This window comes from Budorcas taxicolor, chromosome 4 (genome assembly GCF_023091745.1).
Source record: "Budorcas taxicolor isolate Tak-1 chromosome 4, Takin1.1, whole genome shotgun sequence".
Lineage (NCBI taxonomy): Eukaryota > Metazoa > Chordata > Mammalia > Artiodactyla > Bovidae > Budorcas > Budorcas taxicolor.
In genome coordinates this window covers 98,682,241-99,778,805 of record NC_068913.1, presented here as the reverse complement: position 1 = coordinate 99,778,805, position 1,096,565 = coordinate 98,682,241, and the positions used below count along the sequence as shown (strand labels likewise).

Genomic DNA, 1,096,565 nt, shown 5'->3' with positions numbered 1-1,096,565 from the left:
AAATTAACTTAATAAAATCATCCCATCATTAAAATTAAGTTATGTTCACGTTTGATTGTCTCTTAATCAGCACTTGAAGAACTTAGCATCTGGCTTCATTATTGCATGTGGCTCTGTGGTGCACAGATGCCTTCTGTAGCTGAGGGAGCATATGATGATAATTATTGGAGGTTTACGATTTCCTGTAATAGCTTCGAATGATGTTTATTGCATGAACACCCTCCTTTCATGAAGGCCACACATCTGTATCAATTTCCCAGCATCTTCAACACCATTACAGTGATGGGTTTCATTCCAACAATTACATGCCATGAAATGGTAGCAGTAGCAAATGTGTATTTACCATGTGTGAGGCACCTTGCTCCGCTTACATTAACTGATGTAATCCTCAGGACAAATCACTAAACTTAGAAAATTACCCTAGTTTTTTTAGGCACAGAGGAGCTAAATTGCCTCAGACACTCATATGTGAGATTGGAGTCGAGATTTGAACCCATGAAGACCGAGGCCAGCACCTACACAGTCATCATCACCATACTATGCCACCTCTTGAATCACAGGAAGAGGCTGCCTGAGCTTCCTCTACCCTACGCCTCCCTGTTTGGTGTTGATCTCTGTGTCAACAACTGTGATCTGTTTTCTCACCGTTATGTTAACATATGTCTTTTGAGTTCAGCTTATTAATCTACTTTTCCTCCAAGAGTTCATGATCAGTGGTATAAACGAGAGGAACATAGAAGAGGGGTTCAGGATGGCAGAGGAGGAGGATGTGGGGCTCACCTCCTGCCACAAACACATCAAAAATTATTGCATCTACATGTGGGAAGTCTCTTACAGAAAGCCAACTGGAAACTGGCAGATCATCTCCTATGCAACCAGGGCTGCGAGATTCTCATGGAACTGGCAAGGACAGGGAGAAAACAGCAGGTGGGGACCTGTACTCCTGGGAGGAGACTAAGAGCAAAAGGGAGATCATAGGGAGTAAACAGGCCAAGCCACAGACTAGGCACCCCGGTTCCGGGGTCTGCAGGATCAGAATATTATATACAAATATACACTACATACATTCACACTACATACAAAAGTAAACTAAACGTGGCTTAAAGACCTAAACCCAAGACCTGGAGCCATAAAAGAGAATGTAGAATGGAAGAGAATGTAGGCAGAACAGTTGACATAAATCAGCAGTATTTTCTTGGATGCGACTCCAAAGCAAAATAAATAAAAGCAAAACAAATGAGACCTTATTAAATTTTAAATGTTTTGCACAGTCAAGGAAACCATCAACAGAATGAAAAGACAACCTGTGAAATGGGAAAAAATATTTTCAAATGCAACCAACAAGGGGTTAATACCCTCAAATATACAAACTATAACTATATACACAGTGTTCCAGAGAAACCCTACAGATGGCTAAGAGGCATCTGAAAAGATGCTCAACATAGCTAATTATTAGAAAAATGCAAATATACCACAATGAGGTATCACCTCACCCCTGTCAGAATGATTATCATAGGAAAGTCTACAAATTATAAATGTTGGAGAAGATGTGGAGAAAAGGGCCCCCTTGTAAACTTGGTAGGAATATAAATTTGGTGTAGCCACTAGGAAAAACAGTATGGAAGTTCTTTAAAAAATGGAAAATAGAACTATCAAATGATCCAGCAATTCCACTCCAAGGTATACATCTGGAAAATATGAAAGCACTAATTTAAAAAATATACATGCACCTAAATGTTCATAGCAGCACTTATAATAGCCAAGACATGCAAGCAACCCAAAGTGGAAAAATGAGTGTAGTCGCTCAGTCATGTCTGACTCTTTGTGACCCCATGGACCATAACCTGCCAGGCTCCTCTGTCCAGGGAATTTTCAGGCAAGAATACTGGAGTGGGTTGGCATTCCTTTCTCCAGGGGATCTTCCTGACCCAGGAATCGAACCTGGGTCTTGCACACTGCAGGCAGATTCTTTACTGTCTGAGCCACCATGGAAGCAACCCAAATGCCCATCGATAGACAACTGGATTAAGAAGATGCAGAAACACACACAGAAATATTACTCAGCTATAAAAAAGAATGAAATTCTGCCATTTGCAGCAATGTGGATGAAGCTACAGAACATTCAGTTCAGTTCAGTCGCTCAGTCGTGTCCGACTCTTTGCAACCCCATGAATCGCAGCACGCCAGGCCTCCCTGTCCATCACCAACTCCCAGAGTTCACTCAGAGTCGCATCCATCGAGTCAGTGATGTCATCCAGCCATCTCATCCTCTGTCATCCCCTTCTCCTCCTGCCCCCAATCCCTCCCAGCATCAAAGTCTTCTCCAATGAGTCAACTCTTCACATGAGGTGGCCAAAGTACTGGAGTTTCAGCTTTAGCATCATTCCTTCCAAATAAGATAAATACTATATGGTATCACTTATGTGGAATATAAAAAATAATACAAATGGATGTACATACAAAAGAGAAATAGGTTTACAGATATAGAGAACAAACTTGTGGATACCAAAGGGGAGAGTGAAGTTGAGATGGACAAATTATGGGTGTGCAATTAACAGATACAAAGAACTATATATAAAATAGATAAGCCACAAGGATATATCCTATAGCACAGGAATTACACCCATTACCTTGTAATAACTATAATGGAATTTAATCTGCAAAAATACTGAGTCATTAAGCTATACACCTGAAACTAAACAATATTATATCAACTATTTAGTCCAATTAAGAAGCCTCTGGGCTTTTTGCCATAAAAGTGCTATTTTGTATACCTACAGTTGATTTTTTGAGTCTTAATAAAGAAGAAAATAAATACCAGTAAATATAGGACTCTGAAACAGTTCTGCTTCTTAAATGTCACATCACAACATTCTCATTATTCCTGATGTATGACTTTTGGGTTAATCAACATTATCAAATGTGCAGCATGGAAACATAGGTAGTTAAATCACAGAACCTTTATCAGTGATTTGCCTAAGTAGCTGTAATTCACAGAATGTTTAATATAAGCATTAATCGTTCTTTTAGTTTCTCCAAGTCCTGTCTCAGAAAGCATTTAGATTATGTTATCTCATCTACCTAGATCAGTGCCAGCCCTGAATTATACTTTGATAATAAACCTTCAACCATTATACAAGGATCATTACTAGAGTTTTCATTTTCAGCAATTCAGTATCTTTGGCACAAATGGATTTTAATGCATTATACATTATCCACTGGATTGCCTAATATCCCCTTTTCAAACAAGAATAAATGTTATAGTATTGCTCAGATTTTAGTTCTGGAAAACATTTGTCTCTGCAGATGTGTTTGCATATGTAATTTTGTCAGAAAATAAAAACTTAACTATCATCCATTTTATACACATTTCATCAGAATGAGGTTTAACTACAAGTAATAGAGACCCCCAACTATAGTAACTTAACCTAATGGCTTGTTTTTCACAGGAAGTAGGCAGGTCAGGGCTGGTTCAGCCACTCAGGAAAGCAAAGAGAAGCTTTCATAAAATGCCATGTCTGCAAAAGCGTCCATCTGCCTACGATCACCAAAAGAGGAGCTAGATGGCTCCTGTTTCATTTCTGCCTTCTATACCACACAAGTGCATGTCATTAGAGGAGCCTGTCCCAGAACACCGCTGGCAAAGATTCTGGGGACTGTAGACTCCAAGACCTCCAAAGAGGGGAGAGAGTAGGATTAGCTAGGGAAACAGCTGAACTGCCAGGAGGCAAGCTTCCTGGTGGCTCGGTTGGTAAAGAATCGACCTTTAAGGCAGGAGACCTGGGTTGGATCCCTGGGTCAGGAAGATCCCCTGGCAAAGGAAATGGCAACCCACTCCAGTATTCCTGCCTGGGAAAAACCACCAACAGAGGAGCCTGGCGGGCTCCAGTCCATTGGGTCACAAGAGTCGGACACAACTTAGTGACTAAACCAGCTAGCAAGCACACTGTGCCCCGTGACTGGATTATTAAACAATAATAACTTCCAGACTAACAATTCGAGCAAAGCAGCATGCTTCTGCCTAAGAAGATGTGACATCGCTCAAGCAGATGAATGTCCTGCATTCTTTGCCCTTAAGTCCCCAGATCCATCACAATTCCCCTTTGATACCCTGTGACCTGAAGCCAAAATGTAAAAGTTAACCACCACACATCTTATATAAGATGAAAAAGGTCAGAAGATGGGGATTTGCAGCTGAAAATAAAACTAATTTGCTAATGTTAATACACTAATGTATTTCTAACAAAGCGAGAAGCATAATATGCAGGCTTGCTGTTAGTCCTCATTTTAGCTGCTGTTTGTGAGGCCATCATTGGTATATTTACAACTCTTAATTCTGCTCCTTCTGCTGTGTTCCCTTTGCTTGAGGGTCTTTACCTTGTGGAATGACCCAGACCTTCATTCCTGAAGGATCTGAGCCAGTTGCTGCCTGCGCTGGTGGTGTCTTCCATTAACTTGTGCCTCTGGGCATGTAAGTATTGAAACTAAGGAAGTTCCCCAGAGGATGCCTTGAGTCACAAACATTTCTTAATCCCATGATACGGAGGCCCTCTGTTTCCCTGTCATCATCAGGATCAATCTCCACCCCCTCACCCCTACCAGCAACAATAACAATCCCCTACTTGACCTATGGCTGAAGTGACATAAGTCAAAAGTGACCAGGTGGCGGTCTGAACTTCCTCAACTGAATCTGTTGCACTCTTGGCAACAGCATTTCTCCCTTGGGATCTGAAACTTATAGACCAACAGCACTTAAAGTTGTGAGAACAAGAAACACACGTTTTACAAGTGTCTTGGGGGCAATGGTGTGAAGCCACTTCACATCTCCCTCCTAATTCTTGGACCCACATTTCCTCTCTGAGTGAAAAGGGACAATGTATTGGTTACTGGTCTAAGCAGATACTTGCTGGACAGCAGATTGGAATTGCTCTCCTGATGAGGCCACACTGAGACTGAATGAGGCAAACCTAGAGCCTTTTTTTTTTCCTCCTGGCTGCCGCACAAGCACTCAGGGCTCAGGTGTTCATTCTGAGTGACATGGAGTTGGCCTAGCTTAATATGTCTGTCTCTGCCTCGTCCCCAAATGCTACTTAAACACATGCAAATGAAACACACAACTGTTTGCAGTGTTTCTGGTGTTAAAAAAAAAAAAAATCCTGAAAGTGACATTTTTTTCTTTCTCTTTTGAAGGCTCCCTGGCCCCCCTGCCCCCACTCTCTTTCTTTGGTGGGCCCATTTCAAATGTGTTAAATCTAGGAAAAAATGTCATCAAAAGGAGGAAAACAGGTGGGGAAGAAAGAGATGAAAACACTCTTTGACAGTTCACTTCTGTTTTGCAGCTGTGAGAGTCACAGATTTGAATTGTGCTACCTCCCTCAGTCACCAAGCTAATTAATTCTCTTAAAAACAAAAAAACCCACATCTCCTTCCTTCAATCAATGTCAACAGCCAATTACAATCTTTCATCACCCAAAGTGTAATAACACAAATGTTATCAGGGAAGGAAACAGTTGGATTGACAAGATTAGAAATTTTCACTCCTTCTTCCTTAATCTTGTAATCACATGGTAGGCAGCAATTTACAATAATATACACCCCAGTTTGCCAGTGAATTACTCCAGAAAGGCTTTGTGTAAATTCCCCATCATGTCATGTCTACTCTGGGTACAGAAGCACGTGTCTTCCTTCAAGAGGCATGGGATGAATTAAGATCGACCCCTTAGAGTTTCTCCCTCATCTATTAACCACTGCAGAAGGTTGTTAATTATGCAAAGAGGGGCAGCCTTGACGGAATATATAACCACGAATGGCATTTAAGGGTGTCAGAAAATGGAGACAGCTGATGGTGACAGAAGGTGTTTCACCGTTGCTAAGATTAGCACTTTGCTGTCATGTGCTGGACAACAGAAGGCTCTCCTTGTCTTATGAGGATCAAATATTTGTTGATATGATTTGGGTGTTTTCCCTAACGTCTTTGGGAAGCCCAACTTGTTATTGGTGCTCAAAACCCACACTCCCCACCATCCCAGGGGGTTGAGCGTAACGGTTTGAATTTTAGATCACAAGTGGGATTGTGAAAAGAATGTCACATAAAATTGATGTAAAGAAATTGACTTGAAAGAACTGATTCCTAGCTCCCATCCTGCCAGGTTTGGCGGGGAGTCCCAAATTCTGTCTTTGCCATGGCTCTCGCATCTCCCTGGCGTTGAACAAAGACCCAGGAGGCTCCTGCGATGTTTAGAAAATGAATGGGAGGGAGGTTCTGATTTCTGACCATTCTTGATGTTGGGATCCCTGAAGCCTGGTGACCCTGCATCCCCAATGCCTTCCCTGGAAACACTTGTCTTGGCGTCTCCTTGTCTGTGTTCTTCTAAGTATTTCCCTGGCTCACCCAAGGTGTGGGAGCACAGAGGCTCTGGAGGGGGAATTAGAACAGGCAAAGGCTTTTAATGGAGAAGAAGGATGGAAAGTCAGAGGCAGAACAGTTCTCAGAGAAACACTGTGCAACTGTAGATCTGGTTTCTCTTGCCTTGGGAGGAGCCTTTAGAGCTCTGGCCATTTAGAGAGAAGGTTTAGAGCCTTCTGTCTACCTGGAATTCTTCTAGCTTACAAGAGGACTTAGCCACCCTGCCACTAACTCCTCTTCCTCCAGACTGGGGATGGTGCGACTGGCTCCCAGTGTGGTCTAGGGAGGGCCCTGGCATCTGCTGTTGCATCCATGTCCACTGCTTGATTCTAGTTCCTGAAGGAAGATTTCTCCTTCCTGAGTGGCTACAGGAATTTTGGCTGATCTTAGAACTTATATGAGAGCAACCACGCTGCTTTCAGAGCCTCTCTGCGGCAGAAACCGGGACACACTTTCTTACTTTCCCAAAGCCCTCTTCGTCATTCCTGCCGGGGCTCCTTAACTGCTCTCATGCCAGAAGGACTTGGTATCCTATAACTGAATAGCCCAGCAAGGCAGGAAGACCAGGCTTAATATTAACCAATGCTGGAGTCACACAATTTTGATATAGGGTCAGATCTTGGCAGTCAACAGGTGAGTCAACAAAATCAGCATTATTTCATACTGAAAACATATGTCTCAAACCTCTGAATCATCCTTAAGTAGCCAAAATATAACCACTGTAGGCAGTTTATGGAAGACACAAATTATCTGAGCTCAGCACACTTAGTGCCTGGTGCTTGACAATCTCCCACCAAGAGTGTATGAAAATGCATCTATTTCAAATCAAGGATGTACACACTCTGCTGTGGATACTGCAGGTTGAGTTCATGTCACATGTAGCTAAGGCGCAGATTACACAAACATACATCACGGGCACAGTCTGCGGGCATTCAAAGGTGCTGGTGGCAAATGCGGCCTGTGTTTGCCTCTGCCACTTTCAGTGCACAGACTGCCCTTGGCAGATATCACTGGTGGGGCATGCCAACTGCCTGTTTTGCAAGCAGGAATATATGCTGATAAATGAAGCTTTAAAATACACAATCAGTGACAAGGTACTGGTAATGGGCTATGAAGGATTAAGAATTCTCAATATTTTAAAGTGCGTTATTCCAATTAATTATTGACTATCACAATTCACAAGTACTGTGCCGAACTATAAAAATACCAACCTGGAACAACTTGGAACTAATTTCAAGGCTCTTACAGTGCAATGTGGTAATTATACTTACTGATGGTCCCTATCACCTAGAAACAGCTACTGAAAAATACTGGTACATTTCTAATTTTTTCTATGCCCAGATACCATATACCAAAATTAGATAATTAAATATACAGTTTTATGTCTGTTTTATTAACACCATTTTGTTTGTAGTTCTTATATTCCTTGAGATTGTGAGTTTTAATGACTTCATGTCATTCTATTACAAAAATATTACACTGTTTAACAATAATGTTTAATATTAATAATGTTTAATGGTAAACAATAATATTTAATATTTCCTAAACTTTATTATAAATAGTGATTGTATGAACACTCTTGTATACAAATCTGTTTGCCCTGATCAGATTTCTTTCTTATAGTACATACCTCAAACTAGATCTATTGGTCCATAGGCTGTGAACATTTCTAGATTCTTAAAGCCATATGGCCCAGTTTTAGTGGCTCTATAATTCAGGTAATTCGTTAGGCAAGTATTTTTTGAACAAGCTGCTAATGTGCCAGGTACCGTGCTCCGCCACTAGGAGTATACAGGTGAGCAAAATCAATAGAAGCTCTATCTTTACAGAACCTATACTCAACTGAGAGGCTAGACTTAACCTACAAACAAGAATCTTTGTAAATTTATGTTAAATTTCATGCAGAATTAAGAGTTTTGAATAAGGTAAAAATAACAAAATGAAAACTTTGGCTCTCCAAATGCTGTTTATGCAAATAATTCCAACAAGTTAAAATTTGCTAAGCATTTTAGCAGCAATCAAATTACCCATAAATTATGTGATTAAATCATAAATTATGTGTTCAGTTGGTTAAGGTTATAGAGGAATATTAGAAATTGATTCAACTCCAAATGATGCTCAGAGAAACAAAAACACTGTTACTGTATTTTCACAATTTAAAAATATAAATGACTAATTCACATGTGAAAAGAGTTGTCTATCCTTCCAAAACATCATATAGAAAAATTGCCCAAAATATTAGGAATGGGAAAGTTTAAGAGGAAGAGTCTATTGGGAATTTCTATATAATGTGATGGATTAAGCTACTTGATGGCTCCCCTTCCTGTTCTAAATCCATAGGTATTCTGGGGAAAAGTCTAACAAGGAAGGGAAGAAAGAGGTAAGGAGAAATACTAACCTGCCGGGGTCCAGCCCCGGTGGATCCAGGGAATTCGAAGCAGGGATGGAGTCGGAGTCTGGGAAAGGACTATTTAATTAGAAATATAAAGAGATTAGGAAAGAATAGTGTAGTAGGAAAATTAGTGGAGAAAAGAGGCTGAATAACTTGGTTTATGCAAAAAACTAATAAAACCTTGAGACAAGAAGTTTGCACCATCTACGTTAGGCCACTGGCACCCACTTGAACAGCAGAGGGTGCCCTGCCTTGGGCTCCGTCTCGCGTGGATCTTAGAAGCCAGGGCAAGTAAGTAGACTTGGCGAGCCTCCACGCTCCAGATGGGAATTCAGCTGGAAAAGGGGAGAAAAGAACGACATGGGGGAGCACAGTATCGGTGGAAGACTCACAACTTTATTTTCAAAATCAGCTTATATACCCCAAGTTGTACATAAAGAAATAATGGAATATGCAGAGTTATGCAGGGGCAGCAGTCCTGACCCTCACTGAGACCAGGCTTTCTTTTTGCATACCTTTCCATATACAAAAGGTCTCAGGTGGTTTACATTATCTTCTGGCCAAGAGGCCTGTTAACATTTTTATGGCTCTCTTCCTAGATAAATGTCTATCAACCAGAAAAATTCTTTTTCCCTACAAGAATTTTTTCTTTACTCTGCATCACCCTCAAAGTACTAAATAAAGTTACATTCCTGTAGAACAAAGGTGCAGTGGGTTATAACAAAGAAAGTACTTAATTCAAAGATCTAATGTTGCTAATACCAGGTCTACTACCTGTTTTTTCTATATACCAACTATATCTACAAATAAAAGATATGAAAATTTGGCAGCAAGTATTGGCTCAACAAATGAAACTTTTAATCAGTCCTATTCTAATGATTTTGACTCCTTGGAAGCCCCTACATTCCTAGGATGTTTTAAGCTTCCTGTGCCTCTCGAGGTCAGGAGGCCGCAAACAATCACATGCACAGCTGTAAGAGTCTGGCAGGCAGGCTAGAAAGCCATCAGAGGGGTTTTTGGATTGAAACACTCGTATTATGCCCAGGAGATTTATTATCTAAAAGCTCTAAATTAACTTCTTCCAGAAAAAGGTGGTGGGGGGACAGCCCCCTGTTAATGTCAGAAGAGTAGGTGGAAAGCATAACACAGTAAAGCAGGCAGACTCTGGTTTTGGGGGGTGGATGCTCAGGAAATTCCAGGGGGAACCCCTGAAGCCTGATCACGCCCTTGCGTTTTGTCAGGTTTCCTTCCGCATGACCTTGTCATGGGCGGGATTCCTCAAGCTGGCTCCCAGCATTAACCTATGAACCAGGAGAACAATATTGTCATATATAGATCTCCTCTATCAGATATACATATATAACAAAGAATTAATATCCAGCATTTATTAAAAAATCCTAAAATTAATAAAGAATAGACACAGAACAGGACAACAGGCAAAAAGACATGAGCAGTATTTCACAGAATAAATAACATCCAGTGGCCTCTAACCATGAAAGGATGCTCAAACTCATTAATACTTAAAGAAATACATCCTAAAACCAGAGTGATATGTCATGCTACAGTCATCAGATTGGCCAACACTGAAGTCAGAAAATGGCAAGCGTGGACAAAAAGTATATCAGCAGGAACTTTTTACGCAGTGTTGTGGAGTGTAAATTGGCACAGCAGACTTGAAAAAGAATTGATGATGCCTTTTAAAGCTGAACATATGTCTGTCTTGGGACAAGAAATTCCACTCCTTGCTCTACCAAAGGAGAAACTCTTATACATGTGCACCAGCCAACAAATCCAAGACTTCACAATAGTGTTGCTTACTTTGTGAAGTAAAAATAAATGAAAAAGACCAAAACTGTCATTGACAAGAGAATGAAGTCCACAAAGATGAATCTCAAAGATCTATCGTTGAATGGGAAAAGCAAATCTCAGATGACGACAAACATCTTCATACAGGTCAAAAATTAGCAACCGCAAACAATAGGTACTATTTTTTAAAAAAAAGGTAATGGCAAGCTGAAAACTGAGAATTATGGTTATTTCTGCCTCCTGGGCTTACATTTTAATAAGGAGAAATATATGGTAAACAAGATAAATAATGAAAATCAATGGTGAGAGTGCTGGAGAGATAAATGAAGCAGGGAAAGGGGGTAAGGGTTGGGTGGAGGGGACGGGGGCTTTAGACAGATTTTACATAGGATGATCAGGAAGACCTAAGGCAGTGATGTAAGAATAGAGACGTGGAAAGGTGAGGGGAGCAACCCAGGTGGTTATCTGGGGGAAGAGTGTCCGAGATAGGGTTACATCAAGTTCATACATTCTCATCAGTAGCTTAACTTCATATGTGCATCAGAACCAAAAAATATTCTTCACCTTAAAGCTTCCGTGCCTTTTCTATTTTTCCTTCATTTGCCAAGCTTTCTGAATCAGATATTGATTGGTTTTTTAAGGACCTGCCTCCCAAACAAGCAAGTGGAGTTATTAGGTAAAATTAGTGCCTCCGCCCTCCAAATCTTTATTTGGCAGAATTCATAGTTAGATCAGGAATTCTGCTATAATTTTCAAGTACTTCCATTTGGGGGAAAACAGATTGGATCTCTATACCTAAGCTCTATGATCCAAGAAATAAAGAATTTAAATATTCTACAGTGGCAATTGCGAATACTTTTGACTTCACAATTGGTAGGAAGCACTATTTCTTATAGGAGTTAGAGAATTAGAGGTATGCATTAGGATAATACAATTTTTGAGAGAACCTTATAAACTCGAGTGAAAATTAGATTGGGGGGCTTTAGTGTCTGGGATTCTAATTTAACATGCTGTGAATTCACCTCATCAAATGCTGAGCTAATCTCCCATGCCAACAACTGCCCAGGTTAATAAAAAACCTGGAGCTTTTCTCATGTTAATAAATAAGAGAAAATATAAAACTGCAGACCCTTCTCCTTCTTAAATGCAAGCAAGAAGTATGTGACCTTAGCTGAGCCACTTTGATTGCATGGAGGCTTTCTAATTAGTAGATCATATTGCTCTCATCTTTCATAGTTCTTGTTCAACAAAACTTGCTGCATATGCTTTTTCAAAGTAGTGATGCTGCAAATTCTGTCTGGTGCTCCGCTGATTATTATACTGAGGAGCTGTTATTTATGTGTTGATCTCACCATCTCTCTAAACGACACCCTTGGCTATCAGTACAGTTTGGGATAGGGATGCTTTCATTAATCGGGTACTCTAGGGAAGAATTTTTACACATGTGACCACGTCTCCAAAAAGTATGAAAATGATTATTAGTATGTGATGTTTATGCAGTTGGAGATCTGCATGGCAAAAATGCAACATCTCACCATTTCACCAACACTTAGTGAGAAGTCTTTGCGTAGAGGGTTTGATGTGCTTTGGGAGAAGAGGGTCAGGCCATTCTCTGGGTGCCCTGACACCTCCCTTACCCACAGGGACTCTGCTTGGGTGCTGCACTGAGAGAAAGCAGAGTACAGAATTCTAGGTATTGTTGCCATTCAATGGCTTTTAGTCACAGCCCAGATTTCATTTTTCCCCTCATTCCTCTTTTAGTTTTTGGCTAGTTTTGTTAAAGAATTAAACATTATGTATATATAAATTATTCTATAAATACAAGCCTATCTGTGTGTATTATATACAGAGATGTGTATATTTTTAGTGAGTTTTATTTTAGTGAGTTTTTCCTTACTCTATTTGTATTGTTCTGTTTATATTTTTCTCCCATTTTACAATTTATTTAGTCTCTGCATTCTCTGCTTTGTATTTTTAAATGTATTATTACACATTCTAATGTAACATTTCTAGAATACTTAGTTTGAGCTTTTAGTTTAAAATAGTTCTTTCACCTTCTCAAATGTTTTTCATTTAACGAGTCCGAGATGTAGGCTTTTTACTATGGAATTATTTTTGTTTTAGTTTTTATTTATTCTTGATTTCTTGGTTTTTCAGTTCTTGTTCTTAGGCTTTTATGTATCTCACTAATTGGATTTTTATCTTTCAGTATTTAAATTATTTTATTTCTCACATTGTCCACATAGAAATGGAAAGACTGACTGCTCATGACCCGTACATAGAATGAGCTTATCAATTATTATCTACATTAGGATGCTTTTGAGAATGAAAATGGAGTTTTGTTAGGAATTTTGCTGGGACCATGGGCATAAACTGGGGACAGTCCCAAGAACACCAGGATGCACGATCATTCTATCAATAAGGGAATTTTTAGGTCCTTCCCCACTTCAGCACTCCTAGGTACCATGAATCACAGTAGCATTTCTGTTTTTTCCCTAATAGATCTTTCATATTTTCCAACAACGTGTGGCCAAAAGTACTTATAAAACTAGCTAATGCTTATGGAGCATTTATCATTTGACAGGTACTTTATGTAGACAGTTCTGGAGGGAACAGGGAGTAAACTTCCCCTGAAGGGAGATGTAGTTTCTTCCCAAACTGGGATGGTGTAGTTAGCATCCCAGTTGGCCTTTCCTGTGCTGATGAGAGTTTCTGAGTGTTCAAACACAGCAGTCTCTGATATTCTTCCTGGTGGCTTAAAGTCAGAAGAATAGTTCACTGACAATGGTCTCTCAACAGTCCTGACTGACTTGTGAAATAATACCTAACCACAAGAAGGCTGACAGCCAAGGAATTGATGTTTTCTAACTGTGGTGTTGGAGAAAACTCTTGAGAGTCCCTTGGACTGCAAGGAGATCCAACCAGTCAATCCTAAAGGAAATCATCCCTGAATATTCATTGGAAAGTCTGATGCTGAAGCTCCAGTACTTTGGCTACCTTATGTGAAGAACTGACTCACTGGAAAAGACGCTGATACTAGCAAAGACTGAGGGCAGGAAGAGAAGGGGGCGACAGAGGATGAGATGGTTGGATGGCATCATCGACTCAATGGACATGAGTTTAGAGCAAACTCTGGAAGACAGTGAAGGACAGGGAAGCCTGGCATGCTGTAGTCCATGAGGCTGCAAAGAGTCAGACACGACTGCACATAGAGAAGTGGTATGGAAGGGGCTCCTGGCAGGCTGTCCACTTACGCTGCCTTTTTCTAACTGTGTATTCTTATGCTTTTTTGTAGTTTAACTCTTTTCTCTGTTGACAAAAGGAATTTCCTTGTACATGCAGTCCTTTCCTCTCATTATAAGGGACCTGGCAAAGATGGCTAATGCAAGGTTAGCCCTAGTCGGACTTCTTTTCTAAATGGGAGAGCCATACTTCTGCTGACCACCTTCTTTGACAGAGCCCTAACTGGACAGCCATCACCCTCTTGGATTTCCAGAAGTTTAGAGGAATCCATCCTACCTCCACAAACAGACCTTAGCTGTCCCTGATGAAAAGCTGGTCTCTTGCAATAATTATCACTATCATATTTTATTGACTCTAAGGTGTTATAGATTATAACATACACCATCATTTTACATTCCACCAAGAAAGAAAAACAACGCTGCCAATTCAGCTATGGCATGCCATCAATTTTAAAATATGCCCTGATTTTTAAAATACTTTTACAATGTGTCTCTCGGAATTGATGGAATACTTTCTTTTTCCTTCAGTTTTCCACCACTTGATTATTAATTCTCCACCAAGACCCACCACAGGGAGTTGGAGACTTGAGGTTGGAGACCTCATTCATTACAATGTGATTAATTACAACCCCACACCTCTACCCCACTCTCCCGTCTGCAAAAGGACATTTCCATCAGTCCTTCCATGGCTGAGTCTGGCAGTGGAAGAAACAGGGACTTGAGTGAGTTGCCTAAGGTCAGACTCCAAGCTGATGGCTGAACCAGGGCTTGAGCTCAGGAATTTGGATAGCAGCCTTACATAGCTAATAACAATGATGTTACAGCGCCTCTCTGCCTATGTAGATAGGGCCTCTCAAACAATTTCATATAGTCTGCATCACTGGACATTCTAAGAGATGGCTGTGTCAAACAGACTATTCAATGCCTACATGATATGGAGAATATGGCCCATGTGTTCAGACAGCACCCACTTCGGGAGAACACGGAGAGAAAAGTTCCCCAAGTCTCATTCTCAAGAAAGGCTATTGCTGCTCCTGAGCAACAACTTGTCTTATGTTAAGGTCACCATGAATCATGAAACTGTGGCACTGATCGTGCTTTATTTTGTACTGTGACTAAGATCAAACCAGTTAACCCCAAAGGAAGTCAACCCTGAATATTCGCTGGAAGGACTGATGCTGAAGCTGAAGCTCCAATATTTTGGCCACGTGATGTGAAGAGTCCATTCATTGGAAAAGACCCTGATGCTGGCAAAGATTGAGGATGGGAGAAGGAGGGAACAATAGAGATGAGATAATTGGATGGCATCATTGACCCAATGGACGTGAGTTTGAGCAAGCTCTGGGAGATGGTGAAGGACAGGGAAGCCTGGTGTGCTGCAGTCCATCGGGTCTAAAAGAGTCAGACACGACTGAGTGACAGAACAACAACTAGAAAGCTTAATTTTGCTCAATTTTCCTCTAAAAAATTAGGGCTTGCACTTGACATATTAAAGCATCCTCTTTTCCCTCTTTGCTTCAATATCCTTACTTTTTCATGTGTTATCTGATTGAATTGAATGCACCACTGTATGTGTCCTCAGACCTTTCTGGAATGCAGTGGTAGGCCACACAGAGAAACAGATATCTTTACGAACTCTTAAAATGCTGTGCTTCCTAGAAATTGAAATGCATGTGTATAGGTTGAAATGGCAGCATATTAGCAGCCTCCTATCCTAACTTCCCATTCAATAAATAATGAAAGACACTTCCCTTATAAAATGCAAACAAAACAAAAGTAACAAAAGCAACTGGTACTAGGAATGAAATCTAAAGTTAAGTTCACATGCAAAATCTTAGAATACTTATTGAGTACAGGATACTGGGAGAGCAGAAAGAAAATATGACTTGGGAAAAGCAGAATAAATATTTTAAAAATGTAAAAAGAGTTCAGTCAGCTCTCACCTCTTTCTTTTCCTAGTAGAATACAGAAATCAGATATCCTCCATTACTTTAGAACTATTTTCTGAAATACTTCCCTTCTCTCACTTTCCCTTCAGGATTTTTTAGCTTAAGAATTTGACAGTAAGAATGTAATCATATAAAAGAATTGGTAGTAAACATTAACATTAGTGAAAAATCCAGAGAGAAATAAAATAACATAAGAATTGAGGATAAAGCCAAAACAGCTCTTAAAAATTTATTTGGGGAAAATAGAAAGAGGGGTGAGGCTCTATAAACTGAGTCTAAAATTCCTAAGTAGGGCTTCCCTGCTAGTAGAGTGGAAAAGAATCTGCCTACCAATGGCAGGGGACACAGGTTCGATACCTGGTCTGGGAAGATTCCACATGCTGCAGGCAACTAAAGCGTGTACACCGCAGCTACTGAGCCCAGGCTCTAGAACTGCAAGCCACACTACTGAAGCCCCTGAGCCTATAGACTGCTCTGCAACAAGAGAAGCCGCCACAAACAGAAGCCTGTACGTGACTAGGAAGAATAGCCCCCACTCGCCGCAGCTAGAGAAGGCCTGTTTAAAGCAGCACCACCAAAAATAAACAAATACTTTTTAAAAATAACGAAAGTCCTAATTAAATGTATAATTGTGGGAATGGAAAAGGCAGGGAGAACTACAGACATTTTAAATTCCATGATATATATCAGAGTAGGGGGGAATATACCTTTCAAATTACTATAGATGAAAAGAACAAAATTTATAGCAAAAGACATAAACCTATAAGTGAAATGGTTAACAAAGACAGCCTGTCAAAATATGAGAAGAAATGATAGGAAAAGGACTGAACTCGTCAGTATTAAAAAGAAATAAAAATAGTTTTGCTCCACACCTGAAATAAAAGGCAGAAACTCAGACTGAGTTAAAGAAGAGAGCACCCAGCTACATGTTTCTAATAATAGTGAGACTAAAATCAAATTACATAGAAAGAATAAGATTAAGAAGATAGAGTAAAATACATCAGCAAAACAGAAATAAGCAGAGGTGGCCCTGATACTATCAAAGGAAACTTCAAAGCAAAAAGGATTCTATGAAACATAAAGGACTCTTTCAGGACCCTTTTATTCTGAAACAAGGTGAAATCCTAATTATGAAATAGTCCTGAGCATTTATGAACTGATTAAGATAACATCAAAACCTAAATAGCAAGAAAACTAAAAGACTATAAAAAGCAAACAAAATAAAGGGAAAACATTTACTATAGCAAAAAATTATTTGATATTTAAGAAGAGACAGAAATAAAACTACAGTCTACAGAGAGATACTATAATACCAATATCATTTATGACAGAGCAAGTTGATAAAAATAAGAGGATATATCTTGTTTGAATAATGTAAATTAGAAAAAGTGAATTAGTAGATGGAGCAAAATTTTATGCCATAGACTTTCTTTTAAATCCCATTGATGATTTTTTAAAATTCAGCACATGCCAAGGCATAAAGGACATCAATAAAGTTTATAAAATATAAATTACAAAAGCCATATTTTCATTTCTTCATTATAATCCACCAAAACTAGAACCTATAAGGAAAAAGAACTCTCAAAATAACTGTCAGGCACAACAATAACAACAACAACAACCACCTAAGACTATAATGATAAATTCTTTAGAGTTGTACTTTTCAATTGCTCAGTGTAGTAGCCACTTGTAACATGTAGTTATTTACATCTAAATTAACTAAAAGTAAATAAACTTAGGAATTCAGTTCCTCAGTCACACTAGCCACATTTCAAGTGCTCAACAGCCTCATGGAGCTATTGATTGCCATACCAGATAATGCAGATATTTTTACATATTTCCATCATCACCAAAAGCTCTACTGAACAAGCACTGCTTTTACAGAACACATTTTATGATCATAAGCACTTTATAAGAAAACATAGTTTTGAAAACCTCTCTAATTGAAAATAAATATGGACCAATGACAAATTGGGATGGATATTTAAAACAAGAGGGGCCACTTAGTTAATATTTAATAGATAAAACTCTCATAAAAATGTAACAAAAAAACAGTGACATCCTAGGATAAAAATGTAACAAAGATATGAACCAACAATTCACCAAGATGGAAATACTAATTAAAAAAATAAGCATATGAAAAACATTCAACCTAATCAATAAATTAACATTTTTCAACTATCAAATTAGTAATGATAATTATATGGGAATATAAATTTGGTGTAGCCACTATCGAAAAAAGAATGAAGCTTCAGCTACTCCACGTTCAAGGTCAGGAGGGGCGGCGGTGAGGAGATAACCCTCATCCAAGGTAAGGAGCAGTGGCTGTGCTTTGCTGGAGCAGCCGTGAAGAGATACCCCACGTCCAAGGTAAGAGAAACCCAAGTAAGACAGTAGGTATTGCAAGAGGGCATCAGAGGGCAAACACACTGAAACCATAATCACAGAAAACTAGTCAATCTAATCACACTAGGACCGCAGCATTGTCTAACCTAATGAAACTAAGCCATGCCCTGTGGGGCCACCCAAGTCGGGCAGGTCATGGTGGAGAGGTCTGACAGAATGTGGTCCACTGGAGAAGGGAATGGCAAACCACTTCAGTATTCTTGCCTTGAGAACCCCATGAACAGTATGAAAAGGCAAAATGATAGGATACTGAAAGAGGAACTCCCCAGGTCAGTAGGTGCCCAATATGCTACTGGAGGTCAGTGGAGAAATAACTCCAGAAAGAATGAAGGGATGGAGCCAAAGCAAAAACAATACCCAGCTGTGGATGTGACTGGTGACAGTAGCAAGGTCCAATGCTGTAAAGAGCAATATTGCATAGGAACCTGGAATGTCAGGTCCATGAATCAAGGCAAATTGGAAGTGGTCAAAGAAGAGATGGCAAGAGTGAACGTACACATTCTAGGAATCAGCGAACCAAAATGGACTGGAATGGGTGAATTTAACTCAGATGACCATTATATCTACTACTGCGGGCAGGAATCCCTTAGAAGAAATGGAGTAGCCATCATGGACAACAAAAGAGTCCAAAATGCAGTACTTGGATGCAATCTCAAAAATGACAGAATGACCTCTGTTCATTTCCAAAGCAAACCATTCAATATCACAGTAATCCAAGTCTATGCCCCAACTAGTAACGCTGAAGAAGCTGACGTTGAACAGTTCTATGAAGACCTATAAGACGTTTTAGAACTAACACCCAAAAAAGATGTCCTTTTCATTATAGGGGACTGGAATGCAAAAGTAGGAAGTCAAGAAACACCTGGAGTAACAGGCAAATTTGGCCTTGGAATTCGGAATGAAGCAGGGCAAAGGCTAATAGAATTTTGCCAAGAGAATGCACTGGTCATAGCAAACACCCTCTTCCAACAACACAAGAGAAGACTCTACACATGGACATCACCAGATGGTCAACACTGAAATCAGATTGATTATATTCTTTGCAGCCAAAGATGGAAATGCTCTACACAGTCAACAAAAACAAGACTGGGAGCTGACTGTGGCTCAGATCCTGAGCTCCTTATTGCCAAATTCAGACTTAAATTTAAGAAAGTAGGGAAAACCACTAGACCATTCAGGTATGACCTAAATCAAATCCCTTATGATTATACAGTGGAAGTGAGAAATAGATTTAAGGGCCTAGATCTGATAGATAGAGTGCCTGATGAACTATGGATTGAGGTTCGTGACACTGTACAAGAGACAGGGATCAAGACCATCCCCATGGAAAAGAAATGCAAAAAAGCAAAATGGCTGTCTGGGGAGGCCTTACAAATAGCTGTGAAAAGAAGAGAAGCCAAAAGCAAAGGAGAAAAGGAAAGATATAGCATCTGAATGCAGAATTCCAAAGAACAGCAAGAAGAGATAAGAAAGCCTTCATCAGCGATCAATGCAAAGAAATAGAGGAAAAGAAAAGAATGGGAAAGACTACAGATCTCTTCAAGAAAATTAGAGATACCAAGGGAACATTTCATGCAAAGATGGGCTCGATAAACACAGAAATGGTATGGACCTAACAGAAGCAGAAGATATTAAGAAGAGGTGGCAAGAATACACAGAAGAACTGTACAAAAAAGATCTTCACGACCAAGATAATCACGATGGTGTGATCACTCACCTAGAGCCAGACATCTTGGAGTGTGAAGTCAAGTGAGCCTTAGAAAGCATCACTATGAACAAAGCTAGTTGAGGTGATGGAATTCCAGTGGAGCTATTTCAAATCTTGAAAGATGATGCTGTGAAAGTGCTGCAGTCAATATGCCAGCAAATTTGGAAAACTCAGCAGTGGCCACAGGACTGGAAAAGGTCAGTTTTCATTCCAATCCCAAAGAAAGGCAATGCCAAAGAATGCTCAAACTACTGCACAATTGCACTCATCTCACATGCTAGTAAAGTAATGCTCAAAATTCTCCAAGCCAGGCTTCAGCAATACATGAACCATGAACTTCCAGATGTTCAAGCTGGTTTTAGAAAAGGCAGAGGAATCATAGATCAAATTGCCAATATCCACTTGATCATTGAAAAAGCAAGAGAGTTCCAGAAAAATATCTATTTCTGCTTTATTGATTATGCCAAAGCCTTTGACTGTGTTCAGTTCAGTTCAGTTCAGTCGCTCAGTCATGTCCAACTCTTTGTGACCCCATGAATCACAGCACGCCAGGGCTCCCTGTCCATCACCAACTCCCGGAGTTCACTCACACTCATGTCCATCGAGTCAGCGATGCCATCCAGCCATCTCATCCTCTGTCGTCCCCTTCTCCTCCTGTCCCCAATCCCTCCCAGCATCAAAGTCTTTTCCAATGAGTCAACTCTTCACATGAGGTGGCCAAAGTATTGGAGTTTCAGCTTTAGCATTATTCCTTCCAAAGAAATCCCAGGGCTGATCTCCTTCAGAATGGACTGGTTGGATCTCTTTGCAGTCCAAGGGACTCTCAAGAGTCTTCTCCAATACCACACTTCAAAAGCATCAATTCTTCAGCGCTCAGCCTTCTTCACAGTCCAACTCTCACATCCATACATGACTACTGGAAAAACCATAGCCTTGACTAGACGGACCTTAGTCAGCAAAGTAATGTCTCTGCTTTTGAATATGCTATCTAGGTTGGTCATAACTTTCCTTCCAAGGAGTAAGCGTCTTTTAATTTCATGGCTGCAGTCACCATCTGCAGTGATTTTGGAGCCCCCCCCCCCAAAAATGTCTGACACTGTTTCCACTGTTTCCCCATCTATTTGCCATGAAGTGATGGGACCGGATGCCATGATCTTTGTTTTCTCAATGTTGAGCTTTAAGCCAACTTTTCACTCTCCTCTTTCACTTTCATGAAGAGGCTTTTATTTTATAGTTTATAGTAATAAGAGTATGATGAGATGGTGAGTCATCTGTTAAAGACAAAAAAAAATACATTTGATAAAATCATTCTAGAAAAGCCTCCCAACTCAATCCTCCAGGAGCAGTGGTAATTTTTTAAAAATACAATGCCTTAGCGCACCGCCCCCCAACCCCAACCACACACACACACACACAGATCCTTATCTAATTGACTTGGGATGGAGCCTGGATATGGGTGTTTTTTAAACTTATGGAGAGAGTGACTTGCGGATCAAGCTGAGAACCATTACTCCGGAGACAACTTCAAGGTCTAGGATACAACAGAAATCCTATTTGAACTCGGGACTTGAAGAATAGGGTCCCAATGTTTGGCTTCCCATATGGAGCTCTACCAGGTAGCCAATTGACCAAGTTCCCAATATATCCATGTTCTGGGAACTTGGCAAAGAAAGAAGACTGCAAGGGAATCAGGGGAGAGAGGCACTAAGACACACCCTTTGCCCCAGATTGGTACAACGGAGCAGTGGGTTTATCATGTGCTTTCATAAAGGTAATCAAAGTTACATTAGAAAATAATAAAAGAGTCGACATACCTGGAGTGGTCAAAATAATAGGGCATGTAAGCAGCTACAGGCATGGTCCCTGGAGAGCAGGCAAGACCCCCAAGACTTTCTCATTAATGCAGGAACCAGATGCTTTCCGCTGATGCCTTGAAAACTCTATAAACCCCTAGAAGTTGGATGAGATCCCAGGTTAAAAGCAAGGGAGAGGCAACAGAATTAAGATTGTCCTGAATTGATAGAGAATAAGATTAAATTTCTTTCACTTTGGATTTGACTTTAGAGTTTGGGCCTGAGGTATCTGTACTCACTCACTATATACACATCACTTAGCTTAACCATCAAAAAGTCCTGACAGGCAAACCTGTTATAATCCTAGATTTATGGATGAGAGCACTTTGATTCAGATAGAAAGCAATTTACATTTCTAACATTTTTTTTTGCCTTATATATTTTGATGTTATATGATTCAATTTCTAAGCATTCATGACTGTTACCCCTTGGTAATGGGATGTGCCTATTTTAATGGAAAAGGGTGTTTTATGTATCATTTAATGATTGTTGTCTTGACCTCTTATTTTGTCTGATTATAAAATTGCTGCTCTGCTATTTTTCTAATTTGTGTGATGTTTCTTTTGATGCTTCTGTAAGCGTGTCTTTTAGGTACCACTAACTTTTCTACAATCAACAGGTAATCTGGGAAGGGAGGGAAGGAAGGAGGAAGGAAAAAAAAAAGAAAGAAGGAAGAAGGGAGGGGAGAGGAGGGGAATCGAGTCATAGTGGGAGGGCATTTTTTTTTAATGTTTCAGTATAAGTAGGAAAAACTAAGAAAATAACTGTTTGAATAATACAAGTGATATGATTGAATTCATATAATACATACCTCAGATTTCTGTGCCCTACAAAAAAGAAAACACATTTTTTTTTTCAATACTCATTCATGGTAAAATGTATGGTAATCCAGGAATTAAATGAAAATTCTATTTTCCAAAGGTGATTATCTGCCAAAAATTTACAGCAAATTTCACACTTAATATAATGAAGCATTAGAAAAATTCCTTTTAAAATCAGAAGTGAGATAAGGATGTCCACTATCATTGTTTCCATTCAACACTGAATTTAGAGGTTCTCTTCAGGGAAGTTTGTAAAAGAAGAAAATGATGAAATGAAATTTTCAAAAGAGAATAATAATAGGAATGTAAAGAAGGGAAATTTTTTCATTTTTGATGATATCTGGATGGAATCCTGAAATAATCTCCAAATATACTGTTAGAATAAATAATACGTGACTATAGGAATGAATTGCATCCCATATATCAATCATAGAAAATATAAAGAATATTCCACTTAAAATGACCAAAATAAAAGATACCTAGGAATAAAACCTAAAGATACATATATCCTTTATGGAGAAAAGTATATAACTTTATTAAAGGAATTAAAGTTTATACAAAGGGAGCATGTTTATAGGAAGGGAGATTCAATATCATAAAGGAAATAAGCCTTCTCAAATTTATGAACTAAATGTGATTCTAATTAACTTCAAATAAGGTATTTGTAAATTTAAAAAATTCTAAAATTACTTGAAATAGAGGATTTATGTGGCAAAACCAGAACTATGTTCACCAACATAGAACTGTATGTTATTTTTCATACAAAGTTAAAAACACATTGTATTTCATTCCTGACCACTTGCCAGTCCCCGTTTGTTTGAGAGAGACAAGCTTCATCTTGTCTTCAAGCTTCATCTAAATTATTTCATCTGACTGACTGTCGTTTTTGCTACATTTATTGCTACTTCTGTCTTGGGTATTCCTTTGGAAAAGATGTATGGATTCATCACACATTCTAATGTATTGTCTATAGATTATAAGATAAAGTCAAGCATTTATCTACTGATACTTTTAAAATTGACCTGTCTTTATAGTTAGAAATATCTCTTATTAGTAGGCTTCCCTGGTGGCTCAGATAGTAAAGAAACTGCCTGCAATGCAGGAGACCCAGGTTCAATCCCCGGGTCGGGAAGATCCCTTGGAGAAGGGAATGGCAGCCCATTGCAGTATTCTTGCATGGAGAATTCCATGGACAGAGGAGCCTGGCAGGCTATAGTCCAATGGGGTTGCAAAGAGCCGGACATGACTGAGCAACTATCACTCACTCAAACTTACTTGGTACAGCAAAATGTGAAGAATAGTCAAGATAATTTTGAGGAAAATAAAAGTACACAACTTGTCCTACCATGTTGTAAGTCTTGTTATAAATGTATAGTAAATAAAACAGTAACATAGAGCAGAAAGCCCAGAAATAGACCCAAGCATTTATGGAAATAATATGTGAGACATGGTCTTACAGATTAGAGAGAAAAAGAGGTGGAACAACTGGAAAAAAATTAATCCCTACCTCACTCTGTACACAAAAATCCATTGCAGGTGTAGACCTAAATTGGAAAGGCAAAATTGTTTAGAAAAAAGTTTAGAATAGTATCTAAGGGACTACAGTTGCAGTCAACACAGGAAATATATGAGACATAAAAAAAGAGCAGTATCAAGAAAATGGTTGAAACATTTGGCCATATTAAAAACTTTTATTCATTAAAATATAACATTTTTAAAAGGTGAAAAGACACAGCCTTTGAAAAGATATGTGATTCATATAACTAAAGACTTAATAACTAGAATATATAAATAAATCCTGCGAACTGATAAGAAAAAGATAATTCAATTTAAAATTGAATAGGACATATAAGTAGGCAACTCACTGAAAAGCCATAAATGGCCAAAAAACTCATAAAAAATGTTCAGCTTTGGAGAAATCCAAAGCACCACAATGAATTTACATTATCACCTATTGGATTAGCAATAAAAAGTTTATCAACCCCACTTGTTGCTAAAGATGTGGGAAAATAAAAACTCTCTTACATATTTGTGAGGATATATTATAATAACCAGTGTAACCATATCTGAAAAGAAAGTGAAAGTGTTAGTTGCTCAGTCATGTCCGACTCTGTGAATCCATGGATTGTAGACCACCAGCCTCCTCTGTCCATGGGGATTCTCCAGGCAAGAATACTGGAGTGGGTTGCCATTCCCTTCTCCAAGGGATCTTCCCAACCCAAGGATCAAACCCGGGTCTCCTGTACTGCAGGCAGAGTCTTTACCGTTTGAGCCACCAGGGAAGCCCAAAGCCATAAGTTAAAGATCTATATACTAATAACACAGCAATTTCACACATAGGTAAGAATTTTTTAGCTGTACCTTTTATAGTAGAAAAAAATTAGCATTCATTAGCAAGAAAGTGGATAAACTGCGGTATAGTCTAATAGTGAAATATTATACAGCAGTGAAAAACCTTAAAACTAAACCAATACAATGTTCATGTAATAAACCCACAAACATAAAGTTGAGAAAAAGTTAATTGATGAATATATACAGTATACTGTTAAAGTCATGGTGAATAAAAGTGTATGTTGTTTAAGGACAGAGACATGTACCAAAAAGTCTTTATCAAATAGAAGAAGGTCTCCTCTGTGCCAAGATTTTATCATAAATGGGTATTAATCTTTGTTAAATGCTTATGCTGCATTAATTGATCTGATCATGTAATTTTTATTGTTTAGTCTGTTATTATGGTAGATTACATTGGTCCATTTCAACTAGTGAGTGAATCAGCCTTACATCCTTGGATTAAACTCTCCTTGGTCATGCTGTATAACTCTTTATGTATTGCTCAATTTGATCTGCTGAAATTTTGTTAAAGCATTTTTGCAGCTTTTCATGATCTGTCTCATTTTGGTATCAGGGGATATTTGCCTCAGAAAATAAATTGGGAATTGTTCTTTTCTTTTTCACTTTCTGAAAGGGATAATGTAGAATTGGTATGAATTCTTTTGTAACACTTGGTAAAATTCTCCAGTGAAAGCATCTGGATCTGGAGATTTCTTTTTCATAGTTCAATTAAGAATTCTTTAATTCTTCAACTCCTGTAATATATTTATAGGATTATTCAAATGATCTGAGAGAGGGTTCTCAACACTAGGTGGTGGTAAATGTCCTGGCTTTCCACAAAAAAAATGTTCTGATACTCTCATAGCAGGGAGGAGAAGGCGAGCATCATTACAGCTAGGAAAGGATAAAGCATTTGCTCAGATGTTGGGAAGGACTGAGGAAGGAGAGGAAGGGGCGACAGATGATGGTTGGATGGCATCGTCGACTCAATGGGCATGAGTTTGAACAAACTCCAGGAGATAGTGAAGGACAGGGAAGCCTGACATGCTGCAGTTTGTGGGGTTGCAAGGAGTCGACACGACTCAGAGACCGAACAACAATTTGCTAACAAGAGTGAGAGTAAGAATGGGTCCATGACTTTATTCACAGTGTTTAGCTGGAGTAAAGCAGTTCTTGTCTAAAAGGTTTCTGTGCTGCTAGTCTGCTCCTTCCCTAGTCTTTCAGCTAGAGAGAGCACGCTCTTTTTTGGAACTTTGGTTTTCTATATCATTAGTGTTGTGGGACTGTAGCTTCTCCAGCGCCCAGTAAAGGAAACGTCGATGGCGAAAGGAAACCCAGAGAAATCACCACTATGTCATCACTCAAGTCTCAGTGTCCTCAATGCTCTGCCTTCTCCCTTCTGTCTCTCAATCTTACATTTTTTTAGCGGTGCATAGTAGGAGAAAATTTTAAAAGGCATCTCTTCCATATTGTCTGAAATTGAAACTATTATTTTTATACCTTCCAGTATGTCTAAAATATTTCATAATAACATTGAAGAAGATTAGATGATGCTGGTGAATCTTATTTTCTAAGGTTCTTGGGGCATGAGACCCACTCTCTGCACCCCTTCTTCTCCAGAGGCCACTGCCTCCCTTCTCTGGCTCAGCCTATTACTCTCCTCCGCGTTCCCCCTCCCATCCTCTCCCACCCCCCCCCCAAGAGAAGAATTTAACCAGCTCCAGTTGAGAATAGGGCTAGGTGGAAGATAGGAGCCAGTAGCATATCATGTTACATCCAAATCTGAGTTATAGCAAAGAGGGTTATTGAAGGAGGTTTTGATATTTTTTAAAAAGGAAAACATTAGCAGATTTTGATATTTAAAATATTTAACAATCAGTGCAATACTATGTGAAGGCTCTGGTTCCCATGAACCATCATGCATAGAGGATTCAGAGGAGAGGCCATTTGCCAGTCCAAAGGGATGTGTTTCAACATTTTAACAGCCTGGTTAGTCTTGCTTACACGTATCAGCTGAATACCAGCTTTGTCTATAACTATTAAAAATTTTTTTTGCAGATAGTAGGAAGTGAAACTACAAAGATGATGAAAATTGTTTATAAGCGCTTCATAATCAGAGTCTAAAAAGGGTAAAATAAAAGAAATACCTGATACTCTTTATTTCTTCATGTTGCTAAAGCAAGTTGAGATATCATGCTGGTCAGAAGTTAAATGGAATGCTATAATTTTTTCATAATGAGAAGAACAAACTATTTCAATTCTGTAAAGTATACACTAATGTTATAAATGGACATGTTGAAATTTTAAGACCACAATCTCCATTGGCTTTATCTCCAAACCACTATGCATGTAACAAGGCAGAGATCTTAGGAGATTTTTGCCATCTGATATTTCAGAGCAGGAAGCAGCTGGAAGAGTCATTCATAGCTATGGGAAAAACTGAAATTACATTAATAAAAGCTAAGAATAACTTACATTTGAAAAAAGATAGATACTATTCAGGGAATCACAAAAGAAGCTGATTGAGAGAACTAGGGCACATAGAACATTCTTTTGTGGGTAGTTGGTTGAGTGAGGAATAGCCAGGATGCATGGCCAGGTAAGACAGAGGGACTAGACATGATCAGAGAGAATTTCCCACATTAAGGTCAAATGTCGAGTATTGGTCTACTTGCGGCCCTGAGGTATCGGAGGGAGGGTGGGTTTGATATTGGAACCTGGACGACTGATGGCTGAGACTGTGTGTCTTCTATGTTGGAGAGAACCTTTTCCATGTGGAAATGCTTTATATAGTGCTGTAAAACATTAAGGAAAAAAATACAGTATGTATGGTTAACGCCTTGCTGCACTAAACAAAGAAAATAAGCATTTTTTTATTGCATGACATAAAAAACAGAATAATTTTTAGAATGCATTCATAACAAACTATAAAGAATTAATGACATCCAAATAAGAAAAGCAGGGATAAGGTTGAGAATATATCATGTGTGTGGTTAGACAAACATTGGGCTGTATAGACTTGTGCAATGACCCGAACGTGGCCACAGCAAGCAATTCCTCTGCTACTCTTCTACCCTGCTCATACCCTCTGCAACAATGCCCTGCACATATTCCTCTTCAATCATATATGAGCAAGCTTAACACAGACACTCACAGAATCCCCACCCCCCCACCCCACCCCCACCCCCCTGCCCACACACACACTCTGAAGTCCTTCCTAGAGAAACCTTATCTAATGCTCTTAAGGTTGGCTTGTTCACCAAGGATGAGGACACAGGATGAGCTATTGAGCTAGGTCCCTTCAGGGTCTGTGGAAGCAAGAGGAGTTTGGAAGATAGAGACTGAAGGTGGAAGCATGCTGGCAACAGAGGAAGCTGCATTCTCAGTGGGCAGAGAAAGCAGAGTAAGAAGAACTAAGAGAATGAGGCTAGAGGATTCTATAGGAAGTGAGTAAAACAGAACGACCTGTAAGATTGGAAAGACTCAGTTTATCAGGCAAAGCAATGCAATCCCAAAGTTAAAGGCAATATGGGCCTTTTTAAAGGTATATTCCCTTATGGCTCAGCTGGTACAGAATCCACCTGCAATGCTGGAGACCTGGGTTCAATCCCTGAGTTGGGAAGATCCCCTGGAGAAGGGAAAGGCTACCCACTCCAGTATCCTGACCTAGAGAATTGAGGGACTGTATAGTCCATGGGGGTGCAAAGAGTCGGACATAGACTGAGCGACTTTCACTTTCAAGGTATATTCAGAGCAAGAAGAGCACACTCCTTGAGAAGATGATATTGTGTTAACAGAGGACAAAAAAAAAGAAAAACAAAACAAAAAGGCTCCTCCTCATGTTCTTCTCTTTTGTTCACCATGGAGATATTTTTTTAAGCTGGAAAGGGTAATAAAAACACCTTGAACAAAGGCCTGTAGGAAGAAGGCAGAGAGCAGCAGGGTTGGCCTCCCTTCTCAGTCAGTTCCTTTTTCAGACCCAGGTAACCTGCCTCTCAGGGTGCTGAGAAAACAGACAGGAGTAATTTTCAGACTGTCTTGTCTTTGAGAATTCATCACCATAAGAAAAGCATTGGAGGTAAATGATACTGCCACTTAGAAGACGAACATAAAGATTGCCAAACCGGCACACCTGAGTTTGCTGCTGCTGCTGCTGCTAAGTCGTGTCAGTATGTCCGACTCTATGTGACCCCATAGACAGCAGCCCACCAGGCTCCCCTGTCCCTGAGATTCTCCAGGCAAGAACACTGGAGTGGGTTGCCATTTCCTTCTCCAGTGCACAAAAGTGAAAAGTGAAAGTGAAGTCGCTCAGTTATGTCCAACTCTTCGCGACCCATGGACTGCAGCCCACCAGGCTCCTCTGTCCATGGGATTTCCCAGGCAAGAGTACTGGAGTGGGGTGCCATTGCCTTCTCCACACCTGAGTTTAATCCTTAGCAAATTCAGGTTTATTAAAGAAATGGTTCAAAAACCTAAGATGATGGTATCTGGTCCCATCACTCCATAGCAAATAGATGGAGAAACAATGGAAACAGTGACTGACTTTATTTTCTTGGGCTCCAAAAGCACTGCGGATGGTGACTGCAGCCATGAAATTAAAAGATGCTTGCTCCTTGGAAGAAAAGCTGTGATCAACCTAGACAGCATATTAAAAAGCTGAGACATTACTTTGCCAACAAAGGTCTGTCTAGTCAAAGCTATGGTTTTTCCAGAAGTCATGTATGGATGTGAGAATTGGACTATAAAGAAAGCTGAGCACCGAAAAATTGATGTCTTTGAACTGTGGTGTTGGAGAAGACTCTTGAGAGTCCCTTGGACTGCAAGGAGATCAAACCAGTCCATCCTAAAGGAAATTAGTCCTGAATATTCATTGGAAGGACTGATGCTGAACCTAAAACGCCAATACTTTGGCCACCTCATGCGAAGACTGACTCATTGGAGAAGACCCTGATGCTGGGAAAGATTGAGGGCAGGAGGAGAAGGGGACAACAGAGGATGAGATGGTTGGATGGCATCACCAGCTTGATGGACATGAGTTTTAGTGAGCTCCAAGAGTTGGGGACGGACAGGGAAGCTGAGTGTGGTGCAGTCTATGGGGTCACAAAGAGTTGGACACAACTGAGTGATTAAACTGAACTGAACTGAAAGAAATGGTTTGTGCATTCAGAAAGCAATGTGGTGAGTGATAAGTGTTGGAAGAGATTTGCAAAGAAAAATGATTCCGAATTAATTTAATTGCCCTTTTACTTTGGTAGGGGTCAACAACCTATAGCCCATAGACAAAATCTGGTCTGCAGACATTTTAGTGAAAAAGTTTAATGGAACCCAGCCCACACCTATTCATTCCCATACTGTCTATAGCAGTTCTCACAATGCAATAGTAGGGATGAGTAGCTGCTAAGAAGTCTATATGGTCACAAAACCAAAAGTATTTACTATCTGGCCCCTTACAGAGATCTTGATGACCTCTGAGTTAGAAAATACGACTAATAAGATGCAAGGCACACATCAAAGTTTCTCTTGTGAATACACTAGAGAGATGTGACTAAGAGTCACAAAGCAGGTAGACTTTCCCTAGACATGAGACTCCAGAGACTTGTCACAGGATGTTACTCTTGGCCAAGTCCTAGGTGCCAGTGTTGACAGCATGACAAAGGCACAGTGGCATGCTTGCTGGCTTAACAGAAACCTATGTGCCCAGTGCTTCAGCCACGTCTGACTCTCTGCGGCTCCATGGACTGTAGCCCACCAGGCTCCTCTGTCCACAGAATTTTTCAGCCAAGAATACTGGAGTGGGTTGCCATTCTCTACTCCAGGAGATCTTTCCAACCCAAGGATCGAACCCGTGTCTTTTACACCTTCTGCATTGGTGGGTGGATTCTTTACCATCAGCACCACCTGGGAAGGCCCCAGCTATAGAAGTAAATATGGAAGATGAATAGAGACCCCGCATGATCTAATCAAGTTGGAATGTGGGACTGAAACCAAAATAACAAAAAGCTAAAGATAAAAGTTGCATATATATATATATATATATATATATATAAAATCAATGGCACATATACTGTATAATAAAAACTTTGGCAGTTTGTAGGGGAAAAATTTTTATGTGTATATATATATGTGGGTTTAACTGACTCAGAACCAGTAGTGTGTTGTGATTTCTAAGAAGATAACCATGGAAAGATGTTGGCAAGATGGCAGGTTAGGAAGCTCCAGGCCCTTATTCTCCCAGGGAAACATTAAACGAATAACTAGAGACTAGCTAAAATAACTGTATAGCAGTTCTGGAAATCAGTCAGCAATCCATAGTGACCAAGTGAATATCCAGTCATGAAAAAACCACATGCACAAGGGTAGGAAATCTAATGAAGTTTTTACTCATCTTTGTCTCTCCCCCTTCCAGGAGGTTAAAGTACATTTTGGGGGAAGAGAGGTCTGGCTCCCAGCTCTCTCATGAGAATCAGAGAGAGTAATATTCTAAACCATCTAGGGGCAGCCTTATGGGTGTCTGCATCACCTAACTCAAAGCCCAGATGGCTAAAAGTGGGATCTCAGGGTAGAGGAAGCCACAGCAAGCAGTGGGCAGGGCTCCTGGAAAACCCCACAGGAGGCACAGACCCAAAGATGCCTGGGACAAAGGATTCCTACTTGAGGAACACAAGAGAACAGCTAAGACTCCAAGAAGACATTTAGGAAAATTAATACACTCATTTAAAAGCATCTGTGTATACTGGGGAACTGCAAAAAAAAAAAGCACCCCCAGAGATCCAGGGAAAGGGCATGCCCAGGAAGAGACTGAAAAGCCCTTGGTCCCTCAGGCTGGGCTGATCCTGGGCTCAGGACACACCCTTCTCGTTAGTGAAGGGCTTCCCCTGCACTGAGCCAGTCTACACCTTGAGAGACGTAGCTGCTTTTTCAAATGCCCAGTTTTCAACACAAGATCACAATGCAGATCAAGAAACAGGAAAACTTTGCCCATTTCAATTTTATTCATCCCATTCATTCATTCTAATTTATTCCAGTGAAATAAATCTCCTCAAAACATTCCATTAGAAAACAACCACAATCTTCTATGTGTGTAAAAATTTACAATCATAATACCTAGCAGGTATCTAGCACTTAACTTCTTACTTACACCACACCCCATCTTGCTGGTCCTGTATTATCACATTATGTCTCATATTATAATATATATATTATAGTAATACAGGATACTACTATATCATTGTGAGACATCTTATTAATTCTAAGGCTCAGACATTAATTGATTTGCCCAACACTGTGCAGTCAGCCCAATGTAGAAATGGAACAGGAACCCAGGTCTTCTGATCCCTAATGCAATATTCTTTCCACAGCCCTGACCCACAGGTAGCATCCCCCCTTTGCTCTAGCTAGACTAGGTTTGGAATATAGTTTTCAACCCTAAGGATTCCATTTATAAGGAAGGAGACAGGCAGAGGAGGAGAAATGAGATGGGAAAGGTCTGGGAAGATGTCCTATGGGAAGCCAGAACCATGATGAACCTTGGGGGCATGTTTGGCCCAGGGCTGCTGTGTTTCCTCAGGCTTTGAAGCGGCCGCTCACAGCCTTTAAAGGGTTCCCAGAGCACTTCCCACATCCTGTGAGATGACACACTATGTCTACCTGAGAAGTTGGGATTATTTCCTGGAATGTGAGACTTGGGACTTGTAAAAAATATATATATTAATAAACAGAAATCTCAGTTAAGTGAAGTTGGAGCTGTTGTGTCCTGTGACCATAGCAGAGCCCACCAGGAAGAAGAAAGTCTCTTCTTTCTTGGGACGGACTCAGGCAATGAAAAGCCATGGACTCTTTGTTTAGTAAAGCTCTCCCAACTTCCGTTCCCTCCCTGTAAAAGCTTTCTCCTTCCTTTGCCTTGTGAGGCCTTGCATGTGGGTGGTTGTGGTTGTAGACCCCTAATTTTGCAGTTCTCAGCTTGAGCCCCAATAAACCCATCTTTGCTGGAGAAATACCTGGCAGTCTATTTGTTTCAGGCCGTGTGCTAGGCTCAGTTGGGTCTGACTCGTGATCCCATGGACTAGCCTGCCAGGTTCCTCTGTCCATGGAATTTTCCAGGCAAGAATACTGGAGTGGGTTGCCATTCCCTCCTCTAGAGAGTCTTGCTGACCCAGGGATTGAATGCACGTCTCTTGCACCTCCTGCATTGGCAGGGGGGTTCTTCACTACTAACCAGTCCAACAGATTCTAACTCTTATGGTTGATGTCCACCCTTATGAGTAAAATCCCTGAAGATACTTGGTCAGCTGTCCTGAAGACACCACCTGAAGAGAAATGGTTAGAAGGTGCCTGATTCAGGACCTTCCTTCTGGAGAATGCCACCTACTGTGTCCTCTTGTCGCTGGCGACCTAACATGTCTGTACCTTCCTTCTGGTTCCCATGGTCACCTGAGCAAGAAGGCGATCCTCCAGTCTTCTGGGCTCAAGCAGGTCACCCCACCCCACCTCAGGTTGCTCATGGTGGCTCCTTGCCTCCAGGTCCTAGAGAATTCCCCCCAGTTAATTCATCCCTCCATCATTTGCTCACAGAGCCCCATATGGGCTACTCTCTCCCTTTTCCATTTTCACCTCCAGCCCTTCAGTCTCCCCACATTGTTTCAGGTCTTTACTCAATGTCCTTTATGAACAGTGCCGGAGACAAAAATGCAATGATCATCCTGTCTGAGCTAGGTGATACACATTCACAAGTCTGTTGGGCAGCTGGGTATAAAGAGGTACAGGGGAGTGGGGGCTGAGTCTGATCCTTCAAGCCCTGAACCATCAGGATTCTGCCAGACCCCCAGAGCAGGAGATTGGTCAGTAACATGAAACCTCTGCTTTTCTTCACCTTCACTGAATGGAGCCCAAGCTGCTATTAATAAAATAGCACCTCTCAGTCCACAACACCCCTGCAGGTAGTGTGGTCAGATGAGCCAAGCAGCAGCGACCACCCTGAATCGCTAAGTAACCCTGGGCACATTCTGGATCTTTTCAAACTTTGTTTCTCATCTGCTACAATGTGGGATAAATAACCCATCCTGCCTCAACGGATAGATTCTCATGTAAAACACTTATTTAATTTTTAAAAATCAGAAAACAGAAAGACAGCAGAAAATAGATATAATGTGAATATCTATAAGAGAACCATATGTAAATGACTCATACCTTTTAGGGCATGATCCTCAGTATCACCTATTATTGAGCCTGGGTGTGAACAAATACTGTCTTCTGGAGGCCGAAAAGGCAAATCTTTTGGCCATGGACAAGATTGAAGTAATTCAGGATATTGCATGGAATCACTGGAATCCATGACACTGAAAAATGAAAAATGGATATCTTTGAGCTGTAAAACCATGAATGGCCATATGACCATTGGGTTATCATTGTCAAATTATTCAGTAGTTTGCAAAAGTATCTCTGTTGAGCTTAAGTTTTCAACAATACTTAGGCAGTCAAGACCTATTAGCAGCTGACATATTAAGCAGCATATATATATTAGCATAAAGTTCTCATCCATTATACAAACATCACTGAATATTTGCAAAGAGCATGGTGAGATGTGCTGGCATCTAAGAAACAAGATGAGTCAGGCATGGATCCTGATTCCTAGGACTTTAAAGTGTATGTTTATATGTGTGTGTGTATGTTCAGTCACTTAGTCATGTTCAACTCTTTGCAGCCCCATGGACTGTAGCCTGCCAGGACCCTCTGTCCATGGAATTTTCCAGGTTAGGATACTGAAGTAAGGTGTCATTTCCTTCTCCAGGGGATCTTCCCAACCCTGGGATCAAATCCACGTCTCTTGCATCTCCTGCACTGGCAGGTGTAGTCTTTACCCCCAAGACACCTGGGAAGCCCTTAGAATCAAGTGCAATTTATACAGGCAGTCTCTGCTATTTCAAGGTCAGAAAAGATGAAAGCATGCTAAGCAGCCTGATCTGGACCATACATTGGGCTTAACTGTTGCTAGATGTTGCTGCTGCTGCTGCTAAGTCGCTTCAGTCTTGTCCGACTCTGTGTGACCCCATAGACGGCAGCCCACCAGGCTCCCCCATCCCTGGGATTCTCCAGGCAAGAACACTGGAGTGGGTTGCCATCTCCTTCTCCAGTGCATGAAAGTGAAACGTGAAAGTGAAGTTGCTCAGTCGTATCAGACTCTTTGCGACCCCATGGACTGCAGCCTACCAGGCTCCTCCCATCCCCTTTTAATGACAAAGCTGGGGTGTGATCTGGATGCCTGGAGTCTCTGCCTCTGGGCCAGTGCACTTCCTATCAGCAAGCTGCTCTCCTTTGGGTTATACCTGTTCCTGCTTCCTCCAGGGTGCAGTGGTTTGGGAGGGGGCAAATCCACCGAGGGGGAGTTCATTCCTCAGAGAGCGCACTGTGAACAGTTGAGCTTTGTTCACAGCAAGGTTAATCATTATTTCTTGCATCTATTAATTAGCTTTTATTTACTTCTTTTCTTTATTTATGTTTTGAGGCTCTGAATGTTTTCCATATCAATTTATGTGAATACATACACATTTCTGGGGGAACGCAATTCAACTCAAAAGACAGACAGTTTGCTCTCTTATTTTTAGAAAAGAATACCTCTTCATTTAAAATACATACCAAGAAAGGGATCACAGCAAGTTCTGCCTTTCAAACAATTACTGTTCCTTTGTATCAAAGGACGTAGTAAATGAAAATGCTTTGAAAGTCAGCAAGTCAAAAGTGGTGGGGTTGAAAGACACAGGCGTTACCATGTGGTGGGAGCAGACTTGAGTGAAGGTCTGACCCACCCTTTTCACCATGGGAACAGTTGATAGAGAAGCCCATTGCAGTCTAGTAAGCAATTTTTAATTCTTTTTTTCTTTTTTAATTCTGCTATGGACTGAATGTTTGTGTCCCTCCCCAACTCTGCCCAAATTTATATGTCAAAATCCTAACCCCCAATATGATGGGGTAAAGAGATAAGACTTTTGGGAGGTGACTAGGTCCAGAGGTGCAGCCTTCCTGAAAGGGATTAACGCTCTTATAAGAAATAGCTCAGCTGGTAAAGAATCCGCCTGCAATGTGGGAGACCTGGGTTCAATCCTTGGGTTGGGAAGATCCCCTGGAGAAGGGAAAGGCTACCTACTCCAGTATTCTGGCCTGGAGAATTCCAGGGACTGTGTAGTTCATGGGGTCCCCACAAAGACTTGGACATGACTGAGCGATTTTCACAAAAGGACAAAAGGCAGCTCGCTTCTGCCATACGGGGACACAGCAAGAAGCCAGCCATCTGTACACTAGGAAGAGGATCTTCGTAAGAACCCAACCACACTGACCTCCTGATCTCAAACTTCTCAGCTCCAGAACTTTAAGAAATATCTGTCTTTTGGTTAAGCCACTCAGCCTATGGTAATTTGTTATAACAGCCTAAACTGAGACATTCTTTCTCTCAGTGCTTCCATCAAGCTACCTAACTGTACTAAAAACTGAGAGCATGAATAAATGCTCAGAGATCTACAGTCTCAACACTGCCACTATAATGAGTTAACTAATTGTAATCTAGAGTATCTAGTATCCAGTGAGATAGGCATAGTTGGGGGAACCATTTAGTGGGGACTCTAGTTTTTTGTTATCAGATTTCTCAAAGGAAACCCAAAATGTTATGACAATAAAACTTAGAAATAAAGGAAGCTATTACTCATTTTCTAGGTTGGCATTCTCATGATGAAGCATCACCCTCATAAAACATCCCTTTGCCATGGCAGACTTCTAAAATGGCATTTTAAAGTTACATTAATACCTCAAAAATTATAAAATGCTCACTTGGAAAATATGGGGAAGAACAAAGAAAATAAAAATTGGCCATAATCCCATCACTAGGAGATAATAACTGATAATATTTTGGCATATATCTTTTTAGTGCTTTTTCATGTTACATATACATGAATATTTTTTAAAGCTACATTATATGCTGGATATACATTTGCATCTGACTTTTAACACACCACTGATATTATAAGCACTGATTTGTATTTCAGTTTAGTTCAGTCACTCAGTCGTTGCAACCCTACAGACTGCAGCACTCCAGTCTTCCCTGTCTAACACTAACTCCCGGAGCTTGCTCAAACTCATGTCCATCGAGTTGGTGATGCCATCCAACCATCTCATCCTCTGTCGGTCTCTTCTCCTCCTGCCTTCAATATTTCCCAGCATCAGAGTCTTTTCAAATGAGTCAGTTCTTCACATCAAGTGGCCAAAGTATTGGAGTTTCAGCTTCAGCATCAGTCCTTCCAATGAATATTCAGGACTGATTTCCTTTAGAATGGACTGGTTGGATCTCCTTGCAGTTCAAGGGACTCTCAAGAGTCTTCTCCAACACCACAGTTCAAAGACATCAATTCTTCAGCAATCAGCTTTCTTTATAGTCCAACTCTCACATCCATATATGACTACTGGAAAAACCATAGCTTTGACTAGATGGAACTTCGGTGGCAAAGTAATGTCTCTGCTTTTTAATATGCTGTTTAGTTTGGTCATAACTTTTCTTCCAAGGAGCAAGCATCTTTTAATTTGTATTTAACTCTTTGTAATTTACCTCTCTGGTGGCTCAGATGGTAAAGCGTCTGCCTGCAATGTGGGAGACCTGGGTTCGATTCCTGGGTTGGGAAGATCCCCTGGAGAAGGAAATGGCAACCTACTTCAGTACTCTTTCCTGGAAAATCCCATGGATGGAGGAGCCTGGTAGGCTACTGTACGTGGGGTCACAAAGAGTTGAACATGACTGAGTGACTTCACTTTCACTTTATAATTTACCCCAAATTTATATTACTATATGGAAGCAATGAGCAACTTAATTGTATTATAGGACCAATTTACTGAATATTTCATCAAATTCTCATGACTTTTTTTAAAAAAACATTTTAGGATATTAAAAATAAAACACATATATGCTGTGTGGATGATTTAGAATTTACAGAAAAAAAGATGAAGACAATAAAAATAACTGATAATTCTAGAGGAATACCCACTGCTAACGTTTTAGTGTGCTTGCTTCCGGTCACTTCTTGTCTATTTTGTTGTCATGCATTCAGAGAGACCAAACCCACAAACTCCTGCTGAAGAGTTCTTTACTTAGTTCTCTGTCACTGCTCTGGCCACAGATGATTAGAAAAAAAGATGGTTATATGACATAGGGGCCACCAATTATAGACCAGCTTGTTACCTATGTTACCTGTGAGGATTCCAGCTAGAGATTTCTACCCAATCTGACTCAACCAGCCACATCTTTGCTTGAGAAGCATGGATTTAAGACCTATAGACAGACAGTCAACGGTAGTAGCAGGGACAGCTGAAGTAGAAATGGAATGTAATAGAATGCGCACAAAAGTCAAGCACTAAAACCAGTGGGAAGGCCTATGTGGAGTTCTCAGCCTACACATACCAGGTTTTGAATCACAGTTTGACATATTAAAATCGGGACCCAGGGGGAAAAAAAGACTTTTATAATAAAAATCGAGAGCATCAGCTAGCAAACATTTTCAGTTGTACTAATCAGAGATGTGGATTACAAATTACAGACACCAACTCTGGCTAATTTAAATTTCAAAAAGGGAGTCACTGAAAAGCTATTGGGTAGTTTGCAGATTTAATGGAAAACTAGAGAACCAGGCTTTTAAACCTGGCAAGAGCTAGGTGCCAAGAACACAGCCAAGCTGCAGTACCGGAAGAGATTGGTAGACATCAATGCTTGTGCTTTACACCGGACTCTTGATTATTCCACCACTGGTGACTTGAATGATCTCAAACTGCCCCTGCATCTGTGTGTCATTCCCCCAAGTTTCAAAGTCCCAAAGAGAAGCTTCTTAGGTTCTAGTGAACCTTGATTATAAGGCTGTGCCCTCCCTAGAGGGCTCAGATCTACTCCACTCATATTCCATGGTGGGGCCTGCTTCCCAGCGTCAGGAATTCTCTGAAGTCTAGGGATAAGCACCATGGCTGTAACTAACCAGCAGAAAATAATTTATTCTCTCCAACAAAACTCAACTCACCTCTTTTCAGAAGGTCCAAAGGGGGCTTTAAAATAATCCCCATAAAGCTCAAAACTTTTCTTGAGTTCTAATGCTGTAAAATAACGTAGATTATTGATGATGGGTGCTGGTACTAGACCCCTGAAATTGGAAAAAAGATCAACAGAATTCTGTAATGATATCAAGCATATACACACACGTTATACCTAAATACTGACTCTTACATCGCAAGTAAATGCATTTGACAGCAAAATCTATTTGGAATAATGTAATGTATACACTTACAAACACATCAGAGCTTGTTTTAGACACTGGTATTACATTTTAATTTGTAGATTAAGCAAATTTGTATTTTTCTGAATATTCCTTATCCATTAAGACATTAATATAGGCAGATTATCTTCCTGTTGATTAGTGCACATTCTATTGTAAATCCTCACCTATTTGTTACATGAAGTCCAGCAATATATCAACTGCTATAAAAACTGAAAGAGGTATTTTCCAGTTTTGTTTGTAATCTAATACTTTGAAATAATATCGGAATAAAATATTTATAAAAATTCTACTGTTTTACTTTCTACTGAATTCTAGTATAAAATAGCCTTTTTTCATCTATACCAGCCTGTTTTTCCAGACAGAGTGACTTGAAAGAATCATTAACTACTTTTAGTGAATAAATCCTACTGCTATTCACTCTAGACTTGCTAAAGAGAGTTGCTATGTGCAAAGTAGACCGATTGCATATAAAGGCATGCAAATTTCAGAGCACCCTTCTGCCCTTGTATGACCCATCAGATGCTCAGATTTAAAATGTCCACAGTGTGTCAGTAGGCATGGCCACTCAGCTGGTCAGAGGTCGGACAAGCCACTACTTTAGCTGCTCTGGGGTATACAGACCATCTCCTGACTACCACCCGTGCCCCCTCCTCCAATAGAACTTTGTATATTCCATTTAGCCTGCCTTTAGAATCAGACTATCCAAAGATAGCTTACCAATATGGAGAAAAGAAATCACACTTTTTTTTTTTTGCTACATAGAAGACAAAGATAAAACTTAATTTATATTGGGTTAGAGATTTTCAACAAATAGTTTAAAATTACAGACAATAAAAAGAAGTGAAATTGAAAAACATTTTAAAATAGCTTTAGCATTCTGCTTTCTTGAATCACTGCACTTTAAAAAGCTCTTTAAAACACTATAATTAAGGTCTTGTCAGTGCTCTTAGTAACTTTCTGAAAATGGGGGCGTCACTTTACTACTCGAACTTTCCAAAAAGTCAAACAGAAAAGAGAATTCAGAATACTGAAGCCGATAACATATATGAGAAAATAAAACACAAACATTTCATAAACATCCTGGTTATTCATTTTGAGTATCTCTTAAAGTTGAAATGTGCCTCATCACATGTGATAATTAATAGCACAGTAATTATTATAGCCACCAATATCTATGAAGCCTCTACTGTGCATCAGTGACTAAGTGAACCATTGCATATTAAGGATGGAGAATTCATGGACTAATAAAGATACAACGGTCCCCATCCTCATGGAATTTACAGTTTAATGTGGAAAGGAGACATTAAACAAATGATCCCACAAATCATTAACTACTATTGTTTTGAGATTCAGGAAGGACAAGGACAGGATATTCAATAGGATAAAATTAAGCTTCCATCATTAAAGCCTTGGTGAAGGCAGATACTTATATTCAAACACGACCAGAAATATCATCCTTTGCAGTCCTCAAAGACTGCGAAAAATCATCGGTTTCTAACAACAGTGAGTATGCTGCTGCTAAATCACTTCAGTTGTGTCCAACTCTGTGTGACCCCATAGACGGCAGGCCACCAGGCTCCCCCGTCCCTGGGATTCTCCAGGCAAGAACATACTGTGCCTTTAAAAACATGTATACTGCACAACAAAGGAAACTATAAGCAAGGTGAAAAGACAGCCTTCTGAATGGGAGAAAATAATAGCAAATGAAGCAACTGACAAACAACTAATCTCAAAAATATACAAGCAACTTATGCAGCTCAATTCCAGAAAAATAAACGACCCAATCAAAAAATGGGCCAAAGAACGAGATAGACATTTCTCCAAAGAAGACATATGGATGGCTAAGAAACACATGAAAAGATGCTCAACATCACTCATTATCAGAGAAATGCAAATCAAAACCACAATGAGGTACCGTCTCACACCAGTCAGAATGGCTACGATCCAAAAGTCTACAAGCAATAAATGCTGGAGAGGGTGTGGAGAAAAGGGAACCCTCTTACACTGTTGGTGGGAATGTAAACTAGTACAGCCACTATGGAGAACAGTGTGGAGATTCCTTTAAAAATTGCAAATAGAACTGCCATATGACCCAGCAATCCCACTGCTGGGCATACACACCAAGGAAACCAGAATTGAAAGAGACACATGTACCCCAATGGTCATCGCAGCACTGTTTATAATAGCCAGAACATGGAAACAACCTAGATGTCCGTCAGCAGATGAACGGATAAGAAAGCTGTGGTACATATACACAATGGAGTATTACACAGCCATTAAAAAGAATACATTTGAATCAGTTCTAATGAAGTGGATGAAACTGGAGCCTATTATACAGAGTGAAGTAAGCCAGAAAGAAAAACACCAATACAGTATACTAACACATATATATGGAATTTAGAAAGATGGTAATGATAACCCTGTATATGAGAGACAGCAAAAGAGACACAGATGTATAGAACGGACTTTTGGACTCTGTGGGAGAGGCAGAGGGTGGGGTGATTTGGGAGAATGGCATTGAAACATGTATACTATCATGTAAGAAACGAATCGCCAGTCTATGTTTGATACAGGATACAGGATGCTTGGGGCTGGTGCATGGGGATGATCCAGAGAGATGATATGGGGTAGGAGGTGGGAGGGGGGGTTCAGGATTGGGAACTCATGTACACCAATGGCAAAAGTAATAAAATTAAAAATAAATAAATAAAAATAAAAACATGTATAAGTGAAAGGGAAATACAACTTCTAGAACTAGGTTTACTACCACCAGGTCCATTTTAGTACAAAGGTCCTTGGTTAGGCTGACGATTTAGGATTCATTTGGTATACCTGGATACTAAAAAATCAATCTAAAGATGCCCAACTATAAACACATGTGACAAATATCTACCTTTGAAATAGGAACGTGTGCTGAGGAGGCGTATTTCCCATTAGGGTCTGCCGGGCTGTCTCATACTGTCTCTCCAAAGACTCTCTTTCCTAGGCAAGAAATATGATCTATAATTATATTGAATTAAAAATATGTCAGATATTAAAATAGCTATAATCATCCTCTTCTTGAAAGAGACTGCCAAATGTGTGGAAAGAAAAAAAAAAAAAAGTCTACAAAACAATATTTGTCCAGTGGAAAGAAAACAAACTTTATAAAACAAAAATATTTTTATGAAGACTGCAATTTAAATGTATTAACATGTCATATTATTTCCTACATCTTTCTAATGAGATTATCTCTTGATGATACAGACTATTACTGTCTTTTTAGTTTTATCAGATTCTTGCACACACAGTAACTGACTGAATATATCTGATGATAAGTATGAATCTGAAATACAACAGATTGTGAGGTTTTTCTCCAGTATTTCACCAACACCCCATCACCATCACTAAATACCAAAAAGTGCAAACATTTCTATTTTGGGGGATGAATAACTTATGATATAGATCTCTGACTGAGGAAGTTGTAATTACTTTCCCCAATCCAATAAAAAGTTTCAAAAATACATAGGGATTTATGCTGGGAAAGTAAAATGAATTAAAATAGCTTCTCCTAAGGGTTGCAATGAGGGCTACATGAGATAATTTACATGAAAGCCCCTTCCAAATTATAAGTGATGCATAAAGTCTGTTTTCAATCCTAAAGGAAATGATCCCTGAATATTCATTGGAAGGACTGATGCTTTAGCTCCAATACTTGGGCCAACTGATGCGAAGAGCCGACTGTTTAGAAAACACACTGATGCTGGGAAAGGTTGAAGGCAGGAGGAGAAGGGGAGGACAGAGGATGAGATGGTTGGATGGCATCACCGACTCAATGGACATCAGTTTGAGCAAGCTCTGTGAGATGATGAAGGGCAGGGAAGCCTGGTGTGCTGCAGTCCATGAGGTTGCAAAGAGTCAGACATGACTGAGCTGAGCCACTGAACAACAACAACAACAAAGGCTATTTATGATCTCCACCATAACATCATAACACCTCATTAAACTTTGGTTGTGATGATCGTAAGGTTGTTCTTCATTTTGCAGCATTATAATAGCTGTGCAAGAAGTTGATAACCTATGAACTATCCTAAAAGTTGATACACTTAAAATGTCAAAATAGCATCAAATTTTCATAATCTTTACAAGAAAATGAGGCACTGAAAATAATCTCAGGCAAATTCACCTCATGTGTATGACAGCAGCAATTTAGCACTACTTCTGCTCTCATTTCTGAGGAGTGAATCTGTTGGCTCTTGGCGGGATTTGATTTGCTTTTCTATGAAACTACCCTGTTACATTTTATCTCCACCAGGGTTGGCAGGTGAGGTTACCAGAACCTCGGGCTGCAAGAGGCTTCAGCGCTGTTGCCATCATGGATGAGAAACCACCAACCCTCTAACAAAGAGCACAGCAGAGTTCCACACTAGGCTATAGAAGCCCTGGATTATGGGGGCTGAACAGTTTCTCAGGGAGGTGGCAACAGGTAAGGCATGACCCTGGGCATGTCAAAGTTCATGAGAACTTTTGACAACTTGTGGTCTGTTTACCTGCTCCCCTCCCCCCACCAATGTGGCCCCTTCTACTTTCATATTGCCTTTTGATCATAGCCTCTGCTCTCCAGTTCCTCCATAATGTTCATGAATTTTATGTTGAAATGCTGGAGATGAATTATAGCTGAGAACCCAGCGTGTGTGTATTTCATGTCTGTTCCTCTGTTCTCACTCCTGAGTACCTGAGTGCCCTTGACCAGAGAAAAGCTGCCTTTAATTGGACCTGAAAACTTTCTAGCAGGTAGCATTCAGGTTGGTCACGTTTAAATAAAGCATGGACACGCACTAACAGGCAGCGGCTGCGAGGCAGTGATGTGTGTTTCCCATCAGTGTGTATGAGGTTTAGTGGCAGGACAACTTAACTGCAACATGAGCTGGTTCTGGTTGTTAAGACACAGACTTATCATTAAAGAATAAAAGTGGCCAAGGGACTTCCCTGGTGGTCCAGTGGCTAAGACTCTGGGCTTCCAATGCAGGGGCTGTGGGTTTGATCCCTGGTTTGGGAACTGAGATCCTACATGCTATGGGTAGCACTGCCCCCAAAATGGATAAATACATAAAGGTGGAAATATTTTTAAAAATATATTAGAGGAGAAAAAAAAAAAAGGATAAAGGTGGCCAAGAATGTGTGTTCTGGAGTTCATAGTCTGGATACACCATGCCCTGGGAAGTTAAACAAAGAACTTATATTTGAAAGTCTAAGCTCAAAGGAACATAAAAATGTACCATCCAAGGAGGGTGGGAGAGCAGATATGGAGAGAAAGTGATGGGGGGGGGGTGGAAAAAGAGCTGGGCTTCCCAGGACTACAAGGAGAGGGGCTGATGGGCCCCACATGTCGAGGGAGCTCTTAGGGTGTGGTGAGATCTTAGGAGTTGGCACTGGGTGAAGGTACTCGCAGGAGGAGATCTGGAGAATACCAGAACCACGGGCTCGGAATGGAACTCAGGGTTTCAGACAAGGTGCATCGCCATGGTAACCATGATAACCATGGTAACCAGGGGCCCTTCCCTTCCCTAAATTTCCAGGATGGTGTAAACCTCAGGATTCTTGAACTTAATCCAAAGACTGGGAGTGAGGACTCCCACTCCTAATGACTGATATTTGATTTCCCACAGATTCTAGTAGGTGGGAACAATTCTAGATTCAATTTATTTTGCATAAACAAATGGGACATTTCCTGCACTCCAGGATCACGTCTGCAGAAGTGGCAATGATTTAGGCTCTGTATTCCCAACATTCACAGAAAACCCATCACAAACAGGAAAAGAACATGACCTAATGTGAATGCAGGTCAACTCCTGTCCATCCTGACTTCTCAAAGTTCTCGAAGGGATTAGAGTAAGTTATAGGACAAGTCCATGTACTGCAAGCTTATAAAACATGGGCTCTTTGAGTGGACTTGCTTTGAAGGCTCAGCACAAGAATATTCAAAATTGTATCTCAACATCAAAGCAAGTTTTCCCTTGAAATATACATATTTTACAGTATTCTGTGTAGCGCTTTTCTGTGCCTCTTAGCTAGAAGAACTGAGTGTCAGAGCTTTGACTAGGAGCCTGGGGGAAAGCCACTCCCAAAATCTACACTGAATATTCTACTTTTAGAACCCATGCCTATTCTTAGAGGTGTAGAAAGTGTGTGGGGGGTGCTGGGGGGTGGGGCTTGTCTTCAGCTGACACTGTCAGAGAACAGTTTTGGTGAAACTTAGTGTTAAAATATCCAACATCCTTTTTGTCTGACTGTGTAATGTTCAGTTGCGGCTTCCCCCTCCCCTTCTATCCCTTCTTACCACTGGCGTTTTTTTGCCTGAAAGTCTGGCCCATAATTTCACAAAGTAGTTTCTGTCTGCAAAATCCAGGGATTCAAACTCATTTGAAACTCTTAACTTCCTAGAAGTCTTTTCAGGTTTCAGCTGAGGTTTCTTAATATCTCCTAGGGAAAAAAATAAAGTTTAAAATAAAAGGCATAAAATAGGATACAACAACTTTCTGAAGTGAGGGAAATGTTTTATATCTGGATTGGCTCAAACACAACAAAGTGTATACTTGAAGTCTGTGCATGTCAACTTGAAAGTAAGATAACTAAAAATATGTCTTAAGAGTACAATAATAATTATTATTGTAAATACAGTCCACGTCACCCAGTAGAAACATTCTGGCAGTACACTTTGTGTTCCATCAGTAAAGACTTATGAATGGAATTAAAGGCTTCCAGATACTTAACTGAAAAGTCCCCTTTATAATTACTTTCCTTTTGACAAAACTGTCCTAAAAGGCTAAAATAATAATAAACATGCAGTGCTAATAATAGTCATAATAAACACACAATGCTAAGAAAAAACTTCTAAAAAGAATGGAATGGATGATGAGGTCACTATTTAGCAGAATTTATACATAAATGTCTAAAGTTTCCTTTAAAACATTAGAATGTCCATAGATCTAGATTATAATCTATATTTCTATCACTGCTCATGTATCATGGGGCCAAGTGTAAATACTTTTGGATGTATTAGGAATATCACCATTTTCAGTATTGCTATAAAAATGCCAAAATAAATCATCTCCACAGTACCAATACGGCTGACTCAACAGATGTAGGAAGTGAGTGCCAACTCAAGACAAAATTGAATAGTGGATAATATATAACAGAAGTGTGTTTTTAACACAGAGCAAAAGTGAAACCAAGAAAGAAACATTTTCAGGTGCTGAAAGTGAAGATTCCAAGTCAGAGGAGAAGACATTGACACCAAGAGGTCAGGATGTTTGGGCCTGAGGTTTCTGGACTGAGAGGCGTGGCCAGTCCCCGTGTGCTTCATGGACAAGACCTGGGCTCTTTATTAGGTGGGAAGTTGGAAAAGGCGTGTCTGGAAATCTCAGGACTTAGTCTGGGCACAGGCTCACCTACCCCAAGGATGGAACCATGGGAAATCAGACCTTTAATTCTGGGCTGTGTGCTGGTACAGAATCTGAACTCAAACTCCTACCAAATTGCGTAGCAATCCCCACCGCAGCCAACAAAAACAAGCAAGGTAAAAGCTGTTGCAGACAAATAAGTTTTTAACCACGGTAGGGAAGTCCAAAGCTCCACCATTCAGCACCTGTCTTGAAGGGAGATTCAGAAGATGTAACAAATGCATGAATCCACACCCAAGGAATTCCAGGTGACAGAGCATTTGAGACACTGAAGTAATTAAGTTTATAACAATCACAGAGATAACAGGAGACAATTGTTATGTGGAAACATCCTCTATTCAGTCTTCCTGATGGAAAAGCCATCCAACCCATATTGGTTGAGCACCTACTATGTGCCAGACAGCACACTGAGTGTTGGGGATAGAGCAGTAAATAAAATGTCTTGACATGTGGGATTTACATTTTCATGTTGGAGACTAGACAGACAAATAACACACCAGATAATGTCAGGTGGTGATAAGGGTAACCAGGAAGGTAGATAAACAGGCAGAGTGAGGGACAGCATGACGGTCAAAGGAAGTCCTCCTAAGGAGGTGGCATCTGCACAGTGGTCTAAAGGGATAAAGGAAGGCATTCAAATACCTTGATGCCTTTGATATGGGACAAAAGCATATCAGGCAGAGAGAATGGCTTTGTATAAACACCCAGAAGCATGCTTAGCACAACTGAATTACAGTAAAGAATTCAGCATGGCTGAGGCAAGGCAAACAAAACAAGAAGAGACGGAAGGGCTGACTGAACCTTATACTCATTAAAACAAAGAAACAAAACCCCAAACATTTGTTCTCTTGATGAGACTCTTAGAGCATTGTAAAAAAAAAAAAAAAAAAGAATAGAGCATTGTGAAAAAGATCAGATGAATCTGAAAAAAAAAAGATGAAATTTAAAGAAACAGAAGCTATAATTTCCATAGAAATGATCCTCTCTATATAAAAGTTTACTTAATGTATAGTATTTGTGTCGGGGTCCCTTCTTCTAGCTTTCTCATCCATAAGTCAATTGTACCATAATGTAAACAAACCAAGTTCTATCCAATGATACAATGGAGCTATAATTCAACAGATGAATGTCTTAATGGTTTCTCAGCAACAAAACATTCTGGGTAAATATAATGTGTTTAGACTACTATTAGACTACATTGAAATGCCACTACTTTCGAGACTTGGACTCCTATAGTAAAGAGTTTCATACAGTTCTTAATATAGTTTCAAATGTCTTGATACATTAATGAAGAAGAGATATTACTTTTCAGTTATTAAAAAATCATAATTACTGGATATAATATCCTGCAACAAAGTTTCTTAAAGTGATGTTATTCAAAGTATCTAAATTAAAGTCAAACTTGAGGCAACATTAAATTATATATGTCATTGTACAGTCCACAAAAATTACCAAGTTCTTCAGTATATAAGCTAGTTATATTTACTTAAACACCTACAATGAAGCATAAATGAATTTACTGATGCATAACAGATTTTCAAGTTATTTTATGGATTGGTATCATTACCAAATACAGGAAAATATAAATGAAATATCTGGAACAATCAGAACTATATCTCAAATGAATTCAAAGTAACTTAGACTTTATTTAGAATTATACCCTTTTGCAGTGAATTAAAATAATATTTATATAAGACGTTTAAAAAATGAGCACAGAATCCAACCAAATAACGGACGCAATAGAAGCCATGTACCTAAGATAAAACGTCTGTGTGTATTTCATAACACATTATTACACAAATGAAATAAGACCTTGTACTGCAAAAAAAGGAGGAAAGAAAAAATGTTGATGATCTTATATCATAGGCACATAGTCATTTTAATAACTAGTAATAAAGTTGGAATTTGGGAGTCAGATTGTAAATATTTTTAAAAATAAAAATCCCTAGTTCTATAACCACTTTTTCTATAGCTGTAAGATTACTTGTTTAGCAAGGCAACTAAGTCGCTCTATGGTCTAAAGACATGAGACTGAACACTTTGTTTTCTCTTTATTTTTGGCCGTGCTGGGTCTTCACTGCTGCATGGGCGTTTCTCTAGTTGTGGAGAGCAGGGCCAAGCTCGAGCTGTGGTCCATCTCATTGCAGCGGCTTTTCTTGCTGCAGAGCATGGGCTCTAAGACGCAAGGGCTCTGGGAGTTGTGGCATGCAGGCTCAGTAGCTGCAGCTCCTGGGCTCCAAGGCACAGGCTTAGTTGCTCTGCAGGATGTGGGATCTTCTTGGATCAGGGATTGAACTCATGTCTCCTGCATTGGCAGGCGGATTCTTTACCACTGAGCCAGGAGGGAAGCTCCTGAACACTTTTAAGTATACTTTTTTTTTTTTTAAACAGTTAAATAAAACTTTGCAACAACAACAAAATAAATGAATCAGCACTAGAGTTTGTCTCTCTTCGAAAACACACGGGAACGTATGACTTGGAAGTAGGCTTTAATTTTCACACAAAAGTTCTCAGACACCCAGAATCATTCCTTTCTTTCCCCACTCAAATGGGGCTTAAAATACATGTTTATTTTGGTAGTAGTGAGGTTTTTTTTTTAGTTAGCAAGAGTAATATATGCCTACCATGATTAAATACATATACATATATAAAATGCAAATAGCTACAAAAATCTCTGTGAAAGTTTCAATGCTGAAATATGTAACCATAAAAAGGACCAGAAACAAATTAAAGCGCAATAATCTGCTACACAATTTTAAATATTTATTTATTTTTAATAGGCTAGTTACACAATCTGTAGTGGAAAATTGCTCAGTACATTAGAAAGTATTAATATAAAACCAATGGGGCCGAAAGAAGCCATTTTTTTCCCGGACACATTTAAATCTTAAACATCTTGTCTATCTGTTCTTCTGAGAAAGGAATAATTGCAACTAGAAAAACAATCATTTCATATAATATCTATAATAATTTTCCATAGCAAAATAAGCTTTTGTAGTAGAAAGCTATCATATGAGTAAAAATATAGTAATAATGTTCATGTTATACAGGATGAAATGAATACTGTACTAAACTATTCTAACAGTAAAGTGCTATATTCTTTAGTGTCCAATCAAAGGAATAACCAGTTATTTAAACAGAGAACAGATTCTACACCATAAAGGAAAGCATATGAATGTATCTTCTAAGACAGAATTTATGAGGTACAAAAAGAATGCTTCTATCCATTGAACTCCATGCTTTGAAATGTCTTCAGCAGAGTTGAACTAATGGGTTCAGTATTTGGACACTGTATCCAGAATGTCCTAAATAAAACATATAATAACATTACCCTGAATTTCAGGGTCTTTTTAAATGGGTGAGTTTATCAGGAAGTAGTTAATTGACACTTTGAAGGAGATAAAATGTAGGGCAGATATATTCAAGATGAATAAAATCTGGATGTGTATAGTATTTGGGGAAAGGAGAGGATAAGGAAAGAATAGCTATGGCTGGCAGGAAATAGGATAAAAACCTTCAGGAAGCTTGAACACAGATTAAAGGTTTCCTCTCCTTGGAGCAAAATGTTTGAGAACTAAATTTCTGATGTGATTTCTGCCCAATCCTACATCCCACCTTGGCTAAGTGTGGTCTCTGCTTGCAATGGCTCATCCCTTAATAACAACATTTTCAAAGATGCTGTTTCACTGGTCACTTCTCAAACAAATACATCTTTCTTTTATTTCTTGCCTTTGCTATCTTTGTCCCTGTCAACTAAGGGACTTTAGATCTGGTAGCTTATAGAAGCCAGTCTTTGCTTCAATTTACCAGAAAGAGAAACCAAAATGCCCACTATCTGGTGGTTTCTTCCTCAATCATATACCTTGATGGCATTTATGACGTAACCAACCTGAAACGTGGAACATAAATACCTTTGATATTATCAATGACATAATAATGGTAAAAAAAAAAAAAGATAACATTTACTGAGCACACTATGTTTCAGGTGCTATTACAAATCTTTTCTGTGTGTGCATACGTGCTAAGTCACTTAGCCGCGTCCGACTCTTTGCGACCCTATGGACTGTAGCCCACGAGGCTCCTCTGTCAATGGGATTCTCCAGGCAAGAACCCTGGAGTGGGTTGCTGTATCTCCTCCAGAGGATCTTCCCCACCCAGAGACTGAACCCAAGTCCCCTGAGTCTCTTGCACTGGCAGGAAGATTCTTTACCACTGAGCTACCTGGAAAGCCCCATGAGAAAACCACATCAGTTGCCAAGTGTTTCCACCTACTTTAACAACGTTGTCCTTTCCAATTAAGGATAAGATGATATTAGAAAAAATTTTTTGCTGCTTACATGTTAATGTACAAACACACATATAGGTACTTACTATGTGCCAGACATCATTCTGGGTATTTTTCAATATATTAGCTCATTTAATCCTCACAATAATCTTGCGAACAGGTACTACCAGTATCTCCATTTTATGCCTGAGAGCTTTGTGATTCGCCTAAGGTCACACAACTAGACTGCACTGGAACTGGAACTTCCAATGATAATTTTGACTCAATGTTTTCTGAAATCATGAATTTCTAAGGTTACAAACTTAAAAAAAAAAAAGATCCCCAGTTTTTGCTAATCAGGACTAGTTTCTCATAAACACCTTTGAGATGAAAGATTTGGGTCTAACATTATTTATCATCAACACAAAGAAACAGTCTCTTTTTATTCTTTTCTGAATGCGTGGTCAATAAAGAAATAAGATTTCTAGAATGACTATCTTTAAGTTGAACCAAGCAATTAAGTTTTGACATAAGTTTTTGTCCATTTTTATTTCCTCTTTTGTAAATTACCAAATTATCCTTTGCCCAATTATCTTTTGAGATTTGGAAATAACTGATTAAAATATCTGAAGAAGGTTCTTGGCGCCCAGTGGAACTATTACCTCTGTTGATTTTGAATACCAGGCACCAGACTTCTAAAACGCTGAGGATTGTATTAGCTAAGAGCCCAAAGTCCACAGCGCTGTTTTTTTCCCCCTATAAAAATCACTTTGCTAAGGTACAAAACAAATGAAAGTGATATGAACTTTGTTTGTAAATGTAGATGGAAAATGACAATTTTTAAATATTTATATTCTATGATTAAAAAGCAGAAGTGTCCCTGATGCCAAGAAAATCAATAACAGCTGTTAAAAATCTTGCACCGAGAGAGGAGACAGCAATCTTTTCTACTCATTTCCTTGAACCACAGACAAAATATCCAGCTGCACTGACTCAGAGATGTTTATACGACCAAAACACAAACCGGACACCATCATGGACCCCAGGGAAGGATGCTAGAGCTTCTTACAATTCAGAAGATGGGAAACTTGGCATCTTATTTTGCATTAGAGCCCTAATGAAGATGCAGTCCCTAATTCCTTAATGAGCCTCCAAAACAGCTGCTCAAGGAGGAAACCAAATCAATTTCTAAAGTTTTTCACCTAAATGAGTTATTTGTGCCTCTAAAATGCCCCACATGCAGGTCAGAAAACAATGGGTGCTTATCCTGATTTCCCTCCTCTCTTTTACAGTCTGCACTCGCCCTACATCCAGTCCAAATGTCTCGAATCTGCCCATTCCCACAACAATGTGCCTTGTTTCAGCCCCTTAGCATTGTGTTAGGACTAACGCCAACAGCTTTCCAGCCACTGTTCTGGCTATCTGTATTGCCCTCCTTAAAGTGATTCTCTATACTGACTAGATGACAGACGCCCCTAAGATAAAACATTTAACCATTCAATGGCTCCCCACCGTTTTCTAACAGATCAAGTTTCCAGGCTCACTAGCATAGCACAAAGTGCCCTTTGGATCTACAAATACCTCCATATACCTACAGCTCTCCTGACATTTGGGTCCTTAGAAAATGCCATGCCTGCTCTTACCTCCCTGCTCAGGCATATGCTGTTCCCTTCTGAAAGAACCTCCCTCCTCTCCTGTCAGCCTGCTGACTACTCTGCAACCTTGAGGACTTAGCTGAAGGGTAACTTCCTTTTGGAAGTGTTTTCTCATCCAGTTCTCACATCCCAGGCTGAATCAGTGTCCTTCCTTAGTATTCTTCTCGTGACATTCTGGAAAAGTTAATAAATGAGTTTTCTCCTCTATTTGGTGCGAAACCTACCCTCGCATACTGTGGGGCCTCCAGCTGCCCCAATCACATGGTGTTGTAATGAACACTCTTATCTGTCTCCCTTGATAAGAGACAGAGCTCCTTGAAGTGTCCTCATCATTTCACTCCATGTAGAAGCTATCAAAGTGTCTGGCATATATGAAGTACTCAATCCATGCTTGTCGGAGGACTTGAACTAACTTCATAAAAATAAGTTATGATATGTTAAAAAAATTCACCTTATTAATTTCATCTTGGACAAACCAGATAAATCAGAGGGTAATTATTAGTATATCACAGGCTCTTCATTATACAAGAGGAGTTCTGCACTGTGGATTGTAAAAAATATCAATTTCCTCTACGGCACTTGAAATAACACTTGACCTACATACAATTTGGAGGGATATGTGTTAAGGTAAGATGTGCCTTTTGTGTAAGATAAAGACATATTTATACAGGCTACAGGTAATGTAGTCATCAACGACATTTTTAAAACACGGGATACCAAACAGTTTAGTGTGATACTGAACGAACACACAGTAAGAGTGCTCAATGACTGTCTTGTAAATTCTTCAGAGTCAAATCTTAGACTGGCTGCTTTCTTTAGTTATTCTCTTTCCTGTGAATGATAGGATTCACAGAATGGAACTTACTGAGTATATCTAAATGTGCCCCTGTCCCCAGCCAAAGTAGACTGGCTGAAGAATGAGCATCTGACTCACACTGGGCCAATCAGAGAATATCCCTGAAAAAAAAAGAGAAAAAATATATATGTATCTTTTAATCTTGGGACCAAGGGGCACCTGAGTCAATCCCTCTCTGATAGTGGGAGCTGCCAGATGTAAAACCAAATGTAAACTTTAGGAGTGACTGATGGTCATATTCCCTGCCAACTGCAGAAACTGATTTAGTCATTTATGTCATAGAGAATGAAGCCAGCATGGAGGCAAAAACAGAGATGAGAAATGGTAAGAGTCTTGGAGATGACCGAAGTCTAGGAGATGACAAGAGTCCAGTAGAAGATGAAAATCCTGGAGATGATGACTTTTGGATGTGCTGAAATGGTCCCCAGTCTGTCTGAGGTTCTTCTGCCGCTCTGCCCTCCCCAGTTTGGCTTCGTGAGATATTCCCCTCCCTTCCAATAGATCTGTGTAAGCTGGCTCAGGTTGGATTCCTGACACTTGCCAGCAAAAGAATCCTGATGGTATGAACAGATAAACAAAAAACCGATTTGCCTCAGTTTTCTCCCTCCTAATTCTTTTAGCCAGCTGGTTAGGCATAATGAAGGCATGGGCTAATTTACATGCGGTTCTGGTTCAAAGAGAGAAAGAAGGTGTTCATTTCAAACAAAGTCAGTTTCAGGCAGTACATACTAATAGAAATCTGAAGCACTCGATCACTTGTCATGGATGTAAAAAACCTGTCCTCTTCACACAAATTAACTGTGGGATTGGAATGTTTGTGGGAGAGACCAAGAAACTACAAAGGATTCCTTTCTCAGGGTTCTTTTTGCTTTGGAACCCTTGATAATGCAAGAAGTGTAAGAGAATTTGCTAATCTAGAAACGAATTTTCCTAATAAAGAAGTCTGAGCATCGAAGAATTGATGCTTTCAAATTGTGGTGCTGGAGAGGACTCTTGAGAGTCATTTGGACTGCAAGGAGATAAACCAGTCAATGCTAAAGGAAATCAAGCCTGAATATTCATTGAAGGACTGATACTGAAGCTCCAATACATTGGCCACCTGATGCAAAGAGCCAACTCATTCGAAAAGACCCTGAAGCTGGTAAAGATTGAGGGCAAGAGGATAAGGGAGCGACAGAAGATGAGATGGTTGGATGGTGTCATTGACTCAATGGACATGAATCTGAGCAAACTCCGGGAGATGGTGAAGGACAGGGGAGCCTGGAATGCTACGGTCCATGGGGTGGCAAAGAGTTGGATACGACTGAGCGACTGAAGAACAGCAAAAGAAAACTTGGTGGCTATAAGGCATTGCTTCAGACGGAGCCTACAATTATGCTGGAATTCGCGTAAGTCTGGACACAAAGCATCTTTGCTGATACCAGCCTTTCAGACCTGCTCTCTCTGCTGCAGCAGGGGAACCACTTGCTAGCATACCCCACCACCACAGAGCTGCTCTTCCGCCCTCACTGTAGCTTTCCCCGCCTTTGGGGGCACAGATGTCAATGACCCGGTGGCCCCGGGATGGCTCACATCTTGGTGCTCTGACTGCCCCGAGCTCGAAGCCTCCCCTTCCAGTTGCCCTGCTCCCCAGCAGATGCCTGATTCTGGGGCACAGCCAGGCTGGTGTGCCCCGGGGCTCCCCTGTGTTTCCAGGTGCCTCTCTCTTTGGCATGCTGCCTGGAAGCACGGTCCCTCTGGACAGAGCTTGGCCCAGTCTGGCTGGCTCCCTGCTCGGCTTGTGTGTCTTTGACAGGCTGCTGGACGGGGGACGTGCCATCCTGCTCTGGGGGATCCGAAGAAGTCTCTCCCGTCTGAGACCTACCTCTTCTATGATCCTCTTTTATTCTCCTCGGATGCTCATGGGTAGCAGAGCCCTCCGATGCTGACTCCACAGAGACCTCCTCACTCGGAGGGGGTCTCCGATGAGGGGGTTGACCTTCTGGAGTTGCTTGATCACCGCTGAGGGTAGCTGCATTTTCTTGAGATAATCCTCCAGAATCCTTTCTTTTCAAAGCCGGTCCTTTCTTCGACCTGTCTCCCTTCTGAACCAGGTCATCTGCAGGGAGGTTGGCATGGACCTTTTTCCTGGAATGATGTACGTTTCCCCTTTTCTCCTCCTGGACCTGGGCATCTTTAGGCACTGGTTCAGTGTCGGGTGGTTCAGGAATGTCTGGTGTTCGGACTTTTCCTCTCCGATTCCCTTGAGGGCTCCGGGGAGGGCTGGGGTTGGGGTGGATGGGGGCCTTGAGGGGGGTTGGCTTCCTCTGGGATTCTGGCTGCAATGCTGTGTGGTGACCTCCAGGTGGCGTCCTTTTCAGGTGTGTAGGCCCTTTAGCTATCTCTCTGTGGCCAGGAAGTTTTTTTTTCCTAGCTCCTGTGGGCTGTCCTGGCTCGTGGTTTTGGGGTGAGGCATGCATATCTGAAATCTTGCTGGAGGAGTGGCCTGCCTTGGGAGTCTGCCTTTCCTTGGCAGACCTCGAATCAGAAGGATCCATGTTCTGAGGCAGCTGTTCTGAGAAAGGAGTGGAAATTCGGGGGAGCTTGATTAACTGGGTCTCCCCTTCCTGGGGTGGGTGGGGGGCAGCTAATGGCTCTTGCACCGGAGGACTGATAAGAGGGAGTTTCACCTCCCGGACTTTCTCTTCCTGGACTTGCGGGTGGCCGGGGCCCTGATGGGGGCTGGGGTTGGGTGGCTGTTTGGAACGGGGGGAGCTGATGAGAGGAAGTTTACTGGGGTCTTCGTCCTGAGCTACCTGGGGCCTGGGAGAGGGAGTCACGGTTTGATCTGAGGCTGTTCCGAGGGCCTCCTCCCTGCTGGGTGACAGGAGTTTGGGCGTGGGCCTCCGACTCTGGAACGGAGCGAGGACCCGGGGCTGGGGCAGCCTGGTGGGAGCCAGCCGGCTTCTGGGAGGCAGAGTCACGGGTTCCCCCCTGTCCTGGGTCTGTGGGGTATCTGTTGAGTCCTGGAGATGTGGCATTTCTGGGTAAGGAGTGTCGACCCGGGCAACTTCCGCTTTGGGGACGCCCTCCTCGGGAGGTTGTTGAGAGCCTCCTGGAGGTGGTCCAGGCCTAACCTCGTCAGGGCTAGAGGGATCTCTGGGAGGATCATGATGGGAACTGCTGGCTTGCAGGCTGGCTGACCTGGTTTCCCCCTCCTGGATTCCCTGGGGGCTGAAGGATGCAGGGTCAGATCCTTGTGGAAGTTCAGAGCAGGGAGGGCTGCTGGGGGTTACCCTGGCCTCGCCTGATTCTTCATCCTGATCCAGCTGAGGGCCCTGGGCTGGTGGTGGGTCAGGATGCTGAAGAGGCCCTTGGGAAGGGGTGGTGGCAGGCTGCCCCTCTTCACGGGCTTTCATCTCAGATGTCTGGGCCTCATTCTCAGGTGGATTTGTGGTTGCTGTTTTTGAAGAAAGAGCTGATTGTTGAGCATCGCCTTCCATCTGGGCTGGGGATAAGTCTTGGGCCTTCTGGAGAAGACCAGGCGCTGATGGGCTGGGCTCTGCAGGAGGCTGAGCGCTGACCTGGCTCTCGGGAGAAAGCCTCTTTTGAGGGGCTGCTCCCTCCTGAGTCAGCTCCTGGTTCTGGGAGGGAGCCAGGCTCTGATTTTCAGGGACCTTTGTGGGGATCTGCATTCCAGAGAGATGCTCTGTTACCTGGCCATCCGCTTGCAGTTTCGCCAAGCGCCTTGGGGATGGAACGAGGTGTGCGGGCACCCCAGAGGCAGTCTTCTTGCTAGAGGGAGCTCCTGTTTTAACATAAAGAGAAGTTAGCTAAAAAACATCTTAACAAATGCAACAATGTAACTTTAGAAATTAATAACCAAAAATATCTTTCCTTTTTTTGTTGATGCACATAGGACCTTGAAAAAGAATAAAATTACACATATAGAAGAATTTAACAATCCTTTCTCCTTGGTATACTAAGTGCGTAGAATTATCTTATTTAATGGAATCAGGGCAATTTTGGGGCTTCTCATGTGGTGCTAGTGGTAAAGAACCTGCCTGCTAATGCAGGAGACATAAGAGACGTGAGTTCAATTCATGGGTTGGGAAGATCCCCTGGAGGAGGAAATGGCAGCTCACTCCAGCACTCTTGCCTGGAAAATCCCATGGATAGAGGAGCCTGGAGAGCGACAGTCCATGGGGTCGCAAAGAGTCAGACACGACTGAAACGACTGAGCACGCAGAGTAATTTTTAGTCAAATGAAAGCATAAACTTTTATAAATAAACATGAAGAGGCTTCTTCACAGAACCGATTTATATTCAGATCTGAGAAGGGGCCAGAATATTTTCTAAATGAATGACCTTTTCATTTCACCAGCTTAGAGGTCAATGCTGCTTTCACAGTAGAAACTAGAGGATGGGCAGCTAAGCCAGACCAAGTCTGATCGGTTTCCTTGTTCAGTGGCCTGTTTCCTTGTCCCACATAGAAATTGTGAGCTCTGTAAGGAGTACCTAGCAAGGTGCAGAAGCTCAGCAGGCACTCAGTAAGTGAGTGATGAATGGAAGGAGGAAAGAAAGGGTTCAATGGGATCTCACAAGACACCTTGGCTCAGGGACGTTGCACCTGAGGCTCCACTATCCAAGCTGCTACCCATCCCCACTCCACCCCCCACCTGCCCAGGGCAACCTCTTCCCTCCAGATCCACCCTGGCTTCAAAAGTGACTCTCAGAGACCAACATCTGTGCCGATGTTGCAGAGGGGGGTTGCCTTCTTCAGTCACCTGCGTGAGAGTACACGTGAGTCCAGTCTCCTGGACACAATCACCTCAGCAGGCACTCGTTCAGGATAGAACCCCTGGTGTATTCTGGTGGCCCATGGATCACTGTAACCCAGCCCTTAGGACATGGCTCTGAAAGGTTAGTGGCCAGAGGTGGCACACCAGTCTGGAACAGCCTTCAAGAAACCAGCCTCAGCTGACCTTGAGGGAGACTGGCTACTCAGAGGCCAAACCAAATCAGACCTCTGAGGGGGGCCCAGAGTGGCCCACCTCCAGGAGCCAGCTGGGCTCCTGGCCACCAGCCCCTCTCCTCCCACAGTGCAGGAGGCATTCGACCACTCCTGGTTCTCTCTGAACCTCCTAGTCTGGTGTGCACCCCGTGCTTCCAGTCAAGTGAGAGGTAACCAGGGACAGGAAGGAGAGGGGGAACAAGGAAAATTTTGCCACGTGTTGGGTTTTCTGAGGGGCTGCCCTGTTCATCGTTCTTAACATCCTAGTTTATAATGGTTATAAATTAAAATATGAACTTAGTCAAGAAATAAGGTTAAAATAAAATATAAGAACAGTAAAAAAACATCTAGAATAGGCAGGTTCATAGAGACAGTAAGGAGATTAGAGGTTGCCAGGGCCTAGGGGTGGGGTGTTGGTTATTGTTGAACAGGTATAGAGTTTCTGTTTGGGGTGATGAAAAATACTTAAAATAGGCAGTAGTTATGGTTTACAACATTGTGAATATAAATAATACCTTTAAGGCGTACACTTAAAATGGTTAAAATGGCAAATTTCATGTTGTTTTTTAAACCACAATAAAAAGTATTTTAAAATACAGAAAATTCTAAGAATGGTGAAATCCAATGCTGAAAGTTCTTTGAGCCCCCCTGGTTTCCAATAATCAGATACACAAGGATTTTTCTGCCCCACTTTCACAATTTAACCATTCATATAACTTGGCAAATGATACCAGGCCCCTCATTAGAGATAAAGGCACCACTTTATGGACTAGTAAATTGCTCAGTTTTCCCCTTGCTAGACTCATCATTGCCATCATTTTTCTCTATCATTAGTCAGAATTCTGAATAATGATTTTCAAATAAAATGTTGTTTTATGACCTCTGTAGTGAGAACTCAGGGTGGTGGTTGGATCAGCTTTTTAAAAGCTTTACTGGAAGTACTGACAATTCCAGAAATCACTTGTAAAGAGACAAATGGAGAGAAAAGACATCACATATACTGGGTTGTGAATATAGTGAGTTTTCCTTTATTTTATAGACATTATATTGTTTACTCAGGATTTTTTTTAACCATCTTGGTTTAGAAATTAATATTACCTGCACTGTTGTTGGGGGGAGGAAGGCAATTCTGTACCTTAATTGATATAGGATGGCATCATCGACTCAATGGACATGCGTTTGAGCAAACTCCAGGAATAGCAAAGGACAGGGAAGGCTGGTGTGCTCAGTCTATGGGGTCGGGAAGAGCTGGACACGATGGAGAGACGAAACAACTAAAAAACTTGAGGGTTTACAATCACTCTGTGCCCAAAGTTATTATTTTATATTTACATGTATTAAATGAAAATTTAATTAGTCTCTCCTCCAGTGAAGGTTTGCACTTGTGGGTCCAGGCTGATGGGCTGCTACACTCAGAACTGATAAACAGTGGGCTTACTTTCTTCACTGCATCCCACTCTCATCATTAAGTGTAGAATTTAAAATTGCATTCTCAAGTACAAATTAGCAACATGAAATTCCTGAAGATACAGCTATGTATTAGCAATCCAAATGTGTGGCAATCGTTTTCTGTCTGCATTGACACAGGATCACTGCTTCTATGAAAACACCATTGGCCATCAGATTTTTGTCTGCAGTGAAGCTGACCGCATAGATGGACAGTTCAGGCCCACTGTGGAAAACCTCAGCTCTGGAAGAACATATTTTAACATGTTCCAGAATATTATATATCGTTTTTGTTTTTTTTTTTTTTTGCTTCTTAGAAATGGGAGTTCTAATCAAATTAATGATTATTGGTGAAAGTTTGAATGCAAAACTGAGATTTCCTCTTTCCAGTCCAATTTCTTAATTGCTAAGGCAAAACTGGCATCATAGAATCTTAAATATTTTTAATTTCAATTTCTTACCTTTGACAGCTCAATTATACATGAACGTGATCCCACCACACTAAAATTATGGAGTTTTGCTTTTCAGGATCCCATTTACATGCATGAAAGTAATGAAAGTCTTTATATAGACATACCTAAACCACAGAACTTTAACTCAGACTGACCCAGCTCAGAAAGGAGGCCGAGAATTCTGAGCCAGCCGAGCCTGTGGCAGTGACCCTTCTGCGGCTCTGGACCTTTCTCAGGGAGTCACAAGGGTCACCTTAAGGTGATTATGGCTAGGCCTTGCTCTCCCGCCGGGAACCTGTTACCATCTGCTCCACGCTCCCTGGCGTGTACCTCACCACCCGGAGACTCAGAGGGGCCGCTGGCTCTACTCTCGGGCCACTAGAGACAATGTATAAGCTTCTTAAGGAGGACTATGTTAATTAGAATTTTTAAATACTTGAATAATATCTGGCCTCCACAAAATCACTTTATGTGCAAATTTACCCTTAAACCATCAGCTGAAAAAAGTACCTTCTTCCACAGATGAACTGCATAAATCAAATAGAGTGTTTGGCTTTTAAAGAAAATATATCAGTTTCCAAATAGTAAGCCTGTCAGAAAAACTGGGTTCTATCAAGGCCAATGATTTGATATAGTGAGTACAAACCCTCCCATCTAATATTAAAAGCTGGGACTCTATTAGTCAATAACTGGATGGCCCAATTTCAGGTATTAAATGTATCTGAGAGTAAGAACACTTTTACAAATTCCATAAGTCATACTTTTCATTAAATCAGACAGGTCTAACCTAATTCGTCCAAATAAATGAAGTTTCATAAAACCGTTTAAAACAGAAGTCTATTTCCTTATGCACACATTATCTGGTCTATTAATTTGCCAAATGGCACACTGCAATCAACAGTCAGTGTTCCTGATGGCTGCAGAGAAGATGAGCTGTGTTGGCGGGGGTGGGGGTGGGGGTTGGCGGGGGTGGCCACATCCCATCGCCTGGGGTGCTAAGTCCTGCTCGGCAGTCACAGTTTAGAGGTGCCCTTGGTGCTGCTATGTCTCAGTTTCTCGGAACTGCTCAGGCTCAGGGGACTGACTCATGGTTCTCCCAACCCACGAGGGGCTGATTTAACAGCCAGAAACACCAACTTATTAATTTACAATGGGAGATGGGCCTGGTGCAGGGACGGGGCAGGGTGCTCTCACCTAGGGGACAGCCCCATAGGGACATGTCCACGCAGGGGACCAAATTAAACATCAGAGGTTGCTGGGATGGCTAGCAAAGATTTAAAGCAAAGGGAGCCATATTTCCTCAAGAGAAACGTACATGGAGCTTCCATGGAAGCCTCATGAGATAACACCGTACAACTGGACAGGCAAAGCTTTCTAAAGGACAGAGCCTGACGCAGAGGCGGCAGCCAGGCAGGGTGGACACTGCCCACCCCTCATTGGATGTGCCCCTCCACAGACTGAGTGAAACCTTTCTTCCTCCAGGGGTGCCCATTTCCTCAGCGTGCACTTTCTTCTGGTATTTTCCACCACTCATCTCCTATGAGACACACCTGGGAGGAAAACGCTGGTCATTTTTTGTTGGGTGCCACCATTTTCAAACCAATCTCATTCTAGAATTCCAAGGGCACCTCCCCTCGAGAAAGCGTGTGGAGTTGCAAAACAACACAGTTAGTTTGAACTTTGGCAAAAACCGTGACCTGACCTGCTGCTGGCTGGCCAGGACGCAACCCAGCCAGCAAGATCCTACTGGGCAGGGTCACAAAGGCCAAACCACACGACAGACCGCCTGAGCATTCATAAGCACGAATGCAGGTCAGTCCATCGAAGAACTTCTTTCACGAGGGCATTCTTTGATGATGACAGTAAAATACATGTAACCGAAAATTTGCCATCTTCACCATTTTTAAACGGGTGGTCCAATAGCATTAAGCACACTCACACCATTCTCCAGCCGATCCCCAGAACTCTTTCCATCTTGCAAAACTGAAACTCTGACACCATTACACAACACTCCATTCCTCTCTCTCTTCCAGCCCCTGGCAACCACTCTCCTTCTTTCTGTCTCTATGATTTGTCTAGCCTGGGTACCTCATATAATTGGAATCATGCAGTATATGTGTTTTTGTGGCTGGCTTATTTAACTTAACAGAAGGTCCTCAAGGTTTATCCATGCTGAAGCAAGTGTCAGAATTTCCTTCCTTTTTAGGCCGAATCATATTCTGTTGCATGTACAAACTGTATATTGTTTATGCATTCATCCACCAATGAATGCTTGGGTCACCTCCACTTTTTGGCTATTGTGAATAATGCGGCTGTGAACATGCACAGACATCTGTGCAAGACCCTGCTTTCAGTTCTTTCGGGTATATACCCAGCAGTGGAATCACTGGATCAGATGGTGTTTCTAATTTTAATTTTTCTGAGGAACCACCATACTGTTTTCTGTAGCAGCTCCACCATTTTACATTTCTAATTTCTCCACATCCTTGCCAGCAAACTTTCTATTTTTTGTTTTTGTTTTTTTTTTTTTCATGGTAGCCATCCTAATAGGTGCGAGGTGGACTTGGGGGAAAACTGTTAAAGACATCTCAGAATACTCATGTACTGAAATTCTAAGTTAGGGCTTTAGAATTTCTAGATTCCAAGGAGAGGCACCCACATATCCCATTTTATTTGCTGCGTATGATTCATGAGGCAGGTGGGGAGGATTAGCTCCATCTAACAAGAGGGCAAACTGAAGTTCAGCAACAGCTAAGCAGCCTGTCCCAGGGGGCAGCTGGACCAGGACCACTCTCACATCCTCTTCCATTATACTCTGAAGGGCCGCATTTTGAGGACTAGAGCAGCGCAAACAAAGAGGGAAAGAATCTCTTGGATTGAACAATGCTGTCAGGCAGAACACCACCCCAGCCCCTAAGGAGCCAAGCTTCCAGAAGGCTGAGTTCTGAGCCATGGGACTGACCCACATCTAACTAGTACCAGCCTGCAAGGAACTGCCCAGCACATCCGTGAAGGACAGTCCTCTGAGATCCATTATGGTCACCTTGACAAACAGAGGGACACATCCAGAGGGGCTGTTTCACACAATTTGTTTGTGGGGACAGTAACACCAGAGGAAGGACAGGGATTAAAGAGCAAGAACCAGCTTTAGAGGACTTCCCTGGTGGTCCAGTGTCCAAGACTCTGTGCTCCCAAGGCAGGGGGCCCAGGCTTGATCACTGGCCGGCAAACCGGATCCCACGTGTGACAACCAAGAGTTTGCATGCCACAGCTAAAGATCCCGCGTGCCACACATAAGATCTGGCACAGCCAAATATACAGATAAATTTGCTTCTTTAAAAAAACAAAAAAGAACTAGCATTAGCCTGGTTGATGAGTCCTCAAATAACAGCCCATAGATTTGTTTTCATTTCAACGCAAACTAAGTTCTGGCACAAAAGGGACAGGACCGTACCTGTGGTTGGAGCCAAACTCATGGCAGTCACCTCAGAAAATCCAAGGTATTCTCTAATGAGCTTACTGAGCTTTTGGTAGGCAACATCCAGATCATCTGCAGCAGAGGAGAGAATTTACTTTAGCAACAGACGTGTATCAAAACAGAGCCAATCTGTGGCAATAATCGTTTAGCTAGATCTCATTGCATGAATATCATGGTAGGCAGAATTCTAAGACCCAGTGACACTTCACCCTTGCTTAATCACACACACATACCTTGAGTGTGGGCCAGAACCTGTGAGTCTGAGGAGCTATGACTCCTGTGGTTATGTTAGGTTTTATGGCATAAGGGACTTATGCAAACATAATTAGGGTTATTTATCAAGATCCTAATAAATCATTTACTATCCTAATAATAAATATCCTAGTAAAATATCCTAATAAATAATTTATTATCCTAACAAATAATTAGGGTTATTTATGAGTTTGGGCTAATCAAAAAGGAGATTACCCAGGTGGGCCTAATCTAATCATATGATTCCCCATAAAAGGAGGTTTTCTGTTTGGAGACAGACAGGACACTCGAAGCATGAGGAGGAACTTAATAGGCTGTTGCTGCCCTGAATGTGGAGGGGCCCACATGCACAGGGCCTGAGATCAGTCTCTAAAAACTGAGGGTCACCCTTGGCAACCAGCCAGCCAGCAGTCAGGAGCCTCAGTCCTACAACCGTGAGAAACTGCCTTCAGTCAACAGTAAGAACATACTTTGGAGCAGGTTTTTCCCCAGTGATCTTATACTTTAAAAATAAAACTTTGCTGAAAGTTACTGACCTGCGTTGATTACTGCATCAAAGTACCCTGGATATTTCTGATTAATTTTAATATAAAGGTCCACTCTGGAGACAGCAAATTCAATCTCTACACGACTGAATAATCCTTTTCTCCTCAAGTAGCCTTCATATTTTTGCTTGTCCATGGGTACCACCAGGATATATCGAGGCTCAAAATAGGAATGTTTTAAACTTCTTACACCCTATGTATTTAAAGAAAAGATAATAAATTAGAAAAAGACACAATTTAGAAATCATTTAGGAAATATGTGACAACATAGGTTTAATCAGTAGTGTTGTACTGAAGAATTTGTTTACTCTGTATAATTAGCTATTATTTTCCTACAAATACCTCAGGATTGGATTACTTCTTTTTGTGTATCAAATATTATGTTATCATTAGAGAAATGAGAATTCATCCTACTTGGTTATCCTTCAACTGTTCTAAGGAACATGATTGTTAAAAAAGAAAATTGCTAGAGACAAATAGCTATGCTCACAGAATACTGCATATTTATAGCTGAAAAGCAATTTCAATTCTACTTTTCAAAAGGCATCCTTGCAGCGGCTGGAGACAGAGATCTTACCAGAGAGAACGGGTCCTCTGTTTCCCCTCTGTCATCAGTTTGGTCCCTTCCTGTTCCTAAACCAGCAGCCTGGTGGTTGGCTGGTTCCTATTACATCTCACAGCCTGTACCCAGAGCATGGGAAGGCCAGGCTCCTGATGCCCTGATAACCAGGAGCCCACACAAAGCAGGGAAGCAGTGGTAGGTAGCAGTGCTCTGAGGAACCAGGGGCCTGGGTCAGGACTGCAGCTTGCCGGCTACTGTGACTCTGTGCCAACTCCTCTGTGAAATGGAAGTTCTTTCAAATGGACTCTGTAGTTCCTTCCATGTCAATCCAACCATGAGCAGTTTAACTCGGTGTTCAAAATCTTTGTTTTTAAAAATTCAAGGGGAAGAAATAGAGACTCTTTAAAAAAAAAAAAATGCCTAAAAGGGTCAATGACAAGGAGAGTTTGGAAAAAGGATTTAGCTGGGTGGGAAGAACCAGGAATAAAGCCTGGTTTATAGACTCAACCTCCTGGAAATGAGTAGGAGGAAGCTCTCAGGAAGGAAAAAAGTAAAGCAGGAGCCAGAACTCAGAACCACTGAACTGGAAAAAGGTGGACACTGGAGCTGGGGAGTGTCTGCACTCAAAGATGCATGCTTTTTGTGTCTGCCTTGTTCAAGGAAGACATTTTCTGGGAAAGGTCTTAGTTGTTGTTGCTGCTCTGGCTAATTAGCATAGAAACAAAGTAAACCTTAAGAACTGCAGGGCTTTAAAGTTAGGAAAATTAATGAGCTGGAAGAAACTTGAGCACTTTCACTGAAGTGAGGCAACACTTATCTCCTGGATGGTAGCCCACCAGGCTCCTCTGTCCAAGGGATTCTCCAGGAACATGGGACCAGGTTGTCATTCCCTTCTCCAGGGGATCTTCCAGACCCAGGGATTAAACCCAGGCCTCCTGCATTGCAGGTGGATTCCTTTATTGTCTGAGCCACCAGGGAAGCCCTTGTGGGGACTATACCAACACAAAAGACCAAAAAAGGATCAGTCTCCTGCTCTTCCAAGTCAGAGAGGAAAAGGTTTAAGGGAGAGGTAATCAATAGTAACAGAAAATCTGACACTAGATTTTGTTTTCTGTGTGTTTGGTGTAATGGGATCCTTTAATCACTTTTTTTCTTTCTGACTAAAAAAATGTTACACTGTTCAGAGAAGGTAACTGAAAAAAAAAAAATCAACTGTATTTGAAGATCTCAAATATTTAATATAACTACATAAGTTTTTAAAACAAATGCATACATCTGCTGGATCATCGAAAAAACAAGAGAGTTCCAGAAAAACATCTATTTCTGCTTTATTGACTATGCCAAAGCCTTTGACTGTGTGGATCACAATAAACTGTGGAAAATCCTGAAAGAGATGGGAATACCAGACCACCTGACCTGCCTCTTGAGAAACCTATATGCAGGTCAGGAAGCAACAGTTAGAACTGGACATGGAACAACACACTGGTTCCAAATAGGAAAAGGAGTACATCAAGGCTGTATATTGTCACCCTGCTTATTTAACTTCTATGCAGAGTACATCATGAGAAACGCTGGGCTGGAGGAAGCACAAGCTGGAATCAAGATTGCCAGGAGAAATATCAATAACCTCAGATATGCAGATGACACCACCCTTATGGCAGAAAGTGAAGAAGAACTAAAGAGACTCTTGATGAAAGTAAAAGAGGAGAGTGAAAAAGTTGGTTTAAAGCTCAACATTCAGAAAACGAAGATCATGGCATCTGGTCCCATCACTTCATGGCAAATAGATGGGGAAACAGTGGACACAGTGGCTGACTTTATTTTTCTGGGCTCCAAAATCACTGCAGATGGTGACTGCAGCCATGAAATTAAAAGACGCTTACTCCTTGGAAGGAAAGTTATGACCAACCTAGACAGCATATTAAAAAGCAAGAGACATTAGTTTGTCCATCAAAGTCCATCTAGTCAAGGCTATGGTTTTTCCTGTGGTCATGTATGGATGTGAGAGTTGGACTGTAAATAAAGCTGAGTGCCGAAGAATTGATGCTTTTGAACTGTGGTGTTGGAGAAGACTCTTGAGAATCCCTTGGACTGCAAGGAGATCCAACCAGTCCATCCCAAAGGAGATCAGTTCTGGGTGTTCATTGGTAGGAATGATTTTGAAGCTGCAGCTCCAATACTTTGGCCACCTGATGTGGAGAGCTGACTCATTTGAAAAGACCCTGATGCTGGGAAAGATTGAGGGCAGGAGAAGGGGACGACAGAGGATGAGATGGCTGGATGGCATCACTGACTCGATGGACGTGAGTTTGGGTAAACTCCGGGAGTTGGTGATGGACAGGGATGCCTGGCATGCTGCGATTCATGGGGTCGCAAAGAGTCGGACACGACTGAGCGACTGAAGTGAAGTGAAGTTAAGCTAATTAGAATTTTAAAATTTTACATTATTATTACTTTTTAACTTTTTGGCCTCGCTATGTGGCAGGCAGAATTTTAGCTCCCTGAGCAGGGATCGGATCCGAGCCTCCTGCAGTGGGAGCATGGAGTCTCAAACACTGGACCACCAGGGATGTCCCCCAAATCTCACCTTTTGTATGCATTCGTTTCAGGCCTAGAAGTGTGCTTCCTGCACACCATAGCCTCCTCCCCAGTCCCAAATATATACACTGTTTTACACACTGAAAAGAAATTGATTGAATGGAAAGTACTTACTTCTATTTCCATATGAACACAGCTTGCTAAACCATCTCTTGCGATACCTTCTATGGTGTCCCTACTTAATCCGTACTTGTGATTACCGTAATTATAGGTTAGAATGAATTTCCCCTGTGAGGGAAGAAGTAAAAAGACTTTCCAATAACAGCTGCCATCATGGAATTTAATATAAATTAAATGACTTGATGTCTTCTTTCTATATGACTCCATAAAACTTAAAAATATTAGCGATTATATAAGGATGACAATGGGTTTAAGAAACTTAATATCAAACTGTGATGGAGAAATTCATTCAGAATTCCTGGCTGGCAAAAAAAAGAAAAGGCTTTTGGAGATAATCTGCTGACCAAATGTTAGAGCAGAGTGAAGGCAATGAAGCTTATGGTAAACAGATCATTTTGCCCACTGACCCACTTCCTGCCAAATGTGTGCTATAAACCTTCATTAAGGAGAAAGCAAAACTAATAGTTCACTTTGTGCCTCAGCCATTTTGGCTCTCCTAGCTCACCAGCTCTCCCCCAAAACCTTTCATTCCCAAAGGCCTTGTACTCCCAGATAAGCCTGAAGGCTGTGAATTACAGCCACATCCTCAAACCTTTGCATTCTGAGATAAGCTATAAAAAACAGACCCCTCTTGCTTTTCCTCATGAACACAGCTTTTTACTGGAACTGCCCCAAATGTATTCAGTAGCATTGTTGTGTGCCCTCTAGACATTTGATGTGTAAATACTGCCTTCTTGTTATATTCTGGAAGCTCCTCCTGAAACTGTAGTCATGTGTAAAAAAGAAAGAAAGAAAGAAAAAAAAGAAAGAAAGAAAAAAGAACTAGAAACATCTCTCAAAATTGTCTTGACTTTTCCTTTGATGATATGATATTTACTAAACCACAAGGTGGAGGCTGATGACAACAGAAGGAAGAAAAATGCAAACATCCTTGGCCACTAGGACTCTTTTGATACATGATTTTGAAATAAATAATGAAGTGAAAACACCTAAGGCTGAGCCCCATCCACCGAAGCCCAGCAACAGCCAGCACCATTGTTACAAACAGTAGCAGTCTGGGGGTCTTTGATGCTACCCTGTGCCTCCTGGCCTGGAGGTTCTGGAGATCTGTGGGGTTTGGGGGAGAGCTACCTGTCGGGGGGTGGTGTTGGAAGGCCATGAAACATAGGGTGCCCCTCATGTGGGATGGGTCTCTCTCTGGGGCATGTGTCTGGTGTGGGCAATGAGAAAAATCCATACCCCCCCCCCCCCATAGTTAAATGGAATTTATGTTATATATTCTACAAGTTAAAGACTCAACAATAAATATCCTTAATACTTTACCCACTCAGTGTCATTCTGTGTTCTTTGCAAGAAACACGATGACTCCTTTCCTTTTAATATCTATCTATCTATCTATCTATCTATATATATATATATATATACACACACAGATAAACAGATACCTGAATCTCTTGTCAGGCATGACTTATTTTATCTTGTTTACTGTGATTCATCCTGTTTTTTTATAGCATATATTTGAATCACTTTCCAGATGTATACTATGAGTTTGCTTACTTGTGTGTACAAGGGCACACAAGTGGATGCAAAAAACATTTTTTGGAAGAAGGTAGGGTTGGGAGAAATCTTGCATTGTACTTGTGTACATAAAACAAGCCTTGTTCAACTGATTTGTTAAGAGTTGAGATGAGTGGTCCCCCAGCTTCTGGAGAGGTATACTCCTGGCATGGCTTCCGGCCTGTGGATTTCTTCATGCATAGCAATAATCTTATCTCAGACACCTCCAGATCTGTGGTCTTATTTCCACCAGGGAAGAAGAGGCTCTGCAGGTGAGTGACTGTGTGTATGGCCTTAAGAAGGGATCACGTGTCTGTGGGCACATGGAGAGATGATCTGTGTTTTGGGGGGTGTGGAATGTATATTGAAGTGTGTGCTCATCTACATGTACCCATCAGAGTGGGGAAGTGTGACTGTCCACAGCAGGTGTGCAGGGGTGGGGTGTGCCAGGGCTGTCTGTTAAGGGGGACTGTGACTTGGAAGGGGACAGGCTGGCTGGGGAGTGTTCCGTAGAGGGGTTCTGTGTGCAGAGGCTGAGTGTGTGGGTGTGACTGGTGCAGCTGACAAGGTGTCGTGAGTTTCTCCTCTCTAGGTTTGTCTCTCTTCACGAAACAGCCTCAAGCTCCCTTTAAAGAAAAGATCTTATCTACAAAATTCAAGTTAAAGATGATGATATCACAGCGAAGTCATGCATGTTAGCCCAGGCAGTAAAAGTGAGCGCTTTTCCCGTACACAAGAACTTTCATAGTGGGAGTAAAACTGGAAGACTAAATACAGCACAGACGTATGGTGATCCCTTAGACTAGGGACCGCTGGACTTACTTGATTACAGACGAGGTAAGGTCTGAAACATCAGGGGAGCCCGCGGGGCACTGAGATCAGTGGAACTAAATCAAGGAAAAATGCCCCAGACTCCACCACGAGAAATTAACAGCAGTGCGGGGAACTCGTTGTCTTTCAACCCAAAGAGTCCTAAGAGAATGCTTCTTACTAATCACGATAACTCCTCAGATTTCTATTATGGCTTTTAGAAATAGAAAGTCTCAGCGTACCCTTGGTACATTAAACTGAACTTCTAAAATATAGCCCTAGGAGAGAAAATCATAAATAATTTCCACGATGTTCTTCTGAAAAGATTAGAGAGGAAATGGCCGAGGGACCACAGGGCTTTCTCACTTGGCTTCTCTGTGAACGCAAGAGAAAATATGTACCATGTATAAAGCTGGTCGTTCACAATTAAACTCAGAGTAACTGCAGAGTCTATGCTTACATGCTCCACAATTGCCTGCACTGAGGTGTAAGCCAGGTCTGTTATCTGAGGATGGGGCAGAGAAAGGACAGATGAAGGAGCAGGGGGCAGAGAGGAGGGATCCTCCACCAGTAAGAGCATCACTGGTTGGATGGTAATCTTTCAAAAGCAGAAACAGAGGTTAGTCCTTAATCCTGTCCTTCACTAGGCTTCAGGGGTAGAAAAAAAAATCGGTGTAGGATTAATTTGGTGATAGAAAGAAGTGATGATAAGATAAACAAAATTAAGGCCCACGCCTGAAAAGAGAATAAAAAGGCTTACAGATTTATCAGTAGTGATGAAGATATGAGATACTCTTTAACTGAAGTCATGGATGGATAATGTATTGACATTAGCAATATACCTTTGACAGATAAAACACACTAGGGTTGTGAGGATTCCCTTTAATGCGAAGGGCCAAGAAAGAACAAATAAATTATTTTTAAGGAAATGAACTCAGCGACAAGGTTGTTGTGAATTACTACCGATGACTAGATGATCAGGGTTTCAGGGGGGTAAAGCCTTAAGTTGAATAAAACTGCCCAGAGCTTCTATGAAAGGGACCAGAGCAGGGTAGTGACCCTCACCCAGGAAAGCCACAGACCTCAAAGAAATGAAGAATCTTCTCTGATCTAATGTCGAGGGCTTCCAACTGTGTTAGTGACCTGCCTGCCGGCTCTCTGGGACTGAGGACTTCTCACACAGCGATGTTTCAGGGGAAGGTTAAGGCTGCGTATGCGTCCAGGGCAGACCAACTGGCTGTAGTGGTGTGTAGGGTCACAACAATTAGAAAGCACCAAAGACAGCAAACAGAGGGAGTGGTCTGTGGACAGAACACGCCAACTCCCTGGAAGTGCTCAATTCATAAGTTAGCTGCGTAACATCAGTTCTGTGGGAGTCGTTTATCTTGAGTAAAATCTGATCATAAATAGCAGCACCTGACAAACACAGATCTCAAGAATTTTTCACGGTGCTCTTTCTTCCATTTTCTTAAAACATCTCTTTATTCGGTTTCATTGGAAATTTACAGTATTTTCTCCAAGATCATAAAGCAATGTGTGAATGATGATATATCAAAGGTATTAAAAACACAACTCAATGAGAACACATCCATGTAATTGTTCTCTTTTTTATCATGCTTTCCTAATACTTCTACCAGAGACCATGTATTTCTTGTGCATTACACATAAAGAGCATTCTTACCATGTTTTGCATTTCATCAAAAACTTCTTGAGAGATAAAATGATAATCAACCCGATCTCCTTCTCCAAAGTAAGGCGGTCTGGTTGTGTGACAGGCCCTGAAAACAGAAAGTAGATAACTCCTGTCTCTTTCTATTAATTTGAAATTCAAAATGGAAAAGGTTTGGCATAAAGTATGTTTTAAAAAATTAAAATGGATCCACAAATCATAAAGTAACGTAGCCTTGAAAACCCTGATGTTTGGCAGTGTTAGACACGTACACTTGCTATACTGTATAGTGAAGTGAGTGAAGTCGCTCAGTCGTGTCCGACTCTTTGCGACCCCATGGACTGTAGCCTATCAGGCTCCTCCATCCATGGGATTTTCCAGGCAAGAGTGCTGGAGTGGATTGCCATGGCCTTCTCCAGGAGACCTTCCCCACCCAGGGATCTGAACCCGGGCCTCCTGCATTGCAGGCAGACGCCTTACCATCTGAGCCACCAGGGAAGCCATGCTGGATAGGGATTATACAAATTCTGGACTCAGTTCAGATCGGTCACTCAGTTGTATCTGACTCTTTGTGACCCCATGGACTGCAGCACGCCAGGCCACCCTGTCCATCACCAGCTCCCGGAGCTCACTCAAACTCATGTCCATTGAGTCGGTGATGCCATCCAACCATCTCATCCTCTGTTTTCCCCTTCTCCTCCTGGCCTCAATCTTTCCCAGCATCAGGGTCTTTTCAGATGAGTCAGTTCTTCGCATCAGATGGCCAAAGTGTTGGAGTTTCAGCTTCAACATCAGTCCTTCCAATGAACATCCAGGACTGATCTCCTTTAGGATGGACTGGCTGGATCTCCTTGCAGTCCAAGGGACTCTCAAGAGTCTTCTCCAACACCACAGTTTAAAAGCATCAATTCTTCAGCACTTAGCTTTCTTTATAGTCCAACTCTCACATCCACACATGACTCCTGGAAAAACCATAGCCTTGACTAGACAGATCTTTGTTGGCAAAGTAATGTCTCTGCTTTTTAATATGCTGTCTATGTTGGTCATAACTTTCCTTCCAAGGAGTAAACATCTTTTAATTTCATGGCTGCAGTCACCATGTGCAGAGATTTTAGAGCCCCCCAAAATTTAGTGTTGGATTATTAACACTAAGTTTTCACTTACTGTTCTTTATCACCTTCTGAGTCATGACCTCTGATATCACATCATCAAACTTTAAGAAATAAAACAATATTTATCACCCATACACTTTTCACCCAAATGTTTTCATACTCTCCCTGGTCTATGGCTATTTTCTGGAACGCTCCCTACCCCATTCCTCTATCTGGTTAGCCCACTTGTCTTCAGGACTCAGTTTAAGTGTCACTCTCGAAAGGCCTTTCTGGACCCTCTGCGGCTGGGTTAGGCACCTCTTCTTTATCCTCCTGTAGTCTCAATGCCTGCCGCCAACTCCTCCCCCGCCCCCTTGTTCAGGACCCCATCTCCTCCATTGCTGGAGGGTGGAGACCAGCTTGTTCCTCATTCCTGCCACACTCATCAATCTATATGAATTTCCGGAGAGAATCCATGATTCCAACACTGTATGGAATTCTCAGCTCAACCAGAGAGGGCTTTTCTGCCCACTGTCTGAAATAGCATCCCCACAGCTTCCCTGATGGCTCAGATGGTAAAGAATCCACCTACAATGCAGGAGACCCAGGTTTGATCTCGGGGTTGGGAGGATCCCCTGAAGAAAATGGAAAATGGCAACCCACTCTAGTATTCTTGCCTGGAGAATTTCATGAACAGAGAGGAGACTGGCGGGCTAGAGTCCATGAGTCTCAAAGAGTCAAACATGACTGAGCACACACATGCATGCAACCCAGCTCACCACACCCCAATTACTCTGTTACTCCTTCTCTTTTCTCTTTGTTCCCCAGGAGGATGTATGAATCATACAGGGAGCACGTTATGTTCCCAAAAACTTTTAAAATTAATTTTAAAAATTTTCTGCCATACCACAATGTGAATCACCCATAAGTATACAGATAGCCCTCCTTCTTGAGCCTCCCTCCTACCTCTCCCCATCCCACCCCTCTAGGTAGTCAGAGGGCACTGGGTTTGAGCTCTCTGTGTCATACAGCAAATTCCCACTAGCTAGCTGCTTTACATATGGTAATGCATGTGTTCAACGCTGTTCTCTCAGTTCATCCCAGCCTCTCCGCCCCCCCGCTGTATCCACAGGTCTGTTTTCCATGTCTGCATCTCTATTCCTGCCCTGCAAAGAGGTTCATCCTTACCATTTTTCTAGATTCCACATACATGCATCAATATACGACATTTGTTTTTCTCTTTCTGACGTACCTCACTTTGTCTAACAGGCTCTAGGTTCATCCACCTCACTAGAACTACTCAAATGCATTCCTTTCTATGGCTGAGTAATATTCCATTGTGTATATGTACCACAACTTCTTTATCCATCTGCTGAAGGACACCTAGGCTGTTTCCATGTCCTAGCTATTGTAAACAGGGAGCACTTTATCTCATTCATCTTATCTGCCACTGCATTCACAGTGCCTGGCCCATAGTAGGCATTTACTAAATATCTGTAACATGAATGAATTAATCAAACATGTGAAGTGGACAGTAGTTGTGATAAGCTCCATTTTAAGATGACTATAAAAATACTTGCCCAGGGACTTCCCTGGTGGTTCACTGGTTAAGACTTGGGAATTTTCACTGCACGGGGCTCAGGCTTGATCCCTGGTTGGGTAACTGATCCCACATGACAGGTGGCATGTCCCCACCACCAAAAAAAAAAAGGAAAAAAAGACCTGTCCAAGGCCACAAAGCAGGCCAATACTGGTCCCGGAACTAAACTGTGACTCCCAACTAGCTCAGGACTCTTTTGATTTCAGACATGCTGACTTCCCAATGCTAAGTTCTGGGAATGCAAACTGATTTTTAGATTATCCTATGGCTTTAAAACAGGAGATGCAAATAGCTAGACAAATGACATGCTATTTCATTGACTCCTCACAAAAAGATATGAGGTAGGTATTATTGCCATTACCATTACCACTGTTATTACCTCATTACTACTGTTCTCATTTTACAATTGATGAAATTGAGACACAGCAGTGAAGTAACATGACTCAGTAACAACCACAGGATGACACCAAAGTCAAGTCCTTTTAGGATCACACTAAGAGGCAAGAATACTGTACAGAAAAGATCTTCATGACCCAGATAATCATGATGGAATGTGAAGTCAAGTGGGCCTTAAGCAGCATCACTGCGAACAAAGCTAGTGGAGGTGATGGAATTCCAGTGGAGCTATTTCAAATCCTAAAAGATGGTGCTGTGAAAGTGCTGCACTCAATATGTCAGAAAATTCGGAAAACTCAGCAGTGGCCACAGGACTAGAAAAGGTCAGTTTTCATTTCAATCCCAAAGAAAGGCAATGCCAAAGAATGCTCAGACTACTGCACTATTGCACTCATCTCACACGCTAGTAAAGTAATGCTCAAAATTCTGCAAGCCAGACTTCAGCAATACGTGAACCGTGAACTCCCTGATGTTCAAGCTGGTTTTAGAAAAGGCAGAGGAACCAGAGATCAAATTGCCAGCATCCGATGGATCATGGAAAAAGCAAGAGAGTTCCAGAAAAACATCTATTTCTGCTTTCTTGACTATGCCAAAGCCTTTGACTGTGTGGATCACAATAAACTGTGGAAAAATCTGAAAGAGATGGGAATACCAGACCACCTAACCTGCCTCTTGAGAAATCTGTATGCAGGTCAGGAAGCAACAGTTAGAACTGGACATGGAACAACACACTGGTTCCAAATAGGAAAAGGAGTATGTCAAGGCTGTATACTGTCACCCTGCTTATTTAACTTCTATGCAGCATACATCATGAGAAACGCTGGGCTGGAAGAAGCACAAGCTGGAATCAAGATTGCCAGGAGAAATATCAATAACCTCAGATATGCAGATGACACCACCCTTATGGCAGAAAGTGAAGAGGAACTAAAGAGCCTCTTGATGAAAGTGAAAGAAGAAAGTGAAAAGTTGGCTTAAAACTCAACATTCAGAAAACGAAGATCATGGCATCTGGTCCCATCACTTCATGGCAAATAGATGGGGAAACAGTGGACACAGTAGCTGACTTTATTTTTCTGGGCTCCCAAATCACTGCACATGGTGACTGCAGCCATGAAATTAAAAGACGCTTACTCCTTGGAAGAAAAGTTATGACCAACCTAGACAGCATATTGAAAAGCAGAGACATTACTTTGCCAACAAAGGTCCATCTAGTCAAGGCTATGGTTTTCCCAGTAGTCATGTATGGATGTGAGAGTTGGACTGTAAATAAAGCTGAGTGCCGAAGACTTGATGCTTTTGAACTGTGGTGCTGAAGAAGACTCTTGAGAGTCCCTTGGACTGCAAGGAGATCCAACCAGTCCATCCTAAAGGAGATCAGTCCTGGGTATTCATTGGAAGGACTGATGCTGAAGCTGAAACTCTAATACTTCAGCCACATCATGCGAAGAGCTGACTCATTTGAAAACACCCTGATGCTGGGAAAGATTGAGGGCAGGAGGAGAAAGAGACAACAGAGGATGAGATGGTTGGATGCTGTCACCGATTCAATGGACATGAATTTGGGTAAACTCCGGGAGCTGGTGATGGACAGGGAGGCCTGGTGTGCTGCAGTCCATGGGGTCGCAAACAGTCAGACATGACTGAGCTACTGAACTGAACTAAGAGCATAAAGTCACAACGTCAAAATTTTCTCCATTTCAAAGTAAAAAACAAGCCAGCTTTTATAATTCATGCTATTGTTCCCCTGCCTTATAGCCAAGAACTAACAATAGTATAAGTGTAAAGGTTTTAAGACCACGCTTAAATTGCATACTCAAGAATGTGCACACATTCTAAGAGAAGGCGGTCCAAGCACCATGGCCTTTGTTGTGCCGTTTGCTCGCACTGACACCCCACCATTTGGCAGGGGCCTGAGACCCTCCATTGGTCGCTGTCTTTGACAGTCAGGACAGATAACTCAGTGTCTTCGCCTTGGGTACTGCGCACCCTTAGTGCAGCCTTTACACACTGTGCTGAATTTGCATTTTCCAACAAAGGAATTGAGTGGCAGGGATTTTCCAGAATTGCTAAAAGAAAGACAAAGCAAAGAAGCAATCTGAAGCTTCTGGGCAGGTAAATAAAGGGACGGCTTCGCTGATGTGGAGAATGCTGATGACAGAACTGGCATCCACTGAGGAACTTTCTATTAAGAAGGACCTGAGATGACCTACGGGTTTTTGAATCTGTCATCCAGTTTTCACATAGAGAAATGTTTGCTCTGTAGCATGCTGTCCAAACATGAATATCTTAAAAAGGAAATACTTCATAGTGAAAGCAATGTTCATTAAACTTAGATAAACACGATACCAGATAAAGAAATTTGCTTGGGCCATCACCTTTAATATCTTTCCTCTCCCCAGTCTAAACATAATTTCAATTGTAATTTACATTTCTATGAGTTTATTTTTACTAACTTACTAGTTAAATCACGGTAAATTAGTTAAAACCTGGTTTGTGATGGGAGCCATACTCCCTGTTAGTTTCATTTAACAGACAAAAGAGCTAAGTTAGCAATTAACCTCAGACTACAACACTGGTGTTCAAAGTCTAAGGGTGAGTTACACATTCTTAAAGGCCGATTCACTGGCCAGCTGTCATCTAGGATCCTAACAAACCAAGTCCATGGGCTGGGGGAGATGATCAGGACAGAAAGGAATCTGGAAAGCCAGGCCAAACAATGAAATGTCACTACATAAGGGAAGATCTAAGAGGAAGAAGCAAAGATGTCTAAGAAGAGCTAGGAGATGGCTGAGGGAGTAGAATTTTTTTCAGTGTGATTCAGAAGTGTGCAGATTTAGAATCTCAATTCTGGACCAGATTGCCTCAAGAAATAATGAACTTTCTACGGCAAATATTTAGGCAGAGCGCATTTTGGCGGTGAGTGCATCCAAATTCAAGCACACTTATAGAATGCCATATTGTGAGCAAGGGAACTGGGTGTTCACAAATGTCCAGGTATTCCGAGGGTGCTTGGTAGGCATGCCGAATTGGTCCCAATGCCCAACGCAAATGTGTATCAGTAAGTCACTGGATACAATTTAAGAGATCAGGAACACAGAAGACTCCAGCATATGTGTCTGACGATCAAATTCCAGGAATCCACTACTCAGTCCACTTTCCAGTAACTAAATACCACTTTCTAGTTTGTGCCACCAGCACCTGTCACTATATCCTCCCCAGTCTCCTAGTTTCCAGCCTTCCCTCCCCAAACCCTTTCCCAAACTGCCCACAGGGGCCACTTCCTAAAATGCAGCTGTGACCCTGACACCTTCTGCTTAGAGATCCTTTATGGCCAGACCCCTGACTTCTCCTCTGGTCCCATCTTCTGCCATCTCCCTCCATGCTTCACACTTAGGCAGGCTACAGTGTATAACACTCTCAGTTAATCCAATGTGCCTGTTTTTCTTTCTGCCTGGACTGCATTCCCTGCTCAAATCTCACATCCCATTTACCCCTGATTTCTTCTGTCACAGAGGTTCTTCACTTCCCTCATCATAGCACCCATCAAACTATCTTGTTAGACGGCTTTACTTAACTGAATCTCATATAGGTTGTAAGCTGCCAGGAGGACAAGACCCATGTCTGCTTGTTTCACAGTTTTATCGCTGGAACAAGGCACATAGATAGTGCTTAAGAAACACTGACTGAAAGAGTAAACAAACCATTGTACTAGTCTGCCACATCGGTATAAAGGGGCATTAGATTAGACGGCACTGGGGAGCTATAGCTCATATCATCTCATTTAGCTCAAGAGCTATGAGTCTCTGACTTACCGTATTATTATGGGAAAGGTTATAAAAATAAAGATTTCTCTAAGAAGAATAAAGTTTTGCTTTCATGCCTGTTCAGATCACTTTCAAGGCCTTAAATCTGGAAGATGAACAGGCGTGCTGGTATTGTTTTATGTTTCTTTCATTATCCAGCACTCTTCCCGGAAGCTACTGATCTGTGCAGTAATAGTAAGACTGGAAATAAATGGAGAGACTCAGAAGGCATGGCCTACCTCTAGGCCATGGACGCCTACTCAGTTGCTCAGCCATATCTGACTCTTTGTGACTCTGTGGACTGTAGCTTGCCAGGCTTCTCTGTCTATGGGATTTTCCAGGCAAGAATACCAGAGTGGGTTGCCATGCCCTTCTCCAAGGGATCTTTCTGACTCAGGGACTGAACCCGCATCTCCTGCATCGGCAGGCAGATTCTTTATCAGTGAGCCACCTGGGAAGCCCCATCTCTAGGTCACTTATAACTAATACTGGTAGAGAAAGAACATCCAGCCTATTCCTAAAACCAAGAACAAATAGTAAAATCAGATTCTGAGGCAAGAGAACAATCTCTCAGCCATGCCAATATTTGTTATACCACTGAGATACATTTTTAATATTTATACATCTGGATATGCAACTCAGTATGTGAATATTTCATTGAATGTCATGGTCTTGGGTAAATGCAACTTAAAAAGGAAGACAAAATGCCAGGAGAAAATGAGCTAACTAGGAGGGAAAGAAAAGATCCAAGCAAGCGCAAAAGAAAGCACTTTTGTAAATGTTTATGTGTTTCACAATGAGACTATATTCAAGCCTTTTTTTCCCATTTAATTAAAAATCAATAAAATTTATGTTGGCTGAAGACTAAAATAAAAGAAAATCTAAACAAGAGCAATGGCTTGCCCCTGAGGATGTGCTTTGGTTTTATCATTTGTTTTAATTAGAAAGTTGCCGCATATCATCATAGTACTATCTGACTTTCTTATTGCATGAAATTAGTGGTTTCCTAATATTCTTTATGGTCCAATGATATGCTCTTTGGGCTCCCCAGGTGGCGCTCATAGCAAAACAACTTGCCTGCCAGTGCAGGAGACGTAAGAGATGCGGGTTCTATCCCTGGATCGAGAAGATCCCTGGGAGGTGGGCATGGCAACCCACTCTGGTACTCTTGCCTGGAGAATCCCATGGACAGAGGAGCCTGGCGGGCTACAGCCCAAAGGGTTGCAAAGAGTCGGACACAACTGAAGCGACTTAGCAAACACGCATGACATGTTCTTTGATCCATGACTTGGTGAAATTCTTAGATTGACCCTCCTATTTATAAGCCCTGACCTCTGCCTCCATGAAGATGCCAATGTATGGTCAGACAAGGCTTTTGAGCCCATGAGGGAGGTGGGAGGGTGGCTGCAGGTCTTTCCACTCAGGTATCTTTCTACTCGCCACTAATCCTATCCAGAGGAGAAAAAGAGCAGTGGCAACAGTACCATTAGAGGAGCAGGAAGCTAATTTTAGGATTTTTGCTTTGTCATCTTGTGCCTCCAGACAAACTGCACATGATGCTAACTATTTAAGGTCTGAGTTCCCCACCTTCAGAGTCTCTCCGTTTATTTCCAAATACAATACAGACATTAAAGCAAGGGCCTCATTAATACTGTTCCCACTGCATCTTCAGGGCCCAAAACATGGGAAGAACTTTATCTCTCCATGTACCCATCAGTGGAGGTTGGAAAAAAAGAAAAAACCACCTATGCTCATCCATCCATTCAGACGATCACTTAGTCATTCATTTAATAAATATTTCTCATGCAGTTAGAAGTGCCTGGCCATCTGCTGAACACTGGGAACTTAGTCGTGAGCAAAGCTGGCATTGGTCCCCACCCTCACTGGGCTTACAGTCGAGCAGGGGAACCAGGCATTAAGTACATCGTCAAAAGCATGATGGACAGACATTTGTAACAGTGGAAAAGCAGGATTTAATGAAAATGAACATTGGTGGGGTTAAGGTGGGGGCTATCCAGTGAGAATGTCAAGGCCAACTGGATAAGAACCTTGATGATGACTTAACAGACATCTCCAAGAACACATCTGGTCCTACATGCCTCAGAGAGTAAACCACAAACAAACACGAAGGATGGGCTCTGAATCATTGGCAACAGAACTGGTGTCAGACATGTGATAGGACTTTTAAGCAGGAAAGCCTTGGTTCATGTAAGTTACTTTGGTTCGCTAAAAGGTTCCAGGTTTACACATTAGCACCATAGTCAGGAGATATCTTTTTTGCCCTAATTTGATCATCCATTCACTATGCTCCACTTATCTTTCGAAGCAGGTCCCATACCTCTGTATGAGCATAAAGACACTCTGTACTTTTCAATTCTGATATTAAGTTTTAATTTACTTTTTGTTGCTTCAGGGTGTTTAGAATAGATTAATGAGTAAATTCTTCTATAGTATTTGTTTCCTGGAGTTGTTCAAATGATGGATATAATTTTAGATCTCTAAATAAATGAACCTGTTTAACATAGTGTTTACATTGTTTGAACACGTGTAGCTTAAGGGAAGGAACTTGTCTGTAACAGCATTAGAACATAATTTACATTTCTTTTTCTTGCCGTCTTAAGCATCTTTGCAGTCACATTCTCAGCTCACTGAGAAACATCACTAATCTAAAAGTAAGGTCTTTGCTATATGTAAAAAAGGAAAGAGGAAACCAGTTGAAAAGGCCACAGCGATAACTCTAAAACTGAGACATGGAAGCCTTTAAAAAGTCTCTAAGTCCAGCTGATGATTTCCCCGGAAGGTTCTTGTGTTTTGGCTATATCTGGCTATCTTAACTGAGTCATCTGGGAATCACACAGCGAAATATCTGCCCCAGAAAACTGAAAGGGTACTGAATGCTAACCTGAGGGTGAGGAAAAGGAACTCTTTGGCTGTCATTTCTCGTTTCTTCCTTCTGAAATATGCCTCCAAAGAGGAAGACCTGAGCGGAAATAAAGCATGCTGGCAGCGTGCGCTCTGACAGTGATGAGGGGAGGCTGTGACTGGAGTGCAGACCCACCCCCTAAGCCCCCAAACACAACGTTGTGATCCGCATGTCACACCACATGGCAACATGAGGCCATACTCCAATACCACGAGGCTTAATTAAAACCACGTGTAGTTCCAAATCTTGGAGCAGGATTTTGGCTGTGGCTGAGTGCATCAAAACATTTGGAGGGTTAAAGTAAAAAAATAAATAAATAAATACAGTTTATATCACAGTGTAATAACCAGCAAAGCAGCTCATAAGCCTTCTATGCATGTTTTTTAACTTGCTTAAAATTAATAGCCATTGTGAGCAACAGCTGACATTTTACAGCCTTAGCAGCCAATAAACTCACCCGTATCTGAAGTAAGTGCTGAACTGTCTGCAGAGGCGGTGAGCGAGTTCTCGTTTACCACATGCTTGAGGACCGGCCAATACCAGCATGGGGTACGGGGCATCCAGACTAGGCAGGGTGCTGCAATAAAGGGCAGAGCAGGCACGGGCGTTAATGCATCCGGCGTGGAAAGCTGCCCACATCGCAGTCACGGTGAATCTGGCTATCTGGCACTTGCTATACGCAGACACGGTATGGAAGGATGGTCCTACTTTCCAGAAGTAAGTTGATTCCAAAATAGCAAAGAATTTACTTTAACACCATTTTTAGAAGGAAAAACATGGTAGGAGAGATATTCATTTCTGGTTGATGGAGTTTTCCCCCAAGAAATTCAAAATGAAAGAAATAAGACTTGCCCTCTCAGAGGTAAACTTTTTCATATCTTTTTTTTTAATAATTACTTTATTTTAATTGGAGGATACTTACTATACAATATTGTGATGGTTTTTGCCATACACCAACATGAATCAGCCATGGGGTATGCATGTGTTCCCCCATTCTGAACTTCTCCCACCTCCCTTTACACCCTATCCATCTGGGTTGTCCCAGGGCTTTGGGTGCCCTGCTTCATGCATCCAACTTGCACTGGTCATCTTTTTTACATACGGTAATATACATGTTTCAATGCTATTCTCTCAAATCATCCCACCCTCGCCTTCTCCCACTAAGTCCAAAAGTCTCTTCTGTGTCTCCTTTGCTCCCCTCAATGTAGGATCATCGTTACCATCTTTCTAAATTCCATATGTATGCATCAATTTACAGTATTCGTCTTCCTCTTCCTGACTTACTTCACTCTGTATCATAGGCTCCAGTTCTTATCTATTGATTTAGAACACGGATGTGAGGACTTCCCTGGTGGTCCAATGGTTCAGAATCCTCCTTCCAACACAGAGGATGTGGGTTCAGTCCCTATCAGGGAACTAAGATCCCATGTACCACGGGGCAGGTAAGGCTGCACACAACTCGAGAGGCCTACGTGCCACAAATACTGAGCCCTCAGGCTCTAGAGCTCAACTGCTGAAACTAGAGAGTGCCTGCGTGCCACAACGGAGACCCAGGGCAGCCAAAACAATAATAATAATAAAGATAAAATGGCAAATTTACTATAAAAAAGAACACATGTGTGCAAAGAAAATAATAATCACTAACATTTACATAAGCAATTACTATGTGCCAAGCACTATTGTAGGCATCTTACCCGCATTACCTCATTTAGTTATTGCAGGAAGCTAATGAATTCATTCTCCCCACTTCACACACGAAGAAACTGAAGTACATAGAGGTTAATTAACATGCTCAAAGTAACAGCTAGTAAGTAAGAGCTGGTATATGAATCTAGGCATGGCTTTCCAGTCTAAAAGACCAATTTGGGCTAATTTACATAAAATCTCTTACAACAGGCAGAGCTGAAGTGTGTGGGTTTCACTCATGACACAAATTCTAGAAATACAGACTAAAATATAATATTTTGAAAACAATATGGCTGAGGTGTAGATTCTATGAAGCACGGGGGCAGCACAGCATAAGTTTTCAATCTCTCTGAACACTCACAGAAAAACAGAAAAACTTGAGAACAGAAGTCCATGGAAAATATGGATAACAAAACCAGACGAAAAGCCACAAAGCCACAAGACTTTTATGGCACTGGAATCTGTGCAGAAGGAAGGAGGAGGGAGTGATGGGCAGCATTTGAGAACAACAGAACCCCAGAACAACAGGTATCCAACGAAAAGCAGGCAGGCTGGAACTGTGCATGTCCAAAAGCCTACACATGAATGCTCATAAAAGCTGTATTTGCAGTAACCAAACACTGAGATCAGCCCAGATGTCCTTTGAGAGATGGTTGGTTAAACTAATTGTGGTGTATTCAACAAGGAATACTACTCAGCAACACAAAGGAGTGAACCATTGATACATTTAACAACTTGAATGAATCTCCAGTGAATGAGGCTAAGCAAAAAAAAAAAAGTCAACCCTCAAAAGTTATACATATACTATATGACTCCATTTATATAGGGTCAGGGAAGATGAGAAGGATGGAGGCAGCTGTTGCTATTAAAGGGAAGCAAAGGGATTCACGTAACAAAATTCCTGTATCTTGACTGGAAGTATGTTGTGCTCAGTCGTCTCCGACTCTTTGCAACCCCATGGACTGTACCCCCTCAGGCTCCTGTGTCCATGGGATTTCCCAGGCAAGAATACTGGAGTGGTTGCCGTTTCTTACTCCAGGGGATCTTCCCAACTCAGGGACTGAACCCACGTGTCTTGCATCTCCTGCCCTGGTAGGCAGATTCTTGACCACTGTGCCACCTGGGAAGTTACCCATTTCTATCTTGACTGGAGTGATGCTCACGTGAATCTACACATGATAAAATCACACAGAACTAAACGTACACATGAGTCCACGCAAAACTGGTGAAATCTGATAAGGCTGATGGACTGTATCAATGTCAGGTTCCTGGTTTTGATATTCCACTACAGCTAAGCAAGACATTACCACTGAGGGAAACTGGGCGAAAGATATCTAGGCTTTCTCTGTATTATCTCTTACAACTGCATGTGAATCTAAAATTGCCTCGATAATTTTTACGTGATTAAAGAGAAAAAATTTTGAAAGAAGGTGATGAAAATGGAGGATAGGCAAAGAAGATCTACTTCCTAAAGGAGAAAACCAAAACCTACAGAACAGAGCAAATATTACAGACTGTCATTCAAGAAAAAAGCTTCCTGAAAAAATAAACAAAAACAGTATACAACATACCTGAGAATATCAGCCCAGAACAACTGGGCTAGAAATGCTGTAACAATAATACTAAGGCATAGTCTAGTGAAATTGCTGGACTTTAAAAAGGCAGTGTGTGCTGAACTGTGTCCAGTTATTTGCAACCCCATATACTGTAGCCCCGGAGAAGGCAATGGCACCCCACTCCAGTGTTCCTGCCTGGAGAATCCCAGGGACAGGAGAGCCTGGTGGGCTGCCGTCTATGGGGTCGCACAGAGTCGGACACAACTGAAGCGACTTAGCAGCAGCAGCAGCATACTGTAGCCCACCAGGCTCCTCTGTCCATGGGATTTTCCCAGGGAAGAATACTGGAGTAGGTTGCCATTTCCTTCTCCTTAAAAAAGGAAGAAGTGGGGGTAATTATTTAGCTAAAAAGAGAACACACAATTTATACAGGAGAGAAAATTAAATTGTCATCACATTTTTGACAGCAATTTTTGCACAAAAAGAAAATGGAGAAGCACTTTTAATATATTCAAGAAAAAAAAAAGTGTGAGTCATGGCTTAAATGATTTTCAAGTGTAAAGGGCAGATAACCGTCCATATTATCAACATGGACGATTTCAAGAGATACTGATTGCACAGCCCTTCCTCAAGAATGTGCTAAAGAACAAGCTTCATACAACTAAAATGACTCAAGAGGCATCACTATAAGGGCTGGCGGTGGGCAATAAATATGCAGTTACCCAGAGAACTAAGGCTAAATGACAGCAAAGGAGAAAGTACAGTGTGTGATGGATATATGCTCTGACAATATAAATATAGTGCCACTATTTTTTAAATGGAGTGATTGACACTTATATGAAATATATACAGTAGGCAAATTCATAGAGACAGAAAGTGTATTAGAAGTTACCAGGGGGTGGGGGTAGCAGGAAATGGGGAGTTATTACCTAAGGGCTACAGAGCTTCTGTTCCGGGTGATGAGAAACTTGGAAACAGATGGTGGTGATGGTCGCACAATACTGTGAATATAATTAAGGCCACTAAACTGTACACTTCCAAGTGGTTAAAATGGCACATTTTATGTTATATATATATATATATTTAACCAAAATAAAAAGCAATGGGGGATGGTTAACAGGAAGAACATCAGCAAAATGGTTTTAATGCTTCAGTAATTATTACTACTGGTATTCTGATACTGTTGTGGTATGGTATGGGACGTTAAAAAAAGAGTAATCGTGGGATGTTCTAATTTCATCTTCTTTAATGTCTTTGGTGAGGGAGAAAAGGAGATACAGATGTAACACAGGTGAAGTTCCGTAAAAGCTCAACTATAGTCTTGAAGCTGAATTGTAACAACTGAGGAGGTATTTTACTATCTATTTATAGATAGAGCTACCTAGATGTAGATTAGATAAACATGAAAGATTAAGTAGACGTAATAGGTAGGTACAAATAGGCAAAATGGATGGATAGATGAATGGATGGATAGATGGATGGACAGAAAAAAGAATCAGTAGATGGATCAATGAATGGAAGGAAGGAAGGAGAGAGGGAGAGAAGGAAGGAAATCCATTCCTAGCTTCTGTCCACTAAAACACCTACAAAACAATGACCAACCCAGTGGTCAAGACTGTCTCTAGTGCCCACATTGTGATTGGGAAATACCATTTCTCACTAAAACGAACTAGGGCTTCTTGGAGAAATGGCTGATTTCAGAGTTCGGACAAGGCTTGGACAACATCAGTCTGGAGAACCCTGTCATATAAGAGAGCAAGAAAGCCATCACTGACTACCAGGCCAGGGTCAAGACAATATGCAAAATCCATTTTCATATTGGATCCTTACTTCAGTCTCGCCAGGAGAGAGGACAGTGATTCCCTGGTATCACAGCCTACAAGTTCCAAGAGAAAGAGTCAGGGTTTCTTTCCTGGAGGTTGACTTTTGGGGCTGCCAGGGAGCTGTGTCCTGACCCAGGGTGGGAAGGACATGGCATGCCTCCTCCTGCCTCCACGAGCTTTACATCATGAACACTGCTCCATCCCAGGGCATCCAGGGTGGCTTGGCCATTTGCTATTCTCTGACAGCCAGAAATGATCAAGAAATGTGTGTTTATCAGACACTGCTGTAAATTTGCTTGATACATATTTTTATATAAATGTACCCTAAAGCATGAAACAACTAGCAATCTCATAAACTAGAAAAAGAAGTACAATGAGGACAATAAATGCCCTTCTTTTAAATCAAATGTGCTTTTCCAGATGTATGCAAATAAATGATAAATCATTTCACCTAGAGGGCTACCATAAATATATAAAACTGTCAATGTCTACATGATTAAATTACATGTAAAAAATCATGTCCTGGGTGCAAAATAAAACATTTTCTCTCTGTGGGAAACCAACCGGGTGAAGTACAGGAGCAGACCACATGAAGAAGAGGAACCATTTATAACCCAGAGATTTTACAAGTATTTTTAAAATGCCTTTGGGTACTGATAGAAATTCTGTATTATACTTATAGTGTCAATGGCAATCTGCTTCAACAGAGTGTTTAAAAAGAAATGGAGAAATTGTGGTAAATCTGTCTTCAAACTTAGAGGTGAGGGTCTCTATTCCTGTGTTCAGCCAAGCTGGGTGACTCCTCCCTGTGGGGTTGATTGCAGCTCAGTGCAACCCCTGGAAAGGCTGTTTCGGTTTCACTTCTGCGAGCAGGGACTCTAGGGACTCTCTAATATAGAAGCTGTGGTCACAGTTGCTCTTTGGCAGGGGTTTCTAGCATCCACTCACAGCTAAGGAAAAATTGTCAGTGGATAGAGACCATCACAGTTCTCTGCTGATGAGACGAGGGTCTGAGGTTCTCTCCTATAGCAGGTATATCGGCAAACTTTTTTTCTTTTTTTATTTCACCATCCTATGTCACAGGCTTCCCTGGCAGTAGCTCAATTGGTAAAGAATCCGCCTGCAGTGCGGGAGACCACAGTTCGATCCCTGGGTTGGGAAGCTCCCCTGGAGAAGGGATAGGCTACCCACTCCAGTATTCTTGGGCTTCCCTGGTGGCTCAGCTGGTAAAGCATCCACCTACAATGTGGGAGACCTGGGTTCAATCCCTGGGTTGGGAAGATCCCCTGGAGAAGGGAACAGCTACCCGCTCCAGTATTCTGGCCTGGAGAATTCCATGGACTGTATAGTCCATGGGGGTCACAAAGAGTTGGACATGACTGAGTGACTTTCACTACCATGTCACAGGCTAGCCACCATTCAAGAGTCCAGGTGAAAGAGAGAAGTTGAATCCACTGATCGCCACACTTGGGAAAATGCCAACACGGGAGTCCCATGTTTGAACATGTGATGATGAGATGCTATATCTGAGGCAACACAGCCTGTCAAATGAAGACCCGATCCCTTCCTCAGAGAGGTGAGAAAGCAGTGGGTCACAAGAGAGACGGCTAGGGCAATGAGGAGGTTGTCCTGTGCTGACCACCCCGAGTTCCACCCAGGGCATCTCTCAGAATACCTGTCAAAGATCCTCTGCGGCTGCATCACGCTGTTGACCACATGGGTCATGTGGTCTTGGGCCGCGACCACTTCCGGGGGAGGGTTGTATTTATTCACGGCCGAGATCTTTTCCAGAATTAGAAATGCAAAGGGGAAAAAAAAATTCATTGTGCAAGAAAGACAAGACTTTCTTTACTGAAATGTTCTAGACATGCAACCAGGAATCTGCGTTCACATCTACTCTAGCTTTCCTAAAACCTAAAGAGTGATAATTAATCTAAAATATTGAACTGGAACCCCTTGGTCACCTATTTCTTTATATTTTCTGGTTTGGGAGGGAAAAAGCAAAAAAAAGAAAAAAACCCTCAAAAGTCTAAGATTACCTTTAATACAGTAAATGTTTCAACTTTTAGTAAGAGAAGAAGTTATAAAATTCTTCGTTCTAGATTCCAGGTAGCTGTTATTGTAGACGTTTTCCTCCTGCCATCATACCAAGAACTATTCCTATTATCTCAAATTCTACTAAACCTCCTCCTCTTTTAATATAACTTTCTCTTTTCCAAAGATACAGGCCTTTTCCTCATGACAGACAGCTGTCTATTCCCCAGCTTTGCTATCACTCTAAATACAGTATACTTGTCTACCACATGTTAATCTAATGTGTGGTTTTGAATGTTATCCCCTTTGCAAAACATTAAAGGGAAAGAGAAATCTAATAAGTGCCTCTGAGTGTGAGAATAATAACAGACCAGCATCTATAACTATTTTTAACCAAGATTTCAGAAAGGCATTTATGAACTGGAATATATCTGCCTCTCTGCATATTTATACCTGCTTTTTCACTCCCATCTCAAATTTGCATCAGGTGTAAGAAACCCCTCATTAGTGGAGATTTCAGCTGACACCTGTCACGACAGCATGACAAATTGGCTACCATAGGTATGGTGTGGGGAAGCAGGTGCTAGCGTTCAAGGTCTGGTTACTCTCAAGTTGTGTGTCCAGAAAAGAATCATTATCTTAAAGAGGAGAATAAAGGACTTAAAACACCAGAGTAGCGATCTGAGTCCTTTACAGTGATGTGGTAGAATGACATTGTAATGCATTTCATTATTAAGTGAAGATCTAGAGGAACACAGAATCACACACCCCCCATATATGATAATTTTCCAAACTTGCAGTCAGCCTTACAGCTGCCAGCCTAGGTACATGCAGGCTGCTTCAGTCTCCCACGGCCAGTCTCCTTACTGTACCAAAAGCAGGCCTTTCACTGCCTTTGTGTTGACGCTCAGCTCTGCAGAGGGTCAAACAACTAGACTCTAGGACAAAGAAATGCTCCTTAAATAAATAATGAATGAACATACTGTTATATGCTCATTTCTGGATTGCAATGGTCCTGCAGCAGATGGCATGAGCTTTCGAACCTATCAACTCATAAACATGTGAAATATGACTATATACCTTTTCGTCCACTTTAATCTTCTTCTGATCCAATTCTGTTAATCGAAGTAGCATAAAAATGACGAAGGACCAATAGTCAGGTTTTTCCTGTTTAAAATATCAAGAGGGTTATTTTGTTGCCTTCCTTTCCCCAAATTAATAAGCAGTAGCAGTCTGCTTTCATGAGCAAGGCCTTTTACCCACGAATGCAGTCATTCACACACACACACTAGGCCTTTACATTTTCACAACTGCAGTCCCCTTATATTAACAACTCAAATGCAGGCTCTGCCTTGTAACTTACAAAGCTTTTCAAATGTGTGATCTTGTCGATCTCCCTGTGAGATAAGCAGGACAAACCTGATTATCTTCATCTCTAAAGAGAAAAACACCTAAGGCTCAGGGAGGTGTATTTCATCTAATGTTCCATGACCAGTGACTGAAACCCTATCATCTAACTTAAAAGAGTTTCATTATTATAATAGTAGCAGTCCTTATTATTAATTCCTCATTATTTCTTTGTGTTGTTTTATATTAATTTTGTATCATTAATTATGAATTTGTTTTACAATAATAAAATGATATTCATTTATAGAACAATTCCCTTAATACTCTATCATCTGCTGTGTTAGGATTATCTGCTTTTTAGAAACATAATTAGTTACGTTGTATCAAGAAGCTATGTCTCTTTGAAGACAAAGATATTAAGTGGGTGATGCATTTTGTAGATGAGAATACACACGAAAGGAATATACAATGGCATCTTTTGTGCACTTCAAAGTGCATATGTGGGAGGGGTTTATAAATAAATGAGGTAACATGTGTGAAAGGGTCTGTGCTCTTTATGAGTTTGGAACTGGGAGGGATGGCCACTTTAAACCCAGGGATGCTTTTACATTGTCTGCCACTATTCCCATACCAAGCACTGTTTTTACTCTCAGACTGTACTTTTCATTTTTCATTTTGATTTTTTGCCTGCCTAGTTATGTTTCTCAAGTCATACACACACAAAGAAAGGTACTCAGAGATACATACAAATTGAAGAATCTACGGCCAAGTGAGCGAAGGATATAGATTCAAAGGGCAATGAATGACATTTGCACAAAAAGGAAGGGAAACAGAGTTGAGCAGAAAGGATCTATCATTGGCGACAAAAAAGAGAGCATCCAGAAAAAAGAAAAAGTCTGCATATTTGATATCCAAAGGTGAAGAATCACTAGGAAGTATATGATTTTTTCCTATAATCATTTTACAATGCCAGTTTTACAGCAATCCCCAGGATAATTTCTTTAGGTGTCTAATCTTAGACTTCTCCCTGATATAAAATAGGAGCCACATTCCATCTACACCTCAGGCATTCTTGCACTAAAAAGACATTGCTCTATAATCTCAATAGCTCCCTCTTGATAATATTTATTACCACGTGGATGAGTCACAAATGGTCATACAGAGTAGACAACTAATATTCAATTTCAGGCTTTACCTGCACTGATGGTGGAGCACGGGTGTGACTTTGCTTACCCTTCTAATAGAGAGTGGTGATAAACACACTGTATTCACATTCTTCATGTTCTATCAAAAGTATTTCATAAAGAAGAATTCCAAGAATGTTCTTATCCCTACCTCCCACCCCCAAAACAAAGGACGTCTTACCCGAATTGGATTTCTCAGAAGATTGAGAACTCGAAGGAGAGGTAGGTTTTCAATGTATTCTATTTCACCCAGCTCAGCAATCTGTTTAACCGAAAAACAAACACACACACACGCAGAGAAAATATTATCAACAGGCTAAATGTACCAAGACAACAGAGAACATAATATAAGAGGAGCTACTTTGGATCCTTTAAACTCAACTTATTTCAAAAATTCAGTTCAGTTCAGTCGCTCAGTCGTGTCTGACTCTTTGCGACCCTATGAATGGCAGCACGCCAGGCCTCCCTGTCCATCACCATCTCCCGGAGCTCACTCAGACTCAGGTCCATCGAGTCTGTGATACCATCCAGCCATCTCATCCTCAGTCGTCCCCTTCTCCTCCTGCCCCCAATCCCTCCCAGCACCAGAGTCTTTTCCAATGAGTCAAATCTGCGCATCAGGTGGCCAAAGTACTGGAGTTTCAGCTTTAGCATCAGTCCCTCCAAAGAAATCCCAGGGTTGACCTCCTGCAGAATGGACTGGTTGGATCTCCTTGCAGTCCAAGGGACTCTCAAGAGTCTTCTCCAACACCACAGTTCAAAAGCATCAATTCTTCGGCACTCAGCCTTCTTCATAGTCCAACTCTCACATCCATACATGACTACTGGAAAAACCATAGCCTTGACTAGACGGACCTTAGAAGAGGTGGCATGAATACATGGAAGAACTGTACAAAAAAGATCTTCACAACCCAGATAATCATGATGATGTGATCACTCATCTAGAGCCAGACATCCTGGAATATGAAGTCAAGTGGGCCTTAGAAAGCATCACTATGAACAAAGCTAGTGGAGGTGATGGAATTCCATTTGGGCTGTTTCAAATCCTGAAAGATGATGCTGTGAAAGTGCTGCACTCAATATGCCAGCAAATTTGGAAAACTCAGCAGTGGCCACAGGACTGGAAAAGGTCCGTTTTCATTCCAATTCCAAAGAAAGGCAATGCAAAAGAATGCTCAAACTACCGCACAACTGCACTCATCTCACATGCTAGTAAAGTAATGCTCAAAATTCTCCAAGCCAGGCTTTAGCAATACCTGAACCGTGAACTCCCTGATGTTCAAGCTGGTTTTAGAAAAGGCAGAGGAACCAGAGATCAAATTGCCAACATTCGCTGGATCATGGAAAAAGCAAGAGAGTTCCAGAAAAACATCTATTTCTGCTTTATTGACTATGCCAAAGCCTTTGACTGTGTGGATCACAATAAACTGTGGAAAATTCTGAAAGAGATGGGAATACCAGACCACCTGACCTGCCTCTTGAGAAATCTGTATGCAGGTCAGGAAGCAACAGTTAGAACTGGACATGGAACAACAGACTGGTTCCAAATAGGAAAAGGAGTACGTCAAGGCTGTATATTGTCACCCTGCTTATTTAACTTCTATGCAGAGTACATCATGAGAAACGCTGCACTGGAAGAAACACAAGCTGGAATCAAGATTGCCGGGAGAAATATCAATAACCTCAGATATGCAGATGACACCACCCTTAAGGCAGAAAGTGAAGAGGAGCTAAAAAGCCTCTTGATGAAAGTGAAAGAGGAGAGTGAAAAAGTTGGCTTAAATCTCAACATCCAGAAAACGAAGATCATGGCATCTGGTCCCATCACTTCATGGCAAATAGATGGGGAAACAGTAGAAACAGTATCAGACTTTATTTTTTGGGGCTCCAAAATCACTGCAGATGGTGACTGCAGCCATGAAATTAAAAGACGCTTACTCCTTGGAAGAAAAGTTATGACCAACCTAGATAGCATATTCAAAAGCAGAGACATTTAAAAAATTGCTCTTGTGAATATCTAGCCTTTCAATAAGAATTCCATAAATTCACACAGAACAAGGGAATTACTGTTCCTTCAATAAATCTAAACTCACAGCCACATTTTCTTTTCTCCCCTCTGGATAGAGAACAGTGAGGTAGAGAGATGTTCCTCATCTCATCCATATTTAAGGCAGGAATAAAATAGTATGTAGAAACAGAGAAAATGCAAAAAAGGTATGCATGGGCTACGTGGCTCTCCCCATCACTCATCCTGTCTAGCATTCAGTTCCCCAGTCCCCGTCCCCATCACTGCTTCTGCTGGTTATTGTGGTTATTTGTGACTGGGGAAGCCTTCTTACTGCACATAGCTCTATCATTTTATCAATGAGGTCACTGTTTTAAGAAAAGATAAAAATGGCAAGTTGTATGACATATTTCTTGATGTCAATGTTACATGACTTCACCTGAAAACTCTTTGCTAAACTATACATTTATGACTTATACATAACTCTTGAGAAGACTCTCAAGAATCTTCTCCAACAACATGGATTGAAATCAACAATTCTTCGGCTGTGCAGATCACAACAAACTGTGGAAAATTCTTAAAGAGATGGGAATACCAGACCACCTTACCTGCCTCCTGAGAAACCAGTATGTAGATCAAGAAGCAATAGTTAGAACCAGACATGGAACCATGTAATGGTTCAAAATTGGGAAAGGAGTACATCAAGGCTGTATATTGTCACCCTGATTATTTAACTTATATGGAGAGTATGGCATGCGAAATGCCAGGATGGATGAAGCACAAGCTAGAATCAAGACTGCCAGGAGAAATATTAATAACCTCAGATAGGCAGATGACATCACCCTTATGGCAGAAAGCGAAGAGGAGCTAAAGAACCTCTAGGTGAAGATGAAAGAGGAGAGTGAAAAAGCTGGCTTAAAGCTCAACATTCAAACAACTAAGATCATGGCATCTGGTCCCATCACTTCATGGCAAATAGATGGGGAAACAATGGAAATATTGACAGACTTTATTTTGGAGAGCTCAAAAATCACTGCAGATGGTGACTGCAGCCATGAAATTAAAAGACACTTGCTCCTTGCAAGAAAAGCTATGACTAAACTAGACAGCATATTAAAAAAGCAGAGACATTACTTTGCCAACAAAGGTCTGTCTAGTCAAGGCTATGGTTTTTCCAGTAGTCATGTATGTATGTGAGAGTTGGGAGTATAAAGAAAGCTGAGCACTGAAGAGATACATTTGAATTGCGGTGTTGGAGAAGACTCTCGGGAGTCCCTTGGACTGCAAGGAGATCCAACCAGTCCATCCTAAAGGAGATCAGTCCTGAGTGTTCACTGGAAGGACTGATTCTGAAGCTGAAGCTCCAATACCTTGGCCACCTGATGCGAAGAACTCACTCACTGGAAAAGACCCTGATGCTGGGAAAGATTGAAGGCAGGAGGAGAAGAGGATGACAGGATGAGATGGTTGGGGTGCGTCACTGACTCGATGGACATGAGTTTGAGCAAGCTGCCGGAGATGGTTAAGGGCAGGGAAGTCTGGCGTTCTGCAGTCCACGGGGCCGCAAAGTCGGACACGACTGAGTGACTGAACAACAACAACCACAAAACCATATGAAGAGATTTGGAACCTGGTCTTATGACTTCTTAGGTCTTATGACATCTTAAGTCTAATGACTTTATGAAGTCTTTGACTTCTTATGACATATGGGACAGTGAACAAACGAATTAACCCTAGAAATTGACAATTTAATATGCAAGTCACATAAAAATGAGGAGGAACAGTTTTTCCTTTTATTAAAAATCCACTCTTGCCAGTCCTTAAGACTGTCTTTTTTTTATTTCTTTGGAAGGAATGATGCTAAAGCTGAAACTCCAGTACTTTGGCCACCTCATGCAAAGAGTTGACTCACTGGAAAAGACTTTGATGCTGGGAGGGATTAGGGGCAGGAGGAGAAGGGGACAACCCGGATGAGATGGCTGGATGGCATCACTGACTCAATGGACACGAGTCTGAGTGAACTCCGGGAGTTGGTGATGGACAGGGAGGCCTGGCGTGCTGCGATTCATGGGGTCGCAAGGAGTCGGACACGACTGAGCGACTGAACTGAACTGAACTGAATGGAAGCTCACTGGAGAAAGAGTCATTAGATCTAGCTAATGAGCACCGTCACAGCTGAACAGAGAAATGTCTCCTCAGAAATGCATCTTACCCCAGATAGTCTCTATGTCTCTTTTAGGGTCAGGCAGACTTTTCATTTTCAAGAAGTAAATAATCAACTTACTTGTGAGATCTTTCCCAAAAATACAACAAAGTACTCAAGATGAATTAAATCACAATGTAGATTTTCTTGCACAAGAAGTGAGCTACAGGTACCAACTGAATATATCATTATTAGGAGCACACATGCTTTATTAAAAATAAAATTAATTCAGAGTAAAAGCCAATTGATATACTTTGTGAAGTAATGTGTGCATTAAGCCAGAATGAAAACTAAATAAGTCCAGTCTCCAAATTTATTCAAGCTGCAAACACAGGCTATTGTTACAAATAAAAAAAGTGAAGTTGCTCAGTCATATCCAACCCTTTGCGACCCCATGGACTGTAGCCTACCAGGCTCCTCCATCCATGGGATTTTCCCGGCAAGAGTACTGGAGTGGGTTGCCACTTTTTTCTCCAGGGGATCTTCCTGACCCAGGGATTGAACCCAGGTCTCCCGCATTGCAGGCAGACGCTTTACAACCCAGGTCTCCCACATTGCAGGCAGACGCTTTACCGTCTGAGCCACCAGGGAAGTTCTGACAATTCACTTCCTGTGTCTCTTCTCATTAAATGGAGGCAACACCAGCCTGAGGCTATTCTCTTGGCTCCAGTTTCCCTGCTCTGACGTGTCAGACATTCCTAATGCAATCTTTCTACCCCAAATTTCACATGAACATATCTATTTCACAAAGTCATGTGCACTTAGTTCCAGTTTAAACCTTCAAAATAATGAAACCAGGAATGTTTAGATGCTAAGAATCACTATTTATATTTAAAAAAAAAAAAAAAAAAGTCCTTCATCTATTGCTCCAGGAGGCTTTCTAGAATATTTCTGAGCTGGCATTGAATGTGATAGCACTTGAGACATTAATAATGGGTCCTAATATGTCCTCTTATGTAGACACTAAAACCAAGACACGTAAAGTATGACATTACCTTATTATCCTCGAGGTTGATCACTTCCAAGAAATCATGACCCTCTAAGCCTTGGAGGCTACTGATCTGATTCTGGCTCAAATCGAGGATCTGAAGGACTCTTAGGTCATCCAAACCTGTGATCTTCTCAATCTGGTTATTGCTCTAAAATTGATAAAAATACACTTAATGTCCTAAAGAGAAAACTGCAGTGACAAGTTTTCATTCTGCGTACACTGCCTCAAACCACTTAAAATCAGTAAGACATTCTTGTCTCCCTCCATTCCCATCATTCACCTCCCTAAACACATATACATACATCATAAAAAGAAATCATGGTATTTCAGCTGGAAGACTCAGAACATAATATTTTTTGCTACAGATAAGCAGATGAATGTTCATAGGAACATTGTTCAATAGGAACGATAAAAGCTAGGCAGTATAAAATTTGGACATTGCTAACCTCAAGCCTAATGGCAGCATGACTCCATGCTCCTCTTTAGAAATATAAATTTAACAACAATTCTTTCATGGCCATTTTAACAAACCACTTGAATACTACAACTCCCACATATACTCTGTCTTCAGAAATATTCTGAATATAATCACTTCATATCACAAGGTTTGTTGTAGTCTGATATATGCTTCTGCTTATTCATGTTCTTGGTACCTTTCTCTCCTCTTGAATCCAGGCTGCACCTATGATCTGCCTTAACCCAAAGAATATGGCCCAAGTGTCCTAGCTACAAATTCTAAGACTTAAGAAGGCGTGGCGTTGGCTCCTTTTGTGTCTTGGAGCCCTGAGCTGCCATGTAAGAACTCTAGCTCCTCTAGAAAGAATCTGCGGAGGTGTTAAACAGAGAGGAGCCCTGAGACTAGAGAGAGAGAAGAAACTCAGCTATCGCAGCATCTCAGCTGAGCCCAGCCCCCAGTCAATCTGCTAGCTGTACACAGCAAGACCAGCAGAACCACCCAGCTGAGCCCAGCTCAGATTACAGAACTGCAAAATAACAAAATGGTTAACTAATAGAATTTCTCAACACCACTACATTTTGGGGTGGCATGCTCTAGAACAATACACACACAAACTAAGTTCTTAAATAATTCACACATAAACATCTTCTTAGACAACACCATGAAACAGAGAAAGATATAAGACTTAAATGGTGTTCTCTTTTCCAACCCCCATGAACCCATAACACAAATTATGGTGGTAACAACAATTTGCATTTTCTCGTACATTTCCCAACACACGCAAAATTCCTTGGGCTCATTAGTCTTTGAAGTATAAGAATATGTCCCAGTAAAGCTAAACTCTGAGTTGAGAATCACAATAAAGACTAATTTTGAGGTTTCTACTAATGCCATGTTATACCCATCCTTAAACTTTTAAAACTTTTACTGAGCACCTTATAACTAAAAAATTTTAGTATTCTCTACCATCTATAATATTTTTCCTGGTACATGTTTCCTGATACATTTAATAGTAAGAGCACATTTTCACCCAATTTTTCATAAGATTTCACTTTAATAATGAGCAAGATTTATATTCATTAATATAATTTTATGGTTCTTTAAAATATATTAATAAAATGTTGATAATCTATAAAGCTAGATGATAGTACATGGGGATTCATTAAACTATTCCCTTTATTTTTATATATGTCTGAAAAATTCCATAATGAGAAGGAAGAATACTAATGACCCCATTTGCCTAAGTCAAATTTCCTACTGTTCAAAAAAGTTCTAGAAACAGTAATAGAAAAAGGAAAGGAAAAAACTATACTGAACATAATATCCATATTAATTTAACTTATTGAAATAGGGCCTCAATATCCTATTTAAAATACACCCACATATCAAATTTACATACATAATATACTTCTTCCTAAAGACTTCTGATGTGCCATCGATGTGGAAGATAAACTGTAATTCTTTTTTAGTGTATCTCTGATGGCTTTCAAAGTGGTAGATGCCCAAGAGCAGAGTAAGGCACAGAAATGTTTAATTGGATAGTCTATGGTCATAGGAGAAAGCAGAACTTGAGAAATATGTCAAATCAGAATTTGAGTTGAAAGTCATCTAGTCAAATCTTTTATCCAGTGATGAAAAACTGATGCGTCTCTCCTCAAAGCACATGGCGAGTTTCTGCAAGAACAGTTCTTGCACTTTTCATCATGTTGAGCAGGGAAAAGGGAGCCGTTAGAAACTAGTTTATTAAATAAATGAAATGAGAAATAGTCTCAATCTCCCAAGCTGGGAGGGGGAAAAGAAAAACAAATGACGTTTACTGAGACACAATGATTTTTTGAAGTTTGGAATGGATTGTCCTTACTTGCTAAAGGAGGTGACTGGCAGAACAGACCATGAGTGAACCACATTTTCCCTTAATATTTATTGTAAAAGTAGGGAATTAACAATTGGTTTGTATAGTGAATGGCTCTTTTTTTTCCTCTGAATTTATCTCAATAAAGTGAATTACTTTCAGCAGTACAATTGTTTTACTGATACCACAATTCTTTTAAAAAGCATGAAAAACTATTGAAACAAATGAGTCTCATTTTATGTATTTTATTAATATATGGAAAAGAAAACTTTACCATTCTCAAATATTTTAAAGAAAATGAATGATGGAAAATTCTGTATTTTCTAGTTAATCTTGGATGATGGGAAAGGGAATGGGGAACAATCCGTCTAATCTACTTGTAGGAAAAGTAAGGTTTTTTATGCTTTTTCTAAAAGCTGCTTGAGATGAAACTGTCAACACAGTTTACTTATTCAGTTATTGAAACAAGGTCTTACGATAAAAGTGCTATGTGTTGTTATTCTTAATAACGAGCTGAATTCTCATTCCCTATGTGCAGCTGTATATCTCTTTCCATATACCATGCTCTACTTAAAGTGAAGAGGAATGCAATGTAAAAAGATACATAAAGAAAAGCATAAAGTTGCAACAAGCTGCAAATTGAATAGAACATACTGCCAAGAATCCTTCAAATTATCATAATTTTAAAATGTGACTTTCTTTTATAATTTTTAAGTTTGCAATTTGACTTGCTGAAGTCATTTTCATTTACAGCTTTGCCACTGTGCCTTAGTGGACAGAAAATATGAAACTTCAGGGGAATAATTAAACTTTACCACGTCTCTACTGGCAGTCAGTAGTTTGCCCTCATCTAATTCACCGTAAGGAGTGAAGAGTCTTGAAAAAGCACTTCAGGCTTCAAGCTTGGGGAAAGAAAAATTAACACATAACCAACCACCAGCTGTCTGTGGTTAAACAAGACAGAAATAATGCATCATATCTGTAAAAAAATCTGCAGATAACCCAAGATGCCATCCTAAACAACAGTTCAACAATCTTCTGTGGGATAGTTAACATAAGAAATTAATAAATTATGTCTCATGGCTTAAAATCCTTGCCTATCCTGTGACAGATAAAATGAAGAACAGAAAAGCCATCTAAAGGTAGGAAGGAAGAAGAAAGACTCCTAGATCATCCACAAACTACTTTATCAGCCCCCAAACTAGTGAGCTAGACTATTACTTCAAAAATACTGTATATATGGTTGGAACTAATATGATCCTGCTGATTTTTAAGTGAGTTGTCTATGTTTTCATTCAGTCACAGTCACAGAGCATGTCATATAGCTTAAGGATAGTGCTCTTCATGGGGAAAAAATTTAAAATATTAACTTTCTGAAGGAAATTGTTCATTTATTCTCAGCGAGAGAGAATAAATGAACTTTATTTACTTATTCATTCATAATAAATTATGAATAAATTTATTCATAATTCTGGTTTTCTAGAATGGGAGACTAGCATATAGTGATATAAAAGGATTGCCAAAATTCAGTGCCCAGTGGTTCATTTGAAAGTAATGAAGGTTTTTTATTTTTTGTGCAATGACGCTTTAACTGCAATAAATATTACCCTTCTTCATGTTGTTTAGTCACTAAATCGTCTCCGACTCTGCAACCCCATGGACAATAGCCTGCCAAGTTCCTCTGTTCATGGCATTTCCCAGGCAAGAATACTGGAGTGAGTGCCATTTCCTTCTCCAGGGGATCTTTCCGACCCAGGGATCAAACCTGTGTCTCTTGCATTGGCAGGTGGATTCTTTTCTGCTGAGCCACCAGGGAAGTCCAAACATTATGCTTAAATATGTTTAACTATTATTGCATTAATAAGACATTATAAATATATTCTTAACAGGTGCTAAAAGTATGCCTTTCTTTCTCAGTGGTAAAGTCAGTCTTTTAAAAAATGGAATTTGTATACCAAGTTAGAAAATCATTTTATCTTAAGCATGAAATATTCATCAAACACACATAAACAAACCAGATATGAAAAGGAGCAAACAAAATGGAAGATCATGACATTTCACAAAGAAACTAGCTCTTTATAAAACTGAAAAATCCTGGCTATCATTCATATTGTCACTAAGACATTAATTAGTACTTCTATAAAGAATAATACTTTTGGTAGACTTACCAGACAAAGTATTTTGATTGGTAACATGCCTAAGCCATTAATGGTTGTGATCTTGTTGTTGGCCAAACTAAGGTAGTTAAGACTGCTACACAGCTCTAGTCCACTGATTTCAGTTATCTCATTGCCTGTACACCACGACTATGTTTAAGGAAAATGTTACTGGAAACATTTTGAAGAAACAATGAATCAGTGTCAAATCATCATTAGAAAAATCAGACAACAGCATAAATAAAAAGTACTACATGCCCAATACAAAGCATGCCAAATCCTAAAGTATTTTTTATATGTAAGCTAATACTTACATAGGGAAAACATCTGAAAAAGAGTGGATGTATATGTGTGTGTGTGTATGTATATGTGTGTGTGTGTATGTATACGTATACTTTACATATATCGACTTAGCAACATACCTGATTCACTTTGCTGTACACCTGAAACTAACACATTGTAAATCAACTATACGCCAATAAAAATTTTTAAAAAAAGAAAAGAAAAGAAAGAAGTTAGTACTAGCACTACTTTTTTTTTTTTTAAAGGAACAGCTTTTGAGTGCACTCAGTTGCATCTGTATTCATATGTGACTCATTTAATTGGTGAGGAAAAAATAATTACTCGCCAGAGTGAAACCACCAGGGTGGTTCAAAGCTGCCTCTTTGGCAGCATTTTTCCTTTGCTCCCTTAATGGTCTTCATGGGAAACTCTTGTACTTTCCTACAGGCAGAAGTTCTGAATCCAGGGTTGTCCTGGGGAAGCACACGTGCTTTATCATCCCCATAACCAGGAAAACAGCCTGGGAGATGTCATCTGTAGAAAATGGGTCATCTGAGATGTCAACTGAGAAAATTTGGAGATGAACAGCTTTTGGGCAAATTTCCAGGACTTAATGTAATTATCCACCAAAGCTCAGTTTTCCTTCCCAAGTAGCCTAAGGCATCACCATTTTCTCAGCCAATTGTCATTTTCAGGGCTTCCAGTCTTCACCAAGACCTGGCATTTTTTGCTTTAAAACATCTCTTTAAATATGCCATTGTTTTTCATCCCCACCTTAATTCAGCTTTGGTACCAGTGCATACCTCTTACATTTCTTCTTGTCTTTAAGTCATCTTACACCCTATAGTCAGGTTAAATTTTTTTCAAAATATTGATTGGATATCATGCTTCAATTAACAAACTCTTACAGGATGAATTCCAAAATCTTCACTCTGGCATTTAAGGCCGTTTACTTTAAGCAAAACCTATTTATTGAATTTCATCCCCATTATAATCCAGTGAGAATTCTCCAATTCTGCCAGGTCCATCTTCTTAATAGTTCAGGAATTTACATTTGACTTTCTTTTTTTTTTTTAATACTGCTTTCCTAATTATTTCTAAAATCTGCCCATTCTTCAGGATTTAATTCAAAATTCCACTTTTTAAGTTTTCTCTTTCTGTTTTTTTAACATTTGCTTTAGACTGGCATATTAAGCATTTCTTTTTGATGAATAGCCTCATTTCTCTACTTCTATTACTTTTTAATTACATAAATAAGTACGAGTGACAGATCTGGAGACCATATATTCACAACATACAGAGTAGACAAAGAATTAAGCATCTAGAAAATATAAAGATGACTATAGCCCAGTAGAAAATGGGGAAAGAAGATAATCAAGAAATTCTCAGAAGAGCAAATCCAAGTGGCTAACATAACAGGGAGAAGAAAATGGTAAGCCACTCCAGTATTTTCGCCTGGGAAATCCTATGGATAGAGGGCTACAGTCCATGTGGTCACAAGAGTCAGACACAACTTAGCAACTACAGCACCACCACCACCATAAAAACATGAAAGGACACTCTGGTTCACCTGTAGTCAGGAGAAAGTAAATTAAGATGTTATTCTTTGCCTCTCAGTTTGGTAAACATTTTTAAAGTTTTGAAGAATAGATTCTTTCATAGCACTGAGTGAGAGGGTTCATTATGGTACAGCCTCTCTGGAGGCAGTCTGGCAGTGTTTATTATAACTGTAAATATCGGGGCAATTCCTATTCTTGGTATTCACTCTAGACAAACTGTTTCTTCCTCAAAGCCTTTTCTGGTCAACTTTGAGTACCCCACCTATGGAGATCAATCTCAGAACCAACGAATGCTTTGAAGAGAAAGGAATAGACCGTAAGTATCACAAAAACACACATTTTGCTTCATAATTATCTGTAGTTATCCTAACTCTATTACTCACTAGTTGTGTGACATAATTTCTCTCTGCTCAGACTTTCCATCTGTACAATGAAGATAACACCAGGTTGCCATGAAGCCCAAAAGTTAGATCATGAGGAAAATGTGTGAATGAGTTGTACCAACTACCAAGTACCTCACACTTACAAGGCATGATGTTATTGTTACTAAATTACAAGCAGATGAAGCTAAGGAATCATATCCTCTGCCTCCTGGCCAATAGCACACGAACGAGGATCTGGGCCAGGATGGCTTCTGAAAGAACTAGGCCAGAGACACCTGTTAATTCAGAAACTAAAAGCAATGATGAGAAAATACTGCCAAACGAACTGGAAATTCCTCGATTTTCCTCACAGGTTCCAGATTCAATCCTTAAGTGGAAGCATAATGCTGCTTATTGTCAGCACGCATTTCAAAACCACTTTCACAAAGCTTCCCGCCAGACTAGCTCTACAGACAGACATTTATGCTCATAAACAGGATCCTTCTTTCTGCTTCCATTTTCTTTGAGCTGTTTAAATAATCACTCCATAGATGAATTAAAATATCCTTAGAGTAGCACTCCTGGGCAAGAAAAATTAAGCATGGAAAACTTCAAATGGACAACTGTTTCACTCTCGCCCAGGAAGCAATAGTCTCTTAAGTCCTATTTCAGGAGCACTAGGGTCTTGGTAGCTCAGCCTCAGCAGAAATGAAGATATTCAGTTATGATGGAGAGTAAAACAAATGCTTGTCAGTGGCTGAGTCAGGAAGGATTCCCATGGGAAGCAGGCAGGAATTAGAAAACTAGAATATGGAGATCCAGAAACCGTCAAGAGATAATGGAAATTGAAAAGGAAAGCTTGTTGACTGTGTGTATAATGATTTTCTAAGACAAGAGAGACTACATTCAGTTTACTCTCTAGCTTTGAATAAGAGAGAAAGTCATATATTATGAAATTAGTACTGCAAGGGCCAGAAGAAGGAGGAAAACAGATGCCCCCTGCAGTCACGGCCAGGGCTTCTACACTGGGGCAAAGGATGAGGAAGTGACTGAACATTTCTGCTGATAAATACTTCCATTTCACCAAAACTGTCTGTTTCCCAACTCTTCACTCCTCTTTAAATTTCACGGAATTTCAAGCATTATAAATTACACCTGACCTTTGAAAAACAGGTTTGAAATTTATGGGACCACTTATACTTGAGTTGTTTTTTCTTTTTCACTAAATGCATACGACAGTGATACATCATCTATGGAGGCTGGTTGAATCCACTGATGCAGAACTGTGGCTAACAAAGAAGTTACTATAAAGTTCTGTGAAGATATTCAATTGCTCTGGGTTTGGTCCCTAACTCTTACCATTATTCAAGGATCAAGTGCAATCATGTTCTTAAGTAGAGTACTTTTAACCGTGGTGTAAGTCTCCACTAACTACTTCCACAGTTACATCATATGTGACTGTCAGCAGTGACAACAGTCAGTATGCAGGACTGGTCCATCCAACGCTCTGAGTTCAGGAATAACTTTCTCTCTCCCATCTCATTTTCTTAACAACCTTCATGAAATGTTAGTTGCCCTTCCTCCTAACATTATTCTTTCACATTCTTTAATAGGTCTTGGGACTATTCAGTAAGAAGAAATATAATCAGTTAAGTCATTAAAATGTTACAATGAATTAGTTTACTAGCTTAATTCTCTTAGATATATTTCAATTTTAAAAGGCCACTATTAGGAGAAAGAGACTCAAAGAACTAAGAATCAACACACTGCATCCTAATTCTAAAGTTTTATGATCCTATGAATAAATCTTTTACTGTGGAATGCTAGATCCTCATGGAGACTGAGTGAAGGAGCCCAAAGGCACATAAGCATAACTTTCCAGCTAGGGAAGAGCCCTAGCAATATATTTTTACATTTTGGTGATGCTGTCAGCAGTTCACAGTGCTTGACATGAATTATTCGCTACTCTGGTATTTGCTCTTATTCATTTGTCTACAATCATAAAATATGGGCCTGGTGTATAGAAAACAGTTACTAAGAAATAAGTAGGAAATCCATCACAATTCTCTTAGTGGAAAGAACCACAGTGATGGCTTTAATCAAAATCAATCCTGAAGGATGTATATCACCTTACCAGTGAAAAATGTTCTTCACTCTGAGAATGAATCTCTTTAAGAAATGAAACATGCATACACTTTAAATGGCTATGTGATAAAAGTAGTAATTATTCAATGAATTGCAACATGGGAAGAACAACGGAATTCAGAAGACTAGTCTTGGTTCAACCATTTACCAAATAATCTTGGACATGTCCTTGGGTCTTGGGCTTCACTCATAAAATAATAGCACTAAAGACAAAAAAGAAAAAAATAAAATAAATAACAGCACTAGATGATCCCTAGAGTCCTGTCTAGATCTAAAAATTCTATGAATCAATTTTTCAAAATTTCATGATTCTATAATCATAGAATAAATTCCAATGAACAATCAATTAGTATATATAGGTAAAGAATAAACTGCATCCTTTCTTAAACCTAAACAAATGTACTTATCCTTGGTAAAGTTTTTCTTCTTCCATTTTGGGGTGCTTATCAATTATCAGTTGCCCACCTACAAAGGACAAAAGAGTATAATAAACTAAACAGTTAATATCATATAGCTAACATTAGAAGACTCTACACATGGACATCATCAGATGGTCAACACCGAAATCAGATTGATTATATTCTTTGCAGCCGAAGATGGAGAAGCTCTATACAGTCAACAAAAACAAGACCAGAAACTGACTGTGGCTCAGATCATGAACTCCTTATCACCAAACTCAGACTTAAATTGAAGAAAGCAGAGAAAACCGCTAGACCATTCAGGTATGACCTAAACCAAATCCCTTATGATTATACACTGGAAGTGAGAAATAGATTTAAGGGCCTAGATCTGATAGAGTGCCTGATGAACTATGGAATGAGGTTCGTGACATTGTACAGGAGACAGGGATCAAGACAATCTCCATGGAAAAGAAATGCAAAAAAGCAAAATGGCTGTCTGAGGAGGCCTTACAAATAGCTGTGAAAAGAAGAGAGGCGAAAAACAAATGAGAAAAAGAAAGATATAAGCATCTGAATGCAGAGTTCCAAAGAATAGCAAGAAGAGATAAGAAAGTCTTCTTCAGTGATCAGTGCAAAGAAATATAGGAAAAGAACAGAATGGGAAAGACTAGAGATCTCTTCAAGAAAATTAGAGATACCAAGGGAATATTTCATGCAAAGATGGGCTCGATAAAGGACAGAAATGGTCTGGATCTAACAGAAGCAGAAGATATTAAGAAGAGGTGGCAAGAATACACAGAAGAACTGTACAAAAAAGATCTTCATGACCCAGATAATCACAATGGTGTGATCACTCACCTAGAGCCAGACATCCCGGAATGTGAAATCAAGTGGGCCTTAGAAAGCATCACTATGAACAAAGCTAGTGGAGGTGATGGAATTCCAGTAGAGCTATTTCAAATCCTGAAAGATGATGCTGTGAAAGCGCTGCACTCAATATGCCAGCAAATTTGGAAAACTCAGCAGTGGCCACAGGACTGGAAAAGGTCCGTTTTCATTCCAATTCCAAAGAAAGGCAATGCAAAAGAATGCTCAAACTACCACACAATTGCACTCATCTCACATGCTAGTAAAGTAATGCTCAAAATTCTCCAAGGCAGGCTTAAGCAATACGTGAACCGTGAACTCCCTGATGTTCAAGCTGGTTTTAGAAAAGGCAGAGGAACCAGAGATCAAATTGCCAACATCTGCTGGATCATCGAAAAAGCAAGAGAGTTCCAGAAAAACATCTATTTCTGCTTTATTGACTATGCCAAAGCCTTTGACTGTGTGGATCACAATAAACTGTGGAAAATTCTGAAAGAGATGGGAATGCCAGACCACCTGACCTGCCTCTTGAGAAATCTGTATGCAGGTCAGGAAGCAACCGTTAGAACTGGACATGGAACAACAGACTGGTTCCAAATAGGAAAAGGAGTATGTCAAGGCTGTATATTGTCACCCTGCTTATTTAACTTCTATGCAGAGTACATCATGAGAAACGCTGAACTGGAAGAAACACAAGCTGGAATCAAGATTGCCGGGAGAAATATCAATAACCTCAGATATGCAGATGACACCACCCTTATGGCAGAAAGTGAAGAGGAACTAAAAAGCCTCTTGATGAAAGTGAAAGTGGAGAGTGAAAAAGTTGGCTTAAAGCTCAACATTCAGAAAACGAAGATCATGGCATCTGGTCCCTTCACTTCATGGGAAATAGATGGGGAAACAGTGGAAACAGTGTCAGACTTTATTTTCTTGGGCTCCAAAATTACTGCAGATGGTGACTGCAGCCATGAAATTAAAAGACGCTTACTCCTTGGAAGGAAAGTTATGACCAACCTAGATAGCATATTCAAAAGCAGAGACATTACTTTGCTGACTAAGGTCCGTCTAGTTAAGGCTATGGTTTTTCCTGTGGTCATGTATGGATGTGAGAGTTGGACTGTGAAGAAGGCTGAGTGCTGAAGAATTGATGCTTTTGAACTGTGGTGTTGGAGAAGACTCTTGAGAGTCCCTTGGACTGCAAGGAGATCCAACCAGTCCATTCTGAAGGAGATCAGCCCTGGGATTGCCTTGGAAGGAATGATGCTAAAGCTGAAACTCCAGTACTTTGGCCACCTCATGTGAAGAGTTGACTCATTGGAAAAGACTCTGGTGCTGGGAGGGATTGGGGGCAGGAGGAAAAGGGGACGACAGAGGATGAGATGGCTGGATGGCATCACTGACTCGATGGACGTGAGTCTGAGTGAACTCCGGGAGTTGGTGATGGACAGGGAGGCCTGGCATGCTGCGATTCATGGGGTTGCAAAGAGTTGGACACGACTGAGCAACTGAACTGAACATTGAGTTATTAACATAATCTACTATAATCATATTGTCAGCACTACTGGTTTGATTAACTGATTTGTTTTTATTTTAAATAACTGCTTCTAAGATTGATAATTATACTTTTATTTTAATTTTATTTTAAACAAAGTTGCATTTCTTTCCCCTCAAATAGATAATACAGATGCTCACTAAGGAAAGCTTGAACAAATTTAAAAAGTTTAAAATACATAACAGCTAAATTTCTAAAGCACTTAAAAAAGGACAAGTAGCAGCAGCAGCAGCAGAATGGTATCAGATTAAAAAAACATGATATTCAAAATATAATAGAGAAGGACTGATTAGGTTAGAGCTGTGGATCTCAAAAGTGTGGTCCTCAGACCAGCAATATCAGCATCACCTAGCAATTGGCAGAGGATGAAAAGGTTAGATAGCATTACTGACTGAACAGGTATGAATTTGAGCAAACTCTGGGAGCTAGTGAAGGACAGGAGTCTGGCGGGCTGCTGTCCATGGGGTCACTAAGTGTTGGACACAACTTAGCAACTGAACAACAGGAACTTGTTAGTGATGCAAATTCTCAGGTACCACTCCAGACTTACTTAAGCAAAAGCTCTGGAGGATGGGGACCAGCAATAGGTGTTTTAACAAGCCCTCCAGGGAATTCTGATAGAGCTAAAGTTTGAAGTTTGGTAAATAATTATTTTCAAGGAAATTCATTTCTAATTTTCAAATTAAAAAAAATTTTTAATGGAAAATGGGTACATTGTTGGTCATATTCAGCCTGCTTCTATTTACTTTTACAACTTTGATGAATATTCTTAGAAACACAGGTCTGTGGTCATCTGATACATGCCTCTGCTTATGCATACTCTTGTACAGGTGTCTCCTCTTGAATCCAGGCTGCACCCATGACCTGCCTTAACCCAGAGAATACGGCAGAAAAGTCCTGGTTCCAAATCTAAGGCTTAAGAAGGCCTGGCAGTGGCCTCTTTTGTGTCTTACAGCCCTGAGCTGCCATGTCTCCTGTAACTTCCTGATATAACCCCTAGACTGAATTGCCTATTCTTTCCTTTCCCCTTTGATTTTATACCTAAACTATATTTGGTTTTATTAACAGCCAACTGAACTGGCACATGGAAATAGAGTTCACTCATTTTCACTACTGTATGATAATGCTGTTGTATCAGTATACCATAATTTATTTATGCTCTCTCTTATCAAGGAGTATTTGGGCTATTTCAATTTTTGCTGTTATAAGCAATGTTGCTACGAGCATTCTTACACAAGCCTCCAGGTACACGTATGCTAAACTTCCTAGACATAAGAATGAAAGGGCTAGGTCACAAAATGTGGAGGTTCAACCGTACAAGACTGCACAAAATTGCTTTCCAAAGTGGCTGAACTAATTTCACAACCATAGGAAGAAAAACAGAGATCCTCTTGACCTATGTGTTCTCTAACATGGGGTATTTTTAGATTTCTTACATTCTGCCAATTGAATGGCTGCGACACAGTATCTCATGGTCTTGAATTGCATTTCCCTGAGTACAAGTGAGGTTGACATGTCTTCATATGTTTATTAGTCTTTCTGATTCATTTTCTATAAAATTATTTTTACATACCTTCTCCCATCTTCATATCCAGGAACATAATATATTTCCCTTCAGCTATGTCTTTAATACTCTTCAATGAAGTTTTATTATGTTCCCTCTACAGGTCTTGCTCATCTTTAATAAGAAATACATTGTTGTAAATAGTGTTTCTTTTAAAGGCTGTGTTTTCTACTTGCTTGTTTGTGGTGTACAGTAATGCAGCTGATTTCTGTTTATTGAAATCATATCCAACTATCTTGCTGAACTCTCAAAACTCTATTATTTCTAGTAATTTAGCAAGTTCTTTTACCTATTCTCTGTAGACAATCACATCATCTATAAAAATAACTTTTCCTCTGTATCCATCTTTATATTTTCCTTTAATTTCTTTCTCTTATCTTTTGGAACTGAGCAACACCTCTAAAACAATGATGGTTAGAAGTGGCAAAGGTAGTTGTCTTGCCTTGAATCCTTGAGTATAAAGAGTGCTTTTAACATGCCTCCAGTTGAGATAAAGTTTGTTTCAAATATTTTTGTTGACATTCTTACCAAGTCGAGGAAATTTCCTATTACTAATTTACTAAGTTTTTATTGTGAAGGAAAAATAGATTCTATTAAATTTTCTGTATCTATTGCTCACATGATTTATTTCCCTTAATCTGTTCAAGTTATTAATGACATTTTAAAATCTGCTACTGTTAAACTCGCCTTACATTCATGAGATAAACATAACTTGGTCATGGTATATTATCTTTTTCATATATTGTCAGATGCAGTGCGCTAATATTTTATTTAGGATTTTTACGTCTATATCACAAGTGAAATAAGCCTGCCTTTTTCCCTTCTCTTATCTTTCCTTGTCTGGTTTGGGTATCAAAGTAATCTTATTAGAATGAACTGTGCATACGCCTTCTGTTTTAAATCTTTGAAAGAATTTGTTCATTTTTGAAAAGTCTGTTCTTCAAAGTTTGGGTCTGGTGGGGTTTTTGTGTGAAGATATTTAATTCATTTTAATTTGTAACGAGTTACTTTAATAGTTATAGGACTACTCAGTGTTTCTATCTCCACGTCAGTGCTTTGGTACAGAACATGTTTCTAGGGATTTATTCACTTCATCTAAGTTTTCAAATGTACTGGCATTAAAAAGTTGTCTAGAAATTCTTTATCTTAAAGCTTTTTAGTCTTTTCAAAACTCTAATTACATAATTACACACAACATGATATGCCTGCACAGAACAAAAGAAAGAGGCATCATTAGTACTGTTTAAAAACTAGCCTACCCTCATTCAAAGCTGTAAGCTATCTAAGAAGTTGTTTATGAAGGGCAGCTTGTTCTGGGTACTTGTCTTTGCATTTTTAAAAACCCAGGTGAGCAACAGTGCTGTGGTACATTCTAATTTTGTGTCTATGTTCTGAATTTCAATCCATTCTGATATAGTAATTAAAGCTTTTTATATTTTGGAGAGAAGACTCCATTGTTACATCTAAAGTGAAGTTTAAAAAAAACCCTGATTTCTTCCTCCACTGACATTTACAAAGTCATAATAGTTTAGCTTTTTACATGGAAAGATAAATTTAGTAGAAATTGAGACTTTCATGATATGTTTTAAAGAGCATCTTCAGTCCAAAATACCATTGAAATGTTTTCTCTGACAATTCCATGCTGCACATGGAAGACTATTTTTCTGGGAGACAGAATTCCAGACTGCTGCGTCACAGTGTCACTCAGGGTACCCTGGGGATACAAGTGGCTCTTGATGCTGAATTTCTTCTGGCTGCTTGGGGCTTAGGGGGCAGCTGACTTCTAGACTAGTGCTTTTCAAGCTTTAGTATCAACTCACATCACCTGGGGGTTTTGTTAAAAATGCAGATTCTGATTTCTGAGGTCTGGGGTAGCCTCCAAGAGCCTGCATTTCTAAGAAGTTCCAGGCAATGCTGCTGCTGCTGCTGCTACTCCTTGAGGAGCATTCTTCTAGATGGCCCGAGATGATGAGATCTCCAAGCCAGACTGCTTCAGGGCTGTCAGACTGTATCTCTTTGCAAATGCAATACACGTACGACAGTCAAGCATAAAGTGAAGGTTCTGTGAATGGGTGCTGTTAATGTGTACTACTTTTAGCTTGTCATCAAAACAAATCCTTCCTTCATTTTGTTTCATTTTGATCATTTTCTTATTAGGCAATGTTCAGGAACACTTGCTTGTTTCAAGAGCACCATCTGAATTTCCACTAATTGCTCATTTTCACATATAAGTTCTAAAGAGAGTGATGCTATGTTTTAAGCTTTCCATCATATACGAAAAAAGGGTTTTTCCTACAAAATATGTCTTCAAGAAAATGTATCTTCTGTTCTCCCCACATCCCCGCCTCATTACAAGTGTAGTGTGTAGTAGCTGCTGCCACATCCCTGGAATGAGGCACCCGAGGGCAATCAATTCATTCTCCACTCTGCCCCGAAAAATCCCCAGGTGGGTAGAAAGATACTTACCGAGAAAGAGAAGGCACTGCTCCCTTATCACCCAGAGAACATCAGTCTCTGGTGTAAAGAAGTTCAAGCTCATTAAACTCACAGATCCCCTGTCAACCCCTTAGGGTCCAGAAGCTGGAGTGTGTCAACTTGAAAGTAGGTGCTCTGTTTGCACAGGAGCCTGGCTCAAGAAACAGGTACGTTGCTAAAGTTGGCTATGAATCAAACGTTGTTGGTTTAATAACTGTTAAAACATTTTTTATGGAAGCACCATTTGAAATACACTGGAGAAGACTGCCAGTTAAAGGGAGCTTTGTGTGAATTTTTCTGTAAAATAAATACTCACTCGTTTTGGTCATATCTGGATTTTCAGATACTAGATTTACATAAAGTAGGGTACCAGTTTAAGTAAATTTGAAGAAGGGGGTTGGGTAAACAGAACTTCTTATCTGGTTCTAGAATTAAAAGTAAGCCTATGTTTATTTATCAGAAGAATGACTGACTTCTTAGCTTTTCAGGTGTAAGAAGTTCTTGGCAAGCTTTGCTTACAATCTTACTCCATGGTCAGTAAGAAACCTTCCTTCATTTTGTGAGTATCAATCCTGAGCCATTTCAATGAGTCACACATCTCTAGTAAATTTGCCTATCCGGCACTGCTTCATATCATCCAGTACACACGTATTAATTACACATGTATTAACTACATGGGCCTATTAACCAAATGTTCCCTGTTACTCATTCAAAGGATACTGTCCAAAATTAGTTTCGTGAGAGACTCGTATGCCGATAAACTGCACATTTCTGAAATTTGGTTGTAGGAAAAATCCACCTTCTGATGAGAGAAAGAGAGCAGGATGTCATTCGTCTTAACCACACAATTGCTGCCACAAGAAGAATGTCTTTTCTGAAGACGAGTTACCAGTTCAAAATACACTCAGGCTGACTTACTTGCCGTGTGTGTAATCATTTCCTATCTGGGACTCTGTCCATTCTGGGGCGAAATAAGGGGGAGACCCTTTCCTGTGGCCAGTGCACACCCCCCCAACAGAAACGCTTTCCGTTTCTGCAGTCACTCTCCCCATTTTCAGCATTCACTTTAAACCTTCTTGATCTTCCTTCAGAATTTAACCTCAACCTCACCCTTATTAACACCATGTCTCATCTTCTCTAACTCCCAGTAGCCTCTGTACACCTAATGTATATGTATATCCTGTTTCCAGTTTCTTCACTTTCTCTATTTCTATCTCAATTTACTCTCCCACATCACTCCCCTAAATGCCAGAAAAGTTTTTCTTATTTATCCCTCAAGCCAGGGGATACCTCTTCCACTCAGCACCCTTTCTCAAAATTGACTATTTTATTATAGGAAAGCATTTTCAAAAGTATCAGTTGTCCTTACTCAAAGATATCAGAAAGACAAACAATATTAAATAGCTTTAATTATTCACCTACTGGCAAAAGATGGAAAAATATTTTTAAACACTGCACTGATAACTTTGTTGGGCACACTGTAATCATTTTCTGGAAAACTATAAGCAATTATATAATAAGTACTATTCTTATCTTCTTTTGCCCTTTAAAACAGTAATTTTAACCCCCCCAAAGTGCTAAGATTATTTTTATCAATATATTAAATACTAAATACTTTAAATACTAAAACCTTTAAATACTGAACACTAAAAAATTGTTTTTGAAAACAGCTCAAGTGGAAAGAGCAGAAAACTGGTTAAATTGATTACGATACAGCAACAAGACTGCAGAGTCAGTAAAATAAGTGAATCATGTAAAGAAATAGAAATATGCAAATAAAATGCCATTAGTTCAAAAAGTCAGAAATAAAATTTTATGCATATACAAGTTGCAACTATGTAAAATGTATCCCATGACTGAATTAAAAAGTCAGTTTGGCATAACAAAATGAAGCTTCATGTTTACTTTTTTCTTCTATATAATAATGAAGGGCTAGAAATAAACTTCTAATTATCTAGGCTTATTTACAACTGACATTTTTTCTCATGATACCTATCTAACTACACCCCTGTCGGGACTCCATCCATCCATTTATTTACACTGGGCTTGTTGGGAGACCTTAAAAGGGTTAAGACACTGCCCTGATTCCCAATGGGAGTTCCACTGGAGCCCAGAGCTTGTAAGAAGGCCCATCAATCAAATGAAACTTCTTCACCTACTAAGAGCAAAATCATTTCAGCAAATATAAAAAGGGTACGAGTAAAGGCTCCTGTTCTTTGGGGCATGTATGCTTTCTCTGGTTGGTGGCACAAGGCACTAAAATAATAAATGAAACGGAAGCAAAGCTTCCCTAAAGGGTGGGAGATTATACACAAGCCTGATTTACTGGAAAAAAAAATGGGCTTTGAGTCTCAGTCATGGGGTTCAGTGCCAGCCCTGTGACCTCCCAGCAAAGGTTAAGTAAGTTATTTAACCTTTTGTGTTCTGCAAACCCATGTGTAAAATGAGACCATCCCAGCTGCCTCACAGTTCTTGCTGGGGGGATCTGGTAAGATCCTGCATTGGAAACTCTGGAAGATCTCGATCATTCCCCTCCCAGGTCCACAAAGGGGATCACTTAGGGTTCACATAGGGTTGAAGTCGGAGAAGGCAATGGCACCCCACTCCAGTACTCTTGCCTGGAAAATCCCATGGATGGAGGAGCCTGGAAGGCTGCAGTCCATGGGGTCGCTGAGGGTCAGACACGACTGAGCGACTTTACTTTCACTTTTCACTTTCCTGCAATGCAGAAGGAAATGGCAACCCACTCCAGTGTTCTTGCCTAGAGAATCCCAGGGATGGGGGAGCCTGGTGGACTGCCATCTACGGGGTCGCACAGAGTCAGACATGACTGAAGCGACTTAGCAGCAGCAGCAGCTCCCTGGCAGTGGAGAGGGAGTCAGATTCTTGACTTCAAATGGACCCAGAGGATACTTTGGATCTAAATTAATTTGGTTCCTAAATAAAGTAAAACTAGTAGATAAGAAAAAGCAATTGGTCTCCATTCTGCAAAATAAATTTTAATGAAACACTTGAGTCCAACCCCAGCTTGTTGCAATGGTTCCCAAATTCATCAGCATGTTACAGCCACGTGGGCGGGGTCCTTGAAAAATCCCCACACTCAGGCCTTACTCTGGACCACTTGAATCAGAATCTCTGAGAGTGGGGTCCAGGCATCAGCAGTTTTTAAAACTTCCCAGGTGATTCCAATGTGCAGAAAATTGGGGTACCATCAGTCTGTGATCTCTCTGCTTAATTAAGTATGGTCCATGGACCAGCAGCAATGGCTTGCCAGGACAGTTGTTAGAAAGGAGAGTCTCAGGCCCACCCCAGACCTACTAGGTTAGAATCTCATTTTCACAAGAATGCCACATGAGCTATATTCACATTAAAGCATGAGACACTGGGTTCCACAGCAGAGTAAGCTGCTCCATCAATCAACATTCCTTGAGCTTTGTTCTGCCTCAGAAATGCAGAAGCATGTGCAGAGAAGCAAGAATGAAGATCTGAAATCACTGCTTTCTAAACAGAAGCTAAGGCTGGATCAATAAGAAGGCAAAACGTAAGCCCCCAGGAAATTTTTACAGATTTTTCAGGTACAAAATTGTTCCGCTATAACAAAAATAAACAAACAATAACTAGTATTTAAATGAAGCATAGAAAAAGGAAGGAAGTTAATTCTTTGGTTTGAACACTAGGTTTCAGCAAAGCTTCTGAAAAACATCTCCTGACTCTATCTTTTTTTCTAAAATAAATGATACACAAGTCCTCCTCCTTTTTTAAAATTCATTTTCCCTCTACCTTATTCTCTCTGAATTCTCTTTGGATGCTGTTTGGCCTGTTAATGTATTACACTCAGTTAACACATGTAATTAGTGTATTAATAAAACCTACCTTGAGTTTTTTGGGTGGCTTGAAGTTGAAGAATGTTTTCAGGTGATTCTGAGAAGCATTAAGTTCTAGAAGATAAGGCATACAGCTCACACAAGACAAATCTGGGAGGAGGGACAGTGGACATGAATACAGAATAAGGTAAGCCAATAAAGTAAAAACTAGACAAAGTCATTAAAAACAGCAAACGTTATATCAGGACATTTGAAAATTATGCTGGTTGCCAGCACATCTTAATTATTCCAGATGAATTAAATGAACAAAAATAGGAATATGCAAAACAACACATACTGCACGCCCACACACACACACACACAGCGTGGAAAGCACATAATGAGTCTACAATGTAACCGTCTTCTCTAGGGCCCCCACCCCCACAATGGAACTATTCTCCTGGGCCCCCTCAGCTCTCCTGTTCCCATCTTCCACCACCTTCAAGAAAGAAATGGCCCAGGTTTCCTGAGTTCCAGCTCACTCTCCCCGGACTGCTAACAGTCAATGCTTCAAAAATGCCAGGCTTGGAGGAACTAAAGCTTTCCATGATCCTCTCGATAATTAGCCCCTGAATAACTGCATTAGGTCTTTTCGGAAAGACGGCAAATGCCACAATTAGTTCTTGGTTATAAATTACATTTGTTTCAGATGGACGCAATCTTAAATCTCATTAATTATTTGAAGTGATTTAAATTATGGCTATTATCTTACTTTGATTCTGGGCTGGTTCAAAACCATGTCTGAGTTTTGCATTTTATCCCCAGCCAGTATTCTGTACCTAGAATACTAAGTAAAAGACAGCGGTGCTGATGACATGACATACACAACATAAGAAACAGTGAAGCCTGGTGCTGCTTCTCTCTGCCGCTTGACAGGAGACAGGCTTTGGGGCAGCAGGAGAATCAGGGAGAGACTCGGGAAGGGTCTCATCTTGAGGATTTACAGCACCATCTCTGCCACTAATGGGCATCTCCACCCATCTTTTCACTCTAGATCACACAATCAGCCATCACAACTCTTCAGAGGATGGCCTCTGGAGGAGAACACAGCCTGCACACCCCTGAAGCCCAGCAAAGTGTTTCTCCCTTCACCAGGTAACAGAGTCACCCCCAGGCCAGGAGAAGGGAGCACAGCCGAACCCCGGGCTTGTGCCATGAAGAATGTGGAACTGGTAAGGTGAGGGTCCTCCCCACCCATCCTCTCGACATCTTAGCTTCTCAGGGTGGCAGAAGCCATGAGATTCCTACCAATTTCTACTTCATTTCTCTGGTCTAAACCTCAGCCTTCTTTAGCCTGTCTTTCTCATGAAATTACAAAACATTAAGACATCAACACTTTGGTGGGAACTCCTGAGCAAATCCAAGAAGGCTGCCTGTAAGAGGAAAGCTAAGGAGAAACGTAATGGCTTCACAATTTTGCCTGTTTGCTACAGTTTTGCCTATTTGCGCCAGACAAGATCAGCTCCATGTCTGTCAGCGATTATCTCCATTGACCCTTTTCATTTCCACAGGCCCCAATGTCCCCTTGAAGTTGATTTTTCTGTGGGCAGGTAAGTGCAGTACTATGGAGCACTGTCTTAAAGTAGAAGCAGCAGCTACCACTTGGATCATGAGTACATTTCACATCTGGTGTATGCCCAGTGCTTTCGAATTACTCTGATAGAAAAAATTCACCGTCTGGGTTGCTGGGCTCCTCTCTCTACTCGGTGTAGTGACCTCTGTGTCCACCAGATGGCAGGAGCTCCTCATGTCTGCATCCCTGGTTCTCAAAGTGTGGTCCTGTCTCCGCTTTCAGGGCAAGTAATTAGAAACGCAAATTTTCAAGTCCCACCTCAGATCTACAGAATCAGAAAGTCTGAGGGTGGGGCACAGGTATCTCTGTTTTAACAGACCCCCTCCAGGTAATACTGATGCAAGTTGAAATCTGGTCCTTATCAGGCCATCAAAAAAGCTGTTCTCTTGGAAAGAAAAATATATACTATGCCTTACACATTGCTTTTGAATTGATGCTTTCAAACTGTGGTGTTGGAGAAGACTCTTGAGAGTCCCTTGGACAGCAAGGAGATCAAACCAGTCCATCCTAAAGGAAATCAACCCTAAATATTCATTGGAAGGATTGATGCTAAAGCTGAAGCTCCAATACTTTGGCTACCTGATGAGAAGAGCCAACTCATTGGAAAAGACCCTGATGCTGGGAAAGACTGAAGACAGGAGGAGAAGGGGACGACAGAGGATGAGATGGTGGACGGCATCACCGACTTAATGGAGAGGAGTTTGAGTAAGCTCCGGGAGATGGTGAAGGACAGGGAAGCCTGATGTGCGGCAGTGTGTGGGGTCACAGAATTGGACACGACTGAGCGACTGAACAGAACTGAGCGACTGTTGAGAACAACAACACAGGCTTCCCTGGTGGCTCAGATGGTTAAGAAACGGCCTGCAGTGCAGGAGACCTGGGTTTGATCACTGGGTTGGGAAGACTCCCTGGAGAAGGGAATGGCTACTCACTCCAGAATTCTTGTCTGAAGAATTCCATGGACAGAGAAGCCTGCCAGGCTATAGTCCATGGGGTCGCAATAGTTGGACATGACTAACACTTTCCACTTTCACTTATTTCACTCACAGTAGGTTCTTGGACACTTGATGAGTTAATAGAAGATGACATATAAGATTGGAAGAGACTGATCTGAAGAGGAAGGCTTCATTTGCTCCCAAGGACTACTTGCTCAAGGGGTAAAGGTCTGAAGCCACATTTCTTTCCCTTTCATCAAGCACTAAAAGCTCCTGGAGTCCCTGCAACCCCTTATCTAGTAAGTGAAAACAATCTTGGAGGTGGGAAGAGCCTGCTAGTAACACTAAAAAGTCTTTCTGATGATATGATATCTGGGAATTGCCTTAAATAGCCCTGGGGAAGGGAGCAGGGGAGGACGGGTGAGGCAAGAGGGGCCATGGGTTGATAATTGTTGAACCTCAATATTCATTACAAACCTCTCTACTTGTGCACGTTTGCAATTTACAAAAAAAAATAAATAAATTTTATGAAACTAGAAAAAAAATCATGGAAAGTGTTTCAAAACAGTAGCAATTTAGAATTAAAATATGCTGGAATGTGTCTTAGCCATTGAAAAGAGTGAATTTTAATTACTGCAGTCAAATGAGAGGAAGAAATCAGAAAACGAATCAGAGAAGACCATATCAGCGACCCTTAATGGTCTTAAAAAAAGAGCTAAAGAAGTGAATGGAAAGGTTATCAGTGAAGAAAAAAGCAAGTCAGAAATTTCAAATAAGATCAGAAAATTATTACAGAAGCAAGGATCAAGCTTTGAAGAAAATGTGACTAATTTCGTTAAATGTGAGCTAGGTATCACAACAGATACCTTATAAGGAACCATAAATGGCAGGGTTAGACCTGTAAGAACCCACTAACTACATAGAGAGAGCAAAGAGAGGGGAAAAAAAATTTTCTGAATCCCTGGTGCTCAAATAAGAACAGAAGCAGCATGCCAGGATTAAGATGTAGATACAAATGCAAATTAAAGAAAAGCATCCATTAAAGGGAAAAGAAAAAGGACTAATTCCTCTCCACTGAATAAACTAATAGAGGGAAAGAAATGGGAGCCATCAAATATTCAGGAAGCACTAAAGAAGTAACGATCCATCTCTGGAAAGGAAAGAGCAAACGTTCCATCTGATACTCTTTAATATCACTGAATGTGCCTCAACCATCACATAATACAGCATATTTGCTGACCTCTGCATTTTTCTTTTCTCGTGAGTCAGAGGTGCTTTTTTTTGTTGTTGTTTTCTTCTCATGGAAAATAGAGGATTAATGCATAAACTGATCCATAATAGCATTTATATCAAGTTTGGTAGTATTAAAGTATATTGCCCTCTGCAAAGCTTCAATTTTGTAATAATTCAGTGATCCATCAATTTACTAGAATGACAACGACATACCTTCAATTTTATTTACTGAAAGATCCAACTTCTGTAGGTGAACATATCCACAGAGGATGCTAACGTCAGTTAAATCAAGATCCTGAGAAAATAAAAGGCAAATGACTTTAATGTGGCTTTAGCAGAAGAGTACTCAGGCTTCTCAAGATATCTGGAAATAAAAGTTGATGGAGAAATCCAGAATTTCCTTTGAAAGTATTGTAGGAATGAGAGCATAAAACCTGAAGCCTATTACTAATAGGATCTCAAAAGAGACTACAAACTCTATCAAAAATGCATTCCTCTGAAGGAAATAATAGCTTGGAAAATTAGGGTTGTTAGCAAGAACAGATACAACATGAAAAGGCAAATTAAAGCAGTGTTCATGAAGACCTTTAGAGCAGAGTTTTATATTTTATAAAAACATGCACACACATAAAAGCAATAAAGCCAAAGCCTTTATCTTGTAGAAGAAAAGAAAAAGCAAATGCCTAGAATTCAGACAAAGTGTAGACAAGTTCACACCTCATCAAGCGATCATTAATAACAATACTTCCTACACGTTTTCTCAGGCTTGGTTTTCAAAGCTCTCTCACAATAATCTCATCTGATCAAACAAACCTGTGAGATCTGTAGGGCACATTATCCCCAATGGAGTGAGGAGGCATGTGGGGTACAGAGAAGTACACAAATAGCTTAAAATCACTTAGCAGGTCAGTGATAGAGAAGCAACTCCAAATTTCCAGAATCCAAGTCTCAGATGCTCTCCAGGAAATCTTGCATCTACTGAACTTCCTGAGGGGTTGGAGGGGAATTTGGTCACTTGAAACAAAGGTTCACGTCACTGGTCTACGCTGTGATGCCAGAGTCAGACAAAGCCAGTCGATAAAGTGTCATTATAAGCAAGTTCTCAAATATGAGAATGATAAGAATGTTTAAGGAAGGCCACTAGAACAGTAATTATCACTAAGAAACCTACTATGTACAAGGCATTAAGCTTGGCATGATGAGAAACACATATAATGATGGACCAGAGCTACACTTAGCCCTTATAAACTTACAACTTTGGGGAGGAGAGAAACTGTGCACACAAATAATAAAAATAAAAAAATAATAAAAATAAAATTAATTAATTTATTAATTTATTTACAACTTTGGGGAGGAGAGAAACTGTGCACACAAATAATAAAAATAATAAATAATAAAATAATATTAATTAATTTATTAATTTATTTACAACTTTGGGGAGGAGAGAAACTGCACACAAATAATAAAAATAATAAAATAATATTAATTAATTTATTAATTTATTAATTTATTTACAACTTTGGGGAGGAGAGAAACTGCACACAAATAAAAATAAAAATAATAAAAAATAATATTTATTAATTTATTTATTTTTATTTATTTTTAATGAAAATAATAAAAATTACATGTAACATAAGTAAGATATAAGGGCGGAAAATCACTAACCTGGCCAACCCTAAGAAAGTGTATTCAGTAAGACAGGTTATTAGGGCAAAGTAAATCAACATATAATATCTCAAAGGTAAGGAGATCAGTGACAAAGTAAGTTCAGCTTCAGTCCATCCAGCTGAAATGATTTAAAGAATTGTGCTTTTTTGCAGATCAGTTTAAGGCAGGTACTGGGTATGTAAGTAGAATTTTGATTAGAAGGAACTTATGTGGAAAGGTACTGGCTGCGGGAACTATCTTCCATTCCAAAGCCTAACACAGTGCAACACGCCCAAGGCGCTCCCTGTATGTTACCGCCTGGCTCGCGGAGTCATCCCTAAAATGCCGTGAAGCGAAAAAGAGTAAAAGATGAGAGCCTTTGTCTGCTGTTGTCAAGGGACATGCCGTGAAACCAGCATGGGCGAAAGGGGCTTTAACATTTCTTAGGTAGCTCGCTTGTTCAAATCTAAGACAAAACAGCCTTGCTATGAATTATATATGCTTGAGCCAAAGTAGGGTGCCGTAGCAGAATTTCAGTGTGCTTTCTTCACCAGCATCTCTGCACTTACTCTGTGGACCTCCAAGGAGGAGTTAATGCTTTACAATATGAGGAAGCAGAAAGAGAGAAATGGCATTTTTGTGTCTATAAAGAAATGAAATGAGGACAAAAGCTGAAATCCTAAGTAATCTGCTCTTACAGCTTCTCTTATGATAAATTTAGAGACAAGACTGTGCTAGTAAAGAAATCTTATAAATTGATGAATAACAATACATGTTTTCTTTCATAATAGATACCTTTTGGAAAGTGAGCTATAGCTCACAGCTACATATTTATGGGAGGGGGGCCAAGTCAATACCAAAATACTTTGTTCCCCTGGATTCAGATATAAATTTTAGTCCTGCCACTGACCAGAGGGAAAAAACAATTCTTAAAAGAGTTTTTGATTGGTTTTACAGAATCAAGTTCAACCTCCTAGAAGGAAAGCATTGATTACTAAAAAATAGACTGCTTAAGATGAAAGAAACAGACTGTGAGGAAATGAAAACAAAGTAATTGGGGGGAAGGCAGCTGATTGCTGGACTGGCCAGGGCTCTTTGATGTCAAACATAAATAACTCATTGCCATTTTCTGTCAAATGCAAGACTCAGAGATTTGGGACCACCAAAATAACTGTGAGTTAGCAGAGAACATGGATATGGTCCAACCAGGGTCAAGATGGAGCCACGCAATGGTGACCTTTGTCATACTCACTGATAAAGTCAGGCTGAGGTAGACCTGCTCCGTCCCAGAGCCTGAGCGCCCTAGTTGGTAGAGCTTCTCAGCCACGACCTCCTCCCTCAGGACCCCATCAAGTCCTCCCTGCAAAAACAAAACAAAACAGACAGGTGGACAAAGAAAGGACTTCCATTAGAAAAGAAAAAATCCGCTTCGTCATATCTAGCACTTATTTAGTATATTACACATCTGGGAGCTGAGACTTCCAAAATTTACTGGCCCCCAAGACAACTGTGTTGAAGACCCATGCATATTACATACAATTAAAAAATGTATCTATCCAATCAATGTCTCATTGCTGATAGCATTGAGTGCCATTTGGTGCTAAGAGCTCTCAGTGGGTCCACTCACTGATCCTCCTAACAATTCTGAGGGAGGTACTCTTAGCTCCATTATACAACTAAGGCTCACGTACCAAGACTAGCCTGAAACCACAGAGCCCAGAATACAAACCAGAATCTGCCTGACCTCAAAGCAGTTCTAACCACTAACTGCACCTGACTGCTTGTCCACACCCTAAAGGAGGGTTGCACCCCATTAAGGTAATGACTTCTCTACATCTGGCATTCTTGTTGGAGAAAATGGGTCCTCAGGTTCACTTTGCCTTGGCTAATCTTGTTGGATTCATACCATTTACAAAATTAAAAGGGTAATAATTTCAAGAAGGAGGCTGGTCCTTAGTCTATAGATATCATGAACCAGTGGTGGCCCAACACCCCCTCTCCCCATTCTCCCCAAGAGGAGAGATAATAGTGCTGTGTTTGAGCTGCTGGCCACTCTATAATGACAAACACATTAACACTAACATCAGCATTAGGACACAAAAGAGAGTAATTTTTTAAGTCACAGCAATACAACTATCAGTGTAACTGGTACGTGGACTATGAAGGCAAAACACTCTTTCAGGTGTTTTGGATCACTTTACATTAACTTGGGAATCAGAAGTGCTGCTCAGACTGCTCGTACTGAGGACATAAGTATGCAGGGTGGTGCTATTGTGAAAAGTTTTTATTTCCTCTCAAATTTCCACTATCTTGTTGCTATTTTTCAGTAGCTCAGTCGTGTCTCACTCTTTGCAATCCCACAGACTGCAGGCTTCCCTGTCCTGCAGGGAAGGACTCATGTCCATCAAGTCGTTGATGCCATCCAACCACTATCTTAGAGAATCAAATACAGCTCACAGTTGGGCAGGCTTGGTTTGAAGCCCAGATCCGCCATTTTGAATATATGACTTTGAGAGACAAAGTTTTCTCTGAACCTCATATTTTTCATCTGTAAATAGGGTACTTATTACTTTCTCTTAATGTTTTAAAGATAATTAAAAGTAACTGTGAACATAAAGCTCTTAGCACAGTGCCTAGAACACAGCAAGTGTTCCCAATGAATGGGAGCTGTTAGTACGAACTGATGAACTGAGAAATTCCACATCTTAAGGTCTCATTCATTGATACCAATCAATCTGTTCACAAAATGGGGGAAAGAGATCTACTTTTCACAACAGTTACTATTTTTTATAGATGGCCTGGGAAGGAATTGAGGTAAGACAGTGCCACCTGACCTCTCAAACTTTCCACACGGCCCACTCCCTCCAGCTCCTGTAAACTAGATGCCACAGCATCCCTTCCTCACAGTAGATCTGTTTTTCAACACAGCCATTGATACAGAGACTGGCCTCATGGTCAGCATTGTCCCAGACCCGCAGGGCGAGACTCTGCATGGCTCCCCCTCACACCTCTTTAAGTCCCTGCCATTTCTCAGTGCCGTCTCTCCCTCCTGATCTCTGGTCATTTTCAGACCTTGACCAGACCCAGTCTGCATGCTGGGTGGCTTCAGAATCCCTGAGGAAGGCCACTCACCATCCCAACCGCTCCAAGCACATGCACACACACACACACACACACACACACACACATGTTTCTTTACTTTCTCAACTCAAACATTTAAAAATGGATCCAGATAACTTCAGCCACTCACTCCCCTGGCTGTGGCCTGGACCCAGTCATCACGCTAAACTGCTCCACCTTAGAAACCTTAGACCTCAAATCTTCCGTGGCTCTCGGATCCCACAGTTGCTCATCCTTCAGCCCTTCCAGCATCCCCTGAATTTGGTCACTGACCACAACAAAATTTCCAGTCTGTTCATCCACCCCTTTCTCCGAGTCTATCTATCCCCTCCCAACTATATACTTCCTTCCTGACTGGGTCTCCCATGGGCAATTTCAATGTCTCTCTACCCTCAAGTCTCTGCCTCCTTGTCCCGACTGCAACTGTACCATGCAAAGCCAAACCTGAATCAACCTCACAGTCAACCCCTGCATCGAGGCAGGGATTATGCATGTTCATTATCCATTTGGGATAAAAAAAACTTCCTAGCATGCCAAGCACATGCTAGACAAGTATGCAAATGATTTCAGGACTTGCATAAACTACTATAGAGGTGGGCAGGGTGCTTTGACTAGCAGAGTTCCCATTTCAAGGCAGTTCTAGTGAGGAGTAGGGGGTTAGCAAAGACTTCCTTGGAGAGACAGCTATTGAGACCCGAAGCTGTGAGTTATTCTGACAAAGGAGAAGAAAGGGCAGAAGAGGGCCAAGAAGGGTACTGTGGGCCCAAGTTCAGTTCACTTCAGTCTCTCAGTCGTGTCCGACTCTTTGCAACCCCATGAATCGCAGCACGCCAGGCCTCCCTGTCCATCACCAACTCCTGGAGTTCACTCAGACTCATCCATCGAGTCAGTGATGCCATCCAGCCATCTCATTCTCTGTCGTCCCCTTCTCCGCCTGCCCTCAATCCCTCCCAGCATCAAAGTCTTTTCCAATGAGTCAACTGTTCGCATGAGATGGCCAAAGTACTGGAGCTTCAGCTTTAGCATCATTCCTTCCAAAGAAATCCCAGGGCTGATCTCCTTCAGAATGGACTGGTTGGATATCCTTGCAGTCCAAGGGACTCTCAAGAGTCTTCTCCAACACCACAGTTCAAAAGCATCAATTCTTTGGCACCCAGCCTTCTTCCCAGTCCAACTCTCACATCCATACATGACCACTGGAAAAACCATAGTCTTGACTGGATGGACCTTTGTTGGCAAAGTAATGTCTCTGGCACAAGGGACATGTACAAAACTGCAAAAGCAAGCATGGCCCACTGGGGAAACTATCGAGAGTTCAAATAGCTAAAGTGTAAGGTTGGGTGGGGAAGACAGTATCTAATACATGGAGGGCACGCAAACATGGGCTGAACGAATTAATGAGCCTACTCCGTGCCCGCTTCTGAGTGAGCCAGCAAAGACCCACAAGCATGCATTCTGGTGCCACACTTGAGTCAGCTTCTTGCTGGGGTGTCAGAGGAGGACAGTTCCTTCTTACACAGGGTCCTGCTCACTTTCCCCAGAGACCATGTTCAGGGACCATAAATAGTACTCTCTTGTGCTTGTGGTTTAACAGTCACTCTCCACTGCCGTTCTCTAAGCTGTCACTTCTCCAGCTCTATGAGCACGTGAGTCCTTTCTGTCCTCCAAGGGGCCTTTGGGTCCTGCATGTTCCTTCAGCAATAGCTGGAGTTTCCCTTAATAGCCAAGCTCCTCCAGAGTTGCTGTTTTACTCTTCAGTTTCCCCTTGTTCACTTCCCACTCATGTCTCAACTCACTTCAGTTAGGCTGCAGGCTTCACCACATCACAAAATGCATATGGGTTGAGATCCCCCATGGCCCACAAATGGCCCTTTTCATGGTCCACTTACCCTCTTGGCAACGTAACCCTCTCCCCTGTTCTTGAGATTCTTTCTTGCTCTGACTTCTCACCCATACAGCTCTTCTTTCTTCTTTTTCTCTTACCAGTCCTTTCCAGTTCCCTCCCCTAACCCCAGATCCTCTTCATCTTCTGAGATACCTGTATCCCAGGGTTTTTTCCTTGGCCCACCCCTTCTCTTCTTTCTTCTCATCCTGGATGATCCCACAGACTCCAGTGCTGATGATTCCCAGGTCTCTGACCCTCTCCTGATTTCCATGATTCACATGCCCACCTCCTGACTGCACAGCTCCACCTGTCATTGTTTCCCATGGTAGTTAGTGGTCCGATACCCCCCTGGAACATTCCATAGACTTGACAGTTAACCTAGACTTCCCGTGTTCAATTAGTGTCTTATTCTAAATATGTATTCATCACTAGCTTCCTTTCTATTCCAATTGCCTTAATCCAGACTCTTATCTCTCCTGCACAGATGCTGCTCAGCTTCTCACTAATCTCCCTGCCTCCAGACTTACCACCCTCTAATCTAACCCTCTCGGCCACAAGAGAGGCTCCCTACTGCTTAAGAGTCAAGTCCACAGTCCCTACAGCAGCCCAGTGTGTGTGTGCCTCAGTTGTGTCTGACTCTGTGCAACACTATGGACTGTAGCCTGCCAGACTCCTCTGTTTATGGGACTCTCCAGGCAAGAATACTGGAGTGGATTGCCTTGTCCTCCTCCAGGGGATCTTCCCAACCCAGGGCTCGAACCTGTGTCTCTTTTATTTCCTGCATTGGCAGGCAGGTTCTTTACTACTAGCACCACCTAGGAAGTACAACAACCCAGAGCTCTCCACAATCTGGCCTCCGACCCATCTACCTTTTCTGTTCTTATCTATAATTCATCACTTGGAAAGGTGCCATCTGCCTGCCCATATCCGACCTCTGCACTCAAACAAGGGTTTACTTCCCTTCATGTCTTCCACCAGCCCTATAACCCGGCTATCACTGTAGGCATCTGTTCACAGGCGGAATAGCTATGGTTTCCTCACAGTCTTATCTCACCCTGAGAGCTGGGACCTTGCATGTCCTCCATCACGCTCTCATCTTCCTCAGTCATCACTGTTGCTATTATGTATTACACATAAAATCTTTTGAGAGCCCACGCTTTATCAGACACTATGTTAAGAACTTTAACACAGACTTTCCCATTAGATTTGATGCTTATAACTATTCAATGAATAGGCATTATTAGCCACATAAAGTTATTGGCAAAGAGTGGCTTTCACACAGCAGAAATGTATTGCAGGCCCAGACACTTCTTCTGACCTATATCATCAAAAGAATACTTCCCATAGAATAATCGTTCATGAATGTTTGTTTCATGAATGTTTGTTCCATGAAGGCTGAATTAATGAAGTCAATTGATAGGGTGTAGTAGGAGAAGGCGACGGCACCCCACTCCAGTACTCTTGCCTGGAAAATCCCATGGATGGAGGAGCCTGGTGGGCTGCAGTCCATGGGGCCGCTAAGAGTCGGACACGACTGAGCAACTTCACTTTCACTTTTCACTTTCATGCATTGGAGAAGGCAATGGCAACCCACTCCAGTGTTCTTGCCTGGAGAATCCCAGGGATGAGGGATCCTGGTGGGCTGCCGTCTCTGGGGTTGCACAGAGTTGGACACGACTGAAGTAACTTAGCAGCAGCAGCAGCAGCAGCAGTTAGTAGGTAAGAACAGGTAAGTTATTACTTGTGTTAGTATAAATGATATATTGTGCTCAGTAGCTTACACATAGGATCTCATTTAATTTTCACAACTCCCCTGTGAGGTAGGTATTGTTATAATTCCCATATTGCGGATGAGATGCAGAGTATAACTTGCTCAAGATCTCACAACGAACAAAAGATTTTATACAAATATCTAATTCCAAAGGCGACATTCTGAACAATATTCTGCCCGACCTCCTTCAAGTTCATTGAGCCTAATTACATTATAGGCACTTTGTCATTTTGACCATCAGAGCCTTATAAATCTTAATCAGGCTAGGATATGGAAAATAAATCACTGAACAAAAAAGTTCAGGTATTTCCTCTTAAAACTTTTCAGTTTACTCAACATAAAAAAAACATATGAGACACTATAAAAACTAACATAGAATGTGAGGACATAAAATAAATATTAATATTTGGAACATAAACGAAAGAATTAATACACTTTTCCCACACAGAGCCTACAAGCGAAAAGGGATTAACTAGTTCAAGTCAACCCCCTCCCCCTCTATGGTTTTTAATGGCATACTGAAGACAGATTAACAATGGCATTAATGAACCCCACAGCTGAAGAACACACGTTAATTAGAATAATAAAGTAAACTGGTGATTCATTTGTTAATTCCTCTGGGGTGAAAGATGGTAGAAACCGTATAAACATCTCAAAGTTGTAAAAACATTGCTACAGTTTTGCAACAGTCACTATTACGCATGGCAAGTAAATCAACAAAAGATGAACATAATAAGTAATAATTTTCCACGGCTCACTTTTAAGAAAAATTGAGGTTTAGCCCATGTAAAAGGAGGGAGGAGAAGAAGAAAGGTAGAAGACTGGGGAGGGGGGGAATGTGAGGGTAGAAAAAAATGGGCCAAATGTGGAAACTGAACAAAAGGACATTACAAAAGAAGGGAACCCAAGCAGGGACACGGTGTAGACAGTCAGTGGTAGAACCAGAGAGACAGAATACAGTGCAAGTTAGAGGGGAAAACAAGAAAAAACAAGACAAGTGAGGAATGGAGATGAGGACAGGCATAAAAAAGAGAGACCTGTTTGAGTTCAAGGGGGAAAGAAAGGTGACTAGGAAATGAAAGGTACAATGAGACAGAGAGGGTGTCAGAAAAACATCACAGAACCAGATGTTGGAAAGTGTTTCTCTATTATATCTACTTCTGAAAAGAGTCTGAAGCAATTTATACTATCAAAGAGGAAGAAAGGGAAGAGAAAAATGTAATCTAGAGAAAAACTGTTGAAATTAAGAAAATTTTTGAATTAAGGGGGAAAAAAATGTTATATTTCCTGGCAGCCAAGACAAAGAGGAAAACCTAACAGTTTACTAAAAGAAGGCAAATCAATTTACATTTTTAAAGAAAGCAAACAGTTCATTAGGAAGTCAAGAGTAGGAATTGGTACAATATGAAGTAGAAAGGGACAAGAAGGCAGGTAAGGAACTAAGGAAGGAATAGGATGATGATAAGTGTAAGAAGTGGAATTGGGTGCTGTTTAGATGAGGCACTGTAGAAAAGAGGGCATTTGTATTATCAGTGTAAAAGGCCAAGCTGCCAACAGGTATCACTGATGGGAATGTTGGGACATTCCCCAAATCCTAAAATATTCTCACAGTGAGTGGCGCGTGCATGTGTGTGTTGTCTGTATAATGTATTATATACCCCTGGCATAAGTAATATATAAAACTTTCAAGACACTTAGTCTTTGAGGAATAAAATGGGCTTTCCTTGTGGTTCAGCTGGTAAAGAATCTGACTGCAATGTGGGAGACCTTGGATCATCCCTGGGTTGGGAAGATATCCCGTAGAAGGGAACAGCAGCACTTAAGATTACTTCAAGAGGGGTTTTTGGGTTTGTTTGTTTTTCCTAGAGGAAGGAGGATGAAAGGACTAGAAACCGAGGAGAGTGTTGGAGTATTTCACAGTCATGACGAAAAGGTACAGAGGATGCAGAGGTGGAACTCTTGTCAATTCACAACGCTGTAGAGGTATAATTTTGAAAAAGTTAAAGTCACAACTCTCATACAAATAGATACTTTTTTAAAGGACGCTGCGTAACGACTCTTAAGGAATCACATGTGCTAATGAAAAATGAAGGGTGAGGAAATGGGCTAACAGAAATGGCGAGGAGAGGAGGGGAGTCTCGGAGCAGTAAGGAAGAGGCACTCCTGGAGCCCTAGGAATGGGGCTCAGCCGCAGGCTGGTGAAGGGGTTCTGACCGCTGGAGAAGGAACTGAGGGGGTGAGGGGTGGAGGGAAGGCACACCTCAAAATTCAGCATTTCGGATTCTGAGGACTCCTCGGATTCCACTTCGCCCTCGCCGTCGCCCTCGCCCTCTTCCAGGTCGTAGTAATCTCTGTCCACGTCTGACTCCTGATAGCGGTGAATGAGGTGCTGGAGCAGGTAGGAGGAGGCTTTGCATAAAGTATTTTTCGGTCTCTGACCCATGGGAAAAGGAGACCAGCAAGAGTGACGATCCTTTTCTGAGTGCAGCACTTTCGACTGCGCTCCAGTTCGTGAAATGCTCATGCCTCCCTGGAGAGAGGAAGGCTTCGGAAACTTGGGCTCTCTCCCGGAGGTCGCCATCTTGTTTACAGAGGTTGCCTAGGAGATGGATGCCCAGGGAGGAGGTGCCGCAAGGGGTTTCGGGGGCTGTAGTCTCTGCCCCTCGTGCGTTCTCCCTTTCAGCTTGCTTTGCCACTGTATTTCAACTTAGCTTTCTGTCCGCTTGCTGTGATCTTTCTTTTTTAGTCTGTTAAGTCGTTGGCTCTGCTTCTTTTGGCTTGTCTTTCTCGTTTTTCATCTTTTTTCTCTGCGCCCCCCCTTTTTTTTAGTGTTCAACTGTTTTCTCTCGACCTCGAGACCCCTCTTGGAGATTTTTCATCCCACCCTGAGATCACTGGTGAGCGCACCATCCTGCTTCCTTCATGAAGGGTCTTTATGTACTTAGTGTTAGATGTCTGTAAAGCTGTCTGTCAGAAAGTTTATAACACTGAAATTTTACTCTATGCAGAGTGCAGTACGCATACATGATATAGAAGGCATGGCTCCTGTCCTTATGATTTAATTGCAGATAGTAAAGAGAAACTACCAGATGACGACTGAGAGCTGGTTGGCAGTTAATTTACATTTTTACCCCCAAAATAATAAGCCATGTCCTTGGGGAGAAAAACTGGCAGTGGTTTAACAATACAAATACAGGGGGGGAAAAACGACTGTCAAACTCACACTTTATCTGAAAGCCTCTGTAAAACTATTAGCATTGCATAAATAACTGTATTAGTCAATGATCTGCACTGGTAATAATTTTTACCTTGTTGCATAGGTTCTCTTTGCAGTTTTATAAAATACTCTTGCAAGATTACAAAGCATGATTTTATGCTAGTGTGATTTCATGTGACCTAAATCCTATAGCCTTGAGCTCCACAAAGTAGGCACTGTATAGAAAAGCAGAATGAAAATTATGGAAACTATTATCGCCATAGTGATGACCATAGAGATCCTTGCAGGAAGGTCGCTCTCATCCTCCTGGCCTTACAGGCCTTTTCTCCATGCTTCAGTGATAGCAGTTGCAAATACAAAATGATCCTGTCAATGGCTGTCAGGGGAGAAGTACAAAAAAAATCTTTATGGACACCAGCCATTGACTCTTATTTTTCTCAGGGCTTGAGGGCCCATTAAAACTGACAGAAAGCTTTCAGAATTACCTTCCTTCATTATCTTGCTGGCCATAAATGTAAAGGCCATAATTAAAGTATCTCTTTCTGCTAGGCTCATCTTACTGCTTGCCTGCTTCTTTTTCCACTGGGTAGAATATTCTTCCAAGGGGTTTTTCTCTCTACCCTCAGCCCCATAAGACCTGGCTGGCTAACTGACACAAGGATAAAGAGGGAAGAAAGTATAAAAATGGAAAAACTCAGTGTGATTTTTGTAGTTTCCAATAGCTTAGCATTACTACAAACAAAGCTAGTGGAGGTAATAGAATTCCAGCTGAGCTATTTCAAACCCTAAGAGATGATGCGGTTAAAGTGCTGCACTCAAAATGCCAGCAAATTTGGAAAACTCAGCAGTGGCTACCATGCTGGAAAAAGTCAGTTTTCATTCCAGTCCCAAAGAAAGACAATGCCAAAGAATGTTCAAACTACTGCACAACTGCACTCATCTCAGACACTAGCAAAGTAATGCTCAAAATTCTCCAAGCTAGGCTTCAACAGTATGTGAACTGGGAAATTCCAGATGTTCAAGCTGGATTTAGAAAAGGCAGAGGAAAAAGAGATCAAATTGCCAACATCTGTTGGATCATAATAAAGCAAGAGAATTCCAGAAAAACATCTACTTCTGCTTTATTGACTATGCTAAAGCCTTTGACTGTGTGGATCACAACAAACTGTGGAAAACTCTTTAAGAAATGGGAAATACCAGGCCGCTTGACCTGTCTCCTGAGAAATCTTATGCAGGTCAAGAAGCAACAGTTAGAACTGGACATAGAACAATGGACTGGTTCCAAATTGGGAAAGGAGCACGTCAAGGCTGTATATTGTCACCCTGCTTATTTAACTTATATGCAGAGTACATGGGAAATGCTGGGCTGGATGAAGCACAAGCTGGAATCAAGATTGCCAGGAGAAATATCAATAACCTCAGATATGCAGATGATACCACTCTTATGGCAGAAAACAAAGAGGAACTAAAGAGCCTATTGATGAAGGTGAAAGAGGAGAGTGAAAAAGCTGGCTTAAAACTCAACATTCAAAAAACTAAGATCACGACATCCAGTCCCATTACTCCATGGCAAATAGATGGGGAAACAATGGAAACAATGACAGACTTTATTCTCTTGGGCTCCAAAATCACTGCAGATGGTGATTGCAGCCATGAAATTAAAAGATGCTTGCTCCTTGGAAGAAAAGCTATGACCAACCTAGACAGCATATTAAAAAGCACAGACATTACTTTGCCGACAAAGGTCTGTCTAGTCAAAGTTATGGTTTTTCTAGTAGTCATGTATGGATGTGAGAGTTGGACTATAAAGAAAGCTAAGTGCCAAAGAATTGATGCTTTTGAACTGTGGTGTTGGAGAAGACTTGGGCAGTCCCTTGGGCTGCAAGGAGATCAAACCAGTCCATCCTAAAGGAAATGAGTCCTGAATATTCTTTGGAAGGACTGATGCTGAAGCTGAAGCTCCGATAGTTTGGCCACCTGATTCGAAGAGCCGACTCATTAGAAAAGCCCCTGATGCTGGGAAAGATTGAAGGCAGGAGGAAAAGGGGATGACAGAGGATGAGATGATTGGATGGCATCACTGACGCGATGGACATGAGTCTGATCAAGCTCCGGGTGTTGGTGATGGACAGGGAAGCCTGATGTGCTGCAGTCCATCGGGTTGCAAAGAGTCAGACAGGACTGAGTGACTGGAGTGAATTGAATCAGCATTTCCAGGAAAGTTAGTTTTGCCAATGTCAGTCTATTGAGAAAAGTGTCAAGGCAGAGTTAGGTAGGACTTGTCAAAGAGTAATTTTCAAAAGGTTAAAACAGTGATTGTCATACAAAAATAAAAACACCTGTGAAGGATTTTATTAAACTCATTAATTAATGAAGGAACCAGCAAGATGGTAATGGAGTATTCATTGTCCACACAAAAAGACATTCTGAAAAAAGGCCACTAGGTTAGAGATAAAACTGGTTTATGCCCTACAGGACATTAAACTATAGCCTTTGGTGTTAAATATTTCTATGCTTTCTCTCTTTTCACCTTCACATCTACTCTATCACCATGCAACAGATAAGGTAACTGACGCACAGAGAATTTAAATAAATGGCCCAAGGACAAGCACTGGTGTTGCAATCCAAATCTAGAATGACCAAATCCACTGTCTACCTTCAACTACTATTTTTGCAGGTGGAAAATGTGAGGCAAGGTAAAGGTCCACAAACTGTCTCAGAAGAAAAAAGAAAACATGTAATCAGCTAATGTTCTTAAGTGTAAATAGAAGAACTCAATCAGAGAATAACTCTTTCGTATAGAACCATAGCATGTCAGAACTATTAACAGAAAGAACTTAAAAGCCCATTTTATCCCAACTCTCCCTTTTACAGATGAAAAACTGATGGCCCTCCAGGAATAATAACTTGCCCCAAATCACCTGACTTGTTAGCAGTCAAGGAGGATACCTCTCCTTGCTTGATCCTTGCTTTTGCTGGTTCACCAAAATGACCCGTAGGCTGGAACTGTATGAATAGAATTCCTACTTTGGGATTCTGGGCATCAAAACAGAAGGCATCATCTTTATGAAAGCTATTTTACCAGGTAGAGAAGACAGAATTAGGCAGAGGGACAGGGGTGAGGGGAGGGACTACTTTGTCAAAAGTTTTCCTATTAGCATAAGACAACATAATTACTTCTGTTTTTTTATTGCTTACTGTAAACCAGGCCTGTGCTCAATGCTATAGATATGTCTCAGCTAATTATTCCAACTGCTCTCCAAAATACGAATTGATACCCCCATTTTTCAAAGGAGAAGAATGATGCTCAAAAATGATAAGCAAGTTGCCCAGTCACACAATCTGCATCTAGCCCCAAATTCCAGCTCAGGTCTTCCTGGACCTAAAGCCCCTGATCTTAACCAATAATACTTTTTCTCTGGAATTATGAATTAGTTTCTCAGGAAGCATTTGTGAGGCACAGAGAGCCTGGCCCTGAGTACTGAAAGTGTGTTTGTGTGTGTGTGTGTGTGGTGGGGGGCAGGAATACCCAGGGTTTCTGAATCCAGAGAAGTACAGTGGGCGGGCAAAGGCAGTGGGATATGATAATACAGGGATTGTCAGGGGACCTAGGGTAGCAGGGTCTTCTGGGATGGCACTGGATCCTTAGCACTGGGGTGAGAGGAAGGAGAAAGTGGAAGAGTGTCACCATGACACTCAAGAGCTCTTCTCGAGAGGATATCCAGGACAGGAAACTGAAAGGGGACTATCAAAGGAGTCAAGAGGTTAAGTTTAAAAGAAGGTGCCACCTACCAGCTTTAGCCACTTGCTAGCTTTGTGCTGGCAGTATTATTCACCCTTACCCCTAGCTTTTCTATGTAGAATAAGGCTCTCTTCCAATCTGGAGCCAGCACCCTGATGTAAGACCTCACTTCACTGAGAATGGAAAGAAGAGGCAGGGATCAACCTCTTGTTTCCTTCATTTGGGAGGAGGATCTCCCCAGGTGTGTTGACCTTGGGCAAAGCAAAAAATGTATGCCCTTCCCCAATTTTATGAGAGGAAAAACAAGCTTAATCGTGTTTCTCAGATATGTTTGAGATGGCAGCACCTTGAACTTATGGTGTTTTTGACAGAACACTTAAATTTTCACAGAATATCCTGAAATGGGGAGAACAGATAGACTGTAGAAGGCACCACTAATATGATAGTAACAAAAATAGAACCACAACTAATGTTTATGAATAATAACTATGTGCTGGGCACCCTTATAAATACTTTATCAACTTATATTAACTCATTTTATCTCCTACAAGGATCCCCTAGAGGATCCTACAAGGTAGAGATTAATATTATCCCCACATTATAGATGAGGAAAGATAGGCATAGAAAGGTTCTGTAAAGTATTCAACCCACTTTGTCACCCAGTGGCAAAGCTCTATAGAACTCAGATGGAGGGAGTCTGGTGTCCCAGTCCACATCCTTAATCAAAACACTGTACTTCACTCAATTGCTTTAGTAAAACTTTATGGGCAACATTATGGACATTTTTGGGTCCCCTTCCCCCAAAAGTCATATGTTGAACTCCAGTCCCCAATGTGATGGTATGAGGAGGTGAGGCCTCTTGGAGATGATGGGGTCAAGAGAACAGAGTCCTCATCAATGGGACAAGATGAGGCCAGAGAGCTTTCCACCAGGTGAGACTACTAGGAGAAGGTGGATTCTGCAACCTGGAAGGAGGTTTTCACCAGAACCGGCACCTGGCACCTTGACCTTGGACTTCCAAACTCTAGAACTGTGTGGCAAGTAAAGTTCTGTTGTCTATAAACTAGTCCATATATTCTTGTTATAGTAGTGCAAACTAAGACAGGGGAGAATCTTAAACTCCCCTAAGACAAGGGAGAATGCATTAATGTCATATCTTTTTATGTTTTGTTATTCATTCTATGAATAAGGGATGATTATTCACAGGGAAGGGAGTTTATTATCTAATAACAGCTTAGTGGGTCTAGAGCCATTAGGCAGATAATTATATGAATAATCATTTGTTTCAACTGCCATAAGGGCTAAGAAGGGAAAAGACAGGAGTCATGAGAGCATCACCTGGGGCCACCTTGATCCAATATTGGGTGGAAGGATCCTTAAAATTGTCAGACATTTTGAGCCTCATGAGGATTATCAAAAATGTTGGGGAAAGACAGTACTAGTGAGAAACTCTGTCATCTTTGCAGAAATCAGCTGTCTTAAAATTATGAAGGTAGTAATGAATTGGGCTCATAGAGCCTGATAAAATCCAGGCAGGACTTGATTGAGCCAAAAAACACCTATTCTGAAGATCAGCCCTGGGATTTCTTTGGAAGGAATGATGCTGAAGCTGAAACTCCAGTACTTTGGACACCTCATGCGAAGAGTTGACTCGTTGGAAAAGACTCTGATGCTGGGAGGGATTGGGGGCAGGAGGAGAAGGGGACGATAGAGGATGAGATGGCTGGATGGCATCACGGACTCGATGGACGTGAGTCTGAGTGAACTCCAGGAGATGGTGATGGGCAGGGAGGCCTGGCGTGCTGTGATTCATGGGGTCGCAAAGAGTCGGACACGACTGAGCGACTGAACTGAACTGAAGCAAATATCAAAAGCATTTTGGGGGCTGTCCCACTAATAATAGATACTCTGAATCAGATACTTGTGTTGAGATCAAAGACAAAAACTGCAGTCTAGGAAGAGGTAATCGTAAAAGTTCATAGACAAAGGCAGAAAAATCAAGCCAAGGAAGAATTGTTTGCAAAGGATTTGCAAGCATCAGATCTTGAATAAAATCTGAACAGAGGACTAGATAAGGACTATTCAATTTCTGAGATTCTCTTTACAGAGCAAAAGATGGATTTCATCAGGGAGGTCACAACCACTTAAGATCAAAATTATTAAAATGTTACAAATGATGACCAGAGAGAGACTATATGAAATCTTTTGGAAAAAGATACAAAGATGGGAGGATGTTATACAAGGACATTCAGAAGATCAAAGAAGACCAGAAGGAATTCAGGAAGAAATCATCACATAAGGGATAGAAAAGAAAGTGCATTTTAGAGACATGAGGTTTAATAACCAAAGCATCCCAGTGGCACTAAATAATAAAAACAGAAGGAAGAGCAAACAGAAGTCAGGCGAATGAACTGTGCAAGAATTCCCACCATAGCCATACACTTCCAAAAGCACAACATACTTCATCTAGTTAAGAGCAAGTCTGCAATGGTGGAGATTGGGGAAAATCAGCAAATCATGTAGGCTTTGATGCAAAGGACAGGAAACACCCAGATCATTATTATCAGCAACCAATCACACAACCTATGTAAGAGGGGTCTGTTTCAAGTGCTGGAGATATAAAAGTTAAAGTTCAGGTCTCTTTAATTAAGAGATTTGTGTTATGGCGGGGACAGTAGGATATAGAAATTTTCTAAATGAATCAGAAGTACACAAGGAACATGTATATGCACGGCAGAGTCCCTGTGCTCTCCACCAGAAACTGCACGATGCTCTGAATTGGCTACACTCCAGAACAAAATAAAAAGTTAAAAAAAGCTCACAGGAGAAGGTAAGCGCTACCTGAATGATTTCTAGCTCATGTTTCAGGCCCTCAGGCAGGCGCTGAGTTGGAGGCGACATGACCACCACTTTCCCTTTACCAGGCTTGGCACATGGGACTCACTCCTTTAGGTAGATAAAGCTGGGCTCCCCCAGCAGGTGCGTGGGAGTTGTCCACTGGGATAAAATCTGTGCCCCAAGACAGGGATGCTCAGAAGCTTCACAGATAAGGTAAGAGTTGAGTTAGGGCTTCAAGAAGGGAAGAGACACGTAGGAAGAGGTGTTGGACAGTCCCCAGATGGGAAGTGGCATAAGTAGAGGCAGAAAAGGTTGCCTGGATATTTTAGGAAGCCTCTGAGAAGTCACTGATTTTGAAATAAAACCTGCTCACAAGAAGTTGGCAAGAATGAAGAGTACGCTGCCTTTCTGGGAGAAACAGGGCATGAGTGAAGAAGTGGATGAAATTTCCTCACATGTCAAAACGTCTTAGCAGAACCAAGGAGATGAGACTTTAAAAGAGGGAGAGAAAAGATGGGCCTGGTGAGAGATTCTGACAGCCATGAGGGGAAGGCAGAAACCTTATAATTAAGGACAGAGGCTTTTTCACTTAGATAATACTTTCCCATGAGATTAATAGGAGATTCTGTTGATCTCTAATGTACTGTATATTTTGGGCACTTTACATAATTTACCTCTACACCTTATGGCCAAACTTCCCTAGTTACCTCTCTCTACTGAGGGCCCTTCCTTTCTTCGCAAAAAAGCACCTTGCCCAGAGTAAATGCTTTATAAACATTGACTCCACAAAAGCTTGTTCTTTCAGTGAGAAAACTGAATGCAGTTGCCACTGTATTCCTTTCAAGTGAAATCACATCTGTGCAGATGAGTGACTTAAATTAAAACAGCAGGATGCCAGGACTTCCTTGGTAGTCCAGTGGTTAATAACCCCCTTTCCAATGCAGGGGACACAGGTTCGATCCCTGATTGGGGAACTAAGATCCCACATGTCCTGGGGCAACTAAGCCTGCCTGCCGCAACTACAGAGCCCACGAAAGGTCCCTCATGCTGTGTTAGTTGTGTGTCCCAACTAACACTGGGTACAGCCCAAAATAAATAAATATAAAAAAGTTAGCAGGATGCCTGTCTCAGAACTGCCAAAAAAATAAAAAGACACAAACCCGCATTCAAAGGGGCTAACAAGACTGCTTCAGAGTTAGACCAAGCCAGTCCTCATGCCTGCCTCCCGGGATTACAGAGAAAATTAAATGAATGTGAAATTGACTGACTCAGTGTGGTAGACTGTAAATACAGCCACCAGTTCTTATCCCTGTCCACACTCTTTGCTGTGACTTTAGCCCCTCCCGTCAAGAGGTGGAGCCTCCTTCTCCTCGCCTAGAGTCTGGGCGTGGCCAATGGCGCTCTCTGGCCAACAAAACAGTAGCAAATGGGGCACCAGTAGAGACTTGAAAGTGTTAGGGCTTTGGGATAATGTGATCACCCTATGAAGAAGCCTGGGCCAGCCTGCTAGATAAAGAGAATCAGCTCCTCCCATTGCCAGCCATGCAAATGAAGCCAGCCTTGCTCACCCAGTACCAGCAGCAGACCTACCAATGGATCCAGGATTCCTGAGGGAACTCAGCAGAAACCAGACCAGAAGAACTGCTCAGTTAACTTGAAAAATCATGAACTAAATACATGGTTGTGTCAAGCCACTAATGTTGGGGATGGTTTGAAAGGCAGCAAAAGTTAACATATACTGCATAAATTGCCTACAGTCTCACCCAACTGGCTAGTAATAGATTGAATATAGAATCTTTATCTTCTGACTCTCATTCAGGTGATTATTTTCATACTGGCCTTTGCTACTATCAGTACTATCTTCCATCAAAAACAAATCTTTGGACTTCCCTGGTGGTCCAATGGTAAGGAATCCGCCTGCTAATGCAGAGTACACATGTTCAATCTCTGGTCTGGGAAGATTTTACACACAGCAGGGCAACTAAACCCACAGGCCACAAATACTGAAGCTCTTGCACCTGAAGCCCATGCTCCAAAATAAGAGAAGCCACAGTAAGGAGAAGCCTGTGCACTGCAATGAAGAGGAGCACCCATTCGCCCCAACTAGAGAATGCCTGCATGCAGCAGTGAAGACCTAGTGCAGCCAATAAGTAAATAAATAATTTTTTAAACCCATATCTTTGCTTTATAAAAGCCAAAAGAGAAGCTACAGGTCTTTCCAACAAGGTAGGTATATTAGCCAGGATTCTCCAGAGAAACAAAACCAACAGGATGTATATTAATTGCCTCACATGATTGTAGAGGATGTGAAGTCCCAAGATCTGAAACTGGCATGCTGGATACTCAGGAGAGCTGAAGGTATCAATTTCAGCCCAAGAGCAGAAGAAGACAGATATCCCAGCTCAACAGTCAGACAAGCACTGTGTGCTCAGTTGGTCAGCTTGTCCAGCTCTTCACGACCACAAGCTTAAGTTCCCTCTTATTCAGTCTCTGTTCTGTTCATGTCTTTGATTGATTAACTCATCCACGTTAGGGAAGGCCATGTGCTTTATCCAGTCTACTGATTCAGATGTTCGTCTCAACCAGAAACACTCTCCCAAGTGCACCCAGAATAATGTTTGACTAAATGTCTGGGCACCCCATGGCCCAGTCAAGTTGACATATAAAATTAACCATCACAGAAGGTGATACTTAAGGGTGGTTTCTAAGTAAGGCATGGAAAGAAAGTCCTTTGGAGTCTGTGAAAAAGAACAAGTCACATCCTTTACTATCATAGTGCCAACCATCCTGTCCAGCCATGTGGGCTTGAATATTAGCCTCCATTTCATGTCCCCCTGGTCTGGGGAGCAGTCTGGGTTTCCTTAAGGTCTGTGATGACGCAAACCACTAAGAATATTAAAAAGTCTAGGATGTACATAGAAATGATAACAACAACAATAATAAAGCCACACTTGCATGAAAAAGTATTGGTAGGTAAGAGGTAGCTTTCAAATACTTTCCCCTTCAAATGAAACAGTCTATATTCAAAAGTAGAAAGAAGACGGTAAAGAGAAACCATACCTTGATTCATGCCACAGGGCCTTTAAGTGAGTCACAGGATGCTGGCAACATACTTTCTGGAAAAAAACAGAAATCAGTAAGCATCAGAAGAATAGGTCAGGATTCTGACCTTTGGCATCTCACCACCATTAGGTATCCAGGTGAGCAAATTTATGTTTGAATTATTTATCTGCTTTGTAAAGAGCCTTGCAGATACAAACAGCTCTGAATATGCATAGGATTTTCATGACAAATAAATGGAGGCTTCAGGCATTTTTCAAAGTTCATCAATTATTGAGGTTCCCTCAAGCAGCTCTCACTCTGTCCTGTTTTGATTTTTGTTCCTGACCAAGTCCAGGTACCGAAGAGTCCAGCTTGATTGTGAATTCATTCAGAAAGAGATTTGTGGCTTTTATGAAATTCTTTTGAATAAAAATAATCTTGGAGGAATTTGATTTTAACTATTTAGGTACTGAGATGCTCCTTATACTATGCCTTTTTAAAAACTGTGGTAAAATACAGAAGGCATAAAATTCACCATCATAATCATTTTTAAGTGTACCATTCTGTAGCATGAAGTATATTAACACTGTCATGTAACCATTCACCCTCATAATTCTTTTCATTGTGCAAAACTGAAACCATACCCATCAAACAATAACCCCCTTACCAATTTGCCCCTTACCTCTGCCCCTGGAAATCGCCATTCTACCTTCTATCTCTATGAATTTGACTGGTCTAGGAATATCCTATTAAGTACAATCATACAGTGTATGTATTTTAGTGACTTCTTGTTTCACATAGCATAATATCCTGAAGGATTATCCACATTGTAGCATATATCAAAATTTTCTTCCTCTTTAAGGCTGAAGCGTATTTCACAGTGTGCATACACCACATTTTGCAGCTATTACTCTGTCAGGGGACACTTGGGTTGCTTCCACATTTTGTCTATTGCGAATAATGCTGCTATGAACATGGGTGTACAGAGACCCTGCACAAATTCTTTGGGGTGTATACCTAGAGTGAAAGTGCTGGATCGTAAGATAATTCTGTCTTGAACTTTTTAATTAACTGCCGTACTGTTTTCCATGCAGCTGCACGTTTTATATTCCCACCAACAGAGCACATGTTTTCCAATTGCTTCACATCCTCACCAACACTTGCTATTTTCTAGGTTTTTGTTTATTTTTGTTTGATAATAGTCACCCTAATTGGTGTGAAGTTGTATCTCCTTAGGTTTTGGTTTGCATTTCTCTAATGATTAGTGATGTTGAGCATCTTTTCATGTGATCATTGCTCATTTGTATGTCTTTTGCTGAGAAATATCTATTCAAGTCCTCTGCCTATTTTAAAATCAGACTGCTTGTTTTTCTGTTGTTGCCTTGTAGGAGTTCATCATATATTCTGGATACTAATCTTTCATCAGATATATGGTTTGCAAATATCTTCTCTCATCCTAAGGGGTGCATTTTCACTCTGTTGATTACATCCTTTGATGTACAGTTTATTATTTTGATTTAGTCCAATTTACCTATTTTTACTTTTGTTATCTGTGCTTTTGGTATCTTATCTGAGAAATTAGTACCAAATTCAATGTCATAAAGCTTTTGTCCTATGTTTTCTTTTAATAGTATTATAGTTTAAGCTCTTATGATTTGGTCTTTGATTCATTTTGAGTCAATTTTTTATAGGTGTTAGGCAACGATCTGACTTCATTTTTTTGCATATGGACATCCAATTTTCCCAACATCATTTGTTGAAAAGACACTATTACTTTTTAAAGTCTTTTCAATCCTTAAAAACAAGATTGTCTCTTCAAGCAGAGAGCATTAATGCTATACAAGATGGGACTGACTATAGGGTACGCATTACTGAGCACCTGCAGTGTTCACTTAATAATCTGTAAGACATAGACACTGGCTAGTCTCCATTTTTCCCTGCCCCTTTGGTTTCCTTCCCATCTCTGTATCCCTGGAGTGGCTGATTCCTGAAGACACTATCACCTGGATCCCTTGCCCTTTGTCTTTTCACAGATTTTGGCGAATGGAAGGTAGAGGATGGGGGATAAGCAACAAACTGGTCAGAATTTCCCTCACAGCTGCATCTCTCTGTAACTGTGGTTCCTGTCTGAAGGTCCACTTCCATAGCTTCAACTAGGGCACTGTTCAGCATATACTATTCAGCATAAAGCTACATTTACAGTTTGGGCAAAAGAAGTAAACCCAGGGATGGATTACCTTCAGTTCAGTTCAGTTGCTCAGTCATGTCCAACTCTTTGTGACCCCATGGACTGCAGCACGCCTGGCCTCCCTGTCCATCACCAACTCCCGAAGCTTGCTCAAACTCATGTCCATTGAGTCGGTGATGCCATCCAACCATCTCATCCTCTGTCGTCCCCTTCTCCTCCTGCCTTCAATCTTTCCCAGCATCAGGGTCTTTTCCAATGAGTCAGTTCTTCGCATCAGGTGGCCAAAGTATTGGAGCTTCAGCTTCAGCATCAGTCTGGACTACCTTAATCAATAATACACATCAGAGGCTAATGAGAGAGGGCACAAATATAAGACTACCCAAGTATTCTATTCCTTTTGATCTTGCTCCTTCAGTTGCCTCTCAAAGGAACTGTATCATCCCTTGTCTCATTTCTCTTCTATGCATTTGAATCTAATGGGCAAACTCAATCCACACCCAAGCCTGCTTCAGTTATTGAACTATTCTGAATGTGTCCAGAAGGGGCTTCCATTATCTAGCTATCTACTTGAATCAAATCATTCTGTAAACTACACCTAGAACTTTGTATCTCAGGGATGAATCCTGGGTGCACACACAGAATGACAGCACTTCCCACACCTACCATCTACTGTCACTGCTGATTCAATTCATAAGATGATCCTTCTGCACTTAGAAATATCCCCAACTACCTCCAGGCAGCAGCTATCAGGGTTGCAGGTTTACACCTCAGAGGAGAATAATCAGTGCACCATCTGTAGGATAGTTTGTAAACCCAATCCCTTCCAGGGATGGCAATCTTCACAACTTATCAGGTTTCATGGCTAATTCTCAGTACTTTGCCACCTCAAAAATTCCTCTTTATGTTAATATTTTAAAGAAATAAATGGATATGGATCGCAGTTATAACTATAGGTGGAGAGAACTTCTCCATGCCCGATCAGTTCATATTGATTCAAATAATGACTAGGAAGCTGGGAGAGAGAACTTTCAAATTTGATTCATATCTCCCCATCCAACCATTTCTCAAAGAAGCTGCCAAGCCTTCTTAGATAAATCCTAAACAATATTCTATATTTTCATTAGGCTTATTTTAAAAAATGAGAGTAAAAAGACAAAGTATTTTTCACCCTGGCAATAAACCTGCACAGGCTGAGAATTGGATGTCAGAATCTTTAGTAGCAGCTTCATTATTTAGCTGATGAATTAATAGGAATTTGTAGAAGAGGAGGTAGGATTTAAAGTTAGAGCTGAATAATAATTAGGTTTTAGTGTCATTAAAATTCTACTTTCAGCTGCTACTAATTTTCTTTTTGACCACAAAAGACATTAGTTTTTCTGAGTAAAGAAGGGGGGAAAAATCTATATTGTTTTACAACACTACCCACTGAAGAGGCTGCCACTGTAATAAGAGGCAGTCATTTGAATTATGTAGACAGGAATAGATGAACAGAAGAGAGGATGATTGGGAAAGAAAAGAATGTACTGGGATGCTTGAGAATCTAAAAAGCATGAGCAAAATAGTATTACTGTTTCCAGCAGTAGGAAAACAGGTGAAGGAGAGTAAGAAGAAACAGCATCCGGATCCCTACCTTGACACAGAGGGCAGAGAACCCTGGACACCACGATGTCCGTCTATGAAAAAGATCAGGTGCTTTGAAAGGGTAGGTTAGGAGCATCATTTAAGGCCAAAGAAAAGTTCAGTTGATGCCAAACTACAGTGTGGCTATTGGTTTTAAGTCTTTAGGAAAGTTCCATCATTGAAATACTGGTGGTATTTAGAACTTACTTGGGGAGAAGGACTTGGATTTATAGCATAGTTATCTTTACCATCCTTCCTTCCCCTCCACCAAACAAACGCTGGTCTACTACTCATGTTGCCAGGACTAGCCACCCATCTAATTCCTGGTTAGCAATATTAAATACGAAAAGAAATACATTTCATTGTTCAGCAAGTCCATTAATGTATTAATTGAGAGCAAAAGAGCATAAGCATTTTAATTAGGTGACTGCAGAATCTGAGCTGTAGGCTGTCAAAGTTATAATTCTGAGCTCAACCATTCAAAAACCAAACCATCTAAGAAGAGGAAATATCAAAGCATGAGAAATGTGTGGAAATCCCCAAATAGGGACTACGCTGCTAAGTCGCTTCAGTCATGTCCGACTCTGTGCGACCCCATAGATGGCAGCCCACCAGTCTCCCTCGTCCCTGGGATTCTCCAGGCAAGAATACTGGAGTGGGTTGCCATTTCCTTCTCCACTTGCCAAACCTCCATCAAGATTGTTTAAAAAACTGGACATGCTTCTTGAAGAAGTCTGAAAAACAGGAGCTCTTGGAGAAAGGGAGCAAATCGAAGAGAGTTGATCCCATAAATGTTGAGCTGCTCTGCTAGAATAGAGGAACAAGAACTTGCGTTCAAGGAGCAACTGTTAAAAAGACAGCTTCCAAGAGAGGCTGAGATAAGAAAGAAATGACTCAGCAAGAAGACGGCAGCCCATTCAAAATGAAACGTGGGCGAGAGCAGCAGCCATTCCCAGCCTTCCTAATGGCTCCTCCGAGGGCCGATCTGCTGGCTTTGCAATTGCCCCTTAAAGACAAAAATGAACATCCCATGACCTCATCAGAGCACTAAAAGGGGTCACAATTTCGTTCACAAATGGCAGTCTCTCTTAGAATTTACATACTAAACAGAAGCTTCTATTCCTGGAATTTCTCTTAGGGAGACAAGATAAGTAAGAAAAGGTGCCTATGCTAACCCTCGATCTAGTGGGAGAAACTGAACTAAGTACAGATGATTCATCAAGATGGGTGGGTTCTGTAATACAACGTGAGAGATACAAATGCTGGAGCCATGGACCAGGAGCTAAGGGAAAGCAGAGGGGGCTATTAGCCACCCGAACCTTTTAAGAACCCAGTCGTTCTCACTATTGTAGGCTAGTCAACAAGCACAATGGCAAAGTCACCTGAGTGAGGAGACTGAGGGCATGCCAATGTTTTCCCTTTTGTTTGGGTCCCCTAATTCTCTAGACTGACCTGAGATGCCTCCCTTCCCCAGTATTTATTAAAAAACAACAAAACAAAACAAAACCTCACTGTCACTGTTTCTCAGAAGACTCTGTGGAACTGTAAATTATTTCATGTGTTTCCCTTGAAAAGAAACAGTGGATGTCAACCCCTAGCTAATTAAGGAGCAGCTGCCGCCCTAATTTGCCACCATTTCTAACAAAGATAAAGGGATTTCACAATAAGGGCTCTTGGTATATGGTGGGCATTACGCTAGGTTCTTTACAAACTCTGTTTCTTCATATTCACAACAATGGGAATTATTATTTCCACTTAACAAGCCAGACGACAGAGTTTAAGAGATTAGGTGACTTGCCTAAGAGTGCATACTGCTAGTAGGTGGTACAGCAAAAAAAAATAAGGTCTCTGACCTCTGACCTAGGTCTCTGACCCCAAAGTCCACACTTTTTCTACCACATTCTGTGCATTCTACGGAAAACTGAAATATAATCAAGTACCACTGAAATCTCTTGGAGGAAAAAAGCCGATTCGTTTAATAAGTAAAAAGAGAAACTGATACACAGGCTAAAGCATTCCTTGCTACTTGCAGACCTAACATCTGTTCCCTCAACCTCCACTGCACCCTCTCCTTCCTAAAAGAAATTCAACCTCCTCCAGGAACCCTGCCTTCTAGCAGCCAAGCGTTGCTTCTAGGAGGCTGACCCTATCCAGCTGCAGCCTTTGCTGATGGAGGGCCTTGACTCATTTCAATCAGAGTATCCTGTTGCTTGCTAGTGATTGGTTTAGGATGATCACATGACACTTGTCTGGCCAATGGCATGTCTCCAGGGGAGGGGCATCTAGGTTTCCTTTAAAAAAAAAGATTCAAAAGCAGATATGGCCTCTTCTTCCATGGATTGGTGACACTCTCACATAGTGCTCTTAGAACTGTGTTAGCATGAAATCACCAATCTTTATAGTGGCAGGATGGGGTCAGAGAAAGCCTGGATTTCCTAACATGGCCACCTTCTGCCCAGATCAAGGACCACCTGTGTCTTTCATTATTTTCCTTGATGATGGTACTCACTCTTGAATGTTCCCAATGGTTAACCCCTTCCTGGAGCTATTTACTGCTTTTTTTTTTTTTTTTTTTCCTTTTGATGGAGTCTGGGGTAGTTAATCACTTCACATTCATTTCTATTTTGTAATTTAGAGAGCTTTCTCTGTAAAATGCAGAGCAGTTTTGCAGAATCCATAGGAAACATCTCTCCCACGTTCTTTTATAAGATCAAACAGATCTCTGTAAACAAAGGGCAGTCAACCCAAGCTTGCACTCTTTAATGTGATAATGAGATAAGGCCTGGTGTCTGATTTCTCTGGGGCTTTTCAAGCCTCTGCAGGCTGCACCCTACGTGCAACTCTTCCCCCAGTTCAATCTTCTCTCAGCATCCTCCTCCCATTTCTCTCTCAAATCCAGATGAATCAATCAGTATTCTCTGTGTTCTTTATACTCTTAACCTTTTCACAGTACAACTTTATGCTCACAGGATACCCCAGATTTTTATCCTAAAATTCAACAAGTGCTTATGAAGGACCTACTATGTGCAAAGCACTAGGATAAGCACAGTACAAGATATAAGCCTGAGGGAAGCCCCTGACCTTGGGTAATAAATACTCTAGTGAGTGTCACAAAACACCTCAAAATTTTAAAATATTAATGAAATGTTTAAATTAATATTAATATTTTGGACATATTGGGTTAAATAAGACTTTTCATTAAAATATTAATTTTATTAACATTGATTTGACCTCTTTCACCTTTCTAAATGTGGCTACTAGAATTACTTGTGGTTTCACTGTTGTGTACTGATTTAGTAGGATTTCAGATCTACTTGTTTATGACAAATATAAAAATAAGTAGTTTTAGAAGTAGTTTTAGAAAGATCTCTACTTTATTGGTGTTGTTGTTGTTTGGTTGCTAAGTCATGTCCGACTCTTTCGCAACCCCATGGATTGTAGCCTGACAGGCTCCCCTGTCCATGAGATTTCCCAGGCAAGAAAACTGGAGTAGGTTGCCCTTTCCTTCTCCAGGAGGTGATCTTCCCTACCCAGTGAGTGAATCCACGTCTCCTGCATTGCCAGGTGGATTCTTTCCCACTGAGCCACCAGAGAAGTCAATTACTTATGGTTTCCTGTTGTGTGTTAGTTTAATAGGATATCAAATCCACTTGTTTATGACAAAGATCAAAAAAAGTTGTTTTAGAAGTAACTTTGATGTAAGATTGACTAGTTTTCTGTGATTATGGTTTCAGTGTGTCTGCCCTCTGATGCCCTCTTGCAACACCTACTGTCTTACTTGGGTTTCCACCCAAGACGGGCGGGTCATGGTGGAGAGGTCTGACAGAATGTGGTCCACTGGAGAAGGGAATGGCAAACCACTTCAGTATTCTTGCCTTGAGAACCCCATGAACAGTATGAAAAGGCAAAATGATAGGATACTGAAAGAGGAACTCCCCAGGTCAGTAGGTGCCCAATATGCTACTGGAGATCAGTGGAGAAATAACTCCAGAAAGAATGAAGGGATGGAGCCAAAGCAAAAACAATACCCAGCTGTGGATGTGACTGGTGATAGAAGCAAGGTCTGATGCTGTAAAGAGCAATATTGCATAGGAACCTGGAATGTCAGGTCCATGAATCAAGGCAAATTGGAAGTGGTCAAACAAGAGATGGCAAGAGTGAACGTCCACATTCTAGGAATCAGTGAACTAAAATGGACTGGAATGGGTGAATTTAACTCAGATGACCATTATATCTACTACTGCAGGCAGGAATCCCTCAGAAGAAATGGAGTAGCCATCATGGTCGACAGAAGAGTCCGAAATGCAGTACCTGGATGCAATCTCAAAAACAACAGAATGATTTCTGTTCGTTTCCAAGGCAAACCATTCAAAATCACAGTTATCCAAGTCTATGCCCCAACCAGTAACACTGAAGAAACTGAAGTTGAACGGTTTTATGAAGACCTACAAGATCTTTTAGAACTAACACCCAAAAAAGATGTGCTTTTCATTATAGGGGACTGGAATGCAAAAGTAGGAAGTCAAGAAACACCTGGGGTAACAGGCAAATTTGGCCTTGGAATACGGAATGAGGCAGGGCAAAGGCTAATAGAATTTTGCCAAGAAAATGTACTGGTCATAGCAAACACCCTCTTCCAACAACACAAGAGAAGACTCTACACACGGACATCACCAGATGGTCAACACCGAAATCAGATTGATTATAGTCTATGCAGCCAAAGATGGAGAAGCTCTATACAGTCAACAAAAACAAGACCAGGAGCTGTCTGTGGCTCAAATCATGAACTCCTTATTGCCAAATTCAGACTTAAGTTGAAGAAAGTAGGGAAAACCGCTAGACCATTCAGATATGACCTAAATCAAATCCCTTATGATTATACAGTGGAAGTCAGAAATAGATTTAAGGGCCTAGATCTGATAGATAGAGTGCCTGATAAACTATGGAATGAGGTTCGTGACATTGTACAGGAGACAGGGATCAAGACCATCCCCATGGAAAAGAAATGCAAAAAAGCAAAATGGCTGTCTGAGGAGGCCTTACAAATAGCTGTGAAGAGAAGTAAAAAGCAAAGGAGAAAAGGAAAGATACAAGCATCTGAATGCAGAGTTCCAAAGAATAGCAAGAAGGGATAAGAAAGCCTTCATCAGCGATCAATGCAAAGAAATAGAGGAAAAGAACAGAATGGGAAAGACTAGAGATCTCTTCAAGAAAATTAGAGATACCAAGGGAACATTTCACGCAAAGATAGGCTGGATAAAGGATAGAAATGGTATGGACCTAACAGAAGCAGAAGATATTAAGAAGAGGTAGCAAGAATACACAGAAGAACTGTACAAAAAAGATCTTCAAGACCAAGATAATCACGATGGTGTGATCACTCATCTAGAGCCAGACATCCTGGAATGTGAGGTCAAGTGGGCCTTAGAAAGCATCTCTATGAACAAAGCTAGTGGAAGTCATGGAATTCCAGTTGAGCTGTTTCAAATCCTGAAAGATGATGCTGTGAAAGTGCTGCACTCAATATGCCAGCACATTCGAAAAACTCAGCAGTGGCCACAGGACTGGAAAAGGTCAGTTTTCATTCCAATTCCAAAGAAAGGCAATGCAAAAGAATGCTCAAACTACCACACAATTGCACTCATCTCACATGCTAGTAAAGTAATGCTCAAAATTCTCCAAGCCAGGCTTCAGCAATACGTGAACTGTGAACTTCCAGATGTTCAAGCTGGTTTTAGAAAAGGCAGAGGAACCAGAGATCAAATTGCCAACATTCGCTGGATCATGGAAAAAGCAAGAGAGTTCCAGAAAAACATCTATTTCTGCTTTCTTGACTATGCCAAAGCCTTTGACTGTGTGGATCACAATAAACTGTGGAAAATTCTGAAAGAGATGGGAATGCCAGACCACCTGACCTGCCTCTTGAGAAATCTGTATGCAGGTCAGGAAGCAACAGTTAGAACTGGACATGGAACAACAGACTGGTTCCAAATAGGAAAAGGAGTATGTCAAGGCTGTATATTGTCATCCTGATTATTTAACTTATATGGAGAGTACATCATGAGAAATGCTGGGCTGGAAGAGGCACAAGCTGGAATCAAGATTGCTGGGAGAAATATCAATAACCTCAGATATGCAGATGACACCACCCTTATGGCAGAAAGTGAAGAGGAACTAAAAAGCCTCTTGAAGAAAGTGAAAGAGGAGAGTAAAAAAGCTGGCTTAAAGCTTAACATTCAGAAAACGAAGATCATGGCATCTGGTCCCATCACTTTGTGGCAAATAGTTGGGGAAACAGTGGAAACAGTGTCAGACTTTATTTTGGGGGGCTCCAAAATCACTGCAGATGGTGACTGCAGCCATGAAATTAAAAGACGCTTACTCCTTGGAAGAAAGGTTATGACCAGTCTAGATAGCATATTGAAAAGCAGAGACATCACTTTGTCAACAAAGGTCCATCTAGTCAAGGCTATGGCTTTTCCAATGGTCATGTATGGATGTGAGAGTTGGACTGTGAAGAAAGCTGAGCGCTGAAGAATTGATGATTTTGAACCATGGTGCTGGAGAAGACTCTTGAGAGTCCCTTGGACTGCAAGGAGATCCAACTAGTCCATTCTGAAGGAGATCAGTCCTGGGTTTTCTTTGGAAGGAATGATGCTAAGCTGAAACTCCAGTACTTTGGCCATCTCATGTGAAGAGTTGACTCATTGGAAAAGACTCTGATGCTGGGAGGGATTGAGGGCAGGAGGAGAAGGGGACAACCTCCTCGAGTCCATGCACTCGATAGATGTGAGTCTGAGTGAACTCCGGGAGTTGGTGATGGGCAGAGAGGCCTGGCGTGCTGCGATTCATGGCGTCGCAGAGTCAGACATGACTGAGCAACTGAACTGAACTGAACTTGATGTAAGAATGAAGTAAGCTGGGTCAAGATGTCATTGTCTCATCTGTTGTTGTTGATAAGCACTAGGCACTCAGCTGCCCAAGGGTCCTATTGGGGGCTTATCAGTTAAAACATATGAAGAAGCAAACATGGTGAGGGGACATTTAGACTGTAATACCCAGAGATGTGAGGACTATCTCAGAATTTTGATCTGGGCAGGAGACTCTTTGTTGACCTAAATAGCTTTCCAAATCTCCTCGAGACCATGGTAAAGGTGATTCTTAGTGACAGTGGGAAAAGTCATGCAACCACTCCTGGAGATCACCCTGCCTGCCATCACCCGGGACCATCTTCCGTAGCAATATGCTTGAGCCACAAGGGACTTTGGCTTTTGTGCTAGCAGCTGGAGATATGTTCTTGGTTGGTCAGCCATCTCTCCGAAGTACCAACTCATATAAAGGTACACACTGAATGAAATTTGGATCTTATTCCTTTCGTCTCATACTTTGGCCACCTGATGAGAAAAGCGAACTCATTGGAAAAGACCCTGATGCTGGGAAAGATTGAAGGCAAGAGGAGAAGGGGACTACGAGGATGGTATCGCCGACTCAGTGGACATGGGTATGAGAAAACTCCGGGAGACAGCGAAGGACAGGGAAGCCTGGCTTGCTGCAGTCCACGGGGTCACAAAGAGTCGGACATGACTGAGTGACTGAACAATAAAACTCTTGCCTGAATTAACAGTGCAACTAATCCAACCTTGGATTGGGGTATGTTATTTCTTTATTGGCTCACTAAGAGACATTATCCTATATGCTACTGGCTTGTGAAATTATTATAATTCCTGTGGTGAACTTGTGTTAAATAAAATATTGGCAAAGACAATCTCAGCCTCTGAGAATAATTTGTCCCCAAAACAAAACACTCACATTCAATTTGTATTGGTGAGGCAATGAGGTAGTGGGTAGTTTGGGTAGACATGCCACCGTGGGAATTCTTATCCACTTTTACTCGGCTTAATAAGTTTTGGTGGTGAGATCGTATAAGCTTTGCTCATGGTTACCAGGCTTCCTGAATACTTAAGTAAGCAAGGAGTTAAGTATGATTAGGTATGAGTTAAGCATATTCTTCTGCTACGCTTCACTGTTGAACTTAACCAAGGCTTTTCTTACCCTGCTTTAAAGAAAAGCACTTTCTCATTCTGGCGCTGAAAGCATCCAAGGTCTTCTTCCCCGATGCTGCTTCTTTTGTCTCTTTCTCCCGATGCATCAATTAAGAATACTTTGATGACTGGAGCTTCCTCTGTCAGAGAGCTCAGTACTCATCAACTAATTAACTCTCCAAAGAAAGCTGAGCTGCTATGTCTCTCTGTGCTTTCTTACTCTCTCGGCTCTTCTGCTTCCTGCTTCCTGCTGTGGCCTGAAGAGCAAAGTGGGGAGATCACCGTCGGGGGCTGCGGGGCCTCAGGCTTCCATTCATGCCTTTGTTTTTCCAGTTAGGAGAGACCTTCCTTGATAAAAAGCTATTCATTTCATTACTTCAGCCTTCCACAGAAGCAAGGTTCGAGCAGTTTTTTCACCAAATTTTTTTCTTTGTTAACAGTACTTTAAAGAAAAACAACCCATATTTGAATAGATTAGAACCTGAAATGGAATAACAATGTTTTTTTTCCCATTTCATTTCTTGTATAGTAGAATTGTTATTTTTCAGTTGGATTCAAAATGTCAAATCTCTTGTCTAGGTGAATAATACCATATTTCTTCCAAGTTCAGCTGTCTGCTGGACTCCTCTGTTTGGGGCCTCATAGACACCCCATAGTCAAGTGTGTGTAGAAGAACTGAAACCAAGCAGGAAGTCTTTCTGTCCCCCCTTTCTTGCCTTCAACCTCTATCACCTTCCCTGAGTCTCAGAGGGTAGATTTGGAACAGCTGCTAATCTAGGAAGGAAAGGGATGCAAAGAAGAGAGGGGCAGCCAGGGAACAATAGTGCAGCCTTAGGGCAGGGCCTCGGAGAAGGCACCGGCGACCCACTCCAGTACTCTTGCCTGGAAACTCCCGTGGACAGAGGAGCCTGGTAGGCTGCAGTCTCTGGGATCACTAAGAGTCAGACACGACTGAGCGACTTCACTTTCACTTTTCACTTTCATGCATTGGAGAAGGAAATGGCAACCCACTCCAGTGTTCTTGCCTGGAGAATCCCAGGGATGGAGGACCCTGGTGGGCTGCCGTCTATGGGGTTGCACAGAGTCAGACACAACTGACGTGACTTAGCAGCAGCAGGGCAGGGCCTCAAGGGATAGATATAACAGTGTGTTTATTCCTGTTACATAATGAAAAGCCAGCACTTGGAAGATGTCAGCATTCTCCATACCAGAGAAGACCACCTGAGGCCCGACTAAAGGAACCAGAGAAGCTCATCAAGATTACCTGGGACCACATTTAGGGAATGCAGGTCCTGCACACACTCTAATCATATAAGCAACCCCATCTTTGAACTGTTGCCATAAAACTCCTCACCAAACTCCCCTGGGTGGGGAGACACAGTTTTTGAGGACAGAAGCCCATTGTGTCCCCCTCCTTGCCTGGCAAACTATAAAACAATTCTTTTCTACTGCACCAAGACTCTGAGATTTGATTTGGTACCAGTTTACAGAGGCTGAAACTTGGCATTAGAACCTCTCAACTCCCCCCACCCCAGAGGGAAGTCCTCACTGAATGTGTTAATGGCACTATCGTCCTCCCAGTCACTAGGCTCAGAATGCTGTCAATTCCTCCCTTTCTCTTCCTCTCCACTCATGAACATTTACCAGGTCAACAAAGGCTTTTACCCTTTGTCTTCATCCCCTACTCTCTGTTCTGCTGCCATTTGCTTCTTTCAGTCCTTCTTTGCTTCTATTTTCAGATTATCCTTGTGGCTTCTTACCTAGGCGCTGCTTGCCTCTCATTTCCCTAAGGATGTGTGGCCAAGTTCATTGTCCTGTAGAGTCTCCAATCAAGTCACTCCCAGCATCCAATCTGCTTTCCCATGACCTACAGACTAAAGGCAGACACCTCAAATCACTTCCTGTCCTAGTGGACGTAAACAAATACAAACACAACACCAATCAGCGGAGAAGCAAACTCCCCCAGATAAATCCATGCCTGGCCCCAGTACAACTTCCCCCAGCTCCTGTTCAGACTCTTGTTTCCAATAGAACTGAACTGCAGGGTGCTCCTGTGATGAGAGCACATTCTTAACTCCATAAGCTTGTGCTATCCTCTTCACCTGGGGTCCTCTTTTCCGTTGTCTAAACATATAGTCCTACAAATCTGTATTAGTTTGCTAGAGCTGCTGTAACAAAGTGCTGCAAACTGGCTGACTTCTTGAACAACAGAAATTTATTGTGTCCCAGTTCTGGAAGCAAGTCTGAAATCAAGGTGTCAGTAGGGCCATGTTACCTCTGAAGGCACTAGGGAAAGATTTGTTCCAGGCCTCTCTCTTAGTTTCTGGTTAATTTCCTTGGCTCGTGGCAGCATAATTCCAATCTTCATATGGCATCTATGTGTGTGTGTGTGTGCGTGCGCACACGTGCATGTGTGTGTCCAAATTTCCGCTTGAAGGACACCACTTGCACTGGACTTAAGGGCTCACCCTACTACAGTATGACCTTAACTACTTACATCTACAATGACCCTTTTCCAAATAATGTCATATTCTGCAGTACTGGGGGGTTAGGACTTCATCTTAAGAACTTTGATTTGATAAAATTCAATCTATCACATCATCCTAACAGCCAAGCTCAGATGTCACCTCCTTCTGGAAACTTCACAGGTGTAGTCTCCATCTCCTGACCCTGAGTTTGACATAATCTCTATTCCTCTTTGATGACCTTTGGCCTAAGTAGCCCCCATAACTCTTCTGTGCTTTATGACAGAAGCACTAGCTTTGCATCTGATTCAGGTACTTGAATGGGCTCCAAGATGCTTTTTGAAGGGAATGTTGACCCTGCTTGCAGGGCCTCTAGTTCCCACATTCATCTCTCATCTCCCTCAGAAGATGCAAGAGGAGCACATGTGGTTCAGAGAGGGGTCTCAGTGGCCTTGTCAACCTGCTGTGTGTGATGAGGGGGTGTCCCAGTGACAATATCCTGCTATGGCAGTTGTGTCCAGAACCAGTGCTCGAATTCTGAAGATAGTTTCGGAGGCCTCCTTTACTTCCAATTACTCAAAACTGTACTTCAGCTGCTCCCATGAAAAACTGAGCTTGCTTTGAGCTAAACCTGCCTGCTTGCCTGTAGCTTTCCCGACTGGAGCAGTTAATCTGCTATTTAAGATGCAGATCTTGATTTCTCTCCACAGCCTGCCCAGGCACATTTTGCCGTTTTGATTAGAAGACAGTGCTGTGTGTGTGAGAACTGGGTTGGGTCACACCATTTAATAAAGCTATCATGACTGATGTGAGCACTACACACCAAAGCGAACAGGAGGCACATGGCTATACTCTTTGTGGCATGAAATGATGCAGCTTCCACTTGGGTTTGGACCTTTTTGATGTCACAGGATGAGGGATTAAGTCATAATTATGTAGATCTAAATTACCTTCCAGCAAACCCACTGGTGCTTCTTCATTAACCTCCCAGCAGGCTTTAATTCCAGCATAAGACTGATCACCCTTCAACTGCCCGACATCCAGCCTGCAGAATATGTTTGGAATTAAGCAGAGACTTTGGTTGAAAAGAACATCAAGTGCTATTTCTCTACTTTGGTCTCAGACTTGATTTTGATTAGTAAATATTTGTCCTCCTTTCATGATAGTGCTGGGGATGCATGATCGTCAGGTTCCATATATCTGATTTCACCGCCCAAAGCTCACAGCACTGTAATCTGAGAACGCAGGAGTTATTAGGACCTTGCGTATCACTGATCATCTTGAGTTTTCATTGGAAGGCAGTACAATTCCAAGTTAGAGTTCTTCCAGAAACTTTTATGGCTGAGGTGGCCAAATTATATGTTCATGAACATTTTCAAGGCCCGAGTCAGACTCAGAATTAGAGCTGTAACATCTTAGTGTCTTTTTCAGAAGCACTGAAAGAACCAGGAGAAAAGGTTTAGGGATTAGAGGCATCTGTTAGAACATGGATGTTTCCATCCTACATCAGGTTGTGGTGGTTGATCCCTGGTCAGCATGCAGGATACCTTGGGGCTGGTCCATTGACCCTTGTCTGGGGTTACTCAGGAGCTTGTTTCAGCAAGGATAGTCTATGAGCCCAAACCACCTCCTTCATATTCCATTGGAGTGAACCAAGGAGACTGCCTCCCAATGTTAGCAAGTTTAAATAGTTTGTTTTAGGAGACTTCAAGGCAGTCCCTGAAAGATATGGTCAGTGAGATCTGCTTTTTTCCATTAAGGAGGGAGCTAGGCTTTCTCTTACCTTAAGGGATCAGTTCCAGTGCAACAGCTTTAAGACATTACAGAGATATTTTTTCCCCTACTCTATAACAGGGAATAGTCTTCAGTTTACCTTAAACTGGGTAATGCTTAGTCCCTGAGAAAAGCATACAGGAGATAACAGAATTTGGAGGAACATTCTGGGCCAATAGATCCTCCAACCAGAATGTTAGTGGGCTTAAAAAAGGAACAAATGGCCAGGTCCCACACTATGCCTACGAGTCAACATCTCCAGGGGTTGGGAGTTGGATTTCTTCCTCTTTGAGCTTCTATCAGGCTTATTTTTGGTTGCAATAGTTTTCCTAACTCTTCTAGGTAATTTCTGATCTCTGTTTCTTGTTTTTATTTTAGCTTTTTTATGCATGTGGGCCATAACTCCAGAGACCTTCAAATTGTTTCTGGAAAACAGATGGCAGTGCTAGCAGTAGGCGTCAAATTATAAACAAAATCGAAAAGAGGTCATTCACAAAAATCATCTACCACAGGAGAAGGAAATCATACTCATCATCTATGATAAGTGGCCTTCTATCTTTGGTTGAAACCTTTAAGTGACAAGCAACTCACTACTTTAAAATGTGACCTGTCCCACTGTGGGCTGCTCTCACGACAGAAAGTTCTTCCCTCTTTTAAAACAAAATTAGCTCCCTGGTAACATTTCTCTAATGCTCTTAATTCTTTTCTTGGATTATTTTAAAGGCCTTTTCCCTCTCCACATGTATTATTAGTTACCATTAATATTTGCTGCATAAAAAATGATCCCCAAACTTAGCTATTTAAACAACAATCTGTGTGAGATACAGAGCTTCTGAGGGTCAGGAATCCAAAAGCAAATTACCAGGATGGTTCCAGCTCAGGGTTTCTCATGGTTACGAAGACATCAGTTGGTATGTTTACAGTCATCTCAAACCTTGACAGGAGCTGGAAGATTTACACAAGGTAACCCAATCACACGGTTGTTGGCAGGAGGTCTTGGGTCCTTGCCATGTGGCTCTTCCCATAGGGCTGTTTTGAATGTCCTCATAATGTGGCAGCTGGCTTCCCCAAGAGCAAGTGATCCAAGTGAGCAAGGCAAAATCTCAGTACGTACCGGACCTAATATGGTAACATACCATCACTTCTGCTTTATTCTACTCAGTAGAATTGAGTTGTTTACTGCAGCCCAACTCAAGGGGAATGGAATTAAACTCTGCGTCTTAAAAAAAAAAATCTATTGTTGCCGTTGTTGTTCAGTCATTCAGTCATGTCCAACTTCTTGTGAGCCCATGGACTATAGCAAGCCAGGCTTCCCTGTCCTTCAGCATCTCCTGAAGTTTGCTCAAACTCATGTGCATTGAGTTGGTGATGACATCAAACCATCTCATCCTCTGTTGTCCCCTTCTCCTCCTGCCTTCAATCTTTCCCAGCATCAGGATCTTTTCTAATGAGTCGGCTCTTCACATCAGATGGCCAAACATTGAAGCTTCAGCTTCAGCATCAGTCCTTCCAATGAATATTCAGGACTGATTTCCTTTAGGATGGACTGGGTGGATCTCCTTGCAGTTTGAGGAACTCTCAAGAGTCTTCTCCAACACCACAGTTCAAAAGCATCAATTCTTTGGTGCTCAGCTTTCTTTATAGTTCAACTCTCACATCCATACATGACTACTGGAAAAAACCATAGCTTTGACTAGATGGACCTTTGTTGGCAAAGTAATGATGTCCCTGCTTTTTAACATGCTAAGTTTGTCATAGCTTTTCTTCTAAGGAGCAAGCGTCTTTTAATTTCATGGCTGCAGTCACCGTCCACAGTGATTTTGGAGTCCAAGAAAACAAAATCTGTCACTGTTTCCATTGTTTTCCCATCTATCTGCCATGAAGTGATGGGACCGGATGCCATGATCTAAGATTTTTGAATCTTGAGCGTTAAGCCAGCTTTTTCACTCTCCTCTTTCACCTTTATCAAGAGGCCCTTTAGTTCTCCTCTTTCTGATAAGAAAGAGAAGGGTGATGTCATCTGCATATCTGAAGTTATTGATATTTCTCCCGGCAATTCTGATTCCACCTTGTGCTTCATCCAGTCCGGCATTTCACATGATGTACTCTGCATATAAGTTAAATAAACAGGTAGTATCGGAGAAGGCAATGTCACCCCATTCCAGTACTCTTGCCTGGAAAATGCTGTGGATGGAGGAGCCTGGTAGGCTGCAGTCCATGGGGTCGCTGAGTCAGACATGACTGAGCGACTTCCCTTTCACTTTTCACTTTCATGCATTGGAGAAGGAAATGGCAACCCACTCCAGCGTTCTTGCCTGGAGAATCCCAGGGACAGGGCAGCCTGGTGGGCTGCTGTCTATGGGGTTACACAGAGCCGGACACGACTGACGCGACTTAGCAGCAGCAGCAAACAGGTAATATACAGTGTTGATGTACTCCTTTCTCAATTTTGAACCAGTCTATTGTTCCATATCCGGTTCTCTTTATTGATGTTTTCTATCTGGTGAGACATCATTCTTTTTCTTCCCTTGAATTCTTTACATGATTTTCTTAATTCTTTGAACGTATTCATAATAGCTAACTGAAAGTCTTAGTATAGTAAGCCCAACATCCAGGCTTTCTCAGGGATAATTTCTATTGACTGCTTCTTTCCTTGAGTATGAGACATTCTTTCCTGCTGCTCTGTATGTCTTATAATTTCTTTGTTGGAAAGTAGACACTTTTATCTTAAAAACTTTTTTATTGAGATATATACCAGAATATTCACACTTTTAAAGTATATAATTTCAATGGATTTGAGCACATAGACATTCCCAGGAGATATTGTAGGTTCAGTTCCAGACCACTGCAATAAAGTGAATATAGCAAGAAAGCGAGTCACGGTTTTTTTTTTTTCTGTGCATATAAAAATTACGTCTACACTGTTCTATAGTCTATTAAATATGCAATAATTATGTCTAAAAATGTACATATCTTAATTTAAAAATACTTTACTGATAACAAATGCTAACCATCATCTGAGTCGTAGTAGTAACATCAAAGATAATTGATCACAGATCACTACAATAATTTAAAATTTTGAAATATTTGAGAATTACCAAAATGTGACATAGAGACATGAAGTGAGCAAATGCTGTTGAAAAAAATGGTACTGATAGACTTGCTTGATGCAGGGTTGCCAGAAACCTTCCATTCGTGTTTAAAAAAAAAAAAAAAGCAATATCTGACAAGAGCAATAAAGTGAAGCATCATCTTCCTCCTGGATTATATTAGTCTCCCTGTCATCCATCTTCCAGTTCATTATTCATCATCTTCCCAGAGTAATAGCTGTCAGGTCAAAACCTGATTCCACTCTATTGCTTAAAATCCTTAGTGGTTACCCTGCACTCCTCAAGGTAAACACTAGCAGTTCATTAATATCTCCTGTGAACCCCAAGTCCTTCTCAGATTGTATGCCCCTCTAGTCCCTGCTGACAACCATAGCTACTTCTCTGTCCTGCAATAAGCATGGTGCTGAACTTTTAAAAACCTTCTTAAGCTCCTCTCTTCTCCTTCCACAAACAGAATAACGGGGTTTTTAATTTCGTTGTTGGTTGGTTTCTCTTTATTTGGATTTAAGATGTATTTTAGAGAAACTGGCTCCCTTTAAAAAAGAGCCATTCATTCAGAAAGGGTAGGTCTGGGGATAGGATGAAACTTTCTGATCAGTAAGGTAAGAGCTAATCATGCAAATGAGGGACGTCTGCAGCTTCACTAAGTCAGACACTGCAGTGATACATTATTAATAAGCTAGCGGCTGGTGGCGTGGCCTTGGATATTAACAGGGTAAGTTAAATGGACTATAAATCTTGGTGTGAGAAGGGTATAAAGCTCTGCCCCCTTGGACAGGGGGCAGTTTGCAACAGCAGTAGGAGAGAGGTTTGGGGGGCTCTCTGAGTCAGGCTTCCTGATTGTGTGTGGCTGGAGTGGAACAGTTTAGTGAAGCACATATCACTGGGGCTGGGTCCAGCCTTGTTATCAGTGGACCAAGGAGTTAGTGTCCTTGTGCTCTGGGGAAGGTTGGGACTAAAGCCTGGGTTCTGTCCTGCAAATCAGAGTTTTAGGTCCCAAGGTTACATGGACCACTCAGTGCAGAGCTGTGTCCACAACTTGGAAAATGACAACCAGCAGATATCCTATTGTGGGGGATTAGAGACTGCCACTAACAGGGCATCTGAAGGGTGGGACATTCATGAAGGGTAGAATGCCTCCCTGAGAAATTCTGTCCCCAAAGAACAGACTCTGGGGCGTCTGTCCAGGAGCTATTCTCCAGAGGTGGCTGTGGCAAACTGTTGCAGTCTTGCTGTCTCAATCTGACCAGTAGCAGACGGTTGGTTAATTGCTAGGAGAGGGGTTAGAAATGAGTGGTGAGATGTGTTCAAGACATGTGCTTGGCTGATAAAGACTACAGGCTTTACCACTTTCTCATGAATGAATTTAAAAATAAGTAAATCCAGTACTTGACAGCTATGGACTTTGGACCCAGTACTTGGGGTCTTTGACTCCCCTTAATCATGGTGAACTCTGACTCCACATCTGACTAGAAGGTGAGTCTGGTGCTGCTGTTAAAATATTTTCGTGTTTGCCCTTGAAGTGAACATTTCAATAATGGTGATGGTCAGAGTGAAGGGACAGAGAGTGGGGACTCTGATGAACTTACAGAGCATTTTGGAAGGCAAGTTTTGTCCCTGCTTGCTAAATGCTGTCTGTGGCCTGCTTTCTTTGTAGCATATTACCTGCTAGCAAAGTCATGGGAAAGAGGTATGTTGTTCCTACCTTATGCTTGAAGGCTAATGTTTACCAAAAGAACCTGACAAACAGAATTATCAAGTTGGCTTAGATATATGCTATGACCTAAATGTCTGTGTTTTCCCCAAATTAAAATCCCTCCTTGGGAAGTGCTTAGGTTGTGAGGGTGGAGCCCTCATAAATAGGATCAGTGCCCTTAAAAAAGAGACCCTACAGAGCGTCCTAGCCCTCTTCACCATGTGAGGACAGAGCAAGAAGGCACCATCCATGAGCCAGAAAGTGGGCCCTCACTAGACATCAAATCTGCTGGTGCCTTGATCTTAGACTTTCCAGCCTCCAGAACTGTGATGAATAAGTTTCTGTTGCTTATAACCTATCCAGTCTACCATATTTTGTTACACCACAGACCTCAATCAAGGGGTGAAATATAAAGTGAATTAGATACGCTTTCTTGCCTTCTGAGTAGGGTTTGGGACAGTGGAAACATCTCAGGGGTTTACTGGGGCATGACCTGCACCACAACTAACTATATCTAGGAAACACGGAAATGAAAATTAAACAAAAATTTATACACGTTAATACAACTGCAAAACTTAAGGATTTCTATAACCTCTGTGAAAATACTTTAAACATTTGCTGTATCGTAGATGGGTAAATTGCAGCTCTGAAAGTGTCAAAAGCCTAGTACCTTATGCTTTACTAGTCTCTTTAAGCTGGCTGAGTTAACAGCTTCTCAGGGTTGTGTTTCTTCATTTTTAAATTGCAACTTCATTATCTCCTTCAAAGCCATTAACATTTACTTCCATTGGGACATCAGAGAAATATAAGGAAGTCTGAGCTACTGGAGAAGAGTGAAGAAAAACAGAAAGTAGATTTTTTTTTTTTCCCCTCTCAGTCTTCTTCTTGCTTTGGTGAATGGACCTGAATTGTCAGAGGATTAAAAACTCAATTCCGGGGACTGGCATTGAATGGCCCTGTGTTAGAAAGCTTTCAAAAGAAAAAGGGGCTGGTCCAGTGAAATGATTGCTGCTGCTGCTAAGTCGCTTCAGTTGTGTCCAACTCTGTGCGACCCCATAGATGGCAGCCCACCGGTGAGATGATTAGACCTCAGTGAAAATGAGAGGTTTTAAGCTTTAATAACTTTAATTATCATAGGCATTAACTTTTTATGTATTGAATATAGAGGCTTTCCTATGAATATTTAGAAACACTGAGACCTTACTATTACATTATTGATTACATAATTATTACATAATTACATAATCATTATGTAATTATTATAACTATTATTACATGTTTAAGGATGGAGGCAGAAAAAGCAAAAGACATAAATAAACTGGGGGCTCCAGGGTCCTTTCGTAAGTGAACACATCCCTGTTGCCTCTGTCTCTAGGGCAAATGTGCTGACTAAAAGCAGCAAAGCACCACTTCTTCTCCCTTGAGCCTCCAAATTTACCTCTTGCTCCCATCACTACACTCAGATAATTCTCTTTGATGTAATACTTCAATCTTCATTAAAATTCCCTTGGTCTTCCCATTCTCATCTTTGTTCTGTGCATTAGTTAGGACATGCAAGGTTATGCTGCAGTAACAAACACCGCCCCCACCCCCTCAATTTCAATGGCTTAAAATAACAAATTCATGCTTATTCATTCATTTCATGCTTACATCACATGGCCCCTGCAGGTCAGCTGGAGCTCTGCATCTTCCTCCCTGTGGGATCCAAGCACACTGAGTGATCACTGTCTGGAACATTGCTAGATGGGGCAGTGGGCAGTACTGTGGAGGGTTGTACAAAGGCAATTAAATGCTTTGGCTGGGAAGTGACATACCTCTACTCACAATTCACTGGTCACCTAATCACATGGTTTCAGCCAAACACAAAGGAGCCAGGAAATGCTATCCTACTACATTTCTGCAAGGTGAAAAATAGGACATATGGGGACCCTGATTTAAAAATCTGACTTTTATTTCTTATAATGCACTAACAAACCAGCCCTCCAAATGCTGCATCCATGTAATCCTAGGAGATTCAAAGATCCCACGTATCCACTGACTTCCAGCAAGGTTTAGAACAAATGAAAAACTTTCAATGTGCCGGGCCTCCTCCCTGACTGGTGTTCCCTCTTGACTAGTTTTCATGCTGATCCTTCTTATATTTCTGAAGGTTTTCTTTTTTGCTTAATTTCCTTTGCTTCCTTCTAAACAGCAACATTTGTCAAAATGCAGCCTTTCATCTCAAGTCCCCCTATTATGATCTTGGCTCTACACTTTCTTCAAGATCACAGTCCAGTTCCTACCCCTTCATGAAGCTGTATCCAGCTAACAGTAGCCTATAATTCTTTTTTTCCGAATTCTTGAAGTATTTAGTCTAAACCACACCATGAACTTTTAGCACCACATGGGCTGGCAGTTTTCCATAGATGATTCAGGTCTGTTGCCTGGTTCTTTCCATGTGAGTCATGTCTTTGAAGTCAGGTGCTTGCCTTCTACTTCTACCCTTGGCAGCCTAGTAGAGTGGGGCACATTTGGGCTCTTAATGCAGCCTCCCTGGAATTTAAGTCAAGAGACCTAGGTGCTAGTCTTGCCTCAGGCACTATGTGTCCCCATTCTGTTCTCTTGGAACTCCTCCCCTGACCGCCTTAGAAGGCATAGATGGTTGGAACAACAGCTCTCCAGGGCTTATGAATCCACAACAGGGTGAATTACTGAGGAACTGCATGCATGCTTAGTTGTTCAGTGGTGTCAACTCTTTGTGACCCCAAGACTGTAGCCTGCCAAGCTTCTCTGTCCATGGGATTTCTCAGGCAAGAATACTGTTGTGGGTTGCCATTTCCTCCTCTAGGGAATCTTCCCCCCCAAGGGATGGAACCCATGCCTCTTGTGTCTCCTGCATTGGGAGCTGGATTCTTTACCACTGTGTCACCTGGGAAGCCCCTACTGAGAAATTGACTGATGTCATCTCCTCACCACCAATTAGACTACACACTCCCTCCCTCTGCTACCCAATAGGGAGGTTACCTGGGGACTGCTCCTGGAGCCCAGAGAGGCAGAAGAGACGAGGGGAAGGAGAGGACTCCCTTTCAAGTTTTTTGAAAGGTCTAGACCTTGGGAAAAGACCTTGGATCACCCAGTGGCAGAAAGGAGTAGAGATTATGGCATTTGGAAGGAAGAGGGGAGAACTGTCCAACCTAGAGTGTTGAGACCCTCAAAGTTCAGAATAGAGACAGGGGCCATAGATTCCATGGTAGTTCCCACCCACATTCCGCTCAGTGCCTCCCAGCAGGCAGGACCTTGGGTGGGGATGACTGCGAAAGGGGTCACCTCTGGAGGCTGGTCACTGAGGCCTGGCAACACTGGAGAGGACCTCTGCACCCAGAGCTGCAGCACCTGAGGGCAGCTGGCGTCCACAGCAGAGGTGACGAAGAGATCAGGACACACGGATGAGCATATTGTCCTCAGGGACGCCTCCCCTCCCCACCCCATCCTCCAGGAAGAAACCACAGAAAATGAATGAACTCGGACTTCTGTTCAGAATGGTAAGTGAGAGCTCAGAGTTAGATTCGATTCACAAATTTTTTTTAAAAAAGTGACAATTTCCTCACCTCAATTTCACAGAGCAATCTGAATTTGAAGATCCAGGATCAGACATTCCTCAGCACGGGTGGGAAGACTGATAGCAAAGTCAAAGCCCAGGCAGAGGCCACTTTGTCTGTTAAGGTCTGTTCCCTAAAGGGTACTGGAGCCTTCAGAGTTTAATGAGATGTGCATAATACATTGGCAGACAATGAGATGCAAACTCACCAACAGCTAAAAAGGAAGCAAGTGTGAGAACCAGATACCAAGGGCAGTTGTCCTCTGTGGGAGAGGGGGCTGAAACAGTGGAGTAATAAAATCAGGAGCTGGGGCGGGGGCCGGGGGGAGGCTTCAGGATTCCAAGTCCTGGGTTCCACCCGGCAAAACCTAGGCTTTTCTAACAACAGGGCTGGTCAGGATGGCTGTACTCACATCTCATATCAAAAGGGCAGGTTTTCTAGATATTGGGTCAACAGCATCCCACAGAAACTGACAAAATAATATTATTAGCCTATTATTAATCATGTATATATATATATAATACTTATTATGTGCCAGGCACTGAACACCCTCTTTTACTTTATGGAGCAACAGTGTTGGATAGGAGCTATTATTATCATCCCATATCACAGATGAGGAAACTGAGGCTTAGGGCATTTAACAACTTGTACAACAGCAAACCACTTGTAAAAGGCTGAGATGATCTTCTGCGCCAGGGCAGAGCAGATTTTAAAACCTGAGCATTTTGTGCTCACCCTCCTGGTCACTCCATCACTTGGCTGAGGTGTGGGTCCTCTTAAGTCTCCAGCTGGCTGGGCTCAGCCTCTGAGCCCAAGGTTTTGGTTTCCAAGAGTTTTATGCTGATGTACTGGCCACAAGGGTGGCCTCAGGCAGTTGGGGGCTGAGGAGAAGCAGAGGAGAGAGCCAGGTAACTCCAAATTGAAGAGTGGTTCCCTCTGGGGGCCACAGGAGAGGGCAGAGCAAATGAAGGGGTCAAACTACCAGAAAATGTCACTTGGAACTCAAATATAGCAGGTGAGGTACCCTCCCTCTGCCTCACGGGATGAGGGGTTTTGGCTCATGATAGAGAACAGAGGGGATTTCAAACACAGACTCTGGCATCAGCATCTGTCTGGAGCATCAAGTCCTTTATCTGAGCCTCTGTTTCCTTACCTCTGTAAGGGGTGGGAGTGGGCGTGGGTGGGAATGATCCTAACACCTGTCTCACAGGATTACTGCAAGGATTAAGTGGAAAAATGTTAATACATTGAGTGTAGCACTTGACACATATTCAACTTTCAAAAAGTATTATTCAGTAATTGTCATTCAATAGGTGTTATTATTATCTAAAATAACAATAACAATCATAAAATAAATACAGTAAACAGGTACTGAGAGCTTTCTGCTCTCTCACAGTAAATAAATCCTTCTGAAGGAAAATTCAGCCTGGTAGGAAATTAAATAAGTTTGGGATGAGGAGATTGCCGATTTTTCTCCTCCTAGAGTATCTATTTTCGAAGTCAGCAGGAAACCGAGGTCACGTTTCTAAATGAGTTTGAACATAATGGGAACTACACTCACCCAACAGCACCTGACTTTTATTTCTTTTCAGTTCTATGTACATAAATAAACTTTTACATACATGAAAAAAAGTACACGTGCAACTTTTGCAGGTCACCGTGTTCTCGGGTTCCCAGAGACTCCCGCTCCAGGTGTGTGAATGCCCTGGTGATATTTTTAATTACAGACATAAGTCTGTGGCCCAGGTACGGGAAAGTGAGTCCTCTAATCGGGCACATTTCACTATGAGAGAAATTTCCAGCTCGATTCCAGGGGCTTCTGCATCTCATTACACTCTTGGTAATTAGCTCTCTCATTACACCCCAGCCCAGTTGGAAGAGGATGTGTTGTTTCCAGGTGTAGAGCTGTGGTGGGCCTCCCTCTACAGCTCCTCAAAACTCCAGGCAGGCCTTGAGCCTCCGCCAAATCAGGACAAACACCTCCAGCTGGGTTCACTTCATTACAACTTCCACCTCAGGAAGCATCTCTGTATTTCACATCTGGTCATCCGCTTATTAATTATGTACTTCTTAGGACAACTGTGCCTAATTAGGACAGAGTCAAGACCTTTGCTGAGCCCAGTCATTCTTTGTTTTCTTGTTCTTGGTACCTCATTACCCTCCCTCCAAATTATGCTCGATTCGTTTTCCATCCCTGCCACGTTAAGACAATTGTTCTCAGATGTGTGTATTATAGCACACACTTGGCTTTTGCAAAGCTCCTTTTCACATCCTGCTAGAAGGAAAGCTACTTGGCTGGCAGTCTTTATCATTTTGACTCCACTGGAGTGAGCCTAGCTTGGGCTGGTGGGACCCTGTTATCCTCCGTTGTTTACTATGGAATTTCTATGCCCTGGTCCTGGGGAAGCAGCCATACTCTGTCTCAGAGCAAGAATCTTGAACACAATGGCCTTGGTACATTCATAGAGGCTGTGGAGCAGGAATTCATTTGTTCCATCAACTTCCAGGCTCTTTGCTAGTTAAGGAGGAAAGAGAGACTAGTGAGACATAGTACTGGCTTCCGGAAGAGCACAGCTCAGAGTAGCAGAGGGTTAGGCTGAAGATTTCAGCCCTCAATCCTATTGGACATCTTGCTAGATGAAAGGGTAGCCCTGGGAAATACGGAGTCTGGGGAGGGCAAGATGAGAGTGCAGTTACCCGCTCCATGTCACAGGGACTGTCTCTTTTGCTTGCCATTACATTATTCCATATCAGGGTTTGTTATTGCTGTAACAGGCAATCATATCTTTTTTGACTGATAGTGAACACCTTAGCACTAAGACTTCCATGGATATGACTTGACAGTAAGAATGATCAGGCTTTGGTTGCCAATCAACTTGGCTGTTTTTGAGGTTTTCTTCCCAAGCTATTTGAAACACAAATTAATGACTATCAGGCTAAGAAAATATTTAGGCAAGAATGATGTTCTGGAGAGAGGCTGGAGCTTCTACAGGTGAGGTCACTGTGCCTAGGGTAGTGATTCCAGCTGGAGGGTCCCTGCCAGATTCCATATGACTGCCCGTCTCAAGGGTATGAGCTGTGGGAGCTTAGGTCTGGTCCTACCACTGAATTTGAGCTGATTCACCTACTCAAAAATGAACTTGTCCTTCAGAGCCTGGACGCAGGGGTCCTCTTCAGCCAAGCGCTTCACGAGGAACCTATATCATTGTTCCTTATCTAACCAGCAGAGATGTAACCACCTGTGAGAGGGAAAAGTTCTACTTGGGCAGTAAGATTAAAAAGCCATTTGTGAAGCAGGAATAAAAACACTGTACAAGGATAAAAAGCCCTGAGATAAACTGTAACCATAGTGCAGGTATAAATGAGTGCTAATGGGGTGAATGGCACAGCATTATCCAGAGTATTGCTTATAAATTAAGAGGTGCAATCACAGGTGATAATAAGATAATCAAAAGTAACAAAACACCCCAGAAGAAACCACTGTCAGCAGTTCTGAGAATACAACTGACCAAAATCTATCAAGGCTCAAAGGAACCTATGCTCTGAATGAGTACTTCCTTTTCAAAAAATTTATTTTAAGGGAGGCTGAGTTGGGAGAGATTCCACTTAGCGTCTTCCAAGACCTGAAAGACCACAGTATTGACAGCATGGTTGTGGGACAGCATGTTAAGTGCCAGAGGGCAGATGCCAGTGATGATAATAGAAGGAAGCTCTCCCTAGAGCGGCTCTGGCTTACGGAGTTGGTTCTCTGATGACTGGGCTGGATCTTAGCTCCCAGCCCTCCTTCTTTGGGCTCTTGTCTGTTGTCCACCTCCAGACCCTTCCTCATGGGATACAGACAGTATCCCACATGTGTCCACTCCATCTGTCACTTTGTAGAAGATGAGAGTTTGCTTTGTTTTAATGCCCTTTCTGGGAGGTCTATTTTATTGGCCTTTATAATGGCAAAGCACATTTAGGGAGTGGTTTTCAAGGCTGGAAACGAACTCTTGTGGCCGCATATCAGTGTGAGTGGATGCTGGACCTTGCCCTTGGGAGACCCTGGCTCTCTCCGGTGATTTCTGATCATAGCTGTGAACAGCACAAAAGCAGGCTCACAAAATATCCCCAAAGTAGGCCCATAACAAGTAGAAACCCTCACTGTGCTCCAGATGGAGGCAGGTCTCGAGGTGGCTGTACCAGCTCCATCTGCATCCATGGGATCACCACCGAGTAGCTATTCTTGACCTCTTAAAGAATAATGACTGATGCACCATCCTGCATAGGATTTGGGACAAAGAATCACAGACTGCTTTTTCTGTGCAGAACTGACATTTTTCAAGCCTAGCATTATTGCAAGCAAAGCAGGGATTTCACTTTTCTAAATGCTCCCCCGAAACAGTTCATTTGCTATTTGTCTGTTGGTTCTCAAAGTTCTTGGCGGTCTACTCTGTCCAAACCCGTGTCCCTTTCCGCAGCCAATTAAACAATTCTAAGCACTCCCCCATCCCACTCTGGCTCTTCTGGTCTCTTTGTCACCACTCCAGGGCTCTTTGTCCAGAGTGGACAGGAAGGGGAAGAAAGGAAGGACACAGAAGCGCTGCGGGCAGGCCACAGCCACCAGCACTTCCAAACCACAGCAATTAGCTCTGACTCCCCTCTCTCCCTCACCTCTCCCCCACTTCTCAGGGAGACTACTCCAATGATGTTGTTTAGGGACAGTACCTTCTTGCATGATCATCTCCCATGTAGATTCAACTTCTTCCTCGTTGGGCCTCTGAAGCTACAGAGATTTACAGTATTCCTTCCAGAATCTCCTGGAAGACCATGTTCCAGTTGCCTGCTGAGTTCCCTTCACAGCCACCCCACTGGCCTGATTTTGAACTCAGCCCCGGGTGTACATCTCTTAGGATTTTGGTTAGAGTCCAGCTTCTGTTCTTCTGTCTTCCAGGTAGGTAATACGGGAGCCCTCAATACTGCGGATCTGTGCCCCGCAGTGTTTGGCGCATATTAGGGTCTCAGGGCATGTTTGCGGAATAAATACAAGAAAAACGAGACAACATTTAAGCTTCTTGAAGCATTTTTTTTTTTTTTTAATTTTCTGCTTTTCCCACCAAGACCTAAGTTGTACAAACAGGTGTAAAATTCTGACCTCATGTAGTCCAAGTCCTTTCTGCTTTCTTTGCCACGTGTTTTCCAGCTGTGTCCCAGTCAGTGCATCGCTTTCTTCTGTGACATATCAGCCATAGGTGGCAAGAGCACTTGGAGACGTGGGGACAGTGGGGAGGCAAGTGTGCGGGGAGCAGCGGGCTCCCACCCCAGCTGAAAGAGAGCACTGCAGAAACAGCCTCGGCTGGGGGGTGCACAGAGGAGAAAGGTCATGGCTGTACCAGTTTCCTTGCACTTGGCTGGCAGCTGGAGCTACCTTCTAAGATGAGGAAGGCCTAGGGGCTCCCATGGAGAGTGAGCATTTAAGAATAACTAACGGGTTCAGGATGGGGAACACATGTACACCCGTGGCAGATTCATGTCAATGTATGGCAAAACCAATACAATATTGTAAAGTAATTAGCCTCCAATTAAAATAAATAAATTATATTAAAAAAAAGAGTAACTAACACCCAGGCAAGGTGTCAAGTGAGATTAAAAGTTCTCTAACCATCATTTTCTCTTGGCGAGTGGAGGAGGAAAAAAAAAAATCAAGAAGAGTTGAATCACTTTTCATTCTTCTGTTTTTGTCTTTAATTTGTGGTGCTTGGTTTTGATACAGCAGAAATAAAAACAAAAAGGCATCAAACCAACAGATCACCTGGGTCCAGGCTACTGCATACAAAACTCTCCCAAGGATTGAGATAAAAGGACTTTATCCCCCAAGACCTGAAGGGGCGAAGAGGTCCTGCTTGGTTAGGAAAACTGGTTGAAAACTACAACTAGCTGAGAAGCCGCTGGTAATAGAGACAGAAAGCAAAGCACATACACTTATTTTGCAGAACTGTAAACTGACAAGGTCAAGAGAATAAAAATCCTACTGCTTATGTAATAGAACCTCACTGAGCAGTTTTAGGAAGGGACTAGAACTCAGGTAACGATCTACTTACCAAAGATTGCTGGGTGTTAGTCATTCATGCATTCATTTTTATTGCTTACAACTTTCCTCCCCATCGCACCCTAGACCCTCTGGAACTGACCACATCAAAGTAAATGCCCAACCCAAACAGTCTGTACTGTGAAGTCCCTTTAACATTTATAGAAAAGCCAAAAAGCAAGAGAAAAGAAGCCTTACGCCTTCCTTCCACCCAAGCATCAGTGTGGAGAAAACTAAGTCAGCTCAGAATATACCAACTAACATAGCAAAGAAGGGGCTGTGACCGAGGAAACAGAAGCGGCCCATCCCCCGGCCCCTTCCCACCATGCACCCTGTTCACACTGTGGTTATTTTCTTATCCTTGGTGGCTTGCTTTATGGCTGCCTGCTCACAGATGATCTCCTTGAGCCGCTGCAGCCGCATGTTCTGGGTGGTCTGGTCTCCCACCCCCGTCTGGCTGCGGTGCAGCAAGGTCAGGGCGTGAATGTACTCCAGCTCCGTGTACTTCACACCCTGGTCCACCACCAGATTCAGGAGCTCATCGGCCGTGTTGTATAGCATCTCGTAGTATTGCCTGCGAAAGCAAGACACAGCGGGGTTCACTGGCTGCACGGTCAGCAGTCTACACGGGTTCAGTGGTAATGAATGTGCTGTTCAGAAGCTACTGCGTTTACCTATTCAATAAACATTTACTTATCACTGGATGTTGTTCCAGGCTTCCCCAGTGGCTCACCAGTCAAGAAGCTGCCTGCGGTGCAGGAGATTCAGGAGACATGGGTTTGATCCCTGGGTCAGGAAGATCCCCTGGAGGAGGGCATGGCAACCCACTCCAGTACTATTATTTGGAGAATCCCATGGACAGAGGAGCCCAGTGGGCTATTGTCCAAGGGGTCGCAAAGAGTCAGACATAACTGAAGTGACTTAGCAGGCACGCTGACGTTGTTCCAGGTCCCGTGACTATGACGGAGAATAAGACAGATACGATATCTGTCATCCTGGAACTCACTTCACGAGAAGTCTAAATGCAGACCCAGAGAGACCTCTCATCAGGGTCTCAGATCACTCAAGACTTTCTCCTAGTTTTTCATTTGCCTCAGGATATAAAAAAAGAAAGAGAAGTTGGGATGCAGAAGTAAGAGAGAGAGAACCATCCAGCAGACATTGCTAGTAGTTTCTGTCTCATTCAGTCCCTCATTCATCAACATATTCATTGGAGGCTCTGTGAAATATATGGCTTTCTCCATAAAGTGGGATAATAAGAGTACCTCTTGAGGCGATAGTACCTCTTAGGGTCACTGGAAGAATCAGTTAATCCATATAAAGTACTTAGAATGGTGCCTGACACAATTCTACCTGCTCCATAAACATTAACTATTATTACTGGAAACAGATCTATACTAATACATTAATAGTAATGTAGTAATAAAAACAGTAGTATATAATGATGAGCAAAATACAGTCCCTTTCCTCAAATAGCTCAGAGACAGGTAGGAGAAGGTAATGAAAAGCAGAGAAAACTTCTGGCAAAGTTAACTTCCATGTACTGGATCATGTAACACTCGTAATACCTAGGGAGCTATTACTCCCTTTTCTCAGATAAGAAAACTGAAGCCCAGGGACGCGACAGGACTTGCCCAATGTCACAGAGACATCTGTGACTGTGCCAGGATGAACTCAGGTTTCGGACTCTAAGTCCAGTACTCTTCAAGGACACAGACATGACGCTCCAAGTGCCCTGGGTGAGGTCTCAATGCTATGAACTGACAGCAGAGGAAGGAGGAACCAGGCCATGTTGCTGGGACGTGAGGGACCGAGGAAGACTTCCTATGGGGTAGGACACTGTCAGGTGGGGCCTCCAGGAAGGAAATTCTAGACTAAAGGAAAAGAAAAGAGATGAGCAAAGACAGGGAAGAGCAACCTGCTTGGCCTGGGAGTGCAGCTGAACAGAGGAGAGCCATGGGAAAAGGCACTAAAGGCTAAGGGTACAGAGTCTGGCATCAGGTTAGTTGAGTCAACAGAGAACTTGAGACTGAGGTACGTCAATAAAGCACTCCCCACATGGGGTCCCAGGTTCTGCTGAGAACAGAGGCAGCACTCCAAGCTTCTGGAAGATTAATGTGATGGCACTATGAAAGCAGGATGATCTGGGAAGGGACCAGGTATAATTCTACCAAAAAGGAAGGGACTTGAGAGCCATTTGGCTCAAGGCCCTAAGGCACAGTTGAGGGAGACAGCTATCCATTTAGGGAACTACTTAAGAAAACACTGCAACAATTGTTTAAGGACACATGTTTGAAGCTAAATTTGTCACATGGAATAAAAGAGAATTGGGAGCTCAGGGTTCTTTCAAAGCTAGAAGACAGGACTTTGCTGGCAGTCCAGGGGTTAAGACTTCACCTTCCAATGTGGGTTTGATCCCTGGTCAGGGAGCTAAGATTTCATATGCTTTGGGTCCAAAACACCAAAACATAAAACAGAAGCAATGTAGCAAATTCAATAAAGACTCTAAAAATGGTCCACGTCAAAAAAAATCTAAAAAAAAAAAAAGCTAGAAGGGACTTGAGAGCTGAAGTTCTAGAATGGTGCTTCGCCAACTGTAGAGTTACTAGGGAACTTAGGAAAAGAATAGGTCCCCAAGATCTCCATGCCAGAGACTGTGATCCCCAAAAGTTTAGGGCTAGGCAAGACTCTGAGCCAGCATCTATTTGGTAAGTGAATAGTTACAGACCCATTCCCACCTCCTTGAGCCAAGGATCTCAAAGCATTAGGGAAGGAGACAGAAGCAGTAGGTGAGTTGTGATGCTTTTCACTGAGATTAAACCAAAAGAATTGAGTTTCTTTGTACAATGATGTTGATATTTTCATTATTTATCTTAAGAAGTAACACTGAACCCACCAGACCAAGTGATATTGGATTTCTTTTGAAAAATCCAATGAATTGTTTCCAGGGATACTGGCTGGTTTTCTACAGAGACTGCGGTTTCATGCTGGGAGCAGACAACAAAACAAAGATGCCTGGATTTCTAGTCCTGGAGCCTCCAGTGTGATAAGTGATAAAGGGCACGCTACTTAAGCCCTTAATGTTTCAATATCCTCTGTGTGATGAAGACCTTTATAAATCCCAGAATGACACTGCAAAGTGGACTGAGAGACTAAAAGAGTCCTCAGGAGCTGCGGATGAACAGTGCCTCAAAACTGCAAAGCTGAGTTATTAAACAAAATTGACAGGTAACTGATGGTGTATTTTCCATAGTTAAGGGGAAGAAATTCCCCATAACTACAATGATATATTAGATCATAAAGAAACATAAATATTTAAAGAGAGAATGAAATTCATTCATCTTTCAGAATAGTACCCAGGAGCAAAGGGTATACTAAATCAGCATAGCAACAGTTCTACTTGGAGGTGGAGAAAGGGTGCTACAAGGTGCCCTAAGGAGAAAAATAGAAAAATGCCTTGAACTATACAATTAGGATGAGCTTCCATGCTAAACACTGACACACTGAAATGAACATGTAATCCAAGTGGGATAAATAATTTATCAGTGCTTATTGAGGCCCCGGGAAAATGAGAGCTTGATCTTTATCATCACAAATTAAAATAGCAGGCATGGCTTCCAGGGCCCCACGTTTTATACAAGATGGCACTCTACTTGACTGCCGAGACAGGACCAGTGGAATACACATTTGATTTAGACTTTTTCTGGTTCATGACTTGTAGAGCAAGTTTCTTCACAGCTGGTGATATATTCAGAGTCCAATTGCTAGACATGGACCAAATATCCCATCCCAGTAACTAGAGATCTGTGTCCCCCTTAGGGGTGGAACGTTCTGTGCGGAGGTGGTTCCTCCCTGCTGTTTTTCTCTCGCTTTGCTGAGTGCCTTTGGGCAGAGTTTCCAAGTTTAATGAGCTGAGAGGGAGACAGTGCAAAGATAGAAAAGCGACGTCGTATAGATGGGTCTCACAGTCTATAACATGACAACGTTTGCATTTTGCTTGGGTCCAAGCACATTATTTTTTCATATCTTCCTCATTTCTCCTTTATCCACAGACCTTTCTTCTTTACTTTTTCCCTTATTTTATTTTAATGGTATTGCACTGCAACTTTTTCTCCCCAGTGATTCTCTCTGAAAACATTCATAACAGTAAGCATATGAAGGACATTTTGGTAAGTTGGGCAAATCTTCTTTTTCAAGTGTAAAAATAAAGTTTGTTTTTCTGTGACTGGTTATTAATACATGTGTCATAGCTATCCCTGTGGTTCAGCTAGTAAAAAAATCCACCTGCAATGCGGGAGACCTGGGTTCGATCCCTGAGCTGGGAAGATCCCATGGAGAAGGGAAAGGCTACCCACTCTAGTATTCTGGCCTGGAGAATTCCAGGACTATACAGTCCATGGGGTTGCAAAGAGTCAGACACGACTGAGTGAGTTTCACATAGGATACACAGATTATATAGAAAGATTAAGCTTAAAAAAATTACTCATATAATTCCATCACCACATTTAGCATTTCCTTCTAGATTTTTCCCCCCCATCATGTAGAAGTCTACCATTTCTTTCTTACAGCTGAAAACTTTAGGGTGACACATTATTGGACACTTGGGTTGTTTCCATTTTAAAACACTTTCTTTCCTGAGTTCGGATTTCCAAAACAGAATTAGTCAAAAGATAAGTATATATTTTTTTAGGAATTTGGCAATGCTGCCAAATTGCTTTCTAAAAAAGTTGTATCAATATCTTCCTACCAATAGCATATGACAGCCCCTAGCTCCTAATTTTCTTTTCATTTACATGAGGTTGGACAATTTTTTACCTACATATATATTTTTAATGTGTGTGCATGCATGCTAAGCTGCTTCAGTCGTATCCGACTCTAGGTGACCCTATGGACTGTAGCTCGCTAGGCTCCTCTGCCCACGAGATTCTCAAGGCAAGAATACTGGGGTGGGATGCCATGCACTCCGGCACCAGGAAAGCCCTTTTAAAGTACGTGGGTATGCATATATGTATAAGCAAACTGTTGATATCTTTGTATCTTTTGAGTATTAGTGCTTTTCTTACTTTTCTTTAAGACTGCTTCCTGTTTTCACAGACATGAAGCAAGGAGAGTTCTAGTCTCTCATCCCTGGCTCTCCTTCCCACTTCACCAAACTCAAAGTTATCACTGTATCTCTGAGAGCTTCTGGAAAGAGTTTCCATTCTCTTCTTTGTCAAGGGAGGGAAGAAAGCCCTAATAAGACCAGTTACTCTTAACCCAGTGACCCCTCATCCCTGTTCTTGCGGGCAGTCCATTAACACTTGGGTGTGGGGATGAAAGGAAGGCACCACCTGGGGGCCTGCCCACAGTCTCTGGAGAAAGCTCTGCCCTCTGCCACCCTCCACTGCTGGGGTTCAGATTCCTGGATCTCCAAATGGAGACTGTATTTTCTACAGATACATAGCTATGTCTCAGACTGGGTTTTATAATCCATCATGATCACTGTAGTAGTTAACAGTGATGTCAAAATTTTAGTAACATTAACACATTCAACCCTTTGAAGTAGCCCCTGCAATCACCCGCATTTGATAAATGAACAAACTGAACTGTAGAGGGTGTGGGTGATTTGTCCAGGGCCTCAAAATGAAGGACCCTGAACCCTACACCTGCTCCAAAGTCACCCCTAATACAGAAACTATAAAAAGCGAAAGTACTAACTGCACAAGATACTTGTTGAGCTTATTCATTTTTAGTCATGATTTAGGAAAAATGAATTAAATAAAATTCGCATACTAACTCAACCCTCTGCCTTCCATTGTAATGCAACAAAGTAATACTGTGACAATTCAAAATTCATTTATACATTTCCCAGTAATATCTGAATAACACTGGATTTGATCTGGGAATTCAGCACTCTAAACCAGATAATGAAGTCATGTTGTATATTCAGCATTCAAGAGCCACAGGAAAGACTTCTGGCTTCTCATTGTGAAGCTTTCTCATGTAGTCCTTTCTCCCATAATGAGAGTATCAATGTCAATAAAAGAATTAGGCTCTGGAGCTGACTTCTTAAATGTAAGTTTCTAAGGAAATTTACCTGAATATAATTTAGTAATGACTGTAGCTCCCCAAATTCTTTTTAGCCAATACTTGCAGCATTATGAGTAATTTAATAAAAAACAAGTGGTTGATTGGTCACTAAATTGTGTGGTAAAATATTCAACTACTGTTTTCTCTGCTCACTCAATGGTATATAAGGTAATAAGCAGAGAAATAGGAAGAAAAAAGAAAAGAACTGAATAATCCATAAACTAGATAATCATCTCATAAATAATTGAGAGGTAGTTATAGCAGAAAGACCTGGAGAAGTAAATACTCAAGAGATCAACTAAGCTTAGATTCTGGTTAAGTTTTTAATTTCTTCCTAACTAGTTATGAGAACTTGTATAACTGCTATCAGCTTTTGAACCTCTGCCTCCGACATGGAAAACAAAGGTTACAGAAGATGCTATTCAAGCACTGGTATTTTTGGATTTTAAAACCTTCACAACTAAAGCCTTTGACTATGTGGATCACAACAAACTGTGGAAAACTCTTCAAGAGATGGGAATACCAGATCACCTTACCTGCCTCCTGCAAAACCTGAATGCAGGTTAAGGAGCAACAAGTTAGAACTGGACATGGAACAATGGATTGGTTCAAGATTGGGAAAGGAGTACATCAAGGTTGTATATTGTCACCCTGCTTATTTAACTTATATGCAGAGTACATGGGAAATGCCAGGCTGGATGAAGCACAAGCTGGAATCAAGACTGCTGGGAGAAATATCAATAACCTCAGATATGCAGATGACACCACTCTTATGGCAGAAAGCAAAGAGGAACTAAAGAGCCTATTGATGAAGGTGGAAGAGAGTGAAAAAGCTGGCTTAAAACTCAACATTCAAAAAACTAAGATCATGGCATCCAGTTCCATCACTTCATTGCAAATAGATGGGGAAACAAAGGAAATAGTGACAGACTTTACTTTCTTGGGCTCCAAAATCACTGCAGATGGTGACTACAGCCATGAAATTAAAAGACGCTTGCTCCTTGGAGGAAAACCTAGACAGCATATTAAAAAGCAGAGACATTACTTTGCCGACAAAGGTCTGTCTAGTCAGAGCTATAGTTTTTCCAGTAGTCATGTATGGATGTGAGAGTTGAAGCATAAAGAAGGCTGAGAGCCAAAGAATTGATGCTTTTGAACTGTGGTGTTGGAGAAGACTCTTGAGAGCCCTTGGATTGCAAGGAGATCTAACCAGTCAATCCTAAAGGAAATGAACCCTGAACGTTCTTTGGATGATCTGATGCTGAAGCTGAAATTCCAATACTTCGGCCACCTGATACAAAGAGCCGACTCATTAGAAAAGACCCTGATGCGGGGAAAGATTGAAGGCAGGAGGAGAAGGGGACAACAGAGGACGAAATCATTGGATGACATCACTGACTCAATGGACATAAGTTTGAGCAATCTCTGGGAGATGGTGAAGGACAGGGAAGCCTGGTGTGCTGCAGCCCACGGGGTCACAGAGTTGGACACGACTGAGCGACTGAACAACAACAGCATCTGCTGCTTGGTCCTTTAAAATCATGGGCTTCTGGGACTTCTCTGTTGGAATGCAGGGGTACTGGGTTCAATCCCTGGTCAGGGAATTATTTATAGACTCCCACATGTGACAACTAAGAGTTTTTGTGCCTCAACTAAAAGATCCTGCATGCTGCAACAAAGATCAAAGATCTCATGTGCAGCAACCAAGACCTGGCACAGTCAGATAAATAAATAATAAACGCTGAAAAAAATCACGCTGGGCCTCCATTAGAATTAGCTGATGCTGATTTTCCCTAAGCTTTGGGAAGCAAGATGCAGTACTGATTGATTTGAAAACATTCTGAACACGTGTAAACTTAGCTCAGATGTACTTTCCAGACCAATAATAAAATGGATGGTAATTCTGTGTGTCAGAAAAAGAAATTACTTTATTAAAAATATAAATATAATTGCTCTCATTTGTCTTCCCCTTCAAAGAGCTCAGAGTTTATTACAGACAGGATTGAAAATTCTAATTTTAAAGAGCTGAAGTTATTTCCATTTTAAGAATGAGAAAACTAAGGTAAAGAAAAGCTAAATAATTTTCTGAGAGTTTGTGGCAGAATTACATTTGTATTCTACATGAGGATAGTTATTAACACTCCTTACAACAAGTTGTGCAGTTTTTGTTCTGACCAGGATAATCCAGAAGAGAAGTGAAGAATGGTCTTTAGGAAAAAACAGTGCAGAACTTCCTTCAGCTGATGGCAGCTGAAAACCTTTCAAGAGGTGGAGAGCCTGGAGGCCACTGCTACAAGGCTTGCAGAAACTGGATGAGACATCTACCTACATTTTCTTTATATAATGTGGTACATATACCACAGATTCCATCAACGGCACTTATGCTTGCTGCTAAGTCACTTCAGTTGTGTCCAACTCTGTGCGACCCCATAGATGGCAGCCCACCAGGCTCCCCCATCCCTGGGATTCTCCAGGCAAGAACACTGGAGTGGGTTGCCATTTCCTTCTCCAGTGCATGAAAGTGAAAAGTGAAAGTGAAGTCGCTCAGTCGTGTCTGACCCTTAGCATGGACTACAGCCTACCAGGCTCCTCCATCCATGGGATTTTCCAGGCAAGAGTACTGGAGTGGGGTGCCATTGTCATCTCTGGGCACTTATGCTTAAATGATGGTTATCCATTGGTCCGTTTCTGATAACTAGTAATGGGGGGCGGGGCTGTCTCCCCAGGGGAGATATTAAACCTTAAAGTCATCTGCGTTCATTCCTCTCAGTAACAGACCCTGATATTTTTGATAGCAGTGGCCAGCGTCTTGCTTTATTTCTCTTCAAAAAATACAACTACTCAGAGGAACTTCTCTGAGATCCAGCCCTTTGGAGATGAGGACCTCTCCCAAGCTCAGTTACAGTTGCCGAAATGGGAAGAAAATGTCTTTTTGTTCCTTTAGTTGGAAGTTTTGCTCCCCATCTTTGGAACATATTCTAAATTATAAATATCTATGGTTAAAATTTCTTCCTCAGCGACTTAAGGATTCACGTGTCACCCTCTGCTGCATCAGATAATTTTTTAAATTAAGTTTTCTGCAACAGGGCTGGAGGAAGATCTGCATTTTTAAATTCAGTACAATTAAAACTGTGTCTCTTTGGTCTGGCACTGCCTTTGGCCAAACCCCACTGGTATGAATAATTATTCAGTCCATTAAGAAGTCTACTCGACTCCTTCTCCCATTTTGAAGGTTTTAATAAATATTGATCAGGCACATTTCTGTTTGCACTTGCCAAAGCAATTCTGATGGATTCATCTTCTGATGTTATCAAATAATGAAATATGAAAGAGTGAATAGAATTACCCTCTTGTTCTGTGATTTTTTATTTAGGTCCTTCATTTTACTTTCATAATTGTGTTTGTCTCATATGCCTGTAAATGCTCTTTTGATTATCAAAAGGTGAGTTCAGGTTAAGGCGAGTATGCTGTGCTGACTATCATTTAAGAGAGTCTTTTCCATTAAAAAAGTATAATTCATTGAATATCACTTTAGAAAGTCTTTTCAATTAAAAAAATGATCTAATATCATGGGTTGATAAGAGGACATAGTATTATGCACTTTGGTGGCCTCAACACTATAAATTGTTTACCAATTAGCACAAGGCCCCTGTAGTGGATATTGTCTATATTTCTCAGATTAGCAATCTGGGAGACAACTGCTGAGATATGCTGAATAAAAATAATTCAAAAGTCCTATGGCTTTATCAGTTTTAAGTAATGGAATGATCAACTTTTCAATAAATAATGCAAAGGATTTCTTCAAAGGAAAACCTAATATTATTATTACTAATGCTTAGGAAGCTCTAATAACATTTTAAATGCTAATATACAAAGGTATAGTCCTTGGCTACAAGAAGCTTTTTTTAAAATCTACACTTAAAAAAAAATCCAATCTAGGCCTAGATCAAAGATCTCTAAGATACCAGGGAAATGTTTTAATAATCGACTACTCTCTTTCAGATCATGAGAAAAAGAGTTGAGGGGCCCTAGACAAGGTACAGAAACCAAGGTTTCTGCTTCAGGTGATGAAATGGAGAAGTGAAGGGGTAACAGGTGTTGGGTTTTTGTTTTTATAACATGGAGATTCTTCTCTACCTGTAGTGCTTGGGGAGAAAGGTCCGTGAGGATAGGCATAGAATGCATGGTTTGATGGGAGAACATGTTCATTAGAATAGTAAGCCAGTGAGACCAGGATGATGGATTGACTCTGGTAGGTGCCAGTTAGTTGCATCCAACCGACTCTGCCCCAGCCAGCTACCTCATCAGTGTGTTAAGACAAAACTTTGACAAGGTTGAATGGACAGTTCAAGCAAGCCATTATTTCTGCTGGGGGCTTAAGATGCAAAAACTGGTATTCAGCCAACAGTTGGCAGAGTTACTGAAACACTGACGCCTTCTTTACCTTTCAGTCCTAGTCAAGGACCCTCCCATGCTTTTCAGTAGTGTTTAGGAAATTTCTCTACTTTGCCAAGACAAAAGACTGCATCTTTTAGGAATGAAGGGCCAGAAAAGAAAATAGTCTGGGCAGAGAGACCAAAAAATCCAGGGATTATTTGTAAAGTATGAGCATACGGAAATCAGTGGGTCCCAAGGGCAAAAATTCAAGGGTGTGTTTACTAAACCCTTAGATTATTTATGAAAGACAGAGGAAAAAAAAAAAACAACAACAACTAAATAAGCCAAAGCTACAAACTAGGCTACCTGAGATTCCAGGATACATGACTCAGAATGGATGTCAATTAGAAAAATAATTAATGAAATCAGAAGGAGCTAGTGGAAATGTGTACAATATCCAGCAGGGTTTAATTAAAGAGCCAAATATTCTGACAAACGTGATGGATAGCTTTGGATAGCAGTATGAATCTGGTGGATGTAAAGACCACTGTGGCTGATATATATTTGGATGTCAGTGAGCCATTTTATACAGTGCCTCTCAAAAAATACAACTAGCAAAATGAATTTATTCTAAATGACTACCCTGATAGGTCACAGACTGAAAAATAAACAAAGGGTAATGACGAAGGCAAATAAAATTCAGAAGTGAAAGCATCTGCTGAATGCTAAGGACACTTCCTTCTAACCGATCTCAACTAACACTTTAATTAATGTGCAAGAACATATAAAAAGTATGGAAAAGGTCAAACGCTACCAAATGGGGAAAGGCTGGGAACAGCAACAAAGTAATAGAAATAGTATAAAGGAAGCCAGAGAATTTAGACTCATGGGTGGCAAATAATGGAATGAGATTTCTTTTTTAGAAAAACCCAGGCAAATCTGTCTAGAAGAAATTCTGATCTCCTGTAGTGGGGATTCCCAGGTGGCACAGTGGTTTAAAAAAAAAAAATCCACCTGCCAATGCAGGAGACATAGGAGATGCTGGGTTTGATCTCTGGATCAGGAAGATTCCCTGGAGGAGGAAAATGGCAATCCACTGCAGTATTCTTGCCTGGAGAATGCCATGGACAGAGGAGCCTGGCGGGCTAAAGTCCATGGGGTCTCGAGGAGTTGGACACAACTTAGCTACTAAACTGGCTCTTCCCCGGTGGCTAAGAGGTTAAAGTGTCTGCCTCTAATGCAGGAGACCTAGGTTCGATCCCTGGGTCGGGAAGATCCCCTGGAGAAGGAAATGGCAACCCACTCCAGTATTCTTGCCTGGAGAATCCCATGGACGGAGGAGCCTGGTGGGCTACAGTCCATGGGGTCGCAAAAAGTCGGACAGGACTGAGCGAATTAACTAACTTAGCTACTAAACAACAACATATTCAATAGTTGGGAGAAACTTTAGAACAGCACTAGTTAAAAAAAAAAAAAAAGGTCCATAAGGGTGTGTTGAGTTAAGGGCATTAAATCAGGGCATTTTTTTCCTTTAACTTACTATTAAAAAAGTGCCAGTTATAGGACAAGAAGGTGATGATAACCCGATAAAACTATGATGAACTTCATAGTTTATACTGCTTTATGCTACAAGCCAGTTGAAATAAAATAAGAAAAGAGCATCAAATGGGATTAAAAGGGCAGAAGGCCAGAGGAAAACAGAAGATTTGAAGAAATTCAGTACAATTTTTGCTCAAATGTCAGCTTATCAATAAGTGAGGTTTCCCCTGACCACTTTAACCTAAATGATACCTGTCCCATCCTCATTAAGCTTTATCCTTTTACTGAGCTTGTTTTCCTTTTAGCTTTCATCCTCATCAAAAATATGTATCTTTTCCAAGGTATATTTTAATGTGTTATATATTTTAAAAATGTGTGTGCACATACACACAATTAGACACAGCATAATACAGTGGTTAAGATCATGGACTCAGGAGTCAGGAACCTGGGTTCAAAACTCAATTCTGCCTCTTGTTCTTGGGCAATTTATGACTCTCTCTGGGCCTTAATTTTTCATCTGAGAAAGGCAAAAGTAAATGAGGTTGTTAGAAGGATCAGATGATGAAGAACAGTGGCTGGAACAGAGCTGTGTAAGTATTGATTACATAAATGTCTGTCTCCCCTCCTCAAATGCAGGCTGTACGAAAGCAGAGTTGAATTCTGTACCATTTGGTGTTACCCATCTGGGCTGAGTACAGGGCATCTGAGTGGTGAATAAAGGAAAGGGAAAGAATGAATGAGATAGCCGACAGTCGGTAAACTTCATTAAGTGACAGAACACAAGATAAAAGAACAGTCGATGATTCTTTGACCCCCGCCGGTGGGTGGGGGAAGCATGAATAAGACAGGTGGCTCTGTGTAACAGGGTAAATTCTAGGGTGGTGATGTGGATGTCTGGGATAAATGGTTGCAAATGAAAAAGGGGAGGGCACGGAGGGAAGATGTGTTTGGGGGATAGTGATGTGCAATCCTCTCAACTTTTCTTTCATTCTTTGGCAGAATTAGACATCAATCTCATATATTTACTTAATCTGTTTGACCTCAGCAACTTCTTAGCCTATTCGAACTTCAGATTCTTCACTTATGCCATGAGGTAGGATAATATAACGTCTCATGGGAGATTTGAGGATTAAATCAAATGATATGGTAGGACACCCACTATGTAAAAATGGTAACGAAACACACACACACAAATAAAAAAACTCAGCTAACTTTTACTGTACTGGCCACACATATATTATCTCTCTGGATCCTACTTTATCATAACTGTGTAAGGCATCATACTGAAATGATTTCTTACTAATCTTTCCCCTTGCAACTCTAGGCTCAAAAGATGGGTTTCTTTTCTAGCCTTCCCTGCTCCTTTCTTTCTAAGATTGGTTTTATGCCTTTAATCCCCATCCCTCCCAATGCCTTTAGGATCCTGCTGGGGTTTTGTTTTGCTGTTTTGTTTTGAACTCTTGTATCTACTATCTATCCCTTTCATGGGTTCTTTCACGTCTGCTTCAAGCATCCTTGTTTCTCCTATTCTGAAAAAACAAATGAAACAACAAACTCCAAGCCCTTCATGCAATCCTGTGTCCACTCTGTGTCTCATCGCGTCTCTTATCTCCCTTTTACTGTCAAATTTCTCAAAAAAAAAAAAATCATTTGTATTCACTATCCTTCAAAGGCCTCCATTTTGTTTGAAACTGAAAGGTCACTGATGACATCCTAGTGGACAAACACAGTGGTCTTTCCCCTCGACAGCTTCCATCTTTGAGCCACATCATCAAGCTCTTCTCCCAGCAACCTGAGTCCCTTCGTTCCTTTATCGGCTCCTATTCCGTCTGCCCACTGCAGGCCTTCCTCCCAGTCAGGCACTTGCCCTTTGCTCATTCTCTGCTTGCCAAAGTCTTATCTGTTCATGAGACGGTCTCTTCTCATGATCTGGTCTTTGAAATAGATCAGAACTGCATTTTCAGACATGATGACAACTGGGTTTTAGAAAGACCTCTCAAGGTGGAGGTCAGATGGTCTGCAGGTGGAGGTCAGATGGTCTGAGAAGCCAGAGAATCTTCAGGCTGTGGGACCACCCAGCTTCTCCTTGCTTTGCTCAGATCTCCTCTATTAGGCCATATCCATCTTCTAGGTTTCCTCATAACTCTTGTTCCCAAGCTTGTAATGGAATAAAATCAACCTCAAAGAGAGAGAAGGGCACCAATACCTTGATAGAAAAGCCAGGAAAATTTAGGCCCTCACCTCTAGTAGCTTTTTGTTCAGGTCACCATTGGAATCAACTATTATAGTACCCACTAGGTGGAGAGGAAAGGGAAGGCTGGCAGTAGGGATAGGAGAAAGATGGAGGGATACCTTTCACCAGAAGCTACTGTGAAATGAAATATTTCCTGCCATGTTGGTAAATAAGGATGTCACAGCCATGGGGTGGTGGGGTGGGGGTCGGGATTCGAGGAAGCACAAAAGGCAGGCATCCCACATCTGCCACTCCCTGTGTGGATGAGGAATTAAGGATGTGAATAATCAAGAAGCAGGATTTGGCCCCATAGCTGAGATGCATATGAAAGGAATGAACTCAGTGAGCCTGCATGCTTACACTTCCCATACACAGACCAGCACTGCTGCTGCTGCTGCTGCTAAGTCGCTTCAGTTATGTCTGACTCTGTGCGACCTCATAGACGGCAGCCCATGAGGCTCCCCTGTCCCTGGGATAAATTCCTTAAGTTGAGATATCTGGTTCTCCTTAATGAACAATAATCTTTGGATATTCAGATTACCTGCTCTTTCCGGGAAAATGACGTAGACTGACTCCTCCCTCAGCCTCCTTAGAAACAGTTCTCTCAGGGGCCCCTGAGATGCTATCTCCTGGACTCGAAGTCCCAGTAATCCCAGAGAATAAACATAACTCTCAACTTCTAGGCTGTGCATATATATATATATATCTTTAGTTGACACTACTTTCTACTTTCCATATACATTTAGTTGACATCACTGGTCTGGTTGAGGGAGCTCAATGTGAGGGAGGGAAGATTTAAGATGCTCGTAATTACATATAAAATTATAAATCAGGAGGAGAGTAACCATCTTGTTCAATATCTTGACAACCACATACGACAGGCTTAATAACCTTAGTTTGGCAGGTAAATAGAGGCCCTGAGAGGAAGGCCAAGCGCTTCTCGTGACTGACACTGGATTCAGACCCTGGCCCTTTGGGTGCTCTGCACCGGCGCTGGGAGTGGCCTGTACATGGCGAGGGCTGGTGCCAGGTTCTTAGAACTGGGGTTTGAGTTCCCAGAGGATGTCTGAGGGAAATGAGACATAACAGGATAAAATTAACCACAGGAAAATTAATTTTTAGAGTTAGCAGAGAAAATCAGGCATTGAGGGATGGAATAGCAATTTTTTTAAACTGACCCTTCCCATATAAAAAGACTAACAGTGAGGCTGCTCAACGATGCCTTTCTCCTAAGTCTGTATAAAGAGAAAAGGGCCTTTGATGGGGAATATATATATAGCATTTGCATTCTTTTTTTAGGAAGAAAAAGTATCAGATTTGAGAAACCTCCCAGAAAGGGCAACGTTATGAGAGAAAGGTCTTTGAGTACGCTTAATACCTCTATTTAAATGCTAATGCTAACCTATAGCTCTGGACCACACGGAAACTAAAGTTTTCAAAGAGCAGAAAGTGAATTTAAAATGAAAACTTAATTTCTGGAATAAAAGGTCTTATTTTTCTTATTTCTGCAGAGAGGCTAACACACAGAATTTCATGAGAGGAATACATTTTTGCTCAGAGTAAAAACCAGAGGGTGACACAGCAGGGGAGTTTGAGGGCAGCATAGGGGCTGCCTTCATGGCAAGTAGGAGTACCCCTCAAAAGACCTGCCTTTGGAGGTCAACACTGGTCACAAACTGTACCTGCCTGGAAGGGAATGCTTTTTTCCCCTCCGCCGTAATGGTCCACGCTAAGGGACTGCTAGTGTTTGGAAGGAAAGCTGCCTGGGGTCAGGAGCACACAGTGCGCAGTCAGGGGCTCTGGGAAGGCTGGGTGTTGCTTTACTTCCCTTGGAACCAGCGGTAATGAACGCAGTGACTGAGGCCCCTGAGTGCTAGGGAAACGTCCATCCTGAAATCAGAGTTCATGGAGGCTGGGACACCCACTTGTGCAGGGAATCAAATTCAGAAAAAATCAAACCAAACGAAATTAGGAAATAACCTGTGCTGGGGGTAATGACTAAGAAGGGGACACAAGGAAGTTTCTGGGTGGATTCTGATATTCTCTGTTTTTATCTGGGTGATGGTTATCTTTAGCTGAGTGTATTCACTTTGAAAAAAGTAATCAAGCTGTGACGACTTCCCTGGTCGTCCAGTGGCTAAGACTCCAAGCACCCACCCAATGCAGGGAGCCTGGGTACCATCTCTGGTCAGGGAACTAGATCCCACACACCCCAACTAAAAGATTCCATGTGCTACAACTAAGACCCAGCGCAGCCAAACAAGCAAATTAATAAAAGTAAATATGAAAAAAGTAATCAAGCTGTATAGTTAAGATTTGTACAGTTTACGGTATGTATATTATATTTCAATAAAAATATATTACCTTCCTTTACCCACTTCCCTTCCTACTCTGAATAAAAAAGAAGGAGCAGGCAACATGCTAGGTGTTGGGGTGGGTACCTGGATTTTTAAATTCAGTCTCATATCCTAACATTAAGACAACTGCTAACTTAATGAACCTTGAAAACATACTAACTAAAAGAAGCTCATCACAAAAGATCACATGCTATTATTTACATGCTATACCCAGAACAGGCAAATCCATAGAGACAAAGTAGACAAGTGGTTGTCAGGGGTGGGATGGAGGGATGAGGAGTGACTGCTAGCGGCTACTGGGTTTCTTTCCGGGGGTAGTAAGAAACGCTGTAAAAATCGCTAGTGATGATGGCTATGCAACTCTACGACTACACAAAGAAAAGCGAATTGCACACTTTCAAAGGGTTAATGTTTATGGTATGTAAATTCTATCTCAATAAAGCTGTTATAAAAATGCTAATTTTATGAACTAGAACTCCATCTTAACCATACAGAAGACATATACCCACAGCCAACAGTGTTGTGAAGACTGATCCATTAATCAAGACATTTGCTGCAGTTCCATGTTCTTCTGTGACATTTGCAGAAAAGATTCTGTAAGCTGACAGATACAGAAATATTTTCACCAGCTCACATTTCACTGAGTGCCCTGAATGAACTAAAGCCATTTCTCAGGGTTCTACGTTTTTGTAGGTTCTGTGACTTTCCAGCATCTTTACACCAAATGCCTTTGAACTCCCTCCATCCTTATACTCTATTTTCAGGAAAAATTTATGACAACTCATGAAGAGTAACCTCCACTAGGAAAACAGGATAAGACTGGGAATAATTCTAGGTATATGATTACAGAGCAACAGAAATATAATTGAGTCGAAGATCCACTAATGATTATACTGATTTTTTATTAAGGGGAACAATGACCATTTATTACTATTTAACCCCTGGTGTGCATGCTTAGTCATGTCTGTCTCTGTGACCCCACAGATGTTAGCCTGCCAGGCTCCTCTATCCATGGAATTTTCCAGGCAAGAATACTGGAGTGGCCTGCCGTTTCCTACTTCAGGGGATCTTCTTGACCAAGGGATCAAACCTGCATCTCTCATGTCTCTAACACTGGCAGGTGGATTCTTGACCACTGGCACCGCTAAATGCTTTAAAGTTCACCTGATTTCATCCTCATAATTGAGCATCACAAAGGCTAAATACCTAAGGCTGGCAGGCTGGTTAACAACAGCCAGATCCCTAGCCTCCCTTCCCCAGATCATTCCAGAAAAACTCTGATTTGGGCCATGAGAAAACAATTCCCACCCCGAGTCAAGTGCGGGGAGACAAAAGTGTTTACTCATAATGGAGAGACTTGTCAGGATCATATATATGGCAGCACTGTAAACGGCTAATGCAAATATACATATGTGGCAAGACTACATGAATATTATTTCAAACTGGGTATCAGATGGGGGAAAAACGAGAAGCTGAGGTGTACTCACAGAAGCTGACTGCTCTATGAAATAGAATTCACATTTTATGGAGAGACAGGACAAATTTTAACATAAAAATTCTCTACCTTTTGGTTTCCTTTCTCTCCCCCACTGTGCATTATATATCCGTACTATGCATCGACCAGACTGTGGCTATCAGGCAGGAATACCTGCTCAACCACAAAGAGCAACATTCTTGTAGCATCAACAAGACAATCCATTAAAAGATAACATTCCTTCTTGAGCTTGTACAGGGTCACATGACCCACTATGACGACACTTAAATTTGTGTTATGTCAACTTCCGATAGTACATTACTTGATGTATAGCCCTCTGTTTCAAGAAACCTTACATGACTGTACCTTGACTTCTAATGGGTGGAACAGTTCTTAGAGCTTTCTGAGATGCTCTTCGCCAATTATAATCCTTAAATTTGGCTTAAATAAAAACTTCTGTCTCTTTCTTAGATCTACAGATTCATTTTCATCTACAGCTCAAAGTGTGACTGTTGTACTACATTATGCTAAATTAAAACAAAAGTTGAGACTTCTCATAATCATCTGCTCTTTCACAGAGCTGACCATCAGATCTTTATTCCTGGTAGCTAGTGATTCTTTAGGGTTGAACTGAGACTGTAACTACAGGAAGGTTTAGTGTGGGATGGGTATAGATTTTACAGAAAAATATGCTGATCCTTGGTGAGAAACGTTATTTTAAAAAACAGTAAAAATAACCTGGGCTCCTGAACCCAATTTTCCACAAATACTGCAGAAGAAGGTAGTAGGAAAGAGTGAGAGAGCTTATTCCATTTCCTCACACCTGCTACCTTCAGAATTAGCATCTCATAATTTCCAGGGCTTTCGAAAGTCTAATGAACTTCCATAGTGCTTCATATATACTCTAGTGGAGCTCTGCTGGCAAGCAGGATGGGGCTTATGATAGTTCTCCTGTGGCCCCAGAGAAATGCTGCTCTTGAGACCTGGGATCAGGAAACGGGAAGAAATTGGTAGAGGGGAATTAAATCAAATCCCCCTAAAATGGAAACAGTGACAGACTTTATTTCGTTGGGCTCCAAAATCACTGTGGATGGTGGCTGCAGCCATGAAATTAAAAGACGCTTGCTCCTTGGAAGAAAAGCTATGGCAAAGTTAGCATATTAAAAAGCAGAGATATCATCACTTTGCCAACAAAGGTCCATCTAGTCAAAGATAGGGTTTTTCCTGTAGTCATGTATGGATGTGAGAGTTGGACCATAAATAAGGCTGAACACCAAAGAATTGATGCTTTTGAACCGTGGTGCTAGAGGTCTCTTGAGAGCCCCTTGGACAGCAAGGAGATCAAATCAATCAATCCTAAAGGAAATCAGTACTGAATATTCATTGGAAGGACTGATGCTGAAGCTGAAGTTCCAATATTGTGGTCACCTGATACGATAAGCTAGCTCACTGGAAAAGACCCTGATGCTGGGAAAGATTGAGGGCAGAAGGGGAAGGGGGCGACAAAGGACGAGATGGTTGGATGGCATCATTGACTCAATGGACATGAGTTTGAGCAAACTCCGGGAGATAGTGAAGGACAGGGAAGCCTGGTGCACTGCAGTCCATGGGGTGGCAAAGAGTCAGACATGACTTAGTGGCTGAACAACAACAACAAATCTGTAGCTTCTTCATGTACCTTAGTTCATGTACCTATTATAGTTCAAAATCAAAGAATGTCACAGTCTAAGGTCATGCTGGGAGACGCTGCACATTCCTTCTGGGCAAGGAAGGAACTGCTGTGCCTGGAGCTGCCTGGAAGTCCCCAAGCAGGTAGCTGGAGGTGTCCCTCCCACTCAAGGCTTATACTTCTGTTGAGAATCTGCTTTACTGGCAAACATTTCTAATGTTTTGCAATGGAAACATTTCAAGTGTGGTGGTGAAACAAACATTGGTTTGTGACCCAAATGTTCCTGCAAATGTTTTCTCAGACTAGGGGGTGCAAATGTTTACAAACCATTTGGGCAGGAAAACTGAAGCGACGTGTTCCAGAAATAGTTGCTTGGGGAAAAAAAAAAAATCCCAGTGCTACCAAGTGCTGCTAGGATGTCACTAAGAAGATGCCCACATGTTCTTTTATACTCCACGTGATGGTGCAGGCTCCATCCAATTCTGGCCCTGCCTCTGGTTCAATCATACAATGATCGTACCACTCCATCCCACTGTACCTCAGTTTCTGTATCTGGAAAAGTAAATGGGATTAAAACTAGAATAAATGACACTTAAAAACCATTTGGACCCATGAGGCAGACTGAAGTAGGCAGGAGGGGCATCATTATTTCCATTTTCCAGGAAAAGAAACTTAGAGATTAGGCTTAGGTCACACAGCTAATCAACAGCAGAGCTTTCAATCTGTTCTCCCAAGCCCAAGGCCTGGAACTTTTCAATTATACCACATAGACTCTCAACAGTTTTTCTGGCTGGCTAGCTTCCTTGGTGTCTATGTACTGAACAACAATGTGCCCGGTCATAGATGGCCTACATTTATTATTTGGCCTTTCACTTTCTGTTTTTTTTTTTTTTTTAACCACGCATTGTGTCACTCAATCTGCACTGAAAAAAAAACCAACTGTGCTTTTTGACAAGAGCACTAAGCACCCTGGGAATATAGTAGATGCGGCTTTATTTCAGTGCATAATCAATGGAAAGTAATAGTGGCTTCATTGTAATAAAAGGCTTTATTGTGCTTTGTAATGAAGACACAAAGCACTTAGTTGAAATCAGTCTTTTAAATAATCTGCTTTATATTCTATAGCGGAGTCGCAGATACAGGGGAATTCAAAGTGATTTCTACAAAATGACTGACTCAAAGAAGCCACACTCAGAACCTCAGGCTTGCCCAGGTACTCTCTCTTGGGTCAGGGTTTCTTATCTTCTCCCTTTTCCTACTGTGTTCATGGCCGGCATGCTCTGATGTTTCTGTGTTTATCCTGCTTGTGAGGACTGGGAGATTTCCCCATAAAAATCATTACATACTGTAAGATCTCAATCAGGATGTAAAAATCCTGGACCACCTACCTCTATACACACATACACACGCACACCAGAATACAAGACATTTAGTTCAGTGGGAGGAGAGCATTTTAAAGTCTTTAAATACAGATTATAACTGTTGTTGGACTGCACAAAGATATAGAGTAATTAAAAAGCTCTTCAAAGAATGGAATAAGTCCATTAAATCCAGTTAAATAATTTTGCAGAAACACTGCAAGAAACACTTCTTACTGTTTCATTCTTTCACAATGAACTGAAGGAAGACTATCTCATTTTCCAAATGGAACTGTATGGAGTTTTCAATAAGACCCCTCAGCACTTATCTAAATCTTTAATTAGTTCTATAATACACTGATGATATCAAGCCTAATTAAATTTATATAGATAAGGAGCAATGAGATTCTAACCAAGTGAGCTGGAAAGGATATATTATATAGTAAATTTAATGGTTCAAGCTGATAACTACAATTTTATATCAAAAAATTAAATTCAATTTACTTGTTGTATTCAAATTGATTTTGAGTGTGCAAATTATTGGAAAAATCTCATGATGATATCAGTAAAACTGCTAATCCAGCCTGTTTAAATATCAGTTATTAAGGTCTGCATTTGCAAATAAGCCACACACATTTGCATTTTTACTGCATATAGTAAAAAATTATCTAAACCTTATGTCATTTTATTAAGAATACTAAGTGATTCTTCTTTTGGCTTCATGCATAAATTAAGGAGGCAAAGAAATGACTACTGGGTCTAAAGAAGACAGAGTCAGCAATTTAATATATAGCAAGGCAAAGATGACATATATATATTTTGCTGACTAAAGCAGTTTATGCTACCCTTCAGGAACAGTAATTACAATGGTTAAATTCTTCCTTATTTGGGATCAACTGGAATAGAACTGTACACAACATCTGATACCATAATCACAGGGAGAGAAGGGCGCATACAAATTTAGTGGTGTTTTCTATCAGTTGGGAGATGGGAAATGCCTTCTTACGTTTGTCAGAGGGTAATGGTATACACCAGCTGACTTCATTTCACAGTTCAGTCAAGGAATATACTTGGGAAGCTGTGTTAAATATTCACTTGCCTAGTCAAAGACAAGGCCCAATTACCTACACCATATAAGCTGATTGATGACAGTACCATTCCTGGTTTCCATGGGTGACTGGTTACCCCTTAGAATGATTAGCACTAAACATGCGTTAAGACATACAGGAATACTGAAGACATGACAAATATTGTAATTGAGCCTCAGTGACCTCAGAATTTGCTGTGTATTTGTAAAAACTTGTGCAGTGACTACTCTGGTCCAGCCATTATCTGCTTTCCCCCCAAACATACCTTGATTATTCTTAAGATTCCATTGGTTAGAAAGCTATCTTTGAAATAATCAAATATTTACTAAATAGCTCTTACATGTCCTGTACTTGCATTATGGGAGATACAAATAAGATGCCAATATCTGTAGACAATGGAAAAATGAGTGCTAACTGGCATAGTCAATCATTTCAGAAAAGGGGGGGGAGTGTGATGCATTTTGAAGAGGAGGAAGTTTAAGAATAAGTAACACGAGGGACTTCCCTGGTGGAAGAAGCTGCCTTTCAATGCAGGGGACATGACTTCAGTCCCTGGTTGGGGAACTAAGATCCCACATGCCTCGGGGCAACTAAAACTGTGTGCTGTAGAGAAAGCCCGACGGCTGCAACAAAGACCAAGTGCAGTAAAATAAATAAATAAATAAAAAGAACAAGAAGAAAAGGAACAACAGCCAGAACAAAGTGGAGATTGGACTATACCTCACATGTAAGGAGGACTGTGAGATCACTGGGAACGGAAGATTCTGGAACAAATAATGGGAGAAGCTGGCTAGTTACGAAAGGACAGTGATTAGCAGAATTTTTATTCAGGCTTAAAAAGTTTGTCTGGATAGAGTATGTGCAAAAAGTCACTCCAAGTATTGAGCATAAAATTAAGGGAAGCAGTATCACAAAGGCTGACCAAAGGGAAGAGACTAAAGGACAAACATCAGCTTCAGGACCGTTGCTTTATTCCAGATGTAGTGATGGTGGGAATAGCAAAACAGAAATCAAACTGAGTGCCATTTAGAGGAAGAGTCAACAAGGACGTAAGAGGTTGACATGATAGATGGAAGAGCCACAGAGAGGTGTTAGAACTTTCTGTAATGTAAACTCTAAGGTTAAGGGGTGGAGAACAGAATTCAGGTTCAAATCTGGCACATCTTTGAGCCTGCTCTTACAGAGAACCAAAACTAAAGTGAATGGACCAACGATTAATATCCGAAAACTTGAAGGAAGAACTGCGAGAACCAGAAAAGTGTGATGAAAGGGAATTAGGAGCCAATGTCTACCCAAGTCTCTCCTGAGTGCAGAACGCTGTCAGGTTTAGGAGTGGGAACTTGCTTTATGAAAGAAGATGAGCTCTTTCCAAATGTAAATGATTCAATAAAGTGAAAGCCTGTGTATTCTGAGACTCTGTGACCATGATCATCCATTCTATTGAAACAGCTAAGCAAAGCAGGATGAGTATATGGGGAGGAGTAGTCAGTTCTAAATGGAGGATCAGGATGGTGGGCAGTGAAGAGGGCACCAACATTGTCAGGCCTGGCAAGATTATATAATTTCATCATTGGCATGATATTCTGTTCTGACCCTTAACTTTCTGTTCCAAGGATCATAGAGAGCTGAAGAGAAAGGATTTAGAATTTCATAGCACCTTTTGAAAACTTGGTGAAATTAGGGATTATCTTGCCAGAGAAAATTAACATCCCATAAACTAGATTTTGCATATAATTTGAGGGTGTTTATGGAGCTCCTGAAGCTCCATCATGCACTTTAAGTTAGGATTATATTGTTTATATTCTGAATACCATACTCCCAGACACACACAAACACTTACACACAAATTGTTGTTGTTGTTCATTTGCTAAGTCATGTGCAAATCTTTGCAACCTCATGAACCGTAGCCTACCAGGCTCCTCTGTCCATTGGATTTCCCAGGCAAGAATACTAGAATAGGTTGCCATTTCCTACTACAGGGGAGCTTCCTGGAACAGGAATCGAACCCTTGTCTCCTGCCTTGGCAGGTGGATATTGTGACTCCCACAAATATCTATATTGAGAGACGCATCTTTTCTACACAAACCCATGTATCTATCTACTAATGCATCCACATGTGGCTGTCTTTTACGCACTTCCATTTCTGCTTAATCAGGATCTCTATTCAGATCATAGAGAAGCAAGAGAGTGGGACAGTGGAAAGGTAGGTGGATCCTTTCACATTGTGGCAAAGAAAATAAAAGAAGAAACCTCAGTATCACGAGAAGTGGCAACATGAGCTATGGGATTTATTGTAAGGACACATAGATAGGTGGGCTTCCCAGGTGGCAGTAGTGGTAAGGAACGTGACTGCCAATGCAGGAGATGCAAGAGACGCGAGTTTGATCCCTGGGTCAAGAAGATCCACTAGAGTAGGAAATGGCACTCAACTCTAGTATTCTAGACTGGAAAATTCCGTGGGCAGATGAGCCTGGTGGGCTATAGTCCACGGGGCTGCAAAGAGTCAGACACGACTGAGCATACACACATACACGGATTATCTTTCCACGTGCACTTGGAGTGCTTTGAGGTTGCTGGGTACGCAAATGTTCATTTATCTTGATTCTCAGGGTCCTGACCTAGAGCCAGTCAAGTTTGAGAAAGATTCTGGTTCAAACATCTTGCTTAAGGGGTCTTACAAAAGCCCCTCGTTATTTTTGCTGGCAATATATGCAGGTTGGTAGCATCCTGTGCTATGCGTACTCTGCTTGGTATGGGCCTCACCTTGTACTATTGGGGAAGATGAGGTCTGGGGGCTCTGGAGGACAGCAAAGGAAGATAAGGCAAGGACCAGTGAAAGAAGCAAAATAGAGATGAAAAGGTAGAGATAGGGAGAGATGCAGAATCAGAATGTTTTGCAACTGGTTTCTCAAAAAAAGGATTAATTTACCCACACAATTTAGCTCAGCACTCTAAGACAACTGAAAAGAAATGGAAGACAAATTAGAGAGGCCAACCACATCTGAAGAGCTGACCACAGGCAGCGGCTCCCAAAGAGCAGAAATGCAGATACAAATGCCTACAGTATCAACAGAGCCCTTGGGGAAAATACTTTGATGCCTCAGTGCTAGAATTAATGAAGGTGGAAATCTTCTAATGTGTTCACCGGATCTCCATGGGAGAAATTCTCAGGCTGCTACATCTTGGGTGGCACGTTAAAATCCTAAAATCAGACATGTGAAAGCTGAGCAGTGCCAGTCCACCTGGTCCAGATGCCTCACAGCTGAGTGAGTCCAGGCAGTCCCCATCTGCCAGGTATGCTAATTCTTACACAATCAATACGGCAACTCCTTAGCCTCATGCTTCTCAGACAGGCCTCAGAGAACGCGATGTTTGTTCCACTGTGGGTGAAGGAGGCCGATACCGGCACTGGATTTTGTTTTCATCTTGACCTTTTAAAAGCAGGCAGTGGAAAGACAAGTTAACCTATTTCAGTTCCTTGCCGTTCATGGTGCTAGGCGTTTGAAAAGAACTCCCTAGGTTCAGAATCAGCGGGTTGGTCATGAAATGCTGTGGATTACTCTTTTATAATTGGAATACTGGAAACAAAAATATGTGCCTTTTCAAGAACTCCTGGGCTACAGATGCAGGCTAACAACTTGTAGAAAGTCATGGGAGATCTATTTTGTCAAGGCATTTTGTTCAACCAGAGCAACAGGGCATCCAGAGATGAGACAGGAAAGATAGTATCTCCATTCAGCACCAACAAAGCCCTCGAGGAGGAATGGGGATAACCTACTTCTTCGTTGTGCCTAATATATTCACTGCGAAGTGTCTAAAGCCAGGATGCTAAAACTACAGATATGACCATTGTTCTGCCTCAGTGTCCTGATCTAGGATGTGAAGAGCAAAAAGTCTAACTCCAGGCCCTCTTCGCCATCAACTGATCACAGACACATGCTGTAATTCATTGAGATGATGTTTGAACTTCTTTGAGCTTCTCCACCAGGGGAAAAACACTCCAGAAATTCAATTATTATTGAATTTATAATCCTATAACATATTTTATCCATCATCTCCTGCTTTTTGATTATCTGAACCCGATTTCTTTTTATAATTCAAAGTGTTTCAGCGAAGAAATCAAGTTACCCTGGTCTCCTTCTGTGAGGAACCATTCTACTGAAACCCCTTTCAATGGCTCTCCCTAGGATCCAGCTCAGCGCAATGTGGGAGCAGCTTGTGGTCTTTGATTGAGAAAACTTGGTCAGAACCACTGATATCGCCTTCCTTTGGTCTTTACCCTTGCTGCCTTTCATTTCTCCCCTTGTTACTATATTCATGTTTCAAATCAGAATTAAATTCCGCTGCCATGCCCCCTAATTTGACTCACTTTTCAATACTGTCAACCAATGATCAAACAAAAAAACAGGGAAACCAGGCACTGGGTGTTCTTTTGCGTGTTACACTAAGAAGAAATAGAATAATTGCCCACATCCTCTTTATGTTTATACTAGGTACTTCTATTGGCAGTTCAATCATCCTAAAATGTAAGCAGATCAGTTCTATTTAGAGATGGGACAACTAAGGTATCCAAAGATCAAGAAATGACTGGAGGTTATACAGCTACTAGTGAGTGGTGGAATTGGGATTCAAGCCTGGGTTTGCACTTTGGTTCCACTTTACCAAGGTACTAAACATGGAGGTTTTGAGAGGAGACATAGGAGACTTCTCTTTATAGAATCTACAAAATATGGAAAAGCTAAGGACTATCTAAATAGAGGAAGGATCTTACAGGGTCTATGAATTATATAAAGCTGTTTAATAAAGAAAAAAACACTCAACAGTTCTGAGGATTCAGATTTGGTGCATCAACCAGGAAGAAGGAACCTATATTTCTATATCTCAAAGAAGGATTACCAAAGAAGGAAACCAGATTGTCACTCTGGTCTTTTTTTCTGAATTATGTCTGTAATTAAACTGAGTGCAGGGATGACAAAGACCACTTTTCTTTAATAGGTCCATTGGTAGGAATGAACACTTAACAAGGGAAGGGTGAGATTAACAGTTGCCGTGTTCAAGTCTTAGGTTCATGCTGAGATACAAATTGCCATTTCCAGGGACATTCTGCCAAGTCAAGTCGCCTGAGGAGTGGCTGCAGGAAGGCAGCTTTCCATTTTTTGTTGCCACTGACTGGTTTGTGATACAGCTGGGGCCAATGAGACATGAGAGGAAGTCTGCTGAGGGACTCCTGGAAATGCTTCCTTCTTGACAAATCTAAAGCACAGGAAGGAAAATACTCTTTTGCCACTGGATACTTCTATGATGCTTAGAAATGCAGGAACCAGCCTAGGGCCACCGAGGGGGCTGTGGACAATGAAGCCAACACACCTTGAGGAAGGAAAAGCAAAGAGATGGCAAGAACATGGGTTCTCTACTTCAGTGGGCTGCTGAATTAGCCGACCCTCAAGCCCCCCTATCTTGGTACTTCTTGTGATGGGAGATCAAATGTTTTTTAAAATAAACATTGTAAGTGATTTAAGTCAGGGTTTTCTGCTACATGTAGTCAAAAGTATCCTAATAAGCCTCCTGATGTGAAAGATACAGATATAGCTCACCTATAATCCTCCTCTCCTCTTCCTATATTTTATTTTAGTGTGAAAATGCTATTCTTAGTAATTTAAACATAAACTACCTAAACCATTATTTTTACCTCTACTAGTGACCTGCCTGTCCCCACTTTCTGAGATGCAGCTATGACCTTTTTTAAAGGTTTAACTGTCTAATATTTTTTAAATGGTTCTATCAGTTTATTATTATTTTTTTAATTTTTGGCTACACCACGAGAAATATGGGATTTCACTCATTCTCGGATCAGGGATTGAACCTGTGCCCCCAGGCACTGAAGTGCAGAGTCTTTAGTAACTGGACTGCCAGGGAAGTCCCTAATGACCCTTTTTAAAACCTTCCTCCCTCTACTATCCCTGGACCACCTTTCGCTCTGCCCCCATCTTCCAGTTTCTCGCAGCTGCATTTTACCTTTGGCCTGTACTATGCTGCAAACACAATCAAGTCTTTCATGCTCAGTGTTATTCATGAAAAACTATAAAAAGCATTTACACTGCTGTGTGTTCTCAGGACTCTTCTGTGTGCGGCCTGGTGCAGTCAGGTAAAATATTTCCTGCTCCATCAGTCAGTCACAGCCCTCGGGGCCTCTCAGAGAAGATGCTCTAGAAGTTTACTTAGTATTTGGACCACAAGTGTCTTGCACTTTTTCCCCACTGAAGATTTCCAGTTGACTTTCCTTTTTCTTGCATTACTTGTATTTATCATACTTCAATTTTTTCCCCCTAACTTCTCAATCCTACCATCTATTTTCCTGAGTCTTTCCCCTCCCTGCAGACCTTCCTGAGCAGTTGTATCTTCTTACTCCAACTTGGACTGCTTCTCTGGGCCTGCTTTGTGGATGCTCTTGCACTGTTTTTCTAAGTGGGAGCAAGTGTTTTTTAAACACTACATTTTTCTCCTTTTTTGGTTTATTTACTCTCTTTGCTCAGACACACATTTAATTAGTTCCCTAGGAAGAAGAACATGAGAAGCTAACTTTCTGAATCCTTATAAATCTCAAAATGTCTTTATTTTGCCCTCAGAACTGACTGAAACACTCTTTGGGTATGTACTTCTAGGCTGAGATCATTCTTTCTCAGAGCTGAGAAGCTGGCTACCAGTTCATTAGTTTCTAGCACTTAGTGCTATTGATTGCAAGTCTGACGCCGGCTGACTTTCGTCCCCCTCCCTCTCCGCCTGTCGCTTTTAGGGACTTGACTTTAGGCATTCTGATCATTCAGGAGGCAGGGTATAGGTGAGGCTGTTTTTTCCACTCACTGCACTGGGATCCGAATATGCTTCTTTACTATGAATATTTGTGCCCTTCCTTAGTTTTAAGAAGGGCTTCCCTTACAGCTCAGTCGGTAAAGAATCTGCCTGCAGTGTAGGAGACCTCGGTTCAATTCCTGGGTTGGGAAGATCTCCTGGAGAAGGGCTAGGCTACCCACTCCAGTATTCTTGGGCTTCCCTTGTGGCTCAGCTGGTAAAAGAACCTGCCTGCAATGTGGGAGACCTGGGTTTGATTCCTGGCTTGGGAAGATCCCCTGGAGAAGGGCTAGGCTACCCATTCCAGTATTCTTGGGCTTCCCTTGTGGCTCAGCTGGTAAAAGAACCCGCCTGCAATGCGGGAGCCTGGGTTTGATTGGTTGGGAAGATCCCCTGGAGAAGGGAAAGGCTACCCACTCCAGTACTCTGGCCTGGAGAATTCCATGGACTGTATAGTCCATGGGGTTGCAAAGAGTCAGACACAACTGAGCTACTTTCACTTTTTAGTTTTAAAAAAGCATTTCTCCTAATTATGAGGTACTTTCCCTTCCCCTTCATTTTCTGATCTTTCCCTGGGACTCCAATGAGGTGGATGCTAGGCCTGAAACAGTGGAAACAGTGGCTGACTTTATTTTGGGGGGCTCCAAAATCACTGCAGATGGTGATTGCAGCCATGAAATTAAAAGACACTTACTGCTTGGAAGGAAAGTTATGACTAACCTAGATAGCATATTTAGAAGCAGAGACATTAGTTTGTCAACAAAGGTCCCTCTAGTTAAGGCTATGGTTTTTCCAGTGGTCATGTATGGATGTGAGAGCTGGACTATGAAGAAAGCTGAGCACCGAAGAATTGATGCTTTTGAACTGTGGTGGAGAAGACTCTTGAGAGTCCCTTGGACTGCAAGGAGAACCAACCAGTCCATTCTAAAGGAGATCAGTCCTGGGTGTTCATTGGAAGGACTGATGTTGAAGCTGAAACTCCACTACTTTGGCGACCTGATGCAAAGGTAGCCGAATGACTTTTCAAAGTCATTTGAAAAGACTCTGATGCTGGGAAAGATTGAAGGCAGAAGGAGAAGGGGACAACAGAGGATGAGATGGACATGGGTTTGGGTGGACTCCGGGAGTTGGTGATGGGCAGGGAGGCCTGGCGTACTGCGATTCATGGGGTCACAAAGAGTCGGACACAACTGAGCAACTGAACTGAACTGAGGCCTGTACGTATGAGGCTTCTCTGATAGCTCAGTAGGAAAGAATCCACCTGCCAAAGAAGGAGACACAGGTTTGATTCCCTGGTCTGGGAAGGTCCCCTTGAGAAGGAAATGGCAACCCACTCCAGCATTCTTGCCTGGGAAATCCCATGGACAGAGGAGCCTGGTGGGCTACAGTCCATGAGGTTGCAGAGAGTTGGACACGATTTAGTGACTAAACAACAAGGTCTCTAAGTAGAGGTTCTTAAAAACCCTCTACTCTGAGTGGGAGGGAGTTCTGCCTGGAAGGATCATGTGGGTGGTGCAGAAAGTAATGCTAACAAGTAGGTTTCTCCTTTAAGGTAAGAAGGTAGGGTGTCAGCTGTCAGGCTGAGAACCTCTTTTTCTGGTGCCACTATGAGGAGGGTTTATCCTGGGGCTCCAGCATCCACGCCATGAAGCCTTGACTTTCCTCAACTACTGGGGTGGCCAAAAAGTTTGTTCAGGTTTTTGGTAAGATTTTACAGAAATACCCAAATGAACTTTTTGACCAACACAGTATTTCCTAAGATTCCTTTCAGGAATAAATTTTATATGTCACCACGTTGAAGGGGTGAACAAAATAGTGCTATATATATTCCCATTTATAAAGTTTTCACGAATCCCTCTGTTTTCAGTTTCTCTTGACACTCTCACTTTTTTGGGGTGGGGTGGGGGTGGGGTGGGTAGTGTTGATTATGAGTTTAGAACTTCTCCAGAGCACTCACTTGCATTTCTCAATGTGAGGTTCCACCCCCGCCCCCCCACCTCCCCACTGGCTAGTTTATCCATTAACTGTGTCCCATTTTCTTCTCATCTTCCAGAAATCTGTTGACTTCATTTGTTCCTTGGTAAATCCTTTCCTATTCTTTCTCAATTGTGGATTTATTCCTTTTTGTTTCTCCATGAAAGGACAGAAGTTGGTCTGCCACCTTGAATCCTACATATTATTTTCAACCTCACCAGCTTTGTTTAAAATATTTGTGGGACTTCCCTGGCAGTCCAGCGGGTAAGACTCTGTGCTTCCGATGCACAGGGCCAAGGGTTCAGTCTCTGGATGGAGAACTAAAATCCTGTATGCCACGAAGCCAAAAAGAAAAGAAAGAAAATTTCTTGAACTGAATAGAAATAAAAATACAATGAATCAACTTAAAATACTGGTGATGATGGAGAACCTTTTAAAGTAACTTCTAACATAGGCACTGAAATTTACACTGTACTATGGAGGAGCATAGTACTGCTCAGTTTTCACGTTGCTTACATCTCCAGAAACAAATAAGGAAGAGAGACGCTGGGCTGTGATGCACTGACTTTAAAGCGCAAAGATACTTTGAGTGCCCGGGGCTGGCCTCCCTGAGAAGCTGCTTCCACAGGTTGGAAGGGGACTGTCACACCCTCTGTGCCAGGGAAGCGATGGTTGCAGCTGGCATCGTGGCTGGGAGGGTGTGACGAGCAGTGGCAGTGAGGGGTGTCAGATGGCTCTGTGCCTGCGGCTGGGGAACAGCTTCTGCCCCTTGATGTGGCATGATGAGGTGCCAATCACCTCCATCAGGAGCAGGATGACAGTCACAAGGGCATCAGCTTGTATGTGACGGTGACGGCAGCAGCCGTGGTGAGAACAGGCTGGCAGCTGCCATGACAGCCCAGGACCGCCACTGGACAGTGACGGCAGCCGCCACTGCAGGAGGAAGCGGCGACAGACTGGGGCGACGCGTGCTTCACACTTGCACACAACAGACTGACAATCACTTTCAGGACACAGAAGATCGCTTTCTCGGTGATGTGGCTATGAGAAAAGACTTCAACCGGCTTCAAGATGCCTCGGACAAAAGATGCCTCTGTTAGAAAGATCTCTAACACCACGGCCAGAAGACCTTACAGAGGACCTTTGTCACCATCAAAGATTCTGATTTTCAGCTTGCAAGGGGTTAATTTTGTCTCTAAAAAGGCTTGTTTTTTCTAGAAGGGCTGGACTCTCTCTTGTCATCAGGTGGCAACCGTTGGTGCTGTTCAGTCAATCAGTCTTGTCTGACTCTTTGCGATCCCACAGACTGCAGCGCGCCAGGCTCCCCTGTCCTTCACCATCTCCCAGCATTTGGGCAAACTCACGTCCACTAAGTTGTTGATGCCATCCAACCATCTCATCCTCTGTTGCCCTCTTCTCCTCCTGCCCTCCGTCTTTTGCATCATCGGGGTCTTTTCCAAGGTGGTTAAAAAAAAAAGAGTTGCAATTTATAATCTCAGATGCCTTGGGTTACCAGGGAGATTAGACATTTGTTATCCTAATCATGACTTTGTAACTAAACTCACTGTCTGCTTGTTAAAACAACCTTAATTGAGAGATGGAGTGAGAAACAAAAATTTAGAAAAGACAAAACTTCATTGCAAACACAAAAACAAAAGAATTCCCTGACATTTCTTTAGTTGTGCTTAACTTAGTGGATCTATAATGGAGTCTTATCTTCATCTGCACAGAAGTTTCTTTCTCTTCATTAGATGCATCTGTTTTAACTTCCGATTTATTTCTTCTATAGCTTCTTGCAGCCCAGCTCTTTTGCTATAAAAAGTCAGTCTTCTCCCAGCTGGGATGGAAGGACGTGTCAGATGTGAAATGGGTAATACCTGTCTCTTCCCTCCAAGTGCAAACTATCTCTTTCTCTGCCTGAAAGGGTTTTAGTCATAATTACCTTCAAAACCAACTCAATAATAATTACAAAAAATCACCAGGATTAATAAAAGCATCCCGTTGCTACCAGAGGCAGCGTTACAAACGTTGTATTTCTTTTCTTAGAGAGAGAGAGGGAGGGAGGGAGGGAAGTGGGAAGGAGAGAGAGGGAAAGAAACATAAATGGGGTTGGGGAGGGTTCTCTGTCATTCTATTACCACTACTCTCAATTTTTGTTCTTAATGGAGTTTTTAGGAAAAAGACTTATTGAAATATAATTCACGTACCACATAATTAACTCACTTAAAGAGTACACTGGTCAGATATATATAGATCCGCCCTGCGTACTTGTCTACCTGCCTTTTATGGCTATTTCTCAACATAAGCATCATGAACTCTGGGGCTCAGGAGGGAAACCTCTGGAGAATCTTCATTGGAGGTGGAAGACTAGTACAAGACAGCAATGACATTAAACTCAAGAGGCTGGCTATCTTCCACATTGGGATGACCCCAGATGACCAGGACTTGATGTTCTACTCCTTGTACAAACAAGTGAAGTCTCCCCCCTACACTCTCTTTCTCTCTCTCACATAATCACAGAAACCTGTATGCAGGTCAGGAAGCAACAGTTAGAACTGGACATGGAACAACAGACTGGTTCCAAATAGGAAAAGGAGTACGTCAAGGCTGTATATTGTCACCCTGCTTATTTAACTTCTATGCAGAGTACATCATCAGAAGCGCTGAGCTGGAAGAAGCACAAGCTGGAATCAAGATTGCCGGGAGAAATATCAATCACCTCAGATATGCAGATGACACCACCCTTATGGCAGAAAGTGAAGAGGAACTAAAAAGCCTCTTGATGAAAGTGAAAGTGGAGAGTGAAAAAGTTGGCTTAAAGCTCAACATTCAGAAAACGAAGATCATGGCATCTGGTCCCATCACTTCATGGCAAATAGATGGGGAAATAGTGGAAACAGTGTCAGACTACTTTTCTGGGCTCCAAAATCAATGCAGATGGTGACTGCAGCCATGAAATTAAAAGACGCTTACTCTTTGGAAGAAAAGTTAAGACCAACCTAGATAGCATATTTAAAAGCAGAGATATTACTTTGCCAACAAAGGTCTGTCTAGTCAAGGCTATGGTCTTTCTAGTGGTCGTGTATGGATGTGAGAGTTGGACTGTGAAGAAAGCTGAGTGCCAAAGAATTGATGCTTTTAAACTGTGTTGTTGGAGAAGACTCTTGAGAGTCCCTTGGACTACTGCAAGGAGATCCAACCAGTCCATTCTGAAGGAGATCAGTCCTGGGTGTTCTTTGGAAAGAATGATGCTAAAGCTGAAACTCCAGTACTTTGGCCACCTCATGCGAAGAGTTGACTCATTGGAAAAGACCCTGATGCTGGGAGGGATTGGGGGCAGGAGGAGAAGGGGACGACAGAGGATGAGATGGCTGGATGGCATCACTGACTCGATGGACTTGAGTCTGAGTGAACTCCAGGAGTTGGTGATGGACAGGGAGGCCTGGTGTGCTGCAATTCATGGGGTTGCAAAGAGTCAGACACGACTGAGCTACTGAACTGAACTGCAGAGTTTATCAGAGGATTCCCTGGTGGTAGTGGTTAAAAGTCCCTGTCTTGCAATTCAAGGGACAGACACTGGTTTCATGCCTGTTCTGGGAAGATCCCACATGCCGTGCAGCAACTAAGCCCGGGAGCCACAACTACTGAGCCCGTGCACCCTAGAGCCCGTGCTCTTCAACAAGAGAAGCCAGTGCAATGAGAAGCCTGCGCACCATAATGAAGAGTAGCCCCCACTCTCTGCAACTAGAGACAGCCCGCAAGCAGCAGAGATCCACCAGAGCCAAACAAAAAATATGACTCTTAAAAAACAAAGTTTCCTGAAATTCAGATAGTAACTAATCATGTTATCATTTCTACTTTAATTTACTTGAGAAAGAAAAGATTCAAATTGACGTGGGCAGAACAGATATTTATAGGTTAGGAAGAACATGGCGATATCAATACTAAAAGCTAATAAAGCTAATAATAGTTTTCTGCTTCCTTAATAACAAGGACATGCACCTGGGTAGATGGTGAACAGAAGTCGTAATTGTTATCACATAGTAATTTCTGTTTATAAAGATGGGGCCAGCAGCCATATTACTCTGTTAGCCTCAGAGAAGGCAAATACAAGGGGAATGAGGTTAACATAACACCCTTAGAGTTTTATCACAAACTAGGAGGGGGTTTCAAACCCAGGATGATGTCTCTTCTCCCCAGGCTACCTGTCAACTGCCCTGGGGAGTCACGGCTTCTGATGTGAACGTGAATTTGTAAGCCCCTTTGACATCAGCCTGCAGGAAGCATCGAGGTCTCTGGGAGGGAGACCTGAATGAGGGGTCAAGAAGTCTGGGCTCTCCTCCTATCAGGATCCTTCACTGTCCTATTACTCCATGTGCGTGAGTGTCAAAGAAAGGGGCCGGGTGATACCATTTTGAAGTCTTATCCAACAAAGGTTTCTGGCAAGACAATGTGATCCAAGACATCTGAGAGTCACCAGAACTTTTCTCACGAAATTCCATTTCTATTTTCTTTTTCACTTGAAATATAGTTTATTTACAATGTTGTGTTTGCTTCAAGTATACAGCAAAGTGATTTAGTTATACTACATAAAAATATATGTATGGAAAAGAATCTGAAAAGGATATACATATATATGGATATATGGGTATACATATACATATATATATGTATGTATGTATTCTTTTTCAGATTCTTTTCCACTCTAGGTTACCGCAAGATATTGGGTATAGTGCTCTATGTTATACAGTAGGTCCTTGTTGTTCATCCATTTTATATATAGGGCATTTATGTTAAACCCAACTCCTAATTTATCTTTCCCTCCCAACTCACCAAATTCTAAACTCCTCTTTGCCCTCTACTGTTTTCTCTTTTGGAGAAGGCAATGGCACCCCACTCCAGTACTCTTGCCTGGAAAATTCCACGGATGGCGGACCCTGGAAGGCTGCAGTCCATGGGGTTGCTGAGGGTCAGACAAGACTGAGCGACTTCACTCTCACTTTTCACTTTCATGCACTGGAGAAGGAAATGGCAACCCACTCCAGTATTCTTGCCTGGAGAATTCCAGGGACAGGGGAGCCTGGTGGGCTGCCGTCTATGGGGTCGCACAGAGTCGGACACGACTGAAGCGACTTAGCAGCAGCAGCTTTCTCTTTTCACCAATCTCATTAAAACTGTAGCCAGTTTAGACAGTTCATTTTAGTTATTCTCTCCTCATACTCTGTTATGTTTGACTTTGAGACCGAGAGAGGAAGAGAGGGAGCTGGGCTCACTTTCTTTTCTTCTTTCGCACATGAGACAGGAGCTAAATTAATTCACATTCATGGAAACTTTCAACCTCACAAGAGGACTATATATGCAGAAATGCAGATTACTATTATTTCTGGTAATTTTGGCATCTGTTGTTAATCAAAGTTACAGAAGACACAAGTTGAATATATATTTTGAAAGATTTTCTTTTCTTTTGATTGCAATCACCTTGGAAGCTTTATTTATGTATGAGTCCCTTAAACACTTAAAATACCCACTTGTCATATTCAGGGTTAAAAAGACAATCTTCCTTAGAACCAACTAAATCTGAAACTATACAATGCAACACACTATAGTAACCAGCCTCTGAATTTTCTTGAGGGTATAGTTTAAGGAGAGCAGTAGCACCCCAGAATTAAACTTTATAACCTTCTTTTTAATAACTTTTTGATTCTTCAGAAAGTAATCCTCTGGCTAAAATATCATCCCATTCCTTCCACCTCTTCAAAGGACAGCTCAAAAATTGCTTCTTTTGTATTTTTCTCTAATTATTCCAGTCCACTCTGAATAATGTCCCAGCAGCACCTCTCTCTCTCTCTCTCCATAAAATAATTTTTAAATTGTCTATCATCTTTGGCACATGATAAACTCCAAACATTATTGGCTGTGCCACAATTAAATTTCATCCAGCAAACGGTTATTAGATGTAATATTAATATTACAGCATTTTATCCAGCATTCATCCCACTTCTTTTGATAACAGGAACTTTTATTTTCTCTGGAACCTGTTCTAAGAGGTCTCCAGGTTGGATGGATCAACCCTTCACAACAGATGTGGGCATGTAATGTGGACTGTCCAATCAGAATGCTCCATTCTCCCGGGCCATAGCAATTGGTTCAGAGATGGACAGGGTCCACCAGAATCTCTTCAAGACATCTGTTATATGGATTTTAGGAGAGAGAACTATCTCTTTCGCTAAGATTTCTAGCTATGGGTATGATGTAACTTCGGGGATAATGTTTGGCCACACGGGGAATTAGGCTATACAATCATAAAGTCTAGTAGATATGAACAGAAGCAAGTGTTTGACAGGAAAAAATAAAAAGATTGAGTCCTGCTGATAAGGCTTGAACCCTTGGATAAAAATCAAGTCTAAAACCAATCACCCCTTGAATATCCAAATTTCACGATTCAATACATTTTTTTTTGGCTTAAGCTAGTTTGGATTTGGTTTCTGCTCCTTACAACTGAATGAATCCTGACCAACATGAGCTATTTACTGTACCAAGCACTGAACATCTCATCTAGGGCCTCAAGTTTAGACAGAGTGGCAGTTACATTCCAAAGATAACCCCTAATAAGTGAGACCCTCCCTTATTTATGTCTTTGTGTTGTCTTCTCCTACACTAAGTCTAGGCTAGCCTAGAGACTTGCTTTAACTAACAGAATGTGGTAAAAGAGATCATGGCACCAGTCCTGGGGGTAGGCCTTAAAAAGGCCTGGAAGCTTCTACTTGCATGATTTTGGGAGCCCTAGGTTATTGTGTGAGAAGTAGGACCACCCTGATGGAGAAAGCACATGGAAAAGCTATATGAAAAGGAGGAATCTTTGAGACTATGGGGAGAAAGGGGAAGGAGGGATCCAATCGTCTGAGTGTCCCAGCTGAGTCCAGCCTTCCAGCAACTCCCACCAGACACATGAGGCAAAACATTTTGGATATTCCAGCCCCATTTGCCATCAGATTACAGTCATGCCAAGAAATCCCAAGATGCTTCAGGAGAAGAACTGTACAGTTGGGAACCAATCTTCTAAATCAAGAGAATCAATATAATGGTTGTTGCTCTTGGTACTAAGTTTTGGGATGATTTATTATATAGCAAAAGATAATGGAAACAAACATACACATCCAATAATTAAGTTTTCTCAGCTCCAGAAGGAGCCAAATTCAGGCCATGCAATCCAGCCAATTTTGCTTTCTTTTTTTTTTTAAAGTAAAATTCTTGATATGAATTGAAGTATTCTCTATAATTGATCAAGATAAAGAGATATGATGTAACTTTATATCAAAATTTCAACAGTGGTGAGTAATAATTTAAGATGCCAAGCTTTACTGAGGATTGACAGGATTAAAAGCTAAATTTTACCAGATTCACTAGATTCTACTCTGTCTGTAAGGAATAGTCTTGGTTTTAGTTTGCAGAGAAGAAATTATTGAAAGGATTCTGGGTAAGTCATAGATGATTCAGAAAGACTGAAGAATCAGACCTGGAAAGTGAGCAGGAATGAACAATGTTAGGGATCAAGGCCCAAGTCACTCCAGAATCACTCTTCAAGGACAGTTTTCTGAAGAGACCACTACTGCTGCTGCTACACACAGAACCCCACGTGTTGCTCTGCTGCTGGCAGAAATGGATGTTGACCACGTCACGGCCACGGCCACTAACTCAGGTGACTGACAGCTACCACTACTGCTGATGCCACACCACAAGACTCCCCACCACCCCTGGGCTCGTCCTGGGCTCCCTGATTAGTTTTGAGTGGGTGCATCCGAATGGCCCAGCTGAGGGTGGGTCACCACAGAGTGAGCAGGCCTGGCCTTTGTGTTTCTATAATGGGAAATGGGCCCTGCCTCTCTCCAAGGCCACATTGTGGGGAATTCCCTAAACACAGGAAGAGACGTAGAAGCTAGGTGGACAAAAAAATGACACGTGTCACTCATATCACTACTGTATTTTCCTTTAAAAGTGACTGGGTTTTCTACTGATACAACAAAAAGACATAGCTTCTTGCTTCCCTTCCTTTTTGAATATATTAAATTCATTTGAAAAAATCAAAGTAGCTTCTTAAAAGCTATTTTAGACAACTTCATCAGTCACTGTATTACCACCGCACGTAGGTGTTTTCCTGATATTTGGAGAATTGAGGTGTACACTTGGCAGAGAGCCCTCTCTTCCTGGGCTCTCTGGTCTAGCCTTCCTCCCTGACCTGGACACCGTCTAATGCTGCTGTTGCTGGGCCAGGTCTCTTGGATGTCCCACCCCCATCCTGGCCTTGTTGAGCTCAACAATGACTATTGAACATTCCTAGACAGGACCTTGGTGCTATGCTAAAATCCACTCTCATCACCTTTTTGATTTTCTTTTGTTTATCCCTACAGGCCTACAAAACAATCTCTCCTTTCATTTTCCCTGAAGGAAGATTAAAAAAATATTACCCCTCCTTTAAAAGCCCTTTCAACTAGGTGGAACACCTTATCATCATTGTTTTAATAGAGTCTATAAAATCACTGAGGCCCTGGTCTATCTTCTTGAAATACTAACACATTACATTGTCATGAGCTGTATAGCACAACAGCTAAAATGCAGCCAGACCTGGCTTTGAATCACGGTTCTGTCATTTATCAGTTGTGTAGACCTTGGGTTACTTAATCTTTCAGAGACTCAATTTTCCCATTTGTAGAACGAAAATGCTAATAGATAGGCACACTAAGTTATCATAAGGATTAAATAAGATAATGTGTGTAAATCACGCAAGCAGAATGCCTTACACAAAGTACTCAATACAACAGTTATTAGCAATACAAATAAAAATAATAAAAAATATTTATTTTAAGCAATTTGCTGTTACTGTATGTGGAAAAAGGAAATGTTGTGACAGAATTACAGAGCTATAAAAACTTCATGATATGGCATCAAAAGAAAATCAAGGGTTACAGTTAATCAGATATTCTGGCCTATACTGAGATATACTGAGTCATCAATTTTTAAAAGACAGAATATAGGAAAATACATGTAATGCTAAAACTATGCTGAATGCAGTAGTCTTCTTTGATGGCGGACAGGATTTTCCATTCTCAGGGGCAAACATCATGAACCTCAATTATCATTGCAATGAAAAAACACAGAAGTACCAGTCTATATGATTTTTTTGTGCAGAAAATTATTAGTAACCAATTCTTGCTGCTCTTCTATTTGGTTCTAAATATAAACACTATTTCAAAGGAAGAGATTCATATGGGAAAAAGAAAAACAAACTTATTGTTCTAAGAGAAGGACAGTCTGATGGAGATTTAAGAAAACCTCTGAAGTTAGGATTTATAATGCCTCACTCATCAGGAAAGGACAAGACAGATTAGACGGAATAGAAAAACTTAATATTAATATTAATTGAGTTAAAAGGAACTGTGAACATGTATAATGTATTGTTCATGTCTTTAGGAGTGAGCTAGCCTTCATGCCAACAGCGGGATACCAGTGTGTGGTGGTTGCCACGCTGGCCAGTGTCTAGTCCTGCCTACTGGATCTGTTTGGGTGAGGATCCCTTTTAAGACAGTTGCCAAAAGGGAATTTCTCTCTCATTTTCCAGGTTAGCTAACAAAGAGGGGTGGATATTATCCGAGCAGATCTGCACAGGTGCTGTCAGAAGAAAAGGACCTCAGGAAAGCAACTGAAGGTTTTACTGAAAAAACTGCATTTTTCTCCTGTAATTTAAAAAAACGAAAAAGAGTTATTAGAATCTCTCTGGCTTCGGGGCCCATAATTTAAACATATGCCATTGGTGAGGAGCCTCAAAATGCCTGAGAGCAGGTTCCTTCCCTCCGCACAACAAAAAGTAAATATTTAAGGCTCATTAGAGGAACTGGCAAATAGCTGATAGCCAATAGCTACAAACTTTAACGAAGGCAATCAGTTCCCTGGCAGACATATGCTTCCCCTGTTCAAATGTTAGTTATGCATCATTATCACTTCAGTACTTTCATCCCTGGAGAACCAGGAAACCAAAAAGGGGAGAAAGAAACCAAAATTTCTGAAAACCAAAAAGTAAAAATTCTTTAGTGCTATATAATTAAAGTTAACAACAGAAACAAACCTACCACCACATACATGGGGCTGAGAGAAGTCGAAACTTCAAATGACTGATTTATCACAGCAAGTAATTACTTTATGTTTTTCACAAACATTTGAAACCTATTATTACTTTCACAGCGGCACACATCAACAGAAGACTGTCACCTAAGGGAGAAATGGGGAAACTGGGCTGTAATTAATTTCCGGTCGAATATATTATGTAGCTTTTAATGTTGTCAATAAAATGCTTGAGCTGCTAAAAATCACCAACTTCTCCCTCCGTCCTCTGTCCCTGGTACCCCAAAATGTTTAATCAGCATCTTTGTGAAACAGATTGCCCAAAGGATCAAGAGACACGGTGTTAACGCTGGCTGCAGAGTAAAGACCATTGATCCACTCCTTTCCTTGACCCAGGTATCAAGAGAGAGATGTCAATCAAGAACCGGCCTCTCCGACCCCCACTTGCTTTTTTCCTCATTTGACTCCATCTCTAATCGACAAAAAACGGAAGGTGTACAATTCTTTGGAGAAATTTAAACATGTAGATGCCAGGCAATGGAAATCATTATAGCAGCAACATATCCTTAAAGGTTAGAACACAAAGATTAAGAGACCCTCCAGGAAAAAGTGAAATGGCTGATCTGAATAAAACCTTTCCATCAACTGGAAAACCACAGCGCAGCAAAGGAGATGAAGAGCTATAGCTGGTGTGACATTTATATTTTTGAGTACCTACATGTTTATTTTTTGAATTACTGTTCAGAGCCTTATGAGACCTTTATAGGTCATGCAAGAAACAGTAGCCAGCTTCTCTATCTGTCTACCTCCCCAGTACACGGGGTGAGCAATGCTACAACCATGATCTCGACTGTGAAAGAAACAGGCCTACACCACTTCTTTCTCCATTCATTCATCCATTCATCCAGCCATACACACATGCATTAATTTGTTCATCCTATCAACAAACATTAAAATGCCTGTTACGTGCTGTGTATCTCAGAAATCTTTACAGTGTCTTTGTGGAATTAGACTGAAGTTCACTTCCCTCCTTTTAAAAGCCTTTCCTGGGATGGTCTCTTTTGAGAGCTAGGGGTTGGGGTGGAGCTCTAGACCCCTGAATCCCATCTCTGCCTGCACAAGTCTAATCTACAAGATACCCTTGAGTTGATTTTCTAGTCAAACACTCGTTTTATAGATGAGGAAACTTCAGCCAAGAGAGCTGAAGTGATGGGCACAAGTTTATGCAAAAATCATGGGTTGAATTTGTTTACCAGCCTCCCACTAGATAACAAAACACTACTTTGTTCACCCCCAAACTTCCAAGAACACAACTTGACTCTTCCTCAAAACAATAATGGTGACTCCATAAGGGGTTTTAAATGATGAAAAGTGCTTTCAGATAATTTTTACTTTCATTGCCTGCAACAGGAGAAAAAAAGGGTAAAGGAGAAGAAAGGAGAATAAGAGGGTAAAAGAAAAATGGCCTGGATAATGCAGAGTCTCAAAGAACATGAGGTTAGACCAGTACTCCACCAAAAGAGTCCTAAAACTGCCTGCATCAGGATCCCTGGGCACCTGTTAAACAAACTGCAGATGCCTGGGCCCCACCCTCAACTGTCTAAATCAGAATTTTTATGGATGGCGTCAGAGAACTCCACCAAAAGCAAGTTCCCCGGGAAATTCTTACACCCTCTGGCTTTTGAGGACCACTTGGCACAGTGTTTTTAAAGCAAAGGCGTACGTACTTGGGATTAATCATAGCGTTAACTGGAAATATGAATCGTGTAGTGGTTCTAATTTGCGCTATGATTCCAAGAGCATGGTCTTGGGCATCCAGTGCTGTTGCTCCTGGACAGCTGATTGGAAAGTGGGCAGGTGACCAGCAAGCAGCACGGAGTACCTACTGGCTGAGCAAAACCAGTGCCAACACGTTCGTGAAAGAGGAATCTGCAGTCCTCCGGTGATACTGCTAATTAAAGCTAACTACAGCTGCCAAGACCAGAGCTCGATGGAGACACACAACCAGAAAAAATAAAGGAACTGAAAAGAGAAGAGCCTAATTGAAAAATAAAATCATATTTTAATTAAACAAAGCAAAGCAGAAACCTAGGATTTACCGAATGACAGCCCTGGTTCCACATGGTTAAGGACATTCAGAGACTTTGGGGTTGGACTGACCTAAGTTTGAATCCTGAAGCTCATTATTGTGTAAACTGGGAATTTACTTAGCCTCCTCAAGCTTTATAGCTTTTGTTTTACTTGCAACTAGAAAATGGGGTGATAATAGCTACATATGGAGTTTCAGGAAGGATTCAGTGAACCACTGTAGTTAACACATTTCCTAAGGTTCATGTCATTCATTGAGTTCAATTATATAATACTAACAGTGACTACTCTTTCATTAAAATGGGAATATATCATCATCATCACTGGGAGAAAGTAAATAATTACGCCTCTAGGTGATCCACACTAAAGTTACTTGACTGCTAGATGCTGTCTTTGCTTTAGTAAAAGCAGTCTGCAGCCACAGGTCTATCAGGCACATGTTTATTTCTTGGGAACCTATCTATAATTAGCTATGGATGCTCTCTGAAACATGCAAGGAAACTCATATTCATCAAGCATGCTTCGAAACTCACATTACATTCATGAACACTTTAGGTTGCTGACTATTACACAGAAGAAAAGGAAAACAAAAGACAAATTTCAGAAACCAGAAGAGAGCAAAACGCAATCATGGTAACTAGTCACAAGAACTTTATGATGAAGTGGGGAGGGAGAACATGTTAGTAAGAATTAGAGCAAGAAAGTATTACACAATAGGTACAGATGAAGATGGTGGGATGGCATCATTGACTTAATGGATATGAGTCTGAGCAAACTCCGGGAGATTGACGTTTGGGTGAAGTTTGGGTGAAGTTCAGGTGAAGGACAGGGAACCCTGGTGTGTTGCAGTCTATGGGGTCACAAAGAGTAGGACACTTTGAGTAGTCATACTTTGTGACCGAACAACAGCAAATGAAGAACCATATGGATATAATAAGGTATTATTTAATAATTACAGAGGATAGAAAATTGAGGTGGAGAGGAAAAGAGATGATAAGGCGAGAAATGATACGGACCTGACTGTTACGGGGGTTGAGCAAGCAAAATGGTCTGGCTGGGTGCTGACCACTGAGCTCATTGCAGCCACTTGGCCTCCCTTCAGCACTATTCTCTTAGACCTGGCAAAGCAGGGGGTGAGAATGGAGAGAAGGGCTTTCTGTATAAAATGGAAGAAGAGAGGCAGTGCAGAAGGAAGTCTGGCCTCCATATGATTTGTAAGGGGTTGTAGCTCTGTTGATACCACTATAGCCAATTGTGCCCGTTTCTTCCTTTTAAGCATCAAAATTAAACCCTCTGCCTTTATTTATAAGACAAGAAAGGTGTCAGCTTCCAGTCTCAAGTTTTTCAGTAAGGATTTTAATAGAGTGATCATTAGAATGATCTTTCCCCTGCTTTAGTCATGGAATAAGCGTAATGTCTTTCTAGAACAATACAATCCTTTCCTGGCAGAAAAATGGCCTCACTGGGTGAATTAAATTTAATTTCTGCACTATGGTGACTACAGAGGCCATGCAGGGGATATAAATAGCACAACTTGATGAGAGATTTTGGATAAGTCACTTGTGATTTCTGTTCCATAGGATCTTTATTGGATATAATAACACCTGCCATCTATGCTAATCTCTGAATCATCCGATCCTAGCACATGGGCAACAAAGGGAAGATGATGACTATGGCTGCCAACAATCTCGGGTAACCCTAAATTCTACATTGACATTATATATGAACAAGATATGGTGACATTAATTGAGCATAATCAAAAGAAATCTTACTTAAAGCTCACACACTAGATAGGTTTATAAGGAATCAAACACCAATACTGACAGGTATTATTTTTTGAGAGCCTCTGAGTACTCATTGTTCTGCTGTGCTCTCGGGGGATATGAAGACCAGTAGGCATACCCACCTAATTAATAAAGCAATTAATTATCAATTAGTTGGTAGAATGTATGGAACCTACTATGAGTGTAGTAAACACAGAAAAAGGAGATCAGTAGAAAGTGGTATTGTTAGAAACAGGTATGGTCAGGAACAAAGTCAAATACAAGTTTAATTAGGGGGAATGTAATGGTATTTAAATCTACTTGTAATAATATTTACAAAAATTGCCTCAGAGATCGTGCCACACAAAGTTTTGTTTTGTCACTAAATTTTAATAACTGGAATATTTCCTTCTTCCACGGAGCAAAAGCCATGTAGCTGCTTGTATTTCCCCAATGACTTGGGCACCTAGGAAAGTCAGGGTTAGCTTTGCATCACTAGGAAACTCTGGAGATGTAACAGAATTTTTAGTGGCATCATCACTGAAAGAATTTTGATAACAGACTAATTTCTCCTGCAAAATTAATCACAAATTCACATGGTTAATAATCCTGAGCCACAGTTCTGGAATATATGACAGGTAAAGGTTGGAAAAAGGATGCATTACCCCAGAATCAGAAAGGCAGATAAGACTAATAGCACAATAAAGTTGGGGGAAAATGTGAAGATAATGGGAAAATACATATATATATATTTTAGGAATAGAGTTGCTCTTCAAGCAAGGCAGTCTAAGGAAATTTCACGTGATAGGCGAGGAGATTTCATTATTTTCACCTCTGAAGCCTACCACTGAGGCAGCCCCCTGCTCCTGACTCATCAGAGTGACAGGGAGTTAAGAGACCACAGGTCTGTCTGGATGTCCGTGGGTGTTTCCAGTAGATGGCAGCATGTCATTGCTAATCCCTACCTATCAAACAGCTCCCTGGTCACTTCAGATAGGAAAACCCATAATAACCTTTTCTGCAGAAATCCAAAGTAATGTCCCTGGGACAATAGGTCTGTAGAAATCACGTCTACCAAAGCAGCTCCCTTGGAAGGAATTCAATATTCTCAGCTACGCCAGAGGTCATCGCTGGCCTTAGAGAAAGTACAAGGTCAAGGATAAAGCAGGAGGCCGAGCTGCTGTGCTTAGGCTGGCTTTGTCACTCGCTCTGCCGCCTTGAGGAAAGCATTTAAACAGTCTACCTCAAAGAGGAGATGGGAGAAATTAAAATGAGAAGATGTGTTCATTGATCGGGAAGAAAGATGCTGATCATTTTGCGGGGAGACTCCCATGTCAGCGCAGGTAGCAATTTCATGTGGTGCTCTTTGCTGGTTCTTGTACTGTGGGGTCATCCCTTCCCTGTCCTCTTCTGGGGTCCCTCTTTCTTCTCATGCCCTTTACATGCTGGTGTTCTCCGTCTCCTCTCAATTTTTTTTTTAGGTGTGCCATGCAGCTTGTGGGATATTAGTTCCCTGACCAGGGACCAAACCCATGACCCCTGCGGTGGAAGTGCGGAGGGGTTCCACTAGTCTAAGCACTGGGCTGCCACAGAAGTCCTGTCCTCCAATGGTCTTAAATAACAACCTCAAGCTGATGATTCCCCAAACTGTTCAAACCAGGCCCCTCCCCTCCTCCACTCTTCTCCAAGCTTCTAGCGTACACACCCAGTTGCACATGAGCCATCTCCACTGGAAATCTCAAACACATCTTAACACGTGTTACATCCACTGATGATCTTCCTTCTGCCAAGCCTACTCCTCCCTCTTCCTATAGGCTTATCTGATTTAACAGTGTGGGGACCCACGTAGACATCCACGTCAGAGAGTGGAGGGTCAAACCTGACCCATTTTTCGTTATCCTCAACATTCAATCACTCTTTACATCCTGCACATTTCAGCTCATTTAAACATCTCGAATCTGTCCCCTCCATCTCCACCAGGACTGACCTAGTTCAGGCTCTACACATCTCTCTCTTTCTCTACAATTACCTTCCAATTGGTCTGCAAGGCCTCTAGGGTTATTGCCCTCAGGCCATTTTCTATATAGTTGCTGAAATAATCTTCTTAGAAAACAAATCTGACCATCTCACTTTTCTGCTTAAAGCTCTTTAGGCCACAACAAGGTTAAAGTTATCATGCCACAAATATTTACTGAATTCCTACTGAAGACTCTTGAGAGTCCCTTGGACTGCAAGGAGATCAAACCAGTTGATCCTAAAGGAAATCAACCCTGAATACTCATGGGAAGGAATGACACTAAAGCTCTGATACTTCGGGCACCTGATGTGAAGAGCATACTTATTGGAAAATATCCTGATGCTGGGAGATACTGAAGGCAAAAGAAGGTGGAGGCAGCAGCAGAGGATGAGATGGTTAGATAGCATCACAGGCTCAATGGACATGAGTCTGATCAAGCTCCTGGAGATAGTGGAGGACAGAGGAGCCTGCGTGCTGCTGTCCATGGGGTTGCAAAGAGACACAATTTAGTGGCTGAACAACAATACTGCATGCCAGGTATTGTTCTTAGCCCTGGAGATACAGAAATGAACAAGAGTTCTTGCCTTCTAGAGTTCATAGACATGGAACAAAGAAACAAGTATATATTAAATACGTCAGATGATGGTATGTGCTAAAAAATAAATCAGGGTAAGGAATACAGGGAGTGCAGAGAGGAGAAACAGGGATGTCTTGGAACTGTAGAGAGAAGGCCTCTGATAAGGCGGGGCTTATCTTGAGCCAGCTCTGGTCTCCCCTCAGGTCTTACATTTCACCACTGCCTGCCTTGAGCATCTGCTCCAGTCACCCTGAACTCCCCTTTCTGTTCCAAATGGCTCTCTCCCTATCCTGGATAATTTCAGTTAAGATTAGTATTGAGATTTTCCCTGGTGGTCCAGTGGCTGACTTCATGCTCCCAATGCAGGGGACCCAGGTTTGATCCCTGGTCAGGGAATTAGATCCCACATGCTGTAACTCAGTTAGCATGCCGCAGCTATGGCCCAGCATAGCCAAACAAACAAATACTTAGAAAAAAGATTAGTGTAAGTATTATCTCCTCCAAAATTCTGTCTTGATCTCTCTCAGACAGGTTAGGGAAACTGAAAAAGAGTGAGATATTTCCTTTACAAAGCTCCCCATTAATGTGAGTACAAAACTTGGGCTACTTATTTCCTATAACATTTAGGACTTTAAAAATCTTTAAAGTTCAACCTTTTAAAAAATTGAAGTATAACTGCCATATAACACTGTGTCAGTTTTTCTTTTCTAAAAAAAACAAAAAAACAAAAAAAACAGCTTTATTGAGAGGTAATTCCCATGCCATACAATTCATTCATTAAAAGTGTACACTTTAGTGTCTTTTAATATATCTGTAAGGCTGTACAACTGTCAACACAATCTATCTTAGGACCACCCCAAAAGGAGACCTTGTACCCATGTCCCATTTCCTTCCAACCCACTAGCTCTAAGTAACCCCTATGCATTCTACTTCTATAACATTGGTTATTTTGAGCATTTCATATCAATGGAGTTAACAATATGATCTTTTGTGACTAGCTCCTTTCACTTAAAGTTTGCAAGGTTTATCCATGTTGTATCATGTATTAGTACTTTTGTATTTATAGCTGAATAAATCTATTGTACATATGGATTGATCATATTTTACTTTATTAGTTGATGGTTACCTCGGCAGTTTCCACTTTTCAGCTTTTATGAATAATGTTGCTCTGAACATTTATGTACAAATTTCTGTGGAGATATAAATTTTCATTTCTCTTGGGTATATACCTAGGAGTGGAATTTCTGGATCACATGGATGCCAAGTGACGTGGGTTCGATCCCTGGGTCAGGAAGATCCCCTGGAGGAGGAAATGGTAACCCACTCCAGGATTCTTTTTTTTTTAAAGTTTTATTTATTTGGCTGCACCAGGTCTCAGTTGCAGCATGTAGGATCCAGTTCTCTGACCAGGAATGGAACCCCAGCCATCTGCATTAAGAGTACAGGGTCTTAGCCACTGGACTACCGGGAAGTCCCCCACTCCAGTATTCTTGCCTGGAAAATTCCATGAACAGAGGAGCCTGGTGAGCTACAGTCCACCAGGTCCCAAAGAGATGGACACGACTGAACACACCCACATGCGTGCGTGCACACACAAACAGTAACTCTATGGCTAACTTTTTGAGGAACTTACGAATTGTTTTCCAAAGCGGTTGCACCATTTTATATTCCTATCAGCAATGTATTGATATGAGTGTTCTAGTTTCTCCACATTCTCTCCAACACTTGCTATTGTCTGCCTTTGTGATTACAGTAATCCAACACTTGCTATTGTCTTTTTGATTATAGTAATCCTAGTAGCTGTGATGTGGTATTTTATTGTGATTTTGGTTTGCATTTCCCTAGTAACAAATAGTGTTGAGCATCTTTTCATATGTACACTGGCCATCTATATGTCTTGTTAGACAAATGTTTATTAAATTTTTTGCCCATTTTTTTATTAATAGATTTTATTTTTTCCCAACAGTTTTAGACTAATAGAAAAATTGGGAAGATAGAACAAATTTCCTGTTTAACTTATACCCAAATTCCCTATTAACATCTTACATTAGTATGATACATTTAGCAAAACTGATGAACCTATATTGATAAATTATTAACTGAAGTCCATAGTTTATTCACATTTCCTTAGTTTTTACCTAATGTCCTTTCTCTGTTTCAGAATCCTACCCAGGATATCACATTACATGTACTTATCATGTCTTCTTAGGTTCCTCTCGGCTATTACAGCTTCTTAGATTTTCCTTGGTTTTAACAAACTTGGCAGTTTTGAGGAGAATTGGATGGGTATTTTGCAGGATCTTCATGCACTGGAATTTATTTGATACTTTTTATTATATGGGTCACGATTTATGCTTATTGATGTTGACCTTGATTATCTGGCTGAAATACTATTTGTCAGACTTTTCCACTATAAAGTTACTCCCCCACATTCCACATGTACTCTTTGGAGGGAAGTCATTATGTGTAACCAGCCTTAACAAGTGGGCCTCTACCTTTAGATTAGCTCCATAATGTATCTGGAATGCTTCTGCACAGATTTTTCTCTTCCTCCTGTTTATTACTGTATTCAACCATTTACATCAGTATGGACTTACGGATATTTACTTGATAGTTTGGGTTAATATTCAGTAGTACTTTGTTTATTCTGTTGCCCAAATGGTCCCCTCTTTGTCACTGGGAGCTCTTCCAGTTGGTTCCTGTGCCTCTTGGACACAGTGTGTTATGTGTGTGCGTGTTTAGTACTTCCTTACTTTCTGGTACTATAGTGAAGTCGCTCAGTCATGTCCAACTCTTTGCAACCCCACAGACTGTAGTCCGCCAGGCTCCTCCGTCTGTGGGATTTTCCAGGCAAGAATACTGGAGTGGGTTGCCATTTCCTTATCCAGGGGATCTTCAGAAAGTATTAATACTACAGGCTCATCTTGTCTATTTCTTGTTCCAGTTCTACAGTCAGTCATTTTTTGCAGGAGCCCTGCTTCCTTTTATTGAAGAACAGTACTTAGAACCAGACTGGGGTACTAGGTATGCAGCATTGCTACTGGGATAGCTTTACCTAGTCTTTAATTAGATTATTTGCTTTTGTATTATTGAGTTGCAAGAGTTCTATATATATTCTGGATATAAATCCCTATGAGATATGTGATATCCAAATATTTTCTCCCATTCTATTGGTGATCTTTTCACTTTCTTGATTCAATCTCTTATTGAGACAAACAAATATGATGTACTGTACTTCTCCATATAGACCTATGTCCAGAGGAGGCAGTTCAGGTAAGATATTTTTCTTCTTTTGTTCCCAGGTACCAAATGGTTTACTCTGTATCAGTGAAGGTTTTTCTGTTGTCTTCTGTGGAGTAGATGTTCCCACTCCATAGAGTACTATATATAGGAGATATAGGACTTGGTTAAGTCAACATGTACAGAACAGCTTCAAAGCTAACTTGGAGCTTCTGGAAGAGGAACTGGGGCTAAAGAGGGGTGGGGCACCTAGGAGCAGAGACTGCCATCATTAAAAGCAAATTCACTTAACTGTGTGCTCTGCTTAGTTGCTCAGTTGTGTCTGACTCTTTGTGACCCCATGGGCTGTAGCCCTCCAGACTCCTCTGTCCATGGGGATTCTCCAGGCAAGAATACCGGAGTGGATTGCCATGCCCTCCTCCAGAGGATCTTCCCAACTCAAGGATCGAACTCAGGTCTCCCATATGGCAGGCAGATTCTTTATTATCTGAGCCACCAGGGAAGTCCCCATTGGTTAGTGTCTCTCTAAGAGTGATCACAACTCCGCTTCATCATGGGAAATGGATGAGTACCTATGCTGGGAAGAGCAGGGCTTTCTTTCTAACTATTCAATGAGAAAAAAAGAGGCTGCCAATTTGGTCTTTTATATATCACACTAGAATCACACTAACTGCATTTCTCTTTGCACCGAATGCTTCAGACCTTACCATGGAACTGAGGAGTGAGCAGCCTTCCCTAAATATGTTTCAAGTTTGTTGCTATACTTGGTAAGTTGTAGGGCAGATAAAGGAATGAAAACCAAAGCATTTCAGAGATCCGATCAAGTCTACTAGTGGCTGATTCTCTATCCTGAGCTCATTTAACCTACTGGCAGCGTTTAACACAGATGAAGACACTCTTCTCTTCAAACATTTTCTTCATTTCTAGGACACAAACCTCTCCTGGTTATTTTCCGACTTTATTGGCTGCTCCTTTTCAGGTTCCTTTGCTGGTTCTTTCCCAGTATTCCAACATCTAAGCAGTGGAGGACCCAAGGCCCAGTTCTTGGTCACCTTTCTTTCCGCTCTACTCATTCTCATTGCAGCCGCCCTTCTCACTCTGTCTCATGGCTTTAACATCACATTTATAAGCCTAATGAACCCCCAAATCCCATTTCTAGTCTATATCTCTTCCCTGAAAAAGCAGAGACGTCACTTTGCCAACAAAGGTCCGTAGAGTCAAAGCCGTGGTTTTCCCAGTAGTCATGTACAGATGTGAGGCTGGACCATAAAGAAGCCTGAGCGCCAAAGAATTAATGCTTTCAAACTGTGGTGCTAGAGAAGACTCTTGAGAGTCCCTTGGACAGCAAGGAGAGCAAACGAGTTAATCCTAAAGGAAATCAGTCCTGAATATTCGGTGGAAGGACTGATGCTGAAGCTGAAGCTCTGATACTTGGGTCACCTGATGAGAAGAGCTGATTCACTGGAAAAGACTATGATGCTGGGAAAGACTGAGGGCAGGAGGAGAAGGGGGAGACAGAGGATGAGATGGTTGGATGGCATCATCAACTCAATGGACATGAGTCTGAGTAAACTCCAGGACGTAGTAAAGGATGGGGAAGCCTGGCGTGCTGCAGTCCATGGGGTCACAAAGAGTCAGACATGACTGAGAGACTGAACAACCACCACCTCTTTCCTGAACTCTAGATTTGTTTACCCAGGTCTCTCTTCTTTACCTTTATTTAGACATCTAATCAGCATCTCAAACTTCATATTTCTAAATCCAAACTCTTGATAGCCTCTTGATAGCCTCTGCCCCCTCAACTCAACCTGCCTTTCCCATCATCTGGCTCATTTTAATTTCAATAAATGAAAATACCATCCTTTGAATTGCTCAGAACAAAAATCTTGGGGTCACTTGTTCACTTCCAATCCCTTAACAAATCCTGTTATCTCTACTTTTAAAATATATCCTAATCTGTCCATTTCTTAGCCTCTCCACTGCTACAATTGTGGTTTGAATCACCACTATTTTTCACCCAGATTATTGCAATAGTTTTTCTAACAGATCCTTCTGTTTCTGCCCTTGTCTGTAATTTCCCCTCCTCAGGAAAAACAGAAAATCATCTATTTTCCACATAGCAGCCAGAGTGACTCTTTTATAAGTCAGATCATGGCATTCTTCTGTTTCAATTCTTCTAATAGCTTCCAACCTCAAAGTAAAGGCCAGTGTTATTACTGGTCTTCAAGATCTCAGCTTCTTTGATTAAATCTGTGACTCATCTCTTATTCTTTCCTTGTTTATTTACTTCAGCTTTACTGGCCTTTCTCCTGTCTTTAAATGCGAAACACATGCCTCTTTCTAGTTCTCTGCTCCTAGTGCTCCCTTCCTCAGAAGCTCCTCTATATATTTACATGACCTACTCTTCCTTTAGGTCTTTCCTCAAATGTTACCATCTCATTAAGAACTTCCCTGAACACTCAAAATCACAAATTACCTTCATTATATCTGAATACACTCTATTCTTCTTAACATCTAATTTTTCACCATAGCACGTATCATCAACTGGCATACTTTGTATTTTACTTGTTTATTAGCTTGTCTCTCTTGCCCATAATAATATAAATTCCACAAGGGTAGGACCTAGAGAGGATGCACACTCAATAAACATTTGTTGAATGAATGAGTAAAAGGATGAGGACACTTCCTTATGTGTTAGGACCTCACCACATCCTGAACCTTAGCTTTCATTTCCTTATCTGTGCCAGATTAAATAATGAGAGAGATATCAGTCTAAAGAAAACCAAAAAGACCACAGCATCAAGCAGAGATAATAGAGGTAACAGGAGAGATAAAGGAGAAAAGAGGCAACTGTAATGAGAGAGACCAATACAAAAGGGTAATGTGTGAAGAGATGGAAGTACTAGGAGGAAAATTCTGGGATTTTTTTCCCCCCAACAATGGCTTCACTTGAACTATAAAGGCTGCCAGATTCATTACCCTGGGGATGGAAGTACTCATTCAGACTTCTCCAGTTACTCCTGACTAGTGGGTTGCTTTGAAGCACGTGACAGTTCAGGGTAAGATGTGCTTTGATTAAGGCAATTAAAGAGCACACTCATAGTGGCCTTCCACTTTCTAGCTAGTCTGTAGTGATTTTCCAGGACAATGCCTCTTTTTGAGCCTGAAAATCAACGGTTGGGTCAAAAGGGTCAAAACCATAGCAGAGATCATTACCATAGGGGACAGGGTTTCTCAGCAGTTCTGGTCATATTATGGGTTATTTTGAGCCTTTGCTCACCCAAGATTTATTCCTATTAGAGATTAGTTGGACCAAAGGTGTGTACGAAGAAAGAGACAACAGTACCATGAGTAGAAGAGTTAACATAAACGGAATGAGTCCGGATGTCTCATTTCTTTTTTTTGGAAGAGTGTTCTATTTTCCACTGGTCAGGAAGGCTGTGAAAGCAAAAAGCTACAAAAGCCTTGCAACTTCTTGTTAAGTAAATTTTCTGACACATGGCAACTAGTGATTAATTACTACATTAGAAGATAACATTTCTATAGAGGTTTGCTGGAAATACAGATGTTGTCTATGCTTGATTAGACATTGCTTAAGGAATGCTGAGACACACTGTTGCAGTCTACTATTTCTGGCTATTTTGGTATCAACTCTTATGTTTATTTTACATCACTTCACATTCAGTAGAATTGATGGAACCCATTTCACAAAACCTGTCCCTACCAAAATCAAGAACAGGACAAAAGAAAAACAAAAAAACAAGGCTGTAAAGTGTATTTAGTACATGTGTATGTAGGAGAGCAAGAGAAAATGAAGGAGAAAGAGCCTGTGAACAGTTAGGGATGTAGTGTTCTTTCTTGTAACACTTTCTAGAAAGAAAGAATTGCAAAGGAGATGCTCTGTTTCTCAACAGCCTATAAGAAAATGATCTCACATCAGCTGGTTAAAATGTTCAGGATGTTAAACTAGACTTTGCCATTATCCAAGCTCCTTACCACAAAAATAAGCCTTGCTCTGATACCTAGTCATTCATCCAGTATACAAAGTGAGCACTTACTCTGGTTCACACACTGAGGAAACAGAAAATTTCCTGGAGCTTACAAGTCTAGTAAAGATGCGTCTTTCTGAACTGTGATCAGGACGGAATCATCTAGAGCTATATACTTAGGCTAGCCTATCTCCTCTCAAAATCCATGAACAGTAATGAGAGCAGTATCTCTCCCAAGTGGTCATCTTTTAGCTTATAGCCGCTTCCTTGGATATCGCTCCCAAATCCAACAGTGACAGGCATGGCTTCGTTGAAGAAATGCTTTGCTGGTACATGGCCCATCCATGTCAACCTCAACACTGCCCAGTCATCATTTCACTATTCAGATGCTAGGGTTTTTAGCATGTGTGCAGGCCCCATAGTGTCTGTCAAAAGCTGTGTTAATTTACTTACTTCAGCAAAATAAAAAAAAAAAATCATTTAAAAAAGGATGATTGAATTTAGGAATTATATTCCTCGGAGAATTAGTAATGCTTCTCTGTATCCCTCAGGCCTCTGTGTTCTTAACTTCCCATTTTCAATGTTATTATGAATAGACTAATTCAATAATGAGATCATTCCCCATAAGGGAGGCCAAATAAATGCAGCATTCAGTCACACCTGGTTTCCCTAATCTGAGCAGGGAACGCTTTCCACCGAATTTAGCCTAAGAGAGGGAATGTAATGAACACACACAGTCAAACAGAAAGAAAACGACAGAGAAGAAGGACAGAAAAGCAGAACAACAGGGTAGCAATGGAACAAATGAGTGACAACTTGGAGAAGAAAGGTGAAAGTGAAGATGTATGGCTATATGACTTCAAGACAAAGATCCTAGCATGCATGTCTTAATGACTGTCAAAGTAACACAGCATTTCATTATCCCCAGAAATTTCTCAAGAATTATTTCAAATTTTATTAAACTTCTTCAGGAATCAAAAAGTCAAGTGGAAAGACACAGAAATACTAAATTAAGAGGCAGGAGCATGCTGGACTATTAAAAACAAAAAACTTCCCAGCAATAAAGGGGTTCATGGAAAAAGTCATCCAGGTATAATCAGCAATAAAACACCAACACCATGATCGTCATCCATCCTCTTCAAAACTTCTAAAGTTTTCATTAAAGCCCCAAAGATCCACTGACTAGAATTGGGAACACGTGTACACCCGTGGCAGATTCATGTTGATGTATGGCAAAACCAATACAATATTGTAAAGTAATTAGCCTCCAATCAAAATAAATAAATTTAAATTTAAAAAAAAGAAAAAAAAAGAGAAAGGTATGAGTAGCGTTGAGACCACATAAACAGAGAAGATTAACTCTTACATCTGAAAAAAAGTATTACAAGGAAACCCTAAAAACTGAGATCAGCAAACCCTGAAAAGAGAAAGTCCAAACACTGTTTTAAAAAAATAACCCTCAGTTACATGAAGGAATAGCATGGAGAGTGATGAGTAACCATTTTCTCCCCAACGAAAGGAAGAAGAGGGGATGGATTTCAACTGGGAAAGATAGATGAGATGAAGAAATAGATTCGTGTAAAAATACATTCAATACATGTTATTTATAATGAGAGAATATGTAAAAAATCCCAATGTCTACAAATCTGCACATATTAATAATCAGATAAATAAATTATGATTTACTTACCCCATGAAACATTTGTTCAGGCATTAAAAAGAATATTTTCAAGGGACATTAATGGATATGGGAAAAACCATGTTTTCAAAGGTTACTAATGATATAGGAAAACACAAATTAAATGAATAGAAAACCCATTAATAATTTTGTAAAGAGAAATGATACACATGCCCACGAATGAGACTCACCTGTACACACAGCACGTGCATAAAAACCAGGAGAAAGTATATCAAATATCGCATTTTTAGATTAAAAGTTTATGAGTGATGTTTATATTTTTCTTTGTATTTTATGTTACATATTTTATGCAATGAGCACACATTACTTTTACAATTAGAAAACAAAGTTACTGAAGTTCTGTAGTAAAAGACCTTAGGTTAGACAATAGGAAAAATTACCAGTTTCACAGTCATTAAACATCCAATAGAATTTTATAGACTTACTTCCCTATTACCAAAGGACATCTGTTAGTTCCATTTTTTATCCTTTTCAAAAACTGAGGTATAATTGACATATTAGTTTCAGAGGTACAGTGTAATAATTCAATATATGGATATATTGTGAAAAGATCACTGCAACAAGTTTAATTAACATCCATCACTTCTGTTTAATTTTTAAACTAGCTTTTTAATGATTAAGAATTCATTTTTATTAATGATTTGGTAGAATGCTTTGGAATACAAACTGAGTCCGATCTACCCTCTCTTACCTTGCAACATCCAGGTCTGCCTCCCGTGACATGGTGATGTTGGTCAAATTCTGCTGCAGGACAAAAATGTTCCTACACATTTTCTTGATGCCAGACTCATTGATGCGCCGGAAGTACTGGGCCCCATTAATAAGGATGCAGGAGATCAGGTGTCCCAGGCCTGAGGGGTGAGCACAGGGTGATGGGGAGGGAGGAGGCAGATTAACGCCATCTTGAAGAAACGGACACACAGGATTCCTCTCTCTACTCCTCAGAAAATGTAAGTGACTGAAGAAAACCTAGCTCTGATGGCTGGACCGCCTGATCTTACAATGATTCTGGAGTAGTTAGATACTGTCCAAGGAGTTACCAGTGGGGACACTTCATGCTGGTACATCCACGGTTTCTGTACTGCCATATGCAGCTAAAGCCACATGCCAAGGCTTAAGAGTAGATGCTGGATTGTTTTAAATTACTGTGTAAAACTTCTGTTTTTCCTGTTGAGCTATTTTAAAGCAGAGTACCCCATATGTAAATACTATCATCTGTTTAGCCTCCTTTTCCTCCTACAAAACAGGTAGGGGGTTGTACTTTTGGCTCAGAAGTTGACTGGGAACCTATGTAAATAAAAGTAAATCAATAAGAAATTGGATTCTTGGCATTAATGGTAACATACCCCAACACTGACAATGGAGTACATTTCTAAAGGAGTAACGGGAGAGAATGTCATTAGGAACAAAGTGGAAGGGAAAGCAGATCACACATGAACTGCTGAGCTCACACAAGACTCCTGGGCAGTTTGCAGAGGTCTCGTTAAGTGAGTTGTTCTCACTGTCTTAAGGTCTGTGAAATTCGACAAATTGCTGGTTAGGATGTCAACAAACTAAGAGATCCCATTTCAGGTTATCTTAGGTAATGAAGTTGAGGAATGTTGGTTCAGAACAACCCGAGGAACATGTGGGTTACCATTTTTAGAAGTTAGATTTTAATTCTAAATGCTTGGAACTAAGTAAACCTCTCTTCCTCTTTCTTCTCTTATTCTTACAAAGTTGGACTCTGGCAAGATATTTTCTCAGAAATCTGAAGTTAGTCTGACTAGTTGAGAATAGTCTACTATTTTTGTCTCAGGGTGTAACTTCAGGTTCAAAGGCTCCTTCTGTCTTCAAAACAAGTTTTCCCTTGATTAAGATACATGTAGGAAAAGGACAGGAGAAGGCAACATCTCTTGCTTCAGCTGCTGCTGTTGCTGCTAAGTCGCTTCAGTCGTGTCCGACTCTGTGCGACCCCACAGACGGCAGCTCACTAGGCTCCTCTGTCCCTGAGATTCTCCAGGCAAGAGCACTGGAGTGGGTTGCCATTTCCTTCTTCAATGCATGAAAGTGAAAAGTGAAAGTGAAGTCGCTTCGTCGTGTTCAACTCTTAGCGACCCCATGGACTGCAGCCCACCAGGCTCCCCCATCCCTGGGATTTTCCAGGCAAGAGTACTGGAGTGGGGTGCCATTGCCTTCTCCACTGCTTCAGCTGCACTCACCCAATGTTGCTTCAAGATGACAAATTAGCTACTCTTCTAAGGTGAAGTAAAAAGATTTTCACTCAAAGGGACAGAAACACACACGTGGATTTTACATTTAAAGCTAGACAATTTATGTGAAAAATCTCTGTAGGTTCTTTTGTTATGATGCCCTTGAGCCCATAACTTCAGGCAGAATTTTGTTCTGCAGTGGTTTAATGTGGTCTGCTCTAAGCGCAGGCTATGAGGTGATGCACTGGTTATCGAGAATAAAAAATAGATTACAGAAATAAATGTATATAATAATTAAGCATGATAAATTATAATAATAAACCAGTTAAAAGTTGGTCTGCTTTGTATTATCACTATACAACCAGGAATTTTAAACAATATCTGTGATTAAATACACCCCTTAAAAAATAATAAAATATTTCTCTTTGCCACACCAAGAAGACTGAGACCACTGTCACCTCCCCCACTGGGGAAATTCAATAATATGCCCTTGAATTTAGAAAGAGATATGACAGGGGACAGCTAGCTTTTTAGGTAGGAAATTTCCAATTTATGATTTTTTTTTTAGTTAAAATCTCTTCTGTGTCAGAGGATTATACCTCTATTGTTTCCCAGAAGGATTAGATGTCAAGAAATGTCTGGTCCAAATGAGAGGAAAACTCTGGGATGTGAATGGTGACATGTGGGACTTGGAAGAGCCAGTGTCAAAAGCCAGACAGGAATTCTGTGGTTAGGAGAGTGATTCTTAGATGGGTGCTATACTGTTAAGATAGACAGTATGACTGCAGTCCCCAGGACACAGAGCCTTGGGGCTGATGAACCTTTTTCTTTTTTATCACTTACACGTTCTGGCCAAAGTCTTTCAGGAACATTCCCTTTCAGAACACATCTTCCTCACTATGACATAATTTAATGGGAAAACAGGATTTTTTTTTTGCAGGGGTGGGGAGGTGGGGGGTGGGTCCTGCATTTGCTAGAACAGAATCACTTCATAAAGCAAGACATGGTCATGCATTGACACTTTCTTTCCATCTTCAGGCTGCCACAGTCCTTTGCACTAAGTACCTTCTTAACTTGTTTTAAGTTACACTGGCTCAATTCTGTGAGACACCAGAGATACTTTTGGCCCCAGGGTCTATGTACAAACTAACCGAAACAAGAGAAAAGGGGGTATAATTGGAAGTCTTAAAAGAGGGTCCTTTGCAGGAATTCATCACGCAAATGATTTGGCTGGCGGCTCATTTTTCTGAATGTTGATGGCAAACACCTTTGGACAGTACTGCTGTTCACACCCTTCCTTGCTTTCTTCACTCTGAAGGCTTTTATGGATGCAGACTTCTCAGAACTGCAGCTCATCAGTGGTTTCTGTTTTCTCTTCAGACAAGAATTCATCCTCTGAAAGAAAACTTCCCCTTCCAGTGATAATTTTAGCCAATGAGGGGATCTCTCAGGGTTCTCTTCTTATTGCGTGTGTTTCTTTTTCCTTTATGAGCTCCTCTTGAGTTAATTTGTGGTCCACGCCACACACTTACCCAGCTCTCATGAGTGGTGTGTCAAGGAGGCAGCCGGGCTGCCATCTGCCTCATCTTGGATTAAATCTCCTCATCAAGAAAGAGCAGATGGCAGCCATATTGTTGCCTACCTAGCCATACACAGAGAGGCTAGGTATTGCTGCTTTAATCCAAAAGGCAAAAAACAAACACAAAAAAAAATAAAAAAGCTTTTTCTACAAGTTTTGAGCTTTAGTAATAGAGAAAATCAGGAAAACGTTCCCCCTTCTTTCCTCCCAAACTCTCAGGGACAGGGGCAGGGTCTGACCTTCAAATATGTACTGGAGCTTGTGCTGCTGGAGGCTGGCACTCATGGCTTCTTCAATGGCGCTGATGTCTTTATTGAGCTTCACCACCAGCGAGTCATAGTCCATGCTTTCCACATTCGCGACAATGGCGTAGTTCCCCTCCTTCGCGAGAGGGATGAGATAGTGGAAACAGTGAACCCTGGAAGAGAGAGAGATGGGGGAAAGAAGTTAGCAATGATTCTTCCTGATGAAAACAACCCTCCTCTTGTGACAGAGCACCCGAATATTTAAGACAGCAGTGGCCCTTTAAATTTTTATGCATCCTTCCCCCTCTTCACCAGAAAGCTATCTTACATACATACATACATACATACATACATACGTACATAAAGTCGCTCAGTCATGTCCGACTCTTTGCGACCCCATGTACTGCAGCCCACCAGACTCCTCTGTCCATGGGATTCTCCAGGCAAGAATACTGGAGTGGGTTGCCATTTCCTTCTCCAGGGGATCTTCCCGACCCAGGAATCAAACCCAGGTCTCCCGCATTGCAGGCAGACACAGGCAGACGCTTTAACCTCTGAGCCACCAGGAAGCCCAGAAAGCTATCTTAGTTATTTCATAGAAAAATTGAGTGATCTTGAGCAAGTCAGCTTCTGTGATCCTCCCTTGTTTAATCCACACATTGAGGGTGATGAATAGATAAGTGAAAAAATCTTTCCTGTGACAAGATTGCTTGCACATAGTGAAAAGTATTCTCTTTCAACGATACTGTTGCAGTGAAAATGAGAGGCAGAGGTCACAGATCTCTGAAACTTTGGTTTCCATTGTCATTTGCTAGCTGCTTGACTTTAGGCAAGTTACTTTTTAATCTCTCCACCTCAGTTATCTTATCTGTGAAATGGGGATGATAACAACACATACCTCACAGGGTGCTCTGAGGAACTACTACACAGAAAGGCACAGGGGGTAGCGCTATTATCATATTTATTATTGTTACTCTATTACTTAAGCAAAACGTTGACTGAATGTGTGTGAATTTGTTAGAAGGTGTGAAAATATAAGACAGTTTGTGCCATTTAAAATGCCATGGCTTAATGGGGACAACCAAGAAAAAACAAGCAAAAGAGGATGGTTTTTTACTCAGAAGCACGTTGTACCCAGGGTATCACGGGAGTGTGCAGAGGGTATTAGGAAAGGTTCAGGACAGGAGCTGATACTTGTCTTAGAAGACACATCTGAGTGAGCTTGAGGGAACAGCGCATTCCTATGTTGAAATCAGTCAGTCTGAACATGTGCAACTCTTGGGTTCTTTTTGGTAGGTATCATTAACTGTCAAGAAGTCTGAGATGGGGAAGGATTGGCTACTCCATAACCTTTCTATTAAGCTGCAGTGAAAGCACATTTCAGGCCAGATTGTTCTACCACAGTTCATTTCAGCTGCTCAGTCGTGTCCGACTCTTTGCGACCCCATGAACTGGAGCACGCCAGGCCTCCCTGTCCATCACCAACTCCCGGAGTTCACTCAGACTCACGTCCATCGAGTCGGTGATGCCATCCAGTCATCTCATCCTCTGTCGTCCCCTTCTCCTCCTGCCCCCAATCCCTCTCAGCATCAGGGTCTTTTCCAATGAGTCAACTCTTTGCATGAGGTGGCCAAAGTATTGGAGTTTCAGTCCTTCCAATGAACACCCAGGACTGGCCACCCACACATACAGGTATTTACTAAAAACAAATATACAACCATCCCACCCCTCCCCCATCCACTGGCAGGTATAGATCAAAAAGGTTTGTTCTGTAAGTTTAGTGATTGTTTTCCGTGCTCTGTCTGATCTTGACAGGAAAGGTTTACTGGAAGTAGACAGGATGATAATCCAGAGTCGGGATTCTATTATGCTTAGAGCTGGCATCAGGTAATGAGAATATGCCTAAACAAATGGCCACAGCCTTGAACATCAGCCCTAATATTGCAACCACAGGCTTAATCATCATCTTGGTGACAGACAATTTACAAACAGTAAATTCACCTTTCTAGTGTACAGTTTTATGAGTTTTGATAAATGCAACCAGTTTTATAAGCATCACCATAATCAAATTATAGAACAATTCCGTCACTCCCAGAACTCCATTGTGCCACCCTGCAGTCAACCTCTACCCCAAGGCTCTTGCAACTACAAATCTATTTTTTGTCCCCACAGTTTTGTCTCTTCTGGAAAGCCATATATATGCAGTTACGTAGCATGTAGCCTCTGGGGTTTAGTGTCTTTCAGTCTGCCTCAAACATCTGAGATTTATCCATGCTGCTGTCCATTCCTTGTTATTGCTGCGTGGCCTCCTGCCTATGAATGTGCCACGCTTTAACCATCACCAGCTGACATCAGGGTTGTTTCTTGTTTGCAGTGATTATGAATTAATCAGCTTCACATATAGGTTTTTGTGTAAATATAATTTTCTCTTTTTCTTGGGAAAATATCTAGAAGTGGGATTGCTGCATTGTACGGTAAGTGTACATTTAATTTTGTAAGAAACCACCAAGTTGTTTTCCAAAGGAGCTGCGCCACTTTGCTTTCCTACTAGCAATGTACCAGAGTTCCAGTCGCTCTGCATTCTCACCAGCACTTTTTGTTGTTAGCTTTTTTTTTTTTATAAATAGCTTTGTGGAGGTATAACTGGCATTAAATGATTATAAGATATTTAGTGTACATCATGGCAACTTGATATATGTATACACTGTGAAAGGATTCCCTTCATCTAGATAATTAATACATCCATCACGTCACATATTTATCCTTCCTTTTAAAAAAAAAATGAGAACATTTAAGTACTACCCTGTCAACAAATTTCAATTATACAGTACAGTGTTATCAAGTACAGTCATCCTGGTTTACATTAGATCCTCAGACCTTATTTATCTTACAGCTGAGATTTGTAGCCTTTTACCAACCACTTCCTATTTCTCTCATCCTCTAGCCACCACTTTTCTTCTCTGTTTCCGCAATTTCCTAAAAAAAGATTTGACATATAAGTGATGCCATGCAGTAGTTGCCTTTCTCTTTGTCTAGCTTATTTCTTCTAGAATACTGCCCTCAAGTGTTGTCAGTTTAAAAGAAAAATTTTTTTTTTTTAGTCATTTTAATAGATGTACAGTGGTGTCTCACTGGGGCTTTAGTTTGCATTTTACTAGTGACTAATGATGTTGGACACATTTTCATATGTTTATTTGCCATCCATACATCTTTGTATTCCTATCACTTGCCTAAATTTTTGTTGAGCTGTTTATTTTCTTATTATTAAGTATTGAGGGTTTTTTATATGAGCTGAAAAGAAAGTGTTAGTCACTCAGTTGTGTCTGACTCTTTGTGACCCCATGAAGTGTAGCCCACCAGGCTCCTCTGTCTATGGAGTTCTCCAGCCAAGAATACTGGAATGGGTTGCCACTCCCTTCTCCAGACCCAGGGATTGAACCTGGGTCTCCTGCATTACAGGCAGATTTTTTACCATCTGAGCCACCAGGGTAGCAAGTTATCAGACATGCATTTTGTAAATATTTCTTCCCAATCTTTGGCTTGTCTTTTCATCTTAACAATGTCTTTCAAAGAATGGTTTTAAATTTTGATGAAGTTCAATTTAATCATTTTTTTTCTTTTATGGATGGTACTCTAGGGGTTAGCTTTAAGAAAACTTTGCCCAATCAAAGTTACAAAGATTTCTTCCTGTATTTTCTTCTAGGATTTTTACAGTTTGAAGTTTTACACTTAGATGTATGATCCATTTTAAAGTAAGTTTTGCATAGGATGTGCTATATTTTTATAATCTGTTCATTTAAGGAAATCCAAATATCTTGACTATCAGTGTGTTTTTATGATAGGTGATCACTTTAACAGTTACTAAAAACTAAAGATTCATTTTTCCAGTAAAAACTCATTCTGACATTCATATGCTTGAAGTGTATGGTTTTGATCAGGATACCAGTAACTGCATGTTACAGTCCTTCCAGAATGAGACATTTTTGATAAAATGAAAATTGAACAACCCTGGAGTGGGATTCATGCCTGGGGAAATCGACTGCTATTTCACAGTTGAAATTTAAACCAAGTAACTCTTCGTTGAAAATAAAATCAAGTCATCAATGCTAAAATACTTTCACAGTCAACTACAGACATTACCACCTCAGACAATGAGGCTTCTCAGGTCTCTCAGTGGTAAAGAGTCCGGCTGTCAGTGCAGGAGGCCTGGAGTCCATCCCTGGGTTGACAAGATCTCCCGGAGAAGGAAATGGCAACCCACTCCAGTATTCCTGCTGGGAAAATCCCATGGACAGAGGAGACTGGTGAGCTATGGTCCATGGGGCTGAAAACAGTCGGACACGATTGAGTGACTGAGCGCGCATTCACGCCTCAGACAACGGGAAGACCATGTGCAATGGCATGAGCATGTGAATGGAGGACAGTTTTAAGGACTGACCAGAAGTTCCTTCCAGTACATAGAGATGACATGACAGAGGCATGAGGTGAGCTTGGGGAGGTGGTCAGGGACCATGTTGTCATAAGATTGAGGTCATCTAAACAGGATTTTAAGAGGTGAAACAATATAATCAGATATGAGTTTTGGCAAGATGATTTGGCACAGCATAAAGAGTAAATTAATGGTATAGAATGATAGAAACTAGAAGTAGAGACTGCTTAGGAAATTACTATGAATTGGAGGTGTTTATGAGATACTGGACGTCCCTGGTGGATCAGACAGTAAAGAACCTGCCTACAATGCAGGAGACTCGGGTTCAATTCCTTGGTTGGGAAGATCCCTTGGGGAACGGCATGGCAACCCACTCCAGTATTCTGGCCTGGAAAAGCCCATGGACAGAAGAGCCTGGCGGGCTACAGTCCGTGGGGTTGCAAAGAGTCAGACACGACTGAGCGACTAACACTTTCATGAGATACTGAAGTGAATGGCAGAGAGGAGAGGGAAAAACTATTTTGAAGCACAACCTTCCTCTCCCCAAATGATCAGAGATGAAAAAGAACTTAAAAGTCACTGGCAAATATCAAGTTCAGAAAAAGTGGGTTTTTTTCCTTTGGAATTCTGGCATGTTGTTGCTGACCTTAACATGACTTTGGCATTAATATTTTTTCTGCAAATATTGCTGATTACACAGCAGGATGGTTGGTTTTCAGAAAGTGCACACTTAGGATCCCAACAGCGACAGGCAGTTACTGCTGAACCCACTTAGAACCCTCCTGATGGTGAGAGAAATCAGCTGATAAAGGTGACATTCTTAGCATCTCAGACTGAAATGGCAACTTAATTATCCTCTTCTAAAGTTCAAATAGGGGGAAAAAACCAAAAACCAAAAAACCTCAACCATTTTTAATGGTCTCACCATGTCTTTCATCTCTTGGGGTTGTCACATGCCTTATGCTTCAAACTGTATAAAAAAAGCACTGCTCAGTGGTTAAATGTGACCTACACGGACACAGGTAAAATGTCATATGTCCTTCAAAACAGAATCTACTGGCTTTGAGAGTATTTTTGGTTTGAACTTTAACAATGTTCAAGAAAAAACTGGGCTATGGATGTAAAAATATTTGGGGGAACAAGACAAATTTTTGGTATTTGAAGTTGTTTTAGACTTCTTGCTAGCCTTTGCCATTAATTGAGGCCCCCCTGTCCTTTTTCTGTCCTGGCTTCTTGGGTAAAAGTGCCAGGGAGTGCCAAACCAGCCACTTCTTCATTGCACCAGCTCCAGGACCACAGGTCCTAAGCTGATTCTCCTTTACAACCGGATGGGAACAAAACTAACTTTAGCTGATTACGATGACAAGGATGATTTCGGGCCATGCAGTCTTTGTACCTCTTAAGTACAGGGTTAGCCAAAAAGTTCGTTTGGGTCTTTCTGTAACAGCTTACAGAAAAACTCAAACGACTTTTTTGGCCAATCCAATCCATATGGTGGACTGTGAGTTCCAAACCAATTCACTGTCTTTGATGAGTAGCATGTTTTGTTTGGCGAACCTGCACTTATTTTATCTGGGTTTGATTTCAAACCAGCTAAATCTCCAGAGTCACTGAAGTTTTTACTGAACACTTATTATACAACAGGACTGTTACAGGTTCTAGAGCCAGAGCAATGAATGAGGCACACCTGACTCCTGCTTCCCAGGTGCTAAAAGTTGCTCCCACAGTCACGCACTGTGGGTACCCATAGCCCTTAGCCATCTCCTCTATTGTAGCACTGGACTACTACAGTAACGATTTACTTGAGGTTCGCCTTATTCATTTTCTACCATTAACTGTACAAACAAACAAAATCTTGTTACTGTGACAAGGAATGAATAAAGTATGCCAACATTCACTATCTGAGCCATACATGGAATGCTCTGTCTCGTTTTTTGTACCATACTTAAGAAAAAGCGAAGACAATCTGGAGCACATTCATAGGAAAGCAACCTGAATGTTGAAACCATGTTAAAAGAAGATATAAGAAAATTTAATTTGGAAAAAACAAACATATTTAATGTTTTCATTTACAGTCAAGTAAAGATAATTCTGCACCCAGGACTCTAAAACTCAGTCTTTTTTTTTGTAATTTAGTCTTAAAATGATCCTTTTTCTATTTTTAAATTAATGAGGAAGGAGATATGGCAATAGATGTTACAGCATTGAATGGTTTCTTATAAAGTTAATTAGTAAATAACTAAAATATGCTTAACATTATTAAAAATACTATTGCCAAGATGTACAAAAATTTTAAAAAGCAGGTTAGAGGTTAAGGATTAAAATGATCTTACTCAAATGCCTTGAAAATATCACACTTTAAATTAACTACACTACCAGCTGATAATTCCAAATGAAGAACACATCGCGTACACACGCAATCAATAGCATAAATTCTAGGAGCTGTGATGGTAATTAATTTGATGGTTTGCTGCACAACCCAGGTAACAGAGGCATCAGAGTATTACTGTTTTTTTTTCTCATCAACTGCATTTATCTATTCACAGAAAATATCTGATTTATTTCACTGTCAGCTGGTAAATAAATAGAAAATAAATCTAAAAATTATCATAAAATCAGAAAGCATAGAGGAATAGTCTTTAATTCTAAACAACTGAATGTAAGAAATAAGAATAAAAATAATGCTGAGTAAATAGACTCCAAATCAACAATGCTACTTCTCTTACCCTACTCAAAGGTCTTCACAAGCAATAAGCAAGTAATTCACTGGACATGATAATAAAGAATGAAAGAAGTAAGTAGCATACAAAAGAAGTGACATTAACAACACATTATCAGTGAGCTTTGCCTAAGCACACCTCCAAGATAGCCAAGTTCTACCTGGAGCCCAAACATACAAACCAAAATCCTATGTACATTTTGAAAACCCAAGTCTACTAAAGACTCCAAACAAAAAGACAATACTCTATCAACTTTAATAATGTCTCATGGTGATATAGAAGAAAATATATTACTGTACACTTTATGATTCTGGTATTTCAAAAGCATATATCTAGCTGTCTATTTGACATTGGTACCAAGATGTCTAATTAACATCTCAAACCAGATGTCACCAAAATGGAATTCTTGATTTCCACCTCTCCCCGAGTGTTACTCATCCCTCAGCCTTTGTCACTCCATAGCCTTGGCATCCACAGTTGCTCTGGCCCCAAAGCTGGTGGTTTTCCGGGAGTCCTTTCTTTCTCTCAGCTGCCACCAGTTCTATACCCAGTCCCATCTATCAATAACTGTTATCAGCTCTACCTCGAGAATATGTCCCAATTTCAACACTTTCCACGCCTTCACCTCTGTCACTCTGGTGCTCATACCTGGTCTCAACGAATCCCTCTGCTTTCATTCATATTTCTCCCTGCAATTTTTTTTCCCCATACAATAGCCAGAATGACCTAAAACTGTGAATGAGTGAATGAATGAATGAATATCTCTCCCTGGCTTAAAACTTTCCTATAAATTTTTGATGCACTTAGAACAAAATCTGAGTCTCATAGGAAAAGGAGTGTGTCAAGGCTGTATATTGTCACCCTGCTTATTTAACTTCTATGCAGAGAACATCATGAGAAATGCTGGGCTGGAGGAAGCACAAGCTGGAATCAAGGTTACCAGGAGAAATATCAATAACCTCAGATATGCAGATGACACCACCCTTATGGCAGAAAGCAAAGAGGAACTAAAGAGCCTCTTGATGAAAGTGAAAGAGGAGAGTGAAAAAGGATCATGGCATCTGATCCCATCACTTCATGGCAAATAGATGGGGAAACAGTGGAAACAGTGGCTGACTTTATTTTTCTGGGCTCCAAAATCACTGCAGATGGTGCCTGTAGCCATAAAATTAAAAGACGCTTACTCCTTCAAAGGAAAGCTATGACCAACCTAGACAGCATATTAAAAAGCAGAGACATCACTTTGCCAACAAAGGTCTATCTAGTCAAGGCTATGGTTTTTCCAGTGGTCATGTATGGATGTGAGAGTTGGACTGTGAAGAAAGCTGAGTGCAGAAGAATTGATGCTTTTGAACTGTGGTGTTGGAGAAGACTCTTGAGAGTCCCTTGGACTGCAAGGAGATCCAACCAGTCCATCCTAAAGGTGATCAGTCCTGGGTGTTCATTGGAAGGACTGATGTTGAAGGTAAAACTCCAATACTTTGGCCACCTCATGCGAAGAGCTGACTCATTTGAAAAGGCCCTGATGCTGGGAGGGATTGAGGGCAGGAGGAGAAGGGGATGACAGAGGATGAGATGGTTGGATGGCATCACCAACTCAACAGACATGGGTTTGGATGGACTCCGGGAGTTGGTGATGGACAGGGAGGCTTGGCATGCTGTGGTTCATGGGGTTGCAAAGAGTCGAACACGACTGAGCGACTGAACTGAACTGAAGATCCTATAATGGGTTGGATTCCATGACCCACATGATCAGGCTCTAGCCTGCTTCTTTCCTTTCAGTCCTCTCATCTTCTTGTTTACTGAGTTATAGTCATACTGGAGTCTTCTCTGTTCTGCAAATCTGCCACCTCAGGATCTTGTGAGTACCCCTCCCTCTGCCTGAAACTCTTTTCCATAAGGTCTTTGTACAGATGACTCCTCCTTAGTACCTTGTCACAATTTCCCTGACTACTTTATATAAAACATATAAAATTACCTAACCTGACTCTCTAGTAAACCTCAGCCATTCTTTGCACTGTCCAGTATGATAATGCTATCTACACATGGCTACTGTGCAGCTGAAATGAGACTAGTCCAAATTTAGATGTGCCATAAGATATCATAGATTTCAAGGGTATAGGATGAAAAATGTAAACTATCTCATTAATAATTTGTGTGTGAATTCCAAATTAAAATGATAATATTTTGGATATACTGGGTTGGATAAAATATGATTCATTAAGATCACGCGTTTCTATTTTTTTAAAGGTAACTATTAGACTATTTAAATTATTTATGTGGTCCATGTAGTCAAAGCTATGGTTTTTCCAGTAGTCATGTATGGATGTGAGAGTTGTATTATAAAGAAAGCTGAGTGCCAAAGAATTGCTTTTCAACTGTGGTGTTGGAGAAGACTCTTGAGAGTCCCTTGGACTACAAGGAGATCCAACCAGTTCATCCTAAAGGAGATCAGTCCTGGGTGTTCATTGGAAGGACTGATGCTGAAGCTGAAACTCCAATACTTGCGCCACCTGATTCGAACAGTTGACTCATTTGAAAAGACCCTGATGCTGGGAAAGATTGAAGGGGACGACAGAGGATGAGATGGTTGGATGGCATCACTGACTCAATGGACATGAGTTTGGGTAAATTCCAGGAGTTGGTGATGGACAAAGAGGCCTGGCGTGCTGCAGTCCATGGGGTCGCAAAGAGTCGAACACGACTTAGTGGCTGAACTGAACTGAACTGATGTGGTTCACATGTATAGCTTACTTTATATTTCTATTTGATAGCACCATTTAATTCCATTCTGCTATTGTTTTTGCTTTTCTTAGTTACACTAATCTGAAATTTTCCTTTGTATTTATTCATTGGCTGTTTACCCAATAAGAATGTAGCTCTATGTGAGCAGAGACCTTGAGTGTTGTTTTCAATGCTGTTTCCCAATTCTTAGAACACTTAATATATATTTAATTGAATGAATAAATAAATGATTGGAGACTTCCTAGTCTTTTCTTCCTACCATTTCCATAGGTGTGATAATAGAGTCTAGACAGATAATAGATAATAAACTAATCACAGTATTTTACACTTCAGGGGAAGAAACAAGAGCCCAGCAATATCACATCTTAGAAATTATTTTCTTGAATTATGATTGAACTTAATTCCTTCGATTGGGTTTTAAGTTCCTAAAGGAAGGAGTCACAGTTCTTTCATCTGTACACTCCTTTCTTGATTAACAGAGTACCATAATAAAAATATCAATGGCAATAAAGTCACCATAGTCGAAAAGCTACCACATAGCGAGCACTTACTCTGTGGCAGGCACTGCACTTATTATTTTATTTAAAAAGTCCCTGCAGGTATGTGAGACACAGATGTATAGAACACTCTTTTGGACTCTGTGGGAGAGGGAGAGGGTGAGATGATTTGGCAGAATGGCACTGAAACATGTATAATATCATATATGAAATGAATTGCCAGTCCAGGTTCGATGCAGGATACGATGCTTGGGGCTGGTGGACTGAGATGACCCAGAAGGATGGTATGGGGAGAGAGGTGGGAGGGGGCTTCAGGATGGGGAACACGTGTACACCCATGGTGGATTCATGTTGATGTATGGCAAAACCAATACAATATTGTAAGTAATTAGCCTCCAATTAAAATAAATAAATTTATATTTTTAAAAAACACCCTGCAGATGGTGACTGCAGCCATGAAATTAAAAGACGCTTACTCCTTGCAAGGAAAGTTATGACCAACCTAGACAGCACATTCAAAAGCAGAGATATTACTTTGCCAACAAAGGTCTGTCTAGTCAAGGCTATGGTTTTTCCAGTGGTCATGTATGGATGTGAGAGTTGGACTGTGAAGAAAGCTGAGCACTGAAGAATTGATGCTTTTGAACTGTGGTGTTGGAGAAGACTCTTGAGAGTCCTTTAGACTGCAAGGAGATCCAACTAGTCCGTCCTAAAGGAGACCAGTCCTGGGTGTTCATTGGAAGGACTGATGCTGAGGCCGAAACTCCAATACTTTGGCCACCTGATGCGAAGAGTTGACTCACTGGAAAAGACCCTGATGCTGGGAGGGATTGGGGGCAGGAGGAGAAGGGGACAACAGAAGATGAGATGGTTGGACGGCATCACCTAATCGATGCACGTGAGTTTGGGTGAACTCTGGGAGTTGGTGATGGACAGGGAGGCCTGGTGTGCTGCAGTTCATGGGGTTGCAAAGAGTCGGACATGACTGAGTGACTGAACTGAACTGAAGTTAGAAATTATTGTCTTTATTTTTAAGAGGAGGAAACTGAATTAGTCAAGTTAATTAAGTTACTTAAGATGGCCTATCCAACCCATATAGATATTCTGATCCAGACCACTTCTGATGTCATGGGCCATGCAAACTCCAAACCACCATATTCACAATCCATCATGTACTTAAAACCTAACAGTGACTGAATAACACTAAAAATCACTTTCAGTATCAAAAAAGAACAACATCCATAATACGAACAAAAATGGATGGTGACACTCCACGGAAAGAAGTGAGTGATTTATGACCCACAGTGCATTTAAATCACGAAGTCTTGTACTTGAAGTCATACCTGACTTCCAGGTGTAGGACCAGCAAGCAGCGGTCAGCCATATCCTGGAAAGACTTGGCAAGTTCGCTCAGCGTCTGCATAATCTGCTCTGACACGGGAGGGAGATCAACGTTCACATGGTTATCTGGAGCAGGAGACAGATCTGCAGAAAGAGGTGAGGACGAAACACCCATCATTTCATTAGACGCCTGCAGAGATATTTCGAAATGACATATGATTTTGTTGTTCATCATGTTGTTTTTATCAATTTGGCTAATGCTAGTGTTGGCAGCATCAGACACTCAAGACAAGATAGACTATTTCTGTATTTGATTAAACATAGAAGCCCAGAGGATTGTCTTGCATCAATTCACAGAATGACAGAAACAGAAACTCAGATTTGGAAGTGAATTCAGTCATCTGGCCCAACCATGTGGTCTATGCTTGTGTTATTTGTACATCTTCACGTGGCTGTTCAGCTCCTGGTTGCACACCCAGGAGCATTTGGTTGCATACAAATGTTTGTGACAGGAAGGCTAGCTAGGCTAGGTTGTGGGTACTCAGTTGTGCTTGACTCTCTTGGACTGTAGCCTGCCGGGCTCCTCTGTCCATGGAATTTTCCAAGAGAGAATACTGCAGTGGGTTTCCATTTCCATTTCCCAATCCAGGGATCAAACTTAGGGATCAAGATGCTTCTCCTGAATCTTCTGCATTGGCAGACAGACTCTTTACCCCTGTGCCACCTGGGAAGCCCTGGTGAAGGGAAACTCAATATCTTTTGTGACAGTCTGTTCCGTCTAAGAAAGATATGGCCATCTTAGGTCAATCCGTATCTGTTGTCATGGACTTCTAATCGTTGGCTCTGGTTCTACCAACTTAACAATCATTCTTACAAGTGTCAGTATTTCAAATACTAAAAATCCCTCTTCTGTCTTTCTTGAGCTCTTCTCTTTTTTTGGGCTAAATATTCCCAGATTTTCAACTATTCTTCAAATAATACAACTGAGCCATTTTATAATTCTCATAGTCCACCAACAAAAACATTCCAATTGTCTATTTCCTTTGAAACGGGGGACTCAGAACCAAACATAATAAATACTACAGAGTGGTCTGACCTGTCTAGAGAGAATGATCAGCTCTCAGGTTCTAGAAGCCATGCTCCTTGTGTGAAGCCTAAAATCTCCTAGGGTGGGGGGCAGGAAGTAGTGTGCCGCAATTTCCTTTAACTCGTATCAAGCTTACTTACAATCAGCTAAAATTCATAAAAAGGTCTTTTTGGAAAATTTGATAAACCTAACTTCTCTCACTCTCCCAAGTAACTGATAAAACATTTAATAGCATTTGGTATTTTTCATCAGCAAAATACTAAACAAAAATGTGAGCTGTGTTTCCTTATGTCTAGACTTCTGTTGCGTAAACAGTTCCCCACAGTTTCTCAAACATCACCAAGAAGAATTTGGCAATTTCATTCAAAAGTTCTCTGAATTCTCTAGAGCCTCAAAAGCTGGCCTTGAGTTCAGTTTCTGTTACTTACTTACTTACTGTGACCAAGAGCTAATGACTTAAATTCTGTCCACCTCAGTTTCTTGTGTAAAAGGGGGATATGTACCTACAGAATGTTGCTGGGAACTTTGAATAGTTTATAGTTGTTGGGAGTATTGAATGGGTTAATGTAGATAAAATATTGATACTTAGGACAATAGCACAGAAAACTCACTCAATATTAATATAAATAATAAACACAAGCAATATTAATTTTAATATTAAGAATTATCATGTGGTAGCATGTGGTTTCCCCAGACTAAGAGTTCTAAGCTTAATTATGGCAACAAGGTACTTAACAGATAAAGCCATCCACCTTGAGGTTCAATTTCCATTGATCAGTATCTTCTGCTTTTCCATGTGAAAATTCTCTTCCTCAGAGGATGAAATGTTTGGAAGAAGAGCTCCCTGGCCTTAGGGGCCATGGGACTTGGCGAGGCACGCTGTCTAACTTGGAAGGTGTCTGCCATGCGGAGCAGGGCGTCAACACCTGTAGTGGAAAGTGTAACTGCAGCTGTGCGCTTCAGTGTTGCATCTGTTCCTAGACTCAGCCAAGCATGGAGACGAGCCCAGAGAGACAGTCAAGGCTTAAAAGGCTAAGTTCTCCTTTGTGGAAGCAGATTTCAATAAATTAAAATATGGTAAACACACTAAAAAATAATTTTGTTTAAAGGAATCGATGTGTAAGGAGGAAGGAAACACAGTGATGGAGATTTAAAATTATTACCAGCCTTGGCATTATCTGAGATGTTCACTGACTTGGTCTGCAGGACTGGAAGTAGACACTGCTTTTCCTCTCCAATGCTATCGTTTTTCAAGTTGTTTGATACAAGGTGAGATCACTGCCTTCATAACGTTTTCTTTTGGTAGACTGGGTGAAAGCAACTATAGGCAACAGTGTTCTAATATTTCAAGGCAATTAGGGCCTTTGAACCCTTAAATTCCTCTGTTGTGTGACATTGTGCCAGGAAGAGCAAAGCATATATCAATTTAAAAAAAAAAAGGAGGAAATCAGACCTTAAGGAAACTGGGCTCATAGTCTAAACACACACATGTGTGTGTGCTCAGCTGTGTCCAACGCTACAACTGCATGGATTATAGCCCACCAGGCTCTGCTGTCCATGGGATTTTTCAGGCAAAAATACTGGAGTGCATTGCTATTTCCTACTCTGGGGGATCTTCCCGACCCAGGGATCGAACCAGCATTTCTTGTGTCTCCTGAATTGGCAGGTGGATTCTTTACCAACTGCACCACCTAGGAATCCCTGTTCAAGGTCTAAGGTCCAAGGCTATACTAATCATTTTGGACAAATTTCACCAAGTTAAAAAATCTCCCTTTCTTCTTACAGAAATATGTAATTTCATCATGTGTAGCAGTTGACTACTTTCAAACTCTACAAATGTTAAAAAAAAAAAAAAATCCAAGCAGAGTAAGTTAACAGCCAGATAAGCAGTCTTGGTAAAACTTGCAATGAATGAGGTAGAAGTAGTTTATAACAGCAGCACAACACTTTATATTTTGTGAAACTGTAATCTACAGCAAAAATAACATTTCAGTAAAGCAACATGAAAAATGACGCCCAGGGCTCCACTGAAAAGCTGGTTTGAGAATTGAGCTCACTCAAACATACGAAGTTTTCTTAACAAGAAGGAATATATTGAGCAAAGAGATGCTGAGGATGGAAAAGAAAACATGAACAATTAATTACCTCTTAAATGTCAAATGGAAATCTACCAAAAAAAGCAAAGCTGACAGAATCTCCTTGGGAGATTAAAGTCAAGATAGAGATTAGTTGATGCACGCACACACACACACGCATGCATGTACACCTTTACAGGCTCATGTCTGTATATTTATGTCAGGGATTACTCTTCTCATTGGCAGAGTCCACATATATTGGCCTTCAACAATATCCATACTTGATTATTTTATTAAGTATCCTAAAAGATGATGCTGTTAAAGTGCTGCACTAAATATGCCAGGAAATTTGGAAAACTCAGCAGTGGCCACAGTACAGAAAAAGGTCAGTTTTCATTCTAATCCCAAAGAATGGCAATGCCAAAGAATGTTCAAACTACTACACAATTGCACTCATTTCACATGTCAGCAAAGAAATGCTCAAAATCCTCCAAGCTAGGCTAAAACAGCACATGAACCAAGAACTTCCAGATGTACAAGCTGGATTTAGAAAAGGCAGAGGAATCAGAGATCAGATTTCCAACATCGACTGGATCACTGAAAAAGCAAGATAATTTCCAAAAAACATCTGCTTCATTGACCGCGCTCAAGTCTTTCACTGTGTGGTTCACAACAAACTGTGCAAAATTCTAAAAGAGATGGGAATACCAGACTACCTAACCTGCCTCTTGAGAAACCTGTATGCAGATCAAGAAGCAACAGTTAGAACCACACAGAGAACAACGGACTGGTTCCAAACTGGGAGAGGATTACATCACGGCTGTATATTTTGTCACCCTGCTTATTTAATTTATATGCAAAGTACATCATGAGAAATGCCAGGCTGGATGAAGCACAAGCTGGAATTAAGATTGCCAGGAGAAATATCAATAACCTCAGATATGCAGATGACACCACCCTTATACTAGAAAGTGAAGAGGAACTAAAGAGCCTGTTGATGAAGGTGAAAGAGGAGAGTGAAAAAGCTGGCTGAAAACTCAACATTCAGAAAACTAAGATCATGGCATACAGTCCCATCACTTCATGGCAAATAGATGGGGAAAACAATGGAAACAGTGATAGATTTTATTTTCTTGGGCTACAAAATCACTGTAGATGGTGACTGCAGTCATGAAATTAAAAGATGCTTGCTCTTGGAAGAAAAGCTATGACCAACTTAGACAGCATAATAAAAAGCAGAGACATTACTTTACTGACAAAGGTCCATCTAGTCAAAGCTATGGTTTTTCCAGTAGTCATGTATGGATGTGAGAGGTGGACCATAAAGAAGGCTGAGTGTCAAAGAATAGATGCTTTTGAACTGTGGAGTTGGAGAAGACTGTTGAGAATCCCTTGGACTGCAAGGAGATCAAACCAGTCAATCCTAAAGGAAATCAATCCTGAATATTCACTGCAAGGACTGATGTGCTGAGGCCTAAGCTACAATACTCTGGACACTTGATGTGAAGAGCTGACTCATTGGAAAAGACTCTGATGCTGGGAAAGTTTGAAGGCAGAGGAGAAGGGGATGACAGAGGACCAAATAGTTGGCTGGCATCACTGACTCAATGGACATGAGTTTGAGCAAGCTCCAGGAGATGGTGAAGGACAGGGAAGCCTGGCGTGCTGCAGTCCATGGGGTCACAAAGTGTAGGCCAGGACTGAGTGACTGAACAACAACAACAATTTTATTAAGATATGCACTTTGAGCTGTTTTTCTAATATATCACATCATTCAAAACATCCTTGTTCCTCTTACAACCATTGCATAAAAGCAGGCATCTTTGAGATTCCTAAGCATTTGTGGCTACATGACTGTGGCTTTCTGTACTATATTGATTTGTTTACATGAGGAAGCTAAACCATGGTCTTGGGGAGAGCTACTGCTTGCTAGGTGAATGAACAGACGTTGCCAGTTCTCTCTTGCTCATTCCTCAGTAGACTCTGAGAAGCTGAATGTCTTCATTCACAGTTTTGCTTGTGGCTGGTAGTGGCCATATGCCACTGTCTGGCCAATGACCCTCTAGGCTGATTCTTAACTAACTCTAGGCTAATTCTATGACACATGTTTTTGACAGGAAAACCAAACAAAGTACAGATGGCTGTCCCTAGAATTTTCTGGATTTTACCCCCCCCCCCCCCCGAAAGTCTTCATTATCACCTGTCAATCTTTCACTAGTGCTTGGCCATATCCTTTCCCTTTCTAAACAACTTGCCCAAATTCACGCTGCTCTCCCCAGGCCTTTTGTCCTTCTTGCTGTTAACTCCTCTCTTGAGGACCTCAGATTCTTACTGAGATCTCAAAAGAACTATCAACATTTGCTTTCTCCATAGTCGTGTCTTCTATTAACTCTCCCATGTGCCTTAATCTGACTTCTGTCTTCACATCTTTATTAGGTAATTATTCTGATAATAGTTGCCTATGGTATCCTAATTGCCAAATCCACTAGGTGCTCCCCACAGAAAGGCTCTCTGCTATATTCCATAGGACTGGCCACTTCCTTCTTGAATTCTGATTTCTTTTGGCTTGGATGGCACCAAAATTCTCTGGCTGTCCTTTCACCTCTCTGCCATTACCTTAATAATTTCCTTCACTGGATTCTCTTTAGCACACCCATAAAAGCTGGGGTTCCCAGGGACTTTTTCTCTACTGGTCTCCCTTGCTTGTCATTCTATATGGTTCTCTTTGAGTGAGCACATCAATTTTCATGGCTTTTGCTATTATCTAGGGCTTCCAAGATGGTGCTAGTGGTAAAGAATCCATCTGCCAATGTAGGAGATGTTAAGAGACATGGATTTGATCCCTGGATCTGGAAGATCTAGGAACTGCTGATTCCTAAACTTTATTTGATCAACTGTTACCAAGCTATCTTTACCTGTAGATCCCACAAGCCTCTCAAATGCAGTATGTTCAAACTAAACTCTTCAGCATCTGCTCTTTATCCTGAATTCCTTTTCTATCAGTGGTATATAAATCTAGGAATCTCAGTTGCAAACATGAGAGTAATCTTTGAATGTCTCCTTTCCTTTCCCTCACTCTCCTCGGCAAAGATTAATTCCTGCCAACTTTATTCCCTAAATGTTTCCTTAATATATTGTCTTTTTTATATATCTGCTCAGTTCCTTGGTGAAGCCTTCATCTCTTCCATGGATTACTGTAACAGTCTCCTGACTGATGTCTCTGCCTCATGCCTGGCTCTACTTTACATAATTACTCCATATTTAACTAATTAAATATGAGTTAGATCAATGGAGTTATTTATCTAAGATACAAAATTTGACTATGTTATTAAGAATTACTTGTAAAAACATCAGCGTTTCCCATTGCTTATATGATGAAGCTTCTTAGAAAGGCTTTCCATGGTTTTTGTTTTCTGCCCAACACTTCAGTTTTCTCCATCTTTCACCACTTTCTCCTTTTTCTCAAACTTCTCCCTACCCCAGCTCTGGCCCTTTGACTTGCTACCCTTTTAAAGCAAATTCCCTAAACATATCATGGTGGTTAATGATTCTGTGTCTTTGATGGCTCTTATTCCTCTTTCTGAAATATTCATGATTCCTGGCAGGGTCACTGGTTCCTCTGGTTATGTTTTTCACACAGTTCTATTAGCCTCATATGCTGTTTATCATCTGTTTATCAGTATGTATGCCTACCAGATCATTAACTCCTTCCAGTAAGGGATTTTATACACACACACCCCCCTCCCACCATTTTCAGGGCCAGCAGAATAATAGGAGGCATTACAGGAGCTCAGTTCCTGATTTTTCAAAAAGAACAAATGATTTAACTGACCAATATAATATGACGAATAATTCACATAATAACAGATTGATAAAGATCAGGCAGGAGATGAAATGACTTGGCATTTACAACTAACTTTCGCTTTAGTTTCTTGAGTGTATCCAAGGAACAAAGTAAAGACAGGGAAGTCATTTATTATAGCTAGTTTCCTGGGCTGTCAAGGAATCTTGCATATGTATAGTATAAAGCAATTCTGGTCAATCCCTACAGTCAAAGCACTTAAAAAAACAACAACAAAAAACTGCATTGCCTTCAGAAGTCACCTTGATTTCACGAGTCCGCCTTCCTACAGCCGAGACTTGAGGGTCTATATTTCCTACGGACATACAATCCCTAGCATATCAACTACTCAGCATCTCTCAAGGAAAGGCATATACTAACTGTCATGGAGAAGCAATCAGTCTAGGACATTAGGATGTCTCAAGTGGCTCCACATCCTAATATTAACCAGACTGAAATCTGTTTAGGTCTTAAAATTAGTCAAAATTGAACTCATTCAGACCCAGAAGAGCATCTGTTTTCAAGGATGCAGCTGCTACACTTTCAATGGCAACTTACTGTGACTTCTTTAATTGACTCATATGAGCATGTCCTTGGGCATCTGCAATATTATCTCAAATTGTTGCCATATTAGCTTAGACTAGTATCAGCTGTCATGAAAGTGATAAATCGAACAGGGGAAGATGGTTACAGCAGGAAAAGGAAGGTTAACTGTGAATTCAAACTTTTTAGAAGAGAGAAAAAGATGATGAAAAATGATCTCATGAGATGTCTCACTGGAAAACAGTGTAGAAGATCAAATTTTGGTGTAATTGTTATTTCTGACCCCTCTTTCTATTTGTACAGATACCACAAAATGATCTCTGCTTGAACATGGAATAAAATTATTTAATTCTCAATCTTCAGTTTTCCTATTTAGAAAATTGTAACAGGACCTTCCTAACTCCTGGTGCAATGTATTATTAGATTTTGCAAATAATTTTGAGATGCTGTCATCTGGCATACATTGTAAAAAAAAATAAAATTAAGGATGCTGATCAGCCTGTGACATTAAGAACTCCTGCGGTTTACAGAGTTAATAGGGGCTGCAACAGGAGATCCCCATCTAACCTATTTTTTTTCTCCTTAAATATCTGTGGGACATACTAATACTACTGTCAAGCCCAATGCTACAGTAGGATTTAAAAATGTCTTACACTATAATACCCCAGGTCCAAGTTGAACTTCTAATGCCAGCGAGCTCTATCCTCAGCTTTCGTAATGTCTCTACACCACTATCCCTACTTTTCATTCCCTTAAATTATTTGCAACACATGCATGCTAAGCTTCCTTCACCCCAGTGCTCTGTACGCAGTAGGAACTTTTAAAGTCTTCTTAAATATATTACTTCCCTATTTATGAAACCTACAGGCTTCTGGGATGGAGAGGTGATCTTCACATGCTAAAGGGTCTACTGTCTTATTAGCATCTATGTTGAATCTTCTTAGCATAGGGATGTCCTTCCTCCTTAACCAAGTCACTTACTCCAAGCTGACATTTCATGGTGACTCTTCTGAACATTCTTTCTCTTTCTTGAAACCTATTTTAATACCTAGCTTCTCTTTGTCAATAGTCCTAGCTTTAACCCCTATTATTAAGTCATACAGTCACTTTCTCCCATCCTCTAACGACTCAAGTTTTAAGTTCTTTTCAATGTAAGAATGGGCCTTATCTAAGAAACATGTTTGCTAGGCTCTCTCCATTTTACTTCTGAAAGAACTGGTTCTCCTGTCCCCAAACAACAACTACCTCTTTTCAGCACTGATACCTTTAGAAATTTGGGGTTTAAACTAGCAAAGTCAATTGACACTGAAAAGCAAAATACGCTGATGCAAACTGCTCCTTGACCTAAAAAAATTGTGATTGTGAAGTACGGGGACGCACTGTGCATCAGTCAGATCAGACTGTATGCACATGGACACTTATGTGTATAACCTGCTTTGGAAATACAGCCTGCTCCATGAGACATCACACTCAACCTAGGAATCCTTCTGTATCTCAAAGCCATGCAAGAAGAATGCTAAGCCTTTTCACTGCTGCTTCTGGAAGGGAGCTCTCTCTCGTCTACCCTTTTGGGGGAAGAAGGGCAAATAAAAGAGACTTTTAAAAACTGGAACAGGGAAAAGTGAAAAAAATCATTATCAGGAAGGAAAAAGAACTTAAGAATGGGGGGAAGTGAAGGATGAGGGGAAGGTGTTTTACTTATATTTGTTTTTTGGGGTGTAACCTCCTTATTGATAGTAAGTTCATGATCAAAAGAATGCTTCCAGTGACTACAGGAAGCAGGGACCGACTTTCTTTTCTGTGGTACTGTTTTTTTTCTTTTAAAAAGTTTATTTAACTGACGGATAATTGCTTTACAGAACTGTGTTTGGATAATTGCTTTACAGAATTGTGTTGGTTTCTGCCAAACATCAACATGAGTCAGCCATGGTGGTGGTGGTTGGTGGTTTAGTTTCTAAGTCATGTGTGACTCTTGCAACACCATGGACTGTAGCCTGCCAGGCTCCCCTGTCCATGGGGTTCTCTAGACAAGAATACTGGAGTGGGCTGCCATTTCCTTCTCCAGGGCATCTTCCTGACCCAGGGATGGAACCGGGTCTCCTGCACTGCTGGCAGTTTCTTTACTGACTGAGCCAGCAGGGAAGCCCAAGTGTGCATATGTCTCCCCATCGTGAACCCCCCTCCCCATCCGACCCCTCTAGGTTGTTGCAGAGCCCTGATGTGAGTTTCCTGAGTCATACAGCAAGTTTCCACTGGCTATCTATTTTACATATTGCAGCGTAAGCTTCCCCGTTACTCGCTCCATACATCCCCTCTCTCATTCCTCCCCCTGCCGCTGAGTCCGTAAGTCTGTTCTCTCTGTCCGTGTCTCCACTGCTGCCCTGCAAATAATTTCAGTTGTGCTACTGTTTTTTATTTAATGATCATGTGTTACATCTTTTCTCACTATTAATCGTAAGACAATGGGCAATATAAATTCTTAGTGCTTTTTGGAACTTCTCCCTCTCACTTCCCTCTCTCTCCTCTGAAATGTCGGACAGTCCCCTAACTATAGAACTCTTTGGGGCTGAAAAAATATGCCTGTCCCACTCACTGCCAACCCAATGTCCCCAGATGTTCAATAACAGAATGTATTATGATAAAGCAAAAACCAAACCAAACCAAAACCCAAACCAAAAGAATCCAAAGACCAAATTTATAAAGAACTTGTACTTTTGCCATTTGCAACAACTTGGATGGACCTAGAGATTTTCTTACTAGGTGAAGAGAGTCAAAGACAAATATGATATCACCTATATGTGGGATCTGAAAATATTATACAAATGAACTCATTTATAAAACAGAAATAGACTCACAGACATGGAAAACAAACTTATGGTTACCAAAGGGGAAATGGGGGGGAGGGATAAATTAGGAATTTGGGATTAATAGATACACACTATTATATATAAAATAGGTAAACAGGTCCTGTTGTATAGCACAGGGAACTATAGTCAGTATCTTATAATAAACTATAATGGAAATGAATGTGAAAAAGAATATACTCACACATATACACACACGTGTATGTATGTATGGCTGAAATAATCTGCTGTACACCAGAAACGAACACAGCATTGTAAACTGACCATATTTTAATTAAAAAAAAAACCACGCATTTAATTTTAAGGATGATGCTCAAGAGTAATCTTCATCTCAATGAAAACAAACTCTTTTTCTACTGCTTCCAAAAAGGAGTAACATTTATTCTTTCACTTTTTATTACCTCTAGAAGACATTTCTCAACAATCCTAAACCTTGTTTTCCTCCTCTCTTCAGCTTGGAGAGTTGCTGTGAGGATCAAATGGGAAATGTGGTCCCTAACACAGGGCCTGCTACAGAGCTAGGGATCACCCTCTGAACTCCAGTAACTCTCGGCTTCCTCCTTCTAGCCTCAACACTTCCATCTTGGGCTGTATTTGCCTACAGAATGCCTAGTGGATTGTGAGATCTATGACAACAGAGGCAATAACTTACTTCTCCTGGCATCTCTCATAGCCTATAGCTCTTCTTTACACTCAGCAATAATGCCTATTCAATTTAATCTTCAAGTGAAGGACCAAAGAATTTCATAAACTTTTTTTCCCATTATATTAACAACTTCACATGACATTAACCTAATGTCTTCCAAACAGTTCATTGGCCTGTGATGTTATTCTTTTTCAGGGTAAGAAATTGAAGCTCTGGAAAGCCTATGAGTGTTTGAAATTGCAAAATTATGCCAAATACTGACCTATATAGGGAAAAGAAAGGAGACTGGTGTAAGACCCATTGTGAAGAGCAAATCAAAAATAAGAACCAAGGTACCAAAAAAAAAAAAAAAAAAAGAAAGCTGTTTCCTTGGGCTACCACTGGAGAAGAGGCTCACACCGCCTGGTTCCATAGCAGGAAAATCACATCCGGTTTCTCATGACGCAATGCTTGATGGCCACAAGCCTGAACAAGCCTTGGTCCTTCATTACACGGAGCTCCTGCAGTGCAAACAGCACACACACATGGTCTTTACACATTGGGACAATGACAGAACAGACCTCAGTCTCTTTCAGTCCTGGGGGCAAAACATTAAGATTGACTTTCCTTTCATTCCAAATAATCCTCCCCCAGGCTTGGTAAAAAACCTAATCATCTACTAAAAACGAGTGTGGTTTGGCTCATTCAGGTCCTGCCAGAAAGGAAAGAGAAAGTGGGGAGAAGAGTTAATGAATAGCTCCCGTTCTTCTGTTGAAAAAGGCACTATTGTGGAGCTATCTTAGATTTCCATGGACTTTGTAAGCCTTCTGTATGCTTGTAAATCCCTGCATCATAGAGCATCTTAAAATGTTAGTAACTATTTAACAAGAGAGTGTAGGTGAAAAAAACAACACAGATTTGAGTTTTAACAGAATTATAGAGGCAAAAATATTTTATGGCAAAGAGATAAAGTTTATCCATGTGTTCAAACAGGATCCCTCCAGCTTTGCATTTGTAAATCTTCCGAAGAGCCTCAGGGGATGGCTTATTCACTGGCTAAATTAGAAACATATAGGTCCGTTTACAAACAGTGAAATTGAACCAAAGAGAAAAAAAGCTTAGATCCCAATATGACAGCAAAAACCCCAAACCCAAAAAACAAACAAAAAAATGTTCCACAAATAAAGATAAAACTAGAAAGTCCCATATGGAGTCTCTCTTCTTCTAAATTTTTTCTTGTTGTCTTTTTTTTTCCCCCACGAGTTTCCTGTTCAGGCAGCTACATCATTCAAAAATTTGGGCCAAGCTGAAAAATCATCATCACCTTTTGATGGACAGCAAGTACAATCTCACTTTTATCTTTGCAGACCCAGCATATAATGTAGTTTCTGGAATCGGCCATCAAGTATCAAGTTCAATGAACAAGATGGTACCCTTTGGAGACAGACAAATCTGAGTTCAAATTCTCATATACCATTTGGGCGAACTTCTCCATATCAGATTCTCTACTTGTAAAAGAGAATCCTCATACCTTCCTCATGAGATTCTTAATATTAAAGAGAAAATATATAAACACTTAGAATAGTTTATATATTAAGAATAGTCCTTAATATATGGCGATTCCTATTGTGCGTGTCAGTCACTCAGTTGTGTCCAACTCTTTATGACCCCATGCCTGTAGCCTGCCAGGCTCCTCTGTCCATGGAATTCTCCAGGCAAGAATACTGGAGTGCATTGCCATTCCCTTCTCCAGGGGATCTTTCCGACCCAGGGACTGAACTCACATCTCCTGCATTGCAGGCAGATTCTTTACTGTTTGAGCCACCAGGGAAGCAAATCAATTACTATTACCACCGCTGCTAAACTATTATATATTTAATAAAGATGTGCTGAATGAAAAAAATGACAAAAACTCAGTATCCTTCTCCTTTATCTATAGCTTCAGGTAAAGGAACAATTCAACTAGCTTTATACATTTAATAAACTCCAATACTATGGCCACCTGACGCAAAGAACTGACTCATTTGAAAAGACCCTGATGCTGGGAAAGATTGAAGGCGGGAGGAGAAAGGGACGACAGAGAATGAGATGGTTGAATGGCATCACCGACTCAATGGACATGAGTTTGAGTAAGCTTGGGGAGCTGGTGATGGACAGAGAAGCCTGGTGTGCTGCAGTCCATGGGGTGGCAAGCAGTCGGATATGACTGAGTGACTGGACTGAACCGAACTGATACATTTAATGCCAAAATCTGATAAGCTACTGTCATTGTAGAGAAAATAGGTAAAATTATAAGCACTGGTCACTCTGATCCTATTGCTATGTGGAAAACACACGGACAACTGACTTAACTGCAAGACACAGTTGACTCAGCCACCAAGCACACAATCACCAAGACTAGCTACGTAGCTGATGACAGCTCCCTAGGAAGGAGGCTGGAAGTAAGATATACAGAGAGAAGCAACTCGCTAACACACAGTGCAGGGTTTGCAGGTGTAAATCTTGCTAAGAGTATTTCTACTCTGTGAGGAAAAGTGTGGCCACTTTCCTAGGATGGGGTAAAGATAACAGTTCAGTAGTTCCCCTTTAATTTCTCTTGTGTCAGATACTCCCTGTGCAGGCTAAAATGATGAATGGATGCCATGTACCTATTGACTAATGCCTTGTGAAGGTTCATAATACACAGCCATATTTCAGTCATTATGCATTAGTAACACATGAATACTGTTCACACACCCATTGCAGTCTTGCCACATAATCCCTAGGATAATTAACAGTTCAAGGAGATGCTTCCAGAATCAACTTTCTAAAAACCAAAAGAATAATCTGTTTTTATGACCATTAAGGATAAGCTATACAGAGAAGTAATCATTTATCAGGTCATCATATAATTTTAGGATACTGTCTGAAAATCTAAATCATTTTATTTTACTAAGTAAAAGAATATGGTTCTCAAATTAATTATAAACTTGATTTTTCTAGCTACCACAACATTTCTTACATTTCTTTGGGGTTGACTACCTATGTTTAGCCTCAGTAAGTAGTGGTTAAATTCTGACTCAACCACTTGACTCAATTCAGCTGAATAACCGTGGGCAAACTGTGAAAACTCTGAGTCAGTGCAGTTACTGTTTCAGCCTCCAAAGGACGCTGTAAGGATTCAATGATATAAAATACATAAAACTTCCATAACAATGTTCAGTGTATAGTAAGTGCTCAGTAAATCTAAGTGATTATTGTTGGACTTCAAGAAGGAACCCCGAAAGAGTGAAATTCCTAGATGCATATCTTTACTTATCAAGATAAAGTATGTGTTAGTTGCTCAGGTGTCCAACTCTTTGCAACCCCATGGACTGTAGCCTGCCAGGCTCCTCTGTCCAGGGAATTCTCCAAGCAAGAATACTGGAGTGGGTAGCCAGTCCCTTCGCCAGGGGATCTTCCTGACCCAGGGATTGAACCCGGGTCTCCTGCATTGCAGGCAGATTCCTTACCATCTGTGCCACCAGGGAAGCCCTTGCAGAAACTAGACATCTGTAGGCTTAGTTGTACCTGTGGCTAAGGGACAGAAAGGAAATGACATGTTGAGATAGTAAGACATTCAAACTGTATCAGCTCATGACATTTTGACCTTCAAATAAGAAACTGCCAACGTCTGAGAACATAGCAAAATTCTCTCAAAGTTCAAATCAGTGGAGACATGTAGGAGGAAAAAGGGATTCAGGGTGGCAGGCTTAAATTTGATCTTTTTACCCACAAAAAGGGGGAGAATGATTTTCCCTAGAGTTGCAAATCCAATAAAAGGTGGCCTTTTAGGCAAGAGGAGGTGGGAGTTTGGTGGGAAAGCATGGAATGACTCTCAGAAGCAGCGTGGGAGAAGATCAAGCAGTGGTTTCTCACCTTATTTTGAAGGGGAAATGACAGGGATCTCTCTTTTCAAGACAAGTATGTCCCTAGTACTTGATTCTATAGCCAAGTGAACTTGGGTGTTATCTTAGGACTTCAAACGGATGTCAACAAAGCTTTGAAACTGTGTTTTTGAGAGATCAGGTCTGCCTTACTCAATTGGGTCTGAAAGGTCATATTTATATTTTGAATCAGCATTTATTTCATGGTTACAGTTTATTTCCCCTTCTACCAAAGGCATTATGAGGAGATAGAAGAAACACACCTGAGTGTGTATCCCTGTAGTACAGGTAAGGGAGCAATGATGATGAACCCACAGAGACTCTGAAATTTTGACCTGAAATGATAGGAACTGTGATTTCACTTGAAGAGACTGAAACTGCATTATAAATTATTTCAATACGCACATAAAGACAATGACAAGTCGGATCTTCTATTAAGGCTGACACAGCTGAATCGGGCTTATTTGGAAAGATGGTTTTTCTATTTACCACCATGGGTGACTGGCTGTATTATTTGCTTTCATAGGACTGTGTTCCCTTTGATATCACCTGAGAATAAATTTACTGTAGAAAGTGAGGCGGGAAAATACCCAGTGCCCTTGTCTGTTGTCATCTTGACATCATCCCTAGTCCATTTCCTGGAAGCACAGGAATGACATTTTCCAACTCCCGGCCAGCAGGGTTTGGAGTTTAGATTCTGCTGTTGAGGGGCACCCCCCAAAGATGTGGAAGGTAAAAGGAAAGGGAGGGCATCCTGCCCTCCTTGCAGTGGGACAAAGATGCTCAGGCAGATGGCAAATAAGAGGCTCGTAGCAGCATCCAGAACTGCTCCCGCAACAGCCGCCTCCCTGCTGCAGGCAGGTGGAACCACTGGCGCGGTTCCTGTATCTCATTTCCCCACATGCCACCTGCTAGTTCTCCTTGCTCTTTGCTTCCTTCCAACTAAGCCCTCTTAGCAACCTTTAAAACACTGAATTCCTTGTGTTAAATAAATTCCCTCTTGCCTGAAATCCCTAAATAATGACTTCTGTTTTCCTGACTGAGCCTTGATGAATAAATACAACCTTCTACTCATATTTCTGAGCTATGACGACTCCCATCTCAGAGCACATTTGGAGTAGGAAGGAGTGGGATGAAGAGTCTCCGAGAACCCCTGGGCTACCCTTGCAGGGCACATTGTAACCACTAAGGCAAGGATTCTCAAGATGTGCTCTACTGTAGCAGTCCTAATCTAATCTCTCAGTTTTGCCTTCCTCCACCTTCATCAGAGAAGCTCCAATTTCACTCGTTACCTATTAAGGTTTGGCAGGACAAGCTTGCTGCTGAAACAGCTATTTGCAAACCACTGACCTTGAAGAGTTGGACCACAAAGAAGGCTGAGTGCCAAAGAATTGATGCTTTCGAATTGTGGTGCTAGAGAAGACTCTTGAGAGTCCTTTGGACTGCAAGGAGATCAAACCAGCCAATCCTAAAGGAAATCAACTTCGTATATTCATTGGAAGGACTGATGCTAAAGCTGAAGCTCCAACACTTTGGCCACCTGATGCGAAGAGCTGACTCATTGGAAAAGACCCTGATGCCGGAAAAGATTGAAGGCAGGAGAAGGGGACAACAGAGGATGAGGTGGTTGGATGGCATTACCAACTCGGTGGACATGAGTGTGAGCAAATTCTGGGAGACAGTGGAACTCAGATGAGCTTGGCGTGCTACAGTCCAGGGGGTTGCAAAGAGTCAGATACGACTCAGCAACTGAATGACAGTAACAGCCCTTGAACAGGAAGGATCTGGTCACTAGCAAACAATGTCCCACTGCACTGCAACCTCCAGAGCCAGTCAAGGTAGGGACAAAGGCCAAATGTTTAAACTATGGCACAACTCCTATAGAATGGGGATAAGTGGCAGGAAGAGCTATCTAAGTAACAGAAATGACATTTACTTGGGAACAAATAACTTGCTTTCTCTTTATCATTTTAGTTACATGAACTGTAGGATCATTTTAGGGGTATTTACTGAGTATTGAAGAAATTATACATTGCTCTCATTCTGACTAATGCACGCCAAGATTCCCTGGCAAAGTAGATTCAATCTTCCCTTAGAAAAAATGTTTCACAGAATCATTTTGCTGTCTAAATTTTCAGAAAACTACCATGGGTATTTCTGCCATTTTCTAAAGAAATCACAGATTGAAGATGCAGACTCCACAAAGCAGGCTTCTTATCTTAGCGAGGTCACTCAGTCTGGAGCTATTTTCAATGATTATATAAAAGCTCTGGCTTAACACTGAGGTATCCCCCAAATACTCCATGCCCCTGAGAATATTATATGTGCAGCTACTTCTGGGCTGTAGAGTTTGGATCACCAGCCCTTTGGTAACGAGGTTGAAGGCATGAAGTTTAGGAGAAATCACCTAGATACTGACCCATAAAGGCTTAGATCTCTTTGTTCATCAAACACCCTGATGCTATTCATCAGAACACCCACTTTTTTCCCCCCTATCCTGAGCCCCTCTCCCACCCCATCCCATCCCTCAGGGTCATCCCAGTGCACCAGCCCTGAGCACCCTGTCTCATGCAACGAACCTGCACTGGTGGTCTGTTTCACATATGATAATATACATGTTTCAATGCTATTCGCTCAAATCATCCCACCCTCGCCTCCTCCCCCAGAGTCCAAAAGACTGTCCTCTACATCTAGGTCTCTTTTGCTGTCTCGTAGATAGGGTTACTGTTACCATCTTTCTAAATCCCATATATATGTGTTCAGCTCAGTTCAGTCGCTCAGTCGTGTCCGACTGTCTGCGACCCCATGAATCGCAGCACGCCAGGCCTCCCTGTCCATCACCAACTCCCGGAGTTCACTCAGACTCACGTCCATCGAGTCCATGATGCCATCCAGCCATCTCATCCTCTGTCGTCCCCTTCTCCTCCTGCCCCCAATCCCTCCCAGCATCAGGGTCTTTTCCAGTGAGTCAACTCTTCACATGAGGTGGCCAAAGTATTGGAGTTTCAGCTTCAGCATCAGTCCTTCCAATGAACACCCAGGACTGATCTCCTTTAGAATGGACTGGTTGGTTCTCCTTGCAGTCCAAGGGACTCTCAAGAGTCTTCTCTAATACCACAGTTCAAAAGCATCAATTCTTCAGTGCTCAGCCTTCTTCACAGTCCAACTCTCACATCCATATATGACCACTGGAAAAACCATAGCCTTGACTAGACGGACCTCTGTTGACAAAGTAATATCTCTGCTTTTGAATATACTATCTAGGTTGGTCATAACTTTCCTTCCAAGGAGTAAGCGTCTTTTAATTTCATGGCTTCAATCACCATCTTCAGTGATTTTGGAGCCCAAAAAAATAAAGTCTGACACTGTTTCCACTGTTTCCCCATTTATTTCCCATGAAGTGATGGGACCAGATGCCATGATCTTCGTTTTCTGAATGTTGAGCTTTAAGCCAACTTCTTCACTCTCCTCTTTCACTTTCATCAAGAGGCTTTTTAGTTCCTCTTCACTTTCTGCCATAAGGGAGGTGTCATCTGCATATCTGAGGTTATTGATGTTTCTCCCGGCAATCTTGATTCTAGCTTGTGCTTCTTCCAACCCAGCGTTTCTCATGATGTACTCTGCATAGAAGTTAAATAAGCAAGGTGACAATAGACAGCCTTGACGTACTCCTTTTCCTATTTGGAACCAGTCTGTTGTTCCATGTCCAGTTCTAACTGTTGCTTCCTGACCTGCATATAGGTTTCTCAAGAGGCAGGTCAGGTGGTCTGGTATTCCCATCTCTATAGTGACACTAGTGAAGTCACTCAGTCGTGTCCGACTCTTTGCGACCCCGTGGACTGTAGCCCACCAGGCTCCTCCCTCCATGGGATTCTCCAGGCAAGAGTACTGGAGTGGGTTGCCATTTCTTTCTCCAGGGGATCTTCCCTGACCCAGGGATCGAACCCGGGTGTCCCGCATTCCAGGCAGATGCTTTAACCTCTGAGCCACCAGGGAGCCCCTCCCATCTCTATGTGTGTTAATATGCTGTATTGGTATTTTTCTTTCTGGCTTACTTCACTCTGTATAATAGGCTCCAGTTTCATCCACCTCATTAGAACTGATTCAAATGTATTGTTTTTAATGGCGGAGCAATATTCCATTGTGTGTATGTACCACAGCTTTCTTATCCATTCGTCTGCTGATGGACATCTAGGTTGCTTCCATGTCCTGGCTATTATAAACAGTGCTGCGATGAACATTGGGGTACACGTGTCTCTTTCAGTTCTGGTTTCCTCGGTGTGTATGCCCAGCTGTGGGATTGCTGAGTCATATGGCAGTTCTATTTCCAGTTTTTTAAGAATCTCCACACTGTTCTCCATAGTGGCTGTACTAGTTTGCATTCCCACCAACAGTGTCAGAGGGTTCCCTTTTCTCCACACCCTCTCCAGCATTTATTGTTTGCATACTTTTCGGTAGCAGCCATTCTGACTGGCGTGAGATGGTACCTCATTGTGGTTTTGATTTGCATTTCTCTGATAATAAGTGATGTTGAGCATCTTTTCATGTGTTTGTTAGCCATCCGTATGTCTTTGGAGAAATGTCTGTTTCGTTCTTTGGCCCATTTTTCTATTGGGTCATTTACTTTTCTGGAATTGAGCTGCAGGAGTTGCTTGCATATTTTTGAGATTCATTCTTTGTCAGTTGCTTTGTTTGCTAGAACACCCACTTTTAAAAAGTGAGTAACATTTAAAAATTTTCCCATTTCCCCCTGTTGGACTAATAGAATTTCATTTTCGGAGAAACAACAAGATGGTAGTGGTAAATCTTGGTTTGATAAACACAGAGCGAAGCTGAAAAACATATTCACATCTATTTGGAAATTAAGCATATACGTTTGAGATTGTGGCTAGATTTGTCTCTGCCCACTGATTAACCAAAGACATGCACAGGGCCCCATTCTCTCCTCTACAGATCCTGTCCAGTATCTTTTGGTCGCCCTTGGGCAGCTATGATGCTCTTTTTTAACTCCTGTGAAACCACACTGACTCCTGGCACTCAATCCTTTCTAGGTGCCAACAATCATATCGGTTCTAGGCGTCACTGTCAACTTCTTGTCTATGGTGTCTAGAATTTCTTTAGCACTCACTGTTCTAAGAATTGGCAAGTCTGGGAATTCCCTACTGTGGTAATTGCCAGGATGCTGTGCTTGCACTGCAGGGGGCACAGGTTCCGTCCCTGGTTGGAGAACTAAGATCCCACATCCCACCTGGAGTGCCAAAAACATGAAAAGGCATATCTGCTGTAATCTGGTGTTCTGTCATATTTCACATGTTCCACATTTCCCTCAATTTCCTTAAACACCCCAAAGATAAAGGGGTGCCAGATAACAAGATGCCATCTGATGCTTTTCTCACAACTGTCTCTTACCACGAGCTGTCCTGCCCTTTCGTCCTTTAGTTTGGAGAATAGTCCCTTCTCTAAGAAGGAAAGAAATAAAAGAGAAAGAGCAGCTGTGCTTTCTATTAATGACCTTCACCACTTTACCAACTGTGGGCGTATCCACTTCCTGTTTTCTGTGTCTGAACATCCTCAGTATCTCAGGTATCAGCAGGTCATTCTGGGTTTTGCCTTCCTGACGCTTTACTGCGTGTCTGCTATGCGTGCATCTATGATGCTTCTATGTGAGCTCATCAGAGAGCTCTCTGTGTGCTGTACAACCGTGTGGTGGCCAAAAGCACAGATTGTAGAGGCAAGCTAAGTAAGTTCAAAGTCTGGTCCACCACTTCGTAATAGCTGCGTGTCCTTGATAATTAATAGCTGTGTGTACTCTTTAAAAAAAAATTTTTTTAATATAAATTTATTTATTTTAATTGGAGGTTAATTACTTTACAATATTATACTGGTTTTGCCATACATCAAAATGAATCAGCCACAGGTATACATGTATTCCCCATCCTGAACCCCTATCCCTTCTCCCTCCCCGTACCATCCTTCTGGGTCATCCCAGCGCACCAGCCCCAAGCATCCAGTATCATGCATCGACCTGGACTGGCGATTCGTTTCATATATGGTATTATACATGTTTCAATGCCATTCTCCCAAATCATCCCACCCTCTCCCTCTCTTAAAAGTCTAATATTTTAGACTCTCCATATCTAAAATATTTCAATATCATGACAGTATCTTCCAAAGAAAATCCCAACTATCTCCAGTTTCATGGTTTGTTGCTTCCCTACAGTGAACTTCGTGTTCCAGCCCTTTGGAATAAGTGAATTACTCTGAACTCACCATATTTTCTTCCACTTCATAGTCTTTTCTCCTCCCCTCCCCTCCCCTTCTTGGTTTCTCCTCCTAAAAGGCCCTTCTGTCTGGCTAATTACTATTTAATCATTTAAGCCTCAGATCAGCTGCTGCCTTCTCCAGAAAGCCTTCTCTGATATTTATATTCTCCTTTAAAATGTGTTCTTTATATATTCCCATAGTATGTTGTGTTTACCCCATAGGTGCCGAATCACAATATGGTATAATTACTTTCATGCCCATCTTTTCCATGACTTATAAATCCCCTGCAGGCTGAGGGTGGGTCGTGTTTATTCATGTCCTCAGGGCCCTACCACAGAGCCAGTACTCTGTTATTTGTTAAACCAAGTTGATCCATAAATATTTACTGAATGAATGAGTATCTTCCCTGATGGCCTTATGAGATAGCGCTTCACTGATCTAGTAAATTAAACAAGACAAATTTTCCATTTAGCCAATAGAAATTAACTATTGGATAAATTCAATAGAACACATGATTTATGAATCCTTGTCTAAACCTGTAACCATTGTGACACTCCAGCTAATTGACTGTGTCTTTTTGTCTTCTCAACAGGGGAGGCCTACTGGAGAAGATGGATGGAAGGCAAAGCAGCTGGCAAAGCCAAAACACAATAGAACAGTCAGAGGTCAAAGGTAAAAACAGGGGGAAGCCAAATTCACTTTTGTGAGTATGACACTTCCAGCCCTTCCTTATTCTCTACAATTCAAACAATCCATAATACACAAGAAACACAAGAATTCCCCTAATACAGTGAATCCCTAAAATTTTGCATTTGTGGTGTTCATCTAAGATTTGCTTTATTTAAACATGAAGACACATGAATAACATCCCCTCTGCACATCCTACCACAGTATGCTTTCAAACATGCTTTGAACTTGAGCGATTCTGATATTTCAAGGTTGTTAAAATGTCCGGGGGAGAATGCATACATGTGTATGTATACACATGTTCATCTGAAACTATCACATTATTAATGGGCTCTACCCAATACAAAATAAGAAGTTAAAAAAAAAATGTCATTATACTCCTTTTATTAGGTAAGGAAGCAACTTAAATAAGAGAGACAAAGGACTTTCTAATCCAGAAATTAAGAACACATGTCTAAGAATCACCAAAAAGGATTTTGGAGAAGGAAATTAAAGCACTACAGACGAATGACGGGTAAAATTCTGTCATATGAGGAAGAGGGAATCACAGACGCACAGATTCATCATGTACGATGAGGGGTGCTGAAAGGATGAGAAATATAGGATTTGAAAAGAAAAAAGAGAAACAGAGTAAAATGGCTTTAGTTTGATGAAAAGTAACGAGGCGCCAAGATTAACAGCCCAGCTCAGACACTGGCAAAGCAGAATTCACACTCTTTTGCTTCAGCTTTTCTACCTATAAAATGGGAATAAAGATGGTAGCTTTCTAATTAGCTCAGGATGCATCTGTGCAGATGAACCAAGGGATGACTACGGAATAAGCTACAGATGGAGACTGCTAGGGAGGTTTTGGTGGGGACACAGCAGGAAGTCAAAGAGAAAGGAAGAACTTTTTTAAATGGACAGAATAACTCAGCGCTTCTTTGGTACCCATGCCCTACTCACTTCAATGAAGACAGGAGGGATGCCCAAGGAAGCTCAGAGAGTGATGTGAACTCACTGAGATGAGCCACGATAAGCAGGCCTGACCGTACTTCCATCCCACCCCCACCCCCGCCCCACCCAGGCTGAGTAAACACAAACAAGGAAGAGGGTGCACACAGAGCCAGCTGAACACTCCTATAATGAACTGTCCCCTTAGAACTGCCTGAGGTACTCCTCTCTGCCTCCAAGTTGCATCTTTCACAGGGTAATTCAGCACTTTAAGGAGGCAATAACTCCTTTTTAAAAAAAGATTGTTTTCAGTTAGGTTGTGCAAACATCCTGCCCTAAGAAAGTGTGCTCCTTTCCTTCCTCCCTTCTTCCCTCTCTCCCTCTTCCTTCATCTCCCTCCTTTCTCTATCTTACAACAATTAAAGAAAACAATCTTCCATAAAATTTTATAGATATTCACGATTTACATGAGTCCCGATACGAGCTGGGAATAATTTTTAAAAAATCAACAACTCTGACGCCCCGTTAGTCCTCTAAAACAATAAAGAGAAACCAATCTTTTACTAGTCAAGTCTTGCACATTAACCCTGACGATCCTGTTTCTCCCCCAGCCAAGGTCCTCTATACCTTATCTCCCCTGCAGAATTAAAAAGCCAGGCCTGGGGCTCGGAGGCACCTCATTGCATTTCACTTCTCTGGGGCTTATAACCACTGAAGCTCACAAAGGACTGCACAGTTAAAGCCTAGGTTCTCTTTTCAGCCTTAAACGAGCTGCTCCACAGGTTGTTTTTGAGAAAGATGAGTCTGGAGAAGGCCATTTAGAAACTGGAGTCTTCCTTCTGGTGGCTGTTGTTGGTTCTGTGGCTGACAATCTTGAAACAGTGAAGTGCGGACTGATAAGCCTGAGAGAAAAAAGTTTGTTTCTTCAACTTAGCTGGCTTTCTCTTTCTAATATAGAAAGTTAGCATCAGGGAGACTGTATTGCATTCTGAAATAAAGAACTAGACCAGGAGCCAGAAGACCTGAGTCCTATGATTGGTTCTTTTACTGCCTTTTTTCTAAGAGTTTTGACTTTATTTTCTTCCTCAGAGATTTATATATTGCCGATTTCCCTAACAACGTGTTCTTTCTCATATATTCTCTTATATTAGAGGTGCAGATTTTAATTAAAAAGATTTCACAGGGGCATACATACATAATAAAAACAGTCTCATAAAATATATAAGCCAGGATGCTATTTCTAAACTTATTCTTAACATTCATCCCTTCAAGTCGAGCTACCTTTCTTCCTTTCTCTATAATCTTCAGTATTTCCTAGGTGACTGTGTTTAAACACAACCCTCTGCATAATTTAACCATGTATCTGCATTCCTGTCTTATGTAGCTAACGGCCTCACTAAGCTTTAAGACCACAGATCAACCAGACCCCCGGATCCTCTGTTCACTACTGAACACCCTCCCCCAGGCCTGGGCACAGAGCAGGCTGTTGACTGAAGGGATGGAAGGGCTGGCGTCAATTTCATCCTCCTTTTTCCCTCCATGGGAATTCTCATCTCTTTCTTTTTTGGATACTTTAATACCACAAATTTCTTTCTAATAATTTAAGTATAAAAATCCGTCTTTTCCCCAAATCCTTGACACCAATTATCCCAGTTTGGTGCCCATGGCCTCTATTATTTGTTACCTTCTTTAAATTCCTTACTTTACTTGTCAGAATGATTGCTGGCATTTTTTTTGCCCCTGGATTGTCTGTAGTCTAAAGAGATGTCCCTAAGAGTTCAAAATTCCTGTTTTCCACATGGAACATACTTTGTTGTTTATTATACCACTACAGTACTTAGGGGAGGCTGATGATCTTCCTGGAGGTCAACTAGCATTTACTAAACAGAGTATGTGCTAAGGGGCTTCCCTGGTGGCTCAGTGGTAAAGAATCCTCCCAGAATGCAGGAGATGTAGGTTTGATCCATGGGTTGAGAAGATCCCCTTGGAGAAGGAAATGGCAACCCACTCCAGTATTCTTGCCTGGAGAATCCTATGGACTGAGGAGTCTGGTGGGCTATATAGTCCATGGGGTTGCGAAGAGTCGGACACAACTTAGTGACTAAAGCCCCCCACATGCTCTAAACCTGAAAGACATTCATAAATTTGCTTTTTCAAAAATAAATTCCTAACCCCTTTAAATATTGCAGATCCCACCCTCTTAAAAGGGAGCCCATGACAACCTTTTGGGGATATTTGATGCTGGGGAGTCAGATGAGGCACACGGGCAGGGAGTGATTATCTGGGGGCCACGTGATTAAGTGGAGGAACCAGGGGAAGTGGCCACAGGCTGTGCTGCTTGCCCCTTGTGGATCCATCTCCTTGTTTGTATGATGCCCGCCACCTTCTCATTGCAAAGCCGTCCCTACACGTACCGCGTGTGAAAACATATTGAAAGCCTCTTTGGATCACAATACATCTGTTCTAAGAGGCTGAATGAGAGATGCCAGGGGAACATTAACTCACAATTTCCTAACTCAAGTGCAATTAAAATCTCAGCCACAGTACAGAATTAATGTAGTCCTTTGCATTTTAAATACATATTTTAATTAAATGACATCCATCTGTAGAATATGAGACTGCATTTTTATTGAGGATTTCAAATGATATAATCTGTTCCTATGAAGCGTAAATGGCTTGGTTCATGTTTCCAGAAACCTCTGAAGAATTATATAGATCTGGCAGAAGCACATGTGGTGACACTCAATTTTGCTGAAATTTAAATCTGTTTAACTTGCATGATAAGTGCTGTTTGTGTGATAAGACATAGATTATGTGTAAAAGTGACAGAAAATAAGAGCGCAGCTCTTTCAACCTCTTGGGCCTTTTCTCTGCAGGGTCTGCCAGACGAAACACAGGGTCGAGGGCGGGTCATCTGTGACCCAGCTAGAGCTACGTAGTCATGGTGATCATCTTTTAACTCATTTAACCTAATGAGAAGCTTCCTCTAAGGTAAAAGATAATGTTACTGAGCCTCTAACCATTTCCTTATGGGCAGGAGAGCTACCTGGGAGCTGTACAATTATTTGTGACAGAAATGATTTGGGATAGGTGTAAAGTTCCTCGGAAAACTGAACTACACCAGCAAGAAGTAGACAGCAAATGTGCCCTTTGCTCTCTAGAGTATCTTTGTCTCAGGTCTTTTTTTTCCCCACCTATATTTCCACATTAAGTACACTCTTCCAGAAGAGGAAGCCTTAGGGAGGCAGGAGGTAACATGGGTTCTAGCCCCACGTTGATGTGTGACCTCGTGAGAGTCAGCCAGTTGGCACTCAGTTTTCTTGTTCATCTGCAAGAAGGCAAAGTGGTGTTGGGATGGACAGTGTGGGCATTAGAGTCTGACGGCACAGATATAAACCCTGCCTTCATCACTCTCTGTAACCCCTCTCAGCCCCAACTCTGTCCTGTAAGAAATGAGGGTAACGCCACGTCCCTCATAAGTTGTTGTAAGGATGAGATAGCATGGTGGAGATCTGAGACCAGGGCCTGCCTCACTCTTGGTTGCTGCTGCTAAGTTGCTTCAGTCGTGTCTGACTCTGTGCGACCCCATAGATGGCAGCCCACCAGGCTCCCCCGTCCCTGGGATTCTCCAGGGAAGAACACTGGAGTGGGTTGCCATTCCCTTCTCCAATGCCAGAAAGTGAAAAGTGAAAGTGAAGTCACTCAGTCGTGTCCGACTCTTAGCGACCCCATGGACTGCAGCCTGCCAGGCTCCTCCATCCATGGGATTTTCCAGACTTGGGTGTTCAATAAATGTCAGCTACAACTGCAAGCGAAATGTCAGCATGCACTCTTGGGAAATCTGGGAATCACACTGTCCTAGGTTCCAAGCCCGTAGAGAAGTTACTCAGTCTTTGAACTTTATTTTTATCATTTGAAAACTAGAGACAATAATGCTTACTGTATTAGTTTACTATTGCTACCATGACAAACGACTATAAACGCAGTAGCTTAAAGGAACACAGACTTCTTATCTTACACTTTCAGAGATTAGATATTTGACATAAGTCTCAAAGGGCTAAAATTGAGGTGTCAGAGATGCAAGGGGTGAATCTGTCTCCTTGCCTTAGCTAGCTTCTAGAGGCTGTCTGCATTCCTTGGCTTGTAGCCCCCTTACTCCATCTTTAAAGCCAGCAACAGAGGGTTTAGGCTCTCACTGTATCACTCTGGCCTATTGATCTTTCTCCCTTTTCCACTTGTAAGGACCCTATAATTACATTGGGCTCACCTGGATTATCCAGGATAATTTCCCCACTTTAAGGTGAGCTGACAAGCAAGGCTAAACCCATCTGCAATCTTAATTCCCCTTTGCTGAACATCTTCACAGCTTCTGGGGATTAAGATGCTGACACTTTTAGGGGAGTCATATTCTGCCTACTACACTTAGTCTTGCAGCATTATGAAAGTTAGAAATAATACTCTAAAATTCCCAATACAGTGTCTTGCACATGATAAAACTCTCAATAAATAGCAGCGTTCCCATTATTGGAGCTGACTGGTAATTAAGGTCCTGTCAATCTTGGAAGTTCTGTAATCCTGTTATAATGTAGGTAAATGTTTTGCTAACAGTTTTATGTTTTGATCATAAAGAAATAGGCTCCAAGTTCTGATCTATAAACACTTGTCTGTTAACAGTCAGAATATTATTATAGCAAAGTATCTGGCTCTCCAGATTAATCTGTTGGTAGCAAATTGAGGTAAGTAAAGTCTTCTAGGATGATTATCATACTATATAGGGATTTGCCTCAAAAACTCTGTCAGACAGCTTGTGGAAATATCTTAACAACAGTGAATTATTTATAATATTACTTATGGGGGTATAATATTATATCTCTAAATATTAAACAGACATGAATTACTTTGCCAATGTTTCTCTTGTGAATTTATTTATACATGCGTGCAGATATAACTTAAGGACTTAAAATTTTTCACTGTATCTTAAAAAAAATTCAAGTCAAATGATCAGGGTTCTACTATTTCTCATAGAATTATTGCTGATGAGCAGAAACTAGTTCTATCTAGCCTATATTAGGCATCGTTATTAATTTTAGCTATCTAATAGTCCTTATGAAACCAGAAAACATCATGGTCAAGATGGTGCATCCATGAGCAAGGCAGAATGTAGAAGCAGCCTCCTGGGGAACTTATTACATGCTGGATGGTAGAGCTTTTATTATCTCACCCAAATCCAAGCAAATAAATTCTTCTGGTAAGAGCTGGGTTTGGTGGAGAGTACTTGGAACAAGGGCAGATTCCATAGTTAATCTAGCCATAAAATTCACAGGAGAAATGGTGAAAGCCCAGATTTCAAGGGACATTTGGAAGATTCCCTTTTCTCTGGTTTTTGGATCCCAGGAAGATGAACTGAAACTTTGTGGACCACAGGCTCTTCTTTGATTGGGTCTACCTAACAGGTTCATATAATAGGGTAAATTATTCATTAGAATTGATTAAAACTTAAAAATGAGGACCTAGCAAGGACTTTTGCTACTATAATAATTTTTAGTTCACTTTTTATTTTAATCAAATCTAGATATGCACATAGATTAAAGAGCCAGGTAGGTTATATAAGCTTTTTCATTAGGTGACAACTTTCATCTCTTAGTCAACTTCCTTAGCGCTTATCCCTGTACAAAGAACTTGTCTACTTAGCTACTTTCTTCACTTTTAATGTTCAGGTGTTTGTTGCCCTCCCACTAAGAAAGATGAGGATTTAACTTCCTCCACATATGTGTATCTCTTCCCACTACTCTCATAACTGTGGCTAGATTAGTATTTCATGTTACTGTTGTTTTGTTCAGTTGCCCAGTTGGGTCTGACTGTGATCCCATGGACTTCAGCACTCCAGGCCTCCCTGTCCCTCACCAACTCCCGAAGTTTGACCAAGTTCATGTCCATTGTGTTGGGGAATGCCATCTAGTCATCTCATCCTCCGATGCCCTCTTCTCTTTCTGCCCTCAATCTTTCCCAGCATCAGAGACTTTTCCAATGAGTTGGCTGTGAGCATCAGATGACCAAAATACTGGAGCTTTAGCTTTGGCCATCAGACCTTATAACGAGCATTCAGGGTTGATTTCCCTTAAAATTGACTGGTTTGATCTCCTTGCGTCCAGGGGACTTTCAGGAGTCTTCTCCAGCACCACAGTTTGAAGGCATCAGTTCTTTGGCACTCTGCCTTCTGTAGAGTCCAGCTCTCAAACCATACGTGACCACTGGGAAGACCATAGCCTTGACTATACGGACCTTTGTTGGTGGAGTAACACCTCTGCTTTTCAGCACAACATCTAGGTTTGTCATAGCTTTCCTGCCAAGAAGCAATTGGCTTCTGATTTCATGGCTGCAGTTACCATCTGCAGTGATTTCAGAGCCCAAGAAAAGGACCTCTATCACTACTTCCACTTTTTCTCCTTCTATCTGCCATGAAGTAATGGGGCTGGATACCATGATCTTAGTTCTTTTCATATTTAGTTTTAAGCCAGCTCTTTTACTCTCTAAATGCTACTGACATCTAGGGCCGTGTAGTAGGCCATGTTTTCCCCTTGCACAATAGGTGTGTTTTCTCTGGTGCTAATAACTATCTTGTTATTTGTTTGCTTAGTCTTTTTGTACTTAAGAGATTGTTCAGCCTCAAATACTTCTCTCTCAATACATCAAAACATATTGGGTTTCCTATCAACATCACCTACTTGAACAAGTCTCTCCTACAACCTTCTGAACCATTCCTCTGGGGGCTAGTCACTCTCTGTGGCCTGTTGCCTTCTTGGCACCTTCTGCCATGATCATTTTTGGGCTCCTTCTCTGTGCTGGAATCTCTATTCCTTGTGTACTTATGACTTTCTATTTTTCAGGTAAACTCTTTTAGTTTGGTAGATTCTGAGGAAGGCGGCATGGAAAGTATGTTTTTTTGAGACTATGTGTATCTGAAAAGGTTTTCTTTTTCCCCCACACTGAACTGGTAGTGTGACTAAGTATATAATTCTTGGTTGGAAATAATTTTTCTTAAAATCTAAAGGTATTTTTCTATTGTTTTCTAGCTTCCGGTGTTACCTTTGAGGAGTAATTTTCTGCTTCTTGATTCTCTAAAACCTCTCCTGCGCCCCTCTGCCCTAGACAGTTTAGCGCTTTCTCTTTACTCTGCTGCTGCTAAGTTGCTTCAGCCGTGTCCGACTTTGTGTGACCCCATAGACAGCAGCCCACCAGGCTCCCCCGTTCCTGGGATTCTCTAGGCAAGAACACTGGAGTGGGTTGCCATTTCCTTCTCCAATGCATGAAAGGGAAAAGTAAAAGTGAAGGCGCTCAGTGGTATCTGACTCTTCATGACCCCATGGACTGCAGCCCACCAGGCTCCTCTGTCCATGGGATTTTCCCGGCAAGAGTACTGGAGTGGGTTGCCATTGCCTTCTCCGTCTCTTCATTCTGAGGGCTCTGCAATTTTGCAGTAATCAACTTGGTGGGAATTTAAGTCTATTTTCATCCACTATGCTGGGCACTCTGGGTCTGTACAACTTGAAAATTCATGTTGATCCAGCAATCCGCCTCCTGAGCATATAACCAGACAAAACTCTAATTTGAAAAGATACATGCAACCCTGTGTTCACAGCACTATCCACAATAGCCAAGACATGGAAATAACCTAAATGTCGATCAACAGATGAATAAATAAAGAAGATGTGGTATGTCTATACAGGGGAATTCTACTCAGTCATTAAAAAGATGAAATTATGTCATTTGCAGCAACATGGATAAGCCTAGAGATTATTATACTAAGTGAAGTAAGTCAGAAAGAGAAAGACAAATATCATATGATATCACTGACATATGGAATCTAAAATATGACACAAATGAACTATGAAACAGACTCCCAGACATAGAGAACAGATATATGGTTGCCAAGGGGTAGAAACTGTAGGGGAAGGATGAATTGGGAGTCTGGGATTAGCAGATGCAAACTATTATATATTGAATGGATATACAACAAGGTCCTATTATTCAGAACAGAGAACTATGCTGAAAATCTCATGATAAAGCATAATGGAAAAGAATATTATAAAAAAAAGAAAGTGTGGAAAAAATATACATATATGTATTTATAAATGACTCATGAAAAGACCCTGATGCTGGGAAAGATTGAGGGTGGGAGGAGAAGGGGACGACAGAGGATGAGATGGTTGGGTGGCATCACCAACTCACATGAGGTTGGGTAAACTGCAGGAGTTTGTGATGGACAGGGAGGCCTGGTGTGCTGTGGTTCATGGGGTCGCAAAGAGGTGGACATGACTGAGCGACTGAACTGAACTGATAACTGTATCACTTTGCTGTACAGCAGAAATTAACACAACATTGTGTATCAACTATACCTCAATTAGAAGGAAAATTCTTAATCTAAATCCCAGAATGGCCCAGAATGGCTTTAGATCCTTACAAGAAAAATCCTACTTTGGACTTGGTTATACTTTGCCATCAGAATTTTACTGAATACTACAGAATATAGCTAATAAAATTTCCCAGGTGGTGCTAGTGGTAAAGAACTCACCTGCCAATGTAGGAGACATAAGAGACTCAGGTTTGATCTCTGGGTTGGGAAGATCCCCAGAGAAGGAAATGGCACCCCACTCCCGTATTTAGGGCTACAGTCCATAGGGTCCCAAAGAGTAGGACATGACTGAGCAACTTAGCGTGCAACCTAGCACGCTGAGCAACCTAGCATGCATGCACGCTGAGCAACCTAGCATGCATGCACTGCTGCTGCTAAGTCACTTCAGTCGTGTCCGACTCTGTGTGACCCCACAGATGGCAGCCCACCAGGCTCCCCTGTCCCTGGGATTCTCCAGGCAAGAACCCTGGAGTGGGGTGCCACTGCCTTCTCTGAGCATGCATACATTTTAGTATGTTAAAGTTATGGCAGATATTTTAAATTAATGCATATTTATTTTAAAATTTTCATTTTTTCTGGTATTACTGAAGTGTCAGTATCTCGTTCACCTTCCTAGGGATATTCAAGGCGGCTAAGATATTTAATCGTCTTTAGTTATTATGCATTTTTTGGGGGGGGGGGTTCCCTGGTGACTCAGATGGTAAAAAGTCTGCCTGCAATGCAGGAGACCTGGGTTTGATCCCTGGATTGGGAAGATCCCCTGGAGAAGGAAACGGCAACGTGCTCTGGCATTCTTGCTGGGAAAATCCCACGGACTGAGAGGCCTGGCAGGCTACAGTCCATGCGGTCACAAAGAGTTGGACACAATTATGCGACTTCACTTTCACTTTTCATTCTGTTTGTTTTTCTTAAATAAAACAATGTATACGATATCTAACTGAAAAAAGTCCATATGAATAATCAACTCAGTGAGACATGTTCAAGTTAATCCCTAATTAACAAGAGAGGCAGCTGAACACAGAACCCTTTGATGCTTCTAAAAGGCTCAGAGCTTCAGAGCTCCTACTGGCCCTGGTGCTGGATGGACTGTCATTTTGTTACAGTTTTTATTAAAATTGCACAGCTCCTTCACTTTCATACCTCCTGATCTGGAAGTACAAGTTTACAGAGAAAGTCATTTAATGAGAGTGGAGGTTTAATCTTAAATTTTACTCACTGTGGCCCTGAATAAACATACCCTGTGCCAGAGCTCAAGGACCACATGGATCTTGGAAGGCTGTTAAGCTTAAGTGCTCAAAATCGAATTTCAAATGCAATGCACCAAAGATTCCATGATGGTGAAATTAAACGATCAAGTAGACAAGTAGGCCCGGTTATCAACAGGAAGGATAGGAGAAGGGGAAAAACTAGAGGCAGACTTGGGCATTTCACACTGAGTTCCATCATGGGGAAACATGGAGAGTAAAATGAACAAGTCAGAAACAAAATACTCTTAATCGGATGGCTAAGAATGAGGAAGTGAGTTTAAAGGGAGAAGAAACAGAAGGAAAAAACCTGCCATTTATTGAAAGATCACTGTATGGTAGGCACCATATCAAGTGTCATGCATAAAGTAGTTGACTTGATCCTCAAAGGCAGGGGTGAGGCAGGGATTCCCAACCTCCAGGATCTAATGCCCGATGATCTGAGGTGGACCTGATGTAACAACAATAGAAATAACGTGAACAATAAATGTAATGCACTTGAATCATCCTGGAAACCATCCCCTCCCTCCTTCATCCAGGGAAAAACGGTCTTCCACAAAACAATCCCCTGGTGCCAAGGTAGTGGGGACTGCTACTGCGAGGGATTTAGAACACAGACAACACCATCGATGATGTTAAAAGTGCCCTGTCCAAGGTCAAGGCCATGGCCGTGTTCCTCTGTTATGTTGGTGCCGAGAAGAGAAATAAGGCTGGACTGTAACATTAGATGTCGGTCTTGCCTCCATATTCCATGGTAGGGCTGGGTCTGGAGGGAGAGAGAGTCTGGGCATGGTGTGGAAGAAAGCCATCTCTGCCCGCTTGTTTGGGCAAACAGGAGGTGGTGGGAGGAGCTTCCGGCCACTGGTGGCGCTTGTGGCAGCCATCTGTCTGTCAGTGACCCCTGCTCTGCTTCCTGGAGCGAGGCAGACCCAGCAGCATATGCAGGACTCTGGTGTGGGGGCGTTTCTCCACCACACTTCCGAGACTCCTGTGAAAAGCCCAAAGGCTGTTGGCTTGAGCAATTGCGTTAATTGGGCTTGCAGTACCTTTACACACATAATAACGATGGTGGATTTTTCGTCACATTCCCTCTCTCAGAAGCAGACATGATAAAAGTTCAGAACATCTCTCTCTGGGTAAAGTTTGAGCATATATATATATATATATATTTTTTTTTTTTCATAAAGCCGATCTAAAGGGTGGCCTTTATAATTAGTGTATGAGAAAAGACACTGATGTTATTTCTGTTTTGATACTTACAATCATAATGCATAAGTCTTAATATTTCTGGGAGAGTTTCTCTCTACACAATCTTTCTCAGTATTCTGACACCACTATTTGAAGACTGTAGCAGAAAAGGTCAAAAATCTTGTCATCATTTCTTGAGTGAAGTTTTATATCTTCCTAAAAATTGTACAAGAGAAACCCTTGGAGGAAACGGACAGGTCCTCAGTAGGCTCAAGAAAAGAGTTTCCAATAAAGTAAAAACATATGTGTCCACTTTATTCTGATCCTTTGTTCAGGATGCCTTGCCTAAATCTCCCGGAGATTTCCCATTATAAAGAGAAGAGACCTGACCTTAATTTGAAAATAGAACTATTTCAGGAAAGTGGCCAAGATAAAAACCTGAGATAAAATGTAAACACCTAGGAGTATGTGTTGTGGATCAGGTCCAAAGCTTAGATAAAGACAACACATTTTTAAAAAAACTCATTCACTTGGAACCACTGAAGTTTTTCAGACTTAAACTGTTAACGATTCTCGATAATGAGCTATACATAGAAAGAGATATTGTTTGAACTGGCATTCCCCCCCAGGTGTTAGGCTAATGACTTTATCATTTTCCTTTCAGTAAGTCTCTCACATAAAGACAATCTTTATATACAGAGACCCACTTACACAGCTTATCACCTCCTTTCCTGAGGTTCAGTAATACAATAATTCTGATAATACCTTGTCTTCGAGCAACATCAGATTTCCTAATACCTCATCTTTGCCATGCACTGTGTGTTTTAGAAGAATGAGGCTCTGAAGAGCTACAGAATACACAAATATGGGAAAATAAGAAGAACCACAAAGAGGAAACCCCCCATTGCAATTAAAATGCAATAGTCTTCCACTGCGTGTCCCAATGCTAGTTAATACAGACATTTCCCATAACTTTAATCTTTAAGTGGTGATGGTTGGAAAAAAAAAAAAAAAAAGAAATCAAGTTTGAGTTTCTTAAAAGACAAGAGGGAAGAAAATGACTTGTCATATCTGACTGGTTCAGAAATATAAAATCCAATTCTGAAAAAGGAGAGATAAGAAAAGTGCTGTGGAAGTGCCATCAGCTTAGCAAACACTAAATAATGAACAATGCAGAGACTGTCCAGCATGATAAAATACTCTATTAGAGGGACTGTTTTTAAATGAGTGATAATTGTGGCACTTCCCCAGTGAAAGGTTATTGAATTTTTATCTGTAGCAGGAAGCTTTTGACAGACTTGCTGAAAAGTCACCTACAAATAGCACCTTCTTTAGATGAATTTGACCAAAGGGGTTTTCCAGTGTGTAACATCTTTCTGACATTTACAGGATTTTTGTTTCCTTGAAGAATCGGATCAGATATTCTTGGTTTCTAGAAAAACACTTAGGTTTTTCATCAGTCTTATAGAAAACTCCTCCATATTCTACCTTTCATAAAAATTGGATTAAGTTGTTAGTTAAGAACTCCAGTCAAATCCATCTAGGGTTCAAGGACCAGACCTTAAAGATGTTCAGTTCAGCTCAGTTGCTCAGTCGTGTCCGACTCTTTGTGACCCCATGAATCGCAGCACGCCAGGCCTCCCTGTCCATCAGTACACAACATTAACTGCTCTTCATAAACAACACTGTGCCTTGGAGACCTACACTTGATACATTCCTGTACCTCATATGCAGGAGGAGGGAGGTCTTTTATATTTTGTAGAGTTTATGAGTGGATATAAATTACAATATTAAATTTAGGATAATAAAGTAAAAGAGAAAGGGACAGTCGCTCAGTCATGTCCGACTCTTTGCAACCCCATGTACTATACAGTCCATGGAATGCTCCAGAGAAGCTTTCCCTAAATACATGCCTGAAAAATCTGGTTGCAAAATAGATCTCTGGCAGGGACGTGGTAGTTTCAGTTTTTTTATAGCTGGTGAAGGTCAAGACCACTCCTTTTAGAGTGTATTCAGGGACTTTCCTGGCTATCCAGAGGTTAAGACTCTGTGCTTCCAAATGCAAGGGACATGGATTCAACCCCTGGTCAGAGAGCTAAGATCCCACATGCTACATGGTGTGGTCAAAATAAATAAAGTACATCCAGTGCCATTCATAGACGCACTTAGGGACACGGCCTGGCACTCATCTTACTGCTGTGACTCGGGGAGACAGCTAAAGAGTAGCATTAACCGCGAGGGGAAACAGAAGGGCGCTGGTTTCGTGTTCTGAGGCACACTAGCAACAGGCAATGATGTTGTTTTTCCAAACACTGTGGTCTGCACTCAGAGAAAAGTCAGGTTTGGCCTAACGTCATCGTCTCACTTTGACCTTGGGCCAACGGTCAAACTTCTGTTTCATGTTCATGCTTTGTAAAGGGAGAGAATAAAGGCTGTTAACTCCAGCTTGAGGCAGGGATAAAGGATTAAGAATTAATGATTATAAAGGCCCTTGAGAAAGTATGAAATGCAAGCTACATGCTGAGTGCCATACTGTCCTTGCAGCGTCCTCTGGGACTGTCACAGGCACACACGTGTGCACACATTGCCCCTCTCCTGGGGGCCGGCAGACTGCAAAGGGCCGTTGTGCACTACTGATTAATAAGCAAGCTGTCTGAAAAGACAGATCCAGTTTACATGTAGAACATTTTTCTAAATCCAATCCTACAAAGTGAGGGAGATTTCTTCCATTCAATCCAAGCCAACCCTTTAGCCTCTTTCCATTTCCCAATCAGGATTTGTCTTTCCTGGTCCCCTGCATCTGTCATATACCCACGCTGAGTTTCAAGGGTGAAGAAATGAAAAGACACACTCTTTTTCTAGCGAGGAGTTCACGAAGTCACGGCTTCATGTTGGTTAGGGACCTTATCTCACGTTCTAAAGCACTCAGTGATCTGAAGGCTTTTCCAGATAAAAGCTTGGGTTTAATAGCATCATCAGAGCCTTCAGGTACAATCTTTCACTTGATTCTCATTCACTTGAAGGGTTTTTTTATTTCCCTGTTTGGCAGCCAAATCAGTCCCCTCCGATTTCTCATTCAAGTCCTGCTGCCCGAGTAGCCACTGTTCCTTACTTCCACTTAAGGTGTCAACCCAGGTAATCTCACACTTCCGTGCTCTCCTCAGTCTGGTTCTATTTCAGCATGTCATTTTAAAGCCCTTTCTTGCTTTCCACTTTCTTTTGCCTTCCCTTTTCCCCAAAGATTTTCATTCCTATTTCTCCTTCTGGATTCCATTTTAGAGTTTTGTTGGAAGAGTCATTCAGCTGGAAGCTCCCAGCCACCACACTTAAGCCAATCCATGATATTACCGTATTTTCATCAAATATTTCCCTGTTGGAGACAAATTTCGGCCTTCTCAAAGAAACAGCCATGTAACGATGAGTAGATACTCAGAACTCCAAAATTATTTGAAACACCCACAGCCCTAGCCCTCTGTAGCTTCACAACTGATAACCACCTCCTTGCCGAGGGAGGTAGGAGGCTGTTTTCTAATCAGTACTCAGCCCAGGACAACGGACTCTACAGATGACCAGCTAATTGACAGGAGGGAACTGTAGTTGATGCTGACATTGTTTCCAACAGCACTGGAACCCTGTCTTCATAGTTTCAAAGAACACAAAGGACAGATGTTAACAGGGTTTTAAAAGCACCCGTAAGACTTGAGATACAGAAAAGTCTGAAGGGGTAGGAAAAAGTGAAGACCCTGTACCTGGGGAGCAGTACAATGAGTGAGCGCCCCAGTGATAGGATTGACAGCCGTAACCCCAAGAAGCCCGTACTGAGTTCCCATGGTGTGTGACATACTAGGAACTCCAAGTTTATCCTCTCATGTAGTGGTTGCACCAACCCAATGAGGATCCAGCATCATATCTATTTTACAAGTAAGGAGACCAATTTAGTTCAGAAAGGCTAAATAATCTCCCTTTGGTGATACATTAACTTGTCTCATTTGTCCCCAGGTGTGCTTGACTTCAAAGTCAAGTATATACTATATATATACCTGTTAGACTAAGGGCGGAGAAGGCACTGGCACCCCACTCCAGTACTCTTGCCTTGGACGGAGGAGCCTGGTGGGCTGCAGTCCATGGGGTCACTAAAAGTCGGACACAACTGAGTGACTTCACTTTCACTTTTCCCTTTCATGCATTGGAGAAGGCAATGGCAACCCACTCCAGTGTTCTTGCCTAGAGAATCCCAGGGACGGGGGAGCCTGGTGGGCTGCCGTCTATGGGGTCGCAGAGTCGGACACGACTGAAGCGACTTAGCAGCAGCAGCAGCAGCCTAAGGGAGACAGTCTGTGAATTAGAAGAGAGAGGTTGAGAGGGAAGCAAACAACCACTATCTAGGAGCCATGTGAGGGTATTCAATGAGAAGAAAGGGAAAAAAATGAGTAGACACGTTTAAAAAGGGGACTTAACTCCTGCATATCAGTACTTAAGATGCAGTAAGAAGAAAGGAATAGGGGAACCCCACGGGTCAGAATGAAGCCTGGATGATGTCATCCCTAACAGTGCAGAGTACATCACTGTGGAGAAGGAGTTGGGAGGGGCCACGTGTTCTTCCTTATAAAGTGAAAGAATTACCAGCATCTCCATTGTTTGTAACAACATGGTCTCAGAAAACTCCTAACATGATGTGAACACCCTCAGCACAGGGACTTTGCACACAATTCTTTCTTCATTAAAATAAATTTCAATCAACTTTTAAGGAACAATAGAATACAATTAAGACTGAAAATCAACAAAGCTGAATCATCATAAAATCATTGTTTAGCGTTTCTATTCCTGCAAAACATAAGATGATTGGCTTAGAAACTGGTAAAACATAGACCAAGTATATTGGGCATGTCCCAAGTATACTGGGAGTATATTTGGACAATTCCAAATATTTCAAGGCTTACACAAAAGTAGAAGTTGTATCAATTATTAATAGACAAGATCAAAACAAATTCTGAATTGGGCAGAAGGTGGCAAACTCCTGAACAGGTATACGTCCAGTGTTAGTGTAATCTTTCCAGTAAACAGTATACTCACGAACCGAGACAATGACAATGAATTTGGAAGTTGTCACCGGAAGAGGAAGAGGAATGATGAAACCACAGAATGAGAGCTGGCTGAAGAAAATGACAGCTAATGAGACCAAAAAATGATTATGGCAGAGAAAGCCCAACCTCAAAAAGACGATTTGAGAAACTAAATGTGTAGAGGTCAGCTAAGCAACTGTTGAGGAGGAGCTGGTCTGATAACAGTCTACAAATATTTGAAACTTGTAAATACCGAAGCAGGAGAGAAATTACCATGCACGGAGTTTTAATTAAAAATAATCAGATGAAATCATGACAGGAAAACTCTGGCTTAATGATTTGACAAAAGCGAAGCTGAAGCAGGACAATGTCCCACGAGATCTTGGCTAGGGACATTTTTATTCTCATTTGTGTCAAGGCAGAAAACCAAACAGCAAGGGGAGGAGGAGCCTGGATTTTATCTTTTGTTTGCCATTAAGGCAGAAAAAGCCCATGATAGCAAGCTCTATTCATATTCAATTCCTATTCCATCTCCTAGAAAATGTTAAATCATAGCAGCGCACAAAGACCCCCTGGTTTGCCACAAAACCATGTGTTTGACGGATGGGGGTGTACAGACACTTGGACCTTGTCCATTTTCATTTTCAATGATATAATTCACTTGTAAACACTTCCACATTCATTCAATTGGTTTGGCAATCACAGCCTTTTGTGTTAAGAGAGACACTGATTCCTGTGCCCTTCTCATTTAACTGATTTGAAGAAGGGAAGAGGAAGATGTCTATCTTTAATCAGGTGTGGGGAAACAGTTGGGCTAACTAGGGACTGCTGAGCAGAAGTGGGCAGCTGTCCTGCCTCTGTATGACACTCTTAGCCCGGTGTTCTTGTCTAAAAAGGGAAGTCGTGCTAACCCCAAACTCTTGAGACTAGACCTGGCAAAGTAACTATAGAGTATTTCCCAAATAGAAGAGCTACTCAAAGAAGAAATTTTGGAGGAATTTCAGGTCAAAAATCAGTGGCTCTCCACCTTGGCTATTTGTTGAAGTTGCCTGAGTGTATCTGAGTGTGTTAGTTGCTCAGTTCAGTTCAGTCACTCAGTCGTGTCCTTGACTGCAGCACATCAGGCCTACCTGTCCATCACCAACTCCCAGAGTCTGCTCAAACTCATGTCCATTGTGTCAGTGATGCCATCCAACTATCTCATCCTCTGTCATGCCCTTCTCCTCCTGCCTTCAATCTTTCCCAACATCAGGGTCTTTTCAAATGAGTCAGCTCTTCGCATCAGGTGGCCAAAGTATTGGGAGTTTTGGCTTCAACATCAGTCCTTCCAATGAACACGCAGGACTGATCTCCTTTAGGAGGGACTAGTTGGATCTCCTGCAGTCCAAGGGACTCTCAAGAGTTTTGTCCAACACCACAGTTCAAAAGCATCAATTCTTCAGCACTCAGTCGTGTGCAAATTTTTGTGACCCCATGGACTGTAGCCCACCAGACTCCTCTGTCTATGGGATTCTCCAGGCAAGCATATTGGAGTGGGTTGCCATTTCCTTCTCCAGGGGATCTTTCCAACCCAGGGATTGAACCTGGGTCTCCTGCACTGCACGCAGATTGTTTTACCATCTGAGCCACCAGGGAAGCCAAAATTGCCTGAGATGATGGTTAAAAGCTTGGTACTCTGAGCATGTCCCCCAGAGAATGTGACTGGCAACTCTATAAGTCATCCTAATATAAGTCAAGGTTGAGAAGCAATCCTTTACAACAGTGGTTCTCAATTCCTGATTTGAATGGTTTAAGGAGGAAACTCCAATACTTTGGCCACCTCATGCGAAGAGTTGACTCATTGGAAAAGACTCTGATGCTGGGAGGGACTGGGGGCAGGAGGAGAAGGGGACGACAGAGGATGAGATGGCTGGATGGCATCACTGACTCGATGGACGTGAGTCTGAGTGAACTCCGGGAGTTGGTGATGGACAGGGAGGCCTGGCGTGCTGCGATTCATGGGGTCACAAAGAGTTGGACACGACTGAGCGACTGAACTGAGGCCACATTTTGGCACAAATTAAATGAAAATCTGGAGTGGGGCCCAGCATCAGTACTTTTTTGGGGGAAAGAGGCGATGTTGCATTTTGACAACCTTTTAAATTTCTTTTTTAATTGGAGGCTAATTGCTTTACAATGTTGTGTTGATGAGTATTTTTAAAAACTCTCCAACTGACTACAATTGACATGCAGCTAACTTTGAGAACTGCCACTCTAAAAGGACATTTTTCAGGAAATAACTTTCACTTCCAGATGAGTTTTGAGTCAACAATACATATTAGAAGTACCTAATGTAAATGAGCTAAAATAAAGCTATTTTTGGTGAAGAAAAATTCAGAGAGCACTTTAATCTCAGCATGGCCTAGTCCGAAATTAATATGATTGTACACATTTACTACAGATTGTTTAGTACACATGGCAACTAAGAAGTAGTTACAGACCCTAACTGAGTGGCTCAGAGGAGGAAAAAACATCTTCTGTATAAAGGTTTTCAGATCCACAGGATTATAATCTATCAACTGCATAACTGCTTAAGGTGGACAACTATTTTTTTAAGCAAGCTATTCAACTTGTCCAAACATTGGCCTTATAATAGATGCATTCATCATGTTAAAAAAAAAATTGTGTCACTAGAAAGATAGACAAAAGCAATTTTTGGTGGGAAAGTGGAAAGTCAATCTAGAATTCAGAAGGAGCAGTCTAGAGGGGACTATATGAATTGGAGGCATAAAAATCAATCCTAGAACATCACCAGCGATAAGTCACACTGATAGAAGTTTTCCTTGATAGATGTGATGAGAATGGTTTTATCTTTGTGCTTTTCCTTCCCAAACCTACAAGCCCAATGTAATCATGAAAAGAGATTAGACAAATCCATATTGAAGGACATTCTGCAAAAAATCTGACCAGTATTCCTCTAAACTGCCAAGATCATCAAAAACAAGGAAAGACTAAGAAACTGTCATAGTCTAAAGAGATTATGATTATATGTATTATGACACCCTAGATGAGATCCTGGAACAGAAAAAGGCCTTTAGATAAAAAAATAAGGTAATATGAATATAGACCTTAATGAATGATAATGGATTAATATTGGTTTATCAGTTGTGCCAAATTTAAGATGCTAACAATTAGGAAAACTGGGTATGAAATACACAGGAAATCTGTACTGTCTTTGCAAGTAAAATCTAAAAATATTCTAAATTAAAATTTCTCTTAAAAATAAATCTCTGAAGTCCCACAATGGATATATTAGCATTCATCAGTGAATTAAAGTGTGGAATCACTGGGCTGGCCAAAAAGTTCCTTTGGGATTTTCTATAGCACCTTATGGAAAAATTCTAATGAGCTTTTTGGCCAACACGATACATTAGTAGCTGAAATCTTTTGAGAATCATGAAGGAAGTATAATGATTGGAGAGCAGTCAGGTTTGATACAAGCAAAAAGGAAGCCATAGTCATTTCATAATGGTTGGCCTGACTATTTCTAAAGATAATCAAATCAAGTAACAAAATAACCAAATTGCAACAGAAGTCATCTGACAGTGTGCAGATCTGCCAATATTATGAAACTGTACACCTGCAACAAGAAAATGTATGTCCTGTCTTGTGCCTGATTATGCTGGGAGAAATAGAGAGACTCTGAACAAATTATATAAATAGAGCAGTAAAGTCCTGTAAGATGCTCTGGGGTGAGAGAATTCCATCAATAAAGAAGTCTGGGAAACACTGCCCTGTCGTAATTACTCCATTAACATATTTTTTTTAAAGAATTTTTTTAGACTGTTTAAAAAAGTCTTTATTGAATTGGTTACTATGTTGCTTCTGTATTATGCTTTGGATTTTGGGCATGGAGTATGTAGGATCTTAGCCTCTGACCAGGGACTGAACTTGCACTCTCTGCACTGGAAGGTAATGTCTTACCTACTGAACCCAGGGAAGCCCCTCGTTAACATACTAAGATTTGAACAGTTTCACTGTATGCAGGAACTATATTTAACGTTCTTTACTGTTTCTCCAGTGTATTTGGTCACTAAACTCTCTTGCCTATAACATCAACAGAAACGTTTTAGAAAATGCTAGGCCTAAGACATACTTCTCTGTCAGGAGATTTGGAGGCTGGACAACTGAAGTATTTATCGATGTCTTGATATAACTAAGAGGACACTTCAAGTAAGTTTCAGACAGCCAGCTGTATGGACTGGCATTATTTTAGATCTTCATCAACAGTGACCTAAGTGATGAGCTATGACATGATCTAACAGAACTTTCTGTGATGATGGAAATGTTCTGTAACTGCCATGTTCACTACAGTAGTCACTGAATATATGAAATGTGGCTAGTATATCCAAGCCAATGAACTATATGTTTTAGTTAATCCTAATTAATTTCAATATAAATAACTACACAAGATTAGTTATAGGGCAGTACAGTAGCTAGAATATATTGTGTAACACTATTTCAAATCTTAAAAGATGATGCTATTAAAGTGTTGCACTCAACATGCCAGCAAATGTAGAAAACTCGGCAGTGGCCACAGGACTGGAAAAGGTCAGTATTCATTCCAATCCCAAAGAAAGGCAATTCCAAAGAATGTTCAAACTACTGCAAAATTGCACTCATCTCACACGTTAGCAAAGCAATGCTCAAAATTCTCCAAGCCAGGCTTCAATAGTACATGAACCAAGAACTTCCAGATATTCAACCTGGATTTAGAAAAGGCAGAGGAACCAGAGATCAAATTGACAACATCCATTGGATCATCTAAAAAGCAAGAGAGTTCCAGAAAAACATCTACTTCTGCTTTATTGACTATGCTAAAGCCTTTGACTGTGTGGACCACAATAAACTGTGGAAAATTCTTAAAGAGATGGGACCATCTTACCTGCCTCCTGAGAAATCTGTATGCAGGTCAGGAAGCAACAGTTAGAACTGGACATGGAATAATGGACTGGTTCCAAATTGGGAAAGGAGTATGTCAAGGCTGCATATTGTCACCCTGCTTATTTAACATATACAGAGTACATCATGAGAAATGCTGGGCTGGATGAAGCACGAGCTGGAATCAAGATTGCGAGGAGAAATATCAATAAACTCAGATATGTAGATGACACCACCCTAATGGCAGAAAGAGAAGATGAACTAAAGAGCCTCTTGATGAAAAGAAGAGCAAAGTGAAAAAGCTGACTTAAAACTCAACTTTCAAAAAACTAAGATCAAGGCATCTGGTCTCATCACTTCATGGCAAATAGAAGGGGAAACAATGGAAACAGTGACAGACTTTATTTTCTTGGGCTCCAAAGTCAGTGCAGATGGTGACTGCAGCCATAAAATTAAAAGATGCTTGCTCCTTGGAAGAAAAGCTATGACCAACCTAGGTAGCATAATAAAAAGCAGAGACATTACTTTGCCAACAAAGGTTTGTCTAGTCAAAGCTATGGTTTTTCCAGTAGTCAAGTATGCATGAGACGGACTCATCCAAGAGAGATGGACTATAAGGAAAGCTGAGCGCCAAAGAACTGATGCTTTTGAAATGTGGTATTGGAGAAGACTCATGAGAGTCCCTCGGACTGCAGGGAGATCCAACCAGTCCATCATAAAAGAAATCAGTCCTGAATATTCATTGGAAGGATTGATACTGAAGCTGAAACTCCAATACTTTGGCCACCTGATTAGAAGAACCAACTCATTGGAAAAGACCCTGATGCTGGGAAAGATTGAAGGTAGGAGGAGAAGAGGATGACAGAGGATGCGATGGTTGGATGGCATCACTGACTTGGTGGACATGAGTTTGAGCAGGAAGTTGGTGATGGACAGGGAAGCCTGGCGTGCTGCAGCCCGTGAGGTCACAAGGAGTCAGACATGATTGAGCAACTGAACTGAACTGAACATAATAACAAGACAGGCAGAGTTTCTCACTTAGAAAATACTTGTAGAACAATTAAAAAGAGGGAGAAAAACTATTTTATTATAACTAGGATAAAATTCAGAAAGGGGTACATACAATAGCCAACATATTTAAAGCACAGAAAGTCTGGTTACATAAAAGACAATGATGATCAGAAATGATGACAAGCTAACTATAGGCATTTAACTGCTTTCATTAAAAAAAAAAAAAAAAAAAAAGGTGACCTTCCTGGTGGTTTAGGAGGAATATGGTATGAAGTGCTATCACTTCTAGTGCTTAACCTTGGTCATGGTCAAGACAATGATGTGGCAGAAAGTTAAACTGGCAATTTGAGGACTTGTTTCCATTGGAGTTCAGGTATAGAGATGTGCAGAGTGATCATTCTGAAGCCTTAATTTCCTTATGTGCAAAACATTTGAGTTAGACGAGATGATTTCCAAGATCCCTAGTTATAGTTCCATTCTAAGAAAGAAGTATTATTGGCACCCTTCTGTGTCACTGTGGCAATATTCAACAATAACCAAGAGATGGATGAAATATAAATACCCTCTGAGAGATGCTTGGATAAAGAAAATGCAGTATATCCATACAACAGAATATTATTCAGCCATTAAAAAAAAAAGGAAATTCGGCCATGTGCTATAATATGGATACACTTTGAGGACACTGTGAAATGAGCCGGTCACAAAAATACAAACACTGTATAATTCCACTTTTATTGTTGTTGTTTAGTCACTAAGTCACGTCACACTCTGGCAACTCCATGGACTGTAGCCCATCAGGCTTCTTTGTCCATGGGATTTCCCAGGCAAGAATACTAACACTGGAGTGGATTGCCGTTTCCTTCTCTAGGGGATCTTCCCGACCCAGGGGTTGAACATTCGTCTCCTGCACTGGCAGGCGGATTCTTAACCACTGAGCCTCCAGGGAAGCCCCCTCCACTTATATGCGGGCATCTAAAGTAGTCACCCTTGGGACTTTCCTGATGGTCTGGTGGTTAAGACTCTGGGCGTCTCCTGCAGGGGGTGTGGGTTTGATCCCTGGTTGGTGAACTAAGATCCTACATGTCACGCAGTTGCAAACAAAAAAAAAAAGTTGAATTAAAAAAAATTAGAAAAAAAGTAGTCAAACTCATAGAAATAGAAAATAGAAACTCATAGAAATAGAAGTAGAAAGTAGAATAGAAAATAGAAATAGAAATAGAAGTAGAAAGTAGACTCAGGGGTAAGGGGAGAGGGGGAAATAGAGTGTTGTTGAGGAGTACAGAGTTTCAGTTATGTGAGACGGAAAAGTTTCAGAAACCTGATGTGTGGTGATAAACACACAGTGAACAAAACTCTACTTATCTGTAACTTAAAAACGGTTAAGATGGTGTATTTGATGTTACATATTTCTTAACACAATTGAAAAAAACAGTATAATTGCATAGCTAGTACTATAATTCATGAACCAATTCTGGGAAACAAAGTTATGAGATTTATTTGACCCTGTGGTTTCTCAAAAAAAAAAACAAGATTATGGTATGACTTTTTATTATCCACGTACGTGGGCACAACAAGAACCACAGTCATGGGAGTTGAGGGAGCCAGAGCAAGATAAACCTGGGGTCGAAGGAACTTGCAGTATCAGCCGAATTCAGAAAGGCTAACTGTTAAACCACCATCTGAGAGACTGATCTGGGCTCCTAATGCTGCCAGGGGCCTGAGTCCAGCTTGGTTGTTCTGGACTGAGAGACTGGCAGCCTCAGGCCAAAAGTCTTTAAATCCAGGGATGGGCAGGTAGAGGCCAGGGAAATGTTTTCAGGCACATTATTTTGTAGAAAAAATATTCAACATTTAATTTCTGAGGCATAGGACTGAAGAAAGAGGTTTAGACTGAAGCAAAGGGAGGTTAATAAAAGCTAGATGACCTCCTCAATGGTAAGGTTACATAAAGAGCAGAATATATAATCAAGGAAGTTGCAGATTCTCTAATCCTGGAGATTTTTACAGAATCCAAGAAGGGAAGAAGGGACCCCCGAGGAAGCAAGGCAGTGAAAATAAGCCCTGGAGCCCCCCTCAAGTTCTCTGTACTCTATTTTTAAAAGCAACACCTCCTTAAAACAGGGATAAAATACAAAAGAAAATCATTAGTGTTCCAATTGAATGCACTTTAACAATTTCTATGTAGGTCACATTTTGCTGAGAATTTTCTTAAAGTTAATTTCAGACCTTTTATTTAGTATTCTTACAAACAGCAGCTATTACAGAGGACAGATAGTCTGTGCCTTTACTACAAAGTTGAAACTCTGATCAATGAGGGGAGATATCTATAAATCTAGATCCTGAATGTCTAACACTAAATATGGTCCTGCTCAACTTCCTTGCACTGAAAGCATATTTGCTAAAAACAGATCCTAAACATAGAGGTTCTAGAAGTGGGAATGGGAGACGGAGCCATGGGTAGGGGGATAGTTAGAAACCAAGGCGCATACAAGGGGAAACTGAGAGACCCACGAGCGGAGGCCAAGTTAGGTCAATTCAAGTCTTCTCTAGGACGGCTTCAGGAGCGCTTAGTAAAAATGCTCTTTTTGTCTGGGATCAAATAATCTTGGGGATGCTGGTGGCCAAGAATGTTACCATATGAAAAGGTCTTCCCTGAGATGAAATAAAGGAATACAGCAAAAATAAAGAACGGGGGAGAGAGAAGGCAGGCGCATAAACAAGTCTGTTCAGCCACATCTGAAGTCTTTGATTTACTGGTTTTATAAATCAAATAATTTTTTTGGTCCTTTAATTGGGCTGTGACTGTCACCGGGCTTCCCAGGTGGCTCAGTAGGAAAGAATCTGCCTGCAGTGCAGAAGATGCAGGAAACGTGGGTTTGATCCCTGGGTCGGGAAGATGCCCTGGAGGAGGGAATGGCAATCCACTCCAGTCTTCTTGCCTGGGAAATCCCACGGACAGAGGATCCTGGTGGGCTACGGTCCATGGGGTCACAAAAAGTCGGACACGACTGAAGTAACAGCACTCAACACAAAGAAGTTTAAGTAGAATAAGTTGAAGGAAGACTGAGCAGAAGAATACTGGCAGAAATGGAGCAGGAACAAAGGACTGTGGAAGGATGAAAAAGGAGCAGTGTCTTTGGTGCAGTTAGGATCTACATGAGGTAGGGAGACTCTCCTAAGTGTAAGGAAAACAGAAGGGTGTGGATGCAAATACGAAAAGAGATGGAAAAACTATCTTTGAAAAAAGGGTCAACTCTTATTTCCTGGGCACATGGCCAGCCATGCTCTGCCATTCTCCTCTACTTGAAATGTTTCATAAAGACATGAAATATTTCAAGTGGAGGAGAATCCTGTTGTAATATCTAAAGAGATTTTTTTTTTTTTACTATGAAAATAATTTTCTGCAAACTTTCTCCAGGTACCTTAATTATAATAAGGCACAGTATTATCATCCAAAATAGTTGAACAGATGTGGACAAAAAATAAACTTCTATACTTCTTTTCTTGACTTCCCCCCATCCTGAGTCTCTGGAAGTGCTAGACAAAAGGCTGGCATTTTCTTCATGCTATCGAGTCTCCAGACTTGGCAATACTTTTGTTGAGGTAATCATGTGGTTCATTTTTCAAAAAAATATAAAGAGCTGTCCCTGATTCCCTTTCTAAAGTCACACTGACATGGAACAATCAAAGTAACCCATTATCAGAGAACCCCCTGCTTTGTTCAAATTATAAACAGCAATGGGCATCTCTGCTGGGAATTCGAAGACTAGGCGAGTGTGGGTGAGCGAGGCATGCTGCTAACAGAATAAACCAGGCTTGCTTGATGCCTTGTTTTAACAAAGACAACATAACTAGTGATTACAGTTCACTTGGTTTTTGCGCTGATCGTCAAAATGCTGACAGTCACTTAAATCACTCACTGGGTGGAATAATCACCCTGAAAGGAACCGAGAGGGTACAACTTATATTATAAAATGGAACTGAGCATACGAGAGGTATCAACGGGCGTGGTATGAGAGATCTTTGTCAGAAAACCAGAGATAATAGAAGGCATGAATTAGACATCAACTGTACTGGGGACTCTTAGTGACACGAACACAACAGTGAAATGGTGCAATTACAGAGTTGAGCATAACTCTGAGAGCATGTCTTTCCCTTTTTGAGAGCAGTCGAAGCCAGGCTGGCCCGTGTGGATCACTCAGTGGCTTGCTATAGAGGCTGTGTCCTGTTTTGCCTTGTGGAACCCTTTTAGAATAGAAATCTGGAGTGCTGTGCTGCCAAATAAGAGACTGCATTATTAAATATTAGACTTGGATGACCCGCCAAACGAGAGGACTCCTTCCAGTCATCGCTCACACACCAGCCCAAGCAGCCCTACGTTTCAAGAGTCAAAGGAACCTGGGGCAGGAAGCATCTGGTTCCTTTTCAGAGCTGTTTATTTTGCAAGGAGCAAAAGGGAAAGTCAGCTCCTCCCTGGCTTTTTGTTGTTGGTGGTGGTGGTGGAGTGAGGTGAGTCTGGGAGATAAAATGGCTAATTTTAACTACTACCTGTGACAGGTTCCCTGATCCGAAGGGGTCATAAAATTGAAAGCCTCTCAAGGGTATCTACTTAGGCAGAGTCTGCTCAGACTGATACTGCACCCAAGCTATCCACAGTAGATGAATATATTTCTAAGAGTAAACATGTACAATTTTATTATCAGCTAAAAGCAATATTTTATATAATAAAAGTATAAAAATAAAAGTATTATCAAAGAGTAGTATTTTAATGAGATTCCTAAAGCAGAATACCTAACATCAAAAGTCCCCTCCCTTCCATCCTTCTTCCTCACCATCTGTTGACCCCCAGGACAGCTACACAACCTGCGGGAGATCATAAGTAGTGAGCATTCAAAAGTCTCCTACACTCTGCCCGTGAGACTCATGTTTCAGGAAATAATTTACTCTAGTTTATTTCATCCACATCTTCTTCCTCTTGGGTCTGGAAATCATGGTTCATCAAGTAATAATAACTTTTCAAGAGACAGTGATAAAAAATAACTTTCTTTGAAGTTCACAGTCCAAATAATATAAGTTTTTCCTTTAATAATCTTCTAACAGTTCAGTCTAATATTAACTTCAGAGCTGATTTAGTTTCTTTCATGTTCTTGCTGTTATTTTGCTTTTTTCTATCCTGTTTTCTGTCCCTCCATTCATGCATTCAAATTTGCCATCTCCTTCATTCCTTCCACACTATCATTTTTTCTTTGCCTTTATTTTAACTGTTTAACACTTCTTAACTAATGCTTTTAAAAAGTATTTATGCTACACTTAATGAATAAATTGTGTCTCAAAGTTTTCAAATTATTTTGAAATAACTGATCATTGGTCCTTGATAGAAAAACAGGTTTCCTATTTTCACTCAGACCCTATCCCTTAATTCCCCTGAAATGTATAATGAGGTTATCTTTCAGCCATCTCTTATCTAGAATAACTGTTTTTCTCATTGTCTGTTTTCTAGCATCTTAACCATTTCTATTAATATAATTGTCTTTTTAGATAGTTTTCATTTCTTTTCTATCATTAAAATGAAAACATCAACCAAATACACAACTTTGAACTCCAAGACATAGTTTCTACCCTTGAGAAGTCATAAGGAGGACAAAATATACTGCTTTCTGTTCCTGAGACATGGTGTTTCAATCTTACATGATCCTGGGTTTCTAAGGTTTAATGTCAAGCTATGCTAACATGGACCTTTTTTGACTTCCCACGCCCCAGCACACAGAAGTCAAGATTTCTTTGTTTTACAGAACCACAAAGTACCAGAGGCTCAGCACAAGAAGAATCCCTGAACGGATCTTCTGACAACTTGGACACGTGCCCATATGGAGATGTGCAGACACTCTCTCATTGCAAATGAATGTACTCAGTCTAGTTTCTCAGCTGTCCCCACAAGATCCACCCCACCAATACTTACTCTGGGATGTAGAAAGACTGGAGAAAGCTGACTTTGTTCGGCCTGCTAACCATTCCAAGCTCTCGTGCATGTTGGCCAGGGCTTTGAGGTAGCTGACGTCACAGAGGATGTCTTGTGGAGGGATTAATTTATCACCCAGGTTCCCAATAAGAACTTCTGACTCCTTGCCAAATGCTGCCCTGCATAACAAATCAGAAGCACACTTTACTTACAGCCTGGAAAAGACAGAGGTGGCAAGACGTTCTGACGCTTGTCTAGCAAAGATAGTTGTTATCATCACTATCTTAGAGCACGCTATTTTTCCTACATTCTGTTTCGTCAGAACATTATCATATACATATGCTGGCATTATCATATGCATATACTTTCTCCTGTTGTAAGAGAAAGTTATTGGAAGAACGAAGACCCTGATGCTTGTACTCCAACCAGCGTGGGCCTGATTATACAGTGACAGTCCTTGAAGATGGCTTCAACACCTGCTCTTTGTAGGTTTTCCTCTTGCCTCTTCTGCTGTGGAAGTTGAATAATAGCTTAGGGTGTTAAGTATATACACGGTTTGAAGGTGATTATTGCCGGGGGCCAGCGTGAGGGACTCCGCCCATGGCAAAGGTCATGAGGAAGGAGGCTTGGCATACGCAAAGGCGTGATCAAGCCTCAGGAAACCCCTGTTCCCGAGCATCTGACCCCAAAACCAGAGTCTGTTTTATGCTCTCACCTACACCTCTGACTTTACGGGGGGCTCTCCCCCATAACCGTTTCTCTCGGAGAAGGAGTAAACGTGCAGCTCCAAGGCAATAAAAATTCCTGGGCGTGACAAGAGTGTTTCAGCTTACAGACTCCTCTGAAGGTTATCTAGCCCACCTGTATAGGTTCGTCTGGCCACATGTGATTGTTTACAGCCTCCCAATCTGAGAGGCACGAGATGTTTTAGACTTACTAAAGGCAAATTCTTTTGGGGAGTTAGAAATTATTAGTATAGTGGGTTGGTTAGGAATTATATTGGTGAAGGGTTTTTCATTTGTTGTGTCAATAATTGCTGCTAATTCCCTCCCCTGGGTGGGACAAGGATGTCTCAGGTCAAACCTCTCTGCTGACAGACTAGCTTGTGTGACAGGATTATCCATACTCCTGCCACATGATTGTTTACTACCTCTTAACCATAAATAGCACAGAGAGTTTTAGAGTATTTTGAGAGTCTTAATTAGCATAGGGCTTTTTCTTCTTGTTGAGTCAATGATTGCCGCCAGGCCTCCATATCCTTAGGCACCTGGGAATATATTAATCAATGTATTTGGAATATAGAAAAGGAAATATAGTAGTTTTTAAGGTTAGCAATACTAGACTTTTTGAGTTAATGAATTTTCTCTTTTGTAATAGATCACTGTACTTTGTTATAAATCACTGTGTCCTTGCTATGTAAAAATGTAACTTTATCACTATCTTAAGACTAAATAGATCTTAAGGGGAACATTGGTGAAAGGATTTTCATTTGTTGGGCTGATGTTTGCTGCTAAATCTCCATATTCCCTGCCCTTATAATGAATATAACTAGCATATAGGAGAAATAAGCATTAACCTTTAAGTATATAGGAGAAATAAGTATTAACCTTTAAGATTAATCATGTTAACCTTGGGTTAAATAAATTCCTTTCTTGATTGTAACTCACTACACTCTCACCCTACAGGAATGTAACTTTATTTGGAGGGTGGTGCCTGGTTTAAGAAAAAACACCCTTGGAAGAAATAAGTTTTTTGGTTATCAGAAAGAAAGGATCATAAAATGTCAGCAGGTCTCTCATGGCCATAAGATGATGTAATATCCCTAAGACCTTTTTTTTATACATTTATGTGAAGCACCTGATTTTGATAAAGGTCAGGACTGCTGACCCCCACGTGACTCTGTATTCATCCCTATATGTAACAAAAGGTATATAAGCAAACCCAAAAATAAAGAAATCGGATCAGTTTCCGGAAAGACTGATTCCCCCATGTCGCTTCTTTCTTGCTCCCGTTTTTCTGGCTGAATTCCCATCTGAAGCATGGATGCTATTCCACGTAATCCAAGTTATTCAGCCTCTTTTTCTCCACTAATCTTCCTACTACACTATCCGTTTCTAATCTCTCTCTATATCTGTAATTAAATATGTATTTTTCCAAGGACGCTGACTCCGTCACCACCTTCGAATCACCCTGGATCCACCGGGGCTGGACCCCGGCAATTATAATCTATGAAACGGCCATATTAACTTGGCAGCTAGAAAATGTTTTAAGCTGTTCAAAAGCAAAGAGGGTCCAATCTCCTTAAGAAAGCAGATTATAGTTGAAACGGAAGACAGGCCTCATTCATTAATTCATTTTGTGGTTGTTGCTCAGTTGTGTCCAACTCTTTGCAGCCCCATGGACTGCAGCACGCCAAGCTTCCCTGTCCTTCAACATCTCCCAGAGCTCGCTCAAACTCATCTCCCTTGAGTCAGTGATGCCATCCAACCATCTCGTCCTCTGTTATCCCCTTCTCCTCCTGCCTTCAGTCCTTCCCAGCATCGGGGTCTTTTCCAATGAGTAGGCTCTTCGCAGCAGGTGGTCCAAGTAATGGAGTTTCAGCGTCAGCATCAGTCCTTCCAATGAATATTCAGGGTTGATTTCCTTTAAGATTGACTGATTTGATCTCATTGCTTTCCAAGGGACTCTCAAGAATCTTCTCCTTGTTCTAAAAAGGACTGGAGGCAAGGAAGCTATAAAACATCAAGGCATTCACTATTTGGATAGAGAAACCAGTACAAATCAGTGAGGGATCCTTTAACTGGCTGGAAAATACAATCAAGCGCATTTTCCATACAGTCCAGTGTCTTCAAAAGGTTTCTGTGGTTTTCTTGTTGGGGGAGGGGATGGGTTGAAAAATCAAGTTACATGAGGTTAGAGAAGAATGATATTGGAAGTGACTCAGTCACTGTACAAAAGGAAGGATGGAGGCTCATATGGTTAAGTGTTTCACCTGCATGATACATAAAAACGAATCCATATTTCTTTCAAAAACATGGCTGAAATGATACAAGATGACTGAAGATGTTATGGAAAAAAAAATTTCTTTTGGGGAAAGGTACACACAGGTAAATAGAGATGATGAGAAGAACAGGTGCCTGGAGTTTTCTATAAGCCCCAAAGCATTTAAAACTCACAATACCTTAAGTGAACAGAAGCAAGAGCATTATTTTACAACAAACCAAAGTAAGTTTCAAGCAAGCAGTGATTATTAGCAGCTGACAATATGGTCAGAACCATGCTTACTTGACACAGGCATGTAGTGCCCAGCACTACAGGCGGGCGCCTACAGGCGGGCGCTCAGTGTTGAAAGAAGTAACTGCTCTGAATTAAATGCTTAATAAATTGTTATTAAATGTAACCAAAGAGTGGCTCATGATAAGACTTCTTGTTTCAAAGGAGGGTAACTTTTAAAAATTGATTTATTTGTAATTGAAGGGTAATTGCTTTATAGTATTGTGTTGGTTTCTGCCAAACATCAACACGAATCAGTCATAGGTGTACCTATGTCCTCTCCCTAAAAGAGGGCGACATTTTTTTAAGGAAAAGTCACAGTTGATTGAGTTGGGTAAGCAGTGGCTATGGAGGCAGTAACACTGCTGGGGACAGAGCATGGGAACTTTGGGTAGGCACACAAATGAAACGTAAGGGTCGTGTAATAGGTCTTGGTGGGACCCAAGAGTCTGAATTTCTAATAAGTTTCAGTCTCCTTACCTGGGAGACACACTTTCTTTGAATAATAAGGGCTACAGCACAGGTTTCTAAGTCTGGCAAACCTGGGTCTGAGTCCTCAAACTGCCACTCACTTATTGTGTGATGCTGCTTAACTGCCCTGAGCATTGTTAGCTAGGGCTAATAGTACCGACCTCATACGAAATAATGTAAGAAGCTGATGAAGTGATTTAAAGATCTTCACTGGGAAATTTTCCATTGTTACAAAGTAGAGCAAAGAATATATATAATCACCTCCCGTGTAGCCATTGCTCAGCTTCAATTACTAGCAACCCATGGTGGTTCCTGGTGGCTCTGATGGTAAAGTATCTGCCAGCAATGCAGGAGACCCCAGTTGGATTCCTGGGTTGGGAAGACCCCCTGGAGAAGGGAATGGCTACCCACTCTAGTATTCTTGCCTGAAGAATCCCATGGACAGAGGAGCCTGGCAGGCTACAGGCCATAGGATTGCAAAGAGTCAGACATGACTGAGTTACTAACACTCTCACTTTCACATGGTGAGTATTGTTTCATTTATTCAGATCTATTCTCCATCCCCCTTGGAATATTTTGAAGCAAATCATTCAGGTAATGTTAAATGCATAACACAGTGCATGGAACTGGATGAAAGCTAATATGTTGTAGTCCTTATTATTCTGAAGTCTGTTGAGATGACGGGTTTATTTACTGTCAACCCAGGACATGCTGTGATGAATAAACTTAAATAGATGAGTGACCAGAAGTAAATATATTAGATAGCTACGGCTAGTTTTACAAATGGAACCTTGTAACATTATAGCAAATGTTGCCATGTCTCAGAGTCCAGACTTCTCAGAATCTTGAAGAGGTAAGTCACTGTGACAGAAACCACCAACTGCCTACTAGATCTCCGGGCTGCCACACCTTCTCAGTCAAAGGATCTAGAGTGCTGCAGGAAGCAACATACCCAATATAAAATCAAAATAAACCAAACCAAAACCCTGCTCACTTTCCCAGCCTCTCTTGTGGATGTGGTGGTCAATGAGATGTAAATTGGAATCAGGAAATGGGCTTCTGAGAAAGTTCTTCCAAGCAGTCTTACTGGCAGGGATTTCTTTTGCCTCCCTCTTTCTAGAGTGCAGCCATGAGGAGTGAAGCCACAATAGCTCTTCTTGAAATAGCAGGTGACCTTGAGTATGCAAACCACCCTGGGAATAACGGAGCCAAAGGCAGGAGGATACAGAGGCACCAATGACATCATAGAACTGCCATGCGGCCCCAGATGATACATTTCTGGGCTTGGTGTTATAATAGGAGAGAAAATGAAACCTTATTTATCTAAGCCACTGCTACTGCAAGTTTCTGCTACTAGCAGTGAAATGTAATTTCAACTGACACAATTATCTAATTAGCATAAGTGATGTCATCTGCAGAAAACTTTCCCTGAATTTAGATATCCCTACAATTGAGTTACTGGGAAAGGCAAAACAATATCTCCTCCATGATTTGAGCTCAGCAGACAGTCATAATATCTTCCCCTTGGCTGTCACTCAGTCAAGTTGTAAATATTTACTTTTCTCAATCCGTCCTTATACATCAACTCTCTCAGTCCCTTAATCATCTTTGATAGATATAACACACAAAAAAATGCCTCTGAGCTGGGTGGTTAAAAAGCAACAGGGGAGGCAAACGGGCTTTGAAAAAATAGGCTTGGAGCCATTTTTATGCATGTAGGTGTAACCCTGGGTGGAAAGTGACAATCAAGACAAATGTATTTATGTAGCAGTCTAATCTGCTTATCTGGGGATCTCTGGGCTTAGGGCATGTCTGCTGTGCTGCTGCCAGCACTCGAGCCTATCCCATTCCCCTTTGGCTCACAGATTTGCTTAACTCCCTCCGACGGGAAAGTAACAGACGGAGAAAAATACAAACTGCCTCGTGCTGAATACATAGCAGACATCTCATTTGACAGGAATCCATAATCACCCCCTAACAACCTGGAGAGAGCACCACAACCATGACATGGAGAATCAATGACTGACAGCTAGAGCCATTTCACACGAAAAATCATACCTTCGAGGATTCGTGTGTGTCAAAGAGTTTGGTGGACGGTTTTTATGTGTTACAATAACCTTAAGGGGATGGCTCTAGCTGCTCAACTATAGATTTTTTTTTCCTAAACCCTCTAATTTATTAAATAAATTATGGCATATCCACACTAGGGAAAACTATGCAATCATTAGAAATTATTAATACATAGTAGAAAATACTTGGTACCACAGAAAAAAGCTTGATATTGCGTACTTTTGGCCATAACACGCAACTGAGCAAAACTGTTATAAAACTGTATGCATTGCATATATAAAAAGAACAGAATTACGTATCTATATGAACTGAAACAAGACTGGATATGTATCTATCTAAATGTTGCATAACTCGATTATGCTTCGTGCGTCTCTGTATTTTCTACACTTTCTCCAAAGGACACATTTACTTTATAATTAAAAATGAAAAACTGAAAACCCTACAAGTGAGAAGAAGCTTTCAAACGGATGCATCAAGCATTTTAGCCTGGAAAATTAGAGTATTTGGGTATTGCAGTTATTTGAGCCAAACTGGAGGCAAGTTTGGTTGGTCTCAAGGCTGGTTTGGACCGTGACTCCAGGCTTACTCAACCTGCAGTCAGCAGGGATCCTTTCCACACTAGGTAGGAATGTAATTTGGTGCAGCCACTGTGGAGAACAGTTTGCAGGTTCCTTAAAAAAAACAAACAAACAGACGTATCATATGATCTAGTAATCCCACACCTGGGAACATATCCAGACAAAACTCTATTTGTGTATTCGAAAAGATATACACACCCCAATGTTCATAGCAGTTGTATTTACAATAGCCAAGACATGTTAACAACCTAAGTGTCCACCAACAGTGGAATGGATGAAGAAGATGAGGCGTGTATATCTATATATGAATCTTACTCAGCCATAAAAAAGTAAAATAAAGCCATTTGCAGCAACATGGATGGCTCTGGAGATTATCATCCTGAGTAAGTCAGAAAGAAAAACATCATAAAATATCACTTATAAAAGTAATACAAATGAACTTATTTACATAACAGAGAGACACACAGACATAGAAAATAAACTTATGGTTACCAAAAGGGAAAGGGTGGTGGGGATAAATCAGGAATTTGGGATTAGCAGATACACACTACTGAATATAAAACAGATAAAGAAGGACCTACTGTATAGTACAGGGAACTACATTCAGTATCTTGAAATATATGATGGAAAAGAATCTAAGAACCATCTATATCTATACCTGAATCACTTTGCTGTACACCTGAAACATTGTTCATCAACTATACTTCAATTTTTAAAAAAATGTAAAAAAAAAAAAAAGATGGTGGTCAGTGTCTACCACAGAGGTCTCACTGTCGGGACGATTGCTTGCCAGCATCCGGGTCAGCAGTGTTTCCTCTTTCTAGATCTGAATTTTTATTTAGCCTTCATCTTCTGCTTATTATGAAAGCACATTATTTCATGAAGGGATTACATATGTTTACGTGAAATGGGCAGCAGAGTAAATCATTACCTGGAGAAGGTGAAGTAAGACGTGTTCAGTTATGGCCCAAAGATTATCTGGCCTACCCAGGAACAGACCTCAGAACCCAGCACTCATTGTTTCAGTCACTGAAACCCTATCTGAGAAGTCACTTCTAGCATCAGTAGGCCAACACACTCACACAGAAGCCTAAGAAACTGAAGGAAGAGTGTTAAACCTGTGAAGTTTTATTTTACCACACAATTATAATCTTTAAAGAGCCTGAATCTGACAAGAATTCATTTAAGAGAATTTTGCCGAGAGTGTAAAACCTGTTTAACTTAATCTTACCACACAATCATAATCTTTCAAGAGGTCTAGCTGACAAGAATTTGTTTAAGACAAGTTTGCCAAAGATGCCGCAAACTGTCTCCATTTAGTCATTAAGTAATTCTGTTTTCCTTCCCCTGAAATCTTAGGAAGGAAAAAAAAAGAAAGAGTACACTTTCAGCAGACTAAATGGTGCTTATGAGAGAAATAGCGCAAATAGTTTCAAAGTGATTTGCAGACTGAGGCTATAGTTGACCACATATCATATATGCTCAGACCCTCTCCACTCTCCAAGTCTTCTGTTAGTACCATTGCTTCCCTTTGCTGACTCTGCTGTAAGAATACTGCTCCCAGAAACAGGAAACACTGCCCAAAGCCCCCTGTGATCCAGAAGACAGTGAGGGGAAGACACAGCCGGGCTCAGATGGAGAAGCAGATCACCAGACTCCTTGTATCCCGGAGGGGGCGGTGCTGTACCCACACTGAGGGTGGAATTGCTTTCCTGACCTGAAATGTTTCTGGCACCACCATTATCAGGAGATTTACTCAAGCTCTTATTTGCAATCACCATATCCTATTCAACAGTGTTTCTGGCCAAGAAACTTCTTGGGTGAAAATGGCTGATGCAAGATTCATCTATGGTCCAGTTGGGAGACAACTTTTACAAGGCTGGAGTGCTGGAGTACTTTGACCTAGAAACCAATATATAGTGCTGTTCTATATTCCCCCAAGAAAATATGGATCTGGAAACCCAAGGGTTAGCAGTAGGAATGGTCCCTCTTCTCATTATTAAAACCATGCATGGAGGGTCTCTCACTGCTATCACAGCTTTGGGCTAAACTGGTCTAGAGGCACTCAGGAAGGAATGCTTCCACCAGGAAATACAACAATGACTAAATCACATGGGAAAGAGAGACTGCCATCTGGCTATTTCAGGTTTCTCACACTACTGAATCAACAGGTGGAGAAAGGGGTCACTTTGAGCCCTGGAAGGACTGACTGATCTCAGTTGCCAAGGGCAAACTGAGTTGCTTCTATGCAATAAAGGCAAGAGAGCACTACATCGGATTCACTGGAACCCCTTTTAGTATTTCCAGGGCCATAGTACCAATAGCTCCTGGTGACTCAGATGGTAAAGAATCTGCCTGCAATGCAGGAGGTCTGGGTTTGATCCCTGCGCCAGGAAGATTCCCTGGAAAAATACCCACTCCAGTATTCTTGCCTGGAGGGGCTACAGTCCATGGGGTTGCAAAGAGTCAGACATGACTGAGCAACGAAACAACAACATAAAACTTACCATTTAACCTTTTCTAGGTGTACAGTTTAACGGCATTAAGTACATTCACAGTGTTGTGCAACCAGTATCACTATTTCCAGAACTTTCCCATCCTCCCAAATAGAAACTCTGTACTCGTTAAAGGGGAACTTCCCATTCTCTCTTCCCATTCCCCCAGTCCCTGGTAACCACTATGCTACAGTTTACCTCTATGAATTTGCCTAGTCCAGGTACCTTAGATAAGTGGATTCATATATGTCCCTTTCAGTCTGGCTTACTTCACTCACCATAACATTTCAAACTTCACTCATGTTGTAGTATGTATCAGAACTTCATTCCTGTTTAAGGCTATGCCACATATTGTTTATCCTTTCATCTGGGGATGGACATCTGGATTGTTTCCAGCTTTTGGCTATTGTGACTAATGCTTCTATGAACATTGGTGCACAAGTATCTGTTTGAATCTCTGCTTTCAATTCCTTTGGGTATATGCAGAGAAACACAACTGCCGGATTCTGCGGTAATTCTATGTTTACTATTTTGAGCAACTATCATACTGCTTTCCAGAGTGGCTGCACCATTTTACATTTCCACCATCAATGCACAAGGCTTCCAACTTCTCCACATCCTCATCAAAATTTGCTATTTACTGTTTTAACTTTAAAATGATAGTCATCATAATGAATGTGAGGTTCATTACCAACTGTTTTACATGAGGAACTGGTGGCATTAAATTTTTTTTCTAGCTCAGAGATCACCACATGTAAGGACTCACTTCTGCCTTGACATAGGGGACTGCACAGATACTAGCTCTGAGGAGAATTCGATGATGCATGAGGCCAACTCACTTTTGTTGGGGAGAGGGGGGTTATGCCCTTATATGAGAATTGTTAACCTTGTATTAGGCAGAAATACCAAGTTTTAATAGATACAGAATAAAAAAAGGGGTGAACCCTGAAAGCCCTAGGCTTGTTTTCCCTAAGACCCATTCCTCACTTTTGCTCTGCTCTATATCTGGAGTTAGGGACTGACTCGCTGCAGGCTGGGTTCCAGGTTCTGACCACAGGGGACCCTGATGGGAAACTGAAGGCTAAAGGCAAAGGAGAATCCAGGGCTTTTCTGTTCTTTCCCTCCCTTCTGCCTCAGGTGATGTCTCGAGCAACAGACACATCTCCTTCTTGGTTCTAGCTTCTACCATGCTCCAATTCCTTTGACTAATCTGTGTTCCAGTAAAAACCTCTTCCCCTTGGCCCTCCACCTAAAGGGAGGCAGTGGCTTCTGTGAGAAGCAGCTCTATGGGTTCTCTTAATGTCCCATGTTCGACACTCAGATCCTCATTCTCCTATGAAACCAATTCCCTCCATTTAAATCCAACTTGAAGGAATTTAAGGGAATGTCATTGTTTAGCTGGTAAGTTGTGTCTGACTCTTTTGCAACACCATGGATTGTAATCTGCCAGGCTCCTCTATCCATGGGATTTCCCAGGAAAGAATACTGGGGTGGGTTGCCATTTCCTTCTCCAGTGGATCTTCTCGACTCAGGGCTCAAACTTGCATCTCCTGCATTGACAGCCAGATTCTTTACTACTGAACCACCAGGGAAGTCCAAGTTAAGGGAATTTTGTTGTTGTTCAGTAGCTCAGTCGTGTCTGACTCTTTGCAACCCCACGGACTGCAACATGCCAGGCTTCCCTGTCCTTCACCATTTCCCTGAGTTTCCTCAAACTCACGTCCATTGAGTCAGCAATACCATCCAACCATCTCATCTTCTGTCGTCCCCTTCTCCTCCAGCCTTCAATTTTTCCCAGCATTAGGGTCTTTTCTAATGAAGAGGGATTACTTGAAGGGATTTCTGTTTTCTAGGAAAGACCTTGACTTATACTGGACCTAGTAAGATGTCTGACCATATTCAAGGCAGCTGGAAGTTGGTTAAATTCTTTGGCATGGGATTAATTAGTTCTGTTGTATAGGTAGAGAAACTGAGAAATGTTAAGATAACCTGTAAAGATCACTCCACTATTATCTGTCAGAGCTTAAACTGATGAAGGCTATAAAAAGGTCAGGTCACCTACCTAAATTCCTAATAAAACCGAGTGATTCTTATGAGATGTGACAATGACACCTCCATCTATCACTCCTGCTTTTTACAACTGCTCAATCTTCAACACTTTCAAAACCTGTCTAATCTGTCTGTGTCAAAAATAATGGAGGTGGTAACCATTCTGAAGAGTTCTTTACTCAGGTCTTCAAAAACTGCCTTTCTAAAATGATCCTGGCTAAGCCCTCAAAAACAGGAAGGCATAAAACAGCTTAGTTATCGATTATAGCATTTTTTTTCTTCCTAGAAACTGCTAAAACTCATCACTAAGTCTATCCTTCAATGGTCTTCATCAGAGATGATCATGTGAGTAGCTATTTTTCATATTTAATAAGTAATTGCTCCTCTTCAGAAAAGTGTCTCCTCTTTCAGTAATCACAATCAGGGATTTTTTTCATTTGCTTTCTTTGTTTACTGTCTGTCCATGATTTAGAAACTTGCAATACTCTTGATACACTTGCCAAATAAATATATATATGTGTGTGTGTGTGTACACACACACATACAAATATAAATTTTTTTGGTTACAGGGAAATTGGAGTTTCTGGGTTGCTTACTCAAAGATGTCAGCCAAAGAAATTAATCATGACTGTTATTTAGGTGTGTTGAGGGGGTGACCACTAGTTCATTCCCTTGTGCTTTTAAATCACCTTGTTCACTGGGACAAACATAAAACACTAGACTTAAGGAATCATGGTGCTTTAACACTGAGAAGTTGGAAAATAGTCTAAACTAGAAGCCATAATCCTGGCTAGACATTAAAAACTTAACCAGGGAAGTTTAAACAAAATACTTGATGCCAAATTTGACTTGTAGAAATTTTTATTTAATTGGTCACAGGTGGGGCTCGGTCATGGGCATTTTTTTTTTTTTGATAAAATTTTTTTAAAACTCAACATTCAAAAAACAAAGATCATGGCATCTAGTCCCATCACTTCACAGCAAATAGATGGAAAAACACTGGAAACAGTGACAGACTTTATTTTCTAGGGCTCTAAAATCACTGTGGATGGTGACTGTAGCCATGAAATTAAAAGATGCTGGAAGAGTAACTATGAGAGAGCAAGACAGCATATTAAAAAGCAGAGACATCCCTTTGCTGACAAAGGTCCATCTAGTCAAAGTTATGGTTTTTCTAGTAGTCATGTATGGATGTGAGAGTTGGACCATAAAGAAGATCGGGTGCTGAAGAATTGATGCCTTTGAACTGTGGTGTTGGAGAAGGCTCTTGAGAGTCCCTTGGACTGCAAGGAGATCCAACCAGTTAATCCTAAAGGAAGTAAGTCCTGAATATTCATTGGAAGGACTGATGCTGAAGCTGAAGCTCCAATACTTCGGCCACCTGATGCAAAGAACTGACTCATTGGAAAAGATCCTGATGCTGGGAAAGATTGAGGGCAGGAGGAAAAGGGGATGACACAGGATTAGATGGTTGGACGGTATCACTGACTCAATGGACATGAACTTGAGGCAACTCCAGGAGATGGTGAAGGGCAGGGAAGCCTGGCATGCTACAGTCCATGGGGTCACAAAGAGTCAGACACAAGTGAACGACTGAACAACATCTGAGATAGAATCCACATACCACAAAATTTACTCACAATATCAATCATACAATTAGAACATTTTTATCTCCTCCAAAAAAGAAATCAGACTTCTCATTTATTTCCAGCCCCAGCTCAAAGTCACTACTAATCTACTTTCTGCCTTTATAGATCTCCCTATTCTGGACATTCATGTATAATTCCTATTCATATAAACGGAATCATACAACACATCATCTTTTGTGACTGGCTTCTTTTATTTAACATGGTTTCAAGGTTCATCCATATTGAAGCATGCACACTATTTCTTTTATTACCATAAAGTACTGCATTGGGTATGTCATAGATCTGTCCCATTTTATCTGTTCATCACTTGATGGATATTTGGGTGATTTCCATTATTTGGCTATTATGAATAATATTGCTCTAAACATTCACGTCTAAATGGATGTATGTTTCCATTTCTCTAGGGTGTATACACTAGGAATGGAATTGCTAGCTCATACACTAACTCTAACCTTTTGAGAATATGCCAGACTATTTCCCAAAATTTTATATTCTCACCAATAGTATATAATGGTTCCAATTTTTCACATCCTTGCCAATACTTGTGATTACCAATCTTTATAGTATAGTTATCTTAGTGGACGTGAAGTAGTATCTTTTGGTTTTGATTTGCATTTCCTTGATGGCTAACAATACTGAGCATCTTTTCATATGCTTATTGATCATTTGTGTTATCTCCTTTAGAGAATTGGCAATTCTGACCCTGAGATTACTTTTAATTGGGTTATTTCTTTATTATCAAGCCATGCCTTCTTTATCAGATATTTATTAGGAATCTACGATTACTCAGGCTCTGTCCTAGTTCCTGTGGTGGGTTCAAAGTCCCCTAGAATCATTTCATGGTTCCCTAATATGCCATGACCCAGAGTTTGAAAAATGCTGTGTTAAAATCTGGCTCTGTGAATGTGTTCCTTGACCGTGTCCCCTGAAGATGGCAAACTCCTATGAATCATCTTATAAAGAAACTGAGGCCCATGGCAGGAGATGTGCTCACTTTGCACAGCTGCAGCCATGAGGGAAGCAGAGCTGGTTTTTGTTCTTGGCTTACTACTCAGGGACACAAGCCATGCTGCCTCTCCCAAGTTTCAGTCACTCTAACATCTCTCTTTGCCTAGGCATTCACCAAGAGACACAAAAATGGCCTCTTATCATGGAATTGAACTTTCTTGAAGACTCAACTCTCATGCTAGTTAAAGTATGTGTGCACATTCATGTGCACATATACATACACACAACCAGAATATAGGTTCAAGAATCAAAGGTTGTTGTTTATACAAGGGCTTAATTTCCAAAATACACAAATATCTCATACAATTCAACAACAAAAAAAGTTTTTTAAATGGGCAGAAGACCTAAATAGACATTTCTCCAAAAAAGATATACAGATGGCCAACAAGCACATTAAAAGATGCTTAACATCTCTAAACATTCAGTTCAATACAATCGCTCAGTTGTGTCTGACTCTTTGCAACCCCATGAACTGCAGCACACCAGGCCTCCCTGTCCATCACCAACTCCCAGAGTCCACCCAAACCCATGTCCATTGAGTCGGTGATGGCATCCAACCATCTTATCCTCTGTTGTCCCCTTCTCCTCCAGCCCTCAATTCTTCCCAGCATCAGAGTCTTTTCAAGTGAGTCAGCTCTTTGTATCAGGTGGCCAAAGTACTGGACTTTCAGCTTCAACATCAGTCCTTTCAATGAACACCCAGAACTGATCTCCTTTAAGATGGACCGGTTAGATCTCCTTGCAGTCCGAGGGACTCTCAACAGTCTTCTCCAATAGCACAATTCAAAAGCATCAATTCTTTGGTGCTCAGCTTTCTTTATAGTCCAACTCTCACATCCATACATGACCACTGGAAAAACCATAGCCTTGACTAGACGGACCTTTGTTAGCAAAGTAATGTCTCTGCTTTTTAATATGCTGTCTAGGTTGGTCATAACTTTCCTTCCAAGGCGTAAGCGTCTTTTAATTTCATGGCTGCAATCACCATCTGCAGTGATTTTGGAGCCCAGAAAAATAAAGTCAGCCACTGTTTCCACTGTTTCCCCATCTATTTGCCACGAAATGATGGCATTAGAGACACAGAAATCAAAACTACAATGAGGTATCACCTCACACATGTCAAAATGACCTGAATCATAAAAAGGTTACAAATAATAGTGCTGGAGAGGGTGTGGAGAAATGGAAGCCCTCCTGTACTGCTGGTAGGAATGTAAATTGGTACAACCACTATAGAAAGCAGTATGGAGATTCCTCCCAAAATTAAAAATAGACCCAGAATATTTTAAAAATTAAAAATATGACCCAGAAATCCTACTTCTGGGCATATATCCAGCTAAAACTCTTAATTTGAAAAAATACATGCACCTCAGTGCTCACTGCAACACTGTCCACAATAGCCAAGACATGGAAGCTACCTAACAATGACTGAATAAAGAAGACGTGGTCCATATATACAATGGAATACTACTCACCCATAAAAAAGAATGAAACAATGCCATTTGCAGCAATCTGGATGGACCTAGAGTTTACCATATTAAGTAAGTCAGAAAGAGAAAGATAAATGCCATATGATAATATCACTTATATGTGGAATCTAAAGCGTGACACAAATGGTGTACGAAACAAGACTTAGAGAACAGAACTATGATGGCCACGTGGAAGACAGTGTTGGAGGAAGGATGGGTTGAGAGTTTGGCATTAGCAGATGCAACTATTATACATAGAATGGATAAGCAACAAGGATCTAATGTATAGCATGGGGAGCTATATATTCAGTTCAATATCCTGTGATAAACCATAATGGAAAAGAATATGAAAAAGAATGTATATACAGCTGAATCACTTTGCTGTACAGCAGAAATTGACACAACATTGCCAATCAACTAAACTTCAATAAAATCATATTTTTTAAAAGTTGGCATCTATAGATGAGGATGGAGTGAGGGAACCTGGCTAAAGACATAGAGAGAACTATGACAGGAAGTCATGGCTGAGTCTCAGGCTTTTCTCCACATTCTGTACCCCTGTTTTTGGTCCCAAGTAGATGAGGAAACTGACATATCAGTGAGTGAAGTCAGTGAAAATTTCCATGAAAACGGATACTAGGTAAGAGCGAGAAAAGAATGAATTGCGAAGTAGCGCATTATTTTCAAGCTGATGGCACCTCTCAGAGTTTTAATATAGACTCAACTTGGAATAAAGTTGCATGGGAAATGCTCTGTTAGCTTGGAACATGAATGCATCTCTCTTTAGCCAAGCCACTCAAATAAGCCTGGTTACTTTGCTGTTTTCTCTGCAGGATGTTGTCAAGAAACATGGGATATACACAATAAGGTACCCGTTTATTTATTTATTTATTTTTTTCTGTAGGTGCTGTGATTTCCAGAGGTGTGCAGTTTCTCCACCAGGAGCCACTGTAAGTTATGCACTCCTATAAACAACAATAGATGTCCACAGAACATCTCTTGGAAAATAATATTTTTAGAAGAATACATATATATGTATGCACAACTGAATCTGTACATACTACATCTGTACACTTTGCTGTACAACAGGAATCAACATTGTACCTCATACTTCAATAAAAAGAAAAAAGAACATTTCTTAAGCTTCAAAACAGATAATCAATACATAAGATTAAAATAACCAATAATTACTTATTGTTAATTGAACATATACTCTGGTTTTTCAACTACCAAGCATGATGACAGATTTAAAAGTCAAAGTGTATATAGCATTGAACTTCCTCATCAACTATTTCAGCTTATTGAAGATTCTGGTTATTTCTCAAATTGCCATACAATTTCCTTTGGAAAAAAAATTTACATCTGTTCAGAGCAGAGACATTAAACAGTTGATTTCAAGCAACGGCAATGATTCGAGAACTAAGCAACTAAGTGTCATGTTTTGAAGGTAGCTTTCTGGGGAAGGGATTAGGGAACTGCTGGGGGGTTTGGAGGAAGACAGAGAGAGGGGAACCTCAAGGTCAAAGTAAACTACTACAGAGAAGAGTAAAGCTTTGCATAAAATTAGCAGAAAAATATAGACAGACTAAGTTTTTTTTTTTTTTCCAGGGATACAGAAAGAATGACTGTATTTGTGGAGAACTGGTGAACTGGTAGTAAATAATCACAGGGTTTGAGGATGTGTGGAAAAAAATTTTAAACCAATAAAAATTTAAAAGCTCAGTACTAATTACTCATGGTTAAATAGCCAATAATGATGAGCAGTGATCCCCTGTCCCACCCCTTCTCACCTTAGACTTTCGTCCCAGAAAGAAGCACCTACAACTTAAAAAAAAAAAATTGTTTCTAATTCTTTCAATGTTACATCCATCTTTTTATATAATCTGTGTAAAACACTACTCACTGATATATACATTTTATGAATGTATGAGGTGAGGACATGATTGGTAAGGAATTAGCTTACTTATGTCCCCTCTGGCAACTCCCTGATTATACCAATTTCCCCTTCAGAGTGCAGTTATGTTATTATTTTTAGTTTTTCTATTGGTCTCTTTTACAATATATTTATATATTATCTTTGCCTCTAGCAGCTGTACTCACCATGCTCTAAGTTCTTATTTAAGTCCCCCATAGACTGTGAGCTCCTAACCTAGGAGGGATGCAGAGTGGGATGAAGAAAGGGAGAGGGTTACAGGAGAGAGATGCTGGAGGAGTTCATACTTGAGCTGTATCTTGACAGCTGAATGGGACAGGCACAGGAAGCAGGGGTGGAATGAGCAGAAAGAGGAATGGACATGGGCAAAGACATGGAGGAAAGAGCGTGGTAGACTGGGAACCTGAAAAGGTTCAGTAAGACAGGGGTGAGAAGGCCAGGAGTCCTTCATCATCTGGCAGGGAATTAAGCCTGCAGCAGAGAGCAGCCACCAGCAGAGATGGTCCTGGGGAGAGAACAGCAGGTGATGGCCTTGGACTATCTCATTCATGTTTGCCCCTGTCTTAGGAACACCTCTTCCTGCTCCTACCCCAGAGAGATAACAGGTATCCTGCCCACCAACACAATGGCACAAACATCATTTTCAGCTTCACTTTCTGAAGGGCTGAGTAAGATTAAATTGGAAGGATTAACTTTTAAATTTTATTAAGACTCCAGATGAGAGAAAGAGGGATGGTATTAAATGTGTATCTACGTAAAAAAAAAAAGTTAAATAATTGAATGATCTAAAATGAAACAAAAAATGCAGAAATATTGTGTTAGTGACTTTTTAATGGTACTAATAGATAATCAAAATCCTCAAATAACTGTCTCAAAAGATTAGCATTTATGCACTGTATAGAGAGCTACATTTTTTTTTCATTTACTGCCAATCTTATGCTAACAAGAGCCATATCATTTTGATATAATAACAAGTGCCTAATTCAATCATCTTGAACATTAATTGATATGTTTGTAGCTGAGCCTCCAGTTAATTACCTGTCCTTTTTGTTTAATTTTGAGATTTAAGTCTGCTTCTCATCCGGTCTTGTCTGTCTGTGTCCTACATACACCTATGACCTTCATCTTGTATTATCGAGAGAAAAAAAACATTCTTGCAAAGCATTTTCTACTCCTGTACTTATTTAACATATTCATATTTTCTGATTCATCTTTCCTTTTATAATTATATTTTTAAAGTCATATTAAGTGTTCACAGATAGTAGAATAAATATCTCTCTTCTAATGAACATTTTGTTTGAGTTAACTAAAGTCTTTTTCCCCCTCTGCATCAGATCTTTTATTTATTCCTTCAAATTTATCTAAAGATTCTTCAACAGCTATAGTAATCAAGAACCTTTTAAGTCACTGCTTGTATTATGTTGAGAACCTTGACATTTCCATGTGGAATTTTTCTGAAACGTATTTGTGTTTTATTTTGTTAATACTGATACTTGCTTATATCTAAACACATTCCTAGGCCTACAAGATTTCTACTAAAATTAATTGTTTAATTTCAGCAGGATGAAGAAAGTAAAGAGGTGTGAAGACGAAGACAAACCCCCAAATAAAACAAAAATGATTAATTAATGGCAGTGCTGAGGACTAGAACTCAGACCTATGAGCTTCCAAACGGAATAAGCTTTTGGGAGGCCACTGAAAGTATTTTCTTGCAATAAAGGCAACTGGCACATCATTCTTCAGGTCAGTTCAGTTCAGTCGCTCAGTCGTGTCCAACTCTGCGACCCCATGAACTAACTGCAGCACGCCAGGCCTCCCTGTGCATCACCAACTCCCGGAGTTCACTGACACTCACGTCCATCAAGTCAGTGATGCCATCCAGCCATCTCATCCTCTGTCGTCCCCTTCTCCTCCTGCCCCCAATCCCTCCCAGCATCAGAGTCATTTTCAATGAGTCAACTCTTCGCATGAGGTGGCCAAAGTATTGGAGTTTCAGCTTCAGCATCAGTCCTTCCAAAGCACACCCAGGACTCATCTCCTTTAGGATGGACTGGTTGGATACCTTGCAGTCCAAGGGACTCTCAAGAGTCTTCTCCAACACCACAGTTCAAAAGCATCAATTCTTCGGCACTCAGCTTTCTTCACAGTACAACTTTCACATCCATACATGACCACTGGAAAAACCATAGCCTTGACTAGATGGACCTTTGTTGGCAAAGTTATGTCTCTGCTTTTGAATATGCTACCTAGGTTGGTCATAACTTCTCTTCCAAGGAGTAAGCGTCTTTTAATTTTATGGCTGCAATCACCATCTGCAGTGATTTTGGAGCCCAGAAAAATAAAGTTTGACATTGTTTCCCCATCTATTTCTCATGAAGTGACAAGACCAGATGCCATGATCTTCGTTTTCTGAATGTTGAGCTTTAAGCCAAGTTTTCACTCTCCTCTTTCACTTTCATCAAGAGGCTTTTTAGTTCCTCTTCACTTTCTGCCATAAGGGTAGTGTCATCTGCATATCTGAGGTTATTGATATTTCTCCCAGCAATCTTGATCCCAGCTTGTGCTTCTTCCAGCCCAGCATTTCTCATGATATACTCTGCATATAAGTTAAATAAGCAGGGTGACAATATGCAGCCTAGACATACTCCTTTTCCTATTTGGAACCAGTCTCTGTCGTTCCATGTCCAGTTCTAACTGTTGCTTCCTGACCTGCATATAGGTTTCTCAAGAGGCAGGTCAGGTGGTCTGGTATTCCTCTCTCTCTCAGAATTTTCCACAGTTTATTGTGATCCACACAGTCAAAGGCTTTGGCATAGTCAATAAAGCAGAAATAGATGTTTTTCTGGAACTCTCTTGCTTTTTCCATGATCCAGTGGATGTTGGCAATTAGATCTCTGGTTCCTCTGCCTTTTCTAAAACCAGCTTGAACATCTGGAAGTTCACAGTTCAGGTATTGCTGAAATCTGGCTTGGAGAATTTTGACCATTACTTTACTAGCATGTGAGATGAGTGCAATTGTGCAGTAGTTTGAGCATTCTTTGGCATTGTCTTTCTTTGGGACTGGAATGAAAACTGATCTTTTCCGGTCCTGTGGCCACCGCTGAGTTTTCCAAATTTGCTGGCATATTGAGTGCAGCACTTTCACAGCATCATCTTTCAGGATTTGAAATAGCTCTACTGGAATTCCATCACCTCCACTTGCTTTTTTCGTAGTGATGCTTCCTAAGGGCCACTTGACTTCACATTCCAGGATGTCTGGCTCTAGTTGAGTGATCACACCATCATGATTATCTTGGTCATGAAGATCTTTTTTGTATAGTTCTTCTGTATGTTCTTGCCACCTCTTCTTAATATCTTCTGCTTCTGTTCGGTCCATACCATTTCTGTCCTTTATCGAGCCCATCTTTGCATGAAATGTTCCTTTGCTATCTCTAATCTTTCCCATTCTGTTCTTTTCCTCTATTTCTTTGCATTGATCGCTGAAGAAGGCTTTCGTATCCTTCCTTGCTATTCTTTGGAACTCTGCATTCAGATGCTTATATCTTTCCTTTTCTCCTTTGCTTTTTGCTTCTCTTCTTTTCACAGCTATTTGTAAGGCCTCCCCAGACAGCCATCTTGCTTTTTTGCATTTCTTTTCCATGGGGATGGTCTTGATCCCTGTCTCCTGTACAATGTCATGAACCTCATTCCATAGTTCATCAGGCACTCTATCAGATCTAGGTCCTTAAATCTATTTCTCACTTCCACTGTATAATCATAAGGAATTTGATTTAGGTCATACTTGAATCGTCTAGTGGTTTTCCCTACTTTCTTCAATTCAAGTCTGCATTTGGCAATAAGGAGTTCATGATCTTAGCCACAGTCAGCTCTCGGTCTTGTTTTTGCTGACTTTAGAGCTTCTCCATCTTTGGCTGCAAAGAATATAATCAATCTGATTTTGGTGTTGACCATCTGGTGATGTCCATGTGTAGAGTCTTCTCTTGTGTTGTTGGAAGAGGGTGTTTGCTATGATCAGTGTGTTTTCTTGGTAAAACTCTATTAGCCTTTGCCCTGCTTCATTCCATATTTCAAGGCCAAATTTGCCTGTTACTCCAGGTGTTTCTTGACTTCCTACTTTTGCATTCCAGTCCCCTATAATGAAAAGGACATTTTTTTTGGGTGTTAGCTCTAAAATGTTTTTGAGGTCTTCAAAGAACTGTTCAACTTCAGCTTCTTCAGTGTTACTGGTTGGGGCATGGTTGGTTATCTGTGATATTGAATGGTTTGCCTTGGAAACGAACAGAGATCATTCTGTCATTTTTAATTTTTTTTTATTTAATAAAGTTTTATTTTTCAAAATGTACAGCTGGTGGGACCTGTTCATGCATCTTCACCAGCAGCTGGGGCATCTCCACCCTTGGTGTTTCTGGTGTAAATCACTTGAGCTCTGCGCTTTGAAACCAGTTTAATAAGGCCTTTATTAAGGAGTTCCTGAAGGGCTGCTCTGGCCAGGCAACCACGAATCTTCAGTCTCTCAGAGACCACAGCTGGAGTTATAAGCTTATAGTTGGGAACTTCTTTACAGAGTTTGTCATATGTTGCTTTGTCAAACAAGACTAGGTTACTGAGCTTGTCCCAAACTTTGCCTTTGTACCACTTCTTCTTTTTGGCCTTGCCCCCAGATTTGTTCACTGGATCTTTTGTCTTTCTTGGCCGACTTTCCGGCATCTTTCTTCTTCTTGTCGTCCTTGGGCGGCATAGCAAAGCCTGGAGAGCAGCTACAACCACTGCCGCCTTGCTAAGATGTCGGACAAAAAGGCCATTCTGTCATTTTTCAGACTGTATCCAAGTATTGCATTTCGGACTCTTTTGTTGACCATGATGGCTACTCCATTTCTTCTGAGGGATTCCTGCCCGCAGTAGTAGATATAATGGTCATGTGAGTTAAATTCACCCATTCCAGTCCACTTTAGTTCGCTGATTCCTAGAATGTGGACGTTCACTCTTGCCATCTCTTGTTTGACCACTTCAAATTTGCCCTGATTCATGGACCTGACATTCCAGGTACCTATGCAATATTGCTTTTTACAGCATTGGATCTTGCTTCTATCACCAGTCACATCCACAACTGGGTATTGTTTTTGCTTTGGCTCTATCCTTTCATTCTTTCTGGAGTTATTTCTCCACTGATCTCCAGTAGCATACTGGGCACCTACCATTCTTCACATTTTATTTTTTTCATTTGAAGAGTGAATGAGGGCTTCCCTGGTGAAAGGCTTGGCTCAGTGGTGAAGAATCCACCTGCCAATACAGGAGACACAGGTTCAATCCCTGGTCCGGTGAGATCCCACATGCCTTGGAGCAAATAAGCCTGTGCATCACAACTTTTGAGCCTGTGCTCTGGAGTCTGGCAGCCAGAACTACTGAAGCCCACATGTTATAATTACTGAAGCCCATGTGCCCTAGCGGAGAAGGCAATGGCAGCCCACTCTAGTACTCTTGCCTGGAAAATACCATGGACAGAGGAGCCTGGAAGGCTGCAGTCCATCGGGTCACTGAGGGTCAGACACGACTGAGCGACTTCACTGTCACTTTTCCCTTTCATGCATTGGAGAAGGAAATGGCACCCCACTCCAGTACTCTTGGCTGGAAAATCCCATGGACAGAGGAGCCTGGAAGGCTGCTGTCTATGGGGTCGCACAGAGTCAGACACGACTGAAGTAACTTAGCAGCAGCAGCAGCAGCAGCAGCAGCAGCTTGCCCTAGAGTCCATGCTCTGCAAAGAGAAGGCACTACAATGAGAAGCCCACGCACCACAACTAGAGAGTAGCTCCTCACTGCAACTAGAGAAGAGCCAGGCAGCAAGGGAGACCGGGCACAGCCAGAGATAAACAGATAAACAACATGATTTTTAAGAAAAGAGTGAGTGATCACGCCTATTTCTAAATTCATTTTCACTCATTTAGCATTTATTGAGGGTCTATGAAGTACTAGCAGGGTCCATGGAAAGTAAAGGTACAAACCTGTTTCCTGCTTTTATTCTGATTCTTTCATTAAGCATCTAATATAGAACTCATGCCAAATAAAATCTTAGGAATTGTCTTGCTCTTTGGGAAGAATATCTGGAACCAAAACTGCTGTTCTTTAAGCACTGAGTTCATACAGCTCATAAAATAACAAAAATCAGTCTTAATAAACATATCACTCATTTGATTCTCCAGATGAAATAGCTATCTTCTAAATAAAAATAACTAAAAATCTCCTTTCATTTTCTCTTCCTTGTTCAGGTCTGTATCACACATTATCTGAAACCAACATAATTTGCTTCATATCATTTTAATATTGTCATCCCCTTTGTATCCTTCTTTTTTCCAACAATGATTGCTTTTCTCTTTTCTTTGATGAGGCAAACATATGATTCAGAGGGAAGTAAGACAATCAGTTTTAAAGCATGTACATTCCTGGTATCATTATCCTGTCTTTCCCTCAAACAGTTGGATATTCTGTTAACAACCTGTTACTGAAAGGTGAAAAATGGGCAAAAATATAATACACGAAATACAATTAATTCTAATAATAATGAAGGGTAAAAGTACCTGTATGATAAATTTCTGCAACAAAGTGTGTGTGTTAGTCACTCAGTTGTGTCCAACTCTTTGCGACCCCATATATTATAGCCCACCAGGCTCCTCTGTACACGGACTTCTCTAGGGAAAAATACTGGAATGGGTTGCCTTTCCCTGCTCCAGGAGATCTTCCCGATCCAGGGACCAAACCCACGTCTCCTGCATTATAAGCAGATCCTTTACCATCTGAGCCACCAGGGAAACCCATTAGCAAATAACTATTAAGATATCAGTCAAGATTATGATGGTCAATGAAAATGAAGGCATAACTCAAATGCCCAAAAGTAAACTTCTTGGCCAACTTAAGTCTGGATGGTCACTGTGTGCTAGCTCTGGGAACCACACTACCTGGGCTCAGATTCTAGCTCTGTCAACTTAGCGGCTCTGCACATTTGGGAGCAGTTATTATCTCAGTTCTCTGCACCTCAGTTTCCTTATCTGTTGAATGAGAGTAAAAGTGCCTGTAATCACAGTCCCTGGAATTCTCCAGGCCAGAATACTGGAGTGGGTAGCCTTTCCCTTCTCCAGGGGATCCTCCCAACCCAGGGATCGAACCCAGGTCTCCTGAATTGCAGGTGGATTTTTTACCAGCTGAGCCACCAGGGAAGCCCTATTCAGTGCCACACACTGTCAACTCTGATTGTTGTAATAGATTAAACAATTTCATAGAAACTTGATGCTTTATCACTCATTCTGCTTCATGCTGGAGTTCCAGAACAATTTTTAGGTTTTACATATTCTTTAACTTTTATTATTTGAATACTCTTTTCCTGGTCAAGTGGAGAAGGGAATGGCAATCCACTTCAGTATTCTTGCTTGGAGAATTCCATGGACAGAGGAGTCTGGTGGGCTACAGTCCACGGGGTCATAAAGAGTCTGACACGACTGAGTGACTAACACTTTTCCTGGTCAAGATAGATGTCAATTACATCCTTCCACTTTAGGATTTTCAAACCTGGCTCTAGAGAAATGATTTTTATTCTTTGAAATTATGGGGCCCTGAGTGAAATGGGTGTAACAGATTATGGGGGACAGCCTCTAATACATAGGTCCTCCCCACCCCTTTACTTCTTCCAACACCTCCTCTCTTCTGTTAATTACATCTCCAGAAAGCAGGACTGCTTTTATCAGTGGCTATCCACTGATATCAAAAGGATAACTATATACATATATAAGACAGGTACAAAGACAATGGGCTAGAAAGCCTGCTTTCAGCTACTTTGGGAACAAAAGGATATTTGCTATATTTCGTTTTTCTATTAAGGCCCTGGCCTGACCTATTTTTCCCCCTTTATTCAAAGTTAAGCCAGGAAATAATACATTTTATTTTTTTTCTAGTTAAAAAACGAGAATAGAAAAGGGCCTCATTTAGTAATGAGGGGAACATAACCTTTATTCAATGCAAAGGGCACTGGAGTCTATATTCATCCAGGCGCCAAATAGCCCTCTAAGCTTTAAAAACTAATTACAGGAGGAGAGTGTGATTTTTCAGTCTTTTTGGCTCATGCCACGCTCCTGTGGTACTCTAACGTGCTAAATCAAGGCTCTGTCAACTCTACCACATTGGAATATCAATGAAGAATGTCCCCTCCACTTACCTTTGGTTTCAGGATAGAGAATGTGATAGATTAAAAGAAAAGAATCAATCACATATAAAGCAAAATAGACATAAAAAATTATTTTTCTTCTGTTAAAGCAAACAGAATGAATGTGTTTTCAACCCATGTCTATTTGCATGCAAAAACATGAACAAATATCTAAGGCATCTCGTTCAGCAAAATAAACCAGATAATATGGAAAAATTTATATAAAATTCAAGCCCAGGCAAAACTAAACAACAGTGATGAAAGTCAGAACAAAGGTTACCTTGAGATAACCTTCTGGGTACAAGAAAAGTTTTGTATTTTGATCTGGGAGGTGGTTACATGAATAAAATAACATGTAACATTTCACTGAGTTATACACCTAAGATAAACATCTTACTTCATGGATGTAATCAGTCACCAAAAATTTTAAAAATATGTATAATTTGTTTTGCCTTCAAATTTAAGATGGAATGTAACAATTTAAATCACACACAGAAAAGAACAAAGCCAAGAACTAAATTCTAGCTCTTTTAAATCAGACATATGAGGTAGTATAGGGAGGCTCATCTCTTGATTAGCATTCTCTATTTCTAAATAGGGCTAGAAACCCTTCCCTTTAAGCTTTTGAAGACAACTAATAAAACTGATTGAGGGGGAAGGAGGCTTCAGAGGGAGGGGATATATGTATATATACAGCTGATTCACTTTGTTGTACAGCAGAAATTAACGTAACATTGTAAAGCAATTATACTCCAATAAAAAAAGTTGATTGAGAGGGCAAGCTCTTACTACCACTTTGGGAAACTATTTGGCAGTGTGCACGACAATTGAACATATGCATATACTATGACCTGCAATTTGAATCCTACAATATAAGCAATAAACAAACATATATACACATGATTACCAAGAGAGGCAGAGTAGAATATACAAAGAAGCACCATTTGTAACAGTTTCAAATTAGAAACTACCCAGGTGTACCTAACAGGAGTAAAATGAATGAGTGCATATATACACACATGCACATTCAAATAATACAATATTAAAAAAATACTTGTGGTGTATTCACATTCATTGTTGTTCAGCTGCTAAGTCATGTCTGGCTCTTTGCAACCGTATAGGCGGCACATGATGAAATACGATATAGAGTACAGAGTAACAAGGATCTATACACAAGAATATGGATGAATTTTGTCAACATAATGTGGAACAAATGGAGCCAGTCATAAAATATATAACTGCATGATTCCATTAAAAAAAACCACAAAATAGATTAAACTAATCTAGGTACTTGAAGGTAAGATACAGGTAACTTTTAAAGAGGTGACTAGTGACCAGGAGGAACTGTAAACTCACTATCGTTTTGTTCTGTTTCTTGCTATTATTCTGTTTCTTTTTTTCCTTTTTTTTAAAAATTTTTATTTTTACTTTATTTTACTTTAAAATACTGTATTGGTTTTGCCATACATTGACATGAATCCACCACGGGTGTACATGCGTTCCCAAACATGAACCCCCCTCCCACCTCCCTCCCCACAACATCCCTCTGGGTCATCACTGTGCACCAGCCCCAAGCATGCTGTATCCTGCATCAGATATAGACTGGCGATTCAATTCTTACATGATAGTATACATGTTTCAATGCCATTCTCCCAAATCATCCCACCCTCTCCCTCTCCCTCAGAGTCCAAAAGTCCGCTATACACATCTGTGCCTTTTTTGCTGTCTTGCATAGGGTCATCATTGCCATCTTTCTAAATTCCGTATATATGTGTTAGTATACTGTATTGGTGTTTTTCTTTCTGCCTTACTTCACTCTGTATAATCGGCTCCAGTTTCATCCATCTCATCAGAACTGATTCAAATGTATTCTTTTTAACGGCTGAGTAATACTCCATTGTGTATATGTACCAAAGCTTTCTTATCCATTCATCTGCTGATGGACATCTAGGTTGTTTCCATGTCCTGGCTATTATAAACAGTGCTGCGATGAACATTGGGGTACACGTGTCTCTTTCAATTCTGGTTTCCTCGGTGTGTATGCCCAGCAGTGGGATTGCTGGGTCATAAGGCAGTTCTATTTGCAATTTTTTAAGGAATCTCCACACTGTTCTCCATAGTGGCTGTACTAGTTTGCATTCCCACCAACAGTGTAGGAGGGTTCCCTTTTCTCCACACCCTCTCCAGCATGTATTGCTTGCAGATTTTTGGATCGCAGCCATTCTGACTGGTGTGAAGTGGTACCTCATTGTGGTTTTGATTTGCATTTCTCTAATAATGAGTGATGTTGAGCATCTTTTCATGTGTTTGTTAGCCATCCGTATGTCTTCTTTGGAGAAGTGTCTATTTAGTTCTTTGGCCCATTTTTTGATTGGGTTGTTTATTTTTCTGGAATTGAGCTGCATAAGTTGCTTGTATATTTTTGAGATTAGTTGTTTGTCAGTTGCTTCATTTGCTATTATTTTCTCCCATTCAGAAGGCTGTCTTTTCACCTTGCTTATGTTTTCCTTTGTTGTGCAGAAGCTTTTAATTTTAATTAGATCCCATTTGTTTATTTCTGCTTTTATTTCCAGAATTCTGGGAGGTGGATCATACTTGATCTGGATACTGCTTACACAATGAAAAGTATGAAAATTTGCCAAACTGTGCCTTTGACATGTGCACGTGTAAACTATAGGCAATATAAGCAGAGAGATGGAAACTCTAAGAAAGAATCATAAGGAAATGATAGAAATCAAACACTCCATAACAGAAATGAAGAATGCTTTTAATGGTCTTATTTAATAGACTGGACATAACCAAGGAAAGAATCAATGAGTTTTAAGAAATGTCAATAAAAATTTCCAAAAGCCAAATCCAAAGACAAAGAATGAAAAGACAGAACAGAATATCCAAGAACAGAGGAACAATTTAAAAAGGTATAATGTATGTTTGGGCATACTACAAGGAAAAGAAAGAGAAAAAAAAAGAATTTAAACAATAATGACTGAGAATTTCCCCAAACCAATGACACCCATTGAATCACCATGATCCATGAAGCTCAGAGATCACCACCATGAAAAACACACACACATACAAGATTTGAATAGTGCAAAATCAAAAACAAAGAAAGGAATTTTGCAAGAAGCCAGAGGAAAAAATTACCTTACTCACAGAAAAACAAGGATAAAAATCACATTGGACTTCTCTTCAAAAACCATAAAGCAAGAATAGTGAAGTGAAATACTTAAAAGTGCTAGAAGAAGATTTATCAACCTAGAAATTTGAACCCTGTGAAATTATTCTTCAAAAGTGAGGGAAAAATAAACACTTTTTCCAACAAAAATTGAAGGAATTTGTCTTCAATAGACCTGCCTTATAAGAAATGCTAAAAGAAGTTCTTTAGGAAGAAAGGAAATATAGGTTAGAAACTTGGACCTACATTTAAAAAGGAAGATAACTAAAGAAGGAATAATTGAAGGTAAATAAAGCCTTTTATTTCTCTTTTTCTTAATTGATCTACAGGTAACAGTTTGTTCAAAATAATAATAGCAACATTATATACAGTGACTATAGTTTATGGATAAATAGAATAAATGGCAGCAATGTTACAAGGGATGGGAGGAAAGAATTAAGACTACTCTGTTATAACATACTTTTGTTAGTCCCAAATGTATGTTGCAGACTCTAGTGCAATCTCTAAAAAAGCAAAAAATAAATAAAACAAATATATACACTAAGGTGATACAGCAGAATTATACAAAAACACTCAAAACCAGACAGCAGAAAAGCACAGTCCACTTTTAAAAAAATCATTAATTTTGATTTTGTTAAAACTAAAAATTTCTGTTCTATGATTTCTGTTCTATGAAAGGCTCTCACTGAAAGTTTTTGTAAACACCTGTCAGCTAAAGAAGACACACACACACACACACACAGATATACACACACACAGATACACACACACACAGATACACACACACACAGACACACACACAGACACAGACACACACAGACACAGACACACACAGACACACACAGACACACACACACAGACACACACACACACACAGACACACACAGACACACACACACACACAGACACACACAGACAGACACACACACACACACACACACACACGCACACACACACGCTTTCCTGGTGGTTAAGTGGATCTGACTGCAATGCAGGAGATCCTGCCTGGAGAATCCCAAGTACAGAGGAGCCTGGTGGGCTACAGTCCATAGAGTCACACAGAGTCAAACACAACTGATGTGACTAAGCAGCAGTCACTGCTTTAATAAATTCTTATTTATTAAATAAAAAATGAGATGATGCTAAACATCATATGTCATGAGGGAAATACAAATGAAAACAATGAGATCACCAGACACTGATAAGAATGTAATGTATCACTGACACCACCATATGCTGGCGAGGATATGGAGCAGTGGGAACCCCCATTTCCTGTTGGTGGGAATGCAGGAGGGGACTGCTACTTTGGAACAGTCTTGCAATTTCTTACAAACCTAAACATACTCTTGTCATACAATCTAACAGCCACATTTTTCGGTATTTACCCAAACGAGCGGAAAAAAGAGCTATCAAGCCACAAAACGACAAAGAACCTTAAGTGCATAGGGCTAAGCAAAAGAAGCGAATACGAAAAGGCTACGTACTATATGATTCCAACTATATGACATTCTGCAAAAGGCAAAACTACAGAGACAGAAAAGAAAACAGGGGTTGCCAGGGTTGGAGGAGAGAAGGGCTGGATGAACAGGAGGAGCATAGAGGATTTTTAGGGCAGAGAACCTATTATTCTTAGTGAAACTGAAATTTACTTTAACCAGTGAATGCATACAATCACTAGACATTTCTCAACTCTTAAAATGTACAAGACAAAGACTGAACCCCAATGTGAACTACAGACTTCAGTTGATAATATCAGCTTACCAGTTTTAACAAATGTAGCTCATTGCTGCAAAGTATTAAAAGTAGAGGAAACTGGGGATAAGAGGGGGTGAGGGGTCACATGGGAACTATGCATCTTCCACTCAATATTTTCAACAAACCTAAAACTGCTCCCTTATACAAATAAAAATCTATTAATTAAAAAAATACACATATATATTCATATATATGTGTATTTTCTTGTATCATATATATATGTTTTCTTGTATCAATGTAACTAGCTGACAAGTTTTTCTGAGACAATGTGAAATATAAGGAAGAAAACATAAATTGTTGTTGTTCAGTTGCTAAGTTGTGTCCAACTCTTTGCAACCCCACGAACTGTAGCACACCAGACTTGACTATAAGAACCTTGTCGGCAAAGTGATGACTCTGCTTTTTAACACACTGTCTAGCTTTGTTATGGCTATTCTTCCAAAGAGCAAGCATCTTTTAATTTCTTGGCTGCAGTCACCATGTGCATTGATTTTGGAGCCCCAGAAAATGAAATCTGACAGTTTCCTCATTTTCCCCATCCCTTTGCCATGAAGTGATAGGACTGGATACCATGATCTTAGTTTTCTGAATGTTGAGTTTCAAGTCAGCTTTTTCATTCTCCTCTTTCACCTTCATCAAGAGGCATTATGTTAAATTATGGATGAACTTTTGAGTCTCATGATTTTGAGAAAGTTTTAAATGGCACTATAGCAATTTTTCATAATAAAATAGTAAAGATATGGCACCACAGTATACAAATACAGTTAACTTCATGAAGAGTAAAGGTCTATTTATCTACAGTTGCAGCCCACATTCTGAGAAGGAGACAAGCTCACAGCTCTGTGATGAGTTAAAAGTAAAATACTGGTCACTATTTCTTTTATTCTTTTTCTGATCTTTGCTTCTTTAAAGTGCTTTTACTTTATTTTATTACTATTTATTCATTCACTTGGATAGGCAAAAAGACAATAAGAATAAATTTTATTTATTGTAATGTGACAAAATATTACCTCCATTTCTCCCCTACCTGACCACCAATTTACACAGCTCTAAAATGACACAGGTGAAAATATTTCACCGTGCCAGGCCAGCCATATGAAATTCAAGAGCGTCAACAGATTAGGCCACATTTTCACTGCTAAAAAAATTACTTAAATTGTACAAAGGTAAATATTGCGTGATAAAGTCGAGAGACTTCACTTTTGTCAAAATATGTAGGGAACAATCAGAGATAAAGCACTGTATATGCACAAATGTGGGAAGCACATCCGCATTTTCACAAGGTTCACCTAAGTTTTATGAACTAAGGAGCATGTTAAGAACAACTGCAACATGTAACATATACATACAAGGGCAAGGACTTTTTCAATGTTTTTACCTTATGAAATCTTCTTCCTCTTCCCTCTTTGACCTCAGCTGTTTGGGTTGAGCCATATTCATCCAGTTTGGTAGAGATTTCAAGAGCCTGCTGATATCATCATCTTTTGCCCAAGATGCACTGATGACAAGTTTTTCTTCAGACTGGACGATACCCCTGAACACAACCAACAGAAAAGAGACACTTCAGGACACTGCCTGGCTTCATTAGCATTTTCCATCTTTGTTGTTAGAAAAAGATGCCATGCTCATCTCTCTTATTAACCTAACCCATTATCCAGCTGGAGGCATGATATCCACTGATAGGTCACCTTTGTGGGAAACATCATTTCTAGATTCCATTCTTAGTTTCTTCATTGTTGAGTAATTGTGAAACTAATAATATTAATTAGCTCCCCTTATCCTAGTTAATCCCTAAGGATAAATAAAAGTGCATGGTAGGTCTTTTGGGGGTGGGGAGTGGGAAGGGATTCTTTCAAGAAAGATGTTGAACAAACAAAAAGTGGGTTAACCGTAAAGACAGTGAAATTAAACAGCAACATGAATGATATCTGAAAGGTGATGGACATGTTACAAAAGGTTGTTCTCTGACCTGTTGGTTTAAACTACCAGTTAGCTCTACTTGAAGATGTTTTTTGAATCATGGACACCCCTGTATTCAAAGCAAATCCACCATCACAGAGAAACCTTCTGCCCTTGATGTCAGGCAGAAAAAGTCTTTGATTACTGTTCTCTCTAGTGGGCTCTGACAAGTGACCTGGAGTGACAGGCTTCAAGTCCTTTAATACGGCCCATGGGTGAGCTATTAACACTGCTCTTAACAAAACATACCTGGAAAGTCATCGTGAACACTCAATTCCAACTTAATTAAAAAGCTTCTCTTTCTGTTCAACATTTCTGTCACTGTAACTAATTTCAATGGTCTAAAAATCCTCCTCAGCAATTCTAGGTGACAGAATGGCATTTATTTATGAAAGGACTGCTAATTAGCTGGCAAGCCCTCTGAAGCTAAGAAGTTCTCTCCTCCATCACAGGCAGGAATTTATGTTGGTATAATGGCTATACTGAAGAACATGATGTCCTTCTAAATAATACAATACATACACAGTGTATATGCTTGGATCTATGAGAAAACCTCCTGTACCCAACAGACAATATATGTAGACAGAAGCTGCTGACACCTAAAAACCTTGACTCATGACAACCTTACTTGAGGTAACAAAATTCTGTGTTGCAGGGAGCAATACTGCCCTGGTTCTCTGAAAATAAACTAGAATAAAGAAGAGAACCATAGTTGATTTCTAGAATTCTCACTCACCACAGCAAAAGGTTTCTAACAGTAACTGTGGTCAGCAATACAAAACTTAGATTACAGAATCTTCTTCCCTGAGACCTCTCAAATTACTCTGGTCTCTTTGTTTGGTTTTTTGTTATTTTCATGCATCTTCCTGCAATCTACATGGATTGATCCCACAAGATAACTTTATACTTTTATACATGGGGTGGTGTATTCAGTCTTACAGAATACAAATCTATGCTACTGCATGTCAGAAGAATCCTCAACATTCTTTGGCATTCTTTTTACCTGTCTCTGATCAACTTCCTCTCTCCTTCCCTCTATGGCTATCTTTTAAACCTTTGTCTTTTATCTCCTCATTGTTTGACCCCCACATTCTTCCCATCTGTCAAAGGAAGGAGGGGAGCGAAGTATACGCTTTCAAACAGCTCAACTCTTATCCTCCATAGAAATATATCCAAATCCATTTCATCACCACTTACTCGCAATAATTCCTCTACCTAGGCTCTTGGGGCTCCTTTCTCTGCCCTTCCTTCCAATGACCCCTCCCTTTCCTGCATATTTGGGATCTCTCTCAATATATTCCTCAATCCCCTGTGTTTTATTTTTTAAATGAATGAATAACTGAATCTCTTTCCTGATGCAGTATTTCTCTCTAATAAAGCTTCTCTCCCTCCACATACACTGTTATCAAACGAATGTGGCCTTTACCCAGTCACTTCATTTTCTCACCTCTCATTTACCTTTTCTATTCCTGAAGTCTCTCTGTAGGATCTACTCTATGGTTTAACCCATCTGTTCCTTCTTGCAACTTTTTCAGTGATTTTTACTTCTAGATTTTCGGTTTAGCTCTTTTACAAACCCACTCGCTTCTTTCCTCTAAAATGTTCTGTACTTGTATCGTGGATTCTATCCTTCCTTTATTTCTCTGAATCATTTTTAAGCAGAGATTTTAAAGTTCTTATGTGGCTCTGTATTTTCAGGAAGTTCTTTGGGGTTTCTCTGGTGGCTCAGATGGTAAAGAATCTGCCTGCAATGCGGGAGACCTGGGTTTGATCTCTGGGTCAGGAAGATCCCCTGGAGAAGGGGATGGCAACCTATTCTAGTATTCTTGTCTGGAGAATCCCATGGACAGAGGAGGAGCCTGGCTGGCTACTGTCCATGGGGTCGCAAAGAGTTGGTCATGACTGAGCCACTAACCCTTTCACCTTGGATGTCAAATGTCCTATTAGTTGCATTTTCCTTCTTTTTTCATGATGGTGGTTTGCCATTCAGGTCTGCAAGTTCTACCTCAGAGGGACTTGACCTTTGCACGAATCCCACATTTTGCCTTGTGCTTTGGAGATGTCACTATTAGATGAGCTGCATTCGCCTCTCCGATCCTATAAGTTTCACTACTTTCAAACAAGTTTTTAAGTTTTTTTTTTTCCTTCCTTATCCTGGCTTACAACTTTCTCCCCCTACATGAGTGGTATAAATTGAGGTCCTTACTTGCACACGTCACACGTGTAGGATTCTGACTTCTTTTAGAGGTCACTTTTTCCCTTGGACTGAAAGGAGATCAAACCAATCGATCCTAAAGGAAATCAGTCCTGAATACTCATTGGAAGGACTGATGTTGATGCTGAAGTTCCAATGCTTTGGCCACCTGTTGTGAAGAACTAACTCATGCAAAGACCCTGATGCTGGGAAAGATTGAAGGCAAGAGGAGAAGGGGACGGCAGAGGATGAGATGGTTGGATGGAATCACTGGCTCAACGGACATGAGTCTGAGCAAGCTCCACGAGTTGGTGATGGACAGGGAGGCCTGGCATGCTGCAGTCCATGGGGTTGCAAAGAGTCAGACACAACTGAGTGATTCAACTGAACTGAATTGAGGGAAGCCTGGCATGCTACAGTCCAAGGGGTCGCAAAGAGTCAGACACGACTGAGCAACTGAACTGAACTTTTCTCCTGGGAGTAGGGTGGCTTATTCCCAAGCACAAAGTTTTCCTAGTCTCATATATGGGTGGAAAGACCCCATACGTAACTCCTGCACAGATAAACTTCCAGGCCATGTAGGTGTTAATATGCTAGCCCCTATTGGGTCTTCACCTCTGCTACGATCTGAATGTTTGTGTCCCCCTGGAATTCACATGTTGAAATCCTACCACCGCTGTCACACGTATTCGGAGGTAACGCTTTTAGGAAGTGAGTAGGTCATAAGGGTGCAGCCCTCATAAATGGGATTAGTGGCTTACGAAAGAGATCCCACAGAGTTCCCTAGCCCCTTCCTCCAGGTGGTAATACAATAAACAGGCTGCAAACCAGAAGAGGGCCTCCCTGATGCTTCTGGCACTTTGACCTTGAACTACAGTCTCCCGGACTGTGAGAAAGAAATTTCTGTTGTTTATAATCCATCCAGTCTGTGGTATTTTCTTATAGCAGCCCAAACAGACAAAGACTACCCCTGGATGTGGTCCTCATACGTTGGTGGGACTCTCAACTGCAACATTTGTTTGTTGCGATGACTTTTAGTTTCTCTTTCATTTGAGGCATGTGGAGAATTATTTCTTTTGAATTTGGCTACGTATTTCAAATATATTTTTAAAGTCATGTATTTTTATCTTGACTTTCTATGTGTTGGAGTAGGAAAGGGGTTTCCTAAATATACCCACTTCACACTTTTAAATAAAGTCAAAATTCAGTATTAATTCAATTGAAGTCAGGGTTCTAAAACTACTGTTCCCCAGGAACTGTTCTACCAACCCATGGGCATGTTCTACCTTACATTATGATTATTGAGAAGCATCTGATACTTTTGACTATTGCTTTTTTAAAGTAATACTCCTTTGGTATCCATGTCATTCTCTCTCCTAAGTTCATTCTTAGCCAAACCAAGGGCTCTTTTCCTCTGTCCCTACTTTAAATATTTGATTCCACAGCATTCTGGTTGTGCCATTTGGGCAATCTCAACTTCTTGCCAGACCCAACCCACCAGTATTCCGGGGACTCCCAAATTAATATTTTCAGGGCTGCCCTCTCTTCTAAGTCTTGGATCAGCATATACAAAGGCTAACTGGAGAATTCTACTTAAAAGTCCTACAAGCACTTTAGATTAAACTGAGTCAAAAGAGCTCATTTATTATCCACCCTTCCCTGTCCCACTGAACATCTAGTATTCCCTACTTTGATCGACAGACCAACCATACGTCCTGCTATTTGAGTCAGAAACTTGCAGTCATCCTTATCACCCATAGACACCACATCCTGCTGATTTCATGTTCTTAGTATCTTATAATCCCATGGACAGAGGAGCCTGGTGGGCTGCAGTCCATGGGGTCGCAAAGAGTCGGACACGACTTCACTTTCACTTTTTACTTTGATGTATTGGAGAAGGAAATGGCAACCCACTCCAGTGTTCTTGCCTGGAGAATCCCAGGGACGGGGGAGCCTGGTGGACTGCTGTCTATGAGGTCGCACAGAGTCGGACACGACTGAGGCGACTTAGAAGCAGCAGCAGCAGCTGCAGCAGCAGTATAAGTCTGTTGTTTCCTGACTAGATTCACTGCCCTTCACCTATATGCAGACCTTCATCACTTTTCACTTGGACTTGGCCGTGACCTTATAACTGGGTGTCTTGCCTGGAACTTCAAGACCATCAGTCCAATTCACCACTTTCATCGGAAGGGTCATTTCTCTAAAACTGTACAAATGCAATCCTGTTTTCTCCTTCTTAGAAGTCTTCACTGATTTCTAATTCTAATACCAAGTCCAAACTTAGCAAGTCATGAACATCTACCTTTTCAACTTCATCTCCTACTACTGCTTTCCTCTTTTGTATATCCACTACTCCCAGTCACGGCTTCCCTGGTGGCTCAGATGGTAAAGAATCCCTCTGCAATGCAGGAGACCTGGGTTTGATCTCTCGGTCAGGAAGATCCCCTGGAGAAGGGAATGGCAACCCACACCAGTATTCTTGCCTGGAGAATCCCCATGGACAGAGTAGCCTGGTGGGCTACAGTCCATGGAGTTGCAAAGAGTCAGACATGACTGAGTGACTAACACACACACACACACACACCCAGTCAAATCCCTTCCTGTGTTGGCTGAACATCCCCTCCACAGTCAGAATTTGAATGTTTTCTGAATGCTTCCTGCTTATATGTATCATCTCTGCCTAGAGAACTTTTTTCCATCTTACTTATTTGCCTCTACTGATCAAACACTACATCAGCTTTTCCCTTGAGACAACTGAGTCCTTTCATTTGTGCCTTATCACCCTTTACTGGGGCTTTCAATCTTGACTGCATCTGTGCATGGATGCTAAGTCACTTCAGTCATGCCCAACTCTTTGCAAACCTAATGACTGTAACCGTCAGGCTCCTCTGTCCATACGGTTTTCCAGGCAAGAATACTGGAGTGGGTTGCCATGCCCTCCTCCAGAAGATTTTCCCAACCCAGGAATTGAACCCTTGTCTCTTATGTTTCCTGCATTGGTAGGAGGGTTCTTTACCACTAACTAGCACCATATGGGATGCCCTGGGGAGCTTTAAAAATATTACTAGATGTCCGGGCCACATCTAAAACCTAGTAAACCAGAATCTCTGGGGATGGCATGTGGGCATCAACATTTTATAAAGTGTCCCAGGTGATTCTAGTGGGCATTCCAAGGTGAGAACCACTACCTCCCACACACCTCTGCTCTCACTGGTCCTACCAAACTTCTTTACAAGCTAGTCTCCCTTACCAGATGATGGCTTCTCGAGGGCAGAGTTGATTCCTCATTAGCTGCTGCGCATCCAGTGCCATGCACAATACCTGGTATTTGGAAAGTGTATAAGAACCGAACTGGACATAAAAATAAGCCCTCTTCAGTTTTAGGAATCTTGGGTAACTGATTAAGTTAAAACCATGGTAGTGGTTTTCCTTTTCTCTTTCTCTGCACCAAATGACTCAGGTGAGCCATCAAACCATCTGGCATTTTGACCAAAGTATAGATCATTCTGCTATGCTCTCACTATACCTCTGTGAATTCAACAAAAATTAGAATAATGAATAGGAGTGTATCCCCCTCTCGAAAGAAAAAATAAAAAGTCCAGCATTAAAAAGTCCTGACTCACAAGACAAACGAGCCAAGGAGTAATTACTGTCAAGCCTTCCCTTTCCACTCCACTTACTCCTACATGGCCTATTACTGGGAAGTTGCCTCAAAGCCTCACTTTCTCTGGGAGGACCTTGTTAACTGTGTCAGCCTACAGTTTTCCCCTTTGGAAAGCAAATGAACAAAACCCCTTCTTTTCTACTTACAGTTTATAACCTCATAGCTAGGACTTTGTCCTATACAATGGGTTGGTCAAATTACATGATCTGCATGTCAGATCTGCTTCACCTGCTAATTTCCTATGTGTTATAAAAGCTGTGAATAGTGCTGATATTTTCAATGCTTTTTTAAAATCTAAAGACAATGATTTTGTGACATATGGAAATTACATAAAGGTTAGGTTTCAGATTTATTTAATTTTTATGTAATTTCTATGGAATCTAGAAAGATGGTACCGATTAATTTATTCGCAGGCAGCAATGGAGAAACAGACATAGAGAACAGACTTATGAATGCAGGGAGAGGGGAGGAAAGGGTGAGATGTATGGAGAGAGTCACACGGAAACTTACATTACCATATGTAAAATAGACAGCCAAAGGGAATCTGCTGTATGATTCAGGGAACTCAAATAGCGGCTCTGTATCAACCTAGAGGGGTGGGATGGGAAGGGAGATGGGAGGGAAGGGATATATGCATACCTATGGCTGATTCATGTTGATGTTTGACAGAAAACAACAAAATTCTGTAAAGCAATTATCCTTCAATTAAAAAATAAATTTTTTAAAAAAGTTAAATGTCAGTGTCCATATTTATTAAGAGCTATGGTTGAGTGGTTCAATTCCTCTCATGCCCACATTACAAATCAAAATTCTGTTCTACAGACTTAGAAGCCCAAACCCAGCACAGTTTTTCAGCATGTAAATCTTTGAGCCCATCCATGATGGCCCCCATCTGTTCGCGGGTTCAGGGAAAAGGCTGGGTCTATAGGCATGAGATAGTACTGTACATTTCCAAGATCTAGACTTTTTCATTTTAGCACTGGTTGGAATGAAAAAGTATTGCTTAGTGGGATACTATGTTAAAAGTACTCATACTGTTTACTTATGTATTTTTTAAAGCCTGGTTTAATTCAATAGTACAGTATTATATTACTGTCTTCACTAATATTCATATATCCTGTCTTATTAAAAAACAGTAATCCAAATTAACAAGCATGCTAGCCACCTATATAATGCCCTCAACCATAAATTATTAATTCATATTGTAATGAACATCAATCCCAAAAGCAATTCCAAATATCCTAATTTGAAATATTAGCATTGATTAGCAACATACGATTACCCTAAGGGGAATTTTTCATTCAAATGGCAAAGTTCCCATCTTGACCAACTGCATTACTTTATAATTCTGTGATAATGGTACTATGTGGGTGACACAATTCTAGGACATATCCAAACAGCCTCCAAAGAGGAGAACTAAATTTACAACAATTACTCCACAAGAGGGGTAGGGTTAATCACCACTACCAGAACTATAATCTACTGATTAATTCACAGCTCAATGGGCCACAGACAGAGCCATCTGTGTAGCTATTTGTACCTGTTCCCAGGAGGAAGAGGAAAAGAGGTATACCTCTTGGAACAGGCGAGGGGGCTGCCATGGGAAGAGTCCACCCTCTAGACACAGCTGAGTGAATTTCATTCAGAAAACATCTGCTGGTGTCGACTGGCTCCGACGTGCACTGCTTCCTCGCTGGAACAGTTGGAAGTACACGTGTGCCTGGTCCCCGGACACAGCTGGGGTGCTGAGTCTTTCATTAGGTAAACAAGCAGGGGCAGGTGGGGCTAATTGGATTCAACTGTTTGGTGACAGCCTGGGCAGGATGTTTGCTTTCCCAGACTGAATCTTTCAGACACTTAAAAAAAAACTAGGAGCCAAGCTAGAGAAATGAACCCCGTCAAGGCTGGCCCGAATGAAGCCACTATGGTCGATTTTCGACCATGAATGACTGGACCTGTAGCAGGTCAAACTGCAGAGCGACCTCCAGCAACTCGGCGATCGTGACAATGAACGCAGAATGCAGAGCTGGTACTACGCTGCTGAGTTAAATCAAGCAAACACAAAAGCAGATGCAGAACTGAAGATTCTCTTCAGAAAAGATGGAGCAGAATTAATAGGAAAAGAGCAGAGAAACATCAGGTTGTCTCTCATATCACAAGGAATGCTGCTCAGAGAGCTTTATGATGGTGTGTATCTCCGCCTTGGAATTGTAACTCACGAAACATCTGATAACTCTAGAGGTGGGTGATGGGAAGGAAACAATCTTAAGAGGACCCAGGGGAAAAGACTTGAAGTTTCAGAGCTTACTGAAATTATTTAGGGGATAATTTAATAACAACCTTTAAATAGATAAGCTCTCACATGAAGGGTCACGACTGTTTGATATTTTAAAAACCAAGAAAAATAATTATAACACAGTGGACCAAGAATACAAAATCTGCCTCAACTGTCAGGGCTCAGATTTTTTTAAAATGATAAGCCAATTTAAAAATAAATATAAAGATCTTTATAAAAAGATCTCAGACCAGGTTACTCCCAGTTTCCACCCTAAATGAACCTGTCTCTCAGATCTGAAACATTATTTGAGTTTCCCATTTCCTCTTCTTTGGGCTGTAGAGCCAGTCTTAGCTTCTCATGCACGTACAACCACTTGCTTACTTTGGGACCTTAGCCATGCTATGAACCTTTCTGAACCTCTGTTTCTTCATTTGTAAGGTTGGGAAAATCTAATCTTGAGAACTGCTGTGACTGACAAAATGAGTAGATAACTATGGAGTCCTTGCACAGTGACCATGTACCTTCCCAAGTGTGTATTTCCATTCTAGTCCGGGACCTTATTACTTTGCTTCAAAGTGACTGCAACTGACTCCTCCTTCATCGTGAGTTAGGTGGGGGAAATTAAGACTGGCTGCTTGCTAGGGAACTCCTGGGACATCTGGTTAGAAGGGCAGTATCTGTACTTGACAGGAAGGCAGTTGATGGGCACAAGAATATCAGGCTTCCCAGGTGGCACTAGTGGTAAAGAACCCACCTGCCAACGCAGGAGACATAAGAGATGCATGTTTTATCCCTGGGTGGGGAAAATCCCCTGGGGAAGGGAATGGCAACCCACTCCAGTATTCCTGCTTGGAGAATCCCACGGACAGAGCAACCTGGTGGGCTTCAGTTCACGGGGTCGCAAAGAGTTGGACATGACTGAAGTGATTTAACATGCCCACAGAAAAGTAAAGTTATTCACTTGATCAATAAACATGAGGGAAAGGCCTGTATGCAGATATCATGCTAAATGTTGGGACAATTATGTGGAAAAAAGACACAGTAACTTGCTTCTAGAACTCCAGAATTCAGATCAGTAACACATACAAGAATCACTTTGGGTACATTTTTAAACTACTCTTGCCCAGGTCCAGGATTCTGTGAGCCTTATGTGAGAAATCCAGGTGGTGTGTTTTAAAATCTCCTCAAATAACTTGTGAGTCCACAGTGTTTGAGAGAGAAAGACATGTAAACCAAAAATACATCAAATAACACATGATGAAAGTCTTAAATTATCATACAGCTGGATAAATATTGAAACTGTTATGCCTAATAAGTTATAGGAGCACATAATAAAAGCTCTCATTTGCTGACTGTGCTCTGTGAATCAGATACTGTACATATTTTTATAAATGTCTTTATAATCTCTTCACTATTTAATGAAAATGAACGTATCAGTGGTAGATGAGCCAAGAATAGGGGACATAGCATAGGTTTAAGAGGCAAACGAGAAGACAGGCTAGCTGACTAGGGTTCCCCGGCACAGCCCTTGGCTCTTCTGAGGTTCAGAGTCAGTTAGCTGGCAAAGACAGTGAGACCAGCTCAATTAAACTCTCATTCCTGTAGGACCCTGGCGTCTTTTTGCACAGCAAATCCACAGGGTTTCACAAACCATAGTGTTTAGTTTCTGCTACTTGGCACAATGTAGCCATTGAGAGCTTCTGAAGACACTACTTTGATTAGAGAGGATAGGTCATCCCCTTCCTGAATACCCATGATGGTGTTCCTGTACTTAACATGGGAGGTTTAAAAGAAGAAAAACCTTTTCTGCTCATTCTTAACTATACTGACCACCCCAGCCATTTTCATTTCTCAACCCCTTCCGCATGCATCACGTCCATCCATGCTTCCCTACTGCTTGCTCATCCTCTTCGGTCTGTTAGGAACTTGCTCCTTCATGAGATAAACATCTTGAAGCCCCACAAGGTGTCCAGGCTTGTGCCAGAGCTGGCTTCTGCCATTGCTGATGGTAAGTGCACCTCCATGTCACTCATGCCTCGGTATGAGTTCTCAGGCCTCCATGGAGAAGTGGCGAAAGGTGGGCTCTGGGGTTGGTTCCACCTTCTCCTAATAAAAACATGCCTGTGTCCTTTATCAACTGATTCTTCAAGATTAGAAGATGTTTATTTGTATTTTCTACCAGGCCCAATACAATGCAGGAAGGCCCAGAAATTTGATTAAGGAGCTGATGTGCAATTGGAACAGACAAACTTTACAAAAATGATTTTCCATCTTCAAGTGACTATTTGGGGGCACATGAGCAGCTGCTTGTACCTTAGGACAAAGAGGATGATAAAGGGAGAGAAACACTCAGCTTGCAAGTAGCAGACCAACAGACTGGCCGCCTGTTGCTAATGCAGTATAAACGCACGCTCAGTCGCGTCTGACTCTCTGCGACCCCATGGGCTACAGTCCGGCAAGCTCCTCTGTCCACGGGATTTCCCAGCAAGAATACTGGAGTGGGCTGCCATTTCCTCCTCCAGGGGATCTTCCCCACCCAGGGATCGAAACCCTGTCTCCAGTGACTCCTGTATTGGTGGGTGGATTCTTTACCACTGAGCCACCTGGGAAGCCCCTCACTAATGCAGAGGACCCAAGAATTCACAGCTGAGTTCTCTTTTAAGACTCAGGAGTTGTGACTAAGTAAGAAGTAGACTTCTAGTCCTCATCTCCCTTTTAGGAAACCTTTTTATCCAAAGCATATAACATGACATCAGTATACATAACAGGCTTTCTCTCCAGAGTGAAGGGCTTAGAGAAAGGTGAGATGTTTTTGACCTTTCCTTAGATCTCCAAACTCCCAGTGGTACACTTGGGTTCTCAGGGCAAACCTGGAAAACACTCCAGCTCTCAGCAGAGGGCATTGTGAGCTTATGGATCAGATTCTTTCTGTAAAAGATATCTGCTGAGAAAGAATCCGATTGCGATATTTCCTCGCTCCCTTCCTCCTTCCCCAATGTTATATCACTTTGGATCATTTGAATTGTATATGGCTTTCTATTTAAGTCAGCCATTTGCTGGCAGCAAAACTAGAACATTTCCTGTTTTTCCTCTCACTGTAATCAGGATTTGGCTGTCCAAATTAGGACTGCCCTAATTACTCCTCAGCAGGTGCCAGTCTGGGGGAGGGCAACACGTGGGAAGAGAGGAAGTAAGGACACTTTACATCTTCAGACTCACACAATAAGGAAACACTTTCTTCCGAGCCTGGAAAGCCTGATTAAGTGACAGGTAACAGGCACCACAGGGTTCTGTGTTGTGTGTATGAGCGCGCTGTTGTGTAACAACCACGTAAACGATTTTCTATTTAATCCCTGGCAAAGCTTCACAGAAGTACTTTTCCGAACCCTGAGAGAAATTCAGCAACTGTGGTAGACCATGACAGAGAAGACTCTGAAGAGGGAACGATGTGATCGTGGGCACCAGTAAGTCGACATCATGCCAGAGAATTTGGCCAGGAAGGACATCAAAATGATATAGTCCCTCGGGAGAAGGAATCACGATACCTGTTGACCACAAGATACCAAGAACCAAAAGTGATGGGTATTTTCCAGGAGAAAAGCATTGCATTGGCCAAAAAGTGGATTCGGATTTTCCCACAGGATGGCATGGAAACATCCGAATGAACTTTTTGGCCAACCCAGTAGTATAATAGATTGGTGCATTGTTTGGATGAAACAGTGAACTATAAATGACAGAAATCATTCCTGCGAGGATAGAGCATGGTGAACAAAACTATCTGTGAGCCTGCCTAAAGCCAGTTACTATATTTGTTGCACTGAATCCAACCCCCAAACACAATTTTGGCAATGTTCATTCTTTCTCTCCTGCATCGATAATTTTCCTTTTGTCCTAAATAATTTTCTTAAAATATAAACATGCACTTATTTCTATTTAAAATAACAGCTAAAACAATTTAAAAAACCCTTCATGTGGTCTCAATTCCCCAGCTATCACTACATTTCTCTGTTTCCTTTCACAGCAAAACTCACTGTAAAAGTTCTGCCTATATTTACAAGTTCTCTACTCCCAGATTCTTTTCTAAGTCCATATCAATCCAGGTTTCCAATCTACGAGTCCATAGAAACAACTCTTGTGACAATCAGGAATAGCCCCGTGTTCCATTTATCACTCAAAGATGAGTTCTAACGCGATCCCATAGCACCACTGGGCCCAAGGATCCCTCCACCCCTTTGCTTGGTTTCCTGGACCCCATTCTGTCTTCATCTTCCTCCCACTTCACTGATGGTTGCTTTCTCAGTCTCCTTTGCTGGTTTCTCCTCATCTTACAAACTGCTTAAATTCCACAGTCCTTTTCTCTGTCATAGGAATACTCAATCCCCTAGAGATTTCATGTAGTCCATAGTTTTAAATACCATTTATATACCCTATTTATATGTTGGTGGCTGAGAATACCTATCTCCAGGGCAGACTTCTTTCCTTTTGATACATATATCCAATTGCCCATCCCATATCTCCATGTGATTGCCTAATACACACTCCAAATTGAAATCTTATCTACTGCCCCCAAACCTGACATGTTCTCCATCTCAATAGTGGCAACTCTGACTTCTCACCATTTAAATGAAAAATCCTGAGTTATTTTTGAAAGCTTTCTTTCTCTCACACTTTATCCAGTCTGGGAGGGAGTTCTGTTGGCTGGCCCTTACAAATACAGTCGATCTTTGAGCAATGCAGGGGTTGGGGCACTGACTTCCGGCACAGTTAAAAATCCATATACTATTTCTGCCTCAAAAACCAAAGATTGATTAGTGACTCACCCAGGGGCAGGAAACTGAAACAGTCTGGACAGAATCAGGACCCAAACCCTAAGTTTTTTGATTCCACATGCTGGAATCAAACGCAAACTTTCCCCCACACTTAAAGATGTGCAGAATGAAAATCCAGGTACTGTATTTATTGAAAAAAATGTGCATATTAGTAGCAGACCCATGCAGTAGAAACTTGGGCTGTTCAAAGATCAACCATGTATTCAGAATTCAAGCAGTTCTCACCCCCTGTGCTGCTGCTAACCAGTATGAGCTGCAATCCTCACCTGGATGACCACAACAGGCCCTCATCAGCCTCCATGCTTCCATCTGTGTAACCCCTACAGACTATTCTCAGTACTTATATTTTAAAATAAAAATTAGACCATATCTGCTTGTAGGCACAGCTCTTGCAATGGCTCCTGTTTTAATCAGAATAGAAGCCAACAGCCCTGCAGTGGCCTACAAGGCCCTATGTGGCCTGGCCCTCTGTTCCCTTTCGGATATCTTTCTAGTTCCTTCCTGCTCAGTTTACCCTAGACACGCTGGCCTCCATGTTGGTTCTGAAAAGTGTCATGTGTAGTCATGCTTGAGGGCCTCTGTCCTTTGCCAGGGCATTCTTTCCAGATAATCTTCTCTAACTCCCCAAACTCCTTCCAGTCTTTTATCAAACTTCAACAAGACAGGGCCTACTGGGGCACCCTACTGAAACCTGCAACCTTCTTCTCCTATATCCCAGGGGCTATTGACTCTACTCCATTTACCCCCGCAGGGCTTACTATTTTCTAAAATTCTTTATGGATTTATGTATTCTATTTATTGTATATCTCCTCTCTACCATCTCCAACAGAGTATAAACCCTATGAAAGCAGTATAGTTTCTGTTTGGTTCACTGCTGTATCTACAAATCCTGGGATAAGTACTCAATGATCATTCATTAAATGAATGAAATTCTAGAGACCAAGCAAATGAACTGTTTTAAGGATCAAGTAATTAACTACGTCAAAAGTAACTGAAATTAAATAATATTTTGATAGGTTTAATAAATTTAGGCACGAACCTTGGGGCACAGAAATAATTCAAAGCATAGACTCATAGAACCACTGCTGATAATCTTAGATGTATCCTGGCAGATAAAATAATTCCTGAGAACAAATGCCCTGATGTTCATAAAGGAAGGTAAATTACAGAAATTGGGTAAGTTTGGAACTATAGATAAAAATTCTAGAATCGATTATTAATGATGGTTTGTGAACAATTAGGAGGTGGTACTCCCTAGGAGACAGGAAGATCTCACAATTAAACAAGTAACATGACTTTGTTCCTTTCCTAACTGGGTACGTCACTGACTTGCATGAAGAAATGGTAAAATTTGGCTCAAAGTTGAGAGACTTTGTTTCTAAGATGGAGCGTTCTTAACAAAAAGTCTGGCAAAGCAGGAGGTGATGAATCCTAAAAGTGAAGGGCTGAGAGGATTCCAGAACAAAGAACCAGGTATTGTCTACTGCTGTCTTCTAATGCCCATCATGGAGATACAGAAAGAAGGGTTAGCTGCATTATAAGGATCAGAGCCGGAAGGACACTAGTAAGAAATCTAAGTTTCTTATAGGATGCATGATGAAATATAGGGGCATTGATCATGGATGGTAGTAAAGGTAATCTTTGTCATCATCATCACTGTCATTATCAGAACAATATGAAGAGCTAATCATTTGGGAGGGGGCTTACTATTTCGCTAAGACAGCTCTAAAAAGGTGACATTTTCAAACAATCCTATGAGAGAAGAACTATTATTTTCTCTTTCTGTAGATGAGAAAAGTAAGGCACAGAGAGGCTGAGTAACTCGGTTCAAGGTCAAAACTAATAGGTGACAAAACTGGTATTGAAATTCAGGCCCCAGAGACTGCTCTTGAGCTACAGTCCAGGGTTTATAGTGAGAAAAACATATGAACCCCTGAAGCACTGACTAGTATATGGACGTCAATCTCAACAGAAGTCTTGAGAGATATACAGCGCAAAGTTCTTAATTTAGCCCTGTCCCGTCAAACATTTTTTAAATGACATAGGCAAAGAAACCAAAAGATTGCTTATAAAATCAAGAATGACATGGAATTTAGAGGAATAGCTATGATTATTTTGATGACAGAATTTGGATTCAAAAATATCTCAATCGACTGAAATGATGAGCTAAAAATAACATTAAGTCCAATGGCTACATGTGAAATCTTGAATTTAAGTTAAAAAAAAATTTCCTTCAAATACAGCTTCGAAAAGATAAGGCCAATTTCAGCTAGTATTTCTCCTTACACTTTCCTCCCCTCGACAGCCAGACAGTGACCATGTCCTACAAATCCGCCCCCTCGTGTCTCTTGGTCTGCCCCTTCCCCTCCACTTCCCCCACGTCTCCTCTAATTCAGGCGCTCTGCCTCTCTCCACTACACCTCCACACTCTTGCCTTTCCAATCCATCATCTTACTCAAGCTCAGAAACATCTCCCTAAAGCACAGGTCTGCCCTGGCACTCTCTGTTTATTCATCTTCAGTGGTTCCCACTACCTAACTTTAAAAGGTCAAGGTCCTTGAACCTGGTATTCACCAGCCTCTATTTTGGCTTGGCCATCTTTTCCAAAACCCAAATATTCATCATTTGTTCATCCTTTTCCTGCTCTTCCCTACCTTCTTGACATTGTTCTGGTTCCTTCATTCCTTCAGCCCCTTCAGCTTAAATCCTGTCTAAATCCTCCTTGTTTTAGGGACTTCCCTGGTGGTCTAGTAGCTAAGACTCTGCATACCCAACGCACCCAACGCAGGGGTCCCAGGTTTGATTCCTGGTCAGAGAACTACATCCTGCATGCCACAACTAAGAGTTTGCATGCTGCAACTAAAGATGCAGCCAAATAAACAAATATTTTTAAAATCCAACGCATTCTTCACAAGTCCAAGTCTGTGTCTTTCTTTTCCTCTGTAATTTCTTCTTCCCTAGAGCATGTCGTCATTGCCTATCTTACCGTATTTTCCATCATAAATTGATGCTATGGGTATACATGCCTGCTTTCTTTGTCTCCTAGTTTCCTTTCTATGCTTTACCAAAAATGTAAGCTCATTAAAGATATAATCTGCAACTGACTACTTTAGTCCTGCACATTCACACGCAATGAAGGGTGTGTTTTGGCACTGGGTCCTACAAAAAGAAGGCAGTGGTTTTGCTGAAGTATGAGAGCACATCTGGAACACTGGGCTCAGAGCGGAGTGCTCCTTTTTTAAGATAGACACTGCCAGGCTAATGGCAATGAAGAAAGAAGAGTAGGATGGTTTGTGGACCCAGGATGTATCAGAAACCAAGGATGTTCAGTCTGGAGTGAAAAAACCAAAACTACTAAATGGACCATGACAGTCATCTTTACGTATCTGAAGGGATGTTCACGTGTAAGGATGAAACTGATTTGGGAACACTCCAGGAAAAAGAACTATACTCAGTCTGAGTATCATTTCAAAACAAGAATGTTCAACAGTGATCACTGTGCTCTGAGGATTTAGTAAGCTATACAATCTCCATTATAATTAATACTCATTGGCATTACTATTTGTTAGAAATTATGGGTTGCCCTTAATGAAATATAAGAAAGAGAGGACATACCTTGCTTAAAAAAAAATCTTAAAATTCAATGCCACTTAAAGTAAATGTAAAGATTGATTTTTAAAATATGTTTTTTGACTGTCATTTGGTTAATGTGACATTGGTACAACCATTATGGAATTTGGTTTTGTAAAGTTGAAAATACAGCTTTGGTCCAGAAATTCCACTCTTAGACAACTAACTAAGAGCAACTAACAAGGGCAATGGCTTTTAAAATTTTTCTGTGTATTTCTTAAAGGAATTTGGAAAAACTGTATTCTCTCCCAAATTTTAAAATTGAAATTTAGGGTATTTTTTTTCTTTTTTTAAGCATGAGTTCAATGGTTATAAAATACATAATTTTTGGCACATTATAAAGACTATTTTTGGGGGCTCCAAAATCACTGCAGATGGTGACTGCAGCCATGAGACTAAAAGATGCTTACTCCTTGGAAGAAAGGTTATGACCAACTTAGATAGCATATTGAAAAGCAGAGACATTACTTTGCCAACAAAGTTCTGTCTAGTCAAGGCTATGGTTTTTCCAGTGGTCATGTCATGTATGGATGTGACAGTTGGACTGTGAAGAAAGCTGAGCACTGAAGAATTGATGCTTTTGAACTGTGGTGTTGGAGAAGACTCTTGAGAGTCCCTTGGACTGCAAGGAGATCCAACCAGTCCATCCTAAAGGAGATCAGCCCTGGGTGTTCATTGGAAGGACTGATGCTAAAGCTGAAGCTCCAGTACTTTGGCCACCTCATGTGAAGAGTTGACTCACTGGAAAAGACTCTGATGCTGGGAGGGATTGGGGGCAGGAGGAGAAGGGGATGACACAGGATGAGATGGCTGGATGGCATCACTGACTAGATAGATGGACGTGAGCCTGAGTGAACTCCAGGAGTTGGTGATGGACAGGGAGGCCTGGCGTGCTGCAATTCATGGGGTCGCAGAGTCGGACACGACTGAGCGACTGAACTGAACTGAACTGAAATATTGATACTTTAAATCACTATTTTAAGTGTAACCAATAGAATCTCAGTACCTTAGGGATTTGATATCCACCACAATACATTTAAAATATATGAAAATAAGCTTGTAGTTCAGCTGGTAAAGAATTTGTCTGCAATGCAGAAGACCCTGGTTTGATTCCTTTGTTGGGAAGATCCCCTGAAGAAGGGAACAGCTACCCACTCCAGTGTTATGGCCTGGAGAATTCCATGGACAGAAGAGCCTGTCAAGCTACAGTCCATGGGATCACACAGAGTTGGACACAACTAAGTGACTTCATTATTATTAATGGTTAAATATTTTTCATTTTTCTCTTTGAAGTATTATTTCTATTTCATTTCCTCACCAAGTTTTATCCTAATGGAATATTCCTTAATGCTCAAAATTATTTCACTATTAATCTATTTGTAGTTTTCTGCAAAAAAATTCATCTAATTAAAATCTAAAAATTTAAATTAAAATTTTATCAAGATACTAAATGTTAACATATTTTTGTTTGATGTGCCATTAGAACTATCACTTGTGTATCACAATTACACAATTGAGTATAACATATATGTTGATAATATGTATGATTTTAACCTAAATGTATTCACATTCTTGATGAATAATTATTGAACAACAAAAAAATATTATTGTGAGTACATCTTTCAGTGAAATGACTTTTTTTTTTTTGGTTCATGTAACTGTGGATAAATATTATTTATTGTTGGAGTTAAGGAGGTTAAGCATTAATCTGTGTTACATCCCTTGGCCAGACTAATCTTCCCTAAACACTGCTTCCTGGCTTACTTCTAATGGCTCCTTATCATCTACTATTCAACAACTAAATTTCCAAGTCTTCTTTTTTAAGACCCTTTGTTATATGGTCTTACTTTTCCTATTCAACATTATTTCCTACTGTCTTCTCTTAGGAACTCTGTTCCATTCAAACCTCTCCCTCCTCAGCCATCCACGTGAGTATCAGATAACTACGCTTTTGCTGATTCTTTATCCCTGCAATGCTCCTATTTCTTCTTTCCACCTCCTTAATCTCATCCATCTTTCTAAGGTTCTGAATCTGTCTCACCTTCTGTGAGATTTCTCTTGACTCCAGCCTGTCACTCTCTTTAATGTTTGATTCCTTCTGCTTTTATAGTCTGCAGTGTACAAGGAGTACCTGATGCTAAGCTAGACTGTCTATCCTTAATTATATAGCACATAAAATTTAGTATTTTATAATACATTCTTTTCTCCCCTAATTGTTTCAGGTCTTGTCAACCAGACCATAATTTGTTCCTATTATTAGCTTTTTATAAGAAGTGCTATGATCTTTTCCACAAGCTCAAAGAGAATTTTGAACTCAGAAGAAAGAAATCAGGAGGAAAACGAAAGGTTTCAAGTTTATAACAATGACCTTTCATCTCCACTGATGCTAAAAACAGATTAACCATCCTTTCATGACAGTAGGAACACTATAGATCAAATATCGGGAGGACTACATTTGTACTAACTAAAAGAAAACCGTATGGATTGTTAAGGGTTGCTAAGAGTTCAAAATTGCTTTCTTTAAAGATCTTCTAGAATCACAAGAGGAGTTAATCAAGATCTGGAATTTCCTTGAGGAAGACACACCTTGTGATTCTAGATGTTCATAAAAATCAAGGCTGACACTTCATCTAAGCCACTCAGTGGCAGTCCTAAGTGGCTCTGTCCCTTTGTCTCTTCCACTCTCTGTTGATACACACGTCTGTGTCTAGGAGACTGTTGCTTTCGTATATGTTCTCATCAGGCTTCTTGACAAACTGAAGGATGGTCCTTTTCTATAATGGTGGAAATTTAGGCTATGAAGGCAGTATCACTCACTGCCCCAATGGTCAAGTTCTAAACTGACTTTGCTTAGCTCCACAGACGCTTTACCTGTAGGCTGTAGCGCAGGTGTCCTTGTACTCCTGCAGCTTCACGCACACCATGTTGAGGAACTGATCTGAGTAGGCACTCAAGTCGTGCATCAGGTTCATGAGGTCTTGCACTGTCTTCTCCACAATGATTGTGCTCTGGAAAAGAACACAGAGAGGACACAGAAGCTGATGAGGGTTTTGACTCAGGTAATGTGCAGGACAAGGAAGGACAGCTAAAGGATGTAATCACTTAAGACACCTGAACTTTCCTAGAAGGACATGACATTTAAAACTACTCACGAAAAAAGAAATAAGCATCTTACATAGTGCTGATCCTCCCAAGACCTGAGAAGGTGTTTTTTATGGAAGGACACAGGACAGGGAATTTCAAATTGATTTCATGAAATTCTTGGCATTCACAAGATATCTCTCTGTGGCTTTTAAGAAAGGAAATACATATTATCATCCTCAGGGTTCTACTTTCAGATTAGGGATCCATGACAGGCAGCCTGAAGAAAAAGCCTTCCAGGAGTTGTTTTTAAAAGTTTCAAAACCATCAATCTATTAAGGATACCAAATAACATTTGTATTGTGCCTTACAGCTTGTAGAATGTTTTCACATATACAGCATATGTTACCCTCACTTGAAACTCACATAATAATGATAATCATGAACACTTTCGGATTCTTAAAAGTGCAGAGTACTGAGCTAGACACTGTACATGCTTTATCTCATTTAATCCTCTCAACAAACCTATCAATTGAATCCCTTAACCATCCCCAGTGTAAAAAGGAGGAAACAGGCTTAGAGAAAGAAAAAAGCAAAGCAAGGACTCCAGACTTCAATCTTTTCACTACTCCATTGCTCTTCAGAAACATTTCTCATGAGATCATGGTGCTTCTTGTTTTTGTCCCTGTAGAAGTAGTGTCCAAATAGATGTGTTTTAAAAGCGAATTAAAGGAATATCCAAGGGAAAAAATAAACCCATCTTTAGAGACTAATAATACTGTGCAGTGAAACAATGCTATATCTAAAAAGAGACATTTTCAATAAATTCTAAATTTTTGCTTAAGAATAAGAAAAAGGTGGCAAGCCACGCCAGAAAAAAGGAAAAGGTGTAATTGTTCAAACCATTTGTTTGTGCCTCTTTCCCAAAGGGCACAATTACACTGGAGTAAATATTAATCGCATGCTTAGTATTTTGGAATCCTTTGGTCAATAGCTGGTTTGATGAATATGTATTTATTTATACAGAATTCCAGACTGAGCCAGAAAAGTGAACATTAAAAATTTTTTTTTCCGGTCTGACAGTAACTTTTGAAATAATCACAGGCATTTTATTATGCTTAAATACAGACTATGGGGTACAGGGTTTTGGTTTTCTTTCTTCTACAGACAAAAAGAATGGACAAAAGTGTACAGCTTTTCTCAACACAGTGGGGGACCAGCTTAAGTTATGAGTTTACGCGTACGTGCTTATTTAGGCTAATTTGGTTCTAGAAGTTTCTTCTTTGCCTCTCCTCTCCCCATACTCCAAGTAAAATAATCAGAAGATGAAAAGGAAGGAGCAGTTACATCCTGTAGGGAAAACTCCATGGGAAACCAAATTACAGTCTCTATAGAATCCCCACAAGTTCAACTTCCTTTTCTGTATTGATTTTAAGATTAAAGCACTGCAGCTTCACCCTGATCCATAATTCTGTTCCTTGGTGTTTGTGTGTGAGTGACAGCAATTGATTCTGCTCAGCTACATGTCCCTGTGCTGCTATGAAGAATCAAAAATCCTCATCCTGATTAAGAACACAGGATATCCTATCACACGTGGACAGCAATTAATAAAGGAGAGTGGACTCCAGCCATCCTAACAAAGGCCATTTAAAATCTGAAACACTGAAGGGAAGATGAGCGCAAGCAGATAGCTCAGATCACCGAGAAAAAGGGCCTGGTTCTATTTCCAATGATGCTATTGATAATCCACTCTGGGACGGTTTGGGGGAGCTCTTCCCTTTCCGATGGCTCTATCTGAGCCTTCTGGTAACCAAGGAGAACGTGATGGTTCTCCTCTACGGCCCTTCATCACTCAGTTGGTACCTTGGTGCTTGCAGACTTTGGGAATACTGTGTTACTGTTCCAGGTCGTCTCAGGCGTGTTTGTTCCTCCTGATTAGACTATCGACTTCTCAAAAGTGACACTAGTGTTCTTCTTTTCTGAAACCTTCCCTGTGTCACACAGCAGCTTCCCTCTAGCTGTCTATTTCACACATGGCAGTGTATAGATGTCAGTGCCTACTCTCACAGGTGGGAGGCAGGAGGGTGGGAGGGAGGCTTATGAGGCAGTGGATATGTATATACTCACAGCTGATTCACACTGTTGTATAGCAGAAACAAACACAACATTGTAAAGCAATTACTCTCCAACTAAAAAAATCTTAAATTCAGCCAACTTAAAAAAAAACAACAAAACATAACCTTCCCATCCTTCCCTTTCTTCACATATTCTGTAATTTCTTAGGATCTTCAGCACAGTACTACTAATCAAAGAAACAGGACTAATAATGTTAACTCATATAAATAATGTGAGGGATGTCATATATGTGAAGGATGCTAGACACACACATCTTTGCGTTTTGAAGTCTCTTTGGGTGGATTCAGTTTGGTCTATATTTATCCGAGGGCTTTTGGGTGACTAGAATTGTGCTGATATCAGCTGGAGGGGAAGGGGAGATTGGAAGCACACAGAAATATCCCCTGGAGATAAAGGTTTTGGGGTAAACAGAAAGTACCTGCCGGGAATGATTAGAATGCCATGGTTTAATTCTAATGGTTGTGCTCAACACAGAGCCTATGTGATGCTATATGATTATATACAATTTTCCAGCTATTTGCTTGGTTTACCTTGTCATGATAGCACTCTGGATAATCAATCACTACATTCTCTTCAAGGAAAATGACACTGTAGTTTGCCAAATGATGGGCATTTTTACAGGGGAAAAAGATTCCATTTTCCAAGAATTTATAACCATTTCCAAATCAGTGGCTCTGACAGATAAATACTGAAAATATCAAATGTCTAACAAGGTCAATCCTGTTTTTATTTGATCCCTTTGGCATCACAGATGATTTATTGGCTCATTATTAATTTGGCGATTTGCCAGTGGTGACTATAATGACTTCATCATAAGTAAAACCTTGATTTTATTCATTATAATTGCCATTAAACATATCACATATGATTGATATTTGTTTAAAAATAACTCAATTCTCATTTCTTGTAACCTATTACCAGGTAATAAGTCTGAGCTTGACATGAAAAATGAGAACAGGAAAAAAAAAAATCCCAGGATAGCTGAGGCAAAAAAAAAAAAAAAAAACTGCTATGAAGAATAAACAACTAAAGTTTCTTACAGGGCTATATCAGCAATGTAAAATAAGATGATGGTATATAAGGACCAACTCTTTGGTTCTGCACTTAAAATTTTTAATGAATGAATAAATGAATAACATGATTGGACATTAAAGACCTTGTCCACTTAGGCCAAATCCTAGTGGGGTACACCAACCAGTGGTAAACTTTTTTTTTTAATAGGAGTATAGTTGATTTACATTGTTATGTTAGTTTCAGGTATAGAGCAATGTGAATCAGTTATATACATATATACACACACACACACACACACACACACACACACATACATATAGCTGCTCTTTTTTAGATTATTTTCCCATACAGGTTATTACACAGAGTATTGAGTAGAGTTCCCTATGCTACACTGCAGGTCCATATTAGTTATCTATTTTATATATAGTATTGTGTATATGTCAATCCTGATCTTCCAGTTTATCCCTCCCCCACTTCACCCCTAAATAACCATAAGCTTGTTTTCTGTACCTAGACCTCTATTTTTGCTTTGTAGATAAGCTCATTTGTACCCTTTTAAAAGATTCCATGTATAAACAATATCATGATATTTGTCTGTCTGTCACTTCCTTACTTATAGTCTCTTTCATCACATTACAAATTCCTTTTCATGGGTGACTATACCTTCATATCTCTACTGCTTAGGAGAAGGTATCTGGCACATTGCAGGTGCTCAACAGATGGTTATCAGATGAACTGATGCACATTCAGAACAAGATGAAAAGACCGAATAGAATTATAATGCAGGATAATGGCTCAAAAGCCTGATTTGGTAATGTTGAATCAGAATACAGTCTCTATTACTACATTACTGTATCTTCATTCTCATGGTTCTAAAGACTGAAGATCTCAGACTTTTCTATAAAAACACTCCTAATTTCCCCTAATTGTTTTATTTTTCTTTAATGACAATCCATAAATATACATATTCACACACAACTAAATTGCTAATTTAAAGTTTTAAGCTGAATAAATAAATTCTCAACTCAGGAAAAACCAAAAAACTTTAGTTTGGAGAATGTGGTCTCTGTGTGTGTACTGTTTCAGCCCTTGGATTAGGGATGCTTCAGAGATGCTACAAATAGCCTAGGATCCTGGGAAACTGCTTTAGGAAGAATTTGAAAGAAAAGAGTAAATCCATCTATCACTTCAGACATGCCCCACCATATCCCCTCAGCAAGACACACAGCAATAACTGTGGAGGGAGGGGCTTTTCCTAATACTTAATGATGACAATATTTCTGTTTAGGAGGATATATCCAACTACAAGTTTCCAGATCTCATCATTGCATATTGTCCTTCCAGTTACTAACAGCTCCAAGTTGTTGGCTGTAAACAATAATGACAATAATGACAGAAATCTTCTTTCTGGTTTATAATCTATATTTTGATTTATGTGATGTTTAAAATAATCTGAATTGTTTTGCTCCTTTAATAAGCTAACTGGTAAAAGACTATGTATCCAAGGATTGGTGACTAAGGAAAGTGCCACTTCTACACTCTTCCCATTCATGCTTCTATAACCAACCATTCTCATATAACCCATGGGCCCTTCATGGCATGGCTTCTCTCTACCCCTCTAGCCTCAATACTGCCATTTCCCCTTCGCTCTCTAAGATCTGGCTACATGAGGCTGCTTCCATTTTTCCTTCTCATTTCAAGGCTTTGCACTTGCCTATAAAGTTCAGTCCCTTGCCTTCCTTTCCTAGAGCACTTTCTCCTATCCTTCAGGTCTTAGATAAGAACTCCTTTCTGTGGGAAGATTCTTCCTAACCTTCATTAGGTTCTCCTGCTACAAGCACTTAGAACATATTTATCTATACAGCCATCTCTCCTACCCCTTCTTTTGGTTCTGTTTCTCTGGGGAGCCCAGATTAGTAGAGGAGGGGGGTACTGATTGGGAGGGACATCTGGTCGGTGGTTACATGCACACATGTTATATCTCAACTCTGAACAATTTATATCCAGCCATTACACAAATGAATAGGCATCCCTTCAAAACTCTTGTCTGAGAATACCATATGTAAGCATATAAGGCTTCTATTATAATGATTTTCACTTAGGGTGTATTTTTAAAATGTGAAAGTGCAGCAGTATTGTTGGCAATATTATTATAGACCACTGTTATAAATGAGAACTGTTCTGAAAGAACAGAAGTTTGGTGGAGAAAAAGCAGAGAATTTAACAAATTGATTAAATATATACATATTTATTCAGTAAATATTTCTTGTATGCCAAATACTAACCTAACTGTAGGAGATAAAGATCCAGAAAAGACAAATTTCCTGACTCCAGTAATCTTAGATAGGAGGAAGAGACATCAGTTCAGTTCAGTCACTCAGTTGTGTCCAACTCTTTGCAACCCCATGGACTGCAGTATGCTAGGCCTTCCTGTCCATGACCAACTCCCAGAGTTTACTCAAACTCATGTCCATTGAGTTGGTAATGCCATCCAACCATCTCATCCTCTGTCATCCCCTTCTCCTTCTGCCTTCAATCTTTCCCAGCATCAGGGTCTTTTCAAATAAGTCAGCTCTTTGCATCAGGTAGCCAAAGTATTGGAGTTTCAGCTTCAGTATCAGTCCTTCCAATGAATATTCTGGACTGATTTCTTTTAGGATGGACTGGTTGGATCTCCTTGCAGTCCAAGGGACTCTCAAGAGTCTTCTCCAACACCACAGTTCAAAAGCATCAATTCTTTGGTGCTCAGCTTGCTTTACAGTCCAACTCTCACATCCATACATGACTACTGGAAAAACCATAGCCTCGACTAGGTGGACCTTTGTTGGCAAAGTAATGTCTCTGCTTTTTAATATGCTGTCTAGGTTGGTCATAAATTTCTTTCCAAAGAGTAAGCGTCTTAATTTCATGGCTGCAGTCACCATCTGCAGTGATTTTGGAGCCCCCCCAAAATATAGTCTGCCACTGTTTCCCCATCTATTTGCCATGAAGTGATGGGACCGGATGCCGTGATCTTAGTTTTCTGAATGTTGAGCTTTAAGCCAACTTTTTCACTCTCCTCTTGCACTTTCATCAAGAGGCTCTTTTGTTGTTCTTCACTTTCTGCCATAAGGGTGGTGTCATCTGCATATCTGAGGTTATTGATATTTCTCCCAGCAATCTTGATTCCAGCTTGTGTTTCTTCCAGTCCAGCATTTCTCATGATGTACTCTGCATATAAGTTAAATAAGCAGGGTGACAATATACAGCCCCGATGTACTCCTTTTCCTATTTGGAACCAGTCTGTTGTTCCATGTCCAGTTCTAACTGTTGCTTCCTGACCTGCATACAGATTTCTCAAGAGGCAGGTCAGGTGGTCTGGTATTCCCATCTCTTTCAGAATTTTCCACAGGAGGAGACATACAAGTTCACAAATATGGACAATACAGTGTTACAGACACTGCTACCCTGGGCATCTGTATATAGGGCAGTAGAGGTACAGAGGAGGAGAGGGTTCACTGGACTAGGGTAGAAGGGGTGGAAGGAATCCTGAGAAAGAGGAAGTTACAATTGAACTGAGTCCAGAAAGACAAATAGCAACTTGTCAACTGACAAAGAAGGCAGGAAAAACACTTACGGTAGACGGAACAGCATCATCAGGAAATGGGTGGGATTCTGGGAATTGCACGTGGTTCCTCATGGCTGGGGTGAGTGTGCTGTGTTTATGCAGACTGGGAAGGCAGGCAGAGAGAGGACCCTGGAAGCTAGATCCTGGAAGCCTTTTTACAACACATACAAACACGGTATCTAAATATGTTTGAATATTCCTTCTCTAGCAAGAAAATAAAACAAAGTAATCCCAACTGATGTCACTAGTCACCAGATGAGCCACTTCAAGTATAGGAAGACAATTTCAAAAGGCTCTATTCTACCGTTCAGAAAAGCAAAACATATAGCCAAAAGGGAAGTATGTTCTCAGTTCTGGCAGCCTCAAGAGTCAGGTAGAATTTATGAGTAGGCTTAAACAAAGAAAATATAAGGTTAAATTCTGGGCAATCAAAAAGACTATATCCCTGTAGAAGTCACAAAAGTGCTCATAAAATTTATCTGCCAAGTAACAACTTGAAATACATATGATGTAAATTACTAATAATACTTATTTTTTTTTAACAGTTTGAATAGAGGATCATTTATGGTTGAATTCAATCTGTGCCTAACATTATAAGCACAGCTGGCTTTTTATGAGGTTTATTTAGGGGGTTGTGATTTCATATTCAGAACAAAACAAATGGCAGGCAAGGGAAAAGAAGTCTGGAACAGTTGTGCTTAATTAGACTGTGAGATCCCAGGGGGCATCTTTGTTTCCTGAGCTAACACTAGATAACAAAGGAATACTTGTTGACTTATATACTTCAAATCAATGTAATTCTATGGCCTGGTTATCAATTCCCCTTGATGTGTAATGGAACCCAGAGAGGCAAAATAATCAACAATAGGTGAGCATTAGCACTTGCAAGAAGTATCCCCGAGTCTGCCCTCCCCTCTAAACAGAAACACATTTCAAAGGTTACTATTCTACCAACTAGCTAGTGCTACATGTTAGGAGGATCACAGAACTATCATAGTTACAAAATTAGCAGCTAGAGTACTTCATTTTTGCTAAGCAATGTTCTTGGTATAAAGCATGGTCTCTTTTCAAAGGGGTTATGACTGCCTACTTGGGATAATATCACTCAGAACAAGAAACGAGTGGCATTCCAAGAGATGAAATTAAGTGTGAAAGACAATGGAGGAGGAGTCAGGGAGCCTGAACTGGGACCTGGAGGATGGGTCAGGCTGGATACATGGAAAGGAAGAGGTGAGATACTTCGGGCTAGAGAAACGGGGCTGCACAGGCTGGGAAGGAGGATTGAGCTGGTCTCACATAGCAAAGAGAAGTCAAGGGTGGTTGGAGCAAGGTTGACCAGACAGGGGAGAATCAGTTTGTGGAAACTCTGAATGACAAGCTGAAGGCCTTTTCCTGTAGATGGAGAGAAAGAGGGCAGTGTATTAGACAGTGGAGCCCAGAAACTGAATTCTAGTGCCCAAAGCAACTTGCTGTCCACAGTCTAATATCTTAAGCCTCGTTACAATTATGGTCCTAGATGGAATCTTAATTTGGAAAAGCCAGTTGTGAAGAACAGCTTTGTAACATTTGGGAAATTTAAAAACAAACTAGATATTATATGACATTAAGAATTTACTGCTAATGTTGATAACAGTGATAATGTTACTTTGATAAGAAAATGCTCCTGCTCTGTAATATTATTTTGGTATAAAACAGCTTGAAATCTTGGCTTACACAACTAGAAAACCAGATGAGATACACAAAGTAATAGATTTCAGATGCCAGAGATGGAAAATGCATGAAGCAAGACCTATGGCCACCCCAGCTGGTGTTTCCAGGCCATAATGCAGAAGGTGGTACCTAAACAGAGCCTGGAAGTCTTGCTGAGTTGAGGAAATAGAACTTGGAGGGGTTTGGAACATTAAGGAAGCTGGAGTTTCATGGGGCAAAATACTGGGAAGGCAGGAGCTGCACAAAGAAAGGGGGAAAGAAGGGAGGAGGGAAGAAAAGAGAAAGAGAGAGAGGGAGAAAGTTGGAGGGAGGGAGGAAGGGAGAAACAGAGAGAGATCTCTGTATATCATCAAGAAAAGTCCCCTCAGTGTGGGGGAAAAGGAACTCTCCTATACTGTTGATGGGAATGTAGGACAGTGCAGCCACTATGGAAAACAGGGACATTTCCAATGAGTCGTCTGTGGCATCAGATGACCAAAATACTGGAGCTTCAGTATCGGTCCTTCCAATGAATATTCAGGGTGGATCTCCCGTAAGATCGACTGGTGTGATCGCCTTGCTGTCCAGGGGACTTTCAGGAGTCTTCTCTAGCCCCTCAGTTCAAAGGCATCAATTCTTTGGTGCTCCGCCTTCTTTATTGTTCCAGGTCTCACAACCGTACGTGACCACTGGGAAGACCATAGCCTTGTCTATATGGACCTTTGTTGGCAGAGTAATGTCTCTGCTTTTCAACACACTGTCTAGGTCTGTCATAGCTTTCCTGCCAATAAGCAACTGTCTTCCAATTTCAGGGCTGCAGTCACCATCCACACTGATTTTAGAGCCCAAGAAGAGGAAATCTCTCACTACTTCCACCTTTCTCTTTCTATTTACCATGAAGTAATGGGGCCTGATGCCATGATATTAGTTTTTTTCATACTGAGTTTTAAGCCAACTCTTTCACCTCCTTCACCCTTATCAAGAGACTCTTACAGTTCCCCTTCACTTTCTGCCATTAGAGTGGTATCATCTAATACCACTGGAGGAAATAGCAAACACCCCAGTAAACTTGCAGTGAGAACCTCATGACCTGTATAAAAGGACAAAAAGATATGACACTGAAAGATGAGTCCCTCAGGTTGGAAGGTGTCCAATATGTTACTGGGGAAGAGAGGAGGGGAACTACTAATAGCCCCAGAAAGAATGAAGCGGCCAGGCCAAAGTGGAAATGATGCTCATTTGTGAATGTGTCTGGTAATGAAAGCAAAATTTGATGCTGCAAAGAACAGTATTGCATAGGAACTTGGAATGTTAGGTCCATGAGTCAAGGTAAATTGGACTTGGTCAAGCAGGAGATGCTAAGAATAAACATCGACATCTTAGGAATCAGTGAACCAAAACGGATAGGAATGGGTGAACTTAATTCAGATAACCATTATATCTACTACTCTGGGCAAGAATCCCATAGAAGAAATGGAGTAGCCCTCATAATTAACAAGAGTTCAAAATGCAGTACTTGGGATAAGCCTCAAAAATGGCAGAATGATCTCATTTTGTTTCGAAGGCAAGTCATTCAATATCACTGTAATTCAAGTCTATCCCCCTACCACTGATACTGAAGAACTACCATAGAATCCAGCAATCCCACTCCTGGCATACCCCGAAACAAAAACATAATTCAAAAAGATACATGCACCCCTATGCTCACAGTAGCACTGTTCACAAGAGCCGAGACATGGAACAACCTGAACAGTCTACAAATGAACAGATAAAGAAGATGTGGTGCATATACATAAATGGAATGCTTCAGTTCAGTTCAGTTCAGTCGCTCAGTCGTGTCCGACTCTTTGCAACCCCATGAACTGCGGCACGCCATCCTGTCCATCACCAACTCCCGGAGGTCACCCAAACTCATGTCCATTGAGTCGGTGATACCATCCAGCCATCTCATCCTCTGTCATCCCCTTCTCCTCCTGCCCCCAATTCCACCCAGCATCAGAGTCTTTTCCAATGAGTCAACTCTTTACATGAGGTGGCCAAAGTACTGGAGTTTCAGCCTTAGCATCAGTCCTTCCAATGAACACCCAGGACTGATCTCCTTTAGAATGGACTGGTTGGATCTCCTTGCAGTCCAAGGGACTCTCAAGAGTCTTCTCCAACACCACAGTTCAAAAGCATCAATTCTTCAGTGCTCAGCTTTCTTCACAGTCCAACTGTCACATCCATACATGACCACTGGAAGTACCATAGCCTTGACTAGACGGACCTTTGTTGGCAAAGTAATGTCTCTGCTTTTCAATATGCTACCTAGGTTGGTCATAACTTTGCTTCCAAGGAGTAAGGATCTTTTAATTTCATGGCTGCAGTCACCATCTGGAGTGATTTTGGAGCCCCCCAAAATAAAGTCTGACACTGTTTCCACTGTTCCCCCATCTATTTCCCATGAAGTGACAAGACCAGATGCCATGATCTTCGTTTTCTGAATGTTGAGCTTTAAGCCAACTTTTTCACTCTCCTCTTTCACTTTCATCAAGAGGCCTTTTAGTTCCTCTTCACATAAAAAGTTATGAAATAATGCCATTTGCATGAAAGCAAATGGACCTAGAGACTGTCATACTAAATGAAGTAAGCCAGCAGAGAAAGGCACATATCACATGATATCACTTATATGTGGAATCTAAAACACAGCACAAATGCACCTACTTAAAGAAAAAAAAACACAGCAAAAAAAAAAGAGCAACAAACAGACTCATAAACTGAGAGAACAGATTTGTGGTTGCCAAGGGTTGGGAGGAGTGAGAGAGATGGACTGGGAGTTTGGGGTTAGCTGATGCAAACTATTAGGAAGGATAAACAAAAAGGTCCTATTGTATAGCACACAGGACTATTCAATCTGCTAGGATAAACCAGAATAAAAATGAATATAAAGAATGTTTATATGTATATAACTGAGTCACTTTGCTGTAAAGCAGAAATTAGCATAACATTGTGAATCAACTATACTTCAATAAAAACATAAAAATTTTTCAAAAAAAATAAAGAGGGGGAAAAAAAGAGTCCTCTCAAATTTTTCAGTTCAGTTCAGTTGTTGAGTCGTTTCCAACTCTTTGCAACCCCACAGACTGCAGCACGCCATTCCCTCTCCATCACCAACTCCCGGAGTTCACTCAAACTCATGTCCATCTAGTCGGTGATGCCATCCAACCATCTCATCCTCTGTCATCCCCTTCTCCTTCTGCCTTCAATCTTTCCTAGCACCAGGGTCTTTTCAGATCTTCATATCAGGTGGCCAAAATATTGGGAGTTTCAACTTCAGTATCACTCTTCCAATGAATATTCAGGACTGATTTCCTTTAGGATTGACTGGTTGGATCTCCTTGCAGTCCAACGGACTCTCAAGAGTCTTCTCCAACACCACAGTTCAAAAGCATCAATTCTTCAGTGCTCAGCTTTCTTTATAGTCTAACTTTCACATCCATACATGACTACTGGAAAAACCATAGCTTTGACTAGATGGACCTTTGTCAGCAAAGTAATGTCTCTGCTTTTTAATATGTTGTCTCGGTTAGTCGTAACTTTTCTTCCAAGGAGCAAGTATCTTTTAATTTCATGGCTGCAGTCACCATCTGCAGTAACTTTGCAGCCCCCCAAAAATAAAGTCTGTCACTGTTTCCACTGTTTCCCCATCTATTTGCCTTGAAGTGATGGGACCAAATGCCATGATCTTAGTTTTCTGAATCTTTGGCTGAGTACTAATCTTTGCCTGTGTGGCTGGAACTCCCAAGGCTGGTGAATGAACTACGTGCAAAGAGCAGGTAGAATTCCTAGAGTTCATATAGCAGCAAGAATGGTTCATGTTCTTACCAGCTAGTGTGGAAGGATCTCCCTATAGATAAGGAATCCGGTTGAGTTCTCAGAAAGGTACTGCCACAGTAGTGGGACAAGTTAGTTTTAGACTAAAGATTGCCCTGGACATGTATAACAAAGCCTAAAAGCAAAGCTTGAAATAACTGATATAATTCTATGTCACTAAAATGTGTCTTAAACAGAGCTCGATAATATTGAAAAGACTACAGCAAAATCTATCATCCAATGATGTATAGATAGATGCTGGGCAAGATTAAAGATGGGAGGAGAAGGGGATGACAGAGGATGAGATGGTTGGACAGCATCACTGACTCAATGGACAGGAGTCTGAGTAAGCTCCAGGAGTTAGTGATGGATGGGGAGGCCTGGCATGCTGCAGTCCATAGGGTCACAAAGACTCGGACACAACTGAGTGACTGAACTGAACTGAATGATGTATAAAAATTACATGTCCAGCATCCAATCATTTCCCAGGTGGCACTAGTGGTAAAGAATAAAGCTGCCAATGGAGACACAGGAGACACAGGTTTGACCCCTGGCTCAGGAAGATCTCCTGCAGGAGGGCATGGCATCCCCTTCTAGTATTCTTGCCCGAGAATCTCATGTCCAGAGGACTCTGGTGGGCTACAGTTCATACGGTCGCAAAGAGTCAGACACAACTGAAGTGACTTAGCACAGATGCACACATCTAATCAAAAATTACCTGGCTTTCAAAAAAGTGGGAAAATACATAAGGAGGGGAAAAATAAGAGAAACAGAATGGGAAAGAACACAGATAACAGAATAAGCAGACAAGGATAAAGATACAACAGCCATTATAAATGTGCTCCTATGCTCAAGAGCATAAAAGAAAAACATGAACAAGACAAGGAGAGAAGTGGAAGACATGGCAATAGAAACTACTCAAAATAAAACACAGAGGGGAAAAAGATGAAAACGAGATCAAGCAACCTAACATACATGCAACCGAAGTTCCCGAAGGGGGTGGCAGGGCAGAAAAAAAAAAACAGCTGAAAAACTTCCAAATTCCAGATATCTATAAGCCCACACACCCAAGAAGCTCAACAAACTTAAAAAGAGACGAAGGCAAAAACTATAGGGGGGCCCTTTACAATCAAATTACTGAATATTAAGGATAAATAGAAAAATCTTAAAAACATCAAGAAAAAAAAAAGAAATAAGATTTGAAAGGAAGTCTTTGGATTCCCATTTCAATGTTCTCTGGACTACCCCATACACTGACTTCTCCTGGGGGAAATGGTGTTAGATGAGGATGGACTTGACTGGCACAATGGGATTGACTGAGGCTCTGGTGGTAGTGTAGGGTGGCTCGGACAGTGCGATAGGAATAGAAGATTCAACAGGGAGAAAAAGAGAGGGACAAGGACAAAATAATCAAGAAAACAAGTATGAGAAAAGCTAAGGTAGAAGAGTTTCAAAGAAGAGGGGCAACGTAAGAACGTCCGACTTTTAAGAAACCAACCACTCACAAGTCCGCCAGTGCAGGAGTGAAGTGAAAGTCGCTCAGTCGTGTCCCCATGGACTATACAGTCTGTGGAATTCTCCAGGCCAGAATACTAGAGTGGGTAGCCTTTCCCTTCTCCAGGGGATCTTCCCAACCCAGGGACTGAACCCAGGTCTCCCACATTGCAGGCAAATTCTTTACCAGCTGAGCCCCAGGGAAGCCCAAGAATACTGGAGTGGGTAGCCTATCCTTTCTCCAGTGGATATTCCCGATCCAGGAATCGAACTGGGGTCTCCTGAACTGCAGGTGGATTCCTTACCAATTGACTATCAGGGAAGCCCAAATGGAGCCGTAAGAACCTTCAACGGAAGGCTTATTCTGGGTAACAGTCTTCCCAGGAATTTTATTTTCCCACTGTATATTTCTAAATGTTCTCTTTCTGTTCAGAGGGCCCAATATGATCCCATGCTCTACACTCTAGTTATATACACGTTTTTAAAAATCAAAACATTCTTCTCCTTAATCCAACCAATACAAGTTCTTTTTTTTTTTTAAGAGGCAATTTACTCAAAGAAAAAATGAATAACAGAAAGCCACATAAAAGTAAAAAGGCATGAAAAAGAACAAATATAGACAAGCCTGTAGAAAACACATACTCTTAGACAATCAAATTCTGGCCAGTACTTGACTATATTAATTAAGATAAAATATATTTGTTTCCTTCTTATTTTGGATACACTGGCAAAGATTAAGTAACATGTATATTATAATACAAAAGCAAACGTTAGAATGAGCTACCTACTCATCATCCATCAATCTGTCCAACACCTAATGAGCACCTACTATGCATTACCTCATTTAACTCTCTAAACGCTTTATTCACATGATATGTATTTACTGTCTATAAGAAGAGCACTGTTGTCTCTATTTGGTAGTTATGTGCTGTGGTCAATTGCTCAGTTGTGTCTAACTCTTTGAGACCCCACGGACTACAGCCCACCAGGTCCCTCTGTCCATGGGACTCTCCAGGCAAGAATACTGGAGCGGGTTGCCATTTCCTCCTACAGGGGATTTTCCCCACCCGTGAAATCAAACCTTCGTCTTCTGCATTCGCAGGCGAATACTTTACCCACTGTGCCCAGGAAGCCCATTTGATAGTTGGGGAAATCAAATACTAAGAGGTCAAATTGTTTAAGGTCACACAACTATTAAGCTGTAGTTCCAGCCAGGCAGCCTGAATCTTCAGTTGCTTCTAGAAATGGAGTAAGTGATGAGGTAATCTTTCCAGGCAGTCCACAGTGTCCAGTGCAGCATGGTCAAGGTGCATGAAGACTGATTATGGAAGGTTATGATGACCTTCAGATGACAGTGTCAGTGTTGGGACCGGTGAGACCATAACCAGGTCTACAGGAAGCTATGACGGAGCTCAGCAAGTAGACAGGATGGATCAGGGCAAGGAGTGAAGGCTGGAGACTCCTGGTCCCAGACTCTCCTGGCTAACCTGCCATCTGGAAGGACAGGCCACTCCAATGCCAGCAGCCAAGACACTCTTCGGGGACAATGTTAAGCCAGCAACAGGTCTAACCTTTTAACGCTTTCCTTATACCCTGCCCTCTTACATCACCCAGAACTGATAACTGAGACAAAAGGTTTAGACAGAAGGACAGAAGACTGCCAGACAGGCTCAGACTAGTAATTCAAACTGTGTCAAACTTATATTTCTGGAGACTATATTTTCACATAATTTTCCATGCCCTGCCAACATCATCACTCGCATTTTCTAACACCCCTTTTCCTGAGAACTCAGAGTACTGCATAAATATTTCAATCAATATCCCAACAGATTGTGAGAAAGTAGAGCAGTCGTTACCACCCCTATGTTTTAACAAGTTTAACACTTAAAGCAGTTTCAAGGAACAAGTATAACAGTTCGAGAGAGGTTTGTAAAGAACTCTAGAACACCAAGTTGCCACCAAAGGTAGTCCTAAATGCTTGCATGTGGCTATGTTTTTCAAATTCTTTTTAGACTTAAGACTACTTTCTGTCAAGCTGCAAAGCAGAAACCCCTTTCTTGATGTAGTGGTGCTATTTAAGTGTATTATGTGATTATTTTGTCCTCTTGAAGATTACATTCCTCAGTCACTCCATTTAGTGCCAACACACACACACAAACCTGGAAATTCACAGAGCAGAACCTTCACAATTCTTTTTTCCAGTTAAAGCAAGGCCTCTGTAGCAGGAAGTTCCAATGACCCACGGTGGGGCACAATTCATTAGGGAAGAGCTACACACTTATAAATCAACATGTCAGAAGAGGAAGTCCGGCTGAACCCCAGTGGGAAATGCATGCTACACACACATTTGTTCCACTCGGTGCAGGCTCACCTGTCTTTGGTGGCTCACACCATATAATCATCAATTATGCTGACAAGTTTCCCTCCAAATCGTTTCAGCCTCAGTTACTCAGAGGTGAGAGCTGGATCCCTCCGTGGAGGAGAGTGAGAAGGGAGCTCGGCTTTCAGGAAAATAGAACATATGGGATTATTTTGCAGAGAGAGTGTGCAAGGAAGCGTGCGAGCGTGCACACACAAGGGGAAATTTGTTCAAGGGTAAAGACCCAACTCGGTTATGACTTATACTGGGAGGGCCAATACAATTTGAGAAGAGCTCATGAATTTAAAAAACTAGATCTGGTTTTTGACAAAAACTGGCTGTTGTACGTCCAGCATTCTAGCTCATTCTATAAAGTTAACTGCTCTTTGTGACCTGTGCATGCTGAGCATAAGAGTATGAGGGTCTTTCCTGGTGGCTCAGTTGGTAAAGAATTCACCTGCAATACAGGAGACCCAGGTTCAATCCCTGGGTTGGGAAGATCCCTGGAGAAGGAAATGGCAACCCACCCCAGGATGCTTGCCTGGGAAATCCCATGGACAGAGGAGCCTGGTGGGCTACAGTCCATGGGATCACAACCACCACCACCAGAACAATATGTACCACTGGGCAAAAATCAAATCACTAGTAGTCAGGAGACCTGAGTTCCAAACATGGGTATAACACTGACTGCCCTTGGGAGGTTGAACAAGATACTCGCTTTCTTCATTGGCAAGGGCTGTGATAATCTTCATGACCCATGGTGATATCTTCAGCCTACCCACCATAAACCTTATTTGAGCTTTACCTCTTTTTCCCAAGTGTAGGAGGTGACTTATTCACATTTATCCTAGATTTTAGTTATCAAAGCACATGATCTGTGCCTATATGAGATGAGAAATTTCACAATGTATCTGATGAACTCAACTCATGGCATCCTGCCAAAGTCTGCATGGAAGGAGCAATAACAGAATCACCCACACACACTGCCCAGGGAAGCAGCTTTTCTCCTGAGTCCAAAAACAGTGGCTAGAAATCGGAATACTGAAGCTTTGACGTGTCTCCTTCTGTAAGAATTTCTTCACACAGGAAACGCCCACGTTACTGGCAAAGATACAGCCAGCATTTAGGTGTATGATAATTTATAGACTTTAGGAGATCCCCAGCCAGGAAACATAAATGGACCATAAATGGATGGTGCTAAGCTATGAGGCTTAAAACAGAACCAAAAGAGATCACCTACACTGTCACTGTTTTTACAGAAGTATGATAAAAGTATGAATGCTTTAGCAGCAAAAAAAGAGGAGGAAAAGAATATCAGAAAAAAGGACAGTTCTTCCCCCAAAAGTAAACTTAAAAATCTTCTCTCTTTCTCTCACACCCACCTACCCACATCACACCCACCTGCACCCACCTTTACTCCCGCCCCCATCACCACCCCCACTATGCTGATTTTACTTTATCCATTCTCTGTGGATCTCACTTTGGGCTGACTCAGCCAGGTTGGTAGATTGGGGTTTGGGAACCACAGCTCTATGAGGGAGGGGTTAGGTATCATTAACAGTGTACATGTTTTACAGATCACTATGCCTGGTGAGACAAACGGGCCAAGGGACAATGTTCAACTGTTGTGACTGTTTTCACCTGTAGGGGTGAGGGGGTGGGTGGTCATCACTGCACCAAAATAGGATTTTGTATTTATTCTGGAGTCTCATTAGATGAAGGAGGAGAGCAGAGACCGGCTCACATGTTCTAAAAATTAAGAGAAATTAAGCACACAAAGATTCATTGGTCAAGATTTTATCTTCAAGTTGTAAGCATAAGATTTTTTACAATACAAAATTAACACAAAACTCAAACATACTAAATGGAATAATAAATTTGTTCAACAGCCTCTTACTGTAGGTAACTCAGGAGGTACTTTAAGAACAGGCAGATATAATTTGGAAAGAAAACTCTAATGATTCATAAAATTACCACCGTTCCCATGTAACTGAAGACAATAGAGCCTACTGCAAAATACAGACAGAGCATTCAAATCACTTTAATGGTTTCTCTTTTTTTCTTTTAAACTCTCTGCTCCTTTTATCACTAAGATTTTTTTTTTTTTATGAAAAGTGGAATGTCCCTGCTGCCCATTTTCTTCCTTTATTGTTTCCTTTTTGTTCTAAAAATGAGGGTAAAATTAAGTGCTTAGATCACTCGAGATTTCCAGATGGTCAGACAAATGAGTATGGGGCTCCTGGGCTTGCGTTTTTCATAAGATACGGACGGACATCTCCCATTCGGGCTCCAAGGCTCTTGTTCAATACAAATCTTATTTAGCCTAAGTACCTTCAGTGTGTGACAACCAAATTTCTACATAGGATGAGGGGGCAAAACTGGTTTCACTGCTTAAATTAGACAGGGAAATTTCTATGCATTCACAGCATCCCTTAATTTTCTTGGTGTGTATACCTAAAATAGACATCTGTCTACTTTAATCTTTGCATATTATTCTGAAATGTGACTGTTTTTCTTCCTATTTGTCTCCCTTCTTGAGCACCTTTTTTCCAGGTTGTCTCATTAAAGTGAAAGACAGTCATGTCCAACTCTTTGTGACCCCATGGACTGAATTCTCCAAGCCAGAATACTGGAGTGGGTAGCCATTCCCTGCTCCAGGGGATCTTCCCAACCGAGGAATCAAACCGGGGTCTCCTGCAGTGCAGGAAGATTCTTTACTAGCTGAGCTACAAGGGAAGCCCTTTTCATTAAAGCTTTTCCTAGTTCCCCGGAGCTACTAATCCTGTGTTATAACCCCAGGCCATTCTTCTTTTTTTACCCTCAGACGTTTCTTTTGCTATTCTCTTTTCTGTCTTAAACTATCTACCATACAATAAGCCTGTGGGTTAAGGATGGAGAGCAACTGGAAGTGTTTAGTTTCTTAAATAAATACGCATATATTATTTACAATACGCCAGGCATTATGTTAGGTGCTTTTAAAATTATTAACTCATTTAATCCCCAGAGTAATTCTATGAGGCAGATACTACTATGAATTCCACTTGACAGATGATGAAACTGAGGCACAACGCCCAGGGTCACAACTAGTGAATGGTGGAGCCTGACTGGAAGGACTGAAATTGAAGCTGAAACTCCAATACTCTGACCACCTGATGCGAAAAACTGACTCACTGGAAAAGACCCTGATGCTGGGAAAGATTGAGGGCAGGAGGAGGAAGGGACGACAGAGGATGAGATGGTTGGATGGCATCACCAACTCAATGGACATGGGTTTGGGTGGACTCCGGGAGTTGGTGATGGACAGGGAGGCCTGGCGTGCTGCAGTTCATGGGGTCGCAAAGCGCGGAGACGACTGAGTGACTGAAGGGACTGAACTGATGTGGGGCCAGAGTCAGTCTGGCACCAGAGCCCTTGCTCATAAGAATAAGGAGGAAGAAGAAGAAGGGGGAGGGATAGAAGGAGGAAGGATGCTGGAAAACAGAGGGAGAATGAGAGAGATGAATGACTGATTCATCGGGAATGAGAAGGATGGAGGGAAGCGCAGCTTAGAAGGAGCCATGGAGTCGCTCTAAAAGTCAGGCTTGGTGTTCTCAGGACCTTGGAGCAAAGACATGTAAGGTGGGCGTGACGACAAATGGTAACTGAAGCGGCTCAAGATCATCAGTGCCTGGAATGCTGGCAGCAGTGGACGAGAACAGGGTGACTGGTCATGTGCTGGCAAAAGGTTAACAGCCTGGTGGCTCAGTGTCTGTCTGCAATGCAGGAGACCCAGGTTCGATCCCTGGGTCGGGAAGATCCCCTGGAGAAGGAAATGGTAGCCCACTCCAGTACTCTTGCCTGGAAAATCCCATGGACGGAGGAGCCTAGTAGGCTACAGTCCGTGGGGTCACAAAGAGCCAGACTCGACTGAGCAACTTCACTTTCACTTCTTTTTTTAAGGGAGCTGAGGGAGTCCTGATTTGTAATGTTTGATGGTTTCCACTTGTAGACACTCCAGCCACAGTTTATCTCAAGCTTCCAATGTGATGTCTCTGAACTCAGAGGTGGGAAGAGATGCACAGTAACACACCTGGTGATACAGGGCTGCTGCCACAGCTATAATAGGTGCCAAAGACTCAGAACAGAGAAGCGACTAAAACGCAAAATAATCACGTGATGAGTTTACTATTGATTACCTTCACTTTTAATATTATAGGACTTACTTTTTAGTAATGGCTATGTTTACTAGTTGGCTCACACAACTTCTGAAAATTTTAACAGCCAGCTCTTGGGAGCCTATGGAAGCCGGCTGTACATCACTGAGTGTGAGTATCCAAATACATCCATTCTCAAATAAGTGGGGTGGGTCACGGGGTGGAAACTTGACCTTCACAATGTCCAAAATTTGCCACACCAGGAAATAAATTCAGGAAGAGGCAATCAAAGAAAAATGATAGAGCTTACATATATATATATATATATATATATAAAAATCAAACAGCCACTCTAATCTGATGAAAGGAGATGACCAAGAGGTCAAGTGTAAAAAAGGGAGTTTGAGAAGGTAAGTTCAGAGAAGGCCTGAGTCTCTGTTTTCTAACATGCCATAGGTCATGAGCATCAAACAAAAGACCACTGCACAAACCTACCACCTAGCCTCACACTCTCTAAATGAGGGCCTGCCTCTCCACTCTGTCCTACATAGGCTCTTTATCCACAGGAAACAGAAGTAAAGAAATAGACTAGGACATTCATGAAACAAAAGGCCTTAGGTGAGCAGAAACGATAAACTGTATAAAAAGAGGATTCAGAAACATCACGAGTACTATTTTAGTATTAGGATCTGACATGGCACTGAGAAAAATGTAAAGCTCTGATACAGAGAGAAGAAGAAGTCAAATATCACAGGGAACTAGTAACCTTTGGAGAAAGTCAGTCCGTTTCACTCACCAAGGTTTCTCCACAGTCAAGCGCAGAGTAGTACAGTCATATTCAGTCATTTTTTTCCACTTAGTGAATTTCCATCCTGTCTGTTCCATGAGGTCTTTGAAATTCTTGTCACTTTGTATACAAAGCAATACTTGTGTGTGTTTGAGTGTGAAACTGTTTTTTTATGGAAAACTTTCTGCTTATTTGTTACTAAAGATTCTAGTAATATTTGAAAATTCATGAGCTCACAAAGGAATGCACATTGAAAATTTTGACCTCCAGCTCTTCAGATAACCTCACTAGGTCCAGTACAATATAGAATTTTATGGCTAAAGCATTTATCAACTGCTTGTAGAATTGGAAGATTAGTGTAAGATCCATCTCATTACTTCAAGCTGCCAAATAATGGGCTGTTTTGCTAATTGACACCTGAACATATAATTATAACTGGCAACCCTACATAGTGGAGCACCTTAGGTCAAAAAATCAGCTAGCTTCCAGATCCCAAGCGGCAAACTGAGGATTGAATTGGAAGTTAGCTAACACAGTTCTCACTTTTCTAATTGCTAAGAAGAAGCACAGATGTAAGCCCCTGGTTAGCTTTGGTAAAGCTAATACTGAGATTAAGACCCTTTCAGCTGTATTGAATATTGTATTTCTAGCTCCTCCAGGATCTCTTCTCTCAAGTGATAAGGATTTCCTGCCACAAAATTCTAGTTTAGAGGACAGACCCTATCTTCCTGCTATAGCTAATGTGGTACAGCTTTGATACAGAAAAACAGAATAACTATGTTTAGTGAAGATGAGAAAGATGTACTTAGGGGAGAATTTACCTCTCGGTAAAGAAGATACACCTCTATTTACTCTCTCTTGCCACCCCCAAATCTCAAGAAATAACAGTAAGGAGACTATTTTTGGTCAAGACAGAAATCTATAGGACAAAGAAAATAGGAGGGAGAAGACAAAGACAATGCAATATTGGAAGCAAGAAAGCAGGTCAGATTGGTAAATGCCTCTAACAGGCTCAAGAGAGTGGAATCTTATGTCAGTAGTAGGAAAGGCAGAGAAACAGTTCACTTTCCACTGCAAGTTCCAGACAGCCCCAGGTTTATCTGGCTGTGAGGGCAAAACAAGAGGAGTGACTAATATAAGGAGCGGTTAAAACAAGGAGGCTTAGTTGAAAGTCTATTATTTTAAAAAAGTAATTAGATCCATAGACTACACTCCCTGTTGGGTAACTGTCTCTCCTCCACTCTGGTAAAAATATGAAGGTTTATTCCTTGGAAAGAGTGAAATAGAAGGTCTCTGGGCTCAGAGACAGAATGAACAACTAAAGATGGGGGAAAACAGAGGAGTTAAGTGAGTTAAGGAGTTAAGTGCATATCAGATGCCAAGAATCCCTGACTTTCTTCCATCCTCTTCCCATTTGGTTCCCTGAATGATGGCAGTGAGGCCTTCAACCTCCAGGCAGCAGATGAGAGAATCTTTCTCTGGGAAGTCTGATCCAAGAGAAATGACCTGAAGATACTGACATTGGAGGCATCTCAAACAAATAATCCAGTCAAATCTTTAGGGTTCCAAGACCCCAGCCCAAGCCAGGAAGTGAGATCAGAAGAACAAGTAAAAGCTAAAGAGCTCTCACCCTTATTTGAAAACTAGAAAGGATCTCTTTGCACCAACCTCCATACGGAACTCTTACTACAGAGAGTTTCAAGTCCTTTAATTTACTTATTAGAGAAAATTCTTGTTTTTTTCCTTCTGTGTTCTTGGCAATTATTTGATTACCAAATTGATGAAATAACCTCCGATTCATGCTGCTTTAAATGAGAAGGCCATTAGCACACATGCTTTCAAGATCCCTGGGAACCATACAGTCAGATAACACACAGAGGGCAGTGCACAAGTCATAATCTTCCTTTAATTAAGTCAATCAATACACATTTGCTCAGGTTCTACCGAAAGGACCCAGTCTCTTTTAATATGCACACCCACCTCTGAGGTTTCTAAAAATTAGTCTTTGGCAGGTTTAAGTAAGTGATTAGAGTTTTCCACTGTTATCCTACAGGTCAGACCATGTATCACATTTAAGTGAATGTGGCAGGATGATTTTCTAGAGACTCATTTCTGTTCTCACTGCCACAGGAACCTTGGCGGGACTGAGGGGGGCAGGGGTACTCTATAAGAATATTCTTCTCCTTTTCTGCTCCCACTTGTAAAAGAAAAAGCAAACCTTTGGTTTCCCAGGAAAGGATTAGCAGCTGCCTTTTGCCTCAAGCAGTTCCCAAAAAGAAAATCTACCATCCCGGTCTCTGGAAAGAGCTAGATTGCCTCGGGGGAAAGGGCAGGAGGTTTTGCATGCTTAGGAAGTACTGGGACAGTGATGGTAACAACAGTGGACTTTCACTAAGTTCTTAGAAGGTGTTCACATTAATACGTAAGTTAGAAATTTACACAGTAATTTATTTCATCCTTGCAACAACCCTGTGAAGAAGGTACTATTATCTCCATTTTTCAATGGGAAGAATGGGGGAAGAGATAGGGAGTCTGGGATGGACATGGACACACTGCTATACTGAAGACGGATAACTGACAAGGACCTACTGTATAATATGGGGAACTCTGCTCAATGTTATGTGGCAGCCTGGATGGGAGGGGACTTTGGGGGAGAGTGGATACATGCACATGTATGGCTGAGTCCCTTTGCTGTTCACCTGTAATCATCACACTGGTTACACTTCAACATAAAATTTTAAAAGTTTAAAAATAAATAAGTAAATAAAACAAAGGGGAAAACTGAGGCACAGAGAGGGTGGGAAATGTGCCCAAGGCCACACAGCTAGTAGAACAGGGAAATTAGATAATTAAATTGGAAGGTACTGGTCAGAGCTGGGACTTAGTGGAAGAAGCAAGTGGAAATGTCCCAAATGAACCGACCTCACTGCCCACCCCACACCTCCTCACCAAGAAAGGCCCAGTGGTCTCAGCAGCATAGCCTGTCTGGCTGGAATTATCTCCTGCCTTCTTTCCCCGGGATCCACGACTGTCCTGAACCACACAACTCCTGCCACACTGGGGCCTTAGGACCTTCTCCTTCTAATACATGAAATGGGCCACTCCTCCTTTCTCTGCTTGGTACTCCCTGCTCAATCTGCAAGCTCAAATGTTGGCCTTCCCTGCAAAGCTTTTCCTGACTCTTTCTGAATTGGTCGTTCATCCCGTTGTGTTCCCACAGTGCTTTGGACAAATTGTGACTACAGAATTATGTGTTTTCCCAACTCCCGATCATTTCAATGAAGCTTAGAGCTTGAGACACACAAGGCCCTGAATATCCTGAGTGGCCTGTCAGCATCTGGTACCCACTAAGCCCCATGTCCGAGGGAGGCAGTAGACCACGTACAGTCAGAGGCAAGAGTTAGAAAGACTGGGATTCACCACAGACTCTGTCAGTGACTTGCCCTGTAACCTCAAAAAGTCACTTAATTTCTCTCAACCACATGACTGTTGCAAAGATTAAATGAGATCACATATATGAAAAACATATTGCCTTCCTCATAAATGATAATTTAATGAATGCAATTTTCCTGAGAAAATACTGAGAAATAAATACAGTCTTTCCCAAGAAAATACACACAGCAAAATAGATGTCTCCAAGTTCACGATGAGTGGACAATAAGAAAGGTGCTATAACGAAGTAGTGAGGGCTTCTCTGGTGCCTCAGTGGTGACGAATCTGCCTGCAACGCAGGAGATGTGGGTTCAGTCCCTGGCTCAGGCAGATTCCCTGGAGAAGGAAATGGCAACCCATTCCAGAATTCTTGCCTGGGAGATCCCATGGACAGAGGAGCCTGGTGGGCTACAGTCCATGGGGTTGCGAAAGAGTAGGACACAACTTAGCAACTGAACAATTGAGCAATTAACTAGGATACAAGTATTTCTACAGAGTAATGAGTGAAAATGAAAATGCAAAAGATGAAAAGATAATCTGGCGCAAAAACATGCTGGCAATATTGACATAATTTAAAAGACCTGTTAATACACTGAATTTATACACATTTCTATACATAAGTAAACCACATAAGAGGACTCTCAAGGTTTTCATCATAAACAACGTACACTTTTGTTTTCATCTGTTTGTTTCAATGCACTGTCAAAGAATTTTTTAATCTTCATTTCTACAAATAAAAGGTTTCCTTTCGTTTTTTTAAGGAAATGAAAACAAGAAATTCACTAAAAATAAAAATCTTAGAAATCATCTCAAATCTGATCAGGCAAATGGAATTAGTGAAGATAACCACTTTGTCCCATGAAATTTATCTAGGAAAATGTTAAGTATTATACAGTGGTAAACAACTTTCAAATTATATACATAATAATCCTTCACTATTGACTTTCATTTTTCAGGCAAAGTTTTTCAAAATCCTAATCCCCTAACAGGTGATTTAGTTATTTCAAAATAATATTTAATAAGACAAAGGTTCCATACAACCATATACTTACTATGCCCATCTGTGATGCTTTTTGAAAAATATATTCATACATTTCCACTTGTTGGAGAAGATTCCACAAGACTTAATGTAACTCCATAATGATTCATTACAAATTAATGATTCATCATTATTAATATCAACCTGTTTGGTAATACAGTCATGCTTTTAAAGGCTCTTAAGGCAGGCAAAGCAGTTTGCACTCCATTTAAATAGCTCCAACCCAGCATGTCATTTTATGGTTTTATAAAGTTTTTCTTACAGGGACGAACAGCTATAAAATTTCACTACACTGAACAAAAAATAACAGTATAGTCTTACTCTCAGTTTCTGCAACTGCTGATTTTGCTGCTTCTTAAAGTACTGTGAATCAGAAAATCAGATAGACAAACTTTTCTAGAATAAATAGGCTTTGACTAAGGGAGAAGCACAAGGGATTTGGTACCCAGTTTTATTATGACTGCTGTTCATATAACACGGAAGCATTCAATTTTGCTTGTATTAACCAACTTTCAGTATCAGTCAAGTATTCAGAGGAAACTAAATGCAAGCATCACTATCCTCTCCAACAACAGTAACTCAGGTGTGTGAAAAGTACAATACCATGAGAACTCCAATAAATAAGAGAGGATTTACGAGAGAGATGTATTTTTCATATATAGAGGTGTATTTACATTTCTTGAATGTAAGCTAAGTCCTATCCACTTTTGTATATCTCCGAGCACCTAATGCTGTAGCTTGTATGTATAGAGTTAGCAATCAATGATTATTTGCTTCTTGAAATAACCACAGGAGTCAGAGAAAAGGAACCTTTGCATTTTTACATCTAATGAACCGATGGCTTCCAGTGATGGTGAGAGCAACCATGTGGGCATATCTCCCTATCAGAGCACAGAATGGGGAAGACGGGTATAATGACGATGTAACCAGATCGAGAAACCACAGGAGGAGCTCAGGGCTGGGGAAGATAGGGTTCAGAGAGGCCCTGTCCCTTTACTGTCCCTGGGCCATCAAGTATTATCACACTATATGAGGACTAATTTTTCATTATAGGGGACTGGAATGCAAAAGTAGGAAGTCAAGAAACACCTGGAGTAACAGGCAAATTTGCCCTTGAGTACAGAATGAAGCAGGGCAAAGGCTAATAGAGCTATGACAAGAGAACGCACTGCTCAAAGCAAACACCCTCTTCCAACAACACAAGAGAAGACTCTACACATGAACATCACCAGATGGTCAATATCACAATCACATTGATTATATTTTTGCAGCCAAAGACGGAGAAGCTCTATACGGTCAGCAAAAACAAGACCAGGAGCTGACTGTGGCTCAGATCATGAACTCCTTATCGCTAACTGCAGACTTAAATTGAAGAAAACAGGGAACACCACTAGACCATTCATGTATGACCTAAATCAATCCCTTATGATTATACAGTGGAAGTGAGAAATAGATTCAAGGGATTACATCTGATAAACAGAGTGCCTGAAGAACTATGGCTGTGGGTTTGCAACACTGTACAGGAGGCCTCTAGGGATCAAAACCATCCCCAAGAAAAAGAAGTGCAAACAGGTACAATGGTTGTTTGAGGAGGCCTTACAAATAAGAAGAGAAGAAGAGAAGAAGAAAAGAAGAGAAGCAAAAGGCAAAGAAGAAAAGGAAAGATATACCCATTTGAATGTATAGTTCCAAAGAATAGCAACGAGAGATAAGAAAGCCTTCCTCAGTGATCAATGCAAAGAAATAGAGGAAAACAACAGAATGGGAAAGACTAGAGATCTCTTCAAGAAAATTAGAGATACCAAGGGAACATTTCAGGTAAAGATGGGTACAATAAAGGACAGAAATGGTATGGACCTAACAGAAGCAGAAGATATTAAGAAGAGGTGGCAAGAATACATAGAAGAACTATACAAAAAATATCTTCACGACCAAGATAATCATGATGGCGTGATCACTAAACTAGAGCCAGACATCCTGGAATGGGAAGTCAAGTGGGCCTTAGAAAGCATCACTATGAACAAAGCTAGTGGAGGTGATGGAATTCCAGTGGAGCTATTTCAAATCCTGAAAGATGATGCTGTGAAAGTGCTGCACTCAATATGCCAGCAAATTTGGAAAACTCAGCAGTGGCCACAGGACTGGAAAAGGTCAGTTTTCATTCCAATCCCAAAGAAAGGCAATGCCAAAGAATGCTCAAACTACTGCACAATTGTACTCATCTCACATGCTAGCAAAGTAATGCTCAAAATTCTCCAAGCCAGGCTTCAGCAATATGTGAACCATGAAATTCCAGATGTTCAAGGTTGATTTATAAACGGCAAAGGAACCAGAGATCAAATTGCCAACATTTGTCGGATCATCGTAAAAGCAAGAGAGTTCCAGAAAAACATCTACTTCTGCTTTATTGACTATGCCAAAGCCTTTGACTGTGTGGATCACAACAGTTCAGTTCTGTTCAGTTTAGTCACTCAGTCATGTCCGACTCTTTGCGACCCCATGAACTGTAGCACGCCAGGCCTCCCTGCCCATCACCATCTCCCGGAGTTCACTCAGACTCACGTCCATCGAGTCCGTGATGCCATCCAGCCATCTCATCCTCAGTTGTCTCCTTCTCCTCCTGCCCCCAATCCCTCCCAGCATCAGAGTCTTTTCCAATGAGTCAACTCTTCACATGAGGTGGCCAAAGTACTGGAGCTTCAGCTTTAGCATCATTCCTTCCAAAGAAATCCCAGGGTTGAATTCCTTCAGAATGGACTGGTTGGATCTCCTTGCAGTCCAAGGGACTCTCAAGAGTCTTCTCCAACACCACAGTTCAAAAGCATCAATTCATCGGCACTCAGCCTTCTTCACAGTCCAACTCTCACATCCATACGTGACCACTGGAAAAGCCATAGCCTTGACTAGACGGACCTTAGTTGGCAAAATAATGTCTCTGCTTTTGAACATGCTATCTAGGTTGGTTGTAACTTTTCTTCCAAAGAGTAAGCGTCTTTTGATTTCATGGCTGCAGTCACCATCTGCAGTGATTTTGGAGCCCCCAAAATAAAGTCTGACAGTCTTTCTACTGTTTCCCCATCTATTTGCCATGAAGTGATGGGACCAGATGCCATGATCTTCGTTTTCTGAATGTTGAGCTTTAAGCCAACTTTTTCGCTCTCCTCTTTCACTTTCATCAAGAGGCTTTTTAGTTCCTCTTCACTTTCTGCCATAAGGGTGGTGTCATCTGCATATCTGAGGTTATTGATATTTCTCCCGGCCATCTTGATTCCAGCTTGTGCTTCTTCCAGTCCAGCGTTTCTCATGATGTACTCTGAATAGAAGTTAAATAAGCAGGGTGACAATATACAGCCTTGACGTACTCGTTTTCCTCTTTGGAACCAGTGTGTTGTTCCATGTCCAGTTCTAACTGTTGCTTCCTGACCTGCATACAGATTTCTCAAGAGGCAGGTTAGGTAGTCTGGTATTCCCATCTCTTTCAGAATTTTCCACAGTTTATTGTGATCCACATAGTCAAAGGCTTCGGCATAGTCAAGAAAGCACAAATAGATGTTTTTCTGGAACTCTCTTGCTTTTTCCATGATCCAGCGGATGTTGTCAATTTGATCTCTGGTTCCTCTGCCTTTTCTAAAACCAGCTTGAACAACAGGGGGTTCACGGTTCACATATTGCTGAAACCTGGCTTGGAGAATTTTGAGCATTACTTTACTAGCATGTGAGATGAGTGCAGTTGTGCGGTAGTTTGAGCATTCTTTGCATTGCCTTTCTTTGGAATTGGAATGAAAACTGACCTTTTCCAGTCCTGTGGCCACCGCTGAGTTTTCCAAATTTGCTGGCATATTGAGTGCAGCACTTTCACAGCATCATCTATTAGGATTTGAAACTGCGGAAAATTTTTCAAGAGATGGGAATACCAGACCACCTGACCTGCCTCTTGAGAAATCTGTATGCAGGTCAGGAAGTAACAATTAGAACTGGACATGGAACAACAGACTGGTTCCAAATAGGAAAAGGAGTACGTCAAGGCTGTATATTGTCACCCTGCTTATTTAACTTCTATGCAGAATACATTAGGAGAAAAGTAGGACTGGATGAAGCACAAGCTGGAATCAAGATTGCCGGGAGAAATATCAATAACCTCAAGTATGCAGATGACACCACCCTTATGGCAGAAAGTGAAGGAGAACTATAGAGCCTCCTGATGAAAGTGAAAGAGGAGAGTGAAAAAGCTGTCTTAAAACTCAACATTCATAAAACTAAGATCATGGCATCTAGTCCCATCACTTCATGGCAAATAGATGGGGATATAGTGGAAACTGTGAGAGACTATTTTTTGGGCTCCAAAATCACTGCAGATGGTGACTGCAGCCATGAAATTAAAAGATCCTGCTCCCTGGAAGAAAATTATGACTAACCTAGACAGCATATTAAAAATCAGAGACATTACTTTACTGACAAGGGTCTGTTTTAGTCAAAGCTATGGTTTTTCCAGTAGTCATGTATGGATGTGAGAATTGGACTATCAAGAAAGCTGACTGCCAAATAATTGATGGTTTTGAACTGTGGTGTTGGGGAAGACTGTTGAGAGTCCCGTAGACTGAAAGGAAATCCAACCAGTCCATCCTAAAGGAAATTAGTCCTAAATATTCACTGGAAGGACTGATGCTAAAGTTTAAACTCCAATACTTTGGTCACCTGATGTGAAGAACTGACTCGTTGGAAAAGACCATGATGCTGGGAAGGCGGGATGAGAACGGGACGACAGAGGATGAGATGGTTGGATGGCATCACCAACTCAATGGACATGAGTTTGAGTCAACTCTGGGAGTGGTGATGGACAGGGAGGCCTGGCGTGCTGCAGTCCATGGCGTTGCAAAGAGTCAGACACTATGAGCGACTGAACTGAACTGAACTGATGAGGACTAGCAGACCATTCCTTGGGTGTCTCCTCTCAGGGTTCCTGTTCTGAGGAATCTGATCATCTAGCCTACTTCTATATCTTTACCTCCTACCATGTCAGACTCCTAGATCCAAATACACCATGGCATGACAATATTTAGGTTTCCACAACTGGTATGTGTAATTTACTTACAAAATCCCAAAATTTGAGTGGCAGGAAAGCTATCTCTTGTTATAGAGTTACCTATACTAACCAAACCCCACTGCCTTTTCTAATTTGAGTACAAATGTCTCAAAGGCTGGAAGAAAAGGATTTGACAATTTACTGCTTATCAATATGTTACAGATTGATATTTGGTAAGTTACTAAATACTAATATTTATAGGAAAAAATACTAATATTTACAGGAAAACTTTGGGAGCAGGTAGAAATACCTAACAGCTTCATCAACTTTTATAAATTAACATCACCCCCTAAAACTTTCCTGATTCAGAAGAGGCAGTGAAGTCAAGAGAGAAGAACATGGAGTCAGGGTTAGAAGATAGGGATATTAGATCCTGTTCTACCACTGACTAGTTGTGCTACATTAACTAAGGCATAAGTTTCCCTCTCTATCAAATGGAAGAAATAATCTACCTTACAAGGTTGTTGTGTACATGATACCACAGCTGTAGGTAAGATGCTGTCCAAATATTCACTGATCTCATCAATTTCCATACAGAAATCAATTTTGTTGTAGTTTACTCATTAAGTCATGTCTGACTCTTACAAGTCCATGGACTGTAGCCCGTCAGGCTCCTCAGTCCATGGGATTTCCAAGGCAAGAATACTGGGGTGGGTTGCCATTTCCTTCTCCAGGGGATCTTTCTGATCCAGGGATCACACAGGTGTCTACTGTGTAGAAGGCAGATTTTTTTTTTTTCAGAAACCTATGAATAAATAATCACCGTGGGCACACAATGCTCATTTCACTGGAGCTATTTATAAGTAGCCATCAGAGATTATAGCAGAGATGGTCAGCCATTATCAAAAGAAGAACTGATGATGGTGAAAGTAGTTAAGTCCTAGACATGTAAAGGAGAAATTCCAGAAACAACATGAGAAGATACAGTTATAATTGCTGCTAATATCATCCTAAACATGTATAGATAGAAAATAACTCAATAGCCACCTAATACCTACTGTGAAGTTTGTTTACTCATAAAGCTCTGTTTGGTCAATAGATTCCAGTAGAAGTGTTAATGATCACAACTGTCAGTCATGAGTATATCAGAGCTTCATAGCTAGGAATTTTTTTTAAAAAAGAAAGCCATTCCAAACTAGATGGCATCCTCTAACACAGCCTTTATTTTCTTGGCAAAATGTTTAAAGGAAATATAAAATACAACTAGAAAAGTGCATTAAGAAGAAGCATAAAGCTCAGTACATTTTTACGAAGTTAATCATCCATATAATGACTACCTAATCAATAGGATAGCACTGTCTGAATTCCAGAAGCCTCTGTTATTCACTCTGCCAGCTGCTTTCCTTGCCCAAAATTTACCACTGTCCTGACTTGGATCTCTTTGATTCCTCTAACCTGCTTTTGAACTGATAAAAACTTTTGTGTATAGTTTTTTGGCTCAATACTATATCTGTGAGATTCATCCATGTTGTGGTATTTAGCAAGAGGCTGTTCTTTTCCCCTGCATTATAATATTCCAGTATGTAGATATACCATCAGTTCAGTTGCTCAGTCGTGTTGACTCTTTGTGACTCCATGAATCGCAGCACACCAGGCCTCCCTGTCCATCACCATCTCCTGGAGTTCACTCAAACTCATATCCATCGAGTCAGTGATGCCATCCAGCCATCTCATCCTCTGTCGTTCCCTTCTCCTCCTACCCTCAATCCCTCCCAGCATCAGTCTTTTTCAATAAGTCAACTCTTCGCATGAGGTGGCCAAAGTACTGGAGCTTCAGCTTCAGCATCATTCCTTCCAAAGAACACCCAGGGCTGATCTCCTTTAGAATGGATTGGTTGGATCTCCTTGCAGTCTAAGGGACTCTCAACAGTCTTCTCCAACACCACAGTTCAAAAGCATCAATTCTTTGGTGCTCAGCCTTCTTCACAGTCCAACTCTCACATCCATACATGACCACAGGAAAAACCATAGCCTTGACTAGACGGACCTCAGTTGGCAAAGTAATGTCTCTGCTTTTTAATATGCTATCTAAGTTGGTCATAACTTTCCTTCCGAGGAGTAAGCGTCTTTTAATTTCATGGCTGCAATCACCATCTGCAGTGATTCTGGAGCCCAAAAAAATAAAGTCCGACACTGTTTCCACTGTTTCCCCATCTATTTCCCATGAAGTGATGGGACCAGATGCCATGATCTTCGTTTTCTGAATGTTGAGCTTTAAGCCAACTTTTTCACTCTCCTCTTTCACTTTCATCAAGAGGCTCTTTAGTTCCTCTTCACTTTCTACCAGAAGGGTGGTGTCATCTGCATATCTGAGGTTACTGATATTTCTCCCGGCCATCTTGATTCTAGCTTGTGCTTCTTCCAGCCCAGCGTTTCTCATGATGTACTCTGCATAGAAGTTAAATAAGCAGGTGACAATATACAGACTTGATGTACTCCTTTTCCTCTCTGGAACCAGTCTGTTGTTCCATGTCCAGTTCTAACTTGCTTCCTGACCTGCATACAGGTTTCTCAAGAGGCAGGTCAGGCGGTCTGGTATTCCCATCTGTTTCAGAATTTTCCACAGTTTATTGTGATCCACACAGTCAAAGGCTTTGGCATAGTCAGTAAAGCAGAAATCGATATTTTTCTGGATATTGTTAATAGACATTGGGTTGCTTCCAGTTATTCTATGAATATTTTAGTTCATGGTTTTTGGTGAATATATGTACATAGTTTCATTGCGTTTATGTGTAGGGGTGGAACTGCTGATAACAGAATATTTATTTATATGATTGTCTTTAACAGATACTACCAAAGAGTTTCCAAAGTAGTTGTGTCAATCTGCACTCCTACCAGCAACGTGTGAGAATTCTACTTCCTCCATTCTTACTGCACTTGGGATGGCAATGCTTTTGGAGCCAGTTTGCTAGTGGTATGTCAATTGGTTGTTGTTCAGTCGCTAAGTCACATCTAATTCTTTGTGACCCCATGGACTGCAGCACTCCATGTTCCTCTGTCCTCCACTGTCTCCCAGAGTTTGCTCAGATTCATGTCCATTGAGTTGGTGATACTATATAATGATCTCAGTATCTCAATATGGTATTCTATATTTCCCTTAAGACTAATGATGCTGAACATCTTTTCTTATGTGTACTGGAAGAGCTTATTTTCATAACTTCCTATTCAAATCTTTTGCCCATTTTTAAATTGGGTTGTGTGCCTTTTATTACTGGTTTGTAGAAGTTCTAGATCTATTCTGGACACATATCTTGTGTTGGAAGTATGTAGTACAAATCTCACTCTAAGGTTTGCTTTTTTACTCCCTCTTACGGTGTCTTTTTGGAGAAGGAAATGGCAACCTAGTCCAGTGCTCTTGCCTGGAGAATCCCAGGGACGGGGGAGCCTGGTGGGCTGCCGGCTATGGGGTCACACAGAGTTGGACACGACTGAAGCAGCTTAGCAGCAGCAGCAGCAGCAGCAAGATGTCTTTTAGTGAACAGACCTTAATGAAGCTCAAAATTTTCCATCTTTACTGTGCTTTTTATGTCTTGTTTCAAAAGTCTTTGCTAAGTCATAAAGAGGAGACTTAGGAGAATTCCTACAAAAACCTTATTTTGAAATTCCAGTTGGATATCTAGTTGATCCAGCACCCACCACTGAAAAGATCACCATTCACTTACAGCCCTTTAAGGGCACTTTTGTCATAAATCAGGTGTTGTCTGTTTTTGACCCTCTATTCTGCTTCACTGATTTATCTTTAATGCGAAAAACTGTGCTAACCTCCTGCTGGTGGTATTTGTACTTTCAATATTCATTGATAAAGCAACTATGTAATGAACCAAAATACTACAAATTCAGTAATGTTTATAGATCATATTATAGTGTATTGTTATTATAACTTCTATCTGTATTGACGGAGTCCATTTATGTATGAGATATAATTATTCAGATCCATGAACCTCGCAAAAACTCAGACACTTAGCCTTGTAAATGTTGCTTTAGAAGTAATTTTTAAAAGCGTTTACTCACAAATCTTTGTCCTAATATAACTTCTCACATTAATGTAAATCTATCACCAATACCAAATGTAAAAAGAAACATGTATGTGTATATGTATGTATACATGCATCTGTATTTACTTTAAAGAACAACCTTGGCTTCTTGTAGAGATCTTTGAAAAATCTTAGGAGCAGCCATCAGTTTCACAGCTGAAAGCAATGATTTAGCTTACCTAAAGGTCATCTTTTGTGTCGTAACTAGGATTTCAGTTAATCAATCAATAAATCAATTGAGCAACTCAAGAAATAAAATGCCTCAGTTAATGAAGTCTCCAGGAATAAAGCTCTTTTTAATGAAGCAAGACAAAGAGGGGGAAAAAAAAGAACAAAGAAAACTAAAGATATGAACCATGTGGGTCAGTTTTGGTGTGTGCCTTATGGCTTTATCAGAGTATTTCTAAAGTTACGCATGTAAACAGCTGATTAAGTACCCTGTTTCATGACTTATTTGCAGTCACCAAGGAAAATGGGTCTGATCTTAGAACTGTGAAAGCATCCTTTTGACATTTCCAACCTTGCCTCCTCCACCTTTCATTATCTTGACATGTGAACTACTTACTTCCAAACCAGTGTTTCTCAAAGCATGGCCCAGAAACAACTTCATGAGCATCACCCTGGAGTGCCTGTTCAAACTGGCAATTCTCAAGCCCCAGCCCAGATCCAGAGAATCAGAATCTGTGCGGAGGGACCTGGGAATTTCCATTTTAAAACAAAGGCTGCAGGCAATTTTACACACCTGGATTTGAGAACCACTGATTCTGGTCCTCCTGTAAGTTTTCTCTACAACTTGGTGCCTACCCTGCCTGATCACAGGTCTGCTTTAAAGGAATCTTCCCTTCTCATGCTTCAATTTCATTCTGACTTGGGAATAGATGAAGAGAATGACTTTATGCTGAAGAGAATTAAGAGTTGCTTTGTAAAGGAGGTGGCAGTTAAGCTACTAAACAGTAATATCTGGACAGCTGGAAATGGATGGAAAGACATTCCCAATAGAGAAAAGTGAAGGAATAAGAATGCCCTCATCATGTAAGGGTGACAAGAAGCCACTGAGCTGAATTACTTCTAGTTACACAGTATGCATGCATGAGGGCTAAGTTGCTTCAATCATGTTGACTCTTTGCAACCCCATGAGCGGTAGCCCACCAGGCTCCTCTGTCCATGGGGTTCTCCAGGCATGAATACTGAAGCGGGTTGCTATATCCTTCTCCAGGGGATATTCTCGACCTAGTGATCGAACCCATGTCTCATGTCTCCCGCATTGGCAGGCAGCTTCTTTACCATCAGCAACACCGGGGAAGCCCAGTACAGAGAAACATATAAATGCTGACATGTGTACTGTGCATATGATACATTTAGGTAGATCATGAGATTATACATATATAGGGATTCTTTTAAAAGTTTATAGTGTTTTCTACAGGGTATCATTATTGCATGGATATAAAAAATTTAAACTCCAGGTCAACATGTATCCAGTCTCCCCCTTTCGCTATTCACCTAAAATTATCACATTGTTAATCAGCTATACCCGCCCCCCCCCCAAAAAAAGGAAGAAATCAATGGATATTAAAAACAAACAAACAAAATAAATTCCAGGTGTGAAACCTGGAAACAAACAGAGCAAGAGCAGAAGTAACATCCATAAGTACTAAAGTATTTTCGCTCTATACTAGATTCTTTACTATTTGAGCTTCAGTTCACCATTTCTCTGAAATATATTTCCCACCTTATGAAATCAAAACTAGTAGACATTAAGATATTTGCCCTAAGTCACACAGCAGCTATAAGGGCAGAAGTGAGGGAGGTATGGAGGAAAGGAGGAGACTTGCTTTTAATTTATTTTGTATAGAATTAAAGTTTTTCATTTTAAGTGGCAGGTTTTGGAATGAGGAATTGCTGACTCTTTTCCTTTCTTCCTTGGAACTTGAAGTTTGATGATTTCTTACGCTCTGTTAGCTTGACTATGTCATATGTAGAAACGCTGAGGAAAATGAGGCTCAGAAAGGGACAGCAAGCTGTCCAACATGAGCCCGTCTGTATAACCAGATGTTCCCCGCATAGAGCAGTTCTAAAGCGTATTTCTGACTCCCACAGCCAACAGCTTAGAGTTGGGATCCTCTCAAGGACATATGGACATTGGCCTACAGGCTTTGGATTTTTGTCAAAGGGAAAAATGCATCTATGATGCTGTTGGCCTTCAGAATTCTGTCTAAAAAGCCAGAATTCTGTATAGGGCAAACCATATGAAATTGCCAATATTTGCCCTGTGTGACCTATGGAAAGAGGTGATTTCATAACCTGATTGAAGCATTATAGATGTGTTCTAAGGAATTTTCTAGTTGGCTTCTGGCTCTGCTTTCTAGACGATAATACAACTATTTGTTACAAAATTTCTTGCATTTTTAAAAAGATTTAGCATACAAAAGAGTGACAACATTATTACATTTAGAAGTGCTCAAAGCAATTTTTACCTAGCATCTTATTTTATTTTCAAACAATCCTATACACCAAAGATACATACAAAACCCCCATTCTTTGTCAACTCTTAAAACTCCATGATGAATTTCTTAGGTTAAGCCATTTGTTCTACCTCTGGAAGGATTTTGTGGCTTCACTCTCAAAAAAAAAAGAAAAAAAAAAAAAAGCCAATCAAATCCTCCCAAGTGAGTGAAGATGGCAGGGAAGCAGCAGTATGACTTCCTTCCGGTGCTAACAACCGGAAGCCACTACCCTGTGAATAAGCCCATTTAGGTCTCCAACGCCAGCTGCAAGTAGGAAATTAAAGTAAATGGGAAGCCAGACTCTGCTGCAGTTCCAGTGTGGGTTCCGGATCCAAGAAACATTCGTCCATTAACCAAACAACAGCACTTTCAAACCCAGTGGGAATCCGTGGCTCCCTGCTGAGAAACAGAAATTAACTTTTCGAGCAGATAATTCATCTTCAGATGGCTGTCATATTCAGAAAAGCTGTTCCAGAGAGGTGGTGGGAGGAGTGGGAGGGAAGCTCCTGACAACAGAGCTACACCTAAAAAAGAAAGCCTATCAGGGAGCCAGGTGGCACTGAAGATTGATGTAGGAAGTCTTGCCACCTTTGGAGCACGTGCCTGAAACCTGGCAGTAGCTGGGGTGCCATTTACCTTTAAGAGCAGCAGGGGCAGGGGAATGGACTGCCAAACAATGGGTGTAGATTTAACTCAACTGAAAAGGATCAATGAGACAAGTGAAATGAGGTCTTTGAGAAACAAATTGGTGCCACTGGGTGGGGTCTGGCAAGGTTTTGTGGGGGAGAAGAGTCAAAGACCCAGAGGATGCTAAAGATGGCAGCAGAACAACCTGCTGGAGAGCATGGCTGTCACAAAACAAGCATCTGGAATTTAGAATGCATGCTGGGACAGGACAGCAAGCTGCAACAAGATGCCACTTGCTGTTCAAAACAGATGAAGCATGAGAGATGCCTGAGATGGTGACACTATTTTGACTAACTTGAAAATAATTCAATATTACAGGGCTTGAAAAGTGCCATGGGGTCAAAGCATAGGGAAACTCCCTGTTTGTGCACTGAGAAGAACACCATCCCATTTCAGAAGCCACATTTCTTGAGCACCTGCACAACATCAAGTCCATACCCTCAGGGAGTTTCCAAAATGTGTGATTCCAAAAGGCACTCAGAACGTCTTTACCGGACCCAGCTGTCAAATAAATGACGCCTCTTTGGTCTCAAGGTATTAGAGGACAACCGTTCAGGTAGATCAAGTGGAGGTGTTATTTTTAAAACGTTCTATTTCCCTACTGCATTTCTGCCTTTTGATAAGAACTGATCAAGCAAGGAACGTGAATCAAGAGGTGTTAAGAAGCCTGGAGATGCAGAATAGAAGCAGCATTGTGTATTTCACCAAAAGTTACATTAATTGGTCACTGCCCTACCATTCAAATGTTTGATTAATTTTATGAACATGAGCCGTACTTATGAGGTACAACATCATATAGTGTCTGACTCTCGAGACTCCATGGACTATAGCCCACCAGGCTCCTCTGTCCATGGAATTTTCCAGGCAAGAATACTGAAGTGGGTTGCCATTCCCTACTCCTGGGGATCTTCTGGATCTAGGGATCAAATCAGCATCTCAAGTGTCTCCTGCATTGGCACATAGATTCTTTACCACTGAGCCACCTGGGAAACCCTTATAGAAGGTATAGCAGATGATAAAAATCATGCATTTATTCATTCAACAGACTTGTTCCAAGCTACTACATGTTCGATACTCCACTAGGAGAGCATATGCAGTAAGAAGACAACTCTATATACAAGGAATTCACAGACTTGTGGGCGACAGAGAAGTAAACGAGCCATTACAAAAAGGTGATGTCACACTGCTGGTAAATGGCAGTGTCAAGAATACGCCTGAGTAGCGTGCCCCGGGTACTCAACTGACATGACGCTCTCAGAACTCCAAGTCACTACATCATCTCATTTACAATTGTACCAGTAACTTCAATCTGTACAGAACTAGCATGCACTATGTACTTTTATATGCCTTACTCATTTAATCCACATTCTAATGCTATAAGGGGCGTCCCTGGTGACTCAGCTGGTAAAGAATCTGCCTGCAATGTGGGAGACCTGCATTCAATCCCTCGGTTGGAAAGATCCTTTGGAGAAGGGAACAGCTACCTACTCTAGTATTCTGGTCTGGAGAATTTCATGGACTGTATAGGCCATGGGGTCACAGAGAGATGGACAAGACTGAGAGACTAGGAAAGGAGGAAAATACTACATGAGTTAAGACAGTATTATTTGCAATTGATAGGTCAGGAAACAAAGGCTTAAGGTAACTTCCTGTGAAAGGCCATGTAGCTAGCTAGTGAGCGGCAGGTCTGGGATCCGACTCCACGTCTAATTCCAAAGGCCATGCTTTTTTAACTATACGGGCCAGGTTTCTCAGAAATCAAAATTCATGTAGGGTTTCACTTGAACAAGTGCTTTTGCACGTTCCAGATCATTCCATCTTCCAGACAACACCGTAAGATAAACATCTCAGACGACAGATAAGGAAACTGAAGCTCACAGATGTTAAGGGAAAGTATCCATTTACACAGCTAATGAGCGATAAAACTAAAGGCTTACAAGAAGGTGCTAGATTCTAAATTGATGTTTTCCACTAGAGCCTACACACGTGATAACTGTTCATCAGCACTGTTGAACGTGAAGAGCAATGCCCTGACTGGCACACAAAACACGGGAAGCAGACTCAATGCCTCATGTCCTGTCCCTAATTGCTTCCACTCTCTCCTCAAAGAAAAAGGTATATACACTCGGCTTTTCAGAATCCTTCACCATTCTACATCATGTTGAGTACTATTACATCACCACGTGGGCACTTGGTGCAGAGAAAATGAACTTGCAGATCTGAAGGATAAAATGTGAATTCCAGGGTCCAGACACAAAAGGCCCTATCTCCTTGTGCTGGTTATCCTGAGAACTGAGATAACAGTCCTGCTTGCCTGATAAGTCAAAGACAGGGACGTGGGTGTTCTTAAGTTTTCTCTTCATATCTTACTAGACAGAGGAAATCTTCCAGGGTAGCTGCTGTACTACAGAGGAGGAGTTAAAATTCACAGGTGAAACTAAGTTAATTTTCTGCTTTAGGTTATTAGATTATTCCAGAAAGGCTTGAGAGGGGTTGAGAGAGCAATATAAAGTAGTAGACTGACTCTACTAAGTGTCTGAGAAAAGTTGAGCATGAGAAGCAACTGTCCCCTTCTCTTGGCTGGTAAAAGCAGTGGTTCAGTACTACCTTGGGAACGGGCGGGGTGGGCAGAAGGGGGATGCACTTACAAGTCCATCATCAGCTACAGGGCAACCCTGTGTTATTTCCTTCCTTCAAATGAGCGGAAGCTCCAATACTTTGGCCACCTGATGCAAAGAGCCGACTCATTAGAAGAGACCCTGATGCTGGAAGGCAGGAAGAGAGGGGGATGACAGAGGATGAGATGCTTGGATGGCATCACTGACTCAATGGGCTTGAGTTTGAGCACGCTCCTGGAGATGGTGAAGGACAGGGAAGCCTGGTGTGCTGCAGTCCATGGGGTCGCAAAGAGTCAGACACGACTGAGGGACTGAACAATTAAGAGTCACAAGTGGATATGATATACTGCACAAGTCTCTAGCTGATGGTAGATCAAAAGGCTTCTTTCTTTGTAATTAATACCAACAGGTAAGTTTTTTTTTGTTTGTTTCCAAGGAATAAAGGAAAAGGGTAGTCAGGAAGATATATCCAAAAAGAAGAAATGGCTGAGGGACTCTTGGAAGGTGGGGTGGGGTGGGAGTGAAGAGGGCTCAAAAATTTAATATGCCTCAGGGTCCCACATAGTCTCTCAATTTTGCTGATGGCTGTGCTTGTGTTTTAAAAATAAAATATCTGCTGAGTGGATTAAAGGAGTGAATTGAATTCCCGAGGCTCTGATTACCTTTCCCTTTGCCAGTTTTTATCAGCAACGATCAGTAAGACTGTCAGATCTGATGTAAACTTTTTGCCTCTTGCACTCTCTCTTAGCTTTGGAGCATATAAAGTACAAGATTAATTTTTTTTCTTCTTCTAAACAGTTGAGCCCAGGAGGAGAACCTGCTAGAAAAACACCTCATAACCAGAAAACCAGTCTAGAAGGGGCATTTCTGTGTGTGGAGGGGCACTGTCCCTAGAGCCTTTGAAGGCACTTTACTCCATGAATCCCAAGGTCCCCAACTGCCCCGCTGTCTATCACTCAGCTCCACCCCGACTCACCCTGAGAAGCAGGAAGCAGGATGGCGAGTGCCTGGAGAGCCAGGTGTGAATTGACACCGCTGATGTGCCCTTAGGAGTCCTCGCCCCGCAGTCAAATGGGATGGACGGCTTTACACACACCCTCTCCTTGGAACACTGCCCCTCTGATGAGGCAGCTGCCTGCCAGCGCCTGGTTAGGGCTGTTTTCTTCTGTGTGCACCACATCTTCTCAAGGGTTCAACACTCTACCTCCATGGGGCAAATGTAAACGGGGCATGCACCAGGCACTGGGGACTGCCAGAACCTGCACGTGAGGACCTCTGTGCTCACAGACAAGTCAGAAAAAGGAGGCTGCTGGAGACTGAGTTCTCTCTGAGGAGGAGGGGCAAAGCCTGGGGCTGGGAAGAGAGTATCATTCATGCGTGCTGCTCAGCTAACATGACCTGACAGGTTCTTCTGAGGTTAAACCCTGTGAGAAGAGGTGGCAAATGTCAGAGCAGGATCTCTGTGCCCTTCCAAGATGAACACAAATATAGGCACATGGTAAGGATTCAATACGTGCGTGCCGAACTGGACCAAATGGAATTGGGATGTCCGGGGAATAAGAGCAGATGTGAACCCTTTGCTGGGCCTCAGGTATGCCTAAGCCTACTGCTAAGCATCTTAGAGGTTTGGCAAAGAAAGATTTTCTGTCTCCATAAAAGAAAAGTGATGACTATCAAAACAATCAAATCTTAACAAAAACAATAGTGAGAAGAAAGAATGGACGGCAACAGAACCCAGCTAGCTACATGGAGCAGGTGTTCTGGCTGGTGACGAAGCACGCAGTTATCTTTGGTGTCACACTAAAGGATGGCATTGTTCTCAACACCTTGATTGCCTAACTCACGGCCAAATTGCACTTTAACAGGCACTTGTGTACCTTAGGCTAGAATCATTTACTGGATTCTGAACATCAGGAGAAAAAGACAGGCAACTGACTAAAACTAGCTTCTGGTTAACTTACCCCCCTCTCAGACCTCCCAGGCCTTTAAGGAGGACTTAAGAGCAGAGACACCAGACTGTCTTTTAATTTATTTGTTTGTTACATTTTCTGTTTTTAACAAATCATTGGTCCCTAGGTCAATATGAGAGGGCTCAAAACATATAAACTTATTTTGTATGAAATTCACTTTGGGCAGGGGCTTTAAGCCACAACAGATGTTGCTATTCCCTTCTCTTAGAAAGAATGCTTTTGTCAAAGAAGACTCCGTTAAGAGTTTTGCTTGCTCCCTAATTTCCATTTCAAACACCAGAGTCAGAAAATGCTAGGGATTTTTGTTTTGTTTTTAATGAGAGAGAATGTATTTCAGAAAGAATTGATTAAATTTCAATCTTTTGAGTTATGAACATGTAGAAAAGGAAATGTCATCTAAGAGTTATCATGCATTCACTAAGGTATTGTATAAATTTTCTTACAGGATTAGTAGACTCAGTGATCTATGTTTTCAATTATCTGAAGGGCTATCCTTATGGTAAAAATTTGGGGTGGAAGCGAGTTCGTGGAGTCAATTATGAGGGGGCAGTTGAAAAGCTATACTGGGAAAGGACTGCTTAGTGGAGTATTTTCAACCTAAAAGGGTAACAGACTATGGTCCTTGACAACAACCTGTGCAATAATTTTACTGATAAATTTGAGTAAAGGCATATAAGATTTACTTATTAAATTTAAGAAAAACAGAATCCTGAGACTGCTGTTATTACCACTGAATGCAAAGTCAGAATCCAACATTTTCCTGATAAGCAGGAAATCAAATCCATGCAATTTAAGAGCAACAAATATTTTTCACTTGATTCTAAATTATTGGCTTTATCATTAGCATAAGAAAAAACAAAGACCTAAGGATTTTAATTTATCAAAAACCAAAGGGAATTAGAAATTTGATCAGATTCGTAGAAAAAATAACAGCAACAACCAAAAATTGTGGGCTGGATTAGAAGCAGGGGAATGTCCAATCAAATGCAGATCCCTGTGCTATCAATGTACCATCAATGGAGACAGAATTAACTGGAATTACCCTTTAGAAGTTCCTGTTACTCTCCCATTCTCTTCCTAAACTCCCCAACATGGTCTTCCTTCCCACTGACAATATGATGTTCCCTCCTTGGGGTTCCTCTGCATCACTCGAGAACAGCTGAAACATCACTTCTCTAGCGTCCTTCCCGCACCACTGACCTAAAACAAGTCACCTCCTTCCCAAATACTTCCTATTATAATAGACATTCCTATCTGATTGACTTTATAACATTTTTGACTACCAATCATCTTCCCTCATTTACTTGCTGGTTTTTTCACTACCAGTCCTGTCTAATTGCCTGCTATATTCCCAGCGTCTGAAAATGCCCAAAATAGAAGAGTGACTCCATGACAGTTATCTTATAGGAAGGAAGGAAGTGTGTTTTGTCAATATTTCAGATGCTAAAACTAGAAGTAATGGACAATTCATGGCAGATTTTTGGTTCAACTGTAAGTAGGGACTTTGTTTTAAAAACAAAAAAAGGAAAAAAAAATAATAAAAATAAAAACAAAAAAAGGAAAGGAGGCTAGACGTGGAATGGTGTTTCCTGCTAAGGTTGGCATTCCAGTGAAGCTGAATGGCTACCTGGCAGGGGTGATGCAAAATGGATTCTGACATGGAGGAGGGAGTCAGGAGAGGTAGCTGAGATAACTTTTAAGGGGTCTTAATTCTCAACACTATATGATGCTATAGTCTGTTCATTTGTGAGTGTGATATTTCCCAAAGAGGGCTCCTGGGAACAGCAGGTCCTTGTGATAAAATTCTTATGAAAAAAATTCACTGGGAAGTAGTATATACTGTATCCCACTCTGTAACATGCTATTGTAAAAACACTATTTAATGTTAAATTAATTTTTCCCCAAGCCCATCTTACCTTGGAACCAGTTCTCACACAATGCCTATTAACATTTTGCAGAACTGGATCCCACAGAATACATTTTGAGAAATGTTAGCCTACACTATGCTGTTTTTGTTTAGTCACTAAGACATTTCTGACTCTCTGCAACCCCAGGGACTGTAGCCCGCCAGGCTCTTCTGTCATGAGGTTCTCCAGGCAAGAATACTGGAGTGGATTGCCATTTCCTTCTCCAGGGGATCTTCCCAACCTAGGGAAGGAACCTATGATTCCTGCATTGCAGGCAGGTTCTTTACCACTGAGCCATCAGGGAAATCAGGTCTACACTATAGGAGGGTATTATTTTCACCTTAGAATACCTTAAAGTGCACAGATACTAGAATTTCAAGATTTGGTCAATGCCAAAACTTTAGTCTGAAAATATGTAAGTTACACAGCATACAGAGGAAAATATAATTCTCTTCAATTTTGTAAACAGAAGTAATGTACATATCGCAAGAACTGGTAGTGTTCTGTTGGTTTAGAAGAACACAGATCAAAGAAAATTGACATTCTACTGAAATATAGTTCCTGGACACATTTATATATTGAGTTATTTCTTTGAACACTATGACCATGAATAACTCACATATCCTTAGTTGCAAGATATTGAAAATATTAATATTTCATAAGCTAAAGTACCTAGAGATGAACATTCATAGAAATATTATATATTGTCAAAGCTGGTCAAAACCAAGAGAATAAAATGTGGTTTTTAGAAAAAGAAACCCTATCTTTTGTTTCATGGGGTATTAATTTGGTGAGAATGCAAACAACTGGAATAATTCATTTAATCAACAAGTACCTGAGTACCGACTATGTGCCAGGCATTAGTGATGTAATGGTCAGTAAATCAAGCTTTCAGGAAGCTCATTCTTTAGGGAAGAAGAAAGACAAATAAACCATTATAATACATTGTGCTAAGAACAGTGATGGGCTGGAGCTGACTCCTATTTGTTCATAAGAGTGAACTGTTTTCACCACTTTGGCAAATGAGTTTTTAAACCCAGACATTATTAAAGACATGACTATTACTATTATCCATGTTCTTGAAGTCATTTATGTCCATTGATTCTTTATAGTGAAAATTCCATATAATCATGTTCATTTCTTTCCAGCACTGCATTCAGAGCCAAGATATTAGTAGATTAAAATCGGTCAGGGTTAACTCCTGGGAATATATCCAGATAAAACTATAATTTGAAAAGATACATGCATCCCAATCTTCATTACAGCGCTGTTCACAACAGCCAAGGTATGGAAGCAACCAAGGTAACCACTGAGGAATGAACAAAGAAGATGTAGCATAAACACAATGGGATGCTATCCAGCCATAAAGACGTATGAATCCAAGCCATCTGCAGCAACATGGACAGCCCCAGAGTCAGTGCAGTCAGTCACAAAGAGAAAGACAAATACCATATGATATCACTTATATGTGGGGAAAAAACAGGTACAGATGAATTTATCTAGGAAACAGACACAGACTCACAGACATAGAGAAGAGACTTGTTGCAACAGGGAGCAGGTGTTTGAGAGGGATGAACTGGGAATCTGGGGTTAGTAGATGTAAACCATTATATACAGAATGGCTGAACAACAAGGGCCTACTATATAGTACAGGGAACTAATTTCAATATCCTGTGATAAACCATAAGGGAAAAGAATAAGAAAAAGAATGTATAACTGAATCACTTTGCTATACAGCAGAAATTAACATAAGACTGTAAATCAACTATACTTCAGCTTTTAAAAAAATGGCCAGGGTAGGGATTCTTAGCTTCTGAAAGGCTTTCCCATACCAAAATAATTTACCTTTCCCTAAACATATTTTCACTTAACAATCATGTGTTACACATCACATGCAAGACATTAAAGAGTCAAATGCCAGGAATACTTTTGAGGACTGTCACCAGAATTAGAAACTTCATGTTACAAAGAATATACCATTCTATCTAAGATACAATTATCTTCCACTATTAACCCTTATGAGACATATTTACAAGCTAGATTCATTAGTGTAAAAAAAAATACAGAAACTAGGAAAGTTTCAAAATGCTGTTCCTTGAGTATAGCAAATCCTTGGCAAGTTAAAAATTTCACATGAGATTTCACATAAAAATTTCACATGAGATCTGGAGAAAACTCTAATTAGAATAGATACATGCACCTCAATGGTCACAGCAGCACTACTTACAATAGCTAAGACATGGAAACAAGATAAATGTCTGTTGACAGATGAATGCGCAAAGAAGATGGGGTTTATACATGCAATGCAATACTATTCAGCCGTAAAAATGAAATAATGCTATCTGTAGCAACATGGATGGAGCTAGAGATTATCACACTAAGTGAAATAAGTCAGACAGAGAAAGAAATATCATATGATATCACTTGTATGTGGAATCTAAAAAAAATGATACAAATGAACTTACTTACAAAACAGAAACAGACTGACAGGCACAGAAAACAACTATAGTTACCAAAGGGGAAATGGGTATGGAAGGATAAACTAGCAATTTGGGATTAGCTGATACAAACTATTCTATATAAAATATATAAACAACAAACACATCTTGTGTACCACAGGGAATTATATTCAATATCTTGTAGTAATCTATGACGGAAAAGAAATCTGAAAATACGTATGTCGGAATCCCTTTGCTGTACACCAGAAATGAACATAACACTGAAAATCAACTACACTTCAGTAAAAAAATTACTTTTTACATAAGAACACTTAGATGAGAGGGAGACCATCCATAATACTGATCATCCCACTGACGCCAGAGCTGATGAAAAAGCTATAAGAGATCATGTTGGCATCCTCTCCTCTCTCCTATATGATCTTCCTGAAGCTGTGTACTCAGACAAAAAGGGCCATCTCTGATTTCGCCCCCTTTTATGTTGCTAGGGTTTTAAAATAGGACCATAGGCACATGAACATCTCTGGGTACAGACTACATCCCAGAGTGAGGTTCTCTGATGGCTTATAGGGGTTTTGCTCCCAAACCCATAAATTCCGAAAGTCTCTGATACAACTGAGAGAGACTGCAAGTGAATTTGAATCCGCTGCTCCTGTAGGAAAACTGTCCTTGCTGCCACTAATAAAACTCAGCCAGAAAAAGGCTACGTTTACACAGTACTTCACAGTGAATAAATCTTATTCATCCATACTATGCCATTTAACTTTCTAAGGGAGGCATGGAGACTGTTAGTTCTACAAATTTTACCAAATGAATACACAAGTGATGAGACCCATTTATGACCACATTGTGATATACAGCTTTTAGATCTCATGTGAAAACCCACTTCAAAATCCAGTAATCTTGCCACTTTATTAGGAGTCAGTGGTCTAAACTATGGTCTGTGGGCCTCATCAAGCCTGCTACCTATTTCTGTAAAGAAAATTTTAGTGGAACATAGCCACATGTGTTTATTCCTGTACTGCCCACGGCGATCTTCCTACTACAAAGGCTGGGTTGAAGAGCTGAAAAAGAGACCACATGGCCTGCAAAGCCTGCAATACTTACCATCTGGCCCTTTACTGAAAATTCGCTGACCCTGCACTATGCCCCACCTTGCCTCAGTAGAGTGGTCCAAGATTTCCAGAAGAGATGGACACTTCCAGTCTCATCTGTAGTGGAGTGATCCAGAGGTACTGAGTACCCGACAGGGGTCCTCCAGGCCCAGGGTACCAGCACGGGTTGTATGTTACTGATGCCATCAACCACAACTCAGCTAAGGGTGATAGAAAGACTGAGCTTACAAAGGACTTGACTAATTTCAGGAGGGCCTATGATTTCTCTTATGAAGCATTTTGAGGCTTAAATGAAACTAAAGAACTGAATAAAAATGATAGAACTGAAGGTTTCAAAGATTCAATGAAGCAAGCAGGTGATGGAGATAGAAGTGGATTTTATGAAAATTCCAGTCTCAGCTTGCTTTTCGCATCGTCTTTTCTCAAATTTTCTTTCACTTTATCCCCTATTTTTTTGCTTCACTGAAGACCAACCATGAAGACATTAAATAAGTGTGTTGTTTTACTAGTTTTTGCCATACATTAATTTTTTCCCAGTGTGTATGTGTATTCTAAGCGGGGAGTAAGGGGTGATGATCACTGCATTTATTGCAAAGCCTGTTTGTTTCCTATAGTGAACAAAATGCCTGCCTTTTATGTTCTTACATCCTAGAAGGCTGACAACTTCAACCAGTCAACCAGAGACACTTCATTTCCTCCTAGCTCCAAAAAAAGACTGCAGCATCAGCACTCTGACACCACTACAGCAAAGACCAGATTACTAAGACCTGTGTTCATGACATGATTGCAAAAATGGACCTCTAGTCTATTAAAGAAGCAAAGCTTCCTCCACCTCACTGCATGGCAACATAAACTGCAGGGTTTTGTTTCATCTGAGCTCCAAAGTGGCATTTAAAAACATGTGCTTTGTTGGGTGAGAGGAGGCAACATGACTGTGATGTATGTTAAGTGTCTGTGTCAGGGAGAAAGCGGACCGAGCCTGACCAAGGACTTTTGACTTTCCAAGAGAATCAGACACCAGACAGTGCGGGATGGGTCTGAGCCACGGATCTCTTGAGTCAGCAGTTGCCCATACCGGGCCCTCAACACACTTTGACTGAATGGGACATTCCCAGTGGGCCATCTGTCACACGACAACCCAGGCAACAGGATAAGTATGGATGATGCAAATGAAGCTCTTGCATTAGAAAAGCAGCTGTCTACCTAGTCACAGTAGGCCTCTACAGCATCTTCCTAAAAGTAACAGCTTGTTCAGTCTATTTCATATAAAGAGAAAATACACAAGCAATAAAAACCAAAGCTCCCATGACACAGAGGCTACTTACACATATACAAATTTCAATTTCAAGATACAGGTTTGGATTTGCAGTCTTGAGTTAACGAAAGGCTCCTTTAAATTAGAAAGGAAAGCAAGCAAGCCATATGAGAAAGAACAAAACCTATTACATTCAAAGTAGAACATCTAGTGTGGTTTTAACATCAACACGGATATTTTCAGGGATTAGTTTAGAGAAGGCCAACAATGACCTTTTTTTAATTCAGAGATGGGTTTCTGAAGGGGATTTTAAATTTGGTTGTAAAAACTGAGTGGTGGAATCTGGGGAGAAGGACAAAGCAATGTGTTATACCTACAGAAGCACAGCAGAGAGGTAAGGACGAACACATGGAGAAGACCAGTGAGCATTAAGGACTGCAGGTTTCAAACAGGTAAGAAAGGAATGTGTGATATATTGAAGAATCAGCCAAATTAAACCAGTTGGCTAAAAATGTAAAAGACTGTGTGTGTGTGTGTGTGTGTGTGTGTGTGTGTGCGCGCGTGCAGAGAGAAAGAATTTGAGATGACTGTTGGAATGAGTGGAGATGTGAAGTTAGGCAACTTAGCAGTTTCTTGGTAGGGCTCTTGCTGGAGGTGGTAGCGATTTACACTGGGCTGATCAAAAAGCTCATTTGGGTTTTTCCATAAGATGTGTGCTGTAGCCCTTGGAGTCGCAATGAGTCCAAACAATAAGATACAACAACAACAAAAATACTCGCATGAACTTTTTGGCCAACCCAACATTTACCTGAAGAAGTAGATATGAATAGCAACCTTTGTGAAGAATGCAAAGGGGCCTAAAAGAAGAGAAAGCTGAAGCAGGAAAGGCCTCGCCAATTGTGGCTGATACTGAATATATTCCCCATTTAAGCAAAGGCCATCTTTCTGGTCAAAAAATTAAAAACCTGGGATCAAGGGATCACTCTGACGCTGCAGCCTCAGCTGAATCAGTCATCCGTGATTCCCCTGCGTAATTGCCAAATCTCCTTCCTACTCTTCCACTTCCTACTGCCTCATTTCAGGGATTGATCTTCTCTTCAAGGAATCTCTTTTACTGTAAAATAGAACATATGTATTTCACAATAACATATAAGAATTCTTATAGTTTGTATGTACATCTTAACCAATAATCATAATGTGGACACCCAATGGAATCATCATGATCCTGGTAAAGAAACGAAACTTTCTAGGTCCTCAAGCACTGCCAATACCAACCAAAACCTTCTCCCTTCCCATCTGAGTTATCTTCTTTTTTGTCTATTCTTTATGACTGTACTACTTTTCGGAGAAGGCAATGGCACCCCACTCCAGTCCTCTTGCCTGGAAAATCCCATGGATGGAGAAGCCCGTAGGCTGCAGTCCATGGGGTCGCTAAGAGCTGGACATGACTGAGCGACTTCACTTTCACTTTTCTCTTTCATGCATTGGAGAAGGAAATGGCAACCCACTCCAGTATTCTTGCCTGGAGAATCCCCGGGACGGGGGAGCCTGGTGGGCTGCCGTCTATGGGGTCGCATAGAGAGTTGGACATGATTGAAGCGACTTAGCAGCAGCAGCAGCAGTACTACTTTTATATATATATATAAATATATATATTCCTAAACTATATAATACAATTTTGCCTGTTATGAATACAATCACAATTTATACAACTTTGGGTCTTAACTTTTTTTGAACACTATTTTGTTAGATTCATCCAGGCTATGTATACCATGCAGTCATTTCATACAGAATTCTATCATAGGCACACATCACATGTATCTATTAATATTTCCCTTAATGTGCGATTCTATTGTATGCTTCCGTATCTTTGCTAACGCTTTTCCCTCTATTTCAAAAATTCTCCCACTTTCTATCAATATATTCAGCTTAAATATCATATCCTTTATAAAATCTTTCTTGAATGACCACTCTTTCTTCTGAGCTCCCAATGTGCCATGTATATGTGTAGGTCATGGCAGATGTAACAATGACTTGTTAATACGTCTGTCTCTCTAGTAAACAGTAAACATGAGGATGGCTCTGTGTTTTACACCATGAAACATGTTGGCTAAACATGTGAAAGAATAGTTAGATAACGTTCAAGTATAACATTTCAAGTGTCAAAGAAAGTACATGTGATTTACATCAACAAATACTAAAAGAGTGAATCTAATACAGTGACCTAAATTTCCTAAGCTTGTATTTTTTTTTAAAGTTTTTCATCTATAGTTGCTTTTATTTATTTTTTTAATTAAAAAAATTTTTTTGGCCACACTATATAGCATGTGGGATCTCAGTTTCCCAACCATAGATCAAACCTGTGCCCGCTGCAGTGGAGGCAGAGAGTCTTAACCACTGGACTGCCAAGGAAGTCACTCAGTTTGGATTCTAATCTTCCCATATAGCCTCTGTCATTACAAAATTGCAAGACTGGCACAAGGTCTCCCATGGCTGATATCTTAAAACTCAAGAGTACTGTTACCAGCCTTGCTCTTCATTCTTTGTCGACTTCCAACTCTTGGGTCCATTTCTCCATTACTGGCAGAAAAACAGGCAAATGCTAACTGACCTCATCAAGGAAAACCCAGTGAAAACGAATTTATTAAGAGCATACATTTTTCACCAGGGCACAATCTTCAAAGCAATATGCTGCACTGTCATTATCTCATTACAGTAATTTCAACACTTGCTCCTGTTAACTTATTAAAAAACATTTTAAATCATTTTCTCCATTGCAGGCACAACAAACTATCTCATTACCCAAATATGGATCAGTGCCAAATGATATGGCAAGGGATGTGATAAAAGAAACGCACATACGCAGGGAAGAGGTAGTTTGGAAAGAGACACACATCTAACAATGTATAACTGTAAACCACTGCTTGCCAAGCTCGAAGTGGTTTTTCAAAATGTTGTCATCGTTATACCACAACAGTGCTAAAACATTATGCCTCTTTACCTTATTCTAAGTCTTCTACAGGGAAAAGATACCATTATTTGGCTTACTTTTTTTTTTTTGCATAATAACTCATTAGAGCACAAATTAAATTCTAACCATTTTATACATGTTCCCAGCACCGTAAAACAATCCTATTTAAACATGTGGACGAAAGCCTTTAAGTTTTAAAAATATATATACCTCATTTCAAATACAATGTCTAAAGAAGGGGTTGGCAAAATATATCTCACAAGCCAAATCGGGTTGTTGCATATTTGGGTAAGTAAAGTTTTACTGGAATACAGCCATACTCATTCATTTACACATTATCTAGGGTTGCTTTTATACTACAATAGTACAATTGTTCAAACAGAGACCATATGCTTCACACACCCGCACAGAAATATTTACTATCTGGCCCTTTACGAAAAAGCCTGTTGATCCCTGGTCTACAGACTTGCCACTCAAGGCATGGTTCATGAGCTAGAAGCATCAGCATCACCCAAGTGCTTGTTCAAAATGCACAATCTCAGGTCTTAACCAGACTGCTTGAAGCAGCATATATGTTTTGCAAAGATTTCTGGTGATTAACATGAATATTAAAATTTTAGAGGCATTGGTCTAAAGAACACAGTCCTAAAAAAAATAAAATTACAGAAAAGAGTCGGGCTTACTACTAGTCACAATGTTTTTATTACTAGACAATAGAGGGCTTTTACAAAGATGAAGGGGAGGAAAAAGGTAGATTGCAAATTATGGAAAGCATTAATACTGCATGTGAAGGGAAGATTTCTAGCCTCAGTTTCTTCCCTTAGAGAAGATGGGACATGAGCAACTTACTTTACCCCAGATGGTTAGGTCTTTTTCAAAAAAGAAGCATTACTGCTGAAAGCAGATTCAGGCACCATATTACTCTCCCTAGTGCAAAAACAAGTAAATAAGAAACAAATTTGCCAATTTTGACCAAGTCCATTTGGCTGTCATATTCATTTCCTTTTTAAATACTCCATTTTCCTTGTGTAACAAGAAAATTGTTTTTCCAATAAGGCAAATGGATTATGATTTGCTCCGTGAAAATAAACATGTTATGAAATCCCACTCTAAATCTCTATTTTAACGTGTGTTATTTATGTTCCATTTGAAACAGGCTATACGCTGTCATTTTGGGTTTACTTTATCCAACACTCTAAGGCTCTGACAAAAGATGAACACCATTTCCTCTTAAAAGTTGCAAAGCCTGAATTATCGTTGTGTTTATACTTAACACCAAGTTTCCTACTTTCTTGAACTGGCAAGTTTCATTGTATCCAAACTACACACTTTCAAAGAGAAAAGAACAATATATAAAGAAGCACAAGAACCAGTTTGTGACCTTTCCTTCCAGTCAATGGACGGCAAAGTTCAGCCTTGAAAAAAAAAATGTTAGACTCAGAATCCTCACTGGAAAAACAGCTCCATGAACTAGTAAAAAGATGTCAGGCAGTAATTTGAGAGGAAAAGTTACTGCTCCTTTGATAACACCTTTCAGTTGCTTAGAGACTGTTACTTTCTGCCCTCAAACACACCCTGTTTTGGGCATTCTGGACATAGCAGGTAGAAAATATATTAAAAAAAAATAAAGGAATCCTTTAAGAGCATTCATGCTGGACCATCTTTGATTTCAGAGGTGATGAATTGACTTCAGTCACAGAAAATGTATGCTTTTTTTTACTATCTCTCATTCTTCCAATTAAATCTTACAAAGAAGGAATGTGGCAGGTACTTTATGGCCCTTTTTCTTCAGAGCATCATGGGACTTTACAGCTAGAAGGACATTCTGAAGAGGTACAATATCGTTCATTTAGATAAAAATTGGGCCCAGAGAGGTCCCTCCCAAAGTCATAAGTTGGGTGGCAGATTACCAGGATATCCACTCCTAACAGCAGTTTTCATTTAAGTCTTTGTATTTCTTTATGCTTAGTACAGTGGCAAGTATATGGTAGGCATTCAAAAATTGTTTGTTCAGCTGAATAAAGATCCCAGCATGCCAGTCCAAAGTTTTTTCCCTTGTACCATGGTTGTTCATGTTTAACAATGGATTAATCTCTCTTTTATCTTCCAAAAGAATCAGAAGTCACATTTCAAATTATGCTTTTACACAGGTATAATTAAATCTTTAAAAGGTGGAATGGCAAAGAAATTAGAGGCTAGAGCATAACAGACATTTTACAACCTGCAGATGCCAACAGCAGGCGGCCTACCCTACCCCACCCCCCTTCCCCCACAGTACAATGGTAATTATATTCTGGGGTGAATAATATAATTATCTAAATGAAATAGTAAAAAAAAAAAAAACACCCAAAAAACCAAGCATACAACATAAAAGGATTAGCTGCTCAAGGACCTGGAGCTGAGGGAGGCAGGGGATGGATTCAGGCTGACAATTTCATAAAGTAGCCATCAATTATTTAAATCATTGTGACTTTTCAGACAGCATTCTGGACAGCAAGAGAAAAAAAAAGAAAAACTCTGAATTTCTGAAAACCATAAATTAGGAGAGAGATGCTTGTTATTTGATTTGCGATTGAAACGTGCTCTGCCTTTAGAGGAAGAAGCGAAAGGAAAAGCAGAGTCATTGGAGGTGGTTCAAAATGATGCTTTTCTGGAAGGTCAGACAAGTATTCTTATAGTACAAGCGTTGGTGCTGTTAAAAGTCTAATATAAATAAATTACTGAGTACCTGAAAGGGTAGCAGGCTTTAAATAATACTGCAGGAAGAAAAGAAAGAGAAGTGGGTCAGCAGGAGAGAACTCTGGATTCTAGTGTTGGAACTGCCACTGGTCTCCTAAGACAAGACACTAAATTTGTTGAGCTCCACTTCACTCAGATTTGGATAAAAAAATCTGCACTAAAATGTTGCCGAAGTCTAGTCTTTACATGCTAGAGAATACCAACACTAGCTGGGGGAGAGTCATGTTGAAGGCTAACCACACACAATCAGTCCTTGATCAAACAGAGTTATGACTTACAAAGAATATTTGTTCCATGTACCTGAGTTTGGTTACAACATTCCTTGTCTGCTATTTTTTTTTTTCACCTAGGCAAACTGCTGCCGCTGCTAAGTCGCTTCAGTCGCGTCCGACTCCGTGCGACCCCATAGACGGCAGCCCACCAGGCGCCCCCGTCCCGGGGATTCTCCAGGCAAGAATACTGGAGTGGGTTGCCATTTCCTTCTCCAAGGAATGAAAGTGAAAAGTGAAAGTGAAGTCGCTCAGTCGTGTCTGACTCTTAGCGACCCCATGGACTGCAGCCTACCAGGCTTCTCCATCCATGGGATTTTCCAGGCAACAGTACTGGAGTGGGGTGCCATTGCCTTCTCCCTCTAGGCAAACTAGCCTATGCCTATATATATGTCCAGGACCTGGAAGAAGGAAGGAAGGAAGTAGAATTCAAATAAACCTAAACTTTTGGCCAGTACTTGAAGTATTTGCATTTGCTAAGCTAGCTCTAAAGCAATTGATTATTTCTACCCAGGTACAAGGTCTGCAATTGGGTTAGTATTCATGAGGTCGATCTGGGAAGTAGTTTCATGAATTCATTAGCTTGGTTTTCCCTAGATGCAGCTAGTTGAGAAAGAGTAAAAATAGCTTTCAATCCACTCACTTATGATTATTTCTATAAAACTACTCTATGAGGAGGCAGACATTATAAATATATAACTAATCACATAAATATTTAACCACTGCATTTTAGACAAATATATGTACTCTAACAAGATTTTTAAAAAGACAGTTACCCAGGGACTAATTAAAAATATTCACCAACTAAATTGTAACATTATAAATTACAACTTCTCTCTGAATATTGTTTTGTTTTTTACTTAAGGAGAAATCTTTAATTTACTCTTATTTATGTTCCACGCATCAAAAAGTTTCTGATAACTTACAGCCAACACACTTCTTGTTATCCAGGGCGCTGGAGAAAGTTCTGTATTCACAATCTGGATCTCTGTGTGTACTCCTTCCTATTAATTACTCTGTAAATGAAGAGAACTTGCTCATGAAATCAAGCCTCTGTGCTTGTGTTATATGTTACTAAAATGCAGGTCACTATACATTCAAGGAGGGTGTGCGTGGACCAATTCTTGTGCATTCCACCTCCCAGGCAGTAAAGACACTTTCCTTCTCCCGCTATCCACCTTCTCTACCACCGACTGGTGTATAAGTCAGGCTGCAGTTGGCGCAGTGGACCCAGGCAGCTAACATCCAAAAGTGCACAAGCAAGAAACAGGAGGCCTTTTCATGACTCCCTGGCATCTCTTCCTGGGCACATAACAAAAAAGCTCTTCTTGAAAGATACCGGCGTAGCTCTTGACAAAGCAGGATTTCATTTCCCATGTGGCTAGTTTCATTGGGTTTAGCTCTGTAAGAAATCTCTGGGGGAGGAACCCCAAATCCCAGAATAAATTACTTGTTTTTAGTTCTGGACTTGGTTAAAAAAAATTACATCAGTTCCTTCATCCTACTAGTTCCAGATTTCTAAACAGCTAAAAGTCTCTATGCCTTTTTTTCCCCTTCTCATTGCTAAGAGCTGTTTTTTCAACCCTCTGTGGATTTTCTCCCCCACTATTGAGTTGTGAAGGAGTCTGTCACCAGCAAATTCCTATGACTTTCTTTTTCAGGCAGAATATTTTGGACCACCTGTCTCATGGTCTTCACTGTAGCTGAAGCAGAAAGTTTTCAGTAAATTGGTGGGTTTTGGTGGGGGGAAGAGGAAGAAGCTGGAGGGAGGGTGTTTTCCTGGAAAGCAATGTGAAGTATTGTTTTTTTTTTTTTTTTAAATGAAGCTTAAGAGTAAATTAAGGACAAAAACAGTATGGACCTAAAAGAAGCAGAAGATATTAAGAAGAGGTGGCAAGAATACACAGAAGAACTATACCAAAAAGATCTTTATGACCCAGATAACCATGATGGTGTGATCAATTACCTAGCGCCAGATATCCTGGAATGTGAAGTCAAGTGGGCCTTAGGAAGCATCACTATGAACAAAGCTAGTGGAGGTGACGAAATTCCAGCTGAGCTATTTTAAATCCCTAAAAGATGATGCAGTTAAAGTGCTGCACTCAATATGCCAGCAAATTTGGAAAACTCAGCAGTGGCCACAGGACTGGAAAAGGTCTATTTTCATTCCAATCCCAAAGGAAGGCAATGCCAAAGAAGGTTCAAACTACTGCACAATTGCACTCATCTTACACGCTAGCAAAGTAATGCCCCAAATTCTCCAAGACAGGCTTCAATAGTATATGAACTGTGAACTTCCAGATATTCAAGCTGGATTTAGAACCAGAGATCAAATTGCCAACATCTGTTGGATCATGGAAAAAGCAAGAGAGTTCCAGAAAAACATCTATTCTGCTTTATGGACTAAGCCAAAGCCTCTGTGGTGTGGGTCACACAAACTAATCACACAGTTTGTGTGTATCACAACAAAACTGTGGAAAATTCTTCAAGAGATGGGGAATACCTGACCACCTGACGTGTCTCCTGAGAAATCTGTATGCAGGTCAAAAAGCAACAGTTAGAACCAGACATGGAGCAACGCATTGGTTCCAAATAGGGAAAGGAGCACGTCAAGGCTGTATATTGTCACCTGGCTTATTTAACTTATATGCAGAGTACATCATGTGAAATGCCAGGCTGGCTGAAGCACAAGCTGGAATCAAGACTTCTAGGAGAAATATCAATAACAACAGATATGCAGATGACACCACCCTTATGGCAGAAAGCAAAGAGGAACAAAAGAGCCTCTTGATGAAAGTGAAAGAGAGAGTAAAAAAGCTGGCTTAATACTCAACATTCAAAAAACTAAGATCATGGCATCTAGTCCCATTGCTTCATGGTAAATAGATGGAGAAACAATGGAAATAGTGACAGACTTTAATTTCTAGGGCTCCAAAATCATTGCAGATGGTGACTGCAGCCATAAAATTAAAGATGCTTGCTCTTTAGAAGAAAATCTATGACCAACATGGACAGCATATTAAAAAGCAGAGACATCACTTTGCTGACAAAGGTCCATCCAGTCAAAGCTATGATTTTTCCAGTAGTCATGTATGGATGTGACAGTTGGACCACAAAGAAGGCTGAGAGCCAAAGAATTGATGCTTTTGATCTGTGGCCTTGGAAAAGACTCTTGAGAGCCCCTTGGACTGCAGGGAGATCCAACCAGCCCATCCTAAAAGAAATCAATCCTGAATATTCATTGGAAGAACTATGTTGAAGCTGAAACTCCAATACTTTGGCCACCTGATGCGAAGAACTGACTCACTGGCAAAGACCCTGATGCTGGGAAAAACGACGGCAGAAGGAGAAGGAGATGACAGAGGATGAGATTGTTGGATGAGATTGCTGGATGGCATCACCCACTTGATGGACATGAGTTTGAGCAAGCTCTGGGAGCTGGTGATGTACACAGAAGCCGGGTGTGCTACAGTCCATGGGATGGCAAAGGGTTGGACACGACTGAGGGACTGAACTGAAATGGAATCATTTTAAAATAGAACTTAAGAGTAAATTTAAGTATATTTACTTTTGCCTTTGTCTTAGATTCAACAGTTTACTGATCGTATTCCTATGTCTATTAGAGCACTTACCACGCAAAGTACTTGCTTATTTGTGAGTCTGTCCTCACCACCACCCAAAACCCCATCCACTAGCACAACTTCTATACACAGTTAAAAACAATACCCAACTGATCTGAAAACTTACAACCATATAAAAATCTGTATGTGGAGGTTTACAGCAGCTTTATCTGTAATGGGAGCAACCAAGATATCCTTCAATAGGTGAATGAATAAACAAACTGTTATTTCTATATCATATACCACATCCATAATCCATACCATGGACTATTATTCAGTGATCAAAAGCAATGAGCTGTCAAGCCACAAATGAATCTTTCATAGAGTGCTAATTTAAAGAAGCCAGTCTGGAAAAGCTAAATACTGCATAACTCCAATTATATGATTTCTGGAAAGTGCAAAACTCTAGAGACAATAAAATGACTGGTGACTGTCAAAGGCATGGGGAGGAGAGGAGACAAAGGCGGAACAGATGAAGTACAGGGAATTTGGGGGATGTGGGTAAAAATCATTTTATGTGATACTTCAACGGTAAATACATGACATTATGCATTTATCAAAACCCACAGAACTTATAATACACCTTAATATATGCAAATTAAAATTCATTTAGGAGGTCAAAGTATCCTACAATACCTTGATTTAATGACATACAGAATATGATAAAACCATCTAACTATATCACAAATGTATAAAATAACCCTCTTGAAAGGAAAGTGAGAGAAAAAGGTGCTAGCCCAAGTAATTCTGGAAATTAGTAAAGTCTATATAACTAAAGGCAGGAGAAATTATACATAAGGACTATGGTGAGTTGAATAAAGTTGTTTTTTACAGGGCGTGGGTTATCAACTCTGATATTGCTATGCATGGAGGCTGGAATTGAACAGTTAGGGACATGGATTACAGGCGGTCAGAGGTTCTTTCACTGTTGGAGAGGAAGGTAACAGATAAGTAAGAAGAAGAGGTTAGAATGATCCATGTGGCAATGCATTTGAGGCAGAGATGTCAGTCAGTTTTAGCTCAATAAGTAAAGGGGCCGCATACAGAAATATACAGAGATATGAATATATACACGAGTTAGCACACACATGTATTTCCTTTCTCTGTAGACTGAGAGGACAGACATAATGACACCCAAGTAAAAATAATCATATCAAATCCCCAGATCTTGGTCGGCAATTCTATTTTCTCTAATAACAGGAACTGGAGCTTCTGGGAAAAATGGCTGATTCTAGGACTGGGGCAAGAAATACAAAGATGGAGCTCACAGCATCTTGGAGTGCCAGAAAATAAGTGCTTTAAAAAAAAATCACAAGGGTGATGATACAGGAGCCTCCAATGGCCAAAGCTGGAATTTAAAACAGAAAAACAAAGACAGTATTGGATTTTAACCCACTGTATGCAATAAAAAATCGTGAGTTCATACTGACATAAATGATCGAATAAATACAAAAATGGGAGAGAAGGGACACATCTTGCAGGTAGAAGCCTTCCCAATCATTTATGCAGATACTCTATTTTCACAGAAGTGGAGCATAAATCCTCACTGTTTTTTCTCCCCACTCCTTGAGTGTGTCTGCTGTGCATAATGAATTCCTTCCAAAGAGTAAACTATGGAAAGGGGCAGGGGGACTCTCTAATGGAGAAATCTGAGCCTCAGCAAGGAGAGCAAGGTTAACACTGACAGTGATGAATCAAGCCGACAGTATACATACTTGATGTGACATGATGAGAAATATGCTTTACCTCTGCGGTCTTCCCCCCATAACCACATACCCCTCGTCAAATCATGAGAAAAACACCAGACTAGTCCATATTGTAGGACATGCCGCAACATACCTAACCTGCCGTCAGGGCCATTTCAAAAAGGAAAGTCTGAGAAACTGTCATATCCGGGAGGAGCCTAAAGAGACAGAACTAAACATAATGTGATATCTTGGATGGGACCTGGGAACAGAGGACATCAGGTGAAAGACAAGGCAATTTGAATAAAGTGTGGATTTTAATTAACAGGAGTGTATCAATATTGGTTCATTAATTGCAACCAATTCACCATATGAATATAATATACTAATAAAAGGGGGCAACTGAGTGTGTGGTGTATGGGAAGTGTGCCATCTTTGCCACTTCTCTATAAATCTCAGACTTTTCTAAAATAAAATGTTTATTTAAAGAAACATAAAATTTAGAGCTCCTTTCCTTGGGAAACAACATAGGTTTGCTTCTATACACCCTTTACCTAACTAAGCTCGAGGCCATCCTTGAACATAATTGTTCAAGGCAATTTCTATTTTGGCAATTTCTATTTTATTCATTCACCAAATGAGAGCCTACTATGTGTTAGAGATTTCTTTTGGCTCCAAAGCAAAACTTTGAAAGGATGGAAGGACAGATATGTCTTGCTCAAGAGGTATGAAATTCATGTACCAACTAGCCATCTCTCAGTCAGGCAAGCTGCTCATTCTGGACCCAGCCTTGGAAGCTACGGGCAAACACAGCAAGCAAGGTCATCAGAGCACTTCTGCAAGCACCTGATAGGCAGCCTTGACCTTGGAACAACCAAGAGGAGAACAAATTAAAAAATGCTTTGTGGAATAAAAAGGAAGAAGCAATTAAGCTCCTGTGGTTGCAATGGGGCAAAGAGAAGTAGCGTGGGTCCGATGAGGAGAGTACAGAATAGCTCTCATTGAAGTGCAGTTATCTGAACTTGACTTTGTAGCTATTTGCAAGTGAATACTCAGGGTATTCTGGACTCCAAAGATATGACCATCCATCATGGGAACAGTTATAACTATGGAGGGAAAAAAGGCAGATAAAAATGAGGAAGAAAAAGAAAGGGAAACTAGAAGCCTAGATGGATTCTTTTTTTCTCCTCAAAAGACGATTTCCAATATGTACAATCCAAAAAGGACATAATGACATAGATAACCTGTTAATGAGTTAGCTGCATGTTGCCTTTTCCCCAAAGCAGGGCTTTAACTGACAGAGCTCCTGTGTGTCTGAAAAAGGTAATAAGGGAGAAATGTACAGCTTAATCCTTAAACAAATATGAACACGCTGCAGCCAAGCGGCTGCTCCTGTGGACCCAGGTGATGAAGGACACGACACCATCCAGTGGCCACCGTTTGAGGGCTCGGCGAGAAAAACCTGATGATGATTAACGAGCACAATACTTATCCCAGAAAGTAAGCCCATCTGGGGTGTTTGCCCAATCACAGCAATCAATCAAAAGAATGACTTCAAATCCGAGCAAAAGCTTGGGGTTCACCGAACCTCAGGCAGCTGTGAGGTTACCACCGGAAGCTTCTGTCTGAGAGAGAAACACTCATTGGAAAAAATCTTCCTCTCTGGGTTGGATTACTGGACTCCCATCTTGGCTGGCCCTTCTGACCCCAGGCTCTTTGTCTCTTATCTTTTTGCTTTGTTTTTAACTATTTATAACACAGTGCACTGAGATAAAATAAAAGAGGAAACCACACTCACATGGCACCGAGCACCTAATAATCAGAGAGAAAAACTACTTTGTCAGCTTATCACATTGGTTAAACAAGATGGTTTTCTGGGGCACAGCTATTATCAAGTAAAATCTACAAAGAGAATTACATATCTCTGGGACACAGAGAACTAAATTCCCATTCTGTGTTCCCTGAGTTTGAAATGTCTCTGCCCAGCAGATCAAGTGAATTTCTAGGCATTGGGTGCCTTCTAATCTCACCTGTGAATTGCCCAAGCCCACTCTCTCTTAAGAGAGCACCCATTAAAGAATACCCTTCCAGGCTGTTACAAAGCGAACAGTTCAGCAAAGTTTAAGACCTCCCTCCATGGGAGTTCTGCGCACTGAGAACCTTCCTTCTCACTCTCCGTTCCTTCACTCACCTAGACTAATCCCACCATCTTGTGAACAATCCCTTTGGTGTCTTCACATGTATCATTTGGCTCAAGTAATACTTCCCCTTCTCTATTTCTACATATCCTACAATGTCCAGTTCAGGACCCACTTCTTGTTTAAAGTTTCTAGAATTCCCCAGCCCTCAGCTGAGTCCTCCATTCTTTCTTATCTTTTAAATTAATTATTTTAATTGGAGACTAATTACTTGGCAATATTGTAGTGGTTTTGCCATACACTGGCACGAATCAGCCATGAGTGTACATGTGTTCCCCATCCTGAACCCCCCTCCCACCTCACTCCCTATCCCATCCGTCAGGGTCATCCCAGTGCACCAGCCCCGAGCACCCTGTCTCATGCACTGAACCTGGACCGGTGATCTGTTTCACACATGATAATATACATGTTTCAATGCTATTCTCTCAAATCATTCCACCCTCGCCCTCTCCCGCAGAGTCCGAAAGTCTGTTCTTTACATCTGTGTCTCTTTCGCTGTCTCACATACAGGGTCATCGTCACCATCTTTCTCTTAAACTGCAAATCTGCTGAACCATCACCTTCAGTGTTCAGGTACCCATGGTCCTCTGCTGCCCTCACATTTATAGGCGTGAGGAATTCTGATTCCCCAACTAAACCGGAAGACCCTGAGAAGTGGGAGTCGGGCTTTAAATTTCTTTTGTATATCCTCATCTCCTTGTCCAGTGATAGCACCAAGGAGGTGTGTAGTGAGTAATCCTTTAGTTTTATCAAAATTCCACCAGTGGAAATTAACCAGCTGTGTCGTGTCACTCTTGTTATATTTGATGCGTCAGATTTTCACCAGCCCATCTTAGGGCGTCTAAGCTAAGACAAAGTGCACGCTAGGTTGTGAGCAGGACAGGATCCTTGAAAAGCATGAAGAAAAACATCTACTCTATTTGAACAGTTCATCCTAAAGGGCCGTTTAACTTTCCAGCTGAGGCAGTCTTCTTCCTCTTCCTTGGCTCACTAGAACATCTCTAAGCCAGAGCTGCTCTATCCAGACAGGGCAAAAATGACTTAGGATAAGGACCCAAAGATTCCCCAAGAGCAGCAGTTCTCCGTCTACGCTCATCCGGCTTCCACCAGTCATTGTGCCAGGTCAGCAATCCTGCTGCTCACAACAACGATAACGATCATGTGCTTGGGCTGTCAAGCCAGTCTTTTCTCCCTTCCTGCTATCTCTCGATGGGATGTTCTTCCTCTTCTCCAGTGTTTGAGGAAGAGAAATACATCTGAAGATGCCTTTGTTAGCAAGTAAAGTCAAATCTATTTTGGGCAAAGACAGCTCTCTGAAGATCTGAACGACAGAGTTTTAATGCAGTTCAGTCCCCGTCAGCAGATCTGTCACTAGTCATTACCTTCTCTCCTGCTTATCCACCAAGGAGTGGGCCGAGGCAAGATCCAGACAGATAGCAGCCAATCAAATGTCTCAAAATACTTACCCCAAATAAGCCCTGTTACATAGCACAGTCTCGGTGAGGACCAAGATGGCCATCAGTGGGCCTGCCGTTACTTAGAAAGTAAATTCAGAATCCTCCTTTAAAACCCAGGGCTTATCCCTATATTGATGTCATTCTGAAACAGCCTGGTGCTCAAGCAAGTTTCTCAGTACCAAGCAAAGCTGGTAAACAAGTGTCACTGGCTGTAATTACTTTCTCATTCAGCAGCCCCTCATGACTCCTCCAGCCCTGTGGATAAGCCCTTCCCAGCCTCTGTGTTATACACTGACTTCATAACCCAGATACAATAAATGAATTCTGGGAAAGTTGCATCTAAATTAAAATCTGTCCCAAACACATTCTGATAATTGATGGAATGCTGGAGAAAACAGTTGTATTTTTAACTGACTTCAAAAAAGAACAACTTCATATCATTAATGATTTTTATACAATGCATTGTCTTGGCTGCAGATGATTTTCTGCAGACAGAAGAAAAATGATATCTTTATTTCTAGCCCCTCTTGGTTTTCTCCAAATGGCTCACTGGCTATACTGTATAAAGTTAGTTTAAATATATGAGTATTTACACACACACACACCCCTTTCTCCCATCTAGTTAACCGGGGACTTTCTATGAAAACCAGCCAAATGGACAACAAGGTCCTATTTCTTCTTCAGCCAGAGATAAGACTACAAAGATATTTATAAAAAGTTGAAGTTGATCACATGATGTGCCTATTCTGCATGTTTATAAAAATCATCTCTCACTTGCTCACTTCATATCCCTTTTCATCAGGAGTTTTAAGGGCAAATTCCCCGGTAGTATCATTCAATAGAGGCAGTCTATTCAATAAAGGCAATCTATAAGTAATAGATAAATAACAAGCATGGGTTGGTTAATTTCCTGTTCCATGACACTATTTTAAGGAAACATCTGGATGGATACTTTTAGAAACTGAACAGTTAACACAAAGCAACTACTTTCTCACTTAATATATTTTTTTATGTTCAGATTTTCTAAGTAGGATATTAAAAAATCTGTGAACAACATCACGGTAAAGTGCTCAGGAATGACTGGGAATTCATTTCTAGAATGACTGAAAAAGAATTCAAATTTATCAGGTTTGGTTATGCTATGGAACAAATTCAGAAAAGTGCTAACTGTAAAATCTGGATAGTGAGATATGGGTGGTTTTCTTTCTTTTTCAGTCTTTTTAGATGTTTCAAATATTTTCATGATAAACTCTGGGGGGAAAATACCAAGTTCTTATATTGGTTGTCCAATCATCTATAAAACAAACTGTTGGCAAAACTTAGTGAAGCCTCTCATTTAATAGGAAATATTTTTCATTTCTGTAGGTGTTTTCTTAGCATCATTTCCTTTAATGCTAATGGATTTTCTGAATGATCATGTGGGTGTGTGGAGCAATAATAACAATTATGAGACAACTCAATACGTAGAGCAGTTCACAAAGCCCTGCCGAATACACGATCTTGCTGTATTCCTCACCTTAATCTTACGAGGTGGTTTAGGCCAGTATCATTCTCATAGAGAAATGTGAAGCTGAGGGACGATAAGTGGCTTGGGCTTGTCTAAGGTCACTGGACTGACAGGGAGACCGGATCCCCATTTTAAATGCTTTTTCTACCATGCCATGGTGAAATTTCTGTGAGTTATATTCCTGAATGGCTATGAAGAATCACAACAAAAATTCTACAACAAATAAAATGCTTTAAACTATTAACAAAATTAATCATACAAAAATAGCACAACTTGATAAGAAAATCTGAAGACACACCCAAAGTCCACATCAGTACTGAAAGATGTAATTTGCTCAGCTGTCTCAGAAGTGCACAGTGACAATCTGAACAATCAAAAAGAACAAAGGAATCTTGTAGCCCATCTTCCCAGATAAAACCTGAAGCAGCCACTAGTGGTTGGTTACTTGAGGCCTTCATGCATCATGAAGGGTCTAAATAATATTGTTGGTGAGTATTTTATTTTACTTTTATTTTACCTTTATCAAAGGAAAATGTGAAGTTACTATTTAAGTCAGTATTTCTTTAGGTTTAGGTAAACACTGAAGAATCAAATTAGGCCTCAAGGCATCTTGGTTCTGAGACTTATTTTTAGCACAGTGAGACCATTAGCACCACCTCTCCAAGCTTACAGGGGAGAAGAAAAAAAAAAAATTGATCAGCCCTCTTTTCCACTTAATGATTTCCATGATGACTTCCAGCAGACCTTAAATGGGACTAATCTATTTAGGCTAATAAAAACTAAATCTATTCTGTACCATGGAGTAGAGTGGCAACAACTGGCTGTAATACAAACACCACTCAAATCCAACATTGTTCACATTAACATAATCTGATATGATGAAAACAATATGCTACTTCTGCTGGCCACACTTCCCTGGGAAACCAACAAGAGGTTACTGGCAGCACCTTGACTTAGCCGGGGAGATAACAGGCTTGGGCATCAGTGTAATTATCTCTGGCAAATCATTATACTGTAAGCAGCTGTGTCCACTAACCTTCAATAAAGCTTAACTAGAGCTCCAGCAATCACCAAAAACTTTCATTTGGAACCTTGCTGACGTCTAGAATTTAGACCATTCTGGCCCTACTGCCTTAACACATTACTTCTATACTGCTTCCTGCCAGAGGGTTTTCTAGGAAAACATAGCAAGTTGAATATGTTGCATTCTATATAGACTGCTTCCAATTATTAGCTGTGGTGAGTTGAATAGTGTCCTGCCAACATTCCACAGGCAACCTCAGAATGTGACCTTAGTCGCAAATAGGGTCTTTGCGGATATAAACATGGTAAAGGTTGAGGTGAGGTCATGGCTGGATTAAGGTGTGCCCTAAATTCAATGAGAGTGTCCTGAGAAGAAACAGAAAAGGAAAAATGGAGATTGTGGGAGAAGATCATATTAAGATGGAAGCAGGGCTCAGAATTATGCTCCCCAAAGCCAAAAAAGGCCAGGACCACCAGAAGATGGAAGAAGCAAGGAAGGGTCCTCCTTTAGAGCCTTTGAAGGGAATGTGGCCTCTGGCCTCCAGAACTATGAGTCCATCAATTTCTATTTTTTAAACCACCAAGTATGTGGTAATTTGTTATACTTGCCCTGGGAAATGAACATACTAGCTTTAATGATCATAAATACTGCATGCTGTTTCTGCTGCTAACAAATGATCAGTGGGCAAATCCAGGGAAAAGAGGAAGGAAGTGAAACAATACCATCTCCTGCTGTCACTCTAAGGTAATGGGAAGAAGGAAACACGAGTTACTAGCTGGGTGAGGGAGCACAGAGAACAGGAGTGAGTAAACAGCGAGTTAGTGATGAGAGGAGATGCAGGCTGAAATCTACAAAGAAACAACAGGACTGGTGAGGCATGGTCAGTAGAAGTCAAAAGGCTATGAAGCTGAGAGTTAAGCTGTGGACAGGCATCAGAGTGGTCAAGGCTGAAGTCCAGGCATCTGTGACTGGAAAAGGAAGGAGGCGTGTTTTTTACAACCATTATTCCATCCAAACCCTAGAAATGATGTCTGTGTTCCTAGGACACATATTTTATTATTCTTATTTTATAGAGCAGGGAATAGGTATGGAGAGGTGAGCAACTTGGTCCTGATCACAAAAGCATCCACTGAAACATCTGGGACTTAAATCTATTTGTATCTGATCCCAAGTCTTATATATCAAGCTTGATGCAAAGTGTCCAACAGATCCTTTGTTACAAAACTGACTGAAAGAAAGAATCCCTTATTTATAACATTTTTGTACTTCCTCTCAGGGCAGTAATTGATTCTATGGAGTAGAAAGATGCAGGCCAGTGACAAGTGATGCTAATACTGTCTATATATGCTGGAATCATCTGGACAGCTCATAACACCTGGATGCCCAGACCTCACCCCTGATCTACTGAACTGTATCTCTGGAATGCAATCTTACACCTGATCAACTGAACCAACTCCCTGGGTGTGTTCAGAAAGCTCTTGGGTGATTCTAATGAGAACTGTTACTGATACCCACACACCCCACCAGGCAGCAGGGGGGAGCTCAGAAGGATGAGGAAGAGAGAAGAGTGTAGGGTTTGCAGGCTGCCTCTAACTATCTCACTTTTCAGAAGGGCTCTGACACACACTGGGGCAATGAGGAAAATGAAAATGTGCTTTAAATGTTTGAATATTGCTTCAACTTTTTCAGTTGCACAGTTTATGGTTTTTTCCTCCAGTGAACGCGGGAATCTAAGCCTTGGCTTTAGGAAAGCTGTCCTCGTCTCACATTGCTCAACACGAGCCAGGAAACGTACACTCAGCCTGTGTCTGGAAAGAACTCTGCAACATTCAGCAATGTGCTAGACTAGGAAGCAGCTTCTGCTGCCGCTGCAAATATTGTTTTTACAAATTTGGCGTCTGTATGAAACAAAGCTGAATCATTTTTTTGAAGTAACTACTGTTGTTTGCCGCAGTGCTAGAAGCCCACAGCATTAGAGCCCCACTGCCTGGCCTCCAGCTGGAAATGCTGGTATTATGTAAGACAATGCTTCTAAAACTTCCACCTCTATTAATGACCGAGAGGGCTGCTTGGACCAGAGATTCCTGAGCTCCACTCTGGAGCACAGTTGAGGCTGAGGAATCTGCATTTCTCACAAGCTCAGGTGATACTGGGGTTGCACAGAGTCGGAAACGATTGAAGCGACTTAGCAGCAGCAGCAGCAGCGGGTGATATGATGCACCAGTCCATGGACCACGCTTCACGTTGCTCTTGTACAAGGAGTATGTGTGTGCTCAGTCACTCAGTTGTGTCCAACTCTGTGCGACCCTATGGACTGTAGCCCACCAGGCTCCTCTGACCATGGGATTCTCCAGGCAAGAATACTGGAGTGGGTTGCCATTTCCTACTCCAGGGGATCTTCCTGACCAGGGATCAAACCCTCATCTCCTACGGTGGCAGGCGTATTCTTCACCACTGAGCCACTAGGGAAGCTGTGCTCCTCAAAATCTAATGTACGCACAAATCACCTGGGGATGCCGTACACATGCATATTCTGGCTCAGAGGTCTTGCGTTCTTGTCCACAGGTCCCTCTCTAAGTAACAAGGACACCAGGTATTCCACTGGCGGGAGGGTGGAGGTGAACCTTTACCTGTACCTTTTGTTCACACCGAAACATGTCCATTCAGCTGTGTGATAGTTAAGGGAGAAAAACCTAAGCATTAGTCTCCTCTCCCCTTTTCTGGATGGAGACACTAAAGAGGAATAAATCAAATTACATCCCCAAACCAAGGACAAGTTAGGGAACAGAGAGAATGTTTCCTCATGTCTGATGAGTGAACAGTTGGTTGATTGCTGTGATATATAAGGCATGAAGGGGTATCCACTTCAAACAATCAACTGTTTCCATAGCTCTATGTCTGGAATGCCAGAAGATCTGAGTCAGGAGAAATGAGGAATTTCTCTTAATGGATTTCTTTCATTTGAGTCAGCATGCTTTGCCTTGCAATGGATGGAGGCCACTCTGCAGAAATAGTGATGGTAACAGAGGACTCTCAGATGGTAAGAGCATGAAGCATAGTCTACCTGTTTCCATCTAACAGCATTTGAGGTATAAGATCTGTGATGTTTTAATTTAAACATTGTCATGATGCTGGGAAAGATCGAGGGCAGGAGAAGGGGACGACAGAGGATGAGATGGTTGGATGGCAACACCGGCTCAACAGACATGAGTTTGGGTAAACTCCAGGAGTTGGTGATGGAGAGGGAGGCCTGACATACTGCGGTTCATGGGGTCGCAAACAGTCGGACACGACTGAGCGACTGAACTGAACTGAATGCGTCTTAAACGCAAGACCATGAAACTTATACTGTGGGGGCAAAACCTCCATACTCACACACACCCTTGTATTAATGAAGCCATCATGAGCTCATTCACTTTTATTCGCTCAGCCATTTACTCAATAATGTCTTCTCTACAGCAGCCAAGGCTGTAGGAGCTGTGGATCAAGGAGAGAAGCACCTGCAGCAAATATCCAAGCTAGTCCATCCACTGGAAAAAGGCTTAGGCAACTGAGGTAAGGAAGATGGTTGGCTTTACACTTTTACTTCCCTGTAGGCAATCCATACGTGGGTTTAGAGTAGTGCATCTCTGGCTACAAGGAGAATCTGGTTCCGAACTCTCCCCCTGTGCCCCCAGTCTGCTGCAGATAGATACTTTTATAAATAACAACGAATTACTAGAAAAAAAACGAAAATGGAAACACCCAGGGATAAAAACACAAGTTCCAATCTTTTACTATTAGGTTCAACCGACAATGTCAAATTGCTTTAAAAAAAAAAAAAAGGCTTAATGTTGACTATCGAATTCTGCCCATCTCACAGCAGATTGCTAACAAAAAGCTTGGCTTCCTGGGTGGCCCAGTGGTACCATACTACCTACAATTCAGAGACATGGGTTTGATCCCTGGTCCAGAAAGATTCTCTGGAGTAGGAAATGGCAACCCTCTCCAGTATTCTCGTCTGGAAAATTCCATGGACAGAGGAGACTGGCCAGCTATAGTCCATGAAGTCACAGAGTCAGACAGTACTGAGCATGCAAATGAACAGCTTGCAGGGAAGCATTCTCTTACACTGAGTAAAACTGAGTTAGAACACGGGTTCCAGGGTTAGGTCACCTGGGTTTGAATTACAGTTTTATTGATGCTAGCTAAATGACTTTGGGCAAATTATTTAATTTCACTGTTTCTCAGTTTCCTCCCCACACTAAGAATGCCACCTTCACAAAGCTGTTGTCAATGCATATAAAACATTTACAAGTCAATACACATAAAGTACTCGATAGTGTCTGGCTCATAGTAAATGCTATTAAAGTGTGAGTTGGCACCATTATTACTATTTACTATTATGACTGCTATCATTACTGCTTCTGTTACTTCTAGTACAATGCTGCTGTATCAGCGTCCAGCATCTACGCAGTTATTTCACCTATAAAATGGTGCTTGTAATTCCTCCCTATTTCCTTCCTTTCTTCCTTCCCATGCGCCTGGAAAGTAAAGTTACCAATGTAGAAGCGCGTGAGCATGCGTGTGTGCTGTGTCCAACTCTCTGCAACCCATGCACTATATCCCGCCAGACTCCTCTGTCCACAGGATTTTCCAGGCAAGAATACTGGAGTGGGTTGCCATTTCCTCCTCCAGGGGTCTTCCCCACCCAGGGATCAAACCCATGTCTCCGGAGTCTCCTGCACTGGCAGGCAGACGCTTTACTACTGAGTCACCTGGGAAGTCTATGTAAAAGGACGTTATGGCCCAAATAAATGCCCCCTTATAACCGACTGTCTACCCTGACCAAATGCCATTTCAGACAGGAAAGGACCGAGTGTCCTGGGGTTCTCTGTGTCTGCACATCACGAAATAAACGGAAGCAGCACTGAGACAGCTGTCTGTCCACTGTCCCCCGAGAACCCCATCGGGCTGATGCTTTATGACAGTGGGTGCTGCCTCCAGGGAAAGGCACGATCCTTTCCAGTCTGTAACCAAACCACAGTGAGCAGGGGGAATGGCTTTGAAGGACACAGAATTCCATACTTAGCCCTCCTGCATCTTTCACACATACAGATATTTCTCCAAGTTCTCTTCTTCACAACTGCTTTGGATTCTCAGCTATAATTACTGAGAGTTACTTCTCAATTATTTTTCTTTACATTAGCTACCTATAATTAGCTGAGAATAAAAAAAATATTAAAGGGACACTGAAACACATTTAAGAAACACTGAAATCTGAGCACGAGAGAAATTGTCAGAGAACAATTTACAAACACCAGAAAGCCAGAGACTTTCTCAAGGTGGGAAAGGAAAATAGCCTCCTCCTCATGTGCTTTTTCAACCTAACTCTGAGAATATTAAACAAACTTACTGATGTGGCCTAACTCATTTTCACTGTCAAAAATAAAACTCTGAGGAAGAAAGGGAGAACAAAACAACAAATAAGAAAGCAGGTATCTGGGCTCTGTAAACCTGTTTGGAGATGAATAGTTTGAATGGCTTTTAAAATTTATTCACTTACATGTAACTATCATATCTGGACAAGGTCAAAGAAAGAAAGAAGAGGTAAGGCTGGAGTTCTGAATGTAGCCTCAGAATGGAGTCATTGACTTGAAGGACAAGAGGCGTAGTAACACGTACAAATGGCTGGTGATGAGGTTAGGAGTGACTTGACAAGCACGTTGGTGGACGGCCCAGAGACGCCGTGTAGCCAGCGGTGTGTGGCCCTGACATGGACCAGACTGTAGTCAACCAGTTAGGAGTTTTACTGTGTCTCTGTTAGTCAAGTTGAAAATCCTCATGTCTAATGAGCCAGTATCTTTAGGTCCCAGATACAGTCTGTAGGCAGTCTCTTATTTTCACCGTACAAAGTGTATTAAAGTTGCTCTCTGCAGCATATAGCATGATACTTGAGGGATACACATGCTGAGAGGCTTTCTAATGGAGAAGAAATTAATGATATGGTCAGACATAACATACAAGCAAACAGGTTTTTGTCACTCTCTATTTCTCATCTTCCCACTCTGACTCTGCAGTTAAGACACTCAAAACCTATTCACTGTGACCATCTATCTACCCACCCACCCACATATACATTCATCCAACAAACTCCTGAGCACATTCTTCCTGCCTATGCTTTTGGAACTTAATTTCTAGTGAGAAAAGATAGGAGCCACCATCAACAAGCCAGAAAAAAAACAACTGTGACTGTTGTGCAAAGAAAGACAAAAATTAAAACCTGAAAACAGTGACTAACTAGGGAAATCTATTCATGATCCTAAATGAAAAACAGAATTCCATTCAGATGATTAACGGAAGAAATACTAATGAAGAGATGACTTACAGAGGTACAGGCAGCACTGGAAGAAGGAACAAGGGATGCTGAGGCTCCCAGAGACTGTAAGAGCAGAAAGCTCTCATCAAGGACCAAGGAGAGGAAATGGTGGTGTCACGGTCCAGTGAGAGCTGGAGCCATGGAGAAAGTGTTATCTGGCAGGACCTCTCGTTATGGAGGGAGGCACCCAAGGCCAGAACTCTGGTCTAAAATGGAGAGGAAGGAGACAAGAGCTCAATCGCTCCTTCTCCTTTGACCTTCCAACTTCCTGCTCACGCTTCCTACTGGCAGAACCTGATCCTAAGTCACCTGGCATGGGAGTCTGTGTGATACATCCATAAAATGTGGCTCCAGTGTTGAGAATAAATTTGGAGGAGGGAAGATGAAAAATAACCAACGAAGGGAACCTAGGCAGAGAGTCAGGAAAAGCTTCCCTGTGGAAGTGACATTTGAACTGGCACCAAGAGAAGAGGCCGGCCATGCAAAGAGCCAGTAGAAGAATGAGCCCGCAGAAGGGTGAGTGGGCACATGTCTTTGCTCTTCTCCTTGTTCTCCGTCCCACACTCAGGGCAGATCCTTCACTAGGAACGCAGACTCAGACAGTCCGAACGAACATCTTCCTAGATGTGTTGCTATTACTCTAGTTCTGGGGGAAATGAGTACCTCTTGCCTATGTTCTCAAGACCATAGAAGACTCTGCTCATAAAAAAAGAGGATGCTCACACCGGGACATTTCCCTATGAGAGGGCCAGCATTTTTATTCATTCTAGTGTACAAAGAAGGAAAAATCAAGGATGACATATGTAAAAGCAGGTCAAGGAAGGCAACTAAAGCAACTATCCCATTTATCCAATTTCTCTTTGAAGAGCTCAAGTCTTCCACATTTTGACATATCCTCATATCATACAGCATATGCAAAAATGTACTATTGTGCCCATCATTCTCTTAAATGAAGAAACACTGCAAAGGTCCAATTATTATCCAATATAACAATAATTAATGTAAATTCATAATTGAAATTCATATTAACACAAATTTGCTTTTGGTTTTCTATTTACCTCCAAGTCACTGGCTTAAAGCATGTAAAATAAATACCTTGTCTATTAATCTGAATATCTAACAACTTGTTTTACTTCTGTTGCCCAGAAACCATCGCTTAAAATAGGGAAAGTAACATTTTCATATTAAGATGATCGTCACTTGAATTAACAAATGATCTGACCTTCAAAAGCCAGTTTGCAAGGTGGGTTCAGATTCACTGTGAGCTAGCCAAATCAGCATTCAAATGGAACTGAGGGTTTACTGTTGGTCACTGAGGTTAGGCAGAGTCACTTCCTCCATGTAAGTCCTTCTACTTTAGCATGCACTCACCACTGGAAAGAGAATTCTATTCAAGGACAAATTTCAGGCCAATAATGAGGAGTTGCCTGCATGTTAATGAGGCTCACCATCTCCCATACTCAAAACTAACCATTTTTTTCTTAGAGATCTCCAGGACTTTCCATTATCTCTACATTAGTCCTTAATTTCCCTAGTGCCCATTTAATTTATTTCCTCTTATTTTGTCCCTGATGAACATGGAAACAGATGGTAATTCTTCTCCTCTTTTCAATTTGTAACTCTTGCCAAGTCAGTGAAAACTGCTGATAGAAAGAATAAGTTCAAAGAATGTGATTACCTGGAGGAGAGGCCGCTGCACCCCCAGCACTTTCATGGTGTCTGCATTAGCCAGGATCTTCAGGGCGTCAGATGTTTTCGTGACTCCTTCAATCTCCTTGTTGATCTCAGCCAAGACCTGATTGAGGAAGATGTTTTTGATGTACATGGTGAGAAACTCTCGAAGAGGACACTGTTTGGCAGGACCAAGTCCCAGGGCGTGCTCTATCTCTTGAATAAATCTGGAAGACAAACAGAACACAACCACTGTCAAACGTATCAGAAAGATAGTTACAGAAATATGACCAAACATGGCTATCTCTGCTTGCTGCCACGGAGAGATCTGGGGAAATTACCAGAATTCTAAACCAGGGCAGGCCTCTTTAATATCCACTTATATATGAGTCTGTTTTTTAAACACAAGTTATTTCACTTATTCAACAGAAGCAGGATGAAACAGAAACAAAAATTTCAAACTAGTGGGGAGAAAGGAGAGACAAAAATATTTATTAATTCAAGAAGGAAATAAAAATATAAGAAGCAAAAGAAAATGTGATAAAAACACAAATTATGATGCAAAATAAAGAGCAAACCCCATTCTGCATATTTCTTAAACTCTATGTATGTGTAGACAGAACTTTCGAAAAGAGAAAATAAAGGATATTGTTGTTCAGTCTCTAAGTCATCTCTGACTCTTTGCAACCCTATGAACTGCAGCATGCCAGGCTCCTCTGTTCTCTACTATCTCTTCGAGGTTGCTCAAATTCATGTCCCTTGAGTTGGTGATGCTGTCTAACCATCTCACCCTCTGCCACCCCCTTCTCCTTTTGCCTTCAACCTTTCCCAGCATCAGGGTCTTTTCCAATAAGGACAGTCTTTGAATTTATGATGCTAATGTGGGTTGAGAGGCTATGAAAGGAAACAGGAGGGGGCTGGGGACAAAGGAGAAGTTTAACTTTATTTGTAATGATCAATTTCCTTTATAAAAAACACTTAAAGCATTTATAGCAGAAGGCTAACTGTCAAGCCTCACAAATGAGTACACAGAGACTTGTTATGTTATTCTTTGTATTTTTCTATGATGGCAGCTCCTGCTTCCACGGTTCTGATATGCATAAATCTAAGTTACTACAGTGTAGTGAATCACACCAGGTCAACAGGATTTGAATTCCAGTTACCACAGCATATTAACTGTGAGCAGTGGCATGAAACAGAAACTCCAGTGCTTCAATCCAGAAATTTCTATGTGAATAATTGACGTTCATCACAATCAATGATCAGTCATATCACTTCCTTCAAAGTCCGATCAGTGAATGGTCACTTCACATCTGTTCCTCAGTCCATAGACAGCAACGTGGGTAGCTGTTGTTTCCTTGTCTTTCAGTGACTAACCCCTGTGACAGTTTGCAGAAATGGATAACTGAAAAAGGGACTGGCCAAGAAAGCTAAAAGTACAGAAAAAAAAAAAAGAGAGAGAAACCTAAAAGCAGTGCTGGGAGCAAAATCTGACTTGAACATAAGTGGATTTATAGAAGAAATAATAGACCCTGGGAACATGTGACAGGAACATGCAGCCAGAGGGAGGGTGAACCAACTGACCTTAAAACAGTTGTGACAAAAGAGAGAAAGGCATCCCAGAGGAAGTGATGTTGACCAAAACACGTTACCTTAGAGGAACTCTTGGAGATATTTCATGACATTGAAAAGCAAAGAATAAAATATGGGCAGCTGACCCAAACTGAGAGGGAAGTACGACATTTCACCAAGGCAGAGAAAAAAGGTCTTTGCTATGTATTGTAAGTGACCCAATAAGAAGACGGTGGCAAGCACTGTTCAAACTGGTCTTGGTAAGACTTGTTTTTGTGGCCAGGTCATGTGACGTATGGGATCTCGTTCCCAGATCTAAGGGACTGAACCAGTGCTCCCTGCAGCGGAAGTGTGGGAGTCTTAACCGTGGGACCTCCAGGGAACCCCACTCTTGGTAAGATTTTAACAAAGAAACAAAACTCTGATTCTCATTGTTTCTAATGTTACAGGGTACTAATACATATTAGTTTTATTTTTCATTTCTGTATATATTTGTAACTGACAGGAAGACTTTGTAACCTTTCCACACCAAAAAATTTCAGGCCATGAAACTGTTGTTATTTTCCCCTATTGATTAATAATACTGCTTTGCCTGGTGAGTTTTACAGTTCTACAATGTTCTGTAAAGCAAGAAAGGCCTTACACTTTAGATTTTTCCAGAAAGAAGAGAAGTTAAATAAAATTAAACAGAATCTAATGAAATAGAGAAAAAAATTAATGATTAACTGGGAAGATCTATTTGCAACTTAGGTCACAGACGACAGGCAGTAAAAAAACCAAAGAACATAGTAGAAAAATGATCAAAAGACATGAAAAGACATTTTACAGTAAGTGAACATTAAACATAAGAAAAAAGTTTTAACTTCATTCATAATGAGAAAAATGAAAGGTAAACTATACTGAGATACCTTTTTTTATACCCACGCATCAGCCAGATTCCAAAAGTTCGAAAACACACTGTTGGTTTAAGTGTGGGCAGAGAGACATTCTCATATATTATTGATGGGAGTGAAAAATGTTACAACCCTGATGAAGGACAAATTGGCACTATTATTCAAAATTACAAATGTATTTCCTTTTGACCCAGAAATCTCACTTCTGGGAAATTCTTCCAAGAGCTATTATCTGAATATGGACGAGATGATCTATGCACAGGGTACAGAGATCAGTGCAGCATTGTTTTTTATAGCAAAAGATTAGAAATAACACAAAAAATCCATCAGTTAGACATCAGTTAAATAAACTATGGTGAATCTACACGCTGCAATACTGGGCAGCAACCCAGCTCCCAAACATGGAAGCTTCTGATGAGCTTACATGCAAAGATCTCTAAGACTTATACTGTTTAGTGAGAAAAGCAAGGTGCATACCAATATGCACCTTTGTATAAGAATTATACATTTATTTGTTTTATTGTAAAGACATCCTGGGAGGATTCATAAGAAAATTAGTAAATGTGAGTATTTATAGGAAGCAGGGATGGGGGGCGGGGAGTCTGGCAAAGGAGTGAGAATACACTTTTCAATTATAATTTTCATAATCATTTGATTTTTTAAAAACTGTGAATATATTAGCAATTCAAATAAAATTAAATTAGACAATATAAAATTATCTACATTTATCAAAGACTCTCATAAATTGCTTTCTAATTAGATCACATTTAAAGTTTGGGATATAAATGTTCCGTAAGTTCAGCTGTTTAACCTAATAAAGAGTTTCCTTTACTTAATAAACAAATACATCATGGTTACTCTTCCATATCACCAGTTAAACACTCCATTAACCTCCAAGTCCTCAGAGGGGGAGTGGGGGTAGGAAAGAAAACACAGAGGATTATTACAGTGGAAAAGTCACCCAGGAAAGTGGACACAGAGAAACCATGACAAACAGCAATGAGGTTTCTTAACTGATGTTGTCAGCAACTAAAGGGAAGTAAAAGCCTGACCCAAGGGACTTCGCTGGTGGTCCAGTGGCTAGGACTCTGGGATCCCAATGCAGGGGACCAGGGTTCAATCCCTGAGCAGGGAACTAGATTCCATATGCCTCAACTAAAGATCCCGCATGTTGCAACTAAGACCTGGTGCAGCCAAATAAAAATAAATTAATAAATATATATATATATATATTTTTTTTTTAAAGTCTGACACAAAACAAGATACAATAAATCTTTAAGAGATTGAGTAGAAGGTGGGGGCGGGGGCAAAAATGAAGACATAAAGAGCAGATAGTTAACTATGGTTATAGTTTTAAGATCTCCAGGTCCCACATCATGCTACAGTGATCCCCTCTGATCTCATCTAACTCACAGAGAAACCCTCTACCCAGGAGCATCCCGGTTCCCTTGGTCTGTTTCTGAAAGGCAACCACTGTTACTAATCTGATAACAAATAAATACACCTGTCATCAGAATCCCTATTTATTCTTTCCCATGGGTCTTAGAAGAAGAGTTTTCTGAGCAGAAGTACTTCTTGCATTTTCAAAATCAACCAGTTATTTGGAGGAGATTTTTAGTAGTTAACCTGCTCCTAAACAAAGTAACAGAAGGCACTAAATTACCCCATTTTTCTTTTTTTCTAGTCCCCTATTTGCCTTTGGTGCCCCTCAAATAGGAAACCACTCTGAGCAGCACAGAAGGAGCAGCTTCCATCACCTTCAGCCAAATGATTTTTTTCAAATACAAATCATTTATTCCCTAAAGCATACACATCCGTCTAAAATGACACAGTCAGGTTGATGGTGTCGTCTCTGACTCAAGGGGACCCATTCAACATGTTTCCAAATCTGCTTTTGGAGCTGGGAGGGTCCCACTGTGCAGAAGGCATGAGACATGAGGGGAGAATGAGAGAGAAAAATTGGGGCTGTCTCACCAGCCTCTTCTCCCCTCTGGTCAAGAATGAGAAGCAACCACATTAAATGGGCAAAACGCCCTTTCTTAGGCAGGAAGGACACAGAGAAAGATCGTCCCTAGGCATCCAAGAGGTGAACCAAACTCATAGTCTGTGCAGAGAGGAAAGGTTTAGGGAAGTGGAATGGCCAAGGGTGGAACACGGAAAGTAGGGATTCCTGAGTCTGAATCTTGAGTGTCTTGGGCAGGTTACTTAGCCTCTCTTCATCCTATTTGTGTATTCTGTAAATGGATGTAACACACAGGATTTATTCTGATGATTAACTAAGGAAATAAAATGCAAGTGCTCATCTCAGAGGCTGACATATAGTTAACTGCTACGTAGGTGGTGGCTGCTGCTATTTGTATAATTACTATCAGTGCACAAATCCTGATGAGGTTGGAGATTTAGAGCAAAGTGTGACATATTTTATCTTTTTTTTCACTCTATCCTTTACTTTCCCATGCAATTATCCATAATTGGTAATTTAGGCCATTAGATTATTACTTGGACTATTTCAGCAATGCATGTATGTAGGAATGACGAAAACCCCATGTGGCCAGGGGTCAAGTGTAAATTTCTCACTGCTGTATCTTCACGGCCTAGGATTAGTCTACTGCCGGCACACAGTAGGTCTCAGGAAATATTTGCTAAATCAAGTATTGAATAAAATAATTAATAGGTCCTTTCATATACCCTTAATTCCAGAGTGTGATCTCTCTGATAAATAGTGCCCTTCTCCAAACGATTAAGATTATAAGAAAAACCGAAAGAAAGAGAATAATCCTATATCTCAACCACAGATGCTTTGGATTGAAAGAGTATTCTCTACTCCATGCCCACATTCTTACTTATTTTTTGCTTCATGCAATAAGGTTGTTCACACTGCTTCATATTGGCCATTTCACAGAGGTTAGTACTTGTAAGCCTAAGACTCACTTTATCATCTAATGAAAGTGAAAGTCACTCAGTCATGTACGACTCTTTGCGACTCCATGGACTATACAGCCCATGGAATTGTCCAGGCCAAAATACTGGAGTAGTTAGCCTTTTCCTTCTCCAGGGGATCTTCCCAACCCCAGGGATCAAACCCAGGTCTCCCACACTGCAGGCGAATTCTTAACCAGCTGAGTCACAAGGGAAGCCCAAGAATACTGGAGTGGGTAGCTTATCCCTTCTCCAGGGGATCTTCCTGACCCAGGAATCGATCTGGGGTCTCCTGCCTTGCAGGCAGATTCTTTACCAACTGAGCTATCAGGGAAGTCCCCTCATCTAATGAACACATTATTAACCTAAACATCTACTGCAAAAGTGAAAAGTGTTAGTGTTAGTTACTCAGTCATGTGTGACTCTTGGTGATTAGAGGGATTGTAGCCTCTGTCTGCAGAATTCTCCAGGCAAGAATACTGGAGTGAGCTGCCATTCCCTTCTCTGGGGATCTTCTGGACCCAGGGATTGAACCTGGGTCTCCTGCATTGCAGGCAGATTCTTTATCGTCTGAGCCACCAGGGAAGCCCAAACATCTATTAGGGAACATCAATGCTGCTTCCTGGCTTCACTATAGATAATCCTACAGTGAACATCTTCATTTGGCTTCTGTGGAATTCTTTCCATGAGTTAAAGTACTAGGAGTACTTCCTCATCATCTTTTATGGGTGAGCCTATATTTTATTTCCCCCAGATTCCCACAGAATGCTGCATGGCTCCTTTCACCTATTAAGTACCTTGAAAAATCATCTGTTGAATGGAAGACAGAAGACAGAGGCAAGGGTGTTGAAGAGAAGCAACAAAAACCCCAGTTTTCCCAACAATGCTCCTAATCAGCTCTTTGGAAGTCAGAAAACATTGAATTTGTAACAGTGAAAGGAATCTCATTAGGAAAGAAAACACTTCAAAGTTAAGATGGAACACAGATGGAACCCTGTCAAAAGGGTATTATCTAATCTCGTGAAGTGCTTTCACACTGGGGATTTCCTCTTCTTGTAAACGATGAGAAGGCAAACACAAAGCACAGGTCCATCTGTGTATATGGAAGGAGAGACAATGAGAATCAAAGAGAAGGACCTACATAGTGCAAGATGCAGAGTATCTGATTATGGGATTTTTGAAGAACGTTATTCACATCAGCCTCCCAATCCTCAAGCTGTAGAGTAGGATAAACCAGAAAACAAAGAGTGTAGGCAATCTATCCTCATTGTCTTTGAATGTCTAAAGCATGAATCTTACTTCCTAAATTCTAATGTTGCCATTTGTAACTATTTTACCAAAGGTTTTATTTTCAAATTACCATCAACCAGGGGATCTCCAAAAATCTGTACATACGTAATACCTGTATTTTCTTTTTAATTGGAATATAATTGCTTTACAATCTTGTGTTAGTTTCTGTGGTACAATGAAGTGACCCAGTTATATGTATACATATATCCCCTCCCCCTTGACCGACCCTCCCATCCCACCCATCTAGGTCATCACAGAGCACTGAGCTGAGCTCCCTGTACTTTATAGCAAGTTCCCCCTATATTTTAAATTTACTCTTTCTTATAGCAAGCATGTGTACTTTGGAGCACATACATGAGCACACAGTACCCACACTTAACCTACTATTTTCAAAATTTTTATTCTGCTTTGATTTCTATCCAGGAAAATTACACTAATTAAAATTTCACTCAAGTTTCCCAAGCCCCTTGTTTAACCCAGACTCCTCATCACAAATTCCATCTTATTGAAAGGCTCCATTTCATCTCAGTCAACAATTATGGCTGCTACCAGCTGGAAATATCCTAAAATACAACTTGGATCCTCTGTGTTCAAGAAGTTGCAACGAGAGCAATACTCAGTTGAATAAAAATAGTTGCTCAGAGTAAATAAGTACTCCTTATATTCACAGTCTAGTAATTAAAAAGATTCTACAGCTGACAGTAGTGATGGGACAAACTGACACCAGGTACCATCTGACACGGTACAGAGAAGAACACAGCAGCACCTTACCAGAAATGCATATTTTCGCCAAAAAGTGCATAACGTGAATCCAGTCATGGGGAAATAACATCTTTCCAGAGAACTAAAATACAAATCAAAAGTATACACTTCAGAAAATTCAAATTAAGACTTCTGGCTTTTGGAATACGAGGAATTCATTCATGGCTCTCTCACAGACAATATGCCACTGTTTACTGCTAAGTCTGTTTTTAACACATATATCTGTATATAATGTACATCATACAAAATACATTTTAAATTAAAAAACATTTTAATTCTTTTCACTTTTATTATTCCTGAATTTGTCATATTATCACACACATCTGTTGGTAGTTTGGGCTGCATTATGTACACACAATATTTATCTGAAAAGCCTGGGGTTTTCCTCCTGATCTTATGTATTAGAATCAGCAGTTACGTGTGATTTATTCCTCTGACCTCTTGCATTTTGCAGGATCTTGCAACATATCATTTCTGCTAAAGTAACTTCTAATTCAGTCTTGTAAATCTGCAGAGAGGTAACATGCTTACCTCAATCAAGAAGCTCTGAATCTCTTCTATAGCATAATGGCTTTAAAGACATTTTAAAAGATCTGAACCATCTCTTTCCCTTCCTTAAGTTCAAGCTTTCTATGTGAAAAGTTATGAGATATTTACAGGCCTGCAGAAGATCTGCTTAGGTCATCAAGCATCAGTTCAGTTCAGTCCCTCAGTCGTGTCCGACTCTTTGCGACCCCAAGAATCGCAGCATGCCAGGCCTCCCTGTCAATCACCATCTCCCGGAGTTCACTCAGACTCACGTCCATCGAGTCTGTGATGCCATCCAGCCATCTCATCCTCAGTCGTCCCCTTCTCCTCCTGCCCCCAATCCCTCCCAGCATCAGAGTCTTTTCCAATGAGTCAACTCTTTGCATGAGGTGGCCAAAGTACTGGAGCTTCAGCTTTAGCATCATTCCTTCCAAAGAAATCCCAGGGTTGATCTCCTTCAGAATGGACTGGTTGGATCTCCTTGCAGTCCAAGGGACTCTCAAGAGTCTTCTCCAACACCACAGTTCAAAAGCATCAATTCTCTGGCACTCAGCCTTCTTCACAGTCCAACTCTCACATCCATACATGACTACTGGAAAAACCATTGCCTTGACTAGATGGACCTTAGTTGGCAAAATAATGTCTCTGCTTTTGAACATGCTATCTAGGTTGGTCATAACTTTTCTTCCAAGGAGTAAGTGTCTTTTAATTTCATGGCTGCAGTCACCATCTGCAGTGATTTTGGAGCCCAAAAAAATAGTCTGACACTGTTTCTACTGTTTCCCCATCTATTTCCCATGAAGCGATGGGACCAGATGCCATGATCTTAGTTTTCTGAATGTTGAGCTTTAAGCCAACTTTTTCGCTCTCCTCTTTCACTTTCATCAAGAGGCTTTTTAGCTCCTCTTCACTTTCTGCCATAAGGGTGGAGTCATCTGCATATCTGAGGTTATTGATATTTCTCCCAGCAATCTTGATTCCAGCTTGTGTTTCTTCCAGTCCAGCGTTTCTCATGATGTACTCTGCATACAAGTTAAACAAGCAGGGTGACAATATATAGCCTTGACGTATTCCTTTTCCTCTTTGGAACCAGTCTGTTGTTCCATGTCCAGTTCTAATTGTTGCTTCCTGACCTGCATACAGATTTCTCAAGAGGCAGGTTAGGTGGTCTGGTATTCCCATCTCTTTCAGAATTTTCCACAGTTTATTGTGATCCACACAGTCAAAGGCTTTGGCATAGTCAATCAAGCAGAAATAGATGTTTTTCGGGAACTCTCTTGATTTTTCGATGATCCATTGGATGTTGGCAATTTGATCTCTGGTTCCTCTGCCTTTTCTAAAACCAGCTTGAACATCAGGGAATTCACGGTTCACGTATTGCTGAAGTCTGGCTTGGAGAACGTTGAGCATTACTTTACTAGCATGTGAGATGAGTGTAATTGCGTGGTAGTTTGAGCATTCTTTTGCGTTTCCTTTCTTTGGAATTGGAATGAAAACTGAGCTTTTCCAGTCCTGTGGCCACTGCTGAGTTTTCCAAATTTGCTGGCATACTGAGTGCAGAACTTTCACAGCATCACCTTTCAGGATTTGAAATAGCTCAACTGGAATTCCATCACCTCCACTAGCTTTGTTCGTATTGATGCTTCCTAAGGCCCACTTGACTTCAGTTTCCAAGATGTCTGGCTCTAGATGAGTGATCACATCATCATGATTATCTGGGTCGTGAAGATCTTTTTTGTACAGTTCTTCCGTGTATTCTTGCCACCTCTTCTTAATATCTTCTGCTTCTGTTAGGTCCATACCATTTCTGTCCTTTATCAAGCCCATCTTTGCATGAAATGTTCCCTTGGTATCTCTAATTTTCTTGAAGAGATCTCTAGTCTTTCCCATTCTGTTCTTTTCCTCTACTTCTTTGCATTGATCACTGAGGGAGGCTTTCTTATCTCTTCTTGCTATTCTTTGGAACTCTGCATTCAGATGCTTATATCTTTCCTTTTCTCCTTTGCTTTTCACCTTTCTTCTTTTCACAGCTATTTGTAAGGCCCCCCCAGACAGCCATTTTGCTTTTTTGCATTTCTTATTCATGGGGATGGTCTTGATCCCTGTCTCCTGTACAATGTCAGGAACCTCATTCCATAGTTCATCAGGCACTCTATCTATCAGATCTAGGCCCTTAAATCTATTTCTCACTTCCACTGTATAATCATAACGGATTTGCTTTAGGTCATACCTGAATGGTCTAGCGGTTTTCCCTACTTTCTTCAACTTAAGTCTGAATTTGGTAATAAGGAGTTCTTGATCTGAGCCACAGTCAGCTCCTGGACTTGTTTTTGTTGACTGTATAGAGCTTCTCCATCTTTGGCTGCATAGACTATAATCAATCTGATTTCGGTGTTGGCCATCTGGTGATGTCCGTGTGTAGAGTCTTCTCTTGTGTTGTTGGAAGAGGGTGTTTGCCATGACCAGTACATTTTCTTGGCAAAACTCTATTAGTCTTTGCCCTGCTTCATTCTGCATTCCAAGGCCAAATTTGCCTGTTACTCCAGGTGTTTCTTGACTTCCTACTTTTGCATTCCAGTCCCCTATAATGAAAAGCACATCTTTTTTGGGTTAGTTCTAAAAGGTCTTGTAGGTCTTCATAAAACCATTCAACTTCAGCTTCTTCAGCATTACTGGTTGGGGCATAGACTTGGATAACTGTGATATTGAATGGTTTGCCTTGGAGATGAACAGAGATCATTCGGTCGTTTTTGAGATTGAATCCAAGTACTGCATTTCAGACTCTTTTGTTGACCATGATGGCTACTCCATTTCTTCTGAGGGATTCCTGTCTGCAGTAGTAGATATAATGGTCATATGAGTTAAATTCACCCATTCCAGTCCATTTTAGTTCGCTGTTTGAACTCTCCAATGTTTGACCACTTCCAATGTGCCTTGATTCATGGACCTGACATTCCAGGTTCCTATGCAATATTGCTCTTTACAGTATCGGATCTTGCTTCTATCGCCAGTCACATCCACAGCTGGGTATTGTTTTTGCTTTGGTTCCATCCCTTCATTCTTTCTGGAGTTATTTCTCCACTGATCTCCAGTAGCATATTGGGCACCTAATGACCTGGGGAGTTCCTCTTTCAGTATCATTTTGCCTCTTCATACTGTTCATGGGGTTCTCAAGACATCAAGCATATTCAAAGGTAAATCCCCATGTCACCGTCCTCACCATAACGTTTAATGTATGTACATTTAATAATGTCACAGGACACAGGTATTTATAAATATCTACAGTAAAACTTAATTAGCAATAAGCAGTGATGCACTGTTTGTGACAGAGACATGAATAAACAATACTGTGCTTTAAAAGCCAGAATTCTAAATTTGAATTTTCTTGAAACTGATTTTGTGTTTTCATTTTATGGAAAGAACTCAAACAATAGCAGTAACAGCCACCCTATAGCCAGACTGACACATTAGTTACGAGGACACCAAGAAACTCACATTTCCCCTCAAATCCAAGACAATCTTTGTATCCAGAAGGAACACTGACTGCTCAATGCAGAACTGTTCTGGAGAAACATGGGCCCACATGAAAGGATGCCAATCACTAATAACAGGGAACTACGTGATCATGACACTTCCTGCACATCACTCTAAGGGGAACAGTGGGCTTTTATGAATATACAGAACACACTCAAAATCCCTGCCATGCTTGACTGGTACCAAGTGACTCAGTGGGTACAGAACCCACCTGTAAGGCAGCAGATGCAGGTGTGATGCCTGGGTCAGGAAGGTTCCCTGGAGAAGGGAATGGCAACCCACTCCAGTACTCTTGCCTCAGTAATCCCATGGACAGAGAAGCGTGGCGGGCTACAGTCCATGGGGTCATTAAGAGTCAGACACGACTGGAGCAACTCAGCACACATGACATTTAAGGCACGGAGCAAACTGAAAATAACTTGGGCAAAGAAGGAAAGAAGCCTCAGAGGAATTGACTGGGGATATATTCAACTGACCTGGATTATCTGACTCGAAAAAGATCACTTAGAAATGATTTACAAGGGACTCGTTCAGAAACAGCAGCAACAGGCATATTTAAGACCATAAATCAGAGGAACATGAAAACCAAAGAAAAAATCCATAAAGGTTAATGCACTTTGGAGCACATTTGCCTCTTAATTCATAGGAGTAAGTCACCAGCACATCAGGAGGAGGCTCCCCCAACAGCCTGTAATTGTTCACGCTGAGTGTAACTATTTTCTGTGACTATAGAAAGATTTTCTGGCTAAAAGCACAAAACAAGCTCATCATTGCAGAGCCCAATCATGTCCTCAGTCCAAACCCCTAGGAGACAATTTACTGAACTAATGAAATAAAAAGGGGTTTGGGTGCTCTCTTTGTAACGAGTGAAATTCATGCCTAGGACTAGAGGAGAAAAGAGGCAGAAATCATTAAGTAAAAGTAGAAAAGAAAATTATCTACCAAATTTGAGCTCTGCAGACTTGTAAACAAATTTAACTTAAAAAAAAATCTTACACTTGTGATAGCAAGTGATTTGTGACTATACTTAAGTGTTCCCTCCAGAATGAGAAGCACTTTAGGTAAAATGAAATAAGCCTCTTTATAATGACAGCTGTTTAAATGTTTTAAGCATGTAATTTAGAAACTGAAATAACTCCAATGCTAACTCTTAATATCAAGTGGTCCTTTTTTTAACCAAAAAAAAAACCAACAACATGTAAATAAGGACTACTGATATAAAACTCAGATGAAATGATAATCCTGCTTCTTCCAACAGGCCTGGAATTGTTTTTATCCTTTTCATTTATCTTGTTTATAGTAAAATCACCTCTCCTTTGTATCTTTTTAATAGAAGATAAGGATGTCTGAAAAATTTTCAAGAAAAAGAATCTCAAGTTATAAAATGTCTATCTTATCACCTGGAAACTCGTGTGTGATATATTAAATATAGTTTAAGCATTCCAGGGCAATCTGGCAAATCTACCATTGCGATGTGAGTAGGAGCAGTGCTAATAACTGCTTACATCTACTGAGTTCTTCTGTCCATGGGATTCTCCAGGCCAGAATACTAGAGTGGGTTGCCATGCCCTCCTTCAGGGGATCTTCCTGACCCAGGGATCGAACCTGCATCTCTTTTGTCTCCTGCATTGGCAGGCGGGTTCTTTATCACTGGCTCCACCTGGGAAGCTCTTACCATGTTCTAACTAAAGAGCTTTATATGGATTATTTTCTGCAGTTTTCACAATAACTCCCTGAAATCTACTCTATTAATATCTGTATTTTACAAATGATGAAACTGAGCAAATGAAAAAATAACAGTAACATTAATAGCTGAGAGCTATATTGTGCTAATGACATGCCAGCAGTGCTTTAAGCAACTGCCACGCTTCACTTCATTTATGCCTTCCTGAGGTTAGATCTCTTGAGGAGGGCTGGTGAGGGGAACACAATCAATAGGCTTCATTTTGAGAACCCTAGCATGTGTGTTGATGTAATTGAACCTTATGTGGATTGAAGACCGTAATATTGCTAAATACAAATATTAGAAAATAATAAATTATTTCTCTTGAAATACAGTAAATCTGATTTCTAGTCCTTACTTCTTTCCCCAAGCTCCTTAGCTGCATTTTACATCACCTGTTAGATACCTTCTCTGGATATCTTCTTGATAACTCAAACCATGTCCAAAATGGAATCTCAGAGTCACCCTCTAGGGATTTCAATCCTCTCCTCTGCGTTCTCTATTTTTGCACCATCCCCTTTCAGTCATCCAGTCTCAAACTTATTTATCTTTCACTTCCTTCTATTTTCAGCATTGTTACTCATGCAAGACACTTCCAGACTTGGAGACATTTTCTTTATATTGTCTCTTGATTCACTTGTTTATTCCTTCATTTATTTAAGCAGTATCTATGGAGTATCTACCTGAGTCCATGGACTGTTCTAGGGGCTAAAGCATTCACAGTGAAATCGCCCTGCCCAGGGACTGCCATGACCACAGCACACGATATGAATGGGTACCACCTCAACAGTTCCACGCCATACCCTGGGAAAACTTCCCTGCGTCTCCATTTATAACACCTGGCAGCATCCTTTAGCCTTTCATTAAATTAGATGACACAGATGAATAGGTGGAACTTAATAAAGGTAATTTATTTCCCAGGCTTCCCCACAACAATCGCCTAACTGGTTTTTCCATCTTTCATCTCTTCTTCCTTCAATGCATTAATATCTAACATACAGCTGCTATATTAATTTCACTAAAGCACAGAATATAACTGCTTGCATTTTCATGAACCAGCCCTGCTTTCTTTCCTAGTTCCAGGTCTTGCCCATGGTGGTCTATTTGCCTAAACACTTTGCCCATACCTCTTATTTAAAATGTCATTTGCCCAACAGCCTCTAGCTTAGAAATACTTTCTCCAGGAGACCTGTCCCTTGAGTGCAGTCGAAAGCCTTTCACTTTGTGCCCCACCGCCCATAGCACCCTAGGTCCAAAGAATATTCCTGTTGAGGTGCCTGTATTCCCTCCTACTTTGTAAACATCTTGAGGAGAGGGGATGTGTCTTGTTCCTTGAAGATAGTAGCACCTAATAGGAAATTAAGAAACAAGTAACATATTTCAATTTTTACTCAACAAATTTTGTTTTCTATGTATTCTCTACTTCCCTGGTGGCTCAGAGAGTAAAGCATCTGCCTACAATACGGGAGACCCAGGTTCAATCCCTGGGTTGGGAAGATCTCCTGGAGAAGGAAATGGCAACCCACTCCAGTATTCTTGCCTGGAAAATCCCATAGACGGAGAAGCCTGGTAGGCTATAGTCCATGGGGTCGCAAAGAGTCGGACACTTTAAAAAAAAAATGTATTCTCTATATTAAAAAAAAAACCAACTGTTTGTTTTTTCATGATGTCCATGTGGTCTTTTTCTAGCTCATCCAGGCATATTCTATATTGTGACAAGTAAGCTAGAGTGGATATTTGAAAAACCGTCATTTTCACTATAACCTCTCTTCAAGGACTCATTCAAAGCTCATTCACTCATGGTTTTCCCTGATCTCTTTAAGCCAGTTTATTAATTTGAATTATTTTACTTCATCAGATAGCATTAGTCATTCTTCTCCCTAGGTGCTTTTTTCTCCTATCAGAATTGAGCTCCTTCAGAGCGGCAACTGTGCTTTGTACATTTCCAATCACACTCAAAGCACTTAACACTATGTCAAGTACAGTGGACACTGTCAATAAATGTTTTAAGAAATGATAATATTATGTTTCTATCACAAGTTGGTTAGGCTTGTCGAAAAGGCCAGTGCTTTTTGAAGGGTTACAATGCATAGGCTACTGAAAGGCTATGTTTTAAGGTATAAATATGGTTGGCTAACCAAGATGAAAAAAAGAACAGAGATAGTGAAAGAAAAAGAAAAGTCTGAGAAGTTAAATGATGCATGCATTATGTGAAATCTATCCATATGAGGCCTTTTTAGGCAAACCATTAACAAGTCAAATCCTGATCACATTCCTGGTAATGTGAAATTTACTGACTCAGGCCTAAACTGAATACTACTTTGGCATCAATGACAGAAGTCAGGGCTTAGTGTATATCATGTGTCAAAACATGAACTGTGAGCCTGCTGGGATAAAATTACAATATATATTTGCTGGAAGAGATGGGCTGGCCACTTGGTTCTCTCCTTCACTGTTCTTCAATAAGGATGGATTTGATTATATTTAATAAATGAATGCTTTGGAAAACTCAGTTTGAATTATCTCTAATGAGCCTATTTGGCAGCTAACCTTGTTTTTGAACTTGGCTTATTATTATTTCATATCCTGCTCTTAGGTTTATCATCACTTAACTGCCAACCTGAATGCAAAGTGCTCCAACAAAAAGTACCTGGAAAACAGTGAGTGATCCCTTAGCCGACGATTCTGATATGTGAGAGTCACAGACATTGCTTGCCTAAACTTTTTTGCTATTATCTCCTTCACTCACATATTTGATTGTTTCAATTAGGCCATGCTCGTCTTCATATAAACACTGTTGGTTCCAAGCTCTGCTCCCATCTCCATACTTTTCCAGACCAATATCTATAATTATCTTACATATATTCAAAAAGTTATTTTCTATAATGGTTCAAAGTTCTCCTCAAATCTATCTCCTACAGAGTTCTTTACTACTTAGAAGAGATTATGTGCTTTCGAGAGCCTTGCTTTTGGCCATTGAGAGTCATATCACACTCTTAGGGTTTTAACATGATAAAAAGGGCTGGAGTAATATCAACTTAATATTGAATGTGAACTAAGCTAAATATTTTTAAGCCATCTCAGCTGGCATTCTACTATTATTGTCCTCCTTTCCTTCCAGAGGCCTCACTCATTTTCTTCTTTATAGTTTCATAAATAGGTCCACTTATTAGAGGAATTAGATACTTTATCATTCCTACCATTTCCTTTATTCAGGTTTTCATATCCTCTGTAAGGGTAAATCAGAATTTTAAATTCTGCTAAAAAATCTTGAGATACAGAACAGTATAGATTATTACATTTGTATGTAAAAATAATACAGAAAAAAAGAAAGCCTCTTGTCTGCAGATTAACTTGGAGGTTAATATTTATCAATTGAAGAAACATTAAAATGATGGAATATACATGTTTCTGAAGAAAAAACTAGACTCTAGAGAAGAATTTTGATTACAATACTATCAGTTCCTACAGAACTGATACTCTTTGAGATTATACTGATGACAAATACCTAAAACACAGAGCAGATAAAAGACCTGTCCAACAGTCAGTGTTGACAGTCAGGTTACTCTGTTCAGTGAGTTACACTCTTGGTCTGGTTATTGCTACTGAATATGCAAGAAACAGAAAAAGCCTATAGAAGTAGTTTGAACATTATTTTTAAAAAAAGCCAATGTAAGCCCTGATTTCATTTGAGAAATGTTTCCTGTTTTCAAAGCATGGAAAAATGTAATGAAAATATGATTTACCATTGCATAAACATGAAATACATCTTACTAGAAAAATTCATTTCAAAAACCTACTTTGTTTCATATTTAACATTTGAAAAAATATCTAACTCATCAGACTGGCAGTAAATTTCCTCTGAGAAATTATGCATACATATTATGCATGTAATATATATAACCTAATACTATATATCGGAGAAGGCAATGGCACCCCACTCCAGTACTCTTGCCTGGAAAAATCCCATGGACAGAGGAGCCTAGAAGGCTGCTGTCCATGGGGTCGCTGAGGGTCGGACATGACTGAGCGACTTCACTTTCATTTTTCACTTTCATGCATTGGAGAAGGTAATGGCAACCCACTCCAGTGTTCTTGCCTGGAGAATCCAAGGGACGGGTGAGCCTGCTGGGCTGCCGTCTATGGGGTTGCACAGAGTCGGACACGACTGAAGTGACTTAGCAGCAGCAGCAACCTAATACTATCATTTTGAAAGTTATTATATATATTATATATAATATTAATAACCTAATATTATTGCTATTAGGGAATACTAGGTTCCAGGACTCCTTACAGATACCAAAATCCACAGATGCTCAAATCCTTTAAATACAACAGCATAGTGCAGTCACTCTTCTGTGCCAACCATCATACAGAGGGCCAACTGTACACAACTGATGACTTCTATGAGGTTAACAATACAAAATCATAGCCACAGTCACAACACTTAGCTCTACATTTATCATTTATGTATTCAGACTGTTACTTATGCACATTCACAATTACTAACACCTTAAAGTATTTTTTTAATATCAGTCCCCACGTGCATATTTTGTTTCAGTGGCTCTGTAATAAGCTCCTCTTGGACAGGAGAGATTCATTGTGTTTTCTCTCTTAAAAGAGCATGCAACTCTATTTTTGACAAACTCTTAGCAATCATCATTCAAGTGAAATCAATAGTGTGAAACATGGCAGTGAACTCCCTAATATCTAATTTGTTCATTCATTAAAGTTAACATTTACTGACCATGGATAGGCCACGACCCATGGGATGCCAGGGATGCCATGGAGCAAGGGATGCCAGGTCATAAGGCCAGTGGCTACAGGATGATCTCTCACATCCACAGTGCTTGTTAGCACTTGCAAAGGACTTTCACATACTTGAACCTCACTCTGCTTTGGAGGGTGTTTTGATAGTGATAATTATTTCCGTTTTACAAATGAAGGAACTGCAGTTCAGACAAGTTATGTAATTTACTGAAGGTCACCCTGCTATCAAGTTTTAAGACGGTGCCTTGTACTTCGAGCTGGCTCTTCATTTATTCACCATTCTTTCCTCTATATCCTGTCCTAAAAATGGCAAAGCCCATATGCATGGAAATTCAGAAGAAAGCAAAATAAATGGTCACAGATTCAATGATTTTAGAAAATTTCCCAATGTGCTCATTTCCAAAGATGGAAAGGCATATTTTTCACAACTACGTTTGGGATATTTTGATAGTTTTAAAAACATTGGCAAAGGCAAATACATACAACTTGGATGGAAAAGTGAGTGGGCAAAATGCGTGTATAAAAAGGAGAGACATGACAGGAACCTGTGCTATTGGTTTGCTTCTATAGGAAAGGATTCCAGATAGTGTGACATAACACCAATGTCATACGCAGGCCAGTGGAGCTGCAAGAGACCGAGAATTTTTTAAGACTGGATCACAAAGTTAGGCCAAACACAAAATCTGCATCTTTTGCCTCTCGGTTCAGCGTTCCATTTTTCAATGACAAAAATGAAAGAATAACTCGACTATGTGGGTTTCTCTTTAACCTGTTTGGCCATTTCTCCTAACAGCACAATCACCCTGATAATGAGATTAAATTTGGTTTAACGAGGGGATTATTTCACAGCGGAGCCCCCGCTGACTCCAGTTCCCCAAAGACCTATCGTTTTGAGGTTGCACCCATCTAACATTCATTTGCCTTAATGAAAGCCAGACGGAAGAATCAGGCAGGCACAGTTGTGGAAAGAAAAAACACACACACACACATATGCACAAGGGCTTCTGTTTATACTGAAGAAGAACCTCATTTAGTCAATCTGAATCTTCCTAATGCCCAGTAAAATATTTATTAATGAGTATCAGCACAGCAAGCCAGAAAGTCTTATTTGTATTAATTTAAACCATAAATAATTGAAGGTAGATTTCATTCCTTAAGACATGGTTTCAGAAAAAAAAAAAGCTCAAGAGCATACTGAATAAAGAGAGAGCATTAAAGAAGTAAAATGTATTAAAATTGAGAGTGGTAGATGCTTTGCTTCTACTTGGTCTACATGGATTGTTTCCCAATATTTAGATCATACTCCTGTTATATGTATCTCAGCAGAGGGGACACAATAAGACACATAATTTTTTTTTATTTCTGTCAGTCAGGATTATAGGGAATATATCTGTACTATCTGTCAAGAAGGATCAAAAATTTCTTCACTCATTCAGCAAACATTTACTGTGCTTACTATACAACACGCTCCAATAGATAACAAAAATGAAAAGTGGACAAAACATACAAAACATAGAACCTGCTCTTGGGAATTTCCTATTGGTCCAGTGGTTAGGACTCGACATGCTTACTGTTGAGGATCCAGGTTGCATTAAAAAAAAAGAATCTGCTCTTAAAAGAGCTTGGGTTGAAGCAATGCTGAATCCAAACCATTATTTATACCTAAGAGGGGTCACGAAACAAAATGAAAGGATTGCAATCAGCATTGATAGAGACAGAGTAGGGGGAAGGAGGGTGGGCTGAATAGGATAGAAAATATCAGAGTGTACCCTTAGCCAGTCTCTCCCATCAGGAAGCTTCAATAAGCCTCTTGTCCTTCGCCATCAATGGGCAGACAGATGTGAAAACTAACCTATCTAATCACATGGGCCACAGCCTTGTCTAACTCAATGAAACTATGAGCCTTGCCATGGAGGGCTACCCAAGACAGATGAGTCATGGTGGAGAGTTCTGACAAAATGTGGTCCACTGGAGAAGGGAATGGCAAACCACTTTAGTATTTTTGCCTTGAGAACCCCATGGAAAAGGCAAAAAGATAGGACACTGAAAGATGAACTCTCCTGGTCAGTAGGTGCCCAATATGCTACTGGAGATCAGTGGAGAATTAACTCCAGAAAGAATGAAGAGACGGAGCCAAAGCAAAAACAAGAAGCAAAGTCTGGTGCTGTAAGAGCAGTATTGCATAGGCACCTGGCATGTCAGGTCCATGAATCAAGGCAAATCGGAGGTGGTCAAACAGGAGATGGCAAGAGTGAACGTCCACATTCTAGGAATCAGCGAACCAAAATGGACTGGAATGGGTGAATTTAACTCAGATGACCATTATATCTACTACTGTGGGCAGGAATCCCTTAGAAGAAATGGAGTAGCCATCATACTCAACAGAAGAGTCCGAAATGCAGTACTTGGATGCAATCTCAAAAATGACAGAATGATCTCTGTTCATCTCCAAGGCAAAGCATTCAATATCACAGTAATCCAAGCCTATGCCCCAACCAGTAGCGCTGAAGAAGCTAAAGTTGAAAAGTTCTGTGAAGACCTACAAGACCTTCTAGAACTAACACCCCAAAAAGATGTCCTTTTCATCATAGGGGACTGGAATGCAAAAGTAGGAAGTCAAGAAATACCTGGAGTAACAGGCAAATTTGGCCTTGGGGTACAAAATGAAGCAGGGCAAAGGTTAATAACGTTTCTCCAAGAGAACACACTGGGCATAGCAAACACCTTCTTCCAACAACACAAGAGAAGACTCTACACATGGACATCACCAGATGGTCAATACTGAAATTAGATTGATTATATTCTTTGCAGCCAAAGATGGAGAAGCTCTATACAGTCAGCAAAAAAAGACTGGGAGCTGACTGTGGCTCAGATCAAGAACTCCTTATTGAAAAATTCAGACTTAAATTGAAGAAAGTAAGGAAAACGACTAGACCGTTCAGGTATGACCTAAATCAAATCCCTTACGATTATACAGTGGAAGTGAGAAATTGACTTAAGGGACTAGATCTGATAGACGGGGTGCTTGATGAACTATGGACGGAGGTTTATGACACTGTACAGGAGACGGGGATCAAGACCATCCCAAAGAAAAAGAAACGTAAAAAAAGCAAAACTGCTGAATGAGGAGGACTTACAAATAGCTATGAAAGGAAGAGAAGGGAAAAGCAAAGGAGAAAAGGAAAGATATATTCATTTTAATGCAGATTTCCAAAAAATAGCAAGGAGAGATAAGAACGCCTTCCTCAGTGATCAATGTGAAGAAATAGAGGAAAACAATAGAATGGGGAAGACTAGAGATCTCTTCAAGAAAATTAGCGATACCAAGGAAACATTTCATGCAAAGATGGGCTCAATAAAGGACAGAAATGGTATGGACCTAACAGAAGCAGAAGATATTAAGAAGAGGTGGGAAGAATACACAGAAGAACTGTACAAAAAAGATCTTCATGACCTAGATAATCATGATGGTGTGATCCCTAACCTAGACCCAGACATCCTGGAATGTGATGTCAAGTGGGCCTTAGAGAGCATCACTACGAACAAAGCTAGTGGAGGTGATGGAATTCCAGTTGAGTTATTTCAAATCCTAAAAGATGATGCTGTGAAAGTGCTACATTCAATATGCCAGCAAATTTAGAAAATTTAGCAGTGGCCACAGGACTAGAAAAGGTCAGTTTTCATTCCAGTTCCAAAGAATGGCAATGCCAAAGAATGCTCAAACTACCACAAAATTGCACTCATCTCACAAGCTAATAAAGTAATGCTCAAAATTCTCCAAGCCAGGCTTCAACAGTATGTGAACCATGAAATTCCTGATGTTCAAGTTGGATTTAGACAAGGCAGAGGAACCTGAGATCAAATTGCCAACATCCATTGGATCATCGAAAAAGCAAGAGAGTTCCAGAAAAATATCTATTTCTGCTTTATTGACTAAGCCAAAGCCTTTGACTGTGTGGATCACAATAAACTGTGGAAAATTCTGAAAGAGATGGGAATATCTGACCACCGGACCTGGCTCTTGAGAAACCTGTATGCAGGTCAGGAAGCAACAGTTAGAACTGGACATGGAACAACAGACTGGTTCCAAATAGGAAAAGGAGTACGTCAAGGCTGTATATTGTCACTCTGCTTATTTAACTGAGATGCAGAGTACATCATGAGAAACACTGGGCTGGAAGAAGCACAAGCTGGAATGAAGATTGCTGGGAGAAACATCAATAACCTCAGATATGCAGATGACACCACCCTTATGGCAGAAAGCAAAGAGGCACTAAAGAGCCTCCTGATGAAAGTGAAAGAAGAGAGTGAAAAAGTTGGTTTAAAACTCAACATTCAGAAAACTAAGATCATGGCATCTGGTCCCATCACTTCATGGCAAACAGAGGGCGAAAGAGTGGAAACGGTGACAGACTTTATTTTTTGTGGCTCCAAAATCACTGGAGCTGGTGACTGCAGCCATGAAATTCAAAGACAATTGCTCCTTGGAAGAAAAGTTATGACCAACCTAGATAGCATATGAAAAGCAGAGATATTACCTTGCCGACAAAGGTTCATCTAGTCAAAGCTATGGTTTTTCCAGTGATCATGTATGGATGTGAGAGTTGGACTATAAAGAAAGCTGAGTGCCAAAGAACTGATGCTTTTGAATTGTGGTGTTGGAGAAGACTCTTTTTTTTTTTTTTTTTTTTTATTATTTTTTTTTTTTTAATTTTAAAATCTTTAACTTGAGAGTACCCTGGACTGCAGGGAGATCCAACCAGTCCATCCTAAAGGAAATCAGTCCTGAATAGTCATTGGAAGGACTGATGTTGAGGTTGAAACTCCAGTACATTGGCCACCTGATATGAAGAACTGACTCACTGGAAAACACCCTGATGCTGGGAAAGATTGATGGCAGGAGGAGAAGGGGATCAGATTGTTGGATGGCATCACCAACTCAATGGATATGAGTCTGAGTAAACTCTGGGAGTTGGTGATGGACGGAGGCCTGGTGTGCTGCAGTCCATGGGGTTGCAAAGAGTCAGACACGACTGAGCTACTGAATTGAACTGATTACATATATTAATGGTAAATATTGATTTGTATAATCTTTACTTTATAGATATACATATGGTGCTGGTGATTTAGTTGCTAAGTTGTGTCTGACTCTTGAGATCCCCATGGAAGGCTTCTCTGTCCATGGGATTTCCCAGGCAAGAATACTGGAGTGGGTTGCCATTTCCTTCTCCAGGGGGTCTTGCTGACCCTGTAGTGAAACCCACATCTACTGCATTGCAGGTGGATTCTTACTGACTGAGCTGCCAGGGAAGCCCAGGTATATGTAAATGTGCATATTTATTTATTCATTTCTTTTTTTTTTCCCCACGAACACTTTGTAGGAGTATACCAGATCAGGGTGTAAAATACACATACTTCACTGTTCTGTTTGCAAGCCATTGATCCAGAGAGTTGAGAATTTAAGAATGCTCTCCAGACAGGCTAATACGACTCACAGTATAGACCACTTCGTAACGTGCTTATATGTCTCACCCAACTATATGACTCTAGGGTCCTTGATGCAGAATGTGGGTCAGCTCTGCCACTGCATTCCCCCCCGTGCCTAGTACACTACACTAGTAGAAAGTGAAAGTGAAGTCACTCAGTAGTGTCCAACTCTTTGTGACCCCGTGGACTGTAGCCCACGAGGCTCCTCCATCCATGGGATTCTCCAGGCAAGAATACTGGAGTGGGTTGCCATTTCCTTCTCCAGGGGATCTTCCTGACCCAGGGATCAAACCCAGGTCCCCCACATTGCGGGCAGATGCTTTAACTTCTGAGCCACCAGGAAAGCCCAGTGTAAAACTTCCTGCATAAACTGGTGTATGAAGCCATCTCTGAAAATGACACTGATATAAGCCAGCGAGCTTAGGTCTGTGATGAACTGAGCATATGCGAGGAAAATGTATATTCATTTGCAGTTGGCCATTTGCTGTTTATGACCATTCTATGCTTACATCTTCTCTACCCATGACAATTAGATCTAACTTCATTTGTTCAAGCTCTAATTAATTCATAGTTCTTCCTTTAGGAAGTATTCAGAAATTATAAACAACATTACTGCTATGACAAATCTGCCTCTTATTAGCTGGTTAGGCAGTGGTTTAAGGAGAGGGAGTATGCCTATTGATTATTCATAAAGAGCAAATATGACATAACCAAACAACAAGAGAATACAAGCATGAGGGGATGCTAGCAAATAATATCTCACAGCCAAGAAAGTGAAAGTGAAGTCGCTCAGTTGTGTCCGACTCTTTAGGACCCCTGGGCTGTAGCCTGCCAGGCCCCTCCACCCATGGGATTTTCCAGGCAAGAGTACTGGAGTGGGCTGCATGTTTGTCATCTCGTTGCTCACCTTCGAAATTAACACAGGGATAAACAGCCTTGTTAAGAAAGCAATAACAAGGAGAAAGAGAGTCACCTTCAAGCTCTCAAGTCACCCCGGCCACACACGCCATGCCTTCACCATCTGCCCTCCCTACATTAAAGTATTCAATGGGTGTCTGCCATGCAGGTCATGGCTTTTGGCCAGTTGTCAAATAACAATTCTTTTTTTCATCTGAAGAAAAGATAAGCGTGGTCAACTCTGACTACAAGGCTGAACCATTCTATTCCAGAAGGTAAAGTATGCAAGTTACAACACTGTAAAGGAAGGAAAGGATCAGATAATCTTTAAATTTTTATATATTTTTCTCTGACTTGAGAAACTGCATGCTTGACTTTGTGGTAATACTGAGTTGACCAAAAAGTTAGTTCGTGTTTTTCCATAGCTAACCCAATATTTTGTAGCATTTTTACTGGAGAATAGAGGATGTCTGCCTGTCCTGTTAGGTCTCCACACTGGGATGGGTAGTTCTAATTGGATGTCAACATCTAAAGCTTAAAGCAATGATCAGGAGATGTCCATGAAATGTTGAACTCGAAATGAATGAATTTGTTTTTGACTACTGTTCCTAAACTATTTGAATTTCTGAAACAAAAGAAAGAAAACCCTATCAGAGGACTGAAAATTTATTGTAGGAATGTAACTTAATATGACTATTCTTTAATATTATCTTATGAGGAAACTAAAAGAGATGTTATTAAAACAGCAAAAAAATTTGGAATGTGCCTTTTCCATTCAAAGCATTATAGAGAGAAGCAAAGTGATCATTTTAGGTCTTGAAGAAAAGGAATTCTTTTTTCCTTGATCAACTAATTTTCTAGTAGAAGGTACTGTCATAAAAATGGAGAAGGAATCAGAATAATAAGAAACTGGATCTCTGAAGGATGTATTTGTTTTCAAATGTACAAAGCAGTACATATATCTACCCATCTATTCTAAACATGAGTTTAGCAGAAGTCAAAAGGGATGAAAACTAAATAACAATAACCATGATGTTTCCAATTTGCTTTTAGAATGTGAGTCACTTTCATATTCATTACCTATTTTTATGCCTCCAACAAAGCGCTATACTGGGACTGTTACCTGGGGAAATGTGTTTGACTCTTAAGTATAAATTTAGAAAGGGAGGAAAGAATGTAGGATTGATAGATGGATGTACATTCCAAAAAGCTACAGCTAGATGCTTCAGTAATTTACCTGTATTTAACCTCCTCCTTTGAATGTACATCATTCCCCTTAAGGAGAGCACGTAAGGTAAAAAGGTAACAAAGTTCTCTCCAAACAAGTCCCATCTCTATGACTGGTCTAACATTCTGGTCCATCCCTCTTCTCATAGACTCTGACAAACTGTCTCTGGACCAGTCTTTCCCAAGTCCACTTCACTATCCACCCTAAGCTCCACCTACCTGATTAATCTACGTTGAAGATCCCTTTCACAGTGATATTCCATTTCTCAAAAACCTTCTATGGCTTCAACTTCCATTACATTAATCCAAAATTCTCTCTCTGGGTTTCAGGGCTCTCCTGAAAATACTCTCTCCTGGCCCCATTATTATGCTCCCACATCTCTGCAGGATGCTCATTATCTCATAAGAACCCTATATTATTCCTGCTCTGGACTTTTCACTTATGCCTTTCCACTCATTCAAAGCACAATTCACTTTAGTGACGTTTCAGAACAAACATATTCAGTATAAATGAAAGCAACCATACACGGGCTGAGAGGGCAGTGTAAATACTACCAGGTATTAAAGTGCCATTTACTTCCTCAGAATAGGTCCCAGGGTATGCAAACAGGGAGACACAAATTCAGGTCTTTTGATCAGACTCAGGTCCTGGCTATCTTTTCTTTGGTATCAGCATCTAGCCACTGTGACTCCGTAACCTGGTATTTTAAAATATATATTTTGAATGCACTAGAATGCCTATCATTAATAAGGGAAATACTTCTCTTAGAGCTTAACCAAAAAGGACAAAGAAAAACCCTGGAGAAAAACCTAATTGCCTTGTATTTACCATGTTAAGAGATGGTAGTTAATCTCTAAGTTGCTAAGTGATTTCCACAGATAATCATGATATCTGATTTTCCCCTTAGGGGCAAGAGTAGCTGCTAATGCTCATATATGACTGAAACTCCATGATACAGCCTACCTAAATCCCACCTCTCTTTTAAAAGCTTAGCTTCAGGCCTATTGTCCCCAGCCTGCATTCATCTCTCTCTTTTCCCTAGCTTTCACAGACCACGGAATGCAATTATGTGTTTATATCTCATCTTTCACTGTCTGTGGGTATTTCTAATGTAATCATCTCTTCCCAGCTATATTTTCATTTCTGTGAGTACAGAGACTGTGCTTGTAGTTTTTTTCTCTATGTCTCATGGTTCCTAACACAATGTGCCACTCATTTTAAGACTCCACAGGATGACCTTTTGGACAACATCATACACAAGGTTTGTGGTCAGACACACCTGGGTAGAAATCTCACCTCTCCAGGTATTTAACCAGAGGACTTCCTTGACTCACCACCTCCCACCACCCCCGACCCCTGATCTACAAAACAGGGAAACAATACCTCACTTGGAGGGTTAATGTAAAGTTGTCAGTGATGTACACATTAAATGAATGCCCTGTATTTACCATATAATATATAAAAGGAAAGCTCCTGACATATAGTAGCACTCATTACAAGATAGTTGGACCATAAAGAAGGCTGAGCATCAAAGAATTGATGCTTTTCAACTGTGGTGTTGGAGAATTCTCTTGAGAGTCCCTTGGATTGCAAGGAAATCAAACCAATCAATCCTAAAAGAAATCAGTCCTGAATATTCATTGGAAGGATTGATGCTGAAACTGAAGCTCCAATACTTTGGCCACCTGATGTGAAGAACTGACTTATTAGAAAAACACTACGTTAAATTGAAGAAATTGGGGAAAATCACTAGACCATTCAGGTATGACTTAAATCAAATACCTTACGGTTATACAGTGGAAGTGAGAAATAGATTTAAGGGACTCGATCTGATAGAGTGCTTGAGAACTATGGACGGAGGTTAGTGACACTGTACAGGAGACAGGGATCAAGACCATCCCCAAGAAAAAGATGTGCAAAAAAAGCAAAATGGCTGTCTGAGGAGGCTTTACAAATAGCTGTGAAAAGAAGAGAAGCGAAAAGCAAGGGAGAAAAGGAAAGATATACTTATTTGACTGCAGAGTTCCAAAAAATAGCAAGGAGAGATGAGAACGCCTTCCTCAGTGATCAATGTGAAGAAATAGAGGAAAACAATAGAATGGGGAAGACTAGAGATCTCTTCAAGAAAATTAGCGATACCAAGGAAACATTTCATGCAAAGATGGGCTCAATAAAGGACAGAAATGGTATGGACCTAACAGAAGCAGAAGATATTAAGAAGAGGTGGGAAGAATACACAGAAGAACTGAACAAAAAAGATCTTCATGACCTAGATAATCATGATGGTGTGATCACTCACCTAGAGCCAGATATCCTAGAATGCGAAGTCAAGTAGGCCTTAGGAAGCATCACTATGAACAAAGCTAGTGGAGGTGATGGAATTCCAGTTGAGCTAATTCACAAACTAAAAAATGATGCTGTGAAAGTGCTACATTCAATATGCCAGCACATTTGGAAAACTCAGCAGTGGCCACAGGACTAGAAAAGGTCAGTTTTCATTCCAGTCCCAAAGAAAGGCAATGCCAAAGAATGCTCAAACTACCACACAATTGCACTCATCTCACAAGCTGATAAAGTAATGCTCAAAATTCTCCAAGCCAGGCTTCAACAGTACATGAACCATGAACTTCCAGATGTTCAAGCTGGATTTAGAAAAGGCAGAGGAACCTGAGATCAAATTGCCAACATCCGCTGGATCATCGAAAAAGCAAGAGAGTTCCAGAAAAACATCTATTTCTGCTTTATTGACTATGCCAAAGCCTTTGACTGTGTGGATCACAATAAACTGTGGAAAATTCTGAAAGACATGGGAATACCAGACCACCTGACCTGCCTCTTGAGAATCCTGTATGCAGGTTAAGAAGCAACAGTTAGAACTGGACATGGAATAACAGACTGGTTCCATTTAGGGAAAGGAGTACATCAATGCTGTATATTGTCACCCTGCTTATTTAACTGATATACAGAGTACATCATGAGAAAAGCTGGGCTGGACGAAGTACAAGCTGGAATCAAGATCGCCAGGAGAAATATCAACAACCTCAGATATGCAGATGACACCATTGTATGGCAGAAAGTGAAGAAGAACTAAAGAGCCTCCTGATGAAAGTGAAAGAGGAGAGTGAAAAAGTTGGCTTAAAGCTCAACATTCAGAAAATGAAGATCACGGCATCCAGTCTTGTCACTTCGTGGCAAATAGATGGGGAAACAGTGGAAACAGTGTCAGACTTTATTTTTCTGGGCTCCAAAATCACTGCAGATGGTGACTGCAGCCATGAAATAAAAAGATGCTTACTCTTTGGAAGTGAAGTTATGACCAACCTAGACAGCATATTAAAAAGCAGAGACATACTTTGTCAAGAAAGGTCTGTCTAGTCAAGGCTATTGTTTTTCCAGTAATCATGTATGAATGTGAGAGTTGGACTATAAAGAAAGCTGAGTGCTGAAGAATTAATGCTTTTGAACTGTGGTGTTGGAGAAGACTCTTGAAAGTCCCTTGGACTGCAAGGAGATCCAACCAGTCCATCCTAAAGGAGATCAGTCCTGGCAGTTCATTGGAAGGACTGATGTTGAAGCTGAAACTCCAGTACTTTGGCCTTCTAATGTGAAGAGCTGACTCAATGGAAAAGACCCTGATGCTGGGAAAGACTGAGGGCAGGAGGAGAAGGGGACACAGAGGATGAGATGGTTGGATGGCATCACCGACTCAATGCACATGAGTTTTGGTAAACTCTGGATGTTGGTGATGGAGAGGGAGGCCTGGCGTGCTGCAGTCTATGGGATCACAAAGAGTCGGACACGACTGAGTGACTGAACTGAACTGAACTGATGCTGGGAAAGATTGAAGGCAGGAGAAGTGGGTGATAGAGGACGAGATGGTTGGATGGTATCACCGACTCAATGGACATGAATTTGAGCAAGCTCTTGGAGATGGTGAAGGAGAGGGAAGCCTGGTACGCTGCAGTCCATGGGGTTGCAAAGAATTGGACATGACTGAGCAACTGAACAACAACAAATGCTACTACGTTAATTAATGTGTTCATTTATTTGAAAATGTGCCTATCAAATAAATGCTAAAGTATTTGTATCATGAAAATTCATCTGTCACTGAGTCTCTATAAATAGGACTTCTTTGAAACATTTAAGGATTCAGTTTCCAATAATGGAGCTGTCTAGAGATCACCCAGGGCTTCCTAACCAAATCCATGTCTGCATACCATTTAGAGCTCACAACACCCTTCCATATATATTATCAGTCTTTCTTAACTTTCAGACAAGAAACACGGGAGACCTTATTCATGCAAAGCAGCCTGGCAGCACCCGGTGTCTATGGACAATGTACTTCAAATGTTCTCTAGGCAAGTGCTGGGCCCCCTCTCTGGTCTGTTCTTCCTCTAGTCACACTTCAGCCAGGTCTCTGCAAACATGATGTCTTCTGCAGAATTTCAAGGAAGGCTTGGAATCTAAAATAGCTTCCCAACTACTATCACCTTAAATTCCATCTTCTTTTTCTTTTGTAGAACTTATTATAATTAAATACCATAGAAGCCTCTTGAGAGTCCCTTGGACTGCAAGATCAATTTCTTCAGGGCGGACAGTCAATCCTAAAGGAAATCAACCCCAAATATTCAATGATGGACTGATGCTGAAGCACCAATACTTCGGCCAGCTGATGTGAAGAGCTGACTCATTGGAAAAGACCCTGATGCTAGAAAAGAATGAAGGCAAAAGGAGAAGGGGGTGGCACAGGATAAGATAGTTGGATAGCATCACTGACTCAACGCACAGGAATTTGAGCAAACTCCAGAAGATAGTTAAGGACAGAGAAGTCTGGGGTGCTGCAGGTTGGACACGACTTAGCGACTGAACAACAATATATCTACTCACCTATTTGTTTATTCTCCATTTGCCTCACTGCAATGTAAGCCCCAGGAGAGCAGGAAGTTAGGTTGATTTATAGGTATATATGTTGAACTATGTGAATGGAAAAAATATTGCCTGCTGTGTCAGGCATAATAGGATGTTGCAGCCATCAGGCCATCACATTATAGCAGCCCCGACAGTGAGCCCTGAGGAAATTCAGGGTGGAAACAGGACACTCCGATTTAGCTGTGACCCACTCCAGCCACCCACAATGATGCACCCTGAGGAGACTCAGGATGAGAAAGCACATGATACTGGCCCCAGACAGCTCAGGTGCTCATCAAAGCAATAATTTCATTGATGTTGAAATTACTGCATCTTCCCATACATAGAAAGGCACTAAATTTCTTAACTTGAGATGTCTCTCTGTGTGTGTTTAGTTACTCAGTCCTGTCTGAGTCTTTGTGATCCGAGGCACTGTAGCCCACCAGGCTCCAATGTCTGTGGGATTCTCCAGGCAGGAATACTGGAGTGAGCTGACATTTCCTCCTCTAGAGGATTTTCCCCCAGGGGTCATACCCACATCTCCTGTGTCTCCTGCCAGGCAGGTGAATTCTTTACCCGCTAAGCCATCAGGGAAGCCCTGAGATGTCTGGTTTTCTTTCATGAATGGGAATCTTTTGATATTTTGACTATCCTGACTCCTCCCTTACTTCTTTAGAACAGTTCCTCAGAGCTGAGAGACTGTGTCCTGGGCTTAAGTCCTTGGCAAATTCACCAAGTGAAAGTTGCTCAGTTGTGTCTGACTCTTTGCAACCCCATGGACTATAGTGGGTACAGTGCGTATAGCCTTTCCCTTCTCCAGGGGAATCTTCCCAACCCAGGGATCGAACCCAGGTCTCCCACCTTGCAGATGGATTCTTTACCAGGGAAGCCACAAGGGAAGCCCAAGAATACTGGAGTGGGTAGCCTATCCCTTCTCTAGGGGATCTTCCCAAGCCAGGAATCTAACTGGGGTCTCCTGGTGGATTCTTTATGAACTAAGCTATCACCAAATAAAACATAATTCTCAGCTTTTAGGCCATGCATTAGTTTTCAGTGGACAACTTAGAAAAGTGCATAAGATGCTGCAGGTGCTTTAGAGACACTTGCTGGATTCTGGTCTAGTTCCAGCCATGAACACGGAAGACTAGAAACTCTAGGAGGTGACAGTTATCCCTGAATCCATCAATGACTAAGGCAAGTGCTATATTTACCACTTCTCTCCACCTCCATCAGAGCCCTCCCAGCCCATTGTTCTGAGAATAAAGCTGCAGAGCTTATCTGCTGCCCTACTCTCACACTGAGCCCATCCCCCATGTCCTCTGACCTTCAATGGTGCTAGACAGTAAAACTGGAACCTATGAGAGAAAAAATGTGTTTATGCAACATGGTATTCTAGGTCTTATTACCTTTCTTTCATGTCTCTTTAAGACTACTGTTTGATGATCACACCTGAATGTAAGAAAAGAGCATGGGTCTAATGACATTCCTTGGGCAGAATAACTTGAAAAAAAAAGTTGGTTTTCTTTTTTTTTTTGAAAATTATCACAAGTAACACATTCTCGCGTGTTCCAATCCTGCAGCTCTCAATCTGGCCCCCTGTAAGAAGTAACATATGCTCATAATAAATCTTTAAAATGGCTCTATTAATAGAGAGGCTGCAGTGACAGTTTTATAAATGGGCCCCATCTTTATGCAAACTGTGTTTTATTAGATTGCCTTATAATGATTTGCAATAAGAATACAGAGATGAATTCTGAGGCAGGAACTCCAAATACTCCTAAGCCAGTCAGGAGTTTCAAAGCCCATGAATTCTGTGTGGCGGATTATGCATGCCGGGAACCACAGACATCAACAGATTAGTTTTGCTACAGTTGTATGCTTCTTCTCCGCCTGCTTTTTCCAATCAGATAGTAACAGTCTAATAACTGGCTTTGTGTCTGTCAATCCAATTACTTCCTATTTGGGATGTGCTGGCTCTCCATTAAATCGGCAGACAGATGGCCGGGTCTCTCATTACCCTCCGACTGAATAATTAGCTTCCCGGGTACATAATTGGGGAAGGAGTCCATCTATATAAAGTCAGGTGTCTTCTAAAGAAAAACAAAGACACAGATCACTAAAAGTAAATTCATGAGTCTAATGTTACATTGATGCCATGCCTAAAACAGGCAAAGCCATCTAGCTTACCCTTCAGCCAACCTAGGAACCTGCCTGGGCAGACTCGAGTAGGAAGGGTGACTCTTTGGTCATCTTTCCACTAGAGCCCTTTACTGCCAGAAATCTGACTGGTCTGCATTCCAGGGAAAAAAAAAAAACAGTTTAGTCTGGGATCCGAGTGACCTAACCTTGGGAAAGCAAAACTGTTCTTTCATCTGACCTGATTTCATTAAGAAATTAAAGGAGTATGACACATTAAAATAAGCTCCCTATGGAGAAAGTTACGTAGAACTTAACCTAAAACTTTTAAGGGTGAGGTCTGGGTAACTACAGTAAATAAAAATATGTCACAAGAATTTTAACAAAGTTATCTTATAATTATAAATCTTCATAGGATTCTTACAGTATAATTAAGAAAAAGAAATTTTAAAGTAAGAACCATCATTTATCTTCTATATTCTGGACTCTATTTATCATAACAACCACCATTTATTCATAACAGGTATCCCATAAACTCTCTGTGAATCAACTTAAGGGTATCACAAAGTTGTTAATAATCATGATGATAGTTTTTAGAAGGAAAAAGGCGATGTAGTGGGTGAAATTAATGCCCCCAAATATTGTGAGAGTTTACTACTAAGAGCCCACACGGTTGACAGAGACCCTTGTCCAGTTCCCTTCCCTCTTGGAGCAGCTATGTCACAAACCTCTCGCTATCATGGTCAAATTCTGATTAGTTAGTGAGCATTCAGTGGGTAAGAACCCTAGGAATGAAAATGGCAAATTAATACGGAGTCAGCATGATGTTATGGAGGAATACGGCTTGGGTATCCAAAGACTGGATGCCAATCTGGGTGTCCAATTTATAATTAGGAACCCTGGGCCTCAGTTTACTGGTGAAATGAACTTCCCGGACACTCTGCATACGCCGCCCCCCCCACAACCTTACATGAGTCAATATGGGAGGCTGGCATAATATGACCTTTTCCTCAGCTTTCCTAGAAAGTAAGAGTAATTCCCTGAGGGCGCTAAAAGGGACCTGAAGTCTCACTGCTATCTCATTATGAATATTCATTTCCAAAGGCCACAAAGACAACAAAATCCCAGCTGCAGGGAACATCAGCTAGAACAGCACTAAAAGCAAGAAGGCATGAACGTGCTGAATCACTACAGCAGACAACTTTATGGCCCTTTAATGAGGATTATATTTTTTCACAGTTGTGGCTAAAGGGAAAGGCAGGCCCATGAACAATCAGTCTCCCCTTTCAATGTGTCTTCATTCCTTATTTATGGAGGATAATAGTTCTATTCGATGATAGTTATATATGAACTTGCTTGTGTAACACCTGACTTTTTTTTTTTATAAGTTCTTTGACTACACAGTCTCTTTGATGGAACACACTTAAAGCACTCATAATGAATAGCTGCGGCAGAAAAACAGAGGGATTAAAAGTGATTAGACTAGGAGATGCGCGATCCATGGAGCCAGAGAGTTCTGCTATTGAAGAAGAGAAGGTGCTCAGTGGCAGACAGCTGCAATACATTCTGGCTGTTATCAACAGCATGGACATAGCCAGCGACACTAATACAATGACGGAAAGAACACCTCGGCTGGAAGAACTGAAACTTGAATGAGTTACATTCAAGGTGATGCTGCTCAGGTGCTAAGAGAAGAGATGGAAAAACCTAGAGACTAAAGTTCAGTCCCAAGAAAAGGGTGATTTGATTTGGAGACTTGACAAATATTAAAAATTAAGTAAGAATTCCAAGGCAGAAGAGGGAGGCTCTGCTTCCAGGCGCCCCAGGGAGGTCAGAGAGTGTCAAGGTCTTCAGTAGGGGTGAGAAGGGTCTAAGCTGCCACTGGCCTTCTGAATCAATTCACCATTTAAAATGGGAAGCAGTCTATGATCATCTGGACAGCAAAAGTGAAAATACCACTCTAAGTACTGAAGTCACCTGAATGTATCCATATATGAGATAGTATCTCTAAAGAGTTATTTTTCCAACTAGGAGACTTTATGAAGGATTCAAAGTCAATTACAAAGACTGGATATTAGGGAGAAAAACCCACTGAGCGAAATACTGGGTAAGATATATGAGGATAAAATGGCTCCACAAGCTCAAGCTCCTCAAATCTAATTCTTGAATCATTTCTTACTATATCAAGAGAGGCTATGGGGAAAAAAAGACCTACAGAAGTCATTGGGATATTTTCTTGGGTGTTAGGAGAGCCAACGTAAAGCCAAAAGTCCTCTTGGGGTCAGAGTTCAAAAGTTACCTGAGCTTCTGATAAATATAGTCAGGGTCAACAGGGCACCGTTGCCTCTGTCAGTCTCTTCGAATCATCAGTGAAGATGGTAAGAAGAGGTGCAAGGCTCCCTGATCAAGTTCCTCTTTGAGGATTCTGAGGCCTCACTCTTATTAAATATCTTCATTTGCCAATTAAACACACTGTGCTTTTCCCACTAATTGACATATTTTTACAGGTAAAGAAGATAAAATGTGGGGGTAAGAGGGAACGTCTCTAAAAAGCCAAGGGCATGTCTACCTTTGCTTTTTGGGAGCCAGTCCTGCAGAGGTTCCGAAGGCAAGGACTGTTCCATCCCATCTGGGACGCGACAATTCCCTGTTGGCCTCTGTCTATGCTAACGAGGTTCCAGACCCACTCAGACAACCCAAACTTGACTATCCCATTTGATACTTAATCCTGAAGAGCTGTAAACACATCATTTTACACACTTGTTTTTTTCAGAGCAGCAAAACTGTCTGTCTTTACAGCTCCATTTCCATGCAAAAATGCACATTCTACAGTAGCTCCACTTAGGGCTTCATCATAGCAGAGTAATTTACACTTTTGTTCCTGGGAACAATTTTCTTCTTTAGCAGTTTATTCCCCATTATATATATATAATGAAAATGCCTTACTTGTAAATCAAATAATCACTTTCTATGGACAATATGCAAAGTCCCTTTGGGGGTGTTTTGAATGATGAACTGTTACAGGCTATTTAATTGTGATCTGAGTAGAACTAAATGTGAAAGCTCAAAAGAGAACATCCAAGACTATGGGAGGGGCAAGAGAAAAGGCAGTCAATCCCCTCACTCAGGGTCCTTAACTCAGGGTCTGTAAATCACCCGATGCAGTGTGGGTCTGGGCATAGAAGCCTTTCTCCAGGGTCCGCAGCTGTCACCAGATTTTCACAGGCAGCTGTACCATCCCTTCCCAAATTCCCTAAACCACAGAATTCAGTAGTCTCTCATCTGCATGGGAACAAACAATGTTCAATTTAGTTTCCATGCATCATACATAAAAGTAAAAGGAAGCAACCACAGAGGTAAGTTTTATTTAGAGCCACAGATGTTTGCTTTCTAAATCTTAGATAATATTTTCAGTTCATAAAGATGAAACATACAAAGAAACCTGATCAGTTTTAGCTAACATAATTCATGGTTGGGGACACTGTAGACACACAGCTCTGGGTTTTAATCCTGATGCTACACCCAGCCTGCTGCTCAGCTTGGAGCAAGCTAATGAGCTTTTCCAGGCCCTGGTTCAGAACTACTAGAAGCAGTTAACACATCCAAAATGTAATTTAGTGACGCACTCTCACTGAGATTTTGTTTTGAAATATTTTTACTAACCAAATTGCACTTATTAAACAATAATCTGTTTCTCCTTTAAAAAATTAATCCAAGTTTATATAACTGCCAACAGAACTCCTGATCAGTGCTTCATTCCATTTGTCTAACCACATGACCAACAAGTATTTATTAAGTTCTGAGCACGTGTGAGGACCTATTCAGGATGTTATGGACACATACCTGAGCTAGGGTAGACCTAGTTTCCACTGCTACAGCGCCTACAGTAAGTACTACATCTCGAGGTGATATAACACCAGTCAGAATATAAATAAACCTACTAGTAATTTTGTAGCCATATCATGAGTGCATCCATACACATGAAAATACTGAAAATAACTTATGAAGCTTACCACCAACTTCACAGACTTCTAGAAGCTGGGAATCCAGGATAGTCAGCTGCTGAATGAGATCAGCTGTCAGCTTCCTTCAGTTCTAAAATATTAAGATTTCTAAAACATTAAGATCTTATCATTCTAAGTGGAGACGACAGGACCCATAGTTCAGTATCAGTCCCTGACTATCCAACCCCAATAAAAATGATTCTTCAATGATTAAAACATTCCCACGTCTCCCCAATCTACATAAATGTCTTCTTTCACGAAAACCTAATTATGTCTATAACTAAAGTAGGTATTTATAACGTTAATTCAATTTATGTAATGTACATCTGCCTCCATGCTTCAGAGAGTTGAGTTTAAATGTCTTTTCTGATTACTAATTATTTTCTAAGTAAGTTAATTCTTGGAAAGCTATGGGGACCACAAACCTGAGGATGAACATTCTGTTTACTTGACAAGCAGACTCCACAGAGGCCCCCGCAGCGTGTACCATGAACATCTACCCAACAATCTCAAGCTGGAAAGGCCCTTTAGTGAAGCTGAAGAACAATTCAGTCATGATGTCCTCCCTTCAGTTACTGGCTGGTTGTAAATCTTAAGGAAGAGGGTAACCCAGCTCTAGTAATAGGGGATAAATTATATGAAGAATTTGCCTAATCATTTATTTAAAATGGCTTGCATGTGGCCACTCAGAAAATAAAAATTATGTAAAACAGTGCCAATGTGATAAAAGCAAAGAGCTTCTACGTATTTTCCACCAATTTTCTTCCAACAGAACTTTCTACCAAAGTTCTATCACCTTGGTGCAATTTGAGATGTCACCAGTGATCACCCCCACAGTTCCAGGAAATCCAAGCATGGCTTTTTGTATCATCTGTTTCAGACTACTCAGTGCTTAGCAACTTGTATTAAGTGTCCCCAGTGGGATGGGCAGGGACTCATTAGCAGCTTCAAGCTTTAGGATTATTAAGCAATCTTAGGTAGAGACATCTCTTAGACTTTTCCAGTGAAAATCAATTCATCAAATTCCTTTCCTGTCTATATTCTATTGCATGCTCTATTGCTCTTAAAAAAGCTTGATCCTCCTCCAGCTGGGCTAAGTGCAGTTCACTCAGCAAGCACTGATTCATTGCCCACACTGCAGACCATAAAGGAGGCTGACTCTTCTGCTGGGAAGATCAGGTTGTGTTAGATATGTGCTCATTATTTATCAGGTTGGAGGCAGCTCTGGGATCCCTCAGGAGCCACCGATCTCTATAATGTCAGGTCTGTTACACGAGAATATGTACTTTTACTAATTATGTGGTCAATGGGCTGAAGATCTTGCTGGCCAGAAAACGTGGCAAGTCTTTACACTCCTTCTACCAGGTGATCAATGTGTTGACTACTACATCTAAGATGAGAGTTAGAAACGAAATATGGTAATACAGTTGTGATGGTTCAAATGCACAAACTAACACACAGTCTGTCGTTATTTTCAACAACACTGTATTCTTAGAAACTGGAAGTCTTTTCTTCTCCACAATTGACATCAAAATAACACTTTCTGTTTGAAATGGATAGCCTTAGACTGATCAGTACACCTGCTATTATTATAATTGTGTCTGACTCTTTGCAACCCCATGGACTATAGCCCGCCAGGCTCCTCTGTCCGTGGAATTCTCCAGGCAAGAATACTGGAGTGAGTGGCTAGCCATTCCCTTCTCCAGGGGGTGTTCCTGACCCAGGGATCGAACCTGGGTCTCCTGTAATGCAGGAGGATTCTTTACCATCTGACCCACCAGGGAAGACCATTATAATGGTAACACAATCTTATAATGGAAGTAAATAACAGAGGTATAGAGTTCTGTAATTCGAGCATCGCTATTTCTAGGTCAGTAATGGGCAAAGAATCCAGGACTTTCAAATCTTCCTCTGGTCTTCTTTACAATATAATGCTTTGTTTTGCTTTATTATCCAATGGTAACCCCATATTGTTAGTGTGGTTGACTACAAAATTATATTAGAAAGCATGAATGAAATTAACAATCGAATGAATTAAGAGCTACAAAAGAAAAATGTGTGTTATGTTATGTTGGGGTAGAGTGAGGTACTGAGATGTGGCATAGAGTTGAACCAAAGTCAGCAAAATGCAAAGTGGCACAAGGTAGAGAGTTGCTGTATAGCCGGAAGCCTGAAGAAAATGCTTTTCTCAACCCAGTGTTCCAGAACTTTTCAAATAATTCCCTTTCTTCCTTCATACTACCTTAAGACATAATTCACATACCATACAATTTACCCATTTAAAGTTTATAATCCAATGATTTCTAGTATATTCACACAATTGTGCAGTCATCACCAAAATCAACTTTGGAACATTTATTTCATCACCCCCAAAAGAACCCCCACACCCATCAGCAGTGATTCTCCATTTCTCCCCCAATTCACCCCTATCTCCAGCCCAAGGCCACCACCAATCTACTTCCTATTTCTATACATTTGTTAGTTCCAGACTTTTTATATAAACAGAATCATACAATAGGTCGACTTTGTGACTGGCTTCTTTCATTTAGCATAATGTTTTCAAAGTTCATCCATTTTATAGCATGGATCTGTGGTTCATTCTTCTTTATTCAGAATAATAGCCCATTATATGGACATAGTGCATTTTATTTATTTATCCATTCATCAGTTGGTAGATGACTCTTGCCTTTTAACATGTTAATAATCCCTCCTCTTGGGACTTCCCTGGTGGTCCAGTGGCTAAGATTTCACGTTCCCAATGCAAGCAGCCCAGGTTTGATTCCTGGTCAGGGAACTAGATCTCACATACAGAAATTAGGAGTTCACACGCCACAACTAAAGATCCCAAAACTAAGACCTGGAGCAGTCAAATGAATAAACAAACAACAACAACAAAAAACCCCTCCTCTGGGTTCTTCATTAACTTACAGTCCACAGCTATCACTATTTTTATTTTTTGTTCATAATCACTAACAGAATAGTGACTGAAGAAACCAAGGCAATTCAAAAATGAACTGAAAGCCAGTCTAAAGATAACTGAAAGGCCATAGATTTGTATGAAGAATAATCCAGTGAACTGTGAACTAACAGTGGAATAACAAAAAGAAATTGATGTGGGCCTCAGGAACTAGGCAATACGTTATCTAGGAATGTGCTGGTGTGCAGATTCAGCGGCATCACCGCGGAATATGACTAAACAGAGACGGCAGGTTTCACAGTGTTCTCATTATGATTTCTCAATACGACATGAGCACGAGGCAGCGTCGCTGTGGGAGCCACTCACTTGCCAGCTCCCATGTCTTACACATCTTTGAACCTCTCTGAAAGCCTAGAATAGCATCTGGTCCAACCAGAGTTAACAATATTTATTAAATGATCACATCTTCCAGCTTCAGGGTTCCCTATGAAAATGCCAGAATCTGTCCCTGCACTGGGATCTCACAGCAAAAACCTTCTAACAGACATGCTCTTTCAGGTCACTGCAGGGTATGAAGACATTTGATTCATGGAACTGTACTTAAAATGACTGATTTGTTTAGTGTTGCATAAACATCTCAACCCAATGGATAATCAATTCACAGTATTTATTGAGCATCTACTATGTGGGAGGCACTGTTCTAGACACCATGGACAGAATAGACAGAGATGCTAACGCAGCTTACATTCTAGTTAGGCAGACAGACATGAAATAGACATGTATCAGGTAGGACAAGTTAACAGGGCTTTAAAGGCCACGGTAGGAACTTCCCTGGCAGTCCAGTGGTTAAGACTTGCCCTTCCAATGCAGAGGGTGTGGGTTCAATCCCTGGTTGGCGAGCTAATGCTTTATGGCCAAAAAAACCCACCAAACACCGTTAAAAAAAGAAGCAATATTGTAACAAATTCAATAAACACTCTAAACAAACAAACAAAAAATGGCCCACATTATTAAAAAGAAAGAAAGCTTAAAAAAAAAGACCATGGTAAAGAATCTGACTAGTGCCATGATCTTTTTTTTTTTTTTAACTAGGATCATGCAAATGACTGCCATGTGGACAATGAAGTTTAACAGGCAAGAAAAGTCATGAGAGCATCAGTCGTCTATTAAAGTGATGGAGATGAGGGATTACGTCAGCCTGCATCGGGGCAGGAGCAGTAGAGATGGTGTGAAGTAGCTCGATTCTCTAGGTAGTCTGAAGGCAGAGCACATAAGCTTTGCCAATGACCTGGTGTGTATGAGGTATAAAAGACAGAGAGGTGTCAAGTATGGTATGAAGAGTTTTGGTTGGAGCCAATGGAAGGATGAGGCTGGCATTTACTGAGATGCATAAGACAATGAGAGGAACAAGTCTAGGGAGAAATGAAGACTTTTGTTTCAGACGAATTTAGTTGAAGATGCCAATTAGACATCTAAGTAGAGAGGTCAAGTAGGGAGGTGGATATATGAGTCTAGGGTTGAGAGGAGAGCCTGGCAGGGCAGATAACAAATTTTAGAATATATTAGTGCATGGTTGGTATTTAAAGGCATGAGATTAGGAAGAAAAAAGAACAGAGGCACAAAGACTGAGCCTTGAGATATCCTAATGCAGAAAGGGAAAAGCCAAGGAGGGGGTCACAGCTCTGAGGGAGTGGGTGAGTTGACCAAGAACCTGTTACGGTATTTTGAATAGACACAAACTTTATTTCCTTTCCTCTAGAAAACTGTCAAAAATAGTGAAGACTATGAACATTGAGAAGGTCATGCCCCTACTATCTGTGCAAACTTAAATCAGTTGTTTAACCTCTCTGAGCCTGTTGCTTCATCTACAAAACAATACCAACTGTATGTTGAGGGATTGAATGGCACAACCCATAAAAAAGTGCTCAATATAGGACCTGACAGAAAACGTTCAATAAATACTACTTCTCATTACTGTTGTTCTCCATGAATCCTTCCTCTTTCATGTCTAAAGCACTTTCCATCTGTGTACTGATCATTTGGGATTTATTTACAACCTTGAAGGGCAATGGTAACTACTTTATGTTTGTGTGTTATATTGTCAACTGAAGTGTAAGCTATTTGAATTCAGAAACTAGTTCAATCTTCTTGTATTCTCCACAATTCAAGCACAAGACTCTGAGCATTGTAGAAGCTTGAAATACATACAAACACACACACATATACATTAGTGGACTAATTTCATTATTTTACATTTTTAACAGGGCAAAGAAGGAAATAGGTCTTTGGGTTTTTCTTCTCCATTTTCCTGGATACTTGGAAGGGAAAACTTAATATGCAACCAACTAACATGTTCCTTGAAAGGGAAAATGAAAGTGAAGTCGCTCAGTCGTGTCCGACTCTTTGCGACCCCATAGACTGTAGCCTACCAGGCTCCTCCATCCATGGGGTTTTCCAGGCAAGAGTACTGGAGTGGGGTGCCATTTCCTTCTCCAGAGGATCTTCCCGACCCAGGGATTGAACCCGGGTCTCCCTCATTGTAGGCAGACATTTTACCATCTGAGCCACGTTCCTTAGAGATCCATAAACCATCAGACAGGATGATGAGGTCATCGCTGTTAGATCTTACCTGGCCTTCTGTCAGATACGGGAAGAAGCGGCAAACAACTCAATAAAGATCAGCAAAATGTAACATGACACCAAATGTAGATCCTTGATGTAGCCTTAAGTCAGAGGAAAAATGCTTTTCTAGACCTAGTGTTCCAAGCCTCTCAGGTACTGAAGATGCTCTGAGAGCCTTTATTACATTTCTGCAATGAGTGCTGGTCTAAAAGACTCTGACATCTACTTTTGGATGAACTGCTGAGTCGGTTAAAAAGTTCACTGGAGTTTTTCCATTTGGGGGAAAAAAAAACAAAAACAACTTTTGGCCAACCCAACGAAATGAAGCCTCTAAAAACTCCAATAAGAATATAGATGCCTTGAGGATGGCCTATCCAGTCCCCTCCTCAGGGAAGAATCTATAACCCCCAGAAGAACAGATGCTTTGAGAGTAGTTTGTCTGTTGCACAGCCATGTCTTTACACGAATTGATTTGTATGATGTCCAGAGATAAATGGCAGAAGTGGGAGAGCTGAGTCATGTGACGAGCACACTGCAGACCAAGGACACGCAGACTCCCCTTGCTGAGGTCCCAGAGCCGCCCTGGCTTCTGTCCTTCCAAAAGAAACCTTGGATTACTGTTCTTTCAGAATTTTTGTTTGTTTTTTGTTTTTGAGGTGGGGTGGGAATATTGACTTTTTTAACTTACAATTAAAAAAAAAAAAAAAGAAAGAAAAAGCAACTGGGACTTCTCTGGTAGTCCAGGCCCTAAGACTCCACACGTTTACTGCAGGGGACGTGGGTTCAATCCCTAGTCAGGGAACAAAGATCCCACATGCCTCAGAGCAAGATTAAACAAAACCAAACAGAATTTAAAAATAGAATAAAAAACTATCATTGATACATGTGTATACTGGAAAGAGTATGAGATTTGAAGGAAGAAGACCTTTCAGTAAAAAGGTTTCTAAAGTAAAATCAAGAATATAGAACATTTGCTCATTTCCTTCCTCTATCTCTTCCTTTGAAGTCTCGTTCAGTGACTTGGAGGTAATGGCCTTCTCAGGGGCTGAGGATGGAAGATGTCAGGCAACTTCGAGAACCTAAGTATGTGCTTAGGGATGAAGGAAGAAATAATGGGGTGGTTTTTGTCCCTGTCATCCACTTCAAGATTCTCTCACCATTCTCCCTATCTCACTCAATAAACAAAGGATAAAATCTGAATTATGATACAGTGTTCCCAGACACATATGGGAAGGAAATAAACCCAGTGATGAAACCTCTTAATTCTATAGAAGTGCCACAGAAAACAGTGACTGGAAAACCCAAGACTTGGTCAAGTACCTACATTATTTTTTTTTATATTTAAAAGGGAGCATCACAATTGATGACTGAGAAAGATTATTGAATGAGTGTGAGCTGGTTTTAATCACAACACTTCTGACACCCACTGTGTCAGATTTTTTCACCAATCGATTCTCCAGCTCTCCGGACACCAACTGGATGTCCAGGAACTCAGTTCAATTCTAACATTAACTACCGAGTGTTATGAGTTTGGGTAAACTTCGGGAGCTGGTGGTGGACAGGGAGGCCTGGCATACTGCAGTCCATGGGGTCGCAGAGTCGGATGTGACTGAGCAACTAAACTGAACTGATTCGAGTGTTAGCATTAGACCTCACCAGTTAAAGGCTTAGTCCTACCAGGCCCCCACTTCAGACACCAGTCCTAGGTCCCAGGTCTTTCATGCTTCTGAGTGACCAGCCAGATCAGGAGCTAGGCTGTGGAAACAAAGATCTCCTCTTTGGATTTGGTCATTTGCTAGAACAGGTCACAGAATCGGGGAAAACAATGGATTTACTATGACTATTTATGATAGTAAATGGGCTCCCCTTGTGGCTCAGCTGGTAAAGGATCTGCCTGCAATGAGGGAGACCTAGGTTCGATCCCTGAGTTGGGAAGATCCCCTGGAGAAGGAACAGGGCTACCCATTCCAGTATTCTGGGCTGGAGAATTCCATGGACTATATAGTCCATGGGGTCACAAAGAGTTGGAAATGATGGAGCGACTTTCATTTTCACTTATTATAAAGGACCTTCTGTCCCAGTGGAGCTGGGACAACCACCCTCCTTACCTGTGGACGTGTTCAGCAACCTGGAGGCTCCATGAACCCTGTTGTTTAGGGGCTCTTAGGGAGAGCACTAGTGACCCACTCCAGTACTCTTGCCTGGAAAATCCCATGTATGGAGGAGCCTGGTAGGTGGCAGTCCATGGGGTCGCGAAGAGTCGGACACGACTGAGCGACTTCACTTTTACTTTTCACTTTCATGCATTGGAGAAGGAAATGGCAACCCACTCCAGTGTTCTTGCCTGGAGAATCCCAGGGACAGGAGCCTGGTGGGCTGTCGTCTATAGGGTCGCACAGAGTCGGACACGACTGACATGACTTAGCAGCAGCAGCGTCAGGGAGGGTGGGATGGTTGATAAAATCATCGGCTATGGGGTATTAACTCAATCTCTAGCCTCCTTCCCTCCAAGGAGGCAAAGGTGTGGGGCTGAAAAGTTCCAATAATCATGCTTTGGTCTTTCTGGGCACCAGCTCCCATCCTGAAGCTATCCAGGGATATCCAGCCACCAGTCACCTCTGCAGCTGCTGCTGCTGCTAAGTCGCTTCAGTCGTGTCCAACTCTGTGTGACCCCATAGACAGCAGCCCACCAGGTTCCCCCTCCCCTGGGATTCTCCAGGCAAGAACACTGGAGTGGGTTGCCATTTCCTTCTCAAATGCATGAAGAGTGAAAAGTGAAAGTGAAGTCGCTCAGTCGTGTCCAACTCCTAGCGACCCCATGGACTGCAGCCCACCAGGCTCCTCCGTCCATGGGATTTTCCAGGCAAGAGTACTGGAGTGGGGTGCGATTGCCTTCTCCTCCAGTCACCGCATTAGCATACAAAAGACACTCTCTCTGTCACTCTAGAGTCCAAAGGTTTTAGGAGCTTTCTGCAGGGAACATGGGACAAAGACAAAACAAATATTTCATATAGTAGCACAAGGAATAATACAAGAATGCTACAAGTTAATTCTAAAAATTCCTTAGCCTGGGACTTCCCTGGTGGTTCAGTGGTTAAGACTTTGCCTTTCAATGCAGGGGATACAGGTTCAATCTCTGGTCAGGAAGCTAAAATCCTATGTGCTGTGCAGGCGAAAAAAAGAAAACAAAACAAAACATAAAAAAAAGCAGCAGTATTGTAACAAATTCAATGAAGACTTAAAAAATGGTCAACATAAGAAAAAAAATCTTTAAAATAAAAGTAGATAAACAAATAAAATCTGCTTAGCCAATTTAGTCGTGTACAACTCTTGTACAACCCTAGGGACTGTAGCCTTCCAAGCTCCTCTGTCCACGGGATTTACCAGGCAAGAATACTGGAGTGGGTTGCCACGCCCTCCTCCAGAGGATCTTCCCAACCCAGGGATCGAACCCATGTCTCATGTCTCCTGCACTGGCAGGCGGGTTCTTTCCCACTAGCGCCACCTGGGAAGCCCAAACAGGCATTTCATTGATGTTCAGTCGTTCAGTCATGTCCGACTCTTTGTAACCCCAAACAGGCATAGAAGACAAAGATTCATTAGTTTCATCCTAACAGTGATGGGACTTTTGGGCCAATCAACAGTTTCTTTCTCCAGATTCTCTTCTGCTCTGAGGCAATAATACGGGGTTGGGGCGGTGGGTGGGTGGTGGGTGGGTGTGGTTTGGCTAACTAGGGTTAGAGACACATTAACTGGTGATTTAATTAAGTTAAATTGTTTGGTCCTATGGGAACTAAATTCACAGCACTGGTCTCACTCAAACTGTACTCTAATAAACTACAACATATTATTCTGGAGTCATGTAGTTGACAGCTGCCTCAAATAGTTATTTCTTCAGAGTGAAAACCAGCAGCCAAGCAGTTAACTGCATTTGGGAAAAATGTCTCTTTTTTAACAAGTTAGCCTGAGTGCAGCTGTGATTCTTGAACAGCTTGTTCTGAACCACATGGCCTTCCAGCCTCCCAATCTTCCCACTATGTTCCATGCTCAACTGGCTTTCAACAGCTTTCCTGAAGCAACGCTTCAGCATACTAAACTTGGGATTCTTTAACAGCAAGTAACACTCTTCTCTAATGGGATAATTTAGCCTTCTGACTTTCACAGCAGATGCATTTAAGACTTAGTGATGTCATTTAATTACAGACTCTGAAGCAATCTGAAAGCATCATTATAACTAGCCTATGCTGGCAGTTCCCTGATGGAACCCACCAGCAATGCCATGTACAAAAAGAATGGACTCCAGGGAGGAAAAAAGAAGAGAAAAAGGCACAGGTCAAGGCCTGTGCTCCATCACCTGAATATTAATGTCTGAGGGTCTCCATATATCATCTAGTTAAATGGAGATAAAACTCAGAAAAGCAGAGACTGAGGGTACAAATTAGAAGGCAAATGAATAGTTAGGTCAATATACCTACTGAATAATTATTAAGGTGTATTTTTCTCAATTAGAATGATCAAATTAAGATATCAAAGGTACATTTTTCTGTCCTCTTAATGGTCTCTTGAAGTCTTAACCACTGGGGTTCAATAACTACTATGCGCCATTACAAGCACTTGTACTTGACCTTTTGTCTGGTAAGAGAGAGATGATGAAGACTGAGGGGAAAAAAACATGAACAAAGGAAAAGCCTATGTGTTAATCAAATGAGAAAGTGCTTTAAGAAAAAATTAAATGGTATAATCATTAAAAAACTTTGCTGATTTGATTCAACATAATAATTGTTAATATTATCATTGAAAATGGAAGGACAGATGAAATGGATGTTTTAAACCAGTGATTACTATTTCTTTAAGAACATACGGATGGGGATGTGAAGAAATCATCACATCCCTAAGTTGTCCAACAAATCAAAAATAAATACATTTCATCTACTTCAGGAAGCTTTCTCTTGGGAGTCACCACCATAAACTAAGGATCTGAAAAATCAAATTGCATAGGAGAGTTTAACAAAATCTCAAAGCATGATAACTCAAATCTGTATTACCTCCTGTTACTGAGAACATATATCATTGGTATATCATAAGCAAAGGAAGAAAAATTAAGTGTTTTTAGTCTGCAAAAATCTGAACCTTCCTCCCTTCCAAATAATTTACAATTTTAAAAATTACCTACAAGCAATGATCCTTTACACTATATCTTCACACAGTTCACTGAAAGCACAGTTTCTTACACTACTTAAGTGAAAGAATTCAAGAGCACAAATGTGGAGGAATAATTTGGACTGGTGAAAGAGATGAACACTGAGCTTTTGCCACTAGGAACCACATAAAATTCATTGTCCAAAAGAACAGTTATGCCCTAGGGGAACTGCAAGTAGGATGATGGCCAGGGCCACGGCTAGACACCATGGGCTTCACACACAGCAGGGCTTCATACTTGTAATTTACAATTTATTTCGCTCAGTAGTGTCCAACTCTTTGCATCCCCATGGACTACAGCCTACCAGGCTGCTCTGTCCATGGGATTTCTTAGGCAAGAAAAGTGGAGTGGGTGGCTATTTCCTTCTCTAGGGGATCTTCCTGATTCAGGGATTGAACCCATTGTCTCCTGCATTGCCTGCATTGGAAGGCGGATTCTTTGCCACTAGCACTACCTGGGAAACCCAGGGCTTCAGACGTAAGCGTCAAAATCCACACAGGTATGAGACATGATCCTCTTCCACCAGTTAACCACAGATAATCCCTGTCTCTGGATATCTCCAGTCCTTAGCAGCTCTGAGACTTAAGAATGCTATGAACATGTGGATTCTCTAAGTACCGCAAGACTGGGAAAGGGCTAAAGAGTAAAGTTTTAAAGGGGTACAGTGGCTCATATCCATGATAGAAGAGTTACAGAAGGTTCTTTAAAGAAATCGTTGAATACTATGAACTATAAAAATCACTTATACATTATATGCATTACGTATATATTTATTATTAACCTTCATAATATTCCCATGAGATAAACATCTTCATTTTAAAGGTGAAGCACAGTGAAGCAACTTATCCAAAGTCACTAGGGAAATAAAAATGGCATAGTTGGGATTCAAGCTCTAGCCTAACACCTACGTCTTTCTACTCTGTGACTGCCTGTTTTCCAATGGCTTGAGCCAGGGACCAGAGCAGTGTGGCCTTGAAGCCAGAGGGCAGGTCTGTGGCAAGTGACCTTATCTGTCTGTATACTCCATACAATACTATCAAGCGCTTCATAGCATGTCCCTCTCTCCATATGCACAGTATAATTGTAGTTACATATGTACCTGGGTCCAGGGAACATTTAATCTAAAGGCAATAATTCCTGCCATTCATTTAACTAGATGTCAGCGACAAAAGAAAGTGTTTCAGGGGACCCATTAAAGTGTGATTTGCCCCAGGCTCCACTTCTACTATGGATGATGCTTTGAAAAAGTCTCCCATGTTGGGATCATTTTTCTGCCCTGATTTGAAACTTATCCTTTGACAGCTTTCAGCTTCAGAGACTGATCTGAGCCTCATCTGTTCAAGTAGATTATTGCAAACGAGACTTCTTGTCTAGTGAGATCAACATGCAGGGAGCATCAGATAATTTCTAATTGAATTTTGCATCACTTTGATTAATGTTAATGCCCTCAAGGCCCCAAGGATGGGTGCATTTGTGTGACTCGAAATAATTCAACAATTTTATAAAACCAAGAAGGGATATTTGTGTAATGTTAAGCCTAGAGGCCCAGGTATCTATCTAATTTGGATCCCAGAATGATTGTATTCCCTCAGAGGTTACATTTATTTTAGAAAACCTAGATATGCATAAATATAATAGCTCCTGATGTAGCATTTTGACAAATAACTGCTGATGTCTGAATTGATGACTCCCTCTGAGCTAAGGAATCTCACATGTTCTAAACAAAAGTTTAAAAAATTTTTATGAACAGCTTTTAGTTGTAGACAGTACTATAACCCTTGGCAGCCTATTTGTTTTGGCCCAAGTTGGTGGTATTCATCCCCAAAGATAAATTAGATGGAAAAATCATACAGGCTAGGATTACAAAGGAACAATTCTTCATATACACATACTCACTCACACTCACACACACATACATACATACTAGAAGCCACAGGGGAATGATTAAAATTATAAGAGGTTGATTCTGACACAACAAAAGCTTTTTCTGTGTTGTCACTCATTAAGTGGAAGGAGGTTATTATTTGTGTTTTGTGGCTGGTTAAACTAAAGATAAGTTAGACAAGTTGCCCAAAGGCATAAGAGCTATGATAAGTCAAGAACACAAATGGGAATTGAGGGTCTCTGTCCCTATCTCTAAACTGATCATAGTCAGGGGATGCTCAGCCCCATGTGGGAGACTCACACAGGTAAAGGAGGCCCATGGTAAGACAAGTTCTCTGGGGATGCATCTATTTTTCCCACAAGCTTCAGGTACGGGAATGTATAGGCTTTTATTGCACGGGAATATCTCAGACAGAATCAACAGATTTTAGAACTGGAAAGCATCTCTGCATTCACTGGTATTTCAATGCTTGTATTTTGCAGATAAAGAAACCAACCCAGAAAAACTGAGTGATTTGCTGGAAGAAACAGAACTAGTAAGGGGCAGAACCAGATCCCAAACTCGGGGCTACCAACTCCGAGCCCATTATCAGAGAACCTTACCACAGGGTGGACACATTATCTTCAGGTTTCAGAATCTACAGAAAGCCAATTTATTTCTATCGTGATTCCAGGAACCCCAAGAAGTCTGGTATAATCTAGCGTTTAATGACCCACTCCCCCCGCCACAGACCAAATGAAGCAGGCAACCTAACACAGCCTTTGAAAGTTTTCAGCCTCCAGCTGCCTTTGGCATGGGCTGTTTCAAGTTCTACATTCTCTGAGAGAGGGGTTTCTGCTTTTCGATACTTTATATTTCCCTTATACAGGAAAAAACTGAAGCTAAGAGCCATCATTTTCTTTTGGAACCAAAGTGTTAGAGGTGACAGAGGCAGCACTTTCTACTCTCATCAACGTGGCTAAGGCATGGTTAGGGTCTCATGTTTCCAAAAACTAACAGAAGATCATCTGCTCATTTTAGTGATGTTCGTAAGTGGAAGCAAAGCTGATTCTAATTATGGTGATCTTTAGAGGCTCAAGTAGTCACTTCACATTTCAGGAGGCAAGAGTTAATTCCTAGTTTTAAAAATACCAACATGCTAACAGGGGTTATGGCAGCCACAGAGGTGCTCCACTTAGCTCTCCCTCTGAGGGAATGTGCTGTGGGGAGCGGAGCTGACTGCCAACCTCCAGACACCACACCTCCAGACCCCCTAGGTGTTCATGGTGGCCATGTTCTCTGGAGTTGCTCCCAGCCAGTGAGTGAGCGTGGTAGGCATACTTGAACTGGGCCATTGAAATCCAGTGTGGGATTCTTTACGACACTATTTCAGCTCCAAAAAGAAGACAAGACATTGCTCTTGGCAATTATTAACAGTAATTCTGGGACACTCCCAGGAAACCTGGGAGAGCTGCTAAGTCCAGTCAAGAAGGTGACTCTATCAGCATAAAAGGGTAGTTTGGGGGAGAGGGGAAACACATACAAAGGAAAAAAAACATCTTTGGTGACAAGATTAAACGAATTTCTGAGCCCCCAAATCCAACTCATTTCAAAGACTGCTAATAGCATTAATGCTTTCCTTTTCCAAATTTTCAAAAACAGAACAACAACAAAAAAAAACCTTCTCATTGACTTGGTAACACTCTCAAGCAAAATGCTAAAATTGTGGCTTTTTTCGCTCTTAAAAGGCAATCATAGGAAGAAGAAATTATTTCAAATATAAAGGAAATGAAGGATTTTTTTTGGAAAGCATGTTAACTATGAATGTTAAGGCATTCAGGGTACTGGCTGATGACTAGAAATAAAAATATAATGAGTTGTTAAAAAAAAAAAACTATTAGTACCCCATTACTTTTATGCTAATATCATTTGTAAAACAAAACCCATCCTTCCAGCATCCAACCCCTGCTCTTCCAACCACCAGAGTATACTGATTTTCCTCCCTAGTAAATCATCAGGGAAAGTCCTTCAACCTAGATATCAAGTAATCTAACTGAAATTTCCCAAATGATCCTAAGGCCTAGTGAGTTCTAAAAGGTTTCAAGGTAGAGTTTCTAAGATATTTGTACTTTCTTTTTTCTTTACTCTTTGCTTTTTATTGTTTCATAAATCCATACTTCTCACCCAGCACTACAGCAAAATTACGAGTAAGTTGTACTGAGAAAGCCATTTAAGAAGAAAACCTCTCATTTTTATGGACAAAGTCATTTTAATGCATAGTATTTAAAGCTCTCACTTATACAACAAATATGGCATGCAGACATATATTTTACAGTCTCTAAGCAAAACCCTATGGCTTACCAAAACAAAATTTCCCTTCAGATGAAACTTTGCAATCTAAATTTAAATTCCAAAGGTAATTTGGCATCCAAGGTACTTACTGATATATGAATTATACTCACAGAGATGACTCAATAGTCAATAGTTTCATTGCTTTATCATTCCTCCATTATATCAAATCTTCTAAGGCAGCAGAAAACATCATAAGAATGTCTGAGGATTGTTCATTTGAAGATACAGAAGAGGCCAAATCCTATCATACCTATTATGGAAAAGAGCCTGACCATGAAATCTTAATTAACACTGTAACAATTTACTTAAGAGTCTCTGATGCAGCCCAAGCGAGGCTAACTCAGAAGGGAACTGCTATTGGCATTTTAGGAGAATTAAATTAATAGGAAAAAAATCGACAAGGCAGAGACCACATTATAGACTAATAAGGGATTAGATAAAGCAATTATTGTTTGGGTATTGTTTCTGCTATAAGGTAGAATGAAGAGGAAAATAACTGAAACCTTGGTTAGAGTATAACTTTTGAAATTAGTAACGATGGGAAGATAGGAGGTGAATCACAACTTCCGGATTCTATCAATACGGGAGAAACAGTGGAAAAGTCACGTGAGATAGTATCTTAGATTAAGTCTTGTTTAAAGTTAAGGGAATCCTGAGGAACTTGGTTTATATTTTTTTCTCATTAATTATTCCCTAAGATCTGAATCAAGAGATAGGGAGTATTAATGGCAACTTGAGTTAAAGCTCTTATTCTACATACTGTGGACCTTCCCTTTGTCTTAATGACAACATGTCCTAAGAAGAATGCCTGCACCTCTCATCAATCAAGTGTAGCTCTATAAACCTTTCAGGGACATTCTTCTTTTGACTGTGTGCTATGCTTAGTTGCTCAGCTGTGTCTGACTCTTTGCTACCCCATGGACTGTAGCCCGCCAGGCTCCTCTGTCCATGGGGATTCTCCAGGCAAGAATACTGGAGTGAGTTGCCATGCCTTCCTCCAGGGAATCTTCCCAACCCAGGGATCGAATCCAGGTCCCCCACATTAGAGGCAGATTTTTTTTACCATCTGAACCACCAGGGAAGCCTTCTTTTGACTACACAGAGGTCCATATAAAGTATGAATGTTACTAGATATATAGGCTGCAAATAGCATTGGGGTACAGGGGAGATGTAGTTCCAGGGAGAACAGAGCATCACCGGGCTAAGGTATTGAACCAAAACAATCTTCATAATGGCTCATAATAAAAGTGCTGTATCTGGCTAGCTCTATGCCACAGTTTTAAGAACTTCATGTGTATTAACAAGCTTGATCCCTACAACAATTGTACAAGACAGGTTCGTTATTATCATCCCCATATACCAGATGAAGACTGAAAAACAGGTTTAGTGACTTGGTCAAGGTCATGCAGCTAATATAAATGACTGGGCTAGGATTTGAATCTTGACAGGATATTTTTGTAAAGTCTGCATTCTCAACCACGTGCGGTATATCTTTAATCTATACTGCTCATCAGCTTCTTACTACAATTCCAAAGCAAGCCATTTCTGATATCACCAGTAATCATAATACTGTTTTCTTCTTTATAACGGCATTCATTAAGAAGGTGAAAGTACTTTTCACCTCTAGAGTAACAACTTCTCACATTACGCTCTGCCGGAAGGATTTTTATTATACATTGTGGTCCAAAAACAGATCCTCAGATAGTCTGAATCAAACTTTGGTATACAACTCAGTAATAAGCTTTCCTGAGAATATCTTCCGAAGATGTTATCTATAAAGGCAAAATCAATTGACGAAACAATCAGTCTCAGTAGAAATTCTGGTAAGTACAATAATGGTCAAAGAATTATCCTTGATAGGGAACAAGGATCATTAATGATCCGAGTAAAATCATTTTAAGCCTATAATCTTAGCAGACTAAATATAAAAAAATGATAAAGTTATGAAAGAGCATCAGAAAATATAAATTAAGTAATTTTCTTGGCCCTCAAATGGTCCTATGTTTAGAACAAAATGAAAGCTTGTGCTTGCTTTTATTTTCACTTTAGTTCCTTTCCAGAAGGCCAAAGGGGCCTTCTTGTTCCAAAACAGTTTTATTTCATATTTTTAATGTGGTAGTGAACTACATGGAAGTATTCTTAGATACAAAGCAATTAGGAGGACATCACAAAGAAGGAAATAAATTCATGGCCCATAACTTGCAATGAAGAAACAAGGAAAATTCTTACTTTGTTAAGAGGACTAATTTTAAGATTCAAAGCAATGGTTTTCTGAACTTAATCCAAATTATTTGGCATATGAATAGGTTTACTCTGAGCCAAATGTTAGCTCTTGAACATTTGATAACTCTTAAAAAATAATATGTGGATGATTTAAGAGGAAACAAACATGAATTGAGTTTTTCAAAAATGGCACATGATCTTAGAAATTCGAAAGAGTGAATGAATCCTGTCCATATTCACATGAAACCCAATTCATCTTTCACGTGCTGCAGTCCTTCATTCACAAGGAGGTCAATTAGCCTCCTTGGGTGGTCCCTTTTTCCATATAAAGAGACTGAACTTGGGGCAACACGTGCCAAATGTCTGGAACAAGTGACAAGATGTTCAATTGACTTCTGAAAGATGATGGAATAAATTAATATAGAACTAACACTAATGTATAAACACAAATCATGTCAGTGCCCTCAGCACAGGGAAGAGGGAGGAAGAGGAACAAACTGTAAGGAGGACGCACACTGTTGCCTCACTGAGCAACAAAAAGCCAACAGCGAAAGATGCCACCATTTTTATTCCCTGCCACCAAAGGGGAGGAAGAAAATAGATGTGATGATCCATAAGGAGGTAGTGTTAAAAAAAAAGATCACACAGGCTTGCAATTTGAAGTCCCCACTTTCTTTAGCTTTCTAGCCCAGCCAGAGCTATATTTTGAATTTATTTTGCCCTATTTCTTTAAGAGTGCTTTTAATCCACAGAATACCCGTTAAGTGTCCAAAGCACCTTAAGTCCACTAAGACTGAAAACAAAAAGAAGACACAAGCAATTTCTTCAAGAAAACTGATGATGTCATTTCTTCCAGCACTGAGTCTAACTCTATATTCCTGAGAAATCCTTTCCCGAAGTTTCAAGTATGCACAATTTCAGTTATTCTTTTGTGGACACTACAACATCCCAAATAGTTTATGGCCATGACTTACCTGCATTGAGAGACGGCTCCACGCTAGTCCTACCATCTCCTATGTATTTATGGACCAAGGACATTCAACAGAAGAATGAAACAGTAAACTTGTGGGTTGATGGAAGTCACACACACACACAGACACACACAGACACACACAGACACACACACAGACACACACACACCCACCCACACCCACACACCCCCATGTACAGGGAAATGACCTCATCTATTTTCTTGGATATTTTGATGCCTTAAGTGTGTTAACAGGCCTCTCTGTTGTACTAAATCCACAGAAAAGCTGTACTGGCGAATATACACCAGATAACCTAAGTGTAGCTATACATGTATTCTTCCAGGTGCACCTCCTTTATATTTGCCAGATATAATTAACTTGTCTTCTTTTCAAACTTCATTAAGGATGACAAACTAAAAGACAAGACTACAAGGACAGTGCTACATTGTGTATCCAGATTAAGGAAACTCTGTTTGCAGATCACCCTGTGGGCTTATCAAATTGACTATTTTGCTGAATAGCTTAACAAATGGCTAGAAATTATTTCTCCACAATGCAGGCTAAGAATGATCAATGTACACTCTTAATTTATTTAAATGCTTAACACATACAGGCTCTGTATTTCATCCATGTTGATTTCTATGCCTTTCCCCCAATGACAGGGATATTGCATTTTAAAGAAAATAAGACACCTTGGCATGCACACAACATAGTAAAGGGTTTTGGAAGGAACCAAAATTCCTGACTCCCTACAAGACAAACTAAGCAACACATTCTTTAAGAGATGGGAATACCGGAACACCTGACCTGCCTCCTGAGAAATCTGTATGAAGGTCAACAAGCGACAGTTAGAACCAGACATGGAACAACAGACTGGTTCCAAATAGAGAGAAGAGTATGTCAAGGTTCTATATTGTTGCCCTGCATATCGAACTTTTATGCAGATTACATCATGTGAAATGCCAGACTGGATGAAGCACAAGCTGGAATCAAGTCCTGGGAGAAACATCAATAACCTCAGATATGCAGATGACACCACCCTTATGGCAGAAAGCAAAGAGGAACTAAAGAGCCTCTTGATGAAAGTCAAAGAGGAGAGCGAAAAAGCTGGCTTAAAACTCAACATTCAGAAAATAAAGATCATGGCATCCGGTCCATCACTTCATGGCAAATAAAAGGGGAAACAATGGAAACACTGTCAGACTATTTTCTTGGGCTCCAAAATCACTGCAGATGGTGGCTGTAGCCATAAAATTAAAAGACGCTTGCTCCTTGGAAGAAAAGCTATGACCAACCTAAAGCATATTAAAAAGCAGAGGCGTGACTTTACTGACAAAGGTCCATCTACCCAAAGCTATGGTTTTTTCCAGTAGTAACATATGGATGTGAGAACTGGACCATAAAGAAGGCCGAGCACTGAAGAATTGATGCTTTTGAACTGTGGTGTTGATGACTCTTGAGAGTCTCTTGGACTGCAACGAGAACAAACCAGTGAATCCTAAAGGAAATCAGTCCTGAATATTCTTTGGAAGGACTGATGCTGAAGCAGAAACTCCAATACTCTGGCCACCTGATGCAAAGAACTGACTCATTAGAAAAGACCCTGATGCTGGGAAAGATTGCAGGCAGGAGGAGAAGGGGACGACTGAGGAAGAGATGGCTGGACAGCATCACTAACTCAATGGACATGAGTTTGAGCAAGCTCCAGGTGTTGGTGATGGACAGGGAGGCCTGGAGTGCTGCAGTCCACGGGATGGCAAAGAGCTAGACACGACTGAGCAACTGAACTGAAGTCAACTGAAGCAACAAAACCAAGTAACATACTATGCTGTTTTAAGAAAACTGTCACAATTATGACTCCATAAAGAGTTAAATATTCTTAAAATCCATAGACCTGGAGGTCTGGGATAAATGCATTGTTCCATCTTATCGCCATATATCTGAGTCATTGCTGGAGGTAACAGACTTTAGTCAGGTTAACTCTATTTTCATCATTATTAAATCAACTAATAAAGGGGAGGGGTAAATCGAATGGAGAATTAGAAGCTTCAGGGAAAAATAATCATAAACTTTGATATGACATTGTGAGTTACCTACCCATAAGCCTCAGTGATTCCTGAAATTGGCCTGGGGATGAGATTCATACAGCCCATTTAATTCACCTAAAATCATCTAACTCACTAAGCCCAATGGAAATATGAACTCAGAACTACTGTCCATAAGTTAAGGACCATATACTATAATATGCACAAATAGAGTAAGAAGTTAGGCTTGAACTAAGTGGATTTTTAAAGTTGCTTTTTTTCTAAAAAGTAAAGTTAATTGTCCTCAAATTTTAATGCTTAATAACCATGGTCAATATGCCACTGATTATCAGCAACAGCTTGATTTAAAATAGCATGGACATCAGAATAATAGCAATAACCTCAACAGGAGCTAACATTTATTACATGCTTACTTATATACTGGGCTCTGTCTAAACTAACTTTATATGTATGTAAAATCTCATTATCTTTGATTGCCTTCTTTTCCCAACATCTTTATTCAATGTCATTCTACTTCCTTCTGTAACATCTTTAAACCTTTACAAACACTGAAGAGTCCACAGCTGGTAAGGAGGCTGCCTTCATTTAGAAAGCAAGTGAACCATTATAGTAACACATATGGAATTGGCTAAGCATCCACTTTCTGCTCATGCCTAAGAATAGTTCAAGATATCAGTCTGGATCTCAAGGGATGCTGATGGTGTGTATCCTTGTAGCCTTTCCTACTTTGCCCCAGCTGGTAGCTCATGGATAGAGAATCATACAACAAAGTCAAGACTCTAGCTCAATCTGCTTCCTGATACCAGTTTATTCTGCAGAGATAATCACTCAGCATCGCACACCATATCGTTAATCCCAACACGGTATTTTGAAAACACTTCTTCAATCATGAGGGGACCAGATGTAGGAGCTGCTGCTGTTGCTAAGTAGCTTCAGGCATGTCCGACTCCTAGTGACCCCGTGGACTGTAGCCTACCAGGCTCCTCCATCCATGGGATTTGCCAGGCAAGAGTGCTGGAGTGGGTTAGATATAGGAGAGAAGGGCGTAATATAAACTCAGCCCTATTACTGGGAAGGTGGATGTGGGGAGATTAAAATCACCACTGCCACAAAACAAATCTCAAACTGGAAGTGGACAGCAGACTTACCTTTATTGATACTGATATTTGTTACACTGTCTATTTCAGGTCGGAAAGGCTGCAGCCAGGGTGGTGGTGGAGTTGTGGGGAATGCAGGTGGTCGTGCTTGTATATGTCTCTATAAAGGCAAGAAGATGAGAACCAATTCCTGCCTCCAAGAATTGTAGTACCAGCTTACTGCTGACACTTCAACCTCTAAAATGTAAAAGTTAATTAGAACCCATGGAGAAGTACCCAGAGATTCTAGCAGCTGTAGAAGGTAGCACATTTGGGGATCTGCTCTGCTTGGGTAAGCAGCATTTCCCCGGCAGTCATCCTGGGAGCTCAAAAAGCAAAAACAAGTAAAACAAAACCTAGCTAATCTACTGATGATCAGGCTCTGCTGCAAACATACTACATTAGGTTTTTTTCTCAAGGGGGCCTGACAGGAGGGTTGAAGTACCATGAGGAGTAGGAATCTGTACTTTTAAAAAAACTCTGAAAGTGAAAGTCGCTCAGTCGTGTCTGATTCTTTGTGACCCCAAGAACTATACAGTCCAGGGAATTCTCCAGGCCAGAATACTAGAGTGGGTAACCTTTCCCTTCTCCAGGGTATCTTCCCAACTGAGGGACTGAACCTAGGTCTCCCACACTGCAGCAGATTCTTTACCAGCAGAGACACCAGGGAAGCCCAAGAATACTGGAATGGGTAGCCTGTTCCATCTCCAGCAGGTGCTGCCGACCCAGGAATCTAACTGGGGTCTCCTGCATTGTAGGAGGATTCTTTACCAACTACGCTCTCAGGGAAGACCTTAAGAAACTCTATGGGAGTCTCATTTGTCGTGTTTGGAAACCACCAATCAACACATCAGGGATGATACCTTGGGGTGAAAAAGACAGAATTTCTGCACATGACTTAAGTGGCCACGTCTCAAACAACAGGTAAGAGACAGTGAGTGGGTAGCCTGTAAAAGCAGTGCTGCTTTCAACCAGAAAGGGGCTGAACACCTTCTTCTGTTTCCTGGCAGGCGGTGATGAGGCCAGGCACGCACTGGGGGAAAGATGACACGTGATGAGAGCAATCAGAGGGCAACACAAGATTGCCTGGAGTCTCACAAAGGACCGGGGAGTAGCCTTCCCATTTATGCTCAGTGCAACTCTGGGGTTGCTCATTCTACAGCTGAAAAAGCTCAAGGTCAGAAAAGTCCAGTGATTTTCACAGTCACCCAGATAATCAGGCAGGAGGCAGTGCTGCACAGGGAAACAAGCAAGACTCTAGAAGTCAGGAGAACCAGGTTTTAGCTCAGGTTTGCCCTGACATTGCTTAAGCTCTCTCAATGTCCTGCTTACAAAGGAAATGATTAGATTATTCCCAAGGTCCTTTAAAACTTTAACCATCTATGATTTTAAGCTGTCTCAAGCAGGATCTCTGCCTCATGGTTTAGCTTCTTGTACACTGTACTCAACTACCATGTTTATAATGACATTCAGCAAAAGGGGGGCATTGAAAATCCAGGTTAGGTTTCCCTGCAGGAGTTATCGAAATTTAAGGTTTATAGATGAGAATACATCATTTTAATTAACGCATGGCAAGTTCTTTAGTAAAGATGGAAGGCAGGAGGGTGGCAGGGGGTCGGGTGGGGTAGAGCTAGAGTTTGAATTCAACAATGCGAAAAATTCTTTGTGTTCTAACACGTAAGCTACAAAGGTGAGTGGTATGTTCCATGAGACCAGGTGCGAGAGGCTGCGGTGTGAGCTATTCCTAAATATTACCAGGGCTGCAGTAACAACTCTGTCTGCAAAATCCACGCCCAGCACAGCCTGGGACGCAGAGCACATACTAAGTAGGAAAACGTAGATGTGCAGAACGGCGGTATAATTGTCGAACTTGTGCCTCATATATTCATAGTTAATTTTGGCAACCGATTTCAGTTACGGGAAGGGGGAAGAGGGGGAGGGGGTGACTTCTCCTGTCCTTCAACTTCCCAGAAATGTAGTAGAAATGACAGCCTATGATTGCTGCAGACAGTATCTAATTAACTGTCATTATAAAACACATGTCAGAGCCTGGGGCCTATGAGAGATCTGATGTCTAATTTCTCTCCAGAATAATAAGAGTCTCCTTTGAAACAAGCTGCTGAATGAATTTTGTTGTCTTATTAATCAACTGATTTCAATCTGACCCCCCTTTTCCCTCCCCTACCTCCTTCTTTCCTGCTGTAGCCCCCTCTCCTAACTACTCTGGAACTCATATTTTAGACAAGTGATGGGTTTAAAACAACTTCTTGTCATCTTCTGCCTAGGCAATCTCAGTAAAGAGCTACTGCAGAAATATGATATGGAAATGGAAGCTGTTTGTAAAAACTATTAACTCAATAATGAAACAATTATTCCTAAACAACCATGAAAATTACTTACAAGCCTTATTTTCTCTCATTTTGCCATACCATAGATTGTGATTCTATTTTCATTCCTATTAATTAGAACAAAGAACTTAATCCTTTTCTCCTTCTATTATGTAAAAACAAGTGTGGTTATTAGGGAGCTATCTAGCTTCCAATTAATTTTCTTTAGGAATGAGTTGCAGAAACAGAATCATTATTGATGTTCTCTAACGAGGGGTGAAGACAAAACGGGGCCTGAATCAACGCCAAAAATAAACAATTTCCCTCAGTTCACTATTCCATTCACAAGATTACTCATCCGTTTCCCCAAAGGGATCCATGACATTCTGCAGCTAAGCAAGAGACATGAACAAATGAGGCTGAATGAACCAAGATAAAAGACTGTCATCAGACAGAAGTTGTATGAGATCCTGCATGTAACACGGTACTTGCCACTCACCCCCTTCTATCAGAACAATGCACATCCATAACCAGGTAGGATTTTCTGGGAGTGGAGGTCACATTCTGACTTGGCCAAATACGTGTTACTGATAAGGATCAAAGCAGACTTTTCCAGACTATATCATAATCAGCATAGAATGCATTGATATCCAATGGGTAGGACAGAACAGAACAGAACAGAAAATATCTGAGTGTGTTATATGTAGTCAGATATTCTTGTTCAGTCGCTCAGTCATGTCTGACTCTTTGCAACCCCATGGACCGTAGCACGCCAGGCTTCCCTGTCCTTCACCATCTCCCAGAGCTTGGTCAAACTCATGTCCATCGAGTTGGTGATGCCATCCAACTGTCTCATCCTCTGTTGCCCCCTTCTCCTCCTGCCTTCAATCTTTCCCAGTATCAGAGTCTTTTCCAATGAGTCAGTTTTTTGCATCATGTGGCCAAAGTATTGGAGCTTCAGCATCAGTCCTTCCAATAAATAGTCAGTATTAATTTCCTTTAGGATGGACTGGTTTGACCTGCTTGCAGTGCAAGGGACTCTCAAGAGTCTTCTCCAACATCACAGTTCAAAAGCCTCAATTCTTCAGCACTCAGCCATCTTTATGGTCTAATTCTCACATCCATACATGACTACTAGAAAAACCATAGCCTTGACTAGACAGACTTTTGTTGGCAAAGTAATGTCTCTGCTTTTTAATATGCTGTCTAGGTTGGTCATAACTTTTCTTCCAAGGAATAAGTGTCTTTTAATTTTGTGGCTGCAGTTACCATCTGCAGTGATTTTGGAGCCCAAGAAAATAAAGTCTGTCACTGTTTCCATTGTTTCCCCATCTATCTGCCATGAAGTGATGGGACCAGATGCCATGATCTTTATTTTTTGAATGTTGAGTTTTAAGACAGCTTTTTCACTCTCCTTTTTCACTTTCATCAAGGGGCTCTTTAGTTCCTCTTTGCTTTCTGCCATAAGGGTGGTGTCACTGGCATAACTGAGGTTATTGATATTTCTCCAGGCAATCTTGATTCCAGCTTGTGCTTCATCCACCCTGGCATTTCACATGATATACTCTGTATAGAAGTTAAATAAACAGGGTGACAACATACAACCTTCATGTACTCCTTTCCCAATTTGGAACCAGTCCATTGTTCCATGTCTGGTTCTAATTGTTGCTTCTTGACCTGCATATAGATTTCTCAGGAGGCAGGTAAGGTGGTCTGGTATTCCCATCTCTTAAAGAATTTTCCATAGTTTCATGTGATCCACACAGTCAAAGGCATTAGCATAGTCAATGAACCAGAAGTATATGTTTTTCTGGAGTTCTCTTGCTTTTTCTACAATCCAACGGTTCTTGGCAATTTAATCTCTAGTTCTTCTACCTTTTCTAAATCCAGCTTGAACATCCAGAAGTTTGTGGTTCATGTACTGTTGAAGCCTGGCTTGGAGAATTTTGAGCATTATTTCACTAGCATGGGGGCTTCCCTAGTAACTCAGCTGGTAAAGGATCTGCCTGCAGAATAGGAGACCTGGGTTTGATCCCTGGGTTGGGAAGATCCCCTGGAGAAGGGAAGGGCTACCATTCCAGTAATGTGTCCTGGAGAATTTCATGGACTTTATAGTCTGTGGGGTTGCAAAGAGTAAGACACGACTGAGTGACTTTCATTTTGACTTTTGCTAGCATGGGAAATAAGTCCAATTGTACAGTAGTTTGAACATTCTTTGGTGTTGCCCTTCTTTGAAATTGGAATGAAAACTGACCTTTTCCAGTCTTGTGAACACTGCTGAGTTTTCCATATTTGCTGATGTATAGAGTGCAGCACTTTAACCACACCATCTTTTAGGATTTGAAACACCTCAGCTGGAATTCCATCACCTCCACTAGCTTTGTTTGTAGTGATGCTTCCTAAGGCCCACTTGACTTCGCACTCCAGGATGTCTGGCTCTAGGTGAGTGATCACACCATCATGGTTATCTGGGTCATGAATATTTTTTTGTATAGTTCTTCTGTGTATTCTTGCCACCTCTTCTCAATATCCTCTGCCTATGCTAGGTCCATACAGTTTCTGTCATTTATTGTGCCCATCTTTGCATGAAATGTTCCCTTGGTATCTCTAATTTTCTTGAAGAGATCTCTAGTATTTCCCATTTAATTGCTTTCCTCTATTTCTTTGCATTGATCCACTTAAGAAGGCATTCTTATCTCTCCTTGCTATTCTTTGGAACTCTGCATTCAAATGGGTATATCTTTCTTTTTCTCCTTTGCCTTTAGCTTTTCTTCTTTTCTCAGCTATTTGTAAGCCTCCTCAGACAGACATTTTGACTTTTTGCATTTCTTTTTCTTTCAGATATCCCTATATGTGTGTGTGTGTGTGTGTGTGTGTGTGTGTGTGTATATATATATATAAAAGTGTGTGTGTGTATATATATGTGTGTGTGTGTATATATATATATATGTATGTACAAAAGAATGTATGCATGCATGCCTGTATATTGTAGTGATGGCTAAAATATTTGAAAATCCTTGGACCAAAGCAATGAAATTGGTCAACAAAAAATATTCATTACATACACAGGTGACCTCAAAGTAAGTTCAAGTGAGCTACTGCTTGTCAGCTACTTAATTTAACTTCAGACTCTACTTATTAGACTTATCTGTTCTCATTTTTCTGCTACAAGGAGGAATCAGAGAGTATAATAATGATCTTAGTGTCAAAGGTCTAAAGATAAACCCATAACTTCTTAAAGTCAGTTCCAACTTCTATTTAAGAATTAGTGGAGATGTCGGACACTGGTAAATGTTGAAAAAGCTCTACTATGCAAATTATTTAAATGTAAAATAAGCTGTAATATTTAATCTAGATGATCACAGCAGATAATTATGTGCTATTTTTAAAACACTATGTTATGTTCTTCACCTCATAGTCAGAAGCAGTCACTTAATTATAACATATTCAAGACCAATAAAATCCAGTAATCTACTTATGCATCAGATATGTCCATCTGCCCATGAGAGTACTGATAAGTAATTATTGTATTGAAAATCAAATCTGAGTTTTCCTGTGTTAGCTCAGCTACAATACATTGTCCAGACTCTTACGTGGCTCTGGCCTTAGAGAGTGGAATTGGCCCAAAGGGAAAACAAGGCTAATAGACTTTGTAAAATAGGTGGCCAAATAAATGGACCCCTCAGTTTCTTCTATCCAATGAGTATTTACTGAATGGTAACTATGAAGCAGGCATAATGCTAAGTACAAAGATATGTAGATAAATATATTTATTTTTTGTTCTCTAAAAATGTACTATCTAATAAAAGGATACTTACATATAGACAGATGACTGCATGAAATATTAGAGATCCTGTGATACAAATATATACCATCTGTGGTGGAGGGGAAAGGAAGGAGCAATTTGTTCTCAGGAAGGCCTAATCCTCAGAGAGCTGACTCTTGGGGTGAATGCCAGCTGGAGAAGGAGCGGACAGAAAACATTTGAGAGTGAGTCACAGAGCCAAGGAAGGGCAAAGCAAAGAAGACCCTGCATGCTTAGCACCAGATCTTGCACGCCTCACTCAAGAGTCTGGACTCTAACCAGAAAGTGGGGAAGGGTAGGTTAGGTAACAAAGTAACTGGCTGGGTGTCTCAGAAAGACTGCTCTGGGGAGAAAGACTAGCGCCAAGAAGTTCACTTAGAAGTCATTGACAGTGACCCTCTCTATTCAGGGTTTATCTCCTCAAAAACATGTAATAGATCTCCCTCCTAATACCTTCATGTTATTTTCTGTCTAGACTTTATCACTGAAGTACCTTACCAAAGACCACCTTTTATAAAGGAAAATTAAAAAAGTATGCCTCAAGATTTCTCTTCACTGACTTCTACGCTGAGGTAAAAGGAAATTTGATTGGAGAATATTCATTTCATACATTCATTATACCTCTACATAAGCTTATTTAACTTATATGCAGAGTATATCATGAGAAATGCTGGGCTGGAGGAAGCACAAGCTGGAATCAAGATTGCCAGGAGAAATATCAATAACCTCAGATATGCAGATGACACCACCCTTATGGTGGCAGAAAGTGAAGAAGAACTAAAGAGCCTCTTGATGAAAGTGAAAGTGGAGAGTGAAAAAGTTGGCTTAAAGCTCAACATTCAGAAAACTAAGTTCATGGCATCTGGTCTCATCACTTCATGGCAAATAGATGGGGAAACAGTGGAAACAGAGGCTGACTTTATTTTTGGGGGCTCCAAAACCACTGCCTATGGTGACTGCAGCCATGAAATGAAAAGACACTTACTCCTTGGAAGGAAAGTTATGACCAACCTAGACAGCCTATTAAAAAGCAGAGATACTACTTTGCCAACAAAGGTCCGTCTAGTCAAGGCTATGTTTTTTTCTAGTAGTTATGTATGGATGTGAGAATTGGACTATAAAGAAAGCTGAGCACCGAAGAACTGATGCTTTTGAACTGTGGTGTTAGAGAAGACTCTTGAGAGTCCTTTAGATAACAAGGAGATCCAACCAGTCCATCTTAAAGGAAATCAGTCCTGGGTGTTCATTGGAAGGACTGATGTTGAAGCTGAAACTCCAATACTTTGGCCACCTGATGCAAAGAGATGACTCACTGGAAAAGACCTTGATGCTGGGAAAGATTGAGGGCAGGAGGAGAAGGGGATGGCAGAGGATGAGATGGTTGGATGGCATCACCAACTCAATGGACATGAGTTTGGGCAGGCTCCAGGAGTTGGTGATGGACAGGGAGGCCTGGCATGCTGCAGTTCACGGGGTCGCAAAGAGTTGGACACGACTGAGCAACTGAACTGAACTGAACTGAAGCAAAGCACTGTATAGGACATCCAGAAATAAGACACCTAGTCTCCAGATGAAAAGAAGCTGCAGTTTGGTGCCTGGGTGATATTTCTCATCTTCAATGTCCAGCCTAACTGTCTTCACCCCCAGGGAGTGTACCCTAATCTCTTGGCAACGTTTTAGAGTTGTTTAGATTACTTAGAGTGTCTACTACAGGCTTCCTACATAGTTGGGGCTTCCAAACTGCTGCTTCCTTGTCCTCCTCCCTTGACAAGGGGTTTGGACCATATCTTTATTTCTTAAGAGTGCCCAGGAAGAAGCAGTACATTAAAGACACACAACATGTATTTGATAGCTGAATGGATAAAATAAAGGATGATAAACAAATGAAAATAATCAATAAACCTCTAGTAGCAGAATTCAATTGCACTAATACAACATTCAGAAAACTAAGATCATGGCATCTGGTCCCATCACTTCATGGGAAATAGACGGGGAAACAGTGGAAACAGTGTCAGACTTGAAAATCACTGCAGATGGTGAATGCAGCCATGAAATTAAAAGACACTTACTCCTTGGAATGCAAGTTATGACCAAGCTAGATTACATATTCATAAGCAGAGACATTACTTTGCCAACAGAGTTCTGTCTAGTCAAGGCTATGGTTTTTCCAGTGGTCATGTATGGATGTGAGAGTTGGACTGTGAAGAAAGCTGAGCGCCAAAGAATTGATGCTTTTGAACTGTGGTGTTGGAGAAGACTCTTGAGAGTCCCATGGACTGCAAGGAGATCCAACCAGTCCACCCTAAAGGAGATCAGTCCTGGGTGTTCATTGGAAGGACTGATGCTAAAGCTGAAACTCCGATACTTTGGCCACCTCATGTGAAGAGTTGACTCATTGGAGAAGACCCTGATGCTGGGAGGGATAGAGGGCAGGAGGAGAAGGGGACAACAGAGGATGAGATGGCTGGATGGCATCACTAACTCAATGGACATGATTTGGGTAAACTCCAGGAGTTGGTGATGGACTGGGAGGCCTGGTGTGCTGCAATTCATAGGGTCGCAGAGTCGGACACGACTGAGCGACTGAACTGAACTGAACTGAATAGCTTAAGGGAAAAAGACTCTTGGACATGGACGTGTCCCTGCATGCCCTCATATGAAATCCTGGAGATTAGAGTCCCAGGACTTATGGAAGGGCAGTCCCTGCAGTTAGAGTTATGGCATCAGAAGAGTCAATTATGTGATGTAATTTTGTGGATTTCTTCGAAGTGATAAAACATGTTGCTGAGTAGATGGAGGGTGACTGTGAGATATGACGTACAACTGCCTACTTGAAGGTGATTTATGAGTTTAAGTCATTACCCACACTTTCCCCACCAATCACACCACCATGGGTCTGGAGGTTGCAAACAGCAGCTTCTATACTTCTAGCTGAGACTTGGTTCTCAAGAGTCAGTTTCCTATAGGGGCCAGGCATGATGCTTTTGCAGGTAAAAGATGCTAATCTTTCAGGATTTTCATGAGTAATTAATCAGTGTAAGATGTCTTGCTTACATGTTGCTAGAGAAAATGCATTTAGGCTATCTTCTTTAGCAATACAGACATTCTATAAGACAGAATTTTCTATTAGGATAAAACAAAGAAATTTTTAAGAGAACTGCTTCCCATAGTACCTTCCTGCCTAAAATGATAAACTGTTTCATTAAGAGCAAACTAAAAACTCCTGATGAAAGAAGACAAGCATCATTATTTTCAAGATATGAAGCGACTTGGACCCCTTTGTTCTCTTCAGTTTGGAAACTTAGTCTTCAACTTATCCTCCCATCATCACGTTTCCATGTCTCACCTGAAAATATGGAAGTTGCAACTGATATGCTACGTGATCACCAAGTGGTAGAAGTTTCTTTGGTCCATAGTTCAATGTACTTCTTAAACATATGGCACCATAAGATCCCAGAAAGAACACCTGAAGGCTTGCCAGTGGCACCAAACCTTAATCCCTGCAGCTTAAAATCAAAATCTACGCAGTTATTCACTAATTGCACTGGGAACACATTCAGTGGCTATTCTTTAATTCACGCTGTTGGAGACAAAGTCCAAGAGGCTTAGCTGGTAGGATTCTCTCTCTTATTTACACAGGAAATGAGCAGTAAGCCATAAGTTATAGCTAATGCTTCTTAACATATTATTTCAATCAATTGTTGCCTTTCCCAAATACTAGTATTTTGAAAGATGACAGAACCCTCTGACTAGTCCATGCAAGTTTTGTAGAGCAGTCTGCACTCGTGGTACGCCTGCCCTCAGCCACCTCAGCTGTTCCTCCGGAACCCGCTGGCCTGAAAGGGCCAAGTGACGTGAGAGTGCGCATGCTCTGACGATGTCTCCACAGCATCTGGCAGAATCTCCTGACACCCTGCCTCATGCAGGAAGGAGACACACCACCATCCTTCCATTCCCTGATACACCTCCATTTATCTCCTCCACTAACTGCTTCTCTTTAATCTCTTTAGCTTCATGTCTTCCATCTAACCTTAAATGTGGGTCACCTGCACTGTCTTCATCTCGATAATATCATTTACTCTAGCAGCTTCAAATCATTATAAATATCTATGACTAAATATAAAACTTACAAGCAGTGCTTCAGATCCCAAATCTCGATTGCCTGCCCCATCTCCACAAACATGATATAGAGGAAAGTCAAGTTCAACATGGACATGATCACTAGCTCTTGTGGCTCCCTCTGTATTCCATGTCCTGGGTCGTGGCATTCCCATTGACTCAGATGCTCAGATTAGAAAACCCGGAAGTCAGCTTTGAGGTCTTTTCTTCACTTCCCCTTCTCTGTCCTTGATCAATTACTGCCACTACCTTGGTCCAAATCCTCATCATTCCAGGCCCTATTTACTATTACAGCATCCTCGTTGAGCAGGCAGGAGGGAATTCTCTAATGTAGAAAGTTGATGAGACGACTCCTCTGCTTAAAGCCTTCCCGAGCTTCCCTAGGGCTCGGCCACAGCAAGAACCAGTGCACACTTCCTGTGGCGTGCACGACCCTGTGTAATCCGAGGCCAAACTGCCTTTCTAGTCTTGTCTCCCGTATAAACCCTCATCACATTCTCTCATGACTGTGTATCTTTGCCCTTGAGTTTTGCTCTGCCTGGTGAATTTTTGGTGAATTCTATCTTCAGTGTCTGAAACCTCTCTTCTGTGACTCTTTAACTCAGTCAGGTCAAGTGACCACTCCTTTCTTGGGACCTCCACACCGGAATTCACTGTATGGGTCCACAGTCCCCTCTGTTAGACCCTTACAACCAGATGTATTCCAGAAATGAGAAAGTTCAGAATTTAGAAAAGTTATGCAGGGCATTTACTACAGATTATGTAACAACTCCCAAAGGCCATGTATAGCCTACTATCAATTCAGGTCAGGTATTAGTGCTAAATGAGCCTCATACAAAAATCTCTCATTTTTCAGAGGTTTTTGAAATTTGGGAACTCTTGTACATCTTGCCAACTAGATGTGACCTTCTCAAGGTCAAGTGATATCTTTTTATTTTTTAAAATCCAATGCCTGGTATAATGTTTGGCTTATTAGCAGCAAGAACATCCTTGCTAAATAAATATCTTATTAAGCCTACACCAGCTTCATCTTGCTTTCAGTGTTTATAAACAAATGTTAATAACCTAGTACTAAGTAAGTACTAGCTTAAGAGTAAGTACTGTAATAAGACATCAAATAATGCTTGACATTATGGACTGTCATGTGGAAAGTCTATTGTAGAACATGACAGAAGGACTGAAAAGATGTAGTGTAGGCTAGTGTATCAGAGCCTGGGCTCTGGAATCAAACAGGCTGGGGTGTGTACTCCAGTCCTGTAAGCCACAGAATAAGAGGCAAGTCGCTTGACTTCTTGAAGCCTTAGTTTCCTAGATAAATGATATTACATGAGCATCTACATGACAGGACCACTGTAAAGGTAAACAAGAACACTTACATGAAGTACCTAGCATGTGTTAAGTGGTTAAAAAAACAGTTAACTCATATTATGACTCTAACATGATTGTAACAATACTTATAACATTTCAAATCAAAATAGCTACATGAAGGATCATGTATAGAAGGCTAAACATGTTGGTTTTACAAGCTTATTAAAGCAGAGACCTACTCTTTCTCAACATACAGTGTGGTTACTTTCTTGATGTCTCATCTTGGCACAGGTAGACATATTTAAAATATATTAGAGTTGACGAGGCCAGTAAAACAAAGGCTCTTGCTACAACTACATGGAAAATGATTCTGTTCCAGAAAAAAAGGGTGGCAGATATCATCGGAGTGTGAAGCTCCCTGTGGTGATTGCTAATAGTCCTTCAAACCTGGAAGCTAATTCTGAACAAAAATTGGTTCCTTTGGATATTAAACATTCATGATAAAGGGAATAAGGGAAAAGCTTAAAACTATCTCAGATTTGCTTTGTTATCCTGGAAATAGGATTGATATACTGCGTTTAGAGATTTCTTCCCTCATTAGAAAATAACCAGAAGTTTTTCTCAAGCCAGTCTTCTTTTTTCCTTAAATGTTATTTCCCTTAGTTGTTAATAAAAAGAATAATAAAAGGAAATCATTTGTCTTTCTATCTGCTACATGGCTCAAGGCACAATGTGTGCAGACAGACTTTAAAATTGGAATAAAAACCAGACACAACCCCAGGACAGAAAAGATTTGATGGATCAAAAATATGCCTGTTCAAAGTCTCTGAGAAAAATGGTGCATTAATTGGGAAGGAAACTTTCCATTCGAGTAGCCCAACCACTGTGTAGGTGGTTGGCAAATTCAGCCACTATCAAATACCAAAATGAGGCTTCCTTGGCAACGAACGCCAAACTCTCAGTGTTTACAACCAAACCAACTTGTTTTTTAAACTATGTATTAGGTCTCAGCCCTTTTATACGCATCCTTACAATGCTTTGCGGTAAACCCTAAATGGAGATGTGCAAAGTGATGTTCAGAGAGGTTAATTAAATAATTGGCCTGTGTGAGACCACACAGCCTTGCATGTGGCTGGCTGGTCTCTGGAGTATCAGATGGATGACAAAGACCAAGTGTTCTCCACTCAAAGACAAAGCATATAGGGAAGGCATCCTACCCCATGTCTTTACTTGTCTAACTTCTAACTGATTCTGAGAGACTCACTTTCAATGTCATGGCCTCAGACACGACATCCTCTTCTCTATGGTCCCAAACCTGCTCGTTAGGTTTCTTCCATAACACTTAACATGATATTCTGAACGATCTGACTTCCACAAGACTATGGCTCTCTGCAGAGAAGGCAGTGGCACCCCACTCCAGTACTCTTGCCTGGAAAATCCCATGGGCAGAGGAGCCTGGTGGGCTGCAGTTCATGGGGTTGCAAAGAGTCAGACACGACTGAGCGACTTCAGTTTCACTTTTCACTTTTATGCATCGGAGAAGGCAATGGCAACCCGCTCCAGTGTTCTTGCCTGGAGAATCCCAGGGACGGGGGAGCCTGGTGAGGTGCCGTCTGTGGGGTCGCACAGAGTCGGACATGACTGAAGTGACTTAGCAGCAGCAGCAGCATGGCTCTCTGAGAAGAGAGGCCTTGACTTTTTCCTCTTGTACACAGTGCAGGGTTGGTATATGGTAGTCAGTCAAAAAGTATCTATTGAACAGCTGTCCTAAATTCAGTTACATTTTGTGGAATTTCTTGCAGTGTTACCATGTAGCTAGTAGATATTACCTTCCTGTGAGCCAAATGCAAATTTCAGATGATAACTAAGACTCCCGTTCAAAAAAACAATGCAGTGTTTCCACTTTTAGGCTGCCCAGCTGGCTCAGTAGTAAAGAATTTGCCCACAATGCAGGAGACCCAGGTTCAGTCCCCTGGGTTGAAAAGATCCCCTGGAGAAGGAAATGGCAATCCACTCTACTATTCTTGCCTAGAGAATTCCAGGGACAAAGCAGCCTGGCGGGCTACAGTCCATGGGGTCATAGAGAGCTGGACATGACTGAGCAACTACACTTTCACTTTCATTTCCACTTTCACCAATTAAGGTTCATTATCTAATCTTGGTGATGGTTTAAACTAGATGTTTTAAATATGTCTTACCATTTGACTTCCTCTTTAGCCCTACAAGGTAGAGCTATTTCATAATCAAGAACCCTGAGACTCAGAAAAGTGGTAATTTACCTACAGGGGCATGTTTTAAACCCACTTCTGTCTAGATGATGATGGTGATTTAGTCACTAAGTCGTCTCCAACTCTTGCAACTCCATGGACTGTAGCCCGCCGGGCTCCTCCGTCCATGGAATTCTCCAGGTAAGAATACTGGAGTGGCTTGCCATTTCCTTCTCCGGGAGATCTTCCTGACCCGGGAATCAAACCCGGGTCTCTTGCATTGCAGGCAGATTGTTTATTGACTGAGCTATAAGGGAAGCCCATTTCTGTGTAGGGCCAAAACTAAAGCTCTTGAGATAGAAAAGAAAGCTTTTCATGTGAATTAGAGTTAATAGCAAGAACATATTGCAAATATTTTAAGTTGCTATTTTAGAAAGAAAAACTCGTTTTAAACTAAATGAAGGAAAGGAACTGACAAGAACTGAGCCCTCTGAACTGGTGCCAGGGTACACACAAGTGAAGGAGGACAGTTACGTAAATAAGAGTTCCCAGGTCATCATGAGATAAGTGGTGAAATTTAAAAAAAAAAAAAAAAAGAATCATGCCTGACAAAGAGTGGGAGGAAGAGAAAACCTATATAAGAATTGTGAAAGTGAGAGAGGATGAAAAAAGTGAAATGGAAAAAACGCAATTTCGTTGGGAATTTTATTTTAACTCTAATGGAAGACCTGCAGCTTGAGAAAGTCTATAAATACATTCAATATCATGAGTGATCATAACCAAGCAATCTGGGCAATGTTATAAAACAAAGGCTTCAGAGAATGTGTGTATTAGAAAGAGATGTGAACTTAGGTCTGGGGATATCACTCTCAAGTGCTAATTCTCCCCCTCTTTCTTCTAGAGTAGGCGATGAGGTTCTGAAGGGTAGGGAAGGTTTACCTTAAAGGGTGAAAATGTATCCTTCAGTAAATGAGTCATATGCAGCACTGGATGGTGGGAATGGTTTCAGAATGTTGAACATTATACTCTGAAGCTTTTGATTTCCAATTAGAATTTGATATTAAAACAGCTCTGTTACATTTTAGCCAGTCCAAATTCCCACTGAGGCTGATAAATACTTTCCAACTACCATTCTAATGAAACATCACTACTATTATTTTAGAAAGCATATTAAGTTGAAATTTAATTTAAATAGAGAGTGAGTTGCTTTCCTTTAAAGAATTACACTGTTTCCTGTGTTAAGCAAATAATAATTAACAGAAGTACATACAGTTATAATTAGCAGGGAATTTAATTAAACAAATATGCCAACATAACCAGATGCATGACAAAGTAATTGTAATAAGCCTTGCCAATGTATTCCTTCCCACTTCATAGTCCTTACATAGTAATTATAAAGCTTTTTTTTTTTAAAAATAAGCACAGAAAATCTAAATATGAGCCTCCTAGAAGCCATATTCAAGCAAAAGAATACAAAGAAAAGAAATCCTTCTGAAGGGGGAACACAGGACAATGCAAACAATTATTTCACTCAGAATTCCCGATAAAAGTTCCATTGATTTTAGTTCTTTAGCTCTGCCTGAACTTCACCAGAGTTCATCCTTACTTCAATCTTTTTGAGTAGTATCCGTCAGCTGCAGAGAGAGTATTACATCTATTTTTAAGAGCTTGATTTTACATAATCGCCTCAAGTGAGTCCTCTGTCCTTCAAAAACGAAGCGAGTCACCCAGAAATCATATGTCACTTTGAGGCCCAAAAGGGTCTCAAAAGAGAAAAGGGAAATAAATTACAAAAGAGAGAGGAATTATGACTCACGGTTTATAAAGCATGCATGCTTACTTAAACACAGAAGAAAGAAAAATGATGGGTTAACCTGACATTTTCTTTCTAGAAAAGATGATAATACAGGGGAAGAGGACTAATGCAGAAAACAGAAAATGCTACACAAAGACCTTAAAATACACTCTGTTTTTATCTTATGCTTACAGAAACTTGATGCTTTTAGTGATTAAGAAACAAATGATCCGCCCAAGGTAAAAGAACACATCTAGAGAGACACACACAACTTCTAATGCCCTAGTCTACCCTTGTTAAAAGTATTCCATTAATCCTGGGTTTTCAAAATGAGAACAGGCCATTTAAAAATCCTAGCTACTTTGTATACAAAAAGATCCAACTATTTAGCTTTTAAAGTTCTACCTAGCACAGGTTAGAGGTAAACCAGTGATAAACTCAATCAAAAGGGAGGTGGGTCATCACCCTGTCGGAGATCTCTTCCATTTAAATACTAAGTCCTGAAATCAACGAGGGAAAAACAGCCATCCTAATTAGATAATGAAAGTGTAAACTCTCCCACAGCAACAGGATATGCTCATTTTATAGAGACAACAACAAAACCAAAAGCCCAGAACAAACATACAAACCCCCCAAAAAAACTTACGTTTGTAGTGTAACATAAAAATAGCAGCCTGTAGCCTAACAAGTCCCACCTACCTTGATATAAGAATTCACAGGTTATATAAAGTTTTCACACATTTCACCTTCTCTGATGGTCACAATTCCTATTACCTACTGATTAGTATCTATGTTTAATAATGTAGCATTTGAGAATGGCCAAGTTACATATTCTGCCCAAGGTCACCTACCTAGCAAATGGCACACCTGGGAGCAAAACGAGATCGTTGAGTTTGAATTTCTTGTCTTTCCCACCACTTTTCAGATGTCACACAAAGAAGAAAGATCTGTAGATATGTATAATAGATCGCAACTCCAGATGAGCAAAAGCTTGATCAGTATCAAGCAACTCCCAACCGGGTGGGAAGAGCAGCGAACTTCTCTTTATCTTTCAGGCAGTCTGGGGTCTGCCTTAGCTCTGTCGTCCCCACTTGTGATGGACATTTACAGTTGATCCATCACTTTCACTCTTTTGTAAAAAGAGTTCTAAAGTCTCTTTCCAGTTCTAAGTTCTATGAAGTTATAAGTTCCAAGTTCCAGTTCTAAGTTCTCTGAAGACATTGGCAACTGGCTAATACTGCTGTCAGCCTCTTTTCCTTGTAACTCTGGCAATACTACATTTCATCAAGAACGGCTCAGAGCCAATCTTTCAAAGTAGGCTCTAAAGCACCCTTAAACTATCATATACACTACAAAATACAAGGCTCTTTATGAGTTTCCCCAAGTCTGTTTCAGATACTTTATAAGACGTAGCATTATCCAAGCTAATTAAATCATTTCATCTGTGGGGCTCCATGCAGTTGTTGGGATTTTTTCAAAAATGCTCCTTAGGGTATCTTCTATTTGCATTGTTTTGTTTAAAATTTCAGCGGTAAATATCAACAGAAAATGTTAATCTTCTTTTAAGACTTCTTAATTAGGGAGGGTTGAGGCTCCAGTAGATATACTGCTGCTGGTACTGCTGCTGCTACTGCTGCTAAGTCGCTTCCGTCATGTCCGACTCTGTGCGACCCCATAGATGGCAGCCCACCAGGCTTCCCCATCCCTGGGATTCTCCAGGCAAGAATACTGGAGTGGGTTGCCATTGCCTTCACCAATGCATGAAAGTGAAAAGTGATGAAGTCGCTCAGTCGTGTCTGACTCTTTGTGACCCCATGGACGGCAGCCCACCAGGCTCCTCTGTCCATGGGATTTTCCAGGCAAGAGTACTGGAGCGGGGTGCCATTGCCTTCCTGCAGATATACTATTAATACTAAATCTCAAGTTACCAGTTTGTTTGCTCTCTCCCTGACTGTGGATAGGCAGATACATGCATATTTTGCTGCAGATTTTGTAAATTTTGTCAATTTGCTGTTTTGTTTTTGTCATCAAATTGTAAAGCATGATAATCAAAGAATGATAACAGAAAATCCAAGAGATGAGATGGCACTATTTATTCTGTTATCATTTCCCCATATAGAATATTTCTCAGAATAAGGAGATCATTTCCTAGGCCTCGGAAATATTTTTGTCAACCAGAACTTTCTGTCATCGAGAAAAAAAAAGACTTCCTTTAAATTAGCTTGATAAAACATTAGACCCATTGTTTGAGCTTTTAAAGAAAGTAGTTATATGTCAAGTGGAGATGAGAAAGACAGTGAAAGTGTTGGTTGCTAAGTCATGTCTGACTCTTCGCAACCCCATGCTCTTCTGTTCCTGGGATTTCCCAGGCAAGAATACTGGAGTGGGTAGCCATTTCCTTCTCCAGGGGATCTTCCTGACTTAGCAATACAACCTGGGTTTCCTGCATTGCAGGCAGATTCTTTACTGTCTGAACCACCAGGGTAGAGATGAGAAAGGAATAAAAACCAGGAGACCTAGGTCCTGCCTTTGCTACCAATGTCTTTCCTAAATGAGGCCTAGAATAGTGCAAGAAGGGCAGAAGGGAAGAAGGGAAGTCCCTGAAATCAGAAAGAAAAACTGCAGATGTGGAGTTAGGTCAGAAAGAGAGGCACCAGCATCAGAGACTTGCCCTGGGAGACGCTGGAGTCTAAGATCAAAGGGGACAGGTTGTCAGGGACTGTACGGCACTCCCTGCTCTCTTCCCCTGTACACTCTAAGAACTGATATCCTATTCAAGGAAAATATTAAGATGGTATATTTCCTTCCATATCCCATGACTAAAATAATATTCTGAAAGCATTTCTGTGTTAAATAGGAGTAGTTATACATATTCAAATACAGTCACTGTACAAAGGTACTACACCAAAATGCTACTCTCTTCACTAAAAAGGAACAGGGCCCTCTAAATACCTCCACTGTACAAATTTGCTTTCACTTAATACCATGTGCTGTATCCAGAGGCTCTCCAAAGAGCCTCACTCCATGGAACTGAGCATCACAATCGGGTATGTAAAAACAGAGATTCCTCCCAGTGATCTTTCCTGTAAGGGATTTGACTTGTCCTGACATATTCATCTTTGGTCAGACTCCTGCTGACTTGGAGAGGCAGTGATTCATTCTAACCTGTACCCTGCTTCTTCTTCTTCTGGATCATAATCCTCATGAAAAGAAAGAGGCTGCTTTCAGACCAAGTTGGAAAACAGAAGAAGCCTACCACTACCTACCCTCCCACTTTACCTTCCTTCTACTGTAAGTAAGTAAGTAAGTGAAGTTGCTCAGCCGTGTCCAACTCTTTGTGACCCCATGGACTATAGCCCACCAGGCTTCTCTGTCCATGGGATGCTCCAGGCAAGAATCCTGGAGTGGGTTGCCATCTCCTTCTCCATCCTTCTACTGCGCTCCTTCCTAAACTCTGACCCCTATGCCCTGCCTCCACTCCTCTGAATGTTCAGGGGCTGAGGCCCCTTCTCTTCACTCCTCTGTCTCATCATCCATCAGAACTCCAACTCCCCAAGGCTCTTCCCTTGCTTGCGGTCATGGTGAAAAGGGGACAATGACTCAGTGATTTAGACTGTAAGTATCTGATGAGAACTTTATGTGTAGGGTTACACAGTGCAGGTAAAGACAGAGATGAGTGGTTCCGGAGTCACGTTACCAATGGCTTTGACACTGACTAGTTGCGTGTGTGACCATGAAGAAAAACGTTATGTAATTCCATTAAGCTTATCTTTTTTCATTTGCAAAGTGAGAAAGCTCATAGAAGTGTTATATTTAAATGAGATAATACATGTAAAACCACTGTAGATCTGTCCTTGGGACACAGTAAATATCCAGGGAAGCTCAGATACTAGGCTATCACATCATTAATGCTATCATCATCATCATCTCTTCATCATTTATTGGTCTGTCCCCGAGAGCCATTAGAAGACTGCTTAGAGAAACAATATATTAATCTAGTATTCTACGAAAAAAAATTCTATTGTCATATAAATTTGTGAAGTGTTGATATAACAAAAGTAAATGGAATTTTTTTCTTACTATGGGATGTTTTAGAATCTTTTTTGTCCTAAGAAGTAATGAACTGCCTAGAATGGGATTAATAATAGTATTTTCCAATCTCATTTGCTGATGGAATTCTTTACATGCTCAGCACCTCTTTCAGCATCTTGCAAAACAAGATAATTCTTCAGAATACAACTTAGGGTGAAGTGCTCTAACCTAGAAGGTTTTAATGGCATCACTGCAGGCATGTTACAAGCTGGCAGGAGGGATTTATGGTATGAAGAACAATCCTTCAATGCCACAAAATGTTATCATATTTAAAACCACCCACTCTATCAATATGCTATTGGCCCATTTCCTTATTTTTCCTCACCCTCCAGAAACACCTCAAAACTTTAACATTTATTCCTTAATTATCTGAAACTGCCAAGTGTACTTTAAGTCTTGGTTTTCCTCAATGAACAACATGATCTTTCTACTTCATAATCTGAAGACTGAAAAGGAACCATGTATTACATAAAAAATACTACATACATTAGGTCATCAAACCACAAAAATTAATAAAGAATCCTTTGGGTATCTGGGAAGAAATATTAATCCTACTTTACACATACACACCACACTTTTCAGTGTATAACTATATAACATGGAATTTTATATCACGTGCTGTGTTTCTTTACAAAATGCGTATGTTGGTTTGGTCAAAAAGTTTGTTTGGGTTTTTCTGTAATATCTTATGGAAAAAGCCAAGCAAATGATCTGGCCAACCCCAGACATACAGAAAATAAGGGTGAGAAGGAAAGTACATGTGTTCATCCCCAGTGCTCTCACTGTCTATATAACCTGGTCACTAGAGAAGCTCTCAGCCCAAGTGTACCCGGTGGTCTGCCTCTCTACACAGCGGACCACGCCCCTCGGGTACAGATCCTGGCCTTTCATCTTTGTACCCGCTAGAGCCTAGCATGGCATATTCAATAAATATTCATTCTACTCAATGGGTAAACTATGCACCGATACACTCATATGCTAACTTCATGATGTTCTGCTTCGGTTAAAATTATAAGCAATACTATTTAAGATGTTTCCTAAGCAGCCCACTAATTCAGAATTTGTCTGACTGAACAGAAAATAAAAGCAACCAAAGAAGCAATCCTTCGTCAACCTCTTTGGGTAAGACAGCAGGCTCTGGAGCCAGAGAGCCTGAGTTCTAATCCCTGCTTTACCACTTACCTTTACAAGTTATTTAAAATATGTAAGACTCATACTCCTCAAGATGGGAATAAAAACAGTACTATAGTGATTAGGGTTCTCCAGGCAGACAGAATCAATAGGATGTGATGTGGACGGTGCTTAGGAATGTGAAAGTGAAGTCACTCAGTCGTGTCTGACTCTTTGTGACCCCACGGACCGAAACCTGCCAGGCTCCTCCATCCATGTGATATTCCAGGCAAGGGTACTGGAGTGGGGTGCCATTTTATTCTCCAGGGCATCTCCCTGACCCAGGGATTGAACCTGGGTCTGCTCACATTGTAGGCAGACACTTTACCGTCTGAGCCACCAGGGAAGAGGCATTCAAAAACAAACTGCTGTAAGTTCACTGAACAAATAATTATTTGTCTAAAATCCAGACCCACAAATACCTGGTCTTTGCCCAGATGTGCAGTACTTCAAGAATGTTCATATAAAGGCCTTTTCCACACACTATGCAAGACATATCATTATAAGATTATTGTTCTTTTTAAACTACAATTTAATACATACTGGAAGAACATGGGAAAAAAAGCTGCCCTTAGAAGAATCCATCAAGTAGTTTTGACTCCAAAATCTCTTGGGCAAAGAGCTGTCTGATGACAGTCTTCTTTCTCATCTCAAACTACACATTTCCAAAACTGAAGCATCCTTATGACACGCCTTTAAACATCTGAATCACAAAGCGAACAGGGTCCACATCTTTTAAAAAATGAGACGCTTCATATTCTTTTTCTAAAAGAGCTTTCTTCTTTTATCGACTTTAGCACAGCAAAAAAATCCTGAGCAATTTAACTAGAGCCACAAAATGCAACTTATGTTCAATGGCTTATAGTCAACACTATATCACTTCTCCACTATAATCTCAGTTTAAAGTGAGAATCCACTCACTTCACACAGAAGGAGACGATGTTAGAAGAAAGAGTGGCCTCATCTGTATTAAAGTCAAATGTCAGTGTAACCTATAGAAAACAAAATTGCAAATAACCAACTTCACAGATAGAGCTTCTAATAATGTACAAAGGAGCTAGGGGATATATTTAGTCCATCAGTACACATTTTCTAAAAACAGCCAGACAACTGTGGTCTTGCCCACTGTTCCTTCTCATTCTAGAAGCCTGAACTCAGTACTTCCATGTATAGCTGCAAGAGTCACCATTTTTACTACAGTAATAACGAGCCTCCTAAATTATATAATTAGATCACATCCAAATATTTTAAACTCATTTTGGTCAATGTTTTTATGTAACTTTTCAAAGTGTTTTATACATGTCTTCCAGATGTCTTCTCATTTTCTTTCTGGGTTACACAACATTAGAGAAAAATGAACCACATCATTTCTGCTACTTCTTAGATGTGAAATACTTTCTGAATTCTATGTCATTTCCACAGTTTCTTTTCTTGGCTTAGAGCAAAAAATTCTTGGTCCCTTGATCATAAAACATTTTATGTGTTTGTGCACAGTGGTATTTTTAAATGGAGAGAATCCAAAGCTTTTGCCATATTCTTAATGGAGTGTAGGACACAAGAGAATAAAGAACTATCAATGTTAGAGAGGTTTATTACATTAAAAGAGTCATAAACTGGTTATCATGTAAAAGGACTTAGAGATAATCTCAGAGACAAGCCTGATCAATGCCTTCATTCTACAGGTGGGATCGATTCAACAGGGCAGGAGTTGTTCCAATGTATCAGCGCTTGATGCAAATGTCTTTGAATTCACTCTGTGCCCAGGCTGTAAAGATCTGATAGTATCTAAGTATGACCAAATTAGACAGCATATTAAAAAGCAGAGACATTATTTTGCCAACAAAGGTCCATCTAGTCAAAGCTATGGCTTTTCCAGTATATATGTTATATGGATGTGAGATATGTTAACATATGTTTTATGTTAAACAGGTTATATGGATGTGAGAGTTGGACTACAAAGAAAGCTGAGCGCTGAAGAATTGATGCTTTTGAACTGTGGTGTTGGAGAAGACTCTTGAGAGTCCCTTGGACGGCAAGGAGATCAAACCAGTCCATCCTAAAGGAAATCAGTCCTGAATATTCATTGGAAGGATTGATGTTGAAGCTGAAACTCCAGTACTTTGGCCACCTGATGCGAAGAACTGGCTCACTGGAAAAGATCCTGATGCTGGGAAAGATTGAAGGCAGGAGAAGGGGACAACAGAGGATGAGGTGGTTGGATGGCATCACTGACTCAACAAACATGAGTTTGAGTAGACCCTGGGAGTTGGTGATGGACAGGGAGGTCTGGCGTGCTGCAGTTCATGGGGTGGCAAAGAGTCGGACATGACTGAGAGACTGAACTGAACTGAAAGTATGCCTTTCTTTGAGCCTTTACAAGTTGGAGGATATGTTTTCCTTCATTTTCCCATGGAAACCTCTTCATCCTCTTGAGACTTTTCTTATCCATCTTTGAACATTCTGCAACATCCTATAACTCACTGTGCATTTCTTGTAAGATAGGAAATATCTTAAGGTCTTTTCAAGTTATTCCTTGCATGTTCATTTAGCATAATAGGTGGGATAATGGAAGTTCAGAACAGTTATATCCATTTCAAAGGTGTTTCAAAGGAGGCTGCCTAAGCATTGAAACATCCTTAACCTCCTCTGTAAACTTTAACACAGGTACTTAGAGAAAACAAGCAGGAAGTATCATCAAGATGGTGATTAGAGGTGACTTATTTCCTGTAATGGGATCATACGGTTTTTATGATGAAAATGATAATTATGAAAATTACACAAAAATATGGAAAACAGGATATATAAGAAAACAGCAGAATATAAATTAGTGCCTGTAGTCTTGTATAAATATATATGTGCATAAGGAAAATAACTGGAGGGTGCAGAATTTTAAAAAGGTTGTTCTGTTGGAAGGGAGTGATAATTTTTTTCTTCATCCACGTCTGTCATCAGTATTACACTGTTTTTCCAATGATTTCATTGGGAAGGGAGCCACCTTGGAGACTCAGGTAAAACAAGCTAGGTCTTGAAGGAAGACAAGGTATCAGAGAAGAAGGGAGGGTGAGGTATTAGAGAAGAAGGGAAGACAAGGTATCAGGAGCCAACATTCCACCTCGAGTCAAGACACAAAGGAATTAAAACCGGGAATCACTAGGGAACGAGTATAAGAAGTTCAGAGTGTGTGAAACACCTAGTTATCAGGACAACAGAGAGACATGGATTGTGCCTATTTGCCCAAGGGCCTACACGACAGTAGGTATCCACAAATACAATTTCATGCTGCTGCTCTTATTATACTATAGCTCCTCTGAAAGACTGTAGTAAGTTGGCCAAAAAGTCTGTTTGGGGTTTTCCATAAGACAGTATGGAAAACCCTAAAGGAACTTTTTAGCCAATCCAATAAATCAGATTAGGCCAATCCAAAATCACTGCAGATGGTGACTATAGCCATGACATTAAAAGATGCTTGCTCCTTGGAAGAAGAGCTATGACAAACCTAGACAGCTTATTAAAAAGTAGAGATATTCCTTTGCTGACAAAGGTCCATCTAGTCAAAGATAGGGTTTTTCCAGTAGTCATATATGGATGTGAGAGTTGGACCATAAAGAAAGCTGAGCAGGGAAGAATTGATGCTTTTGAACTGTGGTGTTGGAGAAGACTCTTGAGAGTCCCTTGGACTGCGATGAGATCCAACCAGTCCATCCTAAAGGAAATCAATCCTGAATATTCATTGCAAGGACTGATGCTGAAGCTCCAATACTTCAGCCACCTAATGCAAACAGCTGACTCATTAGAAAAGACCCTGATGTTGGGAAAGATTGGCGGCAGGAAGAGAATGGGACCCCAGAGGATGATAACTGGATGGCATCACCAACTAGATGGCTATGAGTTTGAGCAAGCTCTGGGAATTGGTGGAACACAAGGGAAGCCTGGCATGCTGCAGTCCATGGGATGGCAAGAGTCAGACATGACTGAGCGACTGAACAACAACAAAATAAATGAGAGGCTGATTTCTTCCCCTGGCCTTCCAATCTTGTGTGAAGAACTTAAAAAAATTATTCATTTTAATTGGAGGCCAATTATTTTACAATATTGTAGTGGTTTTTGCCATACATTATTGACATGAATCAGCCATGGGTACACGTGTCCCCCATCCTGAACCCCCCTCCCACCTGGCTCTCCATCCCATCCCTCAAGGTTGTCCCAGTGCCTAGGCTTTGGGTGCCCTATTTCATGCACTGAACTTGGACTGGTCATCTATTTTACATGTGGTAATATATATGTTTCAATACTATGCTCTCAAAGCATCCCACCCTTGCCTTCTCCCACAGAGTTCAAAAGTCTGTTCTTTGTATCTGTGTCTCTTTTGCTGTCTTGCATATATGGTCATTGTTACCATCTTTCTAAATTCCATATATATGTGTTATTATACTGTATTGGTGTCTTTCTTATTTCACTTTGTATAATAGGCTCCAGTTTCATCCACCTCATTAGAACTGATTCAAATGCATTCTTTTCAATAGCTGAGTAATATTCTATTGTGTATATATACCACAGCTTTCTTATCCATTCATCTGCTGATGGACATCTAGGTTGCTTCCATGTCCTGGCTATTATAAACAGTGCTGCGATGAACACTGAGGTACACTTGTCTCGTTTGTATGCCCAGCAGTGGGATTGTTGGTTCACATGGCAGTTCTATGTCCAGTTTTTTAAGGAATCTCCACACTGTTCTCCATAGTGGTTGTACTAGTTTGCATTCTCACCAACAGTGTAAGGGAGTTCCCTTTTCTCCACACCTTCTCCAGCATTTACTGTTTGTAGACTTTTGGATCGCAGCCATTCTGACTGGTGTGAAATGGTCCCTCACTGTGGTTCTGATTTGCATTTCTCTAATAATGAGTGATGTCAAGCATCTTTTCAAGTGTTTGTTAGCCATCTGTATGTCTTCTTTGGAGAAATGTCTGTTTAGTTCTTTGGCCTATTTTTCGATTGGGCCATTTACTTTTCTGGTATTGAGTTGCATGAGCTGTTTGTATATTTGTGGGATTAATTCTTTGTCAGGTGCTTTGTTTGCTATTATTTTCTCCCATTTTGAAGGCAGTCTTTTCGCCTTGTTTGTAGTTTCTTTTGTTGTGCAAAAGCTTTTAAGTTGTGTGAAGAGCTTTATACAGCATCAAGCAGGTCTTTTAGAAGGTAAACCGTTGAATTGAGGACTTGTTAGCACCTATTTTCTAGTAGTTTTTACTTAGATTTTCAGCATCTGTATTACATTTTCTTTTATCTTTTCCATTGCATTTTAAATAAACCACGTTGACAGAGGAAGGCACATGAGAGAAATGGAAGCTCAGCCTTTTTTGCCAAGGTATTCTCTTTCCAGAGGAAAAAAGGTCTTTATCAGTAAATATTTACTCATCATCATCAACTGCAGTACTGTGTTTCCAGACCTATAGAGAAATGTGCACCATTCTTCCTTGGTATGGAGGAGGAACTGGCAAACCACTCCAGTATCCTTGCCTGGGGAATTCCACGGACAGAGGAGCCTGATGGGCTATAGTCCATGGGGTTGCAAAGAGTCAGACACGACTGAGTGACTAACACACACACACTTCCTTGTAAGAGCAAGAACATTTATGTTGGGAAAAAGCATCAATTCTGTTTCTTTCAGCAGCTTTGGATCTGAATCTTACAAATAATACTTCGTAGCTCCTAGATTTAAAGTAAAATCACGTATTTTTAAATGTCACATGCAACAAGTACCTCGTAGACTCAATTGGTGCTACACATTTACAATGCCTCAACATTTATCACAGCAAAGAGTTACAATAGTTTCAGTAGCAGTATCTTCAGTTGCGTGCCCTCTTCCTCTGACCATTCCTTAAGCGTGATGTTCCCTCAGGTGTCACCCACTTACCTTCTTACTTAACAAGCTCCCTAGCCCATTTCGACCACTGCCATGGCTTCGACTATTAACACCACGCAAACAGCACTAGTTCTCTTACATGTGACCTCCTACCTCTTCCCTTTTGAACTCCTGAGAGATGTTCCTAACTAACGCATGCCTTCTGGATATTTCATCAGGACCAAATGCCACAAGCTCAAACCTAAACTTAACAACTTTCCCCAGAAACCCGCTCCTGTTCTCAAAGTCTATTACAGAGAAGGGTACCACTATATTCCCAGCTGCCCAAGGGAGAACTGGCATCCTGGCCTCCTCCCTTTGACCTCCAACAGCCTGTCCAAATTCTGTCAATTCTGCCACCAAGACCTCCTCATTCTAGCTTTTACTGAAACAGTTTTATTGTAAGACCCCATCATTTCTCAAGCAACCTGCTATAATATGCTGTTCTCATTCCTTCAGTCTTGCCTGCTTCAAAATATCCTTGATGCTACCGACACATGACTGTGGGCCTTAAAGATGGGAGGGTTACCTGAGTTAGAACTGGTGGAGAGCGTGAGTATTAGCTGGTATTGGGTTGGCCACAAAGTTTATTCCTATGGAAAAAACCTGAATGAACTTTTTGGCCAACCCAATACATTATAATAACTCACCTCTTCCTCAATTTTCTCCACCTTATCCTTTAAGTTTAAATGTGATGAAAGCATTCCTCTGCTTTTAAGTCCTTCAATACTCCCCGACTCCTAAAGGCTAAAGTCACCACCCCAAAACACAACAGAGACACTTAGGTTCCAGGCTGAGGCCACCTCTCTAGCTGCATGGCCACTGCACCTCCACATACTCCCAGCTCTCCAGGTCACGTGAGCAACTTGTAGCTGAACCAACATGTAAGCACATCTTTCCAAATTTATGTGATTCACATGTTGAATTCTCAAGCTAGAATGTGCTTCTTTTCTTGTTCATACGGAGAAATTTTTGTCATCCTTTAACATAAGTAATTGAGAAGCTCTGAATGTTTGTGTCCTCCCAACCTTAGTGCTGGAGAAGGAAATGGCAACCCACTCCAGTATTCTAGCCTGGAAAATCCCATGGACAGGGAAGTCTGGCAGGCTGCAGTCCATGGTGTTGCAAAGAGTCAGATATGACTTAATGACTAAACAACAAACAACATTCGTGTGTTGGAATATCAGCCCCCAAAGGTGATATATGTATGAGCATCTGGGGCCTTTGGGAGGTGATTAGGTCCTGAGAGCAGAGCCCTCATGAACAGGATTATGCTGTTATAGAAGAGGTCCTACAGAGCTCCCTAGTCCTTCCATCATGCAAGGACAGAATGAGAAGTCTGCAACCTGGAAGAAAGTGAAAGTCACTCAGTCGTGTCCGACTCTTTGCAACCCTGTGAACTGTAGTCCATGGAATTCTCCAGGCCAGAATACTGGAGAGAGCAGCTTTTCCCTTTTCTAGGGTATCTCCCCAATCCAGGGATCAAACCCAGGTCTCCGATATAGGAGGCAGATTCTTTACCAGCTGAGCCACGAGGGAAGACCAAGAATACGGGGGTGGGTAGCCTATACCTTCTCCAGCAGATCTTCCCGAGCCAAGAATCGAAGCAGGGTCTCTTGCATTGCAGGTGGACTCTTTATCAACTGAGTGATCAGGGAAGTCAAATATGGAAGAGCCCTCAGCCAAATATGCTGCTACCTTGACTTCAGACTTCCAGCCTCCAGAACAATGAGAAATAAATTTCTGTTGTTTGTAAGTTGTCCAATACGGTATTTTGTTCTAGCAGCATGAATGGACTTAGACAGTGGTGTAATGGTCATAGGGCCTTTCTGGACCATGTTAGGCAGGGGTCATTTAATTCTTCCAGTGCATCTCTGGAGCTCAAATGACATCTTGCTGTACCTATTAGATATTTACATTTCTCATTTCTAGAGTTTCTCTAGAGTTTATTTAGATGTAATCTAAGCTCATCCTAAAGGGAAGGGGAGTATGGCTAACTCATGTTGCTGTACACTAGACACTGTAAAGCAACTATACTCCAATAAAGATCAATTAAAAAAATTTTAAAAATCTTGTCAAGTATCTGTGCTGTGCTTAGGTGCTCAGTCGTGTCCAATTCTTTGCAACCCCACGGACTGTAGCCCACCAGGCTCCTCTGTCCATGGAATTCTCCAGGCCAGAATACTGGAGTGGGTAGCCTTTCCCTTCTCCAGGGGATCTTCCCAACCCAGGGATCAAACCCAGGTCTCTTGCATTGCAGGCAGATTCTTTACCATCTGAGCCACCAGGGAAGCCCTGGCAAGTACCTACCCAGCATCATATTCTTGGGTGTGCTAGTGATAGAACAGTGAATCACTTCTAGTACTTGCCATAACGTAAGAGATTTAAAAAATAAACAGGTACAATGAAGACTACAAAGTTGGTCTTAGGAGAGAACAGTTATCTCAGCTTCTTGGTGTTCATGTTCCTATTAGATTCAAGTTTCCTATATTTATAAATTTAAGCTGAAAAGATTCAGAACACACAAATCAGATTCTAAAGAGATAAGTTCTTTGATTTTTTGAAAGAGATGGTCAAAATGGTGGAGAAAAACGTCAAGAGTATTCCGCAGGTTGGGGGCAAGAGGAATGATGTTAGAGAAGCAGGAGCAAGCAAATTTCAGGGAAAGGAAGCAGGTTTCATCTACACAGGGCAGCATTAGAAAACAAGGGGCCAGATGCAGGCAATTATGTGCAATAATGTCTGACAGAGCAAGCTGAGGGTTCAAAGATTGAGACAAATTGGAAAACTAAGAGCCTGGTGAAAGATGCGCACAATCTGCTAAGGTCAGCAAAGTGGCGCCTATTTTAGCTCACCTTCCATGGAAACATTCATTAACTCAACATTTATTTGCTGAGCAAAGCTGCTTATGACTTCTCTCTCTCTCCCCGCCAAAAAAATTAAAAATATTTTGATGACTTCTGCTGTAGACTGAATATTTGTGTCCTCCTAAAAATTAATATGTAAAACCTAATCCCCAATGTGATGCTATTTGTAGGTGGGGCTGCTGGGAGGTGATGAGGTCATAAGTGTAGAACCCTCATGAGTAGGATTAGTGCCCTTATGAAAGAGATCCCCCTAAGCTCCTTTGTTGTTTCTGTCATGTGAGGACACAATGCAAAGATGGCCCTCTATGGTCCAGCAGAACAGCCCTCACCAGATACTGAATCTGCCAGTGCCTTGATCGGGACTTCCCAGGCTCCAGAACTGTGAGAAGTAAGTTTCTGCTGTTTAAAGCATCCAGCCTAGGCATTTTCTTGAAGCAGCCGGAATGGACCAAGACAGCTTCTCACTGTTTCTACCCTGTCATGCTCCTGTGGCATTCTGTACTCTTTTTTTTTTTTTTTTGCTTTTAAACATTGGTCATGCTTGTAGCGGCTTCCCTGGTGGCTCAGTTGGTGAGGAGTCTGCCTGCAATGTGGGAGACCTGGGTTTGATCCCTGCGTCAGGAAGATCCCCCAGAGAAGAAAATGGCAACCCACTCTAGTATTCTTGCCTGGAGAATTCCATGGACAGAGGTGCCTGGTGGGTTACAATCCATGGGGTCACAAAGAGTTGGTCTAAATGACTAACTTTTCTCTTTCTTTCATGCTTGTAACTACTTGTTTAATATCCAGTTTCCCCACTAGATTGTAAGCATCCTAAATGCACAGAACATGTCCATTTTGACATCCCTTCAGTTGGCATGGTGCTCACCACAGTAAGTGCTCAATACCTACTGTGAACGAATTCATGAAAGAATGCAGACCAAAGAAGGAGCAATTGAAATAACAAACAAAAACCCAGAAAGACAGATGCCATTGGCCCCATCTCATTATGAGAGAATATCATCACTCCAAAAGTCAGTGGCTGTAACTAAACTCAGAGACTGTGCACAAGAAAGCCAAGTGTAAAGCCAGAATGATTCAAAATCTATCACCAGATTCTCCTTCCTGATCACACAGTTTCCCTTAAGCAGCAGTGCAATAGAGAAAGCAACTGAATTAGCTAAATTCAGAAGCAATCTAGAGAGATTATAAATGAGTCCACTGGAAAAGGAGGATTAAGTAGAAGAAAAGATTTTAGATGCTGGTCATCAGAAAAATTAGAAAATTCAGGAGATATGCTAAAGTAGCCATTCCAAGTGAAAGGAATAGTATGTAAGAGGGCTGTGTGAACTCTCTTGAAACTAGTTAAAAGAGAAAATTAGATACAATTATTTCACTGTTGTGTTTTAAGAGAACATGTAAAGACCACCAGTATGCCAAAAAGAACAGCATATGAAACTGTGGTTTTGATGAAAATGCAGAACAAAGAACACTCAAGTCAAGATGCTGTTACATACAGAGTTATTTGCTCACTGACATCATCCACTCAACTTCTGCTTTCCTGCATTAATTCAGTCCCTGAAAACCAATTATACTTGAATGCAATGGAAACCAAGCAGTTTCTTAGATGATCTAACAGCCTTTCACATGCTGACAAATCAAATTTGGGAGGAGGCAGAGCAGCAAGGAAAATTCAAACTATTTTGGGCTGTGTGTCTTCTCAGGTCTTTCCCTTGCTGGCCCTTCTCATGCCGGCTATTCGACTAATTGGAACTCTAGATTTCAAGCAGAAGTCTTGAGCTATAATTTGGTACATCTGCTTAGAGATGTGACTAGACTCTCAAACTGATTCAATTGTAACATTTGGGAATGGTGAACACTAGTGCAATTACAAATAACTACCAGAGAAATGCTAATACATGTCACTTTGTTGGGAAAGAAGAAAGACAGGATCCAACTTCATACAAGCAATTAAAGGTGCATTTGTGACTGTGAAATACACTGGCTCTCCAAATACTTTTATGGTCTTCAATGACACGAGTGATTCAAAGGATTCGGTAAACTAGTTGAGGGGAAAACGGACTTTCTGTAAGAGTCTCCTCCTGCAGGTTAATATACATGTGTGGGTATGAAACACAAATGATTTCCCTCTAAGTGGTCTGCCTCTTGCATTTTAGGAAGCTTCATATTTCCCAATAATTGATTTTCTGAGGTCTTCCCACTGATAAAGATAAAAACAAGTTTATAATCCCCTTGCACAGCCATTACTCATCTCTCAGGTATTACAGCATTTTAGAACTGGACTCCCCACAAAATGAAGCACCAGAAGCATTTCTGCTTTACATATGAGATTAATTCCAGAAGAAAGCTGTGATCTATCAATGGTGCTCTGGGTCTCCCATCCCAGGAAGTGCATAATAAAATCAAAATAGCCAGATTCTGCCTGAGAAACTGGAGTTCAATGCACACACTGGATAAATGTGCTCTAGGCCAGTGATTCTTAAATACGTTGGGGTCTAATTATGCTTGAAATATAAACACATTTCCATCAGCCATTCATAACAATGGCTCAATATTAAGGGCACATAGAATCCAGAATCTTGAGGGTAAGGAGACAATGGAGGCAGATATGGTCCAGAAACAGAAGCCCAGGTAATTTGAATCCCCAGGTAACTCAAATGTACAATCTACTCTCTTGATGACTAGAAAAATCAGAACATTAGGCCTTGTAACTTTGCTTCACTTCAGCGAAATTTCCCGCAAATCTCATTTCAGTCTCAGAGGCTTGTCTGTTTAGTATTCAAGGCACTAAAACCTATTAGCAAAGAGAAAGCCAACCAGCCTATACTAAGGCCAACAGCGGGAAGAAGGGAATATGTTAACCAGGTGGCCAGAAATCATCTTTTACTGAATCTCATGGTACTATAAGGGATTCCCTGGTAGCTAAGCTGATAAAGAGTCCACCTGCAACACAAGAGATTCCAGTTCGATTCCCAGGTCAGGAAGTTTCCCTAGAGAAGGGACAGGATACTCACTCCAGGATTCTTGGGCTTTCCTGGTGGCTCGGGTGGTAAAGAATTTGCCCATAATGCAGGAGACCTGGGTTTGATCCCTGGGTTGGGAAGATACTATAAAAGGAGAATCAGTTTAGTGTGGAAAAAGAATTGGCATGATATTAAAATACTAGTTCATGATGGACCCTGCTCAGTGCTTGAACTTGGGAATTTTAGACACAACATTATCCCTGTGAAGTCTGACCAACTTAGAATTAACTATTATTGCACTGCACTGAAAACAAGCCACATGTTTTGAGTTCTTCAGCCTGATTTTACATGGTTTTTAATAAAGGCCATCACCTATCAGGACCCAGAGACATGAGTAAAATTGTCAAGTAGGCTCTCTGGGGAAATCTCTCCCCTTTTCATTACCCCTCTGGACTTCACTGAAGTCTATCAGCTAGAGCAGGGATTCCGGGAAACAACAAAAACTTCTTTCTTGTAGTCTTGGATTTTCGGTGCTTGGCAAAGGGTGCCTACATGAGCCGGTGCCCACTCCCTGACCTTGGGTACTGAATTTCTCATACATATTGTTGCATTTCTGTTCCTGGGAGAAGAAGAAGGCACCCTTAATGATCTTCTCATGGGGAGCAGGGCGGTGTGGAAGCCAGTACATGAATTTATGCAGACCTATTTGGGCCTCTGAAACTCCAATACTTTGGCCACCTGATGCAAAGAACTGACACATTGGAAAAGACCCTGAAAGACTGAAGGCAGGAGGAGAAGGGCATGACAGAGGATGAGATGGTTGGATGGCATCAATGACTCGATGGACATGAGTTTGAACAACCTCTGGGAGTTGGTGATGGACAGGGAGGCCTTGTGTGCTGCAGTCCATGGGGTCGCAAAGAGTCAGACATGACTGAGCGACTGAACTGAACTGAACTAAACTATATGGGCCTCTTCCCCTTATCAGCCCATGATGTGTATCCTGACTACATCACTGTTTTAAATCTTAGCCACGGTACAACTCTATGTTGAGTTCATGAGTCCTACTGAATCTCCAAAAATAAGAGTGATCGTCTGAACTCCCAATGGAACTATGAAATGGCTTTCCAATCTGGGACTTCATGTGATTTCCTCTTGTAACAAGGATTCATTCATTGATGGTTTCACCTTCCCTCTCTTGAAGTTTGTCCCAGGTTATTCATAAAACCATACTAATGCAAAAAATCATAGGTTTCTAAGATCTGAGGTTTTCCTTCAAAAGTATGTTCAAGTACTCTTTTCAAGAAAACATCCTCAGGATCATTATCTAATCCAAAGTATGAATTCTGGTGGTAGAAATCTAAGGCCAGGTAGAAAGATGTCAGTTCAACAACTGATCAGTATAAGAAATCTTTGGAGGAGGAACTCCCTGCCGGTTCTGTGGTTAGGATTCTGCACTTTCACTGCTGAGGGTGCAGGTTCAATCCCTGGTTGGGGTTCCTAGATTCCGCCAGCCACACGGCATGGCCAAAAAAAAAAAAAAGTATCTGGGGGAAATACCAGCTTTGCAGTACTTCAGCTCACATTACACCAGCAGTTTCTAGATATGTAAATAGGGTTGGAGAACAAAAGGGAAGGTTTAAGGGACGTATCCATAAGAAGAGAAAATCTAGTGGTCTTCTAACCTCTTCCTTTAGATCCTTCTTTTTCAGTGTGAGAACAGGGAGCAAAAAGTTAACTAGATATTCTGTCTGAAAGACTAAATTTTCAGTCAGGATGTAGATGCTTCAATTATGTGGTCATGGCTGATAGGCATGAAAATAAATTAATATTCTTCCTCATTGTTGGTTTTTCTTGCTGAATCATACAGATTTTAGAAACTGCCTCAGAACAGGAATAGTATATTGAGCTTTGGGGGGTAGGGGAGGGGAATAATGAAGAGGCTAAGTTACACTGCTTGCTCAGTCCTGTTCTAGAAAGAGCAAGACAGCTCAAATCATAATTAATTACATAAGGGTCTAGAGAGATACATCAACATTTTGTCAACACACATTTCAATGCATGAGAATGCACTGAATGCACGTGAAACCAACTCACACTATTTCTTTTGGCCCTCAGAGCATACCAACTTCTGGCATGACTAATTTATGTTACTCCTAATCTTCGAAGAGTTATTATACGTTAAATAAGCCAAATTTATTTCAAAAAAGAAAAACAATCACAGTAATAGAGATCACCACCACCACCACCACAAGAGTAACGAGGCACTGACCATTTATTCTTTCTACTAAGTAGACATTTGTCTTGATATTCTGGATTATGTTACTTTCAAAGTAACTGCGTCTAGGGGTGTCACTGCAATGCATTCTGATATATAAAAATTATAAAGAAATAGGCATTAATGTACAGCAATAATAGTATTTTAGAAAACTGAATCAGTAGCGATTTGAAGTTAATCACTCAGTCATGTCTGACTCTTTGCAATCACATGGACTGTAGCACGCCAGGCCTCCCTGTCCATCATCAACTCCCGGAGTTTACTCAAACTCATGTCCATCGAGTCGGTCATGCCATCTAACCATCTCACCCTGTCACCCCTTCTCCTCCTGCCCTCAATCTTTCCCAGCATCAGGGTCTTTTCCAATGAGTCAGTTTTTCACATTAGGTGGCCAAAGTATTGGAGTTTCAGCTTCAGCATCAGTCCTTCCAATGAATATTCAGGACTGATTTCTTATAGTATGGACTGGTTGGATCTCCTTGCAGTCCAAGGGACTCTCAAGAGTCTTCTCCAACACCACAGTTCAAAATCATCAATTCTTTGGTGCTCAGCTTTCTTTATAGTCCAACTCTCACATCCATACATGACCACTGGAAAAACCATAACTTTGATTAGATGTACCTTTGTAGGCAAAGTAATGTCTCTGCACTTACTTCTTAACTTTTCTTCCAAGGAGTAAGCATCTTTTCATTTCATGGCTGCAGTCACCTTCTGCAGTGATTTTGGAGCTCCCCCCAAATAAACTCTGTCACTGTTTCCATTATTTCCTCATCTGTTTGCCATGAAGTGATGGGACCAGATGCCATGATCTTTGTTTTCTGAATGTTGAATTTTAAGCCAACATTTTCACTCTCCTCTTTCACTTTCCTCAAGAGGCTCTTTAGTTCCTCTTTGCTTTCTGCCATAAGGGTGGTGTCATTTGCATATCTGAGGTTATTGATATTTCTCCCGACAATCTTGATTCCAGCTTGTGCTTCAGCCAGCTTGGCAGTTCGCATGATGTACTCTGCATATAAGTTAAATAAGCAGGGTGACAATATACAGCCTTGACGTACTCCTTTCCCGATCTGGAACCAGTCTGTTGTTGTATGTCCAGTTCTAACTGTTGCTTCCTGACCTGCATATAGATTTCTCAGGAGGCAAGTCAGGTGATCTGGTATTCCCATCTCTTGAAGAATTTTCCACAGTTTATTGTGATCCACACAGTCAAAGGCTTTGGCATAGTCCATGAAGCAGAAGTAGATGCTTTTCTGGAACTCTCTTGTTAACATTTATAGGGCACTGTATACAAGGCACTTTCTATGTGCTGGCTCATTTAATCTTTATAACAAGCCTATAAAATAGGTACTTCTACTATCTTAACTTTACAGACAAAAAATTAGATAGTAAGTTTAGCTAACTTATTAAAGATTACAGTTAATAAGTATTATCTAAGGTTTAAGCCAGGCATTTGGACTCACATCTAAGCACTTATATAGAGTATACTGCCTCAATGGTTGCATAATATTCCACCACTTGTTTGGTATTTGGTACTCAAATGTTTTATAGAGTAAAAATGAAAACAATAAGATGAAAAAAATACGGAGTGACAACAGAAGCAATAAGTGGAGGAAAAAAGAGAAATAGAAAAAAGTTCTTCTTGGGATGTAGAAATAAATTGGGTCAGGAGGGAGAAGGAAAGTGAGCTTTCAAAAATTAATTCCTAGGGGATTCCCTGGCAGTCCAGTGGTCATGAGTTGGTGCTTTCACCGCCAGGGCCCAGCTTCAATCCCTGAGCGAGGAACTAAGATCCTTCAAGACACATGGAGTGGCCAAAAACAAAACTCACAAATCATCTCTTGGGCAAATTTCTAAACATATCTAATCAAAAGTGATTGTGTACTTAGAATAATTTTTTTAGCCTTGCCAGGCATCATGCAGGATCCATTTTGCAGAGACCCCTTTCAGAGATGAAAGGAGACCACATCTCCTCCAGTGGAAGCGCGGAGTCTAAACCACTGGACCAAAAAGGAAGTCCTAGAATAACATCTTTTTTTAAGTAAAGGAACAAATGCTTATTATGTGTTACTTTCACGATAAAAAGCATCAGCTAGATCCTTTGCAACATTTGGGAAATATGCAGCATGGGAAATATGCAGCAAAGAATTCAGGCAAGAGATGTGTCTGAGTTTAGCTGCATTTGTAATTCCTTGGCCTCAGCTAATCCAAAGGGTGCACAGAATCTTCTGAGAGCCTTCACAGAATCTTATAAAACGACAGACCCAAATCACCAATCAGCACTGGTCTTACTTGCTGCTAAGTGCTACATGGAGCAGAAATTCACATATGCAAACCCAACAGTGGTGGAATAATATACAACCATTTGTAATATTAAGAACTAGTGACAACAGTTCTCACCAGAGCTCTAGTTCTACCTGACCCCTCATCTTACTTTTCAGTGACTTTGGGTGTATATGTTTTATTCAATATTCTCCCACCCCCACTCCCAAGCATCACTATAATTAATCAGATTTGTTTACTGAATAAAGATCATACATCACATATTTCATCTTCCCCTAGAAAGTCTTTTTAAAATTAAGCCTCAAGGTAAAGTGATACTGTATTTAAAGAGTTAAGAGCTTGTGCTTTGAAATCAGACTGTCCTGGATTCAAATCTTAGCTCCATAACTCACTTCTGACTTATAAACTTAGGTGGTGGGGTGGGTTGGGTTGGGGGTGTGTGCAGAAAGTCTGTGGTATTATTTCCTGTACCCAGGCAATCTTTTATAATGCATTACACATAGCAGATGCTCAATAAATATATTCCTATTATATTCCCCCATATCTAAATTTTCTCTGTATATTTAACCAGGTCTCATTCTCTTCTACTTTTTTTTTTTGCCTCTAGGAAATATATACCTGGCAGATGTTTAACAGCTACATATCAGCAGCAAATGAAATGATGTTGGTACATAATTTGGTTGTAAAGCTTATAAAGTGCTTTAAGTTGACAGAAATAGTGCAAATGAAGACTGTAAATGGACATAAAACATGAAATATCTCTTTCACTAACCTATCTTTTCTCCTTAGATTTCTCTCTCCCAAACTAGGGATTCCTCTGTCCTTCCCCTTCCTCTAAGAGGCTTCTGAGGTGGCGCAGTGGTAGAGTATCCGCCTGCCAATGCAGGAGACGTAAGAGACAGGGGTTTGATCCCCGGACTGGGAAGATCCCCTGGAAAAGGAAAAGGCAACTCACTCCATTATTCTTGTCTGCAAAATTGCATGGACAGAGGAGCCTGGCGGGCTACAATCCATGGGATTGCCAAGAGTCAGACACGACTGAGCATGCACAAAGAGGCAGATGTAACAACCTCACACAGAGCAATTAGAAAAAGGGTGGCTCTGATTTATTTAGGACTCCCAGCATCAGGGCACAAAAATGACAAAGTACCTCAAAAATCAAAGATTAGGCTAATTCCCCTAATGGGGACAGCCTGCTTACAACAGCCTGGTAAGTGAACCCTGTCAATAACGTCCATAGGAAGTAGTGGCCAAAGTATGGCAGCCATAGGGTTTTGAGTTATTCCGTGGTTTTGTAAAGGATGGCATCTAATTTCCCCAAAGATCCTGTGTCTGGGAGAAATTCATCCACTCTCTTCTTCTGGAGCTTTGATACATGACATGTCACAGTACTTCTGAGTGGGCTTCTGCCAGTGGTGCAAAAACTGATGACATGAAGCAGGTATCCACAATGGCACAGCTGCTCGTGGGTGCATTTAAATCAACGCCTATTCTTCCCTAGCCATCAGGCAAAGCCCCTTTTACTGCTCTCATACAAATACGGCTTAATTTTATTTCCTGCCTGGCTTTGTGTAATTTTGACATGTCCTCAGTCAAACACGACCCAGTCCTTCAATCAGGCCCTATTTTTCTGGAGACGGGAAAACAAGAGGAAGCTAAAGTAATTATTGAAAACTCATAAGCAGCAGCTTTAGCCTAATTACCTTGACTTTCCTTTTTAATTTTTCTATCGATCGTCTCTTGTTAATATACAAGTATTGACTGAGCCAGGAGAGCCTGGTGTTACTGTGATAAGAACAGATGCCGCCGCAAAGCAAGATGGAATTAGCAGATCCAATAGTCAGCTCTTCTTTCTCAGAAGCACACACGTACAGCACAGACTTTGGCGGGGGACCCTCTTAAGAATCACCAGCAGCATCTACACAGCAAGCATCTTTGTTCAATGCCTTTGTGGTCTGTTCTGCCTTTGCCACCAGGGGGCAGCTGGGAAAAAGAAAAATAATCCCGTTTTCTTTGTTCCTCTCCTGATGTTAAAATAATACAATGTCCCTTACTTTCAGCACATAATCTGCTAGAACTCCCAGGTCAACAACTCCAGAGGGCTGGGCAGCCCAGGAATGAAGGTGACATCCCTTGGAGCTTCAGGTGTGCTTTTTAAATGCTGTTGTACTGAAAGTTTCAATCTGAAAATACCTTAGCAATATTGGGTGAGCTGTCCTGCATATTAATGTATTGTTGACAAATGCTTTTAACAGTTCCCGCTTCCTTTGTCAGGGAGAAATGTGAAGTTTTCTGGTGATAGAATAGATCACAAGAAACCCATTTAAAAAATAATTATTTCTCAAGTACTTTAAACTTTTCAATTTCTCATATATCTCAGTTTTCAAGAACATTAATAATACGTTGTAGGTTGAGAGTCTTAAATTGCTATCGAGGTCTACCTCAATATAAGCAAACACAATTTAGTAACCCTGAGTGGAAATCAATTTTCTTAGGAGTTAAGAAAACCCTGGTAAGCCAGGGTGGCTGGCGTGCTACATTCTGCTTTATTTCATCTTTTAAAGCAACTCTACAGGAAAATAAAGCAGGAGATGTTAGCAAAGCTAAAATAAACCAGAAATATCTAAATGGGGGAGTTCTCAAAAAATAAACCCTGGTCACAAATTCTATTACATATTCCAGAAGGAAAGAAGTGTTCTTAGAAAAGGATTGGGAATAGTCATAAAAACGAAGTGAGTGGTTCAAAATCCAAGAAGCATAGGGGAAAGCGACAGGAAAAGGCAGCCAACGGATCCAAAGGAAAAAACTAAACGAAATGAAAGAATTGTTAGACTAAAGAAGGGGGTTAAGGACTGGCACACAGCTGAAATGGCTCTCTCAGCAGCAGAAGCAGCAGAGTAGAGGAAATGCAGTCCCCAAAAGCACAGTATTGTAACAGTGAAGGCATGTCTATTACAAATGAACTTGGGGGCCATTTAGGGAAACGGAAGATGGACTTCTAGAAAAATAACTTCATCAGACCCCCGAGGGCATCACTGTCATCAACAAGTCACAGGCACAGGCTACATCATCAGTCCAGATTAACAAATGGCAAGCAATTCATCGGAAGGTACTGAGAAACCAAGTCACACTGTAATCTGTACAACTGTTGTGCATGACACCATCAGATAATAATCACAGACATTCGTCCACAACATAGGTTTCAAATATGCTTTAGTGAAAGACTGGTTCAGGAAATGACATATTTCAGAAATGAAAACTGAAAAATATCTTCAGGATTTGGAATGGATGAACTCCAACGAATAACACTGTGATCTGCTTATAGCTGGATTCAAACACTTAGACAATGTTTCAGCAGATCAGGATATTTTTGAGTGCCTACTACGTCCCAGACGGAAGGATACAAAGGCTGATGGGACCTGCTCTTTCTCTCTACAAAGGTCATTGTGTGGTGGAGAGAAACACTCAAACAATTCTAATACAGTGTGATAGGAGGATAATCATCTCAGGAGCAAGATGTTAAGCCAGCCAAAGGAAAAAACAGGAGCGCCTTCACTGTTTAAAAGCATTATATTTAAGGCAGATCTTTAAATATATTTGAAATGGACATGAGAAGAACAGCAGGACTGGAGGAGTGTGGAAAGAGAGACCTTGGCATCCTCAGGTCAATTCAGGCCTCAGGTTGGGAGGGACAAACCAGCGCTTACCAGAGAAAACCTGTGTTTAGAAAGACAAGGGTGGGAAGAGGTAGAGACACCGCTGAGAACCGACTACGGAAGACAAAGGGAAAAGCAGACAGCAGGAAAGCAGAGCCACCTTCCAGAAGCCAAGTTTAATTGCTTAGCTCTTACTGACATCCTAGTCATGGTATAATGGAAAGGGCTACGGATTTGCTGTCATGTGACTTGGACTGACGTTCAAGCTACACTCTTTACCGATACTGTGTATGTGACTGTTTCAACCAGGGATCTTTCACTTCAAGTTAACAGAAAACTGACTCGAAGTGGGAAACAGGGTTTAAGTGTAAGAAACAGAAAAGACTAGTTAATTCAAGCAGAAAATAATGTAAAAAACTAAATGTAAGAAATTGAGTGCTTATGGTATCACAGGAAGGGCTGGTAGAGCTGAACTTAAGCCGCGTTTCCAGGAAATTATTCAAAAGTAGCACTAAAGAACTGACGCCATCAGAGGAGGTCACTATTAGGGAAAGTGAAAGTCGATCAGCCGTGTCTGACTCTTTGCAACCCCATGGACTATCCAGTCCAAGGAATTCTCCAGGCCAGAAGACTGGAGTGGGTAGCCTTTCCCTTCTCCAGCACTATCAGGAAAGACAGGAATTAAGAGGCTACCCAGGCTTCAATCACCTCTTGATAGCCATGAAATTAGTGAGTGACTTTTAACATTGTTGCAAAAATATGGACATCTCTATTCCTGCTCCCAGAAAAGAGCCAAGACCCTCAAAATAGCCTTCATCTCAAGTTTCCCTTCCAAATGCCACATGAATGCACCTAATAATCAGAACCTAGGGGCACCCCAGGTAGCACTAGTGGTAGAGAATTCACCTGCCAATGCAGGAGACACAAGAAACGTGGGTTTGATCTCTGGGCTGGGAAGATCCCCTGAAGGAGGGCATGGCAACCCACTCCAATATTCTTGCATGAAGATTCTCCATGGACAGAGGAGCCTGGCAGGCTACAGTCCATGGGATTTGCAAATAGTCGGACATGACGGAGTGTCTGAAGACACAATAATAAGAACTCACTTCACCCCTCAATTCTGCTGCAGGGAGATGAGGAGATGTACTCCCGAGGGCCCACCAGGAGAAGCCTGGAATTCTGAGTACCAATCCACCAGATTCACAGGTAGATGAAACAATAAAAATAGTACTGGCATTCAGGAGAAGAATTCCAAAGGTGGAGCAGTTTCAGCATTATTTGATTCCGTGTCTTTACAACACCATTAAGGATTCAGGGTTTTTCCATTTTTCTATCTTTAGCATCAGAGGCTTACCCCTCTTTGATGGCAAAATGGCTGTCACAGGTAACACACATACATTGGACACTGTTAACAGAAACAAATGGGCCTATTTCTTTCTATTACCTTTTAATCAAAGAAAACCCTTCCCCAAATGCCTCAGCAGACTTTCAGACTTTCTGAACGGAACTGTATTACTTATTCGTGGCCCAGACCATCACTGCTGAAAGAAACATCATTAGCACGACTGGTCTACAGATAAATCATGATGTACACTGAGAAGCAGGAAAAGGACCCTTCCCTGAGCATATGGCCTTGCAAGAGAACAAAAACTAGCACTGGACAGCTAGGAAGAAGGGGGCAGGCAATACAGAGGAGCAGCAAACTGTTTATCTCCAACTCTCAATGTCTCACCTTCCTCAAATCTAACCCAAGGATGTTAGTATCTGCCTCCTCATCTAAGAGGGCCATCATTCCTATGGTACCCTACGCCTATGATCCAGGGGGGCCACCATTCCTGGAGGATCACATGAAGTGGCATATATAAGACCTCTGCAGATGATCGGAGGGGTCATCATCATTAGCACAAGGGGGAGCGAGAAAGCAGACTTTTGTTTTCAGCAAGTACCACCCTGTCTGGATAGTGTTAATTGAAAGGGCAACTAATTGCCTTGAGGAAAAGCAATTTGCTGAGATGAGTGTTTTTGAAGCATTTTATACTGTCATTATGGAAAAAGAGGGCTAGATTCTATCTGAAGGAAGACAATCAATAAACCATGAAACCACCCAATATTACTGGAGTGTTTCTAGAGACAGAACTCTTCGGTTGTTTTTAAGAAAGACTCTCTCGAGCAAGTGTCACTCAGCTAATGAAGCAACCATGTGTATGAAGCACGTTAAGCATCATCCTAGCAGGTAATCATGGATCAAGAGCCTGAAGTTGAGAGGACAGGGCTTATTAGTAACGAACATGCTAATATCCATGTGAAAGTGAAGTTGCTCAGTCATGTCCGACTCTTTGTGACCCCATGGACTGCAGCCCACCAGGCTCCTCCGTCCATGGGATTCTCCAGGCAAGAATACTGGAGTCGGTTGCCATTTCCTTCTCCAGAAGATCTTCCTGACACAGGAATCAAACCCAGGTCTCCCACACTGCAGGCAGACACTTTAACCTCTGAGCCACCAGGGAAGCCCAGTATCCATTTGATATATAAAATGTGTGGACAATTGCAACTTTCACAGCCCTAGATATTTCGAAGGGTCATACCTGTTGCTTACAGGGTACTAGCTAATGCAGATCAATTCTTCCTGCCAAGTTCAAGCTCTTTTGTACACTCAGTGGAATTTCATTTCCTATGGTTGAATGAAGGTAGCAAGGATGGCTGCCTATTAATATGCTTATAGTATCTTTCAGCTTGCAACAGTTAATTCACTGAATCAAATTACACTGTAATATGAAATATTATTATGGAACTGATCTCACAAATTGATGATGGAACTTTCAAAGGAATTTCCTTAATATTCTCATTTATTTACTCTTAATTTTACTACATCATAATCATACCCTCAAATACAATGAGCCATTATATAGGATTCTCAGGCCCACAGTAACACTAATGATGTAATTATATATCCTGGCTATGCCTGGAGAAGGGAGTGGCAATCCACTCCAGTATTCTTGCTTGGAGAATCCCATGGACAGAGGAGCCTGGTGGGCTACTGTTCATGGGATCGCAAAGAGTCGGACACGACTGAGTGACTAACACTACTGTGCCTAGAATTTTGTGATACAGATGTTATGAGAAGGTGGGAAGCAGCTTTGACCTGTACCTCCTGAAATGATATTACCCTACTGAAATGATAAGGAAGTTATATAGGAAAGCTAAATTTGTAGTATGATAGCTATGAAACGTGCCAACTTGGCCAGGCTAAACAACATTTCCCTGAATTCCCTTCCCTGTGTATTTCTGTTAAGATGGGTTACAAGAGACATTCTTGCTTGAGACTGAGAGGTGGAAGTGAAGCAGTATCCACTGCGTTTTACATATTCAGGAGCTTGGGTTTGTAATGCTGATGCTGTTCAACCACTTGGTGTGGGGCATTGCTTAGCCCATGACCCTTCCACTTTCCACTTGGACCCCCTTACAGTAAGCTTCTTTGACTCAGTGGTGCAGGGAGTGACTTCTGTGGGACGCTCATATCATCAGGGTTGGAGAGAGTGAGAACTCACAGGAATTCCAGCCCATTTTCATGAGTTCAACCTTGTCTACACTATCCCTTACTTTATATCCCTCTCTCCTTTCTACCTGCCCTACAGACTCCAGATTACAGTAAGAGCTGTGACCTGCTTAACCAGAGCCTACAACTGCATAAGGTCAAGTCCCTGTAACAAGTTTTTTCTTACATGTGTGTTTGTGTACAAACATACACAAACACCTACATGTGCTTCTGCTTTTCTGACTGAACACCACTAATTTAATGCCATAATTTGTCAGAATATCATTCCATGGTTTTGTGTCTGTCCACAAAGATATTTATTCTGAAGTGAAATGACTAAAGGTGAGCTTTTTTACAAGTTCCTACAATCCAGCAGTTGAGAGATGTGTGAATAATCAAGAAAAAGAAGAAGTAAAGCTTAGAGAGGCGAGAATTAAGAGAGATTTCCACTTGAAAAAAGTTCAAAACTAACTTTTAGCATCAAAAGCCAAACCTTAGTTATCTGCTGAATTTTGCTTTCGAAACTCCCATGCATTGGAGGAAATGATAAAATGAAAATAGCATTTAAAATATGTTAAATATATAGATCTCTATAAGGAGGGGTAAGAGTAGCATCTATTGAGCAAAGGGGTTATGTAATAGAAGTCTTCTCAAGAATAATTATTATTATAGCTAACACTCACATATATGGTTCTACAGTGAAATTTCACTAAAAGCATAATCCTATTTTATGAGTTTTAGATATAACAGTTCACCTCAACAACACTGGAAAACTATGATTACCTCCTTTGTACTGAAGACAAGAGCAAGAGCCTTCCTAGGATCACCTAAGAGGAAAGTAACAGGACAAGGCTTTTACCAACTCCTGAACTCATATACTCAGATAAAAGTGTACAATTTTAAAATTCATACAAAATGCTTTGAAACAAAAATATTGCTTATGATAATCAGTTCTTCAACATATAATGCCTCTCATCTCAATGTCTTTACTCAGATCCCTTACCTAAACCATCTAGGTCTAACCAATTTTCTCTGATCAGAATGTACGTTTCCCAATGCCAAGTCTCTAATTTCAAGGCACTTCAAGATATTTCAGAATAACATGCATACAGATGTGATTTTCATGGAGCAATGGTTTGTGGTTTTTAAGGGCCAGCTGGCGCAAGCCTCTTGAAGGCAGATACTGTATCTTCTCCTTTCCTGCATCCCCTCCACTGTACATAGTGCTTTACAAACACCAGGTACTCAGTGACGTCCTATTCATTTTAACAATCAACTGGCTTTTTAATCTGGCAACATAAGGCTGGTAATAGATACAAAAACATATTTTTTCACTGAAAAAAAAAATGTCTAAAAACAATATGCAGATTCATTCACCAAACTGCTTAACTCTACCACAGAGGGGTCCTATCTTCAAGTTTAAAGATCATTTCAGAATGAATTCAAGAAAGTATCATAAATGATGAGTAGAAGATGTATAGAACTTGTTACTCAAGGAAACAACACAGATTTGAAATAATTAAAACTGTAAAAGGTGTTCTGATAAATTAAAGGTACACATTCATCATCGAGGAAAAAAGAATATCTTCTGTTTCCTGTTAGAAAAAGCACAGTTCTGTACTGCAGTGAGCTTTCTTAAAAAAAAAAAAAAAAAAAAAAAACAGGAGAGGGAGCAGTGCCAGGTCTCAGGACCACACGGAGTTTGCATTTCTATTACCCTGGATAGTCTAGATGGCACTTTTTAGATCTCACGTTTTGTTTGGCTTCATCTGGGCCAGTTAGTTTTGTTCTCACCCCTACCTACAAACTGTCAAAACACGCCATCCATTTCATAACTGTGTTCTATATAAAAAAAGAAAAACTAGACCATTTTCATCTCAGTTGCTGGGGAAGAATTCCAGTGGGATGGACCTAACAACACAAGGGAACTGGAAGGGAAGCTTCAGGCAGGCTGACTCAGATACCCAAGCTCCTTTCTGCAGTATCTCTGGAGACGTAAGTAATATTATCTTCAAATCAGAAGAAGCTAATAAGATGATTTCAAATAATTACTACTCTTAAAAAAAAAAGATTCTAAGTCATGTTCTATGAAAATGATGTTCTCAAAATGCCAAAAATGCATATCCAAAACTATCTATGTAAAACAGGTCATAGTGACTGAGAAACAGCTCAGTTTTTGCAGAAACGCAGGGCCTGTAGTTAATATTTGCTGAATGCCTTGTAGCAGAAAGCTCAAATAGCAAGAAGTGATCAGTTCGCCATTCCATTATCCACACCTTCACATATAAAGCTCCTTCTGCTGAGAATTCTTCCTGCTTTTAAAACGTTGCCCTAAAAGCATTATATTGTTTCCCAGCAATGCTAACCACAAAGGTAATGATGCTGCACATTTAATTTTTCCAGCCTTCATGTGTCTGCCAGAATTATAAATGAGTCATTAACAGTCTCAAATAGATTGACACTATTGTTTGCTACTGCTGAGAAATCTCATTTCTTTCGAGACAGCAGGAGGACAGTTTGGATTTAATAATGGTGGGGCACAGAAAGCATGCAAAGTTAAAAGAACCTAAAAGTATACCAGTCCAACATTCTAGGATATTTATTTTGTCGCTGAATTCAAAGGGCTGAATGGCATATTTTATCAAAAGGTCCAGGTTAGGAAGATAGACTCCAGCCTACAGAAAACATGAGAACTGTCTTAAAAAAAAAAGAAAGAAAAGAAAAACCTCATCTTTACCCTGAAATGGTGTGAAATAAAGAACAGTTAGCTAGACAAAGTCCCAGAATATGCCATGGATCACAATAAGCCACAAGCCATCTTCGAAACTATAAACATACTCTGGTTAAATTATATTCAAGCAACTAGAAACCTTAAGCTACTTAGTTGACCTTGGAAGTCAAATATGAGATGGATCCATGCAGCCTAGAACTTTTATGGCAAAAATTCTCCTTTCCAAGGGTTCCAGAAAAAAATTAGTAGGCTTCATAAGATAGAACATTTATACAAGAATGTCAGAGAAAAAGCTTCGAGTTGAGGGAACAGCAAATAGCCCAGTTTAGCTGAAGCATAGAGTCCTATGGAAGAGAAACGGGGCTAGGTAGAAAATGCTGGCAGGGACCTATTATCAAATGCCTAGAATTGTCTGATAATTATATTCTATTAATACTATAGTCAGTACAGATCCATAAAAGGTTTAAAGGATAATGAAAAAATTGGAATTGAGCCTGAAAATGAATATAACAGCACTGAGTACAGTTACCCTACAGTGCTATAGGTTACCAGAAAGATCAGCTAATGTAATATTGTAATTATTCATATGCAACCAGAACAAGATTAATGACTGTGGGAATAGTAAAATAAGAGCACACCAAAGGGAAGTTTCTAGGATGAAATCTATAGGATTTAGATGATAATGGTAGTGGCAAAAAGAAAGATGAAATTGAAGATAAATATGATGCTTCTGGCATTCACGGAAGAAAAAACAGAAGCTAGAAAGGAAAAGAAAAAACAATCCCGGCTAGATGATAAGCTCTTCTTTGGACATGAGTGGCAATGGTATATGCAGGTAAAAGTGTCTAGAAGGCAGTTTATACTGAGAAGTCTGGATTTAGGGAGAGAGAGCAGAGAAATAGTACATAAATATTAATTGTAAAGCAAGGACGTAAGATCTGTGATGATAATAAAGACTAGAAGATCTATCTAGGCTGATACTTTGGGCAGAAGCAGTATTTTAGGAATATGAAAGAGAAAGAGGAGGAAAAAGAGGACAAAGAAAACGAGCAGTCACATAGGAGCAGACAAACACGGTACATTTACAACCACGAATATTTATGAGCTTAAGGAAAAGGTTTTTACCTATCTTGAACTAATAAGACAAAAAGAAAACATAAGGAGAGAACCTGTTGGATTTAACAATTACAGTGATCATTAGGACAGTGGTTCTCAACCCTGGCAGTACATTAGAAACCTCTGGGAAGATATTTTTTTTAAAAGATCAGTGGGGATGCATATCACTGACCAGTTAAAGCAGAATAGTCAGGGTGTGGTTCCCATGCATTTGTAGTTTTTAAAAGCCATCCAGATAATTCAAATGCAGCCAGGTCTGAAAACCACCATTCTAGACAAAATGATGAAACCTGAATATATTAAAAAAAAAAAACACAGCAGGAGTAGGAAGGAGAAGAGGAGAAAGAGGAAATGGAAGGGAAATGGAGGAAAAGGAAGAAGAAAAGGGAGAAAGAGAAAAGAATAGAGTTAGCACATCTGATCTTTGGATAAACTTGGTGTAGAAAGGAGAGCAGGGTCTTGAGAAGATCTCAAGTCAGGAGAAGGTTTCTTTAGGATAAGGAGAGAATGAGCACGTTTTAGGGAAAGAAATCAGTAGGTGTACAGAAAATAAATATGGGCTTGGAGACAGAGCTGGACATGGGGTACACAGAAAACAATGAAACAAGACTCTGGAAAATTTGAAAGAGGATACAATTAAAAGCACGAATCGAGAGCTTAAGTCAGGTGGCAAAAAGATTTATTTCCCAGAAAAATGAAAATGGAAGAGAAGTAAGAGGAAGATAAAGAGAAATACTTGAGGTAGAGTGGAGCAGGGTCATGCTAAGAGAATCCTCTTCAGATGGTCTCAATAGGTAGATTAACAGGGAAAGAGCTGGGGTTTCAAGAAGAGAAAAACCATAACATCCCCAAAGGCAAAACACTCAATATCTCTTTTAACTGAGGCAGGTATACCCTCTTCTACTAATGTAACTGATCAGATTTCTTATGAGAAAAGTCAGGAAGATGACTGGAATACACGGAGAGGACTCAGATAAATTTGTGAACTGCCAACACAGCTCAAATTAGAATCAGACACCAACTGCTTTACAAAAAAAGGAAAAAGACGGCTCGAACCAAAGTTTCAACTGACATCTACATTAAGTCTCAAGAAAGTTAAAGAGCTGATCAAAGTTTTAAGCAATGAATGACCTTAAAGCAACTAATACTAAGTTATGTTATTTCTTTCAAGAAATTCTGACAATGGATTAAGAATCACAATTCATTAAATTCCTTAAAGTTTCAAAAAGTTACATGAAATCAATACAGGAAAATTAGAATATCAAGGAATCCCTGAACTTCTAGACGGCATTCAGAAACTAAAATGAACTAGAAAACAAAACTCTAAATACAATTTTTCCAACAAATGGAGGCTAACAGAAACAATCAGAGATAATCTAAAGTTTCAACCTCATATCTCTGTTGGAAAAAAAATGAAGAATTATCATGAGATAAGTGAACTTCAAAGATTCCATTTACATTCTGCCAGGTCCTGTTTAAATAAAATGGAAAACCAATTTATGACCCATCACCATCTCCCTGCTTAATGTGATAATGACTACAAAGGCTTAAAAGGTTTAATTTTGAACTCTTTCTAGTACTTGGGATGTTCCCATCAATAATTTGAGTTTTTAAGTGTCACCAGCTCTCACCCTGGCCTGTTAAAGGAAGCTGTCCCCATGATACAATGAAGCTCTCCTCTGGATAACAAACACCCTACCTGAATGAATTTGATCTGCCATAGGCGCTATTGTCTAGTGCTTGGTAAATGGTTTGTATAAAAATCCATATATTGAGTTGAGCAGAAATGAAATAAAGTCTGAGCAGTGACAGAATGTCAATTATGGAGTTGGTAAAATAGCCTTTTTAAAAAGCTGTTAACTTCGGCACTTTTTTGACTCTACAAATTTTACTTAAATATTATATTTCTCTGTCACAAGCCACATTGTGAAAAATAGCAAAAACTATTTGGTGAAGAGGAGAAAATTAATCTTTTAGGCAATTATCTTCTTGGGACTTCACTAAAAATGAGTTAAAATCTGCATTTTAAATTAAATCTACATGACATGTTTGGAATAGAGGGCCAATAAACAACAATACCCATTCCCTCTTTACAAAATAACAGGTTACTATCACTGGACACAACTGAACTGAACTGAACTGATCATTTGCATAGTATCTTGGGGAATTAGAAGAGAAGTGTCTCAAAAGTTCACTACAAGATATCTACAGAGATACGGTGGGTTCGAAATACTAAAAAGGGAGTCACCATAAACTTGTAAAAACTAAAGCTTAAGGACAACAATAATTAAAGAACATGCCCATGTGTCAAATGTAATGACAAAATCTCAGTGTAGGCTCTTTAGACTTGGCAAGGAATGGCAGTAAGAGGAAAAGGACACCTGGCATAACAACCTACAGATTAACATATGAAATACGAGTTCTGATTTGCAGAATACTTTGATAGAATTAACTCCTTGGTCCCTTACAGTTGCCCCGTGAGGTAAGTAAACCAAGCTTTTGTTATATCCATTCTACAGCTGAGACAACTCAGACCAACTGAAGTGGACTAACTTGCCCAGAGGCAACTAGAGTGAGTGCAGAAGCCAGGATTCAAACTTAAGTTTTCATTAACATCCAGATTTGGCTAAACAAATTATTATTTTATCTCTTTATCCTCTTTCTCCTGTTTTGCAAATTCAGTAGCCCCAGAAGTTAGTATGATTTTTTCTTAATCGTATCCCAGCAATAAACGAAGTCTTTAATTAGCACCTATTATTTTACAAAGAGTCCAAGGATAAAGGATATTTTAAAGTTTATGTTCTATATAAACTAAAAGCAATAAAAAGAGGAAAGGAGGGATTTATTTTTTAGTGGATAGGACTGCAGTTTGGCAAAGAAAAAAAAGTTCTGGAGATGGATAGCAATGATGTGAATAATGTGGATGTACTTAATATTATTTAAGTGTACACTTAAAAGTGGTTAAAACAGCAAATATGAGTTATGCATATTTTATCACAATAATGAAAATAATAAAACATTTTAAAAACCACATTTAACATCTGAACTGTAAAAAAAAGTAAATAAGTATATGAAATTACTACTGTTTTTCATTATCTGTGTTAAATATATTGCTCCTCTAAGTGTGACCCACACTTTAGCTAAAATCTGAAGTAGACAGAAAGAACTAAATCTCATTTCCCATTTGACTTCCCAACTAGATTCACTGTGCAATGACTATCAAGTAAGTTTTATGAAGTCAAATGAAATCTAAGAGAGTAAAAGAATATTTAGTCTTACTAAAATCACTGCAGATGGTGATTGCAGCCATGAAATTAAAAGACGCTTACTCCTTGGAAGAAAAGTTATGACCAACCTAGATAGCATATTCAAAAGCAGAGACATTACTTTGCCGACTAAGGTCCGTCTAGTCAAGGCTGTGGTTTTTCCAGGGGTCATGTATGGATGTGAGAGTTGGACTGTGAAGAAGGCTGAGTGCTGAAGAATTGATGCTTTTGAACTGTGGTGTTGGAGAAGACTCTTGAGAGTCCCTTGGACTGCAAGGAGATCCAACCAGTCCATTCTGAAGGAGATCAGCCCTGGGATTTCTTTGGAAGGAATGACACTAAAGCTGAAACTCCAGTACTTTGGCCACCTTATGCGAAGAGCTGACTCACTGGAAAAGACTCTGATGCTGGGAGGGATTGGGGGCAGGAGAAGGGGACGACCAAGGATGAGATGGCTGGATGGCATCACTGACTCGATGGACACGAGTCTGAGTGAACTCCGGGAGTTGGTGATGGACAGGGAGGCCTGGCGTGCTGTGATTCATGTTGTCGCAAGGAGTCAGACACGACTGAGCGACTGAACTGAACTGAACTGAAAGGCTTATGTCTTTCACAAAATTAACATGAAATGACTCAAACTCACCATAATGACCCATATCTGTTAATGTGAGCTAATTCATACAAAATGGTGAGAGGGGAAGCAATAAAGCATATAATTCTATATCATTTAATATTTAATACTGGTATTTTTGCACAATTCTTCCAAAATGCTTTGGATTGTAAACTCCGTGAGACAAAGACTGGTCTTATTCTTTCCTGTATGTTCAGACTTTAGCAAGTAAAATAAATAGGATACAAGGATATGTTGTATAGCACAGGGAATATAGTCAATATTTTATAATAACTATAAATGGAGTATCATCTTTTAAAACTGTGAATCACTATGTTGTATACCTGAAACATGTCATAAACTACAATATTTTTTAATTTTAATATATAAATTGAAAAATTAAGTAAAGAAGAAAGAAAGGGAGAGAAGAAAGGGGAAAGAAGGAAAACTAATGGTTTATGAACACATCCAAGAAACTTGGGTTCTGCCAAATCTGAAATACTCGATAGTTCACCAAGTAGACTTGATCATATCAAAAAGCTATCTTTTTCCCTAGAGCCATGCTCAAAAGATATGACTGCACCATTATTAACATCTTACCAATCTATCATTTGTTTGGAAGGAAGAATATAAATGTAGAACATTTCAGTAAAGGGTCATCATATGCAAATAATCGTAAAAATTTGTACTTGGAAATCCTGCTTGCTAACCTTTAGATTTCCCCTATTAGATTCCTCTCCAGGTAGAGAATATAATTTCAAATCCATTTAACAAGATTCCCATTATTGTCATCAATAATCATTACCCTGGTCCAATCATTTCATTTGCAGTATATAGGTAAGAAAGAAGGTTACTAAAAAGATGGTTTATCTACCTTTAAGATCTGTGGAGTGTGTTTGTTGTCCCCCCACCCCCCAACCTCTTTTTTTGTGGTTGTTAGAAATAGTAGCACTATTGGAACAACAGAAAATCAAAGGCATGGTGTTATTTGGTCAAAAGCCTACATCATCTATTTCCTTTACCTAAACCTAGTAATCAAAATAGTCAATGACTACTCATTTATATGCTATTACATTTAATTTCTAGAAGTCAATTACTTTATATCTTCCTCTGGGAGGTTTCCAGATTAAGATTTAATTAATCTTATTCCTTTGACCATGAGACTATTTCAGACATAGAAAAGGAAGTTTTGCTTTTCTTTAAAAAAACAATCTTCTACAGTAAGGGGAGAGCTTATCTCCTGAATTCATGAGACAATTTAGAAAAAGAGAATCATGAAAGTTGAGTTTGACTGCTTCAATTCTTTAAAAAAAATTTTTAATAAAAGACCTGAGTATGCAACTTAGCAAAAGAAGGCTTACCTCTAACTAAAAACAAAATCACATAAGGAAAGTTATCACAAATCTTACTGCACTCCAAGGGCCCAAGAAGATACCCTGTAGGTAAGAACCCCCTTCTAGTCATGCCAGATAACATCATTTCAATAGCAAGCCAGATGAGTCCTCTCCACAGCTCCCTAATACGCAGTGAACTGACAGCAATGTCTCCTTCAACCTAAATATTTACCTCAAAGTGTCTTTCATCTATTTCTTCTCCATTCCTTCATACAATAGGTTGTAAGATTTGTCAAGTCCAAATCCATTGATTAGTGATGAACAAGCAAACAGTCATGCTTTAACAATTACACAATATACTCATGCAACTAAGATTTGGTTTTAATAGCATAGTATATATTTACTCCACAGAGAGTAAACAAGCCACCTGTCAATCATTCCTGCATTTTTTCTTATAGCCTGTCCCAAGTTTATAGTCAGAAATGAAGTTTTGGGCATTTGTTGTCTGCAACTTTTCTTGAAACTAATTCTAAGGAAAAAAATCAAGGGAGAAACTTCATCAATGATCGATATTACCTGAGGACCTGCAGGGTTTATAGAACAGAACCATGTTCTTGTCATCCAAACACTTGCAGGACTGTTCTGTGGAAGAGGGATTAGACTATTTTCCTTAAAAAACCCAGGCTAGAACTGGCATGGGCAGGTAAGGCTTTTTAGGAGACAAAGTGTTTGCACAAAAAACAGAACCCCCCCAAAAAAAACCCAAGCCCCCCGAAACAAAGTAAAAAATGTTTTCTAAAAGTCAGTCTCACAGAATGATGAAGTAAGTTTCCTCAGAAGGTGGAGAGTTTGTATTACTAAAAGTCTAAACACTGGAACAGATCAAATTCAAGATAAACAGTTACTATAGAGAAGATCATGTCTCAGAAGACCCTCAGTGTTCGTAGTAAAATGGCCTGTACATAAAAGTCATTCTTATCAATGTTATAAGCTAACTAATAAGAGGGTTAAGAGCCCAAAAGTAGTTCACAGAATAGATAAGATTTTACATCATGTTATAGGGGGACATAATGCAAGTTACAAATAGCTAGAAGGCAATGAAATAAGGAAAGTTTGCCTCTAATAATAAATATCAAGACAAACTGTCAGCAGATACAACCATTTTTTTTCCCCCAAAGGAAACGCAGAAAACCCAGCTCAAATCTGACAAGGGAAGGTATTCTTTGGTTGATTCAATACAGTCAAAAATGATTGAGACAGTCTTCAACTTCCAGTGTTGTCTACCATTCTGAAATAAAAAGCTGTCTTCAATAAACACTGTACGACAGCATCAACGGAAAGGCTCAATAAAACTTTCCCCAGTACAAGCTATGGCAGAAACAAGCCTTTCAAGACAACTCACTAGCAAATCATCACTTTAGGGAAAGCGCAATGATGCTTCTTACTGCTGCAGCCTCACAAAGGCGCTAAGCAAAGGTGTGGCTCTCCATGTCACTTTCCCTTTCTCCACCTGATGCACCACAATCAATTTTTAACATAACATTTTAAGGTCTAATGAAAAAGTTATAAGTATTGACTGGAGCTGCAGCTCCTCCTCATTCAGAGATACTCTGTTGATTAACAAGAAAGGTAGCATTTGGGGGCAAAGGAAGAATCGGATACTTATGTGCTGTTGTCAAGTTAATAAACGGCCAAGTGGCAATTATTTAAAGGAACTGCAACAAAGATTGTCAAATGAGAGACAATTCACCTATAATTAACTTAAGGCATATACTAATGTTTAATCCTTTCGTTGTAAATAATTGAAAAGGAGGTATGTACAAGAGAAAGTGATAAACTTTCACTGAGATAACAACAGCCTCTTGATGATTTCTCCTTGCACAAACTTATTCGATACCCTGTTTCCATGGGGGAAAAATAGCTTTGATCTGACAAAGTGTAGATGCACAAATTTAATATGACTATCTCATCTAATTTTCAAGAAACCTTATTTGTCTAAACTTATGGGTGCAGAAATGGAGCCTTGAAGAGTTTAAGTGACTGAGCAAAAGTCAAAAGCCAGTCATGGCAGAGATGGTATTTAAAAACAAAAGTCTGTTTTATACCATTCTCCATGCTTAAAATCAGGCTACTCTAGTACCGTGCTCCTGATTATAGGGAATCTAAAACACCATATGGGAATTAAAGCCAACAACTGGAATCAAGTGTAAAGTGGAAGGAGTGTTGGTAGAGCCGTGACACGGGTTGAAGAATGGGTGAGAAGAGAGAAATGGAGAAAAGGCAAGTATTTATGGAGAGGAGGGTATCAGAATTAGCCCCTAATGGACTGCCAAGATTTCCATAGGCAAAGAGGGACAGAACAGCATTCCACACATAAAGGAATTTGAACAGAATGAGTAAATAAGGAGATGTTAACATTGCAGAGCTTCCTGGAGACTTGTAAAATGCTGTGCAGTTCAGCTCAGTCATATTAAAATATAAATTCCCAGTCTTGGACTTGGCAAAGGGGAGTCATCAAAGGCTTCTGAACAGAGGGATGGTACATTACAACTCAACAGCAGTCAGTGTGGAGTAGTGTGTGGCCATAATTCTTGACTCCACAAATAGACGTGGGCCTACTATACCCAAGAGCACGTGGTTAGTACTGACGGCTCTCTCTTAGGCACGCTTTTATGTGGTTGCTAGGACACCACTTTCTGGGTTGCTCGGACCCATTCTACGGTCTACTTTACTGTGTCCTTAAGTTTCAGCTTCCTTTTAGGGCTTCCCTGGTGGCTCAGTGGTAACGAATCCGCCTGCTGTGCAGGACGTACAGGAGCTGCATGTTCAATACTGTTGGGAAGATCCCTTGGAGGAGGGCATGGCACCCCACTCCAGTATTCTTGCCTGGAGAATCCCACAGACAGAGGAGCCTGGTGGGCTGCAGTCCATAGTGTCGCACAGAGTAAGACATGACTGAACTGACAGCACAGCACATGTCTGTTTTATCTCTAGACAGTGGAGTATGTCAAGGATAGTGCTGTTGGGCACGGAGGGTCACTTCCCTCCGTGCCTCGAAACCCTTCAGTAACTTCCTCTTATATTCAATGTCAAAGTCTTGGGTGAGGCCTACTATGCGATCACCTCCCAACCCCAGTGCCCCACCACTTCTCCATCCCCATCTCCTCTCACTCGCCACCTCATTTTGCTCCAATCATATGGGTCATCACAGCACCCTCCTCCTGCCAAAAACACGCTGGTCTCAGGCCCTCTGCACCTGCTGTTCCCTCAGTCTTCACATCTGTCTCCAAGTATCTGCAGGAATCACCACCTCCCCTCCCTTGGCCTCTGCTCAGACAGCACCTTCACAGAGATCCCTTCCTAACCAGCCCACGGGTCCACTCTGTCTGTCCTTATAGCATGCGTCACTAGCTGACCTATTATATCTATATTTTATGATTCACCAACAAAAGATAAACTATTATTAATATCTGTGTTTCGCCATTACAGTGTGTAAGCCCCAAAATTTTGTCTCTTTTGCTCTCTGGCATATCCCTGGAGCCTAGAACAACGCCAACTGTTACTCAATTGGTACTCAATAAATATCTCTTGAGTAAATGAGTGAGTGAATGAATAATTACTCATTGAATAATCAATTGTTGCTCAGTTGGTACTCAGTAAATATTTCTTGAGTAAATGAGTGAGTGAATGAATAAATGGGAACACTCTGTAGAAGAGGCTCCAGAAGAATTCAGATTTAAGAGGATCTTCTTTGAAACCTGTCTCATTGGCCTATCTTCCAGATGTGGGTTTAAAATTTTGTCTTTAAAATATAATGTCACTTATATGTGGAACCTAAAACATGATACAGATGAACTTATTTACAAAACGAAAAGTAGATTCACAGACATAAGAAACAAGTGTAGGGTTACTAAAGGGGAAGAGATGGGGAAAGGATAAATTTAGAGTCTGGGATTAGCAGATGCAAACTTCTATATGAAAAATAGATAAACCAACAAGGTCATACTATATAGCACAGGGAACTATATTTGATATCCTGTAATAAATAAACCATAATGGAAAATAACATGAATATACATGGGTATATATAGTGGTTTACTCCTAAAGGAAATCAGTCCTGAAAATTCACTGGAAGGACTGATGCTGAAGCTCTAATACTTTGGTCACCTGATGTGAAGAACTGACTCATTGGAAAAGACTCTGATGCTGGCAAAGACTGAAAGCAGGAGAAGGGGACGACAGAGGATGAGATGGTTGGATGGCATCACTGACTTGATGGACATTAGTTTGAGCAAACGCCGAAAGATGGTGATAAACAGGAAAGCCTGGAGTGCTGCAGTCCATGGGGTCACAAAGAGTCAGACATAAGTGAGTGACTGAACTGATTACTGAGTCACTTTTCCAGTGGTCATGTATGGATGTGAGAGTTGGACTGTGAAGAAAGCTGAGCACCGAATAATTGATGCTTTTGAACTGTGGTGTTGGAGAAGACTCTTGAGAGTCTCTTGGACTGCAAGGAGATCTAACCAGTCCATTCTGAAGGAGATCAGCCCTGGGATTTCTTTGGAAGGAATGATGCTAAAGCTGAAACTCCAGTACTTTGGACACCTCATGCAGAGTTGACTCATTGGAAAAGACTCTGATGCTGGGAGGGATTGGAGGCAGGAGGAGAAGGGGACGACAGACGATGAGATGGCTGGATGGCATCACTGACTCGATGGACGCGAGTCTGAGTGAACTCCGGGAGTTGGTGATGGACAGGGAGGCCTGGCGTGCTGCAATTCAAGGGGTCGCAAAGAGTCGGACACGACTGAGCGACTGAACTGAACTGAAGCCATGTATGACTCTTATTACCTAATGGACTGTAGCCCACTAGGCTCCTCTGTTCATGCAATTTCCCGGGCAGGAATACTGGAGTGAGTTGCCAATTCATTCTCCACAGGTGTGCATGTATGAGTGTATGTGTGTGTACACACATCTATATATATGCATGCACACACACATATGAACATGGAATATACACAGGTATCTATCTATACAGGTATATATATGCACACACACACACAGCAGAATCATTTTTCTGTACACCAGTAACCAACACAACATTGTAAATCAAGTATACTTTGATAAAAGACTTTTTTTAAATTTTGCCTTTTATTTCCACCAAAGCTTAGTTTTGCTGAAATCTCTTATCCCTTGAATTTGCAGTAACTGATGAAGTGAAATTTTCTCAACAGTTGCCATTGAGTCTTCTCTGCCTTAATCCATTCAACCAGAAAGGCTGAAAGCCTTTGGAAGTATCAGCTTGGGAAAACCATATCTGATTGACAGCCCAAGGCCTCAGACTAAATCTACCAGTCCAAGGGCAAAATTTGCCATTGCCAAATCTGCCAGCCTGGAGTTCACTATTAATAGAAATAATGGAATTTTCGATTCTTACAGCACTCAGATTGGCATGACTAGTAATCACATGTAAGATTTTTTTGTTTGTTTATATAAGTCAGGGCTTTGCTAATTTTGAATAAATCATTATGGAAAGAAAGTAGACTTCTTTAGTAATTCAAGATATTATTATATGTATTAGCCATCAAGTCAGGAGGTGTTATCATATGGCTGCCCAGAGGGAGACAATATTTTTCTGGTTTTAAACTGTGTTCTGTTTCTCCACCCTAACCAACTCCTCTCAGGATTTAATGAAGGAAACACATAGGAGGTAGGAACGTGAGTGCAGCCGCTCAAGGCTTAGTGAAAGCTGCCACAGGTCAGGTGATACCAGCTGCAGCAGGGCTCATTTTGACATAAACCACCTGGCCTCTTTCTCCCTTCTTTTATGTCCTTTAAAACAGAGGGCTTTTTTTTTTTTTAATTTAATTTTTACTTTATATTGAAGTAGAGTTGATTTACAATTTTGTGTTAGTTTCAGGTGTACAGCAAAGTGATTCAGTTATATACATGTCTATTCTTTTCAGATTATTTTCCCATAGCAGTATTATAGAGTATTGAAAAGAGTTCCCTGTGCTATACAGTAGGTCCTTGTTGATTATCTATTTTATATATAGTATTGTGTATACTTTGGGCTTCCCCAGTGGCTCAGATGGTAGAGAATCTGCCTGCAATGTGGGAGACCCAGGTTCAATCCCTGGGTTGGGAAGATCCCTTGGAGAAGAGAAAGGCTACCCACTCCAGTACTCTTGCCTAGAGAATTCTATAGACAGAAGAGCCTGGTGGGCTACAGTCCATGTGGTTGCAAAGAGTTACCTTAACACCAAACTCCTAACTTATGCCCCTGCCAACTTTCCTAAAACAGACTTTCTATTTTTGCCAAAAACCCCAAACCAGCTACCATAATGGGCAAACAGATAAGTAGCACGAACATATTCACTCATCTGACAGCTTTCATCTTTCTAATTTGCAAGGAATGAATTTCAAAGCAGGTAAATAATTGAAGATTACTAATGTAAATGGAGAAGTAACATTTCACTTACAAGTAATACTCATAAAGAATGGACTTTTTATTCTCTGAGGCATATGCATAAAAGCAAATCTATGAGATGATCACTGACCTAGGAAAAGGTTAAGAGCAGCTTAAATAATAAATCCAGAAGTAGAATTCAGACTGACATAAATTTACTTTTCCTGCTACTGCTTCCATATGGCAATAATCCAATCTTAGAAGCTGAATTTATGTGGTCAGGGTATAACTCAAAAGCCTGCTTGTTTAAAAATTCAACAATACAGGGTAGTTGGGAGTGGTGATATTATACACCACTCTGCATTTTGAATGGCAAGGAAATTTTACATTGATTTTCACAGAAGATACTTCAATGAACACTCTAGTAAAAATTAATGGATTATTTTCCCTTTCCCAGTGACCTTTAAAATGCCTAGATTTCAAGCTGAAGTACCTAATGGTTATCACTTCTGCTTACTGCACCAGTTATAGTATATTAAAGACCTAAAGTTTCAGTAATGTTTCCAAATTGGCTACTGATAGAGACATATAATTGCTCAAAGCAGACTCTAACAATAGCCAACTTCCATTTCCTTGTGAAGAGAACAGATTTATTTCTTCTTTAACATTCCTCATTCTGCAGAATCTTGATTTCTTTTTTCCTAAAGGAGAAAGAAATTAACTATTTCCTCCATTGACACAGCCTCCGATTCCCCTCTGAAACCTAGATAAACACAGAAGCAACAGGAATTTAAGGAACTCAGGTAAAGCAGCTGATTATGTGTGGCCAAAGAAATAGTTTTTCTTTACTCTTTTTGTCTTAAACTCTCAAAATCAAAGTGCATTATCCATAGATGTCTAATACTTTATGGCAATGAAAGAATGGTTTTAAGGCAAGTCTCAAATGGGATAATAGGTAAAGACTGTTCAGTAAGAAGTCTTCAAGTTACAGTTTTTACCTTGAGTTCTACCCTCTTTTTGGCCAGAACTCATATGCAGTTCCCAATTTCACCAGATGCAATTACATCTATGTATCTGACTTTAAAATTAATAATGTTTAAACTCAACTCTGTCAAGAACATGAAGGGTCTGAGTTTTTACCCTACTTGCAAGCTAACAAGTTAGCATGCCACAGTTTCAAGGATGCTGGCAAAAGAAAAAAATTCTGTGGTTCAGAGACAAAGTACATTTCATTACGTTCAGCAATAATAGGAGTCAGCGAATCATCACCTCCTTGTTCAAGTCCCTTGAGGCTCAACTGCCATGGAGCCATGCGATGCAGGCCAACTAAGTACATGATACATAACGGGGAACAGGACAAGACAGGAATCCAGAGGTCAGGAAACCCTGATCCTTTAAAACGGGCTATAAGCAAACCTGCTACATCTTTGCACCCTGGAGGGAGCTGTTTTTTATGATACTAGACTGTAAACAATCCTGCCCTTTGCTCCAGAGGAGAGATACTACTTCTTCTTCCAAGGATATCCAATGGACGATCAACCTTGAGAAGACAGTCCCCAACAAAAGCGTGCTATTCTGTCCACGAGACATGAAGCACAAGAGACGGAAGGGAAACTGTCTCCCAATACTCATCATCTCTTGCCATGTATACTTGCCCAGTGGTTATGCATAAAAGAGACATTCGATTCAGTAGGTCAAGTAAAAGACTGGTGCTTTCGGCTGACTAAAAAGGTTCAAAAACCTACTCCATCTTACACTCAGTATCATATTATGTTTGCTTCTTTCTGTCTTAAATCTTAAAACAGTCAACATCCAATGGGATAAAACTTCGTCTCTCATGTAGCAACAAAATTAGGAACAGGAATGAGACTTTCAAATCTTGCCTTTCAAATCTATCAATGTTTTTGCTACACCACGCTGTATCTGTGTTAAAAGAGATTCTCTATTTTATCAATGGTTCCAATTATCAGTCTGATTCCTAGTTCTCTCCCTAGGGATATTGTATGAGCCCCAACTAGATAACACTCAAAAAGCAAGCTTGATGATGTTTCAAAGTATTTTTCTTTATAATAAGCTCCTAAGAGTATGGAAAATAGCAAACTGCAAGGTGATGCCACTGCTGACAAATGTGCAAAATATGGTTGTTTTTCTTAATCTTAATGAAAAAATGGAAATGAAGTTCCACAGTTTCCCATCTCTACCCCAAACCAAGGCTAGTCCATTAATTTAGTGACAAGAAGAACGAGGTCTCTGAATTTCAAGTTCTCCATTTTCCCTTAATTGGATGTGGATGGTAAATGCAAGGACATGTCTACCAGAAGCAAAAGGAACAGAGCAAAACGCCAGGCTTAATATCAAACACTGCTGAGCTGGATATTTACTTAGGAAAATTGAAGGGTCCTATTTAATGCTAAGAAGTTCTATCTTAGCCTCAAATTGCTTCTCCTTAAAATTATCTGATAAATTTAAACCTTGACCAACACTACGTATTTCGAATGGCAGTCAACTCCATCTCAAGTTGTCCATCCCCTTGCTGGAAAGGTCATTTTTCATATCTCCAAATGGTCTATGTTCCGTTTACCCATCAAAGAAATATCATTGTCTGGTAAACACCACAGTGGAAATTTCCTGGTGGCTCAGAGGTAAAGAATACACTTGACAATGTAGGAGATGTAGGTTTGATCCCTGGGTCAGAAAAATCCCCTGGAGAAGGAAATGGCAACCCACTCCAGTATTCTTGCCTGAGAAATCCCATGGACAGAGAAGCCTGGAGGGCTACAGTCTATGGTGTCACAAAAGAGTCAGATGCAACTGCATGATTAAATGACAACAGCAAACACCATGGCTGGGCTATCATAAGGATGCAAGGTGAGCCAAGCACTGTTCTCTCTTAAAAGTTCTTTTTCTCTGATATTTTAACAGCAAACAACTGAGACAGGCATGCAAAATTCACCACATTGTCAGAAATTCCTAGTTTTACAACTTGAAGTATCCCCAAAGTAACTACTCCTTGTCGTTTTACATGAAGAAGAAAATAAAATACCTCCAAAATCAGATCCTAAGGTGGACTGTGTGCACATCACGGTTTCCTTGGGTAAGTGGTCATTTCCTTCCGGGCTCTTGAAATTGCATTGTCAGGATGGCTCACAGGCAACATGCAGGAGATAAATCCCTTTATTGGTTGCATATTTAGCTGACTTAGTGATTAAAATTCTTAGTGATTTGTAGTATATTTTAACTTACTGTTTATTAGCAAAATAGGTGCTATATGAATTTCTATAGCCAAGGAAACTAAGATCTTAAGTGAGTGGCCCAAAGCGCAGGATACAATCAGTGATGTACTCTTCATCAGTGATGTACTCTCAAAATCGCATAATTAATCCAATTTCAGGGGCAGATTCACTTACTCAGAAATAATGAAAAACCATCCAAGGTACTGAGTTAAGAACTGGAGATACAGTAAGAACAACAGAGATACAGTCCTTGTTCCAAGAGGCCCACGGTCCAGTCGTGGTGATGGTGGAAGATACATCAGGCAATCATGCTCCATGAGGCACAACCCCACAGGGTAAAGGCCAACAACTCTGAACTCCTTTGCAGCCCATCATATTGTTCATTCATTTACCCATCATTCCTGTTCACTTTCTTTCAAGTATTACACAGGGAAGGGTTGGAAAACAGAAAGCTAAGTAAAGCACTGCAAACCTTTACAAAACCCTGGCTTATAACATTAAAAAATATATTTCTTGAAAAAGGGGGAGGGGGAGAGAGGCTCAAGAGGAAGGAGATAGATATATAATCATGACTGATTCGCACTGATGTACGGCCGAGACCACATCATTGTAAAGCAACTATCTTCCAGTTTAAAAAAAAAAAAGAAAAAGAAAAGAAAAGGGGGGAGTTTCTGAGTCTGTCAATTCAATATAGCGAGAAATCACCAAAATCCAAAGAAATGCCTTTTAGATGTATTGTCTTTTACTGTTTTTATCTGTGCCTATATCCTATTAAAAATAACTCAGATTACTTTTTAAACCTTTTGTTATTACAATGCCTGCACACGAAGAACAGCAGCAGACGGACAGCGGTCGGAAGGCATATTGCAGCTCACATTGTAACTCGCTGGAAGAGGGTGATGGCAAAGCAAATGGAAGTCAAAGGGCACAGAACTCAAATCTGCAGCTTCCTGGAAAATAAATTACTTCTAGCCTAGAAGGTACTCCTGTCTTCAGTTTCTTTTCCTTTTAATATACTCAGAATGCCTCCCACCACATTGTTTTTTCTGAAAAAATTCCACTACATATCATGAGTTGACAAGAAAATCTCCAATGGCTCCAAGCTGACTGGAGGATGGTTCTTTAATTTGCACTAAGGGCCCTCCCCCAGTAGTTCTATCCTCACCCAAATAAGCCCTTTCCCTGACAAAACTGGCCCATCCTCTGTCCCTGGAACAATGTCTGCCCCTGGAACAATGCCTGTCCCCACTGGAACATTCTGGAACACTCTATTTCCTTTCTTGGAGAATTATAATCCTTGCTTTCCAGCTAATGCTCACCAAACACTTGCTACATACTAAATGTCTATTTTATTTCATTCTCATTACAGTTCTATGGAGAATGAGTTATTATTATCCTAACTTCACATTTCAGAATACTGAGGCTTAGAGAGGTTATGAACCTACAGTCACATAGCCAGTAAGTGGGCAAGCAGAGATTTGAACTGAGGTCTTTACTTTCAGGGCCAAACTGTTTACCACTGTGGTGCAATGAGCAGGACTATCTGATGGTGACCCCAGAGCTCAGGCAGCATCACCTGCATGATAAACAGAGCAGGTGAACACCTTTTCCCCAGCAGAACTGTACTTTATATCAGTTATCCACAGTGTTGGTGAATTCCTCCCTCAGAAGAAGAAACTGAAACTTCCCATGGGTCTGAAAGTCTGTAGTCCAGAAGGTGAAATGCCTATAGACAGCTGGGACACCAAACTGAACTGTTTGGAACTAAGCAGCCTGAGTATTCCTCCAATGCCAAGGATGCTTTCTCATTCTCTCACTATGGTAAGGCAGAATGACAAGAGAACTCAAACCCACACTGCAGGCTCACAAAGCCCAAGCCCAGTACACATCTCAGTGGGACAATGGGAACACTGGGGGAACTGTGCCTTCTTTTCTCCTGACTGAGCCGTGTTAAGTTTCCCATTTCCTTAGTAAAATCTATTCCTTAACACACGCAGGGTGAAGTTGTATGATCAGTCTTGTATCCTGGTACATGGTGATTGAAGACCTAGATGGAATGTGCTGGACACAGCCACCACCTATGATGCCTTTTGGCATAAATGTTAACCACTCTTTTACAGTTGAGCTAAAGTCCCACTTATTCTACAAAGAAGTTCCTGATTGTCCTTAGTGAAGGGGGATCCTTGGAGCTCCAAGGATCCTATAGCAGAGTTTATCCTCTGGCCTCTACACAAAGCACATCTCTGATAAGTTATTGGTTACGGCATCTTTCCCACTAACAAATGTAGACATGAGAGAGATTCTAAGTTTACAGATCATCGCAGTAAAGTGAGTCCTACAGGTTGTTCTGGTTTCCCAGGGCACAGAAAAGTTATGTTTACACCATACTGTAATCTATTAAGCATGCAATAGCATTAGGTCTTAAAAAATAATACATATACGTTAATTAAAAATACTTGATTGCTAAAAAAAAATGCTAAGTGTCATCTGAGACTTCAGTTAGTTGAAATCTTTTTGGCAACAGAAGCATCGAAAATCACTGATCACAGATCACCATAATGTATTAATAATAATGAAAAAGTTTGAATTTTGTGAGAATTACTAAAATGTGACACAGATACATAAAGTGAGCAAATGCTGTTATAAAAATAGTGCCAGTAGACTTGTTTGATGCAGGGTTGGTCACAAACCTTCAGTATGTAAAAAACCTAATATCTGTGAAGTCAATAAAACGAGATATGCTTGTGTGCATTTAGAATCCAATGAAATTTTCATCTTCGCAAAGGTAGGGGAGGGACCCTATAAATTTAGTACCTGTAACAGGCCCAGTGGCAATCCTAGATACAACAAAGATTAATGCCTATTTGCTGACTGTGCGTGTGTGTGTGTGTGTGTGTGTGTGTGTGTGTAAGTAGGTTCTGTTCTTCAGAAGGCCACATTTCATTCAATCACTACATATATATGAGTACCTATTATATGTCAAGCACTGTGCTGGGCACTGGGTTTACAAAGATAACAAAGATATTCTTCTGGCACAAGGAGTTCATAACCTAGCAGAAAGATGGATGACATAATAATATAAAAACATGGGGTAGAGTGGGGAACGTGGAGAGTGTCCCCAGCGAGTAAGGAAGGGCACACATGCAGAACATTCACATTTCAGTAGAGTCTCATGAATAAACCAGACTTAAAAAGGAGCAAGATTCTATAACTGAATGAGAGATATACGTGAATTCTTCAGCTATTAAATGAAGAATACTAATTTAAAAGGAGAGGATTCCTAACATTTGTAAAATTATAAAGCTTACCTAATGCTAAAAATTTCATTCACCAGTTATGAATCTTGAATTACACACAAAAGAGCAATTTAATTGATTTCATTATTTGGCAGTAGCCACCTGAAAGGATAAGAAACAGCAGTGAAACTTTCAGAAGTTCTGACAACTTTTTGCTCTTTGGACTTTTTATTTTAAGATCTGAAGCTAAATCCATGGAAAATATCAAGGTGAATAACTTGTTAACAAGACTAAAAAGAAATTACGTGAATCAAAAAATAACATATTTCTGTTTATGTCTAAGAAACACAGAACCAGTGTGAATTTTTGGCAATTGAAGAATTACACTTTTAAAGAAGATTTTCTAAAACTAATGCAAAACAAACTCTTTAATTACAAAAATACTCTAGGACAAGGCTCCAACTTGGTGGTATCTCATTTTTATATTTCATGCCAGAAAACCAGATCTATATTATAATATTATAAATCACTTTAAGTCTCAAATCAAATAGCTAAGGCCAGGTATGAAAAGTGCATAGAGTTGCTCCCAGAATCCATCCCTTGGGTACCTGGTTCCTACACAAAATGTATTTGTACATATACCCTACTCACATCCTCCTGTTTATTATAAATCACCTCTAGATTACTTATAACAGGAATAAGTGTAGATGCTATGTAAACAGTTGTAAATACATGTAAACGGTATGCAAATAGTTGCAAAGTAAGGCAAACTGAAGTTTTGCTTTTTGGAACTTTCTGGAAATTTTATTTGAATATTTTCAATCCATATTTGGTTCAATCTGTGAACATGGAAATTTTGTGAACAGGGAGAATTTCTCACAAAGGTTCTTCTCAACCAGTACCCTACTCTCAAAATTTTCTAAATTCATGCTTATAAATAGCTTGTGTTCATGCAGAAGTCTCCCCCATACACAAGTATTTTAGCTTTATAACAAGACTTTGCAACTGTTCAATTTGCTTTTTCCACCATGTTGAAGGCCCATCGATGTAAGAGTCCCATTTCAACTTTTTCACATCTATGTCCTCAGCACTTTGCAATTCTCTGCACATAGGAAGTATTCAGTAAGTTTGTTGAATGAATCACTAAATGAATAGAATCTAGAAAAAGTATATTTAACAAGCATCACGCTAGAAGCAACTTCTCTGAGGGCAGTAGAGTTAACATAGTCATTGAGAATCTCTGTTTGTTTGTTTTTTTAATTCTTGATTGATATATGGTATGCTTTGTTTTCTACATGGGACATGATGCAATGTTAATTGCTTTAATGACTCTGCATCACCTATAAATGGTTCTCCCCATTTGAACAGGAATCCTCAACAGTATCTTTCCTATGAAGAAATATGCTTTCTAGAGTAAGAATTAAGAGTTACCATGAAAAGTAAACTGTCTAACTTCACGTGTCTATACTACAAGAACCCTGTTCTCTCCAAGTTCAATAACCAAAGGCACCGGTGCCCTCGCACTCCCTCCTTCTCTCCACTCCTCCCTCTCTTTCTCTCTTAATGCCCCCAATAGTGAGGAGGAAACAAACAAACAAGCAACGTCTCGTGAAACGACACACAAAATGCGCAAGTGAGGAGGAGTCACCTTTAAATTCATCAAAATTAATTGGGACAGAAAGTCTGTAAGAAGCAGCTTAGGAAGTAGGAGTAAAACACAAAAGAAGAACATGGATAATGCCAAATGTCTTTTAAAGTCCCTGTAATACTCAGTCAAGATTTGGGGCCCCTCATGTTTAAGACTAAATTTTCTAACTTTTCGAATCTTTAACCTTGGATCTTTCCCGTTGGTTGAATTTTCAACATTAATGGTGGGAGACCAGATCCATTTTTATAGCCTTGAATGAAGAAAGACCATTTCCTCCTGGGAGTGTCCAGTGATAACAAGAAGGTCAGAGGACCATGAGACCTCTGAAGCCCCCAAACAACAGTTTTGCCATTTCAGAGCCTCAAAAACTCAGTACAATGTTACTCATAATTGTTATTCTCCACCTGAGTCTATTTTCCCTAAAAACATCCATGAATTGCTTAACACCATGTACTTTCATGAGACACTCAAAAGTGATTGTGTGCATCTGATTAGTGGGTTTCAGTCTGTGCGCCCTTCTACAAAAATCCATCCTCTACAGCTAGCTTTCCTCTAGCTCTAAAACCCAGCAAGAAACTGTTGCTCTTTTGTGAATATACTCATAATTCTCAGAAGAAAAAAAAGAAGGAAAAAATGGAGGAAAAAAAACCAAACTAATAGAACCAGAGAGTTTATACAAGAAAACACAGAGGTCAACAGATACAAGCTACCCCTTTCTGTGAAAGAGAAACAGTGAGGTCCAGAGATAAGATATCTTGCTCAAGATCATACAGTGACAGGGCAGAGGCATGCCTGCACAGTCACCGACTCTTTTCTGGTCCAGAATTATTTTGGATTATATTATGACTGTGATCATGATAGGAATGGGACAGAGGCCTAGAGTTGGGTTCCAATGATGAGGACTGCAATCCTGGCTGAGCCTCGGACAAATCACTTCCCCTCTAGGCCATTTCCACTCTGTCAGATGCTTGCTAAAGGACAAGAGTTATTTTCTAAAGTAACACTATAGGTTTCAGTGTACAACACAGATTATGGAATATAAATATTCCAGGAGATCTAGCCATCAGTATGCTTTCAGCAGCAAGGGAAAACAGCCTTACGACCGACAATCTATTTTCCACTGGAGCAAGCGGTCCAAAGGCGGGAGGTCATCAGGAACTAGAAAATCAAGGTGCCTGTCCCCTGTTGTCCATGATTCTCCTGGCTTTTCACTCCTGTGTAGCCAACTTGTCCTTATGTTACCTACCTGTAAAATTGCCAGAGGACAAAAAAATCTCTTCCCAACTGTAGAATAAAACCCTTTCTTTCAGTTGGATTGGGCCAGAAAATAATTTAGACTTTGCCCTCTTCTTCAGTACTTGAGCTCTTAAGAGCACCTAAACTAGCAGTGTTAGAAGTATTCAAGGGTCATTGTGAGAGCCCTGACTATAGGCACGTACACCCCAGGCTGATGGTCTGAGTTCCTCAAAATGTAGGGGTTCCATCAGTATCTAGCTGAGCCTATTTTCCCTAAAAAACATCCATGAATTGCTTAATACCATGTACTTTCATGAGACACTCAAAAGTGATTGTCTGCAACTTAGCAGTGGGTTTCAGTGGTTTCAGTCTGTGCACCCTTCTACAAAAATCCATGACACCCTCAACTTGGAGTTACAGGAAATGCATTTCTCTCTCATTTCAGTCTGAGCCATGCAATCCAGCTCTACAGGTAGCAAATTGAAATGTTTAGTGGCCCATTGCAGAAAGATTGAATCTGAAAAGAATACAGCAATAACAAAGAAGCAAGGCATCAATATCATACAGAAAAGCTCTCGCCAACGACAGTGATGATGTAGAAGAATGATTGAGCATTTGTTAAACTTCTACCATTGTGAAAATAACCTATTATTTTCCTGGTTGTGCACTGAAATGCCTCAATCACTGACAGAATGAGTCAGTAAAAAATGATAGTTTATTTTCTATCACTGCTCTATGGGGACAGTGTGGCATATTGTACCCCCACACCTTGAACTCCACTTTACCAAGAGTGTTTAATTTACCATCCTCCTTCCTTCATTTTGTAACACATTTGGTATATTTGTGGTGATGACTTTTCCTTTTTTTTTTTTTTTGTGGTTGTTAAAATTCAGCCTGATAGAGTTTAAGCCTAACATGACATGGCTGTCTGATTTAGGATTACTTATGAAAAATCAAAAGAATGGGGCAGTCATGTCAAAGTGAAACAAAGGAAAAAGAAATTAGTAGCAGCTGCCTTGTAATATACTCCATTGTCTCTCTGACTGACTGCACAATAAAAACAGTGGAGGTTATAGGCGAGGTCTCACATAGTAGCATTTTGTATCTGCACCTATCAATTTTCATCGCAACCAGTTTTCAAGTCCAGATCACGTCACTACCGAGTGTAATCCCCACACACACAATAGCAGCCACAGCAGCTGCACCGACCCAGGCCTGGAAGCCACAGAGAAGCTGAAGGAAGGTGCCTAAGAGATCAGAGGATAAGCCTGCTCCCAAGATCTGCCCCAACTGGGTACATGAGCCCCTCCACTGCTGGTGCTGTTTCTGCTGCCCTTCTTCCCAAGTGCCATGGACTAACGGATTGTGCCCCCCACAAACTCTGCATGCTGAAGTCCTGATAGCCCAATGTGACGATATTTGGGGTGGGAAATTTAGAAGGTCATTAGGTCACAAAGGTGGAAGCTTCATGCCTGGGATTGGAGCCCTTATATAAAGAATCATGGGCGAGAGGATTTCTCAACTCAGCCGTGTGAAGATACAGTAAGAAGGCGGCTGCCTGCAAGTCAACCAACAGGTCCTCATCAGTGATCTGCTGGCACCTTGACCCTGGACTTCCAGCTTCCAGAACTATGAGAAATTAAAATCTCTTGTTTAAGCCAGTGGAATTCTTATTATAGCAACCAGAACTAAGATACCAAACACACTGCCCTAAATGCCTACTATTGCACGCAGTGCAAATATCCTGTCCTAAATGCCATGACTACTATGGCATTAAACTTACAAGTTCTCTTATGGCTAATATATGCATGTCCCAACATTCACAAAGTACTAAGAAGCTAAAGGTAAATGCTCTTGTTCATCTGCCACTTGATGTTAAGAGGATAACAGTGACCACAATAATTATGCCATGATAATATGTCTGTGACAGTAACAACAATAATATCAACAATCACAGTCCACTAACTGCACACAGTGTTCACCATGGGCCAGGCACTTCTCTAAGCTCTTTACTCACAAAAATCCTACCAGGTGGGTTCTACTGCTACTCCCATTTAACTGGGAAACTGAGTCAATGAGAGATTAAGTAGATTAAGTCATCTGCCCAAGGCTTTGCGAGAAGGAAGAGACTGACATCACGTCAATCTGGCTACAGAGCCAGAAGTTCTTCATCACTATACTAAAATCTCATGCCTCCAAAAAAAAATGAAACAGAAAACAAATTATGACAGTGATGATTCCTGCGTTTCTTGTGCCTCCTGCATGGGCAGGTAGATTCTTTATCACTGTACCGCCTGGGAAGCCCGATTCCATCACAGAAAATCTTAAAAAACAAAGCTAAAGTCATATAGACAATGATCAGATATAATCTCCCAGCTCCAAGTCTGAGGTTTGACCAAACACATACTAAATTTGATTATGCCCCCTTCTATTGAGATAGATGTAACCAACGCCTTAATCAGAATAGAAACAAGGTATACAACTTGGCAGATAACAACTCTAACCTGCCCAGGCAGTGCCTGATGACAGGGCACTGTTGATAATCAGTTAGCAGAACTTATCCCTGTGCTAATCAAAAACGTGCAAAACTGTCTTCCCCACTTTTATCTTTTTTTCTCCTCTTGATGTCATCTCCTGAGTACTATCCCTTCACAAAATCCATAAATCCATATATTTCTACAGTACCCCTACCAAGGTCAGCCTTGGCAGACACTGCCTGATTATAATTGGCTGTCCTTTGCTATTACTCCAACTACACCATTAAAGAGGCAATTGCTTATCAGAATTACCATTCTGAAGACAGTGCCCATTAAGGATCTTCCTGTTGTTATTGAGGCTAAGCTGTCGTTTGTGCTACTAGATCAGGCTAAACGTACCAGGTGTAATTTCTTTCGAAAATGCAATCAAGCCCAATACTACAAAATGACTGCTCTGAAAAAAGCAACTGAATGATAAGCAAACTTACAGGTTTTAATGTTATTAAATGATGACATTTGGTAAGGTATTCTTATAAAGAACGGGTCCACAGGAGATGGTATATTAGTGGAGCTGTAAAGTGAAGGGGTCAGACAAGCAAGCTTTAACTCCTGGCACCAACTCCTGTTGCTTACTGGTTATACAGTCTTAAGCAGCTTAGTAAGACTCAGTTTCTTCAACTTCAAATTGGAAATAATCATTATGCCATAGTTTGCTATGGAACTTCTAAGAGAATACAAAAAGTACCTACTACATTGCCTATAAGAAAACAAAACCTCCTCCACAAGAATTTAAGCTCTAGGATGACAAAGACTCTTGTCTGTCTGTTCTGCAGAACAAAATAAATGTTCAATAGATACTTAATAAGTAATAAAAGAATAAACATACTGATTGCTTCATTCCTTTTAGTAATGTTGATTAATATCAGATCCTCTTTTTAGTGAAATACAAAGAAACGTTTTTATTAGGACTAGGTAAGTTACTGAATCCAGCCAGTATGTCCCTACCAAACCATCCAAAATGTTTGTTATTTCCCAAAGTTAGTATTGAAACCTAAAGAAGACTCTGTGATGACAAATGCCTCAAATTCTTCATTCATTTTAGTTTTACTCTGTCATTTATGAAGAATTCCTTTTTTCTGTATTGACCACACAGTCACTTTTCTGTCTTCTTCATCTTACAGTAATTCTTATACACTGGGAGATATGCTTGTATTGTAGACAGAAGAATTAACAGATCCAAGAGAAATAAGATTGTCTTAGCTGACGTTCTGCAGCCCTACCCCAAAACTCTGAGTCTGAAGGTTTTCATTAAATTCTATCTTAAGGATTTCAAAAACACACTTTATAAATAGTATGAACTATAAACATCATACAAATTTCAGGTATTACTTCTGTTATTTGTTTACCTAAGTAACTGCCCATTGTCACTTAATATAATCAGAAATATCAGGTCCTCAAATCTGTCAGAAACAAAAATGATACCGAGTATTTTCCAGAAATGAGAATTTGGGAGTTGAGAAAAAACTAAGCAGATTGCTATAATCTACTTTAAAAGAAGAAAGTATTAATCTTATTAATTGGTATTTCATTGTCAACTTTGCTTTTATTTATAATGACTTTTCTTTCGTCATTTTCTTATCATTGGCATAAGCTGAATGCTATAATTTCACCAATAAAAGCTTCAGTGCAAACCCTTCAAACCACCTAGCACTTAATTATCTGCTAAAATGAACTTCTTGGTTTCAATTTTATTTTATTTTTTAGAAGAAGGAAGGAACAACCACTGCATGTGTACACACACAAAATATTGTAAGAATGCTGGTTTACCAGGCATGGATATCGTGAACGCTTGAGATATGAAAGCAGTTCTCACACTCCGGACTGAATATTTGCCCTGCTCCCTCATTTCCTGCCGTAATATACATTTGAAGCCTTAATCCCCTATGTGAGGGTATTTGGAAGTGCATCTCTGGGTGGTGATTAGGCCTAGGTTTTGTTTTGCTGATATCCTGGGGTAGAGCCCTCCTGATAGGATTAATGTCCTTATAAGAAAAGGAAGAGCCCTCAGAGCTTTCTTGCTTGAGGACACAGAAAGAAGAGAAGCCGAATCTATCAGCCAGGAAGAGGGAACTCCACAGAGCCCAGCTAAGCTGGCATCTGATCTTGGATTTCAGCCACCACAACTGTGATAAGCAAGTTTCTGTTGATGAAGCCACCTAGTTAACGGCATTTGGTTACAGAGGTCCCAGATGAGGCACCCCTCCATACTCTGTCTCTGTATTCATACTAACTGGGCCTGAGCGTCTGCAGGTGCAATCTCTCTTGAGAAGCAAATTACTCAAACAACTCTCGCCTCCCCTTCCAGAAGGCTGGTCCCAGGCCTCCACACCAGGAACGGTACTGGTAGTGGAGGCATCCTCTCTCTGTAGGCCTCCTACAGCTGGAAGACTGGGAGGCTTCTCCTCCCCAGCCTGAGAAGGAGCCAGCAAGGTCTGGAAATTTCTGTGAGTCTTACCCCTAATTTGGAATTTGAAAAATGTTGCTTCTGTCAGCAAAGAAAGAAAAACAATATAGGCAGCTCTTTCCCCTGTGTCCTCATATATATAGGAAGCTGTCTTTTGTTTTCTAGCCAGTGTTCTACCTTCTCTAGAGAAGCAGTGATTATTGGAGAGGCTGTCAAATGAGCTATGATTTCATCCTAACTTCATTATCTTCTCCACCCCCTCCCTCCTTCCCGCTCACCTGGGTGTCCACACTGACAAGCATCAATCTCTGTGCCATCCTGCACAGGAGCCAAAAGCCACACAGAGCTAGTAAGCACTTCAGATGTGCAGCAGCCAAACTGAGATGTGCTTCCAGCGTAAGGTACACAGTTCTAAGATTTACTATGAAAAAGAACGCAAAGCAGATTTGTAATTTTTCTGCGGCTGACAGGGTGAACTGATACTTTGGAGGTATTGGGTAAAATGAAATATATTACTAGAACTTACCTGTTTCTTTATACTTTTTAAAAATTGGGTATATATATCTCTACTGAAAATAAATTATATTTTGTGGCTCATATTTCTTTTAGATAGTGCTAATTTGAGCATTCATTTGTCAATGAAAGCTATGTCTAAACTGAACTTACAAGACTGTATATGTGTATAAATGTAAACAAACAAATAGAAATATACATGTGTGTCAATCACCTTTGTAGTATGATTTTGTAACTGATAAACCAAGTCTATAAGTTTCTATAAGGCAGAAGGAAGGTTCCATGCTGGAATGTATTTAACCAGATGTTTTCATCATAATTTCATTATATTAAAGCTAATGGAACTAATCAAGTTAAAACAAATACACATAAATATACCTTTTCATGCAGACCTGCATCCATGCATGCACATGGTGGTCATCATAGCGGCATTAATTCTAAATGGTCAGTAGCAAAATCCATTCACACACTAACAGAATAGGTGAATATGATACTTCTATTTGAAATGAAGCTTGATCATTTCTAAAGTTTTAAATGCACTGGAACGTCTAGTCAAATGCTGTCTAGTAAAAAGTATAATTTAATACACAAATAAAAATTACATACAAGTGGCACAGCAAAGCCTCAGCGGAAGCAACCTCTTTAACAGTGTCTAAAAATGCTTTGATTATTAGCTTTTGATGCAGCTGATCTTGTTTAATAGTGTTAATATTCTCTTCATTAAAATTCTTAAGGTAATATTATGCTTCAGCTTAGCTCCAATTCAAATTATCCCATTTCATACTGTGAATTATTCAATTCTATTACACTCTGCACAGATCTTTTTGAGGATGTAGAGCTATTCAGATAATGGAAAATTTCTAAAGTTGAGGATTACAGTTTAATTATTCAGGGAAAAATTCTACTTGGACAATTAAGACTTTCCAGGTATTATGAACCCTTTGGTGTAATAACATTTACAATTCAAGGTACTCTTTACATATATTTCTGAATTTAGATTTTCCAATCTACTGCTTACTTAATTCTTTCTGTTTAGTTCACCAGGTAAGAATATGCTATAAGATAATTGCTACTTTTAAGTAACATAGAAGAATTTAAACATCCAAGTAAGAGTCAGTCTTTCCAATGTTCTTGTTAATGGATGTTAGATATTTACTTCAGAGCTGCCACCATTGTTAAAAATATTCTAGAATTCTAAATATTTTAGAACTGCCTTAAAGAAAGTAAACGGTAACTTTCTTTGTCTGCTACAGATTTTCTGACCACTTAAAATCATTCAAACCTCAGACTAATGAATATAAAAGTAAATGAATTAGGTAGTATCATTTGCTGTTTAAAATATATATATTCAGTTCAGTTCAGTCGCTCAGTTGTGTCTGACTCTTTGTGACCCCATGAATCGCAGCACGCCAGGCCTCCCTGTCCATCACCAACTCCTGGAGTTTGCCCAAACTCATGTCCATTGATGATGCCATCCAGCCATCTCATCCTCTGTCGTCCCCTTCTCCTCCTGCCCCCAATCCCTCCCAGCATCAGGGTCTTTTCCAATGAGTCAACTCTTAGCATGAGGTGGCCAAAGTATTGGAGTTTCAGCTTTAGCATCAGTCCTTCCAAAGAACACCCAGGACTGAAAGCCTTTAGAATGGACTGGTTGGATCTCCTTGTAGTCCAAGGGACTCTCAAGAGTCTTCTCCAACACCACAGTTCAAAAGCATCAATTCTTCAGCGCTCAGCTTTCTTCACAGTCCAACTCTCACATCTATACATGACTACTGGAAAAACCATAGCTTTGACTAGATGGAACTTTGTTGGCAAAGTAACATCTCTGCTTTTTAATATGCTGTCTAGGTTGGTCATAACTTTCCTTCCAAGGAGTAAACGTCTTTTAATTTCATGGCTGCAGTCACCATCTGCAGTGATTTTGGAGCCACCCCAAAAAATAAAGTCTGACACTATTTCCCCATCTATTTCCCATGAAATGATGGGACCAGATGCCATGATCTTCATTTTCTGAATGTTGAGCTTTAAGCCAACTTTTTCACTCTCCTCTTTCACTTTCATCAAGAGGCTTTTTAGTTCCTCTTCACTTTCTGCCATAAGGGTGGTGTCATCTGCATATCTGAGGTTATTGATATTTCTCCTGGCAATCTTGATTCCAGCTTGTGCTTCTTCCAGCCCAGCATTTCTCATGATATACTCTGCATATAAGTTAAATAAGCAGGGTGACAATATACAGCCTTAACGTACCCCTTTTCCTATTTGGAACCAGTCTGTTGTGCCATGTCTAGTTCTTAAAAATATACATAAACACACACAAAATAATACATGAGGTATATATAAAACATATATATATATATATATAAGAACTGTACTTAATTTGGGGGTCCTTAAATTTGCTCTGTGAAGTGAAAGTTTCTCAGTCATGTCCAACTCTTTGCGACCCCATGGACTATACAGTCCGTGGAATTCTCCAGGCCAGAATACTGCAGCGGGTAGCCTTTCCCTTCTCCAGAGAATCTTCCCAACCCAAGGATCGAAGCCAGGTCTCCCGCAATGCAGGTGGATTCTTGACCAGCTGAGCCATAAGGAAAGCCCAAGAATACTGGAATGGGTAGCCTATCCCTTCTCCATCAGATCTTCCTGAGCCAGGAATCAAATTGGAGTCTCCTTTTTTGCAGGTGGATTCTTTACTAACTGAGCTGTCAGGGAAGCCCTAAATTTGCCACGAGGTAATTCCAAAAGAAGATATTTTTTTAAATGTAACAATGGCAGCATTTTTATATTAAAAAACTCCTAAAGTACGTATTTTATGGATAAAATTCAATTAGATTATCAAATCAGGATATTTAAAAAATCTGTTTATGAGCATGTTTCTAACATGCTGACTCAATTGCAAAGACAAGTCTACCCTGCTTCTTTTTACATTCCTAGCTCAGAATCCTCCAGTACTCCTGCCTGGAAAATCCCATGGACAGAGGAGCCTGGTAGGCTGCAGTCCATAGGGTCGCTAAGAGTCAGACATGACTGAGCGACTTCACTTTCACTTTTCCTTTCATGCACTGGAGAAGGAAATGGCAACCCACTCCAGTGTTCTTGCCTGGAGAATCCCAGGGACGGGGGAGCCTGGTGGTCTGCCGTCTATGGGGTCACACAGAGTTGGACACGACTGAAGTGACTTAGCAGCAGCAGCAGCTCAGAATCATGGAATTAGTCATATGAGGTATGACCTTCCATTTTCTCTTAAGTATATAGAGTGATGTAGTTGACCAAGGTCAGAGAGATAGAAGATAGAGGAGTCTGATGTTGTGAGTTGCACTCCTTCCAGACTAATTCAAGCCTTGTGCTTGGGCTCAGTCACTAAGTCATGTCTGACTCTGCGACTCCAGGGACTGTTGCCCACCAGGCTCTTCTGTCCATGGGATTCTCCAGGCAAGAACACTGGAGTGGGTTGCCAGGTCCTTCTCCAGGGGATCTTCCTGACCTCGGGATCAAACCGGCATCTTTTGCATCTCCTGCACCAGCAGGCGGATTCTTCACCACTAGTGCCACCCGGAATTCCAATTTAAGTCTAGAGCTCTCCTTTCCCTTTCAAATTAGGACAGACCCAATATTCTCATTCTGAAACCTACAGTATTTCTTTTGTGTGGATGTTTTATTCTAGGCGGTATTTAACCTAATTAAGCTACTTCTTCTCTTGGGCAAACTATAAAAACTCAACTTTCCCTTCTAGTATTACAAATCCCGCATAGCGCTGGCATCGATATTCCCGTGCATTGATTATCCCAGACACTAATGGGTTCTTTCTCTCTGCAACTAGAGCTATGGATTCTCACTCCAAATCTAGAATCTCTAATAGTTTTCTGACATTTCCTTCTCAAATTACAACGTAACTACCTCAAACTACCATCTTATAATTAAATTTTAATTCCTATTAAGTCAAGGATTTGAATTTGATAAAGTCAAATTTTCTCACAACAGATACTATTAAATTAACGTTTAATATCACTTTAGAATTCTTTTTCTCCCGTTACCAACTAACAAACTATCAGGTTGGCCAAACCCAATAAAACACAGAGTGGTCCCTGTAACGTTCCCTGGACCACAGTGGACGCCAAATTTTCCATATAAAATACAATTACCAAGCGAATCTCTTTCAGGCAATAAAACATAAATTCAGTAAAATAAACGCATGTGGACTGTCTGCTATTACTGTTATAATACGATCTGACACATACATCTTGGCCAGGACCTATTAGCAAAACAATGACTATAGGCTCAAAATCACAAATCCAAAGGTTGAATATTTGACCACGTTTCTCCCCAGAGATTCCCTTCACCAATGAATAAATGGAAACAATTTACTGCAATTTTGGAATTTGCCAAAACTCATAGAGAAATCAGCGACAAATCCAGGGAAGGAGTCCACAACCAATACCTTTTTTTTTTTTGCTGTTCACAAAGTCAAGCTGATTTTGATATAAAGAACTTGAATGAACATCATACAGAATTCAATTACTAAAGCTTCTTTAAATTGCATCTTTCGAAAAAAGTCTCTTTAAGTAATTTTAAAGAGGGGGATTCTATTAACATGAAACTTTGGAAGCTACTCCATGTTATAGCAATCTCTTTGGCAATATGCACTTTCACACATTACAGTTCAGGAGAGTCCTGGAGTTATTAAAAAAAAAAAAAAAACCCTCAAATTTTATTTAACCAAAGGGTTTTTTTTTTTTAATCCCTGTCAAATTTCAGTCTCTCCCTTACTGGCCATGACTCCAGTTGCATGACACCTAGGGCACTAGTGTCCTGTGGAGTACAGCTTGGCAAAAGCCAGTGTTAAAAAGTGTACGGGGCTGAAAGAGAAATGAACATGGTGCCAGCCTAAATTTAAGGAACCTTCTGCATGACTTTAGCAAGCTATTTAGCTACCCTGGACTTCAGTTTTCCCAAAAGTCGTAATGTATTGCACAACTATACAATTCAAAGTTAATTGCTCTAATATATTTTCTTTGCCAAGGCAAATCATAAACTTTATTCCTTAAACCAAAATCAAACATTGAGTGACTTGTGTAATGTTTCAGATTCTGCTGGAGCTCCCTCAAGATAATCCTTACATGAAGGAGTTCACACTTGGTTGAGAAGAAATACCTATGTAAATCATTACAGACAGCTATCAGAGGAACAAATACTGATTCAGCCTTAAAAGGGTCAGACACAGAAAACTCTCCAGAAGTGGACCGGAGGGATGAATTTCAATTTGCTCAAGGGGCTGAAGGTGGTGGGCAGCCCAAACAGAGAGGAGTTTAAGAATATTAGAATCGTTAAACAGTTTAAATTTAAGTATATTCCTCTGTAAATACACTTCACAGTAGCCTCTTCAATGTTCTAATTTCACCCTTGCAAATATTTATATCCTATCCGTGTGGCTCTTAAAAAGGTAAATGTCAATACTAAACAATAACACAGCATTTTTAAAAAGCAACTTCCAGTTAGTGTACAGTTTTATAGAAATAATATATACACAGATAGGATAGAACTGATAAAGCACATGTCTACTTTTATGACTAATTTATTAATGATGACCCGATTTTTAATTTCCATGTTACAGGCACAAAATTCACACAAGTAAATGAACCATGAACCTCTATACGTTAACATTCTTTGCAAAATTTCAATACATGGGCTCAAAAACCATTAAGAGAAGAAAGAAATGGCCAACATCTGTGTCATGAGAAAAAACAAGACATTAGATATTGATACAGAGTAATATGTCTATTGAGTGTTGGTAGCATTTTCATAAGCTTAAGCAATAGACTGTAGTGCTAAAAATAAAGCTGTACAATATTTATATGACTCGTAAGTTTCAAACATGAAGCCATTCTTTGAAACTATACACAATGATCTATAAAAATAGCCTAAGGACCCATGAAGAGGCACTGATACACAGAGCAAGACAGGGGGTAAAAATGAAACCACAGGTCACAAATATAAACGTAACTGTTTTTTTTCCATAGAGCATTTGAGTTTTTTATGAGGCATCCAATTATTTGCATTTTTCCTTTGTTCTTAGAACACATAAGCACTGAGTACATTTGTGTGTACTTTTCGTCTTTGGCCACACCATGCAGTGTGTAGCATGCAGAATCTCAGTTCACCAACCAGGGATGACACCCGAGTCCTCTGCAGGGAGAGCTTGGAGTCTTAACCACTGTACTGCCAGGGAAGTCCCAGCACTACACATTTTTACAATTAATTTCATTTTTATGGTATGGCTGGTTGTAGCAAAGGAAAAGAAGCCAGGCTCCTGAGTTGCTCAGTTCTGCCTTCTGAACTATACTTTGCCATTAACTATATGTCTCACCTTAAGGTTTTACAACCTTTAGTAATTTATGGGGGAAGAAACGGAATATACTTAATTCACAGGGTTACTTCAACAGTTAAATGAAATAATCTATGTTAAAGTGCCTTCCCCTTCCTTAAGCTTAAAGAAAAAAAAAAGCCACTGCACCTCCCCATTTTATTTCATTTGTTTTCATGAATGAGAATAAAGATAAGAACAAGCAAGATCAAGAAAGTGACAAAAATTAAGGAGGACTAACCAGTTTAGAGAAAGGACTATGTTTTCATCTCTCAGATTCTGAGGGTTACATGGAGTTTCCCAGGTCCTGGGCGTTAACTTACACTATCAAGATCACCAAGAATGGAGCCCAGGAATGCACACTGGTTTTGAAGTTACCTTGGTAATTCTGAGGTAGCCAACTCCAGACATGAGCTTAGAGCAAAATTGCTAAAACAGGTAACAGCCTCAGCACAAAACTGGTGCTCAATAAATGTTTATTAAATAAACACATGGCATGTGATTGAGTGAACCATTTGTGATATCATTTAAAAAGAATTTCTGAAAACTACACTAATAATATCCCAGGCACAGGATGCTGACAAATAAGAATGTCTATCTTCAGAGTTTATTAAGGGAGGCTGACATGTAAACAAATAAAATAAAATTGTGATAAATGCAACAGCAGAAACACAGCAAAAGGGAGAATGGGATAAATGTGCTGCTCTAAAGTAGTTAATTTCAAGAAACCAATATATTATGTTCAGTGTCAATGGCAACAACAAAACCTAAGAGATTATATAAAAAAGAGACAAAAATTTGAGGGGGAATATCAATTGGTTTTGCATTAACATGTCACGCTTTTAAATGCTCTTTGAGGAACAGCCCATTTTGTTCTTCACCTGTACAAATATGGAGAACACCTGACATATATTGATGTGTTAAACTTCATATAAAACAATATTATTTCAAGCAATGCCTAAAGCAGCCAAATTTCAGTATAATAAATGAATCTGGACAGTGTTTTGGCTTTTACCATAATAGGATTTGATGCATGCAATATAATTATTCAGATAAGTATAAATCAGATGCCCGTAGAATTGCATGTCAAACTTCTAAAATTCTGAGACAAGTTAATGGACATCACTGATAATGAAGACTAGAAAAGCTACTGTCACTAATAGTGTAACAATTATCAACCCAGACTTATTTAAGCTATTAATGGCTTGGTTTGGTCCCAGCCATTAAATAATGATCATAAACAGCTGAGAAAAGAGACGCTAAAGGCAAAGGAGAAAAGGAAAGATATACCCATGTGAATGCAGAGTTTCAAAGAATAGCAAGGAGAGATAAGAAAGCCTTCCTCAGCGATTAATGCAAAAAAAATAGAGGAAAACAATAGAATGGGGAAGACTAGAGATCTCTTCAAGAAAATTAGGGATACCAAGGGAACATTTCATGCAAAGATGGGCTCGATAAAGGACAGAAATGGAATGGACCTAACAAAGCAGAAGATATTAAGAAGAGGTGGCAAGAATACACAGAAGAACTGTACAAAAAAGATCTTCATGATCCAGACAACCCAGATCACATGATAGTGTGATCACTCACCTGGAGCCAGACATTCTGGAGTCCGAAGTCAAGTGGGCCTTAGGAAGCATTACTACGAACAAAGCTGGTGGAGGTGATAGAATTCCAGTTGAGTTACTTCAAATTCTAAAAGATGATGCTGTGAAAGTGCTGCACTCAATATGCCAGCAAATGTGGAAAACTCAACAGTGGCCACAGGACTGGAAAAGGTCAGTTTTCATTTCAATCCCAAAGAAGGGCAATACCAAAGAATATTCGAATGACTACACAATTGCACTCATCTCACACGCTAGCAAAGTAATGCTCAAAATTCTCCAAGCCAGGCTTCAGCAGTACGTGAACCATTAACTTTCAGATGTTCAAGCTGGATTTAGAAAAGGCAGAGGAAGAAGAGATCAAATTGCCAACATCTGCTGGATCATCGAAAAAGCAAGAGTTCCAGAAAAACATCTACTTCTGCTTTACGGACTATGCCAAAGCCTTTGACTGTGTGGATCACAATAAACTGTGGAAAATTCTTCAAGAGATGGGAATACCAGACCACCTAACCTGCCTCTTGAGAAATCTGTATGCAGGTCAAAATCAACAGTTAGAACTGGACATGGCAAAACAGACTGGTTCCAAATTGGGAAAGGAGTACGTCAAGGGTGTATATTTTCACCCTGCTTATTTAACTTATATGCAGAGTACATCATGTGAAATGGCAAGCTGAATGAAGCACAAGCTGGAATCAAGACTGCTGGGAGAAATATCAATAACCTCAGATATGCAGATGACACCACCCTTACGGTAGAAAGTGAAGAAGAACTAAAGAGCCTCTTGATGAAAGTGAAAGAGGAGAGTGAAAAAGTTGGCTTAAAACTCAACATTCAGAAAACGAAGATCATGGCATCTGGACCCATTATTTCATGGCAAATAGATGGGGAAACAATGGAAACAGTGTCATAGTTTATTTTGGGGGGCTCCAAAATCACTGCAGATGATGACTACAGCCATGAAATTAAAAGACACTTACTCCTTGGAAGAAAAAGTTATGACCAACCTAAACACCATATTAAAAAGCAGAGACATTACTTTGCCAACAAAGGTTCATCTAGTCAAAGCTATGGTTTTTCCAGTGGTCATGTATGGATGTGAGAGTTGGACTATAAAGAAAGCTGAGCACCGAAGAACTGATGCTTTTGAACTATGGTGTTGGAGAAGACTCTTGAGAGTCCCTTGGACTGCAAGGAGATCCAACCAGTCCATCCTAAAAGAAATCAGTCCTGAATATTCATTGGAAGTACTGATGCTGAAGCTGAAACTCCAATACTTTGGCCACCTGATCCAAAGAACTGACTCATTGGAAAAGACCCTGATGCTGGGAAAGACTGAAGGTGGGAGCAGAAGGGGAGGATAGAGGATGCGATTTTTGGATGGTTTCAGCAACTCAATGGACATGAATTTGAGTAAACTCCAGGAGTTGGTGATGGACAGGGAGGCCTGGCATGCTGCAGTCCATGGGGTCACAACGAGTTGGACACGACTGAGCAACTGGACTGAATTGAAGGTGGGGAAAGATGAAAACTATCTTTATGAAAGTGAAACTGTTACTTGCTCAGTTGTGTCCAACTCTTTGCAACGCCATGGACTGCAGCCCACCAGCCTTCTCTGTCCACAGGATTCTCCAGGTAAAATACTGGAGTGGGCTCCCATTCTCTTCTCCAGGGGATTTTCCCAACAAAGGGATCAAACCTGGGTTTCCTTCATTGCAGGCAGATTCTTTACTATCTGAGTCACCAGCTTAAATCCTGTGTGTAAAAGAGCAGACTATAAACAAATATAATTGCATGGTGAGATGAAGCATTTTATTTGCCAGAGTTCCCCCAAGACAAGGCCAACAGCAGAGAAGGCCAGGTGTCCCAGGAGGCAGAGTCTGCATGGGCCCTGAGAGGAGGAGGAAGAATGCAATGAGGAAGCAGCGCAGTGAGATGGGGCCTGTGGCCACGTGTTTAGCAGCCATTGAGACTCTTAACTTTGGGGTTTGGAACAGCTATCTGAAGAGGGTCTTTACACAATTTTGCTTCAAGATGAATTTTAAACAGCAAGTTTTCTCTTAAAGTAAATATCAGTACTAATGCACAGCTCTCATGGTTAAACTGCTATATTAAGCCTGGGCCATGAGACTGATCAGTTTTCTGCCTTTTATACGTGGTAGGATAGACAGATGCAAGAGAAGCTGGTTCAACACTAAAGAAGGAAGCTTAAATTGATCAGGGAAAGCATTTCAGCATGGTCAGAATCACACTACTAAAAGAACTGCTTGCTGATGTATTGGCTACTTTACTTAGAGACTGGATTTACTTTCGAGAGTTGCAAGACTAGATTTCTTTTCCATACTATTTCATTTACATCAATGAATCTGGAGATGTGAAGCACTGGCTTGCATATGAAGAAACTATTTAGCTAAATAGTGATAAAACAAAATGTACATAAGGAATGCGGGCATTTGAACAATTTCAGCACACACACAGAAAACTGTGAATGCCTGACCGGTAGAGGGAATAGCCTTCGTCAGTCTTTCGGTTGGTAGCTCGCCGGGCTCCTCTGCCCATGGAACCCTCCAGGCAAGTACTGGAGTGGGGTGTCATTTCCTATTCCAGGGGAGCCTCCTGACTCAGAGAACAAATCTGGGCCTCCTGTGTCTCCTGTATTGACAGCTAGATTCTTTACCACTAGCGCCACCTGGGAAGCCCCTCTCAAGTATTCACACTTGAGAAGTAATAAAAATGTTAAAACTTCATAAAAGAACCTATGAAGCATCACGTGACAAAGAAAAATGGGCCTGGACCAGGATGCTATGTCTTCTGATATGTTTATAATGACAGACAAACTAAATTACATTTAAAGGTTTTATTTTTCTAAGGCAGACAAAATACATTTTTACTGATAATGAAAGATCATTTACTTGTTTAAAAAAATATATATTCAGGTCTTGCTCTTCTTGTTCCAAAGCTTCCCATACCATTTATAACAGAGAATACTAATGACTTATAAAATTGGGCACCATTTCTTTCCTTATCAGTCCCAAAGGAGCAATAATCACTGCTATTTCCAATGTAAAGTAAAATCACTAATCCGCCGGGACTCAAAACAAAAAAAAAAACCTGCAAGATTACTGTTTTATTCCTGCCACTTTTTTTCAATACATATTTTCACTTTTGGAAGACGTCTATTTAATTAAATATATATATTGATCGAAGGAAAAAAATGCATGTAGGTATGTACATGATATAACCCCTGTTCTATACATTGAGTGTCTATAGAAAGAACTGCATTTTCAGGTGGCTTGACAAAAAGGCCAGCTTTTCCAGAGTGAATCATGCTATAAAATGTACTACCTTCTTCTCGGTTTTGGTGAAGATCTCTATAAAATTATGCAATGACCGCAGGATATTTCTATTCACATTACAGGGTGTCTAAATCATAATTCTAACTGAGCTCAGTGACATGTAAAGTCAAGGTAAGTAGTTCTACTCTGGACCAACTATTTCAACAGTCCTTTAAGGCAAATATAGATACTCCTAAACCTACTTTTAAAATTTTTACATATGCCTGTATACACAGTTTGCTGGATTCATACAGTAACATTTTAAGATGCAATTAAAATACTTATGTTAAATAAATTCCAGTATCCAACAGTTTTAAGCCACATTTTGTGGCAATTGATTAATAACTAGTTCAGATGGTGACTGCAGCCATGAAATTAAAAGACGCCTACTCCTTGGAAGAAAAGTTATGACCAACCCTAAATAGTATATTCAAAAGCAGAGACATTACTTTGCCGACTAAGGTCCATCTAGTCAAGGCTATGGTTTTTCCTATGGTCATGTATGGATGTGAGAGTTGGACTGTGAAGAAAGCTGAGTGCCGAAGAATTGATGCTTTTGAACTGTGGTGTTGGAGAAGACTCTTGAGAGTCCTTTGGACTGCAAGGAGATCCAACCAGTCCATTCTAAAGGTGATCAGTCCTGGGTGTTCACTGGAAGGACTGATGCTAAAGCTGAAACTCCAATACTTTGGCCACCTCATGCAAAGAGTTGACTCACTGGAAAAGACTCTGATGCTGGGAAGGATTGGGGGCAGGAGGAGAAGGGGGCGACCGAGGATGAGATGGCTGGATGGCATCACAGACTCGATGGACGTGAGTCTGAGTAAACTCCAGGAGATGGTGATGGACAGGGAGGCCTGGCGTGCTGTGATTCATGGGGTCGCAAAGAGTCGGACACGACTGAGCGACTGAACTGAACTGAACTGAAAGCTAAAATAATGAACTGCTTGAATATATTTTAAGGCCAGAATGAAAATTTTAACTAGTTTAGAGAAAGGTTAAGTACTTGTATCAAAAGGTTCTGAGCTGTGGGGAACAAAGAGGCTAAGAGGCAACAGTGAGAGGGACAAATGCCAATATAAAAATTTAGAACTAAAAATACTATCTTTGGAATGATAAGGCCACTAGAGAAATCCAGTTGTTAAACGTAGTACCATTCCAAAACAAAACTATTCTTTGCTTAGAGATTTATCAAAAATGGAGGAGCCCAGTCAAGTCTCAGCTAGAGCTAGCTGACTAGATGGAAATCATACTCTGCCGGCCGTACGCAGCTGCGTGCATTAATCAGATCAAGTAACTGCCACAAGCACTGAGTACATATGCTCCACGCTTGGTACCTGCTGATGGGATCAGCCTAGAGACCTCCTTCTACTGTGTGACTCCACCCTATCATTGGACCAAAGGTCAACAACAACTATCCAAGGACAGCCAATTCAAAGGCTGGCTAGAAGCCAAGCTCAAATTCCTACTCCCAGTAAGAAATTCAAATAAACTAGTTAGACAAAAAAAAAAAAAAAAAAAGATAGCAACTAAAGGATTATTATGTAGAGAAATGCTGGCAATGTCATGATGTGTAAGTTGAATTTTTAAAACTACAAGGAGGAAGAAGTTAGCTGAGTCATTTACTGGAAGACAATATTTGTGGGCTGGCAAGTGTCCAGGTTCTGCTGTCTCTTTCTGCTCAGCTTTACAATGTTTACTATCATTCCTGTTATCCCTACATTTTTAATAACTCTCAAGTATATCACATAACATGCCATAACACCTGGAATAATTTGAATGAGTTTCTATTCTTTACAAAGAAAAGATCCAACTAACAGAGCAAAAGCTTTGCCAATGAATTGAAAAACTGAGTTACATCTCTAAGTCAGCTGTGAGGGAAACTCACTTGTCCTTATCCATTTGACCAGATTACTACTGGAGAGAAAAATAAAGTTGACAGTAATGCCCTCACAAGCAGCATTCTTACCAATTTTATGATTAGTAATTTCTTCACTTCCCACCTATCTCCCACCTGCAATGTGGAGACCTGGGTTCAATCCCTGGGTTGGGAAGATCCCCTGGAGAAGGGAACAGCTACCTACTCTAGTATTCTGGCCTGGAGAATTCCATGGACTGTATATCGCAAAGAATTGGACACAAGTGAGCAACTTTCACACTCATCACCTATCTCTCACCAGTCTCTCCTCCTCAGCCCCATCCCTACTGTTTTCTATTCAGACTCACCAGACTTCGTTTATGGCTGGGAAATCACAGTTGATTGCCAGGTATTTGAGAAATGAAATATAGTCATCTTCAGCAAAATGTAGCAGACTATTTGTTACTATAGATACTCAGAAAATTTTAAGAATATAAATATTTTTCAATGGTATTACTAAGGATATAAAAGCTCAAATTCTACCTCACTCATTTACAACCAAGATATTTCATTTCTCACAATTCCAAGACTTCGGCCATAATGCTCCATATCTACCATTTCACTTCCTCCCCTCCATCTACCCCCTCTACTAAGGCTTAAAATCTCCCAATCAAGTAGAACTGATCTTACGCCCCAAAGGCTTTGATCTTTTTCCTATGTGATACACCATTCACTGAAACCAAAAGGTACACAGGATTTGGTTAATCTCCACTTTCCAAATCCTTTCAGATTAAATATGTGCTTCCTTCAAGGAGATGTCACAAAGATTCCTATTACTACCACTCAGTAAATCCTCACACTCTTGGTCAAATTTTTATTATAAAATATTCAGGTGTAAAAATAAGCATAAAAAATAATGCATACTCATGTAGTTGCTACCCAGCTTAAGAAATAAAACACTACAGAGTGAAAGTGTTGAGTGCAATTACATTCCTTTTCCTTTTCTACTCCCACCCCTAGAAGTGACCATTATATGGACTTTGTTTATCATTCAAAATACATCTTTGTATTTTCACATGTATGTGTTGCTAAAAAGCACACATGAAGACATATCCACTTGCATAGTTTCTCATATTATAAAATTTTATATAAATGCCATCACGTCATATTCTTTGCCATACATTATGCTTGGGAGACTGATTCACCTTGATATACATAGCTCCCGTTCAGCTCCTTACCGCTGGATAGTACGGGTAGCTTTTTATTGTTGTCACATGTCAATATATTCATCAATCCTTCTACCAATGAAAAATCAAGATATCTCCAGTTTATTTCTGCTATACCAACTAATGTAAGTTGTACTCCACTGCTAAGTAATGTATCTTTTCTATCTGCTTTTAATATCTTATCTTTGACTTTGGTCTTCTACAGTTTTACTTTGCTGCATGAGACATGGGTTTCTTCTGTCTTTTCTACTTCAAATTCATTATACTTCCGGGATCCAAGGATGTATGTCATTGATCAATTCTGGAAATTTCTAAACTTCTATTTCCTTAGATATTGCTTTTTTCCCTCATTCTTTCTATTACTTTCATTTGAAATTTCTAACAGATACATGCTAGAACTTCTCATCTTGTCTGTTCCATTTACCCACTCCTAAGAAACCATATCAAAACTTAGTAGTCACCACCATTGTGTGGTTAAAGCATTCACAGAGCAGAGCAGAGTTGGACTGCGTTTGTTCCAGGATGTCTGGTAGCTTAGCTTGAAACAGTCAAACAATTAAGTGACCCAAAGAGTTGGGACTGAACTCTATATGACTTGGGATTCTTCAAACCATTTCAGCCACAGGTGAGCTGGATGTGTGTCCTTCCAGCTCAGCATCCCAAGAACAATTATTTCCACAAACAGTTCAGTTCAGTCACTCAGTCGTGTCTGACTCTTTGCGACCCTGTGGACTGCAGCATGCCAGGCCTCCTTGTCTATCACCAACTGCTGGAGTTTACCCAAACTCACGTCCACTGAGTCAGTGATGCCAACCAACCATCTCATCCTCTGTTGTCCCTTTCTCCTCCTGCCTTCAATCTTTCCCAGCATCAGGGTCTTTTCAAATAAGTCAGCTCTTCGTATCTGGTGGCCAAAGTATTGGAGTTTCAGCCTCAACATCAGTCCTTTCAATGAACAGTCAAGAATGATTTTCTTTAGGATGGACTGGTTGGATCTCCTTGCAGTCCAAGGGACTCTCAAGAGTCTTCTCCAACACCACAGTTCAAAAGCATCAATTCTTCAGTGCTCAGCTTTCTTTATAGTCCAACTCTCACATCCATACACGACTACTGGAAAAACCACAGCTTTGATTAGATGGACCTTTGTTGGCAAAGTAATGTCTCTGCTTTTTAATATGCTGTCTAGGTTGGTCACAAGTTTCCTTCCAAGGAGTAAGTGTCTTTTAATTTCATGGCAGCAGTCAAGGTAGAAGCTATATAGTCTTTTAGGATTTAGACTCTGAAATTACATAATAGGATTTATGCTACATACCCAGTTCAAATAGTCACAAGCCTCCCCAGTTTCAAGAGCATCGGAGAATCTGTGGTCCTTTGTATTGATAAAAGGGCCACAGAATCCTACATATTTTAACTTTCTTTCCTATTTTCTAAATCTTTTGTCTTTATACAGTGCAGTTTAAGTAATTTCTTTGGATGTTTTAAATAGTTTGCTAATTTTCTCTGGAGTGTGTCTAATCTAATGTCTAAACCATTAATTAACTCTTTAATGCAAAGATTAAAATGTCATCCATAGGAATCTATTTGGTTCTTTGTTAAGACTGCCTAGTTTTGAGAGCATCTTGTTCTTTTATCATGTTTTTGATGCAAATTTTATTTTTAAAAAGTTTGAAACATACCCTTTTTATATTCTACAATTCGTAATTTCATTTCTTAAGTTATTGGGAACTAATTCAACTCCTTATGACCTCTGCTTGACTCCAGCTCTCGGTTATCATTTGGGGTTGTGAATTCATGTATTAAAAAAGTTTACACATGAGAAGAATCAAGGCCTAAAATAGGTCTATTTCTCTAGAGAAGAACTGTTTTGCTCTTCAAGGATAAGTTTTTTGGTCATCTCTCTTTGCTGATGAGCACGTTTTTTTCTATTTTACCCTTGCACTAAAGATGTAACCCATCAAAAATTCTAGGCTTTACATGTTGGTTCTAATTCTATATCCACTCTTGCATAGGCCCAAGAGCCTGTCTTCAGCAGTGATGCAGCTGTTAAAACTGAAGCTTCTTGGTTAGTGACTCTGACAAATGCCCCCAAGGCAGCGGCAATATCCGTATCAGCTTGCTGCTCTGATTTTTCCTTTTCTCTTTATTTTCACTCCCAAGGGACCTCTTACTCTCAAACAAGGTCAGCAATACATTTAAAAGAAAATTTATTACACTATATGCAGCTTTTCTAACTGCTTTATACTGGCAAATTTTCCAGACTTTTTAGCTTTCCCCCTTGCCAGAAATGCAAGACCCTTCATTTCATTTTTATGTGGTCATTTCCAATAGTTTTTCCTCCCCATTTCCTCTGACCTAGAACCTACAGATTTGTCACATATTATGCAAGATCTTTTTACTTTATCAAATCCAATTATTACAAAGGTGACATAATTGGGCATTTTAAAAATTACCAGTTCTTAAATTAAAAATCAAAATATGGTGATTTTGTATTAAAATTATTTGTCTTTAAAAACATACTGTATAGAATGTATAAAGAACAAGGCCCTACTGTATAGCACAGGGAACTATATTCAATATCCTGTGACAAGCCATAATGGAAAGGAATGTAAAAAAGAATTTATAAATATATATAGGTAACTGAATTACTTTGCTGTACAGCAGAAATTGACACAAGATTGTGTAATTTTACAGAAATGTACACAAGATTGTAAATCAACTACACTTCAATTTAAAAGAAGTATATCAAGTTTACATTAGTATGGTTACACTGTAATTTTGCATCATTTATAAAGTTACAAGAGTGCATTAAAACTCAAAGCATAATGTTTTCTTGCATTTAAAATAAATTTTAAATTAATGAATTTAAATTTAATACATCATTTTGAAACATGAATATCTTTTATTTGTAAAACACTATTTTGAAGTTTATATGTAATCATGTCAAAAGGCAGAAGGCTGATATGACACTGAGAGATATTTTTTTCTGAGCTACGTCTAATGCTTATATAAGTTCCTCAGATGTGTGCTAAGTAGCATGTACTAGTTAAGGTTTATTAATGCAACTAATTGGATAAACCTGATGTGTTATACTGGCAGAATAATACAACTTTAAAATACCAACTGTGATTTTTTGACTTTCTAAAGTCTAGATCTAGGACACCTTGCAATAGACATATAAACAAACTGGTGATCATTTGCTTAATAAGCAATGTTTTAATAAAAAGAGGGAAATTTCCATTTTTTAGGATTTTATTTTACATCCTTAGATGTACTGGTAAAATATTCACTAGCTTGTCATATCTTGATGTCAATTTTACCTGATTTTTCTTTCCATATGAAAAAAGTGTCACTCAAGTAATAACTATTTTAACAAAACTGGCAAAATTGCTTTCCTTGGTTCAAAATTACATCTCATGTGAATTCCCCTAAAGTTGGATAAAGAGACACGATGTTGTAGAGAACACAAAACTATACTAACAGTAGGGCTTTTACATGAGGATTTTGCTGGAAATTATTATTACTGTTTTTTTTAAACAAATTCTAACCTTAAACAATAATTAATGATCAGTGAAAGAATAATAATCACCAGTATTTGATTCAAAATAATGGCTAGATGAGCAAAATGTAAATTGCATTCTTCGACTGCCAGTCTCTAAACAGTTTAAAATATATGTTAGATTGTGAGCCCTAACACATGAACCAATCCTGCATGTGAAATCAGCACACTGTGAGTGAAATTAACAAGTCAGATGTAGAATAGGCTGCAAACCTGATACTGATCAATTATGCCCCAAGCAGAGCAATCAAGGAGTGCTATCTTTGAAAGTAAGCCTGTTGACCTGAAAGGATGCAAAACAACACTCATGGTGATTTTACTCCTTCTAATCTATCTGGTAACACTAACAAAACGTGTCAGCTGGAATGCGCCATGTAATATAAACACAGGGAAGAAGTGAGGCCCCATAAAGACAGGTGGAAAAGAAGCGGAGACATGACAATCAAAAGAGTCCCAGGGCTCAGAAAAGCAAGGGGGGAAGTGCAGTCTTTCAAGGGGCTATCATAGTTATCCACCCATTCACAGAATGACAAAGTCTCTGCAAGATCAGAACACCAACTCGTTTAAAGAAAAGCTTTTCATAGTCTCAGCACAGAGGGGAAATCCATACAGCCTTTTACCATCTGGGGTCCAACTCCTTTCCTTCAAAAGCATGTATTGGTGCTTGAGAAAATAACAGTGTGCTCCAGGACCCCACAGCTGTAGCTTTGAATCATTTTCGACTGAGAACTTCAGACCCTACGTGGTGGTATAAAAGGGTCTGATCATAAATACTACTTTACACTTGCTACAAAACTGAAAGAATCCGCCTGCCAATTAGGAGACGGGGGTTTGATCCCTGGGTTGGGAGGATCCCCTGGAAAAGGAAATGGCAACCCACTCCGGTATCCTTGCCTGGGAAATTCCATGGACAGAGAAGCCTGGTGGGCTGATGTCCAGGGAGTCACAATAGAGTTGGACACAATTAGTGACTAAGCAACAAGACTAGAGGGCGATGAAATGATCAAGGGTGCATGAGAAGGGTGGCTTAGGACACTGTTCAGGGTACACTCCTGTTCCACGATGCCAACCCACCGCTGCCAGGGCGCTACTTTAATAAACATCATGGTATGATCTAGTAGTCTACGAATTCTCAGAAGTGAGGAAAATGGCTGGTTTATGTATTCTAAGACTTTGGCTTAACCTCTGCGCCTCAATTTCTTTTATCTACAAAATGAGGACAGTTCAGTGCCTGCCTCATAGACCATAAGTTAGTTGTAAGGATTAAATAAATGAATATATGTAAGATGATTTTAAAAAGTGCTAGATTTATACCAGTCCAAAGTTGTTAGCTATTCCAATGACATTATCTTTTCCATTAACACCGATTTCCATGTATTTATCCAACTTGTCAGTTTTCATATTTTTATGAGCTTCCATCTCAACCATTTGAACACAACATTCCTCACGGACAGTAAATGGAAAATGTGTCACATGTGTATATCTAAAAACAAACAACAGAATAAAGGCAAAGTATAATAGCAGGTCTGTCAGAACAAAAACTCCAATGAAAATTAATTACTCTAAAATGGTAATGAAAGAAATTGTCAAAATTTCACCAGATTAATAAAATTTTTAATTATACAGATGACATAGATTTTTCTCTATTATTATATACAACTGAATTCATGCCCAGCATATTCCTTCTTCTGAATAAAGTTGTTAATATACCTGGCATGACACTTCCTAATGTACTAGACCTTTCTTCAGTATTTTATTTTGAAATAAGTGTACACTTAGAGAAGAGTTATAAATACAATACAGAGAGTATTCCTATATTGAGAGTGTGTGTGTATATATATATATATACACACACATACTATATACAGAGTATATTCCTATACACTCATATTTAACCATTGTGCAATTAACAAAACTAAAAAGTCCACATTGGTATACTACTACAAACTCTAGACTTTATTTTGATTTCCCCTGTTTCTCCTTAAATGTTCTCCCTCTGTTTGAGGGTCTAATCCTTCATATTTCATTGAATTTAGTTGTCATGTCTTTAGTTTCCTCTAATCTATGACAGTTCCTTGGTCTTTGTCTTTCATGATTTCAAACCTTTTGTAGTGTGCTCACTAGTTATATAGTTTCTTTGATATTTTCCCAGGATTAGACTGTGGTTATAGATTTTCTGGGAGGATCCCACAGAGATGAAGTGCTCTTTTCATCTGACCACATCAGGGGCTACATGATATCTATGCCTTATTGTGCTGTCAATGCTGAACACTTGCAAGGTGGTGTCTATCAAGTTTCCTCACCTTCAAGTTATTCTTTTTCCCTTTCCAGATACTCTGTTAGGTCACCAAGTCCAGTATATACTCCATAGCAAGGGAACTGACTTTGGCTCCTATAGGGGGGCAGAGTGTCAAAGAATTTATGGATTATTGTTAAAACTGGTACAGGAGAACAGGGAAAAAGAGGATGGTCATGTCCCAGGTGTTTGGCGAGTCCCTAGGACAGGCTGCCAAGTGAGGGTCCTTGCCTGGGAATCCCATAGACAGAGGAGCCTGGTGGGGCTATCGTCATACAGGAAAGAATTTAAGACTGAGACACAGCAAAGTGAAAGCAGGTTTATTTAGAGAGATACATATCCCGTAGGCAGAATGGTGTTATCTCAGAAAGTGAGAGAGACCTCAAAAGATGGGGTGGTTAGTTTTTATGGGCTGGGTAAAACTATAGGCTAACGTGTGGGAGAATTATTCCAACTATTCTGGGGAAGGGTTGGGGATTTCCAAGAATTGGACCATGATTCACTTTTTGACCTCCTATGATTGGCCTCCGAATGGTCATGGTATCCATGGGAGTGTCATTTAGTATATGCTAATGTATTATGATAAACATATAATGAGGCTCAATGTCAAAGTCAAATCTTTCGCCATCTTGGGCCCAGTGAGTTCTAACTACTTTTTGTCCTGAAAACAAACAGCAACAAGTTTTCTCAACTGGTATGTCATTCTTTAAGAGTGATGCCCTGCCCTCTTCCCTCTGGTCTCAAAACCACCAGAAATAAATACTTCAGGAGAGATATTTCAAGGCTATATAAATAACCTGTGTCTGTAATTTAAGGGTTGTCCAAAGCCAGTTTTACATATATCACTTTCTTTGGCCTTTACAAGAATTCCTTACCTTATGAATACATATACTGAGCCTGAAAAAAATAAAGTCAGCTCACTATAAGAAAAGCGTAAAATTCCCAAGTTCATGGTAAGATTACATTATAAGGCGGTGCTAATTCTGTTGTTCAGTACCAGCATTGGAAGATTTCAGTGGCCAAACAGCAAATTGGGGGAAAAATTAAGCACACCCACTCATTAGGATTAATTCCTTTTCCTGCAGACTTATCTTGAATAGAAAGTAAAGAGGGCTGGGCTTGGAGACAAACATTTCATACTCCAGCTGTGTGTGCACAAAAATCACCATTCCTTTTGTAAATTGAGAGCACTGTTCAGCAACTTAAGAATGTCTACTTGATTCTCTTTTCCAAAAAAATAAGACTCTGGAGGTTCCACCCCTGGAAGATCACCTGGAGAAGAGAATGGCTACCTACTCCAGTACTCTTGCCTGGAGAATTCCATGCACAGAGGAGCTGGTGAGCTACAGTCCAAGGGGCTGCAAAGAGTTGGACATGATTGAGTGACTGAACACACACAGATTCTGAACAACTTAATCAGTTCTTCACAGATATCTGAATCCCAATGCAGGATATAGTGTTGACCAAAGACTAAGAGTTTCAGATAAACCTATTTTCCAACTATTGAACCAAATTTAACTCATTCTTTCTTAACAATTTTAGTAAATATCTTTAGTTACTACCATTCATATCTGAAAGTTTGTAACACTGAAATTCTATAGAACAAAAAAATCTAGATATACTAGTTTACATAGATTTAGTCAATATTTATAAAGCAGTTTTGCATATATTTCCTCATTCTATCCTTTCAACCATCTTATGAGATAAAGGGGAAAAAAATGACCTTAATTCCATTTTACAGATGATGCTTCTAAGGTTTTACGGTGTTTACTGCTAGCATTAGTAAATGCTATCTACTTGAAAATAGATAGCACAATGCTATCTACTTGAAAACAGATAGAACTATGCTGTAATTCTACATTTGAGCTACGCTGATGGATATTCACTCTTTTTATTTATATATGAATTTGCCTTAGCATAACTGGATGCATCAGATTATTTCTTTTAGACAGAATGGATTTTATGTCAGAGCTTGTGACACTTTGTTAAATCACATTTTTTTTCAAATTGTAGAACATATGTTCATATGATAAAAACAAAAAATACAGAAAAAAAAATGAAGAAAAGAAAAATAATACCCAGGGATAAATATGTTTGCTATTTATTATATTACCTCCTAGTAACATTTCACATAGTTAAGATCAAACTGCATCTATAATCACAAATTCAGTTGAAACACATATACTTTTCGCTAGTAAAGATTCTTCATGGACATTTGTTAGCACTTACCACTAATAAAATAGTAAAAAGCTATATGATGCTTATCTGCTAGTAACGGTTCTAAGTTCTTACCATACACGAACATATGTAGTCTTCATCTCAACACTATGAGCCCATTTCAAAGAATAGAAAATTGACTTCATGTCCATATAATAGAACACTAACTGAAAATACCACAGTCTACTCTGTCTTCCCACTATTCCTTGATGCTCAGGTTGTTCACAATTTATAAAACATGGTTAATGTTAAGTTCTGACATGACATGTATTATTAACATAAATGTATTCTGCTTTGCCTGGAACTGTGGATTAAGTATACTATGAAGTGAAACAGTTTTTATTAGACTGTTGTGTAAGTGGTACCAAAATAAAAGGGTAATAAAAAGCAAGGCAGCCTTTATATTTTCAATTATTGTAGACTGCCTATAACACTGATTTTAAGCCTCATGGCCAGAAACCCACTGAATGACATTCTTGTCTGAAGAACAGTCATTACTGTTGGACGTCACCTTCTCTCCATGATCATAGTATCTGGTTTAGGGAAAGGAAATTGCGGCATGGCAAAGCAAAATTACTCATATATGATCAGTCAATAAACAGCCAGATGGATCAGAAAAAGTCTGCTGGGTGAACTATTTTGTTCTGGCAGACCACATTACCTTTCTATCTTAAAATTAAAGAAAACCTTCTAGAGTCTTTCAGAAATGCAGAAGGACCTAAGACCATATACTAACAACACTGAATGTAAGCGAAGACCCAGTGAACATGGGTATGCTTGCCTTGCTACTGCCAGTCTGAAATTGTTTACAGAAATAAGCAGTTGTCCTATTTTGTCATAAATACAGTTTTTTTTCCCTCACTACAGATACAGAGAGAACATTTCCTTTTAACTAGAAAAAAAAATTCCCTTTCAAAGCAAGTTTCCATCATTCAAAAAGCTATCTGGAGCTGAAATGCCCTTTACCTGCTTTATTTACATGAGAAACAGGGCAGAAAGAGACTTGAAGCTCTCCACCATCTAATTTCTCTAAGCTACAGCCATTGATTCTTTGTAAGTTTATTTATTCAAAACAACAGCACAAACAATTCTTTTTTCTTGGGTCAGCAGCTTACTGAATTAACATCAATCATCAAAGGAGACGGGGCTGAAAGGAAGATGGAAGCCCATTTTCTCAGAGATTGATTTTTTTTTTTTTTAAGCCAAAACACACAGGCATAAGCAGGAGTCTATTTACCATCGAAAAGGTTCAACTTGAAAGTCACTGCTGAAAACTGGGCACTCACAGGACTGCCCAGGTTCCTTGAAATCCAAAAGAATTTTTTTTACTCATGTATTTCTTTATGATGGCCTGTGAGAGTTTGATTACTTCACTATTTAAAGCCCACATGAACAATTAAAAACACGGGGAGGGGAGGCTCTGAAGGAGAGGGAAGTGGATCAATGCTGGTGTTTATTATAATGATTTCCTAATGGCTTTCTCTACTCTCTTTACTTACTTTGATGTATTTAAAGTGGGAAAAGTTCATCAAAGACCTCTTTGATTAGAAGCTTAAATGTATTTAAATAACTATCTTTGGCATGTTTTAGAGGTGATTTGCTCCATAGTTCCTGGCAAAAATTCTTCTTTGAAAGCCTTGATTTGCCTCTTGCTAGGAATTCTACTCAATTACTTTTCTTTGTAAGGTGGGGGTCAAGAGTTCTGGCTTGAAAATGAAGTCAGAAGGGTCAGTATTCCTGAGACTAAGAACTGCAAAAAGTAATTGGTTTATATCCATTTTACACCCTGCCGTGTCAGGGGAATGTGCTTGCTTCCTATAGCTTTTCTGGAGATTTATGTAAGGTGAGGAGTGCATTAGACCAAGCATGTATAAACTATAGGCCTATTTCAGTAGAATGTGCTATGCTCTTTGTTTTAGGTATTTTTAAACATTTGCCATCAATTTTAGGAGAGAATGTGAGATTTTCAGTCTAGGACACAAGTAAATAAAGATGAAAGAATGGTCCAATATGCCTGGGTTGGCTGACAGAAAGGACCCTGTGTTATCACTATTTCCTCTCAAATTGAGACAAAATTTATTTCAGTTAATAATATGATATCAAAGCCATCAATCACCTTCTTGTCTAAGAATGAAGTAGGGACATCCATTTGCTCTCCCAATGTAAAACAAAGATTTTTAGCCTCAGATTCACAGAGATGATGCTCAGAAATAAAGGTAGAAAGTAAACTCACCCATTGAATTAAATCAGTATGAAAGACTTTTACCTAATTTAAAAACAAAAAAAATACAACAACCCACTACTTCCCAATGAGATATGGATTGCTAACCATTTTAAACTTTCTTTTTAGTCCCACAGTTAGATCATAGAGAGATTAGGAGACTAATGTTATCTATGGCCATTTTGAGTAATCTTTCAGCATCAACATCCTACGTTGCTGATGTTCTGTGCTGAGAAAATGCAAAATGTAGGAGAAAATAAATGCCTACCACAAAGAATGACTGGCAATTTCCACTGATTATAAAGCCATATGGTTAATATAGTGTCTATACCATTCAATGAGGATTAGGTGAAACTCAAGTAAAGCTAAAAATACTCTGCAGGGCCAGCTCTCTGGGCATGGTAACATAGCCTCAGTAGCAGTGCTGTGAACATCAAGCTGAAGGCTCTGCTCTGAGTGACTGCGTGGTGGCCATCCACAGTGAGAAGAAGGCTCAGAGGCCTTCAGAGATGGGAAAAGGGATATATTAGATCACAATCAATTATGAGAAAAAGTGAAAAAGTGAAAGTCGCTCAGTCATGTCTGACTCTTGGCAACCCCATGGACTATACAGTCCAGGGAATTCTCCAGGCCAGAATACTGGAGTGGGTAGCTTTTCCCTTCCCCACGGGATCTTCCCAACCCAGGGATCGAACCCAGGTCTCCAACATTGCAGGTGGATTCTTTAACAGCTGAGCCACAAGGGAAGCCCAAATATGAGAAGGGCAACTTAAAGACTTATCATATGCTTATCAAAATGCTTTGAGAGTGTTTAAAAGCATGATTTGCAACAAAGGTAGCACCAGGAAGGAAAAGTGAAAGTCGCTGAGTCATGTCTGACTCTTTGCGACCCCATGGACTATATATTCCATGGAATTCTCTAGGCAAGAATACTGGAGTGGGCAGCCTTTCCCTTCTCAAGGGGATCTTCCCAAACCAGGGGTTGAACCCAGGTCTCCCGCATTCCAGTCAGATTCTTTACCAGCTGAGCCACAAGGGAAGCCCTAAGGAAGGAAAAGGCTTTGTAAATTCTGAAAAAAGAATGCACCTAAGTGGTGCATTCCCCTATAGAATGATTGTCTTCAAAAGAACAACATGTGGGAGAGAAGCATCAGACTTTCAGGGACATTCAAACATGTCCTGCTTGTCCAAGGATGCAAGCACTGGGAAAAAATACTCCAAAGCAAGGGCCTAAGTTATTGACATGTAATAGATAAGAGGGATTTTAAACAAAACAGAATTACTGAGATTGCTTTGAACATATCAAGAATAACCAGACAAATATAAAAATGGAGTATCACAGTAAAAGAAGTAAGATCAATCAAGCAGAAAGAAAGGGTTGAAGTTATCAAGAGCTGGTCTGGCAACACAATGTGGATATTTTAAAGGGGAAAAAAAAACAAAAGGAGAATGAGACCAGGTGTGTGATGACATTTATGACCTCCAAATTTTTTTTTTCTTTGAAAATAAACATAACCTTGAGAAATCAGTTACTTTAATAAAGGGGTCAGCATGAGGGAAACAGTTGGGAGTAAATTGCATTAAATTATTTCCCTGTGAGTGAACACACAGTGTAATAAGCTGTGAAGAATGTAATTCTGTACTTACACCGTGTTTTGCAAGCAAAGTGGGAAATTGAGAATTACTGAACCTTGCTTAAGTTCTTATCCAAATGAGTGTTTCAATTAGTTAACTAAGATTCCATCTAGTTTTAGAACTCGAGTTAGTATGTGGAAGAGAGCAGTCCATCTACAGTGCTGCAAAATGGCCCAGCAAATTTGTTATACATGGGATTAAACCTAACCAAAGAAGGCTATTTGTATTTATACAGCAATATTACTTAGGTAAGATCTTTGAGGTTACTCCACGTATACAGAACAGCTTTACTGAGGCATAATTTCCACATCATTAAGCTCACCTTTTTTAAAAAGTTTATTCTTAACTTAAACAAAACAGGAGAAAGCAGAGTCTTATTAAAAAATAGTCAATGGAAGTTTAAGAGCACAATTATGGTGATGCATTTTAAGCTCGGTATACTGTTGAACACATAACAGGACATTAAATAAACATTCAAATTTACTAAGTGATGAAGGCACTCTAAGAGATATCTACCAATGAACGTAATAAACAAAACACCAAATCTTTAAGTTAAAGCTAACAAGAAAAAAGAAAAGAAGAATTCTATTTTGATGCTATTTAGCAGAAAGGGAAGTATTTCTGAGTGACTATTTCCTGAGCACCTTTGGAAGGGGGAAAAGGGATGGAACTTTCATTTACCTTTGTAACCATCAAGGTACTGAGCCCAGTTTTTTTGCACACAGTGATGACTTAAATATTTGCTAAATTAAATGGAAGAATAAAAGAAGCTGGAATGTAGAAAGAAATCTAAATGCAACGTGAACAAAGCAAACTTTCAAACACAACCCTGGAATTCCAGATTGAAGCTCTGGAATTTAACTCTCACGGTTGACAACTTGGATGACTTGTTTTTTTTTAATTGCCTGCAATACATTTGACATCTGAGATCTGAGAATTTCTGCTACATATCCCTTGTGTGGAGATGGAGCTGACAAAGATGGAAGCGTCTGAGGATGAAATCATGGGACAAATCTAGCGCAGTAAATCACCTGGACAGGGTACTCTGATCCATGGATTTGGTAGAATCCACGTGCAGTGACAAAGACATGGGAATTTGTCACCTGTTCCTATAAAACAGCAGCACATCTAAACTGTAACAAAGATGTCAATAAGAATCTTGTAATTCTTTTTATCTAGAATTTAAAACTAAGGAATAAAGGAAACATTAAGAACCACCAAACTTAATTAGTTTTATGTCATGCATAGGAAATAAGGAGTTCAAATAAAACAGGATAATATTCTATAAAGATAAGACAAGCACAGAGCCAGCAGTGTGGTGCTGGAGAAGACTCTGAGAGTTCCTTGGACAGCAAGAAGATCAAACTAGTCAATCCTAAAAGAAATCAACCCTGAATATTTATTGCAAAGACTGATACTGAAGCTGAAGCTCCAATATTTTGACCACCTGATGCGAAGAACTGACTCACTGGAAAAGACCCTGATGCTGGGAAAGATTGAAGGCAAGAGGAGAAGGGGGAGACAGTGAATGAGATGGTTGGATGGCATCACTGACTCAACGGACATGAGTTTGAGGAAACTCAGGGAGATAGTCCAGTTGGTAAAGAATCCACCTGCAATGCAGGAGACCCCAGTTTAATTCCTGGATCAGGAAGGTCCGCTGGAGAAGGGATAGGCTACCCACTCCAGTATTCTTGGGCTTCCCTGGTGGCTCAGCTGTTAAAGAATCCACCTGCAATGTGGGAGACCTGAGTTTGATCCCTGGGTTGGGAAGATCCCCTGGAGAAGAGAAAGGCAACCCACTCCAGTATTCTGGCCTGGAGAATTCCCTGGACTGTATAGTCCATGGGGTCGCAAAGAGTCAGACACGACTGAGCGACTTTCACTTCACTTCACCCCAGGGAGACAGTGATGGACAGAGAAGCCTGGCATGCTGCAGTTCATTGGGTCGCAAAGAGTCGGACATGACTTAATGACTAAACAGCAACAAGACAAACATATCAATATAAAGAATAATTATAATACCATCAAAATAAAAGAGGCAAGAACGTTAAACCTTGGAGATTGATCATTCAGTCCCATTCCCTCTGTCTCTCTCACACACACACATACACCATATATTTGTACTCCCAAATGACAACTGTATGTGAATTTTTGAAAAGCTTTCTATAATATACATAAGAACTTCCTACTCCAAATAGAAAATCTTAATCACAATCTTTTCACTAGTGAAAATTACTAGGAAAACAAGAAATAGTTCTACAGCATGTTTGTTTAAATATCACACAGATATCTAATGTCCTGTTAATTACTATATTTACTTAAGAAAAGTAAGGCAACCCTGGGGGAAAAAAAGGAAAAGGTGGTAGTTAATAAATGCCTTATGGGAAATGAATGAATCACAGAAAGCAGAGTTCTCTCCCTTCCACCTTGTCAAGATCACATCTCATCTTGAACGCTGTATTCAGTTCTGTTCCTACGCATGAAAAGGGGCAATACTAAAGAAGGGCAATTCAACTGTGTAGAAGAAAGAACTTGTGTTGAAATTAGGACCTTTGAGCCTGGCCATCAAATGAATGCCTTCGAACTGTGGTGCTGGAGAAGACTCTTGAGAATCCCTTGGACAGCAAGGAAATCAAACCAGTCCATTCTAAAAGAAATCAACCCTGAATATTCAATGGAAGGACTGATGCTGAAGCTGAAGCTCCAATACTCTGGCCGCCTGATGTGAAGAACTGACTCATTAACAAAGACCCTGATGCTGGGAAAGATTGAAGGCGGGAAGAAAAGGGGATGACAGAGGAGGAGATGGTTGGATGGCATCACTGATTCGAAGGACATGAGTCTGAGCAGACTCAGGGAGATGCTGCAGGTAAAGGACAGGGAAGCCTGTCGTGCTGCAGTCCACGGGTCATAAAGAATCGGACATGACTGAGCGGCTGAAGAGCAACAAGCCTGGCCGTTGTGTTAATGTGACTAATATAGTTCATGGCTGTCACAAAAGGGTTAGACCTATTCCACAGCGCTCTCCAAAATATGTATATTAGATTTTTTACTTATGTAAAAAATAAAATTCTGAGCACATTCTAAATGTAATATGCTATACTGTGTAAGGTGAGGTACAAGGTACAAGGTAATCAGACAAGAATCCTGTTCTTAAAGAGTCTTTAGAATCTAGAAAGGAAAATAAGACACAAAGTTATGAGTGCCACCCTGTATCTGGAACAATGCCTGGAATATAATGGGCACTCTATAACTTCCTTTTTTAATGAATGAATGAATGATTGCAACTCTCATCCTGCTGATCTTGTGACCCTCTGACTGACTGAGTTGCATTAGTGGAGCTGACTCATGTGCTTCAGTAAATCTGCAGGCTCATGGAGTAAGCAACCTTCCCAAATGCTGCTGTTCTTTATTCATGAGACAAGTACAGATAATGTACAAGGCAGAAACGATCAACTGCCAGATAAGAGAACCAAACAGTACTATGTGAATTTAGAGGTGGAAATTAGCAGTAAAAATTACAAGAAGGCAGATTTCATCTCCATCTAATAATTGAAACTGTCCAAAGCAGGAACAAATACTGCAACTCCTGGCTTCCCAAATCAACACTGTGCTTTCTGACGGCTCTCATCAGAGGGTTATTTTACACTCTTTCCCACTCCTACCCTGTTATCGGGAAATACAGTCCAGGGCTATTTATCTTAGCAGGGCCATCAGGAATACAGTCAGCTCTAAATCGAATGGTCTACAAAGTAGAATGATTTGTTCACACTAGAAGCAGACAACTAGTAAATCAGCCCCAAGAATCTTGCAGGATAAAGTCAACTCTCCCCTGGTTGAGAACCATAGGCTCACACAGAGCCTGTCATGTGTTTCTGTAATACAATGCCTGGTGGTTATGGATAACCTGGGGCTTTCTAAGGTGATTTCACATATCCTTAAAGAGAACTATGAAGACAAGCCTTCATAGATTAATATGCCATTACATACATGTGCAGATATACCATTCTAGCTGATGCTAAATCTATCTTTATCTCGAGGCAACACTGGGTCATAGAGACCAATCAGTACGAACTCTCTTGAATAGCATATGATAATCAAATTATGACTTCGGCAAATGGCTTTGGGTGAAGTGAGAACATATTTTGACACTTTTTTTGTTTAAAAAAAAGTGGTAAGCTTGCAGTTGATTCCTCCATTTCGTGGTGAGTCTGTTCATCATTTGCTAGTAGAAAAACACAATCACCCTATCACTTGTCTATGACTCTATTACCATAAAGGTAAACCTCAGCATATCCCTCTTCCATTCATTTATTTCTGGATAAATACACAATAAAATACAATTTAACTGTACTGATCTTTAAAGACTGAAAAATAAAAATTCAACATGAACAACACTGAGCATTTTGTGTTTACTGAGTGCTACCTACTGTACTTTGCAGTGCCTCACTATATTCAGCATTCTTTTCTTCAAAGATGCTAAAATTTTAAGTGATTTTCTCTCAAGAGAAAGCTCTAGCAATGTATCATGATGTCAATAGGCAGGACCAAGGAGAATCAAAATGCAGGCACATTCAAACTAGTAATGGATGACTGGAGCTAATAGTGCAATAGAAGCCTTGCCTGTGTAAACATTTTTGGGAACTTACATTTCAAGCCTAACTATCAAGCTGGCAACCTATGAACCCAAACCCGAATGCTGATTTATTTGGTATTTAACTTTTAAAAATTAGATAACAATTGATCATGAAGATTTCACATGAAAATAAAAACTATGACATTGTGTCTTTTTCAAATTTAGTCCATCTGTCTTCACTGAGATTATATTCCACATGACAAAGGTTGGCTGGACCTGAGTACAGGTTGGCCCCTTAGATGAAACAAGGGTCCTCCAATTCACCCAAGTCACTCATTTATCAATCAAGCTCCTAAATGCATGTAAACCTGCAACCTTTATCTCAAGGAATGAATGTCTAATAAAGGTAAATAAAAGCAAAGATATTACAAAAATAACTTGAATAATCTTGGGATAAAATCAGATACATGTTTATACACACAGAGTTTTGAGCACTCATGAGTTAACTCTTTCTGGACTTCAGCAATGAAACAGAACGGCTCTATTGACCAGTGATCATGTCGAGGGTCTGGCTTGCACATATTTCATGTATGGATAACCAACAGGGTCATCTTGAAAACCTCCAAATTAATAATAAATTGATAAGGAAGGAACTGTGAACTGCTTTCACCCTCCCCACAAAGTTGAAGAGTTTTCTATGGATGAAGCTGGTGGAAAACACTAGCCTAACATTTATTTAGCCCAAGAAATTAGGCATCATATGGTTTTAGGAACACTTGCTTACTTGAATCGCTAACCTGGAATTGATATTACCTTCTGAAACGTTGCTAATATCACTGAGTCTTTCCCCTTTCCCAGCCTCACTACATTCAGATGTTAGGACTAATAAGCATAATGTTAAGCATTGTAATTCAGCCTTTATTAGATTCAGGTATATAAATGGCATCCTAGTGAGTGTGGTGAATTTTGATCATTATTTCCCCACTCAAGTTGTGTTCATCTTCCTGCTGAGAGGATGATCACTAAGTTTTACCACAAGCCTAAGGGACCCATTATTTATTATATTACATTTTATGGTGTGGAGTAAATAAATAGCATTAAAGTGCTAAATTCATTCACAGAGATGAACGGTATTCATAAACTGTAGAAATTCTTTAAATCAAGCCTAAGCTGCTAATAGGCTCTTCATAAAAATGCAGAAAACATCCACTGTAATATGGGAGCAATAAACGGAGGCAGCTGGGTTAACACACAGAAATATAAGAAGGCAAACATTGTAGGCAAGGCACATAAATGGCATATAACCAAATCACGAGGTTAAACACATGAACCTCACTGAGTAATCTGTCATTTTCATGTAACTGGATTGTGAAAATTCATACCATAATGTAATTATCATAATAGAAGAACTCAAAATCAACTAAATATATGAATGTGTGAAGAATTCAGCAACCCTGACCCCTCCTAAGATGTCCCTTAATTACTGCTCATTTTGTCTTAATCGGCTTGTCTTCTATTAAAAGCCCATTTGGCAGGGAATGTGAGTGCATTTGTCTTTTGTATTATATATAATCCACTCTCATTTCCATTGCTGATTTTCAAGGTCTCATGCAACTGCTACGAAAGATTTTCTAGCCACCAATCCTTTGGGGTTTTTCTTTCCCCAACCCTCATGTGACTTCTAATCATTTAAGGCAAGCTACAACTCTGCATTTTTCCCTTGGCAGACTTAAGCTCAGAAAGGCTTGGGAGTGACACAAATTCCTTGGATTTTACCTCAGGTCGGTGCAGATCTCCAGCGTCCAGCCCCTTACTACCCTGGCACCTGTTCCTCCTTACACAACGCTGCACCAGCACTACGCATGTGGCCACGAGCATTTTAACAACAGGAATCATGAATTTTCTGTGCAAATTTAAACCCTCATTTTGTATTATAAGGTGGTTCAATACAGATACGAAGAACAAAGAAAAATGAGCATTAACAACAAAGTATCATAATAAGTGCTTAAAAACATACTTAAGAGGATTACCATAGAAAATATAATCAACATATAAAAGGTACGGAGGAGAAAGACTCGCCTGTTGTCTCTGTTTTTGACATTTCTAAGCCAATCAGAGATGATGGGAAGCACCCACACCAGTGTTCTTGCCTGGAGAATCCCAGGGACGGGAGAGCCTGCCGGGCTGACGTCTATGGGGTCGCACAGAGTCAGACACGACTAAGCGACTCAGCAGCAGCAGTATCAGTGTAACACACACAGAATGGACCAGAAGGTGTACAGAATAGAGTCAGAGGTCTGGAAGCAACAGAGAACTTCCAAATGGAGGCGCATGAGGGCACAGCAAGACAAAGCAATGATGTGTCTGGGTATACCAAATAACAATCTGAGTCAGGGCACAGGAATGAGGAATGGAACTTTCAAAAACTAGGGGCAGGGCTTCCCTGGTGGTCCAGTGGTTAAGGCCCTGTGCTTCCAAGCAAGGGGCATGGGTTCAAACCCTGATCAGGGAACTAAGACCCCACATGCTGCACAGCACAGCCATAAACAAGCACACACATGAATAAAATAATTGCTGGGTACTTTTAGATGTTATTTAAAAAAAAAAAAAAAAAGAAGGGACCAAATGGAGAGAAGACCAAGGGGAAAACATACACAAAAGAAAAGGCAAGAGAGACAAATCATCAATATGCAGAGAAAAGAAGAACTAAAAGGGAAGCTGGGAAAAGAAAAATATATATATAACTTACATGCAGAGTACATCATGAGAAATGCTCGGTTGGAAGAAGCACAAGCTGGAATCAAGATTGCCGGGAGAAATATCAATAACCTCAGATATGCAGATGACACCACCCTTATGGCAGAAAGTGAAGAGGAACTAAAAAGCCTCTTGATGAAAGTGAAAGAGGAGAGTGAAAAAGTTGGCTTAAAGCTCAACATTCAGAAAACGAAGATCATGGCATCTGGTCCCATCACTTCATGGCAAATAGATGGGGAAACAGTGGAAACAGGGTCAGACTGTTTTTTGGAGCTCCAAAATCACTGCAGATGGTGACTGCAGCCATGAAATTAAAAGACGCTTACTCCTTAGAAGAAAAGTTATGACCATCCTAGATAGCATATTCAAAAGCAGAGATACTACTTTGCCAACTAAGGTCCGTCTAGTCAAGGCTATGGTTTTTCCTGTGGTCATGTATGGATGTGAGAGTTGGACTGTGAAGAAGGCTGAGTGCTGAAGAATTGATGCTTTTGAACTGTGGTGTTGGAAAAGATTCTTGAGAGTCCTTTGGACTGCAAGGAGATCCAACCAGTCCATTCTAAAGGAGATCGGTCCTGGGTGTTCATTGGAAGGACTGATGCTAAAGCTGAAACTCCAATACTTTGGCCACCTCACGTGAAGAGTTGACTCATTGGAAAAGACTCTGATGCTGGGAGGGATTGGGGGCAGGAGGAGAAGGGGACGACAGAGGATGAGATGGCTGGATGGCATCACTGACTTGATGGACAAGAGTTTGGATGAACTCTGGGAGTTGGTGATGGACAAGGAGGCCTGGCGTGCTGCCATTCATGGGGTCGCAAAGAGTCGGACACGACTGAGTGACTGAACTGATCACAATAGTCAATTTAGTAAGGTATATCAATATTTCAGGGATTTGGGGTAAAATCATCTGCTTCTTCCCAGCCATACTCAGTAATTTCTTCATTTGACCCTAAAAGTTGGTGCGACTGAGTGTATACATAGCTAGAGGGAAGGCTGCTGCTGCTGCTGCTGCTAAGTCGCTTCAGTTGTGTCCGACTCTGTGCGACCCCATAGACGGCAGCCCACCAGGCACCCCCGTCCCTGGGATTCTCCAGGCAAGAACACTGGAGTGGGTTGCCATTTCCTTCTCCAATGCATGAAAGTGAAAAGTGGAAGTGAAGTAGCTCAGTCGTGTCTGACCTTCATGACCCCATGGACTGCAGCCTACCAGGCTCCTCTGTCCATCGGATTTTCCAGGCAAGAGTACTGGAGTGGGGTGCCATTGCCTTCTCTGATAAGGAAGGCCTAGGGCCTAGTGCCAGGCAGATACCTGGTTCTTTCACATCAACTGCTGACATAGGTGGTACTGATGCTGTCTCCATCCCAGCTTCTCCAAAATCATATCCCGTTAGTACTGGGGAGGGTGAGACGGTGGAAAGCACGGGTTAGAAAGCAGTCATGAATACGGTTTGGGATTTCCAAAAGGTAATAGTTCTAAGATTTCAGTGCAATGACATATTTGGGAGCATATCTCCTGAAAATAAGTTTGTAAAAGCTGATTGAGTGACCTTGTTCCACGTTCTTCATCTTGCACCTACAAGGCAGTAAGAACACTCTTAGGTGTGGATGAGCAGTCTTTAGAGACAAGTTCAAAAGTCATTCACTATGAACAGGGGAATAGACAGCTCAGCAGAGTTTGACAGAATGGCTCACTCGGCCCAAAACATCTGCTTTGCTTGGTTTCCTAGAAACTACTTTACCACTATCTCTTGGCCTTCTGCATTCTTACAATCTGCTACTTTTTAAAAATATTGTTTGACTATAGCTCTGGTATCTTCCTAACTTCTCTGCTTTGCAGGTCTTGATCCTCTGATACCTTTCCTTCTTTATCAAAGCTTCCTCCAAGCACATTTTATCCTGTCTCATGGCCTTAAGTGAAAAGTAAAACTCACTCAGTTGTGTCCAACTCTTTGCAACCCTACAGACTGCAGCCCACCAGGCTCCTCTGTCCATGGGATTCTCCAGGCAAGAATACTGGAGTAGGTAGCCATTCCCTTCTCCAGGGGATCTTCCCGACCCAGGGATCAAACCCAAGTCGCCTACACTGCAGGTAGATTTTTTACCATCTGAGCCACCAGGGAAGCCCATGGTCTTATGCAGCAATGAAATGTTGAAGACAAATTTTTATATACTGTCTTCCACGTTGACCAATGCAGTAGCCTGAACCACCTGTGCCAGTTTAAATTTCAATTTAAATTCATTATAATTAAGTAAATAAAATTAAGTAAAATATGAAATCAGTTCCTTGGTTTTACTAGCCACATTTTAAGTGCTCAGTAGGTATCCATGGCTAGTGGCTACCATATTGGAGAGGGAAGTTATAAAACATTTCTATCACAGCAAACATGCTAATGGACAATGCTGGTCTAGCTCTCACTTTCAGACTTTCCATCATACACTCAGCTAGTTACTCAACATTTTCACTGGGTTATCTGACATCTCAAATTTAGTATTTCCAAAACTCGATTCATGATTTTACTCTCCAGCTAACTCTTCCCATAGTCTTCACCCTCTCTAGAAAACATATCTTTGTTCTTCTTGTTGCTTAGGCCAAAATTTTGAGATATGCTTGACTTATTTTTTTTCCTCACACCCATATTTGACCCACTGGTAAATCTTCATAAGACATCCAGAATATACCCACCTCTCAACTCTCTGCTGCCAACCTAGTGCATTTGGGACATCATGTCTCACCGAAATGATTGCAATGGCTTTCTACTCTCTGCTATGACTCTGCCCCCTACACCAAATTTTTCACATGGCAGGCAAAGCAGTACTTGAGAAAGGTTAAATCAGATGATGACATTCTTCTCTTCAAAACTTTCCAATAGCTTTCCATCTCAGGATAAAATCCAAAGTCCTGACCACCATCTCCAAGACCTGAAGAACACTGCTCCCAGCATCTCTCTGACCCCATCTTTGACAAGGTCCCTTCCTCGCTCACTTGTTTCCAGCTATTCTGGTTGTGAGGGTTTTGTGCTTACTTTTTCCTTTGCCTGGAATGCTTTTCTTCCAGATATCTCATGGTTTGCTCCTGAACTTCATTCCAGCCTTGGCTTGAACATGCTCTCTGAACACCCTGCTTTATTTTCCTTCACAATACATACTATACCCGACGTATTTTATACTGGTTTATTGTCTGACTCCTCCCATTGGAATATAAATTCCATGAGAGCAGAGACTTTATTCTTTCCATTGCTTGTAACATAATAGGAGCTAGGTAAATATTTGCTAAAGATAAACAAAAATTACATCATTATGATACATGCCCTAACACAGGGATGTAGAGAAAGAAAATTTGCCAGATCTATTAGCTCAGTCCACCAGCTGAGATGACCTCGATCAGGCAAACACTATTCCAAAATAGAGAGATTCAGGCACTAACAAACATGCAAGAGGAGCAGCGCACTCGTAACGAGTTACACATGCACCAGGGAGAATTAGAGAATCCAGGAAGGAAAGAAGGTAATTCCAGGGGTTCCTGTTCCTGGCAGAGACAAAGAAGTCTTGCAAGTTGAGTGGCTCAGCAAATCCCCTCCAGCCAGACTGTGCTGCTGTTTCCCTATCTGCTTGTTAGTGACTGACCTGCAGCATACAGTCAGAAATGGAATCACACTCAAACAAACCAAACATTCGCTGGGCAGCCAGTAAATGCCAGGACCTTTCCCGTAGGTCATTTTAAGCTGACACTTAGAACACCACTGCTGGCTAGTTGTTACTTGCCCCACTTTACAGGTGAGGAAACAAGTGCAGGTAATTAAAGAATTCGCCTGAAGTCACAAAGCTCACAAGGCGAGAGTTTCAACCTAAATGTGACTCCAAAGACAGTGGTAAATTAATATAGCCACTGAGGGCAGTGTTTCAAGTATTGATAGCAAGGTAGGAACCAACTTTTGAACCCGACACTAAGATCACAAACAAGCATCCACTCAAACCACTTACTGGCAACTGTAATGCTCATCACTAACGTGAGTGCATGCAAGTGAAAGTTTCTCAGCAGTGTCCGACTCTTCGAGACCCCATGGACTGTAGCCCGCTAGGCTCCTCTGTCCGCGGAATTATCCAGGCCAGAATACTGGAGTGGGTAGCCATTCCCTTTTTCAGGGGATCTTCCTAACCCAGGGATAGAGCCCAAGTCTCCCACATTGCAGGCAGATTCTTCACCATCTAAGCTACTGGGGGAGCCCTAAACCAACCGTGAACCGTACTTCCAAAAGTTGAGATAACTAACCTCCAGAAAATGACGAACATTTCATCACAGACTGCAGTCTTAAATATAAAATGAGCTTCCTAACTGCTCCCCTCCTCCAATCTCATTACAAAGCCAAATTAGATAAAAAACAAAACTCCACAACCTATATGATAATATTTCCATGTACAAACATAGTAAGGGAAAGAACATTCTTCAGAGTCCTTGTAGGTGTTTCTCAGAAATGAGAGAGTCCTCTCTCGGCCTTCAGGAAGCTGCAGTGAATCAAGACACACTCAAGACATTCTCCTCAGACCCCTCTGAAGAACTGTATTTTGTGTCAGTCCCTCTAGCCTCCTTCTCTTTTCAACCATCTTCTTTTACCTCAAACATACACAATGACATGCTACTGGAAATTTCTATATTTTAAAAATAAAAATATTTAGAAGATGCAGGGTGAAGGAATATACTTTCTTGTGTGTCCAACACCATTGGCCCATTCAATGATCATGGTTCTTGATTCAGTGTGGGGTTTATATGTTTGTTTCCTAAAATCCAATTTTCCACACCAAACTGTCCAGGACTTGTCCCTGTATCGTTGATGCCGATTCATCAGAACAGCACTGAAGCTCTGCTTCACTCTTCCACCCACACAGGCACTCAGGAGCCCCGGCCCAGCCAGAAAGTTAGCACTGTTTTTTTCTCTCTACATCTCATATTAACCTCTCTCCCCACCTCAAACCGGCTTCCCCAGGCACTGTGATGTGGAAATCCGGCCCCGTTACCTACACCAGGTAGTCAGGCAGTCTGCTTACCTACACCCCCAGCTGGGGGCCACAGAAGCTTCTCTTCCTCACCACTGCCAGAAACATCCTGTTGCAGCCCCATGAGCAGACTGTGTACCCAGCTGGAACAAATCGAGTTTGCTCCTCACCTCTTCCCTCTAGCCATGGCCTCGGTGGGTAAGGGGAGAAATCTGTATTGACTCATGACAGTGCCAGTGGGGAAGAAAAAGACGAATGCTCTCTTACCCAAAGAAAAGGGTTTCACCTGACATCCCTTAACAACTAGGAAGGGCCAGAAGGAGGAGTGGGGTACAAAGAGAGGCAAAAATGGAGAACAATTCCTTGGTCCTATCAAAAAGGGTGTCACACAATCCCTCCCAAGCCCAGACCCCCACCACTACTGCAGTTTCCCACGCCTCACCCCACAACTGCTGTCAGACCCTACTCCTCACACCAGTGACTCCAGAAGACTCTGCCCCAGGCCCCAGTAACAACGAGGGCATGTTGGGGATGTTGCCCTTCATCTCTAAAATGTAAAAGCTGGCCTGGATGATCTACACATTTCTTTCTATTTACGATATCCCAACACCAGCTCTAAAGAATCCACCTGCAATGCAGGGGACCCAGGTTCAATTCCCGGGTCAGGAAGATCCTCTGGAGAAGGGATAGGCTACCCACTCCAGTATTCGTGGGCTTTCCTTGTGGCTCGGCTGGCAAAAAATCTGCCTGCAATGTGGGAGACCTGGGTTCGATCCCTGGATTGGGAAGATCCCCTGGAGAAGGGAAAGGCTACCCACTCCAGTATTCTGGCCTGGAGAATTCCATGGACTGTATATAGTCCATGGGGTTGCAAAGAGTCAGACACGACTGAGCAACTTTCACTTTCACTTTCTCTTTTCAACGCTATATGAGGGCTTCCCTGGTGGCTCAGTGATTAAGAATCTGCCTGACAAGCAGGAGAAGAGGGTTCAATCCCTGGGTCAGGAAGATCCCCTAGAGGAGGAAATGACAACCCACTCCAGTTTTCTTACCTGACAAATCCCATGGACAGAGGAGCCTAATGGGCTACAGTCCATGGGGCCACGAAAAGTTGGACACAACTGAGTAAATAAATAGCAGCAACAGCAATACTGCATACGACTTCTGACCCCACTGCCAGGTTTCAAAAGGAAGAGATGCGCTCCTACAATCTCCAGCCCAACTCTAAATCCATTTCCAGGACACATGCTCATATTTAAGTTAAATATGAGAAAGCTACAGTAAGACTACAGATATACTATGGAAAAAACTGTTTTGTGGAGGTCTGCACCAAATAGGATTATATCCATGAGGAAATGCATTCTGAGCTACAAACAACTGAAGAACAAAAAAATCAGATGGATGGATATAACCTATACACAAGTATGAAATTACATACTGTTATGATGCTACCGAGGACCGTGTTATAGAAAAAACACAGAAAACAGGCCGACCATTTGGCAAATAATCATGAACGTGACCTACAGGCGCTCACAGTCCATTATACAACCTATAGTGTTTTTATTCGACTTCTATGGCACTTCTGAAACACATTCATGATAAAAGCAAGGCCTTCTTATAACTTATTTTCTACTCATACATTTAATGGGTTCTATTCCCCTCCCTACGTTTATTGCACTTTCTCTGACATAAAACCATTCAGAATAACCTACTCAGGGCTTCTGTAGAGCATCAGATTTTAATAGTGAGTCACTATAGTATTTATTTGTGGAGGTGGGAGGAAGAGGCTCGCCACTGCCTAAAACATGACATAGTTATTTAGGTAAACACTCTAACCACTCTGATGGAACAAGCAACACATGAGATGAGAAAACGATGAAGTAAAAGATGAACAGTTGGCTTATTCAGGAATTTTGTGGGAAAACATTTTTTTAAAAGTTTGATTGTAAAGACTATTTTTAGCCTATTTGACTGTAAAGGCTAGTTATTCAGGAGTTTGTACCAAATGCACTGGTTGTTGAGATTCAAGCATTTGAAGGAGAACACTTCTAATCAGACATCATCCGAGGCACAGTGTGGTGCAATGGTAGACTCAGGAGATGTGTTCTGCTTTTGCTTTTTCCCAGGCTATGCTTTTAACTAGTTCTGTTATCGTAGGTCAGTCACAAAGCCTTTGTAAACCAGCATCAGTCTCCTCTCAAGTTGAATATAGGGTCTAAATGAGGGGACTGCTAATCTTTTAAGAGTCGATCTCATGGACAAAAATACCTTCTGTAGACAGCTTAAGTGTGAGCAGTGGGGAGGCAGTTTGCTTCTCTTTCACAGGCTGCTACTCAATTTGGGGGAGAAAACAGCTTTAAAGAGTAACTCAATTACATCCCCAACAGCTGTTCAGGGAAAGCTGGATTGCCTGCCCTTGTTCACTTCTAGCGCTGTCTGGCAAGCGGAGGGTGAAAAATGGCCATGTCATTAGTTCTTTAAGATGTGTCCTAAAGAATATCTACTCTAAAATATACTTCTTAAGTAACGGATTTATCGTTTCCATCAGCTTAGAAAAGGCTGCATATGCTATTTGCCTCTGGAAATTCACAACAAACCCTTTCTAGTAAAGCTCTGAAAAGTTCCACAATAAACAGTTCTTCATTTTAAAATCAAGCGAACAAAAAGTATATTACACGTGTATGGTACTAGAAAGTTCTTGGGAAAAAGAACTGTGCCTTAATTCACCTTTCCGGCCTTGGCCGTTAGCACAGTACCTGATATATGACAATGTTCACTTTTTTTTTTTTTAAACTAGAAAAGCCTGGAGCCTGGAAATATGGCAAATGCTTTTAATTAGGTCCTTCCCTAGCTAAAGTAAAAAGTATTAAGAAAATGCCAGTGGAAAAGTAAAACGTACAGCCACAAAACAACAGTTTCCATGAGGATAGATAAATAAAACTGAGCCAATAAGTTCCACGGAACCCTTTTCTTAGGCTGCTGCTGCTGCTAAGTTGCTTCAGTCACGTCCGACTCTGTGCGACCCCATAGACGGTAGCCCATCAGGCTCCCCCATCCCTGGGATTCTCCAGGCAAGAACACTGGAGTGGGTTGCCATTTCCTTCTCCAATGCATGAACGTGAAAAGTGAAAGTCAAGTCGCTCAGTTGTGTCCGACTCTTTGCGACCCCATGGACTACAGCCCACCAGGCTCCTCCGTCCATGGGATTCTCCAGGCAAGTGTACTGGAGTGGGGTGCCACTGCCTCTCTGTTTCCTTAGGCAGTAAGGGGGAAAGCCAGAAACACAAAATACACTGCACAGGGCTTATGGAAGCACTATGCTCCACACGGGCTCAAAAAACATTAGCTGATGTTTCCCAGCAGTGTCCATAACTTATTTATCTAGCCACTTAGGTTCCCAATGTCTCAATTTCCCTGTCTATAAAATAACCAAATATTTACTGTAAAATAAAACAGCAATCCATACTCACTGAGGAGTTAGGAGGCTTAATTTATGTTTCAGAAGCATCTGGGAAAAGGCAGATGATAGATGGGAGTGTCGATCACCATCACCATCACAACTGCTATTGCGGTAAACAGGTTAGAAAGGCAACGTGCCAGCTCGCCTGTTTCCTGTCCTGGGAGAGGTGTCCTTTTTCTAAAACCACACACTGCTCGGTCTCTTAGGGCATGGAGAGAAAGATGAGAATTGCTAAGTCAATAATACTGGCTATAGCTAAGTTCCAATAGTTAACATTAATCAAGATTTCCTTTCTTAATCTATGACAAATATTTTTTACCCAAACACTACGTATAAATGCAATTAGTTCCTAGGAAGAATCAAGATGTGAGTTTAGAAGAATTTTTAGGTATAGGTCAAGGTTTTGAACACAGAGTTGAGACAAGAAAAAAAGAAAAAGAAAAACTTTAATTAGGATCTTGATGGTTTTCCATAGGTTCTTAATCCATCAGTTTGTAAATTACTTGAGGACAGGGACGGAGGCCTTCACTTTACAGCCCTAGTGACAAGCAGAGCACCTGGAATACATTAGGCACTGAGCAACAGCTGAATGAAAGGATGGGGGACTACCTGTGCCTCAGTGTTTCATTAAGCAATCACCAAAATCTCACCAGCTACATAAAGGGTCTCAGTAATGATTCAGTTGCTTGTAAAATGCTTTAAAGAAAAACTTTACATATTGCCATCCCCATTGGCAGAAGCCTGAAAGGTAGGAGACGAGAGAGGGAAAAAGATAGCATCTATCTACCCTACAAAATGTCCACCAGCTTAATATATGACACGGCTATCAATCTGTTCACCAGTCACCCCAATCCATTCTGAAGAAAAATCATTGCTTCCACCATAATACACTAAAACAAATTTATAAATGTTAATAAAATTTTTAAAAGGTCAGGTCACTACTTCCTGTAACATATGTCAGGGAGAACCTAATACATCTCAGGATCAGGTCATTGGCAGGACAGCTATGACATTCAAGAATGGAGAAAATGAAATTTTTTCTCTTTGAAAATTAGTTAACCAGCACATCCGTCTGTTCCCCCACTTGGCTGCCTGGTGTGGAGCAAGCACTGTAACAGGGGAAATTTATTGAAACATACCATTAAATCAATATGGCAGAGCACTCTGCTTTATATGGGCTATAAAAGTCATGCGTGTGGGAAAGCTGAAGGAAACAAACTGGTGCTGAAAATAAGAACAGAAACACTTATTTAAAAAAATAAAATGGATTCCTAGAATTTACAAACTTAGTAGATCAGGTATGCAAAACCAAGGTCTTGAAATAGGCCTCGTAATCTTTTCTTCTTAGGCTAAAATTAGAGCTAGCCCTCTTTTTCAAGAATCAAGCCTAAATATGACAAACAAAAAGTAAGGGTTCTGGCTGGATTGTCAGAAATTACTTTGGAAGAAGGTAATAAAACTGGATTTATAGAAGAGCCATACTGGGGTTTTATTCAGTAACAAGTGGAGGTGCTATTTTTTGGTAGATCATCCATGGAGAGTCAGAGTTGAAGAACAAAATCTGTTGTCAAATAATTCTGCAGGAGAGTAAAATGTGTTCTGAATATCTGAGAGGCACATGCTGAAAATATAGGATGTGTAGGTCATACTGACATTCTGCATGTTTTTTTCTTTTTTAAGTCCTAGATCAGGCCTGACTACTCAATATGATGTATATGTGTAAAACCTATGGTTTCTAAGAGTTGAACCTAAGACACTCATGTATCCCATTACCTAAATTTGTAGAATGTACTAGAAACATTGCTTTGGGAAGTATTAGAATAAATTTAGTTCTATAATTAAAAAACGTCTTGGAGATCAACTGGTCTAATATCCACACTGGTATCATCAATTTAACTGTTTACAGTAGTTTATAAAGCATATTTGCTAAGTCACTTCAGTCGTGTCCGACTCTGTGCGACCCCATAGATGGCAGCCCACCAGGCTCCCCTGTCCCTGGGATTCTCCAGGCAAGAACACTGGAGTGGGTTGCCATTTCCTTCTCCAATGCATGAAAGTGAAAAGTGAAAGTAAAGTCATTGAGTTGTGTCCAACTCTCAGCGACGCCATGGACTGCAGCCTACCAGGCTCCTCTGTCCATGGAATTTTCCAGGCAAGAGTACTGGAGTGGGGTGCCATTGCCTTCTCCGAAAGCATATTTATCCACAGGTATTTGATCCTCACAAGAATCATGTGCAATAGAAAAAAGTCAACTAATTTACCCCAGGATCACTAGGCTAGCCACGTGAAACTGCCAAGGGGAGGAGAAAGACACATAAAGAATCAAGCTCCTCACTTAAATTAGGAATGGGAGGGAAATGCACAGAAAATGAAATCAACCAGCACGGATCACTATGATAAGAGTCTAAGTGCCGATGAGTAAATAACAAGCAGCTAAAAAACTCAATTTAACAATTTGCATGACAATGCATATGCCTTGGAAAAGGAAACGGATGAACAGTATCAGGTTGCTATTAGGAATAAAGGGCAGTACATTTCTATTTAATGGAGCAGAGACCCCTATCACTCTACGAGAGCATATGTACATTTTACACTCAAGATGTATATACTTACAAAAAGGAAAAACAAAGACACCATGAAAATCACCTTGAACTTGGCCTGCAGGTTGTTTCTTCCCATCTTTGGTTATGGTTTTGTTTTGCTTTTTTCATGACCATTATCAAATAGAAGGAAAAATCCCCAACCTGCATGGCAGCTGAGCCTACAGAGACCCATTTTGTCACAGGCCATTAGTGTTCATCATTACACAGCTTAATGCAGTTGTCTGTTCCCTTTAGTGAACTCTGCATAGATTTATCTTTGGCTAATGCAGCAGAGGCTAAGGGAAACTACTAAGGTCTCTGGATTTGTCTGCCTTTCTGGGATAGCATTTTTGAAACCATTCTGGGCCAAAGGGATTTTACAGAAATGGAGACGGTAATATGTCCTTCTCCCATCGCATTGGCTCTAATAGGCAATGGCTGTTCACAAGGATAAAGATCTGGATAGTCAGAGGCACCTTTGTTCAGATATAGGAAATTGTCACCTTAGGACTGGAGCTCAGAAACCAGGAGAAAAACTGTATTCACAGACACATGTTTATTTACAAAGTCTTATTCCACAACTCTGTTTCAGGTTCTGAAACTTCATTTATTCATTCCAACAAAATTTACTGAGGGCCTAGGGATGTGCCAGGCCCAGTTTCAAGATGACAGGGAAGTAACAATGAACAAAGGAGACAAAAATCCTTGCTCTTGTGCCACTGACGTTCTTAGTGGGAGGAGACAGGCAATAAAACAGATGAAAGATACAGTCCATAGATAGCAACTGGGGAAATGAAGAGCAAAAAGTAAAACATAGTACAATTTCAAATAGGATAGCCAGGCAGGGCTTCACTGGGCCAGTAACATCTGAGAAGAGCTCCAAAGGTGTGAAGGTGGTGACTTGCACGTATGGCCAGTGGAGGAACAGAGAATAAATGTGCTACTGTTCAATAGCTCAAGGATAAGTTGGGTCTTTTCAAACACTGCAAAGAATTCTGGTTTTTACTCAGCATGAGTTGCTATTGGAGAGTTCTGAGCCAAAAGGTTTATATGATATGACTTACATTCTAACAGGATCACTATGGCTAAAAGGAGGAGAGCAAGAGATCAAGCATGAGACCAGATAAGAGCCTAACTCTCAGCAAGAGATGATGGTGGCATAGACCAGGCTAGGACTCACAACGGTGGTTGAGCAATGGTTAGGTTCTGGGAAATTTTTGGAAAAACTAGTAGGATATGCTGATGGATTGCTTCTGCATGTGAGGGAGATGACTCCTAGAACTTTGGCCTGAACAACTGGAAGAAAGCAGTGCCATTTATCGAAGTGGGGAAGACTAGGGGGTAGCAGTTGGTGAACAGATGGTGTGAAATGTTGGGATCTCAGTTCTGGACAATCTGAAGTTGGAATTCCCATATGACACACAAACAGAAATGTCAAGAAAGCTAAAAACATAAGAAGGCTGAGTTCACTGGAGCAGTGCAAGCTGGAGATATAAATTTGGGAGTCAACAGCTTGAGATGGTATTTCAATTCCTACGATAAAGTGAGATCCACAAGAGAAATAAGTGTAGATCAAAAAAGAGAAGGCGGCCAAGGACTGAAGCCTGGGTACCATAGGCTAAGAGGTCAGGGAGGCAAGGAAGAAACTCATGAGGAGCCAGTGAGGTGAGAGGAATACAGATATCATCCTGGGAGCCAGCCCAAAAGAGTCTTCTGAGAAGGAGGCATTGATTAACCACATCAAATACTACAGAGAGCTTTAGTAACAAGTCAAAGCAGCTGGTCACAATAGTGGTAGCACTTTGTTCTGATGAGCAGGGAAAGCGGGGATCAGGAGAGAAGACACAGAAATGAAAACCTGAGGGTTATACTTGTCCCATGCTATCTCTGTTTCAATTTCAGTTTCTCTATTACTGCCCTCCTCACAAAGGAAATTAACAGCCTTACAAATGTCATATTTTATTTAAGAGAATCGAGCATGTCTGTGAAATGTTTTGAGATCTCAGTAAAAAGCATAGGAAATCTCACTCTAGATGGAGTCCACTAATACATTTAGCACGTCACCTGATGCCGTCTTGTATCTACTCATTCTTAGTAAGTCTGAGCAAGATTAAAAAAAAAAAAAATTCTGGTATTGTTTTACTGTTCTCAGTAAGGAAGACATCCTGCTCCTTTGTTCTACCTTTGTTTTATATATGTACTTAATGAATTTATTTTGGAGGTGAGAAGGAATGGGACAAAGAAATGAAGGAAGTATCACACAGGCTCTCATTTGCTAAAAAAATGTTCAAAACTACTGTGTGTGTGTATGTTAGTCACTCAGTTGTGTCCAACGCTTTGCAACCTCATGGACTGTAGCCCACAAGGCTCCTCTGTCCATGAAATTCTCCAGACAAGAATACTGGAGTGGATTGCCATTTCCTTCTCTGGAAGATCTTCCCAACCCAGGGATCGAACCTGGGTCTCCTGCATTGTAGGCGGATGCTTTACTAGACAAGCTACTACGGAAGCCAGAAGTTAAGTGGGCTTTAGGTACTCTTGTGTGTGTTAGTCACTCAGTCATGTCTGGCTCTGCAATGCCATGGCTTGGGGCCCGCCAGGCTCCTCCACCCATAGGATTTTGCACGCAAGAATACTGGAGTGAGTTGCTATTCCCTTCTCCAGGAGATCTTCCTGACCCAGGGACTGAATCCAGGTGTCCCGCATTGCAGGCAGACTCTTCACCACCAGGAAGATTCAAAAACTATTATCTTAAATCAAAGTTTCATTTGCACAGTTTGTATCAATAAAATAGTACATTTACTTAATCATCCCCATCCTTGTCAAGAATCATCTGTATGTCTTGGTGGCTCAGATGGTAAAGAATCTGCCTGCAATGAAGGAGACCTAGGGTGGGGAGATCCCTCGGTGGGGAAGATCCCCTGGAAAAGGGAATGACAACCCACTCCAGTATTCTTGACTGGAGAGTTCCATGCACAGGGGAGCATGAAGGGCTACAGTCCATGGGGTAGTAAAGAGTCGGACATGACTGAGTGACTAACACAGAAACATCTGTTGTCAAGAACCACTGGTCCAGAAACTGTCATCTGGATAGTCAGAACCCCTTGTTTCCAAGGCATTTTCTTTTTCTTACAAACTTGCATATATTAATATCTTTCAAGTAACAAATCATTTCTATTGCAAATATCTAATTCTCTTATTCTAAGATTTGTTTTAGACGTAATACAAACAGAACACTTTGAACCCATACCTGTACTGTTTTCACCTGTAAGAACTTTCTAAAGTTATGTGGTCACATCAAACTCCTGCTGAACAGGTAGCTCACTGCACACTTTTTAATGAATCCTATTTGTCAGAACATAAACTGTCCAATAATCTGCCTTGAAATATAACTTCTCACTGCCATCAAAATTGTCTTTTGCTTCACAAATATATAGTGCCTAACCATAAACAGCAAATAAAATATATCCGCAGGGCCAGTAAAATGTGTATTTTACCACTTCTGTGTGAGCTTTCCACATTCTTTGTAGCCACCATCTTTTTACTTTTTCCCAGAAGAAGGGGGTAGAATACCACCATGGCTCAGGTTTTGGAGGTAGTTAGGAAACTGTATATAATTTCTCCTGTCTGGCTCAATGACCAAACACAGTGAGATGTGTCTATGGTTCACTGTGATTTTGTGTTTCTTTCTCTCCAGCAGCATCTCTTAAAGCAGTAATTCCCAGTGCCCTACTCATTGAGGCCACAAATGCTCTGCAGACACAGAGCCGCAGAGACGAGAACACACTTGTGGCCTTGGGCTGAGCTCCATTCTCCCTCTCTGGGATGCTGCTGAGCCCTTTGTCCTTGCAGTTATCTTAGGTTCCTCTCCTAAGCAACAGCACATACCCTGGCTGGCTTGCGTTGTGAGCTGGGAAGCAAAAGAAATTTCATACCAGGCAAAATGTGAGCTCAAATCTCTAATTCACCACATGATACTGTGTTTGATGACCTTGAGCTAATTACTCTGCCTCTTTCTCAGATTCCTGATTTTTCAAATCAAATGACTGCTCTGAGAATTAAGACTGGACAGGAGAAGTAGTTGGGACACAGCAGGGGCTTTAAAAAATGAATCATGGCCATTCCCTCCCTGCAGGCTTATGGCTGACTTCGGCAGGTGACCGCACCACCCCGCTCACCCACCCTTCTGCACTCGACTTCAGTGAGGTACTTGTGTATCCCCACGGAATAAAACTGGCACTAGGTCTCCCATAAAATCATCAGAGAGAACCAAGTTAAGAGAGGAAGAAAAGAGAAAAAGGAAAATACTAAACTGCCCTCAAAGGTTTAATATTCTTCTGATTGGATGCTTTGAAAATTTGCAGAGTTCCACCAGACCCATTCAGTAGGGAATTTATCTTTTCCATGGCTTAACGAGATCAGCCCTTAAAGAGATCAGTACAAAATAAAAACAATGGCAGTTAAAGTGCTACACACCTGTTATCAAGAGGTCTTTCGCACAGTGTGGCAGAAACATCTTACAAGGAGAGGCATCTTTATGGCCATTCTTCCTCTCCACCTTTTATTCTCTTTAAAAAATTATTGCAAAAGCTCTTAGTCACACCAAATCAATATTAAAAAGTTCACAGTTTTTTAAAGTACAACAACAAAAAAAATTATTGCAGTAAACACAATGCAGAGCCGTCTGTCTCTGACTCCGTTTCCCTTCACTCCTACTCACAGGCAGTAGTTTTCCCATATTCACCTTTGCTTGGAAAATACTCTGTAAAGAAATAACTGGAAACAAATGAGTCATTCTGCAGTCTATTGATTAAACCACACTGAATCAGGGTCACACCGGGTATGCTCTGGGGGAAGGGAAGCAATCAATTCCAGGCTGTGAAAAAAGTTAATGAAAACATGCGCAGAAGTTTCAGTCCTTTTTTTTTTTTTTACCTCGTTTTGAACATTCAGGCTGTGAGTGCTGAACATATTGCCCAAGGGCAGTAACAAACTTTCTGATTGGAAAGGAGAAAGCATGTTATTAACTACATGATACTGAAGGTGGGTAGTAGACAGGCGTCAGGCTTCTTGAGTTTTTAAGAAAATGATGCTAGGGAAAGAAGACTTATCCAGAGAGGAAGACAGTTCAGTCACACCTTACTTATTTCTGGAAAAACCTATGTAAATGAAGGCTGCTAAATGGGGGTAACAGGGGATGGGATGGTTGGATGGCATCACTGACTCAATGGACATAAGTTTGAACAAACTCTGGGAGATAGTGAAGGACAGGGAAGCCTGGCGTGCTACAGTCCATGGGGCTGCGAAGAGTCAGACATGACTTAGCAACCGAACAACAGCCAACAAGCACTAAATGCCATTTTTCCATTTAAAGTAAAGCAAAGAGGGTTTCTCAGGAAGCAGAGTTGCAGAAAGCTCACACAGTAAAAAGAATAGGAAAGTGACTGCAGCTTTCCTTAATATTATGTTAAATGGGAAGTCAGTGAGACCAAATGAGCCTAGTAGGTTACAATCTTCAGGGTGTGCATGGGAAAAACTCAGAATGCTGGTGTAACACACAGATCTCCCACATGCCATTTCATTTGCACCATTATTTAACAGGTCATTCATCAGTTTAGTAGAGTGTGGTTTTGTTTTTTTTTTTTTGCATTTGTATTGCATATACTCAGTATATGTATTTAGAATTTAAAAATAATTCTATTTTAGTTATATACTTTGGATACTTTCCTATTTCTTCCAGTCTCAATTTCACTCTTGTCTTTGCATAGGCAGAAAAGAAAATGGCATATTCCATGCATTAGTATGGAAGTCCCACCAAATGTTACTTTTGCCACTAAAGGAATGATGCTGAAGCTGAAACTCCAATACTTTGGCCACCTGATGCAAAGAACTGACTCATTTGAAAAGATCCTGATTCTGGGAAAGACTGAAGGGAGGAGGAGAAGGGGACAACAGGATGAGATGGTTGGATGGCATTATCGACTCAATAGGCATGAGTTTCAGTAAACTCCAGGAGTTGGTGATGGACACGGAGGCCTGGCGTGCTGCAGTCCATGGGGTCACAAAGAGTCGGACATGACTGAGCTCCTGAACTGAACTGAAAGCTTAAAATTCAGCCTTTAATAATTTAAATGTGAGCAACTGTTCTCCCAGTTCTTCCATACATCAATATGGGAGCCATTTTTCCTATGAGTTTACCATGAATGAGCCCAAAGGAACAGGAAAAGGAAAGAGTTGCTGAGCCCAGTAGAGAGATATGAGGATAGATATTCTACACCTATTATGGGCAGATTATCCACACGTTCTCCTTACACCATCCTAATGTGCTTTATCAATAACACCCCCAAATGCTAAGGCCCCTCAGACCATCTAGAAGAGTAACCCATTTAAACTATCCATTTTCAGTTTCTGTCACAACAATCTCTACAAATATCATATACCCAGACCTTACTGTGTTTCAAGTACAATTCTAAATAATTTAGGTAACTAACTTGGCTCATTGTCAGACAATGCCACTAAGCTAACGGCATTATTCCTATTTTACAGATGAAAAAACTGAGACTTATCAGCACTCAGTAACTGCAATGGGGATGGAATTTTGATGGTTTGACTCTAACACCTGAATCTCAACAGTATTTCTGCCTTCAGGGTTAAACTTACAGCTCTCAGAATTTTAATGAATTTAAGGCACTCCTTTAACTTCCTACTAAGGCATATTCTCTCATGCAGGACTGATTTTTATAAACCCTTATTCGCGCATTCACAGATCCACTGCTGAATGACAGAGATCACCCAGTGCACTATTCGATTTCTTATTAGGAAAAAACTTCCATATACTAGAAACCCTATTTTATGAGTCCCCAAGGAGCGGGGCGGGGGGGGGGGGGGGGGGGTGGATGTTATCTATGAGGAGATTCATTTCTTCCATGACTGCCTGTATCTTTCCAAACTAGGTTTCTTAATTACCTCCTACTCATCCTGGCCCAACAGAAACTGAATTCTTTCAGCCCTGATTTCTCGGCTGCCCAGAGCACTCTGACGCCTTTACTCTTTTCCCAGGCCAGCACAAAGATGAGAGCTCTGAAGAGAAAGCACCCCGCCCTCACATATTCCTAGTCTGTTCACTTCAAGTTCTGTGCAATTCAGAAACAGAGAAGTTCTTGGGAGAGTGACAACAGAAGAGGGTTCAGAAAGTTGGGCTCCCTTCTTGCTAGAAGAGAGGAAAGTGGAGCTGTGCAGCGAAGAAAATTCAGCTACACACAGAAAGGTATTTGCTGAGTTTAGAGAGTTTACAAGCAGTGAGGGGATGTTTGCAGAGCTGGAGACTCCAAGAAAGGGTGGGGAAGATAACGATTAAAGAAGGTATTTGTCCTGTTAACCTTACAGAGAGGAACAAAAGTTCGAAAAGGTAAAGGAACTGCTGTGCTTGTGTGCAAATAAAAAAACAGTACAAAAACAGTGCAGAGCAGCCCTGTCAACCCATCAAAAACTGAATCTGAGCCACAATTCTACAACTAAAAGGGTGTGTTGGTGGAGTGGGCATTTTCTAGCTGTGTTAGACAAACACATTGAGGAACATTTGATCCTGGTAAATTGCACAGGCTTGCCTTGGCCTTTAGAAAAGAAAGTTCTGAAAGCTGGTTATGGTGTGGGATGCCAAACCAATTTCATGTAATGAAGAATCTGAAAATATAGTATCTACCTACAACATAAAACAATTCTTATGGTTTCTTATTAATGTTTTCCTTCTTCTCTGAAGTTGCATTATAAGATACACTCAGGCCCATCCAAATCTAGGTTGTACATAGAAAACACTAGGCACAACTGGTCCATGATGGATGAAAATGCACAGCTTCAAGGTTTCACCACTCTTAAAGGATACAGTCTCACTTGTTTACTCATTTTCTCTCTTCCTCAAATGTACTCTCTTCAGAAAATTAGAAAAGAGTAAGCACTGTTATTTATAGTTTTAGATTTGTCAAATCTCTCTGCCTAAAGATTTTTGATGAAAGTGAAAGAGGAGAGTGAAAGGCTTGGCTTAAAGCTCAACATTCAGAAAACGAAGATCATGGCATCTGGTCCCATCACTTCATGGGAAATAGATGGGGAAACAGTGGAAACAGTGTCAGACTTTGTTTTTTGGGGCTCCAAAATCACTGCAGATGGTGACTGCAGCCATGAAATTAAAAGATGCTTACTCCTTGGAAGGAAAGTTATGACCAACCTAGATAGCATATTCAAAAGCAGAGACATTACTTTGCCAACAAAGGTCCGTCTAGTCAAGGCTATGGTTTTTCCAGGGGTCATGTATGGATGTGAGAGTTGGACTGTGAAAAAGGCTGAGTGCCGAAGAATTGATGTTTTTGACCTGTGGTGTTGGAGAAGACTCTTGAGAGTCCCTTGGACCGCAAGGAGATCCAACCAGTCCATTCTAAAGGAGATCAGCCCTGGGTGTTCTTTGAAACTCCAATACTTAGGTCACCTCATGCGAAGAGTTGACTCATTGGAAAAGACTCTGATGCTGGGAGGGATTGGGGGCAGGAGGAGAAGGGGACGACAGAGGATGAGATGGCTGGATGGCATCACCAACTCGATGGACATGAGTTTGAGTGAACTCCGGGGGTTGGTGATGGACTGGGAGGCCTGGCGTGCTGCGATTCATGGGGTCGCAAAGAGTTGGACATGACTGAGCGACTGAACTGAACTGAAAGATTTTTACTCTTTTTCTTCTTTTCAAACAGGAAAAGGCAGGATTACTATTTAAATCCAAAAAGAGTCCACTCTCATATAGTGCCTGGTCTGTGAATTTTTAAGACAATGTCACAAAAGCTATTTTTATTTTTGTATCTGCAAGTGAAAAAGACGACAGTGAATGAGAGTTTAGAGAATGGAGAAACAGTCAAAATGCTACTTAAAAAAGATAAAAACAGTCAATTGCTCTGAGGCCAATAGACAATGGGGCACTGGTCCTGGGGCTGCTTTTCCCTCATCAGCTGCTTCCTTGAATGGACTTCTCTTAACTCCGCCTCCTCCTTGAACCCTGTCCACTCTGCCTGCTCTGCTTCCCCTTCACTCTGGATCCATGTCTTTCTTTTCTTTTTAACTTCCCTCTTCCATTCTCCACTCTTTCCCTTTGCTCCATTCCCTCTAAACGGCTTAAATGCAACTGAGATGCTCTAAGCACTGCAATCTCTATATTATGTTAAAGACAAATCAAACAGCTTGTATTTCTCTAAGAACAAAAAAAGAGAGAGAGAAAAGAAAACCACATTTCACCAGTATGTAGCCTTCAATTTCTTTGGGGGCAACCCAAAGAAGATTCTCTCCTATACGTCCCATGTATCTTCACTAAAAAGACACTGTATCTTTAGGCTGTTTGTGAATGTAATTATTTTTCCCCTCATGTATACATTTCACAAGATACATCCTTATGTGATAAGTATATACTGGTAGCTTTTCATTTACACTGAGACTATTAACTGTGGATGTCACCAGGACAAGTAGCAGTTATAATCCAACACCATCATAGCCAAATTACCTACAAAAGGAAGCCAACCAGTTTTTCTGTTTATCTCAAAGCTAATTATAAGAAATCAATCTACAAAACAGTATTTGCCCACTAGAGTTCTGGAATTACAAAGTAAGGTCCTTGTGGGCAATGCTGGTAACAGAAGTCCTCAGAGTCATATTTAAAATCATCTTATTCAGTGAACAAGCAATCTACATCTTCCTAGCATGGTTTAATGCTATGAGGCTAATTCATAGGATAAGTGATCCAAAGCTGACTTCTATTAGAATCAACAATCCTTTTCTTATGATAATGCAGTAATTTTTCAGACTAATGAATCATGATGTTTTTCTGAAAATGTTCAATTCACAACAAACATCTGTAGGGCTAAGAGAATATAGGTCCTGATTTTCTAACCATTTTCTTTTGACTTCTAATTTTTGGATGGTATCTCAGTCTTTTCCTCTGTATTTACTCAAGTTTGAATGAAAAGTTCCCACTTCAGTTCCGAGTTTTGATCTTCTTGGTTATGATGCCTTCCTTGGCCTGCATTCTAATGAGACTAAGGTTTCACACACACTGTCAGTCATCAACATCAAATGCTGGAAGAGAGGAGAAAGTGACTTTTTATTACAGAACTTGGAGGTGGTGAATGACTTCTTTAAATTTTTCTTCTTTCTCACATGGGGAGCATTTAGGACATAAGCAGAGAATCTTTTCTGGTCAGAATAATGAAATCAACAAAGAAACCCCCACCACACCTTTTTTCCTGCTTTGGGGATACATAAGAAATGTGTGGGCTTTCCAGGTAGCACTAGTGGTAAAGGACGTGCCTGCCAGTGCAGGAGATGCAAGAAACACAGGTTCAAGCCCTGGGTCAGGATGATCCCCTGGAGAAGGAAACGGCAATCCACTTCAGTATTCTTGCCTGGAGAATCCCATGGACAGAGGAGCCTGGAGGGCTACAGTCCATTAGATCACAAAGCATCAGACATGACTGAAGCAACTCAGCACGCACGGAAGAAATGTGTCCTCCAGAAATCAAATGAACCAATCTCAATACTAATAAAGCTTTTTATAAGGCAAAATGATAAACTATAAGATAAAATAACCTAGAAAATAAAAGTATGTCTCCTGGCTTTTCTCCCCCTCTGAATTTCTTGTACTACAGCTATTTCATACATTAGAGTCAATCCTCCCCAACAGTAAATCTCCATCAGGATAGGTTATTGATTACATTTATAATAAGAATATTATTGCTGATTAGGGTCCAAGACTGTATGAGAAGTCACTCACAATTACTGGTATAAAATCTTAATATAAAACGTACTTCTCTGTTCTAAGGCATAATTGCTGTAGTTATGGACCTCGAAATGGCCACTCCATTAGTTTTAAATGGTACTAAGATTTATAAATTAGATCCTGTGTAACACAGAGACATAAACAGGGATGGTGCAAAGTTTTGGCTTTTTCTCTAAGAAGTTATCAATTTGATGATTAAAAATATGACTAAGCAGTCTGAAAGGGCAAATGTTCATTCTAGAAAGGAAATAAGCAACCTTCAGTTGCTGCCAGTGGGAGGAACAACTGAGTTTAAAGCTCCATTTCACAAATTAAATTCTGGCTGCATTGTAACGTCAAGACTTTTTTTCCCCTTTCACAGTGCCAGAAATACATTCCAGAGCCAATGTTCTCAAGTGAAAACATACAGTATTTAGACAAGCAGTAATTCGCTAGTAATGTTTCCACATAATCATTTCACACACGACTGCTAATCATGCCAATGTGAGGGAAATCTCTAAACTGGGGAACATGTATTGGCCATAAAATTAAAATATCAGACTGATAAATAAAGTAAAAATGGTCGAATAAAAAACTCATTCTCCGCTGGTTCAGAGTATTTATAAATCTGTTTTGGCTTCTTACAAAAGGGTAGCAATCTGGAACGATGCCATATCTTAGAAATATAAACACTTCCTTTCTCTTATCCCTGAAATGTTTGGCTAAAATTATTTTTCCCACAAGTAGTGAAAAAATACTCAATTATTCCCCGGTCACTTACCACACTAACCTCTAAGGACTAAGCTCTTAAAAAATTACTTACTGAGGTCAACTCCCAACAGTTTCCCTACCAAACCACATCGATCTTAAAACCCTCTCAAGCCACTAAGGGGCAGCGAGAGAGAGAGAGGTTGGAGCAACACCAGAGCTTCGGAGAGCATCCTCTTGCTGAGAAGCAATGCCTGCATTCAAAGCATCTCCATTTTCCTCCTTGTGCGCCAAAGGAGAGACACAAGAGGTGATGACTGAAAGTATTAGTGAGGTTTGCACAGAGGAATGCCAAGAGAGACACTGAGTGAGCACACCCCTCCCTGCCTTCTTGAGAAACACAAATGAGCATGGAAGAAGTCAAGTTATAAATAATCTTTCCTGGTAAGAAAGCAGTAACGCTTTACACATGGCAGGGTCTGGCAGAATGTGTTACAGAGCCAGCTCGTGAAATGCTTAGCTATCAAATTAATTCCAGTTGGCTGGGATATGAACCCTGCCACATGTATTGAAAACCAGATGAAACATAACTAAACGTAATGATAAAGAGCAATGAAAGTGGTGCTGGAAAAGTCATCATGAAGCTTCAGGCTTGTTTAATGATTTTGTCAATATGTGGAGAAGAGAAATTCCATGGAACCAGAAGAAACCTCAAGGGGATTTTTGCAAACACTGGAGAGAAATTATACAAAGGGTTTGCAATATCAGTATTTTTTTAAAAGGGGAGAGGGTATTCTTTTGAAATAATAAGCTCAAGAAAATGCTAAGCTGAATTTTAAAGCTTAAAATTATTTTCCTTTATAAGTGGTATTCTGAGATTAACTATACTACCAAAAAAAAAGAAGTCTACTCAATATTCACTGCAATCAATCCAACACAGAGAAAAACCATTCATTTCTCTTTCTTCCTGATGTATAAGCTGTGGGATGGAAAAGCACCGGTATATAAAGAGAAATGAATTAAGAAAAATTAAAACCTCTATTGCTTTCCTTTTATCAATTGTTTCCGGCATTGTTTCCCCATAACTTTAATTTTTCAACTGCTCCTCAAGCAAAATACAGTTGATTCTTGAACAAGTTAGGTTTGAACGATACGGGTCCACTTACAAGTGGTTATTTTTCAATAGTAAATACTGCAGTTATTACATAGTCCAGGGATAGCTGGATCCAAGGAGGCAGAGGAACCTTGGCTAGAGGGCCAACTATAAGTTATAGGTGGATTAACCTCTGCATTGTTCAAGGGTTAACTGATTAAACAAGGGTTAACTGTGTTTAACTAGCTGTTCACATTCCTTTTGGAAAAGTATAAACACTGAATGAACAACTAAGTAAATTTTAAAAATCTGAAAAAGAATGGATGTGCATATATGTATAACTGAATCATTTTGCTGTACACCTGAAACAATATTGTAAATTAACTACACTCCAATATAAAATAAAAATTAACTTTTAAAAAATTGAAGTTTCTGAATCAAACAGCTAATCACTTACTCAAACTTTTCCAGATAAATATATAGATGTGTTCATTTTTCTTCATGTAAGAGTGAGGGTTAGCAAGATGACACAAACAAATGGTCTGGGTACATAAGAATTCTTTTCCTCTCCTTATGTCATCCTGCTTTAAGGAACAAGGAAAGTATCATGTACATTAAGAGATATATGAGATTAAAGTCAATTTGAAATAGCATTACAAAGACTAGCATGTGCCGTGTCAGTCGTATTTGACTCTTTGAGACCCCAGGAAGTATAGCCCGCCAGGTTCCTCTGTCCATGGGATTTTCTAGGCAAGAATACTGGAGCAGGTTGTCACTGCCTTCTCCAGGGGATCTTCCCATCTCAGGGATTGAACCCGCATCTTTTGTATCTCCTGCATTGGCAGCAAATTCTTTACCGCTGTACCACCTGGGAAGCCCCAAAGACAAGCATATCTGAGGCCAATAAGATACTTGTCATAGCTCACTGAAAAAAAAAAAAAAATTTTACAATACCAGGAATCATTGGGAAAATAATGTAATGCCATAAAACACATGGAAATGCATGCTTTCCAGAAGATAATGCCAATGGAGAATGTTCATGAAGGTGATACTCCTCCAGAAAGGGTTATTGAAACTTTTCATTTCATTTCATATCAAGAGGCAAAGCTAATGGGGAGATCGAAATGTTCTGTTCTAAATATATCCAAGTGCTAAGTCTTTCTTGCAATAGAAACATCTCTAATTTGTGTTCAGAAATTTTCTTTCACATAAATTAACTTTTAAATAGGCTTAGAAAATTGACCTTGGGTAAATTTATATAATAATGGTTCCTAAGCTATGCAGATAATTACACCTAATTAACCAGTTAAATTCATAAAATTTTCTTTTAAATCAGCCTAACTATTTTCAGATGTTTATCTTTTAGAAGCAAAACTAAGAAGGGCATCGTGATGAGACTAGACCATCATAACAAAGTACTCTGAGTTTCTGATCTTAATCTCACCTGCTATTACTCTGGGACCTACAGCTAATCATATTGTGTCTTTTGCTCTTCATTTTTTTTTTAATAGAAAATTCCTTTCTTTTAACCCAGTAAGGGAATTCTGTTTATGAACTACTTCTGTAGAAGAGTCTTAGAGCCTGAGAAACCTCCCATTATAAGGGTTGGATGGCATCACCGACTCAACAGAGATGAGCTGGAGCTAACTCTGGGAGATGATGAAGGACAGGGAAGCCTGGGATGCTGTAGCCCATGGGATCACAACGAGTCGGACATGACTTAGTGACTGAACAACAATAACATAAAGGTTTTGGGCTTTGGGGAACTTTTGCCTAGGCTTGAACCCTGGCCCTTCCATTTTCAATAGAGTGATCTTGGTCAAGCCACTTCAACTTTCTAGGCCTCAGGTGCTTCACCTATACAATAAGGATACTCATAACCCTTACCACATAGAGTTGTGGTGAAGAACGAATTAGACATACACCTTAAAATGTTTAAAACACAGCTGAGTATGCCACTAGGACTCAATAATGTTAGTTATTTTTATTATTATTCACTTGAGACCTTTACAAGCAGACTACAAAAGTGATACCCGGAGTACACACTTTGATGACAATTCCATCCCACATTACTCTAACATTCCTAGAATTCCTAATGTTTTGAAACTATTGTTTAGTCTTTTATATAAAAACTGAAACACAAGCATCCAAAATGGAGACTCATCCCTCTCTCTGGGTACAAGCAGGAAACAATATTGGTGTTCCAGAGAAGGAATGTTTGCATGGCATCAAACTTTTGGTGGCAAATTGGATGTGAGCAGCGCAAGCAAAAAACTGAGACAGCATCAATAAACTGACTCCTTATGACTTCAGTTATAGTTTTCCTGGAGTTTGCTGTGATAATGAACATAGACAGCATTGATCCATTACAGACTACACCTGCTGCATTCTCACAAGTAATTCAATCATGTTTGTTAGGGAGAAACTGTGAGTTATCTTAGGACATTCAAACACCAGCTTTCTCAGGATATGATAATATATTTAAATTACAGAGGGGCTTCCTGATTGCATTAGAAATACATCCATCTTCCCCTTCTTATCTTTGCAGAGGGCATGCCACAGGCTTCATCACAGCCAAATGCAAACTTCTTGAAGGCTGGGATTGCTAATTATATTTAAGAGAGCAACTGGTTTCTTTCTCAGTAGTTATTCACTATCGACCAAAAACTATCTGAAGTAAGTGTAACACATATAAATGTATTTCATCGCACGCCCAGGTAAATCCCTAGGGGATGCTTAACACAAGAATGGGTTTGGGAAAGACTCTACAAGACTGAGAAGAAATTAAAAGGAAACATAAAATGAATATTTAGAAATATCAAGGCCTATTTTACAGAGAAAGTAGAAAAAGGAAATGAGATATAACTAATATTTGGAAGTAAAAATATCTAGTTCCCAGCAGTGCAGTTTACTTAAACTGCTAGAAAGATTTCAACGTATCAGCAGAGGCTTTCTTCCTCTCCCCAATCCAACCCTCAATAACACTTCCTACAGACTCTCCAAAGCCTATGACAAAATGCTCCTAACATATACATCTGTAATGGATTTTCTCCTACAGAGAAGAGAAAATATGAGGAAATAAAAAATTTGACAGCCTTTGTGATGTTCAGTAAGGTGGAAGGATGTTTGCAAACTTCAAACCTGAGTGACTTGTTGTTCCACCTTTTCTGACAGGCGACATTAAACAAATGTCTTACACAAGAGGTACCTCTGGTGTGTGCGTTTGGGTTTGGGGAGAGAGGAGGGGAGGCACTTTATGTGCTGTCATGGGAAATTAACGGTCTACCTTAAGAAGTTTTACAGACAATCACTTTAAATCAAACACAGGCAGCCTCTCAGCAAGCATAAGCGCTAAAGAGCACAAAATGGGTGACTTTCCCACTTTGCTTCATCCTCATCTCTACAGTGACCTAAATAAGAATAGTCCAGTTCAGTTCAGTCGCTCAGTCGTGTCCGACTCTTTGCGACCCCATGAATCGCAGCATCCCTGGCCATCACCAGCTCCTGGAGTTCACTCAGACTCGTGTCCATTGAGTCAGTGATGCCATCCAGCCATCTCATCATCTGTCGTCCCCTTCTCTTCCTGCCCCTAGTCCCTCCCAGCATCAGAGTCTTTTCCAATGAGTCAACTCTTCGCATGAGGTGGCCAAAGTACTGGAGTTTCTGCTTTAGCATCATTCCTTCCAAAGAAATCCAGGGTTGATCTCCTTCAGAGTGGACTGGTTGGATCTCCTTGCAGTCCAAGGGACTCTCAAGAGTCTTCTCCAACACCACAGTTCAAAAGCATCAATTCTTCGGCACTCAGCCTTCTTCACAGTCCAACTCTCACATCCATACATGACCCCTGGAAAAACCATAGCCTTGACTAGACGGACCTCAGTCGGCAAATAGGTTCTCCTTAAATAACGTTACCACCAAACATGTTTGGAAATTTTTAACTTTATCTAAATTAAATTTATCTAATTAATTTATTTATCTATTTGGAAATCAAGCAGATATCCAAGTCAAGGTCTTGAGTCTAAATAGAATCCAATTCCCTTCCTCATTCCTATTCTTCTCCTTTTCCTAAACTTCACTAGTTATTGCAGATGTTACCATTTTCCCCTGAGATGATGGCCATTTTTCTAACATTTCCACTGGGTATGTGTATATTAATCTCAAAATAAGACTGTGTCCTGCTCTGAGCCATCTCAAGATGATGTGTTAACTGCTATAATGAAGATGTCTAAAGCAAAATAATTTTTAAAATTTGCACAAAAAATATTTCAAATAATTCAAAAGGAAATTTAACTTACATCTTACAAGAGTGGGTGAGTGTAAGACCAGATAAAAGCTGAGAGAGACGATGAGACAGGACTGAATCAGGAAGGATCAAGTGTATACCAGATAATGAAAATGAGAAGGTTGGCATGATTTTGATTTAGGTAGAAATAAATAACTATGGGCAAGCTTGGCAGACCTAAGAAAAGGACCCCCCCAGTGAGGGTCTAGAGCATAAAAAGTGAGCACAAGAGCTGTGTGCTGTGCTCTTGCTTAGTAGATCAGTCGTGTCCAACTCTGTGTGACCCCATGGACTGTAGCCTGCCAGGCTTCTCCGTCCATGGGATTCTCCAGGCAAGACTACTGGAGTGGGTGGCCATTTCCTTCTCCAGGAGATCATCCTGCCCGAGGGATTGAACCCAGGTCTCCTGCATTGCAGGAGGATTCTTTACTGTCTGAGCCACCAAGAAGCCCAAGAGCTGTGTGGATGCGGTCAGAGAAGCCCTTATGCTCTACAAAAAGGTATTCCGACTTGAATAGTAGACAATACAAAATCACAAAGAGGAGGGAAGCAACATGATCATTATGCCAGAGGTGTGGAAGATAGAGAAGTTTAGGCTTAGAGTGGAAACCAGTTAGAAAGAGGAGAGAGTAAAGCAATGGCAACAGGTATCGGAAGGAGAAAATGGATTTGAGACATAATTGCAAAGCAGGATGGACAAAAATGAATGGCAGTGCATGAATCAGGTGAGGGGGATAAGTTTTCTAGACGGACCCCAAGATATTTGGGGGTGGTGGTATCTGGATCACTGAAGAGCTGGAGGCATCATCTTTCAGGAGAGGCAATAAAGGAAGATGAGAAGCAGAAGATGATTTGGGCGAGGATGTAGGTATGTGTCGGGGACTGGAGGCTGGGGATGGAAAATTTCAACAGATTATTATTATTTAGGTTTAGACCTGGACCTTTGGAGAGAGTTCAGTTTGGAGCTACCATTTTGAAAATTATAGCTAAAAATACTGAATGGATACAATAATGGCAGAGGAAGCAGAAAAGAGTCAAGGAAGGCTCTGTGGAGAATTTGTGTTGAGTAAGCGGGTAGAGAAGAGGGAATGTTCACGAGCCTGAGGACAAATGATATGAAGAGGAACAGGAGGTCAGAGATAGTGCTGACAGAGAAGCAAAGAAGGAGAAGGCTGAAATACAAAAGCGGCATCAGTTGTATAAAATATTCATGAAATCGGTAAGACAAGGCTGAAACACACCCTTAAGCATTGGCAGTGAGACAGGGACTGGTCAGGAGTGTGCAAATGAATGGGAGGGGGAAGGAAATGGGGAGCACAGGCTACACTTGAAGAGATTGCAAGAAAAGAAAAGAGAAACTCAAGTGATAGGCTGGAGAGGTGAGGATGAAATGCAGGATTAAGAGATTTTTATAAAATGGTAGAGGTTAAGAATATTTACAGGTCCTGGGGAAGGAGCCAGAAGAGAGGAAAAGACTGAGGACAGTGGAGAGAGAGAATCTAACAGAAAGAACAAGATCCCACAGAGCATGGCAGGAAATGGAATTAAGACTAGAGGAGAAACTGCCTCTGAAAAAGACAAGGCCACACAAAGAAGTGTGACCTCTATGACAAATAAATGCCTAAGAGTAAAGAAGAAAAATTAAGGAAATTCACCACTGGTGGGAGGGATAACAGACTTCTTTCTCTTAGATCTTCTTATTCTAAAATTATCAGGATGCTTTAATAAGGAGAAAAGGTAAGGACAATGTCTGGCACACAGTAATCCTTCAGTAAGTGTTTGCTGGAAAAAAGGAAACAAATGAGCAAAAAGTCATTAACAGAAAAAACGACTAAATAGAAGGATTTCCCTTGAAAACTCAGTTTAAGTATACTCAACTCCTACTGAATGTCAGAGCTGAATCTTGAAAAAACATCCTGCCAATCAAAAAACATGTAAAAGGGAAAATGTAATGAATTAAGGCTTATAAAGCAGAGGGCTTCCAACTTTTAGAGAAGGTGCGGAGTCCTTTTTATTCTTCAGTGAAATCCTCATTTCAATTTGCTTGAAAGCTTCAAAATAAGAAAGAAGTGTAGATTCACTTAGATGCATTTTTGAGCATTGATGTACCTCTACCAACTCTCTCAGCATTTCTAATTTCATTTTAAAGAATGGATTGAGTTGCCTCTTTTCATACAATTTTCTTTACTATTCTTATTTCCACTCTGACATTGAAAAAAAACAAAATAAAATATGCAAATGAGATATTGGTGGCTTTGCTGATGCCAGGGCCCCAAACACACTGGGCAGAGAGAGAGAGAGCTGCCTATGGGCAGCAGGCATCCCATTTTCTGGGACACAAAAAAAGATCTATATCATTGTTTCATATATTGACCTGGGTTGTGGTTACATGTGAGAATATATATATATATATGTGTGTGTGTGTGTGTGTAAAAATTCATAGAAATATATGAATACACAAATATTGTAAGGATTTGGACACAATGATGTATGTCATATTCCAATAAAAATTTTAAAAGAAATTAGCTTGCAAAATATTTACAGATTTTGAACTCATAGAGTCCAACTACTTCCCTGGTGGCTCAGAGGGTAAAGGATTCGTCTGCAATGCAGGAGACCTGGGTTCTATTCCAGGGTCAGCAAGATCCCCTGGCAAAGGAAATGGCAACAACCCAGTCCAGTATTTGCCTGGGAAATCCCATCATAAGGAGCTGGGACTGGACTGAGCAGCTGTCACTTTCAGAGTCCAACTATGTAAAATAACTTGAGTATTCTTTCACTAAGAGTAATATCCTAGAAACTTTCTAGCATTACACTTTTTTCTTCCCGCTATGCATCAAATTCTTTTGTACCTATTTACAGTGTGGTAGCTTACAAGAATAGGCTCTAAAGAATGCTCACTGAGAATGCTCCTGGTGGCGCAGCAGATGGGAATTCGCCTGCCTGTGAATGGGACATGGGTTCGATCCTCGGTCTGGGAAGATTCTGCAGGCCACAGAGCAACTAAACCCATAAGTCACAACTACTGAGCCCGTATGCGGCAGCTGCTGAAGCCCATGCACCCAGAGCCTGTGCTCCACAGCAAAAGAAGCCACCGCAATGAGAAGCCTGTACACCACAGTAAGAGCAGACCCCGCTTGCTGTAAGCAGAGAAAGCCTGCACCCAACAATGAGGACCCAGCACAGGCATAAGTAAATAAATAAAATTATTTTAAAAAAGAATGCTCACTGAGCTTAATGATAACAATCACCAAATCATTAGCATTCTCCCACAAGTGCTGGAAACTACTTAAGGACATCAGAGACTCGAGTCTCTTATTTCAATCGCAAAAAGAAAAGAACGCACACACCCAGCGTTTCCAAGTTCACAACCCCTGCTCTTACTCAAAACATGAAATTAAGGTAATTAAAAATTCAATCTTCTTTAACGGCACTTCCATGTCAATTCTTTAAATCTGGTTGTTGTTGATTCTCTTGCTTGGATCAAGGAACTCTCCTTCCTCATTTATTAAGTAACAAAATCTCAAAAAACATATGCTTAGCTGGAGGTTGCTTTTTATTTTTTACTTCGAAAGGAAAATTAAAAGGGTTTCTTGGCCACAGAATGGAATGTATTTAACTTCCTGTACAACATATTTTTTAAGAAATAGTAGGCAGTATTAATGATCAAATGTTCAAATGACAATTACTGAAAGCAAGACAGTTGCTAATGACAACGTGTGCGAAACAGCAATAGAGACCAAATGAATGAGGTCGGGGCCTGTGTTTTTGAAGAGGCAAGGGGAAATGGTAAAATAATCTTCCAAACGACACAGAGAAACAGAGTGTACAGTCAACACCCGAAGGAATATAAGTTATTAAAGGGAGAGACCATGTTTTTCCTCTAGGTATTCATATGCTATTTTTGATACCAACTTATATTATCAATTTAGGTCTCAAAATCAGATGTAAATGGGCTTCTAGCTGGAAGGAAACGTAGTTCATTGAATGCTGAATAAGCATATTTTGGCTACCGCAGTCCAAGACAAACACATGCTCAGAATACATAAGAAGCAACACACAAATTAGGTAAACATTTTCGCACTGGAAAGAATCTCCTCTACAGTCTCGTATATGTAAGCTTCCAATAATGTTAATTGATCATCAGAACACTTCATTGATAGTAAGAAAATCTGCAACTAAACTATCAGCTTAAAGTCAAAATCATGGCAGCAGTCATGATGATTTTAGGCTTATCTGAAAATATACTTTTAGTTCCATATTAGCTTTACAGCAGAAGCAAGTATGCTTTCATTTTGTCTCATAAGTCACCGAAAGGGTTAACTTATAACACATGCACCAGTTACTGGCATGGGGGGCGGTGGGTGGGGGGGGAATAGAAAAGTACAAAAACAGAAGCAGAGAAGGAAAAAAAAAAGAGAGAGAGTAAAAGGAACTCCATTGTCGTGAAGGGTGCACTTCCTCTAATAATTGCTCTCTGTACAGCCAGGATCTGAATTTCTCTCTTATCCTTATTGGAAAGAAGAAAGTCAAAGCTGTAATGACTTTGACCAGTTAGACCTGGTCAACTGTAACACCTTCACTTGGCCAATGATAATCATAAGCGCTAAACTGAAGTATAAAAATTAACCCGAATGAGCAAGACTGGAAGAAACGCTTCCAACCAGAATCCTGAAGCTGCACGGTATACTAGAAAGACTTCCAGTCACAGACGTAAAGAATGTAGGTCTCTGTACCTTGACTTCATCCTTTGATTAAGCATCTCTAGGAAGGATACCATCTTCCAAGGAAAACTCTCCTATTTTTGAACTGCTTTATTCATTAGAAAAAAGCATTCATTCATTCATTCTCACCATGTAGAGTCAAATCTTACCCGTCCAACCAACTAGCTCCACTCCCGATTTATGAGACAACAGAACACAAACTGCTTTATTTCTTTCAAGCAGTATTTTATATATTTGAAATCAGGTAGCAAATCTTCTGTTTTTCACTAACATTTTTTATTTTTCCTGCTCTTCTCATAAGGACCAGCCAACACTTTTCTGCTAACTAGACTGGCCTGTCTTACCTCTCTCGACATTGTTGCTGGAATGTGCACTGACATGAGGACTGGAACCTTGACTGACTCACCAATTCACTCCATTAAATCGCTAGTTAGTTGCAATCAGTGTTCAGCCATATACCATTATCCTATTTTGAAAATACAAAACTTTTAAAAAAAGCTTCAAAAAGACTTTTATAATCGCCAAAGGTTACTTAGTTTGAAGATTAAAAGCATTTAACATTTATTATATAAATTCAAAAATACAATATATATAAATAATATTTATTACATAATTTCAAAAGCAGTGACTCAAATGCGGGGTTTGAAATCTAAATATACCGCAACTCAAGTGTTTCACAGGCCTTCACAGGTCAGACACTCTGAAAAGACAGCAATATTTTTCATAATTCTGGGGAAAGTGGAAAAAAAACACATTGTGTTTCATAAAAATGCAACAGGGTAGCCACATTTCCTCCCATGCATGAATAATGTATGATCTACAATGTTATTTGCTAGACTGTCTAATCACCAGCATCTTTCAAAATGTCTATATAAGCTTTAGCTCATTAAGAACAAACATGTTATCTGTATCAAAATATCACATACCTGTGAAGACTCAGAATAATATTCTGCCAAATGCCAATGCACATATCAGACTGACATGGTGGCAAAGCTTCGTGCATTTCTCCAAGACGAAAATGTTGAGAGAGAAATACAGAAGGACGACTTTTGCTTAAGACATTCACAATTACTCTAAGAATCAAACACACACTCTCACAATGTATCTTTGTAACTATCGATCTAGTATGAAGAAAGCATCCAGGGGCTATGGTACTCTTGTAAATAAAGCAAAAAATAACAACAATGAAAACCACCTAACAGAATCAGAAGCTACATAAGAAAGCTTTTAAAGCAAGGTTGCTTCTATTAGAAAAGGTTTTATAATCTTGAAAAGGGTTTCCATAATTCATGAAAGAATAAGGAAAAAGTTGTTTTATGCAACCATAACCTTTCAATATAGTAATAAGAAAGAAAAGGTGAAAAAAAAAAAAGGATCTGGTTCTATTATATAACCACTAAAAACAAAACATGAATCTAAAGGATTAGTAGTTTAGGATCAATGATATTAAAAAAATAATTTCCAAATTCACCTTAACATTGTGATATTTTAGCCTTTAACAAATACTATAGTTACAATAGAGATAAAACAATGTTAAAATACATATGTGTACATATATATACACACAGACACACCCATATATATACACATATATATTTGATACACACATATATGAAATATACACACCATTTTTAGGTACAAAAGAAAGATTGAGCTACTTCAATATCATTACTAAAACATTTCCCTTTATATTTTTATTCATATTTAATAAAAAATTCACCTCAAATCAACAAATAATTGCTAAGCACTCCTATAAGTTACCTATTAATTCTTTAAACAGATATTTACTGGGTACCCTATTCACACAGAAGATACATGTGAACCACGACTCCCTTTACTATGGAAGTAATGTTGGGAAAATATTTGAGAGAGAGATTACAAAGGGCAAAAATCCAGGATATTATAGGATCACAGACTTGGAGTTCTGAACATATAAAACAGTCTTACCAAATTAAATCACTTATAAGCAAGCCAGTACCAGAAAAGGTTGAAAAGACCTTTTGAGCTAGAGCAGGTTGAGACCAATAATCTGCATAATTCATAGTTTTTAAGTGATTACCCCCAAATTATTCTCTATAAAAAACTTAGATTTGTTGGCAACGCTTATTACAAAACTAACACACAAAAAAAAACCTACAAAACTTATGCAAAGCTGCCCACAGAACCATACTACCTCTTCAAGAGAAAACAACAATTTATAGTACAGCCACAACTATTAAAAAACTCTCATATATGGAAAGTTACACAGAATAACTCCTTCATAATCACTGCAGATGGTGATTGCAGCCATGAAATTAAAAGATGCTTGTTCCTTGGAAGAAACCTAGACAGCATATTAAAAAGCAGAGAAAATACTTTACTGATAAAGGTCCATCTAGTCAAAGCTATGGTTTTTTCAGTAGCAATATATGGATGTGAGACTTCGACCATTAAGAAAGCTGAGTGCCAAAGAATTGATGTTTTTGAACTGTGGGGTTGGAGAAGACTCTTGAGAGTCCCTTGGACTGCAAGGAGATCCAACCAGTCCATCCTAAAGGAGATGAGTCTTGAATAGTCATTGGAAGGACAGATGCTGAAGCTGAAGCTCCAATACTTTGGCCACCTGATGCAAAGAACTGACTTACTGGAAAAGACTCTGTTACTAGGAAAGATTGAAGGTGGGAGGAGAAGGGGACAACAGAGGATGAGATGATCGGATGGCATCACTGACTCGATGGACATGAGTTTGAGCAAGCCCCGGGAGCTGGCAATGGACAGGGAAGCCTTGTGTGCTGCAGTTCACAGGGTTGCAGAGAGTTAGACACAACTGAGTGACTGAACTGAACTGAGCATCTTGATAGGCTAATGGCATAACAGCATTTGCCCAGTATCTTTGGATAGTATTGTCAACATTGACCAGTATTAGAGATTATTTTCCATTTAGGGAAACATAAGTGTTAGGAGGGACAGAGGACTTTTACGGTACCAAACAGATGAATGTTAATGGCTTCACCCATAAAAAGAGTGCTTTCTGCATATTCAAACAGCAGTAACATGAAATCTTAGAAAATAGTTTTTACTAATAGCCATTCTCTGACGCTATGAAACAGTTCCCTACACAGCTGCTAACTGGCAGCTTCCATCATACATCTGACATGATTAACTTTTAGAAGCTATTCTTCTCCATAATTATGGACAAGAATGATTAGACGGTATGATTACAATTACCTGTCATTCCTACCGTTGTTTGCCCAAAGAAAGGCACACAGAAAACCAGAGAGACACTATCAGCAAAACCCATGTAGCCATAAAAGTTTCATCCCCCTAACTGACCTAAATGCCAGCTTACTCCTTACTGACTAATAAATATTTTTGGTTCAACCCAGGAAGTGTTTAATTGCTGCCTGATTTAATGAAATGTGGTTAAAAATAGTGAAAAATGCTCACAGCCCAGATACTGAATATTTCAGTTGTGTTCAAGAGAGGAAGCATCAGTGACATTTTTGCAACTTTAAATACCATCATCATAAACTATGTCTCCAGCCTCTTACATCTGCCAAGTCACCCCAAGACTACAAACATCTGTTCTTGCAACCGTCTCATAAGAAAGGTACTTCATAAATGCAAAGTGCTCATTATCCTAAAGAGCCAAATAGCTTTTAAAGGCTAGTTAAAGCAAATAAGCAAAAGAAACAATGCATTGTATTTGGACTTTGCAGATTTTAAATGTCAGGTTGTTGGAGTACCTAAATATTGTAAGAAGCATTTCCCAATCACAAAATTGCAAAACTTGGAAGAAAGAAAACAAAATTCAGACCAACCAACTCCTCTATTTTATAGATATAAGAAAAACGAAGACACACAGTGATTTGACCGATGCCAAAGACTACAAAGTGGTCACTGACACCCGCTTCCCCACATCCACCTTTATTGGCCTGTCCTCTCTACCATGCAGTACACAAATCTCCTTTCCATTGAAACAATGGCTTTAGTGCTTAAAGAATGATCAAATAAATAAGTTAATAAATTAAGTCCCCAAATTTCTTCTAACTGCAAAATTTAATGTATATTCTCTGCAGTAGATAATTAAGAAAAGATGATTTCATAAGGGTGAGACCCTAATACAATAGGACTAGGGCCCTAGTTAGAAGGGGAAGGGGCTATGTGAGGACACAATGAGAAGACTTTTTTGAACTCCTGAGTTCTCATGTCTGACTGGTTCTAAACACTTGGAATTTCTGTTTCTCAAATGATGATGCACTGGCATTAAATCCCACCACCTTTCTTTGATGATTCCACCTTTAAAAGCAAAAATTTATACACAGATATGAGATGGTGAATACCAAAGTCAAATGCATGGTTTTGTTTTCATTAGAGACACATTAGTAACAAGCCACACTAATGTGCCTAATTATTCCAGAATGCATGCAATAATAAACGCATGAATAGAGAGGTAAAGCTTTAGACTGTTTTCTAAATACTTGACTGATGGCTGCAGTCAATTAGTTCTTCAAGTAACAACTCTATCTTCACCCATTTTTTTTGCTATAAGAAAAAACTGTACTAACAAACCTTGTCCTTGTTGCTTAGTCACTAAGTTATGTTCAACTCTTGAGACCCTGTAAACTGCAGCCTACCAAGCTTCTCTGTCCATGGCAAGAATACTGGAGCCGGTTGCCACTTCCTACTCCAGGGGAATCTTCTGGACCCAGGAATCAAACCCAAGTCTCCAGCATCTCCTGCATTTGTAGGCAGGTTCTTTAACACTGAGCCAGCAGGGAAGCCCACTAACAAATCTAAGGTACAATATAATCTGCTTTTAGAGAATGAGGAATTATAAGAAATTTTAAAAATAGGGAAAAATAAATTCTCACTCCCTCCCCCGCCCCCCTCCCAAACAGCAGCCACAAAGTAATTTCAAAGTTCCTGAAATGGTTAGATTTTGTATTAATTATAACTGAAACGTATTACTCTATAGAAAACTGTGGTTAATACCTCAATAAAATACGTACTTTTTTGGTAATGGAAATGGAAACCCACTCCAGTATTCTTGCTGGGAAAATCCCATGGACAGAGGATCCTGGCAGGGTATAGTACATGGGGTCACACAGAGTCAGACATGACTGAGTGACTTCATTTTACTTTACTTTTAACTTTATTAACATTTACATGATGATTAATAATAAACATAATGTAATTACTGAAAAATATAAATTTTTAAGAAAATATAAATTCATGGCAGACCTAGACAAAAGAAGGGCAACATGCCATTCAAGTTTCAACATTAATGTATCTTCCTTCCATTCCCCCAATTCAATGCCTTTAAAATAAAACCAGTTTATTAGAGCAAATTCATCCATTCTGGTTAAATGTTTCCAGAGAAACAAAAAACAACAAATATGTCAGTGGGAATGGTTGGGGGAGGGGGGTGGTGGGAGGCAGATATAAATCCTATTATTTTTTAGGTTTATATTTTGGTCAAAGTATCTCAGAATCTACCTAGGCATGGCTAGAAATCTTTTTATTTCAGTACGCTTTTGTTCATTTTAGACCCACAGGCAGAAAAACTGATTAGATGATCTCTCACCATTAAAAGCTTACATTCAGGGTTTAATTGCACACAATGTCTTATTAGGCTGAGCAATGCAAGCATGGGCAAATAAAGGACAGAAACAGCAAGGATCAAAAAGAAGCAGAAGATATTAAGAAGAGGTGGCAAGAAGAACTACAGAACTATACAAAAAAGGCCTTAACGACCCAGATAACCACCATGGTGTGATCACTCACCTAGAGCCAGACATCCTGGAGTGTGAAGTCAAGTGGGCCTTAGTATTCAAACCTACACACAAAGCTAGTGGAAGGGATGGAATTCCAATTGAGCTACTTCAGTTCCTAAAAGATGATGCTGTTAAAGTGCTGCACTCAGTATATCAGCAAATCTGGAAAACTCAGCAGTGGCCTCAGGCTTGGAAAAGGTCAGTTTTCATTCTAATCCCAAAGAAAGACAATGCCATAGAATGTTCAAACTACTTTACAATTACCTCATTTCACATGCTAGCAAGATAGCTGCCAAAATCCTTCAAGCCAAGCATCAACAGTATGTGAACTAAGAACTTCCAGATGTTCAAGCTAGATTTAGAAAAGGCAGAGGAACCAGAGATCAAATTGCCAACGCCCACTGGATCACAGAAAAAGTAAAAGAATTCCATAAAAACATCTACTTTTGCTTTATTGACTGCACTAAAGCCTTTGACTGTGTGGATCACAAAAAGCTGGAAAATTCTTAAAGTGATGGGAATACGCGACTACCTTACCTGTCTCCTGCAAAAACTATATTCAGGTCGAAAAGCAACAGAACTAGACATGGAACAATGGACTAGGTCCAAATTGGGAAAGGAGTACATCAAGGCTGTATACTGTCACCCTGGTTATTCAACTTATATGCAGCGTACATCATGCTAAATACTGGGCTAGATGACTCGCAAGCTGGAATCAAGGTTGCAGGGCGAAATATCAACAACCTGAGATATCCAGATGATACCATTCTAATGTCAGAGAGCAAAGAGAACTAAAGAGCCTCTTGATGAGGGTAAAAGAGGAGAGTAAAAAAGTGGATTAAAACTCAATATTCAAAAACTAAGAATATGGCATTCAGTCCCACTTCACATCTGGCATCACTTCAAGGCAAATACATAGGGGAAAAAGTAGCAACTGACAGATTTTCTTTTATTGGGCTCCAAAATCACTGTAGACACTGATTGTAGCCCCAAAATTAAGATGCTTGCTCCTTGGAAGAAAACCTATGACAAATCTAGACAATGTATTAAAAAGCAGAGACATCACTTTGCCTACAAAGGTCTGTATAGTTCAAGCTATGGTTTTTTTCAGCAGTCATGTATGGACATGAGAGTTGGACCATAAAGAAGGCTGAACGCTAAAGAATTGATGCTTTAGCATTGTGCTGCTGGAGAACACTCTTGAGAGTCCCTTGGCAAGGACAGAGATCAAAGCAGTCCATCCTAAAGGAAATCAACCCTGAATATTTATTGGAAGAACTGATGCTGAAACTGAAGCTCCAATATTTTGGTCACCTGATGCAAAGAGCCCACTCACTGGAAAAGATCCTGATGCTAGGAAAGATTGAGGGAAGGAGGAGAAGGGGGCAGCAGAGGATGAGACAGCTGGATGGCATGATCATCTCAACGGACATGAATTTGAGCAAATTCCCAGAGATAGTGAAGGACAAGGAAGCCTGGTGTGTTGCAGTCCACAGGGTAGCAGAGAATCCAACACCACTTAGTGACTGAACAACAACAAAAATGAATACATGAATGACTACAGGAGAAATGATTTATGATAACTGTCAAAGTAAAATGTACTAGGAAGATAATGCACACTGATTCTCCTCACTGTCAAGACTAAATTTTTAAACTTCTTTATCTTTTTGGCCATACTGCAGGGCTTGCGAGATCTCAGCTCCCTGACCAGGAATTGAACCTGAGTCAGAGCAGTGGAAGCGCACAACCCTCACTACAAGGCCACCAGGGAACTCTCATAAACTTGTAACCTTTAGAAGAAACCATAAATTCAGTAATCAGCCAATGCTGAAGTGTAAAAGCAAAAATTAAAAAAAAAACCCAAAACCAACAACGCTAAAAGATCTTAGTCATTTGAAGTTCCAAAAGCCCATGGAACCATAAGAAGCAAGGTTAAAATCTGACCCAAAGGCTAATTTAAAGTCTATAAAGATCATTTGCTTAGGAAGGAATTAAATCATCTTGTAGACCATTTAACAGTCTTGTGACTTCCACTAATAGTTATACAGAGAAAGAATAATTAACTATCTGCATTATGCAACAAAATTCTCCCTAGTTCTAATCAATAATGAATTAAACTACTTTATGAAAGTAGAGACTAAACAAGTGAATTACACTGGTAAAAGTATTATCAAGCTGTAAAACAACTCTCTAGTGAAGCAACATAAATAAAATAGTTAAAAAAAGAATTGTCAGGAATACATTCAACCCTACTAGTATTTTACCAGAAATGTATTATTTAGTGTGAAATAAGTATATACACTTTTTATTCTCCTAACTTCATGTTTAAAAAGAAAAAAATAAGTTTATGGGCGGGGGGGAAACTCTTGAAAAGTGACAATACTGCTAATGAAACTTCCCAAAGATTTCTTCCATAATTAAAAACAAATGTAAATATTAGGATTACATTTATTGAAGTAATAGCATACTTTGCAGTAAATTATGGTGTTTGAACTAGGTCAGAAGATGCCTATAATGATTAAGCTATCTTCTTATTTTCCTAACAATTAAGAACACTGACTAAGTAGAAATCAATTGTAATTGGAAAAACATTAAGTCCTACACTAATTACCAAAGTCAGTTGATATATATGATAGTTAATTAATTTAGAAATTCTAAATGTTTCACTTAATATATATATATGTGTATATATACATATATATATATATACACACACACACAGCATATAATGAATTATATACATTAATTGACACTATATATTTCACACAGCATTGTGGAATCTTAGTTCCCCAACCAGGGATTTAACCTGCCACCACTGTATTGGAAGTGCAGAATCTTAATCACTGAACCACCAAGGGAAGTTCTTATAAGTTTTTTAAATGGAAGCATCACAGATTCTTATTTTCTTAAATCACATTATCACAATAAACTGAGCATTGTGACAGATTTCATTCTACTCAAGTTTTATCCTTCAATATATAAACCATATTGATTGATATAATGCTTGTCAGTTTTCGTAAGTCATATTTGTTCAGAGAACTGCTAATTCTCAAAGGGTATCTGAGTCATTAGCTTAAATCAGTGAGACAGATCATGGGTCTGCAATGTTTCCCGTAAAGGGCCAGTAAGAAAATATTTCAGGCTTTGTGAGGCATATGGATTCTGTTCCAAATATTCAACTCTGTACCTAGAGCCCCAGCAGTGCCATGGGCAATACATACATGGATAAGCATGACTGTGCCAATAAAAATCTATTTTCAAAAACAAGTGACAGGTTAGATTTCTCCATGGGTTTTGCCAACCCTGAAATAGTTAAGCAGGAAAAGAGAGGGATGGTAAGGAGGAGAGGGACAAGGAATGGGAAAGAAAGAAAATCAAACAAACGTATTTATGCAGTACTACTCTCGAGACTAAGTAGCTACTTAGTAGGGTTAACATTTTTCTATTGACGAACATTGATTGTGAGGCCCTATAAAATGCAACAAGGTCTTTTTATTACTTGTTTCAATGCTGGCAGAACTACTGGCATTCAGTATATCAGCATAAAAAATGAAAATATTGATCTTCAGTAAGTACATAGGATTTGACTTACCTTAGTAATGGATGGAATATGACGGTAATGTTCCTGGCTCCAGGTTTGCAGACAAATTTTGTTCCTCCACCTTCAATTAAGTTGTCATCAGGACCCCCTTTCAGAAAAAGAGCAAAAGAGAAGAGATTAGCTTATTAGAACTTAGAAAGAAAAAAAAAAAGCCTATCTGATGGATGTTATACTATCGTAAGGAATATCAACTTTGAAACAGCTGACTTTAATATTTACTAAATTATTTTGAATGACTTGATCCAGTCTTCCTCATTAAATAAGCATTTTTCACTTTGGAGAACACGGAAGGACAGTAAGAATAACTGTTTCAGTGTCAACCTTTGACAGCACAGTTCAGAGGAAGGAAGAAGAGCCACTCAGGCTTATCTAGGTAGGGCTGCAAAAGTTGGAGCAGAGGCCCACATAAACCTAACCAAGCCTATTTCATCAAATCTAAAACCCCATTAGTTTTAAGATACACTACTGTTATAAGCAACAATAAGAAAAAAGAAATCCTGCTAACTAAAGTATGCAATGCTTCCTTATTACGTAGAATTGTCTTTTTCTTCTTCAAAGTTCTTTATAGTTTAAATTATAAAACTAGATCAAATAATTTATAAATAAATTTAAGACTTTATTAAGATTTGAGTACATCCAGTATTTTACTTCAAACTGCTGATATCCATTCTGCAAGGTTTAATGTTGATATGTCCTTGATGCTATTAGAAGGTTTAAAGAGAAAGCGTTCTTATACCAAACAAAATTCATACTCTTTCCTCATATGGTCCTTAACAGGTTCACTAATTGAAATACTGAAGGGTTAAGATGTGAAGAATAACCACTCAGCTCACACATACGGAGGCAAAAACAACTCATTATGACTATTTTCCAGTTAATAGCCATTAAGATGTCACTAATTGAAGATTTATCCTAATTTCAGAGTTTACAATGTGACAAAAGTACATCGAGGGGTGTTGGGAGAAATGTCCCCCAGATCACTATTCCTGTTTCTTTGCACTAAAATGAAGCTCAATTAAAGTAATCTCTGGCCTCTCTCCATCTTTCACTCACTCTGGGGGAGTAAACTCCTTTGGTAAAACAGAAGAAAACGCTGGGCATGCACAGCTTAGCAACATTCTTATTTCACTTCAGAAATCAGAATGCCTATACAAGGTCAATATTGTCTCACTAAGTTTAGCAAATAAAGGTCCTACCTTGTCAGAGAAGGATGAAGTGGTCCAGCACCTTCTATAAGCAAGCAAATTTGTCTAATTCTGACGTTCAGCAAGCAAACTCATTTTGCTCTCAAACTAGCTTACACTTTCAGTCTGCCTTCTATCAATAGAAAAGTGGAAGTGGTATTTTACCTTCCATTTGCATACATATATTATTTCATAATAGTATCAGAACTCTAGATAGGGAAGGTAGCTGCTATTTAATAAACTTTCAAAACCCTAAAAATCTTCACATACAATATTGCATTTCTTTTTTTCTGAATTAAACAGCTTCTTTTTAATTATAGTTCTTTGCATGATACCAAACATAACTAAACCTCACCTGATTTATTATCTGTTTTAATGGTCTCTGAGGTATCTTAGAAATTGACTGATAAAAACATGTGAAGCTTAAGAAATCTAAAGCCTGGATCATCAAGACTTCCCAGAGGCATCAGAGTTTAGACAAATCCCATTTGAATCAGCTGTTTCCACCAATGAATCAAAGAATGGTTTTTCTTGAGAAATACAGAAAATACAATAACACGTACAGCTCTTGATTCAAAATGATGAGCCTTTTGTTCTCATTTGGAAAAGAAAATCCATTATTACATTTGAATTGGAGATATCAGTGTTCTGCTAAGTCAATGATTTTGCTTGGTTAAAAGTAAAACAAAAGGACAGAATCAACGCTACAACAAACACTACTCCTATAATAAAAATCCTCCTCCAAACTTCATATGATTTGGTTACAGACCAAAAAAAAAAACACACAGAATAAAAATATCTTTATTAATACTTCTCAAGATCATAAAACCAAGTCACAATTGAATCACCAAGGAAACATGCACATGCGCAGAAGAAACCAGGTTAAATTCTGCACTCTAGGAACAACATAAATGATTCAAATGACTTCCTACAAAACAAATAAATCTACAGAAAATGCACTAATCTACTCAATATGAGTATGAGCATATCTTAAAAGGTCAAATATGAGTGGACTGTATGATCTCTAACAGCTTCTAAAAATTCTGAAGCTTTCTGAGTTTAGATACTCAATCATTACACACAGTTCTGATTAACACAGATCCAAACTAGCATCTTCATGGACCCTGAACACATTGTATGATGACTGCCTCAAGGCCTCGGCCCACACTGGGCTCTATCTGGGGAGACTGCTTGTCTCCTACCATTCCTTTAGGGCCCAGGAGGTATTGCCCAAATTGTCAAATGTCCCTCTCCTGATGTCCACAATGCCATTCAGTTCAGTTCAGTCACTCAGTCATGTCCAACTCTGCAACCCCATGGACCAAAGCACGTCAGGCCTTCCTGTCCATCACCAACTCCCAGAGTTAACTCAAACTCATGTCCATTGAGTCAGTGATGCCATCCAATCATCTCATCCTCTGTGGTCCCCTTCTCCTCCTGCCCTAAATCTTTCCCAGCATCAGGGTCTTTTCCAATGAGCCAGCTCTTCTCATCAGGTGGCCAAAGTACTTGAATTTCAACTTCAACATCAGCCCTTCCAATGAACACTCAGGACTGATTTCCCTCAGGATGGACTGCTTGGATCTCCCTGCAGTCCAAGGGACTCTCAAGAATCTTCTCCAAAACCACAGATTAAAAGCATCAATTCTTTGGTGCTCGGCTTTCTTTACAGTCCAACTCTCACATCCATACACGACCACTGGAAAAAACACAGCTTTGACTAGATGGACCTTTGTTGGCAAAGTAATGTCTCTGCTTTTGAATATGCTGTTTAGGTTGATCATAACTTTCCTTCCAAGGAGCAAGCATCTTTTAATTTCATGGCAGCAATCACCATCTGCAGTGATTTTGGAGCCCCCAAAAATAGTCAGCCACTGTTTCCACTGTTTCCCCATCTATCTGCCATGAAGTGATGGGACCAGATGCCATGATCTTAGTTTTCTGAATGTCAAGTTTTAAGCCAACTTTTTCACTCTCCTCTCTCACTTTCATCAAGGGGCTCTTTAGTTCTTCACTTTCTGCCATAAGGGTGGTGTCATCTGCACATCGCAGGTTACTGATATTTCTCCTGGCAATCTTGATTCCAGCTTGTGCTTCCTCCAGTCCAGCGTTTCTCATGATGTACTCTGCATAGAAGTTAAATAAGCAGGGTGACAATATACAGCCTTGACATACTCCTTTTCCTAATTGGAAACCGTCTGTTGTTCCATGTCCAGTTCTAACTGTTGCTTCCTGACCTGCATACAGATCTCTCAAGAGGCAGGTCAGGTGGTCTGGTATTCACATCTCTCTCAGAATTTTCCACAGCTGATTGTGAACCACACAGTCAAAGGCTTTGGCATAGTCAATAAAGCAGAAATAGATGTTTTTCTGGAACTCTCTTGCTTTTTCGATGATCCAGCAGATGTTGGCAAATTGATCTCCGATCCTCTGCCTTTTCTAAAATCAGCTTGAATATCTGGAAGTTCACGGTTCAGGTATTGCTGAAATCTGGCTTGGAGAATTTTTTTTAAATATAAATTTATTTACTTTAATTGGAGACTAATTACTTTACAATATTATATTGGTTTTGCCATACATCAACATTAATCTGCCATGGATGTACACGTGTTCCCCATCCTGAACCCCCCTCCCACCTCCCTCCCCATACCATCCCTCCGGGTCATCCCAGTGCATCAGCCCCAAGCATTCTGTACCATGCATTGAACCTGGTCTGGCAATTCACTTCACATATGATATTATACATGTTTCAATGCCATTCCCCCAAATCATCCCCCCCAGGCTTGGAGAATTTTGAGCATTACTTTACTAGCATGTGAGATGAGTGCAATTGTGCGGTAGTTTGAGCATTCTTTGGCATTGCCTTTCTTTGGGACTGGAATGAAAACTGACCTTTTCTGAGGTCACTGCTGCATTTTCCAAATTTGCTGGCATATTAAGTGCGACACTTTCATAGCATCATCTTTCAGGATTTGAAATAACTCAACTGGAATTCCATCACCTCCACTAGCTTTGTTTGTAGTGATGCTTCCTAAGGCCCACTTGACTTCACATTCCAGGATGTCTGGTTCTAGGTGAATGATCACACCATCGTGATTATCTGGGTCATGAAGATCTTTTTTGTACAGTTCTTCTGTGTAATCCTGACACCTCTTCTTAATATCTTCTGCTTCTGTTAGGTCCATACCATTTCTGTCCTTTATTGAGCCCATCTTTGCATGAAATGTTCCCCTGTTATCTCTAATTATCTTGAAAAGATTTCTAGTCTTTCCCATTCTATTGTTTTCCTCTATTTCTTTGCACTTACCACTGAGTAAGGCTTTCTTATCTCTCCTTGCTATTCTTTGGAACTCTGCATTCAGATGCTTATATCTTTCCTTTTCTCCTTTGCCTTTCGCTTCTCTTCTGTTCACAACTACCTGTAAGGCCTTCTCAGACAGCCATTTTCCTTTTTTTCATTTCTTTTTCTTGGTGATGGTCTTAATCCTTGTCTCCTGTACAATGTCACGAACCTCCATCAATAGCTCATCAGGCACTCTGTCTATCAGATCTAGTCCCTTAAATCTATTTCTCACTTCCACTGTGTAATTGTAAGGCATTTGATATAGGTCAAAGCTGAATCGTCTAGTGGTTTTCCCTACTTTCTTCAATTTAAGTCTGAATTTGGCAATAAGGAGTTCATGATCTGAGCCACAGTCAGCTCCTGGTCTTGTTTTGCTGACTGTATAGAGCTTCTCCATCTTTGGCTGTAAAGAATATAATCAATCTGATTTCAGTGTCGACCATCTGGTGATGTCCATGTGTAGAGTCTTCTCCTGTGTTGTTGGAAGAGGGTGTCTGCTATGACCAGTGCGTTCCCTTGGCTGAACTCTGTTAGCCTTTGCCCTGCTTCATTCTGTACTCCAATGCCAAATTTGGCTGTTACTGCAAGTGTTTCTTGACTTCCTACTTTTGCATTCCAGTCCCCTATAATGAAAAGGACATCTTTTTTTGGTGTGTGTTCTAAAAGGTCTTGTAGGTCTTCATAGAACCGTTCAACCTCAGCCTCTTCAGCGTTCCTGGTAGGGGCATAGACTTGGATTACCGTGTGCCTTTTTCTAGGGGGCGGGGGGCAGCGCTCCGTGACATGTGGAATCTTAGTTCCCCAACCTGGGATGGAACCCACACCCCCTGCACTGGAAGCGCAGAGTCTTAACCACTGGCCCACCAGGGAAGCCCAACAGTGACTTTCTATAATACAGATCATATAACCTTAACGTAGCTTCCCCGGTGGCTCAGAGGGTAAAGCGCCTGCCTGCAATGCAGGAGACCCGGGTTCGATCCCTGGGTCGGGAAGTTCCCCTGGAGAAAGAAATGGCAACCCACTCCAGTATTCTTGCCTGGAGAATCCCATGGATGGAAGAGCCTGGTGGGCTACAGTCCATGGGGTCGCAAAGAGTCAGACACGACTGAGCAAGCTCACTTCACTTCACTTCAACCTTAACGTAAGTCTCCTGTTATGGTCATTTGTTTTCTAATTCTAATGTAACCTGTTCTCCGTGTGGAATGTAAACATCCCATAAAGTACTTACAAAAAATATATTGTTGAATGAATGAAGGGATAAACAATGCCCTAACTTAGTAGTATGTTATCAGAATTAGATGAGGAAGTATTATGTGCAAGTCCTTCATAAACTGCCAAGAACATGTGTCAGCAATTTTCTCTGTACCCCCAAAGTGCTATAAATGGTAGGTGTGCCTAATCAACATTTGTTGATGACCATCATATGAGGAACACACATAAAAGACAAAGGTGCAACACCGAAAACAAGGCACAGGAGCCACTAGAAATGTTGGTGCAAAGAAGATTTCACTGGGACTATACAGGCATGATGACAATACATCAAGAGACAACCTGCTTTGATTCCTCTAAATCCCTGTTAGCTACATAAAGACTATTACTAATTCACAGAGTAGGGTTAAACTAATCAAAAAGGAGAGACTGGGCAGAATTGAAAAGAAAAAGAAAACAGAAAAATCCCCCCCACCTCCACCAAGAACCAAAATTTCATCTGTAGGACCTCTGTAGACTTTTCCAGGTCCATCACCAAGTGTCATCAACACTATATTTGATGTGATTTCCTCTCTACAGGCTACAAGTCCAAATCTAGCTTACTAAATTACTAATAAACAGCACAAACCCGGTGATAATAGTCTTGAAAATAAAGCTGTCAGAACCAAAAGTAAAGGCCCTGGCCAAAGAACCGTATGGTCTGTGAGTCTCTCGCCTCTGGCGTTTAGCTTTTCAATATTCTGAACGAGAGACACAATCCACCACCTCTCCTCACATGCCTTCTGGTCATCAAGGAAGCTGGGAGCCGTTGTCATGAACGTTCTTGGGGAACATGCTGCTCAAACATCAGAAAAGCAGGGGTCGAAGGACGGAGCATCTCCTCCTCCTCCATTCATTATGCTCGCAGTCTAATCCCCGCTGTCACAGGCCAGGTGACAGGCACCAGGGAAAATGCGGAAAGATGATGGATGGCTGGAGAGGCCGGGGAACTGACAACCGTGCTACAAGCAGAACACATAATCTGCAGAACGAAGGGCCCGAGATGCCCTCGTCATAGTTCCTGGTCCTAACAGGCAGGACAGTGGCTGACCGGCAAAAGCCACCAGGGCCACCCAGTGACTTCAGGAGGACAGCGTCTTAGCTAGGCCCTTCTTTAGGAATCCGTCTACTTCTAAGTTGTTAGCTCCCAAACTTCTTTTCAGCTAGAATTTGATGTTGTTTATAATAAACATAGTCATGTTAATCAAATAGAAAACCAAGATCTCAAAAAGAAAGGGAAAGAAAGGTTCCTGCAGAGAGGACTATGGTACAATGGGAAGAATCAAAAAGATCTGTGTCAGACTCCAGATATCTACCTATTACTAGTGTTAAGGGTGACAAGAACACTCAAATTTTCGGAGTGTCAGCTTTCACATTTATAAAACAAAGATTGCAATAAACTTTTTCAAAGATTTAAGAAGTAGGATAACGTACTCCTGGGCATTCAGTACAGTGTCTGACACCTGGTACATCTCAAATAAACAATTAGCTACTTTTCCCTTTAGAATTACTAAGCAGATAAGGATCTAAATGATCACACACACACAGGAACATACACTAAAAGTACAAAAGGTTCAAATTCAAAAACTACTATCCATGATCCTTTAGGCAATACCGTACTAGTCAATATCATTTGTGAGATCAATAAAAACATGTCTGTCTTAATTTGGAGTCAACAGCATTGCACTGAAAGTTTGAAACAATTGCTAAGGATACTTACAGAAGAAAACCAGTCTTTCTCTTCATTTTTCAATTAAAAAGAATAAGTATTAGGACTTTCTGGTGGCACAGTGGATAAGAACCCACCTGCCAATGCAGGGACTATGGATGAGTTCAATCCCCCATCCAGGAAGATACCACAAACCTGGAAGCAACTAAGCCTGAGCAACCTGACTACTGCACCTGTACTAGAGAGCCCACCTTCTGCAGCTACTGAAGCCTGAACACTCTGGAGCCCATGCACTGCAACAAGAGAAGCCTGTGCAAAAGAGCAGCCCCCGCTCACCGCAGCGAGAGAAAGCCTTCATGCAGCCAGGAGGACCCAGTGCAACCAAACAACTTAAAAAAATCAACATTAAATGTATAGATGTCAAAATGATAAATGCTCTGTGCCAAGAGATTAGATGAAGATAGTATAGCATTAGATAGCCATTGTTGCTGAGCCACAGAAAACAGTATGCCTCACCTGACATTTATAATGTGTTTTGGACTTAAAAGTTGGCCTTTCCACATAGAAAAGAACCACAGTGAAGATTAACTTAAAAAAAATTTTTTTGAAGTATAACTGAGACTCTTATGTTAGTTTCAAGTGTACAGCAAAGTAACTCAGTTATACAAATATATATACACACACTTTCATGGGGTTCCCTTATGGCTCAGCTGGTAAAGAATCCTCCTGCAACGCAGGAGACCTGGATTCGATCCCTGGGTTGCTTTTTCAGATTCTTTTCCATTACAGTTTATTATAAGATATTGAATTATCATCCCCAGTGCTAAACAGTAGGTCCCTGGTGTTCACCTATTTTATACACGTAGTGTGTATATGTCGGGGCTTCCCAGGTGGTGCAGTGGTAAATAATCTACCTGCCAATGCAAGAGATGTGGGTTCACTCCCTGGATCGGGAGGATCCTCTGGAATAAGAAATGGCAACCCACTCCAGTATTCTTGCCTGGAAAATTCCATAGACAAAGGAGCCTGGAGGGCTACAGTCCACGGGGTCAAAAAGAGGTGGACACAACTGAGAACGCACACACACAAGTATCTGTTAATCCCAAACTCTTAATTTACCTCTCCCAACACGTCCCCCTATATCCCTCTATCCTGAATGGTAACCAGAAGTTTGTCTTCTGTGTCTGTGAGTGTCTGTTTGCTACATAAGTTCAACTGTATCATTTTTTCCTAGATTCCATGCATAAGTGATATCATATATTTGTCTTTGTCTGATCTATTACACTTTCTATGTTTATCTCTAGGTCCATCCATGCAAATGGCATTACTTCATTCTTTTTTATGACTCGAAGGTGAACATTTTTACAGCAAATATTTTGCTTCATAAATACTTTCTAAGAATTATGAACATGCATACAGTACAAAAAATATGGAATTCCTGATTGCATTAATAAATAGGGTTTTAAATTGGTTCTATGAGCCAGATGAATGGTCTCAGAGTTCTCTGAATTCACAGCTGTCACAAGAGGGCTTTTTAAAGATTAAGTCCTTTAGAAAGTACCTATTCTTAAAGCACAAATTACCTCTATGACTTCATGCTGTTGTTGCTGCTTTCAGCACCACCAATCAAGGGTCTGCATGTGTGATTGATGTTTAATGCTAGATTAAGACGCACACAAAGATAAAACACTTACCCTTACCCTCAAATGACTTACATTATGGACAAGTCAAGAAAATCAAGATTGGCGATGATATTCTGCTGCTATTGGGTCTGGGAGGAAAATACAGGCAATAAGCCACTTTGAGGAAAGGATCATCTTTTGGACTCAACTCTTACCTAGTGTATAATTATCAGCAAAAATACTTTACAGACTATGCAACCCTTGTTCCTAAAATAATTTCTGGTACACAATAGGCACTTGGCAAATGTTTATTAAATAAATGCATGAATAAGCACAGGAAACTATATTCAATATCCCATAGTAACCTATAATGAAAAATAATCTGAAAAAATATATATGTATATAAATAAGCTGCTTTGCTATATGCCTGAAACTTGGTCTTCCCTATAGTTCAAACAATAAAGAATCTGCCTGCAATGCTGGAGACCTGGGTTCAATTCCTGGGTCAGGAAGATCCTCTGGAGAAGGGAATGGCAACCAACTCCAGTATTCTTTTTTTGTTAATTTTATTTATTTTTCCTTTGAACGAAAATTGTTTTACAGAATTTTGTTGTTTTCTATCAAACCTCAACATGAATGAGCCATAGGTATATATATATCCCCTCCCTTTTGAACCTCCCTCCCATCCTACCCCTCTAGTTTGATACAGAGCCCCTGTTTGAGTTTCCTGAGACATACAGCAAATTCCCATTGGCTATCTATTTTATATATGGTAATATAAGTTTCCATGTTACTCTCTTCACACATCTCCCACTCCAGTATTCTTGCCTGGAGAATCCCATGGACAGAGGAGCCTGGCGGGCTATAGTCCATGGGGTAGCAAAGAGTTGGACACAACTGAGCAACTACCACTATTACTACTACTATGCCTGAAACTAACATAATATTGTAAACCAGCTACACTTCAATTAAAAAGTATATGAATAAGCAAATGAAAAATGGAAAATGATAAAGAATATTTCTTTCAGACCGACTGAATTCTATGTACAAACCACACAGGAACAAGCAGTTGTGTTTTGCATGAAGCATACTCAGTGAGGAATCCATGTTTCAATAAAGTGCTAAAAAACTATATTCATTTAAAATATTACTTGTAGAAGATAATCTACAAAACAGAAACAAATTAATTATTCCAACCATAAGTTATGTCAATGGCTTACCTATATTTCATTGCTCAATTATATTTTATTCCTAGCTAGTTGTAATGTTACACAGTTCACAATTAAGACAGGTACAAAGTATTACACAGGGTGTAGGAATAAGGTCAAGGGAGGGGTAATAATAGTATCCCTGTAAGATAGCCCACTCTAGTATTCTTGCTTGGAGAATCCCATGGACAGAGGAGCCTGGAGGGGTATAGTCCAGAGGGTTGCAGAGTCAAACATGACTGAAGTGTCGAAGCAGCAGCAGCAGGGGGCTTGGGAGATGTGTCTTGCTCAAGGTCACACACATGCTAAGTCCAGAATTCAAACAATTTTTTCCCAACTATGTATGCTACGATGTTTTTAATATTTTTTTAAAGGGTCTTTGTTGGCTGCGTCAGGGCTTAGTTGCAGCAAGGTGGGGCCTTCTTCGTGTCACGCAGGATCTTTTGTTGTGGTGCGTGCGATTAGCTGCTCACAGGCATATGGGATCTTAGTTCTCCGACCAAGGATCGAACCTGCGTTTCCTGTGTTGCAAGGTGGATTGGTAACCACTGGACCACCAGGTAAGTCCCCTGTGCTTAACATTTTATAGTTCCAAGAAACTCACAGGTTGAAACAAATGATGTAGATGATGAGAGACACAGGAAAATTCTAAAACAGGGGAACAGCAAGTCCTGATTTTTTTTCTTTAGGGACTTCCTTGGTGACTCAGAGGTAAAGAATCTGCCTGCAATGCAGGTTTTGACTTGGGTTCAATCCCTGCATTGAGAAAATGCCCTGGAGAAGGAAATGGCAAACCACTCCAGTATTCTTGCCTGGGAAATCTCTTGGACAAAGGAGCCTGGTGGGCTGCAGTCCACGGTGTGGCAAAAGAGTTGGACACGAATTGGCAACTGAACAACAAAGATAACGTGGACTGCAGCCGACCAAGCTCCTTGGTCCACGGAATTTTGCAGGCAAGAACACTGGAGTGGGTTGCCATTTCTCCTCCAGGGGCTCCTCCTGATGCAGGGATCAAATCCCTGTCTCTTCTGGCTCCTGCACTGGTAGGTGGATGTTTTCCTAAGTCACCTGGGAAGCCCTTGTGCACAGTCCATGGGGTTGCAAAAGAGTTGGACACAACTTAACAACTGACTCAACAGCAACAAACCCTGGTCTTACAGTAGCTTGACACACAAAATGCATTTTCCATGTAATCAACACTATAAATATCATAGTTGGTTATCCAAGTCAATGCACAAAGAAACCTCTTGATCAAAAATGTAAGTGAAGCTTGAGAAAAACAACATTCTATGGATAAAACCATCATGCAGAAAATGTTTCATGGGAAAGACATTTAATGGTTCACCTGAGGCCAGAAATAACACTTCCTGATACAACAAGAATTGGAATTCTACTTTGCCCCCTCTCTCTGGACTAGCCAGTAGAGGATATCATAACCCCTCCAAACTCAAACTACTCCTGATGGCTCCTTGGAGGTCCAGGGACATGAAGGCAGAAAAACAAGAAAGGATTGACACCTTTGAGGACAGAACTTGTACAGTCTGCTTGTATTAATGCCTAACCATGAACAGAAACTCATTTTTTTTTAAATCTGTTTCTCCTTTTAAGCAAACAATTCCAATAAGCCTTCTTTGCTGCTGTTGGTGCTTTTTATTATTATTTTTTTAACTGTTACTACAGGTCAGTTCTACATGTCTATTCATTTAAGGCCCATATATTGTCTTGTGTATTTTTAAGTTTAGCAACAAATGAAAAGGGGAAGATGAAAGGGTCTCAAAGGTCTCACAATAAATGAGCAGTCCTAATATGTAAATGAAGGGTTTTTTTTAAACTTAAAACCTTGTCTATACTTTTTCTTTTCAGCTTTATTAAGATACAGTTAACACCATAAGATATTTAAAATATACACCATAAGAATCTGATCTATTATGTGTCCATCATGAAAGGATTTGCCCAATCTAGATAATTAACACATCTCTAACTTCACATTTTTTTTTGGTAAGAATATTTAAGTTTCACTGTTAGTACATTTCAATCATACCATACCCTTGTCTCCATTTCTCCTGCTCTGTGTAATTTTTGAAAATGCTGAGGATAAATTCTGGGCTAATACTCATGAAAAACATCCTCCTGCCTGCCAGGAGCCAGCATGAGGAACTCCGCTCATGGCAAACGTCATGAGGAAGGAGGCTTCGGCATATGCAAAGGCGGGATCAAGCCTCAGGAAACCCCCTGTTCCCGAGCATCTACCCCCTAAACCAGAGTCTGCCTACTTTACTGTTTTATGCTCTCACCTATACCTCTGACTTTACAGGGGGCTGACCCCCCACCACCTCTCTTGGAGAAGGAGTTAACTTGCAGCTCCAGTTAATAAAAATTCCTGGGTGTGACAAGAGTGTTTCAACTTACAAACTCCTCTGAAGGTTCTCTAGCCTTCCTGAGCAGGTTCGTACGGCCACATGTGATTGTTTACAGCCTCCCAACCGTGAGAGGCACGAGATGCTTTAAAACTTTCTAAATACAGACTCTTTTGAGAAGTTAGAAAATTATTAGTATAGTATAGTGGGTTGATTAGAAATTATATTGGTAAAGGGTTTTTCATTGGTTGAGCCAATATTTGCTGCTAAATCTCCATATTCCCTGCTCTTATAATGAATGTAACTAGCATATAGGAAAAATAAGTATTAACCTTTAAGATTAATCATGTTAAACCTTAGGCTAAGTAAATTCCTTTCTTGATTGTAACCCACTACACCCTCACCCTATAGGAATGCAACTTTATTTGGAGGGTGGCGCCTGGTTAAGAAAAAATCACCCCTGGAAAATATAAGTTTTCTGGTTGACTGACCATTATCAGAAAGGGCCATAAAATGTCAGCAGGCCTCATGGCCAGAAGATGACATAAAACCCCTAAGACCTTTGTATAATGTTATATGAAGCACCTGATTTTGACAAGGGTCAGGTCTGCTGACCCCACATGACTCTGTATTCATCCCTATGTATAACAAAAAGTATATAAGCAAACCTGAAAAATAAAGAAATGGTATCAGTTTCTGGAAAGACTGATTCCCCCGTGTCGTTCTTTCTTGTTCTCCGTTTTTCTGGCTGAATTCCCATCTGGAGCGTGGGTGCTCGCCAGGCCTGCTAATTTTGCCCTGGCATTTAAGTTCCACGCGAGAGAGAGCCCAAGGCGGGGCACCCTGCGATATTCAAGTGGGTGCCGGTGGCCTACGTAGGTGGTACAAGCTTCTTGTCTCGAAGCTTTATTGGTATACCACATAAACCAAGTTATTCAGCCTCTTTTTCTCCACTAATTTTCCTACTACACTATTCTTTTCTAATCTCTCTTTATATCTGTAATTAAGTAAGTTTTTTCCTAGGACACCGATTCCGTCTCCCCTTCGAATTACCCTGGATCCACCGGGGCTGGACCCCGGCCAGGAGTTCTCTGACTTCCAACCACCTATAATTTAATATGAACATGGCAAACCCTGTGAGAAAAGCAAGTGATGCTGGTGGATTCCTGTGGTCCTCAAAGCTTATAATGAAATAGGAATGATATGTATCTCTCAGGATGCCATTCTTCCCTGTCAGAAGCATGGGCAGTCATTGACTGGGAGTAAGAATGAGAAATGAAAGAAAGAAAGGAAATTCCAAGGACCAGATACCTCAGACCAGAGGGAAAAGGGAAGTCCTTTTGGGTTCTACCTAGAGTCACTCACTAGGTATATAAGGTATTATGTAGGGAAAGAACCATCTAAATAAGGGACTGCCCAATGATGGGTGATTGTGAGGATAAATAGTATGTGTTTTGAAGCACAAAGAATGGTACAGTACTGTGCATTGAACTAACTTATTTTCTGGAAACTTCCCTGGAGAAGGAAATGGCAACCCACTCCAGTACTCTTGCCTGGGAAATTCCATGGACTGAGGAGCCTGGTAGGCTTCAGTCCATGGGACTGCAAAGAGTCGGACACGACTGAGCGACTTCAGTTCCAGTTTCACCAGGAGCAGGCTACTGGGAAGCAAAGTTGCTTCAAGTTAAGACAATCTCGCCTAGATTTTCAGTTAAAGATCATGAAATGATTCTTAGTAAAAAGTAAAAAATCACATTTTGTAGTTCAAGAACTGAATATACTCCTGCTCCTAGGTAACAAGTGAAATTTATAATAATCTGTTATTTGGGGGGTGGTCTCTTAGTTTAAAACAGGAGGGAAAAAAAAAAAAAACCCACCAGTTCCTTAATTATCTTCCTAACAATAAATAAGAAGAGGTTTTGGAGGCTGGGATGCCAAGGAACAAAGAGAAATGAAACAACAGTTTTTAAGGTTATTAATAACTCATCCTGAGCCATCTATAAAATGTGTTCACCTGGAGCGCTTCATGAGCATTAAGTCAAAGAAAGTAACAGACCCGACTGTTTCTGGAATGGAGTTTGAGATGTGTGCTCTAAGAAGAGCATAATGTGAGGTAGGAGCCAATTACCAAAGGACCCACAGTCACTGCATGCAGATTTTTTAATGGTTGATCAATAAGGCACAAGGGAACTTTAACTGACCATCGGTGAGGAACATTCCTATCTTAGTGACATTATCCTCCAACTCCCTTTATTTTAAGGCTACAGCAGGAGACTGCATTGATTCTTTTTTTTCTCTTTCCACTCTTTAACAGCTCTTCTAGTTTTAATTATCTTCCATCTATTATATATATTTTTGTGGCTAGTCAGGTATACCTAACTCAGAGATTCTCGTATGTAAGCTGGAGTTCCAACCTTACTTTTGGGGGCCCTGGTTTCCTAACAAAATGTTTTCAAAGTTCATCCACGTTGTACCATTTACCAGTGCATGTGTGCTAAGTCGCTTCAGCCGTGCCTGACTCTACAACTCTGTGGACCAGAGCCTGCCAGGCTCCTCTGTCCATGGGATTCTCCAGACAAGAAACAGTGGAGTAGGTTGCCACGCCCTCATCCAGGGGATCTTCCTGACCCAGGGATCGAAACTGCATCTCCTGCGGCTACTGCGTTGCAGGCAGATTCTTCACCGCTGAGCCACTGGGGAATTGCATTTATTAGTACAGCACTTCATTTCATTTTATGGCTATTCATTCCACTGTAAGTATATAACACACATATATATTTACTAAGTGATAAACATGTGGGTACTTCCACTTTTCTGGCTATTATGAACAATGTCACTATGAACACCCATGGATAAGTCTTCTGTGGACATACATTTCCTCTTCAGTATATACCTAGAATTTGAACTGCTGGGTCATATGGTAAATCTATGTTTAACATTTTGAGAAACTAGCAGACTATTTTCCACAAAGTCTATGCCCTAATGTTCATTACTGTTATATTCTTAAATAATTATTTAAAAATAAAATCTGAATGTGTGTGTGTTTGAGTTGTGTGGTGCAATGGTCAGCACTCAGAGGAAATGTATTTTGTTCTCCAGAAAAACCCTCTCCCGCCAGCCCTAGATCCCATCTGCTAATTCCTGAAGTGGCTGCAGCTGCTTAAGTCACTGCTGCTGCTGCTGCTGCTAAGTCACTTCAGTCGTGTCCGACTCTGTGCGATCCCACAGATGGCAGCCCACCAGGCTCCCCCATCTTGGGGATTCTCCAAGCAAGAACACTGGAGTGGGTTGCCATTTCCTTCTCCAATGCATGCAAGTGAAAAGTGAAAGTGAAGTCGCTCAGTCGTGTCCGACTCTTAGCGACCCCATGGACTGCAGCCTACCAGGCTCCTCCGTCCATGGGATTTTCCAGGCAAGAGTACTGGAGTGGGGTGCCATTGCCTTCTCCGACTTAAGTCACTAGGTCATGTCAGGTTCTTCTTGCCTCCATGAACTATAGCCCACCAGGCTCCTCTGTCCACGGGATTTCTCAGGCAAGAATACTGGAGGGGGTTGCCATTTCATCCTCCAGGGGATCTTCCAGATACAAGGATCGAACTTGTGTGTCCTGAGTCTCCTGTTTGACAGGTGGACTCCTTACCACTGAGCCACCTGGGAAGACCCCCTGTAGGGGCAGCCTTGTCTGTTTCCATCATTAGCAAAGCACTACCATGTGTCACAGGTGACAACTAGGGCACAAGCATTTAGGCATTGGTACAGTTTGGTAACTATCTGTGCTTTCTGTACTGTTTCCATGCGGGTTCATCAGCCATGATTAGAACAGACAATAAGGTTTCTCTCCTCACTCAAGTTTCAGATTGCAGAAGATTTTACTGTTTGCTCAGTAGTTCTTGTTAACATAAAGCAAGAGTGATATGAAAGATGACAGAATGCAGTGAAGATCTCTAATCAGATGAGCCTATCGCAGTGCTGACCTAACACGTATGTTTGACTAGTCAGGAGTCTTCTGATGATGTCTTGCCAGCTGAGTGGTAGATTTATGGTGCAAATAAGCACCAAGCTGAAAACAGATTGGGCCCATCAATCTTATTTTGCCTGTGAAATGGTCTACGATAGAGCCCAGGCCACTGGAAATGATTAGCACATAAATATCCCAGTTCATTTGGAAGAAATGGTATTGTTAAATGCTGTCAGTGTCTTCACACTCAGAGACATGATTAAGTCTAAGCACTCCCAAAATTTGAAAGCAGAATTATTTTGCAGGGTCCGATGTGACAGGTATAAAGTACAATAACCTAAAATGACTATCAGAAATAAGAGAGATAAAGGTCTCCTCAAATACAAATTAAGAGTCGAAATACAAGTGGCACAACATGGTAGCATTTAGCTCACTGACAAAGACAATCAGAGCTGGGATCTAAACAGGAACAACATTATTTCATGGCTCGTTGGAAGCATCTGGATGACTGAAGCACAGGTGGCTTTAAATAGCTCTACCAGTCACTGTTTAGGTTTAATCAGCAACAGTCAACTTTCCAGGCACCGGAAGCAACAATTCTTGCAATATTCTCAATGAAACAAAACTGGTCTTTCAAGTCAGCTAAACATGAACCATGACATGATCAGCATTCAATTCAGAACTAGACCTGCCGGAGGCATTTTGTCTATTGTTATGTAGAGCACAATATAGGACCGTGCATACCCGATGCTCAACCAATAATTGATAAAAATAATCAGTGTTTTACAACCTATTTAGACCTTCCATTCCTTGCAGCTCTCAATGGCCAACACATGTTTTACTCTAATGGAATATAATATTATTTTAAAAAATACATTACTCTCATTCATCTACAATTGAAATAATGACAATCATGCTTTTTTAAATGAGCCTATTATGTATGAAATCTTAACCTCTGTCCTGCATTAAATGCAGCAAGTTCAATGTCAGCAACCTACGAAAAAAGAATGAATTTGTAGTGAATTTTTATACTCATGTTTGCTCCACTTTTTTCTGTCAAAATTATATCTTGTACTTATTCTCAAATTTAAAATTTTCCATTTGATCAGTCATGATTGTTGAAAAGCACATAACCCTAAATGTTAACAGTTTATACTACTAGACCCTAAAAATGTCTAGGAATTTCCACCTATGCTCCATAAAAATAAATCATGATCAATTTCAGATTTGACCAACAAAGATGTTTATCACAAAACACTATATTAAACTTCAAAAAATCATTTAAAATGCAGAATAGAGAACCAATTACCAACATATACACAAATATGCATATAACTGATACAAACATTTATAGATATAGATAGATTTATAGATATTAGATAATCATATCTATTACTAGAATATGATGCAGCTATTAAAATATACAGATACTGGAATGAGGCAAGATAAAGATCTGAAAGGGAGAAGCCCATTACGGTAAAAGGTTATAAATTAAAACAACATTGTGATATAAGCCTGTATTAAGTGCCTTATGGCATCTGGTCCCATCACTTCATGGGAAATAGATGGGGAAACAGTGGAAACAGTGTCAGACTTTATTTTTGGGGGCTCCAAAATCACTGCAGATGGTGACTGCAGCCATGAAATTAAAAGACGCTTACTCCTTGGAAGGAAAGTTTTGACCAATCTAGATAGCATATTCAAAAGCAGAGATACTACTTTGCCAACAAAGGTCCACCTAGTCAAGGCTATGGTTTTTCCAGTGGTCATGTATGGATGTGAGAGCTGGACTGTGAAGAATGCTGAGCACCGGAAAATTGATGCTTTTGAACTGTGGTGTTGGAGAAGACTCTTGAGAGTCCCTTGGACTGCAAGGAGATCCAACCAGTCCATTCTAAAGGAGATCAGTCCTGGGTGTTCACTGGAAGGACTGATGCTGAAGCTGAAACTCCAGTACTTTGGCCACCTCATGCGAAGAGTTGACTCACTGGAAAAGACCCTGATGCTAGGAGGGACTAGGGGCAGGAAGAGAAGGGGACGACAGAGGATGAGATGGCTGGATGGCATCACTGACTCGATGGACGTGAGTCTGAGTGAACTCCAGGGGTAGGTGATGGACAGGGAGGCCTGGCATGCTGCGATTCATGGGGGTGCAAACATGACTGAGAGACTGAACTGAACTGCCTCATAATTACAGTAGTGAAGTTTTTGCTGATTTGATTCTTTTGTCTCTCACCTCAGCTGAATCTTATTTTCTTTTTAAATACGCTATTTTTCTGAGGTTTATTCATTCATTTTCGGCTGCATCCAGTCTTAGTCGCAGCGCTCGGGCTTACGCTTAGTTGCCCATGGCACGTGGCATCTTAGTTCCCACACTAGGGATCGAACCCACCTCCCTTGCACTGCAAAGGATTCTTAACCACTGGATCACCAGGGCAGGCCTGCACCCCACTCCTCACCAGCTGAATCTTATTCCTGGAACTTTTTATCCTATATGTACTCTGTATGTATGTTTCATAAGATCATTCCCTTAGAAATTTATCTTGAGCAATTCTTTGAGGCCTGGTGAGAAGGTATATCCTACCAGAAAACATGTGATAGTTTACTTAAGGGTAAAACATGTCTACTAGTTTACTTAAGGGTACTACCAACCTGGAACCCATTGTAAACGAACTTCTCACTGTGAAATTTTCTCACATCCCCCAGAGGATGTATATTTTAGCAACGAAGCTGGTTTTGCTAGCAATTTTTCCTCCCTTTGGCCTATGAGTCCCTTACAGGAGGTGGAGAGATTATGGAAAATAGACTGTATTTCTAGATGATCCATATACTCTATGTAGAGGTTGGGGGTATGTTCTACAAGATCTCTCAGGTTGGGTAGGTTCTGGGTTTTGCTTCTATTCTGTGTCTTCCAAGTTCACTCAGGTTTGGCAAATACCCTCAGGATAAAAACTACCTTGGTAGTACTTTCTTTAATATTTTTCTGCATTCCTTTTATGTTTTTTGCTTCAATTATCCTAACTCACTTGCCAACTCATCAAAGCAACTTAACACCTTTTAAGTGTTTTATCCAACATTTAAATTTTTTTTCCTGGGAAGTAGAGGGAAAGTACCAGTCATACTGCTATGAAGATAAGTCTCCACACAACTTACTCTTCACAGAACTGTCTACAAATAATTTCCCCTCTGAAATAATTTCTTCCAGTCCAAGCACCTTTGACGCCTGTTCAGATATCCCTACTACTGGCTGATGGTCTTTAATTAATCTTCATAGTTATCTGAAGATAAAGATTACAAATAATCTAAGAAAAATTTAAAAATAAAAACAATAAATGCAGCTCGTCGTAAAGGTAATCATTAACTTGATATGGTAAGATACAATATATAATAAGACACAATTTGATATAGTAAATTATAAAATGAGAATGAAGCTATCTTTCCAAGTTTGATATCAAGTAATTATATGGCAGTTAAGTTGCTTAACCTGAGTCTTATCAATAAAATAAGAAGAATGAACCACAAAATGTATTCTTGAGAAAATTCTCCATCTAAAATGTCCTTTATAACATATTCTACTCAATGGTTTTATTTACATTTTTGACACTGTATAACCTATATATACCTACATCAAGTAGATTTTTATGCCAGTTATTATAATCACCATATGTAATAATTCTAATGGGATTTTAAATGAAAATTAACTATACTTTTGCTTTGGGATATTAGTTATGCTTCAGGAAAAAATAATTAGTATCATTTGGGGCTGACATTTTTATACTATCTAATTATGATTATCTTATGCTCTTTCTTTTTTATCTGAAGCATCTTAGATTCTGTCTTGATTATCACAAGAATTCCCCAATGTGGATAAATAAAATGGGCAAAACTCATGGCATGTCTGTGCAATTTTAACCTTCCTCAATTATTCACCCCAAAGCAGGTATGAGAACTTTAAACAAACCAGTATAATCAATGGTTTCAAAAAAGTAATTCTGATGGAAACTCATTTAATAGGAAAATATTATTTGAGTTCAATCTGTAGTCAGGAACTCAGCAGTTTTGTGCCTAGGAGTGATCTCATGGAGACATAAATCTAACTGAAAGACATAGTTCATGACACCAAGAAGTTCATATCGATTGAGGTATAAAAAAGAACACACCAAAAGTTAGAGACAAAGGTATTATAAACTGTACTAAAAGAATGAAAAATAGCATTCCAAAATGATATACCTATCACTGTTGATTTTGGAAACCAACCTAAAGAAGCCAGGGAAGATACGTGAAGTTCCAGCTGTTTGACAGAAAAAATATGACATTGTTCCTCTACAGAGTAGCCTTGATATTAATAATACAAGAAAATAGATTAGCAAAGATGTAATACAGGACTCCTAATATTGGCACTCAATAAATGCTCCATCTGACTGATCAAAAATAGTGACTCAGTCACAAAACAAAGGAGCTACGTATCAACATTTTCTAAATGCATCATATTAAATTATTGCTACAACCTCTTCTTGGAAAAATATTTTTCTTTTGTAGTTCTTCAAAGATCGGTGAATCTGCTTTCTACATGTTGTTTTTCCAAAGTCTAAGATACCGACAAGTCTTTTATTAAAATGCACAAAAACAATGATTTGTCAATTTAGCTCAGGAGGGAGCCAAGAGGCAGAGGTAACTAACAAAAAGTCTCTGAAGATACTAGACAACATGAATGAGGCCTAGAAATAGATGGTCCACGAATATAGCTTCAGTGTGAACTTTTTTTTAAAGATGATCAAGCACCACTCTCTCAATACAGAACTAAAGAGAGATTAGTACAAAAAGATGGGAGGTGGGTTAAATGCAAATACATTCAACAAGTACTTATTAAAGCACCAACCATGGGGCTTCCCAGGTGGCACTTAGTGGTACAGAACTTGCCTGCCAATGCAGGAGACATACGAGATGCAGTTTCGATCACTGGGTCGGGAAGATCCCCTAGAGGAGGACATGGCAACCCACTCCAGTGTTCTTACCTGGAGAATCCCATGGACAGAGGAGCCTGGTGGGCTGCAGTCCACAGGGTCGCAGGGAGTCAGACACAACTGAGTGGCTAAGCACACGTAACCACATTACAGGCACCAAACAAGCTCTTGGCAGCAGTGAGAGTAACAGCCTCCTGTGGTTGTTCCTGTTAACCTTGGAGCTATCCTCCTCTTCTATTTCCTTCATGCTTCCCATCCAAGCCATCACGCCAGTCCTGGCCATTCAGCCTTCTAAACAAAGAGTCCCAGCACTTCTCACCACCCTCATCTCTGCTGCTCCTTCAGACTAAGCCACCACCATCTGTCTCCTGACTACTGATCTCATACTTGGTCTCCGTGCCTCCATCCTTGCCTCCTTTCAGGAGATTCTCAACATTCAAGCCAGAGCAATCCTGTTAAAATGCAAGGCCAATCCAGTTAGCCTTCTCTTCAGAATGTTCCGCTCTCTAGAATGTATGTTCCTTTGTCTGGAATGTTTCTCTCTCTGGGTAAATGTTCCTCTCACCTGAAGTCAAAGCCCAACTCCTTTCAATGACTAGCAGACTCTCTACTATCTGCCCCTTTTCTGGGCTCAAGTCCTTCCACCCCTTCCAATTACACGGCCTGCCCTGCTCTTTCGTGAATACACCGCGCATGTGTCTTCCTCGGGGCCTCTGCCCATCCTGTTCCTTTCGCCTGGTAACATGCTAGAATTAAATGGCTCACTTCCTTACCTCCTTTCAAGACTACTCAACTATTTTCTTCCCAGTAAGCCCTTTCTGGGCACACAAAATGAAAATCAAATAAAATATGAGTTCATTTAAATAATACATTTAGTCAGTAGAAAGGACATATTCTACATACCAGCAACTATAAGCCTATGAAAAACTAAGTTCCTGAAACCTGGCCATGCTGATATCAATCTGAAGAAGACACTACACAGAGAATCCACTAAAATGCCTCACACAAGCACACAGCTGAAGCACATACATACAGTACTGAAACCATGTACAAATTTGACCCAGCCAGCTCTCTCCTCCTAACTGACTATCCTGAGTATTTGCCCAAGTCATTAACTATTCTTTAAGAATATGATTTTAAAGATAGCATAATACTATAGGGATGCACCAAATATTCACTATTCAACAATTATTAGAAAACCTGCTATATACCAGCTGTTGTGCTAGGTACGGGGCGGGGGGGTGGGGGTGGGGTGGGGAGTGATTAAAAAAGATACAGCTATGCTTTTATGGAGTTGAGCACAGGATTATGAGATAGACATTAAGCTATCACACAAATATATATGTAATTACAAATTGTTTTCTATGTTGTGAGACTGGAACAGAATTAACAGGAGAGACCACGATACCTCTCTAACACTTAACAATAATCTCTCTAGTATCTATTGGGAGCTAACTGACTTCAAGGTCAGACAGAGTGACACTTATACAAAGCCTGAAAGCTGAGTGGAAGTTGGTCCATAAAGAGTAGAGGAAGCGTGTTCAACTAGGAGGGGAGAACGTGTGTGACGGCCCTGAGGCAAGAGCTCGGCACATTCAGGGCACAGAGAACATCAAGTCCAGGGTCAGCAGGCTAGTGAAGAAGAAGCATGAAACAGAGAGGGAGGTAGGCAGAGCCAGATCACATAGCAGCAGGTCATGTCAAGCAAAGGATGCTTTAAATCCTAAGCATAATGAGAAGCTGTTAAAATATCTGGAGAAGGAGAGTGATGTGATTTAATGCAAATAGATTCCATGTTTTAAAACTCAAGAGTAACCTCTAACACAACCTGCTCCCTAATTTTTATCTAGATGTTAAGTCTTGCTTCAAAATGCCGTTCCTATCTTCTCCAAAGCAAACTGAAGCCTCCTTCAAATCCCTCTGCCAAGCAGTACCCAGGATCTGTAGCTCCTGGGACCACCATCAACCAAGAGGAAGGCGACAAAACCACAGGCCACTGCCCAAAGCCTACCGCATCCCTCACTCCTGCGCCATCAGTCGATCTCCTGGACGTGACCATCTGTTACCACTCTACTCCCTTCCTTCTAATACTCCAAATTTCTCTGCTCCGGATTCAGATCCTTCTTCCCTCCAAACTCCAAAGCTTCTGTTATCCCTGGTTTTCTCCCATGAACACCATCTCTGCACAGGCCTCAGAAGCACTGGTTATTTCCTCCTTCAGAGGCAGGAGGATAGATGGGGTAGCCTGTGTGGTATCCCAAAGCAGCTTCCAGACCACTGCACCTCCAGCATCTGAAAAATAACTTCTTAAAAATTCTGAGGCTCTAGGGCCCATCCCACTGTGCTGGGTCACCCTATCTATCTTGTTTCCCTACCACTTAAGAATCTGACTTCCGCTCCATAATCTCCTTCTTACCCAAAGGTCCTCCAGTATCTAGGATGATGTCAACATTTACGCTCTTGGCCCATCAAACACAAAGGCTACTGAGAGCTGTGACACTGTCACCTCCAGTGACTTCCTCTGTTCAACCTCAGGCCCCACAGCGGACACAGATATGAACCCTCCAGCAGGCTCCAGATGCCAGCCACCTCAGGGTCTGCATTTCAGAGCCCCTCCTCTGGAGGCCCACAGCCAGTGAATAAGTATAAATAAAGTCCTGGATATTTCAGCTCAATGCAAGACAATTCTGATGGGCAAGATCCCCCCAGCTGATCCCTGCTGTGTTGGCAGAGGCTCTCAAGAAGCTGTCTCCAATTTCACTTTCTCTCGCTAAATCCTAATTCCTCCCTAGACTCTTTCGTAGGTGATGACTCCCATTAGGTATCTTGCACCTTTGTCTCTTTCAGTATCTGCTTCTGGATAACCCCACCTGCAGCAGTAGCCCACCCCCTCAGTCCCTGCCCAGACTTACCATCTAACTATGAACTTCTCACTCTACTCATTCAATCTTCCTTACCTCCATCATAACTTCCCATCAATAGGCCCTTCATCTTTCTCTCATTTCATTACTTTTTAATTAAAAAAATAATAAAGTGGTATTTTTATTGTCCTCCTTATTCATAAAAGATTTCAAGCTGCATAGTGCAAGGCCCACCTCTGCTAACACCATTACTCAACCTTCTATCTTTTCATAGATCAGACCTGATGAAAGACAACCATGGGAGCCCGATTACCTGCCATCTCTGTGTTTTATCAGCCACTGCCATAAACAGACACCAAACAAAGTATACTGGCTAACAAAAACGGGTCCTTCAACACTGCACAGCAAGTGGACCACACTTTCTGGGTAATGCATCTCCCCACTCCACAACATTCATATCACCCTTCCCCACTCTCAAGCATCTCAACTATACCACTTTCTCCCTCACTCTTACTGGACGACCCTGCTTTTTTATCCTACCAAGAAAATAAACATCCTGGACATCCTTCATCTTTCCTTTTCCAAAAAAAACAAATGCTCCTACATCTATACCCACTCTAACCTCTTCTAAGCATTTCACGGTTCTCTCAACCTAATGTTAATACCTAAGAGTCCTAGAACACTTTTCAGTTTATTACATAAAGGAAAACACAGCCCTACTCAAAATAACCGAAGTGAATTGATAGCACACATTAAACTCTGACAGAAGTTCAATATTATTTAATGAGGTGTGACAATAAAGTAATAAGACAAGTTCCATAAACCAGATTTTTTCAAAATTTATTTTCTTTTTGTTTATAAAACTAACAATAAATTATTTCTAAATTTAAAAATTTGGAACAAATGGAAAGTGTAATAAAAGAATATGAAATGTGCATGTGTGTGAGAGGAAGAGAGAAAAAGAGAAAGATTGAGGGGGAGAGAGATCTGGTTAGATCTAAAAAGTGAAAAAGGGCAAGATGTGTGTGTATGTGTGCGCGCATGCGTGCATGCACGCGCTCAGTAGTGTCCTCCTCTTTGCAACCCTATGGACTACAGCTTACCAGGCTCCTCTGTCCATGGAATTATCCCAGCAAGAATGCTGGAGTGGGTTGCTATTTTCTCCTCCAGGGGATTGTCCCAATGCAGGGATTGAACCTGCATCTCCTGTATTGCAGGCAGGATTTTTTACCAACGAGCCACCAGGGAAGCCCATGTATGATGTTTATTACATACATATTCACATAATACAGCCCAGTGATTCAGCCAAAGGGAAGGATCTTGACTCGATGACATGAATCTCAACGAAAGCTGTATCTCTAAAAGACGGGAAGTATTAAAGCCAAACCTTTTATTTACTGAAGATTCTATCTCTAAATAATTTCTTGATGAGTAAACTTTCAGAGAGGGCTTCCCAGGTGGTACTAGTGGGAAAGAACCCATCTGCCAGTGCTGGAGACATAAAGAGACACAGGCTCAATACCTGGGTCAGGAAGATCCCCTGGAGGAAGGCAAGGCAACCCAGTCCAGTATTCTTACCCTGAGAATCTGAGAGACAGACGAGCCTGGTGGGCTACACAGTCCATAGGGTTACACAGAATTGGACACGACTGAAGCGACTTAGCATGCGTGCACACACTTTCAGAGAGGCAGACAACATGAAAATATTTCACCTTGTTAAAGTTAGAAAAGCTTTTCAGAATCTGGCCTTCTATGGATCTTTTCCTCAGAAAAAAAATGCACATATACATTAAGACAAAACCTTACAAGCAATTCCAGGGGTGCACAGGCACCCTCAGGTGTAAACAGAAAAGAAGTTTCTGGAGTCAGATTTGGATTCAAATCCCAACTTCACTACTTCCTCCCTATGTGTCTATCCTTGGTCAAGGCATTTCAACTTTTCCAATCTCCATTTACTGTGTCTATAAACAGTATTTTATCTATAAACATATCTATAAACAGTATAAAAATACACCTTTTGCCCTTGAGGACTTATAAAAAAAAAAAAACAAGGAAAATTATGTATGTGAACCTCTTTCTAAAATTTTAAAAAGCACAGTGTAAGTAATAGCTATTGTAACATGGAATTGGTTGTGTTTTGCTAAACCTCACTATGAAGAAGCTTTAAGAGTCAGATCCTCAGAGGTAAGCAGGTTTAAGTCATAGTTTTATTCTCAGTAATTTTTAAAAAATGAGGAGGTGGGTAGAAGAAATGGGAGATGCCTAGGTTAGAGGAATGGGAGAGTGGGGAGGAGTATGAATGTTCTTTTTAGATCTGTTAAGTGCTACATGATGAAAAAGAAAAAAAAAATTACATTCTGTGGTCTTAGAGACAGTATTAGGACAAATAGGTTAGAAGCTTCAAAAAGGCAGATCGGGCTTTATAAAAGGAAAATTTTACCAAGGATAAGTAGAGCATAAAAAAGTAATGCCTGTTTTAGGAGAGAGTTTTTTCCCTTGTAATGTAAGATCTTTATTTTTGTTTTTCCTGAGACAAGCCAGATACACATTTGTTGAGGTAGCATAAAAGAGATTTAAAGCAATGATTGGAAAGTCAGAATCAATTCAAACAATGAAATTCTGGGATTTCATAAAAATGCACTGAGATTAAACCTATAAATATTATTAAGTCAAAGACCATCACCAAGAACTGTGCAGCAGTCAACTTCCCGAAAGTTTACCACTAAATGCCACAGTCATATAGATTATAAATGTGAAGCTAAATATGTGTCTAATTATATCTAGTTATGGTGAGTCACATCATATGGTGAGTTATATTGAAGAGCAAATGATCATGAAGCAATGTAAAAAAAGTGTGCTTTTTTTTTTTTTTTTTAAATTCTGACGGTACAGAGCAATGAAGCAGCATTTGAACCTCTCATTTTACAGGTACTATAAAATACTAAGGGTTTCCTTGGTGGCTCAGACAGCAATGCAAGAGACCTGGGTTCGAGCCATGGGTGGGGAAGATGCCCGGAGGAAGGCATGGCAACTCACGCCAGTATTCCTGCCTGGAGAATCCCACGGACAGAGGAGCCTGGCAGGCTACATACAGTCCGTGGGGTCACAAAGAGTCAGACATGACTGAGCGACAAAGCCCAAACACACATAAAATACTATATACTATAAAGTAGTAAATAGTATTAATATATAAAATGTTATACTGTGTAAAATAGAAGACAGCAAAATAGTATATGGTCTTTACTGACTATAACCACTGATGTGTTAGTAAATGCTTAATAATCAGCTCTTTGGTGGTGGGACAGGGAGAGAAGCCCTAGTTTCTTCTCCTGAGCTGGTGATATACAATACAATGCTCCCTTGGGATGCCCAACAGCGGCAGTGAATGTAGCCGCCAGTCACCACAGGATCACAAGGTAAACAAATGACACTTACAACCATTCTGTACCCAGACAACCATTCTGTATCTCACTGTCAGTACAGTATCTGATAAACTGCATGAGACATTCAACGCTCGTTACATAGGCTTTGCGTTAGATGATTCTGCCCACTGACAGCTCAGGTAAGTGTTCTGAGCACACTTAACGTAGGCAGCGTAAAGTCACGACATTCTGTAAGAGAGGTGTATTAAGTTCATTTTTGACTTCGAGTATTTTCAACCCACGATGGACTTACAGGGATGTAACTCCATCATAACTCGAGGAAGATTTAACACAATAAACATGTATTCATTTTCCCTCGATCCAGTGGAGTTAGTAAACACCCTCTATGAATCCAGTTTCATCATGGCGGAACATTGCATATGTATTCATCTTTACAAACAATTGAAGAATAGTAACAAAGTTTAACTACTCAAGTCGAAACTGCGGATAGCATTTACCAACTCCAAAGTACTTCCACAAAGCCAGAGGCCTTGCCAGGGTTCTTGTCTGACCTTGTTTCTTCACTGCATGCGCACTGTCGATTGCTCTCCTATTAAGGGGGAATCCCTCGAGGTAAACACTTGCCTTTAGTCATTTTACATTTTAGGTCTCTTTTACTGAGCAGTGGCCTGGCAAATAGGACACACTCAGGAAGCCACAATTTAGGCAAAGCAGAAGGCTTGTCAGCATGACAGTCAATGGATAACATCGGAAGCATTACATTTAACAAGAGTTACTTCAGTGGTGGCATTCAATGGAATCAAAAGTAAGCTGACTTAACATACGCCTATAGTATCCCTCCAAACCATACGGCAGGCTGAAAGTAAACATATCATAATTGGATACAAGTTTGTTGCAAGTTTATCATATTTAAATAAAAGTTTTATAACTCAGGGCCCAGAACAAAGAATTGTTCGGCCAAGCTAATCTTATGGATCTCATATTTTATGATTTTATGTCATGCTTAATTTCACTGCATTTTTCAGACAGGTAAATATGTTGCACACCCTCTTCCCAGGAACTGTGACCCATCTTAAAGGCAGGGTCTTTTTATCTCCTAGCTAAGTGTTCAATAATTGATGAACAATAATATAACACCATTTTGAGAAACTCAAACTCAAATGACATAATCAAGCATATTGCTAACCTAGAGAACTGTGAGGAATATGAGAATATCTGTCTTTCTCTCCGATTTACCCAACCAAAAAAATAGTCACAGTCCCAGATTAAAGTGTTCGATATTCAAGATCCAGAATCTAGTTTAAAACAAACTCCAAGGAACATTTTGCTATAGAAACTTAAAGCATCTTCTACTAAAACTGCCTTATAAAAATAAATCAAAAGAAAACTTCCTTCCTTCACTTATAAAAAGTCAATAAAAGATGACTTAATTTCTTAAAATCATAAATTTTTGCTTGTCCCTCTACATTCTTATTTGGCAAATTAATAAATTCAAACGTCAGAGCCACATTTGTTTGCTTTTCTAAAATCTCTTTTTATGCTGAAGCTGCATGTAGTTGTCTGCAGTGGCTCATTCTCTATCATTCTGTGAACAAAGAGACAGCCATGCAGCTACATTCCAAGCATAAAGCAGGCTCACAAGCACTGATGCAAATTTGTCCATTTTGATCATTTGCATTTCTTCTGTTAATGCTTTTTATGAGAAATCTATAAAGTGATTATAGTCTTCTGATCTTCATAAAGCACAATGGGGACGGAAATATTAGAATGATCAGAGAATGCGTGTGGTAATACAATTTCACTCTGATCTCTTTCATGTACAACTCCATGGAGATCTTGAAGGCGCCTCCTGGCACACTATAATTATTTATTTACTAAATTTCTGAGTTTGGTGCCATGAAATGTATTTAAATATTGTTCTGCAGAGGATACTTAGGTACAATGGACTTCTGATGCTGCTTAATCTATTTTTACTCCCAGTTCTATCTTGTCTAAGATCCAACACCATATGCATTGAAATAAGTTGTTCTTCAATGTTTCAAAACCTGATTTATTAGTTGTTCGAATTCCATCTGCCTCCAAAAACTGTTCTGTGCCTCTCCTCTCACTGCCTGCATAAAAGGTTGAGGCTCGATTTTCCTCTACTTTATCATTTGATCAGCATATCTGACACATACATTAAGTTCTCTTTTCAACTATATAAATCACTTAAAATTCACACTTTTTTTAAAAAAAAAAAGATCAGGCCAGTACAGCAGGAGCTTAACTAATGCATTTTGTCATCTTCCATATTACTAATGTTTCAAAACACTGGTCTCAAGAAACTGTCCTTGCTATTATAAAAAAAAAAAACACTGAAGTCAGGCTGAAATACTGATGCTTGCCCAAATTGGGAAAACAAATTATTATTAGCAAATACAGATTGCATGATCCACAGCTAGGGGGGGAAGAAATGGAACAATGCTCAGGTCTGTAAATAACTACAACAAGAAATAATAACAGATGGAATAATCTGAAGGTGTGGGAATTTTTCTGGAGAAGACAAAGAAAATGGAAGAGGCAAGAGAGACACCTATTGCATCTCTCTATGTGACAGAAAAGAGCCACCATTTAAAACAGCAGCAAGGGAAGCAGGCTTTCAAAGGTGAGATGGGTTTTAGTTCCAACTGCTCTAGGAAGAAGGTTAAAAGAACATTCAGTTGGGACATCTAGGATATGAAGGATTCTCAGTGATGAGTCAGGTAAATTCATTGGAGAGAGAAGGGAAACGGAGACGCACAGAGCAGTATTAGGGAGAGGGGGCCCGAGCAGGTTAGCTAACTGAGGACCCTGGACTCCCTGCGGTGACTGACATGGATGAGACGCTGAGCAGGATGAGAAGGACAAGCTGGACTCGAGAAGAGCCGGTAAGAGCTGCGGGGGACTGGGGGCCATGGAAATTAATGGGAACACACCCAGTCGTGAGGCTCCCGCCTTCAGGTGTTTGATGATGGTATGGAAGCCACCCTTGTAAAATTCTCAATCCTCATCCATCTTATTGGATCCAGCAGCACCAACTGGCTCAATTAACCATTCTTTTCTGGAAACAATTCCTTCATTTAGCTTCCAGGACCATATCATCACTTGATTTCCCGCCTTACTGCTCAGTCCTTCTCCACTGTTCTGGCTCATTCCCCTGTATCTTCCTGACTTTCTATCACTTGAAGACCCCAGAGCTCAACCCTCTGAACCCTTTCTCTGCTCTACATACATGTCATGGAAGATATCACTTAACCTGGTGGCTTCACATATCATCTATATGCCAATGATGCCTCAATTCCTCTCTCCAGTCCAGACCTCTGTCATGAACTCCCGACTGGTATGTACAGCTGACTCCTTGGCACCTCCACTGGAATGCTCATAGAATGACTAATTTAACATCCAAAACCAGACTCAGACCAACCTCCCACTCCCTACCTGGTCCTCAAACAGCCTTCCTTATCTCTGAAAAAAAAAAAAGAATAAAGTACCGATTCATGCTACAAACATGGAGAAACCTGAAAAGCATGATGCTAAATGATGGAAACCAAACACAAAAGGCCACATATTGTACAGTTTCATGGACACTGAAGGTCGGGAACAGGCAAATCCAGAGAGGCAGAAAACAGATTAGTGGTTAGCAGGAGCTGAGGGAAGGAGGCATGGACAGAGATTGCTGACAGACAGCGATTCCTTTAGAGGGTGATAACAGCGTTCTGGAACTAGAGAGTCGTGATGTTTGCACAACACTCCAAGCACACTAAAAATCACTGAATTACACACTGGAAAACTGAGTATTATGGCATGTGAACTTTATCTCAATAAACACATTTAAAATAAAATAAAACTAATAAAAGATTACAAGAACTTCGTTTGCTCTTATATCTATTTCAAGTACCTATGACAACATCTGACAATGGTGGGTATTCAGAATATATTTGCTGAATAACTGATGAAATTAGTCTCTGAAGTTCATGCACATGTATGTGTATATGTGTGTGTGTGTGTGTGTGTATACACACCTACTACAGTTTTGCTCTCTGCTTCATACATCAATACCTAATGATGTGTGAAAGATGAGCAGAAATAAGACCAGAAGTCCACTGTCCCATCTTGAAATCAGTCCTGAAAGTTAATGGAAATGTGAAACAAAAAAAAGCTAACTAAAAAGTACTAAGTGTGCCAATTCCTTACATTCAGAACTCTCTGGAGTTAAGGTAACTTTAAATTACCTTAGGTTTGTGTATAATACTGCATTAAAGCTTAAAAATAACTTTTTGTAGAGCACAAAGGATAAATTCTAAATTAATCCACAGGTAGCTTTTTCAAAACTGTTTTGTTTACAGTACAGTGAGAAAATAACCTATATGGGTAGAAAATACTCAGATCCTAAAACTTGCAAAGACAAAAGGCTAGCAAATAAAAGAATAAAATTACATAGGATTTTAACTGGTAGCAACTGATAAAAAAAATCTCATGTTCAATATTCCTAATTTTTTTAATTCAGCATATTTTCCCAAAGAACTTATGAATTGGGGTAGGTAGCAATAGATTGTTGATAATTGTTTTTATTTAGATGGCGATAACTCCACCGTATGTCTTAGAACCTAGGAACACACACTTCTTGATTCATGCACACTTATTTCCATATTTTTTCTGCACACATACGAAAGGAGTTCATTGTCCATTTCCCGCTGGCAGGCAAAGACATCATTCCTAATGGCATGGGGTTCCCAAGCGTGCCACTGCCCGGGGCACCCATGCCAAGGCACAGAACACGCCTGTCAAGAAGAAAGGCCTGGCTGAACCTGAAGTATCTGATGGTCTGCATCTCAACTCTGCCATATCGTATTCCTCAGTTTGTTCATCCATAATCTCTTTTAGATGGGTTTCTCTCCCTTCTCATCATGGCCCCATTGTTATGTCTGAAATTCAATCACAGATGAATTAGGCTCCAGGAAACATTCCCATTCTAGCTCTCCAGCCACACCAGAAACCCTAGACCCCGTGTTAATTTTGTTATAGCTTTCAGTTCTCACATTTCAATGCAAAATCACTTTCCCCTGGAGAATGCCACTGATATTGGCAAGACAGCACAGGGGCTGCCACACAACTCAATCACCAATAACAACCAGGGAAACTCAACCCTCAGCACACATTAGTAATCATGGGAAAGGAGCCAGAACTTTAATCACAGTTGTTTCAAAAACAGCCAGGGATTTCAAAACACTGTTATTCTAGCATATGACCCCAATACAGTGCTTAATCAAAGCCATTGCCAGTACAAGAATAACCTGCAGACTTTAATAAAAACTGATTTCATAGAAATCAGTGTGTTGGCATCATGCTGGATCCAATTTAGCAAAACTCTAAAAAGTTTACATCTATAGACGTTCTCGAGATAACATTTGTTTATGATACCACAGTGCACTTCTGTACTTGGGACTGTGTATTTATACAAACACACACACATGTGCAGCCACATCCACACTGCCATTTAGAGACACAGTCACACAGTTAAGGTGACATAGTCAACATAAGCACTGCAAAATGTGAACGTGTGCAATTGGTGACCAGCTGGGTGGGCAGGTGCAGGATCTGGATGGGATTACTTTCAGGTCCCAGAGATGATCTGGAAGCTTTCTTCAAACTAGAAATTTGGGACAGAGTGTTTTTGGTGTCAAGCCTTGCTGGCGAGAGACACAAGTCCCAGATGTTCACAAAGCCACGAAGCTTGACTTCACTCTGCCACCAGTTCTATTTTTAGGCTGCGTCCTGGTGGAATGGCAAAGGCCATGATCATACCTTAAGAGATAGCAGCTGCCACGACTGCTCCTGTAGTTGGAGAGAGCACAGCAGAGCCGTTCTCTGTCATCCAGGAGAAGGGTAACAAAGAAAAGCAGGACTGTGAGCTTGACTTGTCTGCAACAGTCCCACTTCTAGGGCTTTTCACTTCTCTCCCCACTATGACAGAACTGGGGAGAGCAGCAGGGACTAGAGAGCCCAGGAGAGGAGAAGGAGGCTGTATTAAAATGTTTTTATAAAGGGGAGCTGCACCAGGGGAATTACACACACACACAATGGTGCATGTGTGTGTGTTAGTCGCTCAGTCATGTCTGACTCTTTGCAACCCCATGGACTTTAGCCAGCCAGACTCCTTTGTCTGTGGAATTTTCTAGGCAAGAATACTGAAGTGGGTAGCCATTCCCTTCTCAAGTGGATCTTCCAGAACCAGAGATCAAATCCAGGTCTCCTACATTGCAGGCAAATTCTTTATCATCTGAGCCACCAGAGAAGTCCATATATAGTGGTGGGATGCAACCATTCAGTGGTTTACAATCTATTAGAATTGAAGGGAATGCGTTCACTCTTAATTCTTAAAAAATATATGCTAGGACTTCCCCTCCCAATGCAGGGGTCCGGGATTTGATCCTTGATCAGGCAACTAGATCCCACATACCTCAACTAAGACTTTTCCTGCCACAACTAAAGATCCTGCATGCCACGATGAAGACTAAGGACCCCATAGGCCACAAGTGGTGCAAACAAATAAATATTAAAAAATTTAAAAAACATTTATGTCCATATATGTGTATATAATATACAAACATATATATACACAAACATGTGTGTATATATATATATATATATACACAAACATGTGTGTATATATATATATATATATACACAAACATGTGTATATATATACACACACACACATATCTACACACACACCCCTCCAAACATTTTCACAGACCACCTTCTAACATGAGATATTTCCACCAGATCTTTCTATTCATAAAAGTGGGGAGATTCCTCTGAATAGAAATAATGTAACTATCAGTGAGTATTTTAGGCCAGCAACACCGGTAAACATCAACATTAAGCTTTCTGATGAACTAAAGCACCAATCTGAGATTTTTTTACCACTGGAAAAAAGAAAAAATCCCAATTACAAAGAGGTCTGTGATGAAGAATTAAAAAACATACCAAATAAGTTATTTCTTAAAAAAAAAAAAAAGCAGTATATAAACAAGGAGGAAGAAGGGCAAGGGACTCTACACCTGTCACCTTTCTATTCGCTGTCACCAGGACAACCTTCAGGGGATTATTCCCAGGATCCGTGATTCACAGCAAACCTGCTTTCAAATATATACTGGCAATATTTAATTATATACTGTCTTGGCATACTGTGTATATAGTTGATGCTTTTATACAAGCTAGGAAGAAGACCATTTCACAGATGTCTGTTCCTGTCTGACTATACAAATGCTTGAAATTTTAAGAAAATAAGCCATCGATGCTTTAAGCTAAAACCCTCACTGATTAGAGATATGGATGCACTTCTACCCCACAAGGGGGTGTGGGGGGGACAAAGGGATAAGATGGTAAAGTTGTAAAGCTGCTTTTTTGCCTCTGAATAAGACTGAATTCTCAGGGGCTTTTTTTTTTTTTTACCTTTTGTTTCCTGAATTATGAACTCTTGGAAATATGTCATTGTAATATGCAAATACTGAAATATTTTCTAAATGATTTTCTAATCATCTTCCTTTTTGGAAAATTGACATTGATTCTCTCCATTATTGCAGATAAGAGAGGCTACTCTGCACCTAGATGATTGGGCAAGTGGGAAACCATAGCACCCTCGTTTCACTGAAGAAGAAAACAGGTCTACACAGATAACAATACCTTACAATACCATAGCTGCTAAATGGCCAAATTGCTTTTGCAATCATACTTTCATCTGAGCCTTGAAGTATCATGTTATTGAAGCAATGGATGGGAAAATTAAGATACCAAAGGGTGCAGCATCTTGCCAAAGATACCCACAGGTGATCAGTAGTTTAAAACAAATGAAAACGCAAGGCAATGTGAGGATCTTTCAAACATCTCAAAGGTCACGTGATTTGTCTAGTTTCCAATACCTGTCCTCTAGAACTTGTTCTCTGATATTAGTGGAAATAATGTCAAGTTGGATATGAATTTGTACTTTGTAGATTAAGGATCATACCACTTTTCTCCCAAATATCTCATCACAGACACCAAACCAAATAATAAATAAGAAGTAGGCTTTCAGATAAAACACAGTCCACATAATTTCAACATTTAACATCAAGCTGGTTCCTCTTTAAGGTTTCTGGAATCTTAGATTCTAAAATTCCTCTCACAGTTCAGGCTGTGATAGTTTTGCCTCAGTGACACCTAGAATGGTCAATATGACTATCATTGGTTTGAAAATAGTGTCTTAATCATTATCTCACAATTCCACTTGTTGGAAAAATATTACTTATTTTTATCTCATGTACAGTTAGGTATCAGAGGAATTTGTTTTATAAATCCATTTCTAAGAAATTATTAAATTCTTTATGTTAACACATCTTTATGTAATTACATCTTTATGTAACCACTTTATGTAATTACATCTCTATGTAACCACTTAAAATGTGGATTCTGATAGGAAATTAAAATGCATTTATTCGTGTTTTAACGTTTAATCAGAATAAAACACAAACAGGTTTACTTTTGTTTGCATAATAATTTATTTCGTGTATTGTTTTTAAGATGTATATTTTACTATGTTTGCTCTAATATGCTTGCTCATCTATTATAGAAACACCCTGCCACAAGAATTTTGGAAAAATGAGGTACAGAAGTTGTGACAAGTGGATATAACAAGAAAAGAATTGTCTTTTAAAGTCAATCCTTCTATGTGTAGAAAGCAGAACTGAAGAATCTAAAATCAGGAGGGCTGTCTATAATTCAAGAGCCTCCATCCATACAGATCTCCTCTGTTTATATAAATCTGACAACCGAAGTTCATCAGCTATTCTTCCCAAACCACACTCCCAGAGATGAGCTGATACCATTTTATAATTACATACACATTAGTAATTCAGGTAGCAAGATGGCCTGTAGATTTCTAGCCGGATTATCTCAGGCCCTGAAGGTTATGCCTGCTGGGTAAGGATTACCAGAGTTAATTTCAGATAGTGAACTGGAAACACCCAGGCTAATGAAAAAATGCTAGTGTCTACAGCCAGAACAATAACTCAGCATCTCCAAGCTTGCCTTATCAAATCTCACCTTGCCTGGATGTCATTCATTCTGTTTCACTTGTAAATAAACACAAAAACAAAATCACTACAATACTTACCTATGGCAGAGAAGTGGTGATTGTTTGCAGTACTTTTTAGTAGCTGCTTTATTTTTTTGGTCACACCTTGTGGCTTGTGGGATCTTACATCCCTGATGATAGATAGAACCCGGGTCCTCAGCAGTGAAAGTGCAGATCTTAAGCACTGGACTGCTAGGGAACTCCAACAGTGATTTTTCTCTCCTGTGTTTCACGAAGGCCAAGAAAAATTACCAAGACCAAAATGACAGACTTTCCTAATTTTTTGAAGATGTAACCCCTTTGATTCACATCTATATAGCTGCTGGATGGAACGTTCAAGGCCTCGCGAGGCAATTCCAAGTATGTACATTCCTGTAGGCAACAGAGTAGCTTAAGGGGAATGCTTTCTAAAGGTTTCTCGGGCTGCAAAGAACTCAAGTCCAGATCTTGCAATCTTTGATTTGGCCAAAGAATAATCACAGCAGGTGAATTTCACAGCTATGAATGGCGAAAAAAATACAAAAACTGGTGAGCACACTCAACAGACCCAAGAGACTCAAATAGAGTCTCAGAATACAACACACATCACTGTCACAAATCTTTGAAACTGAGCCCACCTTAATGCCACAGCACAGGGCAAAGGAAAGCAACTGAGTCAATTCTCAAACCTACATTCATTAAATCCCCCAAATCCCCAAGTAACTTTTATAAGCCAATCAGCTGGCACTCTGTCCTGTAGTGTATAGACCTAAGAGAATCCATGTCTGCAAACAGTAAATAGGTAGGCCCCTAAACAAATTCATATCAGCAAATTCTACAAGGTGTTATTTTTCAAATAAAGACATACGGTGTTAAAAACAAAGGAAAAGAGGCAGTATTGCTAAGAAATATGACTATATTTTTTTAATTATTAAAATGGAATTACATTAAAGTAGCTGAAAAGGGAGCAAAGAACTGCTAGACCTTCCTTTATTTGGACCTCTTAATTTATTTAAAACACATAGAAGAGAATGGCAAAAAGATAGTCTTTATTACTGTTTTACTTAATGGCTAATAAATGATTATTCTGCCACACAGAAAACCATAAACTAGCAAGCCAGAAACACTGAGACAAATGGCATTTTGTTTGTGTTTTAAGATGCTATTTAATATTTTAAAAGGATGGGGTAGGAAGGACCAGGTAAGGATAAGGAGAGAAAAGAAAATCATTCATTTGGGGTACATGGTATTTAATTTCCTTTCTGGATTAAACTGAGGGTCTGGGTGTCATGGATCTAAATGCTGCCATATGGCCCAGTTCCTAATGATTGGTCTATTACACTATAGTTGGATTTATTTCAACAATTAAAATAGCCTGTCCAAAACAGAAGGCATACCTGCTTTCCAGTAGATAAAATACACAAATTCCCTCAGGGGATGAATACAGGGCAAGAACACGAAGAAGTGTGCCTAACAATGGTAAAAATGTCAGAAAACAGAAAATGTCAAATCCCCAAGGGGAAAAACAAGCGCAAACTTTGGTTGGAGCTCAGGCACCAGTTTTTTGTGGGATGAAATTATACTCTGCAATCTCCCCTAAGGAAAAACAACTGCTCAAAGTAATCAAAGTATGGTGTTTGGTGAATTTTCTTTGTTTCAAAGTCCAAAACAAAAGCAAAAACAACAACACAGCTTTCATGCCACTGTTGGCAGGAAATTTAACTCTTCACAGGATAACTTTTCTTTAGAAGAACCTAACCCCAGAAATGAAGAGTTACAGGTTTCTGGGTTTCTCTTCCTGATTCCAATTTCCTGCCTGGTAAACTGGAAGCTAAAGAAATCTGGACGAAAAATTTAACGGCTAATTACAGATTCAAGCCATCAGCTGATTTTTCTGATGGGTTCAAGCAATGATGCTACAACTTGGGCACTTTTCTTGATCATTTCTATTCAGTCTGACATGCAAACACCTTGTAAAACACAAACGATCTGAATAAAACTGGCTGCAGACTCTCCACCTTTCCAAGGCTGCCTTTCCAAGGCTAGTCAGTCACTTTCAGCATGAATACTGGAGTTTCACTTAGGAAATTTCACTCAGGAAATTTCCCCTAAGAGCTCCAGACTTCATTATGAAACTCAAAGGCACTAGCATCCTCATTCAGTCTCCAAAGAGCCATAAATAACACCTGATGGAGGCAAGGAGTCTTTATTCTTCTGGAGTGTCTGGCCTAATAAGAGTTAGATGAAACAAGTATTAAATATTTAACTTGCATGGAATCCCATCAACCTCCTCTTGGATACGAAGGCCTTGCCTTTTGTACCACTTCCAGTTATATTTTGATATTGTATCAATTCCTTGTCAGGATGATATATTTTCACTGCAATAAAAGTGCAGCGAGGAAACAAGAGAGCTAATAAAAATGTATCCCTCGGAGCAAGGAGTTCTAATGGAGCTGAGGTCAAAGACCGAGTCTAAACACACACTTCTAGGCAAACAACATGTCATAATACAATGATTTTATCAACCATTTCAGGATTTCTAAAGAGAAAACTTCTCAGAGGCCTTCCCTAGCCACTCCATCTAAAATTTCCACCTTTCCTGTTGCTATTGCATGTCTCTCTTTTCTCCTTTAATTTTCCTCCCTCACATTTATCATTATTAAAACATTATATGCTTATCTCGCTTATCATCCAGGTCCTCTTCTAGGACATTCGTTCCATGACAGAAGGGATTTTTGTGCATTTTGTTACCTGCTGCATCCTCATGGCTTAGAGAAGTACCAAAGCAACTGTGTGTTGAATGGATAAATAAATGAATGAATAAAATGATCCAGAGGGACAAAGATCAGAAATATTAACTACTGTGCTTCACATTTCACTTTATTAATTGATCCCACATAATGGCCTATTTTACAAATAAAGAATACGAAATTCAGAAAAGTTCTTCAGAGTTACTCAGATAGTGGGTAGCTGCACAAAGGTTTACACAAAGTTCTTTATACAGCACCAAACTACCTCTTCAAACAGGTAATGAGCCTTGAATTGCTGAATTGGGCCTTTGTATAAGTGAGGAGGAGTGAAGGTGATGATAGAAGCAGGCGAAAATTCAAGAGCATCAGATATCGCAGAATGGCAAAAACCTGGCATTTATGCTGAAATTTATATTCAAAAAGATAAACTAGAGATAGACTCTACAGGGCCTTAAATGTCAGGACCTATCTTCTTACAAAGAATCAGTTTCGAACATTATTTTTCTCAAAGAAAATAACTTTCCTTTGTCATTTGAAAGCTTACATAGAAATCTGATATGTTAAGTAGATAAAAGTCTGAGAGAAAATCCTAGAGACAGAAAGGTAGGCTAAGAGAAAACTGCAGAAGACTAACAACAAAGGCCTGAAAAACAATGATGCAAGTGGAAAAAAAAAATAACAAATGCCAGATTTGAAAAGTATTATAAAAGAAAAAAGCAAAAGAGCTTGGTGACAGATTAGGCAAAGATCACTGCCAGAGAAGACTTGGCAATTTCACATTCCAACTACCCTGAGAATACCGTTTTCTTGAGCGAACAAGGAAATTTAGGAAGAAGGAGGTTTTGGGGAAAGATGACAACTCTGACTTTAGGTGAGGGTGGCCTCTGTACATTTGTACATGTCAAGGCCCCCAAGATTCTCTTCCCCAATTCTTTTTCTTCTCCTCTCCCTGAATGATCAAATAGGCAATCACGGTATCAACTACCACCTAAATACTAATTACACTCAAGCAGTCCTGACCTCTCTCCCAAGCTCCAGATTTTACCTGAAAATCTCATACATTTCAAATTCAACAATCTGAACTCTTTATCTCTATATCCTGCCCTTCCCTTGTCAAAACTAAACCTTCCATCACCTAATTTCCCACGCCAGTGGTCAAATCACACTTCTCCCTGTCCTTTGTACCTTCCCCGTCCTCCACCCACTCAGAGGGAGTGAGGAAGTACTTTCAAAATTACTGTACCTTTTTCTGCATTATTAGTATCTATATGGTAAATATATGTAACCCGCATAACTTAAAATCCACAGATTAAACAGAAAATAACAAGTGTTAATGAGAATGTAGAGTATTTGGAACCTGTGTGTGCTACTGATTAGAATGTAACATGAAAAACAATATGCTGATTCCTCAACAAATTAAAAGCAGAATTATCATATGATCCAGTAATCTACTTCTGGGTATATATTCGAAACAATTAAAAGCAGAGTCTCGAAGATATATACACCAAAGTTCACAGCAGCATTATTCACAATATCCCTATACTGCTACTTACTCACATAAGCTAAAAGCCAGAAGAAACTCAAATATCCATCAGATGAATGAATGAGTAAACAAAATGTGGTGTATACATACAATGGAATATAATGCAGAAAGGAAGAGAGTTCTGACACAAGCTACATGAATGAAACTTGAGGATATTCTGCTAAGGGAAATGAGTCAGTCACATAAAGTATTGTATTATTCCACTTCTATGATGTATGGCATCCCTGGTGGCTCAGATGGTAAAGCATTGGCCTGCAATGCTGGAGACCGGGTTCGATCCCTGGGTCGGGAAGATCCTCTGGAGAAGGAAACGGCAACCTGCTCCTTGCCTGGAAAACCCCATGGACAGAGGAGCCTGGTAGGCTACAATCCATGGGGTCGTAAAGAGTTGGACAGGCTGAGTGACTTTACTTTCACTTATTTGATGTAATTCAGTTCAGTTCAGTTCAGTCACTCAGTAGTGTCCCACTCTTGGCAATCCCATGAATTGCAGCATGCCAGGCCTCCCTGTCCATCACCTACTCCCGGAGTCTACTCAAACCCATGCCCATCAAGACAGTGATGTCATCCATCCATCTCATTCTCTGTTGTCCCCTTCTCCTCCTGCCCCCAATCCTTCCCAGCATCAGGGTCTTTTCCAATGAGTCAGTTCTTCGCATGAGGTGGCCAAAGTATTGGAGTTTCAGCTTCAGCATCAGTCCTTCCAATGAATACCCAGGACTGATCTCCTTTAGGATGGACTGGTTGGATCTCCTTGCAGTCCAAGGGACTCTCAAGAGTCTTCTCCAACACCACACTTCAAAAGCATCAATTTTTCGGTGCTCAGCTTTCTTCACAGTCCAACTTGATGTAATTAGACTAGTCAAACACACAGAGACAAAAGTAGAATGGTGGTTGCTAGGGGCAGAGAGGCAGAGAAGGCAATGGCACCCCACTCCAGTACTCTTGCCTGGAAAATCCCATGGATGGAGGAGCCTGGTAGGTTGCAGTCCACGGGGTCGCTAAGAGTCAGACATGACTGAGTGACTTCACTTTCACTTTTTCACTTTTATGCATTGGAGAAGGAAATATGCAACCCACTCCAGTGTTCTTGCCTGGAGAAACCCAGGGGCAGGAGAGCCTGGTGGGCTGACGTCTTTGGGGTCACACAGAGTTGGACACGACTGAAGTGACTTAGCAGTAGGGGCAGAGAAGGGGTAATATACCATGAAAAGTGAAAGTGAAGTCGCTCAGTTGTGTCTGACTCTGTGACCCCGTGGACTGTAGTCCACCGGGCTCCTCCAGGCAAGAACACTGGAGTGGGTTGCCATTTCCTTCTCCAGGAGAATCCTCGTGACCTAGGGATTGAACCCAGGTTTCCTGCATTGCAAGTAGACGCTTTAACCTCTGAGCCACCAGGGGGAACCATATTACTGTTTAATAGGTAAAATTTCAATTGGGTAAGATGAAAAATTTCTAGAGATGGACAGTGCTGAACGTACTTAATAACATTGTACTGGGCTTCCCCTGTGGCCCAACTGGTAAAGAACCTGTTTGCAATGTGGGAGACCTGGGTTCAATCCCTGGGTTGGGAAGATCCCCTGGAGAAGGGAAAGGCTACCCACTCCAGTATTCTGGCCTGGAGAATTCCATGGACTGTATACGACGGTTAAGATGGTGAATTTTATGTGTATTTTACCACAATTAAAAATTTTAATATTAAGTCAATGAAGCAACTCAAGAAATTCCAACTACCTAATAATGATAAATACTAGTGCTTAAAGAAAAAAGAGTACTTAAGCATCAAAAGATGTTCTATGCTTTACTCTATACTAAGATCTTAACATTATGTCTATGCTTTATACTCAAGAATGGTCTTTCCTTTTCAAAAGAAATAATGCATTACAAGAGTAAACAAATTGTTTACTCATGCCAAGTACTACATTTTCATTTCCAAAACAAAAAGCCAATATATTATACTCTGTGTTAAACCATCCCTTCACTGTTAATCAAGTTTAAATAAAACTCTTTCTGGATGGCTAGAGACCTAAAAGTGAAGTATTAGTATACCATTAATATTTTAATTGAACCATGAATATTCATAGCCATTTATTTTGTTCAAGAACAAGATAAGAAAAATCAATTATTCTAACATGTAAATTTCAGTCCTGACAAGTTATCTTACCTTCATCTGCATTACAAAAACCAATGCATTTTGGGACCATTCATTATTTATATAATCCTAGAGTTTTCCAGGTTAATATGAGCTTCCAAAGTTATTTTGCCCTAGCCATCTGAAAGAGTTTTATTTTTTCATGACTCCAAACTAATTTCAACACCTGTTCTTCACTACAAGCCCATGAGAATAAAAAGAATGCAATGTTAATAAAGATCTGTTCCTTTGTTTTCTTTCAATGACCTGGGAATTTCCAACTCTAACACTGCAAAGAATGTTTAGAACTTTGACAGCAATGACAGTTGTTGTGTAAAACTAACAGTTTATCACTTTACTTTTTAATTATTAAAAAGTATGCAAATAATTGCATACTTTTGATAATTGATAATCCCCCAAAGTGAAGCAACTCATTTTGATGCAAAGGTACAAATAATCTATTAATTCAAGGACTACCCAGAGTACCACACCATATCAGGATTATATTACTATATATTTTAAGTCATATTGTTATTTCAAGTGAGCCATGATGATAAGAAATATAATCACTACGAAAAATTCAAGTCCTCACTGATTTTGAGATATAAAAGTATATCCCAAGTTAAAAAACCATGTGACTGGAGAATAAGAAGTTGGTTCTCAAAAAAAAAAAAAATCAGCAATGTAGGAACAGGATTCAAGAGTCTGAAGCATCAAGTAAAGTAAAAACAGTTCTTTCTGTGGACTAAGAATGGCTAGGTAAAACATGAAATCCCAGTAAGTATTTGATAAGAGATGAAGCCAAGTTTAAAGGGAGAAATATGGCCAAAGGGGGCTATACAGAACCATGGGCTTCCTTTTCTTTGAATCCCATGTGACAAACAGATGATAAATACTACAACTTCAACAAACTAAGACAATATAAGAAGAACATCAAATATACATACTGAGTTGAGAAAATATGTAATCTACCTACTGGAGGAATTATGAAACATCTGTGCTGTGCTGAGTCGCTCAGTCTTGTTTAACTCTTTGCGACCTCATGGACTGTAGCCACCAGGCTCCTCTGTCCATGGAATTCTCTAGGCAAGAATACTGGAGTAGGTTGCCACGCCCTCCGCCAAGGGATCTTCCCAACCCAGGAATCGAACCCAGGTCTCCCACATTGCAGGAAGCCCTGGGGGATTACGAAACATCTGTACTATTCTGAAAATCTGTAATCTCTACAGGGTTGATTTATCTCTGATTATGAACACATATTTTCATACTATAATTATGCTAGTATTTCACCATGTGATAATGTCCTTCCAAACAAACCAGACGGATCCATCTTGGTTTGTTTGTTTAATTTCACGTTTTCTGAGGGGGGGAGTCAGCACTCTGTTAACTTTTACAAGCAACTTGTGATAGGGAGCAGCATGACTGGAATCAAGAGTGATGAGCAGAAACAAGGAGGTCTGGCTTCTTCTAAAGACTCTGTGACTTAGGATGCTGTACAATGCTAAAGAAGTCACTTAACTTGGGGAAGGGGAAGCCTCAGTTGTATCCTCTAAAATGCAAATTAGATTTTATCCAAGAGAACCTCTAACTTTATAAAAATCACTGGAATGATTTGTAGAACAGTTGGTTTAGGAACAGTTATTAAAGTGATCCAGAAAATTACCAAGTGATATTTTTATAGTTTCATAAAGAAAAATATTATTGAAATAAAGGGGAGTAAAGATAAATACAAGTTTCTTACTTAATCAGGTATTTCCTAGCTTCCTAAGCTCTGATGAATGCATTAAGCAAACTAGATATTTAAGGGTGAGTGGCAGTAACACATTTCACTTTTCTAATCTAAAATACTATCCAAACTTCAACAAATGTATCCCAACTCCATAATCTGTATAATTAATTCTTTTTGACTGTGTCTATTTTTAAATTGGGCTTCCCTGGTGGCTCAGACTGTAAAGAATCCACCTGCAATGAAGGAGACCTGGGATCAATCCCTGGGTTGGGAAGATCCCCTGGAGAAAGGAATGGAAACCCACTCCAGTATTCTTGCCTGGAGAATTCCAGGGCAGAGGAGCCTGGTGGGCTACAGTCCATGGGTTCTCAAAGAGATGGACACAACTGAGTGCTTAATACACACAGTTTTAAATTACACTGTGAAAGAGACTGCCAAGTCCAAGCTTCTGTGCCTACAAGTATATGAGCATCTTACTCCATTTACTAGTAAATGAAAACATATATTCAACCCGGAACATATTTTTCTCTCTCATTCATGCACTCACGTGGATATAAACAGTGAATAGAATTAGAAACTTAAAAAAAAAAAAAAGTTAATTTACCTTTAGCATGTTTTTATAAGCAGAAATAAACGTCTGTTGTTACCCTCACAAGAATCAGCTGCTATGAGACTGTTATACAATGCCAGTAATTACACAAAGGCTTAATTAATAATTACCATGACTGTGGATATTTTAAAGGTCATCACTCTTATATGGCATCACTGAAATTAAATGAATGGATTCATTTGCCCTAGATCTCAAGGACCTCAATAAAGACTTGCTGTGTGATGGAGGAGTTCTATGGGTGTTCAGGCCTCTCAGTTCCCTCTCCAACAGAACACTGCAGTCCCATAATCTGTCTCCATGGTGATAACTGGTCTTCATTGAGAGGGTTTCATGGGTCTCATTTCTCACTTCTGAACATTTATTTTCCTATTGAGACCATCTAAAATCATCTCCTTGGGCGCAAGGAGATCAAACCAATCAATCTTAAAGGAAATCAACCCTGAAGACTCATTGGAAGGACTCAATGCTGAAGCTGAAGCTCCAATACTTTGGCCGCTTGATGTCAACAGTCAGCTCATTGAGAAAGACCCTGATGCTGGGAAAGATTGAGGGCAGGAGGAGAAGGGGGTGACAGATGATGAGATGATTGGATGGCATCACCGATTCAATGGACATGAACTTGGGTAAACCCCAGGAGATGGTGAGGGACAGGAAAGCCTGGAGTACTGGGGTCACAAAGAGTCAAACATAACCTGGTGATTGAATAACAACAGAAAAAAAAAATCATCTCTAATGTTATCAGGGTGGCGACTGCCCCTTCCCCTTAAGAAATCATCTTTATAGAGCTGGGATTATTGGGATCCCCTCCTTTGCTCATTTAGAATTTGCTGGCTGTTACTAAATTGGACAATGTAGGAGAATGTTTTCAATAATTCTAGCTCAGTGAACAGATGCCCCCTATAAATGCGTTGAGTTGTTTTTTTTTTTTTTTTTAACGCACAGGAATATACCACATAATGATGATTTGATTGTGATGGAGACAAGGGATTAAAATGAAAGAGACAAGCCAACCAATCACTTTTCTTAAGGTGTGATCTGCCAATTATCTCAACCAACACAGATCCTAATATTATCATTCTAGGCCATATGTGTAATTCTCAGGCAAAAAATAAATCTTTTCACAAGTCTGAAAGAACTGTTGGCACCCATTCATGCCAGCCTGCACTAACATCTTGAGAATTTTCTCTATTCCAAAAAAATATATATAATGAGGGGGGAGTAGAAGAGGTGGGAGAGAACCTCACCATAGATGTGATTTAGTTTTAGGTTAAAAAAAAAAAAGAGGTAAAGATCTAAGTGATTCTTTTGAAAATTGCTAATAGATAATAAGAAAAATGCTGGCAGGGCTCACCACTCGCAAGCTGAAGGAGTGTGCGGAGGTCCAGAACACTTTCAATATTCACTGTGCCCATCTGTCGGCAACACAGTCACCGAACAGAACAGGCAATTACCAGAGCCCTTTTCAGATATAATCTGTCAACCACATCTAGTCTTCCTGCCAAAAGAAATCAGAACTGAGGAATGCAAAAATGGACTGGCCTTCTGGGACCAGGGAGACGTTCATTTAAGATGAACCTGGAGGTGAAGAAAGGCAAGGGGAAAATTAGAAAATTGTTACCACCACTCCCCAGAATACACTGGAATGGTCCACCACTGGGCATCAAAGCAGTGTGGAAGGAAGAGAGGCGCCATTCATGCTATAAACCCACTTGGCTCCACTGTGCTTATTGTGACAACTTTAAATTCAAGAAAGTGTCTCATTCCCAGAACTGATTCTGACACTGAACATATGAGATGGACCCGTCTCTACAGCCACCCCATTCCCATACCCTATCACTAAAGCAGGAAAATGTTTACAAGTATACTGCCAATTTATTAAATGTTTATTAAATATTTTCAGCATCTAAGGCAGCACTGTATGTGCTGTGGCCCCATAATTATGTTCTAAGGTGAGGAGGAGCTCTTTTTAAAGTTAATGGTCCACTACAATTCAACACCCCTCCTGTCCACTTTGTAATGCTTTCCAGGCGAGATGTACATAGTGTGCCCTGAAGAAGACAGTATACAGAATGGATCAGAAAAAGGAGAGAAAAGTGTAGGTGCACAGCAATGCAAGTGTGAGGTGATGAAGACTTGGACACAGTGGGAAAGATGAGATTATGAAGCCACAGCAGGTAAATATAAATGAAAGAGAAAAATGACAAGATTTGGTTGACAGGTTAGATCTACGAGATAATTAAGAAATGCCTCCAGAAGTACCTCCAGAAGTACATATAATGAATACATACTTTCTTTGGGGGTAAAAAGCCACTTCAAAACTTTTGAGGCTGAGAATTAAGCACATTTCTTTTAACAAATGTGTATGATCATAAATACAATTATATGATTACTGGTGAACGATTCATTGATTAGATAATACAAAGTCCCACTGAACCATGAATCCATTTTATGAATGGCATCACTTTTCTTAAAATATTCCTTCTACAAAGTTGCTTCTAACAGATTTTTTTTAGCACCACGGAAGATAAAAGATAGTGTTGCAAGCTTAAGAGGCTCCAAATCATCACCAAAAAGCATCTCTGCTGGTGACATCTTTTCAGGTGCATTTGGGTGCAAAGGGCGGAGGCGAGTTCTAATAAGAAGCAAGGGAGAGCAGCCAGCATGAGACAAAAGCAGAATTTAACAAGAGAGGGACGTGTACACTTCAGAGAAGCCATGGTTATGCTGATCGCAGGCTTCACACTTCACCCACGTGAAGCACAGACACTTCAGGATAAGGGCAGCAAGCAGCAGCGGCAGATCAGCATTACTCAAACTGACAACAGAAAGAGCCCTCACCTTCAGAAAACACCACCACCTTACTTGGTGCTAAACGTACTTAGTACTAAAACTACAGCAATCAACACATTTTTATGCAGCGTCTGTAAGTGAGAGTAACAACAAGGTTATTTTAAACTGCCTGCGCTCAAGGAGCTTACAATCTACTTCAACAGGTTATAATCTAAAATAAGTCTAACTCTCTCCCTAAATATATCTTTAAAAGCACTGGTGTGTGCTTTGGTATATGTATATATAAATATTTAAATGTAATATTTGTATATAGTTTTTATATATAGATTGTATATATAATTATATATATGACCGTACATAGTCATATATGTATTATACACATACGTGACATACATGTGAGCATGAGTGTGCAAACACACACACACACTGTGGCAGAGCTGTCTCTTCACATACTACATACTTTCTACTTATTCATCTCAGACATTGATTATAAATAATAACGTCTAATCACCCAAAGCACTAATAAGAGCAGTAGCTTATTAGAAATTTTACCTAATAGTTAGCTAATGACACTAAGAAGCACTTTGAAAACACAAAATGTGTTTTATGTACTAGATGATAAATGTAATAATTATAAAACCAAAGGTATTTTAAACATTTTACAAGGCTGGGGCATATCTACTCACAGCACAGGTAAAGTTGCCAGCATCTTTAATTCACAATTAACACACGAGCACACAGCTCTGAAAGCAGCAAATCAAGACTCCAGGCTGGTAGTTGAAGGCCAAGTTCTAAGCCAGTGAAGTTCCACAGGACTCTATGTACTTTGGGGTGTACTACCATACTTTCCTGAGTCCCTAATTCCCTGTTTATTAGAGTTGCCTCTGATGATTCCTCGTGGGCCCAAGCAGAGGACCAGAGGTGAAGGCCTGCCAGAGGATGAGGCAAGTACTACCCTATCTCCACTGGGTCACTGAAGCTAGTCCTTCCTCCACTTTTCTAAGTAGCTTCATGGCCTATATGGACTAATGACACCAACCACCCCAAAAAAAACAGAATTTCTATTGTTCTGTCCATAACTAGTCAATTCCCCTCTCTAGATCTCAGTTTACAGACTCTTTAAAATGAGGTTCCCTCCAGTTCTAATAGTCTATGTAAACTTTGAGTGTTAATATACATCGAAGACTAATACTGCTTTCTTTTACTCATCAGAAATCTTGACATCAACATATTAACTGCATTTAAGCTCTAACATTCATGTATTATCACAGTCATATACAACTACACTCTGTTTTCATAATTAGTACAATTTCCTATTACCCTACATATAGTAAGTGCTTTATCATATGGGCATATCCTTAAATATTACGTTACAATCTGGCTAGGGCTCCATAGTAAATGGAAGATATCTAACTGAAACATTCAGAAATAATAGACTGTTTTATCAAAATATTCCCCATATTCATAGTCAGGAAGTCAGTTTATTAAATGGGAATTTTTCTAGTAGTCAAGAGTAGGAGATGAAGTCACCATTTTAGTCACTATGATTCATACTGAGCTATTGATCACTATTCATGGATTATTCATCAGCAATCAAAAGCATGCTGTTTCAGCATGATGGCATTCAGAGATGTCCCAAAAGTTCCCCCAGACACCCAAGAGTTATTCAAATCAGTATCATACCTTCGTTAAAGTTTATTATTTTATTGTCCCAAAGTGATTTTTGCATGACAGAAGGAATTTCTTTATTTTTTTGTTTGTACTTGCTTCATTCTGCGATAACTTTTCAAAAGCTAGAAATCCTTCATGTACATAGGCAGAAACTATCAATTCTTTTTGTTTATGTGGTTCAAAGTAAAACGATTATCTAAGCAATTCAGTTGTTTATTATTCTTGATTTATTGCTGTTTTTATATTGAGTAAGCTTCTACAAGCTTTTCCCCTAAGCTTATTGATTTTTCAGTTCCAGTCGTCTTTTCCAGGCAGGTTCACATTGGAGCCTATTCAATTTATTCACTGCTATGATTCAGAGTTACCGTTTGCATCGCTGCAAATTTGGAACAAAAATTTAGACAGCAATCTAGACAAGAATGCAGGCTGTAATGATGGGGAGACAAAATAGACTGGAATGTTGTGCTGAAATATCTCTAAGCACAAACAAACGTGATCACAAATAACTGCCTTGTTGCTTGAAACCTACTGACAAATTCTTCATTCATAAATACCATTGCCTTTTCCATTAGATTCTTTCTACCATCCTTCAGTTTATTTTCAACCAGTGGCTCATCAACAAAGAAAATCTCCAGATCTACTTTTACCGTAAACCCTTAATCTTTCAATAAACTTTCTTCAAAAGGTATTAACTGTTATGAGTAATGTCTACATTCACTGGCTCCCTTCTGTCTGGTGACACTGGTCCATTGGGCTGTATGGAACATCAAAGGGATTATCTGGTCACGCCTCTGACTCACAGTTGTCTCTTGGGAAACATTACATGACATAGAGCCACACAATTAATCACTTAATAATCCCTTTAATATTGTTCCTTAATTTTTTATATATTTAACTTAGATCTTCTATAAGTTATTTAGGCAGAGTTTTGAAACAATTCTAAATGTCACTGTCTGCTTCAGAACGGCCACTGGAGATACTCAATAGCATAACAATTGGAAAGTGCAAAGATCTCAGTATTTAGATTAGCATCCCTAAATAGTTTCAAATCAAATCATTTTTTAAACATTAGTTGTCATAATCTTATTTCTTTTAAATCCCTACTTAAAGGTGGCTGATGCTGGGCAGTTTTACTCTGGTAATTAACAAGCCAATGTCCCACTAAGCTGTGAATCATCACTGATTTTAGCAGCTTTCTAAATCTTGTTCCCAACCTTGGGTGGAATTGACCACTTCACTTTTCACAACATGAAAAGCACACATCAAAAAAAATGCTGAGGAATGAACACAAGTCCTGGTTTCACCACTTCCTAGATGGGTGACCTCGGCAGCATAACGTCCACGTGCTCCAGCTTCATGCAGGACAGAGGCCATCCTCCTCACGGAGTAGTACAAGTACCATCTTCGTCTGAGTGAATACATGTTTAGAAAGGTAGATTCTTGGTCCCAAACACCAGATCTGCCAAAACAGAATCTCTGAGAGTGGAGATCAGCAATCTGTATTTTTACCAAGTACCACTAGGGGTGCTCTGAAAATGAAGAACCACCACGACAAAGGAGCAGCGCGTGCTGAAAAGACCAATAAAGCAAGTCGGAGAACCTGTGAACCACATCTCTGCCGTCAAATGGGCTGGCACACTCAGCGGAAAAAAAAAAAAAAAAAAAACCCCAAGAAACTTCCTTTAGGTTTTCCTCTCCTAAACCCTAACATGAGACTGAACTGCGTCATCATTCTCTCGAAGGCTAAAAGACTTCAGAGTCCTAATTCCCTCTGCTCATGGGAAGAAAGCTAACAATGTGGCTGGTGTTAGAGCTTGTAGGGAGATGTTCACTGTAAACATTTTTAAACTCTGGAATCCTGAAGCATGTGAGTTTCTTACCTATTTACAATGACATTCTTTAAAAAGGAAAAAAGAAATGTAAGGTAGCATAGTGCAGGAGAGCTGGGTTCGATCCCTGGTTGGGAAGATCTCCTGGAGAAGGGAAAGGCTACCCACTCCAGTATCCTGGCCTGGAGAATTCCATGGACTGTATAGCTCATGGGGTCGCAAAGAATAAGACATGACTGAGTGACTTTCACTTTCAGTGTATCAAAAAGTTCAAAAGAAAGACAATGACTTTATCCTCACATCAGTACTTTAAAAAAAATGCACAAATGCATAAAAAAGCCTTTCCATTTATTCTTGACATTCCATATGATTCTGTATATATGCCCAGGTTTGTTGTTTGCTGCTGATGCCGCTAAGTCACTTCAGTCATGTCCAACTCTGTGTGACCCTATAGACGGCAGCCTACCAGGCTCCTCCATCCCTGGGATTCTCCAGGAAAGAACCCTGGAGTGGGTTGCCATTTCCTTCTCCAATGCACGCATGCATGCTAAGTTGCTTCAGTCGTGTCCAACTCTGTGCGACCCTACGGACAGCAGCCCACCAGGCTCCTCCGTCCACAGGATTCTCCAGGCAGGAATACTGGAGTGGGTTGCCATTTCCTTCTCCAAGGTTTGTTGTGTAGAATATTCTAAACCTTCAGTCTAATATTATACCCATAAAAACAATCTTCCTGTAAAACAAGATTACCTATAACATTAAAATTTTTTAAATAGGGTTTATTTAATAAAGTATTTGTCAAAGGTAGCCATTCTTCCTTCTTCACACAAATATTTCCTGAGCACTTATTATGCAGAAGACTGTTCTTAACAGTAAGGATAAAATAAAATAAGCCTGGCTTCTACACTGGTGAAAATAATCTGGTGGGAAATAAACCAAGTAAGTTTAAGTACACATTTTTAATCAGAGGATCTTTTGTTGTTTAGTCCCTAAGTTGTGTCTGACTTTTGTGACCCCACGAACTGTAGCCAACCAGGCCTATCTGTCCATGGAATTCTCCAGGTAAAAATACTGGAGTGGGTTGCCATTTCCTCCACCAGGGGACCTTCCCAACCCAGGGATTGAACCTGGGTCTTCCACATTGCAAGCAGATGCTTTACAATTTGAGCTACTAGGGAAGCCTTAAGAGTTTATCCATCAAATTGAAGATCTGAGTTGTGTTAATCCTAATCCCATTTTAGCTGACCTTTAAGTGCTGACTACATGCTAAACCACGCTGTATGTGCACTCTAATTTATCACAGTCACAACCAACCTATGAGATAGGTACTATTATTTGCAGTATACAGATAAGACGACTGAGGCATGGAAGGGTTAAATAACTGTCTAATTCTAAAGCTCATGAACTAACTACTCTCACATACTCCCTCCTGGGTGATTAATTTCTGGTCTCTGACTTAAAGAGAAAATATCAAGCACAGCTGAGTTTCAAGTTTGGCCCTTGGCCCTGTCACTCCCAGCCCAAAATATAATTGCTGGCATTAAAAGGCCATAAATCTGAAATTCATGAAGATATGGCTAAATTAAAATTATGCAAAAAAAATGGAATCCATTATCTTCATTTTGGCCAATGCATTTATGTACCTTTATGAATGATCAGTTCAGTTCACTCACTCAGTTGTGTCCGACTCTTTGCAAAACCTTGGACTTGCAGCACACCAGGCCTCCCTGTCCATCACCAACTCCCGGAGTTCACTCAAACTCATGTCCATTGAGCCGGTGATGCCATCCAACCTTCTCATCCTCTGTCGTCCCCTTCTCCTTCCACCTTCAATCTTCCCCAACATCAGGGATTTTTCAAATGAGTCAACTCTTCGCATCAGGTGGCCAAAGTATTGGAGTTTCAGCTTCAGCATCAGTCCTTCCAATGGATACCCAGGACTGATCTCCTTTAGGATGGACTGGTTGGATCTCCTTGTAGTCCAAGGGACTCCAACACCACAGTACAAAAGCATCAATTCTTCGGCGCTCACCTTTCTTTACAGTCCAACTCTCACATCCATACATGACTACTGGAAAAACCATAGCCTTGACTAGACAGACCTTTGTTGGCCAAGTAATGTCTCTGCTTTTCGATATGCTCTCTAGGTTGGTCATAACTTTCCTTTCAAGGAGTAAGTGTCTTTTAATTTCATGGCTGCAGTCACCATCTGCAGTGATTTTGTCAGCCACTGTTTCCCCATCTATTTCCCATGAAGTGATGGGACCAGATGCCATGATCTTCGTTTTCTGAATGTTGAGCTTTAAGCCAACCTTTTCACTCTCCTCTTTCACTTTCATCAAGAGGCTCTTTAGTTCTTCTTCACTTTCTGCCATAAGGGTGGTGTCATCTGCATATCTGAGGTTATTGATATTTCTCCTGGCAATCTTGATACTGATTATTTTAAAAACTTACACAATATATCTATACCCCTCACTGAATTGTCACTGTTTAGACACTAACAATTACTGCGTTCTGTCTTTAAGGGCCTCTGAGTTTGTAGGGAACTTTATCTAAGTTTTTAGCTACAGTCACTTAAAACCAATTATCACCACAGTCCTCAGTTTCATCCAAGGCAGGTACTGAGAGGTTCTCTAAGTGTGATCCTGAACCATCAGCAGCTGTATCACCTGGGAGGAAGCTCACTTAACATGCAAATTCCCAGGCCCTACACAGACTAGAGTTGCCAGATTTAGCAATATCAAAACAATAATGAGATGCTCAGTTAAATCAAATTTTAGTATAAGTATGTTCCAAATATCCCAAGGGATATATTTTGAAGATTACCTGCTGTCTATTGGCAATTCAAATTTAACTGAGCATCCTATATTTTATAGAGTACCCCACCAGGGCTTCTTTGGTGGCTCAGAAAGTAAAGAATTTGTCTGCAATGCAGGAGACCTGGGTTCGATCGCTGGGTAGGAAAGATCCCGGGAGAAGAGCATGGCAACAACCACTCCAGTATTCTTGCCTGGAGAATCCCATGGACAGAGGAGCCTGATGGGCTACAGTCCATGGGGTCACAAAGAATCAGACATAACTGAGCAACTAACAATTATATTTTATCTGGCAACTCTACACCAGAGTTAAAACCTATTCAAAACCGTTGAAGGTAGATCCCAGCAAAAAGTTTTGAAACATCCTCAAGGTTAACTCTGCTGCATGTGTAAAGTGTGAGAATCACTGGCTTAGACTTAACTCCTCTCTAAGCTATCTCTAACCAAGTCTGCATCTAAGTTAACTCCATTGAGTTGGCAGCATCTGTAACAGCCAACTTTCTCATTGAACACTATGACCCCAGCACTATTTTAAGTAGTCTCCATGGATTTTCTTTTAAGGCCCATAAACAAACCCATGAGGTAAGTACCATTAACTACTATTACCATCTCCTAGATGAGAAAACTAAGAATAAAAGATGTTAAGCCCTGGATACAGCAGGCTTGAGAGAGCCCACCCAGTTTATGATCTTCCCTACTGACTCCACCGTGCATGCCCAATCTTTGGCTCCTAATTACCTCCATTTTACTATGGTTCTGAATGGGAAAAGTCTTTCCCAGGGTCACTAACTGGGACTGAAATTTAAACTAAAAATGGTACAGCTGGGAAACTCAACATTACTGCTATAGAAATTTCTATTGCAATTCCCCACTTACCAGATTAGAACCCTGGGTTACCCATAGTTGGAGGGGTGAAACTTGAGATCATGGAACTCCTTGAATACTACAATTCAGACAGCTGGAGCTGATCTTAGCAAGCTCAACCTGCAGGCCTCAATTTGCAGTCCCACAATAACCTGTAGCTTAGCGCTAGGTTAGCATATGATTTTACCCTCAGGGAGTTGCTATATCTCTTTCCTCTTTCTCCTCAAGTTACATGTCAAAAGCCTAACATACTACATTAAAACATTATTAAATGAAAAGTGAAAGTCAACCTGTCTAATATTAGTCACTCACCAAAACTCACCAGTTTGGTCCTGACTTCAAAATACGTCATGAGAGGTTGACTTAGTAAGGTATAGTTAAAAGTATGGCACGTGTTGGAGAAGGCTCTTGAGAGTCCCTTGGATAGCAGAGATACCAAAACAGTCAATCCAAAAGGAAACATTCATTGGAAGGGTTGATGCTGAAGCTCCAATACTTTGGCCACCTAATGCAAAGAGCCGAGTGACTGGAAAAGACCCTGATGCTGGGAAAGACTGAGGGCAGGAGGAGAAGAAGGTGACAGAGGATGAGATGGTTGGATGGCATCATCACCAACTCAATGGACATGAGTTTGTGCACACACCAGGAGATAGTGAAGGACAGGGAAGCCTGACGTGTTGCAGTCTATGGGGTCGAAAAGAGTCAAACACGACACAGTGATTGAAACAATAATAATTTATTTCAAATAAGTGGAGAAAGAGGGCAAAAAGGTGAGCACTAGACTGTGATCAGCAATTGGGTAGGCAAAATAAAAGAATTCCTGTATAGCAAATGATCTTTCAATAAAGCGCAATTTGATTCATACCCAAGTTAAGAAAAATAAAACACTGATAGCACCTTAATTTTTTCCACAGTCTCCTTCAATTTCTCTTGCTATTAAAAATGACCACTAATGCCAGAGTGTGCCAACCCACCACTGAAATATAACTCCATTTTATAGAACTAGGCCCCATAGAGTAACTCAGCAGGAAAATTCAGATGGACAAAGTAGCTGATGTCAAAATCAGTGGTTTCAATGTGCAATTAACTCAATACCTGGCAATTCTGCAAAAACAAATTTCTATTAATACCATCACCCAATTCTGCATTCATGTTGAAAGTATAAAAGCCAGTATATTTGACCTACTGTGTCTTACGGCCGTATTTTGCAAGGTCTTCATCTAGTACAGGAGTTGTCTCATTTGTTCCAACTATCTTATGCCACCTACTTTTACCAAATCCACTTGCATGAAAACACAGACAAGACAGACCGCGCATCAGACGCCTCCCCCTCAAACCACACGTAACCAGGCTCCAGCTGGTGGAGATTCGATTCAACTGTTAACTGGTGTTTGGAGGAAAAGACTTTAACATAGAAGCACACTTATCTTTAGAACCTTAAAAATAACTAAAGCCTCTTAAACTTTTCTACACAAGCAAACCCATGTGACTCACGCAACAGCAGAAAAGCAGAGAGTGACACGTAACAATGGAGGAACATTACTAGAAACCTCCCAACCAACAGCAGCTGCAGGGCAATTAGACTCAATGCTTACAGATGTTCATAAGAGAGAATTTGCCCAAGTGTGATTTACTTTAAAAAAAAAAAAAAAAACAACTTATTTCATTCTGGACACGTTAATAATTAAAAACTACAGGTTTTCTTCCAACACATCAGTTTTTTCAATTTCATATGCCATTAAAAATGACCATTAATGCCAGGGTGTGATAACCCACCAGGACAAATCAAATAAATGAAATATAACCCTCAACCTCCCGAGGCTGACTATAAATAGTACTCCTTGTCCTGCAACAGCCATTTAAAAAAAACTGTTTTTAAGTGATACTGAAAGGACCAAACTGACTTTATCCTCTTTATATGTCTTCATGAGTCACCAGTCTATCCCAGCAGACCAGCTCATTCTTAATATTGCTGTTGTTTAGTCCCTCAGCTGTCTGATTCTTTTGCTACCCCATGGACTGTAGCCCACCAGGCTCCTCTATCCATGGGATTTCCCAGTCAGGAATACCAGACCAGGTTGCCATGTCCTTCTCTAGAGGATCTTCCCAACCCAGGGATCAAACCTACGTCTCCTGAATTGCAGGTGGACTGTTTACTGCCAAGCCACTGGGGAATCCCCAATTCCTAATGAGTCTTTCTATTATTAAAAATTAATTAGTCAAGCATTCAGTTTGGCCACAAGGGGGCTAGCAAAACAAAAATGTGATGACTCAGGGACTAAAAATTAAAAGCTGTTATTAAGAGGCATGAGGATTACTAAGGACACATTAAGATGCTTTTCTTTCAGATTTCATAACTAACAAGGCCCCAGAAGGACACATGAACCCCATAACACATTCGTGTATCATTAGAAACTACAATGACTCAGTGCCCTCGAACCTTCTTCCAATTTACTGCCTTAGTACAAAACAAGAATATTTCAGCTGTGCTTATCTGAAACGAATTGCAATTTTCCAGTTCTTCACACACTTGTGAAAACAGCTATGGCTAAAATAAAGCTAACATTTTTCCGAGGTAAGAAAGAACTCTATTTGTCAGGGGTCTGCCACAACTGCTGAAGCAATGAGACCTAATAAAAATGACAAGTCTGCAAGTGCCAGATGAATGGGATTTAGAGAAGCACGTGAATCAGAAGCACAAGGCAGCGATTCCAGGAGGTAAAGGAACCTAATAATGCAGAACTCAGGAATCAGAGAGGCACCATGAGTGTCTAGTCTAGAGGTCAGATGTGGCCTTTGTATCACTGGAGCAGAAACCTACTCCTGGGCCTGGGCGGTCCAAAACAGGGAGCAAAGCTGATGGAGAGAGCGAAAGCACCTTCACAGAAGTTCAACAATTTCTTCACAGTAAAAAGGAAATGGACAAACAAATAAGCGTCACCACTCCAACTCATGAGGAATGACCAAGGCAATCCAGTATCAAAGAAGCAAAGATGTAAAGCTGATGGAAATGAAATGTAAACGACTTTCAGGGTTTCCAAGACACTGTCTTGCACTTCCAGGTGGTAGGCCAGTAGGAAAAAAGGCTTCTTAGAAATCCTGGAGGGGGAAAAATTGAAGAATCAATTAAGGGATACAGGGAAATCCTGGTTAAAGAAGATGCAGAACTTAATCACCTATGTTACAAAGCTGGGTTATACAACTTAAAATACTTTCAAGAGTGACTTTTCACCTTATTTGAAAAGACAAGACGGTGTTAAATGGCCACACAAAGCCAGTCCAACCCTACTCCCCAAGACAGAGACTCAAGTGCCATATGCTTGCCTTTGTCAACCTTCCCTGCATAAAGGAATGGGTCATGTCACAAGACCTGAGGTGACCTGAAAAACCTTTCATGTCTCTGACAAGGGGATTAAATCCCACACCCCATCCCATATCCTCCGGCCTCAAGCATGGATATAATGACTGTCATTGCAGCAGCCATCATGTGACCAGCCGAAAAAAGCCGAAAGAACTGCACAGAATCAGCTCTGATTTCACTGAGTCATGGAACCAACTGCCCATCTCCACACTTTTCATGTAAGTAATAACTCCTGCCATATAATGGGTTTTCCTGATACTCAGAAGTGAATGCATTTCTAACTGATACAAGTGCCAATAGCTGTATCCTACAGGTTTTACCCCATGGAAGACACAGTCCCATCACGTCCCTCAATGTAAACAGCTATTCATGAGTGGCAGGAAGGGAGGAAATCTTTATTTATGTACTTAACTCACATGTGTTGTCTAAATTATTATTATTCCATGAAGCACTATTTGGTTAAGCACAAATTAGGAATGAACATTCATTTGACACTAATACGGCCATGTACAATAGCTTAACGTTCAAGAAAGACTGGATAAAAAAATAAAAAAGGCATACCATGATTTGGGTATAAGAATAAGAAGTCAATTCTCAGCTTATAAATCTATAAATTCAATATACTTCCATGGAAAAAATGATGGCATGTGTAATGGAACTTGACATGCTGATTCTAAACTTCATCTGGAAGAGTAAGTATCAGCCGGTAGTATTTTCTAAAGAGAAAAAAAAGGTACTTACCTACAGTTTTCTAAGCACAACAGCACACAGCATTGAATTAAAACAGGCATGGGTTAACAGCTAAATTATCATTTCTACAGAGCTCAGAGCCAAACCCACATACCTAAGGAACAGTAGGCATCTAAGGAAGTATTAATCTATTACTAGTCACCACACCTTTTTCCAGATGGCTCTGGTTGGGCTGGCTGTGCTTTTACACGACTTCATTTCCAGGACACAAGAAAGGCAGCTGACCCAAACTGAGACTTTTGGACTAGAGACCAAAAGAGTCCATCTCTTTCTGGGCAGATGAAAAGCTTAGGAACCAGTTATAAAAAGACAGTCTACAGTGAGAAAGAACAATAAAGCCAGTATGTAGAGACAAGAAGAGAGATGAGAAATGAGAAAGATAGTGAAAATCTGATGGTGCTTGAGTCACTGGTCAGAGCTGTTCCCAAGGCTCAGCCACATTCCCTGCTCTGGGGGTCAGAGGAAAAGCCCACTCTCCTGAATAATTACCCCTTTTCTCTTACACTCACTAAGCTGCCTCCTTTTCATCTGAAATCAAGAAAACCTAATTATGCATGTGGAGACTACTATACATTTCAAATCACTGGAGAAAGGCCAGGATTAATCAATAAAAGGTGAGTGCATCACCAATTTCACATCTGAAAAAATTATGTCCTATTGCACGTTTACACAAAAATTAATTCCACATGTATTAAAGACCTAGCTATGATAAAGGAAAATTGAATGATGGAAAGTTTTAGCTATAATAAAGAAAAATCTAATTATGGACTATAGAAAAAAAGTGTTCTCTTTAACACTGAGGTGAAGCGAAAGTGTTAGTTGCTCAGTCGTATCAGACTCTTTGCAGCCCCGTGGACTGTAGCCCTCCAGGCTCCTCGGTTCATGAAATTCTCCAGGCAAGAAGACTGGAGTGGGTAGCCATTCCCTTCTACAGGGCATCTTCTTGACCCAGGGATTGAACCCGGGTCTCCGCATTGCAGGTAGATTCTTTACCATCTGATTCCCCAGGGAAGTCCATTGAGGTTGGGAAGGTTTATTTCAACAATACTAAGAAATAAGAAGCTGTAAAGAAAAAAGGAAAGATAATAACCGACACAAAAGTTTAAACTTCTGCATGACAAATACTATAAACAAAATTTAAAAAGTGAGCAACAGATGGGAAGAAAATGATTGTGTCACACTTGTTAAGAGAAAGGATATATATAACACATACAAAATAGTTAAAAGAAAGGTACAGAAAAATGGTCAAGAGATCAGAACAGGCACTTCAGAAAGAAAAAAACAAAAAGAGAAACATATACCAAATACAAGCCAAAGTTTGGTGTGATTAGTTTAACTGCTTAAAATCATAGATGTAATGAGCATTTTACATAATTACTATATATTATCATGTATTTCTCATCTTATACCCTTTAGTCTTAAAACAATACAGAGGGCTAATGAAGCTGGCCGCTTGTTCCCCTTGGAGGCACCACAGATGAGCACAGACCTTGCTTCTGCCCCCTCACTCTCCTCTTAAAAACAGCCATTAGCAGCATTCCTTTTCTGAGCAACTGAAAGTTTATGAAATGATTTGAAGAAGTACCAACAGGGTTAACTGTCAAATATCTTAAACAATCAGGCTACCACTAAACAAAATTCGTATCTCATATCTTTTCAGTGAGCATAACCATAGCCTAAGGGGACTACCAGAAAAACATATATATATGTTAACTCCTTTAAAATTGAAAACAGGAAAAAAAAAAAAATAGGAATAGAAATTTAAAGACTATGGACAACATTTGTTTGTAATTGCCAAGATTATTGTTCCACCATTAAAGGGAAGAGGGGTTAAACACATTTTTCACGCTAAATTAGTCAATATTTTACCCACTCCCCTAAAAATGCCTCAGGTATTTCATGAACTTAAAAGAAAGCATTATTCATACATTTAATTGAAGAAATTGATTATTATGTAGTTGTACCTAGAAAATGAATGCAGATTAAAATATGCAATAATTCTTGATTAATTTCAAGCTGTATCTGAACTCTAAGAAGCCACAATTCTAATGCTGTTATTCGATGTTCCTTTTACGCATTTCCTGGGAATTACATTTATAAAAGATTTCAGGGCAAAAAATGTTTTTACTAAAAAAAAGAAAAGAACCAAAATGCCAGCTAACAGTTCCTTCAGGAAGCATTTCACCGTGGGTGTTTTCACATACATATTTTGGCTTTGATCAAGGAATAAAAAGCAGATGAATTAACAAACATATGACACAGGTCAGAAACAACGCGTGAGGGGAAAACATTTAGCATTCTAATTCCCCACGCACGTGCTCTTTTAAGTACGAAGGAGAATGAACTGTTGGATTTGGACAGTTAGCGTCAGGAGAATTTTCTTTACTATTCAGAACTCAGTAAAAATCATGCATGTTTCATGTACCAAACACCTGTATCTCACGTCCTGACAGGTTCTAAGTGTATGAATCTAACAACTCTATTTATTCAAAATAAAATTCTCATTTTTTTAAGAAGTTCATTAAAAAAGGAAAACTTTGATTTTTAAAATCACATCAGCGCTGGGCTCATGAAATCTCTAGGCCATTTAGAAGATGTATGTATCAGTTAACGGGCAGAGAACCAAGGTGCAATCTGAGATTTTTGTGCTTGTTTTATTGGGTGGACCAAAAAGTTTGTTTGAGGTCTTCAGGGCATTTTATAGAATCCAGTACTTGGGAAGGAGGAAAGAGGCTGGGTGGTAGTGAAAAGTGTAATGATTACAGCATTCTAAGAAAATCGGGTTGAATAAAAGCTGTGTTATTGGTGTTGGAAGGGCTGAGTATCTGTCTCCATGGTCTAACACCCCGGTTATCTGTTTTAGGTTAGCTGCTGTCTTCTGAAGAGGTAGATGACCAACACTGAGGTAGAGACACTTAAACATTCCAAAGGAGGTCCACCCTCCAACAATATAACAACATACTCTCTTTCTCTGACTTAAGTTCATTCACTCTCATTCACGCCCTTGCTGCTGAAACAGAAGGAAGCAGGAAATATCTTAAGCAAATCCTGGGCAGGGAACCTGATCCTTAGCTATCAGGAAGGTTTCCTTGCTGGCTTGGCTGCTTCCCTTCTCATTTCTCCATCACTGCAGATTTCCCCAAGACCAAGATCAAGTTCTCAGTCCTCCCTCTGCTCCTGAATCCACTCACTCTTTTAGCATTTCACTCATCGTTTCCACCAATACCCACCCAGGGCCCCCACGCACACACACACAAAATCAGTCCCCCTATCTCCCTCATATACAGCCCCCAATTCTTACCCAAGGGGTTAATTCCTATCATAACACTCCCTTTGTAGGTCTCCAGCATCTAACCATCTCTTATACACACTCATCCCTACCATGGTACTTGACTTTGTTTCTTTAAAAAGCTGACATGGTATCTCCTACTAAATGCAAACTTGGGACTTAACTTTTTCTATCTGGACAGCGTAAGAGTCATGAATTTGTCAGTGACGCTGGATTGAAGATGGGAGGTAAATTACAAGGAACGAGTCATCTTAAAATGGGAGAAAAATGGGGATGGAAACAATACGGCAAAAAAAAAAAATCTCCTTTCAAAATAAGAAGAATTAACTCTGATATGTAGGGAAATTCCATTTAGGATAAGAATCAGCAACAAGCAACAGCCAGAAGGGACTATTTGTACTGAAATACAAGCCATTAACTTGAGCCAAGCTAACAGCAAATGACTGCAGTGGCAACTGCTGGCTGTAGATAATTAGTTTAGAACCTATTTGAACATGAATATTTTATCATGCAGCACAGAACTCGTTATGGAGAAGAATTAGAGGGCCAGGACGTCTGAAGGCTCTGGAGAGGTGATCTGTCAGGTCCTGTAAAGGGTCTTTCAAGAGAAAACAAGTTCAGTGACTCAGCAAGACTGGATTTCATTAAAGTTACAACAATCCATTAGAACATATCTGGTGACAAGCTGAAGAGCACAGGTACCAAGCTACTCTACAACAACTTAACTGTGGGCCACACCTGACAGGAAAAATAGAGTCAGCGAAAAAATCATCCAGGGGTGAACATCTTCTCAGTGATGCACACACCCCACTTACATGAGGAACTACCCAATCCGGCAATGCTACAGTAAAAGGCATAGCTACTTCATATGGTGGCTGTGCAATGCAGAGGAGAAAACGCCTGCAATGCAGTAGACCCGGGTTCAGTCCTTGTGTTGGGAAGATCTCCTGGAGAAGGGAATGGCTACCCACTCTAGTATTCTTGCCTGGAGAATTCCATGGACAGAGGAACTTGGCAGGCTACATACAGTCCATGGGGTTGCAAAGAGTCGGACATGACTGAGCGAGTTTCACTTAGTAGTTACCTTATCTGTTTCCATATGAAATGTGAAAATTCAAAATTCTGAAAGTTCAAAACCGCATTTTTTGTGCTATGGAGGAATATGCCAAACTGGAATTTTTACCTCGATAACGGTTGCATATGGAGTGTATGTGATAACCAGCAAACCATCATTGTTAAGAGTCTTACTTGCATTATTTCATTTAATCCTCAGACTTACCCATGAGGTGAAAGTGAAAGTTGCTCAGTTGTGTCCGACTTTCTGCAACTCCATGGCCTATACAGTCCATGGAATTCTCCAGGCCAGAATACTGGAGAGGGTAGCCTTTCCCTTCTCCAGAGGATCTTCCCAACCCAGCGATCAAACCCAGGACTCCTACATTGCAGGCAGATTCTTTGCCAGCTAAGCCACAAGGCAAGCCCCCAAATACTGAAGTGGGTAGCCTATCCCTTCTCCAGGGGATATTCCCAACCCAGGAATCGAACTGGGGTCTCCAGCCTTGCAGGTGTGGATTCTTTACCAACTGAGCTATGAGGGAAGCCCTATCTACCTATGACGTAGGTAACCCAAATGTATTTTGTAGATGACAAAATGGCAGAGATGCTGAAGTAAATTCTTTCAAATCATGCGGCTGAAGTAGCACAGCCAAAGTTTAAACCCAGGCCCTTTGATTCAAAAGCCTGTGTGCTTTCTCTTTGTATGTATCTCAAGACACCCTAAGGCTTCTCAATATAAACCTAGGTTCTCAGAGGGGCAAGTTTAATGTCTTTGAATTTACTAAAAAGAAAAAATTAAAAATGGGGGAACACAGGTATTCCTCAAAAATAGTACCATTGTAAAGAAATAAAAGCAGCTTTAAAAGAATAAAGTCACAGGTTATCTGTGAAGATAAGACTTGAAATGTCTGACCTGCAAAAATAGTCATTAACACATGGCTAACATATTGGGCTGGGCTCCCCTTGTGGCTCAGCGGGTAAAGAATCCACCTGCAATGTGGAAGACCTGGGTTTAATCCCTGGGTTGAGAAGATCCCCTGGAGAAAGGAAAGGTCACCCACTCCAGTATTCTGGCCTGGAGAATTCCATGGACTATACAGTCCATGGAGCTGCAAAAAGTCAGACAGGACCGAGCGACTTTCACTTATTTGTTAACGTTCCTCTGTAAGCTCTTATGAATGCACTTTCAGGCTATCCCAGTACTACCATCTTCTTAACCGCCACAAACTCAGTGAACAGCAAAGAAAAAAGGCATTTTAACGATTGCTAGTTTGACAATCTATTTATACACCTTAATCTATACACAGAATAACCACATCTAATAGAGTCCCTTAGGCTGATAGGGACTCAATAAATATTTGTTCACTGTTATTTAGATAAATAACTTGCCCCAGATCATTCTATGTTACAGGAATTAATCCATACCCAAGGGGCATTACAGGCTAGATTCAGTTTTTCCAATAACTTCTAATCCACTGCTTTCCCAAACATTTTTTCATCCATATCAGTCTTGGAGGTTTCTCTATGTTTCATGACACAGTGCTGTGCCTAAGGGGAATTAAAACAGTAGGAATCTTATTACTGCATGTAGGTTGCAAGGCACAGGGTTTTTAAAAATTAGTAAATTAGGCCCTGCCCATTAGGGTCTCACAGTTGACTTGAGGAAAGAAACAGATAAATAAACACATGCAATAATGTGATGACTGTTAATATATAAAAGAAACAGATAAATAAAAACATGCATACAGTGTGATGGCTGCTAATATATAAAGAGCTAATGGAACAGGAAAGAGAAGACAGTAAACTCTTCAGAGATCAGGTGAGGCTCTCCTGATAAAAAGTGACAGGCAGGGTGCTCACCTGTAACATGGCAGGCAGGCCCAGGAAAGGAGCATGTTCAGGTACAGTAATGAAAACGAAATCACAATGGCCACAAAACCTAAAACCTGAAATGAGCCCTGTGATTGGAATTCTGGTTCATGGTAATTTTGTTGGGGGTGGCGGGGGGTAAGTCGGATTGTGGCATGTTTTGAAGTGCAGATCACGCAGGCCCATGCAAATCTGGCCTAGCACTGAATAAAGGCGAGAGGACAGAAGCAATGAAATTCTCTACCAGAGATCCGGAGCTTTACTTTGAAATTGACAAAGATGATTACAAATCTATTTCTGACGTAGAGAGCTTAGAAAGTTAGAATGTAAACGTATTTTCCACGATTCTTGTTACTCAAATCGTACTAGCAAAGAAGACTTCTAGAGCACAGTATTAAATGACTGAGAACCAAAACTTAAAACTTGAGCAACCTAAGGTAATATGGCCTATGAGCATTTTACAGCTTCCAGGAATCGGCCAGGGCTGCATTCCTATAGACATTACCACTTAACATGGGATCGAGTATCAGTATTACTTTAAAAAGGCTGATGTATAAAACTCTAAATAACAGATGAACTGTGAAATTTTTCAAAATACCAAGTGAATTTTTACTTTCAACACAGCTCACTGCTGTATTCTTCTAAAGAGCATGCTTTCTAAGAATTTACATTATAAGATTTATTTAAAATGTATATTACATTATATAAAAAGGGAATATTTATAGATCTACGTACCATCAATCCACTTAATAAGTAAAGGAGAATATAAGTTCCACAGAAGAGATGTGGACAGGGACGGAAGACAGTGGTGGACGACATGCTACACAACAGATTAAAGACCTATCACAACTTTTAATTTTCCAACAGCAGAATAAAACCTAAGATCACCTCTCACTGTGTTGGGAACAACAGAAAGTCAAATTGGGTCATAATGCCTCTCAACCCTTATTCCTGGTTCCCATTGTCTATGCCATCTCTAGTAAAGAAAAAATCAGGTCTGGCAAAGTACGGGAAATAAATAAACGTAGAAATTCGGACTTGAGATGGACCTTAAAAGACAGATCAGATTTTACTGAGTAAATACAAACTAGGTTTGAAAGGGAGAAAAGGACTCAGCACATACAAAGGCATACAGATGGCAAGTAGAGAATTTAAAGCGTAGTGAGTAGTTGAGGGAATGGAATGGGAGGAAGGATAAGGAGAAAAATAACAGCTGGCAGAGTAGACAAGTGGCACCAGGAAGAAGTCTTGAAAAGGAAAGTAGCATATTTGGAATCACATTTCAGGACTACTCGACACAGTCTAAAACAGCCAGAGATGGGAAATTTATTTAGTAGCAAATCAGACATAATTCCAACATGAAGAAGGAAAAGACTTGAGTTAATTGAGGCAGTGGGAAGGAAAAAAAATAAATTATAGACACATTGTAATATAAGAGAATCTTTTACATGTATATCACACTGCACAAAATACTAATGCATAGAGTATTTATTTTAAGCGTAAAATTACTTATTTGATTCTCACAGTAATTCTGTAAATTAAGTAGGATATAAAATGCTGCCCCTATTTTATCAGTAAAGAATCAGTGCCTGAGATAAACTGCAACTTGCCCAATGTTACTGATCCGCTGGTCAATGGCAAGGGTTTTATATTAGAGCTCTGTGTGTGTTAATCTGATACCCTTCAAATATGCAACATGCAAAGAGATCAGAGATAAGGAAGAGTAAACTGTGCTCCTTCCTTTGATAGCTCAAACATACTGTGTTCAAATATTTAATAAAAACGCTTGAAAAGATGGGTAAACATAACATTAATGGTAAGACATGCCCTGCTTTCAGAAACATTTAAATATGAAAAACACGAATTTTTACTTTCAAGAAAAGATGATGTTTAGTACTTTGCACCAGACACTGCCAGCGGCTATGGATATGGTGGAGGCTGACGGGGCTGGCTGTGTTGATGAGATGTGTATGATCACCAGTTGGAAGAAATCTCCTTCTTGCCTCCCCATTCCAAGTCACCACCAAGTTTTAGCAAAGAAAACCTACAGTAACTGTCTGATCTGCTACATGTTTCTAGAAGTTGGCTGTGGTGGAAAGGAGGCAATGCCTAGGGTATCTGGCTTTTGAAATAATTTCAAGTATCAATAATTATCCCTCAACTTCCCTAACATGGGGGTAAAATAAAATACCTCTGGTTAAAAGTTGTCAATGTTCACTAGCCTGTAAACAAGAAGGACCTTTTGGTTTTACATAGTAACAGTAGCACCAAGACACCTTTGATGACTTTTGCCCTGTCTATTAAAACAGCCGTTTTGAAGAGAAGCTAAAACATTTAAGATGCAAGGTAAAACAATGCTGGCTGACACATAAACCAATAACTCTGTCTGGAGCTTAGAGAAGCATCTTTATGAGGTCTGAAAATCATGGCCCAATGGAACCTTGTTTGTTTTTTTTTTTTTTGCCTTTTCATTTCTGAAATCAAAGGTTCTTAATGATACAAAACAACTGCAATACCATGCAGTCAGAATGCAACCAGTTTTATTACTTTTTATAATACAATCAAAACTCCAAATCAATGCCATTCACAATACCATTATTCCTGAACCATGAAGACATATTTAAATTCATTATTACTTTTAAAGATGCCCCAAATGATCTAACTCTATCTTCAAATGAAGACTCGATAAAATAAAAAAATTAATTTCCCTTTCCACTCCACAAGTCAGAAATGGATACGCTGCTTCCCGCTGTTAATGAGGTGATAGAAACACTACTGCTGCCGTACTAATGCACTCATTTAATGATTTTTCTCCCCTTGGTAATTAGTATAATAACAGTAACTCATTCCAAACTTCAGCATTTTAACACTGGCATATTATTTCCATTTCCATATTTAGTTTGCTTACCTCTTGGACAAATTTAAGTGAATGAAAATCAGCTAGATTACAGGTGGTAAAAAGCCCAAAAGAAACACCATATGGAGATTCCATATGCTTTGGCACTAAATCAGCATGTGACAGAATCCTGGAATGCAATCTCAGAATAACTGACACTCCCCCATATCAGCTCTCTGCACTGGTGCTCTAGAACATTCACATTTAAACCTTGTGCTCACATAGTTGACACTGAACGGCTGAATACGGTAAATCAAAAAGCACAGCAGTTACTTTTCTCCTTCCAAAGAAGTACACAGAGCAATTTCAAAACAACTAAAATTATAGAAACATTATCTCCCTATATGCTCTAGACCAGAAAATTACAAGATGAAAAGTCTGCAAAACAGAGACATTCCTCACACAGCAAAAGTCTTTTATAACCTATACACTTAGGAATAGACTGATGAGTTAGGATCCGTGCTTTGCATCACACTATTCATTATAAAATAATCAGGAACCACCTCTGTGAACAGGGTAATGTATTGGTCATGGTTTAACTAAAGAATGAGCTAGTAGGAGATACAGATTAAGAGATAGCAAGGAATTGGGAAACAACTGTTGTTGTCCTTGTTCAGCCGCTCAATCATGTCCAACTCTTTGCAACCTCATGGACTGCAGCATGCCAGGCTTCCCTATCCTTCACCATCTCTCAGAGCTTGCTCAACTCATGCTCATTGAGTTGGTGATGCCATCCAACCATCTCATCCTCTGTCGTCCCCTTCTCCTCCTGTCTTCAATCTTTCCCAGCATCAGGGTCTTTTCCAAGGAGTCAGTTCTTTGCATCAGGCGGCCAAACTATTGGAGCTTCAGCATCAGTCCTTCCAATGAATATTCAAGACTGATTTCCTTTAGGATGAACTGGCTTGATCTCCTTGATGTCCAAGGGACTCTCAAGAGTTTTCCCCAACACCACAGTTCAAAAGCATCAGTTTTTTGGGACTCAGCTCTTTTTATGGCCCAACTCTCACATCCATACATGACTACTGGAAAAACCACAGCTTTGACTAGACAGACCTTTGTCAGTAATGTCTCTGCTTTTTAATATGCTGTCTAGGTTGGTCATAGCTTTCCTTCCAAGGAGCAAGCATCTTTTAATTTCATGGCTGCAGTCACCATCTGCAGTGATTTTGGAGCCCAAGAAAATAATGTCTGTCACTGTTTCCATTGTTTCCACCATCTATTTGCCATGAAGTGATGGGGCCGGGTGCCATAATCTTAGTTTTTTGAGTGTTGAGTTTTAAGCCAGTTTTTTCACTTTCCTCTTTCTCCTTCGTCAAGAGAGTCTATAGTTCCTCTTTGCTTTCTCCCATAAGGGTGGTATCATCTGCCTATCTGAGGTTATTGATATTTTTTCCAGGTAATCCTGATTCCAGCTTTGCTTCATCCAGTCTGGCATTTTGTACAATGTACTCTGCATGTAACTTAAATAAGCAGGGTGACAACAGACAGCCTTGACGTACTCCTTTCCCAATTTGTAGACCAATCCGTTGTTCCATGTCCCATTCTAACTGCTGCTTCCTGACCTGCACACAGGTTTCTTAGCAGGCAGGTGAGATGGTCTGGGCATTAGTGAGGGAAGTCTTAAATCCACAGGGCAGACACTAACCCTCAGGCAGGAGGTGAAGCTGTCACAAAATTTCTCCTTCTGGGAAGCTTACAGCTCTGCTTTCAGACCTTTTGCTAGCAGAATCAGGCCATCCAGGTTACCCAGGATAATTTCCCATACCAAGTCACCTGATTATGGGCTTTAATCCTATCATCTACAAAAGATCTTTACAGCAGCAATTCCCAAACTTTTTGGCACAGGGACCAGCCCCGTGGAAGACAATTTTTCCAGAGGATGGGGGAGGGAGGGGGGATGCTTCCAGGATGATTGTCATAAGGACTGCATAACCTCCATCCCTCCCATGCACACAGTTCACTGGAAGGTTCTCACTCCTATGAGAATCTGATGTCACCGCTGCTCTGCGAGGAGGTGGAGCTCAGGCAGTAATGCAAGCGATGGGGACCAGCTGTAAATACAGATGAAGCTTCGCCAGCTTGCCCACTGCTCACTACCTATTGTGAGGACTGGTTTCTTATAGGCCATGGGCCAATACCAGTCTGTGGCCTATGGGCTGGGGACTCCTGCTTTACAGCAACACCTAGATTCATGTTCTACTGAACTAACTAAAGACTGCAGCCTAGCTAAAACTGACACATCAGAAAGAGAATCACAGGTAATAATGAGGAATCTGGCACTGTGCCCTCATTTGCGGGGTTAGGCAACAGTAGACCGCACTCCTGAAGTTGTATCTCAGCTAAGTTTGGGTGCTTCTGCTTTCTGTAATTCATAAAAACGGGTGATACAATACAGAAAAACCTAAACTAATGATTCTGCTGGAGGTAATAAAAAATAGGAAGGCCATTCCTCTTACACCTAAAAGGTGCCTGGTACTTAACACAACTGAACACAGTACATTCTGCTTTGAAACAGGTCAGGCCTACAGTTAAAGATTCGTTTTTAGGGAGCACCTATTATGGGTCTGTAATCCTGTGTGATGCTGGGGTCCCAGTTATCAGGTACTGCCTTTGGAAAGCTTATTTGGCAAATATGATCCTAATAAAAAACAAAGTAGACAAATTTAGCTTTAAAATAGCACCAATGAAGAACACTTAAAAGTCAATGTGAATCAACAGAGGAACTAGCTCTAAAATATATCTAGAGTAACATTAGATTAAATTAGCAGATATACAGTACCAAGAATAAGAAAAATACATCATCCAATTCTCCTCTGGATAGGGAAAATCTTATCCGGAAAAAAGTTTCTTTTTTTTTTTTTAAAGAGAGATCTGAACCAACAGAAATAGGCAAGAATATCAAAAAGAAGCCAAGGGAACTGGAAACACAAATATAAACTGGAAACTGAGGGCTTTCACTTGAGAAAGAAGAGGACTGCCAGGAACATGATGGCCACCCTCAAGTAGAGAGGGACTGGGATCAGACACTCTCTGAGGCTAGACAGGGTCAAAGTAGGACCAGCATGTGTAAGCAATAGAGACAGACTGGAAAACTTGAAGAAATAACGCAGAGAGAACAAGTCTTAGAAGAGCAGTGAAACTAGATGACTGTTAAGACCCTTCAATATTTACTGAAAATAGTTCAAGGCAGTGATGAAAAACATCTGAACTGGGGAACCTACAGCAAATATGGAAAGGAAGATTAAAAAAAAAATTACTTGAATGTAAAATCTATATGATTCTACGACCATGAGAATCTGAAGAAAAAAGAGAAAGGGGAGGTAAATCAAGTTATCATATTTAAAAGGAAAAATGAAAGAACCTGATATGAATTAAATGGCTACTTGGTATCAAGTGCTGTCCAATTTATACACATTTAATGTTCAGAATAACCCACTGAAGTGGGTATTACTATAACTTCATCTTTAGAAGAGAGGAAACTGAGGCGCAGAGAAGTTCAACCACTAGCTGAACATCTAGACACTGGAGGAGCTCAGATTCTTACTTGAATTTAACTACATGTCCACTGAACACCAATCTGATTCCCAGAGGAAGAATTTAGTTATCTGGAAAATTAACTTTTGAGAGATACTTCATTTCTTAATGATGCTAACAAATGAGGCATTGCTGTAGTGTTTTCTCCGTAAAGCAGGAATCCTGACCTAAAGTGTAAAAGTGTGTGTGGGGGGGGGGGGTGTGTAAATCTCTCATCTCTGTATCTGGCAGAGAATTCACTGTAACATAATTAAAAACCAAATTGTTTAACTAGGCTTTTGTTTCCCTGGCAACTTTCCAAACATCAAGCATATATACAGATTCCCTGACTTTTAAAAGCACAAACTGAAGGAGAATTTAAAAAGAAATCATAATAATCAGGACAAAAGGTAAAGAGTTATCTTCCTACTCATTCAAATCTTATCTTATTTGATGTATGAGATACAAAACTGAAACATGCTGACCAGGGGAAAGAAGGAAGGAAATCTACAAATGGAAGATAACAAGGTCTTTCCCACAGCCAATCAGCCCAGCACATCAATATCCTGTTAGAACACAAAAGGTGACTTCTTTAATTCCCTTGATTTGGTTAAACCTCACCTTTGACAAAATACCATCTAACAAACTTACTAGCATGGTCTTGGAGATCAAGAACAGAAAAATAGGAAAAAAAAAAAAAAAAAAAACAGTGTAGAGATTCTAAAATTTCAGCTAAAATGTAGAAGAAAAAGGAATTAGACACTGGGAGGTGACCTAATTTAATTTGTTAAAGGGGCTGATAAAAATGGGTTCTAAAGTCCTTGATCCTGACGGACAAAGAAAAGACAGTTTCAAAACAAAGACTGAACCACATAAAAAAATAAAGTAAATCAGTGTCCTACCAGGAAAACAAATGAATGGTGGAAGTTACTATAAAAATCACTTTACCAGCAGGAATTGTACTAGATTTCAATTTAACTTATCTCTAAATGATCAGGAGACTAGACGGAAGGCAGACAAAACAATGAAAACATTAGTAGTCCTAGACATGCTGTGTGATTATCAAGATTTTAAAATTTATTTTAGAGCTAAAAAAAAAAAATCAAAGCACAAATACCTGGTAAAAATTTATTTTAAGCATGTATTTTTCAGTCTATCTGGGTATATTTTTTAAGCATGGCTGCAGGCATAGATGATGAGGACTCTTTTGTTCTCTTCAGGAAATATGTGCTGAGTTCTTAACACTTTCATATTCCCAGAACACCATTATTTAGATGCTAAAATCCAAGCAAGAAAATTATGTGTATAATAATAATCAAATTGTAGCCCCTAGCCTTTACTATTTAACTTTGTTCAGAAAGGTATAATTCAAAATTTTCTAAGTAATGCTATTTCTTGGAGAAATAAGATAAACCTAATTTCATTTATAGGCTAACTAAAGACTGAGGGTCCATTTATCATTTTAAAAATGCTAGCCAGCAGATAAGATTAGTTTCTGTCATTCACAGCACTGTCAAGATGACTCAATAAGATTGCAAAGTCGATTTTTATGGCCATATTTGAACAAATAATAAATGTTCCTATAGAAGCTTCAGTTTGAGGGTCTCAAGAATTTGACTGATATAGAGGATAAACGATAAGCACACTTCTAGTGGGAGGTTCATTTTATAAATCTCATCCTACTCTTTTCTAAAGAAGATCTAGAAGAAGCCACTAAAATCATTAAAGCCTGGATAAAAGGAGTATAGAAATAAAGCTTAAAGGAAGTGAGATTATTGTGGCTGAAGAAAAGACAGCATAAGGATAATCTAATAATAGTTATTAAATATAGGAAGGTTTATTGTATAAAGGATAGGTGAAGCTGCTCAAGGGAGCAACTCAAGCAAAAATGGGAACGAAGAAATCACATAAAATGAAGAAAGGAACGTGCCCACAGTATAAGCATTAGATACTGAAAGTTATAAAAAATACTCCTCTGAAAAGGGATATTAGGGAACAGCAACGAAACAGTAGCTTGGATGGAGTCAACAGAATTAATTAAATTCTATCTGGATATTCACCATAATCTACTGAGATGCTCCACAAAACAGTGAATTAAATGGAAATAATAAACTAAATAGAAACATAAAAATCCACTTTAGGGAAAAATCTTAGGCCACTGAGATTATGTCAGGATATACAATTTACATACAAAGTGGATTTTGGAAGAGTTACAAAAAATCTGATTGCCTTCTTTAGACATTACCAAAGGGACCTAAATATCGAAAACACAGACTACAAAGCCAAGCAAGAGCTGAAGGATGAATCTAAAAAGCCCACAACACTCAAGCTGCTATGTCTGTGGGCTAACTAAAAAGAAGGAAAAGCTTCTTTTTATAACTTTGATCACATTATGGCTCTCAATTAGCACATTTCTATTTTAAACACAAACATTATTTTTAATCTCTAAATTTTAATTCTGAATCCATAAACAACAACAACAACAAATGATTCAAATTTTTCTGGATACAGACAAGAAAAAAAAAAAGCTGGTACTGATAATCAGAATTTAATGGCATTCATTAAGTTTCAAACCATTTCAAATCATTTTGTGGACACTTTTACATGGGCATTCTCTCAATACCCTAAAATAAAAAAAAAATAATAGCAACAACAAGTGTTGCTGAGGATAGGAAGAAAAGGGAACCCTTGTGCACTGTTGGCAGGAATGTACATTTCTGCAGCCACTATCTAGAAAACCGAATGGAGACTCCTCAGAAAATTAAAACTAGAAATACCATATGATCCAACAATTCCTCTTCTGGGTATATATACATAGAAAATAAAAACAGGATGGCAAGGAGATAAACTGTGCTCCTGTATTCACTGCAGCATTGCTCACAATATCCAAGGCAGGGCAACAATCTAAGCATCCCTCAGCAGATTAATGAATAAAAAAAGATTAATGGATAAGAAGACATGAGGGGTGTGTGTGTATGTACATGTGTGTGTACACATATACATAAACACAGATATACACAGTGGAATATTATTCAGTCGTGAGAAAGGAGGAAATCCTGCCATCTGCAACAACGTGAATAGATCCATGCTAAGTGAGATAAGTCACACAGAACATAGACTCTAACAAGGCCAAATTGGTAAAAACATGGAGTAGAATGGTGGTTACCAGAGGCCAGGGGTGGCGAATGTGGGGAGATGCAGTGCAAGGACCTAGCAAATAATAAGTCCCAGATTTATTTATCAGTAAGTCCCAGGGAAGCTATGGGGCTTCCCTCGTAGCTCAGTCAGTAAAGAATGTGCCTGCAACGCAGGAGATCTGGGTTCAATTCCTGGGTCGGGAAGATCCCTGGAGAAGGAAACGGCAACCCACTCCAATATTCTTGCCTGGAGAATTCCCATGGACAGGGGAGCCTAGTGGGCTACAGTCTATGGGGTCATAAGAGTTGGTCACGACTTAGGGACTACACCACCAAGCACCCAGATCTAATCCACAGCATAGTGATACTCAACAACACTGCATTATAAACTTGAAAATCACTGAGGGACCAGATTTTTAATTGTCCCCACTACAGAAAAGAAATGATAATTATGTGACGTGATAGAGATTTAAGCTAATGCTGTGTTGGTAATCATACTGAGAGACATTAACATATCAAACCAACACCTTAAACTTATAGTATTACATGTCAGTTATATCTAAATACTAGAAAGGAAAAATATAAATAAATGTCTCCAAGCAACATATTATCTCAAAGTATTTTTAAAAATAAGTTTATAACTGAGGTCTCCAGCTAGCAGCCATACTTCTCCAGCCACAGTCAAGTCTTAAATGACAACTGTCCTGACGAGCATCTTAATTATAATGTCATGAGGAATCAAGAGTCAGAACCATCAACATAAATGACTCCTTAACTCCTAACTCGTAGCAACAGTGAGGTAATAAATGTTTGTTGTTTTGAGCTCCCCTCCCCCAAAACACTTATAAAAGACACTTACACTGTGCACTAAAGGAAGAGACAGACTGATATGAGACTTTAACACTTTGGACTAAGTACATGACCACCCACAAGAGAACCCTGAGCCCAGTCTTCCTCACTGGTAACCCTTCATTCACATGATGCAGATATAAGGCCTGGACAAAACTTCTTTCCTCAAAACTGCTTTCAACACTGCTGAGAATTTTTTACCGTATCAGACTGCTGAAGCACCCACCACGTAAAGGGCCAAGAAGACATAAAAGAATTATTCTTTAAAATACAAATATACTGGGACTTCCCTGGTGGTCCAGTGGTTAACAATCGCCTTCCAATGCAGGGGACACAGGTTCAATCCCTGGTCTGAGAAAAAAGATACTAGATGCTGCAGGGCAACTAAGCCCGAGCGCCACAACTACTGAGCCCGTTCACCACAACGCAACATTCCACATGCTGCAACTAAGACCTGATTCAGCCTAAAACAAACAAACAAATATTTAAAAAAACACACACACAAATACACTTGGGTGGATGATCCTTAGTTAAAAAATAATAATAATTTAAAAATATCAACACAACTATTTATGGGGCATTATGCATCATAATTTGGGCTTCCCTCATGGCTCAGCTGGTAAAGAATCCACCTACAATGCAGGAGACCTCGGTTCAATCCCTGGGTTGGGAAGATGCCCTGGAGAACGGAAAGACTGCCCACTCCAGTATTCTGGCCTGGAGAATTCCATGGACTTTTGAGTCCATGGGTTGCAAAGAGTTGGACAAGACTGAGGGACTTTCACATGCATCATTATTAGGAATTCCCAGGCAGCTCAGTGGCAAGGAACCCACCTGCCAGTGCAGGAAATGGAGGAGAGTGGGTTCAATCCCTGGGTCGGGATGATCCCCTGAAGAAGGGAATGGCTACCCACTGCAGTATTCTTGCCTGGAGAATCCCATGGACAGAGAAGCCTGGCGGGCTACAGTCCACGGCGTCACAAACAGTTGGACACAACAGAAGTGACTTAGCATGCACGCACACATGCATCATTATTCTCAAGTGTTTATGGCCAATAGCTTTCAAAGTAACTAAAGAGATGCTAACCAGCAGTGTCCCAAAATGAAGCAGGTAACAGTGATGGTCTTTCAGACATGGAAAATTAATGCAAGTGCCATTTGGGCACAGATTCTTAGAAATGGCACATCTAACTTATGCTTTCTCTGTAGTGCACAAATTCTCAATTGTCTGAAAAAACAGGGAGAATAATTTCCAAAGTGGGAGGGGAAATTAACAGACTATAATCAGCTTAATTGGGGCTAATTATTTCTTGTAGATATAAATATCCAAAAGATGAACCATGATTTTCCTTATTGTTATCTTTACAATGGGAAAACTTTCATGTTATTGGAATTAAAAATATAAATGTTAGTAATGTCAGAAAAAGAGCACATACTTTGTAGCTCAGATGGTAAAGAATCTGCCTGCAATTCAGGAGACCTGGATTGGATACCCAAGTCAGGAAGATCGCACTCCACTATTCTTGCCCAGAGAATCCCATGGACAGAGGAGCCTGACAGAGGACTCTCTGCAACCCCAGCCTACAGCCTGGAGTCGCAAAGAGTCAGAGACACAACGAAGCAAATAGCATTTCACTTCAATGTCAGAGAAAGGGTAATAGCTCAAGAGTAGTGCTTTGATTCATTATGTAAAACCGCACACTTCAAGGGATTCCAAATTTCTAATCAATATTTTTTTAAGTTTTCTGACAAGAAGTAAATAAGGAATAAATAAACTGATTTCTGCAACAAGGCCTTTCTCTACTTTATCAGAAGAAGCCATTAGTTTTGCAAGTGAAACTGCCCAAGTCCATCAGGTCAATATATCATCCCATGACATGCAAACTGAAAACTGTTGGCAGGAATCTTGCAGAATAACACTCAAAGTTTTTGAATAAGGAAAAAAAATGGTAATTTACCCGAAAAACACACATATACTGATATACAATGAGCTGTGCATTAGTAAATAAAAGCATAGGTTTGGAAATTATGTTTGCAAATTTGGAAGTAAATAAAAAGGCAATTTAGCAATTGGTTATAAAAATGAAGCCAGGCATGGAAAACTTATTAATGTTCTTTTAATAGTTTTCTGAGGTAATAAGAACTGTGATGGGGTAATCAGTTGGAATTTCCTTGGTTTTTAATATGTTTTCTTCTCCTGTGCACCCAGCACCATATGTTCCTAAAAAATTTCCATTAGTGGCTCATTGATAAATGGGACAGAAACAGTATTCTAAGGCTGGAGTTTGAAAGAAACAAGAAATCCAACCACAACATTTAGATGGTATGTGATTTACCACTGATTACATAATGACAAAAAGTGGCCATCAGGAATAAAATTGCAGCTCCTGTAAGCAACTGCATTAGCGAGACAGGTGCTCCATAAATGATAACAAGTAATGGTAACAGTAATAACAAAAAATGCCTTATGTTTATCTAATGCCTTCCTTCTAAAATACTGAAAACTACCAATGGAGAATGGCTCTCTGCTCCTCCCAGGTTTTTGGAGGTTGCTGGTACTCTTTTTTTTAATCTCAATTATAGAGATATTTATCAAAGAATCATAAAACAAGAAGGGATTCTGAGAGATTATCTACAGCAAATCTACCACCTCTAAAGAGCTGAAGTGTCCACTGCAATGCCTCCTGAGAATTTTCTGGCAAAGAGTCCATAAACTTTCAGATCCAAAGACTCATAAACTTTACTGAGTGATGAACTTTTTCCAGACAAACAACTGAAAATTCAGTTATATCCATGATGGGATCTAGGGAAAGTTTCCTTGCTTATGAAACTATATGATAATGTCCTTTCCTATGTGGAAAACTGTTAGGTCAATAAAGGGAAAAATTCCCAGTTACTAAACTATCACAACCTACACAGATATTATGGTTAGCTTTTAGAGAGGACCTATGTCTAAGACAGGGCTTCCCAGGTGACTCAATGGTAAAGAACTGCTTGCAAAGCAGGAGTCATAGGTTCAGTCCCTGGGTTGGGAACATCACCTGGAGGAGGGCACAGCAATCCATCCTGTATTCTTGCCTGGAGAATCCCATGGACAGAGGAACCTGGTCAGCTACCATCCACGGGGTCGCAAAGATTCGGATATGACTGAAGCGACCTAGCATGCATGTGTGCATGTCTAAGACAAATGGCTTTTTTCTATTCTTGATTAACAGATACTAAGTATGATAGCCTGTCTTCAGTTAAGTCAGCAGAGAATAGAATGCAACTGAGATTTGGAACTCTGGTAAGGATGATTTAAACTCATTTTAAAGTTCAGACATTGGCAGTTATGCAAAATGGAAAAATACAGCCCAGGAGGTGAGGTTAAGGACAAGATGAGATACAGGAGAGATGGCTATCTGCATCAGATACCAGCTGGCAACAATAAAAGAAGAGACAATCTCTTACTTAATCAAAGCATCACAGCGCTTGCAGCAGGCCAGGATGAAGAATGGTGCGATCCCCATTTTCATGCCAGGTAGAAAACTGCCACTGCCTTCTGTTCTACTTCTTGTAAGATGATGGAGTGTGTATGTGCATAAATATGAGATGGTTTTTTGCAGAAGTGCTGGAGTAACACAAAGCCTTAACTGTACCCATGACATTCCCGAGTAAATATTCCTGGAGTAGAGGATGACAGAGTAGTATCAGTTTATATTAAAACTGAACTGGATAAAGAACACTAAAAGGAGAGAAAAACATACACAGGCAGCAATTTCACTGAGACAAATGTGGCGATGCGGCTGTTTCCTGATACATACATCATGTATCCCTAATGAAAATGTAAAATTCCTTGAGAGCACAGACACAAATTTTTAACAAGTAAATTCAATCATGGGGACAAAACTAAGAGCGAAAGAGTTTAAGGAGGGGAAGGAGATCTTTTCTATTCTATGGATGAGGAGAAAACCTTTCAACAGCAAAGAAAGCAACACAATTCTGCTCCAGCTGAACATTTTCAAAGAAATGAGGATTCTCCCATGAAGGCTGATCCATCCGTTATAAAAAAGCAGCAACAGGGAATTCTGAGAATTCACAATCTGTGGTAAGTCAAAGACTTCCCAAACTGTGCTTGTTTTCCAGCTCCTGTATTTACCACAGTGTAAAAGGAACTGGATTTGATTTTGGTCTGAATCTTAGGTCTGCTACTTACGACCTTGGACAAGCTACCCAACCCCTGAACCCAGTTGCTTCATCTATTAAAAGTACTCGTATGGCCAGTCAACCACAATAACGTATGTGGAAAAGCCAGGGCAAGTTCTTGTTGCTGCTGCTAAAGAAAGGCAACATTTATTGATAAAAGAAAACAAACTGAACCAAAAGAATGGGCTGCTGTGACCAACATGCCAAACTTTTTATAATCACATCTTCAAACAGTTCACAACTATACCTGAGGACTGACGTATCTTAAATATGGACTGTATTTCCAGACATTTTGATAAAAACAGCTGAAGAGTTGTACAGCAACATTATTTTGGTTGAAAAGAGTACTAATATCCACATGTGGAATTACTTTCATAGGAACAGGGAGGAAAACAATCCAGCATGGCATTCTATCAGACCTGCTAAGCATGCATCCAAAGATCAGGGTCGCTGATTCATTAGGCAACAAAGAATCTGACAAGTAGGGACGCTCTTTTCTTAGTAAGAAAATGATCAACAAGGAACACAGGTGGTATTCTCTCTATTGCCACAGATAAATGTTACTTGTTCAGTCATGTCCAATTCTTTGTGACCCCAGGGACTGTAGCCTGTCAGGCTCCTCTGTCCATGGAATTCTCCAGACAGAATACTAGGTGGGTTGCCATTCCCTTCTCCAGGGGATCTTCCCAACCCAGGGATCGAACATAGTCTCCTGCATGCAGGCATATTCTTTACCATCTGAGCCACGAGAGAACCCATGGTCACAGATCATGCAGACTTAAAAAGATAAAGTACAATATGTGAAGAAGGACGTGCCCCGCTTTGCCTCTGTCTGCTGCTGCTAAGTCACTTCAGTCGTGTCCGACTCTGTGCGACCCCATCGACAGCAGCCCACCACGTTCCCCCGTCCCTGGGATTCTCCAGGCAAGAACACTGGAGTGGGTTGCCATTTCCTTCTCCAATGCATGAAAGTGAAAAAGTGAAAGGGAAGTCGCTCAGTCATGTCCGACTCTTCACGACCCCATGGACTGCAGCGTACCAGGCTCCTCCGTCCGTGGGATTTTCCAGGCATGAGTAGTGGAGTGGAGTGCCATTGCCTTCTCCTGCTCTGCCTACTTCCTACCAAATAATAAGTAGATGTGGTGGCAGGTACCCACATTGGACAAACAGGAGACGGTAGGAACAGGGTGCACACACAGGATGAAACTTTGAGAAGAAAAAGCCTGGTTCCTAGAGGACACCATGCCAGGACCCGACTGCTAGGCTCTGACATGTTGTTGCTGTTCATTCACCCAGTTGTGTCTGACTCTTTGCAACACCATGGGCTTCCCTGTCCCTCACCATCTCCCAGAGTTTGCCCAAGTTCACGTTCATTCCATCAGTGATGCCATCCAGCCATCTCATCCTCTGATGCCCTCTTCCCTTCTGCCCTGACTCTTTCCCAGGATGAGGAACTTTTCCAAAGAGTCGTCTGTTCACATTAGATGACCAAAATATTGGAGCTTCAGCTTCAGCATCAGTCCTTCCAGTGAATATTCAGGGTTGATCTCCCTTAAGATCGACTGGTTTGATTTCCTTCCTGTCCAAGGGGCTTTCAGGAGTCTTCTCCTGACAAACCTAGACAGTGTGTTGAAAAGCAGAGGCATCACCCTACCAAGAAAGGTCCACATAGTCAAGGCTATGATCTCCCCAGTGGTCACATACGGTTGTGAGAGCTGGATGGTAAAGACTTTGACAGGAATGAGAAATAAAATTCTACCTTGTTTACACCACTGTTAGGTTGAGTGTCTGCTATTTATAACCAAACCTACTCCTACCGCCAAGATAAAGATGTTTGGCAGGAAATCTGTCCGCTTGATAAGGAAAGTTTTAAAATGGATTGACAGAAAAAAAAGAAGCTCGCTCAGATAAAATAGTTAAGAAACATGGGAGACAATGGGTGGCTGGAAAGTAGCATGATGAAGTCATACTTTGCTCAAATGTTAATAAACAATCTGATTAGAAACGATACTGATGACCCTACGTAAGCTAATGATCAGAGCAATCTTCCAAGTGGGTAAGTGCAACCTCCTGAGAATCACTAAGACTTTGGAGTTGTAAACAGAGAGAGAAACACAAAGAGAGGGAGATGGGGAGAGAGAGGGTAATTGAGGAAGAGGGGGAGAAAGGGAGAGAAATACCTAGTAAAAAGTACTGCATATTAAAAGAAAATTATAATTTATTTAACACTCACTCTGAGTAAGGGACACTCACTCTCTTCAGTTACCCTAGAGAATCTTCACAATAAACCAACTAATCCCTCTTATTAGAGATCAGGATAGTGTGGCTGTGCTGTGCTGAGCTGCTCAGTCATCTCCTGTTCTTTGTAACCTCGTGGACTGTAGCCTGCCAGGCTCCTCTGTCCATGGGTATTCTTCAGGCAAGAAGTCTAGAGTGAGTGCCCACGCCCTCCTCCAGGGAATCTTCCCAGCCCAGGGATCAAACCCAGGTCTCCTGCATTGCAGGTAGATTCTTTACCATCTGAGCCACCAGGGAAACCCAAGACTACTGGAGTGGGAAGCCTAACCCTTCTCCAGAGGATCTTCCCAACTCAGGAATTAAACCGGGGTCTCCTGAATTGCAGGTGGATTCTTTACTAGCTGAGCTACCAGGGAAGTCCCACAGCATGGCTGGAAAAAAAGTAACTCAAAAAGCTAGTAAGTAGAGAAGCAAGAATCCCGATTCAGGGGTCTCTCTCTCAAAGGCACACAGCTTTCCATTCCATGCTGTTGCTGCCTCAAAGTTAAGTTTCTGAACAAAACTAACTGGACTCAGAATAGAAGCAAAGTAAAACACCCAATTTGGTATAAAAGACAGGAAAAATATATGTGATAGCACCCTATTAATCTGAGCCACTGGAAAAGAAAGATACTGTGTTAGTAACAGAAATTCTGGAAGAAAATGAGTATGTTCACTCAGAGTTTGTAACAGCAACAAAACATGGTGGAAATACTTAAACATGCACTAACTTCTAACTAATCTTAGCAGACAGTAACAGCGTGCTTAGAAGATACATATTTACTACTCCAGAACTAGTTTCTATAAAAGAAAATAAAAATCTACCAGAAGGTAAAAATACGTTTTTATTCAGATAAAAGAACTGATGGCACTTTACAACTATGGATTACACTGGCTTCCATAAAATATCAATAGTGCCAGAGCCCTCATCCCCATGCTGTCAGGAGTGTGCATGCAAATCCTACAATCCTCTGAGAGAATGGTGGTGTAAGTCCTCGTGTCATCCTTGCTCGCTACCATGTTTCTAACGTTAATGCTCACCCTGGGTGAAGTGAGGATTCACAATGTCTGAGGTCACTCACATGGGACTATAAGCACAAGATATGAGGAATTTTTCTTAAATGCAACCCGTAAACCATCATTTGGGATAATATCAGTTCTAAACATGAAAGCCTACCCCATCGACCTCAGAGTTTTCCATTTTCTGTCCCCCAAAGATTGTACATTTTCAATCAAGGAGTTCTTCGACTGGATACGAATGACTCAATGAGACCAAAGGTAAATGTGCTGTTTCTACTGACTTGAAATCACAAGAGAGGCCATGCTCGAAGTCTGTTCATTTCCTTCCTTTGTTTGATTCAGACTGACTGACTCTGAACACTAATGGAACACGACTTCTGTGTGTGTATGCCAGTGTATATACATGTTAATGTAATTCAATACTACGAGGTTAAGCTGCAGCGAAAACATTTCTCAGCCCTTGATTAAGGCCGGCATTAAACCATCAGACCCCATCACAAGCCTCGCTGATGAGTAGCTATTTGGACACACACAGAGCTGTGATTTCCATCCACTTTACTAATCAGCAAGTTCAGACTTGCTGCTAATGTGACACTGATGAACAGGAATGATGCTAATGTGACAGTGATGAACAGAAATGACAGCTCAGGATGATTAAAATTAGCTAAGGCTCTGCAACCCAGGACAAAACAGAGGGGCTTTGAAAATGACCACAGCCAAACATGCATCTGTCACACAGAAAGGAAACACTGAAAACGTATGTTTTCTGATTATACATAAATTTGAACAAATACATACAGCCAGGGTGACACTGTTTAAAATGTAGGTGGTCAGTAATATTCAAGTCCCACACTAAATCAAAAATGACCAAAAAAAAACATGAATATAATGAACAAAAGTGCTGAGAAAAACAAAAACGTCAAAAGGTAGAGAGTACGGTTTGACTGTGAAAATACAGGGTATACTAGAAACACAAACCAAGTGCTTCTTGGAGCTGAAATAAAATTCTCTGATCTGTGCTAAATGAGAATGCTTAGGGAAAGCATGTGGACTTCATGTACTCGTCACTCAGAGACCTGGAGTTAGGTGTCACACACACAGACTTCAGGACAATGACATCACCTTCCCTTCCTGGCTTCCTTTTTCTTATCATCTATCATCCCGCCACCCAGGCCAAATCAGTATATATGGGAAAACTGAAGTAGACTGCTGGATTTTCAAAAGTCAAAATGTACTCCTGGCAAAAATAAACTAGTAAGGTATGTCCATTTTCCAGTATAGTCTTAATTTATCCACCAAAGTTTCTAGTAACATAGTACTGCTTCAGAAAAAAAAATAATAATAAACAAGCAAAACAAGAAAATCTACAGAGAAATGGGAAGTCAGCTGTGGCATCACTATAGCTTTTTATGGCAAGGAACTGACCATACTGTTCATGGGGTTCTCGCACCGAGAATGCTGGAGTGGTCTGCCATTCCATCCTCCAGGGAACAACATTTGGTCAGCTGATTCACTGGAAAAGACCCTGATGCTGGGAAAGATTGAAGGCAAAAGGAAAAGGAGGTGGCAGAGGATGAGATGGTTAGGGAGCATCACTGACTCAATGAACATGCATTTGAGCAAGCTCTGGGAGTTGGTGAAGGACAAGGAAGCCTGGTGTGCGGCGGTCCATGGGGTCACAGAGGCAGACGTGACTTAGTGAATTAACAGCTGACTGTAACAATCCACACTGCACAGGCTACCCCATAGATAGAGTACAATAGGATACGGATGTCTTTTTTTTTCCTTAAGTTCATTAATACATTCTGCCAGCGTTAAACTCTAAATAAAGCAACCAGATTCTCATTTTGATAGTATTGAATTAAATTCCTAAAGATGGATTAACTCAAAACATCACCTGCACCAATGAGTCATTCTAAAAGGGCTGGTATCCAGAAGCTACAATGCCCTTGCAAAGGCCGTCAATCTAGCACTGAAGATCAATAAGGATTTCAACATAAACATTCAGATATCTGAGGTTCTACAAAGACTAAATGAGAAAAGTATATGCGAAAAACAGTCTCAGAATTCTAGTAAATTCTAGCAAACTTCAGGTTTTTTATAATGTTAATAATGTCGTCACCTGAAATAGTCTACTGATAACTACTAAATGGTTAAATGACCTTCGAAGATGCCAAAAATCAATAGATAAACCAGACACATCTTACAAGCGTTTCTGCAAAGAGGTAACAAAGCAGATCAAAGAATAAGATACACTGCTCAGAGCTTCTGTAATCAGATACTGAAAGTCAATCAACACAGGAAAATCTTCAATTACTGTCTTCCCAGTGGCAATCATTGACAGGGCTTGTTTCTGGGTCATACTTCATCCTTGTAATTTTTACCCTGAAACCTCCAAGAAGAGACTATTTTCAGGCAGAATCTCTCATTTTAACCTCTATCTATAGTTAGCATTACTCCCTTTTTAAGTAAACAGTCTTTTCTCACACATAATTGTCTAAATTATCCTTTATTAGAATTCCTTCTCAAAAGCAAATTTTCTGAAATTATCTGAATTACCTTACTGCTTCAAATAAGTCAATTACAAACACCTCCAAACAAATTTATACGGGAGTAAATAATTCATTTTTGTCATCCTGCTAAGATTCAAACTCACACATGGTTTCCACACCTAAGAACAGACAATGCTAATTTATGTCTTAGCAACACGAAAGCCCCATTTACTTCTAGAATAAAAGGGTATCAAACACAGACAGGTTTTCCTGTAGGTCAAATGTTGTCTTCGAGTTTTGGGGCTTTGCTTCCTGGCGTTAACTTACAACCAGAGCACCATGTGTGAAAAGCACTCAGGAAAACAACAACACGAAACTAAGCACCATTCTTATGTGACTGGCTTCCAGGCTCTCGTTTCCAGTGGGAGAAGGCAACTGATACTCACTTCCTAAGACCGTTTTCACTGCAGCGATTTATCCTACATCTTGTCATTTTGAATGTCTCTCCTTTTATTCTTCTAAAATACTCAATTATGATGGGCCATATGTTAATGAGTACAGTTAAGAAGTCAACTTTAGACTAATAGAGAAAGAGAGTTCAGAGAACTCTTAGAAAGAACTGGGTTCCCCAAAATGAGAAATAATAAACATTGGGGACTTGTAAGTCTCTATTGTTCAAAACTAATTTCTAAAAACTATTCAGGGGGAAAGCTTTTGTTTTTTATATATATAAAAAAATCTATTATTAAAGGTCGGATTCATTGAAAAGATGCAGTACAACTGAATTCTCAACTGCAGCTCCAAGCAAGATCCATATCCTGAAGATGGGACCATTTTTTCACATGAAAATTTTTTTTTTCATGTCTTTTTTGTTATTGAGGTAGACAGACCTGCTCGCAAGCCTAGCCTGGTCTCAAAAGAAGTGCTAGTGCCACAAGCCTTGACAACAGTTTTCCTTGATTTTATTACAATGTTCATCTCCCCTCCAACTTTCACCTACTTGTAAAATTTAACAAAAAAATACAAATTCAGTTAATGGCTCTGTAGTTAGAATTCAAGTATACTATACTATAAATCAAAAAGGCTAAACATGAAATGGTTTACCATATTAAAATTGATTAAAGATAAACAGAAGATGCTTTTAAAAGCCTAACTGAAGAAGCATAGATACCTCTGACATGGATGGTTAAGATTCCATAAAACGGGGTCCCATTTGTTTACTTTTGTTTTTATTTTCATTACTCTCAGGAGACGGATCAAGAAAAATCTTGCTGTGATTTATGCCTGTGTTTTCCTCCAAGTGTTTTATAGTATCTGGTCTTACCAATTAGGTTTTTAATCCATTTTGAATTCATTTTTGTGTGTGGTGTTAGATGATGTTCTAAACTTAAAAGCTTTTGCACAGCAAAGGAAACCATCAACAGAACAAAAGGAAAAGCCACAGAATGGGAGAAAATATTTGCAAATGAAGCAACTGAAAAGGGATGCATCTCCAAAATAAACAGCTCATGCAGTTCAATATCAAAAACCAAACAAACCCAGTCAAAAATGGGCAGAAGATCTAAATAGACTTTTTTTTTCAAAGAACACATATAAAGGGCTAAGAGGCACATGAAAAGCAGTTTAGCATCACTAATTATTCAGTTCAGTTCAGTCACTCAGTTGTATCCAACTCTTTGAGACCCCTAGACTGCAGCACGCCAGGCCTTCCTGTCTACACCAACTCCCAGAGTTTACTCAAATTCATGTCCATTGAGTCAGTGATGCCATCCAACCATCTCATCCTCTGTCGTCCCCTTCTCCTCCCGCCTTCAATCTTTCCCAGCATCAGGGTCTTTTCAAATGAGTCTGTTCTTCGCATCAGGTGGCCAAAGTACTGGAGTTTCAACTTCAGCATCAGTCCTTCCAATCAATATTCAGGACTGATTTCCATTAGGATGGACTGGTTGGATCTCCTTGCAATCCAAGGGACTCTCAAGAGTCTTCTCCAACACCACAGTTCAAAAGCATCAATTCTTTGGTGCTCAGCTTTCTTTATGGTGCAACTCTCACATCCAAACATGACTACTTTTTATTCCAATCCTAAAGAAACACAATGCCAAAGAATGCTCAAGTAAGTAAGTAAGTGAAGTCACTCAGTCGTGTCCGACTCTTTGCGATCCCATGGACTGTAGCCTACCACGCTCCTCCGTCCATGGGATTTTCCAGGTAAGAGTACTGGAGTGGGTTGCCATTTCTTCTCCAAGAATGCTCAAACTACCACACTAATTATTAAAGAAATGCAAAACAAAAGTCCAATGAGGTATCACCTCACACTGATCAGAAAGGCTATCATGTAAAAATCTACAAACAATAAATGCCAAAGAGAGTGCGGAATAAAAGCAACCCTCCTACACTGTTGATAGGAATGTAAATTGGTAGAGCCACTATGGAGAACCACATGGAGAGTCCTGAAAATACTAAAATTAGAGGTACTATATTTTCTATCAAAATCACACCTAGGCATATATGTGGAGAAAACCATACTTTGAAAGGATACATGCACCCCAGTGTTCACTGCAGCACTATTTACAATAGCCAGGATGTGGAAGCATCAATGGATGAATGGATAAAGAGAATATGGTACATACATACAATGGAATACCACTCACCCATAAAAAGGAATGAAATAATACCATGTGCAGCAACATGGATGGACCTAGAGATTGTCAGACTGAGTGAAGTCCGAGAAAGGTAAATCATATGATATCATTTGTCCGTGGAATCTAAAAAACGTAGTACAAATGAACCTATTTGCAAAGCAGAAATTGAGTCACAGATATAGAAAACAAACTTATGGCTACCAGTGGGTAAGGCAGGAGGGAGGGATAAATTAGAAGACTGGGATTGACTTACAAACACCATATATATATATATATATATATATATATATATATATATATATATATATATATATATACTAGGCAACTAATAAGAACCTACTATATAGCACAGAGAACTCTACTCCATGCTCTGAAATGACCTACATGGGGATGGAATCTACAAACAGGTGGATATATGTATATGCATGGCTGACTCACTTTGCTGTACAGCAGAAAAAACACAACCTTGTAAATCAACTGTATAGCAAAAAAAAAAAAAAAAAAGATTCCATAAAACACCCATAGAAGAATCTGTGGTTCAGGAATGAACCTGGTAAAGACCATGTAATTGCACTTACAGTCAATAAAATAAAAGAAAAATAACTTCTCATATAAAGACAATGTCAGCTATATATTTAAAAGGTATGAATAACAATGGGTACCATACTGCTAATTTTAATTGAAATCTTTACCTCATCAGAAGTTTCACCCTTCTGCTACACTTTTGCAGCAAAGCAAATGTATTGTATATTGTATATGTGTTGCATATTGAGAAGTATTTGCATGTATATGGATACTAAGAACTGTCTATTACTCCATCCAAATGTTCAATGATTGCCGTTTCTACTAGGTCCTGCCTCCCTGGGTCTTGCCTAGATGTCAGAAAAGTCACATATCTTATTGTGCTTTAGGGAAAAAAAGATTATGGTAAGCTCTGCCACTACACTCAAGGTTTTGTAGTCAACAGGCCAAAGCACTTGACATCACTCAGAGACTTCCTCAAAGATGCTTTGAGATAAGAAAGTGAATCAGATTCACATCCTTCATCTTCTTTTACCTTTGACAAAGCGGTACAAGTGCAAAACCTCTAGCCTCTTCATCACTGCTTTTAACTTCTCTAGTCTCTTAAATCCCCAGTTCTTTCTTTTTATACCCAACTAGAGGGACTTGGAAATCATATAACCAACTTTCTTGGATTAATCAAAAGTATACAAGGTAAATATACATGTACTTCAACTTCTCTTTGTGAGACTAGTATTCAAGGAGGGGCAGTCGCCCTTCCAATTGCTTAATACTTCTAGCTCATAGATGGGGGAGGGGGGAAATGTAGTTATTCAAATAAATTACCTCTCCTTTTCTAGGCTTTCATATCACCTCTTTAAACTTCTGCTCCTTGGCAAGGTACCACAGATTAAGACAGTGAGTTCTGGAATCTGAAGGCAGCTCTTTCCAACTGCATCCCCTCAGGTTATGTTGGCCATAATGTTTAACTGCTTTGGCCCTCATTTTCCATATCTCTTCCTACACTTCGTAGAGGATTAAGTGAAGTAATACACATGTGTGGCTGGCACATCGCAAATCCCAAAATATGTTAGCAGAGAGGTTAAAACACTTCTTTCCTATTACAAACAAAGCTCAAGATTACAATTTCCGATCAGCCCTGCCAATTTCACCTGTGAAGACTGAATAATCTTCCAAATAGAAAAATGATGACCTCAATATGAATCTGAACCTCCAGATAAAAACGGATTTTTAACATGCTTTCTCTAGTTATCTTTTTGTTCTGGATAATCATGCCTCATATGCAAACAATAATACCCTATATGAAAAATGAACATGGGCATTTGAGATCATATATTAATATAACCCACCAAAAATTTGCATATGTAAGAGAGAAAGAGAGATTACAGCATCAGAAAAATGCAGGTTTGAATCCCTGCTCCATAACTGAGTTATCAGATCTTTGTGATGTTTAGTACCCCATCTACAAAATGGGATCATAGTATTTAAAGCTCACAGATTTTTTACCACAATCAAATGAAGTGACATGAGGGAAGCACCTGGCACAAAATAAGCATTCAAATGTGAGCATCCTTCCCTGATAAGCATGATGAATTTAAATTGCAAACCCTTCCACAGCAAAGTTGCTTTTCATCCCCAAGGGAGCAAGGATGTCTGAACATTAGGGATTTATTTGTGGAAATCTGTTCTTAGGATTCTTCAAACTGCATAAACAAGTGATATGTACAAATTACACGAGGGCTTTATTTTTTGAAATAAAAGCCACAATGTGCACCATAAACATAATAAAAAGCCAAAGAAGAGGGAGAAGAGATAACAAGGGAACAGCTGGTATCAACTGTGCACATCATTCAAAGAGGCAATGGGGCCAGTAGAGTTTTTCAATAAAAGCAAGGAGAACACTAGGTGGTAACAAAATGGATACTTTAGATGTGGGGAAGCAAAGCATATTCACTACTCTTCAGGATGCCAGGGGAGGCTTGGATAACATCTCCAGTCTTAATGAGCTATACTCCATTCCCAGCTGTTCATAACAATGACAGAGTTCACTGCAGCAGGGAATCTATATACAAAAACTCCATAGTCCCTAGAGCCAGAGGTGCAGGGCAAATGCTAAATCATACATCTCTTGATGCTTCGATGTATAAGTGAAGAGGGATTTAAAAAAAAAAATCACCTTGCACATCTGGGATCTTTCTTCTCCAATAACTGTCAAACTTATGTATATGTTCTAATCCCTCCTTTTTTTGTTGGCTTTGAGCACTTTAAAAAAAATTAATCAGCTTACTTTATATTTTAGGGCAATTTTAGGCTTACAGAAAACTAAATAATATGAAGAGTACCCCCAAATCCTCTCAATCTAAGCATTTTTAAGGGTCTTGGCTCATTTAAAACATTAAATGGTCACCCAGAATTTTAATGAACCAATAAATAAAATGACCAAAGTAGAGAATTTGAGACCTTATTTAGATCTGCATAAATCAAGTGATGGTGGCAATCTGAAAACAATATAACGATGTGTCAGAAAAATTTTTAATGTATAACTGCAGATTTAATCAAACCTAACCAGGGCATCACTACAGCCAAACTCAAAATCATTGTCTGAATATAACATTTAAAGTGAACTTATAACAATCAGAATTTTCAGTTAACAACATTAACATCACATTCACATCTTCACCTCCATATTTGCTAAAACCATAAGAAAACATGTTATAATGGACCTTTCTCCAATCTAAAGAATATGAATGTTCCTGAAATCAAGGTTCAAAGCATCTTATATGTTTATCAAACAGCTTCTTTTAATTATGGAACTACTACTTTTTATTTTAAATAAGATGAGGTGCTCTATTGGGTCATGCAGATAGATGAAGCAAAAGATGTTCTATTTCCTCTGAGCTGGAATTCCATCATCTCCACTAGCACTTGACTTCATACTTAGGATGCCTGGCTTCTAGATGAGTGATCACACCATCATGGTTATCTGGGTCATTAAGATCTTTTTTGTACAGTTCTTCTGTGTATTCTTGCCACCTCTTCTTAATCTCTTCTGCTTCTGTTAGGTCCATACTGTTTCTGTCCTTTATTGTGCCCATATCTGCATGAAATGTTCTCTTGGTATCTCTAATTTTCTTGAGAGCTCTCTGGTCTTTCCCATTCTATTGTTTTCTTCTATTTCTTTGCATTGCTCACTTAGGAAGGCTTTCTTATCTCTCCTTGCTTTTCTTTGGAACTCTGCATTCAGATGGGTATATCCTTCTGAAAATGCATCTCCTTTGCATTTTGCTTCTCAAGAGAAATAATTTTTTACCAATTGGTTGACCTTTATTAAGGCTGTCTGCTGTCACCCTGCTTGTTTAATCTATACACTGAGCACATCATGAGAAATGCTGGGCTGGATGAGTTACAAGCTGGTATCAAGACAGGTGGGAGAAACATCAACAATCTCAGGTACGCAGAGGATAGCACCCTAAGGGCAGAAAGTGAAGAGGAATTAAAGATCTTCTTGATGAGGGTAAAGGAGGAAAGTGATAGAGCCAACTTAAAACTAAATATTGAAAAAACTAAGATCATGGCATCTAGCCCCATTACTTCACGGAAAATAGAAGGGGAAAAGGTGGAAGCAGTGACAGAGTTCCTCTTCTTGGGCTCTAAAATCACTGTGGATGGTGACTGCAGCCATGAAATGAGAAGACGTTTGCTTCTTGGCAGAAAAGCTATGACAGACCTAGACAGTGTGTTGAAAAGCAGAGACATTACTCTGCCGACAAAGGTCGTATAGTCAAGGAAATCATCTTCCCAGTGGTCATGTATGGTTGTGAGAGCTGGACCACAAAGGAGGTGGAGCATCAAAGAACTGATGCCTTTGAACTGTGGTGCTGGAACAGATTCCTGAGAGTCCCGTGGACAGCAAGGAGATCACACCAGTCAATCTCATGGGAAATCAACCCTGAATACTTGTTGGAAGGACTGATGCTGAAGTTGAAACTCCAGTATTTTGGTCATCTGATGTGAAGAGCTGACTCATTGGAAAGGTCCCTGTTGCTGGGAAAGATTGAGAGCAGAAGCAGAAGAGGGCATCAGAGGATGAGATGGCTAGATGGTATCACCAAGGCAATGGACATGAACTTGGGCGGACTTCAGGAGATAGTGAGTGACAGAGAGGCCTGGCGTGCTGCAGTCCATGGGGTCACAAAGAGTCAGACACGACTGGTGACTGAACAATGACCTTTATTAATCTAGCCACAGTGGCTGTTTTGGGAAAGGCAAAGGAAGCCCAGAGATAATTCTGCAAACTTGTCATCAGAAGTCACATTTTCCTCAGTCCAAAATACTACCTAAGGCAGCAGCCCCCAACCTTTTTGACACCAGGGACTAGTTTCGTGGAAGCCATTATTTCCATAGATGGGGACGGGGAGTGGTTTTGGGCTGATTCAAGCACATTACATTTATTGTGCACTTGATTTCTATTATAGTTATATCATATAGTTATATCATATAGTTATATCATAATTGACCTCAGATCATCAGACAATAGACCCTGGAGGTTGGGGACCCCTCACGTAAGGGACCACTGAAGTGACTCAAATACTGCCCTCATGGTATGAAAGCAGTAACAAGCAGAAGGGCCATGGAGGATAATTCCAATGGCTAAATGTCATTTAAGATGGACCAGGTCAAAGCTGTTTGTGTGAAAAGAATTTCAACTTTGTGAAATTCTAAAGCAATCATAAATCAACATCTTTATAATTATCAAATATGTTTTGATAGTCCAATCACCATGCATAAGAGATATTCATGAAACCGTGGTTTAAGTCAGATACTTTCAAGATACTAAGAAAGAACTTATCATTGGAAGGAATCTTTCAGTAAGATTTGAGTGGTCTGGGGCCATGGTTAGGAAAAAAGTGACAGTAAACCATCTCAACGTTGCATGCATCTACCCGAACTAATATATAGGGATCTGTTGACCATTAATATACGTAAGTCCTCATGGCATTCAATACGTAGCCTCTGGTTTAACAGAGGTGTGCAAGAGCTAACTACCATCTCCCATTTATGTTACAAGATTCTAAACTTTCAACTTCTCTTTCATGACTCTTCCTCTATACTAAACTCGAAGTGGGCAGTCTCAAGCAATCAGTGCATAAGAAGTGGTGGCACATTACAGTTACGAGTTGGAATTTTAACTGAGGGTAAATAACAATTATCACTGCAATGCAGCTTTAGAAGTATTTCTGTCTGGCATCAGGCAAAAGCAAACACAAAGTGGAGAGTGAAGCACCGGTAGGCAACCTGACTTGGTTCAGAAATGAAATGTTGCAGATGCCCTTCAGATAAGATGGTTTCAGAAAAGACTTCAAAACAGAACGGTGGACGATGGGGCTCATACGGCCGTATCATGGATCCTTGGGCAGCAAGGCTCCTGTTTTATTCTAGTCACTCTTAAAATGATGCTACTTAAAGGCATGTGTGCGCAAGGATCTTACAAAGGGATATTTCCAAGACTGATTCTCTGCATTTAAAATGTTCTGCAGCTAAAAAGAAACACCTTTCCCCTCTTTGAACAGTAAATTTTCTATCTTCTACACCACTGTGCCATCTCAATTTAGGGGAAAAAAAAAACTGCACATGCAATTATGATTCACAAAGATAGTGCCACTATAATTGTGCCCAATGAGGCCAAAATATGAAACTTTTATTTTCAAGTATGGTTTTCATCACTCTCTCCTCCAGTGCAGTATATATGATAATATATTATTTGTTATTCAGAGGGGAAGAGTTCCATACAAAATGAATGACTTCAATTGCCTTATAAATAAAACATAGATAAATGTCTTGGTAAAATAAATTAAAGGAGCATTTGTATTTGATCACTCCATCATATTACTGCCTATCTACAAGGAGAAGTTGTTGCTATGTATTTCGTGAAATTCATTATATGTAAAGTCCATAATGGCTGAAACTCAAACAAATCACACGTATTATGCACCTCAGAGAGACTTGAAACACATTAAAGGCACAAAAGTCAGAAAACGTAATGATGGCCCACACCTGCAGTTTGGGGGACTGTTTGCTTGTTTGTTTGGGGAAAGCTTTTCCCAGCTAGACTATTTTAAAAATTAAGCTGTAGCACATTTAAAAGTATCAACATTTAAATGTATTAATATGTAAAAGTTGATATTAAACTTCACTTTCACTTCTTAAAATTTACTGAAATGGCTGACGAGGATGAATATTAGTCTTGATGAAATGCCTTTGCTGGTTCGAATTTAATAAATAGGATCATTATATAAACTACTTAAATCCATTTTTAAGGAAAGCTGAATCCACATTATTATGACTGCATTCCGAAAGTAACAAATACTGAGTGAAACAGAAGTGGAATAAACAACAAATAATAAATACATGATATTTTGCTCTGGGGGATAATTCCAGGTTATCCTTCATTTTTCCCATTATTGTTGAAATACACTGGGGACAATACAAATTTCAAACACTATAGAAATAAATAAGGAACGCTGATGGTTTAAGGGAATGTTTGAAAAACAGAAATGACAAAAACTATTTTCAGTGAGAACATTTTGAAAGAAAAAGCTTTTTGCTCATGTGCTACGGCAGGGTGATTTACAAATAAAATCTTAATTACGACCAATATGAAAGATGAGGTAACATAAAAAAAAAAAATCACCTGATTTCTACAGATTTCAAGTTATAGACTAGTGTTTCCCATAGCATAAACAGCTCTAAAAGAATGACTAAGATAACAATAGTAAGTATATTCAATGCAATACAAGTGAAAGCCTGATTTCATATAAATGTCAATGTACAGATTTATAAACACTGTCATTTCCACTAGCCAGTATTATTAAGCTGGCTCAGTTTACCATCCAAATCAGGTAATATGGGCATACTAGCCCTGAAGGGTCAACATTCCACATGAAATCCTTTATTTTATACAGCATCACCGACAGTAATTATCCTGCATCTGAAGTTTATTTCCCATCATATTCAGGCCATCTTCAATACATACTTGGCTGATTATTATGGCTAGGTGGAGAAATGCACAAATGAAACTCAAAATCTTCACTATCTTGCCGAGTTTGTTATGTGGCAGGAAAGAGAGAGGAGGGGGTGAAAACGAGAAGCAGGAACAAAGAGAAAAGATAAAGGGCCAAAAAAAAAGGAGAGAGGTGAAAAGAGAAAGAGGATCAAGGCAGCACTTGTGGAACGGAAAGGGAGAAGAGCTGGCAAGAGCAACAGAATGATCTTCCATGACTAATCGATGTAAACTAATAACTTGCGCTACTTACATTTACAATGTAACTTCAGTACTCATTCTTTTTCATCAGAATATGTTTTTCTTTTTAAACATTCTGCACCAAATACTGTATTTGGTACTAATAAAATCTGTACAGTACTTTAACTGAGCACTGTTTTCCCCTTTTCTCAAATCAGGTTCATCAACTGACACATTCCACATTTCAGTAAAACAAGGGCCCCAAAATCCAATTTCTTCATATTTCAGATGCTACTGAATTCCTTCTATGGGCTAGATTCTGTGCTTGTCCCTGAAAACATCAAAATGAATAAGGTACCCCCACAGAGTAACACAGATACAAACACAGTAATAAAAAAAAGAACATGGTAGGTATATTAAGAGAAATGCATAGGTCTTCTGGCACACCCAAAACAGGATTGCATCTGATTAATAATGAAATTGTGCTATTTGTGACACCATGAATGGACCTGGAGGGTATTATGCTTGGTGAAATAATTCAGAGAGAAAGACAAATACTGCATGCTTTAAACTGTATGTGGAATTTAAAAATAAAGCAAATGAATGAATCTAATAAAACAGAAAAAGACTCACATAGAGAACAAATGTCATGGGGGGAGAAGCAAAATACATGAAGGGAATTAAGAAGTATAAACTATTAGGCGTAAATGAGTTACAAGGATGGAATGAAAAACGCAGGATATACAGTGACTTTTTTATAATAACTTTGTATGAAATGTTGGTCAGTCACCAAGTCCTGTACAACTCTTTGTGACTCCATGCACTATAGCCCACCGGGCTCCTCTGTCCATGGGATTCTCCAGGCAAGAATACTGGAGTGGGTTGCCATTTCCTTCTCCAGGGGATTTTTCTGACCCAGGAATTGAACTTACATCTTCTGCACTAGCAGGTAGATTCTTTACCATTGAGCCTACAATCTATTAAAACATCAATTTATTGTTATGTATCTAAAACAAAATACTATAAGTCAACTTCACACCAATAAACATAAACAAGTAAAATAGATAAATAGTTTTGGCTTTGCCAATCTGCTGGTTTCCAAAGGAATACATCTTTCACATAGATTTAAAATATAAAAATAAATATGGTGTTAGTTGTTGAGCAGAAAAGTTTTAGCCTTTCTGACAATTTCAATTTATTTTATTTATAATGGTGATGGTTGCACAACTGTGCATACCCTAAAAACCACTGAATTATATGACATTTTAAATGGGTGCTTTGTATGGTCATGTGAATTATATCTCAATAAAGTTCTGCATTAAGAAGTAACAGAAACGGATTTCTCTGGTGGTGCAGTGGCTAAGAATCCATTTTTGAATGTAGGCTAGTGGGTTCAATTCAACCCCTGATTCGGGAACCAAGAGCCCACATACTACAGGGCGACTAAGCCCGCAGCCACAACCAGAGAGAAACGTGCACATCACAGTGAAGATGCCACATGCAGCAACTAAGACCAAACACAGCCAAAAATAAAGATTTTTTTTTTTAAGTAATAGGAAAAAAGATGTAAAATATCTCAAGAAAAAGCTCCCTAAAACCTTCTCGTGTTCATCCAGTTGCTGAGACTGTCATATGACCCATGTTAGAGACAGTAATTGTAGCAGTGATACATCAAAATCTTTCCAGGATTTTAAAAGCACTGCCATTGATCAATGATTCCACTCAAAGATGTATTGATGAGATGTCAATTAACAAAGATAAATTTTCTATTAAGAGTGATGAAACCAGTTACTGACAACAAGGCTCTTCAATGGCATATTTTCATTAGTTTGATCAGGATTTTAAACTGTAAGAAGACAGGCTTTTGACAGATTCTTTAGAAACTGGTTGAACTAGAGCACTTATTTTTGCTACTATAAAAACTTGGCTTGATAAAAACAAGTGCCATTCGAAAATTCAGTGCCCCATGCTACTGATCATTGAAAAAGCAAGAGAGTTCCAGAAAAACATATACTTCTGTTTTACTGGCTATGCCAAAGCCTTTGACTGTGCAGACCACAGCAAACTGCAGAGATTTCTTAAAAAGATGGGCATACCAGATCACCTGACCTGCCTCCTGAGAACTCTGTATGCAGGTAAGGAAGCAACAGTTAGAACTGGACATGGAACAACAGACTGGTTCCAAATCAGGAAAGGAGTACGTCAAGGCTGTACATTGTCACCCTGCTTGTTTAACTTATATGCAGAGTACATCATGAGAAACACTGGGCTGGATGAAGCACAAGCTGGAGTCAAGATTGCCAGGAGAAATATCAATAACCTCAAATATGCAGATGACACCATCCTTATGGCAGAAAGTGAAGAACTAAAGAGCCTCTTGATGAAAGTGAAAGAGGAGAGTAAAAAGTTGGCTTAAAACTCAATGTTCAGAAAACTAAAATCACAACATCTGGTCCCATTACTTCATGGCAAATAGATGGGGAAATAGTGACAGACTTTATTTCTGGGGGCTCCAAAATCACTGCAGATGGTGACTGCAATCATGAAATTAAAAGACGCTTGCTCCTTGGAAGAAAAGCTATGACCAACCTAGATAGCATATTAAAAAGTAGAGACATTACTTTGTCAACAAAGGTCTGTCTAGTCAAGGCTATGGTTTTTACAGTCATCATGTATGGATGAGACAGCTGGACTAAAAAGAAAGCAGAGTGCTGAAGAATTGATGCTTTTGAACTGTGGTGTTGGAGAAGACTCTTGAGAGTCCCCTGGACTGCAAGGAGATCCAACCAATCCATCCTAAAGGGAATCAGTACTGAATATTCATTGCAAGGACTGATGTTGAAGGTGAAACTCCAATATGTTGGCCACCTGATGCGAAGAACGGATTCATTGGAAAAGACTCTGATGCTGGGAAAGATCAAAGGCCAGAGGAGAAGCAGACGACAGAGGACAAGATGGTTGGATAGCATCACTGACTCAATGGACATGAGTTTGAGTAAACTCCAGGAGTTGGTGATGGACAGGGAGGCCTGGCATGTGGCAGTCCAAGGAGTCACAAAGAGTTGGACATGACTGAGCAACTGAACTGAACTGAACTATGCTTATGGATCGACCTCAATGGTCAGAAGATGTAAAGCTCTTACAGCCTGCCTAAAGAAAGTATATTCTGAAGTTCCTGCAACACACTGTGCTGTGCATTGAAATAAACCAATTGCAAAAAAATATTTGTCCACTTCTTTGTTCCTCTCACAGTATAATAAATAAAACCAACAATAATATAGTAATACCACACACACAAAATGTAACTTTCAGTGCATTCTGTTGCCTCCATGGACAATCTCTAAATCTAGACTGGGAAGCAAGTGAAGTGAAAGTTGCTCAGTCCTGTCCGACTCTTTGTGACCCCATGGACTATAGGAATTCTCCAGGCCAGAATACTGGAGTGGATAACCTTTCCCTTCTCCATGGGATCTTCCCAACCCAGCGATCAAACCCAAGTCTCCCGCATTGCAGGTGGATTCTTTACCAGCTCAGCCACCAGGGAGTCCCTTTGACTAGGGACGCTCCTATCAATAATTTAAATACTAAAGGAATTACCTGGTGCTGCACAGAAGCACCCCACTGTCAAATTTTCTAGAACAGTCATTCTAAAAGTGAATGTTAGAACTCATACGAAGAAGAAAAAACAGTTACTTGTTTTAAATATAAGGATGCTCTTCTGAGTTGAATATTAGAACTAAATCAAACTGAATTCCATGAATTGTAAGAAAATATTATCAATATCATTAATCCATGTAAATCACCTTGAGCAATGTCTGGATATAACAGACATTTCATAAAGGTTATGCATCACACTACACATGATATGGAACAGTGGATAAGCTGCAAATGGTGCGTGCTAGAAAAACGCCATTCAATCCAACAACTGGCTGCGTCTCCTACCCAATTGTTGCCCAGCACTTAGGAGAACAGAGCTCACGTACACCCAGCAATTTCAGGAATCTAGATAATAATCAAGAAATAGAAGTAAACACAAAAGGCTGCTAAAGGGACGAGGTGTTACAGATTTCATAAGCCTTACTTCTCACCTCGAGTCTATTTATTCGTACTTTATAGAGAGCAACACAGTCTTATATCCCACCTGTATGTCTAAAGAAAAAAGAATGAGAATAAAAATGACCAGACGGAAGAAAGCCAAGAGCAAAGGAAAATATCTGACAAAAAGAAAAGGGAGAGAGGGGTGGGAAAATTAAACTAAATTATATTAAATTAAAACATTATCAATATCATTAATCCAAGTAAATCACCTACAGCAATGTAAATCACCAAGGACACACAGAGCCAGGATGCTGGGTATCTTGGATCAAGAACAGACTTAAACCTAAGTATACTATTCTGCTCGAAGTATGTAATGATGATTCACATTTATCAACAAAAAGTTATCTTATATTTAGAATATTCTCAGAAAGACATGAAATATTATAGAGAGCCATTTTTTTTTAGAAAAGGGTAAACATTTTAAAGATAAAAATAATACCAAGCACAGGACTACAAGTTGCATTTCTAGTCAATTCTCATGGCCTCTTTCATTAAAATAAGTATTTGCACACTGAGATTTAGAATTATAAGATGGTTCTGACCTGCCAATCCATCCGAACAACCAAACATCACAAATAATGCATCACCAGGACTATAGTAATACAGTCATTACCACTTCTGCTATGATCAGTACCACCCTGCCCATAATACACTTAACAAATGATCATGACAATATTAACCAGTCATTTGCAGGTCACATCATCACCATCCACGGGGCATCCCTGAAAATCACTACAGTTGTGTGATTTATTTTAATGTATGCTTTTAAAACAACACTACTGCTTGTATGCCTCCAGTACTTAGATTTCTCAATAAATGATCTGTTACAGTGCTTCATTTAATTCTCACAGCAATTCCACAAGGAAGACTGTATCATGATCTCTGAGAGATGAGGAAATCGCATCTCTTAGAGATGAGCAGTTAGGCAACTTACCTGAGGGCACCAAGTTATTAAGTGGAGGAGCTAAGATTCAAAGTCAGGGACACCAGAGCCTTGCAGATTAATACTCAAAGCAGCAGTATTCAAAATAGCCAAGTCGCGGAAACAATCCAAATGTCCACTGCTGATGAATGAACAAAATGCAGGATAACCTTGTAACCAAATATCATCCGTCAATATAAAGCAATCAACTGCTGATGTGTAATACAAGGAACACAGAGGAACGTCAAAAAAGTAGGCCAACTAAAAGAGGCCAGATACAAAAGACCACTTAACTGTAGGATTCTATTTATATGAAATGTCCCCAAAGGCAAACCTACAGAGACAGAAAGCAGATTAGTGATTGAGGTTGGGGTAAGGATTTACTGTGGATGGACACAAGGGATCTTACTGGGGGGATGAATAGCATTCTAAAACTGGATTGTGATAATGTCTGTATGACTCACTAAACTCATCAAAAACACTGAATTGTACACTTAAAATGGGTGAATCTTAAATGGTAATTATGTCTCAATAAAACTTTTAAGAATAAAAGAGGTGTTTCCAGTTCTGAAAATATGTAATTTCACCAACAGGAAAGAAGAAAAAAAGAGGTGTAAGATGACAGGGATCCAGTCCCACATATGGCTTAATTTATAATGAATTTACAGGGTCAACAGTGAAAATACCCCATAGGTTTTAAAGATCAGCTTTTCTTTAAAAAGAGAGGAAATGCCACCTGTAATATTAATTACATGCTGCTGCTGCTGCTGCTAAGTCACTTCAGTCGTGTCCGACTCTGTGCGACCCCATAGACGGCAGCCCACCAGGCTCCCCCGTCCCTGGGATTCTCCAGGCAACAACACTGGAGTGGGTTGCCATTTCCTTCTCCAATGCATGAAAGTGAAAAGTGAAAGTGAAGTCGCTCAGTCGTGTCCGACTCTTAGCGACCCCATGGACTGCAGCCCACCAGGCTCCTCTGTCCATGGGATTTTCCAGGTAAGAGTACTGGCGTGAGTTGCCATTTCCTTCGGTTTACTTGCAAATAGCAGAAAGTACGAGTAAATGCTTAAACAAAACAGAGGGTTATTTTTCTCTCCAATCTGAAGGTAAACAGTCCAGAGCTGGAATCCTGACTCAAGGTCAGGAGGGATCGAGAGTCCTTTTTGTTCAAATGGCATCAGTGCTTGATTCCCAAGATCAAGGTGGCCTCAGATCAGGATGACTGTTGAAACTTTGGCTATCACGTAAAGACTTCAAGCGGAGAGAGAGAAGGGTTTACAAACAGGTATCTTCTGAGTCAGCTCCTTTTAGGGAACTGTCCCCAAAGTCCTATCCAACTACCTCTGCTTATATTTCACTGGTCATTCCCACTTGCAAACAACAACTGGAAATGTATTTAAGGTAGGAACATCATTATCTAGAATACAATCAGAAAAGGGATGTTTTTCTTTTAAAAAAAAAAAAAGAAGCAGGCAGGTAAATGGATCTGACTAAGCAACCAGCAGGTTCTGCTGCTGCTGCTGCTGCTGCTGCTAAGTCACTTCAGTCGTGTCCGACTCTGTGTGACCCCATAGATGGCAGCCCACCATCCCCCGTCCCTGGGGTTCTCCAGGTAACAACACTGGAGTGGGTTGCCATTTCCTTCTCCAATGCATGAAAGTGAAAAGTGAAAGTGAAGTCGCTCAGTTGTGCCCGACTCTTAGTGATCCCATGGACGGCAGCCTACCAGGCTTCTCCGTCCATGGGATTTTCCAGGCAAGAATACTGGAGTGGGGTGCCATTGCCTTCTCTGCAGATTCTGCTAAATTCCCTTTAAAATTGCTCAGGAGCAAAACTAATTAAAAGAAAAGTGTGGAATAAAAACTCAGCACTAATATAATACAACTAGACATCTAGCACCAAGATAGTATCTTTGTACACTATTTTATTCTTCTCAAGAATGTGGTGTTACTGTTACAAACATCTAAACTGACTACTCATTTTTAATATAAACTTAAGAGTCTGCAATTTCTATTGGAATAACAGAGTTTGAAAGACAGTCCTTCATCCTGTCCCTAAACATTCTCCTACCTCCAGCTCTGTAATCCATGCATAAACCCAAAAGAAGGAGACTTGCACAAACTCCCAATTATAAAGCCTGGTAATTGTTAATTTGTTACTATAGCTACAGGTTTTATGACATTTTATGGGAATGTCTCTTTTCAAATTGCTCTAGGCCCAAGGGACAAGGTGTAAGGTTGACGATCTCTTAATGCACATGCATAATTCTATTAGGTTCGATCTTCTCCAGGGAAAATAAGATGATTCATAGGTGCTGAGGCATTAAAGAGGCAACAAAAGTAGTTGGTCAGAGACAACAGGACAAACCTGATTAGCACCATCTTTTCTTGTTTTTATTACCAGGTTTGGAGGAGAGATTCTTAAAATGAGTTCCCTGAGCCATCAGCATCACATAAGAACATGCTAGAAATGCAAATTTTCAGACTCTACCCCAGGCCTATGGAATCAGAAACTCAGGAAATAGCCATCCCTGTTTTAACAAATCCTCCAGGCTTTCTGGTGTGCCCTAAAGTTGGAAAATTCTGTCTCAGGATATAACCCACATCACACTTCTTTCACTCAAAAGATGTAAGTTTTCAAGGACAAATAAGAAATATCATTACACATTCAATAAGGTACCTCTGTGGCATGGATAAAAAAAAAATAAATGTTGCATTTGTTGATTTTGGATTGTGAGAGGAGTAATAATGCCCCAGGTGGCCCAGTGGTAAAGAATCTATCTGCCAATTGAGGAGATGCAGCTTCGATCCCTGGGTCAGGAAGATCCCCTGGAGGAGGAAATAGCAACACTCCAGCATTCTTGCCTGGGAAATTCCACAGAGGAGTGTGGCAGGCTACATACAGTCCATGGGGTTGCAAAGAGCTGACTAAGCAACTGAGCATGCACGTACTTTACATCTTAGTTTATACCTCACCACTAGCTGATGGTGACGAGTAAAAAGTCACCTCATTATACTAGAGTTCTTCCAGCCATGCTCAGCTATGGTGATCAGCCACCATGGTGGTAATTCTTCATGGAGGTCTGGAGGAATAGAACACAAGTGATGTTCATTCCCTTTACAAGAAGGACCGCAGGCTGAGTCACTTACTGCTAGACAAAATAGTTATGCCCTATTGTCAAGCCAAATGTATCTTAACTTGAGAGCACATCTAAACAAAGATTCTGATTTCTGGTTCTGCTGTGTTACAGTCCCACAGCAAGTTACTAGACATCTGTTCTTCCCTTCAAGAGTGCAGATATGCATACACAATCTATCCAGAAGGTATACTATGATGATCACAGTCTACAGAGCAAACTAACTTCAGGAAGAAAAACTGGAATGAAGTTGCTACTAAGTCATGAAAAATTGAAACATTAATTAGAAGACAATAAAACCTTGATATTTTATGTTGATAAGAAAAATATTTTAGACTGCTAATTAAGCCAAATAGATATTCAAATTAATTGAGGATGTTCATAATTCCTTATAATGCTTTTGTAAGTTGAGAAATAAAGGCTTATAAAGACCTGAGACATTAACATTGATTACCCAATGAAAACTGTAACAGATACTTAAGAATCTTCAAAAAACTATCCATTCATCTGAAAATCATACCATCAAAAACATTACTAGTTTAGTGGGTTTAGAATTATTTTTAGAAAAATAATATTTTTCCGAAATTAAATCTTGCATAAGTGTCAGATTCTGGAAGAAAAAAGTATTTATAATTTAGAACATATAAAAAAGTATATAAAAATCATTAAAGTAAAAACAGACTAACAACCCAATAAAAAGTAGCAAAGGGGTCAGGTAAAAAGGGTTTTCACCTCTACAGTAGTAATTCAGTGAAAAACTACAATATCAAATAAATGAAGAAAAAGATGCTAAACCTGACTAATGAGCAGGTAGACACTCCAGTGAAGTTTTACAAAACCTGATGTCAGATGACATCAAAGACACACAGAAATAGGCATTTGGAGGGAGTGTGAACCGGTAACTTTTCTGGAGTGTAGTTGAGTAATCTATAGAGATTCACATTTTCATACTGAAGTTTTGAAGAGACATCCTCTTAACAAAGAGCTCCTTTTCTAGACATTTGTTTTAAAGGAGTATTCAAAAATGTTCATGAAAGTGTTCACTGCAACTTTTGAGATTTAGCAGTTTGGAAAATATGTATATGTGAGATCACCTGATACATATTATAAACACAGAACACGAAGTAGAAAGATGTATACTAAAATCCTTACAGTGGATCATCTGGGTAGATGAACAGGAATGAGAGGTTAAATGGTTTTAATAAAGGTTCAAAATTTCATGTATAAAATTCCATCAACGTGGACCACAATGTCATGAATAAAATTCAAAACAAACAATTTTACAGAGGAACACTGGAAGAAAAAAATCTTACACTGAATCTGAATAAAACCAAAAAAGCAAAGACATTAAGCCATCCTGTTTGAAGGTCTCAAGGGAGGACTAAGACTATTGACTGGCCAATTTCCTAAACCTTGTCGAGCTTCCGAGCATTCTAGAATAAAACCAGTTTTAAAACCACTAAACTATATCATCTCAAAAGATGCTTCCAGGCCCCACAGCAGAATATATTTTGAGGGGTTTAATATCACTGAAACCATCCAAATTTCATTTACACATGACTATGTTTAGATTACTCAATCACTACCATGGAGTTTTACCTTCAACTTAAATAAATCATACATAAATATCAAGAAAAATATTTTAATTCATTTAGCTATTCTAAGATACAACTTGTCATCCAATTGCCAAATCTAATGCAACTACCAAATAAGCCAACTTCTGTGGAATAAGTATTTCTGAAAAGATTTCTTCAGCATATCTCCCATTTCAAAGAAACTCAAGTTGAGGAAGAACATTTGAAGTATGTAGATATTCACTGAACACACAAAGAAGGGACTGTCCGTTCATCTTATACTAAATACCACTGATAGGCAACAACTGTATGGTGAGTAAGCTGGAGACTTCAGCAGTGGTTAACAGCAATTAAGTTGAACACAACCACAAAAACACTGCACTTAGGACTCCCAGAGAAAGATGTGGGAAGTCATCTGAGCTACAGTCATTTATAATATGTTTTATATTATTTAAGGGAATCCAGCTGTAGAACATCAAGCTTTTGTTATTATCAAGCTTTTGCTATTTTGGTATCAAGCGACTAGAGAGAAATCAGAAAACACTATGATTTCTCATACTACTAAATTCTTAGAAGAATCAGAGTGAGTTTGGCATACTCTCAGGAACTTGGGAGGTTATGCAACTACCTGGGCTTCAAAGGTTCATAAAAGAGACAGAAATTCTTAGTGTTATCTGTCAGAAAAATTTTCATGGCTCTGATTCATTTCATGTCATCAGAGCAAAACATTTAAAGATGTGATGCCATCATTTATTCAAAGACTGTATTTCACTGATCATTATAGTGGTTGCAAAACTCCTACAATCTTAACTCAGAAACTTGCATTCGAGAATACTATTACATCATTAAAATAAACCCACAGCTTTGGACTTCCCTGGTGGCTTAGACGGTAAAGCGTCTGTCTACAATGCAGGAGACCTGGGTTCGATCCCTGGGTCAGGAAGATCCCCTGGAGAAGGAAATGGCAATCCACTCCAGTACTATTGCCTGGAAAATCCCATGGACAGAGGAGCCTGGTAGGCTACAGTCCATGGGGTCGCAAAGAGTCGGTCACGACTGAGCGACTTCACTTTCACTTTGGATATTTTAGGCTCACAGACAAGGCTATAATTATCAAAACTGATAAAGGGATACCAGAAGCAAAAGAAAACATTTGATTATAGTTGCTGGGAATCACTAAGACCTCATCCAGGTGAGTTTTTTAAGAAGATGATAGAGGAAGAATTTTTACACTTACAAATCTTAGCTATCCCTGGTGCCCACACTTCTCCCTAACTTATTCAAGATAAGTTATGTCCTTATGTCTCACGAGCTGTGCTTCTTCAAACAATCCTGAACTTTTCTTTGCATTTATCCCTAACTTTTTTTTAAAAAAAGCTCAGCAATTCCACAGTTTATAGCTACCACATAAATGGCTCATGTATTTCAATCTCTGATCTAAATCTCTTCTAATCCATTGCTTTGAACCCTGAGATTTCAACCCTTCATTTAACTGGCTAATACCAACCCTTGTGCTTACAAACATCTAATTTCATAAATTAGATTGATCAGAATCCTAAGAAAATGGATTTCTTTTAACTATTGGCTATTTCTGTTAGAATGCCTGCTAAATTGCTTTAGCCATGTCCGACTCTTGTGACTCTATGAACTGTAGCCAGCCAGGTTCCTCTGTCCATGGGGATTCTCAAGCAAGAATGCTGGCATGAGTTGCCATGCCCTCCTCGAGGGGACCTTCCTGATCCAGGGATTGATCCCATGTCTCTTATGACTCCTGCGCTGGCAGACAGGTTCTTTACCACTAATGCCACCTTGGAAGCTTCAAAAGAAAGTGGAAGTGTTAGCTGCTCAGTCATCTCCAACTCTTTGTGACCCCATGGACTGGAGCCCACCAGGCTCCTCTGTCCATGGAATTTTTCAGGCAAGAAATAGTGGAGGGGGTAGCCATTTCCTCCTCCAGCAGATCTTCCCAATCCAGGGATCAAACCCAGGTCTCTTGAACTGTAGGTAGATTCTTTACTGTCTGAGCCACCACGGAAGCCAACAGGATATCCTTATCAAATCAAGTATTTCAATGGGAAATTGGGTTAGAGAGTTTCAGATACTCAACAACAATGTAAGTTGCCCAGTATAAATTTGAAGTATTTATAGGTTTCTAAAATACCTATGAATATTTACTATACACCTATCAGTATTTACAGGTTAAATAGTTAAATATCTATATGTGTATGTGTATAATCATATAAACACATGAGTCAGTCACTATTAAAGGTTGACTGTATCATAGTTAAAGTAAAAGCTTTCTTTTCTAATCATCATCAAAAATTTTTAAATAATCTTCCAGGTCCATCATTCACCACTGTATAAACAACACACAGCAAACCAAACAAAGCAGAATTGTTGCCAGTAGAATCGCTGACACCCCTGGGAAATCCAGAATGTAATAATGTTATTACCAATTGTAAGCCTCTTAAAGCAAACCAAGTTCCTTAAATAATTGATTGAGCTATATCAAACCATAGTTTTTAAAAACCTACGATTACAGAAAAGGCCCTAGAATCCTCTTGGTTTTTCCACTTCACTGAACCAGAATTCTTGCTTTCTTTAAAATGATTCATACTAAATTACTATGCCTTTCCTGATTAATTTTCCCAGTTTTTATAAATTCATTTATTTCTGCCAACCTTTGATACTTAAACATTTGAATATACATCTACACATATTTAATTCATACTTGTTACAAAAGGGTATCATTTTATGTGGTTTCATTAAAGTTATTTGATTGGGTTTTTGTTGTTTTTAATTTTTTGGCCTCGTCACCCAGCCTGTGCAATCTTAGTTCCCAACTTGTGATCGAACCTGCATCAGGAGTGCAATGTCTTAACCACTGGATACCAGGGAAGTATTTTTTTTTTCCCCCCCACAAACAATAAGACTCTCAAAGTTCAGAACTGCATTTGTATATGTATTTATGAATGTGTGTTTACACATACACATTATAAAAGTATTTTACAAACCTAATGAAAACAAGGCAACTTCTTCCCCTTCCCCTACAGACCTGTATACAATGATGGGGTCACAGATTCCCTGTAGGCCATCCATACACCTTTCCCCCCAACACACGCACACATAGGTTATCAATCCCTAATTCAGCTGCTTAAATCCCTATGTTATAGATTTGGAAATGCAGAAACATGTTCCAATAACAACAAAGAAAGATCTATCAACCTAACACTGTAATTTCTTCAGCAAATATTTCAGCAAAAAAGCATATAATCATCAACATTCAAACACATGAAGATCAGCAATGACACTGATGGCTACAAATCTGATAAGACCAACACTTCAGCCTCTGAATGGCAGTTTTTCCCCCTCCTCTCACCAAGATTAAACTGGAGCCAACTGTCATCTGGCCAGTGATGGATACTCTTTACCAATAATGGAAGAAGGATTAAGCAAAACTGACAAATAAAGCTGAGGGTCCATAGTGGGATTGTAAAAATGATAGACTAGATCAATGAATCATGTTCCCAAATCAAAGATGCTTTAGGGAGAAAAATGGCATCACAGAAAACACTGATTATATGATGTCACGTGGGCTCCCCCCATTCATGGCTAGCACAGCCCAGAAGCTGCTTATAAAGCTGTTTTTAAAAATAACCCTCAAGGGTCTAACAAAAGCTCCTACCCTTTATGGAAACAGAAAAATCAAGTCTGGCAGAACATGAGATAAACCACTATCACACCGTCCTTTCAACAAATCTTAACCCTCAACCTCCGTCCCAGGCGAAAGAAGGGACACTTCACCTGTGTTCATCTTAGCACTGGATGCCAATGATTTCCTTGATGTCATTAAGCAGGCAGTCCATAAACAGTACATATCAACGCCTTAGATACACAAAGCACCATCCGAAGTGCAAAAAATCAATGCAGAGAAGGACTGGTGATTTTAAAATACTGACAAGAGTCCCTTTACCCAGGAGTCTTAGTACTAATAGATAAAGAAGGGAAAGATAGAGTGCTACCCTAATGGACTGAGCTAACACAAAAGATACATTGCTCCTCTATTTCTCAATTGAAATTAGATGTCTAAATTAAGAGAAGAGAAGGTGAAAAATATTTTCCAGAACAAATGAATTTTCATTATGTTGTATTTCCTTGGGGAGCACCAATTACACTGATGACAGCATCCACTTTGTTTTACAGGAAGTCTGGGGTTGGCTTGCTTACCGCAGATGCCTAAGCTTGACAAAGGTCACTTATTATTAAATGGTAATCTATGTCTTGAGATAACTCAATATCTCAACTATGCCTCAAGTGATTTAAAATAATTAAAAACACCAATGAAAATAAATAGACTCCAAAAAACAGCATTTAGAAAAGAAACTTCCTTTTCTAATGAGGAAGAATTTTGGCTCTTCTCCAAAGCATACAAACACTTTAAATATTTGTTCAGCCACTGAATATCTAAAAGGAATGTATTGGAGAAAGACTGAATAATAAGTAATAATACAGAATTAAACTATATTGCTGTGTTTCTAAAATATATTCTAAGCAAACATTTATAACAGATACTTTGCATAGCAAATAGACCACTAAAGAATCAAGCATTTCAGGGTCTTGCATTTTCAGATTTTTTGCTCTTCCATGTCTCTGAATTTTCCATTGCCTTGATAGCAATCTCAGAATTAAAATCAAAAGACAATTTTTTCTCTTACATATAATTTCACACTCTCCCTCCCCTGCTTTGCTATCAAGTGTCTGACCCTGGTTTGATAATCTCATTTCCTGAGAATCAAAAAGCTGGAAATTTAAGCTTCCTAGAGTGTTAATTGCAGCCCTGCTCCATTGCTAATCAAAAAATTGGATGTTTTGCATGAAAATGCTTCTCTAATTAATTCTCAGACATAAATCGCCCTGGTTTTAATAACCCCTCCTTGATTGGATAGCCTTTGAAGAGACAGTGCCGCTAATCCGCTAAACTGGAAAAAACACACGCAGAGGAAATAATAAGTGGGCTTACAAGGTAGGAACTAGATGATTGCATTAATACTGTCAAACCAACAAAGTGAGTCTCCTTTCCAGGCCTTTCATGTCTCACTCTGCACCCAAGTTAAGATAAACCATGAAACTAGGAATCATGAACAAAGCCAACTGCCAAAGAGGTCAGACATCAAAAGTCCAATCTTTTCACCTTCCTTCCACAAATAGCTATTCCATCATTTTGTAAAAGAGGTTTCCCTTGACAGTTTTTCCCCCCTAGAAACTGGGGATCCAGCAATGTCCACTTGTCACACTGTCTATTTTAATAAGCCAGGGGTTTCTGCTTCCTCCTTTCGCCCTGCTTCTGAGTGACAATATATTATCATACATCTCTAAGAGGTGCTGAACTGAATTTTCATTATCCCAAATGTCAAGATTCGTCTTTGTCATCAGAGAACACAGCTGGTCTACACCAGCAGCTCCCTGATTAATTCAAATGGAACAAGTCACCTATACATAACTTCATTTTCCCTAGGCTAAGTCTTGCATTCGGCAGGTTTTAATTTACAGCTTGTCAGTTTAAGATACCATTTGCTGCCGTGGTGGCATGCAAAGAAAAATAGAACGTCTTAATTAGCAGCACTTTGCATTAGTCCTGTGATTACCAATAAGGCAACAATTGGGAATTTTTAGCGTCAGAGCAGGACTTAGTTAGAACTCACTCACTGCTGTTTAAAAATATTAAACACTTCCAAAAGATGCTGGAACTATATAGATATACCAGAAGTAGTACTTTCAGCAACCATTGTTTTTTAACATATAAATGTTAACATATGAATATCGCCCTGGTGGCACAGGGCCTCCCAGGTGGCAGAGTGATAAGGAACCCACCTGCCAATGCAAGAGCTACAAGAGACACAAGTTTGATCCCTGGGTCAGGAAGATCCCTTGGAATAAAAAATAGAGCCCTTGGAATAAAAAATAGCAACCCACTCCAGTATTCTTGCCTGAAAAATCCCATGGACAGTGCAGTGTGGCGGGCTACAGTTCATGGGGTCCACGAAGAGTCAGACATGACAGCGACTGAGTGTGTACACACACACATACACACACATTATGTGATCAGTCCCCTCAGTTGTGCCAACTCTTTGTGACTCCATAGACTGTAGCCTGCCAGGCTCCTCTTTCCATGGGGATTCACCAGGCAAGGATACTGGAGTGGGTTGCCATGCCCTCCTCCGGGGGGTCTTCCCAACCCTAGGATCAAACACAGGTTTCCCCCATTGCAGGCAGATTCTTTACTGTGTGAGCCACCAGAGAAGCCCAAGAATACTGGAGTGGGTAGCTTATCCTTTCTCCAGGGAAACTTCCCAACCCAGGAATCGAAACCAGGTCTCCTTCATTGCAGGCAGATTCTTTTCCAGCTGAGTTACCTTATATATATCTCCAGTTGACTTGTAAAATAGGGATTTCTATTTTCTCTATACTTAGAAATGTCATACAGCTAAATATTTTAAAAGCTATTTCAAAAGAAACTACATGGAACAATAGGTCTAGACTAGTCATTACAACAAGAGAAAAAAGATTTGAGGTGGATTCTAATTTGAATTTAAAATGTTCAAATCCACAGTTGCATAGCTTTTTACGTCAATAAGATATTATATTAAAAATGTACAAGATACCACAATAAAACACCACTACATACTCACTGAAAGTCTGAATTTAAAGACCGAAAAATCCAAGGTTGGCATATACTGCTGGTGGCAATATAAAATACCACACTCACTTTACAAAACTAGTACTTCCTTACAAAGTTAAACACACACCTACCATATGATAAAGCAATCCCACACTCAGGGAATTGAAAATATACATCCCACACAAAGATTTATACATGAAGGCTTAGTGTAGCACTATTTACAACAACCAAAACCTATAAACAATTTAAACAATTCCAACAGCTGGAAGGATAAACAATATGACATGTCCATATCTACTGTGGTATATCCATACAATAGAGCTCTACTAAACAATAATAAAATAAAAAGGCACAAACTACTGATACATGCAGTAAGATGGATGAACGTCAATATCATTATGTTGAATGAAAGAAGCCAGACATAAAATGTATCTGCATGATTCCATTTATATAAAATGTAGAAACTGCAAGCTAATCTCATGACATGAATCATTTCAGTAGCTGCCTAAGGCTGGATCATTAAAAAAATGCAAGAGAATTCCAGAAAAACATCTACTTCTGCTTCATTAACTATGCTAAAGCCTTTGACTGTGTGGATCACAACAAACTGTGGTAAATTATTAAATAGATGGGAATATCAGACCGCCTTACCTGCCTTCTGCAAAACCTGTATGCAAGTCAAGAAGCAACAGTTAGAACTGGGCATGGAACAACAGACTGGCTCAAAATTGGAAAAGGCTGTGTGTTGTCACCCTGTTTATTTAACTTATATGCAGAGTACATCATGTGAAATGCTGGGCTGGATGAAGCACAGGCGTTGCCGGGAGAAATATCAATAACGTCAGATATGCAGATGACACCACCCTTAAGGCAAAAAATGAGGAGGAATTATAGAGCCTCTTGATGAAGGTAAAAGAGAAGAGTGAAGAAACTGGCTTAAAACTCAACATTTAAAAACCTAAGATTGTGGCATCCAGTCTCATCACTTCATGGCAAATAGAAGGGGAAACAATGCAAACAGTGACAGACGTTATTTTCTTGAGCTAAAAAATCACTGCAGATGGTGACTGCGGCCATGAAATTAAAAAGAGGCTTGCTCCTTGGAAGAAAAGCTATGACCAACCTAGACGGCATATTGAAAAGCAGAGACATTACTTTGCTGACAAAGGTTAATCTAGTCAAAGCTGTGGTTTTTCCAGTAGTCATGTATGGATGTGAGAGTTGGGACCATAAAGAAGGTTGAACACTGAAGAATTAATGCTTTTGAATTGTGGTGCTGGAGAAGACTCTTGAGAGTCCCTTGGACTGCAAGGAGATCAAACCAGTCCATCCTTAAGGAAATCAACCCTGAATATTCATTGGAAGGACTAAAGCTGAAGGTTCAAAACTTTGGCTACCTGATGTGAAGAACTGACTCATTGGAAAAGACCCTGATGCTGGGAAAGATTGAAGGCAGGAGGAGAAGGGGACGGCAGAGGATGAGATGACTGGATGGCATCACTGACTCAATGAACATGAGTTTGAGCAAACTCCAGGAGATGGTTTAGGACAGGGAAGCCTGGCGTGCTGCAGTCCATGGGGTCGCAGAGTTGGGACATGTTGTCCAGTGGAATGACTGAACAACAACAACTAGTGCCGGGAATGGAGGGAGAATCACACTTCAAAAGGCCACAAAGAAACTTCTGGGCGACGAAAATGTCCAGTCTCCTGACAGGTATACATATTGATTAAATTGTTCATTTAAATGAATTTACATACAACAAGCTACATTATCTCAATAAAATAGAGAAAGTCACAAGTCATCTCAAATGCAAGTTAATTTGCAAACCTTATATAATGAAACTCAATTATATTAACTGTTCATCTCTATCATTTATCCACTTTGTGCCTTTGGTTAGGTTAGTTAACGCTCATAAGCAGTGGTTTCTTAGCTATAAAAAAATTTGAAAACAAGACCTACTTGACAAAATTACTATGAGAATCAAGTGATAATTATGTTGTTGTTTAGTCATTCAGTCATGTCTCGACTCTTGCAGCCCCATGGACTGTCGCCCATCAGGTCCTCTAACCATGGGATTTCCTAGGGAAGAACACTGGAGTGGGTTGCCATTTGCTTCTCCAGGGGATCTTCCTGACTCAGGGATTAAATAGAAGTCTCCTCGGCAAGTGCGTTCTTTACCACTGAGCCACCAGGGAAGTACTCAAAAAACGACATCTCAATAACTTCACTCTCTTTTCTCAATATTAGTTTCCCTTATCTTCCTTCCTCATAAAACCTCTGATATATTTATATATCTCCTCAAGTATTACTAACACACTGGAAAAAGCTCTACACTTGTGGAGAGAAAAGACCTAAACTTCTGCTGAATTCACCATTTGGTTAGTGTTTAACACTGAACTTCTTTATTTGTAAGATATATGAATAATTATTGGGCACTTACTATATGCAAGACACTGAACTAGGAGCTTGGAATGTAAGGTAAACACAACTGATAAGGTTCCTGCCTGTGTGCAACTTAAATTAAGTACACATTTCAAACAAACAAGCAATTAGCTGAATAACCATAAGCATGTTATGTGCTACAAATAAGGAAACCAACCTTGTCTGGGAGAAATTAAACAAACAAACAAAGCTTCCTGAAGAAAGTAATAGTTAAGAAGACAAAAGAAGATACTCCATGCAAGATTTTTAAAAATACTGATTGACACATGGTATTTAATAAGCTTTATTTAAAAATTCTTTTTATAAAGCAAAGAACTACCTTTAAGATAACAACTATTAACCAAAGAGAAGGAGAAGATAGGCGCAACCAGTTCCAAGTAAGGAGGACCCAAGGCCTGAATGAGTTTGGCAGCTTCTGAGAAGTGCAACAGACAGTCATAAGAAGTCCAATGAGAAGGTCAAGGCGAGAAAAAGGGGACCAGAAGAGGCTGCGTATAAATGGCTGCCAAATAATGCAGATCTTATTAGGCATATTAAGGACATATGGTTTAGGACAAAAGACATAAGAAATCACTTTGTATCCAGTATAACCAACTGGTTTGGAAGAATTTCAGGCAGTAAACAATGAAGAGCTGATAGTAGTTAGAACCTGGGTAAGGCAAGAGCCATTTATAAAAATAGTGGCTGGGTCTGTCACAGTAGATGGGTGCAGAGACGGTATCAGCAGTGTCTCATAACAGACTGTACAGTGCAAAGGTGGAAAACAGAAATGACTTCTGGGTTTAGCAATTAATAAGCCAAGAATGCCACTTAATGAAATCAAATACACTGAAGGAAGAGCAGGCTTGGGGGTGATGGGGAGAAGAGGAGATCATGAGTTTGATTTGGGCATGTTCAGTGTCTGCTGCCCATGAGAACCCAGAGAGGTAACCCTCTGGCTTGCCTTAAAGGGTTATCATGATGATGTTTTTTATTGTATATATAAATTATTACTAAAAATTTTAAACTGTTATCTCATACTATAAAGTCCACAGAAACATAAATGTATAAGAAACTGCATCCTAACTCAAGGGCCCTCTCAGCTTCTGAATTAAAGTCAGAGAACTAGAGGGACAAGGAATAATTGCAAGATTGGCAGCTCAAGTAAATCTGGAGTAGGAAGAGAAAAGCTGATTCTTTTCCTTACTTACAGTAAGGGAACTAGTTTAGCAACTTCCATCCATTTATCTAAGGGAATGTTTCAGAGTCTCAAAGGACAAATCATGAAGTATCAAGACTGGGTACTATATTAGTTTTCTTTTAATGTGTAACAACTTACTGCCAATTTAGCAGCTTAAGACAACACCCTTGATTACCTCACAGCTTCTATGGATCAGGAGTCCAGGCATGGATTAATTAGGTCCTGTACCCAGGATCTCACTAGGCTGAATGTAAGGTGCTAGTCAGGGTTACAACCTTATCTGAGGCTGGGGGTCTTCTTCTGAGCTCATTCAGGTTGTTGGCAGAATATAGTTCTTTGTAGTTGTAGAACTGAGGTCTCTGTATTACTGCCAGCTACTGGACAGGGGTCACTCTCAGCTCCCAGAGTCCACCTCACGTTCTTGCCACAGACCCCACTCTTCTCACAAGAATTATGTTTTCAAGCGTAACATCTGTGCTACTTCTGGCCCCTTTAAAGGACTCACCCGATTTAGTTGGGTCCATCAAGCATAATCTCCCTTTGGAGTAACTCAAAGACAAATCATTAGCAACTTTAATCATATTTGCAAGGGGATGATATTCCATCATGGTCACAATCTGGCTCAAACACAAGAGGAGGAATTATAAATGTCACATGTCCTTGGTGTCAGTTTAGAGTTCTGTAAGAACTCTAAATATCAGTAAGATATCTGTAATATCAGTAAGAATATCAGTGAGGATATCAGTAAGTATATTAGTAAGACACCTGTAATAAAGATGCAATTCAAGTAGAAAGTCACTAACCAAAAAAAATGACAAAGAGAGAAGACAAAAGATATTATATCCCATCACAAAAGTGATAAGAGATTAACAGGTGACTTCAAAAAGGAAAAGACTCCCAAGAAATCTGGGTAACACTGAATGTACAGAAGCAGGACTTCCCAGGAAGAACACAGGCTCACGTACTATGAAAACCTGTAGTACTGAAAAAAATCAGTGAATCAGGGAGTAGCCTGTAAACTGAACACTCATATCCAGAAGTAGGGAGACCTTGGAGTTCGGGGGGGGCGGGGCGGGGGGTTGTTTTGCTTTAAATAAAGTAGATTAGACATCCACCAAAATGGAAAAAACTTAACAGGCTTATACAATCACATTAGTGAGAATGTAGAATAATGCAATTTTCATACAATTTATCATTAATTCCTTTAATTGTAAAATGCCTGTTAGTTATTTTCTAAAGCAAAATACATGCTTAGCTCATGACTCAGCAATTCCACTCCGAGGCTATTTCTCAAGAAAAATGAGAGCATAGGTACAAAATGCCTCACAGTATATTAATGTATCACAGCTGCAAAGTGGAACTGACAAATGTCTGTTAACAGAGGAAATGAATTATTTGTCCTACAATCATACAACGGAATATATAGCAATAAAAACAAACTGTACCTTCAATAACATGAATGAATCTCCAGACATGATGTTGAACAAAAGAAGCCAGATACATAAGACACTCTTGTGATTCTATTTATAAAGAGTGAAAGAATAAGCAAAACTAAGTGACAGCATTAGTATCAGAATTGCGGTTGCCTTGTGGAGGTGAGGCCTCTTGGGAAAAGGCATGGGAAAACCTCCTGGCTGCTGGTTACACGATTCTTCATATATATGTCAAATTTTGTATGTATATTCAAGATAAGCATATTTCACACACTTCAGTGTAGGTACTGTTATTGCTTAGTCATTAAGTTGAAGCTGACTCTTTGCAACCCCATGAACTATGGCCCACCAGACTCCTCTGTCCATGGGATTTCCCAGGCAAGAAACAGAAAGGGTTTAGTTCTTAGCCTCACATGTTAGAAACAATTTCTGTTTATATAATTTACATGATTACTCTAAAAATATCTGAGGCAGTGACAAATTTCAAAGTGTAAAAGAAAACAATTATGGCCAAAAACTAAAGCAAACACCATCTAAAATAGAGCTAGTTATTCCCCTTGGGGCATTATATTTACCACAAAATGTCCTAGAAGTGAAAGTGAAGGAAAAAAAAAAAGAACCATACTGACTGATTCAGGGATGACAAAGGAATCCAATTCCTTAGGAAATAAGACCAAATTCTGTGTCTATTCTGAGGAAACTACATCTATTACATTAATCAGAGTAAACAGATTTGAAATGATAGTCAACCACTCAAATACAAAAGAATATTTCTGGCAGATCGTAGGAGTACGTCAAGGCTGTATACTGTCACCCTGCTGATTTAACTTCTATGCAGAGTACATCATGAGAAACAGTGGGCTGGAAGAAACACAAGCTGGAATCAAGATTGCTGGGAGAAATATCAATAACCTCAGATATGCAGATGACACCACCCTTATGGCAGAAAGTGAAGAGGAGCTAAAAAGCCTCTTGATGAAAGTGAAAGAGGAGAGTGAAAAAGTTGGCTTAAAGCTCAACATTCAGAAAACAAAGATCATGGCATCTGGTCCCATAACTTCATGGGAAATAGATGGGGAAACAGTGGAAACATTGTCAGACTATTTTTTTGGGCTCCAAAATCACTGCAGATGGTGACTGCAGCCATGAAATTAAAAGACGCTTACTCCTTGGAAGAAAACTTATGACCAACCTAGATAGTATATTCAAAAGCAGACACATTACTTTGCCGACTAAGGTCCATCTAGTCAAGGCTATGGTTTTTCCAGTGGTCATGTATGGATATGAGAGTTGGACTGTGAAGAAGGCTGAGAGCCGAAGAATTGATGCTTTTGAACTGCGGTGTTGGAGAAGACTCTTGAGAGTCCCTTGGACTGCAAGGAGATCCAACCAGTCCATTCTAAAGGAGATCAGCCCTGGGATTTCTTTGGAGGGAATGATGCTGAAGCTGAAACTCCTCATTGGAAAAGACTTTGATGCTGGGAGGGATTGAGGGCAGGAGGAGAAGGGGACGACAGGATGAGATGGTGGATGGCATCACGGACTCGATGGACGTGAGTCTGAGTGAACTCCGGGAGCTGGTGATTTACAGGGAGGCCTGGCGTGCTGCGATTCATGGGGTCGCAAAGAGTCGGACACGACTGAGTGACTGAACTGAACTGAACTTCTCTTGAAAGAAAATTTAAATGACACATTTGAGAGGAGTTGGAATTATTGATTTCAATGGATTGCAGAAAGATTCAAAGAATCTAAAAGGGTAGGTAATGAATGAGTGAATGGTTTGTCCCATTCACAGCCTCACTTGGATCAATTCTCTTTCTGCAACCACGTGGTAAGAAATAAATTGTTCACACGTGGCTCATTGCTCTCCTTCCAGGACAAGTCAAAAACTCCCCTTTCAGATTAGCTGTAATTGTTTTTTGTTTGTTTTACTTTGTTTCAGTCATACAGTTTGTTGTTTTTAAGAATTTGCATTGTTTTCAATAGATTGTTTCCATTTATTTCCCTCTATGATACTAATTTGAGCCCGCTGCTAGCTCTAGGATATTTTAAGTTGAGTTGTTAGCAAATCCTGAATTAGAGTATAACTTTTTTATTTTTCATTTTCACAAGTAGCAAGGCAATGATTTTAAACCAGAGGAAAGAGGAAGGCAAAGCAACAAGGTACATAAAACACTGCCAAATGCTCATATCCAAAGTAATTACTTCATAAATAGAAGGCATGTCCACTACATTTTAGCCTCTTTATTTTGCTATATACCAATCAACCTAAATTATTTTTGTAGTAAAATTCAGTCTTAGTGACACTGAAGATCAAAGTAACTTGGAAGAGAAATGGCTACTTTCTTTCTTTTTTTTTTTTTTTTTACTTTATTTTACTTTACAATACTGTATTGGTTTTGCCATACATTGACATGAATCCACCACGGGTGTACATGCGTTCCCAAACATGAACCCCTTCCCACCTCCCTCCCCATAACATCCCTCTGGGTCATGCCCGTGCACCAGCCCCAAGCATCCTGTATCCTGCATCAGAGATAGACTGGCGATTCGATTCTTACATGATAGTACACATGTTTCAATGCTATTCTCCCAAATCATCCCACCCTCTCCCTCTCCCTCTCCCTCTGAGTCCAAGTAAGCCAGAAAGAAAAACACCAATACAATATACTAACACATACATATGGAATTTAGAAAGATGGCAATGATGACCCTGTATGCAAGACAGCAAAAAAGACACAGATGTGCATAGAGAAATGGCTACTTTCATGATGGCCATATTTATTTCAGGGGAAATAACTAGGAAGGGCAGATCATTATAGAGTCACTAAGCGCTGCCCTCTTGGTTACAGATATATGTGAAATGCCGCCCAGATTACTGCTGTGAATGCCACTTAACATTATAAGATTGAGATGATCACCAAGTTAAACATGGTTTCTCAAGTCTTTAACTAAAACAGCTTTTATCAAAGAAAACAGAAAAGAAGCAAAAGAGGACCATTATAGGAGATTTTACTAGTATTTCTTTGTCCATTAGCATGCTTATTCAATCATTAATTTGAGAAGAATTTATTTTTTGAGTATCTCCCATATATGAAGAATGATGGTAAGTGCTAGGGTGTGGGGTGGGGGGCGCGGATATAGATAAATTAACAATAACTAACATTTATTCAGTACTTAGTATGTGCCAGGCACAGTTCTAAACACTTTACACATATTAACTCTTTTTATCCTCACTATGGCCCTATGAGATAGATATATTTACAGTTCATAGAAAATAAAACTGACATACAAAGGAACTAATTTGCCCAAAGTCACCCAGATAAGAAACCTGCTACAGAGACCATACTCCTAGTCCTCAGACTCAGAACAGACTAACTGAGAGGCTAAGTAAGACTCAAGAATCCAGAGGTTTGGGCAGAATGAGAGTCAGAGAAGTCATTTAACTTCTTTTTACAATTAAGACAACTAGAAAGTAACTTGTACAGAATAAAAAAAGCAAGTTATTAAGAAAGATGGATAGTAAATAGCAAAAATAGAGGGTATATCTGGAAATAAAAATTAAAGAATTCCTATTCTTCAGAGACATAGAAAGGGCACCGAAGTTAATAGATCAGTTAAATCCTAGAAAGGAGAAAGCAGTATGTGCAATTTAAAAATAGAAAGAAGAGGAGAAAACCTTTAACTCCATTACACTTAGGGAGGGGAATGGCAATCAAACAGGCTGAAGGCCTTAATCACCAGAGAGTTGATAACAGATTAATCCAATTAGTTAGGTTGGCTAAGGTTAGATAGATCTAAACAAAACTAAAAGAGAAACATGAAAATATGTATTATAAAAAGCTATCTTCGCCCCTAACACTCCATAAAAACTACTTCTCTTCTTGTACTTCCTATCTTACAACAAATAACATCATGATCTACCCAAGTCACCAGATTGGAAAACTGGGAACCAAGCCTATCTATTGCTCAAACTCCACACAGAACGAATCCTGTCCAAGTGACTCTACCTCGAAATTAGCTTTTGGATCTACTCCCACCTCTCCATCCTCACTGCTACCACCCTTCTAAAAAGCTGGCATAGTCTCCTATAAGCTCTCACCTGAAACAACACCACAGTGTGCCTCTTGTGTCTAATCTCCCTGCACTGATTCGCTTCCATAAGCCACTAGAATACTTGTACTAAAATGCAGATTTGATTAGGTGACTCTCCTGCTTTAAATCCTTAGAGGACTCCCCATCACTCATAAGCCTTCCTGCTGTCATACCAGGTCACTTGAGATCTGCCCAACTGTCCAACCTCGACTAGGTCCAACCTTCCCTTTGTGCTTCAACCACAACAGAACACCCGCCTCTCCCTGAAGCTCTCACAGCTGTGTTGTTTTACATGCTCTCCCTACCTGCAGTGAGTGCCCTTCCCCTGGTCAGTCCAGTTAACTCATCTTTTCAACTTTTTCTTCTTTTAATATTTATTTATTTACTTTGGGCTCCATAGGGTCTTAGTTGCATCAGTGGGGGCAGCCTTATGGCATGTGCAATCTGAATCCCCCGTCCAGGGAAGGAACCAGAGTCCCCTGCACTGGAAGGTGGATTCTTAACCCCTGGACCACCAGGGAAGGCCATCCAATTTCAATATAAAGATTCCTCCTTTATAACAGCTTCTATGGCTATCCCAGGAATGTTCTGTTTTCTCCTCCATGCTCCCCAAGGTACTTATTTATGAAAACTGTTTGCATGTCTTGTCTTCCACAGCACCAAGGACTCGTCCACATGCAGACATTCTAGGAGCAGCACCAAAAATATGGTTGGCCCGGAAATGCTGACTATGTTGTCACCTCTGACACACCAATTACCAGAACCTTAAGAAAGAGGCAAGGTAAGAGTACTGCTGGCTTCATTACCTGGCTGAGTAATCTGGGGCTCAGAAACGTAAAATACCTCGCTTGGTAAAAGCAAGGTGAGTACTAAGTACTCCTTCCACTAAACAAGAATACTCCCATAGCTGCTCAAAGCGCAAACAACCGTACCAATATTCCACATATGAACCTCACTAACCAACTGAACAGGGATATGTAAATGAGCTAACTGGTGCTGAAATCAGGCATTAATGTGCAAACAAACAGGGACTTATTTGAGCTAAGTGGGCATGAATATGCAAATGAACTGGCTGCAGTTCAGTACATGTCATCACAATTCTAGGAATGAACATCCTATATTATGACTATTACAATATTTATGTAGCATTCAGAGAGACTATCATATATTACTGTAATCTGGGCTTTTCGAGTTTAAAATTGTGGTGAAGCCAACAGTGACTTGATGTATATTTTCATCCACACCACAATGACAAGCTGCAAATCCAATGTAAGAACACACAACTCTGCCACCTCCATACAGAAGCGAGCTGCCATCTGCAGCCTGAGCTGAACAAGGGACTTCGGAATTAGGTTGGGCTGGTCCTTCATGATCCAGGTGCTGCCAGGATCTCCGGCCAAAACTACTGTACAGTCTGATACAATACTGTTACCGCAATTGCATTTAAAATAGTTATTTTTTTCCTATAGGATTTTTAATCAAGTGGCAAGGCTATACTGCTTGAACACCACTCAGAAAATCCAGTATGTGATTATATTTAGCTTTTGGTCTAGTATAATCTTTTATATTCCTATCATCACCAGCGCACCACTGGTTTCTATCAATTCTTCATCTCTTAATTGCTATGATGCACAGAGCCATTCACAACCGCTTTGGTATCCTTTCTGTCATCTCTGGTTCCCAAAAGTTATAAATTATAATCAGTAGAGGTCTGTATATATGAACTGATTTCCTTAATTAAAGAAAAAGTTATATCCAATTAATGTTACAAAACAAGAAAAGCCTATACTTTCACATTTACGTGCCTTTATCCCTCCACGCCCACTGCCTGAAATGCCCACCCCTTCCTTCTTTATCTGGAAAGCTACTTTTCATTCTTCATAAGCAGTTCAAACCTTAAATACTTATGAAAGTCACCCTGCCTTTTCCAGAACTTGGACACACATTTCAGCTACATACATATATATATATATATATACAGCTCCATCACAGCACGTATCACAACACTGCAATCACTTGATGGTTGTTGAATTAACTGGAACGTAAGTAGAGCTGCAAGTTATAGAGAACCCAACGATTAGTGACAAACAAGACTGCTTCTTCCTCTTTCATCAAGAAGTCAGGGTGGGATGGTGGCTCTGGTCATCAGAGTGTAACACTCCATGGGACCAGAAACCTAAGCTCTTTTTCACTTGTTGCCCAACCATCCCTACAGTGCGGCCTCACCCACGTGGTCTAAGATGACTCGCCACCACACTTCATTCATACTGTGTATGTGTGAACATCTTCACACAGCACACACGCACCGGGCTCGGACAGAAGAGTCTTCTCCTTCCCTTTAAACATAAGACCTCAAGTTACACATATCACTTTCACTCACACTCAGTTGGCTAGAACTATGCTTCCCTGGCTGGCTGCAAGGAAAGCTTAGACATGCTTATATTTGGAGGTAGCCATGTGTACGGCTAAAAATTAGGGGTTTTTATCAACATAGAACTAATGCTGGGAGACAAATGCCAGTCTCTGGAACACATTCACAGTCCCTTTCTGTTTTTTTTTTTTTTTTTTACTTTAAAAGGCAAAACTCAAAACCTGCTTCTGTTCATCATGGTATCCTAATGGCCTAGTGACGTGTCCAGTACAAATACACATGATAAATCTGTACCGATTCAATAAATCAACAGGAAATCCTAGAAAACACAGCAAGAAAAAGGAGAACAGCAGCTGAATTAAAGTTGGGTTCTGACACCCAGATGTAGGATGAGAGAGAGGAAGGCGCAGGTCAGTGGGGAGAGAGCCTTCCTGACTCCAAAGCTGTCCTCTCATGAACTCCGTAAGGTACAAACCCAGTTCAGTAATCATTCACAGCTTCAGCAGGGGCATGGAGTTTCAATGAAATGGTGCAGGCCTAAAAAAAAGAATCCAGCTATCGCAGAAAACTCCCATCTGGTTTAGACTTCTAAACAGTAGCATCACACTGCAATGTATGATTGTGTCTCCAGAGATCTAGAGGGCTTCTAAAAAATTATTATATTTCTACTCTTAATGAAATGTATAATATACGGAAGAGTGTACTTGGCATTTGTATGATTTTAAAAATAATAAGACTAGCACGAGCATTTCCATCATGGAGCTTAAGAAACACAACACTCCTATTCTCCCTCAAGGCTCATGTGCTCCTCTCTTGGATCATATACTCCTCCATCTTCTCCAGAGATGATGCCTTTCCTGAGTTTTATGCTTATGCCCCATCTTACCTTCGTCGCTTTTTCATTACATACGGAGACATACGCCTAAAGACGACACTGTTCACGTCTGACTGCTTCTGATCTTCACGTAGATGGAATTAAGCCTATACACAGTCCCATGTGACTGCTTCTGAGATCCAACCAAACTAACGCAGAGCAGAGTTCATTCTTTTTCATTGCTATTTACTACCCCTCCACTTGGAACCATGGCTATACCATGATTTATTTATTTCCGTTCTCCAGTCTATGGCGTTTGTTTCCAGTTTTCTGTTATTCAAACAATGCTGCTATGAACACACTTGTCCATACGTTTTACCTTTCACATTTGAGTTCTCTGCCCACCAAAAATGTATTTTCCTAAATGATATGAGGTTCAAATCCAATGTGTTTTTGTTTTTTTTTCTTTACTGGTACTCAATTGTCTCACCACTCATTATTGATAAGTCTGTCCTATCCCTACAAACCTATAATATCCTCTTCTCTCCTGATATCAAATTTTCCTTTGGTTAGGTGTCTGCTTCTGAGAGTTGCTAGTTGCCTCGGATACCCCAGAGAGGAAGGGGAAAGGAGCAGACGGAGAAAGGGTCTAAGTGGGGGAGGGGCTGACCCCCAGCCTCACTGAGTCAAACCATTGCCACTTTCCTCTCTTTTCTATACTGAACTGTGAAATAAGACAAAAACAGAGGACTGGCTCTATGACTGAAAGCTGAGCTTAACAGCACTAGATTGTGAGTTCCACAGCACTTTCCAGCATTAAAAATCGACCGCTTTATTTTCTAGATGTTATACTATGGGCAAGTTTACTTCAACTTCTGAATTTTCATATCAGATCACTTTTGATAAGGTAATCTCTTAGTATTTCATTAGCATTACATTTTGAAAATATAATATTACCTTATGAATCATGTCTTATTGAGACAATGATAAACTTGTTATACAGCATTCCCACTAGCTCCTAATAACTACCTTCCTCACTACATATCATAAATGTTTGTGGTCTTCTCTATCTTCTAAAAGAGCTCAGGTCCTAATGAGTTACATCATAAAAACTACTAGAGTTGTCAAAATGCAATTTCTTATGGTCCTAAAGAAAGTCTAAGAAAATAAGGAACAGCAGCAAGCTGCTATCTTCACATTATTAAAAAATTAATGTGAAGCAAATGATGAAAAATATGACAGAAGCTAACTTTCAAAATTCTGTTGCATCATGTTAGAAGTTTTCAGTGTAGCTTTTTCATACTTTGGTTTAAAAAGAAAGTTTAACTGAAGTATAACATAAATAGACATGCATATGTATAACTTTTAAAACTCAAATATATATATCTCATTTAGCAGCATTTCCCCTTCTTTCCTATCTGTATGGATGAATAAATAAACGGGTAGAACAAAAGCTTTTTTAAAATACGGTTATATGTCATCAACTAGTTCTGCATAACGACCACGGATCCTCTGTCAAGAGTGAGTTTCTTAGACTTTACTAAATGAGGCTTTGCAATGGCCTCTTTGTACTCCCCTGTTCCACTTTCTCCATGGTTCAGCTACCAGTGATTTGTCCACTATGTAGAAAGGATGGGGTATGAACTAGACTTATTCAGAAAATAAATACCTATATAAACTAAATCCACAAAAACAAAAAAAATTTAAATAAAATACCTACATTTGATAGATTAAGGCTAAGAGTTGGTACACTCAATAACAGTCATGGCATAAGAACACTTTTCTTTTTTTTTTAATTTTTACTTTTTTTTTACTTTACAATACTGTATTGGTTTTGCCATACATTGACATGAATCCACCACGGGTGTACGTGAGTCCCCAAACATGAACCCCCCTCCCACCCCATATCATCTCTCTGGATCATCTCCGTGCACCACCCCCAAGCATCCTGTATCCTGCATCGACCATAGACTGGCGATTCGTTTCTTACATGATAGTATACATGTTTCATTCTCCCAAATCATCCCACCCTCTCCCTCTCCCTCTCCGAGTCCAAAAGTCTGCTCTACACATCTGTGTCTCTTTTGCTGTCTCGCATACAGGGTCATCATTACCATCTTTCTACAAGATTTGAAATAATGCATTTGTCTGCTCATGACCTGAGGAAAGTACATTTATTATTATACTACTTCTTAGGAACAAACAAAGAAATTAGCACTTATAAAATTTTGATTATAATTTCATTATGAGACAAATCTTACCTATAAGTAAGTTATGATCTGTCTTTTTAAAAAGAATATTAAATACCCCAAAGGAGGGGGAATCAATTTTAGAACTTAAAACAGAAGAGCTAACTCTAACAGATTAAGGTTATTTTGAAATAATTATATGCAATTTTAACCAAAAAAAGTACTTTTTTTTTAAACCCATGTCACCTGCATATTGTTACTGAGTTATTAACAAAGTCATTAAGCAAAATTTTAAAGACTACAAAGAATTTTCTTATCAGATTTCAGGATATAAAGCTTTACAAGTTCTTGTATTTAAGGCTGCGGAACAAAACAGTGGTATGAGTATGAGATCACTGTGCCTCACTTCAGCCAAAATGTCCCTGAAAATGTATGCATACGTGAAATCTTGCTTTAAATGTTCCATTATAGAACAGCTTGCTATTTAGGAGACTCTTATTATAAATTCTCTGTGAAAAGGATAATCAACTCATGGTTAATCTATTTCAAATATTGCCTTACTTTAAGGCAAGGCACCCCCAAGCAGATTAATTACATACAATATTATTAAGTATTCACAACCCCAGTTACCAACAACCCGTTAGAGAGAAAAACTCAGAAAATTCAGGTCAGGTCAGTGAAAGAGCCCACTTTTCCCTGATGCCAGTACTTCTGTATTTACTATGTAAAGCAAATCCTCTTAGAGAAGTCAATTCTCAAGTGGTTGGAGCTTTACAGACTATTTCAATGTCAGGGCCATAGAAATGCTACTCATTAAACTAATGGGAATAAAACTAATACTCTTAAAGGTGATATAACTGAGAACAAAGAGAAGCACTAAGTAGCCCCAGGACACAGAAGAAACTGGAATCAAAACTGAGCATACATTTCAACTTGGATCAGTGACAATTAATGTACTCTACTCACTTGTGAGTTCTAACATCTTTAAAAATGAACATAGACAAATCACAGAACTACAAGTCTGTTTATTAAGTCCCCCCACTGCAGAAGGCAGTGGCACCCCACTCCAGTACTCTTGCCTGGAAACTCCCATGGACGGAGGAGCCTGGAAGGCTGCAATCTATGGGGTTGCTGAGGGTCGGACAGGACTGAGCGACTTCACTTTCACTTTTCACTTTCATGCATTGCAGAAGGAAATGGCAACCCACTCCAATGTTCTTGCCTGGAGAATCCCAGGGACGGGGGAGCCTGGTGGGCTGCCGTCTGTGGGGTCGCACAGAGTCGGACATGACTGAAGTGACTTAGCAGCAGGGTTTCTCAAATAAGTAAGCTTGAACCTACGTATCAGGTTGAGGACAGAGGTCTCCTCCTTCATCATGTATTTTCTAAGTGCCTAATTCAAGTCAAGCACTGTCCCAGGCCGTGGAACACACTACCTATGCTTGCATTCTGAGGGAAGTGCAGAAAATTAACAAGTTAACCACTGACTGACCGGAGGAGTATTAATACATCTTTTGTTACCCAAATATTATTGACCGGAGTGTTTAAAAATTCACACATAACAAATCGCCGACCATAGGCATTAGTAGCTTCTGCAAAAAATCACCAGTCAATAATGTGTTAAGGAGATGTATATATTTTTTTAATGTATCATGAGGAACATAAAAAACCTGCTGAGATTAAGAATGATAGGATGCGAGAAGGGGAGACAGGATGCTGGAAGAGATCGGGAAACAATAATGAGATTTGGGCAGGAGACCCAGAGTTGGAAGTCAGTTGTACTGAGGCCGCAGGCAAAGTTTGGTTTTGGCTGAGCTCATCTGGGGAAAGGCCACACAGGGAGCACAGGAGAGATTCCAGGACCAGACGGTGAGACACTCCACGGAGCCCTTGAGAAGACTCAGAAAGAACACGAGAAAGAGAAACGGAAAGCAGCTACTGAGAGAGACAGTGAGAGGAATGCAGAAAAGCAAACACAAAATTTGCCAAGATGGAGGTCGCTGGTGACCTTGAGGAGAGCCGACCAAGAGAAACAACGGGAGGGGAGGGGAGGAGAAAATGAGGGATAGAGGTAGGGGGCAGCTCCCTTCTGTCTGCAACAATCAATTGTTTTAAACTCCATTTTAATTTCAATCAATTATAGCTATTCTAATTTTTCCAGAGTTTTAATATCTAATTTACCAGTCACAATATCCCCCTAAAAGAGTCAGAAATGATACAGCTCTATTTTTCAAATGAGAGGATGGAGGCACAGGGACTGATTAACCAAAGAGCTTATTTTGGTCATGGGCTGCAGTGAGTATTTTGACTTTTTTTTTTTTTTAATCCTCATGAGATAATGTGTTCATTAGCTATCTTATTCTCCTGAAGAATCACGCACTAAACCTGAGATGCTATATTCAAGCTAAACATTCATTAAAATGAGTATCTTTCTAAGCTACCACATGGCTGCCTAAGCGGAACAATGAACCAGTGAAGAGGCTCGGAACAACAGGACGTCTGTGATTAACGGAGACACATACGCAAGTTTGACTTCCACCTGTTACCCTGCACACTTGGAAATCGCACCCCCACCTCCTCAGCCCAATTGCCAACAGCAGACTATATAATGAACCATCTGTACCCTGGCAGTTAGAGCCAACTGAGATGGGTTGATGGTACCAAAGAAATCTCATTTTTTTATTCTCTTCTTCCCCCTTGCGGGTTGTTAGGTTGGGTAACATTTTTAATTGCATGATGAATTGGAAGTGTTGGCAGGAACTGAACTTTTTGTCAGATTTGAGTTTTTTAATGTTACTTTGATGGTCTGTCTTCTACCATGCTCCTACAACAAAAGGAAGAGCTGACCTCATGAACCAAACCACTGCAGCTACGTGGTGTTAAGAGAAGGGACGAAAATCTGCCAGTCTCTCATGATGTGACTGAACTACTCAGCTACACCTTTTCAGGATAAGCTGAAATGTGGATCTCACTGTGGTCCTTGGACCAGTCAGATTAACAGAATAACTGAGAAAGAATGACTGTTTTTAATGGAAAATAGGTATGACTCCCTCCAACCTTTTTTCCCTGCAATATTAAAAGCACTCTTTCAGAGAAACTCTGGCTGCTAAATGAAACACTGTCAAACTTGTACAGTAATTGGTCATGTGATATAGTCTCTCACCAAGCATGTGATGTATCAGTTCAGTTCAATTATTTTTTAATGACTATTGTGAACATGGTCTGTTTGCTAGCTACTCTCTACCTATAACCAGAGATAAACGCTGTTTTGCTCAATACAGGTTAAGTACAATATACTGTTGCTTGAAAGTTCCATATTTCAATTAACTTTTTGAAAGAGGGGAAGTTCCTAGTCAAGATTATGATGATTCTTCAATTAACCATCCTCGCAGAAAAAAAGTCCTCTATAATTTAACTGGATTTTAGTGTTTTTCAATTATACACGGCAATGCTGTCATAGGCCAGACAGCTCAAGGGCAATATTTGTACTTAATAAAGCCATGTATAACTGCAAAGAACAAAAACGTATCTATGTATAGGCTCAACTTCAGCCTAAACTTAAAAGCTAATGGAAACCTGGGAAGCTGATAACGGCTGTCAGTGGTCCCTTCTCCTTTGGGGCCCCTAAATTCTCAGTGGTAAGCTGTCCCTCCTACTTTAGGCCTCTGCCATCCATACTCCTCCTGTCAGTGAGTTAGTCAGTCTTTATCGAACATTTACTATACCGGGCACTGTGCAAAGCACAGGAAATAAAGAAGCATTTCCTTCTCAGAGCTTACACTTCGGTGGCAGACACAAACAGTGAGCATTAATCCACACTACAGTGCAGAAAGTGACCAGAAAGGGAACCCTAAATATGTGAGCACACAGCAGGGGGAATGAGCTCAGAGACAGGTAGAAAGATGAGTGTGTGTGTTGTTTTTTGGGTGGTGGGCAGGAGGTAAGTTAGGGAGAGGAGGGACCAGCAGGGTAAATGACAAATTTAAGTAGGAAAGGTGAGTAGTGTTTAGCCCAATGAGGAGACAAACAGAATGTATATGAAAACTCTACAGGGACACAACTAGTAATAACAACATTTGAGGAGGAAGGCATTAGAGTTACTGTATGCCAGGCATTTTTCTTAATGCTGATCACAGCTTAACTCACCTAACTTTCATAACAACCTTATGGGGTAGGCACTGTTATTTTTATCCCCATCTAGAGATAAGCAGAGGCATAGAGCTTCTGAAGCTAGGAAATCAGGAGCTAGGTTTGAAATGTAGGCAATATGGGCCCAGAATCCTCTACTCTTCATTGACTGGCTATTACTGTCTCTCAAGAGATCATGGACCACGAATGGGGAGGAGGGCAGAGAAAATCCTTCCACATGGCTAGAGCAGACTGCTTACTCACTGTGCTTACTATCTACCCAAAAAGAAGCATCTAGTGCATACTTCTGTGTACTCAGTCATGTCTGACTCTGCAACCTCAAGCACTGTGGCACACCAGGCTCCTCTATCCATGGGATGTTCCAGGCAAGAATACCAAAGCGGGTTGCCGTTCTCTTCTCCAGATCTTCCCGACCCAGAGGTCATATACTAGAAGCCAGGTGGAAAGGAATTATATGGGTAAATTTAAACTATTCCTTAGGCCAACTCTGAATTCACAAATGAACTCTGTGATGAAAAAGTGGAGATATGGAAGATCTCTCTAAACCTAGATGGTTCGCTACACCCCCTACCTGGCAGTTCAACTATAATCAGTCCTACAATAATGTGTGTTCCAAAACTACCATTGCCTTCCAAGCTCTGCAGTCCATCCTACATTGCTAGGAGGTCACTGCCTGCAGAGGTCTGGATCGCCTCCTCCTCACTCCTTGTCTGACCACACAGTGGGTCACTCCTTCACTTATTCCAAATCTAACTGCTCTCCATACTCCTGCACTTCAAGACTCCAAAACATACACTTCATGTTTTCTAGAACATATAGCAATACTTTAGTACTAAATACGATGCTGGTAAGCTAATGTCCTTTTCCTTATATCCTGAAACATAGTTCTAGGTTTTTAATTCTAGAAATTAAATCTAAAAAAATCATTCCCTTCCCTCAACAAACTTAGCAATTTATGCCTAACATCTGCTTAGCTGTTAACCACTGACTGTCTGATATTGCTTGGTTTCTGGAGGGGTTTCTTTCTCTGTTTGTTGTTGGCGCACCATGGGGCATCTTAACTCCCCAACTAGGGATCGAACCTGCGTCTCCTGCATTGCAAGGCAGATTCCCTGATATTAATATTTCTCCCTTACTTTCACAACTGGATCTTCAGGCTCTTATCTTTTATTTGTACCAAACAACTTCCATCCCTTTCAGAGCTTGCGTGTGCTGCATTCAGCAGACCTCACGAACCTTTCTTGACTGATCACATTTCCCATGAGTAGCATTCTTTTGATCATAGGGGAAAAAATGTCATTGGCGTGATTTTTATTTTATTTAATTAAATTTACATATTTATTTTCTTAAGTATTTTCTCCTTCAGATTGCAACTATTTGGTAACCACACCTAAGTATCAAATATTCTGTGTATCAAAGCTATGTTCATCAGCACACACTATTTAAAGTCATCCTTTTTGCCTTTTCCAAATCCCAAGCATTCCTATGATACTTCAGAAAGTATTGAAAACAATAATTAAAATAACCATGGCAGCCACAGAAGACGGGCATTCCTCTAGACGGTGACTGGAATCATGTCCGTCATCTTTAAGCAAGAGGAAACTGCCCTCCTTTTCTTTTCACTTTGAGTTCCCACCTGAATGGTGGCAGGTCTATAAATCCTACAGCCATAGTAACAGTTTTAGCTGCTTGGCGGCAGATGCTGGGAAATGATAGAAGAAACAGACTACCAAGTCTTTAAATCTTTGCTATTGTGAAAGAATCCTATGAATGCAGACCTCAAATTCACATGCTATAAACACTTCAGATCGTCCTCCAGAGAATGACTTTTTCCAGGGAGGGTCAGGTACCCACCTTGAAGCTCTCCACTCCGACTGTACAGCTCCCTTCTCTGTTCTCGCAAGTAGGCACTCATGCTGATGGCGTGGGAGGAGGATTCGAACCTGCAATGAAACGCAGCACAAAACACAGTGAGGGAGTAACCAAATAGGTGGTGTCCAGCTACGTATATCCCCAAAGTATCCTACTCCATCCGTGGGATGCCCACTAGTGGTCCATGACCAAGACATCCTGATCCAGGGCAGGCTGCCGTGGATCGTGATTTGTGAATGGTATTCCTGGCGAAATGCTCTTCCATGACAGTATTTGGATCTTCTGCTCATTCTTGATTTCAACTGATACAACTTGATCTCTTGCAACTTTCTTTTGTCTTCAGATCCCTCGCCAGGATGCCTATACACAATCCACAAGAGCATCTCATAAAGTCATTCTGACTTTCCTCCTATACCATGCAAAAGCCTTCAGTGGCTTCCAGCTGTCACCACAGAAATACTGGCTCCCTGGAGCTGAACTCTTCCCCTTCCAACTAGTGAGAGGATGAGCACAGTGGGATGTTTGAAATGATGTTAAATAGCTACACCAGAGAAACAAGATATCTGCAGTCTCTCCATAACGCTCCTCAAAAACCATATACCTTCTAAACAGTTGTCAGAATTCTTACCTGCCACCTGCCACATAAAATACTTTTAAAAATAGCAAGCTACACAATGTCTGTTCACATCTACCCAGAAATGATTTCAGAGGCTAGAAACATGGTGGATAGGTTCATGATCTAGAACATGTCTTTAAAAGCTAAAATGACCAAAAAAAGTGAATAGAAACAGAAACAAATCATACTCTTGAAAGTAACTTCCAGTGGGACTTCCATGGTGGCCCAGTGGCTAAGACTCTGGGCTCCCAATGCAGGAGGTCTGGACTTGATCCCTGGTCAGGGAACTAAGATCCCAAACGCCAAAGGGCACAGACAACAATAAATAAATAAAAAGGCACCAAATTCTTTAATTAAAAAGAAAATGTAAAGGCATTGTCCGTTCACTCACTAATTCTTTAAAAAAAAAAAAAAAAAGAGTAATTGCAGATATGGAACAACAAACAGGAAAAATTATGATTGTATCAAACAGTATATCCTTCAATGTGCTAAGAAATCCCATTTCAAACCTGAGGCTTTCAGAGCCAGGAAAACAGGCTGAGAGGAGAAATCCTTCGAAGAATTATAGCCACTCAGGGGTAAACACAATGAAAGAGCATCCGTGATGATGGGACAGGTTTCCGGTACAACAAAGGAGCCCCAATATTTTCTTAATTCTGCCTTCTTTATCCATTCTTTGACAAGGAAGATGAATATCAAGATGAATGTCACTGGGAGGGAAACACTTGAGTCACTTGATCCTTTCTCTGCCCGCTGCCAAGAACTGAGAGGGCACGAATAACCAGAGGGAAGACCAAGTGCGTGGTACTTCAAAAGTGCCACATACCAGTCAAGAGCTGACAAGAAACCACTGACCTCCAAAAAGCACATTGACAGCTACCGATGAGAAACGGCAAACGGGGAAAAAAAAAAAAAAACTCGAGCAAAGACTAGAAAGGCACATGGAATACCATAAGAGAAGACTTAAATACACCCAATTAACCTTGGCTAGGGGCAATTAAAGAGAGCAATAAAGTTCTTCATGGATGTGATAGGACAGAGGACTTGCCAGAATCTGAATCCTTTATGACCTGATGTATTTTTACTACTTGGGAATCCTTTTTGTGTTTACAACAAGCCACAGGTTCATACAATTTTACAGTAAAAGAGGCAAGAAGGATTAGCCAGTCTTGCGATCATTTTATAGCCAAAGGCATTAAAGGCCACTGAGACAGGAAAACAGCCCTGACTCACATGACTCATTAATGGTGGAACCAAAACAAGAAAAAGGCAGATCCGTAAGAATGGCCTAATTCTGTGTGAGTGATGAGTTTTCAGTTCAGTCGCTCAGTCATGTCCGAATCTTTGCGACCCCATGAATTGCAGCATGCAAGGCCTCCCTGTCAATCACCAACTCCGTAGTTCATCCAAACTCATGTCCATCAAGTCGGTGATACCATCCAGCCATCTCATCCTCTGTCGTCCCCTTCTCCTCCTGCCCCCAATCCCTCCCAGCATCAGAGTCTTTTCCAATGAGTCAACTCGTCACATGAGGTGGCCAAAGTACTGGAGATTCAGCTTTGCATTAGTCCTTCTAGATTACCCAGGGCTGATCTCCTTTAGAGTGGACTGGTTGGATCTCCTTGCAGTCCAAGGGACTCTCAAGAGTCTTCTCCAACACCACAGTTCAAAAGCATCAATTCTTCGGCGCTCAGCTTTCTTCACAGTCCAACTCTCACATCCATACATGACCACTGGAAAAACCATAGCCTTGACTAGATGGACCTTTGTTGGCAAAGTAATGCCTCTACTTTTGAATATGCTATCTAGGTTGGTCATAACTTTCCTTCCAAGGAGTAAGCATCTTTTAATTTCACCATCTGCAGTGATTTTGAAGCCCAAAAAAATAAAGTCTGACACTATTTCCACTGTTTCCCCATCTATTTCCCATGAAGTGATGGGACCAGATGCCATCTTCGTTTTCTGAATGTTGAGCTTTAAGCCAACTTTTTCAGTCTCCTCCTTCACTTTCATCGAGAGGCTTTTTAGTTCCTCTTCACTTTCTGCCATAAGGGTGGTGTCATCTGCATATCTGAGGTTAGCGACATTTCTCCTGGCAATCTTGATTTCAGCTTGTGGTTCCTCCAGTCCAGCGTTTCTCATGATGTACTCTGCATAGAAGTTAAATAAGCAGGGTGACAATATACAGCCTTGACATACTCCTTTTCCTATTTGGAACCAGTCTGTTGTTCCGTGTCCAGTTCTAACTGTTGCTTCCTGACCTGCATACAGGTTTCTCAAGAGGCAGGTCAGGTGGTCTGGTATTCCCATCTCTTTCAGAATTTTCCACAGTTTATTGTGATCCACACAGTCAAAGGCTTTGGCATAGTCAATAAAGCAGAAATAGATGTTTTTCTGGAATTCTCTTGCTTTTTCCATGATCCAGAAGATGTTAGCAATTTGATCTCTGGTTCCTCTGCCTTTTCTAAAACCAGCTTGAACATCTGGAAGTTCACAGTTCACATATTGCTGAAGTCTGGCTTGGAGAACGTTGAGCATTACTTTACTAGCATGTGAGATGAGTGCAATTGTGTGGTAGTTTGAGCATTCTTTGGCATTGCCTTTCTTTGGGATTGGAATGAAAACTGACCTTTTCCAGTCCCGTGGCCACTGGTAAGTTTTCCAAATTTGTTGGCATATTGAGTGCAGTACTTTCACAGCATCATCTTTCAGGATTTGAAATAGCTCACCTGGAATTCCAACACCTTCACTAGCTTTGTTCACAGTGATGCTATCTAAGGCCCACTTGACTTCACATTTCAGGATGTCTGACTCTAGGTGAGTGATCACACCATCATGATTATCTGGGTCGTGAAGATTTTTTTCATCCAGGTCTTCTGTGTTTTCTTCCCACCTCTTCTTAATATCTTTTGCTTCTGTTAGGTCCATACCATTTTTGTCCTTTATCGAGTCCATCTTTGCATGAAACGTTTCCTTGGTATCTTTAATTTTCTTGAAGAGATCTCTAGTCTTTCCCATTCTGTTCTTTTCCTCTATTTCTTTGCATTGATCCCTGAGGATGGCTTTCTTATCTCTCCTTGTTATTCTTTGGAACTCTGCATTCAGATCCTTGTATCTTCCCTTCTCTCCTTTGTTTTTCGCTTCTCTTCTTTTCACAGCTATTTGTAAGGCCTTCCCAGACAGCCATTTTGATTTTTTGCATTTCTTTTCCACGGGGATGGTCTTGAAGCGTGTCTCCTGTACAATGTCACGAACTTCCGTCCATAGTTCATCAGGCACTCTATCAGATCTAGTCCCTTAAATCTATTTCTCACTTCCACTGTATAATCATTAGGGATTTGATTTAGGTCAACCTAAATGGTCTAGTGGTTTGCCCTACTTTCTTCAATTTCAGTCTAATTTGGCAATAAGGAGTTCATGATCTGAGCCACAGTCAGCTCCTGGTCTTGTTTTTGCTGACTGTATAGATCTCCTCCATCTTCGGCTGCAAAGAATGTAATCAATCTGATTTCAGAGTTGCCCATCAGGTGTTGTCCACGTGTAGAGTCTTCTCTTGTGTTGTTGGAAGAGGGTGTTTGCTATGACCAGAGTGTTCTGTTGGCAAAACTCTATTAGCCTTTGCCCTGCTTCATTCCATATTCCAAGGCCAAATTTGCCTGTTACCCCAGTTGTTTCTTGACTTCCTACTTTTGCATTCCAGTCCCCTATAATGAAAAGGACATCTATTTTGGGTGTTAGTTCTAAAAGATTTTTTAGGTATTCATAGAATGGTTCAACTTTAGCTTCTTCAGCGTTACTGGTTGGGGCATACATTTGGATTACTGTGATACTGAATGGTTTGCCTTGGAAACGAACAGAGATCATTCTGTCATTTTTGAGATTGCCCCCAAGTACTGCATTTTGGACTCTCTTGTTGACCATGATGGCTACTCCATTTTTCTAAGGGATTCCTGCCCACAGTGGTAGATATCATTGTCATCTGAGTTAAATTCACCCATTCCAGTCCATTTTAGTTCACTGATTCCTAGAATGTCGACATTCACTCTTACCATCTCCTGTTTGACCACTTCCAATTTGCCTCGATTCAGGGACCTAACATTCCAGGTTCCTATGCAATATTGCTCTTTACAGCACCGGACCTTGCTTCTATCACCAGTCACATCTACAACTGGGTAATGTTTTTGCTATGGCTCCATTCCTTCATTCTATTACTATGCAATAATAATAAATGTGTTCAGTTCAGTTCAGTTCAGTTGCTCAGCCATGTCCAACTCTTTGCAACCCCATGAATCGCAGCACGCCAGGCCTCTCTGTCAATCACCAACTCCCGGAGTTCACTCAAACTCACGTCCATCGAGTCGGTGATGCCATCTGGCCATCTCATCCTCTGTCGTCCCCTTCTCCTCCTGCCCCCAATCCCTCCCAGCATCAGTGTCTTTTCCAATGAGTCAACTCTTCGCATGAGGTGGCCAAAGTACTGGAGTTTCAGCTTTAGCATCATTCCCTCCAAAGAAATCCCAGGGTTGATCTCTTTCAGGATGGACTGGTTGGATCTCCTTGCAGTCCAAGGGACTCTCAAGAGTCTTCTCCAATACCAGAGTTCAAAAGCATCAATTCTTCAGCGCTCAGCTTTCCTCACAGTCCAACTCTCACATCCATACATGACCACTGGAAAAAGCATAGCCTTGACTAGATGGACCTTTGTTGGCAAAGTCATGTCTCTGCTTTTGAATATGCTATCTAGGTTGGTCATAACTTTCCTTCCAAGAAGTAAGCATCTTTTAATTTCATTGCTGCAGTAATGATTTCTTAAGTTCACTTACTCACTTCCAATAACTTATGTTTTCAAAAACCAATTTCAAGATTGGTTAAGTATCTAAAAATGCTTATGTGGTCTGACGTTCACAGTCAGGGGTGAGGGGTGACAGCATCAAATCTAAACACCCTGAAACTTGCTTCTGGCAATATGCGTAGAGTGAAAATGGTCAGTTGAGCTTGAGGAGGGAAGAGGAGGATAAGCAGGGGTGGAGGAAGGAAGGCAGGGGAGGGAGGAAAGAAAAGGCCTAACAGTAGGCCTTAGGCAGTACCTGAGGCAGTCTTAGCTGCCTCCACCAACCACCTTTCTCCCACTATACCTTGCTTGGTGGCACAGCCTCGAGTCTATCTGGGCATCTGTGCCCTCCATCCCTCTTCACTCAGCAGGAAGCTCAGGGGAAGGGGTTCCCTGTCTAGCTAGAGACCTATTACCAAAGATGAACTCTGACTGGTTTAAAGACAGTCACCATGGTCTCCCTTCCCCTTGCCAGTGAATGGTTCAGGAACAGGCTTGCAGAGGGGCTTTGCCACTGGCAGAAAAGATGACAAATGGATGACTAACCACTACTCATGAATTAAAAAGGATTTGAAATGTTAAAGTCATTTTGGAAGGCAGTTGCATGGCGTCTTACGAAGTTAAAACATAGTCGTACCATGTGATCCAGCAATCACGCTCCGGGGCATTTACCCAGATGAGTCAAATACTGTCACCGACACTAAAGCCTGCACAGGAATGCTTATCACCACTTTATCCGTAACTGCCAGAAGCTGGAAGCAACCAAGATGTCTCTCTATAACTGAAAGGGAAAACTGTGGTACAGTCACAAAACCAGTATTATTTAGCAACACAGAAGTTGCCACAAAAAGACATGGATGAATGTTAAATGTGAAAGAAGCCACTCTGAAAAGACTGGGTATTGTCTTTAAGGCATTCTAGAAGGAGCAAACTACAGAGATAGTTTAAAAACAAAAAAAGATCGGTCATTTCTAGGGGTTCAGGAGTAAGGAAAAAAGGAGGAATGAGTAAGTGAAAAACAGGATATTTAGGGCAGTGAAATTACTCTGTTAGATACTATAATGGTAGACACATGACATCATGTATTTCTCCAAACCAGTGGAACTATATAACACAGAGAGTGAATGCTAATATAAACAAAGGACTTTAATAATGATGTATCAATGTTGGTTCCTCAACTGTAACTAATGTGCCACACCTAAGCAAGGTGTTAATCAGAGGAGAAACTATGGTGCAGAGGAACATAAGGGAAATCTCTGTACATAAGGGAAATCAATTTTTCTGCAATCTAAAATGGCTATAAAAAATTAAGCATATTAATTTAGAAAAAAAAAGATTTGTGGACGAGTCACACACTTTCCTTGACACCACCATTGTTACTGGAGTGGGACTGAATGCAAAGAGAAAAGGAAAGGACCAAGTCCTTGTTGATACTGTCTTGGTGAATTGAGGAATCCTCTACAGTCACTCCTATGTGTGAGGTAATAACCTTCTTACAAGTTAACCTGTTCACTTGGGGTCCTATGTTACTTGCAGTCTAAAGCATTTTAACTCATACTACAAACAACCTGTGAATAAAACTTTTTGTTGTTGTTGTTTTTTAAAGAACAAATTCAATAAACAGAATGGATTTTACTACAGTGTGGGCACAGGAAATCTCCTCTCCTCAAGACTGCAAGACAAATGAACTGCTGAAAACTTCCTTAATGATTAAGAACTCTATGAATACCTGATAGAAAACAAATCTCAAAGTGAATCAACAGAGGATACTGGACTTCCAAATATTTAAAAAAGAAGGAATCCACAACACTGGGATGTATTTCTGTACTCACTTTACATGCTCAGATATGATTTTTTTAATATCTATTAATCCTCCCAAGAACATAGGTTAGCCAAGATTTAAATCCTGCTTCTACCACTTGCTAGTTATGTTAACTTATGTAAGTTCCTTAACCTCTTGTGTGTCAAGTTTTAAATTTTTTTTTAAAAAAACTGAATTTTAGAATCAAGTTTATAGAAAACATACAAAACACTACAAAGAGTTTCTGTATACCTTTCACCCCAAACCCTCCCTAATGTTAATGTCTTATATAATTGCAGTACATTTTGTTGCATCTAATAAATTAACATGGGTATGATATTGAACTACAGACTTCATTTGACTCTCACAAAAATTTTCCACTAATAATCTTTTCCTGTTCCAGGATACCACACTACATTTAGATCATGTGTAATTTTGAAAAATAGACTTTGGTTTCCAATGGGCTTTTCTTTACCATGTATGCTGTTCAGTAATCCCCTCTGACTAGGGCTGAGCAGAGAAAGTCATTGACCCTGAGAATGAACCACACCATGCCAGTAGTGCCTGGTAGGCTTTGTTTCCCAAAGCTCTGTTAATTCAGGGGAAGGACTGGCTTTGCTCCCAGGAAGGTGTTAGTAGTCTCCTGAGAAGCTTAAGAGCTGATTTTGATTGGGAGTCCCTTCATGGCCTCCACCAATACCATGCACTCATGGTAAATCACCAAGTATTCACTTGTCTGTCTTCTCTACTAAATTGTATGTGTCTAAGCCATGAAATTAAAAGACGCTTACTCCCTGGAAGGAAAGTTATGACCAACCTAGACAGCATATTCAAAAGCAGGGACATTACTTTGCCAACAAAGGTCCCTCTAGTCAGGGCTATGGTTTTCCCAGTGGTCATGTACGGATGTGAGAGTTGGACAATAGAGAAAGCTGAGCGCCGAAGAATTGATGCTTTTGAACTGTCGTGTTGGAGAAGACTCTTGAGAGTCCCTTGGACTGCAAGGAGATCCAACCAGTCCATTCTAAAGGAGATCAGTCCTGGGTGTTCACTGGAAGGACTGATGCTGAAGCTGAAACTCCAATACTTTGGCCACTCATGTGAAGAGTTGACTCACTGGAAAAGACCCTGATGCTGGGTGGAATTGGGGGCAGGAGGAGAAGGGGATGACAGAGGATGAGATGGCTGGATGGCATCACCGACTTGATGGACATGACTTTGGGTGGACTCCGGGAGTTGGTGATGGACAGGGAGGCCTGGCGTGCTGCAATTCATGAGGTCGCAAAGAGTCGGACGCAACTGAGCGACTGAACTAAACTGAAGGAGTCAGTGCCTCAATTTTTTTTCATGTGTAAAAGAGGATGAAAAATAGTACCCACACCCATAAGATTTTTATAATGAATGAGTAAATGAGATAATCCAAGAAAATGGCTTTATGCCTTGGCTAGCACTTAGTAAGGACTCAGAAGCATTAACCACTACTCTTGATGCCCAAATTTGATATAATCTGAATTATGACTAATTGAGACTCTCCTGAGAAACCCATTTATCACAGTGCCTGGTACATAGTAAGCACCTGAGCAATGGTAGCTGTTACTGTTATTACTATTAATGTTAATAATAATATTAACTGTAAGCTGTTACCAAGTGACAATAACTTATGACCAGCTGAGGAGAGTAGTTAGTCATAATAAGGAAAAAAGAATGTCCACATTATTCTCTTATTAATTCAAATAAAACCCAATACTACTTAGCTAGCTTTATGACTTTATTAACAACGGTTGTTTCTTGGCACTTGGGGCCTTTGCAAAAGCTAAAATATTTCATTTCCTTTCATTCCATATAAAATTCCCCAGAAACAAGAGGGGAATTTCTCTTCATTTTATATAAAAATACCCAGAAATGAATTCCAGAAATTTTTATTAAAAGTTTTAGATAGTCCAGCAACCATAGTCCAAAATAGCCACTTCTCTTACAGAAGACGAAAGTACACAAAATTGAATATATACATTTAGTATATGAGAGGACTATATATTGCTACCATAATTCTTTCAAATCAACTTTAACTGGGTGAAATAATGACTGTTAATAAAGTAGAAAACCATTAAACTTGGATCTAACACATCTCAACATCTATCTTACCAGCAGTGAGATACTTACTTGAAAAGAGAATTTTTTGGCCTTTGAGGTTTCTTCTTGGCAAAAAAGGCTGCACAGTCACGTCCACTGCTGGCATAACTGAGCTGAGCTGATGGTTCAGAGGCTGTACGTGTATTTTTCATATCCAAGTACTCAGTCAACAGCATCTGTACAAGCAGATAAACAGCTTAAAATTAACATGCACCTTTACGATATGCAATTTTAAAACCATGAAGACCTCATTCTAAAACCACCTTGACTAAGAAGGATATTAACCTAGCTATTCATTATTTCTAGTAGTAGACCTAAGGAAAGATTCATTATGGCCAGAAAGTCAATTTGCTAAAGTGAGTTAAAGTTAAAGTGAAATCGCTCAGTTGTGTCCAACTCTTTGCGACCCCATGGACTGTAGTCTACCAGGCTCCTCTGTCCATGGGATTTTCCAGGCAATAGTACTAGAGTGGACTGCCATTTCCTTCTCCAGGGGATCTTCTGAAACCAGGGATTGAACCCAGGTCTCCCGCAATGTAGACAGACACTTTACCATCTGAGCCACCAGGGAAGTCCCCACCGATTTGCTACCCATGCCTAAAACTGAGAACAGGGTATAGTGGGCATTTGCACATGGGGGTAAATGGGAAGTTTTTATTGAGGGTCTACTATGTGTCAGGCATGAAGTTGGGTGAGTCAAGCAATATGCTCCTGCAGTCATAATTTAATCCTCATTATTCCAAATTATAGCAGCATCAGCAGTAATGCCATAGTGTTTACTGAGGGCTTACTACGTTGCAGGCGAGGGGCTAATCCACTTAGATGTGTTACTTCATTTAAAGAACAAAATCTTATCAGGGAGGTCAGTTCTCAGAACACAGACAAGGAAATGGACCAGCAATCTAAAACACCTGCCAACCAGGCCAGCGCAGGCCACAGCGGACTAGGTGGTCTTGACCTGCAAATAACTTTGAGGCCAATACTCATCTGCAGAGGGTCAAAGCAACAGGTTTGTTGTTGTTTTTAAATCACTACTGCCAGCAGGTCCTGCTTGTAAAAATCAATCCACTTCAGAGCCTCAAGGGTTCAGGGGCCTGAGCTAGAATCAGTTGTACTATCTCTAAGACAAGTGTAGTAAAAAGTCCCCACTATTCGTAAAGAAAACAGCAGATCTGGAATAGAAATCACCACGGTTCCTAAGAATAGTCCCAGTGCCTAACCTGCGACTAAAGTCTATCAACTCACTTGTATAATAACTCGCCACATTTACAATGTCGCGATAACCACATGTAGGCAAACAATTCTATCCATGACGGAAGTGAAAACTTTTCAGACTCAGGGTCCCATATCACTAGTATCCCTGCACATAGGGATGTGTGTGTGTGTGTGTGTTCATTCATTCAAAGTGTGAGAACCATATTAAGCACTATCATCAGAAAACATTTATGAAGCACCTGTGACTATACTGCTCCAAGTAAGTTTTAAAGCCGATTATGTCTCTATTATGATTACTGAGTACTTATCACATATCAGGCATTTTAAAAACATGATCTTACTCAATCCTCAAATCTATGACGTGTTACTAATTGTAATTTAGAGATGATTAAACTGAGAATTAGTGGTGTTAAAAAAACTAGCCCATATGGGTGTGGGGGAGCAGGAGTTAACAAGAAATTTCTGTACGCTCCGGCTTCCGATAGCTCAGTTGGTAAAGAATCCGCCTGCAATGCGGGAGACCCCGGTTCGATTCCTAGGTTGGGAAGATTCCTGAAGAAGGGATAGGCTACGCATTCCAGTATTCTTGGGCTTCCCTTGTGGCTCAGCTGGTAAAGAATCTGCCCGCAATGCAGGAGACCTGGGTTTGATCCCTGGGTTGGGAAGATCCCCTGCAGAAGGGAAAGGCTACCCTCTCCAGTATTCTGGCCTGGAGAATTCCATGGACTGTATTGCCCATGAGGTTGCAAAGAGTCGGACATGATTGAGCGACTTTCTCTTTCACTTTCTGTACGTTTCCCATCAATTTACTATGAGCTTTAAAATGCTTTTTAAAAAACTCAAAAGAAAAAGAGAGGGAAGAAAGGAGGGAAGTAGAAACTAGGCTAAGGTCTTATATTTACAGTGTAACAGGTCAGGATTTCAACTCAGGTTTAGTTCCCACCAGTCTATTTTCTTCCCCATGACAGTCCACTCTAACTGCATAAAAACTATCAATGAGACCGATTGCAGCTGCCAGTGAATGGATTTTTGTTGTTGCTGTTTAGTCACTAAGTTGTGTCTGACATTTTTGAGACCCCCATGGACCGTAGCCCACCAGGCTCATGGGATCTCCCAGTAAGAATACTGAAGTGGGTTGCCATTTCCTTCTCCAGGGGATCTTCCCAACACAAGGATCAAACCTGCACTGGCAGGCAGATTCTTTACTGTTGAAGCTGTCAGGGAAGCCCCTGTGGGCTTCTTTTATTTCATCCTCCGCACAATTAAAGTACTTCATTTGATTTTCTGTACAATAAAGAGTTCACTGGGAAAGAAGAAAACATGTTAAGAGATTGGTCAATGTTTTGTTTGTTTTCTTTATGAGGTCCCTGGAGTATTACTCAGTATGCTGAGGAAGTAATATAATAACAAGTACTATCTCTGTTAATATATCACCCAAATTGCACAACAGTCAGAGAGAGAATTGAATTGGGTCTCTAGTAACAATTCCAGTGAGGGACTCAATTATTTTGCAGATTTAGAGCTGATGTTAATAAAGTTTGCAGGAATCTGTTATCAAAAGAAGTTCAGTAAATCAGAAAGGAATTTCAACTTGTTGACATCTTTCACATTTTAACACAGAATGATGTCTACAAATACCCTGGTTTCACTTAAATGTTGGTTATTACACCAGTATGACAGAATTATGTTTCTACCAAAGCCACACTACACCAAAGTAATTCTTCTGAAGTAATTATTGTCCTAGAAATCAATGACTGTCCTTTTATAATAAAATATTGACTGACCAGGACATAACTAAGCAGCATCCTTAAAATCCAGGTATTTTATGATCATTGTTCTTTTTCTCCACATCCCCTTAATTATTAAAGCTCAGGATTCTTAGTCTTTCTATTCATCAACTTCTCCCTTTCTGTCTATACAAATGTACTATTTCTAATACATTTTTCTGTTGACAAATATCTTGCTTTGGTTCTCACAATCTATTACTTTTTTTCCTTTCTGTCTTTTGGTTCTAAACTTTAAAAAGCAGTCTCCACATATATTACGTCCCCTACCCTAATGTGGTCTTTATCCTCATTTCTCTCCCAAGCTTCAATCCTACATCTGTGACTTCATGCCTGACCTATTCATTTATTTCACATAAAATCAATCCTAAATTCTGAAACCTAAATCATCTTCCCATAAAAATTAGTAATTCCTTCTTTCAACTTTCTGTTTAGTATTTTCTTACTGTCACTGATCTCCAGGTTTAAAACTTCAGAACAATCTTTAATACATTCCCTTATCCTTTGTATTCACAAAGGAGTCTGTGCCCAAATTCATTCATCTCTCTTTCTCAACTCGATGAGTTTGCCCTTCTGGTCCATTCTGACAGTCACCACCAATGAGTTTTCCTCACTGAGTTTTCTGTCTCCCATCTTATTCTTCCAATCCTCCTACACCCTCAATAGAGTGATCTTCCTTAAAAAAAATGTTGCTCCAAAAAAGTGTAAAAGTGACTTTATCTACAAAACAGAAATAGAGTTACAGATGTGGAAAACAATCATGCACAGTTACCAGGGGGGCAAAGGGCAATTAGGACTGACATATACACACTGAAAGGGAGAAAAAAGTGGAAGTGTGAGTCGCTCAGTGGCGTCTGACTCTTTGCGACCCTGGGACTGCACCCCACCAGGCTCTTCTGTCCATGGGATTCGCCAGGCAAGAATATTGGAGTGGGCTGCCATTCCTTTTTCCGGGGGATGGTCCTGACCCAGGGATCGAACCCGGGTCTCCTGCATTGCAGGCGGATTCTTTTACCATCTGAGACATCAGAGGAGCCCACGTAAAACAGGTAACTGAGAAGAGCCCACCGTACAGCACAGGAACTCTGCTCAGGGCTCTGTAATGGCCTACCTGGGAAAAGAATCTAAAAGAGAGTTGATGTATGTATGTACAACTGATTCACTTTGCTGTATACGTGAAACTTACACAGTATCACCTCAACTCCAATAAAAATTATAAAGAAAAAAAATAAAAAACAAACACAGTTGCTGCTACCATCACAAGGCTCCCCATCTCATCATTTACAACAATCTGACCTCAATATTCCAATCATATCTTATTCTCCTGAAGATGAAGCCAGCACTCCAATCAAGATCACAGACCTACCTCTCCCCTGTACACACCTAGGCCCTCTCATTTCTGGAATGTCTCTCCTAGACTACCCTCTCTCCTAACAGACCCTTCCAAAAACCAGTTTCAATATTTTCACTTCAACAGCTCCTTTCCCAGGCCATTGGAAATGAGCTGTTTCCTTTTCTGAGCTCCTCAAGTACCCACTTTACATATCAGTAAATAAGTATTCATCCAAAACTGCTCGATACTATTAGCTATTATCTAAGGAAAAGATGCCTCACCATTAATAAACAGGAGGAACTTTATGTTCCTTAAAGCATTGTATTTCTTTACTTCCATCACAGAACCATTCAACATACCAGTCAATCAGAAAATATAGGGAACCAATGAATTTTTTAAAAAGCAAGTGATGAGAAGCCTTGATGTATGTATGTTGTTAGATGCATATTAGCGATAGTCTCCAAAGCAGAAAGAGCCCTATGAATGACTCCAGAGTACAAAAACCTACACTGTGAATAAAGTAACAAAGCGAGAGGTGCAATTTTAACCACAGGCTTTGTGATGTCTGCTTCCTTCGTTGTGTTTCCTTTTTCCTAATAACATTCACCACCAGCTGAAAAATACTGCTTTAAAACAGGTAAAAGTTTTATGTTGACACTCAAATTGGCAAAGGTGTAATTTTTTCTAATATCTCAAAGAACAAATAGCCCCTACTCTAAGATGCCTGAAATGTGTCTGAATTAGGTTAAATCTTCTACTAAAGAGTCTTGACACAAACACCAGATGCTTGGTGTTAACATATAACCATATCATTTTTTGGTGATTTTACATCATTGTGGATAACATACTGCATCTTCGAAATTGTACATAAATTTCCTAAGCACTCACGGATGAGTTCAAATTTCCATTTTTATGAAAAGAAATAAGCTATACAGCTTGTCTTCTGCCTGGGGAAAATCACCCAAGATTGGAATTCCAGGGTCAAGGGGCATTCATATAGTATCAGATACATTCTGCCCACAGAAAATCTGCAGAAGATAATTCTTCTTGGTTTTACATTCCTTCTTATCTCAGACATGCATCTCTTTTCTCTTTGTAAGTACCAGGAAGTACTATTTCTTGTTGGTCAAGAGTTCAAAAAATTAAAAGGCATAGTTAATATCTGTGCTTTAAGTTTAACTGAAAAGGTGTTCATTTGTATTGGGTTGGCCAAAATGTTTGTTTGGGGTTTTCCTATATGGTATTATGGAAAAACCCCGCCTTTCTGTTTAACTTAATAAAACTGAGGAGAAGAAATATGAAAGTATAATTGAAAAGTACCTGAAAAATCTATATATACCAGTGATATAATGATTCAGATGTATTTACTGAGTATCTGGTATGTTAGATGGTTCTGTGGTAGAAGCAAAGAAATACAATGCTTTAGCAGGGCACACTAACTGGGATGGTCAGGCATCTCTTCTGCTAGAATACTGATTAGCAGTTGGTAAGATGCTAGTCAGAAATTCCATGATATATAAGAATTAAAGATTTTAAAATTAAAAAATAAAAATAAAAAAATTTAAAAAAAAAAGCAAGGCCAAGATGTTGAGATTTATAACATGCTCTAACATTGATAACATCATTCTGAATGAATCCCTCATTTACCATATAGTCCTCTTTATTTAACATATTAACTATGGCTGCTTGTGGTTATCCATGAAGAATTTTGTTTTTAAATAAATGAGAGATTTACAGACTTAGAATTAACACATCTCCTATTATCAGCTTCTCCATTTATCCAACTAGCTACTTTCTGAAACATTGAGATCCTTCTAGATACTTAATAGGGTAGATCCTTTTAGTGTCTTTCAGCTTACAAAATGCTCGCCTCACATAAGGACTGTTTCCCAACCATTAATGGATTTGGGAGGAGCCAGGCCTGTACCCTGGGATCTCTCTAGGTCAGAGCCTACTTTGCCAAGGAAACAGCCAACCCTCAATCAGCTAGTCAGATTTCTCTCTCCTAGGAATGTGTTAGTGGGATACAGTCTGTGCTGGTGAATGTAAGTGAGGAGATGTAAATACCCTGCGGCAATCATCTTTTACCATGATGAAAAATCACAGAAAGCCAATTTGCACAGAGAGAATAAAGAATGAACCAGAGGACCACAGAGAAATGAGAAGACTCACAGGAGAGAGATTCACAGTTTGCAAACTAAGTTTTCCACAGTGCAAAGGTCTCAAACTGATCTGATAAGGTCTTAGACTTTTTACCCTTGGGTCCCGCAATATATCCTTACAGTCTTCAGTATGTTTTCCTTATTTTTTCCCTATGATAATCTGAATGAGTCTTTGTTTCTTCACTAAGCTATCTCTGGATAAATGAATATATACTAATATGCATCTATGTATATATCCTATGTATACAGAATATATTCTGTGTATATATTCTATGTATAAATAAAGATATACTAATAATATACTAATATGCATCTAAACAGGAGTAGTGGTTTGCACAGATTTCAACCTTTGCAACTAGGAGAGCGATTCTCCGAGCTACAACCTTCAAATGTTCAATGATTTATATCAAAGCCATACTGCATTTGTGTCCCTCTACCAGCCCCCTCCCTACCATGAATCTGAGAATTAGATTACTACATGGTGGTAGCAGTACTAAGGTGAAAAAAAAAAAAAAAATCACATTGAGCTCCCACTATGAACTAAGGCTCAACTTCCTTATGTGGTACCTTGTATATGCCTATAATAAATACTGCAGTTTTTAATAATTTGCTCTTTTAAAATACAGATGCCCAGGAGTTTCTGTTCTAAGAACAGCAAAGTGGCTTTCAATGGATTACCCCTCATACTGACAATAATTATAAAAGCTGAAAAAAAAAAACAAAACAGAAGTTGAAGACCTTATAGACGAACCAAATTAGGCAGTAACTTTGGTTATGACCCCTGGAAGAAAGGAAGCACACGAGGTGAGCTCCCTTGGCCTTTCCCCAGAGCACCCCTTCCAGGGACCACGCAGTAAGAGCAGAAACCAATCAGAAACTCCAGGCTCTCTGGATGGCGGACACAAGGCCTAGGTAAAGGGAGGCCAGGATGTCCAGAGTTTGAGAAGAAAATTCGGAGGATGAGGAGGGGCAAAATCAGAGTAGTCCACCCCGCAGACTATCACCTTGATTCCAGACAGGCTAAACAGTAAGACTGAAACAATGCAATGATATTTTTAAAAATGAGGCCCACTATTTACAATTACTAAAAACTATCAGATTTCCCCCATAAGGTCGCTAATGAGTGAAATATTTGTAACAAAGAAAAACAGAAAAAGTTATCTTTTGAAAATAGCAGTCTTATTTCCCTATTATATAAAGACTAAAATATTCTGCCATAAGAAAACCAGTCATTCTGCAAATAAAAGGCTGCCTGCATAACTATACTCATTATCAGTGGCAATTGTATCATTAAGACTACTGTGTATATAGTCTTGTGAACAGTTGCTTAGTGTTCAAAGTAAAAGAAACCAAAAAATTCCGAGAGTTACACAAGTATTTTCTGGTCCTCTGTCAAATTCCTGATAAGTCTCAAAGAGACATTTAGCTCCCCTCAGTCCCCTCAAAAGAAGAGTTTTTAGCAAAGAAATCCCAATTTTAAAAGAAAGTTTTCATTTACTTTAAATTAAACATATTTACTTAATATGTAAAATGTGCAAAGTATTATCCTGGATATGAAAAGACTAAAAAAAAAAAATCCTAATATCAAAACAAGTGAATTTTACTACATATAAATTAAAATTTTAAGGGAATTAAAAGTCAAATCAAGCCAAATCAATCAAACCTTCCCTCAATGTGCTTATCTAGTCATACAGACACAAGAATGACTACAACACAAGAGAGGAAGTAGAAAGCATTGGGCCAAAGAAATTGTTGTGAGCATTTACAGAAGGATAAGATCGCTCCCACCCAGGCGGTTCAGTGGGTAAAGAATTCGCCTGCAATGCAAGAGCCACAGGAGACACGGGTCTGATTTCTGGGTTGGGAGGATTCCCAGGAGGAGGGCAAGGCATCCCACTCCAGCATTCTTGCCTGGAAGAATCCCATGGACAAGCGGAGCCTGGTGGGCCACAGCCTATAGGGCTGCAAAGAGTCAGACATGACTGAAGTGACTGAGCCATGCATAGGACAATAAAGAGTTTCAAGATCACGGCACAAAAGGACAAAAATATAATCTTATAATGTATAAAAAGCGAAAAAAAAAAAAAAAAAGGCAGAAAGGACAGAAAAAACAAAGAAACAGCGTTGGGAAAATTTCAGGTGCCTTCTTAAGTTAACTACAAAATGGTTCAGGTAACATAAAAATGAAGCCTGAGAGAGAAGCCTGGAAAAGTGGTAAATTCACAAACTTCTCAGGGTCTGTAACCCTAGTACTGAAGTCAAGTACAGAATGAGGAGGCAGGAAAAAGCTTTCAATAGGTAAATAAAATGTGGATGGATATACTCTAGGTAAATTAATCTGCTAGTATATAATAATAGATTAGAAGGCAATGGGATTTGCAAGGGAAAAATGAATGATTAAGGAAATAAGATAAAGGGAGGGGACAAGGAAAAAAAACCTACCAAGATGAATTTTTAAACATAAAAAGGATTTTAAGCTAAAGTAGTGGCAATGAGATTTTACAATTAGGCATACATTTCTGAGTTGATGTCTAGAAGAAAAATGAAAAAAACTTAACCAGCTATTCTAGAAGGAAAGAAGACAAGTTTTAAAATGGCAAAAAAGACTGTACATTCAAGGGACTAAAAAAATATGGTTCCATGAACAATGATCAGGAATGCAGTAAAAATGAGTTTGATAGTAACAATAAATTTCATTTGGAATATAATCCCTTGTCAAGCATATGAATATTCATATGCACCCTCAAACACATAATTGTGAAAGGGGAAATAATGCTGATGAGATTTCCTTGATTTATACACTAATTAACTTCCATTAGGACGTTAAGTGTTTGTCTAGGAGTTCTCTGAAGGATACTGTGAAGGACATATATTTTTGAATATTTGTAATCTGATTTTATCCTTTATTTTTAGAACAGCATTGTTGGGGCACAATTTACACACCATAATTGTCATGTATAGTTCAACAGTTTTTAAGTAAATGTATAGGTTGTGCAACCATCACCACACTCATTTTAAAATACCTCTAACATTCCAAAAATTTCCCTTATTATTTTACAGGTTTTTTACAGAGCCTTTTATTAGACTGAGAAAGTTCCTTTCTAGTACTAGTTTGCTGAAAGGTTTTGCTTTTGTCTTTCCAGTTGTCAGTGGGTATCAGGTGTTTTCCAGTGTCTACTGAGATAACTGCATGGGTTTTCCCATTATTCTATGAATATGGCATATTAACAATTAGTGATTCTTTTTATGATAAATCCCAGTTAACTGTGGTACATAACACAGTTTATATGTTAAAGGATCCAATTTGTTAGTACTTCATTTGAGGTTGTTGCGTCTGTGTTCACGAAGGATATTGATCTATAGTTTCCTCTGCTATCTCAAATTTTTACCAAGGTAATAATGGACTCACAAGGATATGCTGAAAAATGTTTCTTCATCTCTGTTTTCCAAAACAGAAATTGGTATTATTTCTTCTTCAAATGCTTGATAAAATACTTGTATACTTATGTATGTGCAGGAATTTTTTTTAATTATTTAATTTATAGACATAACTTGAAGATACTGTGGGTTCGGTTCCAGACCATTCCAATATAGTGAATATAGAAATAGAGCAAGTCACACGATTTTGTTTCAAAGAGCATATAAAATGTATGTTTACACTATACATGTACAAGAGCGTTATGTCTGAAAAAATGTACATACTGTAATTTTAAAATAATGCTATTGAACATATAGCACCAACAGAATTCCTCAACATAGGATTGCCACAAACCTCCAATTTTTTAAAAATGCAATGTCTGTAAAGCTCAATTAAACAAACTGCTATAAAATGAGGAATGCCTATATTTACTATAGGACAATTTAGATTTTCTATTTCTTCCTGAACTAGTTTCAGTATTTTGTTACTTTCTAGGAATTTGTCCACCTCGTCTAAGTTGTCTAACTGGGGTTATTCATCACAATCTTTTTAACTTTTATATGGCATACAGTGATGCCTTCTCTGTCACTCCTAATTTCATCATTTTTTGAGAATTCTCCCTTTTTTAATTTAACAGTCAAAAGATTTAGTAGTTTTTGATCTTCTCAAAGAACCAATTTTAACATCATTACTTTTTTTAATTTTCTGCTGACTTTTCACTCTAATCTTTCTCATTTTTGTCCTTCTACTTGCTTTGGGTTTCATTTTTCCCCCTCCTTTTTCAAGATCTTAGCGTACAAACTTTGATTGTTGATCTTACGTCTTTCTTTTTACACCCACGGTGTATTTAGAACTTTGTTATTTTACTTAAAAATATTTTGAGACGTGCCAAAATTTCTTCCTGTTGTTTATTTAATTCTGTTCTGGATGGAGAACATACTTTTTGTGATTTCAATCCTTTTAAATGTACTGAGACATGAACTTCATGGTCCATGATCTCCCATGATAGTCAATGTTCATGAAAGAATCTGTATTCTGATGGTGGTAGGCAGGGGTACCAGAGGTCATGGTAAGTCATGGCACTTCATAGTACAGTTTAAGTTTTATAGGTTTTCTGTCCCATTGATCCACTAATTTTAAAAGGGTATTGAAATCTTCAACTTGACAATTGTTGAGTTTTTCACTGACTTCAATTCTGTCAGTTTTTCCTCTATGCATTTTAGATCCTATAGCATTTTCATGATTTTTTATTTATTGCTCACCCATTAAAAAAAAAAAAAACAGAAGGCAATGAGGCTATGATGGGGAAAACAGATGTGGTCTCAGTGCCCAAAGGCATACTGCTAACTACAGCTTCATAATAGTCTCTGCCCATTTCACTAAAACATATTTTAAGGGTCATTCTATATATTTGTATCACTTTCTTGCCTTTTCTCATCAAAGTTGACACAACCTCCCTGATTTTCTTACACCATTACAAAATGTTAGCTACTGATGATAACAGTCTTACTTTGCAGTAACACTTAACATGTTTCATCATGATATATTAATAATTCCTTTTACCATTACACAGCCTTCCTCAGTCTCCTTAATTTCAATGACCTCTATGTATTACTCTTTGACATTCTTTCTTCTTTGGAAATACTCCAACATCTCCAATTCTGAATTCTCAATTCTGACCACAATGTTTTATCTCCTCCCCCAAAATACATACACCTCTTCCTTCTCAGTTTAAGGTAAAATTCTATTAAAAGAAAGACTGATCTATACATAGGAATCACTTGAAGAATTATTTTAAAGATTCACGTGCCCCACCTTAGAACTATAAATTGAGAGGGCAATTCAGAAATACAAAAAGTGTGTGCTTAAAACCAAATCTACCACTTAACCAACTATGTGACCCTGGCAAGTTACTTAACCTTGCTAAACTGTGTTTCACTCAACTGTGAAATAAGTATAACAGTACAATCTGCTTCATAGAATTAAAATAAATACACAAAAATGCTTGGCATACTCTTTCCCAATTTGGAAGCAGTCTGTTGTTCAATGTCCAGTTCTAACTGTTGCTTCTAAACCTGCATACATATTTCTCAGGAGGCAGGTAAGGTGGTCTGGTATTCCCATCTCTTTAAGAATTTTCCACAGTTTCTGGCGAGTTCCAAATCAGGAAATGAGTATGTCAAGGCTGTATACTGTCACCCTGCTTATTTAACTTATATGCAGAGTACATCATGAGAAATGCCGGGCTGGATGAAGCACAAGCTAGAGTCAAGATTGCCGGGAGAAATATTAAAAACCTCAAATATGCAGATGACACCACCCTTATGGCAGAGAGTGAAGAAGAACTAAAGAGCCTCTTGATGAAAGTGAAAGAGGAGAGTGAAAAAGTTGGCTGAAAACTCAACATTCAGAAAACTAAGATTATAGTATCCGGTCCCATCACTTCATGGCAAATAGATGGGGGAACAGTGGAAACAGTGACAGACTTTATTTTCTTGGACTCCAAAATCACTGCAGATGTTGACTGCAGTCATGAAATTAAAAGACACTTGCTCCTTGGAAAAAAAGCTATGACCAACCTAGACAGCGTATTAAAAAGCAAAGACATCACTTTGCCGGCAAAGGTCTGTCTAGTCAAAGCTATGGTTTTCCCAGTAGTCATGTATGGATGTGAGAGTTGGACTATAAACAAAGCTGAGCGCTGAAGAACTGATGCTTTTCAACTGTGGTGTTGGAGAAGACTCTTGAGAGTCCCTTGGACTGCAAGGGGATCCAAACAGTCCATCCTAAAGGAAATCAGTCCTGAATATGCACTGGAAGGACTGATGCTAAAGCTGAAACTCCATTACTTTGGCCACCTGATGCAAAGAGCTGATTCATTGGAAAAGACCCTGATGCTGGGAAAGATTGAAGGCGGGAGGAGAAGGGGATGACAGAGGTTGAGATGGTTGGATGGCATCAGCAACACAATGGATATGAGTTTGTGCAAGCTCCGGGAGTTGGTGATGGACAGAGAAGCCTGGCCTGCTACAGTCCATGGGGTCACAAAGAGTCAGACACAACTGAGCCACTGAACTGAACTGAAAATGCTTGGCTCACAAATGCTACTACCTCTGAGGAGGAGGCTCAGAAATTTGTTATTTTTTTCTAAAATGAATCCCAAGGCCCAGGTAACTAAGATATTACCCTTCTTAATCCAAGAACCTTAGTTCCCCATCTTTATTTTTTTGCCATATAAATTACATTTATTATATAAACAGATCCTGTAACGATATGAAAAAGAAAGCAACTCCAATAGGTATCACAAGGGCAAAGGACATTAGTATTTGATTAAAGAGGAACACAGCCAACCAAAAAACACAAATATTTAACCTCATTAATAATTAAGGAAGAAATTCGCTGGTGGTCCAGTGATTGAGAGTCTGCATGCCAATGCAGGGGACACTGGTTCGGTCCCTGACCCAGGAAGATCCCACATGCTGCAGAGCAGCTAAGCCCCTGCACCCCAACTACTAAGCCTGCTCTCTAGAGCCCAGAAGCTGCAACTACTGAGCCCATGTGCCTCAGCTATGGACGTCCACGCACCACAGACCCCGACAAGAGAAGCCACCACAATGAGAAGCCGGTGTCCTCAATCACTAAGTGTAGGTTTCTGCTAATATGTATCACTAAACTTTTGGAATGTTTTCACTTCAGTGAATTTGACTACATCATTTGTCTTAAGTATCTGAACGTCCAGTATCCTTACTTTTATTATTGCTCTCTCCCATTTTAGTTATATCTACATTTCAGACGATTCTCAAATCTTCCTCTGCCATCACACTGTACTTTTTTCCAAGCTCCAGAGATGCACTGTCACTGCCTGCAAGAGGGTCTTGTCACAGTAAGGAAGTGAGCACAGCACAGCAGACGTTACGGAAGTACTGGGGCGTGGGCTCAACAAACAGCCTGACCGAGCAAACTCTTTCTCATCACCTCCCTTCAAAAAGAGAAAGGGGGAAAGAAGGAAGAAAAAAAGGTCCCTTTAGTTTCCCTCTTTGTTAGCACGACTGTTATTTCTCTGACCTCCCAGGACCATAACCTAATTAGTTCTCACTCTTCTCCGTCTTACTCTCCCAATCAACTGCCAAGTCCTATATTATACTACACATCTCATGGCCTTTTCCTCTTCTAGTATTTTCATTCCGACCCTCATGCCTTTAAATCTCATCCTCATTATCCTTCACAGAGCTTAGTCCAACAATCTCCCCACACTCTCCCATCCTCCTTACACCTCTTATGATCATCTATCCCACAACCCACTATGCTCATAACAGAGCTTAGCACCATCATTCTGCTCAAACCCTTCAATGGTGTCCTCCTTGCCAGTAAATAACCTATATCTTCTCTGTCATTCAGCCCCTTCCACAACCCTAACTGACTTCTACAACCATATTTCCTATTCATTGTTTTTACGTAATTACCATTTGGTTAACCTAGATAGTTTCATATTCCACAAGTAAATCCCCAGGGTTTTCATCATGTCTAAGTTTATCCTTTTTCCCCCTGCTTGTAACTACCACTACCATTAATCAAGCATGGGAGAACGAGATCAAGAAAGTGAATTTAAGTATTAACTTGACTGATTTTTAACACAGTACACACGTGCACCATCCAGATGCTACTGATCACAGCCCACATGCCAATGGAGATGCCAATCCCATGCATGCAGAAGCAGAGGCCGGTCTTACATCTTGGAAGTTTTAGCTTCTTATGGAGGTATTATCTCTACTTTCTTTTTTCCCCAGTGGTCTGTCACTTACCCTTAGTCTTACAGTAGCTGCCTCTACCTTCACAGCAAATATAAATGTGTAACATGTGCTGGTGAGTACAAGAGACTCTTCGTATCCTTTTTACTACCCGAAGGTCAATATCCCATCAGTAGGCTGACAGACAAATTGAGACAATTAGACAATCAGTGAGCATATCCTCCAAAGGATACTGTCTTATTTTTCTGGTTTTCACATCCTTACCACTTTCATTTTAGATTAACACCAGACATTAATAATTCATATCTCACAGGGGGGAGAAAAGTACATATGTGCAAACTATTGTTTAAAAAAAAAGCTTCAGTTTGATCTAACTCATATTTTACCATTAGATGTGTGTATCTATATGTCTCTAACTGTTCCTGGACTTCTCTCTTAAACTCCCAACTGAGAAAATAAACATGAACAAGAACACTGTGCGAAGAAGCCAAGGTCCCTACCTTCTGGGAGGTTACCATCTATCCTAACAGTTAACTATGGTATCTTGCTCTCATTAAAACCCATACTGCAGTCTGCAGCTCTCAAGGATTTTATCTTGTGGTTATTTGCCTTCTCTCCTGCCTCTCAGTTCAAGCCATGTCTTTTCTTTGTGTCTCTGTTAACATCTAGCACAGTGCCTTGAACAAAGTAGATGCTCCCTAGTAGGTTACCTAAATTGAAAGTAAGATGCTTGAAAGGGCAGCTACTTATTGATGTTTTACATTCACAGGCGAGCTCCTTGGAGTAGAACTATAACACCCATGGTGAAACCAGGCTTTTTGAGGTACATTAATTTACTCACATCACAGGAATACCATTTATTAAATTTCTGCTCCAATGAGATAAGTGCTACCCTAATGACCTGAAAGAGTTAATGCATCTTGGAAACGACCCAAATTGCTCTCTGGAGACAGTTTATTCAATTAAGTGGCTATGACCCAGAATTTTCAATTAGCAGTTCAGTTACTAGAGCCTCCTTCATATTGGTTTTCTGTAATCTGTGAACATTGACACACCTACCAAAAAAAAATAAAAGAAAAACAATGCTTGCTTATAGTTCATTCAAAATGGATTATTTAGGACTAACAAGTACAGATTCAGACTCGATTAACATTTTATTTTGTGCCTACTGAGTGCCAGGAACCCTGTTAAGTACATTTCCATTAGGGCTTGAGGGAAATACTGTTAAGAGTGGGAGATAACAAGATTTGGAGGCACTGAGAAGTACAAAGCACAAGGAGAAAGCAGCTCCTTTCATTAAGGAGCCCACAAAGACTTCAACTGAATTCCTCTAAGGCTCTTCAGAACCTGGCTTCTATCTCTCTGATCACATCTTACACCCCTCTGTACAAACTGTGCATATGGCAAATTCAGTGAATACCCACTGTTGGCATACATGTAACATTATACCTGCCTAGAAGGATCTTCCCACTCGCCTAAAGGCTAGCCTTCCTTAAAGGGCCAGCTCCTACCAAATACACAAAACCTTCCCTAACCAATCTATCTTAAGTAATCTCTTTAAACTCCTACAGGACCCAGAGTTGATTACCTAGATTTGGCAATTAATCATGCACTGCTGGATATTTAAGTAGGTAAACCTCTACTTATCTCTTAAACTCCCAACATGACTTGATGAGAAGGCACTCTAATACATCCCTGTATTTCCAAAGATTCATGCCAACTGGAATACATTAACTGAAATCCTTTAAAACTGAAGGGCAACTTAATGTCACTCCTTTCTATACTCACTCTTACATCTATAAGAAAGATTTTGTCTATTAAATAAAACTCTTCTATCTGAAAGTGGTAAAATTATATATATGAATATGTGTGCATATATATTTCCCTTAAGTAAGATAGTAAACTGATTTAAAAAACAAACAAACAAAAAAAAAACTCTTGACAGCTTGGTTGTAGTAATCCTGTTTTATCAATTTTGTGGCCAGAAAAGAATTTTCCAAATCCGTAAGAGGTCTACAATTACTAAATGGTATTTCTACTGAAATCTTTCATCTTATTCAAAACATGTGACTCAACTATTTTCATTTATTTGCTACATTTGAGTCTAGCCTACAATTTATAAGAGTAACCAGCTAACTGCACTGCTGGTTTAAGTTCACAGTAAACATAGAAGCTCTAGGATCCAAAAATGGAGAACTGCTTCATTGGTATTTCTGGCATCGAATTTAATTATTTCAGATCAGTTTTTCTATTTGAATTTATTTTTCCCCACACATTTCTCTATTTTGATCTTTTATTTAAAAGCAATATATGCTCATAAAAAATTCAGCTGGTATGGAAACATGTAAACATTCAAGTATTCTTTCATAACATTGTTATATACAATATATTTTAATGATTTGCTTATGTCGATATTTCCATTATTTTCACCTGCCTTTCCTCTAAATGCTAATAAGTAGTGTTCTGCACAAAGTACCTAAGAAATGCATTGTGCATCTATCAGAGAGTCCAAGTCTGTTGGGAAGGGAAAAAAAAACCTGCCAGATTGGCAGTATATGCCCAATAGGATCCTTCTCGCCTTTAACTATTTACTTCCCCCATTCTCCATACATCATAGCACATTCCAGAGTGTTTAACTATGCGACACTGACCTGTTCTAACACATTTGCCTCTTCTCTTCTGTCCCCACAACCCAAGCAAAATGTCTCAATAGCTGAAATGCCTAAAAGTTTAGAAAGAAGTTGCATGCCTGAATCATTTCTCTTCAAAATGTACATTTTGTTCATTTTAACTCTCAAAAAGACTATCGCACCCTCTAGAAGAATGCACTTTTAAAAATGCATACACTGTGTTTTCACTTATATGTGGAATCTAAAAAATAAACCAAATGAATAAATAGAACAAAGCAGAAGCAGATACAGAGAACAGACTGGTGGTTGCCAGGAGGAGGGCCGAGAGGAAGGAGCAAAATGGGGAACTGGGACAATAATGCACAAACTGCTAGGTATAAAACAGCTAAGTTTACAAGGATGTAATGTACAGCACAAGGTAGTCTAGCCATATTTTATAACTTTATATGGAGTCTATTCTGCAAAAATATTGAATCACCATGCTGCATGCCTGAAACTAATATAATACTTTAAGTCAGCTATACTTCAAAACAAATCCAGCCTGGAGGTCCAGTGGTTAGGATTTCACGCTTCCGCTGCAGGGGCCATGGATTCGATCCCTGGTCAGGGAACTAAGATCGTGCATGCCACGTGGCACAGCCCCACAAAAAGTAAATATGCAATATAGTAGGATGATTAACCTGACTCCTAACAACCTGAGAATGAATGAATGTAAAAACATGACTTCAGAACATCAGAGAGAAGAAGGAGCCTCAATCTCCCAGGTATGCAAATTGCTACAACTCCACCTCATTTATCCTTGGCCCTATTCTACCACTCAGTAACAAGCTCATGCCATATAGCAAGTCAGAGGAAAGAAAAAGACTGCACACTATTTAAATATCAACCATGTTCACTTAGAAGCAATACAGTACAATTCGTGTACCCCATGTTCTCTGCTAATTGCCTAAGACAGCCTGCAATGGAGAAGACAGCAACACTAGCCAGGTCCTAGACTTCTGTAAATGCCAGCTCTTAATAACAAACTCCAAAAAGGTCTTAATTGCATTTACCAGGAGCTCATGAACTTTAAAAGTTGTTAATCAGATTTCCATGTAAATGGAATAACGATTAAAGGTTAAGTACAGGTTTCTGAAATTTCAGAAGTTGAGAATATATTGCCCTTCACAGGGGGGAAAAAAAAACCAAAAAACAAAAAACTATCAGTCTTGACAGGAACTAAGCATCTTAATTAAACATGCAGAAGTACCAAGCTTATTTTTACGTGAAGTTCTATTTTCAAATGTCAAAGTTAATCACGCACTTGATGAAAATGTGCAATATTCACTCTGCCAGAGAAGAACCGCCTTAGTATTCTTTCCTGAGACAACATCTGCAGACCTCCAAAACTTTCTCTGGTGTCCCCCCTCAGACCTGATCCCTGCCAGTGCTGTGTGAAACCCTGAGAATCGCAGTGAAATGCCTTCTATGGAGAGATCTTAATTGCTCTCCACCTGAGGAGTAATCGAAAGCCACACGTTTCCAATCAAGACGGCTTCATATTTATGTGGCTCAGGAGAAACACGAGGTGCGTCCTCCATAAATGTGCTGCACCTGTGTCCCTGGAGTGACATGTTGACAAATGAACATGACATCCCCTCAAACTCCAATAAGAATTTATGATTCTTTGAAAGAATATGTTTGATCAATTATACTGCCATCACAGTCGGAAGGAAAACCACAGCCTTGGAGTGCACTTCACCGAACGTGCAGGTGCTTCAGGGCTGCCACAGGGTAAACGGCAGATCCCAAGCCCCAGACCAGGTCTCCACTCCAGCCTTAAAACTCAATCTCAGATTCTCCAGCTTAAGAGGAGCTGGGTACGACCATGGCTGTGAACGATAATGACTAAGATAAACAGCTGTGTAGTGCTCTAGACAGAATATCTGCGGAGCTCAGAATTGTAAATCATTTGTGGTGTACTATCTAGCCAGTACAAATAATGATTCTTTAATCTAGGTACACAGTTAGGGAAGCAAACAATCCCGTTTGCAATCCTACATTTTCTGCTTTTGTCTCTGATTATACTTCTAATTCTTCCTTCTTTCATTCCTTCTAAACGTCTGGAAAAAAGTGCGGGGTGTGCTCAACACAAAGTACCTACACCACAGTTGAAGGGAAAAGCAGGGGTTCTTAGTGTTACAACCAGAGCTACATCTACCAGCACTGTCAGAGTATTTCTAATAATTGTAGTTATTAGGGTTACATTTCTCCGAAGAACAAACCAAAGCTCATGAGTTGTGTTTTTTTTTTAATCCCTAAGTGAGAATGTAATACAATATACTAGTTAGCCAATTTAAGATGAAAAAGGAAGAAGCAGAGAAGAATTTTTTTAATGGTTATTTTGCAAAGTGCTTCTGTTAAATTATGTGGTCCTTTTAGCAGCATCTGTAGGTGCCTCTCAAAAGCTGGCACAATGGGATACAATGACCTTAAACTAGAGGGGGTTCCCTCCTCCTGAGGATAGTTTCAGAGTTTTACGTTTGCTTCAGTCCACCAAGTATCAGTAAGATATATATAGAGAGAGACACATGTTTAAATATATATAAAATTTTGTGTGTTTGTTTTTGGCCGTGCTGGGTCTTCATTGCTGCACGGGCCTTCCTAGTTGTGGCGAGCAGGGGCCACTCCGCAGTGCACTGGCTTCTCACAGCAGGGACTTCTCTCGTGGAGCGCGGGCTCTGGGGCGCACGGGCGTCAGCAGTCCCGACTCCTAGGCTGTAGAGCACAGGCTCAGTAGTTGTGGTACATGGGATTAATCGCTCCGCGGCTTTGGGATCCTCCAGGATCGGCGATCGAACCCGTGTCTCCTGCATCGCCAGGAGGATTCTTCACCACTGAGCCACCAGGGAAGCCCAGTAAGACTTTTAATAAGCAATCTGACTGAAGAAATGACCCTACTCAAATCTGGGGAGCTCTCAGCTGCAGGATGGTGGTGTGCAGAGTTATCGAACTTGCTTCTTCTAGCGCCAGCAACAGCATACAGGAAGGCACTTGGTTGGAAGTTATGACATCAGTCTGACAACTTCAGTAGAATCATCTCATTTCCCCCAAAGAAGCATACACTGAGTCTTACTCTGTGTGTTTGTGCAATGAATACCAACTGAATGGATGGTTTTTCTGAAGACGAAAACCGTAAGTCTGCCCTCACTAACACCCTGTTCTCCTAAAGTAGTTTTACCCAACAAGATAATCAAGACAGAGCATCAACAAAGCCAGAACACAAAATTCTGAGGAACCAGTCTTTAAAACAACCCTATACAATCATTACTACCACAATATCCACCACAGGCCTCTAATCAGACTGACTTCTCCAGGGTCTCGCAAAATCAGTTAAGCTCATTCCAACATCTGTGCCTTTATTCAGTGTTCTAATTTACAAACCCATCTCATTTCCCTCTGCTACATCAAATTCAACCACCTCTCAAGGCCCAGCGCAAACATCAAATTTTCACTGACATTTCTATTCGTTCAACCAACACTTCTGATTGCAAGGCACTGTACATACACTGATACATAAGACGGTCTATGCCCTGAAAGAGCCTACAGCATTGTGCAAGGGTCCTCCATTCCTTTGAACTATAGCATTCACTTTCTCTGTTGGCTTACACAAATAATCCTGCAAATAAAATTAACCTGTAAAATATTACAAACACGACACCAAAGTACATGTTCAAAAGAGTACAACTAAGTCAGAAGAGACTCCAGCCACTGACTTGACTCTTATCTTTGTTTCCCATATTTTCTGGCTTGTCGCTGTACTTCCTTTTATTATGTAATATTTATGAGTGTCTTCTATGTGTTGGGGGGCTATGTGTTTGGGGCTTCCCCTGGTAGCTCAGTCAGTAAAGAATCAACCTGCAATGCAGGAGACCTGGGTTCGATCCCTGGGTCGGGAAGCTTCCCTGGAGAAGGAAATGATAACCCACTCCAATATTCTTGCCTGGGAAATCCCACAGACAGAGGAGCCTAGCAGGCTGCAGTTCATGGGGTCGCAAAGAGTTGGGCAAGACTGAGCGACTTTCACTTTCTATGTGTAAAGCACTAATGTAAGTACCTTCATTTGTCACCTCACTGACTACATGGAGTGACCCATTTCTCCACATCACCCATCATATCCTTCAACCACGGGCTCTGATAATTTATTCTATCTGGGTAGCAATAATTCTACCTGCAACCCAATAGTAAGCTCTGAGACCTGGAGAAGGCACATCAACCTTCAAGTACAAGATGATTACCCACACCATCCAGAGCAACTCGTAGAGCTCAATTCATGGCATCGTCTAAGTTTTCTCTTACAGGAGACGTTGATTAGACAGAACAGAATCTAGTTCGCTAGTTTTTCCAATCTACCAGAGCAGCTGCACTGGAAGTTCCTCCCTCTTCCTAAGGGTGTTCAGTTACGTGGCCACATGAACGTAAATGATGCTGGTGTGCTCCATAAAGGCAACAGAACTTACCATTCCTGAGAGTGACATATTGCCACGTGGAAGAGATGTAATGAGGCTTTGGTACAGCTATTCTTTCTTCTGGACCCATGAAGCCATTATCTAAACATTTTCTAGCCACTTCGGAATGTGGTGACCCATATGAATATGGTGACTGTAGGATTCAGTTACAGTAACTCATTAATGACCAGGTACAGGCTGAAATACAGTTGCTTTCATTTCCTTTGCATTTACTTTCAACTGAAAAACACCTATTTCCCATTAAATAACAGCTTCCATGAATAAAGGCAGAATACGCTTAGAATGAGTACAGAATATACAGCAACCAAAGACATTCTAGGTCAGCCCAACATGGAAGGAAAGAGACTGTTCATATAATTAACTTCTTAGAATTTATATTCTCAGAGCATGTTTTTTTTAAATAATCAGTAATTCTCAGATTAATAAATAACATAAGTTATGATTTGGGACATGATAAATAGGGCAAGAGCTGCACTGCCTATGTTTATGGAATTGTGTTACTTTTGCAGCTTAAAATGTAACTAGGATAATTCTTAAGTCACAATAGCAGTAAGTTAAAACTCATAAATCTATAGTGTCAATTAGGCATATTATATACGCAGTTTCAAAGCTGCAGTCAGCACTTTCCTATGCAGACAATCACCAGCTCAACCTTATCTATTGATATGGGTTCAGACATATATCTACCACTCGAATTTTCAGATTCATCAACTCTGAGTTTTCAAAGAAATCTAAAACTCTCCATTAAATAAAGGTTCTACAGCTAACAGCTTTAGGAAATAAAAAATATTATTTTTCCTCATGTGTCAACCACAATCAGTTCAGCTCAGTCACTCAGTTGTGCCCAACTCTTTGTGACCTCATAGACTGCAGCACGCCAGGCTTCCCAGTCCATCACCAACTCCCAGAGCTTTCTCAAACTCATGTCCATCGAGTCGGTGATACATCCAACCATCTCATCCTCTATACATCATATTGATATAATCTTAATTTATAGCTCATATCATGAAAGTGAAAGTTGCTCAGTTTTGTCCAATTCTTTGCAGCCACGTTGACTATACATTCCATGGAATTCTCCTGGCCAGAATACTGGAGTGGGTAGCCTTTCCCTTCTCCAGGGGATCTTCCCAACCCAGGGATCAAACCCAGGTCTCCCCCACTGAAGTCGGATTCTTTCCCAGCTAAGCCACAAGGGAAGCCTGTCAACCACAATATGTGAACTAAAAATAAATGATATGAATCTAGATGGTGATATGCCTGAGCTTTGTCACAGATGAGCTGAAAGTTGGCAAGATGAAAATTCTATTAAATAATAATCACAGGAGTTCCTGTAACTCAGTGGGAAAGAATTCATCTGCTGCCAATGCAGGAGACACTGTTTCGATCACTGATCTGGGAAGATCCCACATGCCGCAGGGAAACTAAGCCCATGCGTCAAAACTATTGAGTCTGTGCTCCAGAGCCCAGGAGTCACAACTACTGAGCCAGCAGGCCACAACTACTGAAGTCCATGTGCCTGGAACCTGTGGTCTACAACAAGAGAAGCCACTGCAATGAGAAGTCCATGCACTGCAACTACAGAGGAGCTCCCTCTCACCACAACTAGACAAAAGCCCAAGTGCAGCAACAAAGACCCAGCACAGCCCAAAATAAATCTAACATTTAAAAATAATAATAATCACATATTGCTGAACAACTGATGCTTTCAAACAACTGATGGTTTTGAAGACTCTTGAGAGTCCCTTTGACAGCAAGGAGATCAAACCAGTCAATCCTATAGTACATCAATCCTGAATGTTCCTTGGAAGGACTTATCCTGAAGCTCCAATACTCTGGCCACCTGATGCAAAGAACTGATTCACTGGAAAAGACCCTGATGCTGGGAAAGACTGAATGCCGGAGAGGGGGTGGCAGAGGATGAGATGGTTAGATAGCATCACTGACTCAATGGACATGAGACTGAGCAAACTCTGGGAGACAGTGTAGGACAGGGAAGGCTGGTATGCTATAGTCCATAGGGTTGCAAAGAGTCGGACATGACTTAGCAACTAAACAACAGTAACAAGTTGCCACCTTAGAGATATGCTCTGTTCTTAGTAGGGAAGGAGTTTGGTGTTTCTTAACCTTCAGCCTAACAACAAACCAAAGCAAATCCTCTCAAGGAATAAAGGTAGTGTTGGAGAACTTAAAACAGAATACAAAATATAAAAACAAGAGGCTATTTTAATACGAAAGAAATTTCCTTTTAAAAATGAATTAAGGAAAACATCTCCTAATCTATTGGAAGCAGAATATTTAGAATGCTTTTCAGTCCAGTTATGTGTGAACAGGGGTAAAAAAGTAATAGTAGCCTGTCTCTAGTTTCCTTTAACATTGACATTTAAAAGCAGCCTGAACCACACAATTTAGAACTTAATCATACATTGTCTTGAAATGTCAGTGCCGTTAAAAATAATATTAGTTTGATCTCAACTAGGAAGCACTCGAAGAACAAGCACTGTCTTATACTTTTTTCTTTATCTCCTACATTATCTATAGAGGTTGGTCAATCCCAGTGACACAAAGAAAGCACTTTTAACAGAAATGGAACCATTGTTTTCAAACTAAAGTTGTACATTTAACATATAACTTTTACCTGTGTAAGAACTACATATTTTAAAGAAAAATTCTTAAAGCAAAATATACCGTTTGCTAAAACAGCTAATTAACCAAGAAAAGATACCTTTAGTACAAAGAATATTCTCTTTAAAACATGTTTTAAAAGTTATTTATATATTTATGATTAATTTTCCTTAGAAAATTTCGTTAAGATAGGAAAAAAATTAAGGAGGTTCTCTGGATGCTTCATAAATAAGTAACCCAAAAGATAATCACTAATTTCAGATAAATAACTTTAAATAAAACAAAGCACGAGATGTTTCAATAGTGACTTTTAATTTTAAAAGACTGAAAATCTACGTGTTATTTTCTAAGAACAGATGTAAAGAAAAATGGGCAAGATTTCTTTTGACAATACTTTGATAATAACATAAAGCAAATGCAATTCCAATAGCATAAGTAGCATCAGTGTTTCATGTTATCAATTATAACCCAGAATTTTTCCTATGGAACTTTCTACCATATTCCACATTGAATATGGTCAACCAATGTTATTAAAATCACTGAGTGCTACTGTAGGAAGAAATATATATCCACTTTCATATAAAATGATTTCTATAACCCTGCTGTCGTATTTATAATTCTCAGTGATTTTTATAGTCTCACAGCCTACTACAGATTTTTCACAGTGATTTATGTTAGGCTCTTCTGAAGCCTCGTTCATATTTATGGTTTATTCTCCTTCCAGAAAAGGTAATAATCCATTCCATGTATATATGTCATGATAAACTTACAGACTGACAGAGGGTGGACACACAAGGAGTTTACATAATGGAAAGGAAATTGACAAACAATTGGTGATGCCATTATAAGGCACTTTTCACAGGAAAAATAAAGCAGAAAATGGACTATAGAATTGAACTAAGCTCACGTGACAGAATTTTAAACAGACATATTTCAAAGCATCTATGTATTGCTCATTTGCTAGGAGCAAACACAAAGGTTAGTAGCTCACATATGTAACATTCTGTAGGCTATTCAGTCATTATCACTAAGAACATGTTTCCACAGTATCCATTTGTTAGACTGTCAGTTGCTGTCAACAGCCCATAGTGGTGGAGAATCAGAGAAATCTATCTTAAAATAAATTTTACAGGGGGGAGAAAAAAACCCTATTATCTAGAATCGATGAGCATTAGCTATTCTGGACCTTGAAGGTGGGCAGAGAGCTGGAGTCTGGGTGCAGTAGGAAGAAGGCAGTGGCTGTGGGGTTGGCAGGCTGGCTCTGCGTCGTTCTCTACGCCCATGCTCTGACACTACTCTGCCTCTGCACTCACTAGCTTCCTCCTCAGACACAACATGCACCGCTTCTCACCACGGTGCCTAACACTTCCCTGTATTTCTTAGATTCTATGATGCAGATTTTCTCATATTGCAGCATATCTAAAGTAATTATATCTTTATTAATAATTATCAACTGCTGTTTTCTGGGGTGGGGGTGTGGGGCACGAGGTGGAAGGTGGTGCTTCCTTGCTGGCTCAGACAGTAAAGAATCTGCCTGCAATGCAGGAGACCAGGGTTCAATCCCTGGGTCAGGAATATCCCCTGGAGAAGGGAATGGCTACCCACTCCAGTATTCTTCCCTGGAAAATTCCATGAACAAAGGAATCTTGTGGGATACAGTCCATGGGGTTGCAATTATATCTTTATAAATAATTACCAACAGTTTTTTTTTTTAAACAACAGATGTACACATTTAAGATACCTTTTCTTTTTTCCCTAATCTTATACTTAGATTGAAAAAATGAAATATTCATTAACACTGCCGCTACAGGGACTATTTCTAATCTAGGCTTTATCCTTCTTCCCTGCTTTTCTTATTTTACATTTTGTCTTCAGTTGTTTCTTATATACTTCTTTCATGAGAAAACCTGGGTTGTTCAACAAATTACAGTGTGCCAGACAAAATATTAGAGCTTTGCCCCTTCCCAATAGTATAACAAAAAAAAAGTTTAAAAAAACACAACAACGTGAATATACTTAACATTACTGAATTCCCCAATGGCTCAGCAGTAAAGTATCAGCCTGCAGTGCAAGAAACATGGCTTCAATCCCTGGGTTGGGACTATTCCATGGAAGAGGAAATGACAACTCACTCCAGGCCATGGAATCATACAGAATAGGACATGAGTGAAGCAACCTAGCATGCACATATACATTAATAAATAAACAATAAACAATCTATAAATAAACCCCGTTAACTCTTTCTCTGACAAGCTTATTAAAATAATATATGCTTGGAGATAAAGAAAAACAAAACACACAAATGGGGGGTAAAAGTGAACATTTTTAAATACTATCAGTCTACCAAATGAATCAAAGAAAAATTCATTTGGCCAAGAACACAAGAAAAAAATGCTGTCATATATCAAGAAGTATTGGTAAATTACTTGAATGTTTACCTGTATCTGCATTAAAAATACACATTTAAAATCCCATTCAAAGCTGAAGATAAGATTAAAAGATGATCTTGCCCTATGTCATAATACAACAGGAAATCTATCAACAGGAAATAACAAACCAATATCAGACTTTCAAATTAAAATGTAAAAATGGTGTTTGGCTAGCAGCACCCCACAAAGCTTCTCCCACATACTTATTAAAATATCTGTGAGTGTACAAGAAGAGAGAAAACAATTAATAATCCCAAACCTCTGGACCCACATATATCTACCACCAGAATCTTTAAAGAATTTCCACAAAATACAAGGTTGATGGAATAGGGACTAAAACCTACATCTTTTTGGCTTAAATTTAATGGTAACTGTTGCACCAGTGGAAATGAAATTGAGTCTGCTTGCTCAGAAATAGGTACACAAAGCCTTTCTCAGTGTTCCAACAGTCTGCACTCTCAAAACCAAACCAAACTGTTCAACCATTCACAATTACATAGATGCTGGCTTCAGAGGCAGCTAGCCTTTCCGCTTTCTACCTGACATTAACACTTCTTATCCAATATCCACTGGAAACAGCACTTCGAATTCAACAATATGCTCCTCAGATGGTAAAGAAATCTGTCCACAATGCAGGAGACCTGGGTTCAATCCCTGGGATGGGAAAACCTCCTGAAGAAGGGAATGGTAACCCACCCCAGTATTCTTGCCTGGAGAATCCCATGGACAGAGTGGCTTGGCGGGCTACAGTCCAAGGGGTCACAAAGAGTAATAACAACAGCTGAGCGAGTGATGCTTTCACTTTCACAAAGCAGAATAAGGCTGGCAATGGGGATCTGACAAATAGAATCGTCTTACGTGACAAGACAATCATGGAAGATAAGTTTATGCTTGTTTTAATATGTCATCTGTTTTCTGTGTACCAGGGAGTCAGGTAGTAATGTAGTATGAAGAGTCTATCTCAAGGAAACAGATTTGCAGTATCTGAAAACTAGGAACTGAGCTGGCAAAGACACATGAAATTGACTTCTAGCAGTAAAACTAAGAAAATGATTTCATTAGTACCCAAATGCTTAAGTAATGGGTAAAGAAGCAGGCTTCCTCTCGGAAAAGTTGGCAAAAATTGTGTCTACATGAACTTTCTCTCATTTGAGAATGAGTACACAGGAAAAAGGAAAAAGTGAGGACGAGATACAATCAATAAACTAGAAACAAGAAAGCTTCAATAAATTCTCACATCTTCAAGTAGCATATAAAAGCACGTGATCTCCTGCAATAGTAGAAAAAAATCTTTAAAAAGATGAGAAGCTGAAAAGACACCAGGATAAGATAAAACACACGAAGGAAAAATGAGAAAAATTACAAAGGAAATAAAAGGAAATGTCATAACCAAAGAGAACTATATAATAAAATCACAAAGTTAATCATCGACATTCCATCAAGCACAAATTAGAGGTATAAAAAACAAACTTGAGAAGTAACTCCAAATTCAGATGGGAAAAACAGCAACAAAGGTTGAAAAGGTTGAGAACAAATGAAGATTTGAGAACAAGGATTTAATCCAAGAAAATGGATTTAATTAAAAATTAATTTTAAAATTTAATTTAAAATTCTTTTTTTTTTTTACAAACGAGATGCGTACACACACACACACACACACACACACACACACACACCCCCATACACCCACAACCTGAAGTATATTTTCTTGCTTTGGGAGAAAAAAGACCATGACTAAAGCAAGAGTTTACCATATTTGGGGGCATGGGTAGTGATGAACTTTTTACTACAGTGGGTAGTGATGAACTTTTTCTAGCTAGATGGAATCTAGGAGGCAAATGGGGAAAACGCGGGGCACAACTAAGAACTTACAAAAAGAACAAAAATCAGAATAGCTTTATACTTTCTGCAATACTAAGAGAAGACCATCAAATAATGTCTACAGATTTTTACAGAAAACGTGCATGCCAAAAATAAATTATTCTCACACTTAAGAAAGTTCGGAATACATATTTGAGAGCGCTCAGAAAATAAGGAAGCAAGGTTTTCAGGACTGTACTAGTTTCTTAGGGCTGCAGTAACAAATGACCCAAAGAGGGTGGCTTAAAACAAAAGTGATTTTTCTCTCACAGTATCAAGGTGTTGGGAGGCCATGCTTTTTCTCGAAGTTCTAGGGGAGGATGTTCCTTGCCTCTCTCCAGTATCTGGTGGTTGCTCATAGACAGACCGCCTCCATCTCTGCCTCCATCATCACGTGGCATTCTCCTGCGTGTCTTTTCCCCTTCTTATAGGAAAAGTAATCTTCAGTCTTTAGGTTAGTCTGGGCCCACCCTGACTATCTATGGCAACCCACTCCAGCATTCTTGCCTGGAAAATCTCATGGACAGAGAAGCCTGGCGGGCAATAGTACATGGGGTCGAAAAAAGTCAGACATGACTGAGCACTGCATGTATGCATGCATGCCTCTTACCTGATTCAATTCAGTTCAGTCGCTTAGTCGTGTTCAATTCTTTGTGACCCCATGAACCACAGCACACCAGGACTCACTGTCCATCACCAACTCCCGAGTTCACCCAAACTCACGTGTATCAAGTCGGTGATGCCATCCAGCCATCTCATCCTCGGTCGTCCCCTTCTCCTCCTGCCCCCAATCCCTCCCAGCATCAGAGTCTTTTCCAATGAGTCAACACTTCGCATGAGGTGGCCAAAGTACTGGAGCTTCAGCTTTAGCATCATTCCTTCCAAAGAATACCCAGGACTGATCTCCTTTAGAATGGACTGATTGGATCTCCTTGCAGTCCAAGGGACTCTCAAGAGTCTTCTCCAACACCATAGTTCAAAAGCATCAATTCTTCGGTGTTCAGCCTTCTTCACAGTTCAACTCTCACATCCATACATGACCACTGGAAAAACCACAGCCTTGACTAGACGGACCTTAGTCGGCAAAGTAATGTCTCTGCTTTTGAATATACTATCTAAGTTGGTCATAACTTTCCTTCCAAGGAGTAAGCATCTTTAATTTCATGGCTGCAATCACCATCTGCAGTGATTTTGGAGCCCTAAAAAATAAAGTCTGACACTGTTTCCACTGTTTCCCCATCTATTTCCCATGAAGTGATGGGACCAGATGCCATGTTCGTTTTCTGAATGTTGAGCTTTAAGCCAACTTTTTCACTCTCCTCTTTCACTTTCATCAAGAGGCTTTTTAGTTCCTCTTTGCTTTCTGCCATAAGGGTGGTGTCATCTGCATATCTGAGGTTATTGATATTTCTCCCCACAATCTTGATTCCAGCTTGTGTTTCTTCCAGCCCAGCGTTTCTCATGATGTACTCTGCATAGAAGTTAAATAAGCAGGGTGACAATATACAGCCTTGACGTACTCCTTTTCCTATTTGGAACCAGTCTGTTGTTCCATGTCCAGTTCTAACTGTTGCTTCCTGACCTGCATACAGATTTCTCAAGAGGCAGGTCAGGTGGTCTGGTATTCCCATCTCTTTCAGAATTTTCCACAGTTTATTGTGATCCACACAGTCAAAGGCTTTGGCATAGTCAAGAAAGCAGAAACAGATGTTTCTCTGGAACTCTCTTGCTTTTTCCATGAACCAGTGGATGCTGGCAATTTGATCTCTGGTTCCTCTGCCTTCTATAAAACCAGCTTGAACATCTGGAAGTTCATGGTTCACATATCGCTGCAGCCTGGCTTGGAGAATTTTGAGCATTACTTTACTAGCATGTGAGATGAGTGCAATTGTGGGGTAGTTTGAGCATTCTTTGGCATTGCCTTTCTTTGGGATTGGAATGAAAACTGACCTTTTCCAACCCTGTGGCCACTGCTGAGTTTTCCAAATTTGCTGGCATATTGAGTGCAGCACTTTCACAGGATCATCTTCCAGGATTTGAAGTAGTTCCACTGGAATTCCGTCACCTCCACTAGCTTTGTTCATAGTGATGCTTTCTAAGGCCCACTTGACTTCACATTCCAGGATGTCTGGCTCTAGGTGAGTGATCACACCATCATGATTATCTGGGTCGTGAAGATCTTTTTTGTTCAGTTATTCTGTGTATTCTTTCCACCTCTTCTTAATATCTTCTGCTTCTGTTAGGTCGATACCATTTCTGTCTTTTATCGAGCCCATGTTTGCATGAAATGTTCCCTTGGTATCTCTAATTTTCTTGAAGAGATCTCTAGTCTTTCCCATTCTGTTCTTTTCCTCTATTTCTTTGCATTGGTCACTGAGGAAGGCTTTCTTATCTCTTCTTGCTATTCTTTGAAACTCTGCATTCAGATTGACCTGATTACATCTGCAGAAATTCTATTTCAAAATAAGGTTACATTTACCAGTACTGGAGGTTAGGATTTGAACACACCTTTGGGGGAGGGTGCAGAATTCTATCCATTATGCTGGGACAGTTACGATATACTTAAGGTCATCAGGGATAAGTAGAAATTAGGACTGAAAGCATAAGGAAGTCACGATACAAAATGACTGGTGGATTTTCCCAACCCCCATGTCAATGACCCAACCAGAGTGCATACACTGGGGCACAACATGCAGATCAAGGGCCAAGTACAGGTAGAGCACTCATCCAAAGCTTCTCAGACCTGCGCCTTTCCTCTCCTGCTCTTTACTGTGAACCACTTCTCTGACCCACAAACAAAATCTTTCAGTTAGATATACGACAGGAACTGGAGAAGGAAATGGCAGCCCACTCCAGTACTCCTGCCTGGAGAATCCCACAGACAGAGGAGCCTGGCGGGCTAGTCCGTGGGGTCGCAAAGAGTCGGACACGACTGAGCACATACACACAAGTGAGGAACAGTGTTATTTTTTTCTACAACTAATGGTAGCCCAACTATTTCAGACACATTTAGGACAATATTCCTGCGAAAACTACCTAAATGAAAATTGTATTTTCTCAATATAAGAGAATAATCACATAGGGTAACATATTAGCCTTTTTTGGTGTTTTTTTTTTTAAATAAGAAGCATGAGAAATAATTTTTCACAACTTTGAAACTCATACTGAATAACCTAAATCGTTAGCTTTTTTTTTTCCCCCATTAACTCTTCGTTGTTTTTCATCTTGCGGCTATGCCTGATGCTTAAAAATAATTAGGATAGCAGACACTCCCTGGTGATCCAGTGGTTAGGATTCACTGCTTTCATGTCGTGACCTGGGTTCAATCCCTGGTTAGGGAACTAAGATCTTGCTAGTCAGGCAGCATGGCCAAAGATAATAATAATGATGATAACAATAATAATAATTATGATATGAACTCAACTATGCTTTTAAAAAATCAAAAGTAAATAAATGTATGTGAAAGTTAAAATTCATCCTTGAAAAGTAGGATTCTGGATGATTTTTAAATTTTCTACTTTATACTTTATTTTCTAAGCATATCTATAATGCATATGCTTTATAAACTGAATAAAATGGCTTATATAAACATGTGCTTGCACACTTTATGACACAATATTATAAAGTAATTATCCTCCAATTTGAAAAAAAAAGAACAGGTTTTGTAAAACCCTTCAGGGAGTTGGGGGTTTTTTGGAGGACGAGTCAACCCCCACACCTCACTGTTCCTATTCCCCTTGCTCAGACTTGCAATAAACCTTTTTCTGCTAAAAGAAAAAGAAAAAAAAAAAGCACAGATTTCTGCACACCCAGTACAATGACAATTTTGTGTTGTTTTTTTTTTAATGAAGCAAAAATGTGGAGAAGAAAGATTGACTAAGATGTAACAACAGTCATTTCCAGGTGCCGTGAACATGCAAAAGTTAACTTTCCTTCTATTTTTCTGAATTTCCCAAATTTTCTGTAATGGTCATGTCTTATTCTTACACTAGGAAATAATAATATAAAAGGCAAGGGGAGAGTCCTGGTGGACTCTACAGAAATCACAGAGAGTGAACCAATCTTCTTCATCTGTAAAAACTAGATATCCCAGTAGGGAAAAAAGCAAGTGGAAGTCCATGTTTGCCTTAATCAATGTGCGGAAAAAAGGATCAACCCTGTTTTCATACCTCAGGATGCTTTAGACAATGATATACGTCTTTTAGAGCATAACACTGCAGAGTCAAAATACATCTGAAAATAAAAAATGATAAAATGCTTAACTGACTTAGCCAGACTCACTTGAAAATAGAAACATAAACTGACAAAGCAAACTAAAAATGATTCTTCCCCTTCAGTTCTTGACTCATGGTTAAAAATCCAACATTAAACCTACCAGAATGTCCCTGTGTCTTCGATGGGATAAACAAACATATGGAAATAGAACTGCAGCCTAAAGAAGCCAGGTGACAAATAAACTGTCAGAAATAGGTTTAGAAATGTATCTTGTAAATTGAGGCTGAGTTGTAGGCTGATTGCCATTACCAAAACCTGAAGTTTACCACTAGACAGTTTATTACTCAACATCCTCAAAATAGTCCCAAATCAAAGCTATCACCATTCTCCTGCAAAAAGAGAGGTGGTCCTTAGTCCTCCCAGTTTCTGCTGGGTTCAGAGATATAGTCCATGGCTTCTGAAAGCATCTGTCAAGAGGGATCAGTTTTGATATTTTCTCAAAACACAGAAAGAGCACCATTTTAGAAAGACAAACATGAACAAAACCTAAGCTCCAATTCTATTTTGATGATTCAGCTCAACAGACATAAATTACTTTGTCCAATCACTAACAGTTTCTAAGTGTTTAATCTCAATCTCCAGACATGACAATGAGGATAGGTCCCAGGGAGCATACTGGCTGGTGTGGCCGGGTTAGTAGCACTAATCTGGTCAAACAAGAAGCTGGCATGTAGTCACTAGTTAACAGTGAGCAAATGAGAGAAGCAGCCATCTTCATTTCACAGACAAACCTGCTTTCAAAGCTAGGAGTACACAGCATTATACTCAAAACCCAAAGAAATCACCAGAGGGAACATTACAGCATGAAAAATGGAGCAAAAATTACAAATGCCTCTCAATCCTAAGATGTGGACAAAGTCCCCTTTTAACTGAGAAGACCGCTTTATCGACAGTCTTCTGCAGTAATGATATTGGGCTGAGAGAAGAAAAGAGTTGGTCCAGCTTCACTGGTCTTATGGGCCCGCAGAGAGAATGAGGGTGGCCCAAGAAACAGAATGTGTGATGCTTCAAATTCTCAGAGACGGAAAACGGTCCCAATAAGAGTCAGGACTCTGTGTGAACTTTACTGGAAAGAAAAGAGAGGCCTTCCTTACCAATGTCATTACAAAGAGTCCTGGCTGACTCAGTAATCTCTTGGAGTAAAAGAGACAATACATCTGGTGTCAACACAGCTCCTAGGAAGGCAGTTGGTACAGGCCGGCGGCTCACAGCTCCAGCTGCACAGGAGAATGCCCTGGGGAGTGTGAAACAAAACTCACAGTCCAGGCCTCCAGGGCAGAGCCCCGGCATAACTCTTTTAAGATGATTCTAATGCACAGCGAAGGCTGAGAACCTCCAAGGTAGTAGGAAGAGCCTTGGCACGAACCTTAAAGTTGTGGGTTCTACAGCTGGCCTTAAAATTTTTCAGTTGTGTTGCCCTGTCGAGTCACTTCCCATTCCAAAGCCTTGTTCTGCACTACTGTAAGGAGTTTCGGAATGTCAGATGAGTGTTAACTGGAAAGCGCTTTCCACAGGTTTCAGCAATCCTTTTCAAATACCAACTGTACTAAGAGCGAGATTTCTGGGGCTCTTTATAAATCTGAAGATCAGAAACCTATGACTACATGTGCACACTTGAGCAGATTCTGTAATGAGTTTAGAAAAATTTCAATTTGTCAGGACAAAAGTTGAAAACTTTGAGAAATGCTGGCTCTTAGAATCCAGTACATGGTAGGGGAAACCCAGCAATCACTATACCATGATCCGAAATAAGAGGGGAAATCTGCATATGAAATTATATTTATGCTCCCAAATTTCTGCCTAATCTTTTTAATGTCCTATTTAAAGTACAAAATTTTATATGCACTGTATCTAGGCAAACAGAAAATCACAAAAGCCCCACAAAAACATAAATTGATCTCACCCAGTCCTGTGACTTTAAAACACAACCTCTCAGCCCAGGTCTCTCCCTTGAGCACCCGCAAGCATATGACCACCTGCTAGCTCTGTATCTCATGTCTCAGACACCACAAACCACATGGCCAAGAAAAGCCACTCTTCCCACTCTAAATGTGGCTGACTGCTTCTCATCATCAAGGACTGAACTCAGATGTCAGCCCTTCAAAGAGAGACCATTCTAGCTTGAAGAAGACACCTCCAGAACAAACCATACCCTACAGCGCTGGTCCCTTCATTTTTCTTCTTCATAGGAACTCATCAGGAAGGAGCTTATTGTTCATATGTATATATGTATGTGTGAGCCTATTGTCTCCATCTCCCCATCAGGATGTATGCTCCATGGAGGAAGGCACTCTTCTCTGTCCCCACAACTATGGTATTCACTGCTGTGGTCCCAACACTAAGACATCACCCGATACAAAGTCAGTCCTCAATAAATATTACTCTCCAACTAACTGTGTGTGCATCTAAATAGAGGCAAATAGTAGGAGAAAGATTCAAGGAGATTAATAGAAAAGGAATAAACTACTCATAAATGGTCAAACTCTCTTTAAAGAGCTCCCTTTTCACACCTGAGATCCCATGTACCCCTATATAAAGGTTTTCACTCTGGTGCAAAACACTTTTTCAGACTAGTTGCTACTCTCTGCTCTGATCCTTCCTTTTCTGGTCCCTGGTCTGTTACGGTGGCGCTCATCCAGAATCATCATTGCCCCCTCAGAGTTAAACTCCTGCGGTCAGCCAGCTGGTCTCTGTAATTTGGCTCCTCCCAAAGGCAATGCTCAGACTGAAACCTTGGCCAACCATAGTCAGTGAGTGAACTGCACCCTACTCTGATGCAGACCTGGTTCTCAGCATGCATTTTTGGCCAGGACAGCAGCACACCCAAGTCTGCTGGGAACAAGAGAACAGACAGTGATCATAATTCCCTGAGCCACACGGCTCCTGGGGTCTGTCATTTGTCCCCAGTTCTGGCACAATGGCCAACATTAGGACAACGCTCCACCACGCCCACCATCTCCGGCTTTTGTTGTCTGGGCACGAACCTTGTTGCAGGGGTTTCTTGTTGGCTTTCTGTGCACAGAAAACAACACCTCACTTAACCACATTCTACCCTGAGGGAGCATTTTCCAGCTGACCTTCCTGGGAATACAACTCTGAGAGACAGAGATGCAGCCTCAAGGCCCTTTTAGGTCCTACACTTGATTCTAGGCCCTCATCACGGTCAAGAAGATAGGGAAACTTTTGCTAAAGGCCACTCTTAGCACCCACGGCCACCCCCGAAAGGAGGGCAAGCCCCTAGGCAGATAGCTGAATCCGTAGAGCAGTAGAAAGAAGCCCACATCCAGATCACCTGAATTCTGTGCCCTGGTGACCGACCATAGGAAGGGACTTCGAGAAGCGTTCAGTACTTGAACTTCCATCACCGGCATGAAGTAACAGACTCTGAGGGCAACTGCGCACTTCACAGACCAAGTTCTTACCTGCAGGCCTGATTTCTGACTCCATCCAAGCCTACCCAGCTGCTCTCTGGTGAAGAAACCAGCGATAAGGCCACACTGTTCACTGCACAGGACAGAGTTTGCCGAGAGGCTGGTGTGTCTACTGCCTACCTTTCCCCTTGCACTGGGCCTCTGCTGCTGGGACTTCTAGAAAGTCATCCTTCTGCTTCTAGCACTTCTTCCATTTCCCACACCAGGTCTAGCCTCCACAATCATTCCATACCTGGGATCCTAGACAAATGTGTCACCTCTGGAGAATATCTGAAGACCCAGAAGCTATGGTGCCACCCCAAAAGGGAAATACTTTATTTTATGAGATAACTCATTCCATGCTTCCTTTCAACTACCCCTCTTACAAGCTCCCCCATCCCTGCAGACACACACTCAGTATAATAGATGACATCATCGTTACGCACCTCCTCTTTGATAAGGAGCTCAACCTTATCTTTCCCTGGTCAACCTTATCAAGCTTCACTACAAGCTTCCTATTGGACTGTCAGCATCTTAAACTCAAATGGGCTTAGAACAAATCCATCTTCTCTTTATTACAAACAGTACCACTATCCTTTTAGTTACACAGAACTGATTACTCAGTCAGTGGTGATTTATTCCTTTCCTCCATATCCAGCCAATCTTTAAGTCCCCCCAAATGCCTTCTCCTTGAAGCCAAAATCCACTTACCCCCCACCTTCTCCGTATTTCATCTAATTTTCTCTTCTCTCTCCTGGCACATAAACCAATCCCCCCTTCTCTACTAGGTTCTCTCCTTTAGCTTATAAATAAGCTCAAATACCACCTCTCTCAGGCTCCCCTTGAAACCCTTCCCTCCCCCACTAGGCTGAGGAACGGCCCCTTCTGTTTCCACAGCACTGCAGCACTGCTCCGTCGTTGAGTCCATCACGTACCCACTAGTGAGGGCTCTTTGAAGCAGTAATTCCAGGGTTTTCAACTTTAAATCTCTAAAGTATCATAAATTTCAATGAGTGTTTACTAAGTGAATAAATTTTTCCTATGTTCCTTTCTAACTGTCCTTATTCTGTCCCTCTTCATCTCACACTACACTTTCAAAAGGGTCCTTTTAATTGGCCTTGAGTCCTTCCCTCCAACTCATCAGAAAACTACACCCAGTACACATGCTTTCTAAAACAGTCATTTCGTATCAATTCCAACATTTGAAACACAAACACAAGACAACAACAAAACCCCCAATGTTTCCCAGTGCTTATGGCAGGCCTTGTCGCAGGTAGGTTATTAGAAATTAAGAGATCTGAAACACCAAGAGGTCAGAATTTCATTTCACAGCTCTCCGGGACTGTTTACAAGAGGAGAACTCGGCCAGCACAGCTGTACTCTCCTTCACTCCATTCAGGGCTTCTCATCTCAAGAATATCTGCTGGATGCATACTGTACTTGTGCACAAACCTACAGACACGCATACAGAACACACAAAGGCTTAGTGATTTTAGATTCTTGGTCAGAATTAGCCCCACTGTGTGATTTACAAGCCCTAACCCTCAAAGAATGACTGGAGCCTTACAGGGAGTGATAAATATCTTGTTAAGATGTTAAAAAATTCTTGCTCTATAAAATATAAAATGGAATATCTTTCACTGGGATTTCTAGACCCTCGAAGACTCAGTCCAAACCTACCTGTACAGGATCTTCTCCCATGCATGTCATATGTACAGCCCCTGTGCAGTCCCATCCCCTACCCCCAAACACACATCCCCTACCCCCAAAAGGTACTTTCTGCCTTTACCTTTTTCTAGTATTGTTTCCCAGATCTTACTTGCTTACTCATCCATAATACCACTACTATCTTGAAACATTTTCCAATAACCAAGTGATCTCTCCTTCCCTATGACTCCCCTGCTACCTGGAGGCCACATCATTTATTTGGCATTTACCACAAGCTGTTTAAGTTACAACTTCTGAAATGGAAGATTTCAACCAGAATCTCCCAGTAGTACTAAAATAACTCCACAGTCAAATAATGAACACTGATAACCAAATGTAGCATGAGGAGCTAATTTTAAGGCTAAAAGTGCTTGAAAGGAAGAGGGAACTGAGCGGGCAGCCAGGGGTAAAGATGAGAATAAGGGTGAGAGCCTTCATAAAAGTACAGAGTTGATTCTAGCACTTTCCTCCATATGCATTAATATGTCATTCAGCAACAGCAAGACTCAGTGAAAACATGAAGAGAAGTAAAATGGCCCTTGGGGTCTTCCAGCAACTACAATAACTTACTGAAAAGTTTAAAAATGTGGTTGATGTAATAAGCCATGCAAGACCCTAACCTAGAAATACTGGGTTGGCGAAAAAGTTCATTTGGGTTTTTTCTGTAACATCTTATGGAAAAATATGGATGAAATTTTTTACCAACCCTGGTGGCTCTGCGGTAAAGAATCTACCTGCCAATGCAGGAGACGTGAGTTTGATCCCTGGGTCAGGAAGGTCCCCTGGAAAAGAAATGGCAATCCACTCCATTATTCTTGCTTGGGAAATTCCATGGACAGAGGAGCCTGGCGGGCTATAGTCCATGGTGTAGCAAAAGAGTTGCACACAACTTAGGGACTAAAAGACAAAAACATAGCTCAAAGTATGTGGAGGTAAGAAAGAGTGCCAGCGAGTGATTATTCCACTGGGTCACTATTTACACATTTGCTTTTAAAAAATGCTTTTAAATGAACACGCTTAATTAAAAGGAAAAAATAAAGAGGCTGTAACTCACTAGAAGCATTGTGTTACCCTGAGTTTGGTTTCTTTGACCTGTCTGAACTGAGTGACAGATGGAAGACCTGCCCACTGAGTTCTAGTCACCCTAATTACTTTGCTGTCAGAGATCTCAAAACACTCCACAATTCAACAGTGAGGCAAACCCAAGGGAAACACAAGAGGAGTCATCGGAACTGAGGGGATGATAGACTCCCACTGCCTTTGTTTCTTTTGTGTTATACGCTTTATGTCTTTTTAATAAATCCTGATTCTTCATGAGTGCCAGGCCAGTGATACATTTTTTTTTGGAGGGGGAGGAGGGTCCAGGTAATCATGTTTCAGGAGTTAAAGGTAGCTTCATGTAGTATCATCATCCTCATGAATACAAATACATGCAAACACATAGGCAGTATTTCACTGGTTGTATGATGCACATTCTTTCACAATTTAACATCGCTCAACTTGAGAGAGGTGTTTTAAATAATGACATACTAGAACTGAGGAAACAGGGTACATTTCATCTAAACTCGACTACAAGAACTTAAAGGCAGAGAGCACCAACGGAGATTCAAACACTGCAAGGAATATTAGTGACCTAAGATAATCCACCTTCTTTTATTAACACACACAGACACACATACAGACATACACAGACACACACACACACACAGAGTCAACAGGAAAAATAAGCCCAGCCTCCAAATCTCCTGATTCTCAATAACTGCTTTTATGTTCTAAAAGCCCCGTAACAAGAATAAGGAATATTACCGAACTAAGCCAATCCACATTCTTTTATCAACCCACACAAAATCGGAGGGAAAAATAAAACCCAGCCTCCAAATTTCCTGATTCTCAATCACTGTTCTTATGTTCTAAAAGCCCACTAGCAAAAATATTGATGAACTCACTATTACATGTAAACAATAGGAAATTAAGGACTTTTTTGAACTAAGCAAGACATGAAGAGGATTCAATATAGTGTAAGCATTGCAAGATCACAGACAAAGTCCATCTTGCTTACTATGATATTCTGAGTGCCCAGCATAGTAGCCATTTTTATTTATTTATTTATTATTAGTTTTTTATTTTTTTAATTTTAAAATCTTTAATTATTACATGCGTTCCCAAACATGAACCCCCTTCCCACCTCCCTCCCCATAACATCTCTGTGGGTCATCCCCATGCACCAGCCCCAAGCATGCTGTATCCTGCGTCAGACATAGACTGGCGATTCAATTCTTACATGATAGTATACATGTTAGAATGCCATTCTCCCAAATCATCCCACCCTCTCCCTCTCCCTCTGAGTCCAAAAGTCCGTTATACACAGCTGTGTCTTTTTTCCTGTCTTGCATACAGGGTCGTCATTGCCATCTTTCTAAATTCCATATATATGTGTTAGTATACTGTATTGGTGTTTTTCTTTCTGGCTTACTTCACTCTGTATAATCGGCTCCAGTTTCATCCATCTTATCAGAACTGATTCAAATGAATTCTTTTTAATGGCTGAGTAATACTCCATTGTGTATATGTACCACAGCTTTCTTATCCATTCATCTGCTGATGGACATCTAGGTTGTTTCCATGTTCTGGCTATTATATACAGTGCTGCGATGAACATTGGGGTACATGTGTCTCTTTCAATTCTGGTTTCCTCGGTGTGTATGCCCAGCAGTGGGATTGCTGGGTCATAAGGCAGCTCTGCAAATAGTAGCCATTTTATAAATTAATTTATGGATGAATGTTGCACTTAAGGTAATTAGCAGACAGCAGCTGCAGTGTACAGTAGTGTGGTCGGTGGACCAGCTCATTAAAAACCTCCTGGTTGCCTGTTAAAAATGAAGATAGCCGGGCTCTTCATAGGCCAAATGGAATTTCTGGGCTTGGGCCCCAGGAATCTGAACTTTCAACATGCAATCCATAGTGATCCTCATGGCCATTAAAGTTTGGGAACCAGAGTGTATGCGAAAATAATGATGTGCACTGGAGGCAATGGAAAGAAATGAGACAACATCATGGAAAATAAAAATTTAAACCTAAAGAACATCAGGTTTCAGAGAAAAAAGAGACAGAACTTGGGAGATAGGGTGGCAGGTGAACAAGGGGAAGTGAGTTATAAACTAATGTAAGCGAGTGAGTGTTAGTCGCTCGGTCATGTCAGTGTCTGACTCTTCGCAACCCCACAGACTGTAGCCTGCCAGAATCCTCTGTCCATGGGATTTCCCAGGCAAGAATACTGGAATAAGAACCATTTACATACAAATGTACAAACATTAAAGAACCAGGAACGCTGAAGAGCCCTGGGATGAAGGATTAATTCCATCAGTGTGCAAGAGGCCAAGGAGTACCATATGAGACGTCATTAGGATAATTAAATAATTAACACACATAGGATTAAAATTCCTCTTGGGGAAAACGATAATGAACAAGAAACACCTAATGTAGTTTCACAAATGACTCTTCAAATATCTACAGACAAAGACAGATCTGAACTAAATACAGGGAAAAGTGAAAAGTATCTTGTTACAGTCTGCTAAAACTTTCAGAAGACAGTCAGATGGAGCAAATTAATTCATGCTACTCAAATAAGCCAGACATGAGAAGACGAACTTTTAAAAGTATCAACGGGGTGGGGGGGAGGAAGAAAAGAAAAATGCTGCTGAAAATAGAAGTGGGGTATGGAATTAATGAAGACTATACTCACTCAGAAGCTGAACTGATCCTTTTTAATTTCTTTGACAAGAAAAATGAAGAAGACATATTTGTATAATTAGAAGGAAGACTCTGCAAAAATAGCGACTGACAAAAGCAGATGGGGACCTTGACAAAACTGAATTCATACCAATCAGTAGGGATGATGGGAAGCTTTCCACATGATGGGAAGCGCAGCCTCTTCAGGGAATTCACGCACACACTTGAGGAGTCATTTCCAATCATTATGGAAACATCACAGAAAACGGGGAAACAGAAGATTTGAAGGCGAGGAAATTAGATGATGAAATATCCTATCAATCTTAAAATGGTTACAATAAGACATTATGGAAAGTGTTAGTGGTAAATGAAATGTAAAGTGTGGGGAATACAGTCAGTAAGACTGTAATATCTTTGTATGGTGACACATTGTAACTAGGCCTATCGTGGTGATCATTTTGAAATGTGTGGGAATATCAAATCATATGTTGTGTAACAGGAACTAACATAGTGTTGGAGGTCAGTTATACTTCAAAAACAAATTCATAGAAAAAGAGATCAGATTTGTGGTTACCAGAGGCCAGGGGGATTGACAGAAAGAGAACTGCATGAAGGCTGTTAAAAGGCAAAACTCACAGTTACAAATACCTACTAGGGATGTAATGATAAATATAATGAACACTGCTGTATGTTGCATGTGAAAGTGTTGAGAGTAAGTCCTAAGAGTTATCAACACAAGGAATTTTTTTTTTCTATTTAATTTTGCATCTGTATGAGATGGTGGATGTTCCCTCAAGTTACTATGATAATTTCATGATGGCCATTAAGTCAAACCATTAAGCTGAATGCATTAAGTGGACACAGTGCTGTACATCAATTATACTTCAATAAAACTAAAAGAAAATAAATAATAAACAAATAAGAAAAGGTTAGTGGTGAAATCAGTGACTTTCTCTCCTATACAGGTGGTGAACTCCAGGAGACCAGTGACCGCTTTCCTCGCCACCCAACATGAGCACCAACTCTGCAGCAAACAGCTAGTGACCATCAGATAGCTGAACATGTACACATTCACAGAGCTAGAAAGTGAATGCTACCAAACTTTTCCTTTTATTCTGAGCAGAAAATTGTATCACAGAGAAAGATTATAGCTCGTTTTTCTCTCATGTAGGAAATAACATAATAGCAAAAGGTAAAATACTTGAACATCTGGTGGGTAATTAAATCATCAACTATAATCAGAACAAAACCCTAAAAACTCTGCCAACATAAATACAGGAGATTTGAGAAATACAAAATAAAAGCCAACAAAAGGACAGTGTATACCATAAATCTGAGCAAATTTTCTCAGGACTTTCTTTAAAAAGAAATCCTCTAATGTATTTGAAAGACATGTTAAGTTTAAAGGGAAATCAAAAACAGAAATCTTAAAAACTACCTTTATTGTGATCATTATATCATTTAATGATTCACAGAAGTTCCTCACACATGTATTTTAACACAACCCCCAGCCAGAAACACTCAAATCTATTTTTTATTAATTTATCCTCAATTTATAGGCAGGGCAGACGGGCAAACATACAGAAAGGAGTATTCTTTCAGGAGGCTGCCACTAAGCTAATAATAAGAAAAGATCTCAATTATAAACATAAGCCAAAAAGACTACCTGCTGCATTTTTTATAAGCTAAATTAAAAGGGGGAGGGAGACTTCCCTTGCGGGTATCTTTTGGTATACAACATAGTGCATTCCATGTAGTACATGTTAATAACTACACTCTGATTAAACCAAATTGAAAACCACTAAACTCACATACAGGAAAAGTATATGATACTTACAAAGGCTGTTTACTTCACAGGTCAGTCTAGTCCTCCAAGCAGGTTCTTAAAACCGACCCCTATGGACAGCCTTAGTAAAGAAGGGTTAGGTTCGCAGACTATTGCATAAGATTGGAATAATGTTACGACTTTCTTTTAATTGACCACACTGCCTGCTCTCGGGGGAAAAAGACAAAGAAGAGAAAAGGGAAAGCGTATTGGTCCTGATTAAGGGGAAAGTGGGTTTCAGCACTTATGAGTCTCAATGCCAAATGCAGAGCAAAGTAGAAAGCAGATTCAAAGATAATAATATCATTACATGAGTAACAATAGCTCTGGTTTAAAGAGGACTTGAGAGTCAAACGGGAGATCTTCTCATTCAGAAGGCCAAACTCAGGGTGGAGAGATAAGCATACCAGCTGAGACAGTAAAAAGAGAACAAGGAAGCACCAGACCACTCTAGGTTTGACCAGTTCATATCCAGTTTGTCTGGATGAAAAGGAAAAAAAAAAAATCAAACTGATGTAAGAGCACCAACATCTTACAACAACTGTCAAGGGTAAATCCTATCTTCTTATAACAACACACACACACACACAAAAAACTGCTTAAGATAATTCAAAAACTCTTATGCTATCCTTAAGAACAAATCAAGTGTTTCCATATCTTGACTGTTGTGAATAATGCCACAACCTAAGCGGCCATCAGCAGAAAAATGGATAAGAAAAATGTGGTATGTGTGTATATCTGCGTGTCTATAACCTGTTTTAGGTATCACTCGATTGCCACTGTTAGCCTTGTTGATGTTCAGTAGTCAAGTTGTGTCTGACCCTGCAACCCCATGGACCTTAGCACGCCAGGCTTTCCTGTCCTTCACTGTCCCGGAGTTTGCTCAAACTCATGTCCATTGAGTTGGTGATGCCATCCAACCATCTCATCCTCTGTTAGCCTAATAATACCTAATGTATCTGAAAACCTAGACCACTGAGAACCTAACAGGAAAGAAAAAAGGACATAACCACAGCCAAAATTTTCCTGTTACAAAACTCATAGCTTAGAACCCAGGCACATGACACCAGAGGATGCTTCTGTTTCCTTACTCTTCACAGAATTCTAACCACTTTTACTGCTTCCTGTCTTTGAGCTTATACCAAAGAGTTGGGCAATTCCAAAGGCAAGAGGAGCTTGTCTGAGACAAACACAATCAACAGCTAGATATGATAACCTACAACCACACAGCAAGGGGAAAAGGGCAGGTGGCATGAAAAGCAGACAAAGAGATAGACATGGACGTCTGGGGCTGGTTCCAACTGGGGGCAACACTTCACCTGCCTCCATGGGCGATAACATGATCTCTGACACCAAAACACACTAAGTAAGGGGCAGGGCTGCAAAGTCCAAAGGAAGCATCAGTTAACCCGGTTCAAAATCGAAGCCTTCGATCAAGGTAAATCCCAATGTGCTCGGGAGTTTGTGACAAAAGGGACTGGCAAGTTCAGAGCACGTCACCCCAAAATGTGTCACTTTGGCATGTTAATTCTTGTGCATCAAAGGCACTTGAAAAACACCAAATGTAAGAAAAACACTTGGATCTTTCTTCTGTTTCTTAAAGGCAAAAGATGGAATTCCTGTGTAAAAGATGTCCTTTCTATACCAGAAGGAAAGTAACATTCTTACCATGAAGGATAAGTTGAGACAGAAAGGCATCTATACAAATAGACCTTCTTCTCAGGAATTCCCTGGCAGTCCAGGGGTTAGGATTCAGTACTTTCACTGCTGGGGCCTGGGTTCAATCCCTGGTCAGGAAACTAAGATCTGCAAGCCACATGGCACAGCCTCCCCAGGGAGAAAAAAAAAGTCTTATCTTCCTCTGGCCTCCTCACAGAGTTGAGTCACTTTTCCATGTTGGCCTCCCTCTGCTCAACCTAATATAAGAAAGCAAGTAAGATTTTTTTTTTTTTGGCTGCACTAGGTCTTCACTGGGTCTTCACTGTGGACTTTCTCTGGTTGTGGTGCAGGGTCTTCTTATTGTGGTAGCTTCTCTTGTTGTGGAGCACAGACCCCAGGGTGGGTGGGCTTCAGCAGTTGTCTCACATGGCCTTATCTGCCCCACAGCAAGTGGGATCTTCCCTGATCAGGGACTGAACAGGTATCCCTTGCGTTGCAAGGCAGGTTCTTAACCACTGGACCACCAAGGAAGCTAGCAAGTAGGTTTTACATGTCTATGAATCTTCATTTCCTTATGAAGGTTCCCTTATCACATAAAGCTACCATTAAACAAATTTGGCCACTTTTCTTCTATTAATGTCTCCCATCAGTTTAATGCTCAGACCCAGCCAGGGACCCTAAAGGAAAGTAACACCTCTTCCTCCCCTACAGACCCAATTTGAGAAAAATGTATTAATGTACTGTACAAAATTTTCCATTTAAAAGTGTTAAAATACAACCTTTGGTGCTTCAAAAGGGTGAGATTTTGTTTTCTGAAAAATTAAGCTACAATGACAATCCGATTCTTAAACAGTGCTAAATAAATTGGGCATTACCAATCTTGTTTAAAAAAAAAGAATTCAATAGTTAAGAGTTTACTTACAATATAATCAGCTTTCATCAGAACAAAGATAGCCATTTAAACAGAAAAAGCATAAGGGTAACACTTGAATCGCAAAAACAAAGAGCCATATGGATCTATTTGTTACAAGAGCACAATCCTGAGGTCTGTGAAAAGGCACCTCATTTCAGTCCTGGCACCCAAGCCTTAAAAATTGGTTAAACAAGCTCAAAGCATCTTTGAGGCAACATCAATGGTGCACTGGGTTTCCGACTTTTTTTTTCTCTGCACTGAATTGAAAGTTTATAAATGTTCCAGGCAGTTCCTCTGCGTTCCTTAATCCACAACCCCCAAATAGGAAATAAAAGCAGCCCAAACCATCACTTACAGTCGAGAGGGTTTTCAAAATGACATGGCGGGAGAGCTTTGAAGTTTGTAATAATAGAAAGAGAAATATACCATGAATGCCAGAGGGGGGAGCTCAGAGCAAAGGGAAAGACCATGTTTATAATGGGCAAGAAACGGAAATTCTGGAAACCTTTGGCACTTTTACACAATATCCTTTTTTTCTCTTTTTCTCAGTGTTCTCTTTTGAAGGATGAGTTCCAATACCCTTTGAAATAAACAATCCTTTTTCCCCTATTTTTTTTTCCCCTAGGTAGAGGGAAAATAAATAAAAGCACTGCTGAGGGTAATGGGGTTTAAACAACGGGCAGGTGTCTGAAACCCCACTTTAGGGGAAGTCTCGGACACAGCCTCCCCTCTCTAATCAGTTTTGTTTGCAAATGATCCTACTCACTAGGACTGGCATCTAATGATGCCACAGGCACAGTGGAAGAATTAGCCCAAAACAAGCATTATTTTAAAGAGGTGTCTGGGCTCCTTCAGATTCCTTTATATGCTTACTTCTAAAGACAAAATGGAATTTTAATAGTTTCTTTCCATAATTAGAGACCAGCTTTGTGCATTCACTGCCCTTTCCGCCAGCCACCAAGGAAATATCAACCAGAAAGGAGCCACTGGTCATTATCTTTTCCTAGAATAACTTCCAAGTACACACAGGTTTGCATAGATAGCCAGGGTCAACGAGTGCCCTTCTTCCAGTTCTGAATTGTTCCCATTCCTTTTAACTGAGCTTTCAATCCTGAATGAACACAGAAATGGCATTAGAATAGGTACAATCAAAGAGAGAGGTTTTTTGATTCTCCAGGGAAAGTTAAGGCTCCCAAATCAGTGCCCAAAGAAAACCTTGAAAAGAAATCAGCATTCCTTTGAATCTGTTAGTCACTGCAACAACAATCCTGAGTGACAGACCACCTCAGAACTTAGAAGGCTTGCCCACATATATGCTGGTTGGTTGGGATTCACCAAAAGACCGAGTCCACAGGCAGAAGCACTTTCTCAGCCTGCACAAGTGGCGTATCTGTACCCAACTGCGCTGGCCATGGGAAGCCACATGTCTGAACCCAGTATCAATGGCTGGTTGTTGTTTAGTCAGTGAGTCGTGTCTGACTCTCTTCTAACCCCACAGACAGCAGCCCAGCCCTCCAGGCTCCTCTGCCCATGGGATTTTGCAGGCAAGAATACTGGAGGGGCTGCCATTTCCTTCTCCAGGGGGATCTTCCCCACCCAGGGATTGAACCCATATCTCCTGCATTGGGGGGTGGATTCTTTATCGCTGAGCCACCAGGGAAGCCCCAGCGTCAATGGTAGCAGGAAACACTGCTTTCACAGACGCAGGGCTGGGTGGTGGTGGAGTGGGCTAGGAATGAATGATCGCTAAGAGTAACCCGGTCTACCACACCCTCAGATCCAGACTGCTAGAGGTTTTTCTGTTTATCCACACCTGGTATCTTGCTATTAATGGAATATAAAGTTCTTGTCACTTATACTATTTAGGTAAAAGAGACCCAATTTTATCAGCTTAGCATTTAGAAGATTATTAGAAAATAAGAATTACACGTGGAAAAAAAATTCAAAACTGGGGTTATATTGTATTTCTGAGTATAAATGGACATGAAGCTTATCACCTCAGTGATCTGTTGACTAATAAACTGTCTACCTTACATCAGCGTCAACAATCTTTTATGCAGTGTTAATTTTGCATAGAAAGAGCCTACTGGACAACAAAATCACAAATCAAAGAGAAAGTAGAAAAGATTTCCAACTTGGATGACCTAAGCAGTAGTGGTGGCACTGGCAGAAACTGGAAGAGAATGGGAAGCCCGTGACGGACTGATAGCCACTATGAACAAGTCTTTACAGTAAACAACACTTGAAGATCATCTGTAAAGGTTCCCATTATCCATATACACATAACAGTTATCTTGTCAACCACTGAGCCAGCTAAATCCTACTAGAAACAAGATGTGAGGTGGAGACAGCTGGCGTAAGAGGGATGTGAGCGTGCGTGCACGTGTTGTGTGTATGTACACGTATGTGTATGTGTCTGTGCGTGTGCAGTCGCTCAGTTGTGTTCGACTCTGTGACTGGACTGTAGCTTGTCAGGTTCCTCTCTCCATGGGATTCTCCAGGCAAGAATAATGGAGTGGGAGGCCATTTCCTTTTCCAAGGGATCTTCATGACCCAGGGATGGAACCTGCGTCTCCTATACTGGCAGGTGGATTCTTCATCAGTGCATCACCTGGGAAGCCCTATACATATATACACATAGAGCCCTATACATACGTACACATAGAGCCCGATACATATGTACACATAGAGCCCTATACATATGTGTACATACAAGTAAACTCTGTATACATACAAAGTTTATTAAGGAAGTCCAAGGAATGCCAGGGTCCAGATTCCACAACTACTGAATGCCTACCACGTGTCCTACAGAGTATCTCAAGAAATTACAAAATCTACGTTGTAAGGAATTATTATTATCCACATTTAACAAATGAGTAAAGAGAGCCTTGGTGAAGTTCTGTGATTTGAAGATTATACAACTAGTTAACCATAGAACCAACATTTGAGCATAAATCTTCTAAATATAACCCTGCGTTTTTTTCCCTACGACCCCAAGCTAATCCCTTAAAAAAAAAAAAAAAAACCTTTAGTTCTTACTTTAACAAAACGGAGAATTCTTTTATATTTTCAATAGTACAGGGATGTAGTAGATTAGAAATATAATTAGGCCCCTAATGGCCTTAATGATCCTCCCTAGCACATGTCTCACAGATTTAGACAAATATGAGGAAAATTCCTAATAGTCTATTAAACCTCTTACTTTAATACCAGGTATCAATTAGCTGATAAGTTTCAAAAAAGGGTTAATCTCAATACCTTCAGAGAATGTCTTGATATTCTGTTTCCTGGAATGAGTTGTAACTAAAATAATGGAACCAAACTGCTCCCCATAAGGCCTCATAAAATAATGGCTTTGTCACTCCCAGGTGTAATAGATACTCTGCGTTAAAAGGCCCTAGATTTCTACCCCTAGCCTACAGGCTTTACACAACGATTCTCGACTTCATTATGGGTCCAGTCTATAAACCTATCCTTCATGGCACACAATTCACTTAACATGCAAATGTGGCTCCAAGAACACTGCCTCTGATACAGGCTAATCTATGCTTACTTACACTAAGCTACATTTAATTTATACATATATTACTCTGGAAGAGCACAGTTTGGAGGAAAGACTGATAGAATGGATTCTCCCATCCACAAGGGTGATTAGGAAAGAAAAGAATGCTAGTAAATAGAGAGCAAGTCTGCATTAACTTGTCTCCCTTTCAGATAATTAGTTGTGAATTTTTAAGGCATGTGATTCACAAGGGAGGGGACAAATTTATTGTCTTCCACAATCAAATAATCCTGGCAGCTACGAAAGTTATCTATTTATTGATGGACAACTGTAATTTATCTTCCCTAGGTAAAATGCAGTTATGTAAATGTTTCTCTCCTTTTATGAATGCTGGCTTCAGCAGTAAACATGGAAATGAATTCACAAGAACAAAAACACTCATTAAGCATCAATAAACCTCCAGAGCCAAGCTACAGAACTGTCAGAAAATGCTGTACCAGGTCAGCCATGGACCACCAAGCGCAGTAAGAATTGTGAATTCAAGATGATTGTGATGGTAAGATCTTGGCGAGGAAATTGAGACTAGTATTCCAGCCATTGTTCTGCCAGTTAAGTCTGTGGCCTTTAGGAAGTCACCTGACTTTTCTGAGCATCATTTTTCTCATTAAAACAGAGGTAACTGAAAAGATTCATTCATTTAGAAATATACACTGAGCACCTACTATTTTATGGCACTGATCTCAGAGGAGTAAAAGCATTGAGCAAAATGCCTGAACCTCAGGGACCTTCCTTTCCGGTAAGAAGATGAATCCACTAGAATCTCTCCAGCTCTCAAATTCTATTACCTTTCAAAATTTCAGGTAATAACTCATTCCAGTAAACATGATGTCCAAAAGGGCAGGAAACAATGGATAGCTAAACTTTTTTTTTTTTTAACAGTATGTCTCTTAAATTTCAAATAACATATCCAATATAGTGGGAATATAAAATTGTGCAGTCAATTGGAAAACAGTTTGGCAGTCCTCAAAAAGTTAAACACAGAGTTGCCATGTGACCAAAAGTTCCATTCCTAGGTATACTGAAACTGTACATATATCTTAATGTAAAATCATGTATATAAATGTTCAGAGCAGCGTTATTCATCACAGCTAAAAAGTGGAAACAACCCAGATGCCCGTCAGCCAATGAACAGAAAAATCAAATGACCATATGATGGGATACTATCAGGCAATCAAAATGTATGATGTGTTCATACATGATACAGCATGGATGACCCTTGAAGTCAGTCACGGAAGATCACATTGTCCATTATATGAAATGTCCAAAATTAATGAATCCATAGAGACAGAGAGTAGACTGGGGATTGCCAAAAAGCTGAGGAGGAGGAATGGGAGGGACAATGAATCGCAGGTTACTGCCAGGGACCAAGTTCCCTTCGGGGAGGATGAACATGTTCTGAAATCAGGTGCACTGTCTTATGAATATACAAAACATTACTGAGCTGACACTTCAAAATGGTGAATTTTATGAGATGTGTGAATTACATCTCAATTTTTAATTGGGGAAAAATTTTTTTAATTATGAAAAAATATTGGGCTCAATATCTAATAAAATCACTTACCTTAGCAAAACTTACAAAATGGCTAAATTGAAACAGAATTTAGAAGATTCGCTTTAGAAAATACTTACTGAAACATTTTAAATATTCAGATTGTGATTTCAAAGTAAATTTTATACTTGGTCATTATTTTAGGTCCAAAGGAAAACAGTGCCAGTGTAGATTAAAAGACATGAAAAGCCATGTTTCTAATAATTCTAAGACTCTATCATTTCAGTACACTTGCACCAACTAAATCAATATGCTCTCTTTCTCCTTCACTGTTTTTCTTAATCCATATTATTAATTATCTCAATCTCTATTCCCAAATCATCTCTCAGTTCATATTTCCCTTGGTTCTACCATCCCCCTTAATCAGCTCTTGATTTGAAAAATGGAGTATTTCCTGCCATATCAGTAAACAAGGATGTCACAGCCATCGGCTCCAGCCACTCGCTACAGTGAGCCCCCAAGGCAGCTCAGGGTGTGAAAAACACAGGATGGGCCCCAGATAGCTGAGATGCATATGAAAGGAGTGATTTCAGTGGGCCAAGACTCTTACATCGTCCCATACAAGAAAAGTGCTCTACTCCTTAACTTGGGATATCTGGTTTAATTAACAATAATTTTTCGATGTTCAGACTACCTGCCCTCTGTTACAAAACTTCTATATAACCTGACTTCTTCCCTCGCCTTCTTGGAGCAGTTATCTCAGGGTCACTAGAGATGCTGTCTCCTGGGTTTGAAGTCCTAAAAATTTCCACCAAATAAACCATAACTCTCAACTTTCAGGCTGTGACTATCTAAGTCAACAGACTTATATCAAGTCAGAGTTCTCAGACACACACATCTGAATAACGTTCATAAAGTAACCTTTAATTAGTGAAGAGGAAGAAGTAAAACAAAAATTAAAATAGTCATTGTAAGCAATTTTACCAAGATTAACTTTAAGTCCTGGTATAAAGCAATTCAGAACTAAATATATACAACAAGCACCCAAAAAATGGTTGTGGAATTATAAGAAAACACATGGACGTAGAATACAGCTGAAGGAAGTTATGCTAAACAAGTTTTAAAGCCACAAGTACTAAATCAGTTTCCTGATTTATAAGCTCTACAGCACCCAATTTCTGAATATTAAGTTTTTGCATTCTTAGCCAAACCTATAGAAGCTTAAGGGATTTTTAGAAGAACTGTATGAGGGCCTACATATATACATATATCTACAAATATAAAACATTAGTACAGAGCACCGAAGAATTGATGCTTTTGAACTGTGGTGTTGGAGAAGACTCTTGAGAGTCCCTTGGACTGCAAGGAGATCCAACCAGTCCATTCTAAAGGAGATTAGTCCTGGGTGTTCATTGGAAGGACTGATGTTGAAGCTGAAACTCCAATACTTTGGCCACCTGATAAGAAGAGCTGACTCATTTGAAAAGACCCTGATGCTGGGAAAGATTGAGGGCAAGAGGATAAGGGGACGACAGAAGATGAGATGGTTGGATGGCATCAGTGACTCAATGGACATGGGTTTAGGTGGACTCTGGGAGTCGTTGATGGACAGGGAGGCCTGGCGTGCTGCCGTTCATGAGGTCACAAAGAGTCAGACACGACTGAGTGACTGAACTGAACTGAACTTTTGTTCTGAGTGGCTTCTTTCTGATCATTCCAAGGCATGTGCTTCAGTTTGTGGCACAGGTTAAGCTGCTTGGAATAACAAATAGCATTTGATGTCAATGAAGAACAAAGTCAAAGGTCAAAGACATGTTAGTAATTCAAGTCCCAGAGGGAAGAATATCCTGAAGCTCAGTTTGGGTAGCTCTGATCAGAAACTTATCCATGGCTGAGAAGTCGGCATTCTACTATACAAAATATAGAAGGCATAGCTGCTCCTCAAATCAGACCAAGGAAATAAAATTGGAAATTTTTAAATCAGGACATTCTCTATGCTGAGGTTTAATAATCCGTAGACATACAAATCACTGTCAAGTATGCTCCAGCAATTCTGAGCGCCGCATTTTCAACTTCCATTAGGCTGGAGCACTTTCACCATGATCTTATCAGTCATAAGTTGAGAAGCTAAATACCCTATTTCTCAAACTCTGGAAAGGATCACAGACTGAAAGCAAATAATTTGCAAACACAAGGAGGTTATGTCTCTCATCCTTTTTCTGTTAAGGGAATCTATTTTCTCCAGAGAATCTAACCATTGATTTTGCCCTTTCTTTTAATCGGGATTGTTAAAGGAAGTGAAAGTTCTCCACCTGGGAATCTCAATCTGAAAGGAGCGGCAGGGGTACTGTGGGTCCCCAAGCTGTGTAGATGTGTTCTGCCTTCATCCTTCACCCTCCAGAAACATAGTCACAAAATATTTGGGCTCCAGCCTTTCAAACCCTAATCTCCACCACGGCAATCAATGTAGAGGACTGGCCAAGAGAGTCCCCTGAGACAAGATCTTTATTATTGCTTTAAAGCTGTACTTTTCTCGGCAGGAGGGGCTGCGGTGGGTCTTCGTCACTGCACGCAAGCTTTCTCTAGTTGCGGTGCACGGGCTTCTCACTGCAGCGGCTTCTCTTGCTGCTGAGCACAAGCTCTAGGGCACTAGCTCAGTGGCTATGGCGCACGGGCTCAGTTGCTCCGCAGCCTGTGGGATCTTCCTAGACCAGGAGTCGAACCAGTTTCCCCTTACATTGCAAGGCGGATTCTTCCACTGGACCGCCAAGGAGGCCCCCAGGGCAAGATGTGGATTTCCAGCATTCAGTGGCTTACCCTTCCTACACCACCCCCATATTCTCCTGCACCCCAACCCACATGGAACCTAACCACTAGACGGAAAAATGAGGTTGGAGAGTGGCTGACACACACTAATCCCAGGTAGAAAATGCTGTTTTCCTTTTTTATTAGATGTTAAAAATTCCTTCTCCGGTAAAAATTCAAGCAAAAGTCCATTTCGGTTCTACTCTCTGTTTTGTGAACAGCAGATGATGAACCACACTGTTTGGCATGCTGTAAGATAATAGTTTCCAAATTCTGTCAAAAAGGCAGCGTTGCTGAGAAAATGCATAGAGGTGAACAAAACGCCTGAGACTGAGCATTCAGAGAACGAACAAAATAGTAACCTAGCAGGGGTGAGGATCACCCCATCGAGGGAGGCAGTCCACAGGTGCGCCGAGCCAGGAAAGCTGGCTAGAAAACAAGTACTCTTCATCCCAACCAAAACGTTCCCCAGCTTATGATGCATCTGATGCACAATCCCAAGTTAATGACCCACGAGAACTGATTATCTCAAAAGAAGAAAAGAACTCCTCACATCACCTCTGATGCACCTCAAGGAACACACATATACAGGAGCATGGAGGCACACAGTGGGATGCAAGAGGCTCTTTCGAGTGTGCGGAACACTAGGCAGAGTTTAGAGCCATCTTTTCAAAATGAACCAAGAATACACGGAAGAACTGTACAAAAAAGATCTTCACAACCAAGATAATCATGATGATGTGATCACTCACCTAGAGCCAGACATCTTGGACTGTGAAGTCAAGTGGGCCTTAGAAAGCATCACTACGAACAAAGCTAGTGCAGGTGATGCTAGTAAAGTAATGCTCAAAATTCTCCAAGCCAGGCTTCAGCAATACGTGAGCCGTGAACTCCCTGATGTTCAAGCTGGTTTTAGAAAAGGCAGAGGAACCAGAAATCAAATTGCCAACATCCGCTGGATCATGGAAAAAGCAAGAGGGTTCCAGAAAAACATCTATTTCTGCTTTATTGACTATGCCAAAGTCTTTGACTGTGTGGATCACAATCAACTGTGGAAAATTCTGAAAGAGATGGGAATACCAGACCACCTGACCTGCATCTTGAGAAACCTATATGCAGGTCAGGAAGCAACCGTTAGAACTGGACATGGAACAACAGACTGGTTCCAAATAGGAAACGGAGTACATCAAGGCTGTATATTGTCACCCTGCTTATTTAACTTCTATGCACAGTACATCATGAGAAACACTGGGTTGGAAGAAACACAAGCTGGAATCAAGATTGCTGGGAGAAATATCAATAACCTCAGATATGCAGATGACACCACCCTTATGGAAGAAAGTGAAGAGGAGCTAAAAAGCCTCTTGATATAGTGAAAGAGGAGAGCCAAACATTCAGAAAACGAAGATCATGGCATCTGGTCCCATCACTTCATGGGAAATAGATGGGGAAACAGTAGAAACAGTGTCAGACTTTATTTTTTTGGGCTCCAAAATCACTGCAGATGGTGACTGCAGCCATGAAATTAAAAGACGCTTACTCCTTGGAAGGAAAGTTATGACCAACCTAGATAGCATATTCAAAAGCAGAGACATTACTTTGCCGACTAACGTCCGTCTAGTCAAGGCTGTGGTTTTTCCTGTGGTCATGTATGGATGTGAGAGCTGGACTGTGAAGAAGGCTGAGCGCCGAAGAATTGATGCTTTTGAACTGTGGTGTTGGAGGAGACTCTTGAGAGTCCCTTGGACTGCAAGGAGATCCAATCAGTCCATTCTGAAGGAGATCAACCCTGGGATTTCTTTGAAAGGAATGATGCTAAAGCTGAAGCTCCAGTACTTTGGCCACCTCATGCGAAGAGTTGACTCACTGGAAAAGACTCTGATGCTGGGAGGGATTGGGGGCAGGAGGAGAAGGGGACGACTGAGGATGAGATGGCTGGATGGCATCTCGAACTCGATGGACATGAGTCTGAGTGAACTCCGGGAGATGGTGATGGACAGGTAGGCCTGGCGTGCTGCGATTCATGGGGTCGCAAAAAGTCGGACGCGACTGAGCGACTGAACTAAACTGAACTGACTCATTAGCGGAAAAGGCAGAGACCCACCTCATGGAGCGCACTGTCAATATTAACTGCTCAGTCCCCTCTGTTGCCTTAAGAGAAGAAATGTCTGAAGTTTACCAAGAAGCTGACATCAAAAGATGTTCATCAAAAATATCAACAGAAAGTCAATATGGACTGAATGACATGCATACAATAATTCAATAATAAAAATTTCTGTATTACATAATGAAGCTAATAATGACATCCACTTGTTTTAGGCAGGAAAAACCCACAGGTAATCAACAGTTCCTTCTTCACCATGTACACACAAATATTGCCTTTAGAACTGCCCTTGGCAAGGCAATGACAGAAAGTCAAAGTAATGGTTTCCATGATTTCTATAAAGTATTTCTGAAAGAGAGGCACAGGGAACCAAGTATTGTTCATTTTCCACAGGAAAATTAGCAGAAAATTGAGCCATGTAAATAAACTTACCATAAACATCCAAACAGATACTATTATTATCCCACATTTCATGAGCAACAGTTATTTGCATGTAATTAATTTGCTTACTTCTGGTGCCTCAGACAATGTAATATGCTTATCAGCTTGGTTTCTAAACAATAAGTGTTTAACTCTTCCTTTTCTATTTATAAGAAAATATTTATCTTGCTCCTTCCCTGGCAGATTCAGAGCCATCTGCAAGCAAAACGTGCAGAACTGCTTTTGTGGCGGTTGAGACGTAACTCCCAACTGGGGCACCATGTCACCAACTTTAAAGTAAATGTAGAATTAATCAAGGCTGAATTCAGTTAACACCTCTACTATCTGGGCAGGCACATTGGCCAGTGATATATTCTGTGTGAGAAGCATTATTGGAAACAGAAAAAAACATATAAGGGTAACGGATGTGGGGTGCAATTAACACTAAATCCAACTAGTAAATTCCATCCTCCCATGAAAGGGCAACTCCCTACCAGTGTCCAATCCTCTGGCGTTTTCATGCCTGCTCAGCTCACGGCCTTCAAAGCTTTTCTCCCTAAAGATCCATAACTAGAACGCATTGGGGCACAGTCCCCTCCCACACAGGGCACCATGATAGTGTCTTGCCCATTTCTGGAGCTCTGGCCTTGAGAAAACAGCATTCCTTCCTTCACTGGAATTGCTGCCACCACTGACTTAGTTTGCACCTGTAAGAACTCCCATAAGCCTGTCTGTGTGTTGGCCTAGTTACTAGAAGCTTTGTTTCCTAAGATTTTTAGTAGTCATTTGCCAAGTCATGGGTTCAGGATGATAAATGTCCCATCTATTGATCCCTCTCTCATTCTTCTCTTCTCTTCTTGTATTAAGGTTAGCTTCTCTCTGACAGTGAAAGAAATCAAAGTGATCACATTTCTTATGGAGTATTGACTGACTACATTTATAGTACTTACTAAACCTTACATCAAATATACAATATTCTAAGAGCCAAAAAATGATTTTACTTATAAGTATTTCTGGCATATCTGTATGAGTAATACTCGTACTGTGCAGAGTTATGTGAATGAGTAATAAATATCCATTCATTCAATAATTACTAAGTGCTTCTATGTCCAAGGGCAGTGCTCGGTACTGGGTATATCGTGAAAATAAGGTAACCACATAGTTCTCATTTTCAATGAACTTAATCTATCAGAGAAGAAACTTATAAATGTAAATAAACGTGTATACATGTACACACATGATGAGTGCATACAGGCACATGTACACATACATACACAATTACCAAATGAGCAAAATGATATAAAGGTAGGACAAAGAGTAATGTGATATTACAAAAAAAAACTACAGACGCTTATCTAAAACAAGAAAAGAAGGCAGGATAGAATATCTAAATCAGTATTAGTTTTACCTACAGAGGTTTCATTCCTCTGTATTATAAAGTCTCCAGAACAATTTTAGAATTAATCTCTATAATAATTCTTCCTTCAAGGAAAATTATTTAGCTCATCCTTGGGTTATTCCATTAATTCTATTATTTTCCCTAATGATATTTTCAAAATAAGATTAATTAGTTCTTTTTCTTTAAAAAAAAAAAAAACTAAGCATTTCCCACAATTTCATTAGTAAGATAAAGCTTCACATGTTTCTCCAAAATTCCTTATAAGTAGTTTTTTCCTGTTATTACAAAGAATGAGGTTCCTAGTTTTTTAATTGCTCCATAAGTCCCCAAGGGATATTCCACCAATGCCCACTTCAATCAGCTGTAAGCTGAATGTCATTCTGAACTGGGTCATTTTGAGGAGCTGCATAAGCCAATAAAACATATAACCTATGTAACCTCCATGTTAAGAAAATGTGGTTCTAAAATCAGCCCTATGCAGTTTAACTATAATTTCACTGGCTTCCATCTAATTTAAACACCCATTTTATAATATAATGCAAACTAAAGGGAACACAGAACTCTTATATTTGTTAACCTTGTTATTATGCAACGAAAGCTACAAAAGTATACTTTACTTACATATTGCTAGCTACAGGGAACAGAGTTCTTCTATTAAACACCTTTTTTAGTATATAATACCACCCCACTCCAGTACTCTTGCCTGGAAAATCCCATGGATGGCGGAGCCTGGTAGGCTATAGTCCATAGGGTCGCTAAGAGTCGGACACGACTGAGCAACTTCCCTTTCACTTTTCACTTTCACGCTTGGGAGAAGGAAATGGCAACCCACTCCAGTGTTCTTGCCTGGAGAATCCCAGGGATGGCGGAGCCTGGTGGGCTTCCATCTATGAGGTGGCACAGAGTCGGACATGACTGAAGTGACTTAGCAGTAGCAGCAGTATATAATACGAACCATATAAGCACTCTTTTATACATAATGTAAGCTATAGGGAATACAGAACCTCTAAGATCAACCCTAAACATGGAAATACTCAAATCACCCCAGGTAAGGCTGACTTAGTGATCTTAGGAGAGCTAATAACTTCACCAAGGAAGTTTTGTTCTTATTTTTAATTTCAGATCTGAGCTTCTGTTTTTGACTTGCTTTTAGTTCTGCCGACATCATTTTTATTCCTGCTACCTAGTTTAATAAAGAAATGCATACATGGCCTGACTTCCTGGCCTGCTTACAGATTTCAGAGGCACAGGCAAAAACAAGTCCAGAAGCATGAGTCAGGACCTTAAAAGCAATCAGAAACGAAAAGGCTGGTTACTTGTCAAAAAAATAAAAAAAAAAATCACTTGGTCATTTACATGTCCACCTCCAGCAGCAAATTAAAAATTAACTGAAGGCAAGGATCATAGTTCTTCATCTCACATCTCTAATGTACCCTGAAAAAAAACACTCAATGACTGTTCAATAAAGGAAGGAATATAATTAACAAACTATGGAGACATGAGAGGGGAAAAAAGCAATGAGTAGTTACAGGATTTTTTTTTAAAAAATGTTTACCTGACTTACTGGGCCCTCATTTCAGTTCTCTAGTTGCAAGCAAGAGAAAACAACTCAAAACAGCCTAAACAAATAAAAGGGGGCATTTAGCATACAAATTTAGAGGTGTACTACACAACTGAAAGGGCTTCCCAGGTGGCACGAGCGGTAAAGAACCTACCCGCCAATGCAGGAGACAAGGGTTCAGTCCCTGGGTTGGGAAGATCCCCTGGAGGAGGAAATGGCAATGGTTCCACTCTCCTTGCTGGAAGATTCCACGGACAGAGAAGCCTGGTGGGTTATAGTCTATGAAGTCACAGAAAGCTGGACACGACTGAGCACAGGCACACGCACAACTCAGAAGCAACAATGTAGCCAAAGCAGGTAAAGCAAGCAGGAAATGGGAAGCAGACAGGACCCCTAGAAGCGCGGGTTCTCTATGAAGTCTCATTTCCTTCTACCCTCTGTCACTCATTCCACACAGTGAAAGATAGCTACACTAAAGCTCCCCAGGTTTCTAATCTCCTTACACTAGGTCACCAAGGCCAGACCGGTCTTCTTTTGGCCCCAAATTCAAACTTCAAGATGGAAAACTCCATATGGCCCTGTTTGGTTACACTGCTCTGGTACATGGTGGTCAGAGAGACAGAGATGACCAAGGTACAATCATGGCTTTTAGGCACCTGCTTCTATGGAAAGAGGGGAGCTCTGTGAATTGCCATTTACAGCAAAAGGAGAGCACAACAACATTAAGTAGTGCTGTAAGTTCACCAAGAACTTGAGCATTCCTTAATTCATTCAATTCTAAGAGGCCTTCAAGGATAGACCCCCATCCAGGTCCTCCCCCATCCTTTGTTTGCAGAAAAACTTTTAGTCAAAGGAAAAATAATCAGGGAAGTGAGAAAATGCAGAAAGAAAGGAAAATAGTCAAGCAAGACAAAATAATACTTAGCCTTTAAACAAAGTCAAGGGCCTGTAGTTCTTCCTCAAGAGCTACAGATAATATTCTGAGTCACGTCCTTTTGAGCTATTTTGCAGACAATGAAACTCTCACCAAGTGGAAGAAGTTAATTGTATGCTGCCCACAAGTTCAGAGCCCCCAGACCACTTGGAACCAAAAAGCAGATGATGCTGACTCCCAATTACCTCATCACTAACCAATCAGAAGAACGTCCACGAACTGATCACACCCTGCTCCTTGAACACCACAGGACTCCACACCACCCAAATCCAGGGTGGGACACACAGTTTTGAAGGCATTAGCCTGTGGTGGCCCCATTTACCTGGCAAAACAAAAAAGCCATCCTTTTCTACTTTATGCAAAACTCTGTCTCCATGTTTTTATTTGGCATCAGTGAACAGAGGCTGAGCTTCAGCCACATTCACACAATCATCATCTAAGACACAAGTGAGACTCACATACAAGAGACCTGAGGCCAAGGATGACCCACTGACTTTCCAGAGGTTGCTCAGCTATCAGGGCAGAGAAAAATCTCCAGTCTAAAAACAACCCATCAACTCTCACGATCAAAACAGAATCAGGGAAAAGGACAACTTCTTTTCAAAAAGTCAAAGTTACGAACTCACAGACTCTCACAGAGAGAAGTGGCCAACAATATCACAAAAGTGAAAAACACTATACTACCTGGAGGGGGTGGGGTTGGGGTAGTGCTGAGAGGTACAGTAAGTTCTCTGATGTGACCAGGACTTTATACAACAAACTATCTTGCTGGTTATAAAAGTTGACCCAGCCAAGCCGTGCCCAAAGAAGCTTCTTCTGCCCAGTAAATCAAACTCTTTTGATACCTACCATCTCGAACTCTGCTTCTTAAAATATAATCATCTGGGGAGCACATTTCAAACGTAGATACTGATTTAGTACATGTCAAAGACAGACTTCAAGGTGGTCCCCACGATTCCCCCGTCCTGCTGTCCACTCTCTTGTATAATTCCCTCCCCTTGGGTTTAAGCGGGTCCTGTGACTTGCTTTTAGCTGAAGAATGTGATAAAGATGACGAGATATCACATCACATTCTTTAACTCTGTCTTCATGCGAAACTGACTGTCTACTAGTCAGTCAGTCTCCACTGTCAGCTGGCTCTGAAGAAGCAAACCACCATGAATCCCAGAGCATCGAGGAGACTGAACTCAGCCAACAAAGGGTGGAAACACCATCTTTCCTATGGACCCTCCAGGGTGACCCCAGCCCTGGCCAACCCCCTGGCAGCAGCCTGGTGACAGACTCTGATAGAGGAGCCAGCTAAGCTGCCAGGACCACTGACCCACAGAAACCAACAGAGAATTAACGTAGGTGCGGCTTCGCCTCTCTCAGATTGTGGCCATCTGTAAGGCAACCACAGGAAACCTATATGGCAGCTCTGGACTGGGGCCTGAGACCAGAGATGCCCACTCTGGACAGCAGCAGGGCTCCTCTGACACCAATGTTGTCCTCTATGTTGTCCTCCATTTGGGCTGACCTTTCAAGTTGCTCTGGTCTGAGTCACACTACGAAATTCTTTAAACAGCAACCATATACACCAAGATTCCCAGGACAGAACTCAGTGAACACGTCAGAACTGGCCACATCTGATCATGCACTAGTACCTTCCTGGCATCAGTCATTCAGACTTTTTCATTTTAAATCTGCTTCGTATCAAAACACCTTAGACAGGTGCTAAAGTTCTTTACTGTTGGTTCTTAAAACTTTATAAGAAATTAATTGGGATATAACTGATATAACTCTAGGAGATGGTGAAGGACAGGGAAGCCTGGCGTGCTGCCGTCCATGGAGCTGCAGAGCAGGACACGCCTCAGTGACGGAACAATTGATATATTATTATAAAATATACATATTATATTTGTTTCAGATTTAATATAATGGCTCTCCATGTATATATACACACACACATACATACACACATACACACACATATATATGATCACCACAGTAAGTCTAGTTAACATCCACCACCACACACAGTTAATTTCTGTGTCCGTGATGAGAACTTTTAAGACCTACTCTCTTAGCAACTTTAACATATACAATAGAGTATTATTAACTATATACCCCATGCTGTACATTATATCCCAAGATTTATTTATTTTATAACTGGAAGACTGTACCTATTTATAACTGGAAGACTGTACCTATTTATAACTGGAAGACTGTAAGGTATAAAAAACTTAATTCTTTCAAAGACAAATACCAACTTGAAGAACTGGAGGATTTCGAACGTGAGTATCTGTAAGTAAGCCTTTAATCTGTTCTATGCCATGAACCCCCTTTTCTGTTGTTTCAGCACCTTTTCCCAATCCTGTAGACCATACATCAGTGCATCTGCCCCCATGCTCTTATTCCATAATCACCAAAATTTTCACTAGATGATTCCTCTGATGTCCCTCAAATTAAAACTTCCCTGTTATTTTCTTGAAATTACTACTCTACCTTCTTTTATTTTGCTTCAACATCCTGCTACTTGAAATAGCTTTTGAGGAATCTCTTTCGTGTCTTCTGTTGCTCAGCACTCCCTAAATTCATTCATACCAGGAAAAGCACAGTGAACCACTTTCCATATTGAATATCACTTCTAAACACAGTCAAGGATGACCTTCTCTCAACACTGAAAATAACATCCTTACAGTATTTCCCCGTAAGTGTCCATTCTTGTTTCATTTTTAATTAAAATTCTAAAAGCTTATTATGTATGAGGGCTTTATCTAATCTTATATCCTACCTAAGACTTTGCTGTAAAATAGCTCGGCAATCAATTACAATGGTCTCCTAGGCCCAGAGTATATTCACCTTGTATCTAACAATAATCATAATAATCCTAACAGCAGTTACAGATAATGAGTATATACAGTGATTCAAAGTAGGATAAAGAAAAAGTAGAATCCCAGGAGTGATGGCTACAGCAGAGGTTCAGGACATGGACCATGCGTATTTAGAAAAGTTTCAACAAAAGATTCTGTTGTGGTTCCTTTAAGATTGTAGTCCCCATCCTTACCCCAAAAGAATCAATGTAGTGACCCAATTTTTTCACTCCAGTACTTCACCAACCTCTGTATAATACATTGTAGATATTCTTCTTAGTAATTTCTAACACAGGGTTTTTCATCTATATTCGAACTTTTAAGTCAATAGTATCTTTGCAGCATGGCATGAAAGAGACAGAGTATTCAGTGTTCTCTAGAAACCAACGCACAAAGCAAGCAAGCAAAAAGAGCCAACTGGCAAACCTTCTGATTCAAGCTACTTTCCCAGTCCTTTTGTACTGAGATCAAGCAAGAGAAACCACAATAATCAATACTAAATTTCCAGACATAATGTACCACATTTAAAAAAAAAAATGTGTTGAGTTTGGGATCCTACAAGATCACAGCTTACAGCTTACATATACTTAACACCGAGCCAAAAAAGAAACCAATCTGTGAATTATGTGTGAACCAGCTGTCCCTTGTCTTAGACGTTCCTCTGACGTTCTCTCCCGGAGATGAATAAAACTGATAAAACTACTAAGAGGAGATGAAATGTGGTAGTAAAGTGAGGAAATAGTTATTATTTCAGAATTCATAATAAAAATGGGAAATTTACGTTAGTAATAGTAATCTTCACTCAAAATCAAAAATTCACCTATTGACTGATGGCAGTGAAAAGAAAATCAGGCAAAAACTGGAAATGTCTTTAAAATGTTTGGGTATCCCATGTGAAATCCAGAAACAAATTTAAAACTCCTTGGTTTATATTTCAAAGAAGTTAATTCACTCTAAAATGAAATTCTAAATGAGAGTGAAAGCACATGGAGCCCAAATGCCCTGATAAGATAGGCTGGTTGAGCAAGACTGCAAGTGATGAAGCTATAACTGATAAGACCATATTGATAATGTTAAGAGTAAGGAGGCAGAAAAAAGCTTGCAAGTACGCCATGGATGGTCCCCAGCTGTGTTAGACCTTTGGCTTTTGTCTGGCTACAAAGGATGTCCAATCTACTGGGTTGGCCTCACAGTCTCTAAATTTTTTTTCTGCTCTTAACTACAAACTACATCTTCTTACCCCACCAACCTTTTGATCACTTAAGGTGTTAAAAAGGTTTTCAGTTGACATGCCGTCAGATCTTCCATCTTCAAATCTCACCCTCTCTCTGAATCCCTCCCCATGATGGGAAACACCCCATCTCTCAAAATAGAATATTCCAATATCAGATAGCTCCCATTATTGGTAAGGTTTTGCTTTTTCACTGAGCAGGAATCTTACTCCAACTCTTTAGCCTCAGTTTAGTCCTCTAATAAAATAGAATTAAAAGAACTACTTATTGATATGGGGCCTGTTCAAATATTTAAAACGAAATACCTGTGTCTCCGTCAAATCTTTCCTTTGCAGCCCTGCGAATCCCCCTGATATTACGTATTGTGTATGCTTTTCCTCAACTCCAACTTTCAAGGCATTAAAATCGCATATTCATAAAGATGTTTTCATTCAGACTATTAATATCTAAATTCAAGTGAACTCTCAATATTACCATACAATGCATTTAGCCATTGACCTTTTATTTCTTCACTCACACAAAGATATTCCAAAGGCTCTTCACTCCTTTCAATACCCACATTGTTTCCTCCATCAACACAGGACCCGACTTCACCCCATGGAGGTCACAGACTACGCAACCTGTCATCATTTCTCCTCTCCCTCCAACACTGCCTTCTGCTCCCTCCCTCCATCCAAAACTGATTTCTGCCAACCTTTCTGAGTCTTCTTAATTGGTTTTCCTTAATTATTTCCTCTCAAATGTCCAGGAGGGGAAGGCGCCATGAGGGAATACTGACATTTATGGACCACAAGTTAAGTGTTTTGTTTGCATTCTGTATACACATTCATCAATCGTTCCATCACTTTGATGGTTTTCCCATAAAGTGTCTCCATGTCAAAAAAGTTGTTCTTTTTAAGTTAAGGTATATTACTCATGCATCTAATACATGCAAAATACTGTGGTTGGCAGAGGTACAAAGACGGATAACCCATCATTCCCTCACCCAAAGGATCCTGAGCTAGAAAGAGCCACAGATGCAAATAACACCATGTTTTTAACGAGGGAGGAAGGAGAGAAGATGTGAATCAAGTACCATTCAGTCCTGAATTTCTAAATCAGAACAGCACTGCTGCTGTGCCACTTAGCAATTCCAAGCTGTTCCCACAAACGATGGTCAAGTACTGCACAAGCCTGATGCACAGGCTAAATAAAGTTGTTTGATCCATCTTTCCTTTTAAGCTCTTGCCTTACCGCACTCCTTCAATTCACTGACAACCTTCTTACTGTGTCTTAATCAAGCTCACATACCATATATTGTTTCCCTACTACAATTTAAATTTGAACTTTCACTTCTAAAATAAAAAAACTCCATCCTTGGAGAATATTAATAAACTGATTAGCAAATAAAAGGTCTTGCTGTTTTTATTTAACAAGACCACATTCTCCTCCTTTCAGCAACATGTGGCATTGCTGACAACCCCGACATGGTATCTGTACTAATACATCATTTGACAGCTTAAACCTTTTGGACCAGTCTTTATCTCCTGTTTCTCCTATCTCACCAAAACACACCAAAGCATTCCTGGGATTTCCATTTTCTTATTCTTCCTCAGAAAAATTTTCGACTCTCACATCAACTATCATTTTGCTATGGTTGCCTTTACATATAAATATAGAGAGATACAGATTTTTATATACAAATACACAAAAATAAGTATAACTTTAACAGACAGCTATGTATCTACCACCACGATTTAACAAATGCTAATATTTACTTATGTCATGTCTTTCTTTCATTATTTAAGATGTAAAATGATACAAATATAGCTACAGTTCCATTCTCCCATCTCTTCCCATTTTTACACTTTGATTATACCTATAAGCATTGAGAAACAATACATACTAATATTCTCTATGCTTTATAGATGTGTATGCAATCAATAAACACATGTAAAAAATGACCAACATCATTAGTTATCAAGAAAATATGTCAAAACCACAGTGAGACGCTGCTTCACTGGAATGTTTATAATAAAGACACAGAGGAGCAAGTGTCAACAAGGATAAGCAGAAAGTGTGGCCATCATTTGCTGCTGGCGAGAATGTAAAAGGATGCAGCCATTTTGGAAAACAGTTTGGAGGTTCCAACGGACTTTAGTCACTATGTAGTTTGGCAATTCCACTCCTAGGTACATACCACAAGAGAAATGAAAATACATGTCCATACAAAAATTCGTACACAATGTTAATAGCAACATTCTAAATAGTCACAGAGTGGAAATAACCCACACACCCGTCAATTCATGAATGGATAAATAAAAGGTGGCATATCCATACAATGGGATAGTATTTGGCAATAGAAAGAAATGAAGGACTGATAATGTACTACATCATGAATGACCTTGAAAACATGATCTATCTGAAACAGGCAAGTCATAAAGAAAAACACATCATGTGAATTCGTTTACCTGAAACATCCAGAATAGACAAATCTATAAGAACAGAAAGCAGATTATTAACAGTTGCCCAGGACTAGAGAAGATGGGAGACCTGGGGTGGGGCTGGCAGCTAAGGGTTTAGGAGTAAAGAAAATGTTTTAAAATTGACTGTGATGATAGATGCACAACTCTAAAAGCCACTGAATACTGTACACTTAGTAGAGGTGAATTGTATGATATGTGGATTGGATGTTAATGAGGGTGGTTTACATATAAACACGGTATATACATACTATGTTATAATTATATTACATATACCCATTTATAAATTAATTTACACATATAATCTCTTACAGATTATTCACTTAGTACTATGTTTATTTAGAATAACTAGTTTACCTTAACTGTTCCAGTGCATGGGGAGATAAGTTACACTACATTCACCAACTCTATTTTTTTTCTATTTGACGTAATACTACAATGAACATCCTTGTACATGTCTCCTGGTTTTACACGTGTGACAACTTTCTGAACCCTAAAAGAAATTACAATGGTTAAGTAGTGAAATTTGCAATAGTTTGAGCATTCTTTGGTATTGCCTTTCTTTAGGACTGGAATGAAAATTGACCTTTTCCAGTCCTGTTGCCACTCCTGAGTTTTCCAAATTTGCTGGCATATTGAGTGCAGCACTTTCACAGCATCATCTTTAAGGATCTGAAATAGCTCAACTGGAATTTCATCACCTGCACTAGCTTCGTTCATGGTGATGCTTCTTATGGTCCACTTGACTTCGCATTCCAGGACGTCTGGCTCTAGGTGAGTGATCACACCATGGTGATGATCTGGGTTGTGAAGATCTTTTTTGTACAGTTCTTCTGTGTATTCTTGCCACCTCTTCTCAATATCTTCTGCTTCTGTTAGGTCCATACCATTTCTGTCCTTTACTGTGCCCATCTTTGCATGAAATGTTCCCTTGGTATCTCTAATTTTCTTGAAGAGATCTGTTGTCTTTCCCAGTCTATTTTTTTCCCTCTATTTCTTTGCTTTGATCACTGAGGAAGGCTTTCTTATCTCTCCTTCCTATTCTCTGGAACTCTACATTCAAATGGGTATGTACTTAGTCACTCAGTCGCATCTGACTCTTTGTGACCCCATGAACAGTAGCCCACCAGGCTCCTCTGTTCATGGGATTCTCCAGGCAAGAATACTGGAGTGGCTTGCCATTTCCTTCCCCAAAAACGGGGATATCTTTCCTTTTCTCCTTTGCCTTTCACTTGATTTCCTTTCACAGCTATTTGTAAGACCTCCTCAGACAACCATTTTGCCTTTTTTCATTTATTTTTCTTTGGGATGGTTTTGATCACTGCCTCCTGTACAATGTCACAAACCTCCATTCATAATTCTTCAGGCACTCTATCAGATCAGTCTCTCACAATGGAAATAGTGAGAGACTTTATTTGGGGGGGGCTCCAAAATCATTGCAGATGGTGACTGCAGCCATGACATTAAAAGATGCTTGCTCAAAAAAAAGAAAGACGCTTGCTCCTTGGAAGAAAAGCTATGACCAACCCAGACAGGATATTTAAAAGCAGAGGCATTACTTTGCCAACAAAGATCCATCTAGTCAAAGCTATGGTTTTTCCAGTAGTCATGTATGGATGTGAGAGTTGGACCATAAAGAAGGCTGAGCGCCAAAGAACTGATGCTTTTGAACTGTGGTCTTGGAGAAGACTCTTGAGAGTCCCTTGGACTGCAAGGAGATCCAACCAGTCCATCCTAAAAGAAATCAGTCCTAAATATTCATTGGAAGGACTGATGCTGAAGCCAAAACTCCAATGCTTTGGCCACCTGATACGAAGAACTGACTCATTGGAAAATACCCTGATGCTGGGAAAGATTGAAGGCAGGAAGAGAAGGGGACTACAGAGGATGAGATGGTTGGATGGCATCACCGATTTGATGAACATGGGTTTGAGTAAGCTCCAGGAGTTGGTGATGGACAGGGAAGCCTGGCATGTGCAGTCCATGGGGTTGCAGAGTCAGACACAACTGAGTGACCGAACTGAACTGAATTGTGAAATATGCACATCTTCAACTGTACCAGGTATTTTCAGATTGATCACTAAAAATAAAACAGCAATTTATTCCCATCAGTCATGTACAAGAGCTTCTGTTTTCTTCTCATCCTTGCCAGCACTTGGTGTTAGCAAACTTACTAGGTTCTGCCAATCAGTAGGTGTAAAATGGAATCTCACCAGGGTCTTACTTTTCATTTCCCTGATTATTAGCAATGTTGAGCATCTTAGATAAATTGACCATTCAGCCTTCTTCCTCTATGAAGTGCTTAGTCATATCCTTTGCCCATTTTCTACTAAGTAGTTTGTCTTTTCCTTATTGATTTGAGGACTTTTTTCTGAACTCTGAATGCTTAACTGTGATCACAAAGAAGAGTTGCAAACATAATACTCCCAGTCTATCATCTGCCTTTTCATCTTGTTTTAATGCTTTTTAGTAAAATGAAGATTTTTATGTTAATTTATTCCAAAACGTCAGTCTTTTCTCTTAGGGCTTGTGATTTCTATATCTTGTTCTTCCCAATCACAATGTCATGAAAATACGCATCGTGTGTCACCTCTACCAAAGTTTTAGAGTTTGGCTTTTCACATTTAGACCCATAACTCATTTTTCTAAACAGTAAGAGGGGGACATTTAATTTTTATTTTGTCCAAATCAATAGCCAACAGCTCTAGGTTCATTTATTATCTATCAAATCCATTCTTAGCCCCGCTAATCATTAACTGATATATGACTTTCAAATCTCTATTGTCATTTTATAATCATCAATATAATAACTGATTCAGCCAAAAATCAACAACAATTTGGTAATAGACTAGTAAGAGGTTAAGCAAATAGTCTCTAAGTACCACTCGATAGATAGCTTACTAATTATGCAGGAGATGTGTCTCTAAACAGACAACTGGAAGAAATACTTAAGAGATCAAACTCAGCATCACCAATAACACAATAAATATACACTTCCTGCAATGACATAATGGCAAGTATACATGTCCTCTACAGTAGTCTTGCCAAAATTTGCCAAACTAAATCTAATCAGGAAGAATTAATTAGACAAATCCAGATGTGGAATATTCTTACAAAACAAGTAGACTGGACTTCTTCAAAAACATCTTGTAAAAACAAGAAAAGTGAAAGGACTATTCTACATTAAAGGAAATTAAATAAGCAGGACAAACCAAACTTGAACACACAACCCTTGTGTGGATCCCAAACTATTCCTAAATGCAAAAAGTAAGAAATATTGTAGGACAATTGGTAAAATTTGAATATGGACTGCATATTAAATAATATGACTGTATCGGTATTAATTTTTATGTGAAAATGATACTAAAGCTATGTAAAAGAGTGCTCTTACTGTAAGAAGATATAGGCTAAAATATTTAGGACTAAAGGGTGCTAATATGTGCTATGTCATGTGTGTTATAAATTCACAAGTATTTCTATAGTTTTGTACAGACATGTATATACATACAACATAATATGTATACATTCACAGAGGGACAGAAATTAAATATTGGGAAATGTTAAGAAGTGGCAAATCTAGGTGAAAGATATATTAGTTTTTATTATATGACTCTTTCAGGATTTTTCAATGTTTGAAATTGCAACCCTCCCCAAAAAGAGCTGGAGGTGAAAGTTAAATTGCTTTTCTCAACTATGTCTTCAATTACTACTGCCTCTGGACATTTCGGGACTTCCTTGGTGGCTCAGATGGTAAAACGTCTGCCTATAATGCGGGAGACCCAGGTTCAATCCCTGGGGCAGGGAAGATCTCCTGAAGAAGGAAACGGCAACCCACTCCAGTACTCTTGCCTGGACAATCCCATGGACAGAGGAGCTGGTAGGCTACAGTTCATGGGGTCACACAGAGTCGGACATGACTGAGCAACTTCACTTTCACTTTCTGGACATTTTATCTTAGATGCTGATTGTTACTTAATATTAAAATAAACATACTTACCTTAGGATAAACATATTATTCCTAAGATAAAAAAAATATTAGCCTCTCTTTCTCACTTTCCAATTTCTTTTAGCATCTACTTTATTATTTAGACTCAAAATACAGTAGTCAACTTGCAGGATATTATTAGGTTAGTAATTAATAAATACTATAATAATGACTTATTGAAGCCAATTTTACTCATTTTCTTACAATTATAGCTTTAAAATTCTCTCTCCCAAACTGACCAAAAAGTAAAGAATGTATAAGTCTGTGAGGGGCTAAGATTATAAATCTGTGAGAGAACAAGCTAAATCAAAGGAGAACTTTTTTAAAAAGCTAATCCAAAGACATTTCCTCATCAGAGAATGAAAGTCGACTTGTTCTCATTTCAGACCTCCCAGGACAAGAAAGCCATCAACTGACAAAGCATCTTGAAGTCACAAGGTATAGCTGATAAGGTATCAGGGCTTCTATTAACCCAAGATTCTGAGTTGCAAGTCACTGACCTGCAAAGCAAACCTGTAAGTTGCCAAAGTAAGTGCTGCTGTAACAGAGCACAGGCAGCCCGGCACTGTGCAGGAACCCCAGATTCTGGGAACCTGTCAGGGCTACAACCAAGCTGTCTCAACCTCATGAGAATCTGACCACAGTTGGTACAACCTAGAATCTTTCATCAAGCTACTTTCAATAAACATTTACTGAGTGCCTCTGACATGCCATAGGAAATGGCAACCCACTCCAATATTACTACCTGGAAAATCCCATGGACAGAGGAGTGTGGTGGGCTACAATTCTTGGTGTCACAAAGAGCAGGACACAACTGAGCAAGTGAGTGGTGTGTCATAAATACTATTTGGATTCAGTTCTGTTCAGTCGCTCAGTCGTGTCCAACTCTGCGACCCCATGAATCACAGCACACCAGGCCTCCCTGTCCATCACCATCTCCCGGAGTTCACTCAGACTCACATCCATCGAGTCCATGATGCCATCCAGCCATCTCATCCTCTGTCGTCTCCTTCTTCTCCTGCCCCCAATCCCTCCCAGCATCAGAGTCTTTTCCAGTGAGTCAACTCTTCGCGTGAGGTAGCCAAAGTACTGGAGTTTCAGCTTTAGCATCATTCCTTCCAAAGAACACCCAGGACTGATCTCCTTCAGAATGGACTGGTTGGATCTCCTTGCAGGATCTTCTTCGCATCAGGTTGCCAAAGTATTGGAGTTTCAGCTTCAACATCAGTCCTCTCAATGAATATTCAGGACTGATTTCCTTTAAGATGGACTGGTTGGATCTCCTTGCAGTCCAAGGAACTCTCGAGAGTCTTCAATACCACAGTTCAAAAGCATCAATTCAGTTTCCTTTGCTAGTCCAACTCTCACAACCACACATTACTACGGGAAAAACCACAGCTTTGACTAGATGGGCCTTTGTTGGCAAAGTAATGTCTCTGCTTTTTAATATGCTCTCTAGGTTGGTCATAGCTTTTCTTCAAGGAGCAAGTGTCTTTTAATTTCCTGACTGCAATCACAATCTGCAGTGATTTTGGAGTCCAAGTCACTGTTTCCATTGTTTCCCCATTTATTTGCCATGAAGTGACGGAACTGGGTCCAAGAAGGTCATAACGAAGATGGTTAAGAAAACAAAATTACCACACAGCGTACTAAGGCTAAGAAACAGAAATGTATACCGTACACAGACTAGGAAGTTGACTTTTCAACGAGTAGGTTATCCAGGCAGAAACTCTGAAAGTTTACTGGATTTACCCTAGGATAAATCCAGATGGACCAGATCATCACCAGGACACATCAGCAAGAGTAAAAAGCACATCCATGAGCAAAGAAGCATGAAGAACATAAAATATTCTGGACTGCTGCATGCACTGTGGGAAGATAAAGGGCAGAAGGTGAGAGGGAAGCACCACAACAGAGGCGAAGCTCTTGACTACCCCACAATTCTCTGAATTCATGAAAGGCAAAGCTGAAAGGTTTCTAGCCAAAAGACAACTATGTGTTCAGGAGAAGGGGTGTGGAAGGGGTGTGTGTGTGTCTGTGTACATGACACGCAGTAATGTGATGGTGATTAACAAATCTATTCAAAGGAAGTACCACTTACTAAGCATCAAAATATGGGCCTGACATTAACTCATTTAATCCTCTCAACAGCTTTATGATATCTATATTAATTCCTTCACTTTACAGAGCAGAAATCTAAGGCTTAAAGAGACTATGCAATTTCTCAAGGCCACACAGCTGGTACATGGCAAAACTCCATTTCTCTTCCCCTGTTTCATTAGTACGTATTAACTGTTGCTTCATTCAATCTCAAAATTATCACTCCAGACTCCCCTGTGCGATCCATATGGAAGTCAGATCAAACATCCTCATACACTGCTTTTAGCATACTACTCTGGGGCTCAAATCATCTCAGTGACCCTTTGTAACTACAGGAAACCATCCAAATTCTGTAATTTAATCTGTATCTTCCAAACTCCCAAACTGGTATGCCCAGAAAATACAACTCTGAGACAGAGTTTGGCGTACAGAATGTTTACCAAGAGGACTCTTGAGATTAACACCCAGCTTCCTTTCTCAGAGAAGTAATAAAAGCCAGATGGAGCTGAGAACGAGAGATGTTAAGCCCCAATAAAGGCCAAACGATGCACCAGCTGACACTAGGTGGAGCCATGGGGCTAAGATGGCCCTCCAGAGTCACCCAGAGTTTGGCTGAGATGCCCTGGCCTTTCTGCCCTCTACCTGCTCAGACAATGTAAGCCAACCCTAGAAAAGGCATCTTGGGTCATGCAGCTCTTGGCAGCACTGGCAGTCTCTGAAGGGGCTCCATAGCTAGACTCCTGGGCACTGACATACTTAGTCTCACCTACACTACAATTATGAACAGTCCCACGTTTAAAACTTCACAAGCTCCACTGTCCTTCCAACAAAGTCCAAACTCAGTAAGCATGGCCCACAAGTCCCTATGAGGATACTGAGGTTTACAAAAATCAATTCACTTGTACAATATCCCAGAGGCAGCCAAAGCAGCTAAACAAAGTCAAGCTTCAATGTGACACCAAAGTGTCACTTCTCAAGTATCCATGGCATCAAGAATAAAATGCCAACATGAGGGTATGGAAGGAGAATCAAGAGATGACTATAGAAAGACTATCTACAGCAACATTTTCCTAAGGGCAGTTTTACCATCTATCTAGGTCCCAACAAAACATGACTATTAAATAGAGTAAATTAAGAATGCCCTCTGATAACTCCTTTGGATGTAAGTGCTAAGCAAAACGACAAGGAATCTGGTTTTGAAATGACCAAATCAGTTTCAGCATAACCTCCACCGAAGCTTGTAAATCCAAAGGAAATTCAACAAGCTGCACAAAAGGAAAAATCACTAAACTCAATGGAAGGAATCATTCTGAAATGGGCCTTCAGTAGATGGAGCTCTCCCCTCTGAATCGGTGCTGAGCCACAGAGCAGGGAAACTTGAAGAGCTGGAAATACAGTCATTCAGACAAAGGTTCTGAACATTTGCACTGATTAAAATGCCAATCACCCTTCTCCTAAGAACACTGGCATTAACCCTGGTGTGCCAGCCACATTTCAACCCTGAATAATGTTATTATTAAACATGAACTGAGCACCAACAACGCCTTCAGCACCTCTAAGAAAGAGACAGGGTGCTTGCCTAGCACTTTGCCATCAAGCAAGTGTTTTGAGAAAGACAACAGAATGACTATAAACTTTGAGTTCTATTTTCATGGGGAAAAAAGAAACTCTCAAAATTGATCTCTCCCCTCAAATTTAAATAAAACTTGGGAGTTTATTTATGGGAAAATGTCCTTTATAATTGCTTTTTTTCTTATGATTGCTGTTGTCATATAAATTAGGCTTATGATCAAACTGTGCTTTAATTAAGAGGCTATTTGATTCTACATGTTGTTTGGGGTGAACATATAACCATGAGGTTGCAGAACTGGACTACCTTTAGATGCTAAAAAACCTTCTACCTGAATATGGAAGATCTTACTTGCAAAGCAGAAATAGACACACAGACGCAGAGAACAAATATATATAGATACCAAGGAGATGGAAGGGTAGGTGGAAGGAACTGGGAAATTGGGATTGGCACATATACACTATCGATTCTATGTATAAAAAAGATGACTAATGAGGACACAGGATATTCTACTTAATTCAGTGTGGCGACCTGAATGGAAAGGAAGTCCAAAGGGGAAGGGAAATATATATGTGGATGGCTGGCTCATTTTGCTGTATAGTAGAAACTAACAATACTGTAAAGAAAAAGAATTAGGCTTATCCCCAAATAAAGATGGGAATATTAAACTATTCAAATATATTTCAACAAAAACATGTCTAATCCTCCAAATGCCCCATGACAACATGCCACTTTTTTTTTTTAATCAGATAATGCCAGCCCACCAACTGTTGGCCCAAAAGAGCTGAAAACTCAAGTACTCAGCAAGTACGAAGTCAGAAATACGGCATAGCCTAGAAGGTCTCACAAGCGCTACAGTTAAGACTGCCCACTACAGAGCAGAACTAACTTTGGCCAGCAGCCAAGGAACAACCTCAAAAGCAACATGCCCTACAAACAAGCTCGGTGAAAGGCAACTGTTATCTAATGATTCAATTTAAGATTTGGGGTCCTACCTCTTCCTTTCAAAGGCCATACATAGAAGTAAACTGTAGAATTAGAGGGGAACAAAAAACTTGCAACTCAACATGAAGGGCAAAAAAGTGTTCTGTTATCATGATTTACTCTGACTTTCAGAGAGCTGAAGACGACAGCAGGTGAGAACGCACGTTCGAGTATTTTAGCATAAACAACACAGCATGCGTTCCAAATAAACTATCATGGTGTACTTGACACTGGGACACAGCTTTTCCTAAGCCAGCATGCTTTTGCGACCTTGAAGGTACGTTGCTCATAATCTGGTCATAATTTGCCCCTTCAGGTGCCTTCACTAGGATATTTGATGTTGGAATTTTTGTTCAAACAACTTTGAGAATGTCAATTCATGTTTAAATGAAATGTAAAGACCAAGAACTTGTTCCGCTTTTGCTGATGCTGAGTACTGAAGACATTAAATCTACAGATACACACTCTGTGATAAACTCTACTTATAATTCTGCAAGTGTAAGGAGGTGCTAAATGTACTGGCAGTGGTCAGGACAAGCATGGGAAGGGGGGGATGTCTTTAAAAGGCATAAATACCTAAGAAAATTTCTAGTTAATGATTATAATTCTCAAGTTTATTTTTATGACATAATAAACTCTTAGAGACAATGCTTTAACAGGTGAAGTGATTCAATGAGGATCTACAATCTATAGGTGGTAGAAACATGCTTCAAATTCCTTGTATATGCTTAATACTGAATCAACTATTTAAGCCTCCTTCCTCTGTATCCAAAAATGACTTTACAGATGTAAGGCATGAAGTTTAACTGTTTTTTTTGTTTTTAATAAGAGGATAGGATATGATTTTATACTAATATGCACACATTCTTTTACCAAGTTCCTTTTAACATAAATGATGGATATCTTAAGATGGCTGACCACAACTTATTTACATGGATATGTAATTTATAATCAACAGCCAAAAAAATAAAACATAGTTAAGTGACCCAAAGCCAGCCAGTATTTGTAACTCCAGCCTCTTAAGATCACAGCCCCTTTCAATGTAGTACTGGTCCTAAACTTCAGTAAAATAAGATGTGAGATGTTGACCTCAGTTCAGTTTAGTCGCTCAGTTGTGTCCAACTCTTTGCGACCCCATGAATCACAGTACACCAGGCCTCCCTGTCCATCACCATCTCCCGGAGTTCACTCAGACTCACGTCCATCGAGTCCGTGATGCCATCCAGCCATCTCATCCTCGGTCATCCCCTTCTTCTCCTGCCCCCAATCCCTCCCAGCATCAAACTCTTTTCCAATGAGTCAACTCTTCTCATGAGGTGGCCAAAGTACTGGAGTTTCAGCTTTAGCATCATTCCTTCCAAAGAACACCCAGGACTGATCTCCTTCAGAATGGAATGGTTGGATCTCCTTGCAGTCCAAGGGACTCTCAAGAGTCTTCTCCAACACCACAGTTCAAAAGCATCAATTCTTCAGCGCTCAGCCTTCTTCACAGTCCAACTCTCACATCCATACATGACTACTGGAAAAACCATAGCCTTGACTAGACAGACCTTAAGTCGGCAAAGTAATGTCTCTGCTTTTGAATATGCTATCAAGGTTGCTCATAACTTAGCTTGATTCAAATGGTCTAGGTCTATAGATGCTAATGTCGGTTTCAAACAATAAATTTTACTACCATCTTTTGGGGACTTTTGATGTACTTATCCAAAAACAAGGTACAAAACAAGACAGTGACAGATACCCACATATGTACAATATGAAACATGTAGAGAGCCACATGCAAAGAAGAAATTCACACACATACAGACATACATTCATCACTCTTAATGTGTTTCAGACAAAGCTATGTCAAACTCTAGTTTCCCTAATATAAGGGTTTTTTCTCTAATACAATGCCTTCCTTGCCTCCTCTGATACCCTGTAAGATATAATTCCTGATACGGATTTTGGGCTACCTTGAAACACACGCCAAATACATTATGAAGATTCCAGCAGGCTGTGTACTGCTCATGGACATAAAACCATTTCAAAAGCATGCTCACTGCATATTGGCTCAGCAGGATGAGCTGTCTGGAGGTAAGGGAGAAATGAGAAGGTGATAAGCAGGCCGGCCCAGATAAAATAGCATTTCATTTCTTAGCCCCAAAAAGAGACTCCCTGCAAATTCATATGCTGAGCCTCTAATGTCTGAGGCTGTAAAACACAGCAAATAATTCTGAATGTTCTCTTAAGAATATCACTCAGATAGACTAATTAAAAATGATAAAGAACAAGGAAAATGTAAAATTCTTTTAAAATATTAACTGACATCAGGATTCCCAGCAAGTAAGGTCCAATAATTTTCTAGTTCTTTCCTTGAATTCCCTTCCCCAGCCCTGCAAAGCTAACTAACCCAGAGCTATGAAGAGCCAAGAATTTCCAGCACTCATCAAGCTGGCCAAAAGTAACATTCTTCAGAATACCAGATCTCTGGGGTAATTAAAACATAGAGAACAGAAAGAAGGAATTAATTGAATGACCACAGCTGCCAAATGAATAAGGCTGAACAAGGCTAGTTGGTAATAGATATGTTCCACAGTAAGAGAAGTGGAACAAGGGGTCAGGATGAGGGTGGAAGGAAGTCACACCCAACACGCTGAGCTAGTGATCTTGAAAGGTAGTAACGGCTCAGAAGAGCCAAAGCCAGTCAACTCCTCTGGCCATTTCTGGAAACATTTTGAAGACAAACAAAGAAATGAAGCCTCCAGCACCTTCTGCCTCTCGGAACTGGTGACACTCCCATAGGAGTGGTTCGGAAAGACGGGGTGAGCAAGGCGCTGAGCACACACATAACACGCATGTTTCCTGTCCCATGTGCGGCAGGCAGGTTCTACGCAGGAAATTAATTTGGTGAAAGGAAACCAAAGACTGCTAAAATTCTGGCATTTTTAGGCCATCAAAATGGCAGCTCTGTAGCAGAAAAACCAAACCTCAATAAAGTGGCAATAAGGCTCGAGCTTTCCGGTTATGGTATTTTAGATAAACATTTATACGTTTTCTAGTTGATTATACAATCCCTGTTGAGTAATGCAGAGGTACAGCCTGTGAGCAAGAAGGATGATGATTTATCTATGTACTAACCTACTGGGAGGTTTATCTGATTTCGATTACACTTCTCTTTTCATGCAGCCACTCGAGATAGCTCCAGCCAGAGAAAACTGTCTATACAAGATGGTCCCAACACAGGCTACATATGGTGCTTCAGCAAGGGGTTCTGGTCTTCTGCATGAAGTACTGAATATTAAAATATGCAAAGGTAAGTGAGAAGAATCACTGATACCTGTTTGACCACCTCCTCCTCAGCCCACAGACAGAGAACCCACGGCTAGTGAAAATGTCTAGAATTCACACATGGTAGAATGAAAAGAATGTGGGGAGTACATTCTGGTGGACTTTGGTGCCAGACTGATTTAGGTTCAAGCCCAATCCTTGCCATTCGGCACCAGGCAGTAAAATGCAACAGAACATTATAGGGAAAATGAGATCATCACAGAGCTTAGAACAAAGGAAACCTTACGTAAGGAATGCCCCCACTATGCCACCACCACCTACATCATCGCCACCAATACCTACACCACCACCATCACCTACATCATAATTGCTTAATTACCGAGAAGACAAAAACACATTAAATGAAACCAACCATACATTTAGAAATCAATTATTAACAGTGATCAAATACCCTATTAAACTCACTGAGTATTATTGCTAAAACTGGACTCAGTAAAGAGGAACACAGACAGATGCCCAAGGTCAAGGCCTAGTCAAGAACAGGCTTAGAGGAACCTAACTAAAATCTGACAGTCTTTCAAACCCAAGAGTAAATAATCCCAGAATGAGGGCAAGAATAGTTGTCCTGATAAAGAACTTGAGGCTCATTGCACACTCTCTGGGACATACATACTGGTAACAATAGACTGTTCCTCTCACTCGCTGTCCAAGCTGAAGATGATAATACCACTTTATGTTCCTATAGCAGATGACATATAAGGTGAAAGTGTTAGTCACTCAGTCATGTCCAACTCTTTGCAACCCCATGCACTGTAGCTTGCCAGGCTCCTCTGACCATGGAATACCCCAGGCAAGAATACTGGAGTGGGTCACCATTCCCCTCTCCAGGGGATCTTCCCAACCCAGGAACTGAACCCAGGATTGCAAAGCACAATTTCCCACATTGCAAGCAGATTCTTTACCAGAACTTTAGGGCATAGATACATTCATTTCTATCAAATGATACCTTCAACTAATAAATGACCATTGCCTAAATGAAGACTTTCTCTACAAACAGATACAAAACTAACTTGAAGTGAACTATGAAAACTATATTTAATTTATATGCTAGGTTAAGTCGCTTCAGTCATGTCCGACTCTGTGTGACCCCATAGACGGCAGCCCACCAGGCTCCCCGGTCCCTGGGATTCTCCAGGCAAGAACACTGGAGTGGGGTGCCATTGCCTTCTCCAATGCATGAAAGTGAAAAGTGAAAGTGAAGTCGCTCAGTCATGTTCCACCCTCAGCAACTCCATGGACTGCAGCTTTCCAGGCTCCTCCATCCATGGGATTTTCCAGGCAAGAGTACTGGAGTGGGGTGCCATTGCCTTCTCGGTAATTTATATGCTAGAATTCCAATAATAAATTTCCTTCTCTAAAGTTCTTTCTAGCTGTAAGAACTTCATCCTTTGTATTTTATCAGTATAACAAAGAAATTACAGGAGGCGAAAAGAATCAAAAGAAATTTCAAAAAAATACACACCCTCTTTTTACCCCTAAATTAAAAATACAATCCTAGAAAATAAGGGTAAAACCATGTTTTTAAGTTTAAAAGAGAGACCCAATAGGTGATGAAATGGACATAAATTTAGTTATGTTGGTCCACAACACTCAAATATCACTAAGCATTGGAACATGTGCTATAAATACAAAAATTTTAAAAAGGTATATTTCAAACGATAATCTCAAAAATGTGTTAGGGTTCTGTGAGGTCCTCACACAGTACTGCCCATGGAGGCAGTACAGGTCATTCATGCAAGAAATCAGCATGGGAAAGGGAATCTATCCTGGGCCCAAGTTTACCTTCTCCCCTGGGAAGGCATATGACTTTGTGTAACTACTCTCAGCTTCCATTTCTTCATCTGTGACATAGGAATAAAAGGAGATACAGCACATGAAAGAGTTTTTCAAGCAGTAAATCACTATGCAGGTATTAACTATACTGAGAACACCAAAGCAGACTCACGTTTGAGATGTTTTTCTAATTACTGGACATATTTTATCTTTAAGATAATAGGTATTTTGCTTCCAACTCCACCATCTAACACAGTGCCTTGCCCAGAGTAGGCACACAAATATTTGCAAAGTGGAGGTGGCTAGATAGGTGGGTAGATGGATAGATTGATGGATGCAGTTTCTCTTTTGCTAGCTCTAAATTATAATAATATAACCATTTTAGGGTGGTACATTTGTCCCAAAAGGCAAACAAAAGCCACATTCAGAAAACAGGAGATTGTAATATGAACATTTGTTAGCAATACTTACATTATTTGACCATGATGTGAATAAAGAAACCAAAAAAAGGGGAAAAAAGTTTATTTTTTCCATTTTCCACAACCTCTCTATACCTTCTCACATATCTGTTATTAGTCTTACGATTACTATTACATATCTCTTGGGTCACTGCCTATGTATTAACATAAAATTATAAATTTTGTTTTATCAACATTTGTTCTACATACATCATTAAAACTTTACTACCAAATCAACATTGTATGATGTTTATAAACAGAACATTTCCATAGACTCAAAAGTATTGTAAATTCTGCATTAGACAAAATAAAGATACAACATCTAACTTTTAACTTTTTCACTCAGTTTTATTCAATAAATATTTCTACTTGCCCGACACTAAGAATACAGCTGTGAGTCTTTTGAACAAAAGATGCTGGGAAGACTGGATATCCACAAGCAAAAGAATGAAGTTAGACCCTTACCTAACACCATATACAAAAAGTACTTTAAGAGAGACTGAAGACCTAAATGTATAAAATCTAAAACCATAAAACACAGGGCAAAAGTTTTACAATTTTGGTTTTAAAAATTCCTTGGACATGACACCAAAAGCACGGGCAGCAGAAGAATCAAAGGGCGAACTGGACTTCGTGAGAATCGGAGAAAGTACGTGTGTGAAAAGACAAAGGCGTGAACAAGCAACCCAGAGAATGGGAGAAATCATCGATCTCTATCTATAGATGATTTGCAAATCATCTATCTGATAAGGAATTATATCCAGAACTCCTAAAGCTCTACGATAAAACAAACAACCTAATTCAAAAATGGGTAAAGAACTTGAATAGACACTTCTGCAAAAAAGATATACACATGAAAAGATGCCAATGTCACTGGTCATTCAGGAAACGAAAATCAAAATGACATCAAGATAGCACCTCACACTTGTTAGGATAGCCATGATGAAAACACACACAGAGAACATAATAAGTGTTGGCAAAGATCAGAGGAATTGGAACTCTTACACACGGTTGAGGGATTTATAAAACGGTACAGCCGCTATACCCAAAAATTACAAACAGTATTACTGCATGAGCCAGCAAATTCAGTTTCTGAGTATATAACTCAAAAGAATTCAAAACAAGGTCTTAAAGAGATACCTATACACTCATGTTCACAGCAGCATTATTTGCAACAGCTGAAACATGGAAGCAATCCAAGTGTCCACCGAGAGATGAATGGATAAGCAAGATGAAGTATATACAAATAATGGAATAATACAACACTGATGAACCTATTTGCAGGGCAAGAATGGAAATGCAGATGTGGACAACGGGCTTGTGGAGACAGTGGGGGAAGAAAAGGGGGGGACGAACTGAGAGAGCAGCATTGAAATATGTGCAGCACCATGTATGAAACACACAGCCAGTGGGACGGTGCTGTTCAGCACAGCGAGTTTTCAGCCTGGTGCTCTATGACGACCTAGAGAGGTGGGGTGGGAAGGTGGCTCAAGAAGGAGTGGGTATATGTATATTTATGGCTGATTCATGTCGTACAGCAGAAACCAATACAACTCTGTAAAGAAATTAGCCTCCAATTACGTTTCTTTTTCATTTTAAAAAAGGCAGGCAATTTTGACATATGCAACAACATGGATGGGCCTTGAACACAGGATGCTAAGTGAAATAGCATCACGAGTACTGTTTGATTTCACTTAAATGAGATACTTAGAGCATTCAGCATCAGAGACAGAAGAATGGTGGTTTTCAAGAGCTGTGGGGAGGGGGGTTGTGGAGTTATTGTTTAATATGTACAGAATTTCAGTTTTACAAGGGTTATGAAGACAGATGGTGGTAACTGTTTCACAACATTTTACATGTATTCAATACCACTGAATTGTACACTTAAAATGGTTAAGACATATTTTACATGACGTGTACTTACCAGGAAAAAAAAAAAAGTATAGCTGTGCATAGGAAAGTACACAGCGCTTTCAGCAAGCCAACAACAGAGATACCTAATACTTCCTTGGAAGACCCAGAAATGTTGACATCAAAATTGAGAAATGAAAGATAAATCAGAGTTAGCCAGCGAAGGAAAGTTGAGAAAAACTATCTTAGGCAGAAGGTAAGTTAAGGGCAAAGGTCTGGAGGCAGAAAGGACTGGGACCCCATCAAAGAACAAAAGTAAGACGTAAAAGCATCCAAGGTCAGACTCGAGGAAGGCCCTGAATGCCATGCCAAGAAGTCTGGACTTAACCTTCACAGTGGGGACATTAAGAGCACCATGTCAAGAGTAAATCAGGACAAGGCTAGAAGAGTTAAGAGAACAGTACAGTGACCTGGGGTAATAAATGGTGGCCCAAATAAAACCATAGTCCTGCAGAGGGAGAGAAATTAGAGGGATTTACAGATGTGAAGGTGTGGAATTGTTAAACTGTAGTGATTAATGCAGGACATTTTTGAAAGATGTGGAGCATCTAGAATGGTAATATTCAGAAGGTGGAGAACACAGCTGGCTTGGCATCCAGCAGTGAATTAAGTAAAGATACAGGACTCAATGTTGGCATCATCATAATGGCCAACCACTATCATAGGCCATATTAATTTCTACCAACACTGACCACCCACAGAGAAGCTCAGAACTTGAATTCTGGGTCACATGTGACCTTGCACAAATGTGGTGGGACTGCAGAATCAGGGGAAGAGGACATTGAAGAGGCAAGAGTAGTGAGTGACCACAGTTCTTTACAGACTCCAACAGCTTCCAGTCTCTCAAGATGAAAAAGGTTACATGAGGGCATCTATGTGTTTCCCATGAAGAAAATGAAGTCTCTCCAGGGCTTCCCAAGTAGTCCAGTGGGTAAAAATCCACCTTGCATTGCAGGGGACACAGGTTCGATCCCTGGTCCAGGAACTAAGATCCCACATGCCATGGAGCAACTAAGTCCACGCTCCACAACTAGAGAGTCTGAGATCACACATGCCGCAAACTAAGACCCAACACAGCCAAACAAATAATTTTTTAAAAAAAAGCTTTCTCCCTTTAAGAGATATTAGTGTTTTGCTACTCAAAGACAGTGTGGTCCACACAGCACCGCCATCACTTGGCAGCATGTTAGAAACACAAATGATGTAGCCCCAATCCCAGAACTGGGGCTTCCCCAGCGGCTCACTGGTAACGAATCTGCCTGCAGTGCAGAAGACACAGGAGATGAGGGTTCAATCCCTGGGTCAGGAAGATCCCCTGGAGAAGGGAAAGGCAACCCGCGCCAGTATTCCTGCCTCGAAAATCCTATGGACCCAAGAGCCTGGTGGGTGATGGTCCTTTGGGTCGTAATGAGTCGGACACCACTGAGTGCGCACACATGCACCCCAGAACTCCTGCACAGAAGTCCATATTTAAAGAAAAGCAACAGGTGATTTATATGCATGAAAGCTTGAGAAGCACTGAATTAGGGGATTTATCCATAACTCATTTCCCTAAGGCTAAAATGAACCATCAGCCTTGCTCCCTTCATACCTGAAAGAATAACTCAACAACAGCCTTCAAAATCTGCAGCTTACCAAGCAGCCCACATAGTACTTAGTGCCAATTAGCACAGAGTCATTGGAGAAGGCAATGGCACCCCACTCCAGTACTCTTGCCTGGAGGATCCCATGGACGGAGGAGCCTGGTGGGCTGCAGTCCATGGGGTCGCTAAGAGTCGGACACGACTGAGCAACTTCACTTTGACTTTGCACTTTCACGCACTGGAGAAGGAAATGGCAACCCACTCCAGTGTTCTTGCCTGGAGAATCCCAGGGACAGAGAAGCCTGGAGGGCTGCTGTCTATGGGGTCGCACAGAGTCAGACACAACTGAAGCGACTTAGCAGCAGCAGCACAGAGTCAAAAACTAACTCTAGGATCTCCCGCATTCAGTAGGCCAGAATATTCAGGCAGAACTAATATAATTATGATTTGTTCTTGTTTTAAATACTTTCCAGAGAAAAAATTCATTTCCACTACACATATATTTAGCAGAACAATAGATAATTTACATACTTATAACTCATCTCCAGTTTTCTAGTTTCCCAAAGGGTTTTGCAAAGTCCTTAATTATATACTAGTCTGGAACAACTATTTCATTAGCTAATTTTCTGCCCACCCCCTTTTGTCAGGTGAAAATGTGTTACCACAGTTCTTAGTGGAGGCACGGTTAATGTGTTTTGGATAGCAATTTGCCTTAAAAGGGGTAATTAATATTCCCACTCCAAAATAAACACCACAACTATTAAAAAATAATACATTCAGGAATAGATTAAAAGGTTGAAGAAGCTAAACTCACATCAAAAATTTAGACTAAAAAGTCATGCAAAAATCACTGTGCACACTATTTAATATCTAGTTATTTTTTAAAATCTTCTCTTTAATATCTAGTTATTTTTAAAAATCTTCAATGAAAAAGAATCAAACTGATGATTTATCCTGTAATTCTATTTTTTTAATTATGAAAGTATGATACCACATTTACAGGACACTTGGAAAATACAGAAGAAAGTTCCATAGAGGTACACTATATATTGTAATTATTTTTTTAAGTAGATAAATTAAGATTTTTGGTTGGAGTTTCAATATCAAACTCTCAAAAATTAATTGAAAGAATACATAGAAAAGTAGAAGCATACAGTAGAACTGAAAAGCACCATGAACCAATTCAAGATAATTAAAATTTATATAATTTTCACACAACGATAGGATATAAATTCTATTTCAGTTCCCATAGACTATAAGCTAGGAGACCACTGCAACATAGCCAGGGACATAAGACATGGTGCAAAAATTTCATGGTCTAAAGGTATTGAAATCACAAGACTCTGTTGATTTATGTTCGAACTCAGTATCAAAAGATTTATCCTCTAGTTCTTAAAGAACACAAAGCCCTGCCCATCTACGACAGACCAAACGTTAGGACAGCTAAAATCACTGAGTTTCAAAACCTGACTGGACGGACAGAGAAGAAAAGAGATCCTTCTCCATGTTTGGATCAATATTAATATAAAAGCTACTAGAAAGAGTTCCATCTCTTCAGACTGCCCGATAAACAAACGCCCTCACATCAAGGAACGATACTGTATACAAACAGCAATGGTAACCAGGATTCTTAGGTGCATTCTGCGGTGATATCAAGTTCAGTTCAGTTGCTCAGGCGTGTTCGACTCTTTGTGACCCCATGGACTGCAACATGCCAGGCCTCCCTGTCCATCACCAATTCCCAAAGTTTACTCAAACTCATGTCCATTGAGTCAGTGATGCCATCCAACCGTCTCATCCTCTGTCGTCCCCTCTCTTTCTGCCTTCAATCTTTCCCAGCATCAGGGGTCGTTTTCAGTGAGTCAGTTCTTCGCATCAGGTGGCCAAAGTATTGGAGTTTCAGCTTCAGCATCAGTCCTTCCAACGAACATTCAGGACTGATTTCCTTTAGGGTGGACTGGTTGGATCTCCTTGCAGTCCAAGGGACTCTTAAGAGTTTTCTTCACCACCACAGTTCAAAAGCATTAATTCTTCGGTGCTCAGCTTCCTTTATAGTCCAATTCTCACATCCATATATGACCACAGGAAAAACTATACCCTTGACTAGACAGACCTTTCTTGGCAAAGTAATGTCTAGTTTTTAAAAGTAAAAAGGAATCTCTACTTTTTAACATGCTGTCTAGGTTAGTCATAACTTTTCTTCCAAGGAATAAGCGTCTTAAATTTCACGGCTGCAGTCACCATCTGCAGTGATCTTAGACCCCCAAAAAATAAAGTCTGCCACTGTTTCCACTGTTTCTCCATCTATTTGCCATGGAGTGATGGGACTGGATGCCATGATCTTAGTTTTCTGAATGTTGAGTTTTAAGTCAACTTTTTCACTCTCCTCTATCACTTTCATCAAGAGGCTCTTTAGTTCTTCTTCACTTTCTGCCATAAGGGTGCTATCATCTGCATATCTGAGGTTATTGATATTTCTCTCAGCAATCTTGATTCCAGCTTATACTTCATCCAGCCCAGCATTTCTCATGATGTACTCTGCATATAAGTGATATGAAAAGTCATGGCAACTCTTCCAGTTGGTTAAAAGATCTTGAAAGTCCTTTTTATAACTTGTATTGCTTCCTGCACAACTTGGTAAAGAGTCTCAGAACCTGACTTCAACCATGAGCCTATGGCTATACACAGCTCGAGTCACCACTCTGAAGTATTATACTTTTCATGTTTTCATGTATATTTACTTCCTGCACTTGTTCTTCTTTCCTTCCTTATTTCCCTAGCACTCAATACATTTTCCAGAATTCCCACTGACCTACCAAGCAGCATATCCCACCTATCTCTATATTCATCCTCTCATTACCTAATTTTATTAACTCATCATGTCAACATGAGACAGGAACAAGACCTCCTGGAGGGGTGATGGAAGGGAATAAAGGCTTGTGACAAACCTTGGATAGTTGTTATGGCCAGCAAGCACTAAAACTAGGAAAAAGTGGTCAGATGTAATTCCTCACAGAGATCTGGCTTTGGTTGCTAAATGATGAGATAAACTATAAACTAGACTCAATGCTCTGACACTGGCATGCTGCTGTAAAGAAGAAAAAAAATTTCTAAGAAAAATGAAGAAAACACTGTAAAACTACAATCTTCAGTCAGTACTGAGACTCCTAAATGATAGGTTATATACAAATATTCAGTTCAGTCGCTCAGTCGTGTCCGACTATTTGCGACCCCATGAATTGCAGCACACCAGGCCTCCTTGTCCATCACCAACTCCCAGAGTTCACTCAAACTAACTTCCATCGAGTCAGTGATGCCATCCAGCCATCTCATCCTCTGTTATCCCCTTCTCCTCCTGCCCCCAATCCCTCCCCGCATCAGAGTCTTTTCCAAAGAGTCAACTCTTCGCATGAGGTGGCCAAAGTACTGGAGTTTCAGCTTCAGCATCATTCCTTCCAAAGAACACCCAGGACCGATCAGAAACAATTTATTAAATGGCTGCCCCAATTTAACTAATGCCAAGTGAGCACAGGGGCAGAGTGAACAAGCCATCAAATTTAGTAGAGATGGATCTATAGTAGGTGATTGGGAAGTATCTAACCAAGCATTGGAGAAGGAAATGGCAACCCACTCCAGTGTTCTTGCCTGGAGAATCCCGGAGACAGAGGAGCCTAGTGGGCTGCCATCTATGGGGCTGCACAGAGTCGGACACGACTGGAGTGACTTAGCAGCAGCAGCAGCAACCAAGTAAATACTCATTATTTTAAACTCTTACATTAGATAATATGTAAAATCATCAAGAAAATCTGAAGTCTCTATTCTCTAGGTCCAAGACCTTCAAGTAGCTGGACTTAAAAATTTCAGAACTAGCCGTTAAAAAGAATTCATTTGAATCAGTTCTGATGAGATGGATGAAACTGGAGCCGATTATACAGAGTGAAGTAAGGCAGAAAGAAAAACACCAATACAGTATACTAACACATATATACGGAATTTAGAAAGATGGCAATGACGACCCTGTATGCAAGACAGGAAAAAAGACACAGCTGTGTATAACGGACTTTTGGACTCAGAGGGAGAGGGAGAGGGTGGGATGATTTGGGAGAATGGCATTCTATCATGTATACTATCATGTAAGAATTGAATCGCCAGTCTATGTCTGACGCAGGATACAGCATGCTTGGGGCTGGTGCATGGGGATGACCCACAGAGATGTTATGGGGAGGGAGGTGGGAGGGGGGTTCATGTTTGGGAACACATGTAAGAATTAAAGATTTTTAAATTAAAAAAATAAAAAACTATAAAATAAAATAAAAATTTAAAAAAAAAAAAATTTCAGAACTAAGCCTAATCCAAGGTCCCGTCATGTCATGTCTGATTAACCCTACTCTTCTAACTCTTCTGCCTCCAGTCTCCCCATTTTATTCCAGGCTGCTTATATGTCTTTAGAGCCACCAATCCCTGCCTCCACAGTACCAACTGTCCTGAGTATACACTAAAAAGCACTGAGTATTATGCCTAACATACAAATGATATTAAGTGTCCGTTTACTATGAATCCTGAGCTGACAATTTAAGTTCCTCAAAAATCTGACCCCTACTCCCCTCTCAAACTTGAACGGTGACTATCCCCTCATAAGAACCACCTACTACAAACAAAGTGGGATAGTGACTCCCCATAACCAGAAACGCCACATGCAACGTTATTTCTCTTTTCCCTTCTTGGAATACATGCCACTTTACCCTCCTCCTTCGTCCATCTCTTCACTCAACCTTACTGTACCCCCAAGAGTAAACAACTCAATACTCAACCAAGCTCTCTATCCCTAGAAGCAGCCTGGCTCTAACCCCACCTCCATGTAAAGCCTTTCTAAAAGGGGCCAACTTCACTCCTGGGACATCGAAGAGCTTATTCTGCCTACACCACTAGGGGCTAATTTAAACTGGTGACATAAAACGTCTGGTACGTATAACGATGACTTTCATAACTGAAGCAACATCTCAGCATCAAAACTCAACGTGCCCCACATTTCAACTATCCTGGTCTTTACGTCTCTAGTCTATAAGACAGGATCTTGCCCTCAAATGAACAAGTGATGAGAGGGCTTCTGAGTCCCTCACATGTGTTATTTCTTGACCTGAGTGTTGACAACAGGGGTATGCTTAGTTCATAAAAATATGTAGAAAAATATAGACTTATGACATATATACCTTCTTCTATTTATAAAAAATACAAAATAAACAGGTAGACAAGGTGAAGAGGATTAAAAAAGAAAAACCTAAGATAAATAATCTGTACAACAGAAAGAAATTCATTCTCAAATACTGGTAGGTGGAAGCCATCTCAGTCATCCCCAGGCACATAGTTATCTACAAGGATATTTAAGAATGTTTACCTTCGGTGATTTAAAAGCTATTAATCACTTTTACCCTTTTAACAAGGTGTAGTTCAGCTGAAATAAAAACTATAAACTAAAAATGTCAACATTTCAGAGGATAATACCAACATAATTTATAGAAATACCAGGAGGACCAGCTAATTACATGAATAAAGCACTTTGGAAATGTAAATGGCATTCAAATTCTAAATGATGATGATAATGATGGTTGAGGTATCAATATTTTAACCTTTATAAATGTAATTTAAAAATAATAAGCACTTCCATACTGCTTTACGTTCTCTAATCAGCTTAGAGATACTAATTAAGCCACAGGTCATCCTCTGAAATACATGCAAATAATTCCACTTAGAGAAACTGGAGGTGAAGTCACTAAGTTAGGCTCACACGGAAAGAACTACAGGGAATCCAGTTCTCTTTGGTCTGTAGGACTTCGTGGAGAAGGTGGACTATGACGACAACAAGACTCAACTTCCTTGTTTTGCTTTTAGCTCCCTTTGTCCTCCTGACTTCAAGAAAGAAAGGATTGGGGGGGACATATCTGGAAAGGAAATGTCATTAAAATGACAATCTGGCCCCATTATGTTTTAGTCCACACACTGACTGAAGCATATATGTGAATAAAGCAAACGCAGAAGGTGAGTCTAAAATAAAGGAAAAGATTCACACGCACATGTACAAAGTCACTAAGATCCAGGAGTGAGAGGAATTGTCTGTAACCATACTAGGGAAATGCTGATATAACCCTATTTCCTAACAGGATCATGAACACCCCTATCCTTACATCTATACTGGACTCAACTGAGTCCAGTGGCACTCAAGCTTAAGTATGAACTAAAGTGAGGAGATAGTTGGAGCAATGTGAAGTAACACTTAACCCAGAAGGTTATAGCCCTATGTCCTTATGCTACTTAGGTCCATCTTGCAGAAGATTCCCAAGACTTTATGTGTGGGAGTTCTGGCCTGGAAGGTCTGCCTAATAATCTCTACATATCTTTTCGTTTTTTTCTTAACCCCTAGATTACAACAAGCTTAACACATGGTAAGATACCATAATAAAGGGAAGGAGACAAAGTCACAAATGTTTATATAAATTTTGAAAACAATGGAGACAATATATCATGGTGGTTAAGTGTCTAACTGGGAATAGACAAATCTGAGTTTACATCTCAACGTCACCACTTAATAGCTGAGGCAAGTCACTTAGCCTCTTTAAATCTTACTTTTGTCACCTCAAGAGAAAGCATAATAACGGCATTATCAATGTGAGGATTAAATGGGATAATGTGTACAAAGTACTAAACGTGGCAAATGCTCAGTAAATGTCAGCTATAATTTTTACATTTTTCATTATTAATGGAGAAAATAGTTCAGAGGGAAAAGAATTGTGTATCTATTCTAAAGGAATGGTAAGTGTTAATACAAATGATTAGCGGTAACAGAAAATGAATTACGAATACTGAAAGATGTGTGACACAGCACCTAAAGGATAGGCTTGAAAATATTAGGAAAAGATAGCAAGATAAGGTAGGATCGAAATATTAATCCTGTATGAAATTTCTGAGTGCCTGCTACGAAACAGTTAACAGACAAAAAACAACGAAGTTGTCCTCGATGCCCATATGCTAATAATTCAGCTAAAGAGACTGCAACTTTAGGTGATAGGCAGGGGAGGTTAAAAAAGGGAGAGAGAGGTAAGATAATCAGATCGACTCTTTTTGTGATAGATCCAGAATTAAGGCTCGATATGGATAGAACTACCATGATTGCTGTAATAAACAGCAAGTCGTAAGTCAAAGAAATATTTTAGGTTTGCCAGAGGAACTCCTAAATAAAATGTAGGTGAAAGTGAACTACAGCGTCTTGGTGAGCTTATACTTCTTCGCTCTTAGAAAAAGGATGGTAGCAATTGCCGTCTCAACATCATTATGAATAAAAGCAAACTATTGCTCTTCCACTGAAAGTAGAGATGAAGACCTTCAAAAAGTCACTCCACTCTGCTAGTTTTTCCAGTTTAAAGCAGAAGCCTGGTTCTGTGAAAGAGGTGACACTCTTCATAGGCAGTGATAACCATCTAAGGAATCAAGTAAATGAATAAGATTAAATGACTGAGGAAGAATGAAGGAAGAGATGTGGCAAGAACAGTTTCAGGTTTATCTTCTAGTTTGCCCGTGGCACCCAACTTGCCACAGGAGCTCTGGGGTACCTTCCTAGTGATGATATACTTAGTTACTAAAAAGTCACAAAACAGTCGCTTAAAATCATTCTGTTTTGAGTCTTCCTATTCAGGAGTAGTTAAGACAAATGTTGGAATCAGACCAGGACGCAAAGCTTGACTCGGTCACTTACTAGTGATCAGCTTAGGCACAGTGGCATCATCTGAGCCTGGGATTAAGACCCTCAAGCTCTCTGAAGGGTTGTGAGGGTTGAAGGAAATCATGTATTTAAGGCTTGGCTCAGGTCATATCATTAGTATATGTAGCACTGAAATTTCCTGAAGTAACACTAGTATTTCCTTAAGACAGTCTGGTATCTAATTCCATGGTTCTCCTGCTCATCGGAATAACCAGGAGGCTTTGTTAAACACTGACTGCAGAGCCCCATTCCCCCAGAGTTTCTCAAGCAGTAAGGCTGGGATAGAATCCTAAAACTCACACTTCTAACTAGCTCCCACGTGATGCTCATGAGGCTGGTCTGGGCACCACACTTTGATCTATTAGTCTAAAGTCATTTCTGATGCTACTGTCTACTCCAAGAAATTTTCTTAAGACTCCAGAGGGAGTCAGAATTGACTTATATTAAAAACCATAATAGTTTGCAAGTACATATGCAATAAAGAAGGAGAGGGGAGAAACATCCACTGAGCTGGGATCTAAATAATCGCTAAAGAGAAAGTTTTGGTTCCCCTTGCCACAACTAACAGCCTTTTTCATAAAATGTTAGCATAGTTTTATTCTGTACAAATCCCAAGTGATTCATGTCAGATTAACTCCCCACAGAAATGAAGGCAGAATGAACAGATGGCTTTTTCCTTTCTAAATACTGTGTGTATAACATATAATTTTTTTTTTTTTTTACTTAAGCAATAAAACTCACTGGCTCCAGAGTCACATAGGGTCTAAATAAAATAATCTAACTGCACTCACAACCACAGTTCTGAGGTCCTATTCACTTTCTCCTTTAATGCTGTGAAGTGCTCCTGCCCTATCAGTTCTGAGTTGGCCATGGATGAAAGGAGTTGCAGTAGATATAAAACCAAGAGCAAATAAATATAAAGATGAGTGTTTTCCCAAGCTTTTCTGCCTGCCTCCAAGTTTTTATTTTAAAGAAAAGATTACAGCTCTTCATGGCATACACTTTCTCATCTCTCTGTTCCTCTGATTAATGATCCCAGAAGACAAACAACAGCTCATCATATACACTGGAATGGTGTTTATATGCAGGTAGAAGAAAATTATAAGAGTATTTTCTTTATTAAAAGTGGAAACTTCCTTCCAAGTGAGCAATTTAAGCATCCTTGTTTCATTTTAGGAATTTCACCTTTACCCTTCCCCAAGTAAATGGATTTTCATCATCTCCAATTGCTACCAGCTTAAAAAAAAAAAAAAAAATAGACAGGCAAAAGTACCACTCTTTGACCAGCAACAACATATAAAGACTTGGCGACCACGGCAAAATGATACTAATTACCATAAACTAGCTGGGCACCTCCAAATTGAGGCTCTCAGAAGTAATTTACTACCATAAACGGACTCAATTATGGCAATTTTAATTTCATATTCTTGTAGTTCCTTTTGACCATTCTCCCCCCTCTTGTAACTTTGCTGGTCTTTAAAAAGGGCACTGTCACCTTTGGCTGGATCTTTTTTAATGCTAGGTTTGTAACATCCTCTTGAAGCTTGAAATTAAATTTTTTTTTGCCTACCAATTTAGTCCCTTCCCACTTGGCAAACATCTTTTGTGACTCTTGCATCTCTAATGGAGCTGAAAATTAAGATGACTTTTTTTGTTTAATTCTTTGGTATGCCAAAGTATCATCAATAATGTTAGCACAGCTTTTTTCTGTATAGTGGCCCAGGAGTTAAAATAAAAGCCTTACATTTCTACAGCACCTCATCCCCTGGAGGACCACAGACCACCTCACAAACCACACTCTGAGGACACACCCCCATGCCGCTCCCTGGCAGCTGCCCCTCAGCAAAATGCATGCTCTTATTAAATAGCATTTACTCAGAAGAATTCCATAATAACAGCTCTAATGATTCTAAAGAAAGACTTAGCACTCAAAGAAGGCAATTACACACAAAACACATCACTGAAAGAAGTGGATTCAGTTTACAGCAAGTGTGGTTCACTTATAGCAAGATATGAACAAGAACTTACTTAATGTGGATAAGACAATCGAAATGAAAAATCAAACCATAAAATCTTCTTTTTTCCCCAAAGAACTAAGGGCAATTTGGGGATCGTTTTGACTTAGCCAACTATTGTCACCATTCTTCCAAAAGTATCCTCAGTGCCTGTGTCAGTCGCTCAGTCATGTCCAACTCTTTTTGAGACCCCAAGGACTGTAGCCTGCCAGGCTCCTCTGTCTGTGGGATTCTGCAGGCAATACTGGAGTGGGTTGCCATTTTCTCCCCCAAGGGATCTTCCCCACCCAGGAATCGAACCTGGGTCTCCAGCACTGCAGGCAGATTCTTTACTATCTAAGCCACCAGGGAAGCCCCTAAAAAGTATTGTCATACTCATAGTGAAAATGATGCTGATAAGCAAGCACTGTTATCTATGGGGTTGACCAAAAAGTTTGTTCAGGTTTTTCCATAACATCCTACAGAAAAAACTCTAATGATCTTTTTGACCAACCCAATACTAACAAGCTGGTGATGGTCTCAATTATTAACAGTTTCTCTTGCCAACATTATTTCATGCCCCTTATGTGGAACCTGGAGCTATTCTGCCTGGTCAAGAGAAACCCCAGGGATGATTTCACTGCCATCCAGTGAAGGAGAGGATGAACTGCTCTCCTGGGAACGCAGCAGTCTTTCAAGTCTTCATTGTCACAAAGCTTTATGAGTCCTCTGCTATTAATACATGACTTTTAAATCTACAAAGTTCATCACAATTACAAAGCATTTAAAATTCAATCCTAGGACTTTCCTGGTGGTCCAGTGGTTGGGAATCTGCCTGCCAATGCAGGGGGCACAGGTTTGATCCTTGGCCCAAGGAGATTCCACATGCCGCAGGGCAACTGAACCCATGTACCACAACTACTGAGCCTGTGCAGCAAGAGAAATCACTGCAATGAGAAGTCCATGCACCGCAAGTAGAGCAGTCTCTGCTTGCTGCAACTAGAGAAAGTCCACATGCAGCAATGAAGACCCAGACCAGCCCAAATAAATACATTAAAATACAGTCCTAAAATCAACTGTTCAATTGATATGTATTGGGTATCTACTATTCATTCATTCAAGAAATGTTAATTAGGTACATACTGAACATAGGAAGTGGTACCAAATTTGGGGGCAGGCAGGGAACTCATAGCTAATAAACAACAGTCCCACTCCTTCTCTCAAAAGGCTTAAAGTCTAGTTGAAAAAGGAATTAAAAACTGTATGTGGGAAAGCACAGTGAGAAACTGATTGATGTATAAGAAATGATCCTCCAGAGGGCTTCTACCTGACTGAAAAGATGTAGATTCAGCAAAGAAAAGAGAACTAACAAGACGTGTCGAACAAGTAGTAATACAAGGGCAATGAGTTCTTGAAAGGAAATGCTCAGTGAATGCTTCCAGATGAGATAACAGAGAAGACTGGAGTATATTAGAGAAGATATTCAGGCATGAGGGCAAAGACAGTGGGAAGGATGTACAGGACCAACAAGTGTTGCTGTGAGAAGGGACAGTGTCATATCTGGAGGACAGAGAGAGACTAATTTAATTAGAATACAGCATCTCTATAGGACTTCCCAAATGGCTCAGTGGTAAAGAGTCCACCTGCCATGGCAGGAAACTAAGAGACCTGGGTTCAATCCCTGGGTCGGGAAGATGCCCTGGAGAAGGAAATGGCAACCCACTCCAGTATTCTTGCCTGGAGAATCCCACGGACAGAGGAGCCTGGAGGGCTACAGTCCATAGGGTCACAAAGGAGTCAGACACGACTGAGCACAGCACGGCACACAGGACAAGGGTAAACTAAAGAAGGAAAAACAGGCTTTGTCCAAATTGTGGGAACCCTTGAATAACTAACAGAAAAAGAAAACACCTTATGCACAACCTAATACAAGGAAATGGATCATTTGTAATAAACCTAAATTTAATTTGCATTTCCAATTTGCTTCTTTTACTATACAATGATGCTACTACAAAGACTGGCCCGTGCACCACCACCATAACATAAGGAGTCAAGCTTTTCTTTCAAGCCCTTAATCATCGAAAATCTTGGAATTATCACATTTTTACAGGATAGAGGAAGAGTCTATGATCACCTAACCTGAATATCCTTTTTCCTTAAATTAAAATCCTGGGAGGAGCAGGTGGGATGGGACTGGTATTCACTCCTGAAGCTCTTCTACTCCGCTGCACCCCAGGGAGGCCAGCTGGCAACCCTACAGGGTTATTAGGTGTCTCTAATGAAGATCCTGACCCCATACCCAGCACCCCTCTTGATCAAAAGTATCTGCCTCCAGTGAGGGACCCTATTGACCTGCATCTCAAACACAGGGGAGTAATTCTCTAAGATCAGGCGACTCTGTTGCTGGGTCAACCTCAGGGCAATGAATCTCCACTTTAGCTTATGTCAATCAGCAGAGCATCTAAAATGTGCCTGGGTGGAGGAAAACAAGAGGTGGTATTTCTTTCTGATCGCAGCAGGTGAACAGACATCAACCAGGACCCAGAATCAGAGAAGAAAGAAATAAAAGAGGTGCAGGGATGTTCAGTCTATTTCCCAACTGATACACATTCAGTTCTGTCAGGATCAAATGGCCGATGATATTCAACTCCACTTTCCTAGGGGACCATCCTATGGCCCAATAGTTCTCACTGTAGAAATACCCTGACACGTCAGCTGACATTCTGCATGTCTGTCTTTCTGCTGTGCTCATCTATACTACTGTGTTCATTTCACATTTGAATTTTTAAAAACCACTGTAAAGGTCTCACCCTCATTGTTCCAAGTTCAACACCTGCATTCGATTTTCCAATCAAAAGCATCAGACCTACATTATCCGTACTGATTTTGTGTTCCTTTGTATTAAAAACATGGTTGACTATAAACAAGTACTTAATTTTACTTTGGGGCCCTTTTCGATGATCTGCTCTCTGTGAAAACACTTAAGCAACCCCTGAAAAGTGCTCTGTATCGTATCAATGCCAACTATTGGAGAGTCATGACTCCCTGAGTGACTAACTTCACAATGATGCTCGTTTCTTCAGTGTCATCCCATCTCCGAAAAGGTTAACCTCTGTTGGCTTCCGTGCTTGTTCCTAAACGTGCTAGTTCTCCAAAAAGCACTGAAACGTGCCTCATCTCAAGTCCTTCATCACTACAGATGCTCGGCTTGGGATTCCCACCCGTTTGTCTGTCATTCTGGTGCACACGTGCCTGACACTCAAGGCAGCAACCCAGATGCTATCTCCCCCAAACCGGGGAGATGAAGATGATCAGTCTCAGCTCCAGGAGGAGACGCTGTTTCGTGCAGCACAGCCCAAAATAGCGCTGGCCTTTTTCATTGCCATATCACGCTGCTAACACATAACTAATGTGCTGTCAAAATTTATCACCCCCGTGAAACTGGCTATTCCGTGCTGAGGTTTCGTCATCTGCTGCAGTTCACTTGGAGGCAGCCCTTCTTCTTCTCCTTAGATGGAATCCTATCCCAAGTGTTGCATTTTGCTATCATTGCTCACTTTTTATTTTTTAAAAATCCTTCAAAACTTTTAGGGAGCTCATCAAAAAAGATTCATGCCTCTCACTACCGTGCCACTCCAACAACACCAACAAAGACTTCTGGGAAGACCAGAAATACTTAAAAAAAAAAAAAAAAATTGCACCTTTGAATGCTATACAATTTGCTATAATCTTAAGGATAATATAACTTAAAATGATTCTAAAGACAATTCTTCTGTGAAGGGCTCAGGTTTTTTCAGCACCTGAATGGTATTATAGGTATAGATATGGGAGCAAAACTGTATTCTGTCCATCCTTCTATAACTAAGCGAAAGTGTACATGACACACAGGTGGTGAATGAGATGCTGTAAAGCAGTTTGAGAGATCTCTGAGTAACAGCTTCTTAAGCTCCTTTAAGTCAGGCAGGACTTTTAATGACTATATTTACTTTTTGTGGCTTCCCATTAACCACATTCCCTGGAGTTCTGGTGGATCTGAGAGAAGAAACAGGGAACATATCAGGAAACTCTTGGAGCCAGCTTCACATACCAGTTCTCAGTCATGATATAGCCACGGTGTAGCCTGGTCCAGGGATTATGAGGGAATTAAACCTCACATTATCCCAACTCCAGGGTCTCTTCCTAATGGCTGGCCCAATGGACTTTTTGTCCTGCTTGCTTTGTTTGTTCACTTCCTCTGGGGATCACTTGCAGATCTGTTAAAATAGGCTTTTAGTCCCTCTCCAAGGTGTCTGTCCACATCCCCTAAGGAATGGCCAGAATCTGAAAGCCACCATCTCTAACTGGAACAGCATTTGGGTCCTGCTCAAACATTGCTACCGTATCAACCATACATAATGGAAAAAAGCAGACACAAAGAAAGGCAAAATGTGGCATCACTGTTAGAAGCCTCAGTCTCTAGAAACTATAACATATGCTGGTTGGAGCAACACTGGAGAGCTGATTGAACTGATGGACTACCAAACGAAAGCAGGGCTTCCCAGGTGGTGCAATGGTAAAGAATCTGCCTGCCAATGCAGGAGACATACATTTGATCTCTGAGTTGGGAAGATCCCCTGGAGAAGGAAATAGCAACCCACTCCAGTGTTCTTGCCTAGAAAATTCCATGAACAGAGGAGTCTGACAGGCAATGGTCCATGGGGTCACAAAACAGTCAGACATGACTGAGCACGCACGCATGCACCGAAGGAAAACGGTCCTCGCTTCACTCCTACACTCAGGAGCTTCTGAGCTGGTCCATTAGCATAGAGTCAGCTATTATCCACAGGCAGACAGACGGTCCCTAAATTTCTATCTCCCACCCTAAGCTCTCCCCTAGCCTCCAGGGTCCCGTCTCTAGTTGCCTGAAACGCAATTCTATGGGGATATTTTGTTGCCTGAAACGCAATTCTATGGGGATATTTTGTTAATGCCTCACATTTAACAAGCACAAAGCACTATCTTCTTGATCCTAATTCCCAACCACACAGGCTCAAAACTTCACCCTGACTTGAGACTCTCCATTTCTTAGAGTCAATGTTAAAACGCTCAGAAAATTCACTCTTTCAAAAGCTCTCTCTTAGCTCTGTGTTCTTTCTCTTCATGGGCCTTGCCCTAGTCTAGCCCCTCCTTCTTGTATCGATTGGACTTGCCTTCTAATTGGTATCTCTCCATCCATTTCCTTCTCCAGTGATTCACTGTGAACACTGCTGCCAGAAAACTCATCCTAAAAATACTGCTTTCACCATCTCACTCCTCTATTGAAAAAGTGTAACATCAACCATCATCTATGAAGTAATCATGCCCTCCTCAGAACAATTTAAATCTGATGAAGCCTCTTGACCTAAGTTAGGAACATCAATAAATAGCAAAAGACACCGTGGGGAAGCAATCACTAAAAGCCAGAATGTAGGAAATTCTACAGGACAAATGATCTGGCTTTGTCAATAAATAAATTTAAAGAGGTAAAAATGAGATGGACAGGAAATTATACATTAAAAGAGTTTCAAGAAACTTAATAAGCACACTGTTGTGTTTAAACCTTATTTGAATCCTGATTCAGATAAACTGTAAAAAACATACAATTAGGACATTTGAGAAATGGGAAATATGAACACTGGCTGGATATCTGATAGTAAGAAAATTATGCCTTTAGGTATGATTATAGTTTTTAAAAGGAGACCTTTATCTTTCTGAGATTCACATTGGACTACAGATAAAACAATAAGCTCTCTAGGACTTTTTTAAAATAAGGAAAAGGGAAATGGGCAAGGGTAGAAATGAGACAACAGGACTATATATTGGTAGCATTGGAAACTGGGTGCATGGGGGTTCGTTATACATTTCTTTGTATTTCTGAACCTGTTTGATGTTTCCAGTAATAAAAACCAAAAAAAAAAAAAAAAAATGTAATGGCAGCCTATGGCCAAAAGACACAAGTCCAAATTGCCCAGTCTCGATTATTTAAAGGTCTCTATGGCAGCCAAAATTATTCAAATTTATTTTTGGTAACACTTTCCTAAACTGATGCAAAAAACCTCCATTCTTCCTAGCCCTCTATACTATTTGTATTACGTATTCAACCCTAATCATGTTTGGATGTTCCAAATCTCTCCTTGCCCATGAGCTCAAGTACTTTAACCCATTCTGACCCCTTCCTCTAAAATTTTTCCCCGCGACCATAAACAGCTCTGTATTATTGTTAGTTATGTTTTTGTCCCAGCTCCCTGCAAAATTAATTTCATAAACTTCTTTTACCTATACATCTTAAAAAAGAAAAGTCTTTTCCCTTAGTTAAAAATAACAAACTTCCATTAATATAAACCTGAAAAACTTATATAAGTAATAAATAGGGGTGGGGAGAGAAGAAACAAAACATCTGTTTCTTATGTTTGCTGTCTTTGGGCTACTAAGAAAAGTTGACCAAAATCTCTCAATGGAGATTAATTACAGCACAGTCATTTAGTTTTCCTTTCCCCTTTAAAGTGTGTAGATATTAAACAGCATTTTCCTGTCTTCATGGAGCTTCAACATGCTATCATTATTTACTTCACAGAACATACACTCCCTCCTAAACATGCCACAGTGGCACATCTTTCCAAATAAAATACTAAACTCACTTCTTACAAACTTCTCCCAGCCCTTAAGACTTGTCTCCTAACAGTCTTGGTTTTAATATGACCACATCTATAACTACTTGCTCATCGTAGCTCTTAACCAGACTGTGCACTAGAATCAGCTGGAATTCTATTAAAAGAGGCTTTGTAGATGTAGGATCCACAGGTCATTCTGATTGGGAGGAAGGTTCAATGACTACTAATAGCTGTGACTACTAAGATATTCAGAACATTCAGGTTATCTAAACTGAAGCCACTGGCAACAAACATAAATGAGATCATTTTTTTGACCCTATGTGGTAAAGCAAGGGCTTAAATCAATTTTACTGAATTTAACAAAATACCCGGCATTTTAGGATTGGAAAAGCCAAATCTCTATTCAGTGACTGATATCCACTAAATCCTGAAATCCTTAATTTTCACAATTTGAAAACATGTATACATATACAGGTATAAATAAAACTTCTTTACATACACTTAGTAAAATTCCTAAGAAGACATATTCCTCAACCCAAAATCTTTAAAAATACAAGAACTAAAATTTTTTCGACTAAATGTGTCAACTAAAAATATCATAGGTTTTCCAGTTGAATGTCAACATGTCAAAGTCCAAGCCAAGGTAGGCATTTAAATCGCTGACTGAAACATTTTAAAAGGAGGCCAGGGCAAGCTGAGCTCTACATATGACTCTCCGGTGCTGTAACGGAGCCTTGAACTTGTGCAACTGCCACAAACGCACTGGGAACCAGAGGGATCTCCTTGGCTGCCCAGCGCTTCCTGCTTTCAGTAATGAACATACGGAGAGTCCTAGGCAATGGAAACTGACTTAAATTCAGAAGATTTCTCCTTTAACTTGCTCATGTTAACTGCATCCCATTCATCGGGCAGCACACTATCCATTGACAAGACAGAACAAACATCCTAGCACCTTTCTGAAGACTCAGCGGCCTGGCTGACAGCATGTCTTTAATATGCCACTCAAAATAGCGGCTATCAAAGAGCTTTAAAGGCTGCAAAATGAAGAGTAACTATTTCTGCAAGAATAATCTCACAAGTTCTCCAGCCTAAAATACTTGGGGGCGGGAGGGGAACCTAGTTTTCCTCTAAGGGGAATAGAATCCTCAGCTAACCAAAATATCAAATGAAATAAAAATCTAAGAATAACCTAGTTTCAGACGTGGATTCAAAATAGAAATTGCAATTGTCTCCTTGAAAAACCCTCCAGGTCATGGGTCAGTACCAACACAATTTGTGGATTTTCATATCTGACAGCAAACTTCAAGTTCTCTCTGCATGAGGGTAGTTTTATCACTATGTAAACATTTCGGTGGCAGTTAACAAAAGTAAGATGATGTTCCATTCTGTCTCTGCTTCGGGGCGCTGTAAAGTGAAGTGTCTTGTGGTGTCACCTCCACTGGTTCGACAGTGTAATTACCACCCTCCGCTTCCATCTGCACAACACTATCTGGTACATTCAGGGGTTGGTTACACACGTAAGCCAACAATGACAAAGCAAGCAGTTTTGTTTTGAAAAGAGATGAGGGAAAAAATGAGTTGTTGTTTTTTTTTCCGGAATCAAAACACCTGAAATATATGTTTGTTCAAAGTGATCCTCTTACTTCCTCTGTTAAATCCCACAAGAAATGGAGTATTTTGTGTTTCTAGTATACCGCAGTCTTATACACTTAAAAATGTGCAGTCAATGGTATGACAGGCATGTCATCAAGCAGGTGACATTTTGGAAGGTACTGCTGCTGCTCAGAGGGACAAAAACATGTATTCCTATTATCACAGTTTCAAAAAGAGTGTAAAATTGAAAAGGGAGTTCAACGGTGTGTGGCCACAGAGCCGACACCAGGAGAAAATGCTGACACCCTGTTACTGTGATAGCTACAGCCTTGTCTCCACATACAGCTGTCTCCAGACACAAACACGCTGAGACAAATGAGCCTTCCAACTACACGACGGATTCTGCCTGCCAGGGACAGCCCAGGTTCCAGTGGAGAAAGGCTGCCAAAGTCTACATGATCAAAAATTGTTTTCTTTTCCAACATTTAATACACAGAAGAGCATTTCAATTTTTCAGCAAGAAACACTTTCCATTCAAAGAAGCACTAAAATTCAAACTCTGTAACACTTGAAACTCCATTTATATGATCCCATCACCTTCATTCATGTAGGTACATGCTTAACTGCAGGCATCCATGGTTCTCAACTCTGTTCTCCAGGAATGATCTTAACTTTAAGAGCATTCCACCAACAAGTTTAAGAAAACTAAGTTGGCCCTAAGCTCCAATACTTTGGCCACCTGATGAGAAGAGCCAACTCACTGGAAAAGACCCTGATGCTGGGAAAGATAGAGAGCAGAAGGGGGCGACAGACGATAAGAGCACATAGTTGGCCCCAATAGCTTAAACACTAAAATATCTGTCATACGAAAAAGCAGCAAAAGTCAACTACATGGTTTTAGAGTTTCCAAAAGACTCCTAAAGGTTTACAAATCTTTCTCTCTTTACTGTACTCCTCTAACATGCTCCATGAAAGCCTGTCATTTACTCCACTATAAGACAACATCTCAAATAATATAACCCACTGATTCTCCATTAGCATACAAAATACTAATAGTAGCCTTGCTTTAGTCTCCAGCCTCTACACCCAGCCCTTTCAATGCTACCATATGAATCCAACTTCATCTCACTACATGCCAGTCAAAATCCACAATGGGCCAGTATCACCTAAAACAAAGGTCCTCAAACTTGGACGTGCATATAGGTCACCTGAAAGGATTTATTAAAATACAGAATGTATGGCCGCACCCCTAGACTTTCTGATTCAGTAACTATGAAGTAGGAATAAAAATCTGCATTTTTAACATGCTCCCAGGTAACACAAATACTGCTGGTCCAAGAAACATACTTTGAGAACCACTGGCCCAAAGCAACAGCTCCTAATTACAGGATCTCAAACAAATGAATCACCTTAGGAGCTGAAACAACCCCACAAAATCCAGTGCTTATCCACAGTGATTCTTATTCAGAAGGTCAAGGATGGGACTAGGTATCAAACTGGAGGTAAATTTTCCCGATCTTTCAAGATGATATACACCGATTTCTGTCTGGCTTGTACTATTTCTAATGAGAAGTTAGTGAAACAAAAAAACATTTTATCACTGGTTCCCTACAGGCAGTGTGTCCTTTTTTCCTCTGGCTACCTTGAAGATTTTTTCTTTGCTTTTCAGATACCTGATGATAATATGTCTAGGTATGGTATTCTTTGTGTTAATCTTCCTTGTGATTTGTTGAGCTTCTTGTATCTGTGGGTTTATGTTTTTCAACAAATTTAGAAATTTGGGGTCACAGCTTCTTCCAATAACTGACTGCCCCAATCTCTCTCCCCACTGTCTGTACTTGCAGCCACACACACGTTGGATTCCATGATATTGTCCCACAGGACATTATGGCTTTGTCCATTGTTCTCTTCAGTCTATTTCTCCCTGTATTTCATAGTTTTGGTTGGTTTTGATAGATTTTTATCGAAGTTTTCTGATTCTTTCTTCTACAGCATGCAATCTGTGGCTAAATACATCTGGCATATTTTCCATTTCAGGTATTAATCTTTATCACATTTTAAAAATTCTGGTGATGAGTCATTTTTCCGCTTTTTTGCAAGTACAATAATCGTATGCTGGACAATGTGGTGAATCATTATCGAGAATCTGGATTATGTTACTTTGGAGTCAGTTTCGTGCTGGCAGGAGGTTAATTCACGAGTGGAGGGCTAACACTGTAGAAACCTGGTTTGGAGCTTTATTACGTGAAAGTATAGTATCCCTTACTATAGGGCTAGAATAGCCCAAGTCCTAAAACATAACCTTTCTGGGGACATCTGAAAGCCCAGGATGTTCACCAAGTTCTCCTTACACTGGCTGGTCTGAACTCCAGTGCTTCCCAGCATTTGGCAACTTGTGCAATTTCCATTCAGCTCACAGTCCCATGATAGCTATTTGCCACACCGTGGAGTGTGTGAAACTTCATCTCTGACCAAAGGCTCAACAGCACTCTCTTCAGATTTCTGGGGCCCCTTCACTGCAATTCCCTCGACTTTGGTGTCCTAATCCACAAACTGCAGCTGCCTCCACATCCCTGAAACCTGACCTCTGCTTCATCTGCTTAGAGTCTGCTAATGTCTGTTCACTTTCCTATGTCCCAGTTTGGAAAGCATCCCCAGAGAAGAAGCTGGGATGAAGGTGAAACTGACCTCATGTATTCTCTTCTCTTAACTAACCATTCTGATTACCAGAGTCCATCCAGTTTCGAGTCACTTTGGGTAGGAGGTAACCTCATCATGGACAGAACCAAATGAATTTAATTCTAACAATTTTTGAAACAGCTTTAAAAATCTATTATCTTAGCAACTATACATCAATAAAAATTAATTTTTAAAAATCTACTGTCTTATCCTTAAAATAAGCATGTAACCTGAAAAGTTTATGTTTCCATGACAGATGAACAAACCAAGACATAAAATATTAAATAACCAGTTTCTGAAAAATAAAGATATTTTATTCAATACACAAATATTCAACAAGCACCTACTATGGTTGCATGGTAATCAACATAGCAGCAAAACAAACTCAAGGAATATAGTTGCAATCTATATTCTTTCTAGTGAACCATTAATAAAGCACAGACTACCTCCAAAAAACTGTCTAATGAATAACCAGGAATCAATCAATCCACCAAGAGCATGCCTATACTCTCGAAAATGACTACAATTTACATTCATGATTTATTTTTTCCTGCAAAGACTCCTATTTGCTATGCAAATAATTTCATTTCTACATAGCTACATTTTTCAATTCCCTGTATATACTTATTATTTTTCCTATTAGTAGATGATGTCTAACCAAGTCACTTCTATTGAGCTATGTCAAATTTGTTTCAGCTAACTCTTAATTGTATTTCTCATTTTCATCTGGCCAAATCAAATACATTTTCCTGGCGCATGGAGAGAAAATATAATAAAATTTCTAAATACCACCTCTGCAGCATCACACCAAACATTAATATCATTGCTCCGATCATCAACAAACCAAAGTGATGCATTTATACTTTACAGGTTTATCTTCATCTCTCAATATAAGCTCTTGACCTGTCTTTTACCCCAACATATTCAAGAGCTGACTGTACGAAAAATGGTCATAAAATTAAGCTACATGTATGTTTATAAAACAGTGTTTAAGAACATTTTCATACTGATTACATAAACATATGACTAATTCCAGCAAAGTAATGTACATTACAACAGGAAGTCAAATACTATAAGATACCTGATTGCTACATATTAAGAATGTCCCAATTTTAAGGTCTGGCCAAAAACACTTTATTTTAAAGGTATTTTGAAGATGACAGAACTCCATTACATCAGCAACCATCACCTTTAAAGAGAAACACGACATTCTCACTCTGTTTATGAGTAAGGAAATACTTTAGGTGGCTGGTTTTTTTATGTTCCTACCTGTGATTCTGAATCAAGATGGCACCCTTTGTCAAAGGGCCTTACCTGCAGAACATCTTGGATCTTCACCCACACATCTGCCATGTCATACAATTTGACATCTTCCTGCTGACTCAGTGGAGTCAGCACAACATCTTGCAGGTATCCCAGGACCACAGAGTGCGCCGTGGCTACAGCGTTAAACTTGTCAAACAGCAACTCCAGCAGTTCTAGAAGTAGCCTGGTGAAAAAAAACAAACATTTACATACACACACACACACACACACACACAACTGATCGACACTGGGCTACAAGAAAAGCATCAGACTAAAGCAGCACACGGCCATGTTAAACAGCACATTGCATTTCAACGGGCTGCACTTCAAATAGTTGTCTAACTCTGAAATTTTATCTAGGCCCCAGTTTCCTCTGTTATAAAATGGACATGGTGAAATATGACAGTGAAACACAAGTATTTTACAATGTCAGTCAACACTGAGATCTAAAAAATAATACAAATGAATCTACACACAAAACAGAAAAAGAATCACAGATACAGAAGACAAACTTATAGTTACCAAATGGGAAAGGGAGGGGGGAGGGATAAATTAGTAGTATGGGATCAAGAGATACAAACTACTATAAATAAAATAGATATTAAGAATTTATTGTACAGTAAAGGAGTACGTCAAGGCTGTATATTGTCACCCTGCTTATTTAACTTCTATGCAGAGTACATCATGAGAAACGCTGGACTGGAAGAAGCACAAGCTGGAATCAAGATTGCCGGGAGAAATATCAATAACCTCAGATATGCAGATGACACCACCCTTATGGAAGAAAGTGAAGAGGAGCTAAAAAGCCTCTTGATAAAAGTGAAAGAGGAAAGCGAAAAAGTTGGCTTAAAGCTCAACATTCAGAAAACGAAGATCATGGAATCCAGTCCCATCACTTCATGGCAAATAGATGGGGAAACAGTGGAAACAGTGTCAGACTTTATTTTTTTGGGCTCCAAAATCACTGCAGACGGTGACTGCAGCCGTGAAATTAAAAGACGCTTACTCCTTGGAAGAAAAGTTATGACCAACCTAGATAGTATATTCAAAAGCAGAGACATTACTTTGCCGACTAAGGTCTGTCTAGTCAAGGCTATGGTTTTTCCTGTGGTCATGTATGGATGTGAGAGTTGGACTGTGAAGAAGGCTGAGCGCCGAAGAATTGATGCCTTTGAACTGTGGTGTTGGAGAAGACTCTTGAGAGTCCCTTGGACTGCAAGGAGGTCCAACCAGTCCATTCTGAAGGAGATCAGCCCTGGGATTTCTTTGGAAGGAATGATGCTAAAGCTGAAGCTCCAGTACTTTGGCCACCTCGTGAGAAGAGCTGACTCATTGGAAAAGACTCTGATGCTGGGAAGGATTGGGGACAGGAAGAGAAGGGGGCGACCAAGAATGAGATGGCTGGATGGCATCACGGACTCGATGGACGTGAGTCTGAGTGAACTCTGGGAGATTGTGATGAACAGGGAGGCCTGGCATGCTGCGATTCATGGGGTCACAAAGAGTCGGACACGACTGAGTGACTGAACTGAACTGAACTGAAGGAACTACATTTAATATCTTGTGATAAATCTGTAATGGAAAATAATATATAAATATAGAGAGAATTGAATCACTCTGCTGTACATCTGAAACTAATGTTGTAAATCAATTATACTTCAATTTTTAAAAATGGACATGGTGTAAAAATTTTAAAGAGAATTGTAAAGGCCATAAACCAGCAGTAGCAGCTCAATACACAGCTATTTCCTTTTTAACATCATTCAGTGATCACTATACTGGATGTTCATATAAGAAGTTTTTCTAAGGAATTCAAGCAATCTTTCAGACAACAGTTCAAATGTTACACAGAATATGCTATTCTCTAGCAATAAATTGGGCACTCTGGTAAGGACACTAATCCTTTTAGTCATGGAAAGCTGAGCTTACTCCCATTCAAATGTGTAGCCTAACTTGCCTGAAAAAAAAAACAAAAAACAAAAAACACCTGCCAAGCAATCTGACTTTCACCACAGGGAGCAGCTTAAGGCCTCCGCATTATCTCATTTTTCATAGTGAGAGATGCTGGACACATATTATTACATCAATTTTATATACTCAAGGGCACAAAATGAGGTTGCAAGGTAGCTGAGCCTAGAACAAAAGCTGATTTCCATGTCAGTGCATCCAGCCATCTACCTCTCACTGTACTTTTCTACAACACAGATGTATATTCAGAGACGGCTCAGAGCTTATATCATGATGCAGAGTACTTCCCCCACCTCCGAGCCTTCCAGCATCACTGGTCACCCATGCTTGGAATCATTCTTTCCTTTTCTGGACTTGAATAGTAGTGCATCCCACTTTTAAGGAACTTAACACATGCGGCTAACATAACCGTGACTCAATCAATGTGGGTCACATTTATTTCTATACAGACATTTCACCTCCCTTCCCCATTACTAGTCTTTTAGAGCAGACACTGCTCTGTATATCACTGTATACACTGGAGCACTCAGAAGAATGATCAGCAAATATCTGCTAAATCAATTTCATGTGTATACCATGAACGAGTACAGACAATCTTAGAATGTGACTTTTATTATATAATCTGCGGCTCTCGGTTCATAGTTTCTAAGGAGACTTATGAACCAACCTGGAAAGTACAAAAGGAAAGCAAAAGAGCTTGTTGGCGATGTCGATTAACAAGATTTTATTACCATAAATAAGAGGCTATAACTACAATCTCATCAAAACGTATACCATATTATCTATTCCTATGGCTTCTTTACTGCCCAATTACTATAATTAATGTGCTAACGTGACAGTCAGTAACCATCTCATGATAAAACACTAATATCTCTTTGACATTTTAATTTAGACAAGACAGAATCAATAAAAATTTATGTAGGCCTCTCAGTCTGGAATATACATATATAATTCAGAATTATACACCGTATTTGTAAACAGGACCCACTTTACCTTTGAATGAGGATTTTTTTTTAATCTTGTAAAGGTCAATTCATACTTATACTCACATTTACCTAAAATAATTCTTCATATTCACCTCTGTTTTATGACATCTACTCACATATCAGCAGAGAGCAGTACAACGGACAGGAAGATATATCTAACTTAACAACTGAAATAGTTAATTTCAGTGTAGGTAAATAATCTGGGTAAGAATGGTATCTGGCATCATACTAGAGAATATACCTGATTAAGCTAAGGTTCTACTTTTCAAATAAAGATTTATGTTGAGTGTGTTAAGTGTGGTTCCCAAATGTCAGTCCACAGACCACAATGCATTTTTCAGTGGCAGAGAGAGAAAGAAAAGTAAGACCATACACTGACGTTTTACAAAAGTAAATATAACTAATTTTATCCTTTTGGTATTCTCTTGATAAGAAAAATCTTATTTCCATGACAGCAGCTACATTGCCAAATGTCCTTACTTGACAAAACTAAAATTTAGTAACACTATGCTATACCCCAACATTTTCGAAACGATTTTCTATGGGGTCACAAAGAGTCAGACACAGCTGAGATGACTTGGTACAGCACAGCGTAGGTGATTTACAATATTTTGTTAGTTTCAGGTGTCTAGCAAAGTGATTTCAGTCAATTCAGTTCAATCGCTCAGTCGTGTACGACTCTTTGCAACCCCATGAATCGCAGTACGCCAGGCCTCCCTGTCCATCACCAACTCCCGGAGTTCACTCAGACGCACGTCCATCGAGTCGGTGATGCCATCCAGCCATCTCATCCTCTGTCGTCCCTTCTCCTCCTGCCCCCAATGCCTCCCAGCATCAGAGTCTTTTCCAATGAATCAACTTTAGTTATACATAAACAACTATCTATTCTTTACTGGATTCTTTTCCCATATAGGTTATTACAGAATACGGAGTAGAGTTCCCTGTGCTATACAGTACGGCCTTGTTGATTATTTTATATATATATAGTATCGGGTATACGTTAATCCCAATCTCTTAATTTATCCCTCCCCCTCATCTTTCCCCTTTGGTAACCATAAATTTGTTTTCCAAATCTGAATCTGTTTCTGTTGAAATGATACTGATTGAAATGAAATGAAATATTGATTCATGACATTCAAAAGCATGAGACAAATTTGTGCCCAACTTCCCAATGGCATGAAGTTCTAGGTACAGGCCTAACAAACCCGAGATAAAACACACTGGAAGAGAGGTGGCTCCTCCAAAGGGAGGGGCTGTTGCTGGTTAACTCCAGGGCCACCAGACTCCATGACTGCACACACCTTGACTACTACTCCGGACAAGAGCAACTCGGCAATGAGGGGCAGTGCTCTGTTTAGAAAAGAGACCTAAGGGGGAACTGAGGTATAAAATGAGATCCATGGCATCGTAACATTATGGAAATAGCAATCTCTGATTAAAATGCTGAGACAGGGCCACAGCACCTGGAGGACCAAGACCAAGATAGATCTGTTACAGTGTGACCATCAAGAGTCATAAGTGAGGCAACATGGGGAAGAAAAGGAGAAGAACCAGGCCAGAAGTGGAGAGATTCTACCTGCCTTCTGCCTACTTTGAAACATCCACCAGTTTCCAAGACAGGAAAACCTTCCTCTGCCTCCCCACAGAACAATCTTGAATATACCAATAAAACCTGCAGCTCGGACAGTAAAATTTAAAATTTTTATGCTGCAAGTGATATCATCCAGAAAGTGAAACGGCAACTCAAGAAACAGGAGAAAAATATTTGCAAATAATTTACCTGATAAAGGATTTGTATCTAAAACATCTCAAGATTTCTTATAACTAGTAACAAGAAGACAACCAAATTTTAAATTGGACGAAGGATTTGAATATATTAAACACAGTTCTCCAAAGAAGATACATGACTGGACAATAAGCAAACAGAAGATGCTCAACATCTTAACCATCAGAGAAATGCAAACCAAAACCAGGAGATAACCATTTCAACCTACCTGGATGGCTATAATGAAAAAAACAGGCAAAAAAGCACTGGAAAGGATGTCGAGAAATCTGAACTCTCAAACAGCGCTGGTGAGAATGCACAACGCTGCAACTGCTTTGGAAAACAGTTTGGTGGTCCCTCAAAAGATTAAACATAGAATTACCATGAAGTCAAGTGAAGTGAAGTCGCTCAGTCATGTCTGACTCTTTGCGACCCTGTGGACTGTAGCCTACCAGGCTTCTCCGTCCATGGGATTCTCCAGGCAAGAATACTGGAGTGGGTTACCATTTCCTTCTCCAGGGGATCTTCCTGACCTAGGGATCAAACCCGGGTCTCCCACATTGGAGGCAGATGCTCTGAGCCACCAGGGAAGCTAGGTACATAGCCAAGAAAGACAAAAAACACATATGTACAAAAACATCTACACAAATGCTGACTGCAGCATTATTCATAATATTAAAATATTAGTAAAACAATAATAGTAAAATCTTAAAAGTGGAAATAATCCAAATAGCCATCAACTGACAAAAGGACCAAAAAAAAGTGGTACATTCACACAGCAGAATATAATCAGCTACCAAAGGAGATGAAGTACTAATACAGGCGACAACATGAACCTTGAAAACGTTATGCTAAGTGAAGAAAGTCACAGAAGACTACATATTGTGAGATCCTATTTATATGAAATACTCAGAACAGGCGAAGTCTACAGACGGAAAATATGTCAGTGGTGACTTAGGTAGGTGGGGACTGCCCACGACAGCATATGGGGTTTGTTTTGCAGCAGGGGACAAAAATGTTCTGGAACTACATGGCAGTGATGGTTTCCCACCCCGTGAACATACTAAAAACCACGTTTCAAGGTGTGATTTGTGTAGTATGTGAACTATATCTCAATAGATCTTTTTTTAATCATCAGCAGTGGCTCTGAATTAGGACACTGAGGTCTCAACCCCTCCTCTGTGGTGAAGCAAAAATATACACAACAGTGAAAAAAGGAATCTGGTGTCTCAAAAAGTGAAGTATTATTAATACTGATACCTGTGGACTCCCATTACCAGGAGGACATTAGCTTTCCTCTTTTGGTTCACTTGCTTTGTTTCCTTTTCCCCTTTCTTATATAAATAACCTGCAAAGAAGGAAAAAGATCCACACACTTTCCCAACATTGAAAATTCCCAACCCTGTAATTACGAGAAAATCTGTCAACTTCTCCAAGTGTCCCCATCTGAAAAACCAAAGTATTAATTAGTAGCTGTTCCAGGAGCCTCACATGACTGAAGGATGGGTCACATTAGAAAGTGGACAGAGTTCGTGGAGGCAATGGTACCATAATTAAAAAGGGAGGATGGTTCAGGATCCCTTTGTTGGGGTTGAGCAACTCTGAAGACAATGGTTACCTTTTCTGATAGAAAGATGGAGAGAGAGTGGGGAGGGCAAAGGGATGGGGGTGGGTAGGGAAAGAGAATGAGAATGAATTAAAGTGAAGACAGAAATTACTGAAGGGCTCCTTCTGGGTTTAGATCTGAAGATGTTAAGTTTAAGGTGTTATGCACAGGTACTTGCATATCCAAGTCAGGAGCTCAAGAGACAGGCTGACACTGGAAATTTACAAAGTGATAAATATTTGAGGGGATGAGATTACTCAGGGATAATATGCAGAGTAAGAAAAGCAAGCCAGATCCAGCGTCAACACTTCCTGAAATAGCAGCTGTGAAAAGATGGTTAGGAAGCAAGGAGGGAGGAAGAAAAGAAGACAGGAAGGAAAACTGTAAGAGACAAAAAGAGAAGGGCAACAGAGTCAAGGCCACATGGTGGCCGGTGGAGGTCAAGACAGAAACATAAAGCTCATAGGTCCTGGCGACCTTGGAGGAAGGGTTCCAGGGGAGCAATGGACGCTGAACTCAGCATCAAGGTGAGGAGTGAATGGCCAATAACAAAGAAGAATCCAAGTCAGTCCCACACTTTGCCAAGGCCCACCATTCCTCACCAGCACATGCCTGCCTAAAAAAGAAAATGAAAAAGCAAGATGACTCTCTCTCAATGCAGCAAAGAGAGACCAGGCATCACTCACATAAACAGGACATACACTGCACTGGTCTGGCCCAATTTAAAGCTGCCAGAAATAAATGGAAATATGTTGTTAATATTCATATACACTCACCGACTGCCTCCACAGCACTAGATTGAGAAAACAAGTGTTTGCCTTTAGCAGCAGACACACTCAGGATAACCCCCACACAAAGCCCTATGAGTGTCATCCCCTACTCCACTCTCCCCACCCCACAAAATATTAACTAAAGAAGAAATAAAACAGGACACTGCAGCTAGCTCAGCTGTTTAAATCCTGTTAGGCTCAAGGTTTTCGCCACTGATCCAAAAGACAAAAGAGCAGGCAGTCATTAAACTACCAGACAGTCCTTAAACTGAACTGAGTTAAGAAAAGACCTCAGACAGGAATAAGCATGGAGATAAGAATTCCCATTAACTACAATTTCTACTAGTCAGAAGAAAATCTCTCTCACACACACACACACACAGAGGTTATTTCCAGAGTCACAAAATAGTATGCAATAATATTCAATATAACATCACAGTTGGTGAAAGAAAATTTCAGTCCTGAGATGGCAGTGTGGTATAAATGCCTATATGCAGGACTGGCATTAGAAAGCTAGACTTGGTACCAGCTCTCTGCTGAACACTCATGGGATTATCAACATATCATGAGACTGTTCCAAATCTCAGGCCCCTCAAACACAAATTTCCTCAGGTGAATTTCCTCATTACAATTGTGAGAATTAAACAGAAAACTCGAAGTGGAAGTATACTGAAAAGCAAACTCAGAGCAACAGTAAACTGCCTTCTGTACCTTTAACAGTTACCACCTAGAGCAGGAAAACAGGGAGAAACAACTGATACTTCAGATGTCCCCATGGGCCAGTGGTGTCTCTGTTCTCCCCCCAGCTTAGTGAAGTCCTGCTTGTACTGCCTAAGATACACCAGTACCATCCCAACAGAACCCTTCTTTAATTATGTTAGTCGGAGGCAGGTTCTGTCACTGATAACTAAGAGAGTCCTAATTTACATTGCTCAATCTCTCAGTCATGTCTGACTCTTCTGCAACACCATGGAGCAGGCTGGGGAAGAGGTTCCTGATAAGGCACCTCCAGAGAGGCAGAAGCAGAGTGGAAGAGTTGGAGGAATGGAGCCAGGCTCCAGGCTCCTCTGTCCATGGGATTTTTCAGGCAAGAATACTGGAGTGGGTTGCCGTTTCCTTCTCCAGGGGATCTTCCCAACCCAGGGATCAATCCTGAGTCTCTTGCACCTCCTGCATTGGCAAGCAGATTCCCACGAGTGACACCTGGGAAGCCCAAATTCACATTATAAAGTAAGAACCAATTCCTTCATTCCTCTTTGACTGTATAATCCCTCCAAACAAAAGCAGATGATCACAATGGACTGAGAGAATTGACAAAACAGTGACATGTACGGCCCTTCTGGGCCAGAGAGTAAGAACACAGTCCCTGTGTGCGTGTGGGATTCTTTACCATCTGAAGCACCAGGGAAGCCCCCTGCTGACTCCTTCTACATAGTGCCCGCAGCGAATGCTCTCATGATGGACAAGATCTCCAAACAGTGAGGCAGGAGTGAGACGATGACAATGATGGCAACAATAAGGACCACGACAGAGACCACTACATCAGCACAGCCGCACTGATGACAACCGGCCAGGCACTGCACGGAGCGTGCGCATAATCCTCAGGCCAACTCTATGAGGAAGGCACCATCTGTAGTCCCCATGTTATAAACAAAAAAAACTAAAGCTCAGAAACAGAGAACAAAGTGTTCAGTTTGGGACAGTGTTTCTTTTAAATGGTGTTAGGAAAAAAAAAAAAGGAACTAATTCAAGAAAAGAGGCAGAAGAGTTATTAGTACCGAACAATGTTAGGGAAACCAAGGCAGCCAAGAGTCAATGAAACTGCCTATAATGCCTCTACCTTCTCACTGCCAACCAGTTTTTACCTCTGGCACACTATTAATTCTCACAGAGGTCTCAAATCAGCATTTTGCTCAATATAAGATACGTACATTACTCCATGTAAAACAGATAACCAACAATTACCTACTTTATAGCACAGGGTAAACAGTACACTATACTTTGTAATAACCTGTAAGGGAAAAGAATCTAAAGAATAGATATATGCGTATAATTGAATTACTCTGCTGCACACCTGAGGCTAACACAACACTCTAAGTCAACTATCAGCTCAGTTCAGCCGCTCAGTCGTGTCCGACTCTGTGCGACCCCATGAATCGCAGCACGCCAGGCCTCCCTGTCCATCACCAACTCCCAGAGTTCACTCAGACTCACGTCCATCGAGTCAACTATACTAATAAAGAAAAAGGGAGAGAGAGAAAGGAAAGAAGGAGAAAGGAAAGACCCTCTTCAGTCCTTATCCAAGAAGGTGCAGCACTTGCTTCTACTGACCATGCTCTCCTCCTTGAAACACTGACTTCCAGCAAATGTTCCAGCAAGGCTATCACTTGCCCCCACAAATCACAGGCTCCATTCCTCCCACCCTTCCACTCTGCTTCTGCCTCTCTGGGGGTGCCTTATCAGGAACCTCTTCCCCAGCCTGCTCCTTAAATGTTGTCAACACTGCTCAATCCTCACACTCGCTCTAGGTGAGCTCGTTCACCACTGTGTCCTCAAACATCCACTCCCTAATCTCCCAAACGTATCTTCTATCCAGATGGCTCTCCTGAGCTGTCAACCTCAAACCCAACATCTCTTAAATAAAACTCATCATTCTCCTCCCCAAACCTGCTTTTCCACTTACCTAAGTCAGTGAATGGGAGTCACTTGCTCCCAGCAAATCATCCTTCCCTCCCCCTCTTCCTCAAAGCCAATTAATAACCAACTTCTTTTATTTCTACCTCTTTACTGTCTCTAGAATGGGCTTCAGCCTATTGCCACTGTTGCTCTGCTCATACAGGCTTTATTTTCTCTTCCCTGGATTGCTGAAACAGCCCTTAGAGGAGGTGTCTTTCCCTTAGTCTTCACCTCCTCCTCTCTAAACCGTAAACTCAATGAGGTTAAGAACTGCCTGATTTATCACTGTATTCCAGTATTTGTCATAAGAGTAAGCGTATGACAGGCAATAAATATCTGTTGAATCAATGAATGAAAAAATGAGCTCTAGCAGATGAGAGAGATGGAGACCCGATTGCAGGTAACAAGTGATGAAGAAATGTGTATTAGATATTATAATCTCCTGGCTTTAGCACCCCACAACAAAAAACATTTCACACAAAATTCTCTTCTCAAAAGACAGCCTTATCAACCTGAATGCGAGAGCCAAAAGAAATGTAGTTACTAGATGAAAGATACATGCATCCAGAGCTAACTTGAAAAATAATGTAATAAAATATATCTTGTGTTAAAAAAAAAAAAAAACACAGGGAAGAGTCAGGTGAAGCAAGCACTTGTTCTTTAAACATCCTTCCAATTATCTGGCAGGTTTTGAAAATAGCCTGCTTACAGAGGTAAGCAAAATGTTACCTATTCTCTTAGGTATCCTACTAACTTCCCACACAGAACTGTCCCTATGCATCTCATGTTGGAATGCCACTATGAAAAAAGGCAGAGGATTAAGAAGAAAACGTCAAAGAATAGTCACAGTTGCACGTGGCAAGAAATGTCTATGGTATAAAGCTATATCCTCAAACTGTGAAAAATGTTCAATATTTAAGGTGAGATTCGACTATCTGAATCTAAATTTAACATCCAAGAAAGCTTGAATTAGTCATTTGGCTGGAAAACCCATTTTAGGAGCCAAGAAGCTGCCTTACTTGGTCACGAAGCAAAGACACACACACAAGGTAGAAAATCAGTTTTGTTCTACTACTTATCTGCTGAGACCTTAATATCAGGTTCTGCACTCCCCACGGACAAAGGCAATCAGCACAGAATATTTATTTCCCTACCTCCATGTTCTAAAAGACAAGAAAATACTAACCTCTGAGCTTAGGTTTCCTATGAAAAATTAAAAGAAACTGATCATCGATTGTTACATACCAAAGTGGTCTTAGATTTACACTCCTGTGAGATATCACATACACGTTTTCATAATAAGCTTGGCTGAGCTAGTATTTTTCATTTCAAACAGGACATAGATGCCATTTAGTCTTCAAGGTTATCTAATATCTACTTCTAAGGGATGAAAATTAGTTTTACCACTTATTAACAACAAGCTTCACATAAGAAGAAGTTACCATTTAAGGAGTGCTGACTAATTCTCCATCTGTGCTATGAAAAGAATAGGGAAAAAACTATTAGCAATATAGAATAGAACACATTGAAAATGAAAAGAATTGGGCCCTGGCTCTAGTAATTTCCTTTCTGTGTCACTTCCCTACTTGTCAAGTCAGCCCCTCATGATCAGTCTCTGAATTCTTAGTAGATGCCCTCGAATGAACTTCTAATGTGTGGCAAATTAGTGACTAAAATTAGAAAATAAACCCAGGCCCCCTTTCTCTGAATTAAAGTGTTAGTATCATTCTTTAAGCCTTTGCCGGGACAGTCTCCTCAACAAAAGGTGATGAGAAAACTGAATAGTCACGTGCAAGAGAAAGAAACTGAACCACTCTCTTAACACCAACACACACAAAAATCAACTCAAAAAGAATTAGAGACTTGAACCTAGAATTGAAACCATGTAACATACATGAAAACACAGGGATAATAGCCTCAACATTAGTCTCAGCAATGACTCTTTGGATTTCACACCAAAAGCAAAATAAACAAGTAGAACATCAAATTAAAAGGTTCTGCCCAACAAAGGAAGCCATCAACAGAGTGAAAGGCAACCTAGGAGTGGGAGAAAATATTGGCAAACCATATATCTGATAAAGGGTTAATATCCAATATATAAAGAACATACAATTCAATAACACAAAACACAATCCAATTAATGGGCAGAGAAACTGAATAAGACATATTTCCAAAGAAGACATACAAATGGCCAAAGGATACACAAAATGGTGCTCTACATCACTAACCACCAGGCAAATACAAATCAAACCTACAAGGAGATCACCTCACACCAGGGCTATCATCAAAAAGACAAGAGACAGGATGGCGGGAGGAATGAGGTTCAAGGGGAGGGGACATATGGGTACATATAATAGCTGATTCACTTTGGTGTACAGTAAGAATTAACACTGTAAAGCAATTACACTCTAAAAATAAAACTTAAAAAAGAGATGACCAGTGTGGGGGAGGATGTGGATTAAAGGGAACCCTTGTGCACTGTTGGGTGGGAAGGTAAACCGATGCACCACTGTGAAAAATAGTGTGGAGGTTCCTCAAAAAATTAAAAGTAGAACTGCCATATGACCCAGCAATCTGACTTCTGCATATATATCCCAGAGAAATGAAAACAGACTCTCAAAGAAATATCTGCACTCCCATGTTCATGTAGCATTATTCACAACAGCCCAGATATGGAAACAGCCTAAGTGCCCATCAATCAGTGAACAGATAAAACACACACACACACAGTGCAATATTATTCAGCCAGGAGAAAGCACAACCCATCATTTGCGACAATATGAAGTGGACCTTGAGGGTATTAGGCTAAGTAAAATAAGTCAGACAGAGAAAGACAAACACTGTATGTGTTCACTCATATGTGGGAACTATAAAAGCCAAAGTCAAAGAAACAGATCAGAGTGGTTAAAGGGGAAAGAGTGGTCAAGGAGTATAAACTTTGAGTTATAAGATGAATAAGATCTCAGGAGCTAAGGTAAAGCATAGTGTTATAGTTAATACTGTATTATATACTTGAAAGTTGCTAAGAGAGTCGATCTTCAAAGTTATCACCACAAAAAAAGAAATTGTAATTATGTGAGGTGATGCAGATGTTAGCCAATGGTGGTGATCACTGTGCAACATTTAAGTGCATTAAATCAATATGTTGTACACCTTAAACCTACACAATGCTATCTGTCGATTACATCTCAATGAAGCTAGGAGGAAGAAAAGCCTTTCACCCATTTGAAAAATAATATACTGTTGTAACAGAACATTGGAAACATTATCCACAAATCCCCTTCAAGACAAGAAAAGTTATGATTTTAGGCGTCTATTCTCATCACTTAGTTGTATATTAGTCTTTAGTACAAGGATGTACGAGGTCTCTAGTGGAACTGTCTAGGTACCTAAGTTATCAGTCTGCATCTCAAGCCAATTAAAACTCATTTACTCTGTGGTGGCTGATCATACTTCTTAAGGAGGCCAGCTGTCACTGAGAGGGTGCCACTGATCACTGCAGGGAGCGTGGGTGGGAGAAGGGATGTGTGGCCGTGAATACCGTTCTTCTGAGGGAAGGACAAAATCAGGCCCAGGAAATGAGCTAGGACCACCATCCTTACGGAAGCCAGAAAGCAAACTTCCATGGCAGGTAAGAGGCAACTTCTCCTCTGAAATCCACCACCACCAACCAGCTTTGTGAACTGTCAAGTGATTGCGGCTCTCACATTTGCTTGGGCAAATCTGAGATTAATAATAATGCCCCTGCCTGTGATAAGGCCAACAGCGAGCCTCACTCAGGTGAGGTGCCAGATGGCAGGCTGCTCTGCAAAGCATAAACGTTACAAAACTGCAGAACTCCATGATGTCTCTGATGTTATAAAGAGTGTTCTCAAATTTTAGCATACGTACAATCGTCTAAAGTAGAGACTCCTGTGGGCCCTGCACTGAGGGATTCCAATTTAATCATTTCTCCACCATGGGGAGAATTTGCATTTCTAAATCTCAAGTGACAGCAGTATTGCTGATCCTTTCGACCCCACTGTGTGTATTGCTGAGAATTTTTTTTTAAATAGAAAAATTGCTTACTCTTATTTAAAAAGTATCTTCTTTGCATTTTTCTTACCTATTCATTCATTAAACTTCCTGGGCATTTAGTATGTGCCCAGCCCTAAGTCAGGCTGCAAACACAAAGTGAACCCTCCTCTAACCAACTTACACCTCAGTCAGATTAGAGAACATAATGAGAACATGGACCAGGAGCTAGAGGAGCCCAGAAAACATGAAATAAAGCCTAAGATACACACGAAGGTACTTTAATCCTATGTGACCTCACTCCTAAACATCACCAAGGGAAGAATTTCATTTGACCCAAGTCTGTTTTTGTGTGTTTTTGCTACAAGAAAGAGTCAGTGCCAGTTTAAGTGTGGAGTATATCTATATTATAACACCAACAAGCATGAAGAAAATGACAAGATCTAAGGCAGTTCCTACCACTGCCAAATAGAGAAGTGGCCTTGATGCAGCATGAGGGCTGACACATAAGTAATATTATCAGTAATCCGAAATGTACATTTTATCCATTAATTCCTTCAGTTCAATTCAGTCGCTCAGTCGTGTCTGACTCTTTGCGACCCCATGAATTGCAGCACGCCAGGCCTCCCTGTCCATCACCAACTCCCAGAGTTCACTCAGACTCACGTCCATCGAGTCAGTGATGCCATCCAGCCATCTCATCCTCTGTCGTCCCCTTCTCCTCCTGCCCTCAATCCCTCCCAGCATCAGAGTCTTTTTCAAAGAGTCAACTCTTCGCATGAGGTGGCCAAAGTACTGGAGTTTCAGCTTTAGCATCATTCCTTCCAAAGAACACCCAGGACTGATCTCCTTCAGAATGGACTGGGTGGATCTCCTTGCAGTCCACTCCTTATTTCCTTAAACTGGCCCAATCTCTAATTGAACTTCCTATAGCATGCAAAACAAGAGAAATAAAAAGCAAATGTTTTGCTTTTATCCTGACAAAGGCAAAACAAAGATTTAAGAAATGTTCAACACTGAGTAAGATGTCTGGCCTATGCAGCCAAGCACCCTTTCTCCAAAGGACAACATAAAATCAGAAAGACAGCTGTCCAACCGCACGTTTATCAAAGAGCTATAAACATACCCATAACATGGGTAATGTTATTAATTCACCTGATATGTCAAGAAGATCTCATCAATGAACTTAAGTCTTACAAGAAAGCATGCAGATTTGGGACCAGTACTACCTTTCATGGTAATAAGCTGGATATTTCAGTTAGCAGACCGTGTAATAAGTCCCAGAGGTAAAGAAGCAGTTCCTTTCATTTATCCTAAAACTATTTCAGTTAGGCTGCAGGTGAGGACATTCCTTGAGGATAGTGGGATTTTTTTCTGTACATCTCTGGTCATCTTATTCATATCTTTCAGTGTTTAACAGTTGGGTGTATTTAGAGCATATTCTCACTGATATGTGTAATCAGAAGTAGAGATTTAATCAAATGGAATCATAATCAATGAAGTTAAATTTACTTGCTTCCCGCTTGCTTGGATGCGAATTAACCACTCATCCAAATCACATCGAAGCCCTCCCTGACGCCAAGCACGTCCAAGTGCCACATACCGTGCTTGAGAATGGCTACGAGAAGCCACCAGGACAAACGCTCGACCTTGCTTCAAAGCTGCTCTTAAACGATTTTTCCGTAAAATAAGATCGCCAATTTCACCAAGTCCTATATTTTGGATATTTAAAAGAGTAACTAACAGAGAAAGAAGAGATGAAACGAAACGTTACTTATTTGAAAAATACAGGCCTGACTCTAGCCACGGATATAAAGCAATCGTGAGAAATATTTTGTTTCTCTTTCCACGAGCACTGTACTTGTACCACAAAACTAACCTTGGGACTTGAGCCTTTAGACGTCTCAGAGATAAAACCACTTTGTAAGAGTGGCCTATTAAAACGGTATGCCTTCATTTCAAGTTCTGGACTCTGAATTTTTAAAATATTTGAAAGTACATTTTTCCAACTTTTAGAGCAATAATTCAGTGTATCTCCACAAATCTATATCTTGAGAAATCAAGAGGGAAAAAAAGTTTCAAGAAATGAGGCAAATACCAACTATAAAGACAAACATGACTATAAAGCAGATAAGTAAATGTTACAATTATTTAGCCAGCATCATCTCACACTGACAATCCATTACATGGCAAATTCTTAGGGGGCAAAAATGAAAAGGGTATACAGTTGATTACAATACAATGTAATACGTGCTGCTGCTAAGTCACTTCAGTTGTGTCCAACTCTGTGTGACTCTATAGACAGCAGCCCACCAGGCTCCGCTGTCCCTGGGATTCTCCAGGCAAGAACACTGGAGTGGGTTGCAATTTCCTTCTCCAATGCATGAAAGTGAAAAGAGAAAGTGAAGTCGCTCAGTCGTGTCTGACTCTTCGTGACCCCATGGACTGCAGCCTACCAGGCTCCTCCGTCCATGGGATTTTCCAGCCAAGACTACTGGAGTGGGGTGCCATTGCCTTCTCCAGTAATACGTGCTACAGATGTTTAAAAGTAGCATGGCCACTCCCTCAGATACCAAATCTCTCAAAATCATAAATACTAAGATTGTACTAGAAGAAAGTTTGGAAATTTTTATTTATAATCTACGAGTGAAGAAGACCTAAGTTCTGACACAAAACCCAGACCCTTTAAAAATAAAATATTAATAAATACAACCTCATAAAAATAAAAACAATGTATATATGATCAGACATCATCAAGTCAAAAGAGAATGCAGCTGGTGGGAAATTACAATATAAATTACAAAGAACTAATTTTCTTGATATATAAAGAGTTCCTTCAAATCAATAAGAAGACAAACATAATGGAAAAATGGGTGTTCACTGAAAAGGAAATAAAACACTATTTGACCACTGTATTACTGAAAATTTCAACATTTAAATAAGTCTACTTTTAGGAAAGGATAATGAACCATCATGCACCTATCACCCTGATTCAACAATTATCATTTAACACTAATCTTGTTTTAGCTATCACTACACTCACCCTCAACCCAGATTATTTTGAAGAAATATATCCAGATATAACACAAATTACACAAATAGGAAGTTTAAATCACTCAAATTTTCTCTAAAAATTACAAATCAAAACCACCTTGAAAATACGATCTTTCACTGATCAGACTGACAAAGATAAAAATGTTTATAGTACAATCTGTTTACTAGGTAACACAGGACCTCTCAAACATTACTGATGACCTGAAAACTTGGTATTATCTCCAAGAAAAGTACACTTGGCAATAATGATCAAAATCTAATCAACCATAAAACTCTCATCAGCCAGCAAAAAAACCTGAAAATGGCACATCAAGAATTGGATGCTTTCCTTCCCACATCTTATATGTCAATGTCAAGGTAACTGCCCAACTAGAATAACTAGTAGTAACTAGAAGTAGGTGCTATCAAATGAGTGGAGACAGCATAAAAAAGTAAAAGCTGCCTTACTTATTTCAAACATTCATACCATACACCCTGATGCCCACCTACCCAGACCAGATTGCATCCCCATGGCTATATGTTCTCAGGGCACATCTGTTCTTCCTCCACGGCACTTAAACACAATTTGTAATAATCCAGTTATCTAAGGATTCTCTGATTAATGCCCTTCTTCCCCTTTAGACTTTTAAACTCCACAAGAATGGAGATCATTCAATTTTTTTGGTATTTTAGGACAGTTCCTGGTCCATGACAGATATTCAATATAAGTAGAATTCATTCTTTCATTCAAAAAATATATATTATGGGTCTGGTGGACACTGTGCCTACATTCTAGAGATATGGTGCTGAACAAGGCAAAAGCATTCTCTCGGCTCTCGAAGCTTCCATTCCAGGAATAGTCAAGAAAATCACACATGTACACACACACCACAGAAAGCAACTTAATGAACATGATCCAGTTGGTCTGCCAACAGGTACTGTATTTTTCCAAACTAATACCTCCGATCAGAATTTCCATTTGTAATTTCTTTCTTTCTTTTTTAATATTTGTTTTTATTTACTTATTTGGCTGTGCTAGGTCTTAGCTGTGGCATGTGGGATCTACTTCCTGGCCAGGGATCGAACCCAGGCCTCCTGCTTTGGGACCACAGAGTCTTAGCCACTGGACCCCCACGGAGGTACTGCAATGCTTTATTTTGATTTAAATAACCTGTGTAACACCGTAAATTAATTCTTAAATAATGAATTTATTTTTCACATTAACTTAACAGCTGCAAAATTGGGGGAGGGGAACCCATAACCTCACTATCCAAACACAACTATTTTTAGCATTAAAGCATATTTCTCTCCCATTTTTCCATGAATCTTTCCTCAATACCACAGTGAGCACAGACTATGCAATGTTCTCTTTTTATAGCAGATGCTTAATCTTCCCTCATTCATAATAGAGATGAAGGTAGAGGGCAGAATGATCTTCCAAAAGGGGAAAAGGTCTCCCTGGCAGTCATGGCATCCACCTGCCAGACCAGCAGTTTTACCAAGGTGGAATGATCCTTCAGCACCTCCCCATTCTGCTTTCATTTTTAAATAGGATCATTTTCAAATGAGTCGAGTGGTTGTTTCACACAGGCCAATCCTTCTCTTTTCCCAGTTCTTCTCTCTTCCATATTTCTTGACAAGCTACAACAGCTGTGAGAAGATTCTGTTTCTTCCCTGTATTCCTCATGCTTTTCTTGCTCTTGTTTAGTTGCTAAGTCATGTCCAAGTCTTTGTGACCCCATAGACTGTAGCCCACCAGGCTCCTCTGTCCATGAGATTTCCCAGGCAAGAATACTAGAGTGGGTTGTCATTACCTTCTCCAGGGGACCTTTCTGACCCAGGGATAAAACCTGTGTCTCCTGCATTGGCAGGCAGGTTCTCTACCACTGCACCACCAGGGACTTATATGCTAAATAATAAAGAACCGCCTCCAGCTTTTTTGAGACAAAAATTATAGGAAATGTTCATGAGCTAGATTTTGGAAAAGAACCAATAACTAGACTAGGCAGTGGGACTTGAAGAAATTGATTCTGAGCTGCACAGGTTGCAGGTCACACCAACCATCTGAATCTGAAGACACCACCTGGCTGTCTGAGGAAATTATGGGTAGTAGGAAGTTCTGGGAGCTCTTAAAGCACATGTTATCCTAATGTCTATCAAGTTGGTGACAACAGTAGTTGAATATCTTCCTTTCATAGTAAACTGAGGTTTTAAGACACTAGAAAATGGATGGAAGGACAAAATGTTTCTCCTATAAATAGACAATAGATTGGGGGTCAAGAATAAAATAAAATAAAAAGTGAGGGACCTGGTGATTTTTGAAAATTGGCTGTGAAAGGACTCTGGCTCTGCAGGAAGTGAAAGCAAAAGAGAATTCACTAGTCTGGTTCCCACTCCTTTTCTAGAGAAATAGCACACAACATTAATTCGCTTTCCATAAGGACAAATGAAAACAGGCCTGCAATGCATCACAACCAGAATATATTCAAGATGATGATGCTGAACAATGAAACTTCTAGGAAAAGTTATAGTCTGGTACCTAGCCTCAGAGTAGCATTTACATGCTAATGACTGGAACAAGTTATCTCATCGGGAGTGGGGACTAATGGAGAGAAGAATTCTGCTGAAGAAGGATTCATGGTTCTTTTGTCTCTGCTCCATCTTCCTTTACGGAAAACAGACTCTTGCCCCTTGAGCATGAGATTCCTTGAAGGGTAAAAGAGAACAGTAATAATGCAAACTACTGAGACTTTGCTTCTCTCTAAAATAGTATCACTGACACCTCCCAGTACAGTTTAACAGAGTACCATGCAAGCTTCAAGAATCATCTGCCAACATCCTTTCTAAAATTCTAGACCTCTAGAAGCAACAGTGCCATCACTCTGGAATGAAGTTTCCCAGGTAATTGATTCTTGGAGTTTTATAGCATTTGTTGGTACATAGCCACTACAGACTTGCTCTAAATTATCAGTTATTTGGAACACCAACCCAAGAATTTAGTCTTTGACTTTCAAAAAGAATGGTTGAATCACAATATTTGCTTTCTCTGTGTTATTGTATAATAAAGAGTTTTGGCCCCAAATTTCTGGTTCGTAGATTTTGTAAAATGGAAATCATGTTATAGGCATGAAACCAAGACAAACAGCTTGTTCACGAGCCAGTGTCCAATATATCCTGCCTACAAAAGCCTTTAAAATACTGACAAAACACGAAACTTGAAGGGAAAAAACCCTCCTGCTGACTCATTCTTCACAGAGAAACATTTATTATTTCCTGGGGCAGTATGCTGAATTTCCACTTCTATTGCTATAATTTCCACTTGTGAATTTTGGAAGGGGTTGAGGGAAGGGAAGCAGAAGAGATCAAAATCCTACGAAAGATGCATTGCTTTTAAGGGGACTGTAATGAGAACTGTAGAAAAGTTACTGATCCATAGCCTTTTCCTTTTATTTCCAGTATATATTATAGTTGTGCTGTTTCCCCATGAAAGTTCAGTGTTTTCATCCAAGGACTTGCAGCAACAGGGCAAATAGCAAATCAGAATTCTGAAGAGTGTTCATTAGTAAGCAAGCAAAAGGCCTTCAGGAAAATCCAGGCTCCAGGCAAAGAAAAAAGACAAGCACAGTTTAATCTGGAACCATTCCCAGCTTCTCTGGACCACAGTGTGAGAGATCAATGAACATGAAAGTTGAGAAAGGAATCAAGAATAAATAAACTTATGTATTCATACACAACGTATGCAGGAATGGTACTGACTGGCGCTATTCTAACAAACTCTAACCATATAACCTCATCTAATGAGAGCCAGCCTGTAAGACAGGTATTATGGGATTGGCCAAAAAGTTCATTTGAATTTTCCCATAACATCTTATGAAAAAACAAAAGAACTTTTTGGCTGACCCAGCAGTTTTCTCAGTCACAGAATGGAAATTCAAAGTCAAGTTTGCTCAACTCCAAAATCCATGCTTTTCCAAACACGTGCTTTGACATACTCCATGGCAGAAGAGGGGTAGAAAATGCTTTCTTTACCAATCGTACTGCAGAATGAAGCTTACGAGAGAATTAATTTTTGAAGTTCCAAATAGGGAAAGGAGTACATCAAGGCTGTATATTGTCACCCTGCTTATTTAACTTATATGCAGAGTACATCATGAGAAATGCTGGGCTGGATGAAGCACAAGCTGGAATCAAGATTGCTGGAAGAAATACCTATAACCTCAGATATGCAGATGACACCACACTTTTCACAGAAAGCGAAGAGTAGTCATGTATAGATGTGAGAGTTGGACTGTGAAGAAGGCTGAGCGCTGAAGAATTGATGCTTTTGAACTGTGGTGTTGGAGAAGACTCTTGAGAGTCCCTTGGACCGCAAGGAGATTCAACCAGTCCATTCCGAAGGAGATCAGCCCTGGGATTTCTTTGGAAAGAATGATGCTAAAGCTGAAACTCCAGTACTTTGGCCACCTCATGTGAAGAGTTGACTCATTGGAAAAGACTCTGATGCTGGGAGGGATTGGGGGCAGGAGAAGAACGGGACGACCGAGGATGAGATGGCTGGATGGCATCACTGACTCGATGAACGCGAGTCTGAGTGAACTCCGGGAGATGGTGATGGACAGGGAGGCCTGGCGTGCTGCAATTCATGGGGTCGCAAAGAGTCAGACACGACTGAGCAACTGAACTGAACTGAAAGAACCTCTTGACGAAAGTGAAAGAGCAGAATGAAGAAGTGAGCTTAAAACTCAACATTCATCAAACTAAGATCATGGCATCTGGTCCCACCACTTAGGGCAAATAGTTGGGGAAACAATGGATATGGTGACAGACTTTTATTTTCTTGGGCTCCCAAATCACTGCAGATGGTGACTGCAGCCATGAAATTAAAAGACTCTTGCTCCTTGAAAGAAAAGTTATGACCAAGACAGCATATTAAAAAGTAGAGACATTACTTTGCCAACAAAGATACATCTCGTCAAAGCTATGGTTTTTCCAATAGTCACGTATGGATGTAAGAGTTGGACTATAAAGAAAGCTGAGCACCGAAGAATTGATGCTTTTGAACCATGGTGCTGGAGAAGATTCTCAAGAGTCCCCTGGACTGCAAGGAGATCCAACCAATCCATCCTAAAGGAAATCAGTCCTGAATATTTATTGAAAGGGCTGATGCTGAAGCTGAAACTCCAATACTATGGGCACCTGATGCAAAGAACTGACACATTTGAAAGACCCTGATGCTGGTAAAGACTTAGGGCAGGAGGCGAAGGGGACAACAGAGGATGACATGGCTGGATGGCATCACTGACTCAATGGACGTGAGTTTGAGCAAGCTCTGGGTGTTGATGGACAGGAAAGCATGGCGTGCTGCAGTCCATGGGGTCACAAAGAATCGGACACAACTGAGCAACTGAACTGAAATGAATGTGTAATTAAAATCAGTGTTATTTAGAAAATCCAAAGAATATAAAAAACGTAAGTAGAATACATCAATTTCTCAAAAATTTAAAGTACATCTAGGGACTCCACACTAAGTAAGCTATTATTTCTCTTTAAATTCGCTTATCTTCTTTTAAAAAAGTTTTTAAAGTCCTAAGTACAAAGAGTAGAACTGCCTTCACAACAAGCTAGTCTGATTATGATACTGCCTAGAACACACTGTCCAGCACCTCCCAGGAACTCATATTATTTGAGCAACTCAGAAGAAATGTTCTCCTTTGTCCTCTGTTCTCAGATAAAACCATGGTTTCCATTGGCCTTTCCCCCTCTGACAGCAAATTCTTGCCTTGCCCATATCTGGTGCCCATGGCAGGCTGAGGAATAGAAGAGAGAAGCAGGAAGAAGGGACAGAGACCCATGTAGAGTGAATCTTGGATTTTCTAGGAAAGCCTCAATTTGAAATATCTTCTCCCATCATCAGATGACATCAGAGTATTAAGCTTTAAGCCCAGTGTATGACAGTCAAGAGAGTCAGAATCAGAGGATGATGTGGTTTTCCCCCCATGAAAGAAGAATTATGAAATGTTAGTTGTTTTAAGTACATAAAGGAATTCCTTAGACTGATGCCTATTGGCAAATATAATATCACCACACATTGAAGGAGAAAGCATGGGACAGAACAAAGACCAAGGACTTGCACTCAACTCCAAGACTAGCTACTTGTTCTGTGACCTTGAGCTAATTACTTTATCTCTGAACCCCAGTTTCCTTAACTGTAAAATCTGGATACTAAGTAGCTCAAAAAGTTGTAGTGAGAATTAAATAAGGTAATATACATAAATTGTCTTGAATACAGTTTAGTGCTTAAGAAATATTCAATAACTGCTACTTTCTTACCTTTGAGTATGGATAACTTCTCAACTACATCCAAAACCAGCTGAGCTACACTCATCCAAGCTGTTTTCACCAATCTGAGTTTGTATGGTCCACAGCATCCAAAGTTCAAGAAATAACATCAACTTGGTATATATATACAATGGAGTATTACTCGTCCTTAAGAATGAAATAATGCTATTTGCAGCAACATGGACAGACCTAGAGAGTGTCATATTGAGTGAAGTAAGTCAGATGGGGAAATATCTTTTGACATCCCTTATATGTGGAATCTAAAAAGAAATGATACAAATGAATTTACTTATAAAACAGAAACAGACTCACAGAGTTTGAGAACAAGCATATGGTTGCCAGAGGGGGAAAGAATGGGGGAAGGGATAGTTAGGGTATGTGGGATGGAGACGTGTACACACTGCTATATTTAAAATGGATAACCAACAAGGACCTACTGTATCACACAGGGAACTCGGCTCAGTGTTATGTGGCAGCCTAGATGGAAGGGGGCCTTGGGGGAGAGTGGACACATGTATCAATATAAGTACGGCTGAGTCCCTTTGTTGTTCACCTGAAATGGTCACAATATTATTTGTTAATTAGGTATACTCCTCAATACAAAATAAAGTTTTTTTAAAAAAAGAAATAACATCAACAAAGACGAGAACACGACTTAGTGACTAAACAGCAACAAAGATACATATAATACTTACCACTGCCTACCCTTCCAAAGGTACAGTAAATACAGTTAGCAAAAACCTACCTTGGCTGGTTCTCAGCCGTGAGGTTCTCTCCCCTCTGATAGTCACTGTCGGCCACCTGGGTCGTAGACCTCTTCACGATTTGCTTAAGTTCCTGCTCCAAGCGTTCTGTGATCGCCTTCACTGTCTCTGGGATCTTCTTCAGTTTGGCCAGCCCCTTGATGAGGATGCCCATAAAAAGGGTGCTGTTCTCCTCTGGATCCAACTCCAAATCCTCCTTGATGTCCTGGAGGCTCATTTCCTTCACTGTTAAAAAAAAGAAGAAGAAAGAAAGAAACTAAAAATCAATCAGTAGCCACAGACTGCATAACCACATCCAAAACCAGTATGGGTCTGAATAGACACACGTATACGTAGGGTTGAGTCCCTTTGCTGTTCACCTGAAACTACCAGACATTGTTAACTGACTCTACCCCGATACAAAATAAAAAGATGAAAAAAAAAAAAGATATGGAAATACAAAAAAAAACAACCCAGTATGGATCTAAAAAATGGGACCACTCCCTTAAAAGGAATCACAGATGTTTTTCAATTAAATCTAATTAAATTATACTTACACAGTAAGTCTCTAAGAATCACACACAAAAATTATGTTCCTCAAATTATATCCAACCCAGTTAATAAGGGGTAGAAACATTAAAAGTAAGCAAATCTCCACAGAAAATTTTCTACACTTCTGCAGTGAGTCAGTTGGTTCGTGACATTTACCAACATTCACTGTTTATAAAATGCCATACTTGATGCTGCAGAATTCCAAAGAGCCACACCGTAGTCTTAAATTCATATTGGTTAATTAGGAGCGATAGGTAGCTTGATAAAAAGACATAAATACACGTGGAAAAGACAAGACATATAAGTTAAAAGTATAACAAACTGTAAGAGATGAAGAAAAAGAAAGGAAAAACAGTAGGTACAAGTGAAACAGCTTGAAGAATAGAAGAATATTCCCTAAACACAAAAGAAAAAAAAATTTTCTATTTTTCTTTAAATACACGTCTAACATAATATCATTATCTACTGAAGATAGGTCTTGCTAATCCACGTAAGTTTTCTGAGTAGTAGATCTTTAGACGACAGGTTTCATCTAAACCATAAGGTTTGGGAATGAAAGAAATAGCTTTTAACACTGGCTTTTAACCCCCGTAGGAGTGGAAAGAGGGCAGGGCTGGGCTCTGAGACGTCTGTCATCTACTGAAAACCACAGGCCTTTCCCTCAAACTAACACACATACAACTAACACTTCTCATATAATTTCAGGGGGTTCCACAACAACCAGAGGAACTACAGGTTAAAAACCTCTGGCCTAAAAATAATTTTCTTATAATACAAATGGTGGACTACAATAGACAAAAGCAAAAGTGAGTAAAGGCCTAAGGATGGACCCTAATAAAGGTGTTCCCATCCTCCCCTCTCTCCTTCACTCTTCTAAATACCTGAAAGGCTTTTAAAATGTGATCCCTTCAAGACTTCCCTGGTGGTCCACTAGTTGAGTGTCCACCTGCCAATGCAGGGGACACCGGTTCGATCCCTGGTCCAGGAAGCTCCCATACGCCACAGAGAAACTGAGCAGGAGTGCCACAACTGCTGAAACCCACGCTTCAAAACCTTTAAAGAGACTTTTGAATTTTTTAAAAATGTGGCTCCTGAAAGAGTGTGTACATTCTTCTTTAGTAGATTCAAGCTCATCTATACAACAGACCCAATCAAAGTTCTTCGGCACCACTGGAGTATTTTGAAATTTATTTAGGAAAGAATGAAAATATCCCAGGATATGAAATAAGTCCTTTTAACCACTGGATAAAGTCTCTGAAACCTCTGCTTCAGACAACATGTGCGCTATTCCCCTCAATTTGTTTTTTTGCTCCCAACTCATAAAATGCACGTATAAACTTAATGACTTCACTTCACTTAATGACATCCATGATATAATTACTTACACAAATTTGTTCCTAAGTGAATAAGCCCTCTACAGATTATCCATAATGCTGTTGCCTTAACTTCAACTCACTAGACCAACCCACAACAAGAGAGAAGGAGACAGAATGATCAAATCCATATGGTTTCCTTCACAGCATAGAGGGCATCTGATGATACGGTAATTAATCTTAAATATTTTAATACTAGCAAACTGGGAGCAGAACCAAGAAGCTTTCAGCCTCTAAACTGACATGACAGTTCTGAAGCCAAGTGAAAAAAAAAGTCATCAATATTTCCAGTCATGACATTCCAAGAACAGACAGTTTAGTTACTGGCTTTGTTTTACACATAAAGAACTGGACCCCTCAGGCCACAGAAGTACTCCATCCTGCAAAACCAGCTTCAACAGTAGAGAAGGACTTAGCGGCCAGGGAGCCATCTAAATGCAGCTGGGCAGAGAGGGAAAATGAAGCAAAAGCTCCAAGTAGGGCTTTAGGCAGGAAAAAAGTAACAGAAATTCAGCTGGGACAGAATGATCTTCACGAACGAGCACATCAGCCACAGACAGGACACATCAGGGCCACCTAAACGTCGCACCTTGCACACGAGCTGGGTGATGACGCGTGCTGGGTATGAGGTACGCACAGTTGAAATCAACACGCCCCTAGACTACATGGCATACAGATACTTATATGCACCCTAATATGACAGATAGCCTATTACAAAGAACAAATAAGCAAGGTATGAATAATAAAATGCCACAGCCCCAAATGGCACATTTGCTTACAAACTTATCTTTTCTGTTTGTCTCCCAAAATCTCCTAGAGCATAAACACTGAACAGAGCCAATATTAATTAATTTATATTATCTATTTCACTTGCATCAGCTGAAAATTAAAAGGCAATTCTAAAGAATAATATAATCAGCCATGAAGACTCATCTAATAATCACAAAAACCCGGTGAGGTCAGATAGAATTATTGGTGCTTTAAGGACAAAAGCCTTGTACAAAAATAATCTAGCTGAAACTCAGCAAGTCTTCACACCATCATTAGAACAAAACATCAAGTCCCAACACTGATAAACCCTAAATCACCCTCTTCTATGCACCTCTACTGTTATGTATTCAATGTTTTAAAACTCTTGAAAATTAGAAATACTTTATATCTTTCCCAATTCTCTTATCTTTGATTTTTTATATTTACCTTTTTTTTTCTTTTTTCTTTTTGCTGAGGACCTTATCAAGTGAGAATTTCTTGAACTTGGTTTAGAAGACTTTAACCTATAGGACTGTGTTAAAAGACTTTTATATTCTTGAACCAATTATTTCTACCAGAATGTTACTGGTCCCAGTTGTTTCTTTTAGACACACACATATTACTAAACAGGTAAACAGACAAGACAGGGCAGACAGATAAGCATATATATCTACACCTCAGTGGATATGTGGGATCGTGGAAGGTGGGTTTAACTAGTACACTAAGGTAGTCATGAAAGAATTAACTAGATGCTATCTAAGGTCTTTTCAAGCTCTATAATTCCCTGATTCCATTAAACCATAGTTAACTTTAGGTATCTCTGCTTCCAAGGCCTACAGCTAATTATAAGAGCCTATTTAGTAACAGACAAGCAAGGTGAATAGTCCATTTATGCAGCTAAATATCTCATAAGAGAAAACTACTTTTCTGTTCATCAGTAAATACAGAAAGCAACCTAGACCAGCCCCTGTGCTTTATTTTTCTCAGTATGTTTGGTAAGAAGATAGGTAACACAGGCCAGGCCTATACACACGTCATTAAACTGCAGAAGGTAAGGGCCCTGGTAATACACATTAACTTTTTATTGAATATGCCATTTTGTTTATCGTTTATAGTTATACCTGTCAGTTAAGGCATAAGAGTTAATGGCAGTGTTTCCTATAGAAATTCCTACAGATGTCACTCCTTACACTATGCAGGGTCCATAAATTATGTAAAGTTCATATATATGATTTCAACCTATATAATTTACATGTTGTATTCAAGAACCTTATCCCTGTTTAAGAGAACTGTTACTATGAATCAGAATTCAGCGTTAAAAAAAAAAAAACCTTCAAAAAAATTACCAAGCCTAATTAGACCACAAAGTATCAACAGAACTGTACATTGTCACGCTGCCCTCACTGTTCTGAGCCTGGCCTCAAAACACTGACAATATTCTTAAGGGGAAAATAAGAAAGTTACTGCTTAAAAATAATTCTTATGCTTCTGATCAACCTGGCACTGTAAGCTCACACCTAAGATACACAATCTGCTCAAAACTCAATTATACATAAAATATAAGCTAAGAAATTAAAAAAAAAAAAAAAAAAGCTCAAAATTGACAACAACATCTCTGTGGACAAGAAATGCAAACAAGTTGAGACAGAGTGTGTGTCCAATGAACTCTGGGTGGAGAAGCAGGCAAAGGCAGGCAGGATTTGGCCCACGTGGAGCTACAGACTTAGCACGCTCCAGTGGACAGGCGAGATAACAAAAGTCCTTTGAAGGCTGCAAGCACAAGACCAAACCAAGCTCCAGACCCACACTGGTAGGCTACTGGCCTCATCAAATCCTTATCCTCCATTGATGCCCCAGTGGAGCAACTTGGTCAACTGCTTATCTTAAATACCATTGGGTTCACCAATGAAAAATTACCTCTAACATCTTTTATTCTAATTAATGTACCCACCGCTGCATATTGAGAGAGCAGTATCTGATGCACTGGTTGCCTCTGGAGTATAGAATCTTGATTAGGGTCTTTCAAATGTTAACTAACTACCCCCAGAGTGTGCACTCCTGATTAAGGTACTTCAAAACTGTTAACTAAGCACCCCTAAGGTGCAGATTAAATTACTTAAAAGAAAACTACAGACAATATAACACCCCACTCTTGAAAGGAGGCTGCCAAAAGCTGTTGACAGCTGCTGCTACTGGGGGCAATCATTTCCAAGGAGCTAGGAGATTTTACAGCCTCAGCATATGGATAGTTTCAATTCAGAGGTGAAAATAGAACCCCACATTGCACTGAGTTTTGAAAACACAATGAATATACATTGATCCTTCCATAGTGAAAGTGGGCTGAGGGGAAAATGATGGTATGTTTGGAGAGAATGTACAGTGGAGTACTCTATCAGGATAAAAAACAAAACTAACATCTGTTGAATCAATTTCGTAGATGATATAATGCACTCAGTTCAGTTCAGTCGCTCCGACGTGGCCGACTCTTTGCAACACCATGGACTGCAGAGCATGCCAGGCCTCCCTGTCCATCACCAACCGCCGGAGTTTATTCAAACTCATCTCCATCGAGTCGGTGATGCCATCCAACCATCTCAACCTCTGTCATCCCCTTCTCCCCCTCCCTTGAATCTTTCCCAGCATCAGGGTCATTTCAAATGAGCCAGTTCTTCACATCAGGTGGCCAAAGTATTGGAGTTTCAGCTTCAGCATCAGTCCTTCCAATGAATATTCAGGACTGATTTCCTTTAGGATGGACTGGTTGGAACTCCTTGCAGTCCAAGGGACTCTCAAGAGTCTTCTCCAACACCACAGTTCAAAAGCATCAATTCTTCGATGCTCAGCTTTCTTTATAGTCCAACTCTCACATCCATACATAACTACCTAAAACACCATAGCTTTGACTAGATGGATCTTTGGTGGCAAAGTAATGTCTCTGATTTTTAATACGCTGTCTAGGTTGGTAATAACTTTCCTTGCAAGGAGCAAGTATCTTTTAATTTCATGGCTGCAGTCACATCTGCAGTAATTTTGGAGCCCCAGAAAAATAAAGTCTCTCACTGTTTCCCCATCAATTTGTCGTGAAGTGATGGGACCAGATGCCATGATCTTCGTTTTCTGAATGTTGAGCTTTAAGCCAACTTTTTCACTCTCCTCTTCACTTTCATCAAGAGGCTCTTTAGTTCCTCTTCACTTTCTGCCATAAGGGTGGTGTCATGTGCATATCTGAGGTTATTGATATTTCTCCCCGCAATCTTGATTCCAGCTTGTGCTTCTTCCAGCCCAGCGTTTCTCATGATGTACTCTGCATATAAGTTAAATAAGCAGGGTGACAATATACAGCCTTGACGTACTCCTTCCCCTATTTGGAACCAGTCTATTGTTCCCTGTCCAGTTCTAACTGTTGCTTCCTGACCTCCATACAGATTTCTCAAGAGGCAGGTCAGGTGGTCTGGTATTCCCATCTCTTTAAGAATTTTCCAGTTTGGTGATCCACAAACTCAAAGGCTTTGGCACAGTCAATAAAGCAGAAGTAAATGCACATTATATTGCCTAGAGCAAAAAGGATGCCCCTCTGCAGGGCAAAGAGTAGCAATCAATGGAGAAGAGGCTACTAGAAATGTAACAGGGATCCAAGATAAGAGACTAGGAACAGGTGAATAAATTGATTGTTTATATTAATACTCACTAAACGTTATTAGGCTAAGGTCGGTTGTTAATGTATGATTTTGTAAGTTCAATTGCCATAGAGATAGAATGATATAGTAGAAAGAACACAAAGCTTGGCATCACTTTAGATCAAATTATCATGTCTAGTAGCGTGTTCTCTCAATTTCTTCAAATGTGAAGAGGAGACAACATTATCAAGAAAATTGTGCCAATTAAATGAGATAATATGAACACCAAGGTAAACACCGAACTTTTTTTTTTTTTAATGCATTTTTAAAACCTCTAGCTTCACTAACACTTCAGGGCTCCTAAAGACAAGGATGGTGGTTTAGATCCCCATTTCTCAACATTTCCTCCGGAAGCAAAACAGAACAATAAAAATAAACAAAATTCATAAAAACCATGCTTTCGGGATAACCTGAAAGACAGAAATTGCCCCAAATTCAAAATAACTAAAAATAAAAATAAGAACAAAAAAAATCACCTAATGCCAGGAAGTGTTATATCATGCTCCTCTCCCACCACTTCTTTGCCACAAGGCTTTGTTACAAGCAAACGTATACTGTGAAAAACTATAATAAAGAAATTTAAAGAGAGATAATGATGAACCTAAAGATGGATTTAGAATCAAAGTTTTAGAAAGACAAAGTCAACCCTAAGTTTCAATACTAACAAGATATACAAGCAGATCACAGCTTGAAGTATACGGACTTAAAAGCAGACATAATTTGAAAGAGCAGTGTTTGAAACACATAGCCACTGAGAGAGAAATGAGACAAAAAGAGATAAAAGCCCTTTGGCTATGGGATGATGAAGGGAGAAAAAAGCAAAAAGGCAAAGAGGAGAGTCACAATTCAAAGAGCAAACAAGCTTACCCCACCACCAAAATAAAAAGTCCACTAAAGATGAGAGTGAAAAGTTGGCTTAAAACTCAACGTTCAGAAAACTAAGATCATGGCATCTGGTCCCATCACCTCATGGCAAATACACAGGGAAACAATCGAAACACTGAGAGACTTTATGTTTGGGGGGCTCCAAATCACTGCAGATGGTGACTGCAGATGGTGAAATTAAGACACTTACTCCTTGGAAGAAAAGCTATGACCAACCGGGACAGCATATTAAAAAGCAGAGACATTACTTTACCAACAAAGGTCTGTCTAGTCAAAGCTATGGTTTTTCCAGAAGTCACGCATGGATGTGAGAGTTGGACTATAAAGAAAGCTGAGCGCCGAAGTATTGATGCTTTTGAACTGTGGTGTTGGAGGAGACTCTTGAGAGTCCCTTGGACTGCAAGGAGATCCAACCAGTCAACCTTAAAGGAAATCAGTCCTGAATATTCATTGGAAGGACTGATGCTGAAGCTGAAACTCCCGTACTTTAGCCACCTGATGCAAAAAACCAACTCAGTGGAAAAGACCCTAATGCTGGGAAAGACTGAAGGTGGGAGGAGAAGGGGATGACAGAGGATGAGATGGTTGGATGGTATCACTGACACAACGGACAAGAGTTGGTGATTGACAGGGAAGCCTGGCATGCTGCAGTCCATGGGGTTGCAAAGAGTCGGACATGACTGAGTGACTGAACTGAACTGAAATAAAAGTATCTGCAGTTTGCTGTAATGACAGAAGAGGGAGCCAATGAGCTAGGAATCCTACAAACACACCCCCAATATCATAAAAAAAATGAATAGAAAAAAATAATGAACACATTGTTATGAGAGTATTACCAAAAAAAAAAATCCAACACACGTCGAGAAGAAAATTCCATCCAATAAAACAGCATGAAGCACAAGAAATCTGGGTGATAACAATCTAGGTGGAATTAATATACTCAAACAAGAATTTGGGGATATGAAAAGCCACTTTGAGTCCAAAATTGAAAAATTATGGCAGACACAGACAATCAAAAGCAAAGCGTGAAAGGAAAACTTACAAAACTCAGGAACGAGAGGGAAGAAAAAGACAATATTATCTCATACCTCAAGGATACAATACAAGATAAGCAAGACAGAATAGATTGAGAACATTTATTCGATAAAGGATATTGAGTAAATGCTGGGACCCAAAGTGGAGGATAAAAAGAAGAATTTTTTAAAAACTAGTAGAAATGAAAAAATGAAAGAGAGAGTAGTAGGAATGGAAAACAGGCAAAGAAAAATACAGTGATAAAGAGGAAAAGTAAACATTGAACATTTAAAAATTGTAAACCAAGAAAACTTACAGAAAAAAAAAAAAAACCTGAATGCACAAAATGAAACAACAGCCCATTGGGTATCGTGGAAAATTAATACCTAAAGAAATCAAGACTCCAAGGCACATCCTACTAAATCTTTTCAGTTCCTAAGATTCAAAAGAAATCTGTAAGACCTAAGAATCAAGGAACTTTAACAAGGGGGGAAAAAAAACCTTAGGAATCAGAAATTTCAAAAAGCACTAAAAAGAAAAAAATGAAGCAGTATTTTGTAAAAATAATAATAATAATTTAAAGTGTAACCTAAGGAAGTTTTATCCCCAAGTGGCACTTTAAGTATCAAGGCTTTAGGAAAAAGAAATTAAAAGTTTTCAAATAAAGAAACTCCGTATCCATGACTCGAGGAATTTTTTAGATAATAAACTTCATTCAACCAAGAAATGAGTAGGAAACTTGAACAAAATGTCTAATTCATGAACATTTAGAATATTTAAATGTAGGTTTAATATAAAAACAAAAGTTGTGGAAAACTACATGAAAGTTCAGTTCAGTTCAGCATATGATTGCCTGCCTTTTTTAAAATTAAAAAGAAACTTAATTGGAGGCTAATTTCTTTACAGTGTTGTATTGGTTTCTGCCGTACAGTATGAATCAGCGATCAGTTCAGTTCAGTTCAGTTGCTCAGCCGTGTCCGACAATTTGCGACCCCATCAATCGCAGCACACCAGGCCTCCCTGTCCATCACCATCTCCCAGAGTTCACTCAGACTCACGTCCATCGAGTCCGTGATGCCATCCAGCCATCTCATCCTCGGTTGTCCCCTTCTCCTCCTGCCCCCAATCCCTCCCAGCATCAGACTCTTTTCCAATGAGTCAACTCTTCTCACGAGGTGGCCAAAGTACTGGAGTTTCAGCTTTAGCATCAGTCCTTCCAAAGAAATCCCAGGGCTGATCTCCTTCAGAATGGACTGGTTGGACCTCCTTGCAGTCCAAGGGACTCTCGAGAGTCTTCTCCAACACCACAGTTCAAAAGCATCAATTCTTCGGCGCTCAGCCTTCTTCACAGTCCAACTCTCACATCCATACATGACCACAGGAAAAACCATAGCCTTGACTAGGCGGACCTTAGTCGGCAAAGTAATGTCTCTGCTTTTGAATATACTATCTAGGTTGGTCATAACTTTTCTTCCAAGGAGTAACCGTCTTTTAATTTCATGGCTGCAGTCACCATCTGCAGTGATTTTGGAGCCCAAAAAATAAAGTTTGACACTGTTTCCACTGTTTCCCCATCTATTTCCCATGAAGTGATGGGACCAGATGCCATGATCTTCGTTTTCTGAATGTTCAGCTTTAAGCCAACTTTTTCACTCTCCTCTTTCACTTTCATCAAGAGGCTTTTTAGTTCCTCTTCACTTTCTGCCATAAAAGTGGTGTCATGTGCATATCTGAGGTTATTGATATTTCTCCCCGCAATCTTGATTCCAGCTTGTGTTTCTTCCAGCCCAGCGTTTCTCATGATGTACTCTGCATACAACTTAAATAAGCAGGGTGACAATATACAGCCTTGACGTACTCCTTTGCCTATTTGGAACCAGTCTGTTGTTCCATGTCCAGCTCTAACTGTTGCTTCCTGACCTGCATACAGATTTCTCAAGAGGCAGGTCAGGTGGTCTGGTATTCCCATGTCTTTCAGAATTTTCCACAGTTGATTGTGATCCACACAGTCAAAGGCTTTGGCATAGTCAAGAAAGCAGAAATAGATGTTTTTTCTGGTACTCTCTTGCTTTTTCCATGATCCAGCGGATGTTGGCAATTTGATCTCTGGTTCCTCTGCCTCTTCTAAAACCAGCCTGGACATCAGGGAGTTCACAGTTCACGTATTGCTGAAGCCTGGCTTGGAGAATTTTGAGCATTACTTTACTAGCATGTGAGATGAGTGCAATTGTGTGGTAGTTTGAGCATTCTTTGGCATTGCCTTTCTTTGGAATTGGAATGAAAACTGACTTCCAGTCCTGTGGCCACTGCTGAGAAGTAAAAATATGCAGCTAAAAAAATGGCAGAAGAAAAAGAGGAAAGTAGAGTAAGTTTATTGTTTATCATGGAGGCAAAGGATGGAAACTAAAGTATACCAATAAAAATGGAGAAATCGAGAGTAAAGGTTTAACCAAACAAACAAAAAAAAAAAGCAGCTAAGAGCATTTTCTTAAAAGTATACATACATTAAAAGACAATCACTGGTGGTGGCAGGGGGTGGGGGCAAGAGGGGGGGCGGCGGTACTTCCTAGACAAAAAATTTCGGTGTAAGTAAAATAAAAGAACACATATCTTAGAAAGAAACATAGCATACATAATACACATATTTACAAAACACTACGATACAACTGTGACTGAAGACATCAGTCATGTCAATATTTATCAATGGATTCAACTCATCTATTAAAAAAAGGTTTTAATTCAGCTTACAAAGCAAGACCAAACTATATACGCTATACACATACTAAAGCCAATTTAGAAAGGCTAAAAATATAGAATGAACAGTTCAGTTCAGTCGTTCAGTTGTGTCTGACTCTTTACGACCCCATGGACCACAGTACACCAGGCCTCCCTGTCCATCACCAACTCCTGGAGTTTACTCAAACTCATGTCCATTGAGTCAGTGATGCCATCCAACCATCTCATCCTCTGTTGTCCCCTTCTCCCCCAACCTTGAATCTTTCCCAGCATCAGGGTCATTTCAAATGAGCCAGTTCTTCCCATTAGATAGCCAAAGTAGTGGAGTTTCATTTCAGCATCAGTCCTTCCAATGAATATTCAGGACTGAATTCCTTTGGGGTGGACTGATTGGATCTTCTTGCAGTCCAAGGGACTGTCAAGAGTCTTCTCCAAAACCACAGTTCAAAAGCATCAATTCTTCGGTGCTCAGCTTTCTTTATAGTCCAACTCTGACATCCATACATGACTACTGGCAAAACCATAGCCTTGACTAGACGGACCTTTGTTAGCAAAGTAATGTCTCTGCTTTTAATATGCTGTCTAGGTTGGTCATAACTGTTTTGCAAGGAGCAAGTGTCTTTTAATTTCATGGCTGCAGTCACCATCTGCAGTGATTTGGGAGCCCAAAAAAATGAAGTCTGTTACTGTTTCCACTGTCTCCCATCTATTTGCCATGTAGCAATGGAACCAGATGCCATGATCTCAGTTTTCTGAATGTTGAGCTTTAAGCCAGCTTTATCACTCTGCTCTTTCACTTTTATCAAGAGGCTCTTTAGTAGTTCTTCACTTTCTGGCATAAGGGTGGTGTCATCTGCATATCTGAGGTTATTGATATTTCTCCCAGCAATCTTGATTCCAGCTTGTGTTTCTTCCAGCCCAGCATTTCTCATGATGTACTCTGCATATAAGTTAAATAAGCAGGGTGACAATATACAGCCTTGATGTACTCCTTTGCCTATTTGGAACCAGTCTGTTGTTCCATGTTCAGTTCTAACTAACGCTTCTTGACCTGCATACAGATTTTTCAGGAGGCAAGTCAGGTGGCCTGGTATTCCCATCTCTTTAACAATTCCCTTTAAGAATTCTCTTTAAGAATTTTCCACATTTGAATGAACAGTATGTCATTCAATAAGCATTAATCACATCAATGAAGGGCATTTTTTAATACCAAAAAGCACAGTTCACAAATGAAACTACAACACACGACTATTCACATACCAAAAAACAGCAATCACCATTTTTAAACAAAAACTATAGGTAAGTCAAAGAGACATAGAAGAAAAACACTAAAAATAAAAATGCAGATGGACAACTTAAACAACATAATGAGAATTTCACAAATATACATCAAACTCCTCATCTAATAGAGAAAATGCATCTTCCTCTCAAGTACCCCTGGAATATTAAAAAAAATAACAAACCATAATATATTAAGTCACAAAGAAAATGTTTAAGTCCTATGAAGTAAAAATATTACAAGCAACATTCTCAATTCAACACAACAAAGCTAGAAAATATTAAAACACACACACACACAAAAGACCCTTTCATCTTTAAAGTTGTTTTACTAAAAACACTTGGATCAAAGGAGAAATAAAAACTAAAATAAGACAATCTTTGTAAATGATATGTATCTAGGGGATACATTTGAAGTAGTAATGAGAGAAAATTTTCTATCACTAAATACTTTGATCAGTAAAAAATGAAAGAATTAAAATGCATGATTTCAGTTTCTAGTGCAGGAAAAGGATAAACCAAGTGAAAGGATGAAGAAGGAAAGAATAAAAACATAAAGGAATGAGGCAGAGAACAAAAAAAATGGACCTAATCAATACATCAAAATTCTTGTTATTTCTTGGGAGAAAAAACGAACACCAAAGACAAACCATTAGCTATTTTGATCAAGAAAAGGGAAACAGCACAATTAGATGACATAAAGGAAACAAAAAATTTTAAAGCAGTAAGAAAATACTTTACAGACGTCTATATAAATGAGTCCAGTTCATTCACTCAGTCGTGTCCCACTCTTCGCAACCCCATGGACTGCAGCACACCAGGCTTCCCTGTCCATCACCAACTCCTGGAGCTTGCTCAAATTCATCAAGTCAATGATGCCATTATTTTATATATATTATTCTACATAAATAAAATTGAATAAATGAAATCAATAATTGCCTAGGGAGATACAGATTATTAAAACTGACCCCAATAGAAACAAAGTTTAAACAGAACAATTTACACTGATGAAACAAAATTATTGAAGAATAAAAAGTAAATGTATTAAAACCTACCATATCCAAAAGGTTTCACAGAGAAATTCCTAAATCTTCAAACACCAGATACTCCCAGAGCTCCAAAGACTTCTCAGAGCATTGAAAAATGAAAGAGAATGTCCTAATCCCTTTTATGCAGCAAATTATTACATTGAAACCAAAATCTAGTATGATTTGGACCACAGGCCACTATTACTCATGAACATGATGCAAAAATCCTAAATAGAATATTAGCAGACAGAATTCAATACTATGTTGAGAAAATAATACAGTATGATCAAGAGCAATGTATTCTAGTAATGAAAAATTGGTTCAATATTAAGAAATCCATTAATGGATATTAATAATTAAAAATAAAATTTTAAAATGGATAAAGACAAACAAGTTGGCACTCCATATCCATGAGTTTCACATCCAAATTCAGCCAACTATGGATAGAAAATAAATTCCAGAAAACTCCCAAAAGTAAAACTTGAACTTAGATGCATGCTGTCAACTATTTACATAACATTTACACTATATATAGTATAAACGTAACACATATGCACTGGGAAGCCAAAATATCCCTGTGACTCTCCTTACTGTGGTGGTCTGGAACCAAACCCTCCGTATCTCCTAGGTATACCTGTATTTATATTCTGTATCTTTCTCCTGTTGCTTTCATACTTTTACTATGAACATAGTAAAAGGGTATACATGTTGTACATGTGTAAACGTAGATTACATGCATTGGGCTTCCCAGGTGACTTGGTGGTAAAGAATCCGCCTACCCACGCAGAAGATGCAGGAGACGTGGGTCCTACCCCTGGTCAGGAAAATCTCCTAGAGAAGGAAATGGCAACATACCCCAGTATTCTTGCTAAAAAGTTCCACGGACAATGGAGCGTGGCAGGCTACGGTCCTTGAGGTCGTAAAGAGTCAATTTACAATTTAGCGACTGAGATGGCATTGTTTCTATACATGGATTTGTATGTGTTTCTGTCACAGTACCACACTGTTTTGATTACTGTAGCTTTGCAGTATTGTCTGAAGGCTAGGAGGATTATGCCTCCCTGCTTTGTTCTTTCTTCTCAGGATTACTTTGGCAATTTTCAGTCCAGTTCAGTTCAGTTGCTCAGTCATGTCGGACCAAGTCTTTGCAACTTGGGGTCTATATGTTTATATATGTGTATATGTTATATATAGTACTTACATAAACTACATTATTTAATACAGTTTATATATTAAAAATTAATATATTTTTCATAAATAAACTTTGGTCTTGCCTCACTTTTCTATTTAGAAACATTTGAACTATTAGTTCTATTCTGTCTCCCTTGTATATATTCCTCAACTCTACTTCTGATCAATCATAGAAATCAAAGATATTTATTAAGAGCAAATGCACGGATACCTCAGAAACAGTTATATTTAAAATACCAAGGGAGATCCTATCCTAAGGACAGAAGTAAAACAAAAGATGTCAAGATTTTGGAGAATCGGATCTTCACTATTCTGAAAGTGACATTTGAGTTCGAAAAAGAGGAGCTTCATCTCCTTTTATGTTAGTATTCATAGCTCCCAACCCACGTAGAGAATTTTTAAAACATCAAACCCCAAATTCTTGAGATAAATATCAAGTCTCTGAACAAGGTTTGATGAAATAAAATACACATCAAGAAAACAGTAGCAAAAGAAGAAAAAATAATTTCATTTGTGCTCTCTTTACGTTTTATTGCTTAACCTATGCTGGTACCAGAAAGAAAGGGAGAGAAAAGTCCAGTTTCATTATAGCTATATTCACAGCAATCCCAGCAGGAGTGTGAATAAAATGAATAAAGAAGCCACAAATGAAATGCCTGTGTACCTTGGGAATAATTGCTCAGGCAGAACGTTCCAAAGGCAATTTGCCAAATAAAAAGACACACTGAGACTCCAAAAGCTTAAACCAACGTTTTACTATAATTATTGGCTTTTCTCCATACCTTTTCCATGCTTCTACCTAAGTTATAGCTGAATGACTACATCTAAATTAGACATTAGTTTTCCCGTACATTATAAAATACTGTGACTAATGAGAATAATAGGGAAAAAAATGCTTGCAAAATACATCCTTTACATATTTAGAGTGAGGACAGCAAGAGGCCAGTCTCCAGCAAATACCTTTTTGGTTAAACCTGGACCAATCACTCAGCATCCCTGAATTCAGCTTCCATATTCGTCAAATGACACTTGATTTTTCATGTTATTTTAAAAATAACACTTGATTAACTAGAGAGTATAAGCAGTTTTTCATATATTGACTAATATAGCTGTCTCTTTATGCAAACTGCCTGCTCATATTTTTGCTTATTTTTCTACTTGCTTATCTTACCGATTTATAGGGATTCTTTATATATTCTTGATATTTTAACATCTGTCAGATAAATGCCCATCTTTCCATGTATATAGACACTTCTGTGAATTGCCCATTTGCCCGGTTCTTTACTATGCCATTGCTTTTCTTCATGATTACACAGGAAAATTAAGTGAATGCTAATCATTTTTCTCTTTACATGTTGCTTGCTTCTGCCAATCTGTGCCTGGAATTTGCATCTGATAATTAAAGATTTTATTTTTAATTAGATGATACACAGACATAGATAATTCCATACAATTTTATGATAACTTAAATATCTGGCAATACACTTAAATATGACACAAATATAATAATCATAATGACAGTAACAGTAACTGCCCCAACTACCTTTAGGACGGCTGCATCAGTTGAACGATGTATAGTATCTTACTAACAGTAACATGTGAACTATGATAGAACACCTCTCACATAAAAGTCACTCACAACTCTATTTCTAAATAAGATATTTGAAAAATGACTCATTCACAAGCCAACAAAATTCTCATTTAATTAATAATAATCTGAAAGTTCTCAGAAATCAGCTGCAACTTTAACTTATGACACCCCAATGGGAGATGAAATTCTACCCAGAGATTCCCTATTGCAACTTCCTCTATAGGAATGTCAGCTCTAATGGATTACACCCTCAATCCTACTATTTCACAAGATAAGAAAGGAGCTTTAAGAGCCTATGTTAAATTCCCTGCTGAAAAAGACTATTACTTTCTAGGCTGACTTGCAGAGCACTTCACAAATAGACTCTCAGGACTTACTGTCCATTATTTAGAGCAAGACAAAATTTCTGTCCTTTATTATAGTATATTTCATCAGCCCCACACTTTTATATGTACTTATTAAAAATATTTTATGTAGTTCTCTACATAATCTACATTTTTCTCATTTATACAATCCCCTTTAATAATGTGACCCAGATTAATATCATCCTAAAAACGAGAACTTCAAAGACTTCACACATCATTTCAAGAAAGTCAAATTTTTATATATTGGCTCTTAAAAATAACTTAGGTCAGAAAATAAGTACTTGCAGACTGTGATAAGTAGAATGGGCCCTGAAAGATTGTTGTTTAGTCACTAATCATGTCTGACACTTTTGCAACCCCATGGACTGTAGCCCACCAGCGTCCTCTGTCCATTGGACTTCCCAGATAAGAATACTGGCTCTAGAAGGTTGTCATTTCCTTCTTCAGGGAATCTACCTGACTCAGGGATCGGAGCCCCATCTCCTGCACGGGCAGGCGAACTCCGTACCACTGAGCCACCACCAGGGAAGCCCATGAAAGATATTCATGAACTAATCCCCAGAATCTGTGAATCTGTTACTTTACATGGCAAAGGAGACTCTACATGTGACTGAGGTTAAGGATACTGAGACAGAGAAAAGATCCTGGGTTATCGGGTGGGAATCAATTTAATCACATGATCCCTCAAGAGAGGAAGAAGGGAGCAGAAGAGTGGGTCAGAGAGATATAAGGTGAGAAGAATGTGACCCACTGTCCCTGGCTGTGAAGATGGAGAAAGGGAGCCTGCCACAAGTCAAGGAAAGCAAGAGCCTCTAAGAGCACGTAAAGGCAAGGAAATGGATTCTCCTATAGAACTTCTGGTAGGAACACAGCCCTGTCCCCAACCTTCCTTTTAGCCCAATGAGACCCGTACTGGACTTTTAACCTACAAAACTGTAGGATGATACGTGTTTCCTGTGGTAATCTGTTGCAGCAGTGACAGAAACCTAGTATCTAGTTTATTTGCAGGAAAACTGCGTGCTTTGGAACCCAGCTCCTGATATGAAATCACAAGCGCTACTATGTGTCAGCTGTGTCAACTTAAATCTATCATTAACCATCCTCAGTTTTGCTTTTCTCACCTGTAAAATGGGTCTAACAGTGCCTCTCCTAAGATCATTGAAGGACTTCATGAGTTAATCCACATAAAGCACTTATTTCTACTGTTTCACAGATAAAATGTATACTAAGCACATGTTAACTACTGTTACTATTGACTTTAATCAATTAACTATCTTCTTTTTCAGTCACCCCCAGAAAAATCAAGAGATCAATCTTCCGAACAGAAAAGGAAACGAGCCCTTCTAAGAAGAAAGTTTTGCGGCCAGATCTACAAGCATCTTCATAATAGTCCCAAGCTCCACTAATCTATCACCCAGTTCTTCCAGAGTCATTCCCAAAAATGAAGGGACAGATGGCTGGAGTCAAAGTGTCACTATGAGCTCCACTCAGTGATAAAGGCTAACTGCAGGGCCTGACAGAGAAAGTGCACAGAGAGGAAAAGCTGTCTCATTAAAAGTAATAGATGTTGCAGAATTAGCTTCCACTGAAATTTGCCATCACTGGCCTTTTCTCAGCTTATTTGGTATTTATGTTTTTCATTTTCAAAACGCCTGCCCCATCATCTCTTCATGAACAATTAAAATTTTTATTTCACTTGGCCACTGACTCAGCAATGTTTACCTAAATTGATATAAGCAGGCTAAGCGGCAGTTCACATTATAAAGACACAAAGATCTAACAATCGGTAACTTCCACAAAAGGCAGAGGTAAAATATAAATCAAGAGTATAAACGTGTTTTCTGTATCATAATTCCACACTCTACAACAGCTCAAAACAGTGTCAAAACTCACAGAACAGTGATACAGCAAAGAAAGAGGGAGAAAACAAAACCTTTTATCCAGGAAGAAGTCTGAATACACAGCTTTGTAAACTGTCGTAATATGTGTATGGGTTTTAAAAAATGAGTAAAATTTACTATAAAACAATTCCTTACAGCAGAAATTAGGACAACAATATAAATCAACCATAACTCAATAAAAAACTAAAATCAACCCACCTTAAAAAAGCAATTCTTATACTTTTCCTACAGTAAAAGCAATAAACTTCAAGATTCCAAGCTTAAATAATCCTAAAATTTAATTATATTTTATAAAGTAATTAAATATGCTTCAGCAATAGTATATTGTTAGGCTCTCAAAATAAACACTTTCAGTTAGTTGCACAAAATGCATTGACTGAGCTCAAAAATTATTTTTCCCCCTTTTCATCATTTCAAACTCTATAGGACTACAGAACCAGTAAGAAGTATGTTTTATCTGAAAAGTCAATAGTAATAATATTGTTATTCCTTTAAAAGACATTATTATTTCTTTAAAAGCATTTGTGAGGAGGTCATACCAAGGCAACTGCAGAAGAGCCCACAAAAAAAAAAAATCCAGTCACCATCTCCCCAACCCAAGGCTGCAATGGCAGGGAAGGTGTCTGCAACAGCCCAGAAGCTCTGAGCCCAACTGCGATGAACTGAACTCTATGACGGGGCAGGGCTGAGCCACTCCAGAAGACTTCCCTTAAACTTTGCTTCCATAATCAAAAATACAACTTCCCTCCCCAACTTTCAGTTCAGTCGCTCAGTCACGTCCGACTCTTTGCAACCCCATGAATCGCAGCACGCCAGGCCTCCCTGTCCATCACCAACTCCCGGAGTTCACTCAGACTCACGTCCATCGAGTCAGTGGTGCCATCCAGCCATCTCATCCTGGGTCGTCCCCTTCTCCTCCTGCCCCCAATCCCTCCCAGCATCAGAGTCTTTTCCAGTGAGTCAACTCTTCACATGAGGTGGCCAAAGCACTGGAGTTTCAGCTTCCCCAACTTTAAATATCAGCAAAAATGGCTCTCCTTTGTCTCATTCAGTACCATACTAGGTAGGTCAAGAAGAAACAAGATTAGTTTATGGATACGTCCTCAGAGTGCACTGAGCGTGTCCACACATGCACACACAGGTAGACATGGAGAGGCCACTTGGAAAACACAAGGAATGTAGCTCTAGAGCAGAGGTGACACACGCAAAAGCTCTCATGGCCCAGACAAGGAATGTGCTATGTGCAGCAGCTGGGTACAAGCTAATAGGCTCAACAGCCGTTACAGCAAAACACACACACACACACACACACACACACACACACACACACACCACCCCCCCACATCCAAAGCATTCAACTTCAAAGAAAACCAGCAGTGCTGCTCAAATGGAATGCCCACCCTGGCCCCGGCCCATTACAAAGCAGTTGAGTGGCTGAAGAATTAAACACTTACCACTGGAGCTTCCAGGAGTAGAATACTGAGAGGTATCGAGGAATTTCCGAGGTGTAGGAAGGTTTGTGACATCAAGCAGAGGGACAGGAGAAGCGTCCTTCACCAGGGAGCTGAAGGGGAAGAACAGCAGTAGTTACTCACTCACCACTTTCTCCAGAATCTACTTACATCCCAGGACATGCCCATCTTTTATTCCTGTCTTTCTCTCATGAACCCTCTTGACACTCTGATTTCAAGTATTCCCCCAGTCTATTTCATAAAGCAGTGACTGTCACAGACAAGTGAATAAATATGCATTTTAAGGATTCCAAATATGTACATTTTCACCTTTTTAGTTCAATACTAGGTGAAGAAAATTAGTGGATATTCTGATGATCTGCATGGCCACCTTATAACCAAGTTATACCATGCAACTTCAGGACCTCTTTGTTTCTGTGTTAAACTTATCAGCGAAGGGAGAGCAAATAACACCTTATCGTGATAAGTGAATGAAAGTTTAGATAGTTACGTCCAGTGTAACTTGTGTTTTTCAAGCTGGAATCTTTATTTGTTTAAGATGCACTGGGAATTCACTATGTTTAGTTTCCTTTAAAAAAAAAAAAGTTCATAAATTTCAGCAAGCTGAGAATCACACCTATGAAAGATGATTTAAGGAATCTCAAATAGGTTAATTCAGCATTCGATTGCCCATTTCACCTTTTCCAAAAAGGTCCAGCAACTCATCTCATTAACTTTAGCGTCTCCATATAAACACAATAATTTTAAGTGACACAAAGACTATAAAAAACAAATTTTCAAGATAAGCCCCACTTATAGACATCTGTTAAGTACAAGAATGTAGGCGGTGCCAAGACAAAAACACCGGTTGAAGAAACTGAATCATCTAATCACTCTGCATTTCCAACAGAAAAGCTTCTCTAACTCATGTTCCAAGGACAGACAGGTCAAAGCCATAGCTCTCGGCAGCTTCCAGTCCCAGTAACATCACCAGTCACAGTGGCCATGGAAGTGATTCTCAAATGAACTGGGAAGGGAGAGCAGGCAGTGGTGAGCAGGAACAAGACTACACCTTCAAGGAAGCTTCCTCCAAGTGGAGAAAAAAAAAATGTGTGGAAGTCGGAACATCGACGATAGTGACATCCCCACCTGCCTCCCACCACTCCTTTGAAACCAAAGGTATCCAAAGGTATGTGTGTATTCTTAACCCAGGTATGTGTGCATCCTTAAGCAAATTAAAATAAAAAATACGTTCTTTCAGAAAACTTTCAGAAACTAACTTTTATTAAAGGGCAAAATTATCCTTTACAGTATTATTTCTATTGAATGTTAACAGTGTTGACAGCAAGGAGATCCAACCAGTCCATCCTAAAGCAAATCAGCCCTGAATATTCCTTGGAAGGACTGATGCTGAGGCTGAAACTCCAAAACTCTGGCCACCTGATGCAAAGAACTGATTCATTTGAAAAGACACTGATGTTGGAAATGATTGAAGGTGGAAGCAGAAGGGGACAACATAGGATGAGATGGTTGGATGGCATCACCGACTCAATGGACATGAGTTTGAGTAAACTCCGGGAGCTGGTGACGGACAGGGAGGCCCGGTGTGCCGCAGTCCATGGGATAGCAAAGAGTCGGACACGACTGAGCGACTGAACTGAACAATGTTGACAGTCATCTTTTTTGGCCAGGAGGGTAACTATGACTGTCATTAACTTCTCCCTTTTCACTTATGACTAGGAACAGGGAATCATTACTCAAACAAGTCTCAGTATCTGCCATGTGCTTGGCACTTCGCTCAGGGCTGAGCATCCAAGAAGTATGACTAAGATATGAGCTAAACCCAACTTCACGCATTTCCAAGTGCTGGAATCACTTGCAGACTAATGCGAAACCGCAAGTGAAGAATAAGACATAAAAATTACAGAAATAGCATTTACCAGGAATTGAACTGACATAGCTCCAGTAACTCTTCTCCAATATAAAGCTGTAAGTTCCTATTTGCCTACACTATCTTAAGAAAATCTAAAAGAGCCTTCCAATCCACTGATTTGCTATAATCATCTAATTATAAAACCAATTCAATCACATATTTATCCATTCAGCTTTTGTACACTGACTACTGTTATCTTCTCATTTCTTCTCCTCAGCTACCTCTCTTTTACCTCCATCTTATTCATAACTGGAAAATAGCTCCATGCACCTGCCTAGCCTCTGGACACACATGACCGAAGAAACAGAGGATAACCACTAATGTTAACAGTGCTGTTTCTGAGTAATTAGGAAAAAGTTAATTTCAACTTTAAATAATAGGAGTAAGACTTGATAAATGCAATAAGTATTCTCATAACAGAAGCAGAGGAGCTATTTTTAAAGCATCGATAAATGAAGGTATCGATTAACAGGAAATTGAGGTACACAGCCAGAATACTGCCTGCCACAGCTGTAAATGAGGCGACAGTTACTACCTGCACAGTCCTACGTGTACGTGAGCACACTACACACTTCTGTAGGCACAGTCCTATGTATACGTGAGCACACTACACACTTCTGTAGGCACAGTCCTATGTGTACGTGAGCACGCTACACACTTCTGTAGGCACAGTCCTATGTATATGTTAGCACGCTACACACTTCTGTAGGCACAGTCCTATGTGTACGTGAGCACGCTACACACTTCTGTAGGCACAGTCCTATGTGTACGTGAGCACGCTACACACTTCTGTAGGCACAGTCCTATGTATACGCGAGCATGCTACACACTTCTATAGGCACAGTCCTATGTATACGTGAGCACACTACACACTTCTGTAGGCACAGTCCTATGTATACGCGAGCACGCTACACACTTCTATAGGCACAGTCCTATGTATACGTGAGCACACTACACACTTCTGTAGGCAGTCATATGTATATGTGAGCATAATACACACTTCTGTAAATACAGAGGTGCACACAATTCACTTTAGATTAAAACCTACAACTACTTTCTCAGTTTTAACCTAAAAATATATTTCAGTTAAATATAAGGTGATAAACAGCTTGCCATCTTAACTTTGAAAAAACATAACCTGCTGACTTTATTATCAGAGCCAGAAGGGCCCTCTAACTCCATCAATAAACTCTTAGAAAGTCAATTTACTGCAAAACTATTTTCATAGACTCATTTCTCCTTCTAAAATTTTCCCTTGGGCTTCAATTTTCTCCTTTGTGAACATTAACCCAAAGGCAAGTAACTCTGGAAATGACTTTTGGTTTTTCTCTTCTTCTTTTATGGAAGGACTTAGTCATAAAAGTTCAAAAGAAAGGGGGCACACCCACTCATTTAGTTACTACAGATAGGAAACTCAACAGAAGGTACCCGCTGTTATATATCACATATCAACCTCTCAGTTTCAATTTCAGAAGCGAGAAAAGGCCTGTCTTCATTGTACATCAGAAATAAAGTTGAGAAGTATTAATAGCCTCAAAGCGTTTTCAATCCTTCAGAGGACATATTTTTGAAAACAAAAAAATTAAATAAAAACTAGATTGTTATTAAAAGCAATAACAAACGTTGGAGAAAATGTGGGGGAAAAGGAACCCTTATATACTGTTAGTGGGAATGCAAATTGGTATAGCCACTACAGAAAACAGTAATGGAGATTCCTGGAAAAATTAAGACTAGAATTACCACATTATTCAGATATTCCACTTCTGAGTTATTTATGTGAAGAATATGAAAACACAAATTCGAAAAGATATGTGCACCCTATGTTCATAGCAGCACTATTTACAGTGGACAAGATAAGGAAACAACCTCAGTGCCCATCAACATATAAATGAATAAAGAGAATATATGCATACACACACATACACACATGTGTGTATACATCTTCTATTGTTGTGTTAATGTATGTATATATGTATACATATTCCTACAATGGAATACTACACAATAATAAAAATATGAGATCTTCTTCATTTGCGGTGGACCTTGAGGGTATTAGGATAAGTGAAAAAAAGTAAAAAAGACAAATAACTTTAGGATTTCACTCATATGTAGAATATAAAAATCAAACAAAAATGATCAAACCAAAACAAAACAAATAACATCTGCCTGCAATATATGAGACAGCAGTTTGATCCCTGCGTCAGGAAGATCCCCTGGAGAATGAAATGGCAACCCACTCCAGTATTCTTGCCTGGAGAATCCCATGGACAGAGGAGCCTGGCGGGCTACAGTCCATAGGTTCACAGTCAGACACGACTGAGCGACTAAACCACCAACCACCACAGAGAAGAGAGTAGTGTTACCAGGGAGAAAAGAGGTAGGAGGAGGGCAAAACAGGTAAACCGGGTTAGCTGGAGGGTGATGGATGAAAACTAATTTGTTGGGACTTCGCTGGTGGTCCACTGGTTAAGACTCCACACTTCCAATGCAGCTGACCTGGGTCCGATCCCTGGTCTGCGAACTACATCCCACATGTTGCAACTATGACTTGGTATAGCCAAATAAATAAGAATATTTTTTCAAAGGAAAACTAATTTGTTGGTGATGAGCACACTGAAGTGCATACAGAAGTCAAAATACAACGTTGCAGACAAGAAACATACAATGCATAAACCAATGTTGCCTTAAGTAAAAAATATTAGAATGTCAATTAATGTGAATTGCTTCTAATTAATATGAATCATCTAAATGGCTTTATTTTCAAAGAAATATTAATAGAAACTACTTTTCTTTTTAAATATCTATGTGGTCTCAAATTTTAAATCAATTCAGAATCGTTCACAACTGACTTAAAAAAGAGATGATACACATAAATCTTTCTAGAATAAGATAGCACCCATCCTCCCAAAATCAGAAACTGTATATTGTAACTGAGTGCCTTGATATTTAATAACCACATGGTGGCAGCCAGGAAAATTATAAAGCGAAATTAACCACACCAAAAACAACCCCCTACCACTATAACCCCTAGGACTTTCTGGCCATTAAATATCCATCCAACTAGGAAGGATCTACTTCAAAATCTGTATCATTTCAGTATCTCAAGCCATGAAGTCTTTTTCTTTTTTTTTTTTTTTTAAGAAAGGTTAGCAGTGCTAACAGCTTATTAAATGTTTGCATTTTAATTAGAACTTATCTCTGTTCCTCCATTTAATAATAAATATGTCCACCTATATCCAAAATTCACAGCAGCAGCTCATTTGGTTGATTTTATTGTCAAGCTAAAACTTAACAGAGGTGATCTGAACTCTAAGTTGTAAATCTAATAACTAATATATTCACCCTATAACCCAACAGCTGGTGCAGGACCTGTCCAAGAGCAGGTGCTCGTAAAAGTTGGTTAAATCAAACTCAGCTAAGAATGATTCTGTCGAAGATAATGTGCCCTGAGTGAGAAAATGTAACAGAATAATGAATCAGGAATGCCTTGCATGGTAATTCTCTATAGTTCTAAGATCTGCCTGAACATAGAGAAAGAATCATGAATGATTCAGAGGGTAGAGAAGTCAGAAACAGTCATGGTATCAAATGATAACCCAGGAGAGAAGACAAGCAATTCAAAATAAAGTGAAGCTAATATCTAAGAAAAGAGGGAGGGAGAAAGCCCTGAAAGATAACAAAACAGACACACATAAAAAGGAAAACAATTTAAAGGCAAAATAGGTAGGGAGCAGATAATACAACAGAGTCGAGGACACCCTTTATGCATCCAGGGACAAATATGGTCACTGAAATCCATGGGTCTGAAATGTTCTCCCCAACGAGCTAGAGTGTCCAAGGAAGCAAGGCCAAGTCAAGCATTAAACCCAGGATGCATGCAAGAAGTGAATGGGCTAACCACTGTTACAGTAAGACTTTATAAGATGAAATCAGTAAGAAAGTTAGGTATTCTTTTTTTTGAAAATATAAAGAAAATTTAAATAAGCTTCCCTTGTGGCTCAGAAAGTAAAGAATCTGCCTGCAATGCAGAAGACCCAGATTCAAACCCTGGGTTGGGAAGATCCCCTGAAGAACGGAATGGCAACCCACGCCAATATTCTTGCCTGGAGAATCCTATGGACAGAGCAGCCCGGTGGGCTACAGTCCATGGGGTCGCAAAGAGTCAGATACGACTGAGCAACTAAGCACACATGCCTTTCAAAACAGTTAACAGAAAGGAGTCTTTCCATCCCTACACACACACACACACACACACACACACACACACACACACACACACAATATCATGTAGACACACAAAAATGTACACACGCTTTTTCAACAGCCTCTGGATCGCCCCGTATAGAACATTAAGCCCTAGGTTCTCTGTGCCTTTGTGTGACTTCTTTCATTTTCTCCTGCAGTAGAAATCTGTTGCTGGGTGTTTGCTTTTGGATACCAACAACTGGAACAGTCTTTGCACTTGGAGAGACTCTCCATGAACTGGGTCAAAGCAGGAAAAAGAGGGCACTTCTTCCCGCTATTCAAGCTGACATGTCTCAGGCTCCAAGAACTGGAAGCTTCCAGACTACGCTTTGAATCTTGAGGAAATAAAGAAAGAGGGAAGTGACATTTAGGGACCATTCACCTTGAAAATTCAGCAACTGCGGGCATGATGTCACAACCCGACCAGACCCTTCCTGCGGCTTGCCTGGATGTACACGCAGCTGCTTCATCTCCCTCGGCCCCTCCAGGGTTTTAGAGCCTGTCTATAGAGACTCACTTTCCTTAGACTCTGTGACCTACTTGATAACTTTCCACTAAATTTCTTTCCTTGTTTATTACCAGGACTGACTCTGCTATTTGCAGTCAAGAACATTGGCTAAAACATCAGTCTCTATAATAAAGAATATGTTTTATTTGCTTCTGTCTTTTCTGACTTTTCAACATAAAAATATTTATATATATCTAGGTTAATAAATACAAAATTAAATGAATTAAACATATTTTCTCTATAATTGTTAAAATCCTTCTGATTGATCTTAAGAATTCAGCATTCCTTTCCATCTCCAGCTTACCCATATTTCCCAGTCTCTACTAACTTAATATAGGGATATAAATTCTATTCACTGTTACAGAGTAGTCTTTAATCACATAGACCTTCTTTTTCAAAAAGAGTTTTCAGCTTATATTTCCGATCAAAATATTTCAAACTATTACAAAAAATATTTCAGTTGTTTATATGCAAATTTACATATTTAACGCTGTGTAGTCAGTCCTGGCAGCAGTTTCAAACTATCTACAACTTTATTGTTCTCAAGCTGCTAATTTTGGTTCCTATCTTATAGCTCATCTTGGAGCGTTTTTCTCAGGAAAAGAATTCCAGGTTTGTATTTTGTGTTAATTTATATCTGAGAATGTTGCTGTGTTGTCTATGTACACTTGGCTGGATACAGAGATTTTTGGTCCCAATCCTTTTCCATTCCTTGTAGACTTTGCTCTGCTGTCTTCCAGTGTTTTATGTTAAGCAAATCCTGGTGAGCCCCACTGTTGCTCCTTTCTGTTTATCAGGACTAGTTTCAACTATATAAACAGAAGACCCAAACAGCCATGACCTGAGAAAATCAAAAGGATTTCCTTGTCATATAAAGATACAAAAAGCCCATTCAGAGGTATAATGGAGGCTCCATGTCATTAAAGAGTTTAAGACCTGATTTCCATTCTCAGGGTCACCTAGTGTCCAAGACAACAGCCCCAGTCCAAGTCCTTGACAGGAAGTAAAGGAAGGCAGGTAAAGGGTAAAAGAGTGAGCAGACCAGCTTTGCTGGCACCTCTAAAGAATGTTCCTGTGAGTCCTGACTCAACATCTTGCAAGTAGAAGTCTCACTAATCACCTTCAGGTACACCGAAGGACGGCAGCAGGATGGAAAATGTAGTCTTTTAGCTGGATATATGGCCACCATGAACAAAACAAGAGTTGCCATTAAAAAAGGAAGGAAAGGGGACTCCCCTGTTGGTACAGTGGATGGGTGTCCACCTGCCAAAGCTGTGGTCCGATCGCTGGTCCAGGAAGATTCCACACGCCACACAGAGCACCTGAGCCCTCAGGCCACAACCCCTGAAGCCTGAGCACCTAGAGCCTGTGCTCCGCGACAAGAGGAGCCAATGCAACGAGACGCCCGCCCACCGCAACAGAAAGCAGCCCCCGCTCTCCGCAACCGGAGAACGCCCGCGCACAGCGACAACCACAGCACGGCCAAAAATAAGCGAAGAGTAAACGAATAATTAAAGAAAATAAAGGTGAGGACGGGCTGGGTGGGCATATAACTATCTCTGTCAGAGCAGGGAACATAATTTTTCTCCCTGGTGCTTACAGTATTTCTTTGTTAAATTCATAAAAAGCTTTCTGATTCTATCTAAGAGTCAGTTTTTCACTAATTTTACCTTGAATCATTTTGATTTGCAGACCAAGGTCTTCTTTTCTGGTTCAGTAGGTTTCTTTCTTTACACTGTAAGTACTGCCACTATTTCTCTCTGTATTCGTTTGCTAGGGCTGTCACCACGAAGTATCACAGGCTGGCAGCTTCAACAACAGAAATCTGTTTTCTCACCATTCCAGAGGTGAGGAGTCCAAGAGCAAGATGTTGGCAGCGGTGGTTTCTCCCGAGGCCTCTCTCCTAGGTTTGTAGATGGCTGTCTTATCACTGAGTCTCCACATGGTCTTCCTTCTTCAGAAGTGTGTGTCCAAATTTCCTCTTCTTATAAGGACACCAGTCATGTTGAATTAGGACCCATGCCAATAACCTCATTTTAACTTAAATGACCTCTTGGAAGACCCTAGCTCCAAATTTAGTCACAGGTTCTGGGAGTTAGGATCTCAACACATGAATTTTAAGGGGACACAATTCAACCTATAACATTATCATTTTAGTGTCATTCTATACAGGGCTTAAAATCACTTCATTGATCACTATTCTCCATCTTTCACATCTACTATCTTTCTTTCATCATTTTATCTTTTCCTTCTTCATAATAAGTTTTCCCTTCATATCACTGATTCAATTCTTCCAGTGTTTTAAAAAAGACTTAATTTCCCTATCAATATTTTCATTTTCCTTACATTCTGTTCCTGCTTAGTTCTTTTTGCATCTCTCTCAATCCCATTCATATCACTCCCCATTATCATTGCATAGAAGCTACATGCTTGCTACATACGGCCACAGAATCTCAGTCATGTTCAATAATAAGCACATTCTGGTGACTGGATGACTCAGGCTAGCCAGCTCAGCTGAACTTGGCTCGATTCCACATGACTCCTCCTCCTCCAGGGACCAACACCATCACACCAGTGACAGAGGCGTGACAGGGCATGCTCCCTGGCACAACACATTTCAGGCCCCTCGTGTTACATGCTAACAATCAGCAAAACCCGGAGCCCAAGAATCAGAAGGAAGGAAATACACTTTTCCCACTCAAGTGGAGGGGGAAGGCTGATAATTCTGAGCAATTACGTAATGTACATCATCTTGCATCTTTTGAGAAACCTTCAGCTTAAGTCTCCTAAACATTTCCTATTTAGCTTTATAAATCCTTTCCTTCAAATAAATGCTCTTCTTTGAGACCTCAATGTAATGCTTCTTCCCTTATGCTTATAAGGGAAGGGGCTTTTGTTTTTAATCCTTACACAGGAACAAATCTATTTAGATCCACTATTTACTACCAGACACTCTGGGAGGAATTTCCTTAGCACTGCTCCTACCCACCACTTGACTCTCAAACAAGGTTGTATTCAGATCCAGTGCTTAGGTTAAGTCTAAGGTACATGCCTATAGCTTACTTTGTGTGCCTAAGGTTTTCCAGCGCCCATCTGCAGAAAAGAGATGGAAACTCCTCTTTCTCTGTCACAGGCTCTGATTGAACTGAAGCATCACACACAAAGTTGGCAATTTGGGTTTGAACAGGATAGGATTTTATAGACTTCATTCCCAGCACGCACCGCTTCCAGCATTCCTCTCATCTACAGCCCGATGAAAAAGTGCCAATAGTACAGAGTGTTCAACTCAACTGCCCTCTGAAGAATCTTACTTCTTCAGTTAGTTTAGGGCTATTTTAAACGATGTTGGGAGGACATATGCCGTGCACAGCTATCTGACACACATTAGTAACACCAATGTCCTACCATCTTACCATCTGGTCTTATTCCCTACCAGGTCTCCCCTAATTTAATAAATGTTCTGAGTCCACCCAGGCCCTCATCACAGGACTGAGCTACACCCAGACCAAGGATAAAACAAGTGTTCTCACTCAACCTCGCCTGAACTGCCCCAGAAAGAGGATTTTACACAACTCTAAGTAACAATCTCCTAACTTCAGTTCATATGCCTACATTTCTTAATTAGGAGGACTGCACTATCATTTTAAGGGTTTTTCTCTTCCTTCTGAAATATACCAGAGTCTCTCTGATCGAGGACATTAAAAGCCCACAGTAAATGTTTCCTATGTAAGTTCACATAAAAGGACCACAAGAAATGTGAAGTGAGGGGATGAACAAACACTCAGTGTTAGCCTTTCAGAACAGGGAGCGTTTGTTATCACAAAACCATCTTACATTTTCAGAGACAGTATGTTAAAAAGACAAGTAAAATAAACTACAACCATATTCTGGAAAACAAATAATATCCCGTAAAGCTTTATACCGCCACAAGACACTGTGGCAAGGAGCCTCTTTGACTAACCTCATCCTCCCTTTTTCCTTGTTCTGCTGCACAACTCGGCTAGTGGATTTGATGTACAGGTGCCGATGCAGCTCGTCTATGAGAACCAAGTGGAGGTTCATCTTCTTGCTGTGCAGCTCCAGCCTGAGGTCACTCAGTCCTTCCACCTGGAGCAGTGGGCCCTCCAAAGACTCGACTGCGGACACCTGGAGAGGGAGAAGAAAACGATTCAGACAACAAAATAGCCCCACAATATTATAAATATGAAAGACTACTGGCTTAGCTGGTAAAGAATCCGCCTGCAATGTGGGAGACCTGGGTTCGATCCCTGGGTTGGGAAGATCCCCTGGAGAAGGGAAAGGCTACCTGCTCCAGTATTCTGGCCTGGAGAATTCCATGGAATGTACAGTCCACGGGGTCGCAAAGAGTCGGACATGACTGAGCGACTTTCACTTTCATCTTTTCAAAGATACTGTCAAAAGAGTTTGTGAGAACCTCATCAGCACACAGGAGATGTTGAGTATAATGTGGACAGGCCTGGCTCTGCTCTTGAAGAGTTTAACAGATATTGCTGGAGAAAACAATCACGATAAACATGAAGGTACCTCAAGCACCTCAACGCTGTGTGTGCTATTTACTATTCCCACACACATTGCCTATCAATGGACACAAACAAAATGACTTCCCAATAGTCATTTTTATATCCTTACAAGAAGTCCATGTGCTAATAATTTAGACCAACTTTTAGTCAAACTTACCTTGTAAGATTAAGACTCAGTAAAAGCACACTATATCAATTTCTTTAAATAATTCTCAGGGCCATTATGAGTCAGAGCTTGGTTAGCCTAAGTCTACACACATCTTTACACATGGTCAAGTCTCTCTGGCTCTTTCTCATATTCACATACACTCAGAGGGAAAGGCAGTTCTACGTGAAAGCTACAAGCAAACAGTAGCAGTTCTCACCTCTCCTTGGACTGACTCAGTTTGATAGAAGAAATGGGATTTGAAAGGTGAACAGAAGATAAACTATGAAGAGGGAGATTCTCTTGGTGTAAAGTGCAATTTGGAAGATTTTAAGACAAAAAGCACTGAATGTATAAAAATGGTGCAGCAATGCCTACAACAAATGGAGAAGATGAGGGACTCAGGGACTTTGGAAAACAAAGCGCTAAGTGCTAAGGAGGGAAAAAAAAAAGTATGTATTATATAATCTCATTTATCCATATATATAAAATTTTATTTCTGTCTTTTTATATGTATAGGAAAAGAGAAACACCAAGACTAACAATAATAATGATAGTATTAGTAGTAATAACAAAAATAGAGAAGAGATGACTACAAGTGAACTCAGGGAAAAGAGCCCTACCAAGCTCCCTCAAGGAATTAATGTTCAATGACTATTCCCTGATTCGGTTATACATCTAAATAGTCCTCATTCACACAGATAAAGGCAATAACCAGTACCACTCTGCATGTGCGTGCTCAGTCGTGCAGTCAAGTCCAACTCTTTGCAATCCCAAGGACTGCAGCCTGCCAGGCTCCTCTGTCTATGGGATCTACCAGGCAAGAATACTGGCGCAGGTTGGTATTTCCTTCTCCAGAGGATCTTCCCCACCTAGGGATGGAACCCACGTCTCCTGCATCTCCTGCACTGGCAAGTGATTCTTTTTACCACTGAGCCACCTGGGGAACCCTAGCAAGGGCACTACTTCAGGGTAATTGTAGTTATGGATATAAACATGCACCTTAAAAATCATGCATTTACACAAAAGCAATCAAAAGACAGTAGAAGTCATAAAATATCAGTGATCAAAAATGTTGATCACAGATCTATCCTAACACACGCAGTAATTTAGGGGAGTAGGGAGAGCGAATATAGCAAACTCTGTGGCTGCCAAATACAAACCAGCCTAAGATAGGGAGGAAAAGGCAATGGCCTAGCCATAAATACATCACTTGTTTTGTGATGTGCTATAATCAAATGTCACTAGCAAATAAGTTTCCATAAGTTAACCAAGACAGAATCAAGGAATGAAAGAGTGACAAGCCCTGGGCCAGCTCTGCCCTCTGAAGCCTGCCAGTTCCTGTTCACGTTGACTTGCAACAGCCGCTGCTATGAGAGACCCTGGGCCTGGTGCAAGCTGCGGGCAATTCCAGATGGAAAGACCGCCTGCCTCACGAAATGACCAAAGTGTCCCCAAGGAGGAAAAACAACAACAAATTCATTTATACTTATGCTCTAAAATGGATTTTTAACTCGGGTCTCTAGCAGAGAAAAGAGGATGCATTAACCTTTAGTGACATCAAGATCCAGAAAATGAAAAATAATTTGGTAAACCACTGGCCCATCATGTAGCCTTATCCCTCAAGGTAATTAAATCCAGCTGAGATATTTAAGCTTAAAAACCACCCACTGCACAGCCATACTCAATTTGCTTGTAAGAATCTGCATGAAGATTTTTTTTTAACCCAAACAGCTCACGTTCCAAGTATAAAACTATATGACAATGTTAACTTTCAAAGCTGCTTAATTTTTCTTAAATATAGCTAAAGCACTTAGCACAGTGCCTGACCTATACTGAGTGCTCACTCCAATTATTTTTAATAGAACCTATTTACCACATGGATAAAGCAACCTCAGAGGGTGTTTCTAACATGTTTTAATGCAGCCTTTGCCGTAAAGTGCTGTTTCCATCATGGAACTATTATTAACCATGCAGACTACAAATTTTCTGAGTATGTTTTCTTGACCCAAAATACAAGTACAATTAACATACAATCAAGAATAGTCTCAGGACTTCCAAGATTTGAAAACCTTACCATGAATAACCTCTATTTCTGTATGAAGACACAATGCTTTATTTTCTGGCCTTCACAAATGAAAAGTCTATTTATAAAGCTATAATTATGGAAGCTAAGCAAAGCCACTGTCTTCCCCGACTCTAGCCTTCCTAAGTGGTACTCAAAACAATTTGAAGAAAACAGTTGTAAGCATATATATTTGATCTCTAGAACATCAGTTTAGAAACCTGACATTTATCTTCTGTGGTTTTAAGTAACTTTTACCATAAAGCTTACGCATAAGGGGAACTTTGTAGGCAGCAGTGAATCCAACCACCACTTTTAATGCTGTTATACTGAGGGGTCAGATTCTTAGGTATTTCCTAACATTCAGCCTTTACTAGAAGAGAAATCCTTAAATATCCATCTAAAGGGCTTTCTCAAAGTGGCTCAGTGGTAAAGAATCCACCTGCCAATGCAGAAACCGCAGGTTTGATCCCTGAGTCAGGAAGATCCCCTGGAGGAAGAAATGGCAATCCACTCCAGTATTTTTGCCTGGGAAATCACATGGACAGAGAAGCCTGAAGGGCTATAGTCTAGGGGGTCACAAAGAGTTGGACATGACTGAGCAACACACACAGTTAGAAATGTGTGTAACTACTGATGAAAAAATATCACTAAAGGATTTTTTTTCATGTATGGGAAGTGGTCATTTTATAAATTATTTCACGTTTTCTAAATTTAGTGATCACAGAGCACTTTTTAAACAACAGGTTAATGAAACATCAACAGAAATTCAGGAGATGCAGATGAATTAAAGTGGACACCAAGAAATAATCAAAATTGGATTCAAAAGTGTGGCATACAAAACTGAATAATGTCACAAATATATATTAGAATTCTAGGACAAGACTCAGCAGGTGAAAAGTAAAACAGACAACATACAGTGGAATAGTTCACTGGAAAATGTCTATTTATCTCACAGATATAATACCATGAATTTATGTACCAAATGACCTCTACCATGACCTCTCAGATCTGCCACACTATGTCTTAAAAGACAAATAACTAAATAATGAACCAACCAGATGTATTTGGAAGCTTTCTTACACATATTTTCAAAAATAAATCAGTATGGGGAAGGCATAGGGAAGAGACAGATATCAACAGGGAATTTTTTTCAGAGAACACCTGTAATAATAAAATAAGAACATTCATGTTCTAACTCACCAGAGTTAGAAACTACTCATACAGATAAATCTGTTCTGGAGTTGAAAAGAAATATTTCTTTTAGGACTGTGAACATAAGCAAACATCAACAAAATGTTTTAACACATGATATACAACAGGGCAGTGTGTTTCACTATTAAGAACTTATCCATTTAGACCAATGAGGACCTAACGTATAGCACATGAACTCTGCTCCATGTTACACAGCAACCTGGACAGGAGAGGAGTTTAGGGGAAAATGGATACATGTTTAAACATGGCTGAGCCCGTTAACTATTCATCTGAAACTATCATAACACTGTTGATCAGCTATACCCCAATATAAAATTAAAAGCTGAAGGGAAAAAAAATCCATTTAGGAAAATAAGTTCTGAAAAATATTTCCATAATTCAAGAAATAGGTCAAAGGTACAGTTAAACTTGGAGAAGGAAATGGCAACCCACTCCAGTATTCTTGCCTGGAGAATTCCATGGACAGGCGAGCCTGGCGGTTTGCAGTCCATGGGGTCACAAAGAGTCAGACACAGCTGAGTGACTAACACAACAACAGATAAACTGTACACAATTAAGAACTGTCTGGTGTTTTCCAAAAAAAATTTGCTTTGAGTTGAGAGGTGAATCCAAAACGAAGGAAATCTTCGTAATGAGAGCTACAGTGCCCTTTAATTTTCCTTCCCAGATAACTATTTCTCAATTGCATTTTAGTTTAAATTAGAAATAATTATTTCATGGTTAAGTGCTTTCTACTAGCCTGACTCAAGCTGACTAGGTAAAAAGATCTAGTTTTGTGCTTAACATGAACCAATGGAAATGTCTTTGAGGAACACCAGAGTTGGCCATTCTCAAACATCTGCTTCACTGAAAAAAGTGCTGAGAAAGAAACCACTGATCTTTATTTCTCTGGTTGGGGGAAGTGAGATACACAAAGATGAATGACAATAGCAACTTTCTAAACAGAACTAAGGTTCAAGCCAAACAACAGAAGCAAACAAACCAACAACAACAAAAAGAAAAGCCTTTTAAATATAAGCCAAAAAATCCAACCTGATAACTAAACTATCTGTTAGCTAATAAAAGTGCTTATTTTGACAACAGTGTTCCCTAAGAGAGACAAATGTGTTGCCACCGTTGAGTGCAAAAGAAGTATTTCCTTCAGGACTCTGACAATTACATGGTTCCAAAATGTTCTACCACCTTCCAATAGGTCAGTAAGTCTCCCTTTTGGAAGCATTTTTCTAGTGAATCTAACCATTCTGAAAATGTTACTGTGGCCCAACTTACAGATGTAATAGTAAGATATAAAATTAGACTATTCCAGAGAATTGATTTTGTCCCTTCCCACAAGTATATAAGATACAAGTCTAAACAGTCTCAACTAAATAACACCAAAAATCTCTGGCTATGAACAAAAGAAATATGCCTTGGGACCCAAGATTTACTCAGTACCCAGGTCACCAGTCTGCACCACTGGCCCCTGAACTGTGGGAAGGCAAACTGGTGTCTTCAAGCCCTGTTCCTCTAGAGTCCTCCACCCTGAATTCCCCATTGTCTCATGGGATCCCAGATGGACGCAAGAAGTCTCAGTCTGAATGAAATATGTTTCACATCCACCTCAACACAAGCGGAGATGTTTCTCAACATTCATTTACCAAAATCCCATTTAGCTATACCATATTTCCCAAAGCAGAGATTTTATCAGACAGAAACTGGTCAAAGAAACCAAGCACACATTAAATAAATAAATAAAAATCACCATGACTTCATGTCTTAGTTTGAAATCTGAACCATATGAAACTACTGTTTTTACCAGTCAAAAATGATCAAATATTGGCTGTTTCATATGGTTCAATCTAATAGATTAAGGAGCTGGTCTGAAAGCCTTGATGCACCCAGGAAAGCACTGAACTGTTTGTAGAATGTTGCAATCCTTATAGTCCTAATAGATATTTAGCCACATAGAGGAACTAGGGACAATTTTACTTGCAAAATATAGTATCATATTATACCTATGGGACAGAAAACAGAGAAGTATGTGATCCCAAAGGATTTTGTTCACAAAAATCTTACCTGTTAAATAAAAACGATAATAGGATTTACACTTTTTAGGTATAAATGGCATCTGCTCATTTGTGTTTAAAGCACACCACCAACCACCACACAGGGCCTAAGGAGAGAATGGCTCAGACTTGCTTCCCAGGTGGCGCTAGTGGTAAAGAATCCGCTTCCCAATGCAGATGTAAGAAATGCATATTTGATCCCTGGGTCTGGAAGATCCCCTGGAGAGGGAAATGGCTACCCTCTCAGTATTCCTGCCTGGAGAATCCCATAGACAGAGGTGCCTGGTGAGCTGCAGTCCAGGGGTCACAAAGTGTCAGTCATGACTGAAGCGACTGAACACTTAGCAGGCTCTGCACACAAAAGTATAGGACATACAAGGGAGAATAAACAGCTCAGGCTGTTGTGGTGGTTTCAGGAGGTCTTAGGAATTCAGCGGAAAACCAGAATCCCTGATCCCAGCTTCACTGGAGTCTACGGAGAGGGGTTCAGCTCCCTAGGGTTCAGTCTGGCCTCGACTGAAGGCCTTAGGGCTAACTGGCAGTTTGGTACTTAAGATGGACTTCCCAAGAAAGCTGCAAAGGGCATGGCTGAGTGCCTGGAGCAAGAACACATGTTTTCTCCCCACTAACTCCCCTGCTTATAGCCAATCAACAACGATCAAATCAGGCCACCGAAAAAGCCCATTCTTAAAGTCAGTCTGCTAACATATTAATAATATTGATCAGCCCCATTCAAGCGCCCCTTCTTTCCCCTCAGGAAACTCAATACCTATAACGCACACTCAGCAGGCTCTCACCACTATGAACAGGGTGCTGGCTACTTCTGCTCTCCCTTCATTACTGCCAGGGCTATTGCATGTTTTTATTTAATAAACTTTCATCAGCTCAAATGAAGGGCTGTTATTAGCTGAGCTAACAGCCAAATGATAATGCTCCAGAGAAATATCAGTGCTTGTCAGCGCATTAACAAAGAGAGGACAAGGGCTGAGGTCAACCACGTGTCAATGTAAATGAGGCCATATTAGGTACTAAAGGCTTAACGCAATAGACTGCCGGGGAGATAATGGAATTTACAGGATAAAGCAAATGAGATGAAGTTATTGATAAGTGAAGAAGGGAGGAGGACCTATAAAATCAAAGAAAAGGCCTTTTTCTTGTGAATTTCTCCTGTAAAGAATCTTCAAATAGACCTTAGAAAACAAAATTCAAGACATCAAATGTACCTTCCAGCTTCATGAAAGATCTCATCCTGTCTGCTGTCAGTAACTAAGTTGTCCAATTCTTTGTGGACCCATAGTCTACAGCATGCCAAGCTTCCCTGTCCTTCACTATTTCCCAGTTTGCTCAAATTCATGTCCACTGAGCCAGTGATGCTGTCTAACCATCTCATCCTCTACCACCCTCTTCTCCTTTGGCCTTCCATCTTTCCCAGCATGAGGGTCTTTTCCAGTGAGTCGGCTCTTCACATCAGGTGGCCAAAGTGCTGGAGCTTCAGCATCAGTCCTTCCAATGAATATTCAGGGTTGATTTCCTTTAGGATGGACTGGTTTGATCTCTTTGCAGTCCAAGGGACTCTCAACAGTCTTCTCAAGCACAACTCAAAAGCATTAATTCTTCGGCGCTCAGCTTTCTTTACGGTCCAACTCTCACATCCATACGTGACTACTGGCAAACCGTAGCTTTGACTGGACAGTCCTTTGACAGGAAAGTGATGACTCTGCTTTTTAATATGCTCTCTAGGTTTGTCATAGCTTTCCTTCCAAAGACCAAGCATCTTTTCATTTCATGGCTGCAGTCACCAGCAGGAGTGATTCTGGAGCCCAAGAAAATAAAATCTGTCATTGTTTCCACTTTTTCCCCTTCTGTTTGCCCAGAAGGGATGGGGCCGGATGTCATGATCTTAGTCATCCTATGACTGCCATGAAACACTGGCTTGTTCTAAGAGCATACAGAGGCACTTCCCTAGTGGTTCAGAGGCTAAAACTTTGCACTCCCAATGCAGAGGGCCCAGGTTTCATCCCTGGTCAGGGAGGGAACTAGACCCCACATGCCTCAACTAAGAGTTTGCATGCCACGACTAAGGATCCTGCATGTGGCAACTAAGACTCTGCACAGCTAAATAATACATAAATAAATAAAAGTGTGCGCTGTGCTTAATTGCTCAGTCATGTCTGACTCTGCGACCCCAGGCTCCTTTGTCCATGGGGAGTCTCCAAGCAAGAATACTGGAGTGGGTTGCCATGCCCTCCTCCAGGGGATCTTCCCTACCAGGGGATTGAACCCAGGTCTCCCGCAGTGCAGGGGAATTCTTTACTGTCAGCCACCAGGGAAGCCAAATAAAAGCACACCAGTCTTTAAACTATTTTTAACCTTTCCTGAAGGTCCTCCCTTATTTTTGCTTTTTCCTAAACATCAGAGCATTCTATCACATCTAATTCTTATATTTTATTAAAACCAATCTTTTTTTTTTTTTCCTCTTGTAAAGACTGGGAACCAGGTCTTCTAAGATATCCATCCCATTAGTGCAGAATGACAGCATCTGAAAAATGAAAGGTAAGAATTTTCTATTTTAAGAGGCCTTTAAAAATTGTTAAGACTGAGGCTCCACAACTTTACAGATTAAAAAAAAGAAAGGTGGGGCCCAAATACCTATTCTTTATCTTTATTCTTCTTTAAAATTACAGAAATAATAGATGTACAATCAAAAAAAACTTGAAAAACAGAAAAACCAAACGGGAAAGATCCATATCCAGTCAAATAAAGTTACACATTTTAACCTGACACCAATTATTTTTCCACACAAAATTTTTACAAAAACACTGTTACTTTCCAATATGCTTGTTTCCCACTTGGCAATATATTGGGAATATCCGCCCATCACCAAACATGATTTTTAGTGTTTTCATACTAGTCCATAATATGAATATTCCATAAATGACTTAAACCAACTCCCCATTAAGTAACTGCTTTTTTTTTTTTACTTCCATAAATCTTACTGTGATAACTATCTTTGTATATATATTTTTTGGAACACCTCACAATTAAAATTCTGAATTCTTTACTTAACATTCAAGAAGTAGAATTTCAAGTCCACAGTTATTTTGGGCTTCTGATGCATAATGCCATATTAAGAGCCTTATTTTTTCTAAATGGACTTTTAAGAGCTCTGTCCATAATCACTTTCCTAATGAAATTGAACTATACCTAAGATCTTGTAAGATAAGGATTGTAATTGCTTATGGAAAAGCACCTCCCTCAAAAAAAAAAAAAATCCTTCCTTCCTATGATCTGTTCATCCTCAGTTCCCATTGTTTACCAAAGCTTAGGCTCTCCATACACCAGTGCCAAATCAAGCTTTGGAGATAGAACTTGGGGTGAAGCAGAAATCACTGCAGACAGTGACTGCAGCCATGAAGTTAAAAGATGCTTGCTCCCTGGAAGGAAAACTATCACAAATCTAGACAGCATATTAAAAAGCAAAGTCAATCATTTTGCTGACAAAGGTCAGTATGGTCAAAGCTATGGTTTTTCCAGTAGTCATGTATGGACGTGAGAGCTGGACCATAAAAAAGGCTGTCAGCTCAGTCATGTCCGAATCTTTGTGACCCCATGGACTGCGGCACACCAGGCCTCCCTGTCCATCACCAACTCTCGGAGTTCACTCAAATTCATGCCCGTCAAGTTGGTGATGCCATCCAACCATCTCATCCTCTGTCGTCCCCTTCTCTTCCTGCCCTCAATCTTTCCCAACATCAGGGTATTTTCAAATGAGTTAGCTCTTCACATCAGGTGGCCGAAGTATTGGAGTTTCAGCTTCAATCAAAGTCCTTCCAATGAACACCCAGGACTGATCTCCTTTAGGATGGACTGGTTGGATCTCCTTGCTATCCAAGGGACTCTCAAGAGTCTTCAACACCACAGTTCAAAACCATCAATTCTTTGGCGCTCAGCTTTCGTTACAGTCCAACTCTCACATCCATACATGACCACTGGACCTTTGATGACAAAGTAATGTCTCTGGTTTTTAATATGCTGTCTAGGTTGGTCATAAATTTTCTTCCAAGGAGTAAGCACCTTCATGGATGAAGTCACCATCTGCAGTGATTTTGGAGCCCCAAAAAATAAAGTCTGCCACTGTTTTCACTGTTTCTCCATCTACTTGCCATGAAGTGATGGGACCGGATGCCATGATCTTTGTTTTCTGAATGTTGAGTTTTAAGCCAACTTTTTCACTCTCCTCTTTCACTTTCATCAAGAGGCTCTTTAGTTCTTTGCTTTCTGCACATGTGTCATCTGCATATCTGAGGTTATTGATATTTTTCCCGGCAATCTTGATTCCAGCTTCTGCTTCATCCAGCCCAGCGTTTCTCATGATGTACCCTGCATATAAGTTAAAGAAGCACAGCGACAATATACAGCCTTGATGTACTCCTTTTCCTATTTGGAACCAGTCCATTGTTTCATGTCTGGTTCTAACTGTTGCTTCTTGACCTGCACACAGATTTCTCAGGAGGCAGGTGAGGTAGTCTAGTATTCCCATCTCTTTCAGAATTTGCCAGAGTTTGTGGTGATCCACACAGTCAAAGGCTTTGGCATAGTCAATAAAGCAGAAACAGATGTTTTCCTGGAACTCTCTTGCTTTTTCAATGATCTAGTGGATGTTGGCAATTTGATCTCTGGTTCCTCTGCCTTTTCTAAATCCAGCTTGAACATCTGGAAGTTCATTGTTCACGTATTGCTGAAGCCTGGCTTGGAGAATTTTGAGCATTACTTTAGTAACGTGTGAGGTTACTGCAACTGTGCGGCAGTTTGAGCATTCTTTGGCATTGCCTTTCTTTGGGATTGGGATGAAAACTGACCTTTTCCAGTCCCATGGCCACTGCTGAGTTTTCCAAATTTGCTGGCATATTGAGTGTAGCACTTTCACAGCATCATCTTTTAGCATGAAGGCTGAGCACTGAAGAATTGATGCTTTTGTATTGTGGTGCTGGAGAAGACTTCTGAGAGTCCCTTGGACAGCAGTGAGATCAACCAGTTAATCCTAAAGGAAATCAGCCCTGAATATTTATTGGAAGGACTGATGCTGAACCTGAAGCTCCAACACCGTGGCCACCTGATGCAAAGAGTCGACTCACTGGAAAAGACCTTGATGCTGGGAAAGATCGAAGGTAAATGGAGAAGAGGGAGCCAGATGATAAGATGGTTGGATGGCATCACCACCTCAATGGACATGAATCTGAGCAAACTCTGGGAGAAAGTGGAGGACAGAAGAACCTGGCATGCTACAGTGCATGGGATCACAAAGGGTCAGCATGACTTAGTGACTAAACAACAAAAATGACTGTTCTAGCCAATATGTGAGAACAAAAAGTTGTAAGAAATTGGGAGTTTGGGGCTAAAGCAAAAATCCTATTGTTTGCAGATGTGATGATGTGCTTTTCTACTGAGAAAAACCAAAATAAACTACAAGTGAATGTATTTTTTTAAAAAATGGAGGTAGGCAACCATAAGTAATTAGTATTGGGATGAATCTCAGGGAAAATAGACTTCCTTGGCAAGTTCCCCCTATCTTGTCAGCCAACCAAAACTGCCAACCAGCATTCAGGCCACCATCAGGTTGAGAGAGGGACCCCAGTGACGACAAGCACTGCCGTCTGCTGCCACTGACACACGCACAGGGTTCCCAGCTAGCCACAGGCTTACCCATCAAAATCCTGCTCCAGCAAGTCCCTACAGACAAAGACAGCAAAGCACCTGTATGTTATTCTTGACTGAGATCACTCCTCCTGCAGACCTGAAGTGCACATACGTAAGCACGTACAATCACTGTTCATCTGCTTATAACGGGTATGCATCAGTGACGGCAGTACCAGGGAGAAATGCTGCTTAACGTGACAAGCCCGGGACTACCACTTTTTCTTTTCGCCTGGCCTTATGTGATAGTGATAACAATCACGCTCCCTACACCACAGATTTGTATATTGCCTTCCATTTCACAAAGTACTTCACATGTACAAAATTTCATTTGTATTCTCACCACCGCCTTATAATATAGACAGGTAAGTATTCCTCTACAGAAGAGGGTACTGGAAGAAAGAAAGCAATGCATTTGTCTAACCTCACAAAACTGGTAAATTGTTGGGTCAGGACTAGAATGAAGAAGTTCTGGCTTTTCAACTCATTTTTGTTTTTACTATACCACGCCGGACCTAGCCACCACCTGTCAATAAATGTGGGCCCCAATTTCAATCCATTAAACCCCAGCAATAAGTCAGATAAGAAAGAACACACAGTAAAGATACAGAAGTCAGAGCACCAAAATGACAGCTCTAAAGAGTTTCAAGTCAGCTCAACTCTGGAGAGCATCTAATCTACCCAGTAAACAAAACTCATATTGACCAAATAATCAGGCTACAAAATCAGAGTAAGAGCCTGATACTCATCAGCTCTATCTGAAAGCTGCACTAGAGGAAAGCAACAAGTAACTTTTGGTCAACCTTCAACATGTCTACACACACATGAATATTGCCACGTGATGTCTGTCTTAACACAAATATTTTATTTCCAGCTACTACTTAAAGCAAGTGTTAAATGAAGTCAAGGACAATTGGTTTTGGTCTATTTTACAGCATAGGCTATAAACCACATCACTGGTTCCAAACCTGTCCAAACATTGGAACCACTTGGAGAATGCCAGCAATTAATAGAAGTTACTGTCCCATCCCCAAAGACTTCAAGCCTAGGGTGCAACCTGGGCTTTAGGGTTCTTGAAGGATTCCCTGATGTACAGAGTTTAGGAATCACTGCCCTACAGCCAAGTGAGCCAAATGAAAACTGCTGAATATGATGAGGTTTAGTGAAACAACACACAGTTTCTATACGCTTTAAAAGAGGCAAATTAAAAGCAGATACAAAGAGCAAAGCAAAAGAAAAGGGAAGCTACTACAATAAGCCAGTGCCTATCAAACAGTGTGGCTTTTAAAAACCCCAGCCTTCAAAATCAAACATAAATTAAAAGGGCAGGGGTAAATACCCACCCCACACACAGACATACACAATGGAATATTACTTAAGTAACAGAAAGGAACAAAATTGGGTCATTTGCAGTGATGTGGATGGACCCAGAGTCTGTCATACAGAGTGAACTCAGAAAGAGAAAACCAAATATTACAAATTCACACATATATATAGGCTCTAGAAACATGGTACAGGCTATTTGCAGGGCAGGAACAGAGACGCAGCTGTGAAGAACGAACATGGGCACCGAGGGGCAGAAGGGGAGAGTGAGACAACTGGAGAGAGTAGCACTGAAATATACATATATACACCACCACGTGTAAAGTAGACAGCTAGTGGGAAACAGCTGTATATAGCACAGCGAGCTGAGCCCAGTGCTCAGTGCTCACCTAGATGGGCGGGATGGGGGTGGGAGAGGGGTACAAGGGAGGCTCAAGACGGAAGGGATACATGCATACTTAGAGCTGATTCACATTGTTGCAGAGCATAAACCATCAAAATATGCTCAAGCAGTTATACTCCAATAAAAAATAAACAAAAAATAAAATAAATCAAAAGGTCAATGAGTGAGAAAAATAGTTACTACAAAGCCTGTACTTTTACTCTCCAGGAGAAAAATGCTGCTGCCACAGTAAAACTACTTACTTAATTAGGGATAGAAAAACCAAGGTTATTTATTTACTAACTTTATTTTTAGCTTTTCCTTAATCTTTTTGCCAAGAAAATTAGATGTAGGTGTTCTAATTCAGGGTTCCCAAAGAGAGCTGAAAGCAGCTACAGCTGACCGGCCTATTAAAATATTAATGGCAAACCATACTTCCCCACTCCCAGCCCCTGTATTCCTGGAACTCCTGTGGTAGTGACCATGATATGAGATGCTGTTTATTTCTTCATCATCTGTCTCTTTGTACTAGCATGTAAGCTCCTTCAAGGTTAAGGTCACCTTCACAGATCCATGTCCCAACAACGGCACTGTCATATTCATTTGTCCATCTATCAAAACACATGCCAAATTCTTTGCTGATCAATTATTAGTATAGACTCTTGAGTTTTTAAGATCAATATTCTACACTAGGAACAGATGGGTTTTAATGGTGGCTATTTCATTATTGATCACGGATACATTTTTCTTTATGTTGTACAGAAATCTATATGGAATATTGAAACATTTTGCAGGCACTGAACCACTTTCACGTTACATCCAGTAAGTTCACTAGAATGTTTCAGCTCCTGATAGCCATAGTGCTTTCATCTCAATACCACTTCCAGACTCAGGAGAGGGAAAAAAACGGTCCTGTGAGATCTCAGAAACTTTCAAGCCACGTAAGGGGATATGCATTTCGGCCCCTTGTTTCTTACTTGTACATTATTTTGTAATGGAAGCATGATTACCCCTTGCCTATCCATAAAATGAAAAGAGAGTCTATTTGCTAATGACACAGGTTTACTGGCACCAATGGGACCAACTTCACTGGCCCACTGGTCCTGCCATCTAAGCAGTGACAGAAAGAGTAACAACTCTAATACTAAAGTCAACTGAAGTCAATACTTTTGATAGGCATCCTCTGAAAGTGAACTGGCTTATATCTGACTACAATACCCAACAGATTAACACATCTGGTCACCTAAGACTAGATTTTGCAACAAACTGATCTTAGGTAGCTTACCAACAAATTACATTGTTTATCACTGGACAGTCAGTGGGTACCCACTGAACATATACTTGATGTAGGCCTAAGAGGTGATTGATAACACAATCTGGAATTTGTTCACACCAGATCCCGGAAACATGGTCTAGAACTTTGAGGTCTTGGTCATCCAACTATGCATGTGTTAGAGCAGAAGAGATGTGTGTTCTGAGAAAAATTCTCTCTCTGCCTGCAGGGATTCCTTGACCATATAAAATCTGGAGTGGTCTTTCACTCAGGGCAAGAAGAAAAGGAATCAGAATTGCCTAACTTAGTCCCACTTCAACTCAGCTCAAAACAAGTCCACCTCAGACTGGGTTTTGACAGTCTAACATGGTAGCGATCACCACATCCTTTCTTACAGTATCAGTATACAAATTAATTACAAACAGCATTTCTAAGGTCTTACTATGGATACTTGGTGTACCTTACATACCTAGCTTAATATTTCTGTTGTTTACGTTCTGGTTTTTTTGGCCATGAGGCATGTAGGATCTTAGCTCCCTCACCAGGGATCGAACCCACACTGCCTGCACCGGAAGGTGAAGTCTTAACCACTGAACCGCCAGGGAAGTCCAGCAGCTTAATATTTCATTTAATCCTTTCAACAACCCTGAGGGCATGCAATTACTCTCAATTCCAACTTTCAGCTAAGCCAAATTAAATAATTAGCCCCAAGGCATTCAGCTAGTAAAAGTCAAAGCTGGGATTCAAGCCCAGGTCCACCTGGCCCCCAGGAAGCCCCATGCTCATATTCACAGCTTTGAATGTTGTCCAACAATGGCAAAGGATCTTGAAAACTAAAAATATGACAAATAGTTATTTTTATCACAGGATCTTTGAAAACTATGCAATTAAGTAGCTGTTTTACTCTCTTTATCCCAAATGTGGGCACAATTTCATAGGGGAAGTGAAATAATTCCACCATACCATTCTCTCAGCAAAGCACTCTGGGACCTCTAAGAAGGCAGCCAACATAAATATGCTATTATAACTATTGTTAACAATCCCTATCTGGCTATACAGCTACGGATTCTTTTTTTAAAGGTGTTATAAATAAAAAAGACAAAATGATCATGATACATTCAAAACCTCTACAATCTCAGGAAGCCTTAGAAATGAAAAACTTATTTTAGTCACAAGCCTTGTGACTGTCAGCTAAAGTGCTTCAAAACTACTCGCACTGGCTTGGTTTCCACTGATTGATTGAATGCAATTATGAGTTGACTTCTATAGGTTGATAAATCAGAACTTGTGTAAGTGGTTTTCAAAGCTTATCTGTGCAATTTCGGTTTGATGCAGACTTCCACCCAAAACTCTCCTAAAAAAAAAAAATAGTTTGTAAAAATATTAACTATCATGAAATACCTTCCTGGTTGGCTCACGCCACTGGAAAGAAGCTGCTATTCTTATATTAATATTTCTTCCCAGAATTAATCAGTCATTGTACATTAGAACCAGCAGCTGGAGTGTTTTGAGTGATAATGAAACCTGTAACAAGGCATCTTCAGCCGTCTTTTCAAGACAATAAGGGAATTAAAATTTCAATTTAAATGCAGAGGTTTGAAACACGCTTCACTGGCGAAATTACTTCAATTAATGTGAGTGGAATACAAAGGACAGACTGCAGAAATGTGATGCAGCAACCAGAAATTATGTCATTAATGTGCTTGCATCAACCCGGCACAATGACTGCAGAGGTCTAATTTAAACCGTACATATCACAAAGCTACAGGCTACAATATTAATCAAGTCTCTGATTTCAACATGACGGATACAGGCTTCTTGCTGGATCACTTTTAGCTTTTCATAAGCTAACAGCAGCTGTTTACCTTGAAAGAGAAAACAAAAGGCCAGGCCTATTTGCAGACATCCCCTGTCATGACAATTTAATTATTTTATGCAATACTCAGGTTATCATATCAAAAGAAATAAATATCCCATCTAGAAGCCGAGTCTACAGCCATCAGCCCACTCTGATGGTGAAGCAGGAATTGCAGGAGCTGACACAAGCTATGGGTCACCACTGATTTATTTACTCTGGATTTATTAACCTGAGTAGGGATTAAATTACTGGGCATCTGCACCTGCCTTAAAATGAAAATGCAAAATCTTTTGATAAAAAGATCCAAGGAAATCAGAGGGGTTTGAAAGACGAGACTATTCTGCCTTCACTTTCTTCTGATGTCTTTTGGCAAAGATTTTCATTTGGACTCTTGAGATGCCTTAAGTAGATTTTACTTCTAAGAGCACATAACCACGGGGAAAGGCAATGTGATTATTTTCTCATATGAAGCCCAATAAAAAAGCAATTATAGACCTTACTATTTATTCACATACAAAAGGCAAAGTGAAGAATATTTCCAACTTTTTAAGCACATCTTAAATCCCACCTCCATGAAATCTTCATTATATGTTAGGAAATGCTAACCCTCAGATCATGCAAAGTAACTACCTCATCTGGAAAACGGAGAAGATATCAGAAACCTCTCTCTCATAAGAGTATTGTGGGAATTCAGTGTTAACAAAGTAACATGTTTCAAATGGTACTAGCATATAGTGAGGGCTCAATACATATTAGCTATTATTATAATTATACTTTTGTTGTTCATTTAAACACTGTAGAAAGGAAAGGTTAGGAACGAGAGAACTTTGCCATTAAGAAAACAAAAAGATAACAAAAGCCACAAATCAGAGGGAAAAAGTCAGACCCAAGCTTGTAGAAAGGAAGTGCCCTTTTCTATTTATTGGTATGAAAGTCTTCCACAGAGCTACCCATTTGGCTAATCGTCAGTGAACTCTGACTATGTGAACTGCATTATGCTAAGTACAGGGTAGACAAAAATAGGTAAGACATAGTCCTTGCCCTTAATGACCTACCATACAAACAAAAGCAACTATATTCCTGTGAAATACATGCAGCTCATGAAAATAAATCTACTCATGTTAAGCATTAATACTACAATGAATATATAATTCATTTTTTAAAAAACAAGGTAAGTATCTAATTACCTAGAGCATTCAGAAACTCGATGAAATTTGAGCCACGTCTTAAAGAATAAATCATCATTTTCCAAGTAGGAAGGATAAGAATTAGGTTTAAAGAAATGTATAGTTCATAAAAAAAGAAATCTATCCCATCCCTGTACATCATTAACAAATAACTAGAAATATAATTAAGAGCCACTGCTTTAAAAAGCAACCAGAAGCTGACAGTCAGAAGTACGACCAACAAATACATGTAGTGTCACTAAAGCAGTACATTACTAAGCATTATTATTATAAAGGACATAAATTAAAATTTTAATAAATGAGAGAGCCTGTTCACTGAAAGACAATATTACAAAGAAAGCATTCTCCTAAATTTAATCAAAATTTCATCATGTTGGGACTTCTCCGGCAAGACAGTGGCTAAGTTTCCACACTTCCTATGCAAGGGACATGGAGTTCCATCCCTGGTTAGTAATCTACAATCCCACGTGCTGCAGAGCATGGCCAAAAAGTTTTTTTTTTTAAAGTTCCTCTCATGCTTTTAATGGAACCTGACAAGCTGATACTAAAATTCATATGGAAGAGTTAAAATGATAAATGTGTGAAGATAAAAAATAAATGTGTAAGGAGTAAAATTAAAAAATAAAATGTGTCAAGAATAGCATAGTTCTGAATAGCAAAGTGAGGGAATGTCTTCATCTGCTATCAAGATATATTATAAAATTATAGTAATTAAAACAGCATGGTTTTGGTGCAGATACAGACAAGACCAACTAAACAAAATAAAGAGATCAGAAACAGACCCATTCACATATGCACACTTGGTATGTGACCAAGGTGGAATTATAAACCAGTAGGAAATGAATTCAATAAATGGATTGAGCCAAGCAGCTATACAGAAGGTAAAATCATATCTCTAGTTCATGCCATATACATTTTAAGTGGATCAAAGACAACGGTATAAGAAATTCTCTTTGTGACAGTGGGATTAAAAAAAAAAAACTCTCAAAAGAAGTCATATAACAAAGGAAAAAAAGACTGAAAAACATTGTTGAATTAAATTTTTAAACTGTTTAATAAAAGACACCATAAACAAAAATATACTACCAACTGGGAAAAGATATTTACAATCCATCTAACAAAAAATTAGTATCCAGAGTACATAAAGAACTACAAACTGAAAAAAAGAGAAACTTCCAAGAATTGTCCCTCTCACCTTCACTCTTTTCTAGAGGTGACTGCCCTTTCTTCTCAACCAACTCCCCAGGTCTCCCATGTCCCTCAATCACATAATTTTACTTAGAATTGACAATCACAGTACCCAAGCTCACCGATAGATCTTATGCCCATATTTCTGAATTAGAAGATTACTTTCCTCTGCAAAGCTGGAAAGATGTAAGATAATAGCTTACAACCCTTCTTTTTCCCCAAACACCAAAACTCTACCCACATATGGAAGAAAGTCTATAGAGAAAAAAATTTTTAAGGCAGGAAGACCGTATAGATGGCCTTCCACATAGATGCCCGTTCTTTTAGCAGACTGGCTACATGGGTAAAGCAATTCTCTTACCTAAGCTAGCTAGAGCTGAATTTCTACAACTTACAACTAAGAATTTACAGAAATATTTAATGAGATCCTTAAGAAAATAAGTTCAAAAAAAAAAATATGGTATCATTAATTAGCTCTTAAATAAATTAGCCCTTGAAGAATAAAGGCTAGTCCTAAAATCTAAAATCCTAAAATGAACATAACACCAAAATAAACATTAACAACCTATTTTTAATATATGGCACTAACTTAAAAACAGGCCCAGTACAAAAAACCATGGTTCAAATAGATGCATAGATGCTACACAAATATATATATATATATGTATATATAAGCTTACCTATTCTGACTGCTGAGTCTTGAATATTTAGTACATATATGCCTTCCTGAGTTTCCCAGGTGGCTCAATAGATAAAGAGAATCCACCTGCCAACGCAGGAGAGGCAGGAGACATGGGTTCGATCCCTGTATCAGGAAGATCCCCTGGAAGAGGACATGGCAACCCACTCCAGTATTCCTGCCTCGAGAATCCCACGGACAGAGGAGCCTGGCGGGCTACAGTCCATGGGGTTACAAAGAGTCGAACATGACTGAAGCGCTGAGCCTGCATGCACGCATGCCGTCCTAACATAAACCAACAGTAAAGCCAAGAGGTGAGTAAATTTTTTATTGGACACCATATAGTCATTATTAAGGAAGATGACACTATAAAGATACTAAAAATAACCAATTATTTTGCCACTCTGAAGAAAAGACGATTATTAACCTCCTTCCACTGTGGAAATTCACTATCACATAACCAGGTTTTAATATATGAGAGAGTATCATGGCACATCTCATCTCTTGGTTATCAAGTTTCCTTTAAACCTTCTTAAGACAGACTTCAAGCAAAATTCTTCTTGAAAGTCAGAATGAATTAGAACCACTTAGAGGATTTAACCTGTTTTGCTCCCACTAATTCCTCTCAGTGTTTTGTTTTTTTTTCCCTCCCAGAGTTGCAGGCAATCTAATTTGTTGAAACAAAGATAAGGGACCTTCACCTATCGTGGAAAAGAAAATCCAAATACAGTCCATCTGCTGCTGAGAGTTTCTGTCATCCCCAGACAACTGTGAGAAGGATACAGGGGAGTTGGTGTGGAAGGAGGAGGTACAATGAGCAGCTCCCGTTCAGAGCCACAGGCCCTGAAGGTTAAGGTTTTTAGGAAGCAAGATTTGTACTTTTTTTTAATTCATTATCCTGACTCTCAGCCATGTGTACCACCAGCTGCAATCCTCTCTTGAATTTTCACTTCTAATTCAGACAGTAGCAGAGAGGACGAAGATACAGGCTGAAGGCTAGCTGGTGGCATACTTCTGCTGGACAAAGTTACTTCCAGAATTATTCCCTTGAAAATTATTTTGTTTCTTATCAACTTAAAGGAAAAAACAAAGACAAAACCCTAAACATTCTTCCACAGAATTTGTGCAACCTACAGTTCAGAAATCTCGGAAAGTTCTCTCTCATGCACATTTCATTCTTCAAAATGGGGTTCATTACCATTCATGACAGGTCCTGGTTTCTCACCATCATACTTCTTGCCATTGTTCCCAAGGCAGACAAGGTAAATAACCATAGCCTACCACTGCAAACACTGAAACCAGGAAGAGAACCAGGCAGGCTTCACCTCCAAGGGCTCATGAATGCCCCGAGGGCACGTGCTTCGAGAGCGACAGGATTCAGAGGGAACAGAAGGAAGCACTCTTCTATCTGAGCAGAAACACCCAGGAGTGCAGGCTGTGCTCTTACCAGCATGTCGGTGGCACTGAGATAGTGCTTGCTGGCCATGCACTGTTCCAGCTTTTGAGGCACTTGCTTGATATTCTCGATTTCATCCAGCAGGTTCAGAACATGCTTATGTTCAATTCCTTCAATCCACAGCTTCCGAAGCTCATCTCGTTTGCAGTGCAACAGCATCTTGCATGAAAGCAGATTCTCTTTTACCTGCAACAGAACAGTTTCCATCTTGGGTCAGTGCAAAGTCTTGCCAGACTAAACCTACAGTGTGGTTTGTATTTTTCACCATTACCGCTGTAAGTAATGGTCCCTAGTTCTCACTGCCACCCAGTCTCCTGAGGCTAATCTATACGCAGAATTCTAATCCTGGTTAACACAGACTCACTTGCTTAGGTCTCCACTTCTCTGTATTCCCTTTCCTGTGAGATGAGAGAATTACTCCTAACCTACCTCTGAATAACCTAGAAAAATATTACTCAGGCCACAAAGAACTCTGAAAATAGGAAGTGCCACACCTAAATTAGTATGTCTAGAAGGGAGTGACTAATTTGAGAGACCACGCTTCTCCATTCTTTCTGGCATATTTCCTATTCAGCTGATGAGTCACCCGGCTCATCCTTCGAGGTCCAAAACTTCAGCTGGATTTTATAACCAAAGAACTGGACGCTCATCTCAACTGACTAAAATGAAAGTAAAGTCAGCTTCCAGGAGAGTAGACACATCCAGAGGCAATCATGAAATAGAGAGAATTAAAACATGCCAAGAATTTTTTGCCATGTATTCTGATTTTTAGATATTAAATAAGACAGTTGCCAGCATTCTCATAGATCTGCCCAGTTTGGCACCAGCATCGGTAAGCAAAGCTTGATAACGAAGGAGAAGAGGAGTAGGGAGGGGTAGTCACAGTGTTCAGGATAAGTACATTTCCACGTCCTACCCTAATTAAAATTTTTTTATTTTTATAGCATGATACAGTAAAAATCATGAGCTTTCACAATTTACAGAACTACTTTTATATACTCTTGATATTCCTTTACATGTGTCTTTATTTAAGTTAGAATTTCATATACGTTTACAGTTTTGGTTTTCTGTTTGAGGTAAAATGTATACAAGAAGGGATATCACTTGATGAGTTTTAGCAAATGCATACACACCTGCATAATTCAAACCTTCATTAACATATAGGACATTCCCATCACTCTAGAAAGTCCACCATGTTTGTAACAATTAAAATATCTGTCTTCTTCTACAATATTTAGTGTCATGGCACACAGACTCGCTGATGCTATTTTTTTTTTGATTATAAAACTAAATTTTAACATCTTTCCAAAAAACATGGAAAATAGGATGACTGAATGCTAAAATGAGAAGGTATGTTGAGACAGTACCTAATCCAATCTTACAACTTAAGAACAACTTTTATCTTTTTTCAAATCATACTTTTACCAAACTCTCCAATGTAAAAAGAACCCTAAGTAAGGGCACAGAGAAGGCAATGGCACCCCACTCCAGTACTCTTGCCTGGCAAATCCCATGGGTGGAGGAGCCTGGTGGGCTGCAGTCCATGGGGTCGCTAGGAGTCGGACATGGCTGAGCGACTTCACTTTCACTTTTCACTCTCATGTATTGAAGAAGGAAATGGCAACCCACTCCAGTGTTCTTGCCTGGAGACTCCCAGGGATGGCAGAGCCTGGTGGGCTGCCGTCTATGGGGTCGCACAGAGTCAGACACAACTGAAGCGACTTAGCAGCAGTAGCAAGTAAGGGCACTCTAATCTCTCCTGATAAGCCTAGTAGAATGACTTAGATTTTGAGGGAGTGACAGACTCCTTTAACAATCTAGTGAAGAAGATTCTAATGACCCCTAATCCTTCCTGCAATCCCAAAGAGATAGAGAAATAACTCCTTTTTAGCATAAAATACTAAGAAAAGAGAGAACAGAGAGGAGGGAACAGCAAGGATGGCAAGAAATCCTTGGAAACTGACAAGAAGATGGACGGCATCAAGCGGGGTTTGTTAAGACTGAAAAGGAAGCACCAAGATACTAAAGGCAAGAATTCAGGGTAGAGGGACTTCCCTCAAGGTTCACTGATTGAGACTCAATGCTCCCAGCGCAGGGGTTGTGGGTTTGATCTTCGGGTAGGGAACTAAAATCCTACATGCCACAAAGCGCAGCCAAAAAACTTAGCCAGCAGACCCATAGGTAGCAATTTATTTTTTTTAAAAAAGGTACAGAGCTGAAAGTATTTTGAGTCCTCAAACATCTTCATCAAACCAAACAGATGTGTAATTTCCTCCCCTCAACCCTGGCCAAATAGGTTTACAATCTGAAGAAACGGAACTATAAAGAGCCTGGAGCAGGAAATGTCAGCCAGCTGAGAGGAGGGAGGCAGGCACTGGGCAGGAAACAGGAAGATGAGGTCAAACTGGACCCACCAACAAGGACGGTCCTCAGCCCTCTCTGGATCCTCAACCTCCTTGCTGGGTTGGCTCCAGTAATACTCAGCTTGACTCTGAGCCCGGATACGGGAAACATATGGCTCTCCTCTGGGCAAACAACCAATTGAAAAGACCTATCAACGGTGACATTTGAAGCTCCACCAAGGAAACTGTTGGGTCCCTACCCAATCATCACGAGACGAGTCCCACCACATGCTCCAAGCTGCGTAGTCCACCTCCCTCCTCCACCCATGCAGTCAGCCAAGGATCACCATACAGGAAAGCCTGTGATATGGAAGACAGGTGAAAGAAAAAGGTGCTGAGTGGAGCAGGGAAACAGAAACTAAGGGAGGAAAAAAATTTTTGAAATCTATGATGAGTATCCCTTGGGGGAAAAGATATTACATCAATGAAACAAGAATAGGATGCTATTGGGGAAAAAAAAAACTCAAAGAATGAAAACCAGCTCTTGGAAATTACAAGTACGATAGGGGAAAAAAAATCCAATAAAGGTTAAGAGAGACTCTTGAAATCTCCAAAGAGTAAGATACAGAAAAACAAAGAAAGAAAAATAGGTGAGAAAAGAAAATGGTTGATTGATTCAACAGGTCCAAATAAGGATACCAGGGGAAGCAAAATGAGAGGGGAGGAAAAAGAAAAAAAGATAAAATGTTCCAGAGCAAAAGATATGAATTTTCCAAATGAAAAGGCACACCAAGTGTTCAAGACAATGGAGTGAAAAAAGACCAAAGCCAGGGCGCCTTATCCTGACTTGTAAGAACACAAAGATAGAGACAGTTCTAAAAGCTTTCAAAGAAAAAAACACCCACACAAAGGACTGTAAATCAGAACACATCTCAATAGTAACATTAAAAGCCACAAGACAAAGGAACAGTATTTCTTCAAAATCCTAAGAATTATTTCCCAGAAAAACTTTCAATCAAGTGTGAAGAAAAAATAAAGACATTTTCAGACATGCAAGCTCTCAAAAAAATAGACCTCATTTGTGCTACTGAAGGATACACTCCATCAATTAAGAGGAAAACAAGAGAACATACAGGATCCAGCAAAGGGGAAAACTGATGCAAAACAAACACAAGGTGATTGTCCAGTCAGTCATTATCCAAGGAAAACAACAAAAATATTACACAAACAAAAACAGTATACTGGATGGCTTAGATGCAAACATTTATGTCACTATAATAAAATCAGCTAAGATCATGGCATCTGGTCCCATCAATTCATGGCAAATAGATGGGGAAACAGTGGAAACAGTGGTTGACTTATTTGGGGGGGGGGGGGGGGGCCAAAATCACTGCAGATGGTGACTGTAGCCATGAAATTAAAAGATGCTTACTCCTTGGAAGGAAAGTTATGACCAACCTAGATAGCATATTCAAAAGCAGAGACATTACTTTGTCAACAAAGGTCCGTCTAGTCAAGGCTGTGGTTTTCCCAGTGGTTATGTATGGATGTGAGAGTTGGACTGTGAAGAGAGCTGAGTGCTGAAGAATTGATGCTTTTGAACTGTGGTGTTGGAGAAGCCTCTGGTAAGTCCCTTGGACTGCAAGGAGATCCAACAGTCCATTCTGAAGGAGATCGGGTGTTCTTTGGAAGGACTGATGTTGAAGCTGAAACTCCAATACTTTGGCCAGCTGATGCAAAGAGCTGACTCATTTGAAAAGACCCTGATGCTGGGAAAGATTGAGGGCAGGATGAGAAGGGCCGACAGAGGATGAGATGGTTGGATGGCATCATCGATTCAATGGACATGAGTTTGGGTGAACTCCGGGAGTTGGTGATGGACAGGGAGGCCTGGCGTGCTGCAGTTCATGGGGTCGCAAAGAGTCAGACGCAACTGAACTGAACTGAATAAAATAAGCACCAGTTATTTAACCAAAAACTAGGATACAACTATACAGAAAGGATGAGGGAAGATGAGGTGAGATGGGAGGAATAAAGTAAGGTGAGGAACCAAAACTGGAACCTCATATACAATGTCTTGGAGAAGGAAATAGCTACCCACTCTGCTATTCTTGGCAGAAGAATTCCACGGACAGATGAGGCCGGTGGGCTACAGGCCGTGGGATCACAGAGTCGGACATGACTGAGCAACCAACACATATAATGTCTAAAATAGAAAAATCCAGAAAAGTAGTATAAGCTTACTACTTAGAAATATAGAAATACAAATATCTGGGGAAAAAATAAAAGAAATTTCATACTGAAGTATGAAATTAGTTTTATGGTAGGATGAGGTAGGGAAGAGCTGGTTTTTAGTCAGCATTTGTGATTTTATTTGACTGTTAAAAACACATTCCTCAAGGCCATTCCTAGATCCCTCTAGGAGTTCTTGGTCCCTGGGTTAAGAACTCTAGCTATTAAATCCATTCTATTTTAAATCTTAGTTGAAATCTATCAAAATCTAATTTCCGATATTCTACTCATATCACCTTGGTTCTATACTTCTCAGCTTTTTCCTCTGTAATGGTTACTATGACAACAGTTAAAAATAAATTTTATGTCATACAGCACTCAACTAGGCTCTTGATCAAGAGAGTGAGGGATAAACTTACAGTGTGTCAGTAAAGCTTGGCAAACCTCCTTCTGATTGAAAAAGACCATTATGGCATTTCATACAGGATACATACAGTGTAATCCGCTCACTCCTCATTTTTGCTTACTAAATGGAGGAAAAATAAAAAGGAAGGTAGAATGTGTGGGTGGGTTTGGGGGTAGGAGAGATGGCATCAGGCTGTGTGGAAAATGAACATCACCAAAATGATTCCCTAAATTGAATTTAACCAAAGATGTAGACATAAGCAGCTACAAGAACTTTTAAAACTAAATTGCCCTGAGGCTTCAGCTTTTTGATCAGAAAGTCAGTTATAAAGAAATGTTCTTTTAAAACTTGAGGTGATGGAGGGAATACCCGTTAGCAATCAAAGGGAAGAAACATGAATTTCAACACTAAGGATGAGCAAAGGAAGCCAGATGCAAGAGTGTATACTTCCAGAAGAAACAAAAATATATGTGAATAGATTTCAAATCAGTATTTGTTTGAAGCAGGATGGGGTGGCGGGGGGAGGCGGTTATTGCCTGTAAAGAAGCAGAAGAGAACTCTCTGAGACAATGGAAACACATTCAAGGATATATACGTTTGGCAAAACTCATTGAACTGTACTCTAAAAATAATGCACTTTATTGTATCCAAACTCTAGCTCAATATATAAAATTTTTGAAACAGGGAGGGGAGATCAGTGAATAATGGGAAGAATGGCATCTTTTAAATGTAAGAAAGATACCATATTCCACCTAAACCTTTATTTCTCAAATGCCTGTTCTTTTAGAAATGCGGTAACAGCATTTTAATTCCATTCTGATTTATCAAGATAGCCAAGATTCAAAAATTCTGTTACTCTGTTTCTTCCTTACATAAATCCATGAAGAGTCAAGCTTTTGAAATCGTGACATCAAAACCCAAGTAAAGAAACCCTTCCTCAAACACAAGTTTCCTCTGCTTCCTTAGAATTTTAGTAAGTTTATAGTTGCTCCAAATCACCTGTTCAGAAATAGCAGGAATTTCAGCTTCAATAAATGGTAAAAACTAAGTCACTTTAATTAGAGACTATTAGAAAAAGAGACAATAAAGAACACAGGGCCCAACAGGTCATTGTGAATAGATACGTGAGATACAGAAAGCAGGAAAAAAAAAAAAAAATATATATATATATATATATATATATCAATCAAGATTTTGCAGCCCTGCCTTGGGAAAGATCAAGAGAGGAGGAAACAAACCAGGGCCTCTGAACAACACAGTGGGAGCATCTGATAGAGGAGGATGCTGATGGAGGCACGGGGGAGGTGGGGAGGGCCTTAACTTTAAAGTCTTAAAACCAGAAAAGCATTGAACTTGGATTAAGTATACGATAAGGCAAGGAGGGGAAGGCCTTTGAGTACGCACTGCATTATCTGTAATAAAGTCCAACAAATGTGCAAGCACCTCACTGACACTGTAGACCAGACATACCCGGCAAAATTCCCTATAAACAAGGGATGGTAAATGGAAATCTAGCAATCAACACTATTCTTATTTCTAAAAGTATCATATTTTCTCTTTTTTGTAGTAAAAACAAACGTATATACAAGCATTTTTATGGGAATCCTCCTTGTGTCCAACCCACTTTTTCCACAGTCTTACAGGCAGTATCTCAAAAGAATGAGCTTCAGAAACACTACTTACTGCTCTGCTTAAAAGCCCTTTGGAACTAAAGATCTTTTTAAAATTACACTCAAACTTACTTTCCTTGCTTTTTGCCCCTTAGTTTTTCAGCTTCCAATTTAAGGACTTAAGTTCTGAGAGGCTCCACTCAACCCTTTCTAAAGGCAACACCATCTTTTTGAGTTGCTGAGTCTGGATACAGAACACAAATAGAGATACAGTTAAACTTAATGAAAAGGTTCCCTTGTAGTTCCTGTGACCACATTCATGACCCAGACTACTGCCTAGATTTTCAATGATGCTATCTCATTCTTGCCCACAGTGTACCGTGTCCACTTCTAGATTTTTTTCCCTTTCTCAGAGCAGCTAGAGTTTTCTATCTTATATCTGGGCTTAAAATAACTTCCTACCAAAATCATCTTATTCTCCTGTGACTTTCTTTTTTATATTAACCAAGGTTATTTTTTGCTCTAATTCCACCATTCAATGTATACTTTCATGTAAAAAGTCACAAAATTATTTTATTTAAACGTTAAATAATGAATGTTACATTACTCAGTGATTAAGCCCTAACAACTTCACTTTAATATTCACATATGGTTATTTCCAATTACAGGCAAGAAAAAGGATTTAACAGCTTGGTCCATCACCAACAGAATAGCCAAAATTGGGGCAAAATGTAAAGAGTTTGTGCACACATCACAACAGAGGCAATTTTCTGTGTTTTCCCTTCAGCCTCAGTCAGTTCAGTCACGGCCAACTCTGCGACCCCATGGACTGCAGCATGCCAGGCCTCCCTGTCCATCACCAACTCCCAGAGTTTACTCAAACTCATGTCCATTGAGTCAGTGATGCCATCCAACCATCTCATCCTGTTGTCCCCTTCTCTTCCCGCCTTCAATCTTTCCCAGCTTTAGCCTGCCTGCTTCCATAAGCATTAGATGAGTACTTAGCATCTTTAAAGAAATTTGGTGTCATCTCATCTATTTAGTACAGGATGAGAGAAACACTCAAATTCAACTACTACCAACAATCACTACCCATATAGCCCAAGTCCCCAACTCATATCCGTTCATATTCATCTATTCTTGGTGTTGCTCTAACAGTCATTATGAGACACTGGTAGGATCCAATAGATTCTGAAGCTTTCTAATGTAGTAACATCTCATTTGTACTCAATAATAATATATTCAATGGTAAGAAGTTAGCCCAACTATTTTACGTATCCACATAATTGATCTGATCATACATGGCATTTCATTTATACTTTTAATCCTGAAAAAACTCCAAATGGGCTTGACTGATATAAAGAAGTTTGGGGCATCTGGAAAGAATCAAATCCATCTGTCAACTCGTATATCCTCAAGGACAGAGATTCTACCAACACAAATCCATATGTGAAATACCAAGTTGTAAACAGTGTAAACGGTTCCATGTTCTCAAGCTTTAAAAGGTAACAAAGCATGAATGCGGACATCTTCATCTTCCCTGGACCCCAGTAAAATCTATTCTCAGAGCAGCTAGAGCGGCCCTTTTAAAATGTTAGACACAGCTTGCCATTCTTATGCTCAAAACCTTAAAATGATTTCCCATCACACTCAAGAGTTCATATGCAAACCTTTACAATGATCAAGACCTCACGTGACCTGACCCACTCCGAGACAACCCAACCTCCAGCTCTCTCCTCTCCCTCCCACTCCCCCGTCTCCTTTCCACTGTACTCCAGTTCCAATCTTGCTGCTCCCCCAAATTTCAATCATGTTCTTGCTTCAGGATCTTTCTGTACCTGATATCCCCTCTTCCTGGTGATCTTTTTCCGGGCTCTCCCTCACCTTCTTCCAGTGCTGGCTTGAATATAATCTCAGTGAAACCCTCCCTGACCATTCTATTCAAAAGAGCAATGCCCTGTTCTTTTTCTTTTTAAGCACAGCACTTCTTCACCATCTGCTATACCTTCTTACTTACTCATTTATAGCGTGCCTTCCTTGACTAGAAGGTAAACTCCATGAGGACAGGAATTTTTGTCTGTTTTACTCACTTCTACATCCCAGGACCCAGAACAATGCTCAGCACAAACCAGATACTTAATATACAGAGACTAAATCAATGCTGCTAAATAGCATCTGTTTTCCTGTGTCTTCCCACTAGCATGTAAGGTCCATGGCTGTACAGAGACTGACATTGTCCATTATATGGAAATCTAAAACAGATTTCAGTATCTAAAACACCACCAGCACATAGCTGGCACTCAACAAATATTTACTAAGTGACTCTTCATCCCATTCTTTTGGCAGAGAACAGAAAGAAAATTTCAACTCATATTCACACATTCTCAACATGTTGCTTGGCTCTGAAATAATATAATCCAATGAGAACTGAATCATCCCCATTTCTACTTTAGAAATATACATACCTTTATTTTGTACATAATCTAAAGTGCAATTAAAAGCCAAAATTGATAGGCAAAGATTAATGAGGAAACATCAGTGTTTCCTTGGTGATAAGGAATGGACTTTGGCAGTACAAAATTGTCCAATTATACAATGAAAACAAATTCCCTTTCATTTTTCCCCCACAAATTCCCTTTCATTTTTCCCCCAAATTTTTCTTCTCCCATGTATCATTAAAGGCTTTCTTGAATAGGGATTTTTAGTCCTTTCTTTCTCTCCCCCACATTGAAGCTAATTCATAACACAGAGTTATGCGACATTTACTTGACAACTATCTAATACAATAAACACAAAATTTTTTGTTGTATTTTCCTTTTGCTCTAAACTCCAGCCTACTTAAAATTTTATGAGGATGATAAAAAAGACTGTGGCTACTAAAACAAGTGTGAAATCATCAAACTGAGCCTCTCTTTCTCAGGATCAGCAAACACTCTTTGTCTGGGCAGAGATGCTATCAACTCAGAGCGACAGAAGGCAAGGCAGAAACCGCTGCAGCGCCTCACCGGTGATCAGGACACAGTCCCTCCAGGCAAGCAGACGAACCGGAAAGCACAGACACCAAGAGGTCCTGCACCCTTCCTGTGATTACCGGAGGCAAAGCCGGCAGGTCAGCAGCTCTGTACATTCACTCTCTGGCCCCTCCTGAGCTCAGTATACTGGGTCAAAATAGACTACAGTTCGCTTTAAATCTAGGGCGACTGATCTATAGCTTTACCTAGTTGCACAGATAAATCCATGGGATGAACTCGCCACTTGTTAAAGCTAAGAATTACAGTATTCCTTCTGAAAATGCCCAGTTAATTTTAAAATGTAGAGAGGTCAGCATATTGCTGCAAAAAAGGTTAAGAGCCTACTGATTGGGGAACTGGACCCAAGGCTGAAACTCATATATAACAGCATTCTGAAAAGAATCATTTTGATACCTGCTTACACATTATAATATAAGGTCTAGAAGGCAGGAAAGAAAACATGTGAGAAGATCGGAAGCACAGCCATCCTGGGCAGGTACATCCAGAGAATTCTCAAACCAATAAAATAGCACAGGGCAGCGCTAATCTTCACATGGTTCATGCAGCCCTCTGGCCACAGAGGTGCTTGGGAGTCAGCAGCTGAGTGCTAAGGATGGGACCCAGCATCAGGCTCTGCGTCTCTCACCCCAATACCCAACAAGAGGCGACTGGGATGCTGAGATTCTGCAAAATCTCATTTACAAAGAACTGGGGTGGGGGGTGGGGGAAGCGGGGAAGGGCACTGCTTAAAAGATGTCTGAAAACCAGAATTCAAGGACCTCAGAGCAAGAAGACCAGAGTTCAGACCCTAAATTTGAGGACTGAGGAACAGACATAATTCTGCGGGGAAAAGAATCAGTGCTCAGTAAGTGGTAGCAATTGTTATTTATCAGAGAGCTGTCATACAAGGTATTGAAGAAGTGACCCTTGAAATACATAGCCAAGAACCACGTAACTGTGATGAGACAGTACACAACCTTTATTTGATCAATTCATCCTTTGGCCAAATATAAAAATACTCCTTATGAACCCACTTTATTCTTTAGGAAGTAAAGATGTGGTACCTGGGAACCAAAAGTTTTTCAAAGACCATTCACAGAAGAAAGGAAGGTGGGGGTGGATGGAGAGTAGGGAAGGATGGAGAGAGGAAAGAAGGAAGGAGAGGAAGAGAGAAGTGAGAAAGAAAAAGTGAAAGAAAACCAGCTCCAAAATATGGAAGACAATTACAAAATGAAAATACATGCTTGTCACTACTGAAAAATATTCAAGAGTTTCAGTATTCATAAATACTTTATTATATATTTAAATAATTTGTGAGTTCGATTTTCTCAAAAACTACCAACACGGTACAATGACTGTGGAGAAAATCACAACCAACTTCAAATGGGGCAACACACTCAAAACCAAATTTTTTTTTTTAATTTTCAACTGCTACAGCAATACACACAATGTGTGACTATATCTGATACATTAAAACGAGAGCCTCTAACAGTAAAAGGCCCTAGTGTCTTAGAACAGCTCCCCTTTCAGGCTTCCTCAAAAATCGTGGCAGAAGCCAAGGGTCAGATTTAGGGGAGAAAAGAAGCAAGGCCAGCTGCCCTCTGTGATCCTCTGCAGCCTAAGCTAAAAACAAAAACCTGAATCACTCGTTAAGGTCATTAACACCACCAGGGAACCTCCCCCAGTTACAACACCTGGACTGATGGAAGATGCAATAGTCCTGGCTATCAGAGGGATGGAGCCTTACCTGCTTTATTTTGTTTCGGGAGCTGGTGATGCGCTCCGTGATGCTCTGGTACGTGCGGATAGCCGTCGTCAGTTCTGTATAGTGCTGTACAATGAGTTCATCCAGGTCACGGTCACACCTCTCATAGGCTTCTTCGAGGCGCCCCTTCTCGTTTTCTCTGTCTTCAACGTCATCGCTGGTAGACAGGGTCCTGTTTAAAACAGAATGTATCAGGCTGAGTCAAACTTAAAAGCTGAAAGTAGAAACAAGTGGAGTTAAGTCAGTGAGAGCACATGCATCTAGGAAATGAAACAAGTTACTAAGGGAAAATATGAAACATTTGCATGGTAGATTCCAGCAGGCTGCTGCTGCTAAGTCACTTCAGTCGTGTCCGACTCTGTGCGACCCCATAGACGGCCGCCCACCAGGCTCCCCCGTCCCTGGGATTCTCCAGGCAAGAACACTGGAGTGGGTTGCCATTTCCTTCTCCAATGCATGAAAGTGAAAAGTGAAAGTGAAGTCGTTCAGTCGTGTCCGACTCTTCGCGACCCCATGGATTGCAGCCCACCAGGCTCCTCCGTCCATGGGTTCTCCAGGCAAGAGTACTGGAGGGGGTGCCACTGCCTTCTCCAGTAGCCTAGTAGGTGGATTTACATGTTTTCTAGATAAGGAATCTTCCCCTTCACTTTTCCCCTGGGCATGATCAGGAAACAGGCAGCATGAACTCTCTAAGAGCCTGGGCCACATCTCGATTTGTTTGAATGAATTCTACTACGTGCACGTCCCTTATCAGTGACAAGTCTGACCAATGAGACCTAAGGACTTCTAGGAGTAGTTTCCTTCTAAGAAGATTAACAGGAAGCAAGTTCCTCTTCCCAACACTGGGTATCGTTACACAAAGCTCAGATAATCATACATTAGCCATGTGATAATCCTGGGAGGAAAAGCCAAGAGAAACACCACGCTACTGCCATCAAATCATCGGGCCACTAAAGCGGCCGAGCCACAGCAGCCTTACCCCAGGACTCCTTGCGAGGGAGATAGTAAATATCCATTGTTGATGTCACTTTCACTTGGTCTTTTATAACAGAGCCAAAAGCATACTTACTATAAAACTGCTTCTACACTGAGGAACTGCCTTCCAAACAGTTCATTCAAATGACCTGAATTTGGTACAGAGCCCCCAGCAACCCAGAAATAAGGTCATGGTAATTCTAAAAATCCATTACAACAGCAATAATATCAGCGATACTACCAGACAGTCCCTGCATTTACTATTCTTCCAACAGCACTAACAAGATTGATATGAATCAACAATAAGCAGTGAATGAGATAGATACACTTATTAAAATCTTTCAATAACTTAGTTTGATACATGGGCCACAGAGCTTTGTTTCCTCTATTATCCTTCTTCAGTAATTTTTTTTTAATTTAGTGTTATAATCAGTAACAAAGAAACCTTTTTCTCTTATCTGTTGGCTGCCGTAATTTCGCTCCATTAAATTCCCTCAGATTTGTCAGCTTATACATTCAGCATACTTTATTTCATTTATCTTTTTTAATTTAGGGAGGGGGTAGTTTAGGCTCTCTGTGATGGATGCAATCAATTATAAAGTCCATCATTAGAACTGCTTTCGGAGATGGTCTGTCAGCAAATCAATCACATATTCCCTTCCAGATTTTTGTAAGCAAACTACTGTAAAACGGTCTTTTCCAAACTGTCATTTAGAGCAAAAGATCTTAATTCGTGACTCACACAATATATAAAACGTTATCTTCCAACTTGGAGGGAGATTCAGCAGGCCAGTCTGATACTAATCTAACCTCTAAAAAGAATTTTGTAAATGTGTTAAGGGATGTCGAGAGATGATGTCCAGCATGAAATGGGGGACAGGAGGGACAGAAATGGAATGAAGGGAAAGGTGACGCTTGGATGGGTAGTGGTACAGGATACGCCCAAGGCAACACACTGGGAACCCCAAGACGTGAAGGAAGGCCGTTACCACGCCAGATCCCGTGTCCTTCTCTGCCAATTGGTAAGCCGACACCAGACTACCTCGAAGCTTACTTCCAGGAAGAAAATAGCACAGAAGCATTTAGCTAATTAAGTACATCAGAGTAGAGACCTTGGGGTTGGGGGGAGTCTTGGTTTCAAAGCTAGAGCAACCAATACTACTTGCAATATTTGGGTACAGGGTGGCTGAGCATGTCATCATGCTGTTTGTATGATACATAACTTTGCTCTTTAAATCTGAAATCTTCCAGGCTGTTAATCTCAAGTAAAGCACAATCAGAAAATGCCTTCAATTTATCAACTGTCCCAAAGGGAAGAGTTCCTAGATATTTAACTATTAGTTCCCCCTTTTTGCAGCAAACAACCACAGACTTTTTTCAAAGCTACACGCAGTCAGTTTGCCATCTTTATGGGGCTTTGCAGGATTTCCTCCCCACCATCTGCAGAAGGAAACATGCCAAGCATTTGACATCGTTCACATTTACTAGTACAACTACCACCAAGGAAAAATGTCGGGGCTGAGAGACTATCTTCTTGGGCATCAGCTATCACTGTAACACATCACCACACATCAGGGACAATTCAGAAAACCGAAAGGGTTACTGAAATGAAGATGAGAGCAAACTGGGTCTCTAAGCGGGTTTCGGTTCCTATGTTCATTTTCAGAAAAAATATCTGTAAAAGGAAACACCCTCTGCCATGTTTTGCCTCCACATCCAAAATTCATCCTCTAGATGTAAACTGGGCTGAATGACATTTACCTTTAGTCAAAAATTTCTTGCATAAGAGCACTCTGAGAGGACAAAACCATTCAAGTTTTGTTTGTGCTTTGGGGTTTCTGTATGTGCAGCATTTTTAAAGTCTTTATTGAATGTTACAATACTGCTTCTGTTTTATGTTCTTTTATCTGGAAGCATGTGGAATCTTACTTCCCCAACCAGGCATTGAACCCACACCGCCTGGATCGGAAGTGCAGAGTCTTAACCACTGGACCACCACAGAAGTCCTTAAAGTGTTTTGTTTTTTAGTTAGAGAAAAGGAAAGCAGCAATAATAGCCACTAATATCTAGAGAGGCTGCACATTTTATAGAAACTATGTTCAATCCACAGAACCACCCACTGGACTGGATCCTGTTAACATACTTCCTCTCCCTTTGCACAGATGCCATAGCTGAGATTTAACACGGTAAATTTGCCCCATCTCACACAATGAGTGTAAGGGCTAGGGTGTGCATGTATGCTCACTGGCTCACTTGTGTCCGACTCTTTGCAACCCCATGGACTGTAGCCCACCAGACTCCTCTGTCCATGGAATTTCCCAGGTAAGAATACGGGAGTGGGTTGCATTTTCTACTCCAGGGCACCTTCCCGACCCAGGGATCACACCCGAGCCTCTTGCCTTTCCTCCAGTGGCAAGTGGATTCTTCACCGCTGTGCCACCTGGGAAGCCTAAGGCAGAGTACAGGAATTCAAAACCCACATCAGTCTGTTTCCAGGTTACACTCCTATCTCTTACAGATTTGTGGGCTACTCTGCAATCAAACTGTTTGGGTTGGAATCCACCGCTGCTGCCCACGTGACCTCGGTCACAGTCCACCTATAAAATGGAGATAGTAAGCATACCTTCCTTATAGGGTTGCGGGTGAGAATTGGATGAAATTAAACAAGGCCTGGCATATCGCTAGCACTCCATAGAAAAGGGTGGTGGCTGCCATTGTTGTAGTGATAGTAGTGACTGCAGTAAACGCAGTAGCAGTTTTCCAATGTCACAGAAAGGGCATCCTTTAGAGACAAAGGTTCAGATTTCCTCACCCCCAAATACTGGATCATTAGGCACTGGGAATGAGGTCTGACCTCCCTTTCACTTTACTCCTCCTTAATGTCAAAAACTGTGAAGAGTCGGAGACTTTATTCTACTTAGAAGCTAACGAGTTAGCCTGCCACAGTTTCGTGGATGCCGGGAGAAGTCACAAAACTCCTGGGTGGGTCAGAAGCCAGGGGCTTCATTAGTCATAGCACAGCAAGCGGCAAGAGCATCAGCATGTTTGTAACAGACTCCTTGCCCCCAAGTTCCACGGGCAGTGGGAAGATGGGCCCAGATGGATGCCTGCTGAGTTGCTGAACAGGACTCTGAGCTTTGAAAACTGAAGTTTTTACACTAAACAGTAAACATGCCTGCCATTTGCTCTGGAGGGAAGATTTTCTGTACCTTCTCAACAGGTCAAACAAACATCCTTAAGAGTCTGTTAAAACAAAGGGCACCCACACTTCGCTCGCAAGAATCTCAGAAACATAACCTTCCCAAGCAGAACTGTCCCTCAACAAAAATGAAATCTGATTGGGTTCCTCCAGGGACTGCATGGTGTCGAGCAATAGTCGACCATCAACAAAGACTCATTTCCAACCTGTTTTCAACAAAATGAGGCCAGAAAGACAGCACCTCACACAATAAATATCTGCAAAATGAGTGAATGATAGACCATAAGAGCAGACTAATTCTAGGGAGAGAGTCCCCACATATGCTACTGAAACCCAGAGAATTTCAGTGTGGGATTATCCTACTGAAGTGGGTCACTTGACCTGAACTGAGAGCAGGATGGAAGAGAAGGCTTGTGATTGAGCTCACCCTGCCAGCCAGGTCAGGAACCTCTCCTTGGCCTGCTAAGCCTCTGGGTAAAGAAAAGATCACTCGCTCACAAACCCACTCCCCACAATTCTGAACTGTTCTACTTCTTACAAGGTCTTTCATTAAAACAAAATCCTCCCCTTCGTAATTTCTACCCATTGATGCTGAGGGGGAAAAAGTGAAAGTGTTATTCGCGCAGTCGCGCTGGAGTCTGTGACCCCATGGACTGTAGCCCGCCAGGCTCCTCTGCCCATGGGATTCTCCAGGAAAAAATACTGGAAGGGGTTGCCACTTCCTTCTTCAGGCTGCTGCTGCTAAGTCGCTTCAGTCGTGTCCGACTCTGTGTGACCCCATAGACGGCAGCCCACCAGGCTCCCCCGTCCCTGGGATTCTCCAGGCAAGAACACTGGAGTGGGTTGCATTTCCTTCTCCAACGCATGAAAGTGAAAAGTGAAAGAGAAGTCGCTCAGTCGTGTCTGACTCTTCGCGACCCCATGGACTGCAGCCCACCAGGCTCCTCCATCAGTGGGATTTGCCAGGCAAGAGTACTGGAGTGGGGTGCCATTGCCTTCTCCATCCTTCTTCAGGGGACCTTCCCAACGCGGGGACAGACGATTCTTTACCCACTGATCCTAGTTCTGCCTTTTTCAGTAACTTAAGTCTATTCCCTCTTTCATGGAGTCTCTCTTGAAACAGTAAAGGGCTCTTTAATACTTTCTCACGTTCAACAGCTCCAGTTTCTTCATCCACTTCTTCCACAGCATGGAAGCCCACCAGCCTTCTTAATTTCTTCTGAAGTCCCCTCGAAAGCGAGTGACACTCACACATAGGACTTCCTGCGTTACTCTCTGTGGTTTATATATACTAACTTATTTCAGACAACCACCTGTGAGGGAGGTGCCATTGTTCTCTTTTTACATATGAGGAGTCAGAGTTGTGCGTTTGAGGCACAGAACTTTTAAGTTGCAGAGCCAGGCCTCAAACCTGGATAGTCTGGTCCTTAGAACGTTCCCCTACCCTACCCCTCAAGATGTGGTACTCACAACTGACACAACACACTCCTAGTATAGCGTGACCATCCAAACATAAAGGGGTTTTATAGCCCATAAATTAGAGCACTCTATTTCTAACAATGTAACCTAAAACTACATAGCATTTTTGTAAATACTGAGTCCAAAAATGATCCAAGATCCTTTTGACAGTAACTGCTGACAATCCAGCTTTCACTCTTCCTCTGCTTAGGAGATGTGAAAACTAAAAGCACAGATTTACATGACTTCCTGGGTCCCACCATTTTGGGTAAAGAAGATCAAAGTGTGGCACAGAATATAAGCTACTGATTATCGATTATACAAACAATGAAGTGGTTATTTTATACACACAGTTTAAGGTAACACTCAAAATGGTCCTGCGAGACAGTATCATCACCTTTTTACAAGTCAGGAATCAAGGGAACAGAGAGGTAAAGCAGCTTGCACAAATGTACACAGCTAACATCAGAAATGAAAGCGGAGAATAACGTCAAAATCCATGGCCTTCCCACTAGGCATGTTATGAAACCTACCTTTCCTGGCTTCAGCCACTGGGCTGCAGGACTGCACCCTAATCGAGCTACAGTCCACATGTGGAGAGAGGGGCGGACAGCCAAGAGATGTCAGGAGGGCACGCGGCAGCTTTTTTAGTATTAACAGTAGTATTAACAGTAACAGTCTTGAATGTGAACAGAAGGTTTAAAAAGCATGACCTAAAAGAAGCCATGGAACAGAGGAGAAACTACTTGAAGCTGCCATCCCAAGATGCTTTCAAGATACGGAATCACTCTTCAGAACTTTTTCCATTCCTATCTCAAAGTCATTATGCTTTTCAAACTATTGCTAAGTTCATGAGAGTCGCTCAGTCATGTCCAACTCTTTGTGACCCAATGGGCTATCCAGTCCATGGAGGGGCATAAAAGCATAGATTTCAGTTAAACTGGACACACACATTTCTGGATCACTAAGAATTTTTCATTAAGACAGCTCTGGCATTTGCATGATGAATTATATCACTGGCTGTGACTCATTAATCCCAGGAAAGAATTTATTAATTAATCCCAGGAAGGAATTTATTTCCCCAGTGGACCTCAAGGACCATGGTACCTATACTAAGCTACAAGAAATATGTACATTAAATGATTCTAGCGAATTCATAGCCATCAGCTCCAAGCAAGCCCTATAAACAAGCATAAAAACCCAGGGTAAATAACTGCAGATCTAAAACCAAGTTTGATACCAGCTTCTGTATTTCAGGGTAGCCAGTCAAGTGTTTTGAAAGGAAAATAACTAGTCACCATAACTGGCTCTTTCAATGGAGCAATTTTGTTTTCACTTTGGACTTAATAGAGTAATGGTGTCCAGACAAGAGAAAGTACACAAAAGTCGATATTACTCTTAAAAAAGACAAAGGAAAGATCAAATATTTTAAAAAGCGTGTCTATGAAAATAGGGTTAGTCACCCAAAGGTAACCCATCACTCAAGAGAAACAATAACTTCCTGTCAAAGACAGAATAAGAGGGTGCAAAAAAAATCTAGAATTCTACCATCAGGAATACAGCAGAAGTGTCTTACTACACTGACCAAATGTCAAACATGAGGCATCTTGTGAAACTTTCAAGCTCTTTGACCTTGGGCAAGTCACTTAACATGTCTGGGCCTGTTTCTTTCCTTGTCAAACAGACAGGATCATAAGAGAACCTGCCCCACCACATTATCATGAGGATTGGAGAAGCGTGTGAATGCACTTTGTAAAATATAAAGTGCCCTCAATGCGTGGGTGGAAACATTATTAGCAATGAAATAAATCATTTGTGAATCACAACACTGTTAGCCCCAACCCCCTAAAGCTTCCCCGATAGAAAATGCCTGAGGATATTTATGAACTGAGATCAGACCTTCTCTCTGTATTCTTATGGTGCCTGGCACATTAAGTGCTTAGGCAAAGCTAAATAATGAGTAGCAGCAAAATGCAGGATCTGACGGGGTCATGGAGGGTTGTTTCCTGCCTTAAGAAACAACTGCAGCTAGATTATCTCACACAAAGAAATGCCTGTTCAGAAATCTAGAGGAAAGGGCCAACAAGGGTTACCTTGACCCTGTTTAGTCCATTCAGTCACTGAACAAACAGCTCTGACACACCCACAACTTAGCAGGCAAGGCTGTTAAGTGGCTAGAGATAGAGCTGTCAATAAAACCAGTCCCTCCCTCATGAAGCTCACAGTCTGGTCTAGTGGGGGAAAGCAGGCAACCCATGGAGGCCGGGAGAGCATGGGAGGAGCTATGGAAAAGTGAAGGCAGGGCATAACGGAGACTCTCACACAGGGAGGCCGGAATGGGCTCTCAGATCAAGAGGGCATTTGAGGGGCTTCCCGGGTAGCTCAGTGGTGAGGAATCCACCTGCTAACGCAGATGACGCGAGTTCGACCCCTGGTCCAGGAAGATGCCACAGAGCAGCTAAGCCTGTGCACCACAACAACTGCGCCTGTGCTCTAGAGCCCGGCAGCCCCAACTCCCGAAGCCCTGGCACCCCTGAGTCCATGCTCAGCAGCAAGAGACGCCACCGCAACGGGAAGCCTCCACACTGCAACTAGAGAGTGGTCCCTGCTTCACAACTAGAGGAAAGCCCACACAGCAATGAAGACCTAGGAGGACACGCAAAAAAAAATTTTAATTAGGAAAAAAAATAAAAACAACAGACTTGACAGTGCGGGAAGGAGAGAGTGAGACAAGTTGACAGCAGCATGGAAACACGTATCACCATGTGTAAACTAGACAGCCAGCGGGAATGTGCTGTAAGATGCAGGGAGCCCAAAGCTGGTGCTCGTGACAACCTCGAGGGGTGGGGTGGGAGGTGGGAGGGAGGGGACACATGTATACCCATGGCTGATTCATGGTGATGTACAGCAGAAATGAACACAATACTGTAAAGCAATCTTCCTTCAATTAAAAATAATTTTTTTAATTTTGAATCAAAAAAATAAAAAGATGGCATTTGAACAGAGCTTTCTAGAAAACTGGGAGGGGGGAGTGAGCAGACGTTAACTACCTGGGAACGCTGATTCCAGAGACCGCAGTAGACGCACAGATCCTGGGGGAGGACATGGTTGGCCTGTTACAGGAATGAGGAATGGCCAAGAAGCCAATACGGCTTCAGAGAGGCGAGGAAGTGATATGAGACAAGGTCAGGGAGGAGGCTGGGGGCCAGATCAGGACAGCCTTTCAGGCTCTTACTCCAAAGTGTTCTCTCAAGTCACCTGAGAGTTAGCACCAAGGCAAAGAATGACAGCTTTCAAACAGCAGTTAATGGCGAACAATCGGTAACAATAATCACTTTCAAGTTTCATTTCAATTCTATTGCATTTCTTTCCAAAAAAGATCTGAGACGGTTAGTACAAGAATCTGGACAATAGAAACAAGAAAGGGGAGCTAGTTAAAGAGACGTAGAACAACGTCATATAAGCGTAAAACAGGTATGCAGGTCATATGGACAAATGTAGTGTGTATGAAATGGAGCCCCCAATTCAACTTTGAGGTTCCTAGCAGCAGATGCAAAAAGGGAAACCTAGCCAGTAATTCTCATTCTTAAAAAGCCAGATTCCAGTTCCTCCAAGGAAGCAAACTTTAATACTAAACTCTTCAAAAAAATTCATTTAGAACAAGGAGGCATTATATAATACGGTGAACAATGTCCTCAACAACCTTCTAGAAACAGTAACAAATCTTACATGGCCATTTCTTATAAGTTCCTCCAAGAACGTAACATTAAAATACAACTAAGACCTAAAAGATTTTTTCAAGACCCTGAATATGGTCCAGAGCATTAAGCTTTCCAGCGATTTTCATCTAAGAAGGGAATTTAGGGAATTTAAAGGACTAAGTGAATCAAATTATGTTTCATTAATTTCCGCCTTTGAGCAAGCCTTTTGATAGTTCAAGTTAACCAGACAGTAATTCTCTGAAGAGAGTCCCCAGTACGAGTATTTGGTATTAAGGGCCAATAGAGGACTATTAAACATTGCAAGACAGAAAAGCAGGCAGTAAGGCTGACAACCCATTGTAAAAAGTTTGCCTGACCAGGGCTCTTGCCTGCTTCTCAACATTGCCAGATTGTCACTCTGTAAGCATTTTAGGATATTTTAACAAATAAGAGTGCCCAGAGTACCACATATTATGGACTGAATTGTGACGCCGACACATACATACATACATACATACACACACACACACACACACACACACACACACACACACACACACACACACACACACACACACCACCAAGCACCACCAAAGTCATTATGTTGAAGCCCTAACATAACTGCATTTGGAGGCAGGGCCTAGAAGGCAGGTCATAAAGATTACATCAGGTCATACATGCAGGGTCTTCATGGGATGGAACTGGCGTCCTTATAAAGAGAGGAAGAAACACCAAAGAGCCCTCTCCCTCTCCACGCACTCACAGAGGAAGGGCCGTCTGAGGACCCAAGGAGAAGGTGGCCATCTCCCAGACAAGAAGAGGCCTCAACAGTCACCCAGCCCTGACTGTACCGTCATCTTAGACTTCTAGTCTCCTAGAAGACAGACTAGGAGATTCTAGTCTCCCAGTTGCCCAGTCTGTGGTATTTTGTTACAGCTGCCTGAGCAGACAAGTACACCACCCTGTAAAACACAAGCAGTGTTATTCTGCTTGGGTAAAATCTCAAGGCAGATGTTATCAGTTACCCCCCACTTAACCACAGCAACACAGATTCTTCCACGAGAAGAGTCAGCTGCCTGATAAGAGTCTCAGATAACTGAATTAATTAACCTGCTATAAGAAATATTTAACATCATACACCTGAATTTTGGTGACACCTGCAGTATAATTAGCATTAAGTCAGGCTTTCTGAAAACAGTTAATACGCTTAATTTTCTACTAAGGGCATTCCTTGTCGGCATCCAGTGACCTCTCCTCCAGGAATAATAAAGATTAACGGAACAATTAATGGAAATCCCTTCAAGCAACTCAGAAAAACTAATTACAAGTAAGGCTCCACATATCCAGAAATAACTTACCGGGACGCTACAGCTCTACACAGCAAAACCCACAGTAAAATCAAACCTCTTCAGTGATCCCCATTCTGGGAAGTACTCAACGGGACTCACAATAGACACACTAGATGTCACTGAGCCCCTGCATTTTTTTCCCCCACTCATCAAGCACCTGAATCCCTCCATCAGTACAGCCTTCTCTCATTAGGCCAATTCTTACAAATTTTTTAAATTGCATCACGGAAAGAGAAGACAAGGAGTCATCCTTACAACGTTCTAACATTTTTTAAGCCCCAAACTGAGAATTGGTAAATGCTCAGACATTCAAGGGTAAACTAATTTTTGAACCTCAATCCAAGCAGGAAGAAAACAATTTACTGATCTTTCTAGAACATAATATTCTTTATTATTGGCCCCAGAGTAAGGGAAAAAAAAAGTCTAGAGTTGACATGATTCTTGAAATTGTGAACTCTGTTTTCTTCTAGTTAAAATGCTTTTAACTAGAAGATATTAAGCAGCATTATTAGATCCACTTAGCCCTTATTTCAAGGGCTTCCCTGGTAGCTCAGCAGTGAAGAATCTGCTTGCAATACCGGAGACCACCTGCAATACAGGAGACATAAGTTTCATCCCTGGGTCAAGAAGATTCACTGGAGAAGGAAATAGCACCCCACTCCAATATTCTTGCCTGGGAAATCCCATGGACAGAGGAGCCTGGCAGGCTACAGTCCATGGGGTCGCAAAGAGTACATGACTTAGCAACTAAGCCACCACCACCACAGCCCTTATTTCAAAGTGTGAATCAGATTTTCTTTTCCTCGAAAATAACATTAATAACAGCCAACCTAAGACACACCTGATAGTTAACATATACCTATTATGTCAGGAAGGGCACTCAGTACAGTTCTGAGTAACACTGCTGCTGCTGCTACTGACTGCTAAGTTGCTTCAGTCGTTTCCAACTCTGTGCGGCCCCATAGACGGCAGCCCACCAGGCTCCCCCGTCCCTGGGATTCTCCAGGCAAGAACACTGGAGTGGGTTGCCATGTCCTTCTTCAATGCAGGAAAGTGAAAGTGAAGTCGCTCAGTCATGTCCAACTCTTAGCAACCCCATGGACTGCAGCCTACCAGGCTCCTCCGTCCATGAGATTTTCCAGGCAAGAGTACTGGAGTGGGGTGCCATTGCTTTCTCTGCTGAGTAACATTAAGTACAAACTAAAGTGATGGAAAGAGAGGTTACTAAGACTATGAACTTGAACCAAACAAGTTTCAAACTGGTCTTCAAAGCCTGTTATGTGAGGCAGCGTCCTTTGATAAGATGAATCTCCCAAGGCTTCCAACGAACTGTGAAAACGAGAGACCCTCATCCTAATTCTGAGTTTTGTCAGAAAAAAAGATCACACATTAAATACATGTGATGTGTATCACCATATAATCACATAAGACATGACGTCGTCACTCAAAGCATAACCAAATGTAACACTTTTAAATCGGATTTTATTATATTCAATTAGACACTGCAACTACTTCTTAATTACGTTTTATTAGATCCCACAAAATACAAGACAATCCCACCCCGACTGATGGAGATTCACAATGACAAGTTCCTCTGAAAAAATTTTCTGAGGCATAAAAACCCCTTAATTCACTCCAAAGAAACTCTCTTCATATCAAGTGACAGTAAACAATTTCTGCTTTAAAGTCAATTGAAAATTCACGGGCGTCTTGCTTCAGACAGCACTTAGGGCCAATTACCACACCCGACACATGCAGTTTTTTGTATTTCAATTAATTCGGTTATATAACCCTCACTTCTGGGGACCAAAAACAGTAAACTTGTAGCCAACAGAGAAGGCCATTACCAACATTAAGTAGAATCACTCTTAACAAAGCCTGCAAGTCAAGGGTTGACAAAGTCAACTTAAAATCTCCCCTACCCTTAGTGAACCAAACTCCACCTCTCTTCCACCCCCACTTTAAGCATCACATCCTTAAAGCATCGTCTTCAGTCATCTCATTTTTCACCTCCAGTGGAATGCCTTTGTTAGTACAACACAGTACGGTATTTGATCATTTTAAACGTGTAGGCTATTTCCTAATGAGGAGTTTCTCGTGAATTCCTCAGAAACAGTGTTTTATTTATTTATATTAACGTATATGTTTATATTAACATATTATACGCTGATAGGCTAGTTTGGAAATTCTGGGTTACACAAATTGAAGCAGGTTTCGTAACCACATTCATTTTCAGGAGACTTTAATATGTTAATGTTCAAGGTGCCTCTGGAAGGGAGTGTTTGGGTGGGGACGGAGTGAACAGAACATGAATATATTATGTAGCATTTCTGCAATTTATTAACCTACAGAACCTTGTCATTCCCACCAATCCCCACCCCCCGTCTCCCCAGCATATATATTATACACATACATGTTCATGTTTACGGAAATTTTCAAAACACGAACAGAAATTAAGGAGCTCATCAAACTCAGCTTCAAAAATCAGCAGCACATTCCCATCATGTTTTGTCTATACCCTCACTGGCTCTAACCTTCTTCTGTATTATTTTGAAGCAAATCCTAGACATGGTATTTTACTGGTTTATTTCAGTAAGTATCTCTTAAGAATAGTACTTTTCAAAAGATAGCCATACCATTATCTCAGCTAAAAACAAGTTAACAACACTACCTGGTTTCTTGTATCTTACTTTCCCAACTTACATCTTTAAGGGCTACTCAAAACTTTGATGAGTAGTGGAATCACCTGAGACTCCTATAAAACAGCAGATTCGGGTCAAGTGGTTCAGGTGGTACCGAAGATTCTGCATTTCTAACAAGCTCTTAAGCGATATTCTGAGTGTAAAACACTGTTTCTCGTAATATTCAGTGCAATGATAGTAAGTTTAGACAGCAAGTTTCCAATGGAAAAAAACACCTGAATTACATGCCACTGTATTTTTTGAAAGGGTTTTATAAAAATTTTTTAAAGAATAAGTAAAAGTCATTAAAGGTTCTAAAGGTTCTCCTAAGGATCTTGAAATACGTTTCTTACCATGTCAACTGATACACAATTTTCCCTTATAACTTCCTGTTAAATGGGGGCTCCCTGGTTTTTCAAGGTGAAAAACACAAAGGACTGGCTACCATAAAGACCAAGGTCATAACTCATTCCATAGCTAGAAAGCCATTAACAAAAATGTAAGGAACAGCAGAGTATAAGACCAGAGGGAGCAGAGCTCACCACTGCAAACCGAAAAACGCCAGCACAAGCTGAAACACCCCAGTGAAAACAAAAAAACCACCACCAACAGAAACATCGTAAGTACTATGCCGTCTGAAGAAAATACATTTACTAGCCACACTAGACCTCAGGTTAACAAACAATACCATCACAGGTATCAAATAAAAAAACTATATTTTCAAAAATAAACATATAAACAGATACAAACTAGGTCCAAGGCATTTCTAAGAGTTCTGAAGGAAAAGCTCCTGAAAAAGAACTATATGAAGTTAATTTTAACTAAACACTCCACAAAATACTGCAAAATCAGAAAGACCATCAGTGCTGAGGTACCTAGTTCACTTTCAGGCTACAACTTTTTTTAGAGCATCTTATGCTTCCTCTTTGAGCACAGACAACCCAAAATTTGGATTCAGGAAAATTAACCTTTCGAGATTTTTTTTTTTAATATGAAGCACTGATAGACTTCTGCTCCAGGACTGGTTGAAATCAATCATAGGAAACAGATTTACCTTCCCATCCGAAACAACAAACAAAAGATTTCAAAACCTTGGACATGAAAGCTGCTGGAGTTTGCTGAGCACGGTCCTGGAGAAGAGAGAGCTAACCAGAGCACCCTGGAGACCTGTGGAGAAGCTTCCTAGAGTCTTCCCCCATGCATGTGTGGCAGAAAACGACTCCAGGCCACAATAAGAACCACCTGAAAGTACTTGCAAGAACAATGATCTGGAATCACACAGCCAGAGTGAAAAATCCCACCACTCACAGAGCACTATCTAGGTGGAGTACGAAGAAGGATTCTGCCACAGTCTGAGATAAAACTGCCCTGAACTAAATGCTGCTTGGCTCCTGGTTGTTGTTTACTCACTAAGTCGCATCTGACTCTTGCAACCCCATGGACTGGAGTCCACCAGGCTCCTCTGTCCATGGGATTTCCCAGGCAAGAATACTGGAGTGGGCTGCCACTTCCTTCTCTAGGGGATCTTCCCGAGCTGGGGATTGAACCCCTGACTCCTGCATTGCAGGTGGACTCTTTACTGCTGAACCACAGGGGGGAAGCCAATTAGCAAAATCTAGAACAGGGCCTCAAAGGGCTACACTGTTTCTGAATAAGTTAACCACATCCCAGAAAACAATGCTCACGAATATTTATGGGAAAACAAAGATATCCAACATGAGTACATAACAAGGTAAAAATCACAAAGTCTAGCATCCAAGAAGTGCAAGGCATATGAGGGGAGGGGAGACTAATCATCTGAAACGAACCCCAAAATGATGACATGATAAAACTAGTAAACAAGAACACTTAAAGAGTTAACCTATATTCCATATGTTCAAGAAACTACAGGAAAGACTGAAAATATTTTTTTTAAGACCCAAATTAAATCTCTGAACGAGCAAAACCACAATCTAATAAAAATTACATTACATGGAATTAACCTCAGTATGGGAATTGCAGAAAAGATTAATAACATTTAACACACAGCAAGAGAAACCATATCCAAAAAAAAAGGAAACCCACCTACGGAAAAAAAGACCAAAAAATAAAGAGAAAGACAGCATCAGTACTCAGGGAGCTGTGGGACGACAGGAAGTGTCTTAAACTACTTAGAGGTAAATCTGACAGACAACACGTGGACTTACACTTGAAATCTACAAAGAAACTGCGGAGAGGAATTGAGTGAAGAGAGATAATACTGTTTACGGATCAGAAGACATATTGTTGAGGTCAATTCTCCCATATGAATCAGGACATTCAAAAAAATCCTAACCAAAATCCCAGTGGGTTTATTTTAGAAACTGACTGGCTAATTTGGACATGGAAATGCAAAGAACCTAGAAGAGCCAAAATTAACTTTCAAAAAGTAGAAGAGAGCTGGAAAGCTTATGTTACCTGTCTGCAAGACTTACAAAGGCAGGAATCAGGACTGCGCAGCACTGTCATTAAGATAAACAGACCAGAGGGTCAAAAAATAGATCCACACTGGCCACCCGATTTTCGATAAAGGTACAAAAGAAATTCAAGGGAAAAAAAATAGTCCTTTAAACAAGTGGTGTTGGGAACAACAGGGTATCCTTACAAAAAAGCTGAACTGGAAAAAAAATTAACAAGGATGCCGGGCGTGTCTATCTTGACATGGGTACTGATTACAAAAGCAAAAATTGTCATATAGTTAATATGTGTGCACTTTACTATATGTATATATACCCTAAAAATGGAGACAGTAAAGTTATAAGTTTAACACACAGAGTATGATATCATAATCATTTTTTTTTACTATTTCTATCTATTCATCCAACATTTCATACAGAGAGATAGACACACAGAGAAAGGGAGAGACAGAGATCTGAAAATAGGTTCAGCTAATACTAATGACGATAACTTAAGGAAATAAGTTTGGAATAATATTTTTTTACTTTCATCTGCAGTTTTCTGCATTTCCATTGTTTGATTACTTTACAATGAGTATGTACCATTTTTATAACAATGCAATGATTTTTAAAAGCTTAAAGAAAATTTATTAACAACGGTTAATTCTAGGTGAAGAGAATATGAGTAATTTATATTTCTCTATCATTTTCTATATTTTTTAATCCCCCCAGTTAAATATTTATACAAATACAAAGATATAATATTTATACCATTTTTGTTATGCTAAAAATATGTTAACTTTGTTATAACTACAACTATTAAACCTCTGTATGTACCTGGACAGGATCTACATGAAAACCTTAAAAACAACAACAGTATTTTGAGAAACAGGAGTTTTAGACAATGTTTCTCTTTATTTTTTTTAACAAGTTTGTGTGATACAATTTTTATAAAGAAAATGGGAAAAGTTGCAATGACAAGCATGCATAAAAAGAGAACAGAAAGCACAGAAAGTTGGTGAAGACCTCACATATATACAACAATGGAGAAAAGATCATCTTTTCAACAAATGGTGTGAGAACTGAACATTCACAACAAAAATCAGTCTAGACAGAGATCTTATAGCTTTCACAAAAATTAACTCAAAATGAATATGAGATCTAAATATCAAACACCTAGAAGTTAGCAAAGAAGAAAACTGAGATGGCCTGGGGTACAGCAGTTGACTTTTTAGCTAAATCAATGACATGATCCATGAAAGAAACAAGTGACAGCTGGATTTTACTACGATGAAAAACTTCTGCTGATCATATCACCCAACATTAAACAGCCTGGATGGGAGAGGAGGTTGGAGAAGGGTGGTGGTGGTGGTGTAGTTGCTCAGTCGTGTCCAACCATTTGTGACCAAATGGACTGTGACCCGCCAGGTTCCTCTGTCCATGGGGTTTTCCAGGCAAGAATACTGGAGCGGGTTGCCATGCCCTCCTCCAGGGGATCTTCAAAACCCAGGGATCGAATCTAGGTCTCCCACATTGCAGATGGATTCTTTACCATCTCAGACACCAGGGAAGCTCAAGAATACTGGAGTGGATTGCCAAGCCCTCCTCCAAGGGATCTTCCCAACCCAGGGATCAAACCCAGGTCTGCCGGCATTGCAGGCAGATTCTTGACCGCTGAGCCACGAGTGAAGCTGACAATCTCCAGGGCTCTGCTCCAGTGACCTTTCCTGCCACAGTGTGTGTCATGGACCTCAAAGCTCTTTGTTCAAAGCTCTAACCAAAACGTGGACTCCTGCAGCAAAGTGTACTTTGAATTAAATACAGGGGTGACCAAAATACTCTGAAGAGGAAGGGGCTTTATCAGGGGTCTACAATAAACGATTTTCTAAGGGTCTGAAATTCCAACTTCTGTGAAGACATAAAAGTTGATGACAGTGTGCTCCTCTTACTGCCTTCAGACCTCCCTGCCATCTGTAAGCAGTGTCTGTCCACAAAAGCTCTGCTCTGAGGTTTCAAGGAGGGCTCCTCCAGTCACAGCTGAAGTTTGTCTTCCCAATTAAGCCGGCTATTAAAGGCCAACTTATAAAAAGAAGAGAGTCAACACTTAATTGGGAAGTAAATCACCTAACAGTAAGTGGTAGACACATTTCCCAATTAAAAATCTGACAAGACCTCACAAAAATAAAATAGCATCTCCAAAATGCCATCTTGCTTGTTTCCGGTTTAGAAAGGCTGCCTGCCCCAACTTCACACCAAGCAAAAGGTTAGGGGAAAAAGATCAATAGAAAAATAGGAAATGCTGTGTCTGCGTGTGTCTGTAAAACTTTCCCAACTGTACATCAGCAGGTAATCAGGTCCACCCGATTACTTTCATTTTAAAGGGTCAGGGGCAAGACTTAAAAAGCTGTGGTTAATAGCAGCTTCCAAAACCAATCCTAAACACTCTGTCTCCTCATCAAAGCCCCGCCTCACGAAAGAACAATCCCTTTTGTTAAACCCCAAAGTCCACCCTCTGAATCATCTGGCCATCCTGAAATGGTTTTTTTCAGTATTTTGTAAATGGTAAAGAATTGCACTTATGAGTCTCAAAGCACTTAAATAACCCATCCACCAAATGTAACCCCTCTATTACAATTACACTGTATTTTTTTACATCATTTTGATTTTTAAATGCCTTAAAGTGATGCACTATCACACTAGCAAAATAGTCACCGTTTAATTACTTGGTACCATGGCTGCAAATAGTGATGAGCCTTGGGTATTCCCCATGTCTGTTCTGACACTGTCCTCAGGTCAAACCCTCATCCACCTACAGTCTTTTTCCAGTTAAAAGGTGCTTCTAACAATAAATGGTGTTCCAACTAATAGGAATAGTACGAGAATATAAAGCGCTATGTTAATACATAATGGAGCACAGAAATGATACTTTTTACATATCAGAGCAGGAGAACTGAAGGAGAATTTTTAACATTCACTATTCAAAAGAGGAAAACAACTGCTCAGTGATAGAAAAAGATAAAGCTAAACTAATCAAACTCTTCAAAGGACAATGGACTCTATCACTCACAAGCCATTTATTTTGTGACAAACTGACAGGTCCAAGGAAGCCTGAAAGAGAACTGGCGTGTACCAGAGACATCTTCAGGGATGTTCAGATTTTATAAACATGAGTCTAAAATGGTTTTCCTCTTTGAGGCTTGTTGCCAAAGCAACCAGGAAAGCTACAGTCTTTAAGGGAGAATTTGAAAAGAGGTTAAGGATAAGAGGAGGTAATCAAAGTTTCATGTGAGGAATTTACAATCATGAATACAATGTTCAAGAAGAGTAACAGGAAGAATACAAATTGAACAGATAGACAAAGCAGCAACTTAGGAGTCACAGAACAATCTACTAACAAGAGATACAAATCCTCATTCTTTTTATTCCCATTTTATTGAGATATACATGACATACAACATTGTAATTATTTAAGGTATACAACATAATGATTTGAGATATACGTATACTGCAAAATGATTATCCCAATAAGTTAGCATCCATCACCACTAATTTTTCCTTGTGATGAGAACTTTTAAGAGCTACTCTCTTATCAACTACTTTCCTCTCTGCTCTTCCCTCAATTACGCCCCCGAAACTCCCCCATCCCAAATACCAGAGTAAAACTACCATTTTCCTCTCATTCGCTGCTATTATTTATGAAATGGAAACCACTGGCTGTTTCAGAGCACATCAGGGATGAGACAAGGAATTAGCAACACCCAAATCTTCACTCCAACACCAAAATTTTCCTGTGACTCACAGAAATGTTGAAATACTCTGAGACCAGTAACATCCAGTCTTAAGGTCCTACGTAACCATGAACTCCAATCCTTACTAACCTCGCCCAGGATGCTGGATCTGGACACTCCAATATAGCATGCTGGTAACAGATTATAATAACGTAAAAATGTTATTCAAGCGATCTGAGGTGGCCAAGGATAGGGAAGAAAAATGATTTAACAATATACAACAGAAGTCAGAGTAAAAAATGTCCAGGTCCAAATCACAGTGGTAATGTGAAGGTAACAGAGAGAAATAAGAGACACATGGACAACCACCAAATCATATTCCATAACACCCAGCAGATTCCCCCTGAAGAACATATAGGCACAGTCAACCAAAGGCAACATATGTTTCCAATCAGTATCAGTTAAAAAAAAAAAGCTTTAGTTTGATATAAAGGTTTTTTTCAAATATAGGCCATTTTGGGTAAACTTAAATGACTTTTAAGAAAACTGATATACAAAAAAAAGAAAAGAAATAAGCAAAGACTACAAAATCATAAATACCTGAGAAGGCACATTTGTATATACCGCTATCTTCCCTAATCCCCACTCCACTTTTGTTGAAAATAACTGCTCCTTCTAGATTTCCAGCACGTATCATCTGTCTCTTCTAGCCTTATGTCACGTTGTTACTTACATATTTTATCCCTCAAGTAGTCTGTACTCTCAAGGGTACCATCATGTCAAATTCACCTTTGCAAAACTCGGGGCATTCACTCATTCATTCAACAAATATTTACTAACTACATAGTAAGTGCCAGGCTCTGTACAACACACTGACACTAAACTCGTACTGTTTAAACGAATGTTGACTATAAAGCAAAAATAAAAACAAGTTCAAAAAGGAATCCAAATAAATTCATGTATTGTAGTTCCACAGGAATGAAGCTGGGAAACTAAAAATAATCTACTTGGAGTTTTAGTATCATGATAAACATTTACACTACTTGTGTTTTGTCTTGGCAAGACTGGGTCCACAAGAAAACTGCATGTTCTCTGTATGACCTACCAAGTGTATTACATATTTCCATACAGAGAATTATCCTCTTAATCCTAAAGAAAGTTTAGTAATAATGATTCCATATGTCACAATCTTACTTTCAGAGAAGCCTAAATACTCTTGAGATGGGCCTTTATCAGTCCATGATGGGGTGGGCTGTTTTAAAATTTAGATCTGTTCATTCATTCAAATGTCTACTAACTACCAGATACTGTTGAGCCTGGGTTTTTAAAAGGTTATCAGAAGCCCTCCAAAAACTCAACCAGAAGCTTAGCTTAGGTGGAGGAAAGGGGGAGGGAGATGTTTCATTTTATGAAAAATACATGGGTTGAAATTCATATGCTAACAGCATTTTAACGTGTCGTAATACATTTCGTTCAGCTTGCTTTTAGCCACTCCCTATATCATCCTTAGAGGGATTTGAATGAATTCTCCACTCTTACTATAATCTACGTTAAGAAAAAGTGGCCCCTAGAAGGTCGACACTCCTACTCCCACCATACAGAGTCTGGAAAAATGATATGCATAGAGGATAACTTGAATTTTGTTTTGCTTTTTAAGGACTAGATCGGAATACGAAGGCAGAACAAAAATCAGCACGGATGTGTGCCTTCAAATCCACAACTCTTCCAACCAGCTCACGACAGACTCTCGTATTTGAGGCTGAACCATGCACAGGTGGTTGGAGGTGTTCAACGTGTGAAAACAAAATCTGCAATTCGTGTCAGACGTCTCCGGACGTCAGGGCCTGACACCCAGAAGTCCAGGGAACAAGGTGCCTTCCACAGCGAGCGATGCTGAAGACAATGAATCAATACATGTGTGAGTAAGTGGACACACCTGGCTGTCTCTACCAAACCCCAAAGACCGTGCTTTCAGGGCCCGGGGACCCTAGCGGAAAGCTCTGGCAGTAAATTAGACAAACACTGAGAGGCCAGGCTCCTCCCTCTGGCCCAACCCCAGAGAAAAAGTGAGAACTGCGGGGGCCCTTGGGAGGGGCTGGGGGGAGGCAAGGAGGGAAGGGAGGGCTCGGCAGGGTGGAACCCAGCTAACCCTTCTCCCTTCCAAAGCGGAAATCGAGCCGCTGCCCCCTGTCCCCTGCCCCTGCCTCCCGCCTCCCTCACCTGATCACAGAGATGAGCAGCCCCGAGGGGTCTTTGCTTTTGCTGACTGTGCTTCTGTATTTCCCACCAGCTCCTTCTGCCGCCATCTTGGTGCAAGGGGGAGAGCGGGTGGGCTGGAAGGAACCAAGTGTAAACTCTGTAATTGACCTCTCTGGAGAGTGCACCAATGGGAGAGGGGAAGTCCAAAGTCACAGAACTGGATAACCCAATCGCTGAAGAGAGGAGGCGGGACGTAGGAAGTAAGTTTCAGGCCCCCACGCGCGCTCTAAGCACTCTGGGAATTGTAGTTTCCTTCCGCGGTTCCAGGGCGCGCAGGAAAACTAAGCCAGTTGCGATTTGGTGAAATCTTCTAATATCTTCATTTGTATTTATTCTGATCTTGAGTTTTTCCCCCAGTTTTATTGTTTTTAGAATTGTATTAGTTTTTAAATTATATTTATCTGACGATGCCAAAGTGCGTACATGGGGTGTGTAGAGTCTGTCCTTGATGTCTGTATGACAGAAGTTTTTACTTTAAGCACAAGTGGTTTTTTAAAAATCCAATAAAATGAGAAAATGGATAGATACAGAAATTTTTTTCTTTAGTATTATCTAAAACTAAATGCTTATGTATTAGTTTAATGTGTGAATTCAGTTATTTTATTTCCGGACAATTCTAAAAAACATGCAAGGAGTAACACACAAATAGATATTGATAAAGAAAACGGAAAAACCGAAAAGCAAAACTGACCAGCTTGCAGATTCCTTTTCTTCTCAAGCTAAATAAAATATAGCTGGCAATAATGCCCAACTGTGCTTTCTTAACATTTTTACTGGTAAGTTTTCATATGTCCTGCATCTGGCTCAACTGGCTTAGTCATAAATTCAGTAGATGAAATGAACAGAACAAGATTAGCATAAGAATGGAAAGAGCATAAATTGAGGAGGGAAGGTAGTGAGTGGTCTGCTTAGTAGCAGTAGAGATGAAAGAACTTCAGAGATGAATAGAAAGCAGACAGAGAGGTCCTGGAGCTGTGAAATAGCCAGCACAGAGCACCTCCAGTACTTTGATTAGGCAGGTATCAGCTGGCAGAGGTTCACAGTGATTTTATGAAATAACTTGCAGATACACCCACACATGCATATACATATTTTTTTAAGTGTTCATTACCTTCGGCTCAATAATTTCAGTTCTAGGGATTCTGATTCTAGAGAAATAGAGATACAGAACAAAATGTTAAAATTTTTAAAACAACATAGATGTATTAAATAAATTATAGAACATCCACACAAGAATATAACATGTAGCCACTGGAAATCATAATTTTAGTGGTTTTTAATGAAGAAAACATGTTCGTGATGTACTTGCAAAAAGCACGTTATAAAATTAAAGAATGCATGTATGTGAAAAGGGGTAATTGAGCCTAGTGGCTAAGGATGTGGGCAGTAAGAAGGGGAAAAAAAAAATCATCTCAGTTGAAACAGAAAAAGCTTTAGACAGAATCGAAAAACCTTTTAATGATGAAATGCTCAGAAAACTGGAAGTAGAAGGGAATTTATTCAATACGATAAAAGTTGTTCATTAAAAAAAAAACACAGCTAATGCTCAATGGTCAAAAACTTTCCAGCCATGATCAGGTACAAGCCAAAGATGCCCACTTTGCCACTTCTATTCAGTGAAGTACTGAAAAGTCTAGCCAAAACAATTAGGCAAGTAAAAAATAAAAGGCATTCAAATTAGAAAGGAGGAAGTATGTGTAGACAACGTGGTTGACATATGGAAATCCTAAAGAATTTTTTTAAAACTATTAGAGCTAATAAATTAATTCAGCAAGGCTGCAGGATACAATATCAAAACAAAAATATCAATAGTATTTTTAGACACTAGCTATATGAACAATCCAAAAAGGAAATTAACAATTCCATTTACAATAGCATCAAAAAAAGATAAAATATTAAATAATGAATTTAACCAAAGAGATGAAAGACTTACACGGTGAAAACTACAAAACCTTGCTGAAAGAAATTAAAGAAGATGTAAATAAATGGAAAGACATCCTGTGAGCATGGGTTGGAAGAATTAATATCATTAATATGTCAATACTCCCTAAAGCTATCTACAAATTCAGTGCAATCCTTATGAGAATTCCAATAGTCTTTCTGCAGCATTGGAAAACCTGATCCTAAAATTTAAATACAAGGAATTTACTGTATGGCAAGGAACCTCAAAGAGCCAAGAAGAATCTTGAAAAAACTGTGGTATGATATGTGTATATGATTGAGGTATCAACAAAATGTGCTGCTGCTGCTGCTAAGTCTCTTCAGTTGTGTCTGACTCTGTGTGACCCCATAGATGGCAGCCCACCAGGCTCCTCTGTCCCTGGGATTCTCCAGGCAAGAACACTGGAGTGGGTTGCCATTTCCTTCTCTAATAACAAAATGTGACATATCAACATCCAATGGAATATTATTCAACCATAAATGGAAATGAAATACTAAAGCATGATACATCATTAATGAAACTTGAAAACAATATACTAAGCAAAAGAAGCCAGACACAAAAGGCTGCACAGTGTATGATTCCATTTATTAAAAAAAAAAAACAAACACCTAGATTAGAGGAATTCATACAAACAGAAAGAGAGGAGGTGGGAATGGAGAACGACTGCTTTATAGACCCAGGGGTCCTTGTGATTCACTCCCAGCCCTTCACATGCTTGTTAGATTATCTTAGTGTGTGCATGCTCAGTTGTCTCCGACTCTTTGCAACCCCATGAACTGTAGTGCACCAGGCTCCTCTGTCCATGGGACTTTCCAGGCAAGCATGCTGGAGTGAGTTGGCATTTCCTCCTCCAAGGGATCTTCCCGACCCAGGGATCAAACCGGAGTCTCCAGTGTCTTTTGCATCGGCAGGCAGATTTTTTACCACTGTGCCACCAGAGATGCGGACTGTCTTAAGTGAGTTACTTAATCTTTCTGGGCATGATTTTCCTTATCTATAAAGCATATGATTATCGAACGTCTATTAGACAATTATAGTAAAACTGTGACATATACATGATCAGCACTTTGTAAATAGTACATGAACCACAAACTTCCAGATAGTCAAGCTGGATTTAGAAAAGGCAGAGGAACCAGAGATCAAATTGCCAACATTCGCTGGATCATTGAAAAAGCAAGAGAGTTCCAGAAAAACATCTATTTTTGCTTTATTGTCTATGCCAAAGCCTTTGACTGTTCAGTTTAGTTGCTCAGTCGTGTCTGACTCTTTGCAACCCCATGAACCGCAGCACGCCAGACCTCCCTGTCCATCACCAACTCCCGGAGTCCATCCAAACCCATGTCCATTGAGTCAGTGATGTCATCCAACCATCCCATCCTCTGTCGTCCCCTTCTCCTGCCCTCAATCTTTCCCAGCATCAAGGTCTTTTCAAATCAGTCAGCTCTTCATATCAGGTAGCCAAAGTATTGGAGTTTCAGCTTCAACATCAGACCTTCCAATGAATATTCAGGACTAATTTCCTTTAGGATGGACTGGTTGGATCTCCTTGCAGTCCAAGGGACTCTCTACAGTCTTCTACAACATCACAGTTCAAAAGCATCAATTCCTCGGTGCTCAGCTTTCTTTATAGTCCAACTCTCACATCCATACATGACCACTAGAAAAACCATAGCCTTGACTAGACGGAACTTTGTTGGCAAAGTAATGTCTCTACTTTTCAATATGCTGTCTAGGTTGGTCATAACTTTCCTTCCAAGGAGTAAGCACCTTTTAATTTCATGGCTGCAATCACCATCTGCAGTGATTTTGGAGCCCAGAAAAATAAAGTCAGCCACTGTTTCCACTGTTTCCCCATCTATTTGCCATGAAGTGATGGGACCGGATGCCACGACTGTGTAGATCACAATAAACTGTGGAAAATTCTGAAAGGGATGGGAATACCAGACCACCTAACCTGCCTCTTGAGAAACCTATATGCAGGTCAGGAAGCAACAGTTAGAACTGGATGTGGAACAACAGACTTGTTCCAAATAGGAAAAAGAATATGTCAAGGCTGTATATTGTCACCCTGCTTATTTAACTTCTATGCAGAGTACATCATGAGAAACACTGGGCTGGAAGAAGCACAAACTGGAATCAAGATTGCCAGGAGAAATATCAATAACCTCAGATATGCAGATGACACCACCCTTATGGCAGAAAGTGAAGAAGAACTAAAGAGCCTCTTGATGAAAGTGAAAGAGAAGAGTGAAAAAGTTGGCTTAAAGCTCAAAATTCAGAAAACGAAGATCATGGCATCTTGTCCCGTTACTTCATGGCAAATAGGTGGGGAAACAGTGGAAACAGTGACAGACTTTATTTTTCTGGGCTCCAAAATCACTGCAGATGGTGACTGCAGCATGAAATTAAAAGACGCTTACTCCTTGGAAGGAAAGTTATGACCAACCTAGATAGCATATTAAAAAGCAGAGACATTACTTTGCCAACAAAGGTCCACCTAGTCAAGGCTATGGTTTTTCCAAGTAGTCAAGTATGGATGTGAGAGCTGGACTATAAATAAAGCTGAGTGCCAAAGAATTGATGCTTTTGAACTGTGGTGTTGGAGAAGCCTCTGGTAAGTCCCTTGGACTGCAAGGAGATCCAACCAGTCCATCCTAAAGGAAATCAGTCCTGAATATTCATTGGAAGGACTTATGTTGAAGCTGAAACTCCAATACTTTGGTTACCTGATGCGAAGAACTGACTCATTTGAAAAGACCCTGATGCTAGGAAAGACTGAAGGCAGGAGAAGGGTTGGATGGCATGAGAAATATCAATAACCCCAGATATGCAGATGACACCACCCTTATGGCATGAGGATGAGATGGTTGGATGGCATCACTGACTCAATGAACATGAGTTGAATAAACTCTGGGAGTTGGTAATGGACAGGAAGGCCTGGCGTGCTGCAGTCCATGGGGTCGCAAAGAGTTGGACACTACTGAGCGACTGAACTGAACTGAACTGGGTATTACAAAGTTGTTTTGAGGAGCAAGAAAAAGGTAATATTTCATTATTTTTAACACTTTACTGTGTTTTCCAAATTTTATCTGAATAGGCATTGCTTTTATAAGCAGAACTTTTAAAGAAAATTTTGAAAAAAAAAAGCAAGAATTAGATAAGCATCAAAAATGATAGGCTACTTTCATCACACACTGCAAATGCAATTACATGATAATTAAATCCACACACCCCAATTAAACCTTCATTCAATACATTGTTTTCACAGGAAACCTTTGTACCATTGTACTTTTCATCTTCAGGTGACAACCACACCTTTTCTCATTGCTTCTATCCTAGGTGATCTTCTAAACTAATTCTAAACTTGCACTAAACTGTTAACAATGGGGAATAATTTAGGGGAAGGCACAGTGTGTCTGCTTGTTTGTAACATTCAACCTTCACCGCAAATTCCCAAACTCACCAGGCTACTTGGACCAACTAAGGCTATGAACATCAAACTGATTTGATGGCATGGTAAAGAATCCTCCTGCAATACAGGAGATGCAGAAAACCTGGGGTTAGATTCCTGGGTTGGGAAGATCCCCTAGAGGAGGAAATGGCAACCCACTCCAGTATTCTTGCCTGAAAGATCTCATGGACAGAGGCCTACAGTCCATGGAATCACAAAGAGTCGGACACGACTGAGCACACTCATGCAAGCAAGGGATTGACAATAGACTTCTCTGTGTGGAGGGGCTGACATACTATACAGGAAAAGAAATGACTGTAAACCACAGCATTAATGCCCAAAGAACAAGAGTGTCTATGTTGCAGATGTTTCAGTGAGAAATAAGCAAGGAAGGCCAGGTTTCTACAGTGGTCTTCATGGTCTTCATAGGTGGGTTATAAGTAAACCTGACCTCCCCCACCTCCCCACAAAAAAAAAGAGCACAGACTTAAAACACCTAAGGAGGAGGTGAAGGGCCTTGTAGAACAGGTTAAGGTACACCAAGTGAAGACATGCATCCTATGTTAAATGATTAATTTGAGTAAAACAAAGATTTCATAGAGAAAAAGTGGAGTCGTGGGTGAAAAAATACATGGAGATCCGCTCAGAAAGGACCTTGAACTCCACGGCCAGGCATCGGATATGTTTGTGCAGTGAAGGTGAGGAGCAGTGTATGCTCAGGTCTTGTTTTATGCTGTCTATTATATTGTAAACCAGAGCAGACTGTTTCTTATTATTACATTTGTAAATATACCCAGAGGCTCTTAAAGCCACGGGAACATCCAATTAAATTAAAAAGCTTTGACCTCTTTGGATGAGAGGCTCTATATAAATCCAAGGTATTGATATTCTTATTATGGCGGATAAATGAAATGTATGAGTGAGGCTAGCTCAGCAGCAGAATGGTTTCCCTGAGATTCATAAAAAAAGTAATAATAATGCCAGACCTGAGTCTGTGCAGGACACCTAGCACAGATCCAAGGGATTTTAAAAAAGAGTGTCTCATAATATTAGCCATGTGGACAGAACTCTGAAAAAGGAGCTATTCATGCCCCTATCAACATTGCCTGCTCACCCAAGATATAAAAAAAAGTACTTTAGGCATGGCTGAGTAAATCAAGGCAGAGCGCATAGATTATAAACTGAAGGCAAAAGTCAATGATGCTTTCAGCATGAAAGAAGGAACTATTTTATTTATACAGGATTGGAAATTTATATCAGCTTTTTCAATTACTTTGGTTTAAATAAATCTTACATAAATATAAGCTTAGATTAAGATATACACATGTTGTATTCTGTTTGAAGGAAAAGAGTATAAGTAGATCACAGTAGGCCATGTCTCTCCCTGGTTGCTTTTGTTTTTCGTATTCTCCATACCTGGTTTAAGCCTGTGTTGTCTGATTCGGAATTGTGGCTTAATTCAAGTTGCATTTAAGTTTCTGACTGTTTTAGGAAATTGACCAAAAATGATTTTTTTTTAATTTAATTTGATTTTTGATATTATATTTAATTAATGATTTTGGTCACTCCATGGGGGCATACAGGGTCTTAGTTCTCCAAGTTCAGGGTAGAAGTTGTGCCCCCTGTAGTGGAAGCGTGGAGTCTTAACCACTGAACCACCAGGGAAGTCCTAGTATTTTCAATTATAAAGGACAGGCTTGTTGAAAGAGGAGTGACCTTTGTTTCTGTGGGATACAGCCTGAGGCTTATAGCTAAGGCAGCAACTGCCCACCAGCTTCTCTCTAGATTCCATCAATCAAGAAGCACCAAATGCATAGGGTGTTACAGGCACCACGTGAGCCAGATACCTTTGGCTGGGTGTCCCCTGAAGATTTCCAATCAACACCATCAACTGAACTTATTTTTCCTACCTTCTTTCTATCCTTGTTGGCTTCTTCTTCTGTGTTTCCTGTTTCAATAAATGGCTCAAAAAAACTCTTGGCTGAAAAGATGACCTGCTACAGAATGGGAAAAAAAATATTTGCAAATCTTATATATCTGACAGGAGTTTAGTATCCAGAAAACATAAAAAGCTTTTATTGCTCAGCAACAAAAAGGCAAATAATCCAATGTTTTCAATGAGCAAATTATCTGAATAGACGTTTTTCCAAAGGAGATATACAAATGGCCAACTCTCACAGGAAAAGATGCTCAACGAAATTAGTCATTAAGGAAATGCAAACAAAGACACCATGAGATACCACTTCACAACCACTAGGGTGGCTATAATTTAAGATTTTTTAAAACAGGAAAATCAGAAGTCTTGGCAGGTGTGTGGAGGAATGGAACCCTAGTGAGAATGGAACCTGTGAGAATATAAAATGGTGCAGCTGCCTGGTGCAACAGTTTGGTGGTTCCTCCAAAATTTAAATATAAAACGTTTAAATATTCTGGACCTAAAGAGGGCCACATACCCTGTGAATCTATTGAATGGCACCAAACTGTACACATTAAAGTGGTTAATCTACTATTATAAATGTTACCCCAAAAGATGTCTATATCTAGCCTAGAGAGAGAGAGGGGAGACACATCACAGTAGAATTCTTTAAGTCTTCTTTCATCTGGTTGCCAAGTTCTATCAATTTCACCTGCACAGTGTTTCTTAAATGTGTCCCCTTCTCAGCATTCCCACTCCCACCTCTTGATTGGGTCTTTATCATCTCTCCTGTCAACTGTTTCGATAGCTTCCCACTTGCTCCCCCCTCTTACACCACCTCTATTCCAATCTACTTATCACACTAGTGTCAGTTCAGATTCATTGTGCACAGCATTTGTGACCCTGGCTGATATTAAAAAGTTCTAAGAGGTTTTGTTTATCAACAAATGACTTAGTCATCAAACTTTGCGCTACAGATTAAAAAATTTTATTATGCACTATAGCAAATAATTATATTATGCACCATATCAAATCTATCACTCTATGAGTAGAAATTAAGGCTTTGTGTCATTTTCATATGTTGTAGTATTTCTTCAAATAAATCTCTCCTCTAAACAAACAAAAAAGGCAGGAATCTGATCCTTCTATTCCCACACGAAAAACCTCTAAGGTCTCCCATTGTCCAAAACATGATTCTTCATATTGTTTACTAGAGATCCAGTTTTAAAGTGTCTTTCCATCTTCCTTGTCAATTACTCCCCGTTGTACCCAACTCTCTAGCTATGACCCAAATATGCCAGGACCACTAGGCAACTCCTACCAGGTATTCTTAAATTTCTCTTTTTTCTACCTATTTGTACTCAGCCTAAAATGTCTTGGAGCCTAGATACCACATCTGTGAAAATGTGGTTACCTAGCTTCGGGTTTGTTGAGATACTCAGTGACTCAAGTGGTAAAGAATCTGCCTGCAATGCAGAAGACTGGGTTTGATCCCTAGGTCCCCTGGAGAAGGGAATGGCTACCCACTCCAGTATTCTTGCCTGGAGAATCCCATGGACAGAGGAGCCTGATGGACTACAGTCCGTGGGGTCACAGAGAGTCAGACACAACTGAGCAACTAACACTTTCACACTTTGAAAGACAGTAAGACGTGCTTGTAAGGATGCTCAGCCTATGGTTATTTTTAAGAAAAAATGTTTTTCCATTCACCTGGTTAAAATTCTGCTTATTTTTTTTTAGATTTGTGCAATAACTTTAATATTGACTTTATCTGAAAAATCTTGATAGAAAATTGTGGTTTGGTTTATCAACTCTCAGCAGGCTGTTCCTGAGCTCTAAGGAAGCTTCCCTTCTTCTGAACTACTCAGTCTTTCTTCTGGACAAGTGACATTTTGGAATGCTTTACCTCTTCTTTTTAACATTTTTTCTTAGGCTTCTTCTCATGCACTGGATTCTCTCATCTTGCAGGGTGAGCTTTCTTATGCTTTTCCTCCATCATGTCTGCAGTTACATTGCTCTCTACATATTGAGAGAACTGTTTCTTGTAAGCATCCTCATCGTCTTCATCCAGGAAACACACATAATTTGCGGTATTCTCCTCCATGATGTGTTTTTGGTGTCCCTTCACATTGAATTCTTTGCTTTCTGAATCATAACCAGGGAACCACATGGTACTATGAGGGATAGACAAGCCTCCATCGACAGCTCCTTTTCGGGCCCCCAAAACTTTTTTTCCAGTAGTAGTCCTGGCAATCCTAAAGGAGATCAACCCTGAATATTCATTGGAAGAACTGATGCTGAAGCTGAAGCTCTGATAGTTTGGCCACCTGATGTGAAGAGTCAACTCTTTGGAAAAGACACTGATGCGGGGAAAGACTGAGAGCAGAAGGAGAAGGGGGTAGCAGAGAATCAGCTGGTTAAATAGTTTCACCAATTCAACGGACATGAATTTGAGCAATCTCTGGGAGATAGTGGAGGTCAGAGAAGCCTGGCGTGCTGCAGTCCACGGGGTTGCAAAGAGTCAGACATGACTTAGCAACTGAACAACGGCGATCCTGGCAAGCTCTGCATCCAAATAACAGGTGAAGACACCAGACTGACCATCAGTGTTTTCCACATTGTATTCATCTCTAGCCACCTCGACATGGCCTTCATAAATTTTGTCCACACCAAACCTATTAAGAAGCCTGCTGGCCAGCAGCAAGACACTGCAATATGCTGTGGCATCATTTGACAGGTCAGCCTTCATACCACACTTTGGGAGTTCGTGAGCATAAACTGTACAAGCTGTCATATCTCCTTCTATATGGGCATAAGCAATCTGACAAATGATATCCCTGTTGGTTACACGAACTATCATTCTATATTTTGGTATATGATACTTATTTTTAACTTGGATCACCAATTGTTTCTGAGCAGAGCAGTCACTTTTGCCCTCTCTCCATCTTCTGAATTTAACTTGGTATCTCTTGAAGTAGGGCTTCCTAGGTGGGTTAGTGGTAAAGAATCTGCCTGCCAATGCAGGAGATGTGGGTTCGATCCCTGGGTTGGGAAGATTCCCTGGAGAAGGAAATGGCAGCCCACTCCAGTATTCTTACCTGGAAAATCCCATGGACAGAGAAGCCTGGAGGGCTACAGTCCTTGTGGTTGCAAGGAGTTGGACCCAACTGAGTGACTCAGCACACTCTTGGTGGTGGTGGTTTAGTCGCTAAGTCGTGTCCGACTCTTGCGACCCCATAGACTGTAGCCTGCCAGGCTCTTCTGTCCGTGGGGTTTTCCAGGCAAGAATACTGAAGTGGGTTGGTATTTCCATCTCCAGGGGATCTTCCTGACCCAGGAACTGAACCCAGGTCTCCCGCACCACAGGCAGATTCTTTACTGACTGAGCTATGAGAGGAGCCCAAGCACAGTCTTGAAGTAGGCCTTATGCTTGACAACTTTGATAAACCCGATTCTGCAAGTCAGAGCACCAAGTCCGTGGCTTGCCACGGAGCTGCAGAATTAGCACAGCTCTGGGGTGGGGTGGGGGTCAGTTCAGTTCAGTTGCTCAGTCGTGTCCGACACTTTGCAACCCCATGAATCGCAGCACGCCAGGCCTCCCTGTCCATCACCAACTCCCGGAGTTCACCCAAACTCATGTCCATCGAGTTGGTGATGCTGTCCAGCCATCTCATCCTCTGTCGTCCCCTTTTCCTCCTGTCCCCAATCCCTCCCAGCATCAGGGTCTTTTCCAATGAGTCAACTCTTCACATGACGTGGCCAAAGTACTGGAGTTTCAGCTTTAGCATCAGTCCTTCCAAAGAACACCCAGGACTGATCTCCTTTAGAATGGACTGGTTGTATCTCCTTACAGTCCAAGGGACTCTCAAGAGTCTTCTCCAACACCACAGTTCAAAAGCATCAATTCTTCGGCGCTCAGCCTTCTTCACAGTCCAACTCTCACATCCATACATGACCACTGGAAAAACCATAGCCTTGACTAGATGGACCTTTGCTGACAAAGTAATGTCTCTGCTTTTGAATATACTATCTAGGTTGGTCATAACTTTCCTTCCAAGGAGTAAGCGTCTTTTAATTTCATGGCTGCAATCACCATCTGCAGTGATTTTGGAGCCCCCAAAAATAAAGTCTGACACTGTTTCCATTGTTTCCCCATCTACTCAGGGGGTAGCAAATTCTGCTTACATTTTAAGGCCAAAGGTTATTGTTGGAATCTGGCCTCAGTACACAGTTAATGGTTTAAAGCTTAGAGACAGAGCTCTGGGTGAAGTAGAAAGAAACAGCTTATGGCTTTGTCAGGCAAAGGGGGCCATAGTGGACTGATGCCCTTCAGACTGTGGGGTACGCCCTTCAGACTGTGGGGTATGCCCTTCAGACTGTGGGGTACGCCCTTCAGGCTGTGGGGTACGCCCTTAAGGCTGGGGGTACGCCCTTCAGACTGTGGGGTACGCCCTCAAGGCATAGGGCATGATCAGTTTGTAGACATTCTTCTGATGGTTGGTGCTGAGGTAATTGGGAATCAACATCAACCTTCTGGTTCCAACCAATCTGGGGTCCATGTGCTTGCGGGCAGCATACAGGTAACTTCTTCCACTTGGTGAGTGTCTGCAAGGCAGCTCAGAGGACATGGCTCAGAATATTATCCACAGTCCTCGAGGAGGAACTAAAGGTCCTTGGCTCTGCTTAATGGCTGAGTATTTTTTTTTTTTTATGGCTAAGTATTATTATTTGGTCTTGCCTGACTATTTTCCTTTCTTTCTGTATTTTCTTATTTCTCTGATTAAGTTTATCCTTTGACTAAAATTTTTCTGCAGACAAAAGGCAGGTGGAGGACATGGGTGGGGGTGTCTATTCTGAGAAGGCCGCCTAGGGTCCTGTCCATTACAAGGTCAGTAGCTCACCTGAGCACTTCAGCTCAACACATGTACACACCACAGCTGCCTTAATTCTTGGTTAGTTATGACAAGAGAACACAGTGGTTTTAGAGGATGTGTTTGTTCCCTTTAGTCTTGTTCACTTGTTTGAATTCATTTTCATACACTCAGTGGCTACCGCAGAGCAGGGACTCCATATTTGTTGAACTGAAGCCTCCTCTCTGCTGTATTATATGATGAGGCTGAGGCTAAATCTTCCCAAAATACTTGATTTTAAGGGAAATTACACCAGAGAGGCTGGTAAAAGTCACTGCAGTCATCAAACTAATAACAAGTGATTCAAACACAGTATTTTCTTTAGCAATTTTAAAAAGACTTCACCATTTAGTTGAATTCATTCAAACTTAAGTTACCTTTGGGGAGCAATAACAAAAATAGAAACATTTTGATAGATTTATAGATTGTAATATCATCTTAATATGTACAATCAGAAGGAACATTAAAACAGAATCAGCACCACCATTTCATATCTGAAAGTTTTCATATTGTCCGGAGTAAAATTCTCTAATGTGCTGTTTAAATTTTTCACATGTATAGGTAAAACTGTAGATAATACAAAAATCCATGTGCTTGTTCTGTAAAAATGCTTAGAGATGCTTATTGTGGAATGGGGCAATTACACAAAATATAAAAGCATTTGAATTACTATTTAATTACTTATCCAATCCTCTTTTTTGTCCTTAAATGGCTCAGCAGTGATGAGAAAACAAAGCAAACTTGTGCCAGTCAGTTATGTATTAATACTGATGCTGTCCATTCTGAGATTTCAAGTACAGGTTTCCCCCACTGTCCAGTTAGAGGGTTCCTATGAAACCGCTTGTAAGTTAAACTGGCCTCAAGAGAAGAAGCAGTTACCTCTGGGAAGATCTTGTTAAGGGATGCACAGAATAAATCAAAATAAAGCACAAATGCATACAGACACAGTTCAGAGCTAAAGCAGCCTGATGCTAAGGTGCGGAGTATAATTTCTGGGGAAGGGCTTGCCAGGGCCATTCTGCCTGCTCTGGGTCTGTGCTGCCTCTATAGTGGCTTGCTGCAGAATGAACTCTGAATGCTTTTTTGCTTTTTGCCTTTTTTTTTCCCCATAAAAGTGAAAATCCTCTTCAAATTTCTCAGATACTGAACATAGGTGCCAATGTAGGTCTTTCATTAAAGGAAAGTGGTGTAAAGTGAACTTTCGAAAAACGAGGAATACCTGTATTAATGTCTCAAGAAATTCAAACACCCTGAAATGACATTTTTCATTGCAATGGGTTCTAGCTACAATAGTGTGATCAGCTTCAGCTTTTCTGAGAGGATTTTCAACCATCCTCAGAGATCATTTTATTATGAAAATGCCCTTTGATATCCAGAGATTGGAAAGCATCACATGGAAACCTGATTCACAGATGGGATCAATAATTTTGTATGGGTTGAACACCTGTTGCATAGAGGTGATCAGGTTGAATTGGTTCACTATTACTTGATTGCTGTTGTTGTTTAGTCACTAAGTCATGTCCGACTCTTTTGTGACCCCATGGGCCGTAGCCCACCAGGCTCCTATGTTCATGGGATTTCCCAGGCAAGAACTGGAGTGGGTTGCCATTTCCTTCTCCGGGGCAACTTCCTGATCCAGGGATCAAACCTGCATCTCCTGCATTGCAGGGAGATTCTTTACCACTAAGCCACCAGGGAAGCCCCCATAATTTGATGACCTCTCCCCAGTTAACAGGCCTTTATTAGTCCTGTTTAATAAAACCCTTGCAAGGGAATTCCCTGGTGGAATGGTGGTTAAGAATCTACTTACTGGGCCAGATGAAGACCTTTAAAGTCCCTACGTACAATGAAGATGGCTGTGCGCGGCCATGTGGTATAGAAATTGAAAACAGTACTAAGTGACAAAACATTTCTAATGTAATTTTCTCAGAATTTCACTAAATTTAAAAATGTGTAAGTCAATACTAAAATATATTTTTTATTCTAAAAAAAAGGGGGTCCATCAAATGCAGGGGACACAGGTACATCCCGAGTCTAGGAACTAAGATCCCACATGCCATGGGGCAATTAAGACCATGTGCCAAAACTACTGAGCCTCTGTGCTCTTGAGCCTATGTCTATAACAAGAGGAGCTTCCACAATGAGCAGCCTGTGAACCACAGCTAGAGAGTAGCCCCTGCTGCCTACAGCTAGAGAAAGCCACGCCCTGCAACTAAGACTCAGCATCATCAAAAATAAATAAATGATAATAATAACCCTGAAGAGATCTCTAGTCCTTCCCATTCTATTGCTTTCCTCTATTTCTTTGCATTGATCACTGAGGAAGGCTTTCTTATCTCTCCTTGCTCTTCTTTGGAACTCTGCATTCAAATGGGTATATCTTTCCCTTTCTCCTTTGCCTTTAGCTTCTCTTCTTTTCAAAGCTATTTGTAAGGCCTCCTCAGACAACCATTTTGCGTTTTTTGCATTTCTTTTTCTCGGGGATGGTCTTGATCACTGCCTCCTGTACAATGTCATGAACCTCCATTCATAGTTCTTCAGGCACTCTATCAGATCTAGTCCCTTGAATCTATTTGTCATTTCCACTGTATAATAGTAAGGGACTTGATTTAGGTCATACCTGAATGGTCTAGTGGTTTTCCCTGCTTTCTTCAATTTAAGTCTGAATTTGGCAATAAGGAGTTCATGATCTGAGCCACAGTCAGCTCCCGGTCTTGTTTTTGCTGACTGTATAGACCTTCTCCATCTTTGGCTGCAAAGAAAATTAGAAATACCAAGGGAACACTTCTTGCAAAGATGGGCACAATAAAGGACAGAAATGGTATGGACCTAACAGAAGCAGAAGATATGAAGAGGTGGCAAGAATACACAGAAGAACTGTACAAAAAAAGATCTTCATGACTCAGATAACCACGATGGTATGATTACTCAACTAGAGCCAGACATCCTGGAATGCGAAGTCAAATGGGCCTTAGGAATCATCACCACGAACAAAGCTAGTAGAGGTGATGGAATTCCAGTTGAGCTATTTCAAATCCTAAAAGATAATTCTGTGAAAGTGCTACACTCAATATGCCAGCAAATTTGGAAAACTCAGCAGTGGCCACAGCACTGGAAAAGGTCAGTTTTCATTCCAATCCCAAAGAAAGGCAATGCCAAAGAATGCACAATTGCACTCATCTCACACAGTAGCAAAGTAATGCTCAAATTCTCCAGGCCAGACTTCAACAGTACATGAACCGTGAACTTCCAGATGTTCAAGCTGGATTTAGAAAAGGTAGAGGAACCAGAGATCAAATTGCAACATCTGCTGGATCATCGAAAAAGCAAGAGAATTCCAGAAAAATATCTACTACTGCTTTATTGATTACGCCAAAGCCTTTGAGCGTGTAGATCAGAACAAATTGTGGAAAATTCTGAAAAAAGATGGGAATACCAGACCACCTTACCTGCCTCCTGAGAAATCTGTGTGCAGATCAAGAAGCAACAGTTGGAACCAGACATGGTTCCAAATCAGGAAAGGAGTACATCAAGGCTGTATATTGTCACCCTGCTTATTTAACTTATATGAAGAGTACATCATGTGAAATGCAGAGTTGGATGAAGCACAAGCTGGAATCAAGATTGCTGGGAGAAATATCAATAACCTCAGATACGCAGATGACACCACCCTAATGGCACAAAGTGAAGAGGCACTAAAGAGCCTCTTGATGAAAGTGAAAGAGGAGAGCTAAAAAGTTGGCTTAAAGCTCAACATTCAGAAAACTAAGATCATGGCATCTGGTCCCATCACTTCATGGCAAATAAATGTGGAAATAAGTGACAGCCTTTATTTTCTTGGGCTCCAAAATCACTGCAGATGATGACTGCAGCCATGAAATTAAAAGACGCTTGCTCCTTAGAAGAAAAGTTATGACCAACCTAGACAGCATATAAAAAGCAGAGACATTACTTTTCCAACAAAGGTCCATATAGTCAAATCTATGGTTTTTCCAGTAGTCATGTATGGATGTGAGAGCTGGACTATAAAGAAAGCTGAGCTCTGAAGAACTGATGCTTTTGAACTGTGGTGTTGGAGAAGACTCTTGAGAGTCCCTTGGACTGCAAGGAGATCCAATCAGTCCATCCTAAAGGAAATCAGTCCTGAATATTCATTGGAAGGACTGATGTTGAACCTGAAACTCCAATACTTTGGTTACCTGATGTGAAGAACTGACTCATTGGAAGAGTCTGATGCTGGGCAAGATTGAAGGCGAGAGGAAAAGGGGACAACAGAGGATGAGATGGTTGGATGGCATCACTGACTCGATGGACATCAGTTTGAGCAAGCTCCAGGAGTTAGTGAAGAACAGGGAAGCCTGGCGTGCTGCAGTTCATAGGATCCCAAAGAGTCGGACATGACTGGGCGACTGAACTGAATAATAACCTTGCAAAAAAGTCATTGTGTGTATAGAAAGAAGGGTAACATTAAAATTTACTTGTATTTATGTTATATATATTTTCAAGAGATATATGAGAACATATGCACCACCACATGTAAAAGATATTCACAGCAGCATTTTTCATAATATCCCCAAAGTTAACATTACAGGAAAACACCAAGAGTGGCATGCATGAACAGCGCCACAGCCATACAAGAGAATACTCTCAAGCCACAAAAAAGCAGCCAGCTTCAGCCATACGCAACAATATGAATGGATCTCCAAAACATGATGTGGAAAAAGTCGACAGACACAAAAGCATGCACCCTGCTTGTCATCTAATTAAAGTTCAAAAACAGACTCAATAAACTATACTAATTCAAAACAACAATTAGCTTCTAGGTAAGAGGCACCTGTTCGGAAGGGGAACTGGTCATGTTCTCCTGCTGGATCAGGTGAGGTTACAGAGATGGTGACTTGGTTGTGCAGCCTACTTGCATTTTACTTTATGTGCTATTGTACTAACTTTTCTGAAACTCAAAACAATGCACTGGCAAATACATTGTTTTCTGAATGTGAGTAGATGCACTGAATTTATCTGTATTCTGAATAGGTTATCCTTAGGTATGGATTGTAGGGCTTCCCAGGTGGCCCAGATGGTAAACAATCTTCCTGCACTATGGGAGACCCAGGTTCAATCCCTGGGTCAGGAAGATCCCCTGCAGGAGGGCGCGGCAACCTGCCCCAGTATTCTTGCCTGGAGAATCCCATGGACAGAGGAGCCTGGTGGGCTAAAGCCCATGGGATCACAAAAGAGTCAGACATGACCTAGTGACAAGAACAAAAGAAACAAGAACGCAGGCAGCTGATAATATGATAATCCTGGTTGCCTCTTGATGATGAAACTGGGTGTCTAAAGATAGGAATATATTTTTTAAAACTTGAATCATATAAATGTATTAAATGTTTAAAAAATAGTAGTTTAAATAAATTATTACAATGAACTTTACCTGAGATAACATACACTGTTTTAACAGACAAATAGTTTTGATATTCTGGCTTTTACTTACGTTCTCTTTCGGTCACTAATGTCCTGCTCGCACACTGCTCACGCTGTTGTGCTATGCTGATAACAGCCTGTTGACTATTAGCTTCTGTTTGAGAAACTCTAGGGCATTTTGTTTCTAATCATCTTCTTTATTTAGCACTTTTTATCCATGCTCCATTTCAGGCTCCAAAAATTTCTCCTAATTATTTCATTGGCAGTTCTGATACATTTTTTCCCCCAGTGTTCCCTACACAGTTCTTATTCTAAAACTTAATTTTTTTTTAATTAAATGATTGCTCAAAATTTCAACTCCTTTGATGCTGTAAATAATTGCACTTTTTGAAACACTTCAATGCATGAAGTCAAGGCAAAATAGGTGACATTTGTTTAACTTTACAGGTTTGTGAAATTTCCACACTTAATTTCAAAAATATAAGTAAATAAATGCTCAGATATGCACACAATTCTGAAAAAAAGAAAAAGAAACATCATTGCCACCTGTTTCCTGTTCAGTGCCAACATGTGTAGATTAATAAATATGGTTTTCACCTGAGCACTGACTGCTGGATTCTTTGGCTGCAGTGATCAGGTAGAAAATGTACTCTTCTTTGAGAAGACATAAATAGAACTGTTATATACCATAGATAAGTATGAGTGTAATGAGAGGCAAACTGTAGTGAACTGGGAATTAAGAGGATGATGTAACACCTTAGGTAGTAAAAAATTGTTTAATCCTAAACCTACCAAGTGGCTTGATAAAATATCAGATGTTCTAAGATAATTTTAACAATGATCTCATTTAACAGATGGAGAAAATGGAAACAGACACAGAGTAACCTGGAATATGTCGATTCGAGGTTTTCATTCCTTGGGTAATATTTAAAACAGTAGGAGTGACATGACATAGGTGCCGACCCAATAAAACGGACGAGTCAGCCTTGGCCTTGGGGGCTGTCTGTGGGTCGGGAGTGAGCCTTCAAGTCCTGTAGTGACGGCTGTGACAGGGATGAGACAGAGAGCACACGGGGTCTGGCCCAGGGTGGGGAGGGGGTGCTCCTTGATCCCTTGATATTTTGATCTCCTTGCTGTGCAAGAGACTAGGCTATGAAAATTCTGTTCTCCCCACAAAATCACGATCATTTTTCCTATAATGGGAAGTGTACCCCTGCTGACCTTTCGCTCATAGCCATCAACCCCACCTTCTATATCCTCACATATCACTAAAATAAGAAAACACAAGCATCCACCTGCAGCAAATTCTAAAAGGCCTTCGGCCTACCTCATTGGCTTTGTGTCAAGTTTATTGCTGAATTTCACTAGAGCCTCCTGATCTGCTTTATTGCTGATTTTAATCTTGTTTGTTTTGAGCTTCTGAGTCTACCGCAAAATACCTAATACACTCTTTGTAGCCAGAGACTATATAAATAAAATGTATCATATTCCCATTATAACCACGTTATATCATCCACATTACGCACACCCATAGGTGGCCTACATTTTTAATTATTTCCCCCTCAAAACTCTAAATTACTACAGTGAATTTGGAAACTCCTCCACCTCTCATCCGAGCAAGTAATTGAATACTCCATTATGATAATAAACCATCTTTCCTTTTAAGTGCTCATTCCCAGAGGGCTTTGTTCTGTGCAGGAAGTCCAACATGTGCTGAGTACTCAGACCATCATGCTTTGTTTGTTATTTTGCCTTGGATCTTAAACCACTTGTACTCCAACAAACCCTCCTAGCATTCTGCAGTCAAACATATCAAGGGGGCACCATTCTTCAGGTAGAAAAGCAATTCCCAGTCTCTGGTGACAAGGATGTGCCTCTGCTTCCTAATACAGGGAAGATATCTTTCTCATGGGGAATTTCATGGCCCATTTTTTAGTGGAATGGGAAAAGTCAGGGAGCCCTTCCTGCACCTACTATTTTTATGTAACTTCAGATCCAAATAATTGAGGTGTCAAAGCAGCATATTTGAGGGTAGCATGTCCTGAACTCCTCTGTAGCCTGGATAGGCAACCAACACCATGGTTAGGTTGGAGGGTTGATAAAGGGCCTCGCTGAACAGGTTCATCCCCCACCCCCAACAAGCCACGTGGGTGACAAATCATTCATCCATCCAACACTTCACTCCAGAAACCCCCTCTGAAAATAAAAATACAAATCATGACCAACGGGAGGAGGATGACCAGCATCTGACCAGCACTCCCTTCAAAACCCTTTGATTTCCTCCCCTAGCTTTCAAAACCCTCTACTGGATGACACATTGCTTTCCCCATTTATCTTAGCTCTGGGTCTTCTGTTCATCTGGCTGCTGCTACTGAAGTCAATTTCAGCAAGAAGTAATTCTTCTCAAGGGGTTTCCCTGGTGGCTCAGTGGTAAAACAAACAAATAAACAAAAACCCTGCCAATGCAGGAGACACAGGAGATGTGGGTTCCATCCCTGGGTTGGGTAGATCCTGGAGAAGGGAAATGGCAACCCACTCCAGCATTCTTGCCTGGGAAATCCCATGAACAGAGGAGTTTGGCGGGCTAGAGTCCATGGGGTTGCAAAAGACTCAGATACAACTGAGCAACTAAAAAACAACAGCAAATTCTTCTCAAAGCTTCTTTCATATTTATCTGAACCTACTGACAGCAAATGCTGTTAAAGCCCCCTGAGACCCTTTGTCTAGCCCTGGTACTACGTACAGGGTGTTCATAACAGAAGGGTTCACTGTCCACACAACAGCGGGACATTTATATACAGTGACTAGTGGTTGAGCTTCATCTTGACCTGAGCTATGGTTGACAGACAATGTCCTTCTCTTGCTCTTCTAATCCTTTCACAAAAAGGGCAACATGTACTGTGTACTCAGCTCAGAGAGAACAATCTGACGCTGGGGATACTAAGAGCCCCAAGAATGACATGGAGCTTCTTTCTGCATCTTGTCCTTTGCACCATGCAGCCTTTGTTATTAAAGTACACAAGTGACTCGCCGATAATTGGTAGAACATTTGGCAGTTAAGCACATCTTCTGCCACAAATCAGAAAGATTCAGGACTTCAAGAGAATTCTTTCACAGGAAAATGCACAGGGGCGGGAGAGAGCTTCTGCAATGCTTGTCATGTTCTGCTTCTTGATCCGGGTAGTAGCTGCATAGGGGTGTTGATTTGAGAAAAATTCATGCAGTTCCATACTTATGTGTTGTGTGCTTTTCTCTCTGTGAGTTATACTTCAATTAAAAAACTCATTAAGGCATTAAAGAAAATTGAATATGTTAAGTATATGTGCTATTTGAAATTTTTAAGGAATGTTAATTAACTAGGTAAATGGACTAAATATTAATCAGTTTAAAAGTTATTGTTCAAAATTTGCTAATTCTGTGAAATAGAATACAATTTATAAGTTGAACTAAAAAACTTAAGGAAAATATTCAACCATTAAAAAAAAAAAAAGATTGAACTACTGATATATGCTACAATGTGGAAGAATCTCCAAAATATATGCTGAGTAAAAGAGTGAGTGAAAGTCACTCGGTCATGTCCGACCCTTTGCAACCCCGTGGACTATACAGTCCATGGCATTCTCCAGGCCAGAATACTGGAGTGGGTAGCGTTTTCCTTCTCCAGGGATCTTCCCAACCCAGGTCTCCTGCATTGCAGGCAAATTCTTTACCAGCTGAATCACAAGGGAAGCCCTTGTGAGTAAAAGAAGTCAGACAGAAAAAGTCACAGATTATATGATTACATGTATATGAAATGTCCAGAATAAATATATTCGTAGAGACAGAGAAAATTGGTGGTTTCCAGAGACTGAGAGGAGGAGGAAATAGGGATAGACTGCTTAACAAGTAAGAGGTTTTACTCTGGCAAACCACTTCAGTATTCTTGCCTTGAGAACCCCATGAACAGCACGAAAAGGCAAAAAGATAGGACACTGAAAGATGAACTCCCCAGGTCCATGGTGCCCAATATGCGCTACTGGAAATCACTGGAGAACTAACTCTAGAAAGAATGAAGAGATGGAGCCAAAGCAAAAACAACACCCAGTTGTGAATGTGACTGGTGATAGAAGCAAGGTCCAATGCTGTAAAGAGCAATATTGCATAGGAACCTGGAATGTTAGGTCCATGAATCAAGGCAAATTGGAAGTGGTCAAACAGGAGATGGCAAGAGTGAATGTCAACACTCTAGGAATCAGCGAACTAAGATGGAGTGGAATGGGTGAATTTAACTCAGATGACCATTATATCTACTACTGTGGGCAGGAATCCCTCAGAAGAAATGGAGTCAACAAAAGAGTCAGAAATTCAGGACTTGGATGCAATCTCGAAAATGAGAGAATGATCTCTATTCGTTTCCAAGGCAAACCATTCAATATCACATAAATCCAAGTCTATCCTCCAACTAGTAACGCTGAAGAAGCTGAAGTTGAATGGTTCTATGAAGACCTACAAGACCTTCTAGAACTAACACCCAAAAAAGTTGTCCTTTTCATTTTAGGGGACTGGAATGCAAAAGTAGGAAGTCAAGAAACACCTGGGGTAACAGGCAAATTTGGCCTTGGAGTACAGAATGAGGCAGGGCAAAGGCTATAGAGTTCTGCCAAGAGAACGCACTGGTCATAGCAAACACCCTCTTCCAACAACACAAGAGAAGACTATACATGGACATCACCAGATGGTCAATACTGAAATCAGATTGATTATATTCTTTGCAGCCAAAGATGGAGAAGCTCTATACAGTCAACAAAAACAAGACCAGGAGCTGACTGTGGCTCAGATCATGATTGCCAAACTCAGACTTAAATTGAAGAAATTAAGGAAAACCACTAGACCACTTAGATATGACCTAAATCAAATCCCTTATGATTATACAGTGGAAGTGAGAAATAGATTGAAGGGATCAGATCTGATAGACAGAGTGTCTGAAGAACTATGAATGGAGGTTTGTGACATCATATAGGAGGCATCCCTTTTTTGCAGAAAGGCAAAATCGTTGTCTGAGGGGCTCTTACAAATAGCTTTGAAAAGAAGAGAAATGAAAGGCAAAGGAGAAAATGAAAGATATACCCATTTGAATGCAGAGTTCCAAAGAAGAGCAAGGAGAGATAAGAAAGCCTTCATCAGCGATCAATGCAAAGAAATAGAGGAAAACAATAGAATGGGAAAGACTAGAGATCTCTTCAAGAAAATTAGAGATACCAAGGGAACTTTTTATGCAAAGATAGGCACAATAAAGGACAGAAATGTTATGGACCTAACAGAAGCAGAAGATATCAAGAAGAGGTGGCAGGAATACACAGAACTATACAAAAAAGATCTTTATGACCCAGATAATCACGATGGTGTACAATGGCGAGATCACTCCCCTAGAGCCAGACATCCTGGAATCTGGTCAAGTGGGCTGAATCAAGACACCGATTTGATCCCTGGACCGGGTAGGTCTCACATGCCATGGAACGGCTAAGCCCATGTTAGAAAACATCACCATGAACAAAGCTAGTGGAGATGATGGAATTCTAGTTGAACTATTTCAAATCCTAAAAGATGATGTTGTGAAAGTGCTCTACTCAATATGCCAGCAAATTTGGAAAAGTCAGCAGTCGCCACAGGACTGGAAAAGGTCAGTTTTCGTCCAGCCCCAAAGAGAGGCAATGCCAAAGAATGCTCAGACTACTGCATAATTGCACTCATCTCACACGCTAGTCAGGGAGAAGGCAATGGCACCCCGCTCCAGTACTCTTGCCTGGAAAATCCCATGGATGGAGGAGCCTGGTAAGCTGCAGTCCATGGGGTCACTAAGAGTTGGACACGACTGAGCAACTTCACTTTCACTTTTCACTTTCATGCATTGGAGAAGGAAATGGCAACCCACTCCAGAGTTCTTGCCTGGAGAATCCCAGGGACGGGGGAGCCTGACGGGCTGCTGTCTATGGGGTCACACAGAGTCAGATATGACTGAAGTGACTTAGCAGCACATGCTAGTAAAGTAATACTCAAAATTCTCCAAGCCAGGCTTCAACAATACATGAACCGTGAAATTCCAGACATTCAAGCTGGTTTTAGAAAAGGTAGAGGAACCAGAGATCAAATCGCCAATATTTGCTGGATCATCAAAAAAGCAAGAGAGTTCCAGAAAACCATCTACTTCTGCTTTATTGACTATGCCAAAACGATTGACTGTATGGATCACAACAAGTTGTGGAAAATTCTTCAAGAAATGGGAATACCAGACCACCTTACCTGTCTCCTGAGAAATCTGTGTGCAGGTCAAGAAGCAATAGTTAGAACTGGACATGGAACAACAGACTGGTTCCAAATCAGGAAAGGTATACATCAAGGCTGTATATTGTCACCCTGCTTATTTAACTTATATGCAGAGTACATCATGAGAAATGCTGGACTGGATGAAGCACAAGCTGGAATCAAGATTGCCAGGAGAAATATCAATAACCTCAGATATGCAGATGACACCACCCTTATGGCAGAAAGTGAAGAACTAAAGAGCCTTTTGATGGAAGTGAAAGAGTAGAGTGAAAAAGTTGGCTTAAAACTCAACATTCAGAAAGCCAAGATCATGGCATCTGGTCCCATTACTTCATGGCAAATAGATGGGAAACAATGGAAACAGTGAGAGACTTTATTTTGGGGGGCTCCAAAATCACTGCAGATGGTGACTGCAGCCATGAAATTAAGAGATGCTTTGTCCTTGGAAGAAAAGCTATGACCAGCCTAGACAGCATATTAAAAAGCAGAGACATTACTTTGCCAACAGGAGTCCATCTAGTCAAAGCTATGGTTTTTCCAGTAGTAATGTGTGGTTGTGAGAATTGGACTATAAAAAAAGCTGAGCTCTGAAGAATTGATGCTTTTGAACTGTGGCGCTGGAGAAGACTCTTGACAGTCCCTTGGACTGCAAGGAGATCCAACCAGTCCATCCTAAAGGAGATCAGTCCTGAATATTCATTGGAAGGACTGATGCTGAAGCTGAAACTCTAATACTTTGGCCGCTTGATGTGAAGAGCTGACTCATTTGAAAAGATCCTGATGCTGGGAAAGATTGAAGGCGGGAGGAGAAAGGGATAAGAAAGGATGAGATGGTTGGATGGCATCACCGACTCAATGAATGTGAGTTTGAGTAAGCCCCGGGATTTGGTGATAGACAGGGAAGCCCGGCATGCTGCAGTTCACGGGGTCCCAAAGAGTCGGACATGACTGAGCTACGTCTATGAATTGATGGGATTGCTTTTTTCCACTTTGTAATAGTTAATTTTAGAAACTTCTCTTAGGGTCCAGTGGTTAAGAATCCACCTTGCAAATCAAGAGACATTGATTTGATCATTGTACCGGGTAGGTCTCACATGCAATGGAGCAGCTAAGCCCATGTGCCAGATATCTGTTAACTTTCTTAACTGTTGAACCTGTGCTCTAAAGCCTGGGAGCCACAACTACTAAAGCCTGGGCACTCGAGAGCCTATGCTCGGTAAGAAGAGAAGCCACCGCAATGCAAAGCCTGGGCACCACAGGCAGAGAGTAGCCCCCACTCACCACGGCTAGAGAAAGCTGGTGCACAGCGATGAAGACCCAGCACAGCCAAAAATAAAATAAATAAATATTTTAAAAACTAAAATACAGTGGTTAATTTTATGTGAATTTCACCTCAGTAAAAACCTTACAGATTAAACTTAGACTCTAATCCATTAAAATTTAATACATTCAACTGCAATTTAAAAACCTCTAAATGTTGTTTGGTTTTTTTTCCTGCTCACCATAGCAACCCTGTAGGGCACACACACAAAGCTATCGTACTTTCTTTTGAATGTAGGTGCTATTGATGGGGTCAGATTCATGGTTGAGTGCAGAGATAGGAGTATCCCTCCACATTCTTTGTGTGCAATGGTCAAATCCAATTTCACAGATCCTCTAAAAAAAAAAAAAAAAAAAAGGAAAATGGCTACTGCAAATAAAATTGCAATTGATGTAATCTGAGGATTGTTTTTGTGTTTTTTTTGCCCCTGCCATTTGGTAAACCTGACTTCAACCCATTTGAGATGACCTTTCTTAAATTAACTCCTGGGGAGGATATTCTACAATTTTTTTGTGATCTTATACCCCAGAAGAAGGATCTGTGAGACCTACCAAAGAGAATCATCTGACACTGAGAATTAAGCCTTCTTAGGGATATTCTCGGAGAAGGCAGTGGCACCCCACTCCAGTACTCTTGCCAGGAAAATCCTATGGATGGAGGAGCCTGGTAGGCTGCAGTCCATGGGGTCGCTAAGAGTAGGACATGACTCGACTTCATTTTCACTTTTCACTTTCATGCATTAGAGAAGGAAATGGCAACCCACTCCAGTGTTCTTGCCTGGAGAATCCCAGGGACACCAGAGCCTGGTGGGCTGCCGTCTCTGGGGTAGCACAGAGTCGGACATGACTGAAGTGATTTAGCAGCAGCAGCAGCAGCAGTAGCAGGGATATTCTAAAAAAGCGCCTGCCTGTGATGCAGGAGACCCGGGTTCCATCCCTGGGTTGGGAAGATCCCCTGGAGAAGGAAATGGCAACCTACTCTGGTACTCTTGCCTGGAAAATCCCGTTGATGGAGAAGCCTGTAGGCTACAGTCAATGGTAGGCTACAGTCTATGGGGTCACAAAGAGTCGGACATGACTGAGCGACTATATTCTATGTGGTCCATAAGGAGGTGGACATGAAGTTCAGCTTGTGACTTGGCTGGAGATGTTTGCTGGCTTGACAAAGGAAACTATTTTGGTGGTAGTGGAAGAAACTGAGCATCTGTGGACTTTGGGGAGAGAACAAATTCCAAGACCTATCTACTTGAAAAGCTTCCCCCAGCAGCGGCAGAGGGAGAACAGCACATGAAGTGTGAGGTTTGAGTAACGACAGACAGAAAGTAAGCATTATTTGCAGCTAGTGTGCCTGTCCTGATGTAAGAAAATAACTGTTCCAACATAGGCCAGCAGGGGACAGCGACAACGTACCCTGCTCTGACTAGACCACATTCAGGGGTAGAAAGTGGATCTGAAATTTAATTAAGTTAAGGTTGCCAGATTTAACAAATAAAAATACAGGGCATCCAATTAAATATGCATTGCAGATAAAGAGCACGTTTTTGTTTTTCCTGATAGGTAAGAAATGGATTTTTTTTAAAGAGAAACATATTCCATAGACAAAGTGTGGGCCATCTCAGAAGGCAAGAGCTGCCAAGTGCGTGTTTTTTAAGTGTTTAAGTATATTCCATGCATTGCTTGGAATATACTTAGACTAAAATGTGATTCATTGTTTCATCTGAAATCCAAATTTAGCTGCGTACCCTGTATTTTATAGCCTGTATTTTATCTGGCAACCCTGAATTAAGGAAAGATATGTCTCTGTGTGTATAAGGAGAGAAACAGACACAAAGACATGTAACTCATCCAGTTTACACAGTCTTACATGGTAAAACCTGGGCTTCCCTGGTAGCTCTGCAAACAGAAAAAGATGGTGAAGAATCTGCCTGCAGCACGGGAGGCCCGGGTTCGATCCCTGGGTCGGGAAGATCCCCTGGAGAAAGGAATGGCTACCCACCCCAATGTTCTTGCCTGGAGGATCCCGTGGGCAGAGGAACATGTTGGGCTACAGTTCATCAGGTGGCAAAGGGTTGGGCACGACTAATACACACACACACACACACACGGTAAAACGGGGTTTCTGTTCATTTTACCTTAAGATGATATGAAAACGGAAATTCGTGATCTGACAGCTTTGGAGTTTTCTTTCCTGATCTCCTTTACTGCCTCCTGTCTTTTGTGCCTTCTGGCCAAAGAGACTTCTAACTAACCTCTTTTGTCCTGCATACTGACAATCAACTTCATGGTTTATGCCTCCAATGATACTGTCTTCTTCTCTCTGTTTATCCTGCCCTGAGGTCAACTTTTATTCTAGAGTCTTCTCAAAACAAGTGGAAAGAAAATGAGGATGATCAACTTACCTCAAGCTGGACCAAGATGGGGTAGGGAAGCAATGAAATGTGAAGCGAAAGAGAAGAAAAAAAAATCGTCGATTTTACTTTCCTCTTTTGCCACATATGACAGGATCCAGGACCTGCTGTGTCTGTGTACATTTACCTTAGAAACAAGCTTTGTGTAAATTGGGAAAGCCACTTGACCTCAGGTTTTTCAACTGTAAATAAAAATAATCTCAACCTACTTTAGAAAATGTGAAGGGCTATGATTATGGGGGTTATTTTATTATATATTTTTTCCTCTTGGAATACCACATCGAATACCTGCTTTGATTTCTACAAAAGAAACACTGTTATGGTATTCTCTTCACCTTCACCCTAATCCCAACAACTAAAGGTGTTATAAATAGTGATGAAGAAGCTTAACTAAGGTGAGCCAAGTGCAGCCTCCAGCATAAATCACCAGCACCTTCCAATTTCTTGAGTTAAGCCCCTCCATCGGGAGCAGGTAATGGTTGGGAGAGAAGCTTTTTAAAGGTATGAAAGGAGCAAACACCAGGAAACATCTATCAAAACACAAAGGAAGTGACAAATTACTTTATAATATGCAGAAAAATATGCATTTGAATGATTATCTTTGAAGACATTTTTTGGGGGGGAAATAACACATTTATAGATGTTCTACAGGAGGATGGGTGACTGCTTTATTCATCTATTAAATTTTCCCAGAAGAGGAAAGTTTAGGGACTCTAAAGATGCTTGCAAATCACACTTATAACTCCTCTCTTCATCTTACTGGCTTCCTTTGGACTTTTGCTCTCAATAAAGCATAATTCTGATGGTTACATCCGTCACCTGTGTCAAGTCTCTACTGTGAATTTTTGTTGTTGTTTTGTTTGTAAAGCATTCTTCTTTGTGGGCTCTTCTTTTCTGCCCCACAGAGATAGCTAAGTGTTTTCTAGCTGTCTGTGTTCTTATATCCTTGCATTCAATCCAGCTTTGTAAATCCAAGTTACAACTATTCCCTGACTCTTACAAAAGGAGATGTGCCTCTCAGGAGTCCTTGCTGGAGGGCCTATAAGGCCATTTAACACTATGTGTCAGTGCTAGTCGGAGAAGGCAATGGCACCCCACTCCAGTCCTCTCGCTTGGAAAATCCCATGGGCGGAGGAGCCTGGTGGGCTGCAGTCCATGGGGTCGCTAAGAGTCAGACACGACTGAGCGACTTCACTTTCACTTTTCACTTTCATGCATTGGAGAAGGAAATGGCAACCCACTCCAGTGTTCTTGCCTGGAGAATCCCAGGGACGGGGGAGCCTGGTGGGCTGCCGTCTATGGGGTCGCACAGAGTCAGACACGACTGAAGCGACTTAGCAGCAGCAGCAGCAGTCAGGGCTAGTTGCCAGCAAATGATTAGACCAAAGGTCTCTAAAGGGGAATACAGAGATGACCCAGAATTTATTTTATGGATTGACAATGCCACCCTCACTCGGGCAATTCAGCCAGTTGTCATCAGTGATATGCCAAGGGTCTTGGGAAGAGTCGAGATTCCACAATCAATTGAGACTGACAATGACCCCCATTCTCATTCAATCTATTTCATAGAATTGTGAAATATTGCCATTTGCATGTATACAGTAACACAGTATTACAGATTATATGGTTTAGCTTTAATCCACTAAATGAAGAAGTATTAATAGCTTTAAAATATTCCTGCAGGGAGACCATGAATTGAATTGAATGTTGACAATGCAAGCACAAAGAAAGAGCAAGAAATTGATGAAGCTGACACTTCTTCTTGTGGTTTGAGCTCTAGCTCAACCACATTATAGGTGAAATCAATGATAATCTAATAGTGCTGACACATTTCTCTTGCTTAAAAAATTTGTTTCCATGAAAAGAAAAAGTTTTATAACACAAATAAATGAACTAAAATCTATTTTTAAGTCCTGTGTATTTTTCCCTTAATAATTTAACGGCCATATTAATAAAGCAGTATATATATATAATGTAAAACTGTCAACATTTTGTAATGTAAACTCAAAGAATTTTTACTGACAGCTATATGCAACAACAAAAAATTTTAGCAACCACTGTGTAAAAGTCGACAGGCTGGAATTGGCTCACACAGGCTTATGAGAGCTGATTGTTAAATTTTCATGTTTTTTTTTCATGCTATCTATTAAATACAACAATTATTAAAATTTTGATTATATAAATTTACAATGACATAAATTATGTTAAAAACAAAAGTTAATAAATATCAAAATTTAACATTCCTAATTATCTTACTACTATTGTGTTACCTTTATCTATGTTCTTGAAGTTATATGCATGTATTTCATCTGTACAGTGGTGTATTAGTTATCTACCGCTGCATAACAAATTACCCCAAAATTTAGCAGCTTAAAATAATGAACATGTATTAGCTCACCAGGATTCTAAATTAGGAATCTGAGAACAGCTTAGATGGGCAGTTCTGGCTCAGGGTTTTTCATGAGACTACAGCCAAGATGACCTTTGGGGCTGCAGCCATCTCATGACCTAACTAGAGCTGGAGGATTTGCTTCTAAGAATGTTAACTCACATGACTTTTGGCTGGAGGTCTCAGTTCCTGCCACATGAGCGTCTTAATCAGGCTGCTTACAACAGGGCAGCTAGCCTCAGAGTGAGTGATGAGACAGAGAGCGAGAGGCAGAAAAGGGGGGCAGTAAGAGGAAGGGAGAGGGAACAAGAGGCTGTAGTGTCTTTTATAGCCTAACCTTGGGAGTAACAACATACCATCTGCCGTAATTTATTGGTTACCCAGACCAACTCTGGGACAATGTGGGAGAAGAATAAACATTGGATGTGAACACCAGAGGGGGTGTCTTGGAGGCTGGCCGGCACAGGCAGAAGTACAATCATATGCTACTCTGTATTTCTTCCCTACTCCACATTCAGTGACATCACCTGGATTGTTTGAAATTGGCCAGGGGAGTGGTTATTTTACTGCAGAAATTAGCAAATGGTACAAAAATCAAGTGGTTGCTGTTTCTTTGCATGTTATTTTGTTTGTTTTGCCTGGAGAACCACTGTTGAACACTTCCAAACACCTCACAGGTCAGAGTACACCACCACATTGCACTATCCATGCTGTGTTTAGGTAATGGGGGTGGGTACCCATTGGACGAGGTCTGAGCGTGTGGTAGGGAGAATTAGCCGTCAATTAGCTGGAATGAGATGGGGATTAAAGAGGGCTTTCCTAGTAACTCAGACGGTAAAGCATCTGCCTGCAATGCAGGAGACCTGGGTTTGATCCCTGGGTTGGGAAGATCCCCTGGAGAAGGAAATGGCAACCCACTCCAGTACTCTTGCCTGGAGAATTGCATGGGCAGAGGAGCCTGGCAGGCCACAGTCCACGGGGTGGCAAAGAGTCGGCCACCACTGAGTGACTAATGCACACAGGAGTTAGAGAACCAAGGCAGAAGCGACAAACCAGATGGAGGTGGTAGGAGGCGGCATCAAGTGAGGGGCTGTACCTCAGTGGTTCTGAAGGAGAGCATGGCAGCCTTCAGATTGCACAGGCTTATTCTAAAGGTCTAGGGCGAGAAAAAACTAGACACCAAGTCTGACATGGTGAGGCCCTAGGGCTCTTACTTCATAGGGAGTTGACAGACTGTATCTGAATTTTGACCTTGAGCTCATTTCAGCGCCCTATTCTGAGGCTGACAGGAGTGATTTAAGATTGGGCAATCAAGAATCTAAACAAGTGGTTAAAGAAACAAGGAGGGAAGCTTGGCAGAGGTGCAATAAACAATGGGAATGGTCTCCTGGATAATGAAAGACTCTTGTACAGAAAAGTGGCAGGACAAGGACAATAGCGATCAGAATGACTTTAACTTGGGACTTCTCTGGCGGTCCAGTGGTTAAGAACCCGTCTTGCAATGCAGGGGACACGGGTTCGACGCCTGGGAACTAAGATTTCCACATGCCTTGGAGCAGCTATACCCGTGAGCCAAAACTGGAGAGAGCCTGTGTGCTGCAAGGAAAGATCCGCATGATGTAAGGAAGACCCTGTGTGCCTCAACTAAGGCCCAACAGAGCCAAATAAATAAATATTTTTTAAAAAGAGAGAAGCGGCTCTACCCTATGAGATAAGCTCTGTTTCAGTCTTGATTGGCTACTAGATAATGAATGTAGGCTTGTTTCATCATCAATTTAATCATTCCAAATTCAACTTAATAAGTGATTATTTAAGGTCTGCTGTGTGTCACAGACTGGCCTGGGCTCCTAGGAATGGAGGTTGGGATGGGAAGTAAGAGAACTGTATTAAACAGTCTCTATGTTATAGACTTTTGGTCTAGTTTACAACATTTTAAAGAACCTCCAATTTTTTCTGATAACAAATAAGGATATTGGAACCTAAAATGTTGTGGGTGGTTTTATTTTGACTATGTAAAAATATACACAACACAAAATTGACCACTTTAGCCATTTTCACTTGCACGATTAAATGGCACCAAGTATTTTTGCAATGTTGAGCAAGCATTACCATTATCCATTTTTAGCAAGTTTTCATCATCCCAAACAGAAATTTGTAACCTCTAGACAATAACTTTTGTCTAACAGATGTTCAATCTTTTTATATTTGGATTGCTTTTATTTTTATTTTTTCCCTTAATTCTTTCAATGCCTGGACATTAAGCATTAAATATGGCATTATCAAATCATTAGCCAGTGTTACTGAGCCCAACGTGGATTAAAATGTTTTAAGCTCAAATAAAACATGGCATTAACCTACTTTGTATAACTGCTGATAAGTTAGAGTTGAAATTTTACAGATCAGTGAAAGAGTTATTCAATTTAACTACAAAAGTGGAGGACAACTGGATGCAACCAGCCCAACAATAAAGACCAATTAGTTCAAATGTCCACTGAACACAGAGATCAGATAGGCTGAAACAATAGAAAGAGCTGTGTCTTTTAGAATTGGGCCATCTAGCCGTGTAAGAACCCAGATGCTTTACCCTCACTTGTATAACGCAGGTTTGATGGCTAGACCTATTTCATTTTCAATCTTAGGAATGATACTAAAGTACTATGGGAGGAGGGATGGGAGGGCAGGTGGGCAGGAGAATGAGATATAATATTCCTCTCAGTTCAGTATTATCCTTGGTACTTCCTCACTTTTGAATTTTATCATAAGAAGTCCCTTAGATAAGTATTCAAGAGCAGTTAATTTATTCTGGAGAAGCAAACCCCTTAAGGGAGCAGGGAGCTGAGACAGGGACAGGAAAGCAGCCAGGGAAGGGGCATTACCAGGGAGAATCCCACTTGGGAGACGGAAGAGTAATCCCCTAAGAAGCTCTGGTAAATGGCATAGAACAGGGGCCCCTAACCTGCGGGATCTGATGCCGGATGATCTGAGATGCATCATCTGTAATGATAAAAGAAATAAAGTGCACAATAAATGTAATGCACCTGAATCTTCCTAAATTACTGCCCTCCCCATCCGTGGAAAAATTGTCTCCCACGAAATCAGTCCCTGGTGCCAAAAGAGGTTGGGACTGCTGACCCAGAGCACACATCTGCCTTATCCAGGCCCAGGGTTGAAGGAGATGAGGAATTGAAGGGGACAAAAAATATTTTTTCCCTCTACCATGTTGAGTTCTTAGCTGACACCTCACTAATAAAAGTCAGATCAACAAGAGAAAAGCAAACAGAAATTCATTAACCTTACACCTCCTACATATACAAGAGACACTGGGGAAAAAATGATTAACTCTCCAAGTGGCTTAGAATTGGGCTTGAATACCATCTTAATAGGGCAAGAGGAGGGTAAATGATTTTTAGGAAAGGTAAGAGGATCCATAGAAGACTATGTGTGATAGTTTGTGACACATTTGTCTGCAGGTGTTGACTTCTAGCTTCATCTCCTGAGATGAGTCAGTCTTTCCCGGTTGATGAGATACTTGGGGAAGGAATTTATGACACTTGGGTTTCTTTCCAGAGGATCTGTCTTTAAGCAGATAAGCAAAGTTCTCTTTAGGCAGATAAGCAAAGTTGACAGAAACCTGTCCTTGCATTTGCTGTTTTCCAAGCACCTACAGCTCAAAAAAATCAATATACCAATGCGGTATATTTTGCGGTGGCCTGTCGTGAAATCACACAGTCACGTTCTGGACTGGACAGTCTGTTCTTCTTCAGTGTTTATGCATCAGTTCCCTACAGTCACCCAATCATTTGGCCACCTGATGCGAAGAACTGACTCATTGGAAAAGACCCTGATGCTGGGAAAGACTGAAGGACAGAGGATGAGATGGCTGGATGGCATCTCTAACTCGATGGACATGAGCTTGAGCAAGTTCTGGGAGTTGATGATGGACAGGGAAGCCTGGCATGCTGCGCGGGGTTGCAAAGGGTCAGACACGACTGAGCAACTGAACTGAACTCCCAACTGTCACTGTTTGAGGGCTGTTCTCAGGGGTCAATTACAAAAATAGCATAAAGTGTAAGTCCACATTTGAATGAACATAAGAAGTTGGAGAGGCGGACCAAAGCGTATAAAACAACATGATCAGCAGTTATAATTTCATTCTTGAAATCAAGAATTTCACCCAAGAGTTACTCTTGAGTTACTGGAAAGCATTTTCAGCATGGGATTGTTATCTAGCTTATGTTTTCAGTTAAAATTACTCTGGCTGCTGTGTGAAGGATAAATCATAGAACAATAGTTAAACAGGGAAACCAATTAGAAGCTATTGAAAATAACTGGGGGATTTCCCTGGTGGTCTAGTGGTTGAGACTCAGTGCTTCCAATGCAGGAGGGGGTGTGGGTTCAATCCCTGCGTGGGGGAAGCTAAGGTCCCACATGCCATGCAGTGCGGCCAAAGAAAAAAGATCATTAAATTAGTAACTGGGGCAGTAGATGATGGGGGCCCAGGTTAAGGGGAGGGCAGCAGATATCGAGAGAAGCGGTGTGATTCAAGGTACTTTGACTCAACAGTATTGTAAGTAAAGAGGAAAAGAAAGAGAAGAGTCAATGGTGGCTCTGGTTTTTGACGTGAACAATTAGGAGACTAGAGTGCTAATTCAGGAAGGACTGGAGAGGCCCACATCTAGAGGTGAAAATCAGAAATTCTGTTTCTATTATGTTATGTTTGAGATGTCAGTCAGTTAGACATACAAGTGAAGTTGCTAAATAGGCAGCTGGAGCTAGATTTTTAAGTCTGAGATTTGGGATATAAATTTAGGCCACGTGACATCAATTTAGGGGTCAAAAAACAAAGATAGCCTTTAAAGCCAAGAGATCAAACTTGCAAAGTTTTAAAACAGTTGCAGAAGGCATTCCTACCCCTGTGCCAGATGACTAGTTTGCCCCTCCAGGCCGTCTCTTCCTCTCTCTACCCTCCTTTCTGCCTCAAGGCGATTGATATGCACGTATGGCGCCATCAGTGTGGGCTCACTGACCACTGGCTCCTGGCTGAGCTCCACCCGAGGGGAGTGCCCTTCCTCCACGCCCAGGAGATGAGAGGGAGGAAAGATGAACAAGGTCCTTTGCTTTCCTCTATATGTGGTGACCTCAACCAAAGTCCTGCTTAGTCTCTTAAGACGGCTTCCTCCGTAACTGAGCAAGACACTATGGGGCCTTCCCAGGGCAGCCCCTTCCCTCATATTTTGCTTTAGCTCCTCTCTAAACTGCCTAGATAACAGTAAGTAATGCACATTTCCTGAGTTGTTTTACAGGTGTGAAAACCCCGCAGCAAATGGAAGATATTAACTACTTGGTGACCATGAGCACACAACCCCCAGACCTCCTGGAGCCTGTGTGCGTGTGTATCAGTCGCTTCAGTTGTGTCTGACTCTTACAACCCTATGGACTGTAGCCCACCAGGCTCCTCTGCCCATGGAATTCTCCAGGCAAGAATACTGGAGTGGGTTGCCATGCCCTCCTCCAGGGGATCTTCCTGACCCAGGAATCAAAGCCTAAGGATTGATAATATTAACCCCTGTGATACCACCCTGTTACCTCACCATCCACCAATCAAAGAATTGTGCAGGAGCAGGTAACATACCTTGCAACCTGCTTCCCTCACCTGGGAAATCCTTGGGGGTGTTCAAGGTTTAGGGGTAGGTACATGAACCACCTGTCTTCTTGCTTGGCCCCATGATAAAAATTTCTCTGCCCCAAATTTTGTCATTTACATTTGTTTGGCCTTGTGGTGCATCAGGCACATCAAATTGTCTTCACTAGTCTGTTTTTTTCTTTTAGGTTGTCCTAGGTCTTTGTTACTGTGCACGGGCTTTCTCTAGTTGCAGGGAGTGGGAGCTACTCGCTAGAGCAATGCACAGGCTTCTCACCGTGGTGGCTTCTCTTGTGGTGGAGCCAGGCTCTAGGGCACAAGGGTTCAGTAGTAGGGCTCCAGAGCATGGCCTCGTTAGTTGTGGCCCTTGGACCCAGTTGCCCCTGCTGCCTGTGGGATTTTCCGGATCAGGGGTCGAACCAGTGTCTCTTGCATTGCAAGGCAGAGTCTTAACTACTGGACCACGCTGGAAGTCCACACTAGCATGTTTAACTCTCCATTCTGGATCCTGGCTGACTTTCCCCATATTCCCTCTTAGGCTGGGAGCTGGCGTGATAACAGCTCTGCTATAGCCTCTGGCGTGTTGTATACCCCATGGTTCACACATCTAGTTCATACCTTTGTAAATAGCCTATATGTCTACACTGAGTATTCTCCAAACTAAAATATTTAGTATGCCATGTGTTTCCTCTTGGGACCTTAAGTAAATATACCTCCTTTCTCCTCTCTGAAATCACCCCCAAAACAAGAACGAGAGCTGTTAACAGAAGCATAAACTCCCTCTTGTCATGTATAACCTCATATCACACCCCGTCAAGATGGAAAACTGCATGAGGAATGAGAAATGATTTTGCAACGCATAGGAAACTCAAGAATTGGAAGCACCAGGCTCTTTGGAAGCAGGGGTGAGGCAAAGGGATAAACACACGAAGATGATGTAGAAGGCTGTCTAGGAATACGTATATCCCCACTTCTACTTCAAATCCAGGACGCTTACTCTCACCCACTCCTGAAGGAGATAAGAAATTTATTATCTGCAGAAATTAAACCAGAGAGGGTCCCAATCAGAGCAGGAAGGAAGTGGTACCAAGAAGAATATTTCCAGGAAATAAAAATTAGAATGGATCAATTTCCTGACAAGTTTGACTATGAAGAAAATTCTTTGCAGTGGCATTTTCCTTTTCTCTGTGAGTCTACAGGAAAGCTTAACTCTACCTTCAAAGAATATTAAGCAAATGAAAAACGAGTGTATTTTTAACTCCAGGTAAAGCAAAAATTTGCCCAAGAAAATAAATTTAATTTTGGCACAACTGTTGGCTTAGCAGAGAACAATATTTATATACTCATTATACTGAAAACAGATTTTATATGTAACTGTGTTGGGAAGAAAAGGAGGTTTCTAGCAACTTAAAATGCACATAGCTCATGACCCAGAAATTCTACTTAAAATAATTTATACTGTATATTTGCACATATTCAAGGATACTTGTAATAATGTCACTTGAAACAGCAAAAGGTTGATGACAACTTAAAGGATATTAGAGTTAAATTGATAGTATTCCAAACAACAATATACTATTTAACCACCAGCACTATTTGTATTGTAATAAATGCTGGAGACTTCCCTTGTGGCTCAGTTGGTAAAGAATCCACCTGCAATGCAGGAGACCTGGGTTTGATCCCTGGGTTGGGAAGATCCCCCTGAAAAGGGAAAGGCTACCCACTCCAGTATTCTGGCCTGGAGAATTCCATGGACCGTATAGTCCACGGAGTGGCAAAGAGTCGGACATAGCTGAACTACTTTTACTTTCACTTTCAAATGCTGGAGAAGATGTGGAGAGAAAGGAACACTCCTACATTGTTGGTAGAAATGTAAATTGGTGCAGCCACTATGGAAAACAGTATGGAGTTGCCTCAAAAAACTAAAAATAGAGTTGCCTTATACTCCAGCAATCCCACACCTGGGCACATATTTGGACAAAACTATACTTCAAAAAGATACATGCAAAAAAAAAAAAAAAATACATGCATGCATGCCATGTTCGGCCACACTGTTTACAGTAGCCAAGACATGGAAGCAACTTAAATGTCCATCCACAGATGAATGGATAAAGATGTGGTGCATAGATACAACAAAATGCTACTCAGCCATGAAAAGTGAAAGTGAAATCGCTCAGTCTTTCAGTCGTGTCTGACTATTTGCGACCCCATGGGCTGTAGCCCACCAGGCTCCTCCATCCATGGAATTTTCCAGGCAAGAGTACTGGAGTGGGTTGCATTTCCTTCTCCAGGGGATCTTCCTGACTCAGGGATCGAACCCGTGTCTCCTGCATTGCAGGCAGATTCTTCTATTGTCTGAGCCACCATGGAAACTCAGTCATAAAAAAGAACGAAATAATGCCATTTGCAGCAATATGGGTGGAACTAGAGATGATTATACTTAAGTGAAGTCAGTCAGAAAGAGAAAGACAAATATCATATGATATCACTCATATGTGGAATCAATAATGTGATACAGATGAACTTATCTGTGAAACAGAAACAGACTCATAGACATACAGAACCAATTTGTGGTTGCCCAGATGGACGAAGGGTGAGAGAACGGTGGATTGGGAGTTTGTGGTTAGTGGATGCAACTGTTATATAGAGAATGAAAAAACAAGTAGGCCTCACTCCATAGCACAAGGAACTATGGCGTTCCCGTGAAAAACCATAATGGAGAAGAATATGAAAAAGAAGGTATATGTATTTATGTATAACTGAATCACTTTGCTGTATAGCAGGAATGAACACAACACTGTAAATCAACTATACTTCAATAAAATTAAAAAAAAAATTATCTGTTTCTTCAAAGTTTGGTAGAACTTGTCTCTAAATTGTCTGGAACTGAGCCTTTTAAAGGACAGATCTTTGATTACTTATTCACTTCCTTTTATATTTATTTAGTTGTGCAGTTCTCTATCTCTTATTTCTCCTTAAATTAATATATAATTTTTTTTCTAGAAAATCATCCATTTCACCTATATTTTCAAACATAATGGTATGAAATTTACTTAATATTTTGTAATTTAAAAAACTACTGCTGGATATTTAGTGTATTTGCATTCTTTTTTCTAAGGTTTATTATTTTTATTCTTTCTCACTAATTGCCAAAGATGTTTATTCTACTGTTCTTTAGCAAACAATCCATTTTTGTTTATATTGATCAAGTCCACCATATTTATATTTTTTCATCAATTTCTGCTTTAATTTTTATAATACTTCCCCTTTTGTAGTTTTTTGAAATGTTCTTGTGATGAATTACTAGTTCATTTATTTTGTCTTTTTTCTTTTTTAATAAATGTATTTAAGGCTATAAAGTTTCTTTGGTGATACTTCACAGGTTTTGATATATAGGGCATCTCAATCTTTTATAATTTTGGCATTGATTTCCTTTTCAAGCCAAGAATTATTATAAGGGTCTTCTAAATATCCAAGTTGTATTTTAGGGCAATTGAATTTCCTTTTTAAACACAAGAAGAGGCTCAACAATGTGAATATTCTTAACACTAACGAACTAGATGCTTAAAAATAGTTGAGATTTTAAGTTGGGTGTATTTTATAATAATTAAACATTTTAATGCAAAAAGAAAAACATAAGTAGATTTCTGGGTGTGCTTAATGTAATCATCAAACCTGTAATCACAAGTCTTAAAAATAGAAGAGAAGGCAAAAGACCAAGAGAAATGGCAGTGTTGAAGTACTTGACCCATCCTTGCTGACTTTGAAGATGGAACAAGGGGTCATGAGCTGAGAGACACAATAGCCTGTAGAAGCTGAAACAAGTCAGGAAATAGATTCTCTCTTAGAGCCTCCAGAAAGGAATGCAGCCCTGTTGACATTTGATTTTTTTTTTTTAGCCCAGACCCATTTTGAATTTCTAACCTCCAGAATTGAATTATAATAAATTTGTATTGCTTTCAGCCTCCCAAAACCATGTAAAAGAATATTAAAAAAAATTCAACTGAACAGATTTTAAGAGAGGCTATAATTATGCTAATTCCAATGAACTTTTATTAGCAACTGTTAAATAAGCCCTCAAGTTAATATGAGATACTGCACTAGTATTAGCCTCTTTTTATATTTGACATAAAAGTAATCCTAATCTTTTCTATTGATATAAAAGTAATCTAAGCATAGAGATATGAATTGCCAGGCATATAAGCCATAGGGAAATTCTTCCTGTAAAATGCTCAATAATTTGTTATCCCTTGGCCACCCCTTTGCACAACTATAGTGCTGATAGCACCAACCAAGGCAGAAAGAAGGTAAGTTCCAAGACCTCAGGATCTCAGTGGTGGACAAGGGGGTCAGTCAGTCAGTATGTGTGCTAAGTCATGTTAAACGCTTAGTGACCCCATGGACTATAGCCTGCCAGGCTGCTGTCCATGGAATCTTTCAGGCAAGAACACTAGAGTGGGTTGCCATTTCCTCCTCCAGGGGATCTTCCTGACCCAGGGATCGAACCCACATCTCCTGTGTCTCCTGCATTGCAGGCAGATTCTTTACCCGCTGAGCCCTTAGGGAAGCTAAGGATAAGGAAGTAGGATCTCATAGGTCAGGGACACTTCCACCATCCTGATGAACTCTCTCCAGAAGCCACTCTACATAGCTAGAATGGGAACACCAACCCCACTTCCCCCCACCCCCAGCACCCAGGCCCAAAGAGTAGAGCCTAGGAAATATTAACCTGAAACACCATCGAAACTTTCTTCTGCAATGTTTAGAACAGTAGTAAGAGAGTAGGCCCAGCAGTGGGAGAGAAAGGCCATAGCTCACCAGGCTCTTAGCCCTCTCCAGGGCTTAAGGGAATTCATTCCCAGAAATGTGTACAGAGCCTTTGCCACCGAGTCCCAGATGTGTTCCACCTGCTTATCCTCTGAACTTTAGATTGCATTAGAAGAGCTAACATTTACTTGTTTGGAAGGGGGCTGAGCCTCTTCTCCACCCTTCTCCCTGGCCATTTGAGAAAGGTCTGAGAGTCAGAATGATTTTAATAAATGGAGACAGAACCCCATTTGGCCAACACTATTTTCATCAGTCTTTCATTTATTATTTTTTAAGGACAGAATTCAAAGTGATTTTCAGATTTGGTTTAATTCCTCTATCTTTGATTCTCAAGTTTGTCAATTAATGAAGGATATTCTGGCTTGTAAAGCGGGAAAATTGAGTCAGGGAGTTGGGGAGTGATGCAGTCCAAGTTACCCAAGATTAGAAAAAGAAATTTTTTTGGGGGGGAGAGGTAAATTGGGAATTTGAGATATACACTACTGTATATAAAACAGATAACAAGGACCTATTGTAGAGTATAGGGACCTGTATTCAATACCTTGTAATAACTAATAGGGGAAAGAATCTGAAAAAGAATATAAATCTGTAACTGGATCAGTTTGCTGTATACCCAAAGCATTGTAAATCAACTATGTTTTGTGTTTGCTCCTGCTCAGTCATCTCTGACTCTTTGTGACCCCATGGACTGTAGCCCAGAAGCCTCCTCCGTCCAAGGGATTCTCCAGGCAAGAATACCGAAGTGGGTTGCCATTTCCTCCTCCAGGGAATCATTCTGACCCAGGGATCAAATCTGTGTCTCCTGCATTGCAGGCAGATTCTTTACTACTGAGCCACCTAGGAAGCATATGTATTTCAATTTAAAAAAAAGAAAAGAAAAAGGGGAATTTGAGAATCTGACCGCACAATGAGCTGATGAAACTCATCTAGAAGCTTTCCAATTTTCTCCCTTCTCCCCTCAATGATCTCTTGGCAGCTCAGCATGATTATTCCCTTGACTTGGTCTATAGCTGTCTTTCCACAAGGCAGAAAATGAAGGTGAAGATGGACTCCATATGTTTAGAGTTGAAGTAATATTTTCTTTGCTACCTTGCCCCTCATCAAATCATGCAAATAATTTTTGCAGTCCTTGAGTCATGAAAAAAGGTTAACATTTCCTTCAAGCCATTTGCATTTTTTGGTGTTAAAATGCTCTTCCACATGTGAATTCTGAAGGCAAAAATATTTGCACACAATCATTTTTATTAGGACTTTTACAACATATAATCTTTACAAACTACTTTCTTATGCAATCTTCCTCAGAAAGCAGTTCACTTAAGAAGGCAGTTTCTGAAAGTTGTCAGTTGCTAAGAAGTTACTAAGGAAAATCATTTATGTGCAAAATAAAATATCAATCAAATGGTTATAACGTAGAGTAAGGTCTCACATAAAAGAAAATAAAATGGAAAGATGTAAAGGCACTCAAGCGAAGAGAGATCTAGAAATAGAATTAATTACTAGAAGTTTTTTTTCTGAAGTGCTAAAATGCCTTATCTGGTCGCAATCTCCTTCTTTCCCTGCTCCATGGAAAGAATTGATGTGAAGAGCTGAAACTTACAAGGAACTGCTTCAACAGAAGCTGTTAGAAGGGAGGAGTCATTGAAACAATTCTTTTAACAAACAGCAGTTGACAGAAGCTACAAAATAACTATTTGCTCTAGGGCAATAAAATTATGGATCTGATCCCTCTGACATATTATATGACTTTCAACAAGAATTAAAGAGAAATTACAAAGATATTGAAAAATCAAGTCTTGGGAAAACACACTATGCTATGAACGCTCATGTTTAGAATTCCTAAGAAATGAACTGAGTTTTGCCACATAGCTGGGTTTTCCCCAGCTATTACCCAGAGATTAGTGCATCTGAAGCAAGGGGAACCAGAGACAGAATGCTAGTGCTTGCTAATATCCACGCCCTTCCTTTTCTACATAAACATACTATGAAACCACATTCACATTCTCAATGTGCAGTTAGGGGAGACCTCTTGATTGAATTTAGCCCTGGACTTACATAGTCACTGCTATGACAACCTGTAAAAACTCTCAGACCTCTCATGTACTACATACACGACATTCTCCATCTTCCTTCATTTCTTTGTTGGACACAGGGTTTTCCACAGAGTGGAAGGTGACAGAACCACAAAATGTACGCAGTCTGGATTCCTGAAACTCTGTGTGGAAATCTGGTAATCCATCTGGATTGGGGATATAACAAGAAACAGATATTTTATCGTGTTAACCATCTGAGGTTTGGAGGTTATTTGTTATGGCAGATAGGCTACCTTGCTTAATACAATGTTTATTAAAATTATAGGATCCTTACAAGACAAAGGTGTCCACTTTCGCCACTATTATTCGACATAGTTCTGGAAGTCCTAGCTACAGAGATCAGAAAAGAAAAAGAAATAAAAAGAATCCAGATCAGAAAAGAATAAGTAAAACTCTCACTGTTTGCAGATGACATGATACTGTACATGGAAAACCCTAAAGATAGTATCAAAAAATTACTAGAGCTAATCGGTAAATTTAGCAAAGTTGCAGGATACATAATCAATACTAAGAAATCACTTGCATTTCTATATACTAACAATGAAAAATCAGAAAGAGCAATTAAGAAATCAATCCCATTCACCAGTGCAACAAAAAGAATTAACTATCTAGGAATAAACTTATCTAAGGAGACAAAAGAACTGTACACAGAAAATTATAAGATGCTGATGAAAGAAATCAAAGATGACATAAACAGATGGAGAGATATTCCATGTTCCTGGGTAGGAAGAATCAATATTGTGAAAATGACTATATTACTAGATGCAATCTACAGATTCAATGCAATCCCTATCAAATTACCAATGGCATTTTTCACAGAAGTAGAACAAAAAATTTCACAATTCATATGGAAACACAAAAGACCCCAAATAGCCAAAGAAGTCTTGAGAAAGAAGAATGGAGCTGGAGGAATCAAGCTTTCTGACTTCAGCTTATACTACAAAGCTACAGTCATCAAGACAATATTGGTACTGGCACAAAAACAGAAATATAGACCAATGAAACAAGACAGAAAAGCCCAGAAATAAACCCACGCACCCATGGGTACCTTATTTTTGACAAAGGAGGCAAGAATATACAATGGGGCAAACACAGCCTTTTCAATAAATGGTGCTGGGAAAACTGGACAGCTACATGTAAAAGAATGAAATTAGAACACTTCCTAACACCATACACAAAGATAAACTCAAAATGGATTAAAGACCTACATGTAAGACCAGAAACTATAAAACTCTTACAGGAAAACATAGGCAGAACACTCGACGTAAATCAAAGCAAGATCCTCTATGACCCACCTGCTAACAGAAATAAAAACAAAAATAAACAAGTGGGACCTGATGAAACTTAAAAGCTTTTGCACAGCAAAGGAAACCATAAGCAAGGTGAAAAGAAAACCCTCAGAATGGGAGAAAATAATAGCAAATGAGACAACTGACAAAGGATTAATTTCCAAAATATATAAGCAGCTCATACAACTCAATACCAGAAAAACAAACAACCCAATCAAAAAGTGGGAAAAAGACCTAAACAGACATTTCTCCAAAGAAGACATACAGATGGCTAACAAACGCATGAAAAGATGCTCAACATCACTCATTATTAGAGAAATGCAAATCAAAAGTACAATGAGACATCACCTCACACCAGTCAGAATGGCCACCATCAAAAAGTCTACAAACAATACATGCTGGAGAGGGTGCGGAGAAAAGGGAACGCTCTTGCACTGCTGGTGGGAATGTAAATTGATACAGCCACTATGGAAGACGGTATGGAGATTCCTTAAAAAACAAGGAATAAAAACATCATATGACCCAACAATCCCACTTCTAGGCATATACCCTAAGGAAACCAAAATTGAAAGAGACACATGTATCCCATTGTTCATTGCAGCACTATTTACAGTAGCTAGAACATGGAAGCAACCTAGACGTCCAGCAACAGATGAATGGATAAAGAAGTTGTGGGATATATGTACAATGGAATATTACTCAGCCATAAAAAGGAACACATTTGAGTCAGTTCTAATGAGGTGGATGAAACTAGAACCTATCATACAGAGTGAAGTGAGTTAGAAGGAGAAAGAGAAATACTGTTTTCTAACATATATATATGGAATCTAGAAAAATGGTCCTGAAGAATTTATTTACAGGGCAGCAATGGAGAAACAGACATAGAGAATAGACTTATGGACATGGGGAGAGGGGAGGAGAGGGTGAGATGTATGGAAAGTGTAAAATGGAAACTTACATTACCATATGTGAAATAGATAGCCAACGGGAATTTGCTGTATGGCTCAGGAAACTCAAACAGGGGCTCTGTATCAACCTAGAGGGGTGGGATGGAGAGGGAGATGGGAGGGAGTTTCAAAAGGGAGGGGATATATGTATACCTACGGCTGACTCCGGGAGTTGATGATGGACAGGGAGGCCTTGCGTGCTGCAGTCCGTGGGGTCACAGAGTCGGACACGACTGAACTGAACTGAACTGATGGCTGATTCATGTTGAGGTTTGACAGAAAACAGCAAAATTCTGTAAAGCAATTATCCTTCAATAAAAATAAATTAACTAAAAAAATTTTATAGTATCCTTGTTCCATTTCAAGTTATATTGAACTGGAAACTCTTAGAATAGAATTCAGGAATCTGGAATTCCTAACAAATTCTCCACATGATTTCCATGCACACAAAGTTTAAGAAGCACTGGTTTAGACTTTGATTTCTTTGAAAGTCATCCATATATATAAAAAAGCTTTCTTGAAGGTATTAAGTTTGACTGTTCTAAAGAGTTTTAAATCTGTTAGTATGGAACAATGCATTTGAAACAAGATTAATCTTGTTCTCAAGATCACTCAAGTTTAAATTATGTAGGTCAGGGTATGCAACATTTATTCAACAAGTATTTATCAAGCACCCACTTTGTGCCAGGTACTATACTAGATGCTGGGAATACATGATCAACAAAATAGTCACATTCCCTATTTTCACAGAGCCTCCTGTGGGTATGGATAACTATGGCATGTAGTGATAAGTGGAAATACCTGGTGTTCTGGGAGCAAATAGCAAAAAAATTGAACCCATGTGGGCTGGAGTCAGGGATAATATCACAACTTAAGTATGAAAGATGACCAGGAAGTAGCCTGATAGAAGGGAAGAGGAAAGAGGAGGGTAAAACATTGTGCCAAGTAGGTAAACTAAGATCAAAAGGTGAGAGAGAGCATACAACATAATGTTAGGGATGGGTATGAGGAGAGTTGGGCCCAGAGAATGAAGTATGACCAGGTTAGGCAGGGAGGTGGGAATCAATTTAAGGAACTTGGAAATGATATTGAGGGAAATGAGGGACCGTTGAAGAGGTCTACAAGGAAATGAACTTTATCACAGTTGCTTAAAAAATTACTCCAGCGAATGGTGGAGAATGGATTATTTGGGCCAAGACTAGAGAAAACTCATTAGAAGATTGGTTTGCATGTGTTGAAGAATCTTGGTGATAAGTTAGCTAATTAATCTGTTCATTGAATTTGTTTATTGAGCCCCATGCAAGGGACTTAGGATACAATGGTGACAAGGTAGATAAGATTTCTATCTTTATGAACTTTAAAATTTGGAGAAAGAGAGAGACAGACACACTCACAGAAAGACTGAGTTTGAATATTCAATGAAAAGATAATAGTGGCTGAGAATAGCCACAGTAAAGGTGGAAAGAAGTACTGGTAATTGATAAAATGCAAGAGTGGAGGAATAAGTCCAATAGGATGCTCTGGTGTGAATACATGCCACCGTTCATTGAGATAAAAAATAAAAGTATAAGATTAAGTTAAAAGAGAGGATGTGTTCCATTTTGGACTAACACTACCTGATCTCAAGACTTACTATAAAGATACTGTGATCAAGACAGTGAGATATTTGCATAAAGACAGATCAGTACAGCAACGGAACAAATTAGAGAAGTCAGATAAAGAGGCACACATTTATGGCCAACTGATTTTCTACAAAGACAAAAGCAGTTCAATGGAGTTAAAGACAGTCTTTTCAACAAATGATTCTGTAACAACTGGACTGCTGCTGCTGCTAAGTCACTTCAGTCGTGTCCAACTCTCTGTGACCCCATAGATGGCAGCCCACCAGACCCCCCCATCCCTGGGATTCTCCAGGTGAGAATACTGGAGTGGGTTGCCATTTCCTTCTCCCAATGCATGAAAGTAAAAAGTGAAAGTGAAGTCGCTCAGTCGTGTCTGACTCTTAGCAACCCCATAGACTGCAGCCTACCAGGCTCCTCCATTCATGGGATTTTCCAGGCAAGAATACTGGAGTGGGGTGCCATTGCCTTCTCTGAACAACTGAACAACTATATGCAAAAAAAAGGTTCATTTATACCTTATGCCAAATTAAAAAAAAAACTTTGAATGGATTTTAGATGTAACTATAAAGCTAAAAACTGTAAAACTTCCAGAAGAAAATATTTGTGACTTTAGACAGAGATTTCTTAATACAATACCAAAAATATAAACCATAAAAGAAAAAAAAGCAGTTGTATTAAAATATTCAAATGGGCAAAAGATTTGAGAAGTCAGTTCAGCAAAGAAGATATGTAGATGACAATTAATCACATGAAAAAGTGCTCAATATCACTAGCCATTAAAAAATACAAATTAAGATTACAAGTAAGATACCACAACATACCCATTAGAATGGCTAAAATTATAGACTGATCATATGAAGTGTTGGAGAGAATGTGGAGTAACTGGCATTCTCATTCACTACATACACTGCTGGTGGGAGTGTAGAATGGTACATCTACCCTAAGAAATAGTTGGTGGCCTCTTAAAAATTAAGCACACACCTACATAGTTAGGGAGTTAGGGATTGACGCAGCTATATTTTAAATGGATAACCAATATGGGCCTACTGTATAGCACAGGGAACTCTGCTGAATATTATGTTGCAGCCTGGATAGGAGGAGAGTTTGAGGGAGAATGGAAATATACATATACGTATGGCTGAGTTCCCTTTGCTGTTCATTTGAAACTGTCACAACCCTGTTAATTGGTTATACTCCAATACGAAATTAAAAGGTTAAAAAAAAAAAGCATACACCTACCATATGACTCAGCCATTGACTTCTAGGTACTTACTGCAGAAAAACGAAAAACATATGTCTGTACAAAGATATACACAAATGTAATATATAGCAGATTTATTTGTAATAACCCCAAGTTGCAAACCTGAATGTTCATCAGGTGAGTGACCAAACAAATGGTAGTATATCTACACAATGGAATACAACTCAGCAACAAAAAGGAATTCACTATTGATACACGCAATGATGGTGATGAATCATAATTATTATGATAATTGAAAAAAGCCAAGAAAAAAGGAATATCCTATATGGTTTTATTTCTTCAAAATTCTACAAAATCCAAATGAGTCTATAGTGACAGAAGGCAGATCAGTAGTTGCATTGCAACTGACAGGGAGTGAAGGAAGGGGCTAGAAGGAGGAATTACAAAGGAGTACAGTGAAATCTTAGGGGGCGACAGATGTGTTTATTATTTTGATTGTGGCAACAGTTTCATGAGTGTAGACATATGTAAAAGTTTTTCAAACTGTATACTTTAAATATGCCTAGTTTATTGTACACCAATTATAACTCAATAAAATTTTCAAAACACTTTAAAAAATAAAATTATATGGGTGGGCCTCATCCAATTCACTAAAGGCCTGAATAGAATAAAAGGCTTAGTAAGAAAGAGTTCTCTCTCTGTTTGACTGTCTTTAAGCTGGAATATCAGTTTTCTCCTGCCTTTAAATTTGGACTCAGACTGAAGCTTGCACCATTGATTCTCCTGATCTCTCAGGCTTGGGACTACAGATCTTACACTTTTCAGCCTCCATAACTGCAAGAGGCCAATTCCTTAAGTGAATCTCAACCTCCTTCTGTCTCTGTCTCTCTCTCTATATATATGAAATATATGATACCTAATTTTGTGTAATGTAGATGTCTCTCTATATAATCGTATATCATTCTTTAGACACAGAGAATATATATAGAGAGAACTGTATATAATTAATTGTATATATAATTCTACATAGAATACAGCACATAGAATACAGACCTATATTCTCTAGGGGACTCAGACAGAAACAGAGAAGGTGGGCAGTTGGATCAGTCAAGGAATGCTGTCTGGCCAGGTGGTTGAATGGGAAAGCAATGAGACAAGAGAGTTGAAGAAAGATAAATCAAGGGAACAGAGGTGAAGAGTGTGGGGAAAATTAAACGGTCAGGGAAGTAGAGAGGTCAAAGTTGCAAATGAACAGATAAAGGGGAATAATGGGTAGATAAACTAGTTGCCAGGAGGAGAACTTTAAAATGGAAGCTTTCAGACAAAAACTGTATGATATCACTTATATGTGGAATCTAAAAAATAAAATAAACTATTGAATATAACACAAAAAAGTAGCAGACCCACAAATATAGAGAATAAACTAGTGGTTACTAGTGGGGGCTTCTCATGTGGCTCAGGCGGTAAAGAACCTGCCTGCCAATGCAGGAGACCCAGGTTCAATCCCTGAGTCAGAAAGACCCCCTGGAAAAGGGAATGGCTAGCCACTCCAGGATTCTTGCCTGGAGACCTCCACGGACAGAGGAGCCTGGCGGGCTACAGTCCATGCAGTTGTAAAGAGTCAGACATGACTGAACAACTAACATTAACCCTTACCAGTGGGGAGGGGGGAGGAAGGACAATATGGGAGCTGCAGCGTGGGAGGTACAAACCATTGGGTATAAGATAAACTCAAGGGTACAGTGTACAATATGAGGAATATAGACAATATTTTGTAGTAACTACAAAAGAGCAATGATTACAAATTATATAAAACTTTTAAAAATTATAAAATAAAACAAAAGCTTTCAGAAACAGAAACACGCTAGGTGATGACAAGATTGAGCAATGCTACCTTGGAAACAAATGGCTGAGAAAAAGTGGCATGCATGCTAAGTCACTTCAGTTGTGTCCGACTTATTGGTGGCGCTAGTGGTAAAGAATCCAGCTGCCAGTGCAGGAGACCTAAGCAATGAGAGTTCAGTCCCTGGGTTGGGAAGATCCCCCAGAGGAGGGTATGACAACCCACCCCAGTATTCTTCCCTGGAGAATCCCATGGACAGAGGAGCCTGGTAGGCTATGGTCCACAGGGGTGCAAAGAGAAAACGTGAAGGTGATTTTTATTGGTCTTGAGTGAACCCAGGAATTGACTGATCAGGGTTTCGAGTCATCTGTGTATTCTTGGTGAGAGGAAGATTCACAAGAGTCCAGGCATGTGTTGCTAACTGATGTCAGCACCTCCTACGTGCAGGTTCTGCTACTGTAAGTGATGCAATTATCTCTGGAGAAATTGTACTCCTGAACATAGAAAATGATTGTGGAAAATATCACGCCTGAAATATTCAGAGCAGAAAAACAGTGTCTTTACTTCTAGATGAGGCAGCCCCTCTTTGGTCCTTTTTCGGTACTTTTAGCCTTGCAACAAGCTAAAGGATTTAGAAAGTCTCATTAGGAAAGCTCCTTTCCTGTGATTGATTTCTGCTAATCCCTCACCTGGCAACTCTGCTTTAGCACAGCAACTTGACGAGTTGTGATTGGATGGGTTCTATGAAATGAGGGCATTGGATTAGATCAGTGAGAGCTTCTGAACCTTTTCTTTGATTGTTGACTCTTTGGAAGTTTGATGAAAATATGACTCCTTTTTCCAGAAAAACAAATGTTTGCACATGTCTACACAATTCTGCATTAGATGTAAAGGCAGTTCACAGACTGTCACTTATTACACCCTGACTTTGATTATTGCGGCTATCTTTTCAGTTCTACAATATTATAATTATACTACAAAATCAGTTGGCTCATTGCCTGCCCACCCAGAAAAAAATATTAACCTTATTGCCATCCTTTCACCCAAACTTGTCCCCTAGCTCTCTTTCTGTAATTGGTGAGGTCTAGAGCTGCCATACGCATTCCTCTCTGATTGTGGCCTGATATTTCATTGCTAGTATGACCCTTCCCAGTCAGAGCACCCGAGAGTCATGTTATTCCCCCTGACAGATTTTATTTAAAAAGGATCAGTCTCTTCAGTTGAAACAGCTGTGACTGATACCTTGTTTGTTGACTGGCAACAGCCCAACCACACAGCTGAAGTGGTGGAAGGACGTCGGAGACACTCACCATCCAGCCAGTTCTCTCTGAACTGGGAATTACAAGCCTGAGAGTAAAGGGGTTGGCACAGAAGATGGGACAGAGGACTGCTGGGCTGCTGACAGGGGCTCTGCTGAACACATTTGTGCTGGTGATCTCAAGAGGGCTCAGACATGACAAAACTAGGAACAGTCCACGGAGCGAAACGAAGCAAGAGAAAAGAAACAAATCCTCCTAAACAAGCAAGGAAGCTACAGACACACACCACTATAAAAAATCATGTCTAGAGATCTCCATAATTTTTCATTATTCTTAAGTTAAGATCAATCACTGAGATGGTATCTTTCTCTTTTGGTTAAGAGGTTGTTAACTATTTGTCCAAAGCAGTAGTAGGAGATCTCAGTAACTAGAGTGGATGTAAATTCAAATCCATTTTAGAAAACAAGTGTGCTCTATAGATTAGATTATTTCATCCTGCTCTACCCCTTGGGCAGAAAGTTACCTTTATTCTGTTTCTGTCTATGCCTTCTTTTCTCCTACGGCAATTCATTCTCTCTCTAACTATAAGCTATCAAATTCCTAGAATAGTGGTGATAACACTGATCAAAATTATGTGCAGTTTATCTACATATTACTTTGATTTTATATCTACTGCCCGGAAGACTTGAAGTGATTTATAATAAAGACTAAGATACTAGAATACTACTAAACCATGGCGAAAGAAAAAAAGCCAAGCAACACGTAGATCGCAGCTGTGTCATAAAAATTTCGGCTGAGCACAACTACCGTAAGATCCCAAACCGGTTCTGAGCTCCCTGGAAGTTAAGATAAGAAATATAATGACAGGAAGTCTTTGCTCCATATTAAAATTAAATATGCCAACCTAAAAAGGATTTCGTATAATCAAAATACATGGGACTCTGCTCAATGTTAGGTGCCAGCCTGGATGGGAGGGGGATTTGGGGGAGAATGGATACACGTATATGTATGGCTGAGTCCCCTCACTGCTTGCCTGAAACTGCCACACCATTGTTAACTGGCGATCTCTTGCTCTCACTCAGTTGCTCAGTCGTGTCTGACTCTTTGCAGCCGTAACTGTAGCCCGCAGGCTCCTCTGTCCATGGGATTTCCCAGGCAAGAGTAATTGCCTCTATCCCAATTGAAAATGTTTTTGGTGTGAAACAAATTACCCAACAGAGTAAGAAAAAAAAAAGAAAAAGAAATACAATGATAGGAAGTCTTCACTACATATTAAATATACCAACTTAAAAAAGATTTCCTATAATCAAATTCTAAAATGAATTTATCTGTCATGGAAATATTCAACTAATATGATAAATTTAAATATCTTCAGTTTGTGATATAGAAACATTTTTATATGCAAAGTCCTCAGTATATCCTTGATATGTACCAGATGTTAAGTCATAGATTTGTTAAGGTTTCCTCAGAAGTAGTTTAAAGACGTTTATCATAGGAGTTTACTAGTTTTTAAACCTGTCATGAGAATAAAACTTAGGCCAGAGGAGAATTTAGGCTAGAGAGATACTTCTTTCTAGGTATGCTTCTTAGAAAACTCTTTTTAATTATCAGTTGTCTCAGGTGGGTAATTAACAGGCAATGAATGGCAGGGAACTTTAGACCTAAAGCATAGATCTTCTACACTGTTTTTTAAAAAATTATTTATTTCAGTTGCACTGAGTCTTAGTTGCAGCCTGCGGGATCTTTAGTTGCAGCCTGCAGGATCTAGTGGCCTGACCTGAGCTAGAACCTGGGCCCCTTGCACTGGGAGCACAGAGTCTTAGCCACTGGACCAACAAGGAAGTCCCTCGACACTGTTAATAAGACTCAAGAACTGTATGTATCTGATGTGCTGATGACAAAGCTGGACTTTTATTATGAAAACTAAGAAGCTTGATTTATCTTCTTGCCTGCATAGAAGGTCTTTCCATTTGTAGCCTGGGTAGGGTTCAGGTGTATATGCAAACAGTGCCAAAATTTTTCTCAGGTAACAGATTTGGATAACAAAAATATCTTCTGGTAACTAAATGAAATAACCACGTTATTTAGTCTAGAGCACATATAACTTTGGTGGCTATTTTGAAATTGGCACAATTAATTTAAGCCTTTTCTTTTTGATAAGAGTCAATGAGATTATTTGCCTGAGGATAATTGCAAAAGAGTAAGATTATGCCAACACCAAAGAAACGGATGCTTATATTTCTGTTTGCTGTGGGAAGAGAGAATGCAACCAGCTAATCTAAAAGGTATATAATATATTGGTATGAGTTCCAGGGAATGGGACGGAGTAATATAGTTGCTACTAAAAAGGAATGGGAACTCCCTTCTGCTCCTCAAGACTCATTTAAGTGTGCTGTTGAAGTGAGATAGAGTAGAATCAGATTTATATTATTTGTTTCAGTCCACAAGCTATCAGAAGCAAAAGATGTCAACCTGGTTGTTAGAGCAAGAAGAAATTTGCATTATAGTTTTCCATTTTATACCACACACATAAAAAGATCTCCTTTAGAGTCAAAGTTCACTCAAGTATCTTATCCTATGATTTAGCATTTGAGAATAAAGAATTCGTATGTTTTACATCAAGTTATTTGCTCTCTGTGAATGTGATTATCTTATGAATCAATGAATAGTCAGGGAGGGTGGAGGTTCTAAAAAGAATACAGTAATGAAAGACACTTCTTTGAGTTCTAGGATTTGAAAAACAAATCTAACCAATGTTGACAGTGTGCAATGAACAGAGGAGTATAATCAACATAACCATCTGAACCTGAGGTTCAAATAAACAAAAAACAGCAACACAAAATATCTGGGTCTTAAAATAGACTATAAGTCAAAATTGGCTACAAGAGACATACAAGGTCATTGCATGAATGAAAAAGGGGTCAATTCATCAACAGGATATAACAATTATAAATATATTTAATACATTCACCCGACATTGGAGCACCTTAACATATTAAGCAAATGCTAACAAATCTGAAAGAAGAAATAGACAGCAAATCAATGACAGAGGGGACTTCAATACCCCATTTTCAACAATGGATAGATCATCCAGATAGGAAATCAATAAGGAAACATTGGACTGAAACTATGCATTAGACCAAATGGGCCTAACATATGCAGTATTTACCCTTATTGTATATTTCAGTTTGGACTAGCCACATTTCAAGGGTTCAATAGCCATGTGTAGCTAACAGCTACCATATTGGACACTTCAGATTCAGCGTGTATAACTTCCTCTTTTATAAAATAGAAATAATACCTGCCTTTCAAGGTTGTCTTAAGCATTACATGAGATAATTTATCTAAAAATGTTCCTGAAAAAACAGAATGAGTATGGCAGCCTGAATAATGGACAGCTCAAAAGATTGTCCTAATTCCTGGAAGCTGTGAATATGTGACCTTGTATAGCAAAAGGGCCATTGAAGAAGTGATTAAGTCGAGGATCTTGAGAAGGGGAGCTTATCTTGTATGATCCGGATGGGCCTGATATAGTCTCAAGTGTTCTTTGTAAGAGCTCTGGAGGCAGGAGATCAGAGTGAACAGTGGGAGATGTGATGACAGAAGCAAGAAATTGGAGTGATTTGAGGGAGGCACCTTGAGCCAAGCAGAGTAGGCAGCCTCTACAGGCTTAAAAAGACAAGGAAATGATCCTCCACTCAGAGCTTCTTGGGCAACCAGCCCTGCCAACACCTTGACTCTGGCTCAACAAAACTGATTCTGGACTTCTGACCTCCAAAACTTTAATAAGCTGATATTGTTCTAGGCCACCGAATCTGGGGTAATTTGTAACAGCAGGATTATGAAACAAATACAATGGACAGTGTAAGTGAAGTGTATTGCTGTTACTACGTGTTAAACATGTCATCGTGTAAAAGACCATTTTAGACTTGGCAACAAATGGAGCTTAACCATGGGTAGTGAAGGGGGTGCGGATTAGGTTGGGTGTGGGCTACTGCCAGATGGAGGGATAATTCCCGCCCCGCCCACCCATCCCCATCTATTTGCGTTCAGAAACAAGACGAAATAGTGCCACCGCTTTGGGGGAAATGTATTAGAGCCTCTCTCCGTCCCTCCGAGTATGAAAGGCATAACGTATTTGTGGTATGTGGTCCTCCAGCCTAGGGCCAGCCTGAAGAACATTTGGGTCACTGAGAGAAGGCACCACAAAAAAGAGGAGGAGATCTGGGCCGGTGGCTGACTTAGCATGAGTGGTCAGGCTGTCCACAGACAGTGCTGGTTTGGAGTAGAACTTGTGGGCTCACCCAGCCTTCCCAGCACTTGAGACCTCCAAGGTGAAATGGCTTCAAACTCAAAGAGCTGTACCCCTCTGAGACCCAGGGAGTCATGTGGCTGGCTGCCTCTCCTGGCATTCCATTGGGGCCTGATGTCAGAGGACAGAGATGAGACTCAAGGCCAGCAGGAGACCCAGAAGGTCCCACTGCTGTTGACTCTCTAGCTGGCCTGCAGAGTGAATGAATTCTCCCTCTCCTGGATGCTACCACAGGCAAGCTCTCAGGGGGCCTCCTGGAGAAACCATGGGGGTCTTGAGGTTTGGCAAGTGGCATTCAGCTGTATCGTAATCTCGGGTCTTAACAACAAAGGAAGCATCTTACTTTTTGCCACAAGATTGTGGGTTTTGGATACGTGGGTTAGTTGGGGAGCTTATACAGTGACGATGGTACTTAAAACGACAGCCTTTCCAGGGGAGGCTGTTCTTGTCTTATCAAGGAAGATTCATTTGGGACTTCCCTGGTGGTCCAATGGTTAAGACTTTGCCCTCCAATGTAGGGGTTGCGGGTTCAGTCCCTGGTTGGGGAGATAAGATCCCACATGGCTCCTGCCCCCAAATCCAAAGCATAACATTCAATAAAGACTTAAAAAATTGTCCACAGAAAAAAGTCTTTAAAAGGAAAAAAAGGGGAGGACTTCTCTGGTGGTCCAGTGGCTAAAGAATCTGCCTGCCAATGCAGGGGACACTGGTTCGATCCCTGGTTGGGGAAGATCCCACATGCCTAGGGGAAATAAGCCAGCAACTACTGAGCCCACATGCCCCAGAGTCTGTGCTCTGCAACAAGAGACGCCACTGCAATGAAAGCTTTCATGCCACAACTAGAGAGTAGCCCCTGCTCACCATAACTAGAGAAAGCCCATGTGCAGCTGAGGACCCCATGCAGCCCAAAATAAATGTCTTTAAAAAATAAATGAAAAATTTAAAAAAGAGAAATTCACTTGAGCAGACCACCTGTGTATTTTGGGGAGGGGGGCTGCAGCGTGAGGAAGGTGGTGAGGCTGCTTATGGACAGTACTTCTTAGAATAAGGGTTTGTCTCTGAGAAGGAAGGGGCGGCGGCGAAGTAGACAGAGACCAAGACAACTCTAGAAGGGAAACACGGGGAAGGGGTGTCTTTGCTCAAGAATTGTAGTGCAGGATGGTGAACTGGTTTCTTATCATGTGCTCTCACCACCATCCCAACATCTTCTCCCTGGGGATTAATTCGTGTCCATCAATTATTCAAAGTATCAGGTGAACTTCAAGAGGGAAATCCTGGGGCTTTCTGCCAGTAAGCCTAGGGGAAAGTTGTGCAGTAGGGCAAATCATAATAGAGAAAGCAAAAGGACTGTGAACATCTCTGCACCATAAATTTGTGGTGCAGTGGCACAACTGATGCAAATAATACTTCCCGAAGTATTCAGCTCGCAGTGAGACAGTCAGTGACACCATTTCACTCTTCCTCAGACATTGCTCCATCTTGCTGTCCAAGACCACAAATAGGCTCATCTTAAGGGAAAAGGCTGGGAAATGCTCACGGAAGAACCCTTTTACTGCCATTTCGCACAAACAGGATTCCACACGAGCATCACTGGCTTTGCCTGATATTTGCCAAATTTCTACATAAATAACCATTACCTGAATCCCTAGCAGCTGAGAAAGAAATCAGGTTTAACAGGTTCAGACTGATAAGGTGGTCAACCCAGCTGACTTTGTTTTGAAACAAGATTAGATCCCCTTCTAGGAGCTGTGAGGCTGTAAATATGTGCTAAACGTGGCACGGAAAGCCTGTTAGACACAGCCCTGGGCTTCACAAAGGTGTGAGCAGAAAGAAATTTCCTCAGCGCACAACTATAGAACATTCTAACACCCCCTGTCTCTGTGGATGAAGTGCTGTCATCCTGTTTGGTCTAAAACCTCTCTGTGTTCTTCTTTAGTATTCAGTTTTATTCAGAGAAAATGATACACAGTCGAAGGAAGCTCTCACCAGAAGAGGTCAGGATGGAAAAATTAAGTGCTCCAGGCTGTTGGCGCTCTTATTAAGGAGACAAAATGTATGCAGATGAAGACAAAGACAAGCTTCAAGACGAGAGAGAATGCTTAGGGCAGGTTGGTAGAGAGACTCGAAAATCTTTTCTGATAGGAAAATGACCCTGATGGAGCTCCCACGGTGCCAACCTGGGGTTATAAATCTCTGTGCAGCCGCCCTGAGTTTAGTTCAGGACTCCTGGTACAATAGGGAAGCTCTGAATATATCCATTTCTGTACAATGAAGCAAAAGAAGATTCAGTAACTGGAGGAAGAATGTGAGGGAAGGAGAAGGGAATTGGTCACAGACAAGGCCTATAGGAGAGTGGGTTTCCATCTCTGACATGATGTAATGTGATTTTAGTCACTCAGTGGTGTCTGACTCTTTGTGACCCCATGGACTATAGCCCGCCAGGCTCCTCTGTCCATGGGATTTTCCAGGCAAGAATACTAAATTGGTAAAATGTCCTCCAGCTCTTCGCTGATATTCAGGGTTAACAATCCAGAGCAGCCACAGATTAATCAAGTTAGGGAAGGAGCTCTGCCACCTGGATCTTGTCACCTAGCCAGATGGGTGCTTTCCCCGCTGTGTCCTGGCTTGTAGCAAAATGATTTGGCTGGTGCTGTGATCTGGTAGTGGAGGCAGCGGCTGGGACATTGAGCATACACCATCAGGGCCCCTTGTAAGTCAGGTGGTCAAGTCACAAGTTTCAGGGACAAAGCTGAAGATGCCTGTTAGCAATGGCACAGTCAGGAAAGATGCAAGGCTCCGAGAGTACATTGTGTAGAGAATACAGCCAAATTTGTCCTGGCACTAGTGACAAGTGTAGGACATGGAAATAATTCTTTGTTCAGGTGTGACATGATGCAACCCACCCTCAGACCACTTAGATGTCAGGTTCCTTACAACTTTAGGCACTGTCTCTCAGTAAGAGCTAGATGCTATACTGGGTTGGTTGATGGGCTGAGACCCATCAATTTCAATATCCCCCGATTAGAGCAAAATCGTTGAGAGCCGCCTCTGACTGATGGGCCATTCTTTCTCTCTTCCATCATCACAGCATGTTGACTATGTGCTTGCCATAATTAACTAACTTAATGTTAATAGCAAACTTCAATGATGTATATCAGCCCTCAAACTCACTGAGATCTTAGGAGGAAAAATGAGACAGACTAATTTTGTTTTTTCTTGCTTAACACAGTCCCCAGGGGAAATCAGAAGCTGAAGAAATTTCCAGCGACGAAATTAAAAACTATTCCCTCAGTGGATTAAGTCAAATAATAGGGAACAATAACGGCTGTAATTTAACTGAAGGGACATTTTAGTGTCATTTCAGAGTAGACAATGCTGCCACACAATTGGCCTTCAAAGAAAGAAAAAAGAAACAGAAAGATTGAGAAATGAGGGATGGATGTCGTGGGGTGGTAGAAATGGGATATGGGAAAAAGGATTATTAACTCGTGTGTAGCTCTGATTTTTTTAGGAAGCTAATGCAGAGACTAAAATGTATGTATAAGGGTGTGTTGGAAAAGTTACCTACTAGCTTACAAAAACTTTGGCATGTCAATAGTTACACTGACATAGAATTAAAAATCAAGTCAGTCAGTTCAGTCACTCAGTAGTGTCCAGCTCTTTGCAACCCCATGGACTGCAGCACACCAGGCTTCCCTGTCCATCACCAACTCCCAGAGCTTGCTCAAACTCATGTCCATCAAGTCATGATGCCATCCAACCATCTCATCCTCTGTTGTCCCCTTCTCCTCCTGCCTTCAACATTTCCCAGCATCAGGGTCTTTTCAAATGAGTCAACTCTTCTCATGAAGTGGCCAAAGTATTGGAGTTTCAGCTTCAGCATCAGTCCTTCCAATGAACACCCAGGACTGACCTCCTTTAGGATGGACTGGTTGGATCTCCTTGTAGTCCAAGCGACTCTCAAGAGTCTTCTCCAACACCACAGTTCAAAAGCATCAATTCTTTGGCTCTCAGCTTTCTTTATAGTCCAACTCTCACATCCATACATGACTACTGGAAAAACCATAGCTTTGACTAGATGGACTTTTGTTGGCAAAGTAATGTCTTTGCTTTTTAATGCGCTGTCTAGGTTGGTTGAGCTTTTCTTCCAAAGAGCAAGTGTCTTTTAATTTCATGGCTGCAGTCACCATCTGCAGTGATTTTGGAGCCCAAAAATATAAAGTCTCTCACTGTTTCCATTGTTTTCCCATCTATTTGCCATGAAACAATGGGACCGGATGCCATGATCTTTGTTCTCTGAATGCTGAGTTTTAAGCCAGCTTTTAAACTTTCCTTTTTTGCTTTCATCAACAGGCTCTTTAGTTCTAGGATCCTATAAATATTTTATTACAGTGGGAGAAGTCTTCCAGTATTGCTTTCAACTTCCCAAATGGCACTAGTGGTAAAGAACTTGCCTGCCAATGCAGGAGATATAAAAGACAGGGGTTTGATCCCTGGGAAGACCCCCGGAGGAGAGTGTGGCACCCCACTCCAGTACTCTTGCCTGGAAAATCCCATGGACAGAGGAGCCTGAAGAGCTACAGCCTATGGGGTCGCAAAGAGTTGGGCACGACTGAATCAACTTACCATGCACACACGCACGATACTAATACTTAGGTCCATCTACAGTGGGAATAAGTAAGGCTTATCTTAGTCAGGTAAAGATAAAACCTACAAGGAAAAGTGTTCTCCTGAAACTCTTTGATCAAAAATGAGAGAACTATGGTACCCCATATTCTCAACCTTTAAAAAATACATATATAGTTTTAAATTAGAAGACTCACTTGTGGAAAATCAGGGCTCACTTAAGACCCTTTCCGGTGATTGAAGATGACTACAACACTTGAGAAACCTATCCTTCCAATTTGCGTATGTATATGTTGACTAATGTTGACAGGCGATTGGTCCCAGTCCATAGTATTTTAGTTTGGGGCTCAGAGTTAAGATTAGGTACACCTTCATCACTCTGCCAGAAATTCTAAGTGAAGGATGTGACCTTGTTCCATAGGTATTAATCAAAACCCAATTATGTATAAAATAATGATTGACGGCAGTCTCAACCGCCTCTCTTGAACCTGAGGAAGAGTAGAGTGAAAACAATGTAAAAATGGAATATAAAGAACGTTGGCCCAAAGGAAAGGGAAAGTAGGAAGAAGGTGAAAAAATGGGAAGAAAGAGGTGATCACAACTAAAAGAAGTCAATTTTAAAAAGGATATTGAAATCACAAATAAATGAACTTTGAAAATATTGAAAAACTAAAAGAAATTCCAAGAAAAATCATTGATTAAATGGCCAGAGTAGGGGATGGCTAGTGTGACACCGACAGAAACATATCCCTTAGAGAGGCAAAGTTCTTGCTTCTGAAAGACCAAGTCTTATGTCCAAAGCTATTTATCATTACTTCCTCCAGGGCTGTCAGCCACATCTTCTATGTAATATACACTCTGCCCTCCAGAGTGTAGGGACCTGAACACTCAAACTGGGCAGGGAGTGACTCCCAGGGCTCATTCAGCCCAACCTGCTTCCACAAACCCATGAAGTGCAGAAGGAGCTTCCGGTTTTCTTTCCCAGCAGCACCTTTCTCTTGCCAGTTCTGCGGTATATATCCTTAGACACAGTCTCTCTCTCCTTTTATTAACCACATCTCTTTCTCTTGCTTCCTCTTTCTCTTAATTAAAATATATATATATATTATTAATATATTTAGCTGCACTGGGTCTTAGTTGCAGCCTGTGGGATCTAGTTCCCTGACCAGGGGTCGAACCCAGACCCCCTACATTGGGAGCTCGGAGTCTTAGCCACTGGACCACCACAGAGGCCCCTCTTGCTTAATTTTTAAGGGTTTATATTTTATCATGTCTTAGATGACTAGCTGTGGATTATAATTTGAGTATAAGGAAAGAAGTCAAGATATTTTGGTAGTTGTTGCAAGTGCATCTAATTCAAACTGACCTTAGCACAAAAGCAACTTGGTTCTCTTCATGCAAAGTACAGACCTTCAGATATGGCTGGATCCAGGGGCTTAAAAGACATCAAATCATTAGAACTCAGTTTTCTTCTTCTTTCTCATCTACATTAACATCAGTTTCAAGAAGCTGTTCCCCATATGGGAGCTTCCAGCAGCTTCAATCTATCTTCCTTGCTTTAATAGCTAGAAGTATCTGCAAGAGTTTATCTTTCTCAATAATCCTAGTAAAAATCCCAGTATCAAACTGCATACCCAGCAGCTTAGCAGCACCGAACTAGTCAGTGTCATCAGCAAATGGAAAATGACTGGCCATGCTTGGGTCACATGCAAATTTCTGGACCTGTTGTAGGGGGTCAGTCCCACAGAACGACGCAGACTGGAAGTGGTGAAGGGAAAGGGGAAGGGGTTTGAGGAAGGCACAAGCAGTCAATGTCCACTATCTATCCTTTCTCTTTCTTTTTCTCTCCATTCCTAGAAATGTAACAAGGTCCTTTTCTGCCCTTTTTAGGAACCTCTGCTCCTTCCAATCAGAAAATGAATTTCTCAGCTATGTAGCAAACTAAGCAGTGTGCTCCTCATCCCCTGTCCCCCTTTTCCTTCTCCCAGAGCTTTCAAACTGAGTGGAAATATCTGTGCCCTCCGCCCGTCGACCCCCCGCCCCAACCCCGCAAGCCTTTGCTGTTTTCAAGTCTCTGTAAATGATTTGCCTCTGCTCAGATAATTTTCTCTTTTCTGAACCCTCTGCTTTCCTTCCAATCATCTCAACCATTCTGTTGCCTGGTCCCATGCCCACAATGCTTCCTTTTGCCCCATTCTATCAGCATCTTTGAACTTCCAGGCCTAAAGGGCTTTAAGCCTGCCAAACCACATTGACCTTAACATATCATAACACAGCTATTTGTTGAACTATTGACCAAAAAGAAATAGTGTTTTTAAAATCCACAGGGAATGAGGGTTGGTGGGTAATTGACTATAACAAATGGTGGTTAAAAACTGAAAAATTAATACATGTGGGCAAATGTTTGGAATTATTTTGCGCTGAATTGATGCTTTTGAACTGTGGTGTTGGAGAAGACTCTTGAGAGTCCTTGGACTGCAAGGAGATCTAACTAGTCAATCCTAAAGGAAATCAGTCCTGAATATTCATTGGAAGGACTGATGCTGAAGCTGAAACTCCAATACTTTGGCCACCTGATGCGAAGAACTGACTCATTTGAAAAGACCCTGATGCTGAGAAAGATTGAAGGGAGGAGGAAAAGGGGACAACAGAGGATGAGATGGTTGGATGGCATCACCGACCCGATGAACATGAGTTTGAGTAGACTCTGGGAGTTGGTGATGGACAGGGAAGCCTGGTGTGCCACAGTCCATGGGGCTGCAAAGAGTTGGACACACCTGAGTGATGGAACTGAACTGATTTTGCTTTGAGATCCAGGAGTTAGTAATTTGGTGGTGTGATAAGTATCCAGGGAGGTTATAGAGAAAATGCTGAATTTAGAGGCTGGGCTTTCCCTCACAACATATATCATGCTAAGGTTGCAAATTCAAACGTCTAGAGAAGCCTGACAAGTTGACATAAATGAGAACAGAACTGGGTCTCAGATAGAGAGTGATGGGGATAATTAGGTGGGGTGAAACATGCATGGCCCTTCTAACAGTAGTGTATAGTGGTTCAGAGCATGGATTCAAGGACCAGACAGTCTGAGTTCAAATGCCGGTTCCACCATTTCTCACCTATGTGATCATGGTCTGAATATCTGACCCACCCTCTCCATGCCTCAGTTTCCTAATCTGTAAGGTGGACATTTTGATTGTTTCCATCATTTGCATATTGTAAATAAGGCTGCAGTGAACATTGATGCATAAGATGCGTAAGTAGTCTGCGTCCCTGTTTCCAGTTCTTCTGGGTATAGACCGAGGAGCAGAGCTGCCAGATCATATGGCAATTCTATGACTGCCTTTTGGAAGAACTGCCAAACTATTTTCCACGGCTGGTGCATCATTTCACATTCTCATCGGCAATGGGAGTGGGTTACAATTTCTCCAAGGATATTTTCTTCAGCTGAATTTCTGCCATTAACGGGCATACTCCACATCTGTGTGCCCTTCACATCTCACATTTCTGGGAGAGCAGATGCAGCCAGTGCAGCTTAGCTGGGGTCAGGGCGCCCTTGCATCAGCAGACCATGGCGGGAGGGGCGGGATCATGCGACATAGATGTGCTCACAAGGGCGAGGTATTGCACGAAGCAAACAGCCAACCCAGGAGGTCTGTACAATACTCAGTTCCCTCTTTTCTGAGACGAGGATACTACTACTTAACACTGCATACCTGTGAGGATTAAATAAGATAATACACCTCAGGTTTTTAGTTATCACCGAGCACTCAATGACAGAAGGATAGCAGCAGCGTCTGAGAGTGGGGACAAGGGTGCTTTGTGGGCAAGCTCAGCTATTCTCTGTCAAGTGTCAAGTACACCCAGCTTTCCTATTACAGAGGAAAACCCCTCTGTTGTAGATTTATAAGTCTTGAATTTATCCAAAGCAATTTTCGAACCTATTTCTATTTTCAGCCTATATCGCCTTCAGGGGCGGCATGTTTCATTTCTTTACTACCTGCTTTGTCAAGTAGTAATTTTGTTGTTTTTGTCCCCAAATCACCCCTTCCAAGCTCCTAAGACAGCTTCTTGGTTCTGCCTCAGTGGCCCCTGAGACCTTCCCCACAAGGGCCTGTTCACATGTCTGAATCCAAGTGAATGGGAACATTTGCACAGGCCCTGGGCTTTCTTCCAAGATGCATTCCAAATCACCCGCACAGATAAGCTGAGAGCTTTTTTTGCCTTATGGAAGTGTCAGAGTAACATCATTTCTTCACAGCGTTCGAGTAAGTTGCTGCATACAAGCACAGAGCTGAGATGCTGAACGGCTGCTCAGCGGTAGGGGTGCTACCACCAGCTGTCTGCCCCTTTCCCATTACTTGTCACCCAGCACAGGTGATCCAAACTCATGCCTCGGTGACATAAAAGAACACCTTACCTGCCTGTGGAGTTACTGTGATCACAAACCAAAATTCATGAATGCAAGAATATACTGATTCAGAATTTAGTGAATATATGCACTTTTTACTCGCTGTGTGTAACTTTTATGATTAAAGGTACAATTAGGGACATCTGAGAAGAGATTTTTCTCTTTATAAAACTGCAGAGAGGGCTTTTTTGGTCGCTCAGAGGTAAAGAATCCACCTGCCAATGCAGGAGACCCAGGTTTGAGCCCTGGTCTGGGAAGATCCCACATGCCTCGGACCAGCTAAGCCCCTGCGCCATGACTGCTGAGCCTGTGCTCTAGAGCCCATAGGCCATAACTACTGAAGCCCGCATGCCTAGAGCCTGGGCTCCCCAACAAGAGAAGCCACAGCAATGTGAAGCCTGCTCACCACAACTAGAGTAGCCTCCACTCACCGCAACTAAAGAAGAGCCTGAGCAGCGACGAAGACCCAGCACAGCCAAAACTAAATAAATAAGTAAAATTATATACGTATATATAAACTACAGAGATCCGACTCAAAGTCTCCCTTGGGCTTCACCAACTGAGTTAATCATGTTAACCCAAACTGAGAATTACTACTGTGGTGTGATCCATGTGTGACAACGGTGTATCTTTCCCACATACCGTCCCCTCCCAATCATCTGCACAAATGCAGGGGTGCGGTGGTGCAGATAATTCAGAACAGGGAACAGTCCAAATGCCATTTCTGCTTGGCTTGAGAATACATTATGCAAATTTGTACAGCAAATTTACTTTCCTTATTACATTTTGCTGGGATTCATATTAAAAAATTGTTTGCATTCTCTATGAGTGTGAGTGTGAGTATGTGTGTGTGTGTGTGTGTGTGTTGTGTAGGGGGAAGTGGTAGGAATGGGATCCCTGGAGTTCAAGAGAATCATAAAACCTTGGCACTCAAAGAAGCCGTACACATCGTAATGCAACTTCCTCCTTCATTTATTTTGAAGAGGCAGCCAAGGCCCAGAGAGGCTATGTGACTTTTGTGAGAACCCAAAGTAACCTAGTGGGAAACCAGGAACCGGATGTACCTTTCTGACTTATTCCCTTACTCCAAGAGAGGCCCAACTGAGTATTCTGGTGTTGTCCAGACAAACCCAAACACATGCATGATCTTAGCTCTTCCAAACTGCAAAGCCATCTGCATTCTCATTTCTGGACAAAGAGTCACTATGCCCGACTCTTTGCAATCCCATGGCCTGTAGCCCACCAGGCTCCTCTGTCCATGGGATTCTCCAGGCAAGAATACTAGAGTGGATTGCCATTCCCTTCTCCAGGAGATCTCCCTGACCCAGGGATCAAACCTTCATGTCCTACACTGGCAGGCAGAGTCTTTCCCACTGAGCCACTAGGGAAGCCCTTCTGGAAGCATAAAACTTTCTAAAAAAGTCTGGATAAGGAGGCTCCACTTCCACGCGGACTAGATAAACACCTGTTCTCCCAAGGCAGTTAACAGCCCTGGTGGGCGCTGAGCCTTCTTAGTTCCTGCTGTTGAGATGTGAACAGCGTGGCATCAGCCAAGAGCTCTCAAGGAGGATCACCTGTCTCCCGTGCCAGTTGGGAATTGCTGGGAGGCCACAGACACTGAAATTAGTGGATCTCTACCTCGGAGAGTGTGGCGAGGGAGAGCAAGGCAAGCAGTGTGCTTTGAATCATGACTCTAGCAGCATACGCCAGCCTGATGGGTAACCTGGGGCTTGGCTGCCAGTGAGCTAAGCTGACCTTGAAATAATAGCTACAGAGAAAACACGAAGCTGAGAGGCAGGGTTCCACCTCTGGCTAACCTCCCCAAGAAGTACAGCAGTGAGGTTGGAGAGGAGACATTCTATAAGATCAGCCAGCAACATCGATTCGGGTGCCTCTGAGGAGGTGGGCGGCTGCAGGGGATGGTGATGAGCTGTGCTGGATTGCACATGGCTGTGAATCAATGTCCAAAGAGACTGGTTTGTTCCAAGGGTTATTATCAGCTAGTGGCTGTTTGTGGTTTGGAGCGGACAGACTGGCAGTGGTTCCCTGAGTTTCTCCTATGTGGGCAGCTGTTTTTACTGCTTTAGGTTCTCCTGGAGCAATTTAGCAGGAGGCACTGGAGCACCTCGAAGTGCTCAGAAGCCAGAATGGCCTTGGAGGCTGGCTTCCAGTGGGAGTGGAACCCAAAGATGGAGGAGAGGCTCTGGCAGGGACACAGGCTGGGTCAGCTTGGGCTTCCAATCTGGCAAGTCGGATCTCTCAATACCACTTGCTGGTCCTGTACACTTTTATTTTCTGCCAAAAATGAAGGCAAATATATACCTTTGAATGCAGAATAATGTCTGAAGCTACTTACTAGGTGTTTCATCCTTTTAATTAAAAGAAGTTTTTTCTTTTAATCAAAGATGGATTCCATTAATGTTTTCTTAATTCTTTCTGGGCAAAGCCTTTTTCTCTATTCATAGAAACATCTGCTTTGAATTGCTAGAGTTATCAATAATAGCAACATTATTAATGCAATGGATTACCAACATAATATACAATAATATTATAACTTAAATTTATGAGATGTTAACATTGATGGAATCACTAGTGTAGAATTTCCTATTTTCTCACAATGGCCATGTGAAGTCATTAAGAGCATTTGATTATTCCAGGGCTTCAGCGAGGTACCCTGGCTTATCCAAGGCACAGCGGACTGGAGAGTGGAACCCAGGTCTCATTCTTTTCCAGGTTCTATTGTTTTCCCTTTGATCCAGTAAGTGGCTTCTGCATTCAAAGGTAATACCAAATACCTGGAGGGAAGATTAAACGACTTATGATAAGATGAAGTGAAAGCTACAACCTCAACCCCAGTGCTGGGCAGAATGCTCAGGGCATAGTGGGCAGAGCAATGCCATACTACATGCGCTGCCCCAAATTACACCTGCCATTTTGATCGAGAACCTTCTACTACCAGCTCAGAGAGAACACAGAATAGGTAGTTGCCTATGTAGGGTAATCTGAGGATCATTAGAAAGAATTGGAAATGCAAACCTGTAGGCCTTATCCAGACCCACTGAATCAGAAATTTGGGTGGACAAAGCAACCTTTTTTAATAGATCCTTCAGGTAATTTTGAGACACACTCAAGTTCACCAGCCAGTGGTTTAGACCAGCAAACAGCAATTTTTTTTTCCCATAAAGAACCAGATAATAAATATTTTAGGCTTTGGAAACCATACACAATCTCTATCCAGATGGTTCAAGTCTGCCATTGTAGAACAGCCACAGGGAATATGTAAATGAATGGATAAGGGTATGCTCTAATAAAACTTTATTTAGACTAATAAGGGCTCACTTGGTGAATGGCATTAATGCACACCATTGTGAGGATAACTAGAGAATAAATTCTTATAAGGAACAAGGGTTTTTAAGGTGTAAAGTGTTATTTTATAAAACTTTAAGAAGTGTAATTTACTTCTATTCTCTAATGACTCATTTCAATCTCAGGTACCTAGCTTTTTCAGTATTACAAGGATATCTAAATGTGGTATTTCATTTTAAAAACAAAATTATATATATATATAATGTATATGTCAGTCCATGGGGTCTGCAGTCCACGGGGTCTCAAAGAGTCAGACACAACTGGGCGACTGACCAACAATGTATATGTAATAATTCTTACCCTTTTTAGTGTGCATGTCCATGAAAACAAATGCATAGTTTTTTAACACCCAGAACAGTCAAAATATAGACTTATTCTACCACCTCAAAAAAAAAAATCTCTCTGAGGATTTCCCTGGTGGTCCAGTGCTTAAGAATCCAGCCACCAATGCAGGGGACATGGGTTCAACCCCTGCTCCGGGAAGATCCCACGTGGAGCAGCTGAGCCTGTGCACCACAAGTACTGAGCCTGAGAGCCGCAACTACTGACCCCACATGCTGTCGAGTCTGTGCTCTGCAACAAGAGAAGCCACCACAATGAGAAGCCTGCGCACCGCAGCGGAGTGGTCCCCCACTCCCTGCAGCTGGAGAAACCCCACGCAGTAATGAAGACCCAGTGCAGCCAAAAATTGATTAATCAATTTTAAAAAAATCCCTGGGCACCTTTAGCTAACCCCACACTCTACCTCCAGCTCCTGGCAACCACGGACCTGTTTCCTGTCCCTGTAGTTTTACCTTTCTCAGAATGACACATAAAATAGAATCATACATGATCTAATCTTGTGGTTCTGGCTTCTTTCCCTTAGCATAAAGATTTATCCATGTTGTAGCACGTATCAGAAGCTAGTTCTCTCTTATTACGGAGTAGTATTCTTTAGGAAATTAACTTAGGCCAAGCTCAGAAGTGGGCTTCCCTGGAGGCTCAATGGTAAATAATTCGCCTACCAATGCTGGAGATGTGGGTTCGATTCTGGGTCAGGAAGATCCCCTGGAGAAGCAAACGGCAACCCACTCCAGTATTCTTGCCTGGGAAATCGCATGGATAGAGGAGTCTGGTCGGCTACAGTCCATGGGGTCGCAAAACAGTTGGACATGACTTAGTGACAAAACAACAACAAAAGTTCAGGGGTTCTAAACATACAAAGATGTTCTTTTCTGCTCCAAAGCCAATGGAGTTAGTGTAAGAACTAAAGTGGAGAAATAAAAAGCTTGTGCAGAAAGACTCTGTCTTGTCTTTCAGCATGCCAATTGCATAGTTTTCTCCTCCAAGTAGCTTTTTTCCTTTGAAGTTTTTAATAAGCGCCTTTTAAGACTAGGTGTAATTTGAAAGATCACCTAATATGACCTAGTTATTATTTTTAAGCAAATATTTAGTTTTTATTTTATTATCACAGGTGGATAATTTTTAAAAATCAATTAGTGCCAGAAGACATAACCAAAACCCACAATCTTCTGCCCCACCATTTCCTGACACCCCACATGCCAAGTCCTCCACTTTTGATCCTCTTATTTGTTTCTTCTGGTTTCAATCTTCATGTTTCTTTATATTTCTAAGTCATTTGCTTACACTAATTCACCACTATCTGTATCTCTAGGTAATTTTTCTGGGATATTCAGTAATCCCAGAGAAGTCTACAATTTATTTTCTTTGGGTAGAAGGTAGTAAGGGGAGGAGGAGGCCATGGCAATAAGGCTGGTCCCCAGTGTCCCAGCAGCTGAACGTGGAGTAGGTGGTGGGTTTCACTGTCTGTCTCACTTCTTTTTTAGCCTCGTGCCTATTCCAGGCCTTCCACTAGGCTGGCGTCCATGAGTTTGAAGGCGCATGCCGTGTGCTTAGTCACTTTAGTCGTGTCTGACTCTTTGCAACCCCATGGACGATAGCCTGCCAGGCTCCTCTGTCCACGTAGATTTCCCAGGCAAGAATACTGGAGTGGGTTGCCATGCCCTCCTCCAGGGGAATCTTCCCTACCCAGCGATCAAACATGCCTGTGTGTCCTGCATTGCAGGCAGATTTTTTACTGTTGAGCCCCCGGGGTCCAGGTAAAGTGAGAAACAGTTTCCCTGGCTCTTCTGGATGGAATGTGGTCTTGAGGGATTCTCTCTTCTCCTTAGAGAGACGTTAAATCAATTGCTCTTGTTTAGCCCCTCCTTGATTCCTACTTTCTGTGATATTAAGTGTCTTAAAAATCCTATTAGTAACCGACTATCCAGGCTTTGTCCACTCAGCGGCATCATTTAAACTCCTTCATTCATTTTCATATATTATTGTTTGTAATTATAAATACTTCCTAATTTCATAGACTGTGGAGTTTATGTTTTATTTCTTATCATCCTCGTTGGTTGTGGCTGAGAAGAGAGGCAGAAAAACTTTATTCTGCGACCTTAAAATTGGAAATCTCTGATAGCACATTTTCATTTTGATAGATATTCTCAAATTGTCCTCCATACAGTTTGCACCAATTTATATAAAACTCTGTAAAAGTGTCCCTTCCCTATCTTCACCATCTTAATAAGTTAACTTTTTAATCTCAGTCAATCTTAGTGGAAAATGGAGGTGGCACAATTTTAACAATATATTTTGCAAAGGGCACTGAGACCTCATTCATCCTAAATACAGTTCTTCAGTAAATCCATGCCCTTGCATACGGATGTTCGTAGATAAATTACTATAAATACCTCTTTGGAAAATATCTCAAAGTTTCACTTTTCTGACAGTGGAGTGCCAGTAGGGTGTCTACCATCAGTGCCAGGAGAGTTATATTTGTTTATGAGAATTTGCACATGAGTGGGCTGGATTGTATATAACAACGGGCTCAGAATGTGGCATCTTAAGACTCTGGGTGCTGTGCCATCATTCTCTAGTTTGTCTTCTCGGACTTTCCTCCAGAAGGCAAGTAGAGGTGAAGGAGAGGCGATGGGAAATTTATCCTATATTATGTTTTCTTCTCAGGCCTTCTTAGCTCTTAGTTTAAAACAGTATGTGTCCTCTAAGCTGTTCAAGGTGGTACAGAGTCTCTTTGACAGTGAACATCTCCCAAAGAGCACAAGAGCCCAGCTGTTAGACACCAGGCTAAAGGGAGAAATGTGACACAGAAGCTAATACAAATCTCTGGACTACCATCCCCTCTGGTGGTGGAAAGCACTGCTCGGAAGAGAAAGACCTCACTAAGAAGTTATCTACATGTCTGAGAAACGAGAGGGGATGAGATTTTCCTTTTAAAGGCCAATGAGGGGCCTTGTCTATCTAGAAGTATAGAGATAAAATCACAAAGACTCAAGTAGAAGGTATACTGGAAAGATTTGCCATGGTGTAGCAGAAAGAGTACACAAGACTGGGAAAGCACTTCTCCAGTATATGGAAGACCTGCTTCTTTTTCCTTTATGGACATTTCATGGCAACTTTTATACCTAAAGCCCAAGCTTGTATCCATGGCTACATTGGGGAAGTCATCTCAGTCCAGGGATGGGGTCAAGGAAGTTAAAGAGGGCTCCCTTTGAGCATGGCAGATACCGACACAAACATCATGACATTGTCTCTTACTTTTTAAATTTTACCTTTGTTTTGTTTGAGCCTTATGACCGTATCTTACCTTCTCAGGGTTACTCTCCTCAAAGATTTAGATGGGTCTTAAATGTTCTGAAAAACTAAAAGAACAAACAAGCAATAAGGCTGGCCTCTTCTAAAGGTGATTTATGGTTCTGAATCTACTTCACTGAATTTCATCTCCCTCATAAAAAGGCAAAATGGAAATAAACCTCTATCTTCCTTGGCATTAGATACAAAAACACAAATACATTTTCTGGCAAACTGTTCTAGGCGGGCTATAGACAGGAATGTCTGTCTTATATTTCAGTGAGGTTTCTAAGCATGACACTTAGTTTTCTAGTGAATGCCTAACACCTGTGGGTCTCCAGGGCCGCACTGTATTTCTACCTTATTTAAGAGACACCCAGCAGTTCCATCAGTAAGGTTTTTTTTTTGGTTGTCACTTGACGAAGGAACAGTACACTGACAGGCTAAGCCCACAATAGCTCCCATCAATCAAGCACTTTGGGAAATCAGAAATGACAATGAAACCCACTGCATTAAATAACCCGTGGTGCTGGGAATTAATCAGAAATCTGGTGTTGTTGAAAATAAATGAGTGTTTAATAAATTAGATTTGAGAATTCCTGACAAGCTATGGACTCTGAGTATGCTTCAGATTCATTGGGAAATCCATACGGGGTAATAGCTGCTAAAGGAGACATTAAAATATGTTCTTTCCTGTGGGAACAAGGGAGAGGAGGTTACCCGGATATGTGCCAACTCTCTTCTCCATTCTTACCTTGGCCAGGCCAGGACTTTACTCGAGGCTCTTAGCTTCTCTGAGTTGACTTTGATATCCAACATTAAAAAAAAAAAATTGCCCTACTTATGCTGTCACTCTCTCCATCTGCTTTTCATCTTAGATTTAAATTACCTGAAGTTTTAAATTATTTAAAATATGGTGACACTCAATTTCATAATTAAATTCATCCATTTAGTTAGTTTGGAAGACATTCAATTAACAGTCTACAATAGGCAGCAAGACCTGCTCTGCTAAACCCTAACGTCAATTAGATTTCATTCGAGACAATGTACCAATGAGTTATGGAGGACCTACTATGTGCAAGATGCTGGGCTCTGTATTGGGAATACAAAATTGCCAAAGCTTTTTCAAGGATTTAAGAATCTTATGAATTCTAACTAGATCTGAATACAAAGCAAAATGTCCTAAGTGCTCAGATGAAGTTACAAATTGCTATAGAATAGCAGAAGACGGGCAGGAAATTCTCCCTTGAGGTGTCTGGGGGAGACTTCACAGATAAGGAAGCACTTGGAGGGCATGGTGGAGGACTAATCGAATCACAGTAGATGAAGGAAGGGTTAACAGCATTCTGAGCAGATGGAACAGTATGAACAAACACCCTGCTGGAGTCCTGGCAGTAGAGGATACATACAGCTAACAACACGGCACTGTGTACTTGAAATTTTCTAAGAGGGTACATCTTCAGTGTTTCTGTGCTATGCTCAATCGTGTCTTGGAGAAGGAAATGGCAACCTGCTCCGGTGTTCTTGCCTGGAGAATCCCTGGGATGGGGGAGCCTGGTGGGCTGCCATTATGGGGTCGCACAGAGTCAGACACGACAGAAGCGACTTAGCAGCAGCAGCAGCAATTGTGTCTGACTCTTTGCAACACTTTGGAGTCTGCCAGGCTCCTCTGTCCATGGGATTTTCCAGGCAAGAATACTGGAGTGGTTTGTTATTTCTTCCTCCAGTGTATCTTCCCAATCCAGAGACTGAACCCGTGTCTTCTGCATCTCCTGCACTGCAGGTGGATTCTTTACCAATGAGCTATTGGGAAAGTCCCTAAGTGTTTTTAACCATCCACAGAAATAAAAAAAGTTCGGTGCAGTTCAGTCGCTCAGTCGTGTCTGACTCTTTTGCAACCTCAGTAACCATAGCACACCAGGCCTCGCTGTCCATCACCAACTCCTGGAGCCACCCAAACCCATGTCCATCGAATCGATGATGCCGTCCAGCCATCTCATCTTCTGTCGTCGCCTTCTCCTCCTGCCCCCAATCCCTCCCAGCATCAGAGTCTTTTCCAATGGAGTCAACTCTTCTCATGAGGTGGCCAAAGTATTGGAGTTTCAGCTTTAGCATCAGTCCTTCCAATGAACACCCAGAACTGATCTCCTTTAGGATGGACTGGTTGGATCTCCTTGCAGTCCAAGGGACTCTCAAGAGTCTTCTCCAACACCACAGTTCAAAAGCATCAATTCTTCGGTGCTCAGCTTTCTTCACAGTCCAACTGTCACATCCGTACATGACCACTGGAAAAACCATAGCCTTGACTGGACGGACATTGGTTGATAAAGTAATATCTCTGCTTTTTAATATGCTGTCTAGGTTGGTCATAACTTTCCTTCCAAGGAGTAAGCGTCTTTTAATTTCATGGCTGCAGTCACCATCTGCAGTGATTTTGGAGCCCCCCAAAATAAAGTCTGACACTGTTTCCCCATCTATGTGCCATGAAGTGATGGGACTGGATGCCATGATCTTAGTTTTCTGAATGTTGAGCTTTAAGCCAACTTTTTCACTCTCCTCTTTCATTTTCATCAAGAGTCTCTTTAGTTCTTCTTTACTTTCTGCCATAAGGGTGGTGTCATCTGCATATCTGAGGTTATTGAGATTTCTCCTGGCAATCTTGATTCCAGCTTGTGCTTCCTCCAGCCCAGTGTTTCTCATGATGTACTGTGCATAGAAGTTAAATAAGCAGGGTGACAATATACAGCCTTGACGTACTCCTTTTCCTATTTGGAACCAGTCTGTTGTTCCATGTCCAGTTCTAACTGTTGCTTACTGACCTGCATATAGGTTTCTCAAGAAACAGGTCAGGTGGTCTGGTATTCCCATCTCTTTCAGAATTTTCCACAGTTTATTGTGATCCACACAGTCAAAGACTTTGGCATAGTCAAGAAAGCAGAAATAGATATTTTTCTGGAACTCTCTTGTTTTTTCTATGATCCAGTGGATGTTGGCAATTTGATCTCTGGTTCCTCTGCCTTTTCTAAAACCAGCTTGAACATCTGGAAGTTCACGGTTCACATATTGCTGAAGCCTGGCTTGGAGAATTTTGAGCATTACTTTACTAGTGTGTGAGATGAGTACAATTGTGCGGTAGTTTGAGCATTCTTTGGCATTGCCTTTCTTTGGGGTTGGAATGAAAACGAACCTTTTCCAGTCCTGTGGCCACTGCTGAGTTTTCCAAATTTGCTGGCATATTGACTGCAGCTCTTTCACAGCATCATCTTTCAGGATTTGAAATAGCTCAACTGGAATTCCATCACCTCCACTAGCTTTGTTCGTAGTGATGCTTCCTAAGGCCCACTTGACTTCACATTCCAGGAGGTCTGGCTCTAGATGAGTGATCACACCATCATGATTATCTAGGTCATGTAGATCTTTTTTGTACAGTTCTTTGTGTATTCTTGCCACCTCTTCTTAATATCTTCTGCTTCTGTTAGGTCCCTACCATTTCTGTCCTTTATCAAGCCCATCTTTGCATGAAATGTTCCCTTGGTATCTCTAATTTTCTTGAAGAAATCTCTAGTCTTTCCCATTTTATTGTTTTCCTCTATTTCTTTGCATTGATCACTGAGGAAGGCTTTCTTATCTCTGCTTGCTATTCTTTGGAACTCTGCATTCAAATAGGTATACCTTTCCTTTTCTCCTCTGCTTTTCACTTCCCATCTTTTCACAGCTATTTGTAAGGCCTCTTCAGACAGCCATTTTACTTTTTGCATTTATTTTTCTTGGGGATGGTCTTGACCCCTGTCTTCTGTGCAATGTCACGAACCTCCTTCCATAGTTCATCAGGCACTCTATCAGATCTAGTCCCTTAAATCTATTTCTCACTTCCAATGTATAGTCATAAGGGATTTGAATTAGGTCATACCTGAATGGTCTAGTGGTTTTCTCCACTTTCTTCAATTTCTGTCTGAATTTGGCAATAAGGAGTTCATGATCTGAGCCACAGTCAGCTCCCAGTCTTGTTTTTGCTGACTGTATAGAGCCTCTCCATCTTTGGCTGCAAAGAATACAATCAATCTGACTTCGGTGTCGACCATCTGGTGATGTCCATGTGTAGAGTCTTCTCTTGTGTTGTTGGAAGAGGGTGTTTGCTATGACCAGTGCATTCTCTTGGCAGAACTCTGTTAGCCTTTGCCTGCTTCATTCTGCACTCCAAGGCCAAATTTGCCTGTTACTCCAGGTGTTTCTTGACTTCCTACTTTTGCTTTTCAGTCTCCTATAATGAAAAGGACATCTTTTTGGGGTGTTAGTTCTAGAAGGTCTTGTATGTCTTCATAGAACCGTTCAACTTCAGCTTCTTCAGCGTTACTGGTTGGGGCATAGGCTTGGATTACTGTGATATAGAATGATTTGCCTTGGAAACGAACAGAGATCATTCTGTCTTTTTTGAGATTGCATCCAAATACTTCATTTCAGACTCTTTTGTTGATCATGATGGCTGCTCCATTTCTTCTAAGGGATTCCTACCCACAGTAGTAGATATACTGGTCATCTGAGTTAAATTCACCCATTCCACTCCATCTTAGTTCGCTGATTCCTAGAATGTGGACATTCACTCTTGCCATCTCCTGTTTGACCACTTCCAATTTGCCTTGATTCATGGACCTAACATTCCAGGTTCCTATGCAATATTGCTCTTTACAGCATCGGACCTTGCTTCTATCACCAGTCACATCCACAACTGGGTATTGTTTTTGCTTTGGCTCCATCCCTTCATTCTTTCTGGAGTTATTTCTCCACTGATCTCCAGTAGCATATGGGGCACCTACTGACCTGGGGAGTTCCTCTTTCAGTTCCTATCATTTTGCCTTTTCATACTGTTCATGGGGTTCTCAAGGCAAGAATACTGAAGTGGTTTGCCATTCCCTTCTCCAGTGGACCACACTCTGTCAGATCTCTCCACCATGACCCATCCATCTTGGGTGGCCCCACATGGCATGGCTTAGTTTCATTGATTTAGACAAGGCTGTGGTCCATTTGATCAGATTGGCTAGTTGTCCATAACTACAGTTTCAGTCTGTCTGCCCCCTGATCCCCTCTCTCAGCCTACCGTCTTAAATGGATTTCTCTTACCTTGGACGCAGGGTCTCTCTTCACGGCTGCTCCAGATAAGCACAGCTGCTGCTCCTACCTCGGGTGCGGGGTAGCTCCTCTTGAAATAAAGAAAAGGAAAAATGAAATATGTGAGGTGATGGATATGTTAATTAGCTTAGTCATAGCTATTATTTCAAAGTGTATGGGCATATCAAAATATCAAGTTGTATATATTAAATAGACACAATTTTTATTTGTCAATTATATGTAAATAAGGACTTCCCTGGTGGCTCAGAGGTTAAGGAGTCTGCCTGCAATGCAGGAGACCTGGGTTCAATCCCTGGGTCAGGAAGATCCCCCAGAGAAGGAAATGGCAACCCACTCCAGTATTCTTGCCTGAGAAAAACTATGGATGGAGAAGCCTGGCAGGCTACAGTCCACGGGGTCGCAAAGAGTTGGAAGTGACTGAATGACTTCACCTCACTTCGTATGTAAATAAAGAAGGGGGGAAAGAAGGTGCAGGACACTTTTGAAAACTGTAATTCATTCCTTCATTCATCCAAAAGCACTGAATGCCTAGTCTAGCTTAGCTACTGTATAATGTAGTTGAAGTATAAATTTAAGGCAGGAATGTAGTAGTGATGAGGCAAAGGAGAAGTTTGGGACACAGTTTGCAGGACCAAGAGTTCATATGAAATATCTAGTTTTATTTTGTTTAATATTGTCTTCATAAGCAGGGTTATAGTGAGTTTATTTTTCCGTCACTTGATTTTTTTACACTTGCTGTGTCTTAAAGATACTTCCATGTCCATATTTGCAAGACTGTCTTTATTTTTTTTCTATTTCTGGGTCATATGTAGAAATGAACTGTAATTTATTCAACCATTTCCCTTACTGATGAATACTTAGGTTGGGGAAAACTATCTTAAACTATTTTCTTTCTTGAAGAGAAATCAGCCCAAATACCATTACTATGTTATAGAAATTTTCAAAGGAAGATATATTAGAACCAAGGATGGATAATACAGTTAACCAATCAATATTTGCAAAGGACTCTATCAGAGTCCTAGAGAAGGGAACGGTGACCCACTCTAGTATTCTTGCCTGGAAAATCCCATGGACAGAGGAGCCTGGTGGATACACTCTGTGGGGTCATAAAGCAGTCGGGTATGACTTAGTGACTAAACAACTATCCGAGTCATGCAGGAAATAGTGCATTCAAACTAGGTAAAGGAGAAGAGTTTTACAAAGTCCAATAAAGTTAATGACACTTAATAATGGCACTGTTTACAAAAGTGTAGGCATGATTTAAGGAAGCTAACAAAGGATGGTGTTATACCCCATGGGCTAACATCACTAAACTGTCACCACCTCAAGACCAGACTGGCAAGGATGGGGCATGGTTAGTAGAACCAAAGGCAAGTAACTGCAGAGAAAGACAGCCAGCTCCTCATCGCCAGGCGAAGAGTGATCCCTAACATAAGACACCTTGACCTTACTTTGCTGCTAACTCTTACCTTATGCCTGGGTCTCCCACTGGCCAAACTATTATGCAACCAGAGGGCAAGACAATGCAGTCCAGCGAGGTCAGCCTCTGGGTCACAAAGGAGGATGAAGAAGGATAGGGTGAGGATCTGAATGTGCATTGAGAAAAATCTCTAGTAGATCACCAATTAAGAATGATCCAAAATTTTGTATTAGGGCTTCCCTGGTGGTTCAGTGGTTAAGAATCTGCTTGCCAAGCAGGGGTATCAGGTTCAATCCCTGGATCCAGGAATATCCCACATGCCACAGAGCAACTAAGCCCCTGTGCCACAACCACAGAGCGTGGTGCCCTAGAGCTTGGCAGCCACAACAAGAGAAGTCACAGCAACGAGAAGCCCGCCACTGCAACGAAGACTAGCCCCTGCTCGTTGCAACCTAAGAAAAGCCTGCACGCAGCAACGAAGACCCAGCATGGCCATAAATAAATAAATCTTTTTTAAAAATTGTATTAGAAGAGCTAGAAAAGGGTTACAGTGGTTAAAACTATGTGCTTCCACTGAAGGAGGAACAGTGGTTGCCAGTTTGATCCCTGGTCAGGGGACTAAGATCCCTCACGCCTCTCAGTTCAGTTGAGCTCAGTCACTCAGTCGTATCTGACTCTTTGCGACCACGTGAGTCAGCAGGCCAGACCTCCCCTGCTGCTGCCGCTGCTGCTAAGTCACTCCAGTCGTGTCTGACTCTGCGTGACCCCACAGACAGCAGCCCACCAGGCTCCCCCATCCCTGGGATTCTCCAGGCAAGAACACTGGAGTGGGTTGCCATTTCCTTCTCCAATGCATGAAAGTGAAAAGTGAAAGTGAAGTCAAGTTGTGTCTGACTCTTAGCGACCTCATGGACTGCAGCCCACCAGGCTCCTCCATCCATGGGATTTTCCAGGCAAGTGTACTGGAGTGGGGTGCCATTGCCTTCTCTGAGGTCTCCCCTAGGTACAGCCAAAAATTAAAAAAAAGAAAAAAAAGAATACAAGATTGTTGGGCTGTACTCAGCAAGCCTGCACTTGCCCAGCTTTAAGACCAAAGAAAGCCCAAAGTCAGCAGTGGAAACAGTAACGGTTTAAAAGCTAGGGAGAACATACATGTCTGAAGCAAGGTCCTGAAGAGACACCCCACATACTGCTATGGTGGGCTGGACGGGACACGGCAGCAGCCTTCACTCTGGGGAAGGGGGGCGGGGGGCGGTGAGTAGAGCATAGATTGATATCAGGTGGGCTCATTAGTTACCAGGGAAACCAGCAGAGGGGGCACCGCCCTCTTGATTAGAACAATGGCCAGCTGGGGCCTGGAGCCTGGGGCAAGTATGTAGGAAGGCCAGTGACTTGAGTAGGGTGCTGGTGAGGCAGGCACTGGTCTGGCAGGGGATGAAATGGCAATCCACTCCAGCATCTTGCCTGGAAAATCCCATGGACGGAGGAGCCTGATAGGCTACAGTCCGTGGGGTCACAAAGAGTCGGACATGACTGAGCGACCTCACTTCACTTCATAGAGAGTGCAGGAGAGCAGCCATCTTGAGTACCCAGACCATACAAAGGAGGGGAGTTTTCAGTGGGAGTTCTAGGATAAATACTTGTCAGGGAAGAAATTAAATACTTTCGAGGGTTGAAAACAGGACTTACAGGGAATTCCCTGGCAGTCCAGTGGTTAGGACTCCGTGCTTCCAGTCTAGGTTTGATCTCTGGTCAGAGAACTAAGATTCTGCAAGCTGTGCAGCCAAACAAACAAAGCAGGACTTCTGACATTCTGTAGTCTACCTGAGTAGTATCCCACAAAACAGGACTTCTGAACCTGTCATCTTTGTTCTTGACTTTTCTCCTGAGTTCCGGACTCAGATTTCGGTTGATTGCTGGGCATGATTTCTGTGTCAAACTGAGTACGTCTCATTCACTCCTCTCCAAACCTGTCCCTGAACTCAGCCCTCTTTAACTACTCTCTCTGTCCCCTGACCTTGCACTTAGATCTATTTATTTCACTTTTTTATATGAGCTATCACTTTAAATTTCTTCCTCAGCTAGATCACTGGGTCACTGAACTCAAGACATGTATGTGGCTCCTTCTTACCCTCCATAATGTCCTGTGTAGAGCTTGTCTACCTCCATCTTGGGGAGAACTAGGAACTTTCTCTCCTAAAGCAGGTCTCTTCCATATGACTCACCCTAGTTTGTATGATCTTGAAAGTTTTAGCCACTCCATCGTGTCTGACCCCATGGACCACAGCCCGCCAGGCTCCTCTGTCCATGGGATTCTCCAGGCAAGAATACTGGGTGGGTACCACCAGCCCAGGGATCAAATATGGGTCTCCTGCCCTGCAAGCAGACTCATACCATCTGGGCCACCAGGGAAGCCCGAGTGGAATTCTAGTGTGATCTTAGTTATTCCTTGAAAGTGAAAGTGAAAGTGAAGTCGCTCAGTTGTGTCCAACTCTTTGCAACTCCGTGGATGGTAGCCCACCAAGCTCTCCCGTCCATGGGATTCTCCAGGCAAGAGTACTGGAGTGGGTTGCCATTTCCTTCTCCAGGGGATCTTCCCGACCCAGGGATTGAACCCAGGTCTCCCACATTGCAGGCAGACGCTTTAACCTCTGAGCCACCAGGGAAGCCCTTAGTTATTCCCAAACCACTAGCCATTTCCTCATGATATTCTTTGAGGGCAGGGACCACGTTTAATTGTGTTGATATATCTCCTGGTGGCCCGTTTTCTGAGGAAAGAACTTAACACTCAATAGGAGATGAGTGGCGGCTATTTCTGTTTTTGCTCTCACTGTTAATTTTGTCTGGAGTGAACCATGGCCCAGCTTGGCCACCATCTAAACCTACTAGACAAATGTCAATGAAAGAACTAAGTTTGGAAGAGTTATATTAAAAATAGATGCCTGTTGTGTCAGGGCTCCCAAGTGGGAAAATTGCTTCAGCCATCATTTAACTGCCTTGGAGGCTTACATGAATATGCAAAGGGGAAAAAAAGAGAAGACCACCAACAGATCGCAGGCTGGCTTGGTGATAGGCATTAACAATCAAAGTTTGGATAGAAGAAGTCTTCAAGTTCTGCAGGTATCAAGAAAAATTTCAAAATTATTATCATCTCATTGAAATGGTTATTCCTAGAGCAGCTCAGTCGTGTCCAGCTCTTTGCCACCCCATGGACACCAGGCTCCTCTGTCCATGGGATTTTCTAGGCAAGAGTACTGGAGTGGGTGAGACTGAAAAATATATGATTGTAACTATCCCTTCGTGGGTGTTTTCTACACTCATTTGAAAGGGAACGGCAGCTGATAAAGAATTGCAACTTCCTCACAAGCCAGAAGGTTTAATGCAGAGTAAAGGATATTGCAACCTCATAGCTGAAATAATAGAAAGAAAATTGAATTATTCTTTCCACATTAAATGCATATATTCCTGAGTGTTTCTGCCAAAATGACTTTGCTAACCCATGGAGTGAAATACACTTTGTTTTCACATGGGGGCATTAAACAAAGCTGTGGGCTCAACTAAAACTGCTTAAAAGGGAATTAAAACACATCAGAATGAAGAAGCTCTTTCGATGTATGGTTATATCAGCCCTAAATTGTATCACAGCTGCTTCTGGCACCATTAGATGGAACACTGGGTAATTTATAGAAGTCATTTTTAACAATTTGATTGTTGGTATATATCTGCTGAATTGATTGGTTGCGGAGACAGATCTTTATTTTTACAATAGCAATAACATCCTTTGCAGATTACTGCTCAATTTATTCCTGATGCTAACATTACCAAGCAGCGCCTATCAATTTATATTGGAAAAATATGTTCTTATTTCTTAATTATCTGTTTAATTGTAGGGAGACTAGAGTCCCGTGATGCCCTCGTTTGCCAGCACTGGGGAGCTTGCCAGAGTCTCTGAGCCTTGCTGTTTGGCTTCTAGAGAGCTCTTTGCCACCTCACGATATTAACCACCTTTACCACTGCGTATAAGGAGGCGCCTGTGCCCTGGATCACAGCCGGCAAGCAACCCTGCCCTTCTGCTCCCCAGATGAAGTCTCCAGAAGCTGGCAAACGGCTTCTCCATTGACCTACTTTCCTGTTGCTCTACTCCCACCAGCTGTTGTTGTCAGGGATCCTGGTGATGACACCCTCCATCAGGCCACCCCTGGGCACCATGGGCTTCTCTGGAGAGAAACTGACGGGAGGGCAGGACTGCCCACATTTTGTGACAGCTCTCCGGAAAAAAATTATAGGCCTCATTTCTGACCAATAGATTCAGAATGGCAAAACATGGAAATTATACACTTCTAACCAGTCTCCTCTTCACCCCAGCTGCCACCATCTCTACATAGAAAAATAAGTCTGTATAATAGATGTGTATTAGAAAGTAACTGCTGTAATTAAGTCATAGCATTCATGTTTGCACACTCTTTGTGAAATTTCTTTTATTTTTCAATTATTTTTATTATGGTAAAATATATGTAAATAAAAGTTGCCATTTTAATCATTTTTTAAGTGTTCAGTGACATAAAGTACACTCACATTGCTCTACAACCATCACCACCATCCACTGCCAGAACTTTTCTTCACAAACTGAAGCTCAACACCCATTAAACAGTGTCCAGGCTGACCCCAGTAATTCTTCATTTCCCATCCCCTCAGCCCCTGACAGGGCTTCCCAGGAGGTGCAAGGGTAAAGAATCTGCCTGCTAATGCAGGGCACATGAGATGCAGGTTCGATCCCTGGGTCGGGAAGATCTCCTGGTAGAGGAAATGGAAACACACCCCAAAATTCTTGCCTGGGAAATTCCATGGACAGAGGAGTCTGGCGGGCCACAGTCCATGGGGTTGCAAAGAGTCAGATGCGCCTGAGCAACTGAGCACACAGCCCCTGACAACCACCAGCCTGCTTTGGTTAGATTCTCTCTATGAATCTGATGACTCTAGGGACCTTGTGTAAGTGGAATCATACAATACCTACCCTTCTGTGTCTGGCTTCTTTCATTTAACACAATATCTTCAAGTTTCAGCCACGTTGTAGCACATATCAAAATTTTGTTTCTTTTTAAGACTGTATAATATTCCAGTGTGAAATAGCACATAAAACACTGACCAGCTTACACTGGCTTTGCCTCCTTAAAGAGTCTGTCGATTCATCAAAACTTGAGTTATTTCATAGACAGCACTGTGCATGTGCAAGACATGTGCGGCCTGTCTCCAGGCCGATCCCCGAACTCAGAAGCTTCAGTCGACGAAATGAGAAAAATAGAAATGCTGCCACCAGAGCCCTTCACAAAGTGAGAAGTCCTTTGATGAGGAAAAGCTGACTTGTAGGACCCTGTATAGACTTCACTCGCTGATTCAAGACTAGCTAACTAGCTTCCACGTTTGAAATTCCAAAACCTCTTTAATTTCACTCAAAACTCTGGATTCAGGAAACAGATTTGAGCCTTGCATCCTTCCCAGGGCACCCCATAATAAAGCTCTTTCTTTTCTGAAAAGACAGTGCTATAATAATATTGACTTCTATGCATGTTGGGCAGCAAATATTTGATCAGTAACAATTGTTTGGATGGGCCATATTTTGTTTACCTGTTCATTTATTATCAGCGGACATGTGGGTTGTTTCCCACCTTTTGGCTCTTGTAATTTTGTGTAGTGGTATGCTTCAGTTCCTTTCTCTTCATATTTTCTGTATCTACTAGAGGTTTTTTTCTTTGTGGTGGCCATGATATTTACATAAAACATCTTAGAGTTATAACATTCTAAATTGGCTATTGTGAATAATGCTACTGTGAATGTGGGTGCACAAATATCTGAGTCCCTGCTTTCATTTCTTTTGGTTTTTGCCTACTATTTAATTGCACTGCTCATCTTCTTCACCATGTGACTCTACCCCAACTTCCATCTCCCTGTGATTAAGAGTTCCTGCCTATTCCTTTCACTGTAACTACTTGGATTCCATCCTTTTTCATTATCTGCCCTCCCTGAGTCCCTTTTCAGCTCATAGACTCCAGTTTCTTTCCCAACTCCCCTTTTCACCATCAGTCTTCAATGAAAGAGGCAGAAGCCCAGGGCTGGACTCTAAGAGGAGGGATGCTGCTGCTGCCGCTGCTGCCAAGTCACTTCAGTCATGTCTGACTCTGTGAGACCCTATAGATGGCAGCCTACCAGGCTCCCCCATCCCTAGGATTCTCCAGGCAAGAACACTGGAGTGGGTTGCCATTTCCTTCTCCAATGCATGAAAGTGAAAAGTGAAAGTGAAGTTTTGTCCAACTTAGCAACGCCATGGACTGCAGCCCACAAGGCTCCTCAGTCCATGGGATTTTTCCAGGCAAGAGTACTGCAGTGGGGGTGCCATTGCCTTCTCCAAGAGAAGGGATACTCCCATCTTTTTTCACTGATGCCCAACAGTGAGGTGGGTCCCAGTCCTAAGCCTCCCATAGGTACAAGTAATACTTCCAGACTTCTACCCAGAAGCCATCATGAATATGTGAAGATCATCCCTGATTTGAGGATTCTGGCAGAAGACAAAAACTGAGCACAAGCTCCACAGTCAAAAGTCAAAAGCCAGAACCATGAGAATAATCTCAGCAGCTTTAGGCTCTAACATTATTGTGGCAGAAGGAAACAGTCTTGGTCCCAATTGGGATCCAAGCTCAGGTAAAGAGAGCCCTCTCTCTGGTAAGGGGGATAGTTTACTTGGGCTGGCTAACAGCTTTTTCACCTTTTAACCACACCTTTTCAAATCACTTTGGTTTTTATTCATGTCTTGCTTCTCACACTGTTCTTTGAACCCAGGGTAGACAAGGCGCGATTGGGGAAGCTGGATAAACACTCAAGGAGCCATAGGAACTGCAAACATGTTTCTTCCTGGGCAACAGCAACCCAGGGTCCTCAGGTAGGACTTATATACTTGTACAGAACAAAAGTGACCTGGGGCCAAGTGGATACAATGGGATGGGTGTGCACAGCGCTACAGGTGAACTCAACCGTTACATAACCATGCAAGGTCAGCAAAATCACCGTGTACAGAACACATGGTGAGAGAGTGAGGAGGAGTCGGGTGGGAGAGCCTGACTAACGCCATTTTGTTAATTTCTCCACACTCTTCGTTACTTTCCCCGGAATTCTTCTCATCACGACGGTCATCACCATTTCAGATCACTACCATTTGTCGTATGCTTACTAGATACAGGCACATAATAAGAAATCTACTTGAACTTTTTCTCTTTCTATAATATATTTTTAACAAACTCCATATTAATAGCAGGCAAAAGTACTCTTTGGAGTTAGACTGCCAAGTTCAAATCCCCCTTACTAATGGCTTGAACCTCGTTCAGTTTCCTCATGCAAGAGAGGATGATGGTATGCACCTTAAAGAGCTGTGAGAATTAAGTGAGATTAATTAATGGAAATCATATGCAATCATACATAGCACATAGTTAAGGTTAGTATTTCTCCATCTTAAAGATCAAGAAACGAAGGCCAAGCAGGTTAAGAAATTTGCCCAGGGCCACACATTCTAGGTCTATTGATTCTCAGGTGGTATGTTCATAATAGTTCTCAGGTTTATAGATGCTTACTCTGTTCCTCATGGAAGGGGAAATAGAAAAGCTGTATTTCAGCCTTTTATATATAAACCACAAATATGTACCCATTTTTGTACCCATTTGAAGATATCATGTTAACTAGCCTACCTCTACTTCAAGTTGCAAAGAGTAGATAACAGAGTTAAACAAAATTTCTGCCTCTAATTTTTACTGACCTAAGGTAAAATATCTAAAAGGTTGATATATTGATAATACCTTTCATGTACAAACACACATAAAGCATGGATTCCTTATCTCACCCTCTGCTAAATATCTATTCTCAACATTCCCAGTCTTTAGAAGGCAGACTATTAATCCTTTCTCCTATCTTGTCACCCTCATCATTCTCCGCAAATTGGTACATAAGAGATAGTGAATGTAGATAGCAGTTCAGAGCTGGAAATATCTACAGGTATTCTTTATGCAGAAAGCTGCCCATTCTCCAAGAGGAAGGAGCAGGTGGGTCTCGCTCAAGTGCATTCCCAAGTCATTAGAGTAAAACCCTTTAAAAATCTGAACCATTTCAAAATTATTTCAATAGACTTATTTAATGTTGGGGAGCTGTGATTCATATCAATTTGTTATTTACAAGTGGGCATGACCCATCTGATCCTATGAAGGTTAATATGGCAAATTTCTGAATGTAGATAGTTTTAAATTGAAGCATCTTTCTGCTTCAATTGTGGATGTGTCTCTGGATGTAGATATCAATTCATCTTTGAAAGATAATGCCATGTAATTTGGAAATTACAGAGTGGAGGTGAACTTCTCTTCTTTGGAGGTACATGTCTAGATTTTATGGAAACTTTTCTTGCAGAAAACAAGGTGTTAGACTAGAAAATGATATGTTAAGTTTCTTTCAATGGCCACATTTTCTGATTCTATAGGGAAGAGACTGAGTGTGAATATCGGGGAAAAGATTTTGTCAAGGTCAAGAACTGGTAAATATTTTTCTGTAAAGGGATAAGTAGTAAGTATTTTTGGTTTGCAGACCATAAGGTCTCTACCACAGCAACTCAGGTCTGCCATCAGAGCAGGAAAGCAGCCATAGGCACGAATGAATGGTCCTGGTTGTGTTCCAATAAATCATTTACCAAAGTAGTTGTAGGTTAGTCTGGTCTGTGAGCCATCATTGGTCAGGCCCCAGGACTATTTAGATTTTGTGCTGGGCATTTCATATACAGTATCTTAATCACTCAGACTACTGAATATCAAGGCAGAGTCTAGCTATATGTTAGATTGGCCAAAAAGGTCATCTGAGTTTTTGTAAGATGGTATAAGAGAGATAAAAAGTTGGCTTAAAGCTCAACATTCAGAAAACAAAGATCATGGCATCCAGTCCCATCACTTCATGGGAAACAGATGGGGAAACAGTGGAAATAGTGTCAGACTTTATTTTGGGGGGCTCCAAAATCACTGCAGATGGTGACTGCAGCCATGAAATTAAAAGACACTTACTCCTTGGAAGAAAATTTATGACCAACCTAGATAGCATATTCAAAAGCAGAGACATTACTTTGCTGACTAAGGTCCGTCTAGTTAAGGCTATGGTTTTTCCAGTAGTCATGTATGGATGTGAGATTTGGACTGTGAAGAAAGCTGAGCGCTGAAGAATTGATGCTTTTGAACTGTGGTGTTGGAGAAGACTCTTGAGAGTCCCTTGGACTGCAGGGAGATCCAACCAGTCCATTCTGAAGGAGATCAGCCCTGGGATTTCTTTGGAAGGAATGATGCTAAAGCTGAAGCTCCAGTACTTTGGCCACCTGATGCGAAGTGTTGACTCATTGGAAAAGACTCTGATGCTGGGAGGGATTGGGGGCAGGAGGAGAAGGGGACGACAGAGGATGAGATGGCTGGATGGCATCACTGACTCGATGGACGTGAGTCTGAGTGAACTCCGGGTGATGGTGATGGACAGGGAGGCCTGGCGTGCTGCGATTCATGGGGTCGCAAAAAGTCGGACATGACTGAGAGACTGAACTGATAAAAAAACCTGAATGAACTTTTTGGCCAACCCAATATATGAACACAGATAAAGAAATTTTTCCTGTGCATCCAGTGTGTATGCTAAGTCTCTTTAGTCATGTCCGACTCTTTGTGACACTATGGTTTATAGCCCACCAGGCTCCCCTGTCCATGGGATTCTCCAGGCAAGAATGCTGGAGTAGGTTGCCATGACCTCTTCCAGGGAATCTTCCTGACCCAGGGATCAAACCCAGGTCCCCTGTGGCTCCTGCAATGCAAGCATATTCTTTACCACTGAGCCACCAGGGAAGCCCCATGCATCCAGCATGGAACAATAAAAAACAGGCTGACCTCAGATTTCTCTACATGCGTGTTAAATGTTGAAAGAAAAGTAAAGGAGGAACATCATCAGAGTTCTAAGAGAAAGAGTGACCTGTGCACTTGACATTATTCAAGAAGCCTTCAAGTAAAAATTACACAGGAAATAAAGAATACAGAGCCATGGGCACTTGTGAAAAACTGCAGATCACAAAATTTCACATAGAGGTAAATAAAAATAAAGAACTCAAGAATGGACTTTCCATGATGAAAATGCTGTGAGCATTAAATACTTTTGAATATAGTCAAATTTTGAACCAAAGTGAACTTCAAACCACTGTGGGAATTATGCACAGAAATTAGAGTGAAAGTTTCAAGTGTGGATAAAGGAACAACACAGCTAACACAAATCAAAAAGTGGGCAAAGAGAGTTGGAAGAAATTATGGGTGCTGATGTCTAAAACAGAAAAATGTAATGACTTTCAGTTCAGTTCAGTTCAGTGGCTCAGTCATGTCCGACTCTTTGCGACCCCATGAATCGCAGCACGCCAGGCCTCCCTGTCCATTACCAACTCAGACTCATGTCCATCAAGTCAGTGATGCCATCCGGCCATCTCATCCTCTGTTGTCCCCTTCTCCTCCTGCCCCCAATCCCTCCCAGCATCAGAGTCTTTTCCAATGAGTCAACTCTTCTCATGAGGTGGCCAAAGTACTGGAGCTTCAGCTGTAGCATCGTTCCTTCCAAAGAAATCCCAGGGCTGATCTCCTTCAGAATGGACTGGTTGGGTCTCCTTGCAGTCCGAGGGACTCTCAAGAGTCTTCAACTCCACATTTAGTCTCCCAATATGTTTCATATTCTGTTTTTAGTTTTGGAGGGATCTTTTAGAAAGTTGTTTCTATTTTACTAATGGAAATATTTATTTGAAGTTCAACAGTTCTGTTTTGTATCTACTAAAATAAAGTGAAAGTGAAAGTGAAACAGCTCAGTTGTGTCTGCCTCTTTGCGACCCATGGACTGTAGCCCACCAAGCTCCTCCGTCCATGGGATTCTCCAGGCAAGAATACTGGAGTGGGTTGCCATTTCCTTCTCCAGGGGATCTTCCCAACACATGGATCGAACCCAGGTCTCCCACATTGCAGGCAGACGCTTAATCCTCTGTACCACCAGGGAAGCAAAATAAAGTAAAATTAAGCTTAATTCTTAAAGTAGCATCTATAGCATGAACTCATTTTTTAAAATGCATTTCTATTTTTCTAGTTTCATATTTGCAATTTTTCCTTTATTATTTATAATTGGAGAATAATTGTTTTACACTGTTGTGTTGGTTTCTGCCATACAACAACATGAGTTAGCCTCCAGTCAGTTCAGTCACTCAGTCGTATCTGACTCTTTGTGACCCCATGGATTGCAGCCTGCCAGGCCTCCCTGTCCATCAGCAACTCCCGGAGTTTACTCAAACTCATGGCCATCGAGTCGGTGATGCCATCCAGCCATCTCATCCTCTGTTGTCATTTTAGCCTTAAGTATACATATATCCCCTCCCCTTTGAACCTCCCTGCCATCCTAGTTGCATATTGCATTTTTAAAAGATGCTGTGTATAACAAACTGTTTGGTTGTGTCACCCTAAGTGAAAATAGAATTTCAGGGTAAAGGGATTTGAGTACTTTGTAAATTTCTAATACTTTTCAAATATTCATATTAATTTCATTTAAGTCATGTGCAAGTGAGATTTTACAAAAGGGAGTGATTTTCTTAAAGAAAAAATAACAGAAAAGAGTAACATGTTAGTAGTGGTTAATGTGTGGTTTTGATACAAAATATTGATTTCTCATTGTTCATTTACAAATGTTAAAACAATTTTAAAGAAACCAGTACGGATTTGTAAAACATAGGATATATTGCTATAGAAGCCATGAAAAGAACATTTTTTAAAAGGAGAGAATGGTCAACAGTGTCATTTCCAAAAAAAAGAATAACATTAGGACAAACATTCACAACAGGAAAGTTATGGTTGATCTTAATGAAAAACAGTTTCAAGGGAGAGGTAGAAGCAGAAACCAGAAATAAATGTGTGTAGAATGAACGAGAAATGAAAAAGTGAAGACTTCAAGGTTAGGCGACTCTTTCCAAAATAATTCATTATTCCTCCATGTCCTCTTGGGATAGATGCTATTTCCTCTATGGAGAAATGGAAGTTTATGCTCTTTATATATGGCTGGTAATTACAGACCCAGTATCTGAACCCAAGTCTACCTGACTCCCAAGCCTATTAGCTCTTGGTATGCCATGACTGGTTTGACGCTTAAGTTAGAAGATGGAAGGTGTGATTAGAAAACAAGTGACAAGGATTCCTTTTAAGGTGCATGTCTGGCCCCCAGTTGCCACTCCTGAGGACCACCTGTAGACCTAGGAATCGATGATGACAGCTATGGACTTACTGCCTGGCCACACAGCGTGGACTAAGTGGACCATCAGTGAGCAATACTGATCGGACTGGAGTAGACCAAACACACGGAGAGGGCAATGGCACCCCACTCCAGTGCTCCTGCCTGGAGGGTCCCATGGATGGAGGAGCCTGGTGGGCTGCCATCCATGGGGTTGCGAAGAGTCAGACACGACTGAGCGACTTCACTTTCACTTTTCACTTTCATGCATTGGAGAAGGCAATGGCAACCCACTCCAGTGTTCTTGCCTGGAGAATCCCAGGGATGGGGGAGCCTGGTGGGCTGCCATCTGTGGGGTCACGACACAGAGTCGGACACGACTGAAGCGACTTAGCAGCAGCAGCAGACCAAACACGAGCCTCAATCTTCTGGGAATTTTTATTGGCACTACAAGATACTAGTACTTTTTTCAGACAGTCAGTTGAACTTTTTCAGACATTCAGTCATTTTAATTCTTGAGGAGAATTAGAATGGCCTGAGGTAGCCGTATTTGTCCATGTGCACATGGAAAGGCTGAGTAAGACAGACAGACCAAAGAAGATAGAGGTCCAGGGAGGGGCTGGGGGGCAGGGGAGGGGAGTCATTAAGCAAGGAAAGTGAAGTGAGAGGCCAGTTGGCAAGAGAGACTAAGTGAGGTAGAAGAGGAGCTGCTTTGGTTCAGATGACTTTCCAGTTCTTGTTCTGGAAAGTTCTAGCTGCACTTTTTTTTGGGGGGGGGGGAGGTGCAAGTATGGTGTGCCACACAACTTGCCAGGTCTTAATTCTCCAACCAGAGACTGAACCCAGACCAAGTTCAGATTGAACCTGTGAAAATGCTGAGCCCTAACCACTGGACTGCCAGGGAATTCCCTGAACTTCCTTTAACTGAGCTGGTTTTGAGTGAGTTCATTACTGCCAATGAAATAGTCTTGAAGAAGGCAGGAAGGTAAGAATTTGTTTACATCAAGGGAAGAGCGAAAAGAATTGATGCTCTTGAACTGTGGTGTTGGAGAAGACTCTTGAGATTCCCTTGGATTGCAAAGAGATCCATCCTAAAGGAATCAGTCCAGAATATTTATTGGAAGGACTGATACTGAAGCTGAAGCTCCAACACTTTGGCCAACTGATGCGAAGAAATGACTTATTGGAAAAGACCCTGATGCTGGGAAAGATTGAATGCAGGAGAAGGGGACGACAGAGGATGAGATGGTTGGATGGCATCACCGACTCGATGGACATGAGTCTGAGTAATCTCTGGGAGTTGGTGATGGACAGGGAAGCCTGGCGTGCTGCAGTCCATGGGGTCACAAAGAGTCGGACATGACTGAGCGACTGAATTGAACTAAACTGAAGGGAAGACTGACAGAGTTATGCAAACTGAAGCATAACCTGATACTGTCCTGCCCCTAGGCCTGCTACTTATCAAGTCATTGGATGTCTGCTTATCCACTGGCAGTTTCCAATTCTACTTAATAAAGCAGTGTCCTAAGTAATACAGCTCTGACCCCTCTTCCCAGGTGATCTCCTCCCCCTCTGACTGGGTCAAGGAAACCTCAGAGCATGAATGTTTTAAAAATCTAAAGGCATCTGTGGGCTCTTGAAGCCCTCCTGAAACTGCAGAGACTCCTCCTTTCAACCAGGAACCTGTGAGCATTCCCATCCTGCTGTGACAAATGACAGCCTGAGCCACACTCCAGGGCGTCCAGTCTTTGAGGGCTGTACCCTCCCAAGCTCCCTGACTGCTCCTTCAATTGGGTTTGGAAAACATAGTGTTTCCATGGCTACCAGGTCCCAGTCTCTCAGGCAGCAACTGGAAAAAGAAGAGACCGTAGGATTCTGGTGTCAAATCTTTATAGTGAAGAATTGGCTTTAAGGACCCAGGTCATTCATTCCGTCATCACCCACCATCACAGTGTTCCTGAAGAGTCACGTGTAACTAATGGATTGGTTAGAAGGATAATGATAACAAGATCCTAAGTTTAAACTGTAAGAAAGTCATTTAGTATTATTCCAGTTTGAGGTGACCAGAGAAGGCAATGGCACCCCACTCCAGTACTCTTGCCTGGAAAAATCCATGGATGGAGAAGCCTGGTGGGCTGCAGTCCATGGGGTTGCTAAGAGTCGGACACGACTGAGCGACTTCACTTTCACTTTTCACTTTCATGCATTGGAGAAGGCAATGGCAACCCACTCCAGTGTTCTCGCCTGGAGAATCCCAGGGACGGGGAGCCTGGTGGGCTGCCAGGCTGCCGTCTCTGGGGTCGCACAGAGTCGGACATGACTGAAGAGACTTAGCAGCAGCAGCAGCAGCAGTTTGAGGTGACAGCTCTTTGCTTTTAATTAATTTATTTTTTAATTGAAGGATAATTGCTTTATAGAATTGTGTTGGTTTCTGCCAAACATAAACATGGATCAGCCATAGGTATACATATGTCCCCTCCCTTTTGAACCCTCTCGCACCTCCCTCCCTATCATACCCATTTAGGTTATTACAGAGCCCTGGTTTGAGTTCCCTGAGTTATACAGCAAATTCCCATTGGCTATCTATGTTACATATGGTGATGCAAGTTTCCCTGTTACTCTCTTCGTGCATCCCACCCTCTCCTTCCTCCCCAACTCCCCATGTCCTTAAGTCTGTTCTATAGAGGTGACAGCTGTTAATCCAGTTGTGTTGTTGTTGTTTAGCTGCTCAGTCGTGTCTGACTCTTTTGCAACCCCATGGACTGTAGCCTGCCAGGGTCCTCTGTCCATGGGGTTTCCCAGGCAAGAATACTAGAGTGGGTTGCCATTTCCCTCTCTAGAGGCAATCTTCCCAATCCAGGGATAGAACCCATGTCTCCTGCATTGGCAGGTATATTCTTTACCACTGAGCCACCTGGAAGCCCAATCCAGTTGTATGCTTCCTGATGTTAATACATCAGCCTTGGACTGCAAGGAGATCCAACCAGTCCATCCTAAAGGAGATTAGTCCTGGGTGTTCATTGGAAGGACTGATGCTGAAGCTGAAACTCCAATACTTTGGCTGCCTCAGGCAAAGAGTTGACTCATTGGAAAAGACCCTGATGCTGGGAGGGATAGGGGGCAGGAGGAGAAGGGGACGACAGAGGATGAGATGGCTGGATGACATCACCGACTCGATGGACATGAGTTTGGGTGAACTCCGGGAGTTGGTGATGGACAGGGAGGCCTGGCGTGCTGCAACTCATGTGGTCGCAAGGAGTCGGACACAACTGAGCGACTAAACTGAGCTGAATACATCAGCATCCAATTATTCATCAGCATACATATTTGAAGATCTCCTTATAGGGCATGACCCACCCCACAGTAGATGGGAAGAACCATCCCCTTCTCAAGAGCTTGGAGGACTTTCATTTGTCTGATCTTCTCTCCTAAGGACCCAGTGGTGTGGAGCCTTCCAGCGGAGAATTGGTAATTCAGTGTCGTGAATGAACTCGGGCTCTCAGATGGAGGGGAACACAGATGCTCTCTCCTGATGCATTTTATACTCTCACCACATGAGATCTCATCCTCTGAATAACGAGCATCTAGTGTCCAAACCAATGTGTGCAACTTGACCGATGTATGTGTAAGTGCTACGATGCATTACAAAGTGCTGCCTGTCACCCCAGGTTGTGTTCGCCTCCATCACAGCTTAGGCTTACGGGCTGCTGCCTAACGGGATGTGGCAAGCTGGGTGATGTATAATGCGATGCTACGTGTCCTGCCTGCAGAGCAGTGTGTTCTCAGTGGGAGCAGCCCATCACAACAAAAAGCCCTGCTCGCCCCTGATCCTACATCTGTTGGTGGGCTGAGGGAGCTGGCTCCTGAAGTAACAGACTCTCTCAACACCTCACACACCGGCATGAAGCTACATTTTTACCCAGCTGAATGAGTAAATGCTTTCAGAAAGTGTCAGCCTCAACCGAAAGCCACCTCGGGGAAGGGATGAGCCTGGGACTGTATGCCTGTGGTTAGAAACCAGGCTCCGTATTTTGGCCTTTGCTTTGATGCCTGAGGGCAGATTCCCTGATAAGTCTCAGAGGTGTTTGCCAGGAGTGCAAATGCAATCAAGTCCCTGATATCAAAGATAGGAGGCTTAAAGATCTCTGTTTTGTCAATCAGAAAAAGGCACTGCTTTTTCTACCAGTGCCTGAATAATACCCTGCACGTTCTGACAATCAGTTCAGTTTAGTTCAGTTCAGTCGCTCAGTCGTGTCCGACTCTTTGCGACCCCATGAATCACAGCACGCCAAGCCTCCCTATCTATCACCAACACCCGGAGTTCACTCAAACTCTTGTCCATCAAGTTGGTGATACCATCCAGCCATCTTATTCTCTGTTGTCCCCTTCTCCTCCTGCCCCCAATCCCTCCCAGCATCAGAGTCTTTTCCAATTAGTCAACTCTTCGCATGAGGTGGCCAAAGTACTGGAGTTTCAGGTTTAGTATCAGTCCTTCCATAGAACACCCAGGACTGATCTCCTTTAGAATGGACTGGTAGGATCTCCTATAGTCCAAGGGACTCTCAAGAGTCTTCTCCAACACCACAGTTCAAAAGCATCAATTCTTTGGCACTCAGCTTTCTTCACAGTCCAACTCTCACATCCATACATGACCACAGGAAAAACCATAGCCTTGACTAGATGGACATTTGTTGGCAAAGTATTGTCTCTGCTTTTCAATATGCTATCTAGGTAGGTCATAACTTTCCATCCAAGGAGTAAGCGTCTTTTAATTTCATGGCTGCAGTCACCATCTGCAGTGATTTTGGAGCCCCCAAAAATAAAGTCTGACACTGTTTCCCCATCTATGTGCCATGAAGTGATGGGACTGGATGCCATGATCTTTGTTTTCTGAATGTTGAGCTTTAAGCCAACTTTTTCACTCTCCTCTTTCACTTTCATCAAGAGGCTTTTTAGCTCCTCTTCACTTTCTGCCATAAGGGTGGTGTCATCTGCATATCTGAGGTTATTGATATTTCTCCCAGCAATCTTGATTCCAGCTGTGCTTCTTCCAGCCCAGCATTTCTCATGAGGTACTCTGCATAGCAGTTAAATAATCAGGATGACAGTATACAGCTTTGACGTACTCCTTTTCCTTTTTGGAACAAGTCTGTTGTTCCATGTCCAGTTCTAATTGTTGCTTCCTGACTTGCATATAGGTTTCTCAAGAGGCAGGTCAGGTGGTCTGGTATTCCCATCTCTTTCAGAATTTTCCACAGTTTATTGTGATCCACACAGTCAAAGGCTTTGGCATAGTCAATAAAGCAGAAATAGATGTTTTTCTGGAACTCTCTTCCTTTTTCATCCAGCAGATGTTGGCAATTTGATCTCTGGTTCCTCTGCCTTTTCTAAAACCAGCTTGAACATCTGGAAGTTCATGGTTCACATATTGCTGAAGCCTGGCTTGGAGAATTTTGAGCTTTACTTTACTCGTGTGTGAGATAAGTGCAATTGTGTGTTAGTTTGAGCATTCTTTGGCATTGCCTTTCTTTGGGGTTGGAATGAAAATGGACCTTTTCCAGTCCCGTGGCCACTGCTGAGTTTTCCAAATTTGCTGGCATATTGAGTGCAGCTCTTTCACAGCATCATCTTTCAGGATTTGAAATAGCTCAACTGGAATTCCATCACCTCCACTAGCTTTGTTTGTAGTGATGCTTTCTAGGGCCCATTTGACTTCACATTCCAGGAGGTCTGGCTCTAGGTGAGTGATCACACCATCGTGATTATCTTGGTCATGAACATCTTTTTTGTAAAGTTCTTCTGTGTATTCTTGCCACCTCTTCTTAATATCTTCTGCTTCTGTTAGGTCCATACCATTTTTGTCCTTTATCGAGCCCATCTTTGCATGAATTGTTCCCTTGGTATCTCTAATTTTCTTGAAGAGATCTCTAGCCTTTCACATTATGTTGTTTTCCTCTATTTCTTTGCATTGATCGCTGAGGAAGGCTTTCTTATCTCTTCTTGCTATTCTTTGGAACTCTGCATTCAGATGCTTATATCTTACCTTTTCTCCTTTGCTTTTCACTTCTCTTCTTTTCACATCGATTTGTAAGGCCTCCTCAGACAGCCATTTTGCTTTTTGCCTTTATTTTTCTTGGGGATGGTCTTGATCCCTGTCTCCTGGACAATTTCACGAACCTCCGTCCATAGTTCTTCAGGCACTCTATCAGATCTAGTCCCTTAAATCTATTTCTCACTTCCAATGTATAATTATAAGGGATTTAGGTCATACCTGAAAGGTCTAGTGGTTTTCCCTACTTTCTTCAATTTAAGTCAGAATTTGGCAATAAGGAGTTCATGATCTGAGCCACAGTCTGCTTCCGGTTTTGTTTTTGCTGACTGTATAGAGCTTCTCCATCTTTGGCTGCAAAGAATATCATCAATCTGATTTCGGTGTTGACCATCTGGTGATGTCCATGTGTAGAGTCTTCTCTTGTGTTGTTGGAAGAGGGTGTTTGCTATGACCAGTGTGTTCTCTTGCAAAACTCTATTAGCCTTTGCCCTGCTTCATTCCGTATTCCAAGGCCAAATTTGCCTGTTACCCCAGGTTTCTTGACTTCCTACTTTTGCATTCCAGTCCCCTATAATGAAAAGGACATCTTTTTTGGGTGTTAGTTCTACAAGGTCTTGTAGCTCTACATAGAACCGTTCAACTTCAGCTTCTTCAGCGTTATTGGTTGGGGCATAGACTTAGATTATGTGGTCCACTGGAGAAGGGAATGGCAAATCACTTTATTATTCTTGCCCTGAGAACCCCATGAACAGTATGAAAAGGCAAAATGATAGGATACTAAAAGAAGAACTCCCCAGGTCATTAGGTGCCCAATATGCTACTGGAGATCAGTGGAGAAATAATTCCAGAAAGAATGAAAGGATGGAGCCAAAGCAAAAACAATACACAGTTATGGATATGACTGGTGATAGAAGCAAGGTCTGATGCTGTAAAGAGCAATATTGCATAGGAACCTGGAAAGTTAGGTCCATGAATCAAGGCAAATTGGAAGTAGTCAAACAGGAGATGGCAAGAGTGAACTTTGACTTTCTAGGAATCAGCGAACTAAATTGGACTGGAATGGGTGAAGTTAGCTCAGATGAGCATTACATCTACTATTGTGGGCAGGAATCCCTTAGAAGAAATGCGGTAGCCATCGTGGTCAACTAAAGGGTCCAAAATGCAGTACTTGGATGCATCTCAAAAACGACAGAAAGATCTCTGTCCATTTCCAAGGCAAATGATTCAATATCACAGTTCTGACAATAACCATGTGTTATCAGAGCAGCCCTCAATCAACTCTAGGTCACTGGAGAGGATCTGTAGCCAGCCTCATCCCAGAAGACTTCCTGAGTCAGGCTACCCTCGTGTCTTACTCATCATCATTGCTTCTTGGATATGATTGTCTCCAGGCAGGGCTACTTCAGAGAAAACTTACATGGAAAGCAAAGATGGTTAAAATCACAAGCTGTTCAGAACAGTTGCTCCCTGAGGGCAGAATCAAAGCCTGACAATACAATTCACTGTAGTGAAGAGAAATTTGTGGGCTCTCACCAAATGCAAATCACAATTCCTAAACCAGGTGTTGGTGTGTATAAATAACTGGCTTTCCTAATTATGAAAGTCACATCTATTGAAGAAAAATAGGAAAGTATTAATACAAAAAGTATGAAGTAGAAAATGAAAATCATTCATAATCTTACCGCTTGGAGATAATAGCTATTAATGTTTTGGTATATTTTCTCCTAACTTTTGTAGCAGACTTGCAGGTGCAATTAAACAATTCTTTGAGAGGGCTTCCCTGGTGACTCAATGGTGAAGAATCTACCTGCCAATTTAGGAGACTCGGATTTGGTTCCTGATCTGGGGTACACATGGTGCAGAGCAATCAAGCCTGTGCCACTACTACTGAGCCCTTGCTCTACAACAAGAGAAGCCGCTGAGATGAAAAGCCCTCACACAGCAACTAGAGAAACGCCCACACAGCAACGAAGACCCAGCACGGCCAAAGAATATACAAAAATAAAGTGAAAAAAAAATTCTTGAGGATTATATATAAAATACATATTGGGATATATAATTATATAATGATTGTATTATGCATTCTAATTATATAATATATAACAGATATATATTATTGTATACAAATATACAATATAATTTGTGCACTACTTTTTTCCCACTTAATTATGATGCTATTAACATTTCCCCATGATTTACTTTGTACATTACTAGCACAGGATTTATTAGATCAGAGGGTGCATTTCTAGGTCATGTGATACATGGTGTCAAACTACAAGAATATTGTCTGGCTTTGAAATCTTAACAACCTGGCAGGCCAGTGTAGAGCAGCCCACTGCCTTCCCCAGGGAAGGTCCCAGTTCATTATTGGGAGCAGCCCACAGTGGCTGGAGGCTGAACGTGCTGTTTCCATCACATCCACCAAGTCGCTGGAACAATAAATATGTCCACCCCCAAGGCTCAGTTTCCACTTTGATGAGGTGAACAAAAGTGACTAATCTAAGGTTCCGCAGATCTCACTGAGCAGAGAGCCAGACACCCAGGATGGGCCCCCAGACTTCCCCATACACTCGCCACCATTCCTGACTTTCCTCAGAAGCAGGTTTTTCCATAGACTCAGTTGTACAGACCGGGGAAGGAGGTCTTGGTGATGGAGAGTTTTTTTTCCGCTTCGGCTGCGCTGGCTCTTCACGGCTACGCGCAGGCTTTCCCTGGTGGAGAGTGGGGGCCGCCCACTGGCCGCAGTGCTCAGGCTTCCCACTGTGGTAGCTTCTCTGGCTGCTGAGCACAGGCTGTAGAGTGCATGGGATTCGGTAGTTGGGGTGCACGGGCTCTGGAGCCCAGGCTCAATAGTTGTGGTGAAGGGATTTAGTTGCTCCGTGGCACGCGGAATCTTCCTGGACCAGGGATCAAGCCTGCATCCCCTAAATCGACAGGTAAACCCACTGTCCTGCTAGGAAAGTCTGAGTGGAGTCTTAAAGAGGAGTGAGGGCTGAGCGACGGAGGGAAAATGTTCCAGAAGCCTCATGCTCTGCTCCATTTCCTAAAGTCTTCCTCAATTCCCGAAACTTTTCACAAGAGAAGTTGGGAATAAAACATAAACTTTTTCATGAAACTTGTCCAAGGCAGTAGCCACTAGTCAAATGTAGCTATGTACATTGAAATTGTTGTTATTGTTCAGTTGCTAAGTTGTGTGACTCCATGGACTGCAGCATTCCAGGCTCCCCTGTCCTTCACTGTCTCCTGGAGTAGGCTCAAACTCAGGTCCATTGATTCAGTGATGCTGTCTAACCATCTCATCCTCTGCTGCCTCCTTCTCCTCCTGCCCTCAATCTTTCCCATCAGTTCAGTTCAGTTCAGTCGCTCAGTTGTGTCCGACTATCGCAGCAGACCAGGCCTCCCTGTCCATCACCATCTCCCGGAGTTCACTCAGACTCAAGTCCATCGAGTCCGTGATGCCATCCAGCCATCTCATCCTTGGTCGTCTCTTTCTCCTACTGCCCCCAATCCCTCCCAGCATCAGAGTCTTTTCCAATGAGTCAACTCTTCGCATGAGGTGGCCCAAGTATTGGAGTTTCAGCTTCAGCATCATTCCCTCCAAAGAAATCCCAGGGTTGATCTCCTTCAGAGTGGACTGGTTGGATCTCCTTGCAGTCCAAGGGACTCTCAAGAGTCTTCTCCAACACCACAGTTTAAAAGCATCAATTCTTCAGCGCTCAGCCTTCTTCATAGTCCAACTCTTGCATCCATACATGACCACAGAAAAAACCATAGCCTTGACTAGACGAAACCTAGTCGGCAAAGTAATGTCTCTGCTTTTGAATATGCTATCTAGGTTGGTCATAACTTTTCTTCCAAGCAGTAAGCGTCTTTTAATTTCATGGCTGCAATCACCATCTGCGGTGATTTTGGAGCCCCAAAAAATAAAGTCTGACACTGTTTCCACTGTTTCCCCATCTATTTCCCATGAAATGATGGGACTGGATGCCATGATCTTCGTTTTCTGAATGTTGAGCTTTAAGCCAACTTTCTCGCTCTCCTCTTTCACTTTCATCAAGAGGCTTTTTAGTTCCTCTTTACTTTCTGCCATAAGGGTGGTGTCATGTGCATATCTGAGGTTATTGATATTTCTCCCAGCAATGTTGATTCCAGCTTGTTTTTCTTCCAGCCCAGTGTTTCTCATGATGTACTCTGCATATAACTTAAATAAGCAGGGTGACAATATACAGCCTTGACGTACTCCTTTTCCTATTTGGAACCAGTCTGTTGTTTCATGTCCAGTTCTAACTGTTGCTTCCTGACCTGCATACAGATTTCTCAAGAGGCAGGTTAGGTGGTCTGGTATCCCCATCTCTTGAAGAATTTTTCACAGTTTATTTTGATCCACACTGTCAAAGGCTTTGGCATAGTCAATAAAGCAGAAATAGATGTTTTTCTGGAACTCTCTTGCTTTTTCGATGATCCAGCAGATGTTGGCAATTTGATCTCTGGTTCCTCTGCCTTTTCTAAAACCAGCTTGAACATCTGGAAGTTCACGGTTCACATATTGCTGAAGCCTGCCTTGCAGAATTTTGAGCATTACTTTACTAGCATGTGAGATGAGTGCAATTGTGCGGTAGTTTGAGCATTCTTTGGCATTGCCTTTCTTTGGAATTGGAATGAAAACTGACCTTTTCCAGTCCTGTGGCCACTGCTGAGTTTTCCAAATTTGCTGGCATATTGAGTGCAGCTCTTTCACAGCATCATCTTTCAGGATTTGAAATAGCTCAACTGGAATTCCATCACCTCCACTAGCTTTGTTCGTAGTGATGCTTCCTAAGGCCCACTTGACTTCCCATTCCAGGATGTCTGGCTCTAGATGAGTGATCACATCATCATGATTATCTGGGTCGTGAAGGTCTTTTTTGTACAGTTCTTCTGTGTATTCTTGCCACCTCTTCTTAATATCTTCTGCTTCTGTTAGGTCCCTACCATTTCTGTTCTTTATCGAGCCCATCTTTGCATGAAATGTTCCCTTGGTGTCTCTAATTTTCTTGAACAGATCTCTAGTCTTTCCCATTCTGTTTTCCTCTATTTCTTTGCATTGATCGCTAAGGAAGGCTTTCTTGTCTCTTCTTGCTATTCTTTGGACCTCTGCATTCAGATGCTTATATCTTTCCTTTTCTCCTTTGCTTTTTGCCTCTCTCCTTTTCACAGCTATTTGTAAGGCCTCCTCAGACAGCCATTTTGCTTTTTTGCATTTCTTTTCCACGGGGATGGTCTCGATCCCTGTCTCCTGTACAATGTCACGAACCTCATTCCATAGTTAATCAGGCACTCTGTCTATCAGATCTAGTCCCTTAAATCTATTTCTCACTTCCACTGTATAATCATAAGGGATTTGATTTAGGTCATACCTGAATGGTCTAGCGGTTTTCCCTACTTTCTTCAGTTTCAGTCTGAATTTGGCAATAAGGAGTTCATGATCTGAGCCACAGTCAGCTCCTGGTTTTGTTTTTGTTGACTGTATAGAGCTTCTCCATCTTTGGCTGCAAAGAATATCATCAGTCTGATTTTGGTGTTGACCATCTGGTGATGTCCGTGTGTAGAGTCTTCTCTTGTGTTGTTGGAAGAGGGTGTTTGCTATGACTAGTGCGTTTTCTTGGCAAAACTCTATTAGTCTTTGCCCTGCTTCATTCTGCATTCCAAGGCCAAATTTGCCTGTTACTCCAAGTGTTTCTTGACTTCCTACTTTTGCATTCCAGTCCCCTATAATGAAAAGGACATCTTTTTTGGGTGTTAGTTCTAAAAGGCCTTGTAGGTCTTCATAGAACTGTTCAACTTCAGCTTCTTCAGCGTTACTGGTTGGGGCATAGACTTGGATAACTGTGATATTGAATGGTTTGCCTTGGAGACGAACAGAGATCATTCTGTTGTTTTTGAGATTGCATCCAAGTACTGCATTTTGGACTCTTTTGTTGACCATGATGGTTACTCCATTTCTTCTGAGGGATTCCTGCCTGCAGTAGTAGATATAATGGTTATCTGAGTTAAATTCACCCATTCCGGTGCATTTTGCCTTGATTCATGGACCTGACATTCCAGGTTCCTATGCAATATTGCTCTTTACAGCATCGGATCTTGCTTCTATCACCAGTCACATGCACAACTGAGTATTGTTTCTGTTTTGGCTCCATCCCTTCATTGTTTCTGGAGTTACTTCTCCACTGATCTCCAGTAGCATATTGGGCACCTAATGACCTGGGGAGTTCCTCTAGCCTAGAGGAGCTATCCCACGTTGAAGGTCAGGAACAGCAGCGGTAAGGAGATACCCCTCGTCCAAGGTAAGGAGCAGCGGCTGCGCTTTCCTGGAGCAGCCGTGAAGAGATACCCCATGCCCAAGGTAAGAGAAACCCAAGTAAGATGGTAGGTGTTACAAGAGGGCATCAGAGGGCAGACACACTGAAATCATACTCACAGAAAACTAGTCAATCTAATCACACTAGTACCACAGCCTTGTCTAACTCAATGAAACCAAGCCATGCCTGCGGGGCAACCCAAGACGGGCGGGTCATGGTGGAGAGGTCTGACAGAACATGGTCCACTGGAGAAGGGAATGGCAAGCCACTTCAGTATTCTTGCCTTGAGAACCCCATGAACAGCATGAAAAGGCAAAATGATAGGATACCAATCTTTCCCAGCATCAGGGTTTATTCTAAGGAGTTGGTTCATTGTACCAGGTAGCCGAAGTATAGGAGCTTCAGCTTCAGCATCCGTCCTAAAATTAATGAAACAAATTAAGATGGAATACAGGAAAATATTCGGTTCCTCAGTCTCACTAGCCTCATTTCAAGTGTCAGTTGCTCAAGGGTCTGTATAGAGCCTTTACACAGCTCTAGGAAGTTTTATGGATGGTGCTGCTCTAAACAGTCCTTAGACAGAGGAGGCTAAATGCATATCCCTGGGGTTCTGGAACCTCTGCCAGGACTTCATCAGGGGAGACATTTCTTTAAAGACTCTCATTTTCTTTTCAGAGCTCATGTGAATTTTTCATTCCATAATACAAAGCACACACATTTGCTTTAATGTGAAAAATGATTTTAAACACTGAACATTGAATACGATTAATAAACCAAGAAGGCATTCAATTTATGCTGTGGTTTTGCATATTGCAGCTGGGGGAAGGCAGGTTTTTGTTTTTTTTTTTCTTTTTTTCCTGATGGTGATGGTTTAAGAATTAAAATTTAAAAAAATGTTTTTAAATTATGCTTAAAAGTTACTTCCCATCTATAGTTACTAAAACAGATTGGCCTGTGTCATACAATACAATATGTGAGTCTATCTTACATCCAATAATTTGTATTTCTGACTCCCCAAATGCTCTGTTGCCTCCCCTATCCCTCAAAGTAACCGCTAGTTTGTTCTGTGTGTCTGTGATTCTGCTTCTTTTTTGTCGCACTCACTGGTTTGTTGTATTTATTTTGATTCCACTCGTAAGTGATATCGTCCGGTATTTGATTTTCTCTGTCTGACTTATTTCACTCAGCATAATGTCTGGAGGAACACAGCTTTGGGGGCACTGAGGGTGTGGCTGTCCTCAGCCTGCCACCAGTGGTGAATAAATAGACTCTGAGAGTGACGCCTGTGCAGATCTCTCCCAGAAGCTCCCGTCACACCCAGTGAAATACCATGATACGCAGGGAACAAGTAGGCTCATTTCAGAAGGTCTTTTGCATTTCTTAACTATGCTGTGACCACCTGGCTGGATGTGTAGATGCAGATTGAACTGGTTGACCAGATGACAGTCTCCCTGCCTGATCACTAGGATGCTGTTTGCAGAGAGAACCACAAGCTCAGTGTCAAAGTTTGGTTGTCTTAGGCCAGGGGTTTTCAGAATCACTTGGAGAGGGGGAATTCCCTGGTGGTCCAGTGGTTAGAACTCGCCACTTACACTGCCAAGGACCCAGGTTCAATTCCCAGTCAGGGAACTAAGATCCCAAAAGCCATGAGGTGCAGTCAAAACAAAGCAAAACAAAATCACTTGGAGGTCTTCCCTCGTGGCTCAGTGGTAAAGAATCTGCCTGCTAATGCATGAGACACAGGTTCCATCCTTGATTCAGGAAGATCCCACATGTGTGGAGCAACTAAACCCAAGTACCACAACTACTGAGCCTGTGCTCTAGAGCCCGGAAGCTGCAATTACTGAGCCCATGTACTGCTGCTGCAACTACTGAAGCCCACAAGCCCTGGAGCCCATGCTCTGCAACAAGAGAGGCCACCAGAGTGATAAGCCTGCACACTGCAACTAGAGAGCGCCCCCTGCTCGTCAGAACTAGAGAAAAGAAGCAATGGAGACCCAGCGCAGCCAAAAGTAAAAATTATAAACTCATGTCATTTTGAAAAATCACTTGGAGAGGTTATTAAACTTGTAAGTTCCCTGATACAAAGGGCCTTGAGTAATTATACTGCATGTTGTCCCTTAATAACAATATTTATTGAGCACATACTGTGTTTTGGGCCTAGTAGCAGGCAATGGAAATACAAAGCAAATGATCATTAATTTCTAGCACCCTAAAATCAGATTAGATTCTAATCCTAAGATTAGAATTCTCTAAAGGATATATTGTCCACACCCAAGCCTTAAGTGTCCTCAGTTATAAACTACAGACTGACCTCACTTCTCAGGCTTAAGTTCAGTTTTTTTGTCAAAGCTTTGGTCTGTATTTTTTTCTAAGGTAATTCTTTCATCTGACAAAGGCTGTATAATGATTTCCAACAAAGAAGATGTTCAGAATAATATGAAGAAAAATAAAAATTGGTACAGAGCATGGAGGCAACCTGTGTTGGGAATTCATGGCCTCTCTCCAGTTCTAAAGGCTTTGAGGGAATTAGATCAAATATCTGTGTAGCTTTCTGTTTTAGAATCTAAAACATCAAAATTTGTATGTCGTTCAAATTCTTCATTCTGCGGTTGAGGCTTACTTTTTCTTTGTGCTCAGAAGAAATGGAGATGGTGAATTTTCATCCTTGAAAAAGAATACTTCTCAGAGTTTTAAAGCTCTTTGTTCATATATTATGCAGATTTACCACCCAGACTACTAAATCATCTTTTCCCCTCACCTTCCCCTCAGGTGCCATTTTCCAACTCGAACCACTTCTATTTGTTTCTGGAACTCTTCCAATTCACCCAGGCCCACTTCGGGGTAAATCTGCTGCACAAAATAAGGTGCCAACCCGTGCTACAGAGTTGGATTCAACCAAAACTACCCCAAGGCCATCCAATTTCAGCTGGCCCATTGGTTTTTCTCTAACCTGGAGCCTAACACCTGTTTTTCTGTTATTGGCCCCTCTAATCCAACCCCTCTATTAAGATTCTCAGCATTCAACTGTTGCAAATATATCATACATAGGAATTGTTATTGCAAATATTTGTTTCAATTAATTAGCAATGGCCCTGTGATGAAGCCTGCTTGCATTTTTCTTTTGTAACCATGTGGTAGCTCTAGCCCCGGGGTGATGCACAGCCCAGCAACACTCCTTAACGATCTTCTTAATTACACAGTTGGGGTAACCATTCTGTCTAAAAAATCTGCTTCGTAATTACAAAATCACCAGCCCAGCCAGCCGTGTTGACCCATCAATCGCTCGCATTCCACTGTGTCCTTAAATTGTGCTCTGTCTTCTCTCCAAATGACAGGGGAACTTTGGAAACTGGTGCCTGTGGGGTGCAGCTGCTCCCGCAATAAATGTCTCTGCCTCTCTCTGCCCAGGGCTGCTCCACCGCTGGGCTTCTTCCTCTACCTCCTGCCATGTTTTCCTCGGCAATAGCCTCGAAAATACAAAGGAATTCATCCCCTCTTTCAAATCCATCTACAAAAACCTAGTTGCAGTCCTTTAGCATAAGCCTGAAAAAGGAATGATGACCCCTCGGGTGGCCTGGCTTGGTTTCTTGGATGCAAAAGCTCTTGTCGAAACTGCCGCTTCACTTGTTCCTGTTTACTAACCAGGCTTGTGTCGCCAGGTCCAAAATCATCGTGTATCCCTCCGTTGTGCTGTGTGTTGCGTTGAGCTGTGATGCTCTGTGGACGTGTTGGTCTCCTCCATTGTTCTAGGAGTTTGGGATGTAGTACCTTGTGCAGTCACTGGCCCGTAGACAGGCTCCACATATCTCTGTGGTTCAGTTCAGTTCAGTCGCTCAGTCGTGTCCGACTCTTTGCGACCCCAGGAATCGCAGCACACCAGGCCTCCAAGGACTGGCAGATGGAAAACTTGGCAAGTTCTTAACGTCCCTATGTCACATCTTCTCACTTTGAAGACTCCTACAGGTAAACTTGTCCTGACTGTAGTATACATGGGAAAACCTTTGGCCCAAGGTAACACATGTGCCTCTTGAGGGTCTGGTTAGTGGAACTTCTTTTGGACCTCCTAGAACTACTCTTTGGCTGTATAATGGGAATTCCTAGCATCTTTGGTATCTTCACATGCTCTTCTCTTATTTCATACAGGGAATTATCACCTTCTTATAGTGCAAAAGTGTTGCTTGTCTAGGGCCCTTTGGGAACTGGTGGTCCCAAGAGCCACGGCACGGTGGATTCTGAGCCCTTGTGCCCCAGTCACCACTACTTCTTATGGAAACCCTGCCTTCTAGAGCAGTGGAGATTGTCTAGGCGTTTTACTTCACGTTGTGTGTGACATGGTTTTAATTCAAAGGCAGGGCTTAGAGCAACAGGACCCCTCATTCATTGCTGGTGGGAATTCAAAGTGATGCAGTCACTTTGAAAGACAATTTGTCACTTTCTTACAAAGCTACATAGTCTTTCCATACAAGCCAGGAATCGTGCTCCTGAGTATTTACCCAGATGATTTGGAAAGGTGTGGTCATACAAAAACTTGCGCGTAAATGTTTAGAGCAGCTGTATTCCTAACAGTCAAAAACTGGAAGGAATTAAGATGTCCTTCTCTAGGTGAATGGATAAACTATGGTTCTTCCATATTGCAGAGTATCAGTCAGCAATAAAAAAAAAAAAAGAGCTATCGCGCTGCCAAAACGCGTGGTGGACCTTGAAACTCCTAAGTGAAGGAAGCCAGTCAAGAAGGCCACACGTTGTTTGATTTCAATTTCATACCTTTCTGGAAAAGGCTCAACTATATAGCCAGGAAAATGATTAGTGGTTTCCAGGGGCTCAGGTGAAAGAGGGGTGGGGGGGATGAATAGATGAGACACAGGGGGGTTTTAAGGCAGTGAAATTATTCTATCTGATTCTATTGATATAATAGATACATGACATTATGCATTTGTCAAAACCCTTAGAACTTCGTATAGCACGAAGATTGAAGCTTAATGTTTGTAAATTTAGAAAAACTATGTAGAGGGTTGAAGGGTTGCAGGAGGAAATGCAGTTTATGGCAAGGAACCTAAATGGGAAATGGTGCTGACCTAAGTATTAGTAACTTTGGAGATTGGTGAGTCTGTAAGATTGAAGTTGAAAAGCACTACCTGTGAGCACAGTTTTCTCCTACATGATAAGAAATATGTATTTGGTCACCATTCCAATTTCTGACAGAGAACTCATAAAACTCTTAGAATTTTGTGAGTGGTAGAGTGGGGGGACTTCTCTAATACATGATATTCCCCCTTCGCCCATGCCTGAGTTTATGCTCACAAGGTGATTTCTTGGAGGATGGGAGCCGATTGCCAGAGAAACCAACTGTGTGATTAGAGATTTGGAGTTTTCAGCCCTACCTGCCCTCTGCCCTCCAGGTCTCCCACATTGCAGATGGATTCTCTACCAGCTGAGCTGAGCCCTTCAGAGAAGGAAGAGAGGCTAAAGATGGAGTTAATCATCAATGGCCAATGATTTACTCAATCATGCTTATATCATGAAGCCTCCATAAAACCCCTAAACTATGGAGTTTGGAGAGCTTCCAGGTTGGCAAACACGTCAAGGTGCTGGGACACTGACAGCCAGAAGGTGCATTAAAGCGCCACAGTTCTTCCCTTCACCTTACTCTGTGTGTCTCTTCCCTTTTGGTTGTTCCTGAGTTGTATCCTTTATAGCAATCTAATAAAGTAAGTTCAGTGTTTCTATGAGTTCTGAAGCCATTAAAGCAAATTATGGAACCAAGGAGCGAGAACCTCCTATTTGTAGCCAAGTCAGACAGGAGTGCTGACGACCGGTGGACCCACTGCTTGTGGATGGCATCTGAAATGGGGGTGGGTGCAGTCTTGTGGGACTGGGCCGTTGACCTCATAGGGTCTTAGCTAACTCCAGGTAGTTAGTGTCAGAATTGCTTAAGTCAATGAAACCCCCAGATATTTGGCATCAGAAATGTTCTGTGAATAGAGGAAATTGTTATTCTTTCAGCAAGAAAAGCCTGAAGAATCTTATAGTGCCAGGATGTAACACTATGCGCACACACACACACACACACGCACATACACACACACATACACACACACACCCATACACACACATACACACATACACACACACAAACACACACACACACACATACACACACACACAAATCAAAGCACATTGATGAAGATATGTCAAAGGGGCACAAAAACCAATTGGGAAGCTCCCAATGGCCAAAGCTGAGACAGTGTGAGCAACAAGATAGATAAAACTATATTGGGTTATAATCCAAAGTAGAAAACAAGTATCCATGATTCATACTGATACAATAAGTGATTGAATAAAATAAATGGGGGAGAAACCGGATCGCTCCCATGCAAAAGAATTCCAAATCATTTATGTAGGTACTTCACCTTCAAGGAAAGGGAGCAGAATTCCCCTATTTTGGGTGTCACACATAGTAATTTCCTTTCTAAGAGAACAGGACCGAAAGGAAAGAAAAATACAGTGTAGAAAACTAACAAAGACACGGCCTCAGCCAGCGATCAAGGTCAACATAATAGTCATAAATCATGTTGATAGTATGTACTGTTGATATGATATGATAAAAATGGTACTTACTTCTGTGGATTTCTTTCCCATAGCCTATAACCCCAGTTGTATCATGAGAAAAACATCCAATTCCAATAGAGGGACATCCTACAAAATACCCGACCAGAAATCCTCAAAAATGTCAAGGTCATCAAAAACAGACAGTTTGAGAAACTGTCACAGCCAAAATGAGCCTAAGGAAACGTGACTG

The 1,096,565-nt window shown here is 40.5% G+C and overlaps 2 protein-coding genes and 2 pseudogenes across 2 annotated transcripts; all 4 read right to left on the bottom strand.

Moving 5' to 3' along the window:
* Positions 1 to 21,757: 21,757 nt before the first annotated feature.
* On the bottom strand, positions 21,758 to 130,832 carry LRGUK (leucine rich repeats and guanylate kinase domain containing). Its single transcript, XM_052639044.1, has 23 exons — positions 130,512 to 130,832; positions 122,728 to 122,835; positions 120,042 to 120,123; positions 116,098 to 116,198; positions 112,945 to 113,026; positions 101,030 to 101,154; positions 96,557 to 96,700; positions 91,535 to 91,615; positions 89,903 to 89,989; positions 88,464 to 88,570; positions 82,181 to 82,300; positions 71,923 to 72,019; positions 67,869 to 67,982; positions 64,586 to 64,787; positions 63,774 to 63,869; positions 45,531 to 45,673; positions 42,105 to 42,193; positions 38,957 to 39,076; positions 34,101 to 34,249; positions 27,632 to 27,709; positions 24,091 to 24,127; positions 22,574 to 22,589; positions 21,758 to 21,859 (listed from the first exon to the last, which is right to left on the bottom strand). Exons 1-23 carry the CDS (start codon positions 130,830 to 130,832, stop codon positions 21,758 to 21,760), a joined length of 2,601 nt encoding a protein of 866 aa, XP_052495004.1.
* Positions 130,833 to 170,647: 39,815 nt separating this feature from the next.
* On the bottom strand, positions 170,648 to 987,470 carry EXOC4 (exocyst complex component 4). Its single transcript, XM_052638352.1, has 18 exons — positions 987,371 to 987,470; positions 965,628 to 965,817; positions 954,271 to 954,465; positions 933,190 to 933,374; positions 922,546 to 922,655; positions 902,753 to 902,996; positions 878,860 to 879,034; positions 772,187 to 772,332; positions 762,761 to 762,849; positions 629,075 to 629,171; positions 420,898 to 421,117; positions 346,011 to 346,147; positions 325,964 to 326,119; positions 294,473 to 294,651; positions 243,853 to 243,994; positions 232,113 to 232,291; positions 228,794 to 228,953; positions 170,648 to 172,200 (listed from the first exon to the last, which is right to left on the bottom strand). Exons 1-18 carry the CDS (start codon positions 987,454 to 987,456, stop codon positions 171,963 to 171,965), a joined length of 2,928 nt encoding a protein of 975 aa, XP_052494312.1. The 5' UTR covers positions 987,457 to 987,470; the 3' UTR covers positions 170,648 to 171,962.
* Positions 315,774 to 316,202, bottom strand: LOC128046224 (40S ribosomal protein S25-like; annotated as a pseudogene).
* Positions 987,471 to 996,524: 9,054 nt separating the features above from the next.
* On the bottom strand, positions 996,525 to 998,170 carry LOC128046574 (60S ribosomal protein L5-like; annotated as a pseudogene).
* Between the last annotated feature and the right edge of the window lie 98,395 nt (positions 998,171 to 1,096,565).

Excerpts from the sequence above, each read along its gene's own strand:
- LRGUK (XM_052639044.1), bottom strand. The coding sequence starts at position 130,832 with ATGGCGACCTCCGGGAGAGAGCCCAAGTTTCCGAAGCCTTCCTCTCTC. Across the intron at positions 96,701-101,029 it reads CAATCAAAATACTTTGTCTG|AGCAATAACCAGATTGAGAA; the intron begins GTAAGTCTACCA and ends TATCAATTTTAG. Across the intron at positions 67,983-71,922 it reads TTGATGAAATGCAAAACATG|GGGAAATTCATTCTAACCTA; the intron begins GTAAGAATGCTC and ends CTTCCCTCACAG.
- EXOC4 (XM_052638352.1), bottom strand. The coding sequence starts at position 987,456 with ATGGCGGCAGAAGGAGCTGGTGGGAAATACAGAAGCACAGTCAGCAAA. Across the intron at positions 922,656-933,189 it reads AAGGAAAAAGGGAGGATGAG|CTCCCTGGTGAAGGACGCTT; the intron begins GTTAGTCAAAGA and ends CTTCCCCTTCAG. Across the intron at positions 879,035-902,752 it reads ACGGCTGAGAACCAGCCAAG|GCTACTTCTAGAACTGCTGG; the intron begins GTAGGTTTTTGC and ends TTTTTTCACCAG.